The sequence below is a fragment of the Mesoplodon densirostris genome, chromosome 10 (genome assembly GCF_025265405.1).
Source record: "Mesoplodon densirostris isolate mMesDen1 chromosome 10, mMesDen1 primary haplotype, whole genome shotgun sequence".
Lineage (NCBI taxonomy): Eukaryota > Metazoa > Chordata > Mammalia > Artiodactyla > Ziphiidae > Mesoplodon > Mesoplodon densirostris.
In genome coordinates this window covers 87,713,273-88,736,839 of record NC_082670.1, presented here as the reverse complement: position 1 = coordinate 88,736,839, position 1,023,567 = coordinate 87,713,273, and the positions used below count along the sequence as shown (strand labels likewise).

Here is a 1,023,567-nt window from a genome sequence, read left to right as displayed (position 1 = left end):
TAGTTTGATAGGGATTGCATTGAATCTGTAGATTGCTTTGGGTAGTAGAGTTATTTTCACAATGTTGATTCTTCCAATCCAAGAACATGGTATATCTCTCCATCTATTTGTATCATCTTTAATTTTTTCATCAGTGTCTTATAATTTTCTGCATACAGGTCTTTTGTCTCCTTAGGTAGGTTTATTCCTAGATATTTTATTCTTTTTGTTGCAATGGTAAATGGGAGTGTTTTCTTGATTTCACTTTCAGATTTTTCATCATTAGTATATAGGAATGCCAGAGATTTCTGTGCATTAATTTTGTATACTGCTACTTTACCAAATTCATTGGTTAGCTCTAGTAGTTTTCTGGTAGCATCTTTAGGATTCTCTATGTATAGTGTCATGTCATCTGCAAACAGTGACAGCTTTACTTCTTTTCTGATTTGGATTCCTTTTATTTCCTTTTCTTTTCTGATTGCTGCGGCTAAAACTTCAAAAACTATGTTGAATAAGAGTGGTGAGAGTGGGCAACCTTGTCCTGTTCCTGATCTTAGTGGAAATGGTTTCAGTTTTTCACCATTGAGGATGATGTTGGCTGTGGGTTTGTCATATATGGCCTTTATTATATTGAGGAAAGTTCCCTCTATGCCTACTTTCTGCAGGGTTTTTATCATAAATGGGTGTTGAATTTTGTCGAAAGCTCTCTCTGCATCTATTGAGATGATCATATGGTTTTTCTCCTTCAACTTGTTAATATGGTGTATCACATTGATTCATTTGCGTATATTGAAGAATCCTTGCATTCCTGGAATAAACCCCACTTGATCATGGTGTATGATCCTTTTAATGTGCTGTTGGATTCTGTTTGCTAGTATTTTGTTGAGGATTTTTGCATCTATGTTCATCAGTGATATTGGCCTGTAGTTTTCTTTGTGACATCCTTGTCTGGTTTTGGTGTCAAGGTGATGGTGGCCTCGTAGAATGAGTTTGGGAGTGTTCCTCCCTCTGCTATATTTTGGAAGAGTTTGAGAAGGATAGGTGTTAGCTCTTCTCTAAATGTTTGATAGAATTCACCTGTGAAGCCATCTGGTCCTGGGCTTATGTTTGTTGGAAGATTTTTAATCACAGTTTCAATTTCAGTGCTTGTGATTGGTCTGTTCATATTTTCTATTTCTTCCTGATTCAGTCTTGGCAGGTTGTGCATTTCTAAGAATTTGTCCATTTCTTCCAGGTTGTCCATTTTATTGGCATAGAGTTGCTTGTAGTAATCTCTCATGATCTTTTGTATTTCTGCAGTGTCAGTTGTTACTTCTCTGTTTTCATTTCTAATTCTATTGATTTGAGTCTTCTCCCTTTTTTTCTTGATGAGTGGCTAATGGTTTATCAATTTTGTGTATCTTCTCAAAGAACCAGCTTTTAATTTTATTGATCTTTGCTATCGTTTCCTTCATTTCTTTTTCATTTATTTCTGATCTGATTTTTATGATTTCTTTCCTTCTGCTAACTTTGGGTGTTTTTGTTCTTCTTTCTCTAATTGCTTTAGGTTCAAGGTTAGGTTGTTTATCCGAGATGTTTCCTGTTTCTTATGGTGGGATTGTATTGCTATAAACTTCCCTCTTAGAACTGCTTTTGCTGCATCCCATAGGTTTTGGGTTGTCGTGTCTCCATTGTCATTTGTTTCTAGGTATTTTTTAATTTCCTCTTTGATTTCTTCAGTGATCACTTCGTTATTAAGTAGTGTATTGTTTAGCCTCCATGTGTTTGTATTTTTTACAGATCATTTCCTGTAATTGATATCTAGTCTCATAGCATTGTGGTCGGAAAAGATACTTGATACAATTTCAATTTTCTTAAATTTACCAAGGCTTGATATTTGACCCAAGATATGATCTACCCTGGAGAATGTTCCATGAGCACTTGAGAAAAATGTGTATTCTGTTGTTTTTGGATGGAATGTCCTATAAATATCAATTAAGTCCATCGTGTTTAATGTATCATTTAAAGCTTGTGTTTCCTTATTTATTTTCATTTTGGATGATCTGTCCATTGGTGAAAGTGGGGTGTTATAAAGTCCCCAGTATGAATGTGTTACTGTCGATTTCCCCTTTTATGGCTGTTAGTATTTGCCTTATGTATTGAGGTGCTCCTATGTTGGGTGCATAAATATTTACAATTGTTATATCTTCTTCTTGGATCAATCCCTTGATCATTATGTAGTGTCCTTCTTTGTCTCTTCTAGTAGTCTTTATTTTAAAGTCTATTTTGTCTGATATGAGAATTGCTACTCCAGCTTTCTTTTGGTTTCCATTTGCATGGAATATCTTTTTCCATCCCCTTACTTTCAGTCTGTATGTGTCTCTAGGTCTGAAGTGGGTCTCTTGTAGACAGCATATATATGGGTCTTGTTTTTGTGTCCACTCAGCCAATCTGTGTCTTTTGGTGGGAGCATTTAGTCCATTTACATTTAAGGTAATTATCGATATGTATGTTCCTTTTCCCATTTTCTTAATTGTTTTGGGTTCGTTATCGTAGGTACTTTCCTTCTGTTGTGTTTCTTGCCTAGAGAAGTTCCTTTAGCATTTGTTGTAAAGCTGGTTTGGTGGTGCTGAACTCTCTCAGCTTTTGCTTGTCTGTAAACGTTTTAATTTCTTCATCAAATCTGAATGAGATCCTTGCTGGGTAGAGTAATCTTGGTTGCAGGGTTTTCTCCATCATCACTTTAAATATGTCCTGCCAGTCCCTTCTGGCTTGCAGAGTTTCTGCTGAGAGATCAGCTGTTAACCTGATGGGGATTCCCTTGTGTGTTATTTGTTGTTTTTCCCTTGCTGCTTTTAATATGTTTTCTTTGTATTTAATTTTTGACAGTTTGATTAATATGTGTCTTGGCGTATTTCTCCTTGGATTTATCCTGTATGGGACTCTCTGCGCCTCCTGGACTTGTTTAACTATTTCCTTTCCCATATTAGAGAAGTTTTCAACTATAATCTCTTCAAATATTTTCTCAGTCCCTTTCTTTTTCTCTTCTTTTTCGGGAACCCCTATAATTCGAATGTTGGTGTGTTTAATGTTGTCCCAGAGGTCTCTGAGACTGTCCTCAGTTCTTTTCATTCTTTTTTCTTTTTTCCGCTCTGCAGTAGTTATTTCCACTATTTTATCTTCCACGTCACTTACCCGTTCTTTTGCCTCAGTTATTCTGCTACTGATCCCATCTAGAGTATTTTTAATTTCATTTATTGTGTTGTTCATCGTTGCTTGCTTCATCTTTAGTTCTTCTAGGTCCTTGTTAAATGTTTCTTGCATTTGTCTATTTTATTTCCAAGATTTTGGATCATCTTTACTATCATTATTCTGAATTCTTTTTCAGGTAGACTGCTTATTTCCTCTTCATTTGTTAGGTTTGGTGGGTTTTTATCTTGCTGCTTCTCCTGCTGTGTGTTTGTCTGTCTTCTCATTTTGCTTATCTTACTGTGTTTGGGGTCTCCTTTTTGCAGGCTGCAGGTTTGTAGTTCCCGTTGTTTTTGGTGTCTGTACCCAGTGGCTAAGGTTGGTTCAGTGGGTTGTGTAGGCTTTCTGGTGGAGGGGACTAGTGCCTGTGTTCTGGTGGATGAGGCTGGATCTTGTCTTTCTGGTGGGCAGGTCCACGTCTGGTGGTGTGTTTTGGGGTGTCTGTGGACTTTTTATGATTTTAGGCAGCTTCTCTGCTAATGGGTGACGTTGTGTTCCTCTCTTGCTCGTTGTTTGGCATAGGGTGTCCAGCACTGTAGCTTGCTGGTCGTTGAGTGAAGCTGGGTGCTGGTGTTGAGATGGAGATCTCTGGAAGATTTCCGCCGTTTGATATTATGTGGAGCTGCGAAGTCTCTTGTGGACCAGTATCCTGAAGTTGGCTCTTCCACCTCAGAGGCACAGCACTGACTCCTGGCTCGTCAATTTGGGATGATTCGTTGTCTATTCATGTATTCCACAGATGCAGGGTACATCAAGTTGATTGTGGAGCTTTAATCCGCTGCTTCTGAGGCTGCTGGGAGAGATTTCCCTTTCTCTTCTTTGTTCTCACAGCTCCCGGGTCTCAGCTTTGGATTTGGCCCTGCCTCTGCGTGTAGGTCACCTGAGGGCGTCTGTTCTTCACTCAGACAGGACAGGGTTAAAGGAGCAGCCGCTTCCGGGACTCTGGCTCACTGTGGGGGTGGGCAGGGAGGGGCACGGAGTGCATGGCGAGCCTGCGGCGGCAGAGGCCGGCGTGACGTTGCACCAGCCCGAGGCGCGCCGTGCGCTCTCCCGGGGAAGCCGTCCCTGGATCCTGGGACCCCGGCAGTGACGGGCTGCACAGGCTCCCCGGAAGGGGGGCGTGGACAGTGACCTGTGCTCGCACACAGGCGTCTTGGTGGTGGCAGCAGCAGCTCCAGCGTCCCACGCCCGTCTCTGGGGTCCGCGCTTTCAGCTGCGGCTCACGCCCGTCTCTGCAGCTCCTTTAAGCAGCGCTCTTAATCCCCTCTCCTCGCGCACCAGGAAACAGAGGGAAGAAAAAGTCTCTTGCCTCTTAGGCAGGTCCAGACCTTTTTCCGGACTCCCTCCCGGCCAGCTGTGACGCATTAGCCCCTTGTGTTCACGCCGACAGCCCCAGTCCTCTCCCTGCGCTCTGACCGAAGCCGGAGCCTCAGCTCCCAGCCCCGCCCGTCCCGGCGGCTGAGCAAACAAGCCTCTCGGGCTGGTGAGTGCCAGTCGGCACCGATCCTCTGTGCCGGAATCTCTCCGCTTTGCCTTACCCAGGTATGTGGGGAGTTTCTTGCCTTTTGGGAGGTCTGAGGTCTTCTGCCAGCGTTCAGTAGGTGTTCTGTAGGAGTTGTTCCACGTGTAGCTGTACTTCTGGTGTATCTGTGGGGAGGAAAGTGATCTCCGTGTCTTACTCTTCCGCTATCTTCCCCGGAAGTCAATACTTTTTTTTTTTTAAAGCAAACAAAACTTCACAATGCTTCAGTAATCCAGAATTGTGATACAGAGAATTTACTCTTATTGCTGTCCAGAATTTATTCCCCATATTGACCTACTGCCAAGTAAGGTAAATTTCATTTTCAGTCCTCAAAGAATACTAAGCAAGGGATCATGGGAGGTTTTTCTGTTTGCTTAACATTAAACTCTTCTTTGACAGGTAGTGATGGGCAGAGCATGGTGGATAGAGGTGTTCCTTTCAGTTTTAGACAATGCCATGCCCATTTGTCTCTTTTGAAATGACAATCTTAATTTTTACAAAACATTATTTTTAAAAAAATCTGTGGTCATAGGTGATAATAGGAAACAGTGCTTACTTTGCTATTGTTAAGGAATCCACTTATATGGGAACATAATCACTCATCCACTGTTCTGAAATCTAGAAAGCTCTGAAAACCAAATGTTTCTTTAATAAGGTTGTTGTCAAATCTGCTTTGGCAGTAAAGTCTGACCTTCACTGACTTGAGGCTATTATAGGCTTTATCTCACTTAGTGTGAGTATTCATGCATTTTGTCGCATTTTGTGTGAGAGTATGGGGTGCTGATCCAGGACACAATGAGGGTGTTAGGTGGTAAGATGGTGTGCATACCCTGTTCTGTTAAAAAAAAATCAGGAACACATACGGTACCAAGGATTTTGGAAAAGGGATTGTATGCTTGCACTTTATTTTCAAATAAGCTTTTTAAAGTGGATACCATTATCATCTCCATTTTTAAAATGAACAAAGGTTAAGTAATTGCTCAAGGTCGTATGGCAAATAAGTGGCAAAGTTGAGACTCTAATTTGTGCAGTTTGGCTCCAGAGTCCATGCTCTGAACCATTAACTATACAATGCTGTTTCTCTTACTGCTCTTCTGTAAAACCATAAGCATATAGATCAACTGTAGCATAAGATAAAATTTAGTCAAAATTTGCCTGCTTAAAGTTTTAATACCTTTGATTTATGGTTTAAGAAGTTGGATATATCAGAGAACCAATAAGCTATATTCTGCCGAGAGTTCAGCATTTTGCCAACACTGTGAGGTATCCAAAATGCCAATATGTGAGTGGCAAACTTACAACCCATTTAGCAAACTTGTAGTGCAATGTAAAAATTATGATTATTCAAAATTTCAAAGTTACATAAAAGAGACAGTAGATAATGAATGCCATATACTTACTAACGTTTACTCTTTAACAGCATTCAATTTATGGTCCATTTTGTTTCATTTATACTTCACGTGTGCTTCCTCTCAACCCATACTATTTTGAAGCAAATTTCAGACATAGGACTTGATTATTATATTTAAGTCTGAAATGTTTCTGTAAAAAGTAACTTTACCTCATCAACTATTTGGTTACTTGCATCATAATTCATATAGGAAAGACAGGATAAATCTGCTTCATTCTTTTCCTTTATTTACCAGTTCTCACAATTAAAGTTGGTTCCTTTCTATCATCCAAGATGAACAGCGAGGTTTTTTGGCTTGTGTATTTGATCGATTAGTTGGATCTTTTTGAATTTAATATTTAAATATGTTTGTGCTTCAATCTATTACAGTTACCCTATTGATGCTTTAAATTATTCTAGCTTTGGCCAGAGGGAACCTTCTCAAACTGGTTCCTGAGTCCTTTTGGTATGACCCTCATAGCCTTTGATTGCTTCCTTGCTTCCTCCTGTAACATCTTCCAGGTTCTTCTAGTACATTTCCTGTCCCATATCTAAGATCAGTTTTCTATGGATACCCCAAATTAATCAATTTTTCTATGGAGCCCATGTTCCTTAAATGGGAAAGGGTGTACCGAGATCACAGTCTGGGCACAAGGGGTGCTTCTTGCTACAAGGTTGGTTGTTTCTAGACCTTTTCAACGGATGATGAAGGGAAGATTTGGGGTTTTTTTTGTTTGTTTTTAATTTATTTTTGGCTGCGTTGGGTCTTTGTTGCTGCGCGTGGGCTTTCTCTAGTTGCGGCGAGTGGGGGCTTGCGGTGCGCGGGCTTCTCATTGCGGTGGCTTCTCGTTGTGGAGCACAGGCTCTAGGCTCGCGGGCTCAGTAGCTGTGGCTCGTGGGCTCTAGAGCGCAGGCTCAGTAGTTGTGGAGCACGGGCTTAGTTGCTCTGTGGCATGTGAGATCTTCCCGGACCAGGGCTCAAACTCGTGTCCTCTGCAATGGCAGGCAGATTCTTAACCACTGCACCACCAGGGAAGTCCCTAGTTTTGGTTTATAATGTAAAATCTACATGATTCTAAAGTCACAAGTATATAATGTATAGTCAGAGAACTTATCTTCTTTGTCCCCTATACCTATATTCCCTCCTTCCCCCATAGGTAATCATTTTAATGTTGTTATTCTATTTGTAAATAACAATTTATATACATAAATATATACAGATATATTCCCTTTCCTCAATAAATGATAGCATATTGCACATTCTTCTTCTACTGTGCTTTTTCCACTCAATAATATATCCTGCAATGTATAGTCATATTTCTCAAACCTCTTTTATGCCTGCATAGCTCTACATTGTGTGAATATACCACAGTTTATTCATCAGTCTCCTGTTAATAGACGTTTGAGTTTATTGTTTAAAACTAAATTTTAACATTAATATTTAGGGAGGGAAATTCTATGTTAAGAATGGCTGTTACAGTACGATAGAACACAACCTCATGTTCTTAAAGCCCCATCACATTTTGTCTCCCCTGAGCCAGAATGACCACAACTTAATATTTAGCCATTTAAAATAGCACCATGTGCACCTCCCAACAGTTGGATTGGTTTGTCTGCTCTTGGAATGAGACTAACATATTTTTAGAAGCCTTTCTCATATATTGTTCTCATGCGTTCTTTAAAAAAAATCTATGTATATATCTCTATATCTTTATCGCATATCCTTCAGGGGCAAACCAGCTTGTTTATTCATTTTGAATCAACTAAGAGGAAAGCTCTATTTCCTGTATGTGGCAAAATAGATTGGTGGCAAGTAAGCTGAGAAAGCACTTTTTAAAGTTGCTGTGCTTATTGGTAAGGGGTGGCAAAGCATGAAATAATAGAACAGTACTTCCTTTAGAGGCAGAGTCTTTTACATGAAGAGTAAACGAGTTAATACTGCACAGTGCTCTAGAATAATCCTTGGCACATGTCAAGTACCGTGTGTTTTTGCATTGCTATTATTTGAAAGAAAAAATCCAGATAATGTTACTCATTTAGCAAGTTACTAATGGAACTTGTTCTCATAACGGTATCTGAAAAATTATTTGAAGATTATGTAAGCCTTTGGAAACAAACTGTTGTATTTTCTTATGATCATAGCACTTAATACCGGTGATTTTATGTGTCTGAGCGTAAGTTTATTTTGATGATACCAACTTTGATCACTTGAAGTTGAATCAATAATGCTCACCTTAACTGTGCTCTTACTACGCAGCATACTATGAGAACCGAGGGCGCCAAGAGTAGAAGTATGGGAGATGGGCGTTCAAATAATTATGATAAAATAATTAAGCAATTGCAGTTTAAATAATTATAAAATAATAAAACGATAAAAATCCAACTCCACAAAGCGGCATTTGATCTTGGTGAGTTTTCGGATAGTTACGAAGAGAGGCAAGAATATTACTACATAATATTCAAGGACTCCAAAGAATCCTCCATCCTCCGGTTGGCCACCATAAAGTGCTGCCAACTATGGGCAGGCCCCACGTATGAAAGTGAGAGCGGCAACTTCGGCTCTAATTAAGAAAACAGTAAAACTCCGCCTCAATGCAACGCAATGAGAAGGAAGAAGGGAAGGAGAGTCAGGCTTTCTACCCAACCCGGCCCAGGGTCCTTTAAGCGCCTTATCCCTTCCTCCCAAGGAGGACAGTTCAGTCTGGCTCTCTGGCCCTGGCGGGAGAACGCAGGGAACCGCAGACGGTGCCCCTCGAGCCCGGTCCCCGCGGACCTGCCATGGGGCCCCGCGCTCCCAGCCCCCGCCCGGCCCGCGTGGCCCGGCTTCTGCCCCGGCGGCCCCCGGCGCGGCGGGGGTCCGCCTCCCCGCGCAGGCCAGCCTAGGTGTCCCGGCGGCTCCCGGGCGCCCCCTGGCCCGGCTCCGGCGCCCGAGGTTTCCGGTGAGCTGCAGTCGCCGGTTATGACGACTCCCTCCTCCGGAGCAGCCGCCGCCGCCGCCGCCTTCTCCGCAGCCCCGGTTCGCCCGGCTCCAGGTGGGACTCGCCCCGGGGTCCGCGGAGCCTTCACCCGCGCCCCTCTGTACCGCGGCGGGCTGAGCGGGTCTCGGGGCCGGGCGCGCGGTGGGCGCTTCTGCCCGCTCCCGGCGCGGCTTCCCGGAGGGCTGGCGCCTTTCCATAGGTCCGCCTGCGCCTTCCCATCGCCCGCGGGCCGAAGAGGCGGACGCGGGGAAGCTGATCCTGACTCTCCCGACCCCGAGCGCTCTGCCTCTTCATGGCGACTGCAGCGGCGCACGGGACCCCGGGGGCCCTCTGGGCGCGGGGAAGAACGCCGGCTCCCCGGCCGGCGCCCCCTTGACCGGGTTTCCCAGGCCAGGGCGGAGCCGCTCTCCAGGCCCCTCCCAGGCGCGCCAGGGACCGGGGGTGGGGAGTGCGGTGTTGGGTGTTGGGCGGCCCCCGGGGATCTTTGCGCCCCAAATCCCAGCGCAGCATCGAGGCCGCGGAAGGGCGCTCGCCGCTGACCCGGCCACCCTGCTTTCACTGACGTTCTAGCAGACAGCTGGTGGACCTCACCTGGGCATCTCAGACAGACAGGCCCTTTCTAACCTCCTGCCGTGGAAAACTTCTAGCACTTGTCGGGGCGAGCAGTTTTAGGAGTCCTTGTGGGTGTCAAATGCGTTTAACTTTTCACCTGTCCACTGCCTTCTTTAAACTTTCGCAAGCTCTGTCACAGAACATCATCCCCTCTCACCCGTAGTGTTCCCTATCAGCTTCGGGCTTTCATGTCTCATCATCTTTCAGGCTTTTCCCTTTCCCCTTCTTAGGCCGGTGGAAACAGCTGTTTTGTGCTGAAGGAAAAAGTAGCTCAGCTGCTAAAGCTTCTGTCTGCTGGGGAGGTGCGCCCTCCCATCCCTCAGAGGCTCTCGCAAGAGGACTCAACACCAGAAGGGCTCTGCCAGGCCCCGAGGTTGTGCTTTCAAGCAGTAGCAGCCACTCCTAGTTTATGCAAGCGGGTGCATGCTCTCTGCAAAAGCCAGGTTTCTGATCTGAGTCTTTAGATTTTTCCCTTGACCTAAGCGTTACTCCTTCATGGATCAGTGGATTTAGTTATGGCTAGAGCTCAGTCCAGGACAATGGATTTGGATAACCAAAGGTCAAGACTTGGTCATAGCAGTGACCTATTTCCTGAAGGGATGAGCAAAGGATTGGCCATTCTGCCTGTTGAGTGTGAAAGCTCAGGTTGTAGTAGAGCCTAGGGAGCAGTTTGATTCGGTGAGTCGGATTACTTTGGTGAGAACCAGGCAGATTGTTTTCTCCTAGGAATGTTTTATCTGCTGAGTGTCCTGTTGGCCTGTGCCAGTTGGTGCCTGTAGAAAGTGGGTCATCTCCTTCCTGCTCACTGTTAGAATCTGTTCTGTTAAGTTGCTGTCTTGAGGGTTATGACCTGCAACCTTGCTTTCAGCAGTATGTATTTGTTAAGGCAAGGAAAGGGCACCTGAGCCAGGCCTTCTGCTTAAGGCGTGTCTCACTAAATGCCAGTCCCTCTGCTTACAGGTATATCTTGTTAAATTATCTTCTCTCTTAATATTTCCTTTAATTCAAAATATCAGCTGGATGTGAAAGTCTATTTTAACATCCTTTTAAGGTAATATGTTTCATTTCTGACAGATTTTAGATATCTGAAACATCACAACAGCTTCTTGGTGGTTCTCAGGATTAAAGAGTTAAATATTTTCATTATAATTAGAGTCACTGTTGCTATTAATATGTATTTTTAAATTCTGTGAAATTGCTATCAACTCACAGTTGGATAAAAGTCCCAATTAAAAATATTAATTCAGGTGACCTTTATAACAAATAACAATATACTCCTTTTAGGGTTACCTAAAAGAGGCACTGTATTTCCCACTCCAGAGGGGAAAGGGATTTCTTCTTGGTGTCCCAACTGTTTAGTTATGATTACTTGGCCTTGGGACTTGAGGCCTGATTGAACATAGCAGTCTATTACTAAAGGCTCCATCTTCATCGCCCATAGTCAGTGAAGACTGATTTTGAACGCTGGGTTTTCCAGTGTTTTCCAGTGACAGCAGACCCTGCTGGGGAGCTGCTCACGTGTACCAGGGCTCTATCATCTGGTGGGAAGACCGCTTTAAAAAAAATAGAGCAAATAAACCACTAAAGTGAACCCAAAATGGCACAATTATTATCTGTGAAATATAAGTGAAATCTGGTCTAAGAGATTTAATCCTTCTAGGGTGAGTTAGAAATGCAGTAAGGTCCGTGACCATCATCTCTTTTCACACTACTAAGGTGGGGCAGGGCGGGTTTAAGGGCACAGCCCTGAGGCAGACTAGGAAAACTCACTCCTGGAGTTTTCTTAGTTTTAGTCTTAGTTGTTAATAACGTAGATGTTATTATTTTTTTAAATATTTATTTATTTATTTATTTGGCTGTGCTGGGTCTTAGTTGCGACATGTGAGATCTAGTTCCGTGATCAGGGATCAAACCTGGGCCCCCTGCATTGACAGCACAGAGTCTTAGCCACTGGACCACCAGGGAAGTCCCCATAGACGCTATTATACCCCCTAGAATGTAAGCTCCGCGAGGGCTTAGGAGTTTAGTTTTCAACTGTATGTTCCTTGCTGCATCCTGGTACTTAGAAAAGTAGCATATTCTCACATACTGCAGTGATTGTTAGTTTTTATTCAGCAGGTACACACTTGCTCAGAACCATTGTACTTCCTTTCTTCTCTCTTCCTGGCATGTTTTCACTGCTCCTCATCTGGCAGGTCTCAGCTCAAACGTTACTTAGCAACCCCACCCCATCCCATGTAGCTTTAAACATTTATTTAATAAACACTTAACGTAGCATTTAACGTGCCAGGCACATCTAGACACGTTACCAATATTTAACTCACAACAGCCCTATGGGGAAGGGTTATTCTGATTTCCATTTTACAGATGGAAAAGCTGAGACACAGAAAGATTAAATAACTTGCTCCAGGTCAAACAGCTTAGGCTGCAGCCACACTCCAACCTCAGTGGACTAGCTTCAAAGTCTATATGCTTAACCAGCCTACTGTGTTGTGTATCACGTTACCTTACTTACTCAGACAGGGTCCTATCAAGATCCTCCTCCCATCTTTGTAAATAAAGTTTTATTAGAACACAGCCCCCCCTTTCCTCTAGCATAGCTATGGCTGCTTTCCTGATAAAGGCCCTGTTGAGGAGTTGTCTCAAACACTGCCTGGCCTGCAAAGCCAAAAATATTTACTACCTGGCCCTTTCCAGAAAAAGTTTGCCAGCCCTCGGTTTATTTGATTCACAGCCTTTGTCATCATCTGAACTTATTTATTTGATTGTTTATGACTACTGCACTAGCTTGTAAGCTCCGTGAGAGCAGGGGTCCTTCCTGCTTTGTTCACCTCTGTATACCTAGCTCCCAACACAGTGCCTGGCAACAAGTGCACAATCAGTATTTGTAGAGTAAAGGAACATTAGTCAGTGAAATAGCGAAGTTCACTGTTATTGTGCTTAGCCCTTGACCCCTTCGGCTTTGAAAGGGTATGTCTTAATGAGGATGTTGTCAACTTGACCTTTAGGTTTGGAGGTTGCTATGTACATGCTGCTTGTCTTTGGAGCATTGCTTCATGAAGTTCCCCTGAGTGGCCAAGACGAGGTTCCTCCCCAGGCTGATGGCATTCTGGGCGCCCCTCTGTTCAACTATGCCAGCCTCCGCCTGCCAGAAGAGCATATTCCCTTCTTTTTGCACAATAATAGGCATATTGCCATGGTCTGTAAGAAAGACTCGCATTGTCCTTATAAGGTAAATACTATTCTCTCCTTGTATATTTTTAAAAGGAAGCAATTTAGGCTGGTTCACTAGTTCCTCATTGTAACTTGAACCTGAAAGTAGACTTTAGTCTCTTGGTTGCAACTGTGGGTCAATCAGTGTTTGTATTTCATCTAATGCTTCTTAGTGACTCAACTTTGCTAAGAATTATGTCCCACTCACAAAGGTGAGATTTTAAATCTAAATCACTAGTAAAATAAATAGGCAGCCTATACTATGTGTATACTCTGTAAATGAAGTGAATTAGATTTGATGCAGCAAAGAATATCTAGTTAAAAGTAACTGGAGGATTTCACACCTCTCCTTAATCTGCACTTCAGAGGCTCTCTCAGCACTTCATTTTGGTAATAACACCTCCACCTCTGTCTCCAAATAATTAAGACTATTACTGCGGCCTTCCTTCTGTTTTAGAGTTGTTGGAAAGGTTTCAGATTGGAGCCCATTCAGACATCTCACGAGGCCTCAGAGATCAAAGCAGGGCATTGTGAGCCATTTCCTTTCCCATGGTGCTGGCACAGGAAGCATTCGGAGAGGCAGGGCTGGGAGTCAGATCAGGACTGCTCCCGGGGCCTCGCAGAACAGCATGCTAAGATCCCTGGCCGGCAGCAGCTGCTGTATCCCCAGAGGGCTGCAGAGGTGTGACATCTTCCGGGATCTCTGCTGATCCCTTCGGTTTAGTTGTGATTCTTCTGGTGATAGAAATTCCAATTTTTGTGACTCTCTAGGGACTGATTTTAGGATCAGTTTCCTCACTGATTTTATTAAGCTACTTCAAGAAACTCCAGTTCAGGGGAGGAGGTTAGGGGTTGGATGAAGTGGGAGGTTGGGGTCAGCAGATGTAAGCTTTTATATATAGAGTGGATACATAAGGTCCTACTGTAGAGCACAGAGAACTATATTCAGTATCCTATGGCAAATCATCATGGAAAAGAATAAATAAAAAAAAGGATGTGGGTATACATATATATATATGTATAATTGAATCACTTTGCTGTATGGCAGTAATTAACACAACATTGTAAATCAACTATATTTCAATAAAAAATTAACTAATTAATTAAGTTATAAAAACGGCAATTCAAATGATCTGTGGTAGTCTAGCTAAAACCCAGATTTTTGGTGGGAGGACAGACCTGGTAGGGGAGGGGTTGGTGATTAAGGATAATTGTTGTTAAGAAACTTGAGACTGCTTTTTTTAGAATTTACTTATTTCTATTACATGAATAAGTATTATAAAACATGAAGGTTAAAGTTCTATAAAGATTTGTTTTCCTCATGGAAAAAAATCTGAGTCCTCTCTAAATGTCAGAAGAAGGTAGACAAGTCTAAACATATACCTCTTATGTTCCAGAAACACTTAGAAAATTTAAAGTACTGCTGGGGTTATGAGAAATCCTGCAGACCAGAGTTCAGGTTTAGTTACCCTGTTTGCACCTACGTGGATATGGGATGGTAAGTTTCTGGATGGAATACCTCTTCCCCTGTACTTTGTCTCCTTTCTCCGCAGTGTACGCTGAGGCTCCAATCCCCAGCTAGACTCTTTTGGTATTAGATAGTAATTCCTTTAGATATTAATTTGCTTACACAGTCATGAGTTCAACTGTCTCCCACTGGGACAGGAATATCTCTCATTTCCTCTGCCAGAGAGAGAAAACAGTATGGATCACAGAAAATATTTTCCCCCAGCATATGCTAAGAAGATAAATGGATGGTTTCCCTTGGTTCTGGAGAAGAGAGTTAAGTATAATCAGTATTTCCAACACACGCAGGGTTCACGGGGTAAAGAAAATACAGTAATTAACAGTTCATTGTCTTCAGTTCCAGATGATCTTAACTTCATACCTTTCCATTTTGTATTTTTATTATATGGGAGTAAGTCTATAAATAACTTATTTTGGTTACTTCATGTAGTGAGGGATAGATTTTTAAATTACGATAGTTTACTTAAAAAAAATGACTGACTTCTAGCAATTTAACACTTAGAAAATTTAAGGTCCGAAAAAGTAAAAAGATGAGTATCACAGAATTTTTTGTTTTCTAACAGGACGGACACTCTTGAATCAGCCCAGGAAATATTCTGGAAGCAAGCTGACTTTGGGTATCCTGGAGAGCGGCTGGAGGAACTCCATATGCTCTGCCAGCCAAAGGGAATGGTGGGTGTTTAACCCCTTCATAAACGAGTGTGTTTATTCAGAAACACCCGTAGTATTTATTTATTTATTCATTTATTTATTGAAGTATAGTTGATGTACAATATTATATAAGTTACAGATATACAATATAGAGATTCACATTCACACTTTTAAAAGTTATATTCCATTTTTAGTGATTATAAAATATTGGCTATATTCCCTGTGTTATACAAGATATCCTTATAGCTTATTTTATACGTAATAATTTGTATCTCTTAATCCCCTACACTCATAGTGGTTAGATCATAATATAAAAACAAGATAGATGGCACTGTGAAAGGAATCCCTCCCTCTCTGGTCCAGTGGCATCGGTAATACCTGCCCTGCCTATCTGCTATACTGTTTGTGAGAATCAAGCCAGCAAACATACAGAAAAGCGTTTTGCAAGCTGCTAAGTGCTAACAAACACAGAATGGTGAGGGTGTATCACGTGTCCCAAACTACTTGCAAGGGCATTTATAAAGATGTAATTTATCAACCTATCTTCTTTAGTATATGTTGGGGGGAATAATTCTAAACCCAGAAATATTTTAATTGCCTCAAACTATGACAATCTGATATATGTTTGAAAGGAGGACATGGCTTCCAACTGCTTTCAAAAACTGAATAGATGCTGTATAGCGCTTTTGGAGGGTGTCGCTTGAAAGAACTTCAAGTGATTCTAGCAAGGTGGCTGAACCGGAAGATGGAGGCAAGGCGTTAACCTGCACTGCTGAGGGGTGTCTTTCACAGACGACGTTTTACACTTTGTCTGGAGTTTAGCTGTTCATGTGGAAAGGGCAGGGAAGGGCCCCATCTCCACCTCGCACACCTCTTCCAAGGCAGTTTGCAGAATGCTTTCCTCACCAAGATCTGCCTTGTTAGGTTTTATGCTAACAGGGTATGACCCCTTACCAACTCCAGATTCCAAAACACCATTCAGGGGCTTCCCTGGTGGCACAGTGGTTAAGAATCCGCCTGCCAATGCAGGGGACACGGGTTCCAACCCGGGTCCGGGAAGATCCCACATGCCACGGAGCAACTAAGCCCGTGCTCCACAACTACTGAGCCTGCGCTCTAGAGCCCGCGAGCCACAACTACTGAAGTCCGTGCACCTAGAGCCCGTGCTCCGCAATGGAAGAGGCCACCGCAATGAGAAGCCTGCGCACCGCAATGAAGAGTAGCCCCCGCTCGCCACAACGAGAGAAAGCCCGCGCAGCAACGAAGACCCAATGCAGCCAAAAATAAAAATAAATAAATTTGTAAAAAAAACCCCAAAACAAACAAAAACTCCTTTACCTCAGTGAGTTAGAAAACATGGCTCTCACGCTGCTGTGGAGACAGAGACTCTCACAGGTTTTTTTTTTTTTAATTTATTTATTTATTATTTTTGGCTGTGTTGGGTCTTCGTTGCTGCACGTGAGCTTTCTTTAGTTGCAGCGAGCAGGGGCCACTCTTCGCTGCAGTGTGCAGGCTTCTCATTTCAGTGGCTTCTCTTGTTGCAGAGCACAGGCACCAGGCCCGGGGGCTTCAGCAGTTGTGGCACACGGGCCTAGTTGCTCTGCGGCATGTGGGATCCTCCCGGACCAGGGCTCGAACCCGTGTCGCCTGCATTGGCAGGCAGATTCTTAACCACTGAGCCACCAGGGAAGCCCTCCCACAGGTTTTAAGGTTTGCAGAAAGTACCTCCAATTCAAATTGGCAAACTGCCCTTCCCGCCTTGCATTTTAATGACTCTGACGTGTGCATTCTTCCTTGTTTCCTTTGGCTGGTCTTTGGAAAATGCTTTTTCACATAGCTGTGGGCTTAGTGAGGGTTCTGAGTGCATTATTTTTTTTCCAGGAGGGTGAAATGAACCACAAATACAGCTGCTGACTCTCTAACGTTTGAAGGTGATAGAACATTTAAGGGTGCGTCGTAGTAACCTAAAAGTGTACAAATTGGTAAAAATATGCTTGGCCAATGTCTGCCGGGGAGAAGAATCCTTCAACAGAAGTGGTCATCGGGAAGCACTTTTCATCACATCGTGTGGTTGGAACCTGAAGGCAACATGCTGTCAGCATGGTGTCAAGCAAGTCCGGTCTGTCCTGGAATTGTTAATAATTGCAGTTATTTTTTTCTTTTTTCTCAACCTTATTTCAGAGTGACTCAAGTCTAGTGTGTTCCCGTTACCTTCAGTACTGCAGAGCGACCAATCTCTACCTTGATTTAAGAAACATCAAGAGAAACCACGACAGGTACTTCAGTGGGAGATGTTAAAATCTAAGGGAAATCCTGAAATATCTGCAGTTTCAGGATTTGCAAGGCTTGGATTTGCTTCCTAATAATATGGTGATGAGGTTGGGGAATGGGGGAGGGGATGGATGACCCGCATTGGTCATAATGAGTTGATCATTATGAAACTGGGTGATGGGTACATTAGATTCCTTATACCATTTTGCTACTTTTGTGTATGTTTGAGATATTCTATTATAAAGAGTTAACTTCTGATGAAAAACTGATTTTGGAAATTGGCAAACCACTTTAGTTACAACCCACGTGTCTGAGTCATGAAAAAATTTTCCAAGCTTAACCTAATTTTTTGTTGTACACCAGATTTAAGGAAGATTTTTTCCAGAGTGGGGAAATTGGAGGACACTGTAAACTTGACATTCGTATGTTGATGTCTCAAGGCCAGCGCAAAAGCCCTCTGCAGTCTTGGTAAGATTTTTTTTTTGGAAAATATGTTTCTGAAATATTTGTCTTTATTATTGGTACTTGCAGATTTTGGTAGGGACTCTCAAATGGAAAATGTTACTCTATTTGTAGATAATTTGGCCTGAGCTTCTGGGGAGTGGTGGCTCGAGTGAATCATCAGTTGTATCTGAATTAAATATATATTGATAAAATATTCGGAAGTGTGATATAGTACTTACTATTTGCTAATGAAAGAAAAAAGTTCAAAACTGATTTTTTTTTTTTTGTGGTACACGGGCCTCTCACTGTTGTGGCCTCTCCTGTTGTGGAGCACAGGCTCTGGACGCGCAGGCTCAGCGGCCATGGCTCACGGGCCCAGCCGCTCCGCGGCATGTGGGATCTTCCCAGACTGGGGCACGAACCCGTGTCCCCTGCATTGGCAGGCGGACTCTCAACCACTGCGCCACCAGGGAAGCCCAAAACTGAACTTTTTAAACTCATAATTTCTGCATGTGTTTTGGGGAACATTTTTAAAAAAAATACATTTATTGAAGTACATACCAAGCATATAGAGAAATGTACAGTTTGGATTATGAAAAAGTGAACCCACTTGAGTAACTCTTACCTGGGTCAAAAATAGACCATCATCCACCCAGGCTCCCTTCCAGACACAACCTCCACCCCACTTTCCAAAGGTAAACACTACCCGGACTTTAAGCACCTTTGAGAAGCTTTCTGAACTTTATATAAAGATTGGAGAACACATTTTGATTTAAAACATTTTGAATACTAAACTAGTCTATCAAGAAATTTACCATCTTTAGACATTAAAGAATTAGGGTACTTTAAAAGCTTTTTATTTTAAGATAACTTGAGATTTGTAGACATTTAAAAATAGTTTAAAGATGGTACAAGAAGTTTAAAAAATAGTACAAGGAGTTTCCATTGTACCCTTACCCCAGCTTCCTCTAATGATAACATCTTACATAACCATAGCACAATGATCCAAACCAGGAAATTGACATTGGTACAATATTATTAACTAAACACATTTGGATTTCATCAGTGCTTACATGCATTCTTTATTTTTTAGGGGCATGTATAGCTCTATAAAATTTATATCATATGCTTAGGTACATGTAACCACTATTACCATCACGCTACAGAACTGCTCTGTCATCCTAGAAATTGTCATGCTCCCCTTTACAGTCAGGACACTTACAGGACACTCATATAATGTTCATTTTTTTCTTTTTATTGAGGTATTGTTGATGTACAATATTATATAAGTTTCAGGTATATAACATAGGGATTCACAGTTTTTAAAGGTTATACTCCATTCATAGGTACTATAAAATATTGGCTGTATTCCCTCTGTTGTACAATATATCCTTGTAGCTTATTTATTTTATACCTAATTGTTTGAACCTCTTAATCCCCTACCCCTGTCTTGCCCCTTCGCAATTCCCTCTCCCCATTGGTAACTGCTGCACCAATTTACATTCCTGGCAATGGTGTATGAGGGTTCACTTTTCTCCACATCCTTGCCAACATTTGTTATTTGTGTTTTTTTGATGATAGCTATTCTGACAGGTGTGGTTTTGATTTGCATTTCTGTAATGATTAGCGATGTTGAGCATCTTTTCATGTGCCTGTTGGCTCTCTGCATGTCTTCTTTGGAAAAATGTCTACTCAGTTCTTTTGCCCATCTTTTAATGGAGTTGTTTGTTTTTTTGATGTTGAATTGTATGAGCTCTTTATATATTTTGGATATTAACCTCTTATCTGTCATATCATTTGCAAATATAGTCTCCCATTCTGTAGGTTGTCTTTTCATTTCGTCAACCGTTTCCTTTGCTTACAACTGCTTTTAAGTTTACTTAGGTCCTGGGACTTCCCTGGCAGTCCAGTGGTTAAGACTCCGTGCTTCCACTGCAGGGGACACGGGTTTGATTCCTGGTCAGGGAACTAAGTTCCCACATGCCGCACCACTTGGAGTGGCCAAAAATAAAAATAAAAAAAGGTTACTTAGGTCCTATTTGTTTATTTTTGCTTTTATTTCCTTTGCTTTAGGAAACAGATCAAAAAATATTGCTATGATTTATGTCAAAGAGAGTTCATTTTTGAGGTCAAACATTCATGCTAAGTAAACCATTCAGGATAACAGTCTATCATTTTACTCTCTGCAAAGCAGGATCTTACTTAACAGACTTTTGCAGTAGGAGTTCCTGTTTTCTCGTGGGCATTTTGATTCCTAGCACACTTTGATATCTGAGATCCAAAATAAAAGTTTGATATTTGCTTCCCACTACCTTTTGACATCATGATAGTTCCCTAGGGTGTATTTGTATTAGTTATTGCTGTATATTAAATTACTCAGACATTTAGCAGCTTAAAACGATAAACATTTATTATCTCACGAAGTTTCTGACAGCCAGGATTTGGAGGCAGCTTAGCTGGGTGGCTCTGGCCAGGGTCTCTGAGGATGCTACAGTCAAGCTGTTGACCAGGGCTGTGGCCCTCTCTAGGCTCAGCTGGGCCTGCAGAATCTGCTTCCTAAGCTCGCATGTCATCTTTGGGTTTTCTTGTCTGGCTGTTGGCCAGAGGTGTCATTTCTTCACCATATGTGCCTCTCCGTAGGGCTACTGACAGCATGGCAGCCAGCTTCCCCAAGAGCATGTTGTCTGAGAAAGAGAGAGAGAGAGAGAGAGAGAGAGAGAGAGAGAGAGCGAGCACAAGCATGTCCCAAGATGGAGGCCTTGATCTTTGTATATCCTAATCTAGGAAGTGACCACCATCACTTCTGCCATATTCTGCTCATTAGAAATGAATCACCAGGGCTTCCCTGGTGGCGCAGTGGTTAAGAATCCGCCTGCCAATACAGGGGACATGGGTTCGAGCCCTGGTCTGGGAAGATGCCACATGCTGCGGAGCAACTAAGCCCGTGCGCCGCAACTACTGAGCCTGCGCTCTAGAGTTCGCGAGCCACAACTACTGAGCCCGCAAGCCACAACTACTGAAGCCCGTGCGCCTAGAGCCTGTGCTCTGCAACAAGAGAAGCCACCACAATGAGAAGCCTGTGCAGCGCAACAGAGAGTAGCCCCCACTCGCCACAACTAGAGAAAGCCTGTGAGCAGCAACAAAGACCCAATGCAGCCAAAAAATAAATAAATTAAAAAAAAAAAAAAGAAGAAGTGAATCACTAAGTCCAACTCACCCTCCATGGGAGGATATTCATCTCTACCTCCTGAAGGAAGAAGTATCACAGAATTTGTGGACCTATTTTTGAAGCCACTACAATAAATATTTCAGCATTATGTGTGTTTTAAAAGGCTCTATTTGATATTTGTCTTACCTCAGACATGGTCTCAAAGATGAAGAGTTACAGCGATCTTTAGGTTAACTTGTGATTGTCTTCTTTTGTATGGAAGAAAATTGTACCAAGTGGCTTCCAAAGTTGTTTTCCGAGAAACAGACGTTCCTTTCCTCTGGGAAGCATAGCTGTCTGCTGTTTTTTCTAGGCACTTGGTAATTCTAGGAGTGCCATGTTTCTCAGAATCCAAGAAGGTTCTCTGGGTCAGTGTTACTTCTGAGCCTCGTCAGACTGCAAGAAACCTTTTTAAATCTTCCCACTTTACTGGTAGAGTTTTTTGGTCAACTCTATGTGTAAATTTTTTCTTTGTCAGCAAAGTTCCCAGTTGGTCTTGCACATTAGGCTGAAATTTAAAATCGTTTTTGCTTTTTGTCTCAACATTAAAATCGATATCAAGTTGCATAAATGTTAGTAAGCTTGAGAAGTTCCACATGTCTTTATAAGAGTGTTTTCTAGAAATAAAATCTGCTTAATGAACAGATCCTAAGTTACAAGGTTTCAGTAGGAAGTCCAGGAGGATCCCTTTGAAAGTATCTCTTGATTCTTAATTCCAGGTTTGCTGAGCTACAAAGCTATACTCAGCTCAACTTCAGACCAGTAGAAGATGCTACGTGTGACATTGTTATTGAGAAACCAACCTACTTCATGAAATTAGATGCAGGTGAGAAGTTAATTTGTCTGTTACTTATTTATTGGTTAATGTGGTTTTGTTCCTTTTTTTGATATATGTCTTCCTATAATTTGGGGGCAAGCAGTGTGACATTAAACAATAGATTTGCTTTTTGCTTTCTTCTTGTGAAGAAGTGAACTAATTTGAACTTCCCACTGTTTTATATTTTTGGCATGCTAGAAGAAACTTTCACATTGATATCAAATGACTCAATCAAAATCAAAAGATGAGAGGAGAAAGACTGGGTACCCCTTTTGTAACTACATTTACCTCATGTGGTTTCCCTAATCGCTTGATTTAGCTGGTGCTTCAGTAGAACTCTTTAAAAATTAAAAGCCATGTATATAGTGCAGGTGGGAAAGAAAGGCCTATGACCTCTTCTGGCAAACTTTCTGGTATCATCTCCATGACTAAAGTTAACTTAAAATTCTTTTGGAAGTTAGCTCTGCCATATATTCTTGAAAAAAAAGTTAAAATTATTTTCCTACTTAAGGTTATAGCTTCTAATTCTCCACATGCAAGCACAGCTTTTGCTTTGTGAACTCATTGCCCTGGAGGGGAGCAACACAAATCGTACTCCGTTATCTCTCTCATTACAAGAAGTGGAGGTTTCTAGGCCACACCACATCCAAATTCATGAGAGGCTGGGCTCAAGGTGAAATACAGAGAGCCGCCTGTCACAAATATTTCAGAATTCCTCTAATTTATTGATTTTTTTTTTTTTTTTTTTTTTTTTTTTTTTTGTGGCACGCGGGCCTCTCACTGTTGTGGCCTCTCCCGTTGGGGAGCACAGGCTCCGGACGCGCAGGCTCAGCGGCCATGGCTCACGGACCCAGCCGCTCCGCGACATGTGGGATCCTCCCAGACCAGGGCACGAACCCGTGTCCCCTGCATCGGCAGGCGGACTCTCAACCACTGCGCCACCAGGGAAGCCCTATTGATCATATTTTTAATGTGCTCTGCCTTCTGAAGTCCTAAGTGTTATATTACAAAGTATGGGGTTCAGAAGTCAGACAAGTTTAGGTTTTGGAAATGAGAGCAGGTAAAACTGCTGTGTTCAAGGTCCTGACTCATTTCTAAAATATGCAGATTAAAATGGGGCAAAGAAAACACTGATCTGCCTGAAAAAGGGTTGAACATGTGTGAACAGTTAAATTTATGTAGCTACTTATGCAATAAAGGATGTAAAGTAGGAATAATAGGCCAGGGTAGACATGTGTCATTTCTTTCCTATATTCATAACTCTGCCTTTTTCTTCTACCTTACGCTGTCATCCAGCGTTCCTTTTCACATTAACTCTTACCTTGAGAGAATGAGTATTCCGCAGAACAAGACTCATTTGGGGCCCATTTCTTGAGGACAGAGCCTGTGTTTTCTCCCTCTTTTATAAATTCTCCTGGTACCAAGTGCTATTTTGTGCATTCAGCATCCCTCAATAAATGTTGTAAACTTGCTGAACAATTCATGAGAGAGCTAACGTGTGCTGTGTGCTAACCTGGGAAAAGGGGATGGGTTGCCCTAGAACTTTCTTTTTCTTATTTATTTGAAAATATGCTCTTTGGCAAGATTTTTCTGGGTGAAAGAGAAAAGTCCCTCTAAACATTCAGCTAAGATACCAGTCTGAAAAGAAGGGAGTATTATTTTCCTTTTTCTTGTCTTTGTTGAGTTATAATTGACATCCAGCACTTTATACGTTAAAGGTGTATAGCATAATGACTTGACTTTCATAAATGGAGTCCTTTTCACTCTTATTTTCTGGCACACAACGTTATTATTCGCTGTAGGAATGAAGTCAGAATATTTTATGATTTCTGCTTTTGAGAGTCACTGTTTTTCTTTTAATCAGCATTTTCCCTTCTTTAAAGTGCATATTTTAAATGTTCTTGGAATTTTATCCCATTTAGGTTTGTACATTTCCAGGTTGAATATTGGGTCCTCCATACCTAAGTGGAGAGAGAAAGAGACAGGGGAGAGAGAGAGGGCAGAAGACAGAGAGAGAGACTGAGAAAGAGAAAGAGAGAGAGAGAGAGAGAGAGATTGAGAAAATGTTCAGTTTCTTATGAATGCCGGACTTAGGAACTTAAAAATACCAGCACTGCCCTCCCCTTTCCTCTGACCCAGCAGGATCCAGCTGGTCTTCACTAAGTTTTCACTTAGTCCCAGGTGCTGGGCTGGGTACTTTAGGTACATTACCTAAAAGCTGGCACCTAAGTATATTGACTTCCTATTTCTGGTAGGAAAGCTAAAGCTTTGGAATTTACAAACTTGCCTGAGTACTTGCTCATAATTCGACTCAGTTCTTCTGACTCCAGAGTTTATGCTCTTTTAATTAGGACATGAGACATTCAGCTCTTTTCAATGATAGTTGGTTAATGTTTTCCCAAGAAGCAATATAAGTAGTGATTAAATAGGAGAAAAAGAGACAGGAATGAAAAATACCAAAATGTTAATAGTTGTCAATACTTTGTCAATACTTCCATGATGACCAGGTGTCCATTGATTTAAAAACAATAAATGATCATAAAAATAGCGATTAGTCTTCACAGCTCTATAGTTCTACCCCATATTGAGTTAAATAGGCTTCTGTTATTTTTTCTGGGAATGTAATGACCATTTGTTTCTTAGTGTATATGGGAAAATTTATTCCTAATTTCCAATTTGAAAGTGAATTTTTGAACACAGTCAGTCTGTCAACTGAGAACTACCTGTGTCCTGATCATTTTAGGTTTGGAAAAACTCTTAATCTTCCCCCCACTGGTTTCAGCTAAAAGTCTATCATACGCTAAGTAGACGGGGTAGAATAAAAATTGTGTGATCGTTTGTTCTTCGGGGTTAATTAACATGGATTTCTTTTTTCCAATCCTAGGTGTTAACATGTATCACCACTTCTGTGATTTCATCAATCTTTATATTACTCAGCACATTAATAATTCCTTCAGCACAGATGTGCACGTTGTGATGTGGGACACAGTAAGTAAAAACAGGCTCCCTGCTTCGGCGCTGTCTTTGCCTTGCTCAATACCTGTGTGACTCTGATCTTGTGCAGTGGAATTTTCTAAGACACACACATTTACATATACTCATGTACAGACATACATCCACACGTGTGCAGTTGTGTGTGAACGCCTCTGTGTGGCTGAATTTACGTGTAGGTGTAATATATGGGCAGATACAGGTGTATGCATATACCTTTATTCCTGGAATTTTAGAATGAGGTTGTAGAAGATTCCTTTCCCTCTTTGGGCAGGTGGAGCTCAAGTTTCCTCTGAGATGGGCATAAAAGACTGTCATTCACTTAACCTCCGTGACTCCCCACATGACCCATGAGAGGAGAGCTTGCCTCTGGTTACAGTTTGGCCTCTTGTCATTACCATCCGTTTTGCTCCATTGCAGCTTCCTTGTTATTTCCTGCTTTATGCCAGGTTGTGCCATGTGTATCTGCACATAAATACACATGTTGAATCCCACCTGCTGTGGGCTTCTTTGTTTTTAGTGCAGTCTTTTCTTCCTTCCTCTCTTTCTTTGCCTGCCTTTCCCCTGCTTTTCCCCATAGCTGGCCCCTCCACCGTCCCAGGTAACCCGGGGAGTTGCCCCAGTGCTCTCACCTGTGAAATGGGATGATTACAGTATCTCCCTCAGTGTCATTTTGAGGACGAAGCATATCGTGTGTGAACAGTCACAATGCCTGGTCCACAGCACATGGGCTCTGAATGTGAACCATGACAGTGACAGTGGGCAGGAGAACACATGGTGTATAGTGTACACGAAAAAGGCTGCCTAACCTGGGCAGTGAGAACACCCACGGAGAACTCATCTCAGGGTCAGCCAGACAGTCCAAGCGCCCAGGGCGCTTATAGGCCCCCTTTTTGTCCTGAGTCTCTTTGGAAGGCTCGTGCAGGGGAACCATGGCTTGCTGGCAGGGCAGCATCAGGCATTGCTTCCGGGAAGTCCTAGCAGCCCACATAGCACAGTTCAGATGCGAGGAGACGGGATCCACCTGGGGCAGGTATAGATCCCATGGGGGCCAATATCTTCTGGAACAACTGCGTTGGCCAAGCCCCCAGGATCCTGAGAGACACAACCGGTTACAGGAGTCCTTGTACTCTTTCCCAGTCCACATGCAGTGTACCCATCGGGTGTCTTTTAAAATTATAAACAGTGCTACCTAGAGCATAGGGGAGATGTACTGTCTTGTTTCCAGAGAGCAGAGCTAGAGCATTAACTGAACGTCAGGTTCTTGTGCAAAAGGGCAACTGATTTTGCTAATGCTTTTTTTACTAATGCTTTTTAATGCTAATGCTAATGATTTTGCTAATGCTTTTTAATGCTAATGCTAATGATTTTGCTAATGCTGATAGGAGGCTGGTAGCAGAGCTCTGTGGAGAGGTTTTCATGACCATGGCTTCCTAGGCCTGTAGTCGTTTGATTTCATGTCTCCGATCCATGGGACTGGGTTCTGATATCCCTGGCGTGCTAACGCTCCCTTTTAGTTTCCTTCTTTGTACGGACTTTCGTTTCCCTCTTGTGTTCCAGTTCTGCCGCCACCTCAGTTCCATTTCTTGACAATGTTTCAGGGAACAAAGGGATCAGAAGTTCCTTCCCTGTCCTCTTTTTGCGTAAGTTTGTGGCTTCCAGGCCGCGGTACCAGCTTTTGGCAGCTCTCATGTAATGCGCACACCCTTCGTGGACTAGGGTTTCTGTTCGTTTATCTTACAGATCAGGAAGCTGAGGCTTTGAGTGGCAGGCAGTGTCTCTAGGATGACACCGTCAGCCAGGGGTTGAGACAAGGGTGCCCGTGCAGGCAGTGTGCCCCCAGACCTGTGCTCTGCAACCACAGTGCTTTATCGCCTCCCTGTACTTCCCTGCAGAACTTGTTAAGTTGATGGAAAGTTTTCCAGAAGCTTCCTTGTATCTTGTTGCATGCTTTTCTGTGGCTTCCTTTAGTGGATTGAGTTAAACCGAGCCAGCTCCTACAAACTCCCCCTTCTTGGTGCCTGCTCGGGTGGAGTGAAGAGAATGCATGGCCACCACAGGGCTCCCTGGTTGCTCAGTTCACTGGGTGTGTGATGTTAGTGCAGCCTGACCTCGACTGCCCTGGACGTGCAGGATGCATTTAGCCGAGCAGGTTGGCCTGCCTGGTGTGACCTCCGTCCTCTCCTCCTCTCTGGGCGTCCATTTTAAACCTGTTTTCTTGGTCAGAGAGGCCTTTGCTAGTTGCTCAGTCAGGGTCTCAGGACAGGCGAGGGCCAGGTTGTTCCAGAACTGAGGCCCACGGAATCCTGTAGGTGGGATGCGGGGGGTGGTGAGGTGTTGTGTGGCCGCCGACCGGTTCTCTTTGGCTGGTGAGGCACTGAAGGAAGCAACCCTGCCTCCCCGAGGCTGACGGTGCTTCAAACCCCCCACGGTGTGCTGGAGTCCAGCTCCAGCTAGTCCAGGGATACCCAAGGGATGGATAGCGTCGGCGAAGGAAATAATTCTATTACACTTCTTAAAGTATCAGCATTGCATGTTTCTCTTTCTCATGTCTTTATTCTTCATTCTTCTTCTATTGTTTACAATCACAGGTTTATATATTGTAGTTGATTACATTACCAGGTACGTGGCCAAACAATCTTAGAACAATCAAACCTCAAAATGTTCTATAAAGATTTTTTAAAACAAATATCCCCTAGTTTCTAGATGTCCTATTAAAAATATTTCCCCAAGTTCCCATTAATCACAGGTTGTTTCTTAGTAACCAAGCCAAGCAGTTATATGATTATTTCATTTGTAAAAGTTGGAGCTACTTGTTCCTATTTCTCTTCTTGCATGGGCAACCTTTTACAATGGTTCCATGAAAATATTTACAATATACCCTGCATGCTCTTTCTCGTTGTTTCCTTCAACTGAGACAGTGTTTTCTCCCTACCCTAGCAACCAATTCTGCTCTAGTCATTTGCTTTTCTATAATTAATCTTCCTTTATAATAGAACCATAAATTTCCTATGTCGTCATCAGGAACTCCGGCCCATGGCCATAACTCCATACTAGAGGGTGTTTTTCATAAAAACATCCCCTTAGTTCCAGGCTCTTAATTATTTACCCATTTCCACGGGGCTTTAGTGGGTACTTCCCATTCTGTGGTAGTTTCAGGAGGGGGAGTCCTAGAGGAATTTTTCTTTCACGTGGAGCAACATCCCCCCAAAATTGCCCCTGTATGTAAATTTATTATCATAAAACATAACAACGGAGCTGTAGTCCACCTCCCTGGCATGGCGCTGCCTTGCAGTTTCGCCTTCCGTTGCTCATGACTTTGTCATGGTGCAATGGCTCCAGGATGGCTTCCGACAACAGTGGACGGTGTTGCCATAGAGCCAGTCCTGAAGGCCTCATACGAGCTATGCACCCAGGGGAAGAACAGGGAGGTGGCAGTGGCCGCAGGTCAGATCCTAGTGACATTTTACGAACTGTCCCACAAGGAAGCCTCTGAGGCCTCCCCCTCTCGTCCACACAAAGCTCAGCAGTCTGGCTGCCCTTTAGGCACGTGGCTTCCTCGGCAGGATTGGGTAGGGCCTCCAACCTCGAGCCATATGCAATGAGGGACGCTCCTGCAGATGCATTTCTGGGCACAGCAGGGTTGCACACAAGGAACTGTATAGCTTTATTATTGCCATTTTTAATTATGCAAGTAAGACCAGGTTATAATGAGTTCAAACAACACAGAAGTATGTAAAGTTGAAAAAAAATTCTCCTTTGTCTTCTCCAATTCCATTTCCGTTGAAGGTAACTGCGGTTAACATGTGTGAGAGTCCCTTGGGAGACTTTATTTTAATAAGTGTAAATATATCCTTTTACAACATTTAGGTAAGGATTTATATAAGGATATATATGTTATGTAAAATTTGTATAAGGATATGTTTATATCCTTATAGAAAATAAAATATGTTCTCTTATATTGCTAACTTAATATCATATGGTGGGCATCTTTCCAAGTCAGCACATTTAGGATTGTCCTTTCTTTCGTGGTTGCATGCTATTCCATTTGCTGGATGTCATGGATGTTTGGTGGAAGCCTTAATGTGTGTATTTACCTCTATCCCCACCCTGATCACATTTAATTTGTTTCCAGTTCTTTGCTCTTTACGGAAATGCTGTCCTGAACATCCTTTTCATATACATATGTCTTTACATAGTCATTCTAGCATTTCTGCAGGGCAGATTCCTATAACTGGAATTTCTAAGTCATAGGTTGTTCAAGTTTGAGATATACACAACAGGAAATTTTATGTCATCTTTAAGAATATCCAGCTATTCTTCCTCATAAGACTGGAAAACCCCTCCTTCCCCTGTGGCAGATAATTTGAATTTCAGGGGCTTCTAGAGAAGAAGCTTCTAGAGGTGGTTATTCCTGAATACTACATGATTTCTCTGAAAAGGGACCAGTCAGGATTACTTTATTTTATTATTAAATTTTCCTTTCAAAGGTATCTTATTTTATCCCAAGTATTTTTTTCTCAGGAAACTGTCTAGAATCACTTCTTTTAATCGTCCTTTATTTATTATTGAACCAAAACTGGGACATTCAATTTTTGATGGTGTTGAGAAGGGCCTTTATTAGAACAGCACTGGAGAAACATCGAGGGAAAGAATTTTTATTTTTTATCACCACATCTAACAGTTCTCAATAACTTTGAAATAACTCTAATAGGTGCAACATAAAATTTTCAAAATCTGAAAAAAAGAATGCTGTAAAGATAAAAAGACATGAACATAGGGGCTTCCCTGGTGGCGCAGTGGTTGAGAGTCCGCCTGCCGATGCAGGGGACATGGGTTCGTGCCCTGGTCCGGGAAGATGCCACATGCCGCGGAGCGGCTGGGCCTGTGAGCCATGGCCGCTGAGCCTGCTCGTCCGGAGCCTGTGCTCCACAACAGGGGAGGTCACAACAGTGAGAGGCCCGTGTACCGCAAAAAAAAAAAAAAAAAAAGACATGAACATAATGAAAGTCATGTATAACCAACTGTAGACCTTGAATGTAACCCTACAATACATATTTCTTACTTCTTTTGGCTGAATTTTTCCATCTAAGTTCTACCATTTTGAAATAAATTGACCTTCCTTCAGCTGATGGAGCACGCAATTAATTTCTACTTTTCAAAAATGAAATGCATTTGGTAAATGTGCCAGAAAAAACTGGTTCTCATCGAAAGGCAACTGCCATATAGAGGTTACAATCATGGAGTCTGGAACCAAAGAGACTGGATTTAATCCCAGCCCTGTAAATGCAGCAGTTCTACAGTTGAGGCAAATTACTTAAACTTTGTCTCAGTTTCTTCATCTGTAAAATGGGGATAATGGTATTCCCTGGCTCATTAAGTTAGTGGGGTGGTTTAATGTGTTAATAATGTCAAGTTCTTAGAACAGTGCCTGAGATGTAGGAAGTATGCAGGATACTATTAATATTATTATTATTGGGACTTCTCTGGTGGCACAGTGGTTAAGAATCCGCCTGCCAGTGCAAGGGACACGGGTTCGAGCCCTGGTCTGGGAAGATCCCACATGCCATGGAACTACAAAGCCCCTGCGCCACAACTACTGAGCCTACGCTCTAGAGCCCGTGAGCCACAACTACTGAGCCCGTGTGCCACAACTACTGAAGCCCGTGTGCCTAGAGCCCGTGATCCGCAACAAGAGAAGCCACCGCAATGAGAAGCCCGCGCACTGCAATGAAGAGTAGCCCCTGCTCGCCGCAATTAGAGAAAGCCCATGTGCAGCAACGAAAACCCAACGCAGCCAATAAATAAATAAATTTTTAAAGTATATTATTATTATTACTCATTAATGTCAATGGGGAATTATGTTACTCATTAATCAATAGGGACATCATTTCTTAGAGTTACATTCATTATGGGTTTTTTTAATAAACTTACAAAGGGTCTAATCAGTTTTTTTTGTTTTTTTCTATTAATTAATTAATTAATTAATTTCTGGCTGTGTTGGGTCTTCGTTTCTGTGCGAGGGCTTTCTCTAGTTGCAGCAAGCGGGGGCCACTCTTCATCGCCGTGCGCACACCTGTCACTATCGCGGCCTCTCCCGTTGCGGAGCACAGGCTCCAGACATGCAGGCTCAGTAGTTGTGGCTCACGGGCCTAGCTGCTCCGCAGCATGTGGGATCTTCCCAGACCAGGGCTCGAACCCGTGTCCCCTGCATTAGCAGGCAGATTCTCAACCACTGCGCCACCAGGGAAGCCCCCGTTATGTTTTTAATGTTAAAACTGTCAAGGCGTTTTCTTGCTCTCAGATTTCTTTCCAAAAGTGTATTCTGTCTGCTCTGATGGGTTTTGCTCCCTGAGCATATCACAGTGTGTACAAAAGGTGGTGTACATATGTGTTGTGTGTATCTGTGATTTGGATAGAAAATTCATGGGGGAAAACCCCCCACAATGACTGCAGTTTTAAGGACATGAGAATAAAAAGGGCTAGGATGGAAAACTAAGATTATAATTGTGGTGATTATTTCTGATGATATTACATCAGATTAGGGACTTGCTCAGGCCCAAGATGGAAATCCATTTTTTTTCTGTGGATTTTATGAGCTTATTTCAGATTGCTGGTTCTTAATACTAAGAAACTAATTCAGGTATTTTCTCACATTTTTGAAAAGCCAAGTTTAGCCAAATTCCCTAACTTATTTTGTTTCCATTTTCAGAGCTCCTATGGATATGGTGACCTGTTCTCCGATACATGGAAAGCATTTACTGATTATGATGTTATACATTTGAAAACTTACGATTCTAAAAGGGTACTGGAAACTTTACTGAAATGTCTGTAAATAACTGTCATTACAGATGACTCACTCATCAAATAAATATTTAATCTGAGTTTCTATGAGCTATTACCTTTGATTTCTAACTCAGTTTCTTTTGTAATAACTAGAATCATCATGGTTATTAACCATGTAGCTTTTAAAACCTTTTGTTCATAACTTTTTCAAGAATATGAATTTCACTTGAGTGAAATAATTGGCTATGCAAAATATTTTGATGCAAAATAAAGATTAATTAAATTATTTTCTGTAATTATTAGTGCTGTTTTGGTGTGAAGGGTGCAAACTATGTTCTCTTACCTTTTAAAATATCTTCATTCTTAGGTATGTTTTAAAGAAGCTATTTTTTCCTTACTCCCCCGGATGAGATACGGGCTGTTCTATAATACCCCTCTGGTAAGCATGTCATCTGTGGTTAACATTCCTATTCAGAGAATTTATTCTTGATGGATTTTAAGATAACACTTACATATAACTTGAGAACATCTTAAATAGTAATGCAGATATTATTAATTGTAATAGGAAATATTTTTTTATTTTAGATATCTGGCTGTCAAAATACTGGATTATTCCGGGCATTTTCTCAGCATGTACTGCACAGACTGAACATCACACAAGAGGGTCCCAAGGTAATGACTACATTATGGGTTCTGAGGTGGTCTTGACTTTCCACCCCGAATAAAAATCAATACCAGCTTTGTAGAAAAAGGAGATCATCAGCAGACAGTGTTTTCTGGGTTGTTTTCTGACCTGGAGTGATTTGAAATCAGATGTCAACAACCGAGGAAATTTCGATAAACTAAGAGATAGTGGAAGAATGTGTTTTTTTCTCTTTTTCTTTTCCTTTTCTTTTCCCTATATCTCTTCATCCTTCCCCAAACCCCTACCCAGCCCACATAAACTCTGCCCCCAAATCCACCCAACCAACCAGAAGGAAGTAGTGTAATGAACGGGTTTTGCCTTCTGTGGCTAAAGTGGATGCATTTTTATCCCCTGAGAGAACTGTGAAGAAATCAGGCCAAAAAAAAAAAAAAAAAAAGTTTCATAAAAGTGTCCTTATTGAGTTTCATCTCTCGGTGAAAATCACATTTTAAGTTCAGTTGTTCATTTATCTGTCCAGGCATACACAGCATTATTTTGCCTTTTCCACAGGATGGAAAAATTCGAGTCACCATTCTCGCACGGAGCACAGAATACCGGAAAATACTCAACCAAAATGAGGTTAGTTTTGGGGATGCATTTTTAATAGCGTCATATTGAATTTCACTTCCTATGACTGATGTGCTTTATTTTTTTCACATCATACTAAATGCTTTGATTTGAAATTATTAGCTTTTAGAAAAGTCTGATGGCTGTGCCCAGTTTATTTATTGGATTTCTACTGCAAGTCATGAAACCATCCATTGCTGAATGAGCTTTGCCTTACTGTAGACATTCATCTGCACCACCTCAATGTGGAAACAGAGACAAAACTGCCTGAGTCCTGCCTTTGCTGCTATGGATTGCCAAATTTTTTGTCTCTGGGCAAACTAGCAGCAAAACAATGGGAGAGTATCTGTGGGGAGATGGCTGATGGACTGTGGCAGGACTGTGGCATCCAGCAGCAGATTAAGTTGGAAAAGTCTCCATCCTTTTCATGGGTGTCATAGAAATTGTTCACCTCTTAGCCTCCCTGACTCATTTCAACAACATCAATTCATAAATTATACTTAATCTCAAGGAGAGCACCATGGAAGCCTCCCTACAACAGCATGACTGGACGATGTCCTTGCAATAGTAAGGTTTAGGGCCTCCCTGGTGGCGCAGTGGTTGAGAGTCCGCCTGCCGATGCAGGGGATGCGGGTTCGTGCCCCGGTCTGGGAGGATCCCATATGCCGCGGAGCGGCTGGGCCCGTGAGCCATGGCCGCTGGGCCTGCGCGTCCGGAGCCTGTGCTCCGCAACGGGAGAGGCCACAACGGTGAGAGGCCCGCATACCGCAAAAAGAAAAAAAAAAAATAGTAAGGTTTACTCGAATGTGGATGGCCTCTAGAAGCTGGAAAAGGCAAGGATTCTCCCCTAGAGACTCCAGAAGGGGTGCAGCTCTGCCTACACCTTGATTTCATCCCAGTGAGGCTTCTATCTCATTGTGTAGGACTTCTATCCTACAGAACCATAAGAGGATAAATTGTGTTGTTTTAAGATGATAAGTCTGTAGTAATTTGTCACAGCAGCAAATAGAAAATGAAGACAGAGAGAGAGAGATGAAACGGACTTATTTATTTGTAAATGACTCTGGCTGCAAGGGTAGGAGTGGGGAGATTGATTAAGAGCTGTTGTCCCGATAAGAGTTTAGATGAAGGGGGTGACACTAGGGATGACAAAATAAGTGGTTTCAGGATATATCTTGGAGATAAAGCCTATGATACTTATTGTGGGAATGTACAGTTATAGCCTCAGGTACAGCCAGGAGAGGTAGTGAGAATCAAGCGTGAACTCCTGGGCTTTTAGCTTAAGCAGTTCAGTGGACTTGAGATGGGAGGGCAACTGGGGGCAGGTTTTGATGGGTAAAATGTTTCACACAGATTAATTTGGATGCCTAACAGGCTGATCCAAATTATGTAATTAGCATCTCCTCTCAAGATGCATATGGATTATGGAGGACATGAACGTATGGTGTAATGAGGCATTGATTGTGAGCTGTGTGGATGGAAGAAATGAACAGTGTATGTATGTGTGTTTTAAACACCTGGAAATAAAAGTATCACGTAATGCAATGTTGGGGTAGACAGGTGAGAAGCCTCATTAGCAGGCAGATCAATAGTATGTATCGATAGAGGTAACAGGTATTGGCTGCAATTATGTACCAAGTATATTGCTATGTGCTCCCCATGCCTGTACTGCAACTTTCCCAGCAAACCGAAAATATAGGTATTTTATTATTATTCTCTATTCTGGACAAGGACACTGAGGCTTATAGGTTAAAAAACACGCCCAAGGTCACCCAGCTAATGAGCAGAGTAATGAGGGGTGAGCCAAGTTCGTCAGGGTCTGAGCCTGCTTCTTCAGCAGAGCGCTCCACTGCTCTAACACAATTTGACCTTGGAGGAGACTGACCCACCTTGCCTCCCGGTCCATCGGGAAGGGGCAGGCTGAGGAACAGCCTCGGCTGCTGGAAAGAAGTCCAGTGGAAGGGTAACATCAGTGGGTGCTACACTACAGCCATCTACGTTTTCAGATCCAGCTGCGCAGCTCACCCAGATGCTCTTGCCCAAAGGTGGGATTTGGTAATTCAGCTCCAATACCAAGCCAAAGAGCGCCCAACTGGCTGCTTTCCTCCCAGGATTGGCGTCTCTTGGAGAGGCAGCTCCCAGGCAGAAAGCACCTTTCTCTTTTGCTTGGCTCGTGAATAGATAGCAAAACCCAGATGCTCTCATTAAATGATGGTTCATGCAGTCCTGCCCTACTTCAAGATTAGAATTGTGAGGGACATAGAGAACCATGGCGATGCATTTGATGATCGATTAATTGTGCTTTGTTGTTTTCTCTTCACTAAAAGTATAGTTGTTTTCCTGCATAGAGATGTTGAAAATGTTTTTCTGCCCGGAATTTAGTATTTTTGGTGGATGAGGTCCCAAAGCACTAGGGGTTTGTCTGAAATGAGATAATGGGTAGGAAGAAAGTTCTGGAACAAAGTAGGTACCCAACGAATATATGTTGAAAGTTGAGGGACTAACTATTGGAATAACCATAGCTAACACTTCATGTGCGTCTATGTGAAGCCCTTTGCTCTTATGAATTGTCACCCCGCAGCCTCATAGCAACTCAGAGCAGAGTTTTAGGGAGGTAGCGTATCCTCCCTAAAATGCAGGCGTGGAGCCTGCACTTGAACTCAGTTAAGGGTTAAACACAATAGACCTGAAGGATATTTAATGCTTGGAAAATACTGGGTATGAAAAATAAAAATTTGGGGACTCCAAGGTAAGTGAAACAGAAGAGAAAGAAGGAAAAGAAATTCTAAAGGTTTCTCTTATTTTCCCAGCTTGTAAATGCACTGAAAACGGTATCTACCTTTGAGGTCCAGATTGTCGATTATAAGTATAAGTAAGTAATAACCCACTCTTGGGCAGACACTGTCGTCTTTGGCTTTGATGAGTTAATGGGGGAGAGGAAGGACTTTGCGAATGGGAGTTGTTGGCGCATGTAGACCTGGAAGGGCCAAGCAGACACCATCTGTAAATGAAATGGGCAGGTGAGGACCCCGGGTGTAGGGGGCGGACGCTCTTCAGCTGTGAGGGGCCTGATGTTGCCGCACCATCCCTTTTTTAAAGAGAAGTGATGCATCCTGATTTTCATTTGAAATTTCTGAATTTCTAAAAGTCGGCAACTAATTCCGAATTAGAAAAAAATGTTGTAGGCTTCATTTGCCTGCTAGCTGCTGGGTTTCAACTTCTGACCTACAAGATGGGAATAATTAAGGGAATAATTTGAGGTTCATCAAATAATATGAGGCTTCTAAAAATCTTTTTAAATATTACATTTCTTTTAAAATTCTGATACAAGTAAACAGCTTGGAAAGACAGAATCTGCCTATCATTTACTGTCTAGGTAACCCGTGTTGACATGAAAACAATAATACTGTAAAGATAATACATGTTCCTGGTAGAAAAGGTCAAGCAATATAGAAAAGTTCCAAAGGAAAGTGAAAGCTTTTCTCTCCCTCCTTTGCCCCCCCACAATCATAGTCTTCTTTTCCAAACAGTTTTGTTCTGTGTAAAAAAAAAAGTATACATATACAAGCATAGGGTGCCTGACACAGCTAGGTTTAAACTTATTGGTAAGTGTGGGAGTTTTGCACCTCATTCATTATACATTTGTTCATTTATACAACACATCTTTATCAGGTACCTGCCATGGGCCGGTCACCAGGCTTTGCAGTAGGAATGCAGTTATGCAGGAAGCATGGCTCTTGTCTTGAGGACCTCAGACACTGAGTATGAATAAATAGCAGTTGCAAGAACAGCTGTCATTTGTTGAGACTTACTCTTACGCTTCCCTAGCTGTGTCTCATCTTCCTCTTCTGAGAGTCTTGTGAGGTTGGCGAAGCTATTCCTATTGGACGGGTGACACTTCACCACGGTGACTCCCCTCATTGCCACCTGAGGAAAAATGTGGAGGTAGAAGAGGGCGCGGGGTCAGGATGAAAGAACTGGGGGGGGGGCACCTCTGAGGCTGTGTTGCTGACTGGCTTTGAAGAATACGTAGGGGTTTCCCAGATGAAGGAAGAGTGACAGTAAATTCAGACCTTGCCAATGGGAGGGACACAGTAGTAACCTAACAGCATCGAGGTTTGTGAGTCCTGATCTTCGGGCCTTTCCCAGAAATAATAACTCCACGGATATATTCCCCCGGACGAACGCCCCTCCTTGCCTCGGTATCGGTTGGCATTCCTGGAGAAACTGAGGCACGTGTACCTCGTGTGAGACACACTTGGTGTCTTTGTCTCCCTTCCCTTGTGCAGAGTGTGGGGTTTCTGTTCTGCTGGGAGAGGAAGCTCTTTAAAGAGGTGAAGCTGATTAAGAGGAAATTTGCTTTCCCTTCTTAGATGCCAGCGGATCTATTTATTTTTCTTCACTTTGAGTGGGTGGGACTGGGAGATCGGATTCCATTATGTTTATTCAGAGTGTTAGCCTCTGTCCATCGTTTCTTCCCAGCCTCACTGACTTTCGGTTCAGAGTTTGCACATCTTTTAGTGTCTTGAATTCAAAGACTACTTTTACAGTCCCAAGGTGCATAAAATGGTGGATTTATCCCTCATAAATCCACAAAGACAGGAATATACCCTCATGGCATCCAAGACAATCTTAGGAGTACCCAGATGGTAACTGAATGACTCAAATCACACAAGGAAGAATTTATTTTATTTTTTAAAAATTCCTATATGATTTTAAGGAAATAGTTTTCAATTTGGTGCAAATATATCATAACATCACTTTAATGCTTGCTGATTTCATTTTTCATAAAGAGGGAGCAAGCCTCAGGCTCAGAGCTCTGCCTTGCAATGTTATCTACCTAGATTGGAAGAATGCTTTTTAGTTTCATTATGTCTATTTTTACAGTTTTGTTCACGTCATGAGTTACTGGTTTTCCATTTAAGACAGGTATAAAAGTTTTCTTCTAAAATAAGAAAATGTAAGTTTAAAAAAAAGTGAGCTTAACTTAGAGAAAATGTTATTAAGGAATTAAGTTGTTAATTTCTGGAGTAGATTTGAAATTGGCAAAAAAATATCATGGCAGAATGTGCTTTAAATTGGGAAAGATACTTGTATGAATGCTGTTACCATGAATCATGAACTTACTGAACTTAATACCTTCCCTCTCCTCCCCTTTTTTCTTTTGTTGTTCTTTATGTTCACAGGGAACTTGGGTTTTTAGAGCAGCTAAGGATCACACATAACACGGACATATTTATTGGAATGCATGGAGCTGGTCTTACCCATTTACTTTTCCTTCCAGACTGGGCTGCTGTGTTTGAACTGTAAGTGTTTGGGGACAGTTTTACACTGAGGCAGCTGATAATGCTTTTTCTGCCAGCTGAGGCTTTCATTCAGAGCATCAAAAGGCTTACTATTTAATCATTACAAAGAAGCCACATCATGTAGGCATCTAAAAAGAAAAAAAGACCTAAAACTAAAAATGTGACATCTGCAGCCTGCCATTGCCCTTAGCAAGCAAATATCTCTTTCCTTCCCCATCTCAGCAGGATTCGGGAGATGTGAGTCTACGGTTTCCTTCCTCTGAGTGCATTTCTGTGTTCCTGTCAAACTGAAAGCATCTCCCTGCAATCAGTGTAATTATTGTGTTAAGAGAGAACCTGTGTGTTGCCCACCCACGTTCATAGCTGCGTTTTTCCATTAGCCAAGAGGTGGAGGCAACTCAGTTGTCCACTGACTGTTGAGTGGATAAACAAAATGTGATACACACACATCCAATAGAATATTATTCAGCTTTAAAAAATAAAGAAATCCTATCTCATGCTATATGACAGGGATGAACCTTGAGGACATTATGTTACGTGAAATAAGTTACTCTCAAAAGCACAAATACCGTATGATTTCACTTATATGAGGTACATAGAGTAGTCAGATTCATAGAGACAGTACAAGAGCGGTTGCCAGGAACTGAGGGGAGATGTGAACGGGGACTTAGTGTTTAATGGGGACAGAGTTTCACTTTTGCAAAATGAAAGCATTCTGGAGATTGGTCACATAACAATAAGGTATACTTACCCCTGAACTGTACACTTATAAGTGGTTAAGATGGTAAATTGTATGTCATGTGTTTTCTACCACAATTAAAAAAAGAGAGATAGAGAGTTTGAGTACCTGTATGCCTGGTGAAGAGCACAGCTCCAAAACATAAGCCCACCACTTTGCCTAGTGCTCACTGATTCCATACACAGGGAGACTGAGGCCTCAAGGGGAAAGTAATTTTCCCAGAGTGTTCCTTTAACTCGGTGGTTGGTTATGGAGACATGGACTTCTCTCCTTTAATAATTCTACTCTGGATACCAGTAGTGATTACTGTTAGCTGATTTCCCCTCCTTGCATCTAAATATTTTGATTTTATGGTCGCATTTTAAAAATGACTTGACTTGGCATTTAAATGAGAGACTAATTAGAAAAAAGTTGTCATGAACTTCCAACAGCCTGAAAAACATTTTAAAATATATATATATGTTAGAGAAATAGCCAGATAATTGTAGATTCTATTTCAATTCTTCATTTCTTCCAGAGAGGAAGGGAGGGAAGAAAGGAGGGAAAGAAATGTCGTTGAGAAATCTCAGGCCTTGGAGGTCAACAGACCTGGGATCAATTTCTGCTTTGGAGGATATGTTACCTACCCCAAGGCCACGTTCATATGTACAAAGATAGGGGTATTAGGAGTTAATATCAAGTTCACAGTCCTATTGATAAAGGTCCCCTCCATTCTTTAATCCGATTCTGCTTTTGGAAAGTTAAGATAATTTAGTTATGGGAACATTTTAAAAATAATCTCTCCCACTCTATTGTGTGTGTGTGTTTCTATAAACGGTTTTATTGGGACATAATTTACACAGCATACAATTCACTCATTTAAATCGTATAATTCAGTGGTTTTAATATATTGACAGAGTTGTGCAACCACCACCATAACTTTTTTTTTAACATCTTTATTGTAGTATAATTGCTTTACAATGGTTTGTTAGTTTCTGCTTTATAACAAAGTGAATCAGTTATACATATACATATGTTCCCATATCTCTTCCCTCTTGCGTCTCCCTCCCTCCCACCTCCCTATCCCACCCTTCTAGGTGGTCACCCAGCGCCGAGCTGATCTCCCTGTGCTATGCGGCTGCTTCCCACTAGCTATCTATTTTATGTTTGGAAGTGTATATATGTCCATGCCACTCTCTCACTTTGTCATAGCTTACCCTTCCCCCTCCCCATATCCTCAAGTCCATTCTCTAGTAGGTCTGTGTCTTTATTCCCGTCTTACCCCTAGGTTCTTCATGACCTTTTTTTTTTTTTCTTAGATTCCATATATATGTGTTAGCATACGGTATTTGTTTTTCTCTTTCTGACTTACTTCACTCTGTATGACAGACTCTAGGTCCCTCCACCTCACTACAAATAACTCAATTTCATTTCTTTTTATGGCTGAGTAATATTCCATTGTATATATGTGCCACATCTTCTTTATCCATTCATCCGGTGATGGACACTTAGGTTACTTCCATCTCCTGGCTATTGTAAATAGAGCTGCAATGAACATTTTGGTACATGACTCTTTTTGAATTATGGTTTCCTTGGGGTATATGCCCAGGAGTGGGATTGCTGGGTCGTATGGTAGTTCTATTTGTAGTTTTTTAAGGAACCTCCATACTGTTCTCCATAGTGGCTGTATCAATTTACATTCCCACCAGCAGTGCAAGAGTGTTCCCTTTTCTCCACACCCTCTCCAGCATTTATTGTTTCTAGACTTTTTGATGATGGCCATTCTGACTGGTGTGAGATGATATCTCATTGTAGTTTTTTTTTTTTAATTTTTCTCATTGTAGTTTTGATTTGCATTTCTCTAATGATTAATGATGTTGAGCATTCTTTCATGTGTTTGTTGGCAATCTGTATATCTTCTTTGGAGAAATGTCTATTTAGGTCTTCTCCCCATTTTTGGATTGGGTTGTTTGTTTTTTTGTTATTGAGCTGCATGAGCTGCTTATACATTTTGGAGATTAATCCTTTGTCAGTTGCTTCATTTGCAAATATTTGCTCCCATTCTGAGAGTTGTCTTTTCGTCTTGTTTATGGTTTCCTTTGCTGTGCAAAAGCTTTTAAGTTTCATTAGATCCCATTTGTTTATTTTTGGTTTTATTTCCATTTTTCTAGGAGGTGGGTCCAAAAGGATCTTGCTGTGATTTATGTCATAGAGTGTTCTGCCTATGTTTTCCTCTGAGAGTTTGATAGTTTCTGGCCTTACATTTAGGTCTTTAATCCATTTTGAGCTTATTTTTGTGTATGGTGTTTGGGAGTGTTCTAATCTCATACTTTTACGTGTACCTGTCCAGTTTTCCCACCACCACTTATTGAAGAGGCTGTCTTTTCTCCATTGTACATTCTTGCCTCCTTTATCAAAGATAAGGTGACCATATGTGCGTGGGTTTATCTCTGGGCTTTCTATCCTGTTCCATTGATCTATATTTCTGTTTTTGTGCCAGTACCATACTGTCTTGATTACCATAGCTTTGTATTATAGTCTGAAGTCAGGGAGCCTGATTCCTCCAGCTCCATTTTTTGTTCTCAAGATTGCTTTGGCTATTCGGGGTCTTTTGTGTTTCCATACAAATTGTGAAATTTTTTTTTCTAGTTCTGTGAAAAATGCCATTGGTGGTTTGATAGGGATTGCATTGAATCTGTAGATTGCTTTGGGTAGTAGAGTCATTTTCACAATGTTGATTCTTCCAATCCAAGAACATGGTATATCTCTCCATCTATTTGTATCATCTTTAATTTCTTTCATCAGTGTCTTATAATTTTCTGCATACAGGTCTTTTGTCTCCTTAGGTAGGTTTATTCCTAGGTATTTTATTCTTTTTGTTGCAGTGGTAAATGGGAGTGTTTTCTTAATTTCACTTTCAGATTTTTCATCATTAGTGTATAGGAATGCCAGAGATTTCTGTGCATTAATTTTATATCCTGCTACTTTACCAAATTCATTGGTTAGCTCTAGTAGTTTTCTGGTAGCATCTTTGGGATTCTCTATGTATAGTATCATGTCAACTGCAAACAGTGACAGCTTTACTTCTTCTTTTCCGATTTGGATTCCTTTTATTTCTTTTTCTTCTCTGATTGTTGCCACCACCATAATTTTATAAAATTTTCATTATCCCCCCAAAGAAACTCAGTACTCTTCAGCAGTTACTCTCATTCCATCCTCCTCCCAGCCCCTGGAAACCACGAATCTACTTTCTGTCTCTATAGATTTGTCTATTATGGACATTTCACATAAGTGGAATCATACCATATGTGGGCTTTTATGACTGGCTTCTTTCACTTAGCATCATGTTTTCAAGGTTCATCCATGTTGTAGCATGGATCAGTACTCATTCCTTTTTATTGTCAATAATTATTCCTTGTATGGATATACCACATTTTATTTATCCATTCATCAGTTGGTAGACATTCAGGTCATTTGTACCTTTCGGCTATTGTGAACGCTGCTGCTATGAACACGAATCTCTCTCACTCTTGTTTACCGTTTATAAAACCTTTTGTAAGAACATATTTGGGAGATGAACTTTCTCCCCAGAGAATTGCGTATTGGCCAGCAATCCCAGGCAAAAGCCCCATGTGTGGATGCCCTTGTGTTTTAGATACAACTGTGGAGATGAACGCTGTTACTTGGACCTGGCCAGGCTGAGAGGCGTCCACTACATCACTTGGCGAAGGCAGAGCAAAGTATTTCCTCAAGATAAGGTAAAGTTCAAGGACAAAACTCATCCTGTTTTCTTTTTAATTGGTTTAAAGTGTCTGGTTAACGTGACAAACTATCTTTGAACTTCAATCCAAAGATAAAATGGTTCTTCTCTGGAATCGTGAGTTGTTATGCTTTATATTTGCAAACTGGGGGAAAGGAGAAATTAATTACTGTCTCTCTTTATGTGGAAAAGAGAACTTCATGAAATTTGGGCCTAGAGAGATCTATTAAATTATTTAGAGACAGGATCAGGAAACTACAGACCAGTGGGCTAAATCTGGCCCTCCAGTTGTTTTTATAAATAAAGTTTTATTGGGACATGGTCCTGCTCCTCTGTTTATATGTTGTCTGTGGCTGCTTGAGCACTTCATTGGCAGGGCTGAATAATTGTGGTGGAGACTTTGTGGTCCATGGAGCTGAAAATATATGTTATCTGGCCTGTTACTGAAAAAATTTGCCAACCTCTGATGTAGAGCATAAACTAAAAATAGTTCCTTTGGCCAAAGTAAAATAACTTTCTTCTTGTTCAGAAAACCACATCCTCAACACCTTACAAATTTGTCTTTTGCTTCGTTTTTGCAGGGCCACCACCCAACTCTGGGGGAACATCCAAAGTTTACCAACTACTCTTTTGATGTAGAAGAATTTATGTACCTTGTCCTTCAGGCTGCAGACCACGTATTGCAACACCCGAAGTGGCCATTTAAGAAAAAACATGATGAGCTATAAATGTGTTGAGTCTTTTTGCCAAAAGGGAGTGTTTAAACGGTCCTCCACCCAGACTCACCTCACAGTTAAATAGGTAAAACAGCCTGTTTTCTCCTAGCTCCAAAGTACCTTTTTTTAATACCAAAACATGCCTTCACGGTATTACTTATATGTTTTATAGTCTTAACTGTTTCATGTGATTGTTATGTCATTGCTATTTATCAAGATACTCTTTTTGCACTGAAAACTTTACTTTTTATAGTTCAGAAATTGGGCCTGGGCTCACTGCCGTAATTGAGCTTTTTTCTTAGGGATACCAAAGTTTGCAACTTTCTTAGCTTTAGAATTTGTAAATGTTTTTATAGAATACCATGAGCTCGTCATTCAAGAGGATTCCAACTTGTTAATGATATATTTGAGCAAATTCACAACTCATTTATTTGCCATGATTTGTTCACAGCACTGTTTGTAGTAGGAAAGGAAAACATGCAAACACACACACACACACACACACACACACAGTTGTGGTTCTCAGTACCAAGCTATAGGCTCGTGTTATAGATTAAACAGTATTACAAACAGATCTGTTTAACTGTATCAGAGTCTAAACTAACTCCTGCTGAATTCTCTGTTGTATCTTTTTAGTCAATGCCAGGTTATATTCATCAAGAACCTGAATTAACCATGCTGTTGCATTAGTTCATATTCACATTTCATATGCAAATCATGTTTTCCTCACATGTAACAACCACATATGATAAAAACAAATGAGGACGTCCTTTAGGACTGTTTTGTGTACCTTCTAGCTGGTTTCCACTGGTTCCTTCTTAGCCGTGGAGAGCATTTATAAATCAAATAGTGGTTTTGTTGCACACGTGCTTGTAAGTGCATATACCTATGTGTATGCGTCTACCTCTTTTAGCATGGAAGTATTCCAGCCTTCGATTTTGCAAACTTTAAATTAGTCACAAGAGGAGATTTTTTTCCCTATGAAAAAAGTAAAGACACACACACAAAAAAGGTAAAGACATGCCTGAATTGTCCAATTCAAAATGAATAAGAAGCCATAAGAAAGTGCCATTGATTAAACAGGATATCTGAAATGCAGTCCCACTCTTTGAATGGGCTTCATTTCCTATTGTCTATGAACTTTCAATTTAGTGGTCAGAAACCATGGATTTATTTTACTGTAAAATGTGAAGTTTACATTTTATTAACACTTGAGCAGTCTAATTTAGAGACTAGCAACTTCTATTTTTTTAAGTAGGGGATTAATAGAGTACAGCAGAGCTAAGCATTTAAAAAAAATATTTTAGAGTTGTAAAAAAAAAAAAAGAATATGCAGCAGAGAAGTGACCTGAGAAATCTAAAATATTTATTATCTGGACCTTTACAGAACATGTTTGCTGACTCCTGCTTTAAAGGATTATGAACAGTTTTCTAGAGTTGAGGAATATTTATTAAAATATCTGTCAAGGAATTAGTGAATCACTGTAGCAATAGCTTTGATTTGAGATCTTAACATTGTTTTAAAAGACTTACAACATATGAATTTTGAAATGAGTGGTGGTGCTGCTGTCCTTTGTCCAGTATACTGAGTAACCACTGAGATTGCTCACATAAAAGGAGTTGTCAAGACCACGTTGCACTTCTAGTCAGAGAGGTGTAAACATCTGAAAAAATGGCCTCAAAAAAGGTTTCAACAGTTTATCTTCTTACCTCATTTTAAAAACTATATGGCAATGTGATTCTGTAGATGATCAAGAATTTCAGACATTGAGAACAATTTCATAATAAGATGTTACATTTGCATATTTCACATTTAAAGAGACAATATGTTTTATAGAAACAAGAAAATACATTAGATACTTTATGGAACTCAGTTTTATCAGACTTTTGATGGGAGCAAAAGAAGGTCTTCAAACTGTTATAAAATTTAAAATGTAAAGACTGCTCTTTTTATTAAGTCTTTGAAGAGGTGCATGTCATTGTTTGTACATGTGGGGTATGGCCTTGGAATAAATCGTTTTACAGTTTATTTGAATACCGGACTATTTTCAGGGTTTTCTGTGTCTGAATGTCAGATGCTTACTTTTTTTTTTGGCACTTACTTTTTTTTTCGGCAATCTGGCAGCTCTAGATTATACAAATTGAGTAGCTCACTGATGAAGAATTCAGTTTAAGGAAAAAATGTACCTTACAATTATTTAGCAGTTTATTATATGATGCTTTCACAAATGTTATATTGCATAATCTTTTAAAAATGACATAAGAGTTGTTCCCATTTTTATTTATTTATTTATTTGTTTATTTATTTAGTTATTTGGCTGCTCCAGGTCTTAGTTGCAGCACGCAGGATCTTCATTGCTGGATCTAGTTCCCCGAACAGGGATTGAACCTGCGCCCCCTGCATTGGGAGCATGGAGTCTTAACCACTGGACCACCAGGGAAGTCCCAGAATTGTTCCCATTTTTAACGTGAAAAGAGTCAGATGCTGTTTAAAGGACTTCTCTAAAGATGACAGGTCTTCTGAATCCATGTCCATAGTTCTCCATTTATTCACTCAATTATTTACTATTGATGGAACAACTACTGGGTACCATCTCTACTCTAGGTTCTGGGGATACAGCAGTGAGCAGAACAGAAAAAAGTCCTTGCCTTCATGGACCTTGCGTTCCGGTGGAGGAGACAAATATTAACATACATAAGGAAGATATACTGTGTGCTGGATGTTGATACATGGTGTGGACAAAACTAAAATGGGGACGAGGGATGTGGCGCTCTGGGGTGGGGTGGAGTTGGGCACACTTAGGTAGAGGGTAAGGAAATCCTCGCTGAGGTCACCTTTGAGTCAGGATTTAAAGCAGCTAAAGGAGGAGGAAAGCAGACAGCGGGGCAAAGAGCATCCCAGGAAGACCGGATGGTGCGTGCCAAGGTCTTGAGGCAGGAGGATGCCTGGTGTGTTTGAGGAACAGCAAGGAAGTCAGTGTAGCTGGAGTGATCGAGGGGCAGAGGAGTAGGAGATGAGGTCAAAGAGGCAATGGCCCTGGGGTGCAGATGGCCAGGCTCTTGTCCTTTGATGCCTATGAGCTGGGAGTTATTGAAGGGATCTCAAACAAGAGGAATGACCCGACTTACTTTGAAGAGGTTAATTCTAGCTGTTTTGCTGGGAATAGACTGTGGAGGGATGTCTTAGGTTGTGTTCCCTGGGAAATAGACTCTGGGATGGAGATTCATACACAGGTGGTTCATTGGGGAGGAGGCTCATGATTAACACCTGTGAGGAAGGCGACCAGTTTGGGTGGAGGGAGGAATGGCGCTGCAGTGCAGTAGCAGGTGAGGCCTCATGGGGGCGCTGTAGAGCTCATTATAGAGGCAAGAGATCCTCATAGCGACGAATGCCTGAATACTGGCTTTTCCCTGGAGGGGAGCAGCCTTAGGCAGGGCAGGTCTCCTCAGCTGAGGGCAGTCCGGCCGTAATCCTTTAGTAGCCAACATGCCCAGCAATCAGGACACTGTGATGGGGGGACTTCCGAGACCCACTGCAGCATCCACAACGGGGCCAGGGTGATGCCCTTCATCTTGTTCCACTCGTCCTTCTACTGCTTGCCAGCAGGCTTCTAAGGCTTTATTCGATTCAGATTTTTTTTTTTTTTGCAGTATGTGGGCCTCTCACTGTTGTGGCCTCTCCCGTTGCGGAGCACAGGCTCCGGACGCGCAGGCTCATTGGCCATGGCTCACGGGCCCAGCCGCTCCACGGCATGTGGGATCTTCCCGGACCGGGGCACGAACCCGTGTCCCCTGCATCGGCAGGCGGACTCTCAACCACTGCGCCACCAGGGAAGCCCTCGGATTTTATTTGTTTTAAAGACTCCTTATAGATGATCCCGTGTACTTTATGTGGTAGAAGGCGAGACTGGGCTTTGTGGGCCATATGAGTTCTTTGTCCCATATTAATATTCGTTGGTCCCCACCCCCAATCTTTTAAAAAATGTAAAAACCATTCTTTGGGATGTTTAACAGAGAGGTTAAGGAACTTGCTCAAAGCCACACAGCTAATAAGTAATAGATGGATTGGATATAGGGCTTTCTTTGTGGAGGAATTTAAACAGGGAGGTAATGTTGGAAGTAAAGGAAGGAAAGGAGGAAGAAAGGAAGGGAGGGAAGGAGGGAGGGAGAGAAGGGAAAAGAAGAGGGAAATTGGGTGGAAAAGAAAATAGAGAACGTAGTCCTGGAGTTAGGCTTTTTCTTGCAGTTACAATATAGTTTTCTTTGAAACATAGTCAGTGGAGAGAGAATTAGAAAAATACTCGCTTTTTTGAAACTAGGAGCATATAAGCAAATCAACTCAGGTATGGTTGCCTTGGAGAAACCAGTCATTCAAAATACCATATTCCCAGCCAAAGGCTATTGCCAGACACTTTAATGCTGTCCTCCTCTGTTAGCTTATTGGCGCATGGCAAAAGATGTCATAAGCCCTCGTGTCATGGAAGAAGTGGCTTGGAGCCAGGTACAGGTTATGTGGGCCCTCACTTTGAACGGTAATGCACATTTTGGCCACAAGGTGGCAGCCAAGCCCTTCCAAATGGCCTCTGCGCCCAGAAGCCTGAGTGTAATTATCTCGGTGTAAATTCCAGACACCTGAGCGCCAGGAGTAGGGCCTTGCTTCTGTGTATGTTGGATTTTTTTCATCCCTGATTTGAGGGAAAGTGGGAAAATTATCCTGGACAGTTTTCAGGTTTAAGTGTGTCATTTCTTAGCTGCAGCCAATTCCTGAATCCTCTGTAATATCTCCTGATCATCTTGTGCAAAGAGCATTTGGTCCTGGGAAGATGATTTCTAGTGAGAGAAGCTGTTTAGTGGAATGCATTCTCATTGATGCAAAGGAATTTTCTTGGAAGGAGAGCTCTACTGTAGGATCTCGAGATAGCCCGTTAGTTCCTCAATCCTTAGGAGCTAAATTCTTTCTTATATTGGCTTTATAGTTTATTGCATATGCAAGTGCTGTTATCATTTAGTTTGAGAAGAACCAGGCTGTAAGTGGAGGAGTTCATTTAAGTCTAGATGCCAAAAAATGGTGGCATGTTAATTGAGGAGGGCTTTTCAGCACAAAGGGTGTTAATATCGAGTTTTTACGTGGATCTGATCTAACGCAGTGCTCCAGGTATTTCCTCTCATTTATTTTTCACAACCATGAGTTGCAGAATTTTGGGATGTTTTTGCTGAAAAGGAACTTGGAGACCCTTCATGGCATTGTTCATTCCACAGTGGTTTGTTGACTGCCCACCATTAGCAGGCACTTTCAGACCAAGAGAGAAGATTCCTGCGAGAGGCATGTTGTGTAGACCCAAGAATTCAGTTACAGAAATCAGAAGGGCCTGATTCCTCATCCTTGTAGCACAGAAGCTGTGCGACCACGGGTTTGTTGCTTAGCCTCAGGAAACTTCAATTTTCTCTTAAACTGGCGGCAATATCTATTAGGTAGGGTAGATTTAAGGATAAAATTAAAAAATTAAGTCCCACTTGTTTAGGGCCTGGCACATAGCATCTGTTCAGTAAATGCTATTATTATACTATGACACATAGGACTATTATCATTTAAAGCTGTAGTACCTGGGGAGCATTTAAATTCTGATCTCCAGACCTCTCCCCAAACCAAGTTAATCAGAATCTCAGGGGTACCATCAGCTGACTCTGTTTGGTCAAATGTCCCCAGATGTTCTGATGCACAGGGGTTGGGAGCTGCCGCTCTAGGAGAGAGTGACAGCTGATGACACTAGACAGCTCATGAGGTCCAAGCCAGCGCTCGGCAAAGTGTTTTCCACTGGGTATCCTTAAGATGTTACATAAAAAACGGTTTACTAGGGAAATGCTGCCTCAAGCCGAGTAGAGGTGTTTCTTGCAGGGTTTCTCCCTACTTTTGATACACTAATGTACACCGTGAATTTCTAAATAGGAAGAGGTAATATGCACCGTTTCTAAATTCATTTGACCACTGGACCTCTTTCTCAGGGAGCATGAGGATTAGTGTTGCAAAAATCCCCCTCCAGGCAGGCTGCTGTAAACTGGCCACGGCTGTATCTGCCTTCTGGGGAATGGGTACCAGGCAGTGCTTTTAGTGTGAAGTCACTCTGGCCCGTTGCATCTTGTTTGTGAGTTAAATCAATGGTGCTACCAGATCACAGTTGATTGGACCAGGGATCGATAAGTGAGCTGCATTCTATCCATTCGGGCAGTTGTAAGGTAAAGGGTAAAGAAATGACCCACGCAGATCCCTTCAGCAGGGACATTTGGATGTGAGACGTGAGGAGGATGCCAAGGTTTCTGGTACCAAGACACCAGGTCTGAGCTACTGGCGCTTCTTTTGCATCAAGTACAATTACGAGCTACTCTCCAGGTATCCACGAGGCCACGTGTACATTCAGGTCATGCATTGGATGACCTCTTCCTTCCAGCCTGAAAGAACCCCACTAATGTAGCCATGCCAGACTCCAGGTGTGATTATCCCCACACTACACCATGGCAGTGGAAGGACGTGGACTCAGGCCTTCGTATTCCAAGTTTAATGCCATCCAGCTACCCTGACACATTCCTGACTCTCAAGTTGAGGGCATCAGCAGGACAAGTGGAGGTAAAATGTAATGGTAGTTTAAAAAAAAAATCTGGAAAGTAAATAGCAAGGACACAAATCTGTAGAAATACCTATGGTCTTAGAGGGAAATAGGAGCTGGGCACAGGGTTAAATAAAGGTGCCGGAGAAATCAGGCCAGTTTGCTGTGAGGTGATTGGATGAGGAATCAGCCAGCAGGTGATGAAGTTAAAGGTCAAGGTTCCAAGTCCCAGAAGAAAACCCACCCTTAAGGTGGAATAGACAGTAAATAAAGGTGAGGACAAGAGTGAAATGAGGGAAGTACCAGACACACTGAACAGGCCAAAGGAAAGGCAGGGACAGGCCAGCATGAACGTTGGAAAGCTTGAGGAAAAGGAGGCAGAGGAAGACGATGCAAACGCTGAGGAAACCGGCAGCAACTGCTTCCTTCAGCAACTTCTTACTGCAGCAAGTGCTCCAGCCCCTAGGGCCGGCAGAAAATGGAGAGCAAAGCAAGAAAGCACTGATTGACAGTGAGAGCAATTCTATACCCGATAGAAAAATGTAAATCCTCCAGAGAAATATCTTTATCTACATATCACTTTTCAAAAATGCAGGGAATATTCAGCAATGTTCAGCTAGAGAATTTACACAAGAAGTTTTTCGAAGTGTTTATGGTTCACTTGGTGGAAATGGGACTGGGAGTTTTTCCTCCTCCGGTTCACAAGGATGTCAATGCATCCTCTTGCCTGTGAAATTAAAAGAAAGATGTGACGGTGGAGCATCTGTACTGCCATCACCACACCGAGACACGGAGCCCAGATGGGATTTCGGTTCTGCCCGGCGGGTATCTCTATGCAAATAAACCGCCTCTCAAGAAATCGCTTGGTGATGCTATCGTATTGACTTTGTACTGGATTATATGTTCTCGGATAGTCTTGCTTTTGCAATTCAAATAGCAGTCTGTTGAAAAGAGTTTTATGGTGACTGCTACTTGGTGCAGGCAGTAAATCTGGGGGACAAGGAATAAAAGTAATATGCAGAAAAAGGCACCCATTCTTTTACGACTTTGCTTTGAGATTAGTGAGAAGCGCCAACAGCTGGGAAGGATCTTGTAGTCTGCTCTTGTCTTTTTGCTTCTTCTACCTTAGTTTTCCTTTTTCTTCTTCTTCCTATTCCTCCCCCTCTTCTTCTCCACCCTCCTCCTCCCAATATTAGCATTTACAAGTCAGCTTTCTTGGTGGAAGTAAATACGGCTGGTCAGGAACGCTGCAGAAAGGTCTGGACTAACAACATCGTGGTCTGGGTGGTCACGCACGTTGGTAAGACCTTGGAGCAGATTTTGCACTTACTCTGTTGGGCTGTCCCTTGGGAGGAGGACCCATGGTACACGCGGATAACGTCCACTTCCCCCACTCAGGCTTCCTGAGACCCTCCGAGGGTCTTCTGTAGGGTAATGATGCTGGGCAAGTGCAAACACGTGAAGGCTTAGGGGAAATGAGAGAGGCTTCGCAGAGCGGCGATGAGGAGGGGCTGGGTGGTGAGCGTTACAGGTTCTGGCCTGCCCCTTACCGCCCGAGTGACCTCAGGCAAGCCAGTGACACCCAGGGAGCCTCAGTTTTCTCATCTGTAAATGCAGGCTATTAAGGGAACCAACCTGAAGGTTGTCGTGAGGCTTTATTTGGTCCTCCTACCCACAAGGCACTCTGCCGAGCAAACAATTGTGAGGAACGGCGGAGGCTGATCTTAATCAGGTAATCACGCAGGTGAGGTATATAAGGATAAACTGCAGGGCTGCGGGGAAGGGAAGGAGCGTGTTGTAACCGAGGGAGATGTCGTGCGCGTCGGAGCTGGAGCTGGGGCGTAGAGGGGCCGCGGAAGGTCCCTCCCAAGCAAATATAAGATAACACACCTCGTGTCTGGCACACAGAGAGGCCTCCTAAGCAGGCAGAGGAGCTGGGAGGTGGAAAAAGGAAGAAGACGAGGTGGCTGACACGGAGGAAGAAGATGCAGACCCACAGGAAGCTGGAGTCCTAGGCGTGTGAGCACCAGAGAAGCCTCCGTGGCTGACAGCTTTAGCCTGAGATGCCCTGAGGACCGTGGCCACGGAGGTCTGCTCGATTCAGCCATGGGCTGACAGTCCAAGAGGTGGAAAACTTCACAGAGACCAAGATGGGCCCCAGACAAAAGTTGCGGAGGCTCTAGGGCTGTAGGAGTCGAACTCTGCTTCCCACTGAGTGCGTTTGTCAGTATCACCTGAGGATTTCAGCAACCATAAAGGCCTGAGCGCCCACCTGCCTTCTCCTCGCCTCAGCGTTCTCGGCTGCCACGTGAGGGGTACCCGCATCTCAGCTTTGCCTCCGCTCCTTACGTCTGTGATGAAACGGCACATGGTACGTGATCTGTGCAAATATATGCACACATGTAAACTCACGGGTCAGTTATGTAAGGTAGTTGCAAGGTGGCTGTGACGGGAAGGAGGTTCTTCTGGGCTTCACGCTTAAGTGTTTTTCCAAAATGTGCGTTCTTAATCCTGGGGGGAGGGGGGATTCATGTATTTGCTAAAGTGTTTAAGGATGGGCTGAAACGTCAAGAAATCCTGGTATAGCCCAGAGTTTTCCATTATATGTAGGAAAATGACTACCAGGAAGGGGGGGAAAGCAAAGCTGTGTTTATTTTACTTTTTTAAAGAAATAAAGTGAATTGCTATTTGGTGGAGGGAGCGGGGAACTCTTGAGGCAGGTATTATTAATGATGCTAATTGCTCGGGGGAACGTGGTTGAGAAGGGCTCTGCCTGGAAATTAGAGTTTGTCTCAATGAAGCTCCAAGCCTGACGCCACCGCTTTTATTAAAAAAATTGAGGTACAGTTGCTGTACAATATGTTTCAGGTACACAACATAGTGATTCACAGTTTTAAAGGTTATGTTTCATTCACAGTTATTAGAAAATGTTGGCTATATTCCCCATGTTGTACAATATATCCTTGCAGCTTGTTTATTTTATACATAGTAGTTTGTACCTCTTAACCCCCTACCCCTATCTTGCCCCCCCACTTCCCTCTCCCCATTGATAACCGCTGGTTTGTTCTCTAATATCTGTGAGTCTGTTTTTTTTTTTTTGTTCATTAGTTTGTTCTGTTCTTTAGATTCCACATGTAAGTGATATCATACAGTATTTATCTTTCTCTGTCTGACTTAATTTACTAAGCACAATACCCTCTGAGTCCATCCATGTCGCTGCAAATGGAAAAATTTCTTTCTTTTTTATGACCGAGTGGTATTCTGCTGTAAACCACACCTGCTTTATCCATTCATCTGTTATTGGACACTCAGGTTACTTCCATGTCTTGGCTCTTGTAAATAATACTGCTATGAACATTGGGGTACATATATCTTTTCGAATTAATATTTTCATTTTCTTCAGGAATATACCCAGGAGTGGAATTGCTTGGTCGTATGGTAGTTCGGGTTTTAGTTTTATGGAAGAATCTCCATACTGTTTTCCACTGTGGCTGCACCAGTTTATAGTCCCACCACTAGTGGATGAAGGTTCCCTTTTTTCCACCTCCTCGCCGACATTTGTTATTTGTGGACATTTTGATGACGGCCATTCTGACACGCGTGAGGTGATATCTCATTGTGGTTTTTTTTTAATTTAATTTTTTTTAATAAGCAGGTTCTTATTAGTTATCTATTTTATACATATTAGTGTATATATGTCAATCCCAATCTCCCAGTTAATCCCACCATGCCCCCACCCCGCTTTTCCTGCTTGATGTCCATACGTTTGTTCTCTACATCTGTGTCTCTATTTCTGCCCTGCAAACCGGTTCATCTGTACTATTTTTCTAGATTCCACATATATGTGTTAATATACAATATTTGTTTTTCTCTTTCTGACTTACTTCACTCTGTAGGGCAGTCTCTAGGTCCATCCACGTCTTTACAAATGACCCAATTTCGTTCCTTTTTATGGCTGAGTAATATTCCATTGTATATATGTACCACATCTTCTTTATCCATTCGTCTGTCAGTGAGCATTTAGGTTGCTTCCATGACCTGGCTATTGTAAATAGTGCTGCAGTGAACATTGGGGGTGCATGTGTCTTTTTGAATTATGGTTTTCTCTGAGTATATGCCCTCATGGTGGTTTTGATTTGCATTTCCCTGATGATTAGTGATATGGAGCATCTTTTCATGTGCTTGTTGGCCATCTGTATGTTGTCTTGGGAAAAATGACTCTTCAGGTCTCCTGCCCATCTTTTAATCAGGTTTTTTTTTTTTGATGTCAAGTTGTATGAACTAGTGATAAATTTGGATAGTCACCCATTATCAGTCCTATCATTTGCAAATATGATAGAGAAAGTAGAGATTTGTCTCAATGAATATCCAAGCCTGCCTTTGAAACACAGAAAAAAAAAGTTCTTTACATGAATGGGAAGTGCCTAATGCATTACTGCCTATGTGGACGGAGACCTTTGTCAGTATTCAGCATTTTGTCCGTCTGCCCCTTAACATCACCAAGGGCTCCTGATGTGTCTGCTCAGTAGGTCTTCAGGCTTTCAGAAGGTGTTCCCTTGGCTAGAAAGGTTTAGATTTGGCCTACTCTAGAGATACAGGGATGGATGATGATACCTCAGGAGCACAGTGTATCTTGGGAATATGTACAGGACCTGTGCTGAGGATAATGCTCGAATGGTTTTGGTCTGGGTGCCTTCTTTTGGCTTGCTCGACTCTGAGTCAGAGGAATTGAGTTTCTGAGTTGAATGCAGTAGCAGCAAATAGATTGCAAGTCAGAAAAAAAAAGGAGAAAAAAAAAACCCTTTCCGAGCAAGAAAGCAGAATACTACTTGGAACGTGCTATTTTGCTGCAATCCTGTAGAAATGTGGACTTGTGTATATTTTTAATTGAGAAGTGTAGAACATGTACCACCATCATGGCTGACATTATGTCCCTGGTCCTCTCCCCACGCTTCCCTCCATCCCTAAACCCCCATCCCCTCCTTCGGCAAGTCCCTGTACCTGACCTCACCTTCTCAGTTTGATCCACCACGGAAACAGTGGCAGTGTTATTCATCAACCTGAAAAATGCTACACCGAGTCCAAGGGTTGAATGCCATGGTCATGTCAGTGGGAACAATTCATTATTCCATCAAGCACTTGACATGTCAGTCAATGAAAAAATAGGTGCTTTAGGCCTGACAGCTCAAAATAGTCTTTTCAGCAACTGGCGTGCCAAGATCTTGTTAGTATAATGAATTATTCTTTAAACCTATCATTTTAGGCCATCAATTTGGCCATATAGACTTTTCTTTTGGGAGGGGGCAGGACTAAATTATAGAAGTTATCTAAAATAGCAAGCAAAATAACTTTGCAACCTGGGAAGCAAAGACTGGAGCTTTGACAAGTAGAATTAGAAAAATGTTCCTTGGGGAAGATAGTGAGGTAAACACAATTACAACTCACAAAAGTATAAGAAAAATTCCCTGATGTTCTACGAATCTTGGGCATGAAAAATAGTTCATTCTCATTGACCACTGGAATTTCATCCTCATTTTCCATAATAAGGCACTGGGAACCTATGAGATTGTTTATTATTCTGTTTGCATCGTGATGCAAGCTTGCTGAGCAATATAGTTCCTGATTATTTAGGATGTGTGGGTATTGATGGCAGTCTTGGATTGAATTTTGAGTTCACTTGGAAGGTCAGTTTTTCCCAGTTAATCTGTATATGTAGATTCCTTTTCCCACACTTGATGTATGGTTTTTCTTATACTCCTGTGGCTAATTAATTCCATTCATTTGCAAGTCTGAGCTCTTCAAAGATCTGCACCCATCTCCTCTCTGAGTATTTTGAAACCAGCGCTGAGAAATTGCACAGCCTGCTACTGGCTTTATGGGGAATGTTTAAGGCCTTGGCATGTATTTTGGGTGACTTCTGGACATGGCACAAAGCACGTCGAGGTTTCAGCTGGTCAAATTGCTTTCATCCTAAAATGTCAGCTTTTTTTCTAGGAGCAGCAGCTGCCACAGACATTTTTTTCCCCTCAGATATCTCCACTGAATTGCTTGATGTCAATGGTTATTTTTCTGTCCTGTTAAATAATGCCCTGATGCTCCAGCGATGGTCATTTTAATACTGTCACAAAATAACAGCAATGTCAATTTGTTTTCAGGATTGGGTCTTAATTGTCCACCATTGTTTGAAAATAGAGAACAGCCTCATTAATTCACTGCAGAATATTAAGCATTTCATTAAAATATTGCCTGGAAAGGAGAGTTACTTCAAATCCCCTTTACGTGTCCTTCACGGCCAGCAAAATGATCTATTCTGCATTCTTAACTCTCAACCTGGAGAAAAATTGGGGCATCCATGACCTTTTAATTTGTGCTTCAAAGAAAACATTTCTTAATGTTATGTAATAAATCAATCATCACTTGCTTAATAATCTTAATGCATATCTTTGAAGTCAGCAACCGACCAGAGAGGCTGGGATTTTTAAAAATTGACAACTCTCTGGTCATTTGATGTAAACCGTGTTTTATTGATCAGCTGTGGAACAGTACTTGATAATCAGCTGCAAGTAAAGGCATGTGATCATGGGGAACAATGAAAAATGAAGACTATTTTATTTATGTGTATATATTGATGCACATGCATTTTTATATATAGTCTCTGAAGTACATGGGAAATAAGACTTTTTAATATTTTAGTATTTGAAATTTGTCAGATAATACCAACTCCCCTTAAGTCTATCTTACCTTTGTACATGAACATCCTAACATACACAGTATTTGTATATTACATGGTTTCTATAATCTTGAAGTGACAGTTTTTACAACCATATTTTTTATGTGTTCTAGAGAGCCGTTGTTTAAAATGCAAATTTACCCATGTTCCTTCAATCCTCTTTTGTCTATTTGCCTTGATTTCTTTTTTTACCTGAAGAATTTTTCAGTTTAGACATTTTTCAACTTAGAAATCATATACTCGTTACTTATTATTAATGCTCTATTTATCATGCCAAAAAAACCAACCGTGAATTTTTGTTTCATTTTGTAGATGAGCTTCAGATAACACAGTTGCAGATCAGCTGCTACTTTAATGACTAACTGCTGAATTATAGGTTTCCTGATTTGAAGTGCATTTAGAAAGAGCAACAAAATGCAATTAATCTGATAGTAATAGGAACAGAAGTCAATATTGGCCAGAAGCTAGACTGCTCATTGTAAACATCTAGCCTGAATAATTGACAGTCACAAAGGCTCACTTCTGGTTCCTAAAACGGTCCTCTCATTACTGCCTGCACGACTCAGCTTGACCCCATTCCTCTTCAGAGAATTCTACCCAGACGTTATCAAGGTCCTATCTTGGTCACTAACACAACAGTGACCATGCCTCTCTCTGAGCTTTCCTAGTTCTCTCTTCTGTCTGTCCTAGAGAGCCCCTGAAGGGTAGTGTAAAGGGAATATGTGGGTTCATAACCTCAGCTCAAGGCTCCCAGCTCTATGACCTTGGACAAGGCCATCGGACCCCCGGGGCTACCCTTTAGGAATGCCTACCTTCAGGGCTTGCTGTAAGGATCAGCAAATCATGCCTGGCTTATTATGGGAGCTCCAAAGAGCTCTGACAACACCCACCCCCCCAGAAAAGGGAGGGAAGATGTGCTACAATATTTCACGTGTGTTTTTTTTTTTTGATGGGGGCAGCACGTCCCATTCCCAGCTCCCAGCCTTGAGTTGGGCTATTGTTGCCTTGAGTTGAGCTATTGTTACCGGTTGCAAGGTAAATCTTCGCTTTTCTCTCTGCTCCCTCCCACATTACCTTTTCCATCATTTCTATTCAATAATTAATACTGAAATGTTTTCTTTATTGAAGCAGTGCTCGCAAAAGGTTTTTTACATCTTCTCTGGGTTATTTCATTTTCCTTTTATCTGAACTCTTGAAAGACCTTGTCTGTTATTTTTGTTTCTTTTTTGTTTCTTATGTAGCTGCTAATGTTGATTGGAGAAATATGTGAAAATACAGATAGGGGAAATATCACTTAAAGGAAATCATAGTATTTATCAATGCAGACCTAGGCTGTACACACACCGCCAACACTCCCTCAAACACATACACACAAATTGTACACACACAGGAATATAGATATAACTTTATTCATGCTAAATTATAAATACATACATATTCATGCTATGTGTATTTCTGGATAACCTATTGTTTACTAACAGGATTTAAAGGACACCTCCCCATTACCATAAAAATATTTACATCAACATTTTTAATGTCTGCAGGTAATTTCATGAAGCCAATCTTCATATTGCTGAGCAATGAAACTCTTTCTAGCTGCTTAATATCATTAAGGAAAAAAATTGCCATGCCTTGAATATCCTTACACATACATCTTTATGCATCTGTCCAACTCTTAGGATAAATTCGTAGACACAGCACTGCTGAATGTCAGGACATACTCATTTTTAGCGATGTGATAACATACTGATAACTTTCCATCCAGAAGTGTGGCACTTTTCATCTAACCCTTCAGCAGATATCTGAATGTGCAACTACCCCGCATATTCCAACGCTGGATACGTTGGCAGAAGGGTTTTTAAGTAGAGTTGCAGAATAGCTTTTACACAAAAACACTGAGAGACGAGAACATATTGGATCAATCTGTGTTTCATATATTGAAACAATTCTGAGCACTCTGGTTAGGAAGACAGGTTACAATCCTGATGTTTGTAAAAGAAGGACCATGGCTGAATAGAAAGTGTCTCCAGTTTTGGAGAGCTGGACCACGCACCAGGAACTATTGTTTTGATTGAATAGACCAGATAAAGGAGCAGTGGCGAACACTATTTAGACAGCCTCGGTGGCTGTCACTTCTCAAAGTAGGTTAAGTAAAAGGAAGGCTACACAGGTTAATTAAAAGGTAACACCATGCAGTTGGACACAGCATTAGGTAATTGTTTCTTCCACTTGGACAAGTATGCAATGCATATTACAGGGGTCTAGGAAAAAAATAAACTTGTGTGACAAAGATGAGACACTTGTACCTAAAGCTGGAGTGCCCTTCCGATATCCCCATATTAAGGTATTTATAAGCCTGGATGCATAATGGAACATTTTGAAATTACCTACAAACACTGAATGGCTATCCTGGTAGGCTTGGGTTGTTTTTAATTGTATGAAAAAGATGACATTTACAAAGCCCTTTTTATTTGATAAGTTTCAAATATACACAGAAGTAGAGTAGAACAATGAATGCCCACGTACCCGTGACCCACTTACAATGATCATCAGCCACTCTTGTTTCATTTAAATTCTACCTACTTCAGCACCGAATTATATTGAAGCCAATCTTTGACATCATATCGTTTTACTCGTAAATATTTCAGTGTATAAAAAGGTGATTTGGGGTGATGGGTCCTAATCAATTAAAATGTCTGATTTAGCATTATCAGAATATCTTTGTAAAATACTCATCCTCAGCAAAATGACTTCTCTGAGCCGCAGATTCCTGTTCTGTAAAAGGGATACTAATAAGACTTGGACACAGTAGTGGTATTGGGAAGATTACAGAAGATAGTTCAAGATAACATAACATCAAAAACTGAAAAACTGTTAACTAATCATCATCGCCATTGTCATCACTGGAATTCCGGTTTTATAAGCAAATGACATGGGAGCTTTGGAAAGCTGAGCGATGAGATATAGAGGCTTAAGAGGCTGCTGGGAAAGGAGATGATGGAAAATGTGACAAGTATGTCAGAAAAAAAGAAAATCAGATCAATGAAGAGGGATCATCAGCAGGAACAACCAGTAGCCCAGGCATGTGGGACAGTGAGGGCGTGGGTCTTCTGATCACTGTGGCCACATGTCTGTGTTCCATTTTTTGGCACCAGGATAGAAACTGGGAGAAGTGAAACAGCAGTGAAAGGTGGACAAGGATGAGACAGAGAACTTGAGTTTTTAAAATGTTAAATTCTGTTAAAGGTCAAGTCAGACCATAGTAATAAATACTATTACAATGTAGAAGTTGAGCTATGTATGGAAATAATTTTTAAGTCTTGCCTGATGGGTCCCTAATTTCCAGAAATGATTGATACTGCAAGTTTATGTGTGAACAACATATGTAAGTCATCCCATGGAATTTAGTTTTGGGGGATTTGATTGACTTTCTAGCTATGCCAATCTTATTAAGTGAAAATGGTTGGATGATTCTCCACGTGATTTTGAAATTTTGGATCAAAGATGGCTATCTCCACTGTTCCATTCATCAAACACTTACTTTTTGACCAATACTGATCACTAATTTCTTCATCCAAAAAATAGCATACAGGATAATTTCACGATACAGCATCTCTCCAGATGCTTGATTTTTAAAAAATGTACATCAATAAGTTATTTTAATTGTTATGCATTAGAAATGACTCCAGGCAAACTTTGACAATGCTTGCTTTTTCCAGAACTTACCTATCCTGTGACCCATTCCCAAAGAATTGAATAGCCACAGAGATACTTTGATGAGTGAACCCCAGTAGAGGAGTTAATGGCTGATATGATGTTAATTGGGGCCCCTCCTCTTAGATACCATTTGCAATTAACAGACACTCCAGATGCCTTGACTGGAAGGAATGGATGTTTGGGACCTTTTACTGGCAATGCCAGAGAGAGAAATATTTGGGGGTAGGATGGCATTTGGTGTCCTCAGATTGAATCACACAAGAACAAAATTTGTAAATCACATTAAAGAGTTTGGATTTTATCCTTAACCGTATGTCTCCCAACTAAAGTGGGAAGTGACCTAATCGTATTTGTATTTTAGAAAGGTCAATCTGGATTGTATGGAAGCAAGATGGGGATGGGGGCAGGGGAAATAGGAGACAAGTATAGATAGGATACTATCTATAGTGACAGTGTGGATGGAGGGAAGTGGGCCCATATTAGGCATTAGAATCCATAGACCTTGATTGTCAATTTAATGAAGAAACTGAGGGTGAAGAGGTTAAGGATGATACTAAGGATGCCGATTTGGAAAACAGCCTGGATGATCGTGTCACTTGCTGCATCAGCGAAGCAGGGAGAGAGGCTGGTTGTAGAGGAAAGATGATGAGTTCCATTTTGGATGTGCTGAGTTTGAGGTGCCTGTGACGTAGAGGTATCCTGTGGGTATAGGAGTCTTGCAGCTTGGCAGAATAGATGCTCCCAGCATAGAAATGGTGGTTGAAGCCTTGGGAATAAATAGGATCCAAGACAGCCGTCGATCTGCAGAGAATAGAAACAAGCACATAGGTGCTGAGCCCCGCTTGCATCTGCCCTCTCAGGTTGGTGAGTGAAGCTGCTTTGGATCCTGCAACCCAGCAAACAGCTGAATATCAAGAGCGACACTTGTGAGCCCAGTGAGTACCACACAGAGCAGAATTGCTCAACAAGCTCCCCCCGGAGTCCTGTCCCACTAAATTGTGAGGTACAGTGCAGTGTTTACTGCTTTAAGTCACAGAGTCTGGGGTTGTTTATTCGGCAGTAGAACACTGGAAAAGTTGTCTGTGCCACACTGCCTCCTAATCCAGCTTTGAAACATGATGCTATCAGTTGAATATTCTCTTAAGCCAAAGGGCCTATACATTGGTCTAAAACCTATGTTTTCACCTGTAAATCTAGGATGATAATACCTGCAATCCCTTTTGCTCAGAATTATTTTAGGGCCCAAGTGAAATAATATACGTGAATGCACTTCATAAATTATAAAGCATTCTACAAATATGGATGAATTTAAATAGAACTGTAAAGCACTCTATCAATACAGTTTAAATAGATTTTTATTGTGGAAAGAAAGTTCTAAACTGATATTACAAAAATTAAAAATGGTATTAAATATTCAATGTTAATGAGTGTACTTATAATTTGAAGTTACATTAGGATCATCAGAATGACTAAGTTACATTAGGATCATCAGAATGACTTTGACTTTTCCATAAATTGATCTGGAAGCTTTGTAACAGTTCTCTTTGTCTATTTAGTATTTTGGTTCTTTGTAAAAGGATGGGAGTTGATTTTCAGCTCTCCTTTCATCTTGTGTTGGTCTAAAAGGACTTTATTTACTTAAGGAAATTGAGCAGGTTCATTTTGGTCGAGAACAAGTAGTAAGACTGGACCCAAATTGATACCCAGAAGGAAGAGGCTTCCTTGGATGGCTTGATACTCAGTGCAGCTGACTAGCTTTTAAATATTTGTCAATTACCTCTGTAGTAAATTGAATTACCAAATTAGCATCAGTTGCTCAGCAATCTGGTGATCTGGTACCAGTTTTCTTCAGGGTAATTGAATTAATTTGTGTAATTTAAATGAACACCAATCTTGCAATTTTTCCATCATGATGACTTTGAGAAAGTGGGTGGATGGAGAGTTCACATTGAATTGTGGTCCTTAATAGAAACACAGGGAGGGATGCTTTCCTGGGTTTATCTTTAGTTATTTGACATATGCCTGTAATAGCCAATTCAAAGTCAAAGCAAAATAAAATCAGATGTGTGGTGGGGGTCAGCCGGGGTGATTCCTGTAGACCAGAGTTTCTTAATATTGGCACTACTGACCATCTGGGGTCAGATAATTCTTTGTGTGTGTGACGGGGGGCAGGGTGGACTATGCTGTGCCTTTGCAGGATGTTTAACAGCGTCCCTGGCTGCTACCCATTAGATGCTATAGCCATTCCCACCCCTCACGGCAGTCACGGCAACCAAAAGAGTCTACAGATATTGCCAAAGGTCTCCTAGGGACCCAGTTGCCCCCTTTGAGAACCAGTGCCATAGACAATAGAGTGTGTTTCTCATAGTAGGAAGCAAAAATATTTTGCTCCGTACTCCTCCCTACCTCTCATCCCCAGCTCCCCAGCCCCAACCGACAGCTTTGTGCATCACATACATTTCTGTTTAATCGGCCCATCTCCAGGGGTGCTTTCCAGGGCAGCGATCTCATGTTTATCTCCTTGATGTTTGACAATGGACTGCTCTTCATCAGACCTGCCCGTAAACTGACATCCACATTTGAAGATGATTTTTTAAAGAAACCATCCTTTAAAAGGTCATAAAACACTTGGCATTAGGTTCTTAGAATATGTGATGAATATTTTAATAGTTAAAACGTAGCCAGGCAGCAAGGAAATGATTTAATGTTGTAAATAAATCTCTTTGTGGGATTTAATGTGCAAAAATGGACAGCAATGGCTTTAAAAAATCACTCCCCAAATGATGGGATCTATACAATGGCGCACTCTGTATGTTGGATACATATCTGGAGACAGTGTTCACTATATCTTTCTTAGATATGGGAGGAAGACACTAAGATCATTTTCTCTCTTAGGACCTCTATTTCTTTTTCTCAAAAGGAGAAGCCCATAAGGTCAACTTTCTGGGAAATAGTACTGACATCAGACCCCTGGAGAATGTACTCTCCATTGCACTAATCACATTCTAATAGATAATAATCACAAATCATAACACGGCAGTAGTGATAATGATGTGCTAGGCACTGATGTAAGAGCTGTATATGTGTTAATAGTCTAACAACCCTGTGAGCTAATTCAGGAGTTGGTCAACTATGGCCCCATTGGCCACATTTGGCTGCTGCCTATTTTTGTACAGCCTGTGAACTAAGAATATCATTTACATTTTTAAGTGGTTGAAACAAGAAAATCAAAGGAAGAAGAATATTTCTTCACCCCTTAAAATGATATGAGATTCAAATTTCAGTGTCCATAAATAAAGTTTTATTGGGACAGCCACACCCATTCATTTGCATACGGTCTGGGGCTGCTTTGACAGAGCGGAGCAATTGTGACAGAGACCATGGTACCCACAAAGCCTAAAGGACTTAGTATCCAGCCTTGGATGGAAAAAGTTCACTGAACCCTGAGGTGGGTGCCATTACTGCCCTCATTTTACAGAGGTGGAGACGGAAGTACAGAGAAGTAAATCATTTGTTCAAAGTTACGTATCATATATGTGAGAGTCAGAACTTGAACTTGGATATTCTGGTACCACAGTGCAGTGACAGTAAAACTTGCCAGGACAGAACTCCTCTCTTTTTTTTTTTTTAATTTTTATTTTATATTGGACTATAGCTGACTTACAATGTTTTGTTAGTTTCATATGTACAGCAAAGTGATTGTTATACATATACATGTATCTATTCTTTTTCAAATTCTTTTCCCATTTAGGTTATTACAGAATATTAAGCAGAGTTCCCTGTGCTATACAATAGGTCCTTGTTGGTTATCTATTTTAAATTTTTAAAAAATTTTATTTATTATTTATTTTTGGCTGCGTCAGTTCTTCGTGGCTGTGTGCGGGCTTTCTCTAGTTGCGGCGAGTGGGCGCTACTCTTTGTTGCGGTACGTGGGCTTCTCATTGCGGTGGCTTCTCTTGTTGTGGAGCACAGGCTTTAGGCATGCGGGCTCAGTAGTTGTGGCTCATGGGCTCTGGAGCGCAGGCTCAGTCGTTGTGGCTCCCGGGCTTAGTTGCTCTGCGGCACGTGGGATCTTCCTGGACCTGGCCTCGAACCTGTGTCCTCTGCACTGGCAGGCAGATTCTTAACCATTGTAGCACCAGGGAAGTCCCTCTATTATATAAATAGTAGTGTGTATATGTCAATCCCAGACTCCCAATTTATCCTTCCCCCCAGCCTTTCCCCTTTGGTAACCCAGAAGTCCTCGTTTTAAACAAACTAGCAGAAACAACTTCCCAGAATTCAGCTCTTTTTTATTATACTTTACAGTCTGTTCATACTTTATTTTTGTATGTAAGTCCCCAAGCAGCAATTCCTGAATGAACTGAAGAGCATTTTGTGCTCCTTAGGCTGTGCCTATACAATATTCCCTTCAAACATTCTAAGGATAGCTGTTTATACTTTTATGCAGCAGGATTCCTGTCATACAAGGAAGCGCCCCTGAGGGCAGGGTTCTGAGGTCTGGGGATCTAGGTGGGTAACTGATTTCCTGCTACACAGAAACTTGTGTGGAAGGAGGAAATGTCAAGGGCAGGAGGGCAGTTTCTAGGTCTGCAGTAATTGAAGTTTTAATGTCTATGCAGAACAGTTAGGAACTTAAAAAAAAAAAGAATCTCATCCAACAGTCTGGCCCAGAATTGGCCTTGCTTCATTCAATTTCTGCATTTCAGAAGGTGAAAGGCTGCATCGTCTGCCAGGATTTAGCGTCCAGTCCCAGGGAATCATTGTGTTTCTAATCTGATGTTTGGGCTGTGATGCCATCCCCTCTGCCTGCCAGTCAAGATCAGTTCCCGTTTTTTGTTATATTGTTCAAAGGCCCTGGACATGGACCAGTTTCAAACAGCTTTTGGCTCCATAGGGAACCAGCTCACAGGTCTTTGGTTTTATTTTATCCCTTTTGGATTTTAGAGTGGAGTTCATTCCTAGTAGCAGAGGGCTGTAATCATCCTCATTTTAAAAACACAGCCCCACACACAAAAATTAAGAGTGGGGCATGTTCTAGATCTTGATTGGAGTGATGGTTCCATGCGTGTGTACATTTATCAAAACGATCCAACTGTATACTGAAGATCTGAGCATTGTAACCTCAACCAAAAGGGCATTAGAGCGGAAAAAAAAAGTGTGGAAACCAGATTTTTTAAAAAGTGAGAATAGTTAATTATAGCACCTGTGTAAGGCTGGGTAAACCCAGAATTACTCTCTAGTAATCACTTCTAATTCTTCAGATTTCTTGAATCCCAGATCAAGGTATGTCCTTGTGGGAGGCTTAAATTCATTCCCTCTAATTTGTGTTCTGCATTCCTTTGAAGGCAGTCATTCTAAGGCCACATAAGGATAACTGATATTTGTCCCTATAAACAGTCAGTGTCAGAAAGGTAATCTTTATCTTTGAATTTCTTTATTACGCCACATTGGATTTACAATTAAATAAAGATAGAAAATCTACCTGGGATAGGGGGCAGTGAGTGTGTTTAGTGCTTATTTCCTCCAGCTTGTGAGGAAAGTGAAGTGTAAAGATAAATACGACTTTAAAATAAAAAGTCTTTGGGTGGAATCATTCATCATGCCTCCGATACAGATTTCCAGCCTTAGATATCAATATTTCAGGATCAAGATGCTTTCATCTTTCTCTGCCTTGCAAGAAGGGAAGATTGGAAACAATCTTCCTTAAAATAAGCAGCTTTAATCATTGTTTCTAAATCAACTGAACTGTGTTGGAAAAAAAAGAAGCTGTAAGAATCCTTTAATCCCTGGTTTAGTTGTAATGAAATTGTCCAGGCTGAGAAGGGAACAGATGGATTTTGATTAATTTCTACTAAGAACCAGCAAGTATCAACCTCAATATTCTTTATAAACTTGTCAGGGTAAATGTTATATAGGCCTAAGAGGATGAAGGAAAAGAAGATATAAAATATACATGAACTTATAACTGGGTTATGAATAGTTAAGGAGCATATGCTTAAAAACACCATCTTCAGCAACACATCAAAACTGAGATTCGTTGAATCAGGGCAGTTTTTTCAGAGACCTTTTCATATTTAATTCCTTAAAAATAAAAGAGTTTGGTTTTTTTATTTGTCTTTTTAATTTTTTCCAAGAGAGGATTCATGGCCCTAAGTATTCAGCAAAGTGAGCAATTGCATATCATGGGCTTAACAGTAAGAAGAATGCAAACAAGATTCAGAGAGCTGAGAAGTTGTACCTCAGATTCGACATTTATGATTCCAGGATGATAAGTGAAAACAAAAATGAACTTTACCAAGACATAATTTGGAATGAACTTAGACAATTCAGTTGCCATAGTTCATTAGTTTTATGGTTGATATTTAGGGTGCCGAGGGGCAAATTTTCAGCTTCCCCTGTCCTTTTCGGGACCTTCTCACTCCTCCAGCCTGTCAAAGAACTGACTGGCAAAGGGATGCAGAGAGATCCAGAGGCTTAGAGGCTTAAATGTGGCATTCACTTGAAATTAGAAATGAAGATTAAATAAAGAGGCGAAGTGAATCTGAGGTGGCACTGGTCCCACATTCGAGTAGGGTATGAAGTGTTTACCTCCAACAGAAAATCAATAACTTAGTCTTAGATTTTAAAATCCTTCTGCTGGGACTTCCCTGGTGGCACAGCAGTTGAGAGTCTGCCTGCCAATGCAGGGGACACGGGTTTGAGCCCTGGTCTGGAAAGATCCCTCATGCTGTGGAGCAACTAAGCCCCTGCGCCACATCTACTGAGCCCGTGTGCCTAGAACCCGTGCTCCGCAACAAGAGAAGCCACCGTGATGAGAAGCCCGCGCACCGCAATGAAGAGTAGCCCACACTCACTGCAATTAGAGAAAGCCCGCACGCAGCAATGGAGACCCAACGTAGCCAAAAATAAATTAAAAAAAAAAATCCTTCTGCTGTCTAGCTTTGTCTTCCCAGCATCATTTTACATGGTCCACTTCTCCCCCCTGGGCTGTGAGGTGGCCACAGACTGAGAGCCGGCTAAGCAGATAGAATCCTAACTATAACCTTCAGTATCGTCAATACTTAACCAATGACCAATGAAAGGCGATTTGCACCATCCGAAAACTCTCAGTTCTCAATTAAAGAGAAAACAAGCTGTAACGTTGCTCTTCAGCAAAACAATGGGATCTTTCTGAGAACATATAGAAAAAGTTCTCTCCTTTACAACTATCAAGTGATAGATTTACATATGGGAATGTGAGGTTTATTGATAAAGTCTCTGATTGTTGTGTCTTCAGGCACTGGAATGTGGTGAGTAATAAATGAATTAGGAATTAATTCAACACTAGATATTCCATTTCTTTCTGTTATTATCATGTCATCATAGCTGTGACTTGGAAATAGGATCTGCTTAGGGACGAGGGTGCTGGGTTTACTGTAACAGAAGCAGGCTGTTTGGGAAACTTGACCCAAGGATCATTATTTTAACATGATAGATAGTAGCCTATCTACTTGGGAGCTTCTGTCCATTTTCTGCCTGTTAGGTCTGTAGGTAGAAGAGACTGCAGAAAACAACAAGGGCCAACTTCTCCATTAAACACAGCAAGCTCAGTGTCTGGGGCCCATGATACTTTTAGAAGCCCATGAAAATGTTTTAATTTCTTTTACAACCAGAAGAAAAAAAGTGGCTATAATCCAGCCTGGATTATATTCATCTTTATATCAATGTAGTCATAAAACAAAAAATTTTAATGGTTTTTTATGGAGGAAGGAATTCACAAAGGTGGAAATGCCAAGGTCCATAAAAGTCATTGTGTAGACCTGGAAACTGATGGCAGACTCAAAGATTTTTCACTGAAGAGAATGAAGTGAAGGGGCTCTTTGCAAAGGTGTGGTTTGGGTTAAGAAAACCAACAAGGGGGAACAAAGCACACAAGGACTAGTTACATAAAAGTCCATAAAAGGTCCATAAAAGTCGTTGTGTAGACCTGGAAACTGATGGCAGACTCAAAGATTTTTCACTGAAGAGAATGAGGTGAAGGGGCTCTTTGCAAAGGTGTGATTTGGGTTAAGAAAACCAACAAGGGGGAACAAAGCACACAAGGACTAGTTACCATGGTAACCATCACCCCCTGTGGGCCTGAACTGACACAGGCAGGTGACCACTGGCCAAACCCAACGAGAAGCCAGAAGAAAAAGTAACCCAGAGGTCAGTCCACATAGGTCAGCCTTGTAGGGCACAGAGTAGGACAGGCGAAAGCAGAAAATAGATTGGGGATGGGAGATGGTGTTGTCAACAAAGAGTAACCAATACTAGGACTCATATTCCAGCCACGTTCTGTCTCGAGAATTTTTAAGCGGATGTAACTCCTGCTTTTGTGTAGCAGTGACAGGATCCATGCGTGAATTATAGAAAAAGGGACTTATTTTGTGCTTCAAAAATAAACAGATTTGAAAGGGTAGTATCCCATCAAGTGGCAAGTGACCCAAACTTTCTTGTGCATTTGCTTTAACTAGAAGCACCTGTCTTTAGGGTTCCCATCCCTTTGCAATCAGGGCTCAACCTCCTTTTCCAGCCCAATGAGGGGGCAGTTTGGAGAAGTGGTCAAGAAAAGACCTTTGAATCAGACAGCCTGGCCCAGTTTAGTGGCTGAGTAGCTATCTGACCTCCCCGTGCCTCAGTTTCTTTATATACAAAAGTAGGATACTAGTGGTACATGTTTCAGAGGGTGGTAGGAAGATTAAATGAAATGATAGTAACAGATATTTATATTATGAGCCAAACACTATTCTAAGTGCTTTATGTATGCTAATTCACTCAACCACACAGAGAAAAGCAGAGATTAAAATATAAAGAGAGACACATTTGTGATGGTATTATTTGGGTCTCAGAATACAGCTGTGCTTGAAATTCAGCCGTCACTGGACTTTTCATATATATGAATCAGCACACAGTCTCTAATGTTTGGAAGGGTTCTAAGCCGGTGAAATTGAATTTATGTCACTTGCAACAAAGACCGTTCCAACAAAGTAGATGCTGTATAGATATGTATGTGTATATATAGCTATGTATAGTCTGTGTGTTTATGTATACATAAATATATATTTGTTGGCTAAATAAATCAATGAAGAAAAATGGTAGAATTCATAGTCATTGTCTTTAAACTTTGGGAGCTGTTGCTATAGAGAAACTTCCATTAGGAGAACTGATGAAAATGACCTCAAATTTATTCAATACCTATGGTGCCAGGTGATTGTGTGTATCTTATTTGAAATAGTTTTCACAACCACCCTACAAGGGCATTATTAAAACTATGCCCATTTTATAGAGGAAAATGCAAAGCACCAGAGAGCTGGAATAACTTTCTCAAAGTCAATTAACTGATGGGTTGATTGAGCTAGAATTCAAACCCAAAGCCATGCTCTTTTCTCATCATAGGCTGCCTCCCTGCTTTGTAGTCAGAATGCAGGGAGGGATGGACCATGGGTTTGAGCCAGTGTGGTTTCTTCCATCTTCTTTTGTTCCAGCAGAGAAGGCTGGGATACCGCAAGCGCAAGGCAAAGGATGATGGGGTGAGAATGGTGGTGATGAATACAGTTCGTAATGATAAATGAACACCATGCATCCGCTTTGAAAAGGCAGCTATCTCTCCTACAGAATAACTGAACCGATGGAGGTTTTCCTCTACCTGTTGCCCACGCTGTGTGTGCACTACTAGCAAAGCTCTCTGTGTTTACTTCTGCGGCAAACCATCTTACTGTGTTACGTGCTTTGGCAACAATAGAAGAGTCTGAAGTGGTACCCACTGGCCCAAATCCAGAAGCTAATTCCTTCTTAATGATTTTCGTTTGTTAACAATCTTCCTGCCCTTATTGAAACAAAAAGCCAGTCCTAATGGTGGGTGGAGCTGAGTGGGTATCTGGGGGGAGTGAATGGTATTTCCCCAGGCCCAGAGCCTATAGCCCCTTGGTTCCCCCAGAGTGGGCCTGGGGTAGGGGTCAGGGGGCTGATGAGTCTTGTGGCCCACTGTAGCAGGCTCCAGACTCTGAAGGAGTCAGTCTTTCTCATGTCCTGCAAATCAGGAATGAAGAATGGAGAAACATCCTCAGACTTCTCCAAGCCCAAGATTCCCATCTCTTGGGACTAACACCAAGGATTGCCCGTCAAACTTTCTCTGATTTTCCTTAGCCCCAGCTCTTTTCTCCTTCCTCTGTATTTCCATAGCTTTAAGAGAGCACTTATATTTTTCTCTATTATTTTTCATTAAAAATTCTTTCCGGGGCTTCCCTGGTGGCGCAGTGGTTGAGAGTCCGCCTGCTGATTCAGGGGACACGGGTTCATGCCTCGGTCCGGGAAGATCCCACATGCCGCGGAGCGGCTGGGCCCGTGAGCCATGGCCACTGAGCCTGCGCATCCGGAGCCTGTGCTCCGCAACGAGAGAGGCCACAACAGTGAGAGGCCCGCGTACCGCAAAAAAAAAAAAAAATTCTTTCCCTCTCTATATAATATAAAAAGTCATTATATGCTAGACCACTAAAAAAAGAAAATTCTTATAATTCCATCGTCTGAAAAGAATCATTTTTAACATTTGTACTCTCTTCCTTTATTTAAAAAAATATATGTTATTTTCTAGTCAAAAGCTTGTGACTTCACGAGGGCAGAGCTCTCTTTATTTTTTAGGTGGCTAGCACATAGTAGGTGCTAGGCAGTGTTTGCTGAATCTAGCTGGTTGAGATGAACACAGATCCAGTATTGATTTTATCTTGTTTTTTTTTTTTTAAAAAATTCCAATTAGTTATGTCAAAGTTGCCTGGAAACCTTATCAGTCAACTTACACCAATGAGGAAAGAAGCTTCTCTTAGTGACCGAGGTTCCTGCACCTCTCAGCCCTCTAGGTCTTTTCTTCTGACTCCTTTCTGTCTGCCTGTTTTTTGTTTTGTTTTGTTTTTGGGGGGTTTTGTTTTTTTTAAAGCTTTATTGAGATAGAATTCATATACCATAAAATTCACCTGTTTAAACTATACAGTTCAGTGGTTTTAGTATATTGACAGAGTTATGCAATCATCACCACCACTTATTTGTAGAATATTTTCGCCACCTAAAAGGAAACCCTCTATCCATTTAGCAGTCACTTCCTGTTTCCTCTTCCCCCAGTCCTTGGGTACTAATCTACTTTCTCTTTTTATGGATTTACCTATTCTGAACACTTCAGATAAATAGAATCATACAGTATGTAGACTTTTGTAACTGGCTGGTTTCATTTAATAACAGAATCAAACAATGTTCTCAGTGTTCATCTGTGTTGTAGCATGTATCAGTACTTCATTCCTTTTTATTTTTGCTCTCCCTGCATTTTCCTGTCTGTTGATTCTTCACTTTTTTTGACAGCTCCCTCCCTAACGGTATATGCTATTTGATATTTGCCTTCTTTACCCAGGCAGTGTCACATCTAATGTATCGCTTTGTTCCAGACTCCAAGGATCAAGTAAAAACCATCTTAGAGTTTGCCAGACTGTAAGAAAATCTGTTTATTTCAGGTTTGTGTAATGTAAATACATTACATTATGTTAGACACAATTACATATCTAACTATTAGAAATCAAGTATGTTTGAAGGTAACAATCTTACACACACACACAGAGAGACAGGCACATACAGAGCAGTTCCTAGGACTAGATAGGTGACCAGGAAAAGTAAAATAAAATTTATAGATGAATCTGTTGAATACTTTGTTTAAAAAAAAAAGTACAAAGTTGCAAAAGAGTTTTAATTAGCTCGAGGGAGGATTGGCGTCAACCAGGTTTTAGAAAATAGAAAAGTTATATGACGTTCCAAATTGTGCTCATTTTCTAGGTATTATTAGAACGGAGGGAAATTGGTTCAAGTTTTATCTGGAGCTTTAAAGTCTAGCCCTCAAATCATTGAGTGTCAATTACCTCCCCATATGCTGCCAAAATCACTTATTATTAATGGTAGTGAAATGGATCACTGGGATGGTAGGATAATTCTTTGTTAGGAGTTCTGTCTCTGAGTACAGTTGAGTTGTTTTCTTAACATATTTCAGAGGTCAGATATTTCTGTATCTAGAATCATTGGTTTTTTTCCTCTGCATATTATTAAGGCATTCATTAGCCTTCAGTGGCACTGCAGAAGTTGGCTTTGGTTTAAAATTGTGCCCATGGTAGAAGGAATGTTTCTACAAACCACTTAAAACATTATTAAGCTGTACTTTTCCCCCTCAGAATCTCATTAAACCTAAAAAATGGCTAGGCAGCAGGTAGCATTTTCCTTTTTCTTTTTTGTGAATCAAAACATGGAAAAGAATGCAAGCATTAAGAGGTAATGAACACTGGATGCACTCTCTATTCTAACTGTTCATAGTAAAAGCAATATAAAATACTTTGATATCATTATCTCAAATACTTATGATGGGGTTGTTTATCCTCAATAAGAAATTAATTGGTAATAAATCTGTATTAGAGTATAACTGGAAGTAAAAACAGACTGTACCAACATAATTTGGCTTCAGGGATAAAAAGGAAGCAGATGTTGGAATTAGCATCTTTAAATATTATCCCTCTAAGTCAGCATTGGGAGATGAGATGGGTTGTGGAATTTTGCATGGGAAGTGGTAGATTCATGCATCCAAGATTTCATAGCCTTGACTATGTTTTGGGACCTCTGGAATCTGCACAAAATTGTACTTAGAGACAGAACTCATAACCAAGAATTATTCTAACATCCTAGTGCTCACAGAATTGCACATCATCTGTGAATGGGGGACATTCTGATCTTCTCTGGATTATTTCAATTTTGGCAGTATATGTTTTACCAATGTGAGCAGTAACGAAAACCCAGGGCTCAGGTGAGATGGTGTTGCTAAATAATTGTGTTGCTGTGGGCAATTCATTTAATTTCCATGAACACCAGTTTTCATATCAGCAAAAAGGGACAATTGGTAGCTGCCTTGCATACTTGGAAAAGTGGAAAGCACTGTGGAAAGGTAAAAGCACTAGAGGAATAAAAGGTATATTTTAAATCAGTAAATTATAGCTTAAACCAGTGAAATAGTAAATATTATAGATACAACCCCCAAATATCAGTTTTCTCTGTTAAGAACATTCCTTAGGAATTTATCTTAAGAAAACAAAGGAAGATATGAAGATGTTCATCAGAGCATTACCAATGATGGTTAAATACTAGGAGTAACCTAAATGTCTGGAAATAGGGGATTGGCTAATTAGATTATGTTATGAGTATGTTAAGGAATGCTATACGTCTAAGAAAGTTCATGATACCTTGTTAAGTAAAAAAAGTGCCGATTACAAAACATATGTTTATATGGACCCACTTTGGGTTATGTGGAGATACATATATGTATATGAAAAATTGTATGTAGACAAAACATGAACAATAATGATTTCTCAGTGGGTAGAGTATAGATAATTTTGGGGGGGGTGATTTTTTTGTGTGTTCTTACAGTTTTCCATATAAAGAATATACAACTTTCTTTTTTTATTAGAAAGATACATGTGTGTATGTATGTGGAACCTCTCTCTCTTTCTCTATCTCATTGGTTCTCACCCAGGAGCAATTTTTCTCCACTCCCCCAGTAGAGTTTTGGCAATGTCTGGAGTTATTTTTGGCAGTCAGAACTTGGAGGTAGTACCAGCATCTAGCAGGTAGAGGCCAAGGATCCTGCTAAACATCCTACAGTGCCCAAGGCAGCCCCCCCAGCAAAGAATCTTCCAGCCAAAATGCCAATAGCAGCATGGTTGAGGAGCCCTGTGCATTTCCATTCTAGGTCAGACTTCTGGTTGACCTCACACAACTCAGGGGCAGCTGTCCACAGTGGTCTCTCGGTAACGCTCACCCTCATCTGACTTCTTTTCGAACTATCTTCTCTTCTATCTGGAAGCTAGAGGGGAGGCTATTTTTTCTCCAATCTATTGTTCACGGTGTGTTGTGGCTTTCTGATATTCAAAAACCTGGCTTCTGAGGCTCAGAAACCCTTTCACAACTATTATCTCTGGCATGGGTTTCAGCGGCCTATTTTGAAACTCACAAGCCATGGCTTTGTCTCTGTTCTCCGAGTTTGGCTTTGGTATGTTTTCCCCTAGGGTGGTAAGCATATTGTCTAGCTGCTCAAATTTGTTTTGGGCGGGGATGGAGGTTCATAGAGTAAAAGGAAGCAAAGGGAATATTTTAAAAATCATCTCAGAACATTTATTTATTCCTTAAAATGTATGTCACTGTGTGTTAATAACCTTACAAAATAAAGTGCTGACATGATGAATCATACTTTATTTTGTGTCGCTTTAAAAAAATCTTATTAAAATGCTAGAATATCCTCAATTCACCAGGGGCAAAATCAACTCAATGTGGAACCTTGTTTATTAAGATTGGGTGGAAGTGTTGCCTTGGGGGGGTCTCCATATTCAACCTGACACCCACTTCTTGAAGTTCCACCTCATTCTCTGCCTTCTGGCCCTTTAGGCCTGTGGTAATTTGCAAGGCTTGCTTAGAAATTCATGTGTAAAAGGGAGATTCTTTTGAATTTTTCAGACTGGGCACATTGTGAGGATGAAACCACATAAGCATGGCAGAAAAATGACCAAGCCCTCAAAAACAAACTATTAGAAGTCCCTTTCATCTTATGGCACCTAGAAGCATGATCACTGTTATCACCCCCAATTCTGCCCCAAGCTCTCTTTTTCTGGTAGAGTGCAGAACATGTAGAACCTCAAGCAGTAAACTGAGTCAGCAACTCCCTGAACCTGTCATTCAGAAGTGATGTGGTCTCAGAGTCAATGTTTCTCTGTGCTCTGATCTCCAGTTCCTGTAGGCTGGCTTCTTCATAGCTTTGGCTGCACATTGCCTATAATTGTCTGTCATGTCATTTAGTTCAACTGCCCCATCTAAATGTTCAGTCTCTTGGGCTCCCATTTTCAAATTCCAGGGGAAAATCCTGATTAGCCCATGCCACTTTTCTAGCCAGGCCACACAAGTCAGAAGTATTGGATGGATGGACAGTTCTTGGTTTAGGAGCCCAAACTAATCTAATCAGCTGTTGTTGTATGGGTTGGTCCAACAGGGAAGCAGGTAGGGCAGATTCCTGCCTGGTCATTAGTTTTTATTGTCCAGCACTCTCTCTTTTGGAGGAATTTATAATATGATTATGGTGGGACTGCCATCTCCTCTGCTCAAACTGGGCATGTAGATGGGCTTATGAAACAAGCTGGTCCATATTTCTTTAACCTGAAGCCAAAGAAGAATTCTTGTTGCATTTTGGGTCATTTGGCTGGACAAATATGGCACAGAGCTGTTGAAGGACTTCTTCCCTGCCTTTGGGAAGAAGCCTCCTCTTGGTTGGGAAGAATGAGGTCCATCCATGCAAAAACAAAAACAAAAAACAAAAAAAACAAAGCCAAGAGATGGAGAAGATGTGCCCTCCCTTGCGTACCAGTATCCAGTAGCACTTCTGGAGCATCTCAGTTATGTAAACAGACAGTTACCCCTTTCAGCCTATGTCAGTTTGTGTTGAGTTTCTGTCACTTGCAATCAAGAGTTCTGGCTAGTATGCTTTCTCATAATGGGATGTTTGGCAGGCAGGCAAATGTCTAGTCCTTCACTGTCTTTAAATCCATGGGATTTGAGGTCTACTGATAGATTTGGCTTCCCTGATGGGTAAGTCTCTGATCAAGGATGTTCCAAATGTCAGATGTCCAAGTGAAGCCTTTTAAATCCTACTTTAACATTCATGACCTTTTACTAAATAATGTTCTTTTGAGGTAGAGGCAAAAAAATTCAAGTCCAAAAATAAAAGTCAACTGGTGTGTGGGTTTTTTTTTTTTTTTGCATGTATTAAAATAGGGCAGGTGAAAAGAAAGTTGGAATAAAACCCAATACTTATTTTTCTGCTTTGCCCAAAACTTTGCACTAGACGTCTAGGAGAGTAAATAAGACAGGTAAGGATGGAAATGTGATTATTGTTTCTACTGTTAGTTTGCTACAATATCAATTTGCATAATACAAACTCAGCATGCTGAGAACCCAAGCACCAAAGATATCTGACCATCTTCCATTCTTCACCACCATCCTCCTCTGGATTGTGTCTTTTCAGAAGAAGCTGAGCTGGTGAATGGGGAAGGAAGAGAGTCATAGTACATGTCATCACTCAGTGTGATGTGGGGTGGCTGCCTCTAAGAGCTGCAGAGTTAGAAAGGGAGGAGAACATGAACACTGGAGCCAGGCTAGGCCTGTGGTGGGATATAAAGGTGACTATAAAACCTGTATTTACCCAGAATATCATTCTCATCAGCCTATCATTGGTCAAGCATTTCTGCCAATAGAGTCACTCCTATTTTTACAAATGTCAGCTCTCTTCCTGATTTTGTTGGGTCTCACCTTCCTGATTTTGCCATATGCCTAAATTATTAGTGTTATCATAACACTTTTCTTCACTTGGAATCACCTTTTAATTTAGCCTCATTCTAAATAGCAGTTTTCAGGAAATCAGAGATTTGATATTATCATTTACCTTTTTTCCTAATATGCATTAAAATAAGTTACAACTGTTAAAAGAATTCTTCTGTGTTTTAGCTAAAACCATTTTGCAAACCATCTTTGGGATGCAAGCCACATCTTGGAAAAAACTGGATTAAAATATTGTTTCTAATGTTACCGCAGGTATATGTTACAAATATTGAAAGGATGACAGTTAGAAGCTTTATACTTGGGTATCACTAGTAGACTTCATAAGGTCGTTCGTGAAAGAGTCTAAGTGAGAATCTAATGTATCTGAGCAGGTAACAGAGAGCCTATCACATAGTAGAAACTCAATAAATATTCATTGGAGGGAGAAAGTATGAACTGAGTAAGGGATTCCATCAGGTCATCATGGTATTCTTTTGTTACATTTTTTGAGGTCAGGGGTTATGAATGTCTTTTACAACTGCATCTAGATTGCCTGGTACAATGTCTAGCACACACACACAAAGATTAAAAAAATTTTTTTTTTGTTTACATGAAAGTGTGTTTAAGTCTGGTAAGTTGTGATACAAATTGAATCACATCTCACATTTTAAGCTTGAAAAATTTTCCATTTTAGGTTGATTTAGAAGAATTTTGTTTCTTTTTTTTTTTTTTTTTTTTTTGCGGTACGCAGGCATCTCACTGTTGTGGCCTCTCCCGTTGCAGAGCACAGGCTCCGGGCGCGCAGGCTCAGCGGCCATGGCTCACGGGCCCAGCCGCTCCGCGGCACGTGGGATCCCCTCGGACCGGGGCACTAACCTGCGTCCCCTGCATCGGCAGGCGGACCCCCAACTACTGCGCCACCAGGGAAGCCCACTCATAACCATTTTTTAAGGGTATAGTTCAGTGACAAAGTACATTCACATTGGTTGCCACCATCATCACCATCCATCTCCTGAACACTTTTCATCTTGCAAAACTGAAGCTCTGTACCCATTAAACAGTAACTCTCCATTATCCCCACCACCTCTCCACTCCATTCTACTTTATGTTTCCATAAATTTGGCTGCTCTGGGTACCTCATACAAAAAGCATTATACAGTATTTGTGTTTTTGTGACTGGTTTATTTCACTTAGCATAATGCCCTCAAGGTTCGTCCTTGTAGCATGTGTAAGAATGTCCTTCCATTTAAAGGTTGGATGATATTACATTGTATGTCTATATTGCATTTTGTTTATGCATTTATGGACACTTGGATTGCTTCTACCTTTTGGCTATTGTGGGTAATGCTACTATGAACATGGATGTACACATATGTCTTTGACAAACAAAAATTTTATATTAATTAATAAACGAATCAATGAAAGAATGAATTAATGAATGACAGCAGCAGTCTCCTGCGTAGCTTGGGGGAATATGACCACATTGGGAGATGCTGGGTCGAAGGGATGGGAAGAAGAAAGGGTACCAAAAGGAGCATTATTTCTTGGATGATTCTACCTGAGGCTGGTCCTGCCTGGAACTAGCTCATAATGCTCCATGCACCAGCTCTTGTTCGATGTCTAAAAATGCCTTCCCACTGTGGTTTCATAAGTCCATCTTATGCTAATTTACCCTGAAGTGCTGTGCTTTTCCAAGGCATAAATTATTGAAGGAGTTGTGGCTAGCAAAGGGGAGGATAGTGAAACCCACCTGAGCCTTCCAAAGTGAACAGCCAGATACCTTGTCTGAGTTCCGGAAGTTTAGAGCAAGCCTGACCAAGCTATCCCAGGAAGAAAGTCATTGAACTGAGAAAATGGCTGCCTACTCTCTGAGCGAGGCAGGGGGATCCAGGATCCAACAAGAGATACCTCACATCTTTTCACCACTGCAAGTTCCCCAGGCTTTCTCGCTGGCCAGGACTGTGGGGAAGCCACGAGAATAGAAAACACTTCACAAAGGCCAGCTGAAGCCACTTTTAGATGTTCACTCTCAGCCAGGAGGATCTATTAGTATCTGTGTAAAGAGGGCCAGAGCTGGCATCATGCATTGTGCACAGCATTTGGTCTGGCAGGGGGCACAATTTTCTCTATGAGTTGAGCAAGAGGAGGGTGATCTTGGTGATGGGGAGCTGTCAGTGTATGAGATACGGATGTCTGTCAAAGTAGGCTGACCTCTAAGAAGCTTGACTCACGTTTCCCAGAGGATGCTGAAAAACAGGCTGAAAACAAAAAGTATATCTGTCATTTCATTTATCAAAGTTCTTGCAGTTTCCGGTTTGAAGCAAGAGAAAGCAAAGCAAATATCTGGCTAGAAAAGTGAACTTGAAAGCTAGAGGGCTGGTGTGTAAAAAAAAAAAAAAAAAGTTAGAAAACAGTGCTTTGAACATTTCAAAGACAAATGCAAAAGAATAGACAAATGCTTTTGCTTTCAGCTCATCCACCCTAGCGCAACCCTCACAATGAAAGAGACCAGCTCGAGGGCTAAGTCTGCAATTCCATAGTGGTTTTAACCCTGGGCCTATTACTTTACCTTTTTTGATCCCCAGTTTTCCCATCTGTGAAACGGATGTTATAAAAAGAATTTCCCTTGTAGGGTGATGGAGATGACAATCCATGGGAAGCACTTAGCAGAGTGAGCCACATTCAAGCCCCTGATTAATGTTGTTATTTCTATTAGTCTCTTAAGTAAAAATTATCTTCAGAGTACGTTAGCACTGCAAAAATTTAGAACTGAAGCTTCTTCACTTGATAATAAGAGCATTTTAAAAATAGGCCTGGGAGATTCAGAATGTTCTTTCAGAGGCACAGTCACTCATCAGCATATTGATTAATCACCAGGACATGCCTGGTCGTATGCTAGATGTTATACAAGTGAGGAAAATAAACACAATGTTCAAGTCACGTGATGTCACTACCTGTAAACACAGAGGCACATCACGGGATGTTTTGTAAGTGTGTGCAAAACCCTGTTGGTACGACCTTCACGGGTTCTTACATAAGAAGATAAATACCTTGACCCCATTTTTATCAAAAAGACATTGACTGATTTTGTACAACCTCAAAGGATGCAAAATGGGTAGCAAAGAAAGAAAGGAAGAGCATTACAGAATAAATGGCATGGACGTTTTCTTAGAAGAGGAATTGTTATTTCTGCCTGGGACAATTTTTGGCAGATCTTTGCTTGGATGGCCTTTGTCATGGAGGTCTTTGCTCAAAACTCACTCCCTTCATAGGAACCTTCCCTGGGCAGCCAATCAAAATTAAACCCATCCCCCTGTTCTTTTAATTCTCTAGCCTTATTTTATTTTCTTTTAAGCACTTATTCTGCTCTGGAATTAGTTTGTTTATGTTTGTTGATTTGTTTACCATCCAACTCTCACCATAATGATATACACAAGTCATATGAGAGCAGAGACAACATCCACCTTGTTTGTCACCATATCTCAGAGCCTGGCAGGTAGCAGGCATTGGATAGTCGATGAAGAAATAATGGAATAATTGGGGCTCCTTTGGCTTTTTAAAAAATATAATTTGCCTTTTCTTGTGGTGGTTTGGTTGGTAAATCTCAGCTCAGATCATTTTGGCTTCTTGTTATTACACAAAAGGCATAAGGTCATTGGAAATTGTAGATGAGTCACTTAAGAGTATCATCTTACCTTAGAAACATACTTTAGTTTGTTAAGCTGCTGTAACAAAGTGCCACAAACTGGGTGGCCTAAGCAACAGAATTTTATTATCTCACAGTTCTGGAAGTAGTCATTTTAGATCAAGAAGTTGGTAAGGTTGGTTCCCTCTGAGGGCTGAATTGGTCTGTCTCCAAATCTCCCCTTTTGATAAGGACACTAGTCACATTGGATTAGGGCCCACCCATATCACCTTGTTTTAACTTGATTACCTATGTAAAGACCCTATCTCCAAGTAAGGTCTCATTGCAAGGTACTGGGGGTTAGTATGTTAACACTGTCTCCAAATCTCCCCTTTTGATAAGGACACTAGTCACATTGGATCAGGGCCCACCCATATCACCTCGTTTTAACTTGATTACCTATGTAAAGACCCTATCTCCAAGTAAGGTCTCATTGCAAGGTACTGGGGGTTAGTATGTTAACATATGAATTTTGGGGACACAAACCCCTCACAATCCTAAGCATCCAGGATGGGAAAATATGATAGTAGGTTGAGCCACACAAAATCGCTTGCATATTTTCCCCCACCAGGACAAGAAAACTTCAGGGAAACTTAGATCTATGAAATACAGCAGGACTTAAGTAAACACACAGACCCATGCCAGAACCATGCTTGATACACAGTCCTCAATCAATCAATATTTGGTGACTGAATGGCTGTAGAGTTCTTCCAAATGAGCTGTGCTCTCAGCTCTTCCAAGTCTTTGTTCCCATGTTATCTTCTCAGTGAGAACTAGCCTGACCTCTGTATTTAAAATCACTTCCTTGAGCTCATTTCCCTTTCTGCACTTTATTTCTCTCTGTGACACACCTTTTACCATACTCTGTACTTCACTTATGTATGGTTTTTATTGTCTGTCTTCCCTCACTAGAAGGTAAGCTCCATGGGAGGAGGAATTTTTACTGTTTCATTTACTTCTGTTACTTCCGTATATACCAGCACCTGTTACAGTGCCTGACACAGAGTATGCCTTCAGTTTTATTAGGTGAATGAATGAATGCTGTCAGGAGAGACCTCTGGCATCTCCTGGCATGTAATTTCAGGCTTTCCTTGGATCTGCCCTGTCCTTCGTAGAATCTCAGTGTTGAGGGACTCCTCAAAGATCAAGCCCTGCCTCTGATGCTTGAATTCCCTCTTAGATTGGTGACATCTTGGTAATATGACTCTCTTTGGCTGCAGAGCCCCAACTTTGAGACTAAAAGAGCAAACGACTGAAAAGGTTAAATGATACATAAAATAATATGGCATGACATGTGTTATAGGACAAAGGCATGGGGAACAGAGGCAGGAAGCCTGCAGTAGTTCAAGCAGTAGGCTCAGAGAAGGGCAAATATATTTTGGAGTACCACTGGGGCAAGATGATGCATAATGATATGTCAATGCAGAGTAAGAGGACCAGAAGATAAGGCAAACCAATGACAGTGAACCCCACAGTGATAGAGAGCAATGCTTCTCAAACTTTATGCAGATAATCACCTAGGGATCTTGTTAAAATGAAGATTCTGATTCTGGGTGGGTTCTGAAAGTCTTCATTCTTAACAAGTTCTCAGGGGATGCCTCTTCTGGATTACACTTTGAATATCAAAGAACATGGATTCTGCAACCAGACTTCCAGAGTTCAAATTACAGTTACCACTGATTAACTGTGCGATCTTCAGTAAGTAATTTAATGTGTATGTGCCTCAGTTTGCTTGTCTATAAAATGGAGATCAGATGAGGTATTCTCTGTAAAATGAATACTATTTAAGTGTCGCGGATTATTGCTGTTACTTGGGGAAGGGAGAGGGAAGAGGATTTGGTATGGGGTGTGAGGCAAAGAAGTCTTAGCTGTACTTACCTTTTTTCTTTAAATTTTATTTATTTATTTTATTTTTGGCTGCGATGGGTCTTCGATGCTGCACGCAGGCTTTCTCTAGTTGCCGGGAGGGTGGGCTACTCTTCGTTGCGGTGCGCGGCCTTCTCGTTGCGGTGGCTTCTCTTGTTGTGGAGCACGGGCTCTAGGCGCACGGGCTTCAGTAGTCGTGGCGCACAGGCTTAGTTGCTCCACGGCATGTGGGATCTTCCCGTACCAGGGCTCGAACCCGTGTCCCCTGCATTGGCAGGTGGATTCTTTTTTTTTTTTTTTTTTTTTGCGGTATGCGGGCCTCTCACTGTTGTGGCCTCTCCCATTGCGGAGCACAGGCTCCGGACGCGCAGGCTCGGCGGCCATGGCTCACGGGCCCAGCCGCTCCGCGGCATGTGGGATCTTCCCGGACCGGGGCACGAACCCATGTCCCCTGCATCGGCAGGCGGACTCTCAACCACTGCGCCACCAGGGAAGCCCGGCAGGTGGATTCTTAACCACTGCGCCACCAGGGAAGCCCTTCGCTGTACTTACATAATTTTTAAAATAAGCAAGTATTTAGGTAATAACTGTGCAGATTTCTCTCCTTTTCCTTGCAAGTAAGTTACATAAGAAGCTGGATTAGTTATGCATGTGCTACGCACAGGGCTGCTAAGGATGCATGTTTGCAAACTGCTTTGTGTCCTCCGATGGGGGCACCGTGTGTGGGGATTGTTTTCGACTGGGAGCCGAACCCTAAATTCCTCTTGCTGAAGCAGGGCTCAGCGAGGCTCTCAGTTACTCAGAAAGAAGAGCTTTCCCCAGCACCCGGTGAGTGGTGGCCACAGCGAGGCGCTCGGGAGAGGCACCGGGACTCCAGCGGTGGCAGCACCCTGACAGGTCAGGGGTACGGAGCGGGGAGAGGGCCAGCCCACGTGGACCACCAGGCAGGGCGGGGGCGTGGGTAGCTAACCAGTCTGGCCAATCAGCACGGCCCGCGGCGGCCCGGCCCCTCCCCGCGGGTGTGCTCGCCAGGCTCTGCTCGGCACTGCTGGCTGCTCACCATCCTGGACGGGGCGCACGGGTTGGTGCGGTGCTGTCGCCAGACCGGAGGAGTGGAGTCGAAGCCGCTGCTTCAGCAGACGTTGGTTCTCCAGATGCAGTTTCGGACTTGTCTTCAGAGAGACTTGGGAGCTTCCTTTCACAGCGAGCCTGCGGAGATGATGGACCACTCCCGGGACATCTGCTAGGAGGCGGCATGGTGAGCGTCCTGCGGATCCGGTGCGGAGATTGGTGCCTCGCCCTGGGCGCGCAGTTCCGACTTGGCTGCCGGCTTTAGTCGAATAAGGAAGGTTGAAAGGGAAAGGAGCGGGTGGGAAGATGGAGTTGGGGTGGCTTTGGACCCCATGCTCAGGGTACGTCTCCTGGGCAGCAGCTGCCTCTCGGGCTGATACCTGCCTGACTCTGCTCGCCCGCTCATCCTGGCGCTCTGGAGTGCAGGAGTGACCTGTGCGGTAGTCGCCGTGCACTCCGAAGTTGGAATCAGCGCTGCGAAGTGGGGATTTGTGGCACGCTTCCAACTTCGGGGTTCGTGTCTGCTATTCAGAGATCCTGGGGGTGCTCCATGGATGGTGGGAAAGATCACTTGATGGATAGATAGGAGGGGGAGGGCAAGCTCTTGTTTTGGAGAAGCCAGCCTTGGGGTTTCATCCCTTAGGTCTGAGCCGGCATCCTTATAAGGGCCTGCAGGAGGGAGCAGGTTATCCTATACCTGAACCCCTGGTTGCTGGGCTCTTGCTGGAAGGACGCTCCGTGAGCCCGGGGCACGTCTTCTAGCTGCGAGCGCAGAGCTTCCGCGCAAGTGGTGAACTGGAGCGGGTCTGGAAGTTCCGTCTCTTCCCACCTTAGGTACCTCGGATTTGTCCACCAAGTCGGCGTGTTTAGATTTCTTTCCCTCTTTTTCAATTTCGTCCGCTCTTGCTTTATTTGCCCTGTCAATCCGTTCCTGGAAGGGAGGGAGGGCATCTTTAACCCTAAGCTGTGAGCTCATCCTCGGGGAGGATGAAGTGGGAAGTCTGATATCCCGCACCTACGGAGGCAGCCCCAGCCAGACACGGTGCCACTGGTGGTTTATCTCCTGAATCAGTATCACTTAACGCTTGGGGGCTCCACGGACCCCTGTGAGAGCCTTAGCCAAGCTATGAATCAACTTCTCAGCAAGATGTATATGCATAAGTTCATGGTTACTCGCTGAAACCTACCCATGTGCCCATCCCCCCACAGGATTTAAGGACCCCCTTGGCGAAGCGTCTGTATCCCTGTACTCGGTTCCCCTTTAACTTTTCAACGGCTGTCCCTCCAAGACGGGCAAGGTTGATATGATGTGACAGGCGATCCCGGTTTGTGGGAATGACATGTTCGAAGCCTCGGTCTGATGCTTTCTGTAATATCCGTGGTCTGGGGATTGTCCACAACAACCCGAAGCCCCTACCTGTAGACCCAGATGCCCAAACTTGTGCGCGTTGATGGCTTAGTTTTCTGATCATAGTGACCCCCTCCAGGCTACTTGCTGAGGGGCAGTGAGGTGAGGGCAATTTGTCTGTGTGTCTGAGCCCAGTTCAGGCAGGGCCTGGATTTAAAAACAAACAGAAGTCTAAAATAATTTAAGAATGTCCATTTCCCAATATAATCTGCATTTTCCCCTCAGTCATTTGAGGACAGATGTGTGACTTGAAGAATTCTTCCACAGTTCGTTGTGGGTTTTACACTGAGGAGCATTTCTGCTAAGTTTGCAGTCGTAAATCAGTGTGGAAGCCCAACACTTCCTTTGACTGGAAATACAGATCTTAATAAGGTGGTGTGAGAGCAGGTTTCAGAATCATTATGGCTAATGATGACTTATGTCCTCCCAAACTGACCGTGTGAATTGGCATTGCTCATTTGTGCAAAAAGCTTTCTTTATCTGTGTAGACATTTCTTGATCAATATTCTCATAGCCAAAAACTGGATTTCAAGGTTTTCTTCCTCAGTTCTTCTAATTTTTCAGCTTTGGATGACTTTGCTCTCTTTCCTTTATACCATCTTAACTACCCTTTGAAATTTATTGTAAGGTTTGAAGTCACGATTGGACATGGCCAGTTTTCCCTGTTAAAATATAAGAAAATTGCTCTTCCCAGAAAAGCAGTGGCTGCCAATTCATTTATTTTTGAATGACTAATTTTTTTACTTCTCCCCCAAACACACACACACACACAAACCCTACAAATTATCTCAACTTGATTATTGAATATTTTTCCTTGGCGACAACCTTTCCATATTTCTAGTACTAGAATGTTCTAGGTCACTTGAATTTCAATATTCTTTTTTGGCTCTTTTTAGAGAAGTGTTTTGTTTGATGACCTAGTTCCATTTAGTCACACACACATACACACACACACACAAAGATTCTTTGCTTTGTCTCCCTACCTACTTTTCAGTGGCACATAGCCTTTCTCTAATAGCTGCTTTTATCTGAACAGCTCATTTGTTGGTACACTTAATAAAATACTTTGTTATGTAAATGATGTGCTGGTGCACATGATATTAAAACTGCATTCACTGGAGATTAACCCATGGGTATGACATCATCACCAGCCAATCCTCTATGTGATTTGAACATGCATTGACAAAATCACATTATCATATTCAGCAAGGGTTTCTATATTGCCTGTGATGAATCAGAAAAAGAGGGAAGTCCTTGGGCTCTTCCTAACTCTCAATTAATTGCCCAGTTGGAGAGTTTTGGGGATTTCTATACTAAGGAGCTTAACTTAATAATAAAATTCTCAGATTCCAGTTTTATAGATCTCTGCAGTATTTGCATAAGTACATTTCCCCTTATGCTTTCTTCCTCTTTGGGAGTTTTTCATCCTGCATTTTGGCTCTGTTTCTTTATAGATATGGAGAGACATCATAATAAATGAACTAACCTTTTGATTTTTTTTTGTCCTCGAGATAGATGGAACATCTAGGTGATGGACTTATTTGTTTGTGTACATGTGTGCATTTCATCAGGCACTGGATATAAATCTGCTAAGGATTAACAACATAACTACAAGTCCTGAAGCCAATCATAAATGACTGGGAGATCGTAGTGTACTTTATCCTAATTTGTTGAGAAGATACAGGATTGAGGGCAGGGGGACAGGCAATAGGAAAAATATGTCCACAGGGGGGTTGGTGCAGTGATCTTGGCTACTGTAATGGCTTCATCATTATTTGTTTTGAAAACATTATTAGAGAAAGCTCATGTCCTTCCTAGGCAGCCCTTACTTACAGGCATAGGCTTGAATGGGTGTGTGGAGTTGGGCTTTGTAATAACAGCCCACTCACTTTGTGAACATCAGCAACTCACCTCTCACAAGGTAAAATTAACTTGGCTTTCTGTGTATTTAATATCTATTGGAAAAATAAAAGCAACTCTTCCTGTTTTACAGTGGTCATTCAAGTTAAACCCATTTTCCTCCATAAAGTCAGTTAAGAGGGCTCGTGTGTGTGTGTGTGTGTGTGTGTGTGTGTGTGTTTAACATTAAATTTAACTGTGCAATGTGGTTTAAGGAAAGATTCAAAGGCTCATAGAATTTTAAATCTGGAAAGTACCTCAGAGTCCAGTTTTCCAGAAGACCAAGGGTAGGAGGTGTTGTGACTTGCATCCACGTGGGCTTAGAATCCCAGGGTCCTTACTCCTAGCCCACTGCCTCTTCCAACGAAGACCTGCAGGGGATGGCTATTGTGATGTGCTAGGATCCCGCATTTCAGCTGTCTCTATGGAGGAGGACCACAACCACTACTTACATTATCAAGGCTCAGTTAGTTAGAACATTACGCTAGTTGAACCCAGCTCAGGCTTTGGTAACTGTATGCACAGGTTAGTTTCGGTCACTCCCTGGTAGCTGTCATAGTATCTGCACTTATAAAAGAGACATTTAGCTGGGAGGTGATGGTGGATGAGAATTGGATAGAGTGACTAAATTTGGACCTATTTGAGCACAGGAAAAGACACAGATGATAAAATGAGACATCCTTTAAGGTCTGAGAATTCAGAACATTCATTTATTGTGTGATAGATTCTTCTTTCATACTTTGTACTTTCTAGTTGTTGTAAAACTGAACCAGTGATTTGGTTCTTTTCTAGCATGGTTGTGAATATTGATAATGGTATCTTACCTTTGCTGAACACTTAGTGTGTGCCAGGTATAGGATTAATAACTGGCTTATATAGATAAACTACTGAATTTCAAAGATTCATCCATTTAAAACCAGGTTGAATCTTTTTTTGGCTTTCTTTTTAATCCAAAAGATGTCAGGATCTTACAGTAGCAAGTCATTAGCATGAGCATAAATAATTTTAATCCAGAGATATGGTAATGTCAGGTATTAGGAAGCTCTTGTTAATAAAATGCCAAATAAAAGGAAGATGCCATATTTAGAAAGATAGTGAAGATGTGGATAATGTGTCTCCTTTTATAGGATTGTTCTTAGTATTGTGAGTGCAGAAGAGTAAAATATCCCTTTCAGAAAGATAGGAAGATGTCTTTGTATTTTTATAAAGTAAAGAGAGAACAGCAGGATTTAAAAAAAAATACAGCATTCCAGGAAAAATAACCTATGTTGGCTTTGTTAGTGCTGTAAGTTCATTCCAAACTAGAAAGCAGTTGAATGTTTCTGCAGCATTTCACTTGTCTTAACTCTAAAGGTGGAACTGTCAAAAACTAGTTACTATTATTGTTAGTTTTGTAACAAACACTGTGTCTGCTTGAATTCTCTTAGTTTTACATCTGTGGCATGTGTCCTAAAGTTTTCTCTGAAAATTCATGTTTTTAATTTCTTTATTCATTTTCGTATCATCCTGTGCTTAATGAATCATTAAAATATTGATGTGTCCTTGTTATAACAAAGGTACTTCCTTGTGCCTCACTGAGCCTAAAACTTCAGACTTTAGACACAGCTCCTAAAATAATCAAGGAAGGTTTCCAGCAAGGAGGAAACCTAAAGATCATCTAGGGCAGTGGTTCTCAATTCAGGGCAGTTTTGCTCCTCTTGGGACATTTGTCCGTATCTAGAGTCATTTTTGGTGTTAAAAGTTGGGGTGGGGTTAGGTGGGTCTCTAGTAACTAGAGGCCAGGGATGCTGCTAAACATCCTATAATGCACAGGACAGCCCCTGCAGCAAAGAATACTCTAGCCCAAAATGTCAATAGTGTTGAGGTTGAGAAATGCTGCTGAAGTGCAACTTTTTGGGCCCAGAGTCATGAAATGGCTTATCCAGTGTCCCCAGCGCCTTATTTCTGGTAGGGAACCCAGGTCTCTAAATACGTAAACCAGGGTTCTTTTAATCACTCTAGGCTTCTGTTTTGTAGAGTTCTCTGTTTCTCTCTCTCTTTTTAATAAATTTATAAAGGTAATACATGTTTGGGGTAGCAAATTTAAACACTATAGAAGGGTATAAAATGGAAAGAAAAATGAACCCAACCCTGACATTGAGACAACTCCTTTTCATATTTCAGTAAATTTATTTCCAATTCCCTCCTTCTGCTTTTATCCACATACAGACATTTAGACCAAATCATTTAGATAAATGGGGTCATACATCACATAATCTGTGTCCTGTTTTGTTTACTTGGCAAAGGGCTACTGGCTACTGGAGGGCCCTTGGTGAACCCACAGCTGGGAAAGGAGGCTGACGTCCACGTGGTCAGGTGACATCCACACTGTCAGGCAAAATCCCCTTGACTGTGGAGACCTCCTGTGCAGTGGTGACCATTTTACATGCATTCGTATGAGACTCAGATATGCTCTGGGGCCATTCTAGGAAGGATGATGAATCAGTGAAAAGAGCTATATGCCATTCTTTCTCTTTTTTAAAAATATTTATTTGTTTGGTTGTGCAGGGTCTTAGTTATGGCACGTGGGCTCCTTAGTTGCAGCATGCACGTGGGATCTAGTTCCTTGGCCAGGGATCGAACCCGGGTCCCCTGCATTGTGAGCCTGGAGTCTTCATGACTATATGTTATGCTATTTAAAAATTCATCTTAATGCATTCCCCTTTGCCAAAGACAGCAAGTTTCATGATGTTAATGTTGGAACAAGTCCTTGAGTTCTACCTTTTTTTTTTTTTTTTTTGGTGTCCAGTTTAAGATTTAAAGTACCTTGAAGGACAAAAAAAAATTTATACAAAGAGGTGTTTAATTGAGACCATCCAAAGAAAATATTATTGGGGTGAATCCTCTGCATGTATCAGTGGGGCAACAAATCACAGGGGCCCCTCGATCTTGCCATCTTCCTTATTATTTAAATCATTTGGCAACTCTTCCAGAAGCAGCCAGATTATAATGTAAACATCTGTTACCTTTTCTCTGCTTTCAGAACTGATTATGCAAGCAGGCTTCACATCGGAGACACACAGCTTTCTTCATCTATATTTTTTGATTAATTCCTTCTCTCTCTCTCACACACACATCCACACACACACACACACACACACACACACACACACACATCCACAGGCACAAATCAAAAGAGCCATAAAATTGGTTACCACGAACCCAGTCCTCCCAGGATAAAACTCCCATCTTTTTTGTGCTCCGTCCTGCTCTTTGCAGACCGTCGGGTCAGCTCAGGAGCACGGAGCTCCATTAAGCAATCTGGGGGATGGCTGTGAGTCTGTCCCTTGGTACCAGTCTCGTTCTCTACGTGTGCTGAATTTCCACCACCTCAAAGCCTAGGGTCTGATGATCAGCTGAGGAGATTTGGGAAACTGGTTAACATTTAAACATCCTCAATAAGGGCATGTAAGGGTAGGGGTGAGTGGGGTGGGCAAGGAGACATTTAAATGGAGTTGGACATTGGTAGCAAATGTCTCTTTCACTAGAGTTTTCTGCTGGTATTTGCCATCTTTACATTAGGGAATGTTTGTTAAAGATTTGCTTTGTTGACCTTTCAAAAAAGTATGGTAGTAATAATGGCTATCATTTGTTGAATAAGGATGTTGCTGGCTACTGCACTAAACATTTACAAAAATTGTGGTAAAATACAAATAACATAAAATTTACGTACTTCAACATTTTAAAGTATATAGTTCAGTGGTATTAAGTCCATTCATATTGTTGGGCAACCATCACCACCATCTATCCAACGAAATCTTCTCACCTTGGAAAACTGAAACTCTGTACCCATTAAACAACAACTCCCCATTTCCCCTCCCTGCAGCCCCTGGCAGTTACAATTCTGTTTAGTATCTCCATGAATTGAGCTGCTCTGGCATCATACATTATTTATCCTTTTGTGACTGGCTCATTTCACTCAGCATGATGTCTTCAAGGTTCACCCATGTTGTAGTGTGTATCAGAATGTCTTTCCTTTTTAAGATTGGATCTATTCCACTGTGCATATACACCACATTTTGTTTATCCATTTATCCATCCATGGACACTTGGGTAGCTTCCACCTTTTGGCTATTGCAAATAATGGCGCTATGCACCTGGGCGAACAAATATCTGTTGGAGTCTCTGCTTTCATTTCTTTTGGGTAAATACTCAGAAGTGGAATGGCTAGGTTGTGTGGTAATTCTATTTTGAATTTTTTGAGGACCCACCATCCTGTTTTCCATAGAGGCTGTATTATTTTAGTGCGCTGTCTGATTTAATCCTCCTTTAAGCCCTACAAGGTAGCTACGGTCATCATCTCTATCCTGTGCATGAGAAAAGTGAGGCACGTTGGCATGAAGGCACACAGGTAGCTTGTGAAAGAGCCATGAGTTGAACCCAGGCAGTGCGGTAGAGCCAAAGCTCTCAGTAGAGGTTCCATTCTTCCAATTCAGGAAAGATTGACTGGTCTCCTCCTGTGTATGGCCCAGGAAGAATGGGGGATAAGAGCTAAGTAACAAACATGTTGATTCCAAAGAGAAGCTCTAAAAGTCCTCATCCTGCCACACTGAAGAGTTTGAGTGAGACATGGGTCAAATACTCATTGAGAAATTGATCTTTGATCAAAATAATAAGAAGCCAGTAAATACACAGTGTGGTTGTTTTGGCTGTTAGTATTAGTGAGTGCTGTCTGAAGTCCTCTGTCAATTACTAACCATGCAGCCTGTGTTTTTATAAAATGCCATGCCGATTCTGTTACTCGTTGGAGGTGGTGGGTAGTGGTGGGTTGAGACAGTACAAGGAAATAATCAAGATCAGGATAAGCCTTAGGTCAGATCTGAGTGATGCTTGAGTTTTTACTTTACAGAGACAGTGAGCAGAGGACACGGGCATTTTTTCCCCACCCAAAACACAGCTTAATGGAGTTACTGCAAAAGAAGGCACATATAGTCACTTTAGAGAATTAACAATTGATCAGTTTTGTGGTGCCCGGGTCCTTTATAAGCACCCCATGTTTCTTCATTATTGTGATAACACAGCGGAAGCAGCTCGGCTTGATGTGATGAGCCAAAGCAAGATGTGAAGACATTTAAGTGCACTTAAAATTAATGTCTGCACCAATAGGTATCTGACGGGATGTTCTAATTTGATTCTAAAAGCCTAGAAATAAGGCTGTGTTTAGGCGGTTGGGGGGGTCCTCCTGGAATCCTCAGTCAGATGTGTGTAGTTCATCTGCAGGGTTTCTGTGTTGTTGGAAAGGAAACTGGTAATGTTGGAACACATCAGCTCCACGTTTTTCATGGGGAAGTCAGGGGAGCAGAGAGTAGGGTAAGCTTTGCCATTGAACCTGGTCTACCCTACTGGGTTACCCTTTTATGACGGGGCAGCAGGCTGTAGTGTTCTTGATAGCAGAGGCGGGGGCAGCTAGTCCTGACATATACACGACCAAAGCTCACTAATCCTCCTACAGAAGTATTAATCAGGAAAGGAAAATACTCTTCAAGTCTGAAAGTTAAGGTCACCCTGAGGAAAAGGACTGGGAAGATTCCTGGAAGACTCATTTCTTCAAGACATTTTGATTCCGAATTGACTCTCTTCACATGTACAAAAGACTTGGCATCCCAGGTGTAAACTCAGCTTCTGGTTTGATGGGCAAATATTTCTGAACCATAACAGAAATAGACATGAACTTAAAAGCGGTTGACTACATCTGTATATGAGTTTCAGTGCCTTCATTTACGTAGAGGTAAATGATGAGGGGAGATGGATATCAGGTTCATGTTGATTGCGGGTTTGTTTTTGTCCTCTGCAAATTTTGGTTTTTTAAAAGTCTATTTCACATTATCAATCTTGCTTGGTATGCTTGTCCCCCAGTTCAGGTATTATTGCAATTCTTAATATTATCACTTAGAACAGTGCATAAGAATGACGTGGAGGGCTTTATTAAAATACAGATTCCCAGGCTCACCCCCCAGAGCTGCTGGTTCAGCAAGTTTGGGATGGAGCCTGAGAATCTGCATTTCTGACAAGCTTCCACAGAGCTCTGATGCTACCAAGCCTCAGACCACACTTAGCTGAACACCTCTTTTTACAGTTCATTTTCCAGAGTTAGCATTTTTAATACAAAGATTTTCAGAAAGCAAGGCTATGTTGATTAGGTGGTGGGTTTCACGTTTTGTAATGCATTGATAAGCTTGTCTAAATAGAATGATTCTGAAGGTTGATTTGAGTTCCTGAGCCCAATATACACATTGGATGTTGGTTGGAATGGTGTTATGGATGAGAAACTGAGGTTGATTATGTCATTAAATTTCTTTTAGAGCATAAGATGCATTTTCTGTAATTGAGGACTTTTAAACTAAGAATTGGATAGTTCTTTAAATGGATGTTGAGGAAGGTTTGCTGAACAGAGCACGTAACTAGCATATTGCCTTCTTCTGTCATCTGGCTGATGTCTATATTGACTAGGGAAAAAATCTGGCTTCTAATTCCATATACTTTTGAGTCTGACTTAAAGTGTAATCCTGTCGGCAGGTGACATACGGGAATTTTGTTTTTGTTCCCACATAGTTAAGATTCAGCAGATGTTAAAAGCTGATGTGGATTTAAGGTTTCATCCATTCTGGGAATAATTGAAGATTTAGTCAGGACCAGAAGATGGAGTTGTAGATAGAGTTATAGGACTTCAGGGGGTATGGAAAGTTTTTGCACAGATGCCTTGCTTCTTGTGTTCTCCTGCCACTTGGAGAAAGAAATTATCTTCTGTGTTTGCTTAAATGAAAAGCTTTTGGTGGATTTGACTTTGTCTTGCAGTATTTAAAAACATGTGAAGTTTGCAAACTGAAGTCTCTTCTGAGTAAAAGACAAATGAAAGGGGCTTGATTTAAAAAAAATTTTTAGTCATTTTAAAAAACTGGGGTTTTGTGAGATTTTTTAGAGATAGCCTGGCTTACAGAAATGTGTGGGTGTTGGTAGGAAGGGAATTGGCAACCACCAAGAAGAGTGGAGGGCTTCCCTGGTGGCGCAGTGGTTGAGAGTCCGCCTGCCGATGCAGGGGACGCGGGTTCGTGCCCCGGTCCGGGAAGATCCCACATGCCGCGGAGTGGCTAGACCCGTGAGCCATGGCCGCTGAGCCTGCACGTCCGAAGCCTGTGCTCCACAAAGGGAGAGGCCACAACAGTGAGAGGCCCGCGTACTGCAAAAAAAAAAAAAAAAAAAAAAAGAAGAGTGGATGGGCTGAGTCAAAGGCATTTAACCTCCTCTGTCTCCAGAGCTGTGTTTGGATTACATAGCTGGTTTGTGGGAGTGTGGTGCTTTCTCTAAGGCTGTGGCATGTTGCATATGACTAGATTTGTACTAACATTTTCTTGGGACCTTTCAGTTAGTATTGTCCCTTCGACAGGTTTTTACTTTGGTCATCTCTGCCCAACTGTCAAGGCGCTACGGCTCTCCTCCTTGGCTGCCTGCCACTTTGCCCTTTGTCCGCCTCAGCACTCAACTGCAGACAGTTAGAAGATGAGGCTTCCAAGCTGAGTGGCAGATGAGGGCACAGTGGAAGATAGCTTACATGGAAGAGTAAACAGCAGAAGCCTCCAAACAACAAAACTGCCCGATTTTTTTTTTTTTAAGAACAAATATCCACTTAGGAAAAACGCATGGCATTTGATTTACTGTAGAGCCTGATGCGTGTAGACTGTGTCCTCTGCTGGCTGGGAATGGCTGGTCAGTGTTATTACAGCTGCTAGCACTGAATCACATGGACAAGGATGCCACTAGTCATCATACAGGATCATAGTGACTTTGTGGAAGCCCCGCTGGTAACACACGAGTTCTAAAACAGTGAAAGTAAGATTAGAGTAAGATGAAAAGTACAGATCACCTTTAAGAATCTCTCTAACGCCTTTCTATTCTTCACTCCCCGAATTCTATTAAGAGTTTGGCTTCTATTTTTCTGCACATACTTAAAATAGTTAAAATGCATTATCCAAATGTGAAGAGAAAATGTACTGATGATGTCCTAGTAGACTCTCTCTAACCATTTGAAGTTGATTTGTCAATGCTCACTGATCAACAGAAGTAGGAAGCATATCGGGCATTTAACTTTATTTAAAATTTATAATGTGGAAACATCAAAATATATTAACCTGCTCTACTTATGTTATTTAAATTATGCATGTTTATGAAAGATATAATGCTGTGTGTGATTTTTTTTTGCTTAAATAGTAACATACGGTTCATCTGGTTCAATAATTTGCAATGTTCACTTATCATTGTCTTTGAGGTCTATCCATGTTGATACATACATAGTGCTTGTCCATTTCTCTAACTGCCATTAATGTTCCATTATGAATGTACTACATTTTAATTAGCTCTTCTCCTGCAGATGGGCATTCATATTTTTTCCCATTTTTTTCTATTACAGAGCGTATCATGAGAACATTCTTGAACAAATTCGTACTTGACATTAACTAAGACCCAGTGTTTACTGTTTAAAGCCCTCTCATAGTTACATATCTCTTTGTAGCCATGTGCACGTGTTTTTCTGGAGTAGTAGTGGAACTGCCAGGTCAGAGGGTATGTTTTAGAGCATCATGTTGCTTAAGGATGAATCTGGAAAATGTGGGGATGCAGAAAGCCTGTTTCATCATTATGTTCTCTTGGAATTAAGATGTACAAACTCCTATTTGTAGAGAGGTGGCTGGACCTAGAGTCTATCATTCAGAATGAAGTAAGTCAGAAAGAGGAAAACAAATACCATATGCTAACACATATATATGGAATCTGAAAAAAAAAAAAGTTCTGAAGAACCTAAGGGCAGGACAGGAATAAAGACGCAGACGTAGAGAATGGACTTGAGGACACGGGGAGGGGGGAGGTAAGCTGGGATGAAGTGAGAGAGTGGCATGGATATATATATTCACTACCAAGTGTAAAATAGATAGCTAGTGGGAAACAACTGCATAGCACAGGGAGATCAGCTTGGTGCTTTGTGACCACCTACAGGGGTGGGATAGGGAGGATGGGAGGGAGACGCAAGAAGGAGGAGACATGGGGATATATGTATATGTATAGCTGATTCACTTTGTTATACAGCAGAAACTAACACACCATTGTAAAGCAATTATACTCCAATAAAGATGTTAAAAAATAATAAAAGAGAAAAAAAATAGATGTACAAACTCCAGAACAGGTCAGGTCCTGGACTTTATAGATGAACAATTTTATAATTTCCAGTAGAACTTTCTGTGATGAGGAAAGTGTTCTAAAATCCATGCTGTCAGCTATCATAGCCACTGAGTGACTGCTGAGCCCTTGAAATGTGGCTATTGTGACCAAGAATCTGAATTTTAAATTTTATTTAATTTTAATTAATTTAACTTTAAGTTGAAATAGCCACGTGTGTTTAGTGGCTCTCATTTTGGACAGTACAAGTGGGAGGTAGTCACCATCCTAGAAGTACAGCTACTGTTTTATTTCTGTCCCAAAATGTTTTAGAAGGTGACTCATGCAGAGATGGAAGTGTAGTCTGTTTTGTTCAATAAGAGGCTTAAGACCTTTTAACTGAAAATAAAGAGATGAATAACCTAGTGAAAACAAGGTGCTGCCGTTAAGATTTATCAGGCATTTTCTTCCCTCGTTTAGAGACTGTTGTCTACTCTGCCTGGTTAGGCGGGCTGGTGGGAGCTGCACAGTTCTACTGGGGCAGTTCGTAAAGTGAATTGATGGCTATGTAAATACAGCCATTAACCTTAAGCACCTCGGACAGCTCCTTGGGCGCTGCAGTTCTCTTGCCCTTGAAAATGTCAGTTGATGGATGCCAAGATATTTTTTAAAATGCTTTTTCTTTTCCTCTAACTGGTTGAAGCAGTGGACCTTGCAAGTCACAGCCGAAGGAACCAGTGAAATTGAGGGCCTACTAGGTATAAATACTATAACAGGGGTTGGGAATTCTGTTCTTGCGGAGGGATATTTTGAAGGTTTACTATTGATATATAAGAAGTAGGACTGTGTATTTGTATGTACATCTTATTTTTAAAAATACACAAATTGAGGTTAAAGGAAGCTTATGGAAAACCTGCTATTAAGCAAATGGTGTCTTCTACTTCTGGAATTTTGTATGGATTTTAAAATTAGGCATGCTTTGCCATTAAAACAATATCTTCTCTTTCTTCTCTTGAAAGACAGTTTTTGCAGTAGATTGAGTGGGGATGATGGAGACAGACAGATTATAAATAAGATTCCCATGTTGAAAATGCATTTGGTTGTAGGAAAAGCTGAAGCTGTATTAGATGTAGTGTCAAAACATGATGTTTGCCAGTGTCTTGATTTTCAGTCTGATGTCATCTGAGACCTCTCTCCCTTGTTTACTTCCCTGTAATGACACTGGCCATCTATCTTTTCCCCTAGAATGCACTAAACTTATTCCTTCTTCAGTGGCTCTGTACTTACCTTGGCATGTGCATCCCCTATTTTTTTTTTTCCTTTTCTGGTCAGCTCCTTCTCATCTTTTAAGTCTCAAATGTTACTTCGAGTACTTAGGTCTTTTACCTACTTGGAGCAACAGCAATCTGCCCTCTATAAAGCATTGGTGGGTGTTTCCAGTTGCTATTATGTGGAAATCCTTGGAAAACTGCAGCTCAGTGTTTCAAGAGGCATCACCATTATTCCTGAAGTTCTGCCAGGAGCCATGTTCCTTCTGCCAAGTTGTAGTGATCTGCCATAAGGCTGTGCATTGGAGTGAAAACCCAGAGGTGTTGAATTCAGAGTCTGGGTTTCTGCCTTTTCATTCCATCTTATGTAAATGCCATTGTTTCTCTGAACTCTTAGTCTTTTCCACATTGACACACAGGGGTGTGTCAGGGTCAGAAGGCTTTAATTCTGTTCTTGGGTTCAGTAAGATAGAAACACCTATGGTTTTATCAATAAATATCACCAAAGACAAAACCTAAAAATTTAAACCACAGAACACCTTAGTCTCATGGTAAGTGCAGTCGTGGTACTATTTACATCTGAAATCTTTTATTATCTTAACATGATAAGGAAATATGTAATACTGAGCAATCTGAGAAGAAATGTCCAAACTGAGAAGGAATACCTATAGTGGTGAATACTGCCTTCCAGGGTGTTGGAATGCAGTCTTCCGGGAGGTTTCCCGAGGTGATGAAAGGCACCATGTTGGAGAATCTACATGTCTTTCATTTATTTAATTGTTGATGGTCATACATACAAAATGGACATGTACAATACAGGCTTGTGGAAGAGATGCTACTTGCCTACATCTTTCCCCCTTCCTTCATCATGGAACCCTGATTTCTAGCCAGGCACATGCTTCATGGAATCAGGACTGTGTTTTACAGCCTCTTTCACAATGTGAGATAAATGTAGAAGTATTGGATGGTATTTCTGGGGGTGTCTTCGTAAAATTGTGAGGGGAGACCTTCCTGGATCTCTTAAATCCTGGAATGTGATGTAGTAGTTGGTATTGCAGCAGCCATCTTGGACTATGAGGTGACCTTGAGAAAGAAAGGCACGTGGCTGAAGAGAAAAATGAAAGTAGCCTGAGGCCCTAATGTGTGGAGCTGAGGTACCTGCCTTGGCCTGCTTACCATTTGACTTAATTTTTGTAGAAGAGCAAGCCTTTATTTTTTATGTCATTGTTACATACAGTGAGACGAAATGATACAGGTGCAATGCAGTGACAAGTAAGGTTAGAACTACCCTTAATGAGTTCATAATGCAGGAGAGGGATTTATAGTCTGTCAATCCAGAACACCCTTCCAAGTTATGTATAGACATAGCGTTGGTTCTGGAAAATCTGATTGATGGGAAGTCTACCCTATGCAACAGATTTGGAAAAGGAGGAATGAATACTACACAGATAGATCGTGAGAGCCATTTCTGGGGAGAGTCACTCAGAGATACTCTGGTTTAAGGGCAAGAAGTGAAGAAAACAGCCAAGGCTATTAAAAGCCATCAGAGACTTCTCCAAATTGCCAATATTGAAATTAGTTACAACTCATTCTCAAATAAACTGAAGCCTTGTCCGTTTGATGTGTTTTGACAGGAAATATATATTTACTGCCTCAAACGATTCCAACTGCTGAGTTCTGCCACACAGTATTTCATAAATGATTAACATTAGACAGAGCCGGTAGGAACCTCACACATTTTTTTAAACAGCATTCCACAAGAAAGAATTTCTCAAGAAATTCACAATCACAAGGTATTTACCCTGTTTCCAAAAGTACACATTCACGCTGGTAGATTTTGAACTTGTCTGTCATAAATAGTTCTTGCTTTTGCAAATGGAGAAGTAGTCACTTGAAATCTAAGGAAATGAGCAGATAAATTCAGCATATCTTGATCAATTCAGTATTTATTGAATGAGGATCAGACTTTCTCTTATAAGTTTCTTCTTTTCTCCATGTATTTCTCAAATGCTTATTCTGCATAAGGTGGTGGGCTGGGTATGATTCTGGATTCTAATATGGATTTCATACTCAGCGAGCTTTCAGGGTAGTAGGGGAGATTTAGCTACAGTGGAGCTAGAAGGAAGGATATTCCATGTGGAGGAAATAAACCTATTGAAGTTTCAGAGATGGGAAAATTCATCTTCCCTCACCCTTAGACAGTTAAACTTTCTTATCAGCCAATTAGCACCTCAATTATTTTCTATTGGTACCTTTCCAACAACAGCCTTAAATGTTTACAGTATGAAGATACACTAATGACTTGAAAACAAAAAAAGGACTCTAAAGTTGGTTGGGTTTTAAGCAAGAACTAACCTGAGGGCAGAGTAAACATTCCAGGGAAAAAAATGGACAGTTTTACAATGAAACTAAAGAAACTAACTCTTAATATTTGCCCATGATAGTTTGAGACTGCATTGTCTTTTGTGGCTAAGACCTTCTCATAATGCTCTAGTTGTCATTGGGTCAGAAATCAGAGTTTAGACACATGCTGTGGCTTTATAAAGTCAGAATTTGTAGCCAAGGAGCTCATTATGGTGGGTATTTGAGGACAGCGTCTAAGTGAGGAAAGATTAGGAGAGTAGGTAACTTTATGGGCAGCATCAGTGGCGAAGATGGAAATTAGCTACTAGAGCCAGGATCAGCAAACTTTTTGTGTACATGGCCATGTAGTAAATATTTTAGCCTTTGTGGGCTGCATGGTCTCTGTTACAACTATTCAGCTCCGCTGTTGTAGCAGGAACAGAGCCAGAGACAATATGTAAATGAGTGAGCAAGGCTATGTTCCAATAGCATTCTATTTATGAACACTGAAATTTGAATTTCATTTAATTTTCATGTGTCAAGAAATATTATCCTTTTGATTTCCCTCAACCATTTAAAGATGTAAAAACCATTCTTAGTTTCCATGTTTTAAAAAACAGGCAGTAGGCTGGCTTTGGTCCTTGGGCGTAGTTTTTTTCAGTCTGGGGTAGAATAAAGGCCCCTTTGACTTCCCTCCATAGCTAAGGTGTGTGCTGTTCACAGTCTAGTGATTTCCAAATTTCAGTCTTTGCACACTGCCTTTGAGAGATTTTGTGTTTTTTTACCATATTTTTCCATATTTTTATTGAAATGGCCTTACATTCAGTCTCATCTTGAACAATTATATATTAATGAAATAAGGCTAAAGGAAACACTGCTTAAATATTAATTAAATATTAATTACTAAAATGGAACATAAAATCACATCACATACCATACTGACTCAGTACCTTTTGTTAATTTTTAAAAATTGAGGTGTAACTTCTAATCAAGTACTCAAATCTTAACCATTAGAGCTTAGTGAATTTGCACATATGTACTGTTGGGTGGCACCCCGCAGGCCTGCAAGCCTTGTAGTTGCCCAGCCTTGAGACTGAAGAAAGAGCCCCGAGACAGCAACAGAGACATCAATGGACATCCCATTATTGGACAAGGGATCTTTTTCTTTTTTTTTTTTTTTTGCGGTACGCGGGCCTCTCACTGTTGTGGCCTCTCCCGTTGTGGAGCACAGGCTCCGGACGCGCAGGCTCAGCGGCCATGGCTCACGGGCCCAGCCGCTCCGCGGCATGTGGGATCTTCCCAGACCAGGGCACGAACCCGTGTCCCCTGCATCGGCAGGCGGACTCTCAACCACTGCGCCACCAGGGAAGCCCTGGACAAGGGATCTTAAGCAAAATGTTCTGGAGCAATACACCACCATTGATAGCAGACAGTAGGCGGGACACGGCAGCAATCTTCTCTACTCAAGAGAGAAAGAGGCTACCATTTATAGAGGGAATTGATGTCAGATTGGCTCATCAGTTACCAGGGAAACCAGCATCTGGGGCAGGGGACCCACATGTGGCCGGTTACAGATTAAGCTGTATAATTCAGAGGACTGGATAGTCATGTGAATGAAGCAGGGCCTGGTTGAGCAGGGGAGATGCAGAGAGCAGCGAACCTGAATGGCATGACTGTACACATACACCCTCATGAAACCACTACCCCGACAGACTGCAAAATTTCAGCTCCCAGATGGGTCCCTTGTACCTCCTCCTAGCCATACCCAGCCCCACCTTAGGTGACCTCTAGTTCACCTCTGCCAGCAGAGTTTAATTTTCCCTCTTCCATAGCTTCATATAAATGGAAACATACAGCATGTATTCCTTCCTGTCTGAGTTTCTTGGTCTGCCTTATGTCTGCTGTTGCACATAGTGGTAGTCCTGCTGTTGCACATAGTGGTCGTTCTTCTTCACTGTGTAGTAGTCATTGTATTAACAAGCCACTCTGAGGGACTTCCCTGGTGGCGCAGTGGTTAAGAATCCGCCTACCAATGCAGGGGACACGGGCTCAATCCCGGTCTGGGAAGCTCCCACATTCCGCAGTACAACTAAGCCCGTGTGCCACAGCTACTGAGCCTGCGCTCTAGAGCCTGCGAGCCACACCTACTGAGCCCATGTGCCACAACTACTGAAGCGCGCATGGCCTAGAGCCTACAACAAGAGAAGCCACCGCAATGAGAAGCACGTGCACCACAACGAAGAGTAGCCCCGGCTCGCCACAATGAGAGAAAGCCCGTGTGCAGCAATGAAGACCCAAAGCAGCCAAAAAAACAAAAAAGCCATTCTACTCATCCATTCTAGTGTTGAACATTTGGGTTTTTTCTAGCTTATGCATTAGGCTGCTGTGAACATTCTCATCATGTTTTTGGTTGACATACACCTTCGTTTCTGTAGCATATCCTCATGTTTTTCAGACTGGGTGTTTGAGCCAAAGCTATTTATTTTGCCAGAATTGTTACAATAATAAAAATAAAACACAGTTAACACTTACGTAGCACTTATCCTGTGCAAAACACTATTTTGAATCCTTTGGATCTATCGGCCTTTCTTAATGGGGTGAGTAGGATTATTGTCTACATTTTACAGATGAGGAAACTGAGGAACAGAGTGAGGGAGCATTTGGCCCGGGTCACCGGCTAGTAACTTAAACAGCTGGAATTTCTTTCCATCTCTGTCTCTCACTGAGAATGACTTTCAAGCATCGATCAGATTAATTACGTTGATTTCTCCAAATGGTTATCATTGTGTAGCACCCCATGCCAGAGAGAGGGTGAGTGAGGAACAGCACTGTAGGTTGATCTTCAGCGGCTCCTGATTTGAGCTGGAATATGAACCCAGGAGGTATGGCTCCTAAGGCTCTACTCTTAATGATTCTGCATAAATAGAACAAGCTTCATCTTGGTCAGCTTTTCCTTGTCTCTTCCAACAAATCTTTCCCCCTCTTCCTGGGCTCTTTGTCACCCCAGCTGGCAGTGCTGTCCCTCACCCCGACGATGCCCTCTGTTCTCTTCCTGGTTGGCAAGCTTTGTTTGGCAATGCCACCCAGCCACCATGTGTAAAGAGGCAGAACTGGGTGGCCTTTAGAAAACTGGCCTCTGGCATCACTTGCCTGGACCTTGCCTGAACCTTGGCTTTAGTCCTAACTATCTGTGCAACCCTTTCAGGTGTCCTCATCCATAAAATGGAGAAAATATCATGTGAGCATTAGATGGGAAATGTGTATACAGCGCACAGCATGGTGTTCGACACACAGGAAGTTTTCATTAGATAGAATCAGCCGCTGTGTTTGTTACTGGGTTGGCCAAAAAGTTCATTCGGGCTTTTTTCCAGAAGATGTTGCGAAAAACCCAAAGGAAATTTTTGGCCCACCCAATATTTATTTTAATTGTTATTCAAAATGAGTGTCATCAGGGCCGTTTCAATGAATGACTGGACAGCAGAAAGTCTTCCCATATTAATTCCTCCAGGACAGACAATTCCTTGATAACCCCGAGAGCTGATCTTTAATAGTATAACCTGCCTGGGGAAATATCTGGGGGCTGGGTTCCCTCCCCTACTGCCTTCAGTCACGCCTTTCCCAGCAGCTAGCCTGCATTAAGAACTTGGGTAAATACCTAGAACTCACGAAGTGAGATCCACACGTGGTTTAACATCCACCCAGAGGAAAATACCTGAGAACCCAGAGTCTTTTCCATCGACTTTGTTCATCTCCAGTGGTTTCCTGAAGCCGAGAAGAGGGTATTCGTAGGGCTTTCCAATTTTCAGGCTCTGACAGAAGAACAAGTGAGTTTGAACTCTTGGGGCTTAAAAGAACAGCCATGAACCCGAGAGCACTTGAATGGGAGTCAGCAGCACCTTGGTCCCCTGGCTTTTAGCTCAACCCGTCATTAATTCTCTCAGAATGCAGGGGCACACGGATGAGTAAGGGTTGATTAATGGTGTCCTGCTTGCTCGCTCACCTGGTCCCAAACACTTTGAAAATACAGCGGGATGGGGATGGGGGAAACCAGGGGTGTTCGTTGTGCAGGAAAAAGGAAAACCGAATAAATACAGTGCTGCTCATCCCATTTCTCATTGTTGCTACTGTTTTGCATTGAATTAGTGGTCAGTGGTTAAGTCAGGCATGTTATGTTTTGGTCGTGTCCTTGAGCTGCTGCAGTCTTTTCATCATCCCCCCCTTTCTTTTGATCTACTATTCTGCAGGCAAATAAAGAGGCCCAGATTTGATTCGATGGGACTGGCAAAAGTGGAAGGGGGATTTGAGTTTGCAGGTCTTTTCTGATGTTTCATGATTAAAGGGGCCTTGTCAGGTGAAGGAAAGCAAATTGGCTTGTATACCCTTTAGGAGAGAGCTTCTCTTTAATGTCTTGGGAAGAGGGAAACAGACGGTGGGGAAAATAATAGAATGGCAATAATGGAATAAAGGTGCAGGAAATATTCTGCGAGCCTGGACCAAAAGGATGAAGGAGAAGGATCAGTGATTCGCTCAAATGTAGCGGATGAAACATTGATCCAAGGGAGCTTATGGGAGGAGAGTGATGCCTTGGAGGTGAGGTGTGGAGAATTGAAATGATTTCACAGCTCTTGGGCTGATGAGCTGAGTGCTAGAGCCCTTGGCATGGGTAACAAACAAATCACTACTAATAAGGGTTTTGAGCCAAGGCAGCCCCATCTGCTGACACATACATCCCAACATACAGACACCCTCCCCAGGAAGGTTTGTGGCATTCTATTTTTCTGTTTAACCTTGTCTGACATAGTGGTATAAATAAAGCCTTCTTCCTTCCCTATCCCCCATCTGCTACCCCAAGATTACAGGTGAACTTGTATTTCTGGGTCTCCCCTGTTGATTGGTTCTCTGGTTTATTTACAAGCCATGCAGCAGGTGGGGTTGTCCATCACATAGAAGGCTTTCAAATATTTGTTGAACAGATGACTTGTTTTGCGGATTCTCCTGTGCTGGAGACATGCTCTGTATTAGGGGATCCTCTTCTGAGGGTCTAGCTTCCAGCTGCAGTTTGGTGTGTGTGTGTGGCTCTGGACAAACCATGGGACCTCTCTCACAGCTTCTGTTTCTTCAGCTGTAAAGAGGAGTTGCTCATACCCTTCACCTAGGGTGGATGTGAGGTACAAATGACCTAGCACGGGGACCTCATCCAGCACAGTCTCTAACACATAATGCCTCTGTTATTGTCCCCTTTCTTTTTACTCTCTCAGTCCAAAATCCACAGAGAATGTTTAAAAAAAAAAAGCATTTGGTTCTAATCGGGCAGCACCTCTTAATTGCTGACGTTTTGTCTTTGTCTTATGAGAAGATGATGGAGGTGTGGGCGAAAGCAGCAAGAAATCTCCAAGCCAACTCTTTAAGCCAGAGAAATACTTAAGCATTCTCAACCCATCACCCATCTATAGAACTTTGATAGTTATAAGCAGAATTCATTCAACATTCATTTGTTCAATACATTTGAATGCCCAGACTTCCCCATGGAGACATTCGTTTTATTCCTTCCTATGGACTAGCTCAGTGATTCTCAAACTTTAGGGCTAAGGACTCTTCTACAGGGTTGTGCACAAAAATATTTTATGGGATTTTTCAGAGAGTAAATCTGACTATATGTGAGTTTTCTTTTACACACTTAAACACCAAATCCCGTGTACAATCAGATTCCATTGTCCCAACCTCATAGGTCTATCCTAATAAAACATCATTAAAAGGGTAACTTAATACTTGGTACCTAATCGTTTGGTGAACATCAACTCTTACCTCCCCTTAAATTACTAAGCATGTAAAAAAGATCTGATGACAGCTTTTGCCTGAAATATTTGCTCAGTTTAATTTCACATTCCCAAAAAGAGGGTTTCATTCTGGTCTAACTAACTCAGTATAAGTGAACTGTATCCCTTCCCTGGTTGTAAGTCATATACATTTGTTAATGAAACATAAGATCAAAGTAACAATTTTAGCAGCCATTTTTTATTCCTCATTTTAAATTGCAAGTCCATAAGATATTTATGAGCAATCTTTACCCGGGTGATACAAGAGAGCAGTGTTTCTTATTTCCTGTAGTTGTCTACTTCTATTTTTAGACCCAAGCTTCATACTAATATTTTGCATTTACCTCTAGAGAATTTAATTTTGTTAACATTTAACGGAGTGGGTACTGTATTGGAATTTTTTCAACTTTGCTTCCAACATTTCAGAATCATTGTTATCCTTCCAAGCTTCAGTTCATCCTCAGATTTGAGTGGAATGCCAGCAACACTACCATCCAAGTTATTGATAAGAAGATGAACAGGACAGTGCTCTAGATGGAGCCCAGTGGCATACCATTAGAGACTGCATTCTAAATTGACACAGATATAATTAAGCAGAAGAAAACTTTTAGTGAGTTATTCAGCCTATGTATTTTCATTATGTCTAGCCTATATTTCTTTATATTTTTGCACTGGAATTTTATGAAAAACCTAGTCAGAGTATCTTGCTGAATTCTGGATTTTATGACCATAACAGGCTCTTTTTTTTGTTATAAATTTAAAAAAATTTGAAGTATAGTTGATTTACGATGCCGTGTTAGTTTCAGGAATACAGCAAAGTGATTCAGTTATACATATATGTATATATTCTTTATCAGATTCTTTTCCATTGTAGGTTATTACAAGATAATGAATATAGTTCCCTGTACTGTATTGTAGGTACTTATTATCTTTATTTTTTGGCCACGTGGCATGCAGGATCTTAGTTCCCTGACCAGGGATCAAACCGGTGCCCCTGCAGTGGAAGCGCGGAGCCCTAACCTCTGGACTGCCAGGAAATTCCAATGTTTGTCTGTTTTTTTTTTTTTTTTTTTTTTTTTTTTTGCGGTACGCGGGCCTCTCACTGTTGTGGCCTCTCCTGTTGCGGAGCACAGGCTCCTGACGCGCAGGCCCAGCGGCCATGGCTCGCGGGCCCAGCTGCTCCGCGGCATGTGGGATCCTCCCGGACCAGGGCACGAACCCGCGTCCCCTGCATCGGCAGGCGGACTCTCAACCACTGCGCCACCAGGGAAGCCCCCAATGTTTGTCTGTTTTATGTACAGCAGTGTTAGTCCCAAACTCCTGATTTATCCCTCCCTTCCCTGCTTTCTCCTTTGGTCACCATAAGTTTCGTAGCAGTCTTTTGATTGTCAATGTCAGTGAGTATGGAGAAAGGGAATGAGCATTGCCTGGTATGAATTATTCTCAGTGAATCCATGCATATTGTGTGTAATCATTGGTGCTCCCTGTCCCCACCCCCCATGTTAATAATGGCATTTGAAGAATTTTGGGGGTGAGATTAGCAGTTGCTTCCTGATTTATAATTGGCAGAACCTCTATTTTCCTTCCTTTTCATTTGCTGGTGTATCGCCTGTTCTCCAGTATTCTTCGGAGCTTGCCAACAATGTTTTTGCTACCTCCCACCTCATGCATCAGTAGCATGGAGTTTAATTCAGCAGGGCCAGGAGCCTCAGACTCGTTCAGAGAGGGCAGGCACTCTGACAATCACAGCACCTATTTTGGACCTCAATTCCCTCTCATCAGTGTCCCCTGTTCTCTTTATGGGAAGCATCTCACCCCTCTTGACAGAACACGGACGCAGACCAGAGGCTGGGTAATTCCGCCTGCTGTCACCAGTGAGCGTCACACCACCCTCTCCAAGCAGGAGACCAATGTCTTGTTGTTGGTCTCCTTGCCCTGAGAATAACAAAAATAACCCTTTTGTAGTCCTGCGTGTTTTCTGCTGGGCTCAGCTCATTCCAGCCTTTTGCCTTCCTGACACTCATCTCAGAAGCTGGAAGATTTTTCATTTAAGGATCAAGACATTCTCCAAAGCAGATGACTTTAAAGGAGCCAGCAAGATAGAAAGCTATTATACTGAGAATGACAGCTGGTGCATATCTATGCCTCCACCTTCGGTTCAGACAATGAGCATTAATTTCTTGGACTACTTTGGGTATTAGCGGAGGATCAATTTCACTAAACCTTCTCTCCCTTGCCTTTTTGTTAAAAAAAAATCTCTCTTGGTTAAAATCACTTTACTGAGACCCTTTCATGATGGGTGCAATATACTGTGGGAAGTGGTTTTCAGATGAGACACAGGGTTTTCTCTATAGGCAGGCTTCCAGCACCTTCAAAATGCCATCACCACGGAAGGTCAGCTGTGCTGTTCCCACGGACTTAACAGAGCCCTAGAGCTTGTGGTTGGGAGAGGGACTCTGGAGTCATCCCCTGGCTGGTTCAAATCCCAGCTTCCCTGCTTATCAGCTTTATGACCTTGGTCCAGTGATTAACTTTGCTGAGTTTGAATTTCTTCTAAGGAGGTCCCAACCTCAGAAAGCTGTTGTTAAGACTCACATTAGGTAATGTATGGAATAAGTTTTCAGCATCGTTTTGGCACATAGTTAATGCTAAATAAAAGCTCTCTAATGGCAGCAGTTAGGATTTGCCTACCGAGTTTCTCAAGGCTAAAAGGCCCCGAATAATTGAAATCAAAGGGCAGTCCTGTGGCAGGATCTTCAATTCTAGGGACACGTGAAATCAGTACCTGATTTTCTGTTAACGCCAGTCAATGTGTCATCACTCAGGATGTGAGAAAGGAATGGAGATGCAGAGTTGGCTTGGCCACTTTGAGGAAGGACACTCGATCCTTTGAGATACCTCAAGCCCACATCCTGCTTCCTTATCTGGCCAGCTGTGTACCCAGAACGTTATTTTGGTCCACGGGTACCGATCCCCGTTTGCTCCTTATCTTCTCTTCCTCAGATGTGAACGTACTTTATGATTTACTTTTGTTCTCTTCTTTCCCAAATGCCCTGGGACTACAGGCAGTTGGAGATTTTCCCTTTAGTTCAAGCATGGCTAACACTGTGAAACTCCAAGTTCAGTGATCCGTGGGTGAAAATGTGGTGAGAAAAAAAGAAAAAGGAAAAAAGAAAAGAAACACTTCGGTTTGGTTGGAGGTCTGCCTAAAGAGAGGACCCTGTGTATTGTCTAGAGCTCGTTACCATCTGAAAACAGATTTCCACAGTGCTTGCTCTCTGACAGAGGACAACTCATGATGGGAATAAATGCTGCCCTCACCCACCCTGTGGGAAGTTGCACTGACTGGTGCTCTAACTGGCTTCTTTGCACCTCAGGGTCTTTGCTTGTGCTGTGCTTTTCCTTTGCATGTCCCAGGGCTGATTCCTTATCTTTCAGGCTCCAAATCAAAATGGCATTTCCTAGCTACCCCTGCTAAGTTATCCTCTCTGCCCTCTCTCCTTTCCTCATCCTGCTTTCCCTTATCATCTCTTTCTGTCAGTATCTGGAATACTCATTTTTCAGATGGCTGCTCTCGGAATACAAGGTGTATGAGGACGCAGACCTCGTCTCTCCTGTCCCTGCCATATCCTAGCACTTAGAGTCAGTGCCTAGCGCATAGTTGGGGCTCACAGATATTTGGTGAGTGAATGAATTTTAAAATTCCATGCAGACATTGGTGAGGGAGATTAAGAGGTACAAACTTTCAGTTACAAAGTAAATGGGTCACAGGTAGGAAATGTACAGCATGGGGAATACAGTCAATAACTGTGTAATATCTTTGTGTGGTGACATATTGTAACTAGAGTTATTGTGGTGATCATTTTGAAATGTATAGAAGTATTGAATTACTGTGTGGTATACAAGGAACTAATATAGTGTTATAGGACAATTATAGGTCAGAAATAAACAAAGTCATAGAAAAAGAGGTCGGATTTGTAGCTACGAGAGGCAGGTATTAGGGAGCAGGGGTAACTGGAGGAAGGCGGTCAAAAGGCACAAACTTCCAGTTATAAGTTAAATGAGTACTAGGGATGTAATGTACATATATGTACATAGATATGATAAATATAATTAACACTGCTGTACATTTTATATGAAAGTTAAGAGAGTCAGTTTTAACAGTTTCCATCACAAGAAAATGCATCCATTTTTTCTTTCTTTAATGTTGTATCTCTGTGAGATGATACATGTTCACTAAACTTATTGTGGGCATCATTTCATGATGCATGTAAGTCAAATCATTATGCTGTAAACTCTAAACGTATATGGTGTTATCTGTCAATTATATCTCAAGAAAACGCGAAGAAAAAAAAGTTAATGCAGGAGAGGCTACTCTAGGAAAAAAAAGCTTACATTCCACCTTTGCTGTGGGTAGCACGTAGCTCTGGTACCTCGTGTCCAAGCCCTCAGCTCCCCACAGCTGCAAAGGACCGTCCTGAACAGGTTCAGAGGTGGCTCTGTGGGGAGCTGAGGACACGAGGTACCAGATAGGATGAGCAGCTCATGTTCTGTCCCTAGTATTCGCCAGTCGTCTTTCCACCTTTGTCACGGGGCCTTCTCTGTTGCAATGGCGTATAAGCAGAGGCAGTGCAGAAGAATCGGGGAGTTAATGCCTCTGATGGAAACCTGATGTGTAAATGCCTCCACCTCGTGTCTTTAGGTGGATGATTCTCTACGCTTCTTGGGAGGGGCTAGGGGAATCCAGTTGCCATTACTCACATCAGCAGCCTCATTCACATGCTCTTATCTTACATCCTTGTCTCAGGCTCTGCTTTGGGGAGAACCCACCCTAAGACCCCATTCACATGGATAGTTTCACTTTGTCGTTGCCTGTCCTTTGTCACAGCCTGCATAGACGTTTACAGTATAAATTGGGAAACCTTTTATGAACGTTTGCCTGCTTATGTGTTTTATGTCTTTCAGGATGACAAGGGTCTCTTGGATTTCTGAGACCTGTTATCCTAAAGATCTAAAAACTTCGTCTCCTTTTTCTTACAGCTGTTCACTGAGCAATCCACCGGCCCCCAGTTCTCCTAGTTTCTTGAAGACACAGTCATGGGATCCAGCTTGCTGTTGCTTTCCCATGCATATTTATAGCACTGGCTTTTAGATGGTGGGCCAACTTACAGAGGTGCTTGCTTTGAAATAGACTTGCTGAAGGACCTCTGTGGAGATAATGAGGCCACTTCTACACTTGCAAGTTGGAATACATTACAGATAGTGGTTACAAGAAGTACTTGAAATGATGGTGCTTGCTATACAGGGCAAATCGGTTTTTTAAAAAACCTTCTCCAAATCATTCTGCAACTGTTATCTGGTACTTTTGTACCTGCACAGAAGTCATTACATCATCCGTCAGTTTTCTTTCAAACTTGTGTGTCAGTACCGGCAGAATTGATGGGTGAAAGTTTCAGCTTATGTAGGGTGGGTGTCGGGGAAGAAGGGAGAAGGCAGCTGTGATATTGCACATCCAAGATAGGGTTTTGCCATCTCCTAGGATGTAGATCCTTTAACCTCTTCTTTGCCATGGGTTCCCTGGGAGGCTCGGTGAAGCCAGTGGATCCTGTCTCAAAATAATGTTGTAAAACACATAAAACAAAGTTTGTAGGATTACAAAAGAAGCCAAGTCTACAGAAGCATGGTCATCAAAAGGTTAACATAGTTCGTGATATGGAACATGCATGCTTCTGCATGGACGCATTAAACAACACGACCTACAGGCAGATCCATTAACTCTATAATTATGAGGTTGTGATGGGCACGTGTTTCAAGGTCTCTGCAACAGACCATCACGTGACTTGAAAATACCTGTGGTTTCTGTTTGTGGTCAAGTCCTAGGAACTGCTAACTGCCCCTCTGGTTTGTTGCTGACGTTTATAGTTGAAGGGAATGATGTTTCAAATAGGAGTTAGTGAAAATGAAGATATTTTTTCCCCCTCATCCCAGTTCATGAACCCCCTGAATTCTATCCAAGGACTCCAAATTCAGAAGCCCTCTTCTCAGGATTGGCAGATGCTTTCAGGCCTGTGCCGAAGCTCTTGTTTGCTAGGTGGGTGGTGGCCTTTTGCTCCAGCATTGGCCTCACGAGAGATACTTGGCAAATGTTGGTTGAAGGAAAGCATCGCTGAACACTTTGTGTGCTGTTGTTACAGGTCAGGTGAATGTTAATAATGAGAGTGATGATGCTGGGTGGTTATCTCTCAGGATTTCTGTCTCTGCTTTTTTTTTTTTTTTTTTTTTTTGGTTCCTTTCATCTATAATAGAAATGGCCATTGATTGGGAGAACCAATGGTGTCTGAAATTACTTATTAGATTGAAAGTACTTTGGAAAGTGATTTTACTAACTTGGTTTGTCAGGTTTTCTCAGGCAGGATCTGTTTGCTGATTACTACTCTGCAGAATGTCGTAGAGTGAACGAGCCTGCTTTTGGTTTTGACATCAAGTGTTTTTGTGTCCTTAGTAAGCTTCTCATACCCATATACAAAATCTATATCTATATCTATGCATGAGGGAAAAATATTAGAAGAGAAAGCCCAAAAGACAAGATTATAACTGGAGTGCACATACACAAAGTGAAGTATATAGGTATCAGCTGGAAAAAATGGTGGTGGGGTAAAAGGGAGGGAGGGGTGAATGCCCATTTTTAGATATTGGAAAGGCAGTGTACCCAGTGGTTGAGAGGGCAGCCTCTGGAACCTGGGCTCAGATCCCAGCTCTGCCACTTGGTACTTGGTAGCTGACCTTGGGTAAATCCCATCACTTCCCTGCATCTAAATTTCCTCCTCTGTGAATGGGGACAATGATAACAAATACCTCCAAGCACGTAGAGAAGATGAAGAGAGTTAACGCCTAGAAAATTCTTAGAGCAGAGCCGGGCATTAATACGGGCTCTGGAAGTGGTCGTAAGCTGCTGCTTTGTTCATTAGAACAACTCATATTAGTACAGGTGCAGTCCACGGAGCCCTTCCCTGTACCATACCTCATTTGAATCCCACAGTAACCGTAGTAGCTATTTTAAAATCCATATTCGAGATGAAGAACTTGAAGTACAGAGAGGTTCCATGATTTGTCCACTGAAAGGCTGTGAAGCAGTGCAGACAAGAACCCAAGCTTTGGGATGGTGAGACATATATCCAGGTTCCAGTGGGTCCCACTGCATTTGGCAGAGTGGCTGAAGTGAGCCTTTGCAGTTCGTTTCAGATTTTGCAAATGAAGAGGTTTGTTCCTTCAGGGATCCAGCGCCACCTCATCAGACTTTCTGCAGTGGTGGAGATATTCTGTAGCTGTGCTGTTCACGGCAACAGTAGTGACTGCATGGAGCTGCTGAGCACTTGAACTGTGACTAGGGCCACTGATGAACTCAATTGTAAATTTGACCCTATTTAAGTTCATTTAAATTTCAATGACCACATGTAACTAGTAGCTACCAGTTGCACAGTGCAGACAGAGTGGCTCTTGTGTTAGAAGGCTTGGGTGGAAAGCCCAGCTCTACTACCGATTAGCTCTGCCACCTGGGGAAGATAATTCCTGAGGGCTCAGTTTCCCTATCTATGAAATGGGACAATTAAAAATTCACTCTAGCGAGACCAAACAAAAATGACAATTAAAAATCCACTCTAGGGCTTCCCTGGTGATGCAGTGGTTGAGAGTCCGCCTGCCGATGCACGGGACACGGGTTCGTGCCCGGTCCGGGAAGATCCTACATGCCACGGAGTGGCTGGGTTCGTGAGCCATGGCCACTGAGCCTGCGCGTCCGGAGCCTGTGGTCTGCAACGGGAGAGGCCACAAGAGTGAGACGCCCGCGTACCGCAAAAAAAAAAAAAAAATTCACTCTAACGAGGCCAAACAAAAATGTTGTTATTTTTTGAAAAGTTATAGCCATTCTGTGGAATCCAAGGGAAGGAATAAAAGCAGGCCAAGGAAAGGCTAAAAATAGAACGATCTTCAGGGTCATGATCATGCTCTTCTGGGTCATTTCTGCTCTTGGCACATCTATGCTGATCTCGTCTCTGTGAAGACAGGCTTTCTTTGTTCCCCCCGCATGTGACGAGAGAAGGATGGGCACCCCACAACGCCCAAATGTGTATCTCCCTCCTTCAGCAGCTTATTCCAGAATGATTTGCTGTCTCTCAGCCTCCATTCTAAATTCTGGAAGAGGAAACTGCACTTGGTTCATGTGAGAATTTTATTGTTTCTGCTCTCCTGGCCCCAGTTACCAAAAATACTTTGGCATTGACTATAATTGATGGGTTTTCAGGGGACTCTGTCTTTTTAATTAAAAGGTGAAGGTCCTATAGGTCACAAAGATAAATCTGCATTTTGTGCATTTTTGTGTTACACAGCAGATTATGATAATCTTTGTTTTCACATGCATTTCTCCCTTCTGGGGATGAAGAGTGCATTTGTTACCTGGAAGGTATAAACTGGTCCCTGGAAAGAGAGGTCATTCTTGCTGGCCTCCTGGGTTTTTCTGCTTTAAAAGTCTCCTTGGGCTTCCCTGGTGGAGCAGTGGTTAAGAATCTGCCTCCCAATGCAGGGGACACGGGTTCGAGCCCTGGTCCGGGAAGATCCCACATGCCATGGAACAACTAAGCCTGTGTGCCACAACTACTGAGACTGCGCCCTAGAGCCTGCAAGCCACAACTACTGAGCCCACGTGCCACAACTACTGAAGCCTGCACACCTAGAGCTGGTGCTCTGCCACAAGAGAAGCCACCACAACGAGAAGCCCGTGCACCGCAACGAAGAGTAGACCCGCTCGCTGCAACTAGAGAAAGCCCGCGCTCAGCAGCGAAGACCTAATGTAGGCAAAAATAAATAAATAAAAATTTTTAAAAATACTAAAAAAAAAATAAATGAAAGCCTCCTAAAGTGTGGTGCATCTCCTGTGTACTGGAATTATAGGATCATGACCTAATATTTCATTATATGGGCGTACTTGCTGCCAGAATGTTTCCCTGATGCCTGAATGAAGTGTGATTAGTGAATTCTTGTGTGGAAATGTGAACGAGACGTAGAAATTTCTTAGAACTCAGGTTCTGACTGTAATGCATTATAAATGTGAGCTGTGTCTTATTTAGAGCCTGAATAAGAGGAGCAGCCTCATAAGCCTTTATATGAGTCAGTGATGTCAAACCATGGGAAGAATTGAAGACAACTGCTATGAAAGCCAAGAGATTTTCCCAAATGAAGAAACAAATAATCCAGAGTGTACTGTTGTCTATAGATAACAACTTGTGGTGATACCCATAAGCCTGAGTTTTGTTTTTAACTTTCATAATGTATTGTTTTTAATCTGCTATGTCTATAATACTGTCATTTCAACAAGTAATTAATATTAAAACTTTAATGAGGGAGTTCTTTTTTGGTTCTAAGTCTTTATGATCCTATGTGTTTTTTTAATACTTAGGGCGCATCTTAACTCAGATGGTAAATTTTCATTGGAAATGTTTGATAGGCATTTCATTTATTTTGTAATGTTTACATCAGAAAAAGTGGATATGTGACTGAAATTATGTGATGTATTCCTTCCTCAAATATGGCCAGTTGTTTGGGGGATTCCATCTTTTTTAACAGCTCCATTTTTGAACTGGGAGACGTTCTGAGTTGGATTTTCTGTACTGTGCAAATTCCAATCTTGAAACAGACTTGGCCGACTACTTTACACCTCCAGCCCGCTCTCTGGTTTTCCCAGACTTTTTCCTATTTTACCCTCCCTTTTCCTCCCAGCGTGGGGAATATCCCAGCCTAGTTTAGAATCCTGGGTCCACTAACTACTTACTTGTTTTGTGCTCCTGGGTAAGTGGAATTACTTATATTCTCCCATGTTAGAGATTTAAAACAAAATAAAGTAACACTGTCCTGTGGGTTGTTCTGAGGGTTCCATGAAATGAGAAGTCATGGTGTCTGATCTAATGCTTGGCTCAGAGTATCCAGCTGCTAAATTATTATCATGATGTTAGATTCCTTGATTCTCTTCTCTTAACTAAGGTACTGAACAGTCAGATATGGCTTTCTAGTGTTTTCTATGTCCTGTGAACACTTTTCTGGATTCTTAGATTATATATAATGTGATCTTTTTTTTTTTTTTTTTTTTTTTTTTTTTTCGGTACGCGGGCCTCTCACTGTTGTGGCCTCTCCCGTTGTGGAGCACAGGCTCTGGACACACAGGCTCAGCGGCCATGGCTCACAGGCCCAGCCGCTCCGCGGCACATGGGATCTTCCCGGACCAGGGCACAAACCCGTGTCCCCTGCATCGGCAGGCGGACTCTCAACCACTGCGCCACCTGGCAAGCCCTATAATGTGATCTTAATATCAGAGGGAGTGATTGGTTATGAATCACCACTGGCCGGGACTGATCTTTTTAAAACGTGTGTCCTCGGGTCCCTTTCCATCCCATCCTGTTTTCCCCTTGTCTCCCTCTGGGTCCCCTGACTGCTCACTTCCCTGTACTGCAGGCATTAGAGCTCGTTCCTCACATTCTTACTCACCTTAAACCAAATGTTACCAAGTCCTTTGTCCCATTCATTCACATCCTGCAGTCTACCGAGAAATCCATCGATGAATCCCAAAGTGATTCATCGCTCGTTAGTTTCTAGGCTGTGTCGTCTAGATAATGTTTTTCATTTTATTATTTGGAAATAATGCTTTTCCCTGAGGTAACCATGTCAAGGGGGGAGTTTTGAGTTTTGGTCTGGCAAGTAGAATGGGTAGAAAAAAGGGAAGAGGATGAAGAGATAGGACAAGTTGGACCTTTTAAGGCATACAGTGTCTTGTTTACATATTCATGTATGTGTACCTGTCCCCATCAAAGAAGACTTGAGAAAACTTTTAAAACTATTTTATGAAATTGGAGATAAAGAGAAAATAAGGACAACTAAGCAGAAGGTTATTATATGATATGCTTGGTGAAAGGTCCTCTTCCCTTATGGAAGGTGGACTCTAAGTTGGGCTCTGAGCTTCCTAGCTGCCAAAGTGAAGAGTGAAAAACAATTGAGTATAAGATTTACAGTTCCATAAGATAAAAACTAGTATTCTTGGTACCAGTACCTGACACTTGAACCTTGCAAGTTAGTTCAGTAGTTTGACTCCAGGTGGAGGGTCTAGAATACCTAGTGGTGTATGTTAAAAGAACTTTTGCTAAAGAGGCCTGACTTCTTAGTGCTGTGCTCTTCAGACATCTGGCCAGATTCCTTCTCTTGTACTTCTAGGCTGAGACCTTAGTCTGACCCAAGCAAGCAGATGATAAAATGTTTTGCCAGTTTCTCTTTTCTTGAGGGCCTAGATAAGGCAGTAATTTTGTGGCACTTACATGTCAGACAGACTCCAGCCCTAGAGAGAATTAATGAGGGACAAATGGGAGATTGCAAAGTGGGAGTTTGTTCACTTGCTCATTTAAGCACTCACTCATTCATTCACAAATATTTATTAAAATCTGTTGTATGCTAGGCTCTGTTTTAGGCATAGGAACATCAATTTTTTTTTTTTCGCTGCCCCACGCCGCTTGCGGGATCTTAGTTCCCCAACCAGGGATCAAACCCGGGCCCTGGCAGTGAAAATGCTGAGTCCTAACCACTGGACAGCCAGGGAACTCCCCACATCAATTTTTCTTTGTTTCTTTTGTCGCCATCCCGCTTCAAGCCATCGCCATCCATTGCTTGGACGACTGCAGTAGTCTCTCATTTTCTACTCCTGCTCCCCAGAGGACCTTCTCCACCCAGCAGCTGGAGGGCTCTTGTGCAAACCTAAACCATCTCCTATTTCTCTCTTGCTTACAATTCTTACATCACATTGGGAACCAAATCCCAACTCCACACTGTGGTCTGCAAACTCCTGTGTGATCTGCTCTCAGAAACCCCCTGACATCACCCCACTGCCTCTCTTTGCCTCACTCACTTTCCTCGAGCCCCTCTGACTGCCTCTCTGCACCTGACCACATCCAGCTTGTTTTGGCATTAGGCTCCTACAGGGCCACGCTGTTTCTCTATCTGGGACCCTCTTCCCTCGGAAGTCACATCGTATTATCTGTCATCATGTCAAGAGTCACCTTCTCAAAGAGGTTCCTTCCTGGAACACCCCATCCGTGCAGCCTCTCTTCCTCCAAACCCAGACAGTTTCTGTCACACTATTTTTTTTTTTTTAATTGCGCACGGGCTTAGTTGCTCTGCAGAATGTCGGATCTTCCTGGGCCAGGGATCAAACCCGTGTCCCCTGCGTTGGCAGGCAGGTTCTTTTTTTTTTCTTTTTAAAAGCATCTTTATTAGAGTATAATTGCTTTACAATGGTGTGTTAGTTTCTGCTTTATAACAAAGTGAATCAGTTATACATATACATCTGTTCCCATATCCCTTCCCTCTTGCATCTCCCTCCCTCTCACCCTCCCTATCCCACCCCTCTAGGTGGTCACAAAGCACCGAGCTGATCTCTCTGTCTGTCACACTATTCACTTTTTTTCTCTGTCACACTTATCTCAACCCACAGTTATCTTATTCACGCCCATTTATTTGTTTGTCTGTCTTCCCATGCTGCAATGCAAGCTCCAGGGTACCCGGGACCTTACCACCACCTTTTGCGCCCAGCACCCACACAGGGCCTGGTGCAAAAGAGCTGATCAATGGGCCTCCCTGGTGGCGCAAGTGGTTGAGAGTCCGCCTGCCGATGCAGGGGATACGGGTTCGTGCCCCGGTCTGGGAGGATCCCATATGCCGCGGAGCGGCTGGGCCCGTGAGCCATGGCCGCTGAGCCTGCGCGTCCGGAGCCTGCGCGTCCGGAGCCTGCGCGTCCGGAGCCTGTGCTCCGCAATGGGGGAGGCCACAACAGTGAGAGGCCCGCATACCGCAAAAAAAAAAAAAAAAAGAGCTGATCAAAAAATACGTGTTGAAGGAATCATGCAGAGGTGACCCGTTGAGCGTGGGGTAGAATACGGAAGACTGCTCACCTGTTCTGTATGACTTCCACGTATGGTCAGCGTGCCTTATCTACCTCCCCTCCCTTCCCCCTTTCTCTGTGTGATTTCCTTTAGTGGCCCTTTCACCTTATCCACCAGGTTAAATCAGAACAAAACAAAACAAACTCACACACATAGGCAGATCTTTTCCCCTCAACAAGAACCAACCAACCAAACAAACAAACAAAAATTTTAAAATTCCTGAACACCTCTTTACTCTTCCCCCACCCTCTGTGTTGTTGCCTCCTCCAGGAAGTTTTCCTGGATTGCAGCAGTCCTCACCAATCTTACTCTTCTCAACATTGTTGAAGTCTTTATTTTCATTATTCCAAAAGGCAATGGCAAATATTAATGACCTACTCTCTTGGTTGCCCCACGTATGTCTTTTCCAATTAGTTTGTCATTTTTGGATAGACAGGAATTAGTCTTATTCTTGATTTCCCTCAGCATCTCTTGGTATAAAGCCAGAACTCAGTATGCTTTTGTATGTATAGGCTGTGTTTAGAGCATCTTTAAGTAGCTTGGGGAGCTATCATGGATTTGTGTTGTAGAAGTAACTGGGAGAACCAATAAATACTGAATCCCATTATGCTTGTGCTTATTTTGTGTAGTTTTCCATATAAATACCATTTCATTTAGAAGCTTTTGGACTTAACTTTTTTTGTGATGCCATTTAGTGTGAAATTGTTATTTAAACTATAAGTATCTTATGCTTATTTAAGGATAGTTTACATTCTGTTTATAAATATGACTTTACTAAAAAAATTAAAACGTACTTATAATAAAAACATGTAAATCAGATTATCATGTTAGCACCTGTCAGAAGAAGAAGAAGACTTCCTTTTTTGGCCACAGGAGGGCACTGTTGTCAAACAAAAGATGACTAAATTTGGCAATTTAATCACAGTTTAGATTAAGCTTTTAAGAAGCATTTATCCCACTAATGGATTAAAATGGCCAATATTCCCTGCGATGGGCATTGTCTTGCTGTGTAATCCTGTTGCAGTTGAATTTACTGCGTATATATGTCCATGAGCTGTAAATTATCAATAGCTGCATCTTACTGTATTTTTCCTAAAATACTCTGTGAGGCTTGTTACAGCTGGAAGGCACTTTGGTGATCATGTAGTTGAACCATATTAGTTTACAGGTGAGGAATTAGGGAAGCATAGAAGTGAAATGACCTTTCATTTGGGAGTAAAACTAGAGACTTACATTTATTCATTTATTCAACGAAATGTATTTAACACTCATGATGTTAGGCATCGTGTTAGGGATTAGGGTAGAAGAGAAGTAAGACACAATCCCTCCCCTCAAGAGCTTTACGTTCTGTTTGTAAATGAACATACAACCTCCACCACAGCAAGGTAACTATTCATGTCATAGAAATTCTGTTACTGATACTTACGTATAATTTACTGTATTTTTATAATACTATGTAGAAGTTAGTTAGATCATATCACAGAGAATTTTTTAAAATAAAAGTTAGAGTGCTTGGCTACTTGTGGGTAGCCTCCAAAATATTATGTTGGTTATTTGTTATGCTAAGTAAAATCCTTGGACACTGTTTTGAATCCTTGAAAGTTGAGAAAGGAGAGGAAAATTTCCAATTAAAAACTGGTCTAATTAAAAGAAAGAAACACTTAGCCATAAGGGTAATTGGGCCTTGAGAAATTTATGGCTAAATTGCCATTACCACTCACATTTGTTCAGCCCCAGACCTGGGCATTTTCACTTGGACAACAAGCTGTGGAATCATGCTGAGTGTCCCTGAATTTGGTGAGTGGATTTTATTTCATGTCACTCTCAGGTTTGTTTTCTCTGTTTTGTGACTGATAATGGCTCTCACTGAACCGTCATCACTTAGCGATGATTGCTTTTGTACATTTCACGGTCACTTGTAGGCTAGAGTTTTTATTCATTAACAAAATGCATTTTTTGCCCACACTTCCATTGGAAAGGAACATGTCACTGCATGGAAATAAAGATACTGTGGGTTTGTAAGGAATTTTTCAGTGCTTAAAGTGACAGAATGTGAACCTTAGGAGATCACAGCTTGTCTATTTAATGTATTTGAATCATCTCTGACCAGAAGGGCCCTTTTGAAGACCTCTACCACCTAATTTAAATGACATGGTATTGGCAACACTTGAAATTAAAGTGCCATTCATAAAATTTTATAAAATTCTTTAACATTTAACAGACAGTTATTGTCTTTAATGGCTCACTTAGAACATGCTTTGGCATATTGTAAAGTGAAGGAGTAAATTCTTCATTGATGTTTTTTAAGTTAGCATTAAAAAAGCAACTTGTGACATGTATATACCACATTTTGGCAGCAAAACATGTCCACTTGAACGTGTGACACTGAACATGCTCTAAATTACAAAGTAATCCCACGCATCATGTGATAGTTATAAGTGATAGCTCAGCTGAGGCATCAGCCATATATCAGTGCTTGAAATACATTCACAAAAGCATTGATAACCTAGCAAGTACATTTGCTTTTCATCAGCACCCTCTTAGATATCAGATGCTCATTAATACTTGTCTTGTTCCAGCATAAATTTGTCAAGAGAGAGGTTACACTTGTTTGCATACTTTTGTGGAAAAGCTGTTTGAAAATTTCCAGAAGACAATGCAATGTGGTTGTGTTATTTAAGCATCTAGAAATGGAAGCATCTTTCCTCCTCTCTGTCTGAAGAAATGATGAATTATTTCATGGAGGCAACTTCTGTTTCAAAATTTCCATTGGTTATCAGACAAGACCTCACTTGGGGGACCATCCTTTTAACCTATTTCCACTTATAAAACTCTGCTTTTACTCCCCAAGCCCAGGTTGCTAATTTATGAAACACTCCTCGCTTCTATCATCTTCCGTCTTGGCCGATTTGAAATTAGTGTGGAAAAATGATTTACAATGATGTCTAAACTCTTAACGGTATCACGTCTTACATCATTAGCTGGAAGAATTATTCCTTACTTGTGCCCTGATACCTGAGGGGCTGAGAACCACAGTTACCAGATCATCCCAGTAGATCCCACTCCGGGAGGTCAGCTGAACTGATGGTGAGTCTGGAAATAGATAGTTATTCAAACATTCCCCACTCTGCAGGTGATGCAAGACAGTGCTTGGAAACCTCCTAGGTGAGTGGGCAGGCAGGAAAGGGCAGTGCTGATTGGTAGCTGGAGGACTGTCTGTTTTGTTAGTAAGCCAGAATCTGCCTTGCTATACTGTTGCAAAAATGCTTCTGAATTGGAGTTTATCAGGAAATGAGTCTGAGTGGATGCACTGAGAAAAACCCATTTTGTTTTGTTTCCATGCTGAATTCCTTCATAGAAATCGACAGAAGTCATTTAGCGTTATGCTGTGGCTCTGCTATCTTTTCGCTGAAGCGTCTTCGAGGAGTTCTGATCTGAAGTGCAGTTGTTTTCCGTCTGTTTGAAAAATGGCAGCTTAAGTGCCCAAGGTCTTTAGGATTCTTGTATGTTTGGCCTTAATTTGGAAAATGACATAAGCCTTTAATAAATCTGCAGCAAAGCAGAACCCTGCAGCAAATCAGAATCACTGTTGTTCACCAGCTTCTCAGAGATGAAGCCGAAATTATTTAGGGGTTAATATAAAATAGCTTAGGCTCTAAGCCAGGGTCTGGTAGCTAATTCAGTCCATTTGTCTACACATGTGGGTTCACAGACAGAATTTTTATTTTTAGGTTGATGATCAGTGTCTTGAATTCCTGAAGAAAGATAGATTTTCAGTCTGTTTACTAAAACATGAAAAATGCTTTTTGAAAATATTTGTACAAGAATTGAAACTGTAGGTACCTTGGTGCCAGATGGCTTGAATTTGCATCCTGGCTTAGCCACTTGCTAGCTGAGTGACCTCGGCAAGCCCCTTGTCGTCTCTGTGCCTCATTCCCCTCATTTGTACAGCAGGATAGAAATAAATCCTACTTTTAAGTAAGTTATTATATTAAGTGCCTGGCCCATAGTAGGCACTATGTAAGTGCTTTCTATTTATTTTTATTTATTTATTTATTTTGGGTGAAGTAGAGAAGAATAACTTTATTGCTTTGCCAGGCAAAGGGGGCCACAGTGGGCTAATGCTCTCAAAACTGTGTGTCCCGACCTGGACGGGGTAGTGAGGACTTTCACAGTAATGGTTCAAAGAGGGCATGATCAGCTTGTGGACATTCTTCTGATTGGCTGGTGGGGAGGTAAGTGGGCGTCAGCATCATCAACCTTCTGGTTCCAGCTGGTCTGGGGTCTCCGTGCTTGTGGGCAGCATACGGTTAACTTCTCCCACCTGGTGGGGGTTCAGTGTTGTCATCCTAAAGCTGGTGGGGAGGTCAAGTCTAGCAGATCAGATGTTGAAAGCAGTCCATCGCTGTGTGCTGTTTATCACTGCAGCCACTGCTAGTGTTGAAGGGTCTCCTGTAGAGGCGGGGGGCGGCTGTGTCTCACCGTGAGGACAAGGACACTGGCAGCAGAAGTTCTGGGAAGTACTCCTTGGCGTGAGTCCTCCCAGAGTCTGCCATTAGCCCCACCCCAGAAGTGCCTTTTTTTTTTTTTGCGGTACGCGGGCCTCTCACTGTTGTGGCCTCTCCCGTTGCGGAGCACAGGCTCCGGACGCGCAGACTCAGCGGCCATGGCTCACGGGCCCAGCCGCTCTGCGGCACGTGGGATCTTCCTGGACCGGGGCACGAACCCGTGTCCCCTGCATTGGCAGGAGGACTCTCAACCACTGCGCCACCAGGGAAGCCCCCAGGGGTGCTTTTTTTTTTTTTTTTTTTTTTTTTAAAGTCAGTGTTGTTTATTGAACACCAGGCACTGTGCAGGAAGCTGCACGTGTGCTGTTATTTAATCCTTTCTGTCATTCCTATTGGCTTCATTACTGATATTTTCATTGCTCTTTTTTTAAATTAATTTATTAATTTATTTTTGGCTGTGTTGTGTCTTCGTTTCTGTGCGAGGGCTTCCTCTAGTTGTGGCAAGCGGGGGCCACTCTTCATCACGGTGCGCGGACCTCTCACTATCATGGCCTCTCGTTGCAGACAACAGGCTCCAGACGCGCAGGCTCAGTAGTTGTGGCTCACGGGCCTAGTTGCTCCGTGGCATGTGGGATCTTCCCAGACCAGGGCTCGAACCCGTGTCCCCTGCATTAGCAGGCAGATTCTCAACAACTGTGCCACCAGGGAAGCCCCCCAGGAGTGCTTTTTAAAGAAAAACAAACTTCCTCCAGGGCCTTGGGTGAGTGTCAAGAGAATTGAATTAGCCAGAAGATTTCAACGGTCAACTCTCCTTATTGTTTAAGATTGGTAATAAGTTCAAAATCATTTTAGTATATGTGATAAACTGAAGTCTTTTAGTGAATATTTATTGTCTTATTTTGATATAATTTCTGACTTAATGAAAAGTCAAAAGAAGAGTACAAAGAACTCCCATATAACCCTTTACCCTGATTCACCAGTTGCTTGCATTTTGTTTGTTTTGTGTTCATTCATTCATTCACTCTTCCCTTCCTTCCTTCCTTCCCTGTTCCCTTTTTCATGTCTATTTTTTTCCCTCAGAATCATTTGAAAATAAGTTGGAGACATTTGCCCCATTATTCTTAAATATTTCAGGGTGTATTTTTAATAACAAGGACATTCCCTCTCCTTTTTTTCTTTGTTTTTATTTTATTATTTTATTGAAATATAGTTGATTTACAATGTTGTGTTAATTTCTGTACAGCTAAGTGGTTCAGTTATACATATATACACATTCTTTTTTTAATATTCTTTTCCATTATGGTTTATCATAGGATACTGAATATAGTTCCCTGTGCTATACAGCAGGACCTTGTTGTTTACCCATTCTGTATATAATAGTTTGCATCTGCTATCTCTAACCCCCCAGCCCATCCTTTCCTTAACTTCCTCCTCTGAAGCAATCATAAGTCTGTTCTCTAAAGGACATTCTCTCTCTTAACTGTAATACAATGATCAAAATCAAGAAATTTAATATTGATACAACACTGTGATTTAATCTATAGGCTATATTTAGAACTTTTTAATTGTCCCAGTAATGTCCTTTATAGCTATATGTGTGTAAACATATGTGTATGTGTGTGTGTATGTGTGTGTATGTGTGTGTACGTGCAGTTCATTCCGAGAATGACTATGTGTGTATATTTTTCCTGATCTAAGATCCAACATAGGGTCACGATTTCATTTAGTTGCCCTGTATCACGTCTTTAATTTTAACCATTCCTCAAAATTTTTTTGTCATAACCTGGAAACTTTTTAAGAATACAGAGCAATTACGATCCAAAATGTTCCTCAAATCTGAGTTAGCCTGGTATTTCCTCACGATTAGGTCCAGGTTTAAGGTCGTTGTGTCTTACGGTTTTAAAAGGAACGGTGATATTTCACCATTGTAGATTTTTGGAATGAAAAGATGAGGAGAACGTCATACTGCATAGATTGACGTGCGTGGAGTGAGGTGGGTGTAGCGAAACTCGCATAAGAGGTATTCTGAGGATGCTTATTTGCAACAAGTAAATAACTATATTCTCCCAAAATAATCCTTTTAGGGAATTCACTCTACTGATAGTGAAGGCAGGTAGATCAAGAGTTAGAGCCTTGCTATTTCCTTGAAAAGAAATCAAGCGCAGGCAGAATTCTTTCTTGTGTACAACAGAAATAAACATCTGAAGTATGGTCTCCTCTGTCTGGGGAACTCAAAATTTCTTGGTACCAGGAAACATAAACAGGCATCCTGCTCTTTTGTTGTAAAAGAGTGACTGTCTCCACATAAGACCAACATGTAAGGTGAAAGATGAAAAATGTAACCTAGCATCTAAATGCTGAGTTCTTTTCATTCTGACAGTGACCAGACACATTAAAATTTATTTGTAGTCTAGATATGGGCAATGCCTTTTGTCATTATAAACACCCAGACTCTTTAAAAATGAATTACTTTATTTTTTAGTTTGAATATTTTATTTTTTATCGAAGTATAGTTGATTTACAATGTTGTGTTAATTTCTGCTCTACAGCAAAGGGATTCAGTTATACATATATATATATATATATACATGTTTATGTATATATATGTATATATACATTCTTTTTTATATTCTTTTCCATTATGGCTTATCACAGGATATTGAATATACTTCTCTATGCTATACAGTAGGACCTTGTTAGTTATCCATTCGATATATAATAGATAAATGAATGACTTTTAAAGCAAATGATAGAAAGGACTGTGCTATTGATGTGAAACAATGGAGAGGGCAATAGAGTGACCGGAAGTAAATGCTTTTGGTGTAATGCACAAAATTACTGATGGTCTTGAACGTACTGAAGTTTGGAAGTGACAAGAAAGTGTTAATCCTTTTAAGCAAGTGCCTAGGGTACACTCTGGGAAAATCTGACTGAATGAGTTACTGCTCAGCCTAAAATTAAACTCCTGGTTTTTGTCTGGCATACGAACTATTGGATCACATTTCTTTTCATGGATGGATACATTTTTTTTTAATGAATTGAAAAAAGAATCCCCAGTGGTTCCCTTTGTGTGAAGAAAAAAAGATAAATATTAGCTAGGAAAGGTCATTTTGGTTTCCAGTATGTGGGGAGTTCATTAGGATGGGTTCCGATAAATTATGCTGTGTGCTTCTTTCCGATAACAGAAGGTCACATGGTGCCCTTGGGTAGACATCAGGGCAAACATACTTAATGAAGTTGGAGGATCTGGGAGATGACTATTTTCCAGTGTTTTTTTTTTTTTTTTTCCAAATACCTTATATTTATACAGTTATTCAAAGCCACTTCCCTCTCGTTGCGCTAATGACTCAAGGCCTCCTCTGTCTCTCCTGTAGCCCTGAAAGGATGGATCTTAAGTCTATCACCTAAAGTGGTCTCTAGACAAACATCTGTAATTACATTCAGGGGCATCCAAAGAAGAGAAGAATCTCAGTTGTGCTTGGTGGTGGATTTGTAATGGGTTCCACAGGATTCAATAGTAATTAGATTGTGTTGCAAGGATAATTTTTGTGTCATATTTGCAACTTAAATATTTATTGTTGCCCATCATTATTTCTCTCTGATCTCCCCCCCTGGGAGAGACGTATTTAATTTAGCAACATTAAAAATGGGTAGTTTTGTGGGGGTTTTTTTTGTTTGTTTTTTGTTTTCTTTTTCTTGAGATGTCTTTTGGTTTGGGGTCATCTGAGTCTTTCCTGAAAAATGTTTTTTCACTGAGTAGAAAAGTCCTTTTAGGTCTGTGCATTAAAGGATGGTGTTGAGTGTCAATTACGGTATTAACAAGTTTTTCTGTATTTTGGTATGGTGTTTTACTTTGGAAAGATTTTTGCCTCCTGCCTCCCATCAACATTTTTCAAAAAGCATCCTTGCAAATTGTTTTTTTTTAATTTTTAATTGAAGTATAGTTGATTTACAATATCATGTGAGTTTCAGGTGTATAGCAAAGCGACTCAGTTATACATATATACATATCTATATATGTATATATATTTTTGTATATATATATATTCTTTTTTAGATTCTTTTCCCTTACAGGTTATTAAAGAATATTGAGTATAGTTCCCTGTGCTATACAGTACGTCCTTGTTGGTTATTTTATGCATGGTAGTGTGTCTTGCAAATTGTTTAGCATCATCAGGTTTATATCACACAAACATAGGAACTCAGATCTTCATGCTGGCTTTTCCACTGCTCTGTGAACTTGGGCAAGTTGTAGAACTCTTGGGATTGGATTACTTCCAATTTCATTTTCATCCCATGGTTAATGAGAGTGAAATTTTGCATCATGAATGGTTTAGACCCTCTGTCAACTTAGGGATGACTTTGCTCTGGAGGGAACTTCTACTTTAAAACTATATTATGTTAACTAATGTATGGCTAGTTAATAAGTGTAGAATTCTGTAGCTTCCTCCCCTCCCCTCCGTCTATTAGGACACTTGACAAATGTGGATGTGTTTGGCTGTCTACCGCTTGCCTGAAAATGCAGGCGGCATTGTAAAAACCCCATAATTTTGCTACTGGAAATCTGCATCATTTCAACATTAAAATGCTAATGGCTTCCTGTCTTTTTTGTTTTTTAAAATAGGTCTTCCAAGCTAAGATAATTTTTTGGAACTGCAGAATTAGTCCCAGATACCAATGGGAATTTGGAGTCACTCTGAAATACATCCTGGAATAATTGTGTTTGACTGGAACCAAATCTTATGAAGTCTCCAAGGTAAAATGATTTTAACACATACCTAGAGATGATATCTTTATGAAGCATAAAGAATTTAGCCAAAGTGAGTATCTTAGAGTTGATGATCCTTTATAAAGGCCTTCTTTTTAAGTTGAATTTTTGGGAATTTGGGGAGTTAAAAAAATTTTAGCTCTCATCTTTGAAATTATTTCAGTTTGTAAAGCAGTGTTTCAGCTATTCAGCAGGGTAAATGGTGGTATTTTTAAGGTAAACCAATTTTGTTTTACATTTGGGCAAAATTGTTCAATGTAGAAGAAATTAAGGTATCACAGTAGATGTAGTAGGTGAGAAATCCTTTTACTGGCGGAGGGGGTCCTAGATTATTGAATGAAATAAAGAATCATTGCTCAATAGCTGCCCACTTATCCGTAGGCATTTCTCTGGGGAATCATAGCTATTGTTAAGTAAATACTTAACTTATAAATACTTTAGGCACTGGGAACTTGTAACTATTCACCCCGCACCGATACGTAGAATTGTCCATGAAGAAGAAGTTAGATCAGGAATGATCACCCGAGATTTGGAACAGTGGCCCTTGAGACTTTGGATTTGGGGTTTGCTGTTGGGATCCAACCAGGAAAACAGAAACCATCCTAATAATGTGGAACAGAGGGAAGTGAATTCAGGGAACTGCTTACACATGTGATGGGAGAGTCAGAGACGTTAAGCAGAAGATACAGAGGCAGCGCAGAGATCGGCTACAGCAGGAAGCTTCTGCCATCCTGAGCCTGGTGGGACATAGGAAGGCAGCAGTACTGCTGGCCAGTGCTTAAGGGAAGGGACCTTCAGCGGAGCTGGATCCATAGTGGGCCCTTCTCTTGGAAATTGACACTGTGGAGGAGAAATGGCCACTCCATAGAACCTACCAAGACAGAGAAGGTGGGGAGAAATACCCTGCCCTTTCCCTTCCACCCCCCAGGCTCCAGCCAGGGTCTCCTATTGGTTAAGCCCAGCCAGGAGCCAGGTGATTCAGGAGGCTGGGAAATGCAGTGTATAGGTGTTACCCAGGGGAAGGGGAAAGAATGGTTCTGAGGGCAAAACAGGCCCAGGCTGGCCTAGAGTTTATATTTGAAACCTCTTCCCATGACATTTTAATGAGCATGGCACAGGCTTTTCTACCTCAGAGGATGAGTCTTCTCTTGAGGCTGATTCTCACAGCCCCACCAAGTAAATTATGCCTATGCCCTGGAATCTTCTGTCTGAAGATGGACAGTAGTGGACTGTGATGCACTGCCCAGAACCCCCTTCAGGAATGAAGGATTTATTCCCTCAACTGTTGGAAGTATTACAGAAGATGGCCTACAGCTTCTTTGAATTGTCCTCAGTTCAAAGAGCCTCCTTCTTGCTGGGGGACTCGCCCAACGATCCAGTGGTTAAGACTCCATGCTTCCAGTGCAGGGGGCGCAGGTTCGATCCCTGGTCAGGGAACTAAGATCCCACATGCCACGTGGTGTGGCCAAAAATAAACAAACAAACAAAACAAAACAAAGAGCCTCCTTGCTGAAGATTTAAGATCTTCCCTTATGTCCAAGTATAAAGGCCTGGCCCCTCACTCCAACTTGGTACCGCAGAGAAGGGGCGTCTCAGCTTTGGAACTGTCCCTAGGGTTATCTGAGGCTGTTTCCTCCTCCTGTCCTGCCTTCTTCTCGCCCCTTCCCTTCCACAGGTGATTCTCCCTAGAGCATCCTTTAAATAACCCCCTGCTCATCAATTTCCATCTCACAGTTGGCTTCCCAGGGTAACCAGCCTTTGAGACTCAGATCATCTCAGACATACTCTCCAGATTTGGTAAACTCCATTCAGACAAGTTTAGGTGATGCAGTGACTGATAAACACATGGAAACTGAATTTCACTTTTACTTTAGGTGGGAGGGCTTATAGCTCACCTGAAAGACCTAGTCTGAATTTAGAGACTCTAAATTCGGCGGGGCACTGTGCTTAGAGGGAGGGGAGCCAACCCACCAAGCAGGAAAAAGTGGTGGATAGAAAAGTTAAGAAGCCAGTAGGACACCTGTTGTTTTAAACTGTTAAACTTGGCAGGTTGGTTATACAGCAATAGAAAACTAGTACTCCATTCATCTGACTCTTCGAAATTTTGCTTTTTGGGCCACTAATTGCTACAAACTGGAAACCGGGGTACCTGATCCAGCTTGCAAATGTGTTTTGTTCAGTCTGCACTGTGGTTTTGTTTTTTTTTTTAATCTATTTATTTTTATTTTTGGCTGTGTTGGGTCTTCATTGCTGCATGTGGGCTTTCTCTAGTTGCGGCGAGCAGGGGCTGCTCTTCGTTGCGGTGCATGGGCTTCTCATTGTGGTGGCTTCTCTTGTGGCGGAGCGCAGGCTCTAGGCACGCGGGCTTCAGTAGTTGTGGCTCGTGGGCTCTAGAGCACAGGCTCAGTAGTTGTGGCGCACGGGCTTAGTTGCTCCACGGCATGTGGGATCTTCCCGGACCAGGGCTCGAAGCCGTGTCCCCTGCATTGGCAGGCAGATTCTTAACGACTGCTCCACCAGGGAAGCTGTGCACTGTGTTTTTAAAACAAAGAAAATGGGGCTTCCCTGGTGGCGCAGTGGTTGAGAGTCCGCCTGCCAATGCAGGGGACGCAGGTTGGTGCCCCGGTCTGGGAGGATCCCACATGCCGTGGAGCAGCTGGGCCCGTGAGCCATGGCTGCTGAGCCTGCGCGTCCGGAGCCTGTGCTCCACAACGGGAGAGGCCACAACAGGGAGAGGCCCACGTACCGCAAAAAAACAAGACAAAAAACCAAAAAAAAAACAAAGAAAATGGAATTACTTGCCGACATATAAAGTGTGTAGACTGCGTATCAGAAAACGGCTTTTCTTAAAAGTCGTTCCTGGCATTGCTTGGAGCAGCTGCTCCTAGACAGGTCTCTACACTCCCTGTTGTTCACCAGTGCTTTTGACCCAGGCAGCCTACATATTTATTTGGAGATATTTGAATTTTTGATCCTTGAGTAAGAGGGATAAGCCTTTGTAACAATTAGATCAATAACTGATATTGGGGTTAACAGCTGAAATTTTAAAACATTATTGGTGAGATAGAGCACCTCATTCAAAAATTCAGCAAATACGGAATTCTGGACCTATGTGCTTTCCCTGTTAGTAGTAAATTAATAATCAATTTCCTGAAGTGAAAATATAATTAAACAATAGCACCTCAAGCTCACATAGGCTTACGTGTATATTCTTTGCCACCTTTCAAACTGATCCTAGGGTTTCTACTTACCATGTGTGTGTGCCGTGGTGGGGGAGACAGAAGACATGCTTTGTAAAATTAAGGCATGTGCAGGCCCTTCAAAGCAAAGAGACCCTCTGTTTCCATGTCAGTTTAAAATGTTCAGGGTTTCCAAGGCAAGGGGTAAAAAGATGTCAAGCTTTGAGTCCCTTTTAACACCGTGCTCTTCAGAGATAATCTTAGAATCTTGTCTTACTGTGGTTGCTTCAAAGGCAGATTGAGCCTCAAATCAGGGAGCAATACGAGATCTTTCAACAAGATCTATTTGACTAACTTGTGAGAGGCCACAACCTACTTCCCACAGTGTGATGTGGGCACCAGGTCCCCAAGGCTGTGCCTTCCCTTGAGCATGGACTCATGGTTCTGGTTGAGGCACTGTGCGGCTCACAACCATGGGGTGGCTAGACCTTTTCTTCCAGGATTTCCTCAGAAGCTTTGCCTCTAGTGTTACCCAAACAGGGATCCATCCCCATGGGCCATGTCTTTATTGTCTGCCCATGAGTGTTTATACATCTTGTGTATATGAAAAGGGGGTTCCTTTGATCCTCTGTGGTGGATCTTTTATCCTAAATACCATGAGACATGTGCCAGGCAGAGCCTAGTATCACTAGAGTTTCAAACGCCAAGAGCTCCGACTCTTGCTTGAAAAAGTTAATAAAAAAAAAGAGCAAACATAAAAGTTAATCAAGTGCTATCTAATTTCCCTATAATATCAAAAAGGGCAGAACGTTAGGGAGAGGGGGTGGAATGCACACTGGCTATTTTCTTTTTACTTACTCTTTTTTGGGGGGAGGGGTTGTTTTAGAATAGACCACACAAGCATATCTGTGAACTGAATTGTCTTTGAGCAACTGTCTGGGTATTGTCCATTCATATGAAGTGAAGTTTATTTTCCCAGGTTTATTGAGATGTAATTGACACATAACACTGTGTATGTTTAAGGTGTACAATGTGTTGATTTAATGTTTGTCAATTGCAAAATGATTCTCAGCGTAGTATCAGCTACCACCTTCCTACTATCACATAGTTACCTTTGTTTTTATTTCTTTGGTGGTGAGAACATTTTTCTTAGCAACATTCAAGTATATGATATAGTATTATTAACTATAATCACCATGCTATACATTAGATCCCCAAACTTGTTAATCATGTAACTGAAATATTTGACCTTTGACTAATATCTACCCATTTCCCTCACCCTCAACCCTTGGTAACCATCATGCTACTTAACCTGTTTCTGTGAGTTTGTCTTTTTTAGATTCCACATGTAAGTGAGATCATACAGTATTTGTCTTTATCTGACTTATTTCACTTAGCAGTAATGCCCTCAAGGTCCATCTAAAATTTTGTATATGGCAGGATTGCCTTTTTTCTCATTGCTGAATAACATTTCATCATATCTATCTCACATCTTCTTTATCCATTTATCTGTTGATATCTATATGAAGTTGTTCCTATATTCACCTGTACTTGTTCATATTCCCATCAAACTTTGAGATTGGATTAATAAACTATTCAGCCAGTCTTCTAGGCAGAGGGCATTAATAAACAGTCAGAGAAACCAGGGGAAATCTCTCAAGCCTGGTGTGAAAACTTCTGTGGTTTCTTTCAGATGAGGAAACCACATATCTTCTATTTGAATCCAGCTCTAAGTATGTCGCTTTTTAAATTTCATGCTATAAAATAGTATATAACCCCCGTGTTCTATCAGGGCCACTCAGGCTACTCCCTAGGGATTCATAAATAGACTTCTCACCAAGGCATGTAGCTAACTTGGAAAACTTTTACACAGGGAGATCAGCTCAGTGCTTTGTGACCACCTAGAGGGGTGGGATAGGGAGGGTGAGAGGGAGATGCAAGAGGGAGGGGATACGGGGATATACGTATGCATATAGCTAATTCACTTTGTTATACAGCAGAAACTAACACAACAGTGTAAAGCAATTATACTCCAATAAAGATGTTTAAAAAAAGGTATTTATTGAAAATTGAGTGAATGCACAGTGCAAATAAGGTTTGATTGGCCTTCAGTTTCCTTGTGGGGGAGGAAGTCCATAGTTGAGCATCTTCCCCTGCTTTCCCCACCTTCTCAGGATGGTGTTTGCTGAAAAGGCTTGTGTCACTCAGCCCTCACTAACTGCGTCCTGCTTTCTTTCCAGGATGAGAGTCTGTGCTAGGTCAGTCTTGCTGTCTCACTGGCTCTTTCTGGCCTATGCGTTAATGGTGTGCTGTAAGCTGATGTCCGCCTCCAGCCAGCACCTCCAGGAACACGCAGGTAAGCCCTTTAAGCTCGTTACGTGCCACTGAGATCAATTAATAAAACCCTTTCAAACAGCAAAGCCCACATTTTATTTTATTATTTTTAAAATTTTTTAATTTAATTTAATTTATTTATTTTTGGCCGTGTTGGGTCTTCGTTGCTGCGTGCGGGCTTTCTCTAGTTGCGGTGAGCAGGGAACTACCCTTCATTGCAGTGTGCGGGCTTCTCATTGTGGTGGCTTCTCTTGTGGTGGAGCACGGGCTCTAGGTGCGTGGACTTCAGTAGTTGTGGCACGTGGGCTCAGTAGTTGTGGCTCACAGTCTCTAGAGCACAGGCTCATTAGTTGTGGCATACGGGCTTAGTTGCTCTGTGGCATGTGGGATCTTTCCCGACCAGGACTCGATTTCGTGTCCCCTGCATTGGCAGGTGGATTCTTAACCACTGTGCCACCAGGAAAGCCCCCTAAGCCCACATTTTAGACACAGGTAATTGACAAAAGCTTTTGATGGTGTGCAGCTAACCAGAGGAAGCATGAAATACAACAGGGTAAAGCAGTTTAATGGTTTGATGCTTAAAGAGTGTTGTTCCGGACATCTATCTAAAGTGTTCTCCAGGTTTTTCCTTTTTTACCTTCTCGTTTCCTGAGTACACTTCCATTTTTTCAGTGATTTTTCTCAAAGAATCCTGGAAAACCAGCAGCACTTTGTGATTATATACTCCAGCTTCCTTTGAAGGCAGAACATCTTCATTAATAAACTTAACACTTCCAGGGCTATAGTGAAGGGAGCTTTCAGATAATTTTAAGACCCCTTTAAGAAAAGATGGTGAATGATTGAAAAGAAGAAAGAAAGAAAAGAAAAAAAAAAAGCAGTGGTAACTTTTACTCAGGACCTAAAATAGAATGTGTCTGAAGTTTTAGAGCATCATTCTGTTAATTTCTAGTGAGACCCATGGCTGTAGTTACTTATTTCTAAAGAAAGATGAAAATAATCAGTAAAGTACCCGTGTGTGTATGTTCGTGTGTGCTCCGCGTCCCCTTTCCTTGTTACATCTGCATTTAAAGTGACACAGACTTGGAAACTCCTCCGAGAATTGTGTTTTCCTGAATAATTCATATTTGTCAGTGGACTTGTTGCCAAGCAATTAATTTGCTGTCTCTGCTTCAGTAATTGGAGGTGTGGCAGTGCCAGACATGCTTTGACTTTTTAGTGAAAGAGTGAAGCTTGAACCCTAAACTATGTATGCGTCAGAACTGTAAAGTCTCTCTCCAAGAAAGTATGCAGAGAAGTTTGTTAGTTATCCTTACCCTCAGATATACAGCAGGTGAAGCTCTCTACTTAGTTATTCTGATAATTTAAGGTTAAGATTTAATTTTAGGCTTAAGGTTTTTTTTTTTAATAAAGTTATTTGTTTATTTTTGACTGCATTGGTTGTTTGTTGCCGACGCAGGCTTTCTTTAGTTGCAGCGAGCGGGGCTACTCTTCATTGTGGTGCACGGGCTTCTCATTGCGGTGGCTTCTCTTGTGGCAGAGCACGGCCTCTAGGTGCACGGGCTTCAGTAATTGTGGCCCGTGGGCTCAGTAGTTGTGGCTCGCAGTCTCTAGAGCGCAGGCTCAGTAGTTGTGGCACACGGGCTCAGTTGCTCCATGGCATGTGGGATCTTCCTGGACTAGGGCTCGAACCTGTGTCCTCTGCATTGGCAGGTGGATTCTTAACCACTGTGCCACCAGGGAAGTCCTAGGCTTAAGTTTTTAAACTCTCTATGACTCAATTGTCCTTAAGCAATAGTTTCAAGAAGACAAGAAAATTAATGATTGAAATTTTAATGAATCAGCATAAAATCAATACCATTTGGCCGCTGTGAAAGTGCCCAGGCTAGTTGGTTATTGTGCTGTGTATATTTTGTTGAGCTTGCTGTCAAGGATAGAGCATTTGAAGTCACCCGGCTTATCTGTTTGATACACATCTCGTTTCTTGGGTGCAGGTAGAGAGTCAGGCTAGTAAAGAAGCAAAGCATTTCGGGGTGGGGGGTTATCACCAGCACATTTCCAGATGTCAGAGAGATTAAGATGAAAAATGATTAAACTTGGAGGAAACAGGGGACATGACTGAAACTTCAATTTTTCTTTCTTTTCAGTATTCATTTATTAAAGGCATTATACTTTGGGGTTTTTTCTTCCAGGTTAGATTACTTATTTTTATCACCCCTCCACACCCAAGATATACACACTGGTAGTCTTTTTTTTTTCTTCTTTTTAAAAAATTTTTATTGGAATATAGTTGATTTACAATGTTGTGTTAGTTTCAGGTGTACAGCAAATTGAATCTGTTATACATATACATATATCCATTCTTTTTTTAGATTCTTTTCCCATACTGGCTATTACAGAGTGTTGGGTAGAGTTCCCTGTGCTATACAGCAGGTTATTGTTAGTTACCTATTTTTTTATTAGTTATCTGTTTTATACATATTAGTGTATATATGTCAATCCCAATCTCCCAATTTATCCCACCAGCCCCCCACCCCCCGACACTGGTAGTCTTTATGCGAACCTTCACTTTTAAATCTTTGTGGCAATCCTGATTTCATACCATAACCCTTTAAATTTGGAAAACGTGGAGCTGTAGGGATAAATCTAAATTAAGATTAGAATTGTGTACACAAGAGATGCAGTGTCTTCCGTATAAGCAAAGACTCTCCTGCAACAGGGAGGGTGAGAAGTCTGAGCAAAGGCCTTGGCAAGTTTTGCTCAAGAAATGAAATTTTCATCCTAGAATTTCTAGATGATTTTATTTGGATTCTCAGCCCATTTTTGGTTTCTTTTTGTCTTTTGGGGGATTCTTCCTGCTTTCGTTTTTGGAACTTAAGTCCTTCTCACCCCTTATCTTAACAACCATCAGAGCAATCAGGATTGGTTCCTGCCCACAGGGGCTCTGTTCTCTCACTGGGGCTGCAGGCTGCATGAAGAACCATCTTCACAGAAGTGCAGACATGCCTCGTTTTATTGAAGTACAGGCATGCCTCATTTTATTGCACTTAGCTTCTTTCTTAAACTTTGCAGATCTTGCATTTTTTACAAATCCAGCATCTTTTGGTGCCATTTTCCCAACAGCATTTGCTCCCTTCATGTCTCTGTGTCACATTTTGGTGATCTTCGCAATATTTCAAACTTTTCCATTTTTGCTCTATTTGTTGTGGTGATCTGTGATCCGTGATCTTTGATGTGACCCTTGCAAAAAGATTATGGCTCGGGCCTCCCTGGTGGCGCAAGTGGTTGAGAGTCCGCCTGCCGATGCAGGGGATACGGGTTCGTGCCCCGGTCTGGGAGGATCCCATATGCCGCGGAGCGGCTGGGCCCGTGAGCCATGGCCGCTGAGCCTGCGCGTCCGGAGCCTGTGCTCCGCAACGGGGGAGGCCACAACAGTGAGAGGCCCGCATACCGCAAAAAAAAAAAAAAAAAAAAAAAAAAAAAAGATTATGGCTCATTGAAGTTTCAGATGATGGGTAGCATTTACAGCTATGAAGTATTTTAAAATTAAGGTATGTGTATTGTTTTTTCAGACATAATCCTATTGCATGCTTAATTGACTACAGTATAGTGTAAACATAACTTTTATATGCACTAGGAAACCAAAAAATTCACGTCTTGCTTTATTGCGATATTCACTTTATTGCATGGGTCTGGAATCAAATTGGCAAAATCCCTGAGGCCTGCCTGTACCCTTTGCATAACCACAGATGAGGGCTTCTGAATCCTACTGTGAAGTCTTATTCCCTCGTGGGTTTCTTAAGCTGTGTCCTTGATGCCTGGAATATAATGGGTGCTAAGTGAATATTTATTAATAGGCTGATTTTGCCCATTTGTCCCCCTGTGATCAATTACGTAGTTTTCTCCTGGTGGTAAAAATTCCAGAAAATAATAGGCAGGTGTGAAAAGATAGGCTTTTAACTTTTTGTTGACTATTAGGGTTCTCCAGAGAAACAGAACCAACACAACTAGTTTATTATTGATATAAGGTATTGGCTCACACAGCTATGGAGGTTGAGAAGTCTCATGACCTTCAGTCTGCAAGCTGGAGACCCAGGAAAACCAATGATGTGGTTCAAAGGCCTGGGAGCCAGAGAGGCAATGGTGTAGATTCCAGCCTGAGTCTGAAGGCCTGAGGTCCAGGAGCACAGAGGGCAGGAGGTGGTCAATGTCCCAGCTCAACAATCAGGCAAAGAACAAATTCAACCTTCTTCTGCTTTTTTGTTCTATTCAAGTCCCCAAGGGATTGGATGAGGCTCACCCACAATGGGGAGGGCCATTGGCTTCACTCAGCCCCCAGCTCCAATGCTAACCTCTTCCAGAAACACCTTCACAGACACATACAGAAATAATGTTTAAGCAGATATCTGGGTGTCCCCTGGCCCAGTCACATTGTTAATTTCATATAGCCTTCTAGGTATCGTTTTATGTAGTCATCTACATTTTATATATTTTCTATACTATTTTAGATTTTACGTATCCATACACCTATCCTTCTAGAAAAAGGCATGTATATACCAGTATGTGTGTATGCACAGATGTCTCTTTGTGCACCCTGGGTATTTTTTATTTTTATTTTTTTTGCGGTACGCGGGCCTCTCACTGTTGTGGTCCCTCCCGTTGCGGAGCACAGGCTCCGGACGCGCAGGCTTAGCGGCCATGGCTCACGGGCCCAGCCGCTCCGCGGCATGTGGGATCTCCCCGGACCAGGGCATGAACCTGTGTCCCTTGCATCGGCAGGCGGACTCTCAACTACTACGCCACCAGGGAAGCCCTGTGCACCCTGTTTTGTACCTTGATTTTTTTCCCCATTTAACAATAAAGTTTAGAGGTCTTTTTCATGTGAGTGCGTGCAGATCTATATCACTCTCTGTAACATTGCATAGTCATCTATTGTATGGATGTGCCATAAGTTATTTGATCACTCCCAATTTTGGTGGACATATAGCTTGTTACCATATTTGTACAAATAGATATGTTCTGACTTCAGATGAATTCCTAATAGTGAAATTGCTGAATTAAAGTGCATGTAAATGTATGGGAGTAGGCTAATTTCTGTGACACATAGACCAAGTAAATATACATAATGGCTTAAATAAAAGAAATTGTATTTCTTGCTCATAAGTGCTGGGTGGGTAATATGTCAGCTGGATGTTCTCTACTGTGGTCTTTTTGGAGCCACAGTGGATGGAAGTTCTACTGTTTTCAACCCGTGGCCTTAAAGGTTGTTCTAGAGTGGTCTTCATTCCAGCCAGCTGGAAGGGAAATGGGCATGGATGATACACCTGGGAGGTGTTGATGAACGGGGTTAGATGCTGACTGCATCCCTTGAATTGTCTTGCCATTGGCTGCAGTTGAGGCCCATGGCCACACCTTATTGCCTGGGCTGCTGGGAAACATACCCTAGCTGTGGGCCCAGTTCAAAGAGGAGACAATGATTTTTGGTGAGTATCCTGCAGCCTTTGACACAACGCATTAAGGTTTTAATAGTGCAAAGTGCCCTCCAAAACTTCTGGACTTAGTTATACTTACACCAGCAGTAATAGTATGATAACTCCCCTTTCCCCAGACCCTCATCAACTCTGGGTGCTATCACGTCTTACTGGTTTGCAAATATGGTAATGAAAACTGCTGTTGGATTGTCTTATCTTGCAACTCTTTTTTTTTTTTTTTTTGCGGTACGCGGGCCTCTCACTGCTGTGGCCTCTCCCGTTGCGGAGCACAGGCTCCGGATGCGCAGGCTCGGCGGCCATGGCTCACGGGCCCAGCCGCTCCGCAGCATGTGGGATCTTCCCGGACTGGGGCACGAACCCGTGTCCCCTGCATCGGCAGGCAGACTCTCAACCACTGCGCCACCAGGGAGGCCCTTGCAACTCTTTTTGGCTAAGTACTCAGTGTGCTGGGGGACTATTTGTATTTGTTCTTCTTTGCACTATCTTATCCTTTATCCGTTTTTGTCTTGGCTTTATTGATTGTTTACTTGTCGATTTGTGAAAGCTTTTTGAAAATTGAGGACACCCGAGTACTTTGACCATCATTTTCTTGTTTCTTTCTGCTTTTTCTTTGCCCACTACTCCCGTTCTAGCAAGGCTGTGTATTCCAGCAGGCTGTGTGAGTGTGTGTGTGTGTGTGTGTGTGTGTGTGTGTGAGAGAGAGAGAGAGAGAGAGAGGTGGAGGGGGAGAGAGATGGACAAAGAGGGAAATGGCGGTGGGAGGGAGGTGTACATTTCTCTGACGACCTTGCAGTGGCCACGTGGAGTTTCTTCCCAGAATTGCGCTCAGCTGGTGACAAAGTCAAGGGTCAGACCTGAGAAACTCTGGTCAGATTTTTGGGTATATCTGAAACAGCCTGAGAGTGGGAGCAAGTTGCAGAGAGTTAACTGAAGAAGCCTCTGTGCGGTGTCCAGAAGGACCCCTGACACCGTCCCAAGAGTTTGTGGTTCATGCTGGCCAATTAAGGAACTGTGTCCCTAGGAAACCCTGGTTAGAAGTTTTTTGGATGCCTTTAATGGCTCAGATTAGGAGAGTGGCTTGTTGTTGGCTGTGTATGATCAAGGAGATATTTCACAATCCCATCTCCACCCATACCTCTAAGACAGAGAGGGAGGGGAAGAATGTGGGACACCACCCCTAATTTGGGCAGATCGGATGGGATATTGTTAGATGTGGACCGAAGTTTCATTTTAGTTCAAGTGTAAGAAACGAAAACACTCCTAATTTTCACAGGATTGGTGGTAGGAATTTTTCTTTAAGGCACATGGCATTGATAATCTTTCACAAGAGTCCAGAGGTAGTATCTTTAAGGAATTAGGAAACACAAAAGGCCACTTTGTTGCTTTTAAAATTCTACCTGACATAATAATTGAGTAGGAGACATGGGCTTCTGTAACCCCGATCTGTAGGAAAGGTGTGAGAGCCATTTGGTAGTTAGTTTCTTTTAAAAGGAAGCCAGAGTTAACTCTATTAACTCTAGTATTTCTTCAACTAGCAATTTGTCCTTTTGTTCCGTCTCGCCCCTCCCCAGCCCCATATGTAACATCATTTCCCCACAAGAAGGCAGCACATGTAATGCAGTGGAAAGATGCTCATAGGTTCAGAAACTTGAGAGTCATTTGAAATTAATTGGCTGGTTACATGATGAGTTTAGAACACAAAACCCCCTACATCCTGGAGATTTATCCCTGGGAATATTTGGACACTTCAAAAATTTAAATTTTCCCCTTTGAAAACAGAAGCATAGCTACTTTTCCGTTATAGCTGAGAGACTTGGGAACTGGTGTGCTGCTGGTTTACAAGTTCATTTTAATAGTTCCATTTCTCCAGAGAGCTTTAAGTATGACTGGTTTGGGGTGTTTTCATTCCAGCAGATGCCATGGTGCCTAGATGCTATTTAATATACTCTGTTTTGGTGTAAAATCTCTTATTTAATATATTCTGTCCAAAGTATTAAGGGCCAAGAAACTGGAGCACAACTGAGAATGAGGCAGCAAAGCATAGGGGGTCTGGAGTTAAACATAACCCTGGTTACGCCACATCCCAGCTGTGTGACCTTATCCAGGTCACTTAACCTCTCTGAATTTGCTTCATTATCTGTAAAAATAGAATGATGTACATGCCTACCTTATGGGATTATTGGAATGATTAGCTAAGAAAGTAGGTGAAGGGATTAGTACATAGTAAACACTCAATAAATGGTAGCTATTTTCATATTTAGAGGCATCCAAAATGAAAAGGAGTCTGGAAATTTTCAAGGAATGATTGCTGGCTTTGTATGTGTAGGGAGATGTGATCAGTGGCTTAAGGTTTGAAGCTTTATCGTGTATGAGAGAAAAAGGCTTGTTTTTCATTGTCCTAGAAGCTTACTCTAATGAAGAGAATTTCTTTATGAAGACTGGGGTTTCAGCCCAACCTTAAGAAAAAAGAAATTTCTAACAAACAAGGCTTCAAAAGCTGAAAACAGAGTGACCCAAGGATGCGGAGAGCCCTTTTACCTTCTGGCCTTCAGCCAGATCTTCTGTAGAGGGGGCACCTCACTAATGGGTGGCTGGTGTCAAAAATTGTGACAGGTCTGAGATTTCTTGCAAGCTAACAGGATAGCATGTCCATTTCCTGCATGCTTGCAGAAGACATGAGATCCCTGGGTCAGAGAAGAAGGATTTATTCTCACTGCACACTAAGCAGCAGGCATCCAGGTTAGCTTACATTCTCCTTTCATACTTGGGCTGGTTACAAAACCTCTTTGGGGCTCAGTCTCTTCTTCTGTAAAGTGGGGATAATAAACAATAAAAGTCATCCTTAAAGAGTTGTAATGAGGAGTCAGTTAATACCGGGAAAGTGCTAAGAATTGTGTTTGCGCAGTAAGTGTTTAATAAATGTTAGTCATCTTTATTGAGAACTGCCTTCTCCTTTTGAGGGAATCCCATCTTATAGAGATTCTGTAATGTTTAAATTTATGGAAATTTAGGTTTTCTGTTTTCTCTGTTATAAATGATATATACAGAATATGAATGTTGGGCTTGTGTGCTTTTGTGCCTTGTGTTGTTTTTAACTTTGGTTAAATTGTATGAAGAGTGCACCTAAGTTTGGGCTCATATTTCTGTCCCCTATAAAGGCTGAATTTTTATAGGAACCCTGCTGATGATTTTGATGGGAATGACTATTTTAGCCCTCATCTTCCTAATAGAAGAAACTTCTATTTCTTTCCAAGCAATACAGATGGTTTTGAAAAATATTTTGTCTGCATTGCCAGAGTTCTGACACTAGGGGGCAGGCAAGGCTTAGAAGAGCTAAATAGCGAGAAGCAGGACTCTAGCCTGATGCAGCCATTGTCTAACAGAAATGGGGGAGCCACATATGTAATTTTAAATGTTTTATAACCACATTTAAAAAGTAAAAAGAAACACGTAGGTTAATTTTAATAATATATTTTATTTAATCGAATACACCCAAATATGATCATTTCAACCTGTGGCCCAAGCCACATTCTAAGCACTCAATAGCTACATGCAGCCAGAGGCCGGTATAATCTGTTTAGTACAGGGTAATGAATTGGGTCTTAACATTACTTTCTGAAAGATTCGAGTTATGACTTATTTGTATTTTCATGGGTCAATCCTAGGACACAGTGTTTTATCTCCCTTTATTTCACTTAATTTCTTTTCATGTTTTTGGTTTTAGTTCTTTTTATTTTTTTCCTAAATGACTGCATTTAAATTCAGGAAAAGTGCCAGGTAAGTGGGGTTTGTAGCCCTCATAAAGGGTGGGGAAAATGGTTCCATTTCCTAATGAACTGCCCATATGATCATTCTTTGCAAGAGCATATTTTTTAGGGAGAGAGAAGTAGCAGGATAGTTTGAAAGTGTATGTGTGTGTGAGTGATGGCTTCAGCCATCAAGACTTTTTAAAATAAATTTATTTATTTATTTATTTTTGGCTGCATTGGGTCTTTGCTGTGTGCGGGCTTTCTCTAGTTGCGGTACGCGGGCTTCTCATTGCAGTGGCTTCTCTTGTTGAGGAGCACGGGCTCTAGTCCTGTGCGCTTCAGTAGTTGTGGCATGCAGGCTCAGTAGTTGTGGCTCGTGGGCTCTAGAGTGCAGGCTCAGTAGTTGTGGTGCACGGGCTTAGTTGCTCCGTGACATGTGGGATCTTCCCGGACCAGGGCTTGAACCTGTGTCCCTTGCATTGACAGGCAGATTCTTAACCACTGCGCCACCAGCGACACCCAGCCACTAAGTCATAAAGTTACTCCCTGGAAGCTTACTTTGACCCATAATCGGCGTTTATCCACTGGAGTGAAATCCAGTGATACAGTTTTAATATGGTTTCTTCCATAACTGTTTCCATCTTCCTGCCCTGCCCCCAATGAATGGTTACTTCTTTAACTGTATGGGTATATTTTTATGTAGACAATTCTACAGGAATAACCTTTATTTTATAAACAAGAAACAGATTTTGGAGCGGGAGAAAAGCCTGTGTTTTGGTAGTGAAGCTAGGTGATGATGCTTACTTGATTCTCTATCTGGGGAGTTTTCCACTAAACAACATGGAGGCCCTACCATATCTATGTTATATTTGAATCTTGCGAGGTGGAGCCCAGTCAGCTATATTATTTAATAGTTGCCTGGTGAGTATCAGAACCACTGATTCAGAAGAACAAAAAATCAGATTTTTTTTTGTTGTTGTTTTTTGTTTTTGGTATGTGGGCCCCTCACTGCTGTGGCCTCTCCCGTCGCAGAGCACAGGCTCTGGACACGCAGGCCCAACAGCCATGGCTCATGGGCCCAGCTGCTCCGCGGCATGTGGGATCCTCCCGGACCGGGGCACGAACCCGCGTCCCCTGCATCGGCAGGCAGACTCTCAACCACCGTGCCACCAGGGAAGCCCAAAAAATCAGGTTTGACTCAAGCTCTTGTTAAGCTACAGTTTGATTCCGGTGGTGATGAGTCTCCATTTAATTCTCACTACATGTTGCCAGGCTGAGCAGAGGTGTGTTTTCTTCCTCTAACAGTGACCTCTGTATCCATCTCTTTGGAAGGACTGTGAAAATGCTTGGTCATTTTGCACTGGCAGGGCTGTTCCTGGATGCTAAAAGCTTGTAGTGTGAGGGATTCCATTGACCTCCCTTGGACCCTACATTATTTTTCTCTAGTTCCATCTTGATAGGGTCGTCTTATTCTCAATGTTTCATAAGAAGGGAAAGGAACAGATTATGTGAGGTGTTAAATATTTGACTTCTCATCTCCTTGCCTGCAAGTTCAAGTCCCAGTGCCACCGTCAAGGGCAGCTTTGCAAAATATCTGACAAATGAGTGTGCTTCCCATTCTTTTTCGTGGGGAGGAAGGGTTGTTTCACTGACAGGAGAGTAAAGAATTTCAGTTCCTTAAATTAGCTTGTGAGACACCCTATGTGGCAGAGAAGGCTTTCTCTCCTGCCCCTTTTTTGTGTCTTTGAGGCAGAAGGGGCAACCCATGGCCTTGGAAGAGTTCTCTGGGTAGTTAGGGAAAAGATTCTCCTTACCCTTGAGAAGAAAGTTCCTCTTTCTTCTTTCAAGCCATGCACTTGAACTTATCTAAACAAAGCCTACAATTTGGGGTTTAAAAAGCCAGGGGTCAGTATATCATCTGTCATCATTATCTGAGGATATAAGAATCTTTTATCCCATATAAGGAAAATAAAATCATTTGGTAAGAAGAATCAGCAGGGGTAAAGATGGCACGGGAAGGAAAAAGAGGTTTTGTGTCTTTCTAGGTGTAGCTTGGATGCTTGAAATATTTTGGCCCATATGGTGGTCTCAGAATAGCACAAGTAATATTATTAATATTAATAATACTAATATTAATTAATATTAATATTATTGAAGGGATATTCAAAAATCCATTAAAAGATTAATTCACTCTGAGAAGACTGTGGGTTCAACAGTTAAAAACTTTTCCACACCTTATGCCATGTGCCATCAATGCATATGTTTTAGGGAATGTCTGAAATCAGATAAGAACTATAACCAATTTGAACAGGCTAGGAGGGCCTGAAGGTGGGAGCATCTCGGACTGTGCTTTCTTTTCCTGTTTCTTATCTGTTGTGGAAAGTCAGAAAGGGAAACAGGAGAGAACTTTGTTTCAGGAAAAAAATAACATGGGCACAAAATGAAATAAATGAATAAATCCACCAGCAGGTCATTTTTCTGTAGTTTGTCACTGACTTTGCACAGCTACCTTCTAAAGGGCTGGAAATTAATACCAGCAATCCAGGGAGGGGGTTGGGGACTTGAACAGCTTGAACCTGGCACAGAGTTAAGGTGTGTGTCTTCTTCCCCCAAACCAAACACAGTTGTATGCTTTGCTATTGGGGAAGTATTTGCAAAGCATTGTGGAAGTCATTTTTTGCAAGAGGAGCCTTGAGAGGCTGATTGGATTTGAGCCATAGAAGTGAACTTGTTGCAGTTTTCTCTGCCTGTCCCCCTCCACAGATGTCCTGCAGTCATTAGGAGACTTCCAAACTGTCGACCAGTGGAGGCCAGCGACTTTTAATGGGGGATATTCTATGTGTTTGAGCTTCTGCTGGTCAATCTTATTTGATAGGAAATAATGACTGTATGTAAAGCAAGAAAGCAACCATCAACAATGTTTTTCTAGTTAGTGGACATCTAGAAACTTGAAACATTCACACTCAGCATTTTGGTTGCCTGACGTGTGTGTGCATGTGTGTGTGTGTGCTCCAGAAGAAAAATTACGGAGTTTGATCTCTCCAGGTGGGACCAAAAAGGTTATTAGCCTGTCTCTTCTACTGTATGTTGGGTTGATCTTGAGTTTGTTTTCCAATGTGCTGACTTGGTGACTCTTGGGTGTGTGACATGTCAGAACCTGGATTGTTTCTCTAAGTCACTGAAACCTTAAATTGAACCCTATTAATTTTAGAATTTGTGATGATCCTGAAATGATAGGGTTGACATTTAGCCATGTGCCGTCTACGAAAGGAGATTTGCTAAGCAAATAAATAGTGTAAATATGTTTGCCTGGGAGCTGTTGAAGTTATCTTAAAAAATGGTCAAGTGCTTTGGAAGCATTTATTTAACATGAAATAAAAATGCTTGTGCCTTGGCTCTGTGAAGTCCTAGCTATGTGAGTTATTGAATAACAGTTATTCAATCTCTCTGAGACTTTTGCTCAGTTTGCTTTTCCTGGAAATGGATATAACAGCACCTTCTATCTCAAAGTGTTTGCGTGAGGTTTAAATAAAATAGTTCAGAGGAAAAGTTGGGGATTACACTGGGAACTTAATGCATTATTTTGATTTTGTTTTTTTTTAAACAGCTTTATTGAGGTGTAATTGATATACAGTAAACTTTGCATATTTATATGTGTACAGTTTGCCCTGTAAACCAGCTCATCTGTACCATTTTCCTAGGTTCCACATATATGCGTTAATATGCGATATTTGTTTTTCTCTTTCTGACTTACTTCACTCTGTAGGACAGTCTCTAGATCCATCCACGTCTCAACAAATGAGCCAATTTCGTTCCTTTTTATGGCTGAGTAATATTCCATTGTATATATGTACCACATCTTCTTTATCCATTCGTCTGTCGATGGGCATTTAGGTTGCTTCCATGATCTGGATATTGTAAATAGTGCTGCAATGAACACTGGGGTGCATGTGTCTTTTTGAATTCTGATTTTCTCAGGGTATATGCCCAGTAGTGGGATTGCTGGATCATATGGTAATTCTATTTTTAGTTTTTAAGGAACCTCCATAGTGTTTTCCATAGTGGCTGTATCAATTTACTTTCCCACCAACAGTGCAAGACGGTTCTCTTTTCTTTATTTTAAAGTGTATTTTATCTGATATGAGTATTGCTACTCGAGCTTTCTTTTGATTTCCATTTGCATGGAATATCTTTGTCCATCCCCTCACTTTCAGTCTGTATGTGTACCTAGGTCTGAAGTGGGTCTCTTGTAGACAGTATATAGATGAGTCTTCTTTTTGTATCCATTCAGCAAGCCTGTGTCTTTTGGTTGGAGCATTTAATCCATTCACGTTTAAGGTAATTATCGATATGTATGTTCCTATGACAGTTTTCTTAATTGTTTTGTGTTTGTTTTTGTAGGTGCTTTTCTTCTCTTGTGTTTCCCACTTAGAGAAGTTCCTTTAGCATTCGTTGTAGAGCTGGTTTGGTGGTGCTGAATTCTCTTAGCTTTTGCTTGTCTGTAAAGCTTTTGATTTCTCCATCGAATCTGAATGAGATCCTTGCCAGGTAGAGTAATCTTGGTTGTAGGTTCTTCCTTTTCATCACTTTAAGTATATCATGCTACTCCCTTCTGGCTTGTAGAGTTTCTGCTGAGAAATCAGTTGTTAACCTTATGGGAGTTCCCTTGTATGTTATTTGTCGCTTTTCCCTTGCTGCTTTCAATAATTTTTCTTTGCCTTTAATTTTTGCCGATTTGATTACTATGTGTCTCAGCGTGTTTCTCCTTGGGTTTATCCTGTATGGGACTCTCTGCACTTCCTGGACTTGGGTGGCTATTTCCTTTCCCATGTTTGGGATGTTTTCGACCATAATGTCTCCAAATATTTTCTCAGGTCCTTTCTCTCTCTCTCCTTCTGGGACCCCTATACTGCAAATGTTGTTGTGTTTAATATTGTCCCATAGGTCTCTTAGGCTGTCTTCATTTCTTTTCATTCTTTTTTCTTTGTTCTGCAGCAGTGAATTCCACCATTCTGTCTTCCAGGTCACTTATCCGTTCTTCTGCCTCAGTTATTCTGCTATTGATTCCTTCTAGTGTAGTTTTCATTTCAGTTATTGTACTGTTCATCTCTGTTTGTTTGTTCTTTAATTCTTCTAGGTCTTTGTTAAACATTTCTTGCATCTTCTCGATCTTTGCCTCCATTCTTTTTCCAAGGTCCTGGATCATCTTCACTATCATTATTCTGAATTCTTTTTCTGGAAGGTTGCCTATCTCCACTTCATTTAGTTGTTTTTCTGGGGTTTTATATTGTTCCTTCAGCTGGTACATAGCCCTCTGCCTTTTCATCTTGTCTGTCTTTCTGTGAATGTCGTTTTTGTTCCACAAGCTGTAGGATTGTAGTTCTTCTTGCTTCTGCTGTCTGCCCTCTCTGTATGATGTACTTTAATGCAGTTTGTGTAGGTAAGAAAATACTGCTCATTATAAATTCTCCCCATTACCTAGGTGAAGTTTCTGAGAGTACTCAAAAATAATAAAATCATAGATTTATTTTTCAACAGCTTAGGCATTTTAATGAGCCAGACTGTTAGTCCCACACTAATTAGTGTGAATTAGTGAGTTAAAAGAAAGATGTGCAATAATTTATACAATACAGCACTTCAATTAAGAATATTTGAAACAGAGCGCGTTCCTGAAGCTCTGAACATTGAGAGGACCATCAACGTGGAAGCCAGGAGACCAGCTCTTCCTTCAGACTTGGGCAATAACCAGTTGTATAGCCCATGACAAGTTGTTTAATCTGTTGGTGTCAGTTTCTACAGCTGTCATACACAGAAGTTAAATGAGTTTTTATGTTCACAGTGTGCAACTCTGCCCACTAGGGGTGGGCAGTTTCTTATGGGTCTTTATATTCATCTTGGCACCAATAATTGACTAGATTGGTTAGATGTCCCTCAGCTGTGGGTAGCTCATTTTTCAAGCATGTGTTGATGGCATTTGATGAAGAAAATAGAAATTGACTTAAAAGGGCTTTGACTTCCTATTAATGCTGTGTCAGGTCTACATTTTCGTAATCAAGGAGTACAGCAGTGCAACCACTGTCTGATTGGAAATACAAACTTTATTCTTATTAGTAAACTGTAGTCTTACTCATTTTAGATGGGAAAACCTGTATCTCAATGATCTTCTACTAAGAGTCTTTCAAGGTTCGAGATGTAATGAGGCTGTGAGGTCCTAGTTGATCAGCATTTGTGGCTGGTGGGTTTTAGCATCACTGAGATGCCAGTTTGTTCTGATGGTTCCAGTCCCAGGTTAGTAAATGTCTCGCCTCTCCTCACTGGCCCCTGGCGGTGTTCCTCGCTCTGCTGCATCCACACTGCTGATGGCTCAGAAGGTGGCATGGGTGGTAAGTATGGTGATGTATATCACTATTAGAGTATATTCATAGCTTAAGCCGAAGGGTAGAGTTAGAACCTCTCTCTGTGAATATCCTATAACGTGCTAGCTTGGAAACCCTCAGGAACATGTTTAAAAAAACAGGTTAATTAGGGTGAAATGACACATCCTTTTAGGGACTGTCGTGTGATCTATATGTTTCTCTCTGCTTATTTTTACTAACAGTTACATGTCTTTACACACACACACAGACACATCATACGTGGTATTTACAAATTGCTTAGAATATTTTAACTGATTTCTTTTGCCATCCTATGAGTTTTATTTTATGCATTTACACTCTTTGTTCTGAGAGGAAGTTTGTAGACTCACCATGGCACAAAAAAGATGGAATTGCTGTGAACGTTTCCAGCTGCATCTTAGCCTACCTGCCCTTCACAAGTCCCCTAAGTCGGTAAGGGTTGCTGGTAGCAGAGGCATCTCACGGCTTCATCAGAGAACTCTTTCCCTACAGGGAAGTGATCTGGTGGTCACGTGGGAAGCTGCTCTGTCATGATGTCAGGTATCCACAAAGATGAGCTTCCCCTCAGGCCAGCGGGGAAAGGGAATAACAGGAGGCAGAAGTGGAATAAATTGCATCATATTATGATGTTGGGACATGGAGTTTATATGTGACTGATTCGGGGGCCATCAGTAAAGTTGTCATTGTAGGACTTCCACCCCATCAGGTGTCCAGTATTGAATCTCCATTCCTGACACTTGTTGTCTCAATCTGCGTTTCCAGCAGGTGGGAATCAGATGACAGGTCACAGATGGCTTGGTTTTCTGGTGAGTCCTTGTGCCCTTTTCTCTTCGTGGAGAGAGGAGCAAGTAAGTGCTTGAACATCTCCAGGGCTGTGGGATTTTCTCAGAGGCTGTGGAGCTGGGCTCCAGGGAGGTGGATGCGCTCTTCTCCATGGCAAGTTCCAGCAGCGTGTCCTACTCTCTGCAGGCATCCTGCGGGACAGCCAGCACCTTCAGCGCTTTCCCTGCATAGGCGTACACATCTTTTGTGGCCTTTATCATTGGGTGTGAGCATGATTTGTGTCAGTCTCCCTTTCAAGGCAAGAGTTCCTACAGGGTAGGCAGAGGTATCTTACTTTTGTTTCTGAAGGTACCTGGCACAATATGATTTTAAAAAATTAACAGAGTGAGTGAATATTGAATATCATAGGATATTTTCTCTCCTAAGGTAAAATTTCCCAGGGCCTATCATCTCAGCTTTTCAGGATACAAGTGGGAGAGATTTTTGCAAGTTAGTTCCTGAGAGTGAATGAAGAACAAACCAAGATTCCAGTTGCTGTGGAATATTCCATCGTGAATGTCCATCACAGATGAATTTCTTCATTCTCTTCGTAACGGATGGTTAGATTGCTCCCGCTCTCCACTATCCCCAAACAAGAACAAAACAAACAACAAGAAAAGTGCACTCGTGATAACCCATGTAAATGTCCCCGTATGGACCTGTTCAGGAATTTTGGGGATATACGGATAGGTGGGAGGGATTATTGGGTTGCCAGAGAAGGGAGTGCATACTTAACATTACAAAATAGTAACAGATGGCCGGCCACAGTGACCACTCTCCTTAACAGTCCTAGAAGCTGTGTGTGAGATGTCCTCTTTGAAAGGAAAGAATTTGAAGGCAAAGATTTTAGAAAATAATATCCATACTTCTCTTGATCAGTTTCATAGGGGTCATAGCCCACTGATGAGCATATGTGATTAGCATTCTGGGTTAGGGACCTAAGTACTACGTAAGTGCTTGTGGACTTAAACTATTCTTTACAACCATAGGATTCAAGCATTCTGCATACATAATAGGCATTCAATTTAAAATTCATAGTGTTGTAAGAAAATTTGGTGCTAAGAATACTTAAAAAGTGGGTATTGGCCACTTGAGAATGAAATATTAGATTCTCCTTTTGTCAGAGTTACAAGTGTTCACGCTGGTTGGTGAGCTCTTGGCAAAGCTGTGTGATGGGCCCTCTTGGTGCAGCTTTCTCTGTTCGGATGCAATGCAGTTCAAGGTTGATGCATGGTTTGGTTCTGCCTAAATTATTTCCATTATTTCCCAAGTCTCAGTCCATTAACCAACTTGGTCAAAAGGCCAAGAAGAGAAATGGCATTCTCGAAATATTATTGGCATTTTGTGGTGAATGCTAACTACCGTACATTTATAGCCAATTAAGTTTTGCTCTCTCTATTTTATTATGGATTATGACAGGGATTTTGAAACTGAGTTCTGTGAAATAATAAATAGAACCAGCAAGGTCATTTTCTGCCTGACCAAAGGTAAACTTTGCAGCAGGAAGACATGAATGAAGAAACAGGTAGAGTTAAACATCTTGGGGGGGAGGGAGGGATTCAAGATACTCAGAAATAAAGAGAATCAAACAGATACCAAATAGATACCTGCAATGAAATGTGAATGTTATCAATTATTTATTGCCAGTGATTTGATATATTTTTTCCCACCAAAAATTTGATTAAGTTATGGTCTGAAGCAGAGGTCTCAACATGGCGGCCCACAGGTAAATTAGGCCCACAGATGTGTTTTGTTTGGCTCAGATTATGTCTAAAACGTGTTTTAAAAATTGGTTGCATTGTTTGAAAATCACAGGATTTCACATATAAATCCAGATTTGGGACAACACTGGGTTTTTCTTTCGGCTTTGTAACAGTTTGCTGTAGCTGACTGCTGGCCGCTCCCAGCAGATGGGGCATTTTTCATCTTTGTCACCTGTTTCCCTCATTTATGTTGACCCCCTTGACCCTGAAATATAAGCAATTGAGTTTGAGAGCCTTGACTCACATGTTTCAAAATGAAGATAAAAATAACTAGATGATTTTATTTCAGGTTTCATGCATCTTTGTTATTTTATAGCACAGTGGTTACAGTTTGGGGCTCTGGAATCAAAATTGCATGGAAACAAGTGCTGGTTTCTTCCAGTTTAGCTGTGTGACCTTAAAAAGTCTACTTAACCTCTCTGAACACTAGTTTTCTCATTTAAATTGGACAGCAGTTGTATCTGCCTCCTAAGGTTGCTGTGAGGGTTCCATCGGCATCTGTGTGGGTGCGTATCCATTAAATACTAACATACACACATATACACACAGATACCACTTAGAATAGTACCTTGTTCATGCTAACTCATCAAATATTTAGAATCGATATTTTAAAAGACAGTTTGGCTGAAAAAGAAAATTTAATTGGTAAATAAAAGAATAATTCCTCTTCCATTTCTCATCAGCTGAAAAAGGCAAAAAGTAATATTTTTTGGCTTCCTGTGATGTTTCTTAAAATTTGCAGGTATGCTAAGTTGATACTGTTTTTAATTCCATTCTAACTTAACTACAAAAAGAAATCGTCAAAGCTGATGGACATTTTCCTGCTCTTGATGTCCTCCCAAGCAGTGAGACTTGAGGGACTGGTACGTGTAGCAAGGATGCCAAAGCGTTTTCACAAAGCATTTTGCTCATAAGCGCGAGCCTTGTTCCTTACACGTGAATCAGATGGCTTTAAGTGACAGCTTCCACGCTCCACCTGAGGAGGTGGAGCTAATGCCAGGCTGATGGGTAAAGTAGCAGGATCTGACATTCCACAGGGGAAGAAAAGCAGGATCACTCTCAGAGATAGCATCTCATGGTGGTGTTTGGTGTTTGATAAGCAGATGGAGAATCAGAAATCAGATTTAAATTACTGAATGATGGAATGAGCTGGAGATCAGTTGGCCTGCTTTAGTGTTATGTCCTCTCTTGACTACAATCAGAGCTTAATACATTGTATTTCTTCAGCTAATATGGCTTTTCCCCACCCCCTCCTTATTTTAAAAGATGATGTTGGCTTCCAAAGCTATTTAGCACTAAAACTAAGTGCATTTCTGAGTGGTCTTATTCCTCTGGAGCTCTAAAACTCAAGGAAAATTAATAACATTTAACTATAGTATGTGTATATGTGTGTATATAGATACACAACATATATGTATATGAATTTACATTTCTCTTCTACATAATGTATTTTTTAGGTAAGGATAAATTAGTGAAGCAATCATAGTATGTAAAAGCCATTTTTAATTTCAATGATTTAAAATTGTTTTCATGGCAGTTAAGAGCATTGTATAATGATGAATGGTATCGTGATGAAAGGTTTACATCCATGGGTTCTAATTAGCTAACATCTACCATTATTTCCTGTTTATCCTCTTTTCAAATAAGTTCCATACCTTAGGGTACAGGCATTGTGTTTCCGTCCTTCCAACATTCTGTGTATGCATAAGGTGCTTAGTGAATCAACAGGCTATGATGTTCCTTTATTAAGAGGATTTTGTCCTTCAGCTGTGCTGTGGTACTTAACAGTCGTGCCACCAATATATCTTTGAGTTTTCAGAAATGGCTATGTGGCTACATTTTGACAGTTTGCACCAATTGGGAGCATCATCCAACGCCATGGGGAAAAGGAATCTGACTGCCACACTTTGGACATATAACAGGTGCGTGGAAGCTGATAATAAGGATACTCAGTAATTTAAGTTTAATTCAGGAAGAATGTTATTTACATGCTGATGAGTTTAATTAATGCTAATACCTATTATGATCTTATTAACAGCCGCTGGGCCAAATCCTCTACCCTATATGCATCCCATTGGACTTGCTCGAGGTCCTGGAGGTGTGCGTTGTTATCCTCTCATATTTGCATTGAGGCTCAGACTTGTTCAGTGACTGGCCCGACCTCACACAGCCAGCAGTGGTGGGTCTGTGGCTGGAATGGCACCAGCTCCCCTCCAGAGCCCATATCCTCCCCCTCCACACCCCAGTGCTTCACCAGTGACACATTTTTATTTCTGTGTTGTGTTCTCACCTGCACCTCCCTGAGGATGGGTGAGTGGAGTTACCGTTTATTCCATCCATAGGAATGCCGACAACTCCACTTGGGTTGAGTGACTTTCCCAGTACCAATGTGTGCTAGAGGTGAGAGTGGAACCGGGTCTGTTTTCCAGCTTAAGCTTCCTGCCTGAGTACCACTCCTAGGAGTTAATTTGAAAATCACGTGAAGTTTACTGCTCCATAGCTTGTGAAGTTTGTTACCCCAAAAGGCTGCCTAATGGGTTGAAAACACAGGTCAAGAGAAGTTTCCATAAGACTCTGGAAGAATGTTCTAAGAGGGATTAATCAGACAAGTTAGGTGTGTTTGAGACCATCTCAGTCTTTGGAGAGCGATGCTGTGTAGGGCAACCGTAGTGGCTGTCTTGCTCATTTGGGCCATATTATTCATGGACTCTCAGAATGATCCTCTATTCTATTATTATTTATTTTTATTGAAGTATAATAGACTCTATAGTATTATATTAGTTTCAGGTGCACAACACAGTGCTTCGATATTTTTGTACATTGTGAAATGATCACCATGATAAGTATAGTCACCATCTGTCATCTATTTTTTTTTTTTGCGGTACGCGGGCCTCTCACTGTTGCGGCCTCTCCTGTTGCGGAGCACAGGCTCCGGACGCGCAGGCTCAGCGGCCATGGCTCACGGGCCCAGCCGCTCCGCGGCATGTGGGATCTTCCCGGACCGGGGCACGAACCCGTGTCCCCTGAATCAGCAGGTGGACTCTCAACCACTGCGCCACCGGGGAAGCCCCTGTCATCTATTTTTTAATTAAATATGACATAAATAATACAGTATTTTTTTTTTTTTTTTTGTGGTACGTGGGCCTCTCACTGTTGTGGCCTCTGCTGTTGCGGAGCAAGGCTCCGGACGCGCAGGCTCAGCAGCCATGGCTCACGGGCCCAGCCGCTCCGTGGCACGTGGGATCTTCCCTGAGCAGGGCACGAACCCGTGTTTTCTGCATCGGCAGGCGGACTCTCAACCACTGTGCCACCAGGGAAGCCCTACAGTATTGTATTTTAAAACATTTAAACAATAAAGTGGTCTCAGAGCTCCCTATCCCCTTCTCCCACTGTGCCCCTAACCCAGTTTTCTTCATTAGTTTGGTGTAGGAATCAGTTAGGATTGTTTTCCTCTGGATGTAATCAACTAAACTTAACAAATCAGTTTATTTTTGCCTCCTAACAAGGAATCTAAGGTTGTGTACTCCAGGGTGGTACAACTGTTCAGACATCGACTCCTCTCTTTCTGCCTCACCATCCTTAGTTGTGACTTTTGTCCTCCTGGTGGCAAGGTGCCTGCTCTAGTTCTGGATAGCCTTTGTGCATTTTGAGCAGGAAAAACAGGAAAGGGCAAACAGAAATAGGTGCATGGCAACTGATTCTGGTCCTTTTTATTAGGAAAACAGTAGCTTTTCTGGAGACCATGCCCAGTGAAATCTGTTTACATTCATTGGGCAGAATGTTGTCACATGACCACTTGGGAAGAAAAATCATGTTTTTCATAGTAAGGAATATCGGACAAAGGGATGTTGGGTTGGTTTTACCAGTGTCTCTTATCCATTTATTCTTTTTCAGTGAATTTATGTACCTGTATAAGTATGCATAAAATCTCTCTCTCTGTCTCACACACATAAATGATGTACATTCTAGATATTGTTCTGCAACTTATTTTCCCTACTTGTCAGCTTATGTTAGTAATTTATTGGGCTTCATTATAGAAATCAAATTTTCTTCCCATTACATCTAAAGTACAAGAGTAAATCAAGCTGTTCCTGTCATATACCAAAACTTTGCTGATTTGAACCATTTTGCGTAGAAATCCATCTAGGAGATATTTTACTGTTTCCTTTTTTTTTTCTTCTGTAAATGAAAAGATACAGAACATAATTGAATGCTTTGGTGTCAGCAACTTTAGAAACAACTAGTTTTGAGTTTTTTGGGAGCACCCAGCAGAGTTCTGTTGTAATTTAGATTTTCTTTCTTACTTAGCTTTCATCGAGTTATCTTTTACTTATCATTGTCAGTTTTCTGGCGCCTAAGAACTCCACTATCCCCTGTTAAGATTTTTATTCTGTTGGGGGTTTGGGACCGGAGGTGTTAGAATTGTGTGTTAACTAAGAGTGAATGGGAGTGTATCCAGATGATTACAAGTAAAATACAGAGATTGTGTGTTAGGAAGTTATGACTGATTCTTGGAGAGCTTAGTGGAATGTTTCTTGTTTTGTTTTTCAAGACTGTTCCAGAAGCTTGAGGTTGTTGGAAAATAGACTTTTGTGAAGGCGAAATTGTTGTTCACCCTTTTTTGAAAGTTGGTTAGGAACAGAGGCAAACATAGCAAACCACACAAAGAAACACAACAGAGACAAACCTATTAGAAAATACTTGATTTTTAAAAAAAACTGCATGAAACGAGAGGCGAAGATTATTTTCCAATCAGTAAGGTTTTTATCACGTGTCTATTCCTCGCTCCATGTGAACTGTATGAGAGTCCCAGAATTTTAAGACTTGGTACCTGCCTATCAGTAGCTCGGAGAGCTCACAAGAACAACTAGTGAACATACAGCATTTTGACAATGAGTGAAAAGGTACGTATGTGATTCTAGTATATTCTCCACATGGCAGATGATGTCACTCCCCTGCATGTAACCGTCTAGCAGCTTCCTATGATCCTTAGAATAAAGCTGTAGTCCTTCCTGTGACCTCCAAGGCCCTGTTTGGTCTGGGCCCTGGCTACATCCCTGGCATCATCTCCTGCCTTTCTCTTTCTTTCTTTTTTTTTTTTTCCGTTGCAGAGCACAGGCTCCAGAAGCGCAGGCCCAGCGGCCATGGCTCACGGGCCCAGCCGCTCTGCGGCACGTGGGATCTTCCCGGACCGGGGCACGAACCCGTGTCCCCTGTATCGGCAGGCGGACTCTCAACCACTGAGCCACCAGGAAAGCCTCCTCTTTCTTACTCACTTTTTCCGGCCACACTGGCCTCGTTGCCCTTCCTCACATAACATTCTCATCTTGGGCTTGTGTTCCCTCTGCCCTGAACTCTTCTTGCACGTTCACTGTCCCATTTTATTGAGGACTTTGCTTAAATGTCATCTCTTCTGGTGTCCCCTTTCCTTCTACATCTCTCTCTCCCCTTACTCTGCTTTATAATTCTTTATGGAACTCATCATTATCTGACATCCTAATGTATCTTCAATTATTTTTCTATCGGTTATTGTTTTTCTCTCTCACCGAGACAGAGAATTTTCACAGTCACATCCCCTGAGTAGTCTCTGGCACATAATAGGTGCTCAGTAAATCTTTGCTAAATTAGTAAATGAGTTCTAAAATATGAAAAGGCACCATGCTCTGTTTATATCTGTACTCCCTGAGCCCAGGAATATGATTAGCAGTAGTGATAACAGTAACAGCTAATGTTTACCGAAGCTTGCTACACTCCAAGCCCTGTTCCAAGTGCTTTGCAAGTATTAATTTGTGTAAAGAACCTTTGAGGTAGGTCAGACTATTAGCTCTCTTTGTACAAAGAAGGAAGCTGAGGCACAGAGGTTGACCAGCTAGCCCAAAGTCAAGCAGGTAGTACGTGGAGGATCCTTGTACTTGGGCATTCTGTGATCCCTTAACCACTTCACTGCAATGTCTTTGCCTACAGTAGGCATTCAATAAATATTTATTGCATTGGAATGAATAATAAAGGGCCATATTATGGAATATGGATGGTAAGAGACTAAAGAAGCATGTAGAGGGGTGATAATTGTGCTGTATAAATTAGAAGTAGGGTAGGAATTAGCCAAGGTATGATCCGGGAAAAGGAAGGGTCATGACTCAACACCTCCCTCACCCCAACCCCACCTCAAAGGGGAGAAGGGGCTTACCTGGATTTTAAGAGAGGGGGAAATGTGGGCCTTCCAGAGGAAATTAATAAAAACGATAAATCATGCATTTAAAACATTACTTAAAATAGACTTAAAGGTAATAGAAGGAAGATGGGCGTTACAGAGTCACGCTCTCCCGTCTTAAAAACACAACCAGGTCGTATCTATTAACACCTGAAGATTTATTTTTAGAACACTGGCAAGGGAGAAATTTTGTTTCCCCTTAACTCTGTAGTAGATAATGATAATAATTAAGGCTAATAGATATATAAACATTGTGACACTCCAACTTTGTATCTATTTGACATTGTAAATTAAAGTGTAATTTACTTATGCAGAAATCCCATGGCTTCATACGTTCTTACCATGTACTTGCAAAAGGCTCAAGGGAATCACACCTGAACCTTCGCATTTCTGTGGAATCTAAAAAGTACAACAAACTAGTGAATATAACAAAGAAGAAGCAGACTCACAGATACAGAGAATGAACTAGTGGTTACCAGTCCGGGGGGGCAATATAGGGGTGGGAGAGTGAGAGGTACAAACCGCTGGGTGTCAGGTAGGCTCAAGGATGTATTGTACAGCACCGGGAAGAAAGCCAATATTTTCTAATAACTGTAAATGGATTGTAAACTTTAAAACTGAATATAAAGTGAAAAATTAGATAAAAAGAAGCAAACAAATAAACTCATAGAAAAAGGGGAAAAAAGAATCGTCAGTTTTCCTTTGAAGGGAGAAGAGTTCATTAAGGAGGAATTATTTCAGAACACTGTTGGGAAACATGAAGAGTTTTTAGATTCAAAAGGATTATCTAGTCCGATCATGAATATGAGATGAAGGAGTTGTTCTTTTGTTTTTTGTTTTGTTTTCTCCACCTCCCCAGCCCTGCACCCCCGGCTCTTCAAGAACCAAAGAGCTCTATTCCCATCTTGCCCCTAGGTTCTTCATGACCTTTTTTTTTTCTTTGATTCCATATATATGTGTTAGCATATGGTATTTGTTTTTCTCTTTCTGACTTACTTCACTCTGTATGACAGACTCTAGGTCCATCCACAGACCTACTAGAGAATGGACTTGAGGATATGGGGAGGGGGAAGGGTAAGCTGGGATGAAGTGAGAGAGTGGCATGGACATATATACACTACCAAATGTAAAATAGATAGCTAGTGGGAAGTAGCCGCATAGCACAGGGAGATCAGCTCGGTGCTTTGTGACCACCTAGAGGAGTGGGATAGGGAGGGTTGGAGGGAGACGCAAGAGGGAGGGGATATGGGGATATATGTATATGTATAGCTGATTCACTTTGTTATACAGCAGAAACTAACACACCATTGTAAAGCAATTATACTCCAATTAAAAAAAGAAGAAGAAAAAAAAAGAACCAAGGAGCTCAGTCTTGCTAGTTTGCTTTCATTTTAGTCGATGACAAGGCTAAGTTGAAGGTGGACTAACAGTGTTTAGGGACTTGGTTAATGAATTTCAATGACTAAGGATCCAGGCTTAGTAAATCTGAATGGAAATCGATGACCAGTGTGTATTGACTTATATGCAGAAGCTGAAGCTTGGTCAGTTCAACTCAAAACTTTTAAAATTTTGGGAGGCCTGGGAACTTGCACCCCCTGAGTGGTTACTGGTTGAACCGGTTGAGAGAGCTGTGGAGTCAGGCAAGTGGAGATGATCAGGTCGCCTTGGGCACTGTTCAAGCTGGTTTGAGAATGTGCCTTCATGTCTATAGCCAGAGGAGCTTGCTAATGCTTCTGCCTGGAATTAGGACTTCTCTACCCTGTTGCTGGCAACATTGGACAACCATAAGGCCGTAACACAGTGAGTGAGCTGTTCAGTAGTGGATCCCTTTGGAGCAGGAGGCGAGTTAGGCAACATGAATGAAAGTTGGAGTTTTGTGGAAGGACTGGTGTTCCAGTTATTTAATGCAATATGAGATACGACTCCAAAACTTGTGACTTAAAACAATGTTTTGTCATATGTCGTGATGGCAGATCAGGAATTCTGGACACTTGGTTAGGGGTGGTCTCCACATGGACTGGGTTGCTTGGTGATATTCAGATGACATGTGGCTAGTTTGAAGGACTCACGTGCCTTCCCTCATGTTAATGCCACATTGGTGGACAGCTGGGAGGCGGCGGTCAGCTGGGTCCCTTTCCATGAGTCTCAGGGTCTCTCCACATGGTCTTCCTGGTGTGGGGGGGAGGTTATAGTACTTCTAAGTAGTGGCTCAAGAACAAACTTTCCAAAAGCCAAGGAGTGGGAGCTGCCAGTCTTTTAAGGCCTGGGCCCAGAAACCGGCACAGTGTCTTTTCTGCCATATTCTGTTATTCAGAGTGGTCACAGAGCACGTCATCTTCAGAGGACGGGACATAGATCCCCATTCTCCCTCAGAGGGGCGTCAAAGCATTGGCGGCAGTCTTTCATCTGCCACAATGACTTACCTCCACTTTTTTTTTTTTTTTTTTTTTTTTCGGTACACGGGCCTCTCACTGCTGTGGCCTCTCCCGTTGCGGAGCACAGGCTCCGGACGCGCAGGCTCAGAGGCCATGGGTTACGGGCCCAGCCGCTCCGCGGCATGTGGGATCTTCCCAGACCGGGGCACGAACCCGTGTCCCCTGCATCGGCAGGTGGACTCTCAACCACTGCGCCACCAGGGAAGCCCTCAACTTGATTTTTTTTTTTTCTTTTTTTTTGCGGTATGTGGGCCTCTCACTGTTGTGGCCTCTCCCGTTGCGGAGCACAGGCTCCGGACACGCAGGCCCAGCGGCCATGGCTCACGGGCCCAGCCGCTCCGCGGCATATGGGATCCCCCCAGACCGGGGCACGAACCCGTATCCCCTGCATCGGCAGGCGGACTCTCAACCACTGCGCCACCAGGGAGGCCCCCTCAACTTGATTTTTATATGGTGAACTAATGAGGTGGATAGGAGACAGTCTGCCACATTCCATGTACTATGAACTGTGTGTTCCCATTCTGAAACAGTCATGCCTGAGAAAGTGGCAGAGGAGCTAGGGACCTTGGTCTGGGGAAGAGAGTGGTGTAGTGTAGGCTTCATTTCCTCTGGAGGTGCCAATAGAAATGATTGTCTGAGCCACGGGCACTGGGTGTGGGAGATGTTCGAAGGGCATGGGGGAAGTGATGTAATTAAATATGCATGTCCATTTTTACCTTTCATCTAAGTTCATGGTACCATTGCCAGCGAGTCATTGACCACCCGTGGTCCGTGGAAAGGCTGAACAGTAGGATGAAAAGGCTGTTAAAAGTCTCTACCTTATTGATTTAGGCTACCTGCTTTGTAGGGGAAAGGCATATAGGTGATAGGAAACGCCAGTTAGATCATGTGCTTAAAAAACCCAGAAATATGAGTGGAGACCATTATTTTCATTTGCTGATACATGGCTGGGAGTAGAGAGAGGATACTGTCCTATTGCTTGTCTCTTGTCCCATGTCTAGAAATGGAGTCATATAGAGGGTAGAGCCTCAGAAAATGCTGGACAGTTTAATTTTGTGTGTATTCCACTTAAATACGGAGAAGACACATTTCCACAGATGTCACAAGGTGGTATAGTGGAGAAGTTAATGGCACAGATCCTGAAGCCAGACTTCTTGTGTTCAGGTCTTGATTCTACCATTTAATAGCTGTACCCACTAAGGTTAATTACTTAATCTTTCTTTGCCTTAGTTTCCTCACCTATAAAATGAGGCTAACAATAGCATTTTTTTTACATCTTTATTGGAGTATAATTGCTTTACAATGGTGTGTTAATTTTTGCTTTATAAAAAAGTGAATCAGTTATACATATACATATATCTCCATATCTCCTCTCTCTTGCGTCTCCCTCCCACCCTCCCAATCCCACCCCTCTAGGCGGTCACAAAGCACCGAGCTGATCTCCCTGTGCTATGCGGCTGCTTCCCACTAGCTAGCTATTTTACGTTTGGTAGTGTATATATGTCCATGCCTCTCTCTTGCTTAACAATAGCATTTACCTTTTGGTAGAGGTGTGAAGATTAACTACACGGTTGCATGTCAAGTGGACAGAATGCTGTAAAAGCGGTAGCTATTAGCAGTAGTGGTGTTTATCTTTTCTAGAGTAATTCCTAGCATTAATTCTTGGCACAAAGTAGGGACTTTAGAATGTTAGATGAGTGAATTCTGCATGTGTTTCACGTACACTTTGGAGGACAAGGCAAAGCAGGAAGTACAGGCAAAGGTAGTAAATGTTTCCAAAACATGCTGTACACCTGGGAAATTAATGTGAATTTTATGACCTAGTGATTTTATACCTTACTGTGCTCTAATCTACTAATTTGGAACTTGTGACCTTTGAGAAGCTCAGTTCCTCTCAAAGCCCTCTAGTCAATCAGTCAAAGGTGACATTGCATGAATTGTGTAGGGTGATAGTCATGCCTTGTGATTTAGCTCAGGGGCTGGTGACCTTGTGCTGTCAGGGAAGAAAGGCAAGAACAGTGCCAGACAGTTGTGGAACCACAGAGACTCAATGAAAATTAAAAGGTTTCTTTTTTTGTTTTGTTTTGTTTTTTGGCGTGTGCGTGCACCTGTGTGTGTGTGTGTATTTAAGATCACCTTCAATTTATTTTATTTTATTTTTTTAAACATCTTTATTGGAGTATAATTGCTTTACAATGGTGTGTTAGTTTCTGCTTTATAGCAAAGTGAATCAGCTGTACATATACATATATCCCCATATCCCCTCCCTCTTTTTTTCTTGAATTTTTGAATTTTATTTTATTTTATTTTTATACAGCAGGTTCTTATTAGTTATCTGTTTTATACATATTAGTGTATACATGTCAATCCCAATCTCCCAGTTCATCCCACCACCACCATCCCCACCACCACTTTCCCCCCTTGGAAGATCACCTTCAATTTAGACTTGTCAAGAAAGGATGGAAGCCTTTGAGTGTTGTTAGGTTTTTGCACTGATTACAATGTTATTGTCTTGACAGCTGAGGTAGGGAATGTGAGACGGCGCAAGTCCAGCATTAGAAAGAAACTACTTAGTTCAGTATTTCAGGAAGTAACAGTGACTGAAGCAAGAGTCATTCTAGCTATAGTAGGGGCAACGCGCCCAGCGTGGTATTTGGCAGGCATGGTGGCACCTACAGACAAACTGTGAAAGGCTCGTCACCCAGGCAGAGTGGCTGCTGCTAAAACATCTGTGGAACTATAATTTTGCCCCATGGGGAAAGGCTAGGCCTCTCTTTTCCCTTCTCCATCACCATATTGGGTACACATAAATGTCATCTGCCAGCTTCTCAGCTTTTGTCTTTGGGTATTTAAGGAAACAGAATTTTAGAGTTTGAATTTAATTTTTTTTTTTTTTTTTTTTTTTTTTTTTTTTTTTTTTTGCTGTATGCAGGCCTCTCACTGCTGTGGCCTCTCCCGTTGCGGAGCACAGGCTCCGGACACACAGGCTCCGCGGCCATGGCTCGCGGGCCCAGCCGCTCTGCGGCATGTGGGATCTTCCGGGATCGGGGCACGAACCCGTGTCCCCTGCATCGGCAGGCGGACTCTCAACCACTGCGCCACCAGGGAAGCCCTGAATTTAATTTTTAAAAGTCATGTGTGTTGTATCTCTCCAGCGTTTCTTGGGGAGACAGCTGACCTAGACGTACAAATGGTATTTCTTTTTTTTTTTTTTGGCAGTTTATTTTTTAAAAATTTTTATTTTATATTGGAGTTGATTAACAATGATGTGTTAGTCAGTTATACCCATACAAGTATCCATTCTTTTTCAAATTCTTTTCCCATTTAGGTTATTACAGAATATTGAGCCTAGTTCCCTGTGCCATAGAGTAGGTCCTTGCTGGTTATCTATTTTAAATATAGTAGTGTGTACATGTCAATTCCGAATTCCCAATCTATCTCCCCCCCACCCCTTTCCCCCTGGTAACCATAAGTTCATTCTCTAAGTCTGTGAGTGTTTCTGTTTTTTAAATAAGTTCATTTGTACCAACAGATGGTACTTCTAAAACCACTAAGTGGCAAGACCATGATTTCTAGCCAGGGAAGGTTTACTGATGCCGCCCACATTTTCCATGTGGTCCTCTGTCTCACAATCTCCATCTTTTCTTGAGACTTTAGCCTAAGGGAACAAAAGCTTCTTTGAGGAGGAAAGACAGTGTCATATCAGAGCTTCTACCTGGAAGCCAAGGGACGTGAAGAGAGTCTAGGAAAGCTTTCTAACTGTGTATTAAATCTGTGGCCAGTGCTACATTTTCATGGTGGACCCATCAAAAGTCTCTCCCATTTTCCTCCCATCCCAGCCCAGCGCCTCTGTGACTATAGCTGATGGTCCATCTGACCTATGAAACTTCCAGCTAGCTTAAGGAGTTGCTGTCTTTAGATTTTTCCTCTTAACTGTAACTTCCAAGACCCAGCAGCTCCTTTGCAACAAAATCCTGAGGTGAGGATCCACTGATCTCAAAGTTAACACTTCTAATGGAAGAGGCTGGAAAGCAGAGCAACAGGCCATTTGTCAGGGAAAGGAGGGATTAGAATGTTTTTTTTTAAGAGACAGGGGAACATTTCTCACATGAAAAGGCTGTGAATTGCATCTGGCTGTTAATGAAGCTTGGTTGGTGCCGACTTTTCCAGGCCCTGTTTGAAGTATTTCACTTCCACCTTGACTGTTCTTGTTTGTGGCCTGAAGCCCATTTCATGATGAATGACTTCTGTTTGTTTTGGACATTGTTTCCACTGTTCCCAAGTGGTGTTAACATTATTCCCCATGTTGATAATTTAACGTGAGCAGGTCTTGTCATATCTGGAAGCGGAGTACACATTTCCCCACTTCATTCAAATCTCTGCTTAAGTGTCACCTTCCTTTGCTACCTCCTTCTGCTCTTTAATTCCTTTAACATTTTTCTTCATAGAACTTAATTGCTACCGTCATTTTACTGTATTTGTTGGTTTATTATATATGTCCTTATGCTAGATTGTAATCTCCATGAGGGCAGGGACTTTTATTCACTCCTGTATTCCTATCACCTGGACTAGGGATCGATAAATGACAACCCACAGACCACATCTGGCCCTTTGTCTTTGTGTACTACCTAAGAACCAAGAATGATTTTTGCTTTTTTATAGGGTTATGAAAGAGGTAAAAAAAAACAAAAACAAAAACAAAAACACAACCAGGAGGAATAGCATGCAACAGAGACTCTATGTGGCCCACAAAGCCTAAAATATTGACCATCTACCCTTTAGAGAAAACATGTGCTGACCCCTGACCTAGAACAGTGCCTGGCTGTTGAGCCAACCCTCAATAAATATTTGTGCAATAAAGGAACGTCGCTTGGGTCCCTCAATTTTGGACTCTCCATCTACCTAGAATGTCGTCTCACAAACGTCTGGTGTTGAGTAAAGTGTCTTGAACAAGGCTGCGAAGACATAAAACTGCATTCCTGTCACTGAAAACAGTAACTGTGGTAAAATATTTATTGTGGCTCAGAGTATAGCGCTTAACCCCTTGGTAGGCACGGAGACCCCATGAGTCATTACTTTACAATAAACTGTAGCTGACAGATCTCCTGGTGGTATTTTAAGTATCCAAAAGAAAAACATTAATAGTGGTGGACACAAATGATGCTTCTTGATTTTGGCCCCAACTCTACAGGATATAAAAGTCTACTCTTTTCAAGCAGTGTTTCCAGAGTGATGTCCCAGGGTCACCTGTGTCTGCATCTCCTCAGGGGGTACTTGTTTAAAAATACTTTGAGTCTTTGACTCCACCTCAGACACACTGAATCAGAATCACTGGAGGGATGTCCCAGGACTGTATATTTCTAACAAGCTCCATATGTGATTCTGATGTTTACTAAGGTGGAAAATCATTGTTCCGAATTCAAATATTGGGAGGAAGGGGAAGGGTGAAATTTACCATATCATTGTAGGGCAAGGATGCTGTCACGATCATGGCAGACTCCATGCCAGTGTTTCCCAGGCTTCCATGTCATACAAATCACAGGTGGGGATCTTGTTATAATGTAATAGATTCTGATGCAGGTCTGGAGTGGGGCTTCAGATTCTGCATTTCAAATAAGCTGCCAGATGACGGTACCTGCATCTGTTTTTGAACCTCATTTAGCATAACAGGGGATTAGAGCAGGAGCTGTCAAATTTTTTCCCTAAAGGGTGAGAGAGTAAAAGTATTAGGCTTTGCAGGTCATAAAGCTTCTGTCTCAACTACTCAACTCTGCCATTGTAGCGCCAAGGCAGCCATAGATTATACATAAATTATAAGTGGGCTATGTCCCAATAAAACTTTATTTACAAAAACAGGTGGCCAGTCAGATTTGGCCCTGAGGGCCATGATTTGCCAACTCTGGGTTAGAAAATCATACCAGTTATTATTACTGTTCTTCAGAATTACTGAGCACCTTTCATGTGACAGGTCATTTGGAAGGTGGTTTCATTCATTTGTATTCTGGTAGCATATGCAAAATGACATTTTTTTGGTGTAATTTTAAAAATTTTATTTATGTGGGCCCATTTTTGGGTCCTCTATTTGTTTCATTGATCTATGTGTTTATTACTAAAGGAGTCTATTTTTGTGATGTAATTTAGGGATGAGTGCATGCACTTTAAATGAATTCACAATGCCTTATTTTTTTTTTTTTTTTTTTTTTTTTTTTTTTTTTTTTTGCGGTATGCGGGCCTCTCACTGTTGTGGCCTCCCCCGTTGCGGAGCACAGGCTCCGGACGCGCAGGCTCCGGACGCGCAGGCTCAGCGGCCATGGCTCACGGGCCCAGCCGCTCCGCGGCATATGGGATCCTCCCAGACCGGGGCACGAACCCGTATCCCCTGCATCGGCAGGCGGACTCTCAACCACTTGCGCCACCAGGGAGGCCCCCCACAATGCCTTATTTTTAAGATCAATAGTTTACGGTCATTCCAGGTTTTTCATGTCTTTAAAAACTAAACTGATGAATCCAAAAGCTGAGAAAATGAAAATAGCTAAAATTCACTGGGAGTGTATTAATTGCCTGGAGCTACTCTAAGTAATTTTTTTTCCCCACAAAACCACTTCTGAAACGTTAATTAAGGAACATTCTCAAGGATGCACAGCTACCAGCTGGCAGAGCTGGGATTTGAGCCCTGACCTCTGGACTACAATCTGAGTGTTTTTTCTATTATACACTGTGGGTTCCACATTAGCAATAAATCTTTGAAAATAACTTTTCTTTTGAAGGACTGGAGGGATGTACACTTCATAAGGTCAGGAATTTATATCTTTGGTACTCTCGGTATCCTCACTGCCTGGAAGAGGGCTTGGAACACAGTAGGTGCTCAATAAACATTTATTGAATGAATGGCTAGTTCATGATTTCCCACTTCTAATAATAGTGTTTTATGGGAAGGGATTTTTGAGGTAAAGCCATGCAACCGATAATACAGTTAGTGAACCTCATTGCAAGTCCTAGGAAGCAGATTTTTCTACGCTCAGCCTCCTTCATGCTCGGCGGTGCACTTAAGTTTGATAAATGTAATTGGCAAGGACCTAAGTCATTACCGTGTAGCTTCAGACAGATACTATCCCCTCTTAATTTTAAGGCTTCACTCCCTTCTCAGCATTGGGAATAAAATTGTTTTCTGGCAAACCTCCTGGTGAATGGAGGAATGAATCAAGGACTATTCCTGGGGCAAGAGATCCCAGACAAAACCCCTATCATCTTCTCATGGGGAGTTCCTCCAAAACAAAATCAATAGTCAATTGTCACGTCACCAATCAGAAGAAATAAGGGGCCGGACAAGGGTAATACACCCTTTTCTTCTTTGTTCTCTGGAGTTTCTCATTTTAGGACACCTAATAAGATTTTAAAAATGAAATCCACAGACCTTGCTGGAATGGGTTTCTTGGTAACCGTATTGCGTATTGCTAGAAAACACACTATAATTTGTACAAGGTTCTTCTGACACAAAGGGAAGGGCAATTTTGCAGGTGTGTTTAAAGCATCACATATAATTTTTGAAGAAGGGTATGTAAAGAAGACAAAATGGCTGCTTAAAGTGGAATTTACTGAAGTAGAGATGCTGCTGGAAGGCTGGGAGTTGGGCTTTTGTTCCTGAGGAGGCAAGAGGGAAGGCGCAGCTGCTAAAGCTACAAGGACACTAACTTGTATCAAATTCTTTAGCATTTCTAAGCCTTCTTGCCTCAGGTGACCTAATAATCTCACCTGCAAGCCAACTTTGTGTCCATGCAAGACTGCCACGGACGTCTGAGCTTTGTAGTGAAATTTCTTACGAGAGTGTTCTCTCTCTCTCTCTCTCTCTCTCTCTTTTTTTTTTTTTTTTGGCTGTGTTGGGTCTTTGTTGCTGCGCGTGGGCTTTCTCTAGTTGCGGCGAGTGGGGGCTACTCTTCGTTGTGGTGTGTGGGCTTCTCATTGGGTGGCTTCTCTTGTTGCGGAGCACAGGTCCTAGAGCGCGTGGGCTTCAGTAGTTGTGGCTCGCGGACTCTAGAGCGCAGGCTTCAGTAGTTGTGGCATGCAGGCTCAGTAGTTGTGGCACGTGGGCTCAGTAGTTGTGGCTTGCGGGCTCTAGAGCGCAGGCTTCAGTAGTTGTGGTGTGCACGGGCTTAGGTGCTCTGTGGCATGTGGGATCTTCCCGGACCAGGGCTCGAACCTGTATCCTCTGCACTGGCAGGTAGATTCTTTTTTTTTTTTTTTTTTTTTTTGTGGTACGCGGGCCTCTCACTGCTGTGGCCTCACCCATTGTGGAGCACAGGCTCTGCATGTGCAGGCTCAGTGGCCATGGCTCACGGGCCCAGCCGCTCTGCGGCATGTGGGATCCTCCCGGACTGGGGCACGAACCCGCGTCCCCTGCATCGGCAGGTGGACTCTCAACCACTGCGCCACCAGGGAAGCCCGGGCAGGCGGATTCTTAACCACTGCACCACCAGGAAAGTCCAAGAGTGTTCTCTGTACTGTACTTGAGCAGCTAACTTGACTAGGCTACCTTCGATAGAAAAATCGAGACATTACAATCTGGGGGGTTATTTATTCATGATATTTATTATTATCAGACCTTGCAGAAGCCAGCTAGCAAGGAAGAAATATTAACATTTGTTTCTATCATGTATGTTGACCTCATTCATTCATTCTTTGATTCATTCGTTCCACAAATATTTGCATGCTGACGGTGTATCACGTAGTGTTCTCATTCCGGGGAAACAAAGTCTTGGCCTTCAAGGAGTTTTTGATGCTAGTGAGTGGAGATAGGTAATCAACAAACAGAAAAAAGTGAACATCAGATGGTTACGAGTTCTAGGGAGAAAAATTACACAGGTGCAAAGGATTGGGGGGAGCAGGGTGGATGTGGGAGGTGGTAGCCATTTCACATAGGGCCCTCAGGGAAGGTTTTGCTGGAGTACCGTTTAGATGAAGTCCTGAGGATGAGTGGGAGTGAGTGTTCCGGGTGGGGTACACGACAAATTGAAGGCTGTGAGGGAGGAGGGAAAGGAACAGAGAGTTCAATGGAGTGAATACTGCTCTTCCTGCCCCTGCATGGGAACGTAGATAGTATTGGGCCTCATAGGCCATTGTGAAGACGTTGGCTTCTACCCTGAATGAGATGCAAGACTTTGGAGGGTTTTGAGCAGGGGGGGACTGTATCTGACTTACACTTTAAAAGCATCACTCGGGTGGTGTGTTCATAAGTATAAGGGTGGGAGCTGGAGCAGGGAGACCAGTTAGGAGGCTGTTGAAATAATTCCTAGCAAGAAACATGGGTGGCTTGGATGAGGGTAGTAGCACTAGAGATGGCAAGGACTGAGGAGTCTCTGAAAATGTTGTGAAATGGAGCCAACACGATTGCTGACAGATGGAATACAGAGGGTGAGAGAAAGAGAGGGATCAGGGATGAGGCAAATATTTTGGGCTTGAGCAACCAGAAGGGAGGTGATGCTATTTCTGAGATGAGGGAGTGTATGGGAGGAACAGGGGTTGGGGGTGGACGTGGACATCAGGAGTTTGATCTGGGGCATGTTGAGCTGAAATGCTGATGAGCTACTCAAATGAAGAGGTCAGGAAGGCACGTGGATGTGTGGTGGTGGAGGTCATATGGAGGATTCGGAAGATGATGGTAGTGAGACCTGTTAAGCTTGAGTGCCTATTACTTGAGTATATGAACACAATAAAGAACATTATGTTTCATGTGTCTGCATTCAGAACCAAGTGATACATTGAAACAAAAACTGTACAGTTAGAGAATTGAAATTTCAGCTTTATTGCTGATAACCACAGGATTAGAGAACGTGTCTGTGGCAAAGTGGACTTACCCATACTTTACTCTTGAGTCAGGTAGGCTTTTCTACCAGGCATGGTCGAGGTGGACAGTTTCAGGGGTGGGTCCCTTACTGCATGGAGGTACCGAGCAGATCAGAATGTTAGCGTTTGCTCAGGTAAGCAGATCTTGAATGAACTCTTATCACAGACAGACCTTGAAAGTCGCTTCCTTCTCCTTAAACTTGCCAAGCAGTCAATGCATAAGTCATTCTTCTTCCTCTAGAGAGGGGCTCCTGAGGTTTGGGGAGAGAAGCCAGGGTGAGCACTAACTCTAGCTAATGGAGCATCAGGAGTTGGGAATACTTATCTCCCCGGTACCCATCTGATTGAATGTTAGATTCTTTACACTAATTGTTTCAAGTAATCTCCACATTTTTATCACCATTTTATAGATGAGGCAACTCACACTTAAAGATGCTACTTTGCCTAAGATCGTATAGTTTGCAATGGGAAGACCTCTGTGTGATTTGACACTTGTCTTTAGTTCCTCTGCTATGTTTCATAAAGAAATGAACTAGCAAAGGGGTGATCATTTTATTATTATTTTTTCAACTATAGACATGAAAGCGTTGGTTTTTGTTATTGCTGATGGAGTGTTTAGGGTAGACATCAGTTAAGGGAAACTTTTATTCAAAGTCACAAAAGAATTTAGAAAAGTTGTTTTTCCAACCACGTTAAATATTTAGATGCAATTTAAATAAAAAAGACTGTGGACTATTCATTCTCATTGGACTTACTTTTAGCAAAACTTTTTACTCTCACTTTTTTTATTATTAGTTATCCATTCCATACATATTAGTGTATATATGTCAATCCCAATCTCCCAGTTCATCTGACCACCACCACTGCCCCTGCCACTTTCCCGCCGTGATGTCCATACGTTTGTTCTCTACATCTGTGTCTCTCTTTTTTTCCTGCAAACTGGTTTATCTGTACCATTTTTCTAGATTCCACATATATGCGTTAATATACAATATTTCTTTTTCTGACTTACTTCACTCTGTAGGACAGTCTCCAGGCCCATCCACGTCTCTACAAACGATCCAATTTCATTCCTTTTTATGGCTGAGTAATATTCCATTGTATATATGTACCACTTCTTCTTTATCCATTCGTCTGTCAGTGGGCATTTAGGTTGCTTCCGTGACCCGGCTATTGTAAATAGTGCTGCAGTGAATATTGGGGTGCATGTGTCTTTTTGAATTATGGTTTCTCTGGGTACATGCCCAGTAGTGGGGTTGCTGAGTCATATGATAATTCTATTTTTAGTTTGTTAAGGACCCTCCATAGTGTTTTCCATAGTGGCTGTATCAATTTACATCCCCACCAACAGTACAAGAGGGTTCCCTTTTCTCCACACCTTGTCCAGCATTTGTTGTTTGTAGATTTTCTGAGGATGCCCATTCTAACTGGTGTGAGGTGATACCTCATTGTAGTTTTGATTTGCATTTCTCTAATGATTAGTTATGTTGAGCATCCTTTCATGTGTTTGTTGGCAATCTGTATATCTTCTTTGGAGAAATGTCTATTTAGGTCTTCTGCCCATTTTTGGATTGGGTTGTTTGTTTTCTTGATATTGAGCTGCGTGAGCTGCTTGTATATTTTAGAGATTAATCCTTTGTCAGTTGCTTCATTTGCAAATATTTTCTCCCATTCTGAGGGTTGTCTTTTCATCTTGTTTATGGTTTCCTTTGCTGTGCAAAAGCTTTGAAGTTTCATTAAGTTTCATTCCCATTTGTTTATTTTGGTTTTTATTTCCATTTCTCTAGGAGGTGGGTCAAAAAGGATCTTGCTGTGATTTATGTCATAGTGTCCTGCCTATGTTTTCCTCTAAGAGTTTTATAGTGCCTTACATTTAGGTCTTTAATCCATTTTGAGTTTATTTTTTTGTGTGGAATTATGGAGTGTTCTAATTTCATTCTTTTACATGTAGCTGTCCAGTTTTCCCAGCACCACTTATTGAAGAGACTGTCTTTTTGCCATTGTGTATCCTTGCCTCCTTTGTCATAGATTTGTTGACCATAGGTGAGTGGGTTTATCTCTGGGCTTTCTATCCTGTTCCATTGATCTATGTTTCTGTTTTTGCACCAGTACCATATTGTCTTGATTACTGTAGCTTTTTAGTATAATCTGAAATCAGGGAGTCTGATTCCTCCAGCCCCATTTTTTTTCCCCTCAAGACTGCTTTGGATATTAGGGGTCTTTTTGTCTCCATACAGATTTTAAGATTTTTGTTCTAGTTCTGTAAAAAATGCCATTGATAATTTGATAGTTATCCCCTTGAGTCCGTACATTGCTTTGGGTAGTATAGTCATTTTCACAATATTGATTCTTCCAATCCAAGAACATAGTATATCTCTCCATCTGTTTGTGTCATCTTTGATTTCTTTCATCAGTGTCTTATAGTTTTCTGAATACAGGTCTTTGACCTTGTTAGGTAGGTTTATTCCTACCTATTTTATTATTTTTGTTTTTTATTATTTTGTATTTTATTATTTTTGTTGCAATGGTGAAAGGATTGTTTCCTTAATTTCTCTTTCTCATCTTTTGTTGTTAGTGTATAGGAATGCAAGAGATTTCTGTGCATTAATTTTGTATCCTGCAACTTTACCAAATTCATTGATTAGCTCTAGTAATTTTCTGGAGGCATCTTTAGGATTCTCTCTGTAGAGTATCATGTCATCTGCAAGCAGAGACAGTTTTACTTCTTGGTTTCCAATTTGAATTCCTTTTATTTCTTTTTCTTCTCTGATTGCTGTGGTTAGGACTTACAAAAATATGTTGAATAATAGTGATGAGAGTGGACATCCTTGTCTTGTTCCTGATCTTAGAGGAAATGCTTTCAGTTTTTCACCATTGAGAATGATGTTTGCTGTAGGTTTGTCGTATATGGCCTTTATTATGTTGAGGTAGGTTCCCTCTATGCCCACTTTCTGAAGAGTTTTTATCATAAATGTGTGTTGAATTTTGTGAAAAGCTTTTTCTGCATCTATTGAGATGATCATATGGTTTTTCTTCTTCAATTTGTTAATATGGTGGATCACATTGATTCATTTGTGTATATTGAAGAATCCTTGCATCCCTGGGATAAATCCCACTTGATCGTGGTATATGATCCTTTTAATGTGTTGCTGGATTCTGTTTGCTAGTATTTTGTTGAGGATTTTTGCATCTATATTCATCAGTGATATTGGTCTGTAATTTTCTTTTTTTGTAGTATATTTGTCTGGTTTTGGTATCAGGGTGATGGTGGCCTCTTAGAATGAGTTTGGGAGTGTTTCTTCCTCTGAAATTTTTTGGAAGAGTTTGAGAAGGATGGGTGTTAGCTCTTCTCTAAATGTTTGATAGAATTCACCTGTGAAGCCATCTGTCCTGGACTTTGGTTTGTTGGAAGATGTTTAATCACAGTTTCAATTTCAGTGCTTGTGATTGGTCTGTTCATACTTTGTATTTCTTCCTGGTTCAGTCTTGGAAGGTTATACCTTTCTAACAATTTGTCCATTTCTTCCAGGTTGTCCATTTTATTGGCATAGAGCTGCTTGTAGTAGTCTCTTAGGATGCTTTGTATTTCTGTGGTGTCCATTGTAACTTTTCCTTTTTCATTTCTAATTCTATTGATTCGAGTCCTCTCCCTCTTTTTCTTGAAGAGTCTAACTAAAAGTTTATCAATTTTGTTTATCTTCTCAAAGAACCAGCTTTTAGGTTTATTGATGTTTGCTATTGTTTTATTTGTTTCTATTTCATTTATTTATGTTCCTTTATGGTTTTTTTCCTTCAGCTAACTTTGGGTTTTGTTTGTTCTTCTTTCTCTGGTTCCTTTAGGTGAAAGGTTAGATTGTTTATTTGAGATTTTTCTTGTTTCTTGAGGTAGGATTGTATTGCTATAAACTTCCCTCTTAGAACTGCTTTTGCTGCATCCCATAGGTTTTGGATCGTTGTGTTTTCATTTTCATTTGTCTCTAGGTATTTTTTGATTTTCTCTTTGATTTCTTCAGTGATCTCGGTTATTTAGTAACATTGTTTAGCCTCCATGTGTTTGTGTTTTTTATGTTTTTTTCCCTTTAATTGACTCCTAATCTCATAGTGTTGTGGTCAGAAAAGATGCTTGATATGATTTCAGTTTTCTTAAATTTACTGATGCTTGATTTGTGACCCAAGATGTGATCTATCCTGGAGAATGACTGTGTGCACTTGAGAAGAAAGTATAATCTGCTGTTTTAGGATGGAATGTCCTATAAATATCAATTAAATCTATCTCGTCTGTTGTGTCATTTAAAGCTTGTGTTTCCTTATTAATTTTCTGTCTGGATGATCTGTCCATTGGTGTAAGTGAGGTGTTAAAGTCCCCCACTATTATTGTGTTACTGTCGATTTCCTCTTTTATAGCTGTTAGCAGTTGTCTTATGTATTGTTGTGCTCCTATGTTGGGTGCATATATATTTATAATCGTTATATCTTCTTCTTGGATTGATCCCTTGATTATTATGTAGTGTCCTTCCTTGTCTCTTGTAACATTCTGTACTTTAAAGTCTATTTTAACTGATGTGAGTATTGCTACTCCAATTTTCATGGAATATCTTTTTCTATTCCCTCACTTTCAGTCTGCATGTGTTTGAAGTGGGTCTCTTGTAGACAGCATATATATGGGTCTTGTTTTTGTATCCATTCAGCAGTCATGTGTCTTTTGGTTGGAGCATGTAATCCATTCACGTTTAAGGTAATTATCGATATGTACCTATTACCATTTTCTTAATTGTTATGGGTTTGTTTTTGTAGGTCCTTTTCTTCTCGTGTTTCCCACTTAGAGAAGTTCCTTTAGCATTTGTTGTAGAGCTGATTTGGTGGTGCTGAATTCTCTTAGCATTTGCTTGTCTGTGAATGTTTTGATTTCTCCGTTGAATCTGAATGAGATCCTTGCTGGATAGAGTAATCTTGGTTGTAGCTTCTACCATTTCATCACTTTAAATATGTCCTGCCACACCCTTCTAGCTTGCAGAGTTTCTGCTGAGAAATCAGCTGTTAACCTTGTGAGAATTCCCTTGTATGTTATTTGTCATTTTTCCCTTGTTGCTTTCAATAATTTTTCTTTGTCTTTAATTTTTGTCAGTTTGATTACTGTGTGTCTCAGTGTGTTTCTCCTTGGGTTTATCCTGTATGGGACTCTCTGCACTTACTGGACTTGGGTAGCTATTTCCTTGCCCATGTTAGGGAAGTTTTCAACTATAATCTTTTCAAATATTTTCTCGGGTCCATTCTCTCTCTCTTCTCCTTCTGGGACCCCTATAATGCAAATGTTATCCCAGAGGTCTCTTAGACTGTCTTCATTTGTTTTTATTCTTTTTTCTTTATTCTATTCCACAACGGTGAATTCCACCATTCTGTCTTCCAGGTCACTTATCCTTTCTTCTGCCTCAGTTATTCTGCTATTGATTCCTTCTAGTGTAGTTTTCATTTCAGTTATTGTATTGTTCATCTCTGTTTGTTTGTTCTTTACTCCTGCTAGGTGTTTGTTCTTTAATTCTTCTAGGTCTTTGTTAAACATTTCTTGCATCCTCTTGATCTTTGCCTCCATTCTTTTTCCAAGGTCCTGGATCATCTTCAGTATCATTATTCTGAATTCTTTTTCTGGAAGGTTGCCCATCTCCACTTCATTTAGTTGTTTTTCTGGGGTTTTATCTAGTTCCTTCAGCTGGTACATAGTCCTCTGCCTTTTCATTTTGTCTGTCTTTCTGTGAATGTGGTTTTTGTTCTACAGGCTGCAGGATTGTAGTTCTTCTGGCTTCTGCTGTCTGCCCTGTGGTGGATGAGGCTATTTAAGAGGCTTGTGCAGGCTTCCTGATGGGTGGGACTGGTGGTGGGTAGAGCTGGGTGTTGTTCTGGTGGACACAGCTCAGTAAAACTTTAATCCACTTCTCTGTTGATGGGTGGGGCTGGGTTCCCTCCCTGTTGGTTGTTTGGCCTGAGGCGACCCAGAGCTGGAGCCTAACCGGCTCTTTGGTGGGGCTAATGGCAGACTCTAGGAGGGCTAATGCCAAGTAGTACTTCCCAGAACTTCTGCTGCCAATGTCCTTGTCCCTGTGGTGAGCCACAGCCACCCCCTGCGTCTGCAGGAGACCCTCAAACACTAGCAGGTAGGTCTGGTTCAGTCTCCTATGGGGTCACTGCTCCTTCCCCTGGGTCCCGATGCGCACACTACTTTGTGTGTGCCCTGCAAGAGTGGAGTCTCTGTTTCCCCCAGTCCTGTCTAAGTTCTGCAATCCAATCCCGCTAGCCTTCAAAGTCTGATTCTCTAAGAATTCCTCCTCCCATTGCTGGACCCCCAGGTTGGGAAGCCAGATGTGGGGCTCAGAACCTTCACTCCAGTGGGTGGACTTCTGTGGTATAAGTGTTCTCCAGTTTGTGAGTCACCCACCTAGCATTTATGGGATTTGACTCTATTGTGATTGCACCCCTCCTACCATCTCATTGTGGCTTCTCCTTTGTCTTTGGATGTGGAGTATCTTTTTTGGTGAGTTCTAGTGTCTTCCTGTCAATGACTGTTCAGCAGTTAATTTTGATTCCAGTGTTCTTGCAAGAGGGAGTGAGCGCGTGTCCTTCTACTCTGCCCTGTTGAACCAATCTTTACTCTCACTTTTATTCCCACATACCTGAATGCTTCAGATATTCAAAATAATCATTACAGTGGCACTGTTATTGAGGCTTCTTAGACAAGACATGGTACTATAAATCTGGGTGCCACATTTCATACGAAGTTGGATTTCAGTCGTGGAAAATTCTAGACTCTGTCTCTGTGTACATCTGCTGAATCTGTGATTATTCTGTGGTCTTTTGAGAAGAGCTGACTTCCTGTAAAATAGAAATCTTCTGAAATCACACAAGACCTGTTATTTATTCTCACACCTCTTTGCACTAATATTACTGAGTAAGAAAGAGGTTGGAGGAGAAAAGTATTGAGTCTTCAGAAGGAAGGTGGGTTTTCCTTATTCTTGAGTCTCTGCAGACTGTACTGTGTCTCCTCTTCGCCTTCGTTTCCAGGTGATGCTCTTCTATAGGGATTCTACCCTCACAGTCAGATGAACATTTACACAGGCTCACTTATTTTACTTTACTTTACATTTTATTTATTTCATTTCATTTCATTTTAATCATACCACCCCTCTGAATTAGCCTTCTTATCCCTTTTTATGGATGAGAAAACTTGAGATAATCAAGTGTTCGTGGTTATACAGGTAGTGGCAGAGTTGACTCCTCAAACCTCGGCCTTCTGATTCCAGGTCCAGTGGCCTGTTCCTGTCTCACCTCCTCTCTTCAGCCCAAATAAAAATCTCCCCGAGCTATGCCATGATTTCAAGCCAACAGCCATCACTCACCTGCAAAACCCTCTTTGTTCTGTCGAGCTCCCTGCCTGTTCCAAAGGAAGGTCCTGCTGGTTTGATTTATTCTCTTATTAAAAGCCCCTTCGTGATGCTGACTTGTAGCCTGGGTCACTGACTGCGTCCCTCCCTGTCAAATAGTCGTGTTTGCACGAGTTGATTTCTGCTTATCCCTCTTATGTTATAAACAATTTATGAGCAGGGATGAACACTTTCTGTGTCCCCAATAGAATCCAATATAAAGTCTTGCACCAGAGAGCGGAGATGGTCATTGAATTGACCTGAGACTCCCTGTAGAAGGCCTTACAGATACTGAAAGTCATTCCCTTCAACGGTTGCATTTTATGAGTTATGAGGACCAAGTTCATCAAAGGATAAAGACGCTGCTAAGTGAGCCTCTCCTTTTTGCTTCCCCCCTATGCTGAAGTATGTGCAGTAAGATAATGGATGAGTAAAAGTAAAATTCAGGGACAGATGGGGGGACATGTCAGTGAAAGTACCAGTCCCTCAGGAGCCATGAAAGAAAGCATTAAACTTTGCACCCAAGTGTAAATGACAGTTGGTCTAGAGAGTATGGGACAGCAAGCCTGGAGGGTAAAGGATAAGGGAGCCTGGATATAAACATCTGATACATAGAAGGCACCCCACAATGTCGGGTGTCTAAGAGGACTGGTTCTTGTTTCTGCCCCTTGCTGGCCATATGACTTTGAACTCTGAACTTAAAATCTCAGACTTCTCATCTGTTACACTGAAGATGATACTTTCAACCTCATTGGATTGTTATGCCACGTAAAGCATGTCTGGAAGGAAATAGGGCCAAGGTGGTAGGTAGAATAATAGTTCCCCAAAGAGATCCACATCCTAATCCCTGAAACCTGTGTGAATGTTATTTTACATGGGAAAAGGGACTTTGCAGATGAGATTAAATTAAGGATTTTGGGGTGGGGAGATTGTCTTGGGTGATTTGGCTGGATCAGTGTAATTCCAAGAGTCCTTGTGAGTGAAATAGGGAGGTGGGAGTGTCAGAGTCAGGAGCTGGGAGGACAGAAGCAGAGGTTGGAGTGAAGTGACTGCTGGCCGTGAGGATGGAAGGGGCAGTGAGCCAAGCAATGTGGGCAGCTCACTGAATTTCTAAGCTTTAGGTTCTCATTGGTACTCACGTACTGTCACTGTACTGCACCTATTTTGGTTGTTTTTCTGAGCCATGGACCCCTTTGGCAGTGCATTATGTAAGGTCTATGGACTGTTCTCATAACTCTCTTTTTAATTCATAAAATCAGTACTATGACCCAGAAATTCCATTATATTGAATTACACTTAGCAAATACTAAAAAAACCCCAAATGTTGCATTCAAGTAATGTTTGAACCTTAGGAACACATTAAAAAAGATCTTGTGGCAGGCCTTAAATCCACTGTACTTTAGAAGTTGTAATGAGCATAAATGATATTTCAACACATCTCCAAAAACTGAAATGTGAGATGAAAATATTCATGATATCTTTTGGTGATAAAACCCCAGGTACTGCTGATACTATTGCATTTCATTGCCTCATGATTGGAGGAACTGGTAGATTTCAATCTGAGCTTATGGAATGAAAATGTAATTTTTCCCCATCCTGGTTCAGTTGCCGTGTCTTCCAACTCCATTTCTGACTGTGGACCCCCTTGGGGTATGAATCCCTGGGAAGGGCATTTTGGAAAGACCACAAGGCAGTATAGTGAAAGTTCGAGATCTTAATACTTATATCAAGAGTCAGTGTGTGTATTCTGTAAATCCTTGAGGATCGAAGGGACTGTAGGTCTATTAGGACAAGGATATGACTGCTCTGTTTCATTTGGAAAAGGGCAAAGGCATTCTTGTACCAATTGAATTTTATTTGGGTTTCATGGTTTGAAACATTATTTATAAATCTAACTTACCAAGAGAGAAGACCTATCAAATAAACAGTAAGATAGGGTAGTGAGAGTGAAATTAATTCCATGTTAGCAAAGCATTAAACACAATGAAAGGAATGAATAGTATTTTAAGAATTTCAGTGTAATTGCCTCTTAGAGGCAATTTTGGTTAAAAAACAGTGGTCAGGAACATTTTCTTGACCAAGAATGAGTAAGAAGGTCCATTAAATTGTGCCGACCATTGTCACTGCGCAGTATCCACAGGTGAGCTTCAACCAGAGTTCCTAAGAGGAACTCATTAGCTAGCATATCAGATAGCTTATTTGGTGAGAGTTTTAGGCTTAAATGTGGCACATGGCTTTGCACATAGTAGGCATGCTCGTGGTTGTCAAATTGGTTTGACTCAAGAACATTTTACACCATATTCACTACCTGGATGACGTTTTTCGAAAAGTCAATATTTGTTTTCACTGCATAATTTAGAAAGCTATGGCAGCCCCAAGTAAACACGTGGCTTTTCAAAGCTGTCCACACCTGCCATATAACAGGAGCGAGCATGATACATTTTTATTTTGTTAACATGAGGCTCAGTAGGATTGCAGAATTAATACCAGTAGAGCTTTTCTGCAGGCGGTTTCCATTGCAGATTTACTGGAGGAAGAACTCGCAAGTATCTTTGTAAGTGATGGATTTGACAGCCATGTCTTGAAATAGAAGACAGAGAGCTCTTAGTTACTTACCATGGTTTAAATAGTCAATATTTTCTCATTCATCTTTCAGATAAAAAGTTACATAGGAACAAAACACCCCAATGAAGCATAGTTACTGGGAATGTGGCCTCATGGATTCACTGTTTGTGGCAAGGTTTAAAACTGAGTGGCAGTGGGGTTTATTGTGAGGAGTGATGCCTGAAGAGCTCACATAATTCACTGCACAAGGCATCTGAGACTGATTTTCTTCTGGGGAAAAAAAAATCAAATGGGGTTGTCTTCATGGTCTGTAAATCTACAGCCATCATATCTTATTGTTGCTTTGATACTGTGTTTATTTCCTCAGTATTACCTCTAATAGCTCAGAATTTGTACTTAAATTAACAGCATGGTATATGTTGGCAGTGGTTCAAAAGCTATTGATTTTTGGCCACATTCTTCAGCATCGGTGAATGTATGGGTGACATTCTTATCGATTAAAAAAATTTAATTTGTAAGTATTAACTGTTAAAACAACAGCCATGAAAGTTGGTAAAATAATTTGCAGAATTGGTTTCCACAATGCTAACAAAGTCTGTGTATCCACATACCAGCTAAATTGGCACCTTCATATGGTGTAGCACAAACTGTTTATAGTTTCCATGGCTCAACAACCTTGAAATGAAATTCTTCACCTTTTGTTTAATTGTGAAGGGTTAACTTTGTATATATAGTGAAACTTTAATAATATTTCATATCTTACTGTATCAAATTTGTATATTTCAGAACTGCCAAAAAGAAGCAACCAAATTATGTTGGCCACAAGTTATATGTATAGATAAATAACTCTAAACTCCGTACTGTCATAATGAACTTTAAATCCATGTCCAACTTATTTTGTTGTAGTAGAATTTCATTGCATTGGTAAAGTGAGTTCACAAACTGGCAATCCAAAAGAGACACTGTTGGCTGTGATTCACACTGATCCACTGTGCTTTCAGGGTTTTGATTGTACTTTAAAATATTCAAATCCACTGCGATCATCATATTAGGACAGAATACAGGCATACCTCAGGGATAATGTAGGTTTGATTCCAGACCACCGCAATAAAGAAAATACTGCAATAAAGCGAGTCACACTAATTTTTTGGTTTCCCAGCACATATAAAAGTTATGTTTATACTGTAGTGTGTTAAGTGGCAGAACAGACAGTTATCCAGCAACCCACGTGCAGCATCGTGGTGGACCATGGTCTTGGTCAGCAGAGCAATTGTGAATAAATCAACCTTGCCCAGGACTGAATGATGGACCAGGGATTTTGGATTCTCATTATTTCACCAATCAAATCAGTTCCTCCTTTTCCCATTTGGAGGACTGAGTGTGAGAAGGCAGTAGTTTCAAACCAATTCTGTAGCAACCCTGGGAGAGGAGTATTGCTCTCTGTAAACTATTCATCTCTGTATTTCTCATTATCTAGCATAGCACATAATAGGCATTAACAAATGGATGGATCTCATGTGTATTTATTTATTGAAGCCTGATAACTACAAAATATTATGGCTGTAGCTGCCATAGATATAAAGTGAGCTGCCTTCATAATTCATCAGTGAAGGGAATTATCAATAAAGATCTCTTTGGGTGGCATTTCAGGTACTCAGTTAGGCAGACAGGAACAAGGGGGAAAAAATCACAGTGCCTAGAGAAGGGTGGAAAGTTACACTTAAGCTGAAGCAAACCATCCTGTTAGAGTCCTCCTTTGCAATGTACAGCTCTGCATCGTACTAGTGAGCTTCCATTTTGACAGCAAGTTTCCAAAGAAGAAAGCACTTGACGTTCTATTTCAAGTTCTGTGTTGCGAAAATGTGGTAATTTAATTGAAAGAAAGGCTAAGTTCGTCACCACGGAGCCTTTCAAAAATGGGGCTGCTCTATGCACTACTGCTGTGTGGGAAAGCTAGGTGGTGTCTCAGATGTTCTACTATGCTTAGAAATCATACTGTATGGGGGAAGGCTTCGCATTCTTCTCTAGGTGTCAGACGGTTTTCTATGTGCTCTGTGTAGTTCAGCACTGTTGTGTTTTGGCTGCTGTTCAATGCAGAACACTTCTAGGGCTTACATATTTATGATAACTTCAGGCCATGTGTTCCTCCACTACTATCAGAATGAAAAAGAATTTCTAACTTCAACAGAGCCATACTCATCATGCCAAAACACTTTCCACAGTATTCATCTTCCAGTGTACTAGATTTTGTTGTTCTAAACTCACACTGAGTTATGACTTGCTGCTTTTTTTGGGGAATTATCCCTCCTGCCACCAAAAAAAAAAAAAAAAAAATCAACATGCTGCCTTTTATTTCTGGGCCAGTGTACAGGGCTCTAAATACGACAAAGATTCATGTTGACCTTCTGATTTAGCATGTAAATTAGGATACTTGAAGCAGAAGGCTCCATATTTTCTTCCAGTTCCTGTGTAATGCCAACAGATTGGTGTGAACCAAAATGGAACGCTTAGAAGCAGATACCATTTATAAAATGTCAATTAGAGGAGGCTAAACTGCATATAAATGTTAGCTAACTGGTGATATCCATTAGAATAGCTTTCCGTGTTGCTTAATACCACTATTATCATTCTGCAATAGAGTAAAAATATAATGTAATCCCTACCCTGTTAGTTCGAAAAATCTTGTGAACCTCAGTGTGTATCAGTGTTCCTTAACAGTGTTTACCTGCAAAAAGGTCTGAAGCTCCCAGTGGCTGGTTTGCATCTTATACACACCATTGATTTCTGGGCTCCAGGAAAAAACATACTACATGGATTTTAGGTAAAGAATCTGAATGATTAAGGGAACGCTTCAAAATTCAAATTCCAGGCTTTCCCCCCCTCACCTATGAACAGGCTTTCTTAATTATCTAGATTAGAGGTTGGCAAAGTATGGCCCTTGCGCTAACTCTGGCCCACTACGTCTTTCTGTATGGTCTATGTGCTAAGAATATTCTTTACATTTTTAAATGGTCATATTTCAAATGATTACTTAGGCATTGATATAATAGCCTTGATTCTCCTTCTTGGCCCTCAAAGCCTAACATATTTACTGTTTGGTCTCTTAAGAAAAAGTTTGCCAACCTCTGATCTAGATTGTGGTGATAAAACTCTGCCTAATTGCCTTGGCATGACGGATACGTAGCAGGTAAAAAATGCCTTTCTGGGCCACATTCATGCTGCCGTCAAGAGATAACTGTAGTAAGCAAAGCACCACTGCAGTTGGTGTTGTGAGTAGAGAAACTTTATAAACTAAGAAGGTTTTTAATTCCAGCTTTTCACATAAGCCACTGAACGGCCATCAGTGGAAAAGAGATGAGAGTGGCCCTCAACCTAAACCTGCATATTCCCCCCAAAGGCTGCCACAAAATCCACAGGGATTAGGGCTCATTCAGAGCCACAGGGATGGTCCATTAGGTAAAGATAGAATGAAACAGGGACACATCAGCAAAATGGTAATTTTTGCTAATATTGTGGCCAGTGAGGATATGGGTGTGAATGTCACTTAGAAATCTACATGCCAGCGACAGTAACTGAAAACAGTATTTATTAAATCTCCTAACTCCGGAAAAGTAAAACTCATGACCTTGGAAGGTAGGGGAGTAACCTTTCCCGGAATGTAAATCCAGAGCAGATCTGGCTGTGAGGCTCTGGGGTCTTGAGGTCATGCAAGTTAATGGGGGGCTCTTTCGTACCAGGCAGCAGTGGCCATTTGACAATTGCAAGTGCTATTAGCTCTGCACCTGTCGAAGGGGTGGCACCTGCTCTCTTCCCCTCAATACTTGCCACATGCCCATGGTTTTGGTGACAAAGCTGACATCCCATCATTTCGATCTCATGACTTTGTCCTGTCCTTAGTCTTATTTTCAATTCCACATCTCGCTAATAATGATCCCAACTCATTTCTTCACGTGCTTCAGTTCTCATTAAATTTGTGGAAGATGCGCCTGGCAGAACTTGCTTTTCTTTCTCCCTTTAAGCTGTGACAAGTCTTTCAAACATGCCTTAATGAAATTCTTCACAAGCAGCCTTTGCGTTCTGGTGCCAGGCCCTGGACAACTCAAAGCACCTGTGGGACAAACCTGTTACAGAGATGAATGTGAACTGGGAGGCCGAGAACTCACACTTTCTGAGCTTGGCGGGCTGCTTAGGCGCTCCCCGACTCACTTTTTTTCATATAAGCCAAACTGGATTTTCACAAAATCCATGCCATGCTTCCATTTGTTTAAAAGTTTGATTCTGTAAGTGACACTAAGATAGAGTGTGTCTAAGAAAATGGGCTTTATACCACAAACTTAAGTGCCTAAAACAACACAAGTGTATCATTTTATAGTTCTAGAGGTGAGAAGTCCTAAAATCAAGGTTTCCGCAGGGCTGGTTCCTTCTGGATGCTCTGGGGGGAGAATTTATTTCTTTGCCCTTTCCAGCTCCTAGAGGCTATCCTCATTCCTTGGTGTGTGTCCTCCCATCATTTTGCCTTTTCTCTCTCTGCTTTCCTTGTCACATTGCCTTGTCTCTGACTCTGAGGCTCCTGCCTCCCTCTTACAAGGACCCTTGTGATTACCAGAAGAATCCAGAATCATCTCCCCCTTTCAAGATCATTAACTTAGTCACACTTGCAAAGTCCCTTTGCCAGGTTCTGAGAATTGGGACGTGGACATCGTGGGGGGTTGGGCGGGGCAGGGAGAGGGATGGTTTTGTTATGTCCACCACATACTCCTAACATGTCTCTGTTCAAAAACCCTTTGATCGATCCCTGTAGCCCAGAGAGTAAACTATTTTCAAGATGCATCTTTCTTTTAAAAATAAAACAAAGACGGCAAGGAAACTGGTTATCAGGAAACTCAGTGACATGTTTTAATTGTAATAACCATGTGGAAATTTAAATTTGCATATTTTATTATTTTCCTTAGTCCTATTTTATTTTGTGTAACTTAATTTTACTAGCTCTGCTTTTCTGGCAAGAGGTTGATGATTTTATTCTTGTAAATGAATACGTTTACAGTTTTCTATCTTTCTATCTAAGGAAAGACCCAGTTCTTCCCTATTATGTCTTTCACTCCTGTGTGTCTCCTTTACCTTCAAGAGAATGTTTCACTTCTGACACTTCTGGTCACCAAATGTGTGGAGGTTTTTTCCCCACATCGAGCAATTCTCTCTGACAGCAGCTGGGTGTCCTACAATTTAATGCAATTCTTTTCTTTAAGTTTTATTTTTATTGGAGTATAGTTGATTTGCAATGTTGTGTTAGTTTCAAGTGTACACCTGGGTACACATGAGTGATTTTTGCTGGGTCCGCTGGATGTCCTACAATTTAATGCAATTCTTTTCTTTAAATTTTATTTTGTATTGGGGTATAGTCGATTTACAATGTTGTGTTAGTTTCAGGCGTACACCTGGGTCCACATGAATGATTTTTTCTGGGTATACGCGAGGAGTGCGATTTACGGATCGTGTGGTAGTTCTATTTTCAGTTTTTTAAGGAGACTCCATACTGTTCTCCATCGTGGCTGTAACCAATTTACATTCCCCAAAACAGCGTAGGAGGGTTCCCTTTCTCCATGCCTTCTCCCACATTTATTGTTTGTAGTCTTTTTGATGATGGCCATTCTGACTGGTGAGAGGTGATACCTTGTTGTAGTTTTGATTTGGAGTTCTCTAATAGTTAGCGATAGGGAGCAGCTTTTCCTGTGCTTAAAAACAAAAACAAAAACAGTGTGCATTAAATTTACCTCTTGAAATTGGCTTCTTGAAGGCCCGCCCTGTTTTGAATTCTTTTTCGATTACCTACCCCAGGACATTTCTTGAAGGCAGGTGTCCTTCACAGCCCCGCAGGCCTTGCGAATATGAAGTGTCCATAAGCACCTGTTGTAAAGTTGTTGTTATGGGAAATGTCCACAAGGGGGCAGCATTTCCTCATGCCCCACTAGGGTTACCCCGGCAACCAGAGCCTTAGAGAAAGTCTTGTCCTTGGGTCGTAGATTTGAGTGGAATGTGTCAGAAGAAGCACCCCAGGGCTCGTGTCTCCTTACTTCTTCCCCCTTCCCCCTCACCCTGGCAGACAAATCCCAAGCCCTGCCAAAACCGCTATGCTGAGCTCGCCGTCGTACTTAGGTGGGGAGACTCCGAGGAAGGAGACTGCCCGTGGGAACCCCACCACCAGGAGACTTGGAGACTAGGGGACCTTTCAGAGCCCTTCCAGCCCAGAGGGTCCACCGTCCTTTCTGTGCCCTAGGCTTGCTTTAGCTGTAGGAGGGCCCGTCTGCATCTGGAGATTGTGGTCCCATCCGCAGGGGACCAGGCACTCCAGGTCCAAGGGGGGCTCATTTGTGGGCCCATCCTCCACAGCTCTCTCTGCCCCATGACATTCCAGCCTTGGAACCCAAGGCTGCTCCGGCTCCTGGGATGTGACACCAGCCCAGGTCACCGAGGCCTGAGGGGAATACTGTAGGCCTTCCTCCCTCCCTCCCTTTCTTTTAAATTTTTTCTTCTTATTTTATATTGGAATATAATTGATTTACAATGTCGTGTTTGTTTGGGGTGTACAGCAACCTGATTCAGTTATACGTATACATTTATCTCTATTCTTTTTCAGATTCTTTTCCCATATAGGTTATTACCGAGTGTTGAGTAGAGTTCCCTGTGCTATGCAGTAGGTGCTTGTTGATTATGTGTTTTGTATATAGTAGTGTGTATATGAAATTAATGCCAGTGGCAGAAACTCATCCAGTTTGCCTTGAGCAAAAGGAGCATATGGTGGCTCTTGTGAAGGCAGAGTCTGCTGTGTTTATAGCTTGATTGAGCTTCAAACAATAGCTCCAAGATGCAGTTTTTCTCTGCTTTTTGCCTCTGCTTTCTTCTGGATTTTATTTTTATTTTTAGGGTCCATGTGGTGGCAAGATAGTAGCTCAATCCTTACATCCATTCAAGTTTCATTGTCATGGGATGGAGCAATATACTTGTTAGTTGGGTATAAGACTGGGTTAGCTCTAACTGGGCCTGCTTGGGTAGACTTGAACTCATCACTAAACCAATTATTATTTTCAGTTTTTTGTTTTTTTAATGTTATTGAAGTATAGTTAATTTACAATGTTGTGTTAATTTCTGCTGTACAATGAAGTGATTCAATTATATATATATATATATATATATATATATATATATATTCTTTTCCATTATGGTTTGTCACAGGATATTGCATATAGTTCCCTGTGCTATACAGTAAGACCTTATTGTTTACTAAACCAATTATTGTGACACAGGGGGCAAATGCAAGGCACTGATATCTTAGGTTTGGGTCATAGGATCTGTAACTGGAGCTGGAAGGTAAGGCCCCGCCTGAATCATGAGATTGAAAATAGGGAAGGCCTTTTACTGAAGGAAAAACAGGCTCTTACTAGCACTGAAGGCCGTGGATGCTGAGTGGCCCCAAATTAACAGCTGTTGGAGTTGGCCCATCTAGAATGCTTTCTGCCTTCTCTGTTATTAGTATCTGCACCTGTTCTTTAATGTCTAGCTAAAACTTTACCTCTTCTCAGAGTCCTTCCTGCAGGACTCCCAGCACAAAATGATCTGAAATTTTTCTGATTATTTATGAGTCTATCCATTCATTTAACAAACATCTAAAGTATGTTCATCTCTCAGACCTTGTGTGCTGAGCAGAGAAATGCTGATTATTTCCTCTGAGGGACTTACTATGTAGTGGAGGTGACTGGCATTTCACAGGTAATTATAGGTGTGATGAGTGTTACAGCAGGAGAAGGGGTGGGAGAATTTAACAGGAACTTAGTCTGGGGGATCTGAGAGGGCTTCGGTGAGGAGGTGTTATTTAACGTGAATCCCAGAATTACCTAGATGCAGATGAGGATTGTTTAGGATAAGGGGAATGGACTATTGTAGATGGGAGGAAGTAGAAAGACCCAGAAACTGTCATACACCAAGGGTCTCAAACTCCTCTGTCTGGGAGGATGAATAATTGAAAGAAGCAGGCCAGGATTAGGACAATGCATGTTGGCAGGGTTGTGAGTCACAAGGCTATTTCAGGTAGCTTTGTCCTCTCAGCTCTAGTCCAGGTTGCCAGATCTTCTGTTTTTGAAGAGTTTTTATTTCACATTTTCCAATTCAAAAATTTTGGCAATGGATTAAAATTTTAAAAACACTGTATGGGCAAAATAAACTTCTGTGGGCTAAAGGGGTCCTTTGTCTAGGTTTGCTACGTCTGCTGCACATGAATCTGTTCAGGTCGTTAAAACTTGTAATCTCTGGACTCCACTCCCAAGAAGTTCTAACTTGAGATTGCTGGGATGAAGCTTTGTTTTCCCAGTTTTTAACCAGTGTTCCTTCCATGAGAGCCTTTTGCCAATGTTTTTAAGCCCATGCTTTGAGAAACACCATTAAAGGAAATGAAAGAAATTTAACAGGACTAGACTGTAGAACTTGGGAAGGAAAGAGAAGCAAAGTCTGGTCCTACAGACCTTATACGATATGGCGTGTGAGGTTTGGATTTTATCCGGAATTTAATGGGAAACCATTGAAAGTTTTAAGGAGAGAAGAGTGTTTTGCTAGAGTGGGCTTGATAGTGGCTCATGAAAGCTGATTGTTCCTTTTTCAAAATTTGTGCAAGCAACTGGTTAAACCATTGGTAGCTTGAAATCTGCCATGGTGGGACTGTTTACACCGTGAAAATTGGCAAATGCCACAAGTCACTCTTCCGACCCTTGAGAGGGTTATTAAATACTTACCATACACCATTGAGTGTGTTCATCAAATTTCTATGTTTGTATTTATATGTACGTATGTATATTATATATATATTTATCTTTAAAGATGGCACTTAAAAAATTTACTTATTTGGTTGCACCGGGTCTTAGTTGCAGCTCGCCAGCTCCTTAGTTGTGGCTTTCCAGCTCCTTAGCTGTGGTATGTGGGCTCCTTAGTTGTGGCAGGCAGTCTCCTTAGTTGTGGCTCTCGGGCTCCTTAGTTGTGGCATGCGAACTCCTATTTCAGGCATGCATGTGGGATCTAGTTTCCTGACTAGGGATTGAACCCAGGCCCCCTGCATTGGGAGCACAAACTCTTAACCACTACTCCCCCAGAGAAGTCCCTATATATATTTAATATATAAAAATATATTTAATATATAAAAATATATTTATATAGTACATACATTATATATATATATATATATATATATATACATATACATGTAGACTCATGTATATATAATTTCAAAGATCCATCTGGCTGCATTGTGGCGAGTGGATTGGCGAGGGCAAGATGGAAGATGTAATAGTCTAGGTGAGAAATTACGATGGCAGAGGAAAGAGATGAGTAACTCAATGTATAAGCTTTGCCTCAAAACTTACAGCTTAAAACATTAGCATTTATTCAGCTCACACTTCTTCTGGACAGTTCTCTTGGTTTGTGACAAGCCATTGGTTTGATTGGGTTTACTTGTTTGTCTGAGATCACTTGGAAGGTCAGCTAGGGGCTGACTGGTCAGGATGGCTCCACTTACTTGTCTGAGGTTGGGTGGCTGCTGGCTGGGTGAGGGGGTGAGTGGGCCACGTGTCTCTTGTCATCCAGAATTATCCAGGGCTTGTTCACAGGGCAGCGAGTTAAAAGATCAGCAAGAAGGCAAGTCTTAACATGCAAGTGCTTTTTCAGTGTTCGCTGATGTTGTATTGGCCAAAGCAAGTCACAAGTCTAACCCTGATTCAGGTGTAGAAAAAGACTCCACCTCTTGGTGGGAGAAGTTACCAAGTGACATTGCAAGGGCACAGATGAAAGGAGGGGAGGAATTTGTGGCCAAGTTGGCAATCCACCAGGATGGATTTATGAGGTAGGAGACAGTGTTGTCAGGACATTGGTGATTGAATGTGGGAGGTGAGGGAGAAGTAAGAGAGAGGCACGGTTAGTTAACTGGTGTGTTCATGTCATCTGCTGCCAACCAGAATATACATATAGGACAGAGAGCATTATAAAGTGTGAGAAGCGATTGCCCAACACCTTGAATGGTGATTTCTACCTCTTAGGCTCATATTTGCTGTCTAATTAAGTAAAATCATCCTCTTCTCAATTTTGTCACCTGCCTGAGTTTGATCAAGTCATAGCACCAGTTTTGCTACACATGGAGTCTTACTCCATGTTCCTCATTTCCTTACAAATAAACCTTGCTCAGAACTTCCCTGTTCCAGAAAGTCCCACCTGAAAAATAACATCTACACACCCCGGTTCTTCCTGCGTGATGTGTTTGATAATCATGTATGTTGAGATCTTGCTCTTTGGCCTCGGTCCTTTGTGTGTGTACGTGTATAGGTCAAGATGATTTGTAATTCTACTAACAATATACAGTGTTGTGATGTCCATTGTTATCTCATATTTATGCAGTGAATGGAGTAGAGAAGCTTGTGTGCTCCGTGGGGATGGGATCTCTTCCACTCAGAGCTACATCCCTGGTGCTCGCCCCGTGTTGGATACACAGTCGCCTTCAAATACCTATTTGTTGAAACAGGGAGCCCTTGGGATTTATTCTGTAGTTCATGGACTCATCTATCTGACTTTCTTCTCTAAACAAGACATGCGGAAGCACATCAGCAAACCAGCTTCCTTTCAAAGGCTACTTCCTTTGCTCCTCTAATTCCTCAAGAATTTCCAGATCTGGAGAGACACTTCTGCCAGAAAAGTGTGTTTTATGCTTATCCTTTCTGTAACCTTCAGTTCTTGTCCAAGTCACAATAAAAATCGAAGTATGTTTTTGAGTGCTAGTAAAGCAATTATAGCACTCTGAATTTAATTTTTCAAAATTAATTGTGATTTCCCTATTGAAGCATAAACCTGACTCAAAAGCACAGGCTTAGTTTAGGCTGTATAACTCTTGGTAGCCTATGTTTTTTCATCTGCATCAACACTTGGTTCTACAGTAGCTGTATTTTTTTTTTCTCTTTGTCTTTGATGGGGTCAATTCCTACTACTCTTTGCCTTAGTGGGGTTAAGTGGATGATCATTAAAAATAATAAAAAAAGAATCAGAATCGTTGGGCCACATTCAATAAAGGGGTTACAGCGTGCTTTCTGAGGGGTGGAGTGTATGTATGTATATATATATATATATATATATATATCCCCACCCGTTGATTCCAAATGATTAACAAAGACATCTTCTTGGCTCTAAGTTACCCGTATAACTTCAGGTAGGCCTAAGCCGTTCACTACGATCAAGACATAATGTGGAATTTTGAAAGAAATGTGAAGAAAGGAGGGAGCCATGGAAAGCAGGGAGAAGTGATATGGAAATGTAAGGAGATGGGAGAGCAGACCAGTGGTCAATCGGGGGAAGACGACAAAGTCATCTGAAGGCCAGAGATGTCCCTGTTATTTTTATTTAATTGCGAGTGAGGGTCTTTAAAGTTACCTCCTGTGTTACTTTATAATAATGCAGCATGTATTTAACATGAGTCAAAAAATACAGTGATCTTTATACACCCTATAGCTTTTCAAAGTACAAGGTAAGAAAGGAAAACAGCCAGGGTGAAGACAGGCCTCCCCGTGTTAGTGATTAGTTCTCCAGGAATGGGTAAGTCGAAGGGAAAAAAATGACACAAAGCAACTGGTGCCATCTTTCCTTAGCTTGTATTCATGGACAGTGACTCCTTATAACATGAAGTCTGTATTCTCATCATTGGCAAAATCAATTGTCATCTGCCTACCAATGTTTGGTAAAAGATCCTAGAATTTTCAAGAGCACCTTTTATTCCAAAGAGAGGAGTTTGAAAAAATAACGGGTTGCACAGGTCAGGATCCTAGCAGCATCTCAGGGAATAAGAGGTGTTTATGTCCCATTGATTAGGACAGCCCGCCCACTTTTATTTATTTTTTAAAGTTTTTTTTCTTTTTGGTCGTGCCACACGGCTTGCGGGATCTTAGTTCCCCAACCAGGGATCGAACCCAGGCCCCCTGCAGTGGAAGCACTGACTCCCAACCACCGGACCACCAGGGAATTCCCTGCCCACTTTTAATGACTCTTCGGGGACAGGGTGTAAGTGGAGCAGCTTCACCATTCCAGTGCCTTGACTTTTTTTTTGATTACGCCATTAAATACAGTGAGGCTACCTCTTGAGTTATTATGTAGATTGGCAGGTAAAGGTGGCATTTTCTGAATTTCACTTTATCTGATTTGGAATCCCACTTTTATGTGCTTACATTTGATTCATTGTTATAGAGTGAATTAAATTGCATACGAGATGGAGTTTTTAAAATCCATAACTCAGGCACAGCAATAAAAATGGCAGCTCCCTTTTTTTAAAAACTGGCTCAAAGTCTCACTCATTCCTTTTGCAAAAGATCGTAATTGTTACTCTCCGTGAAGTTCAGCTAACTGTTGCAGGAGAACATTGGTTCATGCTAAATGTTTTTAATGTTCTCTTGCTCAAAATTAAAATGCCATTTTTGCCATTTAGCTTTATGACTAATCATTGCCTAAGTGGCAGTTGGATTTCCAAATTGGGCTGCCTATCTCTGAACCACCAAATAGGATTGCTTATCTGAAAGAGTTTGCTGCAAACCCAAACCCTGAAACGAATTACAAGCAAGCAATTAAAACAGAGGGCGTTTTTCAGTAGAGCAATGATCATCTGAGTGCACTTATTGGGCCTGTATTCTCTTAATTATGCAGTCTGCTTAGTGGAATTTAAAAACAATAGTCCAGTCTCCTTTTCTGTTTAGCAAATGTTGGGGTCATGCCCACGGACTATCTTCTTTTTTCTGAATTTTTCAAATGATCTCATTTGAAGATCTGTCTCCCAGTGGGGGTTTTGGATAAGTCAGCTTCTACTTCTCTGACATCAGAGAGCGATTAACTGCCTGTATTTGCTTGCCAAAGTTGAGCTGCTTTGCGAGGTCCAGAATAATAAAAGCAGAAATATAGGAAAAATGTAATCCCACTATTAAGAGACAGTATAACCCACTGATCTCACAGAAGTAGTAGCACAGCTGTACAGGGATAATTAAGAGACTGAGGAGGCTTTTTACCTGTGTGTAGATGGCCATCAATTTAATAGAAATATGAAAGTATCAAACTCATTTCATTTTAGTGTTTGAGATTCTGCTCGAATTAAAGATGAAAGGGCTGAGTTTCATTAGGAATGGAAGCAAAGTTGTATCTTCAGAACACATTTTATTCATTATAAATGGCATTTCTTTTAATCCAGTTAATTTGAAAACATTTTAGATGAAAATTATTGCTGCGTGAAGAACAATGATTATAAAATGACATGGGCAACTTTAGAGCATTTTAGGAACCTAGAATATTTTCATTAACCAAAATCAGGGCAAGAGACAGCATAAATCAATCTGATTTTTTTCCCTGAAATTTTGAAAGCTTTGCAGGGATTATCTTTGGGGTATGAGGGCATCATATTTTGAATTTCAAATAAAGAATGTTATCTCAGTGTTAGAAAAAGCTCTTCATTCCATTGTCTGTTGTAGACGTTTGCAAAGTTTGCTGCATGCTAGGATCATCAGGGAAGTTTTTAAAAATCCTGATGCTCAGGTCATATCCCCGACCATGAAATGAGGATATGTGCCACCAAAATTGAAATTTCATTTCTGTCTCTTCCAAAAAATTTCTTTGACTTATTGAGGAAGAAAATGACTGTGAATGGGTGAGTCTACATATGTAGTTGTAGCTAATGTTCTCAACCAAAAATAGAAATAAGGTTACATTTGATATTTTCTTTCTACTAATTATGATGAGTTATGGGTTTTTTGTCTATGAACCTCTATCCTTGTTAAGTACTATTTAATAATGTGGTATCAGGCCAGCATTTCATTTTATGAATAAGTGAAATGAGCTTGCAAGGATGGACGTTGGAGGTATTTTTCTAAGAACAATTAAGATTGCTTAATACTTCAGAAACTCTAGACAACTAATGAAATCCATTGGTAGATTGTTGAGTTTTGAAAGTACTGTGATTTTTCTGCTGGTCTAAGGGTTTTGTTAGAATGTGAATCTCTGCGTTGGGGTGCAGGGGTGTGATTGACAGGAGGGATTGTAAGCTGGTGGCTTGTGAGACATATTTGGCCCCAATATGTGCTGTGTTCAGCCTGCACAATGTTTCAGTGTGGGAATATCATGTCAAAATCCTGATTTCTAGTTTCTATCAAAATATTAGCATATCTTCTTAGATTAGGTGGTTTTAACAGATATACATAGGACATGTCATCCAAAAACAACAGAATACATATTTTTCTCCAGTGCACATGGAACGTTCTCCAGGATAGCTCATATGTTAGGCCACCAAACAATCATAATAAATTTAAGATTGAAATCATATCAAGCATGTTTTCCAACCACAGTCATATAAAACTAGAAATCAATCTCAGGAAGAAAACTGGAAAATTCAAAAATATGTGGAGATTATATCACGTACTACTGAACAACCAATGGATCAAAGAAGAAATCAAGAGAGAAATAAAAAATACCTTAAGACAAATGAAAATGGAAATACAACATACCAAACTTAAAAGTTACAGCAAAAGCAGTTCTAATGGGAAAGTTCATAGCGATAAATGCCTACATCAAGAAACAAGAAAAATCTCAAATAAACAACCGAACTGTACACTTCAAGGAACTAGACAAAGAACAAATGAAGCCCAAAGTTAGTAAAAGAAAGGAAATAATAAAGATTAGAGTGGAAATAAATGAAATAAATATTACAAAGACAATGGGAAAGATCAATGAAAATAAGTGCTGGTTCTTGAAAAGATAAACAAAACTGACAAAACTTTAGCTAGACTCACCAAGAGAAAAAGAGAGGGGACTCAAAATCAGAAATGGAAGAGGAGACATTACGACTGATACAACAGAAATACAAAAGATCATAAGAGACTTCTATGAACAACTGTGCCTAGACAAGAGATGCTCCCATTTGTTTCTGTGCCCTATTAGGTTATATGGCTGTTCCTCTCATTTACTTTATAGTCTTTAAGATTGCTGCTTCATGTGAGGCAGGATATAGTTGTTGTTTTTTTTCCCTTGAGTGTCCAGTTCTTCTGATGGAAACAAAGCTTCTTCTTTACCCTCTTCAAATGATGGTGTGTTCCAACAAAGAGGAATATCATCCTTTGCTGTAGTAGTTTCCTAAGGCTGCCATAACAAAGTACCACAAACAGGGTAGCTTTAAACAACAGAAATTTATTCTATCATTTCTGGAGGCTAAAAGTCTGAAATTGAGGTGTTGATAGTGCCATGCTCCCCTTGAAGGCTCCAAGGGAGTGTCCTTCCTTGCCTCTTCCAAGGGTTGTCCTTGGGTGGATGCTGCAGCACTTCAGTCTCTGCCTCCATCATCACACACTGTGCATCTCTTTCTTCACATGGCATTTTCCTCTTCTTATTTATAAGGACACCAGTCATATTAGATTAGACCTCATATTAACTTGATTACATCTGCTAAAATGTTATTTCCAAACAAGGTCACATTTACAGGTGCTGAGGGTTAGGATTTCAGCATGTCTTTTTGGGGGACACAATTCAACACACATCACTTGCATTGAACAGAGAGCAGAACCAACATGACCAATGGCTCCTGGGCCATAGGTAGTGAGGTGGTTAGGGTGAAGCCCTTTTGTGGACCATGTCACCTGATACCAACCCACAGTAATAGATGACTCCAGCCCAGTGACCTTGTTTTAGTTCTTTACCATATTCTTTCCTGTTTCGATCACATGTCTCTATAAGAGTCTCTATCTATACGCAGCTGCCTTATCCTCCCATTAAGCCACTGCACGTATTGAGGGGTTGCCATAAATATTTCAAAAGGAAATCAGTATGCTGTTAGGGGGTGGGCATGGATGCCAGAGAGCCAAAAGTTACCAAAGTAGGATTCCTGATGCTTTCTTCCTTCCTTCATTAGTGCTGAGGTGATACAAAAGGTGGGAGAGATTCTTTTAAATTTTTTACTGATTCTAGTTCATCCTCTCCCATTTGACCCCAAGTTTCTGAATCCAATGGTTTCAGCCATTTTGCTTTATTACTGTGCCATTGTAATAGTTCCTGGTTGGTTGCTCCACTTATGTCTAATTTGAGGTCATTTGTACAATTAATTCAGGGGATTCCCATATCTGTGTAAATGTGGCTCTGACTTTCCACCTGAGAATTTACTGTGTAATGCAAGTCAGCTGAGTATAGTCAGCCTTGTTCTTCAACACAGAAAGGGTTCTTCTTTGGTTAAATTGTAAGTATTCTCATTTTAGCTAATCTGATCATCTCTGTCTTTTAATTAGTGTGTTTAGATCATTTACATTTAATGTAATTATTGATATATTTGGACTTAGGCCTACCATTTTATTTTTTGTTTTCTGTTTGTAACTTCTGATTTTCTTTGTTCCCCTCTCTTGCCTTCTTTGGGGTCATTTGAATAATTTTTAATACATTCTATTTTAATCTATCAGATTTTTGGCTATATCTCTTTGCATTTTTTTAAGGGATTGTTCTATGGCTTAAAAGGTACCTACTAATCTTTCACAGTCACTTTAGAGTTAATATTTTGACACAATGAGCAAAATGTAGAAGGCTTACAAGTATATAGGTCCATTTAGCCTCCTTTCTTTATATTACTTTATATTATATTTATATTATATTACTTTATATATTATATATGTAATATATTACATCTATGTACATTGAAAACCCTACCAGATAATGTTATATTTTTTGCTTTCAACAGTCATCCACATTTTTAAAAATTGAAGAGGAGAGAAATAGACTATTTACTCAGATATTTACCATTTACCTGTTGCTCTTCCTTCAGTGATGAAGTTCCGAATTTCCCTCTGATATGATTTCCCTTTAGCCTGAAGAATATCTTTTAGCTTTCCTTTTAGGGAAAGTCTGTCCTGACAAATTGTACTGTCCTTTTAGAGGTATGTGGTCACCATGGTTTCACTGATATGTGTGAGTATGTGTTGAATGTGTGCTTTTCTTTTGTTTCCTGATGAGAACCAAAGCTAATTTGTCCAATGGGAATTTCTTTTTTCCATGCCTCTTGTGTGCCCAGCACTGATATTCATCAGTCCGTGAACAAAACAGAAATATAACTTTGCCCTCTTGAGGCTTACATCATGTGTGGAGGGAGATAGGCAGCAAATAAGCAAATAAAGCATGGTCAGTCAAATGTCATGAGTTCTATGTGAAAAAATAGAGCAGGGGTCAGAGATGGACTTCTAAAAAGGTTGGTCAAAAAGATGACCTCTCTGAGAAGGGTATGTGAGAGTAAAGACTCAAATCAGGTGAAGGAACCAGCCCTGATAATATCTGGGGGAAGAATGTTCTGGGTGAGGGAAAAGCAAGTGCAGATGTCCTGAGACAGAGGTTGACTGGTACGTGTGAGGAGCAGCAAGGAGGCCAGTGTGGCCCTGGTAGTGAGGAAGAAGGGTGGTGAGGCATGCAGGAATAGGGCCAGATAGGTGAAGATGTGGCCATAGCGATGGTACTGTGAAAAAGATTTAAGAAAGACCAACCATTTGTTACAGCACAGCATGAGACTGATGTAGGGAAAGCTGTATTTTATTTTTAATACTTCACTCTTCTTGGGCTATAATAAAGGTCAAAAAACTCAAATACCTAAGACTAGTCTTGTCTTCTACTGAAATATGTAAGTGTAAGCCTAGCATTGCAATCTTCCAATTTTGCTGAACAAGCTGGAGATAGACCATTCAGTTACTTGTCTGGACTTGTAAGTACGGACAACTGAAAAATTACAAAGTTTTTGGAGCTCTGAGCCAAACATAACACCCATGGGCCAGAATTGGGCTGCCTTTGTTTAAGTGCTGGCCTGGAAGCTTTGTTGTACAATAAGCACCACCCTTTAAAGAAAACAGTAGTTTGTGCATAGATTATTTTAAATCTGATTTGCGCTCCTATGCCCTCTTCTGTTTAATGTTGTAGTCAAGGACTATATACCACAGTAACTTGGTGAAAAATGTTTTCTTTTCTGGTGTGGCTGTCTGTAGTGTACATTAGATGTTTACCCCCTGGCCGGGTGGGTCATGGGCCTCCGGTTTGTAAGTGGTTCAAGGATGAGTCCGGTGATGCCTCTGGGTGTCCACTCCGCCCTTCTTCCCTCCTTACATGGCAGATTTTGGACATTCGTCTGACTTTATTGCCGAGAGGTTTATTACACTTAGCACAGCTTTCTCTACAGCCTGGTGATATAAGTATGATTGTAATCTTCTCATCTTTCCTCACTCTCCCTTTTAGTAGATGAAAACCTCTGGTATAAATATGTGACAGGGAGGGCATGCATTTCTTCTTCTTCTTAGCCTAATGGATGAACAGCTGGGAGTTAATGAGCTTTTAATAGTGAGTGTAGGGGGTTAGTTTGTTGCAATTTCACTCTCCACTGAATACTCTGAGGTCTCCTTGTTTTTCTGTTTCTCTTTAACAGTAGCTTTATTGATATCTGCAAACACCTGTTTAAAATTCACTCTGCATGGAGGGAACATACTGCTCTTTCGATTACCTTGGTCTCAACTGACTCTTCTTTAATTATAAGGCTCCTGTGGAACTTCGCATAATGTTTTTATCTTCATTTTTAAGGGCCTTAAAAATGTTTTACAGGATTACGTTTTTATTTAGCAGAGAATTTTTTAAGTTCACATGAGCACTTGTATGTATATTTTTTGACCCTTTTTATTTTTTCTACTCTGACCTTAAAGGCAAACAAGACAAAAGCCTTTTTCCCCTCATATATTTTGTAGCAATGTTCTTAGCCTTTATTTCTCATTTATCCTTTTCCCTTAAATTAACTTTTCTTCATACCTATCGTTGTAAATCCTGGGTCATAAAATGATTTCCTATAGCTTAAAAAAAATCATTAGTGGTAACACCCAACTTGTATGCGGTTTACACATTACTATATAAACCTTACAGATCACTTTCAATGCATCTGCATTTTCTCATTTAGTGTTCACAAATATCTTCTGAGGTGAGCCTGACAAGTATTATTACCACTTTACAAAGTAGAAAACCAAGATTGATGGTCAAAGTTAAGTGGTTATAAAAGCTAATACATGTAAATAGTAGAATTTGAAACAGTACTAAGGATACACAAGAGTTTCCCTACCTAGAGGTAAACATAGTTAACCATTTTCATGCATTTCTTCCAGTAGTTTTCCATGCATGTTCAAACTTGTCTATAGTTTTTTTTTTCTTCCCTTAACAAAGAAGATAATGTTCTCCATAGTTCTGCAACTTGCTTTATTTACTTAATTGTGTGGTGGAAATTGAACATATATGATCACAGGTCCTGCAGCTTTCCCTCCCACACTGTGGGGACTTAGCATAGTTTATTTAACCATCCCCTATTGGTGGACATTTAGGTTGTTTACAGTTTTTTAGAACTACGAAGAGGACTGGTCTGAAGAGCCTTGTACATGATCTTTGCATATATATTGGAAATACGCCTGTTTCTAGACAGATAGGCAAATTCCTAGAGTAGAATTGCTGGGCTATCAGGTAGATGCATTTAAAAATTTGATGCATATTTCTAAAGGTGTCCTATTATTTCACTACAATATTTACAAAGTATAACAGCGTACACGAAAGATTAGACCTTCCTTTACAACTAGTCTAATACATTAAATCATAAAGCTTTTTAAAATTGACAGTCTGAGTTGTTTTAATTTGCATTTCTTTAACTAGTGAGGCTGATCATCTTTTCATATGGTTATAAGCAATTTGTATCAATATTTCATTTACAGTTCTCTGTTCTGTTTTTTTAATTCTCTTAATAACTTTAAGAACCGTGTGTATTGAAGAACACATCTGTCCTGTTGCAACTATTTTCCCCAATTTATCATTTGTGTTTTGACCTTTTTTCATTAAAAAAAAAAACACCCAATTTTTATTACAAGAGTAAACATGGTCATTATGATACTGACCAGGGTTCTTGGTCTTCCCCAATCAATAGAAATTGACTAGAGGCCAGACAAGAAATAGGGGCAAGGCTTTATTGGGGCCCCTGCTGCAGCAGGGGGGAACAAGAGCAAACAACAGGTGCCCTTACTTGTTCACTGAGGGGAGGCAAGCTTGTTCCTTACATGGAGTGAGGGTAGGGGTGTGTCCAGAGGTTGGGCCAGAAGGGTGGTTTAGGTGTTTTGCCCACCCCTTAGGTGCTGTTGTGTGCAGGGGGCATGCACAGTACCCTGCTTTTGCTCTGGACACCCCGATTTTGCTCCAGGCTCTTCAAAAGTGGCAGTTGGGTTTTTAGGTCTTTCTGTATCTTTTGGGTCCAGAATTTGCCCCAACTGCATGTGCACAGTTATTTTTAGTCCCATGTAGTTTCTCTGTATTTTGTTGCTGGAGGAGAGGTGTGTCCAGGTGCAAGCATTGCAGCACTGTGGCAAAGAGTCCCAGGTCCCAGCCTGTCTCAATTATAAGATTAAAGTTGGGAAAATCTGAAAAGCAAAAAGAAGAAAATGGAAGTCACCATAATTCTGTCATTTAGTGACCACTTTTGATTTTTTGTTGAAATTTCTAGTCTTTTTCTGGTATGTATGAGTGTGTGTGATAATTGTGTTTCAAAGTTTGTTTTATCTTGCAGTTTCTGGAGCCACCTGGAGTGTCCAAAAACTAGGTGGGAAGCTCTGAAGCAGATCCATTAACTTGTTTGTATCACCTCCCTTTTTCCATTTTCTTTAAGAAGGAAAACCCTCAGTGCTTATAAGAATCCTTTTCTTGTTTCTCTAGGGAGGGCGTAAATGGGCCTCTCCCTGTTAGATATTTGCTCACATCGCTGAAGCTCCCAAACTGGATGGAGCTCCTTTGTCTATATTTGTCTGATTCTGAGACTGTCTGACTTTGTTTTGGTTTGTTATTGGGGACGTAATTATTGGACTTCAGGATCACTCTCTGCCTCTCAGCTTGCATTGTCTTTTTTTTTTAAGTCAGGTTTATTAAGACATAATTTACACATACACAATTACCCTTTTCAATGTACAGTTTGATGAGTTTTGATAAATATATATATAGTTTGTTTAATCATCGTAATTGAGATACAGAAAATTTCCATCACCCTCAGAATTATCCTTGGGCACTTATGACATCTACCCTGTCCCCCAACACCCAGCTCTGATTTCTGTCCTTATAATTTTGCTATTTCTAGATTGACATATAGATAGAATCATACAGTATGTAGACTTCAGAGTCTGGCTTCTTTCACTCACATAATGCACTTAACATTCATCCATGTTGTTGTGTATCAGTAATTAATTCATTTTTATTGTTCAGTAATAGTATTCCATTGTATGGATATACCACAGTTTGCTTATCTATTCACCAGATGATGGACATTGGGGATGTTTATACTTTTTGACTATTATGAAAACAATTGCAATAATCATTCATATATTTCTTTGTATAGAAATATGTTTTCATTTCTCTTGGGTGAATACTGAGGAATTAGATTCCTGGGTTGTTTGGTCATCATATGGCTAACTTTGTAATAAACTGCAAACTTGCTTCCCATAGTGCCTATACCATTTTGCATTCCCACCAATAATGTATGAGAATTCTAGCTGGTCCTCATTCTCAACAGCAGTTGGTTTTGTCACTTTTATGATTTTAGCCATTCTAGTAGATACCTAGTGGTATCTTACCATGGCTGTAATTTGCATTCCTCTGATAACTGTTGGTGTTGTGAATACTTTCATATGTTAAATTGTCTATTCGTAAATTTTCTTTGTTGAAATGTCTCTTTAATGTTGTGTCTGTTTTCTGGTGAGAGGATGTGTTTATTTTTTTGCCTTATTATTGAGTTGGAAGAGTTCTTTATATATCCTAGATAAAAGCCATTTATTAGGTATGTTTTCCAAATTATTTTTCCCAATATGTGTCTTATAATTTAATTTTAAAATGTTTTTTGATTAGTTTTTAATCCTCAAGGAGTCCATTTTATCTATTTTTGGTTCCTAGCATATAATTTTGGTGTCATAAGAATACATTTCTAAATCCACCCTTGTGGAGACTTACTCCTATGTTTTCTTTTTTTTTTGCCCTCTTTATTTTTTTTTAACATCTTTATTGGAGTATAATTGCTTTACAATGGTGTGTTAGTTTCTGCTTTATGTCAAAGTGAATCAGCTATATGTATACATATATCCCCATATCTCCTCCCTCTTGTGTCTCTCTCCCGCCTCCCTATCCCACCCCTCTAGGTGGTCACAAAGCACTGAGCTGATCTCCCTGTGCTATGCAGCTGCTTCCCACTAGCTATCTATTTTACATTTGGTAGTGTATATATGTCCATGCCACTCTCTCACTTCGTCCAAGCTTACCCTTCCCCCTCCCCGTGTCCTCAAGTCCATTCTCTACGTCTGCGTCTTTATTCCTGTCCTGCCCCTAGGTTCTTCAGAACCATTTTTTTTTTTTTTTTTTTAGATTCCATATATATGTGCTAGCATACGGTATTTGTTTTTCTCTTTCTGGCTTACTTCACTCTGTATGACAGACTCTAGGTCCATCCACCTCACTACTCCTGTGTTTTCTTATAAAGGTTTTTAAAGTTTTAGCTCTTATTGATTTGCTAGATTTTAAATGCACATTTACATCTATGTTTATGAGAGATATTGGTCTGTGATTTTCTTTGATTATAATGTTTTTGTTTGGTTTTGGCAGCAGGGTAATGCTGGCCACATAAAATGAGGTAGTTAGTAAATGTTCCCATATCTTCTGTTTCCTGGCAGGGTTTATGTAGAATGAGTGTTAATTCTTCCTTAAATGTTTCTAGAAATTCAGCAGTAAAATCATCTAACATCTGGTTTTCTTGGCAGGAAGGTTTTAAAATAAAAATTCATTCTCTTAATTAGGTAAAAGGATACTCACGTTATCTATATCTTTTTGAATGAGCTTTGGTAAGTTTGTGTTTTTCAGGGCATTCTCCTGATAAGTTATCAAATTTACTGGCATAAAGTTCATAATATTCACTTAACCTTTTAATGTCAGTAAGACCTGTAGTGATATTTCCTCTTCTGTTATTGATATTGGTATTACGTATTTTTTTCTCTTTTGTTCTTGATCATTCTGCAGAAATTTAAGAAGTGAATTGGCCTTTTCAAAGAGCAAACTTTTGTTTTACTTATTATCCCCTATTATTTTTCTGTGATCTCTTTCATTACTGTATGCTCTTGTTATTTTCTTCCTTTTGCTTGCTTTGGGTTTAATCTGCTTTCCTTTTTATAGTTTCTTCATATGAAATCATAAACTTTCAACTTGAGGCTTTTCTTTTTTCTTAATACAAGCACCTAGTTATGTAAGTTTACTTGAGCTAGCTGTGTCCCACAAATTTTTGACGTGTTGTGTTTTCATTTTCATTCAATTCAATATGTTTTTGACTTAACTCTTGTGATTTACTTGACCAATTAAAAATGTGAGTTTAATTTCAATAGTTGGAATATTTCCTAAATATTTTTCTGTTACTTATTTCTAGTTTAATTCCTTTGTGGACAGAGAACATACTTTGCATGATTTCTGTCTTTTAAAGTTTTTAGAGATTTAAAAAAAATGGCCTAGAATATAATTTATCTTGGTGAATGTTCCATGTGCACCTAAAAATGTGTATTTTGATGTTCCCTGGAGTTCCATAAATGTCAGTTATACTAATTATTTTTTTTACTGATTTATTCATTACTAGTAGTAGAGGTTTGAAGCTTCTTCTTATAATTGTGAATTTTTCTATTCTCTTTGTTGCATGAGTTTTTGCTTTGTGTATTTTGAAACTTTGGTATTGGATACATACACATTTAGGATTATTATGTCTTCTTGATATATATTAACCTTTCTATGACCACAAAGTTCCGATTTTTACTTCTAGTAATATTACTTTTTCTGAAATTCATATGGTCTAATAATAAATAGCTACTCCATTCTTTCATTAGTGGTGTATTTTTGCATGGTATGTTTTTTCCATCCTTTTCCTTTTAAGCAGTCTATATCTTTATATTTAAAGTAGACAGCATATAGTTGGGTTTTGTTGTATATACATTCTAACAATCTCTTCCTTTTAATTGGTGTATTTAATGTATATTTAACATACACATGTTTGGTTTAAAATCTATTACATTATTTTTTTTCTTCTTTTATATGTTTTTAATTTCTTTTTTCCTCTTTTCTTGACTATTTTGAATTGAGTCTTTTTCATGATTGTATTTTTCCCTCCATTATTAGTAATTATCTATGCCTTTTTCTTTTTTTTTTTTTTGCGGTATATGGGCCTCTCACTGTTGTGGCCTCTCCCGTTGCAGAGCACAGGCTCCGGACGCACAGGCCCAACGGCCATGGCTCACGGGCCCAGCCGCTCCGCGGCATGTGGGATTTTCCCAGACCGGGGCACGAACCCGTGTCCCCTGCATCGGCAGGCGGACTCTCAACCACTGCGCCACCAGGGAAGCCCTATGCCTTTTTCTTACACAGTTTTTTAGTGGTTATTCTTCACCTGGCCTACACTATCCAAATTGGTAGGCACTATCCATGTACGGCCAGTTAAGTTTAATATTTTAATTAATTAAAGTTAAATATAATTAACATTTCATATCCTTAGGTGGACTAACCACATTTCCCGTGTGCAGTATTCACATGTGGCTAGTGGCTATTGTATTGGATAGGACAGATTTGAAACATTTCCATCATCAAAGAATGTTTTCTTATATAGTACTGCTCTGGCGTTTAACATAGATAACTTTAATTTCTCATAGTCTAGCTTTACATAATATACCAATCCATGTACAGTGTAAGAGCCTTACAGTAGTGTGCTTTCATTTCATCCATCTTTTGTGTTATGGTTTAAACCCTTTAATATATTACTATTTTTGCCTTAGATGGTCAGTTATAATTTAAAGAGATTAAAAGTAAGAAAAATGTCTCTCATATTTAACTACATTTCTACCATTTCCAACACACCTTATTTATCTGTGTGAATCCATATTTCCATCCAGTGTTAAATTCCTTCTCCCCAAAGAAACTCTTTGATTATTCTGTTTTGCTGATCTGCTGGCATTAATTTCTCTTGGCTTTTGTTTGTCTGAGAAAGTTTTTATTTTGCCTTCTCTTTTTCTTACTGTTCAGGTCAAAACATATTCTAATTTTTTTCATGATTTCTTCTTGAGTCAATGATTATTTAGTAGTATGTTGTTTAATATCCAAATGTTTTTCCTGGTTATCTTAGTATTTTTTGTTTCCAGTTTAATTAAACTGTGTTCAGTTATCATGCTTTTTATGATTTCAATAATTCTAAATTAATTGAGACAATTATGGCACACAATATGGTCTATTCTGGTATACATTATTTTGGACACATGTACGTTTTTTCTGTTGTTGAGTAGAGTGTTCTTTAAATAATAAGTCAAGTTGGTTGATAGCGCTGTTCTGATTTTCTGTGTCTTTGTTGATTTCATCTTGTTGTTCTAATAGTTATTGAGAGAAGAGGTGAAAATTTTCACTTGGAATGTTAGATTTATCTATTTTTCCTTTTATTCCATGACTTTGCTTTGTGTATTTTTAAGCTCTATTGTATACACTTCAATGTTTTCTATTTCCCTCTGTTAAATTTACCTTTGTTTTAAAATAATGAAATGTCCCTCTTTATTCCTGGCAATGCATATTGTTTAGAAATATAATCTATCTACTATTAATAAAATGATTTGAATCTTCTTATGCTTACTCTTTTCATGATATATCTTTTTTCAGTGCAGTTACTTCCTACCTTTCTGTTCCTTAAGGGGTGTCTCTGTAGATAGCACATATTTGGGCCTTGTTTTTATTCTGTCCTTTCTGAGAGTCTCTGCCTTTTAACTGAATTCCATAATCCACTACCCTTTACTCTAAGTATTGCTCTGTTTGGGTTTGAGTCTACCAGTTTATTGTTTGTTTTTTCTTGCTCCTTCTCTTTTTCTGTCCCTCCATGTCCTCCTTCCTGTCATTTTTGAATAATTTTTTGGAATTCTACTTTAATTTTCCTGTTGTGTTTTGCCTTCGATTTTGAACACAGAATTCTGGGTTGACGATTTTTCTCTCTGTACTTTAATGATGTTGCTCCCTTGTCTTCTGGGTCATGTTTTCTTGATTTCTTGTGTGAATCTCATAATTTTTTTCTTTTTTTTTTTTACTGAATATGAGACAATGTGTATAGAACAGGAGACTTAGATAGACGCTATTTATGACTAGAAATAGGCCCTTCCCTTCTTCTATCAGGCCGTAAGTCAAGTCAGTCTAGTCTGTCAGTTGAGGTGGATTTGTTTTTTCTTGTTGCTCTTATTACCCTCAGTGCCTCCGAGCCTTCCTATCCCTTCAGCAGTGGAGCGATGCCACCTTATGCTTAGTGGGGGGCCTGTTTTATCAGAGCATTTTTCCCCATTGCTTCTGCTTCACCCCCAGCAGGTCCCATATACCCATGACATGTGGCAGCGTCCCTCCCTGCTCTTGTCCCCTCCCCAGTGGTAGACTGATGGTGCTCATTATTCATGGTATGTCCTGTGGGGAGCAGGGCTTCTTGTCTCTTCGACTCCAGCTTCAGTCTTAGGCAGGTCCTGCATGCCTGAGCTTCAAGGGTGGGGCTTTCTCAAAGCCCTTGCTCCTGCCTCTCGCTCCATGGTGGCTGAACTTACTCTGGTATCTGTGGGGGAAGGTTATGTGGGCGGGAGTAGGTTGCCTGCCTTTCTCCTCTGCCCGCTCCGACCAGTGCTTTTGATCTTTATAGGATCCTGGCAATGAGTGGGTTTTCCTACTTTCCCCCCAGTGGCAAGTGGCTTTTGTCTGATGGCAGGGTGGGCAAGCACACTCAGGTTTTCACCCTCCTTGATGTGATCACAACCTTGGTCTGGGACTGCACATAATTTCTGCATAGTATGACAGAAGCTTCTAGAACAGTGAGTCTTGTGTGTTCCCCAGTGACTGCTGATCATCAGTCTTACATCTGTACTGCCTTGGGAATTTCTCTCTGTCCTAGCCTGTCCCTAGTCTTGCTCGTGAGCACCCAGTGGAGGACCTTGGAAAAGAGTGAGTGCAAATTTCCCTTGTGCCTGGGGCTCCCTGCTTACACTGGGCCTTTAAGAAATGGTTAACATTTCAGTTGTTTTCTCCTCGACTGCTTTTGTGGCAGCCACCTTTTCTTCCCCTCTTCTGACAAAAGTCACACAATTCACATCCTCAGAGGTACTTGCCATCCTTTGGAATTCAGTTCACCCAAGTTCTTTGTGACTCTCTGATAGGCTCAGGAAACTTGTGACTCTGTAGGTGATCTGGGTTTCTGTTTGTTATGGTGGGAGTGGCTTTCTTTTGTCATTTTCACAAGCAGAGCCCCCTCCTTTGTTCAACTGTTTATTTTTGGTTTTGCCACATAATTTCCTTTTTACGCAAACATATAAGTTTTCTCCCATAGGCCTCTGAGGTTTATGTTTTGACTAGAAAGGGTGTCCTTACTACAAAAGGAGAAAAAAACCTCTCATGTTTTCTAATAGTGCATCTACATTTCATTATTTTATGTTCAATTTTTTCATCCACCTGGAGTGTGCATTGGTGTGTAGCATTATATATTAATTCAGATTGATTTTTTCCGAGTGGCTGTCTAGTTGATCTAATACCGTTTGTTGATTTCATCTTTGATCTACTGCTTCTCACACATGTGCCATTAAGGCGTGGAAGACAGGATTCAGGTCATGCTTAAACTTTCCTGGTATTCCATTTAAGCACATTGTCTTTATTTACTTTCTGCTGTTGTTGCTTGAGAGTACACAGCATGGAGAGAGTTTTCCTCTCCACAAGCAGTGCCTCTGTGTTCATGGTTTTATCTTCCTTTCCTTCCAGTTCAAGAACAATTTCAAATGGGATAATACATATTAAATACTCAGTAAAGCAGTCTCCTACTGAAGTAAGCGGTAATTTCCACCTACCTAATCCTTGGGACAGGATGAAAGAATTCTGTAATACTAACAATATACTGTGTTAGGCATCATTTGTGAATTCCAGTGTTTTGTTGCTGATTGAACGTAACAGGTAATTCTAGGAGTGAATTCGTCCTTCCAGAGGCTTCCTTTCCAAGTATTGCCACCTCTTCTAGGACGGGAGCTTGGCAGGGGGATTCCTACTGTTGTCGCTAGCCTTCCCAACATCTACCCTAGGTCTAGAGTGATCAGTCTAGTTCATATCCTAGATGAAGAAGCAAGGTCTATTTGTGTTTGGTTTCTCCTTCCAGATGCTTTGTTTCTGTATAAACACTTTTTTTTTGGCAAAAATGCTGACAGCACTATTCTGATCTTAGTCCGTCGCTGACTCCTTGGTCCAGTTCTCTCACGGGCTCTGTGTTCCTTCATCACTGTTCTCAGTCTTCCTTGTTTCCTCTCCTCCTTACCTCTTCTTAAGCTCCCCTACTCTTAGTCTTCCCTCTACCCCAAATTTCATTGAAATTTAAATGAAATTGTCTCTATTACACAATATTAATTTACCTGTTGTAGTATAAGGAAAGATATATCTGGTCTTTGTCCCTGATTCCTGGCACAGAGCTTCAGAGACCCTTGGGATTTCCTGAGTGATAGGACTGTGTTTGTTATCCTAATGAGGTGACTCATTATGGGTCCCAAGATAACTTCGGGATGGAGACTGGTCACCAGAAAGATCAGGCATGTGATCAGAAGGTTGGAAGATTTAGCCTCCTGACCTCTGCTCTGGGTAGAGGAGGAGAACTGGAGATTGAGTTCACTTATATGGTCAGATTTAATCAATCATGATTGTGCAATGAAATCTCAATAAAAACTTCAGACACTGAAGTTTAGAGGAGCTTCCTGGTTGGTGAACACACTGATGTGCCATGAGGGAGATGTGCCCTGAATCCAAGGGGAGAGGGTGTGGAAGCTCCTTGTCCAGGACCCTTCCAGACTTGGCCCAATGTGCAGTTTTTGTAATAAAACTGTAATTATAAGCATAGTGCTTTGTGAGTTCTGCAAGTAGTTATGGAGAATTATTAAAGCTAAGGGGTTCATGGGAGCCCCCAAATTTGTAGCCAAGTTGTCCAGAGTGCCAGGTGACCTGGCATCTGAAGTAGGGGCAGTCTTGTAGAGGATTTTGCCCTTGACCTGTGGGACTGCGTCAGAATTGTATTACAGTATGGCCCAGTTGGGGTGGAAATTGAGTTCTTGGTCTTAAAGGGACTCCTCCTTGTTATAGGGGGCACCATGTACTCTTTTGGGAATGACTCTTCAACTTCCAGCTGAAGTTAAATCCTACTTTTTATTTTAGTAGATGCTTTCTTATCTAGGTGATTGAGACCAGTAGTTGTTTGGCTAAGTGAGAAAGTCACTTAGAGAAGGAATTGTTAAAAAAATGTAAAATATGCTTAAATATTTTATTTGAACTTAATACCTATAAGTATACATTTATTTACCAATCATTTGATGTTAGATTAAGATCTTTTCTTTGAGCAGGGATCTAATGTCTGAATTCCATATGGTCTTGTTGCCATAAAGCTTACCTACTGTGTGTCATCCCCAAATTCTGGGTTCTTTGTAAAAATGAAGTGTGGACATAAGATATGCGTGAAGCCTTACAAAATTAAAGAAAAAAATCTCTGTTACCTGCTCTTATATTTGCCTTGCCTACAATTTTTTTTGGGGGGGGCGCTGAGCTGTGTGGCATGTGGGATCTTAGTTCTCTGACCAAGGATCGAACCTGTGCCCCCTGCATTGGGAGCACGGAGTCTTAACCACTGGACCACCAGGGAAATCCCAATTGCCTACATCTTATTTGATTGAATTTTCACAGTTTGCCTTTGAGTCTTTCCAAGCATTTGTCTTCCTTTTTGGAGAGGAAATAACTCTTTCAGCTTACATAATATTCAATTAAGTCACATAATTCCAGTTACACTACAAATGGTATCAGTGTGTTTGGTAATACACTTTTAATTTTGATGAGTAGGCAGCTCAGCTGTTGCTCCCCCGTGTGAGAGCATTCAGTGTGCTGTGGCGATTCATCAGAAAAGTCTAGAAAGTCATTGGGTAGTGTAGTAATCACACTTAGAACAACTTGGGGCCTTTTTGCATACTTTAGGTTGACATCTAGAAATTCTTCCTCATTTGTAAAATTTTATTGGAATATCTCTTCATGAGATGAATATTGGAGAGGGGACTGTCAATAACACCACATTTCAAACTCTCCTTTTATTGGGTGTTAATTCAGAAATGTTTATTCCCAATCCCATAGTGAGATATGGGCTGCCCAAAAGTTATTCTTTCTTTGTAAAGTTAGAGAAGGTGAGGTGGGTCTGGAGAGCAGGCATGTGCCTTCATCATAGGCACATCCTACATTTTTCAGTTAAAAAGATGTTTGGAGTATAGTCTAGACATTGACTCCCTTAAAGCTGAATATGGGGGTACCCCTTGGAAAATCTGTGTATTTCTAAGGGTTCACATACCCTCATTTGAATTGAAAACTGCTATTTTAGAACATTGATTAAGAGAGCTTCAGCTTGATTTCCATTTTTATAATTCATTTTATTTTCTTTAATTATAAGAATGAATCCTGGCCTATTCTAAAACTTCTCTTCCTCAGTCTCATTCCTCAGAGATAATCATTGTTATCAGCAGTGGTTTACTGTGCTAGATTTTTTCTGACCATTTCAAAACATGTTATCATCAACTTGCCCTGAGTGGTCACAAACTTCTCTACCCTTACAGCATTTAAAATGTATAATCCCCACAAGTTAACCCTACTTTTATCTCTCTTTGAATTTCACTCGTAAAGCCATCATGTTTTCAGGTGGGAGCCATTTTTGACAAAGTGTTTTTACCTAGAATTTCAGTAAAAGCAAACGAACCAAAACAAAGATCCCAAATGAACTAACAAATTAAAATCCAGGATATAAAAGGTTTGGCATTTGAGGGCCTCCCTGGTGGCGCAAGTGGTTGAGAGTCCGCCTGCCGATGCAGGGGATACGGGTTCGTGCCCCGGTCCGGGAGGATCCCATATGCCGCGGAGCGGCTGGGCCCGTGAGCCATGGCCGCTGAGCCTGCGCGTCCGGAGCCTGTGCTCCGCAACGGGAGAGGCCACAACAGTGAGAGGCCCGCGTACCGCAAAAAAAAAAAAAAAAAAGGTTTGGCATTTGAATATAATTATATTTGGATTTTTAAAAATGAGTCTGAATCCATGATGAGCCTAGAGAACAGGAACACAGTCTCTTCCCTGGGTTTTCACAATATAAAGATACTACTGGTTCAGGTTTGTTGGCTGCTGATGAAGCTTTGTGTAGCAGTTATCTTCCAGTATTAGTTTAAGCCATATATGCAAAAGAAAATTGAAAGGATGAGCTCCTTAATTCAAGAAGAACTTACTGATTACAATAGGGATCCAATCATGAATAAGGGAGTTGTGTTCCCTGCCCTGATGAAACTGATAGTCTAAGAGATGGTGCCCAGAAAAAAAATTAATGTCAATTAAGTATTATTTTATACTCACTGGGATTTTCTCTTTTGTCTTGGAAGTTTTAACAAGATTTTTTAGTCAGTATTCACGTAAGGAATTGTGTATGCACACGGGTGTGTGACTGCTTAAGTAGATCTGAGAAATGCTCATAAAGATAAATTTTTTTTACCTGAAAATAACTTTAGTATTAGAGAAAAACTTTACTGAAAATAGAAAGCCTATTAGACCTAGTTATCAAGTGCTAAGGAGTCAATTAATGTATGTATATGTATGTATGCACACAAGTACGTGTATGTGTGTATGCATGGATGTATGTAAGGACTTAGCTATGAATGTAAGATACTGCGGCTTTGGAAATCATCTGGCTGGTTAAAATTTCAAAACACATGATTAAATTTATCAAAGTAATATTGGTGTCTATTTGAAAAAGCATCAGCCTCACCTCTCTGTCCCTGGTCCCATTCTCCAGCTGCAAATGCTGTTTTCCTTTTTTTTTAAGATTTTATTTTATTTAAAAATTTTTATTTTATATTGGAGTATACTTGATTTACAATGTTGTGTTACTTTCAGGTGTACAGCAAAGTGATTCAGTTATACATATACATATATCCATTCTTTTTCAGATTCCTTTCCCATATAGGTTATTACAGAATATTGAGCAGAGTTCCCTGTTCTATACAGTAGGTCCTTGTTGATTATGTATTTTATATATAGTAGTGTGTACACGTTAATCCCAAATTCCTAATTTATCCCTCCCGACCCCATCTTTCCCCTTTGGTAACCATAAGTTTGTTTTCTATGTCTGTGAGTCTGTTTTGTAAATAAGTTCATTTGTATCACTTTTTAGATTCCACATAGAAGTGATATTATATGATATTTGTCTTTCTCTGACTTACTTCACTTAGTATGATAATCTCTAGGTCCATCCACGTTGCTGCAAATGGCATTATTTCATCCTTTTTTATGGCTGAGTAATATTCCATTGTATATATGTACCACATCTTCTCTATCCATTTGTCTGTTGAGGGACATGTAGTTTGCTTCTGTGGCCTGGCTATTGTACATAGTGCTGCAGTGGACATTGGGGTGCATGTATCTTTTTGAATTATGGTTTTCTCCAGAAATATGGCTACAAAACAGCTGCAAATACAGTTTTCTTTTTTTACATCTTAGATTTTGTTAATATCACATTTCTAAGCAATATGCATTTATTGCATATTGATTTATTGATTCAACAATTTAAAATCTTACGTATTAAACTTCTAGATAAAGAATACATGTCCCTTCTTGGATAGTTTTATTGTTTATTTGCATGCATAAATGTTTTTAGCTTATGCATCATATCAGATTCCTTTTTGTTTCAGAGATCGTCTCCATTCTGGCTGCTTCTTCCATTGTATCTAGCTGAAAGACTGACCCTCTGGCTTTGTTTCTGTTTCATCTGTCTTTTGGATTGATTTCCTTCTTTTCCCTTGTCTCTCTCTTTTTGAGCTTTACTCTTTTGGTTTTTTTTTTTTTTTTTTTTTTTTTTGCTACAGTATATCCTTCAGTAAATTCCTAAACAATTGGGTTCATGAAAGTAAAACGTTTGAAACAATGTTTGAAAATTTATTGATAGTTTTGTTGGGTTTAGCAATCTTTTCCTTTAGAATATTGAAAGCATAACTCAATTGCTTTTTAGCATATAGTGTTGTTTTTGGGAAGTCTAATAAAATTGTTTTATTCTTTTTCCACATGTTAGTATTTTCCCCCATGTTAGTATTTTCCCCCTGGCTTTTCAAAGCTATTATCCTTTTGTTTTGTTTTTGTTGTTGTTATTCTGAGAAGTCTAAAATTTCATGCAGATGTATCTTGGCATAGGTCTGCTCTTCATTCTGTGTTTCTGGGCACTAACTGGATTCATGTCCTTCTGATTTGGACATGTATTGCTTTGATGATATCCTCATTACACTTTTTGTTGGTGTTTTCTATCTCTGGAGTAGGATATTGGGACATTTGGATTGTTTTTATAAGCATTTACTGTTTGCATTAATGATTTCCATCTCTTTATCTTCATTTTTGAATTTTATGAGAGATTTTCATTGGTTTCATCTATTAAAAAATTCACAAGAGTGCTTTTTCATTATCAGATTTTGTTATCATAGCATTTTGCAGTATCAGATTACCTGGATTTGAGATGTGGTTTGTTGTTGTTTTTTGAATACTTGATAGATGGCTTTGTAAAGTTTTGTTTTATTCCCTTCCCTTACCTATTGTCAGAGATTTAATGAGAATATATCTCTATCTCTATACATCTATCTATACACATATGTATATGTTCTATAACTATGAGATTTTATATATATTATAATATATATAAAACTAGTAGAGGTATATATTAAATATTAATAAACAGACTATTTGGCACATCCTAAATGTTAATCATTTCCTCCTCCTCCTCCTTTTCTTTTGGAGTCATACTGCTACTGTTCATACTCTTAGGTCTTTGTCTGTTCCTTGAATTAACTCTGTGTCCTCTAGTTTTATTTTTTCTATTTTGTTTATTTTAGTCTTTTTCATATTGGAGACTTTCTCTCAATGTCATTCCTCCTTAGAGAAGAGTGGAATCTCTGAATATGTATAGGACTTGGTGACCAGTGGAATTTGTTTTTATGTTGGTGGTCAGCCAAGCCTTCTGCTTTGAGCCCCATGCCTTGAAGGACCTATTGAGGTCCCTGGAAATGAATCAGTCTCCTTCCCCGACTCCTGCTGTCTCAATCAGTCACTCCTAATTCACCTTCTTTCCATCTCCCAAAACACTATTACATGTTTCTCACTTGTTGATATCTCCACTTTTATTCTTTGCTCTTGTGAGTTCAAATCTTTTGTCTTCCTTAACTGTAGTATTGGTTGGGTCTTAGGAAGGAGAGAACATCAACATAGGTGGGTGATTTACCATTTTGGGGGAATTAAAAAATTAAAACATCTATTGAAAACTGGTTCTGCTAAGTTGCTCTTAAGGAAAGGTTCATGGTGACGTGTCAGGGTAGCATATCAGAATGCTATTTTACTGATAATTCTGGGCTTAGATACTTAGTGACATGTATAACATGAGAACAAAAATAATGTTTATAAGAGTTTAAATAACAACTGAAATATTGTTTAGGTTATGATAAAAAAACATGCAGCATTTTGCTGGAGTCTGTTTTAGTTAGAAGTAAAATAGAACAAAATTTTCTTAGGGAAAATGTTAAAAAATACATATGTACTTTTTATGTTTAAAATGTACAACTGGAAGCTTATCACCAATTTCTACATGCACATAGATTTATTTATTTTTGTCCACGGAGATGGTTCTGCATATAAATTTAGTAGAAGAACGGTTAAGAAATCTATCCAACTGTGCATGAAGGGACTTGCAGGGACTAAAACAAGTTCTTTTGTTTATTTTTAACTCTCCATTTGGCTTTATTCTAACTTTAGCATATATATACACTAGTTGTGTAACAGGCTCTTTGAAACTGAACACAGCAGTTTCACTCCTCCTTCTCACTTCTTTTTCTTTCTTTCTTATACTTAGCTATACCCCTGATTTGTGGGAGTGCTAGGAAAGAGGCGGGGGGACCATGTCTGGGGCTGGGAGAGAAGGTGCCAGTAAATCGTAATGTCACTTCTCTACTTCATCAGCTACCACTATGGCAGAGGCTTTTTACAATCTCTCCTATCCTTCTGCAATTATGTTCTCCTTTCAAAAGAAAAAGGGGCTCAGTCTGATCAACTGAACATGGGGAGCCACTTTATTTGATTTCCTGTGCCCCAGTGATCCTGCTGAGTTTAAAACCTTTAAAAGTACTAGGCAATGATGAAACCGGGAGCCAGGGATATAGAAACTGGAGGGCCCAGTGTAGTCCAGTGCAGTGGAGATGGGAGTCATGATTCACATCGTTGGAGATGCCTTAAATTTGGCAGCAACAGGCTTTTAATGGGAGAGCTAAGGGTTTAAGGAGGCATTAACTGAAAACTTTTCGGGAAATAAGGAATTCATGCACCAGGTGGGGAAAAATTAAAACAAAGGTTGCTAACTGTTTCAAATCTTTAATTCAATAAATATCCGTTGGGTAAGGGGACCATTATAAGGTGGATGTTTTGCTCTTAGCGGCACTTACTTTTTCCTTATTCTGAGAAGTATAATTTTTAAAAAATGAATTGAATTCAGTTCTTTGCATTTCTTCCTAGATCTTCCCAGTTTAATAGTTATTTAAGTAGTCTATAATAATAATAGCAGTAATTTTACTGTCATACTTATTATTATTACCACAAATATTTTTTAAATTTTTATTGAAGTATAGTTGATTTACAAGGTTGTGTTAGTTTCTACTTATAGCAAAGTGATTCAGTTTTAAGAATATATATATATATATATATATATATATATATATATATATATATATATATATATATATATATAGTTTTTCATATTTTCCATTCTGGCTTATCACAGGATATTGAATATAGTTCCCTGTGCTATACAGTAGGAGCTTGTTGTTTATCCATCCTATATAAACTAGTTTGCATCTAGCACTATCAGTATTTATTGAGCACTTACTATACACCAGGCAGCATTCTTGACACTTTATCTATATTACTATTTATCCTCACATCAGACCTCTGAAGGCTTATTATTTTGCAGATATGGAAACCGAGGCAAAGAGAAGTGAAGTCACTAGTTGAAAGCCTCCCAGAAGTAGAGAGATGGCAGGATAGCTATTGAAACAGAGGCACCTGGTGTCTTTACTGACTGTAATGACTTCAAGTTATTTCTCGCAATGTTAGCTAACCCCAGCTTATTTGGAAACTTCTCAAATCTAAAGAAAGGTTGAGTGAAAAGTACATCTTTATATCCCTTATGAGATCCTATCTTATTAGAGCTGCCAATTACATACTCCTATGCCTATGCAGCTATTCTTTTCTTTTTTCTGAATTGTTTGAAAGTAAGTGGCAAACTGTATATATTTCCCAAGAACAAGACCATTCTCCAATACAGTTTGCTACTGTAAACTATGTGGCCATACACTAAGGCAGATAATGAATTGGGTTTTAAAATTCCATTTACCATACACACACACAGACAGAAACTTTTTCAGAAACATGAATGATCCCAAAAGATTTCTTTTGCCCAGTCATGTTTTCACTGTGATACCCCTTGATGTGAAGCATGTCACCTTTTTCAAGTCCATGAAGTTAGAATTAGTGAGTGACAACGTATGAGTCATCTCAGGCTGCCGTAACAAATTACCACAGACTGGGTGGTTTAAACAACAGAAATTTATTTTCTCACCGTTCTTGAGGTTAGAAGTCCAAGATCAAGGTGCCAGCACATTCATTTTCTGGTGTGGTCTCACTTCCTGGCTTGCACACAGCCCCCTTCTCACTGTGTCCTCACGTGGCCTGTCCTGTGTGCGTGTGTGGAAAGGGCAGGCTCTCTGGTATCTCCTCCTCTTCTTATAAGGACACTAGTCCTGTTGTGAGGGACCTGCCCTTTAGACCTCATTTAACCTGAATTACCTTCCTAAAGGCCCTAGCTCCATGTACTATCACATTGGGGGTTAGGGATTCAACAAATACATTTTGTGGAGAGGGGGTAAAATTCAGTCTATGACAGACGTTTTGAAGGAATACTTCTGAAATATGGGAAGATTAAGTCTACTAAAAAGTAGCATCTCAGTGTAACATGTGAAAGTATATGTTATCAATTACAGACAGCTTTTATATTATAATTAAACTGGGAACTATTTCTAGTTTATATATATAAATAATCAGAAAGGCTATATATATATATATAATATGATATATATTCATCTAATGATGAGATCCTCTCAGAGCATTTATTCCATGGTGCTTATCATCTTATCATCTTCTTATATGTATCTTCTAGTTGATGGTATTCTTGACAAAGAATGGCAAAGAGATAGTAGATTTGCTTAAGAAAAGTGTGGAGGGCAAGTCTTTAGAATACGTGTTTTTTAAAAAAAATTTATTTCTTTTACAATAGGTTCTTGTTGGTTCTCTATTTTAAATATAGCAGTGTGTACATGTCAACCCCAAACTCTCAATCTATCCCTCTCCCCAGCCTTCCCCCTTGTAACCATAAGTTCATTCTCTAAGTCTGTGAGTCTGTTTCTGTTTTGTAAATAAGTTCATTTGCATCACTTTTTTTTAGAGTCCACTTATAAGTGATATATGATATTTGTCTGTCTGACTTCACTTAGTATGATAATCTCTAGGTCCATCCATGTTGCTGCAAATGGCATTATTTCATTCATTTTAATGGCTGAGTAATATTCCATTGTATATATGTACCACATCTTCTTTATCCATTTATCTGTCAAGGGACATTTAGTTTGCTTCCATGTCTTGGCTATTGTGAACAGTGCTGCAATGAACATTGGGGTGCATGTGTCCTTTTGAACCATGTTTTTCTCTGGATATATGCCCAGGAGTGGGATTGTTGGATCATATGGTAGCTCTATTTTTTGTTTTCTAAGGAACCTCCATACTGTTCTCCATAGTGGCTGTACCAATTTTCATTCCCACCAACAGTGTAGGAGTGTTCCCCTATCTCCACACCCTCGCCAGCATTTATTGTTTGTAGACTTTTTGATGATACCCATTCTGACTGGTGTGAGGTGATATTTCACTGTAGTTTTGATTTGCATTTCTCTAATATTTAGTTATGTTGAGCATCTTTTCATGTGCTTTTGGCCATTTGTCTATCTTCTTTGGAGGACTGTCTATTTAGGTCTTCTGCCCTTTTTTTTTTTTTTTTTTTTTTTTTTTTGTGGTACGCGGGCCTCTCACTCTTGTGGCCTCTCCCGTTGCAGAGCACAGGCTCCGGACGCGCAGGCTCATGGGCCTAGCCGCTCCGTGGCATGTGGGATCTTCCCCGACCGGGGCACGAACCCATGTCCCCTGCATTGGCAGGCGGACTCTCAACCACTGTGCCACCTGGGAAGCCCTGCCCATTTTTTGATTGGGTTGTTTGTTGTTTTGATATTGAGTCGTGTGAGCTGTTTGTAAATTTTGGAGATTAATCCCTTGTCAGTCACATTATTTGTGAATGTTTTGTCCGTAGAATAGGTGTATCATTTTGAATAATGTCAGAAGAAAAATTTTCTTAAGATGAATTAGGAATGCTGAGTATGGGAGATTTTTAGATATTCTAAAAACTAAGGTAAGTGGCTGGGTTGTGTTGATGTTAGAACATATTATTGTTTTGACTTTTAATCAGTTATTGAAAAATTGTATTTGTAATATCTATAAGAATAGGATAAAAATAGTTTTCCCCACAAAGACAGTGTTCCAGGTAGATGGGAAATTTTTCTGGAGGAAAGTTGTATTTTTTGAGTGCAGGTGGAAGGTCTTAGGCAGGAAAGGAAAAGGTAGTTGTGATATAATTCTTAGACTGGATTAGATATGGCTTTTCAGGGAAAAATTGTAACATAGTGTAATGGATTATCTTTTATCATTGCCTTTTGCCGCATGATCATAACTGTCTACAAAAGCATTCAGAAGCTTCCCCAATTTCCCCATGAGCTGCTCTTTAGCCCTTTGCCACTTCAGCCATTCTCTTTTGTGAAGTCTTTTCAGGTGATTTTCTCCTCTTTAATTATTGGGCTAAATCTGCCATATTCTCAGCGAATGGCTTTGAGTGGTATTCAAGCAGCTCTACTATGTCACTTTCAATGACCTTATGAAATTCTTCATCCTTTGTAACATTTGCATCATAGGATGTTTTGGACCGTCGCTGAGAGGCTCGCTGACAGCCTTGACAGGACAGTCCCTTGTGTTGAGTGGGGACTAGTTTTTGTTGTTTTTTTTTTTGCGGTACGCAGGCCTCTCACTGTTGTGGCCTCTCCTGTTGTGGAGCACAGGCTCTGGACGTGCAGGCTCAGCGGCTATGACTCACAGGCCCAGCCGCTCTGCGGCATGTGGGATCTTCCCGGACCAGGGCACGAACCCGTGTCCCCTGCATCAGCAGGCGGACTCTCAACCACTGCACCACCAGGGAAGCCCCGAGTGGGGACTAGTTTTATGTGTGACTAGGCATATTTTTTTATTCTGATGATGTTAATGAATACTCACATAGCAATTAACACAGCTTCCACATAGACCATCCAGCACAAGGGTGGCACACAGAAAATTGTGAAGAGGAGGGTTAGAAATGAACTGTCTGTGCTCCTATCAAATGCCTGCCTCTTCATTTAGGTCCCACCCATTACCTCCTACCTACTCGGACATCTCTCTAGCAGCTTTCCCTCTCTATCAGATTTTTCCCAACAGCATACATGTCTGCTGTACATTCTCATATCTTAAAAAAAAATTGCTAACATCTGTATACCCTATACAGTCTCATTTCTCTTCTTCCTTTTACAACACAATTTCTAGCTATAATATTGTCTCCAATTTCTCACTGTATGCTTTCCCTGACACCCATTCCAGTCATGATTTGCCTCCACTGTTTTTCTGATACTTTTCTTGTGAAGGCCACCCCTGACCTGAATACTGCAGTGTCCACTGGTCCTCATCTTACTTGAACTCAGAACAGCAGTTAACACGATCACTCCCTTATCCTTGAAACCTTTGTCCCTTGGGCTTGCAGAGTACCCCACATTCCTCCTTGGTTCTTTTCTTAGGCCCCTGGCCACTGCTTCTCTTCTCCCAAACTCTTAGCATTGAAATGAACCTTTCAAAAAATTCTCCAGCTACAGTTATTTCCTTGGGGATTTTTACCCAGTCTGTTGGCTTTAAATACCACCCACATATTCTAATGATGAACAGATGTCTAGCTTGAAACCAGCCTTCTCTCTTAAACTCCAGACTCAGATGTCTAACTGCCTCTTTGACATTCTTCAGTTAGGAACCTAACACCTAACAAGCAAGCTCCTGGTTTGCCCTCTTTTATTTAAGAGTCAGCCCCACCCTTGTCGTTGTTGAAGGCAACAACCTCAGAGTCTGCATCGACTCCTGTCCTCCTCTCACATCGTACATTTAACCCATCAACACATCCTGTCACCTCTGCCTTCTAAATATATCCAGAATGCCACCTTGTCTTACATCTCTACTGCTACCACCTGGACCAAGCCATCATCACCTCTCCCTGGGTTATGGTGACAGGAGCTGTGTCCCTGCTTGCATCCTTGTTCTTCGTTAGTCTGTGCTCATTACAGTAGATCCTTTACAAATATTTGTCATATCCGGTCATCCTAAGTTCAGACTTCCCAGGGGCTTCCCATCCGGTTGTGAGTCTCACGGTGACCCATGAGGCTCTGGGTAACCTGCCCATTCACCCTGCGTTATCTTTCAGACATCATCTCCTACTAATCTTCCCTTCTCTCACGTAGCTCCGGGTAAAGGGCCTCTTTCCCTCAGATATCTGCGAGTAACAGTCTCTCACCTGCTTTAATTTCACACTGACGTGTTAGTTTCTTAGGGCCTCCCTGTTTTAAATTCCATATTTCATGCTTTGTGTTTCTTTCATCACAAAAATATGAAAGACTCTTGAGGAAGAGGATTTTTTTGTCCTGTTTTGTTCAGTGTTACCTTTCCATGTGTCTGGCACAAAGCAAGTGCTCAACAAATATTTATTGAAGAAATAGGTAAACAAAAAACCCAAAGTCATTTATTCAACATCTATGGTGTAAGTATTAATCACGATTAAACACTTTTCGGGCCTCCCTGGTGGCGCAGTGGTTGAGAGTCCGCCTGCCGATGCAGGGGATGCGGGTTCGTGCCCCGGTCTGGGAGGATCCCATGTGCCGCGGAGCGGCTGGGCCCGTGAGCCATGGCCGCTGGGCCTGCGCGTCCGGAGCCTGTGCTCCGCAACGGGAGAGGCCGCAGCAGTGAGAGGCCCGCATACCACAAAAAGAAAAAAAAAAAAAAAAAAAAAAAAAAAACACTTTTCATTCATTAAGCACTTTAATTGAAACTTCATAACCATCACGTGTGATAGATAATGTACTAGTTGTGTATCAGAAAAATGAGATTGAATTACTCAGTGGAATTCTCCAAGTGGGGAAGCTGGCATTCCAATTCTGACTCCAAGTCCAGGGCTCTCCCCTTGGTTATCAACAGGGAAGAATTCCATTTCCACCTTAGGAGAATCGTTAGATATTTCCATTTGGTATCTCTACTTGTTGAGGCCAGAAGCATCTCTCTTTTTTACTACTGTGTCCTCAACCCCAGCAGAGGGCCTGGCACATGGTAGGGGCTCAGAGGATATTTGTCTACACAGCTAAGTTACCATGTTTGTCCAGCTGATGGTCCCGTGGCTACCATAGTCTTAACTTATGTGACGTATCTCCTTTTGACAAAAAGCCAAGTTGGAGCTGGGATAGGGGAAGAAAGTTGAGAATTATAAGGGAAGCACAACTAGGAATACTGGGCATGTTTCCCAAAGGCAGGTGACTAGCCACGGCCTCATTCTCTGCTTTCATTTCATGAAATCTTGTTTTCAGCCTTTTGTTTCCTGTTCTGCTTCCATGGAGGGGGGAGGCTGAGAATGCCATAGAGAATACCCCGCTCAAACCAAATAAATGCCTTCTAAGATCACTGGAGTGTGATGCTTCTCTCTGAGGGTGTATTTTCTTGTGCTGGGCTGGAGGAGGAAGGGAAAAAAGGATTTAAACAAAAGGAAAAGGATTCAAGGGAAATAATAGGATAAAGAAAAAGTCACCCTAATCTGATGCCTTCTGTCTCTCCATCAGCTTTCAAGTAGTTTCAGCCGAAGAACTTTTACTGCAAATGTGGTTTTATATTTTACCTCCTTTACAGTGGGAAAGCCCTGACTGCACTGGGACAAATAGTTATTTACCCTGCTGTTTGCAACTTTTCTTAAAAGCATATTTATTTATTTATTAAAAACAAAATTTTTTAACATCTTTATTGGAGTATAATTGCTTTACACTGTTGTGTTAGTTTCTGCTGTATAACAAAGTGAATCAGCCATACGTATTCATATATCCCCATATCTCCTCCCTCTTGCGTCTCCCTCCCACCCTCCCAATCCCACCCCTCTAGGTGGTCACAAAGCACCGAGCTGGTCTCCCTGTGCTACATGGTTGCTTCCCACTAGCTAGCTATTTTACATTTGGTAGTATATATATGTCCATGCCACTCTCTCACTTCGTCCCAGCTTACCCTCCCTGTGTCCTGAAGTCCATTCTCTATGTCTGCGTCTTTATTCCTGTCCTGCCCCTAGGTTCTTCAGAACCTTTTTTGTTTTTCTTAGGCTCCATATATATGTGTTAGCATACGGTATTTGTTTTTCTCTTTCTGACTTACTTCACTCTGTATGACAGACTCTAGGGCCATCCACCTCACTACAAATAACTCAATGTCGTTTCTTTTTATGGCTGAGTAATATTCCATTGTATATATGTGCCACATCTTCTTTATCCATTCATCTGTCGATGGACACTTAGGTCGCTTCCATGTCCTGGCTATTGTAAATAAAGCTGCAATGAACATTTTGGTACATGACTCTTTTTGAATTATGGCTTTCTCAGGGTATATGCCCAGTAGTGGGATTGCTGGGTCATATGATAGTTCTATCTTTAGTTTTTTAAGGAACTTCCATACTGTTCTCCATAGTGGCTGTATCAATGTACATTCCCACCAACAGTGCAAGAGGGTTCCCTTTTCTCCACACCCTCTCCAGCATTTATTGTTCGTAGATTTTTGATGATGGCCATTCTGACCGGTGTGAGGTGACACCTCATTGTAGTTTTGATTTGCATTTCTCTAATGATTAGTGATGTTGAGCATCCTTTCATGTGTTTGTTGGCAATCTGTATACCTTGTTGGGAGAAATGTTGATTTAGGTCTTTTGCCCATTTTTGGATTGTGTTGTTTGTTTTTTTTGATATTGAGCTGCATGAGCTGCTTGTAAATTTTGGAGATTAATCCTTTGTCGGCTGCTTCATTTGCAAATGTTTTCTCCCATTCTGAGGGTTGTCTTTTGGTCTTGTTTATGGTTTCCTTTGCTGTGGAAAGCTTTTAAGTTTCATTAGGTCCTGTTTGTTTATTTTTGTTTTTATTTCCATTTCTCTAGGAGGTGGGTCGAAAAGGATCTTGCTGTGATTTACATCATAGAGTGTTCTGCCTATGTTTTCCTCTAAGAGTTTTATAGTGTCTGACCTTACATTTAGGTCTTTAATCCATTTTGAGTTTATTTTTGTATATGGTGTTAGGGAGTATTCTAATTTCATTCTTTTACATGTAGCTGTCCAGTTTTTTCAGCACCACTTATTGAAGAGGCTGTCTTTTCTCCATTGTATATTCCTGCCTCCTTTATCAAAGATAAGGTGACTGTATATGAGTGGGTTTATCTCTGGGCTTTGTATCCTGTTCCACTGATTTGTATTTCTGTTTTTGTGCCAGTACCATACTGTCTTGATGACTGTAGCTTTGTCATATAGTCTAAAGTCAGGGAGCCTGATTCCTCCAGCTCTGTTTTTCTTTCTCAAGATTGTTTTGGCTCTTCGGGGCCTTTTTTGTTTCCATACAAATTGTGAAATTTTTTGTTCTAGTTCTGTGAAAAATGCCAGTGGTAGTTTGATAGGGATTGCACTGCATCTGTAGATTGCTTTGGGTAGTAGAGTCATTTTCACAATGTTGATTCTTCCAATCCAAGAACATGGTATATCTCTCCAACTGTTTGTATCATCTTTAATTTCTTTCATCAGTGTCTTATAGTTTTCTGCATACAGGTCTTTTGTCTCCTTAGGTAGGTTTATCCCTAGGTATTTTATTCTTTTTGTTGCAATGGTAAATGGGAGTGTTTCCATAATTTCTCCTTCAGATTTTTCATCATTAGTGTATAGGAATGCAAGAGATTTCTGTGCATTAACTTTGTATCCTGCTACTTTACCAAATCCGTTGATTAGCTCTAGTCGTTTGCTGGTAGCATCTTTAGGATTATCTATGTGTAGTATCATTTGATTTGCAAGCAGTGACAGTTTTACTTCTTCTATTCTGATTTGGATTCCTTTTATTTTTTCTTCTTTTCTGATTGCTGTGCCTAAAACTTCCAAAACTATGTTGAATAATAGTGGTGAGAGTGGGCAACCTTGTCTTGTTCCTGATCTTAGTGGAAATGGTTTCAGTTTAAAAGCATATTTAATAAGAAAAAAAGATATGTATTTAAGCAGATAAAGTTAATCCATCCTCTGTAGCAATTCCAAAGCAATCAAATTTTTTTGTAAGGATTGTCATAACTCTTTTAATGTTATATACATCAGTTATTCAGGTGAGTGAGGAAGCAGGCATCTTAAATTTTACAATTCTGCCAATATTAATTTTAAGTCACCTTTTTTGAAAAGAACATATACAACCTGATTGCAAGTTCAGAAGTGTGGAAAGGAATCAAGGAAGTTTAAAGTTTCCCCACTTATAAAATATGTCTCCAAGAACACTGAGAATAGTGTCTGCCACATAGTATACTGTATGAAAGTGTTGGTTAAATAAATAGAAATAAATACGCTTCCATCTACCTGCCCAGAGAAAACTGGAAGGAAAATGGCCCAGAAACTGACAAGGGTTAACAGCAAAAAAAGGACAGTTTTCCTTTTCCCCCCTCTTTGGCCAGTTTCTGTCCAGTGAATCTGGCTCCACTTCTGGATAATTCATTCGTATATACTCCAATTCACACCTTGAAGCTCTAAAGTAAGAGAAATGAGAGATTTCAGCTACAACTTCTCACTTACTGCACAGGTCTTATGTATATGTATTTAGCTGTAGTTTTCAAGACAGATCTCCAACTGAAATGTTCCCTGCTGTTTAAGAGAGAAAATGCATCTTTGTTTTAAGTGAATTTACCTGAAGTGGCCACTTTCTGGTACTAAGCTTATTGAACAAGGCATCTCTTTTGTATGTCTTTAGAGAAGTAAGCCACTAGTTTCTTGTCTGTTTTCTACTTTCATTTTTTTTTTTCATCCAGCAACACTATACTACATAGCTGTATGATGTTTATGATGGTTACATTTACATGTCAACTTGACTGGCGGGGTCCCCAGTCACACATTATTCTGGGTGTTTCTGTGAGGGTGTTTTGGATAAGATTCACATTTGAATCTATAGATTGAGTGAAGCAGATTGCCCTCCCTAACGTGGGTGGGCCTCATCCAATCAGCTGAAGGCCTGAATAGAGCAAAAAGCGTAACCTTCTCCTTGAATAAGAGAGAATTCTTCCAGGCTTTGAACTGGGATGTATCTTTTCCTGTTTTTGCACTCAAACTGAAACATCAGCTCTTACTGCATCATGAAGCTGTCCACCCTTGGACACATCTTGTTGGTTCCCTTTCTCTGGAGAACTCTGACTAATACAATGTTAACACACGAGCTGCTCAAGCATGTATAATCAGTGATTTCTGTGCATCGCCCACACTGGATCCCTATTTTCTGCCATCATTCCTTCAGCAGTTTTAAGTACCTGTTTCTCAGAACCCATCTCCTGTGCCACGAACAAAGATTACAGAGAAACGAGGCACATCCTTATTCAAAGATTATTGTCACACGTCAACAGTATACACATTTCTAGAAAGACTGTCTAAATGGAGCCACACAAACATTGTTATCAAGTAGAAAAGATGTTTATGTGGGAAACTGAGCCATATCTTGTGACTTGCTGAGGTAGAGATACTATTTTGGCTGTACTTGGTGAAATATTAGCCACCATAGCTACTACACTTTCTGCTGTGAGAGCATAGACACTGCTTGGGTTTGAACCTCTTCTCTTTCTGTTTTCTAGTTGTGTTAACTTGTGCAAATAAATTTCTGGACATTTTATTAAATGTAAAATAGGAATAAAAATAGTGCCTGTATTGTAGCATTTTAAAAGATTACATAGAATATTTGTAGAAAGTTTAGAAGAGTACCTGCAACCTACCATATTTTATCAAATCTAAGATGCTGTCAATTGTGAAATATACTATTGTTTTGTGTATTTCAAAGAAAGAAAAGCAAGGCCAATTATAATGGTAAGATGCTATCAGTTGTGACACATCCTGACATGTTAAAATATGTATCTTAAAAATCAATGAAGTACCATAGTTGGTGCTATATAAATGAATAAAATTCGAGAGCAGGCAAGCTGATTATTCAGAGACAAGATTGAATAGAAAAAAAAAACGATTTGCATTTGTGGATGGTTATCTAAATAGCAACAAAATTCTAAGCAAACTGTAATATTAATGAATGTTCACATCACTTCTTGACTATTCTAGGAAGTTACTAAAGCGTATTTCTTTTATTTTCTTAATGAGCTTTAGAGCTGCTTTCATTATAGACTCTCTAGGACCATTAAAAATCTAATTAAGGCATGATGGCTGTTACAGACAGACTGAGTGTTTGTGCCCCCACCACCCACCAAATTCATATGTTGAAGCTCTAACCCCCAAATGTGACTGTATTTGGAAAGAGCGTCTGTGAGGAGGTGATAGAGGTTAAATGAGGTCATAAGGTGGGCCCTAATTTAATAGGGCTGGTGTCCTTAGGAAAAAAAGGAAGAGACACCAGAGTGCGTGCTCTCTCTCTGTCTCTCTGTCTCTCTCTGTCTCTCTCTCTCTCTCTCTGCCATGTGAGGACATGGTAAGGAGGAGGCTGTTTAAAGCCAGGAAAAGAGCTCTCACCAGGAATTGAATTGGCCAGCACCTTGATCTTGGATTTCTGGCTTCCAGAACTCTGAGAAATAAATGTCTGTTGTTGAAGCCACCCAGTCTGTGGTAGTTTGTCGTGGCAGCTGAGCAAACTGAGACAATGGCCAACAGGGAGGGTGGTCACTGAGAGAAGACTGAGGATGAATTCATCCCAGCCACCCCTTTTCCCCCTCATGGCTACTCATTACCTGTCCAGGACTGTTTGACCTGAAGTGCTTATTTGCAATTGGAAACTACAGAAAAGATCTCCCCATGAACTCTCCCCAGTCCTCACTTTTCTGCTTACTTGGTGCTAAAGTCCCATGCTACTTTACCGACATTGTAATTACTCTTTATTTTTTACTTATTTACTTTTTTACAGTTGTACACAACTACCTATGGGAAATCAACACTCTTCTTGCAAACATTTAATTAGGTTTATAGTTTTAATTATTCCTTTCATATTTATGTTTTCCTCTGTAGTGGATTGAAAACTTTCTCTCATGCTGGCGATTTGACTCTCTGGGTGCTCGTTCCACTTTTATGTATTTTACAAATGAAACTTTGCCTTAGTGTTTGTTCTCACCATTAATTGGATTTTGCTTCCACCATTTAAGATAGTATGACAGGGAAGGGCCAGAAAAAATTCACCATGATATAGAGGTTACTTTGTAGAAGGTCTATCTTTATGGATTAAAAATCTGAAATACAGAATTTTAAAAAGGAGCTTTGTTTTTCGAAGCACATACACCAAACAACAGAAACCAAGCAAAGCATTAACCTGTGGGAATCCTTGGGGAAACCTGTTTTAACGAGTAGATGATCTCTTGTAATTCACAGAACAATATATATGTTAATGGTATATCTGAAAATCATGAGGGTGCTCAAGGGTGCCTGAAAAGCTTGCCTTTCAGTAATAATTTCTAAACATTGCCTCTACAATCTTGTTTCCATTGTATTTTTTTTTATCAGAGCAAAGGTAAGTCTTTCCATCTTGGTATAACCAGAGTTGGTGTATTAGTTATCCATTGCTGTGTAACAAATTAGCCCCGACCTTAGATGCTTTAAACAATCAACAAACAGTTGGCCCTTGAACAACATAGGTTTGAACTGTGCAGGTCCACTATACTATGATTTTCTTCAATAAATATGTACTGTAGTAGCACACGACCTGTGATTGGCTGAATCCATGGATGCATAACTACAAGTAAGGAGGGTCAACCATAAGTTATACTCAGGTTTTCAACTGGGTGTGTGGGGTCAGCGCTTCTAACTCCTGCATCGTTCACAGGTCAACTATATATTATTTACAGTCTTTGAGCAGCAGGAATCTGGGAATGGCTTAGCTGGGTGGTCCAGACTCAGGGTTGTTAGATTGCAGTTGAGCTGTTGGCTGGGATTGTAGTCTTTGAAGCCTTGACTAGAGCTGTAGGATCCACCTCCAAACTCACTCATGGCAGCACACAGCATGATTTCCTCCAGAGTGACTGATGAGCAAGCAAGGGACTACACCGCTGTCTTTTATAACCTGACTGTGGAAGTGATAAACCATCACTCCTGATGTGTGCTATTGGCACTGGCACACAGACCAGTGCTGGTGCGGTGTAGGAGGGAATATACCTAGAAGCTCACTTACAGGGTTGTTGGCAAGAGACTTCAGTTCCTTGCCACAAGGGCCCCTTTATAGGGCCACTTATCCCATGGTTTCCTTTGAGTGAGTGATCCAAAAGGCACAGAAAGGGTGACCACCTAATTTTGGAAGTGACATATTATCAGTTCCTCTGCATGCTATTGGTCATAAAGACCAACCCTGGTACCATGTGGGAAAGGACTGCACAAACGTGTGGACAGTAGGAGGCAGGGAGCATTAGGGACCATCTTAGACGGTGGCTGCCACAGCTGACATGACCTTGAACAGAACGACAGACTCATGGAGTGGAATCATTTCCTCAGGTCCAGCCATGAGAATGGGTCCACTTAGTGTGAAGCTAAGTTCTCTCTTGGTTTTACAATCTCCTGATAATTTTCCAATAAATTCTCTTTGGCTTAAGTGAGCTTAGATCACTTTCCATTGTTAGAAGACTCCTAACGGATAAAATGGACTCCAATATAAATTAAATGTAAACCATTTTCTGTTTGTTACAGGACTATGGAAGTCAGTTTTATCCTTGTTGGCGATGGGAGGTAGAAATATAGAATTGTGGACAGAGCAGTGAGAACCTGTGGTGCTAGGATGGGAGATGCCAGTGTGGACTTAACGCTACACACACACACACACACACACACACACACACACACACACACACACACACACACACACACACACACACACACACACACACACACACACACACACACACACACACACACACACACACACACACACACACACACACACACACCCCCTAGGTCTATCTGCCCTCTCAGCCCCAAATCACTCCCTGGTAGCAATGAATAAACCTTTGTGCCAAAGTCCTGGTTTCTAAATCTGAAGCCCCACTAAAAACAATCAGGGCTCCTTGGAGAAAAATGATGAGGGCAGGGAAAATCTGTCACATCTTTTGAGCCAGAAAGTTAGTTAAGATCTCAAAGCATAATGGGGATATGTCAAAATGACACAGCTGCCAGTATGAAGGGGCTCCTCCTGTCTAGATCTGAGATAATATGAATATTAATATAGAATCAGTTTTGCAACCATCATATTAATAATTGGTTCTGGTGGAAGTCATCAATGGATGCTAAAAATAGTGGGTCAAAGTTTGAAGAGTGGGGTGTTACCATAGTTTGAATATATTTCCCCTTAAAATGCTTATTAATTACAAAGGGCAAAATAGTACCTTTAGAAATGGAGAAACCTGGCAGCCACCACCTTAAGCATGTGATTAAAAGTAACAGCACCAAAAGCTGGATAAATGACATTATGTGCCTCCTGATATGCACTGAGAAGGACATGGTGTCACTTCTGGGGCAATCTGCTAAAAGTGCATTGCCTGACTCTAATCAGGAGGAAACATCAGACAAATCCAAACTGAGGAACATTGTACAGAATAACTGACATGTATTCTTTAAAAATGTCAAGGTCAAGAAAGATAAAGGCTGAGGAATAGTTTCTAATTAAAGAAGGCTAAAGAAATGTGAACTAAATATAATGTAGGCTTCTGCATTGGATCCTGGGCAGGGGTGGGGGGAATGGCTCTAAAAGACATATTTGGGACAAGTGGAAAAATTTGACTGTAGATTGTCAGTTATATTAATAGCATTGTATTAATGTTAAATGTCCTGAATTCGTTAATTATGTCAGAGAAAGTCTTTCTTCTTGGGAAATACACAGTATTCAGGGGTGAAGGAGTGTCCTGTCTGCAACTTACTCTCAAATGGCTCAGAAAAATATATGAAAGAGAGTGAATGATAAAGCAAATGAGGTCACATGTTAATTAACAATTAGGGAATCTAGGTAAAAGGTCTTATATCAGTTTGCTATTGTTGCTGTGACAAATTATCATAAATTTAGCGGCTTGTTTCTGTAGGTGAGAAGTCTGGCACAGTTTGGCTGGTTTCTCTGGGTTAAAATCAAGATATCCGCAAGAGAGCCTTCCTTTATGGGGGACCCTGGGGAAGAATCTGCTTCCAAGCACATCCAGGTTTTTGGCAGAATTCAGTCCCTTGTGGTTGTAGGACTGAAGTCTCCATTTCCTTGACTCTTGGCCCCTCCATTTTCAAGCCAGCAATGGTGCTTTGAGTCCTCCTCATGGTTTAAATCTGAATTCACCTTCTGCTTCATCTCTCTGCTTTGAAGGGCTCATCACCTTAGCTCTACATGGATAATCCAGGATAATCTCCCTCTCTTAAACTTAACCAATTAATAACCTTAATTACATCCGCAAAATCTCTTTTGCCATGTAAGTAACATAGCATAGCCATTGGTGTGATACCAGGGGCTAAAGGTCCTGGAAGCCAAATTTCTGTATACCTCAGTTTTATAGGAGTTTTTTGCACTATTCTTGCCACCTTTATATAAGTGTAAATTTACATCAAAACAAACAAAAAGGATTCATAAACGTAGTATACATGGAATTGGGAAACGTAGTCATGGCATCATTCACATCTTTGGTACTTTCATTTCTTCCTAACAGCACTGGGTCTGTTTTGCTCCCCTGTTATCCACCAGGTCACCACCAAATCAAGCAAGGGACCTGTGAGGTGGTCGCAGTGCACAGGTGCTGTAACAAGAACCGCATAGAGGAGCGATCACAAACGGTCAAGTGTTCTTGCTTCCCAGGACAGGTTGCTGGCACAACTCGGGCTCAGCCTTCTTGTGTTGAAGGTAAGACCTTTCTGGTCAGTTTCCCTAATGTTGCAAAAGGACCGAACACTAAAGAACCCCCTACTTTGTTGTCTTTGCAACTCAAAGAAAACTAGGGCTGCACCTACGTCAACTATGTCAGTGTCATTTAAAAAATGAACATAAATATAACCCCACAAATTTCTTAATGACTAGGGTATTAATGATGTTTCCCAAGAGGTACCAATGAGGAGTTCTGTTAGTGGACAATCAGGAAGATATGCTTTGATTTCTGCTTGCCCAACTCTCTCTCCAAATATCACCCACTGGAGCAGTTTCTTCCCTAGACATGCTTTTCTGCCTCCTCTAAAACTCTATTCAGAAAGTCAGCAACCTGGTTTTCTCACCTCGTGTTTGATGTTATAGACTAATATTCTCTTTATTTCTAGTTTACTATTTATACAACATCTCTGGAGCAAGTTCCCTGAGAATAGTTTGGGCTATCATTCATTTGTTGTTTCCCTATCCCCTAGCAGAATACGGTGCCAGTGGTTTAGAAAAAAAATGAATCAATGTTGATGGTTGTAGGTGGAGGCCTGGGATTGATTCCTTTTGATGCCCCCTGGCTCCTTCCAGCAGACACCTTGTTAGAAACAAGTATCAGTCCCCAGGGGGACAGATGCATGAGGTTAAGTCTTGTAGCAGTTTCTCTACAGTGGTGTGAAACCTCCCTGAAAACGAACACTTCCTGTCTTATCTGATGCATTTCTAAAGGTCAGCAGTTAAAACACACACACATTCTTATCTCTAGAATCATACAGTCACAATAATTAATCACATCCCACCTACCCTACCAAACAGACACACATTTGTAGACTGTTTGGTGTACATGTATTGTATACATACCAGTGCTACGTATCAGCATGATCTCCGCCACCTTTCAAACTGGAAAGTGAACGTGGAAAATTTCCCATCTAGAATTCCTCACCAGAAACCCTGGGGGCCAAATGTGTTGCTGAATTCAGATTCTGTCAGATTTAGTTAAGGCAACATAGTGCATATGCCATCTATTACCTAACAGACCTAACCCCATAATTACAGATATTAATATTTATACAGTAAAATATATGAATATTCATGCAGGATGGGATAAGGCAAGATGAAGAACCTCATGTTAATTCAAGTCAGGTATTGCTGCCATTCTAAAGAAATTCTTGCCATTTTCAGGGCTTTTTGGATTTGGGGCTTAAAGGATTGTAGGCCTATATAAAAAAAAAGGTAAGGATCTTTAACATTAAAAAAAAAAACTTGCTAAGTTTGTCTCCCAAGCTGGGGCAGTTCAGTGTATATATTTGCTCCATTACTGAATCCAGATCACACTCATTTTGCCTCCTTGCTCTCTCTCCAATCAGTCCACTCTTCTCTACCCCACTGTCACCGCCACAGTCTAAGGGCCTAATTACATTTTGCTGAGCTTACGACTCTTCGTCTTTCAAGTTTCACGCCGTAGCCAGAATGATCCTTCTACAGAAACAACTCATTACGTCACTCCCATATTTAAAACCACACTTCAGTGACTTTCCACTATCTTTAAAATGAAATCCAAATTCCTTACCATGGCTTGGCTGATGAAGCCCTGCATAATCTCGTTCAGTCTTACTTTTTTCTTTGAACTACTGAACCCCAGGCAAACTAGAGTCTTTTCTGTTCCCTTTCATCTCTGCACTTCACCTGTCTATATCCATTGCCTGAATCGTTGCCTTCATCCCCCCAACACACATTTGTCCACTTAATGCCTAGTCTCTTTTCAAATCTTCTATGTATTTTTGTATCTCCCCATACTTGCAGTTCATGATGTGCATGTTGTTTTGTTGTAAAAACTTGTTGAATGTATGCTTCCCATTAGTCTGCAAGTTGCTTCAGGATGGGAACTGGGTCTCTTATTTACATCTCCCTGCAGTGGCTGGTGCATGATGAGTTTTAGCACAGGAGAGAATTATTTCATCTTCACTAATCACGGATTCATTTTGAAAGGTAACAACAATGGTTGCTTGCCTCTGTAGATTTTATTTAATTTTTAATTAACAGTTGTAAAGATGTTTAATGTTTTTATTGAAGTATCATTGACATACAATATTATGGGAGTTTTAGGTGTACAACATAGTGGTTTGACATTGATAAACATTACATACTGATCACCAGGATAAGTCAACCATCTATTGCCGTACAAAATTATTGACTCTATTCCCTGTGCTGTATATTACATCCCCATGGCTTATTTTATAACTGGAAGTTGGTACCTCTTAATTCTCTTCACCTATTTTGTCCAACCTCCCACACTTCTCCCCTCCGGAGACCACCACCAGTTTTTTTTCTGCATCTGTGAGTCTGTTTCTGTTTGGTTTTGTTTGTTGTTCTTTTTTTTTCTTTAAAAAATTTTTTTTAGATTCCACATATAAGTGAAATAATATGTTGTCTTTCTTTGTCTGACTTATTTCACTTAGCATAATACCCTCTAGATACATTCACATTGTTGCAAATGACAGAATTTTCTTCTTTTTGTGGCTGAGTAATATTCCATTGTATATATATACACCACATCTTCTTTATCCATTCATCTGTTGATGGGCAGTTAGATTGTTTCCATACATTGGCTATTGTAAGTAATGCTGCAGTGAATATAGAGGTGCATATTTCTTTTCCAGTTAGTGTTTTTGTATTCTTTGGGTAGAGAGCCAGAAGTGGGGTAGCTGCTGGATCATATGGTAGTTCTATTCCTAGTATTTTGAGGAATCTCCATACTGTCTTCCATAGAGGCTGCACCAATTTAAATTCCCAACAACAGTGTATAAGGGTTCGCTTATCCCACACGTGATTGTTTTCTTAATTTTTCTTAGTTTGTTATTAGTTTATGGAAATACAGTAGATTTATGTATATTGATTTTTGTATCCTGCAACTTTAGTGAATCCACTTATCAGTTTTAATAGTTTTTTGGTGGAGTCTTTAAGGTTTTTTTAATCTATACTTATGTCATCTGCAAACAGTGACAGTTTTACTTCTTTTTTTTCTAATTTGGATAACTTTTATTTCTTTTTCTTGTTTGATTGTTGTGGCTAGGACTTCCCACACTGTGTTGAGTAAAAGTCGTCATAGTAGGGATCCTTGTCTTGTTCCTCATCTTAGAGGAAAAGCTTTCAGCATTTCACCATTGACTGTGATGTTAACTGTGGGTTTATTGTATATAGCCTTTATTATGTTGAGGTACATTCCCTCTATACTCACTTTGTTGAGAGCTTTTAATCATAACTGGATGTTGAATTTTGCCAAGTGCTTTTTCTTTATCTATTGAGATGACTGTATGATTTTCTCCTTTATTTTGTAAATGTGGTGCACCACATTGATTGATTTGCAGATATTGAACCATCCTTGAATTCCTGGAATAAATCCCACTTGATCATGGCATACGGTCTTTTTAATGTACTGTTGAATTAGGTTTGCTAATATTTTGTTGAGGTTTTTTGCTTCTGTCTTCATCAGGGATGTTGGCCAGTAATTGTCTTTCTTTTTTCTTTTTTTGGTGTACAGTCTTTGTCTATAGTTTTAGTATAAGGATAATGAGTTTGGAAGCATTCCTTCTCCTCTTTAACTTTTTGGAATAATTTGTAAAGGATAAGTATTAACTCTTCTTTAAATGTTTTATAGAATTCATCTCTGAAGACATTTGGTCCTGGACTTTGTTGTGAGGGTTTTTTTTTGTTTTGTTTTTTGGAGTATACTTGCTTTACACTGCTGTGTCAGTTTCTGCTGTACAGCAAAGTGAATCAGCCATATGTATACACATATCCCCTCATTTGTGGATTTCCTTCCCATTTAGGTCACTGCAGAGCATGAGGTAGAGTTCCCTGTGCCATATAGTAGGTTCTCATTAGTTATCTATTTTATACTTGGTATTGATAGTGTATTTATGTCAATCCCAATCTCTCAATTCATCCCACCCCCCCTTCCCCCTTGGTATCCTGTTGTGAGTTTTTGGATTATTGATTCAATTTCAATACTAGTAATCAATTTGTTCAAGATTTTCTATTTCTTCCTGATTGTCTTAGAAGAATGTATGTTTCTAGGAGTTTATTTCTTTGAGGTTGTTCAGTTTGTTGGTATATAATTATTTCTACTGACCTCTTACGATTCTTTGTATTTCTGTGGTGTTGGTTGTAACTTCTCTTTCATTTCTGATTTTATTTACTTGGGCCCTTTCTTTTTTTTGCTTGATGAGTATGGCTAAACGTTAATCAATTTTGTTTATATTTTCAAAGAACAAGGTCTTAGTTTCATTGGTCTTGTCTATTTTCTTTTTAGTCTCTATTTCATTTATTCTGCTCTAATATTTATTATTTCCTTCTGCTGACTTTGGGCTTTCTTTGTTCCTCTTCTTCTAATTCATTTAGATGGTAAGTTTAGGTTGTTTGAGATTTTTCTGGTTTCTTGAGGTAGGCCTGTATCACTAAATTTCCCTCTTAGAACTACATTCACTGCGTCCTATAGATTCTGGAAAATTGTATTTTTATTTGTTTCAAGATATTTTCTGATTTCCTCTTTGATTTCTTCATTGACGAATTGGTTTTTGGGTAACATGTTGTTTAGTCTCCACGTGTTTGTGTTTTATCCAGGTTTCTTTTTGTAATTTGATTTCTTGTTTCATACCTCTGTGGGTGGTTGAAAGTGCTTGATTTCAGTTGTCTTAAATTTATTGAGACTTGTTTTATGGCATAATGTGATCTATCCTGGAGAATGTTCCACGTGATCTTGAAATGTATGTGTTTTTTCTGCTTTTATAGGAAACTGTTTATTTTATACTGGAGTACAGTTTATTAACAGTGTTGTGTTAGTTTCAGGTGTATAGCAAAGTGATTCAGTTATACATATACATGTTTCTACTCTTTTTCAAATTCTTTTCCCATTTAGCTTATTACAGAGTACGGAGCAGAGTTCCCTGCTGCTATACAGTAGGTCCTTGTTGGTTATCTATTTTAAATATAGAGGTGTGTACATGTCAAGCCTAAACTCCCAATCTATCCCTCCCACGACCCTTCCCCCCAGTATCTATAAGTTCGTTCTCTAAGTCTTTGATTCTGTTTCTGTTTCGTAAATAAGTTCATTTGTATCTGTTTTCTTAGATTCCATATATAAGCGATATTCTCTGATATTTGTCTTTCTCTTTCTGACTTACTTCACTTAATATGATAATCTCCAGGTCCATCCATGTTGCTGCAAATGGCATTATTTCATTCTGTTTAATGGCTGAGTAATATTCCATTGTCTATATGTACCAAATCTTCTTTATCCATTCATCTGTTGATGGACACTTAGGTTTGCTTCCATGCCTTGGCTACTGTAAACAGTGCTGCAATGAACATTGGGTGCCGTATCCTTTTGAACCATGGTTTTCTCTGGATATATGCCCAGGAGTGGGAGAGCCGGAACATATGGCAGCTCTATTTTTCTGTTTGTAAGGAACCTCAATATGGTTTTCCATAGTGGCTCTACCAATTTACATTCCCACCAATTGTAGGAGGGTTCCCTTTTCTCCACCCCCTCTACAGCATTTATTGTTTGCAGATATTTTGATGATGGCCATTCTGACTGGTGTGAGGTGATATCTCATAATTTTGATTTGCGTTTCTCTAGTAATTAGTGATGTTGAGCATCTTTTCATGTGCCTCTTGGCCTTCTGTATGTTTTCTTTGGAGAAATGTCTATTTAGGTCTTCTGCCCATCCTTTGATTGGGTTGGTTTTTTTTTTTGATACTGAGTCACATGAGCTGTTTGTAAATTTTGGAGACTAATCCCTTGTTGGTCGAATCATTTTCAAATATTTTCTCCCATTCTGTGGGTTCTCTTTTCATTTTGTTGACGGTTTCCTTTGATGTGCAAAAGCTTTTGAGTTTAATTACGTCCCATTTGTTTATTTCTGTTTTTATTTCCATTACTCTGGGAGACGGATCGAAAAAGATATTGCTGTGATCTGTGTCAAAGAATGTTCTATGTTTTCCTCTAAGGTTTTATAGTATCTGGTCTTACATTTAGGTCTTTAATCCATCTTGAGTTTACTTTTTTTGTGTGCTTTTTTTTTGGTGGACTGTATCTATTAAGGTCATCTGATCTAATGTGTCACTTAAGGCCAATGTTTCATTATTGATTTTTTGTCTGGATGATCTGTCCATTGATGTAAGTGGGGTGTTCATGTCCTCCTATTATACCTGTCAAGTTCTACCTTTATATCTGTTAATATTTACTTTATGTGTTTAGGTACTCCTCTGTTGGGTGCATAGATATTTATGAGCATTATACCTTGTTGGATTGATCCCTTTATTATTAGGTAATGTCCTTCTTTTTCTCTGTTTACAGTTTTTGTTTTAGAGTCTATTCTAAGTATTGCTACATCTGCTGTTGATTCCCTTTAGTGTATTTTTCATTTAAGTTACTGTATATATATATTTTTAATGAGTATAGTTGATTTACAATGTTGTGTTAGTTTCAGGTGTACAGCAAAGTGAATCAGTTATACATATACATACATCCACTCTTTTTTAGATTCTTTTCCCATACAGGTCATTACAGAGTATTGAGTAGAAGTTACCATATTCTTTAGTTCTGATTTTTTTTTGAAGTTCTATCCCTTTTTTGAAGTTCTCACTGAGTTCGTTCATTCTTCTCCTTTGTTCAGTAAGTGTCTTTATGACTATTACTTTAAACTCTTTAGCTGGTAAATCGGTTACCTCCATTTCATTTAGTTCTTTTTCTGCGTTTTTTCCTGTTTATTTCCATTTGGAAGGTGTTTCTTTGTCTCCTCATTTTGGCTAACTACATATATGAGGTATGTCAGCTATGTCTCCCAGTCTTGAAAGAGTGGCCTTATGTACAAGGTGCCCTGTGGGGCCCAGTGGCACAGTCACCCTTGGTCACCAGAGCCAGGCACCCTCCTTTTATGGTTGAGTCTTGACTGCTACAGACACACTGGTTGGTGGGCAGGGCTGACCCCCAGGCTGGCTGGTTGCATGGGTTGGCCAGGACTGTTATGGGGCACGTTGATGTGTAGAACTCGTCTCTGACACAACTGGCTGTGGGGCCTGATCATGACTCTTGTGAGACTGCTGGTGTGCGGAGCTCTCCGAATGGGAGCTGCTTTGGAGGGACACCAGTGCTGGCCAAGCTGCTGGGTGGAGTAGGGGGCAAGAACCATTTTGCAGGGGCACTGGTAATGGCTGAGGTGGCCCAGCAGGTAGGGCGCAGGAGCTACTTTGGAGGAACTGATCACAGCAGGGTAGGGTCTTAGGGGAACGCCGGGGTGGGGCACACAGTGTTAGCTAGGTAGATGGAGAGTTACGGAAATGGTGCACATCAGTGCTGGGCAAGCTAGGTAAAAGGAGAGTTTAAAAAAAAAAAAAAAAGAGTTCCTGCCAGCACTTCTGTCCCCGGAGGAAGTTCCACCGGATCCCTGCCCCTCTGGCATGTGTCCTAAATTTAGTCGATGAATTTCCTTCTTATGTCACACAGGCACTTTGCAAGCTGGTGCTTCTGTACTGGCACTTGGAGCAAGTGAGTTTGTGTGTGAATCCTTCAAGAGTGGAGTCTCAGTTTTCTCCATTCCTCCAGCTCTCCTAGACGTAAGCTCCACTAGTTTTCAAGGCCAGATGTTCTAAGCGCTCATCTTCCTGGTGCAGGACCCCCGGGCTGGGGCAGTTGATGTGGGGCTCGGACCCTTTGCTCCTCAGCAGGGAGCTTCATGGTTGTGATATCCCTCCTGCTGAGGGTCCCCGCACCAGGGATGTGGGTTCTGACTAGACCACATCTCTGCCCTGCGTACCTGTTTGGATGTGGCTTTTTCTTTATGGTTTTCGTTGTAGAAATATGTTGCCCTAGTCTCTAGGTCGTGCTCAGAAATAGTTGTTCTATAGGTATTTGTAGTTTTGGTGTGTCCACGGGAGGAGGTGAGCTCAGGGTCTTCCTATTCTGCCATTTTATCCAGAACCAACATCGCCTCTGTATATTTTAAACTTCTACAGGAGCTCACGAATCATAACAAACTGTATTTATACTGTCTAGTTTAGAATATTTGGATATAAAAATCTTAGATATCTAAGTAACGTTTTACAATACTCAAAGCACTTTTATTGATGCCTGGAAAGTACAGATAGGGTAATAGTTTCTATTAGCATCTGTCTCTTAGTAAAGGAAATACTAATACCTTATCATAAACTAGCTTGTTTTAAATTTTGTATATGGGAAAAATCCCTTTTGGCCTCTACCCTATGGGTACCCTGTGGGTTTGGTCAATACATTTTCCATGTACTTGTGTATTTAAGACAGGTCTGTAGAAAATGTGGTAGATTTCAGTATGAATGTGTTTTACACAAGTGGCTATCACTCTGGATATTTCTTAATCCAATGTGCATTATTCCTATTAGTATTAGGTTGTGGAGCTCTTTGTGTGCTAGTACCTATTGACCTGTTTTTTTAATTGCTCCACAGCATCCATTATATTGGACAGGTTATAATTTATTTAGCTGTTCTTCTACTGAAAGACATTTTGGTCATGTCTGTGGCAAAGGAAACACGCTCACAGGGTCCATGATTTCCCTAGTGTAGAGGATCAGTAAGTGATGGAGACCAATGATTTGGTGTCGGAGCAGAGTCTGTACAGTAGAATTTCTGTGATGACGCAAACGTTCTTTCTATATATCTCCCTATCTATATGGCATGATGTATATGTGTGTCCAGTATGATTGGTTGCCGCTAAGCACAAGTGGCCCTTGAGCATTTGAGATGTGACTAGTGTAAATTTACATGGGAACTTGTGACTAGAAGTGTCTATATTGGGCAGTAAAGGAGCTTTATGTAAATCTGTAACTTTAGTGCAACATTTGGTGGCCAGAGCATACCAAAACCCTGAAAGGTGGGATTGTAATTGTGTCTTCATATTTGTGTTCCCTGCACTAGCATTGCTTGGCAAATAGTCAGTGCTCAGTCCATGTTTATTGGCTCAAAGTCACAGAGGAGGTGTAGGAAGTTGTAGTTTAGGCTCTAGTTAGGATGTGTGCCTGTTTTCATATCTCCCTGATCATCTGTTCCTTATCTGAATATGTTTTGATTAGGGCTTTTTAGCTTTACCTGCTTAATCTTTATCCCGTAATAATTATGCAGTATCATGCTGCTTAATTGGCATGTGGGAAGACCTAGTCTCTGCTGATATGTTCCTTTTATCTTATTTGTCACTAAGAATAGAGAGGATCTAAAATATAAAATTTACTTGAATTTACATTTAAATTAAAACCAAGGCGAGAAGGCATGGGGGGCACTTATTAATGTTGGTATAAACACTGGACTATCTTTATGCATTTTTGTTAATCCACACCACAGGTACTTATCTGGTGTTTTTTGTTGCTTTTCCATAAAATCATAGCTTTTACTAGTTAAAAAGGGAGAAAAAAATAGCTTTTTTTCCCCTCCCATCAGGCTTTTTTGTTATAATTAACTTATGAAGTCCCCCTGAATTATTGAAATGTGTCTGTAATACACATTTGGGATTTGGGAGAAGGAATGGGGAATTATTTGATTAAAGCTGTGATTACTTGGATCCTAAAACAGAAACTATTTAGCTGTTAAGCATTCTTGCTTTTGATTCGTCTACTGGCATAGACAAGGCTGTTTTGTGGTAGGAACCGTATTCTACACATTTATCAAGAGATAATGCCGAATCGTTTTCAGATAAGATGAGATAAATGTGTAGTACAATGAAACTTAGTTTATTTTGTCAAAGTGAATGCTTTCTAAACATCGGTTTTAAAAAAACTTAATAAGACGAAAGCCTAGGAATGGAAGACAGTTACTTTTTAAAGCTATATATTTTTTCCTTTTGATGATGCCCAAATATCTTTTCTGAGATATCGGATTTTGCTTATTTAAGGACAAGAGTTACTGTGTGTATTGCAGACATCTTTCATGGCTATGGATTGTGTGGTGAGATGCAGGGTCTGTCTTTAAGTTGTGAGTTCACAAGGTTTTGTTACCAGTTATGTTCTCTGTGTCACCTGGCAGACAAAGCAGTTTGCTGAGTTCTTCTCAGTGTTGGTCAGGTAAATGACAATGGAGTATCCTTTACAGAAAGTACTTTGGAAGTTGGAAGGACATGCCCCTTGCATATGTTTCTTCATTTATCAAGTTTTAATTTAGCACATTTGTACCTGGCATGTCCTAGATGCTGGAGGGTAGCATAATAATTAGACTCAGGTCCTGCTTTCAAGGAGCCCAGAATTTACTCAGAAAGATGGGTAATTAAATTCTAGTAAATGAAGGGCTCATGGACAAAGCAGACGAGGGGTCAGCGATGGTGCCCGTGAGAAGCCATCGGTCTGACTTTACCAGGTAGGAAGGAGCTAGGCAGGGCAGGCGTGTAGGGCACCTGAGAACGAAGGGGACAACCTTGGGAAGCGGAATCAGCTCGTCTGGCCCAGAAATGGTAGAAGACAAAGCTGGAGATGTAAACAGAGCCTGTGATATTAAAGGCCTTAGAGCAAATCAAATTTCAGGGCTTACTGCCTGCCTTCTGGGAATTTGTATTCAAGGAGAATGGATGAAGCAGACTCTGCCGATAAGAAAGGGTATGAAGTGCTAGGAACAAAGTGCATATAAAATACCCTGAGGTTTCTGAGCAGGAAACATGTGAGCTCTGAATCTGACAGGTCACATAGACTGTCAGCAGAGTAAGCTCAAGATTAGCCAGGATCTGTGCGTGTGAAAGAGAGATACAAAGGTTAGACTTGTGGAATCGCCCACGGCGGAGGGAGGACGGAAGCCATGGAATAGAGGTGGCATGATGATATTTACCATGAATTAGTATTACTTTCACCAGCCAAAGCTTTGATGAGGTCTGATGATCTAGTATAGCCTCTCATGTTGGGCCGAGTACATCTGAATCATCACCATAGATAAATAGATAACCACAGATCAATGTTTCTCAGCCAGGGGTGATTTTCTCCCTGCGCCCCGGGGGACATTTGACCGTGTCTGGTGACACTTCTGGTTGTTATGCTGAGGGAGAGGGTGCTACTGGCATCTGGCAGGTAGAGGCCAGGGATGCTGCTGACTATCCATGGTGAATGCACAGGATGTTCACCCCCAATAAAGAATGATCTGGTCCCAAACGTAGGTCAAGAGACCCTGCCTTAGCGGTCTCCGCCAAATGTGCTTGTGCGAGAGGGCCTTTAGCTGGGAAGACAAACCTAGATCACAGAAGAGGAGTCTGTACATCCTCAGCCCCAGCCTCCCGCCGCACTCTGTGCGGATAACACTACTGTGTCATTTGTGAAATGTGGGAACAAGGAAAAGATTCCTTTAAAAAGTCAGAGTCCTCTCACTACTGCTTTTATGCAGGTTACCTGGGTCAGGTTGGAATGGCTTCTTTTCTCTGAATAACCAGAAATATAAATTGGCAGGGCTTTCCACCTACCTATCTTAAAAGTTAACAAATGGCTTAATTTTTAAAGAACACAGTGAGTGTCTTGAAATAACAGTGGTGAGAGCAAAATAGCTAAAGATACGATACGTTAAAACCTCAGAACCTATGCCTGTGACTGTTTCCATTTTCTAGATGATATATATTCCCCGAAGATGTGTTCTTAATCTCTCTGTCCGTAGTTTCAGGGTAAAAATACACTTTTCTTTAGAAAAGCCTTAACTCTGTGTAAATACAACCACACTAAATCCCCAAAGGAGATGCCAGCTGTTGAGAAGTGAGCCTGTTGATCTTATTCAAAGGTGGGCTTATCTAAATAGCTATATAAATACATATTGTGTTTTATTTAGTACAGTGGTATTTATTTGGGACAAGGGCTAGAAACAAAAACCCTCCATCTATTTCATACAACAGAGAGTAAAGAAAATGCACCAGGAGCACAATAGCTACTTAGTCACCTTACATTTTCACCTAAAAAACAACATTATAGAAAGTACTAGTTGCCTGTCTTTTTTTAAGTTTGTTTCTGCATAAAGCTAGAAATTCGTTAGAGCTCGGCAGCTTGGAGATAGGGATATTTTGTATTCTCCTAAGGCAGGGGGCTTTTTAAAGAATTTCATTTTAAAAATAGAAGTGACAAGACACTTTCTCATGTAAAGTATATTATGGTATTTGGCACCAGGAAAAAAAACCATGTATCCCTCCTACAAACTATCCCTCCTACAAACTTATTTGCCTGTGGAGGCAAAAGTCAGTTAAGTGGGTAGATGTTCTCACGAGTTATTTTAATAGAACCCTACTTCTGAGTCTTTGGTCTCAGCTCATAGCCCTACTCCGTATGCACTCAACGCTGAAACTTTCGGGCTGTTTAATCATCTTAGTCATTGTCGGGTCAAACCCTCTGTTGGTTTCAGTTTAGCTGGGAGTTCCTAGTCAATCCTTAACTCATAAAGGAATTTGAAACTTGTATTTTGGCTACCGGGATGGCTCTTATCATGTCTCCTTTTCTGAAAGAACATTTTGCGATTAAGTCTTTCTTTCACAAAGAAACTTTATCTGGATCAAATGTCTACTTATAGGGCTCCTCAATGTATTCTATCAAATATGAACATGATGTCTTTTTTACAAATAGAAATACTTGAAATTCCAGGGCAGCCTGCTATTTTAAGGAGTCTATTGTGAATCTGTCTTCATCGCTCCGTATTTCCCAACGAAGTGAAAGGACAGTGGTAAATAGTTTCCCAAGGGCTTGATTGCGTATGCTTCCTCCTTGTATTTATTTAAATACATTATTACACTTAAATCCTTAAACAAAATACTAGGCAATGCTGTAGTTGAGAATTGGCATATTTTTCTGTGATGAAAGCCTGAATCCATCATTTTCCCCACCTCAAGCTCCTTTTCTAGATTTGGCATCAGGATTATTTCAGGTTCCCGAGTCCAGTGAGAAGGTACTAGTGTTTCTCTGCTGTGACGCTGAGATAATATCGGATTCAATCTATTTCCTCTGTGGGGAGTTTATTCCCACATTTCTCCCCTCACTCATACCTCAGTTGGTCTTCCCTGTCAGGCATCTTTTTGTTCTAAATTCTTTCATCGTCCCTGCCAGACTCACCCTTCTAGGGACATAGGTTTTCCTGGCTTGTTGCACTACCTTGCTCAGGAACTTTACATGGCTTCCCACTGCTTAGAGAATCAAGTCCTGAATTGTCCTGACAGTCCCTAAAGTTTGCTTCCCAGACCACCTTTCTCAGCTGAACGTCCACTGTTTCCCTGCTGACCCCTCACTTGAGCCACGTGGGTCTCCTGGCTTCCAGGTGGCCGTTCACTGCCCCTCCTGCCTTCACCTGGACAGATCACTAGCCATCTGTCAAAGCTTCTTTGTGAATCATCCATGTAGCTCTGATACCTGTCAAGAGTACATAGGTTTCCACTGCTGAGTGGAAGAAAGTGTGTCTAAGGAACAGTTTTAAAGCCTTTTTAAAAAGTATCTCAGATTCACTTTTAACTCTGTGCAAATATAACTAAGCTCTGTCAACGTTTATATAACTTTTCCAGTCCTGCTGGCATTTTCAATTGAGGGCTGGGAACCACCTCTTGTTTATCTTTATATCTACTTGGGACCAAACTAAGGTACTCCGAAAATAATGAATGACTGGTCGGCCCTTTGAAGATGGTCAGTTTTGTGTAGCACTTATTAATCTAAACTATTACTGCAAATTGTGGTATAAGTAGAAAGACTTATAGTAGAAAGATATAAATAGAAAGGTATAAGTAGAAAGATGGATACAGAGTCTCGATTCAAGTATTACTCACTTTGTGGAAAGCTCTGGTCTTTGTATCTGGAACCCTCTGCCTCCCCTTCTTGCTTCTGAAGGTTCTTGGGACCATCATAAGGGAATAGTCCATAAAAGTGCTTTGAAGATGACACAGCTCCATACAATTTTAAGGTGAAACCGTTGTGATGTCGGGGCCTGAAAAGAATGTAACTTGGTCAGACGTGGCCCCAGTGTGTCCGTCCACTCAAGTGCAGTGTCAGTCTCTGACAAAATAAATAACCCATTTAGCTACGTGCCTTTCTCAGTGTTGGCACTTCCTGATTTAAATAGCACTTGGTTATTCTAGATCACACATCTGCCTGACTCATGTACTGTTGGTTTGGATGGGACTCATTGGATACATAACTTAGTATTTGGCCCGAATCTGGAATGGTGGCTGCATGTGGAGAAAATACAGTATCTGTTTACTTCAGCCAATAATGGAACAATCCTATGCCCTCCTCCTGCCACATCGCATTTGCCTGACAGGAGATGAGTTTTGAATGCACTGGCTTCCTCCGTTACCTACTTTTGTCATTGCCTCTAGTAGAGATCTCTGCTGTGAGGGAGTGGGTACGTATTAAGTTTTGGCAGCAGTGTTAGATTGCCTCTGTTCAAATGCTGCTGGGTACTTGGAAAAAGGGTGACTCTGGGCAACTATTTAATACCACCAGACCTCAGTTTTCTCCTTTCTGTAAAATGCAGAAAAGAAAATAACCACTTTGAACCTCAGAGTTGTAGTGAATTTGATATTAGCAAATGCAGGCAGGACATCTGGCGATGTGTCCTGCACTCAAGAAAAAGTAGCTCTTAGGATTTACAATCATACCTCATTTCACTGTACTTCAGATACTGCGTTTTTACAAACTGATGGTTTGAGGCAATGGTCTATCAGTGCCACTTTTCCAACCGCCTTTGCTTACTTTGTTTATTTGTGTCACGTTTTGGTAGTTCTTGCAGTATTTCAAACCCTCCACTGGCAAAAAGAATATGGCTCGCTAAATGCTCAGGTGATGGGTAGCAATTTTGAGCAATAAAATATTTATTAATTATAGTAGGTACACCGTTTTTTTTTTTTTTTTTTTTTTAGATATAAGGCTATTGCACCTTTAATAGACTACAGTGTAGTGTAAACCTAACTTTTCTAGGCACTGGGAAGTCGTAAAATTGGTGTCACTTACTTTAGGGTGGTGGTCTGGAGTTCTCCAAGGTGGGCCTGTGGATGCCTGCTTTTTCTTGAACTTTAGTTTCAGACTTCTGAGGCAGTGGAAAAATCCATTGGGGTATATATATATATATATATTTTAGTCAACGTGTTACTGTTTCAACCCAAAAAAAAGAAAAAAGAAAAAAAACAAGGCTAAACTACCTCCACCCCCAATCCACACATACTATCCCCAGCTTTGGAGCTTTGTCCTATACCAGCCTGCAGGGTGGGGGTTCACCTTTAAAAATCAATCTTTTTCATCCTTTGAAATCTATGGGAATAACCATCAAGGTGATGGTTTTTTCTTAACTTCTCTTCATCTGCCTGCAAACCCAGAGATCTGGGGTGCTAGTTTCTGATTCAGGGGCTTAAAACATCAATCATTTTATTGGCAGACTGCTGTGGGGATGGTGAGATGAAGAGGAAAGGGAATTCACAGGTAAGCTGTGAATAGTCGAGAATGTAGGCATGTGAGGGGGTGGCCCGCCCCTCCCATCTTAACTTGCGTCGAGTAGTTGACTCAAGTGGTTACTCACCTTGCTGGGAGAGATGAGGCACCCTGTGTGTTGAAAATGTTGACAGTTCTTAGTCTTTGCTGTTGAAAACACAGAGTATCAAACACAACTGCAGTATCCGCATCCACCATTATAACCTGCAACCAGAGACAGAGACCACGATAATAGTGAACATTTTCTGACAACATAGCGACTGGTCCAAAGTCAGCCAAGACTTTCACACGGATTGGCTTTACCTCTTGCCATCTTCTGGCAAGGCTCTGTTTTTATTCCCATCGTACAGATGAAGAAACTGCAGCTGAGGGTAAAAGAGCTAGTCCAAGGTCCCTCAAGAAAGGTAGCACAGCCAAATTCAAACCCGGGCGGGCGTACTGCACAGTGTGAGATCTCACTAACTACATCATCATCGGTTAGCCAACTGCATAAAAAGAAAGAATTTGTTTCTGTACAATATATGGCTGATTGGATTCTTTACTCACAAGATTTCACCATAAGCAATCTTGGAAGCCAGTGTACTCATCAGTGTTAGCTTTATGTTATCTGTATTTGGAGGAAGAAACAATGTCCCAAATATTATTTGGCTTTGTCTTCCAGCTTCCATTGTGATTCAGAAGTGGTGGTGTCACATGAATCCTTGTGTGGAAGGAGAGGATTGCAAAGTGCTGCCGGATCACTCAGGTTGGTCCTGTAGCAGTGGCAATAAAGTCAAAACTACAAAGGCAAGTATAGACACAACCCAACTGTAATTTACAACCTCAGTGTATCATCACCTGCAGGGTCTCCCCCCCTTCATTTCGTCCTGCCGTCAAGAGGACAGCGTTCTTTTTTGTTGATAAACCTGCTTGGGCAGGGCCCCTCTGTGACTTTGGCCCTTTGAAAAGCCCATTTCTCAGCATCACCCTTAGTTTCAGGTTTTATAGAGCAGTGATTTGGTGGGGAAACGCATTCTTTTAGGCAGGGCTACTGAATTCAGTTCAGCTCCTTCATGGGCCGATTTCAAGTAAAGGTTTCAGAGTTGACAGTCCCGTGTATCAGAACAGTATGGCAGGAATCCACCTCCGGATGGTTTACTGAAACAGAAAGACCTACTGCCTAAGAGGAGATTTAATGGTTGAAGACTCTAATTCAAGCCTTGTGAGTCAATAGTTTCCTCCCCAAATCATCCTCTTTCTGGCTCTGAAAGACTCCATTTTCCACCTGGTTCTTGAGCCAGAAATTTAACTTCTTCCTCATCTCTCCCTGTCCAGTCTATTATTTTGTCTTTGGGATTGTTACTCCCAAATCCCTCCACGCTGCTGCGTCCCATACTTACAATCCCCATGAGGTCCGCCGTTGTGTCTCATCTGGATGACTGAGGTTGCGGCCTCACATCCGCTCTTGATTCCCTCCCAGTCTGTTCTCCACGGGATGACCCTAGTCGTTTTTGCGAATTGCAGATCTACTAAGCTAGTCCACCTCCACATTTTTCAGTGGCTTCTCTGGGTTCCTTAGCTAGCCTGTGCTTGTCTGGCCCTAGATAAATAAGCTGGCAAACTACCTACCTCGCTTCATTCTTTCTGCTCCAACGGTCTCGGCCTTCTGTCAGTCCTTCTTCCTGTGGTGCCTTTACAGTTGCAAAGGAATGTGCCTTCCACCTTTCTTTTCTAGTTCACCATTATTTCTTCAGGGAATCCTTCACTGATAGGATTCACGCCCCCTGTATCTCTGAGCACGGTACTATAGTTACATGTTACAGGGAGTGCTATACTTATTTGCTTCATACCGACAGCCTTCTGTCTAGGAGGAGAGCTGTGAAGTCAGGGCCCCTCGCTGTTTTGCTTACCCATAATCATCCCAGAGCCAGCTGCATGTCTCCGCAACTATTGCTTGAATGGAAATATTAATACAACCGGTCATTCTAGGATTATAATGAGCTAGGCACACTGGAATGGGATGACTGTTTAGTTCCGGTTGCTGTGTCAGCTTTGGCCCCTGAAGAGGTATAACATCTCTTGAAGCGTTTCTCATCTTGCTTACAGTTTCCCCTTTATGAGTATTTGGAATTACTCGAGCTCTCAATCATTTTCAACCCCTGAGGTCAAGAGCAGGTGAGTTCTCCTCCTATGTGTGTACGTGGGGTATTATAATAAACAAGATTTTATAAAATCAATATTTAAATATGTCATTAATAAAAGATTACATCTACAACAGACTATTATAAAACAAGGTTTTATAATACATTTTAAATGTAGATTTTAGCTGATATTTGTCATACCCCAAATTACCAATAGTATACAGTAAGTGATTTGCTTAGTTCCTTATTATCTAGGTAAAATAATTTCAAAATCAAGACCATTTTAACATTAATTGCAATGATCAACTAACGTGTCCTTGTTAGTGATAGCGTAACTAGGTTAAATGACCTGATCTATGCTGTTATGTCCAGGGCAGTAGAAGCTCGTGGAGGTTGATGGAGGGGGAAGGAGGTTGGCACTGCCATCGTTTTGATCAGCTCTTCTTCTAACCAACTCCCCACACACTTCCAATCTGTGTAAACCCAAGTGTGCTTGTTAAGCAAATCCCACCGTAAGATGATTCCACCATCCTTTCCCAATGCGCCCCTTTCAGCCCTTCTTCCCTCACCCCCTCCTAACTCAAAATCTTGGAGTGGCCAAGGAGCCAGGCTCTTAAATCCATCAACGATTAAAAAACAAAATGTCCTTCAACGTGTTTCTTGTCAACTAGGAAATGACATTTTGCAAGATTATTTTTGTATTGACTCTTACATATAAATATAAAAGAACAACACGAGCACCAGCCAGCTGTGTTCCAGAAATGAACGTGTCTGAGGGGTCCCCTGCTGCAGCAGCTCCCTCTCTATTGATGTGCCGAGAGCGAGGGCAGTTGCAGGAAGCAAACCTTGAGGGCCATTTTGGCTCTGGTGTGCTGGGGGTTAGAAGTTTGCTCAAGCTGCATCCTCAACGGTAGTGACGTTTCATTTAGCACTTGGGAAAGTTGTAGAAGCATAATAGAGTTCCCCCAGCCTTCATGATACGTAGCTACTTTTTTTTTTTTTTTTTTAAGTGATACAGCACTGGAGAATAATCTCTAAGTCATAAAACTTTGTTTCCTTTATTAATCCAAGTCAGTGTGACTTGAACTATATAAAACATTTTACGTCTTTTATGGAGCTTCTGCCCGTAGAGTAACTTCATTTGTGGAGCTGTGACTGGCTTCAGTGAAGAGCTTGGTACTCACAGAAGCTGTACCTTAACATCGACACTGGACCTCACACCCCAGGTGAGACAGCCGTCCTCTAAATGTGGAACAATTACCTCCCTCGAGGTGGGTATTAACCATAACGAAGTGGTTTCCAGTGTCCCTAACAGTTGATGCACAGCAGCATCAAAACACAGAAAGGCTAAAACATAAGAGTATCTGCAGTAAGCCATCTAGGTCCGAATTTTATTTTCCACTTAGGTGCAAATGTGACAAAGTTAGCAGTCAACTTGAGCTATTAATAGCCTTAGATGAAGATAGGAATGCGAGGGGAGACAATTCCCTAACCAGGAAGGCTGGCATTGAGTTTATTCCGCTGGTATAGTTTTCAGTATCCCCAGAGAGGAAGCAGCTACTGCTCTGTGGGAAAATATAACTGACTCTCTGTCATCCTGCCTCAATTTTCCTTAATTCAATTCTGAGTTTTATTACCTCCACCCTGCTAAATCATTTTTCCCTATTTCAGTATGAAGGCTCCTAACACGTGTGCAATGTCCTCTTAGCACCAAAGGCAATGACTTGCCCGGGCTTTTTGTTGTTTGCAAATGTAAGCAATTCACATTGAATTTTGAGAAGTTTTAGATTTTAAAATGGTCCTGATTTTAAAACGTCTACTAAGAGTGAAGAGGTATGTGTTTAGAGCAGTAATTCTCCATGAGGGGCAAGTTTGCCCTCAAGGGGACACTTGGCAACGTCTCAGGACATTTTTAGTTGTCACACGTCGGGGAGGGGGCTTGCCATGGGCACCTTGTGTGGATGGAGGCCAGGGATGCTGCTCCACATCCTAAAATGCACAGCACGGTGCCCACAACAAAGGGTTATATAGCCCCACATGGCAGTGGTGCTGAGGTTGAAAAACTGTGCTTTCTAGAATAGGGTCGTTTTCTTTAGTAGCTGTTTGTAAGCATCCTACCTGATTCTTACTTCCTTTTGTTCTTCAAAGTTTCTGTTACGTGTCCAGTTGTTTTGTTTCCAATATTTCGTACTGGAAAACCTAGAGGTAGGAGGTAAGAAATTAAACAACAGGCTTTCTCTTCAAAACCTCCCTCACCCTCAACATCTAAGATGACCAACGTCCTTCTAGTATCTTCCTCACAGGACTCAAATCAATACCTGTTTCCTCTGTCTCTTGGACTACTGTGACAGGTCACCTTAGCCTCTCTAACACAATGTTAAATTACTTAATGGTATCAGTGGCTACAGAAACATCATCATGGGAACTGGTTAAAAACAAACTATTTTGAGCCTCACTATAGGATGTTTCTGGATGGGGCTTTAAAAAACCATACTTTGAAGAAATTGTCCTTAGGGTGATTCTGACAAGCAAGCAGTGTGCCGGGATCCCTAATTTTCTGAGCTCCCCCACTGCTCTCTGTTCTTGCCTTTAACTGGCCTATACTCTGCTTTCTGTGCCACCAGGGTGAAGCCCCGCCCAGGTTCCTCCCAGGTGAGAGACCATCGATGGATCCCCCTTGGTAACTGGTAGAAAATATAGAGTATAAGCATCTTGGGATGGGTTTTCACGGCCGCTCACCAAATAGGCCACGTACTTCCATACCCCATGGCCTTCCTCCTCATCTCCCACTTCTAAAGTTTTACTTGTCTTTCAAGGTCTAGCCGAGATGACTCCTTTATCCTGAGCTCTTATCTTCTCTGATCCCTAGAGCCAGAGCCTGAACTTCTTAGGTACCCTGTCACATGAGACTGGAGCTAATAGCGACACGATAGCAACTGTTTATCCACCAAAATAACAACGAACCTTCCATATACAATCAGCACAACAAGTATTTTAAAAGAAACTAAATCGGAAAGTGTCAACGCCTTATCATCCGACCGTCAGTGCGGAGATGCTCCAAAACAAGCTGGGCATGGAGAATGAGCTTCCTCTCAAATAAGATGCTTTTGAGAATTACATCCTAGATGTAGATTGATAGTTGGCTGGCTCTAAACATAGTTGGGTTTTAAACAGATGCGTGAAAGATCCAGAAAGAGCTAACCTGACAAGAGCCACCATTTCCTGAGCACTAACCTCACGTGCTTTTCATTTCCTTTTCGCTACAACTGAAGGCGGCTGATGCTACTCTTCTCCACGTAGCAGATGAAGAACCTTAGGCAGAGAGAGAGTCCCTCCCAGCTCAGAAAATGACCAGCTTCATCATCTGGTGGCTCAGGCCAAAGACCTTGGAGTTGTCCTTGCTTCCTCTCTTACACCCTTGATTTGTCACAAACCCTGCTGCCTTCCTCTTTTACCACTTCAGCCAAAGGGATCCCTTTAAGTGGATGGCTTGGCCCTGCCCCCCTTGTCTCACCTTTCTGCCTCAGTCGGAAAAAGGCCGAAGTCCTTGCATTGGCCCTTGCGTTTACCTCTCCCCGGAAAGTTCTTCCCCCGGAGAGTCAGGGCTCGCTCCTTCCCATCAAGTATCTCCATAAATACCTCCTTCCCTGACATCCCTCTATGACACACTAGCCTTCTCCCCTCCCTGCCCCGGTATTGGTCTCCAGAGTATGGCTTTACTTTCCTCCATAGCTCGTATAGCCTGTTGACATACTATTTACCTATTTGTCCAGCCCTTTTCCTCTAGTATAGGAATAGGCAAGCGATGTCTTGCAAACCAGATGCAGCCTTTAGCTCACAGGCCATTAACAACAACAACAACAAAAAACAGGGAAGAAGGAGCTTTACGTTTTAAATGGTTGGAAAAAGAAGCAAAAGGAATATATTTTATAACACATGAGAATTATATGAAATCCACATTTCGACATCCATAAGTAAAGTATTATTGGGATAAAGCAATGCCCATTAATGTATGTATTGTCTATGGCTGCTTTTGTGGTATAAAGGCAGAGCTGAGAAGTTGTGGTAGTGACTATATGGCCTGCAACATGGGAAATATTTTATTGTTTGGTCTTCTTTTAGAGAAAAAGTATACCAATCCCTATTCTAAGTTCTATGAGGACAGGGTTTTTAATTTTGCTTGCTATATAGTATTCCCCTGTGCAAACAAAAGAGCAATTATAGTGTAGAATACATAAATCAAGGCCATCTTTCAGTTAAAACATATCTGAGGTTTGAAAAAATACCTGATTGGGTCTAAAGCCCAGGAATGACGACTGTGTGATCAAATAATATAATTTACTTTAAAAGTATTTGGATGGTGTAGACATGTTAGAGTATTATGTTTTTATTTATGTATTCCCAGCTGATGTATTGATGATCTAACCTGTACAGCTTCTTACATGATGAAATCAAACTATAGAAACCGCAGGCCTGTTTCCTTAGATCCTAAGCCATGACGAGCCTGGGTGCTTAAAAATGGAAGAAACAGCACACTTTTTAATGGATGTATGTTTCCAGTCAATACAGTAGTTTAATAAAATAACCTATTTCTGAAAACTAAAGTTAATGTAAATTAACAACCTTGAAAAAAACGAACAAAGGTGACATTCTGATCTTAACATACACTGATTTAAATCAGCATTCATTTGGACATATTTTAGCCCCTTTAACAAAGCATGCTTAGCATGCATGAGTTAACTTGATGGGCAATGAATGTACCTAATCTGATGGGATTTTTTATAACTCAACAGGATACAGAGCTAGGGCGCTAATGCCATGTTGTGGAAGGCTTTGGGTGTGTTTTTCTTTGCAACCTAAAAGCAAGACATGTAAAGAAGAATTTGATTTGAACAGGTGATTTGGCAAAGCTGGTTCCTGATAAAGATGCCCACTATTAAATTCTATGCATGTGACACAGACAGGGATTTATGGGTCTGGTAACAGGAAGGGTTATCTTTGGTGGGTATAGGGTGTCGAATGCTAACTTTTAAAATTCATTTTAGGTAACACGGTAGCAAAGAGAGAGGTGTGTTTCAACCCCGGAGGAGCGACAGGATGCAGCGCTCTCTTGTTTGGACTGCTGTCCTGGACTCTTTGCAGGAAATTGTCTTGGATTTCACCCACATCACATTTGCATATCTGTGCTCTGAAGGGTGATATTTACTTAACTGTCCCAGCCTTCTCTGCTTCCTGATTTTATTACAGTGAATTATACCTATGGCTGCTGCACACACAACTGACATCCTATCTGGATTACTAAGGAACATACCTCCAAGAAGCTCCGGAGGAACAAACTAGAAGTTTCAGAATGGACCACCTCTGAAGGAATACCGGGTCTTCAGTTTCTTTCTACATTTACAAAGGAGCACGGACTTGTCTCTGAGGATCCTCATTCTCTTCCTCTCTTGAACTTTAACGCAAGGGCTGAAGGAAGTCTGAAAGGGGTCCAAATGACAAAACATTTTGGCATATAGAGATTAAGGAACTCTGATTAACTGGTGATGAAAATTTATTTTATAAACCTGGAAGAACAGAAGGACTTATACTGGGGTTGTTGTGTGTGCAGTTGTATTATTGCTTTTGACGATCTAAAATCTTTGCATTAGAGGTTCTGTTGGCAGGTTACCAGAAATAAAATTCTCCCATTTTAACTTCTGTGTGCCGTTTTACCGAGTACTAAGGAAGGGTATCAATTCCAGTATTTTATAACCAAAGCTCTATCATGACATATCCACAACAGAAAGAAAACCTGTTGGGATTTTTATGGCTGCAGTGTAGTCAGAGAGGTAAATCATTGAAAATATAAAACAGTTTCTGTTTAGATCAAGGGTGGTTTCTTCGATCCAGTTTATGGCAATTATATTACAATATTTTGTTAACTCCAAGACAAAAGCCTTTAAATGCAGAATTTTTAGACTGTGATTTATTCCTAACTAACTCCTTCCCTACTTATGTGTTACTCATCTTCTTTCTTTCTTTAAATATAAGTAAAACCTGAGTCATTTTTTTCTTGGTTTAATGATTTTGCAGCAGACGTGTCTCCACATACTCACAGATGCTGTCATGCAGAAACACATTACAGATGAAAAGTAAGTGACCCAGATTTTAAATGCATAATGTTATTAAAACACATACACTATAATAATATGGCATACATTTTACATACTAAGAAATGCCAAAAATATACTTTCTGCACTGTTGATTATCCCTGTCCTTTCACAGTTATGGGGGGAAATAATACTATCATATTGTTTGTAGCAGTAACTATTGTGTCTATTTGATTTTATTCTTGCAGAAGGAATGGGATGAGGTGATAGCTATTTGTTTGCTACATTTTGTTTGAATTTGACTGACTAGACGCCTACCAGAATTGTTACTCTCATGTTAGTAAGCAAAAAATTTGTTTTGCTGATGGTGTATGGCGTATATACATTTTTGTGATTATTTTATGCCTTAAGATGTGGTGTTAACATTCTTAGGCTTGCAAATTTTTATTATAAATGTGAAAAACAACTTGACACAAAATTTCATGTTGGGGATGTTTACTATATGGCAAACTTGGCATTTATATATAGATTACTACGAAGTTTCGTCTCCCAAACCTATCTAGCAGTAAGGAGAATTTAAAATGTAGGAAGATTTTATTAAGTTGAGGCACATTTCATGATGTTCTACGTGTATTCTGCTGCCTTCAGTGTATAAGACCTTCCACTGTAAGAAAGCGAGTTTAAAAAGAAGGGAAGATTTTATGGCACATGAAATAATGTCTTAGTTTTTCAGCCACACATCTGATCTTGTACCCCAAATAAGATGAAGTGAAAAATGACACTGATTCACCTTGAGGTTCGTTTCCAGGATATAAACTACTACCAGGGAATAAATAGTCCATTTGGGAAAATGGAAGGTATCAAAGCTGCCATTTCATCCATTATTGCTTCCAAGTGTTCTTTTCACCTAGTTCGCAAGTTAGCCCTGAAATGGGGCTTTCTTTGAGAAGCATTTTAATGTTATCATTCCTTTTATTTTCCTGTAGGGGAGTAGATAGGAGACTTTCCTGTATTTTTACAAAATTTAAAGCAAAGATACCAAAGGAGCGTATCAGTCATGTCAGGCTCAGGTCCTCTGATTGTGGCACATGTGATCTCAATACCCGAGAGACATACAATCCTTGTATCTTAGAACTTCCAGCCGCCCAGCTGGGCTGCAGACTCAGCCAGGGTCTCTCCAAAGGACCCGCAACCTCCTTGATTTTAGAGCACTCTCTCAGGTTCCGATCTGCTGCTCTAAAACATATATACCCTTTTAGCACACGCCCGTGGAAAAGTGGAACTCTGTTCACACTTTAAATTCGACAGCACTTAATAAACCTTCCCAAGACCCCTCGAGGTTGTTGGGGAAATTTTCCACCCTTATACACAAGTGTATCTATCTGACCCTTTGTGTACTATGCTATTGAATTTCTACTTGAGTTTAAAAGGATAACTGTATTCTTTTTTATTTATTAAAAAAGACTATTGGAAACCCACAGCTAATAACATCATTCCCAGCAGTGAAAAACTGAAAGCATTCCCTCTAAGATCAGGAAAAAGGCAAGGATGTCCACTGTCACCACTTTTGTTCAACATAGTTTTGGAAGTCCTTCTTTGTCAGAGAAGAAAAAAACACAAGGAATCCAAATCGGAAAAGAAGAAGTAAAACTGTCACTGTTTGCAGATGACATGATACGACATGATACAACGTAAGTGTCCATCAACAGCAGAATGGATAAAGAAGATATGGTACATATATACAATGGGATATTAGTCATAAAAAAGAATGAAATACTGCCATTTGCAGCAACATGAAAGGACCTAGAGATGATGGTACTAAGTGAAGTAAGTCAGACCGAGAAAGAAATATCATATGATATCACTTATGGGTGGAATTTAAAAATTGATACCAATGAACTAATTTGCAAAAGAGAATCAGACTCACAGGCTTAGAAAACAAACTTATGGTTACCGAAGGGGAAAGGTGGGAGGAGGGATAAATTAGGAGGTTGGGACTAACATATATGCACTAATATATACAGAATAGATAATCAAGAAGGACCTACTGTAGAGCACAGGGAGCTCTACTCAACACTCTGTAATAACCTATATGGGAAAAGATTCCGAAAAAGAACAGATATCTGTACATATGGAATGGGATCATGTTGCTGCATACCATAAACACACACAACGTTATAAATCATCTGTAGTACCCACCCCCAAATTAATTAAAAAAATAAAAAGACATGCCTACCCTATTCTCCTCAGGCCTCGAAAAACTGGGCGGCTGTCACATCCCTGGAGCCTGAGCAGGCTTGGGGTCTAAGGACTGTCCTGGTTCTAAGGGAACTGGGGAGGATGCTCCAGCAAATGAGCCCCCCTTGGACCTGGAGTGCCTGCTTCCCTCTGGATGCTACCACAATCTCAAGATCCAGATGGGCCCTCCTACAGCTAAAGCAAGCCTAGTGCACGCAAAGGATGGTGGAGCCTCTGGGTTGGATTAGCTTTGAAATGTCCCCAGGTCTCCATGACTCCTGGTTAGTGGGGTTCCCACCCTCCAGCCTCCTTCCTTGGAGCCTCACCTGCACAAGACAGCACCTTTGCCGCAGTGGTTATGCAGGGTTGGGATTTTGCCCGGGGCAGGGTGGGTGGTGAAAGGCAAGGGGAAAGAAGTAATGAGACACAAGCCCTTGGGTACGTGTGTGCTGGCACCTTCAACTCTATGTTATAACCCAGGAACGCGAAGGCGCTGGTTGCCTGAGTAACCAGAGTTGGGCATGAAGAAATGCTGCCGCCTTGTGGCCATTTTCCAAAACAACAATTTCACACTTCAGAGTCAGAAGGCCTGCAGGGCTGTAAAGGACACCTGCGCTCAAGAAATGCCCTGGTGTAGGTAATCCAAGAAGAATTCAAAACAGGGCTAACTTGCAAGAAGCCGATTTCAAGTGGTAAATTTTACTCAAACTATTTTTTTTAAAAAAGCACATGAAAAGATGCTCAACGTCTCTAATTATTAGAGAAATGCAAACCAAAACTGCAAATCAGAATGGCCATCGTCAAAAAGTCTACAAATAATAAATGCTAGAGAGGGTGTGGAGAAAAGGGAACCCTCCTACACTGTAGGGGAAAATGTAAATTGGTACAGCCACTATGGAGTTTCCTTAAAAAACTAAAAATAGAGCTACCATTTGATCCAGCAATCCCACTCCTGGGTATACATCCGGAAAAAAAACATAATTCAAAAAGATACATGCACCTCAATGTTCACTGCAGCACTATTTACAATAGCCGAGACATGGAAGCAACCTAAACATCCATCAACAGAGGAATGGATAAAGAAGATGTGGTGCATATATACAATGGAATACTACTCAGCCACAAAAAAGAAGGAAATAATGTCATTTGCAGTAATATGGATGGACCTAGAGATTATCATACAAAGGGAATTAAGTCAGACAGAGAAAGACAAATATTATATGCTATCACTCATATGTGGAATCTAATTTTTTACAAGTGATACAAATGAACTTACTTAAAAAAGAGAAACAGGGGCCTCCCTGGTGGCGCAAGTGGTTGAGAGTCCGCCTGCCGATGCAGGGGATACGGGTTCGTGCCCCGGTCTGGGAGGATCCCATATGCCGCGGAGCGGCTGGGCCCGTGGGCCATGGCCGCTGAGCCTGCGCGTCCGGAGCCTGCGCGTCCGGAGCCTGTGCTCCGCAACGGGGGAGGCCGCAACAGTGAGAGGCCCGCATACCGCAAAAAAAAAAAAAAAAAAAAAAAAAAAAGAGAAACAGACTTACAGATATCGGAAACAAACTTACAATTACCAAAGGGGAAACATGGGGCGGGGGGAGGGATAAATCAGGAGCTTGGGATGAACACATACACCCTACTATACATAAGATAGATAACCAACAGGGACCTACTGTATAGCACAGGGAACTTTACTCAGTATTCTGTGATAACCTGTATTGAGACAAGAATCTAAAAAAAGAATGAATATATATATATATGTATAACTGCATCACTTTGCTGTACACCTGAAACTAACATTGTAAGTCAACTATACTCCAATAAAATTTTAAATAAAAAAGAACAATTAAAAAAATACTGTTGGCCTGGGATAAAACGATTCAAAAATTGAACTTCTCATGACTATGACTTCGACTGTAAGCAACTGTAAGGTTCCATATACCACTGTGTACACTGGCAGAATACCAGCCCTTCTCCAAGTAATTTTTAGTTAGAGGCTGCATCAGGGCAGATGCATCCCAGGTATATGTTCCACGGATTTTGAAGGTTTCCTGAAGATTCAGTGACACTAAGCCCATATTCTTCCACGTCGATGCTATTGGGTGGAGGGGAGATGGCAGCCCCTTCGATGGGTATGCACAACCCACCCACCCGGTCCAATGCCATGACTACTTGGCCAGCCCCCCTGACTTGAATTTTTGCTCATACTATGGAATTTTGGAAAGAATTTGTGGGTGCACAAGGTTGGGAATTGACTCCTGTCAATACCTGTGGAAACCACCTCATCAAAATGCCTGTGTCAGAGAAAATTTCTCCAAGATTGGGAAATGTTTCTGCACAGAATTCCTAGTGATGGGCAATTAGGGACTCACTGATCAAGGATTAATCCACAGCTAGGCTGGTAACTACCTTCACCATTTTGGGTCTCTCTGAAATAGGCAAAGCATTATTAACAGTTGTACCTAAAGCCTGTGGGTTCTTCTATACTAGGCGTTGGCAAACTGCAGTCAAATCCAGCCTGCCCGGGTTTGTTCATAAAGGTGTGTTAGAACACAGTCATGCCGTTCATTTGTGTAGCAGCTGGGGTTTTGCACTACAACAGCAGAGAAGACTAGTTGTGATAGAGCTCACGTGACCCACAAATTCTAAAATATTTAGTCTTTGCTCGTTTATAGAGAAGTTGGCCAATTTATGTTCTATACAATGGAAGAGAAGAACATGATGTTACTGTATGAGGTCACTGGAACCTGGTAACAGAACGGCAAAGATTTGAGGCTCTGGAGGCAGACAAATCGAAGTATGAATATGGGCTCTGCTACTCATCTTTCAAAGCTTTCTACTCCATCAACTGCAGTTCCTTTATAAAATGGGGATATCAGGATAATGATATATACACCCCACAGAAGTTTTTTGATAAGAATTTTATATCAACAAACTCTTAGCATGGTGGCGAGCAAATAACAGGCTCTTGATAAAGTTGTGCCTCTGCTATGAGTAATTCATAATCCAAGTAGTCACCTGACACAAAAAAGGAGAAGCAAATAGCAGGCCCTGGGCTCCAAACGGGGGTGTAAGGTTTAAGTGAACACCACTGACAGAAAATTGGGGCCAGATAAGACTGGACCTTAAAGTGTTCTCTCGCTGTTTTCAAGTCAGCAAAAACTCTGAGAAAGCAGAGCGAGGACAAACTCGGCAAACAACTCAAGGAACACTGCTTCCCCTTAACCTTGGCTGCCTATTTGGCAGAGAACTGAAGATGCGTATGCTTTCTGCATGGACACGTCAATGTCTTGAGTCTGTAATACCTACCTGGTAGAAGTCAGAGCACCACTGCAAAGAAAGATGTACTACACAGGGATGCTGATTTGAATCTGCCACCCGAGGTAACAGATGTAGGACATACACATGAACACCGTTCTTTCAGGTTCATCGTGTAAAAAACTCAAGCCCCATCCAGCAGCTACATGAAAGGAAACGATCATTTCAAGTTACAAAGTAATCTTGTAAACAGAAACTTTGAACAAAAGAGCCCCTTAAATAATTGATGAATACTTACTGAAGCATATTGGACAGTCTTTGTAGTATTGATTTGGGGCTGTGAACAAAGCAGGGCACTGCAAGCTCATGCTTGAGATTTTTTCCTCTCCTCTTTGGTGCTATCAATATTCATAGCCTGCTTCCATGTGAGGAATGTGCAGTGGTATTTCTTTTGTATTGTTCACCTGGACCTTTGCGCTCTGTGGATAGGGTCTGTGACCTGTCCTTTAAAGATCAGCTTTGATTTTCTTAATGAGGAGTTATCACAATAGTTCAGGACACTGAATTATTAATTGAGTCACTGTAATGAACAACCAAGGAATGGAAGCAAGCAAATGAACTTGGGTCCTCTACTTCCAAATCTGAAATCCTACTCGCAGGAGTTCAGTCTGCATCTCTGAACCTGCCTGCCCTCTTTCTGAACTGCATCTTCGTCCTTGCTTTGTTACATCTATTAAGTTCAACACTGAGTGTTTTACAGCCCATTCACAGACGTCACAGAAAATTTAATCATGCCCTTACTATTTCAGCATTGCAATAACTGAAAAGAAAACATAAAAAATAATTCATCCTGTCTCTCTTCACACACAAATCCATAGAGTGGACTGCTTAGGTCAGCTCAGTGGGGGCATGGGTTGAAACAGGAATCAGGACAATACTTTCGAACATTTAAATATTTATGAGCTCCATATATCTGACAGAGGGCTGAAACGGATCCTTAGTGCCACAGTAAAGAAAGGGGAGTAAAACCACGAAGTCTCAGCTGGAGAAAAAGTTCGTGACAACTCTTGAAACTGTGAGAGTCAGAAAAATTGGTGTCTGATGCTGCCATATGCTATTTCAATCACTGTCTTTTCTGATTCGCTACTAGAGCACAGATGAAGAGTGGGAATAGACGAGAGGATCTTTAAAAGATGCTATGTCTGATATTCTCGAGGGAAAGGGACTTTGCCTGTGGCAAATCATACAGATGGCTCTGATTTGGTGATGCAGGCCCTTGGGCTGTGGTCAGAGAAAGTAAAGTAGAAAGGGGTTTGCATGTGCTTTTGGAGGGCTCTTATTTGACTTGCGATTAGATAGAAGACTGGTGTAGAAGGTCTTCCCATTTGTTACTCCATTCATCTTCCTGTGCTTTAAAGAGAGCTGTGTCAGTTTCTCTTCTCCCTCCTGCCATTTCAAATGCAAAAAGGGGTCAAAAGGGGGAAGGGAAATCTTTTCAGGCTCAGAGTAGGACCTGGAAGGCAGATCTACTCAACAGGAAAAGATTTGTAGAAATTGATAGATTTGACTCCATACAAAGCAAAACTCTGTGCATGACCAAACCACATAAACCCAACTAAAAGTCAAACTGGGAAAAGTATGTAGAGCTTATATTGGCAGACAAATATTAATATCCATGCAAAACTTTTACAAACTGGTAAGCAAAAGATGAGCACACCTCAATAGAAAAGCAAACAAAAGGTGTAATAATTCACAAAAGAAGAAATACAAAAAGGCCAAATGGTTTGCAATTTTTGATGAATAGTTGAGATTGAACAGTCTTTCAAGTCAGTTTGGCCGATATTTAAAAGAAAGAATATCTAACAGGGGTTGCAGGGGTGTGATGTTACCCTGTGCATATTGCATCAAGAGGCTTAGCAGTCAACCTTCCTGCCTCAAGGTTTCTACTTGCAGAACATAAGAAATTAAGAGGCCAAGTGGCATTAGCAAGAATATGAGTCCCAGAATTGTTCATAAAGGCAAGCAATCAGAAATCCTACATCACTGTCAAAAAGGGCTGTACTTCTGGTTCTGGGCACTCCTGCTCATCTCAACAGAAATCCCTGAACAAAACACATTAAAATCCTGGCAGGGTCAAAGACAGACGACAGGCAGACTAGCTAGGGACCTTGGGACTCAAGTGCCAACTAAAAATTGTCACTTGCCATCTGGTTATGGAAGAATGAAGTCACTGGCCACTGTAGCCACTAACCTTCAATACACCCTAAAGAAATTCAGGGTGGAGATCAGGAAGGAGGCACTCTGGGCTCTGGGAAAAACTGGCAGAACAGGACTTCAGATAGTAAGACATTTTTCAGGAGATTTTATGAGCCCAAATTCTTGCATCTTCTCATATCTAGAAAAGCACTAAAATCATTAATGAAGACATATGCTCCTTTGGACTAGCAGCAAACTTCTTGTGACCAGCAGTAACCTTCTGCCAAAGTGGGTGCTTGACTGCACGTACCCCCTTCACCAAAATCACCGTATACTGACCTCTCCCCTACCTCTCTAGAGCCGTTCCTCAGAGCTATCTGAGAGGCTATCTCCGAGGTTATAGTCCTCGTTTTGCCCCAGATAAAACATAACTCACAACTCGCACGTTATGCTTTTTTTTTTTTTCTTTTTCAGTTGACACAAGGAATAACCGAGGAGTGAGGTTCTGGAGTCACTGTTTTTTTCTTGTGTTCTGTGTAACCCAGCTGGGTGCTGGAGAAGCCTGCAACCCAGAAATGCCAAAGGGTGCACACAAAACATAGCCCCCCTCAAAAACCTGCTATCTTTCACGCCAAGGACTGAGAAAAGGGCAATCCAAAAGAGCAGAAACCATTAGCCGTATCTGCCTGTTCTTGAGTGAACACCATGAAAACCCTCTGTAGCCACTCCCTCCCTAAATGGGCACTGCAGCTGGGGATCTGCGGGTGGAACTCTGTCTTTCATCCCCATCTCCCAGTGTTGAGCCCCTGCAGGGCTGGGGGATGAACTCACACCTCCTCCACTTTCTTGTCATGGGAACAGCGGTGTACCCCCCTCCTTTGTAGCCCGTGGGCAGAGCCCTGTCTCCTGCATTCCCTATGGTAATCAGACAGCACTCCTTCCGCATAGAGCCTGCTGGCAAAAATCTGAGCCTGTTTTCACCATGGAGTAGAAAATAATAAGGCAACTTTCCTCTTCTGTGGGCAGAACTCTGACTTGTACCCTCACGCCACCACGGTGATAATGAGGGGAGGCTTTGGTCCCGTGGAGCCTGTGGGCAAAATTTTGACTCAATCTTCTCTTCAAGAACAAGGTGACCCCTCCTGCCCTAGGTCTGTTACTGCATAAGACTGTCCTCTTTCCCCATCCTGCAGGAATGATATGTCTCTCCCCTTCCCACCTGCAGCCACCACTGGGGACACTATAGGGTGGACTCCTATCATCTAAGTAACACGCAAGTGAGGGGAACAGGTTTATAAAACCACTGCACAGGTTTTATAAACTAAACTGATATTTGAACCATGAACCACAAGAGTGAACCGGGCTATGTCTTTAGAACCTAACAGGTTGATTAGAAGATTTAAATAGGAACCAGATTCTAATAATGTAATATTCCAAAGCCTAGGATGCAGTCCACAATTACTGATCATACCAAGAAAAAGGGAAATCTCAACTCCAAGGAGAAAATGTGATCAACGGATGCCAACATGGAGAAGACACAGATTTTGCAATTTTCTAATGTTTTTCAAGCAGCTGTCATAAAAATGCTACAACAGGCAATTATGAACACTCAAGAAGGAAACTGAAAAATAGCCTATCTCAGCAATAAAACAGATGACACAAAGAAGAACCAAATTAAAATTTTAGAATTGAAAAACACAATAGATAAAAAATTTTAAAAACTCACTGGATGGGTTTCATGGCAGAATTGAAATAAGGAAAGACTCAGTGAACTTGAAGATAGGGTAAAAGAAATCATCAAATCTGAACAACAGAGAGGAAATTGATTGAAATAAAATAAACTGAGCCCCAGGGACTCGTGATGCAGTAACAAGAGATCTAACATTCATGTCCTCGGAGACCCACAAGGAGAGTCGAAAGAATATGGAGCTCAAAAAATACTTTAAAAATGGCTGAAAACTTCCCAAATTTGGCAACAGACATAAACTTACAGATTCAACAGTACATGTGTGAATGTCAGTTTTTGTTTCTCTGGGATAAATACCCAGGGGTACACTTACTGGGTAGCATGGTACATGTATGTTTAACTTTATAAGTTGCCAAACTTTTACAGAGTTGTGGTACCATCCTACATTTCCACCAGCACTGTGTGAGAAATCTAGTTACTCTATATCCTCACCAGCTTCGTACAGGTTTCACAGTAGTCATGATCTGCAGCATTCCAAGGGCCGCTCAATGAATGGATGCTGAGCCACTGCTTCTACGGGAGACACAGGGCTATCTTCCTATGGGCCTCCAATCACAACATTTTCATCAACGGATCAGTACATTACCTTTTTCAATGTATCTTTCTGTTTAAGGACACCCTATGTAATAAGTGAATGTGGACTGATTAACACTGAACGCATGGCCAACAGCACTATAACTTGTGCTGGAACGAAGCTTATTTAACACACATATTTTCTCCATAAGGCACATCGCAACCTTCTTGTGTGTAGAAGCACTAGCCAGGAGGTCTTTTTTTTTTTTTTTTTTGCGATACGAGGGCCTCTCACTGCTGTGGCCCCTCCCGCCACCGAGCACAGGCTCCGGATGCGCAGGCCCAGCCGCTCTGCGGCACGCGGGATCCCAGGAGGCCATTTTTTTTTTTTTTTTTTGCGGTATGCGGGCCTCTCACTGTTGTGGCCTCCCCCGTTGCGGAGCACAGGCTCCGGACGCGCAGGCTCAGCGGCCATGGCTCACGGGCCCAGCCGCTCCGCGGCATATGGGATCCTCCCAGACCGGGGCACGAACCCGCATCCCCTGCATCGGCAGGCGGACTCTCAACCACTTGCGCTACCAGGGAGGCCCCCAGGAGGCCATTTTAACAGTGAGTTCACCAACCAAAAAGCACAAGAAGGCAAGAAGGCGTGGTGCTAAATAGACTGCATAAAGGATACTCATTTACAGTCTGAGAGCCGAGACAAGAAGGCAGAGTGTCCCCATGCTCAACTTCCACTGTGAACATTTGCTCTGTGCGACTAAACTTTTTCACCACTCTGTGCAGACACATGTCCAAATGACTATGAAAGCACTGAGAGTATTGATTTTGGGGTTACACATAAATATTGGCCAAAAGACAAATGCACAGATTTGAGAACCTCACTATTCAGAATCCATGAATAATAAGGACTGATTAAACTACCATCATTTTTCTGGTTTTGCCATGATACTATAGTTATGTAAGATATTATTATTAGAAGAATCCGGTTAAAAGGTACACATAAGCTCTACTGTCTTTGTAACTTTCTGTGACTCTTAAACTATTTCAGAATAAAAGGTTATTATAAAGAAGAGGTGGCTAAGTATGGTATCTCCAAGCAATAAGTATTATAGAGCCATTAAAACGTTACTGATTTATATTGAACTATCTAGTATAATCCCATTTTATTAAAATACAGGCATGGATCTCATATATAAAATGTTAAGTGGAAGGAGGATGGGTGGCTTTAAGTTCCCTCTTTACACAATCTTTCTTTGAGACAAGTTCACTAATATATTTAATCTCCAACTGATCTCCCTTCAGATATTCCCTTGGTTTACCTAGTCATTCTGACTTAAACTGAGTTATTATTCCATTGCAGGGAGGACAATCCAGGTAGCTAGAAATGACATTCTGTTTGACTGTTAAAACTCTCTAAGATGATCACTTTCAACTTGATCTCTCAAATATAACTCTCACCAACCTAGAGATGTCATGTGTCAGAATGCTTGGAAAGAGATGTGTATAGCCATCAGAGTTCATCTATTATCTTTCCATCTGATCCCTCACATTCTAGATTTTGACACAAGCAAGAAACATCTTTGGTTCCAGGGTACAGAAATCACTAGAGAGAAAAAGGGAACTGATATTTATTGAACAGCCCGTACGGGTAAGGTGCAACATTGTAGCTCACCAGTATTTTCCAGATGAAAAGACTGAGTCTTCGAAAGAATGAAAAGCCACCCTGAAGACACACAAAGTGTCAGAGCTAAGATTCACACCTTTTGTCATGTTCCTACCTAGTCTTTCTTAGAGGTTTGCAATTTGCGAGAAAATGTTAGTAAATAGTCAGGAACCTCAAGTCATTCTCAATGCCTTAAAGTTTGAGCAACCCGCCTCCCCCCAGAGAAGGCACTGTAAAAATAAAGTCGCATCAGGGTGGTGATAATAGAAGTCAAAAGGAGAGAGACTTGGAGCCTAATGCTATAATTAATTTTGTAGTTACACAAGATGGTCCAGAACGGGGAATGTGAGTTCTTAGAAAGTAAATAAATTTAAGTGAGAATTACTTAACTAAAAATTTGATTAAGATACTAATTGGTTTTAGTAAAAAGACATTATGTGAGGTATAGTCAGCAAGACTGCTGAAATGAGAAAGTACGTGTCTTTGAGTTTAATGGAACGTCATCCCAATTGCTGAGACCCTGGCTCAGCAGAAAATCGGAGCCAACAGGATGCAATTAGCTAAAAGGAGGCTGTTTTTCACAGGCTAAGAGGAGGATCAGGTAGGGCCTGGGGGAAAATCTCTTCTGGTTTTGCAGCTATGCAAGTGATGACCACCTGCTTTGTGATCTGAACATCAAACATAAGATTTCCTTGGTCAGTCAAACATTTCTTCCGGTTAGAGAAAGGTATCCCCTCAAGCTGGGCCACTGCTCCAAGCACTGGTCCAGAGAAGCAATAATGAAATAAAGGCATGGGAGAAAAAGAGGCATATTTTCATTTTATCTCCTATGAAGCCTTGAAGCCATATTTATTTTTCAATAAGTATCTTCATTCTACTTTCGCAAAATCTTTCCCTAACAAAGGAGAATTCCCTTTATCTTTTTATCTGAAAAGTTCCCCTCAAAAAGGTAGTAAGTATTGTGCTATCATGGCTGGAGAAGTTTTCATCTGCACTTGAGAAAAATGAGGAACCGTTCTCGGAGGAACTGTTCTATAGATGATGCCTCTTAGCTTACTCGGTTCATACTATTCCTCCAGTCTTCTGTTTCCTTGTTCATCTTTTGTGTGGTTGTTCTATCCATTATTGAAAGTAGAATATTGAAGTCTCTAACTATCATTATTGAACAATACGGTATATTTCTTCCTTCAGTTTTGTCAGTTTTTGCTTCACATATTTTGGGACTGTGCTGTTAGATGCACCTGTCTCCTCTTGACACATTTTCTATCATAATGGACCCTGTTGTGAGTTAAATGTAGATACAGCAATATTCTAAATGAATTTTGTATGTAATTGTCTTTACAAAAGTAAGTTAATAACTGATGTTCTAGATCAGGGGCCTGAAAACTTTTTCAGTAAAGGACGCAATAATATTTTAGGCTCTGCAAGCCATATGGCCTCTGTCACAACTACTCAACTCTACAGCTATAGTGACGAAACAGCTACAGATAATGTGAAAGCAAGTAAGTGTGATTATGTTCCAGCAAAACTTTATTTACAAAAACAGGCAGTGGGCTGGACCATATTTAGTACCCCCGGTCTAGATAGATGGTTTTTGGCAGTGTGATTTATTACTTGGGTTCTTTTATCAATATCATTCTTTGTGTTCTTTTGGGCTATTTCCTCTGCATAATTCCAGCAAGTATTTTGATTCTGTGAATTTTGCTGAATTACAGAGATTCTAATCTACCAATTTGTGATGAGTTTATTTACAAGAACAGTTCTTCCTTCTACAATGCCTCCAGTTCTAAAACATGGATGTGAAAATACATTTCCATTTTTGTTACCAGCCATGTCTACATTACTGGAAACTTGCATATTGACATCTGACATATAATGAATCTGAGAAAACATAATATTCTCATTTCAAACCAAAACATCCTTATATGTGGATCTGAATGAGTCGCATCTGTTTTCTGAATAAATCCCTGCAAATCAATTACAAAAGAGCATCCTAAGACACATCATATTTAGCTGAGAATGCATAAAACTATGTGTTAGAAAATATCTGGCAAGTACTGAGCCTTCAAGATTCCAAGAATACTCCTGAGGTTTCAGAGGTGCCAGGTGGGGAAATTGTGCCCATTCCAACATACATGTGTGACAACAGGAAAATTGAGTGCTAATTGATTACTTGCTGTTCAGTGGTATGAAGCAGTCTGTAGCAGAGTCCAAAGGAATAAATAATCAAATTCCAGTTATAAAGTAATGGAATGATAGATTGCTCAGGAAGCTTCTGTTACCAAGCCATGTTAGTCAGAGCTGCAAGAATACCTTTATGCTTTGGGAGGAAACAAGAGACATGGAAGCAAGGTATTTATCACTATATGATTATCCCATGACATATTTCTTCTACAAATGTTGATCTGCTGCCAGAAACTTCCTCAACCAAAGGAGGTGGAGGGAAAGGTTATCTTGGTTTGACAGATTTGGAAATGATGGCCCAGAGTGGCTTAGTGACACACTGGTAAGCTTGTTCATTTCAACTCTTGATCCCCTCTTGGGACAAAACCTGGCAGCTTCCCAAGCTGCCTGCCTTCCACTGTGTTACAGCAACATGTATTTATCTGGCTTTGGCTGTGCCTGGTGAGGAGGACAAGGAAGATAACAGCAGCTACCACTTTTTTAAAATCTGGTGCCAGGCCCTGTGTTAAGGGTTTGACATACGTTATCTCATATTTTCCCCCATAAATAATGCTGCATAGTGATTAAAACGATCCCCACTTTACAGATGAAGAAACTGAGGCTATGAACAGTTAAAGGACTTGACCATGTTGAACCTTCTTCTCTGATTCCAAAACTCTTTGAAAACTTTCTGCAGTTTCCTTAGCTAACACAATTGTTTTGGTCTTCCTGGTAGTATTATTTTGTGCCAGAAGATAATGATGTCGTTCCCTGAAATTAGAACAGTCTCCAACACCATACGCAAAAATAACCTCAAAATGGATTAAAGACCTAAATGTAAGACTGGATACTATAAAACTCTTAGAGGAAAACACAGGCAGAACGCTCTCTGACATAAATAGCAGCAAGATCCTTTTTGATCCACCTCCAAGAGTAATGAAAATGAAAACAAAAATAAACAAATGGGACTTAATTAAACTTAAAAGTTTTTGCACAGGGAAGAATACCATCAACAAAATGGAAAGAAAACCCACAGAATTGGAGAAGATATTTGCAAATGAAGTGGCTGACAAGGGATGAACTGCCAAAATATACAAACGGCTCATGCAGCTCAATGTCAATAAAACAAAAAATCCAATCAAAAAATGGGCAGAAGATCTAAATAGACATTTCTCTAAAGAAGATATACAGATGGCTAAAAAGCACATGAAAAGATGCTCAACATCACTAATTATTAGAGAAATGCAAATCAAAACTACATTGAGGTATCATCTCACACTCGTCAGAATGGCCATTATCAAAAAAATCTATAAGCAATAAGTGCTGGAGAGAGTGGGGAAAAGGGAACTCTCCTACACTGTTGGTGGGAATGTAAATTGGTACAGTCACTATGGAGAACAGTATGGAGATTCCTTAAAAAACTAAAAAATAGAGCTACCATATAATCCAGCAATCCCACTCCTGGGCATATACCTGGAGAAAACCATAATTCGAAAGGATACATGCACCCCAATGTTCACTGCAGCACTATTTACAATAGCCAGGTCATGGAAGTAAGCTAAATGTCCATCAACAGAGAAATGGATAAAGAAGATGTGATACATATATACAATGGAATATTACTCAGCCATAAAAAGAACAAAATAATGTCATTTGCAGTGACATGGATGGACCTAGAGATTGTCATACTGAGTGAAGTAAGTCAGACAGAGAAAGACAAATATCACATGATATCACTTATATATGGAATCTAAAGAAATGGTACAAATGAACCTATTTACAAAACAGAAGTTGAGTCACATTTGTAGAAAACAAACTTGTGGTTACCCGGGGGGAAAGGGGGGAGGGATAAATTGGGAGATTTGGATTGACATATACACACTACTATATATAGAACAGATAATAAGAACCTACTGAATAGCACAGGGAACTCTATTCAATATTCAACAGCTGCCTATTTTTTTGTTCTCTTTTCCCAGAGTGTTGAATAGAGCTCAGAGTATTGAATATTCTATATGGGAAGAGAATCTAAAAAGAGTGGATATATATGTATGTATAACTGACTCACTTTGCTGTACAGCAGAAACTAACACAACATTGTAAATCAACTATACTCCAAAAAAAATTAATTAAGGGACTTCCCTGGTGGCACAGTGGTTAAGAATCCACCTGCCAATGCAGGGGACATGGGTTTGAACCCTGGTCCGGGAAGATCCCACATGCCATGGAGCAACTAAGCCCGTGCACCACAACTACTGAGCCTGCATTCTAGAGCCTGTGAGCTGCAACTACTGAGCCCATGTGCTGCGACTACTGAAGCCTGTGCGCCTAGAGCCCATGCTCCGCAACAAGAGAAGCCACCGCAATGAGAAGCCCGTGCACTGCAATGAAGAGTAGCCTCCGCTCACCACAACTAGAGAAAGCCTGCACTCAGCAACGAAGACCCAAGGCAGCCAAAAAAAATTTTTTTTAATTAATTAAAAAGAAAGATAGTGATGTCATTCTTGCTTACTGGTCAGCCTCTTGTGAGCCTGGGTAGCCTACACTAGGCTCTCAGAGCTAAACATATGAGTAAATTAAGTTGATAAAAAATGGTAGACTATGGCTTCTTATGACCCACATGAGTGAAATAGTTCTTAGGGGTCAAGAGCTGCCTAATTTTTTTCTCTTTTCCCTCGAATACAGACAATAACTGCTGTGGGAGGTTCTCAGAGGCCAAATGCTGTGTAAGCTCCAAAGACCAAGTCACGGTAGGCAGAATTCTGAGATGGCACTCCAGGCCCCAGCTGAGAATCTTGCCCCTGGTACACACACCCTATATAATTTATTCCCTTTGCATATGAAAAAGATCTGTGAATATAATGGGATATCATTCCTGTGATTAGATTATGTGTCAAAACTGAAGACTTTTTACAGATGTAATTAAGGCCCCAAGTCAGTTGGTTTTGAGTTAATCAAAGGGAGATTATCCTGTGTGGGCCTGACTCAATCAGGTAAGAGACGTTGAAAGAGACACTGGCCTGTTCTGAAAAGACAGTTTCTCCTGCTGGCCTTGAAGAAGCAAGCTGCCATGTTGTGAGAAGTCCACACAACAAGGAACTGCAGGCACTGAGAATGAACCCCAGCATACATCTATTAAGAGAATAGGGACCTCAGTCCTACAACCACAAGGAACTGAATTCTGGCAACAACCAACTGAAGAATATCCTGAGCTCCAGAAAAGAATGTACCTCTGCCAACACCTGGATTGCAGCTTGGAGAGACCCTGAGCAGAGGACTCAGATAGGCCATGCTGGGACTCCTGACCCACTCAAACTGGGAAATCATAAATGAGAGTTGTTTACAATCACTATGTTTGCATGTTTTTTGTTATGCAGCAACAGATAACAAATACAAAAGCCTTTCTGGAGGAGGGGTGTATTAACCAAGGCTCCCCAGAGAAAGTCCTACAATCTGTGGGATGCAAGCTGGAGAACCAGGAAAGATGGTGGTACAATGTAGTCTGAATCTGAAGGCCCAAGAACCAGGAAGGCTGATATTCCAGGGCAGGAAGAGATAAATGTCTCAGCTCAGAGAGCAAGTTTGCCCTTCCTCCACCTTTTTGTTCTGTTCAGGTCCGTAATGGATTGGATGATGCCCACTCACATTAGTGACAATCATCTTTATCCAGTCTATTGATTCAAGTGCTAATCTGTCCTGGAAACACCTTCACAGAGGACACCTGGAAATAATATTTTACCAGCTATTTAGCATCCCTTAGCACAGTCATGTTGACAACAAAATTAACCACCACAAATGGCTTTCTCCCTTCTCTCTTGTGCCTCTTCAAACCCATTGTTCAAGCAGCAGCCAGAATGACCTTTCAAAATTGTACAGGAGATCATGTCTCTCTTAAAACTCTTTAATGGCCTCCTGTTAATGAGAGCCAACTCTCAAGTCCCACCATAGCTTACAACAGAGTGTATGACACAGACCTCACAGTGCCATTTCCTCCCGGGGCCTAGCTGCAAACTCCCAGGCCTTCCTTGACTTCCTAAAAGGCACCACCAGGTACTTTCCAAATCCAGAGCCTTCACACTGGCTCTTCCCTTCGTCTGAAACACTCTTTACCACACTCTGAACCATTTCATACGCATCAGTCATGTCATGTTTTCATACTTTCCTACTTCCCTGGCTAAATTACAGGCCTTTATTTATAAGTCAGTTATTTTGTCCCAAAGATATGTAACCATGTTATTTGTTGGTGCATTTTAATTTTTATTGAATTTTTAATTGTTTGGCACTCAGGGGAAAAAAACCCAGTTTATTACATAAATTTTATTTATGGACACAGAATCATATAGTCTGAATTAACAAAAATAATAACTTATTGTTGGAACTGTAATGAAATAGCTTATAAATGTCATGTAATTTCATTGAATGTCATTTTACTTAAGACAGAAGCAGGGTTGAACTCAAGTGTGTCTGCCTCTAGAGCGCAATCTCTTAATCACATTTAAACCTTGGTCAAAGGGGGGGGGTGTATTTCAAATGATCATCTCATCCTCCTTCCCCTATTAGACCCTATGTTCCATGAGACCCAGGCACATGTCTCTTTCATTGTGCACTTAACATCCAGAATACTGAATAGCAGTGGTGTGTAATTCATCAGTGTTCCTCACTGATACTATTGTTTCTCCTCCTCCAAGGACAAGACAGGACAGCTCTATCTCATCCCTGGAATCTATAGGTGGACATAGGGCTTTGGTGCAGTAAATGTCAGACAGTGTAGCAATTATGACTTCTGAGTAGAAGCTTTTAAGGACCAGTGTGTAAGTGTCCACGTTTCGCTCTTCCCTAGCAATGCACGACGATTTGGACCTACACTCTTTAAGACAGTAGCCACTGGTTAATTGTGGCCACTGAAATGAAAATAATTAAAATTAAATAAAAGTAAAAATTCAGATCCTCAGTCACATTAGCCACTTTTCAAGTACTCACTTGCCGCCTGTGACTAGTGGGCACCGTTTTAGGCAGTGCAGATATAGACCATTCCCTTCATCACAGAGAGATCTATTGGGACAGAGCTTCTATACATGCTCGAGACTGTTTCTGACTGAGGAAGCCATGGAGCAAGGCCACCAACTGACTCTAATACACATGTTATATGAGTATGAAATAATCTGTGTTGTTATCAACCGTTTATATTTTGGGCTTGTTTGTTACTGCAGCAAAACCCAGCTTATCCTAACTGATAAATGTAGTCCTTAAGTAAGTTCATGCTTAATAATTTGATGACTGCTTTTCTTCTGGGGGTTTTGGGTGAAGAAGAGGGAAGGGAAAACTTTTAAGGTAAGTCACCAACATAAGCAAAGGCTTGGATCTGGGAAATTAACAGGCTCTCTAGGAGCAGCAGGGTTTATGTCAGGAAGCTTCAGATAAGAGATAGGCCTGGAGAGAAGCAGAGAAGCTAAGGGTAAGAATCAGTGCATAGAAAACGAGGAGGGGGTAGACCCCAAACCCGCATCTGACTCCTAGATCTACTAAGCAGTTATAATTTACTGAGCCTACAACGTGAAGTCCTGTCTGACACTGCTTTGTCCATTTAACTGTTAGAGTATAGACACTATAGTATGTTATCTCTCCAAGCCATGACATCTTTCTAATTAAGGTACAAAACTACTTCAGAAAGTCAGTATTAATTTGCTGAGGAGAGCATATATAAAGTCTCCTTTGTACCCAGGAGACTGCCCTTGTCATCCCAGAATTGTGGCTAAAGCCCACAGCTGAAGAAGAATCTGGAAGTATACTATATACTGAAGTCAGAGTGAAGAGGGCAGCTGTTCCCCTGAAGCACTTGCTTAAGGGCACCACTGCAGAACTGGCCCCTTTTCTCTACCTCACCTCCACCCCCTTAATAAGACAAGTACAGCAGGAAGAGCTATTGGTGTGGGGGGGGAGGGATAAATTAGGGGTGTGGGATTAACATATACACACTACTCTGTAGAAAATAGATAACCAACATAGACCTCCTGTACAGCACAGAGAACTATACTCAATATTTTGTAATAACCTACAAGAGAAAAGAATCTGGAAAAAAAAGATATCTATGTATGGACAACTGAATCATTTTGCTGCACACCTGAAACTAACACAACATCATAAACCAACTATACTTCAATAAGGAAAAAAAAAAGAAAAAAAAAGCAAACCTTAAAACCAAACAACAACAACAAAAAAAACAAAACAAAACAAAAAAGAGCTATTGCCTCTACTTCTCACCAGGGGGTCTGTGTTGGGAGATACTCTCCCTCTTTGGAGTCAAGAGACAGTCCTCCAGGAAAGTCACTTTTAAAGCTTGTGAGTGACAGAACTACTTTCTTTGTGGGTCGGGGACAGGTTAGAGACAGAAGATTCTCTCCTAAGGTTGGTGAGATTCAGGTCTGGGGCACAGAGAGAAAAGCTGAGAATGAGATTTAAAAACAACCAGGACTGTGCCTCAACACAAATTGCAGAGACCACTGGAATAAGTAGAAAATAGCTCAAACTTGTGGAATTGGGCTTAGATACTAAAGGAGATGTTACTCAGCTGGGAAATACTAGAGGCAGTTTTACATATGTTCCTTGAAGGCTACTATTAGGAAAAAAGTTTTCCCTGAAAGTTAGCCCAATAACTCGTGAGTCCTCAATAAGCCCATTTACACTAGGATGATGCTTGAGACATGGCAAGCCCTGATGATCTTCCCAGGCATTGCAGCTGAAAAGCTGTTCTAAAAATTGTCTCTTGATGGCTCTTCACTCCCATCCTTTAAGCTCTGAGTGTATGAAACAAAGTTATCATCAAAAGAAAGTATGGGGGGGCCTCCCTGGTGGCGCAGTGGTTGGGAGTCCGCCTGCCGATGCAGGGGATACGGGTTCGTGCCCCGGTCTGGGAGGATCCCATATGCCGCGGAGCGGCTGGGCCCGTGAGCCATGGCCGCTGGGCCTGCGCGTCCGGAGCCTGTGCTCCGCAGCGGGAGAGGCCACAACAGTGAGAGGCCCGCATACCGCAAAAAGAAAAAAAAAAAAAAAAAAAAAGAAAGTATGGGGGATACAATTTGATATTCTTAGAGTATTTCTAGTTTCATAATTAATTCACGGATGAGAGAGCCATTATCTGATAGCATCCAGAAATGTGGAAACTATTCATTTTAGACAAGCACCCCAGGTCCTGTTATAGGTCTTGATTAAAATGAAAACTTACCAAGTTTTATTCCTCAGAATATGATAGCTTCATGGGCAATTGAAATCAGCTAGTTCCATTGTTGGGTTTCTAATTCCAGGGCTTATAATAATATTTTTTGGGAGTCAAGCATGACATAATGCTAGGACTCCTGGAGCTAGCAAAGATGATAAAGTGTTTTAGCCCCAGCAGGTGCTCTGGAAAATCCTTTATTAAAAAGAGCTGCCACACACAGGCTCAGACTGTGATGGATTGTGTGGAAATTCGGAGTGACATGCTATGAATTTACAACATTAAATTTTTCCCCCTAATTAAAGCAGTGGGAATGGCCTCCAAACAGAATCTGGCTAGACCTGGACAAGAGTGATTGTATTCCCTAAGGCTCCAGAGGAAATATTTTTTTTTATTTAGTGATTTTTTAATAAAATTTTTAAAAATCAGACATAATAACAGGATCTCTTTCTCTATATATGATACCTAATTTCTAAAGTGAAAAATACACGTGAAATTATTTTTATTTATATTTTCATTATAATTCAGAAATTCTGTTTGATCAGAAAACTTATTGCATATAGCATATTGTTAAAGCCATAACAAAATTATACTTTTCACTCAGAGGAAGGATTCTTGACCCAGTGTTTTCACAATGCGAGTGCTTGAATTAAACTATGAGCTGACAGCAAAAGATAACTGACATATTCAATTAAAAGCCTCTCTTTTATGTTAAACTTTGACTTCTATATCCAGCTTGATATGTGGACATTTTCCTTCTTTTTTATGTATATATTTAGACTTGGTAATGTAGCTGTCCCACTGACAGAGTAAACTCTTTTAACAGTAAGGGTGGCTGACTTCCAGACATCCAAAGGACTCACAGAGTAATTCAGACTGTGCTGGTGTGTGCATTAGCAGTGACTAAGAAAAGCTCAACAAGCAATATCTACCAACAGCTCCATGATTGCTGGGGACGGTGTTGAAAGACTTGATTTCATCTGCACGTTCTTGCATGGAGGCAAATGAAGGTGTGTGTATGTCTCTGGGAGAAGGCATTTAATGAGCCACTACTATGATGCAAGAATAGATGAATGTATTTTTCAAAGGTTTTGGAAGAAACATAATGGGTGGCCAGGTACCCGTGCCAAGTAGATCGTGTCTGGGACAAAGAATTACTCAGAAACAATAACTTTACCCAAATGAAGAATAGACTCTGAGGTTAAACAAGATCACCTCCCCCCAGATTGTTAGTTAATCTCCTGATTGTCACTCAGGTTTTTCCCAAACGGATCCATTTGAGGACACCTGAGTGTTTCCTTCATGCAGCAGATTTATAGCTTTTTCCCTTTCCTTCAGAACTCTGAGAAGAACATGAAGAGGAAAACATGCACTCTTACACATTTCCACCCACCCCAAACACACACAGTAGATTTTAATTTCTCACTGTTCCTTAAATACATCTGTATTTCTCATCATGATAAATCTTTTATTTTAATGACCTTTCTCTACTAGGATGAACACCATCATTATTAATAGCATGGATTTCAGAGCCAGGCATCTCCATGGTTTCCTAGGTAGATGATCTTGGGCAAGTTATGTAACTAAGTCTCTTTTGCAGAAGTGGGATGTTAATAGTAACCACCCTCAAAGAATTGTTCTGAAGATGAAGTGAATTTATGCATGTATATCTAGCACAGGGGATGTGCTTGCTAAATGTTAGCCCTGAGTATTTACCATCATTATAGTTGTTATCAATAAACTGAGACCTGAAATCACTCAAGCTAATAAAAAATTACATAAGCAGAATGCTGAAATTGGTAATTATAAAACTAGTTCAGGAAAACAAGGAGAGGCCTCTGACTTTATTCTTTTTTTTTTTTTTTTTTTTTTTTTGCGGTATGCGGGCCTCTCCCTGTGTGGCCTCTCCCGTTGTGGAGCACAGGCTCCGGACGCGCAGGCTCAGTGGCCATGGCTCACGGGCCTAGCCGCTCCGCGGCATGTGGGATCTTCCCGGACCGGGGCACGAACCCGTGTTCCCTGCATCGGCAGGCGGACTCTCAACCACTGCGCCACCAGGGAAGCCCCTGACTTTATTCTTATGCTCCTCTTTTCAGCACTCTTATCGTTAGGGATGGGTGATGTCAGAAAGAGAGGGCAAGAAAAATGGCAAGAAAGGAAAGGTGGAAAAGGTGAAAAAGTGAGAAGACATGGAGAAGAAATCTCAGAATGTAGGGAGGGAATAAGAAAAAAGAAGCGGAGGTCCATAATTCTCAGACTCCATTTTGATGTTTTCCCCAAACTTGTAGCTTCTCTGACTGTTCCACTTATTTTAATAAAGCCCCAGATTCCTGCTCAGACGCTTTTGAAATCTTCTCCAAATACTTTCCATACACTATGATTTTAAGGTGTTACTCTCAGAACTGAAATATCCTTCTTGGTACCAAAACTCCATCTACCCACCAGTCTATTCTCTCCAAACCACTGTGACATCTGTGTCCACACTCCATGGATGGCAAATAGAGTGTAACTCAGACAGCTTCTCCCATTGAGTGGTTATAGCCACTTGCATTGCTACATTGAAAAGATTTCTGAGTCCATGTCTGGGTACAGCAGGCAAGACTGCTATGACATGTTATGTCTGCCTCAAGCATGGGAGTGGGGAGTGGGGAGTGGAGGTGAGACTGTCATGTATTACTGTCCCTCTTGTGGCCTTTACCATCCATTATCATCACCTTCATTGGTTATAAATCCCATCCTGCCTTGAGATCACTCCTGTGTAAGATCATTTCACCTATCCCCCAAACTTTCAGAGGAATTCACAGAAGTTGTTTTTTTCTCCCCTGTATGAACAGTTCCACAGGAATGCTTTGCATGCTGTAAATACTTGGTAATTATATGCTGAGTGACTGACACCCAGGAGCAGAAATTAAGGAAGACATATATACCCCTGTACATGGAGAGAAAGATGCGTCTGTACGTGGAGAGAAAGATGCGTCTGCCACATTCTGCAGAATTACTTCCTGGAACACAGAATTACTGATTTTGAATAGCTCAGTATTTTTTTCTCTGTCCTGCAAGCCATTGGGAATGGCAGGCTGCACACAGTAGACCTCTTGAAAGGGAAGTCACAGCCACTCATCTCCAGAGGAACCACACTGAAAGGGTGTTCAAAAGCCAGGCTGACAAGAGCTGAGGCTTGGCAAGAATCACAGCTACCTTGGAAAGCAAGCGACTACTCACAGCGGTGCCACCTAACTCTCCTTATTCCCCACTGCTTCTCTCATTGGGCTCATTGCAAAACCACAGGGAACCAACATGGTAGGGGCATGCTGTCAGCAAGTCAGAATAACTGTGGCAATTTTCAGGCTGCCTGGATACAGATGAGAGAGATAGGCTCTGTGTTTGGGTTCAAAGAGTGATGAGAGAGAGAGAGAGAGAGCGAGAGAGAGAGAGTGAGAGAGAGCGAGAGAGAGAGTGAGAGAGAGCGCGAGTGCGTGTGCGCACGTGTGTGTGCGTGTGTGTACCAGTGAAGGTACAGATGGGACCAGCTCAGCCACCTCAATTTCTCAGGACTCTTGCCAATTTAGATCGACCCAGAGAGGTATGCACCATCAAGTATGTATCTGAGATGTTGCTTGGGTAGCTCTGACAAGGGCTAACAGCTAGAGAAATAGGCATGGCCACACTTAAAGGATATGAAGGGGATTTAAATTCCTCAGACCAGATAAGGGTTTCTCATCCTTGGTACTACTGGCAGTGTTGGACAATTCTTTGTTAGGGTGAGGGCTGGCTGGTGCATCGTAGGACACTGAACAGTATCCCTGGCCTCTCTACCCACTGGATGCCAGTAGTACCCATCCCTTAGTTGTGATCACCACAAGTATCTCCAGATGTTGCCAAATGTTCCCTGAGGGAGAAAAGTCACCCCTGTTGGGAAAAAGTGGATTAATTGTTTTCTTTTAGTTACCCAACAGTTAGAGAGACATCAAATCAACACAGGATCCCTTGGTGATAGTTTCATAAATTATATACACATACCTTGCATTTTATCACTCAGGACTGCCTTAAGAGAAATTTCTATCTGTCCCAAGCAGCTCTTGTGTTAAAAATGTCTTTAATGTATTAAATACTTGCACAGAACATAGCATCTTTATTTTGAAGCATTATCAGCCTACATTAGTCAGAGCATTTTCATGAAGATAGAAATATATAACCAAAACAAAGAAGTTATAACCATAAATCATGGCAAAGCTGGCACTATAACTAAACTGGAAATGAGTTTACAAAATAAAGGAAAACACAGAAACATATTATAGAATAAGTGTGTCCCTTACTGCATTCTTTTTGGGATTGTTATAAATTGGAAAGAAAAGAGAAATGCGTACAGTGGGAGTTAGATTACAACACATTCTGTCAAAATACACTAACACAAATAAATCTATGAGCAGGTGTAGCTAACTGCTGTTATCATTAATCTGGATTTATAAACATCTTGACTTTCTAATGAAAAGGTGAAGTAAAATAAATGAAACCCTCATCAGTTGTAATTGAATGACAAAGCAAAGTTAAGATCTCACTGTATCACTAGCTTTCAATCAAAATCTTTATACCTTTCATTATTATTAGACATTCCTTCTATTTGTTTAAGAGTTGGCTCCTATTAATTAACTTAGTAGATAAACATGATGTGAAAAGAGCACAAAGAGAGACATATGACTTTAAGGAAGCTTTCTAGTTCTGATATATTTTCTTCAGTACAAAAACAAGTATTTAGGGCTTCCCTGGTGGTGCAGTGGTTGAGAGTCCACCTGCCGATGCAGGGGACACGGGTTCGTGTCCTGGTCTGGGAGGATCCCACATGCCGTGGAGCGGCTGGGCCTGTGGGCCATGGCCGCTGAGCCTGCATGTCCGGAGCCTGTGCTCCACAACAGGAGAGGCCACAATAGTGAGAGGCCCGCGTACCGCAAAAACAAAACAAAACAAAAAAAACAAAAACAAAAAAACCCAAGTATTTAGTCAAATTGTTTTTGCCCAGTAAACTGACTGTTAATTTAGCAGATTCAAGGCTTGAATGAGGGTTGATTCAAGTATAGTTCTTATCAGTTAAAAAAAAAGAAAAAGAAAAACACATAAAGTCACCTGGACATTATACTGAGATTGGATAATTTAACTGGGTAAGTAGCAATTCTATCAATTTCAATCATTACATTGTTCTTGCCCGTTCTAAAATCAAGGACATTTTTTATCTAAGTTAAATTTTTTCTTAAACTCCCAACACTTCTCTTGTGCTCACACTTGAAGTCTTTAGTTCCTTTTCATTGTAAGGGAAAAGCTTCCCACTTTACCTGATGAGGTATTTGGTATTTTGCTTGATAACCAGGCATCAGCAATAGAAGAAAATAATCCCTGCAACACTGGTAATCTGTTTATGCTTTTATCATGAAAGAGCATCCCTTGTTTGCTGAAGTATCTCCCCTTCCTCCATTCCAAGTACCAGTGTGTGCAACTGGTACTGGTGACCTTTGCTCTGTTTACAAAAATGCAACTGGCTAGTTCAATTCAACTGCTAATGTGCTTGTGAAAATGCATTTTATTTTGCTGACTGATGTTAATGTCTTCCATGAGTCTTTGCACATGATCAAATGACTGGAGTTAAAAACCGAAGGCATCCCTCCAGACTCAGCTCAAAAATACTGTTTCTACAAACCACCAAAGGAATTGAGCTCATCCTTCCTCCCTCCTGTAGCATTTTGAATACAACTCCTGTTAGCATTTAGTCCACGGTACTAGGACTATTTATCTTCATGTCTTTCTCCCCTAACAGGCTGTCAACTACTTGAGAACAATGAATATATCTTATTCATTGGGGTATCTCTCAGAGATTTCCTAAGAGTGACCATGATAGTAGTAACTTGTCTAGTGCCCATCTTCCCTGCTAGACTGTTACAAGGTAGCAGACATTGATATTAATAACTTATAACCTACATGGTACTTAAAATTTGCTAGGTGGTGTGCAAAATGTGTTGTTACAATTAATTATATTCTATTTAATACAACAACATATGAGGTAAATAAAACTATAAGCTTCATGTTATTATTGAGAAACCTGGACCAGAGAAATTAAGTCACTTGCCTAAAGTAATCCAGCCACTAAGTGACAGGGCTAAGATTTGAACCCATGCAGTCTGGCTCCAGAGGCAATTATGCTACATCATCACATTATCCTGCCTACGAGGGCCCTCAACAATATTTGGTAAATGAATACAAGAAGGGAAAACAAAAGAAATACAATGAAGGAATGAAGAAAGAAGTATGTGAACAGGAATCATAGAGTCATTAATGTTTGTTGAGTAACAGGAGTAGAATTTCCACTGCAAGAAAAAATATGTCATAAGTAATATTTAATGGAACCATAAAAGGCCCAGAATTGCCAAAGCAATCCTGAGGAAAAAGAAAAAGCAGGAGGCATCATCCTCCCAGACTTCAGACAATACTACAAAGCTAGAGTAATCAAAACAACGTGTAAAACAACAACAACAAAAAGCCCAACGTGGTATTGGCACAAAAACAACAAAACAAAAACAAAAAAAGACATAAGGATCAATGGAATAGAATAGAGAGCCTAGAAATAAACCCACACACGTACAGTCAATTAATCTTTGACAAAGGAGGCAAGAATACACAATGGAAAAGGAGGCAAGAATACACAATGGAAAAAAGGTAGTTTCTTCAGCAAATGGTGTTGGGAAAGTTGGACAGCCACATATAAATCAGTGAAGTTAGAATACATACTCACACAATACACAAAAATAAACTCAAAATGGCTTCAATACTTAAATATAAGACATGACACCATACAACTCCTAGAAGTGAACATAGGCAAAACATTATCTGATATAAATCATACCGATGTTTTCTTAGGTCATTCTCCCAAGGCAATAGAAATAAAAGCAAAAGTAAACAAATGGAATCTAATCACACTTACAAGCTTTTGTACAGCAAAGGAAACTATAAACAAAATGGAAAGACAACTTATGGACTGGGAGAGAATATTTGCAAATGATGTGACTAACAAGGACTTAATTTCCCAAATATACAAACAGCTCATACAAGTCAACAAAACCCCCCCAACAACCCAATTAAAAAATGGGCAGAAGACCTAAATAGACATTTCTCCAAAGAAGACAGATGGCCAAATAGGCACATGAAAAGATGCTCGACATCTCTATTAGAGAAATGCAAATCAAAACTACAGCAAGGTATCACCTCACACCAATCAGAACGGCCATCATCAGAAAGTCCACAAATAATAAATGCTGGAGAGGCTGTGGAGGAAAAGGAGCCCTCCTACACTACTCACGGGAATATAAATAGGTACAGCTACTAGGGAAAACAGTATGGAGGCTCCTTAAAAAACTAAAAATAGAGTTGCCATATCATCCCACAATCCCACTCCTGGGCATATATCTCAACAAAACTATAATTCAAAAAGATACATGCACCCCTATGTTCACAGCAGCACTATTCACAATAGCCAAGACATGGAAACAACCTAAATGTCCATTAACAGATGAATAGATAAACAAGATGTGATACATGTATATGATGGAATACTACTCAGCCATAAAAAGAATGAAGTAATGCCATTTGCAGTGACATGGATGTAAACAGAGATTATACTAAGTGAAGTAAGTCAGAAAGAGAAAGACAAATCGCATATGATATCACTTCTATGTGGCATCTGAAATATGACACAAATGATCTTATTTATGAAACAGACTCACAGACATAGAAAACAGCCTTGTAGTTGCTGAGGGGGAGTGGGGGAGGGATGGATTGGGGGTTTGGGATTAGCAGATGCAAACTATTATACATAGAATGAATAAACAACAAGATCCTACTGTGTAGCACAGGGAAGTATATTAAATATCCTGTGATTAAACCAAAATGGAAAATATGAAAAAAATATATTTATATATTTATATATATATATATACAACATATATATACAACTGAATCACTTTGCTGTACAGCAGAAATTAACACAACACTGTAAATTAACCATACTTCAATAAAATAAAAATATTTTTTAAAGTTTCTTTATGCTATACTATAAATATAGTATCTCTAAATGATAAAATATTGAATTATGATTTAAAATAATAATTTTGAAGAATTTCGTATAGTATGCAAAACTTCCTGTTCTATAAAGCTGAGTGAAAAAGAATATAAAACAGTATATATCAATTCCATCCAAAAGAATTATAAGAGGCACAGATATGAGTCACGTAAATAATTGTCAATGCCTAGAAGCCATGCTTAATAAAAGAGTAGAGAAACAAAATGAGAGAACTTAATTTTCATAATCTATTTTATTTAACCCATATAGCCAAAATACTATTTCAACACATGATCAACATAAAAATTATAGATGAGATATTTTACACTCTTATTTTTCTTTATAATAAAACTTGCAAATCTGGAGTATATCTCCCACTTACAGCACATCTCAAAAAAGACTATCCACATTTCAGATGCCCAACAGCAACATGTGGCTTGTGGCTAACCTACTCGGTAGTGCCGGTACAATAGTATGATTCCTATTAAACACAGTCAGTCTCATACCAGTCAGAATGGCCATCGTCAAAAAATCTACAAACAATAAATGCTGGAGAGGGTGTGGAGAAAAGGGAACCCTCTTGCACTGTTGGTCGGAATGTAAATTAATACAACCACTATGGAGAACAGTATGGAGGTTACTTAAAAAACTACAAATAGAACTACCATATGACCCAGCAATCCCACTACTGGGTATATACCCTGAGAAACCATAATTCAAAAAGAGACATATACCACAATGTTCACTGCAGCACTATTTACAATAGCCAGGACATGGAAGCAACCTAAGTGTCCATCAACAGATGAATGGATAAAGAAGATGTGGCACATATATACAATGGAATATTACTCAGCCATAAAAGGAAATGAAATTGAGTTATTTGTAGTGAGGTGGATGGACCTAAAGTCTGTCATACAGAGTGAAGTAAGTCAGAAAGAGAAAAACAAATACCATATGCTAACGCATATATATGGAATCTAAAAAAAAAAAAAATTCTGATGAACCTAGGGGCAGGACAAGAATAAAGATGGAGACATAGAGAATGGACCCGAGGACACACGGAGCAGCTGCATAGCACAGGGAGAACAGCTCTGTGCTTTGTGACCCCCTAGAGGGGTGGGATAGGGAGGGTGGGAGGGAGGCACAAGAGGGAGAGGATACGTGTATACATATAGCTGATTCACTTTGTTATACAGCAGAAACTAACACACCATTGTAAAGCAATTATACTCCAATAAAGATGTTAAAAAAAAAAACCTACACATACACACACAGTCAGTGGCCAGAGCATCTGTCTATCTAAATACATTAAAAAACCTGTTGGCAGGAAATGCACTATTATATTCTTTGCAGTTTTCTTTAGGATGAAGAGATATAGACATTTTCTCTTCATTCTTTTAAAAAATGTTCAAGAGTTATTATGTTTAGAATCAAGAGAACAGTTTCATGTATGGTCTCTCGGGAAATAAAAATATTACTTTTTCCCAAAAATGTGAAATAAAAATGTGAGACACAGAAGACTGAATTCAACCTAATTGTCCCGAAACTAGCACAATCATCAAGGTTCTGATGGAATATGAGAAGATGGGAATGAAAGGGCCACAAATGCCTTTGAGACAATGGCCCTCCAAAGTGGAAAAACTACTAGGGATCCAACTGCTGGTAACAGAAGGCTAGCTTTTCTAGACAAATCCTACTATTAAAAACAACCAAAAATGCAGGATAAATTATAAAATAAATTTCTTAAAACAACAAAGAGAAGCAGAAGAGTAAGAAATTAGCTGGCAAAAGCTGAAAGGAAAACTGAGAAGGCAGAGAATTACGCAGATAACAGAAACAATGCCCTTCAACTCTGAAAAGCTCTCAGGAGAATGGAGAGCCCGAGGAACTGGTGATTCTAACAGGAGACTTTCTCCACAATAATCTGCAGCTCTAAAGGGCTGCACAGTCAGGGAAAAGGTAGAGTGGATATTAAATAATACCCAAATATGTAGAAGGAAGAGGGTAACTAAGAAGAAAAAGACAGCAATGATACAGGAAACTGGGAATTCCCTTGTGGTCCAGTGGTTAGGACTCCACACTTTCACTGCCAAGGGCCTGGGGTTCGATCCCTGGTCAGGGAACTAAGATCCCACAAGCTGCATGGATCGGCCAAAAAATAACCAAACAAATAAAGACTATGTTTAAGAAAAAAACTCCAAATCCCCCAAAACACAACAAAACAAAAAACCCAACCAAACAAAAACAAAAACAAATGATCAGGAAACCAAAAAATAATAGAGAAAACTAATATAATCAAAAGCCTATCTTTGGAGTGGAGCCACCATTAAAATCCAAAAGGAAGGGTTTCAGAGAGCTTCCAGGTTGGTGAAGCAGAATGCCTCCACGTGCCACCATGCTGGGCTCCAAACTCCAAGAGGACTGAAGTTCCTTTGTTCTCAACCTCACCCAATGAATCTCTTCATCTGGCTGTTGGTTCCTGTGCTTTAATATACTTGGTAATAAACCACTGAACTGCCATGTGGCTGGCAGGGTCTTGGAGCTCCAACCTGGTGTCAGGCCTGAGCCTCTGAGGTGGGAGAGCCGAGTTCAGGACTTTGGACTCCCAGCCCCATGGAATATCAATCAGTGAGAGCTCGCCCAGAGATCTCCATCTCAACACTAAGACCCAGTTCCACCCAAAGGCCAGCAAGCTCCAGTGCTTGACACCCCATGCCAAAGAACTAGCAAGACAGGAACACAACCCCACCCATTAGCAGAGAGGCTGCCTAAAATCATAAGCTGACAGACACCCGAAAACACACCACTGGATGCAGCCCTGCCTACCAGAAAGACAAGATCCAGCCTCATCCACCAGAACACAGGCACCAGTCCCTTCCACAAGCCACTGAACCAACAATACCCACTGGGGGCAGACACTGAAAACAAGAGGAACTATGAACCTGCAGCCTGCTAAAAGGAGACCCCAAACATAGTAAATTAAGCAAAATGGAAAGACAGAGAAATATGCAGCAGATGAAGGAGCAAGGTAAAAACCCACCAGACAAAACAAATGAAGAGGAAATAGGCAGTCTACCTGAAAAAGAATTCAGAATAATGATAGTAAAGACGATCCAAAATCTTGGAAATAGAATGGAGAAAATAAAAGAAACGTTTAACAAGGACCTAGAAGAACTAAAGAGCAAACAAACAATGATGAACAACACAATAAATGAAATTAAAAACTCTCTAGAAGGAATCAATAGCAGAATAACTGAGGCAGAAGAACGGATAAGTGACCTGGAAGATAAAATACTGAAAATAACTACCACAGAGCAGAATAAAGAAAAAAGAATGAAAAGAATTGGGGACAATCTCAGAGACCTCTGAGACAACATTAAACTCACCAACATATGAAATATAGGGTTCCCAAAAGGAGAAGAGAAAAAGGGTCTCAGAAAATATTTGAAGAGATTATAGTTGACAACTTCCCTAATATGGGAAAGGAAATAGTCAATGAAGTCCAAGAAGCACAGAGTCCATACAGGATAAATCCAAGGAGAAAAACACCCAGACACATGTTACTCAAACTATCAAAAATTAAATACAAAGAAAAAATATTAAAAGCAGCAAGGGAAAAGCAAAAAATAACATACAAGGGAATCCCTATAAGGTTAACAGCTGAACTTTTAGCTGAAACTCTGCAAGTCAGAAGGGAGTGGCATGACATATTTAAAGTGATGAAGGAGAAAAACCTACAACCAAGATTACTCTACCCAGCAAGAATCTCATTAAGCATCGACAGAGAAATTAAAACCTTTACAGACAAGGAAAAGTTAAGAGAATTCAGCACCACCAAACAAGTTTTACAACAAATGCTAGAGGAATGTTTCCAGGCAGGAAACACAAGAGAAGGAAAAGACCTACAAAAGCAAACCCAAACAAGAAAATGGTAAAAGAAACATAAATATGAATAATTATCTTAAATGTAATTGGATTAAAAGCTCTAACCAAAACACATGGACTGGCTGACTGGATACAAAAACAAGACCTGTATATATGCTGTCTACAAGAGACCCACTTCAGACCTAGGAACAGATACAGACTGAAAGGGAAGGGATGGAAAAAAGATATTCCATGCAAATGGAAATCAAAAGAAAGCTGGAGTAGCAATTCTCATATCAGACAAAAGACTTTAAAATAAAGACTATTACAAGAGACAAGAAGGACACTACATAACGATCAAGGGATGAATCCAAGAAGAAGATATAACGACTGTAAATATTTATACACCTAACATAGGGGCACCTCAATACATAAGGAAAATACTAACAGTCATAAAAGGGGAAATCGACAGTAACACAATCATAGTAGGGCACTTTAACACCCCCACTTTCACCAGTGGACAGGTCATCCAAAATGAAAATAAATAAGGAAACACAACCTTTAAATGACACATTAAACAAGATGGACTCCATTGATATTTATAGGACATTCCATCCAAAAACAACAGAATATGCTTTCTTCTCAAGTGCTCACGGAACATCCTCCAGGATAGATCATATCTTGGGTCACAAATCAAACCTTGGTAAATTTAAGAAAAACTGAAATTGTATCAAGTACCTTTTCTGACCACAATGCTATGAAACTAGATATCAATTACAGGAAAAACACTGTAAAATATACAAACACAAGGAGGTTAACCATACGCTACTAAATAACCAAGAGATAACTGAAGAAATCAAAGAGGAAATAAAAAAACATCTAGAAACAAATGACAATGAAAACAGGATGACCCAAAACCTATGGGATGCTGCAAAAGAAATTCTAAGAGGGAAGTTTATAGCAATACAATCCTACCTCAAGATACAAGAAACATCTCAAATAAACAACCTAACCTTACACCTAAAGCAAGTAGAGAAATAAGAACAAAAACCCCCAAAAGTTAGCAGAAGGAAAGAAATCATAAAGATCACATCAGAAATAAATGAAAAATAAATGAAGGAAACAATAGCAAAGATCAATAAAACTAAAAGCTGGTTCTTTGAGAAGATAAACAAAATTGATAAACCACTAGCTAGACTCACCAAGAAAAAAAGGGAGAAGACTCAGATCAACAGAATTAGAAATGAAAAAGGAGAAGTTATAACTGGCACTGCATCAACACAAAGGATCATGAGAGATTACTACAAGCAACTATATGCCAATAAAGTGGCCAACCTGGAAGAAATGGACAAATTCTTAGGAAGAAATGGACAAATTCTTAGAAAAGCACAACGTTCTGAGACTGAACCAGGAAGAAATAGAAAATATGAACTGACTAATCACAAGCACTGAATTTGAATCTGTGATTAAAAATCTTCCAACAAACAAAAGCCCAGGACCAGATGGCTTCACAGGCGAATTCTATCAAACATTTAGAGAAGAGCTAACACCTATCCTTCTCAAGCTCTTCCACAATAGAGCAGAGGGAGGAACAGTCCCAAACTCATTCTACGAGGTCACCATCACCCTGAATACCAAAACCAGAGAAAGATGTCACAAAGAAAGAAAAGTACAGTCGAGTATCACTTAGATGCAACTTAGATACAAAAATCCTCCACAATATACAAGAAAACAGAATCCAACAGCACATTAAAAGGATCATACACCATGATCAAGTGGGGTTTATCCCAGGAAGGCAAGAATTCTTCAATATACACAATTCAATCAATGTGATCCACCATATTAACAAACTGAAGGATAAAAACCATATGATCATCTCAATAGATGCAGAAGAAGCTTTCAACAAATTTCAACACGCATTTATGATAAAAACTCTCCAGAAAGTAGGCATAGAGGGAAGTTACCTCAACATAATAAAGGCCATATATGACAAACACACAGCTAACATCATTCTCAATGGTGAAAAACTGAAACCACTTCCTCTAAGATCAGGAACAAGACAAGGTTGCCCACTCTCACCGCTATTATTCAACATAGTTTTGGAAGTTTTAGTCACAGCAATCAGAGAAGAAAAAGAAATAAAAGGAATCCAAATTGGAAAAGAAGAAGTAAAGCTGTCACTGTTTGCAGATGACATGATATTATGCATAGAATATCCTAAAGATGCTACCAGAAAACTACTAGAGCTAATCAATGAATTTGGTAAAGTAGCAGGATACAAAATTAATGCACAGAAATCTCTTGCATTCCTGTACACTAATGATGAAATATCTGAAAGAGAAATTACGGAAACACTCCCATTTACCACTGCAACAAAAAGAATAAAATACCTAGGAATAAACCTACCTAAGGAGACAAAAGACCTGTATGCAGAAAATAATAAGACACTGATGAAAGAAATTAAACATGATACAAACAGATGGAGAGATATACCATGTCCTTGGATTGGAAGAATCAACACTGTGAAAATGACTATACTACCCAAAGCAATATACAGATTCAATGCAATCCCTATCAAACTACCAATGGCATTTTTCACAGAACTAGAACAAAAAATTTCACAATTTGTATGGAAACACAAAAGACCCCGAATAGCCAAAGCAATCTTGAGAACGAAAAACGGAGCTGGAGGAATCAGGCTCCCTGACTTCAGACTATACTACAAAGCTACAGTAATCAAGACAGTATGGTACTGGCACAAAAACAGAAATATAGATCAATGGAACAGGATAGAAAGCCCAGAGATAAACCCACGGACATATGGTCACCTTATCTTTGATAAAGGAGGCAGGAATGTACAGTGGAGAAAGGACAGTCTCTTCAATAAGTGGTGCTGGGAAAGCTGGACAGTTACATGTAAAAGAATGAAATTAGAATACTCCCTAACACCATACACAATAATAAACTCAAAATGGATTAAAGACCTAAATGTAAGGTGAGACACTATAAATCTCTTAGAGGAAAACATAGGAAGAACACTCTGACATAAATCACAGCAAGATCCCTTTTGACCCACCTCCTAGAGAAATGGAAATAAAAACAAAAATAAACAGATGTGACCTAATGAAAGGTAAGAGCTTTTTCACAGCAAAGGAAACCATAAGCAAGATGAGAAGACAACCCTCAGGATGGGAGAAAATATTTGAAAACGAAGCAACTGACAAAGGATTAATCTCCAAAATTTACAAGCAGCTCATGCTGCTCCATATCCAAAAAACAAACAACCCAACCCAAAAATGGGCAGAAGACCTAAATAGACATTTCTCCAAAGAAGATATACAGATTGCCAACAAACACATGAAAGGATGCTCAACATCACTAATCATTAGAGAAATGCAAATCAAAACTACAATGAGGTATCACCTCACACCAGTCAGAATGGCCATCATCAAAAAATCTACAAGCAATAAATGCTGGAGATTGTGTGGAGAAAAGGGAACCCTCTTGCACTGTTGGTGGGAATGTAAATTGATACAGCCACTATGGAGAACAGTATGGAGGTTACTTAAAAAACTAAAAATAGGACTACCATATGACCCAACAACCCCACTACTGGTCATATACCCTGAGAAAGCCATAATTCAAAAAGAGTCATGTACCACAATGTTCACTGTGCACTATTTACAATAGCCAGGACATGGACGCAACCTACATGTCCATTGACAGATGAATGGATAAAGAAGATGTGGCACATATATACAATGGCATATTACTCAGCCATAAAAAGAAATGAAATTGTGTTATGTATAGTGAGGTGGATGGACCTAGTGTCTGTCATACAGAGTGAAGTAAGTCAGAAAGAGAAAAACAAATACCATATGCTAATACATATATAATGAAACCTAAAAAATAAAAAAATGGTTCTGAAGAACCTAGGGGCAGGACAGGAATAAAGATGCAGATGTACAGAATGGACTTAAGGACATGGGAAGGGGGAAGGGTCAGCTGGGATGAAGTGAGAGATAGCATTGACATATACACACTACCAAATATAAATTAGGTAGCTAGCTTCCCAGCAGCTACATTGCATGGGGAGATCAGCTCGGTGCTTTGTGACCACCTAGAGGAGTGGGATAGAGAGGGTGGGAGGGAGATGCAAGAGGGAGGGATATGGGAATATATGTATACCTAAAGCTGCTTCACTTTGTTATACAGCAGAAACTAACACAACATTGTAAAGCAATTATACTCCAATAAATATGTTAAAAAATAAATAAAATATATGTAACATAAAAAAATTTAATAACCATTTTCAGTTCACAGGCAGTACAGAAAGAGACCAAATGCTGGATCTGGTCCAAGAGTTGTAGCTTGCTAAGCCCTATGTTACTCTATACCTGTTACAATTCTAAGGATCTATAAATATTAAATCATTCTAGCGATTCTATGAATTTGGTGCTATTATTACCATCATTTCCATTTTAAAGTTGGGGAAACTGAGGTATACAAGTTGCCCAAGGTCACAGAACCAACTAAATGATGGAAGTGGTATTCATAACTGGGCAGTGTGGCTCCATAAATTGTGTTCTGAACCACTGCTCTATGCTCTCTATTTTGAAGGACCTAAGAGTATAAAATGTAAAGGAATTGATGCCAATTCAGAAACTTGCTGGTCAACAAAGAAAGGAATTGTCATACTGACCATCCCCTCTACTTGCAGAGAATAAAAATGTCACCTACCAAGAATCAGACGGGAAGTCAACTTCCAGCAGTATTGGATGAGAGAAGACAACAGGACCTTCCTATTTCTGAAGAAAAGCAATGTTAAACAACTTAGAAACTATACATATATTATGTAATCAAGTATGGGGGTGAATTAAGTCATGTTCAAGCATGCAAGAATTCAGAAAGCTAAAGAAAAAAAGAAAGCCTATCTTTGAATAGAACAAGAAAATTGACAAACCTCTTGTCAGAATGACCCTCAAGAGAGAAAGCACAAATTACCCATAGCAAGAATGAAAGCAAAGACAGCACTACAAACCCTACATTATTAAAGGGATAATAAAGCAATATTGTAAATAACTTCATTTCAATAAATTTGATAACATAGAAAAACTGGAGAAGTTATTTGAAAGATGCAAACTACCAAAGCTCACTTAAGAAATAGATAACCTGAATAGGTCTCTTAAAGGAATTAAAGGAATTCTACACATTATATTCCAGGTCCAGATAATATCAGTGGTTAATGTTATCAAACAATTAACGAAGAAATAAAACCAACCCTACACAGACTTCCTCAGAAAATAAAGGAGTAGTGAACACCTCCCAACTTCTTCAGGTCAGGAATATTCTAATACCCAAACCAGACAAAGACATTAAAAAAGAAAACTACAGTCATACCACTTAAGAGAAAAAACACAAAAATCTTCAACATTATTAAATTAAATACAGCCATACATAAAAAAGAATCACATATTATGGGCAAGTGGGGTTTATCAGAGGAACTCAAGTTTGGTTTAACATTTGAAAATCATAAAGGCAATCCACTGTATTAGTAGAATAAAGGAGAAAAGACACACGATCATCTCAATATATGCATAAATTTTGGACAAAATTTAATGCCTATTCATAATAAAAAAGTCAACATCCATTCATTATAAAAACTCTAAGAAAACCAGCAATTGAAGCTAATCCTTTCAGTTTGATAAAGGGCAACATGAAAAAAGCCTAGCTCTTACAAAACCAATGGATCAAAGAAGAAATCACAAGAGAAATCAGAAAATACTTACAGACAAATGAAAATGAACACACAACATATTAAAACTAATGGAATGCAGCAAAGCAGTGCTAAGAGGGAAATTTATAGCTATAAAGTCAGACTTTAAAGAAGATCTCAAATCAATAACCTAACTGTACATCTTAAGGAACCAGAAAAAAAAGAGCAAACTAAATCTGACACAAGCAGAAAGATATACTGTGTTCTTGGATTGACAGAATAATATTGTTAAAATGACTGTACTACCCAAGGCAATCTACAGATTCAATGCAATCTCTATCAAAATACCAATGGCATTTTTCACAGAACTAGAATAATTTTAAAATTTGTATGTAAACACAAAGACCCCAAACAGCCAAAACAATCTTGAGAAAGAACACAGCTGGAGGAATCACACGCTCTGCCTTCTGAGTATAATACAAAGCTAGTTATCAAAACAGTACGACACTGTCACAAAAAACGTACATAGATCAATAGGACAAGATAGAGAGTCCAAAAATAAATCCACACACTTATGGTCAATTAATATATGACAAAGGAAGCAAGAACACACAATGGAGAGAAGACAGTCTCTTCGATAACTGCTGCTATGAAAACTGAACAGCTACATGTAAGAGACTGAAATTAGAACATACTCTAATACCATATACAAAGATAAACTCAAACTGGATTAAAGACTTTAATGTAACACTGGATACAGTAAAACTCTTAGGGGAAAACATAGGCAGAACACTCTTTGACATCGATTGTGGCAATATTCTTTTTGGATCCATTTCCTAGAGTAATGGAAACAAAAGCAAAAATAAACAAATGGGACCTAGTTAAACTTAAGAGCTTTTGTACAGCAAAGGAAACAATTGACAAAACAAAAAGACAACCTACTGAATGAGGCAAAATATTTGTAAATGATATGACTGATAAGAGGTTAATATCTAACATATATAAATAGACTCATACAGCTCAACATCAAAGAAACCAACAACTCAATTAAAAAATGGGCAGAAGAACTAAATAGAAATTTTTCCAAAGAGGAAATGCAGATGGCCAAATGGCACATGAAAAGATACTCAGCATCACTAGTCAACAGGGATCAACAGAAGAAAGGATAAAGAACATGTGGTATACAATGAAACACCACTCAGCCATGAAAAAGAAGGAAATTTTGCCATTTGCTGCAACATGGATAGACTTGGAGGACGTTATGCTAAGTGAAATAAGTCAGACAGATCAAGACAAATACTCTATGATGTCACTTATATGTGGAATCTAAAAAATACCACAAATTAGTGAATATAACAAAAAAAGAAGCAGACTCACAGATATAGAGAACAAACTAGTAGTTATCACTGGGGAAAGGGAATTGGGGAGAGGCTATTTAGGGGTAGGGGATTAAGAAGTATAGACTATTAGGTATAAAATAAGCTACAAGGATATACTGTGTGACACGGGGAGCATAGCCAATATTTTATAGTAACTCTAAATAACCTTTAAAAATTGTGACACTATATTGTACACCTGTAACTTATATAATATTGTACAGCAACTATACTTCAATAAAAAATCTGTAGAATTCCTAGATGTCTATCAATTAGGTAATGGATCATTAAGTTATAGAACATTCATCTAATTAGATTTATGTGAAGTTATTATCAATGTTGAACTAAATCTATATACATCATCAGGGAAATTGTTCCTAAGTTAAAAAAAACAGGTTAACGAGTAGTATGAACATACTTATGAAACATACATTACATATGTATATAAAATCTAAAAGGGGATATTTCTCAAATATAAGAAATATTTGGAGTTGGGAAAAATAAATATTAACAGCAGCAATTATTTTTATGGCACTGTATTGAGTGTTTCATTTTTCTTTTCTTGTATTTTCTGATATTTAATAAAATATGTAGCATTCATAAATATTTTATATAAAATGTATAAAACAGTAAAAAAGGCAGTGAAAGATGATAAAATATCCTAGCAAATCAATTATTGCAGAAAATAGCAACCTTGTAAAATACACTCAGAATTCAAGCAAAGTAGATAAAATTAATGGGAGAAAAGGTTAGAAACATGAAGAAATACATATGAGGAATCCCTGAAAGACAACAGAATTGATGGAGCAGAATGAATAACAAAGAAAATAACACCAGGCAATTTTTCTGTCTCTAAAAGAAAGCCCAAAGAAAAATTAATGAAAAGAGCAAAATCGTAGGCTTATCCTATGACATCTTTTGAATTTTACGGATTTAAAAAAGCATCTTATAAATAACCAGGAAAAATGTCACTTACAAAGGAAAAAAACTCCAGCTGTATGTGGACTCTATAATACTAAAGCTAGAAAATAAGTGAATCACCAACATTTGAGAAAAACACAATTCAAGAAATCTACTTCTGCCTAAATAATTTTTCATCTCTGAAGACAACAGCAAGATGGTCTTAGACATTTAATGGCTCAGAAAGTGTATCACACATATATCTTTCCTTAACACAATTATGCTATGTATATATAGATTATATATAGATACACATTTAAATTTAGATATATATGTAAAATTTACATATATATATGAAAACTTGAAATGAATTACTTGTGGCATAATAGGAACAATTAGCACTGAAACAAAGCAGAAATTCTATATAACTAATGTTAATGTGGTCACAAAACAAAACAAAATTAAACAAATCTTGAAAGAGAAAATTTTAAATATTTAAAAAATCAATCTAGTAGGCAGTAGGTAAAGAGAAGATACAGAAATATTCTTAAGGACTCATCTACATAGAGCCAGCTTTTTTTTTTCATTTTCAGTATTGAAAAATTCATAACAACAGGTTAATTCTTTTTTTTTTACATGTTTATTGGAGTATAATTGCACAGAGTGAAGTAAGTCAGAAAGAGAAAGACAAGTACTGTATGCTAACACATATATATGGAATTTAATTTTTTTTTTTAAATGTTAAAAGTAACCATTAGTCAGGAGGCAGGGCAGAAGAATGAAGAATTCACATTAGGTCTTTTTTCTTTTTTTAAAAGATTTATTATTTATTTATTTAGTTAGTTTTGGCTGTATCAGGTCTTAGTTGTGGCATGCAGGATCATCGTTGAGGCATGTGGGATCTTTCATTGTGGCGGGCGGGCTTCTCTCTGGTTGTGGTACACGGGTTTTCTCTTCTCTAGTTGTGGTGTGTGGGTTCCAGAGCGCATGGGCTCTGTAGTTTGTGGCACACAGCCTCTCTAGTTGAGGCGCGCGAGCTCAGTAGTTGTGGCGTGTGGGCTTAGTTGCCCTGTGGCACATGGGATCTTAGTTCCCTGACCAGGGATCGAACTTGTGTCCCCTGCACTGGAAGGCAGATTCTTTACCACCGGACCACCAGGGAAGCCCCCCACATTAGGACTTAAGATAAAATGTTCACTGGAGCATTATTTACAATAGCCAAGATATGGAAGCAACCTAAGTGTTCAATGATGGATGAATGGATAACGTGTATATATATATAATGGAATATTACTTAGCCATAAAAAAGAATGAACTCTTGCTGTTTGCAACAACATGGATGGGTTAAAGGGTATTATGCTAAGAGAAGTAAGTCAGAGAAAGACAAATATCATATGATCTCACTTATACGTGAAATCTAAAAAGCGAAACAAACCAACAAAACAAAATGAAAACAGACTGATGGATATAGAGAACAAATGGGTGGTTGCCAGAGGGGAGTGGGGTGAGGATGGGTGAAATAGGTGAAGGGAATTAAGAGGTATAAGCTTCCAGTTATAAAATAAATAAGTCATAGGGGTATAATATACAGGAAAAAGAATATGGCCAATAAAACTGTAATAACTTTGTATGGGGACAGATGGTTATTAGACTTATTGTGGTGATCATTTCATAATGTATTTAGATGCTGTACATGTGAAACTAACGTACTACTTGTATATCAATTATATTTTAGTCAATAACTCAGCCGTTTTCCAGAAGCTTTCTAAACACCTGTGACTACACTATAGATTTAATCTAACCAAATGGAATAATATTTATATTTCTCCTCCCATTAGTAATTAGAGTATACTGGACTATAGTTTTTCCAGCAGATTTATTAAGTGAGTTGAGAATACAGGGATTTTCACCAATCACAAATGATGGAAATGATCTTAAATACTCAATCATGGTTCCTTAACAGTGAAAGGTCCAATAGGAATAAAGAAGTACAAGATAAAGTGTTCTTTGGTTAGCTGATACTGGTTTCTCTTCTGAGGTCAACTCACATAAAGGGTGTGTCTAGTGTCTCATAACTACAAAAGAATGACATAGAGAATTGTAAATTTAAAATAGCAATAAATGAAGAGAACGTCTAGATGGGGCTTGCTGTATCAGACTCTTGAGACCAAAGAGCAGGTGCTTCTGAAATGGCTAGGTAAAGAATCCAAGGATGAATTTTCAGACAACCCTCCTCAAATTCTAGTGCTTTTCAATGCAACAGCTGTTTGAGGGGAAGTAGCTTCTATCTCTACACATGTGAACTTCTCAGAGAGATTTTTAAAAAATACAGAGAGCTGTTATGTTGAGTTCACATAGATGGGATCATCACTTAGGAAAGCATGGCTTATACTTTAAATAAAGATCATTCCTAACTATAGGAATGACAATTAAGTGCATAAGTAAGCTTATATAAATGAGAAAGGACATTGATTTTAAGGACCCAAAAAGTTTTGTATTATGGGGACTGCAAGCTCCGAGACCTAGCCAGGGAGATATGAAAGCCCCACGGGCAGGAATCAGAAAGTTGGTCTCAGTTTTGGTACTGTCACTGGGTGGCCCTGAGAAAGTGAAGTAGCCTTTTTTTCAGGGCCCTGGTTTCCTGAATCCTTGCCACTGTTTGCTTTCCAAAAACCCCCAAAAGGACCACTGAGCACCCATCAGTGCATGTTACTGGATAAGAGCCCAGGGGTTTGGTGTCCAATAACTTTAGTTCAAATTCCGATTTGACCAAAGGGTAGCTGTGAGACCAAGGGCAGCCGCATAATTGATCTCTTTGTTTTTCGTTATTCTCATTTACAGAGAGGGCCATAACCCCTATTTTATTGTTACATAGAGTTAGGTGTTCAATAATTTAGTCTCCCTCTCCTTTATCGGAAGGTAAACACTCTTGAAATAAGAGAACATTACTCATACACGCTTGCTTATTTGTATGCCAGGCACTTATTACCTGCAACAACCCTATTAGAAAGTTTGTATCATTCCCATTTTACTGATCACAAAACAGGCTGGAGGGGATAAGAAACTTGCTCAAACAGTAAACAGAAGCCCAGAACTGCTATTGTATTCCATGTCTAACTTATTCCAGACTTCAACTTTTAGTCACTACCATTTAATGCCTTAATAATTATGTATGTAAGATTTTTGCATACATTACACATTTTACCTAAAAATGACACCATTAAAATAAAGTCTCCATTTTCCTTTCCTGATTTTAAATTGAAGGCGCTAGTTCAGTGGCACACAAAGCTGGTTCCCTAGAGAGTTAGAACAATTATAAGCCTCTAAGGAATCAATAAATGAAATTTGCCAAAGAGTAAAATATTACAAAGGTAGTTGCTATTAATTTTTAAATAATTGCTGGATCCTAGTTCCATCAGCAAGAAGCTCCATATACATTCTGCCTAATTTGATGGGGCTGAACTTCAAAAACAGATTAAGTCTTTCTAGTTTTTCACCTCAAAGATAATTAGCTTGAAATACAGGAGATAATAAATTACAAACACTGTTACTTCAAGACATTTCCTTTCACTTGATCTTGGTTTGCCTGATGTCTCCATGCATAAAAAGTAACATTCCATCTGTATGCAAGTTTCTCACAGTTTGTTCAGAAATACCATTCTTATATTTTAGCCCTTAGATAGTAATTTCTAAGGTTTTATCTCCTCTCATTGGACAGCTATTCAGTGATTGCTTGGAATTTCATGAGTATAAACAGTAAATAAGGAAATGCGGTAAAACTGAGAAATATCACAAGGTCAAAGATGAAGTGAGGGGATTTTTCTTGATAAGCTTGAGAGAAATAGTGCAATTCTCCTTTCGGCATGGAAGGACTAAGTCCTTCTCCTGTGGCTCGGTTATGTCAGCCTGAACTCTCACTGGCCTAGAAGGAACCTCAAGAAGACATATTTGTCTGCCTGTGAGTTTCGAGCCAGATATTACCCAATATACCAGCACAGACATCTGGGCAGTGCTTGGAAAACTGAAATAAACATTTGTCAGCAAAACCCAAAGTGTGCCCAAAAGGACTACCTTTTTTTTTTTTTTTTTTTTTTTTGGTATTATCTCATTTCTAGCAAAATCTCTACTTTGAGGTCCTGTCTAGGGACCCTAGATGAGGTCCAAGTCAACTTCTCTCTTGTGGCTTTGCCTGATGGGTCATGCATCATGCTCTCTCCTAACTGTTCATCCTGAGTTAACATTTATTTCAGCCATCTAAAGAATTACTCCTAACATCACTCATGTATTTGATCCTAAGGATCACTGCCAATAACAAAATATTGAACAGAGTAATTTTCTCAATTTGACATTCCTGTTGGATTTACCAGCCACATACTGATAAAAGTGTTGGTATTTGGGTGCTACAGTGAACAAGAAGGGGAAAAAGTAGAATACATTTGCCTTGGAAAAATCATCCACCCTTTTCCCTATCACAGACTCTGGCTGCCTATCTTTTAATAAAACATTTCTAAACCTGACCAAACTGCTGGAAAGAAATTTGTAATAAAATCTTTCCTTTTGTATTTTTTCCCATTTTTTACCTCCTTATTATGAAAAAAAGTGTATTAGGGTCTGAACATCTCATCAGTTCTGGGAACTGTAGCTGTAGGCAGTTCACGAAATGCAAATTGGTAACTTGTCGGATTCCTTATTTGCAAGTGTAACACACCCACAATTTAAAAATTTGCATACAATTTGCATACTTTGTGCTCAAATCTTATACATGTGTACTGGGCTGGGGGGTGGGATTGGTTGGTAATGATGGAAGGATTGTTTTAATATGGTTTGAAGATTAATTTGGGGTTGCTTATGCAATAGGCAAAAAATTAAAACATAGCAAAATGCTGTATTATTCTGAAATAGTATCTTACATGTCCTTTTTTTAATCATTGGTATTTATATTCTACCTTCCAAAATTCATATTTGGGCTGTATTGAGTGGACTATCTCCCTGAATGGATCAGATAAGGGAATAATTGCTTAACTGCCTATTTGAAGTGTTAGTGTAGAAAAAAACTTGATCATGGTCAAATTGCTCTGTGCAAATCATGGTGGTAACTCTAAATAAGTCAATTTTTCCCTCCTGTGTCAGAGATCTAACCAGACAGGTAGGAGCCACGAGGACGTGCACAACTCTCTCTTAACACAAGGTATGTTTTTTTCTTGGTGAGGATTTTTCTATAGGATGGCAGACAATCATCTTGATATCTGCACTACCTCCTATGTGAGACAGGCCTTGAAGAATGCTAAAATAATAAACACACACATATCCAAACAAGCTTTGGCATTAGCTGTCCTAAAGACCCTAGATGGAGTGTTTACCCTGACTTATGTCCTAGTAAGTGGGCCTGTAGTTACTACAATATCTCTGATAAATTCCAAGTGATTATGGAGGATCTCAGGACATGGATGTGTTCTCCCATGGTCTCTGTTCCTTGTCCTCGAACGCATGACACCTCAGCAGTTTCTATTTTGATTGTCATGTCAGCAAAATTTGCAAGAAATTGGTGATTGGTTCTGCTAATTTTTCTTTGGCAACCTCTCAAAAGGAGAAGAATCTACGCTAGTAAAAGAACTTCAAAAATATTAGGACTGGGTTAATCACCTTGAGGGGATTGGGCCAGGTGAACTCATATTTTGGATGGAAACAAATTTCAGTGTTTAGGAAGTATTTTTTATTTTTCTTTCAGTTAGGTTCTATCTTGATTTCCCCTCCCTGGACCTTGACAGAGGAATACAACTTACTCCATTCAATAGCCACTCAGCCCACGATTACTGGCTGACTGAGCTTTCAGTAGATTAGTCTATTTACTCTGGGGAATACAAGATCATGATCCTCAGAGGGATTCCATCGAGATGGAAAAAGAAAAACGTCATACTCAGAAACAGTTAGAGACAATTATGCTTATATGAGTATTTTTGGAGATCAATGTATTGTGGGCAGCCAAAAAACCCTTCATAGAGCACAAGGAATTCAGCTTTGAAAGCTAAATAGAATTTAAATAGGCATTTTCTCTATTTTAACATTTGGCTGGTTACACAGTAATTTATCTGGTTACACCATAATTTACCAGGATACATGTTCCTCTCTCCTCCTGGAAAAGTGAGCCTCAAACTTTTGTGAGTATTAGAATCATCTGGGAAAGGTATCAGAAGTATAGTTTTGGGCACTCTCTCTGATATTTGTGCGCTTTCTTACATTCAGAACTAGCTCAGAGACTTTCCTTGAGTTATGCCCTCTAAGAAGATAGTCAGGAATTGTAAATAGTAGCAATATCTCCTCCTACAAAAAGTTAGAAATGGTCATTTATCTCCAACTGCAACAAATGGATTGGAAGTCTATTATTCAGATAAAGATTCTGACTCTGGGTTGTTCATCTTGGGTATCTGGTTCAAGGCTGGGCAGGGACCTCTGGATGGGTTGTTGCTGAGAGGGAGAGGAGATGTGAACATCTGGATCAGGGAGAGAAGGCAGAGGCCAAGGGAATCTGGTGGGATACATTTATATTGGGACGTGTGGATACTCAGTTCTCTGTGTGAGTCCTGACTCTGCCACTTCCTAGCCATGAGACCCTGTGCAAGCTCCTCAGCTTTTCTGGATGGCAGTTCCCTAGATAACTGGATTTCAGGGCTGCTTATCTGAGATTAGTATTCATATGAGCAACATTTCCTCAAAAGGGTTGTTGTGTGTGTTAAATAATTTAACATCTAGGGGCGGAAGATCTAAAGAGACATTTTTCCACAGAAGACATACTGATGGCCAAAAGGCACATGAAAAGATGCTCAACATCACTAATTATTAGAGAAATGCAAACTCAAACTACATTGAGGTATCACCTCACACTTTTAGAATGGCCATCATCAAAAAATCTACAAACAATAAATGCTGAAGAGGGTGTGGAGAAAAAGGAACCCTCCTACACTGTTGGTGGGAATGTAAATTGGTACAGTCACTATGGAGAACAGTATGGAGGTTCCTTAAAAAACTAAAAATAGAACTACCATATAATCCAGCAATCCCACTACTGGGCATATGCCTGGAGAAAACTATAATGTTCATTGCAGCACTATTTACAATAGCCAGGACATGGAAGCAACCTAAATGTACATTGGCAGAGAAATGGATAAAGAAGATGTGGTACATATATACAATGGAATATTACTCAGCCATAAAAAAGAATGAAATATTGCCATTTGCAGTGACATGGATGGACCTAGAGATTGTCATATAAATGAAGTAAGTCAGACAAAGACATATATCATATGATACTGCTTATATGTGGAATCTAAAAAAAATGGTACAAATGAACTTATTTACAAAACAGAAATTGAGTCAGATATAGAAAACAAACTTATGGTTACCAAGGGGGAAGCAGGAGAGGGATAAATTGGGAGATTGGGATTGACATACACACACTACTACATATAAAATAGATAACTAATAAGAACCTACTGTATAGCACAGGGAACTCTATTCAGTATTCTGTAATGACCTATGTGGGTATAGAATCTAAAAAAGAGTGGATATATGTGTATGTATAATTGACTCACTTTGCTGTACAGCAGAAACTAACTAACACAACACTGTAAATCAGCCATACTCTAATAAAAAAAATTAATTAAACATCTAGGAAGCTTAGTGGAATGCAAGTCAAATAGATTTGTTTATTTAGTTTCTTTCTAAATTTTCAAATATTCCATATATTTTTATATTTCATTGTATCATTAAAAATGTTTATATGACATGCCAAAGATGTATTACATTTTAATAGCTTAAAAAATATTTATTTTAGGGCTTCCCTGGTGGCGCAGTGGTTGAGAGTCCGCCTGCCGATGCAGGGGACACGGGTTCGTTCTCCGGTCTGGGAAGATCCCACATGCCGCGGAGCAGTTGGGTCCGTGCGCCATGGCCGCTGAGCCTGCGCATCCGGAGCCTGTGCTCCGCAATGGGAGAGGCCACAGCAGTGAGAAGCCCGCGTACCGAAAAAAAAAAAAAAAATTTATTTTAATGGGAAAAAGTGAGTGCAATTTCTTGTTGATAGAATGTTCAGGAGCATCCCCGACCTCTACCCACTAGATCCCGGAGCACTCACTCCAGTTGTGACAACCAAAAATATCACCATGTACCTCTTGGGGGCCAAATCATGCCCAGCTTAAAACCACTGTTCCAGACTGACACAGAGCATAAGGGAAAACCCCTAGCACAGTGTGCAGCATGTAATGAACATTAAACAAACGCTGGCGCCATTGCTTACAACCATTTTGGATGCTGAATCACTGCAGATGAATTCGAGGAAGCTCAGGCACGAACATTCCAAATGAAAATAGTTGTATGGTAGTTCTGCAAGCCTTCTTATCAGGTTAGTTAATTATTTTCTCCTTCAGAATGGTTATCTGAATATGGTCATAAGAAAAAAAATAATTTGATTTTGAGCATCCCTAGTGGATGTCTAGCCCTTAATTAAAAAAAAATGTTATGTGTTGTAATTTATCGGTGTGATACTTATTAAGTCAGTGGGGAGTCAATGAATAAATCCATACACGAGACTTGAAAATGTAACCTCAGATGTGATCCACTTGTTATATTCGTGAGAATTATAATTGATTGCCTGCTTGTGGACACTTTTTTCTCCTCCCTTCCTTTTAAAAATTTAAAGCCACATACACTTTGCCAAAGGAATTCACGGTGTCAAGAAAAGCAAACAGAAAAATGAAATAGAAAAAATTAGTGTCGTAAACATAATTTTCACTTCCTTCTTTAAACATATGGCCACTCCAGTAGCTTCAACCAAGCGCGAGTTTCCCTGGGGTTGGGGGAAACTGACAACCAAGGATGTGATTTGAACTACAAGTAGGTGTGATTTTGCTCTCCTCCATCATAGAAAAAAATGAGGATAACTATCCCCATAGAAGCACACACACAGATCTCAGAGAGAATTCTACCTTGTATGTAGGGTTCAAAATAATGAACCGGGAACTTTATTAAGACAGGTAAAATGAAAGAAATACTCAATAGGGAATCTAGCCTGAATTCTGCCCAAATTCTACCCCAACAGCAGCTACTTCTATATCAACAACAATATCAACAGCAACTGTGACGTCAACAACTACTACTGTCCCACTACTGCGGGAAAAAAAACTGTTGAGAAGTCACTATAGTCCATGGTCTTGAAATAATCCTATGAGTTAAGTATTGGAACTCCATTTTCCAAAACTGAGTCTTAGACTTTGACTAATGTGCTCACAGAATGCTATTAACCAGGGTTCCAGGGAATCCAAACAAGGTGTGAACCTGGATCTCCAGTTCAATGAGGTACTGCTACACACGGTGGCGGTATGACTTCGCCTTCCTGAAACCTGGTCATCTTGTTTACAGAACGCAGAGGATGGATGAGACGATGTGTAAGCAGTTTCCTCTATTTTTTCTCAGACTAAGTGTATCACTCTACCATGTGAGCCCAGAGAGCACGGCATTACACAGTGACACATGTTCAAATGTGTCCCCCGGGATTCCCATGGGGACAGCTGGCTAGAACTGTGACTTAGGTGATAACAAAATTTGTCCTCTCCTGGCCAAGAGGACGACATTGAGATTAGAATCCCCAGCGTCCACACCAAGGCTGGCCACAGAACAGGTCATTTGTATTTGAACTTTGGTATTAAAAATGATGACTATGGCTTCCCTGGTGGCGCAGTGGTTAAGAATCTGCCTGCCAAGGCAGGGGACACGGGTTCAAGCCCTGATCCAGGAAGATCCCACATGCCACAGAGCAATTAAGCCTGTATGCCACAACTACTGAGCCTGCGCTTTAGAGCCCGTGAGCCACAACTTCTGAGCCCATGTGCCACAACTACTGAGCCTGCGTGCCTAGAATCCGTGCTCCGCAACAAGAGAAGCCACCACAATGAGAAGCCCATGCACCGCAATGAAGAGTAGCCCCTGCTCGCCGCAACTAGAGAAAGCCCACGCACAGCAAAGACGCAGCACAGCCAAAAATAAAAAAATAAATAAAATAAATCTATTTAAAAAAAAAGATGACTATGGAAACCCTGTAAGTTAGACATCCTTCAAAAACATGTTACCTCAAAAAGAAAGCCTGAGGGAGGCTTAGTGAGTAGGAAGAACAGGTTAAGGCCTTTTTGTAAATAACAGAATTGGGAAGGACAGAAATGTTCCTAGTAATGTTTAGAGTAGCAACATTTTGGATACCACTTAAGCGCCCATCAGGAGCGGGCTGGTTAAATTACGAATCCTCCCTACAGCACAATACTGTGCTGCCATTAAAAATGATGTCTAGTTCTACATTTGACACAGAATGGCACTCATTTTACATAAATGACAAGATAAATTATCATAATAATCCCACTTACAAAAGAAAATTCCTCATTTTGAACTCTGTAGGAACAAGGAAAAATTAAGAAAGATATACACAAAACTATAAATCACAGGTACCTCTCAGCAGTGCGATTACACTTGATCTGTATGTTTTCTGTATAAAGTTTAAATAATAAGCAGAAGAAATGATATAAAGCTATTTCTATTTAGGGGGAAATCTAGATGTAGGAGGCTACAATTATATTCTAGAGCTGATTTCCCATCTCTAGTCAACTTTGAAAATTGTAGATTTAATTTACATTCTGTATTAGAAAATCAGGCCTCTTCTTTTTTTAAAAAATTTATTTATTTTATTTACTTATTTTTGGCTGTGTTGGGTCTTTGTTGCTGCACGCAGGCTTTCTCTAGTTGCAGCGAGTGGGGGCTACTCTTCCTTGTGGTGCGCGGGCTTCTCACTGCAGTGACTTCTCTTATTGCGGAGCACGGGCTCTAGGTGCAGGGGCTTCAGTAGTTGTGGCTTGCGGGCTTAGTTGCTCCGCAGCATATGGGATCTTCCCAGACCAAGGCTCGAACCCCTATCCCCAGCATTGGCAGGCAGATGCTTTTTTTTTTTTTTTTTTGCGGTACGCAGGCCTCTCACTGTTGTGGCCTCTCCCGTTGCGGAGCACAGGCTCTGGATGCACAGGCTCAGCGGCCATGGCTCATGGGCCCAGCCGCTCCGCAGCATGTGGGATCTTCCCGGACCGGGGCACGAACCCGTGTCTCCTGCATCGGCAGGCGGACTCTCAACCACTGCGCCACCAGGGAAGCCCCAGGCGGATTCTTAACCACTGCACCACCAGGGAAGCCCAGGCCTCTTGTTAAAGTTTCAGATCCCCTATCTGATGAGCCATGTTATTTGTTAGCTTTGATTCAGAACAGCTGGTAGCTTCTCCTTGAAATTAAATCCCCCTAGAAGGAGATGTACTGGGAAGCTGGCAGGTGCAAAAGGATGCCACGTACGTTATGACAGCATCTCATGTGAACATCACTAGGATAGATAAATGCTAAGCTTCAAAGGCAACTACTGTGAAGGAAACAAGCTTGTTTGGATACATACATTATAAGGTGTGAGGTAAGAAAAGCACTTTTTTTTTTAAAGGACATAAGGGAACACATAGAAAGATGCAGTCAGTTCCTTTTTAGCATCAGTTTTACATAATTTTCAAATAAGTCCTTCCGATCTCTAGTCTTGCCTCTCAGACCCAATTTGGTTGGCTGGTCTATTTACATCCATCAATTTTCTCTTTGACGATGGTGCATTGTGGGCTCAGCTTTTCCTAGAGGCATTTTAATAGGATGAGTCAACAGGTGAGCTTAATTGATCCTGTTGAGCCTTCCTTTATGCAAGGATGGTGAGGTGCTGATGGCTCAGTCCTCTTCTGAAAATGCGTAACTTTGGAAAAAAAGCATTTTCATCTCATTTTCTTTGCTGAAGGGATAGGCACCTATCTATTATTCAACACAGGGTGACCACGAGATTACAAACATCCTCACTTTAAAAGACATGTTTCCCCAACCCTACTGGTATTAATTCTGGAACGCTACTTGGTGATTTACAGCAGCTGTTCTCTGAAGAGGTTGAACGGCTTTCAAATACCTTCTCACAGTTTCTCCCCACCTCCAACCCTGAGAAAATCCTGGTGGTGTGAGGGCAAGAAGGCAAACACGTATATACCAAAGGATTAAGAACTAGTCCAAGGCCAATATCAAACTTAGACCGAACAGTACAGCAAGACATTGTTTTCACGTGCCTCCCAATTCCAATTCTGCCTGCCAGTGTTTGCCCTCTCCACCATAGCTTGCCAAGACTCAATGAATAACATGGTGTGTCCCGAACACATTCCTCAAACCCGTGCCCGGTGCTGAGGACGTTATCCTGTCCCCACCTTCCGTCCAACAACACAGAAGAAAATGACTCCATCACTTTCGTATTCCTTGACCCATCTTTGGGTGTAAAGCCATGCTCCTGGCATTAGAACCACATCGCATCCCTCTCCCACTCTCCTTCTGACACGTCCTCCCTTCTCAAAATGCTAACATCTCCTGCTCCTCATTCTTAGCTGACAACCTTGCCGTTTCTTTCTTTGAGAAGATTGAAGTGATAACAAGAGAACTTCCACAAAGTCCCACCGCAACGCTGACTCACCTTCTTTGTCTTCCTTCTCGTCGCTGTAGATAAACTGACCACGCTCCTCTGCAAAGGCAACACCTTCCCTCCCGCACAAGAGCCGGTCCTCGCTCTCCTGCTTGAAAACACCACCCGTGCAACTCGCGTCTCTCTCCCTTTTACGTCATCAGTGCGTCGCTTTCATCTAGATTGCTCCCAGCTGTGTAAAACTACCGGGCGTCTCTCCCACCTTAAAACAGTCTGCCTTGATCCCATTGCTTCTTTCCCCTGGAGCTTCACTTTTCTGCTCTCCTTGAAGCAAACCTCCTCTAAGCATTGTTTGTGTTAATACTCTTCACTTGCCCTCTGAACCAGTTCAATCAGTTTTTTCAGGCTTTCACACAGAACACTGCACGGAAAGCGCTCTCAGTGATGTCACCCACGAATTCCTTGTCACCGCTTCTCATGACCTCCTCTCTAGTCTTGCTTTTCCCATCTTTGCCTCCCATACAGTATTTTAAACTCAGCAACAAGACATAAGTCAAATCATGTCACACCTCTGCTCAAAACACGTTCATGTCTTCTGTCGACGAAAATAATCAATACACAATCAATAATAAGAATAGGAAAAAGAGTATTATTTGAGCCAAACTGAGGACTAGGCTGGAAGCCCGCTTTCCAGATTACTCTGAGAAACTGTTCTGGAGAAGCATGGTTTCCAGCACAGTTTTATATCTTGTCAGAACAAAGAACATTAAAAAGTCAGGGTTACATTTTTTCAAGGTTAAAAACAAAAACAAAAACAAAAATCCCCAGAAGAACAGACCAGCACGTACACAGAGAGTCAGTATGGCCTCGGCGCCTGGCAAGGGAGTCTTATCACTCAAAGGAGGACCATCATTGGCATCCCAGGAAGAGGGGCATTTAATCTTTTTTTTTTTTTTTTAACGTGGACATTCTTTACTTTTGGTCAATGTGTCCTTTTCTCTAATAATTAAAGCAGATGTATAATGTATGTTTGATAGGCCACAAACAGGCTCTTTGAGTTATCATAAAATTCAGGTTAACTCATGTGTAAGCCAGAATGACTTCCCCATATCACAATATGTGAAAATTTCTTTTATCACTTCTCACTGTATGAAGTCCATATGATTTTACACAAGATTCTATGTGATATTCTCCCTGCCCTCCATTAACTCTTTTTTAAAAAAAGATTTATTATTTATTTATTTAATTTATTTTTGGTTGCTTTGGGTCTTAGCTGCGGCATGAGGGATCTTTGTTGAGGCATGTGGGACCTGTTGTTGTGGCACGCAGGCTCTTTGTTGTGGTGTCAGGGCTTCTCTTCCTAGTTGTGGTGCGCAGGCTCCAGGGCACGCGAGCTCAGTAGTTGTGGCACGTGGGCTTAGTTGCCTCGTGGCATTTGGGATCTTAGTTCCCTGACCAGGGATTGAACCAGCGTCCCCTGCATTGTAAGGTGGATTCTTTACCCCTGGACCACCAGGGAAGTCCCCGCCTCCCCATTAACTCTTAGCCCTCATCCCCTCCTCCTCTTCCTCTTGCTCACTCTGCCTCAGCCATGTCATCTCCTTGGTACTCCTTCAGTAAGTCAGGCACACACACACCTCAGGGCCTTTGCACTGGCTGTCCTGGCTCCGATCTGCTCTTCCCTTAGAGGCATGCTGGAATACTTCCTCAAATCCTCCATGTGCCTGCTCACATGTTACTCCCTCACTGAGGTCACCATGTCTATTATCTCCACTCCTGGGATTCCCCCTCTACCGTCGCCACCCCCAGTTAAGGTTTGATGTTTTCCCATATGACTTATCACATTTCATTATACTATATAATTTACTTATTTATTATGTTTATTGCCTGTCTCCTCCACTAGAATGAAAGCTCACTGAAGGCACTGATATTTGTATTTCCAGCTTCTAGGACAATTGTTAGCCCAGTACATGCTCAGTAAATAGATCTTGAATGAAGGAACTAGTGGCAAAATGACCAATAGTCCTCTATGGAACTGGGTCTCAAAGTACTTCTAAAAACTGCAAATTCTATGACTCTACACGTGATTACTAAGCTATGGTCTCTGGAGGTGGGCCCTGAGAATCTGGTTGATTCTTATGCACAGTGGTTCCTTCTAAGTGATGCTTCCAAGAAGGTTAAGAAGCCAGAGTTCCAGGATTCTGAATGGCTATTTCGTAGTAAACCAAGGAGAGGTTGGCCACTCAAATGGCTTGACTAGGCCAATGATTTCGAACCAGGTGCACGTTTTGCCCCGTAGGAGACATTTGGCGATGTCTGGAGACATTTTTAGTTGTCCAAACTGAGGCAGTTGGGGGGTGGGGGGGGGTGGGAGAAGTGTGCTCCTGGCTTCTAGTGAGTAGAGGGTCTAAGGGCAGACCCATGAACTAGGGTTGACCAATGAACCTCTTGTTCTCCTGACCACAGTGACTGAAGCTAAGCCAATAGAAGTTCTGGAATTTTTGTTGGCTCTGTTGGAAACTTGATTCTTGCCTTGTGCTGGCTTGAGGCTGGGAGCATGTGACAGTGCAGCTGCCAGCTGTCTTCACAAAGCTGCCTGATAGGAAAGCAGAACTGAGAAACAGAGAGAGACTTAGTCCTGACGACTCGTAACCGATTAAGTCCTGCCTCAGATTTCCCTAAAGCCAAAATAACAAGGTAGGTTTACGTTGCAGTGTTCAATGGAGAGGATGCGCTAAATCGGATCGAAGAGCCAACATAACCAATCATGATCACAGGCAAGTTGAGCCTTTGCCACCAAAGAAACGGCGACTGGGAATCAAGTTTGAGGCATAAGGTGGGGATTAGGAGGCATCCCAGGACTCTTCTCTTTGGTGAAGGTTAAACTGGAAACAGGAGGGGCCCTTGTAGCATTTGCAGAAACTAAAGTTCAGGTGGGGGAAGCCGACTCTGGCCTATTGGAAGAAGAGAGAGAGGGAGAGAGGAGAAGAAATGTAACAGTAAATTAGTATTTAATGTGTGGCAGGCCAACTGGCTTTGCTGGTAAGGTATCAGGTACTAAAAACATGCTATGATGTAGCCAGTATGGAAACAGGGTTTATTGTCCCTAGGAGAAGACAGTCATAACTCAGAGCTATTAAGAAAAATAATAGGACTGGGGCCCCGAAGAGATTTTCTTAGAATGCCTGCACACATTCTACCTAACTTAATTTAAGGGATGTCATGAGTCAGAACAGATCCCCATCAAGTCTATCATGCTTGTCATAACATGGCATTTGAATAGAAGACATCCCGTCCCAGGAGATATTCCTGCTAAGGAACTGTGTTATTTAATGGGGTTTAAAGACACCTTTTAAACTTCAGGGCCTGTTTGTATGAAATCTGCATTGGAAGAAGCAACAGTTGGCTAAGCTCCACTTAAAGGGAAACAAGCTTTCTCCTGGCTAGGATTTGGAGGGCAGGCTCCACAGCTGTAATTAGCTCAAGATGGCAAGGGAGCAAAGCACAGAAAGGAATGGGGACTTTGATTTTGGAACGACAGAGATGGCTTTTGAAAACCTACCATCTGCGATTCGGAGTTACTTCCAAAATAACCCTGTGGTTATTAATGACAATGTTTGTATTACCCAGTGTCACCCCTCTGGATGAGGTGATTGGATCAGAGGTGAACACCTGGCCCGATTTTGGCCATCAGATTCTCCTGGGATTTGGCAATGAGATACAGAGGCATTCTAAACTATTTATGGTTGTTGTCTCTTGAACTTGGGACATGCACATTTCAAGAGATATAGGTTGATGGCAGCTCCAATCCCACATTTCCATTTAGCTGGGAGGAAGGAAGAGAGCTGTCTTTGAAACCTTTGGAGGAAGCCCTAGAAAAAGCAGAAAGGGATCTAGAGAGAGAGAGGGATCCAGGGCCCTTAGAAACTGTAGTCTCTGGTTTCCAGACACATGGCAGATTCCTTCCCAGGTTAGTGATTTCAAGACTAGTCAGTGTTAAGGAAAAAGAGCATGTCTAATTATCAAAGCCACTTTATATTTTCATTTCTCATTTCCAAAACCAAACTCTTCTCTTTGCATTCCTACTGGCATAAAATAGATAGAATAATAACATTGCTGGAGCTACCTATGCAGAGAATTACGGAGGCATCTTAATCTTACCCATCTTTAAATACTTTCCTTCTTCTAGTATAGACCTTTTCAAAGGATAGTCACTCACTCAGGATGTATTTTTTTGACTTGAAATGTAGAGAAACTAACAAAAGTTGTGCCTACGTAATAAATATGGTCAAAGCAGCACAGTTGGATTCATCTTACGTAATTCATAGAGAAGGATATCCACGCACAGAAAGGTAGACAGTGATTGCAGACACAAAAAGGCTAGCTTTGTATGTCAATCATGGACCCAAGTATTGCTGATTCCTAAATATCTGCACTCATCTTGATGTTATGGGCTGGGGCAGTATCTGAGGGAGTCATTATTCCTATGCACATGTTTCTCCAAGTTTATTTGGCAGTTAAGTGGCAAGAAAAAGTTACATTTTTTACATCAGGAAAAATTTATGAATAAAATGAAACCTCTCATTAGTGAATCTCCTTTCTAAATGCTATGTTGCCACAAATCATGACAGCACATCATTTGGACCCTACACTCATATTTCTGCTTCCCTTGCTTTCTTTTCTGACCTATTATTATCTGTCTCTTTTTCCTCCCTGATTAGACAAACCTGTCAAATACTTATTAAAGCAGGAAAAGTGCTGGCTGGGTCTTCTGGAAAAGACAATGGTTGGAGTAGAAGGGAGAAAAGCAGCCCCTACTATTTCATGCTTGGGGGACTTCAGGCAGCAAGTAACAGTTGGAATCTTTGTAGCTAAATAACATGAGGCTATCTCTGTATCCCTTATCCAGTGTCACATGGAAGGAAGGAGAATTCTCCTTGTTTACTAGAAAGGGGTGGCTTAGGCTTAATAGTTTCAAACTGGGGCCTTGTTTGGCTGACAGTGAAACTTCTTTACAACTAGCACTGAGACCATAGCTGTGGTCAGTCTCCCAGGCATATGGAGGTGGTGCTGGGAGCTTGGCCATCAGTATACATTCTCAACCAATTAGCCCTGAGGTGGTCCTAACAGCATTTGAAGAGCAGCTGCAGAGTCTCCTTTTGGCTGAGAAAATTAATTTCTGAACACAGGGAATTTCACCCCAAGGTGAAATCCTGAAATAATTGTGGGAGGATATATTTTTCAGGAGTCTTTATGTAGAGAGTGAGAGATACTGAATTCATTCTGGCTTAAACATAAATTGGCTCAAATCCCTGGAAGGTCAAGGGACCAACTAGCTTCAGGAACAGCTGGATCCAGGGGGACTTGTTGCCACCACTCTCTCTCCATTTCTCAGCTCTGCTTTCTTCTGTGACGACTTTTAAGTTTTATACTGGCCTTCTCATTATGGTGGCTCCTGACAACTCCAGGCTCAGACTACACTTATTACCAGCAATCCCAGCAGAAAGAAATCTTTCCCCTTTTAATGATTTCTAACAGTATTCTTGAGATTAATTTATTCTGATCTGGTTTGGGTAATGATTAATAAACTCACTGGCCAGATGCAAGGAAGTGTTTTTGTTTTTTTTTAAATTTTTATTGGCGTATAGTTGCTTTACAATGTTGTGTTAGTTTCTACTGTACAGCAAAGTGAACCAGCTATATGTATACATATATCCCCTCTTTTTTGGATTTCCTTCCCATTTAGGTCAACATAGAGCACTGAGTAGTGTTCCCTGTGCTATACAGTAGGTTCTCATTAGTTATCTATTTTATACATGGTATCGATAGTGTATATATGTCAATCCCAATCTCCCAATTCATCCCACCCCTCCCCTTTCCTCCTTGGTATCCATATGTTTGTTCTCTATGTCTGTATCTCTATTTCTGCTTTGCACTGCTGGTGAGAATATAAACTGAGACACCCACTATGGAGAACAGTATGGAGGTTCCTTAAAAAACTAAAAATAGAACTACCATGTGACCCAGCAACCCCACTACTGGGCATATACCCAGAGAAAACCATAATTCAAAAAGACACGTGCACCCCAATATTCATTGCAGCACTATTTACAATAGCCAGGACATGGAAACCACCTAAATGTCCATCAAAAGAGGAATGGATAAAGAAGATATAATACATATATATAATGGAATATTACTCAGCCAGAAAAAGGAACGAAAATGGGTCACTTGTAGAGACAGGGATGGACCTAGAGACTGTCATACAGAGTGAAGTAAGTCAGAAAGACAAAAACAAATTAATGCATATATGTGGAATCTGAAATAATTGGTTTAGATGATCGTATTTACAAACCAAGGAAGTGTTGTTTCCTGGAGTTAGATGTGTGTGTGTGTGTGTGTGTGTGTGTGTGTGTGTGTGTGTGTGTGTATGAGACAGAGTGTTCTCAGCTCCCACCGAAACTCATAGACTGAGAATGAGAAAAAGGAGACTTCTCAAAGGAGAATCAAGGTGAAATTACCAGAACAATGGGGACTAGAAGATGGGTTTACAAAAGCAGTGTTTTCAAATATTTACCACAAGGAGACTCTTAGAAGAACTACTCTTCATACTTGAGTATACTAGTGTTGGTAATTATCCAAATCAGGCATAAATGTTCACATATCCTCATTCACTCTCACACACTAACTGAACCTGCCTCATTTAGGTTTGACCTGTTTTCAATTGACCAAGATGAGGCTAGGTGGGAGGGGAGAAGACTTACCTTTACTGAGTGCCCATCACATACCTATCAATTTCACACCTATGATTTCATTCTCTCTTTTTTTTTTTTTTTTTTCACGGTACACGGGCCTCTCACTGTTGTGGCCTCTCCCGTTGCAGAGCACAGGCTCCGGACACGCAGGCTCAGCGGCCATGGCTCACGGGCCCAGCTGCTCCGCGGCATGTGGGATCTTCCCGGACCCGGGCACGAACCCGTGTCCCCTGCATCGGCAGGCGGACTCTCAACCACTGCGCCATCAGGGAAGCCCTCATTCTCTTTTTATGATGCTCTTTCAAGGCAGGTATTATTATGCCCATTTTAATAAAGAAACCAAAAAAGGGAAGCAAGAAAGAGACACACTCATAGAGCTAGTGAGAGTCTAGTCTTCAACCTAGCACATGATTTTCATGTTTACAAAATTCAAAGAACTAATTAAAAAGCCAGAGGTCTCATGTTTGGGGGTGATGGTAGGGGTCATTCCAAGAAACTCAAATACGTTGGTATCTTTCTAGCTCTTCATAAAATTTCTGTGGTTCAGTTGCTCATCTTAGCCTGCTCAAGCTGCTACAACAGAATACCAGAGACTGGGTGGCTTAAACAATAGACATTTGTTTCCCACAGTTCTGGAGGCCGGGAAGTCCGAGATCGGGGTGCCAGCATGGTTGGGTTCTTGGTGAGGGTTGTCATCCTGCCTTGCAGATGGTTACCTTTTTGCTGTGTCCTTGCATGTTGGAAAGAGAAAGAGCTCTGGTCTCTTCTTCTTATAAGCACAGTAACCCCATCCTGGGGGCCCCACTCTCTTGACCTCACCTAAACCTAATACCTCCCAAAGGCCCCATCTCCATATGCCATTACATTGGGGGTTAGGACTTCACCATGAGCATTTTTGAGGGGACGCAGGCATTTAGTCTATAACATCCTCCTACCCGTCCATCCTAGCTGATCGTAACTCAGTGTCATTTATTCTCTTGTCCTTTTCCCACTTCTGACTGCCTTATCTCTGCCAAACCTATCCGTGGCACAATGTGAATTTCTTTCGGTAAATGAACTGGAATCGGTTCTCCCTTACCCTCCTCCCCCACACCCCGCCTCCTGAATTCAGGCATCCTTTGGCAGGCATGTTGATTCAGAGAAGGGAGAACTGGCTTTCTAGAGGCTGCTTCTGTTTCCATGTCCAATAACAGCCACATCTTGGAACCAGACGAGGCACAGAGCGTACCCTCTCCTCTACTCAGACTTTACCACATTTCATCCCAATACATTTTGGGAATTTCGAACCAGTAACAGTTATGAATTGTATTCCCAATTAACTTCCACCAATAAAGAGGAGGGTCGCAAAGCCATTTCACTCAATTTGATAAAACACTTTATCTGGCATTTACTGAGAGTAACAGGCTTAAGGTGTTGGCTGGCTGGGCTGAGGAGATTAATAACTTGCCTTAGGTTATCAGCGGAGTTTCATCCACAAAGAAATCCTGTCTGATATTTTGGTACAAGCCATGAGATTATTCTACCAAGTAGAGAGGTGAGGATTTTTTTGCCTTATAATGGAGCAACAAAATGACTCTGACTAAAGCATATTTTGCGTGTCTTAGGGTTTGGCTAATTTATGAATTAGGGCCATGGGAGAAAGATGGCTTGCTCACTGTCACCAGAAATTTTAAAACTGAGGAGGATATGATCAAGCTAGATCAACGGTTCTCAGCCTGGAGGCACTTTTGCTGCTCTTCCTCTCCCCAGGGGACCTTTGGCAACGTCTGGAGACATTTCTGATCGTCACAACTGAGGGGAAGAGGTACTACTGTCATCCACTGGGCAGAAGCGAGGGATGCTGCTGAGCCTCCAACAATGCACAGGACGGCCCCACAACAAGGAACCATCCAGCCAGAATATTAATAGTGCTGAGGCTGAAGAGACTGAGAAACCCTAAGGTAAATCACAAGTACCCAAAGATAATACTGAGGCTTCCAATCAGGTAGACTATTTTCGGAAGCTCCCGTCAGGAAACACCCCTCTCTGGCCGAGGCTGCTGATGGGCAACTTTGTCTTAGTTTCCTATGGCTGCTGTAACAAATTACCACAACCCGGATGTATTATGTTACACTTCTGGAGGTCAGAAGTCTCACTATATTTCTTCTGGAGGCTCCAGGGGAGAAATTGTCCCTTGCCTTTCACAGCTTCTAGAGGCTGCCTGCACTCCTTGGCTCGTGGCTCTCTTCTCTCTTCCAGGTGAGCAGTCTTATTACTCTGACCTCTGCTCCATCAATTACATTTCCTTCTCTGGCTCTAACACCCTGCCTCCATTTTAGGGGGATCCCTATGATTGAGCCCATATGGATAATCCAAGAAAACGTTTCCATCTCAAGACCCTTAACGTAATCCTCATAACCCCTTAAACATCTGCAAAATGTCGTTTGCCATATAAACGTAACGTGTTCACTGGTTTTGGGGGATTAGGACATCGATATATTTGGGGAACTATTAATTTGCTCCTTTCCTCTACTATAAGAATCTATAAATTACCCTTGATTTCTGAGACACCTCTGCCCCAAATTCCCCTACATTACTAGAATCCTGTGACCACAGAAAAATGAAAAGCAGTTCTAGAAAAACAAATTAAAGTAACAACACCCCTAACCACACACAAAAGGACAATTCTCTTAGATAGATTTCTGGCCACTTGTTCAAGCAACTAAGTTAATTCTATATAAGGGTGAATACAACAATGATTATAATTTCAAGAGTCCAAGAAAATGGAAGAGTTAAACCGTTCTTTTGGGCTTCTGTCATTTCTTCCTTCTGTACACGGATTTGCAGTAAACAGTCTTATTTTTAAAATTTCAATCTCTAGTCTTTATTCTCTCAATCCTGCTTAATCAGAATTTCTGAGAATACAGCTACTATTTGGGTCTAGCTTGGTATCAATGTCTAGCTCAGTCCTTCATAGCCTCCCAAAGTACACTGAACTTGAAGCAAACCCTAACAGAATTTCCTATGGGGTCTGTATTAATTGCATTGATTTGAGCACCTACACGCTTACCATTGTGCCTTGGGGGGCAGATGTGGGTATCAAAGAAATGCTAGACATTCTCCCAGGGTTCAAGGAACTTAAAGTATATTTGGCTCCGCCTAAGGGGTTTGGGAACTAAAAGAACAAAATTCGAGCCAACTGAGTGAACGTTTCTGGAGCATGTACTTTACACCAGCTTGGCATAAAACACTAGGACATAAAGATAAATACACAAATGCTTCTCTTGAACTTAGTCCCAGAAGGGATTTGCCCTAATCTTTATCATTAGGCTCTCTTTTCTTAGGTATTTCCACAATAGCAAGGCTTCAATTTGTCTCCACCTCTAAAAAAATTACCTCTCTACCTAAATGTGACATTGTGCAAAGAAAATCAAAAGTCATTTCCCCTAAAACTGAGCCTTCAAATCCTGGAATTTCTCTTGTGGTCTCTTTTTAGAAAGGAAACATGATGTGGTGGGAAGCGAGTTGGCTCTCAAGTACACAGACACCAGTACGAACCCCAGTTTGGCCCCTTACCAGGCAGAAGGACCATGGGCAAGTCACTTACTATCTCAAAGTTCCAGTTTCCTCTTTCGTAAAATGGGGCTCAGAAGGGTTCCCAATGAAACACTTTAGGAAGGACCAGAACAGGGTGTTGGGAAGGACCTCACACAGAAGTAGGCACAGAGTGGGTAGCGGATGAGTGATGACTCTAATCATCACCCTTCCCTCTGTCTCTGGTCACCAGACACACCTGCTTACTTACATGCAGATTTATCAAGTTCAAGTCAGGTTACATGCTTATCCTTTATGACTTCACCTCTCCCATGGGCTTGGAAAGAACTTAATATGAGGACTAGTTACATTTGCTCACACCCCTCACTTCACATTTGAAATCACTTTTTTTCAATACCTTTAAATGTAACTCACTTGTCATGTAATTGGATGCTATAAAAGCCTCTACTTTTTTTTTATTACCCAACTGAGTATCTTCTGAAAGATGCTGACTCTATAGTTTTTAAAACCTATTACTAATGGAGTCATTTTTCACTTGGAAAACAATCCCTCGTTTTCATGGAGCACACAGGGCTTGCCCCACAGCCAACTGGGAACCTTTACAGTTCTCCATTCCATTTATGTGTCTCCCATTTGGAATTATTTGCCTAGAGAAAAAAATGGTATTGACATTTTTGATCTATCCCATGCACCTAGAAAATGTGAACACTGACATCTTCATTTTATAATGCAATATTTATGTGGTTTTGAGTTGGTGGGCAATTGAAAGCTTGGGATCTGTAATCAGGGAGAATGAAATTTGAATTCTAACTCTGCCACTTGGTAGTTGTGTGACTTTGGGAAAGATACTTATCCTTTCTGTGGCTCAGTTTACCCATGTGCAGAATGGAGATTATAATAGAACCTCACTAGTAAGGTTTTGTGAGGTTAGACATAGTACTATAGTTCTGTGTGCAAACATTATTATTATTATTTCTGCCATTATTATTAATACTGTCATCAATATTGTTTATTATTACTATCACACTACTACAGTGATTTATGTTTGGGATAAACTTATCTGTTAAATGTAAAGTGCTTAGCGTAAAGTCTGGCACAAAGTAAGTTCTTAGTAAAAGGTAAATATTATTATTTATTATTATTATTCATTTTTACTCATCGAAGTTTTTAACAAACGTTAACTTGTTTAATCATTATCCTATGGGTAGGTTCCATTATCCCCATTTCAAAGATGGATAAACCAGGGCACCAAATGGCTAAATATTTTCCTCACAGTCATACAGGTATTAAGTGGCAAAGCTGGGATTTGAACCCAGGCAGTTATTAAACAGATATCCATTTTATTCATGCAGCTACAAGATTCAGCTCCAAATAAGATCTATCAGGAAAATGTCCCTGATGTGTCACTTAAGTTGTAGCCATGCTGAAAGGCCAGATGAATTATCTAGAGCCAGGCAAGAGAAATGCAGTTATAAAAATATTACTGGGCTTAATGTGGTCCCTCCCCTTCCAGAGCAGCACAACCTCTGGATGGCCCAGAGAAGGCAGGACGTCATAATCCTTAATAAACCACCTCCCTCTGTGTGGATGAGACATGAATCAAGCATACATGGAAATGAGAGAGATACCCACTGATTCAAGCACACTGGTTCTTTTTTTTTTTTTTTTTAACATCTTTACTGGAGTATAATTGCTTTACAATGGTGTGTTAGTTTCTGCTGTATAACAAAGTGAATCAGCTGTATGTATTCATATATCCCCATATCCCCTCCCTCTTACGTCTCCCTCCCACCCTCCCTATCCCACCGCTCTAGGTGGTCACAAAGCACCGAGCTGGTCTCCCTGTGCTACGTGGCTGCTTCCCACTAGCTATCTATTTTACACTTGGTAGTGTATATAAGTCCATGCCACTCTCTCACTTCATCCCAGCTTACCCTTCCCCCTCCCCGTGTCCTCAAGTCCATTCTCTATGTCTTCATTCCTATCCTGAACCTAGGGGCAGGACAGGAATAAACACTGTTTCTTTAGTAAGAATGATTCACCTTTTATTGTTTTGATGGCAATGTAAACAACTCTTAATCACCAGCAGCCTCACTCCCTTCAGAAGAAAGATGGCCTTAAAGGGGATGAGGTTTAGAAACACAGTTTCTCATGGGAAGCTGAAGTGAGGGGTTATTACATTATGATGCTGATTGGAGCCCCTTGAGGCAGGTGACTGGCTGAGGGAATTCAGAGGGCTCCCTGAAATCAGCAGGCTGGATAACTCCATGCAGGACCGAGATGCTGCTTCTCCCAGATAACACTCCTTGGCTCGGTTCCATCTGCTGTGGGTGCAGCCCTGCATTTCATAGTGCAGTAGCAATGATGGATTTGACAATGTTATTCTGAATGGACACAATTTATTGACCATTTGCCCAGAGCTTGTCCCTTTCCATACTAATTCTCATAGATCCCTCACAACTAGGCATCTGAAGGAAGCAGAACCGTTTTCATCATTTCACAGATAAAGAAACTGAGACACAAAAGCTAGAGGCTCGCATGTAGCAGAATCAGGATATAAATGTGGGTTGGCTAGACTCCATCAGCTGTGGGTCTAATTACTCAGCTGCACAGGTAGCCAAGTATGGTGGAAAGAACCAGACCAGACTTTTAGCCAGCCAGGAGGTTTAAGGGAGGGCACTTTGGTTTTCACATCCCTACGATAAGAAGTTTGTACACTGAACATCCTTGCTGTCCTTCAGAGAGCTGTCCCAAGGAACAGGAATCATCACATAATTCAATATGTTGTGGAAATATAAGGAAGAATTCTGATTAAGACATTTCATCTGATTTTCCTACTATTAGAACAAAAAGATTAAAGCTAGGATGAGGAATATAAAAACCAAATTCAGACCAGCTTTAATAAGAAAGGCATAGATTGGCTTGTTGTACTGAGAACCCTGGAATAATTGTACTTGAGTTAGACTAGCTTACTTTCTATTGTATCGGTCAACAGCAGCGCTTCTCAAACTTTAGTGTGCATCCCCATCACCCCGAAGGCTTAATAAAACGTAGATTATGGGACTGCACGCACAGAGTTCTGATTCAGGAAGTCTGGAGTGGGGACTCAACAGTTTGCATTGTGAGGCAAGTTCTCAGCTAAGGCTGACTCTGCTGGTCCAGGGACCACACAATAGAAAGCACTGGTCTAGAGACTATAGTATATTTCAGGTGAGGCTTCATTCAAAGGCACAGACATGGATGGACTTAGAGGTTATCATACTAAGAGAAGTAGAGTCAGAAAGGGCAAGACAAATACCATATGATATCACTTATATGTGGAATCTAAAATATGACACAGATGAACCTATCTACAAAACAGAAACAAACTCACAGACATAGAGAACAGACTTGTGGTTGCCAAGGGGGAGGGTGTGTGGGGGGAGGGATGGAGTGGGAGTTTGGGATTAGCAGATGCAAACTATTATATATAGAACGGATAAACAACAAGGTCGTACTGTATAGCACAGGGAACTATATTCCATATCCTGTGATAAACCATAATGGAAAAGAATATATATAAAAAAGAATATATATATATATATATATATATATATATATATATATATATGTATAACTGAGTCACTTTGTCGTACAGAAGAAATTAACACAACATTGTAAATCAACTATCATTCAACTGGAAAAAAAAAAAGGCACAGACAATGTTGCCAGCACCCACGTGGCTCTCTTCTTTCCTGCCACCTGCAGAATTTCCTTCATCTTTGGGCTCTGCATTTGCCTTCAGTAATTCCTCATGCTCTCTAATGGCAGCAGTATTTCTGTAGCAGTGCTAGATTCCTTCTCCTCTCACCTCACTTTACAGGGGCTGAGAAAGCCAGGGTTGCTCATTCCGGGAAACACCCTCTCTCCCTCCAAAATGTTTCCTGTATCTTATTGGTTCTGATCTGGTCAGATGCTCATGCTTGAGCCAATTCCTTAGGGAGGGGTCTTGACTTAGGCCCATCAGAGCCTCTGATTGGAAATAAACGTGTGAGGTAAACCCCACCTGAAACACGTGGAGAAGGGCCAAGGGATGATGTCCCCAAAGAAAAACCAGGGACCTGATTTTTGGTGGGGCGGAGTAGGGACAGAGAGTGGAGAGACAAACAACATATTCCCACAATTTTGTAACATGATGAGACCCCATGAAAAAGCCAGTGCTAGCTCGTGCCATCCAGGTTATTTGGGAACAGGAATTCCCTTAGGGGACACACCTCTTAGAACACTAGCTGTGCACAGGTGGGGTCCAGCTCCATTCTTCTCACTTATTAAGTGAATATCACTTGCTCAAGGTACATTTTATCTCTTCCTACCTAAACGAAAGGGATGTATGGTCAAAAGGTACAAACTTCCAGGTATAAGATAAATAAATCCTGGGGATGTAATGTACCACATGGTGACTATAAGTAATAACACAGTATAGTATATTTGAAAGTTGCTAAGAGATTAGATCTTAAAAGCTCTCATCGCAAGAAAAACATTGTAACTATGTGTGGTGGCGGATGTTAACTATGCTCATTTTGGTGATCATTTTGTAATATATACATCTATCAAATCATTATATTGTACACCTAAAATGAATGCAATATTCTATCTCAATTAGAAAGATAGAAAGACTGTAAAAAACCAATAGTGTGATCAATCTTTAAGCCTGCAAAAAAATCTCAAAGTCTTAAAGCAGTAGCCATAGCGCTGACAATGACTGTGTGTAAAGAGAACCCATTTCTCAACTCCAAGTAATTATTTAGGCCCCAGGCATCCTATCATGCAGCTCAGAAGGGTCCACAGACCTCTAGTGCACTGTCAAAACAAAGAAGAAAAATGCTTCACTTTAGACAATGCTTTGGTCAGGGAAAAGACTGCAGCCTACTTTCTCTGTTCTGAATCTGAGGTCAGGCTCTGGGCACGGAGCCCTGCTGGGAACAGCTCAGGCTTGGCAAAGGCTTTTCTATATATAGTTTCTTAGACGTGGTCAGAGCATCTGTCCCCTAACTCACCCACTTTCTAGGTCTCTTAGGCTGACCCATGCTGGTACTGGGCACTCCTTTTTTTTTTTTTACACTTTAAATACGTAATCAATTTATTTTTCATTTTGTGTAGGCAAAACAATTAATTTTCATGGCCTAAAAATTTCTTCTTCTTTTTTTTTTCTCATCTGCTAACTCCAAACTCCCAATCCATCCCTCCCCTCCCCACCCTCCCCCTTGGTGACCACAAGTCTGTTTTGTAGATAGGTTCATTTGGTCATATTTTAGATTCTACATATATAACAACAAGGTCCTACTGTATAACACAGGGAACTATATTCACTATCCAGGGCACGAACCCGCGTCCCCTGCATCAGCAGGCAGACTCTCAAACAGTGCGCCACCAGGGAAGCCCTGAGTTTGTTTTTGTAGGTCTTTTCCTTCTCTTGTGTTTCCTGCCTAGAGACGTTGGTTTAGCATTTGTTGTAAAGCTGGTTTGGTGGTGCTGAATTCTCTTAACTTTTGCTTGTCTGTAAATGTTTTAATTTCTCCATTGAATCTGAATGAGATCCTTGCTGGGTAGAGTAATCTTGGTTGTAGGTTTTTCCCTTTCATCACTTTAAATATATCCTGCCACTCCCTTCTGGCTTATTTCTGCTAAAAGATCAGCTGTTAACCTTATGGGGATTCCCTTGTATGTTATTTTTTGCTTTTCCCTTGCTGCTTTTAATATTTTTTCTTTGTATTTAATTTTTGATAGCTTGAGTAATATGTGTCTCAGCATGTTTCTCCTTGGGTTTATCCTGTAAGGGACTCTCTGCACTTCCTGGACTTGATTGATTAATTCCTTTCCCATATTAGGGATGTTTTCAACTATAATCTCTTCAAATATATTCTCAGTCCCTTTCTTTTTCTCTTCTTCTTCTGGGACCCCTATAATTCGAATGTTGGTGCATTTAATGTAGTCCCTGAGGTCTCTGAGACTGTCCTTAATTCTTTTCATTCTTTTTTCTTTATTTTGCTCTGCGGTAGTTATTTCCACTATTTTATCTTCCAGGTCACTTATCTGTTCTTCTGCCTCAGTTATTCTGCTATTGATTCCTTCTAGAGAATTTTAAATTTCATTTATTGTGTTGTTCATCACTGTTTGTTTGCTCTTTATTTCTTCTAGGTCCTTGTTAAACGTTTCTTGTATTTTCTCCATTCTATTTCCAAGATTTTGGATCATCTTTACTATCATTACTCTGAATTCTTTTTCAGGTAGATTGCCTATTTCCTCTTCATTTGTTTGGTCTGGTGGGTTTTTACCTTGCTCCTTCATCTGCTGTGTGTTTCTCTGTCTTCTCACTTTGCTTAACTTACTGTGTTTGGGGTCTCCGTGTCGCAGGCTGCAGTTTCGTAGTTCCTGTTGTTTTTGGTTTCTGTCCCCAGTGGCTAAGGTGGTTCAGTGGGTTGTGTACGTGGGCAGGACCACGTCTGGTGGTGTGTTTTGGGGTGTCTGTGAACTTATTATGATTTTAGGCAGCCTCTCTGCCAATGGGTGTGGTTGTGTTTCTGTCTTGCTAGTTGTCTGGCATGTGGTGTCCAGCACTGGAGCTTGCTGGTCGTTGAGTGGAGCTGGGTCTTAGAGTTGAGATGGAGATCTCTGGAAGAGTTCTCGCCAATTGATATTACATGGGGCCAGGAGGTCTCTGGTGGTCCCATGTCCTGAACTCGGCACTCCCACTTCAGAAGCTCAGGCCTGACAACCGGCCGGAGCACCAAGACCCTAACATGTAAATGGGTTAAATTCTCCAGTCCACAGGCACAGGGTGGCCAGCCTTCTGTGCTCTGCTCAGTCCTCCAGCCGGGCATTGTCCTCTGGGCCTGGTTGATATGGAGAGATTGCTTTGGATCCAGGTCCAGCTGCATTCCCTAGCATGTAGAAGAAGCAGCTGATGCCCCCATCATCCCCTGTCCCCGCCACAAGTCTTCACAATTCTCGAGCACCCAGGTTACTTGCCTTTAGACACACAGCTAGTGAGTGGCGTATGCTGCTTTCAGTCTTAGATTGGTGGTTCTCAAACTTTTCCAAGCAATGAATTCCCCTGGAGTGTGAGTTAAAACACAGATGGCTGGACACCATCTCCAGAGTCTCTGATCATGTAGGTCTGAGATGGGGCCTAAGAATTTGTATTTCTAAGTTCACAGGTGGTGCTGATATTGTTTTCCAAAGATCACACTTTGAGAACAATGATCTTAGATAAACAGACATACTTCACAAATTCGGGGTGAAAAGAATATTCATTGAGAAATTGTGGCACAGTTTGCTTTGAATTTTACACTGTACACTCCTGGCATAGGAGCCCATTTTAGGCCCAGGTGCGGGTCACTTCCTCTCTCACCTACAAGACCATGATCATTCAAACTGTGCACTACCTGAGCACTTTCTGTACGTTTCCCACACCCGTAGGCTGCTGCTGACTTTTCTTCTCCCCTAGTAATTTGCTACAGTGGCCTCAAGAGCTCAATATCTGGTGGTAATCATTCAGTGACTAGCTAAATAAAAGTATATACGAGGCTCAAGAGGGAGGGAGTATGGGGACATGCATATGCATATGGCTGATTTCGCTTTGTTGTGCAACAGAAACTAACAGAGTATTGTGAAGCAGTTATACTCCAATAAAGATCTATTAAAAATACATATCTAAACAAAGGAATACTACAAAGCTGGGGAAGAATGATGGTCCTCCTAAAACCTATTTTCCAGTTTTCATTGGCTATATGGCTGGTCAGTTAGATAAATAACTTCCCAGCTTTCCTTGCCACTAGGGAGTGGCCATGTGATTGATTTTTAAATGCTCCTGAGATGAGATGGATGCAACTTTCATCTCAAACTTTTTATAAGAAAATTTTTTGCCTTAGATGTCCTTGTTTTCTCTTCTCTGTGAGCTAGAATATAGAGAGGATAGCAACTGGCTTTGATCTTACAGGTGATGACAGTACCCTAGGCGAGAGCAGAGCAATAAGATAGCAGGAACCTGGGTCTCTGAGAGACTGCGTGGAGCACAGCTTCCTACCAGCCTGGGCTTCACATCTCCAATCTATTTTATGGGAGGGAAATATTCTTCTTATTTAAGTCATCATATTTTAGGATTGTTGTTTCTTTGTTATTAACCTTTGCAATAAGTAACAAAAATGACATGCATTGGTATATATTAGTTATCTAAAATTACCCCCAAACTTACTGGCTTAAAGCAACAAATGTTTATTACCCTACAGTATCTTTTGTTCAGGAATTTGGGAGCAGCTCAGCTGGGTGGTTCTGACTCAGAGTCTTTAAAGAGGTTGAAGGTAGATATTGACCCACGGCTGCAGTTATCTGAAAGCCTTACAGTGACTGGAAGATTCATTTCCCAAATGACTCACTCACATGGTTATTGGTAGGAGGCCTCGGTTCCTTGCCTCTCCAAAGGGCTACTTGAGTATGGCAACTCCCAATATGGCAGTTGGCTTCCCCTAGGGTGAGTGATCTGAGAAGAAGCAAGGAGGAAATCACAATGCTTTTTTTCGATCTAGTCTTGGAAATCATACTTCATCCTTTCTGCAGTGTCCTATCGGCACACAGGTCAGCCCGCTTCAATGTGAGGGGCACTATAAAAGAGGAGGGCATCTCTGGAGGTCACCTTGGAAAATACCACATGGTATGAAGGTACCTACAACGTAAACTCTTAGCAAGTAGGGAATGAATGGTAGGCATAGTATGCTGTCATTTGCTTTGGTTTTATGGATATTCACATATGTCTGTACACATACACACATATGTGCCTAAAGACTCTTTCTGAAAGGACACCTAATGACCTGATAACAGAGCTTACCTCTGGAGTTGGATTTAGGGGACTAGGAGTGTGCAGTAGAAAAGTTATATCATTTTGTATAGTTTTATCTATCTATCTATCATCAGTGTTTAGTGAAAACATTTTTTTTAAAACCCAAACGAAACAAAAATAAAATGCCAACAAAGCAAACACAAATTTCTATCCAAACTTGAGTCCACCATACAGCCATCCCTAAAAGAACAAGCTGGTATTAGAATTTGATGTTGCTCCTTTTCTTTTTTCTCAGAGTAATAACTCACTGTGAGTCAGAGAGTATTTTTTTTTCTATGTAAAAAGCAGTTTTCCAAAGCAACAGTTTCCTTGCAGAGTTAATATCTTTGCTGTAATGCACAAACATTTGGAAGTTCAAGCTGGAAGTGCGGGAAAATACATGGTGTCATCAAGAGCAACTCTGTTCATCAGGCAGAAACAACAACGAAACATAACAAACTCTGTATTTCACTTTTAGAAGAACAACTTCTTTTATATCACCAAAGGCATTTAAAATGCTCCTAATTGATATGGTGTGTGTCTGGAAACAAAGCAGCCCATGTCCACAGAATCGCAAAGTTGTTTGCAAACAATGAACAGACTCTGCTCCCTGGAAGGTTTTACTGAAAGTTATTTTAGACTGTGTTCTTCAAAAGGAAAAGGGAGGTTTTGGAATGAGCTAGAATAATTGGTCAACAGAATTAATAACAATTCTTTGTTTAGGAATGGAGGGTTGGGTTATGTGAATACCTAGGGAAAAGCCAGAGATGGCAAACTTTTTTCCCATTTGTACCATTCACAGCCTGTTTTCCATGTCAGTGCATCTCAGATGATCATCAGAAAGCGAAACTTTTAAAACTTTCCAATCCACTGGATGACCAATGTCACAAATGACTCACCAGATGAGCTTGACAGCATCCAAACTAGACTATTCCCTTTAAAACAAAGTCCACTGAATACATGCTTGGATGTCAAGGCCGTGGCAATTTTTTGCTACGGCAGTTTCTAAAGGCTTACTCTTTCTATACTATACGATAAGTATAGACCTAGTCAAACAGTTCATAAAAGGCATCAGTCACAGGCGAGATGCTGAGACATACTGAGCTAGATCACAGTTAATGGGTGGGAGGTGATTTGGGCCAACTAAAGTATGGTTGGATGTATTTGTCTTATAGACATTGTTGTAGGTTGAATGGTGTCCCCTGAAAAGTTATGTTCAAGTCCTTACCCCTGGTACCTGTGAATATGACCTAATTCGGAAGTGGGGTCTTTAGTTGTAATCAAGTTAAGAAGAGGTCATACTGGATTAGAGTGGGCCCTAAGTCCAATGATGGGGGTCTGTTTAAAGACAGAGACGTGAAGACAAGAGGAGGCACAGGGAAGAAGGCCATGTGAAGGTGGAGGCAGAGATTTAAGTTATGCAGTTGCAAGTCAAGGAACACCAAGGACTTAACTAGAGGACAGGAAGAGGCAAGGAAGGATCCTCCTCCTTTAGAGCCTTCAGAGGGATGCCCCTGCTGACACCTAGATTTTGGGCTTCTAGCTTCTAGAACTTTGGAGGATATCTCTGTCATTTTGACACCCCATTTATGATACTTTGTTACCACAGCCTTAGCAAACAAATACATGCACAAACAGTGGATTCTGTGGAAAAACATTTTAATATGTATTAGGTAAAAAAAACGTTTTTTTTCTGGCCAAAAAGGTTTAATAAGAAAAAAGTAAAAGATTTAATCTCTATAATATATCTCAGGGCTTTTGACATAAAATTAGCAGTTCCTGTTGACTAAACTCTCTCTCCTCAGAAGGTGTGTCAGAAACCTGAGACATTAATTCATTTGATTGACTCTACGAAGTTGGGGAATACGACTCTCCCCATTTTAGAGACGATGAAACTGAGGCACAGAGTGGTTAGATGACTTATATACCTGGTGAGGAGGGACAGAGCCAGGACTCAAAGCCTGCAAGTCTGAGTCCAGAGCCTGGGCTATCCAAGCATATAAGGGGCATTGGGGATCTCTGAGGTCTCCCATGGTGCTGGCAGGATTTTTGTTGTGTGTGTGCCTTAAGATTCATAGGATGAATGTTCAATGGGAAATGACTGCGAACCTGTCATTGGATAAATGTTCTACTGCTGAGAGTATTTTAGGAATCAAACAGTGTAGGATCTCTGGGCAACTAAGCAACATGATTATCAATGACCTCCAGGGGTGCAGGCATATGTGAGGAGCCGAACAATTTATTTTTGTACCTAAATGTTCCTATTTGGAATCAACTCTTCTTTGTGTGTTCAGGATTTGGGAATTGAACAGGGAGGCACACATTGTTTAGTTACAAATGCATCCTGACAAAAGCATAAGAAAAAAACCTGCTCCAGCAAATGGAAGAAGGAGCTGGATCAATGGGTCATGAGAACTGAAAGGAAACTGACTCAGGTGTGAAGAAATGGCATGGCTGTGAGTCACACCACATTGCCAAGAGGGTGAACTCATTAGAAAAAAATGAACAACACAAAAGGAGAGAGAGGATACCCTGACACGGGACCAGGGGGATACAGCTATTGGAAAAAGGAAGGAAAGTGAGAAGTGGCCAGTCACAAGCTTTTGAAAATCCACACATTCACAGAGGAGTGAAGTGGGGGGATGACTACAAAGGAGTAAAAGACGATGCTCTTGGCACTGGAAAGTCAAGAGCTTTTTCCCACCCTCAGATGATGACCTTGAGAACGTAGGAGTACCCAGAAAACAAATCCCTCCTATTTCCACCACCACATCTGCCATCCACCCGAATCTGTACCCGTTTCTCTTATTTCCCTCCTGATACATGGAATAAAAACTGTCCCTTCTCATATCTGGTCCCTCTACCTGTGCATGCGATGTCATTCCTTCTCACCCACTCTAGGACTTTCCTCCCATAATCTTCCCCTTTTCCTTTTCTTCTTTCTTTTTTTTTTGAGGTACGCGAGCCTCTCACTGTCGTGGCCTCTCCCGTGGTGGACCACAGGCTCCGGACGCGCAGGCTCAGCGGCCATGGCTCACGGGCCCAGCCGCTCCGCGGCATGTGGGATCTTCCCGGACCGGGGCACGAACCGGCAGGCGGACTCTCAACCACTGCGCCACCAGGGAAGCCCTCCCCTTTTCCTTTTGTGTCATTATTTTCTCACTGTCCACAGGCTCATACCCATCAGTTTATAACCAAGTTGAAATTATTTCCCTCCTTAAAATGCTTTCCCTCGACCTTATTTCTCCCTCCAGCCACAACCCCATTTCTCCCTTCCCCTTGATAGCAAAAGAAAAGAACTCTTCATACTCCCCCTTTCCACTTCTTTACATCTAATCTATCCTGAAAATACTTAGACCAGGCTTTCTATCCAGACCATTCCACGGAATCATTCTCGTCAAGTTGGCAATGACTCTGTCTTGCCAAATCTAGGGATTACTTATATCCTTGTATGACTCACTCTCAGCACACTGAAATGGATGATCACTTCTTTGAAACTCTTTCCTAGGTTTCCAGAATGTCAAACACAACTGGTTTTTCTTCTATTTCCTTGGTTGCTTCTTTTTCAATCTCCTTTGTTGGATTCCCTTCCTCTGACCTCTAAATGGTAGGGCTCAATCCTTAGAACTCTTTTCTTCACTGCCTGTACTTACTTCCTAAGAGCTCTCATCTAGTCCCCTGGCTTTAAATACCATCTATTAAGTTGCTGTCTCCCAAATTTGTTTCTCCAGCCTTGACCTTTCCCCTGAGCACTAGGCTCATACATAGAATTGTTTCCATGGCCCCCCCTCCCCCCAGCTGCCTAACAGATACCTTGCACATATTCCATCTAGAACAGAACTTGTAATTTTCCTCCCTCTCTGCCCTCTAACCGGCTCGTACAGGTTGCATTCTCCGGAAGTAAATGTTGAGATGGAGTTTGGTGAGCAGGGTATTGATTAGGGATCAACATCTGTGGATGGGAAGGTAGAGAGGGAGTGAGACGCAGGATTGAGAAAACAGAGAAGTTTTGCTGTGAGGCAGGCCCAATAAAATCTCGGCTCACCCGGTGGAGAGCTCTGGAGTGCCCAGGACCCATTAGAGTCGTCCCAGGCTGGGCCAGGCCTTTATCTCGCCACTACATCCGTCACTGAATGTGGGCTACTCTCAGAGGGGTGTGCCCTTGGATGAGGCAGCTCTCTGCAGCTAAGCAAACTGTGAAGGCCCTGACAGCTGGAGGTATGTATCTCTGACTCAATGTTTCTGTCATCACTAGAAACACGTTGCGTCACCTAACAGTTTTCTAGAGCATATCACCTTTGTGGCTTATTTTAACATGCAGCCACATAGAGAATCCAGGTATTTTGCTAATTTTGGATATTTTCTCCCAAGCTGTGAACATTCTTTGCTTAACATTAGGACACTGTTTTCCCCACTTGTTCTACACTGGCTACACTTGTGATCTCCTCAATGCCACCACCTACTCTATTTTATTTTAAAGAGATTTTTAAAAGGCCTATTTATGACACTGAAACTTTGCAACTGGGAGGGTCATCCCTGCAGAAATTAATTCAATATGTGTTTAAAGACAAGCAGAAATTAAGTGTAAAAAATTAACCCTGTACAAGGACCTCTACAAGTATCTTAAACTAAGATGGACTGAATATCTTTCAGGCCAGGTTTTTCCCAATTTATACTTGGTTGTTCAAAATAAAGTAATTTAGAAACTTGGTATGAACTTGTATTAAAAGGTGACTCCCTATTTTCTGCATGGTGAATTTTGAGGAAAATACTTTGCCTTATATTCAGGCTTATATGGTATTTAAGACTACACAAAAATCAGACAGATCTGTCACAGTGGTCAAAAAGTAAACCTTACTCTAGATACTGAAGGCAATTCCTTGCAAGTCCAAGCAACAAAACCACTTTTCTTTAGAGCAACACATCTTGAGAAAAACCTGCATTTCTGTTTCACCTCTATTTCATTTGCCACATAAAGCCCCTCTTGAAGACACAAGCATTTCATGGAGCAAGTGACAGACCCTTAATTCAAGGCACAGATTTAATATTTCCACAACACATGGGCCCAAGAAACCCATTTCCTATTTTATAAACCTGTTTTTAGAAAACTCAGCCTGTCCCCTTCTCTTCCAGGGTTGGTTGCCTCATCTAGGACATTTAGGTTGTCTTCTGAAGTCAAGAAATAATAATGAGAATGCCTGGGGGGGACCTCCTGCCTTTAGCACAGGTCTCTGAAGCCCACACACAGACTGCATTTGTGTTCCGATGGAAGTTAGGGATATTTTTGCCACTTCCTTCTGCCATCTCACTATTTGTCAAGACCTCAGGAATGGATGAATATAGAATTGAGAAATGAACATGTTGAGTAGAAAAGTTCCCGATTAGTAAGTTTTATTTTTAAAAAGTTCAATGAAGGAAAAACTTTTAAGTCATTCTCTACTTTTTAAAGCTTTCTACCAAAAGGAATAATTTTTTAAAGTTTCATTCCCATGCTTTTCCCAACTTCACTCTGCCTGCTGTTACTAAAAACTTAAAAAGTATCGGTATCATGGTTTAACTTTATCACATGGTCTCCCAAGATGGCCTGAGGTCATGTGGACTGCCAGGTGGCCTGACTGGGGGTCACCCCTCACAGCCTCCTTTTCACATGACTTGTCTCCCACTTTATTTCTCTCCCATAACATCTTCTGGTTTTAAAAATTAAAACCAGTCATTATTACAGAGCAACCCAAGGAACATCAGCTGTTATTTATTGACTAGATATTATGTTTTAGGAGGCTTTATGTAAACTATCTCCTTGTGAAGTGAACACTATTATTAAGCCCATTTTTCAGATAAGAAAGCTGAGACTTAAAGAAGTTAAGAAACATCATAGACAAAGCTATTTAAGTGGAAGGCTTGGCCTATCTGCCACTCTCAACCCTGCATAATGCCCCATGCTCATAGCTAAAATGCATCCAGCAGATTCTCTATTCCAGCTACCTCATTTTCAGGACAACGAAAGGGAAACCCAGAGAGGCAGAGTGACTCATTTGAGGTTACACAATAACTGACTCACATCACAGCCTGGATCTGTCTTGTCTACGTCCAGTGGCCCAGGTATGACATGCTGCTGCCTCCAACACGATTAGGATTCTGAAATAAGGGACTCCTTGCTCACACTGGCTTTTGACTCAAAGAAAAATGGCTTGAAATCGTAGTAGAGTTATGTACAGGCAGACACTTAGGAGAGAAAGTAGTGACCATTTCCAGTTGCTCTTCAGCTTCTTTCCATTCATTCTCATCATGCTAAATTGGCAACCTTTGGTGATGTCTACATAAAGTGCTCCCATTGATTTTTTGTCTTAACTGTTTGGATGTTTGGGTACGACTAGGAAGAAATTGCTTTTGCTCATCTCATCTTCTAGTTTGCTCTAACTTTACCCATCATGCTTGTTTAGAAAATGAGACCAGTAGAGGGGTCTTTCTTTGAGATATTTTTCATGCTTCATATTAATGCTGATTTTCCAAGGATATACAGAACATTTTCTTCCTCTAAACTTCATCACTTGTCCATCCAATATCTATCTATCTATCTATCTATCTATCTATCTATCTATCTATCTATCTATCATCTGCTTACCTATCTATGTGTAATTATATTTTTATTTGATTTCTATAATGGCCAGATGAGAAAACAGATTCATACACCAAGCCAAGTATGATAAAAGAACTGGTTGGGCCTCCCTGGTGGCGCAAGTGGTTGAGAGTCCGCCTGCCGATGCAGGGGATACGGGTTCGTGCCCCGGTCTGGGAGGATCCCATATGCCGCGGAGCGGCTGGGTCCGTGAGCCATGGCCGCTGAGCCTGCGCGTCCGGAGCCTGCGCGTCCGGAGCCTGTGCTCCGCAACGGGGGAGGCCACAACAGTGAGAGGCCCGCATACCGCAAAAAAAAAAAAAAAAAAAAAAAAAAAAAAAAAAAAAAAAGAACTGGTTGTCTCACAGACTTGATAGTTGACTTTCTACACACTCTGATTCAACTATGTTTTTGCTAGGCTTTTGCTAGAACATTGCACTGAGCATGCTGCAGAATTTCAGAACCACTTCTGAGGTCAACTACCAAACCTACAAATTAATAAAATTAACAAGGACCGTGACTCCATGCAGTGGTGGTGCGAGAGAGGCAATCTCACAAAGTATGCCTCAGATTTTCATCTACAAAACTCTTCTGAAAGATTGCCTGGCTGGAATTTCAATTCTTATTTGCCATGGTATTAATGCATACTATTCTTCATGGATGAAAACAAATGATTGTGTTGAAGAATATTTTGTCACTTCTGTAAGTGGAGTTTGATAGAACTATTCAAAGCCATGTGATCAATGAATTATTTATAAACTACAGTACTAACGTTTGATAGCAATGCTATTGTTAAGGGTCTGTCAGACGTTCCAATAGAGCTTGGCTGTATTTTTTTTTCCTGTCTGAGTGTGGATCACTTGCCCATTTTAAACTGTAACAAGGGGAACCTTGGTGGAGAGAAGGACATTTTATAACAAAAATCACCACTGGCTCAGTAGATAGCAAAGAAAATTGCCCTCTCCCCAGTCACATTTAAATCCCCAGGTACACAATATTTGGAGGTAAAGGAGTTGGAATAAGCATATGTTTTTCTCAAAATAAAACCAAGTTGGTTTATTATCAAGGAGAATGATACAGTGTGTTTTTATATAAAGTTAACATACAAATAAAATTCTAGGCAAATAAATAATCTAGGCAAACTCATTCTCATACCACCCTTTCCACATTTATAGGGATCATCGTCCCCTGAAAGAGTCAGACCTACCCCCTCAATTCTCTCAAGGCAGCATTTCCTAACATCTGCTTTTCTGAACACCATGCTCATTAGGATGAGGAAAATGTGATGCTCACAGCCATGAGAGACAACACAAACCTACTGCAGCGCTATTAACTGCCCTCTTTGCTGCTCCACCTGGCTTGGCCAAAGTGTAATTAACCTGTTAGTTGTCTATGCACTGGTATTCACTGAGGATGCACTCCACTACTCCCATTTTGTAGGAAGGGCAAACAAAAATTTAAAAGTCACATAGCCAGGACTGGAAGCAATGTCTAAATCCTACTTTAAATCAGTTTAACAATTGTTCTAGACACGGTCGAGAGAGGCACCGTGGAGATAAGAGCCGAAGAACAAGACACTACCCCAGTGCTCATTAGCTCACTGGATCACCCACTACATTATCTCTATCTCTATCTCTATCACTCTATCGATCTATTATCTATCTATGTATCTATGCATCTATCTTTCTATCTCTCTTATCTTCTTAGAGTAAAGTATCTAGTTCCTGACCTTAAAAACACAGAAGCTCAATGAATAATAGGAATAAATAGGATTTGGACATACAGGCCAGGCCCTGGGAGTTGGTTAAAAAAAAATTAGCCATGTACATTAGAATGAACTGGGTTTCCCTCATTGCTCCCCAACCCACGCTCTGAATTAAAGTACACCAGATCTGCTGAAACTTAAACAAGAGATAATTGTTAATTCTTGTGTGCCACTGAGACTTTGTGGTAACTTGTTATGCAGCAGAAGCTGACTAATACACTAGATGTGAAAAACCCACTTATTTCCCTCCTGCCAACAGGGAATTTGTAAACATGTCATAGACACAGAAACAGTAAAAAGTGACTTTGTGTCATGGCAGTTATTAGAGAGGCTGGTTTTGGGCTCTGATAATATTTTCTGTCAGATAATTTACCCCCAAATTGGCCTGAGAACATTTATTCTGCCTGAGGTCTCACATACAATGATATAACTGCCAATTTCATGGAGGAGGGGGAGAGGAGGTGATTTTAGCACTCCTTACTTGCTTGCTTCTTCATAACGCTACCCATAGTTGCAAATAGTGATAAAACTCCTTTGGATAATCTGCATTTTTTTCTTTATAGAGAGAAACTGGCTTTTTGAAATCTGATTAAATGTGTCTTGTTTTTAGCTGAATATACACCAGCCCTGATTCAGCCATAAGAAAGGAGTTATTAGTCAGATTAGGGAAGGTAATGGATGGGAGTGTGAAACATGTGTTTTCCAGAATGCAAATAGAAGGCAATATATAGGAATGGTGGAGGCACTCAGCAGTGGACTAAAATTACAGCCTCACTTACTCACAACCCATGGTCTTTGCCCATGGGCTGAATTAAGTAAGACATTTACTCATTTTCACAGCAACTTGTATCAATAGCTGCTGTAAGGTCCATGAGTTGAAAAAAGAAAGCAGATGTTGTTCAACTTTATGTCCCTACGACATGACCTCAAGCCTGATATTAAGTATATGCTCACTAAGCATTTTGTAAATAGACGCATAGGAGCCAGAGTGAACCTCTAAAAATGCAAGACCTGTCCTGTCACTCCTCTGTTCAAAATCTTTTTGTGCCTTCCATATCACCCAGAGATGACCTCAAAGTCCCTGTGATGACCTTCAAAGCTCTACATGGTCTGACCTTGAACTCCTATCCTAACCTCATCAACTCATTCATTCTTCCCTAGCCACACAGTCCTCCCCGTTTTTCAAACTCACCAAACTTATTTCTGTCTCAGGACCTTGGCACTTCTCACATCCTCTACCCAAACTGCTCTTCCCTTGAATATGTGCCTGGCTCAGTTTCTCACTTCCCTGAGGTCTTTATTCAAATATTTCCCTCTCCATTTGACCTTCTATGGCCACCATATGTAAAATTACAATTCCCTGCCTCACTCTCCAACTTCCTGCTTCCATGGACTGCTTTGTTTGTTTAATTTTTCTTTATTCTTCCCCAATATAACAGTAGATATTGATATATTTGTCTCTTTCTCTAGTTAGGGTGTAAGCTTACTCAAATGAAGAAATTTTTCTATTTTTTGGTTTATTGTTAGATCCTAAAACAGTACTTGACACAGAACAGCCATACAATACATATTTGTTAAATGGGTGATAGATTGGCAGTTTGTGCCACACGTTGGGTGATTCTATGACGAAGAAACACACCTCAGCAATGAATTCTGTTGCCTCAGCTTAGGACCAGGACTGTCTCCGCAGAACTCACTTAAAAGGAATGCTAGATTTAAGACAGGTGGAAGGTGTATAGGAGATAATTCTTCAAGTTGTTTGTGATTATCTAATCCTGACAACTGGAATAATAACCCAACCTGGTGCTAATGTGCAGTGTAGAAGTAGCAAGTGTGATTTAGTTGCATACTGCAAATCAGTCTACAGCTTTGTACTGGTCAGCAGGAAACAGCCAGATGAGTGTTGTGATTTATTAGCTGTGTCTCCCTAATTAAGATAAAATATTTGATGCATTAGTATTTCCCCTGTCTGCTGCTTGAGTTTTAGGAATAAGAAATCCAGTGCCAGGTAGGGCCCCCACTCCACTCTATGCTACTGAATTATTTTAGGAGAGGGACTTTTAAAAAGCTGATTCAGGACTTCTCTGGTGGTCCAGTGGTTAAGAATCTGCCTTCCAATGGAGGGGACGTGGGTTTGATCCCTGGTCGGGGAACTAAGATCCCACGTTCCTCTGGGCAACTAAGCCCGCGCTCCGCAACTACTGAGCATGTGGGCCACAACTAGAGAGCCCACGTGCTCTGGAGCCTGGTGCCACAACTACAGAGAAGCATGTGTGCTGCAACAAGGGGCCCATGTGCCACAGTGGAGGATCCCGCATGCGGCAGTAAAGATCCCGTGTGCCTCAACTAAGACCTGCCGCAGTGAAAAATTAAATAAATAAATAAATATAAAAATATTTTTTTAAAAGCTGATTATTTTCTGATAGAAAGAAATAGGAAGAGACACCCTAGAAATTCTGAGCTCTGGAAGAGATTGTGGCTGTATCTTTGCCACAATCTCAAAGCCTCAGAGTAAGGCTCTAAGAACAAAAGTTACTTCGCTGGCTCTCCCTAAATGGAAAAGATGGGGGCTCAAGTAAATGGTTCAAAAGTGCCATTAATGTAGCATTCTCCAGATCAAACCAAACCCAAAGGGAAGGGACTACAAAGCCTTGTCTACCTTGAGTATCTTCTATTAGTTTCATCTTTACCTTTTTCTGTTACATTCACATCCACATATCCCTTGCATAGGCTTTCTTGAATACTGGGATAAAAAAATGCTTAAATCTGATAAACCGAATTGGTGGGCTAAAGAAAACTCAAATACAATGTAAACTAAAGCAGTTCTGAAATAATCCAAATGATAGGATATAAAATGATTAGGGGGCCTCCCTGGTGGCGCAGTGGTTGAGAGTCCGCCTGCCGGTGCAGGGGATACGGGTTCGTGCCCCGGTCTGGGAGGACCCCATATGCCGCGGAGCGGCTGGGCCCGTGAGCCACGGCCGCTGGGCCTGCGCATCCGGAGCCTGTGCTCCGCAACGGGAGAGGCCACAACAGTGAGAGGCCCGCATACCGCGAAAAAAAAAAAAAAATGATTAGGGATGTAGTATGCAAAAGGAAAATTCCAATCTATCAAATCCTGGCAGATAGATAGGAGATTGCACTAGAATCCAGGGAAGAGCAAACACTTACATTTATTGAATATTGGCAATGTATGGGCAAAGTGCATTAGGCACATTATCTAGCATAATTCTCTTTATAACCTCATTAAGCAAGTAGTGTCATCTCAATTTAATGATAGGCATTAGAAGGTTAATATAAATTGACTAAATTATTATAATATTATTTTTTACCAATTAGTAAACACTTGTAGTGAAGTTAGGTAGCTTGTCCAAAATCAAAGAGCTGGAAGTGGCAGAGCCATGATTTAAACCTGGGTCTTTCTCTTCCCAAGTCCTTGTCACTATACCCCACCACTTCACTGGTAGCATGATAGGATTGACTTGATAGCACCTCAAAGAAATACAGTATTACAGAGAAAACAGCCCATTGTACAACTCATTTACCAAAAATGACATTACAGGAAAGCTCAAAGGTTCAAAAATAGTTCTGGATAAATTCAACAATTACCCATATCTTTGACTATGTATCATATTTTATTTAACTCACAAGCTGAATAGTATTCCTTACAAGATTTCCCATCTCCATGCCTTTGTATGGACATTGTTCTTTCACACAGGATGCCTCAACCTTGAACTCAAATGCTACAAATTTTCTGAAACCTAGATAAAATGCCTGTTTTCTTTGGAGCCATCCCATATTTACTCAGGAACACAGATACTTGCTTCTTTTTACACCTCATTGGGACCCAGGTGTTTTTTTTTTCTGATTTATTGCTATGATGCACAGTAGACATGCAAAACATTGTTATAAAATGAATGAATGAAAATAGATACAACTCCATACTCCACAAGAAGTAAGAGCCAGAACAAAAAGAATAAAACATCTAGGAATAAACCTGCCTAAGGAGACATAAGACCTGTATGCAGAAAATTATGACACTGATGAAAGAAATTAAACATGATACAAATAGATGGAGAGATATACCATGTTCTTGGATTGGAAGAATCAACATTGTGAAAATGACTCTACTACCCAAAGCAATCTACAGATTCAATGCAATCCCTATCAAACTACCAATGGCATTTTTCACAGAACTAGAACAAAAAATTTCACAATTTGTATGGAAACACAAAGGACCCTGAATAGCCAAAGCAATCTTGAGAAAGAAAAACGGAGCTGGAGGAATCAGGCTCCTGGACTTCAGACTATACTACAAAGCTACAGTAATCAAGACAGTATGGTACTGTCACAAAAACAGAAATATAGCTCAATGGAAAAGGATAGAAAGCCCAGAGATAAGCCCACACACATATGGTCACCTTATATTTGATAAAGGAGGCAAGAATATACAGTGGAGAAAAGACAGCCTCTTCAATAAGTGGTGCTGGGAAAACTGGACAGCTACATGTAAAAGAATGAAATTACAACACTCCCTAACACCATACACAAAAAAACTCAAAATGGATTTAAGACCTAAATGTAAGGCCAGACACCATCAAACGCTTAGAGGAAAACATAGGCAGAACACTCTATGACGTAAATCACAGCAAGATCCTTTTTGACCCACCTCCTAGAGAAATGGAAATAAAAACAAAAATAAACAAATGGGACCTAATGAAACTTCAAAGCTTTTGTACAGCAAAGGAAACCATAAACAAGACCAAAAGACAACCCTCAGAATGGAGAAAATATTTGCAAATGAAGCCACTGACAAAGGATTAATCTCCAAACATACAAGCAGCTCATGCAGCTCAATATCAAAAAAACAAACAACCCAATCCAAAAATGGGCAGAAGACCTAAACAGACATTCCTCCAAAGATGATATATAGATTGCCAACAAACACATGAAAGAATGCTCAACATCATTAATCATTAGAGAAATGCAAATCAAAACTACAATGAGAAAAATTAAAAAAAAAAAACTACAATGAGATATCATCTCACACCAGTCAGAATGGCCATCATCAAAAAGTCTAGAAACAATAAATGCTGGAGAGGGTGTGGAGAAAAGGGAACACTCTTGCACTGTTGGTGGGAATGTAAATTGATATAGCCACTATGGAGAACAGTATGGAGGTTCCTTAAAAAACTAAAAATAGAACTACCATATGACCCAGCAATCTCACTACTGGGCATATACCCTGAGAAAACCATAATTCAAAAAGAGTCATGTACCAAAATGTTCATTGCAGCTCTATTTACAACAGCCAGGACATGGAAGCAACCTAAGTGTCCATCATCGGATGAATGGATAAAGAAGATGTGGCACATATATACAATGGAATATTACTCAGCCATAAAAAGGAACGAAACTGAGTAATTTGTAGTGAGGTGGGTGGACCTAGAGACTGTCACACAGAGTGAAGTAAGTCAGAAAAAGAAAAACAAATACCGTATGCTAACACATATATATGGAAATTTTAAAAAAAGACAAAAAAAAAGAAAATGGTCAGAAGAACCTAGGGGCAAGACGGAAATAAAGATGCAGACCTACTAGAGAATGGACTTGAGAATGGGGGAGGGGGAAGGGTAAGCTGGGACAAAGTGAGAGTGTGGCATGGACATATATACACTACCAAACGTAAAATAGATAACTAGTGGGAAGCAGCCGCATAGCACAGGGAGATCAGCTCGGTGCTTTGTGACCACCTAGAAGGGTGGGATACGGAAGGTGGGAGGGAGGGAGATGCAAGAGATATGGGGACATATGTATATGTATAACTGATTCACTTTGTTATAAAGCATAAACTGACACACCATTGTAAAGCAATTATACTCTAATAAAGATGCTAAAAATATAAAAATTAAAAAAATAAATAAAGAAGAAAAGAAGTAAAAGCCAGAGCTGCTTTCGTTTATGTCATCCCAGTTTTGCACCTTGGAGAGCAGCCAGGCCTACTAACTTGGCTTTGTGTTGGCCATTAGTCTCATCCCTTTTGGCATCTGTGCATACCCTTCTAAAACCTCTCTCACTTGTTATTAAGGAGGTACAGGTAAAATATTAAAGATAATTTACAAAGATGGGATTTTTTTACCCAGTGCAAACATCACATGCATTAAGCAATGTTTTGGCTGTCATGGTTTACATCAATACTTGATACAGAATTCAGAGAAATGTTCTTCTCCTAGAAGCACATGAGGCAACTTTGTAGAAGGGAAATAACACCAGCCTAGGGGTCAGTAACTGTAATCCCAGATATGCTATTTTGGGCAATCATTTAATCTCACTAAGCTCAATTTTCTCATTTATAAACAAAATTAATCATATTTTTTCTGCCCATTTCGGAGGGTGGTTCCAGGAATCATATGAAAACATACTATGTCATATATGTTCTGTATAAGCACAGCTAAAAATTTTTTTCACTAAGTAACAAACCCCATAACTTGTTAAGACAACCGTGATCCCATAAACTCCAACATGGATTGACCAACCAGCCCATTAGACAGCTGGCATTGTGTGGGTGGGAAGAGAATATTTAAATCTATCACAAATCAGATTTCTTTTAAATAAGGCACTATTTCTGAGGTTGCCTACTGCTAGCAATACTATGACATTAAAATTCAAAGAGTTTCTTTCTTCTTTTTATAGGGTTTAAATATCTCAAAGGTGAATTGAGAGGAAAAACAACTCCATGTTTAATGTGATTACTGCTCCTCAAGGTTTCAAGTCGGCATTTAAGACATTGCCTCAAAAACCTTAATGGAAGGTAAAATTATGCTAATTAGGATAATGGGAATTTATTTATCCAAGTATAAGGATCCTTTAGGGGAAGGAAGATGCTTCCTTGGGCACCTCCCCACTCAAGTGGGAGTGGAGAAAATACATTGGGAAAGTGATAAAGGTTTGCCACTGTATGAAACTACATTTAGAAGTCACTATTTTCCCCTCTGCTTGGGGAAGATTTAAAGCTGTGACCAAGACTCTGAAGGATTTCTCAGGGGTCTGAAACCAGTAGATATTCACCCACCCCTCAGTCTCTTGTGTAATTCTTCCTTTACACACACACACACACACACACACACACACACACACACACACACACACACACCCCTCTGCAATGCTCTTTGGATCTCATTTTCCCCATTAAGGCTGCCTGCATGAGGATAACCCTGCATGTCATACTGAGCTCATCATACTTCTTTTTTTTTTTTTTTTTTTTTGTGGTACGCGGGCCTCTCACCGTTGCGGCCTCTCCCGTTGCGGAGCACAGGCTCCGGACGCGCAGTCTCAGCGGTCATGGCTCACGGGCCCAGCTGCTCCGCGGCACGTGGGATCTTCCCAGACCGGGGCACGAACCCGTGTCCCCTGCATCGGCAGGCGGACTGTCAACCACTGCGCCACCAGGGAAGCCCCATCATCCTTCTTTATCACCCTTTTTGTTGTTCCTCCCAGGAAAATGGAATACTCATTTTATTGGTCAGATTCTAGATTACTTTAGGGAAAATTTGTTAGTGGATGGAGTCACTGCAAATTAAGAGGTTACACATATGGTATTGAGGAACAGTATCAAAACTCTTAAGAAAGTTCAATGTTAAAATAGACTTTGAATGAACTAATGCACATTCTAAATCTAGAATTCTTCCCCTAATATCTGTCTCATGTCTACAGAAGTGACCCGTTATAAAAGTCGATGGCATATTAAATGTTCTTGGTTTTCTTTCCCTTCCAGATAACTGAGTTTGATTTTCTCCTTTATTCATACTTTCAGTTCTGAGAATCAGTTACAGGTCACTGTAAGGAAGGGTATAGGTATGAAAGGTGAATAAAAGTAAGTTTTCCTGTCTAGGAATTTATGTTTTTGAAGTTTTATTATTGGGTTCCAAGGAGTTTATTCTTGTCTATTCGAAATATTAAGTGATAAGCTATCTCAGGCCTCCTCCTCTCCGAACTCTGTCTTAGAGATGTGGGCATTTACAGTCTCTGGCTGAAGGAATTAGTGGGAGCAAGTATGGTACATGCTATTGCTTTGGAGTTTATAAAATCCTTGTGGAAGCCCTTATTTCTGAGTCAGACTGGGACTGGGACTTTGCTTGACTCTAACGATACAGGACATGCCAACAGGAAGAGCAAATCACAAGTTCTGCCAACCTGATGGTCTCTTTTCTCAGAGACATTGACTAGAGGGGAGAGGGTGGCATGTGTGTTTCATTAGACGTGACACCTGGATGTACCTCTCTCTCTGCTTTTCTCTCTTCTATATCTTACTTCAGAGGTAAGTGTGAATACAATCGCTGGAGGCACCTTGCTAACAGATAGATACTCAGTAGTTTTGCGGGGAGGAGATTCTGCATTCTACCTGGCTCTCATGTGAAGCAGGTGCTGTTGGTCTGTGGACCACACACAATAACGGCCTGAAGCTTCAACTCAGCTTGCCAGACAGTGCAGCCCTCTGCTAGAGTAGCAGGCACAAATCCACCTACCAGGCAGCTGGTATTCTGCTTTCTACTGCTTCTACTGATCATATGAACAACTACCTCAAGCTCTTTTTGTGGAGGGATGATTGCAAACGTAGGTAGGGTCTCCTGGTGCTAATACTATACTAGTACCTCCAAGATGTTACCACTCTTTCTGTATTCCACTATTCTTTTTAGAATTCTAGATTTAAAACTGCAGTAGTGAAGTACTTACTATCTAGAGGATGATGGCCAATGGCCAGAAGGGTATCACTGTCACTTTTATTCTTTTTTTCCCTTGACTTATATTTAAGTTTCTTAAGACATCCAGTCTCCATGGAAGCCATCATCAGTGAAGTTGTTGATATTTTTGGAGACTCCTGGGCAAGGGCTAGTAAGAGCTTTTTCAAACTTAAGGACATCAGAATTAAAATAACTTTCACAAACACAGCTTTAAACACAAATGGAAACTCAGCAAAGCTACAGAGGCACATGAGCCAGCTTAACGAGTCAGACAGGGAGAGAGAAAATTATTCCCGTTGGACTGAGAATGTTAGCAGCCTCTGTCAAATATCTGTTCCGTGGTATCAGTAATAATACTGAGTTCTATTTCTCTATGTGATGGTTCTTCTATAAATGTTACTGAACATTTGCTTTGTGTCAGGGACCGTGTGAGGTACTGCAGGAGTAACAAAGATAAATAAGACAAGTGCCTGCTTTCCAGAGATCTAAATGCAGGCCAGAACTAACACATTAATAATACGAGTTTTTAAAGGATTTACTAGGCCATTAATGTATCCATCTAGTAGGTTATTTATTAAGCCACTGCCACGTGCCAGATCACATTAATTATCATGATAGCCCTTATTTTCCTCTATATTCTAAGATTATTTCCTCCAAGGAAATGTGAGTTGGAGAAAAGAATTCTAGAGCATGTTCTCCCGTAAAGAGTGTGGGATTTTAGATACGACTTAAAATATACAATAAATTTAAGGGATTTTAGATACGACTTAAAATATACAATACATTTAAAGTTATTCTTTGGGGTAAAAGCAATGCATTAGGTGATGGGGGGATTTGAGTTCCCATTCCCATTTAACTATTTGTCAATTGTAACCTTGGGCAGAATACTTATTTTTCTCATGTATAAAGTAAAAACACTGACTTATGTAATCTCCCAAGGCCCCACTCAGCTATAAGTTTCTTCTGTGCTAATCAACATGGGGTTTGAAATCAGAGAACCTGGTACTTCTGCTCGCTAGCTTGTTCCTGAAGCCAGGTTCCTCATCTGAAAATGAAGAGAGAAATGATGCTATCTAGAATTGCAGACCTGGCATTTTAACACAATGCCTGGCACTCAGTAGGAACTACAAAGCTCTTTTTCAATGGTTGAATACTTTTCTACTTTGTGAAAATTAAATGAAATCATGCATGTGAAAGAAGTTTGGAAATGTTACAGCACTGTTCCAATAATGGTTCATATACTTATTATGAACTCAGTTTACATTATTTAAAAAAAAACTTCACTGTGTCCTGGGCTGAACATGGCTCTTTATCCAACATTATTTGTTAAAATGCGGGTGCATCTCTAAATTCGACAGCACACATTAAAACAGTAAAAAGTAAGTCTGGGAAAAAATGACTGGGTATGCCATTTACTGAGCTATTAAACTTCCCATCAGGAAGCTAGAAACTCAGAAAAGCCAGCAATCCATTCTTAACACGCCTACAAGATAAACTAAACAGGAAAAAAAAAAAAAAACAGCTTGGGCTCAGAGACTTCCCTGTAAGGTAACTTTATTCCTCATTTCTAACATTTCCAATTTCCAGGCAACATTCTCTCAGTATGGACTTGCAGGTTTTATATGAGAATGACAAGAAGTTTAAAGTATGAAAATGTGTTGCTTCTGTTGCAGAGAATTTGTCTTAGGTTGGAATTTCTTTGAAATGATGGTTTGATTTCAGCCTGTCAATGTTATTTAAATGCCATGGTAGATTTTTTACCCTGGTCCCACCACAGCCCCAGTCTATCCCACCATTCTAGTTTTTCAGCTGGTGCTTTCCTATTCTTGAAAAGGGTTGTAGGGAGGACCAGCTGTAGTTTGCTCTGGCTTTGATGTTCTGTACACTTCTCATGTTTCCCATGAATGATTTCTCTCATTGAGAGTTAACTTTGAGCTGCAGGGAAAGTTGAATGTTCTCAAAAGACTAAAAAAAGTTCCCTTAGGTGTGTGATACAAAGAAAGAACATTGCTTCCTTATTTCTGCTCGAGTTCGTCTATCTAGAAAGGCAGGTCAGTGGAAAGGCTGGAACAAAGGCTAGGTTAAATTAACACTGGTTCCAATATTCACTATTTATATATTGCACCAGGAAACCATTTGGGGGCCTCATGGAGTGGGCTGGAAAGGAGAGAAGGCAAAGATGGCTATGAATAAATGGCACAATAGATAAGAGCTAATGTTTCCTCAGGGGTAGTATGGGCCAGATATTTTATTGGTAAGAAGAGCAGCAAAAACAGAAGCTATGCCAATAACTACAAAGAAACTACCATTTAACTGAGTGCCTACTATGTGTCATGTGCCATAAGAAGGTTGATCATATATGCTGATTTTCTTATTCATTACAAAAACCATGTGATATTTTCACAGATGAGGAAGTGGAGGTAAAAGGACGTTAAGTGATTTTCCCAAAATTATGTAACTAGAATAATACAGAATTAGGTTTCAAATCAAGGTCTATCTCAGTCTATAGCCCATGGTTGTTCCATTTCATCATGCTATGAAGTATCAAGAAGGGTCTCAAGAACATTTGCATGGTGGCATTATCTTTTGCACACCCCTGATTTCCATGGCTTATATGAGAAAAGAAGGAGTTGGCTTTGGGCTGACAGATTGACCCCTTTTTGCTGACAGAATAAGAGAGCACAGATTTTTTTTCTTGTTTAAAGCTAAAATTAATCTGAATTATCAGATGTTGGCAAAGGGAAAGAGAAGTGGTAGCAAAGGTAGAGAGCATCTACTATTAAAGCAAGCATTTTTTTTTGCCAACAAAAGGTGGCCCCCAGCACTCTGAGTCCACTCTCCCTGCACAGCAGCTGAGCTGCATCAGGGTCAGGTGAGCACCCTGAGACTTGCCATCCCTGGACAGCAACTGATTCACAACCAGCCTGTCTGAGTGCCCCAAGCCTCAGTCTCTTCGTGCAGCAGACAAGCCACAACTGGGATGGGCAAGCAACACAAACCCTGTCCTCTCCTTGTAGTGGCCAAGCCACAAGAAGACCAGGTGAGCACACTGAGCACCACCCTTCCTGTGCAGCAACCATAGCCCTATCAAGCTGGTGGGCACACACAGCCCACATGAGTGCCGGGCTCTGGGGGCCAGGGGAAATTGTGCTTCTAGGCCACATGGAACAGCTCCCACACAAGACTGCTCCTTTAGGACTGAGGGAGGTAACCATTTTACCTAATACAGAGGAGACAGAGGGATATGTTCCAAACCAAAGAAGAAGTCAAATCCCCAGAAAGAGACCTTAATGAAAAAGAGATAAGCATCCTACTTGATAAAGAGTTTAAAGTAGTGGTCATAAAGATTCTCACCAATCTCAGGAGAAGAATGGATGAGCACAGAGGCAACCTCAACAAAGAAATGTAGAAGAAAGTAGCACACTGAAGTTATAATTGAACTGAAAAATACTCTAGAAGGGTTCAATAGCAGAATGGAAGCAATAGAAGCATGAATCAGCAAGCTGGAAGACAAAGCAATGGAAATCACCCAGACAAAGCAGCAAAATGAAAAAGGAATTTAATAAAGAGAGGATATCTTTAGGGACCTCTGGGACAACATCGAATGGAATAATACTCTCATTATAGGGGTCCCAGACGAAGAAAAGAGAGAAGGGACCAGAAAAATTATTTGAAGAAATAATGGCTGAAAACATCCCTATTCTGGGAAAGGAAACAGATATCCAGGTCAAGGAAGCCCCAGGGGTTCCACACAAAACTAATTCAAAGAAACAAGAAAAAGGAAAATTACAGGTCAATATCCCTGATGAACATAGATGCAAAAATCCTCAACAGAATTTTAGCAAATCAAATTCAACAGTACATTAAAAGGATCATACACCATGATCAAGTGGGATTCATTTGGAGATGCAAAGATGATTTAACATCCGCAAATCAATCAACACCATACATCACATTAACAAAACAAAGCATAAAAATCATATGATCGGGCTTCCCTGGTGGCACATAGTTAAGAATCCACCTGCCAGTGCAGGGGACACAGGTTCGAGCCCTGGTCCGGGAAGATCCCACATGCAGCGGAGCAGCTAAGCCCGTGCACCACAACTACTGAGCCTGTGCTCTATAGCCCGCAAGCCACAACTACTGAGCCCGCGTGCTGAAACTACTGAAGCCCACCCACCTAGAGCCCGTACTCTGCAAGAAGAGAAGCCACCGCAATGAGAAGCCCACGCACTGCAATGAAGAGTAGTCCCCACTCGCTGCAACTAGAGAAAACCCGTGCACAGCAACGAAGACCCAACACAGCCAAAAATAAAATAAATAAATTTATGAAAAAAATCATATGATCATCTCAATAGATAAAGAAAAAGCACTTGACAAGATTCAATATCCATTTATCACAAAAACTCTCAACACAGTGGATATAGAGGGAATGCGCCTCACCATAATGAAGGCTATATATGACAAATCCACAGCTAACATCATACTCAACAATGAAAAACTGAAAGCTTTTCCTCTAAGATCAGGAAAAAGACAAGGATACCAACTCTCACCAGTTTTATTCAACATAGTATTGGAGTCCTTACCATAGCAATCAGATGAGAAAAAGAAATAAAAGAGAGTCAAATTGGAAAGGGAGAAGTAAAACTGTCACTATTTGCAGATGACATGGTACTATATATAGAAAGTCCTAAAGACTCCACCAATAAACTATTAGAACTGATAAATAAATTCAGTGAAATTGTAGGATACAAAATTAGTTTACAGAAATCTGTTGCATTTCTATATACTAATAATGAACTATCAGAAAGAGAAAGCAAAAAAAAATCCCATTTAAAATTGCATCAAAAAGAATAAAATACCTAGGAATAAATCTAACTAAGTACTCTGAAAACTATGATATTGATGAAAGAAATTGAAGATGATAAAAAAGGAAACATATTCCATGTTTATGAATTGAAAGAATTTATATTGGTAAAATGTACATACTACCCAAAGCAATCTACAGAGTCTACACAATTCCTATCAAAATATTCATGGCATTTTTAACAGAACTAAAACAAATAATCCTAAAATTTGTATGAAACTACAAAAGACTACAAGCAACCAAAGCAATCTTAAGAAAGAAGAACTAAACTGGAGGTATCATGCTACTGCAAAACTATAGTAATCAAAACAGGATGGTACTGGCAAAAAACCCCAGACATATAGATCAGTGTGAAGAAAAGAGAGCCCAGAAATAAACCCACACTTATTTGGTCAATTAATCTATAACAAAGGATATACAATGAGGAAAACAGTCTTTTCAATAAATGATATTCAGAAAACTGGACAGCTACAAGCAAAATAATGAAACTGGACTACTTTATTATACCATATACAAAAATAAACTTAAAATGGATTAAAGACTTAAATGTAAGACTGGAAACCATAAAATTCCTAGAAGTAAACATAGGCCATAAGCTCTCTGACATTGGACCTAGCAATATCTTTTTTGGATCTGTCTTCCCAGGCAAGGGAAACAAAAGCAAAAATAAACAAATGGGACTACATCGAACCAAAAAGTTTTGCACTGCAAAGGAAACTATCAACAAAACGAAAAGGCAGCATACTGAATGGGAGAAGATACTTGCAAATAATGTATCCCTTAAGGGTTTGATATCCAAACTGTATAAAGAACTCATACAAATCAATATGAAAAAGCAAATAATCTGATTAAAAAATGGGCAGAGAACCTAAATAGATACTTTTCCGAAGAAGACACACAGGTTGCTAATAGGCATGTGAAAAGATGCTCAACATCACTAATCATCAGGGAAAAGCAAATCAAAAGCATAATGAGATATCACCTCACACCTGTCAGAATGGCTATTACCAACAAGACAACAAATAACCAGTGTTGGTGAGAATGTGGAGAAAAGGGACCCCGCTTGTACTACTGGTGGGAATTTAAGCGAGAATGTGGAGAAAAGGGACCCCGCTGGTACTACTGGTGGGAATTTAAATTGGTGCAGCCCCTGTGGAAAACAGTATGGGGGTTCCTCAAAAATTAAAAATAGAATTACCATAGAACCCAGCAATTCCACTTCTGGGTATTCATCTGAAGAAAACAAAAACACTAATTCAAAAAGATAGATGCACTCCACTATTAATTACAGCATTATTTATAATAACTAAAACATGGAAGTAACCTAACTGTCCACTGATAGACGAATACATAAATAAAATCTGGTATATACATGCAATGTGGTAATATTTAGCCATAAAAGAGAATTAAATCTTGCCATTTGTTACAACATGGATGGACCCAGAGGGTATTATGCTAAATGAAATATCAGACAGAGAAAGACAAATACTGCATGATTGTACTTATATGTGGAATCTAAATAATGAAACAAAACAAAATAGAAACAGACTCATAGATACAGAGAACAAATTGGTGGTTGTCAGAGGGGAGGATGGTTGGGGGTTGGGCAAAATAGGTAAAGGAAATTAAGAGGTACAGACTTACAGTCATACAATAAGCATGTCATGGAGGTGTAATATACAACATAGGGAATATGGTCAATAATATTGCAATAACTTTGTATGGTGACAGATGGTAACTAGATTTATCGTGGTGATCATTTTGTAATGTACCATTATGTTGTACACCTGAAACTAATATAATATTGTATGTCAATTATAATTCAATTAAAGAAAACCTCTCAATGTATCTTTTTTATGTGAGTACATCCCTAGACTCTGGCACTGCTCCTGAAGTGGAACACTGAAAACAACACAGGGGCATAGGGAATGTGAAATAGAATTATATCATTTATTTTTACAAAGTTTTTCTGGCTTTAGCAGGTAAAATAGGAGCTTGGTAGAGATGGAGAATGCATGCATTTAATCTACAAGCTGAAGTCAGACCTTTTTCCCAGCTCCACCTCCTCCCCTTCACTGTACCCAGATTCTACACTATCATCTCCTCAAACAGGTATTTTTAGCGGGAAATTGGCTCAAACTCTGAACAAGTAGAGGCATTTTAGAGTTTATTCACATATCTCATCTACTGATAAGGATTTTCTAGTTATGTTAAATGCTGAAGGGTTTGACTGTCCAGTTATCTACATACAGACTTTTCTTTTGTTTCTTCCTTCAGGGGTTCTCAAAATTTAATAAGCATATAATTAGAGTTGTATAATGTAATGATCTTAAGTAAGATCCAGATGTGGCATCTGGAAGCACTATTCATAGGACCTCTCAACTTCATACTTGATTTTGCCATGCTCTGAGCATTAGAATTTTGGAATGTCTTCGTTAGTCTGAATTTGTAAGAAGTGTCATTCTAAGAAATCTTTTCAAAAGTCACAAACCTGTCTGGACACAATGAGCTAGGACATAGAGAGCTCTCAGGAAATATCAGAGCTTTCTTTGACTTTGCAAAATTTTAATCAAATGCTAGGCTGGTTTATGTCAAAGAGTGTTTCCTATGTTTTCCTCTAAAAGTTTTTTAGTGTCTGATCCACAGCAAGATCTTTTCTGACCCACCCCTAGACTAATGAAAATAAAAACAAAAATAAAGAAATGGGACCTAATTAAACTTAAAAGCTTTTGCACAGCAAAGGAAACCATAAACAAGATGAAAAGGCTCAGAATGGGAGAAAATATTTGCAAATGAAACAACGGACAAAGGATTAATCTCCAAAATATACAAACAGCTCAGCTCAATATCAAAAAAACAAAAAATCCAATTAAAAAATGGGTAGAAGACCTAAATAGACATTTCTCCAAAGAAGACATACAGATGGCCAAGAGGCACATGAAAAGATGCTCAACATCACTAATTATTAGAGAAATGCAAATCAAAACTACAATGAGGTATCACCTCACACTGGTCAGAATGGCCATTATCAAAAAATCTAGAAACAGTAAATGCTGGAAAGGGTGTGGAGAAAAGGGAACCTTCCTGCACTGTTGGTAGGAATGTAAACTGATAGAGTCACTATGGAGAACAGTATGGAGGTTCCTTAAAAAACTAAAAATAGAACTACCATATGATCCAGCAATCTCACTAGTGGGCATATACCCTGAGAAAACCATAATTCAAAAAGAGACATGTACCACAATGTTCACTGCAGCTCTATTTACAATAGCCAGGACATGGAAGCAACCTAAGTGTTCATCGACAGATGAATGGATAAAGAAGATGTGGCACATGTATACAATGGAATATTACTCAGCCATGAAAAGAAACGAGATTGAGTTATTTGTAGTGACATGGATGGACCTAGAGTCTGTCATACAGAGTGAAGTAAGTCAGAAAGAGAAAAACAAATACCATATGCTAACACATATATATATGGAATCTAAAAAAAAATGGTACTGATGAACCTAGTGGCAGGGCAGGAATAAAGATGTTGACATAGAGAATGGACTTGAGGACACAGAGCGGGAGGGGGAAGCTGGGGCAAAGTGAGAGTAGTATCGACCTATATACACTACCAAATGTAAAATAGATGGCTAGTGGGAAGCAGCAGCATAGCACAGGGAGATCAGCTCGCTGCTTTGCAACAACCTAGAAGGGTGGAATAGAGAGGATGGGAGGGAGGCTCCAGAAGGAGGGAATATGGGGACATATGTATGCATGTGGCTGATTCACTGCGTTGTGCAACAGAAACTAACACAGTATTGTAAAGCACTTATACTCCAATAAAGATCTATTTTTAAAAAGTGCTAGGCTTGGAGTTTTGTGCACCAATATCACAGTCTCTGTGGTGTGATCCCAGGAGTAAGTATTGCTGTTTGAAATAAAAATCAGGAGTCCAGTGACAGTCCTTATTTTAGCAGTTATCAAAGGGATGTCACAATATTACTAGTGTGCTGTGAATCATTCATGTGTTTGCCTTCAAATTTTGATCAGTATGTACGATTAATTTTTGCTACAACTGAGGGTTCATATTATCATAGTGATTTCTGTCAGATATGATGTTGTGCTGAGTGAGATTTAGGAAGCCCTATAAGTAGGGAACCTGCTGATAGAAGATGCTAATCATGATATCAAGTCAGCATGAAGAAAAGACTTGGGTTACTCAACAATTTTGCATTGTGGGTATATTAGGAAGCTTAGTCAGGGAAGTAAACAGTCTGCATTGGGTTGAGGGGCAATCATCAAAGAGGAAAAAACAATGGTTATTTTGGTATACATTGAGATATTATGCTATTTTAATAGAATTGTGCTGTAATTATAATGGACATATTAATTGTTGTCTTCAGTCTCTTAATTGCTTTAACTTGTGACCAAAATTTCTGGTATTTTAAAGGTTGAGGATCACTGGTTTAGCACCCCAAGACCTTATCCTTCAAATACCGTAAGGAGAGCAGCTCAGATTTTACCCAGTGAATGGGAATCTAGGATCCACGTGCTTATGTGTGGAATGCTCCAGATTCTCAGGAGGGTTTGGGATTTGAGGAAGCACAAAAGTAAGGAGGAATGGTAAGTTTGGAACTTCCTTGTATTAAAAAGCTGGGAGAGTGATGACAGGAAATCAAATGCTCAAAAAATAATAAAAAAAAATACACAGCTCATTAAAATTGCTACATGAAGGACTTTGAAGGGGAAGAATATCAGTGGTTGAATATGTATTTGATGAATCGATAAACAAATGAACGGTAGAACTGGAATTTGGACTCAGAACTACCTGATCACCAAAGCCCACTTTATCGCGCTATTCCATATTAGGCATAAGCCATAGATCTATTTACTACAGATCAGCCAAAATGTAATTAAAAAGATTAAACTTGATCACGTCCTTCTCCTACTAAAGCCCTATGATGATTTTCCATCATTCAGAGAATAAAACCCAAACTCCTGATCGGGGCTGGGAAGGTCACCTACTTCTGGGTCCTCATCCTTTTTGCATTGGACACTTTTTGTTTTTCTAACCAACAAACCAAGCTTGTTCCTGCCCCAGAAGCTTGCTTTTGCTGTCCCATCAGTCTGGAATATTCTTCCCCTGGATCTTTTCAGATCTCTGCACAAATGCCACCCCTCAGAAAGGCGTTCAGTAGTTACCCTAATTGTATGCTCTATTTCTTTACCTTTCTATCTTTTTCACTATCTGAAATAAGGTGCTTTTATTTACTTTTTATTGTCTTTCACTCTCAGTAGTGTGTGAGTTCCAAAGATTCCCTAAGTATAATCACTGCAACAGTAGGGTCAAAAATAATGCCTGGCACATAGTAGGTACTCAACTAATATTTATTAAATCAGTGAATGAATTCATCCTCTGAAGCAAAGACTGAATGCTGGTTGTAATCATGAAGACATTTCTTTTGTCTGGAAGATAGAGAATACCTTGGAGGGTTAGGGAGGTGAAAAATAAAGTCTAGGTAAAACATTGTCACTTTATGAAAGCACAAGATTGATCAAGGAACATAAGGGCCCAGACTGTAAGAACAAGGCAGCAAAAAGATGAAGTCGAAATGCAGAACCAAAAGGGTTTAAAGTGTGTGGTTATATTCGCACTGGTCAGGTTAAACTTCATGACCTCAAAATGATGCAAGTAAAAATGAATTTTGGCCAAAGTTAGGTGATGAAAAATTTGGCCACAGGGTCACAAGGCAGACATAATTTTAATGTAAACAACCTTCTGTAGCGAGGGCAGTGTCCTATTTGTGTGACTCCAATGTAATATTTTAAAGGGCTGCGGTAATTTTGGCCAGAAAGAACTATACAAGTCTCTAGTTAAGGTGAAATCACTTAACAGAATTCAGAATATGTTATCTGAGTGTCAATTTGTGAACTCTTAGCTCTTGCTAAGTTCTAAAAGATGACAAATCAATTCCCATTCAGCTACCCGTCCCAAGGTTAAGGTATCTCTGAGGCATGATCTCCAAGACTCAGATGGAGTTTGGAATTTAACAGTTATTGTTTCAGGTGAGAAGTATAATCTAATGAAGTGTGCAGTAACATCCTGTGGTGAGCACTTGAACATTAATATGCTTGGAATAAGGCACTGGGTCTCATCCAACCTTGTCATCTATATTGAATTTAACGCTCCCAGTGAACGCATTTTGAACAGCCCACCTCAAGTGGATGCGATCTGTTTCAATTTTTATTCTTCCTCCTAATAGTTTAATACAGCTGAGTAACTCCTGGGGCCTTCGTACAAATCAGCAGTGTTGCTCCCTGCTGCCAGTTATGGGCTGGTGCATGATTTAGCTGGAAACTGACCTTCATACAACACCTCTCTATTTCTTCCGCTGATCCTCATTCCAGGAGGTGATTGAGAAACCCAACAGCTAATTCTCCCCCGAGGGTGTCCCCCTACTGGCTCGCGGAGGGCCTTGGCAGATGTAGGATGTGTGACAGATAGGAACTGGCAACCTCTGTTTCCTTTTATAAATAGAGCTAAACTGCTTTGAGAAGTGGTTTATTGCTGGGGGTTAACATTATACAGTAGTTCCTGGATTCCATATTTGGTAGGGCATAGAGAATAAGGTATAATTCAACACCTATCAGTTCCGTTTTTCTAGTTGAGCTGGTTACCGCCAAAGGCTAAGACACAGCATTTATTTTTTCAGTATATTTGCCTGAATTCTACATAACAGTCCCTATCCAAAGTGTGGGAATAATAGCTTTTTTTTTTTCTACAAGCCATCCATGTAAATATTAGATAATTATTTAACTAACATTTTTGTACAGGCAACTGGAGAATCCAGGTCTCTGGAAAGGGACTGCTTATATAAGCTCTGTTGAGAATGAATGTCATAACAGAAAGTGGAAAGGATAACTTTGGGCAGAATACCCTCTTTGGATTTTAAGGGATCTGATAGTCTCTGTAAAAATCAGATTAAACTAGATTCATTAAAAAGCCTCCATTCCTTCCTGAGGTAGGTTATATAGTTTTGCTCTCTTGGGGAAAAAGCTACAATTTACTTACTCAAAAAGACAGCAAAAATGGGTCAAAATGTCACCTTAATCATTCGTGGAGAGTCTGCTCTGTGCTGAACCCTGTGCTAGATACTTACAGCTGAGAATGCTAAGGCTCAGAGAAGTTAAGTGACTTTGCCAAGGTCTCACAGCTAGTCAATGGCAGCACAAGCTTTGAAGTCAAGTTCTTTCTGACCCTAAGTCCAATGTTTTCCCACCATCTATCTGTAATCAAGTTTTACAGTTCTATCTACCAGCCATGGATGACTCCCTAAAAAAATAAGCTATTTCTGAGGTATGGGCTCTGCAACATCCTTCTAAGATACTACTCTTTGGTGCATTAGGCACTGAAATACTTCAGGGATAGTCTCTGTAAACTCAGTTTCCATTTGAATGGGAACTCATTATTTCTGGCGTCTGGCAAACAGGAAGTGCTTAATAAGTAATTGAGTACATGAGTGAATGAATGAATGAATAAACAAATGGTCCACACAAGCAGAGTCTAAAATACTTCCCTAAAGAACTCTGCTCTATGTTATGTGGCAGGCTGGATGGGAGGGGAGTCTGCGGGAGAATGGATACATGTATGTGTATGGCTGAGTCCCTTTGCTGTGCACCTGAAACTATCACCACATTGTTAATCAGCTATACTCCAATATAAAATAAAAGCTAAAAAAATAAAATACTTTCCTAAGTAGGAAGAAGTTAGATAATCAGATTTGAGTAGGGTTGCTAAAGTAAAAAATGAGAAGCAATCAAGAATATCCTTAATTCAGGCTGTCGGCTCTGCCTGGATAATTCTACAAATCTTTGCATATTTGTCTCATTCTCTGCCTTTAAAGCTCATCTCCAATGCCATCTCCTCAGAGGTGCTTTCCTCAACCTGTCTGGAGGTTACCTGAAATCTAGTCACTTTCTGCCCCCTGACCCTGACTTACTTTCTTTATAGAGTTCATCACCAAGGCTATCTTGATTATTCGTTCATTTGTATCTTTCCTTAGCTATTGTTTCCTACCAGGCTAGCTGGCAGCTGGCTTGTTTTACTACTGTATCTCTGGTGCCTAGGCATACGGTAGGCACTTCATAATTATTTCTTGAATGAATGAAGCCAAATCCTTGAAAGCGGGCTCAAATAGGGATTTCAGAGGTCAAGGTCCAAGAGAAGTGTGAAGGTCCAAGAAGTTGAAGATTAGTTAATGTAACAACACATAGTTGATCTCTCCAAAGCCCTATGCTACCTGTCTCTCTCAGAGCTGGGGAACCTATACTCCATCTCACACCCTCTCTTGGAGCTACCCTGCTCTCCAGCACCTATTCCCCACAAAGACTGCTTGGACTAAACTATTTCCATCACAGTCTTCCAAATTATTCCTCAGTAACTGAACATAGAGGAGTGAGAAAACAGATTCCACTCTATGACATCAACATCTTCTGAACTCAGTTCAAAGGGGAGAAGGTGTCCTGCTGGTCCCTGGCTGGAGAGAACTAAGACCCTCTTAGCAGACAGAGTGTGTTTCTGTGTGCCTGAACTTCAGGAGGTATCACTCTTCAGGATCAGTCCATCATCATCCAGCATCAGTCCAGCATCATCTCTCTGACCTTTGTTGCCATTTTGGTCCTTTGGGTTTTCTTTTATAAAAATCCCTTCATTGATTTCTCATCATCATCCCCACTTTATATGGGAAGAAGTGGAGGCTCAAAGAGGGAACAGAGTCTGGCTCACAGTCACCTGGCTGGAAGAGACTTTGGAAGAATTTGAAACCAAGTTAATCTGACTTTAAGGACCATACTTTTCTACACTGATAGGTAAATGAAAGGCTGCCCGATGCTGAGCTTTTCATTTTAGCCCCAGTTTTAACAAGGGGCTGGAGTGGTAGCCTTCATCCTGCTTCACTCTATATCCTTTTTGAAAATGTAAATTGTTTGGCTCTCTGCATTTTCCTTCAGCCCTAAACTCCCTAACAGTAGAAGTCATTACATCTAAATAGTTTTGAGTCCAGGATGCTGAAAAGTGAGCGGTGAGATGACTCAAACGTTCCAACATTGAATAGTCACAGGGTAGATGGGAAACATTTTCCAGGGATGGTTGACCTAACAGATCTAGCAGCAGAGGCTGCACTTCATGCAGTGGAGCCCACTCTTCTCATTTCCTCACCCTTGTTCCCCAGCCAGACAGATGGCTTCATCTTCCACTTGTGTTACTGTGCTGCCTTTCTCACCCCGGGATTCAAAAAAGAAACGTGATGCGGGAGAGCTAGGCTGAGTTGGTACTGGGGCAGGAAATGCCACTGTTGATCATCGTTTGGGCTTTTCTTGAGAAAGCCTGCAGGTTTGGGGGAGAGTTTATAATTTTCTAAAAGGCACATTCTGTTCTTCAAGGCAAGAAGGGAGATTTGTCTAAACCCAGGTCACCCTCAAGATAGTTTTTTCTGGAGCCTGATGAGCTAGGAACAAACAGGACTGTGTCAGTAGTGCATTAGGCATGCAATGTGAATTTATAATACTGATCGTGGTGAGTGGTACCACTGCTGACATTTATCAAATGCTGATTAAGTGCCAGCCTGCACTTTACATTACCTCACTTCATCCTCAAACTGATCTTCTGAGATAGGTATTATTATCGCCATTTTTCAGAGGCTCAAAGATGCTAAGGAATTTTCCCAAGGCCACACAGCTAGAAAATGGAAGATGTGAGACTGGAACTCAGATATGCTATAGCAATGGTTCTCAGCTTGGGGCTATTTTACTTCCCATGGGGACATTTGGCAATATCCAGAGATATTTTTTTAAATTAGCTTTTTAGTTTGGAATTGTTTTAGATTTACAGAAAAGTTTCAAAAATAGTAAGAAATTTCCCATATATCTCAAGCCCATTTCCTCCTATTAATAACATCTCTCATGTTAATAATTAGTATGGTACACTTGAAAAAATTAGTGTGCCAATATCAACATTATTATTAAATAAATTCTATACTTTATTCAGATTTTTGTTCCAGGATCCCATATTACGTTTAGGCATCTGTCTCCTTAGGCTCCTCTTGGCTGTGACAATTTCCCACACTTTCCTTGCTTGTGATGACCTTGACCGTTTTGAGGAGTACCGGTCAGATATTTTGCAGAATATCCCTCAAATTTGATTTGTTTTGATTTGTCTGTGCTTTTCTCATGATTAGAGTGGGGTTATGGGTTTTAGAAGGAAGAGCACAGAGGTAGAGTGTCATTCTCATCACATCATATCAAGGGTACACACGATCACCATGACTTATCACTGCTGATGTTGACCTTGACCACCTGGCTGAGTAGTGTCTGTCAGGTTTCTTCACTGTGAAGTTACTCATTGTATCCCTGCTTTCCATACAGTACTCTTTGGAAGGAAGTCACTAGGCACAGCCCAAAGTTAAGGAAGGGGAAGTTACACATACCTCCTTGATGACTACCTAACTCATTATATATATATATAATATATAATATATATATATACATTATATATATATACACACTCACACGTGTGCGCACGTGCACGTGCACACACACACTCACTCATTAAAATGAGTGTTAACATACATTACCTGAAGTACTTCTGCAGAGGACACTTGCCCATTATCCCCATTTACTTAATTTTTCAATCAATTATTAATATTAATATGGACTTATGAATATTTATTTTATACTTAGGGTTATAACCCAATACTACTTTATTTTGTTGCTTAACTGGTTCCAGCTTTAGCCTCTGAGGGCTCTTCTGTGTCCCTCTGACATACCCTTATCATTAAATTTGTGTGTGTGTGTGTTTGTGTTTTGATAACTATCTTTTTTTTTTCTCCAGCCATGGAATCATCCATTTATCCAGAAGTGTTTTTGCTCGTCATGCCTTGGGGAAGAGTGCTATTGGCATCTTGTGGGTAGAGGCCAGGGATGCTGCTAAACATCTTGTGATACACAGGACAGCCCCCACAGTGAAGAATTATATGGTTGAAAATGTCAACAGTGTCAAATTGAGAAGCCCCAGTCTATTCCCAAAAGTTAAAATGAGTCATATGGACAGTTTGGGCCTACTATTTATCCAGACCTTCTGAGTGAAAGTGTGGGAAAGGTGTGGACACAATCCATGGACACCATACAGTGTTCCAACCAAAATGAAAACATTAGGCTGATTCACAGATTCTTTTGCACTTGCACAAATTTTCCTTGCCTTTCTCCTTGTCTTGAAGAGTAAGATATATTTGACAAAAGGAGAAAGGATTTTTCAAGTAGAACACATAAGACACAAGGTGCTATGAATGGAAACATGAATTTAGGATCTGCTAAATTAAAAATAAAAGCTTGTGTCCCTGGGCAGCTCTATTACCTTTCCCTCTTTCCCTTCTAGCAAAATTCTCTTTAGTAAGAAGAAGTAAGACTCCTTTCCAATCCTCCTCTATAGGAGGATATTTTAGAATTTACCCTGGAGAAATTATATGGCTGAAAAATACAATGCAGTACATGGTAAGAGGAACAGACCCACGGCTTGTTTGTGCCTTCTCTTGAGTAAGTACAGTTAGTTAGAATGGGCAACGATTACTTCCTCATGTTTGGTTGTCACAAGTTCCTAACACTTCTTCATGTCAAATTTCTGTTTATAGTTGACTTTCACATTATAATACTTTCAGCTAGTAGAGCCTGAACACACTCTCCTCTGTGTGTTTTTTCTCTCTCTTTTTAGAATAGGATGAGTATTCTATCCCTCTCTCTTTCTCCCACCACTACTCCCACTTATAGTACATGCAAATTCTTGCAAACAAAAGGACAAAAAAACAAAACTATGAATGAAGACAAAGCCAGGTCATTCAGAGCAAGTTAGAGCTTATGAAGTTCAATCACAGGGACTCCAAAACATGCAGATTGAAACAGATTCAGCCAGAATGAATTACCATCAAATGCGGATCATCTTTACTTCTCATCCTTACCCCAACACATGCAATGATTCATGATTGAAAGGCAGCTATGTGCAGGAAAGTTACTGGCTTTAGAAAAATTTCTAATCCTGGCTCAGTCACTGCCTAGATAGTGACCTAGCTAGTGACCCAGTGCCAGTCATTTCACCTCTTCAGCCCTTTGGACACTTGTTTGTGAAACTGAGCTAATTTTACCTACTTCATAGAGTTGCGAGGATTAAAAGAAATTGTGAACATATAGCACTTTTCATAGTGCTACATGTGTAGATGTTCCATTTATTACACTGATGAGATATACATACGTCTGTACACACATTATACTGCTATGGTGATTAATAGATGAATACACTTCTGAGAAAAAGTGAAGCTCAGATAAGTTAGTTCACTGCTGTAATCTTTGTTTCTTCATTTATAAAAGGTAGAGTGGGACAAGATGATATTTAAACTTCCAGAGTTACTAAAATCCTATGATTCTAATAAATATGCATTGATATAATAAACATTAGCTACTTATGAATCATATACATATGATTTTATATATGAATCATATACATACATACATATATAATTATATAATTATTATTACTATTATTTATCATAGGGGTGTTTATAGATCTCACCCATCCTTATAGCTGCCCAAAAAGATTACATAATTTCCAGTCCAAATTCTCTCTTTATCTTCCCCTCTTTGTAATCCACTCCTTGTCTTTCCCCAGCCAGGAGACCTGGGGATATGGATCCAGCAAATGGCAGAGAAGGGAAGACCCAGAGAGGCATGGATGGAGAAGTAGGACTTGGTGAGAGGAAGAGAGAAGGCTGGGTTTGCAGAGGGTGGACAGTAGCAAATGAGAGTTCCAACAAGTTTCAGGTGTGTGGAGAAAAAAGGAAAGGGATATAGAAAATGTTGAAAATTTTGAATTGGATCTCTTGAATTGTCTTTTGAATTTAGGTGAGGGAAAAGCCTCTCCCTCTGAACTGCAAATTGTATATACGGTTGCCTGTTCTACTGTCTTAGTCTATTTGAGCTGCTATAACAAAACACCACAGACTGAGTAGCTTATAAACAGCAGAAATTTAGTCCTTACAGTTCTGGAGGCTGGAGTTCCAACATCAAGGTGCTGGCATGATTGCATTCTGGTCAGGGGCCTCTTCCTGGTTCATAGCCAGCACCTTCTGGCTATATCCTCAGTCGGTGGAAGGGGCAAAGGATTTCTGTGGCCTCTCTTTCATAAGGGCACTAATCCCATTCATGAGGGCTCCACCCTCATGACCTAAGTACTTCCCTAAAGCCTTACCTCCTAATACCGTCACATTAGGCATTAGAATTTCAATGTAGGAATTTGGGGGGTGGGCGCACAAACATCCTGACCATAGTATCTACTTTGACACTTGGGTATCTAAAAAGCATTTTAATACCACCTGTCCAAAACTGCATTCCTATGCTTTCCCCTAAATGAGCTTTTCTCACCATGTTTCCTGTCTCAGCTGGGGACAACTCAATCCTTTAAATTGCTCAGGAGAAAGTCTTAGAGTCCACCCTTCTCTAATCTTTCTTCCATACTCATATCATGTACTCAGAAAATGTAGTCAGTGCTACTGTCCAAAACCAATCTAATTGTTTCTCAGAATAATCAGAATCTGGTTATTTCTCACCACCTCCACTGTTACCACCTTTGTCCAAACCACCATTATCTCTTGCCTGGAATATTGAGAGAGCCTCAGAGCTGGTCTCCCTATGTCTGCCCTGGCACACCAACTAGAGTAATGTGGTTAACATTTCAATCAGATTATGTCATTTCATTGCTCAAAATCCTCCAATATCACTTTATCCCATGCAAAATGTGATGGTTAAGTCTATGTGTCAATTTGACTGGTCCACAGAGTGCCCAGATATTTGGTCAAACATAATTCTGGGTGTTTTGTTGAGGGTTTTTCTGGATGGGTTTAACATTTACATTGGTAGACTGAGTATAGATCAGATCATTGTCCCTAATGTGGTGGGCCTCATCCAATCAGTGGAGGGCCTCAATAGAATGAAAGGACTGACCCTCCCCTGAATGAGAGGGAATTCCTCCTGCTGATTGCCTTCAAACTAGGTGAGACATCAGGTTTTTTCCTGCTTTTAGACTAAAACTGAAACATTGAGTCTTCCTTCATCTCGAAGCTGCTGGTCTTCAGACCAGAACTACACCATCAGCTTTCCTGGGTCTCCAGCTTATCAGCTGTCACCTTCTATAAGCATGGGAGCAAATTCCTTATAATCTCTCTCTCTACACACACACTCACACTCACACACTTATCCTATTGGTTCTGTTCGTAAGTTTCTCTGGAGAACCCTGACTAATAAAGTAAAATCCAAAATTATGATATATAAGGCCCCACACATTCAGGCCTCATTACCACCTACCCATTCTTTTAGGCTTAAAGCCTGTTGTCTATGGCAGCTTTCATACCACAGTGGTAGTGTTGAGTCATTGTTATGGGGACTGTATGGCTCTCAAAGCTGGAAATCTTTTACTATCTCTTTATTGAAAAAGTTTGCTAACCCCTGCTCTAGTTGCATACTGGCCTCCTTGCAGTTCCAAGAAAGGGTCCTGCACTCTCCCACCTCAGGGCCTTTGTACTTGCTGTTCCCTCTGTCTGAAGTATTCTTCCCTCAGGTATCTGCATGATTCACCCCTCAGCTCATTCCGGGTTTTGGTCAAAAGGCATCATCTCAAAGAGGCCCTCCCCTCCCAGAACTCCCAAGTCATTTTTCTTGCTGTGTTTTTCTACATATCACTTATCATCACCTAACTTATTACACACTTTATTTATTTTGATTATCATCTGTCTTTCCCTGCTTAATGTAAACTCGATGAGTGTGCTTTTTGTTTAGTCCATTTACTGTTGAATCACTAGTGCCACGAGTAGTGGCTGGCATAGAAGATGTTCAAGAGAAATGTTGAATCAATGAATGGAATCCATCTTAATCTATTTCTAGACTGTTGACCGACCTGTGACTCCTGAATAAGCAGGTACCAAAGATTGAACCACGTGGGTCACAGATTATAAAGGGTTTCACTTGCTAACTTAGTCTAAGTAAGCATGGATCAGCACAGAATCACATTAAATGAAATAGCAGTCGGAAAAAAATATAACAGAAATATATTCCATTTCCTCTGAGAACACAAAAAAGGGGGAGTATATGCTCTAGTCATTACAAAATTTTTTCTGTTAATCTTTTACTTTTTTGACCCTTCTCCCACTCTCATAAGCATGTGTCATCCTTTGCTTACTCCCTTGACTCTCTGACTTTCCCTGAAATGAATACATTTGCTTTTCCTGGTCTTATTATCTTCTGATCCTCTTCTATTTGTCCAGACCATCTCAACTCTAATCCTTTAATTCCATTTAGCAAATAGGAGTAGAAAAAATGACAAAGAGAGATAAACCTCAAGCACAGAGATTGTAGGCAAAAATAAGTTCTCATGAAGAATAGACTTTTATCTCTTTTATTAAACAGTTCCTGAGAGTCTGCTGGGCAACTCTGCACAGTTGCTTCTTTCATGGAAGCAGATATTCATGTAAGGTTTTAGTCATGTGGATAAATGAAAGGATTGTGGTGATTTGGTGACCTTCCTGTGAGATCCTACATTATAGCCTTACTTAGCTCTTTGTATACGATTAAAAACCATCATATGTATGTAGCTCTTTCCTGAATGTAGCACCACACCCCTGTATATAGATATAGAAATAGACACAGAAATATATGATATATCTATATCTAATACAGATGATATATATGATCTATATCTGTATATCTATACCTATAATCTTAGGAATACTATACACCCCCAAATAATGATCAGATTGTGTAGTGAATCAATATTAGTAGAAAATAGATTACAACTTCCCATGTGCTTTATTTAGTCCTTCTTGATTCATATGTTAAGAAGTTTGACTCAAACTGGTTTAACCAATTAGGGAATTTGTCAGCTCCCGTAACTAAAATGTCCATGAAATGACTTCAGGCATAGTGTGATTCAAAGGCTCTAACTGAGTCACATAAGGCCCCAGTTTCTTCAGAACCCTAATAGGGAGACTAATGAAATTCTGTGGCAGCAAAAGATGTAGGTCCTCCACACAATTCTCTCTTGGTTCTTATTTCAGTGCAGTAAGACCTGACTTCCAAATCCTAACATCTGTACCTCTTTGCCTGAAGTCATCCTTTTGTGCCTGAAACATCTACTCTGTTAGTGCTGAGGTCAGGTCACAAGTAGCAGGGGTGAACCCCACAAGGAAGAGCCCTCAACCAATGACTGATGGGGGTTCATGTGTACCTCTGTGGCGGGCTGCCTCTGAGGCTCCTGTTCTACACAGGCTCCCAGAGTCCACTAGCAGGATGAAGCTCTAATTCCCCTCAGCTGTAACTTGCTTGATAACATCAACCAGTGTTTCCTGGGATTATTTCTCAAAAAAAAAAAAACCATTTACACTGAAATCTTTGTCTCTGGGTCTGCTTTTGGGGGATTCCTCCTGGTTGAACACATCATAAACCTCATCCTGATTGGACAAGTTGGGACCACTTCCTCATCTCTGCACCAGTCACTGTGGCTAAGGGGATAGGTGTGCTCATTGGTTAGATTTGGATCACATTCTCTACCCATGAGGCCAAGAGTCCAGCCTAAGCAAAAGCATGAGGGCTGAGGGTGGGGTAATGGTGGTTCCCAAAGGACATTAAGGGAAATAGATCCTAAGGAGGCCATGAAACAAAACCAACAATGCCCACTGTTTCCTATGTTTGCTATATCCATCCATCAGGCAAGTACATTTGTGTGCCCACATTGTTGTCTAATGGCCAGACCGACATACTTTGGTAAAGATAAGCTAGACTATAGGTCAGCAAACTGTGACTTATGAGCCAAATCCAATTGCTAGTTTTTTTTCTTTTTGGTAAATAAAGTTTTATTGGAACCCAGCCATACTCCTTTGTTTATATTTTCTATGCTTGATTCCATGAGGTTGAGTAGTTGCAACATAGATGTTACGACTCACAAGGTCTAAAAATATTCACTATCTGGCCTGCTATGGTTTGAATGTTTGTGTACCGTTTCACTCCCCACACCCCCATCCAAATTTATATGTTGAAATCCTAACCTCCTTATAAAAGAGTCTCCACAGAGCTCCCTAGCTCCTTTTGCTATGTGAGGATACAAGAAGATATCTGCTACCCAGAAGAGAGCCCTTACCTGACCATGCTGGCACCTGATCTTAGACTTCCAGCCTCCAGAACTGTGAGAAATAAATTTCTGTTGTTTACAAGCTATCCAGTCTGGGATACTGTGTTATAGCAGCCCAAACTGAGTAAGATATAACCTTCTGCAAAAAAGAAAAATGGCCAAACCTTGAGCTACACAGTAACCACTTTGATTTCTAGAAGTTGTCTCCTAGGTTCCAGGGCAGGACATGAACAATTGTTATTCTCAACCCTCCACTCTCCTCTGTTCCTTCATCTGAGGAGCAGCACCTGCACAAATGGTGATTCATTTAGCAGATTCCACTTGTCATACTTCTGCAGGCAAGAACTATGCATTAAATCACATAACACCCCCAGTGAGTCTTTTCAGTAACCCAGCATCCCTGGTACTGCCACTGGAATACACTTAATATAAAATGCAACCTGAGTTCTTCTAAACACAGTTGTCACAAGTATGTTTAATTCAGTGAAGTCTCCCTTATTTGGCCTGAGAGAATGAGTTACTGAAAGGCAAATGTTTGTGGGTTATCAACATATGGTGACCATCTCAGGTGTGCAAAAATGAACTTTATTTCTACAAAACTTTCTGATTTTATGATTCAAGAATTCTTGAGAGAGAAAAATTAACCTAACCCTTTTCAGGATTTTCTCATTCCAGTCCAGAGATTTTTATTTACGTTACTTCTGCCTTAAAACTCAGGATCATTCAGAAAATCCCATAAAACCATCTTGAGGTTCTCTCCTTCCCTTTAATTCAGTACTGATTTTAAATGTCCCACGGCTAAGATAATTGCTATAAGATGCTACTGGGGAGCCAAGTCCATATCTTAGACTTATTCTATCTTGGAATTTTGTTAGAGTTTTTTTTTTTTTTTTTTTCTTTTTGCGGTATGCGGGCCTCTCACTGTTGTGGCCTCTCCCGTTGCGGAGCACAGGCTCCGGATGCGCAGGCCCAGCGGCCATGGCTCACGGGCCCAGCCGCTCCGCGGCATATGGGATCCTCCCAGACCGGGGCACGAACCCGTATCCCCTGCATTGGCAGGCGGACTCTCAACCACTGCGCCATCAGGGAGGCCCTTGTTTTGAGTTTTTAATACTCAAAACTTGTCTTGCCTGAGTCTTGGGTGTGCTATCCAGTCTACAATGGCACTTCACCCTTCACAGTTTACGGTCATTGATGTCTAGCAATTCTGTCCCTTGAGATGGTCAAGGTTTGCCATAGCTCTGATTCCTATGCCTTCAGGTCATTCTCCATCATTCCTGTTTTTGACTCCAGGCTCATTCAGATTTTTCAGCCCAAGCTCAGCCCTTTGGAATCTCTCCTAAAGGTTTGGGAGATGGAGAATTACTGCAGGGTGCCAATCCTCTCTATTCACAGATCCCAAATCAAAATCAGTTATGAAGTGGTTTCCCCTCTCCATCACCAGGACTTACTCCAAGAAGGGGAGACAGAGTAAATGGCCCCGGAATGTCTTGTCTCTCTTCTCATCCAAATTCTTCTCCCTATCTGCAGCTTAGAGGGTCTTTTATAGAATCTGGGGGCAGGAAGAAAACATCTTTCCCGCTCATTCCTCCTTTTGGAGCTAAGGTTGTCACCGTTGCTCTCAGTAGTGGATCCTGTGTCTTCTACAACTGGTGTTCATCCATTTGGCTCCTAAAATGGATGGTTGGCAGCTATACTTGGAAGTAGTTAATAGTACTTTGGTAAACACTTTGAAAATGCATTCTGTTATACTGAGTTGTTTTTAACATCCAAAAAAAGCAAAGGATTATCCTAAATGATAATTACAGTTAGAATTTCTTTGATGCAAAGAATATGCTAAATCTTAAGCTAAGCTCTTCATAAATCTCATCTAATTTCCATAAATCCCTATGGGATCGGTGTGATCATAATTTCCATTTTTGGGGGGAGAACTTTTTTAAATTCAATTTCCTCTGGCATTTGTTGTGTTTAATAAAATACCTAAATGTCAACCAGATTTATAGAAGTATATTTAAAGCCTAATAAGTAGTAAACACAGATTATTCATGGACAGATACAATGCAGAACAAAACAATCTAAACTAATGTGATTTTTGTTTTCCTCCCCATTCAGAAGTAGTGTTTGCTTGCAAAGTTTTTAAAAAAATTATTTCTTTTCCAGCTTTATTAAGGTATACTTGACAAAGAAAAATTGTAACTATTTAAAGTGTACAAGCTGATATTTTGATACACATATACATTGTGAAATAATCACTGCAATCAACCTAATTAACATATTGATCACTTCACATGGTTACCATTTTCTTTCCTTTCTTTATATACTTTTTTCTTTCTTTCTTTCTTTTTTTTTTTGGTGGTGAGAGCACTTAAGATCTACCCTTTTAGCAAATGTCAAGTATAGAATACAGCATTGTTACCTAGAGTCACATTGCTGTATATTAGATCTCCAGAACTTATTCACTCTCTACAACTGAAATTTTGTACACCTGATCAACATGGCTTTATTCCCTCTGCTACCCCCAGGCCCTGGCAACCACCATTCTACTCTTTGCTTCTATGAGTTTGACTCGTTTTTCACATAAAAGTGAGATGGTGCAGTATTTCACTTTCTTTTTTTGGTTTATTTCACTTAGCATAATGTCTTCCAGGTCCATCCATGTTACAGATGTTAGGATTCCTTCTTTTTTTAAGGCTGAATAATATTCCTCTGTGTGTGTGTCTCTCTCTGTGTGTGTGTGTGTGTGTGTGTGTGAGATCTTTCTTAATCGATTCATCTGTTGACGAATATTTAGGTTGTTTCCATATCTTAGCTATTGTGAACAATGCTCACCTGAACATGGATGTGTAAATATCTCTTTGAGATACTGATTTCATTTCCTTTGGATAAGGGAGGAGTTTGAAAAGATTAACTTAGGTCATTTATTTATTTATTTTTCACATGCATTTAAAAAAATTAATTCTTATTGGAGTATAGCTGTTTTACAATGTTATGTTAGTTTCTGCTGTACAGCAAAGTGAATCAGCTATACATATACATATACATATATCCTCTCTTTTTTGGATTCCCTTCCCATTTAGGTCACCACAGAGCACTGAGTAGAGTTCCCTGTGCTATACAGTAGCTTCTCATTAATTATCTGTTTTATACATAGTAGTGCATATATGTCAATCCCAATCTCCCAATTCATCCCACCCCCATCGCCCCCTGTATCCATTCTCTACATCTGTGTCTCTATTTCTGCTTTGCAAATAAGTTCATCTGTATCATTTTTCTAGATTCCACATATAAGCAATGTTATATGATATTTGTTTTTCTCTTTCTGATATACTTCACTCTGTATGACAGTCTCTCTAGGTCCATCCAGATCTCTGAAAATTGCACAATTTCATTCCTTTTTATGGCTGAATAATATTCCACTGTATATATGTACCATATCTTCTTTATCCATTCTTCTGTTGATGGACATTTAGGTTGCTTCCATGTCCTTACTATTGTAAATAGTGCTGCAATGAACATTGGGGTGCATGTATGTTTTAGAATTATGGTTTTCTCCGGGTATATGCCCAGGAGTGGGATTGCTGGGTCATATGGTAGTTCTATTTTTAGTCTTTTAAGGAACCTCCATACTGTTCTCCATATTGTTCTCCATAGTGGCTGTATCAATTTACATTCCCACCGACAGTGTATTTATTTAAAAATATTTTTTAAAACATTTATTTATTTGTTTGTTTATTTAGGCTGAGCTGGGTCTTAGTTGCAGCACGTGGGATCTTCATTGCGGCATGCAGGATCTTTAGTTGCAGCATGCATGTGGGATCTAGTTCCCTGACCAGGGATCGAACCTGGGTCCCCTACATTGGGAGCGTGGAGTCTTACCCACTGGACCACCAGGGAAGTCCCCAACAGTGTATTTAAACATGACCACATAACCTCTATGAGATAGGGTTTAATCCTAAGACTCTGGCTTTCTAATGAGTGTCCTTAACCACTAAATGGCACTACCTCCTCAGAGACTCTAACAACCTACATTTCTCTTTTTTACTGAAGCAAGGCTTTGCAAAGATCCTTCATGGATTCCAGCAAGACCCGAAAAATGGCTCTTTCACATGAGTACAACACCTATTACTTCTGACCAATTGTTGAGTTCATACATGTCTGCCCTTAAAACAGTCAGCTCTTCAGTGGCAAGAGTGTAATTTATCTTTATGTCCCTGGGGCCTCACACTTAGTAGATAGATACATTCAAGTGTCACATGACTGAAGAAATCAAGCACCAGTAGGAAGAGGCTCTATGAACTGTAGTTATTCTCACCTCTTGCAGAACAGTGTTCATTCTTGGTGTATATAAACTTTGCAGACATCCTTTAGCCACATGAATGTATTTGTTTAAAATGGCTATGGATGCCAACATTTTTGAAAAGGGATATCAATAGTTTTCAAACATGTGCTCCCTCCCTCCATCCACCCCACTTTCAGTGAACGCCTACTATGTACATGGTTCTGGGCTGGATGCTGGGAACATAAATCTTGCCCTTGAGAAACTCTCATTTGATTTGTGGAGCCAGAAAGATAAAGAGATAATTTCAATGCAATATGATAAGCACAAAAGGAGAAGTTTGAATAGAGGGTTATGGGAACCCAAGAAAGGAGCAGCTCCTTGGCTATGGAAATGTTCATGAAAAAGTTAAAGAAGGCAACTTTCCTAAAGAAAGTTGACAAAATAATACAGAAGTTAAGTGCAGTACTGTGGTAGTTTTCACAACTATGTCCATCCCTAATCTCCAGAACATGTGAATATGTTTCCTTACATGCCAAAAGGGGTTTTACAGATGTGATAAATTAAGAGTTGAGATGGGGAGATTATCCTGGATTATCCAGGTGGGCCCCATGTAATAAAAAGTGTCCTTTTAAGAGGGAGGCAAGAAGGTAGAAGACACAAAAGGAGATGTGACTATGGAAGCAGAGTCAGAGAGAGAGAGAGAGAGAGAAATGCTGGCTTTGAAGGTGGAGGAAGAGGTCATGAACCAAAGAACACAGGCAGTCTCTAGAATCTAGAAATGCCAAGGAAACAGATTATCCCCTAGAGCTTCCATAAGGAATGCAGCCCTGCTGACACCTTGATTTTAACCTAGTAAAACTCATTTTGGACTTCTGACCTCCAGAGTTGTAAGATAATAAGTACATGTTGTTTTAAACTACTAAGTTTGTGGTAACTTGTTACAGCAGCGATAGGAAACTAATACAGCTACTTTGGAGTCAGAATGCCCTGATTTGAATTCTCACTCTTCCACTTCCTGGACAGGTACCCCTGGATCACTTTTATGAGTTCCCTGTTGCCAAGCCTCAGATTCCTTCTTATGCCAAATAATAGTACCACATCATAGAGGTGTTGATCATCATGGTGCTGGGCATGCAATATGCACATAACAAATATGAGCTAATAAGATGATCCTTGACTAAAGCCTTGAACCCTCCATAGGAACATTCCAGGCAAAGGGAAGAGAATATAGAAGGTATGACATCATAAGCAAGGTGGGTACTGTGAAAAGTTTGCTATGGCTGCAGTAAAATATTCAGGGTGAGAAGAATCCAGATATGAGGCTGAAGGGATGGGAGAAGGACAGATCGTGAATGCCTATATGGTATCTTCAAGAGTTTCAACTTTAGCAGGTTGACTAGGAAGCCAGGAGTGATCTTTAAGAGAGTGAGGGCCATGATGAACTTGGGTATGTATTTAGAGAGATAGCTCTTTTGCCCAAAATACTGTAGGAATGAAGAGATTTGTTTGAGGGAAATAAGAGTGCAAAATGCCCTTCAGTCATTCAAATAATGATGATAATGATAATGATGATCCAGTGATGGTTGTCATCACCATCATCATCAAAATGCAAGTATTTATTTTTTTTTAATGCAAGTATTTCTTGAGTGCTTCCTTTGTGCCAGGCACTGTGCTAATTGCTTTCCTAAGTTTATCTAATTTGATGATCCCAGCAATGCTATAATTTGGTACATCATTACCCTCAACATACAGAAGGAAATATGTCTATATAGAAAGATTAAGTGACTTGCCCAAGGTCATCCAAGTGGCAAGGAGTGGAGAGAAATTTCAAGCCCAAGCTTTTCTGATGCCAAGGGTTATGGTTTCACTTGCTGTGAAATTTCACTTCTATCTCTGTGGAACACTCTCATAAGTGAAGCCATTTTTGATGAAGTCCTTGGGTCTTTAAAAAGTAAATAAAGCTTCCATGAAGGATGCTCATTCTGTCTACTGAATCCCATTCTTCTGAGGTCCACACAAGAGCCAGTGTTCAGTACAATAGTTTCTCTATGAGCTCACTCTGCAATCTAGCAGTCATATATTCTAGAGACTACTTAACCACCAAACACTTTTACTGCTGTGGATTTATGTCCTCCTCTGCATTCAGCAGATGAAATAACAGCCATTGATGAACCAGCAAAGCACTGCTGATATTGGCACTCTAGAAATATAGCCAATTAAATTCATTGGGTAGAAATGAACCCTATCATAACTGTTGCTGGTGACAGACTGCTGTTTGTCTTAGTATAGGAAATAAACATAATCAACTTTTGCTTTCCAAAAGTGCATCAGAGGCGATATCTGCCCTTTTGGGTGCAGAAGATGCGGTGATAGAGATTTGGGATCTTATCTGGAATGGGTGAGACAGGAGATGGATGGAAGACCCTTGGCTTATGGGATCATATAAAATGTCCCTCATTAGGGATTATTAAGGAGAACTTGCCCAACTTTTGTCATATACCCTTAAACAGTAAATGTACCCAAACCCCAGATAATCAGGACAAGAAAGGACAGACTGGAGTGTGAGTTTGCAAACTTAAGGCCAAAAGAAATTGAAGAGTGATTTCAAAGGCAAGGGAGGACACTTGTGCTTCCTAAGGCCAAAACAGGTGGAAGAGGTTGAAAAAAGACAAATAGAACAAAAAGAAGGAGGGAAATATGGAATTATGTACTTCAAGAGCTAGGAAGTTTGAGCTAATCTAGTCGAGGGTTAGCAGATAGAGGACATTTATTCTGTTTTATCCAATGCAACCCTGCAGAGTGGGATCTGGGGATTAATACTCTAACCTCAGTTTTCTCTGTCCTTCCAATTTCCTTCTCATGCTGTTGGCTGAACCAAAATAACAGCCAGAAAATATGGAAACCTACAGGTCAGCCTTGAGGCAGAGATACAGTGAAGAGTGGATACAGAGGGGCAAAAGTGGGATATCTGCAACACTGCAGTGGGAAATTAATCTCTACTCTAATAATTAGAAAGGGCTCCCAAGCCCCTAGCATAGTAAAAGGGCTGAGTGAAGCCTTCTAATGATGAGCCGTATATCTCAGGAGTTTAAGCTGGTCACACCAGGACAGATACTTAGCTTCTTGGTAGCGTCTCCCTCCTCTTGTAGAGAAGCAAGTTGCAGTCTGGTGCTTCTCTCTTATTAAGCCAATCATTTTAATAAATACTTGGTGACCAAGTTTTTACTTGCATAACAGCATTATGAGCTAGACACAAAGTCAGACCCATGCTGAGTAAGTTACAGGGCCTGCTTGCCTTCAAGAACTGACAGTCCATAAGCTGCAGACATTTATCTCCCCTTGTCCCTGTCTTCTTGGAAATTTCCTCAACATATTTCTACCAAACTATTGTCTCCTTTAGGGTAAGCTGTACAGCTGTTTTTGAATATAGAAAGCACTTCTCAAACTTATAAGAAGAAATGAAATACTACCACATAATTCATAAGTATTCACAATGAGATATCAGCTAATACCCGTCAGAATGGCTATCATCAAAAAAGTCTACAAGTAACAAATGTTGGCAAGGATGTGAAGAAAAGGCAACCCTTGTATGCTGTTCGTGGGAATGTAAATTGGTACAGCCCCTATGGAAAACAGTACGGTGGTTCCTCAAAAAAACAAAAAATAGAACTACTACATGATCCAGCAATTTCTTTCCTGGGTATATATCTGAACAAAAATGAAAACACTAATTCAAAAAGATACATGCACCCCAAAGTTCACAGCAGCATTATTTACAATAGCCAAGATATGGAAGCAACCCAAGTGTTTATCAACTGATTAATGGATAAAGAGGATACACACACACATACACACACATACACACACATGAGAATATTACTCAGCCATAAGAAAGAATGAAAAATTTGCCATTTGTAGCACTGTGGATGGACCTAGAGGGTATTTTGCTTAGTGAAATAATTCAGACAGAGAAAGACAAATACTGTAGGTTATCACTTATATGTAGAATCTTAAAAAAACAAACAAATGGATATAACTGAACAGAAACAGATTCACAAATATAGAAAACAAAATAGTTGTTATCAGTGGAGAGAGTGGAGGAGGGAGGGGCGAGATAGGGGTATGAGATTAAGGGATACAAACTACTATGTATAAAACAGATAAACAACAAAGATATATTGAATAGCATAGTAAAATACAGCCATCATTTCTAATAACTTTAAATGGAATATAATCTATAAGAATACTGAATCACTATGCTGTACACCTGAAACTAATATAATATTGTAAATCAACTATACTTCAATAAAAAAAAGAAATAAGGTTACAGGGGACGCATGTTTTCGTCTTCTCAATTCCATTTTCTTCGGGGGACCATTCCTCCCACTTTGTATATGATTTTGTGTGTGGTTGTCTCTGCTTTCTGAGCCCAGGAATGACCATGTAATCTAGTTCTGGCCAAGATAACCCCTCCCTCTGCTTACAGTGACTGGTGTGGAGATGGACATTCAACTCAAGTAGGCCAATCACAGTTCTCCTTGGATATCTTTGCTGGAACTTTGGAGAAGATGCATTCTCTTACGCTTGGATCACACACTGTGAAAAACACTAATCTACATCTAGGACTGCTGGCTGTAGTTTATCAAATTATGTGACAGGAGAAAGAAATGAGACCAACGCATATTGGAAGTAGAACTAGAGACGGAGAAAGAAAGGCAAGAGAATATCACCTGAGTCCCCAGAATCTGCTATACCCAACATGTAAATTTCTTCTATGTCTGTGTCCACTCCTGGACTTCACAGCTAGATGAGCCAATATACACTCTTTTTGAGTTAGTTTGAGTTGTTTTTTTTTTCTGCCATTTGTAACCAAAAGAATCCAATCAATATACTGGTATTAGGAGTGTTACTATATTTAAAATTATTACTGTTTTCCCCCCCCCCAAAGTTTGAAATATATCTTAGGTTTCTCCTTTTCCTTGGAAACAGGAATGAAATAATAATTGTCTGGATATCTTCTAAACTCATCGTGCCTCACACTTAGGGGAGAATGATCTTACGTATGTTAGCGTACACTAAGTCCAGTTTCCATAGCCAAGCATCATTATTGTTTAAAGGTAGATAAAGCCGAACCAAAAGCACAGAACCTTCTGAATTTCAGATTCTCTGCAATGTTCTTGACTTATAACTTGTCCCTGAGACTATGCCTCTGACAAGCCATTCAGCTCAGTAGAACTCACCTCAACTTTCTGAGTTTGTAGGGAGACAAAGGTAACATCCTTTCAGGTGAAGAAACAGAAGAATGCTGGTATGTGGCCTCCACTGACAGCTTGAGGGAGTCAAGCCCCCAAGAAGAGAAAACTCCTGAGTGACCACCAGAGCTGTCCCAATCTGCTGACAATCGACCCTTGGGATTTGGCCAAGAGCCTTCATGACCACAGCTGGCTGTTTCCTTAGGCTCTGCCCTCATCTACTCGTGTCTGCTACCAAAAGCCCTACACTCTGGGAACTTCCTTGTTCTTTGGCCTACTCTCACTCTTTATTTTTCTGTTAAAAGAATTGCACACATATTATTGGATTCTTTCTTGGAGTAGTTGCAAAGGAAAAAAACTCCTCTTCTTTGTTTCACTATTTTCACAACAGGGCTTAAAAAAAAAACTTCTAAGATGACAGTTCATGAGAACATGGCCTTGATCTTAAAATAACTAATAAAGCCTCACCTTAGGGGTGTTTACCTATATAAGATGTGGTCTTAGACCTAAAGATTAATCTTCTAGGTTGACCTTGGCCTTTGAGATCTGAAGATTCTTCTTGTAATATATTTTCATCATCTTTGGAATGAGAGTGTTACCTATGGGTCCGTATGCTGGAGTCTCAAAACTGGTTTTCTCCTCCTCTGGCTTTTTATAGCCTCCATTTCTTACTACCCTGTCTTAATCAGTTCAGGCTGCTGTAGCAAATTACCATAGACTGGGTGGCTTCAGCAATAAACATTTATTTCTCACAGTTCTGGAGACTGGGCAGTCCAAGATCAAGATGCTGACAGATCTGGTGCTTGGTGAGGGCTCTCTTCTTGGTTTTCAGAGGGCTGCCTTCTGATTGTATCTCACATACTGGTGAGCAGAGAGAGAGAGATGTTATATCTCCTCCTCTTTTTTATAAGGATGATAATCCTATCATGAGGCCACCACCTTCATGCCCTAATCTAACCTTACTTACCTCCCAAAGGCCCTACCTCCAAATACCATCCCACTGGAGGTTAAGATGTCAACATATGAATTCAGGGATGGGGGTGGGCTGGAATACAAATATTTGCTCCATAACACACCCCTTTTTCTACCACCCCTATTCTGGGTCACCATCATATCTCACCTAGATTATGATCACAGCCTCCTAACTGGTCCAACTTCTTCTACCCTTATATTTCTGACTCTTTAATCTACTTTCAACAAAGCAACCAGAGTGATTTTGCTTTAAAGAAAATCAGACCACGTCACTCGTCTGATCAAAACCCTCCCACAGCTCCCCTCTCACTTAGAGTAAAAACCCAAGTCCTCATTATAAGCCACAGGTTAACCCACAGTGCAGGCACTCATTACCTTCTAACCTCATCTCCTCTACTCTTTTCCTCATTCACTTTGCTTCCGCCACGTTGCTCTTCTTGTCACCTTTGATCTTCCTTAGACTCAGCAAGTGTACACCCACCTCAGGGCCTTTCCACTTGCTGCTCCCTCTATTCCAGAATATTCTACTCCCTTCAGATATTCTCAGGGCCAGCACCCTCATCTCCCAAGGACCTTTCCTCAAGAGTCACTGTCTCATGGAGGGCATCTATGACCACCTGATCTAAATTTCAAGCCCCACCATTTGACATTTCCTTCCTTGCCTCATATTATATTTCACTAGTTGGTTCTGTTTATTACGCTAGAAGGTAAGTTTTATGAAGCAGGATATTTGGATTCACTATTGAATCCTCAGGGGCTAAAAGAGTACCTGATACATAATATGTGTCAAAAAATATTTGTAGAATGAATAAATGGATGGATGTTTAAAATAGGAGGCAGGGACACACACCTTGAGAGCCAAACTGAGAACGTGTGAGCGAGACTCTTCAGAAGAGGTGTTGCTCCACATTGAAGAGGGGGCAATGGCTCTATAGATGCAGGGAACAGAAAATATGTATGAAATACTACTAGGAGTTAAAAAAGAAGTTGAGATAAATATACTGACATAGAACAATTTTTAAGATACACAACTGAGTAAAAAAAAAAGCATGTTGCAGAGCAATGAACAAGTACAACCTCATTTCTCTAAATAAACAGAAAAATAAAACTCTAGATTTCTCTGTCTATCTGTGTCTTTATACACGCACACACACAGATACACACTTAGAGAAAGGTCTGGACGTCTATACCAGTAGGCAAACATTTTTTCTGTAAAGAGCAAGACTGTAACTATTTTAGGCTTTGCAGGCCATCTAACAGTTTCTGTTGTGTATTCTTCATGTTCTTTTTTTTTTTACTTTTAATTTTACTTTGTAGTATAGTTGATTAACAATGTGATAGTTTCAGGTGTACAGCAAAGTGATTCAGTTATACATATACATGTATCTATTCTTTTTCAAAGTTATGTTTTTAAACAACTCTTTCAAAATGTAAACATGAAAAACATTCTTAGCTCATGAAATACATAAAAATAAAATCCTCTGAGCTTATTGGTTGTTGATTCCTGATCTAGATTTGGTTACTTATGGTGAAGGCCATGGCACTGGGAAGAGTGAAGGGAGATTTTAGATTTTTTTCCTTTATATGCTCTCTACTGTTTGAATTACTTTTTTTCAGGGAATGTATTCCTGAAACGTATGGGCAAAAAAAAAAAAAAACAAAAAAAGTGAGATAAAATAAATAAATGGGAAAAAGCCTGGTGCATAGTAAATGTTCCAGAAACATTTGTTGAATAAGTGAATGAATTTGGAACGAGTGACTAACTAAATGTTCACACGAATAAATGAATGCAGGGATTCACGTGTTTCCAGTTCTTTTGCTATGCTTTGTGTGGAAGCAAGGAAGTGGTTTCTAAAATTCTAGGGCTAACAGAGCAAGCCCCAAGAAAGATCAGATAAGATTTGCAAATCCATACTACTAACTGTATTTTTCATCATTATCAGTTTTCCTAATATTAATACTGGAAACACCTGTTACAAAGTCAATTCTATGCAATAAAAATCCTTTTACCTAATGCATTGCATTAACCTTTGATTTGCATCAAGTTTTGGTACAATACACCAGAGGAAAGCTTAAAATAATATTTGGTTACTTCCACATTTTGTCCCAAGCTTCAGTGGGCATTGGGCCATGAATAGCTATTCATATTAAACCCACTTGTCTAGGTATGAGCTGCTTTGCAGACTCCATATATCAAACATAGTGTAGAATAAGCATTATAAACCTTCTTGGATTTTTGAAAAAACCTTTTGTTCAACAGCCTCTTTGCAAAGAAGCAAAACAAAATGTATGCACATCTGTGTCCTTGTGGAAAGAGGGGACTGTCTTTATTTTTGCTTTAAAATGCTGTTTATAAAATAATAATGTAAATTTCAAATTGTCTTTGAGATTAGTGTCTAAATCGCTGATAATTGTTTAAAACATCCCTTTACCATGCTTTAATACCTATCTCATATGGTTTCACAAAGTAGCATATTTATCATCATCAATAGAAATCTCATTAAAAACACACATTAGGCACCCATCTGTACTGTTCTGGTACTGTACCAAAAGATTTTGGGAAAAAGAAATCCAACAATATAAGCCTGGGAAGTCCTTTAAAAGTCACTATCAAGATTTATTTTAATTCCTGAAAGATTTAGTCTCTTAAATATCTAGATTCTCCCCTCCCCCACTGGTTTTTTGAGATATAATTGACATATTACATTGTGTAAGTTTAAGGTGTACAATGTTATGATCTGATAATTAAATATCTAGATTTTTTCCCCTGTATTTGTTGAAAGTTTTCACTTTCTACTCACTTGATTTCCTAATTTCATTTTCAAAAAAGTATTTGAGTGAAGTCCACATTCCGCTGTTTCAGGCTAGAGTTAGCACTGTCGCATGAGAGTTTCCTTTGGCTTTAACTGCAGCTATCAAATTTGCTGCACTGAATTCCCTCCAAGATAAACACTCAAACAGGGTATTAACTACCTATGAGCAAATATCCTACTACAATATGTGAACTACACAATATTTTCTTATCATACTAAAAAGTGTGAATGAAACCATAATATCATGAGAAATTAGAAGTTTTTAGTAATTCCAAATGTGGCAAATCTTCACCAGTGTGTAAAAATTTTCAGTGACTGTGAAAAACAGCAGAACGGTTTGAGCCTTGACGCTTTCTCCCAACAACCAAAAAGGACCCAAAACAAGGAAGCATAGCTAAGCATTTCATCCTGGAAGCAGTTTACTGAATTAATAAGACAAGTCAATTAATGTTATGCTCTGTTGGTTCAGGATAAAACATGAAAATGGAAAAACGTGGAGCTGTTTACCATATTGAGATCAAGCTACCAGGAAGACTGAACAAAACATCCTCTTTTCTCTAAGTTTTAAAGAAGAACTTGGCATGGCTTCTGCTATGGACACAAATGTGTTCTCCCAAAATTCATCCCTAAAGAATTAACCCCCCAGTGTGACTGCATTTGGAGTTAGGGCCTCTATGTAGTAATTAAATTTATATGAGGTCCTAAGAGTGGGGCCCTGAAGCCATAGGATTAGCATCCTTATAAGAAGAGATACCAGAAATCTCACTCTCTCTCTTCTCCATGTGAGGACACAGTGAGAAGGTGGCCATCTATAAGCTAGGAGGTGGGTTTTCACCAGGAATTGAATAGGCAGCATCATAATCTGGGCCTTCCAGCCTCCAGAACTGTGAGAAAATAAATTTCTGTTATTTAAGCCACTCAGTCTGTGGTGTTTTATTATGGCAGCCCAAGCTGACTAATATAGCTTCCCAGGGTCTTCTGTTTAGTGCTCTGGAGAAGAGGCTGTGGCGGAGACCAGCTGAGGGTTCACCACGTGGGTCTCTTTTCCTTCCTGGGCACACAGCTGGGCTGCATTTCCCAGCCTCCCTTGCAGTTAGGCGGGTTCTGCTGGAATCTCCCATAAACTGGAGTTCTGCTTCATGGAATGTGGGCTGTTGTACTTTCTGTCACTTCCAGGACTGTCTTGTGCTTGCTCTCTCTTCCCTGCCTGCTGGTGGAAAGCAGAGTCTCAAATGGAAGTTTCCATGGGCTCAGAAATTGTAGAGTCTCTGAGGAATTTTTAGCTTTCAGTCCATAGATGCCTGATCTATGGATAAAATTCAAGGATTTCATGGGCTTGGCTAGAAAAACATTACATCCCTATCTTCACGAAACTCTAACTTAAATTTAGCATTTCCTTCTATTATGAATGTAGGCAAATAACCACAATGATGTAAGCACTCCCTATGACTTTGTCACCTGGAGAAATCAGATTTTTCATTACAGTTGTTACAGATATTTCAAACATTTTTTACACTTACTACTGTTTTAAAATTATGATAGTTATTAAACCTGTTGCTAGACTTTGCTATTTAAAGAAGCACATATATTATTATGTCACATTTAAAAAATATTTTGATTACTGAATTTTAATATAATTTTCTTTAAATCCTATGTATTTTATTTTATGCCTTTAAAAACTATTATCCTGAAAAAGTGTTGACAGACTTCACCAGACTGCCCAAAGGGTCCAAAGCACAAAAAGGTTAAAAGTTTCAATGCCACATGGAAGGAGCCTGAGACATATGGGGGAGGTAAACATTTGTTGGGTTAATCCACTGAAACTTTCAAGTCGTTTGTTTATATTTGTTAGTCTTTTCACAAAAAAGAGTCTATGCCCTCCAAGACATGGGTTGGCAAAGATTTTCTGTAAAGGGTCAGATGGTAAATATTCTGGGCTTCGCAGTTCCTGTTGCAGTGATTCAGCTCTGCCCTTGCACAGGCTATATGTAAATGAAAGGGCATAGCTGGGTTTCAATAAAACTTTATAGACAGTGGAATTTGAATTTCTTATAATTTTGATAGATCACTAATATTATTCTTTAAGAATATTTTTCAACCATTTAAATATGTAAAAACCATTCTTAGCTCATAGGGCATATAAAAGCCCATAGTGGATTGTAGTTGACCAACCCCTGATCTAAGACATAGGTCACATGGTACTTTGGGAAGGATTGGGGAGTGTAATTGTGTTCACTGCCCAACTTGGTGGGTGACCCAATTCAACAATGTAGACCTTTACTAGAGACATCCTTGAGTGGCAGTCAGAAGTAATTCTGCATTGTCTGCTCTTCATAAATCTAAATATCCTCCTAACACCACATATGTCTTTAATGTTTAGTAATTCTCCTCCGTGGCTCTGCTTTAGAATAACATAGGGGGCATTAAAGAAATATCAAGGCCTGAGCCTCACTCTGGACCCATTCAGTCAGAATCTCTGGGCTCTGACTGCACACCGATACTCTTACAAAGCTCCCTGATGAATCATGTACAGTGAGGGAGAGAATACAACTACACATGCACTGAAGATAAAATTTGGTGTGTGTCCCACAATGGGGGACATAAACGAAAATGGAGACTTCTCCCTCCAGGGTCTTGGTCTTCACTCTATTTCATTTCTATTAGGTTGAAAATAGCACATCTTGTTTAGGTTAAATAAATATAAAACACCTCCTCTAACTCACGTCATGTCGTCAGACCAGGCAGGTGCCAAATATGAATGACTGAGACGTAGCCTCTTGCCTGGAGTTTGAAAACTGGTCGTTTAAGTAATGGTTTTGTCCATTTGCCTCTTTTTCAATTTTTCTGCCTTTCCCCCCCTTTTTTTTTGGTTTTCCTCTCAGCCTCCCTGCCTCCTTCCCTCTCTCCTTCTTGGTTCCCTCTCTTTGCCCTTCAAACATACATTTATTGAAGCACAGGGAACTCTACTCAATGCTCTGTGGTGACCTAAATGGGAAGGGAACCTTAAAAAAAAAGTGGATTTATGTGTATGTATAACCGATTCACTTTGCTATACAGCAGAAACTAACACAACATTGTAAAGCAGCTATACTCCAATAAAAGTTAATAAAAAACAAAACAAAACAAAAAACATATATTTATTGAGAATCTACTATGTGTCTACTCGATACTTTTCTGGATGCCCTACAGTTTGTTTTGGTTTGCCTTTGCATTGTCTTAAAAATGTTTAATTATTTTACAACATTTACAAATAGGGAGATTTCACTGAGCTATTAGAGGAGATGGAGATACTGGACATTTCCACATGGTGACAGTCAGGTACAGCTGAGTAACAGGGTCCCTTTCCACTGACAGAGAAGGGTCTTTTTACTTAGGTATGTTCTCACCACTTCCAAACCTCTTATACACACTTATATCTCTTCAAGTGGCTTAAAGTTTTCATCCTGTAGAAATTTGGGCTGTGACCTCCTACCTAAGCCACTTAAAAAAATTCGATAATCTGCACCATTCTTCTCATACCTGCAACTAAGTGCCAGATTCCTACGTGAAAGCAAGATTTCTGTCATCATCTATTTCAGAGGTCTGCCAACTATAGCTTGCACGCCAAATCTAGCCTGTTGCTTGCTTTTGTAAATTATTTTCTTAATAAATTATATTGGAATATACCCCAGTCCACTGGTTTATGCATTGTCTGTACTTCCTCTCATGCTCTGATGGCAGAATTCAGTAACTGCCTGCAAAGTCTAAAATAATTACTTTCTGGCCCTTTACAGAAAAAGTCTGCTGACCCATGATCTAACTACCTGGTATAAAAAATCTGCATATCTAGACATCTGTTAAAACATTCTTGATTTCATTTTTAGCTTTTCCTTCAGATATTTCACATTGTTGTGGCATCTACTTTTTTCCATGTAGCCCGAGGTCCCTGGTAGGAGATAGCTTCATTCTCCCATCTATTAAGAGACAGCTTCAGTCATAGGGAACGAATGTGGAGAGATGTTACTAGCATCTGTTATTATTCTTTTCCTGAAATACCTTGGCCTTCATATTAGTTTGTCACAGCGATTTTTTCCAGTCAATTGTTCCTTTAAAGAGTCATTAAGAGAAACATTTGATTTCATCTTATGTAAATGTTACTTTGCTAGGAGAACAAAATCATTGCTTGACTTTACAGCAAATTCCCACTTACTCCCAAACTCATCAAACCATACTGTGTAATAGGAATTGTGATGGAGGAAAATAGCTAATGGTTGAAGAGCATTAGACCATTTTAAACACTAGGATTGCAGCTCATCTACTTGAAACACGGTTAAGATATTATGCTTATTTTATGTCTCCAGGCGGCAGGAAAATGATCCAGTTTATTGGGTTAGAGCAAAATCCTTGACAGTGGTAAGATACCTATCACAGGGCTTAATCCTCTCCTGGGAAAAGCTAGTCTGAACTGAAAAAAAAAATGTTTTTTAAGTCTCTTCTTTTTTTTATCTCCATCTTCTCCCTACCTCTGCTCAACCTAAAAGGGCTTGTGAAAATAAGATTGGTTCCCTATAAAGCGCTTACTCAGCAACACATTCTCAATCTTCCTCCATCCTAGGGAATGGGATTTTGATGAACTTCATGGATGGTGATTCTAATCAAGAAAAAATATATCAGGCTATAATCCATTGTGTTGGTCCACACCAACTACCCAACCTCGATTAGTTTGAAGCAACTCATTATCTTCAATCAATTGTCATGGATGGAACATATCTGGATCTTGACTCAAGCAATTTACTGAAAAATGATAAGACAATCACAAGAGCACAAATAACACTGACTTTCTATTTGATGATATTAATAACATTGTTAATTGTTAGTTTTGATAATCATATTGTGATTTTAAAAATGCCTGATTATATACAGTCTGATATATTTACAGAAGAGATGAGATGATCTGCTTCAAAGTAATCTGGGGTTGGGGGCAGTTGGTGGGGATTTGGATGAAACAAGATGGGCTGCGTACTAGTATTTCTTAAAGCTAGCTGATGGGTAAACAAGGGTTCATTATATTATTTGATCTTCTTTTGCTTATGCTTGAAACTTTCTATAATAAAAAAGTTAAAAAAGAACAACAGCCCCAGCATGGAACAAAATGGAGCCAGAAATCCTCAAGCATGTTCAGGGGCTTTGGCCCTAGAGCAGTTCTAAGAGCACACAGGGTAGGGCAAGGGCTCTAAAGATTCACTTTTTAATCAAATGTTTAATTTAGGTTTACAGTTGCCAAATCCAAAACCTATAGCACTTCAAAGCCCCCTCTGTAAAATCCATATGTCTCACATATACACACACACATCTCAAAGGTCATTGAAATCTATTAAATATCTCAGAAGTTATAAAACCAACATAATGACCACCATTTTCTTGTAAATTGACTCTCCCCAACAGACTTTGAGCCTATCTTGAGTTTCTCTAGAAGTGGGTTTGATCTGACCCAAATCTTTATTCTTTTTAGAAATTATTTTGAACAAATGTAAAATGCTGAGTGATAAATTTGAAAGCTAGATTTCACCTTATTCAAAGAGATAATGAGTTGTATGTTCAGATTATAATATTTGACCAAAAGAGTTTTTATTTCCAGTTGTACAATTTGCAGTGCTTATGTTAGGAGGCCAAATGGAATTATCATTGAAAAATACCAGCCATGTCTCTAATCCTACTATGGACACGAACAATCCACTATGGTGTATAGGAAGAGAACGTCATTTTTTTTTTTTTTTTTTTTTTTTGCAGTACGCGGGCCTCTCACTGTTGTGGCCTCTCCCGTTGCGGAGCACAGGTTCCAGACGCGCAGGCTCAGCGGTCATGGCTCACGGGCCCAGCCGCTCTGCGGCATGTGGGATCTTCCCGGACCGGGGCATGAACCCGTGTCCCCTGCATCGGCAGGCAGACTCTCAACCACTGCGCCACCAGGGAAGCCTGAGAACGTCATTTTTGAATAAAGTGTTTTCTTTTCTCCTGTCTTTGGGACTATAGTCAATGTTTAAGCTAAATAACTATTTCATCAATATCCCTTCTCACAAGCGGCAATGGTTCACAGGAGCCCATAGAAAGCGTTCTCACAGTGATTTCGGTCAGTAGCCAGCAGGCTGACATACTACTTTTCAGAAAGTCTGGGTTGCATTGCCCACCTCTTCTAAGATACTCCAGGGCATATTTTATTTTGAAGAAGATTGCAAATAAAAATGAAGCATTTTGAGAATTTTAGACTCTCCTTGAAACCATTAGAGACATCCTTGTGTGTACCAAAACTTGGTTTGGGAATTGCTGACTTCGATCCTAATTTTAAGTCTTCAGCACTTGGTAGGGGCCAATTCATGAAATGAAAACCTGAAAAAATCCTTTGCTGGCTTTTTTTGTGTGTGTGTGACACCAGCAGCCTCTGGTGCTTCTTCAACGTTGCAAACAGCTACTCAGATTCACATCTGAAGCCCTTCCCAGGCCTTGAGGCTCTCTTAACTGCTGTTTTAAATGCAAAATCAATGAATAATAATAATTAAAAAAATCTTTGAGAAACAGAAAAACTTCCTAAATAGCTGGGAAGCCTTTTTTTTTTTTTAAACCCTCTACCTCAAAGCACCATTGAACTATAAAGTTGCTGAGTTCCTTCCTGAGAAACACATCATCATTGAACTGTAAGGGCTATTGTAAATTCTGAGAAATACCACACATCCTAATAGTGTTAATTTAGAAAAAACCCAAACAGAATCCTGCAAATTATTTTATGGTTCACTGGGAAGAGTATATTCTGCACTGTTATCTTAAAAGTCAGATGTAATGGAAGGGAGGGGCAGGTGAAAGGACCAACTGATACAGCTTGAATAGTCCTTGAAGCAGTCTCAAAGTGATGGTAAGTAGTGACTAATTGTCAGGTTGGAAATCCAGAAAGTCACAGGGCAAAGTATTTATATGCTTTGGTTATTTTTGCAGGCTATTATGACTGTAGTTCTCAACAAGGACAGTACCTAACCCTCAAGGACGATGTGGATATTTGTGCAGTGATTTCTTGGCTGTTACAGAGGTGGTGGGCTGCTACTACCATGTGGTGGGCAGAGAGAAATGCTATATGCTATATGCCCTGAAGTGCATGAGATACTTCTGCTCAAGGGAGAATAACTGTCCCAATGAAGTATTAATGCTACACTGAAGATTTATGTAAATAAAAAATCTGTTTATGATGTCCTGAGCCCAGAACTGAACTCAGATACAAAAACTAATATTTTTGTATATTTAAAAAAATTGAGGCATAATTAACATTTCATAAAATTCACCTTTAAAGCTGTTTACAAGTTAATGGTTTTTAGATTATGTACAGGACTGTGCAACCATCACTAGTATCTAATTCCAGACTATTTTCATCTACCTCAAACAACCAAATAGCAGTCATTTGCCCACTCCCCCTTCCATTCCCTGGAAACTAACCTAATTTGGAAGCAGCTCCTTTGCCCCTTTTCTGTTTGTTCATCCCTGTTTTCCTTAGACCTTAATCATAAAGCTGAGATCATTAGGCGACACTTAACTTAGTTCCTGATTTCTACTTTTCTAAATATTCACAACACCTTACCTAATCTGTTGATTCCTTTCCTGGATTAGAAGGAATAAGAATGAAGAATTAAGTAGTTAAAGAATGACTGACTCTCTACCCCTAGCTTCCCCTTAGTAAATTTGCAGATGGATCCCGTGGGCACAGGTGGACCACATGGGCAAGAGAACATTCAATTGCAGGTGGACCACATGAGCAAGACAGCATCCCAAGTAAGATTGGGATAAGTCAACAGGCCTGCACGCAGTGGAAAAATGACAAAGAATCTGACCTCCTGCCATAATGATTAACTGTTTCCCCTTTTTCCCTTTAAAAACTGTCGTTGGCTGAGCAGAATCTTTGGTGTTGGTCTCTGGACACAAGTCCACCTTCTCCCCAGATTGCTGGATTTTCTGAATAAAGTATCTTCTCTACCGAAGCTTGCCCCTCGATTTATTGGCTGTTGAGTGGCGAGCGGCTGAATCTGCATTCGGTTACACTTTCTGTTTTTATAGATTTGCCTATTCTGTATGTTTCATAAAATAGAATCATATGCTGTGTGACATTTTCTGTCTGGTTTCTTTCACTTGGCATGATTTCCAAGTTCATCCATGTTGTAGCACGTATCAGTACTTTATTTCTTTTTACAATTTAATCATATTCTATTGTATGATAAGCCACACTTTGTTTCATCCATTCATCAATTGACGGACATTCGTGCTGGCATGATTTTGATATATACTAAAATTACTCAGAAGTGCAACTACCATGTAAATAAGGGAAAGATTGTCTTGTTTTGTTCTGAGTTTTACTAAGAATTAGTCAACCATTTTAGAAAAATCACATTACCAATAGGAACATGGATTGTGGATTTGAGTCAGTAATAAAACTGTTCATTTCAGTTTGTATTTGTAGCTGTTGTATTCTTGGTTTTATGTATGCATACCTTTTCTTTAGCCTGTATTTTAAAATATATGCACACATCTGCTTTTACTTAGTCTGTATTTTAATATATAATGTGTCAACAGTAGCTGGATAAATGTTACTTCTCTTAAATTTAAACGTACTCTGCTCAAACCTTTAAGTATTTCATTATGTCTTTTGACATTATATGCTAGAGCATTTATAAAAGAAATATTTTATTATAAACTGATTTTCTTTCATTTCTCTTTGATATTATATTTGTACCTTATATTAATTTTTTGAAATTACGTGATTCGGGAGGTTATAGTACCCATGAATTTCATTTCAGAAGAGTAAGGTGATGTCTGAAGGGGCCACTGGATTTTTTTTAGGGGTGATAATTACTGTACCAGGTCAGGACTATAAAGAGATTATCTTGCAGAGCGATGCCCCTCTGACATAGGCCATGCATTTCTTTGGTGGCATTCGTACGGGTGCGGGCATTGTGTAGCTCCTTAGGATATTTGGGACAAGTGCTCTGAATGTTGCTGTCAGACTCTGGGTAAGTTTGCCACAGCGACAGGTTAATTAGTAATGAACACGGCAACTCTGAGCTAGCACTGACTGCTCCCATTTAAAGAAAAAACTTGCAATGGAATAGAGAAATATCTGATGGCCTTTTACTTAGGCATTCCTGGAAAGAGCATTGAGATCTTAGGAACGTTCAGATCTTCACACACATAAGTAGTGTGTTAAAACTGAAACGTGAAATACAGTTGTGAAATTTTTGTCTACATGAAGTTTCATTTACTCACTTTCTCACTACGCATACATCTTATTGCCTTCTAAAATCTTGGATAGAATTAGATGATATCTATAATCTGATAAGCCACTGAAAAGGTAGTGGAGACATACCTGGCTAAGATATTCAATGACTTGCTCAATTTTACATTTTTAAACCAATCCCTGCCTTCAACCATTTTGGTTTTGACCTATTTGGTTTGGGCCTCCTTCCCTGATCTCAAACTTCCAACTGGCTCATCCTTGCAGTTGTAAGTTATACCTGACTGAACATCCTGAAGTCTTTTGGCCAGTCTCTGTAACAGGGGCTGCTGATTTATTATAAAATTCGTATGACTCCAACTCATTTCCATCATCACCCCATTACTGCTCTCACTGACTCATCAGTGATGATGCTGGCTTGCTCCAGGTGTGGCTGGAGACTTTGAAGAAACAGATACCACAAAATTGGGATGGAGGACCTTTTTCTATGCTGGTGAGCAATGCTTCTGGGGCAGTTAAGGGACATCTATATGTCTAAGCCAAGCAATCTGGATGTAGGCAGTTTGAGCTGCTCTTCAGAACCTAAGAATTTATTATGTCATAAGTATCTGACATTACAGAGTATCTCTAATCCTATTTTCACTCTACTGATAAGAAATCAGGCTCAGATAATCACAAATTCTGAGAAATACAAGATTCCTTAGGCATGCATCCTTCTACAGCCTCCCAAGAGTTCTCCTGGTCTATGTTTGAATACCATTCATACCAAGAAATGCATTACCTAAAGTCAATCAGGTAAATTGTCTTTAAACTGATATATGTTTAGTTATAAATTCTACACACTCTTTAGAGACTAATCTAATCCCTCTTCTAAATGACAGACCTTCAAATATTTAAATGCACCTTCTCATTCTTGACCCCCTCTTCTTTTTCCATGAATCTACGCATCAACCTGCTTCAACTGTTTCTGATCATCATAAATGCTTTCCTCTGTCTACTTGCTTGAACTTGATTTAACCATGCTAAGTAGCTGATGACCAGTTTGACTGTGGATCACCTGCAAAACTAGTCCACATACCACGTCAATACTGTCTTTCACACGGTTGATAATAAAACCGTGCACAGGACACAGCCGGGACAGAACCCAGGATTCTGCTACTAGAAATCTTTCTCTAGGATATGATTATTCCATAAATTAGAAACATTTGAATATGACTATTCATTATGGTTATGAGCTCACACAATTTTTACTATCACCCAGCCTTCTCCAGAATACACAAGGGGATATCAAAATATAAAGAGCCAAATAGTAAATATTTTAGGCTTTCTGAGCATAAAATTTCTGTTGCAGCCATTCAACTACTGTTGCAAAAGAAGCTTTAGCCAATATGTAAACAAGTGGCGGTGTTACAATAAAACTTTATTTACAAAAACAGGTAGCATGCCAGACATAGTGTAAGGGCCATCGTTTGCCAATTCTTAGCCTAGACTCATATCTTGTTAATATCTAGACATGTCCATCAATTTTAAAAAATACGTTAGACTAGTTAAAGAAAACAGTAAGGTCAATGAGAAAGTTTTCTGGCATGATTGTTCTTCTCAGAGAATGCAAGCTGGCCCCTGGTGATCACTGAGTCCCTATTTACTCCCCCCAAATTCCTTAAATGATCTACTTTGGAATCTTGCCCTGGGCTGACCTCAGGGTCACTGATCTATAGATTTCAGAATCCACTTCCTTTTTTTTAAACAATTTTAACTATACTTAACCCATACTAGACTTCTGGTACCTCTCCCAGTTACACAGTTTCCTAGCATTAGCATGGTAATTTTTTGACAGTTTCTCTGTTTTGGTACTAGGAATGTGATTTCCCCTTATGCAGTGATATGCTGAAGCTGGCTCTCAGTGCTTTGCGAGGGCCAACAATGTACACCTCTTCCCAACCTGTCGTTGGTAGCTTGGAGTCAGTGGTGGGAGTATTTATACCATAGAAATAACAAAAATATGTACCAATTAGGGCTTCCCTTCTTCCCGCATCACGGTGCCCAGGGTGCTTGAATCATTGAAGAGAACTAGATGTCCTCTTACAAATCTCTTCTCCTATCTTGAGTTTTCTCTTAACAACATCCCTTCCAGACATTTTAGCCAGAAGATAACTTTTATTGACATAAAAAAACCAGAAACAACATAGTTGCTTGAGGAAAACCTGAATTCTCTGTCACCTCTACATTATCGGTTTCATGCAGTAGTTGTGTCCTACTTAATTTGAATACAGCTACAAAGTTTTCTACATTGACCTTAACATTTCTGGAAGTCAGTTTAAGTCATAAGTCAATTTATCCCTCCTGCTATATTTTTAGAGAGCTCAGTCGTTTGTATATAGAGTCTTCCTTGATTATTTGCCTTTGCAAAATCTTTTGCCTATGACCTTTAAAATTGCAAACTGGTACTTTAACTAGTTCACCATTTGCCCCCCATAGATACGATCTGAAGCTGCCTGCACAGAATGCCATTTCTGAGAACCACTGCAAGAAGTTTAAGTCATTCCCCAAGTTATGACTAGAGATCAGGGTTCTTTCAATCCAATGCATTTTCTAGAATGCCGTGTGTGTTTTACCATCTGGTTTTTAGAAAATACTAGGATTAGAGACAAACTTGGAATTTCCTTACTAATAATTCAATTTGAACTTTGTACATTGGCAGTGAGGCTAGGTATATGGGAACAAGCTGAATCAGAAGGGACTAAAGCTTTCTGTCTATGACTTACCTCTAAGAGATACAGCATAACTGTACTCTTCTTTCATCAAGATACCTTGGATGACTAGGTCTATGAAGTGGCAACTGACTGATGTGGCTGAGACTTGAATCTAAGCTATCAGCTCCTCCGTGAAAGGAAAAGCGTGATTCACTACTCTGTCCTCAGGCTCTGACAAGGCAAAGCTCCACGTATGTTTACTAAATACTGAAAAACTCTCCTTACTGATCCCCTCAGCTCCAGTTGTGTGCCCTTCCCATTTTTCTCCATTTTGGAAATAGAATGGTCATCTTAAAACGTTGCCTTAGGTGGGTCTCTCCATAGGAAGGCCGGGAGACAGAGATTTCAGTGCAAGGAGTGTATTTGAGAGGTGAATCCAGGCAGTACTGGTAAGGAAGTGAGGAAGTGAGAAAGGAAATGAAAAGAAGCCAGTAAAATGTACAATTATGACCAGATTATGGCTTTGGACAACTGGGATTCAGTCTCACTTGGTACCTCTCCAAGACAAAATAGAACTGTGCTGTCCAATAAGGTAGCCACCTAGCCACATGTGGCTGTCTATTAAGTTAATAAAATTAAATTTTAAAAAATCACTTCATGTGTCACAGTTGACACATTTCATGTGCCCAATAGCCACATATAGTTTGTGGCTACCTATTGCACAGCTCAGATATAGAACATTTTTACACTGCAGAAAGCTCTACTGGACAGCCATGACATAGAATACGCCACAGAGTTGTCTCGCTTGGGAGCAAGGAAGCTGGGGAATCTATACATCAAGTCCCATCAGCCAATGGCTGCTCTTCTGATTCCCAGGTACATCTGGTCTGCCCTGCATGTGTATGGGACCAAGGAGAGGCTATGGGTGACACTAACAGTGTCTCCTATTAAGTATAAATCAGATTGTGTCACTCCTTGATTAAAAACCTTGTTCATGGCTTCCTGCTACAGTTCAGATAGAACCCAAACAATTTTATCATGCTCTACCTGGCTCTGACTTCAAGGTTACTTCCCCAATCTCAGGCCACTTTGCTCTAATCACTCTGCTTCGACAGCAAACTAAAAGAGACTTTCTCTCTGTTTTGCAAACACACTGAAATCTTCCTTGGCTAAGGCCTTGGCACGTACTAACCTGTGGTCCTGCAACACCCCTACCTCCTCCCTCACCTCTCCCCCTCGGCTCTCTGCATGGCTGCTTCCTGCTCTCCTCTAGTTCTCAGACCTAATGCCACCTCCTCCAAGAGGTTTTCCCTGACTATCCTACATAATGTTCATGTTTCCTTCCCATTATTTACTTTCTTGGCTCCTTTTGCATTTATTTTATCACTATTTTTGATTATTTGTTCACTTTTGTTTTTGTCTGTCTCTCCTAGAATAATGTAAGGTCTGAAGTCAATCTAATACTGTGCCTGACACATGGCAAAGGCTCAACAGATATTTGGTTACTGCATGAATGAATAGATGAATGAATGAAAGCCATTTTTACCAGTGAGGAGGGTGTAAGGGCAGGCATGAAAGGTCAGACCTCTGCAGTAACAAGGGTTACATGTGAATTTGCGTGGACATTTTGCCTGAATGACAAGAGGGCTGGGGGTGGGGAAAGAGTGGCCTGGTGATGACAGTGTGTAGTTGCTCAAAATTATCCTACACATAAGATGGCTCTCGCCATTAACAACTCAACTTCTGGATGAACATTCTGGACACCAGCCGGGTGCCTTCTCCAACATGCAATTACTTTCTTGTGTCAATGGCAGTGCTCAAGTGTAGGTTATATCGGCATTTTCCAGTGATTTAAAAACATTAGCAATGGTACTGGCAAATGGGGAATTCTACAGGGTTGGGGAGGGATCTGTCTCGTCTTTGAGCTTTTTAGAAAGAGAGTGTAAGATAATATTCTGCCTGTTTTTTTCCTAAGTTTGTGTTTTGCTTGCCCTGAGTGGAGCCAGCACTGACCCAGGGAGCTTCTAGGTGATGCATTGTAGGGATAATCTGAGAATAACAACAACAACAAGAGCTTACCTACTGCTTTCCATTTATAACACATTTCCATTTTCTCTAGTTCCCTAGTCTTCCCATAACCTTTAAACGTTGTATAATGATCTCCATTTTACAGAAAGGGAAACTCAGAGGGAGAGGTTATAAGCTTTTCTAGGTTGTAAGTGGAGGGTGAGGACATCAATCTTTGGTGTGGGGGGGTGGCATTTGGCTTACAATTCTAGAACTCTTTTCAATACATACAGTGCTTTTTAGGCCTGGAATGTGAAAGGGAGAAGAGGAAATGTGACAGTGGTGAGCTGAATGGCAGGGGTGAGAGGTGTGAGAGGCCCTGAGAGCTTCTCAATCTGGCCATCTCAAGAAGGATTCAGATCAGGGGACAAAGAAATTGAGAATTCATGTGTGTGGGCATGGGAGGGTGTGTATAGAATGAGGAAGCAGAGGGAGGAGGCCATTTCCATTGGGCAGTTAGTACCTAGCATTTTTTTTTTAAACTAAATGTACAAGCTTCTCAAGTCTTTTAGCAGCAGCTCGGGGGATCTGTTGACCTGATACTGCTTCTTTCCCGTCCCTAAAATCGGCTCCCACACTGTGTTGGTGACCCCATAGGTGGAATTTATAGAAGTTTAATCCATTTACTCTATTCTAGTACAGGGGCTGACCTCTTTTTGTGACCTTGGCATGCCCCCAATCGAGCATAACTGATATCTATTGCTGTACGCACAGTGTTCTCAGTGGTAAAAGCAGGAGAGATTGCAGGTTACATGCAATGGACTGCAAACGAGCTCTCCCTCCGCCGTTTTTTCCTACCACCAGAGGAAGCACACGAGAACGCAAATCCTGAGAAAAAGGTCATGTTAGGCCAGATATGCAAACTGATGTCTCACAGACAGAATAGAATCTTCATTCTTGTCTTAAATAAAAGCTCAATAGGTTATAAATATGCACAATTTGGAGATTTCATATAAACCTATGAATTTCTGGATTTTCTTAAAAAACAACAAAAAACGGAAGAATTGGGCCATACTAGCTCCTTAATGCTGTATGGCAATAATAGGCTGGGACCATGTCCCTACCCTCATCACCATGTGCTTGGGCAGTAACATGTGACCTTGATTAGTTAACTAGCGTTACTTGGCTATAGCTCCTGTTGGCATATATGTCTTGCAGGCCCTGGTTGAGAACTACCTATGAAACAATCATAATTTTCTTATTTACAACACAGAAATAGTGTCACAGATGTAGAAAACAAACTTATGGTTACCAAGGGGGAAAGGGGAGGGAGGGATAAATTGGGAGATTGGGATTGTCACATACATACTACTATATATAAAATAGATAACTAACAAGAACGTACTGTAGAGCACAGGGAACTAACTGTACTCAATACTCTGTAATGACCAATATGGGAAAAGAATCTAAAAAAGAGTGGATATGTGTACATGTATAATTGATTCACTTTGTTGTACAGCAGAAACTAACAACATTGTAAATCAAGTATGCTCCAATAAAAATTAATATAAAAAATGTATTTGCTGACTGTATTAAGAAGCCACTTCCAACCCACTCCATGGAGAATGGCCACATATCCATGTGCCATGGCCCAGTGGTTCAGAACCACTGTCTTAAGGAAAGTATGGCCTCGTTTTCCTCATGGCACGTATGGACTCTACTCTTGGGTTACAGCAGGTGGGAATTAGGGCTGGATGGACATTCCCTGACCTATAAATACAGTCAGTTATGTTTGGGGTCCTGGCTTTCATGCTTGGTGATTGGTTATTATTTTTTTAAATAATGTAACTAGCTACCAAAATCAATAAATTAGAGCTTAATGTGTTTTTGAAAATGAAACAAACTACCTAAGTAAATAAAATAAATACATGAGAGCCACTGTGGACCAAAGATGTCAGCATAATGCAACTTCCACTGGGATGTGCCTGAGATCTTTTATAAGGAAAAAAAATCCTGGCCTATTCAACCTAAAATCTTAAAATCTTTATTAGCAGGGGATTTGTGTGTGTGTGTGTGTATGTGTGTGTGTGTGCAATTAGTGGCTTCCTCTTTAATTTACTTTGAAGGATGAACATGATTCTATTTTATCACTTTTGTATAATGCCCACGGGTATCAGGAAATCAGATTCTACCACTACTGCACGAGTCCAGAGTCTCCATACCCCTTAGAACGCTTTTTTACCTTGCTTTCTTATATCTATAAACTAGATGGAAGTGACTTGAGCCCTAGAATTTGCTAGACACTAAATCTTTTATTTAGAAGGTAGACAGCTCATGAAAAGAGACATGGCACACTTCTTTGTCAAGCAAACCCAAATTCCAAATGGATTTTGAAATGGGATTGTCAAGCTTAATTAAAAGAGAAACTCATGTTATGGCACAATATTTAACCTTCCAAGAAGGAGTGCATATCCCATGCTGGTGAGGAATGTGTGGATCTCCTCATATAAACAGTTTTTATACCCTCCATAACTTATTTTATCAGTGACAATGGCAAAGTGGCATAATATACTGTACTATAAAATCACTACATTGCTTGGTGAAAGTTACATTGGATTTGATCAGAAAAAGATGTGAATTGTGTATTGGTGAAAACATTCTTTATCATTCTATAATGGAAAAAAAGTAGTAAAACTTCTCCACGTGCTTGCCAACTCCATTAATGGATAAATTACACACAAAAAACACACAAAAAAGTCAACAAGTAAGCTTCACCTTACTCAAAAATCTTTGTCTTATGAAATAAGTCATATTTCCCTTTTTACCAAGAGAAGGGATTTGGACGAAACCATTTGCTCTAATTATGTTATAATATTCTTCATCAAATTTGATGCAAAAGCTCAAAATCAATATTAGTCATACCACACTGAGCTCTTTATTAACCAGAAATACGTGATATAAGTTTTTAAACCATATACATTCAGATTCAATAGGCAGATGGTAGCTACTGAAAATTCCCCAAACCGGCACAAGTTAAATTTAAACACAAGTTGATGGTTCACACATTTGGGTAAGGGACTTGGATAAACTGAAACTGAATTTGATGACATTTACAAATATTTGTACTGTTTTCTTGGATGGTTGCTTGATTCTGATGTGGTGGGATTTTTTCCCCTTCTCTCTTCTTCCAGGTCTTTCCCAGGGAAGCTACTGCATTAAGCAATCAGCAGGAGATGAACTAACAGACTTGAATCTCTAGACCAGCTCCTTCATTGATTTACAGGCTCAGGTTACAGAACAGAAAAAGCTGTGACCCCCACGTATTGTGAATCATGAGAATAGTCTGTATGTGTGAGGCCACAGAAAACAGAATATCCCTTTTGCTTCTCATTGGACTTTTATTCAGGACCAACACTTTTCAAAGGGTATTCCAGAAAACACTAATCTCATAGAAAAGGCCACATGGTCAGGACATTTTGGGCAATAATAATGCTTGCAGAATTTTTTTAATGGAAGTAATCTCATTTTGGTTCATCTTATTTAAGAATGTTAGAAGATTTTATGTAAAATCCAGACTTCTGGTTCTCTAGAAAAACTGAAGACATGACAATGCAGTGAACATATCCTCACACAGACATAATTTCTTGCAGCTTCCCATTAGTCAGGGAACGAGCTCTCCATTAGTCAAGGACCAACCAACATGCCTGGATTCTGGAAGCCTTTTACTTGGCTCCCCTTGTTTCAGTCTTTCTTGAAGACACACAGTGTCTTTTGGCATATTAAAGGCTCTGAGAATCCCTCAGTAAATATTTCTATTTATTTTGTTGAAAAAAATTTCCCCAATATATTGGATTATAGATGTTTCTTCCTCTACATCTTGAGATGTACTGTTCTAGATAATTCTTTGGGTTTATGATTTCAGTTTTCACTCCAAAACTTACAGATGAAAATCAATTTCTAATATATCACTTGGTACATGGTTATGGGCCATAAAATTCAAGGAATTCTGATTTGTTGGTATGAATTTTATGCTACCTTCTGGAAAAAGTTTGTGAAAGTATTTAGGAAGCTCAGATTTTGCAATGAGGATTCCATTTCCATTTTGGGATGCTTTTATAGGCATTCAAGATGCAGAACAAATCCTCCTGGTTAGAGTGTTTATATATTCAATCAGACTTCAAGGTATATTGCTAGAGATGAAGGAGCCTCTGGATTTTACCCAGAATTTAACTTAAATATTCCACACTAGGAGACCCGCTGTGTTGCTGATCTAGTAACAGCCCTTAATAACATGTATTCTGGAGAAAAGACTTTGGAGGAAAAAAATACACTTGCAATATGATAGCGTAAGTAACAGGAATTTATAGTACTATTACGCTCTACCAGGTAAACTAGAAGTAGATATTTCCTTCTTATAAGTATCAGCTGAGTAACTCTCAAAAAAAGAAGATGGGGGGCTTCCCTGGTGGCGCAGTGGTTGAGAGTCCGCCTGCCGATGCAGGGGACACGGGTTTGTACCCCGGTCCGGGAAGATCCCACATGCCGCGGAGCGGCTGGGTCCATGAGTCACGGCCACTGAGCCTGTGCGTCCGGAGCCTGTGCTCCGCAATGGGAGAGGAAACAACAGTGAGAGGCCTGCGTACCGCAAAAAAAAAAAAAAAAGAAAAAAAAAAAAGAAGATGGACACAAATTGATCTTTTGGGGGGTGAGCCCAATATGTATCATCCAAGTGATCACTATAGAAGCCCAATAATAGGGTTTGACAGTTCATCCTGCTGGCTGAGAACATTGAACTTATAGTAATGAATTTCTAGTTTTCAAACTATTAGAGTTGGAAATATTGGTTATGATGGCAGCAATGATGTCATGTAAAAAATTCTGGTGGACTATGTGTCACTAAGCGGGTGTTCTCTGGATTTGGCTAAAGCAGACTGAGGAAAAGTAAATGGCAAATGAAGAGGACAAGTAGATTTAGAAAGCAGTTATTTACCACTTTAATAGGGCTGTCCAACATTTGGTCACAAGGGTCATTCTGAAACCTAATTTCTTTAATGGTCTTCCCATCTCACCAGAATAGATCTGAATACTCTTGGAAAAAGCAAATCAAACATAGAAAGATGTGCTGTGATAAGACTTGTTGCTACAGCACTATGTAATTAATGATGTCAGACTTTGGATTTAATCAGAGGACATTTCTTCAGTCTAGGACAGCTATACAAAGCCTTAAGACATTGTATTTACAGAACTTAATACAGGGATCCATATTTGACCATCACTCTGCCAGAGTCTTAATAGCATGGTGGAGCGGCTCCCTCAAGAATCCTCATTTTTCTTATCTGTGGAAAAGCTAAAAATACTTTCCTGGAAGAGGTTAGAACGGTTATTATATACCAGTTGAATATAAAGTATGGTTATGTAAGCCAAGCTTGCATGCTAATATTGCACAGGGTAGAAAACAATAAAACAGGACGATGTGCTTCCTTGGGCCATCTAGTAGAAAGAGAAGGAAACTTTTCACTCAGTATCTTTCTGATCTCTCAGATTCCAGGAGTCCACCTGTAGCTGGAATTCCAGTGTGAGTGCCATGCCGACCTCTCAAAAGGGCACGTGATTTCCTTGTCGATAGAAAAAGAAATAACAACAAAAACAAAACATCCAAAACTCAAAGAGATGCACCAGCCGCCTCAAACTGTGGTACAGTTCATTTTTTGAAGAGAATATATAATATTTCAAAATATTATATATATACATATATTTCAAATGGTACAAAGTAACTATAGATCCAAATTAGAAGACAGTTGATCTTTCTTTGTGATCCCAAAAATGTGCATTGAGAAAACCCGTTTTTTCCTTAACCCACTTTCCATGGTGTTGCCCAAAACTCCGGGTCTTCTCACTCTAGGAGACTTCGTGACACACAGTAAAAGCACTGTGATTATCTGGTAATCAGTCAAAGTGCAAATAAGAAATCCATTTGGCTTCTAATGTATAAGATGTTTTAAATTCTTAAAATGTATTTTCCACAGAGTAGGTTTTCCTTTATTACTATAACAAATGCTTCCGTTAGGTTCTTGGGTGAATCTGAAACCAAAGAAAGAAAGAAAGAAATTTCAGGGAGAAAACAAAATGAAGGCACAAAGAAAGGTGATTAGGCAGAAAAAAAGGACACCTTGAATCTTTAGGATGTTGCTTCTTTCAAGTGAACTAAAGTAAAAAATGTTCAAGTCTAGAGCAGTAGTTCTTAAATGGTGATCAAAGCTTATGGACAGGCCACTGTATCTTTTTTTTATCAATTCATTATATTAATTTTGCCACAATTGAGGAGACAGACTCTTGGAGCAATGCCTATCCAGGACTGGGTTCGTGGGCATGCAATCTAGTTGCAGGGAGCCCTTTGTCGAAAAGGGCCCCTCACTTGGTTCAATGACCAGCAGTTGCCATCTTGAAATTATTAGTAATTTTTGAACAAGGGCCCCTGTGTTCTCATTTTGCACTGGGTTCTTCCTGAACATTACGTAGTCATTCCTATGTCTGTCTGATGAGAATTTCATGAGTAGGAAATTCCATGGCCTTCTCATGTTGGTCTCTTGTAAGATGCAAAGGGGTGGCATTGCCAAGGTCAGATCACGTTTGTTGAGGAACGTAAGAGACCTTTGCAAGGTGAGAAACTGTTCCACTCAAACAATGACATGGTGTTCAAGGGCAATCAAGGGCATACTCCTATAACTATTGATGCCATGTAATCCATTCAAATATGGTCCCAAAGACTCTTATATTCAGAAGGATGCATGCATGAAGAATCACTGGTTTAGAGCATGAATGAATGATGGTTCTAATAGAGTTGAAGGTTCTACTTTAGCGTTTTAGGACTTAAGGCATTTTTCTTCATCATCTCTTAATTTTTTATAGCTTAGAAATTGAGTATTCTGAGGCCAGGAGTGAAGTCCATTTAAAGCTTTCAGGATTAGGTAGGAACAGTCATACACCACACACATTTGCATTCAAAAGTTGGTTGGACCAGGGGCTGAATGTATGAGAAGTCTTCACACATTTTTTTATTCTTCCATATAAATAACAGATCCTTCCAAACCTTGGTTTCCTACAGTCCAGTGGTGTTTATCACATTTTGTTTCACTGTCTTCTTTTTTACCGAAAGGAGGGAGAAAGCGACATTTCCAAAACTGAACTGGAATTGCCTTTCTTTTATCTGTACTGACCCTCCTCCTCCCCCATCCCACCAAACCTTAGGCCCTAGACTCCACAGAAGACCAGGGGCTGTGTCATGTCCACCATCACATTCCCAAGACTTTAATTTTAGATAACAGAGGCTTAATATTATTTATTAAAGAAATGAATGAGCGCACTTGGATCCAGGGGCAATTGTGATAACATAGTTTATTCATAGTTTATTCTTTAAGAAGATGGTTTACTCTTCTTTCCTGCAATCTCTAAATACCCCTCTCTCCTCCCCCACCATCTCTCTCTCTCTTTTAAAGGCATTTCTCGCAAAACGAATGGACTAGAGATCAAGATTGTGAAGTCTCTCAGAACATTTCTGACCTGGTGGAATTTTGAGGGAAGAAGCTGGAATATGTCAAAACTGGTACCTTACCCTTCAGTGATATAAAAAAAAAAATCAGGGTGATTAGAATGGGTGGAGATATGTAAAGTTAGAGTTGGCATTAGGAGGATGATCCCAGGGGCTGCGGACAAATGATTGTGGTGAATTGTGTTGGGCTAGTCACAGAGAACAGCAAATCTGACAAGACGGCTCTTGTGGTTAGGTGTGTAATCTGAGGTCTGCAACTTACTCTTTTAGGAAATGAAACTTGACTCTACATTGTGCAGTAACTGTTGATTTCCTCGCTAGTGTGAAAGACATTGACATATTGGATTGAAGGAAATCCAAGGTTGCTTGATATTTCCCCAGGTATTAGATCAGATTATGTTCTGGTGTTTTAATCTGCTAATTTTCCTTCCCAAGTGACTTTGGTTTTCTCCTCATTTTATTCCCCTCCTCTTCCTGTCCCCAAACAACCAATGTTCACCTTTTACCTAAAAATTATTACACCATCATCAAACAACTTATTTCTTCTCAGGGGAAGTCTAGCTTTCTAAATGAAGTCATTGTTCCTGAATACACAGGGTATTAGATTTGTTCCTGAATGCATGGACTATAGCCTCCCCACCTTTCAAACTTATGTTTTTGATATATCAGTTTAAAGAAAAGAGATAAACTAATAGGCATCTAAAACCATCAGAAAAAATTCTCTAGTCAATATTTAGGTCGGTTAGTCTTGCTACAAACTCCCAACAAAGCAATTTAATAAAACAACCGAAGCAATGATCAAGCAGGAACAGGGTTAAAATTTAGCCAAGAAACTTCACCCAGATGTACTAAGCTTCTCCCCAGAAGATACCTGTTACCAGTTTTATTGTACCCCAGGCTGGGTTTTTGGAACATGTCTCAAGCATGACTACTTTCTCTCTGTAGGGTGGCATTCAGGAAGCTTCCTCTTTCCCTATGATTTATTCTTCCGAATCTCCTGAAATGGAAGCCTTTGCTTAATTCTACTTATCTTTTCTCCTTCCTTCTAAGATTTATTGTCACCCAGATCCAATTTCCCCAAGGTTTTCCTTAAGATTGTGGCCTGTTACCCTGGCTAGTCCACATTCTGGGGTGTCTGGTTGTTTAAATGAAACACTGAATTTCTACTCTCCACCCTCCTTAAAAAATGAACATCATAAAAATTTAAATGAGACCACATTTTGAACCATCTTTTGTTTATCTACATTTCAAAGAATGATGAGGATTTTCGCTCAGGATGATTAATTTGGAAGTAACCCATATAATAGGGAGGTTTTAGAAAAAAAACTATATAGGGAAAAAGAATGAAGTCCCAGGAATCTTTCTTGCAAATTTCTTTACACTGAAGCTACTTTTAAAAAATAACAGTGTGAAGGAAATTCCCAGTTGCCATTAGTAAGCTGGGTATGTTTCTTCAGTTTTTTGTTTTTGCCTTTTTCTGAGAGAAAGAACTCTTTGAATCAATCCTACACATAAGAACAAAAGAGGTGATTTTCTTTATTCTTCCTTTCACTTTAATAAGGATTTGAATTTTTTACCCTAAAGATTACCTCTTAAAGAACAATGAAAACATATGATTCATAATTAAAATACATCTGTGAATTAAACTGTTTTAAAAGTTAAATTGCTAGAGTCAACATTTGAAGTGTGTAGGCATATTTATACTCCAATGGGGAAAAATACACAGGGCATACTAGAAAAATTCATATAAAACCTATTTGTGGAGCATATGATCTAAGGACTGGTGTTGGCTATTTATACAGAATGGAGCTCCTGTATGTATCATCTGGACTTAATTGGTGTCTTTTGTATTGAAAAGTGCTTATTTCATTGTGAATTTCTTGTAAGGAAGGGAGGAGAAAATGTTAGTCAGTGTACTGTTTGGGTTTTCTTAACCCAAATTTCTTTTAAAAATTCAGCTTTTTCTAGTGTCTTCTTCTGCCTCTAAAGACAGTCTTGAGAATCCTTAGTTGACTTATGTGCCGCGCACATGGCTGTAGAGGACTCTCTTATTTCCTTTCCTGAAATGGATGCACACGTCAGAACAGGTACATCCTCTGCTTTTAACCTGTCTGTAAGGGTGACTTATTTCTCTTATACATTCAGCTGTGTGGACTGTGCTCAGCGCCCTCAGGGGCGTAGTGAACACAGTGTGTACCAGCCTCTGTTACCATAATTGGATTCCACACCATACTTTGGTGATGCCAGAGAATGTCCAGGATGTATTACAACAGGCCTGATGGTTTTAAAACAGACTCTACAAAGGCCAAATCAAAAAAAGTGACGTGGGTCACAAATAAGTAGCACTAACAATTTCTGTGTTTTGTTCCTTTATTTTCTATCTGCCAAAGAGTCTCCTTGTTGGTATTCTTGGAAGTTCACATATCTAAATCCTGAAATGTTTTGATTTGCATTATTGCTCTTTATGGACTTTCAAGTCTGAAGGTACTGTTAAAACAGGGCTCACCATCAATAAAGAGTGATTGGTTATCATTTGGAATAGGAAATGGAGATGGGGCAGAGGATATGTCAGCAATGTGTTTACAACAATGGTGACTGGATTCCAATCGTACTGGCCAAAATTCAGAGTAGCTTAAAACTAACTTGTGAGGGTATCTTCATATTATTTGGTAAAGTCATCTTCAGGTAAAATGTAACCAAAGGGAAACCTGAAATCCATACTCTACCAACTAATTAAGATGATTTTTGGGGTAAGCATCAGGAGCTGGGTTCATTTTCAAATACTCTCTTCAGTAGGTGTCTCATTGAAATGAAATACGATAATCCAGGCAGAGCTTCTGAGAGCATATGATTTCATGTTAGCAAGCTAGGATGGTTCAGGCATCCCTCCTGGGTGCAAGCCAGGGAGGTATAGCCATTTACTGGCTAATGTGGTTAATACAGGCAACTAAATTTGACACACAGTGTCTCCACTTATTTGATATATATAAAAAATTTTTCTTATGGTGTTATGTTTTCTGCATCACAAAGATGCAAGAACCAATTTTATTTTGTGAAAAGACAATTCTGAGAAGAAAGACCAAGGTAAGACTCATAATACAGGGGCTGGAATCAGAGATGCCCTTTTAAATTTGGGTCACCCTTTTGGAAGTCTGCAAGTTCAACAAATTGGAATTTGTAGATGGTGAAGCTTGTTATAAAAAATATCCAAAACTTAAAACACATACACACATAACAGGGCTGATATTCATGTGGTACATGTACATATCACCATACTGGCTCTTAAAATATTGATATACTTTTGTACTGATGAATAAATCATTACTGTCTTAAGTACCCTGACCAAACGCCCCATCAGAACTTCCAGACTTTCCTACGGACCAGTATCCACAGGGTCAACGGCTGGCCTAGCTGACCTCTTCAACCTACTCCAGCATCATGACACCAATGCTGATGGGCTGGGTAGCCTCATACAGGTCGTTACATATTTTGAAGCCAACTCCTGATTTATCCGCACAAAGTAAGAAACGATTATTCACATCAGAGAATTCTTTCACCTCCCTAAAAGAGCATCAAACAATTCCTTTAAAGAACCTTTAGAAGATGGCTGCACTTAAATGCAGAACTATTCAGGAAACCATCTGGATGAATTAGGCTAGACCCTTATTTTATTATCCATTCTGAGCACCATAGATATCAGATGCATAATCCAAATAACTGCCTCACTGCTCCTCTTTCCTTTGGCTGTGGCAACCTAGCTTTATTTATGACTCAGTAAGAGAAACACTAAACTGCTCAGTATGGAAAAGTCAAGTTCAATCTCTAACTTCTTTTTGATGGATGGACGTTGATCTGAATGGTTAAGAATAGTTTCTGTTGGGGAAAAGGCTTCTTCCTCTCCTTTTCAAAGCTTCTCTGGGTGCTGTTTGTAAATGCAACACAAAGGCAAGCAGTACAGTTCGTAACACGCATGAGACATTTGAAAAAAAATGAACTTACTCTTGTGGTCTTGATTTTATTGCCTGTAGCGCACATCCATCCGGAATTATCAGGGAGTGTCTTACACTCTTCTCCTTCTAGACAAGGTTCCATCTCACACCACCATTTCCCAATCACTATGGAGGCTGTGCAAAGACAGGAAAGCAAGTGTGTATGCAATTCATCCAAACAACCTGGGCACCAGGCTGAGTTCTTCTACAGATGTTAATGCTCTTTGAAACACATTAGGTCCTTTTTAACTTTTCATGATTGGCTAAGAATACTCTACTAAGAAGAATGAGATTTTAACTTAAACATCTTAAAATGCAAATATAATTATGCCATCTGGTTCCATCAAGCTACATTTTGTCCACAGTCTCCTTGTATGATGAAAACATACAGAATGGGGATGTTTACTTTTTGGAGGAAATTTTGTGTTAAGTTTGTAGATCAAAGACCTGGTACTTTCTTTTCAGTGAAAGGGACAAAAGGGCTAACTGTTCTTCAGAATGACTAATTGAGCTATTGTTTTCAGAAAGGCCAGTTTATTCACCCAGCATTAGCGTTTATCTCCCACCCTACAGCCTTTGAGATATCAAAGGCTTACCAAAAAAGAAAAAATGAATTGACCAAAAGTATAAAAGAAAACCTGCAAAATTAAAAACAAGTCATAATAAATGAAACTATTTGTTCACAGTCAAAAGTATATTTGATATGAGCTGTGGTTTCCTTTCAATAGGTTTAAGGGGATATGAGTGGAACTTTTAAAACTTGACCCTCTGATAAAATAGCCCTATTTTTCAGGGTGATATTGAGGCTAACCACATTAGGAAGCTGGCAATGAATTTAGTGGATGGATTTATAGCACACTTTTTTGGATAATGAGATTTTATAAAACTGGAGACTAGATTCACTCAGTACAAATCAAGCAGCTCCACATCTTAATAGCCTGAGTGAAAATTTTTTCTGCACGAGCATTGGTCATTTCTGAAGCTGCTCAAGGCATTAGTTTTTTTTTTTTTACAAATCCACCTGGGCATTTTCCTGCAAAATCCTTAAAATGTCTGTGAGTGTTTCTTCTGTGATACTTTCCAAATGGCTGTCTTTACGCTGGACTGAAACTCTAGGTCTTTATCTAAAAAAAAATTTGTCCTTTCCCAACCCCTCACATTTCCACCTTGTCTCCATCATGACGTTTAATTCTCACAACAACAAAGAACCCACATGACATTTCTTAATGTCAAAGAAGATTAATCTTAAACTGAAATGGAGTCCACGCCACAGGGAAGCAGGAGCACATTAAAATTCTCTATCCACCCAGCATTCACTAAAGGGATTAGATTGCTACCTTAGAAGCAGAACGGTTTAAATGTCTGGACATCTACCTGCATTTAGGTTTCCCCCTCTACACTTTTCTTATTTCAGACTTCCCCTCCTTTAGGATACAGTCTTCCTCAAACTTTCCTTTGAATAAAAATTATTCTGCAGGATTATATATGCAAAATCATGTCTACTCTATTATACAGTCAATTTAAGGATTTTTTTCAAGGGTAACTTTGCCTGTATGTGATGCACACCTTATATATGGACCAGACCAAATGGCCGAAGATGCAACTACACTGGATAGGGCAAGCAGAGGAAGTAAAATCTTGCACATAGTTCTATCCTTATGCAGGACAATGTGATAATTTTGGTAAAACACAGACTAATAACAGAAAACACGAATCCTTCACAGGGTCCAAAATGATTATGAACGTTTTGAATGATTTTCTTTTTAACAACAGGTCTCAGCATCAGGGTATGGACTAGAAGCAGCAGCTAGTCAGGAGTCAAGAGGCCTTATTTGTGTGAATTAATAGGTGACAATACTAAATAGAGAAGCATATATTTTGACAGCAAGAAAAACATATGTGGCCTTGAAGGGGGAAAAAAAACCAAACGGCAAAGCTTCCAGTAACGTCAGATACAAGTCAGTGTTTGGCAGTGTTTATTGAGAGCCTTCAATCTGAGGCTCCCTGCCTGCTAGAGCTCAGTCACAAACAGGCCAATCCCAATTGCCATGCTTGTCCCCTTAAAGCCCACCTAATATTTCAATATTGCTGCCCTGCATCTCGACCATCACAAATGGACACTCTCTGACCTTAGCTCTGAGGGGAAACTGCCTTTCCCAGTGGTCTGTGATTTAGAATTTGTCCCTCTTTTTTCACAGGGGCACACAAATAATGAACCACCACTGGTAAGGTCAGACATGCCTCTTTCTAAAGGACCCTGTTCCATCTTCTTTTCACTGCTCTGCCCTCTCACAGCTGACTTACTTTGTTGCAAGCTAACAAAGCACTTTCTCCTCTTTCTCTCAAGCATTAATCTCTCCTAAATGAAAATGTAGACAGTAGGAAAAAGAATACATCTCAAAACCCAAGTATGACTTTTGATTCAAGTTTATAGAGACCACTGGCTTGGAGGGGAAGAGAAAAAGCTTTCTAAGAATAAAAATATCCCAGACCTGCCTACGGTCTCTAGAAACTCCTGTTACACTTGCCTCTTCTAAATGGAGTTTGATGACTTGGCGCTACTCTCTGGCTTATTAGAATCTAGTTCATTTTTCCAGGGTTGCTTTTCTAAAGATGCTATTAGACCTATTTTGTTTCTGCTTTGTGCATTCCACAGTCACCTTAATATATATTATTTTATGGCCTAGGTCAAACTATAGTCTCGCATCCTAGTTTTTTCATGCACTCATATTTCCTGCAATATCTTTAAAAAAGTTCACAAAGAAAGGATCTAAAAATTGCCTCCTCTTCTCCCAATTCGGAAGCTACTGAAAACCTTCTGATTATTGGACAAGGAGTGATCAATTAGATTTAATAAAATGAGCTAATATTAATGATATTTAGTTGTTTTTAAATATTTCTTCTCTTACAGAGATAATTATAATGATAAAACCATAAATAAAAATAATTCTAAAATAGTCTGAATTATAGTGGACAGTTCAATAATAAAAATGATAACTGACATTTCTGAATGCTTCTTTTGTGTCTCTGTGTTAGGTACTTTTTTTTTTTTTTTTTTTTTTTTTTGGAGTACGCGGGCCTCTCACTGCTGTGGCCTCTCCCGTTGCGGAGCACAGGCTCCGGACGCGCAGGCTCAGCGGCCATGGCTCACGGGCCCAGCCGCTCCACGGCACGTGGGATCTTCCTGGACCGGGGCACGAACCTGCGTCCCCTGCATAGGCAGGCAGACTCCCAACCACTGCGCCACCAGGGAAGCCCCTGTTAGGTACTTTTAAATGTATTATCTCAGTCTTCAAAGCAACCCTATGAAGTAGATATTATTATGAACCCATTTTTTTTAGATAAAAAAACTACAGCCCATAACGGTTAAGTAACTTTCCCAAGCTTACACAGGTAGGAAGTTCAGAAATTAACGCAAGAATCCAGGCCTGCTTAACCACAAAATCCATGTTTTCCCTCACGATAGTGCTAACTCATTCTAGTTTTGTATTCAAAATTCATAGGTCTCCAAAAAAACATGCATTGCCTGCTGAGTGGATGAATGAATTCTCTCTGCTCTATTTTTAAAATTTTATCCTATTTTATTTATTTTATTATTTTTGGCTGCCTTGGCTCTTCGTTGCTGCGTGCAGGCTTTCTCTAGTTGTGCTGAGCCGGGGCTACTCTTCATTGTGGTGCACGTGCTTCTCATTGCGGTGGCTTCTCTTGCTGCGGAGCACAGGCTCTAGGCCAGCGGGCTTCAGTAGTTGTGGCACGTGGGCTCTAGAGCACAGGCTCAGTAGTTGTGGCGCACAGGCTTAGTTGCTCCATGGCATGTGGGATCCTCATGGACCAGGGTTCGAACCCATGTCCCCTGCGTTGGCAGGCGGACTCCCAACCACTGCGCCACAAGGGAATCCCTGCTCTATTATTATTGGAAATAAATTTCATATCAACACAAACACTTACATAAAACAAAAAAATTCAGTTTCTTGTAAAATTAACTTAAAAAATAATTTGGGCAAGGGACAGCTGATTACACTTGTTTCTTCTTAGTCTCAGCTACACATTGCTTGATCTCATTAGTTGTAGCATTTTAATAGAAATTCCCATTGGAACACTTTCTGAATACACGAGAAACTTATGAGGTAGATGCGTAACTGCTCTAAGAACTTTTATCACTTAGAAGAACTGAATTAATTAAATATCAGCTGCAAAACCTAACTCTGTCTTATCTGTGGTGATTATGAAAAAGAGTCTTAAAAGTCCCTTTTAACGCTGGGGTTCTGGGATTCTCTCTATGAATGTGCCATGTTCAGAAAAATATCTGATCTTCAACTTTTTCAAGAATGTTCATCTTTCCTTGAGATATTCTTAAAATCACTAAGGGCACTTTAATCATGAGTCTTTTTTATTTTATTTTTTTAACATCTTTATTGGAGTATAATTGCTTTACAATGGTATGTTAGTTTCTGCTTTATAACAAAGTGAATCAGTTATACATATACATCTGTTCCCATATCTCTTCCCTCTTCCGTCTCCCTCCCTCCCACCCTCCCTATCCCACCCCTCTAGGTGGTGACAAAGCACCTAGCTGATCTTCCTGTGCTATGCGGCTGCTTCCCACTAGCTATCTATTTTACGTTTGGTAGTGTATATATATCCATGCCACTCTCTCACTTTGTCACAGCTTACCCTTCCTCCTCCCCATATCCTCAAGTCCATTCTCTAGTAGGTCTCTGTCTTTATTCCCGTCTTGCCCCTAGGTTCTTCATCACTTTTTTTCCCCCTTAGATTCCATATATATGTGTTAGCATACGGTATTTGTTTTTCTCTTTCTGACTTACTTCATTCTGTATGACAGACTCTAGGTCCATCCATCTCACTACAAATAACTCAATTTTGTTTCTTTTATGGATGAGTAATATTCCATCGTATATATGTGCCACTTCTTCTTTATCCATTCACCTGTTGATGGACACTTAGGTTGCTTCCATGTCCTGGCTATTGTAAATAGAGCTGCAATGAACATTGTGGTACATGACTCTTTTTGAACTATGGTTTTCTCAGGGTATATGCCCAGTAGTGGGATTGCTGGGTCATATGGTAGTTCTATTTTTAGTTTTTTAAGGCACCTCTACACTGTTCTCCATAGTGGCTGATAAAAACCCTGCAGAAAGTGGGCATAGAGGGAACTTTACTCAACATAATAAAGGCCATATATGACAGACCCACAGCCAACATCGTCCTCAATGGTGAAAAACTGAAACCATTTCCACTAAGATCAGGAAGAAGACAAGGTTGCCCACTCTCACCACTATTATTCAACATAGTTTTGGAAGGTTTAGCCACAGCAATCAGAGAAGAAAAAGAAATAAAAGGAATCCGAATTGGAAAAGAAGAAGTAAAGCTGTCATTGTTTGCAGATGACATGATACTATACATAGAGAATCCTAAAGATGCTACCAGAAAACTACTAGAGCTAATCAATGAATTTGGTAAGGTAGCAGGATACAAAATTAATGCACAGAAATCTCTGACAGTCCTATACACTAATGATGAAAAATCTGAAAGTGAAATTAAGAAAACACTCCCATTTACCATTGCAACAAAAAGAATAAAATATCTAGGAATAAACCTACCTAAGGAAACAAAAGACCTGTATGCAGAAAAATATAAGACACTGATGAAAGAAATTAAAGATGATACAAATAGATGGAGAGATATACCATGTTCTTGGATTGGAAGAATCAACATTGTGAAAATGACTCTACCACCCAAAGCAATCTACAGATTCAATGCAATCCCTATCAAACTACCAATGGCATTTTTCACAGAACTAGAACAAAAAATTTCACAATTTGTATGGAAACACAAAAGACCCCAAATAGCCAAAGCAATCTTGAGAACGAAAAATGGAGCTGGAGGAATCAGGCTCCCTGACTTCAGACTATACTACAAAGCTACAGTAATCAAGACAGTATGGTACTGCCACAAAAACAGAAATATAGATCAATGGAACAGTATAGAAAGCCCAGAGATAAACCCACGCACATATGGTCACCTTATCTTTGATAAAGGAGGCAAGAATATACAGTGGAGAAAAGACTGCCTCTTCAATAAGTGGTGCTGGGAAAACTGGACAGGTACATGCAAAAGCATGAAATTAGAACACTCCCTAACACCATACACAAAAATAAACTCAAAATGGATTAAAGACCTAAATGTAAGGCCAGACACTATCAAATTCTTAGAGGAAAACATAGGCAGAACACTCTATGACATAAATCACAGCAAGATCCTTTTTGACCCACCTCCTAGAGAAATGGAAATAAAAACAAAAATAAACAAATGGGACCTAATGAAACCTCAAAGCTTTTGCACAGCAAAGGAAACCATAAACAAGACCAAAAGACAACCCTCAGAATGGAGAAAATATTTGCAAATGAAGCCACTGACAAAGGATTAATCTCCAAACATACAAGCAGCTCATGCAGCTCAATATCAAAGAAACAAACAATCCAATCCCAAAATGGGCAGAAGACCTAAATAGACATTTCTCCAAAGAAGATATACAGATTGGCAACAAACACATAAAAGAATGCTCAACGTCATTAATCATTAGAGAAATGCAAATCACAACTACAATGAGATATCATCTCACACTGGTCAGAATGGCCATCATCAAGAAATCTAGAAACAATAAATGCTGAAGAGGGTGTGGAGAAAAGGCAACACTCTTGCACAGTTGGTGGGAATGTAAATTAATCATGAGTCTTGATTTCACCCTTATACCAGGTCATATTGCTGTCAAGCAGAAGAGAGACTGTAGAAGGAGAGTCAATCCATCTTTCAGTGATAAATCATAAATGGAGCAGAAATCTTGTTTCTTTTTTTTTCTCCCCCCTTTGGTTGTTGCCGTTCACTTTGAGGAATTTTCCCATGGAAATAGAAAAAGATAAAATAAGCAATGGCTTAATAAACATAGAAATAAACATCATATTGTCTAAGAACTGCGGTCCCCTTTTTATCATTTCAGCAGATAACACCTGAGTTGCAGTTCAGCAAATGTTTATTGGGTACTTTGCACAGTCAAAGCACTACCTGATTTGCTGAGATTGATAAAATAATGAACATGACATAGTCCCTTCCCTCAGAGCCTACAACTTAGTTCAGGGTTTCTCAATATAGGCACTATTGGCATTTTGGCATGAATTATGGTAAAGAGATAAAATGAACAAAAAGTGCTCCTCCAATAGTAAATACATTAATATACTAGAAGAGCAAATTCACAATGGGGAGTAGGAAAAGAGGAACTCAATAAGATTGTAGAAGTTTCTGAAAGCAAGATGCTTGGGCTTAAAATTTTTTTTTCATTAATTCTTTTTTTTAAGGAAAGTTAAGTCATTGAAGATTCTAGATTCTGTGAGCAAAGGGAGGACATGTTATAGGGATAGTTGGGGAAGATGAATTTGGCAGTGGTGTGCAAGATGCAAGAAGGAAGAAGCAAGCACCTGAAATGCCCGATAAGCCCTACTGCATTGAAACAGAGAACTGATAGGTCTTGATTTTTGGATGCCTGCTCTAGAATTGTGAAGCAGGGCCGAGCTGAACGTGATGTTAGGAACAACTGAGGAAACACTGTTGCCAGTATCTCAACCATATTAACTGTAACCCTAACCACACTGGACTCTAATTATTAGCTTATTAGCTCATGTGCCTGCCTACTCACTAGGTAGTGAACTTCTTGAGGGCACAGATCATATTGCATTCATCTTTGAATGGCATAGAGTAGCTCTAGCCAGGTTTGCCAATTTTAAATGAATGAATGAAAAATGAAACAAAAAGAGAAAGAAAAAAACGTAGTGCCTATATCAAAGGATTGTGAGGGTCACATGAGAAGATCCATCCCAAGCACTTAGCAGAGTGTCTGGCATTCAGCAAATGTTTAATAAATATTAGCTATTACTATCATCATCAGCATCATCATTTTTATTACTCAAAAGAATGAAATCATTCCCAAAGAGAAAAGGCAATTCTTCACAAAGTTAGCGAGTACACCATTGTTTTTCAATATTATGCCAAACTCTCAGCTTGCTTCTATGACTTATGAGAGTTTGAGCATAAATTAAATGATTGAACATATGACTGCATTCATGTTCCCAGAAGTAGGTTATAAGTACATCAATCAAGACAAATTTCCAGGCTCATTTTTGTGCAACCTGTCATGCAGTTTAAAGCAATGGCTGGAACTCCATTAGAGGAATGGGACAGCTCTCCAGCTTCCCTTTTTGCACAGGCTGTTGGAACAGCTGTTCCGATGCTCTTCTTCATAAGACCTGCAGCAACTCCCTGTGTGTGATTGTCTTTATCAAAGCAAACAGAAAATTAAAGGCATTGAATAATATTGCCTATAGACATTTCAAACTCCCTCTTTCCTGTGAGCTCACATTTAAGGATTGGATCCAGTTTGGAGGGATTAGGGAATGGTTAAGTCTCTAAGCTCTTGGGTATGTAACAGAGGGACCCAGGTTTGAACCTTAACTCCATCACTTACTGGTAGAATGGCTTCAGACAGTTCTTTGGTTCAAGTCTCAGGTTCCTGAGTTATAAATGGAGTTAATAAAAATCACAACTGGTTATTGTGAATTTTAGGTGAAATAAGATACTTAGCATAATACCTAATAAACGTTACACTCAACACATGGAAATTACTACTGTTATTTATCCGTATGTCCTCTATCCATCTATGTATGCATTCATGCAATTACCTTTATAGAGAGTGAGTGCCTTCTTTTTTTTCTTAAATGGAAGTTTATCCTAGTTCTGGGAGGCATATATTTGCTTTTGACTGATTAGACTGTACTTCTTGGTAGGATCTATAATATATTTTGGAGACATACATAGAATTAATAGCTGATGATAGGATTCATTAGCACTGCTTCTCTTCTACAAATTCTATTCTAGTGCTTTTCAAACTGAGGCAATTTATCTTGATGAGGCTGGAAGTGAGGATGTGGATTGTGAAATGGGCAGTACTTAAAGACAGAAGATAAATGTGGTACAATTTCCTTGAGTGATAGTTTTCCTTGAAGGTATTTGAAAACAAAAGTTATATTTTATTCATTCAAAAGCTATTCATTAACTACTGTGCTGGACATAAAAGAGACACAGTTCCTACCCTAAAGTGGCATACAATCTCTTGTGGGAGAGAAACACTATATGTAATGATGGGATAATGAGGGGGTAATTTAACCACCAAGTAATCAACCAAAGTGTTTTCATATTAAAGCAAATAAGAATATTTACTATGAGGTAAAAGGCTAACTTCACATGAATTTTAAGATAAAACACAAAACAAAGAAATCTTTTACTTGTCATGGGCAGTCTTATCAGAATGCAGGGGTGCACTTCCTACTGCTTTGAAAAAAAAGCTGTCTGCTTGGTGAGAGAGAATGTTCAGATTTTTTGCCAGCTTAAGGGAACACTCCTAATCCCTGCCAACAATAATATTCCTCTTCGTGGTCTGGACACCAGGGCTGGAGTTTCTGGCTTATTTTGCACTTTCAGTACATGATAACTCTATTCATGCATCCACTTATACTTCAAACACTGGATGTTGGTCTTGCTTTCCCTAAATTGATGGTTTTATTTTAGAATTAAATTCAGCTATATTTTTTTGCGTTTGTGTAGGTACGTAATTTAAAATATGCAGTTAAGAAGGAACACAAAGAATCATGGTTATTAGACAAATTTCCTACTGTACATCCCTTGTATTCTCAAATTTAACATTCTGTGTTAAAGACGAACCCTGAAGTTTACAGTAGATAGTAAGTGTAATTTTGTTAGGACAAAAACATTTTGAGGGCTTCCCTGGTAGTGCAGTGGTTGAGAGTCCGCCTGCTGATGCAGGGGACACGGGTTCGTGCCCCGGTCCGGGAAGATCCCACATGCCGCGGAGCGGCTGGGCCCGTGAGTCATGGCCGCTGAGCCTGTGCGTCCGGAGCCTGTGCTCCGCAACGGGAGAGGCCACAACAGTGAGAGGCCCGCATATCGCAAACAAAACAAAACAAAAACAAAACAAACAAACAAAAAAACATTTTGATGTTCTTATTTTTGCCTACCATAGAAAACTTCACATTTTTCCTCCCGAATTTTAAAAGTAATATATATTCTTTTCTCAAATTCAAAGCATACGGATAATTAGAAAAAGGAAAATAAACACAATTGCATTAGGCAGAGGTAAATTGCTACATTTGGGTATGTTTTTCCTAGACTTTCTCTATGATTATTCCTTACATAGTATCCAGAGTGATCTTTTAAAACGCAAATGATTTCCTATCATTCATCTCTTAAAACTCTCCAACGGTTTCCATCACTTAGAATAAACTCTTTACAATTGGCCTACAGAGACCCACGTTACTTGGTCCTGCCTATTTCTTCAACCATGTCTTCCACCATCCCCACTTCCACCACCCTCCCCCAATTTTGTTCCAATCTCTCTGGCCCTCTAGCTCTTCTGCAAACCTGGAAATCTCTTTTATGATTTGGCTAACCCTCTGTCTGGGCTGTGTTCTCCCAGAATTGACATTAACCAGGACTCAGTTCAATTGTTTGTTCTCTGAGTGGCCTTATCTAAACTAATTCACACCCGCTTACCCTGCCACTTTCCCCTCATGTTCGGCTTTGATTTTCTTCACAGCACATGGTATTACCAAATTCACAGAACATATTTTGTTGGCCTGGATATTTGCCTTTTCCTCCCACTTGATGGTAAGCTCCATTAAAGTTTGGACTTTTTATTTCCAAATGGCTAGAACAGTGCTGCATATAATAGATGATCACTATATATATTTAAAATGGTTGAATAAATGTATATACATAAATAAATTTTTTTGAAAAATCACACCACATATACTGTTTTCTACCCTTCTTTAAAACCTAAACACTGAATCATAAACATTTTTCCATGTCTATTAATAAATGAAATGCCTCATTATTTTAATGCCTGCATAATATTCCATAGGAAGGCTGCATCTTAATTTAACTAATCCCCTACTGTTGGAAATTTAGGTTGTCTTTCTTTGGGGTTGGTTGGCTGATTGCTATTAGTAAGGATGCTTATATGAACAACCTTGCACACATATTTTTGCAAATGTATTTATTTCCCCAGAATGAATTCCAAGGAGTGGAATTTCTGAGTCAAAGGGTAAAAAAAGTTTGGTACTTCTGATATATATCATCAATATGTCCTCCAGAAAATTTGTACAAACTGGTATTTCCCACCCAATGTACCCATTTCTCTGTACAGCTTCACCAACATTGTTAGCATTCTTAACTATTTCAGTGAAATATGGATTTTGTTTGCTTTTTGGGGGGTGCAGAAACATGTGGCTTAACTGGTGAACCCAGCTAACTGCCAGCTTTCATGTTCCAACTTGACTTTCAAAAGAGTGACCTACTATAGTAATAAGGCCTCAATTTCCTTGTGAATAATTCCTCCTCAAAGAATCCAACTGAGAGGGTTGTCACACAATAAAGAGAGCATAGGGAGGTCAGCCATAGTGAAGGCTCTAAGCCAAAAGCAAAACCAAAACCACTACATTGGAGTCCTTAGGGTGCACTGGTATTTCTTGGAGGTCCCCAGTGGATGGAGTGTGCCTACTGCACATGGATCTCTCAGGTTCAACCAACTCAGTGTGGAGAATCTTGCTATTTCAGAATAGAATGTGCATTTACGTCTGTCCTTCTGGAATTCTGTGTCCCTGTGCATATACTTCTATTTGATCCAGTTACATTCACGGCGACAAAATGGGGAAGGGGTTAACCTAGATGTGGGTGTAGAGAAGAACTCCAAAATGGTTCTACATTTTAAATCAAAAGGAATATCAGATTTTAAAATGATATTTACAAGCAACTTTCCAGCCACTTGTACATCTACGTACCTTTTGGGTGCTAGCTCTCTGTGTTCTTATCATGTGATAAATGGCTCTTGGGAGGAATATATTTGTATACCAGCATTTTCTCAATTTGAAAAAGTACTTTATTAGGTTATTATTAGGTTCTATAATATAGTTTTTTTCTAGAATGGCTACAGATTTACCAGAATCAAATAATGTTGGTTAAGTACCCTTTTTTCTTTTCACAGGTAAGGTAATCACTTTTATAGTTATTGATACATTAAAATATCACTTTGGTTGATTCCATTTTGCAAGAAATCCCCAATATTAAATTATTCCCAGAAAATTCTTGGCATCAAGTTCCTTTGCAAAACCAGTGCTTGCAATCTTGGCAGTAATGGGAAAGTTGTACACTGATTGTAAGGTCTTTCATTTTAATTTCATTCCCACTAGAGAAGATTGATATAAATAAAATTTAAATAGAAAACACACTTCAGATGCCAGCAGTGAAAAAGACTTTGTCAGCTTAATGAAAAGGTATCAATTTTCTCGATTTTATTCAATAAGTTGTGAGTCATTTTCTAAATGGATTAGACTAAAGGAAAGTTCAAACTCCCAGTGAGATGCTCTTGGTGCTGATGGAGACTTCAGACAAGGGAGATAGAACAGGGCACACAAAACCTCTTAGGCCTCTTCAGATCTATACAAATTGATGGCAAGTTAGGAGAGAAGTATCTCTAACCCTGAACTCACCTATTGCCTTAGAAGCCAAATCCTGGGGAATTGAACGGGAAACATTGTTTCTCTTATTTTTTTAGGATGACATGCACGGCTGACTGAATTATAACTGAGAACACGGAAATTTTGGGAGGAGTGAGGCTTAGAGGAAGAGGCTGTGTCACTCAGTGCTTTATATGCCTGTCTCACAGATCCTTGATAAAATAACACAAAAACACGCTACAATGCTATTATGTTCACACAGTCTCTGAGGAACACTTTGATGCCTTCTGATTTATTACAGTTAATTTAACTTCAGAAAACATAACCTAACTTTCATGTGAGGATGAAAGGTGTAAACCTTGATCACGGAGCACTCTTGAATCTAGTTTTATTTGTGTGTACATGTTTGAAAGGGCAAGATAATTTGATAATTGGTTATTTTTGTAATTTGGCAAGAACCGCCCAATATCTTTTTGGCACATGCTTTCACTCACCAATCCCTTGAGAAATGGAAAACAACAATCGGTGCTTTATTTTCTCTTACACAATGCCATACAACTAGCATGGTTATTTTGGTGGAATTGTTGGGATGGTTTGGAGAAGCTCAGCTTTGTTTATCAGAAAATATCTAGAGACTATCTGCTCTATGCTTAGCATCCCTTAACATAGGCAGTCTGAGTGACATAAAAGCATGTCAAAGCTTTCACATGAGTTTTAAAGTACATGAGCAAATGAGAGATGATATAAGGTCCTTATCTGTTAAACACTTCATTTCTAAAATATCAAACAACTTTATTATTTTTTAATAAATTTATTTTTGGCCACATTGGGTCTTCATTACTGTGCGAGGGCTTTTCTCTAGTTGCAGTGAGGGGGGGCTACTCTTCGTTGTGGTGCACAGGCTTCTCATTGCGGTGGCTTCTCTTTTTGTGGAGCACAGGCTCTAGGCGCGTGGGCTTCAGTAGTTGTGGCACGTAGGCTCAGTAGTTGTGGCGCACGGGCTTAGTTGCTCCGCGGCATGTGGGATCTTCCCAGACCAGGGCTCGAACCCGTGTCCCCTGCATTGGCAGGCGGATTCTTAACCACTGCGCCACCAGGGAAGTCCCCAAAACAACTTTATTTAAACAACCAGAATGAGCTTTTAGAAACTGCCAACATACATGGGAAAATTCACAATACTGGCACTTTGCAACTTATCATGTTCATGTTGATGATGGTACTAGGAAAGCAAGAAAATCAAAGAAAGCCAGGAATATAAATGTGGCAATGTTTTTGATGAATCCAGCTGCAAAAAGTTCAGAATCATAGTTCTACTGCCTCCAGCCACATGTCCCCTACTCTTCTTGCTAAATTGAAGAACTCAAAGTTTAGCTAAATTGGAAGCAGGATGTAATGCATTCCTAAAGTTCAACAGCAAAACTTAGAAACTAGAACAGTAAGTCCCAGTCTGAGAGCTAAGGATCTCTGAAGGAGGCGGGGAGGACTGTGGTTTCCAGGGTGGTCTGAAAAGCTTTCTTGACTAGCAGTAGTGATTTAGTAATTCTGATTCATTTTTATGTTTTGTATTTACCTTCTCATTATGTCAGGTGATACTAACTTTTCATTTTCTGATTGTAGAAACGGCTGCACATTCTTCTTCTCCCTCTGTGTCCACCCCTTTGAAATGTGACTTTACCTCTCCTCCCATCAGGAAGTGGAGTCTATTTGCCCAGTCCTGCTATCTGGGTTTGGCCATGTGCTTCATTTGGCTAATTAGAAGTTAGCAAACATGACACAAGAAGAAGCTTGAAAGTACTTTTGCTTGGGGATTGCTGCACTTTGGAACCCTGAGCTGACCATGATGAAACGTCATGTAGAGCAGACAGTAGCTATCCAATCTGATGTCCTCCTGGACTAACTAGCCTGCCAACCATCAGACATGTAGCTGAGCCCATCCTATACTCCAGCTCTACAAAGTTCACTGCTAGCCTGTTCCTTAATGCTACCACTTCCTGTCTTGAATATTTATACAAGAGCTGCAACTTCCTTTCATGAAGGAAAGTTCAGGAAAACTGCTGTAATGCTGGCACTTATGTCATTAAATCGATGTCAACAACCCAAACCTCTGGACTTCTTGTTATCCAAGAAAAATCAATTCCTATTACTCAAGCTATTACAGTTGGGCATTCTATTACTTACCACGTAACACAACCCTAAGTAAAACTGAAGGTATTCAATAAATATTTGTGGACTAACTGAATGAATGAATCCAGATATTTGTACCAAGGCCATATCACTGCCATTTCTATCCACTTAGTACTAAATATTCACAATGGTCAAAGACTGATTTTTTGGGGGCATTCAAATTCAGAAATTCAATTGGCCTATAGACAATCCTGAGAGTAGCCTTCTGTCCTCATTATGTGTGTCTCCAATTTGCATGCACAATCAGACCTTCCTTCACAACTCAACAGATGCAGAAGATACAGAACTGGCATAGCTGTATGTAAATTAGGCATTTTCCCAGAGAATTTCAGTGTCAGTGGTAATGTTGAATTTTCTTAATTACAATCCAGATATGCTCACAATGGAGTAATACTAACTGTTATGGTCTAGAGAAGATAAATTCAATTTTACTAAACTATTAAGATTCATTTGGATGTACCATTTGGGCAAGAGGAGGAGCACATATAGAAATTGCTCTCATGGTGAAGTATTTTCTGAGGCTTGCTGGAGCAAAGAAAGAAATTGGGAGAAGACTGAAAATCGGCCATCAAAAGAGAAAGAGAAGGAGAGCAACTAAAGCAAAGGCTTCTAATATTTATTTATTGTTGATTTAAAATCATTTTCTGTTCTACCCACAGTAGGCTGAAACGTATCTCTACCTGAGTCCAAGCCACTGGGACAGAGTCGGAAAATCTTTTTGAATTGATGTGATCTGGGGAGAAGGCAGGTCTGAAGAAATTTTTTTTTCTTATGTTCTGAGTTTTTAAGTTGGCTCTAGCTCAAGTACCTAGCTCAAAAACCATTTTCATTCCAATTTCTGAGATGACAACTTTTCTCAAAGAAAAAACAATCACTGGCACAAATGGCTTAACATGAAATTTTGAGTAAAGGTGTACTGCCTTTGTGTTATAGCATTTCGTTGGGTCCTAAGAGCCCCTTTCTATAAGAAGGATTATATCAAAATTACCTCCTTTCAATTATGAATCTTCTTATGCAGCCTTTCTTGAATAATGTCCCCCCTCAATTCAGAAAGGTAAAGCACATACAGCATGTAAATCCACAAAACACATGCATCCTAAGATCATTTCTGAAATGCATCAGGCTATGTAGTGCAGTTGATACAAAACTATGAGGCAATCATCAGGAATCTCCTAATTGGCCCTGTTCTATTGTGTAGTTTAGACCAGGAAGCTCAACATCTTGAAACATATAGACACATGTATCAACTCATTATTTGGGAGTTGAGAAGAATCATTGACATTTTAGAGAGAAGGAAATTGAATCAAAGGGAGGTTACATAACTTGCCCGTGCTCACACAGCTAGTAAGGGGGCAGAACTGTGAATCGGCCGAAGCAACTTTCTCCAGAGCTGGTTAAAGGTTTGGGAAAGTGATGTCTACGATAAATGTGGAAGGATGAAGAGTAATTTGCAAAGTTATCCAAGTAGAGCTGGGTAATTTCAGTGGCGATAAAGCTGTGCACAACCCAGAAGTGTGAGCTAGAATGCTGTACTCTGGGAACTATTGGTGATTCAGCGTGTCTGGAGCAAAAATGCATGTGTGTTTGTGAGTGAGCAAGGGAGGGTGAGGCTGGGCGCGTTTTAGGTGCTGAGGAATTTGATCAAGGTCTTCTTAAGTAAGTCGGCTTTACAGAAATGCTAATACTGTGGCAAATCAAAGATGCCATGAGGATAATGGAAAGGATCACTTTTGATCCGGAGCAAGCTCTCTCTCATCTTAGGTGATACTGTTTCTCTGTCAGATGAATTTCTTCGCCTGGGCCATGATTCCTCACTGGGAAAGTGCAGTTTAGCAGATGGCACTGGGGGTGAATGAATTCATTTGGCAGAAGCAAGCAGTCTGTCCTCACCAAATATTTCCTTCAGTTCAGATCTCCATCAGGGGTAGCCTGGAGGATGTCTGCTCAGCACCAGTATCACTCCTCCGATTGGAGGTCACGTGACCGCAGGCTTCCACATCTTTCCCTGCACCGAGGCTGTAAAACCAACTAGGGACCCTCGGTTTATAGGCAAGGAACCAGGGTAAAAGAAACTGCAGGAGGCTAAGACCCACGTAAAGAGCTCTACTTGAGTTTTAAGCCATACGGTACCACTTTTAGGAATTCCCTCTTTTACTGAAATGAATTTATATAAAAAGGGAACTTTGTTTCCTTGCTCTAAGTGGTAAACTGGTATCATTTGTTCTAAGGGCAAAAATACAAGTATACCACCTCCCCACGCATACACCAGTTTATTGCATCTAGTTGGATACTGCTGTCTTCCTAAACTGATGTCTTCAGTCTATTTTTAGGAAATTGGCAATTAGTAAATTTTAGAGAGGTGTTAAAGACACAACAGTACCAAACTCTTCTCATTCAAGATATCACAGACAGATAAAAACTGAAAAAGAAGTACTAATTACTCTGTATTCATTGTTATTTAGTGCCATGTCTGTTATTACCTAAAATGATCTCATTATCACCAGTGTTATGATCCCTGCACACTGAACACAATGAAACAATCTCTCTCTGCCTGTCAGTCTCTCCATCTCTTTTATTGACTCTTCTAGTAGCAGGAGTGAGAAAGAGCTAATGCTGTCCTTAGATGCCTTACAATATCCTGACTGCTTTCAATCCAAGACCACTTTTATTTAGATCACATTCAAGAACTAGACACATTAATGAGAGAGATGAATAAACAAAACTGTAAACTGTGAAAGAACTGCAATATTAGTAGCTTAAGTTTTTCAGCTGGCATTCACATTAAAAAATATATCAACCGAGCCTAACATTTCTTGAAGGACAGCTCCATTTCAGTCCTGTCTCCATGATCAAAAGCGCCAGACTGGGAAGTCATTGGTCTGGTATTTTAAGGCATATTTAACGGTTGAATTTGGAAGACAGCTTCCAGTACCTGAATGTCCAGGAAAAAATATTAATCAATCAAGTTTTATTAGTGATGACCAGTAGCAGAAAAAAGCTAAATTCAGCCTTAAAATTTCATTATTACAGTGGGTTGAGTGACCTCCAATATTCCTTAAAAGATGGATGGTCTTGGATTCTGAGAGAAATGAATTTTGAAGATGAAATAGGAAATAGTATGTCATTGCAAAGATGCATAGAGGCACTCTCTCCCGTGAACAGAGACCAACCTGTATCTGCTTTTATTGATCAAACTGAACAATGTGAATTGGATTTTGGGAAGAAATGGCCAATGTAGCCTGTAAACAATGCTTGGTTTCTACACATTTGAAACTCCCTAGGTTACTGTATTCTCTGCCACTTTCAAAGGGGGTGTCAATTTCAAAAGAAGCTCACATCTACAGTTGAAGAGGTTCCATCGGGAAAGAAAGAGAGGGGGATAACATTTGTTGAGCAAATCTTAAATACCTTATACAGAGTATTTCTATTTCAGCTAATGCTTTCAGCAACCCTGGCAAGGCTATTATTACCCACATTTTACAGCTAAGGAAAGTAAGGTTCAGATTTTAAGTAATTAGCATAACCGAATGGATAGCACAAGTTAGGGTATAAACTCAGGCTTTTATGAGCCCTAACGTGTTATGTATTTTTTTATTCCAGAATGTCTGTTGGAAGCACAGGTTTGGTGATACCAACATCAATTTGTAACATAGCTGTTGTTTCTACATACCTAGTATTTATTTCCTTGTCTACTGGCAACAATACCCTCATTTTCCTTTGCGCCACCAGGGAAGCCCAGTAGCATTTTTATTACTACTGGAGCACAGCTTATTTGAGACTGAGGCCAATAGGGAAGAAACAGTAGAAGGATGGAGAGAGAGGGAGTGATGTCTGAAGACAGTCATAGCCTTGGCCTTTTATTTCATAGGGAAATAAACTTTTTATTTAAATCAACTGAATTTTGTTTCTTCCCACTGAAGAAGTTTCCACCAAGAAAAACTATATTAATGGGATAAGCTGAAATGATAAAGAAAGATTGCAAACAAGGAAATGAAGGACCTCTTTGTATATATATTTGTATACATGTTCATATTCAAAATTAAGATCAAGGCACAGTTTCAAAGGTGGAGGCATACTAAAACAAAAAAGGCAGGGCTTCCCTGGTGGCGCAGTGGTTGAGAGTCCGCCTGCCAATGCAGGGGATGCCGGTTCGTGCCCCGGTCCGGGAGGATCCCACATGCCGCGGAGTGGCTGGGCCTCTGAGCCATGGCCGCTGAGCCTGCACATCCAGAGCCTGTGCTCCACAACACGAGAGGCCACAACAGTGAGAGGCCCGTGTACCACAAAAAAAAAAAAAAAAAAGGCAAACTTAAGGACATATCTAAAAGTAATTTGCCAGGCCTATATAGGAGGGCTTTCACTTCAGAGGCCATTCTGATCTTTCCAATTGTACTTCTAGACAGAAAAGTACAGATACATAGTTTGGTCAAAAGTTATTTGGGGACACAAAAATAAACTCAAAATGGATTAGCCATCTAAGTGTAAGACCTAACACTATAAAACTCTTAGAGGAAAACATAAGAAAAACATTCTTTGACATAAATCACAGCAAGATCTTTTTTGACCCACCTCCTAGAGTAATGAAAATAAAAGCAAAAATAAACAAATGGGACCTAATTAAACTTAAAAGCTTTTGTGCAGCAAAGGAAACCATAAGCAAGACAAAATGACAACCCTCAGAATGGGAGAAAATGTTTGCAAACAAAGCAACTGACAAAGGATTAATCTCCAAAATATACAAACAGCTCAGACAGCTCCATATCAAAAAAACAAACAACCCAATCGAAAAATGGGCAGAAGACCTAAATAGACATTTCTCCAAAGAAGACGTACAGATGGCCAAGAGGCACATGAAAAGATGCTCAACATCACTAATTATTAGAGAAATACAAATCAAAACTACAATGAGGTGTCACCTCACACTTGTCAGAATGGCCATCATCAAAAAAATCTACAAACAACAAATGCTGGAGAGGGTGTGGAGAAAAGGGAACCCTTTTGCACTGTTGGTGGGAATGTAAATTGATAGTCACTATGGACAACAGTATGGACATTCATTAAAAAACTAAAAATAGAACTACCATATGAGCCAGAAATTCCACTCCTAGGCACATACCCATAGAAAACCCTAATTCTAAAGGATACATGCACCCCAATGTTCATTGCAGCACTATTTACAATAGCCAGGACATGGAAGCAACCTAAATGTCCATCGACAGATGAATGGATAAAGAAGATGTGGCACTTATATACAATGGAATATTACTCAGCCATAAAAGGGAATAAAATTGGATCATTTGTAGAGATGTGGATGGACCTGAAGTCTGTCATACAGAGTGAAGTAAGTCAGAAAGAGAAAAATATTGTATATTAAATGCATATATGTGGAATCCAGAAAAATGGTACAGATGAACCTATTTGCAGGGCAGGAATAGAGACACAGATGTACAGAATGGATGGGTGGACACAGGGTGGGAGGGGAGGGTGGGATGAATTGGGAGATTAGGATTGACATATATACACTACCATGTGTAAAACAGATACCTAGTGGGAACCTGCTCTATAGCACAGGGAGCTCAGCTTGGTGCCCTGCGATGACCTAGATGGATGGGATGGGTGGGGGGTGTAGGAGGGAGTTCCAAGAGGGAGGGGGTATATGTATATATACATAGCTGACTCACTTCATTGTACAGCAGAAACTAACACAACATTGTAAAGCAATTACACTCCAAAAAAAATTGTTATTGGGGAAAGAAATAAACAAGCACAATAGTATGATGGTTAATACCGTTAGCTTATGTCTCAGTGGGCAAGTTAGTTTGATGACCTGAGATATATTTTCCTGACCTGTAAAATGGGAATAATACCTGTCCTGCTTTCTTCAGAGAGTTTTTAATTAAATGAGTTAGTGCTTTTGGAGGCAACTGGAAACAGACAATTAAAGCTATGTTTAGAGCTCACAGTTTGGGGGAACTTATTTGGCTACACAATTCTTTATGAAACAGGAAGTGATGTGTGTCAGCAGGAAAGACTGGTCTGACTCTTGGAGTTGATGCTAGCAATACCCCGTGCCATTACTGTCAAATATGGTAGCCACTGGCCACATGTGACTATTTAGATGTAAATCAATTCAAATTTAATCTCTCAATTGCACTAGGCACATTTCAAGGGCTTAAGAGCCGTACATGGCTTTGGCTACCATGTCGGACAGTGCAGAATAGAATATTTCCATCAGTCCAGAAAGTTCTGTTGGACAGCAGCGGTCTAGTATACCTGACATTCCATCTGCCCAGCATCTATTAGCTATCACCTGCCATGATCCCATCTACTCCATCACTAGCAGCACCCCCTCTATGCCTAAAGGAGCTCTGATTTCTACACCTTTTTCATGTCTTATGCTCACCACTCTTGTGGAGCCAAGTAAAGTGGACTGAAATCCTAAGAAGACCTGGGTTCTGAGCCCACATCTAATACTGATGTAGGTGACAACTTCAGCCAATCAGGTTACATTATTAAGCCTCAGATTCCCATCTGTAAAGCGGGTATAACACTCACTTTACAAAGTTGTTGAAACTGCATGAGAGAATGCAGGTGCTTTGAAAAATGTACAAAGGTCAAGATTAACAAAGCTCTTAAGAAGTTAAATTTTTTTCTCACGAGGAATCTGTCAAGATCTAATTTTATAGTTAATGTAGCAACACAGTCAAGATCATTTGCTCAGACACCAGATAAAATAATTATTTACTTATTTTTAATTTGCTTTAAATCCCATTTTAGTCACTTACTAGTTGTATAATCTTGGACAAATTTTTAAGCACTTTTACCCCCATGTTCCTCATAAAACTAAAGGCAAGAACCCACCTGATACTGATGCTGTGCTGATTAAGTGAGATAACATGATTTTAGAATTGTAACTGGCACACAGAATGAACTAAAAACAATCAGCTAACCCTTCTGGCCCTGGATGCCCCATGGGCCATTGCATGGCTTTCAATCAATACAGAGGCAAAATGGCTATAGGAGTGTATCTGGACTTCTGATGGTGGGTAAAGAAAATCAGAGAGCTAATGATACTAGTGTCTAATTTTTTTAAAAGTACATTTTCTTAAGCTAGTTGCTCATTGTGCTTAATGCTGATAAAATAGTCTCCACTTCTAAAAGTTAATGAATGATTTTTAAAAAAATTTAGCTTACTGAAGTATAGTTGATTTACAATGTTGTGTTAAGTTCTGCTGTACGGCAAAGTGATTCAGTTATACATATCTATTCTTTTTCATATTCTTTTCCATTATGGTTTATCCCAGGATACTGAATATAGTTCCCAGTGCTATATAGTAGGACCTTGTTGTTTATCCGTTCTATATATAATAGTTTGCATCTGCTAACCCCAAACTCCCAGTCCTTCCCTCCCCACCTCCCCTCCCCCTTGGTAACCACAAGTCTGTTCTCTACGTCTGTGAGTCTGTTTCTGTTTCGTAGATAAGTTTATTTGTGTCACAGTTTAGATTCCACATATAAGTGCTTTCATATGGTATTTGTCTTCCTCTATCTGGCTTGCTTTATTTAGTATGATAATCTCTAGGACCATCCATGTTGCTACAAATGGCATTATTTCTATGAGTGATTTTTTTAAAGAGTAAGTTTTTTTGGAAGTCCCTCATCTCTATACTGTGGGAAATAAATCTCTGTCCACTATATGATGAAAAAAACAGAGTAAACTTTGTAAACAAATCGACAGGTCATATGCTTTGTGGCAGCACGTGAGTGGTTGAAAATTTAACTGTGGAGTCAGAGAGGCCCAGGTTTACATAACCTGGATTAAGTTATATGACTTCTGTAAATCTTGGTGTCCTCTTTCATCAAACAGGGATAATCATAGTGTTCCTACCTCATAGAGTTGAGTAATTATACGTTAAACAGTTAATATAGAAGGAATTTAGAAGGAGTCCTGTCATATGTAAGTGCAATGTATGTTATTAATGATGATGCTGATGGTCACCATCATCACTTATATTACCCAGAACCATTCCTGGTTTATAACAAGTGCTCAATTAAATATTGGATATCACTTACTATGATCTACCATAATTCTAAAATGATATATTTGGTTTTAATTTGAATAAGTAAACTATACTGAGAGTTATAATAAAGACAGACAAATGATTTTAGTAAATTAAGTTTATCTCTGGTAACTAATACCACCAGGAAAAAGTCAAAAGATTGTGAATCTGGGGAATATTAATCTGTACTTAAATAATAATATTCTTGTAAAATTTGAAACTATGTATTTGTTTTACCATATAATTCTTTTTTTTTTTTTTGCGGTACGCGGGCCTCTCATGGTTGTGGCCTCTCCCGGACCGGGGTACAAACCCGTGTCCCCTGCATCAGCAGGCAGAGTCTCAACCACTGCGCCACCAGGGAAGCCCATGTTTTACCATATAATTCTTAATATCTGTTTTCTTAGAGTAACTAAGAGAGTCCTTAGAATCATTATATAGGATGAAAACTCATGATATTTACCCAGATCACACCCCATTGCCTCTGTTCAATTAGTTTAGACTTTATTGTTTTGATATAAGAAAAATGTTTACATTTTCTAGTATATTTCTTAATCAAGTTCTAGAAGGAATAAGTAATTTCAACCTGTCTTAGAAACCTAGCGAAACTATGAAGATAACTACATTAATAACATTTATGGCAACTGCATTTGCTAATAGCATTATTTTCACATTTGTTTTCATACCTATTACTTCATGTTTAAATTCATCATAGCAAGAGGCTGAGTCTTATTTCCATATTTATTACTACACAGATATTTATCCTATATGTTTATTTAAAAACAGCAATGGGTGTAATCTTGAATGTGCAAAGCAAGTGAAATATGATTGCCAAAGATCTAATGAGTTTTTTCCCCTTTTAGGGGCAAGGAAATAGCTAGCAGACTAGAGAGATACATTTGCATTTGAGTCTTCTTAATATACGCTCTGGAAAATCAATATGATAGATACCTGACTTTCCTCCTGTTCTCCTGAATAAGCAAGAACACACTGAAATCAAAAGGTATAAAATCTTAAGGATTGCAAGGAGCTGATTTACATCAGTGAACAAATTTCTATTTACCTGGTAGCCAAAGAAGAATAATAACTTGCCTATTTCTTCCCTTTTCTCTTTTGTAGAGCTCAATAAATCTGTCACTTTCCTGGATTTTTATTTTTGTTTTATTCATGTTTTCTCTTTACTATGCAAAATGATACAGTGGAAAGAACATTGACCTGGGTGTCAAAATTCCCCACTGTCAGTCTACACTCTGTTGGTAATTAACTCTGTCACCTTTTTTGACCTACCCGATATTTTTGAATCTCCATTTCTTTATCCTAAGAAGTGAGTGAACTCTCAATTTTAGATGCAGTATAAAATTTGGTAATATCACACGGATAGTTAGGAGTAGAGATGCCCTGAGACACGTAAGTGGGACATGCAATGGTGCACGTAATCAACCATGGGTGGTTCTCTGGGTTTATGAGGAAGCAAGTTACTTTTCAGGAGGCAGGAAGGTTAAATCGTGCTTCCTGTAGCTCAAGGTGGTATGACTGGGCCAGAATTTTCTCTTCAGAATTCTCCACTTTCTGAGTGGAAGGAAAAATATCAAAAAGGGCTATGTACATGCGTGTCTGTGTTTCAGTGTGTGTGTGTGTGTGTTACCAGGCAAAGTGCTAAGCACTGGGGATTCAGGGATGGCCAAAGCACTGTCCCTTTTCTTCCCTTGAGTTCCTCCAAGTCTAGTGGGGGGACAATTAAGTTGAGGAGCAATCATGGTTTAGTGTAGTAAGTTCTACAGAAGAGGAGAACTGCTGCACAGGTGAAGGGCACCAGACTCAGCCTTGGAGAGTGATTAAGGAAGATTTCCATTAGGAGATAGCGATGCAGAGGAGGAAAGGAAGGGGCACTGGAGGCAGAGAGACCACCTTTGCCAATGTCTGAACATGAGAGGAAGCACGGAGCAAGGAGGTGGGGACACATCATTAAGGATCGCCTAAGGCACGATAATAGCAGTGGACCTTATCCTGACATGACGGGGACTCAAAGTTACATATAATGTGCATCTTTTCCACTTGAGTCCAGAAAGGATATAAACTAGTTGTAATAGCCCTCTGGAGCCAGGTGCCTCAGCAAAATGGGTCCAGTTTCTTTCAGCCTCATTTTATTCTCCCTTTCAAGACCCTATTTCCTTGTGATGTATCTTCCATCTTTTGCCTTCTGGGGAGTGTCCACATTCTGGGGACCTCCCTTTGATTTCCCTTGTAGAGTTCTCTGTCATTTTCTGAAAGGAACTGAACCAAGAAAATACTCTCACATGATAATGGCTGATAAGACTAGATAGGTTACCTTTTCAAAGGGCTTTGGGTTTTTAAAACAATTAAGATAATAAGCGATTAAAAAAAATGTCTCCCATTTTTCATGGTCTCTACTAGTCCTTGTCCATAGCATATCTAATTTTTACATGACTTAAATTGAAATTCAGATAATTCTATGAATCTTTTTCTGTTCGCATAAAACTAGGAATACTTGTCATTTTGTTTTGCTAATGGCTTAAACTTGTAGAAGAGTGGAATGTGGAATTTCAGGAGAGAGGCCTGTAAGGAAGACATACCTGCACAGGACCACAAGAGAAATCTGGCCAGTGTCCTTCAATTAAGTCCACAACTGCTTTTCCCACTACCTTTGTAAAGGGTAGAGTGGATATGACATGAACTCTAGCAAGGCCACCTATACTGATGACATCTCACTGATTAACTTGTGTTCTCTCTTTTCCTGTGGGACCATATAACACAGACGTCCCCCTGGGCTCCCCAGGTAATTTGTTTGTGACAAACACAAGAGTGGATATAAAGTGCCTAGCACTTATTGCCATAGGAATATGTATTTCTGATTCATTTGTACTATAGCTGATTTTGATTCAAATGAAATGAACAGATGTATTTCAGTCATTTCTAAAGGGCATTTTCAGGATCATTTCATCTGGCAAATTCACTGAAATGGTTATCATTAGGTATTAAGAGCAACCTACAAAATTAACTTCTAGGAGAAAAAATTTTAAATATACAACATATTCTGAATGCAAGAGGCGTTATTTTACCCTGAAATATTAGGCATAAACGAACCAATCAGACCACAACCAAATACAGACAAGTGGAGCTCAGTATTGCCCTGATTATGCCCACATAGGGTTTATACCAGCTATCAGGTGGTGGAAACTAGCGTGGAGAGTAAACTGATACAGAATCTTTGCTATACATGTGGTGCATGTGTGACACACCTTAAGGTGACCACTAATGATCCATTTCTTAGTATAATCCCTTCTGCTTGAGTGTGGCCATGACCTGTGACTTGGTTTTAAGAAATAGAATGTGGCCAAAGGGGTGGGTATGCCACTCCTATAACTATGCTTAATTATATAAGACTCCATCTTGGCTGACTGGAGAGAGACATTCTCCTCCTGGCATTAAAGAAGCAAGTCACCATGGTGTGTACTGCCTATGCATCTGCCATGTGGTAGGGAACTTCAAGGAACTCCTAGTACATGAGAGGCACTTCCATGTGGCATCCAGTGAGAAGCTAGGGTTCTCTGTCAGGCAGCTGCAAGGAAATAAATCCTGTCAATAGCCTGAATAAGCTTGGAAGTGGATTCTTCCTTAGTTGAGCCTCCTGATGAGAACACAGCCCAGCTGGCACTTTGATTGAGCCTGGTAAGACACTGAGCAGAAGATCCAGCTAAGCCATGCCTGAACTCCTGACATAAACAAACTCTGAGTTAATAAACGTGTGTTAAGTTGATAGATTTGTAATTTGTTACACAGAAATAGAAAAATAACAACATGATGGAGATGAATTTAAAATGCAGCTCTTGAACTTGGGGAATGTGATTATAAGGTTATTATAAAGTTGTTAGTGTGATTATAAGGTGATGGGTTAAGGTTATACCAAAATGTCAGGGAAGGTGAGAGAACTTGTTAAAAGACATAGCAGAAGATGGAAGAATACAGATTGCATCATGTATAACTATCTCCCTGACAGAGGTTCTTCACTTTTCATGTTTGCTAAACACTTTTAAATACTAGAAATTCTGGTTGAACACTTGAAAGGATTAAACTGAGTTTTTCTCTGCAGTTATCTCATTTTCCACTGGGGCATCGTGCAAAACCTTGTCACTGTTTGGGTAGAGACGTTTGTTGCCCTGACTCTGCTCTCTCACATCCAGAGGAGGTGGTTCTCCCATGTTTCAGGAAACATACTTTGACCTTCAGTGTCTGCTTAACAGAATGTCACACTTCTTACCTTCTATATGCAGCAAAATGCACTCTGTTCTTACCATTCCACACAACCCACTCATTATGCAATCCGACAGCCTTTTCTTGTAACCTTTGTTTTTAAGTTGATAGGCTCAGTTTTTGCAGGAGTAATATTTATTTCTTGATCATATTTTGATCCTTTAAGGGATTGTGGTACACCTGTGTACCACAGCACGAGGTTGAAAGCACTCTCTCTTGGCCTTGCTACCTTTGGAGACACTTTTACTTTTACTGGCCATTGATAATTTGGTTGATAAAGATGGGGGAGAATTTAAAGCTCATGAGCATAAATGTTAGGAGGTTAGATGGTAAATTTGTAGTAAAGGGATAGGAAAAGTTTTGGTAACCACCATTCAGATGTGGTAGAGGATTTACTTTTTCTTTTAAACAGACAGAGTCGGATGTGAGGACTCTGATATATGGTGACATGAGAGGGACAGCAGCAGGTCTGACTGCACTTGTGTGGACCAGGTGAAACTAATCAAGTCAGCTGAAAGTCTCAATGGCAGACACTGTAGGACAATGTGGCTGTCATGCTTGGATCCTGGTTACAATGCTAGTTAAGATGCTCCAGGAGCACAACCTGAGTCCAGGGAGGTCCTTCCCAGTACAGAAGCAGAAAAACATATACCATCTGCTCTGTGGACAGTTTGTGCTTAGAGCAACTCAGCTTAGGATGGGAGCAAAGGAGCCCTGCTAGTTTTCAGAACGAAGGCCTAGCAAGCAGTTTCACTCAGCTCAACCTAGTGAGCTGGGCAAGGGAAGCTTGGATGTATAGGAAAGATCCTAATGGGAAACTGCCTACGGCAGACAAAGAGGATATACAAACTCCATGGCTGGAAAGAGTTACCCTTTGCTTTTTACTTGGTTGTACATAAATGAGACTAAAACGTGGTTATTCATCTTTTCCTTGTCCCTTCACCACACATTTATGCTTTAAATATAGAACCCTCAAAAAAGAAAGCAGTCAATTAAGTATGCATTACCATTCAGTTTGCTGTGCACCGGATTAATTGTTTTCTGTGATTATCAAGTTTATCCAGATTATAGGATGATGGCATGATGATGATGATGATGATGATGATGCCCATGGCAGTCATGGTGGTCAACATCATCGTCAAATGCTTACTTAATCATTCTGTCTGCACTGAGCATTTAGTTCAAATCCAAAACCAAATCTATCAGTGCTGTTTCACTGGCTTCCTTTCCAAAATATGTATTATCAGAAAATGAGGCCTCTTTCTGGGGAAGTGCATACATATTAGGCCTTTCTGGCCTTTTTGCCAGAAAGGCCTCCTTAGCAGGAATGATTTTTTTAAAAAAAAATATTAAGGTACAATTCACATCACTAAAACATACCATTTTAGTCATTTTAAAGTATGCAATTCAGTGGATTTTAGGGCATTCAAAATGTAAAACTCTCACCACTATAAACAAGAACATTTTCATGATCCCAAAAGGAAACCTGGTACCCATTAAGCATCCCTCCCCATGGCCCTCTCATCACAGCCCCAGACAACCGCTAGGCTTCTTCTGTCACTCAGGATTTGCCTGTTCTGGATACTTCATATAAAAGGAATAATACAGTATGTGGCCTTATACATATGGCTCTTTCAAAAAAATTTCAAAGTTCATTCATGCTTTCAAAGTTCATCCATGTTGTAGCATATATAGTATCTTATTTCTTTTATGGCTGAATAATATTCTATTCTATGGCTATATCACATTCTGTTTATCTATTCATACACTGAGGGATGTTTGGGTTATTTCTACCTTCTGGCTATTATGAGTAATGCTACTAGGAGCACTTGTGTAAGGAATTTGATTTGAATATATAGCTTCAGTTTTGGGGGTCTTAGAATGATTTTAGGGTTTGGTTCTGAGTCTTTGGATGTGGTCAAGACCAGTTTTGGCAACACCATTTTTTGCAACACCGGTTTTTGCATGTTATATTTCTAAGAGCATCAAGAAGGAGCTGTCTGACTTGGCAGAATGAAGGTAGCAGAGGAAAGTGTGTATGAAGGAGTCAGGGAGGGAGAAACGTACAGAAAAAAAGAAGCCTGGGCCTCTCTGAAGAAATATAATTTCTCATAATCTGCTATGTTGGTAGTGTTTGATACTGTATCTGCTTGCCTACGACTATTAGTCTGACTGTCTATATTTATCTGTGTTTCCAGGAATATGTTCTGTTTCCATCCGATTACTCAGTGTTTAGTAATCCACCAACTATGGGAAATAATTAAGACCAATGATTACAAATCAGGATATTTGGGTGCTGTAGCCAAAATTCCATTAACAACTATTTTGTGTTTGATGACAGTCTTTGTTTCTGTGTGTTCTAAAGCACAAGGAAACCCACTATTTATTTTCTTACCAGACAATAAAAGGTATAATTATAAGACTTATCTGTAAAATGGAGTTAATAATAGGGTTAGTTTGAGGATTAACTAACTTTAGACATTAAAAAACATTGCTCTTGGGGCTTCCCTGGTGGCACAGTGGTTGAGAGTCCGCCTGCCGATGCAGGGGACACGGGTTCGTGCCCCGGTCTGGGAGGATCCCGCGTGCCGCGGAGTGGCTGGGCCCATGAGCCATGGACGCTGAGCCTGCGCGTCGGGAGCCTGTGCTCTGCAATGGGAGAGGCCGCGGCAGTGAGAGGCCCGCGTACCGCAAAAAAAAAACCCAACATTGCTCTTAAAGAGTCCACCGTTATTATCATTAGTATTACTCATTTGATACACAGCAGTAAAAGCAATATTTTAAAAAATAAATTAAACCATGTCATCCACTTGCTTAAAACCCTTCGAGGTCTTTCCAGTTTACCGGCTCAGTAAAGAATTCACATGTACTGAGGCCCTGCCTGAATGATTTGGCCTCTAACTTCCCAAATATTTTTGGAGAATTTTATTTCCTGCTTACTCTGCTCCGACCACACTGGCTTGATTTCCGAGAACAGATCAAGGTTTCCCTGCCGCGGGGACTTGGCACCTGCCTTTTTCTCTGTTGGGAATGTCTGTACTCTACGCTTCTCTTGGCTAACGCGAGCAACTGCTCCCCTAATCGTCGAACTTTGCCTCATTGCCACTTTCTCATAGATGCCTTTTGCTAAAGGAGATCCTTCATCATTAAGCTCTATTTTTCCTCCCTTTTGCTAGCGTTAAATGATAGCCTAATTATAACTTGCAGTGATTTTATTTAATTACCCACTGACTACTGTTTTGTTCATCCTTCCTTCCAAGTCTCTGGAAGAGTCAATATCTAGCGCAGTGTTTAGATATTCATGGTATACATTAATTAAATATTCTCTAAAAAAATAAAATCTCCAAATAGTTTTTATTTCCATTTCTGGAAATGAGATTTAAATAAGTATTTTCTAAGTATAATTATTTTATACATTATCATGGTAGGTCTCATCAATTCTTTTATTATAGTAACATTTTAAAATTATTTATTTATTCCTTTGCATATTTTATTCCTCTTCAATCCTCAAACGATTTGAGATGACAATTTTTTGAGTCTTGCTTATGGCCTGAATTCACTTAAGGCATGTTTTGACATTGCAGTGTTCATTTTTAAGTAGCATCAAGAAAAGGGTATATTAAGAATAAAAAGATCTAAATTCTGTACCAGATATTTGAAGGAACTTAGCTTCCTAGAATAATTTTCCCATTCTTTTGGTAGCCGGATCACAATTTCCTTTGGAGAGTCATCCCACTGCTACTCCCCATCCATGTGCTTAGGTGTGGACATGTGACTTTTTCTTGGATAATCATAAATTCATGGTCTTCTGGTCACAAGGACTGCTTCAAGTAGGAATTAGCAACGTTTTTCCTGTAAAGGACCAGATGGTAAATATTTTGCCCTTGCAGCCTAGACAGTCTCTGTCCAACTACTCAACTCTGTCATTGTATCATGAAAGCAGCCTAGACAACATGCAAACAAATGGGCATGGCTGTGTTCCAATAAAACTTTATTAACAACTGGCTGGGGACCAGGCTCAGTCTGTGGATTGCAGTTTGCCAACCCCCTGGCTTAGAGCACTGATCCTTAAAGTGTGATAGTTTGTTATGGGTCCATAAGATGAGTACCAAAATTGAAGGGAGACGCAAGAAGGAAGAGATATGGGGATATATGTATATGTATAGCTGATTCACTTTGTTATAAAGCAGAAACTAACACACCATTGTAAAGCAATTATACTCCAATAAAGATGTTAAAAAAAAGAAAATAACATGAAATATATAAATTAGCCAAGTTGTTCAATTGTACTATATAACAACATAATATATACTAATACAGCACTTTAATTCTTGTAAACTAAAAAAAAAAGAAAAAAAAAGATGAGTACCAAAATTGAGAATAAGTGTTTAGAAAATTTTATATCACTTTGACACACTAATTTTATGTTTGTGAATTTGGGCTTGTATCTTGTAAATCTATTTCTTTTCCTTTCATTTTTATGCTAATTCATTTTTAATTGTATTTTACAAAATTATTGGTCCATGACATATTGGATGTTTAAAAAAAAATGATAAAAAGGTCCTCATGATGGAAAGTTTGAGAAGCACTGGCTTAGAACACAACATGGTGTAAGCCAAACTCATCAGCCTGAACCAAGCTGATGCCCAGACTTATATGAAGAGACTCATTTTCCCCCTTGGCACTTAAACCCAGAAACTGTGAGCCTGGAGCTGTTGGGTCCACCTCAGAGAGCCAGGAAGGAAGGTAAGATTCTGGAAAGCACAACCAAGAGGCGGATAGAAATCGACCATGATGATATCATTTGAGACCTTGATAAAACCTGCAGTTTGTTACTGTTTGTGTTTTGTCTGTTTTCCCAACTAATAAATTTTACCACTGAACTTTACTTGTATATAAGCCAATAAATCCCCTCCTCCTTAAAAAAAAAAGCCAGTTTTCATGGAGTTTTTGGTCACTTGTAACCAAAAGAATCCTGACAAATATAAATTTGCTTACCTTTCACTTCCATTAACTAACTGTGAGATATTGGGAGAATCACCTCCCTTAGTCATATATATATTTCCCCAACTATAAAAATAATGGAGTTTTACCAAGTAGTACCTTAGTTCTACTAGAACTTTAAGATGTATTATTACACTTACATTTTTATGGTTAAAGTATTTATGTTCCAAATTTTAGATGTGAATTCAAGAATTTTAGTTTGCAGTGTGTATTCTAAGAAAGAAAGAAAGAAAGAACCCATGGACAGTAAACAAAAACAAAAAGTAAAAATACCCTTCCTCTGGAGAATTTAACGTTCAGTTAAGTCATGTCACTGCCAAAATATATTCAGAATGATTTGAATGCTTCTATAAACAATACCTTTTAAAAATTAACATATAAAGAGTTTCCATAGAAAATACTGCTCCAGATAATTGTTACTCCTCTCAGTTTGGCCCTGACAAATAAAATAAGTTCCTTAGTATAAATGAAAATTCTGCATGGATCTCAAAAGATATTTTAATAGCCAGGCTGCTTTATCAGAGTTGGGAGAAAATGTATCTCTTCAATGATTTCTACGGTTCCATCTTAATCACATGAAGTTGACTATTTGGCTTCTACCAGGATAAAGGGGAAAAGATTGTTGCAAAAGCAAAAGAGAGAAAATTTAACTTCTAGGCTCCAGCCAATACATGTCAAGAGTCCCATTTGCTTTCAAGCCTGGAGATAGGCTTTCAAGGCTCCAGTTCGTAGTAAGTGTTAAAAAATAGCTCCTGTACTCATGATAGTCCCCGGAGACCATTTCAAAGTCAATCACGCTGGCAGCCGACCCACTAGACACAGACTTCAAATGTTTCCTTCTGCATGGTGGCCACTAAATAGTCTTCTCTCAAAAAAAGAAAAAAAAAAAGCCAACCAAAAAACTTTTGGAGGCATTTTTATGATCAAAAATAGGTTTTAAAAAAAAATCCTCCACTTGAATTGGCTTTTGAAGGAAAACTATCTTTTCGTCTTCACGCCATCTTGCATTTCCAGTGACATCTTGGGCTCTGCAACTACCAAGTTTTCAGTCAGGGTTCCCCTTGGCCTTTTTTTCTTAAAATAATAAACTCTGCTTTAGAGAGATGCAGCCTCTTGGACCTACTCAGCCACAGTGTGTCTTTCTAATTTGGTATTTATATTTTGCACAGCTGCAGCACTGTACTTGGCTCTCAGCACCCATTTCTCCCTGTGATTTCTAACCCAATGCTTGTCGATTATAAGTATCTCTGAGAGTGGGGACATGAATTAATTCACCTTTGAATCCCAGTGCCTGCCTCAATAGATATGTGTGGAATGAATGATTACAAGATACTACTTATTATCACTGAAGATTCTCTCCATTCCAGGTATGATTACAAATACTTTCTATACTTCTAATCCTCATTGCAACCCCATGTGGTAGATACTTATGTCTTATGCCCATTTTACAGTTGAAGAAACAGAGGCACAGAGAAGTGACTTTTCCAAGGTCATACAACAACAAGTAATTGCTGAGCCAGTATTCAAATTCTGACTCAAAATCTCTCAACTGTTTCATAATTCCAGGAGCTGAACTTCAAGTCACTGTTAGTGAAGTGTCTACTTAGTACCAGGCAAGGGATTGGTAATCAGAATCACTGATAGGTGATGTTCTCTAGGGTAGCATCAGATCCAAGTGGATCCTTTGGAAAAATTCCATTAGTTGGCTACCAATTGGGGATAATTACCCAATGGTGAGTGACTCCTGAGTGTTTCTCTCCATCCATGCCACCACTTCCTACTCCAAGCTATTATCCTCTTCCTCCTGGGCTACAGTTATTTCCTCTAACATGTATACCCCTCAAGTCCTTTCTATATGCAGCAGTTACAGCCATCTAAACAAACAAACAAACACACCATTCTGACTATGTCACCTTCCTACTCCAAAACCCTCACTGTATTCTACATAGCCTTAGAAAAAAGTCAAAATCTTCATCTGAGTGTAGAAAGTCCTGCTTTCTTTTCCAGACTCCTCTCAAGCTTCTTTTCCTGTATCCAGTCACACTCTGTCTACTTTCATTTCCTGGAGGAAACATGCTCTTTCCTAGCTCAAGATGTTTATTCTGGATGCTTCTTCTGCCGGGCACACTAATACCCCAAGCTTCCACCCACCCACCTGTGTCACTGTGGCCTGCTGTCATATGTCTACTCCTCCTTCCTTTTGGTCTCAGCTTGGCCAGAAAGGATTTTCTTGATATGCTCCAATCCCAGATCATATTAGATTCCTCTAATATATAAAAGAATAGTGTTGTCTTGCTTCTCTCTTTTTTAAATTCTCATTATACTCTTACAATTACGTTTGAATATCTGCCTTCCTTCCTTGCCACATCTCCACTATCTCTCCAAAGCTCTGTCATACTGCTGATACTCCATAACTGTTGAATGAATTAATGAACATATGTTAAATAATTATACCGTGTCACCTCTAGGAACCATTGCCTTATAGACAATAAAAGGTTTAAATATGTCTTGAAAATCTGAAGAGCTTATAGAGCACTGTAATAGTTTACCCAGGAATGCTGACAATTAAAAAAGTGGTATTTAATAATTGCTAATATATACCAAGCATTTACTATGTAAAAGGCATTGTTCCAAGAACTGAACAAAGTGGCCATTTTTCTTTTTGATTTTCATTGGCTTTTTCCTGAAGACCAAATCAAAGATCTCTCTTTTTCATCCTAAAAACTGGTAAGAAACAACAACAGTATCAACATTAGTGGTAGTGTTCGTAATAGTAAAGATGATGATGATGATAATGATGATGGTATTGTTGTTGGTGCCTTATTATATGCTGTGTTCTTTATATGCAGCACAATCCTATGTGGTCCTAAGGACCACTTAATGAGATAGGTTATATTATTATCCACACCCCAGAGATGAAGAAACTAAGACAGAGGAGGGTTAAGTAACTGTCTATATTTACATAGGTAATACAGGCAGAGTCAGGATTCATATCAACCCAGTCTTGACATTCATTTAGTAGCTGAAAACAACAATATGATATTTCCATTTTGTGGGTTGACTGGGCTCAGCTGTGTGGCTCTTGCTTAGTGTCCCTGACGAGGCTGTAGTCAGTTGGGATCTTTAGTCATCTAAAGTTTTGACTGGTCTGACCATCCAACATGGCTTACTTGGAGGGCCGGCAGCTAATGCTGCTATTGGCTGGGAATTCTTCTTAAGACTATTGACCGGAGGACCTACCCATGACCTCTCCATGTGGCTTGGACTTCCCACAGCACTGAAGCTGGATTTTGATAGGGATCATCCCAATAGGGGTAATTCCATGATATCAGGGGAAACTGCAAGGTTTCTTATGAGCTGGACTTGTAAGTTCAGAACAGGACTATTCTTACATTCTATTGGTCAAACAAACACCAAGGAAGTCCCAGATTGAAGGCGGGGGGGAGGAATTAAACTCAGCCTCTGGACATGGGGAGCAGCATATGGGCACACAGAGGGAAGAAATTGATGAAGGCCATCTTGGCAACTATCTACCTCAAGATGCTATGTTTTTTTCCTAATTTATTTACACTGGTACTGATACTCTTTATGCTGATCATGTTCGATTAGAAGGTAAGCCTTGCTACCCTCCTTCCAGTCTCAAAGGAGAACAAGTCAAGCGTCCTTTAGACAAACCACAGACACAGTGGTATTTGATTTGAGAAGGTCTGCTGTTTGTCTTTTTTTTTTTTTTTTTGCTTGAGGGAAAGAAGTTTCACTATCATTCTATTTCAAGAGGCAAGTGGGAAAATCCTGCAGGACAGATAGGAACCCTTCAAAAGATGCCTCTTAAATCACTGTGCACGGAGATCACTTTTCCCTTTAAGTCTGTGAAGAAAGTTTGGCGTTGCCTAACTTGCTCTGACGTAAATTCCTTTCTCGGTTTCCCTTCTTTCTTGATCCACATGGGAGCCAAGGGAGCACGTGTCTTTCTGAACCCTCACAATCAACCCTGAGCTGCTTTAGACATCTGTCCTCGGGCAATGCCTGCAGCAGTGTGGACTCTGGATGGGACTGAAAATGTGCCCCCTAATCCAAGATGATTGAGAATGGCAGCGGGTGAGTCAAAAAATTCAGTGAAAGCAATAAATGACAAGTGGATACGTACACCTCAGAGACATTTCAGTGTAACTCAAAACAACTAATTGTACACTTACTTGCCAACTATAAAATGTACAGCCAAGGATTTTTCTCTAAGAGTCCAGATTTTGAGGTTCCAAGTAGTCATTCTTGCATAAACTACATTTATGATGCATCATCCTTAATGTCATTTTTGTTTTCTTTAAAGTAAAATGAGAACTTAAGGCAGAACACAGAATACTTCCAAGTTTTTAAATGATTCTTCCCATGTGCAAAAGGGTAATGGTTCTCTCTGATGTAGCTTTTCCAAATATTAAATTATGTATTTTATATAAAGTTAAATTATATATTTCAATAGCAAATATAACAGACATGAAAAGGTTTGGAAACACTGAATCCTGCTAAGTATACAACTCAACTGGTGAGAACAGCAGTACTCAGGTGAGCTAGAAAGTGACCTAATAGTCAGAAGTCTCACTGTGTTGCTGGTCTCCATCGGGATTTTTCTAGAGGCAAGGGAGAGTCTCTGTTCACCTGGTGTTTTGGTTAGAGGTCAGTTAAGAGAGCTTCTGCTGTGTTCCTTTGTTTTTCATTGTGGCTGTCACTAAGCCTCATGGAAAATCCATGGTCCAGAGGAGAATCGGCATGACACTTTGCCAAGTCCTGTGGAATCTAGGCCTAGTTTAAACAAACATTATCATTTTCAAAAGCACGCTCTATGTGCCAGGCCCTGTTATAAGTATTTCACATGCCTTATCTAATTTTATCCTTACAAAACCCTTATGAGGTAGTGCATCAGTTAGAAATTGCATTAAGCTCCTAGTGCAGGAATAACAGGAGCTTAAAAAGAAGTTTGGTTTTCTTCTAAGGAAAATAACTTAAAAGGTAAATAGCCCCGGGCTTGGAAGGAGGAATTCATTCATCATGTGTGACTTCCATTTTAAAAATTATTGCATGATCCAAGGTGACTACTGGGGACTTCACTTCTGTTTTGTGGCAGCAAATGGTAGAGGGGAGGAAAGTTCTCTAAAAGAACTATCTAAGATCTAGAACTTACACTGCAAAGGCCACAGCCTTGTGTGTGATGGAGATTGGGATTTTTTTAGCTGTGCAATTTGATACTCAGCATTAAAATCTGGGTTCTCCTACAAAGGAGGGAAAGAATGGATACCTGGCATCAACTAGCAGACAAGGACCCAGCTAGTTCTTGTTACTACTGCTGTTGTACAGAAAAGGGAACTGAGGCTTATCAAGGTTTAGATCTTGATCACCAAGGTAGTAAGTGAAAGCCTAAAATTCATACCAGTCGTGGTGTTATATTTAATTCTTACCACTAACCCTGTGAGGTTGATAATATCAGCTCTAATTTTCAGGAAACTCAGACGTAAAGAGGTTAAGCCCACAAATGATTACATGGAATCCTGCTCTTTCAGACTCCAAAGAGGGAGCTCTAAACTGCTCCACCACACTAACACCATGGCTGCTTTGGGGAAGAGTCAACACAAATTCCTGACACCATCTCATCCCTCTGTACATGAAGCCCCCAGGGAATGTTGCTCAGGGCAGGAAAATAACAGGTATTTACAATAGGCAATTAGCAATACGGTTCGTTATCCTTAAATCTGTTTTCACTTTCCAATCACTCAATATCTGAATTTGCCTGATCATAAAAATCACCTAAAATTTTTGTCAAAAAATAAATTCCCAGTTCTTTTCCCTGGAGAGTAGTCAGTAGATCTGAGGTAAAGCGAAGAAAGCTATACTTAACGCTTATACTCATCCTTATGATCAGGCTAATGTGGGAAATATACCTTTTACATAGTTTAATCAAATGCTTTCTCCTTTACTGCTAAGTTTGCAGGAGTTTAAAGGTGAAAATGTCTTCCCATGATAGTTTTTTTTTTAAGGCTTTCCTACCAACAACAAAAAAATAATAACAAAATTTTGTTTATTCTTTATCTTCTCCTGTTTTCTCTACAAAATAAATATGGAAACATCACAAGCAAACTACCATTCAAAGTCCGAAGTCATTTACTTTGAAACTTCAGGATTAAAAAGCCATCTATGAATAAAGTCAAGAATGAAAGATTGCAGTGAAACAACAGAGAACTTGAGAAAACACTCCTTTCTGATTCATTCATTGGTTTCTTCTTTCATTCATAGAGAGATCAGATGAACTCAGGGACAAATGAGGGAATGCAGACTATCAGAAAAGCAGCTTACTCAGAAATTCTCTTTGTAGTCTGGCTTCCCTTTGCTTTGCTGCCTTAACGTTCATAAAAGAGATTCTTAGTGACACAGAAGGCTTCTCTGAGTGTTTTGGAAAAGGCTTGATGCAAAGAAGGGCACTGGTTGAAATAGAATAGGGTCAGAAAGAGGCACTGCTTTTGAGTCTTTATCAAGACTCAATCACAGGAAAGGGATGGAGGAAAGGGAGTTTTTTACAAGTCCACTTTATGGAGCAATGCAGTTATAACTGGGCACCCACATGGACCAGTCCCTACACAGAGGTGCAATATGCAGAACAGAAAACATCTCATTTTCTAATTTCTATTTTTTGTGCATGTTTTCATTTCTATCTGGCATTCATAAAATGTTAGTGCAGAAGTGTTAGTCTATAGACTAAATAAACATATAAGTATACATAAATTGAGGGTATGTTCTCAAACTTTTTTTTACTAATGAGGTAGGTGACCAGCACAATTTGATGTAGAACAACATATCTTTTGTGAGCTTCAGAATCACCTGAAAGGCTTGTTAAAATGCAGATTTCTGGGACTCACACCCAAAGACTCTCATGTAGTAGATCTAGGGTAGGGTCCATGAAATTACATTTTCAACAGTTTCCCAGGTGGTGCTGACACTGCTCATCCATAAATAATTCTTTGAATAGCACTATTCTAGAGTGGTGATTATCATATGATTTGGTCTCATGATTTTTTAATCTCTCAAAAATGGTTGGGGATCCCAAATAACTTTATCTACTACTATTTACTGATACTTACTGAATTAGAACTTAAAACTGAGGAATGAAAAATATATTTATTTGTTAATTCATTGAAACATAATAATAATAAATCCCATGTTAACATTTATTTACTGTAATGAAAAAAATTATGTTTTTCTACATGAAATAATTAGCAAGAAGAGTGGCTTGTTTTACAGTGGGTAAGTCCTTTTAACCTCTGGCTTAATAGAAGAAAGTTGGAGTTTCACATCTGCTTCCATACTCAATCTGTTGTACAGTAGGAAAAGGAGGGATATGATATTAGATAATAATATTATAGTATCATAAGAGCCTTTAAAGATTATTGTGGATATTTTTTGATACTCAGAACTCAAAAAGTAGTCATTTCTTAAAGTTTAATTTCAGTGTAGCTCTGAAACCATACCAATGAACTTTTCATACTCATTAACATGCGAGTTCATTCATCTATGTTTCACTTTGAATGATCTTACCTTCACGCAAGATGCTGTAGTATCATAAATTGTTCACTGGAATATATTGGTTTACTGAGTAAAGCAGATTTTTCAAATGTTGACATATGTCATTATACTATATTTTAAAAACAGCATTTGTTAATATAACCACTGATCACACCAGAAAAGTCTTTAAGCATTGGGAATCTGTCAAGCTTAAGTTTCCCAAAATTTTAATTTTTCACTTGAAAGCTTTATCATTGGCAACAAATATCATCAGTTGTTCTCTGTGGAAGTGCCAGGCTTTTTTGTGTGTGAGAAAATGTACGCCTAATAACCAATCTGAATAACCACTGTTTTGAACTTTTTTGGTAAAAATGGTGTTCCATAAAAAAGGTGGCTAGTTCAATTTGCTATCTGATCAACTACATTAGTCCTTCTCCTAGAGAAAAGAATTTTATATAAACTTATCATTTTATCACATAGACTATTTAAAATATATGTATTCAAAGGCTTAGATTAAATAAATGAATAACTTTTACGTTTTATTAATGGTATTCTTAAATACAACTGGTACTTTAAAACATTTTATTGTGAGCATGTGTTGGTGAATAAAACAATGGTTACTGGTATGTTTTGGTGAAACTGCCTTAATTCATGCTAAGACAACAGCAATTTTACCCATGATTTCTTTTGTACCACTAGTGCAAATGTCAGTGCAATGGAAAAAATATTTTACTGTTATTGTGAAAGAAGTTTTGAACATGCAGCCACCCTGAAAGGATCTAGAGGACCATCGGGGGTCTACAGATCACACTTGGAGAATCACCATTCTAGAGAACAATAAAGAGTCAATATTGCAAGTTGAACTTTGCCCACAGGTATAACTATTTCCTTTGGCCCTCACAGCATTTAAAAATAATATGAATCAGCTATAAGCATTTAATAATGAGGAGATTTCATATCAAAACCTGAGTCCTGGACTTCTCTTGAAAGATCATAGCCCTGATAGCTTTGGATCCTCATTCCTTCCTGGTGACAATGAATTGGCTACCCCTTTCCATGAGGCAGGCTCCTCCCCAGGTGACATAATCCCCACTCAATCTATTTCATTCATTACACTTACCTTCCTAGGTACAAAGCAGTCTGAGTCTGTAAATCCTGGTATTATGATAAAATGATGAAAAGCAAAGGCTTTGAAGTTGTAAACGCAAGAGTTAAAAATCCCAATTTTTCTATGACTAGCTGTGTGACTTGTGAAGTGAGCTCAACCTTTCTTAGTCTCAGTTTTCTTATCTTCCAAATGGGGATAATACTATGAAAGTTGTGAGGATTAAATGAGATTATGAAAGTAAAGAATTTTGCTCAGAGACTATCAAATCCATAAGTGCATAAGAGAAGTTAGTTCTGTTGGTGATGCCAATGATGACAGAGGCATGTACTGTATCTTCACAGGGACCCTAGAAGTTACGTGATTTCATTTTAGAGATGAGGAAAATGAGGGACAGAAACACAATCAATAACCAGTAACCTCTCTAATGCCACCCAAAATAACAACGAGACAACAATAAATGTCAAGTACTGAGCACTTACCATATTGCAGGTATTATGCTAATTATCTTATATCCATCATCTGAGCTAATCTTTACCAAAACCTGTGAAAGAGGTATTTTATTGCCATTATACAAATGGAAAAAAAATGAGGCTCAGGGAATTTAAGGAATGTGCTCAAGATCTACAGTGGAGCCTGAATGTGAACTCAGACAGGGCTCAAAAGTTTTTGTCTTTAAGAATCTCAAATACTGCCATCCATATATGACACTGGTATGTACTGAATATATACCCATCTATCCAATTTATATTCATCTCTACTGGTCACTGATTATCAACGTTGGGGTCGCTTACAAGGAGGCAGTCTGCTAATTACTGAAGGCCTGCAGACCTCAAATCACACAGATGCCTCTTTCTTTAGAAATTCTCTAACATACACACCAATGAAAAGAACAAGCAGAAATATCTGAAAGACTCTACATGTTCCAATAAGACTGAATTACAATTTATCACATCACCTTTTTGGTAGAGAGAACAGTTTGACACTAACAGAAATTTCAACATTTATGGAGATAAACACACACTTCCACCCTCACAAATATGCCACAATTTGTGAATCATAGAATGAAGCATAATTAACTGGCTGTGAAAAATTAAAACTAAGAACATGGTTTTGTCAAATAAATAATGAAGGAAATTCATAGTATGTTTAAAAAAAAAAAAAGATCTCCCTGGTTTGTGACTTTAATTAGAACCACCTGAACTTTGCTGGAGAGTACTAACAAATTTCCAAAAACCTTTTCTGACATTAGAATATTTTGGATTTAGGTCACATTCCTGGACAATTGACATTCTCCCTTATTTGCAATTAAATTCTAAAGTTTTCAAACATTCTCTGACCCATCATAACATTTACAACTTTTTATAAGTTTAAGAATAACCTTGCTTCGGTTAATTGGATCCCAAAGGGTTGTAATTTTTGGTATTTTAATTCATTTTGTCCTTGGTTGATTGTCAAAACTTACTGGAAATAAAGTATCACAATAAACTCGTATTTAGTTTTAAATGGTTTCAGAAATAAGCATACCAATGACACATAGGGTGAAGCCAAACTGCCTCTGAGAAGTCTTGGAAAGTACTGGTTATGATGACAAAACGCCAAGGAGCCAGATGAGAAATAGGTAACTCAGTTGTTCAAATGCGCAGATGTCAAGACATCTGGGTAATTAACTAAATGCTTACCTTTTATAAGGATTATTGCTGTGTGACAGCCTTAAACATGAGTCCATTTCACAGATTTGAGAGGTCACCATTGCTAAATGGTGCTATGCTATGTGCCACGTACTGGGTAATACAATGTACTCTCCTATAACGACCTTACAAGTGCCCTCTAAAAAAGTGAGTTATGATCCTCACTTGGTAAGGCTTAGGAAGATTAAGGAAGTTTCTGCAGAAACCACTGAGGCTTAGAAAGATGAACAAAGTTGGCAGAAACCACTGAGCTAGTAAATGGCAAGGCTAAGATCTGAACCCGTGTCTGTTTGATTTCAAAGTCCAGGCTCTGCTTATGGTAGAGGCATGGTGTGACTCAGGGGTTGCAAATGGAAATGCACCCAGGGGCCAGGCAGATGGTCTGAACTTGTGAACAAGGTCCTGTTTCAGACAACAGGGAACGGCCAGAGCTCTAAGGAACTGGAGACTTCATGCCTTGCCTGTTAGCTTTCAAATCCAAAGTTCTAAAAAGCGCTATGTAGGCAAACCAAAACAGAATCACGTGTTCTTCCTAGTTTCGTAAAACAGTCTCATAAATATGGGCTGCTTTTTTCATTTAGCAATTTTCACTTAGCCTAAACGAGTTGTACAGAAAGCCGCTGAAGTCTGTTTCAATAAGAACTTAGCAATGAATAAAATTTTCCTTGCTACCGAATTTGAATGAAATATACGTGAAACTTTTTAGAGCAGTGCCTGGAGTGGCGTCAGTGATTCTGAGCTCTCCTAAATCCTTGCACTAGCATTTTACTGTAGCAAAATGCACAGTTCGGTATTTAAAGACTCCTGGAGATTAGAGTTCAAGGTGCTAATCAATGGTGAACTGCCCTCAGGCAAACGGCCAATGAGGGGGCCTGAATCAGCTAATGAATGAATAACTGGGTGTTCGAATTTAATTGACTTGATATTGAATTCTCTATCAGGTAGACACAAAGCCTTTTACAATAATTCTAATTTGCCTACATTTTTTGGAGTGTCAGACAGATAAGAATGGAAACATCACAGATGTTCCCTGATAAATATGGTAAGGACAGACTGGGTTTCAATATTGCTTCAAGACCGGTTCAGTAAATTTCCATCAGGTACATCAGTCTTCATATCCAAATCCTGACTCTGCCAGTAGGGAAAAAAAAAAGAACGGATGGACTTTTCCTAATTCTCTTAAGGAAGCCTGTGGCAAAGTAGGAAAAAAAAGTTCGGATTTATTGAGGCCACTATTACCTACGTAATGTGTTTGGGGAGAGCGTGGCTTCATTTAAACAAGTGGTTATTTTGAAAACAACTGGCTGGAATCACTTAAACATCTGGTTAAAGCAGCTGGTGAGTTGACAGCTTATATCCTTCTCCCCCAGCTGGCTTGTGTGTGATAAGGCAGTGGAGTTGACTATCAAGGGAGGCTTTGTAGCCTGTAGCTGTGGAAATCATTAAGAAAAAAGACAGTTATTTGTTCTGGGTGGATTAGAAGCTCTAGAGGCTGGGGACTGGAAGCAACAAACCCTTCCGTGGCTTCGCCAAGTGTGTAGATACAGCTGCATCCTCCTCCTTGAAATTTCAATAATCCCTCTACCTTTGCAGGGGCACGTGTTGCCATTGAAGGCGATCAAGGGATGGTTTAAAATAGCCCTGGTTATGATTCTTGCCTTGAAATTAAACCCCAGCAAACAAACTGTTTCCTTTTTCCCCGAGATTTTAAAACCAATGTATTTGAGGTTTCTATTTAAATTGAAAATACTGTAGCAGCTCATGCAAAGTGAAATCAATCTCTATAGAAACAAGAGGAAGAGAAGGGAGAAGGGGAGAATGAATGTGGGCCAAGTATATGTAGATTAAAACTTGCTTTTCTAAAGATTTTGAAATATGAGAAACTACCTCTGCCTATAAGATTAATGATGGATCCTTGGGAGAGAGCCAGGCTGTTTAACTGCTTTCCTGGCTGCCTAATAGGCATCTCAAACTTAATATATCTAAACCCAGATTCCTCATGCTGCTTCTGCCCAGCTTCTTTCTCTCCTAGGCTTCGCTCACTCAAAAAAATGGAACCAAAAACCTAGTTGTTTATACCAGCCCCAATTCACGAGACCTTATCTCCACAACACATCCCAAATTAATCTCTCTGCTCCTATTACCCTGGACCATCCCCTTTCATCTAGACCAGTGCAACAGCCTCCTAACTAGTCCACTCACTTCTACTTTTACTCTCAAAAATCCATTCCATACACAGCAGTCAGAGTAATCTCTCTGAAAGTCCCAACATGGTAGCCACTAAATATAAGTGGCTATCAAGCGCTGGAAATGTGGCTAGTTCCAACTGGGATGTGCTGTAAGTATAAAATACACCGGATTTCAGAGAATTTGTACACAAGAAAAAAAAAGAATGGAAAAATCTCATTCATAATTTTTATATTGATTACATGTTGAAATTATAATATTCTGGATGCGTGTGGATTAAAGAAGCCATATTAACGAAGTTCATTTCACGTTTCTTTTTACTTTTTGCTGTGTCGAGTAGAAAATTTAAAATTATGTATTTGTATTGGTTAGCACTATAATAAAACATATCAGATCATGTTCCTTAAAAATCCTCAAATGGCTTCCCATGGCCCAAAGTCCGAAGTTTTTGTCACAGTTTATAAAGCCCTAAGTGACCTGGCTGCAGACTTCCTTTTATGTCTCTCTATAAACTCTAGGCTTCAGTTACACTGGCCTTTTGCCTCTTTTTTAAATGTGTGAAAGACATTCTCCTCTTAAACGTTTTGCTCTTGCTGTTCTCTCTACTCTGAATGCTTCTCTCCCAGGCATTCACCTGTCTAAGCCCCAAAGAACCTTTTTTCAGAGAGTTAATTTTCCAAACAATTCCAGCTAAAGTAACCCCCTGAACTCTTCCAATCATATCACCCTCTTTGCCCTTCTTCATAACAATCAGCATTATCTCAAACTATCTTGTTGGTCATTTGTTTTCTCTCAAATGAAACCGGACCCACCCCATCTCCAACCCACTGCAACTGGGACAAAAAGCAGGACAGTGTGTGTGCTAAGTGTAGCTTCACATCTAGAGGCTAAACAGAGCCTGTTGTATAGCAGATGTTCAGCAATATATCTGTTGAATGGATTAATGGACCATTTGTAAATATGCTTTGTCCCCCATGAAGTATTACACAGCTCAGGTGTTGGCAAACTATGGCCCACAGGCCAACTCTCCACCCCTCCCAGCAACCCATGCCCCACCATGGCCCCTCCTCCAGGCATGCTCATCTGTTTACATATTCTTTAATGACTGCTTCCCTGCTGCAAAGGTGGAGTTGATTATTTGTGAAAGAGACCATAAGTGACCTCTTGGTCAAACCCAAAAATATTCCCTATCTGGTCATTTACAGAAAACATTTGTCGATCACTGATATATATTTTAAAAGTTATGCAAGATCCTTTATGAGCTGAGCCTTCTCTGTCTCACTGGTGTCTTCCCAAGTCACTTCCTCTCTTCCATCCTATGCTGCAGCCGAGCCAGGCCACACGCAGAGGCCTGCATGCACCATCTTCTCCCAGGGCTGTACCTTTCTACTCATTTCCTTGGCTGGAAATGTTTTTCTTCCCTATATCCCTACATCTGGTAAAGTCCTATGGTAGTTGCAAGAGACAACAGAAATGACTCTGGTATAAAAAAGAAGTTGAATTCAGTGGTTCCATTAACCAGTCTGGGAATAAGAGTAACTTTAGGCACTGCGTGGTCCAGAGGTTTAAACTATGTCATCAGGAGCTGATTTCTTTCTCTCCATTGCTGTGTTCTTCTTCCTCTGTGTTGGCTCTAATTTCAGGCAGGCTTTCCTCCTGTGGTTGCAAAAAGGCTTCTAAGAGCTCCCAAAGCTATAAGGTTCCAGAAGTCCCAGGCAGACTGTTCCAAATTGGTTCTAATTAAACCATATGCCCATGCCTGAACCCTTTGCCCACAAGTGGACAAAGAATTTGTTGTTTTAATTGGCTCAAAGCTAGGTTAATTGTCAGCCTGCTGAGTGAGGTCTACAGACCATTCTACCAGAAGAGGGAGAGTGGGGAAGGTGATCTTCCTGGAGAAAATCAGGAGAAGCAGGAAATGAAAGCTGTGTGGCAAAAATCATGGATGTTTGCTCCCTTGTCCTTGAAGTCTTAGTGGAAATGCCTCACCTTCTCTTGGGAGTCTTCAGAGATCCCTGCATCACTGTTCCTGCTGAGTCCTATACCCAATCTGGTCTCCTGTTGCCCTGGACTTTCTTCTACATCAGCACTGCTCACACCACATGGGAATAAATGGTTAATTTGCCTCTTTCCTGCAGGAGCTTCCAGCTTCTTGAAACAGAACTTTGCTCTTTGTATCCACAGTATCCAAACAAATTGCCAAGTATACAGGAGGAGCCCAAAACATGCTCATTAAATGTTTATAAATATGGACTTTAACCACCCTTTTCTTGAGTAAGGAATAACCATACAAAGATTGTATTTTAGGAGGATTACTCTGGTAGTGAATTGTAGAATAAATTTGGGAAGACTGTAGCTAGAAGGCCATTACTATATTACAGAGTGAGGTGAAGAGGGATAAGGACTGGGCGATGGCTCTAGGAGAAGAGATAAAGGAACCTGATGTCTAGAAATTCTCTCTTATGTCACTCATCTAGAAACAAATTTCTAAATTATTGATCAAAAGCTTAGACCAACGAAAAAAGCTACTGTTTATTGATACTTGCCTATGTGTTAGACACATGTATTTGCTTTATATAAATTAACAAATTAAAGTCTCTCACTACCACTTCAGGTAAGAAATATTCTAATTTTAGAAATAGGTAAAGAGGTTTAGCAATGTTAAGCAAACTGTCCGAAGTTATGCAGTGAATCAGGGTAAAATCTAGACCTGAATGAAGATCTGCCTCCAAAGATTACACTGTTTGTTTTTAATGCCAAAAGCAGTATGCAATTCTTCTAAAACTCTTTTAGGTCCCAACCGAGTGACTTTGGGGTTGAGAGTCCATATTAGTTTTAACAATTTGAGCAAGACATTACTTGTTTGTGATAATATTTTTTGGAAAATTGATTACAACACTCACTGTTTATAGACTCCCCAATGTCTGTTGGCATAGTAAGACCTCAGTAGACTTCCATGATGGAGCCTGATAAAGTTAGAATTCAAATAATGGTTATGAGTTGAATGAAAGCTCATGGCTTTGTCATCACAGGATCTGAGATTATGTATCAGATCTAGTAAAGAGATGTTGGAAGTCCATCATGCACGTTCAAAAACATAATTGCTTATAAGGTAGCCAAAGGATTCTTATAATACTTACTCCCTCATCATTTGCTACATGAAGCAAAAGATACTGATAATTAATTGGATATCTGGCCCACTTCTTGCTCTCAAAAAGTTTACAATCTAAAAGGAAGGAAAGAGAGACCAAGGGTCTTGAAGATTTGAGAAGTTCATAGACCATAAGAGCTGGAAGGGGTATTTCAGATTGTTTAGGCCAATGATTCTCAGACTTTGGCATGCTTCAGAATGACCTCCAGGACTTTGATGAAGCACAGGTTACTGGGCCCAACCTGCAGAGTTTCTGACTCAGTTGATCCTGAGCAGACACCCAGAATTTACATTTATAACAAGTTTCCAAGTGATGCTGACATTATTGGTATGTGGATCACCCTTTGAGAGCCATTGATTTAGGCCAAGTTTCTCATTTTGCAAATGAGATAATCCAAGCCCAGAGAAGTATAAGACCTGTCCAAAACTATGTTAGCTAAGACCACAGCTGAAAATGAGGCAAATAATAATTCATGAGCAACTTTCTAACATGGAGATGTGTGTGTATGAGTCTGTGTATTTGTGTGCAAACTTGTGAATGTCAATGTACACATATGTATGTATGCATATGCTTACTATTTTTTTTGCCTATGAAGCATCCATAACTCCTTCTTTTGGTCATAACAGTGCTTCCCCTCTTCTTTGTTCCTATTATTTGAGTGGAGTTGATGTCATGCCCACCTGCAGAGATAAGCAGGTGAAGAAAGCCTGGAAATATCTTCAGAATTTATGTAATCTGATTGAGCACACACATTTCCCAGAATCTATCCTGTAAATACAGTCTCATGTTATATAAAGATATCAAGTATGGAAGTTCATGCATTGGTTTTTTTTTTATTTTTTATTTTTTGCAGTACGTGGGCCTCTCACTGTTGTGGCCTCTCCCATTGTGGAGCACAGGCTCCAGACATGCAGGCTCAGCGGCCATGGCTCACGGGCCCAGCTGTTCCGCGGCATGTGGGATCTTTCCGGACCGGGGCAGGAACCCGTGTCCCCTGCATCGGCAGGCGGACTCTCAACCACTGCACCACCAGGGAAGCCCTCTAGCATTGTTTTAATAGGAAAAAAAAAAAAACAACCCAGCAACAAAGAACCAAAAGGTCCATCAAGAAAAGAGTGTTCAGCTGAATTATGACACATGTCTGCAATGGAATCTTACGCTGCCATTTCAAAAAATAAGAGAGACGTACTGACAATGATTCCTGAAACTCTTGCAGAGCTCTTATTTAGGACATTAAAAGAGCTATAACATCTAAAAAGTGAGAAGAAAACAAGCTATAACACAGTGCATAGAGCTACCATATACACAGGGTATAGAAATACATGTATTCATGTAAATATACACATAGCACATAAGTGTATATGTGTGTGTGGAGCTACCATTTGTAGGGTAGAGCAATATATATAGTCTTAGATATGTGTATATATATATATATATATATACACACATACCTACATAATAGTATATATGTGATTACTATGAATTAATGTATACTTAAATATTTCATAGAGTTAATTTTCTCTCTGGAATCTCTCTTATAATATAAAAGTACAGAGTTTGGTAATTGCATACATGACACTTGTATGCATTTTTAATTAAATTATCCACTCATGTAAATAGTATTTTTTAACTACTGTACACTTACATGTTATAGTTCAGGTTGTCCTTATGTTAATGAAAAAAAGTGCTGGTTGCTTCAAAATGGAACAGAAGTTGAGGACCACTTGTAACAATGTCTTAGAATTGATAGGCTCAATCTACACAAACATATTTATTCATCATTTCTCATAGCTTATAAACTACCATGGCACAGAGATGATTCCAGAATTTGAGGGAAGAATGATTATTTCAGCTTTTCGCATCTTACGGGACGTGAACAAATATTCATCGAGAAAGCATTCCATGTTTTGCAGATACTAACCCTTACTGAAAATAATTTTTACTTGTCTTTTCTCTTACTTCCCCTTCAGGTCCTAGAAGTTGCTGGATGTTTTTTCTCAAACAGATTGCCGGAAGTCTTGTAGATCTCCTTAGGAAGGGCCTGCTGACTTTCTTGCTGAGGAGCATGAGCAGACCAAATAAATATGCACAGGTGTCCTGAGCCCATGATAAGCATTGCTGAGAATTCTCCTCAACTCTACTGTCAACTTGCCACACTGTGTTCCGATTTGTCAAACAAAGAAAGCGGCAAAGTTGGGGGTACCTAATGAGACAGCAAATGCTCCTGCTGTCACCCGTGTGAATCCAAGAATCACAGGGAGTGTATCTATCACACTTCCAAGGACCAACTTCAGTCCTGATCTCTGAGACTCCTAGCTCTAAAATTCCATTTTCTGATTGAAAAATTTCCTCCCTTTTCTAGTGAATAAAGCACAAGATCCAAATCTCTCATGAATGGAAGAATGATCCCCAAGCCACTAGTAGAACTGCTTTTACATCACTGATGGTCTATGCACCTCATTCTAAACTCTAATTCTAAAACTCAAATTAAAATGACGATGAGATACTATTCTACATCATCAATATGATTAACCCTTCCCTCCACCAAACTTGTAAATACCAAGTATTGGCAATATGTACAGCAATTAAAACTTTATTCACTGCTGGTAGGGGTATAAGTTGGTAGACACCTTTGGAAAACTGTCTGGCTGTATCTTTTAACACTGTAAAAATTCATATTCTTTTACCCAGAAATTTCACTCTCGGGTTTGTATCCAACAAAAATACTAGCATATGTTTGCCAAAAGGTGTGTAGGTCTATAAATGTACTATTCTCAATAGTCCCAAACTGGAAGCTATTTGAATTCCCATCAAAAGTAGAATAAATTAATAAAAATGATATGTTCAGTCTATAGAATAATACTATACAGCAATGAGAATTAAGACATAACTATTACATGTAACAACATGGATGAATCTTACAAACAAATTAAATTAAAAAACAGAATGAAAGAGTATATAGTATATGATTTCATTCATACAAAATTTTAAAACTTAAAACTAATATATGGTGTTAGAAGTTCAGGAGAATAGATAGCCCAGGAGATGGAGAAGTTGAAAGGAGACACAAGAGGGCTGAAAAAGTTCTGTTTCTTCATCTGAGTACTGGATATAGGAGTGGGTTCACTTCATGTAAATTACAGCAGCATTTTAGTATGTTATTAATTGATAAAGATAACACAAAAAACAATAGCTACTGTGATAGAATTTACTCATTTCATCATATTACCAATATTGACTGTTCTAATAACTATAACTAACATTGGTGGAACATTTTTCAGGTTACAGATGTGTTTTATATCTCCTCTAAAAATTTTTTTGATCCTGGCAAAAACATTCCTATGAATTTTAAAGGACAGATATTTGGAAAGAATCCTCTCAGGGTCAATTTAGTTGAGGCCCAGGTCATATCATATATTGTAGCCTCAACTGTTGAATAAGAGGTAGGTATCTATTGAATCCATCCTAAGCCAAGTCAGAAAAATGATATTTATTGGGTTTCCTTAATCATGTGAAGATATTCATTCTTACTCCACACTCTTAGATATGTAGTGAATGGGGAATAGGCGTAAACTTTAAGATGGTTAAACTTGAATTCTTCCCACATTTGCATAATATCTCAAATTCTCTGGTGCCTGATCTCTATTTTTAAAGACTAGTTGCCATTTGCAACAACATGGATGGATCTTGAGGGCATTATGCTAAGGGAAATAAGCCAGACAGAGAGAGACAAATCCTGCATAGTATCACTTATATGTGAAATCTGAAAAAAAAAGTAAAACTCATAGAAACAGAGAGTAGAAGAGTGGTTGCCAGGGGCTGGAGGGCGGGTAGGAGAAATAGGGGGAAGTTGGTCAAAGGGTGTAAACTTTCAGTTATAAGGTGAATAAGCTCTGAGGATTCAATGTAAAGCATGGTGACTATAGTTGATAATGTATTATATGATTAAAATTAAAATTTGCTAAGAGAGTAGATGTTAAATATTCCCACCAAAATAGAGAGAAGATATATACATATATCAAATCACCATAGTATATACTTTAAATATCTTACAATTTTATTTGTCAATTATACTCAGTAAGTTGGAAAAAAATACTAGTTGAGTTCCATGCTTTCCTTTTATAACCTGTGTGCCAAACAGGACAGGTTCTAAGCACTTTCTTACTGTGTTGAATGGTTGTAGGCTTATGAAGACAGTGGCTATCTCAGACTTCACAGCTTAAGGTTAGGCCCTTCAAAATGAGAAGCCAACATTTAAAAAGTTGCTCTAGCAAGTAGCAGGTGGTACCAGAACTTTTTCACATCTGACCCTGAGCAAAAGGGATTTTCAATTTCAACATCAACAATAACTCAAAGGAACAGAGCCTCTTTGATAAAGAAAGTAAAACCTTAGGTATTCGGTTCAGCAAATCGCACCTTGGCTGTGAGAAACTCTCCACATTTCTAATATTCAACAGAAAAAACACAGTCATACTAAAAAAACCACAGCCACACTAATGTGATAAACAGGATCTTCATCCCAGGAGTCAAAGTTATCTTTGCCACTTACATTGTTTCTCTCTCTTGTGTTATTTTTCCCCTCTGCTAGAGACCGTGTCTTAGAGATGATTTATTTGGTTCCCTTTGTCTTAATCTCTTGGATGCCTCTCTATGGATGAGCCCTGTCTAAATTTGCTTTCCATGAGAGAGTAATAGAAATGGTTGGGAACATAGTTAGGAAAATAATCTTCAAGGATTTATGAAACCAAGATGCTGAACCTGCAATACATCCATGTAAACTTGGTTCTTTGGATAACCACTGCTCTCTGGAAGTTGCTTTTAATGATTTCCGAATACTAAAGGTCAAGTTTGAACAGTGAGTCCCTATCTTACTGAGCTTGACCCTCATGGTTTCTGCCAAACAACATCTAAAGCTGCTGGATGAGGATAAACTTCTGATGGCTGGATAGCCCTGGCTTGTTCCTGTGGATGGTACAGCCAGCTAACCAGTGTTTCAGTAGTAGGACACAGGTGTGGAAATCAACCTGTAGGCAAAGCCTCAGATTCTCAAATGGATGAGTGAATGAGTGCTTCATTCCTACTGCAACCCGTTTCTAGCCCCTTCAGAGAAGTGAGGCAGCCTGGAATAGCGGTGAAAATACAGGTTCTGGAAACATAAGGACTTACATCCTAAATAATTTTAGTAACCTAGGTTTACTCAATCTCCTTAGCCTTTGTTTTGTTATCTATGTATGGGATCAATAATACCTACATAGTAGCACTATGATGTTAGAAAACACTGGTATAAAGTACCTAAGAAATGGTTTGGCACTTCCATTGTAGTCAAGACTTATAGTCATAGCTTGGCATGTTATTTATTAAGGGTGGTGCATTTTCTTGCAAAGGTACCACTTCATTCTAGGCTGTAAGCTAATCCATTTTGTTCATGGTGACCTTCTCCATGAAGCCTTATTTATGCAACAAATATTTAACTGGTATCTTCTATGTCTCAGGTGCTCTAATCAATGGAGATTTAGATAAGAACAAGTTAGGAATGGTTATGTCCTTTGTGGGGATTATATACTATAATATATAAGGGAAGAGATGAAGAATAAACAAGCATATAGGTGAATAAAATGATTACAGATTGTGATAAGCTCAAGGAAGGAAATAAACAACAGTAACAATTTAAAAAAACCATTGTATTTGGTAGAGTAAGTGGGGTTGGGGAACTTAAGTAGGGAGTCTTTTCTGTGCATGTAGCAAATTGGAGGCTAAGTGATTAAGACTTGGAAAACCATTTCCTTTGCTTGAGGCTCTTTGCTTGCCTAGCTTACCATGGAAGATCAATTGTAGACCTGAGGGTCCTTATCTCAGATAATCATTCTACATTTGGCCAATTCCACTTGAGAAGGAAGCAAACCAAGCAGATAAGGCTGTTGCTATCTGGTAGCAAGTTTCATTATGGAAACAATGCCATCCACTAAAAAAACCACACAATCTTTAGTGTCTGGTGATAAACACTAAATATGAAAATATGGAAAAACCCAAACAGACTTCCTGGACAATCCAATAGATTGGGAAGTTAAGGAAAAAAATCCACTTAGCAATTTATGCCACCAGAGCATGATAGAAAATTCTTCATTTTCTATCTGTCCGATATTTTCTGTCATTGATTCACATCATAATCACTGTCACTATCATCATCATCATTGTCGTCTCTGCCTTTATTGTCATCATCATCAATCATCATCATTCCCTTCTACATTTCCTATTGGTCACTGGGAAGAAGCTTAGAACACTATTTCCTAGAATTCCATGCTCTGTGTTTTGTGGTTAGATACAGTCAACGAGAGGCATTTGAGGGAGTTTGTGTAGGTGGAAGATAAATAAAAGCCATTATTCTCTGGTGGAAGTTTCAGGCAGGCAGTTCAGATCACAGCTTTACTGGGCTACTGAGAATTCCCAGGTAGCTGAGATAATGGACACCGGTTTGCTTTAACATCGGTGGGTTCTTCTGAAAATCAATCACTTGGTCTTGAAAGCAGATGGGATCATCAAGATTTCTTGAAAATGGTCTCCTAACCATTTTCTCACTCCCTCCACTTAGCCCTCATATCACTTGGGCAAGCCTGTCATTCCTGTATTAAATGTCTAGCTAGTCAAAATATCTAGAGTAGCTTCTTTTTTTCTACTCAGAGGTTGACTGATATACCATTCCTCATTATTTATGCTGTTGTATCCCATATAAGAAGCAAGCTTATTAGTGAAAGTAATTCATTTGACAAGCAGGCACTTACTGTAAAAGTACCTATCATTTACTGAGGACTTATGATACCCTAGGCACTGAGCTACTTTATATGCTTTCTGTTACTTTTTAATTGAGATAACTGTATATTCACATGCAGTTGTAAAAAAAATAATAGAGAGCCCATGTATCCATTATCTAGTTTTCTCTAATAATATTTTGCCAAACTATAGTACAATATCACAACCAGATTTTACAGATTTTATCCAGATTTCCCCAGTTTTACTTGTGTGTGTGTGTGTGTGTGGTGTGTGTGTGTGTGTGTGTGGTGTGTGTGTGTGCATTTACTTCTAAACAAGTTTGGCACATGTTGTAGGCTCATGCAGCCAACAACATGGTCAAGATACCAAACAGTTATTTCCATCACTACAAGGGTTTTATGTGTACTTTTAAAGTTCAATCCTTACAGTGTACCTATAGGTGCTATTATTATCTCCATTTTTCAGGTAACAAAACTGAAGTTTAGACACTGTAAGTCAATGGTCCAAGGTTGTATAACTAGTAAGTATTACAACCAGAATATGAATCCAAGTTAGTTAATATCTGGCCCCGTAGGAGAGTGGACTTGCCTCTGTAAGACAGCCAGTGAAGCTTCCCATATCTCCCTGAATGTCTCTCTGACTTTTCAAAGGAGAAAATAGAATAACCAGCCTTGCAAGTGAGCAGCAAATGATGGATGAATAATGTTTCATGCTTTTCCATGGTTAACATGTCTCCTTTCTATTTGGGGAGCAAGTAAGTCTCCTGACTGTTCCTTAACAAATTCTTTCTTTCAACATCCTATAATACCAAAACTAAGAAAATATAAAAATACCCCAAATGCATTCTATTCTCTGACTTCTTATGCCTTTGTCAGCTTTGATCTTGACAACTGCTTGGAAAGGGTTTCAATTTGAGCCACTGTGGTATATTACTTATTTCTTCTTTTTTTTTTCTTCTGTGACTTTCCAATGAGCCAACCACTTTGACAAGGAATAACTTGACGCTTTTTGGAATTCATTTCTTGCTAAAAATGATGTAGTTATTGATGAGTTGGCAGTTTTCAAAGTCATGCAGGCAGCAAACACATGTGTTCCTTGGAAACCAGATTTGAGGGTAACAGAACAGTGCTGATAATGTGGCCCCAAGCTGGATGTAGCTAACCAGTGAGGAAGCATCATAAATCTCAACAATAATGCCAACTCCCAACTATCGATGGTAATAGGGGTCTAGGAGAGCACAAATACTGTAATTGAAATCCAGTGATAATCTAAAAACTTCATTTTATCCAATAGTTTCAGTGCCGTCTCGGGCCAAACTCTTGACAGGAACGGATAACAAGTACTCAGTGTGACTGACTGGAGTTTCTTCTCCTTCCTGTCTTGGCAAAACCTAGCAGCGGGGGTGCTCAGCCTGAGAAAATGCAAAGAGCAGGAAGCAGAATCTGTCGTGGAGGGACTAGGAGTGTAATTTGGCTCATGTCCCGCAAATACAGAGAACCTCAATATAGGCTTTTGACAATGTCTCCAAATAAAATTTTGTACACATAGTCACAATGTAGAATTGAAAGAAAAATGTTTTCCATACATATTTAAACTTCTCTGCCATTTTTAGATCACCACCTCCCTAGTCCAAGCACCAGGAATTAATACTTCTTATATTTCCCATTATTATGGGGTGAAGAACACAATTATATTGTGTTATGTTCATTTTGCATGAAGTTTAAATGTTCAATATAAGTTTTTAAACTATTCCCAAATTTTTGAAACACTGTTTTAGTATCTCTTGACTTTTTTATGTATCGGGACAATCAAAAGGTAGAAGTGGCTTGTGGCACTGGAAGAAAATTTAAGAGAATTTATGAGGGACTGGATGCTTATTTCTGGACATCACTGTAAGGTACATAGTTATCTTTGCTTTTCCAAAGATGGAGGTTACCCATTATATCTTACTACAGTTTATATATAAGATTTACAAACCTCTCTAGTTTTTGGAATATTCACCTATCCATAAGCACGGTCTTAGTATGATGGTTCAGTGGTCGTGTTCGATACGCTAGTGTAAAACAAAAATAGTAAAATCAAAAGATGTGAGGGTCCAGTAGGACTTAAAAAATAGATAGTTTGTTCAACAGTATTTATCATTAGGATGCATAAGTAGCACAACATTTAGATTGGAGTGTGGAGAACTGGAACAACTCAAGCTTTCATACCTAAACAGGACCCACTGTTTTAAGGTATGTGGTCTCTGATACGTCATCTACCTTCTGTGACCACATGAAGGTAGAGATGGTAATAGTGACGTTTCAGGGATGTTATATTTTAAGAGAAAAGAAATGTATCAGTCCAGATTCCTGGGTTACAACATGAGAATAAGCAATCCCCAAATCTAGATGGCTTAAAACAAAGGTTTATTTTTATCACATGTGTCTACTGCATGTTGGTTGAGGTGTCTGCTCCAACTCATTGTTGTTCATACTCTGGGCATTAGACCAACAGAGCAGCCACCATCCAGAACACTGCCAGCTACTGTGGCAGAGGAGAAACTCTCTGTATAGTCTTATATCAGTAAATAATACTTTCTTGAGAAGTGAAGCATGTCACTTCACTCACATCTTTCTCAACCTCAAGAGTGGCAGGAAGTGAATAGATCTACCATGTGCCCCGAAGTAGAGAGAGAGGTAAAATATTTGGCAGCCAGTTCAAGTACAGAGCCTGACACACTCATCAAATGGTAGCTATTACCATAGCAGTTCCACAATATAATCAGTTCTCAATATACGGTAATTGCTGGTCTTTTGATACAGCTGTCTGTGGCAGAGAGACTGCCTGCTATCACCCCATTCCCCCAATGTGTTATCTTCTTTATTTTTAAACTGATTCTCCAAGTCTTACTTTGAAACATAGCTTCCTAGCCAAAGGACAACATTTTCCAGCCTTCTTTGAAGCTAGGAGTATTCATGTGACAAGGGCAAATGTGGTGTAAATGGTAATGCTTTCCCTTAAAAGTAAGGGCCATGCCATTCTCTGTCTTTCCTCTTTTCTGTTGGTGGGAATATGGACCTGGTGTCTGCAGCTGGAGCAGATACTTTGTCCCACAAGGTAACTTTGGAATAGAGTTCAACAACGGTAGGAGAACAAGAGAGAAGACACATCATTATCATCCTGAAATATTTACCTCTAGATTTTAACTCAGAAATAAACGGCTATGTTGTTTAAATCAATACTATTTTGGACTTCACTGCTCCATTCACTGTCAGTTATGAAGAACTGCACAGGGCTTAGTGAATTTACACACAGATATACCAATTAGAATGCATTTGGGAGAGTTATGTCAGCATGATAGTAGTGTAAGTTGTTCCTTTTTCTCTCCTCATTGATTTACAACTGGACATCCATAACCCCCCCCCGCCCCCCAAAAAAGAAAAAAAGTTGCCTCTTCACAGCATACCAGGTCACTCAGGAGGTCCATACATCTGTGCACCCAAAAGTGGGTGGAATGAACCATGAAGGAGGCAGTGGAACAGTGGGAGTGGTGGTATAGCTAGAGGTGGCAGAGGTGGCAGTGGCAGGTCTAGCAGCCGGACAGCACAGCCTTTCCAGCAGAGGAGGTGGAAGGTGAAGGCAGTGAGTGGGGGGTCTGCGTGGTCACATGTTCTGCAGCTGGAGGGACCCAACGCTATCTCTGAGCAAAGACTGCAGCAACTGGGGGAAGGAAAGGGAAATTGACAAAGAGGTCTAAAGGAAAGTGTCTCCTGCTGTCTGCCTCAGTATTTGGGCCCATGGACTTCTGACATCTCCCCACTGGAGGATCCCCCGACTGGGCCATGGGCATACCCAAAGCCCAGATGCTAAGTAACACCATGCCCACTCTGCCACCACTCTTTACTTATTTTTAAAGTGCACTCCCACTCCCAACCTTAGGAGCAAGTCAGCTCTGGTAAGAGAAACCCAAAAGTGTGCCATAGCACCATCTCCTGGAACACAAAAGGAAGACTAATTACCAATCTGTACAATTGTTAGAATCAAAGTAAACAAAGCCTTGCCTAAATAAGAAAAGGTGTTTTCTACTTCAAATATGATGACACACCATGAAAAAAATCACAGAAAGATGGTATCACAAAAAATGATAATTTTCCAGCAACTGAACACTAAGAGATAGGATATTGTGATCTAACTAATAAAGAATTTTAAATAGCTGTTGTGAAGAAATTTGATGAGTTACAAGAAAACTTAGACAGGCAATGCAAAGACCTCAGGAATAAAATTAATGAACAGAAAGAGTACTTCACCAAAGAGACTGAAATTCTAAAAAAGAACCATACAGAAATTCTGGAGCTGAAGAACTCAATAATGAGAAGAAGAATGCATTAGAATGCGTTGGAAATAGAGCAGATCAGATGGAACAAAGAATTAGCAAGGTGGAAAATAGAAGTCTAGAAATGCTTCAGGCAGCAGAGGAGAGAGAACTAAGATTTAAGAATAGCAAAGAAACCCTACAAGAACTAACAGGCTCTATGAAAAAGTCAATATAATAATAATGGCTATTGCAGAAGCAGGGGAGAGAGAGAAAGGGGGGGTGGTCAGAGAGTTTATTTTAAGAAATAATAGCTGAGAAATTCCCAAACCTGGAGAAGGAACTGGTTACACAAGTCCATGAAGCTAATAGAAAAACATATTATCTCAAAGTAAAATGACCTAATCCAAGTCACATTATATTAAAACTGTCAAAAATCAATGATAAAAAAAGAATTGTAATGGCAGCTTAGGAAAGAAAAAAGACAGTAACCTACAAAGGAGCCCACATTAGACTATCAGCAGATTTCTCAGGAGAAACTCTATGGGAGAAAATGGAATGACATATTCAAAATATTGAAAAATAAAAAACTACCATCTAAGAATACTCTATCTATGAAATTATCTTTCAGTTATGAAGGAAAAATAAAGGCATTCCCAGACAAACAAATGCTGAGAGAATTTACCACTACTATACCTACCTTCCAAGAACTGTTGAGTTCTTCAAGCTGAGATAAAAAGATGAAAGTACACAAAACTCTGACTAAGGTGATAAACAGTCAGAATTAGAAAACTGTAACTCTTTTTTAGAATAGGATATTAAACACCTAATTATAGCATAAAGGTAAAAGGAAAAGAGCATAAAAAATAACTATAGCTACTACAATTTGTTAATAAATCACGGCTTAAAAAGAAATAATTTGGGAAATCAAAAATATAAAAGGGTGAAAGAATGGAAACGGTATACAAAAATAAAGATAAACTGCTGTCAATAGAAAATGGACTATTCTATCTATAAAATGTCCCCCTCCTCTTTTTGGTAAACCTCATGGTAACAACAAAGCACAAATTTAGAACACAGACACAAAACATTGAAAAAAGGTAGAGAGTGAGCAAATCACCATGGAAAACCTCCAATTTACAAAGGTAGACAGAAACAGAAGTAAATAAAAAGTGGAGAGATAAAATAACCAGAAGGCAAATGGTAAAATGGCAATAGTACACGCTTACAGATCAATAATAACCCTAAATGTAAATGGACTGAACTCACCAATTGAAAGGCATAGAGTGGCTGGATGGATTCTTTTTTAAAAATCAAGAGCCAACTATATGCTGCTTACGGGAAATTCATCTCAGGTCCCAAGACATATATAGGCTCAAAATGAAAGGATGATATTCCAAAAAAAAAAAAAAAATCAAAATAAGGCAGGTGTAGCTCTACTTATATTAGACAAAAAAGACTTCAGGCCAAAAAGGGCAACAAGAGGCAAAGACAGTCATTATAAAGTGATAAAGTGGTCATCAAGAAAATATAGCACTTGTAAATAATATGTTCTCCAAATCTGAACACCGAATATATTAAGCAAATAATCATAGACATTAAGGGAGGAATAGACAACAATACAGTAATAGGAGAGGACTTCAATACCCCACTATCAGCAATGGATATATCATCCAGACAGAAAACCTACAAGAAAACGTTGGAATTGAACCATACTTTAGAACAAAGGGACTTAATAGAAATATACATCCATCCAACAGCAGCAGGATACACATTCTTTTCAAGTGAACATGGAACATTCTCCAGGTGCAATCATATGATAGGCCCACAAAACAAATCTTAGCAAATTTAAGAAGACTGAAATCGTACCAACTATCTTCTCTGATCCCAGTGGTATGAACTAGAAATTAAAAACAGTAGGAAAGTGCGACGACCTACAAATATGTGGAAACAATAAAACACTTTTGTAAACAACCATTGGGTCAAAGAAGAAATCAAAAGGGAAAAAGATTTCTCAAAACAAATGAAAATGGAAATATAACATATCAAATACTATGGGATGCAGCAAAAGCAGTTCTGAGAGAAAAATTTATAGCAATAAATACAGATATTAAGAAATTAGAAAAATCTCAAATAAACAACTTAACTTTATACCTCAAAGAACTAGAAAAAGAAAAAATTAAGCCCAAAGTTAGCAGAAGGAAAGAAATCTTAAAAAATCAGAGAAAAAGAATAAATGAAATAGAGACCAGCAAACAATAGAAAGAATCATTAAGACTAAGGGCTGATTCTTCAAAAATACAAACAAAATTGCCAAACCTTTAGGTAGACTAAGAAAAAAAGAGAGAAGACTCAAATAAATCCAACTAGAAATGAAAGAGGAGACATTACAACTGACATTACAGAAATACATAAAATCATAAGAAACTACTATGCACAATTATGGCCAACAAATTTCATAACCTAGAAGAAATGAGTGCATTTCTAGAAACACACAACCTAGTAGGACCAAAGCAGGAAGAAATGGAGAATTTGAGCAGATTGATAATGAGTAGAGATTGAATTGGTAATCAAAGCATTCCCAACACAGAGAAGTCCAGGACCAGATGGCTTCACTGGAGAATACTACAAAATATTTTAACACCAGTGTTTGAAAAATAAACATCTTCCTCAAACTCTTCCAAAGTATTGAGAAGAAGGGAACACTTCTAAGCTCATTCTACAAATCCAGCATTACTTTGATAACAAAACCTGTTAAAGATACCAAAAGAAAAGAATAGACCAATATCCCTAATGAATATAGATGCAAAAAATTTCAGCAAAATATTAGCAAACTGAGTTCAAGAATACATTAAAAGGGTTATACAGCATGTTCAAGTGGGATTTATCTCTGGGATGCAAGGATGGTTCAACATACACAAATCAATAAATGTAATATATTGCATCAATAAAATGAAAAATAAAAATCACATGATTATCTCAATATATGCAGAAAAGTATTTGACAAAATAAAATATCCTTTCATGATAAAAACCCTTAACAGATTGGGCAGAGAAGAAACATACTTCAACATAAAAAAGGCCATATATGGTAAACCCACAGCTAACATTATACTCAGTGAGATAAATTGAAAGGATTTCCTCTAAGATCAGGAACGAGACAAAAATGCACACTCTCCCCACTCTTATTCAATTTAGCACTGTAAGTTCTTACTAGAGTTTACACAAGACAAAGAAATAAAGACATCCAAACCGGAAAGGAAGAAGTGATATTGTCATTATTTGCTGATGATATGATTTTATATATAGAATATTCCAAAGAGTCAGTCAAAAACTGTTGGAAATAATCAACAATTTTAGTAGGGTAGCAGTATACAAAATCAACATAAGGAATAAATTTAACCAAGGAAGTGAAATATCTATACAATGAAAACTACTGATATAAGACTTTTCTGAAAGAAACTGAAGAGGACACAGACTAATGGAAAAACATTCCGTGTTCATGGATTGGAAGAATTAATACTGTTGAACTGTACATACAACTACATATAGATTCAACTCAATCCCCATCAAAACACTAAAGGCATTCTTCAGAGACACAGAAGAAACAAATGTAAAATTTGTGTAGAAGCACAAAAGACCCTGAATAGCAAAAGCTATCCTGAGAAAAAAGAACAAAGCTGGAGGCATCATGCTTCTGGATTTCAAACTATACTATAAAGCCATACTAGTAAAAACAGTATGGTACTGTCACAAAAATAGACACCTCAATCAATGGAATAGAATAGAAACCCCAGAATTAAATCCCAGTATGTAGAATCAACTAATATTCAACGAGGGAGCCAAGAATGCCAAATGAGGAAAGGATGGTCTCTTCAAAAATGGTGCTGGAAAAACTGGAGAAGCAGAACAATAAAACTGGATCCCTATCACACATCATTCACAAAAATTAATTGAAATGGATCAAAGATCAGGTTTTTAAACATCAGACCTGAAAACATAAGAAAATAATATGGAGTTTCCTCAAAATATTAAAAATAGATCTGCTATATGATCCAGGAATTACACTCCTGGGTGTATACCCAAAGGAAATGAAAACAGGTCTTTGATGAGATATATGCACTCCCATATTTATCTTAGCTTATGCCCAACAGCAAAGAAATGGAAACAGTGCAAATACTCATTAACAGATGAATGGATAAAAAGATGTGGTACTTTTTTAGAGTATTATTCAGCCATGAGAAAGGAGGATATCATTCCATTTTCAATAACATGGGTGGACCTTGAGTACCTCACACCAAGTGAGGTAAGACAGAGAAAGACAAGTACCAGATGATATCATTTGTATGTAGAATCTAAAAAAGTTAAAGTTGTAGAAAAGAGAAAGAAAATGGTGGTTACCAGGGGTTTGGGAGACAAAAGGGATAAGAGTAATGATGTTCAAGGGTACAAACTTGTAACAAATAGTAAATAAGCCATAGAAATCTAATGCACCGTATAATGAATACAGATAATAATATTGTACTTTAAGTACATACCATGATAATTATTGCTATGTTGGCAATTATATTACAATATAAAAATGTATCAAAGCAACATGCTGTATACTTTAAACTTATACAATGTTACATATCAAATTTGTTCAATAAAATGAAGGAATGAATGCTTTTGGCTGCAAGTAACCGAACACCCAAATCAATAGTGGCTTAGACAAGAAAGACACTTAGAAGTGTCTAGATGTGGATGGTTCCAAAGTTTTGATGCTCCATAGACTCAAATTCTTTCTTTCTCATCTATGATCCTCATCATGTTAGATTTGGTCACTGTGTAGAGTGATGGCTGCTCCAATGCCAGGTATTTCTAATAGTGCTCAAGGCATGAAGAGGAAGGAGAGCTCCTGTTGTCTCTATTTTTTTTTTTTTAATCAGGAAGCAATGTCCTTTACAGAAGTATTACTGCTCTCTGGTCCTCTTGCCTCCCACCCACCTCCACTCCACAAGGAATCTTCTCCTTCCGTATTTAGAATGAGGCCACTTGCCCTCCCCTAAACCAGTCATTAGCCAAGGGGACTGGTATTACTCTGTATGGCTTAGGGCATTGTGACTCACCTCCCAGGGCTGGAGAATGGGTTGCCCTTCCCTGAGCAGACTACTGTCCAAATAAGCTCAGGATTCTACAGGTTAAGGAAGAAGGGGGAAACTGTCTGCCTCAGCAGATAAAGAATCTTTTATTTCTCCTCTACTTTTACACTTAGCAAGTCATATAGATGTAGGTTATTTCCCCTAAATATATAGAACTACAATATGAGAGGGTAGAGAGAAAGCATACTTCATGACTGTACTGTCTTTCACCCATCCTCCTACCTTGAACTTACCCTCAAACAGCAGGCATTGGCTACATTGTTTTAAAAACAAATCATATAATCTTACTGCCCTTGCTTAAAACCCACCTAAAACTTTCCATTTCCTGGATAAAAACATTCACACCTCTGTGTCCTACAGAGCCCTACCCGTGTGACCCTGGCTTCCCTCAGTCTTACGCCTCATGCCACTCTCTCCTCCCACTGTGGTCCAGCCAGAATGGACTTGTGAGTATTCTCCAAAGGTTACGAACTCACTCCAACCTGGCTTTGTTTTCTTCATGGTAATTTCACGATTGGAAATGATCTTATTTATGCATTTATAAATTGCTTTGCATTCTTATTTATTTATTTATTTATTTATTTATTTATTTTTTTACTGTATGCGGGCCTCTCACTGTTGTGGTCTCCCCTGTTGCAGAGCACAGGCTCCGGACGCTCAGGCTCAGCGGCCATGGCTCACGGGCCCAGCCGCTCCGCGGCATGTGGGATCTTCCAGGACCGGGGCATGAACCTGTGTCCCCTGCATCGGCAGGCGGACTCTCAATCACTGCGCCACCAGGGAAGCCCTGCATTCTTATTTATTGTTCTACCCTCACTAGACTGCAAGCTGAGTGAAAGCCAGGGTGTTGTCCATTTTCTCCACTTACACAGCTCTAGCAAGTAGACAGTACCTGGTATGTGGTAGGTGCTCAACACAATGAACAAATGAACAAAAATTTGGGTGATAGTGGTGGTATTCACGAGTCATCCCTACCTGGCTAAAGGCACTGGCATGCAATCAAGTTTCATTTGCGTACAAAAATGAAATGACACCCTACCTCATCAAGAGTGTGCTGACTCAAATCTATAAAGGGTCAGATGAAGCATAGTTATGTTTTGAAATACAGTGAAAAGCATAAGCCTATCCACTCACTTAAAGATTAATACTATTTTTAATCCATGTAGCTCACTGAATTTGTTTTAAACCCAATATTCCTTTATTTATTTATTTATTTCATAATAGTACGTCTCTTATTCATAATGGCCATTCAAGAGACCATGAAATTGCCTGTTAAGCGACAGTCCATAATTCAGCAGAAATGGCTCAAGGAAAGGAAACCTGAATGCCAATCCCACAAATAAAACAAAATATGTCATCAGATTTTAATTTCACCCAATACCATACCAAATACCAACTGGCAGAGCTTATTCTTGGGTATGTGGTCATGCTCAGTATTTTATATTGAGCGGTTCTTTTCTGTGTAAATCTGGAACACAGGACACAGATTCAACGTGGAGAGGGAAAGAGAATTGACACGTGACAAAGATAGAGAAGATACACAATACAATTCAGCAGGCAAGGGTGGCTGGGAGCAGATACAGGGAGAAAACTAAACTGATTATATAACTAGAATTTCCATTTGCTTGTCAAGAAAAAGGGCTAAAAAAAAAAAGACTAAAATAAAACCTTGTGATAAAAACCTTATAAGTGACTGAATTTGAAATACAAGTTGTTTGCATCAACTCCAAGATGAAACAATGTTTTTTTTTTTTTCCATTATGCTCCAGGAAATAGATGCTTGCTAAATAACTCCTTTAACTTTTCTCTGGCATCTATTGATTATATACATAGAAATTAAGATGAGAAGGCAATTAAGTTTAAAATTTAACCGTGTTCTGCTGCTGTTAATTTACTGCCTGACTCAATCAATGCATCACGCTGGATAGAAATCTATGCCCCCCTCCAGGAGCTAGAAAATTCTATGATGCCCTTTCAGCTAAAATGATAATAATCACAAGAAACCAAAGAACTAAGAGGCAGGAACCACACAAAGAGGTGAAAGAGTGAGTTGCTTACAATAGTTTAATCCATATTTTTAAAGAGGCCACTTAAGTTGAAAATAACAAACCTTTTGAGTGGTTTTGTTTATCTTAGTACTTGCTAATTTGGGAATTCATGAAATGGTACATAAGCCACACTCATAACAAATGGTAAATTTTCCCTTTTTTTGAGAGGTAAAATATATATGTACCACTGAATTTCAATTTGCTTGTCAAGAAATAAAAAGAAGTCCTGGGTATATGTCATGATTTAACCTGAAAATGCCTGGTTACTCTCAAAGGAGATTATACTATTTAAGAAAAGATATTAGCATATTAGATAAGCCCAAAGCTTAAACAATTCACTCTGTGACAATGAACTTTCCTCATGATACAGTTTGAGACAAAATGAATGGTAATGAGATATAATTATAAATAACTAGGGTACCTTGCTTTCCATAAAAATGAATCTGTTATCTATTAAGTTTACCTAACTTTTATTTTCTTAATTATATTTTATTAAAATTTAAGTTTATGTGTATATGTACATATATTCATGAATACTCAAAAATGCATAAAACATACAGAAAAAAAGCAAAAATCGTCTATTCTCCTGAGTTCCTTTTTTTACCTACTACTGTATTGACAATCTTCCCAAAGTCTTTAAAACTTTACCTTTTATGAGCCAAAATTTATTCTATCTCATCAATGCCTCACAATCACTAACTTTCCTACTGCTGTACAGTGTGATTTTCCCACTTTTCTTACCATGAACTTACTTGTTGCAACCTAGGAAATGGCTCTAGGAGCAACTGTTTCTTTTCTGTAAAAGTATTAACTCGTTATGCATTCACAGACAAAGATGCTCCCAAAACTGGCTGCCATGGGAACAGTAACCAGAAAACCAGCAGAGATGGACACATCTACTGATCTACCTTGAGTCACAGGACAGTGCCACTGGGATTACCCATGATTCCATTGGAAGAAGGCAAACAGGACCATAAGGGCAACTGCCCCCTGCCTGAGAACAGATGAACATAGTAACTGAGGCAGGTTTTCATTCTTAACAACGTTATGATGATACGTTGTGGTAGGTTTGTGCTCTATCACCAGAGTTTCCACAAAAACCATGGAAGCCACTGTTACAGAAAGGGTATAAAAATAAGGTGAGGGAGGTGTATGGATCAATGCTTCAATCCCTCTTCAAGCTCTCGGCCCTACCAAGACTCAGTGAGAACAAGTAGGGAAGCTGAGAGAAGATTCAATTCCGGTAGGAAAGAAGAAAAAAAAACAAAAATTGGGTCACATAGCCAGGTTCAACTAGCTAAAAACTTTACATGGGATGTGTACATGTATGCAGCAATATTAGTGTGGACGCCTTGAGGACATACTAGCCAGGTTAGTTGTACTCTTTTTTCTTCCCTATCTTGGACTCTGAGAGCAGATCTTTATTTGTTTCGTATTTGGGGTTTTGAAGAAAGATTTCACTTTAAGAAATCTTAAATATGATCTTTCTCTTTTTAAATATGTCTAAAAGTTTTTGAGAGTGTCTGGTACAGGGATTCTCAGTGTGTGGTCCAGATTATCGGTAGCATCAGCAACACCTGGGAAGTTGCTGGAAATGCAAATTCTCAGGCTGTGGTCCAGTTCTAGGGAATCAGAAACTCTGGCAGTGGGTCTCAGCAACTTGTGTGTTAATAAGCCCCTCAAAGTCCTATCTCCTCCTGTCCCTTGCATCTGTGTGGGTGAATGTTCATTCTCTGTGTTTCTGGGCTCCACTCCCGGGAAGGAGCAGGGGATGCTTTGAACCTGGAACATGGAGAGGAAGACATCCTCACAGAGATCTTGCTTCCGAATGCAGTATCTAAAAATATTGTTCAACTTCTTTTATTGGGATGGTTATGCTCCCGCTGGCGTCTATCTCGTACCTTATGCTAAAAGTCTGCCTCTCCCTGGACCTGAGTGACAGTATTAAAAAATAAAAATCCTTTACTCATGGAGGAACCAGACTCCAGGGGAAAAATCAAATCATCTTGCCAGCCTTACATCAATTTCTTCCATGAGGTAAGAGGGAGAACCCCGATGAATGAGATGGGCTCTAAAGTTTCCTCCCAAATCTGGAATTCCGCGATTTGAATATGTACATTTTGTTTCTTTCCCTTTTTAACTTCACTAATGCCACCTCTAACCAATTTCCACCTAAATTTTTGCTGTAGGGAGAGGAGGCATGAAAAAAAAATCCTCATTTCCCTTTCCTACTGAGAGCTAAAAATGTTATTTCTTAAACCCACTTCAAGATTGGAGAAAAGACCAAAAAAAAAAAAGATTGGAGAAAAGACCCTAAAGTCTTTCAGAGATAATGGAGCAGTTGTTCCTCTCTCAAACTCCAATAAAGGGCCTGAAGTGCATCTGTTTCCCTAAATAACAAAGCAGCGGTTAATTACTCTGTGAATCTGAACAAATGAGTATTGAAAACATAGCCCAAGTTTAAAGATGAGTCCAACATAGCTTCATCATGTTTTCCAGAGCTTCAGATATTTCTGATTACACATCAGAAGTTTACCTTTATTTATCATTTTCTTTTATTTCACCGGGATATTATTACTTCATGAGCATTTGGGGCATCTTCAAATGAAAATCTTATATGGGCAAATAGGGAACTAGGGAAAAAGCAGCAATGAGATTTCTTTGTATTGATCTTATCACTCATTTCAAAGATGAGATAATACTTTCTATCAACTGCAAACAATTTCATTTAGCTCCCATAAAACTAGTATTAGTTCCATTTATTTTGTTCTCAGAACCAGGATTTATATATATTCATTCAATTCTCAGAAACTGTATTTTGCAAAAATGAACATTCAAAGCTGAATCACTGCTTACTTTTCCAAGTGCATTAAAAGATAAAGAGAACCAAAAGAAAAACATGTCTTTGAAATTAGTTCCTGATTAAAAATTTTTATTTCTAAGATGTAAATTATCAACTTAAGATCAAAGTATAACAGTACACATATTTTTCAATAATTTCAAGTGCTCAATATTCTAAAACCTATCTAGTATTTTTCTTTTTAAATGTTGTTATTGCTTATTACATTAAAGGTTAGGAACTTATTACTTGTAGTGGCTGCTGTGGCTTGGATCCCCCCTAAGGACCAAGAGGTTCATTCTCTTGGCTCTTGAGGTAGCTGACAGCTCCCTGAGAACTGCCCTCAGCTGAAGAGAGCTTTCTTGTCCAAAGTCATACTCTCCCCCAAGGGGCACCCTACATTCACTGACTGACAAATGTGAGGATAAAAGGGCCTGATTCTTTGCCTAAGAAAGAACAACTCTGAAGGGCTGTCCCTGTGGACTGGCTGAGGCTTTGCTATGACTATATTGCCACTCAACTCTGCCTTCTGCCAGCCCTGCTTCTTTGCCACATATCTCCCACAGGTGTTGATCCTGAAGACCACTTAATATACTTCCTGCAAGCAAATATGTCTTAAGGTTTGTTTCCCAGGGAACCTACCTAAGTTATCACTAAATATAACAGGATTTATCCTTTCCTGTAGGAGTCGTGATACCGTTTTTAAATAGTGGAAAACACTGTTCAAACATGTCTCTATTCCAATCCTATAGGATCCTCACCTAAGCAGCTCTAAGTGACCTACATATGGAGTGCTTCTTTTATGGACCACATAAAACATCTGGAAATGTCACACTAGTAGTTGCCATTATGTTATTTATTTCCGATGGAGTATCTATAGAGCCTCTTAAGAAGACTGGGGTAAATGATGAACCTAGACTCAAAATTCCATGTCCTAGTATTGAACTGAGTCACTGTCTTTGGACAGACCACTGAACTTTCCTGAGCCTTCTTGGAAATGATAAAACAGTGAACAAGCAAGTGATCCCTGTTAAAAAGAAAGCTGTAATTCTAGCTTATCAAATATCCATCTACCGGGCTTCCCTGGTGGCGCAGTGGTTGAGAGTCTGCCTGCTGGGTTCCTGCCCTGGTCCAGGAAGATCCCACATGCCACGGAGCGGCTGGGCCCGTGAGCCATGGCCGCTGAGCCTGCGCGTCCGGAGCCTGTGCTCCGCAATGGGAGAGGTCACAACAGTGAGAGGCCCGCGTACCGCAAAAAAAAAAAAAAAAAAAAAAAAAAAAAAATCCACCTACTGATTCATACAATATGCTGCTGTAGGAGAATAAGACCAGGTGACTAAAATGCTTCATGGATTCATCTCCTTACCTAAGAGTGATAGTGTAAACTATTGCCAAGCAGAGTCTGCAGGAAAACTTCGTCAGAATCCCAGGATACTTACTTAAAATGCAGATTCTTGGACACCCCCACCTCCAGTCTACTGAATCAGAATCTCTGTGTGCTGGTGTTAGGGAAATAGCATTTTAAGCAAACATTTTTGGTAACTCTTATGCAACCTGAAAAGTTATGGAACAGGGGCGGCTGTCTGGGGCTCAAGGAGGGAACGAAGGTCTGAAACAGCAGCTATTGTGGATTAGCTAAAATAGCAAAGAATTGCCACTGGGAGCTCAGGTGAGAATGGATGACATTGTTTTACATAGTGTCCATGCAGTCCAAGACTTCATGTACTTCTTGGAAACTCAGGAATGGGTTTGAAGGTAATGGACTTTTCCATTAATCCAGAGCTGGGGGCTGTATGAGATCGGATACAGTGAGAGAATGCAGACATGGGTTGCCAGGTTCACAGTTCTGGTGCAAGGCTGTTTCAAACAGCTGTCACTGAGACCTAAGTCTGGGGAGGAAGGACCCCAAGACCAATTGGGAGCTGATAGACTGGGGAAATACAGAAGGACCCAAGGGTTCCCAGGAGTGGTAAAATCAAGTTCAGTGGGACCAACAGAGGAGATGAAAGGAACAGAAGTTTCAAGACAGAGAAGAACACCTAAGAGCCGAAATACATATGGCAACTCTATTTCTTGTAAAGATGATGCTAGAAGCCTGGAAAAGCTGCTACTATTCTTTTGCTATTCCTGGGTTGACTAAGTAGATCTCATATTTCAAGTTTGCGGAAAGCTCATTTAAAAAACTATCGCAGCCACGGCTGTAAATTTCCAAGTTGCTAGAGGTGCCCCATTGGTAACCAACATCTGTTAAGCTGCTTCGTCTTCCATGGGATGTGCAAAGAATTAATTTTTCACTGCAGTCCTTCTCCTTAAGCTTCATTTATTCAGATGCGCCCAAAATTTGAGTTCAGATTTCCAGCAGAGTGCCAACCTGAGAAGCTGTAGAAGTTACTGCATCTTTATCAATAAAAAATAAGCAAGCAGAGGATCATGGGGAATGTGTGCGCCTCAACTACAATGTAAACTGTGTGCCTAATTGTCATTTAAATCATGGGGTTGATGCATAACATCCCAGGAATAATGAGGATTCAGCTTGACAAATAGTTCTTTAGAAATTATCTAACACAATTTCGGCATATTGCTGTTTGTCAAATTATTCCTGTGCCAGATGCTTACACAAAATCTGTTGCCCGTTGCCAAATGGCCTAGCTGCACGTTTTCTCATTAGATAGCACTGATATTCTATGCAGAGAATGTATCAAAATATAATTGAGGACAAAGAGATTTGTGTTTGTATTCTATGCCCACAGTGCCTGTTGCCACTCCACACCACCACTCCCCTGTTAGTTCAAGCCCACTTACACCCCATCGTCTCATTTTGGGCATCCAGAATGTACCAGTCATTGTGTATAGGACTACAGTGTGCATACTGATCAGAATCAGAGGGAAGAGTGGCTTGAAGAAGAGCTGTGTTTATAATGTGCACAATTTCTGTCATTTTTGAAACATGCTGGATTTTCTGATTGGAGACATTTTCACATCCTAATATTGGACATGTCCCTCCCCAGCACAAATTACACTAGGGTGAGAGCCATCTGCAATGGCTCTCTTGTCAAGGCACAGGATTTGGGGAACTACCTCTGACCCATCATTCTTAGTAAGAATTCGAAAATCTTGAGTTGGGTAGCTCTCAATGTAAGCGAGCACTTATGTCTCTAGAGATTAATCCATTCTCTCAATCTTAGTGAAATAAAGCAATGCCATAGCAATGAGGAAAAAAATGAGTATCAACTACTTGTAGTGTTCCAAATGAATTTATATTATCATTCAAAGAGATGAGGAGATGAGAGCCCATGATTGACAGCTACAGTGTTGAACATTTACAATTCCCTCTTCAGGGATATACAGAATCGATTGAAAAAGAATTCAATGTTTAGGAACTACCCAGGGGTACTTTCAGTAAAATGTTTTAAATAATGATTGTCCAAAGCTTGCTAGACACTTTGTAAATGTCAGAAACACATTAAATATGTTAAATGGTCATGTTCAATATCTAGAAAACAACACAAGTGATTTACAATCAATTTCACACTTGCCTTGGGACATCTCCCTGGTGGAAGACAAAAATGTCCTCTTTGACTGGGCATGCTAATGCCAAGTCTTCATTTTGGTCCAGTATTTAAACTCACATGGCTACTCAACACACCACATGGGGAATTAGCTGGAGAGTAAGATATATGCTTTGGAGCTGAATAAAAGTTCCCTGTTCAGTGTGCGCTCCACGGCTGGGTAAGGATAGTAGTGGATACATTCCACTGACGTAGGGTGTAAGAGAAAGTAACTTGCCTCCTTGGAGTTAAATACCTATTCTCTGACCACAGCCCCTTATCCTTCAGGCTTTCTCAGGTTTTTCCTCTCACCATCCCTACTCTTTACCATCATCAAAGCACTCGGGTACTTGGTCCTTTTATTTTCTCCAAGCCCATCATCCCTTCCCCTGGCTTCTCTTTCTTTCTTGGGTGGTCATATGAGCCGCTCCCTTATAAGCCATCTGGATTCCTTCACGGTTCTAACCTACCATCACATGTGTCCAGAAAAACCTTGATGCAGAAACAGTATTACACTCATCTTTTCACCATAAAATATTTGGCCTTCAACCCCAGGCCATCAGAACTTCCCTTTATCCCTTTTACTTATTAGCCAACTCTCCATGTCATTTTGCAGTGGGTCATTGAGTATTCCAAATCTCCCCCTCTCTTCTCAAGCTCACACAATTCTCTTTTGGCACATGGCTCCCACCCCTGTCTCATGGAAAGAGTCTAATGCATCAGTATGGTCTTTGCCAGCTTTTCATCCTCTGTCTTTACATGTCTTTATACTTGTGTATACCTGTGTACCTCTGTTTTTCCTGTTTCAGCGATTGAGTTTTACCTCATTTTTTTTCACAGCCAACCCCTCCATGCTTAGAACATAGTAAGTACTCAAAAAATATGTTTTGAATTTACAGATAAATGTACAGATGGAGAAAGAAAATGACAGGGATATGAATTCAGGGATAAAGGTCTAATAGCCTTTATTTTCTTTGTGATGTAGGAGTGCCTTTATCACCATGCCTTTATCCCTTTGAGACATCACTGAATCAGTCACTTACTTTCGGGTGTATTCTCACAAGTTTCTCCTTTCCTGGCAACTTCCTTTAAATCTTATTAATACATTCAAATCTTTACCATTCTAGGTACCAATTTCTCTTCTTCTCTTGTAACCAACATTCCTCATGCATTGATTTAACAAATGTTTCTTGAGAGCTTATGAAATGTGATGCAGTGTGGTTCAAAGAACTGTCAAGGCTCACAATATTCATTTCCTGACTGCCCGTTCATTTCATGAGTGGAGTGACCAGATATAATTTAGCATCTCAATCTGAAGAGTGCTGCTTCTTGGATAGGATGTTGGGACAACAGGTATAAACTGAGTCATCCTATTTATTTTCCAAGATAGTCTAATAAGAGTGAAATCGAGAGCCTGGGCTCTGGAGTTAGACGGCCTGAGTTTGAAACTTTGGCTCCATCACTTACTTGCTGTTTCCTTGGAAAAATTATGTAACATCTCTGTCCCTCAGTTTCCTCACTCTAACAAGGGGATAACCATAGTACCTCATAAGGTTATGGTTTTAAATGAGTTAAAATGTAAAGTACTTAGGACTCTGCCAGCCATGTAGTAAATGCTGTGTAATTATTATTGGTATCTGGCATTGTCCTTATACTGCCACTGTAATTGCTTTCACTAAGATTAACAATGAACTCCAAATTTCCAAAACGAATGGACCAACTTTACTTCTTATTGCATTTGACACTTCTTAAAAATCTACTTCCTTGGCCTCCATAATACCCTCATATCTGGATTCTTTTCATTCTTTTTCTTTTTTTTTTTTTCTGGGTCCTTAAATGTGCTGCTTCCTGGGCATCTGCCCATGAGCCATTCTTGAACCTCAGGCTTCCCCTGACTGACGGAATTCATTCCTAAGGCTTCACCCACCAACCAACTGCTGCTGACTAGTTAAAGCCAAACTTTTAACCCAGATCTCTCCTCTTATTTCATGCTCATGCATCCAACATTCTACTCAACATTGATACTTCCAATTTACGTCCAACTCAACCTGTCCAAAATGGATCTCATCTTCTTCACCCTAAATCTGCCTTTTCTTTCTTATTCCGTTACTTGATTGAACCACCACCAGCCTCCATGCACAAAGTAGAAACCAGAGAAATCATCCTTTTCTTCTCTTACCCTCAGAGCCAATGAATCATGAACTCTGTGATTACATCACCTGTGGATTTTATGAATCCACCTCTCCTTTCCAACCTCAGCACCATAGTTTTAACTCTCACTCTTATCACTCCTTGTCTGCATCCTAGCAATCAGCCAACTGTTCTCCCTGCCTCCAGTTTTGCTTCATAAAATCCATCTTCCATGAGCCCATCAGTCCACGCTGTCTTTGGCAAGACGGGCTGCAAACTCAAATGTCAATCTGAAAGGCAGGTGTTGTGAATGAGTAAAGCATGCTACTATAAGAAAGGAAATACTGTCTCTCCCATTTTTCTTGAAGCACATGGTCCTCTTGATCTATTTTTCACTTTCCCACTTTTGACACAGACATGAGTATGGAGAAATATTTCTTTGCTATAAGGAAAAGATGCAATAAGCCTGATGATAAATGGCCTCACTTATTTGGGCTCAGTGTTGGCAAGGATACAGAGTGGTGGCATCAAGGCCACCTGGAGAGCCCATGTGCAGTCCAAATGTGACAGTCATTAGTTAGCTAAGGCCAATAGATGCCGTATGGAATAGGAACTCAGGGATGTTGGATCTTTCAATTTTTTGGAAGGAGTGTAGTCTCCTGATTTTCAAACATAGGAAGAATTTTAAAAATTCAATATATAGACCAAACACATATGTAAACTAGATTTTTCCAGATTTGCAACCAATTTGCAATCTCTTCCTAAAACAAATTTGATCAGGTAAATCACTTGTTCAGAAGACATGACGGTGTTCCATCCCCTACGGAATACAGTCTAAGATCCTTGGACTTACCATGGGGTAAGAATGCCCATGTTCTGACCTCAACCTCTCCCCTCTTAATCTCTCAAAAATCTCTCTCCTCTCTAGAAATTTACGCTCTGGCAATGGCAAAATGAGTCTCATTTCCCGCATTCATAAGCTCATATCTTACTTCTGTGCTACTTGCTATGCTGTCCCCTCTAACAGTAACGTCAATACCTCTTTTATTGCCTAACTTCTATTCAACCTAAGGCTTGGTGCATCACCTCCTACAGGAAGCCTTCCCTGCCTCTTCTCTGTGCATTTCCATCTCACTGCAATTCTTTCACTATTTTATGGTGATGTGACTGTATTTCCCACAGTAGACTCCAACCTCCTTGAAGGCAGTAACCTGTCTTATTCATTTGTACTTTAGCATGAAACCTATCCCAGTGTGGACACACAGTAGGCAGTCAATAAAACCTTTTTTTTAAACAGTGAGAATGAAAGCTGAGTAACAGGCAAATCACATCTTATACTACCTTATAGCTGCTCCTCAAGTAATAATCAAGATCCCTTAGAATTAATAAAGGGTTTTATACCTCATAGTCATTTCCAAGTATGTTATTTTTTTCTTTACATCAGTCCCATAAGAGAGGTTTATTCCCACTTTACAGTGAGAAAATGAAAACTCAGAGAGGTTAGGAGACGTATTCAGGTGACACAATTACAAAGAAGTTACTAAATTCTACTTCTGCCCTTCCTATTCAGTTTTGCTTTTATAACATCAGAGCTACTCTTAATGTAGTTCAGAGTTTCAGTGGGTAGAATTTAGAGGGCCTGTGACCTTAAGTGGGAAAAAAATGACATCTTCACTTTCATTAACCTTTAACTGAAATTTAGCACCTCCTTCAATTATCTAAGAAGGCAACAAACCACACTAGAATCAGCAGCCTGTGACTTTGTCACAAATGGAAGTCACAATGATTTTCATATCATAGCACAGTTGTTAGAGATTCTTTATGATATCGTTTATGCTCTTCATTATTCCAGACCGTTTTGGAATAATGGCTGCTTTTAGATTCACTGATGGGTCTTGTAACTTACCGCATTAATGAAGGAGCATGTATGTTACTCTCTCACAGATTTACTTCTAAAAATATTTTAACAACTGCATTTTAATATATATGATTTCCTCAGTTGCCCCATGTGTTTTGTTTTACGCATTTAAAACATTACTCTGAGAAGGGCTCCATGGTACAAAGCAGATTAGCAAGTTCTCCTTTATACACTGTCCCTTTAATAGGTGGGTACCCCAGGGATGCACACCCTACTGCTCCCTCTGGCAGAAATGATCACACACTCCACAGACTCTGCAGCACACTTCCTGGGCTCACGGCCCAGCTCTGCTACTTACTACTACTGAATCTGTAGATTGGGAAAATCATTTAACCTCGGTGATTTAGTTCTCTCACGTGTACCTATTTTATAGGATTGTTTCAAGATTAACCAAGTTAATGTGTTTAAAGTGTTTAGTCCCATACCTGGCAGGTTGTGTGTCATTTCTGATTCTTCTGATTGTTATTTAATACGCTCTTTCCTTCCAAGCCAGAACATAGTTTCAGAATCCTTCTCAATACAGCATCGCATCCACCTTGAACAACTGACCAGAGGTGACTCAAGAGGTGGAAATTATTTGTCAGCCTTGGAATTATTGTGTTGACAGGCCTGGCTGCACTTCTCCATGTTTTTGAGTTACACGACTCTATGAAAACATACACTTTTATAATTTTCAACTACCGTCCACACTCATCTACCTATTATCTACATCTCTGAAATGAACTTTTGCCTTGTTAATGATCAGACCAGAAACTAGAGAGGTTGGGGGAAATGGTCCCAGGTGCCTGGGGCCAGGCATTTCTATAGAGTAGACAAGAGGCTCACTAGTAGAACAAGTGGATCCAGAAAAAAGTGACACACTGTGGATGAATCTAGTGACCACATCCGGAAAATTCAGGGTTGGGAAATTTTCAGTGGGCAGAGCAGATCAGCCAGTAGTATGGTGGTTGTCAGACCACAGTTCAAGCCTGCTCTGGCATTCACTAGTGGGTGAACTTGAGGAAGTCCGTTTATCAATCTAAGGCTCGGTTTTCCTTTCTAAGGAATAGAATATGCAACAACAAATGTCACAAGGCTGCCGTGATGTGTGTTGGAGGTGATGGGCGTAAATACAGGAACAGTACATGGCATATATAGGGATATTCAACAAATGTTATCGATAGTTTCCTTTCCTACTCCTCACTATCAAAGTATGGGACGTCATTCCAGTACCATAAAGATCCTCTTAAGGTTTCTTATCCAAATGGTGACAGCAAATGACTTAACACCATCAAACAGAATCTGATTCCTCAATGTTTACTGCTGGACAAACCTCAAAAATGCAATCAGCAGATATTTGATGTCCCGAAGTATGGTGATCAAAAGCTAGGAAGTCGGGCCTCCCTGGTGGCGCAAGTGGTTGAGAGTCCGCCTGCCGATGCAGGGGATACGGGTTCGTGCCCCGGTCTGGGAGGATCCCATATGCCGCGGAGCGGCTGGGCCCGTGAGCCATGGCCGCTGAGCCTGCGCGTCCGGAGCCTGCGCGTCCGGAGCCTGTGCTCCGCAAAGGGGGAGGCCACAACAGTGAGAGGCCCGCATACCGCAAAAAAAAAAAAAATAAAAAAAAATAAAAAAGCTAGGAAGTCACCACAATGAAATATCTCTCCCTTTTGACTACTCCATGCCACCGAAGATGATCTCACCAAGTAGTAACTGTCAGGTTACCCGGTTGGGTCCAACGGACACCTTGCTGTACTTCTTGTGTTTCAGCTGCAGGTGAGAATGTGTCTAATTAACTGGGCATGGCAGTGAACCATTCGTGACATTGACGGAGCCCCTTCATTATCTCAGGAGGGAAAGCTAACCACTGCATCTCTTCCAGGAGTGAAAGGTTTGAGATAAAAGCCGACTTTGTGATTCTTTTGAGATGTCAGTCTTCTATCCATCTAGTAGAAATTGGGTACTGAAGTGTATAATTCAATTCCCTTTAATTTTCACTCCTTAATGACAGGCATATATAAATAATTTGTCCTTATAATTGACTGTGCTGCTGGAGAGCTCATAGTAAATTACTGACTCAAGGCAATAAAGGGAACTTAAATGAAAAGAAAGGGGCCAGGTCTCTTGCCATCTTCTACACTCACTTCCCTATTCTTTAGCCAGAGATCTGCAAACATTCTGCAAAAGAACAGATATTTGATGTTTTTGGCTTTGCAGGCCCTATGGTCTCTGTTGCGACTATTCATCTCTGCCATTATAGTGTAAAAACAGCCCCACGTGGACAATGCATAAACAAATGAGACTGGCTGTGTTCCAATAAAGTTTTATTTACAAAAACAAATATGGGTAAGACTGGGGTACAAGGAGTAGTCTGCTGACATTGGCTTCAGGCTAGTGATTCTCACAGAGGGATCTCAAGAGCAGCAGCAGCAACATCACTAGAAGATGTTTTAGAAATGCATATTTCTGAGCCTAGATGCACTGAATCAGAAACCTTGAAGATGAGGTCCAACACTCTGTTTTAAGAAGCCTTCTAGGTGATTCTGATGCATGAGAACCACTGCTTTAGCCTAGGGGACCATATGTCTGATCCAAATAGAATTCCCTCTTACCTAGTTGACAGCTAGAATTCATTTCAAAAAATGTTCATGCTGAATGCTAATTTTTATGTCTGTAACTACATCAGTATTTATATATTTGTTCAATATAAATTATCCATGGAGAATCCCTCAGAGAAAATTAGTTTGCCCATACTTCATTGCATAGGTCATTTGTTCATTTGTTGACTGATTAAAACAATAATCTTGTAAAGTGGATAATCCTTCAGTGCTAAATTTTACAAAGGTGCACATCTTACCACCACACAAATTTGGATCAAATTATACACTGTTTGGTCTACAGTCAGAAGATTTTCCTCCAACAGGGCTGTAATGGTTGATATCACTTTCACAAAATGCAAAATTAAAAATGGCAGAAATAGACCATGTATATAACCTGCTGAGCAAGTGTCTTAGTAAATCTGCTAGTTTTGCAGTAAAGGAAATAAAATGCTCAAAATGCAAAGTCTATAAAGTCTGAAATGCCTTAAATATGTAAATATGAGCCTGTCAGAGTCCTATTTAGTTATCATTGGGTTACTACAAAAACTAAACACAGATAGTGACTGTAATTATCAAGATAATGTCCGAGTCATTTAAAATTACTGGACACTTATTTATTAGATAAATAGATTTTTAAAATATATTATTCAATAAAACAACCTTGTAAAATATATGATATTCAGAACAGCTGGAGCAATGCTTAAGTTTTAGGGATTGCAAATGGTAAAGGTGGGACTTGAACCCAGATTCATCTTACTTAAAAGAAGAGCTAGCAACAGTAGCATTTTATATTACATGTACATAGCAGAATATTCATATTCCTGCAATTATTCTTAGAGACATATGGTTCAAAGATCAGCTCTTCATTGAAGATTTCTACTCTCTTCCATGGTGTAGCACTGTTACTGAAAAGCCCAGACGAGGACTACATTTCCCAGGCTCCCTTCATTTAGGAAGGGTCATGTGACTACTCTCAGCCAATGGCATGTGAGTGGAAATAGTGTGTGTCACAGGAGGGTGAGAGAGCAAAAAAATAAAGCAGATTTGAGAATTGTTTCTAGGAAATAACATTGGAAGTGGTCCCTGGTGGGTAGACATTATGGGGAAAAAGTAGATCAGGAGCCTTCTGAGTGTTTGAGGGAACTCTGTTCCCCTCAGCAACAATCAGATCAGATTTTTAAAAAGTGGTTATCCCTTTGAGCTTAAAAAAACTCTTGGGCTCCCAAATTAGTATGAATAAGATGTATGCTGTAAAAGCTACAGAGTCCCAAGGAGGGCACACTGCCTGCCACTCCCTTCAGATGATGCCATGGAGGATGATGGACAAGGACAACCTACCAGAGGGCTGAGGCAGGGCCATGGAGGGAGAGGGACCAGGAGACCCTCCCACATTCCCTGGGCAGGGGTCCTGACAATGCCTACTGGGCAGGATTTCAGATTATTAGGAAGTGGTGACTGCTGTTTTTTCCCCTTTCTTTCCTCCTCTGAAAGAGAGTTTTTAAACTAATTCTGCCCCTGCTCCAACACCTATATATTTGGTATGTGGGGTGCATTGAGGCATAGATCACTCATGTTATGGTTTCTGGGAAGCCAGACTATAAGAGGAGTCTCACTTAGACCTGATGAAGAAACTCCTCATGACCTAGAGACCCTGAACTTTGGGCTGTCTCTCTAGGTGAGAAGAAGGGTGTGCTGTGTATATGGGGAGATACTGGGTGCCTAGACATAAGTATTGTGGAAGACACAGCTAGCCACCTTCTAGAGCTCCTGTCCTTATTTCATAGAGGAGGGATGTGATTGGGAAGAGGCTGCCTTGCTAGGGACTCTGTTTTCCAGCTGTCTTGCAACACGGTGGGACCATTCACAAATGCAATGTGAGGAGAAGTGAGGTGGGCCATCTGGACCAAGGTGGTGAAGAAACAGTTGGGCCTTCTTCCCTGTCTGCCCCTTGATGTGGATGCCCCCAGTAGCCATACATCACAGAGCCATGATATGGAAGGATGGACGCTTCTGAATTACTACCTGGAGGGGAGCCATAGCCATTCAGGTATACATGAATAGGTTGTGATGTAGGTGAGAAGTAAACTGCCACCATGTTATGCCCATGAATCAAGAGTACCACATTGAATTACTGCCCCTCAACCCTTAGCAGATGCCCAGTGGAGAGAAAGTCTTCAGGAAAGATTGTCTGTGGGATACTTAATCTATTCCCTCCTCTGGGGACTAAAATCTATTTCTGGTTTCAGCCAGACTAGTTGAGTACTGATGCCTGCACTGGGCTATTTTGCACATATGATCTCTAGAATTACATTTATTGACTTGTGGGAGGCCCTCAGCCCACACTGAGGAATGTTGGCAAAGCACCCCATGAATTTTGTGATGTATGGTACAGGTGCCCTCCCCCTTTTCTTTTCTCTTCCATTTATTCAGTAAATATGTATTGGCAGCCACTACATGTCATATGCTCTACTAGGATGTTGGGATGTGATGACGTTATGACAATTTTATGCAGTTTCCTCGTTATTTAAACCTGGAGAGAGTTCTCTCTAGCATTGTTCCAGAAATAGCTATTTCTCTCTTAAGCAGTTGCCTGGATTAAGCTGGGGACCTTCTGAATCTTACAACCACTCTTGTTTCCTTCTTTGCATTGCCTGTTAGAAGGCTTCAAGCCAATTTGTGGCCCACTGCAGGCATATTTATAGGTCCCTATGGCCTACTCTCTGCATCTTCACATCCCTCTAGGCCTCCTCTTAAGTCTCCTACCCTCATATTCCCTGCAGCCTAACTTCTTTCATGTTTGTATTATATTTTCTCTCTCCCTGCTGTGTTGGGTATATCCATCTAAGTCACCTTTACTCTTTTTCAGAATATTTATACATGAAAAGGGGAAAGAGCAGAAACAATTTTCAGCACCATTTAGAGGTTCCTAATAAAGTGGGCTGAATCTGGACAACAGAAGTGGAGTTGGCTCTGTCTGTGAATGAGAGCCAAGATGTCAGGAAGATGAGCATCTGTCTCCCTGGGCACCAGGGATTACTGATAACCAGTGACTCGCTGTTCATTTTTGAAGCTCTATGTTGATTTAATCTCAGCTCTTCACAGAGACATCTGTTGGTTCCACATTTGCATTCAATTCAACTCAGAGCCCAAGTTTTGGAATGGACTCTGAGCATCCTTTAATATATTCTATTTTGTACAATGTACACCTGCTTGCCTCATATTTGGAGACTATGTTATTAGATGATCAATTAATGAACACTGGCTCACATTTCAACATTAGCCTGGAACTCAAGAAAGCAATTTGGCCCCAACTTGCCTTTCTAAATGTTTTTTTTCCTGTTACTCCCCAAGGCATCAGCCAGGCTAATTTGTGTCCTCTGGAATATGCCTTGTGATTTCCATCTCTCTGTCCTGTTTCTCCTATTAATTGTGACTGGGTTAAGAACGATAGCTTACATTTATTGAGCACTTATCTGCCAGGTATTTGTAAATCACTTTACTTGTTAACTCATTTAATTCTTGCATTGATCCTATCAGGGAGATGCTATTATTTTTCCCATTTTTACAGATGAGGAAACTAAGGACAGAGGGGTAAGAGTTAAATTCCTTTCATGTCTGTATCACATTTTATCTTTATCTTGCTGTGTTGGATATAACCATATAAGCCACCTTTAATGTTTTATGGAATGTTTACAAATGAAAAATTAAAAGAGCAAAATATCAATAATTTCATTTCCAGAAAGAGCTGGAATTCCAACTCACACTGCTTTCCTCACCAGCCCATGCTCTTGGCTGCTACACCTTTGGTTCTCAACTTGGTTTACAGTTTAGTATCCCTCATGGAGCTCTCAAAAAATACAAATACCCAGGCCCCACCCCAGCTCAATTAAATACAAATATCTAAGGACGTTGGTCAAGACACTGATGTTTTTCAGAACCTCTCTGGGTGATTCTAATGTGCTCCTGGGTGAATTCATTGTACTCTTCAATCCTCCTAGCCTGAAGTATCTCCTCTTCCCATGGTGAAGACATCTTAATCCCAGCACTTCTCACTTTTTCTCTCTTAGTGGAATCAACTCCCACCTTGCCACAGTGATCCTGATTCATTACCAAAAGTTTTCCTGAAGAACCTTGGAATCTTGTCCTAGACCTTTTGAATACGCACAAGTCAGGGCTTTCCAGTCTTCTGGCTAATTAGATGCTAGGGTTTCCTCTGCGATGCACATCCTCTTGCATCATCTTCACTCTGAGTTTTGTCAGCAAATTTGATATACCTTTGCTGACTGAGCATTGACTTAAATATCAGAATTGACCTGCATCTTTTCTGGCATTTCTTGGGTGTATTCTCTCTATTGTTAGAAATATAAGTCTAAGTACAATGAACAGCAGTTATAGTAGAAGAAATATCTTTAATTCCTTTGCTAGGTACTGATAAACTCTAAGAAAATCTAATCATGTCATTTACTGGCACAACATCCTTTAGTGCCAGACTCCATTACTCTTGGACAGAGTTCCAATGCCTCAACGTGGTTACCAGGGTGCTGCATGAGCTCACCCTAAGGACTGCTCTGGTCTCACCTCTTCCAGACCTATCCCATGCTCTTCTCTCCCCAGGCACACTGAATGTCTTTCAGTTCCTTGGCTTCATCAAGCCCCTTGTTGACTCCAGACTTTTACGTATACTGTTCCTTCTGCCTTGAACATTTTACTGTATCATCTTACCTGGATACCTAGGTCTCAGTTTGGATGTTAATTCTGCTGGGAAGCCATCCAGAGCCCTCCCCTACCATGGGTTAACACCCTCACCCCTGCTCTCAGATCATCCTGGGCTAATCCTCGTCACACAGTTTTGAAATCATCCATTTCCTGTCATCTCCCCTAGATCTCATAATCATTTAAGCAAGGACCATGTCCTATTGGTCACTCTGTCTCTGATGCTCAGCATCAAAAAGGATGAGTCAGTGTTTGTGGAATGAATCTTCTGATATGGGCATTTTCCTGGGCCATTTTCTTTATCATTTTTGGTTTACACATGAGGTAGTATTAGACATTGTTCTTTTGAATTCTATAGATCCTACAAGATGACATCCTCAAAAATGACAGGCTTTAGACAAATGGTATTAACTCAGAAAGACATACCAAAATTCTGTCTGTCAGTCAGCATTGGAATAATTGAGTATATTGAGTAATTCCACCTTTGATCAAAAGTTCTATATGAATTATCTCATTTAATATTCCCATAGACTCTTTGACATCACATTCTTTTCACTTCCTTTTTACAGATGAGGAAACTACAGTTCCAGGGGAATAACATGCTGAAGGACATGTGACTAATTAGTGGCAAAACCAGGTTTGAAATCCAGGTCTGTTTGTGCTCCAAGGTACAGTGATTCCACATTGCCTTAGAAATGTCCATTTGTCTATTGGGAACGAATCCCATCTTAACATCTTACATGGATGCTTCTAACAGACTTACTAGATTGAACACTGTCTCTCCAATTTGGTAGCTGTGTGACCTTCAGCAAGCCTCTTCTCATTTTGAGCCTCAATTTCCCTAACAGTAAAATGGGGATAATCATCACAGTACCCACCTCATGCACTGTCGTAAAGCTTAGATGTAAAAAAGCTGGTAACGTTCTCAGAGGGGTACCTGACACATAGCGCTCCACAACTTTCAGTTCCTGTAGCCATTATATTATCCTTTTTCTGTAAGTGCTCTTAGTATAGTAGAGAATTTTTATAGTGTGCCTGTGGCTTTATTATATTGCTTCTCAACCTCATGTGCTTGAGGATTTTGAAGGGAGCAGGACATGGTAACGTGAGCAACAACCATTTTTCCATTAGCTCCTTCTTTACAAAGTAGGCTCAAATAATGCTCGCATACTGATTTGAATTTTACACACTACCCTAGACTTCAGGAATGGCTGGTCAGGCATCCTGGGGTATATGTGTTATGGGAGTTTTTTTCTTTTCTTTTCTTTTTTTTTTTTGCTACATAGACCATGACATTGTCAATTCATAAGGAAATGAACTAGAGTCAAAGAACATACAGATTAATCAGGAAGAAAATAAACTGATGTGAGCCTGTAGTTCTCCACCATGTTTAAATATATCTCAAATTATAAGCCCTTTACCCTTTAGCCCTTTATTAGGGCATAATGAACCTAGTAGTTAAAATATTTTCTAAAGTCAGACAGTAGAATTGAGAAGCAGTGACTTAAAATTTCTACCAGAAAGTTTTGCTTGTTTGATTTGGGGGTGGTCATGAGCCTTCTTTGCAGCAGTGTGAGTGGCCGAGTGTAGAGAGATTGTGAGACATTCAGATGACAGCAACGAGGTGGATAACAGCATGTGTGGAAGGAGGTGATATCAAAAAGGCAATGTGATTTGCTTTGCATGGGCATTGTCTGCAGTGTCAGTATACAGGTTTTGAAATCTGTTGTCAGGCACTGCATAGGGAGATTTCTGTTTAAGTAGAGGGTTCTCAAGGCTGGCTCCTCATTCACCAAATTCCAGGTTGACTTACCCTCCAACTTCCCCCAGCAGATTCCTGCACTACTGCCTTCTTGAAGTATTTGATTAGCACATCTCAGTTTCAAGAACTATACTAGGAACTGGAGATATACAGCTCAATTACAATACTATTGTTTGGCCCCTGCCTGTATTTTCAGACTCTTCTGGCACATGATCTCATTGTTCTTTGAGAAAACCACAGTGGTTTTCTCAAGTTCTTGATCAAAACCCAAGGCTTTTGCCCATGCTGTTCTCTGCCTGGAAGGCTCTTCACCCAAGTAGCTTAAGTCACACCTCACATCTCAGACCTCTTGTCACTTCTTCCCAGAAGTTTCAGCTTCCCAGACTGCTTTAGATTCTTTATTATCACATCCTCTCTGAGAACTGAATTCCTTTGCTTCAGAACATGTAGTTTCTACTTGAACAAACTGACGTATGATTAGAGTAAGGTCTGTCTCCCCTGCTGAAATGGAGTTTCCGTGAGAGCAAGGGATTAACTGTTCATCGTTACGTGACCAAGTGTTTCGCATATTTCCTGGCACCTAGTCAATGCTCTGAAAAGAACTGCTGAATGAATATGTGAGTCTTTCTAGTAGAGAAGATCACAAGTCAACAGAAGATTATAATACATTATGGTAAATTATGGTAAATATTATATGGGATATGCCAGGGATGCAGAGGAAGGCATCTATTAGTTTTGGGTGCAGTGGTTTAAGGGAAGACCTCTGGAGTTGGTGATATAACTTGGTTAATGAAGTTGGAGTCAGATGGGGTAGGGAAGGAGTGCTGAGGGCACATTTTAATCAGAGGGATTAATTAGGGTCAAGAGAAGAGTCTACACTGTGGCATTATTAAAATTAGGAAATGGTAACAAAATGATGGATTTGAAATATATGGGATGTGAATGATGATGGTGTGTATGTTGGAAAGGACACTTAAGTAAGAGTCTAGCATGCCTGCATAATGGTATCATTCTCCAAGGAAGGGAATACAAGAAATGGGAGGTACTCTGAACTTTTTCTCTCTGTGTTTTTGATGCTATTTCCTATCTATCATTTCTAGCAGTTCTTCATTGGTGGTTTCAGATCTCCTGCTACCATGTCTTGGAAGAAATGATTTAACTTCTCTAAGGTACTAGGTTCTTCCTCTATAAAATGGGGATAATAACAGTACCTGTATTATAAGGCTGCTGTTGTGAGAATTACAGAAAGTAATACATGTAATACACAGGGTCTGGCACATAGTAAAGACTCAATAATTATAAACTAGTACAATTATCAGTTTTAAACTAGTACTATAACTACTGTCCCATATAGTTGACAAGACCATTGACAGCTGACATGGACGGACTTAGCCTCTCTAATTTGCAGATTAAAGAGAATGAAAATGATACCCAGAAAGAGCCCAAGATGAAAGGTGAACATCATCCGCAAACGCTATGATGAACACATACAGCCTGGCTCAGTTAGCTGCCCTGAGGACTCCTACTGTGTACTCTCTGCTCTTGGATATGGTGACCCCAGTATATTATCATGATAACTTCCCTTTTCACTTGAGCCACTATTGAGAGGGTTGATGAGAACAGGTACCCAGCATAAAGCAATATTAGTGTGTAGGCACCAAAGGAGATCATGAATGATCATTTCTGAGTTGCCACTAGCATGCCATTCTAAATCTGAAGAAATGTGATCTTCCTTTGAATGAGTGTCTGTTTAACCACCCAATCATACCAGCCTAAGTAATATTAGCTGACACTGAATTTGAATCCATTAAGTTTTACCATTAAGTCTTTTAAATGAAGCAATGATGAAAATACCAAATAGTATCAGGGATTATAAATAAAATAGATGCACTGGGGAAGGTGAGAATTTTCTACCAATGTCCTAGCTCAGCTGGTGATCTTGACTCCATCTGGTCTTGTGTAGTTGGTGTCTGAAATTTCCTTTTTATATCCACCCCGCCAATTAAGGACCCTAGGTTCCTTTTATCACTTCCTGGGGTTCACCTATGCAGGGTGGAAGGCTAAGGAGGCCTTAGGACACTGGTGGTTATGACTCCTGTTGGACTATCCGCGTGCAACATGCTAGCTGCTATTCGTGGATCATCTCCACTGGAAGGCAACCAAAAGTATATGAAGACTGTGTTGAGCTATTGTGTAAAGTGCTTTCTCGGCTGGCAGCTGGAGAGATGGGTCCATAGGTGGTAACATATCTCTCTGGCAGTAGTGACAGATAGCCTTTGCTCCAGTGGACCACATTTTTCCTACTCATGTGGTCCTTCTTTTCTCCCTCCCTGGGCTCATGGCATCCATATTAGTTTGGGGGCAAAAAAAAATCCTAATCCTTCAATTTTCTACCTGAGTTTCTGAATGACTTTTGAACTTAAACACTAAATATTATTTGGGCCTCTATTCTCTGGTCAGTGGGTAATTTATATCTTGTTGTTTGGGCTGGGAGTAGGCCCTCAAAAATTCAAGGAGCTTGAGAGGATGGAAGAATACATTATTAATTTTTCAAAATAGTACTCATCTGCATAAATTTCTACATGAGCCTCAGAAGGGGACATAAGTTACCACTTCCTTAGGTGAAGTTATCAGAATCTTCCACATAGAAATGGACCGATACCCTCAGCAGCTTCCAGTGCTATTGCAGAAGGACAGGGCTATAGATTTTCCTAGAAGTGTGAAATGACTCACGAGGCTTGCTCGTTATTCATATGGACAGCACATTAGTGACACAGGACCCTGAAATCGCCTTATCTAGGCTGGAGCCCACCTAGAGGGATGAGGAGCTGACTCAGATTTAGAACATTTTTTCCCCTTTTAGAAAATAAACAAGAATTGATCAAAGGTGCTCTCATACCAGACAAGAACAGGTCTTTGAAAACACCTGAGCTCTTTGTAGATAAATGAAAATCAATGACTTTGTAGCTGTGCTAGGGAAATTTTCTTGTTGATGAATGTGGAATTCTGTGTAACCAACTACATTCCACTAGATAACTGACAAAGATTTGGGATGTGCTACGTGATAATTACAACACACACAACATACACACCATGACAAATGTTTGTGCAGAGAGTTTTGTATTTCTCAAGTGGCTACAAAGATGGGCTTTACAATGGGACTTACTATATTTAGGTCCAAGTATTTGCACTAAATATACTTTCATATTAGGTTTTCCCCCTGGAAAGGACATCAAAATCCTTAGAAGATTTCTTAGATGATGTCTAGATTCATGACCCAATCCTGTTGAGGAAATCCTGTTGTGAATTATATGTCTAAGAACTATAGCTAAATAAAATCACTGTAAGTTGTAATGCATGCGATTTGTATTATGCTCCCCAAACATCCAGTCTCATTACAAAATTTCCTATTTATCTTCTTCCCTTTTGCTGAATGAAATAAAGAAAAGTGGCTAACTAATTGAGTTTGTACGCTATTTATCACTGAGTATGATATATATGTAATTTTCCTCTCCTCCCTCCTTAATACTGGGTATTACTAAACTTTTCATCTCTGCATATATTTGACTGATGAAACATTACATTTCAGGGTTTAATTTACATGTCTTCACTTGAGTGATGTTGAGCACTTTTTCCATGTTTACCAGCCATTCTTTTACTGAAAGAGTGAAGTATTCAAGATACTTTCTTATGCTAAAAAATATAGGTTATGACCTTTTTCTTATACTGTGACACCATTTGATTTATTGAGTTTTATATGTTGTGTATCCATAGGCCTGCATGTGCATAGATATTATCTGTAAGGATGCACAGAAGTCTGGTAACGACAGTTCCCTCTGGCGATTAAGATGCAAGAGGATTAGTAGGAAAGGGGAGGAGAGGGAGGATTACTCTTATTTTGATCCTTTCTTTGCTGTTTTTGGATACATGTATTTGCATTTACATGAGGTTATTACTTTTATATCAAAGAGCAAATTTTTTCCAACAAATTAATTGGCTTATTAACTTGAGAAGAGTAGGAAAATGACTCTGTGAGCCAGAAACCATACATTCCACTGTCTTCCGGGATCAAGGAATTGACATCAATGTGCCAGAGCCAGGTGTGTAATAGGGAGTGGTGAGGCCTGTGGGAAACTGGAGTGTCCCATCAAAGAGAAAGCAAAGTCAATTTTTCCATGACTCTGCTAACCTAAGGAATAGGTCTGATGGTAGTTTCTGCCAGTGGGCTGTCAGTTGGAACTTACTGCCTTAAACTGAAAAAAAAAAGGGACACCCACTCCTAGAGGTATGGGAATATCTGAAGACTGAATTCCCACTCTCTTTATCCTGACAAGGAACAAACAGAGAGACAGCCCTTTTATTAGACAGTCTAAAAAGCTTTGTCAGTTCTTATACACCCTTCTTCTCATTCCACTTACTAATGTACACTTGGATCCCTTACGTACCTAGGCAGGAAGAGGTGTCAAGTAGGGGAGCAAAAGAAAATTTACATAAAATTCAGAAATTGTGCCTGAAAATATCACCATTTTACTAATGATGTTATAAAAGGCCTTCCTGTAACAAGAACAGTAAAATCTCCTTTCAGCAATGCCTCATGATGAAGCCAGTTGAGCTCAGCCTCTGTCTATTAAACAAGCCAGAGTCTGCCTTGAAAGAACAAGGCAAGTTTTAAACAGACGGTAATGAAGGAACCATACATAGACAGCTACTGTGGCGTGTGGCCCTAATCCACTACAGCAATTCGTTATTTTGCTCTTTTATTACGTGTGGACGACAAGTAACAAACGGCAGAACCAAAATAGGTCATCTTCCCTGTCCCCTAAAATGTTAATATGTGTGAATAAAAATAAGGGCTTAAACTTTTCCATACTATATTTCTCTGGAAGGTCTCTAGATGATTTCTGAACTGCAGTTGAGCCTGACGTGTCCCTGAAATATTATAAATCTCATAACTACCAGGACCTGTTGTGCAGTGTTTGGTCAGCCAGTCTTAGGAAAAACACTGAGCTATGGGCAAAGGAATTATCAGTTGGTCTTGGAAGACCTAAAAAGCTTTCCTGGAAACAAAAACAAAAACACAGTCCATATAGTCTAATACCAGCATGGCCTGAAGTCCATTTCATGGAACATTGGGTCTGCAGGCTATGAATAACTGTTACATAGGAGAAGCCTCTGTGATCAAAAATGTTTGGGAAATACTGGACTAAAGTTCTGTAAGTTTCTTGTCTGCAGAACTTCTCAGAGCATTTAATATGCTATACTATTTTAGAAGGCTAAGAAGGGGCTATTATATGCAGTATTTCTCATACATACTTCATGCTATTCTACAGAAAACTGTTGCTGAATTTTGAATTTCCTTCACTTCTCAGACCTTTTTCTCTATCATGACTGTCTCTAGGGAATACAATGGTATGTGGTCAAGAAAATTTTATTATGTATTTCCCAAAGGAGCAATCTTCAGAAGCAATTTTTGTAAAGACTCTGGTACTGGAATCTCAAATAATGCAACTTGAAAAAAAAGTTTCAATCTATGAAATACACTTTATTTTGTTAAAATTAGTTATATGTTGTGAGACCGAATACAAACAAGTTGTTTGGAAAAATGAATGAAGTCATTTTATGGGTAGGTGTTTTAATATTCCTTCTAAGCGTCCACTGTCTTCTCTCTCTCTTTTAACCCTTTCTCTCTGGTTTCTCTTTCCCATGCTCCTTTTTTACATCCCTCTATCTCACTGACTGTGGGTCTCCTTCCCTGTTATTCTGTTTGTTTTCCTGGGTCTGAGTTTTGTGTATCTTTCCTTTTGTCTCTTTTGCTCTTGTCTTGGAAACTAAATCATGATAAGTCAGGAACAAAATATGCTGATATATTGTGGGGGGGTTTTCTTCACGGAAATAGCCAGGAGTATGATGCCTTTTTCATTATATTAACTGTACACTGATGGTTAAAAACAAAATAATCTTGGATTTCCATATCTATCAAACTTAGAAAGTTTTGTGATGTGAGCTGGTCTCTTCCTGCTGCTCTCTGGCTGGTAATCCAGCCTAAGTAGACAAGAAAACCAGGTAAAATTTGCTAGCAATCAGTCACAGAAATAGTCACAAGTTACACTGAATGAGAAGGGAAGGCCTATCAACTTATCATGGAGATTTTTCTTAATTAGATTGGTGCTAAAAATCCACAGTGAATTAAGACCTCCTCTACAAAGCAGTAGTTGTAGTGATTTTTTTTTCACATATTTGTCTAAGTTGGATATACACATAAAGTACATGAGAATAAAATCCTAGAGAAAAATGCATGAAAATCTCCCCATCAAACAGTCATTTTATCCCCCCATGTCTTAAACAATGACACTTCAATCTTTCTCCAAAACTGAAACCATTATTTACAAAAATGTTTCTAATTGCTCAATGACAATGACCTTAGGAAGGGAAATCAAGCAACCGTCTCTAAGACACAGAAAGGGAAGGGGCAGGTATTGCCCAAAGTACTGAATGCTTCTGCAAGTATCCACATGGCCACACTTTCTTTCTCTTCTCACCCAGATATTTTGGCATCTGGCAAGAAAGCCTTTAGAATATAACTTGTGTTTATGTTAGATCCTTGTTTGCCTATGTTTGAGAAATGGGCGCCTTGGAGTCAGACAGCCCAGGCGTATCTTTTGGCTCTGCCACTACTGGCTATCAGATTTCGAGCAATCTTACAGCCAATCTCTGTGCCTCAGTGTCCTGGTGAGTAAAATGGAAATAATAGAAGGCTACACCTTATGAGGTTGGGGTTAGAATTAAATGAATATACACACTTGAAGGACTTGGAAAAGTGGTACACGGTAAGCCTTCAAGAAAATGTTAGCCATTATTTTTATTATTGTTACCATTATTATTACTGTTTATATTCAATTATTTTTAAAGCTTTGAGATTGATACTCTTTTTATGCCACTATAGATCAATTAGAATAATAAAATATAATTTCACAAGCCCCCTAGAAATTCATTTTCATTTGTCTTACATCATCTGCTTGGAAAAATTCTTCCCTTAAATAAATAATTATGTTTGAGTCATCGCCTTCTTGTGTATGAGTATTTTATTTTAAATTTAGTCCCTGGAAAGTAATTGGAGATTACAAAAAGACTGTACATTATATTTTTAGTTGGTCTCAACCAAAGATATTGAGTAAGGTGTCTCCCATCTATTTTGGGTTATAGAAATTAATAAAACACAACATCATGTGAATTCTAGTGTAACAACCTATATTCCCTCAGAGTAGTGCTATGCGCACATCCAACAGTATAATGCTTTCTAAATTATTTGCAAATGACTATGCCAATATTTAAGTTGTTGAGTATGTTTTCTTGGTATTTTCAGTTATTAGGCGACAGAGTATCACTTTTAAACTAGAAGTCCACTCTTTAAAAACCTTTCCAAATATCATGTATTATACTTTTGAATAAGTTGCTAAGGTGATACTGCAAAATTTATGTTCCATTTAAAACAATCTGGTCTCAGATTGTGAATCTTAAAACAATCCAATATAAGTTTTTTAAAAAATCAAGCTGTGCCTCTGTTTTTGGAAACACTATAAAAAGGCAACTGACCTGCCATTTCAGAGAAAAGCAAATAACAGCAACTAGAACACTTACCATGGGAAATGCACTATGTAGAACAGAATATGTTTAGGACAAACGTGATATATGGATTGTCAACTGCTGTCACAGATAGAAACTGGTTTCTATCCATTCTTAAAATGAGAAAGGGAAATGCATGATGTATCATAAATGTGCCAAAGTGGAGGCAATAGTTCGATAAATGGTTGTGTATCCACCCCCTGAAATCCTATGTAGTTATTAACAATAATGTTCTTTAAGAGTATGTATTAAGCTGGAAAATGTTCATATTAAAGGGAACAAGTTATTGATCAGATAGCACTATAACATTTTAGTTCAATAAAATACGTACTTTGTGAGTTTTTCTTTAATGATGGGTTAAACCTCAAAGAACATATACTTATTTTCTTACAAAGTGACGATAATCTCTGAGCAGTAATATTATGGGTGACTTTAATGTATGAATGTACTTCTGTATTCTTCAAAATTCCTATAATGAACATACATTCCTGAAGAAGACTTACCATCATTAATGATATCCAGGGTAAATAGTTTGAAGCAGTTCCCACAAAAGATAGTGGCTAAAATGCCACTGTATTGAATTCATATGAAACAAAACTTCATAAAACAATGTCTGTTTCTAAGCATTATCCACAATTATTAGTAAGATAGGAATTGATACCATCATTTAGTGAGCACTTGAGGAGAACCAGACATTATGCAAAGCACATTATACACATGATTTCCTTAGGTCTCACTACAACTCCATGAAGCAGAAGCAATTATCATTCCCATTTTACAGATGAGGAAACAGGTTAGGAAGCAAATGTGACTTGCCCAAGGTCATTCTATTAGTAACTGGTACAGCTGGGATTCCACTCATGTCTGCCTAATTTCACAGTTCGTGGTCTTAATAACTACACTGGAATTGTTCATTTATATACCCACTTCGTATTTAATTTGCATGTAGAGATCTAGGTCATAAAAAGAGTTTTGATCCAAGTAACACATAGACTTTTCCCACACGTGCCAACGGATTCCAAGATTCTGGAGGAGTAGAATGCTACGGAAATTATAAACAATCAGCATAAGACTATAGAATACTCTATACTTCATTGACTTTTGCTCACAAGACAGACACTAATAGCCTCAACCTACCACACCAAAGGGCTCAGAGTTTCCAAAGTCAAACAAACTTGTTCTGAGACACAAAATGTAAGCACTAGGTGGCTTAACCTCTCACAGAAACTTACAGCCAAATACCATTTTCCCCTCTGCCGGCACAGACAATGCATTGCCTTTGTGTCTTCCACCCAAATCCTGAAGGCAATTCTATTTCTAGATCATAAGTGATAGAAATGAACTGGAAACAAAATGGAGATTTATAGTTAACAGGCTCAATGCTTTCTTTGGCAGAGACTAGGAGAAATCATCATGGTTTTATAATGTTTATTGGCTTCTAGGGCCAAGAGTTGCTTCCTGTAAGAGGATGCAATGGCCTTCCTAGACTAGCTGCCTGCCTTCCCTGCAGCGGAGGTGCCTTACTGTGCTGACTGTGATCTAGAATAAGTAAATTATCATGGTGCAAGTTTCTCAACCTCAGCTCCACTGACACTGGGGGTGGGGTAATACTCTGCTGTGGGAGATGTCCTGTGCATTGCAGGACGGTTAGCAGCTTCCCTGGCTTCTACACATCTGACACCAGGAGCGCCCCTCTAGTCGCAGACACTAATGTCTACACCAAATGGCCCCTGAGAATTGGCCTGATTGAGAACCACTGATCACAGTGTATTCTTAAACCTGGATTTTTCACATAATTTTAAAAACAGCTTGACCTTCCCATGGTACAGAGTGCCCTATGTGCTTGTCCCTCTGGGTGTGGCTGATTGGGCAAAGATCAACAGATGACCCAAGCTGGGTCAATCACATTCAGTCTTTTTGGGGAAGGCATTTAAGACACAGGAAGTGAGTCAAGTATACTTGGGCTATACCATGATGCTGAGTGAGATCAGAGTTGGGACCACAGAAATAAAAGCTTCACACAAATCCCTAAGTTGTGGGAGAGCAAAAGTTAAAATCCTTGAAGAGGGAACCCGTCTACAGAGAGGAGAATGGGGGAAAGAAAGAACAAAAACAAAGAAAACAAGAATGGCAGCTGCCTAAATAGTTTATGAATCCTATGAAGTTTGGCTGAATTGCCTGTAACTGGGTTTCCCAGGATTCCTCTATTTTCTTAAAAAAAAATAATTTCTCCTTTCTTGGTCTAGCTTGTGTGTGTTTCCTTTCTAACCACCTCATAATTCATAATGAAAATACATAACATGAGTCAATCTAGAAGGTGTCCTTCCCCCTCTATATCTAGAGGTAGGATCATGGACCCTAAGTCAAGAGATTTAGGTTCTAATTCCTGCTTTGTGACCTGAGCAAGTGAGTCACTTCTCTGAGCCCTGATTTTCTTATGAAGAATTTGAAGATCAGCTCACATCTGGCTCTAAAATTATGAAAGATAAAGATGGGGAAAGATATCTGTGATACCTTTGAACTTTGGACTCTCTGTTTGACAGGCATATAAAATTGTTTAAAGATGGTGGTGAAGACTTGGTATTAGAGTCAGTTACTTTTGGCTCAAGAATTAGTACAGCTACAGCTTATCAATCATGGGACCAATGGAATAGTGATAAACCCTTCTAAGCCTCAGTTTCCTTCATGTTTAAAATGGGAGGGAAAGTGTATCTGCCCCAGGGGTCCCCGTCTCCAGGTTTTCAAGCCCTTTTCATCCACTCCCATGCTGAACAGATAGGGTTGACTTATATAACCAATATAATACTGTGAAAACAGTGAAGGATAACTTCTGAGCCTCTATCATAAAAGAAAAGGTCACTGTGGCTTCTACATTATTCTCTTAGGACACTCACTCTGGAGGAAGCTGCTGCCATGTTGTGAGGACACCCAGCCCCTTTAGAGAGGTCCATGTGGCAGGAAACAGAGGCCAGCTGCCAACAGTTCTGTGAATGGGCTATCTTAAAACCACCCTCCAGCAACAGTCAAGCCTTCAGATCTTGACAGCAACCACGGAAGGGACCCTAAGCCAGAACCATCCAGCTAAGCTAAATTCCTGATCCATGGAAACAGTGAGATAATGTTTGCCATTTAAAGCTGCTAACTTTGGGGGGGAGGGCATAAATTGTTACATAGTAATAGATAACAAAGATGGGGGTGTTGGGATGAGTAAATAAAATAACGCATGAGAAATGTTTAGGACAGGGTTTGGTACATGGTGAACTCTCAGGGCACTTCTATCTGTTCATGAATGTATGTGAACCCCTAGAGCAGTGCCTGGCATATAGTAAATGCTCATTAAATATGTGTTGAATGAATGTTAGGTATTATTTTTTTCCTACCATTATCATCATTGTCATAATCATACATAATCTCGATCCAAAATCAATTCCCAGATGAGTTGGACCCTCAAAATTATAGACTTGAAAAGATTCCTTTACCTTATCTTCTCTACACAATGGTCAACCAACAGCTATTTGAAAATGCCAAAGCCAGAGAAACAAGAATTCAAACTCTATGCAGAGGGCTGGCATTTGTCTAACTTTGCAGCACTTTGGATGCACCTTCTTCATTATCCTGAACCATATTTAGATGAAAGAAAACATATATATTATGTACAGTAACGACGCAGATGAACTCCTAAGAGAGAGGGGTAAAGCCAGGTACTTACCATCGACACAGGAAGGTCGGTTTCTTGTCGTTCCAGCCACTTTCCCAGGTAGACAGGAACACTTGACTGTTTGTGATCGCTCCTCAATGCGGTTCTTATTACAACATCTGTGCGCAGCGATCACTTCACATGTCCCTCCTTCTGGCAAGAGAGAAAGAATCAGGACACTGATTAGAAATAATTCAGTGGGCATTCAGGCATGTGAGGGTATGTGCGAAGGGGTTGGGGAAAGTGAGAGAAATAAAAGGAAGAGTTTCTATGAGGTACAGTTACTGTGGGAGTCTCTCCCATAACATGTATATATACATGCATACAAGATTATGTACAAGGGATGTCTCATCTTGGAGAAGACAAGCATCACAGCAGTACTCTTTAAATGCAACAAAGAGCACCAATGAAGAGCCCTCAAGAGACAACACTTCCTGGCTGTATATACGGAGAGGCAGTGGAGTAGTGAATGCCTGGAGCTAACACAAAATAAAGATGCTACCAGATTTGAATGCATTATATTTGGGGAGCTCACCCCTGTGTTATCTTTGCATTTAGAATTCTCTGTACTCCTACTAATGATAAGCGACAGACACTACAGGGATACAGGACCTGCAGTGGCAAGAAAACTGCCCAGAAATGAGCTCTCCTTCCCAGCACCTGCTCCTCTCAAGCGGGATGAATAGAAAATCTAGTTGTGCAGTCATTTCCCCAGTCCAGATCTCACCCAAAAGTGATAGAAAGAATCTCTGGAGAACATCATCATGTGCTTTAGATGGAATCTCAAATTACAGACCAAGGCATATGGCTTCACTTAATCGTTACAGGTCAGCCATGCATTCGTCAGAATGTAGTGGCAACTTAGGGTATGCCACTGTCTGCTAGGTTCTTAACAGGTGCTCTACTGGGTGTGTCAAATGTCACTGAGATTCAGTTGGATCTTTCCAGCCTGCAGGACACCAGCTAAGCCAGTTCTCCAGGGACACAAAAGATACTCCAAGTTATCAGAAACCAGGAATTAACTTTCCTAACATCAAGTTTTCAACTCAGGAAGGATGTTTTTCATTTGACAAGAATGGACCCATAACATTTAGGATCCTTGGCATTTAGGATTCAGTTGGCAGTAATTCCTCAAGCATTTATGAAGCAACCACTGTCTACAAATTACTATAAGGGATGTGTATCCAGCCTGTACATGGTGAGCACTTAGGAAACACTGTAAAAAAGGAGCAGAGGGAGGGAAGACAGGAGGCAGGGAAGAATTTAAACACAACACCATCCTATCTTGGGGCACTGGTCTCCTTGCAGGCTATTGTCTGGACATGGCAGGCGTGATCCCTTTTGAGGGTTGCTCTGAAGAACAGTCTCCACCGAACTAGGTACCACCTAGGACAGTCTTCTAGTGGATCTCTGGCTCACTCTCACCTCTTCCATATCTTTTCCCAAATGTTATTTTATTGGAGGCACATTTGACCACCTTACTGAAGTCGTAATTCCCTTAGCCAGTGCGCATGATCTCACTGCACCATCCCCCGTCCCACAACACCCCACCACCAGGGTACCTGTAACTTTCAAATACAGCATATAATTTATTTATTTATTGTACTTATTGTGTGTTCCTCACTGGAATGTAATTTCCTCAAGGACAGGTGTTTGTATTGTCTTCCATTAAACATCGTATCATTATTAGAATTTCAAAAGTACTTTCAGTACATATTTCATTTAAATTGCAAAATTGTTCAAAGATAGAAACAGGATGATTGTTATCTGTACTTTTTAGTGAGGATGCAGACTTAAAGCAGCCTAACGACCTAGCCATAAAACTAATGGTGATAATAATAGTATTATAGGAGCTAACCAGTTATTGACTCTTTACTATGTAACTGACATCATGGTAGATACTGTATAAACATTCAATTTACTATATGCTCTCGAAAGCCCAATGAGCTTATGATTACCTTTTACAGAGGAGGCAACTGAGATCGAGAGCAGCTTAAACACTTGCTCACCTTTTACTTAGCAAGAACCTGGCAGCATCCGGACCAGAATTCAGATCCTCTGACGCCAGATATATGTTCTTTCCCCAGTCCCACCCTGGCACCCATACTGCCATTTCTCTGAAAAGGGACTAGGAATTGACAAGTGCTCCATTTTCATTAAAACCTTGTAAATAAAGTCAGTGACCCCAGACCACATCCTCCTCAGGCTCACGGATGATGGATTTGCACACTGGAAGCCAGAGGTGTTGCTCTAAATAACAAGCTCATCTGGTCTTGACAAGTTGAACTATGGCTCCAATTACACCTGCTGCTCAGGTACACCAATGCGGAGCCCAGAACCAGGTCTCAGAGGACCACAGGACCTTGCCATTTAGAAAGTCTGAATGGCCCTGTCATACCCAAATCTCCTGATTCCCAAGGTTTACACTTGTGACTGACCAACCCCTAGTCAATCAGAGAAATTTAACCTTTCAATCTATTCTAACTACGAAAGCCTAGTCCACTGACTTGTAATGACAAAAAGAAAATTAGATCTTTGATAGGAAAAGGCTCACATCTGCAGTCCTTTGATCAGAAGGCTTCAACTTATGCCTAGTGGGGCTTCATAGATTATCTGAGGGGGCTCAGTTATATCACTGGAGGAAAGGAGAAAGCAACTCTAGATACTTTATTTTTAATATTCAGTACAGTACTTCAATGTTTTATTTAAATGTTTATTTTAACATTCAGTATAATCCTTCAAAGGAGTTCCTCTGCTAAGGAAAAAGTGAAAACAACTGTACTTTGCTGATGATCAGCTCTAAAGCTAATATCAAATGACACGTATTTATTGGAAGGATGGATGACTGAACCAGATGAAAAATGAATTACAAATCTGTCATGGATTATTGCACGATCATTTAACATGGAACTTACAGTTTTTTGAGAAGCTTAGATGTCTTTGCTACGGTAGTGTATAGCAAGCTGGTAAGATATACTCCCCCTCTCCAATTTCTATGTGTTTTTTTAATTTCTTGGCTATATCAGAAGCCCACATTTACTTTGGTCCACCCAGGACATAGTGAGAGGCTGATCAAATTCTGTGAAAAGAAATACAATTCTGGACTTCTATAATAACCACAGGGATAAAACTTTTCAAGACCCTCTGGAAATGACTATAGTCTTATTTACCTATTGGCCTCATCAGCTGGCTGCTTCAAAAAGGAGACTGGAAATCAAAATTTCCCCAGCTTTGGCCCCCATGAAAGGAAAGAGTTAGGTTTGTCATAACCCTTTCTGGGAACTACAAAATTGTTCTTTTAAATCTGTTTTATCTGCATTTTAAGAATTACCCAGTGAACTGTCCTTTCAAAACTAATTGCCGGGCTTCCCTGGTGGCGCAGTGGTTGAGAGTCCACCTGCCGATGCAGGGAACACAGGTTCGTGCCCTGGTCCGGGGGGATCCCACATGCTGCGGAGCGGCTGGGCCCGTGAGCCATGGCCACTGAGCCCGCGCGTCCGGAGCCTGTGCTGCGCAACAGGGGAGGCCGCAGCAGTGAGAGGCCCACGTACCACACAAAAAAACAAAAACAAAAACAAAAAAATACTAACTGCCAAGGTTACTGCAGAATCATAATGATATTTGTCATGTAAGTGTCTTTCAGTCTTTGGTGCCAATGCCAGTCCATTCTAAATTTTGTCTCAATCCAAGTCAAAATGATTTCAAGATGATCTATGGCCTCTCAAAGCAAAGTCATTTAAGTGCTCAGAAAATTGAGCTTTCCTTTCTTGCTTATGGATTTCTGGAAACTCACTTGTTTTCTGGATTTCACTCAGCATCTGTAGATCCAGCAAAGAAGACAGGTGAAGTAACCTACTAGCTAATGGCAGAGAATGTGTCACAAACATAAGCCAGTGTGGAATTTGTCTGTACTATTCAGACTTTCCAGGTTGTTGCTTGTATCACCACTTTGTCTACAGAAAACACACCTAAGGTGAAATATAAGAAACTAGCCTTCTACCCTAAATCTAGCATTGTAAGGGGTCGCATTGTTCTTCCAGATTAGAAGGTAAATACAGTAATTATATGACTAATGCAGGACAATCTGAAAAACTTACATGTGTTAGATGGGCATCAATTTCCCAGTTCTCCCTCCATGCAAATTTTTAAAACAGTGGCATTGCTTCCTGCTCCCCTTGCCCGTGTTCCCCAGGTGGCAATGGGAGAGCTCCCCGCAGGGAAGCTCCCTGGGGCAGCTCTCCACTTCCCCTGTCTGCTCTTTCTTTTGGATTTGTCAGTGCTCTGAGTACATTATCAAAACCGATTTTTAACAGGAAGAGAAAGTTTCTACAAACCCCCCCACCAAAAAAAAAGACAGCATTTCAAGATTATTTCTGGCAGCAGCAACACTCTCTGAGCTGGAAAAGTTAAAAAAAATGCCAAGCCCAATATGCTCCCAGCAATGACCCCTCCTTCCCAATTCAATGCATCACTGTCTTGCCCTGTACAAGTGGGGAAACACAAGAAGATGAACTGCTAAGGATAATATTTCTTTTAAAAAAAGAGTTCCCAAAGATGACAATTACATGTCATGATGGAAAGGGAGGATGAGATTAGGAATGACTGGCAGGCAGATGGCTAAGAACTTGAAGGTTGGCATCCTAAAACAGTTTGCCCCCAAAATGGACATCTAATAGAAACGGCTTATACCAACCTATCTGATTGCTCTGACCTATAAACTGGGTCAACCATTTAAAAATGGGCACTTGTGGGAGATTGCTAAGGTCTAATCCTTTTCATCTGCCAGGGAATTTGACATCCAGTAGTATATTTTGGTATTGATGTTTTCATGTCCATGACCAAGCACAGCCAAGAAATTGGAAATTATCACAACACCAAGTTTTCTGGGAAAGAAGATGCTGGGTGAGATTGTAAAGTTGAAATGGAAGAGAATTATCTTTTTGTTTCTTTTTTTTTAACTTAAGCCTAAACTCTGTATTTTGGGGGGAGGTGGGGTCCTTGTATTCACTATTCAACTCTTCTTTAGGTGGTCTCCTTGAATCAGATGGTAAGTTAGATTTCTCTGCTATATGATCCTACAATCTCACATAATTATCCCATAATAATATTCACAATACATTATATTTTGGCATTTTTAAAGAATATTTCACTTTTCTTATCTGTACAAGAACAGCAAGTTTTCTGTTTTATTACTCTGTTACTGGGCCCATGTCTGGCCTATAGATATTTGTTGAATGAACCTCTTCCCCAAAGACTAGTTTTTGCCCCCGACTGTATGCTCACTTAAGTAAGCCAGACTTTTCTTTTATAGTGCGTCTCCTAATTGGAATGATTGGTTTACTACCTGTCCATCTTGTTGGGCTGGACACTCTTGTGATGGCAGGGACCACATCTTGTTTTACTTCTTTATCCCTAGCGCCTGGCGTAATAGTTGACATTCACACATTCGCTAAATTAGTGAGTCATTAAATGACTGAATGAGGGATAGAAGGAATAAAGGGAAGAAGCAGAGGAGGGAAGAAGGAAGGGAAGGAGTGAGATGGGAGAATGAAAGAGGAAGAAAGGAGAAACTCAGAGAAGAAAAAGAAGAGAAGAAAGACTGATTATAAATTAATCCTCTTTGGGAAACTTTTCCTGAGTATCCATTATGTGATCTTTTCGGAAAATAAACTTGAATGATAAATGTAGCTTTTGCAAGGAAGTGACCTTCTAAAACCCCTTCCAGAAAAATCAACTTGGAACTCTGGTTTGGGGGAGAGCCAAACTGTACAAAGGAAAAGCTTTTCATTCTAAGTGAAATGACTGAAAAATGAAATAGCAATTTAGAGTAACCATAAGGAAACTTCAGTCCTCATTAATAGTTAAGCCAGGATATATCTGCTTATCGTCGAAGCCAACTTTTAGAGGACATGAATAAAATGTGATTAAGGAATGTTAAGATTGACATGATAATACGGATCCTTGCCTTTTCACTTTATTGCAAATGGTTCCTTTCTTTAAAAGCTGTTAAGTGTAAGAAAAAGCACAGGTTTTTGGAGATTCACTTTTGTAGGACTTCTTGATCAAGGCCTTATAAATAGCTCTCTTGGAATCTATTGTAGTGGATGTCAGAAATGCATATTTAGGACTGTGTTAAAAATCCTTTATTGACCCACTGGACTGGAAGGAAACTCCAAGTGTCTTTGCAAATCATTGACAAGAGAGACACTGATGGACCTTTAAGCATGTCTTGGTCAAGGAGGGCAAAATGGCCGCTTGATTTTTTTATGTTTGAGATTAAACAAATTACCATCTCCTCTGTCCTAGGGTTCTGGGGTATATTCAGGATAGACAAATATAGGAAAAAGAAACAACTACTGGGGCAGACAACCATGTTCTAGGCAGTATAGCATAATGAATAAAATAAAATATTGTAGAATCAGGGCCCCAAAGTGCAAGTCTTAAATCAGCTTCCTGTTTTTCTCCATTCTGTCTCAAGGTTCTCCTCCGTAAAATGTGGATAATAATAGAATTAACTTATTAGAGTTGTTTTGAGGACTAAATGGGTATGAGAAATAAATAAGTACAAACTGATTATAATAATACTTGGCTCAAAGTAGGCACTAAACTATATTCTGCTGTTAATAATACTATTGGGATCGTTATCTTTGACTAGATCAGAATTACTTGTGGAAACATATTGGACTCTTTGAAATTTTTTCCCTCTTTTGACCAACATGGACCATTCCCCACACCCATCTCCTTACTCTTACCCCAGGCCAGTGGTGGGGGAACAACATTTAGACCTCACCAGTCCCTTGAGATAAGATTGCTAAAGGTACTGTATACTACAGTAAACTCAACAAGCATCCCCTAGATTTCCCCTTTATAGTTTTTAAAGAAGGAAATGGCTCAAACATTGGATATGTTTGAACTCCTACTGTAGAAATCATTTTTTATAACTGCTCTAACAACATGGAAATATATTTTACTCAAAGATATACCAATGAGGTTACAAGAAGAACATTCTTGAATCTCTACTGATCTTTATATACTACAGAACTTTTACTTGTTTCCAGGCAGGATGCCTTGGATGGCATTAGGGAGGGGAACCCAAGTAATGGTTTGGGTATCAGACTGGCACCGTGCTATTCTCAGATCTGCTGGAGAATTTGTGTTAAAATAAGGCTGAAAATGTAACATCTCCTCCTGTGTATTTTTTGCCCCCAAATTTGTCTGCCTGATCTGGATCTGCTGTCAATCCATTGCAAATTAATGCAATCATTGAAACAGCTTATTGCCCAGTAGGGAAAGCCACTGAAAGGCTGGGTGGGACATTCACCCTGGATGTTGATGTAAGTTTCTGGTAACTAAATCACAGTATCAGTGCCCTTCAGCTTCCCTGGGTTATGATCTCAAATAAATTAATCAAATTCTATTATGGTGATTAGGGAAAGAGTTGGAATAAGGCTTAGAAAGATAGCTGTGTCTACTCTTCCCCTCTGAGGTGCAACATTCTCAATCTAAATCCTGCTAGGATTTCTCCCAACTCTATCCTTACACCGACATCACTCATCCAGCTGGGTGAGAGTTTATCAGGTTTTCCTTTTCTATTGCTAGCCTTCAAGGCTGAGAGCAATATGCAAACAGTTTCTTGAAAAGAAACAGGCAACCCTGTTTTACAGAAGCCACACCTCTATGTATATTAATTTCTTTAAAATTACCTGAAATACTGACACGAAATGTTGATTATATTAATATATAAATGTTATTTGAAATAATCAACATCATTTGAGCTACTAGCTGGGTGACTTGGAGCAAGATGTAACCTCTAAGCCCTGGTCCCTTGTAAGTAAGATGCCAAACTTAAGGAATGTTGTGAGGATTAGAGATTGTGTATCAACAGTAATTAATACACTGGGCAGCACACAGTAGGTCTGCTATAAATAAGAGCTGACATTCTTCTTATTGTTAACCTAAAAAATGAAATCCAGTTTCAAAGACAATACTGGAGACAGTTACATCTGACATGAATTTTGATGGAAGGACAGAATTCTGAAAGGCTGGAAAATGGAGGCATTTACTTTTCAAGCTCCAAGACCCCCTTTCAAATGTCTGAACTGTTTGTGCAATGATGGGTGGTCGAACGTGCTTTCTCCTTTGCATCCCTGCCTCAGCTACTCTTATGTCTTTATTCATTTTTATTGTTTCTTCCTCATATTTATTTAATGGCATACAAGCAGTAATACGCTCTGAAAAGGAAGCCCAATAATAATTATAAACTTTAAAAAATTCTCTTAAAATGAGATTGTTCTATTATCCTGCATGGGTAAGTGTAATGGATGTTAAAAGGAACATGGGTGGTGATGATACACCATCTCCATTATTGAAACGTGAATGGACATCAGGCAATGTGATGACTCAAAATCCATCACCTCTAAACCATAACTGTTTTATGACATTTTTCCTCCAGCGAAACAAAAATACATGTTATGGAACAACATTCCTGAGTTGGCTTAGAAGCAAAGACAAGAAGATCAAGATACAATTTGAGATAATCTAGGGAGAAATGACTGTGAAATACTATTCCCAGAAAGAAACATTTTCACTTTAGGTTCTGATGATCCCTGGTGGGTCCTCTTGCTGAGTCTTAAAGTGATCTTAAATTCTAAGTCCTTACTTTGGTACCCACAGGAGGACCACATGAAAATCCATAGATATTAGCTTTTACTTCCGTCTATGGTCTAATTACTCTCAAACTCCTAAGTGAGTTATCAAGTGTTATGGAAATCTGTTATACAAACACTAAAATTAGCATTTTGCTTGTGTCTATTGAATTCTATAATTAAGGGTTTTGTAAGGCAGTGGTCTCTATGATATCAATGGCTGGGACTTTTCTAAGTCCTAGAGGATCCATGTGTGGTTAAGAGCATAGCATCTGAGACTGGATTTTGGAGCCATATTTAATTGACTGGATTTAAATGCTGCCTGCACCCTTTGTGAGCTGTATTATCTCAGGAAAAACATTTAAGCTTTCTATTCTTAGCTTCCTCATTTGTAAAGTGGGGAAAATAATACTTTCATGATTAGGTTGCTGTGAGGATCAATGAGTAAACACTTGCAGTGCACTTAGAACAGTGCCTGAAGTATAAGAACAAGGCAAGTGTTTGCTATCAAGAGTCTTGCTATTATTAATTTTAGCTGTTGTGGCCATTAGGGCTTCTCAATGACTATCTCTGGCTCTCTTCCTCTGGGCTTATGGTAGTTCCTAGTTCTCCTGTGGGAGGTGGGTCCATACGACTATTTCTGTGTTAAAGGAAGTGATGTGTGACTTACATACCAAGCTTTTACTTCCTTATGGAAGATTCTCCAGGGATCTCTTCCTTCTGGTGTGGTAACCAGAAGTATTTTAGATCAGGGATCAGCAAACTTTTTCTATAAAGGTCCAGGTAGAAAATATTTTTGGTTTTGTTGGTCATCTGATCTCTGTGGCAACTACCAAACTCTGCTGTTGGAATGTGAAAGCAACCACAAACAATACATAAACAAAAGTGTGAGTGTGTGCCAATAAAATACTATGTATGGAAACTGAAACTTGAATTTCATGTAATTTTTAGGTGTCACAAATATTCTCCTTTTGATTTTTCCCCAGCCTTTGAAAAACGTAAAGATCATTCTTAGCTCATGAGCTATAAAAAACAAATGGCGAGCCAGATTTGGCCTTTGGACCATAGTGTGTCCACCCCTATTTTGGTTATTGGCTGCTCCAGCAGTTCTAGTTCCTGGGTAACTCCTCCAAACACAACCCCTCTGATGAACCACAGTGGGCATGTTGCTTGATCAAGAAATAAACCTTCATTGTTTTAAGCCAATGAGAGTTGGGGCTGGTTTGTTATCGCAGCTTAATACAGCCTAATCTGACTAATATATTATTCTTTAAGATTATGAGAATAAAAGAGGTGTATTACCCCCTCAAGTGTGTTTAAATAGGTTCTGTAAATATGTTTAACAATAACTAGGGTGGAACCATTCCAAGGCTTTTACCCAGGAAGTATAGTCTTTCAAATCGATGCCTTCCATGAAGAACTGGAATGAGATACAGCTGCTCAGCTTCCTCCTCTGTGCAAATACATCATCCAAGCCAAGAATCTGGCCCTTGTCCTCTGGGTGTTTTACTGGTTTAGCTGAGAGGTAATCACGAAAGTATATATTTCTTTATATCATGAGATAGTGCCTCTCCTCCACAGCCACAGAGATCAGAAAACACACATTTAGGGGAAAGAAGGCAAACAGAAACTGTGATTTGTGTTACACATTGTAGAAGTCATTAACTATGACTCAGGTAGAAAAACTTATTACTTCTCTTTTTGACAGTGATGACAATTTAATAGTATTTGACTCTACCAAGTTACATAAAGCGTCTGGAGGCACTGAACAGGACTGTTTATCAAGATGATAAACAAAGTTTCATTTCCTTCCTGGCTGCATGGATGTGATCAGAAGTCTAAGGCCATCCAAAATCACTTAGCCTGGCCACCAGGCAGTTGTTAAGCTACTTGGGACCATCTGCACTTGAAATGGGCTTCACTTAATGGATCTGCTGGATCAGGTCAGCACTAAGGAAGGAATGTTTGTGTGAGTACCTAAGCACTGGGGCCCTCAGTGTGGACTTGGGGGCTGAGGGAAGGGCATTAGTCCTACTAAAACCCTGCTCTCTGGGAATCTCATACTCACTAATTTCAAAACATACAGCCAGTTTTGCCTTCTGATTTGGGTAAATCAGGCTGGATAAATTCTCAGCATGCTGGGAATAGAATGAGTTTGTATGGGTGAGTATAATAAAAAAACACTTACAAAATAAGTGTTTGTTCTTAGTATTGTTATCATTATTTTAAACTGTGGGAGTCATTAATGTCATTAGTCAATTCTACTCTGTAGTAGTTCTCTATTCTTTTTACCTGCCCAGCAAACACTCCCACTTCTACTGGTGACTGCTTCCTTGTTTTCCTTATGGAGCCAATGGCCTTGTTCCCCATTCTCAGCTCATGGGGTTTTGAAGTTGTTGGTTCTACCCCTGATCCAGAAGAGGACACAAGACTCAAGACTAGCTTAGTGGATTATGCACTCTCTAGGGACCAAGCGAGTGCTACAAGGGCTGGTACCTAGCTCAAGCTGTACACAGTGAGATCTAATAGTAAAACATTTATTCTTGGGAAAATATAGGGGTTTTTTCCTACAAGTGTTTCCGACGAAAAGATATAAATCTGGAGCTTGCTACTATCTTAGTACTATGACAGAAAAGTGTGCAAATGAATGGAATCAACAAAGAGGGAAGCCAAGTGGAAAAGCGGAGTGCTTCCTGCCATGATTGTTAGTGCTACTTGATATAGCTGTGCCTGAAGCTAGTGGCTGAACTTTAGCCAAAAAACACCTTATTTTAAAATTGAGTTTGAATTATTTTTTCTACTACTTGCAATAAAGAGTCATGAAGTACAGTTATACTAAAGGCATTAAGAAGATTTTCTGCAATTATCTTTTCTTCTTTTCTATAAATTTTATTATATGGAGGACCTTATGGTAGGTACCAAAATTAAACCAGCTATCACCCTATCTAAATGCCACCTCCTGAGGGAAACTTTCTGTAACTTCCCTTATTAGGTCACCCACATCTCCTCCCTTCCATTCCAGACTCTCAGAGCACTGTGACCTTTTCACTTCAGCACATCCACAACTGAAAGTTTACATGTGTTTGTTAAATACTTTTTATCATTGTCTACTTCCTCTAATAAGTAAAAAGCCCTGTGAGGCAGGGACCATATCTGTTGTCAATGATCATGTTATCCTGAGTACCCCGCACAAGAACTAACTGGGCAAAACAATGTTGCACACTCAGTACTTATTCTCTTCTTTTTCAAAGAGCTAGATCAACAATTTTGATCAGAGTGGCTATATACCCACACATTCAAAAATCTTTTTCTATTCCTCTTATAACTATGATGGACACATGGCAAAGTTCTTGTCAATGAAATGAAAATAAATATAAATGAAAATCTGCTGAGGCTATCTAGAAAGACTTTGCTTTCCTTATGTACCACTTGCCCCTTCCTATACCATTTTTTGCTTCTTCCTGTCCGAAATGCAGGCTTGAAGGCTGGAACTACAGCAGCCACTTTGTGCCAGTGAGAGAAAGGAAGGTCAAAGTTAAAATCACAGAGATTTTAACTTTGAGAGTGTTGGGTAACTGAGCCAAAGTCACCAAATGAACCTCCAGAATTTCTATTACATGAGAAAAAATAAATGCCTGCTAATTTGCTTAACCTAGTTGAGATGTCTATTACCTGCAACCAAATGTAGTCCTGATATATTGGTACATGTTACGATTTTGATAAATACTTTAAAAATGTATGAGTAAATGAAAGGAAGGAAGTATCCTTGGCTTCAAAGATCTAGTCAGAAAGTTAAGACAGAGAAAATAAAAATGAATAATTAAAAGTAGAAAGTAACAAATGTCATGAGAGTGTAGACTCTCTCCATTATTGGAGTTTATGAAGAATTAGAAGATACTACCTTTTTCCTAATGGATTCAGGAAGACTTGTTGGAGTAAAAGAATTTGATTCAGGACTTTGGTCCTTCAAGGACGATTTGTTCTTGTGGTGATAGGAGATGGACACTTTAGGTTCAGAGACTAGGGTGAGCAAATAGCTAAAGATGGGACCTGTGACAGACTCTAGAGCACCCCCTCTTCATGCTCTGTCTAATCCCTTCCCCTTAGTGAGGTGGTACTTTTAGAATATAGACTATGGAACAGAGTAGAGCAAAGGTGATAGGATGTCACTTATGTGGTTAGGTTATATGTGTGGCAAGGATGATGTGCTATCACGCCCATAATTATCTTTTTTTTTTTTTGCTTTATAACAAATTTAATCAGTTATACATATACATATGTTCCCATATCCCCTCCCTTTTGCGTCTCCCTCCCACCCTCCCTATCCCACCCCTCCAGGCGGTCACAAAGCACCGAGCTGATCTCCCTGTGCTATGCGGCTGCTTCCCACTAGCTATCTACCTTACGTTTGGTAGTGTATATATGTCCATGCCGCTCTTTCACTTTGTCACAGCTTACCCTTCTCCCTCCCCATATCCTCAAGTCCATTCTCTAATAGGTCTGTGTCTTTATTCCTGTCTTACCCCTATGTTCTTCATGACATTTTTTTCCCTTAAATTCCATATATATGTGTCAGCATACAGTATTTGTCTTTCTCTTTCTGACTTATTTCACTCTGTATGACAGACTCTAGGTCCATCCACCTCATTACAAATAGCTCAATTTCGTTTCTTTTTATGGCTGAGTAATATTCCATTGTATATATGTGCCACATCTTCTTTACCCATTCATCCGATGATGGACACCTAGGTTGTTTCCATCTCCGGGCTATTGTAATTATCTTTTATCTCTATCTCTATCTGTATCTCTGTCTGTATCTGTATCTCCATCTCTATCAAGTCTTGTTAGCACGCATTAGAGGGACTTTATTTTCAATGCTGGCTTTGGAGAAGTGAGCTGTGAGAGGGTCTATGGAAATGTCCACATGGCAAGAAATTGCAGGTGGCCTCTAAGAGCTGGGGGTGGCCTCTGGTTGGAAGTCATACAACAGCAAAGACATGAACTCTGCAAACAATCTAAAGGAATGTGGAAATGGGTATTTCCTCAGTGGATCCTCTGTGGGGAGTCTATGAGTCAGTCAGCTCATACCCACCTAGTACACTTTTCCTCAAATGTTTAGGGATTAGTTAGGTAATTTCAGGTAAAAATCTCTACTGCATTTGAGATCAGATCTCAGTTACCAAGCATCTAAAAATCAAGATCATTCATAAGATCTAAACAAGTATGAAAACACACACTTTGGTCTTCCCTGAACAATCAGATTGTTCAGGGAAGAAAAGAACGTAACAGTTTTACTTTATTGAGACATAATTCTTTGTTCTCTTTACTGTTGTGAGGATAAGATAATGGAATATCACGTTACAGGGGCTCAAGTGCTGTTGGTTCCTTAGAGGTGGAATAAAAAACAGAAGCAATGAAGTTCTCTTAAAAATCTCACTTATATAGACTTTGTTTCTGGAGATGCACTTTGGTTTTGTGATTACCCTGAGAGTCCTTGGCTGGAATATTGGCTTTATGTCTTACTAACTGGAAAATTTCGACATGTCACTTAAACTTCCTGACCCTTAATTTACTTGGCTGTAAAATGAAGGCAATTGTAACTATCACTTTCTGTAGTTAAAACCTGCTGTTTCTGCTTGCCTATGTTTCATTCTCTCTTCTGAAAACATCATGTCAGGTTTTCTTTGGGAGTAACAACCCCCAGCTTATTTTTAGTCCATGCAGGGCAGGTGAACAAAAGCTCCAGGGGTGGGATTGTGACCTAGACCTGGCCAAACGGCACAGTCTTTCCACAGCCACAGAGATTGGTCTGCAGATGGGCTTGTCATCCAATTTGACTCAATCAGACTGAACCTGAAGGCTAAGTGGAAAAACTGAAAAAAAGTTTTCTTTCTGTTGTACTAGAAGATGTAAGCTGAGCTTTTCAGAGATCCTGCATGAGACTGATTTGACATGGAGAACAGTGGAGACAAGTGATAGAGAGGGACGCGGCCCTCATGATATACTTGAGCTGCTAGATCTAGCGCTGCTGGCTCTACCTCTGAACTCTTTCTTTAAATGTGCCAGTACATTATCTTCCTTTTATTGTAGTGGCTTTAGCTATTTAGAATTCTGTGCCTTTTTTTCTTCATGCCACATCTCCAGGTCTCTGACAGCAACTGGTATCCAACGGTTCAATTCAATTCAATTCAGTTCAATTCAATTCTGACACTAGCTGGAGTTAGTGCAGATCCCACGGGTTGAAGGGCTCAGTGCTACAACACTGACCTCACTTCAGATAACAGTTGCAAATGGGGTGCCCAAACCTCTTGTCCTGCTGAACTTGGTGATAAATTCAGGAGTTCTCATGACCCCTCAGGTTCAATAACTTGCTAGAATGGTTCACAAAACTCAGGAAGGCAGTTTACTTATGCTTACTGTTTTATTATAAAGGATTTAACTCAGGAAGAGCCAAAGAGAAGAGATGCATAGGACAGGTATGGTCGGGGTGGGGTGAGGGGTGGGAAATGGAGCTTCTGTACCTGCTCTAGGTGCTGCCACCTCCCAGTGCCTCAGTGTGTTCAACAACCCAGAAGCTCTCAAAACCCTGTCATTTTAGGGAGGTTTTATTACCTGGCCATGATTGATTTAAATGACTAGCCATTGGTGATTAACTCAACCTCCAGCCCTGCTTCTCTCCAATTCTTTAACTATGCCTTGGTCTTTCTGGTCATCAGCTCTGGTCCCGAAACTATCTAGGGATCCCTGGTCATCTCATTATCGTACAAAAGACGTTCATAACTTCAGAGGGCCCAATGGTTTTAGCAGCTGTGTGCCAGGAATTGGGTACAAAGACAAAACACCTTTTATGGCTGTACATTGTACTTCATAGAATCTTTGTGAGGACTGAATTAAAAAAATAGACATAATGCATTTGGTTTAGTGCCTGAAATATAATAAGCACTCAAACTGTGTGGTCATTTTTGTTACTATTACTGTTACCATAAAAATAATTATCATATTCTTTACTGTGAAGCGACTGGAATTTTATTTCACTAATACACATATGGGTCTGCAAGAATTGTTGACTATCTCTAAATTTACTGAGAGTGACTGGGAGAGAGAATCAACTAGATACTGATTTTCTGAGACTTCTACTGCAGAAGTCCAAATAACTCACCATACTGATTCCTAGCAATTGAGAGTTAAACAATCATGTGAATTGACTCATGGCCAACTGGATAGTTGAGCCTCTGTTGTTAAGAAATTCCAAACAGTAGAGCCATGAAAGGACTGGCAAAATATTACAGTGAAAACTCCTGGACTCAGTAATCTACCAAACATGAGTTCCAATCCCAACTCTAGTGCTTGTAAGTCATGTAAAAGAGATGCATTTCGGGCCTCCCTGGTGGCGCAGTGGTTGAGAGTCCGCCTGCCGATGCAGGGGATACGGGTTCGTGTCCCGGTCTGGGAGGATCCCATATGCCGCGGAGCGGCTGGGCCCGTGAGCCATGGCCGCTGGGCCTGTGCGTCCGGAGCCTGTGCTCCGCAACGGGAGGGGCCACAACAGTGAGAGGCCCACATACCGCAAAAAGGAAAAAAAAAAAAAAAAAAAAAAAGAGAGATGCATTTCTTAAGCTCTCTGAGCTTTGTAAAATGGGGTTGTAAGAACACTTTCATTAGATAATTGTGAAGAATAAATAGAGTAATAAATATGAACAGCTCAGTACAGTTTGACTCAAATTGTAAAACTTCATAATCATCATTGCTTTTGATGTTTTAATTATACTGACTGACATGAACACACTAGTTCAACTCTAAAGTGATGTAAATTAGACCTTAACATTTTTATGACCAAACAATATTGATTAACTGTCATTTGAGCAATGTAGAGGCAACACGTAGAAACAGATTAATTTAGACTTTAAGTTATTTAGACTAAATGAGAGAGAAATTTTCCCACCTAATGTAAAAGAATGCCATCTTTCAGAGTCTCAGGTTATGCCTTTTGATAAGTCATACATAAAGAATGAGTGACCTTGCAGTGAGAAGTCTGTAAAAAAAAAAATGACCATTCTCCTTTGGTTAGATGTCAGTTTGTCAGCAAACATGTTATGAGTGATAATCTGAACAGCAGAATGTGGTTACTGAAGTTTGAGTTCCCTGAAGAAACAGCTATGTAAGTTAATGATCATAATGAAATGACATTAGAGAAATGCTGCCCGAAAAGTACATAAATTTCAACCTAAGGCTAAAGTTTTCTTCTTCACAGCAAATTATATTCAAGTTAATGGGGTCAACATGGGAATTGAAGCTATTGAGGAGGCCTAGTCATCACATATCAAATTTCCATTGCACTCAATAATGCATGAAAGTCATTTGGAGGGAGGCTATATCCAGACCCTGTTTGTGAGGCAGGTCTTCAGAGAAGAGTCTTACACAAGGAATGCCTTTCTTCCTTTTACCTTCATAGATTCGCTTAGACCTTTGTCTTAGCCTAGAATGTCTTCCTTCTTACTCAATCACTTCTCATCTTCTAATCTCTCACTCCTAAACTTACAACTTCACTTTTACTTTTGTTCAGCATGTCATCTTTGGAAGCTTAGAGAAGTGATATAAAACAGCAGTCAAGGGCTTCCCTGGTGGCGTAGTGGTTGAGAATCTGCCTGCTAATGCAGGGGACACGGGTTCGGGCCCTGGTCTGGGAGAATCCCACATGCCACAGAGCAACTTGGCCTGTGAGCCACAACTACTGAGACTGCGCGTCTGGAGTCTGTGCTCCGCAACAAGACAGGGCGTGATAGTGAGAGGCCCGTGCACCGCGATGAAGAGTGGCCCCCGCTTGCCACAACTAGAGAAAGCCCTCGCACAGAAACGAAGACCCAACACAGCAAAAATAAATAAATTAATTAATAAACTCCTACCCCCAACATCATCTTAAAAAAAAAAAAAAAAGAAAACAGCAGCCAAGAGAACAGATTCTGACCTTTCAGAGTGTGGTTTTACCCTCAATGCTGGGATTAATTTAACTGTGGAATCCTTGATAAATGACTCTAAACAGTCAGTTTCCTTATTTGTTAAACGGAGTTAATTTTAAAAAGCACGTAGAATATATAAGTCCATGCACTCTCTCACTTAATCCCAGCTTACCCTTCCCCCTTCCCATGTCCTCAAGTCCATTCTCTATGTCTGCATTTTTATTCCTGTCCTGCCCCTAGGTTCTTCAGAACCTTTTTAAAAAAATATTCCTTATATATGTGTTAGCATAAAGCAATTATACTCGAATAAAGATGTTAAAAAAATTTTTAAAGCACGTAGAGGAATAGCCAAAAAATACACTAGGTCAAAATTACCTTAGGAAATCATGAACTCCTTCTTTAGACTGGAGAGCTACTAACAGAAGAGGAGGCAATAAGAGTTAAGAAGAAGTGGAGGACAGTTGACTCCAGACTGCCATCCCGGGCCCACGCCAGGGCATTCCCGAGAAAAATCACAGGAGTTAGCATTATGTAAATTGCTATTAATTTGTATTGGCTCTAGCTCTATTCTACTTGACCATGTGTGGTTGAACTGAGTAAGTTCAGTGCATGCAGAGGGGCACTGCTGCTCTTTGTGTTGGCAGATTACAGACAGAATCACTTCGACTCTATTATTATTATATTTTAAATTTCAGCAATAAACATTTTGTGGAAATTTTTTTCTCTTTACCATGTTATTTAAGTACCTACATAATATTCTCAGTTTTGCCTTTTGGTTCACAACGCCTGACCTATTCCCATCTTGCCTCTGAAGGAGATGGAGAGTTTTCCCTTCTTTCCTTGTAGGTTCTCTGGCAAGTCTAATAGTTAAATTGACATAAGGCACATTAAGAGGAGAAAAGCAAATTTAATTTCGTACGGATGGGAGCGCATAGAAATGTGAGACTCAAAGGGCAGCCAGGTAACTGAGGCTTCAAAACATCCTGAGCTAAGGAAAGGGCTAATGGTCTGGAGGTACAAAGGGAAGGAAGGCTATTCAAAGGAAAATGAGAGGAGATGTTTGGAAAACACAAGTTGCCCTGCTTGGCAGGTAAGTTATTTAGGTAAAAAGGTATATCTGGTAATAGCTCTCTTTTTGATACAGGCCCCCTTTCCAATGTACATTTAGGCAGTTAATGGGGACGTAAAGAACTTTTCCTGAGTCAGCTGAGTTTTGATGGCCTTAGCTCAAAATAATCCTTAGGCCAAAAAGACATATTCTGGGGTAGCAAAATCTGCCCCCCTTTACCCTTTACAGGAAAAGTTTGCTGATTCCTATTCTAGGTGAATTCATACTCCAGCCTTTCCTTAGGCACTGGATAAGTGGATCACGGACAGAGGGAAATTAGCATCTTTACCTCTAGCTGCATAAAGCCTGATCTGCCCCACTCTTCCACTATCTCCGAGTGTGCCTGAAGCTGTGGCAGCACTAGTGACCATTAACACTGGTAGATCATAGTGGTTTAACTTTTCAGACTTCAGTTCTTTTAATCCTACAAGAACCCTCAGACTTAGTTACGGTTATTACCTACTTTGTAAATGGAAAAACTGAGACTCAGCAAGACTTACTCAAGGGCACAGTTAGTAAAGATTGGAACTGGAACTCCAACCCAGGTCTTCCATCTACAGCCATTCACAGTAGTGAAGTGGTGCAAAGTTATCTGTCCACTTTGGTCTAAAATATTTTTACACTCATTTTGTGTAGGGTATGTTATGTCTGGTTGTAGTGGGGAGAGGGTTGGGAGCTACAGAGCACAGTGAGGAAGCCATGCTGGAGTGGAAAGGAAGATAGAAGTGAATGTACAAAAAGAGGCATGCTGTTTGTAAACGTTTCCAGAAATTCAAGTAGAAGAATTCAGATTTTTATATGTCCTTATTTTAGCCAGCAGTTCTAGGCAGTGGGGCACGTATGGAACTTTCATCTGTTCCTTTACATGATCATTCACTCATTCAACAAATATTCTGAGGATCAGCTACTGCTGGCCGTCACCGTAAGGCAGGAGGATATAATGTAAATATGTCCAGCGTATTTGTAGTTTAGTGGGAAAGACAGACAAAGAAATCCAATACAGTAATGTAAATGCTAAGAATTTGGTTAGCTTCCAAAGGGAACATAAGTACAATTTGGTGGGGTCGGGGGGAAGGCATCTACATGTCTTAAGAAGCTGAAAGATGAGCAAGATCTTTTCAGGCAACAGGGCAAAAGAGAAATGAGAATTTCCAGGCATAGTATTAGAGTTTTTTGCCCTGAACAAATTGGTATGGCTGGAGATTAGAGTGCTGAGGTCAATACAGGGGAGGGTGCTGTTAGACATGACAATAAGGGAAAGGATAAAAAATGACTTGGTGTAACATGCTTAAAATCCACGTTAAAATGTGCTTAGTTTATTCTAAGGACATTGAATAAAATGACATGATCAAAGTGGTGTTTTAATAGAATTGATTAAACTCCTAGGGGAAATTGTTATCCCTCTTCTAGGTATTATAGGGGAGCAGAAGTGGTCACCCCTAAATATGCCTCTTTGGCATATGAATTATTTTAAGTTGGCTTTTTAAAAAAATGGAGACACACAAAAAAACTCTGAAAACCCACTAGAAGTTACTCTGTAAAAAACATTCACATTTATAAGGGAAATCTCCATTTGTAGGGGTGTCTCCCTTGCTCTACCAGGAAGAAGAGGATGACTCAATCTCTAAAAACGCCTACCAATGGAGAAGACAAGAACTTCAATCTGCATACCAACCTCACCCTTGTTTACTGTGCTTTTCCTGGTAATCTCCCATAACTAATTGCCCCCAACCCCAGTATCTTTCGTCTTTAGCTGAAGATGGTATGAAGGTAGTGGCTTTGGCCATTTTGGCAAGTTATTCAGTTTTCCTGGGTCTCTGTCAGGTATACAGGAGGCACACGTGTAATTAAACTTTGTTTTTCTCCTGTTAATCTGTTTTATGTCAATTTGGTTATTAGACCAGCCAAGGAACCTAAAAATATTTCCTCCCAAACAATGTATACCCAAGAATTATGAATGCATCCATCCAAGAACTGTTCAAGAATGTTCATAGCAGCTTTATTCATTATTGCTCCAAACTGGAAATAACTTAAATGTTCATCAACGGAAGAACTAAGTTGTGGTATGTTTATAGAGTAGAATGGTATACAGAAATGAGAAAGAGCCACCTACTCCTGTATGCCACAAAGTCCGTAAAGCAGCCAGGCACCAAAGAGGATATAGGATATCAATGAATTTAAATAAAAGCTTTTTTTTCTAAAGGCAGGACTATACGGTATTAAAAGTTAGGAAAGTAGTTACCTTGAAAGAGGGAGCAATAACTGGAAGAGGTCACTAGGGATGCTTCTGGATTGCTGATAATGTTCTATTTCTTTATGTGAATTGTGGTATCATGGATGAATTCTGCTAATGAACATTCACTGAGCTGTTCACTCGTGACTTGTATGCTTTTCTCAATGTATAGTATGTATCAATTAAAAAATTATTTTAAAAAGAAGTAAACACTGGAGACTTTTAGACTTCCTACTTAAAAGACCCTCCATCTCAACAGAGTTTTTATTCTGAAATAAAGAAATAAATGAAGAAAAACACACCCTCACTTATGACAAGGAACCATAAAGTAAAGCTAGAAATAATTTTTCCTAATAGGTTTGGTAAAAAGGATAAAGAAGGCTAATGTCCAGTGCTTATGAGCTTACATAAAAACACACTCTCAAACACAATTGGGGAATTATTAACAGACATTTTGGGGTCAGTAACTACCAATATTTAAATGGACATAGTTATATCTTTGACTCAGTTATATCAATTTTAAAACTCTCTTCTACTGATATCATTACAAAAGTTTGCAAAGATGTATGTACAAAGGTATTCAATGTAGCCTTACTCATAAGAGAATAATGAGATGGTTATTAAAGATGATATAAAAATGAAAAAGAAATTTAATTACAAAGAGGCCAGCCTGATGAAAGCTTTTTATGTATTTTTCCTCTGGTAAACAATATGAGCTTAAGAAGCCCTGTCAAGTACCTACTATGTTTAGCCACAGATGGAATAATTGAAAAATCAAGGCAAAGCACATTGCTTCTAATACAGCACTTAGAACTATACACAAGGTCTCCTTGATTCAAGGTAGAGAATGTCCAGGCATGTTTTCCAGGATAGATATCTACGAGTATAAACTTTAAAGATATAGAACTAGCCTTATCAATATGGACAATACACTAGTTGGCAGAATCCACAATTTTATTTTAATTAAAAATTAAAATTAAATTAAAATTAATTTAAAAATTAAAATTAAAAAGTTACTTGTACCTTTTGACTCATGGTCAAACATTTTCATTGTAGAAAAAGTTCACATATAGAGTACAATTAAAGTGACCTGTGTTGTGGTTCATTAACTTTCACAATAAAAATCCCTTTTCTAAACCACCAATGTGCAATAACTCTCTTGGGCCAGTTTCTCAGATAAATATCACTTTGCATTGTTAAATGCAAAAAATTACAACCTAATTTTCTACAAAACAGATTTTTCAAGTAAAGTGAAAGTATTGATGGCTAGTCACATGAAGATCTATATTCCATTATGATAAAATTGTTGGCTAATTATTAAGCTTTAGAAAGACCATTCAGAAATCCCCTTAGGTCACTTAAGTTTATATTCAAAAAACATCACATGGCCATAAACTCTTTAAAAAGGAGCATGTCTTTATTAAGAATGGTTTTGTCTAGTAGAATTGTTTGTCAGTTTCACACTTTTGGAATATAGGCCCAAAGAACTTGGTATGATGAAGATACAGTTGGCATGCAATCTAAACCTGAAATGATGGGGATCTATTAGGGAGAGCAAATAAATAGGATGCTGGTGGTAAGATTTATGACAAAAAAAAATTCATAGGCAGGATAACAAGCTGAATACAGCAAGAAGAAGTAATATTGATAAATGTTAGGTACAACATATTAGAAAAAAAGGGTATAAGTATACATGGAAAAGAGGCTTAGCAGCAGCAATGACTTTAAAAAAAGGAGAGAGGTTTAAAATGACAGTGAATTCAGAAAGAGGCCTCTGTATGATGTGCTACTAAAATTGCTAATGTGCATTTGGGCTTCATTATTGCAAGTTTAGTACCTAGTTTAATGATTCCAACCATTTGTTTCCCTTAAATTCATACTGCCTTTTTATAAAGGTAAGGTTTATATCTAGTGATTCTAAATGCACTCGTTCAGTGGCAAATCCCCAAATCCCTTCTAAGAAAGATTTTTTTGCATATCTCTTCCAGCCAAGATTTCTTTCACCCTCACTTTTTGTAATGTGAGTTAAGACATTAGGAATTTTACTTGATTTCTAAAAATAACATTACATTGAAATACGGAACATGTCTTTTAAAATTATATAGGATATGCTTAATTTGTGACTAAGGATTAATATTCATTCATAAAATAACACGAGTTTCTTTCGTGGAATGAGGAAATGTTACCTTAAATCTCAGGTATTAGTTTTAATGATATAGTCAGAAAGGGTTTAGCTACTTTAAGGAATACAATCACTGTTTTGTATGAAAACCTAGAGCTGAATGAAGTGCACATGATAAATAACTTGCCAAGGCTGTGTCAGAAAGCAACCTTGAGTTCCTTCACTAAAAAAAAAAAAGTTTTCCATTTCACTGTCAGAAGCTGTAGGTACTACTGATGACCCTGTCAGGGAATCCTTAACTATGGCAGAGAACTCTCAAATGATGTTGTTAGTGAGAGAAGAAAGAAGGCTCTTTGAAATGAATAGAAAATCTGGGAAAACCGATCAACCTAATACATCTTCATGTTTTTGTTTCCCCAGCACCCATCATCATGCCAGGCACAGCTATTCCTAAGTAAAGGTCTCTTGAAGATTGAATGCAAAGTAAAATCATACCAAGACTCTTCACCGAGACACAAAATTTCCATGGTACACTGTCACAAATTACTACACACAAAAGTTGCCTGGATGGTACTATTTAATACAAAAAAACATAAATAAATGCTAATTAGGCTTTATAAACATTTTATTGAATAAATGATCCTAAGGAGATGCTTTTATGTAACCGGAAAACTCCAAAAATCACTTGACAAACTAACAATGTCTTTCTTAGTGTTTTGAAATAGGTTCTTTTTGCAAACTGAGCTAATGACTGCCATTTTGAGTCTGCTCAGAGGATCGCAGACCTGTAGGAAACCTAATTATCACTGCAAGTACAGTGTCTGGATTTACAGTCACTAGAATTTTTAGTCCTGCTTTCAGTCAACAACAAAGACGGCTTTCTGAAGGTGTAGGTGTGAGATTCATTCCATCACGCTCTTCTTGCGCTTAAGGGCTTCATCCTTAAGAAAGGGTCTGTGTGCAGATGCCAAAAAAATGGAACATAAAGGCACTGAGAGTATGGATTTAATTTCTGACTTTACAAAGAAAATTCTGAGCACACTGGCAATCTAGATGTAGGGCAAATGTATGTATTTCCATGTCAAACCAACATAGACACTAGAGAATGCTCTTTCTAAACTACAGGGTCTTGCAAATTGATCTCTTGGGAAATTGTTCTGAGGACCTAATTCTTATGCATATATTTCAAAAGAGAATCAAAGGGAAATTTGTTTTCCTAAACAAAATAAGCTTCTGGCAGGCAAAGTTTCAGACACTCTGCATTTCAAGTGGCTCACACCTACCACCTACAGAGCAGACATCCAAGAAGCCAAGAGGAAAGAAAGCCAGAGTCTACAACCCTAATTCATTGGTGGTACAGCTGGCTTTCTGGAGGCAATGCTGTTGGTGAAGGCAAATATTTCCCTCCCGGGAAGGGGAGGCTGGATGTCAACAAAGATGGAGACAGGAAAACAGGCTAGATCAAGTGCATAGCATCCTGCATGAGTTCTCAACACAGGTGAAATGGAACTGATTGGCCTGAACGTGGACTTTACAAATATGTACTCTGTGCCATCTACATATGAAATTAGAGACAAAGTAAAACAGAAACTAGTAACCATCACAGTCACTATATATCATCAAAGAACTACATAACCTAATCTGAGACATGTGTGTTTGGAGTCATCAAAGAAGTGGTTCAAGTTCCAACTTTGTTAGTTACTAGTTGGATGACTGGTAAATGTATTATTTTACATAATAACTCCGAGTCTCTGCTTCTTCTTATGCAAAATAGGGATAACAATAGTAACCACCTAGTGTTATGTACTGAAATTATTTTTCATGTCATGGGGATTAAATTTAGCATGCTGCCTTCCTTAGAGCAGAGGTCAGCAAACTCTTTCTGTAAACAGCCAGAGCCAGATAATAAATATTTTAGGTTTCAGATGTCATGTGGTCTCTGTCTCAACTATTCAACCTGCCCTGGTAGCACAAAAGCAGCCAGAGACAACATATAAATGGTGTGACTATGTTTCAATAGAACTTTATTTACACAAACAGGAGGTGAGATGAATTTGGCTCAGACGTAATTTCTAATGGTTTAGAGATATGCTTAATAATAATATTACAAATAAACCTGATGATATGCAATATTTGAAATTGTTTACAATATGCCACATACTGTGCTAAGTGCTTCACCTGGATTAATTCATTCAGTTGTCATAAGGTAGAAACTATTAATATCTCCAATTTGACAAGACTGAACAGGCCTGGAGACATTAGGTGACCCACTTAAAGCTACACAGCTACTAAACTGAAAAGTGAGGATATGAACCCAGGTCTTCAGGTTTGGGAGTTTGTCTTCTTAGCCACTCATATGGCATTGGCTATTACCTACTAACTCTTCCATTAGAATGCAATTAAATGCCAGGGAAAAAGCCAGTCTGTAATTGAAGTTCAAACAAAACACTAATGTAGCTCCATTTTGAGAAAACACACCACCATGTTATGATGATCAGGAAGGTGGTAAACTTCAATTTCAGTTAGCTTTATCTTTGATTTCTACTATCATTACACAGTTTCTCTTGGAAGACGTTCTACCTGTAAGTCAGTGTATGTTCTCTCAATGCTGTGAGATTATTTGAATGAAAATGAACTCATAATGTATTGATAAAGATGGAGCGGGCTGACCTAAATTATTTGGACCAAAGAAAACTTTAAGAATGATTTACTGTGGAATATTTTCACTTGAGAAAACATCGTATGATAGTTTAGAATTCATTTCAAAACACAGAATAACTAACCAAGGACTTTATTCTTTGACAAGGATTTATCCTAGGGAAACACCACAGTTTTTACAGGCATTGGAAACATTTTCAAAATAATAAGCAAAAGATTTTCCCTTCTGTGGAAAACAATGTGGAGAGCAGTTCTTTCCCTGTTTTTCATAACAGCCTAGATGCATGCATTATCTCATTTAATCCTCAGGCACTATTATTACCTCCATGTCACAAATAAAGAACATGAGGTTCAGAGGGGTTAACTTGCCCAAGCTCACACACTTGGTAAATTACAGCGCTAGGTTATAGCCCCAAGGTATTGGGTTCCAAGGTTAAATGTCGAAGCACTTCAACTCTGCACTGAAGTGCCTCTTTGCCACTTAAGAATGTCATATAATTGATAGAGACTGAGAATTTGGAGCTCAAAGGCCCACATTCCACTGAAGACCAGAAGGCAAACCAAAGACAGTTTGAAACGGAGTGAAAAGTTAATGGAAAGCCCACTATCTCATTAAAATATTGGTTCCCGTACTCACTGGGCAATGTCTCTGGGAAGCTTTAAAATATATAGATGCCTGGGCTGCTTGTTCAGAGATTCTCATTCATTTTGGACTGGGGTGGAGCTCAAAGCAAAGGTTACACCCTTGACTGTATACTGGAATTATCTGGAGGATGTATGTATATATGTATAAAAATGGGCTACAGCAAGGGTGTCAAACGTGGCCACACATTTGAATTACTTGTGTATGTAAAGTACTTAGCACAGAGCCTGATACATATATACAAAGCACTCAAAAAATATTAGCTATTATTGTTAGTTAAGAATGTTAAAAATGAAAAAGCAGACTTCATATCTGTTTTAATGAATTGAGTTAAACTAGGAAACACCATTCATAGTAGTCCTTGGAAATCGTCTATAAGTTAATCTGATATTGACTTTTTCTAGACATGAGAGTTGACTGGACTTATTTATAGACAGAATGTACAGCCCATGACTGCCGTAAGGTCAGAGACAACATCTGATTCATCTCCATTCTTTTTGCTCAGTGACTTGTATGGCATAAGTACACAGTGTATACTCATTGAGCTGATTCTAAACATGCCTTATGTAAGTAAGCCAGAACCCATGATTTTAATTAACTATACCCATCAAAAAAGGTTTAGAAATGATTTACAAGGTACTAGAAAGTCCTATTAGACATTACCATATGAGAACACCATGTCTGGAGTAGGATACACAATGGAAAGCAGTCCTTTCTGGAACAAAAAGAAGCTCTTGCCTTAGATGACATCAGCTGATCAGAAAGCAGAGTGAAAAACAGGAAACAAGAAGGCCATTTATATTTGGGAGGATTAGAGATCCTGGTGGTAGCTCCGAAAAAAATCTGGTAGAGTCATGTCAAAAGAGGATCTTCTTCCACAAAGATTCGGTTTTGATAAGATCAACACCACATAAATTTATCCCCAAATACAATGATTCTGAAATGCGATTAGCCTAGGGAGGGTCAACTCTATCATCATCAAGAGAAAAGGGTGGTTGTAGATAAAGCTTTTTTTTTTTTTTTTTAAACTTTTCCACTGGAGGATGATTTTGCAGGCAGGAAGATAAGAGGTGTTGAAAGTAACGAGGTCCATACTGAACATATAAAGACAGAGCTCCTGGGATCATGGAGAAAATATGAAAAGGCTGAGCTGGAGTTTCTAGCAGGGATGGAGACATTTATCTCCCATGGAAGCATAGTAACTAACGTAACAACTAGGAGAGCTGCAAGTAGGTGACTCTCATCAATACAAGATCATAAGGTTCATGTTTACCTTGATGTTGACACATTGTGGTGATTTTGAGAAATAGATGCGGGTGAGTATATAATACAGAATAGTTGCAGGAATTTTTAATAGTCATTTTATGCATCAAGGCATACTGAATTCTACAGTGTTCAAAGAGCCAAAAAATATTAATCTCTGCAAACCTTTACAATCCAGTAAACTCTCCCTCCAAATTCCACTCTGTATTTAATTGTACTCCATAGGGCTATTTTTCTTTTTATCAGTACATATAGATTAGAGTACAGAGGGGAACAGAGAGTGATTAATCTGCTCAGAGCCCACTCTCCCTCACTGCCTTCCTTCTTACTACTCTGCTTTATCCATATGGCTTCAGTGCAAGCAACCCCATTCATAAAACATGACCCCGGCCTCCCCAGTTGATTGACCAGGAATGGGTAATTGTCTGAAATAGACCAAAGGGGAGATGGAATTTCTATGTCCATCTGGTTGGTTTCTTGAAAAACTGGATTTAATCACAGAAGTTAGGGGTTTTACTATGTTTTACCAAGTGCGTTGAGAAGCAGAGAAAGCTAGTTTACAGAGTAGAGAAATACAGAGAGGAGGTGACCCCCATTTTTGGTCTATTTCTGAGTCTTAGATACATTCCTGCCCTTAGGTTCAAGGAGACACTCTATATCCTTATGATAAATTTCCTTCTTGTGTTTTATTCTTGCTCAAGTGGGTTTCTGTTCCTGTCAAACAAGAGTCTGAATTAATACAGAAATGGGCTCTAGCTGTTTGCAGAATCCATTCACTTTTACTCATGAAAGAGGGTCCTGACAAAATGAATGTTTGCTGAGCAAAGTGACCCAAGTTTTCAGTTTGAATGCTGATAAGCATTTCCCTCGCACTGGAGTCAGATTTGAAAATCTGGTTTCAAATTAAGACTGGCATATCTGGTCTTCCAGATAGTGGCTCACGTCTTGATGTAAAATGAAATGAATTCTGTGTCTTCTGGTAGCTCTGACATCAACATTTATTTACATAGCTAGAGTGTGCTGGGGGCTGTTGTATAAAACATGCTAAAAAAGGTACTGTTTGCCGAGGCTGCAGTGAGGAAAACAAAGCAGCTATGGTGACTGTGGTATGAGGGCAGATGGGTTAGAGCAGGTTACCTGGATTTAAGTCTTCTGTTACTTTGACTAGCTTAAGCCACTCCCCCTAAGCTTATCTGAATGAACCTAGAATGGTATGAAGAAAGGAGTACACGTTTAGAGTTAACTAGCCATCAGTTCAAATCTCACTTCTGTCACTTACTAGTAGTCATGTGACTTGAATTCAGTTCCTCACACTTTCTTAGCCTCAGATGCCTCCTCTGTAACCTGAAAATCATAGTAAGAAACATCAGAGGAGCTGATCACCTAGTAGTTATGTAAGCAGGTTTTGGAAGGAAAAAGCTCTTTGCGGAAAAGGGCTCTCTGCAGGAGGCACCCCTTTGCCGCGACACTAAACTTAAACCAGGCATCCCCATAATCTACTCATCTCTGGTCTAGCACACCATTCCCATCTTTTGATCACACAATACTTTGCCTAACTTGTTGGTTCTTTTCATAGATCAAAGAAGTAGAAATGAAGAATAAGTAATTAACAGATGACCAGATCTCTTCCCTAGCTTCCCCTTCAGTGATCTCGTGAACAAACTGGGTGAACAGATAGCATTTAAAGAAAAATCACAAGAAGTAGACAAGCCTGCCCACAGTGGGGGATGATGATGACTCTGACCCCCTATCTCAATGATGAACTGAGATTACGTCCCCGTTTCCCTTTAAAAGCTTTCATGGCCGAGCAGAATCTTCAGAGGTAGATTTTGGGGGAGGCTGAGTCCACCATTCCATCAGATTGCCTGCATTCTGATTAAAAGCAACTTTCTTTTCTATCGATGTTTGTGAGCATTGATTTTATAAGCCATGAGCGGTGGGATCTGATTTGATAACAGTTACTCATCACACAGTAGTTACCTTTATTAGGCCAGTTTGAGCTACTGGATTTAATTCGTTCGTTAATTCATTTCCTTATTCATTCCACAATGAATGAATGTATATTTTCTGTACCTGCTACATATCAGGCACTGTGTGAGGGGCTAGAATGGCATCAGGGAACAAGACCGACACCCATGTCCTCATGGTGCTAACAATTCAGCAGGCATTAGAGACAGGAAAGAAACATAATGTTGGATCAAACTTCTTGGACTTTGGAGACCTCTACAAGGTTCTGTCTGAGCAGGCAGTGGTCTCCTTTTTTAATATCATTTTGAATGCAATGTGCATAAACATACATATTCTTTCCTCATGCTCATTTTTCAACCACCTGTATGAGAGTTTAATTATTTGGACAATTTACTCTTGGCCACAGTTACAAGGCAATGATCTGTATCTTCTTTGTAGGCAGTACCCTGGTACTCAATAAATGGTAGTGGAAACTTGCAATTTAAAGCAGGAAAGATAATATTAACTGTGAACTTTACATACTGAGGGACAAATTTCTCCCCACTGAGATGGAAGACAAACAAATCCATTTCCATCTCCAGTGGGAGATTTGTCCGCTGACAGACTGGGGGTCTTGCACATTTGCTTCCTTTATAAACCTCGACAGTTTTTCAAATAAGTTTTGTACCAACAGATTCCTGGGGTCAGCTTCTCGTTGAGGCTATTCCTTTGTGTCTTTCACTTCTTTGTTCTAATCACTGACTTCTTCAGTGCTGGGTTTATTTTTTTCCCCACCTGATTGGCTGTGCTATTTCATTTTATTAATTCAACCTTTGTTGTATGCAGGTCTTTGCAGTTTATTCCCCAAATTGTGTTTTTCTAGTTCAGTGTTCATTTGCTTCTCTCTGACAAGGCTATGTTGTATGATGCCCTGAAATTCCTTTGCCCTGCAATTTCACATCACCTGCTGGCTCCACATTAGGCTATTTGTCATGTGTTTAGCAATTAGTAAAAATGGCATTTTGAGCACATGCCCAGAGGAGCACCAGAAATCGGTAGTCCATCTCCAAACCCACCTGGCCCCCTTCATCAAAGTGCTCATTAACTCACAGTTTGGGGTTCCATGCTGTCAGATTCTGGGAATGACTATTTTGCATTAGAGTCTAGATCAGCATCCATAACAGTCTCACTCTTTACTTAAATGTACATTTTCAGCTGTCGCTGACCCATCATGCTGCCACCAGGATCCAGAGGATCCCCCAATATTGCAAAGTTATGTTCTCCCTCTGGGTTGGCCAGACCACAAATATATCAACACCGTCTTGCTGTATTTCCAAAACAAACAAATGACACCTAATTTCTGTGTTTCTTTGATCTCTTATGGGGCATCTTAAATAATTTAAGTATTTAACTCATAATCAAATAAAAGTGAAAGCAATAAGGAGCCACTTTAATTAAATACCTTATATGTGTTTGATCACAGATCTCAAACTGCCAGCGAAAAGTGGTTCATTAGATACTGGTCTGCCTTGAGGTTTTCACAAGTTTGAATTAGTCACAATCAATTTCACCTAAGAATCTAGATTTCTAGTTTCTCTGGAAAATATGAGAATGTTTGGCAACCTTGTGCCATCATGCCCCCAGGGGAATAATTAGCTGAAGCTGACCAGCAGCCTCCTCCCAATGAAAATTAGCATGTGATCCCTTGTTTACCATAGTCTCCACCATTCCCTTCTGTCTCCCATTTGGCTACTTTATTTTTAAATTTTCTGCATCCTGTATGCATTTGAGGTGGCAACATCTGCATTAGGGAATTTCAAGCATTTTAAGTTCAAAAAAATCCTGCAAAACAAAGACTCAGAGAGGTTTTGTTTGGAATAAGAGTGGACTCATGCTTATTTATATTGTTTGTATCAATGGGGAGAGGGGAAAAAAAATCACAATCTCCTCTTAACAGAAGAGTCAATAAAATAAGAAAAACAAAATGTTTCCGGCTTCCTTGGCTTGCTAATGTCTTTTCTTCACTGATTTCTATATTATTATATTAGTTTAGTATTACAGTTACAGGAAAAAATAACTAAACCAAAATAGCTAAAGAGGGGAGAAAGGAAAAGTGGTGTTCTGGAAGATCATACCCCCAAATATCTTCTTCAAATCAGAAGATACAATCACATGATGATAGTCAATTAAGTTGATAAATATTTTTTCTCCCTCCAGTGGACCAGGCTCCCCTATTTATTCCCTCACTGACTAGAAATTGGAACTGACTAGCGGATGTCTCAGCACACATTATAATGGGCATGGTGTAAGCATCAATTCTAAGTGCTCCCAGCCTCCTCCCTAGCTTTCCATAACTTATTCCATAATTCAGTGATTAGAGTTCAGACAATTAAAAAACAAAAAACAAGACACAAAAAAAGGGACTTCCGGGTGAGATGGCGGGGGGGTGGGGCGCGGGGATCGCCTTCCTCCCCACAGAGACGCCAGGGGTGCAGCTGCGCGTGGAGCAGCTCCTGCAGAGCGCCTGCTGGGCGCTGGCGGGGGACCCCGGACCTCCCGGGGGGCGGGGGGCTCCCCACGTGCCTGGGTGGGGCGGGGCGGAGAGATTCCCGCGCGGAGGGGCGGTGCCGAGCAGCGCTCGCCACCCCGGGGGGCTTGTTTGCTCCCCCGCCGGGGGGGGCGGCGCTGGAGCTGGGGCTTGGGCTTCGGTCGGAGCGCGGCGGGAGGACTGGGGCTGGCGGCGGGAGCTCGGCCTGAGGGGGGCTGGTGTGCCGCGGCTGGCCGGGGGGGAGTCCGGGGGAACTCTGGAGCTGCCGAGGAGGCGGGAGACTTTTTCTTCCCTCTTGGTTTCCTGGTGCGCGAGGAGAGGGGATTGAGAGCGCCGCGTGGAGGAGCTCCAGAGACGGGCGCGAGTCGCGGCTGGGAGCGCGGAGCCCAGAGACGGGCGTGGGACGCTGGGGCTGCTGCTGCCGCCGCCAAGAAGCCTGTGTGCGAGCGCAGGTCACTGTCCACACCGCCCTTCCGGGAGCCTGTGCAGCCTGCCGCTGCCGGGGTCCCGGGATCCAGGGGCGGCTTCCCTGGGGGAGCGCGCGGCGCGCCTCGGGCTGGTGCGGCGTCGCGCCGACCTCTGCCGCTGCAGGCTCGCCCCGCACTCCGTGCCCCTCCCTCCCGCCCGGCCTGAGTGAGCCGGAGTCCCCGAAGAGGCTGCTCCTTTAACCCTGTCCTGTCTGAGCGAAGAACAGACGCCCTCCGGCGACCTACACGCAGAGGCGGGGCCAAATCCAAAGCTGAGACCCAGGAGCTGTGAGAACAAAGAAGAGAAAGGGAAACCTCTCCCAGCAGCCTCAGAAGCAGCGGATTAAAGCTCCACAATCAACTTCACGTACCCTGCATCTGTGGAATACATGAATAGACAACAAATCATCCCAAATTGAGGAGCCAGGAGTCAGTGCTGTGCCTCTGAGGTGGGAGAGCCAAATTCAGGACACTGGTCCACAAGAGACCTCCCAGCTCCACATAATATCAAACGGCGAAAATCTTCCAGAGATCTCCATCTCAACACCAGCGCCCAGCTTCACTCAACGACCACCAAGCTACAGTGCTGGACACCCTATGCCAAACAACTAGCAAGACAGGAACACAACGCCACCCATTAGCAGAGAGGCTGCCTCAAATCATAAAAAGTCCGCAAACACCCCAAAACACACCACCAGACGTGGACCTGCCCACCAGAAAGACAAGATCCAGCCTCATCCACCAGAACACAGGCAGTAAGTAGTCCCCTCCACCAAGAAGCCTACACAACCCACTAAACCAACCTTAGCCACTGGGGACAGACACCAAAAACAACGGGAACTACGAACCTGCAGCCTGCAAAAAGGAGACCCCAAACACAGTAACATAAGCAAAATGAGAAGACAGAAAAACACACAGCAGGAGAAGGAGCAAGATAAAAACCCACCAGACCTAACAAATGAAGAGGTAATAGGCAGTCTATCTGAAAAAGAATTCAGAATAATGATGGTAAAGATGATTCAAAATCTTGGAAATAGAATAGACAAAATGCAAGAAACAGTTAACAAGGACCTAGAAGAACTAAAGACGAATCAAGCATCGATTAAAAACACAATACATGAAATAAAAAATACTCTAGATGGGATCAATAGCAGAATAACTGAGGCAGAAGAACGGATAAGTGAGGTGGAAGATAAAATAGTGGAAATAACTGCTGCACAGCAAAATAAAGAAAAAAGAATGAAAAGAACAGAGGACAGTCTCAGAGACCTCTGGGACAACATTAAACGCACCAACATTCGAATTATAGGGGTTCCAGAAGAAGAAGAGAAAAAGAAAGGGACTGAGAAAATATTTGAAGAGATTATAGTTGAAAACTTCCCTAATATGGGAAAGGAAATAGTTAATCAACTCCAGGAGGCACAGAGAGTCCCATACAGAATAAATCCAAGGAGAAATACACCAAGACACATATTAATCAAACTGTCAAAAATTAAACACAAAGAAATCATATTAAAAGCAGCAAGGCAAAAACAACAAATAACACACAAGGGAATCCCCATCAGGATAACAGCTGATCTCTCAGCAGAAACTCTACAAGCCAGAAGGGAGTGGCAGGACATACTTAAAGTGATGAAGGAGAAAAACCTGCAACCAAGATTACTCTACCCAGCAAGGATCTCATTCAGATTTGATGGAGAAATTAAAACGTTTACAGACAAGCAAAAGCTGAGAGAGTTCAGCACCACCAAACCAGCTTTACAACAAATGCTAAAGGAACTTCTCTAGGCAAGAAACACAACAGAAGGAAAAGAACTACAATAACGAACCCAAAACAATTAAGAAAATGGGAATAGGAACATACATATCAATAATTACCTTAAATGTAAATGGACTAAATGCTCCCACCAAAAGACACAGACTGGCTGAATGGATACAAAAACAAGACCCATATATATGCTGTCTACAAGAGACCCACTTCAGACCTAGAGACACATACAGACTGAAAGTAAGGGGATGGAAAAAGATATTCCATGCAAATGGAAACCAAAAGAAAGCTGGAGTAGCAATTCTCATATCAGACAAAATAGACTTTAAAATAAAGACTACTAGAAGAGACAAAGAAGGACACTACATAATGATCAAGGGATCAATCCAAGAAGAAGATATAACAATTGTAAATATTTATGCACCAAACATAGGAGCACCTCAATACATAAGGGAAATATTAACAGCCATAAAAGGAGAAATCGACAGTAACACAATCATAGTAGGGGACTTTAACACCCCACTTTCACCAATGGACAGGTCATCCAAAATGAAAATAAATAAGGAAACACAAGCTTTAAATGATACATTAAACAAGATGGACTTAATTGATATTTATAGGACATTCCATCCAAAAACAACAGAATACACATTTTTCTCAAGTGCTCATGGAACATTCTCCAGGATAGATCATATCTTGGGTCACAAATCAAGCCTTGGTAAATTTAAGAAAATTGAAATTGTATCAAGTATCTTTTCCGACCACAATGCTATGAGACTAGATATCAATTACAGGAAAAGAGCTGTAAAACATACAAACACATGGAGGCTAAACAATACACTACTTAATAACGAAGTGATCACTGAAGAAATCAAAGAGGAAATTAAAAAATACCTAGAAACAAATGACAATGGAGACACGACGACCCAAAACCTATGGGATGCAGCAAAAGCAGTTCTAAGAGGGAAGTTTATGGCAATACAATCCCACCTTAAGAAACAGGAAACATCTCGAATAAACAACCTAACCTTGCACCTAAAGCAATTAGAGAAAGAAGAACAAAAACATCCCAAAGTTAGCAGAAGGAAAGAAATCATAAAGATCAGATCAGAAATAAATGAAAAAGAAATGAAGGAAACGATAGCAAAGATCAATAAAACTAAAAGCTGGTTCTTTGAGAAGATAAACAAAATTGATAAACCATTAGCCAGACTCATCAAGAAAAAAAGGGAGAAGACTCAAATCAATAGAATTAGAAATGAAAAAGGAGAAGTAACAACTGACACTGCAGAAATACAAAAGATCATGAGAGATTACTATAAGCAACTCTATGCCAATAAAATGGACAACCTGGAAGAAATGGACAAATTCTTAGAAATGCACAACCTGCCGAGACTGAATCAAGAAGAAATAGAAAATATGAACAGACCAATCACAAGCACTGAAATTGAAACTGTGATTAAAAATCTTCCAACAAACAAAAGCCCAGGACCAGATGGCTTCACAGGCGAATTCTATCAAACATTTAGAGAAGAGCTAACACCTATCCTTCTCAAACTCTTCCAAAATATAGCAGAGGGAGGAACACTCCCAAACTCATTCTACGAGGCCACCATCACCTTGATACCAAAACCAGACAAGGATGTCACAAAGAAAGAAAACTACAGGCCAATATCACTGATGAACATAGATGCAAAAATCCTCAACAAAATACTAGCAAACAGAATCCAACAGCACATTAAAAGGATCATACACCATGATCAAGTGGGGTTTATTCCAGGAATGCAAGGATTCTTCAATATACGCAAATCAATCAATGTGATACACCATATTAACAAACTGAAGGAGAAAAACCATATGATCATCTCAATAGATGCAGAGAAAGCTTTTGACAAAATTCAACACCCATTTATGATAAAAACCCTGCAGAAAGTAGGCATAGAGGGAACTTTCCTCAACATAATAAAGGCCATATATGACAAACCCACAGCCAGCATCGTCCTCAATGGTGAAAAACTGAAACCATTTCCACTAAGATCAGGAACAAGACAAGGTTGCCCACTCTCACCACTCTTATTCAACATAGTTTTGGAAGTTTTAGCCACAGCAATCAGAGAAGAAAAGGAAATAAAAGGAATCCAAATGGGAAAAGAAGAAGTAAAGCTGTCACTGTTTGCAGATGACATGATACTATACATAGAGAATCCTAAAGATGCTACCAGAAAACTACTAGAGTTAATCAATGAATTTGGTAAAGTTGCAGGATACAAAATTAATGCACAGAAATCTCTGGCATTCCTATATACTAATGATGAAAAATCTGAAAGTGAAATCAAGGAAACACTCCCATTTACCATTGCAACAAAAAGAATAAAATATCTAGGAATAAACCTACCTAAGGAGACAAAAGACCTGTATGCAGAAAATTATAAGACACTGATGAAAGAAATTAAAGATGATACAAATAGATGGAGAGATGTACCATGTTCTTGGATTGGAAGAATCAACATTGTGAAAATAACTCTACTACCCAAAGCAATCTACAGATTCAATGCAATACCTATCAAATTACCAATGGCATTTTTCACAGAACTAGAACAAAAAATTTCACAATTTGTATGGAAACACAAAAGACCCCGAATAGCCAAAGCAATCTTGAGAACGAAAAACGGAGCTGGAGGAATCAGGCTCCCTGACTTCAGACTATACTACAAAGCTACAGTAATCAAGACAGTATGGTACTGGCACAAAAACAGAAAGATAGATCAATGGAACAGGATAGAAAGCCCAGAGATAAACCCACGGACATATGGTTACCTTATCTTTGATAAAGGAGGCAGGAATGTACAGTGGAGAAAGGACAGTCTCTTCAATAAGTGGTGCTGGGAAAACTGGACAGGGACATGTAAAAGTATGAGATTAGATCACTCCCTAACACCATACACAAAAATTAGCTCAAAATGGATTAAAGACCTAAATGTAAGGCCAGACACTATCAAACTCCTAGAGGAAAACATAGGCAGAACACTCTATGACATAAATCACAGCAAGATCCTTTTTGACCCACCTCCTAGGGAAATGGAAATAAAGACAAAAATAAACACATGGGACCTAATGAAACTTCAAAGCTTTTGCACAGCAAAGGAAACCATAAACAAGACCAAAAGACAACCCTCAGAATGGGAGAAAATATTTGCCAATGAAGCCACTGACAAAGGATTAATCTCCAAAATTTATAAGCAGCTCATGCAGCTCAATAGCAAAAAAACAAACAACCCAATCCAAAAATGGGCAGAAGACCTAAATAGACATTTCTCCACAGAAGATATACAGACAGCCAACAAACACATGAAAGGATGCTCAACATCTTTACTCATTAGAGAAATGCAAATCAAAACTACAATGAGATATCATCTCACACCAGTCAGAATGGCCATCATCAAAAAATCTAGAAACAATAAATGCTGGAGAGGGTGTGGAAAAAAGGGAACACTCTTGCACTGCTGGTGGGAATGTGAATTGGTACAGCCACTATGGAGAACAGTATGGAGGTTCCTTAAAAAACTACAAATAGAACTACCATATGACCCAGCAATCCCACTACTGGGCATATACCCTGAGAAAACCATAATTCAAAAAGAGACATGTACCAAAATGTTCATAGCAGCCCTATTTACAATAGCCCGGAGATGGAAACAACCTAAGTGTCCATCATCGGATGAATGGATAAAGAAGATGTGGCACATATATACAATGGAATATTACTCAGCCATAAAAAGAAATGAAATTGAGCTATTTGTAATGAGGTGGATGGACCTAGAGTCTGTCATACAGAGTGAAGTAAGTCAGAAAGAGAAAGACAAATACTGTATGCTGACACATATATATGGAATTTAAGAAAAAAAAATTGTCATGAAGAACATAGGGGTAAGACAGGAATAAAGACACAGACCTACTAGAGAATGGACTTGAGGATATGGGGAGGGGGAAGGGTAAGCTGTGACAAAGTGAAAGAGCGGCATGGACATATATACACTACCCAACGTAAGGTAGATAGCTAGTGGGAAGCAGCCGCATAGCACAGGGAGATCAGCTCGGTTCTTTGTGACCACCTGGAGGGGTGGGATAGGGAGGGTGGGAGGGAGACGCAAAAGGGAGGGGATATGGGAACATATGTATATGTATAACTGATTAAATTTGTAAAATAAAAAAAAAAAAAAAAAAAAAAAAAAAAAAGACACAAAAAAAGGAAAGAGGCTTAACAAAAAGAAGAGCCACTCTCCAATATTCTAAAAGAATTTCTGTGGCTCTTACATGTGGTTTCATGAAGACAGCTCCCAATTCTTGCAACATTTTTGATGTGGCTTCCCTTCTCTCTCACACTTGAAAAAATGACTCCACAATCCCATTTGTAACATCTATTTCCTTTCAGTAGTCAACAATTCATTTAGATTTTTTGCAAAGTTCAGCTATTTCTTTCACTTTGGTTAAATTCGCACTGCAAACCTTTTTTTTTTTTTTTAATGATCGCTCTGTAATTTGAAACAAATATATATTCAGCCACGAAATCTCTTGGGCATTTTAAAAAGCATATGGGTAGTCTTATTTTCTTTGCTATCATCTTAAGGAAGGATTTCTTTTGCCTTTTGAAGGTGGGGCACTTGCAAATATTTTGAGAAGGAACCTGGACTTGTTCCTAATAAGAATTCTAGGAAAAGAAGCCCTGTTTAACAAGAAGAATATTTGGAGAAACAATGCAGGAGGCAGAGCCAATTTATACTGAGATTGAAAACAATGTGAGAGAGAGGAATGGCAAATCCCTAAGAAATTGAGGATTTAAATGGAACAAGAGCTATAAAAATAGAATTGGCAAAGGGAGAAAGATCACTCAGAAACCAGATAGGACAATATTGTCTTTGAACTGTGACTACTGTTGGCTAATAACCAGTGGGATGAAGTTGTTGACAGTACTGATTTTTAAAACTGGGTCTCATAAATATTTTGCCAATTTAAGTAATTTATTTAAATACATATATTACCTTCATTGAAGGCATGGTTTCTCTGCAAAGAATAAATAATTCACTTTATTTTTGTACAATTTTGTTGAACTTCAGCATTAGTGTACTGACATATAATGTGAGCTAATGCATCACCTTTTTCTTCACAACCACTTCAGATCAGAAGAAATTCTGATCAAAAGATTTGTGAGACGCTCATCAAACTGTCAATGGTTGTTGATCTGACAACTTTTCATTACAAAACAATTTATATACTAGACTCTTTAGTTCTATTTTTGTTTGATGCGTGTGTGAGTGTTGTATGCACATGCTAGACTGATGTCTCAGAATGTCTTTTTCCTGACTATGCATGCAGTATTGGGATTACAAAACCTGCTCTAGAGAAGTGAAGTATTTGCCATAACAAAGCACACGCCTTAAAAGAAAAAAAAAAACCCACCATTGTAAAGCATTATACTCCAATAAAGATGTTAAAAAAAGTACACACTATATATTATATATAATATCAGAAGTTCATATCAAGTAATAAAGGAGCCATTTATGTATATTTTTGGTATCGCCTATGCAATACATTTAATTTTCATCAGATGCTTTTCTTAAGTGATTTTGTAACTCTCCACCACACACATGTTCTGGGTCTAATATGAAGTTATTCACAGAGGAAATAGCAGAGAAGAATAAGTGTAAACCATAAATTCAGAATACATTCATGTGTGATGATGTCTTGCTTCTAAATTGCAACTGACTCCACTGATGTGTTGCCCCCAACTTTCCTTATTTTGTAAAGGGGTTTGTTGGTGAAGATGCTGGTGGCACAGATGGAAAAGATTGTTATTCTTGTCTCCTTGCCATTTTTACCTGTACAAATAAATAAATCTAAAAATGATTCTGAGGAAATGAAGGAGGGAAGAGAGAAGAGAATCTAGAATCTCCAGTTTTCATTACAAAGAACACTAAAGATCTCGAGATGGTCTCAGGTTACTCGTCAGCTTGACATTCCAGCTGTCCTTATGAGGTACTTTTTTGGATGTTCTGTATAAAGGGGTTTTACTGCCTTGGACTATGTCATTCTTAGGGGACACAGAGATATAAGAGCTTTAAGGCCTCTCAGAAGTGATTTCAAGGTCTAGGAATGAGGTCATTGGTATTTGTGACTGCAAATACTATCTCTCATTGGGAACTGAGAAACATCTACTCTTTTTACTGGACCAAATTGTATAATGTTCAGGGCTTCCCTTGACAGAAGGATGAATGAACAGAGAAAAACCTATACTAATCCCAAGTTAATCTAGTAGGTTTGTTTTATTTAATAAATTTCATTTAAGAAATTATAGGAGACAATGGTGAGGTTGAGCACATTTTCAAAGGCTACCCAGGTTGTCTGTTACTCGGGGGGAAAAAACTCCTACCTGTTTCACTTGGGAGTGAGAACAAAATAAAAGTGCCAAGCAATTAACAGGCAGAATGTCATGTATATTTACACATAAGATGGCTTATTTTTCATTGTAATTTACTTTTAGTGCATCACTAGGGATTGCAATAAATGTATGGGAATGTGTACATACAAATAAACTGCATTTGAGTTAAGTTGCTTCACCACCAGATATAGACAGCAGCTAAGTGAGCCATTAATGCTGAACATTAGTTTTATAGACAATAGAACCGCTCCCTCCAATCAAGCAGTTGCCCTTTGTCTCTATCCTAGAGTCTGCCTTATTAGAACTTTTGTATCTCATTTCATAACTTTGACTTAGCATTGAAAGCCCCTGGGGAGCTTTACAACCAACCAACCAACCAACCAACCAACCAACCAACCAACCAACCAACCGATATGTAGGTCTTACCATGGAAAACCTTGTATGTTGTCTGGGGTAAGGTTAGGCTACACTATTGTGTGTCTGATGTGGTAGATGACAGAATCCCAATTTGAGATTTTAGAAGCATCATCTTGATGAAACACCTCTTCCATCCTTGTCTCCTCACCTACAGGTGACTTGTGTTGCCTTTAACTTGTTTACCCTTTCCTTCCTGATGGAGAAAAATCCCGGTTTATGACCTTTGATGGACCCTGCAAACTCTTACTAGTCTAGAAGGTGAGGAGCTCATTTGAACTAATTTTGTTTCCTTTTGCTTTATTTTAATCCCACCCTTGCAACATTATTGAAGCTGAAAGAGATCTTGCATACTTTCTAAAACAACTGCACCAAGTTAAGCAAGGGGCTGCTAAATGGATTATGATTACTCAGGAGTGTCACTGGTCATTTATAAGAACCCCCATTTCCAAAGGGGGAACTACAAGACATTAGACTCTGAGAGACTTCTGTGCCAGAAACATCCCATTTAAAGCTTCAGGTAGGACTTAAAAAAATAGACCACATGGCTATTCATGTGCTGGCATTGTCCAAAGTGCTTTATCTGTCATAATTCACTCAATACTTAAAACAACCCTGTGAGGTAGATTATCTCTGCCATTATCTCCGTTTAAGACATGAGGAAACCAAGGTTAATTTATAAGAAGTAGAAGACGTGGACAGTAAGTTGTAGATGTCTGACAGAGTCATGGTCACCGTTCAGGGTATCATAATTGACAGAGAGGTCAGAATATAAAAGCCTTTGAATATATCTGGCTTTAGAGAGGCAGGTATGATTCCTAGTTTTTCATTCTAAATCTTCCTTCTAATAATTACAATGAGTCTTATTCATTGAGCTCATACTATTCATCCGACACTGTATGAAGCGCTTTATATCCATTATTTAATCTTCCTCTACAAATCTTAGATAAATACTATTATTCTTCTTGATTTACAGAAGAAAAATTAGGCTTAGAGAAATTAAGGTACTTGTCCAAAGTGCTAAGTTTGGGTTTGAACTGTCTGGACTTGAAATTTGTATTCTGAAACTCTGCCACAGACTGCCTTGCTATAAGGGAAGGGATTAAATACATCTGTATCCTTTATATTTCACTACCTCCTGTGACTTTACATTTCCATCCAGTGAAGTCCCTATGTCCATTTTGAACACTTTGGCTTAAGAAGAATCAATACCACATTGTGTAATGGTTTGAAAACAGGGACATGATGTAAAGATGTTAAAAGAAGCCTGAATTTCTGAGTTTACACCAGTGTCCTAGGGCCTCTTGCCCTTTCTGGAAGTGAGGATTCAAGCCATCTCACTTCACGCTCAGTCCTGCAGTTTCTGTCAGGTTCAGCTATCACTGCCAGAGAGAGACTGGAAGGGACATTTAACCATCTTTATTTGAAATGTCCTGCATGGTAACTTACATCCTTCATATTCTGGGGCAGTGCCCCCTCCCTTCCACTGAACCCCTCCTGTGGTTAAAATTTTCCTACATTGCACTGTTTGAGCATCCAAACCACAAGCCTTGCCTTCTTCTGTAATTTGGAAGTTCCACAAATACATTCAGATATAGAGATGCACTCAGTAAACATGGTCCTTGCATCATATATAATTCTTGGGTCTCAAATCCTCTGAGTGCCAGTACTGATTCTGTAAGAAGCAGCAAATAGTTTCCAGAAAAGGAATTTTGCAATAAGACAGACCTATAGAAAACTCCCTGGTGGTCCAGTTGTTAAGACTCTGCGCTTCCAGTGCAGGGGGTGTGGGTTCAATCCCTGGTTGGGGAACTAAGATCCCACAAGCCGTGCAGCACGGCCAATAAATAAATAAATAAATAAATAAATAAATAAGTTAAAAAAAAAGACATATTCAGAATCTGGATCTATCATCACTACTTATGTCATCTTAGAAAAGTTACTGAGGATCTTAGAAAAGAATCTCAGTTTATCCATCTTCAAAATGGACCTACGCATACTTACTTCACTGGGCAATTCATAAGACAATGTATATAAAGTTGTATATAGTATAGTGCTTGCTTAGTATGTGTTAGCTACTACAAAAAAACAACTACAATTATTATTAGTCTCCCATCTCCACCCCCAATAAAGCAGTCTTTCAGCTTTATGATCAAGGTTAAGAGCATAAACTCCTTCTTAGACAAGCTGATTTTCATCCAAAATAAAAATATGTAGCAGACACTCCACAGCTAGATGTCTGTGTTCAAATCCCTGCCCTGGCTCTTTCTGTGTGACTTTTGATAAATAAATTCTCCATGCTTCAGTTTTATCACCCATTCAATAAGGATAAAAATATTTACATCATAGAGTTGTTGTGAAGATTCAAAAGTCAATATGAAAATTAACATACGTGAAGTTCTCAGAATATTGCCTGGCTCGTATGAAGCAGTATGTCAGTATGAGCTGTTTTTATTATTAGTTCACTTAATTTCACCCCATATTCATCCTGCAATAGGGAACTGAAGAATATATAGTCTATGATATTCTTAAGTACATATCTAAGTTTCCCTACAAACATGTATGCTTATAGGTTATAAACTTTTATGCCTCTACGTTTATAAGCTAAAAACATTTCCCTAGAAATACGTTTCCTCTGAAATGCATCCTTCTCTTTGTTATCCTTACCCTTTTTTTTTTTTTTTTTTTTGCGGTACGCGGGCCTCTCACTGTTGTGGCTTCTCCCGTTGCGGAGCACAGGCTCCAGAGCGCAGGCTCAGCGGCCATGGCTCACGGGCCCAGCCACTCCGCGGCATGTGGGATCTTCCTGAACCTAAAATTTCTATTTTAGCATCAAATGCAGTCCCCTGCATCGGCAGGTGGACTCTCAACCACTGCGCCACCAAGGAAGCCCATCCTTACCCTCTTTAATTAAGTCTTTGCTCCACATCCTTCTTTAAGTTGCTCATCTTGTCATTTTGTAACTTATTTTTTGAAATTTTGGAGATGTGTCCCTTGAGTCAAACACAGTATCTAGGCTATGAAATGTATATTAATTGCCATGAATCATTATTTATTAAAGTTTCCTGCTAGGAATCACCAAAAATGCTTGTAAATACTTAGATTACCTGGCCTTTCCCTGGGATATCTGAACTCAGCGAGTCTGTATTGGAGCCCAGGAATCAGTATTTTAAACAAACACACCAGGATACTCTTATTGCTGAAACCCTGTGTCCTAACCACTGATGTGGAGCTGAGGTGGGAGATATTTACAAGACCTCCAGTTACACTGATTCTCATTTCACTTTCTGTTGTTACTCTTCCCAGCCCCAATGGAGTCATTTCTTAGCTTTTTCCTGTGAGCAATTACTCTCAAACACACAGTTCAGTCTTCATTTCTGAGATTCCTCACATACCAGTACTCATGCTTTCGAGTCCCCCAAATCCATCAGCTGGAAACAGTTTTCATGGCATGTTGAACAAGATAGAAACAACATGATTCCCAAGACTGCAGAGAGGAGGGAAACTAGGTAAAAATCTTATGTTGGCATCATTGCGACCTTGATAAGTGCAGCAAGGCCGCCTGTATCTCAGTTTGGGTACCCATAAGGAAGAAAGCTATAACTTGCCTTTCTGCTCAGGTGCATTGGAGAACTTCATTGGTTGTTCTAGGCAAGAAAAAGAGCTAGAGTTTTAAAAAGAACCAGGATAAGAACCAGAATAGATCTTCAAAAGAAAGTCAGACAGAAGGCATTTGTAAAAAATGACAAAATGTTTTTTTGTTTATGTTTCCTTCAAATTCCCTTTTCTGATGACATCATTAGAAGAGGCAAGGATTTCTTCACCTTGCTCTGGATAGGACAATTTAACTTAGTGGTCAAGAGTATGCCATGTTTCCATGCACTAGCTATGAGACTATAAAAGTCACTTGGCTTCTCTGAGGGTTGGTTTTCTCATCTATCAAGTGGGGACAATATTATCTACCTTATAAGATTTTGTTCAAATTGATTTTGGATTTAGACAGCTCTGCAGCTCACTATTTCTGTGAACAATTCATGATCCTCTTTTTAAAAATAATTAATTAATTAATTAATTTTTTGGCTGCATTGGGTCTTCGTTGCTGCTCACGGGCTTTCTCTAGTTGCAGCGAGCGGGGGCTACTTTTCGTTGTGATACGCGGGCTTCTCATTTCAGTGGCTTCTCTTGTTGCGGAGCATGGGCTCTAGGCACGTGGGCTTCAGTAGTTGTGGCACATGGGCTCAGTAGTTGTGGCTCACGGGCTTAGTTGCTCCGTGGCATGAGGGAATCTGCCCGTGTCCCCTAAATTGGCAGGCAGATTCCCAACCACTGCACCACCAGGGAAGTCCCTCATGATCCTCTTAGAAACCAAGATTCTCGTGTAAAATGAGACTAAGAAGACATACCTTACAGATTTTTTTTTGCATCACAAATAAATGAAGTAATGTGCAAAATCATCCAACACAAAAGGTAACAAATCGTGCCTGCTCAGGAAATGTTGGTTCTTTTGCTCTTTTTCTCATGTCTTACCCAACTCTGATGTGCTACAATTTAAACCTGTTTATTCTTACTCAACACTTACTGGAGGCAACCAGTGCATACTGACTACTCTCCTACATTTTTTTAATACTTGAAGACTACTGTGAGATCATTCTTCATATGTTAGTACCAATTCAAGTTTTCAGCAAAACTGTATTTTGCCTTATTATTTTTTTAGCATAAAAGTGTACCACATTTTTATCCATCATCACATTAGAAAAGACTGGAAACTTCTTTCTTGTGAACATTAAACTTATTGAGTTAGAATCCTCTCATCAGCTCTTTCTAATATTCAATGAATAATAACTGATATGAATAAATTTTAGTTTTCATTAGAGTACTATAAAACTTTTTTCAGGGTTGCAATATGTTGTCAACATGCTAATGTATATATAGTAGAGTGATTTCTATTTTAGCATCAAATGTAAGCATTTCCATATGAGTCAGTGATTTTAGCATTGTTTTATCTTCATATGAGGCCAAGCTGTGAAGTTAAATAGTAGCATATGTCATACTTATGTGTACAGACAGTATTTCAAATGACTAACTATGAAAACATTAGTGATACCAATTTGAAATTTTCAACCTACTGAGGGAACACTTGTGATTTAAAAAATCCACACTAGGTGACATAGCCACTGAGGTGGCTTAATAAGATGAATTTTGCCCTTATCCTTCTACCCAAACCCATTTCTCTCTAAGTGTGTGTGGGGTTACAAGGGGAGTTGGCATCCTGCTCTGGGAGGAAGACTTGAATTAGTTACTACAACAAGAGTGCTGGGACACCATGATGTCTATCATGTCACATATTATGGCTGTAACTAGGCAAACAACCTTGCAGAAAGGATAAGCACCTATGCTCTACTAATCATTTAAGTTGTTAACCACACAAGCTTTGTATTTATTAAAGTGGTTGCTCAAAAGGGCTGCTCTTAGTGGTGCAGTCAGGATTCTTCAGATGTTGTAGGCTTCTATGAGGATCTTTTGAATAAAAATTCTCTGCCAAATCACCATGTCATTTAGCATTGAGAGGTATGTAATTGAAGAACCACTGAAATTGATTATTTACTCATTTTGCTCAAGGGAGAGGATTTGCATCAATATGCAGTCATAGCTGTGAATAATACAGTGGCATGGATTGAATTCTGATAAATATAAATTGGGGTCTAAAAAACACATGTGACTACAAGAATAGTAAAGTCAACAAGAATAGAAAACCCACAAGCCCTCTTGATGTAAGATTTCATAAGAGAGCAAAGACTTGAATTTTCTTGTTCAAGTTACTCATGCTTTGTTAGTACATCTCATACCAAGGTCTCAACTAATGGAATTTACAAAATGGCGCATTATAAAAATAGAAAGGTGTTTCCTTTGATGGAAAAAGCCCTCTACTTTGACATTGAAATAAAGTTTAGTTCCAGTCAAGGTCTGGTAATCTATGAAGGGGTATTTGGTGGCTGTATTGCTCTCCTGTTGCTGATATAACAAATTACCACAAACTCAGGTGTTTAAAACAACATGAATTCATTACCTTACAGTTCTGAAGTTCAAAGTTTAATATGGGTCTCACTGGGCTAAAATCAAGGGGTTGGCAGGGCTGCATTCCTTCCTGAAGCCTCTAGGGGAGAATCTGTTTCCTTACCTTTTTACTGCTTTTAGAAGCTGCCCATATTTCTTGGCTTATGGCCCCATTCCTCCACCATCAAAACCAGCAACCAAAAACTGAGTCCTCACATCATATTACTCCCATCTTCTCTTGTCCCTCCCTTTTCCATTTTTAAGGATCCTTGTGATTACATTGGTCCCACCCAGAAAATCCAAGATAGTCTCCCTATCTTAAAATCAGTTGACTAGCAACCTTAATTCTATTCACAACCTCAGTTTCCCTTTGTCATTTAAGGTAACATATGCACAGTTCCCAGAATTAGAAGGTGGGCATTTTTGGGGGGCCATTATTCTACCTACCATAGTGACCAACCCAAGAATTACCAGAATCTCTTTGGCAATTTCTGATAAACATGATTTTAAGAATATTTGCCTTTGCCACAGAACATATAGGGAGAATTTCACATATATGCACTATGTGTGAACAATACAAAAGGAGATATGTCCATGGAGAAGGGTCCCATAATAGATATATATTTGGTTCAAGAGCAGGCAATGATGCATTGAACACAAAATTTATGCTGTCAACTGGGTTCGTGCAAGAAAAAGACATTTTTTAAGTGATGAGAATCCAGTTCTATTTTAGTGGGGGATTAGACATCACCTTCACAGAAGAGGATACCCAATTAATTCCATATGTTAAAGTAACTTTTGCTTTAGGCAGGATTAAAGGTAGATTGATGTTTGGAAGCAGAAAATCAATGGATTTGATTCAGAACACTCAATGGATACCAATGGGCTTAAACTAACTGTTGTGGAAGAATTCTTGTCTTCTCCATAATACTACAGGAAGTTTTCTACACTTGTATCTAAGAATCATAGCAATATCACTAACATATGCCACAGGGGCTGTCATGTTGAAGGCTATGAGGTTTATTTTCAAAGAAGAACAGCATTCATTCATCAGCAGTAACTGCAGCTGAGGGTGGGGATGACTGCAGTGATTGAGGAACGGGGTTGACTAGAGATTTGGGGTGGGGTGGGAGATGAGGGTGATCAGGACAGGAATGGGGTCAGTCCAAGTCATGAGGGCAATAATAAGACATCCACGTGATGGGATAATATTCAGCCATGTAGAAAGTGAAGCCATGTCCTGTAGTGTTTGATAAAGTCTGTCAGTCCATTCATCCTTGAGCAAGTTACTCTATGCCCCTAAGCTTCAGTTTCCCTGCCTGTAAAACAGAGATAATGATAAAACTGGGATAGTGCCTCAGATTTAGTGAACTGTTAATGAGATAATTGATGTAAATATCTTAGTACAGAATGACATGTGGTATGTCTTCCATAACTACTGGCTATTCTTGGCATTATAATTATGAATATTATTATTAGCTCAATAAAAAGACATGAAAAGACATTTAGGATATGAAAGTAATGCAACTTAAGATACAGAACTAGAACAATTCCATTTTTCTGGTAAAAATAACTCAAAATTATGTATACAGAGATTTCGTAAGTATAGGAAAATGTTTGAAAATACACACACCTAATGGTTAATAATAATTCTTGGAATAGGACTGAATACAGATATATTTTTATTACCAAGGTAAGAATAAACAGCACTGAAACAACCTACTGATAAGACAACCTGTTTAACAAACACATAATACTTTTGTAAAAACAGCAACAAAGCACATAAATATGTAAAGTGTATCTAAGCATTTTTGTGTAATATTTGAAGGCTTTCATCAACTGATATCATTCTATCATCTTTCAAAGAAAAATCCTCTCTTCAGTTTTAAAGATTCAGAACTTAAAATAAAATGGAGCATCTTTCTCATAATTTTTTGGGAACCAGAACAAATATAATTCAAATCCACAAGTTCAAGGAGCATCTACAGCTCCAGCAGGGATATAAAAATGCCTGGTCATTCCACCCTTGGGCTTCCTTTTGCACAACAAACAAAAATCAGAATGCTTGAACAGAATGCAATTGCCAACAGCCATTTTCTTCCCCTGTGTTCAGTCTCAGTAATACTTCTTTAACTAACCAATGGTTTAGTTCATATGAGTTTTCTACATGGCTGGCTTAGCAGAGAAACTTACACTGACTAGCATTGGGGGTCAGGAGACCTATCTTCACAATAGAAGGGGTAGAAATTGCTTAAAAGTAAACAAACACCATCATAGCTTGTTAAGGAATTAAACAACAATGAAAAAGCCCCAAAAATGTACAGTCAGGTCCTATATCAGTCAAATGTTTTTCTCCTTACATATAGCCCTAGTTTTCTGAGAATGCATAGATCTTTCCACCTTGTTGACAGGCATCCATCAACAATTAAAATGGTTATATATATATGTATATGTATATATATATATACATAATGAGCACTGCTTCACTTCATGAAGATGGACAGGGTTCCACTGAAGTAAGTTGCTGAATAAGAAACATTTCTTGGTAAATCTGTCCTTTTTGAAGATTTACCTGCATTTAGTTAGGAAAAGAGTTTTTCAATTTTTGTGAGTTCTGTACAGTTCTGGGAGACCTAAATGAAACAAATGTTATAGATATAATTCTAGTCTACTAAGAACTTACAATATCATTGGGATGGGGAGAGTTACACTTGGCATCTTTATCCCTGTATGACAAAGTCCAGAGTGACATCACCCTTAAAGACTTTGCTCATTTGTCTTATAAACAAGGAAGTGAGGCTGGGAGCACAGTGGTCAAACACCTATGCTAAGGAGACTATGGTCCAAATACTAGTTGTGTCAGTTCTTACATACGAATTGTTAAACAAGATATTTACGGCTTCAGAAAAAATTTTACCTTTAAAGTAGCTAAGGAATTAAATGAGATGACACATTAATATTCTTAACACACAATCTGTCATATGTACTAATTTATAGATATTGACAGTTATACATTGCAACCATCCTGAGTCAAGAGAATCTGCATTTGGTGGGGGCGGGGAGGGATAAATCAAGAGTTTGGGATGAACACACATACACTATAATACATAAGGTAGATAACCAACAGGGACCTACTATATAGTACAGGGAACTCTACTCAATATTCTGTGATAACCTATATGAGAAAAGAATCTGAAAAAGAATGAATATATGTATATGTATAACTGAATCAATTTGCTGTACACCCAAAACTAACACAACATTGTAAATCAACTATATGCCAATAAAATTTAAAAAAGGAAAAAGAAGCCGCATTTGAATTCTGTATCCAGCCACTTATAGCCTTGGGCAGATCACGTAATCTCTCTATGCTTCCGTTTCCTCAGTACAAGGACAGTGTGAGAAGCCACCTCTCAGGGTGGTGGTAGGAATTAAATGAGATAATGTATGCAAGGAGTTTAGCTCGGAACCTGCTACATGGTTAAGTGCGCGCTGATGGTAGCCATGAATTTTGGAAATATCTTGCTCTTTGGGTAGCTGGCACAAAGTGGCTGCTTTGCTGTACTTGAGATCACTGCATCTACATGGTTCCTTCCCTTCAGCTACAGAAAGAAGGCGAGCATCTTTGTCTCCTGCTTGTGCCAGATGCTGAGCCTGACTTTTCTCCATTTACACATATAACCACGTTCTGGGGCAAGTTTTAATTACATGGCTGGAGAAACTGAGACTCAGAAACAGTGCTTTGCCTGGGGCCATGCATGACTTTGAAATCCAGGAGTCCGTGAGTAAGTAAGCTTCATATTACTCAGTATCTCAGGTCCTTCTTCATTCCTCTTCCATGCTTCCATACTCTCCCAGGTCATCGAGTTCAGAAATTTAGTGCAGGGCATCCCTCTACAATGTGCTGTTCAGTGGAACTTTCTGTGATGATGGAAAGTTTCTATGTCTGTGTTGTCCAATAAAGTAGCCAATTTACTAAGTTATTTAAATAATAACCAAGCAAATAATAAATAATAAGCTTTAGATTACCATTGCTACGGCCAAACTTATACATTTAAATAACCAACCCACCTGGGAAGTGGGTTGGTTATTTAAATGTATCATTATTTTCTCAAATTCATTTTTATCCTTTTTTTTTCTGGAAACATGTTGTCAGGCTGTCTTTTGATTTCTCACTTTTCACAGCGTTATGAGTGCTATTTTTATCAGCACTTGAATTGTAGCTAGTAAGATGGAGGAGCTGAATTTTTAATTTTATTTAATACAAAATTTAAATTTTATTTAATTTTAAATTACAAATTTAAATACTCACGTGTCACTCATGGCTACCAATTTGGACAGCAGATCTACAACATTCCTGACAGACAATCATCCAGTTTTTGCTTGAACATAAGTGACACATTGCTCATCACCTGACAAACAGCCCACTCAATGGCTTTCTATCTATGAACATGAGAAAGGCCTTCATTATGTCGAACAAACATCTGTTTCCCTCTAACTTTTACTTACTTGGTCCTAATTTTCCCCTGGAGCTACATAAATAAAGTATGCTCAATCAATTTCACAAAATAGTATCCCCTAACACATTTCACCATGTACAAAATCTTCATAATTACAAAGCATTCTGGGGTCAGGATTTTTTATGGGGCTCCTGTGGGGTTTCAGCATCCTGGGTTGCTGATGACATAATGATAATAATCATTACCATGTCCTAAGCACTTCGTACCTGCCCAGCATTGTTCTGATCCCTTTACAAAGTTTAGCTCATTGATCTATTACAACCACCTTTGGCTAAGTCCTATTTGTTAGCCCAACTTTAAGAAAAGGAAGTGAGGCAAAGGGAAGTTAAGTGAATTGACCAAAGTCATAGTCCTTGGAAATAGTGAAGCAAGAATTTGAAACTGGGTAATTTGAATTCAAAGCCCGTAGACTTAACCACACTGCAATCTGGCTTCTCAAGACCCAGGTTAAAGGAACTAAAAGAGCCCAAGAATCACACTGCAGTGACTGAGTTCTGGACTCCTATGCTCAGTTAGAGGACTAAAAAGAAAGCATTATAGACACAGTCTGCAGGAACCTTATATTTCCCCGAGAGCCTTGGCCTGACTGCAAACCCTACATCCTCAAATGGCCACAACGAAAGGAACTAGAAAAGCTGTTCGTGCTCAGGGATTTCAAACCAAAATGCCTACAGAGGCCAGGAAGCTTGTGTAAATGAGGGAAGTGGGTTGGTTATTTAAATGAATCTTTATTTTCTCAAATTCATTTTTATCCATTTTTTTCTGGAAACATGCTGTCAGGCTGTCTTTTGATTTCTCACTTTTCACAGAGTTGAGTGGTACACAGCCTCCTGACTGTACTGTAATTGGAGGTGCCAAGTGATGGTAATGGTTACTGTCACTTGGCCCCATTGTCTAGGAGGAAATAGAGAACAGAGTGTGGCTAACCAGAGGGCACATGCTCTGTCTAGAGGGGCAGTGGTGACTCATCTTTAGCTTATTATTGTTATGATCAAGCTTATCAAGCTATGAACACAGGGCTCTTGTCATCAGATCATCTGAGCTTTTTTTTTTTTTTTTTTTTTTTTTGCAGTACACGGGCCTCTCACTGTTGTGGCTTCTCCCGTTGCGGAGCACAGGCTCCGGACGCGCAGGCTCAGCGGCCATGGCTCACGGGTCCAGCGGCTCCACGGCACGTGGGATCTTCCCATGAACCCGTGTTCCCTGCATCGGCAGGCGGACTCTCAACCACTGTGCCACCAGGGAAGCCCATCATCTGAGCTTTTAAAGCAAGTGTGAAATCCAGATCTTTTATGTGAAATAGTTCATTTTTAAATACTGACAATTAATTTCACTTGCAAAAAAAATCACCCTGTACTAAATGCATTATGGTATCCTAGACTAGATCTTGGAATAGAGAAAGGGCACTGGTGGAAAAACGAATGAAATTTGAATTAACTCTGGAGTTTGGTTTTTAAGTAAGTTGAAAAAGAAAAAAAGACCCTGTGGCCAAAACTTGAGGGTCACTTAATACATATGCAGCCCTCAGGCAGTTAATATGCCATCTCTAATCCAGCCCCAGTGTCACATTTAATGATGAGGAAGCAGAGGCCCAGAGATCAAAAATACTTCGCTCAAAGTCACATGAATTAGCCGCAGTGTTTTGTCTAGAAACTCCATTTTGTACTGCTCGAGCCAGTCCTGATTAATTCTGGAATTGTAATAGAACTTCCTTTTTATTCCACACTTGGAGTAAAGTAAGCCTTATGCATCTCACTTGTGAAGTACTTCACATGCGGTAAAACATGTGACTGAAATGTTGCATGCTCTTGTTATAGTTGAAGATGCTCCCTTTTCTTCCTTCCCCACTGGCCTTCCTCCCCTGCTCTCTGCCTCAGACTTGATTTTTCTCCTTACTACCTTTTACTGAATTTTTAGAGTTTTCCTTATATTGTTCCCTCTTTCCCTGTAGCCACTGTTGCATGACAGACCAGATTACGCAGCAAACAGTGGCTATGAATACAAAACGATGTACTTACCAATAAACCTAATTCAGAAATGCCCTTTCCATTAAAGCATCAAGAAATTTTCAATCCACCAAATAAGAATTATTACTATAGGGCCTCCCTGGTGGCGCAGTGGTTGAGAGTCCGCCTGCCGATGCAGGGGATACGGGTTCGTGCCCCGGTCTGGGAGGATCCCATATGCCGCGGAGCGGCTGGTCCCGTGAGCCGTGGCCGCTGGGCCTGCGCATCCGGAGCCTGTGCTCCGCAACGGGAGAGGCCACAACAGTGAGAGGCCCGCATACCGCAAAAAAAGAAAAAAAAAAAAAAAAAAAAGAATTATTACTATAGCACTCATGCCACAATAGTCACATTATATGCTTGTGCCACTGAGCATAAAATTATAAGGCCGGGGCAGCTCTAAATGGTTAATAGGATATGTGTGTCTTCACTTAAGAAACAGAGACACTCTCATGCAAGTCCTTCTTGACAGTGTGACTCCTAGAGGATAGAGAACACTTCAGAATACAGACTTCACATGTGTCCAAAGATGGAGCAAAGGCTTAGGTGAATGGCCCATGGCAGGTAGGTGAAGACTCATATCCTGGCATAAATGGCTTGATTCCAACAGAAGAGAGCAACAAACCTGTGCAGTGAGCTTTTATTCTCCACTGGGCACAATTTAAGAACAGATAAGGCAGTAACTTCATTTGTGAAAAGCAATGAACTTAGGGTGACAAAGAAGCCTTTTTCCAAGTGTGTTTCCAAGTGGTTCCCCGAGAGTCCTGGCCTGATTGCAAACCCTACATCCTCAAATGGCCACAATGAAAGGAACTAGAAAAGCTGTTCATGCTCAGGGATTTCAAACCAAAATGCCTACAGAGGCCAGGAAGCCTCTGGGGCCAATTTGGCTAACCTGGAATTACATTTTCCAAGTTCTCCTTTGCATTTTGACTCCGAGTCAGAGTTGGTCAGAAAGGAAATGTGAGTGAGATTCTGAAGCCATCACCGTCAGAGGTGTTCAAGGAGAGATGTGGACACCTGGTTGTCTTCCCTCTCCCCTGCTGGTCATCAGCGAGCCCAGGTCCACCAAGAGCTTCTGGGACAGCAGCCTTCCTTCCATGGGCTACTCTGCCAGTGGCAGAGGCACCTGTTTTCCCATATTCCGATGCAGGACCCTCCTTGTCCACCTTCACCAGCTGAGGGCCGGCTAATGACTTTTCTTACATCTTCCAACTCTTTCCAGCTCTCACTTCTCCAGCTCCTCCCACAATTGTATAGCCGTACTCCTATTATACATCCTTTGTTCCCTAATACACCTGACAGTTCTCTCTCCCACACTGAACTCTGCTTGATATGCTAAGCAGTTCTCTGGGTGGTTTTCCCCCTCGCATTCACTTGACCATGACAATCACTTCCATTACTTATTTAAAACACAGATTCCCAGGACCCACCCCTCGTGCAATGGGTTAGAGTGTTCAGGACTGGGGTTTGCTCCTTAAAAGCATCCCAGGTGACTCTTGTAGTCAAATAAACTTTTGGCTATATAATTAGGACTTTTTTTTTTGTGTGGTATGCGGGCCTCTCACTGCTGTGGCCTCTCCTGTTGCGGAGCACAGGCTCCGGATGCACAGGCTCAGCAGCCATGGCTCATAGGCCCAGCCGCTCCGCGGCATGTGGGATCTTCCCGGACCGGAGCACGAACCCGCATCCCCTGCATTGGCAGGTTGACTCTCAACCACTGCACCACCAGGGAAGCCCTATAATTAGGGCTTCTGGCTGCACCTTAAAACCACCTGGGGAGATTTAACAAGAAATACTGCTGCCTGGGTCCCCTGTCCAGCTATTTGGATTCAGTTGACCTGGAGCACGGCCTGGACATCAGGATTTAAAAGCTCCTGTGTGATGTCATTGTGCAGCCAAGGGTGAGCAGCCCTGTTGTGCTGGAATAAAGGTGAGTCACCTATTAAGAAGGAATAATTTTCTTCCAACTCACTAGCAAAATAAGACAGGCACTGTAGGCTCCAGCACAGGATTTCTTTTATAGAATTTTAAAGTCAGTGTTCCAGCCACACTGAGTCTCAGTGGTTATTTAGCAAAGCTTTCATTTCTGCCCTCAGGTTAGACTAGTGAGGCCAGAGAGATTAAGGGGCTGGTCCAAGGCCACATAGTTGGTTATTAGGAGATCCAGCACAGAGATCTTCCTGCCACAGATAAGCAACCTCTTGATCAATGCTTAATTGTGTCTGGAATAAATGTTCTTATATGTAATTGACTCTATTCTGAAAAGCACCTTGCTGCTTTTCTGTTAAAAAGGAGTTTAAATTACATTCAATAAACAAACAGGAAATACAATACCTACGCTTGTTTTGTGGGAGCACTTTTGCAAATTCTGCCACACACACGAAACATTTTGGGACCTTTTAAAAATGCAGATCCTGGAAGGCTGATTTAGGAAATCTGTGGCGGGCCTTGGAATCTGCAGCTTCTATCCAATTATAAACAGGCAGCCTTTCCACCCTTCATAATTCTGATGTCATAGTCCAGGGGCCAGACTTTGAGAAGCTCTGTCCTGTCATTTGATTCCAAACACTGGCGTAAAATATTTAAATAAAAACAGCACCTAGCTCTCATTTTATATAACACAATACTCAACTTTCTGTTTTCCCAAATTTGTGCAAAACATTAAACTCTCAGCACTTCTAGATCAGAGATTATAGCCACAGCTTCTAAAGGAATGCTCTATCAAACAAAGCCAATTTAATCACGGACTGAGTACACATAAATTTCTTCCTAACTGCAGTCTTGCCATCATCCATATTTTGGCTCACCAGAGTTTTAAAACACTGTTTGCTATTTATACACCAATATTTTTGCATATGCATGATTCAGTTTATATCCCTTAAACTGGTCATAAGACTCCAAATTCTACAGAGGCCAGAACAGCATTGCTCATGAATCAAGCCAACTGGGTTGGGAGTTTCCTAGGAAGTAGTGGGGACCATGACAAATGTATAGCTCAGCTGTGTCTAAAAAGAACAATTGTTATTTGCCTCAGGGTTATTATGGTGATGTGGGAATATGGACTCAGAGGTGCTGATCTTCTAGTCTCTACCCCCAACAGTAGGTGATAATCTGGATCAAGAGTGTACAAACTCAGGCCTGAGAGCCAAATCCAACCCTCTATCTGCATTTTCAAATCAAGTTTTATTGAAAAACAGTCACACTCTTTTGTTTATATACTGCCTATAACTGCTTCCTCCCTACAATGGCAGAGTTAAGTATCTGTGGCTAAGAACAATAGCCCTTGAAACCGGAAATATTTACTATCTGGCCCTTTACAGTTAAAATTTGCTGATCTGATCTAGATTTTTTTGTGTGTGAAATTTTAACATGCCAGATCAAATTCTAAAAGCACTGCATGTCCAAATAAAATAGATATGCTGGAGAACTAAATACATTTGACCCTTAAACAACTCTGAGGTTGATTTGCATATAACTCACAGTCATCCCTTCAAATCAGCAGTTCCTCTGTGTCCGTGGATTCAACCAACTTTGGATGGTGTAGTACTGTAGTATCTGCTATTGAAAAATATCCACATATAAGTGGACCTGTGCAGTTCAAACTCATGTTGTTCAAGGGTCACATGTAATCATTATTCACTCTTCCTCTTGTACATGTGGGTTGGAATATAACTCTATAGGGCAAGAAGAGACAGTGTATTTATTTCTGTAACATCTTTTCGTAAGAGAGTATCATGTCCAGAAAAATGGGCACTTAAGTACTATGATATTTGGTGGAAATTTTTGGCAATTAGGAAGCATTTTGCTTGTGGGAAGAAAGAAAAAAGCAGGCACAAAGGACTTTGAGTTTGAAGATAGCAAAGACTGACTTAAGAGGAAAAAAAAACCCTCAAAGAAAAGGTACAGTCTAAATAACAGAGCCTGTGGGAGAATCTACCTCAAATCTTATGATGCCTTAGGAAAATTCGCAAAATTTCCTGAATACATAGAGAATGATTCAGGAGAAGTTTCCAGAAAGAAAAAAATACCAGTCCCCCATAAAGGAACAAAAAACAGGTTGGCATCAGCCTTCTAATAAGGTTTTTAATTTTTTTTTCCAGTTTTATTGAGAAATAATTGACATACATCACTGTATATGTTTAAGGCATACAACGTGATGGTTTGATTTACATATATTGTGAAATGATTACCACTAATAAAGTTTAACATCAGAAATCCAGTTTGTTTTAGAAGCAAAAGCCTTCTAGAACTTTTATCAAGCATGTTTTCAAATTATTAAAAGCCCTTCCTATTGCTTTCCCAAGCTTCTATTTTATATGAGTCCTTGATCTTTCCTACTGAAGTTTTTCTAAACATGCTACTTTTCATGAAGGAACGTGATCCCTGTGGCTGGTGGGGGATTGCAGTAATTCATTTCATGTTGAGTTTTAAAAATTGCTTGCAGAGGTTTTGAGGGTAGAGGAGAGAGGAAAGAAAACAAAGGTCATAAAGAAGCTTGGATTGAACTATTGAAGAATGGTAGGGAGAAGGAAGTCCTTGATAATTCACTGGACTTTCAGGACCCAATCTTAAATTTAACTAATAGGTCAGAAAAAAAAAAAAAAAAAAGGCCTGACTTGGGCCTAGCAGCCCAAACATCCCTCTCAAATATACCTAAGGTTTAAATTAGGAATAAAGATCTCAAGTAGCTTGAAATTGGTATTCCATCCCTTAACTTTCTAGCTCAAGAAAACATATGTGTAAGATGAAATAAGTTTTGTTATGTAAGAAGTCAAATACACTTGACAGTATAACACAAGCTAAGCAGCTGAAAGTACACCAGCTAGAAGAGAGTTAAACTAGAGGAAAACTGAGATATACATTGTGTCTAAATCTGTACTCTGGCTTAGAATTTATGAAGCATTCCAACCTCATAAACAGCGATAAATACTAATAACAAGTAAGTATAGACTTACTATGTATAAAGCTCTACAGTGAGCACTTTACATATGTTATCTCATTTAATTATTATAGGGTATTATCCAGAGTTATTGGCAATGACACCGAGGTCTAGAGAGGTGAAGTAACTTGCTCTAGATATAGCATACAAAAGGTAGAAGCTAGAACAAAAAAGTCCTCCCCTTTATACCTTTACTTTTCCAGTATCCCTGTGAAATATATCTGTTTTACAGATAAAGTATGTAAACACTCTGAGGAATCAACATCATGGAGTTTGTAAACAGGACCAGGACTAGACCCAGGTCTTCTGACATTGGTGCCCTTTACATAATGCCACCCCATTCCCCCACCTGAAAACCTTGTAGTCAGCCACTTGAAAAAGAGACACAGAGAAAGAACCTCAACAGGAGAGTAGCTATTCAGAGACATTACCAGTGAACACATTGTAGAGCAGGATAATAGTGGAGACCCCAAAATAGACCCTTTCAAAAGGCAGGTCATAATAGACTGTTGCTAGAATATACAATGTAATTAAAAAGTAAAGCTGTTACACACACATAAAATAGTGCCAGAGCCAGTGATTTTAGAGTGGAGACCAGCAAATTGTAGTCCCACGGGCCAAATGCATCTCCATGGGTCAAATGCAGCTGAATACTTGCTACTGTAAATAAAGTTTTATTGGAACATAGCCACAGCTATTCATTTACATATTGCCTATGGCTGCTTTTATGCTATAATGACAGAGTTGTACAGATGCAACAGAGACCGTATGGCCTGCACAGCCTAAAATATTTACTGTCTGATTCATTACAAAATAAGGCTACCAAGCCTTGTCCTAAAGAAATCCTCTGTCACATAGGAAGTCTTATGGTGCTGCACTACAGCAGAACTGTTTCCAGCTTGGACTTGAAGCCGGAAGTAAAGAACAGAATTAAAACCTCTTGCTCTCGTGCCAGAGCCAGGGAAAGCCCTCAGTCTCTGTAGAGCAAGAATGTGAGGCAGAGAGAGCATGTGTGCAGGAGCTGTGACAACTTCCAAGGCATTCCTGTTAAATGGTAAACAGACAACTAGTATTTGCTGAGTATGTTAAAAAAAAAAAAAAAAAGCGAAACCTTTCATAAAGGACCATAAAGTGAAGATTGTACTTTCTGCTAAAGTATAAGCACTAAGAATATTCCAGATGAATATGATTTAATAAAATAATGGCTGTAATTCCAGAACTGGACATCTCAGTGCTGGTGGCATGGGATGAAAGAAAGATCCCAGAACTCAGTGGAGAACAGACTGGACCACTGCAAAGACCCTTCCTTAGTAAAGGAATGATAGCATCAGTTCTCTCTTAGGAAGATGTGGAGATTTTTACCAGAATTTTGTTCCATGCTTTCTATAGTCTAATTGTTTCTGTAGGTGTGTATGTAAAATAAAATGTTACCAGCTCTTCCCCCTCCTCCCCACCCCAGCCTGAACAGAAAACCTGGAAAGTTACGTCACACATGACGTACATGTACATGATACATGTACATGATACAGTACAGTAAGTCCCCTACATACGAACAAGTTCTGTTTCGGGAACACGTTCGTAAGTCCAATTTGTTTTTAAGTCCAACAAAGTTAGCCGAGGTACCCAACTAACACAATCTGCTATATAGTACTGTACTGTAATACGTTTATAATACTTTTCATACAAATAATACATAAAAAACAAACATAAAAAATAAAGAAAACATTTTAAATCTTACCATACAGTATAATACCTTGAAAAGTACAGTAGTACAGTACAACAGCTGGCACACAGGGGCTGGCATCGAGTGAACAGGCAAGAAGAGTTACTGACTGAAGGAGGGAGAGGAAGTGGGAGATGGTAGAGCTGAAGGATCATCAGCAACAGGAGATGGAGGGTGAGCTGCAATTTCACTCATGCCTCATGTTGATGGAACGCACGTTCACATCTTTGAAAGTTGGCAACTTGAAGGTTCGTATGTAGGGGACTTACTGTACTGATTTCATCAGCCCTCCAGCTGCCTTTATCAGTTGAATGACTTTACCCCACTATGCTATATAATATATATATATATAAATTATATAACATATGTGTATATATATATTTATAAATGATAAATATATAGATTATATAATTTATACATAATAAAAGATATAATTATAGAAAATATATATTTATAAATATGCATAATAAACTATATAAATGTGTATAAATAGATAAATATGGGAGGGAAAGAAGTTGGGAAACTGATACAGCTCATTATTGAAGAGTATGGTACAACTTTAGTCAGAAATTTAAACTTGTGCAAGTTACATTTTGGCTTGGAGCCTCTGAAGGCTGCCTTGGCATTTACATGAGATAATGTATATCAAGCACTGTACAGTAATAGAAAAAAAGGGGTTCAAAAAAGTGTTAGCAATCATTGTCAGTCAGCTCTTCTGCTGTCTTAGGGAAAACTGTGACTTAAAGAATCTCTCCAAGTACTGTCACTTGGAGATAATTATGCTGGGAGAACCCCTTTGTGACAATGGTAGTAGAGATTCTGGGGCTCAGAGAAGGAAAATGCAAGGTAAAACAGCATCCCCTGCTGAAGAATGACATATAAAGCTTAATTCCATTTCAGTGGGCTACCCACTGCTCTAGTACTTTTAAATATTTTAGCCTCTCAATTAGCCAAAGCTGATCCATGTGTAAGTAGGTAAGTCTTAGAGAAACTGTGTAGAAAGAACAGCAAGTAAGCAGCCAGCCATTCCTTCTAGAACAATTCTAAGCAGATTTTTAGTTGGCTGGTAAAGCCAGATATGTAACTTAACAAGCTACTCTCTCTTGCCAATTTTTCCTGTCTTTGTCTCCAAGAAGAAAAATGCAGACTATTTCATTATCAAGAATCTTCAGTACATGTTCTATCTCACTTTTTCCTACTTCCATTCTCCACACACACACACACACACACACACACAGACACACACAAAGTACACATTTCCAGTGAGGTACCCCTGTTTTTCCAGAATCTTCATTAAAAAAAAATTCCAACACAATCAACTGGTAAACACATTTTTTTCTGAGGCCTGTTTTTCTTTTTTTTTTTCCTTTATTAAATTTCTATCTATAAGTGTATTTTCCAGGCCAGAGCAAAAATTTGAATGAGATGGTATCTTTCTGCCTTAACAAAATGCTTGAACATGATCTCCTGGGTCTCCTTATCAAGCTGAGGTGTCACTCTATGCTTCACGTCAATGTACTGCTGGTTTCTCACATTCGTCTCTGGCTTTTTATACTCTGAGTGCTTTAAGTCCCTTTTCTATTTTTCTTGAGTCAGAGGATTTTCCTGTGTAAAAGAGTGGCTGGCTCTCTTTCTACATTCGTCCGTCCCAGTATATAAGGAAAGGCTGCAGTGATGAGAATTACAGGCAAATAGGAAATACACAGCCACACCTGCCTGGTCCTGGATTCACACTTCTTCTTCTGAGCCTCTTTGCCTGGACTAGGTGGAGGGGACACCCGGCCCTGTTTGCCTACTTTGTTCCAATCCACTGCAGCCTCCCGCCTCAATGACATGCCTGTGGGGATGTGCCAGGACACAGTGTCTGGAGAGATCATCGGTTGGTGTGGTCCAAAATGATGGTCTCTTTCAGGCCCTGGATGTATGTAGACTGTTAGTGAAGGCTAACAGTTTATTAGACTCCATGTGCTATCAATCTCCTGAGATATAAATATGAATGAGGCACTCAATTTTACTTTTTCATTTCAAAAACCGTAAAGGAACCTAAATCAAAATCAATTTATGTATCACTCTAGTAGGGTTTAAGAGCACGAGTTCTGGTGTTGAGAAGCCTGTGTTAGTGTCACCTCCCTCTATCTGTTTGTACGTCTGTGAAACAGTAATAATAAAAGTATGTAATTCAGGGATATTTGAAGGTTAAATAGAAATAATGCTGCAAAGCATTTAGCAGAGTGCCTGTCAGGTATAGGTGCATAGATGTTTATTACTGTTCTTTTTTCTTATCTCTGTTATTAGCTAGAGTAGACTCAACTAAAACCAAGAAATGCAGAGAAGCTAAGTGACCTAGCCCACACAGCTAGATAAGAGCAAAGTCAGGGCTAGAATCAAGGTTACCTGATACTTGGTTCAATCTGACAGTTTGTAGTGGGGGGAGGATGGTTATGTTGATGACTCAGACCTAAAAGCATGGCACATCAGAGCTGCCTCAAACCCACACCGTGTACTCTGGAAACCCTTGGTGAGATTATGATCTAAGAAGCATTGGTGTATAGACAGAGCATGTAGAAATAGGTAGACTCGGTTTCATATTTTATTTCCACAAACTCATGCCTTAACCAGAGGTTTCCAAGATTTGTCAGGTCGTGTGGCACCAATAGTATCTCAGCAGTTTCTTCACAATGCATTCTAGGCCCACAGAGTACTTAACATTTCCATTTACCAGCAGTTAGATCAAACAACCTAACAGATATTTATATCCTAATGGCTTAACAACCATTTGAAAATATGATATGCATAATCTGAAAGATAATGTATATAAAGATAACATAAAGATAATGTATATAAAATATTCCAAAATAAGATTTCTGCACTTCTTAGACACCAGTACTCTTATTTCTTGCTCCATACTGATTTTCTCATGGTACGTGCTTTTGGTTGCAGCAGCTACTGAAAACCCAGTTGTACAAAGATATGACATTATCAAAAATATGTAGCAAAGTACAAAAAAGTACACAGTTTGAAACTGAACCACCTTGAGGTAGCAATATTCAAGAGATATTGACTGTGTATCACTGTATCTTCCTGGAAAATTTAAAATATCCTGTAGGATCTGTGAGATCAATGCAGTGCCCAGGGGTGACTTAGCACACAGTTTGAGAACCATGGACTTAAGCCCTTCTCAGTCTCATTGTCATTACCTACAAATATGGGGTAGGCTACTATATATATATATATATATATATATATATATATATATATATATATATATATAGCATTTGTGAGGATAAAATTAAATAGTGAAACTGCCAAGTACAGAAACCAGTGGGTCTCAACCTTTAGTGTGCCTAAGAATTGCGTGAGTTCTTTCTTCTTTTTTAATGTGAATTATTGGTTCTCGATTCCCCCCAAATTCTGACTTATTGGGGCTGGGAGTGCCCCCAGGAATCTGCATTCTTATTCTCACCAGGAGACTTATATGTAGGTGGTCAGAAGACTACACTTGGAGAAAAACTGCTTGAGATGTAACATTTATTTGTTTGGGATGCATGCAAATGTCAGCCATTTCGAGAAGAGAGTTTAGCTGATGATATTTTCTTCTTAATGGGTAATGAGAAAGCTCAAAATGACTCCAGGGGCTTGCTAAGTAAGTTCCTTTCATTAAATTCCCCAGGTAATCAATCTATAGATTCTCACCCATGCCTACAGAGTTCACCTGATAGCACTTTGTTAAGACAACTAACCTAAAGGAAATTTGATCCATGAATAAAAAGAGGCCTCGAAAAGAAAAAATGATACTTGGAGTGTGTTAAGAATCTACTATTAAATCTTAAAGGCTGCACTGCATAAAGTGAAATTATTGTTATTAAATTCTCCACAGATTACAAGGTAGCAGCAGCTCATACAGTCAAGGCCAGACTGGGCCTTTGTGATGCCTACCATTCTAAGCACGAGGGAAGGAGACTTGGCCTCCTGAAGGATATTTGCCTACAGCATAATACCAATAATGGAAATACTATCAGATCATATAGAGTTGAGGCTTTTATTCTCTGCAGAACTGAGAAATGATGAGAGAAGCACTATGGGAATTTTCTCTTTAGATTAAATATTTGAATCATGACTGTCTGAGACAATCACATTCAGTTTGAAAATTACTTTGCTATCTCAAGCATGCTGAGAATAAAAACACTTTCGATATCACAATTAAGACATGAAAATCATATTTTCTATGGGTTTTGAACAGTTAAGGAAAGAGAAAAAAAAATTTGAATGGTACTTATCGTTTTAGCTAAATTTAAGTAGCTCCAACTTGCTGCCTTGATACTGGAATAAACAAGTTTGCAGCCTTTTGGAGTTGATTAAAGATACCTGGCTGAAGCTCTTGGTTCTAAGGAGGATCAGACAAGAGAACCAAAACAAAAGCCAACAGGCCAACCATTCTGCTGTTCTGCATCAAGGTGGCAAAACTTAGATTTTCTAGCATCTACGTTCACTTCCATACTGGCCCGGGTCTCCAATACTGCTGACATTATTACCGAGGCCACGGAGGGCAGGGGCAGCCTTTACTCTGTGGGTTTATTCCCTTTATCCTATTCTTGCCAAGGTCAGTTGTCATTGCTTAGAAAGGCCAACCAGCTCGCAGAAGAATTGGTCAAAAAGGGTAGAAACCTTCCCTCCCTCCATCTAAAAGTGTGACTGGCCTTAGGAGAAAGTGGTAACCATTTGACAACGCAATTTCTTTAGCAAGATCCACTTCCCAAATGCACCATCACTCAACTATCAACTCTCAATGCTCTTCGTTCCCAAACCACCTTTGTACCTAAGGCCCTTTTAATAAGGCTGAACTTTAAATCCACGTCTCCTCTTTGCTCCTTTTAAGCTCCAGCCAAACCAAATAACCAGGATTTCTTGGTCTTTACAAGCTAGTCCCCCATCTCTGAAGATTTACTTCTGTGACTGCTTTTTTTGGGGGGAAGACAATTGTTGTGCAGTGGTTTGCACTTCAAATGGACTTCAAATCCACTTTTTATGACAAAAACCAAGGTGTTTTTATAAGTTGTTTTTTAATTTTATTGGACTTTAGTTGATTGAACATGTGTTAGTTTCAGGGGTACAGCAAAGTGATTCAGTTATACATATACATATATTCATTCCTTTTTAGATCCTTTTCTCATACAGGTTAACACAGAATATTGAGTAGAGTTCCCTGTGCTCTACAGTAGGTCCTTGTTGGTTATGTGTCTTATATATAGTAGTGTGTGTAAGTTGTTTTGGTATAAAAGTGAAGTTGTTGTGTCAGGATGCTGTCACCAAAATGTATGGTGCCGGTCAGCGCTCAGTAGCTCTACTGCTGAGGGGTCACACTGGGGGCTTATCAGTAAGAGCATATGAAGAAGTATGGTAGTGGGCCGTTTAGACTATAAATACCCAGAGTCAGTGAAAGCCATCCAAGAGTGTTTGGTCTGAGCAAGGCGATACTTGCTGATCTAAATAGCTCTCTCAAGACCTTGGGGCATTAGCTCCTGCCTGGGAAACGTGACTTTTTGCCAGGTAGTGGTGAAAACCATGCAGCAGCCCCACAACTGAGATCATCTTGCCTGCCAACACCAGCACCTTTGTTCCCTAGCAACATGCTCTAGCAACAGGGGAGTTTTGCTTTTGCACTGCCAGCTGGACACCACCTCTTGGTTGGCTAAGTTCTCTCTCCTGAGAACCAACTCATGGAAAGGTACACTTCAAACTAAATTTGGACTTTATTCCTTTCATCTCCCCTTGCCTGGAACAGTAGTATAATTAATCTAGCACTGGTTTAAATATGTTATTTCTTTACTGGCTTATTAAGAGACATTATTGTGTATGCTATTAGCTTGTGAAATTTTTATGATTCCCACAGTGAATGTGTGCTAAGTAAAATATCAGCAAAGACAATCTCAGTCTCTGAGCATAATTTGCCATGAAACAAAACAACTATCTCACTCTTGCCCAACTTCTCTATGTTAACAACTTACTCATTATTAATTCTACCTCTTCCAGGAAGGTTTCTTCTGACTCTAGGCATCCCCACTGATAAAGCCTCTGAGTTCTTTGATCTGAGCCCATAACACTGATCTCAATGAGCCCATTACTTTCCTCCTGATATTACAGAAATGTGGGTAAATGTCAGATTTATATTTCCCCCATTAGACTGCCACTTTTCAAAAGGTACCTGTGCTCTAGAGCCCATGAGCCACAACTACTGAGCCCATGTTCCACAACTACCGAAGCCTGCGTGCCTAGAGCCCGTGTTCTGCAACAAGAGAAGCCACCATGATGAGAAGCCCGTGCACCGCAACGAAAGTGTAGTCCCCACTCGCCACAGCTAGAGAAAGCCCGCGCACAGCAATGAAGACCCGGCGCAGCCAAAAAAGTAAATAAAAATAAATAAGTACATAAAATAATAAATACATAAAATAAAAATTTTAAAAATACTTAAAAAAATAGATAACCAAAAAGGACCTACTGTATAGCACAGGGAAGTCTGCTCAATATTATGTAATAATCTATATGGGAAAAGAATCTGAAAAAGAATGAATATATGTATATGTATAACTGAATCACTTTGCTGTACACCTGAAATTAATACAACATTGTAAATCAACTATACTCAATAAATTTTTTTTAAAGTTAAATAAATTAAAAAAATAAAAGGCAGAATTCACTTTTGCATTCTTCCTAATAGATAAAATAGGGCATGTAGGATGCTATAAATGAGTAGTGAATGAATTAGTGAATGAGAGAAAAGAATTGGTACACAGTTACCCCTAGAAATCCTTCAAAGACTCTAATGTATCTAAGTCATAAATGATTGAGCTTTCCTGTTTCTGTGCACGGAAAATATTCATGGAAAGAGAATAGGAGGAGAACACACAGAATATAAAGTCATCACTCAACTCAGCTCTGGGGGAGCGGCTGTGAAAGGAAAATGGCACAGGGAGACTGTTTAAAGGTAAACAAACTTTATCTAGTTTCGTTCTTCTGCTTATCACCTGGCAAAGGAGCGACTAGTTCTCCCCATGCTAATTCATATCCACTCAAATGAAAAAGACATAAATATATGTCATATTGACAACATCCCTCAATATAATCAGCAGAATTAGTTATCTGGATTTTACATGGCCCATATCAAATGGAATTGGCAGGTAGAAAAGGAGACGTCCTGTTTTGACTCACTGAAACCTTGGCTATTCAAGTTCGAAAAGAGCATTAGCTTCTTTCTTATATGGTGAGGAACATGTAACAAATGACATGCTAAAATATCTTATAATTCTATACTACCTTCGAATGTAGAATATTTAATTTCCATGTACATCAAAAACATGGTGACTTGTTTACAAGTCTTCAAGCACAGTCTTTTCATACCGGTTTTCAAAAATCACTTAAGCCTGATGCAATGTTTTGATGGTGGATGGGAACAAACTCAGGATACACAAAAGAATAATTAGAAAAAAATAAAAGGGATAAAAAACTCCTCAATGGAACAGATAGTGTTACTTATAATAGGAGAAGTTTGTGGGGACTGGCTCATAGCAGAGTTTTGTGAGCTCGTTTTTAGAGCCATTGGTAAACTGGAAGCAGCCATGGTGGGAATATTTACACCATAGAAACTGGCAAACATTACATCTCAAAGCCTATTTTTGTAATTTTTTTGGAGAGCTGGTTTACCAATACACTACTGAGTAGAGGCTAGTATAGTCATAGTTTGCAAAGAAGAAAAAAAAGGAGACAGATATTCTTTTTTTTTTTTTTGCGGTATGCGGGCCTCTCACTGTTGTGGCCTCCCCCGTTGCGGAGCACAGGCTCCGGACGCGCAGGCTCCGGACGCGCAGGCTCAGCGGCCATGGCTCACGGGCCCAGCCGCTCCGCGGCATATGGGATCCTCCCAGACCGGGGCACGAACCCGTATCCCCTGCATCGGCAGGCGGACTCTCAACCACTTGCGCCACCAGGGAGGCCCGAGACAGATATTCTTATTGATGTTTTGTATCCTCAAAAATCTACATTAAGAACAGTATCAGTGGCTGCATATTCAAAAACACTGATAGTGTTTAAGTAGGATTGTACACAATGCAGAAGTCTGATTCTATTTAGAACAAGAGTATTATAAGTCATAGCTCTACCAAAATAAAGCATCAGAAGAGCTTTTAATAAAGTGCTTCTATTAATATACACATTTCCTCTGTTTTTCTTGTAGTATATATAGTATCTTCAGAGACTGACTGAACTTTAAACTTACATTCTCTGTCAAGTTTTGTGGCCATTACCATACATATTGTCATAATCATCTTTAAAACAGTAATCGTGGTATATACTGAGTCCATGATTCTAATAATGCAACTCACTATCTTTATAACTAAGCCTTCTGTGATAAAAATGCTATAAAATGATGACAGAATAACTCTAATAGTAGTCACAAAGTAAAATCCTGTTATACCTTACAGAAATATAGTTCTTTTAATGCTGTGCTCATTAGAATCCAATTACATATCTGACAGGGAGAGAAAAAGGAAGAGTCGTTCTTGTATATTTAATCAGTGCTGTGATTCTTTCACACCCACACCTCCCCCAGTATTCACAATCATGTCCACACTTCCCATCACACTGTCCATATGGAATGTGGGTGGAGCCTACAGCATGTCTCTTCTTAGTCCAAGTCCTCAAGAGCCATTGTGTATTTACCTTCTGTTCCTGCCATTGACTATGAGAAGACTATGCCCTTGGAAGCTGCCATCCTTTATCCTGAGCCCCAGAATGAGAAACAGGGGGCACACTCGAATCCAACTGATAGCCTGGATCCAACCTTAGACAAGCTTAGCTGAGATCAAGCAAACTCCAGGCAACTCAATGACCCATGAGTGTACAATAAATACTTATTTAAATAAATGTTTATTTTAAGCGGTTTAGTTTTGATGTAATGGGTTATGCTAGCAGTGTTGTGGCAATGGCTGACTAATATACTTACCAGACATTAGACAGAAACAGAAATTATTTAAACTTTTTTTTATGACAGTTTATATAAATCAGCTTTGTACAGGTTTTGGAATGCAGGAGTAAAGTTTTGAATCCTGGCTCAAGTAGTTATAACCCCTCTATCCTTTGTTTTATCATCAATTAAAAGAGGACAATAATATTTATTTCACAAGTTTCTGGTGAGGATGAACTGAGAACCCCCGCCCCCCACCCACACACAAAATGATCCTTTATAAAGGGCTCAACATAGAATATGGGACATCAGAAAAGTTCAAAAATTGTTAGCTATAAGTATTATTTTTATTAAATAGCATTTATTGAACATTAACTATTTACAAAAGCATCAATACTAACCGAAATCTGGAAGAGAGGTAAAAAGCCTATTTTGGGATTTAAGTCTGAAATCACTAATAAAACAAAATCACCTGCAAGGTAGCATATTCAGTATTGACTCTACAACACGGCCAAAGGCAACTGCTTTGGAATTAAACACAGGTTTGGAGCAGGAATTTATCTTTTGAACACCAGTGAGCACTGACCATATCAAAAAGTCTCTGTAGAATTTGATGGATGAGTTCCATTATATAAGTAAAAATTAAGGCATGGCCTTATCCAAGTGCCTTATCCCACAACAGGCACTAAAGATCTGTAACAGGTAGCTGAGAGCTCACCAGGAAGCAGAGTTTTCAACCTAAGCTTGTACAGCAAAAACAAATACCCACATCAGTAAATGAACTCCAAGCCAAAGGACTTTAGGATTTGACTTGAACATAGGCTAATCTAATTTGACAGAAACCCACTAAGTGATTAGAAAACTCAACCATGTGGTTTTCAGTGAATTAATGAAATTGGTTAGGAACTCAGTCTCAGACACAACATAATGTTCTTGTCAAGATGGAGGAGAGAAGACAGGTAAGTAGTAAAGAAGGTAAAATTGTGGTGGATGTGTACCTCACTTAGTAATGATTCTCCTTAAAAGCTACAGTGTGCCCTGTCCCCTTGTCTCCCAGATACTGTTTCATGATTACTCTCAAAGGGCAGTACTTCAACTAGTCTAAGTTGTCAAACATTAGACGGCATAGAATCACGTGGAAAGCTTATTTAAAATGCATATCCTGCTCAGCACCCAGATATCCTGTTTCAGTGGTCTGGAGTTCAGTGGTCTGGAGTGATGATGGGAACTTCCCTTTCCCACTACATGTGCCAGGTCATTGTCAAACAGATAGTTTGAAGACTGTACTTTGAGGGGTACTGACTTAAACCTAATAGAGGGTTCACATCTTTGGTCCATGGACCAAACATGGGTTTTCTGTGCCTCAGAGATTTGTTTTCTTTGGTGGGTGCCAAAAAGTAGGAAATTTCAGAAAAACAGGTTTCTGGCTTTTCTTTAAAAAGTTAAAGAGATATGGTAATCCCTGAGCCAGGTTTCTGCATGACAAATACACTCTGGAGGTGAGTAGTTACAAGGAAGTCGACTGGGAGGATCCTGAAAACATGAAAACAAGAGACCAAAGCTATTGTCCTGGTAGGGCAGGATGTCAGGGTTAAGGCTTTCAGGTTGAAAGCCCAGATCACCTGGCTTTAAAATAATCATAGTTGCATTTAAAGAATGCATGCACTGAGCAGCGCCTTCAAGATGGTGGAGGACTAAGACATGGAGATCACCTTCCTCCCCACAAATATATCAGAAATACATCTACATGTGGAACACCTCCTACAGAACACCGACTGAACGCTGGCAGAAGACCTCAGACCTCCCAAAAGGTAAGAAACTCCCCACATACCTGGGTAGAGCAAAAGAAAAAAGAAAAAACAGAGAAAAAAGAATAGGGATGCAACCTGCACCTCTGGGAGGGAGCTGTGAAGGAGGAAAGGTTTCCACACACTAGGAAGCCCCTTCACGGGCGGAGACTGCTGGTGGTGGAGGGGGGAAGCTTCGGAGCCATGGAAGAGAGTGCAGCACAGGAGTGCAGAGGGCAAAGTGGAGAGATTCCCGCACAGAGGATCAGTAATGACCAGCACGCACCAGCCCGAGAGGCTTGTCTGCTCACCTGCCAGGGCAGGCGGGGGCTGGGAGCTGAGGCTCGGGCTTCGGAGGTCGGATCCCAGGGAGAGGACTGGGGTTGGCGGCATGAACACAGCCTGAAGGCGGCTAGTGCACCACAGCTAGCCAGGACTGAATCCTGGAAAAAGCCTGGAACTGCCTAAGAGGCAAGAGACCATTGTTTCGGGGTACGTGAGGAGAGGGGATTCAGAGCACCACCTAAACGAACTCCAGAGATGGGCGCAAGCCACGGCTATCAGCGTGGACACCAGAGACGGGCATGAAATGCTAAGGCTGCTGCTACAGCCACCAAGAAGCCTGTGTGCAAGCACATGTCACTATCCACACCTCCCCTCCCAGGAGCCTGTGCAGCCCGCCACTGCCAGGGTCCTGTGATCCAGGGACAGCTTCCCCAGGAGAACACATGGCACGCCTCAGGCTGCTGCAATGTCACGCCGGCCTCTGCCACTGCAGGCTCACCCTGCATTCTGTACCCCTCCGTCCCCCAGGCCTGAGTGAGCCAGAGCCCCCGAATCAGCTGCTCCTTTAACCCCATCCTGTCTGGGCAGGGACAGATGCCCTCAGGCGACCTACACGCAGAGGTGGGGCCAGATCCAAAGCTGAACCCCGGGAGCTGTGCGAACAAGAAGAGAAAGGGAAACCTCTCCCAGCAGCCTCAGGAGCAGCAGATTAAATCTCCACAATCAACTTGATGTACCCTGCATCTCTGGAATACCTGAATAGATAATGAATCACCCCAAAATTGAGGCAGTAGATTTTGGGAACAACTGTAAACTTGGGGTTTGCTTTCGGCATCTAATTTATTTCTGGTTTTATGTTTATCTTAGTTTAGTACTTAGAGCTTATTATCATTGGTAGATTTGTTTACTGATTTGGTTGCTCTCTTTTATTTTATATATATATATATATTTTTCTCTTTTTGTGACTTATATTTGTATGCTTCTTTGTGTGATTCTGTCTATATAGCTTTGCATTTGCCATTTATCCTAGGGTTCTGACTATACATTTTGGTTTTGGGTTTTTTTTTTTAGCATAGTTTTTAGCGCTTATTAACACTGGTGGATTTGTTTTTTTGGTTTGGTTACTCTCTTCTTTCTTTCACTATTTTTATTTATTTTTAATAATTTTTTTCTATTTTAATAACTTTATTTCATTTTATTTTTTCTTTCTTCCTTCCTTCTTTCTTTTCTTTCTTTTTCTCCCTTTTCTTCTGAGCCGTGTGGCTGACAGGGTCTTGGTGCTCTGGCTGGGTGTCAGGCCTGTGTCTCTGAGGTGGGAGAGCTGAGTTCAGGACATTGGTCCACCAGAGACCTCCTGGCCCCACATAATATCAAATGGCGAAAGCTCTCCCAGAGATCTCCATCTCAATGATAATACCCAGCTCCACTCAACGACCAGCAAGCTAAACTGTTGGACATCCTATGCCAAACAACTAGCAAGACAGGGACACAAACCCATCAATTAGCAGAGAGGCTGCCTAAAATCATAATAAGTTCACTGAAACCCCAAAACACACCACCAGACATGGTCCAGCCCACCAGAAAGACAAGGTCCAGACTCATCCACCAGAACACAGGCACCAGTCCCCTCCAACAGGAAGCCTACACAACCCCCTGAACCAACATTACCCACTGGAGGCAGACACCAAAAACAATGGGAACTACGAACATGCAACCTGTGAAAAGAAACCCCAAACACAGTAAGTTAAGCAAAATGAGAAGACAGAGAAATACACAGCAGTTGAAGGAGCAAGTTAAAAACCCACCAGACCAAACAAATGAAGAGGAAATAGGCAGTCTACCTGAAAAAGAATTCAGAGTAATGATAGTAAAGATGATCCAAAATCTTGGAAATAGAATGGAGAAAATATAAGAAACGTTAACAAGGACCTAGAAGAACAAAAGAGCAAACAAACAATGATGAACAACATAATAAATGAAATTAAAAATCCTCTAGAAGGAATGAATAGCAGAATAACTTAGCAGAAGAACAGATAAGTGACCTGGACGATAAAATAGTGGAAATAACTACCACAGAGCAGAACAAAGTAAAAAGAATGAAAAGAATTGAGCACAATCTCAGAGACCTCTGTGACAACATTACATGTACCAACATTCGAATTATAGGGGTCCCAGAAGAAGAAGAGAAAAAAAAGGGAATGAGAAAATATTTGAAGAGATTATAGTTGAAAACTTCCCTAATATGGGCAAGGAAATAGTCCATCAAGTCGAGGAAGTGCAGAGAGTCCCATACAGGATAAATCCAAGGAGAAACATGCCAAGACACATATTAATCAAACTATCAAAAATTAAGTACAAAGAAAAAATATTAAAAGAAGCAAGGGAAAAGCAACAATTAACATACAAGGGAATCCCCATAAGGTTAACAGCTGATCTTTCAGCAGAAACTCTGCAAGACAGAAGGGAGTGGCAGGACATATTTAAAGTGATGAAAGGGAAAAACCTACAACCAAGATTACTCTACCAGCAAGGATCTCATTCAGATTTGAGGGAGAAATTAAAACATTTACAGATGAGCAAAAGCTAAGAGAATTCAGCAACACCAAACCAACTCTACAACAAATGCTAAAGGAACTTCTCTAAGCAGGAAGCACAAGAGAAGGAAAACACTTACAATAACAAACCCAAAACAATTAAGAAAATGGTAATAGGAACATACATATTGATAATTACTTTAAATGCAAATGGATTAAAAGCCTGAACCAAAAGACACAGACTGGCTGAACAGATACAAAAACAAGACCCGTACATATGCTGTCTACAAGAGACCCAGTTCAGACCTAGGGACACATACAGACTGAAAGTGAGGGGATGGAAAGAGATATTCCATACAAATGGAAATCAAAAGAAATCTGGACCAGCAATTCTCATATCAGCAAAAATAGACTTTAAACTAAAGACTATTACAAGAGACAAAAATGGACAGTACATAATGATCAAGGAATCAATACAAGAAGAAGATATAACAATTGTAAATACTTATGCACACAACATAGGAGGACCTCAGTACATAAGGCAAATGCTAACAGCCATAAAAAGGGAAATTGACAGTAACACAATTATAGTACAGGACTTTAACATCCCACTTTCACCAATGGACAGATCATCCAAAATGAAAATAAATAAGGAAACACGAACTTTAAATGATATATTATACAAGATGGACTTAACTGATATTTATAGGACATTCCATCCAACACCAGCAGATTACACTTACTTCTGAAGTGCTCGTGAAACATTCTCCAGGATAGATCAAATTTTGGGTCACAAATCAAGCCTCGGTAAATTTAAGAAAATTGAAATTGTATCAAGTATCTTTTCTGATCACAACGCTATGAGACTGGATATCAGTTACAGGAAAAATTCTGTAAAAAATACAAACACATGGTGGCTAAACAATACACTACTAAATAAGAGATCATTGAAGAAATCAAAGAGGAAATCAAAAAATACCTAGAAACAAACGACAACGAAAACACTATGACCCAAAACCTATGGGACGCAGCAAAAGCAGTTTTAAGAGGGAAGTATAGAGCAATACGATCCTACCTCAGGAAACAAGAAACATCACAAAAAAACAACCTTACACCTAAAGCAATTACAGAAAGAAGAACAAATCATAAAGATCAGATCAGAAATAAATGAAAAAGAAATGAAGGAAACAATAGCAAAGATCAATGAAAATAAAAGCTGGTTCTTTGAGAAGATAAACAAAATTGATAAATCATTAGCCAGACTCATCAAGAAAAAAAGGGAGAAGACTCAAATCAATAGAATTAGAAATGAAAAAGGAGAAGTAACATCTGACACTGCAGAAATACCAAGGATCATGAGAGATTACTATAAGCAACTGTATGCCCATAAAATGGACAACCTGGAAGAAATGGACAAATTCTTAGAAAAGCACAACCTTCCGAGACTGAACCAGGAAGAAATAGAAACTATAAATAGACCAATCACATGCACTGAAATTGAAACTGTGATTAAAAATCTTCCAACAAACAAAAGCCCAGGACCAGATGGCTTCACAGGCCAATTCTATGAAACATTTAGAGAAGAGCTAACACCTATCCTTCTCAAACTCTTCCAAAATATAGCAGAGGGAGGAACACTCCCAAACTCATTCTACAAGGCATCATCACCTTGATACCAAAACTAGACGAAGATGCCACAAAAAAAGAAAACTACAGGCCAATATCACTGATGAACATAGATGCAAAAATCCTCAACAAGGGCTTCCCTGGTGGCGCAGTGGTTGAGAGTCCACCTGCCAATGCAGGGGACATGGGTTCGTGCCCCGGTCCGGGAAGATCCCACATGCCGTGGAGCGGCAAGGCCCGTGAGCCATGGCCGCTGAGCCTGTGCATCTGTAGCCTGTGCTCCGCAACGGGAGAGGCCACGACAGTGAAAGGCCTGTGTACTGCAAAAAAAAAAAAAAAATCCTCAACAAAATACTAGCAAACAGAATCCAACAGCACATTAAAAGGATCATACACCATGATCAAGTGGGGCTTATCCCAGGAATGCAAGGATTCTTCAGTATACACAAATCAATCAATGTGATAAACCATATTAACAAATTGAAGGAGAAAAACCATATGCTCATCTCAAGAGATGCAGAAAAAGCTTTTGACAAAATTCAACCCCCATTTATGATAAAAATCCTCCAGAAAGTAGGCATAGAGGGAACTTACCTCAAAATAATAAAGGCCATATATGAAAAAACCCCAGCCAGCATAATTCTCAATGGTGAAAAACTGAAATCATTTCCACTAAGATCCAGAAGAAGACAAGGTTGCTCACTCTCACCAATATTATTCAACACTGTTTTGGAAGTTTTAGCCACAGCAATCAGAGAAGAAAAAGAAATAACAGGAATACAAACTGGAAAAGAAGAAGTAAAGCTGTCACTGTTTGCAGATGACATGGTACTATACATAGAGACTCCTAAAGATGCTACCAGAAAACTACTAGAGCTAATTAATGAATTTGGTAAAGTAGCAGGATACAAAATTAATGCACAGAAATCTCTTGCATTCCTATACACTAATGATGAAAAATCTGAAAGAGAAATTAAGGAAAGACTCCCATTTACTATTGCAACAAAAAGAATAAAATATCTAGGAATAAACCTACCTAAGGAGAAGAAAGACCTGTATGCAGAAAACTATGAGACACTGATGAAAGAAATTAAAGATGATACAAATAGATGGAGAGATATACCATGTTCTTGGATTGGAAGAATCAACATTGTGAAAATAACTCTACTACCCAAAGCAATCTACAGATTCAATGCAATCCCCATCAAACTACCACTGGCATTTCTCACAGAACTAGAACAAAAAATTTCACAATTTGTATGGAAACACAAAAGACCCTGAATAGCCAAAGCAATTTTGAGAATGAAAAACGGAGCTGGAGGAATCAGGCTCCCTGACTTTAGACGATACTACAAAGCTACAGTAATCAGGACAGTATAGTACTGACACAAAAACAGAAATATAGATCAATGGAACAGGATAGAAAGCCCAGAGATAAACCCACACACGTATGGTCACCTTATCTTTGATAAAGGCAGCAAGAATATACAATGGTGAAAAGACAGCCTCTTCAATAAATGGTGCTCAGAAAACTGGACAGCTACATGTAAAAGAATGAAATTAGAACACTCCCTAACACCATACACAAAAAATAAACTCAAAATGGACTAAAGACCTAAATGTAAGGCCAGACACTATCAAACTCTTAGAGGAAAACATAGGCAGAACACTCTATGACATAAATCACAGCAAGATCCTTTTTGACCCACCTCCTAGAAAAATGGAAATAAAAACAAAATAAACAAATGGAACCTAATGAAACTTAAAAGCTTTTGCACAGCAAAGGAAACCATAAACCAGACGAAAAGACAACCCTCAGAATGGGAGAAAACATTTGCAAATGAAGCAACTGATAAAGGATTAATCCCCAAAATATACAAGCAACTCATGCAGCTCAATATCAAAAAAACAAACAACCCAATCCAAAATTGGGCAGAAGACCTAAAAAGACACTTCTCCAAAGAAGATATGCAGATTGCCAACAAACACATGAAAGGATGCTCAACATCACTAATCATTAGAGAAATGCAAATCAAAACTACAATGAGGTATCACCTCACACCGATGAGAATGACCATCATCAAAAAATCTAGAAACAATAAATGCTGGGGAGGGTGTGGAGAAAAGGGTACCCTGTTGCACTGTTGGTGGGAATGTAACTTGGTACAGCCACTATGGAAAACAGTATGGAGGTTCCTTAAAGAACTAAAAATAGAACTACCACACGACCAGTAATCCCTCTACTGGGCATTTACCCTGAGAAAACCATAATTCAAAAAGAGTCATGTACCACAACGTTCATTGCAGCTCTATTGACAATAGGCAGGACTTGGAAGCAACCTACGTTTCCATCGACAGATGAATGGATAAAGAAGATGTGGCACACAGATACAATGGAATATTACTCAGCCATAAAAAAAACGAAACTGAGTTATTTGTAGTGACATGGATGGATCTAGAGACTGTCATACAGAGTGAAGTAAGTCAGAAAGAGAAAAACAAATACCGTATGCTAACACATATATATGGAATCAAGAAAAAAAAAGGTTCTGAAGAACCTAGGGGAAGGACAGGAATAAAGATGCAGACCTAGGGAACGGACTTGAGGACACGGGATGCAGGAGGGTAAGATTGGACGAAGTGAGAGAGTGGCATGGACATATATACACTACCAAACGTAAAATAGATAGCTAGTGGGAAGCAGCCGCATAGCACAGGGAGATCAGCTCGGTGCTTTGTGACCACCTAGAGGGGTGGGATAGGGAGAGTGGGAGGGACACGCAAGAGGGAGGAGATATGGGGATGTATGTGTATGTATAGCTGATTCACTTTGTTATACAGCAGAAACTAACACACCATTGTAAAGCATTTATACTCCAATAAAGATGTTAAATAAATAAATAAATAAATAAATAAAAATAATTCATGTACTGAGCTGGACCTTCTGCTAGAGGCTTTAGGTATATTGTTTCTAATCCTCACAAACACTCTGCAAAGTAGACATTATGTTCTTTATTATACGCTTAGAAATTCAATCATCAGAGTGTTTTTCCTAAGGTCACACAGCTGGCAAAGGATGGTTCTGGCTGGTCTGCCTGGCTCTGAGGCTCCCCTTTGTAATGATCCATTGCTTCTCTAACTCAGTATATTAAGGAGGAAGAGAAGCACAGGACAAATGTTAAAAGCATTGGGCTGAGATTCAGGAATTGCAAAGAAGGTTTACAAATCAAAACTTGAAAAAGCAACTAAGAAATGTTTTCCATAACTGAAGTTTGTCATGTCATGTGACTTCCTTTCTAAGAGCATTTTTGTTTAAGCAAGTAAGTCAAAGACAACTTGGTGTTCATTCTGGCTATTGACACCATCCATTATGTACCTTGTAAATTTTAGAATTAATGGAAATTCTTACGATAAGTGGACTCAATGTCCTGCCAAGTTTGGAACATGATGATGTGCCAGCTGATGCCATTATGTGTGTTTGTATGTATGTGTAAAACCATATGTCTTGAATTTTGTAGGATATTTTCCAATTAAAAAAATGGTCTGATTATGCAGATAAATCATTGGAATGGCCTGGAAATTTGAGTTATTCAGCATCTAAAATCCATTCTAATTCAAATGTTTTAAAACTAAAATTGGCACAAAATTCTTTATAAGATCATGTGTACTAACCAGGGGCATGGAAAAGTTGGTCTCTGTTTGGGTAATCTATTCACTGTCTACCACTGGTCAGAGTTAGAAATGGGCAGTTGTGCCATGGAAAAATTCACAGAGTGGAAGCCAAAATAACTGAATTCTAGACTCAATAGTTCTATTCTTAAAAGAAAAGTGACTGCTTCTTTTTTATGCCTCTATAAGTAAGAGGAATGGAAATAACTTCTACAATTCTTTTCCATTCCAAAACTCTATCAGTCAATAATAATTATTAACTTATCTTATGAGGAGAAAGAAAAGCCACTCCAAACTCTTATAAATAGAAAGCATGTAACTGAAACCTTAAGGCAAATGTATTTCTTGCAAAACTTGTGAATAACGATTTGTGAACTGTTATGTTCACATGACAAAACCCCAAGCACAGTCCCTCAACATGAAAAGTTCCTAAGATTCACTAACATATCGTTCTGCCCTACTTCTGAATATACAGAAAATTACACGTTTCTCCTTCCTTGAAGTGAGGCATGCTCATGGGACTAGTTCCGGCTAATGAAATATGATTAAAAGTGACATGGGACACCTTGAGGTCAAAGTACTTAATTGCTGGGGCTCAATTTTCTAACCCTGTCATTTCCCATTCCTTGGAGGGTTCAAGTACGAGATGGTAAATCCTCCACAGATATGGATCCTTGAGTGACTCTGTAGAGCTGAGAATCTCACTGAAGCCTCATTGGGCACAGTAAGACATACAATGTAAGACATATAACATGAGTTAAGACATACAGCATGAGTGTCAAAACACTAGGATTTCAGAGTTCGTTTCTTCCCACAACAAAAATCAATGTGTGGTGTATGAAAGAGAAGCACTGCTATCACTTGCGAGACTCTTAAAAATGCAGAATCTCAGGCCCCACCCCACAACTACTGAGACAGGCTGCAAGATCACCAGAGGTGATTTGCATACATAGTTTGAGAAGCACTGAGAGTCTATCCTGATTTATATGCAATGCTTAACTTTGTCCAATGTAGAAACATTTGAAGTATCTATAGCTCTCCCTGATAATCATGGCCTTCTCTGCTTAAGGATCTTCTTCAACCAGTTTCAGAGCTGTCTCACAAACCTGACAAATGCAACAAAGGAATAACTGAAATGTATCATGTCAGTGCTGCATCAAAATATAACTAACAGTATGAATGTTCTCTGTTCCTATCTTGAAGAATCAAGAAAGGGAAACATATATAAATAGTCTTACTCGTACAAATTTGTTAATGGTCTCCTATAACATGAGTGATTTTTGGCTTCAGGTTACCACAAAGAACATGTTTCTCTCTGCAATAGAGGTGAATAGAGTTCTACTGACCAACATAGCCCGTAACTTTTTTTTTTTAAGTCTGTTATCTCACTAGTATCCATTCATCTGTTTACTCAACAAGTATTTTTTGAATACCTACTGTGTGCTTGGACTATTTTTGCATGTGTGCTAAAAGTCATGTAGCATAAAATTCACCAGTTTGGCCATTTTGACGTGTATGATTCAGTGACATTTAGCATATTCACAACATTGTACAACCATTGCCACAATCCAGTTAAAGAATATATTCATCACTCCAAAAGGAAACCCCGATGCCTTAAGCAGTAACTCTCCATTCCTCTTTCCCTGCAGCCCCTGGCAAACGCTATTCTACTTTCTGTCTGTATGGATTTGCCTCTTCTGAATATTTTATATAAATGTAATCATACAATATGTGGCCTTCATGATTAGCTTCTTTTAGTTAGCATAATGTTTTTCAGGGATGACCCTACAGCATGTATCAGTACTTCATTTATTTTTATGGTTGAATAATGTTTCGTTGGATGGATATACCACATTTTGTTTACACATTCATCAGCTGTTAAACATCTGGATTGTTTCCACCTTTTAGCTCTTGTGAATAGCGCTTCTATGACAAGTTCTATGTACAAGTTTTTGTTTGAACCCGTTTTCAATTCTTTTGAGTATGGAACCATTTTTAAACGGTGAGAAAAAGAGATGAAATTCTTTGTCTTAAAGGGATTTAAATCTAGTAAGAGAATAAGATATTTACCTATTGAAGTAGAAAATGTCACAGCTACTTAGACTAAGACCATTAGGTAGTATTTCAGTTAAACATCTCAGAGCTAAAAATCTCCAGTTAAATAAAACAAGCAAACAAATAAACAAACAAAACAAGATTAGGAGGTATAGTAGTTAGTTATATCTGATTCCAATCCCAATTCTGTCTACCATTTACTAGCTGTGTGACTCTAGAAAACTTAATTTCTCCAAGCCTTAATTTTCTCTCTTGAAGATTGGAAATAATAATAACATATCCTGCTTCATAGGACTGTTTTGGAGATTAAACGTGATAATATGTGTAAAGCATTATAAGGGCTCAATAAGTGGTCATTACTATTATATTCATTTGAAAGCAAAATGGGGCTTAATCAAGGTAAAGTAAAAACATGTGGAGGGGACCTGGTATATTTCTCTGTCCAGAGTCCCTTCCTTATTTGATTACTGAAATCCTTTACACAGTAAGTAATGCATTTTATGCAGTTTGGTGAGACTGGCTTCATACTCCAGTCAAAGCAATGAACCCCTGAACCAGCTTGGCCAATCCAAGGACAATCACTTCAGGGAATGGCAGGTGACCCTGAATGGCAGAATCAGAGTCTAAGATGAGATTTTTTTTTTAATAAGGACACTGGCAGAGAAAAACATCTCTAGCATCTACAACCATAAGGAGGATGTAACCTGTAGTTTCTTTTGGTCATCTGACCATACTGCATGGACAAAGCCAGTTGCGGAAAGAAAGAATTAGGGCAACACACACATAACAGGCAGTACTGAAAGATGGAGCTGGAGAATCCATTGACATCTTTTGAGTGTCTGGATCCAGCTATGCCTGAAATTAGACACTAATGGATACTTCATTTACTTGAGTTTATGTATGCATGTATCCACTTATTTATTTTGTTTAAGCAAGCTTGAATTTGTATTCTGTCACCTTTAACTTAAAAAGCCAAAACTAATGCAAATTTAATGCAGAAGCAGGTAAATTAACCTGTTTACATAATTCTCAATACGTGAGGCATGAGAAACCTGCTATTTCTCCATCTCTCTGCCCAGAGCATCACCATAAACATGACAGTTCAGAGATCACTATCACACTGCCATAGGCTGTCTATGGTTCTCCAGTTATCAGCTCTACAAATGTAACAGTCTTCCAAAGTATAGGGTTTATCAGTAGCTAATACTGAAGATGTGTGCCTGAGGCTTGTAGAAAGCCAATGGTCATCATGTGAGACCGAGGGCTCTAAAACCAAAATAAAACTAAACACACAGGAACTGTGCTTAAATAAAGCAAAAAGACCAATAGTCAAGAGTCACTGGGGGGCTTCCCTGGTGGCGCAGTGGTTGAGGGTCCACCTGCCGATGCAGGGGACACGGGTTCGGGCCCCGGTCTGGGAAGATCCCACATGCCGTGGAGCGGCTGGGCCCGTGAGCCATGGCCGCTGAGCCTGCGCGTCCGGAGCCTGTGCTCCGCAGGGGGAGAGGCCACAGCAGTGAGAGGCCCGCCTACCACAAAAAAAAAAAAAAAGAGTCACTGGGGCTCCTGAGCTTTTAAGCAAGTCTTCAAAGCGTCATTAATAAACACAGCCTTGGTTTGCATGACTATGCTGGTGCAGATTACCCATGAGGGGCAGACTTTGGAAGCTGAGGCACCAAAAATTATAGATTAGCACTTAAAAATGGCCACAACTAAGATGATGTCCTATTCCTCCAAGGACAGCATCACAGTTCACAGCAGCATCACAAGGTTCTACTTTTTCCATTTTGCACATAGCTTGGAACCAGCCGGCCATTTCTTTTTTTTGTTGTTTTGCCTTCCTATGTGGTTTTTATTTCATTACATTCTGTCACCCCTCTTGCTTTACCACAAGTTCTCTTTTTTCTTAGCTTCCATTTCATTGTTTCTTACCATTAAGCTCTAATTTCTAGTTCAATTCCACTTGTGTCTGCTCTTTGGAGCTGTAAGGCTATACACACATTCATTATATATAAAGAGCTTATTTTCTGAAATGAAGAAATAAAAAGTGTCCGGAAATCAATGTTATCTGCAAGTGGTTTCTCAGGCAGAGTGAATTCCAAAGTATACTGCACAAAAAAAATGGGTAATGTATCCGTGCCTCACATGAGCCTGCTGGTTTATGCAAGTCCCTAGAAAATGCCCTAAACAATTTCTGATAATCCACCAAAGTTGAAATGTGCACAGGGCAGTCACATCGCTTTGTTACCTCTCAGAAAACAGCTGAAATGCTTCAACTAGCTTCCTGACCCAGCAGACACTTGCCTCAGCAATTTCAGATCAAGGGGCTTCAAAGCTGTGTAATAACTACTTTCCCCAAACACAAATCTGAAACTAAATAGGATCATCAAGAAGAAGATACTGTCCTTCTGAAACTGGGTAGCAATTGCTGTGTTCAATAAAAATAGCATCTTACCCAACATCAAAAGTAATTTTATGAAATTGGTAATTTCAACGCTCCACACAGCCCAGGCCAGATACCGGGGAATGGATTTGTAAGAGTGGCACAAAATCCCAGTTGATCACCAACCAGCTGATTCATGAAAACAAGGCATGTAGAAAAACAAAAAAGTTGAGGCTAGCTGTCCAGTTAAGCCAGATGAGAAAAATGAGATCTTAGGCATCAAAGAGTCATATCTTTCTCTACCAATAAGTTCATAGGTCGATAACCTATGTTAACCAAGATAAGCAGTGAATATGCTCTTGAGGACACCATATTTAAAAAGTTGACACTCTATAATCAGTTATTTTAATATCCAGATGCCTCCATTTAAAACTCTCCTCATATTATAAAAAACTATTGTAATAGTTGTCAAGGATTTGGAGGATGTCTAGTTTGTAGATTATCCTGGTGCCCTTATTTCTCTTAATAGAGACTGATAGTGGAGTAAAGGCAACTGTATGAATTGCTTTAAATGATACGATCTACTTGAAAATATTTCTTCCATGAAAAGTCCTATCATTAATGAGAGGTTGGAGGTTTTCATGCATTTTAATTATTACAACCAAATGATATTGAACTTGACACAGAGCAATAGCAACACTTCAACTAATACCCTTCGTTGAGTACTTATTTGGTGCCCACACCATGCCAAGGGTATATATGAATTATTCCATCTAATCTTCTCAACAAGCCTATGAAGTTAGTATTGATAGCTCCATTTTACTGATAAGAGAATTAAGGCCTAGTGTTGTTAAGTATTTAGACCAGAATTTCATGCTGCTAATAGGTGGTGAAGCCAGTACTTGAATCTAGGATGGTCTGACATCAGGGCTGTTACTTAACTCATATTGCCTCTCCTTGGTTATACATCCATTTTAGTTTCAAGCTTTGGTAAAGTTTACTTCTTGCTAAAACCAAGTGATAGGCCCCAAATTCTTTAAATAGTCTCTCTGTTAATATCAAAATACTTTTGGCAAAGGTAGCAGTTTGGGCAGCATAGTCTATAGTCTGGAAGTTGAAACCCTAATATTTGAAGTAAGATGTCCAAACTCTGTTTTAATGTTTGGGGTTTGTCACAGGGGTTTGTCTCTCAGCCCTATGTCTGCATCTTTTCAAAGGAAATGATAATACCTGCTTCCCAAAGTTGTGAGGATTAAATGAGATAATAGTCATACATATCTCTGATAATGTGTATATCCAGTAATAAGCACACTTTAAATTTTAATTTTCTTTCTTTTTGCCAAGATCACTCTCTATTTATTTATTTATTTATTTATTTTTGGCTGCGTCAGGTCTTAGCTGTGGCACGCGGGATCTTCGTTGTGGCGCGTGGGCCTCTCTCTAGTTGTGCTGTGCGGGTTTTCTCTTCTCTAGTTGTGGCACGCAGGCTCTGTAGTTTGCGGCACGCAGGCTCTCTGGTTGAGGTGCGCGAGCTCAGTAGTTGTGGTGTGCAGGCTTAGTTGCCCTGCGGCATGTGGGATCTTAGTTCCCTGACCAGGTGTCAAACCCGTATCCCCTGCATTGTAAGGTGGATTCTTTACCACTGTACCACCAGGGAAGTCCCCGTGATCATTCTTTTACACTTCATGATGAAATACTTTATATATACTTCTAAACATCAGATTCTGATAAATTGCTAGCCATGTAGAGGGGGCAGTTAGCTAAAGGGTGGCATAGACTGAGCAGGGTTATGCAGGGCAGCAGAAAGCGTATGTTGAATACAAACTCTCAGGTACACTCACCCCAGGCTGATGTGAATATGCAGATAATTTGAGTGGGAAATAACTCTGTGGCACAGATAAGATTTGTGAACCCCCCAAATTTCCAATGGTTCTTAATCTGCCTATTCTGTTTTAATCACTCAGCCTTTGCAGTCTTAATTTCCAAATGTATATAACTGTCAAGGACACAAACCACGGCTATAGCAACCATGGCATATTTAAAACAATGGCAGAAACTTTAAAATTCAAACACGCGATACAAGGGACACTTCACAAGTTTGTTTCATTCAACACTGGCATCAGCAAACAGGAAACCCAATATGCTCTATCAGCCTGGAAATTGCAATTTGTTTGTCACATGCAAATAAAAAAATAAGTAGCTTTGGGAAAACAGCATTTGAGATTCAGAAGCACAGGAAATTCTGCTAAACCCTTTACTTACATTTTCTTTGGATTGCCATTTTCCTGTGTTCTTAGACATTTTAACTTGTCTAAATCTATTCCAAGTGACCTTCCTCAATGCTATGACCAGAAAAGTCACATCTATTGCCCTACAATTTAGCAGCACCATAGTCACAGAGGCGTGACTGAAAGTTTGGGATCTGGGTTCAAGTCTCCGTTATCACTAACAGAATATGTACTATTTGGAAGATTATTTAACCTTTCTCAAGCCTCAGCTTCCTCACTCAAAAAAGCAAGCTTAGAGGAGCCTGTGAAACCCTCATAGAGTTATGAGAATGGGATAAAGTGATGAACTCAATACATGCCAGATATTACATCTGATTAATATAACTATAGTTATTAAAACATCAACTGGCTCATTCTAAAGCTCACTGCCATTGCAGTTTCTAGAGGGGATTTGCTAGGATGCCCAGCCCAAGCAGTGGGAACACAGTAGATATGCAATTAATAATGATAGTGATCTTCAAAATCACCATCATACTAGTAGATTCAAATATATACCAAACACTTAGTGCTGGGCACTGCTTTTACATATATCGTCTTTACATATATCATCTATACATATAGCCTTTACATATATCGTCTAATTAAATCATCGAAACAGTCCTTAGAAATAGACACTAGCTCGGTGCTTTGTGACCACCTAGAGGGGTGGGATAGGGAGGGTGGGAGGGAGACACAAGAGGGAAGAGATATGGGGATATATGTGTACGTACAGTTGATTCACTTTGTTATACAGCAGAAACTAACACACCATTATAAAGCAATTATACTCCAATAAAGATGTTAAAAAAAAGAAATAGACACTAATATTTCCAACAGTTTAGAGATGAGGAAGAAGTTGACTAGTTCAAAGATGATACTGCATGTGGGGGTCAAGATTCAGAATAAACCAAGGGTCTTTTACTCACACTCTTAACCACAGGGCTTTACAGGGAATCATATATGTTTAACCCAACCTTCCTCCTACAACATATGACCCTGACATTTAGGGCCATTGAAGGACTCTCCTAGGGTTATACATCTAGCAAGGGACAGAGACTCACAAGTCATCTCTTCTCAGACCAGATGTCTATCCTCTATTGCAATGGTTCCCATACTCAGATTTCATGAAAATTTGTAATATTGAGAGATGAGAGACAGACAGGCACCCCTGGCTGGTGTACTCATGTCAGCTTGAGCAGATCAAGCTCTCTTAGTTAGACTACAGTGTTTTCCTGCTGAATGAAAACAATTCCACAGAATATCAACCAACATTCAACTAAACTACTCTGTGACCGCGAAAAACAAGAAAAGGAGAGCACTCTCTAATCATACCTGAGCACAGACAAGACAAGAACATGATCCAAACCTCGCTTTGCCTGACTCATATGACTGACGGCTATTTCTGTACTAATTATTGCTTCAGACCCACTTTGTTCCTTCCACCTACTTATGAAAATTGTCAAGGTACCCAATCACAGAATTGCTCCTAATTCGGAAAGTACCCAATCCTGGGCAAAGCCATGACACCTCCCCCCAAATACATAACAAGTCCAGTTTTATTACAAGCCTTTCCTCACAATCTTGCTGCAACTCCTTGCACTTTCCCAAGGTGAGTGGTCTCCCAGTAAGAAGACCAGCTTTTATTGACTTGTGAATGTTCCTGGTATTCTTGGGTGCTCTTCAGCTGTACTAACAGAGAATTTTGAAACACAGTCGACTCTTGTTATTTGTGGGTGTATTGGTTCTAGGACACCCCTAAGGATACCAAAATCCCCAGATGCTCAAGTCTCTTATATAAAATGGCATAGTATTTGCATACTACTTAGGTATATCCTCCCTTATGCTTTAAATCCTCTCTAGATTACTTATAATTCCTAATACAAAGTAAATGCTACAAAAAAATTGGTAAATAAAATATAAATGCTATGTAAATTGTTGCTAGCATATGACAAATTAAAGTTTTGCCTTTTGGAACTTTCTGGAATTTTTTTCCTAAATATTTTCCATCCATGGTTGTTTGAATCGATAGATGTGGAACCCCTGGATATGGAGGGCTGACTGTATATTTTTTCTTAGGTGAAGATAGTTTTAAAGGAATTACATTTACTACCTATGGCTATAATTCCTAAAAGAAAGTGCATTTATCAGAAAAACATAGTAAGCACATACTCTCCCCCTCCCCACCTAAAACCCCCTACAAAATCATTGTTAACATTATTAGTTTATCTTGATGACAAAGTTTCTACATTGTTCTTATTTTTCCTATTTCATTTTGGCAGAACAAAATCTTTACCATCAACCCTCACTGCCAGGAAGAGATGTGGGTTTAGGAAGCCTAAAGCTTATACAATTTGGGAGTGGAGGGAGCTGCTTATTAAGAAAAATACAAAATTAGGCAAGAAAGGTGACATTTACTGAGAATATCAGGAATACAAGAAAATAAATACAAGAATTCTTGGAGTCTTGGAGATGAAGGTACCCCTTTTCTGGTATTCCTTTAGGCACTTTATCAGAAATGCCTAGATAGAAATTACTCCTGATTGCAATCTGGCAACCCCTCCCCACCTGGAACACAATGCAGGGGTCTGTGCAAGTGGAGGGTTCCAAAGTGAAGTTTCATAGTAAATCCACCAAGTGCTGGCATTTGGTAAACATTGCCTTATGTCATGCTGCTTCTGAAAACTATTTTTCAAGAAATGAATTCCAACTGATCTCACAGGTTAAAGCAATAAACAAATGTTTGTACCATTTGGTTCACCTTCAGTCTCTGATACTTGGCTATTCTTCAGCTTAAGAAGCTATGGACATGTCAGCCTTGAAAAATGATAATTCTGACAGCCCAAATTACCTAGTTCCACATACAAGGACAGGCAATTCAATAAATTTTGGCCAGAGAACTGTCAATCACTGACCTCTGGTTAACTTGAATGTCCCTACTTCTTTTCTTTGTAAAATTCAACATTGTATTTCGTTTGGTTTGATTTCTAACTCCCCTCAGTTTCTCTTTGCATTTGTGTTGGCTCCTATTTTCTGTCTCTTCAACCTGTTTCCAAGTTCTGGCCCCTTGAATCTATTCATTTCAGTAAATTTTACACAGCTGGGTAGGTCTGCAGGTGGCAGCTAATGTATTATACAGGTGGCTGCATAAATCCTGATTCATTTCGTCTGGAGGAGATAGCGTCTCTCCTTGGGATATGTTTAGTTCATCTGGGTCTAGGGCAGACAGCCCCGGTCAGAGTGAAGCCAGTGTTTAAGGTGAGATGAAATTTGGCAAAATTACGTTAAGATTTTACATACAATTTATTTTTCAAAACACCTTTTACTATCAGCAGTGGTACCACTTCCCAGACATTATAATTATTGATTATAGATCCCAACTGGCCCCGGTTTTCTTGTCCAAACTTCGTCTCTAACTATATGAACTTGACTGGGCAAGCCACATCACTTCTCCAGATCTGCAGATGCTAATGAAGTGGAGACACTGGTACTGATATCTTAGGATTGTGAGAATTAACTAACATAATGACTTTCTAGATTTCTTGAGTGAAGAGTGTATCTTTCTAAAGGAATATGATGGTTCTGAGAGGAACAGGAAGACATGGTACAAACTCAGCAAATCTTACAGAAGCATTAATTTTACTAAAAGACTGAGCTTTAATTGAATTAGCAGGTAGGTTTAAATACTATTTTTGTATTAAAACAATTATTATAGAGTACAAAGCAAAATGTGAATGCTTTCCATAAAGATATCTAGTAGGTAATTTTGGCTTATGGACCCAGGCCCATGAAATTAGAAAAGTAGCCTTCTCTGCCATTAGGCATTGTTTGTAAAACTCATCTGTATTTGTAAGGTACTCTGTGAGGTTCTGGAATAACCTTAATGTATACATGGATATGGAAAAAAGATCTCTCTGCTTTTGATCAGGTGTATAGCTGAAATGCAAGTGAACTTATTTTAAGATGGAAATATATCTTTTATGCATGACATTAACCAGGGTGAGAAGAAAGTGATTATTGATATTTAGGGTCTTTCAGAAAACCCTGGAGTTTGCAGTTGGTTATTTCATTTGAAATGGCAAACAACGTCCTCTTGGGGTTTTCAGAGCCTTTAAGTCCAGGTAAAGACTAGAGAGGGCTGACAGAGGTAACAAATTTAGGAAGACAGGTAGGAGGAGGTGATGGGGATGGATAACAAATGGGGGAAATATTGTGGGGGGAGGGTAAGGGAAGGAAGGACCTAGACAGGAAAAAGAGTAGGATCAATAAATAAGAGCAACAAAATGGCTTCCTGTTAACCAAATACTTAGAAGGCACGCAGCATCCTAAAAATCCACAGGATTTTAAATTTTAGTCTTGTTTTATTATTATATGCCATTCTTATGTAACGATTCTCAGATAAACCAGGGCTGTTTTCTTGCACCTCCATTGTATAAGGAGTAAAAAGTCTTGAATATGATTCTTATATATTTAAATTTTTTTGATTTATTTATTAACATCCTTTTACTTCCCTTTTTTTAATCTCCACCATCAAGAGGAATATTGATTAAAGACAATCCCAAATGAGGTGGCAATAATAACAGCTAATTTACTGAGTACTTATTACATGCCAGGCACATGCATTATCCCATGAACTCTTTTTTTTTAATTGAAGTATAGTTATTTACAATATTTTGTTAGTTTCAGGTATATAGCACAGTGATTCAGTTATACATATATATGTTCATTCTTCTTCAGATTCTCTTCCCTTATAGGTTATTACTAAATATTGAATATTGTTCCCTCTGCTATACAGTAGATCCTTGTTGGTTACCTATGCATTATCCCATTAACTCTTACAACTAATGTATCAAGTAGGTGCTATTATCATCCCCATTTTATGTGTAAGACCAGGCGGGATAATAATAGCTAATTTTGTAGGGGGTTTCCCATGTGCCAAAGCTATCCTCTAATTGCTTTCGTGTATTAGATTACACAGACCTCATAATAATCCTGTAAAGTGGGCCATATTATCTTCTATTTTATAGAAAGAGACCTAAGTAAAGAGAGGCTAATTGACGTGCCTACACAACACCACCAGCGAGAGGCAGGTCAGAAGTTTAAACCCAGATAGACTGGTTTTGGAACTCATTCTTGTAACTATGGTCTATGTTGCCTCCAATGTAGAAGAAACATGGAAACTTCTAGCTCACTGTCCAGGAGGAGATCAATGGGGTAGAGCTTCTTCAGCTCCTCCTAGCACCTCCTCTCTTTGTCCCCTTGAGAAGAGGGGTTCTGAAGTGACAGGAGAATCCAGGGGAAGAAAAGGAGCAGGAACGCTTCATCCGGCTCCCACTGAGGGAGAGCCTGTCCTCAGGGTGCACACTGTCCCTTCTCAGGGTCCTGACTCTGTGCTGCAAACTCGAGTTCTGGGTGAATTTAGGTGTGAGAGAATATTTAGAAAATGGCTTTCATCAGAAAACTGGTCACAGAGGCAAGAGAAGAAGTGTGAAGCTAAAAGAGAGGTGGGACCAGCAGTAGCAGGGAGCCCTCTCTGGTCCTGGGTCAGGAGAGTGAAAGGAGGTGCTTCTATGGGGATCTCAGTTCCAGAATTTATCAGTGGAGGGGAGAATCATGGCAGGTGTCTCTAACAGGATAGAGGACCATGGAGGGGAGAGAGCTGCTGCCAAAGACACTGAAGAGGCAGAGAGGGAGAAACGCCATTGTTTTTCCTTTCTGCACACTTTCCAACCTCCCATCAGTTGGAGCCAGCCAGCACAGAAGCCAGGGAAATGCAGCCTCACTACACAGAGCAGAGCAAGGGAGGGCGAGGCGTGGATCTGAGGGCAGATAGAACCCAGACGCACACAGTGGGTACATTCAATGTAGAGGGAAAAACACAAAGAAGCTAGATTATGGCCACGTACCTAAGCCTTGTTCTCAACTTGCCTTTATCATCGATAAAGCTAAAGTAGTATTATGACCTTCGTTTATATAACTTGTATTATCTCGCAACTGACTTGAAATTTGCAAAAGAAGAGAAAGGGATTAATTATTACCCTCTGCCCCCAATCTTATGGTTAAATTGTAAGCATGGAAGGATTCGTTTTGCTCATATATATACATATATACACATACACACACAAATATATATATATATACACACACACATATATATTCAAATTGGACATAAAGTATTCAGGTGAAATCATCATTTTAGAAGAAACACTGTCTTAGTAGTATCCTCATTACTTGCTTTATCAAAGCTAACGACCATTCTAATGTTACTATGAAAATACCAATTATTTTTATGATAATGAAGACTTTAAATAGCTCAGTAGGATAAATTGGATCCAAACCATGGCTTAGCTAATTCCTTCCATCTTTGGAATACTAAACTAGAATGAAGGATTCTAATCCTTCTAATATAGAAATGTCTCTTTTCAACTTTGAAGAAAAAAAAAGAGATACTTATTCTGTTTTGAGGATGATGAATTAATTTTGAGATGCGGATGCAAAAAAAATGATTTTTACCTGAGGGACAAAGCCCAGAGTGAATTTAACTTGGTCAAAATCATTAGTGGTAACAATGACAGACACCACCAAAGCATGTCCAGGTGATATCGTTGCATAAAACCTGACCACTGTTTTATAAACTTGCCCATATTCCTTAATGTCTTGGATGGACCCTCTAAGTCAGGGTTTCTCAACCTCACAGTATTGACATTTTGGGTCACATAGTTACTCGTTGGTCTTGGGGGCTGCCCTTTGGAACACGGGATGCTTCACAGTATCCCTGGCCTCTACCCACTAGATTCCAGGAATACTACTCATTCAGTCACGACAACCATGTCTCCAGACATTGCCCAGTGTCCCCTGAGGTGGAGGGGAAGGAGATGGGGCAAAATAACCCCTAGCTGAGAATTTCTGCTCTAGATATTTACAGTTATATCACCTATACTATTGTTGGTTGTGACTGTTTGCACTTTGGTTGAATTAGTTTAACTTTTAGCTTTAAGAATCATACACGCTGAACTGGATTCTACTAGAGTAGAAGTAACACCCAAGGATCAAATCTCTTTATGGGATTAAATTCTTTTCATAGCTATTCTTTATATGTTCTTAAAATGAACCAAAAATGTAGTTTCAATATGCCTAATGGGACCCAAGATACCTCAAGTAAAAAGGATGTATTTGCTGAAGATGCTTAGGTAGGAAGGGAAGAGGAAGAGGAGAAAGAATAATATTCAAATAAAATACTGTTTTCTGAGATCTTTCCATTAGAGTAATTCCATGAAAAAGTGGACATGTATCCATGTTTTGAGTTTTGTCTTCTAACTATGAATTTAAATATTGGGATTCAATTCTTTTATTATTAGATGCATTACATGGTACATCTTTATTGAAGAAGACATGATTCAAAAGGCTTAAATTCAATTGATTCTCAGGTAAACAAGCCTACTTTCACCAGATCACCTTAGAATCTTTTAAGCAATCATAAGAAAAGATATATTGTTCACATGTGCAAAGAACTAGGTAAAACAAATTTCTCAAACAGCTTAAGAAAAGTATTTATTCTCTCCTATAACTTCTAATGGAAACTGGAAACAAAAGCAAATTAAACAGTCCAGGAGGAAGAAATACATAACAAGAAATCAAAACAGTATCACATTAGATAGACTGTCAGAACTGAATCGTTGTCAAGTCTATACCAAGCACTGTAGTATGACCACAGAAATGTCACTCTATTTCTATGGGTTTTGCTTCCTCAGTGGTAAGATAAGAGAGTCAAATTAAAAGATTGCAGGGAGGGCTTCCCCTGGTGGCGCAGTGGTTGAGAGTCTGCCTGCCAATGCAGGGGACATGGGTTCGAGCCCTGGTCTGGGAGGATCCCACATGCTGCGGAGCAACTAGCCCCGTGAGCCACGATTACTGAGCCTGTGTGTCTGGAGCCTGTGCTCCGCAACGAGAGGCCGCGATAGTGAAAGGCCCGTGCACTGCGATGAGGAGTGGCCCCCACTTGCCGCAACTAGAGAAAGCCCTCACGCAGAAACGAAGAGCCAACACAGCCATAAATAAATAAATAAAATTTTAAAAAAAGATTGCAGGGAATTCCCTGGCAGTCCAGTGGTTAGGACTCTGAGCTTTCACTGCCTAGGGCCCAGGTTCAATCCCTGGTCAGGGAACTAAGAAAATTCCACAAGCCGTGGTGTGCAGCCAAAAAAAAAAAAAAAAAAAGATTGCTGGGAGGGGACCCAGGCAGTTGGTGGGTTATTGGGTGGGGCCCCCAAGCGCATGTACAGGTCTGTCCTCGTCAGCAAGAATCCCTGTGCCTAAGTAATCTAGCCATTAAATAGCACATAAAAGCACCATGTCAAAGACCGAGAGAGAAGGGGGTGGGGAGAAAGGAAAATATATTTTCATAACTCGAATGGTATTTTACCCTTATGTTTTTGAATAAAAGACCTTGTGTTTTTATTTTGCACTGGGCCACATAAATAATGTAGACTGTAGCTGACCCTGTCATCAACAAATATTTACAGAGCATCTTTCATGTTCCAGGCATTGTGCTAGGTACAGGGGACCTAACTGTGAACAAAATAAAGCACACTCTAGCCTGTGGGGAGTTTGCAATGACTTCAACATTATTACCCTCCCTCCCCATCCCTGACACTCCTTGTCAACACTCCTGATAAAGACATTGCCTATATGCTGATGAGAAATTAGGAAAATCAATTATGACAGATTGAATTCCTAGCTTATTAAATATTCTATTTCCGTCCCTGGGTATCCCTCCCAGTAGCAGGACTATGCCTCCTCTCCCTGGTGAACTCAGGACTGGCCATGCAACTTGCTTTGACCAATGCAATGTGGGTGGACATGGTGTCTGTCACTTTGGGACATGGGCTTTAAGAGCCAGCATATAGTTCTCCAGGTCTCTGTTCTTTCTGCTGTAGGGACCAGCAATATTCTTCATAGATGTTGGTCCTTTATCCTGGGTCCTGGGAGGGAAATGACAGAGTAAAGCTACAGCTGACATGCAGCCTAATTGACAAATAAACCTTGGTTGTGGCAGATGTCTGAGACATAGGGGTTGTTTGTTAATGCAGCATAATCTAACCTACTCTCACTAATACACCAGTTTATGGCATTTCACTTGGGAAGAGGAAAGAATAGCTATTAAAGTCCCCAGAGATATGGCATGAGAGATGGGACCTCTCAACACATAACATCGCTACTATACACAGAGAATAACAATCTTTTAAAGAGAGCATCGGAATCCTTTTTTTTTTTTTTTTTTTTTTACAAATAACTCCCCATTAATCAACTTCATAGCCATCTTCTTCAACAAATTACCAACTCTTCAATGAATATATATTTAGTTTGATTAACTTTTTGTCTTACCTAGTACCATCTATTTCAAATGTTAACTTGGCTCTGGGTCAAACAGAAGCCACCACCACATTGTAACGGAAAAAATACAAAAGAAAATAATGGAAGTATAAGGCTATTTTTCCATTAATCAAAACACTTGTGAAATATTTATTAACTATGTTCACTCTACTTTTTCTCCATATCTTAAAACAGCAATTGACTTTTTAAAGTCAGTAATTAACTCAAGCCATCAAATTCAAATAATGATACACAGCTCTAGTTCACTGATTCATTCCATATATATTCATTGAGACCTACTATGTGCCAGGAACTGCTGTAGGCATTAATCCCCTAGTGCCTACTGCAGCATCAGGCATGTACAAAATGGTCAATAAATATTTGTTGAAAAAACTGGGAATTTAATGAGCTTAATATGCACTCAAACCGCCCCACAAAAACTATAAGGTTTTTTCAATATGTTTTCTAGACCCATTGCTTTTCCTTGTCTGAAGGGAAACGCCGAGAAAAGGAGAGAGAAAAGGCCAGAACACTGCAAGTTAGCAACCGAAAAGGCAGAAACCCAAACATTATACGCACATTATTCAGTGGAAGATTTAAATCTGAAGCAACATGAAATGGTATTGGTAAAGAATTAGTTTTGTTTCCTTTTCACCTGAGGGTAAATTCTGAGATATTTTGGGGTAGGGGAATTTTCCAAGCCCCTGTAATTTTATTTAATCATTCTGATCATTTCTAAGGAAGAGCCTTCTCTCCAGGGGGGTAATCCTCCTCCTCGCCCCCCAAGTATTGTTCAGTTTTGTCAGTTTTACAAGTCAAAAAGTAAAAAGCATATTGAAAATAAACCACTTCAATATGTGCATTAATATGGTGATGGAGCAAAGCAGTCTTTACTCAGCTTAGATTAGTGAATCCCTCATTTAATTACAACTGGAAAGGTTAGAAACTTTTTATCGTACACACATATTCTCTGGGAATTATCTGGCTCTGAAATTATAATTAATCATCCTCTGTCATGCTTTCATTATAGGCACTGCTCTCCAGAGCCCTCTCTTTCTTCTTTCTTCATTCATATTCCTCTGCCTGTCCTCCTCACTGTTACCATAGACCTCAGGTGAATTTCGTCTACTGCTCAGAAATGACTGGATATTGTTAAACCCATTTGTCAACCACATTATCAGCTCACAAACATGAGATTTCTGCATATATTTAGCCTTTCCCGTATATAGCAGTCCAAGTATTAACATGGATGGCATCTGTCAATGTTGACAAAAATTAAATTTCAAAACTACTATAAATAATAAAGCAGTCATATAAAGATTATTTCTCTGGAGCATAAGCTACCAGTAAACACGATTTGCATATTGTACTTACAGCTGTTTCTACATGAGCTGTTTGCTGTGGTTCATTAAAATGATTTGATTTGTCAGATTCTAGGATAGTTGAAAGTTTGATGTGGAACTATTTAAAGAAGTTTAGTGAAGTTTTTGATTTTTTGAGCTGTTCACATCTGGCATAAGGAGAATAAAGTGAATTCTTCAGGAGAAATCATTAGGGGTTTAAGGCTTGAGGATTAATCATTAACTCAATTCCACAGGGTTTCAGGGAAAACCAAGTTCCCTGTCCCAGCAAAGCTCATGCACTTTCCACGCACAACTCATGGAGTAGGATGGCTCATTGGTACCGCTCCCAACTCAATGTGAGAGGATAGGATGGCCTTCTAAACCAAGAACTGAACATGAAAGAATCAAGCATGTGTTCACCAACCTGGGAACCACATAAACTTGTCTCTGAGAGTTTTCTGTGAAATTGATTCAATTTGACAATTCTACAGCTCTCCTATTTCATCACTTTCCAATCAGAAATCATAAAATCTAATTGCTCAGTGGAACTGACAAAATACGTGCGGGTTGGCATCCTCCTCCAGGAAGAGCAGACTAACTTTTTGAGATAAATGGCTGAAAAGTCTGGTTCTTATGATTTCAGGGAAAAATATTCCATGGTTTCTTACTTACTGAAGTCCTCTTTAACACAGAAGAAAGATATTTTTTTCATGTCTAATTGATGACTTTCTTATATTTTATTATCTTATTCACTGTTGATATATATATATATATATATATATATATATATAATTATTGCTGTCACTGTCTAATTATCCTGAGACCTAAGAAAAACCAGAGTAAGTCTAGCTTTAGCCAACTCTTTTAAACTATGGACCTGAGTATGTGATCTTTTCTGTGCTAAATCTTCTCCTGTTTCACTAAGATGAAGGGGACAGGCTGAACCCTCTTATCATAGGTCATGTATTTTAAAAGAACTTTTAATGTTTCGAATATAAGAGCACTTACTAAATGAATTCACAAATGAAGTGACTAATAGCAGTGACAAAGTGACTCTCATTCATTGATTAGTGGTCATCCTAAATAGTGGTTGTGTGTGTGTTTGTGTGCACAGCCTCCCACTCACGTGTACTGTAATGCTTTCTCTTTCAAAAATCAATCCTATCAAAAGAAAAACTTGCCAAAATTTTCATATCCAATAATATGTGATTTTGATGTAGGAATAATTAGCTGTAGACATTAATTTGTGGAACATTAATAGCAGTAGAATCAGAATATAGGGGACTGAGGAAGTGAGAGAAATGGTTATGTGTGGACAGGATGAGTTTGCTGTAATTGTAAAAAGCAGATATTGATCTCCTTTAAGAATAAAGTATCCATATAAAACTCAGCTCTGAATATATGATCAACTCCTCTGTGAACAGGAACAGTTGTTCCTATTTGAATTTTATAAAGAAACGTGCATTTGCCTACTCACCCACATGTCAACTATTGCTATCTAATTGGACTAGATGTTTAACGTACCGGGTCATTTCTTCCTAATGATCTTTCATAGGCTATCATAGGAAAAACAATGATCAAACACCAAACTCAACAAAACCCTAAAGTCTAGGAAAATAAATAAGAACTGGAGTCATTTTAATCCTATGCAGGGGATACATAGACATAATGGAGTAGAAATTGTGGTTTTGCTTAATGTTGAAAAATGGATACCTTCTTACATTTCTACTGGTTTTTGTAATCAAACCTGCAAGGCACATTTGTTATTTCTGTAGGCTAATATTTACATTCCTTTCTTAAAGGGAAAACATCTCTCTACCCCTAGCCCATGGGCTTCTATTGAAACTGACTTTAACCTCAGGCTCTTAGAGTAGAGGCAAGGGTCATCAAAAGAGTCCATGCCACCGCCCTAGTGACTGATTTATGCAAGTGACCCAAGTCAAGCCATCTAGGGTCAAATAGATTGGCTTTTGGGGCTTTTTTTTTTTTTTTTTTGCCTTCTTTTCAGGGTAGTCGTATACATTTGTCCAGGTTGTACACTGAAGAAGGGCATTAGATCTGAGGGGGTACCATTTATATCGATACATCTTCATTACTTTGACATTTTTTTCTTATTTTATCATAACTTTGTTAACTCCAGCATAAGTCATTTATATATTTATTTCAACAATTTTGGGGGGGCAGATGGTGCTAAGATGTTCTAAGAAAATCAGCATATTAGGACCATTTTCAAACAGATGAAAGTAAGATGTGTTCTAAGAGTGTAGATGTAAATCATTATGCTTTGGATTATGAAGGATAAGCAAGTACGAAAATTAAAAGACTACCAACCTAGGGCCTCCCTGGTGGCGCAGTGGTTGAGAATCCGCCTGCCAATGCAGGGGATACGGGTTCGTGCCCCGGTCTGGGAGGATCCCATATGCCGCGGAGCGGCTGGGCCCGTGAGCCATGGCCGCTGAGCCTGCGCGTCCGGAGCCTGCGCGTCCGGAGCCTGTGCTCCGCAACGGGAGAGGCCACAACAGTGAGAGGCCCGCATACCGAAAAAAAAAAAAAAAAAAAAAAAAAGACTACCAACCTAGCATCAGCAAAAGTAATGTGTGATTCTAAGCAAGGAGCTTAAAAAGTAGATAGATTCTGAGATGCAAGACAATGTTATACTTCCAAAATTAATCACTTACGAATGTATTTGCGTAATATGAATTTGTATGATATTTTTTAAAAAGCTAATGTTATAAGCAACATGATGAGCAACCAAAATTCAGCATATATAAAGCAATTGGAACCACTAAAAGAAATATGAAATTCTTTGAAGAAAAATGAAGTAATGTTTTAAAAATATATACAACTGAAGGCACATAAAGGTCAAATATTTTATCATTAACATTGACTTTTCTAGCATAGAAAATATGAAACTCATTTCAAATATGAATACCATGATTATATCTTCTATAATTCAGAACTAAAATTTAAAACACTCTTCTCATTACACTATATTTTCCATTAACATACATCACCTTTAAAATACAAGTTTATAGTAGTTTATGATACTGTTTGATTAGATGTAACGTGAAAATTTGCCATGAACATGAAACTACTTCAGGAACATAAAATATAAATTTCAAATTGACTGAGGAACATAGAAAGGAATGTGATAATGAGAGGACATCAGAACATGAGAAGCTAAACTTACACATAGTTTTCTAACATTTAGAATGTATCTTGTTACAGTAGGGAAATATTCATGATAATAATTCTCCAGAAAAAAATTCCACATGCTTTTATTTTATTTTATTTATTTATTTATTTTTTTAAATTTGGTTTGTTTATTATTATTATTATTATTTTTGCGGTACGCGGGCCTCTCACTGTTGTGGCCTCTCCCGTTGCGGAGCACAGGCTCCGGACGCGCAGGCTCAGCGGCCATGGCTCACGGGCCCAGCCGCTCCGTGGCATGTGGGATCTTCCCGGACCGGGGCACGAACCCGTGTCCCCTGCATCGGCAGGCGGACTCTCAACCACTGCGCCACCAGGGAAGCCCCACATGCTTTTATTTTAAAACATTTAGGATATAGTTAACTTAGTCAATATTGGTCAATGGCCAAGAACATGACTTTGCAAAATGAAAACTACTTAATAGTCTCCACTATCACTAGAGAGATGGTGAAGTCTATGGTTTGTTGGTACAGATAAGCTCTGAAACGATCCTATTTTGTTTCTCTGAAAGGAAGATCTGTAACTGTGTATACCAATTACTATGTGGTAGTGTCTCTGGATTCTTAATTTTTGTGATTAAAAATTTACACATTCTGCTGTATTATTTTCAATAGCATGATTTGTGTTAATTTTGAGAGTGTTTTATGTATGTTCCAATAATTATTATTAAGTCATCCACAAACTATAGAAATTTCCTTGAGAAAGGGGTACCTTTTTCTAATTTGCACAAATGTACCATATGGGCTGGCAGCAGCCCCGACTACTGAGGAAGCAAACTTCCTCCTTCCCGCTGACATAAAAGAGAATACATAATGCCTGGAGCTGCTAGAACTACCCCCCTGCCTTGTTAACACCAAGGAAATGGACTGTAGAAATGGAGAGAGAAACTGGGTCCTGATGACACAATTTGAGCACTAGATCAAGCCTCCTTTAGAGCCATCCCTCCAATCTGTTCAATTGGATGCATTTGGGCTGATGTATTTATTTATCTTATTTTATATTTTTGCTCAAGCAGATTTAAGTGGAAAATTCTGCCACTGCTAACAAAAAAAATCCCTATGATACAAATTCCACAGAGAGTATTCTTGTACAAATAACCAGTTCTGGTGGCTAGAGGGAAAATTCTTAGATAGGTTAGTTTGTCTTTGTACATATGCTGGGTTTTTTTTTTTTTTTCACATTTAGTGACATGGTTTTGTTGTAAGACAGACATGAGTTCAAATCCCTCTAACCTATTTACTAGTGCTGTGGCACTGAGTTGATGTGAAAATCAAAAAGAATGAAATAATGCCATTTGCAGCAACATGGACAGACCTAGAGATTAGCATACTAGGTGAAATAAGTCAGAATGAGAAAGACAAATTTCATGTGATATCACTTATGTGTGGAATCTAAAAAAATGATACAAATGAACTTATTTACAAAACAGAAACAAACTCACAGACTTCAAAAACAAACTTATGGTTACCAAAGGGGAAATGGGGGGGAGGAGGGATAAATTAGGAGTTTGGGATGAACAGATACACACTACTCTATATAAGATAGAAAATCAACACAAGGACCTACTGTACAGCACAGGGAACTCTACTCAATATACTGTAATAACCTATATGGGAAAAGAATCTGAAAAAGAATGGATATATGTATAACTGAACCACTTTGCTGTACACCTGAAACTAACACAATATTGTAAATCAACCATACTCCAAGATAAATTTTAAAAAATGACTTAATTTAGTCATAATAGCTTGGTTTTAGTAGGTACTCAGTAAATGTTAATCATTATTGCTTCTTCCATTCCTCTTTAAGATACTAGTGTATTTGTACATAATATGATTGTTACTATTGAAGAATAAATTCATTACTGTATTTGACAAATATTCCTTGAGCATTAACTATATGCTTGGTACATTCTAGACTGAGGATACAGTGGTGAACAGAACAGACAAGGCATATTTTCCACTTTCACAGAGCTTATGTTAGAGTGGGTAAAAATGAATAAGAAAGAAAACTAACAAAACTTCAAAGAGTGATAAGCACTATAAAGACAATAAAACAATATTGTGGGGCTTCCCTGGTGGCGCAGTGGTTGAGAGTCCGCCTGCCGATGCAGGGGACACGGGTTAGTGCCCCGGTCCGGGAAGATCCCACATGCCGCGGAGCGGCTGGGCCCATGAGCCATGGCCACTGAGCCTGCACGTCTGGAGCCTGTGCTCCGCAATGGGAGAGGCCACAACAGTGAGAGGCCCGCGTACCGCAAAAAAAAGAAACAAAACAAAAACCCAAAAACAATATTGTGGGATTTAGAGTGTCTGGTGTAAGGAGTACCTTTAATTGTGAAGACTTTTGAGCTTAGATGTAAGTGATGTGGAAGAACTAACTATGTGAAGATTTATGATAAGAGTATTCCAGATCAAGGTCAAGGGCTTTGAAGCAGTCTTGGCGTTCTAGGAACAGGAACAAACTGGTGTGGCAGTTACCATACTGAGGAAGCAAGGTGACAAAGATTAGAGCTGTAGGCAGGAAGATCATTGAGGCATGTAGGCTAGGGTATTAAATTCAGATTTCATTTTAGTACAATCAATGTTTTTCAACCACCTTGTGGTTTCAGAGGGGTTTGTGTGTATGTGTGTGTGTGTGTGAGTTTGTGTGTATGTGTATGATGGTTCAGGCAACTTACTATAGTTTCTAACAGTACTTTTTCTCCTGCGTGGTAGTGACCAGCTCCCGTGTCAATGCGGGGGATGACGGAAAAAACCACATCACTGTTGAAGGTAGAGTATATCATGGGGTTTTATGAACCAACTGGCAAATGAGAAGCTTTTCTTTTCTATGTTGTTATAAAGGCGTCAACTGGGCCTCCCTGGTGGCGCAAGTGGTTGAGAGTCCGCCTGCCGATGCAGGGGATACGGGTTCGTGCCCCGGTCTGGGAGGATCCCATATGCCGCGGAGCGGCTGGGCCCGTGAGCCATGGCCGCTGAGCCTGCGCGTCCGGAGCCTGTGCTCCACAACGGGGGAGGCCACAACAGTGAGAGGCCCGCATACCGCAAAAAAAAAAAAAAAAAAGGCGTCAACTTACTACACTATCCATTTTAGAGGGTTTGCACAGCAGATGGCAAATTCACTAGGAAAGGTAGGAGGGAGTACAGGGAAAAAACAAAAGTAGAAAAAATATTTCTTTTTTTTATTACAAAATGAATGTAAGCACATCTTTTAAAAAAAAATAAAGGACCAGTAACTCAGAGTATGACCACTTGAGAGGTGGCAGCATTTTAATGAAGACAGAATGCAACAGAGAGGGTAGAATTTAGATATCAAGCAGTATACGCGAGATGATTACCTTACCTGCGAAGCCTTCATGGAGGCTCTGAATTCACATAATCTTATTGGTTTGTAAATCCTAGGTTTTGAGTATCTGAATGTTCCATTATTTTACAGCTCATTTTCAAATTAGGAAGTGAAATTTCCATTCATATCACCCAAATTATTACTATATTTGGTACTTTGGGGAATGACTATATACATGTTCATTCAACCCTTAGCAATATTAAAAATTAGCATTTTCTTTTTAAAGTAGATAATTATTTTGGAATATTTAAGGAGACTAAAATAGTCATGTTAGAAACCAGTGAAGTAACAAGGGCAATTATGAGTCTGTAGTGCAATGATTAGCCATTTCTTATGCATCTTTGCGTATTTCTAACTCTGATCTCAGGCTCACCATCTCACATGGAGTTCATACCCTTATTATGTCTTTCCAGTCCTGGTGAAGCCACTCTCTCATGAATGCTTAAACTCTCCAGATGAAACTAATATGCTAAATCAAGAAAGGAGTCTAGAGTATTCTTCAAATCTCCAGTCCTTTCAAATGTTTTGCCTTGATCAGTAAAACAAAGTAACAATCAGATAAAACACATAAAAAACAAAAATTGTTTCAAGGCAAAGTGGAGACACATTTCCAATGAAACCCACAAATAAGAAATGGATGAAGCCATACATCCAGTAAATTTCAGAAAATTAAAATAACATATTATTCACATGTACCATTTGATGTTACTGTTGAATGCAGTAGATGTCACTGATCTAAACGTCATACTGCTGGAACTGTAGAATTTGTAGCTATTCTCTATTTATTTACCTGGAGATTAACTTACATGCAAGATCACTCTAGATTGGCACTGGGATATTAGAAAAATTATTCCAACTGTCCATCTACTTTCTTATTTTACATTCCAAGATTTGCCAAACTTTCTTCCTTAAGCTAAACCAAATAATTCCCAACTTTTGAATAATGTGGCAAATATAAATATTTAAGAAATTTGTTTTACCATTGTATTAAAAAATGGACTTTGGTCTTGGAAAATGTGGGATGAGAAATTTTAGCTAAAGTTAGCAATATTGATTAGACACATTGCTATGTGCTGGGTGATCTATTAAACTTGTAACATACATTATTCCAATTATACTATTATTATTAGCATTTTACAAATAAAGACACAGAAGCCCTTATAAATTAAATGGCTTTCCAACATCATATGGCAGAGCTGGCATTTGACCAGTCCTTGCTGGCTCCCAAGATTTTGTTCTTAACCACTACATAATGCTGCCTTGAAATGTCACCAAATATTTACAGAAGATGTGCAAATATTTGGCACAAAGTGGTTGAAAATATGCAAATTAATCCATAATTGGTCTCATGGGGAGGCTTGAGGTGAGGCAGGTGCTGGAATGGGGAAACTCTAGAGAAAGGTCCCTTCTTGTACAGTGAAGATTCAGCACCAAGGATAGCAACCCAGGAGGTACAGTGGCTGTCTTGGGTAGCCAGGTCCACAGGAGCCTGCAATATGGCTCAAATACTAGAGACAAATAACTCTGTTGTTGGGACAGGTTTTCACATAATATGATTCCAGAGGCTAGCTGCATCTCCTGTGAGATCTGGATCTATCCACTGGGGAAAAGTAATTAATTTGTATGAGACCAAGTTTAAACTGTTCAGTCAAAAAATATTTCTGACAGCATGTAAATTTAAACACACACACACAACTATATATTTGAGTTAAAAAAGTGTGTTTCTTCAAGTCTGAAAATTAGACTCAGGCAAACTTGGGTGGTATGCAAGTCTTGGATGTGTCAAAGTTAATAGCAGCCTGATAATTACTGTCATTTAATTACATTTTTTTGCAAGGTCAAAATCAAAGAGTTACTTGTTATTTCCCTTTAGGCACTAAGCTCACTGGAAGAAAAAACCTATCCAGTGAAAATGAGGTACAATGCAATACAACTTTAAAAAACTGCAACACGTAGGTAACAAGTCATGAAGTCTCTGACTAGACAATTATCAGGTATCATTTAACTACTTCTTGTGATCTCCCAACAGTTGGATTTACTCCTGAAATCTGAAATTTTCTAGTTTCTACTTCATCTGCCAGAACAACTTCAGACATTTAGGAATTTCCCTTTTCCCTAAGCCTTTGTTATGGGTTGAACTGTGACAACTCTCCCACCTGCCACCACCCTCTCCTCCCAAAAAGAACAATATGTTGAAGTCTTCACCTCTGGCACCTGTGAATGTGACTTCACTTATAAATAGGGCCTTTCCAGATGTAATCAAGTTAAGATGAGGTCATTAGGGTGGGGTCTAATCCAATATGATTAGTGTCCTTATAAAAAGAGGAGAACACAAGAAGAAAGAGACACACAGGTAAAACACCAGTGTGACAGAAGCAGAGATTGGAGTTATGCAACTGCAAGCCAAGGGATGCCAACAGTTGACGGCCACAACTAAAAGCTAGAAAGACACAAGAAAGAGTTTTATCCAGAATCTCAGAGGGAGCATATCCTTGCTGATACAATGATTTCCAATTTCTAGCCTTCAGAAATGTGAGAGAATGAATTTCTGATGTGCTAAGCCACCCAGTTTATAGTACTTTGTCTTGGTAGTCCTAGGGAACTAATAGAGTGTTTCATATTCTATTTTTGCTTGTTTGCATGAGGAGAAGTAAAATGGAGACATCCTGATAGAGATTAGCTACTATGCTACATGGTCTACTCCAGTGGTTTTTTGCCTGGACAGCCAAAACACACAAAACAAATGAAAATACCCAAACAACCAAATAAACCTTCCTTAGCAAACTTTCCCCCCAGTAATATCACTTTTACTTCCTTTTATAGATTGACCAAGTGATTCATTAGCATCAAAAGGAATTTTATTTTCTTGGTTCTCCCTTTTAAAACTGTGACCTTGACAACTCTCTCTTCAACTTCTTTAGGTAATTAAGTATTTTTCTATTATATTTCAGTGGTTGTTTGAAAAGAATAAACTGTGACAGTGTTATACAAGATTTATCTGACTTCCTGGACACTGCAGGAATGGTTATCACTCTGTTATTACTACAAATCCAGGAAATAAGGCATTATCTTCAAACTTCATGGACATACAAACATGTAGAGGGACATGCTGCAGATCTAAATCCCACCCCTTATTCATATTATTTAGAAAAGCGTTACAGACTGAAAAAATTATAATAATACATACAATGATAACCAGGAAGATCCTTTAGCTCAGCTCAAATATAAACAAAACCTCAAAAAGGTTTTTCACTATTTTCACTGTGGTTAGATATTTGCTTGTATTGACTTGGGCTTTTACAAATAAAGCACTAACAGCATTTGGATTTTGGATAGTTTATTCTAAATGCAACCGTCTTCTTTACATATGCTCATGTTAGGCATATATCATTTAAATCACATAGCTATTGAATATGTTCTGCTTTAATATGAGTCAGGATGAAAATATGGTTAGAATGCTTCCACATGGTTTTAGACATCTTTATATTGCCATATTTAAATATCCAAATTCAGATTTCTGTCATTTTGAAATAGCTCTGCCTTACTCTTTATGTGTAAAACTATTATCGTACACTTCAATTTTCCACTAATGTAATGCCTACCTTTGTCAAGCAAGTGCTATACTGTGGGTACAGCCCTAATATTTGAAATTCTAGTGGGTGTATTTCCAATGGTAACAGAAGAAAATAAAAAGCTTTTATTTTTTTCTTAAAAATATTTTAATAAGGGGAAGGACTGCAGTTTTTTAACTGCTTTTTAATGAATGTCATCAAACCTGTGGCTTCCTATAAGAACTTTGCCTCTTTGGGACATATTTTGAATTCTTCTTACGAGTTTCCATAACGATAAGAGTTGGATCAAAAGGCATTTTTTTCTGTACCCTCTTTTGACAGTGTAAATGACTAACTTTCAATTATTACCTTAGGGTTGATCAAAAGCCACCTTTTCCAAAATCTCATACCATCAGCACACCAGTATTTAGAAGGATCTTCATTATATCTATGAGTTTGTTAAAAGCACTGTGGTTCTAGAAGCCTGGTGCTAGAAGACAAATGTGTGCCCTTGAGAGGGGTAGTATAATAATAAGCAAATACATACCTTTGTAGTGATGTATACAGTGAAAGTACTTCCACTACACTTCATTTGATTCTCATAATAATGCTGGTGATAGGAGTGGCTAACATTTATTGAGCATTTACTATGCACCAGGTACCTTGCTACGTATCGTAGGGGAATATGTAGTCTTCCCAAAAATCTTATGAGGCAGATTATTCATATTTTCTACTATTGAAAAAAATGAAACAACGAAGATGCAGAGTTTTAAGTAGCTTGCCCAAGCTCATACCTAACTAGTAGGTAGTAGAGCTATGAAAGAACTTGGGTATTCTGGCTCTAGAACCTGTATAGTTTGGCCCTGAATCATTAGTCTTATTTTATAAATGCAGAAACTGAGGCTTAGAGATTATTTTCCTTGCTGGTTTGTATAGTTAGCCAATGTCAAAGAGGGAACGGGAATTCAGGTCTCCCTTAATGGAGGTCTTTCCTGTAGGCTAGACTGCTGCCTCCATCCTATTAACTCAAAAGGGTTTACTGAGTATCTTTATGTGCCAGGCTTTGTACTACATGTGAGGGGTATAATAGTGAACAAGACTGGAATGGACTTAGCTGTCTTGGAACTTTCATTTTCATTTGCGGGAGGTAAATGATAGGCGAACGAATGAATAAGAGAACAGAGATTCAAAAAAAAAAAACAGAAACTAAGAAGAAAATTTTAAGAAGATGATATATAAGTGGCTGGGAAGCCTCAATTCCATTGTCACCTACCAGCATGTAAACTCCATTCATTTTTTCAGAGTAGTTAGCTGTTATTTGGAAATAACAGCTCTGCAGGAAGAGGTCATGTTACATTTTGGTGGGAGGGACCAGGGGATTCTTTGAATAACAAATTCTGTCTTGGACATGTGTATAGTGCCTGACAAATAAGAGATGCTCACAAAGATTCACTGACTTTAACTGCTTTTCTAGGGAACTCTCGGAATCTCTAAAGCAGTAAAAGATCACTGGGCTGGCCTGATAATGAACACCTCTCTTACTCTAGTCTTTTATTAATGAGTTGAGGTTTAACGTAATATTACCGTGGCCTTTTAAACTGCAAATAAGAATATTTATCTCTTCCGTTCAATTAGGGTAAAGGAAAACATCTGATCTTCGGTAGTGATCACTGAAGGTATTTTAAATGGATTTAGCTTTCTGTTAATTATATGCGTATACACTCAGCAGAAGTTATAGAATAAATCCTGAAGGGCTTTTGTTTATCACAAAGGCAAGATAATAAAATTAAAATGAATAATTAACAAAAAATGAACTAGGATAAGATGAACAGAGAATACAAAGCTGAATAAACGAACCAAAAGTCTATCTCTAAAATATGTACATTTAGTTCATCCTATCTTTCTGAAACACAATCTCTTTTTCAACTTGGGTTAGACAGTTAAGTAATATTCTTTCTTGCTTTCCCACGTAAGCACCAACTGTCAGTCATCTGACAGACTTCTGGCAATTTTCAAAGCGCTGGCTGAGTCTGCAATGCCAATTTTTAACTCAGTTATGACCCCATTATCTTAAATAGTTCAGGTGATGTTCTCTTTGATTAAAAAAAAAATCCGCTTTTCAGTGCAGAGGTGTGCTCCTGCCTTATTTCTGTGTTACTTTTTCTGCGCCCAGTCAGGTTACCACTTTGCTCCTCTCCATCTGACAGAGTTGCCCCAGTTTACTGGGCACATTTGGACAGCTTCTCTTGGGCTTTCCTGAGACTCTTGCTTTGTGAGATATATTGCATCTTGGTTTTCTGGTATAAAAGGCCACTCAAAGTCTGCTTAAGTAAATCAAGGTGCAGTGTATGTACAACACGATAATGTGCACCTGTAAAACAAATGAGGAACTCTTTGTGTGAAGATATGAAATGATCTCCAACACATATTAAGTTAAAACAGTGAGGAGAATAGTTTATATAAGTGAGCTTTTCTATAAGGAGGGTAAAAATAAAAATACACATTATTTTGCTTGTATTTTCGAATGAATGAGTGGAAGGAAAACAAAAGAGAATAGTAAAAGTGATCATTACAGCAGGGAACAAGATGAAAGAGGGGGCTTTAAATGTTTCACTGAATATCTTTTAATATTATCTTACTTTGGTTTTTTAACCATGTGGATCTATTACCTTTAAAAAAGATGTGAGAGATTTTGGTGATGGTTACATGAACCTGTGTCCTATTTTTGCAGTTATATGAGTCTAAAATTATTTTAAAATAAAGTTCAAAAACCAAAAGTTACAGTATTAGATTGGAACTGCAAGGAATTAGCAGTATTGAAAAAATAAATAAAACAGATGATTTCTAATGAGATAGATATGGAAAAAAGAGAAATAATAGATAACATTTGGAAGAAAAAGGGGGGTCTAACTACAATCCAATCCATCCAGCAGGAAAGAAAGCTGGATGGACTCATGATGGGATAAAACTCTTCAGAGTAAAATCAACTGCTCTTTATTCCCATCTTTCTGTAGGTCTCCCTCACTCTTTTCCACTTCTTTTTATGATTATTTCTCCCTCCCTGTATCTCTCTGCCACATTATTTCATCTATCTTCTTTTTTTCAATCTCCCCTTTTCTTCTCAGGTTTCCTCCCTTCCTGTGTTTCTGTCTCTTTCTCTATCCATTCCACTACCTCAGCTCCAAGATATCTATCACTGCTGCAATCACCTTCAATTTCTTCCTTTCTGTCCCTGTCATTTTCATTTCAATTTCCTTTTCATTTCATTCTATTCCCTTGACTTCCCCTCTCCAACAGCTTCTCAACATATATAAACACGGCCACCTGTCCATGGCTGTTGATAGCCCCTGCAGCCCCAAATCTGTATGGTCTCTCACTTCAAGTAGTCCAAATGAAGTAATTTGATATGTTGGATCCCTATTTGAAATTCTTTCAAGAAGGATCTAAGTGGCTCTTTTTAGAACTGGTGTCCACCTCTGGCTGCTGCCAAGATACTCATGTTACTGGCTCACTCTTTGCTTATCAAGAACTGTGGGCACAGTCTCTCTGGGAAGGTTACAACAAGTGCAGACACCTCAGTCTACCTAATAGGTGTAAAAGGATGAACAGATAAGGGCAGGGGAAAAAAATCTCCAGGTCCAGTGAATTAATTTAGTTTGAGAGGAAACATCTTTGTCTTATTTCTGAAGTGTTCAGAAAAAATAAGTAATATTGCTTGCAAGAAAGTATTTGAATTATAGCAAGTTCTTATTGAATGAGAAACAAGATAAAAATAGCACTATCTGAAAATGCTAGACTCACTGAGCTTGTTGTAATGATTAATTGTTTCAAAGTAAACAGAAACGCCAACTTATATAGAATCAAAATTTTGAAAGGAGGAAAGCAAAAGAAGGGATATAAGCATGAAGATGTATTCTTAATAGAAAAGACCCCAGGAACTTCAAAAAATAAAATATCACAAAGCCCAGTGATATCGGGAGAGGAAGATCTTGTGGTAAACAACTTCTTCATTTGTTAATTTCCCAAAGCAGCAGTTAATATTATCTATTCTACTGAAGTTGATATTATCTATAAATAAAATGGCAATACACAAAACTGAATTTCTAATGCAATAGTTTCCAGACTTTATTGCCCATCAGAATCACTAGTAGAAGGTTTAAATGATGAAGAAGTCTGTGTCCCACCCAAGATCTATGGAATCAGAAACTCGAGGAGTCGGGAGAGGAGGTCTTATCATCTAATTTGTTGTAAATTTCACCAGAATGAAGGTCCTGAATTGAGAGCGACTATTCTGAAGACCTAAGGAGAAGATTCTACATTAATTCATGGTTTGCTTAAAAAATTGAAGATAGACAAGTGATGTTTAAGTAGTTCCAACAACCTTAGTTAATGAAAAGGAATGCCTTATTAGAATGAAGATCAGATTGGATTTTGATAAAGACTTAAAAATCAACATTTGAGACAAAGCCCACTAAGTCCTGCAGAGTCTGGTCCCTGCCTACCCCTTCCGCGTCATCCTGTGTCATCCTCTTGCTTGCTGTCGAAGCTCAAGCTATAGGGGCCTTTCTTTGACTTCTTTGTGCCATTATGCCCCACTCTACCTCAGAGCTTCCATACATGCTGTTCCATGTACCTACGAGGCCCACCCTCCTTCTCTCTCCTATGACCTAGTTAGCATTTTCTCATACTTTGGGTCTCAATCACAGAAGCCTCCCTGACCTCTCCAGTTAAGCCTACCTGACCTCTCCAGTTTCCTCCCTAAATCCTCCAATATCACTGTTTGCCCTACCTTTTTATGCCACTTATTACAGTTGCATTTTTCCATTTGGTTATTTGATGAACAGGTCTCCCACCGATAATAAGCTCCCCAAGGGCAGCAGCCATGTCTGTCTGTTTGCCATGTATCCTGAGCACCTAGTACAGTGTCTGCACATGGTTAAGTGCTGTGGACTGAATGTGTCCCCTCAAAATTCATATGTTGAAGCCTATATCCCCACTGTGATGGTATTTAGAGGTGGGGGTCTTTGGGAGGTGATTAGGTCATGGGGGCAGATCCTTCACTAACAGGATTAGTGCCCTTATAAGGAGAGACATGAGAGGGATGACTGCTCTCGTGCTCTCCGCCATGTAAGGATACAATGAGAAGACAGCCTTCCCCACACCAGAAGGAAGGCCTTCACCAGGAACCTGATCCTGGTGGCACCCTGACCTCAGATTTCCAGCCTCCAAAACTGTGAGAAATAAATGTGTTGCTTAAGCCACCCAGTTTATGATATTTGGTTAGAGAAGCCTGAACCAAGGCAGTGAGCACACAATAAGTTTGAGTATATTAATATAAAAGCACACAGGTGGGCAATGTGGATGTTCAGGCAGAAAGTACTTCCATCTGGACGATTCAGTTCAGTAGCGACTTAAAAGTAAGCTGGCGGAGAGCCATTGCAGGAGATATTTTTGTGTAGATGTCTTTGTGAGTCCTCAAAAATCACTTTTTACCCTGTACTCTTTACAAAGATAATCTGAATACTTTAATAAAGTTGATTCTATCTTTCTGTAGCTGCTTAGCATCTAGGTGGATTTTCATCAAATTCCCAAGTAATGTTTGGGATTATGTGGTCTAAATAGAGATTTCAAGGTACATGTGACAGAAATCCATTCAGGGGTCTCTAGGGAGCAATTCAACTGAATAGGCAATAATTCTCCAGAGAGGTTAAAACTAAAATTCAAAAAGATACACACATGGGGAGACATGTCACATGCTTTAAAAGGCTGTAGATAGGAACAACAAACATGGATGTCATATGAACTCAAAGAAAAAGTTACAAGGGCAGGTGATCCAAATAGAAAAATTATGTATTTGCCTTACCTTTTACTTATCTTGGGTAATGTTACTCTGAATTACACTGTCCTATCAATTCCTTGACCCCTGGGAGAATTGTGTATAGCATATTAAAATTTGAATTTTTGTTGTTTACTGCATACTTAGACAATTACACATATTCTAATGTATTCCTTGAGATAAGGGAAGACCCAAGCAGGAATCAAGTGAGAAGCGATTTTCTTAACTGCTGAGAGGATATTTTGGTAATGTTCCTCTGAATGTATTCATGGCAAACGAACAAAAAATCCTAAATCTTAATCGATGGTGTTGCAGAGACATTCTCTGTGTTTTTTGACAAGGTTTGTTTTTCTCCCCTGACCTTTTTCATAAGAGGGCTGCAGGGAGCACCCAGTGATTGGCCTGGAAATGAAATGAAAAGGGCTTTTCTCACCACAGTTCTCGACCTGGAAATTACTCTTTAGATTCCCCCTAAAGGTCTCAAAAGATCAGCTTCTTTGCCCTGGATTCCATTCCCACAGAAAAGCCTGAGACACTAAATAAATACGAATGCTTTATGAAAAGAATAATAGCAAACAATAACTAAGCTCTTGTGCCAGGTAACCAGCTATGCCCTGTTATATGAACTATCTTATTTAATCCTTATGGAAACCCAACTATAGAGATGCTAATTTTAACCAGAAGACTAGGAGGGGATAGTGTGCCCACGACCACATACCTAGAAAGAGGCAAGGGGAAGGTTTTAGCCCTTGTCCATCTGACATTTTGACAACATATGGTTATCTTTCCCTAGGGAGAGGACCTATAACTTTCATTACATTATTACAGCACCTCATTGACTAGGAAGGGTTAAGCACCTTTGGTCTACAGAGAAGTGAATATTCCAGTGAACTTTTTTAGCTATCAGGTTCCAGGTGTTAGCACAAACCTAAGGCATTTAGGAAAAGAAAGTCATCCTTTTATACCAACGGTTTAAAGAAGGTACACAATTGAATATGTAGCTTTCTGGAATTCATGAAGGAGTGGAAGAGAAGTAATCAATGAATGACCTCTTAATGTAAGCAGTGGATAAGAATGGGGAAGTGATTACTTTTTCCTAGGACCTCTCACGAAATGGAAAAGAAGAGAGAAGCAGAAGATGATGAAAACACATGAAACTTAAACTACATGTATATGAGAACCTCAAAAGTTTTGAAACATTCCTGGGAAGAAGTATTGTAAATGAGCAAAAGACCAAGAAGAAGAGCCATGGAGAAGATGATATGGGAAATATAGACAGATGATGTCTGGTCCTTCTTTCAGTCTCTAGGTAGGCAAGACTGAAGAACTGTACATGGCTACTAACAATATATACAGAAGTCAACTAAATGTAGTCTAAGTATGCTTAGACTAAATGTAGTCTAAGTATGGATATTTAGAATATACAGCATTTGATGTAAACTTTTATTGAAAAAACTACTGATGCCTACTTTGATTTGGGCTGGGGGAGAAAATGGTAATGAGAGTTTATATGACATGACTGAATATTGAAACCATATTTTCAGAAATATAAAAATAAGGTTCTAAAAATTTTGAAGGGTAGATTTCTCTGAAATTTTGCTGAAATCATTGTTAGAATCCTTACAAAGTTATAAACCAAGGGTATCATGCAACTGAAAAAAAATCTTGAAGAGCTTGTTTTCCATCAAGTATAAACTCCCTGTCCTAGAAACTTCACTTTTTCTCTCACTCCCTAGTGAATTTACCTTCAGGCAGCCTCACTACCTTGAGCTTCCATGGAATAAATGATAAGTACATACCAGACACATCCTCCTGCGTACAACTGTGGCTAAACTGTCCAATCAACGCACCTATTCTAATCTCATCCAGATGAAGAGCAATGTCTTCTGAAACACCTTTTGCAAATACCCAAATTCTCCTTGTTCATGTCCCTCAAAAAGGGTTTCCTTACCTCATATCTTATGTGTAGTCATAGTCTTTTCTGTGTTGGTTTAAAATGACACATTCATGCAGCTACCTCCCATATGTTTATAGATATAATAATATATGCCTGGCTCTGTGTTTTCTCCCCACTAGACTATTAGTTTTTTACAGGCAGGACAATGCATTTTATTTCTGTTACTCCTTGTATGGCAGCTGACCCAGAATTCTCTAAATAAACATGTGTTTATTTGAAAGGAAATATTAAGTCCAGTGGAATTTGTGGTTTTAAGCTTATAAATATCATTCTGGTTTATAACAGTTTAAAAATTCTTTAACCATGACCCAAATTATTTCTGTGGGGAATGGACATGTTATTTCAATCTGCATTACTTTAATGTATACATCCTTCTCTGCTTCCACTCCTTTTATACAATGACTTGTTTTCACAAGTTTCTTTCACTAGTAGTATTTAGAGGGGTTAAGAATATGGGGTTCTGTGGGCTGACAGACTGAGGTCAAAATCTACCTCCACCACTTACTAGCTCTGTGGTCCTGGGCACATTACTTGGAGTCTCTAGCCCAAATTTTGTTTTTCTTGTTGCTGCTATTGTGAAATGGGATTGGTGATACTACCCACCTCATAGGGCTCTTGTGGTTTTAACTGAGATCATGCCTATTAAGGGCTTAGCACAGCACTAGGCAAGTAAAAAGTACTCTATACATGGAAGCCCTGACATTGTTCTCAAAAGTGTCTTCTAGATCCACTAATTTTTTCATAGTTACATTGTCAATTGTGTCTAAGGCTAGATAACATCTCCATGACTCTGTTTTAAATATCTCTTAGTTTACTAATGTAATAAGAGGAAACTTCAAGGTGAGTTTAATATTATTTCCATTGAACAAATATTTCTTGACTCATATTGTGGTCACATCCAAAAGTCTTTATAATTGAGAAAGACAAAACTAACATTCCTTGAATGTTTTATATGGGCCAGATTCTGTTCTAATACTTTTACATGCATCATTTTTATTTGATGTTCACGATGACCTTCAGATTATTATTTTTCCCATTCTACAGATGAGAAAAATACAGCTTATCAGGGTGAAAAATCTTGCAATACATAGCTGTTAAAGAGAAAGTGGGCTAGGTCTGGAAGAAAAGGGAGAGTTTGCTTAAAAAAAGGATTCAATCCATTTTGAGTTGCAGTTTTTAGACATATCTGTTATTGACATCATCGTGGTTGATAACAAGTAATTTCTTTTTATAATTATTTCTCACATGCAGATCAAAGGTTACAAATTAATGGTTAAACATACTAGGGGAACATAATTTCTTTTTAAAGCAGCAATATAGATATCAATTAAATAGCAAATTAGATATACCTTTTGACTTATGTGCAAAGAAGAGAACTGCTACAGTATTAAAGAGTTCTTAACTACTGGGTAGTCAGGTAATTAGGAAGCTGTCAAAGCTTGTTATGTTATCTTGTAGCAGTTGGTGTTCATAATATTTCTTGCTACTCCTGTCTAAATGGGATGTGGTTAATATGCAGCTTCAGTCAACAAAGGTTCAAAGGGGACAATTTAATTACAACTCCATAAAATCTTAAATTTCAATTATTATGACACGGGGGAACTGCCCTTGAGAAAGGGCAGTTAAAAGACATTTTACCACTTGTGCAAGATTGCAGAAACAGACAAACTGGAACAACAATGATGTTTATTGCTTATATATTTTTTGAGTGTTGCAGTAAGGCCATAGTCTTCAGCATGTGCGTGTGTGTATGCATGTATGTGTGTGTTAACATGTTAACGTGGTAGCAGATAAACGAAAAACTTTTCCTAAAGATTATTCCATAGAGCATTAATACTATTTGGGGACATCTTAAAGGTCTCCTCTAAAAATGCTTTTATGGAAAAATATATTTGGGAAATACTGGGTTAAATAAAGCCAAAGAAGTATTTCTTCTTCTTGCAGAATTTCTCAGAGACTTAAGTAATATATATATTAAATTGTCAAGGGAGTTAATAATAAAATACGTGACCAGAGGATTATTACTTTGTTTTTCTGCAATACTTTGAAACTAGATTCAATGGAATATGCTCTGGACTATGTTGGTATAATGGATAAGAGTTAAACACCTGTGAACTTGAGTTCTACCAATGACTTGCTAATTTATCATGGACGAGTCCAATGATTCACTCCTTCATTCATTCATTCCCACTTAGCGAGTCATCTCAAACTTCACCTGAATGAAACATAATTCTTCAGTTTGCCCTACAAATCTTTTTTTGGTTTTTTTTTTTTGGTCTGTTCAGCCATGATTAATAATACCATCACTCACTCAGTTGCTTAATTCAAGAACCAAGGAGGCATCCTTAATTTCGCTTCTTCTCTTCCCCCACCTGTAAAATTTGAAGGCTCAACCTCTGAAACATATCTCAAATCCAGCCACCACTCTCCATTTTCACTGCTACCACCCAATTCCCAGCCTCAATCATTTCTCACCTGAACTGTTGAGGCAGAATATTCAAAATGTTCTCCCTGCTTCAAATCCTGTCCACCTTCTGCATCGCAGCCAGAAAGGTCTTTATGAAACATAAACTAGCCGTGCCAAGTGCTTCCACGAATAATCTAGGGACATCCTGTAACTCTCACTAACACCAAAATAAATTTCTGGGTATATGTAGAGTTAACTGCAAAGGACAAGCACTAAATCTTCTAGGAAGTAATAGTGGAGACTATCTTCATGACATGGGGATAGGGAGAGGTTTGGAAAATAGAACAAAATATAATATCCCACTAACCCCCATGGAAGAGCTTGATAAAATTGGACTGAAATAAAATGAAGAACTTCAATTCATCAAAAGACACCATTACAAGAGTGAAAATGCAGCTTCCACGGTGGGCTTTTATTAACACACACAATAGACAGAGGACTCATATCTAGGGCTTATAAGAATGTATAGAAACACCACCTATAAACCATACAAAAAGCAGAAACAACCCAATAGAATATGGGCCAGAGACAGGAACAAGGCACCTTAAAAATATACTATTTGTTGACCATACAGTTGGTGATTGATAATTCATTGAGCTATATAACTTTATGGGATGTGGTTTTAACTTCCAAAAAATGTTACAAAAATTTATATACCCAGATACTTCAAGACATGATCTAACTCCTTGGAGACTGAAGTAACTTGGCCTAGTTTCAATACTTAGTTATCTCTACAATGGTCTTCACGAAGCAAGTCATTTTCTCTTTGAAAAGATAGACATATTTCATTTTTCCCCTACAGGGTAGTACCAGCAGAGCATTTTTGAATAAGAATTTCATGATTTTATAAAGCCCTAGCTCTCCATATCATGGAACAGTCATTAATAAGTCATTGAATCTGCCCATACAGTAGCATTTAATACAGATGGAGGGCTCACTGTTGCGTTTTGCATAAGATGAATAAACAAAGAATCAAAGAGCAAGGAGTGTTAATATTTTAAGTAAAATATTTAATTTGAAAATCAGGACAGGGAGGCATTAGCATTGAAAGCAGATAGGGAAAAGTGTCTGGATGAGAAATGGAGAAAAGACATCATTAAACATGTGGGCTAGGTAAGAATACAAATACAAAGAGCGCTAGCCTCCCTTGACAGACAGCCGCTCTGACTTGGTGCAAATGGCAACATCATCTTCCATGGACCAATTCTCCAGTAAACCAAGCCAAGGAAATGGAAGTTTCCCATAATCAATGTGCATTTTATTTGCCTCATTTCTGCTTTCACTGACTGCTTGAGATTCAACACAAACACTAGCTCAAGGGTAGCTCCATCTTAGCAAAGCTGCTTGAAACAATAAATGTGCTTTTTGTGCCTGCGGCAATGGCAGGGATCACACGGGGGCCTGGAACCACCTTCCGTTTTGCCCTGTGACATGTGAGCAGCTGCAAATGGGAGAGAACGATGACCTCAAGGAGTGTATGTTTCTATTTCTGTGAATTCTGGGTTAGAAACAGCCATGAACTCTCAGCCCTGCAAGGAGAGGAGAGATCACCCTTGACCAGAAAAAGAAAGTAATGAGAATCAAAAGCCAAGGAGCTTTCAGAACCCAAGGAAAGGGCTTCATAAAAGGGAGTCTGCATTGGCTCCTAAACAGTGTCCTGTGAAAATCGGTGTTAAAATAAATAAATACCTCCAATCATTTTGGGCTCTCAGAAAAATAATAAAAATAATCCCCCTCCCATAGGGGGAAAAATAACCCAACCATCAAACAAAAATCTTCCAAACAGGAGAATTGTGCCTGGTGAAAGATCTAAAAATGTTCTTTATTTTAAGGAAAGAAGCAGGTATAATTAGATTTCACAAATGGGCCTTGCTTCAGGGCACGGTGGAGGGAGGGATAAATGGTCGTAATTGGAAGTGTATGCTGTGTGTGACACAGGCCAGGAAACACCCACTATTAAAATCATTTCCTTGGATATATTTTTAACACACTGAAAATGCATATGAAAACACCAGGAGGGGTCTTAAAAGCCTTCAGCAGGAAGCATAATGCAAAGCTGAAGTCCTTTGTTCTCAGTGTGTGATAAGATGGTCTCATAGGCTGCCCATGAGCCAGGTGTTCTGTTTTGGACTTTAAGGGAGCAGTTCCTAATGCTTCCTGTCCCATCAACGCAAAGAAAAAACCTCATTGCCCCTGACTGTGATTTTCATGCACAATAACATCAACTCCAAATGGAACAAATCTGTCTGCTCCTGGAGCGGGGTTAGGGGGTGTGCAGGACAGGTCAGGGGGCAGAACAGCTGCCATTAAAACAAAGTGGCTTGATTAGGTTTTCACAGTTAGTAGATGAAGAATGAAGGGCAAAGACAAGCCTGTTCCTCGTGTAATAGGGCGATAATAGGAGCCTCATTTGGGCTGCTAGAGTCCACTTTGACCAGTGTCAGCTTTTCCGTTACACATGCAGCTTTTCAGGAAGGTGACAATAATTCAATCCAGGAGTAAGGAAAAATAAAATGAAGGTGAATTAACTGTGGGCCGAGACTTGGCAAATAGGGTCTCCACTTGGGCATGCAGAGCCCAAGAAGTCTGAAAGTAGGTCACTTTTAATTCTCTGCTGGAGAAATTACTGTTTTCTGGCTTTTTCTTTCTTGCAGTGTGGTTGACTGCAGGGCTCTATGACTGCTGAGTTTCCCTGTTTGAAATGCAATGAGCCTCTGTTCCAACTGTGCCCCGAGGATGGCCTTGTTACAAGTGCAGTGCCAAGGGGCCTGGCTCTCCCAGTAAGATGGTCTCCTCTTGTTGTATCAACTCTAGGAGTAGAGAGTGCTTTCACATTTCCGTCACCAGCTCACTCTGCTTTGTCTCCTACTCTTCCAGGAAGAGTTACTACTCAGTGGCTTGACTGCTCTCCATTACTGCCACCTCATGCTTGCCCCCAGGGAGCCCACTGGAATTGCTGAATGAAATTCGAAAGATATTTTTTGTAGTTCCTAACTTTCCTGGGCTTTCTGCTTTTTTCCCCTCCCAGTTCTCTGTCATTAATCTTTCTTAGCATCCTCGAGGGTCTCTACTATCGTTGTCTGCTCTTTAGTGTTGAGGGGCTTCAGGCTCTGCTAGTGCTTTTGTTCTCTTTATCTGATCTGTTTCAAACTCAGAGCTGCAGCTTGGCATATATCTGGAGAAAACCATCATTTGAAAAGATACATGCACCCCAGTGTTCATTGCAGCACTATTTACAATAGCCAAGACATGGAAGCAACCTCAATGTCCATTGACAGAGGAATGGATAAAGAAGACGTGATACACACACATGCATACACACACACACACACACACACACACCATGGAATACTACTCAGTCGTAAAAAAAGAATGAAATAATGCCATTTACAGCAACATGGATGGACCTAGAGATGATCATACTAAGTGAAGTAAGTCAGACAAAGACAAGTATCACTTATATGTGGAATCTAAAAAAATGAACAAATGAACTTATTTACAAAACACAAACAGACTCACAGACATAGAAAACAAACTTATGGTTACCAAAGTGGAAAAGTGGGGGAGAAGGATAAATTAGGAGTTTGGGATTAACATACACACACTACTATATATATAATAGATAACCAACAAGGACCTATTGCAAAAAAAAAAAAAAAAGGACTCATTAACTCATCCCTCATGCCACTTTGATACTGGTTTATTATTTGCTACATATTTTAGTCACCTAACTCATAAAACTGGGCTTTATTCCTGAAATTCAACACTTGGCCTTTCTTGTTTCATCTCTTTGCTCTCACTGTATTGGTTGAAATGCTTAACACAAATCCCAGACACACTATCATTTCACCTTGAGTCATCACCCCCAACAAAATTAATAATATACCCTTAATATCATTTAGCAACCAGCCCATGCTCAATTTTCCCCCATGACCCCCTAAAAACTTCAGTTTAAAACAAATTAGGACCAAAAGATAGTCCACATAAATTGCACTTGATTGCTGTTTATTAAATACTTTTAAATCTGTAATAGTAGTTCTTTATCCCCTTTCTTCATGCTATGTATTTGTTGAAGGAACTGGGCATTTAGAAGCCTTTTCATATAAAGTCACTAATTTCTGGTGATATATCTTATGTTATTAAATCTCTTCCAGTACAATATATAGGTTATTTGGAATTTGAGGTATAATGTGGACATAGTGAAATCTATAAAACTTTAAAGCACATCTTTATTAATTTTTACATATTGGCATCATCTAGATCCATATTTAGAACATTTTCATCCCCTAGAAAGATGTAAATGTGCCCCTTCCCAGTCATCAGCTACCCACCAGAAGCAAATATTATTCTGACTGTAAACAGTGTATATTGTTTTTGCCTATTTGCGTACTTACATTAATGGAATTATACCTTATGAACTCTTCTGTAACTTGCTTCTTTCAGTCAACATGTTTTTGAGCTTCATCCATGTGTTGAATATATATGTATTTATTCTTTTTTATTGCTCTGTAATTTTCTATCATATGAACACATCATGATTCATTTACCATTCTCCTATTGACAGACATTGGGTACTGTGAATAAAGCTGCTAAAAACATGCATGACCTTTTTGAAGACATATCCATTATCAATGTCCTAAGGACACATGCTAGGTAACAGGATTGCTAGGTCATAGGGGAGGCATATATTTTGTTAAAGATTGCTAGTTGTCTAAAGTAGTTTATCATTTGACATTCTTACTGGAAAAGTATGAAAGTTCCAGTTATTCTATATCCTCACCAACACTTAATATTATATTATCAATCTTTTAAAATTTGACCATTCTGAAGGATGTGCCCTGCTTGATGGATGTAGAGCATACTTTATTTTTAATTTCAAAAGTCCTAAAAAGTTAAGAATAACCCAACAACTTTCATAAGTGTTGAGACTTTAGTAGGAACACACTCTTTCAAGTGACGTCCTTTGACATCATTAAAAGTGCAATTAAGGTTGGTGGGGCTGAAAAACACAGAAAGAGGAAGACTCAAATCTCATATAATTCTTCCCTCTTTCAAAATTTTTTGGCTGAAGTGGGCATCTAAGCAGATTCAATATCAAAATGCTGTCAACCTGTAGATGAGATCACACAGAGCAGCAGGTGTCCTAGGGAAATCTCGGGTCTTGGCTTCTGGTTAAAGTTGATGTATCCATCCTTTTACTTATAGCATTTACCTAACTTGACAAGATGTGCAAAACTGCACAAGCATTTACCCAAGAGGACTCAACTCATCAATGAGTGTTTTGCAACTAATTCAGTTACACGATGTATGAAAGCAAATTAAGGGCAACTGAAAACAGTTGCATGGTTTTGAACCCAGGAATGATCACCCATTCCTGCTTTTTGGCATGGGATGGGCTGTAGGGAGAGTGAGATGGGAAGGGAAATAAGGTTTGCTAAGTACATACAATGTGCCAGCTGTTACACAAGAACTTTTATGTAGATACAGTCATGAATCGAATTAGGTCCTCACTAAAGTACATTAAGGTGGGTTTTATTATTACGTTTTACTGAGAAGGAAACTGAGGCTCAGAGGCATTTAGGAGCTTTCACTGTAAGCACTTGGACACCCAGGAATATAAATAGTAATGCCATGGAGTTTTATCTTACAGGAGGTGAATTATATTATACTTAGAGATATTAAGAAAATTATGCAAAAGTTATTCTTAAAAATCCTTTGTATTGCTTACAAAGTAGGGCAAAGTGGCTTGGTGTATATAACCCGAAACAGTAATACTTAAGCATGCTAAAGCTTGAGAATCCGTAAGTTAGACTAAAAGAAAGGACATAAGATGATATATGTAGATTCGGGGCTCTCTGCCTTTTTGCATTTGAAGGGACTTATGAAATCTCTAGTGGTGAACAGGTATGGCAGAACAGTCTCAAGCATTCCTCCTTGTATGCATAGTTTACTGGTTTGGTTTAAGTATTAATCCCCTATAATCATAAAACACATTACATCTGTTGCTCTGAGACTTTTACAATATAGTGGGATCACAGCTGCAAGGAAGAAGGTTATATTCCAAAATCAGCCAAAAGGTAAAATGTGCACACAGTATGATTCCTTTATATTCCTACTGTATTATGAGTATAACTGGGGTTTAGAGAGATTTAAGATATGTGCCCAAAACTCTAGTACATGCTGGACCAGAAAGTGATCCCAGTTCATCTGCTGTAAGCTCAAACTTGAAGACCCTTTCCAGGAATCAGGCCAATGGTTTAGCTGCCAGCAAACTTGGAATCAATTAACCTGAAATTTGACATACTTCAGAACGTCTCATTGAGAAAAAGGTGGAGGAACTTACCCATGAAATGACTGAGCACATTGGGCAAACACTTGACTCACTGCAGAATGGAGGCCAATAATTCTCTGCATAGATTAGATGCTTTGAGACAGCTCTTCCCAGCCTTAATTTTGCTATGAGCCTCATAATGGATGGTGATCTTCAGGGAGCAGCACATGCTCCCTGGGTTGTACTTAGGTTGTCGGCTCCACAAGTTCGCTCTAACTACAATTTCTCTCATGCTCATGAGAGCACATCAGACTGCAAGGTAGCTAAAACATTACCTAAGACACCTTGAAAATGCTCGGTTTTGTAGTAAGAAATGAGTCATCCACAAATGATGCTTTTAACTGCTATTAGTCATTTTTTGTGTTACATCTCTAACTTATGAGGACGACGAGAACCCCTAGTTTTATAAAACATGGCACGTATTCCTATGACAACGATACTCCTATATGGTCTTTAACTGGACAAACATATATCCTTTGAGGAAAAGCTAAAGAAGAGATAATAGGGTCAGACTTCTTCGGTTAAATTCCAGCTCTGTTTTGGACTACCTGTCAGACCTTGGACGACTCAGGACAACCTTCTAAGGCATGGTTTTCTGATCTGTAAAATGAGGATACACTCATGCCTACTTCATAAGGCTATGATGACAACTGAATAAGATAATATATATAACATGCTTAGAACACTTAGCACATAGTAAATGTTCAAAGTGACAAGTAAGTAAATAGAGCATGAGCAGAAACAATGAGGGAAGTAGTGGGAAAGATGGACCTGACATCTTACCTTAAAAAGAAATAGCTACCTTCAGCCTTAAAGAGAGACCACACATTGAAAAAGATCTTAAAATAGTTTTCATTTTCCTGATGGACAAAGTGGTGTAGAATGACTTTGATAAGAAGGAAACCAAGTAATGTCAGACGTATGACCATAGGGGCTCATGGGATACCAGGGCCAGAAGAGATTTCTTCTGTAAGCACCAGGAAAGGCCCACAGTTTTGTTTCATATTATATCAGGAGAGGCAGCATAACCTAGTCTCTAAGAGAATGGGTGCTTCAGCTTGAAAACTAGGGTATGAATCCCAATACTACCATTTACCTGCTGTGTAAACTTGGACAAGGCACTACCTACCCTTTAGTCTCAGTTTCCTCCTCTGTAAAATGGGGATGATAACTATAACTATCCCAGAAAGCAGTTGGGAGGATTTGGCACAAATACGTACATGGTATTCAGAACAGTGCCTGATCCACAGTAAGTTCTCAGTACCTGTTGTCCATGGTCATCACCATCAGGAATAGGAAAGAAATGAAAGCAAAGTGACTTCACTCCCTTCTATGGATCAGAAATAATACTGATAATTTATTCTAATGGAAATCAAAGAAGTAGAATAATGGTGCCACAAATCCACTCTTGTAAGTATCCTGAGCAATATAAAAACTTCCCATGGAAGAAAAAATACAAATTCATCTACTCCAACAGAGCTATCCCATCAAAGAAAAGGTCCCCATGCCTTTAATTGAATTTTAGAGCTAATGGCAGATTCTTGTGATCAATGGCCCAGATGACTGGAAAATCTGAATATGAATGCAAAGTGGGTTGCAATTCATCTATATCAGTATGGTGTTATATACAGAAGAGAATTAAATATCCTAATTTCATTCTCCTGGTCTTCCTTTCTCAACAATAGCTATATGCTTCATTAGAATGGTTAATGGGGAAATTAGTGTCCAGCAAAATCAAAACATTTTAAATAACTGATTCTAGGGCTTGATGTCACAGCATGTATTCAGCATTTCTGATTTGAAACACACTAAAAATAAAATCTTAATATGGTAAAAAGATACCCTCGAGGGAAAAATGGTGTAGTGGAAAAATCAGAGTCAGAAAATGAGGGTTTTAGCCTCATAACATCGTTTCTTTTTGTGCAACTTTAAGTTGTTCTATAATGTATAAAGCTGCCAGTTTACAGCCATTCTACTCTTTAACCTCCCTGAGCCTCAATTTACTCATCTGTAAAATCTCAATTAAAACATTTATCATGCCTATTAAATAGGGTTGTCAGAAAAATTGAAAGGGACCATGTGTATAAAGTTTAAAATGGTAACATCTTATAAAATATTTTATTAGAAACGTATGGATTTTTTATTCCATAAGAATATTCCAAAATATTAAGAAATAAATGCATACCAAGATCAAAATCCTTCTAACCATCCCACTGTACAGCAAAGAAAGGACAAGCAAATCAAGGACCTGCTCAAGGCTGGATCAACTCTTTAAAAGTGGAGGTAGAATTTTTTTAGTGATGATGGGAGTCTTCCAGTTTATACCCATGCCTCCCTTTAACCAGTACGATATCCTGTCTAAAAAGTCATTCTATACCACCTGAGGAATTTCCTAATACACTTACCAGGCTGCATTCATGAAGACAGAACGTTGAGACTGCCTAACAGTGAACCACGAAACAGGGCAGAAGGAATGCCACTAACTTTGTGACTTACAAAGAGTGATTACCAGCCAATGTTGTTAAAGGGATCAATGGTATTGAAAGAATGAGTTGTGGCGAGTGGAGTATCAACCATGAAAAGGGTGATGGACAGTTATAGTCCCAGTCCAAGAGCAGTGTTATAAAAGGTCAGTGCTGAAAGATGTCTCAGTCCCCCCTGTGAAAAGTCCTTTGATGCTTGATTACGGTTCTTTTTCCTCTCCATTGTTCTGTTTCCTCAGGTAGTTCGTTCAGAATCTCAATGACAGCAAATAGCACTATCCAGCATACAGTAACCATATCATTTACATGATTAGCATTTCGTGATTTTTTACACCCTGTATAGAAAGCTATGTAAAGTGAGAATTTGGGAAAATAAAAATGCTATGCTAGACTGCCACTGGCCCATTACTTAAAAGGGAAAAACTATAGTTGTACATTATTAGGACTACAAATTGAAATTCTCCCCAAGTCAAGGAATGAAGGAAGTTATGGTTCTTTAGGTGGTGTTCATTTCCCCTCTGTAGGATGTACTAGTAATGAACAACATGTGTTATACCTGCAAGCCTAGCTAATAGTCAGGAATACAACCCGTGTGCAAAGCCCATACTATGACTTAATGTTACATGAAAAACTATCACCTTGACATTTCTATGCTTTTGTTTTATTTCTTTTTGAAATGGAAAATTTCCTATTAAATGTACTGAATGAACTTTCAAAAAGGAGGAAAGAGAGAAGAAATTTTTTCTTCTCTCATTTCCTATATGTGTTGAGTATGTGTCTTTATCTCTTTATCTCTCACCAGATTACCAGGTCTAGAGAAGCAGGGGCATCTCTGATTCAACTCCTGACTCATTTCTGCATGGCCCACACATCCAGCATAATCATGTAAAAGGTCAATGCAAATACATGTGTCTTGATAAGATGGATGGTTTAGAGAAGGACCAGATGAATCCAAGAAAGAACACCTGTGCACCATCATCTACGGCATGTAACCTAGTGGCTCAAGACTTACTTGTGCCCCAGAATTGACTAAAAAATTGTCGGAAAAATAGACTCCCAGGCCCCACTTCAAACTCCATGAATCAGAATTTCTCATTGTAGGACCCTGGAATCTAAATTTCAATAAAAGTTTCAAAGTTGCATATTTTGTAGCCAGTTTGGTTCTCGTTTGTGGAGTGATATTTAGGAAACTTGGAGATCAAGGAAGCCCTTTGTCTAGGTCAGGCACAGCCAGCTGATTCACCTCCCAAACCATGTCTGGGAGTGGCTACTGAAGATCTAGATACTCAAAGTCAGTCTGTGGACCATCAGTACCACCTGGAAGCTTGTTAGAAAAGCTGAACCTCAGGCTCTACAGCAGACCTACTGAATAAAAAATCTGCATGTGAGCATGATGCACAATGATCATATGCACATTAAAATTTCGAAGCCCTGGCCTAGAATAATGTTAACGAAATGTGATGCATTGACAGGCTCTATCGACATCACTTGGCAGGTTGTCTGAAATGCAGAATCTTAGGTGCCACCTCAGACCTACTAAACAAGAATCTATGGGGGAAGGATCCAAGACTGTGTGTTTTAACAAGCTCTCCAAGTGATGCTTAGGTATGTTAAAGTTTGAGACCCATTGGTCTAAAGTGCTGTGCAAAAAAGAGTTGCAAAGATGGGCTGGGCTTCCTGCAAAGTGATGTATTCATCAGTTAATGATACCTAGCCAAGTGCAGAAAGGGGAAAGTGGTAACACTCAATGCTGCACATATATTATTTCTGCTCTAGACAGAAAACTTGACTCATGGATATGATGCTTTAAGACCAAATACATAGGACTTTGGAAGGAATCAGAATTGGTACTAGGATGAGAAGTAAAAGATGAACAACCAAAAAAAAAAGAATATGGCAGGAAAATTAGGAAAAGGATTAAACCTCACACAGATAAAACAAGTGTGACACTATATTAGTAATTGTTGAGTTGGATGATGGGTAATGGAAATTTATTATATGATACTATTCCTTCTACTCCTGAGTATATGTGAAATCCTTTATAATAAAAAGTTTAAAAATAAATCCATCCAGAGATACAGTATTGCTTAGGTAGTTAGAAAACATTAAAAGATTGATAATATCCATTGTTAATGAAGGTGTGAGAAAAACAAACTCATACATTGTTGGTGGGAGTACAAGTAGTTATGACCTTTTGGAAGACAATTTGACAGCAGTAAATGCTAGACTATTTAAAAATGTTTCACACATATTGGTCCAGTAACTCTATTTCTAGCAAGCTTATCTAAAGAAGAAGTCACCCATTTGCATATGGATACAGTACAAAGGTGCAGACTGTGGCTTTATTTGTAATAACAATTTGGAGTCTATATATCTACAAAGATGGGACACGCTCATAGTGAGGTCTGTTGTACAATTATTATTTCTAAATGACATACCTAAATGTATTGGTCTAGAAAGTTGCCAATGATATAACGCTGAGAAGATGAAAATGTCTATCACACTGTTTTAATGGGAAGAAAGAACCCTAATGCTTATGTGTGTGGCTCTCTTTGTATGTAGATAGGCAAGCATCTGGAAGTCTAATACTGAACAGTTGATGGTTACCTTGGGGGAGGAGTATGTCTATTTTTGGAAGGATGTCTATCGCTTTTAACTATGTATAATTTTGTACTGTTTTCACCTTTTGTATTTTCATCCATGTGACAGTGTTTCTGCCAATGAGATATAAATGGGTGACACAGGGAAAGCTCTTTTAAGTTCTAAGAAAGCTGGTTGATAGGGTCAAATTCAGGTGGCCCCTACATTTTGCTCTTTGCCCTTCCCCTCTTTTCCTGTTTGGAATCTAGATGAATACCTGAGAAGGAGAAGCTCGTTTGTAAGCACTGGGGTAATGGATCCATGCTTAGAAAAGGCACAATGGAAAACTAAAAGGAGCCTGGGTTCCCAAAGCAAGTGTGGAATGAATCAGCCCAAAAGAATGGTTCTTTTCAAACTTTGCATTACATAAATAAGATAAAGCCATTAATTTTGTTAATTTTTTTTTAGATTTCTGTCACTCACAGCCAAACTATTCTCTACCCAAGCATTATTTAACCATCCAGGTATCCAGGTACATCTGGTATAAGTAGGGATAGGATATACATACTAATATATATGCAGGTAGGTTTCATCTAAAGAGGCACCTTGTACACCTGGTCCACCATGAATTCTCAGCCTTAGCACAGCACAGGGTACATAATTTAATGAAAGAGTAAGGGAATCTATAAAAGAGTAATGTACACAGTTACCTCTAGACTGTGGGATTATGGATGATTTTAATTTCCTTTTGTATACTTGCCTGTATTTTCTGAATATTTAAAATCAGAAAAAAACCCAAAGCTATTTTAAAAAATTGTTAAAACTGTATAGGAAAGCTGTGTGGTACAGCTTAATGATAAAGTGGAACTGTGTTATTCCATAGATTTCAACATATTACAAATCAAACCTTTTTTCCCCCCTTCTCTCTCCCTCCACTTCAAAAATAGAATTGAATCATGATAAAACTCAATATACAAGAGAAGTATTGGTCTGATACCCCATCAGGATGATAGAGGAGCTTTACTTTACAATTATATTACATATTTATAAAGAAAAATTTTGAAAGTGGTTTCTTTTACATTGATGGATGTCTGAACACTCACCATAAAAAAACAATAAAAAATTAAGCATCTTTGTTTTCTGCTGCTACAAATGCATGTATGATATAGAGTATTTCAATTCAGGGGATACATTTATCATACCTCTCAGGAAAACTTTGCAGACAAATCAGCTGAAACCCCTCTGGGTGGTGCAACAACTTTTGCAGCAATTTATAAAGCATCATGGCATGAATATTTTTATACCAGTGGTCTCAACTGGGCCATAGAGCAATATCTGGAGACACCTGGGTTTGTCACCATGGAGGGGATGCCACTGACACCTCATGGGCAGGGGCAAGTGATGCTGCTAAACAATATACAGGACAGCCCCCAGGACAAAGAGTTATTCAGTCCAATATGTTACTAGAAACCCTACTTTGTATATTTCTTCCCTGTCTTTTTATTTAGGCTATATCTACCCATACGAGTAATTTGACTGCTTTAACTTCTGGATTTTGGTGGGGGGGGGGGGTTATTAGATTACTAATTGGTTTTCCACATTGAAACTGTTTTCTTTCCCAGTCTTAGAATCCTAACACCAGATATCTGACCACTTTATATTAAAGATCCCTTCATGCAACAAATTTTTACTCAGTGTGTAACAAGGACTAGCCAGTGCCCAGGCATTGAGTGTATAAATATGAATGAGCAGACATGGTCCCAACGCCCACATATTTACTGTGCAGTGAGACAGAAAACACACCTAAACCTTGGAGGGCACGAGGCCCAGATAGGTGATGGCATTTGAAGGCAGTGAAATGAACTCTGAACGTGGACTCAGGACCTAGGTCCAAATTCCAGTTAACCATTTCCTCATTTCTGTTTATTCAACACACAGCCCAGTCCTGCTTCCTGGTATTTGCCCTGTTTACTCTTTTGCTGGAATTCCCCTTTCTTCAAATCTCTTCTTTGTTGGATCTTTTGTGCCATTCAGGTCTCTGCTCAGATGTAACCCACTCCTGATCATCCTAACTATTGTCTCCTCTAAGCTTTCTCTGTCCCACTGCCCTGTTTCATACTCTTGATCTAAAACCATCTTGCTTACTTGTTTAGCGTTTGTCTCTCTAACAATGACTTTCAGAAAAAAATGTGCCCTGATCCTTCAGGGCCTTGGATGATATAACGTTTGAGGATGTGGGTGGTCTTACTTAGAGCCCTCCTGCCTCCTTTTTTCCTCCTTTCCAGCCACAGTGGTCTTGCTCTGCTTCTTCACCAGAACATGCAGTCTCTGAGCCTTTGGACATCTATCTCTCCACTCCTACTAACCCTCGCTCCTTACCTTCTGACTAGAAACGATTCATCCTTCAGCAGTTATCTTTAAACGTGATTTCTTCCACTATCCACAAAGATTGACCTCTACGTTTCTCCCAAACATTACTTATTACTTTTTAATTATTGGCCCCCTTTACCTGCCTTCTCTTTTGGCTGGAAACTCCATGAAGGCAGAGCCCTTGTCTTCTGGTTCACTGCTGCCACCCCAGTGCCTACCCTAATTCCTTCCTTGTGATATGTGCTCAACAAATATATATTGATTAGTTTACTCCATCCTGAGGACCTGAAACTGATTTTTAAAAATAAAAGCTAATAAAACATTAAATAACACTTTTCCCAAGAAATACAAACTTTATAGACCCGCCTCTATTGTGCTTCTGCAAATTGCATGTAGACTAAATATTAACTTTCCAACAACAAAAATGCAAACAAGGTCCACTGCTAACAGAATCTTTTCTAGAGAATATAATTAAACAAGAGAGAAAGAGAGCACACACACACACACAGTCATAATCTCATTAAACTGAAGGAGAAGCACCTAATCGAACTTCTGACTAAGGCTGGGGATACCCACACACAAACACCCTCCACAGACACACACACACACACACACAAACTTTTACATGAAAAAAAATGCAAACACCAAAACTCTTACTACTTTTGTGAGGTCCTAATGATTGATGGATGGTGTAACTACACGGTCCCCCAAAGTCCTCCCAGTGGAAAATATCGCTTCCCAGAGCAATCCAGGCAAACACCTGCAGTAGCCAAAGCAGGCCATGCCTTGTCCTTGAGGATATTACTTGCAGAACAATTTTTGCAAAACACACTGAGAAGTTCCCATTGATCTGCACACAAGTGCTTGAATCTGCAGGCAGAAATGAACTTTGGCTTTTTCTTGAAGCTATTGGCATCCCAGACTGTTTTGCTCTTCTATTAACTTACTATTTTTATCTGAACACCAAAAAGAAAAATGTTGGAGGAGTTTTGGAGAATCTTCTCTTTCGAATCCTTCATTTTTTGAATTTTTCATCATATCTCTTTTTCATCTTTTGTACTTCTTCGTGAAAACCATTACCCTAAACACCATGGAGTGAAATTTAACATTCATAATCTGGACATACGAAACAGATAGTCTGAATTTGGAATTGGAGACTCATTTGTGTACCTGAGTAGACCGTTTTGAGGTCACTCCAAGTGCCAAGTGTAACAGAGAAGATGACACGATTTCAAGGCCAGCTAACGGCCACAGTTCTCAAGAAGACGTACACTAATTTCTTACATTTTTCGCTGGTCAGCATTCCCACATCTCTGCCTTGGGGGAATGGCTGGGAAATGGTCAGAACAAATCACTGCGTCCTACCAAAGTCAAATGGATTTGATGGAAGGGTTAGTCTGGCTGGAATATTTATGAGCTGGAGCCAAATGTTGATCTAGAAGTGTCCTTAGAGACTGCATTCTACTTGCTTATGTTACAGTGAAACCGAGTCCCAGAGATAGAAAGAAATTTAGTCAAATCACAAAGACAGGGCTAAGGCTGAAACATTTCTTCCTGTGCATTGCGCTGTCACCATCTAAGGTAGCTCACCATCCTCTCTTCTCTGGATTTCTCTGACCGCTTTGTAACTGGTCTCCCTGTTTCCACATTTTACACCCTTCCACCTGTTTTTCTACAGTAGCAAGAGTGGTTTTAAATTATAACTCACATCATTCTAGTCTCTTGCAACAGTGTTTCAATGCACAAAGAAAACAATGCAAGTGTGTATGATCTGGCCCCTTCCTTTCTCCAATCACATATCCTATTACTTTCTCTCCCCAACTTACTATGCTTCAGCCATGCTTGTTGTTCAGTACTTCAAATATATGCAGCTCTTTCCTACCCCAGGCCCTTTGCACTTGTTTTTGCCTTTGCTTGGAGTGCTCTTTGTTCTCTCCTTTGCATGTTTGGATTCTTTTTACTTTATATCTTAGCTTAAGTGTCACCTCCTTTTAGAGGCCTTGCTAAATGAAAACGAATCTTCCCCCATTGGTAATGTTTGTGTTTCTCTTATTTTCTTTCTTTCCTCCATAACATGTGGCATAATTTATGAATGTTTTTCTGTTACATATTTTTACCTCCTTCCCCCAGTTAAAATATAAGCCCTGTGCTTATCGCTGGGTGAGGGACAGAGAGGCCCTCAGTTCACCCTTGTAGAATTAAGGAATGAGTGAGACTTGAATTCAAAGCTCTGACCTCCCAATCCAATGCCTATCCAACTGTATGAAGGTGAAGGTATTAAAAGAAATGCAATTATAATATTTCAGCAGTTTCAGCCACTATTAAATCATGGCTTAGCCTAATCATAAAGGTTAGCTCTATTTTGGAAACATTTAGCATGTTCTTATAATACACAAAAACTAAAGCCATCAAAATGTTTTACTGAGAATCTTAGAGTTCTAAAGTCTGAGAGGATCCTAAATATTGTATTTGAATCTCTCATTTCAGATGATGAAACCGCAGCCCAAACAGATGAATTACAAGTGACACAAAATCTGCTTACTCTCTTAATCTGACACTTTTTTTCTAATCCAGTCAGCTTCTCAAAAGAAGAGAATGAAAGTACTATTTTGCCTAACTTACATTGAAACATCATAGTCCATTTACTGCATTTCTATATACCTAATTAACGCATTCTAACCCATTACCAACTGTTTGTGCCTTTATAATATGCTAGGTCCCGTGTTACACGTTTATGGGTCTTATCATGTTTTGTCCTCATGACTCCCTAAGGCTTCAAGTAACTTGATCACAGTCATTAAAGAGATGAGAAAACCCATCCTTAGCAAGCTGAGCAGGTCATCCAGGTGAGAAAGGGCCAATTGGTACCGAAGGAGATGGCTTTAAGCTCCCTACTCCCTGCCCCCTTGAATGGCGCTCCAGTGGCCCACAGGAGCTGATGTGCTTTACCAGAGTATTGTGCTTTATTATAGAAGAGCAGTTTTTCACCTGGTGAGAATACGGCTCTTTTTATGTAAAGTGATTTTTATCTTTGGCAGAAAGCAACTGCAATACAAAGTCATATTTCACTCTGCTCAGAGCTCAGATCTCCTCATACATCTCCATAAGTCAATAGGATCAGGGAGAGAGCATTTTCCCCTGAGCACCTATTTATAGTTACATAGCACAAATCGCTATATACTTGAAAATCACTTACCCACATTTCAGTCATTTTCATAAAACCCTCTGGCTGGCATCACATCCCCAATTCTGAGGTGAATAAGTTTATTGTGTACATTAAATTATATAGGTGTATATGTACACATATACATACATATATATATATATATATACACACATAATACATACATGTAAGTGTGGGAGTAAAACCTGACATGGAAACTGACAGACAAAATACAGGTAGTTATTACTCAAATGATCCCCCCACTCCCACATTCTGAACTATTAACTCTTGGCAAACTGTAAAGTGTTTGCCAAAGACACCTTGTGTGTGACAGACATCAGAGAAAGCTGCTCATTCTCTTGGTTGAAAAGCCTTGCAATCTCCATCTCTTGTCCAAGTTCTTTACTGGAATATATCACCTTGATTCCCTTTTAGATCTTAGAAATCAATTGTGTTTCCTACCCACAATTCGTTCTTTCTTCTTCTGGGAACAATACCCCAATTTTACTAGGAAAATCATCTTTGTCCTATTCTTAGTGGTGTGGTATACGTGACCAAGGTCTGGCCAGTTAGAGGGAAATGATTCCATATCCTGGACTACATCACTGGTTCAGGGATGAGTGTGTGACAAAGCCAGGCCTACAAAACTTGATCTCAGGACTTCTATGGTTCCCATTGGGAAGCAGGAGTTCTGTGTTTCATTGGAATTTTATGACCGGATTGGAAACAGACCTGGAGTGGCTAATAGCCCTTCCTGTCACTGCATGGAGAGATCGTTCCTGAAATGGAAACTAATGGAAGAGATTGAGAAGTGGGGCAGGGCGGGACAGAGAGAGAGGTGTGTGTGTGTCGGCGCGGGTGGAACAGGACACTGTTTGAACCCTTACATCATGTCTTGTCCAAATCAGCTACCTCCTTGCAAACCTGTTATTTATTTAACCTCAACAGATTCTGCCTCCTTCATTTTGATTTTTTTGGCTTAAGCAGTTTTGTTTGTATGGGTTTCTATCATTTTCAACAAATACTCTTGATTAATATAGATTGAGAAGCAATGTTTTAAAGAATTCTTCAATAGAAACAATAAATTCAGTTATTTTTTTTTATCACTGTGAGCTCATTTTCTAAAAAGCTCATGTATGCTCAATGGCTCCCATGTGCTTCCTTAATAAATTTTAAATTATTAAAATTTCTCTCTGCTTAATCCATAATATGTCCTATAACTGCTGGTAAGTTAGCCTACCACAGCTCCCAGGAAATAAAGTTATTTTTGACCTTCCTTTTTATGCCTTTATCCAAAGGATCAGCTCTAATGATGGGACCTCCAGGCCCAGGGGAAGGATATTTTTGGTTGAGAGAGGCTTTTGATAGTCTCAGGTTCTACTTTGGTACTTGGTCCACAGAAAACCTGGTATTCTTGATAAATCCTTTATACTAAACAATTTGCTATGCCAAGCAAATTCCAAATAATTGTACTGACAGGCAGTCAATGCTGCATAAAAACAGGGAGACTTGTGAATACCTTGAGAATCATTGAACTTTTGGTCCACATGAGATTACACTAAGTATTTTCTAACTCCAAGTAGAGTCAACATGAATGATTTTGGAATGTTCTCTAATCATCTTACTAGACACAAAACATACCAAACTTGACAAAAATCACCTCAAAATATTAACAACTTGCATTTCTGTGTTCTGACACTTGCTAACCCTTCACTGAGGCCCTTCCACAATCTTATTAGGTAATTACTACTTTCATCCTGTAAACAGGGGCTTAGAGAGGTTACATAAGAAGGTAATGGAGCAGAGATTCAAATCCACTTCTGCCTGAATCTAGAGGTCTCAGCCACCTCAATTCTGCAGCACAACAGAAGGCAAGGACACATTTGGATAAGGGTCCCTGCAGCCTGCCCCCAGCAGTGGGAAAAGGAGGCAGAGATTTCCCACAGTTGGCATGAGAATTGTTTCACCAAAAGAAAATGTGAGCAATGGGTTCCAGCACAGTGTTTGGCTGGGTTAAAATTGGTTATCTCTAACAGAACTAGAAATGAGTGGACCATTGTCTTGAAACTTCTCAAAGTGTAGTCCCAGGATCATCATCGTAATCATTTCCTGGAACCCAGATACAAAGGCAGAATCTCAGGCCCCACTCTAGACCTACTGCATCAGAATCTGCATTGCAATAAGGCCCACAAGTGATTCACATGGTCATTCAAATCAAGCATAGACTGGTCTGGAACATGCTGTCCCAGTGTGGTCCTTGAACAGGTGGCATCAACATAAATGGGAGCCTGTTAGAAATGTGAAAGGAAGGAAGGAAGGGAGGATGGAAGAAAGGAAGGAAGGGAGGGAGGGAGGGAGGAAGGAAGGAAGGGAGGGAGGAAGGAAGGAAGGGAGGGAGGAAGGAAGGAAGAAAAGTAGGAATGAAGGAACGAAGGAAGGGAGGACAGAAGGAAGGAAGGAAGAGAGGGGGAAGGAAGGGAGGGAAGAAGAGAGGGAGGGAAGGAGGGAGGGAATTGTAGGGTGAGAAAGAGAAGGGAGGAAGAAATATCTATACTAGCTGGAAACTCTTACATTCCTGATGCAATGGGGTATTGGAATTAATGTTAGTTCAGTCAAGCAAGGCAGCTTAGTGTAATGAGTTAGTGTCAGCCACTCTGAAAGTTTACATCTTTTTTAATTATCATGATTACCCAACTGACTGGTTTCTTCTTAATAGCAGGAAAGTGCAGGGAACATGTGAGTTAAGCCCCTACAGCACATGCATAAGGAAAGCGGAGTGGAAATGTCCATCAGGCAAGAGGTGGATATTTTTAAGTTTCTAGAAGAAAACCAAAGGGCTTCCTTTGACCCTCCTCTCCCTGGGTCAGGGTGTCTGACCTCTACCTATTATTCATCCATTCTCTTCTTTTCTATTGCTTTCACCTTTCATTTCCTTCACTGTATTTTCTCCCAGTGGGGGAAAAAAGGATGATAATGCCCATGAAAGAGAGGTCAAGTAGCACAGGAAGCAAATATCTCAAGGACTCTAATAGTTAACTGACAATTGATGCCCACACCCCCCGTCCACTTCTCAGCACCCACAGTGCATGGAGTCATGGGGCCCAGGCAATTTTGGTCTCTGGTTTGGATCTGCTAACCCTCAAAATGTCAAAGTTTAGACAACACCTGAAAATATATCTTTTCCCATTGAAACGGAAATGGTGCTCTTTCTTTCTCTCTTATTTTCTTATATCTTGACCTAGCTTGTCCTTTTTTACAGTATTATTTTTGGAGCCAAAACTCTGGACATCTTTTCACAATAAGAAGGACTCATAATGGCAGTCAAATACCTAAGAACTTTATTTTTGGAGCTGGTCTTATAAAAGGGAGGGATAGAACGATTCTGGAAATATGCCTCACCTTTTTACACCTTTTCAAGAGTCTGAAAGTTCCAACACAAAGAACAAATAAAATGCATTGTCTGGACTGCCAGTGGCAAGGGACTACAGCTCTTTTAATGAGTTCATGACTATGAACAGCTCCAGAACTAAGTGATCTTTGCCAGTTCAAATTCATAGTAGCATCCAGCAACCTTAATAATATCGGGCTATTGTCTAGCAGAGATTTATCATGTGCTAGTAATGTTCTCATTGTAGACTACTTATGTGAAGAAATAAGAGGAGTCCCAGAAAAAGCACTCAGGAATATAAAGGGTAGAATCGAAAAGTTACATACACAGAGTAATGTAAGGCTTAGATCTCCCCACCCCGACCCTTGAAATATTAAAAATGAAATCTTTCAAACAACATGTGCAGGATGAAACAAAGTCTGCAGAAGCCAACAGAGAAATCTTGACAGAATCAATTAGCTTTTCATGTAGGAAAGTCTGCACAAATATACTCTACAAACTCACACAAGTCAAGGCAGAGATAGAAAGCGTTCCACCCATGGGGTGGGATCATTCGTGTGACCACTAGGTACACAGTCTGTAAGATCTCACTCCACTTCAAATTTTGGCTTCACACCCAATTTTCTGTGTAACTTGTGTGAGTTACTCGAGCTTTTGAGGCTCGGTTTCCTCGAATCATGGGTTCATAAGTCTTCACCTATGTGTTTTGATGGACCAGTTTACACCAATGGGTGGGAATAAATCTGGATTCTTGCGAGGGGAAACTCAGCTTTCTCTTGTTAAGGTATCCCCTGGGAAGGAGGACTATTTGATGCAGGAAGTCTATCAATGAGAAATCTATTTTTATTGGCACCCAAAGCCCCCTGCTCCTTTGGCAATATTCACAGGAGAAACTCAAGTATATTAATCCACAGAAGCCTCTTTTGCTTGACTGAGCCCAAGAGTGGATGTGCCTCATTAAATACTAGTCAGGAAGGACATGTAGCTTCAAATTCCCGTAACAAGCCAATTAAAACCACACACTTATTCCTGGGAGCCAGGCAGCATTCCCTAGAGAGGAGGGTTGCAGAAGGCAGATACACTGGAGGACAAGGGCAGCCAGATGCTTTGGCATTCCTTTTCCTACCCTGTGCATGGCTCCACGTGTCTGGGAACTGTGCTTTTTCCAGCTCTTGCCATGGACCCCTTACTGCGTCTCCTGGAATGTCCCAGGCTCCCAATCCACATCAAATAGTTTGCACTTTTATAAATGCAGAATTTTAAACCTGAAATAAATCTTGGTAAAGAGAGAATGACAATACCGTGTACACCAGAGAGGCAAAGATTAAACAAGTTTCTGTTTGCGAAAGCTCTCTGTAAACCATAAAAAACGAACCAGATGTCAGCATCATTAATGATGAGACAAAAGTGGGGCAGAGAGTTACTTATGGTTACTTGTAGGAAAAGACAGTAGTTCTATGTCTTATAAAACCCTCAACTTCACAACACACGTGATACAGAGTTCTTCAATTAAAGATTTTTTATATCTCAATCTCATTCTTTTAAGCCAAAGATCAAACTTCCCTCTCCACCAACTGCAGGGACAACTTTATTACAGGGTATAAAAGTTTAAATGATCATCCTGGCTGTAGATTAAATTGCAGTATGTGAAAAAGATGGCATTCCACTTCTGTCCCAATTCAGTCCCAACACTGACTACTTATTAAAAATGCTCTCCTTATCATAGATGCTTTCTTTTTATTTTTTGTTTCTCAGTTGCCTTTATTTTTTTAATTTTTATTTTTAATTTTATTTTTTATACAGCAGGTTGCTTTCTTTTTCTTAGGAAGGAAACATTTTATGGCCTTAAGGGCAGCAGCCAGGCATGTGCAAAAAGAATAAGAACTTGCTGACTGTGTCTGGGGAGCTTAATCTAAGTATGCTCTTCAATTTAGAAAGTCAAGATGTTAGCATTCCACTGACTGTCTAATTTTTTTCTTCTTGATATTCACAACTTCTACTTCCAGGTATAAACCCTTTAACATGTCACACTAGAGCTGTGAAGTGTCCTGGAGACACAGCGCAGTGCTACTCAGGCCTGGCACTTTAATTAGCCATGTCCCAGCCATGTAGCCCAGACCTTTCTAGAAGGCTAACTTAGCCTCCTTGGCACTCAGTAGCACTCACAGACCATGGGAATGAAGGGACTTGGGTGTTTGGGGCCAGTTCCTTAACAAGCCTCACAGAGACACTCTTTCAAACTGGCTGCAAAGTGATGCTTTTCCATTAGTATGATCTTCCTCAGGTCTGGAGATGAACTCAGTTAGTTCAAGCTTCACATCGCACCTTTGTCCTAGAAAAGTTCCCCTCCCTAGAGGGACAGATCAAAACATCTTTCAGAGACTTCAGAATTCATAGAAATTCCCACTGGGAACGTAAAGTGTGACGTGGCCAAAAAGTCAATTGGCTGGTCTTGATAGGACACTGGGCGGGTATGCATAATCATGTTTAATTAAGGGATGGCTTGCCCTTGATGCTGGGGAGTCATTTTCACATGAAAGGACCTCTCAAATTAGGTTGATGTTGAAAGCAGCAGGGCCAGGGCCCCTTTGGAATACACAGTGAAAACGCTGTGGTTAGATTTCCTAGCAAGAAATGATTAACACAAAGAAAATGAAATCAATACATGTTAATAATGGCTGGGGAAAATTAAACAGAGATCTAAGTGATCAGAGCCTCAGAAAGGGCTTTTGATGAGATTCTTTGAAAAAGAGGTTCCAAGTTCAACAGAACCATGATGAGATGAAAATCAAAATTGGGATGATAGAAATTATCTTAAATTGAACACGTCTCTTGCATTGCCAGCTAAACAGCATGTGAGTTCCTAACTTCAATATTCCATAAAAAATGCCCCAATTTTTGTGTACATTTTCATATAAATATGTTAATTTTATATGGAGAGACATACGCTATTATATCAGATTTTAATAATTATCAACAAACTCTTAATGTCTTTTTCTTCCAGCTTTATTGAGGTATAGTTGACAAATAAAATGGTGAGATATTTAAAATGTACAACATGATTTATATATAAATTTTGAAAGGATTCCCTCATCAAGTTAACACATCCATCACCATACATATTTATCTCTTTTCGTGTGCGTGAGAACATTTAAGTTCTACTCTCTTAGCAAATTTCAAGTATGCAATATAGTGTTATCAACTATAGTCCCCATCTTATACAGTAGATCCTCAGACCTTATTGGTAAACTGCAGATTCTGACTCAGCGACTGTGGGGTGGGGCTGGAGTTTCTTAACTTCCAGAAAGCTCCCAGGTGCTGCTAGTGGACTCTGGACTGCTTTTGGAATGGAAAGACGCTAGGATATCTTTGGTAATACCTTCAGCCAAACATGCCCTAAATGATGGTGGATGTGAAGGCTTCCAATGTCAGGCATAAATTTGTATAGTTTTATGTGACTTTGAAACCACACCATCAGCAGCTGGTTTTTCTTATGCCCTGGTATTAACTTTACCCGAAATTTTGATTTAACAATTTTCTTTGAAAACGTGGATTCACCATGACAACCACTCAAACAGAATGACTAAAGTCACATAACAGTTTATTATTCTGAAAAAAAAGTACTTTAAAGAAAATACTCTAGAGTAAATAGAAAGTTATTACACATTTTTTTCAAAGAGAGAAAGTAAAGCATACTTGTAATATTCAAAAGAGTTGATGACATGCCACATAGGATCCCTGATTAATCGAAAGCAACATGCAACATCAACTTAAATCATGGCAGCCATAAACAACTAGTGTATACTAACCAATGGTCACCCGACCCAATTCAGCTATTTAAAAATTTTTTTTTGAATAATTTTAGATTTACAGAAAATTTCAAAGTTACTACAGAGAGCTCTTGTAGTAGCTCTCTACTAAAGTAGCTCCTTTGCTCAGTTTGCCATAATATTAATGTCCTATATAACACAATACATTTATCAGAACTAAGAAATTAACATAGGTACTTTACTGTAACTCAACTACAGACTTTATCTGAATTGCACCAGTTTTCTCACTTTTGCTCTTTTCCTTTGCCAGGATCACACATAGTATTTATCACCTATGTCTTCTTGGTCTCCTCTGGTCTGTTTCCCTGTCTTTCCTTGTTTTTCATGATTTTGAGAGTGTGGAAGAGGTATCTGATAGAATGTCACTCAAACTGGTATTTTCTGATATTTCCTCATGATTAAGCTGGGGTTATGAGTTTGGGGGAAGTATACCAAGCAAGTGAAGTGCCTTTCTTATCACACCAACATCAGATGGTACATGATATCACCCCGTTATTAAACTTCATCACTTGGTTAAGGCAGTGTCTTCCCGGTTTACCCACTGTAAAGATACTGTTTTTACCATTTTTTTCCCTTCCATACTCCATTCTTTCGAAGCAAGTCACTAAGCTCAGCCCATAGTTCAGGGGTAAGGCAGCCACTTTTTAGAGGGATCTAACAGTCCTTTCTAGGTCCACTGTGTGAAGATATATTCTCATTTGTAAAATGGGGATTCTCATGGTAATGAACTCAAAAGGTTACTGTACAGATGAAATAAAATCATGAATATTGTGTGCTTAGCCTGGTGCTTGGCACACAGGAAGGGTTCATTTGTCCATGCATTCATTGACTCAACACCTACTCATTAAGTACGAACCATGTCTGAGGTATTATCCTGGGAGTCAAGATACAGGGTTTAAAAAAGATACAGTCCCTGCCCGTATGGAGTTAACTGTCTACTGGAACAAACACACACAAAAACAGAGCACTACATATTGGAATAAGTTATACAAAGGAAAAGGTCAGTATGCTATGTCAGAAAATTAGCATTATGATGGGGGAGGCTAGGCTTCAAAGAAGTGCTCGCTAGGAAAGTGATGTTTAGTTGAGGTCTGAAGGATGAGCAGGAGAGAAGTGGGATTGGAAGATGTCCACATAGAAGAACAGCATGTGCACATGCTGAAGTGGAAACACTTCAAGGACCAGGGAGAAGGACGGCAGAGTCAGAGCATTCTGAGTGAGGGGAGACGAGACGGGAGGTGAAGCTAGAGAGGGGGAAGCTTGATGCTTTCTACTTATCCAAAGTCCAGCCAATGCATGAGGCTAAGCATGGGAATGACATGAGGTGGCAGAAAATCATAAGAAATCACACTGGCTGCAGCGTGAGAAACAGAGTGGAGGAGGAAATGTGACTATCGTGGCTCAAAGACTCAGGGGAGATATGGTGGCAGCAGAGAGAGGGGGGAAGTGGATGCACCAGTCGATAAACATAAACATACACCAAATCTCCTCCAATCTTCTTTTCCCATATCACCTAGCTTGATTCATGTCATAATTAACCCTCTGGGCTTATAACCCTATGGTTGAATTTGCTGTCCTCCTGTCCCATAGTTTCCAAATAACATTCTTCACAAAGCCGAGGCCATCCCCATTAAACTAGATACAAGACTATGTACATTAAACAATTCAATAACAATTTTTCAAATAGGATGCTCTCCATGACATCCTTATCTCTTAGACACCTGAGACCTTTAACAAAGAGTGTGCTAATCATCTCAACAGAGAAATTATTCTCTCCAAAAGACAGTAACAGCACATAAATAATACCACAGGTCAAGCACTATTTTAATTTGACTCTATAGTGCGATGCAAGGAGATAGAAGGAGATAGTTACAATTATCATCCCCACTTTACAGATGTGCTGAGGTACACACATCATAAGAAACTTAATGTTTTGATCTCACAACCAGCCTATTTGCTCTGAACCAGTATGACATATCTCAATGCTAGCAGAGCTTTAGTTTGAGAGAACCCTGACATTTCTCTGTGGCTAAAGGAAGACATTTTGAGGTGAGAAAGTATATTTAGAAAATGTGGAAACTGTTTAGTAACCGGGCACTAGGACCTCCTGCCAGAAGTCATCCCCAGACCAAGTGAGAATAAAAATTATTTTATTCTACTCCACACCTGAAAGGATTGTTGTAATATCCCAACTTAAAGATAGTAGGAGTAGCCATCTGTCCTAATGTTAAAATGTAATATTTGGAAAATGTTTTAAAGCAATTTTCTGACTTTGATAAATAGTATGTATTGTAGTAGAGCTAGTGTTCTGAAAGAGAGCCATATTAGTAAATAGAGTCATCTGGTAATTAAAAATATGTTCAGTAAAACTGAAATCTCTGTACTTTACAGATTTAACTGCCTTTGTCAGCCCGAGAAAATGGACTAGTCTTTCAATTCCTATCAGCCTGCCTGCAGCCATTTCCTGTGCAGACACATTAGACAAATGCAAATCCCATGAAGCTCGGGGCCCCTTAAATAAGTCATTATCCCTCACAAAACAAACAGGCAGACAAACAAACTATAAAAATCACTAGCATGGGCTTTACCTTTCTGTAGTGATTTCCTGCACTGTGGCCACTGATCTAGTAACCTCTGAATGGACCTCTAGACAGTAGTAAGCTCACAATACCAGAAGTAAAATGGGACATATAGGTTCCTTCCCAACAGATATCACATTTAAGAAATAATAGTGGTGACTGCTGATTACACTACAAGGCCTTAAACAAAGTCCTCAATTCACAATTCTTCCTTGGTACACTGAAGAGTGGGACAATGTCCTTAATTATCTAGATTTCGTGATTACTTTCAATCAGAACCAAAGCAATAAATGTAAATGGATTACATTTCTCTAAATTGGACACAAACCAGATTTTAAAAATATAGGTTTTACTAGAGAATGGACTTGAGGACACGGAGAGGGGAAGGGTAAGCTGGGACAAAGTTAGAGAGTGGCATGGACATATATACACTACCAAATGTAAAATAGATAGCTAGTGGGAAACAGTCACATAGCACAGAGAGATCAGCTTGGTGCTTTGTGACCACCTAGAGGGGTAGGATAGGGAGGGTGGGAGGGAGGGAGACACAAGAGGGAAGAGATATGGGGATATATGTATATGTATAACTGACTCACTTTGTTATAAAGCAGAAACTAACACACCATTGTAAAGCAATTATACTCCAATAAAGATTTAAAATATATATATATATATATATATAGGTTTGTATGACAAATCTAATAAAAGAAAAAGACTAATATTTAATAGACAGTTATTTGAGAACTAAGGGGTTCTCTTTATTCCTTCTCTACCCAGTCAACTTCTCAGATTGGATCATTCTACTTTAATCTAATAGTTTAGGGTTGTAGATGACTGAAACATGAATGAATATTCTTCATCTGTTTCACTAGCACTTACTGATTTATTCCTTCCTTTTTTGGCAAAATGACCTCTCTTTGGAGGGGTTATTATTTCCTATTGTAAAATCAAGTATCTTTTGAGTGACAAGTAATTCATTACAAAATTCATTTTCTCCCCACCTTTTCAAAGGGGCCAAGTGACTGTCACTTCCAGAGCTAGTTTTAGTCAGAGTATCACATTACCTTTTCTATTTATTGTGCTATATACGTTGGAACTGTGGGTTTGGCTTGCTGCCAGCAAGATTAATTGGGCATTCTCTAATTAACCAAACAATCTCATTACTCCTTCTCCTTGCATGAGACCATGACCCTTGATAAAATAGAGTCAGACGTGAACATTCTAGAAGGCCACTTTCAGAAAACTGGGACTTAACTGTGGTAGACCCACTGCTAAAACCTAAGGTTATTTGTAATATTCTTATATAGTCCTCCACAGAGGTAATACTATCTATCACAGGATTTCTTTGGTTCCCATATGGATAGATTCCAGCAGTAGTATTTACAAAGTGGCCTCAGTAATTATAGCCTCATTCCCCACCTTGACGGCATATGGAAAAGTGTTCATTTCAGAGGTTTATGCAAATGATGGCATGTATCTTCCTTCTAGGTTTAAGTAATTCTTCTGAGCTCTGACTGAATTTTAGGCAAGCATTCACTGACATTAGTGAAAAAGCATACTTCAAACTTTCCATCCTCACTAACAAACTTCTTATTTGATTCAATCTTGATGTAACTGATTTTCACACTTTCTCAGTAACTAATTTCATCATCTCCATTGCATAACCTATTGCATGTTGAATTCTCATCTTTTGTCTTTTATCCATGTTGAAGACCAACGCCTGATATGAACCATACTGATCTCTCAATATACATATATACACACACACACACACACACACACACACACACACACACATATATATATATATATATATATATATATATACAGTTTCCAGTATAACTTTTAGAACTCGAAAGAAACTTATCTCCTGATCATTTTTACAGATTTGCCAGTTAGGTTTGTAGCTTTTATAAGGTAGAAAGAAACTAAATCTTAACACAGTTGCCATATGATAATGACCTTCAATTTGGAAGTAGTATCACACAGTAAAGACCTTCAATCCACATCAACCTACATTAGAAAGGGTGAAAAACTGTTTCAACCCTGTAACTGTGTTATTTATAACTGCCTATTACACTATTCCATTGATTAGACAGAAACCTGACCTTCTAACTTAGTTTTGTTGGCTAAGAAAAATGTCATGATAAAAATTCCCCTCATGAGAGTTCAGAAAATAAATTTTGTACTCTATAGAATTGGTGCCAACTATCTGTCAGCAAGCTGAAACATGACCCAATCATCACCTGTCATGCATCTCCACTAGGATGCTCCAATCTGGTTAGAGAGATAAAACATCAGCACAAGACAGTTAAATGCCAATGCAAAGGAGTAGATGAATATACAATGGGTAGCACACAAAATCAAAGGCGGAGGAACAGAGAACAGTGAGAAATGATGAACAACTAGAGTGGCTGGGGAAGGCTTCATAAAAGGGAGAGATTTGAAAAAGATTTTAAGAGATGGATAGAATTCAGTAATCATAGAAGACTGGATGGAGCATTAAGGTACACAAGGGTAGGGAGATGGGATTGCAAAAGGTATGTTCAATTGTTCAAGTACACCAATTTTACTGATAAACAGCAGGAATTATAAACAGGAACCTACTGAGTGCTTTCTATGTCCATCCATTGTTCTAAATGTTTGCGTATGTATTAATTCATTTAATCATCCCACCAGGGATATGAGGTAGGTATCATATTACGTACCTACATTTTACAGGGCAGCCACAGAGAGCTTAAGTCACCAGTCAACTTAGGAAGGTTATTAAGTATTAAACCTGGAATTTGAACCCAGGCAGTTCAGCTCCAGAAAGTACTTAGAGCCACTCTTCTTAACTAATGCCAAAATATGTGAGAATGCTTCCAAGGACCAGACAGGTAATAAGTGATGCCTCTGGATGCCTGACTATGGACACCACAGAGAACTGGAAAGTTTATGTCCCATACAAAACTGGTAGCCACTTCTCAGCTTCAGCCTTGTGGGAATATGGCCCCAGTGTTGTCAGATCTGAGTTTTGGGGTTTTTTTTTTTTAAAGAGAAGCTTTTTTTAAAAAAAGAGAAGTAATCTAATTTTTATGCAATTTTTTTAAAAAAAGGGTTTATGGTCAAAATATAGCCTGGAGTTGACAAATATGAGATGTTGGAGAATAAGGAGAGGTGAGATTGAGAAGGTAAACTGGTACCAAACTGTTGAGGGTTCAGAAATCTTGACAAGATGGACTACACACAGCTTGAAGCTCAAATCGTAGCCAGGCCAATGGAAAAGAAAAGATACATCCCATGAATTTTATAAGGAACAATTAATTGGATCTGTGACTGGAGGGGAAGATTTGCTGAAAGTTAAGTAATAAGATGAGAAATAAAGCCAGTTGAGATTTTGAGTGAGGGAGTATCAATAGAAGAAAGTAGTTAGTTGCAAGGGTTCAGCTTATTTTTAAAGGCATTAACAGAGCATATACACATGGAATTATGAGTAACTGAAAAGTGATACTGTGACTATAAGTGATTAAGGCTCTGAAATTGCATAACCCTGTCCTGGCTCTGGGTTTCCCAGATATTTGATATCAATGAGTTATTTAATATCTCTTTAGTTTCAGTTTCCTCACAGGTAAATCATGTCACTCCCCTGCCATCAACCATGTATGGATTCCCATTATCCTCAGAAAGAAATCCAGAGTATTTACCTGGCCTACGAGGCTCTGGGCCCTTCCTTCCAGCTCATGTCCTTCCTACCCCTCTCAGCACATTCCATTCACAGAGGCTTTGTCCTGTTCTTACAAACCCTGTCTCTGCCTCAGGACCTTTGCACATGATAGTTCTGCTGCCTGGAATACTTAACCCGAGTTCATGTGATTGCTCCATTTAGGTCTCTGATCAAATATCATCTCCCTGACCATTTCTCCTCCTCCTGCTCCTCCACTTTCTTCTTCACCTTCCATTTACTGTCTTTCTTCCCAACTAGAAGGCAAGTTTTAGTTCTCCTCATTGCTATATCCATAGCACCTAGGGTATGGCCTGGCATTCAATGAATATTCACTGATGTGTATGAATGAATGGAAGGAAAATGCTAAAGAAGGGAATAATAGAAGTCCTAACAGAGAAGTAGTATGTAGACTGAGTGAAACAATGTGTGTAAAGCACTCAGCAGGTAGCCAGAGAACACATTTTTTTTTAGTAGTTGAAAAGGATGGGAAATATCAAGATCGGGGCAGGGAACTGGAAGCAAGCCCTGGAGTTTGGAGTCTGAGACTGTGAACAGGTTTCTGGGCAGCTAAATCTTGATCTGCTGTCATCACCCAAACTCTCAAGGGTCTATCCTCTGAATTCTGGGAGAAACTTTTGAATATTGTCCAATGAGAAGTGTATTAGCCACAACGGTGTGTTATTAACTAATCATTCGTTTTGTTTTGCTTTCTTGCTTAAAGATAACCTACAAACTGCCACTTATGGCTGCTTTGCTGACACACTGGAGATTTAGGAATGATATGGTATTAAACTAAAAGCAATAAGAAGTCAAAAGGAAGCAAATGCCATTTCTATCATATGCATTGTAGTTCTTTCAAAAATTACTATTACATTACCATAATAAGAGAAATTGGGTTCCTTTTCTGATTTTTATGTAATTATGCCCTTTATGAATAGTAATTGACTTGAAATAGCTCCTTGTCCTACAGGGTCAGGCTCCAGAGAAGAAGGAAATTGCTAGAAAAATGACTAAAGGATCACTTAGGTTTGCCCAGTTTGACTAAAAATCTCCCTTTCTCCCCTAAATTCCCACTCAAGCAATTTTCATTTTGTCTTAGGGGCTGGTTGCCTGAAAAAGAAATAACAGGTGAGAATTCTAAAGTATACAGGAGAGTACATCAATGTTTTGCAAAGAGAGCTAGTCTCTTGAGACTAGGAAATATCATTGGTTATTCCTAAGAAGGCTGGACAGACAAGATGAGGGCAACCCTTGGGATAAAATAGGCACCAGGGACCAGATTGAGCTAGGAGCAGTGTAACTCCTGGTGAAGTTCCCAAGACCCTAATATTGAGCATCAGTGTATTTTATATCTTCTTGGAATCCTCTAAGCAAGTATGTCTGATTAGTTCTGAGACCATTTCCAAATGAAGCTGAAATGCCTCAACAATAATTACAGCCAACATATGATTACCCTCTGTCAGGCACCGTGATAACAAACCTCTGCAGGGGATATTATTATCCCCAATGGACAGATCAGCAAACTGAGAGCCAGCTTTCTCAAGGGTGACACAATTAGCAGGGGGAGAAGTTTACAATCATTACACCAGACAATGAGGCAGGAATATAACTAGAGGTGATTTTTCCATAGCATGAATTTCTTGTATGTTTTAATGTTAACAAAATCACCTCAATATACATACATCTAGGAGACAGAGAAAGCTAAAAGAACAAGAAATGTTTAGAGAGCCATTTTTCATGTTTGGTGTTATTCAGATATGTATCCTTCGAAGGATATATGACTGAAACACATGCATCATACGAAAGTGGTCCACAATGGGGTAGATGCTCCACAGTTGACTCTCGGGAGTATTTACAAAATACCCAACCAATCTCCTAGTCAGGGATTCACGTCAGGACACCAGTGTGCCTTCTATACTTTTGGCAACCTTAATTTAATTCTGCTCCTTTATGTCTGAATAGGTGAAATGGATCTCAGGGAGGGGTAAAAGCAGCTCTCTTGCCCCTTTCCTGTTTTCCCATTTCTGTCCCCCTCTAACCTTGAAAGAACCTAATTATAGAAATGAGATCACTAGGCAGTTTAAACTAACTTCTGACTTATGCTCTCCTGAATGCATACCATGCTTTGCCTAACCTGTTGATTCTTTTCCTAGATTAAAAAGAAGAATGAAGAATTAAGTAGTTAAAGAGTAACTAGTTCTCTACCCCCAACAACCCACTTAGCAATCCTGCAGAAAGACCACACGGGCAAGATAACATCTGAAGAGAGAGTCAGCCAGTCTGCACAATATGGAGAATGATGCAGAACCCAACCTCCTGCTTGCATGATTTACCAAGATTCTCCCACCCGCCCTTTTTCCCCTTTAAAAACTGTCATGGCTGAGCAGAATCTTTGGAGTTGGTCTTGGGACATGAGTCCACCTTCTCCCACAGATTGTTGGCTTTTCTAATTAAAGCACCTTTCCTTTCTATTGACACTTGCCTCTCAATTATTGGCTTTTGAGCAGCAAGCAGCTGAACCTGAGCTCGGTAATGGGGTGGGGGGGTAGGGGGGTGGGGGGGTGGTTTCTGATTCTCCCTTCTCAGTTTTCTTTTCCTTTCTGGGCTCCTTTTGCTCATAGTCTTACCTTCTCCTAACCCATACCTTTCCAATCCAGCCTTGGTAGATGGGTGCTGCAGGTCACCATGTTGTTTTGTATCCTGAACAGCCCCTTCTCCCTTTTCTGATAACAGAAACTTAATTTCCTCTGGGGAAACACCTCTCTCCTATTCTTATTTGATACACGGGACAAACAGCACTGATATCAAGCCCTTCCACCTGTGAATTTCCCAGGGATAGTCATTTGACCCAAACCGGTTAACTGACACAGCCTCAGAACTGTTATTGACACACCTGGGAAAGGAACTGTCTCCCAAATGGAATTGCTGAGCTAGTAGGGTTGAAGCCTGGAACTCCCCAAATATCTTGACTTGATAGGAAAGTTCTCCCTGGTAGTGAAACCCACATAAGGAAGACAGAGTTAGGGACTGGGAGATGGCAAGTCCTGATGACATCATCTAGTTCCTGGGTCTGGTTTTATTTCTGGATTGTTTTAGTCACTTGAGCTACTACATTTCTTTTGGTGCTTAAGCCAGTTTCAATTGGGTTTTGGAAGGCAGGTGACTTATGTGTGGGTTATTGTCTGATTAGGCATGCCAGTGTTAAAAAGATGTTTAATGTCTCCTTTGATGTTTCCTTTCAATCATTTTATGAACTTTTTTTCTTTCCAAGTGATTTATCTCATCCTTAATCTTTTCTCAATGATTTAATTTTATTTCTAGAAACATCAAGTCTAAGACAAATTGAAGTCTTTTCTCCACTAATGATCTACAGTTACATAGCTTTATCAAGTGTTTCCACTTAATGGTTCTTATTAGGGTTTTGAACAAACGGAACCAGGACTTTCTTAGTTTTATAAAATAGATAGCCTCACCCTCAGACTTTACAAATAAATCTTTATGTGGTATTTCCACTGCATAATCATTGTTAGAAATTAATATGATGAATATTTTTAGTGTTTTATAACCATTTTAACTTTTTTCTAACTATCATACATTAAAAGTCAGTTATGTTCTAAAGGCTCACATTCATTCTATGTTCAATGTCCAGATCTTAAGAGGATCTTAAAATGAGATTTTCCCCCCAATAGTTTTGCAACTAAGCACTCTGATGGGGTCATCCTTAATTCTGCCCTTCAGCTAATAGTGGTCTGATATTCAAATTAGCTTCAGTGTATAAGGACTACAAACCACAGGCTGAAAATTTAGGTCACCTTTCCAAAGTTACCTACATTATTAATAAGGACAGAATTTCAACTCATTTTCACACAAATGAAGAGAAAGAGTGATCAGACTAATTGATTTCGGTTTAGTGTAGAACACTGCAGAGCTTGGAGCCCAAGATACCCAGCAGAACTTGATTTAATCATCTGGTTGAGAGATCCCCCCGCCCGTTCCCATTCTGTGGCAGAGTCACAGCTTTGGTGCTGTTAAAAAAAAAAATCATACATACTATATTCCTCTCTCCCATAGGGCTGCGTTCAGATCCTGACTAAAAGGCACTTGCTAAAATGGAAAGAATTCAGAAAGTACACATAAAAATGGTGGGGGCGGGAGAGAGAGTAAAACATGCCCATCCTTACAGCTCTGCAGAACCTGCTCCCAGTGTGTATGTATCCTGACCAGCCCGTCACCTCCAGGTCCCTCAGAAAAAACCCAGAGAAAGAGGGACATCAGGTGGCTTCAGGCAAAGAACACTGTGAAACTGACAAAGTTCCAAATGTGGTCCCTCTGAGAAAGTCCTCCCCAGTTTATCAGAGCTGGAACTAGGACAGGTGTGAGCTCTGGAGACGCTTTGAGAAAAAGAATCCATGACGCTTTGAGAAAAAGAATCCGTTCATACGATTTTGCTCTGTTCTGTTTTCACGGGTTTCGTTTTTTTTTTTTAATTTTTTTTATTTTACAAATTTAATCAGTTATACATATACATATGTTCCCATATCCCCTCCCTTTTGCGTCTCCCTCCCACCCTCCCTATCCCACCCCTCCAGGCGGTCACAAAGAACCGAGCTGATCTCCCTGTGCTATGCGGCTGCTTCCCACTAGCTATCTACCTTACATTTGGTAGTGTATATATGTCCATGCCGCTCTTTCACTTTGTCACAGCTTACCCTTCCCCCTCCCCATATCCTCAAGTCCATGCTCTAGTAGGTCTGTGTCTTTATTCCTGTCTTACCCCTATGCTCTTGATGACATTGTTTTCTTAAATTCCATATATATGTGTCAGCATACAGTATTTGTCTTTCTCTTTCTGACTTACTTCACTCTGTATGACAGACTCTAGGTCCATCCACCTCATTACAAATAGCTCAATTTCATTTCTTTTTATGGCTGAGTAATATTCCATTGTATATATGTGCCACATCTTCTTTATCCATTCATCCGATGATGGACACTTAGGTTGTTTCCATCTCCGGGCTATTGTAAATAGGGCTGCTATGAACATTTTGGTACATGTCTCTTTTTGAATTATGGTTTTCTCAGGGTATATGCCCAGTAGTGGGATTGCTGGGTCATATGGTAGTTCTATTTTTAGTTTTTTAAGGAACCTCCATACTGTTCTCCATAGTGGCTATATCAATTTACATTCCCACCAACAGTGCAAGAGTGTTCCCTTTTCTCCACACCCTCTCCAGCATTTATTGTTTCTAGATTTTTTGATGATGGCCATTCTGACTGGTGTGAGATGATATCTCATTGTAGTTTTGATTTGCATTTCTCTAATGAGTAAAGATGTTGAGCATCCTTTCATGTGTTTGTTGGCTGTCTGTATATCTTCTGTGGAGAAATGTCTATTTAGGTCTTCTGCCCATTTTTGGATTGGGTTGTTTGTTTTTTTGCTATTGAGCTGCATGAGCTGCTTATAAATTTTGGAGGTTAATCCTTTGTCAGTTGCTTCATTTGCAAATATTTTCTCCCATTCTGAGGGTTGTCTTTTGGTCTTGTTTATGGTTTCCTTTGCTGTGCAAAAGCTTTGAAGTTTCATTAGGTCCCATGTGTTTATTTTTGTCTTTATTTCCATTTCTCTAGGAGGTGGGTCAAAAAGGATCTTGCTGTGATTTATGTCATAGAGTGTTCTGCCTATGTTTTCCTCTAGGAGTTTGATAGTGTCTGGCCTTACATTTAGGTCTTTAATCCATTTTGAGCTAATTTTTGTGTATGGTGTTAGGGAGTGATCTAATCTCATACTTTTACATGTCCCTGTCCAGTTTTCCCAGCACCACTTATTGAAGAGACTGTCCTTTCTCCACTGTACATTCCTGCCTCCTTTATCAAAGATAAGGTGACCATATGTCCGTGGGTTTATCTCTGGGCTTTCTATCCTGTTCCATTGATCTATCTTTCTGTTTTTGTGCCAGTACCATACTGTCTTGATTACTGTAGCTTTGTAGTATAGTCTGAAGTCAGGGAGCCTGATTCCTCCAGCTCCATTTTTCGTTCTCAAGATTGCTTTGGCTATTCGGGGTCTTTTGTGTTTCCATACAAATTGTGAAATTTTTTGTTCTAGTTCTGTGAAAAATGCCATTGGTAGTTTGATAGGTATTGCATTGAATCTGTAGATTGCTTTGGGTAGTAGAGTCATTTTCACAATGTTGATTCTTCCAATCCAAGAACATGGTACATCTCTCCATCTATTTGTATCATCTTTAATTTCTTTCATCAGTGTCTTATAATTTTCTGCATACAGGTCTTTTGTCTCCTTAGGTAGGTTTATTCCTAGATATTTTATTCTTTTTGTTGCAATGGTAAATGGGAGTGTTTCCTTGATTTCACTTTCAGATTTTTCATCATTAGTATATAGGAATGCCAGAGATTTCTGTGCATTAATTTTGTATCCTGCAACTTTACCAAATTCATTGATTAGCTCTAGTAGCTTTCTGGTAGCATCTTTAGGATTCTCTATGTATAGTATCATGTCATCTGCAAACAGTGACAGCTTTACTTCTTCTTTTCCCATTTGGATTCCTTTTATTTCCTTTTCTTCTCTGATTGCTGTGGCTAAAACTTCCAAAACTATGTTGAATAAGAGTGGTGAGAGTGGGCAACCTTGTCTTGTTCCTGATCTTAGTGGAAATGGTTTCAGTTTTTCACCATTGAGGACGATGCTGGCTGTGGGTTTGTCATATATGGCCTTTATTATGTTGAGGAAAGTTCCCTCTATGCCTACTTTCTGCAGGGTTTTTATCATAAATGGGTGTTGAATTTTGTCAAAAGCTTTCTCTGCATCTATTGAGATGATCATATGGTTTTTCTCCTTCAGTTTGTTAATATGGTGTATCACATTGATTGATTTGCGTATATTGAAGAATCCTTGCATTCCTGGAATAAACCCCACTTGATCATGGTGTATGATCCTTTTAATGTGCTGTTGGATTCTGTTTGCTAGTATTTTGTTGAGGATTTTTGCATCTATGTTCATCAGTGATATTGGCCTGTAGTTTTCTTTCTTTGTGACATCCTTGTCTGGTTTTGGTATCAAGGTGATGGTGGCCTCGTAGAATGAGTTTGGGAGTGTTCCTCCCTCTGCTATATTTTGGAAGAGTTTGAGAAGGATAGGTGTTAGCTCTTCTCTAAATGCTTGATAGAATTCGCCTGTGAAGCCATCTGGTCCTGGGCTTTTGTTTGTTGGAAGATTTTTAATCACAGTTTCAATTTCATTGCTTGTGATTGGTCTGTTCATATTTTCTATTTCTTCCTGATTCAGTCTTGGCAGGTTGTGCATTTCTAAGAATTTGTCCATTTCTTCCAGGTTGTCCATTTTGTTGGCATAGAGTTGCTTATAGTAATCTCTCATGATCTTTTGTATTTCTGCAGTGTCAGTTGTTACTTCTCCTTTTTCATTTCTAATTCTATTGATTTGAGTCTTCTCCCTTTTTTTCTTGATGAGTCTGGCTAATGGTTTATCAATTTTGTTTATCTTCTCAAAGAACCAGCTTTTAGTTTTATTCATCTTTGCTATCGTTTCCTTCATTTCTTTTTCATTTATTTCTGATCTGATTTTTATGATTTCTTTCCTTCTGCTAACTTTGGGATGTTTTTGTTCTTCTTTCTCTAATTGCTTTAGGTGCAAGGTTAGGTTGTTTATTCGAGATATTTCCTGTTTCTTAAGGTGGGATTGTATTGCCATAAACTTCCCTCTTAGAACTGCTTTTGCTGCATCCCATAGGTTTTGGGTCGTCGTGTCTCCATTGTCATTTGTTTCTAGGTATTTTTTAATTTCCTCTTTGATTTCTTCAGTGATCACTTCGTTATTAAGTAGTGTATTGTTTAGCCTCCATGTGTTTGTATGTTTTACAGCTCTTTTCTTGTAATTGATATCTAGTCTCATAGCATTGTGGTCGGAAAAGATACTTGATACAATTTCAATTTTCTTAAATTTACCAAGGCTTGATTTGTGACCCAAGATATGATCTATCCTGGAGAATGTTCCATGAGCACTTGAGAAAAATGTGTATTCTGTTGTTTTTGGATGGAATGTCCTATAAATATCAATTAAGTCCATCTTGTTTAATGTATCATTTAAAGCTTGTGTTTCCTTATTTATTTTCATTTTGGATGACCTGTCCATTGGTGAAAGTGGGGTGTTAAAGTCCCCTACTATGATTGTGTTACTGTCGATTTCTCCTTTTATGGCTGTTAATATTTCCCTTATGTATTGAGGTGCTCCTATGTTTGGTGCATAAATATTTACAATTGTTATATCTTCTTCTTGGATTGATCCCTTGATCATTATGTAGTGTCCTTCTTTGTCTCTTCTAGTAGTCTTTATTTTAAAGTCTATTTTGTCTGATATGAGAATTGCTACTCCAGCTTTCTTTTGGTTTCCATTTGCATGGAATATCTTTTTCCATCCCCTTACTTTCAGTCTGTATGTATCTCTAGGTCTGAAGTGGGTCTCTTGTAGACAGCATATATATGGGTCTTGTTTTTGTATCCATTCAGCCAGTCTGTGTCTTTTGGTGGGAGCATTTAGTCCATTTACATTTAAGGTAATTATTGATATGTATGTTCCTATTCCCATTTTCTTAATTGTTTTGGGTTCGTTATTGTAGTTCTTTTCCTTCTGTTGTGTTTCTTGCCTAGAGAAGTTCCTTTAGCATTTGTTGTAAAGCTGGTTTGGTGGTGCTGAACTCTCTCAGCTTTTGCTTGTCTGTAAAGGTTTTAATTTCTCCATCAAATCTGAATGAGATCCTTGCTGGGTAGAGTAATCTTGGTTGCAGGTTTTTCTCCTTCATCACTTTAAGTATGTCCTGCCACTCCCTTCTGGCTTGTAGAGTTTCTGCTGAGAGGTCAGCTGTTATCCTGATGGGGATTCCCTTGTGTGTTATTTGTTGTTTTTGCCTTGCTGCTTTTAATATGATTTCTTTGTGTTTAATTTTTGACAGTTTGATTAATATGTGTCTTGGTGTATTTCTCCTTGGATTTATTCTGTATGGGACTCTCTGTGCCTCCTGGACTTGATTAACTATTTCCTTTCCCATATTAGGGAAGTTTTCAACTATAATCTCTTCAAATATTTTCTCAGTCCCTTTCTTTTTCTCTTCTTCTTCTGGAACCCCTATAATTCGAATGTTGGTGCGTTTAATGTTGTCCCAGAGGTCTCTGAGACTGTCCTCTGTTCTTTTCATTCTTTTTTCTTTATTTTGCTGTGCAGCAGTTATTTCCACTATTTTATCTTCCACCTCACTTATCCGTTCTTCTGCCTTAGTTATTCTGCTATTGATCCCATCTAGAGTATTTTTTATTTCATTTATTGTGTTTTTAATCGATGCTTGATTCGTCTTTAGTTCTTCTAGGTCCTTGTTAACTGTTTCTTGCATTTTGTCTATTCTATTTCCAAGATTTTAGATCATCTTTACCATCATTATTCTGAATTCTTTTTCAGATAGACTGCCTATTACCTCTTCATTTGTTAGGTCTGGTGGGTTTTTATCTTGCTCCTTCTCCTGCTGTGTGTTTTTCTGTCTTCTCATTTTGCTTATGTTACTGTGTTTGGGGTCTCCTTTTTGCAGGCTGCAGGTTCGTAGTTCCCCTTGTTTTTGGTGTCTGTCCCCAGTGGCTAAGGTTGGTTTAGTGGGTTGTGTAGGCTTCTTGGTGGAGGGGACTACTGCCTGTGTTCTGGTGGATGAGGCTGGATCTTGTCTTTCTGGTGGGCAGTTCCACGTCTGGTGGTGTGTTTTGGGGTGTTTGCAGACTTTTTATGATTTGAGGCAGCCTCTCTGCTAATGGGTGGCGTTGTGTTCCTGTCTTGCTAGTTGTTTGGCATAGGGTGTCCAGCACTGTAGCTTGCTGGTCGTTGAGTGAAGCTGGGTGCTGGTGTTGAGATCGAGATCTCTGGAAGATTTTCGCCGTTTGATATTATGTGGAGCTGGGAGGTCTCTTGTGGACCAGTGTCCTGAAGTTTGCTCTCCCACCTCAGAGGCACAGCACTGACTCCTGGCTCCTCAATTTGGGATGATTTGTTGTCTATTCATGTATTCCACAGATGCAGGGTACATCAAGTTGATTGTGGAGCTTTAATCCGCTGCTTCTGAGGCTGCTGGGAGAGGTTTCCCTTTCTCTTCTTTGTTCTCACAGCTCCTGGGTCTCAGCTTTGGATTTGGCCCCGCCTCTGCGTGTAGGTCGCCGGAGGGCGTCTGTTCTTCGCTCAGACAGGACAGGGTTAAAGGAGCAGCCTCTTCGGGGACTCTGGCTCACTCAGGCCGGGCGGGAGGGAGGGGCACGGAGTGCGGGGCGAGCCTGCAGCGGCAGAGGTCGGCGTGACGTTGCACCAGCCCGAGGCGCGCCGTGCGTTCTCCCAGGGAAGCCGCCCCTGGATCCCGGGACCCCGGCAGTGGCAGGCTGCACAGGCTCCCGGAAGGGCGGTGTGGACAGTGACCTGCGCTCGCACACAGGCTTCTTGGCGGCGGCAGCAGCAGCCCCAGCGTCCCACGCCCGTCTCTGGGCTCCACGCTTTCAGCCGCGACTCGCGCCCGTCTCTGGAGCTCCTTTACGCGGCGCTCTTAATCCCCTCTCCTCGCGCACCAGGAAACCAAGAGGGAAGAAAAAGTCTCCTGCCTCTTCGGCAGCTCCAGAGTTTTCCCGGACTCCCTCCCGGCTAGCTGTGGCACATTAGCCCCCTTCAGGCTGAGTTCTCGCCGCCAGTCCCAGTCCTCTCCCTGCGCTCTGACCGAAGCCCGAGCCTCAGCTCCAGCGCCGCCCGCCCTGGCGGGGGAGCAGACAAGCCTCTCGGGCTGGTGAGTGCCGCTCGGCACCGCTCCTCTGTGCGGGAATCTCTCTGCTTTGCCCTACCCAGGTATGTGGGGAGTTTCTTGCCTTTTGGGAGGTCTGGGGTCTTCTGCCAGCGTTCAGTAGGTGTTCTGTAGGAGTTGTTGCACGTGTAGCTGTATTTCTGGTGTATCTGTGGGGAGGAAGGTGATCTCCGCGTCTTACTCTTCCGCCATCTTACCCGGAAGTCGCGGGTTTCGTTTTTAAAGCAGAAGAAATTAGAGAATTTCTAGCAATTAGAAAGGGAATCTCCTCCAAAGAAAGCATATGAAAGAGTTTTAGTTAGTATCTGACAGAACTTTCCAGGTGGACTTTCTTCAAGATAATACACAACAGAATTCTCTGTGTTTCAATTACACTTTCTTTCAAGATCCACAGTAGGAAAAAAAAGAAAATTACCCAATTACCAATTAAAATTACCAATATCACTGATGAATATAGATGCAAAAATCCTCAACAAAATACTAGCAATCAGAAACCAACAACACATTAAAAGGATCATACACCATGATCAAGTGGGATTTATCCCAGGGATGCAAGCATTCTTCAATACATGCAAATCAATCAATATGACATACCATATTATCAAATTGAAGAATAAAAACTCTAAGATCATCTCAATAGATGCAGAAAAGGCTTTTGAAAAATTCAACACCCATTTATGATAAATGGGCATAGAGGGAAGCTACCTCAACATAATAAAGGCCATATATGACAAACCCACAGCAAACATCATTCTTGATGGTGAAAAACAAAAGCATTTCCTCTAAGATCAGGAACAAGACAAGGATGTCCACTCTCACCACTCTTATTCAACATAGTTTTGGAAGTCCTAGCCATGGCAATCAGAGAAGAAAAAGAAATAAAAAGAATACAAACGGGAAAAGAAGAAGTAAAACTGTCACTGTTTGCAGATGACATGATACTATTCACAGAAAATCTTAAAGATGCCACCAGAAAAGTTACTAGGGCTAATCAATGAATTTGGTAAAGTTGCAGGATACAGAATTAATGCAGAGAAATCTCTGGCATTCCTATGCACTAACAACGAAAGATCAGAAAGAGAAATTAAGGAAACAACCCATTTACCACTGCAACAAAAAGAATAAAATACCTAGCAAGAAACCTACGTAAGGATGCAAAAGACCTGTACTCAGAAAATTCTAAGATACTGATGAAAGAAATCAAAGATGACACAAACAGATGGAGAGGTATACCATGTCCTTGGACTGGAAGAATCAATATTGTGAAAATGACTATACTACCCAAAGCAATCTACAGATTCCATGCAATCCCTATCAAATTACCAATGGCATTTTTTACAAAACTAGAACAAAAAATCTTAAAATTTGTATGGAGACACAAGAGACCCCAAATAGCCAAAGCAATCTTGAGGGAAAAAAATGCAGCTGGAGGAATCAGACTCCCTGACTTTAGACTATACTACAAAGCTACAGTAATCAAGACAATATCGTACTGGCACAAAAGCAGAAATATAGATCAATGGAGCAGGATAGAAAGCCCAGAGATAAACCCACACACCTATGGTAAACTAATCTATGACAAAGGAGGCAAGGATATACAATGGAGAAAAGACAGGCTCTTCAATAAGTGGTGCTGGGAAAACTTGACAGCTACATGTAAAAGAATGAAATTAGAACACTCCCTAACACCATACACAAAAATAAACTCAAAATGGATTAAAGATCTAAATGTAAGGCCAGACACTATAAATCTCTTAGAGGAAAACATTGGCAGAACACTCTATGACATAATCACAGCAAGATCCTTTTTGACCCACCTCCTAGGGTAATGGAAATATAAACAAAAATAAACAAATGGGACCTAATGAAACTAAAAAGCTTTTGCACAGCAAAGGAAAACTATAAATAAGACAAAAAGACAACCTTCAGAATGGGAGAAAATATTTGCCAACGAATCAAGAAAGGATTAATCTCCAAAATATATAAATAGCTCATGCAACTCAATATTAAAAAAACAAACAACCCAATCAAAAATTGGGCAGAAGACCTAAGAAGACATCTCTCCAAAGAAGACATACAGATGGCCAAGAGGAACATGAAAAGATGCTCCACATCACTAATCATTAGAGAAATGCAAATCAAAACTACAGTTAGGTATGACCTCGCACCGGTTAGAATGGGCATCATCAGAAAATCTATAAACAACAAATACTGGAGAGGGTGTGGAGAAAAGGGAACCCTCTTGCACTGTTGGTGGGTATGTAAATTGATATAGCCACTATGGAGGTCCCTAAAAAACTAAAAATAGAATTACCATATGACCCAGCAATTCCACTCCTGGGTATATACCAGAGAAAACCCTAATGCTAAAGGATACATGCACCTCAATGTTCATTGTAGTACTATCTACAACAGCCAGCTCATGGAAGCAACCTAAATGCCCATAGACAGATGAATAGATAATGAAGATGTGGTACATATATACAATGGAATGTTACTTAGCCATAAAAAGGAATGAAATAGGGTCATTTGTAGAGACGTTGATGGACCTAGAGACTGTCATACAGAGTGAAGTAAGTCGGAAAGAGAAAAACAAATACTGTATATTAACGCATATATGTGGAATCTAGAAAAATGGTATAGATGAACCGGTTTGCAAGGCAGAAATATAGACACAGATGTAGAGAACAAATGTATGGACACCAATGGGGGAAAGCAGAGGGTGGGGTGGTGGTGGTGGGATGAATTGGGAGATTGGGATTGACATATATACACTAACATGTATAAAACAGATAACTAATAAGAACCTGCTGTATAATAAATAAATTAATTAATTTAATTTAATAATAAAAAAAAAGATCCAGGGTAGGGAAAGGGAGGAAGGAGAGAGAAGCAGGTAGGGTAGTTGGAGGTTTTAATAATAGTAATATCGTAACTCGTATGTATTGAAGTTTATTATGTGCCAGGTAGTTTGCTAATCATATTATGTCATTTCATTTCATTCTCAGTTCAACCCATGAATAATCATTATCATATAGCACTTCACTGATGGAGAAACAGATGCAACAAGAAACTCAGTAAGCATCAGGGCCAACATCTGAACCCAAGCAGCCTGATTCTATGTTCTAATCTTTATCATCCTTCTACATCTTCAGATTTACCCAATCTTATCCCTATTTTACATATGGGAAAAATGAGGCTTTGCCCATTTTAAAAGTGTTTTAATAATGGCACTATAACCAAGATTTGAGCAGAAACAAGCTATGGAACTATTTCACTTTTATAACAGTGACAATCCTCTTTAGAATTGGGTATGGTGCTTTGCCATTTGGAAAAATCCATTCACTGCACAGTCTCATTTCATACTTTCAACAGACCAGTGCAGTCTGCTGTCATTTCCTCACTTATAGACAGAACACTGAAACCAGGGAAGGGAAAACTGATTGACTAGGATCCTCCAAGACTCCTTTTTCTTGGCTCCATTTTTTTCCCCAGGAAGGTCAGGACCACTTGGGAGGTTTCCTGGGGCATAATGCAAGCAATAGACACCTGGGGAATCGGAGCATTGCCTTAGGATGGAGTGTGGAGTTCCAAGACACACGTGGCTAGTTTCACTACCTTACAAGAGCCACGTGCAGATGTGGAAACAGGAACTGAAATAGCAGACTGAGGGGAGTGCCTGATACTGTTGTTGACTCTGGAGACAGAGCAGGGAGCCAAACACACAGATCTCCTGTCCTCAGAGAGCTTCCATTACTGGAGACAATTCTGTGCCACAGTTAACTATTACCCATGCCTGTGTCTTGCTTGCTGCCCTGGCTAAGCCCTCTCTTATGGCTTTTGTAAAAGACCCACTTACTTACTTACTCTTGCTTCTGAAAGACTAACTCATCCATATTGCAAAACAAGAAAACAATAAAAGCTAATGCTCAAGGGCAAAGCATTTATTCCTTAGTGATCTGCACTGGCAAGATGGGAAGGTTCAGAATAGGAGGCTACTCAAGGTCATTCCACAAGTAATCAGTAGAGGAAGGAAAGCAATTCATCTTCTGATTTTTGCTTTATCCATGAGATTTCCTATTTGCAAAAGGTGACCAAGTACCAAATGTTTATGAACGAAAGTAGAACTATGATTAAAAAGAAAAAAAAAAAAACCCTGCTAATCCCCTTCCAAGCAACATATGGCACTAGATGACCCTGTTGTTCACTTTGCTTTTAATATGCAGCATCTAGAAAGCCTCCATGAAGTGAAAAGTAGCACATCAGAAATGTATGTAAATTGAGGGTGTAACATGTCAATCACAAAGAAATCATTATGACAGGTTAATGTCCAGGAAAATCGCCTATCAAGATTTTTTAAAAGAATTAGAGACACAATAAACAGGGAAAGTCATCCTTAGCTACATCACCTTTGTTAAAATCAAATGGCTCTGGAAGAAGTTCTGTTAAATTACAAACTGAATAAAAAGGAGCCAAAATGTGTCAGATGCTCTGGCTGTTAGTATTGGTATAGCAAAGAGTATTGTTAAAAAATGATACTGGATGAAGGGACCATTTTATTTTCTAAAATGGTTACAGATAATATGGTAAATGCCTGGTCAAATTCCATGACCAGATTACACACTTCTGGCTGAATTCTCAAGCTAGAGAAACATGTTTAAGGGTCTGTCAAAGAGGTCATCAATTCTTACTATACAACATAATAAGGACTTGAAAGATGAAAAGCTTTGATTCTGAGCTTCCTTTGATGATAGAACATTTTAGTATTAAGCATGATATGTGCTTTCAACTCAGACAGATCTGAATTCTATCTTTACATCACACCACCTTTGTGATTCCAAGCATGTCATTTAATGTTTTGCAAACTTTAGTTTCCATATCTCTAAAGTGAAGATAATAATATTGCTCACATGTTTCTTTTTTCCTGCAAACTATAAACAGTTAATAATGCAGGTAAAGTGCCTGCACAGTTAATATGCCTGACACAGAGTAGGCATTCAAACATTTCGATTTATTATTATGTAGCACACAATTTATTTAAGAACTACATATCTTTAAAAAATCGTGCTGTAATTCAATGGAAGAGGGATAAACTTTCAACAAATGATGTTGGAATAATTAGACATCAGAGGCAAAAGAAATGACCCTAAGCATAAGCCTCATACTGTATATAAAAATAAACTAAAAATGGATTATGTACTTAAATCTAAAACACAAATCACTAAAATCTCTAGAAAAAAAAGTAGGAGAAAATATTCAGGACCTAGGCAAAGAATGCTGAGACTTGATATCAAAACGACAATCAGTTAAAGGAAAAATTACCAAAATTTAAAACTTTTACTTTGCAAAAAGACCCCATTAAGAGGATGAAAGGACAAATTAGAAACTGAAAGGAATTATTTGCACGTCACATGTGTAACAATGGACTTGTATAAAAAATAGATGAAGATCCTCAAAACTCAACATTAAAAACCAATTTAATTAGAAAATGGGTAAAAGACATGAAAGATATTTCACTGAAGAGGATATCCTCATCAGTAAAATGACAAATAAGTGCATGAAAAGTTGTTCAACAACATCATTAGCCATTACAAAAAAGCAGATTAAAACTACAATGAGATATCACTATACATCTATCAGCGTGGCTAAAATAAAAATTAGTGATCATACCTAATGCTGTTGAGGACTCAGAGAAGCTGGATCACTCAAAAGTTTCTGCTGGGAATGTAAAATGGCACAGCCATTTTTCATCTGGAAAATAGCTCAGCAATTCCATTGAAAGCTAAAAGTAGACTTACCATATGATCCAGAAATTGCACACTTGGGTATTTTCCCCAGAGAAATGAAAAAAAAATTTTTTTCCAGAATGTTCATAGCATCTTTACTCCTAATAACCAGTAACTGGAAGCTACCCAAATGTCCTTCAAACTGTGGTACATCCATACCATAGAATATTACTGAGCAATAAAAAAGAATGAACTATGGATACACACAACACCCTGGATAAACTTCAAAGAAATTATGCTGAATGGAAAAAGTCAACCTCAAAAAGTTACATATGGTATGATTCCACATATGTAGTACTTGTGGAATAACATAGTTAAAGAAATAGAGAACAGGTTAGCTGTTGTGAGGAGCTGGGGTGGGGAGAGGGGTGGGTGTGGCTATAAAGGGGTGGCATCAGGGAACCTTGTGGGGACAGCACAATTAAGTATCTTCATTGCGGATACAGATGGCCAGTAGGCAAATGAAAGGATGCTCAACATCACTAATTATTAGAGAAATGCAAATCAAAACTACAGTGAGGTACCACCTCACACCAGTAAGAATGGCCATCATTAAAACATCTACATGGATCTATATTTCTGTTTTGTGCCAGTACCATACTGTTTTGATTACTGTAGCTATGTAGTATAGTCTGAAGTCAGGGAGCCTGATTCCTCCAGCTCCACTTTTTCCCCTTAAGATTGCTTTGGCTATTCGGGGTCTCTTGTGTCTCCATACAAATTTTAAGATTTTTTGTTCTAGTTTTGTAAAAAATGCCATTGGTAATTTGATAGGGATTGCATGGAATCTGTAGATTGCTTTGGGTAGTATAGTCATTTTCACAATATTGATTCTTCCAGTCCAAGAACATGGTATATCTCTCCATCTGTTTGTGTCATCTTTGATTTCTTTCATCAGTATCTTAGAATTTTCTGAGTACAGGTCTTTTGCATCCTTACGTAGGTTTCTTGCTAGGTATTTTATTCTTTTTGTTGCAATGGTAAATGGGACTGTTTCCTTAATTTCTCTTTCTGATCTTTTGTTGTTAGTGTACAGGAATGCAAGAGATTTCTGTGTATTAATTTTGTATCCTGCTATATGTGGAATCTAAAAAAAAGGTACAAATGAACTTATTTACAGAACAGAAGTACAGTCACAGATGTAGAACACAAACTTATGGTTACCAGGGGATAAGAGGGTGGGGGAGGGATAAATTGGGAGACTGGGATTGACAATACACACTACCATATATAAAATAGATAACTAATAAGAACCTACTATAGAGCATAGGAAACTCTACTCAATATTTTGTAATGGCCTATATGGGAAAATAATCTAAAAAAAAGTAGTGGATTTATGTATATGTATAACTGGTTCACTTTGCTGTACACCTGAAACTAACACAACATTGTAAATCAACTATATTCCAATAAAAATGTTTTTTAAAATGTCTACGAATAACAAATGCTGAAGAGGGTATGGACAAAAGGGAACCCTCTTACACTCTTGGTGGCAATGTAAGTTGGTACAGCCACTATTGAAAACAATATGGAGGTTTCTCAGAACACTAAAAATAGAATTACCATATGATACAGCAATCCCACTCCTGGGAATATACTTGGACAAAACTATAATTCAAAGACATACATGCACTCCTATGTTCATAGCAGCACTATTCACAACAGCCAAAACATGGAAACAACCTAAATGTCCATTGACAGATGGAGATGAAGAAGATGTGCTACATATATACAATGGAACACTACTCAGCCATAAAAAAGAATGAAATAATACCACTTGCAGCAACATGGATGCAGCTAGAGATTATCATACTAAATGAAGTAAGTTAGAAAGAGAAAGACATATACCATATGATATTACTTATATGTGCAATCTAAAATATGGTTCAAATGAACATATCTATCTGCAAAACAGAAACAGACTCATATACATAGAGAACAGACTTGTGCTTGCCAAGGGGGAGATGGGGAGGGAAAGGGATGGACTGGGAGTTTGGGGTTGGTAGATGCAAACTATTACATTTAGAATGGATAAACAACAAGGTCCTACTGGATAGCACAGGGAAGTATATTCAATATCCTGTGATAAACCATAATGGAAAAAATATAAAAAAAGAACGTATACATATCTATAACTGAGTCACCTTGCTGCACAGCAGAGATTAGCACAACACTGTAAATCAACTATACTTCAACAAAAAAATTTGAAAAAAAAGTATCTTCATTGGGGAGGTGGTTGTTAGTGAAGTTACACATGTGATGGAACTGCATCGATTTACACACACACACACACACACACACACACACACACAAGTATACCTAGAACTAATGAAATCTGAATAAGCTCTATGGATTGTACCAGTGCCAATTTCTTGTATTGATAAACTATAATCACGCACAAGGTGAACACTGGGGGAGGCTGGATGAAGGGTACATGAGCCATCCCTGAACATTTACATATAAATTCCGGTGAATCTATTATTACTTCAAAATAAGAAGTTTAACAAATTATGCTGATGTCAAAGCCATCCACTTTATGTAAAGTTCCAGCATGAAACCTGAAGCTCAGTGGTGCCTGAGCTGCCCAGGAGACTAAATATAAACAGCTTCCTGGGCAATAAGAGATGGAAAATGGAGTTCATTTCATCACACTTCTTCCACTGCACATGCACACATGTCTGCACACCTCACATCCTTGCTTAAGAGTCACCATATGCTCAGTGTTATATACAACACATAGAGTGAGATTTTATGTAGTCTACATCAAAATTACAGTTTATATGATAATATATGCCTGCACTTAATTCTCACCAATAACACTGAAATAAAGGAAAAGAAGCCACATTTTCAGTTCTATAACTAAAGTTGTGATGATTGGCAAATCACTTCAATTCTCAAATAGTCTTTAATAAGGTGACTAAACTAGGGGATATGAAAGCTTCTAACCATAAGTAAACAACACCTAATTACCAGGAGTGAAAATTCATTAGGCACAAGTACTAAAGTTGTATTATACTTAATCTATAGTAAAACCTCATTAATTTAGACTCTACTAATTTAGAACTTGTGACAACTTATGGTGGGTGCTCTCCATATCATTAGTTTTTAATATTTAAGAAAAGAAAGATTTACTATCTAAACAAGTTGTGTAGAGAAGTATTTAAGAAGAATATTTAAATAGAGCAAACTTTTTAAAGAATCAATAAGCACTTTGGAAGTTCTTGTGTGTGTGAAAGAATGGAGAGGGTTATTAAAAACCCTTATTTATTCATTGGGTCATAGGGGGACTCAGGCTAGTACAAGAGCAGAGACCAAACCTTAAACAAGAGCTTCCCCTAAACTCATTCATGCCAAGGGAATCTCTTACTTAGAAAAGCTCCAGCTTGCCAGCCTACTAATATGGCCTTAGGCTCTATTACTGAAACTTTAGGCAGAACAAGAGGTCAGTCAGGCCAGAACTCAAGGCTGCTAGGATAAAAAACAAAATTAACATGACAAAATGGCAAAACAAAATCTCTGGATCCAAATTTGTATGTGGCTCTACTCAGAAAACTTGCAAAGTTTCAGGATTTTCCAATTACCAATTTTTTAATGTCTTTCTCACACCTATGCTTCCTGTTGGTCCTGCTTTTGGCTTTGGCTCTGAAATTAACTGGACTTTTAGAGGGTTTTGTTCTGCTGGGGAAGAAAAATAAAACCTTTGAATCAAGCATTAAATTGAGTGTGATGCTTCTGTGCCTGCCACACTCTTTCCTCTGTCCAGTCACATATCCACCTACGTATTAACCCCCAGAGAGGAGCAAAGTTGGGTCATTCTCCTAAAAAGAGTCATGTGAAAGTATAATGGTCAGTTCACATAAAATTAAGATGCAACGACCCAACAAGTCCCACCCAAGCCATGTTGGAAAAAGACTAATTATAGCCTTGGAAAAGCACATTTATTTAGAGGTTGGGGTCGTGCTCTGTGTTTTACTCACAAGTGTTATTATCCTGTGCACTAATTCATTTGTAAGCTGAAAACAAGTTGTTTAAAAGTCATGAAGAGATGGACTTCTCAGCATAGTTTCTTCCACTACAAACTGAGTCCAGAGAGACTTAAAAACAAAATACCATTGGAAATTACATTATTTGTCTAAAAATATCACCAGAAGACACTTGTGCAATCTCAGGGTATCTGGAAAAAGAAGATCACCAAGCAACTGCTGTGTTCTTTTTCTTCTATTTAAATCTGTAATAAATAGACATCATTCATTTTGTGCTCTTTCCAGTAGGATCAAGCAGCACATTTTTATATGAAATGAGTATTCTAAACAGCAATTTTAGGAAAAAATAAGCATTATTTTGCAACCTCAATTTTTTCCTTAGACCTTTGATAACTGACCTAACCATAGTGAAGATATAAGAATTTCATACTCTAGTTTTAAAAAGGCAAGCCAAAAATACTCTGTGATGGTTTCTATCTGTGGAGATCTTTTTTTCCCCTCACTCAATCAAAGAAATATATGAGAATATCCACACCAGAGATGATTTTATAGCCTCAAAGCTTTCTTTGGCAGAGATAAAAGAGGCCAAAACTCAGAATTATTTAATGCTTCTTACAATTGTGTGTCTATGGCTAAGTTGCTTTCTGTCTCTGTGCAAAAAAGCCTAGACTTAGAAATGGAGGCATATCTGCTTTTTTTTTTCTAGACCAGAGAAATTAATAAGCGACAGTCCATGAGTTCTTCGGAAAAAAGTCTTTGTAAAAATGCACAGCAGCTTCAGAAAGTATGTTGAACTCTAACGGAAGGATACAACCAAGACTTTTCCTCTCTTTATTCCCTGCCCGTCTTGCGCTCTACCAAGGGAGAGGTGATACACAGTCAATGGATCCAATTCCAGGACATATTATGTGTATGTTACAGATTCAGGACTCCTGAGCTCCAATAACTTATGGATAACCTTTCTAATATCAGCTTAAGTCAGCACTAAATTTATTCCTGGACATTACTTTCCTCTTTATTACGCTTATTAATAACAAATTCTTAAATTCAAAATGAGGTAAAAGGGAGAGACGGAAAACTAAGAAGACTTCTTACCTCCCATTTGATTAAGGTATCCATTAAAGTTAATTTTGGTCCAAATAAGTATAAATACACATCCTTGCCATGATTCAAGTTTGTGACTCACAAAATCACTCTCTTGCAAAAATTTAATATGCAAAAGGTAATATTTAGCTTAAGTATTTCCATCTGGGAAACACTTCTTGGACATTAGCCTAAATCAATCCATAAATAAGAAAAAAGTGGGATATGTCTTAAAGCTTTCACTCCAAAAGAACTCCACAGACCATTATTTCCATAATATTTCAAACTTAAATCTACCTAAGGCAAACTAACTTTAATCTATGGATTTAAATAGTCATTAAGAAGGTAATATTCCCTTCGGTGTAAATTTTCTCTTATAAAATTAGGTGTGTATTGATTGGAGCCATGGAGAGAGAAGAAACAAAAAAATGGGTTTAATATTACAGTTGTATGAAATGACCATGTTTCTGTTAAGAGATTACCAAATATTTAATCATCAGCCATCATTTTGGCAAAGGAAAGGATTAACAAAACAATTTCACTCCTCCCTTTGGTTTTTAGTCACTTTCTGCCAGCATCTCATTCTGCCACAGTCTCATTTAAACCCCTACCAAGTTGTCATCATAAGAAAAATGAAATTTTCAAAAAGTAGTTGCATTAGTGGATCAAGTAATGTATTATGTGATCAACATGAAGGCTTCATTTCTGGACAATTCATCTGCAGGAAATGCATTAATTGGTGGTAGACTCTTGCTGCCTGTCATGACATTCAGCATCAAGTTGCCAATCCCTCACAGAGAAAACCCTGAATTTCTACTCTATCCAGTGCATGTAACCAATAAGGAAAATTAGATGCTGAAATTAACAAGGGCCATGAAACCCAACAAGGTCTAGGTCTCAGCCTGGGGGAGGAAGGTTTTCTATAGTGCTCTATTTCAGCCCTAAGGGTAGTGATTGTTCTTTATAGCTGCGATTCTGATATTAACTAGGGTCCTCTTTAATTATTAGTAACAAATCCCTAGATACTCCAATCTCCTATTACAACTCACAAATTTTTATATTAAACTTCCTGTTCCAATTACTATGTGGTTTCTCTTTTCTAATTGAACCCCTACTAATTCAACATCTTTGGATATACTTTTACTTTTTTACAACAGTAAAGATATGTTTGTAATTGAACAAACACCAACAAAGAAAAATTTTAAAGCAAAAAGAATGGGAAGGTAAGAAAAATACAGATTTTAATATTATGTATGAGGTAATCTGCCTCTAATGTATCATTCACCAGGATATCACGAATTGCATTCAAAAACACAAGAATTCATACATACATGCCTGGTTATCCATATGCACCTGATGTGTGGGTAGCATTTAAAACCAACCAACTGGATTCTTTAGCTACTTGAAGATCAATAGTCTATGTTACATATCCTGCATTATAATGCTAACATATGCTAGTGACATTATTCAATGACTTACCGTTTAGTGAACACAATCTAATTTTGATTAGAGCATCTAATTCATCTCTGAGATTCCTGTTGAGGCCACATTAATTCCAGTACATGTTTTACGAGCTCCTATTGACACGCTGTCAATAATCCTCCACAATGTATTCCATGACCATGATCTCATGAGAAGGTGCTGCTTCTCCCAAGATTACTCAGCTCAGAGGTTCAAGGAAGCAGTTTAAGTGCTGACATCCTTCCATAAAACCACATTTATGCAACCAGACAGGGACAGTCTAATGGAGGAATAATTAAAATCTACTTTAAGATGTACATTTTCCTATGAATGATATTAACTCTCTCTGAATATGAAAAACCGCAATTAAAATATCTGGTGCAACAGAGAGGCTTTCAACAACTCCACTCTATCATTTTTCCCACCATGTACTTTCTTAGCTAATATCAGTCTCTTGAGTAGGTTGGATCCATTAATATCTCCTTTTAGCCCATCCTGTTGTTACTATAACTGTCACAGAGTACACTATCAAAAAATGAAAGAGAGTGACGTTACTCTCAACCCAGTATTTTGGTCTACATAAGAATGCCACTTCCGGGATTTTCTTGGCAGTCCAGTGGTTAAGACTCCATGCTCCCGGGCCTCCCTGGTGGCGCAAGTGGTTGGGAGTCCGCCTGCCGATGCAGGGGATGCGGGTTCGTGCCCCGGTCTGGGAGGATCCCATATGCCGCGGAGCGGCTGGGCCCGTGAGCCATGGCCGCTGGGCCTGCGCATCCGGAGCCTGTGCTCCGCAACGGGAGAGGCCACAACAGTGAGAGGCCCGCATACCGCAAAAAAAAAAAAAAAAAAAAAAAAAAAAAGACTCCATGCTCCCAATGTAGGGGGCACAGGTTTGATCCCCGGTCAGGGAACTAACATCCCACATGCCGCATGGCAGGGCCCCCCCACCAAAAAAAAAAAAAGGATGCTACTTCCTAATTTTAGTAATAATAATAATTATAATTTTATTCTGAACAGTCTAGTTTATGGAAATATATTTTTTTAAAGTATGAACTATTGAACGCACAACCAAAACAATCTTTCCAGTGTTTTGTTGGGGTTTTTTCTCAAAATGCTTAGAGTATTACCCAGTATGTCCTGAGGAATTAGAGGTGTGAATAATTAAGTGGCTCCAGAATTCCCACCTTTTTGAAATAAAGTGATCATTTTCCTTGGTTCTACTCTACTTAACTATGAGCTTTCAGATGATCAGACTTTATCAAGCGTCAATCTTGTAGGACGTGGTAAAGTGACAAAGCACTGGGATGCTGTGGTGGTTTCACTATTAAATGTACAGCAGTTCGTTAATCAAGACTCCCAGCTGCAGATGTCAGAACCCAACTCAAACCAGCTTAACCAAATAGGGGAAATTTATAGTGATCTTAATGGAAAAGTCCTGGAATGGTTCTAATTTCACAGATGACTGTTAGATACTCAACCCACGTGATAAGGAATCCCTCTTTCTCTTTGCCATGCCTCAGCTCTATTTTTCTGTGCTTTCTCTTCACTCTCAAGAAGTTTCAATGTGTGTGGTGGTTCTTGGAAGCTCCAGGTTTATGCCCTCCCAGCTTTAAGTCTAGCAGAAAGACAGTTTCCTTTTGCCAGCACATCTAAGAAGGTCCCAGGTCTGAGTCTCACTGGGCTACTATGGGTCCCAGGAAGATTTGATTGGCCAGGCACACTTTATCTACCAAGTGTGGGTAGGATCTGCACTAACCAGATCGTAAGGTCTACGCTTTGGGAAAAATGGAAATAGGTATTGTATAGACATAAAGTTCCCAATTTCCACCAGTTGTAATTTATTTTATTTTATTTTATTTTATTTATTTATTTTTTGCTGTATGCGGGCCTCTCACTGTTGTGGCCTCTCTCGTTGCAGAGCACAGGCTCCGGACGCGCAGGCTCAGTGGCCATGGCTCACGGGCCCAGCCGCTCTGCGGCACGTGGGATCCTCCCGGACCGGGGCACGAACCCGTGTCCCCTGCGTCGGCAGGCGGACTCTCAACAACTGCGCCACCAGGGACTCCCCTTTATTTTAGCTTAGTACCAACTTACAAGGTGACCTTTAATCCTCACAATACCACCTATTTCTTAGGATCATTATATGTGGTTTAAGGATGAGAGAGTTAGTGCTCCAAAAATATTTCAACAACATACCCAGAATTTCATAGCTAGTACATGTTAGGGCTGCTATCAACATAATAGAAAAAAGTGATTACTCCTGAAGAGCCCCAGGCCATAAGGGCCTGATCTCCAAAATGCTTTCCACAGCGAATATGGTGCAGTATGGGAGGAAAAGGGCTTTAACTCAAAATAACTCACTTATATTGATTTAAATAAACTAAGACTTCTACCTAACTGAACGCCAAGTTTCTCTACAAAGTTGCCATATTTGAGGCAGTGAAATACTTATGACCCTTACAGAAGCAGCAAATAACTCTTTACCTTGAACTGAGATGCAAATGCATATTGGCCTTTAAGAGTTCGACCTTCTAAACTCTAGGCTGTGTGTGTGTGTGTGTGTGTGTGTGTGTGTGTGTGTGTGTGCGCGTGCGTGCGCGCATATGGGGCAAGGAGCCAGGAATGATTCAAGTGTTTATTCAAGACAATAGAGTGTTCCTCTGTGCCCCTCATTCACTCCTTCAAGGGTGTTGACTGAGCATGGACAGTGTGCCAGAAATTCAAAGCAAGTTGTACCAAATAGACACTAAAGCTACATAGCTTGAATTAAAAGTGACCTGTCTGCCACTTGGGTTTTCACCCTGCAGTTTTCAGAGACTGAGTAGTCAGAGGAGATCTAAGTACATTTACCACCAACACCATAAACACTGGTTTTTGTTTTGTTCTGTGGGTTTTTTTTTTTTTTAGCTTCCCAAGGTTGAAAATAAAATATGGGAGAAATTACCCTGTTAGTGAAAAATGTGGGCAGAGATGACTCCATCTTGGAAGGATGAGCAGAGCTTTGATGGGCCAGGTGACAGTCGTGAGAGGGAACCCAGGACAGGATCACTTGTCAGTGAGTCAAGAGCCCATCTTTTTGTAAATAGAAAAATGGGAACTGTGGCTGCACAGTAGGTTGGAAGGACTGGTGCTTTTTAAAAATATTTTAATCGCACCCAGAGTTGATAAATCCTAAATACTCTCCTTTGGGTTAGCACTGACAATTTTATCTCTGAAAGACAAGATACTCAACACGTGAAGTTGGCATTCCTCCATCTTCCTCCCGCCCCCATATATATCTTCAGAGGATTTTAATGTAAAAGAACCTAAATCTGTTTTTCTGGACTCCTGCCAGAGAAGCAGCTCTCTTCTGAGGACACCACCGACATCCCTCATCACCACCAAGTCGGCATCCAGCTCCTTTCTGTAGGAAGCCAATTCCAAACACAGTTTCCAAACACCTGCCACTATTCTTCTTTGATTTCACTCTCCAACGCCATCCTGGGGAATCTGTTCAGGCAATCACCACACGGGCCGATAACCCACAGAAATATCAGCTGCTGGGAAATCCGTATATATCCCCCCATCCAGTGACATTCTAAAGAGGTACAGGGATACTCAGCAAAGCCAGCTTTGGAGCAGTGAGCAAAATGGTAAACAGTAGCCCCCTGGCTTAATTCCATCACTACCATAGCTTTCTGGCCACTTTCAGTCTTTCCGACCTCTCTTTCTTGCCTTATTTTTTCTCATCAGTAAAATGGGAGTGATTTAGTGCTCTGGACATAAGGAATGAGAGTCAGCATAAATTGCAGGGAGATTTTTTTCCACATATGACCTCTGCTGGTGAAAACAATTAGGTCCCTCTGGTTTGCGACAGTTTCTTTGAGATCTTTGTAATCCCTCGAGTCATAATACAGGAGCACCCCATGAATCCTCGTTGTGTTGGTTAAAACTTATGGCCTTTCAAATCTATAGAGACGGAAAGTAAATTAGCAGTTGCCCAGGGCTATGGCTGAAAAGAGGGAGTGGCCACAAATGGGTGTGAGGAATCTCATTGGGAAGATGGGAATGTTCTAAAGTTGGAGAGTGGTGATGGCTGTGCACTCTGTAAATGTGTTAAAAATAAATTGTGCATTGAAAACAAGTTGATTTTATGGTGGATAAACTGTATCTCAATAAAGCTGTTAGCAAAAATAAGATGGATTGAGGGATGGACAGATTGACTGAAATGTGGTAAAGCAAATATAATAAAATGTTAATTGTGCAAGCTACATGTTGGTAATGGGTGTTTATTTTATACTTTTTGTACTTTTATGAGTATTTGAAATGTTCAGGGAAAAGATATTACAAAAATTGGTGTCCCTACACTTGGTGGAAAGGATTGGACCTTCCACTTTTTTTTTTTTGTGCGGTACACGGGCCTCTCACTGTTGTGGCCTCTCCCGTTGAGGAGCACAGGCTCCGGACACGCAGGCTCAGTGGCCATGGTTCACGGGCCCAGCCGCTCCGCGGCATGTGGGATCTTCCCGGACCAGGGCACGAACCCGTGTCCCATGCATCGGCAGGCGGACTCTCAACCACTGCACCACCAGGGAAGCCCAACCTTCCACTTTTTATATCTCTATATTGTGTATAAATACACAAACACAAACATATATTTAAATAAACAAAGATGTGAACAAACAAACCCTTACTGTCTTTGAGAAAAATACAGTAAGTATGTTAAGATTCTTGTGGTTAGAGATGACACTCAGTAAAGAGAGACTGAATGATACTTAACTACTTATTAAGGCACTACATTTCTTTTGCTGTTCTAAGGATTTTACATACATTATCACATTTAGTTTAAGGTGGACACTATAAATATCTCCATTATACAGATGAAGAAGCTGAGGATTAAGGGGTTTAAAATGCACATGTAAGTGGAGGAGTTACAATCTGAAATAGATGTGACTTAAAAGAATTAACAATACTCTGGTCTAACTGATGCACATTGGGAAATGCTAAAATCATGATAATGATCTCAATTTTATAAGTTTCTTTTTTCCACCACCCACACAAAAGTAAGATTGATAATGTGAAAAAAAACAAAACAAAACCTTGTCACTGTGTTAGATGAGTTTGGCCATGCTGTATTCCAGCCTATATTTCTACATTTGCAAAGTATTTTGCAGCGTTGGCTACTACTTTGGTTACTGCAGGATATTTTCCCCTATTTCAACCAGAGAGAATGGTGAAGAGATGATATTTTAGACTGTAGGACAGCAGGTATTTTTTCTGTTTTAGAGTAAGACCCCCTACCGAGAATTTACATTTTTTTCCAGCTAGCATATAAGGATATCTTATACATGTTTATTTTCACAGAGGGAAAACTTGTTTCTGAACACTGAAAGAAAATAAGGAAGAGCAATAGGAAATCCTAGTTATGTGCCTGACTGACAATAAAAAAAAACCAGTGAAGAAACATTCAACATGACTTCCAAATCTAGTGCAACACAAAATGTTCCTAAGAATCTTGTGCCTACTTGGTTCAAAAATCTAAAGTTAGCAGCCAAGCTTTCTTGACTTTGATGAATATCAAGCCACCTGGTTTTGCAAAGTTGAGTCAGATGCCACAGTTGGAGGGGGGCAGAGAGTAGGTGGGGTTAGAGGAGGAAAGGTGAGTGGGAAACTGTCTTAGACAAAATGCTTTCTTCTGGGCAAGCCTTTTGCACACAATTCCCCACAGTAGCCCTTTTTTCCTACTTTTTTCTCCCAATTCTTCTCCTTCCTTCAACTTTCACTTAACCATAGATCTTTGAATGAGACCCAGTGTAGGTGGAAGAAGGGTGCCATCCCGGTCTGTTTCCCTTGCAAGTTTGACATCAGATCAGATGGTTTTATTCCAGTCTTGGTATATTTCCCAAAGCAGGTTTCACTAAGAAACAAAGAACTGCTGCTTTCAAGTCAATTGACTTGTGTATACTGAGAACAAGTAAATGCTAAGCCCTGTGCTAGACAACAAGAATAAACCTAGTTCTGAAACATTCATAGAATAATAGGGGAGGATGGGCAGGTAAACAAATTACTAACCAGTTGAGCCAGAGCAAAGGAAACAAGTTGAAGTATAGAGCCATATGGTACTGCTTTATAGAACAGGAAATGTATAGTAATAATGTATTTTTTTCTATAGAAATAATTTTGACTGTAGCTATCAGGCAACATTGATATACTATTAGTTAATATTTATCAATGGCTTACACCGTATCAGGTGATGTGATGATGATTTACACGCATGATCTCGTTTTATTTCCACAGTACCTACGCAGGTCACTACTTTTATTTTCTCCATTTTTACAGATGAGCAGACCTGAAATACACCTGCTGAATTAGGCTGTGGTCTCTCTTACCATCCTGGAGGCCCAACTGCAAGCTGGATGCTAACGCACTTGTCAACCTGTCTCCAAGTTCAACCCTTTGCTGTTCTCCCAACAAAGCAGCCTCCAAAATAAAGTATGTGCTCAACTGTAAGTTACAGCTCGTGATAAAAGTGTTCCTTCTTGGGAATCACTTTTCACTTATAACGTACAGACCTTGCACCATGGAGCATCTGTGGTGGGAAAAAAAGAATCACTTTAATAAAATGAAAAACTCCTGATGCTCCCAATATTGAGTGATAAATTCACACCCTGTTTGGGAATTCACCAAGGATTTAAGCCAGATCTGCAGAGAGAAAGTTAGTATCTCTGACCAAAGTTGGGGAAAAAAAGATACAGAAGTGATCAGTGTTATTTTTTTCCATTTTCCACTCAGCCTTTCACTTATTTTTTCCCCTCACATTTGGTGGTCTTTTATGATTCAGTATTTCCCCCAGTTTGCTGTATGGAATCTTGCTATGTGGGAGGTGGCATTCTGAGTTTGAAGTACTCATCCTCCCAGCTCACCTGGAGGTTGGCTGTCTCCTTGGCAAGGCATAAAAGGACCTGACTGAGTTCTAGCCCCCATAATTATGTTCTAATCTGTCTTTATTCCCTCTCCTCATTTTTCATGTAATGTTCTTAACACAGCTCAGACCACAATTTCATTGCTTTTGAGCAGGAAGGGAAATTAATGGAGGTACTGTGAGATTATCTAATGACATATGATTTATTTTTAGTTCTACTCCTGTTATATGAAACCTAAACAGATTGCTAGGATACAAGCTAATCTATCTTTAAAAAGTAAACATTTTCCTGTATGAAATATGTGAATTTTGCAAATAACTAAGATATTATATCATACTATATGCAATTATATATTACACGACATGCAATATTTGCGTATGTCAGACCTACTAGAAATATTTGCCTCTTGCTAAAAAAAAAATCTTGAAATATTTAAAGAATAACTGGCACCAATGACAATGACCACTTGACTCCAGACTTACAGCAGCTCACTGTTCTATTCGTGTGCATCTTGGCTCCTTCATCGTAACAATAATTCTCTAAACGACGGAGGCCAAATCAGCTTCTCTTATGTGCCCCACAATACGTAGGACAGGCTGGGTACTCTTTGCTCCTCTGAACTTCTAGTCAGCTTCCTGGAAGCATTCACTGGTGGCCTTTGCCTTTTCTAAGAATTGTTTTCCCAAGTGTATGCATGATGGGTGTGGCAGAATGAAGAAGCACTGGCATCAGGAGGGGCGGAGCTGGGAAGTGACCAGTCTCTAAGAATTACTGGGTCTGTGACATGGGCCAAAAACCAAGTCTTTCAGATTTCAAAACAAAGAAAACAATTTGTGCTCATTCTACATCTCAGAGCAGTTGAGAGTCTTAAGTAATATAATATACATCGAAGTATCTTGTCAAATGTGCTCTACAGTGGAAGTTACTATGAAGGAGAGGAGGCCAAGGGAGAAGGAAAGGAATGATTAAGACCTCCTCTCCCATTTAAATTATAATGTCCTTGAGATCAAGGATAATGTATCACAAGTTTTAGCTTAAGAATTCAGGGAGGAATACATGTGAGAAAAAGAAACAGAACTGTGTCACTGAGAAATCAGCACACAACTGCATTCCTTCATTTTCTGTACCTCACATTTAATACAATGTTAAAAATCGGTTTGGATGATCTGTCCATTGGTGTAAGTGGGCTGTTAAAATCCCCTACTCTTACTGTGTTACTATCGATTTCCCCTTTCATGGTTGTTAGCATTTGCCTTATGTGTTGAGGTGCTCCTACGTTGGGTGCATAAACATTTATAATTGTTATATCCTCTTCTTGGATAGATCCCTTGATCATTATGTAGTGTCCTTCCTTATCTCTTGTATCAGTCTTTAAAGTCTATTTTATCTGATATGAGTACTGCTACTCCAGCTTTCTTTTGATTGCCATTTGCATGGAATATCTTTTTCCGTCCTTCACTTTCAGTCTGTATGAGTCCCTAGGTCTGAAGTGGGTCTCTTGTAGACAGCATAAGTATGTGTCTTGTTTTTGTATCCATTCAGCCAGTCTGTGTCTTTTGGATGGGGCATTTAATCCATTTACATTCAAGGTTATTATCAATATGTCTGCTCCTATTACCATTTTCTTAATTGTTTTGGGTTTGTTTTTGTGGGTCTTTTTCTTCCCTTGTGTTTCCCACCTAGAGAAGTTTCTTTAGCATTTGTTGTAAAGCTGGTTTGGTGGTCCTGAATTCTCTTAGCTTTGCTTGAAGCCACCATCGCCCTGATACCAAAACCAGAAAAGATATCACAAAAAAAGAAAATTATAGACCAATATCACTGATGAACATAGATGCAAAAATCCTGAACAAAATACTAGCAAACAGAATCCAGCAACATATTAAAAGGATCATACCCAATGATCAACTGGGATTTATCCCAGGGATGCAAGGATTCTTCAATCTATGCAAACCAATCAATGTGATACACCATATCAACAAATTAAGGAATAAAAACCATATGATCATCTCAATAGATGCAGAAAAAGCTCTTGACAAAATTCAACACCCATTTATGATAAAAACTCTCCAGAAAGTGGGCATAGAGGGAAACTACCTCAACAAAATAAAGGCCATATATGACAAACCCATGGCAAACATCATAATCAACAGTGAAAAACTGAAAGAACTTCCACTAAGATCAGGAACAAGACAAGGGTGTCCACTCTCACCACTCTTATTCAACATAGTTTTAGAAGGCCCAGCCATGACAATCAGAGAAGAAAAAGAAATAACAGGGATACAAACTGGAAAAGAAGAAGTAAAACTGTCACTGTTTGCAGATGACATGATACTACACATAGAAAATCCTAAAGATGCCACCAGAAAACTACTACATCTAATCAATGAATTTGGTAAGGTTGCAGGATACAAAATTAATGCACAGAAATCTCTGGTATTCCTATACACTAACAAAGAAAAAACAGAAAGAGAAATTAAGGAAACACTCTCATTTACCACTGCAACAAAAAGAATAAAATACCTAGGAATAAACCTACCTAAGGAGGCGAAAGACTTTTACTCAGAAAACTATAAAACACTGATGAAAGAAATCAAAGATGACATAAACAGATGGAAGAATATACCATGTTCTTGGGCTAGAAGAATCAATATTGTGAAAATGACTATACTACCCAAAGCAACCTACAGGTTCAATGCAATCCCTATCAAACTACCAATGGCATTCTTCACAGAACAAAAAATTTTACAATTCATATGGAAACACAAAAGACCCTGAATAGCCAAAGCAATCTCGAGAAAGAAAAACACAGCTGGAGGAATCAGGCTCCCCAACTTCAAATTACACTACAAAGCTACAGTAATCAAGACAGCATTGTACTGGCACAAAAACGGAAATATACATCAATAGTACAGCACAGAAAGCCCAGAGATAAACCCATACACATATGGTCACCTAATTTACAACAAAGGAGGCAAGAACATACAATGGAGAAAAGACAGCCTCTTCAATAAGTGGCTGGGAAAACTGGAGAGCTACATGTAAAAGAGTGAAATTAGAACACTCCTTAACACCATACACAAAAATAAACTCAAAATGGATTAGAGACCTAAATGTAAGGCCAGACATTATCAAACTCTTAGAGGAAAACATAGGAAAAACACTCTTTGACATAAACGACAGCAAGATCTTCTTTGACCCACATCCTAGAGTAATGGAAATAAAAACAAAAATAAACAAATGGGACCTAATTAAACATCAAAGCTTTTGCACAGTAAAGGAAACCATAAACAAGATGAAAAGACAACCCTCAGAATGGGAGAAAATATTTGCAAATGAAACAATGGACAAAGGATTAATCTCCAAAATATACAAATAGCTCATGGAGCTCAATATCAAAAAAACAAGCAATTAAATTAAAAAATGGGTGGAAGACCTAAATAGACATTTCACCAAAGAAGACATATAGATGGCCAAGAGGCACATGAAAAGGTGCTCAACATCACTGATTATTAGAGAAATGCAAATCAAAACTACAATGAGGTATCACTTCACACTGGTCAGAATGGCCATTATCAAAAAATCTAAAAACAGTAAATGCTGTAAAGGGTGTGGTGAAAAAGGAACCCCTTTGCACTGTTGGTTGGAATGTAAATTGATACAACCACTATGGAGAACACTATGGAGGTTCCTCAAAAACTAAAAATAGAACTATCATATGACCCAGCAATCCCACTACTGGGCATATATCCTGAGAAAACCATAATTCAGAAAGAGTCATGTACCACAATGTTCATTGCAGCACTATTTACAATAGCTAAGACATGGAAGCAACCTAAGTGTCCATGGACAGATGAATGGATAAAGAAGATGTGGCACATAGATACAATGGAATATTACTCAGCCATATAAAGAAATGAAATTGAGTTATCTGTAATGATGTGGATGGACCTAGAGTCTGTCATACAGAGTGAAGTAAGTCAGAAAGAGAAAAACAAATACCATATGCTAACACATATATATGGAATCTAAGGGGAAAAAAATGGTACCGATGAACCTCGTGGCAGGGCAGGAATAAAGGTGTAGACATAGAGAATGGACTTGAGGACATGGAGGGGTAGGGGGAAGCTGGGGAGAAGTGAGAGTAGCATCGACATAAATGCTACCGAATGTAAAATAGTTAGCTAGTGGGAAGCAGCAGCATAACACAGGGAGATCAGCTCAGTGTTTTGCGATGACCTAGAGACATGGGATATGGAGGGTGGGAGGGAGGCTCAAGAGGGAGGAGATATGGGGATATATCCCCATATGCATATGACTGATGTATGTATATGACTGATTCACTTTGTTGTACAACAGAAACTAACACAGTATTGTGAAGCAATTATACTCTAATAAAGACCTATTTTAAAAATTTTTAATAAAAAATAAATTTTAAAAAAAATCAGAAATATGGCAGGTGATACTTATGAGGATACTAGACAACTAGTCCAAATCCTTTTTGCCTAGCATATTTGCCATTAATTAATCTGGTAATCTTGGACTAGGCCAGCACTGAAATCCTCATTTTTTTTTTTTTTTTTTGCGGTACGTGGGCCTCTCACCGCTGTGGCCTCTCCCGTTGCGGAGCATAGGCTCCGGACGCGCAGGCCTAGCGGCCATGGCTCATGGGCCCAGCTGCTCCACAGCACGTGGGATCCTCCCGGACCGGGGCACGAACCCGTGTCCCCTGCATCGGCAGGTGGACTCCCAACCACTGCGCCACCAGGGAAGCCCAAATCCTCATATTTTTTATGTATAAATTAAGAAGTTTTGTGTGTGTAAATAAAAAATTTTATGTATAAAACTTATATATATATATATATATATAGCAAGTTTTATCTTTTTTAATGCCTTGTGTCACCTATACTGGAACCTCAGAGAAACACATGATAGAGACAGGAGTAAATGATGGGGGGAGGAGGGCGAGGCAATATTTTGGAATGATAATTCATATGCCCATGTCAAACTATGTTCCTCAGAAGCATGAGAGCCCTTCATCTGATCACGCAACACAGGGACAGGAATCCTGTGATTGTGATGATACGGTTGGTCCTCTCTCTCTGTTAATGCACATGAAAATGTGTCAAACACTTCTGAGCTCATCAGCCTGCCTATAAGCGGAAAGCATTTGTACATGGCACTAGATCACTTCATTCTGAGCTATAATCTGACCCCTTGTTTTTAATTGTCTGATCAAGAAATGCTAACAGACAGTGGGGAAAAGTGGGCTACTTGAGACTGAGAAAATCACATGTTTCCATCCATCAGTCTGTCTTTCTTCAAATGTAAGTAAACTGAACTCTGAAAATGAAACCTGAATTTTCATTCTCTTAATGACCACATGCCAAGGGAGTTTTTTGATATAACTACTCCTTTCTGTGAAACAACTTTTTCAGTCAGGTCACCACTCTATGCTGTCAATTGATATATGTCTCTCCATATTGCTGGATGGTTTTCATAGAATTTTCATGTGAATTCTGTTTATTTGATTTGGCTCACGGCCACCCTGAGATGCAGGTATTATTACTGTTTCCCTTTCACAGATGGGTTACCTGAGGGTCAGAGACATTAGAAAATTCGCTCAAGATTCCACAAGTTGCCCACTAATAACATAGACAAAGAAGAATTTAAGACGTGGAAAGTCAAGCTTAGAAAAGTGAAATAGCCTGCCTGAGGTCTCACAGTCAGGAAGTAGTACAGGCAAGACTTAAACCCAGAAAGACTGAGTCCATGCCCTACTCTCTTACCACTCTTCTATCTACTCTGCATGTTGGATGCCTGATATGGTGCCTAGCACACAGTAAGCAGTCAGGAAATATGCATTTCCTATCACTACTGGCATCCATTCGCTGTGGCAGAGATGGCAGACATATTTAGAGGAGACGTGACCTCTTCAAGGTCACCAGCTGGCCCTCCTTCCATGGTACCATATTGCCACCACAAGCGGGAACTATAAGGTGATCTATTTTGATTGTTGCCCTCAATGGATTTGTTTGGTGGAGGTCAATTTATTTTCAATAGATAACCCTGTATTAGTTGCTATGAATATATGGGCACAAGACCCTGATTAGACACAACATATTGTTGAAGACTCCCAAACGTGTCTCCTCTCACACATAAGACTACGTAAGTCAAACCCAGCAATGTAAACTGTCATCCAAAAAACAAATAAAGCGTCAGAGCCCAAAGGTTACTGAAATGAGAAAGCCCAAGGCATATAATCACAGGCCCACTCAGCCTGTCTTCCACCACCTGTCCCACTATAAGTCTAAAATCCCCTCTTTTGCTACTGACTATGAATACAAGTTAAAGGCCTTTCAGAAATCACTTGGGCTAAATGGCTCATTTCAAAGATGGGGAAACTGAGGCCCAGACTGATGAAGGGGATTGTCGAAAATGAGAGCTGGTGAACCTCAGCCACGAGGGTGACTGGTGGCCAGTTTTGCCTGAGGCTCCTGTTACCAGGCTGTGTGTTCTACCTTGCAATGAAAGCCACAGGCCACAAAGTTGTCAAGAAAGAAGTACACACCTCAAACTTAATATCCCTGTAAATTCCTAGATTTCTAAAATGCCCAAGGGTTAGCCACAGACACTAAAACTAAATTAGCATTCCTCTAGCTTAGATGACACAATTTTTAAAAACAGGAGTATTGAAATTTATTTAAATGACGTGATTTCCTCTGTTAGAGCCAGGACCTTAAAGAGTGGGTAGATCAGTGTAAACTCTTATGTTTGAACTTGAGCTAAATAAGCTGGGGGTCAGAGTACTGGGAAGGAAGAAACCCACTTGAAGAAGAATCGGTGCGAGTGTTAAACTTAATTCTTTTGTATAAGCTAGTCTTAAATTTGCCTACATCTACCTTTATTTACTGAAGGTGATTTGGACATGCATTTAAACCTTTCTAAAGTATTCTAGTGAGCAGTCAACCAGAAAATATTGGTCAGGGAGGGAGATATAAAACACCCTAAAACACTAGCCGTTTGTCAAGGCTCACGTGGTTAATGGACATAAAATTGGTGCTCAATAAATTTTATTCTCATTAACTACATTCTGGAAAAAAAAACAATGGATTAAGGTTTAGTCAAATTAATTTATTTGATGTTGAGTCATTCATAGGAACATGGCCATATAGCCTTGCACTTAATTTTAAATACAGAAGTTAAAATAAATCAGGGTGAAACCCAGAAAGCTTTGATCAATCACAAATTTCAGCCCAAGGTTGCTAATAACTTGGTTTGTGTCATAAATTATGTTTTCCCTGACCAGCATCCATCATGGCCCCAGATCAATAACCATTATTGAAAAGACTGTCATCTGTTTAAACTTCCTCATCCCATCAATGGGCATAGGGAAAAAAACTCTTGGATGGCTAAATGTTTGGGACATCACTTAGGAAGCTTGGGGGACAGCTTGCATGCTATCCATCTCTTTGTAGATGAAATTCTGCAAAGACTTAGATTTTTATTACAAGGGCATGGCTATGATAAGAAATGTGCATGAGAGTCTTATGTGTATATATCTAAGTACACACACACTCCTTGAAAAAAATTGTAAGGGTTTTCAATTTGCTTCATTTCTATGGCTCAGGTACCTTGGTTGTAAATACTAGATGACTCTATTGAATAACACAATGTGTACAAAATGTTCAGCATAGTGTCTGGGACATTAGTAAGTACTCATTTATTGAAAGAACACTGTGAGTGGGAACTCCAGTTTGTTTATTGGCAGAGATTTCCTTCCAACTGTATGTGAAAACTTTGAAAGGCTTGGTTATCTCAAGCCTTAAGTACTTTGGAAGTGCATTAAAAAGTTATTTCATAGGCCCTCAAGGAAATCACACTGATTATTTTAGTTGGAAAGAGGACCACCCATCCTGATCACCTACGGTAGGCACCAAACTTGGGTCTGAAAGACTTGCTTTCTCCCCAAAGGGAAATCAAGCCTTAAGGATAAAAAAAAGAATGCCATCATCAAGAATGCTCAATAGAACATGAGTCATATTTTAAAAAACAATACTCTTCACTGATCAAAAAAATAATAATTCTTAAGGTATGAATTAGAGTAATCATCTGTCAGGGAATTAAGAGTGAGAGAAAAAAGATGCTATACAAATATACTCTGGAAAGTGAATTCAATGACATTAATGGGTCACATAGATATTGAATACCCTCTAGGTGGGGGAAAAAAAAAAACTAGGCTAGAAACAGTAGGGTTGAGAAGGCATGGAAATACAGAGAAAAGTAGCCCCACTCATCATAGGACTCAGAGGCAGTCAGAGGAGACAATCTGACCAACTCTAATTGCCTTAACTTTTAACTCTGCAAATAAAGATCTATCAGAAGAGGAGACGGGAAGGACAATATAGTGCTTTCTTCTCTGGCGTGAAATTTATCTTGTGAAAAGAACAATTATCTAAAGTCAGACTCCTTTCCCAATGACATCAGATAAAGTTTGCTCTAAAGGGCAAGTTGAACCATATCAGTCTTTATTCCTTAAGCTTGCTGCGGTTCTTCTAAAAACACATAGCGTTGCATGTGTTAACTTTTCACTTGTAAATCAGAAGCACAAGCTTGAATAAGTCAGCCTATCTCTTGCATTCTTCTCACCCTCAATAAAATCATCAAAGTAAAATGAAAAAGTTAGAGGGTTTCTGGCTTGCTCAGGACCAACCATTATTCATCTTGAGGGAATAAGCTCTCCGCAATTGGCCCCAAAGCAACCTACAGGTGTCATCCCCTATTATATTTCCATGTTCAACAAACACACGGTGAATTCTAATCCTACTGCACAAATCAGTAACAATTTTTATGTTCAACTTATATGGCAAATTATTATGATTTTCAGTGGCACATCTTAAGGGATTGGAAGAATCAAAAAACACAGTCACATCATATTTATTGGGTATTATATTCATTGAAAATCTCCCCATCGTGTATTTGCTCATTCTATTCTCCCTACCTAAATACTCAGCTTGTTGAAATACTATTTAACCTTCTCTGAAATGATTTTCAAAAACATTAATGTATTTTCCTCTCTCAGTTTGACTCTTTTTTGACTTCTACTTTAGTTGTTCCAGTGTATCCATTTGTTTTGAGGTGGAAGAGGCGAGGTGTTAGGAGTATAGGGACAGAAGCAAGACAGGGAGAAAGGTAGCTTTTTCTTCTATTATTAAAAAGGAAATCGATGCTGTTGCAAAACACTTGCCTTTCAAGCCAGGCTATTTTCTTAAGAAAATACAGTTGAAATTATTTTATTTCTCTTTTAAGATATCAAGAGGCAATTTAGTCTCTTTGTGTTAGGGTTTTATATAAAGAAGATCCAGAGAGAAGAGGAATAGTGACAAAGCTACCCTTTTTTTTTTTAGGCCCTAGGAAATAAAGGGAAAGAGAACAGAGAAGGAGAGCAAAATTGGGCCCCAATTGTCTTCACTCTAGCCAAAGCCCAATGAGTGGAGATAACCAGATGAACAAATGAAAAATGGCATTTGGTACTGGAACAAGACAGTCTTTTTCTTTTTTTTTTTTTTTTTTTTTTCAGTACGCGGGCCTCTCACTGCTGTGGCCTCTCCCGTTGTGGAGCACAGGCTCCGGACGCACAGGCTCAGCAGCCATGGCTCACGGGCCCAGCCGCTCCGCGGCATGTGGGATCCTCCCGGACCGGGGCACAAACCCATGTCCCCTGCATTGGCAGGTGGACTCTCAACCACTGCGCCACCAGGGAAGCCCAACAAGACAGTCTCTGGGGCCACTTCCCACACCAGTTTGAGGACATCATGTGACACAAGAGCAGGTAGAGGGAAGTCCTCAGGCTTAGCATCCCTGAGCCACACTTCATTCTTGTGTGGTAAGAACAGGGATAGAGGCTGCTGAGGATGTGACTGGTGGGGGGGGCTTCTGACAGGTGTGGGGTAGCAGGAGCAAGAGATCTGTGGCTCAGGCCCTAATGCAAACCACTGAAGCTGGATCTCGATGGAAGTCACAGCTGGTCTGCAGAGGCATCCATGGTGCCAGTGGAAACGATGTAAGGCTAAGGCACCCAGGGGCACCATGAGCTCCAGTGAAGCCAAAAGAGACTAGTCAAGACTATCACCAACTACTCCCAAAGCCAGCAGCACAAGCAAGACAGAGATGAAGAGGGATATTTCTCAGTGGACAGAGGAGCCCAAGGACACCATGACCCAAGGGCCTCAACCCATCTTCTCCACGAAGAGTCTGAGACAGCCACACCCTTCCACCCATACACCATCCCGGAGAATATCTTAGAGGTGGTGGTGGAAACCTGAGAAGCTGCATGTTTTCTTCCCCCTGGTCATTTCTTTACAAGGTCCTGAAATCTCCCTAAAGAGACTATGGGAACTAACAGATCAGACAGATCTGTAAAACTGATTGGATGTTCCCCTGGAGTTATTTTTTTCCACTTCACTAATGAGTGGGTACAGGATTTAGGAAAAAGACCATATTAATTATAAATGAATTAAAGAAATTCTATCTTCTCAGCACACTCAAGTTGCAGTGAGTATTATTCATATAATTTGTTACCATTCTGCTGCCAGCCTCAGCCCAAATGCTCCCACATCAGTGGGAATGAACTCAGTGTGGATTACTTCCTCATCTGAGATCCACAAGATCTCACTTTACTTTTTAAAATTTTTATTGGAGTTGATTTACAATGTTGTGTTAGTTTCAGGTGTACAGCAAAGTGAGTCAGTTATACGTATACATATATCCACTCTTTCTTAGATTCTTTTCCCATATAGGTCATTACAGAGTATTGAGTAGAGTTCCCTGTGCTCGACAGTAGGTTCTTATTAGTTATCTGTTTTATATATAGTAGTGTGTATATGTCAATCCCAATCTCCCAGTTTAGTCCTCCCCGCCTTACCCCTGGTAACCATGTTTGTTTTCTACATCTGTAACTCTGTCTCTATTTTGCAGATAAGTTCATTTGTACCCTTTTTTTTTTTTTTTTTAGATTCCACATGTGAGCAATATCATATATTTGTCTCTTTGTCTGTCTGACTTACTTCACTCAGTATGACGATCTCTAGGTCCATTCACTGACTTCATTCAGCCCTGTATTGAAGATACTATTTATAAGTTTACATCACAAAATGATAAGCTCTTTGAGGGCACCTCTCCCAGTGAACATACAATATTTTGTCTAATCAAGTTAATAAATTAACTGAATTTAAAAGGCAAATGGCATTCTTTCTAATTAAGAATGTTTGGTTTCAAAGGTCTAATTCATGCTCTACTATGGTTTGTATTGTGACTTGTGACATTAAGCCACAGGTAAATAATATAATTAATAAATAATTAAGGGGCCATGTGAGACTTATAAACTCTCATATTAAATCCACAAATGACTGGAGAGGACAAAACCTCCTTATGCTTTGATAGCTATTGTAACTCTTGTTTTCAGTTTGCCCAGTAGATACAAGGTCTCCTATTTGTTCTGGTCATAACCGATGCTGAGCCAAACCTGGTACCCATCTGAGACAGGCAGAATTGAGGGTGGCCCCCAAGGTTCCTGCACCCTGGTGTATACACCCTATAGAATCTCTTCCCTTGAATATAGGCAGGATCAGTGAATATGACGGGATAGCATTCCCTTATTAGATTACCATCAGTTGACTTTGAGTTAATCAAAAGGGAAATTATCCTGGATGAAACTGACCAGATCAGGTGACCCATTTAAAAAGTGAAGTATCAGAGACATGTTCTCTGGCAGGCCCAGAAGAAAGCAAAGAGTCATGTGTGAGAAGAGGCGCCTCCTAAGGGCAGAGAGTGACTCCTATATGACAGTCAGCAAGAAAGCTGGTTGAAGGGACCTGGATGCAGAAGCAGGACTACAGTGAGAGATTATAAAGACACCTGTGTTTATGTACAACTGCTGTTGACAGACCTGAACAAGAAGAGTCAAAGAGTGCTACAATATCACTACTTCCTAAGTTCTGTGCTTTCTAAACAGTATTTTGATATTCAATAATGTCTGTATTAGTAAACTACATTTGCAGGTGGATTTACTCCTCTGAGTTTTCTTTTACTGTAGTTCTTGTCAAATTAAAATACTTCTTAAAAATGTCTTTGGGTTATAAGGAAACCTATTCTGGTGTGGAATATAAATTCATTTCTCACTGTCAAGGTATGCCTGTGATTTATTTTTTTTAAGATATAATAGCTGCAGCCATATTTCCCTAGTGATAAAAAGAAATCCCCTTAGTAATCCCTACAAAATCCTAAAGTGCTAAAACGCAATGAAGAGGATTTCTAATGGTAAGTTATAAATCCTTTTAGAGAACACCTTGGTTTAAAATAATTTCAAAAAAAAAAAAGAATGCTTAGGAATTGAGTACTACTATTTAGACATCCTTCAGCAGTATCAAGGACACTCAAAAGGATTTCACATTCAGAGTTGAGAAGATAAAATGAAGTTATATTTGTGATAGTCATGGACAGTAAGAAACTAAAGTTATCAGAGAAACACAACTGTACACTCTCAAAGCTTGAAAAAAATTCAGGGGACATTCATTCAGTCCATCCCCAATTCAGATGCTCCTTTATACCAGCTATTGCAGGCAGAGATCTACACCTCATAAGTCAACATATTCCTCAGGTTAATTAGGCAGAAACTTAACTCAGTGTAAGTGTTAACCTTTATATAAATTTTGCTCCATGGCACTCCAGAGAATAAAGTTCTCTCTCTCTTTTATTAGCTATTACTAACTTTCATAAGTCGGACACCTATAGGGTCAGGCATGAAATTAAACAAAGACATAAAGATATAAAGATACAAGACAATGGGAGTGATGAGCACTATGGCAAACTCTAAGACGAACAACCCCCTGAAAAGGAGCAGCTGCTACTACGCGTGGTAATTTGGGAATTAATCACAACAAACCAGACATCTGGGTTATCAAGAATAAATTTTTCCCTTTTAAAAACTGTAATAATTAACCTCTATATTAAGAAGTCACATTTGATTCTCCAAAACACATCATTCCATCAAAACATGCTGTAAGCTGAGACTTTAGAACACCATTTATATCTTAAAGGTACTTGTAGTTCAATGTTGAGAAGATAACCTGAAATCTACATCTATTTAAATACATGGAAATGGAAATTTTAGGACCCTTCATTAGGTTTCTACATTTATGGCCTGAAAAGCTGGAATTTTTTACATTGAAATAATGCTGTATAATTGAACCATCATAACCTGTGGGATGCTGATTAAATCTCCAGGGAACATACTGTTTCAAGACCTGAAGACATGGTGAATGCTTTGGACACTCTCCCCAGAAAATCATATAGGTACATAGCATTTAGCCTATTTTTGGCGGTTTACCTTGAAGGGTATTCATTTTCTTCAAATCTAAATACCATTCAAAATAAAAATACAGGCTAAAACATGTTGGGCCATGTACAGTGTTATCATGAAGATTATATGAGATATTAAGTGCACATATCAAGAATGAAATAAATCCATACATGTAAAATGTTTGGAATGTACATTAATTATACCAACTCTCCATTTTTAAAAAAATTAACCTTATTTTTTTGAACAGAAAAATTATGAAGATAGTAGAGTTCCTAAATCCTCCATGCCCAGTTTCCCTATTGTGTCTTTCATTAGTGTGGTGCACTTGTTATAATTAGTGATTCAGTACTGACACATTGTTATTAACTAAAGCCTATGCTTTAATCAAACTTCCTTAGTTTTATTCCCAATGTCTATCTTCTGTTCTAGGACACCATCCAGGATACCTAACATTTAAGCATCCTGTCTTCTTAGGTTCCCCTTGGCTGTCAGTTTCTCTTACTTTCCTTGTTTTTTGATAGTCTTGACAGGTTTGAAGAGTATCAGTCATTTAATTTGTAGAACATCCCTCAGTTTAAATTTACCTGATGTTTTTCTAATAATTAGACTGAGATTACAGGTTTTAAAGAGGCAAACCACAGAGACCAGGTTTCATTTTCATCTCTTACATCAAAAGTATGTGCTCTCAGGCTTCCGTGGTGGCGCAGTGGTTGAGAATCTGCCTGCTAATGCAGGGGACACGGGTTCGAGCCCTGGTCTGGGAAGATCCCACATGCCGCGAAGCAAATGGGCCCGTGAGCCACAACTACTAAGCCTGCGCGTCTGGAGCCTGTGCTCCACAAGAAGAGAGGCTGCGATAGTGAGAGGCCCGCACACCGCGATGAAGAGTGGCCCTCGCTTGCCACAACTAGAGAAAGCCCTCGCACAGAAATGAAGACCCAACACAGCCATAAATAAATAAATAAATAGAATTTTAAAATTCACGACATATGTCAATATTTTAAAAAAAGAGTATGTGCTATCAACATGACATCACTGTTTATGTTAACCTCGGTCAGCTGGCTGAGGTAATGTTACTCATATTTCTCCATTGTGAAGTTATTCTTCCCTGCCCCCTTTTCCACACTGTTCACTTTGGAAGGAAATCACTATGCACAGCCCACACTTAAAACGTGGGGAGTTATGCCTCCACCTCCTTGAAGGTGGAGTATCTGCATAAATTATTTGGAATTCTTCTACATGGTAGATTTGTTTATGGTCTTCCATTTGTCTATGTAGTCCGTCATTTGTTTATATCAGTGTGGACTCATGGATATTTATTTTAAACTTTGAGTTATAATTCACTACAACTTTATTTCCTTGCTCAAGCTTTTTTCCAGCTTTGGTCATTGGGAGCTCCTTCAGTTGGTGCCTGTGTTCCTTTTTGGCTCCGTTAGTGTAGGGTGTTTGCTTTTTCTGTGCACTTCCTCACTTTCTAGCACTATGAGATGGTCTAGGTTCATCTTTTTTAATTTTCTGTCTCAGTCCTTGATTTAGCCATTTCTTCAAAGATCCCTGGATCCTTTTATCACATAGTGCTATTAGGAACCAAGATCTTGGAATTAGATGTGCTCACCACTACTGCAAGAAAATATATGTGTGTTTACCATGTATACCCATGTATATACACATTTAACCCAGACTCTTGTGGATACATCTTTATCAACTAGAGTATAGTATTTATATACAGTTTCTTTTACCTTGTGTTTTACAAACTTTACTTATTCCCAAAATTACTTGTCAGTGTTGTTTCCCCCGTGCCTTTCAATGAGGCTGTTTTATTGATATATATTTTAATATAATTAGTTTTTTAAATCGCTTCTGCATTCATCCAGGATTACCCTGACCTCTCAAATGACTTTCGTATATCTGCACACATTAAGGTTTACTTTTTGTTTTGTAAATTCCAGTGGGTTTTGACAAATGCATAATGTCATGTATCCACAATTACTGTATCATACAGAATAGTTTCACTGCTCTTAAAAAATCTCCTGTGCTTTACCTATTCAACCCTGGTCCCTCCTCAGTCCCTGGCAACCACTGATCTGTTTACTGTCCCTAAAGTGTTACTTTTTCTGAATGTCATATAGTTGGAATCATGCCTATAACCTTTTCAGACTAGCTTCTTTCACGTAGCAATACGCATTTAAGTTTTCTCCCTATCTTTTCATGAATCGATAGCTCATTTCTTTTTATGGCTATGGCTTTTGTGCTACAGACATACCACAGTTTGTTTATACATTCACCTGTTGAAGGACATCTTGGTTGCTTCCAGTTTGGAGTGGTTATGAATAAAGCTGCTATAAACATTTATGTGCAGGTTTTACTGTGGACATAACTTTCAAATCAGTTGTGTATATACCTAGGGGCATGATTGCTGGGTCATACAGTAAGACAACACTTAGCTTTGTAAGAAACTGCCAAACTGTCTCCCAAAGTGGCTGGACCATTTTTCAATTCCACCAGCAGTAAAAAGAGAATTCCCATTGCTCCACATACTTGCCAACAGTTGCTGTCGTCGTTTTTTAGAATTTCAGCTGTTTTAATGGCTTGCTGTCCTTAATTGGATATTTGTTTTGCACATATTTTCACTCAGTCTGTGGCTTCTGTTTCCATTCTCAAAGTCTTTCACAGAGCAGAGCTTTAATTTTAATAAAGCCTAGTTTATCAATATATTTTCTCGTGGATCATGCTTTTGGTGTTTCATCTAAAAACTTTTCATTAAACCCAGTGTCACCTCCATTTTTCAAGAATTATATCCCTTTTTCCAGATGGCAAATATGGAATGTGAAGAATAACTGGGCTGACACTACATAGCCTGAATTTCAACTCAGATCGTAGGAATTGAGGATCAGACCTTCTTAGCCTATTTTTATGTCTTTTGAGAACCATGTTGCTTAGTGTGAATATTAAATGAGATAATGCATGGAAATTACTCTGGGGCTATTGAGTACAATCTATTTATTGTTGTTTTGTTTTGTTTTTGTTATTATTATTCCTCTTAGGCATACACATTACCTTAGGTTTTGATTTCAGTTATAATGACACTAATTCATAATGAAACCTCCTTGGCACACTGGAAGAATGATGCATCACTGAATTTAAAGTAGTTTTATGAAGCTTTACATTGCTATGATTAAATAATGCAGAAATGTGAGTGCCCTTCATTTCACAGATCAGCAACAGTATATACAGCCTCTAAGCAAAACTTATACTTTCTTCCTTATTATGACATGAGTTTAAGATTGTACCAAAGTCCCCACTTGCTCCCTGGGGTCTCTCTTTCCTTACTACCATCAAAAGAAAACATCTGGTATTTATTATTTAAAAGGCTGGGGCAATAGATTCTCATGACTACTAACCAAAGACTCTTAGTATAAGAGGAGACTGGGAACATCTTGTGAAGCAACTCGTAAGGGCAAACTGAACCAGCTGCTTATAACTTAAAACACTTTCTGATCTCTTACTGAAAACGCTTTCTGATCTCTTACTGTGTGGTAGACACAGTAACAAAAACTTAACTTACATAATATTACTTAACCTCAGTTATCATTATTATACTTCCTTGAAAGCAAGGAAAAAGAGGTCCAGAGAAATGAAGTAACTTGACAAAGAAGTGGCTTAAGGATTTGAATTCTGGTCTCTCTGAAACCCGAGCCTGTACTCTGAAGCACTCTGTTCTACCCAGTGGAGATCATGTAGTTAGAAGGCTAGAACTTTAATGATGCCAAGGTTTTTTTGCAAAGGGAAAGATCTCACAGCACCTAAGGAACTGAACAGGAGAATTTTGGAAGACTACCCAAAATGTGTTACCTATCCCACAAAGCACCACAACTACTATACATAGAGTTTAATTCCTGATTGGATTTATAAGTAAGCTATATTGTTCCAAGAATGCTTGGCAGGTTAAGGAAATGATTGTATTCTACAAATAACTAGAAGGAATGAGAAAGCAGACAAAAGCACCAGCACCATGTTGAATGCTGAGTTGTCAATGTATGTCAAAGACAAGACCAATAGCCTAGCTGATCTATTCTTTCTAACAAGTTAATCCAAGAAATCAATCCTAATGTGTCTGACTGGGATAGTCGGAATCAATTTAGAAATATCTTCAATACAACTCAATGGTATAGCACAGTAGATACATATATAGCTGATACTAGGAACAATATTTTCTACTTTGAAGTTAACTCTTTCTTAGACAGTCATGCTTTTTATATAGAAATACCCATCTGAGGTTAAGATGGGCAAAAGTCAAATAGTATTTTATTAAAGTCAAAGCTGAATTGACTCAATATTGGAAGAATGTGCTAAAGGCTCTTCAGGATTTAAGTAGAACTTTTTGAGTGGCTCCAATGCTAAGAAGATTTAAGCTGGGAACACCCTCTGGCCTCAAGCATTTACTGTGGGTATAATTCCTAAATTGGAGGTTTATTACACAGAAAGACGTGGCATGTGACTTTTTATAGTTTACTGATCAAATTACCTTGAGTACGTAAGTTGGGTGTCTTCTTGGCTGGACTGATAGAATCCACAGCCTTAATGACATTTTCCCTAAGATTTAATATCTTTCACACATCCAATACCCTACCTCCTGAACCTTAGGGGTTTGGGAGTAGAAGAAGGGAAAGTAAAGAAAAGTATCACTCCTGGTAACAGCACCCTGATTTCCTTCTGAAATATTACATCTCCAAACTACATACTGCCAAGCTAAATAAGCTCTCTCTTAAGAATTTTAATATGAAGAATAATGATGCAAAAAGGGAAAACAACAACAACAACAACAAAATGGTGGAGTCCATTCATTCCAGAACTGGCAATTTGAAGAGACTAAACTAGATGCTACATCTTAGTTTATGAACAGATGATGATTTCTGGTTTATGTTTTTGGGGGTTTTTTTTCCCTCAAAGTTCTATTTCCAACATTCTCTTCAATTTCCCAGGTCTCCTGGTCGTCATCCAGTAAATTCATTTTCTACATGTATTAACTGGAGTTGGTTTCTTTTTTACTGGCAGCCAAGTGCTAAAACTGATTATATCACCCAACAGAATCAACTACAGTACCAATTTCTGTTGAAGTGTAGAGTAACTGGTAATATCACTAGGTTCATATTATACTTTTTCTCAGCCTAAAATATTTTTATAAATGTCACCATTTGCAACTTGAGGATGGTGCACCCTGAGGAATGTTACTAAGGGAGAGTGTGGACTATCCTGAGAGCTTCTAAAGATGACAGCTCCCCCTTTGGCTGGGAGGGTGTGCTGTAATCCCATCTAGCAGCTCAGTGTCTGATCAACCACAGGGTGGAGTGTACACATGAAGAACCAAGCGAAGATGCTTACCTGGGTAAGGGGTGAATATCTCCAAAGCAACTGTCTCTTCTCCAACCTCCCCACCATTGCCTCAACTTCTCACTTTGGCTAGCCTCATTTAGTGATTGAGATTTCAAAAGTGTTTATGGTTTTAACAATATTCTACTAGTAGGAGGAAAAAAGAGCCATTGCACATTGCAAGGTGAACATGCCTTGTTCTAAAGCTAAAGACACATGGACCTATAAGAAGACAAAAAGAGGAAGAAGCAAGCAGCTGCAACTGACCATCTGTTTGCTACATAGTGGCAAGGCTGATCAATGCAAAATATAAAGAACATCCCATTGCTTCTCTACTAAAACTTCTCAAGGGCTCTCCTTGCATTTAGCAGTGACCCACAGCACCCTATGTGATCTGGTCTTTTTCTCCAGTCTTACCTCTTATTCCCCTCCCCTCCATTTAGTGTGCTTCAGCCACACTGGTATTTTTCAGCTCTTGAACAGGCCAAGCTTTTTCCCTAAAGGTGCATGCCCGAGCCCTTTCATCTGACTTGACCCTGCTCCCCAACCCAGAATTGCCCATTTTCCTATCACAGTTTTCATAATCATGCTTTTGGTCTAAGGTTAAATGTTATCCATTCATCTGTAGCTACCCTATCTTAGGTAACCTCCACTTTTTTTTTGTAACCTCGACTTCTCAGTTATTTTCTGTTTCAGCACTCATTCCTCTTCGTTATGATGCTCGTTATAACATCTATTTACTTGTTTAGAGTCTCTCTCTCCCCTAGATTATAAGTTCCATGAGGGCTTAGTGTCCTGCCTACCTCAATCATCAGAGTATCTCTGGTGCCTAGAATGGTGACAGACAGTCAAATTTCAGTAATTATTTTCAAATATCCAGATTCAGAAAGATTCAGGTATTAGGATCGTGAAAGTGAAGGCATTGATTAGTATGTTCAGAATCTGCTCTCTTAAGTACATCCTTCATGCCAGAAAAATTATCTAATAGTTGAGAAAAGCATGTACAAAATATACTTTGTAAGCAAAAAAATTGTATGATATACCTACATCTGGTAGTCCTCTTTCAAGATGGTCCCAGTGACACAACAATACAAAACAATTATACTCCAATAAAGATGTTAAAAAATAAATAAATAAATAAGTAAATAAAGCTGTTAGATGAGACAAAGAAGGGCATTATATAATTATCAAGGGATCAATCAAAGAGGAAGATATAACAATTGAAAATATTATATGCACCCAACATACGAGCACCTAAATACATAAAGCAAACATTAACAGACATTAAGGGAGAAATTGACAATAACACAATAATAGTAGAGAACTTTAACAACCCACTTACATCAATGGACAGATCATTCAGAGAGAAAATCAGTAAGGGAACACTGGCCTTAAATGACATATTAGATCAGATGAACTTGAGATATATATAACATGGAATAACCTCCATGATAGATCACATGCTATATCACAAAACAAGCCTTGGTAAATTTAAGGAAATTGAAATTATATCAAGCATATTTTCTGACCACAGTACTGTGAGATTAGAAATCAACTACAAGAAAAAAAAAAACACAAACAAACAAAAAAAGATGGCCCCAGTGATTCTTGTCACCTGGTATTCTTGCCCTTGTGTAGTTCTCTCCTGCACTCAGTAGAGCTAACCTACATAACCAGTAAGATATTATAGAAAGGGTGGTGCATGATTTCCAAGGGTAGGTTACAAAATATAGAGCTATGACTGCCTTGCTTTCCTTTGGATCACATGCTTTGAGGGAAGCTAACTCTCACACTGCGAAGAGACTTTAGCAGCTCCATGGAGAGATCTGAGCAGTAGGGAACTAAAGCCTTTTTGTAGTAACCAACATCAACTTGCCCGTCAGGTGTGTGGGTTAACTTAGAGTTGGCTTCTCCAGTGCACATCAAGCCTTCAGAAGACTACAGCCCCAAAGCCACCTCATCAGACACCCTGAGCTGGAAGCATCCGCTAAGCCAGTCCCAGATTGTTGACTCAGTAACTGTGTGAGATAATAAATGTTTGTTGTTGCTTTAGCTGTAAGTTTCAGGGTGAATTATTACACAGCAATAGCTGACCAACACACTACCAAAACAGTGTCTGGAACATAGTAAACATTACAAAAATGGTAACTAGCAGCAGCTGCTGCATTAAACAGCAGTGACAGCAGGGTGACTACCCAAATGGGACTGGGGAAGAACGGGTACAAGGGTAGGGAAGAAAACTTTAAAGTATTTATAGTCCTGGTCAGACCTGGGAAGCTGAGACAGTGTGAGGTGGACATCAAAATTGGCTCCCTGCATTATGCCAAGTCAAAGGGTAGATGGAGGTGGCACATGGGAACTTCAAGATGGTTCAGCCTCTGAACCATCCCATAGGATGGTTATCCCATAGGATATGATCACCTGGGGAGCAAATCCCAAGACAACACCCATTAGATTTCACTAATGGATGAGCACCTAGCAAAGCCCCTGATCACAGAAGTGCCTAATTAATCTGTATTAACATTGATGATCATGGTGGTAATACCTGGACTTTCAGGATGGTCCCCTGAGTTGACATCTTTTTAGGCAGACTTTCATTTTAGAGAAAAGACCCGAAGAAATAGGCCTTGTGACAAGCTCGGTTTTCCTGACTTGAGTTGAGATGTTTGTGATGAAACCTTCTAAGTTAGAATCACTTTCTTCAGGTTCTGATAACTGAATCACACTTCTCAGGCAAAACAAACGGAAAGTGTTAAATAATAGAAAAACCTTCAGAAATCAGACTTGGTGGTAATAGGAAAAATAGTTCCAATTATTTTCTCCCTTTCCTTTTCTCTCAAACACAAGCTCATTACAAATACAGGGCAGCAAAAACAAAAAAAAATAGATTTGTCATGGAGTATGGTGCTTTCACATCATGTTTAACTATGCTTAAGAAAAAAATTAAAAACTGAGGTTAATGAGCTTAAAAGTTAGGCCCACAATTTCAACTTGTATAAATTTCATGTCTTTTGATTTGGACTATGTAATTTTGAATTTCAGTCTGAGACATTAAATTATATATGAATTGTGTTGGCTTTTATACTTTTTATTATGGCTGTATCTGTACCATAAAACAAAAAATAAGTTCTCTAACACAACAGACATGAACAATATCAAGGAAAAAAGTCTTTGGGATGCTGCAGTATTTGTTAATAGGATGCTAGTGTTTCAACAATTCAAAAAAATCAAACACGTTACTGCAATTTTGAATCACTGTCTGAACACATTGGAAGCCAGAAAATCGCAAACCTAACGAAGCTGCAGAGAACAGACATATAATATAATAGTGTAATGGGAAATGGTGAGTAAACTGGTTAAGAAGCAAGAGGGGACAGTGGATACTGTGATATGCCACCCTCTTAATTGTCTATGAGAATCACATTTCTGTGTTGCATTCCATTTGCTACAAAACCACATTATCTCATTTTTGTGTAAGAATCTTGGAAATTACTGCTACATATTATGTATTCCAGACAGAGGGTTAAGCATATTCCAGGCTGTATTAGTTTTCTATCACTGCGTAACAAATTACCTCAAATTTAGCAGTTTAAAACAACACACATTTATCACCTCACAGCTTCTGTGTGTTGGGAGTCTGGCACGTTTCTGTTGGCTCCCTTACTTGGGTTCTCACAGAGAGAAATCAAGGTATTTGCTGGCTGTGTCCTCATTTGGAAGCTTGACCAAGCAAAGTTGTGCTTCTAAGCTCCCTCAAGTTACTGGAACAGTTAACTTCCTTGCAGTTGTAATGACTAAAGTTCCTTTTTTTTTTTTTTTTTTTGGTGAGCTTTTGGTTGGGGACCTCAGCATCCAGAGGTCACATTCAGGTCCTTCCCATGTGGCCCTATTCATTAAATGGTAGTTTTAAAAATAGGATACATATCTCTGCAGCTTTGAATTTCTCAGATTTTTCTGTCTCTGACCATTATACCCTCTTCTAAAGGGCTTACCTGATTAGTAAAGCCCACCACACTCAAGAGGAGGGGATTCTACCTTCAGGGCATGCACACCAGGAGTGAGGGTCTTAGGTGGGGGGCATCTTAAAATTATGCCTACCACAAAGGCATACAGTTTGCAGGGGCTTTTGCACAGGAGGGCAGCACAGGCTATCGGCATGTGCATGCAACCAGGAGATCTGGCTTGGTCCTTTTTTCTTTAGGGAGATGAGCTTCCTGGGACACTGAAAAGATGGAGGTGACGATATTTTTTAGGGACAAGTGATACTGCTTTCTTCTTAAAAAGAAAATGAAGTTTTTCTGGGGCTTATATCAGCTCAAGAGCATGTCATTTCCTGAATAAAAGAATCCAAGTTGTTTGAGTAGATTCTCCCAAAAGAGAAAAGGTGACAAAAGGGCAGTGGTGCAGAGAGGATTCGGGTCTTTCCTCAAATCTGGCAAGACCCTAACCTGCATAGAAAGGGTTCTCTGGAAATATGCTCCCTGAAGAGGACTGAGGGCCAAAAGAAAAGGTGTGCCCGGATCTACAGCACCGATTCTGCTTGCTGTAACCACCTTGCTGAAAGGAACGGGAACTTGGATAACCCTTTGATCCAATCAACATAGTGAGCCCTAACGTTATAAAAGCATGCTGCATGTTGCTGAAAGAAAATGACTAAGTTTGTACTGGTGCTCAGGTCACACACAGATGGAAAGGAGAGCTCCCAACCTCTGCTTCCCTCACACAGCAGTGATTGGCATACTGCATCTTACCATGGAAAATATAAAGTGTTTAAAAATAGCTCTAGCTTCTCTTTTCCCATGCAACTAAAAATAAAAATGGACAAGGTTTACATTCAAGTGAATATAAAGCAGAACAGTAAAGGACATTTCTATCTCTAAAAAGTCTGAGTCTATTGTTACTCCATTGCTCTATTGCTTCCTGAGGAGAGTACCTTTCTAAGTGACAAATTATAAATGGGATGGATGACAAAAGGAAATGTTATTTACTAGCTATGTGACCTTAATAAACACTTCATTCCTTCCCCTCAATTTCCTCTTCTGTAAAATGGGAATAATGAGAGCACCTAACTTCTATAGGTGAGAGGTGCACAATATCTGACATATAGTAAGAGATTAGTAATTAATTACTATAACTGCTACTGCTGCTGCTAATACTATCAGAATAAAGATTTTAATGGAATCTTTATTGCTATAAAATTTTTGAGAACAAATTGCTTGACAATGATCGGTTGGTAGTTCTTAAACTTTAGTGTGCAGCAGAATCAGTTGGAGGGCTTGATTAAACACAGACTATGGGACCCACTTACAGAATTTTTGACTCAGTAAGTCTGGTGCGTGGCCCTGAGAACTTACGTGACATGTTTATGATCACTCTCTATTCTGTGAAGTTTGTCACTTCACCAAGGGAACAGGAAAAACAGTCAATCCCAGCAGTCATATGCTATTCTACTGCACAGGTAAACCTTTAATATGTGATATTTTTCACTTTTATGAATTTTTCTGATGGTCTATGGAAACAGTATCAGTTTTAATTAACTGTGACATTTTAATATAATTTATTTTGGAAAACACAGAGAAAGTATAATGTATTAGATCTTAAAGCCCTGCTCAAGAATAGGAAAATTTCAGACAATAGTAAATGTAGGGATCTTGGTTACCAAGAGTTCACTCCTTATCATTCAATAGAGGGCAGTCTCCTCATTTTTGTTAATTTGGGGCTGAGCAATGCCTATTTTCTAAAAACCATCCATCATACAGTTTGGTAACACTCAGTGTAGTACTTACCAGGCAACTTGGTATTAACCTTGACCTCAAACCTTCTAGTTTACTACATATTACATACATACAATATCTGGATTTTATTGATGTTAAACTAGCCTACCTTCTTGGAAAAAGCATCCCTATCATTTTGAGGGGGAAAGTCATCTCCACTCTTTGCCACTATGGCTTGTGTGTGACTGACCCCAGCTTCTGTGGAAGTCATGTGACTTAGGTCTGGCCAATCAGCATAATTCATTCTTCAAACTACAGTAATTGGTTCAGGTATAGACACACGGCTCAGCTTGGTTCAATGAGATACAACACCATCACTTGGGTTGGAATGAATTGAAAAATAGAAGTTCTCTTGGACTCAGGGTAATTAGGATGATAGAATGTAAATCAGGAGCCAAGGATAGCTCTCTTGTGTTCACACAGAAATACCTCACCAGACAGCGAGACTGACTGAAAGGACAGCAGATCTCAGAGACAGAGTATGATTCATGGTGACATTGAAAAACTGGATCCAACTATGCCTAAAGCCCTGGTACCATTTTTTTTTTTATATATGAGTCAATATATCCTTTTTCTGCTTAAGCCAGTTTAAGCCAATTTTTTTTAATCTGCAACTGAAGGAGTTCTGAATGATATAATTTATAAATTGTTATATTTTTTATAAAATGAATAATTTAATATCATATGCATAATTGATAATATTTTACAGCATTTTATGACAAATCAGAGACATATTAAAGAGAAAAAACATAGCATTTATTTCATTTTAAGGCTGTCAACTAGCTATTACCTGTTTGTCACTGGTTGTTGTATTACATATTCTTCCTTTTCTGACACAGTGTCATCTTCTCTACAATGATAGAGAAGTAAATTCAAATCACCCATTATCCTCCTCCCTTAATAAACACATAGTGTATCTCTCTCTTATGTAATAATGATAGATCTATTTTAAAATCTACCCCCAATTTTTTTTTTTACTACTCACCAAAGACTGCTGGTTGTTTATGTGTAAATCTGTGGTTTAAAAATAAAACATAATACAAAGAATGACAACACTTAAAATCATTCCAATCGCCCTGTGACATGTGGAATGATAAAGAAATTTTGGACCGTGTCCTTAATCACATGGTTGCTGTGTCAGTGTGACTATAGTCTCACTTCTACTGCAAAGGATTCCAATGCTTTGTAACCACAGAATGTTTCTGCATGTTCACCGAAAGCTCAATTCAACTGAAGAGAAAATCTGTACATTACTTAATTTTTACCCTTTCTCCATGTTAGTATTTTGCTACCTAATATATTTTCTTATTAGTGCGAAGAGGACCAATTTTATGACTAATGACTCTTTTCCCTTCATCCATCCTTAGGTAAACAGTAATTTTGGTTTTCTGGTACACAGCTTGTAATCATTTATATGTCACTTATAATTGATTTCTGCGGAAACTGACATTAATTACAAACATACACAGTGCTTTGAAGAAAAGATAATCTAGGGATACTTTCCCATCTCTAAATTCACCTTCACCTGATGATAGTAACTTAGCTATCAAATACTGATGCCCAGCATGTATGCTTTAAATATCCACATTTTATAGATGGAGAAAGAGACTCAGAGGTGATGTGCCTTGCTCAGAGTCACAGAGCCCCAGTGGACTCCCAGCCCTATTTTCTTTTCCATTCCCCAAACTCCCTCACAGTCATTTACCTCTTCATAAAGCTTTGAGGATAAAGTCTAGAATATTGCCATGGATACTGGCTGGACAACACAGACTGTTAAGAGGGGCTGTGAAATGAACACAGCCAGAGCCTCATTTCTTACAATGATTTCCATTGGATTTATCGACTAAGAGTTTCAGCTCATAAAGCACAAACGCCTGTTATTGAACTGATTTAAGTCATCTCACGAAGAGTGTGATGTCTAAAAACCACCCATATCTTATAGAATAAGTTAAAAGAAATCCTCACACACATAATCCTTGCACTGCAGTGCTATTAAGTCATGGTTCATTTTTTTGGGCGCACCCAGGTTATGGAATTCCAACTCATTACATACAAGGTCAGTTTTGTACTGTATGTGGAACTGCAATTGGCCAATCTACTTTATAATTCTGTAATAAGATATGATCTACTAAATGGGAATAGTTATGCTTGAAGAGAAGGGAAAAAGGGGAAGTGGGTTGATAGGGCACCTGGGAGGCCAAATGATACAGTGGGAATAGGCTCTAGACTAGGAAACTGTAGCTCTCCGTTATCTCATAGATTGGTCATTAACTTACCAGATGACCTTGAGCAAATCACTTCAGCCTTGACAATTTCAGTTTGTTCATAAGGGAGGTGCAGAAGTTCACCATCAAAATCAATGAAAACTCTACACAGGAATCTTGTTAGAAGGAATACAGTGGACATCTGGACATCTGTGGTTGTTACTTTTACTTCGTCTTTACTTTTGGGATCTGCCTCTTTTCTATTCCATATGAGTCCCATGGACTGCTAGTCCCAGTTATACCTTTCCTGCCCCAGTGATTCAGGCTGATCTACCAAAATATCCCTCCCTCTCTTCCTCCAGACCACAGTTATTGGTTCAGAGGTGAGCAATGTCACAAAAGAGGGCCAATCAGAGTCATATGGATCTACGGGATGAGGGACTAGACTAATTTTTCTGGGATCACTAACTATAAAGTCAATCTAGGTATGGACCTTCCTATCACCATCTTTGCTACTAGGCCAAGAGATCCTGTCCAATAATTAAACACAACCCAGAGGAAAACAGAGATAAAAAATGGAAAGAGAGTCAGAATCTAGGTCATATAATTAGGACCTCTGGATCTAGCTATACCTGAGGTCATTTCTCCTCCTCTGGACTTCCCAAAACATAACCCAAAAAATCCTTTTCTTCACTTAAGATAATTTGAATTGGGGCTTGGTCACTTGGTTCTGATCGAGTTATGATTAGTACATCCAGAAATTACGTTATTTAATCTCTAGAACTGAGTATAATGCTACAGTGAAGTAGTTACTCATTAAATATGTGTTGATACATTGAATGAATACATGCTATGAATAATTCTATGGTTCTAGGAAATATATGATGTCCAATATTTAAATCTACATTATTAAGCAACATACCAAGATTTTCATTTTAAAAGATCAACCACAATTCATTCTTCCATTCACTGAGTACTGAACCACTTTTACAGGCTATGTCCTGAGGAAGCAGTACTGAACAAAACAGACAACAATCTCTGTACCTACTGAGCTAACATTCTAGTAGGACCAGAGTTACATTATATTTAATTACAGATAATGTGCATCTCAGAAACAGCCAATTCATCTATATCAGGAACAGTTAAACCCAGAACACAAAATCACATTCCAGGACTTACAGATCTCTGCTTTGGAAATGATTTTCTTTCCCCAGTGAATTTGGAACCCAGTTTACCATCAGAGCCTAAAGGTACAATATTTGTTATGTTATCAAACAAAGAGCCCCTGCTTGCTCTTTTGACAAAGATATATTCATGCCTTGTCTGATCGCACATTTCTGTAGGATAATCTTGAGTAGTCCCTGTCAACAAAGTTAGATTTAATCCAACAACCCTGCCAACAAGAACAACAAAAGTGACCTTTCCTTCTTTATAATTAGATGTTGCCACTGACCTGGAGACACCACAGTCCTGAATTTCGATTGTCGCCTGCTGGAATACACGAGTATTCCATTTCCTGAACCCCAGAGGAGCTTGTCCTGATTGAGTTGTCATCAAACCTACCAGTTAAAAAACCAAGTAATTCCAAGAGATACCTCTGAGATCTGATAAAGGCATATACTCCATACCCTATACACTCAGTTCTCTGACATTTCACCATTTTATTGTTAAGAAAAGCAATACAGCATGACGGGGAAGACATATTTTAACAGAGTATAAATGTTCTATTTATGGGCTAGAAAATTTTTCATGCACGATGCTGGCAAATCATCCTAAGTAAACCAGCATGTTGGCAACCCCTAACATAGTAAATTATGACACATTTTCTTCAGTTGGTGGCTATATATATATTCACCAATTACTGTTGGGTTATAAAGTATGATTTTAGGCCTTGCAGGAAACAGGGGAGTGACACATGTTGAAGCTGTGATGAGCTATCTCACATACTGGGCATCCACTATGCTCTCTTGTCCAGCAGCGTTTTTCTGCCCTTTCTCCTAGCGATGATATACCCCTTCCTCCTCTGAAATTTGTCCTATGCCATTGGCTGGGGCTATCTCTCCTTCCTGCAGCCAGAGAGATGGTCCTGTGGTTGGCTCTGATCAAATGATCCCATCCTTGTGGCCAACGTGACCGACTCAGTTGCTGCTGAATGACCCACACTGGATCATTCTAAAGTTCTAAAGTTATGGGGCATTGTTACTCAGCAGGGACTGAGGGTGACCATCTTATCCACTAGGGTTAAGAGAGCCAGTATGTGAGATGGGCAGAGCAATGAAGGACTGCCAACAGCAGTCTGAGCCCCTGGTTCCAATTATAAATGAAATGTAAAATAGAAAAACAAAAAGAAGATGAGAAATGAGAGACAGAACTGTAACAATATCATTTTTGCTCCCCATATGCCATTACATGTTGGGTCTTTGAAAACATCCCAAACAATAATCCTCCCTTTATTTTTTCCTTAAACTGACTGAAACTTTATTTCCTCAGCCAAAAGAATGCTGAATGTACACTGGGAAACAGGTGAGCCAGAACAAATGTAGACCCCACATAAGTATCGTCCAAATTAATTGATTGATTTATACATTGACTGACTGCTAGAGTCATTCATCCATTCAAACATGCACTGATCACCCACCACGTTCCAGGTGCTGGGGAAAATCTTTATTTTATAAAGATAGGTAAGACACAAGCCCATTAGGAGTTCAGTGTAGAGAGGGAAAGCCAGATATACCAAAAAGGTGTTTGAATATAATGTGATGACAGCTTTATCGCAGTGTGCAGAGTACTTTGAGGATTTCGGGTCTGATGAGAGTGTTTCTGGAGGCCAAGAATGCTTCTTGGAGAACAGAGCAATCAATTAAACACAAGCTATCCATTGATATGAGAATATTACTACCACTGAACTCCTTTTGAGGGCTTAGGGGAAAATAACAAGTTATGTAGGACAGAGGAATGTCTGGGCCCAGTGGGAGCTGCTTACACACAGATGGGAAGGGGAGAACAAATTCCCTGATTCCTGAGCAGTTTCCACCTGACCCTTGTTCAGGATCATTTTTTTCCCCCAAACCTCAGATCTGTGATGTATAACCCACCTTCTAAGAACCCTTCTGCCTCTGAAATTCTATGCATTTCTGATGTTATTTGAAGCATAACAACAGAGAAATATTTTTCTATCTGTGAGTGGCCAAGTGAATGGGCACAGGTCATTTTCATAGCAGTAGATTGCATCCATAAACAGTTACTGAAACCTACTGTTTTCTAGGACCAGTGCTAGGAGATAAAGGGAATACACAAACACATAAGATATGGATTTGCATGAAGAGGCAGAGGAAAAAAAAATCAAATATATGGTAATGACCCTAGTGAAAAGTAGAAATCTCTATGGCTGACACGACCAAACACAACTGTATCATTCTGGGCATAGCTCAGAGTAGAGTTTCTCAACCTCTACACTGTTGACATCTTGGGCCAGATCATTTTTGCTGTGTGGGACTATCTCACGCACTGTAGGATCTTGTACAGCATCCATGGCCTCTATGCACTAGATACCAGTAGCATCCTCAGCTATGACAACCAAAAATGCCTCCAGACATTGTCATATGTCCCCTGGGGAGTCTAAGCACTCCTCACTGAGAACCATTGGCCTAGAGGTACTGAAGTTTAGAAATGGAAAGCCTGTAATCTGGAATTCCCGCAGAGACGTGGTCATAAACACTTATATAGAAATTCTCAAACTCTAATTATCAAACTAGGATGTTGATAAGCCCAGAAGTTTGCAGCAGTTTACTGGGGGTGTAGGGGGAATAGATAGGAATGAGAAGCCTTATGTTATAACTTCCCAGGGCCTGAACTCTCCCTTTGAGGATTTAAAAGGAAATTAAGCAATCTAGATAGTAATTCAGAGCTCCCGTATATATATATTTAAGCAAATGCACATATATTACAGCATAAGCTCAAATTTAGTTGAAGAACATTTCTAAATGCTGTGGGCTATTTCTGACTATCTTCCCAACCCCTTTAAACACACACTTACCCTCCTCTGCCATCAAGAGAAGCATGTGAGGACCCAGACGTAGATAGCACAGAGGGGACACATCCACTTTTAACAGATTTATAAAACATTAAATGGCTGTACTTAAAGATTGACTATCAGAGGGGCTTCCCTGATGGCGCAGTGGTTGGGAGTCCGCCTGCCGATGCAGGGGACATGGGTTCGTGTCCCGGTCCGGGAAGATCCCACATGCCGCGGAGCGGCTGGGCCCGTGAGCCATGGCCGCTGAGCCTGTGTGTCTGGAGCCTGTGCTCCGCAACGGGAGAGGCCACAACAGTGAGAGGCCCACATGCCACATAAAAAAAAAAAAAAAAGATTGACTATCAGAGAAAAATCTGGGAGAAGACAACTACCACTGACTGATGAGGAGGAGGAGGAAGAAGAGGACAGGGACAACAAAGCTTTACCTGTAATGAATATCACCTCTATGCCAGTCTCTATACTATGCACTTTACAAACAAAACCTTACACCAACCCAATGCGACAGCTACGGGTGTTACTGCCATTTTAAGGAGAGGAAACTAAGGTTTCATACATTGAAGTACGGGCCCTATTGTTGTCATTACAAATCAACCCAAACTGGGTAGCTTATAACAACAGAAATTTATTCTCTCACAGTTCTGGAGGCTAGAAGTCTGAAATCAAGTTGTTGGTAGGGCCATGCCCCCTCTGAAACATCTAGGGCAAGATTCTTTCGTGCTGCTTCCTAGCTTCTGGTGGTTGCCAGCCAACCTTGGCATTTCTTGGCTTGTAGCTGCCACACTCCAACTTCTTCCTCTTCACAGGGCCTTCTTCCAAGTGTGTGTGTCTAACTCCAAACCATCCTCTCCTTATAAGGACACCAGTCCCCTTGGAGTCACTGGATATAGGGCATATCACTAATCCAGTATGACCTCATCTTAACTTAATTACACCTGCAAAGACTATTTCCAAATAAGATCTCATTCACAGGTACCATAAGTTAGGACTTCAAGGTATCTTTTGTGGGGAGTCGGGGGGACACAGTTCAATCCACTACAGCAAGTAAAGGGCACAACAGGGACCCCTGCTCAGGACCCATCAGGACTCTTTACCTGTAAGCCTTATTATTTAACAAGCATTTATTTATTAAGAAACACTGTGTGCCAGACATTTTTCTAAGTGTGTTGTAAGTATTCATTAATTTTATTCATCCTCTTAACAGCCCTGAGATCCAGGTGCTATCATTATCCTCACTTTACATAGGAGGTACCTGACACCCAGAGAGTTGCAAAACTTAGCTAAGTCCTAGTCTGGCTTGTACCCACTCTGCTATCCTGACTGCTCAATTTGCAAACTAAATTATAAATTACAATTGAAACCCCTGGGACATAAATGAGGAACACTGCAGGTTATATATATTATATATATATATATATATATATATATATTTGCAAAGTACAATAAAAGAGTGTCTAGGGAAATGGGATGCATGAGCTACACCCAACAAAACTTAATTCCTTTTGTTTTTTCAGTTCAGGTAACCCATAAGGTGACTCTTAGTCCTGACTACCCTAGTACTATTTTTAAAAGCAGTATCAGTCTCTTTAAGAGAATTTGGAGAGTAAATTCACTGAGTACTACTAGCATCAGCCCATGTTTGCCCATTCAAAAATAACACTCTTGACTTATTACTCTGTAGAAACCCCAACTCAACCTCAATCAAGGTAAAAAGACCTATATTAGCAAAAAATGACAAGCTTGTGACTTGAACAAGGCTCCTGATGTTATATCATTTCTGAAAATGATTCATTTGTGATTTTACAATTCTAACTGATTTACAGCATACAAATAGTCTTTATCCCTGAAATAACATTCTTTCTTAAGTGGATATTATGTGGTCAAAAAATCATATTGTTTGATCATATGATTTAGGTAAAATTTGTGAGTGGAATGTATCTTTGATAATGATTAGCACAGCTTTTGCTGTTTAATCATTTGTCATTAGGTTTTCCATTAGCAAATCTGTAAAGGTAATTCTCCAATTAGTCAAATCTTTTAAAATTTTTTCATGATTGTTAAAGAGTTGCAATTTGTGCACTGGGATAATCTAGGTGGAGAAGGCAATAAAGACTTCTTTTTAATGATACTTTAGCCACCAAGGTAGATTGGATTATCGTTACCAATGCCTCACTTTCTCCCTGTGGTAGAATTGTACATGCCCTTTGTCATATGACTTGGTAAAGAGTCCCCTTATTGGAAATGGAGTATGCATCTCTGTCCTAATGACTTTGAGCTTGGCTATTTCATTTGCTTTAACCAGTGGGCAGAAGTGGCAGGGGTTTAAGCCATGGTCTTACGATGCATTGCAAGATTCCACCAGCCCTTTTGAGTTTCAGCCCTTTGCCAAAGGAAGAGCATACACCAGACAGACATTAATCTTTCCTGAGTCTCAGAACGAAGACACATAAAGCCAATCTGAACCTGACACAAAGACTGAAATAGAGCCTAGCCAAGCTATTTTTATCATTCTAGCTGAATCACAACTAACTGCAAACACATGAGCCTGTAAATAAATATTTACAGTTGTCAGAAACTGGGAGTCAGAGGATTCCTTGTTACACAGCATTAGAGCAACAGAAACCTGACTAACGCAGCCACCATATAAGATAGATACCAAGGAGATGTGTTCATTTTTTTTTGCAAATTAGCTTTAAAGCCTAGGTAACCTGACAGACTTGGGAAAAACAGAATTTCTGTAAAGAAAATCATATTTCCCTACTGACTCACAATCATTTCAGAGATGTTTTTGCCTGGGGAAAAATGTTGTCTTCGAAATAACAATGAAAGGTATATTCTCAAGAATGCAGCAGACTCAAGAACTCTGCCTAAGTCCTTGCCCTTAACAGCACAGAAAAAACTGTGAGTGTCAAAACATGCCAAAGGGAGAAGGCTCATTGGAAGAATACCTAGTCTAGCTTTTTAGTTTTCTTATTTAGGTTTCAAAGGAAACTTCTGGGGGCAAGTTTTCTCTCTGTAAATTCTATTTAACTTCTTGGTCCCTTTCTTGACATTTTTGGTCACAATGCTTTACTATCTCTTCAACTTGACTTTAAAAAAATTCTTGATACGAAGGTAACACATATTTGAATGATAGACAAGTACCTAAAATAAAAATAAGGTCTCTCTCTCCTACCAGATCCCATCCCCCAACTGCCAGTTAATAGCATGATACATAGAATTAAGACTTTTCCAAATCTTCTTTTATCCTGACATACACTGAAGTTTATTTTATATTTAGGAGGAAGAGGTAGGTTCTGTGACAAAGTCCTTATGCTTAAAACACTTCAGTGGCTTCTCTGCTCCCATAAGATAAAGCTCAGCATCTTTCATAAGGTTTAAGAAGCCCTGAATGCTCTCCCCTCCCCACCACCTAGACTCATCCCAGTATACTCTCTATTATACTTTGTACTATTTGCTTTTCAGCCACCCTGGATTTAACTGTGCACAATTCCATGCTCTGTTCCCTCTGCTGGACTATTACCATAGGTCCCTCCATGCCCAAGTTAACTCCTAGTCAAGTTTCAGGTCTCAGATGATCCATCATTCTTTCCAGAACCACATCTTTCACTTCCTTCGTCTAGATAAAGCCCCTTGTTATAACCTTTCAGAGCCTCCTTTACTTCCTTAGTAAAACATCCATTATAATTTTAATCACAGTTTACTTTTTCCCAGCTTTATTGAGGTATAATTGACAAATAAACCTGTAATATATTTGCGTGTACAATATGATTTGATATATGTATACAATGTGAAATGATTCCCACAAATTAACATATCCATCGTGTCACAATGTTACCTTTTTTTATAAGTCTAAGATCTACTTTTAGCAAATTTCAAGCATATAAAACAGTTATTAGCTATAGCCACCATGTTGTACACTAGATCCTCAGAATTTACTCATAACTGAAGGATATTAGTTTACTTTAAATTGAAGTGATCTCCGTGAGAACAGAAGCTATGCTGCTTATTCCCTTAGAGCTCCTGAGTCTGGCACATAGTAGTCACTCAATAAGTAGTTGTTGGCCCAGAGTGAACAGAACCCTCATAGCTCAGAAGACAAATACTTAGGAAGTAAAGCTAATGATACAATTTAGGCAGGGCTTTGGGAAGGAAAGGGGAACCAATGCAAAAGCAGAGAAACAAAGAATGTAGAACGAGGCAATATAGGGACAATGAGAATGCACCTAAGAATGGTTGAGGCAGAGGAAGTGAGAAGCTCCTTCAACAGCTATCACGACACTGTGGAGATGATTAAACACCATCAAATCATGTCCTGGATAATGACTACATCAGTCAGGCCTCCTAAATTGCCCATAGTGAAAACCATGTGCCCATTACCATGTACCTTATGGACCCATGAGTATTCACCCCAAACCTACATGACATGAAGTTTATCTGTCATGTTGGGACCTTAAGCCAAGTAATGGCCCTGTGTAATGAGTCCTCTCTCCCCTTCCTTGATTTCTACTGTCTTTGCTGTAATAAAATATTCTGTGATGACTGTAGAATTAAGCAGAGCTGATGAGTAAAGTCCAACTTACTAGTATGGAACTCGACCTGTCCACAAGCACTTCCTCAGACATTTCACACCATCAGTTCTACAAGTGACTACACGAAACCAGTCGAGATACAAAAAAGACAAAAATATAGGATAAAACTTCAACATAGCATCTTTAGTGTACCACAAGATTCAGCTTCAATTTACCTGTGAAAATGATTCACTTTGACTGTAGTCATGGGTTTGTACTGCTTGAACAGGGTTAATAAATGCTTCCATGATAATATGCTTATATGTCTTGTGGGAAATGCTTTTAAACTCCAAATCAATGATACATGCTACCATGAGTACACACTCAGCTCTTTGCCTTGTTGTTCGGGATTCCATAGGAGAGATATTAGAAGAGAAAGTACACCTTATGGATAAAAAGTATTATGATGTATTTGCCACTAAATTTAAAATGAAAAAAACCCAAAACAGAACAAAACAAAACAAACCCAAGATAGACACACCATAGACTCATCATAAAGTAGCATTCACTACTCCCTTTTCTAAGTGTCATTTGAGGATGACTCACTGGGATTTTCTTTAGGGCATGTTTGGAGTCCCCTCATTGGACTAGCTGAATCTGAGTCTTTGAATTCAGCCAGCTATGTAGGTGAGTTTTTAAGGTCTCTAAGATACAAATTCCACAATATACACAGTAACTGAAACTAGTAGGATGTCAGTGTGAGGTGGAGGTATTTGTTAAAATTGTGTCTTTGGGTAATTTATTTATACCATCCATACTTAGGTCTCACTGGAAGTTCATATTACTTTCAGGAGGTGCCAGATACATATTAAATTAGAAATAAATGAAGAATTTATACTTTTCTGTAGAGTTACAGCTGTAGAAAATAAACTTATGGTTACCAGGGGGTAAGGGGGGAGGGATAAATCAGAAGATTGGAATTGACACATACACACTATTATATGTAAAAGAGATAACTAATAAGGACCTACTGTATAGCACAGGGAACTCTACTCAGTACTCTGTAATGGCTTATATGGGAAAAGAGTCTAAAAAAGAGTGGATATAGGACTTCCCTGGTGGCGCAGTGGCTGAGAGTCCGCCTGCCAGTGCAGGGGACACAGGTTCGATCCTTGGTCCAGGAAGATCCCACATGCCACGGAGCAACTAAGCCCATGGGCCGCAACTACTGAGCCTGCGCTCTAGAGCCCGTGAGCCACAACTACTGAGCCTGTGTGCCACAACTACTGAAGCCCACGCACCTAGAGCCCATGCTCCACAACAAGAGAAGCCACCAGAATGAGGAGCCCGTGCACCGCAACAAAGAGTAGCCCCTGCTCGCCACAACTAGAGAAAGACTGCGCAGCAATGAAGAACCAAAGGCAGCCAAAAAAAAAGAAAAAAAAAGAGTGGATATATGTATGTGTATAACAGATTCACTTTGCTGTACACCTGAAACTAACACAACATTGTAAATCAGCTATGCTCTAATAAAAATTAAAGAATTTATACTTTTCTGGTTCATAAAGATATATTAAGAAAAATATTAATAGTTCATGTGGTGAACTGCCTATTCTGCTCTCACAAAATCCTCTCAACACACATAACTTTATTTACCATCATCAGGTGTTAAGGCTGTGGTTCTCAAATTTAATGTGCAGCAGAATCACATAGGTGTCTGCTAAAAATGCAGGTGCTCCCATTGCAGAGAACAAAAACAGGAAGACTGGAGCATAGCCTAGGATTTGCTTGTTTTACTCATATCCCAAATGACCCTGAGGCAGGTGATCTGTGTTTGAGAAACACAGACTCTCTAAGAGGGTACTGTTCCTACCTCAATACTTTCTCTTCAGAAAACAAAACTCATGGAAATCAAGTTCAAATGGATAAGTGGAAGCACCTTCAGGAAGTATTTGGAAATGTTTTCCCAATGGCATGCTAGTAGCACCTACAGCTTATCCAAAAGTGTAGCCCACCTCCCCGTATCAGAGAGACTGCCAGGCTGTGATATAGTGAATACCAGATAAGCTGTGATCTAATTAATCATTTCTTTCACTGCAGGGTAATGTAGCCACAAAAGAAGTTTTTGGTGACTAACAATGAATACTGAAGGAAAAAAAAAAGAATGACAAAATGTTACCATTCAGAAAGCAGAGAGCAGGCTGATTCCACATGACTAACAGTGGTTCTTTTGACAGAATCTCCTTCAAGTGAAGAAGGACAATTCATTTAGCCACTGTAGCTTGGTATAAGTATCTGAAGCTTACCAGCTTCCTTTTTTCTAATCCATCCTCCCCAAGCAAACTTCTTCTCTGTAACTGGGTCTTCAAAGCTCACTCACATGCCAGGAGAAATTCCCTGGTGCAGATGACTAATAGCACCAGTGATGCCAATAAGAATTACAAAAGTGACAAGAGCAATATTAATGGCAGCTGCCTTCCTGCCAGGACCATATCCTGCATTATCTCATTTCATGTTCAAAGCTTCTGTGTAAGGGAGGTAATTACTATCCTGATTTCAGAAGTGAAGAACCTGAGGCTCAGAGAGATTAAATAATTTGAAGGAAGGTCACATTGTTATTAGGTGGAGCCAGTGATTCCGGCTATTTTTACCTGAAGGTAGGATATACCTTGTATAATTCTTAACTTGCTCCCCCTTCTTTAATAGAGTGCCAGTCGTTGACTCAATCTGTGAACTTCTAATGGGCCAGTTCTGGAAGTGGGAAGCTTTCACTGAGGCCATAAAATCAGGGTGCTGGCTAGAGCTTTGAGTGGGCAGCTATATTTGACATATGAACTGAAATGGGTTGCCAACCCCAGAGCTGATATTTAAACTGGGAATACAGAGCCAGGAATTTATGAAACAGAGATAATAAAAACAAGGGCAGGGTTGAATGTCATTAAAGATCAATATGAAGCAATATTTAAAATAAAAGTTGCTCTCTGGGGCTACATTCCTAGTATCAGAAAACTGGCATGTGGGTATGCTGAATTTAAAGAATCAAGGATGGGACAGGCAGTGCTAGAACATCATTCATTCTTTCTTTCATTGAGTTAACATTTACTGGGCACCTACCATGTGACTAGCCATTGTAGAGATAATGACGAACACGCTATAGACCACAACTTCTCAAAACTTCCATTCTATGATTTTGCATTCCAAGATTTTAGATCAATCTACAAAGGATTTTATTTGGTATAAATCAGCCCCTGAATACACAACACTAGTGGTAATCCAACATGAGAGTTTGTCTAAAACTGATGACTATGACTGGCACCTAGAAAGAATTGAGCATGGTCATTAACCCCCACCCCTCAATCTCATTGCATACACCTGGTCTCCACCATTAATGAAATAGAAAAGACAGGCCATAAAGAATGTACATCACTCACTGCAGAAATACAAAGGATCATGAGAGACTATTACAAGCAACTATATGCCCATAAAATGGACAAGCTGGAAGAAATGGACAAATTCTTAGAAAAACACAACCTTCTGAGACTGAACCAGGAAGAAATAGAAAGTATAAACAGACCAATCACAAGCAGTGAAATTGAAACTGTGATTAAAAATCTTCCAACAAAAGCCCAGGACCAGATGGCTTCACAGGCGAATTCTAACAAACATTTAGAGAAGAGTTAACACTTACCCTTCTCAAACTCTTCCAAAATATAGCAGAGGGAGGAACACTCCCAAACTCATTCTACGAGGCCATCATCACCCTGATACCAAAACCAAACAAAGATGTCACAAAAAAAGAAAACCACAGGCCAATATCACTGATGAACATAGATGCAAAAATCCTCAACAAAATACTAGCAAACAGAAACCAACAGCACATTAAAAGGAACATACACCATGATCAAATGGGGTTTATGGCAAGGATTCTTCAATATATGCAAATCAATCAATGTGATACACCATATTAACAAATTGAGGGATAAAAACCATATGATCATCTCAATAGATGCAGGAAAAGCTTTTGACAAAATTCAACACCCATTTACGATAAAAAACTCTCCAGAAAGTAGGCATAGAGGGACCCCACCTCAACATTATAAAGGCCATATATGACAAACCCACAGCCAACATCATTCTCAATGGTGAAAACCTGAAACCATTTCCACTAAGATCAGGAATAAGACAAGGTTGCCCACTCTCACCACTATTATTCAACATTGTTTTGGAAGTTTTAGCCACAGCAATCAGAGAAGAAAAGAAATAAAAGGAATCCAAATTGGAAAAGAAGAAGTAAAACTGTCACTGTTTGCGGATGACATGATACTATACATAGAGACTCTTAAGATGCTACCAGAAAACTATTAGAGCTAATCAATGAAACTGGTAAAGTAGCAGGATACAAAATTAATGCACAGAAGTCTTTCAATCCTATACCCTAATGATGAAACATCTGAAAGAGAAATTAAGGAAACACTTCCATTTATCATTGCAACAAAAAGAATAAAATACCTAGTAATAAACCTACCTAAGGAGACAAAAGAACTGTATGCAGAAAACTATAAGACACTGATGGAAGAAATGAAAGATGATACAAACAGAAGGAGAGATATACCATGTTCTTGGATTGGAAGAATCAACATTGTGTAAATGACTATACTACCCAAAGCAATCTACAGATTCAGGGCACTCCCTATCAAACTACCACTGGCAATTTTCACAGAACTAGAACAAAAAATTGCACAATTTGTATGGAAACACAAAAGACCCTGAATAGCCAAAGCAATCTTGAGAAAGATAAAAGGAGCTGGAGGAGTCAGGCTCCCTGACTTCAGACCATACTACAAAGTCACAGTAATCAAGACAGTATGGTACTGGTACAAAAACAGAAACATAATCCATGGAACAGGATAGAGAGCCCAGAGATAAACTCATGCACATATGGTTGCCTTATCTTTGATAAAGGAGGCAAGAATATACAATGGAGAAAAGACAGCCTCTTCAATAAGTGGTGCTGGGAAAACTGGACAGCTACATGTAAAAGAATGAAATTAGAACACTCCCTAACACCATACACAAAAATAAACTGAAAATGGGTTAAAGACCTAAATGTAAGGCCAGACACTATAAAACTCTTAGAGGAAAATATAGGCAGAACACTCTATGACATAAATCATAGCAAGATCCTTTTTGACCCACCTCCTAGAGAAATGGAAATAAAAACAAAAATAAACAAATGGGACCTAATGTAACTTAAACCTTTTGCACAGCAAAGGAAAACATAAACAAGATGAAAAGACAACTCTCGGAATGGGAGAAAATATCTGTAAACGAAGCAACTGACAAAGGATTAATCTCCAAAATGTACAAGCAGCTCATGCAGCTCAATATCAAAAAACCAAATAACCCAATCCCCAAATGGGCAGAAGACCTAAATAGACATTTCTCCAAAGAAGATATACAGATTGCCAACAAACACATGAAAGGATGCTCAACATCACTAATCATTAGAGAAACGCAAGTCAAAACTACAAGGAGGTATCACCTCACCCCGGTCAGAATGGCCATCATTAAAAAAATCTACAAACAATAAATGCTGGAGAGGATGTGGAGAAAAGGGAACCGTCTTGTACTGTTGGTAGGAATGTAAACTAATACAGCCACTATGGAGAACAGTATGGAGATTCCTTAAAAAACTAAAAATAGAACTACTATCTGACCCAGCAATCCCACTACTGGGCATATACCCTGAGAAAAGTATAATTCAAAAAGGGTCATGTACCACAATGTTCACTGCAGTACTATTTACAATAGCCAGGACATGGAAGCAACCTAAGTGTCCATCGACAGATGAATGGATAGAGAAGATGTGGCACATAGATACAATGGAATATTACTCATCCATCAAAGAAATGAAATTGAGTTATCTGTAGTGAGTTGGATGGCCCTAGAGTCTGTCATACAGAGTGAAGTAAGTCAGAAAGAGAAAAACAAATACATATATATGGAATCTAAAAAAAAAAAGGTTCTGACGAACCTAGGGGCAGGCACGAATAAAGACACAGACATAGAGAATGGACTTGAGGACACGGGAAGGGGGAAGGGTAAGCTGAGATGAAGTGAGAGAGTGGCATGGACATATATACACTAACAAATGTAAAATAGTTAGCTAGTGGGAAGCAGCTGCATAGCACAGGGAGATCAGCTCAGTACTCTGTGACCACCTAGAGGGGTGGGATATGGAGGGTGGGAGGGTGACGCAAGAGGGAGGGTATACAGGGATATATATATACATATAGCTGATTCATTTCATTATACCGCAGAAACTAACACACCATTGTAAGCAACTATAATAAAGATGTTAAAAAAATAATGTACGTCACTACAATTACTTTGAACAATAAAAATTAACCAGAAGAAGCAGCACATGAGATAATGTCAAATAGCAAAACTCATCTTTCCCTACTCCATCTATGGTTTTGTCCTCAATGCAAAAGAGCATGGAAGCCAGTTCAGAGTTAAGAAAACCTACCTTCTTTTCTCTCTATGCCACATAATGCTTAATGGAAACACAAAAACTGCTTTGCAAGACCCAGAGTTTCCTTTACAAACACTAACCAATATAAGAGATACTAGTTTCAAATGGCTATGTGGAAAAATATTTATAAAGATTGCTTAAAATTTTTTTTAAACATGCAGAATAGGAGTAAAGGGAAAATAGTGTATTTCAACATTCGTTTTTTAAGCCAAATGACTATTTAAAATAATTAACCTAGTAAGTGATATGAGGAACTAACATTGTCAACTTGCTCTCACCAATGTCCAAGAAAGTTAGGAAAAACTAAATTGCATTCTGCCTAAGTCAGGATTTCCTATACAGGATGTGAAAAGTACTGAGAAATTTGACTGCATTAAAGTTTAAAAATTCCATTTACTTAAAAAGCAAGCAAGCAAATACCCTTAAGACAATGAAAAGGCAATTCGCAGAACAGAATATGCAACACAGATAAGAAGGGTCTTATACCCAGAATATCAAACAATTTCTACAAATCAATACGACAAAGCTAGACAACCCAGTAGAAAATGGGCAAGAAATTTAAACAATCTCACAGCATATTCCAATGGCCAATAACTCCATCAATGAGTGCTCAGCTTCATTAGTAATTAATAAAATGCAGATTAAAGCTAAAATACCACTGCAATACTCACTAAAATAGAAAAAGTTAAAAAGACTGACAGAACCAAGTGCTGGCAAGGATGTAAAGCCAAAAGAATGATCATATACTGCTTCTAGCATCAATGTAAACTTGCAGAGCATGTTGGAAAAATGCTTACCATTTCCTACTAGAGATAAACAAATGCTTATTGTATATAATGACCTCAAATCCCACTCCTAAGTATGTACCCAATAAAAATACATGATTCCAGCACACGTGCAATGAAGCTCAGGGCACTGTTATTTATAATAGCCCCAGACTGAAATTCAATATTACAGAGGATATCTAGAAACTGTCATGTAATCATACCACCCAATGGTAAACTATATCACTCAACATAATCAATTTCACAAACATTTTGCTGAACAAATAGAGCCACAATGTGTTAGCCCATCATATAAAGTTCAAAAATAGACAAAACCAATCTGTAGGGTTAAAAGTTATGATAATACCTTTGGCTGGGGGTGATTAAGAGGGGCACGAGCAAGGCTTCTGAGTCACTGATAATGTTTTATTTCTAGATCTATGTGTTTTCTTTGTGATAGTTCGTTAAGCTATACATTTATGATTGATACCCTTCTCTGTGTGTTATACTTGCATAAATGAAAGATTTAAAGATACCTTGAAAGGCTGCTTATACGGAGAAAATGATATCAAGTTATGTGGCGAGAAGACAAAATGGTAATGCTCATGTTTTATGCTGTATCCACACCAAATAATGATAGGCAAAATCAAATGAGCGCAGGGCTGAGGGTTTTATTATTGCAAACATACTCCAAATTTCCATGAAAGTTTGGCCTGAAACAGAGAATGAAGACTTAAAAATGGGGTGAAGAGTTTAGGAAACTGGCCTGAATCACCGCCTTCACAAGTTTTACGTATTTTCAGAGATCTGCTCATTACCCACAGAGGGAAGGAGGAGAGCTGATTTTCAGGAGCACACTTTGCGGGCTAGGCCTACTGGCATGTTTTGAAGGGGCCAACTCCTAGCAAGGGGGGAAATTAACACGTCATTTCCAAAAGCTTGAGCTTCCTTGGAAACCCAAAGGAATTCAATACATCCTGAGCACTTAGTAAAGAGTCTGGCACACACTAATATTTGATGAATGAATGAATGAATTAGAGACAAGAAGAAAGGTAGAGAGGGAAGCAGGAGAAAAGGAAAGGAAAAAGAGAGGGGGAGGGGGGAAAAAGAGAGGGGGAGGGGGGAAAAGAGAGGGGGAGGGAGGAAAAAAAGAAGACAGGAAATAGCCCAGGCAGGTTAGGTACCTGGATGAAGGAGGAACGTGAAGAGGAGGTAAAGACACCAGAGTAGAATCAACAATGATTTCCAGCTCCAGGTGGCGACGAAACAAGAATTCTTTTCAGCAGTGGACACCTGACCCGCAGTCTAATGTGTAAAACACAGAAGCTGAGTTGCTTTGGTTATAATAAAGCCCCACTTCCTTAGTAACTGACGCCACCAAAGACTGCTTTTTAAATATGGAAATATCAATGTACTGACAATTCAAAAGCATATTTTTCTTCAGCATGAGAAACCTTAAAATGCATGTGTTAGAGGCCACTAAAAGCCACAATGAATGTGTTCACTTACTAACACCTGTTTATTGAACACTACTCTGTGCCTGTCTCTGTGCAAGTGATGAGGGGAACAACAGTGAAAGAAAACGCCTAATCCCCACTCTCACAACTAAGTAAAACGGGCTTTTACTCAAGGACCTATTATTATTATAATGAGAAGGGGGCTGCATTATGCTTTAGAGCACAAAAATCACACTTGAATGAGTTCTCACACTCTCTTTTCAACAAAGACATTTCAACTTGCTTTTCTGGCTTCAGGCAGTTCTGGGCACTTCCCTGGAAGAGTTAGGAAAGCATACCATGAATTGCTTAAAAATCCTCCAATGGTTTCTAATTGCCTTTAGGATAAAATTCAAAATCTATAGGATTTATAATACCTTTCTCACGATTGGGTAATAATTATTATGGAAGACCTTCAAGCTAATAGTAGATAGTCCTCCAAGGGGGTGGTACATGACAAAGGCACTAAATATTTATGAACTGCATGATGAGAAAGTTGTTTGGTTTTTAGCTTTCTTTCCAAGGGGGAAGTCTCATGTTGCTGCTGGGATAACTTTACCTCCTGCCTAACGCTTGCTCCCTTTTTGACGAAGAGCAGGCTCTATGCTCAGCATCTTCCAATGGCAACAATGCTCAGCTGCAATTTAACAACTTCATTTTGTTTCAATTTAGTTCATTTTAAAAGTGACCTTGTTTATGGAAGATGATGCTGGTGTCATATATACATAGTGATGTGACGCTTTCTTTTAAAATAAATTTGTTTAAGAAAAGAAGTAGGGGCTTCCCTGGTGGCGCAGTGGTTGAGAGTCCGCCTGCTGATGCAGGGGACACGGGTTCGTGCCCCAGTCCGGGAAGATCCCACATGCTGCGGAGCGGCTGGGCCCGTGAGCCATGGCCGCTGAGCCTGCGCGTCCGGAGCCTGTGCTCCGCAACGGGAGAGGCCACAACAGTGAGAGGCTCGCGTACCGCAAAAAAAAAAACTCAAAAAACAAAAAAAGAAGTAAACAGATGTACAGCAATGTATTAAGGAAATAAAAGTCAAGTGGTACTCAGGTGGACAAAACCATGAAAATGGTATTAAAGTACCCAACACTGGCGCACAGAGGTTTATAACATCCTGTAGTTTTCACCGCTTCCCAGCCCCTCTCAAGCCACAAACTTCTCTTACTCCCTTTTCTAACCATTAAGGCTTTCCCTCTTTCAAATCTACCCTGTTTTATTGACTCTGGCCCACAAGTATGATTTTCTCTATTTGGAAAACTCCCTTCGTTTTCTCTTCCCCTCCTTTCCTTCCCTTGACTGACTCGTACTCATTCTTCAAGGGCCCTTTGAATGTCACATCTTTGGGGCTGCTTTTCCTGCTGTCCTGACAAAGATTAGTCATGTGCGTGTTTACTGCACATTCAGATGTTGGTCTTCCCTAAGAGCATGGGAGTTTCATGAGAACAGGGACTTTGAGATGACTCTCTGGGGAGAGTTCCAGTCACATAACAGAGTTCAACATCTATCAATTTGAATTGAACTGGGAGAAACAGCATCCCAAGCAGGAAAAAGAATTTATACCAATGGTTGTTCAAATAAGATACACAACTATTTCCTGGGTGTCTGTGTAGAATACCCTTTTCCAGGCTTCTGCCCCCATGAATCTGCTTCATTACACTGGGTTCAGGAACCAACGTATTTTAGAAGTGAAATGGTGGTCCACAGGCCACTGTGAGAAATGTTAAGTCTATACATGTCACAGTCAACATGCTTTGGGCTTGATGTCTTTCCTTTCCTGGAGCAATTCCACATGAATGAGTAGTTAATCTTTGCTCATTTAATCAAACAATATTTATTCAGCGTCCACTTTGTTAGCACATGGGAGCGTCTATGTTCCCAGTATACACTGGAGCTAATCAATAGACCTGATTTAAGGATAGAAGAAAACATATCCCTCAAAATACCTCTGTAGCATTTTGGATTATTTTCTTAAAGGGTAATTTTTATACTTACAAAGAATAAAATCTACTCTCATTCTGTTTTTCTTATACAGACACATATATGCACACACACAGAGCTTAGCATCTTTAATGTGGAAAAAATATGTTGTTATACCTTCTAGCCATGGTGTTTCCAAAATATGAACTATAAGAATTTTCTAAGCCTCCAGTCCTGCAAGGTGCATCCAATCTGGTAATTGCTTTCGTGTAGGATTTAGGATGAGATGGCTGTGATGTATCTTGTGGAGATGATCTATTTCACCACCATAGCCATCCTCTGTCAATCATCTGAGTTATCAGTGTTAGTGTCAACTCAGTCATTTGATTCCTTACTCACAGAAATGCATAGAAAAGTTCAGGGAGGCTAGCACATAATGCACTTTTTGCCACCCTTTTCCTCTCTGAGACATATGAATGCACAATGTCATACTGACATCCTAGAGAAAAGCAGCTTAATGTTAGTGTTTATATAGGATGTTTGCATTTATGTTCAGGTTACGGATTAGGAACAATTACACTAAACTGTGATGAAGGTCAGTGTCTTTTTGAGTATATTAGCTTTGCATGACAGAAGGCCACGGTCAGCTCATTATCCCTCATTGTGGTCATCTGTGAAGTACATGGCACTACCCCGCACATTTCTGCATCCATTTTCCCTAACATGTTAACTGCAGTTACACCTGCTCTCTATGCAGATTCCCAGTCTCAGAGTGAAAGGAAACCACAGAACTGACTCTGATCTAAATAGAATGTGCTTAGCAGCAAATATGCTATCTTAATCCCTTATATTACCAAAGTGCGTTTGAAATAACCACACAGGAAATGAAGAAATGGACAGTTGCAAAATTCAAAAGTGATGCATGACCAAAAAGCTATGTTTCAAGTGGACTGCACAGGCTCTGGAATGAGCAAGGAACCTTGTCTCTCAAGGTTGAGGGCAGCAAATACATAGTAATGAAAAGATAAACAGGATCTAATAGTGTCTTCCAAATCCTAACAGTTCAAATCAGAAAGTCTTCATTATACCAAAAATATAGTTCATTCTCCAAATGGGGACTCGACTGAGCTATTAATATACATCTCACTTTACACCTCACTTGAGACAATACATCTGAAACATAATAAGTTGCTGGAGTGTTCTAATGCATGGTAATGCATGACTTCTAGTTCATTATTTCCTGATGTTATGACATTGCTGTCCAATCCTGGGGTATAATGAGGAGCTCGAGATCTTATATTATCACTTAATGAAGTCCAATTAAGACTCGTTAACCTTTGATCTACCCCGCATACTTAACAGACAATCAGTGAGTGGTCATGGGAAAACTTTAAAAGGTGAACTTGAGCACGATTAGTCAACGGATTTTTTGAAGAGTGAAAGCCCTCTCAAACCAACATTTTCACCTGAAGCAAGGGCCGGGGGATGCTATTGATTGATGATAAAACTACATACACACCCCTCAGGTGAAAGGTGTTGAATATTGCAAGGATATTATGGTGGAATAATTATTTGGGAGGGTTTGTAGAACCAACTGATAATACAGAAGCATGATTTTGATGATTTATGACATTTTATCTATGAACTGCCTGAACTTACATACAAATCATATTCTTTTTATTTTTAATTAAATCCAACCCATATTTATCACCACAACATACATGCATAAAATATAAACAACATTCATAAAGCATGACATTATTACTAAACAAGATACTAAACTGGTCAAAATTACTAATAAATGTACATAATGCATAAAGCAATATGCTTTTCCTAAGGTTTACAGGAATGCAAGGTTTATACAAAGAAACAGTTTGAAGGCTATAAGACATTACATTAAGGCGCACATTAAAATCTGTGTGTATGAATATCATTGCACTTTAAAAGGATGTGCAGGTTAATCTGAAAAATTCAATATTCTATAAGAGCAGAGAAATTAAGTAATAGCAGAGATATAAGCTGAAGCAACAATCTAGCACTAATAATTTCTCCCGATTTTGATATTCAAACAGGTTTAGCTGTCAAAGTAGTTTTGAATAAAATATTACTGCATTGTATGTAGCCTTAACTCAAATATCACGACCTCAGAAGCTGAAGACATCATGCATAGCACTCTACATCTGATTCATTTTTATCTCCAAACTGAGCACAATAACTGGTACAATACAGGGGCTTTTACAAAGCTTGCTAAATACAAAAATGAACAGTACCCTATTTCCCAACTGAGAAAGTGATACTGAGTAATCCACTCAGGGTTACACAGCTTATCAGTAAAGAATCACATCCAGATCTTTGCAGACTGTGTTCTAGCCCTGTTCTGCTTCTTTTTTAACTTAGATTTCACCCTGTTTTACAGATTGAAGGAGGAGAAAACTTTACTCTTCTCCCAGTGCCTACTAAGAGGAGCCCATCCCAAAGGTCTGCATCCTTTCAAATAGTCTCCTATAGAAGTCTGGTATTCTGGAAACTTGTCATGGTCAATAGTTTCCATCCTTTTTGTGTCTGAGACATAGTTTTGATCATCAGGATATCTGGAAGCACATCTAAAAGGACCTGACAAACAAACTCAAACAATACTGAAAAAGTAATACTATAAGCAACATTTTAGCATAACAGTCTCTTGCAACAGTTAACTCCTCATTGGTTATTACCCTTTATTCATTTCATAGTTACTGAGTATCTCCAACATCAGCCATTACACTGAAACTACAGTCGTGGGAAAAGAGAAGTTTACTGCCTTGATTTATATAATCCCAAGGCAAGGTTTTTGTATGCACTAGTCAATGTACTGTCTTCCTCTGAAGAAATACAGTACATTATTTATCTACTGCTGCATAAAAAATTACTCTGAAATGGAGCAGCTTAAAACAACAGAAAGTTTCTGTTGCTCAGCAATCTGGGTCCTCTGCTTTAGTGTCACTTTCACAAGGCCACACTCAAGGTGTCAGCCAGGGCTGTGGTTTCATCTCAAGGCTCAAGCAGGGAAGGATCTGCTTTTCCACTCATTCATGCGCTTGTTGGGAGGATTCCATTCCTTGTGGGTTGTTGGACTGAGGGCCTGAGTTCCTGACTGGCTCTCTTGGCCAGAGGTCACCCTGGGTTCCTACTTAGTGTGTTTCATCAACATGGCAGTTTACTTCATGACAGCAAGCAAGCTGAGGAGGCAGGACTGAGAGAGCCAGCAAGATGTAAGTCACAGCCTTTCATAAACTAATCTCAGAAGACAGATCCCATCACTTTTGCTGATTCTGTCTTTTTTTAAGAAGGTGATCACTAGGTCCAGCCCACACACAAGGGGAAGGGATTATACAAGGGCATGACAACCAGGAGTAGGGGATTGTTGGGGGACAGGGGTCATTCAGAAGCTGCCTACCACATAGGTGATGTTACTGTTCTGGTGATCAGACACTTAAAAGGCTACGGGGGGGCTTCCCTGGTGGCGCAGTGGTTGAGAGTCCGCCTGCCGATGCAGGGGACACGGGTTCGTGCCCCGGTCCGGGAAGATACCACATGCCGCAGAGCGGCTGGGCCTGTGAGCCATGGCTGCTGAGCCTGCGTGTCCAGAGCCTGCGCTCTGCAACGGGAGAGGCCACAGCAGTGAGAGGCCCGCGTACTGCAAAAAAAAAAAAAAAAAAAAAAAGGCTACAGGGCCAGGCAAGTATCATAAATCAATAAAGCACGTCAGATGCTAAGAGAAATAAGGAGTGACAGGGACTATGGCAAACTAGAGGGTTCGTGCCTCCTGTAAAAGGGGCCAACACTACAAAGCTCCTGCTGATGCTGGCCAGGCAGGAATGAGGGCTCATTTTTGCCAACTGACTGATTTTTTCTATGGAGACTGTAAATCATAGTTCCTGTCTCCAATCATCTGAATTTCAAATGGGACAATATGGGCTGGCCAAACAAAACTTACCTACATGCTCTCGTTCAGCATCCTTTATCTTTTATTTGCTACAAGCTCCTCTGCCATTTCTGCTTACCATTTGCCCAGCTCAATATGAGACTCACAGTACGATTAAAATATTATCTTTCCTCAACTATAGGTAGGAACAAGTCTTAGGCAAGTGTCAAAATTTGGCGTACACTAGTTGACTTGTTTATAGTGCTTAATAATGGTTGATGATATATTTGCTTCAAATAAACACACAAATGAATGGGTGAGGTAGATGAAGAACACACAGGAGGCTGTTCTCCCAAATTTCAAGAGCATATATCCAAGCAAAGTTGCCTTCTTTGACTTCAAACCCAATTCAAGAGAAGCTATTTTCTATTCCATGGAAGTGTATCATCCACCTCATTTATCTGATAACTAGCAAATGGAAAATTCTAGCATTGCAGGGGTACATCAAGAAGAGACAGACTAGCCGATGTTCCTTTGGAAACTATGAGAAGAAAACATTTTCAGTGTTCTCCAGCAGTAGAGTTGCAAATAAGAAGTCCTTGAATAAAGCATTAGATAAGTGCTTGTTATTATATTATTGCTTAATAATTCAGCAACACACACAGAATACAAAAAAAGAAAACCTTCAGTTTGGTTTTCACAACTTGTTTGTCTAAAAATACAAGCCAAAGTAAAATGAGCAAAAGGGAAAGATGAGCAAAATAAACGACCATAAAAACCCCACGGTGCAAACCAAAAAATCCTAATAAGACTCCCACTCTCATTCTGTGATACGTATGCACTCCAATTAACTTCTGAAGGTCATTTAGTAGAACAGTATTGTAACATGCCTAAAAATATTTTCAACCTAGAGAGAAAAAAATCAGAGAAATATGCTGATCTGGTACATAACCTTGAATTTTAAATTTTAAAAATACCCAAAGTGGTGTTTTTGTGCAGGGAAGGTGGACAGATGTAAATAGTTTTCCCGGAAGTAAGTTATGACCTAATGAAATTATGAATGATGAGGTGAGTCTCAAAACAACAGTTAAGTGCAATCCTGAGTGGTTCTGCTATAAAAAGCTACTCTTACTCAGCAAATAAGTGTCTTCTGAGCACCACGACCTCCACTCCGTGCTATGTGCATAACGAAAACATCTAACATCTCAGAGTTCATCAGCTACAAAATAGCCCCAAACATGGAAGTCTGAGGATTTCTCCTTTGATTAGTAAGGAGGAAACTCAGGGATACACGTTTGATTTTCTTCAAGCCATTCTCCATAGGGCAGCAGCTTGAAGCATCTTCTTACACTGTCAACCTTATCACATCACCTCTTCTAGGACTTCTTACTACATTCTCTCTCTCTTGTAGCTTATTTCATATGTAATAGTTTATACCTCTTAATTCCCTACCCCTATATTGCCCTTCCCCCCTTCCCTCTCCCCACTGGTAACCACTAGTTTGCTCTCTATATCTGTGTGTCTCTATATCTGTGTGTCTATTTCTTTTTTGTTATATTCACTAGTTTGTTGCAATTTTTAGATTCCACATATAAGTGATATCAGACAGTATTTGTCTTTCTCTGTCTGACTTATTTCACTTAGCATAATACCCTCTAAGTCCATCCATGTTACTGCAAATGGCAAAATATCATTCTTTTTTATGGATGAGTAGTATTTCATTGTGTATATGTGTATATATATATATATATATATATATATATATATATATATATATAATACATACACACACACATAAATATCACATCTTCTTTATCCACTCATCTGTTGATGGACATTTAGGTCGTTTCCATGTCTTGGCAATTGTAAATAATGCTGCTCTGAATATTGGGTTACGTGTATTTTTTTGAATTAGTATTTGTAAACTTCTTACATGGATAACAAAGCCCTGGGCTATCTTGCCCTAATTGCCCTCTCCAGGCTAATCTCATCATTCTGGCTCACCTTCCCTGTTGTAGGCTAACTGGTCTTCTTTCAGATCCTTGGGCATATCAAGCTCTTTCCACCTCAAGGCACACACACGTGCTGATCTTTCACCAGGAATGCTTTTCCCTGAGCTGTTCTTCCAAACACTCTTTGTCTCTCAGTTATTAGCTTTATAGGTTCTGCCTCCTGGAAGCCTTCTCTGAATCCTGAATTAATTATCACGCCCCTCTCCCCTTGGTAATTTCCATCTTAACCCCTTGCTTGCTTGCCTCCTAATACCTATCATAATTCATGATTATTTGTCTGATTACTTCTTTCCACCAGATTATTGGCTAAATGAGAAAGGGACTCACTCTGCCTACCCTATTCACCATTGTACCAGCATCTAATCAGAGTGTCTGGCACAATGGAAACAATTGATAAGTATGCAGTGTATAATCGAGTGGATGAACAGATGACATACTGAAAAATCATTTTAATAGATAGCTAATGGGAACCTGCTGTAGAGCACAGGGAGCTCAACTCCATGCTCTGTGATGACCTAGATTGGGGCGGGGGGGGACGGGGGTGGTGTGGGAGGGAGGTCCAAGAGGGAGGGGAGATACGTATACATATAGCTGGTTCACTTTCTTGTACAGCAGAAACTAACACAACATTGTGAAGCAGTTATACTCCAATAAAAAAAAGTCATTTTGTTTGGGCTGCTGCAAAGCAACATAATAATAGCTATCATGTACTAGGCACTCTGCTTAGCAGTGTTATCTTTTTAACTTTTATAACAATCCTCTGAAGTAGCTACTATTATCACCATCACATTATAGAAACAGAAACAGAAACAGAAGTTTAAAGGCTTTAAATTATTTGTCCAAAACCCAGACAGATAATACAGGGATCAGGAACAGCATTCGAACCCAGTTCTGTCTTAAGAGTTCCAGTTTGTAACTAGTACACACACAGTTAATGTTAAATCTCTTGTTGAAAATCAGGAGGTCCTAATTATTCAGATTGGGACTGTATTCTAGATAACTGTCTAAAACCACGTTTAAACTTGTACCCAAGATGATGATGTATCTAATCACAAATTGACTATAATAGGAGTTCACTCCTATTATATTCTTGATAACTACAGCTAGAAGCCTCAGGATGGCAAGTTTCCCTCTTCAAAAGAGCAAAGTGATAGTAAAGGAGCATAGAACCCCAGGACTTTTTTATTTAGTGAGGTTTTCCCTTTAGCCACTAGCTCTGTAGCTACATCTACAGGAAGTCAAATGTGCATAGCAGTTTTCTAAAATGTGCATAGGAAAGTTGAGATCCACTAAAACTGCTAAGCATTAATGTTGACGTACCAATTAAATATCCCAGAACAGTCCATAGGAGCATGCCTTGGTGTCTCCTTGGCAGAAAAATAGAGGCAACTAAGGAATTCGCTGAGTTCCACTGCAGTGAAACATGTTACCATTTGTGCCTAATTAGAATTACTCCTTTTCCCTTTTAATTGCATTCCTATGGATACTCATCCCTGTTTATGTACTATAAACAGTGATACCCTCTGAGTTACTGTAATATTTACAATTTGAATAAGGTCTATGAAGATACCTGTGAAAATACCAGGTCACGATGATCACCAGTCCATAAAACATCTTAATTCAAATGTCACCAAGAATCTGATGAGAAGTACAGCAAATCATAAACAACCAAATCAATTCTCTGCCACATTCCTCCTAGATCTGGCAAACAATCTACTCCCAGGTGGAGCTTTTATGCTCAGTTTCATTCCAGAGTACAACTTTACAGCAGAGTTATAAACCCCTAAATTGCTGATACAACCTTAATTATTGCTATGCTGGTGACATTGTTCTAATGAACTCTGCTATTTTATGTGGTCTGGGTATCCCAGAAGAAGCATTGTCTAAATGTATAAACACACTGGTCAGGGTTTAGTGGGATATTTTTGGAATAGAGTATTGGTAGGTGTGGGTGTGCAGCTTTTAGTGAAAATATGAATTATGTAAATTTTAATGAGTGACAACAAATGGTGATAGTGTTTGCCATTATAGAAAACACCTGCAATAATATAAATCCTTCCAATTAAAAAAATTTACCAAGATGAAAATGGAGATTAAATGATCTGTAAATTGTATTTATATTTACATTATTTTCTATATTGCCTTCGATAGCAATAATTTGGCTTTCAAACTATAATATGAGCCACCTTTTTTCAGTTCCATGCAAACCAGTGCTTCTCAAAATGTAGTGTGCTTACCTAGCACAATCTGGTTAAAATTCACATTTTAATTCTGCATGTCTGTAATGGGGCCTAGAACTGTGCATTTCTCCCAAGCTGCTGATCTTTATTACTGTTTACTTGGAATGAAATTTTTACAAGATATTTTAGTTCCTGTGTTACGATTTTTATAACATTCAAAAATCACTTTGGACGACCTTCAAGATGTTGGAAGAGTAAGACATGGAGACCACCTTCTTCCCCACAAATACATCAAAAATACATCTACATGTGGAACAACTCCTACAGAACACCTACTGAACGCTGGCAGTAGACCTCAGACCTCCCAAAAGACAAGAAACTCCCAAGTTCCTGGGTAGGGAAAAAGAAAAAAACAGACGAAAAAATAGGGACGGGACCTGCACCAGTGGATGGGAGCTGTGAAGGAGGAAAGGTTTCCACACACTAGAAGCCCCTTCGCGGGCGGAGACTGCAGGTGGCGGAGGGGGAAGCTTCGGAGCCGCGGAGGAGAGCACAGCAACAGGGGTGCGGAGGGCAAAGCGGAGAGATTCTCGCACGGAGGATCGGTTCCAACCAGCACTCAGCAGCCCGAGAGGCTTGTCTGCTCACACGTCAGGGCGGGCGGGGGCTGGGAGCTGAGGCTCGGGCTTCGGAGGTCAGATCCCAGGGAGAGGACTGGGGTTGGCTGCGTGAACACAGCCTGAAGGGGGCTAGTGCGCCACAGGTAGCTGGGAGGGAGTCTGGGAAAAAGTCTGGAGCTGCCGAAGAGGCAAGACACCATTGTTTTGGGGTACGTGAGGAGAGGGGATTCAGAGCACCACCTAAACAAGCTCCAGAGACGGGTGCGAGCCGTGGCTACCAGGGCAGACCCCAGAGACGAGCATGAGACCCTAAGTGTGCTGCTGCCGCCACCAAGAAGCCTGTGTGCAAGCACAGCTCACTATCCACACCTGCCCTCCCTGGAGACTGTGCAGCCCGCCACTGCCAGGGTCCCGTGATCCAGGGACAACTTCCCCAGGAGAATGCATGGTGCGCCCCAGGCTGGTGCAACGTCACGCTGGCCTCTGCCGCCGCAGGCTCGCCCCGCATTCCAACCCTCCCTCCCCCCGGCCTGAGTGAGCCAGAGCCCCCGAATCAGCTGCTCTTTAACCCCCTACTGTCTGGGCAAAGAACTGACGACAGAGGACAACCTACACGCAGAGGCAGGGCCAAATCCAAAGCAGACCCCCAGGAGCTGTGCGAACAAAGAAGAGAAAGGGAAATCTCTCCCAGCAGCCTCAGGAGCAGCAGATTAAATCTCCACAATCAAGTGGGTTGTTATCACTGGTGGATTTGTTTATTGGTGAGGTTGCTCTCTTTGTTTTTTATTACTTTTATTTTTGTAATAATATTTTTTATTTTAATAACTTTATTTTGTTTTTATTTTTACTTCTTTTTATTCTCCCTTTTCTTCTGAGCTGTGTGGCTGACAGGGTCTTGGTGCTCTGGCTGGGTGTCAGGCCTGTGCCTCTGAGGTGGGAGAGCTGAGCTCAGGACACTGGTCCACCAGAGACCTCCTGGCCCTACGTAATATCAATCAGCGAGAGCCCTCCCAGGGATCTCCGTCTCAATGCTAAGACCCAGCTCCACTCAATGACCAGCAAACTCCAGTGCTGGACACCCCATGCAAACAACTAACAAGAAAGGAACACAACCCACCCATTAGCAGAGAAGCTGCCTAAGATCATAATAAGTTTACAGACACATCACTGGACACAGTCCTGCCCACCAGAAAGACAAGATACAGCCTCATCCACCAGAACAGAGGCACCAGTCCCCTCCACCAGGAAGCCTACACAAACCAATGAACCAACCTTACCCACTGGGGGCAGACACCAAAAAAAACGGGAACTACGAACATGCAGCCTGCAAAAGGGAGACCCCAAACACAGTATGTTAAGCAAAATGAGAACACAGGGAAATATGCAGCAGATGAAGGAGCAAGGTAAAAACCCACCAGACCAAACAAATGAAGAGGATATAGGCAGTCTACCTGAAAAAGAATTCAGAGTAATGACAGTAGAGATGATCCAAAATCTTGGAAATAGAATGGGGAAAATACAAGAAACATTTAACAAGGAGCTAGAAGAACTAAAGAGCAAACAAACAATCATGAACAACACAATAAATGAAATTAAAAGTTCTCTAGAAGGAATCAATAGCAGAATAACTGAGGCAGAAGAATGGATAAGTGACCTGGAAGATAAAATCGTGGAAATAACTACTGCAGAGCAGAATAAAGAAAAAAGAATGAAAAGAGTTGAGGACAGTCTCAGAGACCTCTGCGACAACATTAAACTCACCAACATAAAAATTATAGGGGTCCCAAAAGAAGAAGAGAAAAAGAAGGGGACTGATAAAATGCTTGAAGAGACTATAGTTAAAAACTTTCCTAATATACGAAAGGAAATAGTCCATCAAGTCCAGGAAGCACAGAGAGTCCCATACAGGATAAATCCAAGGAGAAACATGCCAAGACACATATTAATCAAACTATCAAAAATTAAATACAAAGAAAAAATGAAAAAATATTAAAAGCAGCAAGGGAAAAGCAACAAATAACATACAAGGGAATCCCTATAAGGTTAATAGCTGATCTTTCAGGAGAAACTGCAAGCCAGAAGGGAGTGGCAGGACATATTTAAAGTGATGAAAGGGAAAAAGCTACAACCAAGATTACTCTACCCAGCAATATTCTCATTCACATTCGAAGGAGAAATTAAAATCTTTACAGACAAGCAAAATCTAAGAGAATTCAGCACCACCAAACCAGCTTTACAACAAATGCTAAAGGAACTTCTCTAGGCAGGAGACACAAGAAAAGGAAAAGACCTACAATAAGAAACCCAAAACAATTAAGAAAATGGCAATAGGAACATAAATATCAATAATTACCTTAAATGTAAATGGATTAAATGCTCCAACCAAAAGACATAGACTGGCTGAATGGATACAAAAACAAGACCTGTATATATGCTGTCTACAAGAGACGCACTTCAGACCTAGGGACACATACAGACTGAAAGTGAGGGGATGGAAAAATATATTCCATGCAAATGGAAATCAAAAGAAAGCTGGAGTAGCAATTCTCATATCAGACAAAATAGACTTTAATCATAAAGCAATTATACTCCAATAAATAAATAAAATAAAATAAAATAAAGAATATTATGAGAGACACAGAAGGACACTACATAATGATCAAGGGATCAATCCAAGAAGAAGATATAACAATTGTAGATGTTTATGCACCCAACAGAGAAGCACCTCAATACATAAGGCAAATGCTAACAGCCATAAAAAGGGAAATCAACAGCAACACAAGTATAGCAGGAGACTAACAACCCACTTTCACCAATTGACAGATCAACCAAAATGAAAATAGATAAGGAAACACAAGCTTTAAATGATGCATTAAACAAGATGGACTTCATTGATATTTATAGGACATTCCATCCAAAAACAACAGGATACACTTTCTTCTCAAGTGCTCATGGAACATTCTCCAGGATAGATCATCTTGGGTCACAAATCAAGCCTTGGTAAATTCAAGAAAATTGAAATCGTATCAAGTATCTTTTCTGACCACAACGCTATGAGACTAGATATCAATTACAGGAAAAAAATCTGTAAAAAGTACAAACATATGGAGGCCAAACAATACACAACTAAATAACCAACAGATCGTTGAAGAAATCAAAGAGGAAATCAAAAAAATACCTGGAAACAAATGACAATGAAAACACGATGACCCAAAACCTATGGGATGCAGCAAAAGCAGTTCTAAGAGGGAAGTTTACAGCAGCAGAATCCTACTTCAAGAAAGAAGAAAAATCTCCAATAAACAACCTAAGCTTACACCTAAAGCAATTAGAGAAAGAACAACAACAACAACAAAAAAAAAAAAACCCAAAGTTAGCAGATGGAAAGAAATCATAAAGATCAGATCAGAAATAAATGAAAAAGAAATGAAGGAAACAGTAGCAAAAATCAAGAAAACTAAAAGCTGGTTCTTTAAGAAGATAAACAAAACTGATAAACCATTAGCCAGACTCATCAAGAAAAAAAGGGAGAACACTCATATCAACAGAATTAGAAATGAAAAAGGAGAAGTAACAACTGACACTGCAGAAATACCAAGGATCATGAGAGATTACTACAAGCAACTATATGCCCATAAAATGGACAAGCTGGAAGAAATGGACAAATTCTTAGAAAAGCAAAACCTTCCAAGACTGAACCAGGAAGATATAGAAAATATAAACAGACAAATCACAAGCAGTGAAATTGAAACTGTGATTAAAAATCTTCCAACAAAAGCCCAGGACCACATGTCTTCACAGGCGACTTCTAACAACTGTGTAGAGAAGAGCTAACACCTACCCTTCTCAAACTCTTCCAAAATATAACAGGGGGAGGAACACTCCCAAACTCATTCTACGAGGCCAACATCACCCTGATACCAAAACCAGACAAAGATGTCACAAAAAAAGAAAACCGCAGGCCAATATCACTGATGAACATAGATGCAAAAATCCTCAACAAAATACTAGCAAACAGAATCCAGCAGCACATTAAAAGGATCATACACCATGATCAAGTGGGGTTTATCCCAGGAATGCAAGGATTCTTCAATATACGTGAATCAATGTGATACACCATAATAACAAATTGAGGGATACAAACCATATGATTATCTCAGTAGATGCAGAAATAGCTTTTGACAAAATTCAGCACCCATTTATGATAAAAACTCTCCAGAAAGTAGGCATAAAGGGAACTTACCTCAACATAATAAAGGTCATATATGACAAACCCACAGCCAACATTGTTCTCAATGGTGAAAACCTGAAACCATTTCAACTAAGATCAGGACAAGACAAGGTTGCCCACTCTCACCACTATTATTCAACATACTTTGGGAAGTTTTAGCCACAGCAATCAGAGATGAAAAATAAATAAAAGGAATCCAAATCAGAAAAGAAGAAGTAAAACTGTCATTCTTTGCAGATGACATAATACTATACATAGGGAATCCTAAAGATGCTACCAGAAAACTACTAGAGATAATCAATGAAATGGTAAAGTAGCAGGATACAAAATTAATGCACAGAAATCTCCTGCATTCCTATACACTAATGACGAAAAATCTGAAAGGGAAATCTGAAAGAAACACTGTTATTTACCACTGCAACAAAAAGAATAAAATACCTAGTAATAAACCTACCTAAGGAGACAAAAGACCTGTATGCAGAAAACTATAAGACACTGATGAGGGCCTCCCTGGTGGCGCAGTGGTTGAGAGTCCGCCTGCCGATGCAGGGGATACGGGTTCGTGCCCCGGTCTGGGAGGATCCCATATGCCGCGGAGCGGCTGGGCCCGTGAGCCATGGCCGCTGGGCCTGCGCATCCGGAGCCTGTGCTCCGCAATGGGGGAGGCCACAACAGTGAGAGGCCCGCATACCACAAAAAAAAAAAAAAAAAAAAAGACACTGATGAAAGAAATGAAAGATGATACAAATAGATGGAGAGATATACCATGTTCTTGGATTGGAAGAATCAACATTGTCAAAATGACTACACTACCCAAAGCAATCTACAGATTCAGGGCAATCCCTATCAAATTACCACTGGCATTTTTCCAAGAACCAGAACAAAAAATTGCACAACTTGTATGGAAACACAAAAGACCCCGAACAGCCAAAACAATCTTGAGAAAGAAAAACAGAGTTGGAGGAATCAGGCTCCCTGACTTCAGACTACACTACACAGCTACAGTAATCAAGACAGTATGGTACTGGTACAAAAACAGAAATATAGATCAATGGAACAGGATAGAAAGCCCAGACATAAACCCACGCACATATGGTCACCTTATGTTTCATAAAGGAGGCAAGAATATACAATGGAGAAAAGAAAGCCGCTTCAATAAGTGGTGCTGGGAAAACTGGACAGCTACAGGTAAAAGAATGAAAGTAGAACACTCCCTAACACCATACACAAAAACAAACTCTAACTGGGTTAAAGATCTAAACGTAAGGCCAGACACTATCAAACTCTTAGAGGAAAACCTAGGCAGAACACTCTATGACATAAATCATAGCAAGATCCTTTTTGACCCACCTCCTAGAGAAATGGAAACAAAAACAGAAATAAACAAATGGGACCTAATGAATCTTAAAAGCTTTTGCATAGCAAAGGAAACCATAAACCAGACAAAAAGACAACCCTCAGAATGGGAGAAAATATTTGTAAACAAAGCAACTGATAAAGGATTAATCTCCAAAATATGCAAGCAGCTCATGCAGCTCAATAACAAAAAAACAAACAACCCAATCCAAAAATGGGCAGAAGACCTAAATAGATATTTCTCCAAAGAAGATATATGGATTGCCAAGAAACACATGAAAGGACGCTCAATGTCACTAATCATTAGAGAAATGCAAATCAAAACTACAGTGAGGTATCACCTCACACCAGTCAGAACGTCTATCATCAAAGAATCTACAAACAATAAATGCTGGAGAGGGTGTGGAGAAAAGGGAACCATCTTGTACTGTTGGTAGGAATGTAAATTGATACAGCCACTATGGAGAACAGTATGGAGGTTCCTTAAAAAACTAAAAGTAGAGCTACCATCTGACCCAGCAATCCCACTACTGGGCATATATATCCTGAGAAAACCATAATTCAAAAAGAGTCATGTACTACAATGTTCATTGCAGCACTATTTACAATAGCCAGGACATGGAAGCAATCTAAGTGTCCACTGACAGATGAATGGATAAAGAAGATGTGGCACATATATACAATGGAATATTACTCAGCCATGAAAAGAAACAAAATTGAGTTATCTATAGTGAGGTGGATGGACTTAGAGTCTGTCATACAGAGTGAAGTAAGTCAGAAAAACAAATAGATATATATGGAATATAAAAAAATGGTTCTGAAGAACCTAGGGGCAGAACAGGAATAAAGATGCAGATGTAGTAAATGGACTTGAGGACACGGGGAGAGGGAAGGGTAAGCCGAGACAAAGTGAGATAGTGGCAGGAATATATATACGCTACCAAATGTAAAAGAGATAGTTAGTGGGAAGCTGCCACACAGCACAGGGAGATCAGCTTGGTGCTCTGTGATCACCTAGAGGGGTGGGATAGGGATGGAGGTAGGGAGACAAAAGAGGGAGGGGATATGGGGGTATATGTATACGTTTAGCTGATTCACTTTCTTATACAGCAGCAACTGATGCAACAATGGGAAGCAATTATACTCCAATAAAGATGATAAAAAAATAAAATTAAAAAGGTAAAAAGAAACTGTTTAAAAAAAGCACTTTGGAATTAAGTTCGGTGACAGACTCACACCAAGAAATATGTTATGTTGAAAACTAGAGATACGATTTTTAAAAAGTTTAAAATCCTATAACTTGTTACCTAAACTTTCTTTCAATAATGGTTGTCATGCTGTTTAAATTTTTTAAAAAAGCTTCCATAAATCAATGACTCTGGAAATGAAGAGAGTCACTTCAAAATTCCATGAGGAAAGGCAAACAACCAGTATGACAAACCACAGTGCTAATCTAGGAAAAGAGTCCTAAGAAAGAAATCAATGCTGACAAGACAAAAAGCAGGGTGAAAGCAATTATTTGAAGATTCACATCCCCCATCCTTTACATGTACTCTCATAGGAAAATGAATCTTGAATCCTGCAAGTTTATTAAGTGTTTGAGGTTTTCAAAATACACTCTCTGGATAAATATATGAACCCCACATATATTTAAAATCTAGAAAAAGATAAAACAAGGAACCTCACAATATACTATTTCTCAGGTTCTCTTTGTTTCAAGTTTGACATCTCAAAATGATTAAAGGCTCTTTTACAACATGAGGATATTCCACTGCCTTTAAGAAAATCTTAGGAGGTGGGTTGGCTTAAAAGCTGTAGTCCCTAAGCTCAGTATGAAAAAACATCACGTGGATATTAGGCCATATTCTGTGACTACAGATTCTAATTTCTACTCTGAAAAAAATAAAAATAAATCCAAAGTAATGAACACAGAACACTGCTGTTAAGCTTGGAGGATTTCCTCAAAATATGTACCCTTATCAAGAGTACTGGGAGATTCAAAAATCAACCTACACAGGAAAGTGAAGAGGCTATTAAGTGTACTATAGAAATGAATAGATGTTCTGTTGTATTTATTAGAAGAATTACATCTCCCACTTGTCAGAAAACGCATATATTTCTAGGTGTAAACTGCCACTCAAGTATTTGCAAAATGGCTTTGGAATGATGTGTGTGATTCACGACTTTGACATTGCATCAAATGAAATGTTAGTAACAGAGAAAAAGACATACTAATTAATATTATATGCACTCAAAGTTTGTGGTACTTCAGATGGTTTAAAGTTTACCTTTTAGGGACCATGCGATTTTGTTGAGGAGGAATACAGGGATCTCAAAGAAAATATTTAAGACACAGAGATATGTATTTAAATATAAAGACCTTATATACAGACCTTAGAGTGATACAGCTGAAAAATCCGTCAGAAGTTATCTAGTCTGGGAAGGTTTAACTTTTCTTTTTAGCCAATCAAAACATTGTACAATATATAAAACACATAAAACAGATAAATCAGATCTGCTCTGGATGGGGTCCCTCTGCCCTCTTGTCCTCTCACACTTTTCCCACAGTGTGCCGCCTTCTTCAGCTTCTGAAGATGATAACCTGGAGTAGATTGTTCTACCACTTGTCTAATATGACCCCCACATTTTACTCCAGAATTATGAAATGACTTGTCAGATAGCACACCTGTACTTGGTGTCAGAACTTGAACTAGGATTCTAGTTGGGTTCTCCTTATTCTTGGTCCACAATGGTGGTCCACCCTGATACTGTGTTGCCCCAGTTGATAGGACAGTTATAAATCTCTCCCAAGAATGTTCAGTAAAACATTAAGTTTTGCTCAATGTACACATCAGGGCAATGATTTTGTAGCTTCCTGAATTCAAACTGCTACACTTAACCCAAATTACTAGAGTATAATGACATATTAGTTAAGAGTTTGAACGGTTTTTCTTTTTTTTTTATAACAGCTTTATTGAGATTCAATTCAAAAACCCTAAAATTCACCCTAAAGTATAAAATTCAGTAGTTTTTAGTATATTCACAGTCTTGCAATCATCACTGCTATCTAGAGATAGAACATTTCATCACCTCAAAAAGACCCCATATCAATTAGTGTACCAGCCAGTCACTCCCTATTCCTCCCCACCTCCAGCACTGAAAAGCACTAATCTACTTTCTATCTTTATGGATATGCCTATTCTAGACATTTCATATAAAGAGGATCATAAATTATATAGCAGTTTTGACTGGCTGTGTTCACTTAATGTTTTCAAGGTTTATGCATGTTATAGCATGTAGCTGCACTTTATACCTTCCTATGGTCAAATAATATACTCTTCTAGGATAAACAACATTTCCTTTATCCATTCAGTAGTTGATGGACATTTGGGTTGTCTCCAATTTTGGACTATTATGAACAATGCTGCTATAAACATTTGTGTATAGGATTTTTGGGTGGACGTATGTTTTCAGTCCTTTGGGGTATACACCTAGGAGTGGAATGGCTGAGTCATATGATAACTCTATGTTTAACATTTCAAGGAATTCACCACCTACTTTCTAGAGCATGTGCACCATTTTACAATCTAATCAGTAACATATGGGTGTATGAGGGTTCCAGTTTCTCTATATCCTTTCCAACCCTTGTTATTGTCTTTCTTTTTACATTAGCCATCTTGGTGGGTGTGAAGTGGTAAATTTTATTTCTATTTCCTGAATGACCAATGATTTTGAGCATCTTTTCAAGAGCTTATTGGCCATTTGTATTGATAAATCTTGTTTGGAGAAATGTCTATTCAAATATTTTGCCCATTTTTAATTGAATTGTCTTTTTATTGTTTTCATTATTGAATTATGAATTTTTTATATATTCTAGACACTAGATACTTATCAGGTATGTGATGTGAAATTATTTTCAAATAAATTTTAAATTATTATTTTCAACTCCATTCTGGAGTTGTATTTTCACTTCTTGATGCTGTCCATTAAACACAAAAGTTTAATGATAATAATAATAAAGTTCAATTTATCTTTTTTCTTTTGTTGCTTCTGTTTTTCATGTCATACCTAAGAAACTATTGCCTAATACAAAGTCACTAAGATTTACTCTCATTTTCTTCTAAAGTTTTGTAGTTTTAGCTCTTACATTTAGTTCTATAATCTATTATGAGTAATTTTTTAGATGGTATGAGGTAGAGATCCAACTTCACTTTTTTTTGCATGAAACTGTCTAGTTGTTCAATAGACAATCTTTTCCCCACTGAACTGAGTTGGCTCCCTTGTTAAAATCAACTGACCAAAATGTAAGTTATCTTACATCATAAGGGTATATATAATATATATGGCATAAGGATGGAAATTATATAATAATTCCAGAAACACACTGTTTTGTTTTTGCTATTCTGGGTCACTTGTATTTCCATATGAATTTTAAGATCAACGTGTCAAAATGCAAAAAATGTAGCTTGGAATTTTGACAGAAATTACATTAAATCTGTAAATAAACTTGGACAGTTTTTTCATCTTAACAAGATTAACTCTTTCAATCATGGACATATAATGCTTTTAAATTAACCTAGGTATATAATTTCTTTCAATGATGTTTTGTAATTTTCAGTGTACAAGTCTTGCACTTCTTTTGTTAAATTTATTCCTAAGTATTTTATTTTTTCCTTGCTAGTGTAAATGGAATTTCTTTCTTAACCTCACCTTGGGACTCTTCATTACTACTATATAGAAATACAATTTTGTTTTTGTATTGATCTTGTATCCTGGAACTTTGCCAAACTCAGTTCTAATAAGTTTTTAGTGGATTCCCTAAGATTTTCTATACCAAAATCATACCATCTGCAAATGGAAATAATTTTGCTTCTTCCTTTCCAATCTGTATGCCTGTTATTTCATTTTCATGCCTAATTTCCATGGCTAGAGCCTCCAAAACAGTATAGAAGTGGTGAGAACAGACATCCTTCTCTTGTTCCTGATCTTAGAGGAGAAAGCATTCAGTCTTTGACCATTAAGTGTGCTGTTAGCTGTAGGGGGTTTGTAGACATACTTTATTAGGTTTAGGAAGCTGCTTTCTATCCCTAGTTGTCACAAAGCTTGCTTTTCTTACTGATATTCAGCTGCATTTCTAGAGTAAGCACTTCATTTGTGGGGAGGAAGATTTTTGGAGGTCCTTACTCCATTATTCTGCAAGGGATTCCTAAAATGTCTTTCTTGACCTTCAAAATTTAGCTTTTTTTCAACTAACATACTGTATCATTACCAGGAAAGCAAACCTTCTGACCAACCACTGAAGGCAACGAGCCTTCAATCTTTTGAGAATCTACCACAAATCTAAGTTGTTTTTTTCTGCCTCACTACCATAATCTATTCTTGTAAAACCTAGTTAAAAACTAACTTCTCTCTTCACAAAACTAACAGAATGAGATACAGATTCATGATCATCACAGAGTTTGGCATGCATTCAGTAATTTGAAACTTTCACGTCATGCTCTTGTCTTTGGCCATGAAATTCTGTATTTATCTATTGTTGAGACAGAAATTAGCCCAAAATGTATTGGCTTAGAGCAATTATCATCATGTATTAGCCATAAAATCCTATCTATTAAACAGATGATGTTCAGGGCTATGTGATTCAGCAGCTATTGCTGCCTGGTTTCTGTGGAAAAGGAAATTAAAGCTGGTTTGTTGAATGATTCCAGCTTGGGCTCTACTTTGTTGTAGTCAGATGTTGACTGGGTCTGGAAGATTTGCTTCCAAGGTAATTCAGTTTTAAGGCTGGCAGCTTACTATTGGCTTTTATTGAGGGGTCCTAGTTCATCAAAGGGTTGTTTGAGTGTCATCATGACATGGCAGCTGGTGTTCTCCAGTGTGAATGATCCAAGAGAACAAGGAAGAAGCTCCAGTACCTTTTACGGCCTAGCTTTGGAAGTCACGCATCACCGCATTTGGCATATTTTATTGGTCATGCAATGCCAGCTCTGATTCAATGTGGGAAAGGCACAAATACATGGAGACATGAATCATTTGAGGACATGATACAGGCTTACTGCTACAATACCTATTTTACTAGAGATCCTGTGAAGGGGCATGTGTTCCAGTAACAATACTATTACAGATAAATGATGTGCTGTAAATGAAGCAGAGATTATATACTCTGAGAATTCAGAGACGGTAGAGATGGCATCCAACTTCTTTAACAGGGGGTTTGGACTGAGAGGGACCCTTGGCTATGACTGAGAAATCAGAAAACAGTTGTCTGTTTATTAGTCCCAATAAATTCCTTTTCAGATAGAAAGGAAATGTGCTTATTTGAATTTCTTAGGTCAAAACCAGATTTAGACTTCTTGAAATAAGGTTTTATCAAAAGACTTTTAACCTCATGGTGGGCCAAGCAACTTCAAACTACCACAGATAATTTTAGCTAAACCATTGAGACCAGAAGTTATTGACCACAATTATAATCTTTCACCAGTATCTAAAGAAAAACCAGGGTCTTCTGAATTTCAGCTTTCCTAGACTGGAGTAGAGATTAACCAGATACTGCTTACCAGCAATCAACATTTAAATTATGACTCTCTCTAGACACACAAAGCTGTACAGTTTTTAACTGCTTGCTTGGAACCCTGGAAAATATATAAACATAAAATGGAGAATGAAGATGTGCTTACTACATCATCTGCTTGAACATTCTGAGACTTCAGTAAGTGAATTGCTCCAACAATGCCAAGTTTGTTCACAGGCACACACTTATTGATCAAATTTTGAATTAAAAGGCCTATGGTTACAGCAAACTCTACCCAGCTAAGAACAGAATTCAAAACAAGCTGTAGGGATTATTACCATTTGCTGTTGAACACAACAAATCAAGCCTATCTTCTTTTGTATCTGAGAAGTTTATTGCGACCAACAGACAAAATTTTCTACATTTGTAATAGTGATCAATTGCCCTCCAAATCAGAAAATTTGCAGGCAAACCTGAATAACAGAGGACTCTATCCTCTAAACAATGACCCTGAAATTGATCTTTAGCTCTATTCCAAGTGTGACTTTGCAGTTTTATACAGATTCTCCTTTGCTTCTAAGATTTATCCTGGGAATTATTTAGACTTTTAGAACTTTCACTAGTTCATATCTCAGCCTGTGTTAGGTGTTTCTTGGTGCAGTGGTTCTCAAAATTTTCTGTGGTAAGAACTTTCTCAAGTGTTGTTGTTAAAGATGAAGATTCCTGGGACCCTATTTCCAGAGAGGTTGATGGGGGGAGGGCCTCCAATTTGCATTTTACTTCCTACCAGGTGACTTTGAAGCAATCGTCTAAGACTACACTTTGAGAATTAGAGTGTATGGGAGTTACACTCTCAGAGCAGAGAAGGAACAGCCTACATTTTGATTCAGCAGACCTGAGTTCATGTCCCAGCCACAGCACTCACTAGCCACGTGACCTTCAGTGGTTCCTTTAAGAAGGAACCTAAGTTCCTTCCTAAGACTTCCCATCATGGTGCAAATTTCTGTCTTGTGCTGGTTAGTGCTGAAGACAAAAGAGGCAACATTAATGAAAGCCTGTGTAAATCGTAAAGGCTCCATAAATGATATTTAAAATATTCTTACTGCTGAGGCACCTGACAGAGGTGGTCAGTTTATATCCTCAATCTTATTTATCATTTAGAAGATATTTATTGCACGTTTATTCTGCATAAGGCTTCATGGCAGATGTACTTCCCCTGACCTATATACAATCTTGTAAGGAGATTTCAGGCCTCACACATGGGCAATTAAACCTCCAGCCTCTTCTTGAGAGCTCTACCCTCCATCTGATACACAGAACTTCCCTTTGATGATTCAACTGGCACCTCTGTATGGAAATGTTCCCTTCCCACCCTCCAGGGAGGGGTGCTTTGTCCCATTATGAGCTCCACAAAGGAGAAGCATGGCAGGCTTTGCTGTATACTGCACACTGTTAATTTTTAATGTGGGAAGCCAGACTCTGCTGGCTTTCTTTATGTTACTGATTGTGCAGCAGGCCTTTCACCTACTATGCAATGCACCCCTTTAGCTGCTCCAGAAAGGTGTTTTTTCCTTGCTAGAGATCTCAAGATGGCAAGTTGTTTAGTTATTGTCCAACAAAGGGACGCGTGATGAAACTCTTTCTTATTGTAAGGGGATGGTCTGAAAAAGCCTCAAAAGAAGGATAGGTTGTGTGATTGGCTGACAGATGAGGGACAAAATGCACGAAGAGAAGGGAAAAACACCACCAACTATGATGTGGAAAGTGGCTCAGGAAAGAAGGAACCCTGAAATGCAGATGGGTTCAAGACCCACCTTGCTTAAAAATCTTTAGGTGTCCCCAATCTCCTTTCAACAGCAAAACCTTGTCCGTGGGAAATAAGACTTTCACAATCAAGTTCCAACCCCCCTGTCTGGTCTCTGAGCTCTGGTCACAATGAATTTCAGTGTCTAGAACGAGGTATGGTCTTTCACACCTGCCTCTGCTTGGACTTTTTCCTCTTCCATCTGCCATTGCTGCTTCCCATCTCTCTTTTCCTTCTCCAGCCCCTGCAGACAGAATGAACTATCCCCTCTTCAGTCTTCCCTGATCACCTTCACCAGGTAAATAGTTCTCCATTTGAAGCACCTATAACCTTTGTTTTACTCATAATTATGTTTATTCAAGTTTCCCAATATTTATTGAGTATATACTATGTGCCAGGCACTGTCCTAGATGCTGGGAATATAACAGTGAGCAAAACAAAGCCACTTGCCTCCTAAGCTTAATGCCTTGTGTGTTGTCTGTTTTTCCCGGGAGACAGGAGAGCAGGGTCTTGTCTATTTAGTGCATCACCATATTCCCACAGCCTAGAACACTGCCCGGCACATAGAAAACACCTAATAAATGTTTGCAGAAAACACCTAATGAATGTTTGCAGAATAAAGAAGGCTTTACTTTAATACTAAATTGTACTGAAGGATGCTGGTCAGGTATCTGTTTTGTGTAACAGACCACAGGCAATTTGAGGGTAGAGGCCACATCTTCTTGACCGCTTGCATCTGCAGAGCAGAGCCACGTACCTGGCACGGAGCAGATGCTCTTGAATAAATTAAAACTATGTAAGCTTATTGCTCTAGCTACATTCCATGCACTTTATATTCAGAAGCTAGTTGGCCAACTTTGATAATGATTCATCCTGAGACAGCTTAAGATCAAAGTGTTACCCTAAGAAGCCTTTTTCTAACTTCAGGCCTTCAGACAGATGTGGGAATAGGCAGAATCTGTGCATGGGGGTCTCATTGCTGCCGATTAGGCAGTTTGGCTGGTGGCAGAAAGGGCTTTGAGGTACCCACTGTTTGCCATAGAGACTGCTGCAAACTCACCAATATTTTTCAGTATTAGGAGGGTTGGTTGATTTGGGGAGTCACTCATCATGTAGAAGATTCTAAAATTCCAACAGTTGATGGTTCTCCATGCACAAAACTGCATAGATTTCTCGGCTGTGTACCTATTTTCAAGCTCTTCTGGGCTGCTGCACCATGGCCTGAACTTGATCCTCCTTGCTGTCCATTATGAACACTTGGGCCAAGAGTTCAAGTATGAACAGCCACCGTTTGTTTATTCCTTATATGCAAAGAAGGGGTTCCAGATACTACAAGGTGATGGCATGTTCACAGAAGCATTTAAACAACTGATTGTCAACATATTTTAAGGAGTTTGGAAGACAAAATACATTCCACAAATGACACATCTCAGAGGATCTACAAAGGACTTTTCAGTCACTAAATATGTTCAAGTGAGGGAAAGAGGCAATTTGGTTATAATCCAGATAAATGGGGAAAAGTAAAATTGTAGGAAAAAATATCACACACAATTCATCAAGGGGGTAATCACCTGTGAAATTTTGAGAGATGACCATAAGCACTAGATACTGATTTAATTCTCCACATAAGCACTTCTTACACACACACACGTACAAGTTTTGCGAAGAGAATGAACATGGTAGATGAGACCATGAGGAAAAAGCTGAATAAGAGCAAAAGCAAATGGAAAAGGCAGAGAGAATAAAATGAAAAAGAAGAGATTCTGCAAAAATGAGACTTTGTTGACTTTACAAAAACTCGGAATAGTCTACATAATATACCCTGGGCAATTACCCAAGAGGGGAGAAAAGTATCTATTCAAAACTTGCCTGATGATACCTCCATGATGAAGTGTCAACGTTTCGGGTAACAGCATAAGTTACAACATCCTAAAGGCCCTTTTCAGAATTCCACTGGAATGTTTGTGCACCCCACAATAGTTCACATACGTTCAACAACATACTTCGAGATTCTGTTTAAAAAATGCCCATTCAGAAGCAAGGCCGCCTACCGTAAGTTTCTACCCTGAGTGAATTTTTATGGCCAAATTAGAAAGCCTGGAAAAGAGAGATTGTAATAAAGGTGCTGACTCAGCAGTGAATTGCAGAATGGCAATGGGATAGTATTTTAATGAAGCCAGAGCTGTAATGCATCATCTCTGAGATGAGTATATCTGATAAAAAATAAAAAATAAGAACATTCAGCTACCCAAGCTAAAGCGTTTTGCCAGTGGTCAGCAGAAAGGGGACTTTCGCATAAATAGCAAGATTGGGAGATAAGGTCAGAAAATTTTAAAGGGATTACACAGTTTATAGGCCTAAGCATTTGAGCTGTGGAACTCCAAATTGGCTTCAGTCTCTTTTTGCCTAACATGTTCCAGAGGGTGTTCTTTAGCACGGCCCCTGGCAGATTTTGATGCTGTTTACATGGTTATTCCCATCCTTACGGTAGATCTTCCCAGTTCATTAGCAAAAATTGTCTCTTTAATTAGCTCATCAATCTGAAATTTCTTTAGCATCTATCGTATACCAGGTACTTGGGATACCCTGATAATCAAGATCAGCCCCTACCCTCAAGAATGTCATAGTTTACAGTGGAATGCAGCTAACACACAACTAATTTCAGCCCAGAGTGAACTGTGTAACAACAGAGATGAGTAAGTAGAGAGGACTATGGGAATGCAAAGATGGGATATTTGACCTGGGTTGAAGGAGGTCAATGAAATGAAAGGTTTAAGCTTTGACTCAAGGATCTTAGCGTTGACTTCGCCTTTAGCACACTTTTCTAGAGAGATTAACAAGTTCAAAGTGCATCAACTTCAGACATTAAAATCAGTTTAAATCCTATATATGGGTAGAACCAGCTGGTGATGGGGAAGAGAGTAAGCATTGGCCTTAGAATCAGACCAGGACTGTAGGCTGGCTATTTACTAGTTGAATGACCCTGAGCAACCTTCTTAGCCTTGAGTTCCTATGAAATAGGAATAATAATGGCAACTCATATGAACACTTGGAGATTCGAAGAAAATAATGTGATGCACCTGATGGAGAATGGAGAGCACCAAGAACACGCTCAATAAAATGGTACCTGCAGTATCACATCTGCTGTTGCAGTCGCTATGCTTACCAATATTATTAGATATAAGTAATTATGGTTCTTCTATTTGAAGTCACCAGGTACAGGAGAGTTTTCATAAGTCCGCCTCTATTCCTACATTTCTTATGTATTTTGATAGAAGGAGGTGGTTCATCAAAATAGTATAAAGTGGAATAAACTTTCTGCTATGATGAAATTATTTATATAGTAAATAAGCCACACGCAGTTATTGAATGCTTAAGATGTGGCCACTGTGAATGAAGATTTGAATTTTTAATTTCATTTCATCTTAATTTAAAAATTAAATTAGATAACCATGCTATGGTCTGAATGCTTGTGTCCCTCCCAAATTCATGTTGAAATCCTAATCCCCAAAGATGATGATAATAGGGGGTGGGGCCTCCAAGAGATGGTGAACTCATGAGGGTGGAGCCCTCGTGAGTGGGTTATGCCTGATGGAAGAGGCTCCAGAGAGATGCTTAGCCCCACCTCTTCTGCTATTTGATCATCCAGTGAGAAGTCTGAGACCCAGAATGGAGCCCTTAGTGCATCATGTTAGCACCCTGATCTCACACTTCCAGCCTCCAGCACTGAGAGAAACAAATGTCTATTGTTTATCAGCCACCCTGTCTGTAGGTATCTTGGTGTAGAAGCCGGAATGGACTAAGACAAATCACGAGTAGCTACTGGCTACCAAATTGCAGAGTGCAGTTCTAGGGTGATTGTTAAACATAAAGATACCCAGTTCTCACCATAGACCCAGTCAAAATCAGGAAGAACAATGAGAATTTGCATTTTTATCAAGCACTAGAAGGTCCTTAAGCATGCAGATACTGAGAACCACTGCTCTCTTCCTCTTTGTGGTTTTTATTTCATAGCCATCTGTTTGTAGAAGGGCCTTGAGGTTATTAATGAAAAGATATGTTTCCTTGGAGGGTATCGTTATGCTAGGCACTGTAGGCAGAACAGAACCTAGGTATAAGATGTATTTCCCATTTTAAAGGAATTTTTGGTATTTTGTAGCCTAGTTAAGGCTTATGCAGGTGAATGGTCTCTCTCCTGTGGAGTAATCAGGAAAGCCATCCTAAGGAGGCAAGCATGAGAACAGAAAGTAAAAGGGCAAGAGTGAGTGTGGTCAGAATACAAATTTAGAGACAACTGCAATAATACTAACAGACTTTATTGTCTCATCTAAATGGGATAATAATAATTATATTAATTATTTTCCCAATGACCCTAAGAGTAGATACTACTATCACCTTCCATTTTACATCTAAGGAACTGAGTTAAGTAATTTTCTCAAGATCATAGAGCTGGACCATTAAGTAGTGTCAAAGTCAGCCAGGGAAAGCAGTAGATCCAGGGTTAAAGGAAGCCATTAAATCTTAACTGACCTGATTGAAATACTAGTCAAATATTTGTTGCAGAGGAGATATTTAGAAGACACAAAAGATGGAAAGGACAACATCAACAGAATAATAGCTATCATTTGTTGAGCACTTACTACTGCCAGGCACTCTGATAGGATTTTACGTTCATCATTCAGATTTCTCCCAACAATCCTCCAAGATAGGCATTGAACAATGAGGGATCAAGAAATTAGCAAGCACGCACCAAAATAGCCATGGGTGGGAACCATTTCAGATGAAGAGAATTTTCTCTCTTTAGTTCGCCAGTGTGCTCCTTAATTTAGGTCTCCAGTACAGAAAATCATGCACCAGTAAAGAGAAATATGCAGTACTCATGTAATAGTGCCGACATTACAGTTCAGTTCAAGTGTATGTACTGAAATGACACATTCTGTTGATTTCTTAAACACGTAGGCTGTGTCTTTCACCTCTGGGTCCTATTAATTAGTGAATTCAGGAACTTCTAGGGGCACCTTCTGATATGTCAACATCTGTTGGTAGTTTTCCATTCCTCTGCACACACACACACACCCCAACCCAATACAGAAAACCGGAAAAAGAAGAGAAATATCTATAAAACAGATTTCAGGTAGAAAATACTTTTTCAGTAAGTACAGAAGTATTTCTCAAAATATGGTCTATATAAATATGAAAAATAATTTTACCAAGACACTAATATACCAGGGGGTTAAATTCTTTATCCCCATAATCTTTTGAACATTAGACAAGGTTTTCGATTTAATATATTAAGCAATGTGTTTCAAACAGAGTATACAGTACTTAATCAGAGCTGCATGTGGGGATCATGCTTCAACAGTGACCAACAGTAAATGTATTTTAACAAATGTAATTGCTTTAACTCCCATATCTCCCAGAAGTTTTTTAAGAACAAGGCAAAGTGAAAACTTTAATTGTAATTTTCTTTTCCCCAAAATAACCAAAGGGTGATTATTCATTTTTCTGAGTTCTATCCATATCTTAACATATGCAGTCTTTAAAACGTGGGTTTATTAGCAGAAGGTGAAACTACAAAATATACATGAGAAAAAAACATTACTATGATCCTACACACCATCAAAGAAGCCAGAGACCATCTACTTGTTTATTGGCAAATGGTATCAATTTACATAGGAGCTCCTATTCCTTGATATTAGCTGCTCAGAACATCACTGGAGAAAAATTTTGAGATTAGCTCTACAGAGAAAGAAGGTATGTATGTATAGCATCGACCTGTCATGTCTGATGTGGTGAAAGCAATGGAAATGGTGGTCCCATTACTTTAAGTTACTTGAAACTAATTTTGTTCACACTTTACCTTAGTGATTAATAATGTGACTGCCACACTGATATGTAGTCTAATCAAGGTTCTATGGCAAGACCATAGCAGAAATAGTATGAAGATGCTTGTTGGCTAACATCCAAATCAAAAAGACTTGCCCACTGCATCAAGCTGCAATCATCCTATGTTTTTCTTTTTCTTGTTTTTTCAAAATCAACAGTACTTTGTTTAAATTCAACTAAACACACTGGAAAAGACTGATCAATACATAGACAAGAACAGTCCTTCAGAAGATTACCCGGGAAGAAAAATTGCTATGCCCTTGAAAGGAAAGCTACTTTTATTTACGTTAATAAAGCTTTATTTGTTCTCTAGCCATTAAGTTTATAGAAATTAAAAGTCTTGACTATTTGTCTTTTGCCAACATGAATTTAAAAGTGGCTTTAAAAAATCTCATTAACGTTGTGCTTCTTTTTTCTGTCCCAAGCTGATTCAACACAAAACAGATTACCTCCTGTCTGTGCCACTAAAGTGCACATAAATATTTCACAAACCAGTTTATCTAAAAATTTTGTCATTCGTCATTCTGAGTTTGGACACAGAGCTCACTATAAAACACTTTAGGTTTTTCAGATAACATAATCATGGAGGCAAAAGTATATTTCCTGTTTTGATGCTTGTCTGGGCTCAAAACCTTCCTCTTGGAGTGTTTTCAGAATTTCACTCTGTCAGATTGGTACACACATAGTTAACAACACTTGCAGAGAATGACTCAAAAATACTTAATTGAGGTAATCTGAAGGTCAGAATGCTGACAAAGGGCACACTATTGAGCCAGAGGGGAAGAAGAAAATAAACTTAGCTTTTACTGATTCAGGTGGAAAAAATGATAGTCCTGACATGAACAGTCATCCAGCACACTGAGAAACATGCAGAAGAGAGTGGAGGAGGCTTACTGAAGTTACGATTAGGACACTGAAGTTAAGGGCTCTCTCTTCTGCTAGTTTATCCATCAAAAGTGACGTGAGACATCTGCTGCCTCCAGACCAGTGATTGGCAAACATTTTCTGGAAAAATTCAAATAATAAAGAATTCCTGTTCTGCGGGCCGTATAACCTCTGATTCAACTATTCAGTTCTGCTGTTGCAGTGTCAAATCAGCTGCTCAGGGCTTCCCTGGTGGCGCAGTGGTTGAGAGTCCGCCTGCCGATGCGGGGGACACAGGTTCGTGCCCCAGTCCGGGAAAATCCCACATGCCGCGGAGCGGCTGGGCCCGTGAGCCATAGCCACTGAGCCTGCGCGTCCGGAGCCTGTGCTCCACAACGGGAGAGGCCACAACAGTGAGAGGCCCGCGTACCGCAAAAAAAAAAAAAAAAAAATCAGCTGCTCATAGATGATACTGACACAAATGAGCGTGACTTTGCTCCAATAAATCTTTATTTATGAAAACAACTGGTGGGCCAGCTGTCATTGGCTGACTCCTGCTGCAGAGGACTAAAAACCATGGATCTCAAGGGGCTCCCCTACCACCCCCAGGCTGCATACTTTTACCCGTTACCCAGGGCTCCTGCAGATTTTTCTAGTCACATGGCTTCCTTGCTGTCTACCAAGCCTTTCCTCCTTCAAACTAGGCTATGAGCTTCTTTTTTTTTTTTTTGCGGTACGCAGGCCTCTCACTGTTGTGGCCTCTCCCGTTGCAGAGCAGAGGCTCTGGACGCGCAGGCTCAGCAGCCATGGCTCACGGGCCCAGCCGCTCGGCGGCACGTGGGATCTTCCCAGACCGGGGCATGAACCCGTGTGCCCTGCATCGGCAGGTGGACTCTCAACCACTGCGCCACCAGGGAAGCCCAACTGTGAGCTTTTTGAGACCTAAGTTTGCATCCTTCTCATCTCTGTCCCCAGCAAATTAACAAAGCTTACAGTATGGCAGGTGCTCAGTAATTGCTTGTTGAGTGAGTAGGTGACTGAACAAAAGTCAGGCCCTTTCCCAGCGTCTGGGATTCCTTCCTTCAGTCAGCATTGGCTTGGCTAACTTCAAAGATGCAGGTATTTCCCATTGAAACTACAGGATTCTCCCTTTACCTCTATGCATGCAAAATGCTCTCTGCTGACACAAAATACATATATGAAGCTATAGCACACATTTACTTAAATAACATGAAATCAAAGGTGCTTACTTTGTAAAAGAGAAAAAGGAATGTGCAAATGGTAGAAAAAAGGAGATGAGAAAAATAATTTGGTTGCAAATTCCAGAACTCCTCTCAAATTTAGGCCATCTCATCTCAATGATTCCAGGGTTTAAGAGTGTAGTTTTCATTCCACATGACCCTCCATGCAAGCCAATGACTGTCATCTTATATTTAATGGAAGAAAGAGTAAACTTGACTAACCCTGATAATTTGTCTTGGTAGGACTTTTCGTTTGATGAGCCCTCATACCCATCTCCAATCTGGCATAAATATGGCCGTATGTGTATAGTATCATGTCATCAAGATTCAATAAAGAGAAACTGACATCACCTTTATGAGCAATTTATCCATTTTACACATTGCAAGTTGAATTTGAAGTCAACACCTGGAATAGAAGCCATTCCACAACATTGTATGCATCACATGTTCAACGTTGGCAGACTCATGGAGAAGTAGGGACTCTCATGGAACGCTGGGAAGCTAGCTGTTTGGACCACACAATACAGTGGGCAGGCAATTGTGAACCGGCAATGCCACAAAGCAAACTTCAGCAGGATGAATGCCAGTGAAAAAGATGTGCTGAAGTCTGAAGCCTATTTCCTATCAATCTCGGCTGTCAGGAGAATAATGGACTGGCAAAACCATTTGACTGGGGCCTGGGTATTTGGGCTGCTCTTAAGGCCAGGTTTTGTAACGGGGTTGTGTGAGGCCTCAACACAGATTTTAATTACAGCCGATTCTTACTGAAGGTATTGATGTCTGGAACTTGTTAAATTTAAGGCTGAGTGGATATATCTGAGAGTGAAAAGACTCAAAATGTGAAAGCTGCCCAGGTCTCAAGGGGCTCCCTGTGGGCCAAAAAACAAGATACAATTTTTCATGATTATAACCCCAGGCTTTTAAACCAAAGAGCCTTATTCCTGTTAATAAGAAAGTCAAAGGTGGTGTCTGGCTATCCAAGCAGCAGGTAAATATGATAAGGACAGTTCTAAAATGAAATTTGCAGCCAAAGCTATTTGGAGATAAACTAAAGATGCCAGTCCTATTTGGAAATGACTGAAGAGACCACATATGAGTTTTTATTATCTTGGTTAAATAAATGGGAAACATAAAACCTGAGAGATGAGACCATAGGACTTTTTAGTCATTTCTAACGATTGGAAGACAGCTCCAAAAGGACGCCAAACTATTTAAAAAACAAACTGTAATTTTTCCTGTTTGTGTGCCTTCCAAGCAAGGTTTTTTGCTTTCCTCTCTACAGCAGTTGGGAGAATTCCATTTCCAGTGAAGAAAATGTTAATTTATCAGATGTTCTTGATAGAACAGTGATCACCTCTTTTGCAGTTATTTTTAATATCTTGTGGCAGTGACTTTCTGATTTAAGATCACAGACCTATCAAAGTTTCCTGCCCGCCACTGAACATTGACTTCAGCATGGATTTCGACGGGATGATAAAGAGCATGTTTTAAAGCACAAAGACAGCAAACAAAAATAGAGAAAAGCTACCAAAAAATAAATGTAATAAATAAATAAATAATTTTCCCGGATCCTTTCTGAATATGCTCTGAATGCGCATTTTCAAAACCTACTGATTGCTTCTGAAGTTATACTGAATTTTAACACACACGTTGAACTAGCATTACCTGGCACCCCAACATAAAAGTTTGTTCAGATTACAGAAAAGAACCTGAGAATGCTGCTTTTATGAAGTCAGAAAAGCACAACTAATTAATGGTGGTAGAACCAAAAAAATTTGAGTTCTAACACACCTCCCTCATTTAGTACTTAAGAATAGGTATAAACCTGAGAGAAATAACAACCTCTGTGCCTCGGTTTTTCTCTATAAAACGGGCATGTTAATATCTACCTTAAGTTTAAAGATAACATGAATTAAAGGTACCATAAGACTTAATTTTTTCCCTGGCACATAATTTATACTGAATAAATTATGTGACTCATTATTATAAAAAGGAAGATGATGATAATATTTAGCATTTCAAAGTTTAAATTTATCGCCAGTCATCCTAGCTCAAAATGTAGGTTTCCTCTTTTGGAGACAATACAGTTAAAACAGATTAACATTAATGGAGCAATTTACTATACAGCAGACGCCGTGCTAAGAAACATTTAACCATTTTCTCATTTAGTGGGGACAACAGCCATATGTTCCATTTCCATTTTGCAGATAAGAAAAACTGAGGCCTGAAAAAGTCATAAATTTTTCCTAAAGTCTCACATTTAATATGAGGCAAATCCAGGAGAAAAAAAAAGCCCCGAACTGAGTAAGCAAACAAACAAGCAAAATACGACAATAAATGGAAAAAAGCATCCATTTCAAATCACCGTTTATGAGCATTAAGTAACACTGCCTATAAATTCAGATTGCACGCCTACCTTTGGGTCTTCTTCCTTGCTTCCGAGACTCTGGCGTGAAGAGGTAAGCTTGAAGGTCAAAAGCTCAGAGATACAATGACTGCTGACAGTCTCTCCCTTCCTCCGGACCTTATCTCAGGATCATCCCCAATTCAGCCTCAGGAAAGCTGGTTAGGTACTTGTGCTTTATTTACCCTATTCTCATCTACTAGCATGTTCTGTCATAGCTCTTAGTTTCTTCAAAAAACACCAGAATCAGAAATGGCGCCCTCGGGCCAAACGCAATCTGCCTGACCCAGGGGTTTAGACCGCCTGGTATTTGAAGGGGGGGCGGGGAGTAACAACCTAATTATTGCAACCACCTGCCTGCCATCACGGTTGTGTTCCTGACTGCTGCCAGGTGCTAAGCTGGCAGGCTTGGATCAGTTAGTAATTGTAACCGAAGCTGAATGCAATTAATTATATAACTTTAAGCTGTGCACGTTTAATAACTTCAAAATTACTTCATGAAACTGAGAAGTGGTAGAGGACTGCAGCAAATAAAGGAAAATAGCTGCGAATAAAGTTTCTGTAAGTATTTTTTTCAGGTTTGGATCTAACTTAATCCTCATATATCTTGTGTATGCTCAATTCATACTATTTACCTGTGGTTAATGATATGATTTGTTAATTTCCAACTTGTGGCCCAAGACTGAAAAAGATTATGGTTTTTCCTCTCACAGACCACAAGGGAGGTTGACTTCTCCCTTGGGCCATGCTGTAATCTTCAATGAGGTACAGGGGAGTGCAGTGGATTATGGACAAGGGGGTCATACACTTTAGGGTGTGAGTCCTGGCTTCAACCGTAAATAACTGGGCAAGTGATAACTTCACTCAGCCTCCATTTCCTCCTCTGTAAAGTAGGGATAATATTAACTCTGGAGAAAGTAAGCAAGATAGAGTCTATAAATTGACCCAATGTCTGGCACAAAGTCGATACTTGATCAATGTTAAAGTGCCACCACTGTCTGCTAACATCTGCATAGCTCAGGGGATTGGCAGTCCTTCTACTGAGGCTCTGTCATAGCTATAGCTTCCCCACCGATCAGGTACTATAGCGTGATATAGTTGTTAGCGACTCAACAGTCTATTGTACATGAGTTCCTGCCACCTAATGAGGTGTACGTCCAGGGACCAGTAGTGTAACTTCTTCAAGTCTCAGTTTCCACAACTGAAAATGAAGAGAAATGTTACCTAGTTTGTAGGGTTCGTTTGATGATTAAATGCAATAAGGCACTATGTGTCCCAAGTGCACTGGACAGATAATACTAGGGGTGTGTGTGTGTGTGTGTGTGTGTGTGTGTGTGTGTGTGTGTGTGTGTGTGTGTGTGTGTTGAAGGTTAGGGGAGAAGTTATTTGAGAATGACCAAAGTTCAAGAAAAGGGAGAGGAGAACTACTCCCAGGACAGTAAAGAGAAAAGACGTCTGTGGGCCTCCAAAGCAGGAAAATCCACTTGTTTTCCTTGGCAAAGCCTAGAGCCGTAGCAAAAAGACTGGATAGATGCCTATATGGCTCCCCTAAGAAGGATGGTTTCCACTCTCAGCATGAATCGCCACGTGGGGATGAGAGAAGAGAAATGGAAGCCTCAAGGAAATGGCAAGGGTTTAAGTGAGAGGATAAGACCGTTGCCAGCTGCAATCATAATAGGCATTTAAATTCCCTAGATCTTACTACAATCTAGAAGCAAAAGAAAGCCCCAGTAATGATGGTAGCAGGAAGTGGCTGAATACTCATTAAAGCCATTTCTTTTTCTTGGGTGGACAAAGAAATTAACTTTACCAGATCTGGCCAATGGAATATGGGCAGAAGTGATGCACACACCTTCCAGGTCTCTGAAACTCTTCCAGTGAGGTACTATGCTCTTGCTCTTTGCTCATTAGCTGATTGAATGCATAGGATACAGCTGAAGAATCTGAGGATGTCTTAGAAAATGGATAGAAGGATCCAGTGACCCTGAACCACTACATGAAAAGTCACTTGCCAAATATGCAATGAAACTATGATAAGACCAAGACATATAAGTGTATATGATATTAAGCCACGAAGAATTGGATGCTGTTTATTACAATGGCTAGCATTAATTACTCTAATAAAACACCTGACATAGAATTTTTCATCCGCCCTAAAATGTGGAGGATAGAAACAAAATTAATTTAAGGAATATGTCAAATATGATATGACACACACCTAAGTTTGTACATAGCTTTATTATTACAAAAATTGGATTTTCTTCGCAACAGTCTAAGTAACATATGGGCAATAGGCATTATAAAAGGAAAGTATTTTAACACCATGGGTTGTTCTAATAACTAATTCATTAGAGTCATATGATAGGGTTCTCTCACTCAAGAAAAATGTCAAGGTTAGAGTGGCAGTCTCAACCACTGTACCAGGAGAACACCACAGATTGATCAGACCAGCATCTGAATCCTAACCACCCCATGAAGTGCTCTCTGAAAATATGTATGATGCTAATACCCGGAGATTTAAAATAAATAAAATATGAACAAACAAAATAAACTTGTCTTTGAGAGCTCAATTCCAAAGCCCTTCAAAGCTACAGGAGAGCTTTTCAAATTATATCTCAGAAACACTGTCATTTCTATCCATATCTTTCAGCTTTCCCAACAAAGTTCCCATTCTCTCCAGCCCCTCACCTTGCTTCTTTCTCAGCTTCTAGTTATGACCATCCTGTTCTCCTCAACCTGCAGCAGTTTATAACTGCTCCTTGAATGTGTCCTATGGCATGTCATAAACCACTTTATCCATTTCACTGATTTGAAGCATCTGGGAAATAAATTCTATTAGAACCCTCCTTGGGTCTGCTGTGAATAGTTCATTATTGATCTATAGGAAGACACACCTGACAGAGCACTGGATCACATTAGATTTGATAACATTGAAAAAGATTTGCTAAGAAAATTATGCTACATCTGAACACCAAGGAGAAAGTGACAGCAGAGCTATGAGCAGAGTGTGGCTTGTTTTACCCATTCATAGGTAAAAAGGATAACTACTGATTAGCTGCCCATCATTCCCTGTACTTGCAGTACTCAGACCCAACTTTCCTTTGGGGAACAAAGCTTCCCTCACTCTCAGTTCTTAGGATTCCACCTTTCAGTCCCTCCTCCTCCCAGTTTCAGGACTGTGGACAGGATCCAAGTGTGGCCAGACTTAGGGAGTATGCCATCCCCTGTCTTCTCTTTGGTTCAGGGAGCTTATGGTAGTAATCTGGGTTTGAAGGAATTACATTGAAAGATGTACTCTTCCCATTGGAAATTCTAACCTGGCAGTACATAAACCTGGAGGTGGTGGAGGCCGCCTCATTACTACTTGGAAGTGGCTACCTAACAATGTAGCCCAAACAGAGGAGAGGTGAGCCAACACACAATTCATGGTGATTGTGTTTGAGCACCTGGATCGAGCTGTATTGTACATAAGCAAATAAATTACCTTTTATGCTTCATCCAGTTGGAATTAGGTTTCTCTAAAAGCAGCAAGTGTGATATCATGGGACTGAATTAAACTGATAGCATTAGGGTCAGATTTTCATGGCGGTGGTGTATTCGGTCACCATTTATTTTTAGCTGTCCAAAATTGTCTCACTCACTGATTTGTACCAGTGTCACCACAGTGGTGATTACTTCTTGAGGGACTTTCTAAAAAGTCATGAGCTTTTTACCTTAGTAAAAATTATATGGATTCCAGAGAGAGTTGGCAAAATTGTAAAAATTGCAGATTCCTAAGCCCTACGTGGATAGATTCTGATTTAGGATGTCTTTTGAGCACTCCACAAATCACCAGTTTCAACAAGCAGCCTAGATGATTCTGATACAGGTAGCCAGACTGTATGAAGTAGAACTGTGACAAGTGGAGAACTCAGGGACTAAAATGATATACAAATGAACTTCACATCCTGCTTCTACTGCCTACAGGCTATACCTTGGACAAATGGCTTAATCTTCCTATGCTTCAGCTTCCTAATTTACAAATGAAGATAATAAAGCTATTATAGAGGGCTTTGCAAGATAATGTATTTAGCACAGAGCCTATCATACCGTAAGGCTCCAACAATGGTATCTACTGGTAATTCGTTTACATGGATTAGCTTCTCAGATAAACCAATTATTACTAATTAGAATCTAGAAACATATAAGACCTTGTAGCAATGAGACACGGGATATATAAATTTTCGTGTGGAAAAGATGCAGGCTCAGCCTGATAAAACTTCTGGTGTACAAAGGACAAGAAAATACCAAGAAAAAAAATGCCTACCTTACCTATTATCTTGCCTAAAGCCACTTTGGACATTAAGCTTACCAATATAATTTTAGTCCTTACTGAAAAGTTTTGTACATTAAAAAACAATGGCCTAAGGGGCTTCCCTGGTGGCGCAGTGGTTGAGAGTCCGCCTGCCGATACAGGGGACACGGGTTCATGCCCCAGTCCAGGAAGATCCCACATGCCATGGAGCGGCTGGGCCCGTGAGCCATGGCCGCTGAGCCTGTGCGTCCGGAGCCTGTGCTCTGCAACGGGAGAGGCCCACGTACTGCAAAAACAACAACAACAACAACAACAACAACAACAACAATGGCCTAAACAGGGAAGTGAGTAAGGCAATGGAACTGGTTTAGCAGCTTGTATAACAGGCATAGATATACAAGGGAGGATGTTAATGGTGAAAGTTGTGGAGGAAATAAGAATACCTGTACAAGGTACAGGTCTATATGGCATCCTGATATGGCTTTGAAGGAGCACCAGTTGTCCTGGGTTTAAATTACTGAGGCCCCATTTAGTAGCCATGCCATCACACTGATAAGTCACTTAGCTCCTGGTTTCCAGTGTATAAACTGAGGAAAATGAAGCCAATCTTGTCAGGTTGTGTTGAGGACTCAATGAAATACATGATGTAAAATGTTTAATAGAATGCTTGACGTATGATGAATGTGCTACTATTGTTATTACTGTGGTTTTACTGTGGAGATATTATTTTTTTAAAATAATTGTCAAGATGAGGGTAAGCTTTTGCAGAAAAAAACATACAAAGTATTTCATATTTCTACAGACATGAGAGTGAGGAGAAGAAACAATCAGAAAGAACCAAAGCCATTAATTTCAATAAGTGGGAAAAGAAATGAAGACAAGAAAGGCTTTAAAAAAGTACTTCCTGACAGTCCAGTGTTGCACGACCTCATTTCCTAGGTTGGCTTTTGCCCAGGCACATGGCAGAGCAGCAAGAATCCACCAGCACCAACAATGGCTTTGATGTTAATGGATCTCCAATGGCTATCTCCCAAATCCGTTTTTTAATGATTAGCCTTTGCTGCCATAACAGTTGTAAAAAAAAAAAAAATCAATTCCACAGTTCTCTCCTTTTCCAAAATGGCTGGGCTTCAGCTGGTAAAGCAATGATTTAAGTTAATGGCTGAGATGGGACTTTGAGTATGTTCTTAAAGGATAATCACTAGGCTTCTTCTCGGGCTGCATCTGTTTTTAACCAATTTCTCAACTTCTGAGTGTGGTAATTAAACAGAGAGGTGTACTAAACATAAATAGTGGAACCTGAGAAGCACCTTCATTAGTCTCTGTATCTTCGGTAATTGCAGGTGTATGTTAATGAATTACATGAGTGGTAAAATAAAACTAAAGGCAGCTGCATGTGTTTACAAAACTGCAGCTGCAAATTACAGGTATCCGTAGCATCCGTAATTCATCCACAATTGACAATTTTCATATTACTGGAATAAAGAATCAAGTCATGTGGATGATTAGAGTATTTGCCTCTCAGCACTAGAGATTTTGCTTCATTTCCTTTGCAGCATCGCCAATGAAATAAATCACAGTTTTTCAGGTGGAGTTGAACCTCAGGGTAAAGGACCAAAGTGTATGGCAGACAACCTAGGCCCCAGTTCTGTCTCCATGCCTCCAAGTGCTACTTCCCTGTTAAGAGAGAAGTGAGCTTATTACACACAAGTTTTAGAAACACATACGCTGGGTCCAATTTTAGCGTTGCTACCTAGAAAACCGAGGTAAGTTTTCTACGTCTATGCCTCAATGTCTTCATCCATTAAATGGGATAATAATAGTGCTACCTCACATGGTTGAGAAGTTTGAATTAATTAAGATTGAGTTCATGCATGTAAAGGGCTTCAAGTAATGGCTGGCACTGAGGAAGCACTGAGTGTCCATCTTTGGACATGTTCCATTGGTCAGAAACCAGTAATCATTAAGAGAAGCAAATGATAAGCAAGTCTATCTGTGGCTATTCATTAGAAACACCAGGTAACAAAATCTCTCTTGCCTCTTCCATGTAGACCCAATTTGTACCCAGCTACTGGGCAGAAGTCAAATACAAGACTGGCAGAAGCACAGAGTCCTACTTTTACTCAAAAAGATTTCTGCAGCAAATAATCAAAGATATCAAACAATGTACTTAATTCTCAGAAAGGTATATGAAATTTTTCTTTCACAACGACAAGAATATTTCACAATATTTTACATGTGTTTGGTACAATAGTTTACCTAGTGTTTTCTCTGCATATGAGGTCTCATTTACTTTGCACAATAGGTCTGAGAAGCAGACAGGGCAGGTACAAACCCCACATTATACCCAAGGAATATGACAATGAGAGGAACTAAATGTCTTTGCTAAATGTCTATTATTAAATGGATAAAGGAGCCAAGCGTGGAACTCATGTCCAGTATAGCTATGAAAAATATTTCCCTTTCCAATATTTTAAGGATGGTAAGGAAATTCTCAGGTCAGAGCCTATAGTAGACACAGAGACATGCATCTATTAGTATAGAGGGTTTGAGGGTGTTTCAAAGTCCTTGTGCTCTTTCCCCACCCAACCTGTCAGTTCCAGCATCCCCATATTCCCAGCCTGATTTAAGACATTTAAATCTGTTTAAAAAGACACCTATTGTATAAATGTAGGCCTAACACTTCAGGAGTTATCAGCTTTAGCATTTGATCAACAATGTGTTATCAGTTGAAGTATTTCAGCTACTGGGTTGTCCCCATGTGAGCTCTGCTAATAGAATGTCCTCCTCTGTCCCCAGTGTCCTCGCTACATTTTGGAATCACCTGGGGAGAGTTCAAAAACAAATGATATCTGTATTCCACCCCTAAGACTCTGATATAATCGATCCAGTAAAGATACTTGCAGAACTTGTAAGGGAAATTCTACATTGAACCATGTACAATGTTTTTGTTTGTTTGCTAGTTTCTTTGTAGTAGGATTTCTTAGAGCTTTTAAAAAATTCATGCATCATGTGGGTTTCCAAGATGGGAAGTTTGTAGTGTTTGGCAAATTTATTTCACTCTGGAGTCCTTTGGGTGTTGAACATCTCCTGGGACTCTTGTTCCCTGTTGACTAAATGAATTGTGGGAGAGGAGAAGGGATATTTTGATGGAGTCTGAATTCAGTAAGAGCCGTAAGGCATCTCCCAAAAAGAAGGACACCATCTAAAGAAAAACGATCTGATGAAGACAACCTTTCTAGTCTAGAACCTCATGACACAGTGTGGTCCTGGCACCAGCCTCACTGTCAGCCCAGGGAAATTGTTAGACGTAGAATCTCAGGTCCCATTCCAGACCCATGAAACCAGACTCTGTATTTTGACAAGATCCTCAAGGGAGTCATAGACGCATTAAAATTTAAGAAGCCCTGCTCTAATGTACCATTTTTTAAACCCCTTCCTGGGTTTCATCATTCCAGCTTTGCGGAAACCTTTGTGCATCAACAGTTATGTTCTTCTGCGGTGTATCTTCAACATTCCACCAAAAGACAGGAAAAGCCAGGGCTGTGGCTATACAGCTCCAGGGGGTGCCAGGCACATAGAACATAATATACACAGTGTCCCTAGAGTTATATAAACCCAAGAAGTATTTTCAAAATTGACACTATACTATGTGGAAGATAGAGCCTTGGGATATCATTTTTGTCCAAGAGCTTTTATTAATTTGAGTTTATCAATAATAGTTAACACTTTTTGAGCACTTAATAGGGTTCAGGCATCATAATGCCATTTTACAGTCATTATTTTACATTATCAATATAATACTGTAAGACATAATCTGTTATCATCCCCATTTGCTGATAAGGACGTGGCAGCTCCTAAGGTTTAGAAAGGATGTCATGCTCAAGATCAAATAGCAGAGTTGGGATTTGGCTCTAACTCCAGAGAGTATGTTCTTACTACAGAAAAACTGGATTAAAAAAATCTATAGGATAGAATACTGAGGTGGGAAATTACTAGGGATTATATTTGACAAGAGAGATTAATTCTAAAAAGTGTGGCTAGAATATGTTTTTAGGGGACATGGTCTTGGTTTTCCCCAATCTGAAATTAAAAGCCTTGAATAAGTGGACAATGGTGAAACAAACATTTGCTACATGATTACAATGTCTAATCACGTTGACAAATAATTTGCAGTCATTTTGAAATCTACAAAGAGCTACTCTCTGTTTTATCCTCACAGTGGTCTAATGGAAAGCTTTACCATCTCCATTTTTAGGGACAGATTAAGGCAGAAAAGTTTAAGAATATTTCCTAAAATCTCAAAGTCCAGAAGTGATTGTGATAAGGTTCAAAACCAGGTCTTAAACCCCTGAAATCCTGACCTTCTTCCACTGTGGCAACACCCTCTTCCCAAATATCAGATAAACGTTAGGACCTTAAGAATAAAAGATGAGAAGTACACTTCTCAGTTGGCCAGCCCAGCCTGGACATTTGACAGACAGCAAACGGGAGGGCTCATGGAAATGAACCAATAAAACAACAATGACAAAATTGAGAAAATGTCTTCCAAGAATTTTTCACACTTTAGCAGACATTTGGTTCAAACACATGGTCGATTTTGGTACCTAAGAGCACAGAAAGTTATTTTTCCACAGCCCTTAGATTTAATTTTTCTTCTCTCTCTGTTGAAAAAAAAAATGTTTCTGCCAAGTTTTCTCAAAAAGAAAAAACAAAACAAAAAAACAAACTTAAAAAAAAGAAAGTCTCCTCCAGGCTTCCTGCTGACATAAAGGTCATGCTGGATGGTGGGCTGCTGACAAGCACTCCCATTAGTACAGGCCCACAGGGATAGAGAGAGAGGAATTAGGCCAGGTCATGGGAAACAGTGTCGAAGAACTCTAGGGTCAGCAGGGATCTTGGGAGGTCAGTTAGTCCACTCCTCTGTCTCCAGGAAGGACTCACCTTTCCCCATTAATTTTGACCACCATAGAACAAATTCACTCTCTTTTAAAGAATATTGGGAAGCAGATTTTCCCGTGGATTGGCACCTGAAAACTTCTCCACTCTTACGGACCTACTCTTGGTCTTAGTTATCAACTGGGAGTGACTGTGTCCTTCCTCCTCCTCAGCCAGCCACCCAGAGGACATTTGGCAATGTCTGGATACTTTTTTTATTGTTGCAACTGGAGAGGAGATTGCTACTGGCATCTAGTAGGTAGAGGTCAGAGATGCCGCTAAACACCGTACAACACCCAGGATAGCGCTACAAGAAAGAATTATCTGGCCCCAAAGTGAACACGTGGAGTTGGGAAACTTACAGAAGAGAGACGGGGAGGGTGTCATTCCTTGCATATTGCTGTACAATACAAGGACCTACTTATAGTAGGACTAAAGTTCCACGGTTCAGAAACACGTTTCTTCATAAGATAATGTGGAACCCTTTTTTTTTGGTAGTCAGAATGACCTAATTCTCTACTGACTAGCCAGTCTTAGCTATTGGATAGTAAGTTACACGAAGGCAGGAACCATACACAGTTAATTTCTATTTCCCCAGTGCCTTCACATGGAATGACATATAGTAGATTGTTTTGTTTTGGTTTTTTTTTTTGCAAATCCGTATGTAAAAGTTCAAATCATCTAGTTCTGTGAAAACAGCTAGACAGATTTTCACAAAATTAGGTGCATGTGCTAGAGACGGTCTATCTTAAAATTACAGGCTATTTCGTATACATGATATTTTGGGGTCCCTGGGCGAGTCCTCTCAAAAAAGATGGATAGTCTTCCAGAGCACCAAGGAGTCTTTGTGACTGTAAATGGGGCACAACATGCCATATGCATGAAGATTTTGTAGATTAAAAAAAAATAACTGTGGTTTCCAAAGTGAGTCCCAAAGTGAAAATCATAGGGCCAGATTCTGCTAATTGTGGATGTCGCTTTGCTTTCCACAGGGCAACCCTATTTAGTTATGCACTGGTCCACTCCTCAGAAATGAGCCACCTCTGAGAGGAATGTCTTAAAGAGAATCAGAGCTGAGCAATTCATGGCATGGGGTGTATTTAAAGTGCTCTTGGAGAGCTACCAACTACCAATATCACAGACACAACCCATTTTCTGTTTTAACAGGAACTGCTTTAGCCCATCCTGTTAGAGTAGGAGGTTTTGCCAACTTCCTTTAGACTTTAATTGATAACACACAAATCTGTTGCCACAGATGGTTGGGTGGGCAGCATCTGAAGCTGAGGTCTGGAGAAAGGATTCCCACCCCCAACAAATGCAAGAACGTTCAAGGAATGTAGATGCAGGATGCACCATGGAAACAGAAGTGAGGGAAGAGCTCTGGGTTCCACACCAAAGCATCAGGTCTGGATTAAAGGTACCCCGGCATGAAGAAGGTCACAGTTTTCCAGCTTGCCTTTCTGTCACATGCAAATAAGATTATATGGTTTCAAATCCCAGGTACACCAGCTATTAACTATGTCATTTGGGCAGCTTATTTAATTTGTCCAAGTTCTTCTTTTTCCCCATATGCAATAGAAATTGATAATAATACCTCTCTTTTGAGACTTTGTGTAGCTTGAATGAGATATAAAGAAATTTTCTATTAGTTACTAGTATTTCCTCATGTATGAAACAGATCTATTCTGGAGATGATCTCTAATCTCCTTGACATGAAGACTTTTCACTTTTTCCCAATATAACTTGCATGATCTTGGGAATTCTGAGCAAAATGCAAGAGTCAAGAAACTCAGTGACCTCAGACTCTTCAAAGACAACCGATGGAGTCTCACAAAATTCCAAGCACTCACAAGAAGATAAAAGTGACCTGGGGGGGCATATATCTTGGAATGAGGGTAAAATTTGCTGAACTGCTCTCTTCCAGTGGCAGGTGATTGAAAGTCAACTAAAACTGCATGAAGGAATAAATAGGAAGACATCTATCAACTCTTATCATAGACAAGAAGCCCCGTGGAAAGCTTCAGGCTAGGCAGTAATCATTTGCTCAAAAGAGATCACTGGGAATCTGCCTTTCCATCTCTTGGCTTTGCTTTCTTTTGTGTTGGCTTCGCTCTCAGCAAAGCCCTCTGCAGTTGTGACTCCCAGGAACTCCAAACATACATTCTTTCACTGTCAAGGCGAGCTGCCCTAAATGTATCTTTCCCAATCACTCTGGTGAAAGTCTCAAGATTTAGTCTGATTTGCTCAGGCCTGGGTCGTGTGCCTACTCCAGCAGTTGGCACCACACCTGAGCCAAGTAGACTGAGAGGGCAGAGGAGTAACCAGGAAAAGGTAGAACAGACACCAGTCAGGCAAAAACAAAAGCACCCACTGCACTTGCTGACCCAACTTCTCTTCCTTGATAAAGGACTTGTCTTCTTTCTTTCCTCCTTTTATATTGTGTGGTGGTTATGGAATTGTGTTGAGCAGGGGTTGAAATAAGAATAGATTATGCACAACTGGACTGGAAGAAGTTTCTTGTGAGCTATTCAAGTCTCATCTTAAATTGTCCTCCTTGGCAATAGGTGCTGTGTACCATGTCGCCTGTCTCTCGTGGAGCAGTTTTGTGGCTGCATGAGAAAAGTAGACCCTCGTGAGTTCCTGCTGGCCACTGACCTTTGCCTCCCCTTTGGTTATTCTCAGATTCCAAAGAGCTCAGGCTGTTAAAGCAAGAAGAGGAGACTTAGCTTAGGTACAATATTCCAAGCATAACTCCATGGTCTGATAATCTTATAGGTGAGCAGAATTTGAACCTATTCTAGGACATTTCTGCTATGTCTTTTTCCAAAACAGGTTTTGTACATTTCTTCTTAAGCTCGCTGGGGTCACTTCAACTGACAGTAAGGGGCTTTTAAGGATGGCAGTCCCTGGACTCATAATTAGTACAGTGGATGCTATGAAGCAGGGTAGTAACAGAGCTAAATGCTGAGACGTTAAAAGGTAGGCAGAGTGGGCTCTAAATCCCTAAGCAAATTGTCTAACTCTCCTGAGACCATTTCCTCTTCTTTAAATAGAGATCATGGTAACAGTGGCTACTGCCCACTGAGCATTTTCAGTTTGCCCTATATCTACTTTAAAAATATGCTTTCATGCATTGAATCCTCATACCAAATTCCGTGAGGTAGGTACTATTATTATCTCCATTTTACAGATGGTGACACAGTGGGGTCAGGAACTTGACCAAGGTTGCCCCTCTAGTAAGTGGCAGGAAAGTATTCAGCATAGGGCCTCATGCATAGTAGGCTATCAAAGAAGGTTCACAGATGGGAAGAGTGGGTGATAGATGTGCTTCCATTAAGAAATGTACAATCCCAAAGTAGTAGATATCATTTCAGATGAGTCTTGATTGGGAAATGCAATAGTTGAATCTGGAAGGGCTTTCTGGAAGAGAAGATTTGTTTCGTGATTCTACTAAGACTGCATCATACTCAGCTACCTCTGAAAAAAAGGCCTGGTCCTCATCCTTCAGAGCTTTAGGAGCAGATCACCTTCATATGCAATGGGTGAAGAGGGGCCCTGGCCCCCAGACCAGCTGCATCTTCTGAATCAACTTTGATGATCTATGTCAAGTGCTTCTGTCACCAAATAACCCTGCCAACTAAGCTGTGAACAGAAGGATGGTATAACAGGTTGGAACATGAGACTGCTTTCACTCATGTCTATTATGTGTTATTCACTGCAATTTGAGATGCAAGAGTGAAAGTCAGTCCAGTGTGCCATAGTGTCCTACAGTATACCATAGGAAGTACTAGTGACACCTAGTGTTTATGGAGGATTTATTTAGAATTTCACATGCATTCTTTCATTTAGTCCTGACAACTGCCCCCAGGGGTTAAGTACTAGTATTATCTCCATTTTACAGATAAGAAAAACGAGGCTCGCTGAGGGATCTGGTCCCAAGTCACAGAGAGCTAGGAAGCAGAGAAGCCAGCCAATGATGGAGAGCTTATATTCTTAACCACTAAAGGTTCAGTTTCCCATGTTGACATGGACTGAAACAGAGCAGAGGAGGGCCAATAAGTAAGATGAGTCTTCCTATTGATGGGAAAAGATTCCTATACCACCCTTCAGGCATAATCAAAATGCAAAAGCCAGATCTGGCATAATGGCATGAGCTCAACTTTTTCATGACCTTAAGATATCTATATCATAAAAAAATTGTTGAGGCCCAAGGAATTTTCTAGTTTATCCCATAAAAGGAAGTAACATAAATATTCCAATTACAATAAGCAATTCCATATATTTAGTTTCAAAATAAGAATAAAATGAGAAAAGAAATGACCACAGACTCTGTCTTTATCATAACTGGACTCACTGTGCCCACAGTGAATTGATATTTTCCCATAATGTTACTTGTCTCCCACTGAATTCCTGGCAAATTCTGCAGAGGAAAGCAATGCTTACAGTACATTATTACTTTGGTGTTTCAAGGGGGATTATTAATTCCCACATATTATTGAAACAGTGCTCACTTTACAGAACCTATTCCCAACTCTAATTTCCAGTGGTGCATATTTCTCCACTTACTGCTATTTAAATACACAATTTCTAAGGTTAATTGATCTGGTATTTGTTATGTCAATGTTTGCATGGGTTAACATAAATAAATATTATATCTAATGATGGATGTAACAACGAAGTAGAAATTCACTTCCCAGTGGAACTCCTTAACAACTGAAATATGTGGATGGTTCCCAGAATTCTGAAGGTATGTCAGTGCAAATCTAAAATATAAGACGAAAACAATCTGATTCTACATGGTCACACTCAAGGGCAGTAATTCAGAGAGCAGAGGAATTGTCACAGGCTGGTTCATTCGGAATTTCTCCCTTTGACAGTGGCATTTAGAGTCCCAATTCCACCAGTTCTAGCAACTTCCAGCAATGTCAAACCTATCCTAATTCTACCCTAAAAAGATTTGCAATGATTTAGTTCCCTACTAAATGCAGCTTCACTATCACAGAAACCAACTATTGATAAGAACAACAAGGACAACTAACCAATATTACCGAAGACACGTCATGTGGTCAGCACTAAATGTTAAGTGCTTTACACTAGTTTTTCATATAAACTGCTCATGTGTAAGGAGTTTCTATATTACACATGAAGAAACTGAGGCCCCGAGATAGTAAATCACTTGCCCATCGTCTATCAACTCGTAAGTGGTAGAGTTAGGATTCTGATCTGGCTCTGTTTAACTCCAAAGTCTGCAACCTTAACGACTGCTCTATAACCTCCTTTATACTAAACAAGTGGCTGAAGAAATTCAAACTGGGTAATAAACATTTCAAGTTTATTAGTCAGGGCAGAAGAAGCTGTGCTGTGGTAATGGACTAACCCTAGTGTCTCTGACTTAAGCCACAGAATGTGATGCAAGATAGGCACCTTTCCTGGACTTCTGTATTCCATACTTTTATGTATATATTTTCAGTATGTGTTCTATCCTTCTACCTTGTGGCTTCACCATGTAGCATGCATGATTCCCATGGCAAGGGAAGTAAAACCTGGGGGATCTTGCACTGGCTCTTAAATGCTTCAGCCCACAGAGAACCCACCAGTCCTGCTCTTAACCCATTGACCAAAACAAGTCACATGGTGCTGCCCAACTGCAAGGAGATTGGAAAATGTTGGGGTGAGACTCATGGGTATTTGGTGAATATCAAATGTCTCTATCGTGTAACTCTTTTCCTGATTCCTAGGTAGGAGGAGACTTATACCTTGAACACTTGCAAACCTACTGCATTATGCATTTTCAAGTTCTTTGCCCTAATATTTGGGAGGTAATTATCTGTTCGTTGAATCCACATTTTTTTTTCACTCTAAATGGTGAAGATTAGTCATATGTGTTAGCAGTAAGGATATTTGGCAACAAGAAAATCCCTTTAATAAAGGTATCTGTGGGGTGACAAGAAATGGGTTTGGACATCTTTATTACCCTCTTACCAACACAATAATATTGCCATTTCTTGCCAAATATCGCAGGTCCAATTTTTGCTCAACAGTGTTTATGGGAAAATATCAAGCTTAAGTGTCAGCCAGACGTGAAGATGCCTCATTCAGGTCTTTTCTTACATCCCTCCCATGATTTACTGTGCATGTCCTCACTTTCTAACCACACACAGCTGACCAACACAACTACAGGCCCAAAGGGCATTTACATCAGGGGAGATACCTTGTATGAAAGGCATCCTGTTCATTGATCCTTCTCTACTTCACTCTAGAGCCAAGATTTTAGAGCAGGAAAAGCTCTCCATCCACCAATTTACTGATCTGAGTTTCTTTTGCTTTTTGTATACTCCAGGACTTCCTATTTTCTAGAACTTTCTTTCATGCAATATTGCATCCCTTACTGCTGTTGTTACTTACAGGCATGCTGCAATGTGGAATATAATTTCTTGATTGAAACTCCAACTCTCTTTGGCTGAATATCATCTGATGGGATAAATTATTTAAGAAAGCCACAGCATTGAAGGAAGGTCAATAGTCAATGCTTGCTCCACCATTTAATCATAAAATTGAAAGAATAATGAAAAATAGAAGATTTGGGGAAAAAAATCGGGGCATTTGTATGAAGTAGTTTAAAGTGACTGAATTCTTGAGGGTTTTTGCTTTGTTTTTCTGTTTAGAGGAGCCTCTTAAATTATACCATGTGGGCCTCCCTGGTGGCGCAAGTGGTTGAGAGTCCGCCTGCCGATGCAGGGGATACGGGTTCGTGCCCCGGTCTGGGAGGATCCCATATGCCGCGGAGCGGCTTGGCCCGTGAGCCATGGCCGCTGAGCCTGCGCGTCTGGAGCCTGGGCGTCCGGAGCCTGTGCTCCGCAACGGGGGAGGCCACAACAGTGAGAGGCCCGCATACCGAAAAAAAAAAAAAAAAAAAAAAAATTATACCATGTAAAGAGAGAGATTTTCCTACAAAGTACTCCTATTTCTAGACCTTGGGAAAAGAGTTTAAAAAACAGTATTCCCCAACATAATAGGAAAATCATTCATTCTAGTGCTTTCACTTTTGTCTTTTGAAAATTTATATCCTTAAAAACACTATTTTTAGATTTTCCCCTCAACCAGATGCTCTGGGCCTGGGTAGCTGAGGACAGTCCTCAATGAACAGGTGAAAAGGAGACTGAAATTTCAGCAAACCACTGGGCCCAAACTTAGTATTAACTGCAATCCAAATGAATTGATCCAAACCATATCTCATCAGGATATTCACTGATGGAATAGAGAATCCAACACACCACGTGATTTTTAATCATTTCTTTTTGACCCATATCCATCCAAGAAGGAGGCAAATTGAGATAAGAAAAAAAAAAAAAATCCTCTGCTATTTACCCAGTATCTTTTGTCCCTCCCCTTCTCCTTTATGAACTCAAAACATATACATTCTACTTCCTTTCCAATGTGTTCATTTACAAAGAAAGAAGTCATGAAGGCACCCTGTGAATGGGGCTGCTGTGGAGAACCTGTTCCAGGTAAAGAATAGTCACTACAGAAAAGTGGTGTGAGCGCTTCCCTGGTGGCGCAGTGGTTGAGAATCTGCCTGCCAATGCAGGGGACACGGGTTCGAGCCCTGGTCTTGGGAAGATCCCACATGCCTCGGAGCAACTGGGCCCGTGAGCCATAGCTACTGAGCCTGCGCGTCTGGAGCCTGTGCTCCGCAACAAGAGAGGCCGCGATAGTGAGAGGCCCACGCACCGCGATGAAGAGTGGCCCCTGCTGTCCGCAACTAGAGAAAGCCCTCACACAGAAATGAAGACCCAACATAGCCAAAATAAATAAATTAAAAAAAAAAAAAAAGTGGTGTGCACCTTGTCAGCAGAAATGCTGCAGCAGCCTCAGAGAGGTTATAATTTCTGCCACCACTAACTTAAATACAACACAATTCTGTAGGTCTCCAGAAAAGGCTCTGTCTTTTTGTGAGTGTGCCTTGCTTTACAGAAGAGCTGTGCCCTATTTGGATTTAAATCAAAGCATATTTCAAAAGCATGTACACAGTGTCATATCTAATAGAACCCTAATGACAATCCTTTGTTTAAAGACTTTTCCCCTCCTAAATAGGGTTTCAAGGTATTGGGTTTTCTTTTTTTTTTTAACACCTTTATTGGAGTATAATTGCTTTACAATGGTGTGTTAGTTTCTGCTTTATAACAAAGTGAATCAGCTCTACGTATACATATATCCCCATATCTCCTCCCTCTCGCGTCTCCCTCCCACCCTCCCTATCCCACCCCTCTAGGTGGTCACAAAGCACCGAGCTGATCTCCCTGCGCTATGCAGCTGCTTCCCACTAGCTATCTATTTTACGTTTGGTAGTGTATATATGTCCATGCCACTCTCTCACTTCGTCCCAGCTTACCCTTCCCCCCTCCCCCCTCATCCTCAAGTCTATTCTCTACGTCTGCGTCTTTATTTCTCTCCCACTCCTAGGTTCTCCAGAACCAGTTTTTTTTTTTTTAGATTCCATATATATGTGTTAGCATACGGTATTTGTTTTTCTCTTTCTGGGTTTTCTTACAGTGGGATAAACCTGTTGAATTCTGCCTCCTGACCTTTCCCAGTGTGAGTAAAACATAGGTCCATCATGCGCTGCCTTAGTTATACTTTCTGTCATTCTTTTTTTTATTGAAGGACAGTTGATATACATTATATAAATTACCAGTGTACAGTATAGTGATTCACAATTTTTAAAGGTTATGTTCCATTTATAGTTACTATAAAATATTGGCTATATTCCCCATGTTGTACAATATATACTTATTTTATACCTAATAGTTTGTACCTCAATTCCCTACCCTTATGTTGCCCCTCCCCCCTTCCCTCTCCCCTCTGGTAACCACTAGTTTGTCTCTCATTCTCGAAAAGAGGCATCAGCCAAAATCAGAGCAATATATACAAGTTCATCTTTCTGAAATGTAATCTTTTCTGTGCTGGTTGAGACTTATTTAAAGAATAAGTAAGCAAATTTAGGTTCCTTTATTACACTTCAGCATAACTGCCTGAGTTTCAATGAAAGGAAATATATTTATGTGCACATGAGATACACACCTCCCAAATATGTGTGAAACATCCATCTGTAATAATGTCTATGGTTGTTTAAATAAAAAAGAAAAAGAAAAATCTTGATAGATTGAAAGGAAAGAGGAAACTGTGATTGTGTTTCGATAAGAACTGTGTAAATAAACTGCTATTCAGCAAGCTCAAATGGTCTAAGTCCTAAAGAATCAGCTTCCAACTCTGAGCATTCAACAGATATCACTGAAATTTCTTAAGCATCTATTATATTCCAAGCACAAGGCTAGATCCTTTAGAGTCATAACTGCATTTGCTCCTCAAAGTAACTCTATGAGATGGTGGATTATAAATAAGAAAATAGAGACTTAGAGTGGTTAAGCAATTTGCCCAAGTTTTTTCTTTCATACTGTAGTCACAGTGAGGGTTTAAACCTGGGTCTTGTATACTCTGGAGTCTGTGCTTCTTCCTCCATGCTGCCTGGAAATCAGGAAATGCCAAAATTCAAATGCAGGAGCTCAGTCATGCAAAGTACGTGACCCATCACTGAGTACTGGGACAATGTCAGAGAAGAAATTATAGGTTTTGTTTGGCCAGAGCTAGGTACCCAGGACATATGTTATGGCTGATATTGGTAGATGACTCCCTGAAATCCATCTCCCCTCCCCTTTACTAAGAGGTGGCAATGTGCCCAGCTAAACAACTGCGTTTGCCAGGCTCTGTTACAGATATGTGTGCCTAGTGAGACGTAATCAGAAGCTTTGGGTAAACTTTTCAGCAAACCTTTTTAAAAGATTTGGCTGACATGTGCCCTTTTAGCTTTTCTACCTGCCTTGTTCTTACTGTCTAGAACACACATCCAATGGTTGAAAGGTGAGTGACAAATCACAATCATAAAGCAACTCAGAAGGTAGAAACCACACGCTAAGAAACTTCCCAGACCTGAAGACAATGATTCTTAAAGTCCAAGCTTCAAGTTACATAAAAGAAAGTTACCTGTATCTTATTTAAGCCACTATTATTTGGGGTTTCTGTTATACAAAGTCAAAACCAGCCCCAACTAAAACATATGTTGCTAGAATAGGAGAGAGAAAAAAACTCAGGATCCATGTCCTTGTCTTCCCAGTAAGATGATAGTCTCCTGGAGTTTAGAGACCCTACCTCTTATATCTACTTTTATATCTCCCCCAGCACCTAGAATTTTCCATATAAATAACACGAGGTCTATGGCTACTTGTTTACTTAAACCAAGTAGATATTTTAGAAGTACCAAGGAAGGTCCAACTTTCTGAATGTCATTGTAAAGCGAAACCCAGTTTAAATTAACTATAAGAAAACATGTATTCTGGACAGACTCCAGCAGTCCACTAACACTGACTGACAGGAAGGACCAACTGTTCCTTAACCTGAAGGAAACACAACCCAGAATGAAACTTGTCCCTCTAAATGACAGTGGCTCACAAAGGAGCTCTGTGGATCTTTAAATTACACTTGGCAAAGAAACATCTTTTTATACAGACACATACACACATCAGAGGTATTTTCAGAAACTCGTCCCACTAAGAATTTGAATGCAACTTGAGCACTGATCTGATTTAACCCCCTCCTTCCTTTACAGAACTGTGTCCTTGCTCCTCTTCAGACCAGCAGATCTATTTGCTGTTGAAATCTCCAAATTCCCCTCCACCCCAGGGCCTAGTTTGCATTCTCTCTCTTTCCTTTTGCACATGCCATTCTAGAAGGCTTTCCTCTACAGCCATAGAATCTTCTCTAAGGCCACAGTCTCCCCAGTGGTCATGGGAACACCAAAAACACAACCTCATGCAGTTGATGGGAATATGAGAGGTCACAGATGAATTTGCTTGGCATTGTATCTGCTACATGAGATGTATTCAATCAGTAAACATTGGTGGCCTTGATTATATGAATCAATCAAAGGTCAGTTTTGCAAGGTCAACAATTTTAGCTCTCCCTTTATGCCAAGCAATCAATCATTTTATCAAACAATTAATCAATCATAGATTTCCTTGCTAGTTATCATTCTGCACTGGCCATTTCAACTAATTTCTACCTCTGTTCTGAGGCCCAGCCCAAACCCCACACTCTCCAAGAGGCCAGTCCTGACCCCTATAACCTCAGAAATGTCTCCAGCTTTTGTCATTCCTTCTTTCCTTAATCCTCTGTCTAATCAATTGTATCTTTACTGACAGCTGTCATTTTCCATAAGAAAATCATGTCCCCTCAGCTGGTTTCTAAGGTCTTTGAGGGCAAGGACTGTGTCCTCTACCTCTCTGACCCCCACTTGCTGGTATGGTGGCTAATACCCCAAATAAGTTTTTGTTAACTGAGGGCAATTTGATTGTTTGCTTTGGGATCTTACTTTCTTTGAGACTGGGAACAAGGCAGCTTCTATGACTAGGAAGTAGAAACACATATGACCCAAAGAAATGTCAGTGTTAACTGCTTCCTAAGTCATATTTTGAGTGCTTAGTACATGCCAGACACTGTCTTAAATGTTTTCTTTCGTAAGTTGCCTCTCAGCAGATGGGGAGGTTCTATAATTATTCCTATTTCACAGGTGAAGAAACCGAGGCACAGAAACTAAATAACATACCCCAGTCCGCATCTGGTAAATGGCAGAGCCACGACTCCCAACCAGGCCCTTGGGCTCTAAAAATTGAACTCTACCCACGATGTACAGTAATTCTAATGTAGGGCTTGGATGCTGAAGGTTCTGTGCAGCCCAGCCCCATGTAGCGGGACTCACGAACCATCCAACTCAGCCTGCTCAGCAGCTATGCCTGACTTACTCTTTGTGGATTTAACAGCTCACAGCAACAGCTAAAATGTCTGCTTAATCTACCTCAGAGCAGCACTAATAAGTAAGCAGCAAATTGACCACAGGCAGCAGCATGATGGTGGGAAGTCTAAAAATAAAAATAAAGATGTAGGAAGGGTGAGACTTGAAGGTAATTAACTTACACTCTTCCTCCAGGGAGAAGTCAACTAATTGGCCAGCTTAAACAGTTTTGATACCCATCTTAAAGTCAGACTCTTCTTTTTGGGGTGAGTGTGTGCTTCCAGGAATGACTGTGGACAGACGACACTACACATTATCCAGAGTGTGAGAGAATGCGGGATCCCCTAAGGGGAGCTATAACAGAGCCACTGATGAGTAAGCAAAATAACTACCACTTAATGATGGTTTCAAAGATCACATGTGTGACCAGTCATATATAGCGCAAGCAATTATCTTGGGAGAGCGTAATTCAGCAATTCATTCATTCCGCACGGATCTTTTCCCTTAAAATATTTATTAAGAGCCACTATGTGCTATGCATTACGCAATCACTAAGGATGAAATGGTGAACAGTCAAAAATGTGTCTACACCATTGTAAAGCAATTATACTCTAATAAAGATGTTAAAAAAATGTGTCTACCTTCATGGAGCTTGCCTTTTATTTGGAAGAGGTAGATAACCAACAAGCCAACCAATGGATGAAGAAAATGATGGTGTTATGAAGGAAACGGACAGTGCAATGGGCTAGAAAGGGCCTGGGGAGGTGACAGAGAGGGTTTTATGGGGAAGGTAACATTTGAGCTGATATCTCCAGGATGGGATGGAACCACCTCTGCAAAGATCTGGTGTGGAGAGAACCTTTCAAGCAGGGGAATCTAAATGTGGAAAGGCCCTGAGGCAGAAGAGAGTTCTGATGTGCTTGAGGAAGAAAAATGTGACTGGAATATAGTAAGACAGGGAAACTGACATGAGGGGAGTTGGACACGGACAGGAGCCAGATACGAAGAACTTTGTAGGCCCGGGAACAAACTTGGCATTTTATTCTAAGAAAAGCGAAGGTTTAGAGGGTCGTATGAGAGAACACCATGCTGTGCTGAGATTGCTGCTCAGCTTCTGGGTGGAAAAGGAGTACTCGGTGGAACAAGAAAAGAAACAGGGAGACTTGTTAGGAGGCTTCGGTGGAGGCCCAGGTGGCTTGGGTGAGTGTGGCAGCAGCAGAAATGGAAATAAATGAAAAGGTTTGAGGTGTATCTTGGAGAAAGAATAACTTGTGCCTTTTGCCCAAAGGCTTCACTATTCCAAACGTCAGCAGCAAATTGCTCTAACGGCTGAAATTTGGGGAATTAAATAATTAAAAAGATAAAGAGTTATGTTCAAATATAATTCAAGATGAAGACCTTAAGTAGTTTCACTGCCAGCTTCAGTTTCCTATATGAATGCCTGCTTTGTTGTAAGTTGACTCTTTAACCTCACTGAAGCTTATTGGGCTCTACATCTATAACCCCAGCTACCTGGCAGGTTGTCGTGAAAATCTAATTAATGAATAATAAATAAAGTAAAAGCCTTTAAGCCTCCATGCCAGTATTTCCCCAAATGAAACACATATGTTCAGAAAATATAAAAATAAGCATTTCATAGTCAAATACATGTATAGGCTTCTATACTGCAGGACTTATCAGGACCTTTAATGCATTAATACATATGGCTCTTTAGTGAATTAATGAATCACCAATAGAGTGCCGTATTTCTCACTTATCTCAATAAGGAAATTTTTCTTTCAAACCACCTGGTTACAACTTCTGTGGAACACAGTTTGTCAAACATAGTATTATAGAGGTGTAAAAGACTGTTACTGAGACACCAGAAGACCTTCTAAAATACAAAATCTTGCAGGAGAGAAAATATGTTGCACAGGTTAGGGAGTTACCAGGTTAGGGAGTCAACATCTTGCCTGGGCACCAAAAACATAATGCACTGGTCACAGAAGGGAATGAAAACAGGGGTTTAGGTAAGACATCTTGGGAATCCAGTCTTCCTGAACCCAACAAGCAGGAAGCCTCTGAAGGAGCCATTATGATCCCCATTTAACAGATGAGAAAACTGGGCCTGGAAGAGGTTGAGTTACCTGCATAAATTCATCCAGCTGATGGCTAACCAACATGTGTACTTTTAAGCATTATACCAGATGGCTTTTTTTTTAAATTCTGGGATGAGATATAGCAGTGGTTAGGCTAGTGTGACTTCTGTTCTAACCAGCAAAGAGCAGAGCAAGGCAGTCAAGGGGTTTAAATCCCATCTTTAGCACTTACCAACTGTGTCCTGTTAGGTGAGTCACTTAACTTCTCTGATGCCTGGCTAACTTATCTGCACCTGACAGATGACAGCAATGACCCCATCCACCCTTAGGCTTGTCATGAGGATGAAGTGGAACAATACCAGTCAGGTACTTAGCCCAGCTCCTGGGAAAATGGGAGTGGCCTCTTAAATGTGTGGTCTTATTATTTTGTACAATATCGTTTGTGTAATTTGGTATTTTTGAGGGGAAGATGCTCCTAAGGGGATATTGCCTCCCAAAAGATGAGGAAAAGTTGTACCCCTTTCAGACGTTTGAATTAGCATGATTTATTCTGATGTCAAAGTCCAGGCTTAAATGACAAAGGACAAAAGCTGCACATAATCACTTAATCTGGGGAAACTCTTTTTCTAGAAATCAGCTTTGAGTAAAAGCCGTTCTTTTTTTCTTTTTTTTTTCAAATCTGGGAGCACTGGGTTTGGGGTTAACTCACTGAGCCTGAGTTATATGAGGAAAACTGGAATCCTACGAAGAGTTAAGGACATAGCCGCCGACGGCTGAATGATTCCCAAAGTACTGCTCTAAGTACCACAGATTTCCTCTCCATGGAGCAGATCTACATTAGATCAGGTGGAGCTAAGAACAGGGAGGACAGATGACGAGACTTGCTAGACAATCAGGAACCACACCTGTGCATGTGTGGGGCAGGGTCTGCTCTGACTATGAAGAAAGCTGTGGATTTCAAATCACACTTTATTCTTGCCTTCGTTAGATCTACAGGAAACCAGTTTTGACCTTTAAAACACAGTATCATCTTGTTCACAGTCCTTCTGCAAGTTGCTTGTCTACTTAATGAAATGGTTGCCTGGTTAATAAAGTTGTGGTTGAAGCCCTGCCTCTTAGCCATTAACTTCAGGACTTGAGCGCAGTTTTCTATTCATTACACTCTTAAGTCCCTTAGCAGCGGTATGTAGCGTATTGTTTAGAATTGAATTTGGAAGGTCTCTGATCTTGGTGAGCTTAAATTGGAGCACAAGATGTACATTTGTATAAAGACTATGTGGAATTCAGTGTCTGGCCTTTGGAGACAACCTGCCTGGGTTTGAGCCTTGGCTCCACTATTAACTGTGTGACCTCTGTCAGCCTGTTTGTTCAGCTTAAAGACTTGAAAAATAATTAAAATAATGATGACACCTACCCTCCTTCAGTGAGTGGTTATAAGAATTAAAAGAGAAACATAGTCCCTGGATTATAAATACTAGCTGTCACTGTTATCACCACCATCCTCATCACCATCACCATTATCTCCACCATCAGCACCACCATAATTCCCTCATCACCATTACACCACAATCAGCAGCACCCTCGTCATCACCACCATCACCATCATCTTCATCATCTTCTTCTTCATCACCACCAACAGCATTATAATAGCAGCAGCAGCAACAACAAAAACGTCATGGTCCCCCCAAACCCATTAGTCCAATTCTTTAAGACCCACTTAATGTCTCTGTCTCTTCTTGAATTCAAATATCTTTCTTTTCTCCCATATCCATTTCACCTATGCTCACGTATTCTTTGTCACAACTAAAAGCAGCTTTAAAGCTAACAAGACATTAAGCAAAAGCCACTGTGGCAGCTAGCAGAGGTCTTTAACGTCTCTCATTTTCGTCTTTTTTAGAGAGCTTAATTCAAATGTCCTGCCCTTAGTCCATTTTTCTGTCCCTCAGACATTGTCAATGGCCTTAATATTTCATTATGAATCACTGAATAAGACACATTCTCTTTTTAAAGTTTATCTATAAAGACTTCCCCCTCCTCTTTAGTGACCCAGTGAGTCATAGATCTGCTCAGGAACTCCAGACTTCTGATTAGTGAATATTGCTTGTGGTCTGATCAAGTCAAAAGTCAATTAATAAAGCTCATTCATGAGTTTCCAGCTTGTACTAATTGCTCTTGCAGTGAAGCCCTGTTGTACACATTTTGTATTTTTAGGCTAGGTAGTAATATCATTGTTTGAAATCAATATCCCAAAACACTGAGTTCATCAGATTCTGCAGATTAAATGTTCTAAAACTCAAATCTTCTCCCTTTAGAAAGGCTGAAATTATGGATCTGTTGCATTGAGGAGTTCATGCAAATGAACTTGTGTAATGAAGCAGGAAAATGACACACACTGAAGAGTATTCCACATTCTCAAGTCAGACTGGGAGGGCTGTTGTGTTAGTATTGTTAGCAAGTGAGGTGTGTGGTCAAACAAGCCTGCATATAACATGATGTGCCTTACATTATAACCTCCTAGCGCCCAAACATTGCCCCATGGTAGTACTGACTATGCATCTGGTCTATAAGCTCCCTCTTGCAAGGTTTGCATCAAACAGATCATCCTTGTCTGTTATCCCAGCCTGGAGCAGGGTCTATAACAGAAGACCAATGAAAATTTGCTGACGTGTAAAACATTTTTATCTTTGGAAATATATATTTTTTGTAAAGCTAGAGAACCATCAAATTGATCATTTTTTCCCCTTCAGGATTGCAGGGGAAAACTGAATGTTTTCTAGGACAAAAGATGGAAGTAACCAGTTAAGACATAAACCCTCCAAGGAAGATTTTGACGACCTGTCACCATGCATTTAGTAAATTTAGTAAATAAAATTTACTGGTACAGCGTTTAGTAAATAAAATTTACTGGTACAGCAGTTAGTAAATAAAATTGAGTGGTACCCAACCTATATGCTCACTATCAAGTTCTAAGAAGCATGATTATTCATTTGTTCATTGATTCAGTCATTCAACTAGCATTTACTGAGTGCCTATGGTGTATCAGATGCCAGGCTAGGCACTGGGAACTCAGCAGCAAATAGAAGAAATGGAGTTTACAGGAGACTTGCACAATGACACTGGCTTTGGCATTAGGGTTTTAGAACAGCACGTGTCTTAGTTTGGGTACCAGAAATCAGAGGCTGAGACAAGCACTTATATGCAGGTAATTTATTTGGAAGGTAATTCTGTGAGACAGAAGGGAGAGAGCAGGGAGAATGATACAATGAAAGAGAAAACCTAATATTAGGGAGAGTTTTGAATGTGTCTGGTGTAGGCAGTAGGTGCCTCTGAGAAGCAGGCAGAGCACCTTCTATAATTGTCCCCTGGAAGATGAGAGGTATGTCCATTGGTTAAGGGTTTCTCTGGGGCTACCGTTACACACAGGCTCCCTCAGTGTTGGAAAAGACCTTGCATCAGACAATTTGAGTGCACCTGAGGCAGATGCTGTCAGCACGAAGTGAATCTGAGCCCCCAAGGCAATGCGTATCACAGCTGTGGCTAGAATGAGGGGTAAGCTGAGGGAATGTGACATGGGACACCAAAGACAGAGTGACAGTCATTCTTTTACCACGCTTTTAATGAATGCCTGCTTTACTGACTGGCCCTATGCCAGGATCCTGTATGGGAGCTTAAAAAGACAAAGGGCTTCCGCATCTCAGATTCCACATGTCCACCGGCAGGGACCATGTTTCTCTCGCCCATTTAGAACATCCTTCAGCTCACAGCCACAGACCAAATAAACAGGTTTGTTGATAAGATTCACTTTCACTTCTTAAAGTGTATTAAATGCTAACTTTTCAAGATAACAACAACAAAATGGTAGTAATAATAATAGCAAAAATAACAATAGCATCACAAATCACTCTCTCTATGTACCAGGCTCTGATCTAAGTGCTTTACAAAGACCATATATTTTAATCCTCACAATAATTCAGTGACATAGACACCATTATTATCATCCCCATTTTACAGATGAGGCAACTAAGGCACAGCAAAATTATAAGATATGCCCAGGGCAAAACAGCTAGTGAGATGCAGGGCAAAGATTCAAACCTACCCAGTCAGATTCCAGATTCTGTACTCACCACATCATTCTATCTGTCTAAGGCTAACGGAAAACCCAGGCATCATTCCCGTTCCAATCATTTGCATCCTTTTCCTATCTATTTCTAGTATGCAATCAAGAGTTTTCAGATATCACAAGAGGCTCAGTCAATGCTTGGTGGAGGCAGACTTAGTTTGCTTTAGTTCCAGAACTGAGAGGAAATACAGAGCTCATCAGAGGAGACCCCAACCCCAACATTTCACCCCTTATTCTTACCCTCATATCCATATTAACAGATGCCACCACATAACAAAAGTTCTGCTCTCTTGGGTGGTGACACATCATAGCTGGGTAGTGACAGAGCAGGTTCCAGAACGCCTGTTCAATAAAAGGGCTAGGAGCTCAGGTTCTGGATTCACACTTTCTGGGTTCAAATCCTGATTTCACGTAAGTTCTCCAAAGCATTGGTTTCCTTACCTGCAATGTGGGCATTATAAAAGTGCCTAATGTATGAGATAATATTTGTAAATTCTACATCACAGTGTCTTTAAACATGGAAAGCACTGGCCATTACCATTATTTTCTCCACCGCCACACGTTCTTTGTGAAAGGAGCTCATGCTCATAACTTAGAGGATCATGTTTCCATTTAAGAAATCATGACGCTATGGACAGCCTTCCCTCACAAATGAGCATATACACATAATTTCATACAGTCTCAGAGACGTCACAACTCACTAAGCATCCCTATGGTCTACAAAGGGATATCTCTAGGTAGAACCTGTGAAGACATTTCCTCTATTAGCCAGTTCACAGGAAATCTTACCCAAGGAAGTGTTTCAGAAAATATAGGGTGGGGACTTCCCTGGTGGTGCAATGATTAAGAATCCACCTGCCAATGCAGGGGACACGGGTTCGATCCCTTGTCCGGGAAGATCCCACATGCCGCAGAGCAACTAAGCCCGTGCGCCACAACTACTGAGCCTGCGCTCTAGAGTCCGCGAGCCACAACTACTGAGCCCCCATGCCACAACTACTGAAGCCTGCGTGCCTAGAGCCCGTGCTCCGCAACAAGAGAGGCCACCGCAATGAGAAGCCCATGCACCACAACAAAGAGTAGGCCCTGCTCGCTGCAACTAGAGAAAGCCTGCGTGCAGCAACGAAGACCCAATGCAGCCAAAAATTAATTAGTTAATTAATTTAAAAAAAGAAAAAGAAAATATAGGGTGACCGGAGGCTGCAACTGCTGAGAGCAGTGGGAATAGAAAGGAAAAAAAGAAAAAAAAAGAAGCTTTTCTCATTTTTAAGCCCCTACTAATTATAAAACCCTTATTACCAGTGAGTGGTGAAGCTTACAGCCAGCACAATTAAAATTTTAATTAATTAAGCCAAAGGCAACATTAACTTATTTTAAAAAAGCCCTTTATACATAGTGATTAACATAGGTCAGCAAATATTACAAGGGTTCAACACTAAAAGGACTCTGGATCCTCATACTTGAGTTGTCCAATAGTTTGACTTAAGGAAATTATGACAAAACCCAAGAGAGCTCAAGGACAGATTCCTAAAGTTTCTAGTGAATCAAACACATTTTTCATTTAAAAAATGTTGTCCTTAATCAGAATACAAAAGCAGTGTAAATATTCTTATAGCACAGCTGGTTAAGAAAGCAAAGGTGGCCTGGAGCAGCAGTACAATCACTCTTTTTTTTTTTTTTTTTTTTGCTGTACACGGGCCTCTCACTGTTGCGGCCTCTCCCGTTGCAGAGCACAGGCTCCGGATGCGCAGGCTCAGCGGCCATGGCTCACGGGCCCAGCTGCTCCACGGCCTGTGGGATCCTCCCGGACCGGGGCACAAACCCGTGTCCCCTGCATCGGCAGGCGGACTCTCAACCACTGCACCACCAGGGAAGTCCACAATCACTCTTTATTATCAAGTCTATAACCAAATTTCAGGTGAACAACCATATGGATTTAGAAATATTTCCAGTGGACACAGCATTAGACTAGTTGGTTATTAAACCAACTCCAGACCAAGCCATTGTATTAATTGGGAAGAAATGAACTCCTGCTGAATGAAATCAATTCAACCAACGGTCTGTTCTTGATGACAGATGATAGGTCTATCATCAAGAACAGACCATCTGCCATTTCAGACAAGTACAGACGTCTTACCAGACCTGGAGGTCACTGCAAACATGACTATCCACCATACTGTCTTAGGCATACAATACAGAAAGTTTTGAATCATCTCAGGCAGGACCCCTCTAGGCCTGGGCAAGGTGTGCAAGAGGAAATGACTCTTTTTCAGTCTCCCCATTGTTCTCTTCAGTGTCTTTCATCCATCTCTTCCTATTAGGCAACATCTCTCTCAGGTTCTCTGGGAAATATTCAAACTACATGGAGCCTCTGGCAAACCTTTAAACAGTATCCTAAAGGCAGCAGTCCACTCTTTCTATGCTGCTTGTCAACCCTGATCCTCAGTGAATACCTCTAACCATCTTAACTTTTCTGCACTCAAAACACATCTTAGCATCTACACAGGTGAACCTGAAAATGAGTTTGAAGGAGTGTTGACAAGGGAGAAAAATAACACACTTTCCTATAGCAAGAGGAAACTCTTGTGCAACAGCTATCTGGGGTAGGGAGGGGAGGAAGGACGGGGCTAAGAAAGGAATAAATCTACAGAAATATTTTTGAAAGAAAAGGTTCTAAACCTTGTTATTTTCTTTACTGCTATTTCCAGTGGGTCAGTCCCCACTATCCAATGAGTCATGAAATTTCAGTGAGACACACACACATGCACACACACATTAATGCTATGAAGTAAATTATGGTGAATAAAAGCTACTGAGGTCTTAATATAAGAATAAATAATTTTCTCATTTATTTCATGTTCTGCTTATGGAATTTTAAGCAACTTGCTTTTTTTCCAGGCTTTGCATTTTACAATAAACACATAAACTACGCCAATGGCAAACTACTAGGTTAATCTTGACATTGGTTTTCATTAAAACATGGTCCTAAATTCACACTTAACTCATTTTCTCTCCTCACACAGCAGTAAGTGTTCCTGCCATGTGGATTGCTTATGTTTAGCTCCGTATAATCTTCTCATTCTATTATCTTCATCTCATTTACAATTCTTTTCCAATCTGTGCTTCTCCTGGGACATATGTGATTATTTAATCCTTTCTAATTTACACTGCATAGAAGACAAAACTCCCTCTGGGTCAGTGCATCGATAAATAGGATGAAATCTATACATGACATGGATAACTCCTCCCAGTATTGGTGTCATTGCCATGGAGGAGATGAAAAACTGGCTGTATACTTAAATGGGAAATCCTCAAAGTCATTAGGAGAGTTAAATTATACAGAGAGCCTCAGAAATAAATAATATAAAGAATCAAAGTCCCAGACATAGTAGGAGCATCATTAAAATTCAACTCTGGAGTTAGATGAAATGACTTGAACTCCAGACCCATGACTTATTAGCAGACCTCAGCTTTCTTCTTTATAAAACAGAGATAAAAAGAACACCTACTTCATGAGATAGATGTGAATATAAATGGACTATACACCTAAGGGCATAGCAGAATGCTTGGCACATGAGTACTCTAGAAACATTAGCTGGTATTATAGATACAAAGGACCAACATATAAACCTCCTACAATTAACCTTCTCTCTATGCTTCCAAATGATGATTCCCTGCAAAATTCGGGCTCATATCAAGAATCATACTTAAGCTTCTCAAGTGAAGGACACTCCCATTTTAAACACTGTCATTTGTTGTTAGAAATCACAGTATATGCTCTATTTTAATTGATCTAGATGACAGAGGTACGACATTGAACAAAATAGTAAATTATGTCCATTTGTGATAATATTTTTATATTCAACTATGAACACTGCCTCATTTTGAGAGAAATGGAAAACATACAATTATTGAATTAGGGGCACCGTGGAGAACTCTGTATCCCAGCTGGTTCATTCGCACTCCAAACACATACTGTTCTTATTCAATTACAGCTCGTACATTCAGTTCAGGAGTGTTCTTCAAAAACCTTGTTAGAGAACTTCAGATTTCTTGGAACACCAAACACAAGCTTGCATACGTGAAAGATCCACTGACATAGAATAATGAGTTCTGCTACAGTTTTTTAAAAACAGAGGGAAACATTCATATTTCTTCTCCATCATTTAATAATTGTAGAGCCAGAATTTCCTGAGTTCACTCATATGAGGCCCCAGTTTTAGTGAGGGCTATCCAACTATCTATCTATCTATCTATCTATACATTCATGTACATTTGAAAATTCTAAATCAAATCATATCCTATGAATAATTAGGATGAAATGTATTATAAAAAGCATTTGTAGCCTACACTGAAACATTATTAGCACGGGAACTAAAATATACTTCTCTTTATTAAGAATTGGAGAAATTTACACCCTGGTTTGTTATTCCAATACTGCTGACTCAGTAATGGAGATTAGCTGAGACAAAACAAAAAGTTACTGGAAGAAAGAAGAGACTATTCACTCCATGCACGATTTGAATTGCAATTTAGCTCTCAATACAAGCTACATATAAAGTTCTTAAATGGTCTTTAAGTAGCTTTTCAGGCATTTGTCAGTAAAAAAATGGAGCTAGATCCTCACATTTCCAAAGGTGACAGGTCCTTGGGAAAAGTGTATTAACCATTTTAGTACTTCATACAGTCCTTTTCATTTTCTTGGGAGAATTAAGTCCCCTGTAAATATCTATTACCATAGATTCTAGAATAACGATCCCCAAAGACTCATGGAAAAACAAGCTTCCTCCATGAATTCTCATAAAAGAGCAGATCCGTATCTGTGGCATAGAAACATGAAGATGGACAGTGGTGTCTTCAAATGGCCCTTTACCCCAAGGTTACCAACAAAGCCATATCATCTCTGTAACCCTCACTAGTGTAAACAGATCTATATGCAAATGCTAAGGCTTGGAGACTTACTATGAAAACTGACTGGCAAAATATTGAAGGCAACAAGGGCTACATGAGTATTCTTCACCCACTCCCTAGTATTTAGGATTTCACAGTTCTCTTAAAGGAATAATGGATTGAAAACTACTACCAGACATTTGTATATGGACCTCATTTTCCCCCACTTTTAACCTAAATCAGTAGTCCTATAAACCTAAATTTTCCTTATAGGCTTGCAAGAAACTATGCCCAAATAGCCAAAATAATATGAAAGAGAAAAACAAAGGTGGAGGTCTCACACTTCCTGATTTCAAAACTTATTACAAAGCTACAGTAATCAAAACAGTGTGAAACTGGCATAAAAACAGACATACAGACCAATAGAACAGAACAGAAAACCCAGAGATAAACTCTTGCATGTATGGTCAAATAATTTTTGACTAGGGTGCCAAGATTATTCAATGCAAAAAGGACAGTCTTTTCTACAAATAATGTTGGAAAAACTGGATATTGGCATCCCAAAGAATAAAGTTTGATCCTTACCTTACACCATATACAAAAATTAACTCACAATGGATCAGACCTAAAAATATGAACTAAAAAAAAATAAAGCTCTTAGAAGAAAACATAGGGGAAATTCTTCTTGACATTGGATTTGGCAATGATTTTCTGGATATGACACCAAAAGCACAAGAAATAAAAATAAAAATAGATAAATAGGACTGCATGAAAAGTATAAATTGTACATCAAAGACACACTTCACAGAGTGAAAAGGCAACCAGTGGAATGGGAGAAAATATTTACAAGTCATAAATCACAAAAATATTTACAACCCCCCAATAAGGGGTTAATATGCAGAATATATAAAGAGCCCCTACCTTTATAACACCACTGTAGAGCAATTATACTCTAATAAAGATGTTAAAAGAAAAAAAGAACCCCTATCACTCAAAAACAACAACAAAACAACTCAATTTAAAAATGGGCAAAGGTCTTGATTAGATATTTTCTAAAAAGTTGTACAAATGGTCAACATGCACTTGAAAAGATGCTCAACATTACTAATTATTAGGGAAATGCAAACCAAAACCACAAAGAGATACCACTTCACATCCATTAAGATAGCTACTTTTTTTTTTTTTTTGCAGTATGTGGGTCTCTCACCGTTGCAGCCTCTCCCGCTGCGGACCACAGGCTCCGGACGCGCAGGCTCAGCGGCCATGGCTCACGGGCCCAACCACTCCCCGGCATGTGGGATCCTCCCAGACCGGGGAACAAACCCGTGCCCCCTGCATCAGCAGGCGGACCCCCAACCACTGCGCCACCAGGGAAACCCAAGATAGCTACTATTTTTTTTAAAAGACAGAAAATAGCCAGTATTAGTGATAGAATCTGGAACACTTGTGTACTGTTGGTGGGAAGGCAAAATGGTGTATCCATTATCGAAAATGGTATGGAAGTTCTTCAAAAAATTAAAAATAGAATACCATATGATCTGGCAATTACATGTCTGAGTATATGCCCAAAAGAACTGAAAGCAGAGTCTCAAAGATATTTGTACACCCATGTGCATAGCTTTATTCGCATTATCAAAAAGGTGGAAGCAACACAAGTGTCCCTTGAAGGATGAATGGAAAAACAAAGAGTGGTTCATACACGATGAAATATTATTCAGCTTAGAAAGGAAGGAAATTTTGACACATGCTAAAACATGAATGAACCTTGAGGACATGGTGCTAAGAGAAATAAGTCAGTAACAAAAGGACAAAGATAGCATGATTCCTCTTATACGAGGAATCAAATTCATAAAGAAAGTAGAATGGTGATTGCAAGAGGCTAGGTAGAGAGGGAAATGCAGCATTGTCACTAATGGCATGGAGTTTCAGTTTTGAAAGATGAAAAAGTTCTGGAGATTGGTTGCACAACAATGTGAATATACTTAACACTGGTGAATTGCACACTTAAAAAAGGTTTGATGGTAAATTTTATGTGATGTGTATTTTACCACAATTTAAAAAAAAATTACATGGGTCACTTAAGGAAAAATCAAAGGTAATTTTCACTATACAAAATTTTCTATTATGCAGTAATGAAAACCTCTAAAACCTAACTCTTACATTAAATTGTGATTCTACTATATTTTCTGGCTATTATCAAGTTTCCTATTTATAAATCAATAAAATTATAAGGAACTATAAATATCAACTAACCTAGATTTTTTTTTTTTTTTAGTTACTAAGGAGGAAACCAAGGAACATTCAATTGGGGAAATGATCTACTGCCCAAGTTTATAAACAGCTAATGTAATTACAAACCTAGAAATCAGTCCACATGGTACTTTCTGTTAACTACCTGTTAAAAGATAATATGCTTCATCCCTGGATGCTGATGAACTATCATTAAATCCTACTGGGGATTGTAACAAGTGATTCTTGCCACTGTAACACACCACATTCCATTCTTACTTACTTGGTTTTCCATTTAACTCATAATCTGATACACTACTGCCACTCTTCTGAGAATGAAAGAGAGCTGGAATAAACCTCATAGTGTGTGATTAATGTACTCCTGAGAAGTTGTGCTTAAACTGATTCACATACTTCCATACTTCACTGTACTTTAGCATAACCAAAACTCCACGTTGGCTCCAACGGAAAACAAAGGGCACTTAAAAACGCGATGAGGGGAGTAAGTTTCCAAAGAGAGACCACAGTATAATAAAACAATTTACTAAGGGTAACATGCAAAAATAAACTTATTTGGGCAGTAGAGAGTTGCTTAGCGACACTAATAAATGATTATTTCATTTATTCAATATTCAACAACTATGGAGATCTAGATCAGGGATCAACACGCTGTTTCTGTAAAGGAGCAGATAGTAAATATTTCAGGGTTTGCAGACCAGGTGATCTCTGTCTCCTAACTACTCAACTCTCCCACTGTAACATGAAAGCAGCTATAGATAATACTTAAATCAATGGGCAATGCTGTGTTCCAATACAAATTTATTTATAAGAATAGGCAGGTGGGCGGAATTTGGCCCATAGGCCATAGGTGCCAATTTCTGTTCTATATATTAAAAAATAGTGGTAAACTAAGCCTAGAGGACTTGTATTCATGAAGCTTATATTCCAACAGAGAGGCAAGGGGAAAGCTGAAAGAGAGCGAGCGAGCGAGCGAGAGAGAGAGAGAGAGAGAGAGAGAGAGAGAGAAAGCAGGAATGCAGAAAAGGAGAGAAAAAAAGAAAAAGAAAGGAAGGAAGGAAAGGAGAAAGAAAGAGAGAGAAAGAAAGAAACAAAGAAAGAAACAAAGAAAGAAAGAAGGAAGGAAAGGAAAGAAAGGGAGAGAGAGAGGGAAGAGGGAGGGAGGGAGAGAGGGAGGAAGGAAAGGAGGGAAGGAAGGAAGAAAGAGGGAAGGAGGGAGGGAAGAGACAGAGAGAGAAATAAAGAAACAAAGATGTTTCAAATAATATTAAGTGATATGGAGTTATCTCCTTTCAAAAAGAGATTGCTTCAAAATCTTCCAAACTAATGGTTTTCGACCTGGCAATTCAACAAACAGACTGTCAAAAATCCACATTACAGAACTTCCGCTGAGAAAAATTTTCACTCGATGGGTGGAGGGTAGAGCCTGGGGAGCATTACTTTTTAAAAAGTTCTGCAGGTGAGAAAGCTGGTCAAACAACCTTTGTTTCTATAGGTATGGAAGAACCTAATTAAATTATTAATGTTAATTTCACTGATGGAGAAAGGAGAAATCGAAAAATTGAATCAATGAACTACTAATGAATTAGCTTCCTCAACACACAAAGGACAACACATGTGCACTATAAATAGCATGGCTGATAGGAATCTTTACACATCACTCACATAAGAAAACTAACTACATTTGCATTACATGTATGATATAAATTCCATGTTAGTATTTAAGAATTTCTCAAACTGAGATATTTTTATTAGAGGATAATTTTACACATGAGTACTATAGAGTAATTCCTTCCCAAATTTTATTTTTACCAGGAATGTTTTATGGTAACAATAGACATGTGTTACACAAGTATTACAAACAATTCTAAATCATCTTAGATATACTGAGCAGGCTTTGAACTATGCAATAAATGATGTTCTTGTCACAAAAATATAAGATAGAGAAGCAGTACATGGGGAATGAACTGATAAGATATAGGCACCTTCATATTCGCATCCCGCCATGATTTCTGCTGACAAGTCTGAGGCTGAGAGGCAGGGATGAACACACCTGTAGCATGACTCAAGCCGCCCAGGAAGCATGGAGCAAAGCACTCTAAGGGCACCTTGGCTAATGTAGGTTGTTGCTCAGATCACATTAAAACCTCAACCTGGTTCATCAGATGTCATTTCTCACTAATTCTGGGGCTTATTATTTGAATTGTGTGTCAAAATATGACCCCCTACATACACCAAAATCCATGGATGCTGAAGTTCCTTACATAAAAGCACGCAAAACTGTCCACCTTCTGTATTCGCAGGTTCCACATCCACAGGTAAATTAAATCCTTGAATGTGGATGTACTAGCATTCACTTTAGCACCTAATGTCCCAAAATGTTAAAGGAGGACTTAAATCCATCTGGTCAACCAAATTTTTGCTTCATAGACAAAGTAGTCGTGGTAACAGCAGGGGGAGCAGTAACAGGGTGGTTGGGTTTCAGCAACAGATTCACACCTGACACTCTTGAACTCCCATGATGCTTCTCTGTCTCTAACATTTCAATTGTGAAATAGAACCTGTTCACAGAAAGTGCCTAAAACATTACCGTATTGATTAATAAATTACCACATAGTATGGCTTCATGTAACTGTCACTCAAGTTAAAAAATAAAACTTTGCCAGCATCCTAGAAGGCTCCTGGGTGCCCCTTCCCAATTACAGGTCCCTCCCTCCTTAAAAAATGTAACCACTGTTCTGACTTTTATACTTACCATTTCTTTGCTTCTCTTTATACTTTGGTTGCATATGAACTGTAAATTACACTAGTTTAGTTTTGCCTATTTTTGATCTTTATATAATTAAAAGAATATAATATATATTCTTCCAATTATATAATATAGAGTATATATCTGACTTGTTACCTAATTCATCAAGTTGCTGTTTTAACTGTAGTTTCATTTTCCTAACTGTAGTTTTTCATAATTGTATAGTATTCCACTGTAAGAATGTATCAGTACATTTTTACAAATTGATGGATATTTGGGTTGTTATCAATTTAAGACTAATATACATTATGCTGAATTGAACATTCTTGTATATGTCTTAGTATACAAATGCACATTTTTCTTTTAAATGTGTATCTAGAAATGAAATTGCTGATCAACAAGATATTTGTATTTTCAATTGTGTTTGTTAATACCAATGTGTTTGTCAAAGTGTATTGTGTCACTTTACATTCCAACCAGTGCCATGTGAAAACTGAAGTTGCTCCATATCTTTATCAGCACTGGCATTGTTAATCTTTAATTTTAGCCATTCTGATAGGACTCTCATTGTGGTCTTGTATTTCCCTAATGAGTTATGAGATTGAGCATCTTCTTACACTCAATTAGTCATATGCTTATTGGTCATTCGTATATGCTCTGGTGTGCAGGACCCGTTTAACTCTATTGACTTATTTTCGGTTAACTGTTGCTGACTGACCAAATATTCCACAACTTAGTGACGTAAAACAAACTCAAAGGATAAATTTTCAGCACTTAACCACTAAGTATAACATCTACTTGTGTTTTCTGTGAATAGAATGCATTAAAGAAATTCTCTTTTACTTCCTAAGAATTTTTAAAACTATAACATTTAATTTTGTTTAGTTTCCTTGATGCCTGGATTTTTCCATCAAGTAATTCAACCAACCATTTAGGAAAGAAGTAATAATAATCTTAAATTCTTCCACAAGATGTAAAAGGTTGCAACAATACCCAGTTCCCAAAGGAGGCCTGTTAAACCAGCCAAAGCCCCCAGAAAGGGAATTATAGAAAAGGTAAATTATAAGGCAGTCTTATTCATAATATAGATGCAGAAATCCTAAACAAACATTAGCAAACTGATTCCAGCCATATATCATGCCCTGTAGGGTTTATTCAGAAATTCAAAGTTGCTTAAGTTGATTGATTTTAAGTGCAATATACCAAATTAACAGAATAAAGGAGGGAAGTCATTTCAATTAATTCAGAAAAAGTGACAAAATTAAATGTTATTTCATAGTTTCAAAAATTCTTAGGAGGGTTTCCCTGGTGGCGCAGTGGTTGAGAGTCCGCCTGCTGATGCAGGGGACACGGGTTCATGCCCCGGTCTGGGAAGATCCCACATGCCGCGGAGCAGCTAGGCCTGTGAGCCATGGCCACTGAGCCTGCGTGTCCAGAGCCTGTGCTCCACAACGGGAGAGGCCACAACAGTGAGAGGCCTGCGTACCACAAAAAAAAAAAAAAAAAAAAAAAATTCTTAGGAAACAACAAAAAGTGAATTTCTTTAATCTCATATATTATATTCACCTAAAACACAAGTAGATCATTTACTTACTTAATGCTTAAATGCTTAAAATTTCCCTTATAAGTTTGCCACCTTTTTGTCCTCAATTTCTATGTTAATTAAACTCTAGTCAGAGGACATATACCCTCTATGTTATTTTTTTGAAATTTGTTTTAACTTACATATTCTAAAATAATGAAAATGTTATAACTGCACTATATGTGCTTGGGGGAAAAAAAGGTGTTTCCTGCAGTTATCGGGCATAGTGTTAAATATATACACTGAGTTTTTCAAATCTTCTTTACCCTTACTGATATGTGGTCTGCTTATTATATTAGTTCTGAACAAGAGGTGTTAAAATTTTCCACTGTTCACCAGAACCCACTGATTAATCATATGCCTCATGAAGAGTTGCAATAAAAAGTATATAGCACCATCCAGGAAGAAATCTACTCTAAAATAAATTGAACTTGAGTCAAATCAAGTCTCCAGAACTACCTGCCTATTTACTGGAAAATGAAAGGTAGAAAAACAAGGGTAAACAACATATGAAGAAGCAATTAGTCAGATACAGAATATGGGCATTCCACAGGATGAAGGATGCTGTTTGCTCACCAGAAAAAGAGCGTGGAAAACAAACAAAAAGGACAAGGATTGTTAAAGAATAGAATATACTTGAGACAAGTTTTTTAATCACTCACTATGATTGTGTGATTATTTCTGCTCATAACTGTAATCACTTTTCTTTATGTATTTTCAGCCATGCTCCTAAGTGCACACAAATTTAGAATTGTTATATCTTCCTGGTGAATTGAGTATTTTATTATAATACCGTTCCCCTTTTTGCCTCTGGTAATGTTGTTTTATAGTTCGTTTTATATTTATGATATTACTATAGCTATACCAGCTCTACTTAGTTAGTGTTTTATGGAGTATATTTTCCTATTGTTTCAGTAAAATAGCCATCTGAAAAATGACTGGCTTTTAATTGGAGCACTCGATGCAATTACTGATATATTTGTGCTTAAATAATCTACTGTCTTGTTAGTGCTTTAAATTTGTCCTGCCCTATGTTTCTTCTTTCTCTTTCCTTCTCTCTCCCTCTCCCTTTTTATGTTTATTTTACTATTCTTTTTAAACATTATACTTTTTGTAATTATTTTAAGGGTTACCCCAGAGATTAAAACATGTATTTTAGCATATTTTAATCTAATGTTAATTGGTATTTTAATTTACACCATCTTCCCAAGGAATTCAAGAAGTTTAGAATACATTAGCCCAATTGACCCTCACATGACCTATATGCTATAATTACTATATATTTTAACTCTATATATACAGTTTATATTCATAATCTATTTACCACTTCACTCATTCTTTATTCCTTCTTAATTCTCCAACATTCTCTCTGGGAACAGTTTTCTTCCATCTGTAGAATTTCCTTTAGTTTATAGTTTGGGTATTATTGAAAAATCACTCACTCTTATCTATTAATATCTTTATTTTAGCTTTCCTTTTGAAGGATATTTTTATTGACCATAGAATTCATGATTGGCAGCTTTTTTTTTTTTCTTTTGGTACATTGAGGATATTATTTCATTGTTCTCTGGCTTCCATTAATTCTGTTAAGAAGTCTGCTAGCAGATCTTTCCTGCCCAAAATGTGGCCCAGGAAACCCAGCATATTATATCTTCTTATGTGCCTGGTTATCTTTGATTGTGTTAGGGAAATTTTATTTAAAATGTCATTTGTAGAAATAACTTGAGCTTTAGAAATATCTTATATTTCTCCAGGAAAAGATTCTTCTTTTTTTCAGCCTGGCATCTGGACCCTAGCAATTTAGGATTGCATTAATTCTAGTGTTAGGGACTGAGATTTTGGGGGTGACTCAAACAACTCATACTATGATACGGTCTATGTGACATCTGGTTTACTTGTGGCTCATCTTCATTCCCAGGATGCCACCCTTCAGCATCCCAGTCCAAAGAATAAAGTGTTTCTAATCGAATCCAACTCTGGTGGGTTCCAGACTCCAACTTTTTCCATCTCCCCAGCTAAAGACTGTTTGAAGTACCTCTCCATCAGAGAACCTCCTCTTCTAGATGGAAGATGGTGACAATTTATCTCTTTCCATCACATTCACAATGAGTTCATCAGTAGGTCTCATGTTCTGCCTCCACAATGTATCCTTCACCTTTGTCTGCTCTCGATCTGCAATGCCCCCATCACCTCTTCCCTGTGTGACCTCAGTATCATCCTACCTTGTTTCCTTGTTTCCACTCTTGCCTTCCATGGTCCATTCACCAAACATTTACAATCAGCCACACAATCACATAAACCAGATTATAAGGGTCCCAGTTTAAACATCTCTAACTTAACATATTCTAAAATAATGAAAATGTTAAAACTGCACTATATGTGCTTGGGGGAAAAAAAGGTGTTTCCTGCAGTTATCGGGCATAGTGTTAAACATATACAGGCTCCCAGTTTAAACGTCTCTAAGAGCCTCCCACTGAACTTGGAGTGCCCTGTTTTTCTAACATGTAAACTTTTTACCCTGACCTTCAAGCCATTCCGTGGTCTAGACCTTACCTTTCTCTCTAGACATACTAGAATATTATTTTTTTATGAATAATCCAAGTTAGTTCCTGTCTTAGTTGCTGTGTACTCACAGTTTCCTTTATCTGAAAAAACAGCTTCCTCAGTACATCTCATGGCTGGCTCCTTTTGGTCACTCAATTTCTCCTTGAATGTTACCTCTTACAGGAGTCCCTCACTCACCATCCCATATAAAGTCCTCCTCTCTCAGCAGCTCTTGTGCATTGCTTCATTTAATTTTGTTCATAGAATTTACCGCTCTGTGAAATTACTCTTTTTATTGCATGAAACAAACCTCAGTCAAAGATAATGTGAAAAGACCTTTTTGGTCTATAGAGGAGACACTGTTGAAAATGTCATAATTGTTTATAAAACTAAGTCAACAAAAAGAAAAGGAAGAACATATAAAAGCATGTGACAGAATGCTGGCACATAGAAGATATTCTAAATATATTTGCTGAAACTCAGAATACAGAGCTCTGTATATGACACATAAATCATTAATCCAGTCATGGCCTTATGACTTCATCCTTCCCTTTTATCCTTCATTCCAAATCTCTCATTTGATACCACCCAATTTCTTTCCCAAGAAAACAGCATTTTTCAACCAAAAAAAAAATCTGCTACTAGTAATACATCCAAAGAAACAGTCATATTAGTAAGCAAATAATTGGTACAAAATGTACACTGTGATAGGGAAAAAAATGGAAAAAACTAAATATTCTCTGAGAGGTTCAGCTAAGTATATTACAATGTATCTTGGAGCTTAATTATATGGTGCCTTGAGGAAGACCTGTAGGTATTTTCATAGAAGAAGTTAATAAGTTTTTCACTGAAAAAAAATTGTAGAAGTAGATGTATAAAATGATAAAGCCTTTATTTTTAAAATAGATCTCTTTATATATGTATATATCTGTAACTTGTGTTACTGAGTGAAACCGGCATTGGGCAAAAATTATTATTTTCTATTTCTATATCTCTGTTTTAATATTTTATTCTATACATTATGTTTTTATAATAACAAAAGACCAAAAAAGCTACTCAGAAATTTTAAATATCATATCCTTTTTTTTTTTTTTTTTTTTTTTGCGGTACGTGGGCCTCTCATTGTTGTGATCTCTCCCGTTGCGGAGCACAGGCTCCGGACACGCAGGCTCAGCGGCCATGGTTCATGGGCCCAGCCACTCCGCAGCATGTGGGATCTTCCCGGACCGGGGCACGAACCCGTGTCCCCTGCATTGGCAGGCGGACTCTCAACCACTGCACCACCAGGGAAGCCCCCTATTTAATTTTGAACATCTCATTTAGTTGTATTTTTACATCTTCATCTAATCAGGAATGACACTACTCTCAAGGTGTTAAAAATTACTAATGCACTTGTAAGGCTTTATGCTGTCTAGATTAATTTGTTCTTCCCACTTCATGTCTAGTCTGGCAAGCTCTTTCAGGAAACTCGCCACTCACCAACCAAAGCTGTGATATCCCAAGCACAAATAGGTAGGCATGAATGGCAGCCAGAGGCTAGAGTGTATCATAATGCTTAACTCTGTTGCAGAAAAAATTTTCAAAACAGATGTCTTTCCCACTACCTTATCTTGGCTTTGTTAAACTGGACATTCCAGAAAGAAAAGTTACCTAGTTTGAGCATACTTTGGTTTATTTTGGGGTGTCCTGGATCTAACGATGCATTAGAAAAACATATTATTGGGTTGACCAAAAAGTTCATTTGGGTTTTTCCATAACATCGAAAAACCCGAATGAAGTTTTTGGCCAACCCAATACTTATTACTAGTCAGTTCAACTGGTAGACCTCATTAAAAAAAAACAGCTGCCACAGCCCTTTTCTGAGTAAGTTTCTGCATTTTATGGTATAAAATAAACACTTTAGAGAAGAAAAATAATAAGCTATCATATACTGTCACATACATCCCATACATCTATCAAATAATTATTTACTAAAGGTGATTTTACTTTTACTAACCCAAATTCTTGAAAAACTTGTCCAGAAATATTGAAAAAAGTCAAATCAGCCTGTTAATCTCTGTATTGCCTGACCCATACATTTTAGCATTGAATCACCAGGGGTTAGGCATGAATAGATAATTTGGTTCATAATAAGTGTTTGATAGAATTAGTACCAAGGGCCCCTGTAAAATCAATAAAAACATGAGTAGAACAGACACTAAACTATGTGCTAAAAGACTTTAGCTCTTTGAATTTGGATTTGAAACTAGACTTTGTTATTTGATGCTCTTGTCTGAGTATCAGAAATCGTATGAAATCAAATCCCCCCTAGGAACTTGTTAAAGAGGGAGAATTCTGATCTCTTTAGTTTGGTGTAAGATGTGGCATGTCTCTAAAAACACATTTGATGGGTTAATAGCAACTATAGCCTGCCTGGTAATTCAGGAATACCTGTCACGCTCAAAGAATTGGGGCAATGTGGAACCTACTGGAAGAAAATATTGTAGATTCAGGTCCCAAGGGAAATATTTAGCTTAATTCATGTTTGTAGTTTTCTTTTTAAATGAGAGACACAGAGATAGAGAGAGATTCCCTCATCAAACTCTCAACTTCTCTTACATGTTGTGATTGCTCTCATATAAGTTTTCAGAACAGTTTCTCTGCCTGAGAACTGAAAAGTACAACAGATATTTTTCCACAGGAAATCTGTTCTTTTCCTCAAAGTGAGGCTTAGTGAGATATAATTTAAATACAATAAAAAAATGCACCAGTTTGAAGTGTATAGTTCTATACATTTTGAAAGAGGTTTATGTAATATATTCTCATCACCCCCAAATTTCTTCAGGTTCCTCTGTAGTTAATCCTCTTTCCCCCACTCTCAGCTCCTCCAACTACTACTTTTATTTATGTCTCTGTAATTTTGCCTGTTCCAGAATGTTATATAAGTGGAATCATATAAAATATCATCTTTTGTGGCTTCTCTCAGCCTAATGCTTTTGAGATGCATTCATGTTACTGCATTTATCAGCAGTTCATTCTTTTCTGCTGCTGAGTAGTATTTCATTTACGGATGTACCAGAGTTTGTTTATCCATTCACCAACTGATAAATATTTTGCTTGTTTCCAGTTTGGGGTAAGTATGAATAAAGCTACCAAAAACTTTAATGTATAAGTATTTGGATGGACATATGTTTTAATTTCTCTAGGACTACAATTTCTAGGCTATATGCAGTGCTATAATGGTAGATATTTAATAGCTGTTTCCCCTCAAAAAAAACTTTTATTTGTAGCACTTGCCAATCTCTGTAGTGTAAATACACCCACCTAGCCTATTTCAAGCTTCCAGTGTGGCATCACTAAACGTGGAATTGAATGAGCAGTAAGGACGGACTCCAACAGAGCTCTGGTCATAAGTGTATATTTTACTTTATAAGAAACTGCCCAACTATTTTCCAAAGGGGCTTTGACATGTCACAATCACATCAGCAGTGTATGAGAGTTCCAGTTGCTCTACATTCTAGCTGGCATTTATTATTGTTCAGGTTTTTAAACAATTTATTTTAGCCATTCTATCAGGCATGTAATATTATAACACTGTGGGTTTTTTTTTTTTTTTTTTTTTTTTTTTGCGGTATGCGGGCCTCTCACTGTTGCGGCCTCTCCCGTTGCAGAGCACAGGCTCCGGACGTGCAGGTTCAGCGGCCATGGCTCACGGGCCCAGCCGCTCCGCGGCATGTGGCATCTTCCCGGACCGGGGCACAAACCCGTGTCCCCCTGCATCGGCAGGCGGACTCTCAACCACTGCGCCACCAGGGAAGCCCAACATTGTGGTTTTAATGTGACTTGCTCTAATGACTAATTATGTTGAACACCTTTTCTTGTGCTTATTTGCTTTTGTACCTCTTTTTTTTTTGAAGTGTCTGTTCAAATCATTTGCCCATTTTGTTTTCTTATTATTGCATTTAGAGAATTTTTAATATATTCTCAGTATAAGTCCTTTATCAGGTATTTGTAAATATTTTCTCTGTCAGTGAATTATCATTTCATTTTCTTATAAGTGTCTTTTAAAAATTACAAGTTTTTAGTATTGATAAAGTCCAATTTATCATTTTTTATTTATTGTTTCTGCTTTTTTATCCTAAGAAATCTTTGCCAAATTCCAGTTACAAATATTTGTTCCCGTAATTTCTTCTAAAATTCAGATGTCTAGTACAATAGCCACCAGCCACATGTCGATATTTTAATTTAGGTTCAAATTCATTAAAATTAAATAAAGTTAAGACTTCAGTTCCTAAGTTGCACTAACCATATTTCAAGTGCTCAGTAACCTTATTGGCTAGTGGCTACCATATAAGACAGAACAGCTATTGAACATTTCCATTATGGTTCACTGTTCCTTTTGGATATCACTTTCCTAGAAATTCCAGAGTTTTAGGTTTTACATTTAGCCTCTGATATATTTCAAGTCAATTTTTGTATATGGTGTGAGGTATAGGTAGAGTTTTTGTTTGTTTTTGCTTATGGATTTCAAATTGTTCCAGCAACATTTTTGAAATCTACTTTCCTTTTTATTACCATAACAATCTTTTTGTGTAAAAGTTAGACACAAGGCTTTCCCTTTGGCATTTTTAAGACTTCTTTCAAAAAAAGGCATACCTGGGGATAAAATATTAGAGGCCAAAAGCCATGGTTGAGTTAGGGCCACCATATTTACTAGGTGAAAGTTGCATTCTCTACTGCCTTTTGTCTACTGAATCAATATCTGTTTCTGACATTCCGTCTGCTAGGCTTTAAGGGATTAATCTGTGAGTACCAGGTAGATTAGGCCTGGTTTACACAGGGAGGCAGCTCAAATGCAAGGGAAATTCTGCCTCTTGCAAAGAAACTAATTGAATAATCTAATCAAAGTAGGAAAATATCACTTTGCCCTTTTTTGTATAGAAATGCACCTCTGCAAACAGATCTTTATTAGTGGGAAACAGATGCTAGTGGGTTTTCTTTTTACTTTAAATAAGTTTATTTAGTAGAAAAAAATATACTTCTCACGTGAACTTTTCCCATTTTAATCTGCTTTAGAGAAAAAAGTAAACACTTGATTCTTGGTTTTATGACAAAACCTCCCATGGTTTCTGTAGCCTTCCATTTCCCATTAGTAAGTAAATTTGATAAACATATTTTTGCTTAAAGAGCAACTGTAGGATTGAGGGAACCTCACCTTGATTTTGCAAGCTTTTTCAAATCAATGTGGCAATAGAAGAAAACGTGCTTTTTTTAACTGGCTGAACATTTTAGAGTCCAAAAAATTTTTTGACACAACTGAGTTTTAGTCAATATTGAATGTCTCCAGTTAGACGGCGCTCTTAAATTATTATTGAAATATATATCAACCAACATTTCAGTTTGGAAAATTGTTTAGAGTTGGAGTCTTTAAACTTTTTCTATAAAGGACTAAATATTAACTATCTTAGTCTTTGCATGCCAGACAATCTCTATCACAAGTACTGAACTCTGCTGCTGTAGCCCAAAAATAGCCATAGACAATATGTAAACAAATGAGCTTAGTTGTTTTTCTATAAAACTTTATTTATAAAAACAGGTTGTGGGGCTGATCTGGCCCCTGGTTTAGAGTTAGCTCTTCCCTCCCACTTCATCAAAAGACATAAAGCTCATTCCAATGTAATTTATGTAAAAATAAATGAAATATAAAGGTAATTCATTTCCTTTAAAGGTGACTATATATTCTAGGATTGTGATATTTTTAATCACAATATAAAAGTAATGCACTTTTCTGTTAATGTATTTCACAAAATTTACATGTCTTTTTCTCATTTAAAAACTCTATATTTCCCCATACATTTTGAAAAACAATAAAGACTTAGTTGAATGATGTAATATTTCTCAGGGAATTGTCCTTGTAATTGTTCGATGCCAGTTTATCACTTTGGTGGTTAGCTAAATAAACACAGCAGACCCATATTAGTATGAATTTTTGGCAATCTCCCAAGCCTCTTAATGACCAGAATAGGAGGCTGGTATAACAGTGGCTACTGAGTTTAGAGTGGAACAGTGATAATAATAAAGGCAATAAAGATTAATTATGAAACGTAAGATGGCCTAATGTTAGACTTAAAATTCATGTAGTGTGCTGTAGACACATGAATGAAAAATCAGTAAGTTAGGTTGACAAGAGACACATGTAAATAAAGTGGGAGTCCTAAGCCAATGGGAAGGAGTAATCAGAGACTTGGGTTCAAAGTCTGACCCTGCTACTTATTAACTCTGGGATTTGGGGCTCATTTATACTCTCTGAGCCTCAATTTTTCTCATCTTTACAATAGGGGTAAGAAAAAACCTATTTCCTATGTTCTATGAGGATTGAATGATATGATCTATGTAAGGTGCTTAGAATAGAACCTGGTACATAGCAAATCTTCTGTGAAAATTGCCTACTAATGCTACTTATTATTATAGTGCTGAAGCCTGTAACTTAGAAATTCAGGGAATTCTAATACTCTTCCAAACACTTACTAATTCACCACCAATGAAACTTACTAAATCCATGTGTTTCCTGTGAGCCTTGGTAGGTGACTGGCTAATGGAAGAAATGCATTAAAAAATGTTAATTTCTGCTGGTGAAAAATATAGATGTATTTGCACCCCTGAAGAATTATCCATATTTCAGCAAATATTCAATGTCAAAACGAGAGGAATGAACTGCTAAGGCTGACATCACTGTGACATGTAGTTAATAAGCACCTTTGAGAATAAGAAAACCTTTAAACACACTTACCCCACAATACTTCCTCCTCCAAAGTGTTAGGCTACGCTTCCTGTGGCTAATTCTCCCACATCTCCTCCTAAAGAGTGGGTACTCAGAGGTCTAAGCAAGCCGGCCCATTCACAGGGCCTGAAGCAAGAGTAGAAATGGAGATCTCCTCCCCAGCCCACCTTCCTCCCCTCCCCCCTAACACCAGCCTCCACTGTAAAGAGTTGAGCACATGATTTCAGACACCAAAGCCCTTCGTCTCCATCCCAGAAATATCAACCCTTTGGTCACACCATGTTTGCACACCCTTAACATCACTTCCTTACCTTGAGAGAATAAACTCAGGAAAAAGCCTGAAAACAGGTTCAGGGCTACGTGTACTGAGAACCCTAGAGTCTCAAATATCCAGACTCTGGGGTGGGAGGGAGGGCATGGGTTCTGGATGGACACAGCCCTCTGCCTGAAGATTCCCATGGGGAGGGGCACAACCAGCAGAGGGCAGAGCTGGACCCCAAAGACCGAACCCTAGAGCAGGGCTAGTTTGCCTGGGTGGGAGGATGGTATTGACTATAAATAAGTGATGAAAAGTCTAAGAACCAGAGAGTTATGTGACCTTCTTCCTGGCAAGTGGTTGAAGTAGATTCTTAACTAAAATACCTTGCGAGTCCAGGCGTCTTTTTCTCATCTTCCCAGAAATTGATCAGTAAAGTTCTGATAATCATAATATAGAACAGCCAATTGCAGATTTTTTTACGTAAGCATGGGTTTGAGACTCAGTCCTAGGTAAAGTTTTATGTGGATAGCAATTTAGTGTGTGTGTGTAGGCGAAACAGTGAGAACCAGCTTCCTATGCATGTTATGAGTTAACTGACATTAATGTCTCTACCCAGTTCCCCTATTAATTAGGGCAGTGTAAACCCTGCTATACACATAAGTGAATGCTTGGGCAGCACTATAGGATGTTGCAAAATTGTCATATCACAGTTACCTGAGAGGTAGATAATTGAATGGTAGTAAAGCAACAGGCTTTTAAATCCTAAGCACAAGATATTTAAAGAATTGGAAAGTGGTTTTAGAACATTTGTTGTGGGAGAATTTAAAGCCTTCTAAACTTTAAGAGATCCCAACAGCCTCACATCTCAAGACGATCTTGATGTTTCTACCTGAAATGAATTAGCACCAAGAGAAAGAAAGGAAGCATTCTCGCTGAATCTAAAGCTATAACTTCCAGGATAGAAATGACAAAAAGTTACTAGTTACTATAACACCTTTCCCTTTATTCTTGTAAAAAGTGAAACACAGTCTGGGATGCATTTTTGTCTTCGACAAGGCATTTGATTTTTAAATTAGTCTGGCCCTACCCCACTCTGCAGAAAAATCTAGGCTCATTTAGCACTTCTCATGAGAGATCCTCCACCTCAGCGTTGACCACTTTGAGATCTGGCTGAACTTGGGCCCCAGAAAGGTGTTTCAAGAGGAACTGGCCCCATAGGCCTCAGGAGCTGCCCGAAGCTGAGCGACTGTCTGCTTGGATGTTGGGGAAGTTGCCGAAGTCTGAAATGGCTCCTCTCTGAACTGCCTGAAACCCCTTAAGAGAAACCACCCCAAGTAGAACCTAGCAACGACCCCACTTCTCAGGTGTACTTCACCCTCAGCCTTCTCACAAGAGCCGGTCAGTGCTGCTTTCCAGTTCCGCTCCTGTTCCCCTTTCCGCTCTGCTTTAAAATGTGGGAGGCTCTTCCTACTGAATAACCTTTCTATTTTGGCATCTGAGACCCTTGAGATCTCCCTTCTCTTTAGAGACTTGCCTGGTGTCTTTCCCACAGCCAGGACAGGGTCTACATCTCCAGGGTCACGAAGCATATGGTGAAAACACCAGCTTCAGTTGTTTCCCCGCCTTCTGTTTCTGCTCCTGGTCTTACCGTATTCTGACTCAGGCTACAGCAATCTGCATTTTTCCCACATGATTTCTTAAAGTGGGAGCTTTTTTTTGTTTTTGTTTTTATAAATTTATTTATTTTTTTTTTGGCTGCGTTGGGTCTTTGTTGCTGTGCGCGGGCTTTCTCTAGTTGCGGCAAGCGGGGGCTGCTCTTTGTCGCGGTGCGCGGGCTTCTCACTGCAGTGGCTTCTCTCGTTGCAGAGCACGGGCTCTAGGCGCGCGGGCTTCAGTAGTTGTGACTTGCAGGCTCTAGAGCACAGGCTCAGTATTTGTGGTGCAGGGGGCTTAGCTGCTCCGCGGCATGTGGGATCTTCCTGGACCAGGGCTCGAACCCGTGTCCCCTGCATTGGCAGGCGGATTCTTAACCACTGCACCACCAGGGAAGCCCAAACTGGGAGCTTTTTAAGGAGAAGGGTGGAATTTCACTTATCCCTGATTTCAGAGTACCAGAAATACAATACATGCTCAGGAAATATACTTTTATTGATTCATTGAAAGGAATATCAGGAAATATCCCTTTACCGATTAATAGATTGCTGTTGGATATATAGCTGGAATAATGAATGATCACTGGGGAAAGAATGCTTAGATTTGAATTGAGCTGAATGCAGTCTAAACGTTCACAGCAGACCTCCTGACAAGCAGTATCAAACACTGAATTTGGGGTTGGGCTTAGGAAAGCACAGGATCCATCTGGTGGACCTGGCAGTCCCAGGTTGAGCCAAGAGCCTCTTTATACATGACTGTCAGTCTTAGCATCTCTCTCTGCCATAACTATCCTCCCTTACAATAATGTGTATACATGTCTGTTTCCCTCCACCTCCCTACCACATGCTTCTTCAAGGCATATATCCCAACTTATGGCTGGCATGATGCATTGCACATAAATAGTGACCAATAAGTATTTGATGACTCTATGAAGCAATGAAGCAGACCCTAGGCAGACATAGGTTCCTAAAAACTCTCTGAGGTAGAAAAGTAAACGCTTTTACACATTTATTTGTATTCTCTGCATTTCATTGCTTTGAGAGCTGAAGCTTAGGAAGTTCCAATGGCTACCCACCAATCACAAGGGGGTGGGGGAAGCAGCACAGAGTAGTAGAAAATTCTGCTCTTCCTAAGAAACACTAGTCGTTTGGATGCATTTAACAGAAACCTTTAAAAACTAATCACATTTTTAAATCCAGCTACCCATACTCACTCCCTCCAGCCTTCCTTTCTCCATCACCCATGAGTACACAAAAGCTTTTTATCTACACCTAATGACATCCTGGATTTTAGGAAGGACAGGGAAAACTTTTGAGAGGAAATAAACATATATGAAAGTGACTTTCAAATATTAATTTGTGAATATTTATATAAAAGAGACTGAGCTAATCTGAAAGAGGTTGTTTAAAATTAGCAGTGAATGAAACACCTAAAATTAAGCTATTCCCAGCCAACCTTGTTCAGCTAGAGACGATAAAACTGAGTTGTAGTGTATAAATCTTGATCTCTAGATAAAAGGGCTACTGACTCAGCTATTATGATTTATCCTGCCTTATTCTTTATGCACGTGGATCCAACTGATTTTATTCTGGCACATTTGGGGAGTGCAATTGCTATGCTGGTAGGTGTCCAGATATTAAACATTTCTGTTTATGATTTCTGAGAGATGTATTTTGGAAGGATGAAGTGTTCTTTTGCCTGTTCAAGTGCTTACAAACTCTTTGAGAAAAATTGCTTAATAAGCCCCATGAAAGATTTACTTGAGGTAGAAGGAAGAATTTACGGGCAGAACATGGCTCAATTTCCTTCTTTTCTTGCCCATTTCTCACAAGAGATCTCTCACTGGTCTAAAACTCTTTTTGAATAAGTTGAAGTCTTTTCTCATGCTGGTATCTATTCTTTATAGTGTCTACCTAGACACATGCAGACCTCTTCCCAAATCATATGCTGACCTCCATCTGTTCAGAGCCTTCCCCTCTGAGAATCACTTAAGCCTTCAGATCTTTCTGATTTTCTCCCCTGTAACAAGTTACAGTTGATTAAGCTATTTTCTTCTTCATGTGTATTTCCCTTTTTAGTAAGTTTTATTCTAAATCTGACTCAACAGTTCAATCAGTGAAGAACTCTTTGGGCATCCAAAAAAATTCTGCCTTTCATTCATTTGTCAATGCCTTCAAGCTAAAGAGCAGCAGGAACACATTTTTAATTGAACAATGATGGGTTTATTGTCTTATGGCAAGGAGAAAGAGCTCCTCCATGGGGAACACCATGGCTAAGCGGGGTGGGAAAGGTGTTGGAAAGGGCTCATTATAGGATTTGGAATTAGGTCATTTGGGAGATAATTCAAGGAAATGGGACTTTGCTCTGCATGGGCAACTGCCAGGACGCTGGGATAATTCTATGATTGGGTATCTTAATAATTCTTACCTAGAATGTGAGAACCTAGGGCAAGGCTAAAACTGATTTGTGAAAAAAAAAAGCAGCAGTCACTCGTATTAACTATCATAGAGAAATGTTTGGTCATTTTTGTGGTTTAGACAATGTTTATGTTTTTGTCTGATACAGGGCCAGACAAAATGATTACAGGGTCATTGTCTTGATCAGTTACAGTCACAGAAAGGCCTTGCCTGATGTTGATGTTTTGTGAAATTCTTTATGTTCAACACGAGCACACCAAGGCCCACCTGTGTGTGTGGGAGGCCAGCTTCTGCCTCTCAGGGCTGTTTTTCTCTGTAAATGTTCATTCTTCCACTCACTTGTAGAGGTTTATCAAAATTGACAATTATTTAATTCATTGGTCTGTTTACTTGATATTTTGTCTGTTATTTATAGTAGAAAATGAGCACTATAAAGATAGATACCATGTCTAACTGGCTCTTCATTTTATCCCAAGTAACTGCTCAGCACCAAGGAACAAAGCACCCAGCAGACTGAGAAATCTTGGAAGGTCTCAAATCAGACACTGATAATCATGTTAAATCTTATGGCTCAGAGCATGGAAGAAATGAGAATGGTTGGAAAGTCAGCCAGTTATTCCAGACTCCAAAAAGCAAAACTTCACAGTGAAAACTTTTTAAGATATGTTCTCAGAAGCTAGCCAGTAAAGTATATTTCTTTATTACGCTATTTGTTTCAGATAACCTGCCAAGCTATTTAAAATGCCAAATTATCAGTGTTCCAGCATCCCTAACGAGAAGGCTGTGGGTGCCCTGGGTGATCACAAGGAAGGTTGGAGAACCATTAACTTATATTGTCATTTAAGAGGGGAAAGCATTCAGCTATGATGGTCTAGTAGATTAGAACATTGGAGAACCAAAAAAAAAAAAATCCTTCATTAAGAAAACTATTCTGGAATAGATTGTTTTTCACACCTGATTTCAAGACATTTCAGTAGTTGGCTGATTGATATTTAACTCAGATTAGATTGTTTCAAAGAATAATAACTTTTTCACATGTGTTAGAACACGTAAGTATTTCGGTTGTTTTGGTGGATGGAAATCTTTCTGAGGATGAGATTTGGAATCAAAGAAGCAAAGGTCTTACTGACATTGAGTTTTGAAGTAGCATCACCACTAACATCCTAGTTTTCTATGACTTGTCACAGGGTTGACTGACTGATTCTCTCATCCAAATAAAACTCATCCAGACTCTCTTAGCATCAGATATTTGCCAGATGCCATAGAAACAGGGGTGAATAGTAGATGTAATTTTTGCCCTCTGATGTCACAGTCACAAAAGAAAGCAGATGCTGAACAAGGAATTACCTGTGAGCTGTGTTACAAAAGGAGAGGTACACAGGACCACTAGAGCAACATAAAGAAGGCCTATCCAGACTCATAGGGTTACAGATGGAGGGGAGCAGCATAGGGTACAAAATAGGGGAAAAAAGCATTAGCTGAGATGTCTTTGCATGTCTTTAGAGTTGTAGATTTAAATCTTACATTTGTAATTCCAATGATTCAAATCTTGATGTAGTCTTAAGATTCCATTTCTTAACGTAAAAATGAATCGTTAATATCCTGGCTGTGAGTTTGCAAGATGATACCATTGGGGGGAAATGGGTAAAGGGTACACAGGATCTTTTTGTATGCAAATCTACAAGTATCTCAAAATAAATGTTTAATTTTTAAAAAATGCCACACATATATTGCAGGAATTTGTTTCATGTGTTGGAGAGAAGACTTCTGAGTTTTCAGACAACTCAGCCACCACCACTTCAAAAACTGTAATTCTCAGCTACTAGGATGTCTGGCTCATATTAATTGGTCTTCACAGCTTTGGTGATTGAATGAATGAGCACAAATTCTTAGTGAGTAGGCAGGCTCAGGCTGCTAACCTCAACTGCAAAGACTTGGTCATTATAGTGAAATGTTCACTTAGTGTTTAAGAGGGACTTTTAGGAGGTCAGCCAGCTAATTCCATTTTCAGAGGTCATACAAATAATAGCCTCTGTGAGTCGTGAACACGTTTTTTAACTAGAAATTGTAATTCATGTCAGGATTGTTTATATTTCTCTCTTTAATATTTTATCCTTTATTCCTAAAGAGGCCTAGCCCAGACATTGAGGGACCGTGTAAATACAGTTGGCTGAATTATTAAAAGGATTTCCTCCGAGCACCTCAAGGACTACACAAGGCTTTTCTAGTTAACATTTCCATCTAGGCAAGGAAGGTCAGGACCGCACTTCAACCACAAAGATTAGAGTTGGCATAGTCAACTGTGATAATATGAACCCTGGGATTCATGGCTTGGTTTCCCTGGAAAGTGTAATTAATAATCCATATTTGCTAAACCTCTAATCTAAATACATTTTAGGATCTGCTTTTTCTCCTATACCCTCCATACCCTACACTGAAACCATCTTCTCAAAAGTGGGACGAGCCTCTGAATTGCGTTTTAAAAGTGTTCATGTTAATTAATTTATCAACAGTGCATCCAGCCACCTATCCATCCATCCATCATCATAATGAGGAGGAGGAGCTAATGTTTATTATCGACTTACCATATAACAGGCAGTGTGCTTAAAATTTTATAGAATTTTTATTATTTCATTTAACTTTTATAAAAAAGCATTATACCCATCTCATAGATGATTAAATTGAGGCACAGAAAGATTAACTGCCTTGATTAAGATCACTTAGCCAATGCTGATAATTCCCAAATTTAACTTTCCCACCCTGACCTCTCTTTTTTTTAAAAAGTATTTTTTATTAATTTTTATTGGAGTCTAGTTGCTTTACTCTCTCTCTTGACTTTGACTCATACATCCAATTTCACACTTGAACATCTCCAGCTATAAGTCTAATAAGCACCTCACAGCCAAAATGTTAACTACCCTCCCCTCTACCTCCACGACACCTTTGCTCCCTCCTATCCCCCAATTCAGTGATGACAACCAGTGACTGACAACCTAGTCTCTCAGGCCAAAAACTATAGAGTCCACCTGAACATCTCTTTCCCTCTCACCCAACATCCTGCCCGTCAGCATATACAGTTACCTCCACCTTCCAAATAGATCCAGAATGTGACCATTTCTCACCATCTCCAGTGATAACACAGTCACCTCTCACCTTGTCAACTGTAACTGCTTTCTAAGGGGTCTTTCCACTTCCATGTTTGACTTTCTACACCCCATTCAAACACACAGAGTGATAGTAACCTTTCAAAATTTCAAATATCAAGTCACTCCTTGGTCCGAAGTTCTTGCTGTATTTATTTTGTCATCCCTACCTCTTAGCATAGCTCTGATAGATGGAATCAATATTCATAATAGGGTCCCAGACCATTTCAGTGGTAACTTCCAGTAGAAACAATGAAAAGCCTACAAGTTTAGAATTGAAAAATTGGTAGAAACTGAGAAATTATCTAGTAATATGTTCTCATTTACAGAGCAGGAAACTGAAGCTTAGGAATATTTGATGACTGCTAAGGGTCAAGTAGCTAAGAAGTAGTTGAACTCAATTTCATACTAAGGATCCCCAGCTCCTGGCCAGTGCTTTATACATGATGTCACACTGTCTCCACCTACCTGGTGACTAGGAATGGAAACCTTTAGATGTGTCAGAACCATAGACGATCAAGAAAACCAAAATCAATGGAAAGATAAATTCCGTGTATTTGCCTGATATTACCAGTTCACCCTGGCTGTGGATACAGTCAAGTAATAGAATTGTTATATTATTTTTCAGTTAGATTAATAGAGGCTATGGATGCTCTGTGAGTATACATTATTTCCAAGTCTGTATTATAACGTCATTTATATAAAGCCTTTTAATGGCCTTGGAAAATAATAACCAGAAGTATTAACCTTCTAATGGATGATAAAGACTGTCTCAGTAAAAACAAATGTTACTCTAAACTAAATTTAAATGATCTTGTTTTATTTATTTATCATGGGCTTATCGAAAGACAGAAACATGAGCTGTTTCTGACATTGCTGTAACCCCAGTATGTGGCACATAGTGTCAGCTCAATAAATATTTATTGAATTAATGAGTTTTGTTTATCACAGAAATATTTGTAATAGGCAAAAATTAGAAACAATATAAATGCCCAGTAGTAAGACATTGGATATATAAATTATGGAACATTTATACAATAAAATAAAATCCCTGTGAAGTAGGAGTATATTTACTGTCTTGGAGGACACTCAAAGTATGCTGCTTCATTACAAAAGCAAATTGTAAAAAGTTTATGTTTAATATAACCCCACGTTTTAAATACAAGGATGGATGAATGGATGGACAGGAAAGTGGGATGGAAGAAGATCAGGAGGAAGGAAGGAAGGAAGGAAAGGAGATAAGTAAAGGAAGAAAAACAACAACAACAAAAAGAAATCTGGAAAGATATTTTCTAAAATATTTTCTCTAGGTGATAGTTATAAATAATCTATGGCTTATTTTTATGATTTTGCATTAATAAATTTGATTACTTGTATGGACATTAATCATTGTTTTAAAAAATGTCTGGAATAGAGTCAAATTTTATGGGCAACCTCATGTCTTACAAACTAAATGCGAAATACTGAGAGTAATTATTTTCTTTCATTGCCACAAATAACAAAAAAATCCTCCAAACCAAATGAGCATCTATTAACCAGTATTTTCAACTACCGTCTCAGAAAGATTTCTATTGAAGTATCTGGGTATGAGAGCTTTATGGATTTTGCAAATCAGATTCAGTTCCTTTCTAAATGCAATTCCTGTACAACAGTAGGTATCCAATGGTAACTAAGCAGGGTTATTTGAACAATGCATAAATATTTCATAGTGTGCGAAGAGCCACAAATGCCGAACTCTAAAATGTCTGCAAACACGCAAGATTTCCAGTTGCAAGAGTGTAATTATTGTCTTGGGATCTGTCAGGTGCCTAGTTGAAGACTCTTTTTATTTTGATAAAATGATGATCTTGCAAGAAGAATAATACCCTAACATCTCAATGATCCTGATCAAGGAGAAAGATTCTGTAAATCATTTAAGAGAACACTACTTAAAGCCTTCTGTTATCCAATAACGTCAAAGAATTCCTCTCCAATGGGCCACTGTCTGGGAAAATGCATCTATATCACAATAGGCTATGTAGCCACAAGTCTGAAACTTCAAAATCACGTATTATTGGCAACAAGCTGCCATCACTCTTTAGGTTAAATTAAAAGTAAATAAAGTTATCTCATCTTCCCTTTCCCACTTTCATATTACAGAATAAAGAGTTAAAAAATAATGAAGAATTCAGATATAAATTTTGAAATCAGAAGGGGAAATTATAGTCAGAATGTTTTTTTATGCAGTTGGTCAATCTTATGACTTAAGAATAAATGAATATGAGAAGCAAGAATGCTGTTTTAACATGCAACAGTCAGAGACACTTACAGCAATCAGACAGTAGAGACATACAATTCACAGCTCACACTGCTGAAATGAAAGGCAGAGAGAAAGGTGAGAAGTCTGCAAGTTGTATGGACCACCCAGAAAATAACCAGCATCTCCAAGAAGCTCCAGACATATACAGGACCCTAGACAGTTACTGACATCTGACACTGGTAAGGATCCTTTCCTGGTTGAAGGCGATGATCAGTGCCCCCAATAACCTGGACCATATTCTGGAAATGTCTGTGACCATGGAACACTTTGGGAAAGAAGAGGAAGTGACCTTACAAGGTCTTCATTCTGGACTACTAGTCAAATCAGAACATCAGGTCATCCTCCACTACCAGATGTCTTGATTAATGACTGGCCATTTTCATATTTACAAATGGACTGTGTGTCTTGTGAACAGAGAAATCCCTTCAGGGCAGGAGAGAGAATTGTGAATTTCATGCATCAGATGTTGGTTTTCTCAAATACCAGAATTATTGCTCAGCTTTGCAATAAAGATCAAGACCTGTGGCTAGAATTATCCACGTTGGGCATATCTGCTCCAGCAGGGATGTCTGTGGTGCTGTAGTTGCCCGTCAACTGGCACATCAATGTGGAAAAAGATTTGGGGGAAAGCACAGCCCCCATAAGAACACTTTCAAAGAATGATTATCAAAGTCCCCACATTGGGGGCATGTACTGATAACCTGCTCAAACTACAGAATATCTAAAGTTGTAATAAACTTTTTCTCTAGTCTCTGAATGACTAGGTAGTTCTAGTGAATTGTAAATATGTGACAGAAACTTGCATTTACAGGCAAAGGTAGATACACTCTTTGAAATGGATAAAAGGTAAAAACAACAAAATTCACTTCTGAGCTCTGCAGAAAGCAGTATCTTCATCTTCAGTCTCTTGTAAGGGTCAGGAGTGGTAATAACCTGCAAGATTCATATTTGAATCTGTTTTGGTGAGTGAGCTGAACTGATGAAAAAGCAGAGACCATGAGGAAACAGAAGCCGAGAGAGAAAAATACGAGACAAAGACTGAATAAAGGCTAGTTGATAATGAACCAGAAGCAAGAAAAAACGCCAAAAGAAGCCAAGACCAACGTAGTGTTTGAAGCCTGTAGCTTCCAGAGGGAAGAAGGAATGATTACAGAGGTCTGCAGTGATGCTTTGAATTCATCTCCATTTCTCGAGAACCTCAACAGTGTAACAATGCGTGTTCAGATTCTCAGGAGCACTGCACTGGCCTCATGGCCGTAATCACTCACTCAGTTGCTCCAGCCTGAATAAATCTGTTCCATGCCACTAAAAGAGCCTAAGTTAAAGCACGTTTACAATAAGAAAGAACAAAGAAATCACTTGAAATCTCACTACTCACACATAATGGTCATTTGGGGGTATTCATCTATAGTCTTTTTGATGTATAATTTTCTTTTAAATGATGTTCACATAAAATCTATAGAAAACAGGCAATTAAAATCCAGATAATTTAAGTAACAACAAAAGTGATGATCACCTAAAATATTTAACTACTTAGAAATGAATAGGTGAGGGTTTGGGGCTTGGTGCAGTTAAGTGCCTCAATTAACTTTCTTACTGCTTGCAATGCTTTTTATGCCTCAATAGATCTCTCCTCTGATTTGAGAGGCACTCTCTCATTTGGTATGTGTGTGATGTAAGGCATGGCCTTCACACTCTTTCATTCGGGCTCCTTTATGCTGGTAAGCACTTTGCGACTACAAAAAAAAAAAAAAAAAAACTGAAAGGAGTGAAATGGAAGGCTATGAACTTCATTAATATTAAATATTAATACCTCACAAATTAAGGTACAATTCCATTAAACGTTAAATGCACTCTTATAGCAGGTCTGAAGGACAGGCAGAATACCTCCTCCTTATATATGGAGAAATGGATAAAGGGAGGCAGTGACTTCTTCAGTGTCAAACAGCAGCATAATCAGTAATGACAAGCTAGGCCTTAATTGCTCTTAAACTCTAATTTATTCAATTCAGTCCTATATTTATTAGACACTTCCAAGATAGCCCACCACTGTGTCATCTCTGGGGATACAGCAGAAATACAATTCGTTCCTACTTTAAGGCTTTCACTGTTTAGTGGGACAGGCAGACAGAAACAAATTATTATAACACACTGTACAAAGGAAATCATCATCATCATCCTCTTTGTCATTGTCAGCAGCATCATCAACACTTGGGTATGCTTTAGCACTGTCCTATTTTCTCACTTGAATTCTACCTTTCAGTCCTCAAACAACAAAGAGAGTTCAGGCACTATCAATGGCCCCAGTTTACAGATGTGGAAACAAGACTTTGAGAGATTAATAATTATTTGATGTCACAAGCTAGACCATGTCATGCTTAGAGCCTGAACCCAGGTTTATCTGCCAGCAAAGTTCAGGCTTATAACCGCTGTACTGATGTGTCTCCTATATTTAAGGCTTATATAAATTGCTCCAGGAATCAAAATGAGGAATACTTTTAATTAGGAAATAGGAATAATGCAAAGACTCCTGATGGCTTATTGGTTTTTGTGAGGGCATTTTGGTATGTTGCTCTCTTTTATCAAACTCTGATACCCAAAGACAGCTCAACTAAGAGTCAAAAGACCTGGTCTCGGGTCCCAGCTCTTCCATTCAACCTTCACTAAGAATGCTCAAAGGGCAATAAAAGAACAACAAAAACATCTCACAACATTTCTATGATGCTCGTTTAATTCTGCTGATGGAGATTTTTCTTAAATGATTGGGAGGGATTTTTTTTTTTTTTTTTTTTTTTTTTTGCAGTATGCGGGCCTCTCACTGCTGTGGCCTCTCCCGTTGTGGAGCACAGGCTCCGGACGCGCAGGCTCAGCGGCCATGGCTCACAGGCCTAGCCGCTCCGCGGCATGTAGTAATCTTCCCGGACTGGGGCATGAACCCATGTCCCCTGCATCGGCAGGCGGACTCTCAACCACTGCGCCACCAGGGAAGCCCGGGAGGGATTTTTTTTTCTATGAAAAATAATGGTTCTTGGTCCATCAGCTGTAATGTTGACATCGACTACTTTTCTATCCACTTGAGAGAATCAGAAGATGTTTAAGGGTTAAAAGGCTAACTTACTTAGGCAACATCTTAATTGCTGCTCCTTCACAATGTGTAATAAAACAGCATTTACTTTTAACAACCCCCTTGTTAAAGTCCTTGGGACTTAAAACGGTGTAAAATGAAAGCAATTCATTATAATTCTACTAAAGTGATCTTTTCTTTGTGGAGTTGAATGTAACATCCTAGTTAGGTTTTCAATATTCTTATCACAAACTACAAGTTGGTTTCTGAATCAGCTTATAGAAAAGGAACAGAGAGGAAGAAAACTCATTGAAGGTGACTAATAGTCTATTAACCTAGGAGTAAGATTCAGAGTCACAGGGGTCCCAGACTTCAACGGAAAGCCAAAAAACAGCTAATTTTACCCCCAGTGCCAATTAGTAGGGAAAGCAGTAAGTACACAGTCCTTATAAAGCAGATTCCAATGCTGGCCAGTCTCAATGCAATATTGTATACAAAAGAAGCAGTCAGATTTATAGTTATAAAAAATGTTCTAATGACAGTATTTATTGACCCTGGATCTATCTTCTGTGACTCTACTTTGTCTAGTCTTCAGTCTTGCATGTTAAATGTGTCTCTTTTGTCAACTGTCAGTTTCCTGGGAAAGGCCAATCACCCATGACCGAAAGAAATAATGTTTACAACAGAGGCATCTTGCTGCAACAATTCCAGAGGAATCAAAAACGGAACATTCTAAATGTTAAAAAAGTGTCCTGGGATAACAAATGCAAAGATGCTTAAGTAAGAGGTTTTCCAAGATTTAAGAAGCAATATTCAAAAGTCAAGATTGAAGTAATTTATCCAAAGAACACAAGCACTGTGGTTTTGAACAAGCTCAGGAGTGATATAGACCTGGATTTGAATTCCAGACCTACCATAAAACAGACTTGGGTATTATTTCACCTCCCTGAGCCTCAGTGTTCTCATATGTACAGTGGGGAAAATAATACTCTCTCACAGAGTTGGGTTGTAAGCTTTGCCAGATGCTTTATATACTTTTTTTTTCCATTTTAATCCCACTATATCCCTTTCATATAGGCACTTTTGTTTTCTCTATTTTTACTGGTGTAAAAATTGAGACTTCAAGAATTTACGTATTTCCTCGAAGTCATATAGCTAAGGAAATGTTTGCACTGGGATACAATCCCAGGAATTTGAACCTGAGCATTAAAGTTTTCAATTATACTCTGTACAGCCTCTTATGTATAGAGTATCCGGCCTATAGAAAGCACTTGATAAATATGTATCACCATCATCATCATTATCATTTTTACTTCTGCTACTACCATTCTTCTATAGTGACTACTATGACTCCTGCTAATACTCACTACTATTTCTACTACCACTGCTATAACTAATACATACTCGGGGGAAAAAAGGATTGTGCAGGAGATTGTGACATTTATCTTTTAAAAATATGGAAACATTTTAATCCAACAGAATTTTATACTGAAACTTTATTGGACAGTTTGAAACGAGTATGCCATGTTTCACTGAAGAGAACTTTCCAAGCCAACATGTCCACCCTGGTATTGCTATTGTTATTCATATTTTTATGTTCTTCTTAGATATAAGGTAAATAATAGAAAGGGGAGAAAAGAATCAAGGGGTGCAAAGATGTAGGTAGATAGACAGATAGATAGGGATAGAGATAGAGATATTTCAATATTGAAAAATGAGGGTCAGCATGGAACCCTGGAGACACTCACTGCCCCAATCCAGTGGACTTCACTCTTAGAGCCTGGTCCTGTCATATATTTGCTATGAAATCTAAAGTAAATCAGGCAGCCTCAGGGGGTCTCTTTTTTTTTTATCACAGATAATACACTATCAGGTTGTTTCTAACTCTAATATTCTGTAAATCCATAAAAATGCCTTTTTCTTATAATAAAGCCATAGGTTGAAGTAATCCTCCCAGAAGCACACAACAAATGGAAAAATCTACCCAAAGGAGGTCTCTTCTCCTGGTTTATCTTATTTTCTAATTAACCAAGAGGATGGTCTGTCTGTCAATTTCCTTTGGAAGTCTAGAATTTAGACGCATGTCACTGCACACAGTGTTTTCCCTTCAGAAATCCTTCTAATGAGCTGGGGGAAGAGTATATTGTTCCTTTTTAGAAAAATTTCACTGGAGTTCTTTGTATTCTAACATAAACTAATTATTGCTGAAAACTGCAGGAATGGGATAACACTGCTCTGAATGCTTTAAATTTGTAGTGTTCTTTTCAGTTTACCCGAGCTTTCATATATTATTAGGTCATGTGTTCCAAACTTCAGACCAAACCAGTGTCAGACTTTAGACCCATAATGTCCAAATGGCTGTGGACATCCCCCCGGTGCCACAAACTGCACAGTCCAAAACTGAACTCAGCGAACCTGTAAGCACTCCGTTATGCTTTATCTCAGTTAGTGGCATTGCTGTTCACCCAGTTCTCAAGACAGAAACCTGACTTTTGTCTCTATTTTTCTAAACTTGTCCTCAGACAATCAAGACCTACCTATTGAATCTCCTAAGCATTTCTTTTTTCAATTTATTTTTATTGAGGTATAGTTAATTTACACTGTTGTGTTAGTTTCAAATGTAAAGAAAAGTGATTCACTTATACATACATATATGTATGTATATATTCTTTTTCAGATTCTTTTCCATTATAGGTTATTACAAGATATTGAGTAGAGTTCCCTGTGCTATACATACGTCCTTGTTATTTACCCATTTCATATTTAGTAGTGTATATATGTTAATCCCAAACTCCTAAGCATTTCTTAAATATCCTGTCTTCATTCTTTCACTAGTGTTTGTGTTCCATCTCTTCACCATCTGTCGCCTGGATCCCCACAGGTCCTCCTAACTAGTCACCTGCCCTGTCATATTTCCTACAAACCCATGCTCCATAGATTCATCAGAATAATAATAAAAATATCACCCCCTGATATCCGTGTGAAGGAATCCACAGTATAAAACCCAAGGACCTTCATTACCTGACCCTCACCTACTTCTCTAGTCTCACAACCCCCACTTTCTGGTCTAGCAACCTGCGCCTGTTCCCATCTCTATGATTTTGCACATGATGTCTGCTCTGCTAGGACTGCCACCTGCTATTAGCCCAGCTGGTAAATGACCTGGCAGATTCCTCCTCATCCTTTAAGCCTCAGCTCAAGGATTATACCCTGGAATAACAGAAAAATATATAGTAAGAGAAGATAATTATAGTACATACAATGTGCTAGGCTAAGCAAATTATAAGTATCAACACATTCAATTCTTCCAATGACCATATTTGTCAAGGGCCATTTTTATCCTCATTTTACAGGTGAGGAAACTGAGGCATAAAAAGGGTAAGGGACTCACTCAAGGTCACAATTAGCAAATGGCAGAGCTGGAATGGGAATTCAAGCTGCCTAGCTCCAGAATTCTGTTCTTAACCACTATACCTCACCTCCTCCAGTGAGCCTTCCATGATTTACTAATATCACTCCACCCATCTTACTGGTAAGACCTAGTTACTGGCAGTCTCAGGCCCTTGTTTTCCATCCTAGTGACTGATGGTGCATCTAAACCATTGTTTCCCAAAGTGCAATCCTAGCAGCACCCTCATCAAAATGATCCAGCATGTTATGTTCAAAGCTGCAGAGTTGAAGTTTCTCTTTTTTCTAAAAATCATCCAAAAAATGCAGACTCCTGCACCTCACTCCAGACCTACTGATCTGCAATCTCAAAGGAAAGAGCTGGATACCTGCATTACAATCTACATAGTAGATTCTTATGTGCAGCGATGTTGGGGAGCAAATCAAATAAGGCAGGTAATGCACTCCAACCATGGCTTTTCACATAGTCAATGCCCAAAACGTTAGTTCCTATTGTTATTATGGTGGTCTTTACTACTGTTCGACCCAAGGGGAAGAAGCAAGAACAATGTTTCTATTCACTAAGAAAAAAGGTGGGAAACGGGGACAGCAAGCCATGCCACTAAAACCATAACATGTGGGGTCTTCCTTGATCAGACAAAGAAGAATTTGGAAGGAAGGAAGAAGTTTGCGGCTTCCAGTTCCATGTTCTCTGAGGCTTATTGTAGGGAAACCACAGGGGAAGATAAGACACAGTTACAATTTTATTTTAGCAGCTCTGTTCCTGAGAATAGTGGCGCCTACTTAAGTAACATGACCCCCAGTACAGGAATTGGAGTGATTAAAGATTTAAAAGCTTAGAACCATCAGCATTGTCATACTATGATATCTAAAGCCTCAGAACAGCAGAAATAGCCAGCTAACATAAACAAGAGGAATCTGTCTGAGCTAGAAATAGATGTCTGATTCTGAAAGAGAAAATCTACAAGAAAGTTAACCCCATGAGGGCATTAAAGTCCTTCATGGACAGAATGACATCTTCAGCACAGTCATCCACATGTTCAAAATCTTGCTCCATGTTGCATTTCTTATTTTATGTGCATCAGTTATTTATCCCTTACCTGCTAGTCAGTTTGAAACGTTTTTTTGAGGTCAGAAGTGTTTGTCTAGTGTGGATTAGTTCTTAGTCTCTAGTCTCCAATGTCCAGAGCCAGTGGCCAATAATTTAATCAATCATGCCTACAAAATGACACCTCCACAAAAACCTTTTAATGGGGTCTGAAGAACTTCCACGTTGGAGAACACACGTATGTGCCGGAAGGGTGGTACACTCCAGTGCTGCAGGGATTGAGCTTCTGTGCTGAGGACCTGCTGGACCTCTCCCTGTGTACTTATTCATCTGGTTGTACATTTTATCCTTTATAATATCCTTTATAATAAACTGATAATGGTAAGTAAAGTGTTTCCCTGACTTCTAAGAGCCATTTTAGTAAATTGTTGAGCCTAAGGAGGGGGTTATAGGAACCCCCAATTTATAGCCAGTTGGTCAGAAGTATGGGAGGCTTGGGACTTGTGACTGGCATTTGCCAGGGTGGAGGGTCAGTCTTATGGGACCGAGCCCTTAAGCTCTATCCAAGTAGTCAGTGTCAAAATTGAATTGAATTGTAGGACATCCAGTAGGTGACCAGAGAGTTAGAGAACCAGTTGTGGTGGAGAAAAATATCTCATACAGTTGGTTTCAAAAGTGCAGGTGAAAACACTTTCAAAAGAAGTAAGTTTGAAAGACCATGAGTCAGATTCAAGCATTAGGCAGGAAAGTTTGTTTAATGACCCCAATGGTATCTTTAAACACAAATGGCAAAACACTAGGGACCCTCCCAATCACTCATTAGGTGCCCTTGTAACGGGCTTCCAGAACATCCAACACATTGCCCACCATAGTCAATTGCTCTCATTCTTGTTTAGAAAATCTTCTCCCAAAGATCGTATGTTCAGATTTATGTAATCAGGTAAGAAGCCAATTGGCAATCATCCTTGGTAAGTCCCAAGTAAAACAAACTAAAACAAACAAAAACCCGTATGATATACCAGGAAGGTAAACCAAAACTGAAAAACTGCAAGCCAACAACAATGAAAGTAATGGACATTGAGAGATACTTCCTGTCCCTGCTAGAGACGGAAGCTTTCTGGTCTCCCTAACTCACTCGATGCCTGTTGTGACTTGGTTAAAGGATACAAACTAATTGAATACATGACCAATAGAAAATCATTTCCTAAGTACAGAATCCATAGCTTTACATATATATTTGCTCTACTCAACAGATCTGGATTCACTCGTGACCCTTTAGGGCTGGGAGACAATAATGTGGGTATATAACCATGGCAAATGATAATTAGCTAAGATGTACATTCCAAGACAATTTTTTTTCTTCTCAAAAATGCAGACATTTCCCACAAGAGTGAGGAAAAAAGAATCTAAATGAAGAAAGAAAAAGCACTCCTAGGGCTTGCACCTTTGTCTCTCTTATTAAATTTACAACATGAAACAATTTTACCATCAAAATTATGTAATGGCATAAGCCACAATAGGATACTTCTCAGGCAGAAAATGGAAACACACACACACACACACACACACACACTATTTTCCAAGGAGTTAAGAAGCTTTCTTGGACAAGTTATGTTACAATAAAATATGAATGTGTGCTCATTTGTCATGTGTTAATTAGCAGAATAAGCTGTAGGAAGTCCGGATTACCATGCAAATGTTAATTAGGTCATAATTTATGTTAAGCATTTCTAAGTTTAGGAGCACCACGTCTCATTTAGCAGCAGTTGAACTTTAGAAATAATTTGCATGTGCAACTGCTCGTTTTCAATTTTAATATGACAGTCACTTCATTTTAATAAATACAAGAAACTGCATTTAAATAATAGCAAATTCAGAGCTAATTTTGTCACCGTCGGTACATTTCCCCGGGAGATGGAAACTCTGTCCTTTAATCACCACTCAGGTAAAAAAAAAAAAAGCTTCAGAAGATACTTTTTCTAAATAGCTAAGAGAGGTCTCCCTGTCTCCCAGCCACTGTCCAGAATATAATGCCTTACTTCTCTTTTGGAGAAATTGTGCACTTAGATGGCTTTTACATGAGCTAGCTTGACCACCTTTAAGTCCCACTTGATCCCATTTTTATCTCCTCATTTTGGTTTGCTACAGATACAAGCACACAGCAACATTTGGTCAGTTCTCCCTTATTCTGTTTTTATATACTTGAATTTGAGTTTTTTCAAAATTTTTAATTTCTTAATTCTTTTTTGTTCTGTTTCACAGCAATGAATGATCCCAACTGCTCCTGAATTTTTATAAGCAATAGGAAACTCCAGTTGGAAAGGTTGTTCTTACCCCAGATATGAAAGCTTGCAGAAGAAAAAAAAAAAGCAACCCTAGCACCTCCAGGATGGGAAACCTTTTTATCTACTGGTTCAGAGCCGGGTTTCTTAACTTTTCTCATGTCATAGACCCCTTTGGTGATCTGGTAAACCCAATGGACCCTTGCTCAATGTAATATTTTTAACACTTAAAATATGGGATTAAAATGGAACTAATTATGATAAAATATTATTTTTTAAATATGTGACATTGTAGTATTTTTTCTTCTTTATTAATGCATTGAGGAACATGATCCGGGTCTGCTAACTGCTGTGATTTTAAGTATCTGTAGTAATAAGCCTAACCGTTATTTCCAGCCATCTGCATTTCAACTGTATGAAAATACCTGGGATTTCTATAGGTGACAAAGTCACAGGGGTACCGCTTAGGTTTCTGTGGTTTGTTAACTATTTCATAATTGAAGGAAATGTTACACTTTGGTTAAAGCAGGGGTCCCCACCCCACGGGCAGGTCGTCAGTCGGAACCAGGCCACACAGCAGGAGGTGAAGTGTGGGCGAGCGAGCGAAGCTTCATCTGCTGCTCCCCATGGCTCCCCATCGCTCCCATTACTGCCTGAACCATTTCCCGCCCTCCCTGTGCCCCATGGAAAAACTGTCTTTCAAGAAACCGAAAAAAGGTTGGGGACTGCTGGGTTACAGGATAATGGAAATAAACACGTAATTATGTTTTCATTCAAGTTCACAAACCTGAATTCTCTCTGATTTAAACTACTGAGTTGGAGGAAAATTTTTTCTAAACTTCTAAAGATTTTAATTAATGTGTTTCTAATTTAAAATTTTACACTATAATTATGAAACATAACTTTTAGAAGAATCATGTTTTTACACTCAAAAACTATCTTCATTTAATACTTCTTGTCCATATGCATGCATGTTTTACATATTTGTAATTACAATGCATACCAAATTTATTATATCTTCAATCTTTTCCCATCAGCAGTAGCAGTAATATATAGTGGGGTTTTTTTGTTTTTTGTTTTTGGCTGCAAGGCTTTCAGGATCTTAGTTCCCTGACTGGGGATTGACCCCAGGCCCTGGCAGTGAAAGCACCAAGTTCTAACCACTGGACCACCAGGGAATTCTCAGTAGCAGTAAAATTTAAAATCCACTTTGAGAGACCCCCTATCGGCTCAAGGAGGGAGAGAATGCAGGCTCATGACTGGGACACGGGTAACCTTCCCCTCATCCCCCAGCCGCTCTAAGTTTATTTTACATGTGGGCTTCCAAATAAGCTTTGATTCACACTTCTCTTTTTTAATGTGAATGTGCTGCCAACATTTAAAAACCGTAACTTTCAAATAAAAACTCGGATTTCCAACTTCTCGTTGGCAATGCTGGCGCTGCATTTCTACATGGCAACAGTCCACTGGAACTGAACCTGCTTTTCATCGAGATACAGTGCCCTCTTTTGCAAATTAAGTTTTCTTTTTGGTTCCTTCCTGGTCCCTGTGGACATTTTGAGTTGGCAACCCCCTACTAGAGGATCAAGCTCTTATTCCTTAGCCTGTCATTTAAGACTCTCAACAACTAGTGCTTTCAATTAACTATTTTCATGAGCTTTTTGCTCAAATCAAAATGGTGTTACCACTGTCCCAGCAAAGGAGTTGGTAACTTTTTCTACAATGGACTTTGCTTTCCTTCATTCATCTATTAGGACTGTTTCTTCATTATCTATTTGCTCTTAACCAGGCCATATCTATATTTCAAATCATCATTCAAATATTACACCCCATACATCCTCCTCTCCTATGCCAAACTGAAATATTTGCTTCCACTCTCAATATGCAGCTAGTAGAAAATACATATTTGGGCTTTTGGTTTAGATTTTCCAGTGGACAAAACCTAGGGTCCTGTGCATATATAGAAAGTCATTTTAGTTATTTATGTTATTTGAATCGGTTTGGTCAAGGAACACTTTTGTTTTGTTGATGCTTTGTTGTTGCTGTTTATTTGTATGGTATTAATTTCCTCCTTAACAGCTTATTCTCCAGAAGTCAAAAACTAGTATTTCATGGCCTGTACGTTATTTCAAAAGACAGAACTAACTTCATTTCTTTGATCATATTTCCTGCATCTCTTAAAAATATTTGTACAGAATCACAACATTGGGCCTGCAGTCCCATGTGGCAATTATTGGCTAAAACTGACTAGTAGCAGCCTCCCTTAACAAAGGAATATGATCTCCAGTTTGTTACAGTCCTCACCATTCCCTATTGTAGTGCACTTGACCCACTTCAATAGTCTATATTACTTGCCTGCCCACCCCCCTCTGAAGCATCTTGGTTTGAGACCACCTAGTCTAAACAAAGATAAAATTATTAAAGAAAAAAACATAAGTGATAATCACCAAGAGGTTTTGACTATTATACAGTCGCAGAAGATAAGTTGACGGCTTCCAAAATAAAATACCACTGTCTTATGCCTAGTATATGTATGCTGAAAGCATTAGAACCCCCACTATGAATTTGAGAACAGAGACCAAATTGTCTGAGGTGTAATTTCTACATTTGCCAGTAAAGAGGCAAATCCCGTTTTGATCAGGGATAAATGTCATATATCCAGGAAACATAAGAAGAGAGAAACCCTGCTTGACAAGTGGTTCCACTTCCCTCTCCTTCCCTGAAGGGTGTTTGGTGGAGAAAAATGACCTCATCCTCAAAAATAGAGGTATTTCCTAAATGTTTTTAATGTACCTTTAATCATAAACTACTGTTTTATTCTTCACTTTTTTATCTGCTCTTCTTTGGAATCTACTTCTCTTTCAAGCCACTGTACATGATCAATAGTGCTTATGACCTGCGCAAAATGCATCCGTTATTCTGAGTCTTAAATCACTACTTTCAAGCTTTGAACAAAACCCTCAGTTTTTTGTTTGTTTGTTTTGTTTTTTGTTTTGTTTTGTTTAACATCTTTATTGGAGTATAATTGCTGTACAATGGTGTGTTAGTTTCTGCTTTATAACAAAGTGAATCAGTTATACATATACATATGTTCCCATATCTCTTCCCTCTTGTGTCTCCCTCCCTCCCACGCTCCCTAACCCACCCCTCTCGGTGGTCACAAACCACCGTGCTGATCTCCCTGTGCTATACAGCTGCTTCCCACTAGCTATCTATTTTATGTTTCGTAGTGTATATATGTCCATGCCACTCTCTCACTTTGTCACAGCTTACCCTTCCCCCTCCCCATATCCTCAAGTCTATTCTCTAGTAGGTCTGTGTCTTTATTCCCATCTTACACTTAGGTTCTTCATGACTTTTTTTTTTCTCCTTAGATTCCATATATATGTGTTAGCATACGGTATTTGTTTTTCTCTTTCTGACTTACTTCACTCTGTATGACAGACTCTAGGTCCATCCACCTCATTACAAATATCTCAATTTCGTTTCTTTTTATGGCTGAGTAATATTCCATTGTATCTATGTACCACATCTTCTTTATCCATTCATCTGATGATGGACACTTAGGTTGCTTCCATGGCCTGGCTATTGTAAACAGAGCTGCAATGAACATTTTGGTACATGACTCTTTCTGAATTATGGTTTTCTCACCTGTATGCAGAAAATTATAAGACATTGATGAAAGAAATTACAGATGATACAAATAGATGGAGAGATATACCATGTTATTGGATTGGAAGAATCAACATTGTGAAAATGACTCTACTACCCAAAGCAATCTACAGATGCAATGCAATCCCTATCAAACTACCACTGGCATTTTTCACAGAACTAGAAAAAAAATTTTCACAATTTGCATGGAAACACAAAAGACCCTGAATAGCCAAAGCAATCTTGAGAACGAAAAATGGAGCTGGAGGAATCAGGCTCCCTGACTTCAGACTATACTACAAAGCTACAGTAATCAAGACAGTATGGTACTGGCACAAAAACAGAAATATAGATCAATGGAACAGGATAGAAGGCCCAGAGATAAACCCACGCACATATGGTCACCTTATCTTTGATAAAGGAGGCAAGAATATACACTGGAGAAAAGACAGCCTCTTCAATAAGTGGTGCTGGGAAAACTGGACAGCTACATGTAAAAGTATGAAATTAGAACACTCCCTAACAGCATACACAAAAATAAACTCAAAATGGATTAAAGACCTAAATGTAAGGCCAGACACTATCAAACTCTTAGAGGAAAACATAGGCAGAACACTCTATGACATAAATCACAGCAAGATCCTTTCTGACGCACCTCCTAGAGAAATGGAAATAAAAACAAAAATAAACAAATGGGACCTAATGAAACTTCAAAGCTTTTGCACAGCAAAGGAAACCATAAACAAGACAAAAAGACAACCCTCAGAATGGGAGAAAATATTTGCAAATGAAGCAACTGACAAAGGATTAATCTCCCAGATTTATAAGCAGCTCATGCAGCTCAATAACAAAAAACAAACAACCCAATCCAAAAATGGGCAGAAGACCTAAATAGACATTTCTCCAAAGAAGATATACAGATTGTCAACAAACACATGAAAGAATGCTCAACATCATTAATCATTAGAGAAATGCAAATCAAAACTACAATGGGATATCATCTCACACTGGTCAGAATGGGCATCATCACAAAATCTACAAACAATAAACGCTGGAGAGGGTGTGGAGAAAAGGGAACCCTCTTGCACTGCTGGTGGGAATGTAAATTGATACGGCCACTATGGAGAACAGTATGGAGGTTCCTTAAAAAACTACAAATAGAACTACCATACGAGCCAGCAATCCCATTATTGGGCATATACCCTGAGAAAACCATAATTCAAAAAGAGTCATATGACAAAATGTTCACTGCAGCTCTATTTACAAAATCCCTCAGTTTTTAGGGATGTGATAAACAAAGGCACATTCGCCATGCCTGACCCCTTTCTAATTTTGTGGCTGTACGTACCATTCCTCCTCAAATCTACTATCCCTATGCTGACTTCCACTGTGCTTTTTAGCCTGTTCTTATAGAGAAATGATCTCATCACACTGAACTTATTCAGTCTCTTTTCTCATAACTTCTCCTGCTTTCCCCATTCTCCTTGGGGCATACAGACTGAATGTAGAATTGTTGGTATGGAAAGTCCATTTGAACAGAGAAATTTATCAAACACCACATTTAAAAAAATTGTATTTATGTCATTTTCATAATCAAGATGTGAAAACTCTTGACCTGAGACTTAATAAATGTCCTCAAATTCTGCCACCAGATACATGCCACCTGTACCCAGCATTGATGAGAACGACAGACTCACACAGGCCAGGTCACAGACCTTTCCACTGGGAAGAGTTCATGGTCTCTGCACTGGCAATTGTCCACTCAGTTTAAGCAGATATTTACTCTCTACAGCTGTTAGCTCTATCTCCAAACAAAGCTGAGAAAAACATCCAGAGAGAGGAAAAGAGAGAGAACACTCATGCACATGCTGCTAAAGAGGAATTTGAACCTATGTCAAATTTGAACTGATGTCAAAGCACACGATGGGTTCATGATGAATCATCCATCTTGACAAGATGGTTTGTGACAGTGGGACTTGAAGAATCCACATTTTCATTATATAGAACCTACCCGCTTAGAAGAGCAATCAAAAGCCAGCTAACTGAATTATCCATGAGTCCATTTAAAGAAGAAATATCGCTCAGTAAAATTATACAGCCACTCTCAAGCCCGCCCCTCCAACTCTTTTACCTTGCCTCTAAGGCATATGTGCTTGACATCCATAACAAATACCCACGGCTCAACAGAGAACAGGCCCAGGACGTGGTCACAGTTGAAGCCAGTTTCTCTACATTCACAGGGGCCAGGGAAATGTGATTCATAAGCAAAAAGGAAATTCCCTATAAAAATACAATGCACAGACTTCCCAAGAAGGGCTCAGAATCTCACTTACTTGTCCAGAATATTCCCTCCGCTCACCTGCTTCTCTACTGAAGTTCCCCCATTCTAGCTTCTGTCCTATAAGGTAAGGTATCATGGCGTCCAACAATGTCTTTTGAAATAAAAATACCCATCCTGGTGGTAACAACTTGAAGTTGCGTTAGTCATTGTATACCCGACATCTGCACACGTGAATGCCAAACAGCTGGTATAAGAGCAGTGATAAAGAGGAACAAGGGAACGTGGGATGCTGTATGTATGCAAGCACACATACATATGGTTGCAGTGGGGGACTTTTGAGGCAATGGAACATGTAGGTTACAGGATAATATGGAGGCATCAAAGATAAACTTCTCTTCCTTCCCAGTTTTGCTTGGGCAAGGCTTGATTATCAAAGGCACAAGCCCTCTTAAGCATTCAGAGCAAATTCTCTCCCTTTAGTCTCCCGAATGGGATGTGACTACTGCTGGTTCATCTAGCTCCCACATGAGGAAGCCAGGAACGAATCTTTGGAGCCCACCACTGCCTCGCAGAAATAGATTTATCTGCACCCAGCAATTTAGGCTCAGGTGCTCTTCTAAGGAAAAACAATTACACTCCTTCTGTCATGGCACTTGGGTTAATTATTCCCAACTGAGTCAGTAAATCATACGAGCACCTTTTTACTGAGACCATATTTCCTCTGAATCTTTAATTAGTTAGGGCCATCCCTTGGCTAACTTGTGGAATAGACAAGGATTCTCCATGGGGCCTCCTCTCTCAATTTTCTTCCCTACCTCTAGGTCCATTCTGTCACTGCACAAACATACAGAGTGGCCCTTGCTTACCAGAGTTCGGGGACCCTGTGATGGTACCTTATCTGAGCCTGTACTCTCTGCCCAGCATACCCTCTTTTGGCTCTTTAAAGCTCACCTTGCTCTCTCAGAAATTTGTTCTCTACCTTTCAAGGTAACTTATTAGTGGGTAGGAATGTAGGCTCTGGGGCCAGGTCACTTGAGTTCAAATCCCACTTCTGCCACTTATTAACTCTGTGACTTCTAAGTTATTTAGCCTCTCTGCCTCAGTTTCTTCACCTGTAAAGTCAAACAACTAATAGTTCCCACTTTACAGGATTGTTGTGAGGAATAAATGTATTTACATATTTAAAACACGATTAGACCAGTCCCTGGCACTTTCCAAAGACTCCATAAGCATTAGTTCTTGCTACTGTTATTATAAATGGTATGAAATACAGCTCCTGTAGGAAATAGGCATCAAGAAAGCAGGCATTTTGATACCATTCATACCCTGAAAGTGACAGGAACAATTACTTATTACTCAGCATGTGGTGATTTTATATAAAGTAGCAGACTTCTCCACAACTTGGTCCCATCTTCAGCAATCACTGGTGGCTTCTGATCCTGAAACTTCTCAATTTATGACATTTTTTTTTCTGCCACCAGAGCTCATATCTCTAGGTAGTCAGTGACTGAACTCAAAGATAGAACAGTTATTTGAAATATTATATGAGCCCTTTATATGGTCTATTCATTTAAAAGTAACCAAACTGTAAAGTTTCAAAAGTCAGAAAACTTAGATATTGGTATACAGCTCTACCCAATAAACAGAAGCCAACTTCATTCTGAGACTTTAGTAAATGTAGGCTTTGCATGTACCATTTTTTTTTTTTTTTTTTTTTTTTTTTTTTGCGGTATGCGGGCCTCTCACTGTTGTGGCCTCCCCCGTTGCGGAGCACAGGCTCCGGACGCGCAGGCTCCGGACGCGCAGGCTCAGCGGCCATGGCTCACGGGCCCAGCCGCTCCGCGGCATATGGGATCCTCCCAGACCGGGGCACGAACCCGTATCCCCTGCATCGGCAGGCGGACTCTCAACCACTTGCGCCACCAGGGAGGCCCTGCATGTACCATTTTTGAAGCACATTTGTGTTTTCTTTACCTCTGAAATGTAGCACTTATTTCATCATGTTTTCAACATCAACTCAGGAGTGAAAAAGAGCACTGGGTTAGGAGCCAGTGTCAGCCATGCCTGCTAATGTCTCAAAGACCTTGTGAATATCCATTATCCCCTCCATGATTCTATGTGTCCCTCTGGAAGATGGTGAGGGAGAGAAAGGGGGAAACAATCTCACAGGATTAATTTAAGTTTAAGGTCATATATAGGAGAACACTGTAAACTATGAGATCCTCACAACCATAAAGATCATTATTTTTCGATTACAAGAATAATAGTCAATGTTTTTGAGCTCTTATTATGCTCCGGGAATTCTTTTAAATGCACTGTATAGATCATTTTGTTTTTGCTCATAACACTAAGAGACATATATCGGTAGGATTGCCATTTTACAGATGAGGAACCAAGACTCAAAATTGTTACGTAACTTTCTGAAGGTCACATTGCAAATAAGCCATAGAGGCATGGAACTTGAATTCAATCTCTAGATTTTCAGCATATATACTATACTTCTACCAGAAGTAGAAACATCCCTGTCTCCACTTTAGCTCCAAAGATGACTGTAATCTGTTATACCCTGTGTATCTGTTTTCTCTTGCTGCTGTAACAAACTACCACAAACCTAGTGGTCTAAACAATGTAAATAAATTATCTTACAGTTTTGGAGGTCAGAAATCTGAAATGGGTCTTATGGGGTTAAAATCATGGTGTTAGAAGGGCTGCATTTTTTCTGAAGGTTCCAGGGAAAATTCATTGTTTGCCTTCTCCAGCTTCTAGAGGCTGCCCCCACTGCCTGACTCATGACTCTTTCCTCCATCTTCAAAGTCATTAGTCACATCACTCTAACCGCTCTTCCATCATCACATCTTCTCTGACTCTGACTACAGCCCCACTCTTAGGACACTTGTGATTACATTGGGTCTACCCAGATAATCCAGGATCATCTCCCCATATCAAGATCCTTAATTCAATCACATCTGCCAAGTCCCTTTTGCCATGTAAGGTAACATATTCACAGCTTCTGTGGATTAGGATGTGAACATCTTTGGGGGAGCTATTTTTTTTGCCTACCATACCCTTCCATTACCATGTTATAAAATTTTAACTGAAGAATTGTTCCTAATATATAAAAATGGAAAGGAAGAAAATCGCTTCTATCCTACCATCTTTTCTGTGACAAAGATTCAGGTTTAAATGAGGCAGTGAAATTGATGTGCTCTCACCAAGACAGTAGAATTATTTATGTGGTCAGCAGCAGAGGAGTGAGGAAAATACATAGCATCACCTCTTCCAACACTAATGAGAGGAGGCTGGCTTGGGTGGGGCTCTATTTCAAGTGATGGCATTTGGCCTCATGGTACAGCTAACTATAATGTCTCTAGCTACAAATCATTAGACACTATTTGAGTTATAACAGTGGCAAATCTGTAAATGATATATTTCTATCCTTGGCTCCCAATTCAGGGTTGTGGACTGTTCATCGATTCTGATACAGGAAAGAATGCTCTACCCTCACTGGAGGAACAACTGGGACCAACAGAATTGCTGGCCAAGAGTGAAAAAAATCTAAAATAGGTGGGAGAGGACAGAGATGATGGACTTCAATTGTGGCTCAAGTCTAACAGCCAAGAATGTAGCTTTTTCCTATTAAACCTCTTGTTGTAACTTGTGTCCAGCCAATCCCTTACTATAACGAAGTCAACCTATTATGGGTCATAAATGGATCTGAGTACTGCCAGGGGTGAGAGGTTTAATAAGTGTTGTATTGCCTCACTCATATCTTCCAGATCTTTTAGTGTCTCCAGTCAAATTCCAGCTGCCAATCTCTGCATCCCTGGGCCTGAAAGGCTTTTTTTTTTCTTTCTGGAACTACAAGAGGTGGCTTAGTAATGCACCTTCTATTGACTGTCTTCCCTTCCCTTTCTTACTTCCCCACTCCTGAGGGTGTTTTCTTTAACAAATAAAATATTTGCACCCAAATCCTTGCCTGAGAGTCTGCTTCTGGGAGATCCCAAACCATAGCATGGAGGCAAAGATCTCATTACTAAAACTTTAGAGCAGATTCTTTAAATCTCTCATCCCAAAAATTACAAGAAAAAAGAGAAACATATTTAGTACCAGATTAAGAACCTGAAGCCCGCAAAATTTTTTCTCCCTCTATGCTGTAACCCCAGATCTTAGAATAGAGTCTGGCACATAGTAGCTACTTACCAAATATTTGTTCAATAAATGAAGAAACAAATGAATAAATGAAAAGATTAACTCCCACCAATTAAGCAGCCCAAGAGTTGGCAAAACTTTACCTATAAAGGGCTGGATCACAAATATTTTAGGCTTTGCAGGTCACACAGTCTCCACCAAAACCAGTCATCTCTGCTGTTGTAATGTGAACGCAGTCATAGATAAGATGTAAACAAACGAGTGTAAGTTGTGTTCCAATAAAATTTAATTTAGAAAAAAAGAGCAGGCCAATTTGGCTCATGGGCCATAGTTTGCCAAACCTTGGTGCAAATCAAAATTAAAACCATACCAAAACTCCAAATAAGTGAAAAGAAGTCCAGAAGAAATTCTGATGGCTATTTTGATACTTTTTAAAATATAAATTAAAAAAAAAAAGATTTTCTCATTTTTGGTTGCCCTGCTTTGCTGAAAGCTTAAGTTGCCATTTGGGTATTTCTATACCACACAAACTACTGTAAAATAAACTTTACAAAATAAAGAGCAGAGACATATTCCATTACATAAAAATAAACTAAATACACCTGAAACTTACATAATATTCTAAATCAACTATACCTCAATTAAAAATTAATAAATAAATCTAAAAAATAAAATAAAACCTAAAAAATGAAAATAAAACTTCTCAAGCAACTGTTAACTAAACCTGTTCCTTTTTTTTTTTTTTTTTTTTTGGGGGGGGCCACACCACGGACTTGTGGGATGTTAATTCCCCGACCAGGGATTGATCCCGGGTTCTCAGCAGTGAGAGTGCAGAGTCCTAACCACTGGACCGCCAGGGAATTCCCCTAAACCTGCTCCTTTTTTACTTGTTTAATCCCTCTATTTCCAATAGAGATAAGATAATTAAAATAGCATTAATAAAACAAACAAAATAAATAAAATTTAATAGTTTTCTAATTTCACTACTAAAAAATAATAAGCAGATATTTTAATTTTATGCATAACAATGGAAAATTATCCTATGGAAAACATGCTCAACCTTATAAGCAATCATTAATAAAATTTAAGACAATTTTAAGGTATTGCTACATATTTACCAATGTACCAAAAATAAATAAAACAAAATTGTGTTAACAGCTATAAAAAAAAAATATGCACACCAAGTTTTAGTGACCTGTCCGTAAACCTGATTTTGTTTTTATTTCTGTTGAAAATAGTGCCAATAGACTCCACTAGCAGCCTACAATTATGCCTTAAATGTCAACATTATCCACTTGTAGAGTAAGTTTTTTATCAGAGCTGTTAAAATTTAAATAGGCAATGCTGGGAGTATTACTTTAAACCGTTCTCAGTTAGATTCTCTTGGCTCTGCCATCTAAAAATTGTGCCACCTTCACCAAACCATCCTCTTGCACAGCTCACTGCTTTGTTTGTCACTACACTCATGATTATCTGAAATGACTGTGTATTTGAAAATTGTTCCTGCTAGTGTTAAGAGAAGTTGTGAAGACTTCGAAATGGACAAAAAAATGACTGCTGTAGAGTGCTGGAGGATGTCGAATGGATCCCTCAGAAATAATCTGATTACATGGAGTTTACACCTTTGATTGTTTTTCACCAAACTGTTTTGTAATTGTGAGAAGAAAAAGTTAAATTTTAGATGATGCTGGTGAAATAAATCTTTTCTTTAGAGAACAAGGCAAATTATTCCTGCCTGTGACAAGGCAAATGAATATTGTCTGGTAGAGATTATAAATCTCTGTAAATCCAATTCTCATTTGAACCAATTGTTAAATGTTATTGGTTTCCTCGTTAATTAATGAGTTAAATAAAATCTTTGACATGTGTTCATTTTGTATTTGTGTGGGCATCACATCATGTTTTTATCTTTTTATAAATTATCCTTTATCACTAGACACAAGATTCAGAAGTCAACCAGATAGGGCATTCTGTCTTGTTCAATGTTGTGCCAGGCACATAGCAGGAACTCAATAAATATTTGTTAGTGAAATAAATAAATGAACAAATAAAATAAATGGTGATGTCCCAACAGGATGGAAGGCCAGGGTACAAGCCTAGCTACAATATAACTTTCAGGAGTGCCCTGTAAGAGTGTACAAGTTGCGCACTGTTCAAGAACTCCCAATCAAGGCTCTGTATACCGGTTCATGGGGATGTATTTTCTCAGAGTAAAGGATACCTTTCTTTAAGTGGCCCAAATGTTCTACATGGACTAGGCAGGGATGCAAGAACACTGTGAGGCCACTGGAAGACCCAGAGCAGTCATGGAAATCTGCAGAGATTTAGATGAAATTTGAACACCACAACAAGAGACTGTCACTGAGAAGGGATGTTTTGATGGAGATGGCCTATTTAGAGCTGTTTTTTTTTTTTAATAAAAATTCTCTAGCAAATTCATCTGTCAAGTTGAAAGAAGATCTCAACACTTAAAAAATAGAGAAAGAAGAGGTCATGGTGATTTCTCGACAGTGAAGAGCTATTAACAATCACTCCAATGTGGTGAAATTCATAACAGAAAGCATTCTGAATTGAGATAGTCTGTTTCAAAAACCATGCTGTCATAATATTGAGAGTTAAACAGGTATAAATAATAGCCTTGCACACTTCTCATTGCCAGATACCTTAGTAATTTATGGAGAAAAGCCTTCTTTAAATCACAAGGAAGATGACGGATTTGAGAGGCTGTCCTCTAAGATCTCAAACTGTCCTAGATTGACAGAAAGATATGGAATGTAAAGAACATCATTTGTATTGTTAAAAAGATTCTTCAACAGTTAAAATTGTTTTAGAAGAAAATAAAGTATGTGGTTTTGTCAACTGGGCAACCTAGTGTATTTTTTTAAATGATAATGTCTTTCAAAAGTATAGCACTCCACACCTAAATCTATTTATCTTGACAAAATATTTCCATGCATCTTTTTGAAGCCTGTGAACCAGACAAATCATGATGATAATGTAAAACTTATGTGAAAAATTGTGATATATATATTGCCAAATGTTAGAGGGTAAAAGTTTAGAAGTGACATATCCTATCTAAATCAGGGTTTCTTTCTTTTTTTTTTTTTTGCGGTATATGGGCCTCTCACCGCTGTGGCCTCTCCCCTTGCGGAGCACAGGCTCCGGATGCGCAGGCTCAGCGGCCATGGCTCACGGGCCCAGCTGCTTCGCGGCACGTGGGATCCTCCCGAACCAGGGCACAAACCCGTGTCCCCTGTATCGGCAGGCGGACTCTCAACCACTGCGACACCAGGGAAGCCCCTAAATCAGGGTTTCTTGACCTCAGCACTAGTGACATTTTGGGCCAGATAAGCCTTTGTTGTACAGAACTATCCTGTACATTGTGGGATGTTTAGCAGCACACTTGTCTCTACTCACGAGATGCCAGTAGTTTCCTCTCCCCTAATTAGGACAACTCAAAAATTCTCCAGACATTGCCATATCACCCCTGGGGGGCAAAATCACCCCTAGTTAAGAACCACTGACCTAAGCCCATGCAGTTCTAATAGGTTATTCAAATGTAACTAGTAAATATTTGTCCAAGATCTGAATCTCAGCAAGGATCTCAAGAACTATCTTATCTTTTCCCCAAACAGAATTCCAGTGGATTCTTCCAGTGAAAACACAGAGCAGTAATAGAAATCAAAATGAATGTATGGGAAACATTGAGTTCTCATTATGTGTCAAACACTATGCTAAGCCTAGAACATGGATTAACTCATTTAATCCTCACAACAACCCTATGGGTCAGGTACTCTTATCAGGCCCATTTTATAGATGAAAATGCTGAGGGTTACAGAGAATCAATGCTTTGCATAAAATCATCAAAGTAGAAAGTACAACAGCTGAGATACAGAACCAGGCAGGCTGATACAGATTCTAATTTTACAGCCCATGCTCCACTGTCTCCTGTGAAGTAAACACTGTTTTTCTTTCACATTAGACAGCTAAGCAAAAAGGTTAATTGGCTCATGGGCCAAACAATGGTCCATGGGTCACATCTAGCACATCACCTCTTTTAGTAAGCAAACTTTTATTGGGACACAGCCACGCCCATTCATTTATGTTTTGTCTTGAGACTGCTTTTACTCTGGAAAGGCAGGTTGAGCAGTCGAGACAGAGACTGTTGGGCTCACAAAGATGAAAAGAATTACCATCTGACCTTTTACACAAAAAGTCCCTGGTTAGAGGCTGAGGAGCTGGTCTCTCCAATGGTAAGTGGTAGAGCCAGAACTTGAACCCAGCCCAAAGCCACGCCCAGGCTCTAACCCACAGAGCTCTGTTAATAAGTACAACAGCAGTGGTGGCAGCACAGAGCTGGAGCTTACTTTCTGCCAGGTACTCCTATAAGCATCCATATGTGTAAACTCATTTAATCCTCTGAATAACCTAAGGAGGCATTATGACGTGCCATAGCAGATGCTGCTGGTGCCCAGCCCACATCCCCTCAGCATTCACGTCTACACAATGAGGGCTTTTCTTCCCTTGCCTTGGGAGCATATTTGGCCCAAGCACGGGGCAAGTGGGAAGCACCAGAGGATAAGTGACACAGAAGCAACCTTCAACAGCTTAGCAATAAATTCTTCAGGGTCTTTACCCCTGTTATGGAATATATTTGAGGTCTCTTCTACACTCACTCCCCAAGCTCCCTGTTTCCCACAGTGGTAACAGGTTTGATAACACATCTTCTGTTGGCTTTTTCTCTTCCCTCTCTCACTTCCCTATTCCCCAAGCTATGTTTCCTAGAAACATTTCCCAAATAAACTACCTGTACTTGAATTCTTATCTCAGATTCTATGTCTGAGGGAATTAAAATTTCTGCCATTTTTATAGGTAGAAAACTAAGGTCCAGGGAGGTTACGTATGTAGCCCAAAGTCACACAGCTGGTAATCGGTGGTATCAGGATTTGAACCTGGCCATCCGCCTCCAGCGTTCACACTCTTAGCCAAACCACTCCCAAGTAATAGCCACTTATGGGGGCATTCTGGATATTCCTGTTCTCCTTTTTCTACTATCCATCAACACTATCTCAGAGCTTGTTTTGGGAGGGATGAAAGTCATTTCAGGGAGAAACACACACACACACATACACACACACACACACAGAGGATGCCTTCTTTCTGCTTCTTCCCCTCCCTTTCTATGAGGGGCAGTCAATTTCCGTGCCATCACCCATGAGAGAGGGACATAGGCAAATCTTCCTCTCTCTCTCTAGTCTTAGAAAGTAACGTCTATAGACTCGCTTTGCTTGTGCTCCATTACCAGCCATGACCCAGAATACTCCCTTAAGCTCCAAGTAAACAACCGGGGTTACCATTTCCCCAGGCCTTATAATAGCTATGAAACTCTGAGCAGATTCCATTACTGAGATGCAGAATCCATGTGTGCCTACCAACACAAATCACATTTCTATTCTCTTCAGTGTGGGAAAACAGACTATCGTTCCCTTTTTTCTTAGGGATTAAAAACTCACACATTTGATTGATATTACCAGTACCATAATTCCTCATGCACAGCCCACAATCCTCATATAACTAGAATCATTGAAATCATGCTGTCTGTCATGCATACATCCTGCCTGGTGGCTAAGAGCTGCTCCCCAAGGGGAAAATTCCTTCTTTAATAGACACCTCTGACTTGCCCCTATCCCAGGCACTATAGGCAAAGGTTTGGGGTTTATTTTCTTTTAATAGCCTATGTGTTATAAAAAGCAGATTTCTGAGAACATGAGTGGTCTCATCAGAAAGAGAAAATAAGGAACTCAGCCAGGGCCAATACACAGAGTTGTACATTGTAGACTGTGAGACTGGTGCTCCTTACAATTGTGCAGTGAAAATCTGGCCGACTATACATGGCACCCCTGCCTTAAACCTATTTCCAAGGTCAATGAACCCTATATATATTTGTCTTGCCCAATACATTCATGTAATCATAACTATTGTATTCTTTAGTATTAATGATTTTCAGAAAGAGTATCAGAATGCTTCCACTTGGCAGTAACAGAGTATTCAACTAATGGCAGTTATATTTCATAAAGCAGGAAGAAAGGAAACAGGGCATTCTAGAGTTTGTTACCTTAATGATTGCAGGATATCAGGGCTCTGGGTTGATTCCTCTGCAATTACCTTAGCTTCTGCCTCGTGGTCACAAAATGGCTACCACAGCTCTCAGCATCATCTATCAAAAACACCTGGCCGGGTTTCCCTGGTGGCGCAGTGGTTGAGAGTCCGCCTGCCGATGCAGGGGACGTGGGTTCGTGCCCCGGTCTGGGAAGATCCCACATGCCGCGGAGTGGCTGGGCCCGTGAGCCATGGCCGCTGAGCCTGCACGTCCGGAGCCTGTGCTCCGCAACGGGAGAGGCCACAGCAGTGAGAGGCCCGCGTATCGCAAAAAAAAAAAAACCAAACAAAAAAAAAAACACCTGGCCAACTTTATCCATTCACTTAAACTGAGAGGCTCTTACAGTGATTGAGTGCCCCTCACTTGTAGTGGAGTGAGAAGTTTAGGTTTCTGAAGTTTGTAGGGCTATCACATACCTAAAATCACCCAAGAGGTGGTATCTTCCTGAAGCCTCGTTGTTTTTTTCCTTGGTTCTGCATATGTAAATTTTTCTAGTATATCCACATCATCTATTACTTAATGTAACTAAAGCGAGCTTCTGTTCCTTGTAACCAAATTACTATAAAAACTCAGTTGGCTGCTATCAGAAAGGAATGTCTCTCCCACTGCCATTTGAATCCAATGAAATTACATGGCATTTCAAAAGAAAGAACAGAATCCATGAATTCTGGTGCATTCCAGAGGTGAGGGCTTTCGGTTCTCATTAAAAGTACCTGCTACTCATATAAAATAAACTTTCCCTTGTGGGGAAAGTTTAATCCTTTGTGATGAACTCTGTCTTGAATGTATTTATTTTTCTCATATTGCCTGTGTGTTTTATTTCAATTGGAAGATTTTTTCAGAATTGTTTCATACCTGAGTTCAGGCATGTGAATTTATGTTGCCATCTGAAAAGGGTCAATTTGAATCTGTACAGGAGCTTCCTATGTTGAAATATGTGACAGTACCCCATATCATACCTTAGAGTTATCGGAAGGAGAGGAAACGTGTCCTAAGTGTAAATACTTTATGAAGCTAATGTGTGCAACCCACAGCTTGCTTACCTTCATGAAGATGGAGATATTAAGGAGGTAAAACTCTTTAATATACTAAAACAGCTTTTCATAGATATTACACTAGAATGACTAATGAGGCAAAAGCTATTCCCTAATTTTTATTAATTACAGCACTTACATTATATGTCTAAAAATTATGATACAACTGGTGCACATTTACCTGTACTTTTATTTTAAAAATCAATATGCTGTAAGTGATATTACTTACAAAGGATAAATTCATATCAACAGATTTTACCTTATTATGGTCATGCAACCACAGCTCAGGATCTGGAATCAGTCTACCTACATTTAGTTCCCAGCTCTGCTACTTGCTGGCTGTCTAGCCAGCTAAGTTACATAATTTCCCTGGACCTTGGTTTACATATAAATTTACCTGGCATACCTACCATATAGGGTGTTGTCTGAATTAAATGAGATAAGTCACAGACCACATTTATCATGATGCTTGAACATAGTAAGCACTTAGTCAATATTTACTATCATCAAAGAATCAACCTACTCAATGTTGATCTTAACAATAAGACAATTAGACCCTAACTTGGTCAATTTTGTTGATTTATTTCTAGAATGCTTATTTATAACCAATCAATTACTTAAAAAGTTGAAAGTATATGATTGCAAAATCAGTAACAGCTATGGGAGATTGTTCTAATAATGAAAAAATGTTTTAAATAAAGTTGAAATTAAGTAAATTCTCAGATTAAGGAAGCTACAACTTCCAAAGGTCTACTTAGCCATGTCTTCAAGGATGAATTATTTTATTCTCTGCAATTAGTCACTTAAACATAACCTTATCGTTATAGACAACAATACAAAAAAATTATCTAGACCTGCGTTTCAATTTTTCATGTAGTAGAGAAATTAAATTAAAATATGGACTTGTTTCAAATACTGAAAACCACTGCCAAAATAACTGTATCCCATCCAACGTCTGCAGTTGCAAAAGCAAATATCCTCGATGGGAATATGGCTTACACAAATAATGGAGATAAGGGAAAAATGAAGGAATTACTGTAAGTCTAAGAGGAACTGTAAACCTATTAGGGAGAATGTGTTGCTAATGGGGTAAGTTAATTAAAACATGTCACTAAGCTAATTCCCCAAACTTTAGTAATTAATTTATGACAATATCACTAGAATACTACTTCAGATTATTTACAGTTCAAAGTCATTTATGAATGAAATTTTCTCTGGAATACAAGGTGTTCTCACCATAAGCATGTTCCCCTTTGCTAATTTTAGCACATTTTCAAAATGGAATAAAACTTGGGAAATAAGAAAATGAATGATTAGAGAGCTTAAAAGGATTTAAGAGATCATCCAGTAGCCAAGTGACAAATAAATCACAATAAATAATAAATACAAATCACCTGTACTGCCACTCCCCTGTCTAGTGCCCCTGTGAAACATAATTTGTCTGAGCAGACTGGTTTCATTCACAACTCTGAGCCAAACCTCCCAGCCAAGATCAGCTGACTCCCGGTTGCATCAGTGGGCTAGCTGAGATCAATTGTAAGGTGCCCCCAGTTAATCCACAGAAGTTTGAAGGAAAACAATGCTAATATTTCATGCCCTGAGGTTATGTGGATATTTGCTACACAGCAGCAGCGGATTAATATAATTATGATGCCTATGATGACGTGATGATTACTATCTCAGATAACTTCTATATGCCAGGCATTTTGCCATTTTATGCCTAATCCTCACAACATTTCTGCAACAACAGTACTACTATTCCCATTTTAGAGATTGGAGAATGAGACACAATGAGTTTTAAAGATGGGCCCAAGTTCCAACAACTAGTAAGTGGCTGGTCTATGGTTTGAATTCTGGTCCAATTCCCAAAACCCATGTTCCTTCTTAAACGCCAGACTTATTCTCTCTCTCTCTATTTTTCTTTTTTTTTATCTAGCTATCAATATCAATATATCAATGTGAAACAATAAAATTTCCCTGAAGGAAATACATATGTTTCTTTAACCATAAGAAAACACAGCTCAAAGCTGAAGTGTGCAAACGGGAGAATAGGTAGTAAGACTAGAAGTCATGGAGATGACCAGGGCTGGGTTATCCTGGGCCTCTCAGGCCATATAGTAAGTTCAGAGCAAAATGGAGGGCCAAGAAATGGGGAAAAAAGAATGTGCTCATCCATGTATTCACTCAGCAGATATTTAATATGCACCTTGATAGACATTAGGATTCCAATGGTGAGCAATAAAAGTACAAAAGTCCTTACCATCATCAGGTTTACAGTGCAGGGAATGAGAGCAAGATACTAATTGAAGAACCAAAACTTAAGGCAAAAATAGAACTGTCATGGTGCTAGAAGGAAGAAGTACATAATTCTTTGAGATCCTGGAGTAGACAGTGGTTGAATGAATGAATAAATGAACAAATGAATGAACAAACTGATAGAAACGATTCCCATCCAAATCAAAGCACATGACATGTTTGTCATCCTTGGTACCAAATGTGAATCTTCAAAGAGTAGAATCATAATACTGAGGGCTATGAATTTTCTTACCTTTTTACTTGAGTGGAAAGGGTGGCTGGGATGATGGGAAAGGGATCCAGGTCAGAAAACAGGAATGAGTTTTCCTTGAAAAATGCCCATACTGTATGCATCCCTTAGAAATAGCTTACTTCAAAATGAATGCCATCGGCAACAACATAGGCAGTTTTTGATTCTGGCAAGCAGCATCCTATATAGAATGGCCCAGGAAGAAAGAAATCTAGGAGAGGGAAAATGTTTGAATCCTACAAGTAGCACCACCCAGTTTTAGGATCCAGAGGGAAAAAACGCAAAACTCCACCCTTATTTTTACATGTCAGAGAAAAAGAACTCATAGAAAATTCTATGAATAATGAACTCATATTTTTACTTTTCATGTTGTGAATTTGGCTTTTTCTTCAGAAGCAAAAGCAAAATCAATCCACTTTGAAGAATTCTGATACGTATTAAGGGAAATGAGTTTAGTTTCTAAAACAGACTAAATGCTTATGTGTTTTGGCTTGGCTAGTCTTTTAACCATTTTTCTTAAAAGCATTAAAATAAGTATTTCACCAAATACATATTTCACCAAAAATAAAAACTTGTGAGTAATTTCTTAGAAAATGAATAATATTGCCTATTCTATCTCGATAGCTCTTTACCTTGGAAGAAATTCTTTTAGCAAGTTAATCTTCCAATCAATTCTTAAAAATAGTTCTTCTCTCACCCCAAATAGAACTTAAAGAGACTCAGGGGAACTGGGAAGATTTAAAATGAACAGAAATGAGAAATTATTGAGAAGACAATTTTAACAGTTTCTTTTCCCTCCAATATCACCACCTTCCCCTTCAAGCAAATAGTAACAGAGCCATACAGCAAACAGTGAGGCAAAAATGAAACCTGCTAGTTTTTCACATGAAATACTCCACTTTCTTTCTGTTAACATATAAACTCAGAAAAGCACAATATAAATGGTGATTGAATGGAAATTAATGTATGCGTGAAGTTTTGGGGACTAAAACCAAAGTCATAAGCTTTTGTACCTTTCATCTTTAGAACAAGAGAAAAATAGATATTATAAGAGATGTGTAGTTAGGATTAAATGAGTATACTCACATATATAGGTAATGCAAACTACAGCTGATGCTCTATTTAAATATAAAAAAAGTAAAATTCTATGGTTCCATTTATCAAAATTGAAAACAATATCTGCTATGCATAGCTCACAGGAATGTAATCACTAGATAAATGTAAAGGTTTATTATGATCTCAAGCAATTGTGAATATTAGGTATTGTTTTGGTTCCCAGATAGGAAATTAAACAGAATATGCCACAGGCTCAAGGCAGGTGGTAAAAATTAGGGTAAGAGAAGAGTAGTCATTAAACCAGGAGTGGTGGAGTCCATGGTGAATTACAGTCAAATGTGGGGAAACGAAAGTTCATTGTGGCCAGATCTGCCAATTTTTCCAGAAAAGCTAGAACCCTGGATCTTTCTGAATTTTAAAAATATCGGCAAATAATTTGAAAAATTTTAATACGATGACAATGCTGATAGTATCCAACAAAAGCTCTCTGTGAGATATGTTTGCCACCTTCAGGCTAGGTCAATAGTTTTCAAACCATACTCCATGGAAAATCAAGAGCTAGGCTGGGAGATTAGGAATCATGGCTTGTGTTCAACAAACCATACCTTCTTGGGTCCCTTATATTCCCTTTCTCCAAAGTAACTCAAATTTTATCTTATAGATAAGATACATTTTGAATCAATGGGTTCAACATTTGTAAGAAGTTGGAAGAACATTGGTGTGTAGGGGGAAAAGCACAAGGGAGCATGGCTCTTTCCCATCTTGGACTGGAAGCTTACTCTGTGTCTGTCCTCTTTCACCACGTAGCCCCGGTACCCAACACAATGCCTAATACAGTAGACACTCAATAAATATTTTTCAACTGAATGATGTAATGAACAAAGTGTTAGGTTCCAAACCTTTTCAACGCAGGTTCATTTTCTAAGCCTCTCCACAGTTGAGTTATTCCTATCTATTCATATTAGGAAAATGAGAGACAAAAAATGTATCTTTCATGAGGATAGAGCAAAGATTCATGAAATCATCTGGATGAGTGTCTTCATGTTCTCAACAAGAGTGTTTCCAGACAAACTCAAAGTCATATACACGTCTTCTCTTACTTTAATCCATGTATAAACTCTTGGAAAGCATGTAAATTGAATTTTGGTAAACCAAATCAGTTACTTTCATTATTTTTAAACCAGATCATTTGACAAGCAAGAAGTATATGTTTTATGTAAAAGAACCTCAACAAAGAGACTATTTGGAATGTGAATGATCAGATACAATGGTGGGGAAAGGTGCTGAAATAAGTGTTTTGGTTTTGGGCTACAGATTTTTTTTTATAGTGAGACACATGTCTTTATAATTACTAGCCATGATACTTGCAAATATAATCATGCCATTTTATTAAAATAATTTAAAAGATATAATCATGAGATAATTTTTATGGTTGCAATAATCCTTGATGTGCTGGGAAAAACAGAGGCATTGTCTTAATATGATTTTCAAAATAACACTGTTTTCACAGTTGCATAGTCCATAAATGTGCAGAGATTAAAGGCACTGGATGAAATCTTCATTAGTGATATGTTATGAAAAAAAAAAAGTTGTGGGACTTCCCTGGTGGTCCAGTCATTGAGAATCTGCTTCCAGTGCAGGGATTCAATCCCTGGTCAGGGAACTAACATCCCACATGCTGCGAGGCAAGTAAGCCCGCCCGCCACAACTACTGAGCCCGCACTCTGGAGGCCCCATGCCACAACTAGAGAGAAGCCCACATGCCACAACAAAAGATCCTGTGTGCCCAACTAAGATCTGATGCAGCCAAAGATCAATAAATAAATATTTTTTAAAAAGAAGTTGTTAGAATGGGAAGGAATTTGCTATTTTCCTCAAAAAAAGAAATTTTACTTTATAAAACTTAATTGGCCATAAATACTTGTACAAATGTAAATTGTAAACAGCTACAACTGTGGTTTTAAAACTTTAGTGCTCATCAAAATCTCCTGGAGAGGTTGTTAAAGCAGATTTCTGAGTCCCACCCCAGGAGATTCTGACTTGGTAGGTGTGAAGGAGGGAGAGCCCAAGAATGTGCACCTCAAGTAAATTCCCGGGTGATACTGACGCTGCTGGTATGAGAATCACACTTCATGAGCCGCCAGACTAGAGGAAACCTAACACCCTTTTCAAAATGAAGCTGTAGTGGCTATGAATAAATCACTAATCCACCATTGGAACACCAGCAAAAATTACGTTCTGCTTAGTCAGTACTAAAAAAGACACTTTCTTGGATACACAGTTTGCATTCAGTTTCAGAGTCATTAAAGCAGTGACTGCATTTTTTTACTCTATTCACTTGAAACCCACCTATAGGAGCAGTAAACCTCCCCTGGGAGAAAGTTACAGAGTTGGATTGTTTATCTGGTCCAAAGAGTGTTTCAAGACAATTAAAATGAATGACTGACTCAGCAGGGGAGGAAGCTCAAAAGGAATAGAAACAGTTTTGCATAGAGCTGAACAATGCAGCACGTGAGTAAGATTGCCTCTTGCTAAAGAGTGTTTTCCACAAGAAAACACACCGAGCCAAGATGTAGGGTCCAGTTATAAGTACTAAGAGAATAATTTCAAAAATTTTCCCTGAAGTATGTATTGAGACAAGGACACAAACTCACAAGAAGGCATGCACAGAGATGTTGTAGAAGATGTTCTCCATGCCCTGCCCATATTCTTTCAGTAACCACTATGCCATCATGCTGACAGCTTCCTCCTGTGAGCACCTGATGGGGAACTTTCTACAGACATGAATGCAGGGACATGCTCAGCTCATTCACAGGACAGGTCAGAAGTACTGTGGAGTTAATACCCCTGGCAGCAGCCCACAGCCAATAACAAGCTGGAGTTGATGGATTCATACCTGTTTGTCCACCCTTAACTAGGACTTCTAGGAGACATGTTCTACACCATCCCCCAGAAGGTCATAGTGGAATTGAGTCCCAGTTGTCTTGAGCAATGATCTGCTATGCAAGCAACACACTCTGGCTTCCTCCCATTTCTTGTCTCCTTTCCCCACTCCCTTTCTGGTGTTTCCCGAGATAACCAATCACCTCCAAGAAAACTATCTGCACTTCAACCCTTGTTTCAAGGTCTGCATATGGGGGAACCCAGTTGTTCACTGAAACATTGTTTTAAGTGATGAGAAAGAAAAATGAATTGTCCATCACCATATAATTACAAAATGAAATCCAACATAATCATTGAGTGGGTAGAAATTTGTCCGATAAGAGTGATGACATTGTATTAGTTATATAAAACACATATACACAAAATTATAGTATATAATTTTATGAGTGTATATTAAGTAAAAGCCAAGAATGTGATCTATAAAAATTCAAATTAGAGAGAGGTCCAAGATGGCAGCCTAGGTAGACCCTGAACTCAACTCCTCCTGTGGACGCATTGAATCTACACCTACATATGGAGCAGCTCCTCCTGAGGAAGAGATGAGGGCTGATTGAACAGCTTCTGCACAAAAAACAACAGAGGGACCACCGAGAGATGGGTAGGAGAAACAGAGACACAGTATGATGGGAACCCCTTCCCCGACTCAATGACTTGCAGCAGGGAGGGATACCACTAGGGGTCCACATGCAGACTTGCCTGCCTGGGGTATAGTGGGAAAAAACAGTGGTTCAAAGGGCAGCTAGCTTATACATGAAGTAAATTTATTTACTAACCCTATATCACCTGCCAAATGGGCAAGGAACTGCTGGAACTCTCTTTGAGATCAGAGGCACTGGAGGTAGCACAAGGTGTCATTTCTGCCTTCTTCCTTCACCTTGATAGAGTGGACAGGAACACAACCCAGGCCCCGTTGTTAGGTTGCCAAAGCTGTCCCAGTGCACCCAGGTACATGGCCCACACAAACTAGAGCCAGCCCCTCCAAGGCAGCCCTGGCATGTCCACCTCAGCTTCATCCATCCTATCAAGGCAGCCTGGGCACCGTGCACTTCAGGACCCCCTGCCCAACTGGCTCACACCTGTTCCAACTCTAGCCATCCCCCCAAGGCAGTCCTGATACAGTGTGCCCCAGGATCCCCTCTCTGCCCCACATGGACTGCACCTGCTCTGGCTCCAGTGTGTCTGCCAAAGCTGCTTAACACACACACAGTCTACACAGAGGATCACCTCACACACGGACATGTCTTCAAGACTGATACAGGTAGCTCTTTGACTTAATTCACAGAAACAAACACAGAAAGCCAAAAATATAAGTAGACAGAGGAATATGCTCCAAATGAAAGAACAGCGTAAATGCTCTCTCTGCCCAAGAAAACTTAATGAAAAGGAGATAAGTAACTTACCTGATAAAGCATCTAAATAAAAGACATAACACTGAACTCGGGTGAAGAAAGGAGGAACACGTGAGAATTCCAAGATAAAGTTAGAAAATATAAGAAAGAGCCAATCAGAGCTGAAGAATACAATAAATGAAGTGAAAAATACACTACAGGGGATCAACAGCAGAATAGGTGATACAGAAGAAGAAGTCAGTGATCTAGAAGACAGAATAATGAAAATCACCCAATAAGAACAGTAAAAAGAAAAAAGAATTTTAAGAAATGAAGATAGTTTAAGGGACCTCAGAGACACCATCAATCATGCTAACATTCACATTATAGGGTTTCCAGAAGGAGGACAGAGAGAAACGGGCAGAAAAATTATTTGAAGAAATAATGGCTGAAAACTTCCCTAACCTGGGTAAAGAAACAGATATCCACGTTCAGGAATCACAGAGAGTCCCAAACAAGACCAACCCAAAGAGATCCAACTGAGACATATCATAATCAAAATTTTAAAAGTTAAAGAGAAAAATTTAAACATAGCAGGAGAAAAACAACTAGTCACATACAAGGGAACCCTCATAAGACTATCAGCTGATTTTTCAGCAGAAATTTTGCAAGCCAGAAGGGAGGGGCAAGATATATTTAAAGTTCTGAAAGAAAAAAAAAACCCTTACAATCAGGAATACTCTGTCATACAAGATTATAAATCATGTGAAATAGAGATAAGGAGCTGCCCAGATAAGCAAAAACTAAAGAAGTTCATCAGCACTTATAAGATATGTTAATGGATCTTCTTTAAGCCAAAAAGTAAAGGCCATAAACAGAAATAAGAAAATACATGAAATAAAAAATCTCACTGGGAAAGGTAAGTACAAAGCAAAGGCAGTGGATCAGCCACTTAAAAATCCTAGGTCAAAGGCTAAAACATGAAAGAAGTAAAGTCAACTATAACTACAATAAGTAGTTAAGGGATATAAAAAATCAAAAGATAAAAAATATGATGTAAAAATATAAAACATGAGATGGGAAGTAAAAATCCCATGCTTTTAGATTGCATTCAAACTTAAGCAGCTATCAGCTTAAAATATACTCCTATATATATATAGGTTGATATTAATGAACCTCATGTCACCACAAACCAAAACCCACAATAAATACACAAAAAATAATGACAAGGGAACCCAAACATAACTCTAAAGAAAAAAAAATAAAACCGAGAAGAACTACAAAAATAGCAAGAAAACAATTAATAAATGACAATAAGTACACACCTATCAATAATCACTTTAAATGTAAATGGACTAAATGCACCAATCAAAAGATATAGAGTGGCTGAATGTATTTTTAAAAAAACCCATCTACATGCTGCCTACAAGAAACTCACTTCAGATCTAAAGACACATAGAGACTGAAAGTAAAGGTATGGAAAAAGATATTTCATGCAAATGGAAAAAAAAAAGAAAGCTGGAGTAGCAATACTCATATCAGACAAAATAAACTTCCAAACAAAGACTATAACAAAAGAAAAAGAAGGGCATTGCATAATGATAAAGGGGTCAATCCAAGAATAGGATATGACATTCATAAATATGTATGAACCCAACATAGGAACACCTAAATATGTAAAGCAAATATTAACAGACATAAAGGAAAAAATTAACAGTAATACAATAATAGTAGGGACTTTAATACTTAACTTACTTCAATGGATAGATCATCCAGACAGAAAATGAATAAGGGAACCTTGATCTTAAATGACACATTAGACAGATGGACTTAATATATACACAACATTTTATGCGAAAATTGCAGAATACACATTCTTTTCAAGTGCACATGGAACATTCTCTAGGACAGATGACATGTTAAGCCTCAAAACAATTCTCAATAAATTTGAGAACACTGATATCATCTTTTCTGACCACAACAGTATGAAATTAGAAATCAATTACAGAAAGGAAACTGGAGAAAATACAAAAACATGGAGATTAAAAACATGCTACTAAACAACCCATGGGTCAATTAAAAAAAACAAAGAGAAAATCAAAAATTACCTTGAGAACATGAAAATGGAAACCCAAATGTCTAAAATCTGTGGGACGCAGTAAAAGCAGTTCTAAAAGAGAACTTCATAGTGATACAGGCCTACCTCAAAAACAAGAAAAATCCCAAATAAATAATCTAAGCTTACACCTAAAGGAACTAGACAAAGAACAAAACCCAAAGTTAATAGAAGGAAGGAAATAACAAAGATCAGAGCAGAAATAAATGAAATAGGGACTAAAAAGCAAGAGAAAATATCAATAAAACTAGGAGCTGATTCTTTAAAAGATAAACAAAATAAATAAACCTTTAGCCAGACTTCTCAAGAAAAAAAAGAGAAGGCATAAATAAATAAAATCAGAAATGAAAGAGAAGTTACAACCAACACCACAGATATACAATCATAAGAGACTACTACAAACAATTATATGCCAACAAATTGAACAACTTAGAAGAAATGGATAAATTCCTAGAAACATACAATGTTCCAAGACTAAATCAGGAAGAAATAGAAAATCTAAACAAACTAATTACTAGTGATGAAATCTGAATCAAAAATCAAAAAATTCCCAACAAGCAAAATCCTTGTCCAGAGGCTTCACAGGTGAATTTTGCCAAACATTCAAAGAAAAGTCAATAGTTGTCCTTCTCAAATTATTCCAAAAAACAGAAGAGTAAAGAACAATTCCAGACTGATTTTACAAGACCAGCATTACCTAATACCAAAACCAGGCAAAGACATTACAAAAAAAAAAAAATTACAGGCCAATATCCCTAATGAACATAGATGTAAAAAGCCTCAACAAAATATTAGCAAACTGAATTCAACAATATATTAAAAGGGTCATACATCATGATCAAGTGGGATTTATTCCAGAGATGCAAAAATAGTTCAATATCTGCAAAAAAAAATCAATGTGATACACCATGTTAAGAAATAAAGGATAAAAATCATATGATCATCGTAATATATGCAGAAAAAACATTTAACAAAATACAACATTCGTGTATGATAAAAACTCTAAAGAAAGGGGTATAGAGGGAACATACCTCAACATAATATATGTTATAAATGACAAGCTCAGAGCTAACATCATATTCAATGGTGAAAACCTAAAAGTTTTCCTCTAATATCAGGAACAAGACAAGAATGTGCACTCTTGCCACTTTTATTCAACATAGTATTGGAAGTTCCCACCACAGCAATCGGATGAGGAAAGGAAATAAAAGACATCCAAATTGGAAAGGAAGAAGTAAAATTGACACTATTTTCAGATGATATGATACTGTATATAGAAAACACTAAAGACTTCACCAAAAAACTATTAGAACTAATAAATGAATTCAGTAAAGTTGCAGGATACAAAATTAGTATGCAGAAATCTGTTGCATTTCTATACACTAGTAACTAGCAGAAAGAGAAATTAAGGAAATAATACCATTTACAAGTGCATCGAAAATAATAAAATACCTGTGAATAAATTTAACCAAGGAAGTGAAAAATCTGTACTTTGAAAACTATAAGACACTGATGAGAGAAACTGAAGATGACACAAATAAATGGAAAGATATACACACTCATGGATTGGAAGAGTTAATATTATTAAAATGTCCACAGTACCCAAAGCAATCTACAGATTTAATGCAATCCCTATTAAAATACCCATGTCATTTTTCACAGAACTAGAACAAATAATACTAAAATTTGTAGGGTCCACAAAAGATCCAAATAGCCAAAGCAATCTTAAGAAAGGAGACATTATCTGAGGAAGCTATAGGTATCACCCTTCATGATTTCAAAGCTATAGTATATAAAACTATATGATGCTGGCACAAAAGCAGACATATAGATCAACAGAACAGATTAAAGAGTTTAGAAATAAGCCCACACTTATATGATCAATTAATCTATGACAAAGGAGGCAAGAATACTCAAAGACAAGACAGTTTCTTCAAAAAATGGTGCTGGGAGACTGGACAGCTACATGCAAAAGAATGAAAATAGACCACTTTCTTAAACCATATGCAAAAATAAACTCAAACTGGATTAAAGACTTCAATGTAAGACCTAAAATGATAAAACTACTAGAAGAAACATAGTAAGTATGCTCTGTGACATAGGTCTTAGCAACATTTTTCTGGATCTGTCACCTCAGACAAGGGCAACAAAAGCAAAAATAAACAAATGGGACTATATCAAACCAAAAAGCTTTTACACAGTGAAGGAAGTCATCAACAAAATGAAAAGGCAACCCACTGAATGAGAAAAGATATTTGTAAATGATATGTCTGATAATGGGTTAATATCCGATATATATAAATAACTCATACCAACTCAGTACCAGAAAAACAATCCAATTAAACACAGGCAGAGGACTTGAATAGACATTTTTCCAAAGAAGACATAAAGATGGCTAATGGGGACATGAAAAGATGTTCAACATCACTAATCACCAGGGAAATGCAAGTCACAACTTTAACAAGATATCACCTTACAACTCTCAGAGTAGCTATTGTCAAAAAGACAAGAAATAACAAATGTTGGTGAGGATGAGGAGAAAAGGAAACCTTCATGCACTGTTGGTGGGAATATAAATTAGCGCAGACACTATGGTAAACAGTATGTAGATTCCCCAAAAAGTTAAAAATAGAACTACCATATGACCCAGCAATTCCACTCCTGGGTTTATCCAAAAAAACCCAAAAATACTAATTAGAAAAGATATATGCACCACTATGCTCACTGCAGCCTTATTTACAATAGCTAAGATATAGAAGCAATGTAAGTGTCTGTTGATAAATGAATGGATAAAAAGTGGTGTGTGTGTATGTATATAAATATACATACACACAATGAAACATTACTCAGCTATAAAAAAAGAATGCAGTCTTGCCATTTGCAACAACATGGATGGACCTAGAGGGTATTATGCTACGTGAAGTCAGACAAAGACAAATACTGTATGATTTCACTTATATGTGTAATCTAAAAAACAAAACAAAAATCAAACATAACAAAGTGGAAACAGACTCATATATACAGAGAACGCTGGTGGTTGCCAGAGGTGAGGGAGGTGGGGGGTGGGGAGGGATGAGTGAAATAGAGTAAGAGGATTAAAAGGTACAAACTTCCTGCTGTAAAACAAAGATATAAAGTCACAGAGATGTAAGGTACAGCATAAGGAACACAGTCAATAATGTTTTAATAGCTTTGTATGATGACAGATGGTAACTAGACTTACTGTGGTGATATCTCATACTGTATAAAAATATTTAATCACTATGTGGTACACCTGAAAAGAATATAGTATTGTAAGTCCATTATACCTCAATAAAAAAAGGATTCAAATCAAAGAGATAGCCATGACCCTCCCTTCAAGGAGACGTGGTTGGTTAAAAATAATTAGGCATTATTTATAATATACTCATTTTTATATGGTGAATGTATTCATGCATTAGTCTATAATTAATAATTACTAGAATAATTTAAAGTATGTGTAGTTCCTAATATTGATATGAATAAAATCACTCATAGATGCTCCTGTGAAAAACATATATTAAAAGTCTAAGATTCTAACAGTAGAAGATTAAACATATGAATGATGGTATTTTCAGAAACTAAGAAACCATGCAATCAATACAAAGAAACAGTAGTCATCAATCAACCAATGCTGATGGCGGGCCTGGATACAGAGCTGAGGACAGGGGAGGCACAGTTCCTGCCTACCTAGAGTTTACAGTCTATTGAGGAAGAAAGACACTGAGGTAGAATCACACACAGTGCAAGTTATGAATGAATTAAATGCAGATATTTTTGATAGATCAGTAGAAAAATAGGCTACTAAACAGTTTGTACAATAGCACCCCATTCTCAGAAAAACAAATGTGAAAACAAATATGTTGATGCATTGTAAAGAAGATGGGAGGTTATATAATGATATGATAACAGTAATGATCCTGGGTAGTGAGATTCATTCAACACCAGCTTGGTTAAGCATCTATAAGGAAGTAGAATTGTTTATTTTTCTACTGTTAATGTAAATTTTTTCCTACAAGCCTTGACCCTTGTTTAGTTCTTAAGTGTTTTTTTTAAAGACAGCTTCTACTTTAAACTACTTGTAGTTCATAATTTGACCAACTGCCATCTTACTCCACATCATATTTTAACTTTTCCTTTTCTTATCTCATCATTGTTTTGAACCATTCAGTGGTTAGATCAATTCTGCAGCCATCCAAGCATCATTTATTCATACAATTGACATTTCCTGAGTTTCTGCTAGAGTCCATGCTATTGCCACATGTTGTGCATTTAGCTCTAAGCAGAGAGAGATGTGGATCCTAGCTTCACAGAGCTTACAGTCCAGGAAAGAAGACCGATTGTGCAAAGCACTGGATAAATTATTATACTGACCTCAATAGAGAATTCTACATTGGTTATACTGAAACTAAACCTTTCCAACATTGACTAAAGGTTCCTGTGACACAAAACCTTGATTTTCAAAAGCTTTTAATTACTTGTCTCAATTTTTTTTCAAATTCTTTCTTTCCTATCACCTTCCCAAAGTGACTCATTAAAAAAGCCCAAGGGGGTTTCCCTGGTGGCGCAGTGGTTGAGAGTCCGCCTGCCGATGCAGGGGACACGGGTTCGTGCTCCGGTCCGGGAAGATCCCACAAGCCGCGGAGTGGCTGGGCCTGTGAGCCATAGCCGCTGAGCCTGCGCATCCGGAGCCTGTGCTCCGCAACGGGAGAGGCCCGCGTACCGCAAAAAAAAAAAAAAAAAAAAAAAAAAATGCCCAAGGAAGACTTTTCAGACTCAGTGATCTATTGTTCTTAAATGCGAAAATGATGGTCTTTAAAATTATGATAAAATATGGTAAAGTATTCTACAAGGCAAAACAAGAGTACATTAAGCTAAATATACTGTAGGCAAAATTCAGCATTGCTCTGGAATTTCCTAATGCTTCTTCTGTGGTCTGTTAATGGCACAATCAGTTGAGAATCATGTGTAATATAATAATTCAAATGACATCAGGCTTTTATGCAATTATACGGAAAGGTTCTTTGTGGTTTTCTTTGTTTTTTCCTTGCTTCTGTGTTTCAGAGAGAAGGAACGAGAGAGACCACTCAATGTTGTTCAGATCGCATTCCCACCAGCATAGCATGGAATAAAGTGAGAATGTGTTTTCTTCCTGTGTCATCGTGTCTGCCCATAAGATGCTGAAAAAGGATTTACTTAAATTAAGCCTCCAGAGCAGTAAAATACATCTTGCCAGAGACCTTCCCTCTCCACACTGCCTCTGGAATGATCTTTCTAAAACGCACATATCACTGTGTCTCTTCCCTACCGAAAACCATTTAAAAGGACCCCCTTCCACCTACCACAGGAAAAGATTAAAACATTTACGGGCTGAATTTTTTTTCCACTACAACTGAAAATAATTTTACCAAAGCTCATACATGCACTGTATATTCTTCCCAAAAATGGATTACCTACTTTATTGAACAGGAGAATGTCATTGGGAAAGATGGAAGCTGCAGTTTATCCATAAAAATTTAATACCTATAGGCATTTTTGGAGGGTAGCTTTCTGATCTTTCATCCTGAAACTGGATTGTGGGCTCAGGTAGAGTCATATGGGACTTGTGGCTTATGGGTTACTCATCACAGACTTGCAAGATAAAAGTACAAATTCCTTGGCATGATATACTAGGCACTGAAAATCTGGCCCTCACCTCTTTAGCGTCATCTCCAGACACAAGCCCCTGTGTATGTCACCTTCTGGCAATTCCATACTATCACATTTCCAGAAACACACTGCGCTTTTCATGCCCTGGTGCTTCTCTACTGGTTCTTCCCTCTGTCTGAAGTGCCCTCCTCTCACCTTTCTTTGCCTGGAAAAAATGTACTCATGCTTCAAGACTCACTGCAGCTGCCATCATTTTGGTTAACGCTGCCCTAACCTCTCCCAGGGGAAAAAAAAAAACAACTAATCACGGCCTCCTCCTACTTCTTTGCAAGCCTGCAGTTTTCATGCTGCATCTATAACCATTGCATGCCTGCCCCACCTGACTAGGGACTTCAGAGGGCAGGACTTAGTTCCACTTCATAAGTTCCTGCCCCAGGACTTGGCACCCAGTGGTGCTTGATAAGTGTTCAATAAATGAATAATTGTACAAATGAAAAAATAAAGGAATTCCAATGTGGCAGGAATGTATTCAAAATCCTGTTGATTTCAGAATGACCACAGACTAGGTTCTTCTTTCGTTTCCTAAAAAGTATAGTAGTTTGTATTTGTTAATCACATACTCCTCATTTGCCCTTCCCCCCACCCCCCCGTCCTCCTTTCCCCTTTGGTAACCATAAGTTTGTTTTCTCAGTCTGTGAGCTTGTTTCAGTTTTGTATATACAGTCATTTGTATTATTTTTAAAAATCCACATATGAGTGATCTATAGTATCTGTCTTTCTCTCTCTGACTCAGCATAATATTCTCAGACTAGGTTCTTCTTATTTTTTTATTATAAAAATTTCCGGATTCCTGGGAACCATACTGGCAAAGAAATGGGAAGGATTATCCTAGAAGCCAATAATTTTGGGGAGATCCACAAAGTAAACTCCGTGCTCTAACATTTACTATGGAGAAAAGGGAAAGACCTGGGGGGCAGAGCAGATAGGTGAGTAGGAGGCTAAAGGTAGGTGGTCCACCTTCACCAGTACTTGGGCAATCAGCTTGGCCTCACAGGAACACACCAAGCCCTCCCGATCTGAAGGTCACCTACATCGAAACAATGACACATGCAGGAATTGGTGGACTCATAGCGTTTTATCCAAATCAAAAGACACAAGGTTAAAATAAAGAGAGGTGACAGGCTCCACGACTTTAGGCAAAATATACAATCAACTTATAAATAATGGCAAGGCATCTTTTTGTTTTATATTTTATTCACTATTTCAAATCTGCTCATGGTAAAATGTATCCTTTTTGGTGAACTATTCTATGAGTTTTGACAAATTAATAGTCATGCAACCTCCACCACTATCACAACACAGAGCATTTCCATTACCTCTCGGAAAATTTCCTCATGCTGCCCCTTTGTAGTTAAGCCCTACCCAACCCTGGCCCTGGACAGCTCTGATCAGTTTTTCGTCCCTATAGTTTTGCCTTTTCCGGGATGTCCTATAAGTGGTATCACACAGGATTTCGTCTTTTGTATCTGGCTTCTTTTACTTACCACAATGTAGTTAAGACGCTGCCATGTTATTGTACATTTCAGTAGTCTGCCCCATTTTATTGCTGTTCCACTGTGCAGTTGTACCACAATGTTATGTCCCCTAGCCCATTAAAGGACATTTGGAGTATTTTCCTTTGTTAGTGGCTGTGAAGAAAACTTCTATAAATATTCATGTATGGTTTTTGTGCGAACATAAGTTTCATTCTCTTGGGCAAATACCTAGAAGTGGGATTGCTGAGTCATGAAGAAAGTGTATGTTTCATTTTATAAGGAACTGCTAAACTGTTTTCTGAAGAAAGTGTGCATTTTTCATTCCTGTACAGTTGTTCCACATCCTTACCAGCACTTGGGTATTGCCAGGTTTGGGGGTTTGTTTGTTTGTTTGTTTGGGATTTGGCCATTCTAGTCACAGGATCTTTGAGATGGGATACTTGGAAACAGTAGGTGATATTTTAAACAGAAATTATCTAAAGTATGATCAAATAAGTTACTGGAGCAATGATACAGTAACAATGGAGAGTGTTCTTTTTACCAAATACATTAAATATTTAATGATATAAGGAAAATTTGAGGAAATATATACATAGAGAGCCTGGGGTTTAAGAAGACAGAGAATATGATTATAGGTGAAGCTTTGTGCTAAGTGAGAAATGTCTCAACAATGCATGGAAGAAATAGTAGTCATGGTGTTAAGACCACAGGCTGGACTGGACTACAAATGTCTGGAAAGAAAGGTCTGATTTCAAATGATAAATCAGATAGATGCTTGGTTTCTTAAAATCTTTCTGAAATAAGGGAAGGTCTGGGAAAGGAATTACAATTAAAGGCTTTTTTAAAAAGCCAAGCTAGGGCTTCCCTGGTGGCGCAGTGGTTGAGAGTTCGCCTGCCGATGCAGGGGACACGGGTTCGTGCCCCGATCCCGGAAGATCCCACATGCCGCGGAGCGGCTGGGCCCGCGAGCCATGGCCGCGGAGCCTGTGTGTCCGGAGCCTGTGCTCCGCAACGGGAGAGGCCACAGCAGTGAGAGGCCCGCGTACAGCAAAAAAAAAAAAAAAAAAAAAAAAAAAAAAGCCAAGCTAGGGTCCTGGTGGAATAGAGAACATATCAGAGTCCATGATATCAGCAGCCTTATCTGTAAATGTTGGATGGGTGACTCAGAGGCATAATCTTCATGTAGAAATAAAGAGGATTTGCGATCAGCCAAGTTGCCTCCAACCTGGACACCAGTATAAGGGTGGATGTGTGAGCAGTAATGAACAGATAAGACATCTTTGGCGTGTGGATTTGTTTATTTCCCCTTTCTAAGACAGTGTCATATAGTTGCCAGCCCACACTTTCAGGCAAACATTCCTCCCTGAATTCCTGCCCTCCCCGATAGATAATATTCCCAGTCTCTCTCTCCTCCAAACTATCACATGGACAGAGACAGAGGGGACTCCGGGGTTACATCGTGGAACAGAAAGTGTTCTCACTCACCAAGCAAGGACATGAAAGGATAATAGTGACTTTCTCATTCTCCATCCCAAAAAAGACAAGAACTAGAAGCTGAAAGCACCACTTCATAAAGAAACTGTTCTAGGTTTCCTGCAATAGGCCAGGTTGGAGTAACCCATTTAAGGTCACCTTTAAGAGCCTGGGGTCTGGAATCAGACTGTTTGGGCTCAAATCCCTCTCCCCCCACATACTGGGCATGTGATGTTGCCGGGCAAAACAATAAAGAATTGTGTTGCAGGTTCCTGTTAAGTAAAATGGGGTTAATAATATTAGTACTTTATAGGTTTGTGGTGAGGATTCAATGAATTTATACAAGTAAGGAGATTAGAGTAGTGCCTGGAACATGATGTGTTGCATGTTAGCTCTTATAGTTTTAAGTTGATTGTTATTATTATCATAATTAATATCATCATTTATCAAGTGAAGGAAATATTCTAGGGCCTAAGTCCCCTTTTATGATAAAATCACATGCCTTTATTTTTTCTGTAAGTCCAAGGTCCTATTTATTTGGCTCAATCTATAAGTTAGGTAACACCTGCACTAAAGGTAGGTATAGGTTTGCAAGAAGGCAGTGCCATACCTACAAAAGACACTGCTGTATCTAGTTAGTAGATCAAACGTGAGAGGTCACTTAGCGTCTTTGCTTCTGACTATGTTGCTTTGCTCTTCTTTAGTCTGCTCACGTTCCCATTTGTTTTACAGTGATACTGTCACACGCCCACTCTGCTATTAAAATAACTGATTTGAAAAGTACATCAAACTCCAAACTGAAAGTTTCCATCAGAAATCCAAACATAGTGCCTATTTGTTCACCTACTCCAACCCAAGGGAGAATGTAAAGTATATTTCCAGCTTTTATACACTGATAAATGTGTCCTCTACTAAAGATTTTTTGACAGGGAAACATATTTCAGTTACACTGAAGAATAAATATTGGCCAGTTTCAAAAAATTCTTTCTATTCTATCTATTGCCTTAGTAAGGAAGTGCCCAGCATACATTTAATTTAGCAAGTCATAAACTGATATTTGTCATATCATGTTGGTTTATATGTATACAAAAGTATATGCTATCAGGGCTTCCCTGGTGGCGCAGTGGTTGAGAGTCTGCTTGCCGATGCAGGGGACACGGGTTCATGCCCCGGTCCGGGAGGATCCCACATGCCGCAGAGCGGCTAGGCCCGTGAGCCATGGCCGCTGAGCCTGCGCGTCCAGAGCTTGTGCTCCGCAATGGGAGAGGCCACAGCAGTGAGAGGCCCGCGTACCAAAAAAAAAAAAAAAAAAAAAAAGTATATGCTATCAGACGGGCATTAAAATTGAATGGAGAATATTCTTGTCTAAAAGAGAAATGTCTAACATATAATGCAATGTTAATATCAACGTCAGAAGCTAAATACTTGCATATGAATGCCTTCAAAAACATACATGCCAAAAAAACCCCACACATCTAAAAAACAGACCCCTAGTAATCCAGGGCTCCTAAAAGAAAGATATAAAGGCGAATGACTTTGAGATAGATTGTTCCAGATATTTCAGGTGTTGAAAGCAAAAGTACAGTCCCCAACTGTGAGGACAGAGAGAAGGTGAAGATTGGACCAGCTGAGCAAGTTGGCAGACAAGGAAGTGAGTATGAAATCTCAGACTCAGAAAAATGTATGAGTCCCTACATTCATACAGTCAAACAGCAACTGGGTCAATGGAAAAATGTGGAAAATTACAACAGATGCTATCTATTCCTGTTGAAAATTGAAGGCAACTTAGCCACTTTTTCATGATTGTAAAAGTGTTTCACAACTAGACATTGCCTTCCTAAATGACCGTTAAGTATACATATTTTTCATTGACTCTATATATCAATGTTCTTTCCTTGGACTTAATTTTGGAAGAAATAAAAGGATATTACACACAGGAAAGCAAAGGAATGGAATGAAGAATTGGGAGGCGGGGAGAGAAGGCATAAGGGTGAGGAGGTGAAGAAGGAAAAGCAACAGAGCAAATGATGAATTTACAAGTGTTAGACATATGTGTCCTAAGAAAGATCCTTTTGTTTTACTGGGCAGGATGGTATGAGGGTTAGTCTGCAGAGGAAGAGATTTCTGTACTTGAGAAATGGCTTGGGGTTCCCCTGATGGAAACAGAGGAGCCTGGAGGGGAGAAGCAGAGGCAAGAGAGGGGAGGGAGGGTAGAGAGGGAAGCAGAGCCAGGTGATGGGGAACAGGAGTGGTTTGAGGTTTGGAAAAACATGGACAAGGACACAGGCAGCTGCTGGGAGGACTGGGCTGAAAAGAAGGATTGGAATAGTCTCACTCCATGTTAAAAGGTGTTAATTCTCTTTGTATTACCTCTGCAAGATGCTGTCTGTCAGCAAAGGTATGCATTATCTTCTAAAACGTTTGCTATCTGATTGGCGTTTCTTTTAGATACGATAGTGGGATGAGATGGGCTTTTGGGTGGGAGCAAGATGTCCACAACTTATATGGGGTGAGGGGCAGAAGGAGGGAGGTGATAGGAATAAGAAATCAAAACAGCAGCAGACTGAACTCGCCCTTGTTTCATAATTTTAGCACGAGTATCTTCTTGCATATTTCCTCTCTCTCTCTCTTTTTTTCTTTTTTTTGTGCACTTGCTCATCCCGCGAGATTTGTCTAGAACTAGATTTGTCTAGAACTCTGTAAAAATATGAAAGTATTCTGAGAGCTTCAACTGGTGAATCTCAAGATAAGCCCTTGGTTCGTTCTGCCAAGAGGAGGCCGTCCAAACCCAAAAACTGTCTGAAAAGATGCGACGGTACCTGCCTGAGGCTTAAGATTAAAAAGACAATGAAATCTCAGAGAAAACAAAAATACCAAGACTCAATTTTTCGTGTGTCCAATAAGTAAATAAAACCTGCAGCTTAGAGAAGGAAAATCTATAAGGAGATTCAAATAGGTGTAATTTAGAGATTAAGTAGGAAAACCGTGTCTCCTCAATTCTGGCTCGGTTTATCACAATGGAATATGACTCAAGCATCTAAATACAGATTAGAACTGAAAATAGAGGCCACAGGAAATATAACAGAAGACACAAGTCACTGAAATGAACCCTCTGACAAAATAGTATAGCTCTGCATTGTTTGGAATGGATGTTTACACAAAGAAGCCTGAAGTGTTTTTAAATAAAACTTTTTAAATTGCTATTTTCATGTATTCACGACTCTCTTTAATTATCGGCCACTCTGTGATGCTAGGTTTTGAGATTTATGACAAGCCCCCCAAACAGGGACAACTAGACAAATGGAAATGATTATCTCATCTATCTGCCCAGTCCTCTCATCTGCCATCTACTCCATGAATGAGGTCTTCCCTCTAACCTCAGTCTACCTCTAGGTTAGAATCATTATTCTTTTCTCCTCCTCACACCTCTATTCAGCCTTTCCTCCTCCTTGCCTTATATAACTGTCCACTCCTTAGGCATCCTTCACTACATTTTAAGAGCTTTGGTGATAAGGTCTAATTTTATTCATCTTCTCTTTCAGTACCTAGCAGTGTTAGTACAGCACCACGTAAATGTTGGAAAGAGGAAACTGGAATCCAGGTAGGACATAAAATAAGTCACCAGACATCCCACTAGAAAATTATTTTAACATCAGTCTCTCCATATGGATAATTCCAGACCCAGATACCTACTGAATATTTATCCTTTTCCAATAATGATTGTATTAAACTATTTCCAACTGACTGCAGGTTTCTGCTCCTAAATAAGCTTTTTCCCCCCCTAAAATTTGCTGGGAATTGATTCTAAATAGGAAATTGTGAGTTAAGAAACAATTCCGAAGTTTGGAATTGATGCATGCCAGCCAAATAGTAGCAACATGTTCTAGTAGCCTGACCATCTCAAAAGCCACAATAGTTTTTCTTGGTGCAATTCTTTCTGGTATTGAATCTAAGTTCTTGTAATATGGTATATAAGCTGACTTGTGGTCTTTTCAAAACCACTAAAAAGAGGACATCCTTTCTCTTCCTAAGACGGATATATTTCAGCCTAGGATTGCTATTACAAACAATCAGCATCTTATCTGGGAAAACTCTCAGGCAAAATGTACTATATAAAAGATAGATAACTTAAAACTCCATTAAGATGTGTGCTGGTCAAAGAAAGGCATAAATTTGTTTTATCTTTGTAAGTTGTTTTACTGATGGGACATTACTTTTTGCCATTATTAATAATGCTATCCATTTTACTTCCAGTTACATTCATTCTCTTGACATTTTAAGTATATTCTCTTATTTCTTCATCTTACAAAACATCAAGTTAATGTCCTGAAAAGAAGTTAATTAGAGGAACTTAGAGGGCATTCAGATCACGCCTGATGGAAAGCGCAAAACAAAGTTCTGCCAAGGTTCTGAGCATAGTAACTCTTTAGACTCAATTGGCCTCTTAAGCAAACATTTTCAGATGTATTTTCCATTGGTTTCCTTCCCTATCATCCCAAACCAACTCATCTCAACTGGCACACAGGCAAGGTAAGAAAACCAATGTGAATTCAAACAGAAAACCCCATGAGGCAGAGATTTTGTCCATCTTGTTTAATGCCGTACTTCCAAGTCCTGACACACTGAAGGCACTCAAATATACTTGTACGGTAAATGACAAAACATAATGCTTCTTAAAGTTGTCAGCACTATAGAACAGAGTACACCAGCTATTACAATTCCAAAGACAAGTGTCCTTTTAAGAGTGAGGCCAAGAGATATTTGACAGACAGGAGAGGAGGAGGCAAGGCAGAGACTGGAGAGAGGTGGCCACAAGTCAGGGAACACCCACAGCCATGAGAAGCCCGGAGATGCAAAGAGGGGATTCTTCTCTAGAGCCTTCAGAGGGAGTGTGACCCTGCCAACACCTTGACTTTGAATGTCTGGCCTCCAAAACTGTAGAAGAATAAATTTCTATTGTTCTAAGCAACCCAGTCTCTGGTAACTTGTTACACAGCCATATTTTGGATATGTAGCATTAAAAACATTATTAAAATTAATTTTCTGGGTTTTTTTTAAGTTTTAATAATGTGGCTACTAGAACATTTAGAATTACCTATGTGGCTCTCATTGTATTTCCATTGTACTATACTACTAGAGAATAAGGTCTCAGAGATTAGCTATCTTTCCAAATAATATTTTTCGTGGAATTTCCATCTCTTAGGTCACATATGTAAGAAGAAACTTAAAAATCTTAAATTCACAAAATGATGAAATGTTAGCATGCTACCACCACTCCTAGAACGTAGGAGTGTTCAATTCATGTTTAGGAATTAATTTTTTATTTTTATTTTTTATTTTTTAAATTTTTATTTATTTTATTATTTTTTATTTTTTTTGCGGTATGCGGGCCTCTCACTGTTGTGGCCTCTCCCACTGCGGAGCACAGGCTCCGGACGCACAGGCTCAGCGGCCATGGCTCACGGGCCCAGCCGCTCCGCGGCATGTGGGATCTTCCCGGACCAGGGCACGAACCCGTGTCTCCTGCATCGGCAGGCAGACTCTCAACCACTGCGCCACCAGGGAAGCCCAGGAATTAATTTTTTTAATATTTAATTTGTAGATTTTTCTATTCATTCAAAATCATTAAGCTGGAGACAGTCTAATTAATGTATGAGATAGGAGAATTGGAATTTTGAGAGTTTCCAATAAGATGAAATGAAGGTTGAAATCTAACAAGATAGAAAGTAACAGGGACAAATTTAAAGTCCACACTTGGGTCCAAATAGCCAGCTGTGAAAACAGAGACTTGAGGAGATATGACTTCACTGTGGCGTGTGAAAGAGACTTGGGGGTTTTCACGGATGATAAACTCAATCTGAGTTGGCAGGTTGGTAGAACTGTCAAAACAGCTACTGTGACCTTGGGCTGTTTAAATAAAAAATTGGGGTTCCACAATCAATAGTCCTGGCTTAGCTCACAGCCGCACTAATTCACATGACAATCAATTAGCCTGGAAAAGGATGACCTAGCAGAGATATACGGTCTTTACATCTAAATGGTTCTTTTACAGAAGACATACTGAGATTGTTCTGAAGCCTGCCACAAAACTAAAAGCCATCCAGATGTTCTTCCCTAGGATTCTGCTAAGCATCATGGTGGGGTAGAAATCTAATCATTTCAGCTATCCAGTGTTGAAAAAGACTACCATAAAAGGTAAAACATCCCAGGTCTTAGAGGAGACTCAAAAAAGTCTGAGAATATTGTTCATTTTCCATAAGAGCGACATCCCAAGATAACTGTGTACCCCTTTCCAGAAACAAGGTCACACAAGCAAGAGTTAGGGCAGTAGTCAGGAGTATAAACTGTTATCTGGGTTTGAATCCTAGCTCTGTCATTTGCTAGCTGTGTGACGTTGGGCAAATTCCTAACCTCTCTGAGCTTCTATTTCTTCATCTAGAAAATTGGCATAATAAATGTTCCTACTTCCTCAAATTATTGTTGCAGGGTTTGGCCATGGACTGTGGGTTCAGGCCAACCCCTGTGCTCACTCCTGTGGCCAACAGAGTCATCAGTTCAGGGGACCAGGACCACTAAAGCTAGCACAGAATTTCCTTTTCAGCACAGAGCTGAGGGCTGTAGTGGGGAGTATGTGGATACATATTATGTAACATTTGATGGGGAGTAGAAGGAATGATCTCCATCTCACGAGGTCCTAAAATTTCTTTTATTTATTTATTCATTTAGTTAACAAATGTGTCTTAAGGGCCTTCTTTGTGCTTTTGGTCAGGGACTAAAATTGATTTAAAAAAAAATCTTTGCCCTTGTGGAACTTAGCTTCTAATGGGGAGAGACAAATAATAATGTTAACAAATAAGGGAATGACGTATTATGTTAACAGACAACAAATGCTACCTCAAAAGAAGAGCAGGGTACAGGATCTGAAGTGCTGGAAGGAGGGTGAAATTAAAAATTAATATAAAGTGGTTATGCGAGACCTTACAGGGGAGGCAATACTCGAGTAGAGACTTGAAGGGGGCGAGAATGTATTCCATGTAGATATCTGGGGAAGAGCTTTCCAGGCAGAGCAATAGCCAACAAACATAGAAGTGTATCTGTCTTTGAAGGAACAACAAAGAGGCCAGTGAGGATGTAGGAGATGAGCAAGGAAGAGAGTAGGAACAGCTGTCCCAGAGGTAATCGGGGGAAAGGTGAGAAGTGGCTGGAGTTTGGATATATTCTGAAGCTGGGGAAGTAATAGTCTTTTTTTTATTATTTTATTGGAGAATAGTTGAATTACAATGTTACTTTCAGGTGTACAGCATAGTGATTCAGTTATACATAGGCATACATTCATTCAGGGAAGTAATAGTCTTGCTGATGGACTGAACATGAAATCTGAGAAAAAGAAGGGAGTGGAGGGCAATTCCTAGGTTTTTGATGAGAAGGATGGGAAGGATGGAATTGCTATTAACTGAGATGAAGAAAACTATGGATGGAAGAGGCTTGGGGATGGGGGCAGATCAGTTTTATGATTAAAAGAATTTTACCTAGGTCAAAAAAGGAGTCCCAATTTCAGCATGCCCCAAAACAATACTTCGAAGGACCCAACCAGTGAATCCACAACCGCTTGGCAGGTGACGTATTTGAGGCAAATGAAGTGTCTCATGAAACCTTGGTCTAGACAACTGCTAAAGTAATTTCTAACTCTTAAGTTACCTAAGTATGATTCTTAAGTAATTTCACAATGTATAATGGAGTGTGTGTGTGTGTCTGTGCCCGCATGCACGCACGTACCAAGGAGACAGTCTTGAAAGTTCTTTAAAACCCTGACAAAATAATTCCCTCAGGCTTACTCCACCTCTAAGAGGTGGGAGGTTAGATGCCAAAGCCAAGTTTAACAGAACTAAACCTGATATGTGCGTCGTCTTCCTGAACCATCCATGGGAAACAACAGTTGCTAATGACATTTGTGACAAAAGTGTTGATGGACCCAGCTAGTCTTCCTATTTTTTTCTTCTCTTCCTTTAGACACACAGTGGTGAATTACAGCTTTTTCTGCCCATCAACACACACTTTTTTAGCTAATAAGAAAAAAAACCCTGTTTGTTAAATAACGGCTCCCAGGAAGCCTAACTCTCCCTAAAACAACTTTTCTTCAGCTGGGGTCACTATGGATTATGAGAGTGCTTCATTAAAGGAAGGAGGAGAGGAATAATATTACCATACTCCTAGGGTTTGAAAATAAGTCATTTAGCACCTACAATTGCAATGTTCTCTGCTATCACTGTTTTCCTAGCTTCATTAATTTTTTTCTTCCAAAGTCAGCATCCATCCTTACAAACCCTTCTCTCCTGCTGTCATCAGAGCATTTTAAGCATTAATCCATGACAAATGGGTGCATTTGATCCATAACTGATTTCTCTGCCTGCCAACTAGAAACAGATACAGTTCTGAAAATGAAAATAAGAAGAATAAAAAATAGCTAGGATAACATAAAAATAACATCTACTTACTAAATATGCCATATAAATATTTCATCTACAGCCAAGAGCAGCATCCCAGATGGTAGAGTATTGAATGCTTTGACCTTTCTGTCACAGGCAGCAATTCTTCTTAAAACAGGGATCAGTTCACAGATTAGACTCACGAAAATGAGAGGATGGAGGGAGGGAAGGGGAGAGAACGAGAACGCAAGAGTCTTAGGTGTTTGTTATAGGAAAGGACTCAGTGGAGGAAAGTGCAGGATCTCCCATGGCCCCGAAGGTTTGCTTCACATTCACTTACATGAGGAACTGGGTCTTGTGACACCTATTCATTCAAAAGTCAGCTGTGTGAAAACAGAACAAAACAAAACTGGATGCTTGGTGTCACACTGCATTTGGTTTGGTTTTGCTTTTTGGATTCACTAACTGGATTACTTTCTTCTTTATAGACTGAATAACTGCAATTTCTGGAGTCTTATCCAAATACTAAAATAAACTAAGATATCTAAGCTTGGATATCTAAGAATGAAAGAGTACTGCAACAAAAAAAATATTATTTCCTAACCACTAAGGCATTTTGTGGTTACCATGAATGCTGCTCACCAAATATCTCCTGCTATCTGCCTTCTGGGAACATGGTAGGCTTGCACTCTGCAGCCTCTTGCCATTGGGTTGAACCACAAGACCAGGTCTGGCCAAGGAATTGTGACATGTGTCACTTCCAAGCTGAAGCATTTATTTGCTAATGTTACCTTCAGACTCTCTGTTTTTTCTTTCATGATGAATAGTAGATGTTCCTCCTAATTCTGGATTGAAACGAGCATGGAGCACAGACTCCAGCCAACCCCAGGGGACAGTACCACAAGCAAGAAATAACTTCTATTGCCTTAAGCCATTGAAATTTGGAGCTGATTGGTTATCATAGCATCACCTGGCCTACTCTGAAACACATTCATTTCCTTCTTAATTCTGTCCATCACAACTAAAACTGGGAGAGGCAAAGAATTCTAGTATTATAGCCATTAAGAGCATGGGATCTGGAACCAGATCACCCTAGTTCAAATCCTAGCTTCACTACCTATTAGCTGTGCACTTTGAGCAAGTTATTCAAACTCTCTGAACCTTACTTCCCTCACTGGTAGAAAGAAGAGAACAAAGTAGCTGCCTCACAGTGGTTAAGTGTAAGGATTAATGAAATAATATAGAATTCTTAGCACAGTGACAGGCACACAGTACATAGTAAAAATCTATATTTACTGTGTATATACCGATAAATCTTAGACACAATCAAGGACCAGGAGTGCTAAATTAACTTTTTAAAGTCAGCTTACACTCTTTGTCTCCTATCTTCAAAGCACATGCACTAATCCATGACAAAGGAGTGCCTTTTACCTGATCTTCTGACCTTCACATTTTTCTAATGCATCTTCCTTTCTGACTCCAGACCTTCATAATGCTGTTATCTTTACCTGGAATTCCTTGCTGTCCAAATTCCATCCCTAACTCTTGGTCTGACCCTTTCAACTTTTCCCGGTCTCATTTAAAGCATTTTTTTTCACAGAAGACTTGACTCAGATCTTAGACCTTTCCTCCACCAAATAACCCCTCCAAGGAAGGAAGGGGATGAATAGATGGTCTTGGAGCTCCTCAGGGTGCTTTAGTAGGACAACAAGGTAATGTCTGTCTTGGCAGGAACCCCACTATATTTATCTAACACTGGCTATAAGATGACAAACACTACGTGAAGCCTCCACTTCCAAATGTTCTATTATAATGACAACTTTCTCAAATTAGCACTTTTATATTGCTCTCTGTTGATGAATACTACCATACCCACTAGAAAGAACTTTACACCAGATCTTATTCACACAAATAAGTACATCAATAGAGCTTTCTGCTTACAATAATAATAAACTACCCTTACATGTTTTCAACAATTAAATACAATTAACTCTAGCTTGTTTTGGCAACCTATTAATGTCACAATTGAATATAAATAGGCTCATGAAAAGATTATAATTAATAAATCCTTTACACTACTGTAAAATTAGTCTGATGCTCTGCTTGCCAGAAATATTGAACAGCATTTTTGAAGTATGTTAATGAGAACAGTAAAAAAGAGATAATAAAGTTTTATCAAATGATTCGTCAAGACTTCTGTAAGGCTTTGACCTCTTCAGTAGAGAGCTCTTGCAAGTTAGATATGGTTCTTAAGGGACTCTGAAACACTAATTGCAAATTTATCATCATCTTATGATATCTTTAATCCATGCTTCTAACTGTATAGGCTATTCTCTCATGCTAATTCAAATTCCCTGGAATCTTAAAACATAAGAAACTGACCATTGTCATTTCATTTTTTGTTGTTGCTTTTGCTAAGGCTCAAAACATGACACCATGCTACTTAAGCAGTCACTGATACACAAAGACATCATTTTGTATTCAGAGTAAAAATATAGGGTACACAGAAGAGTACACAAAAATGGTACCCTGGGATGAAACCCATGGACATTTAGGTACTAATGTGCTTATCAGTATATACCTGGGTTTCTTCCTTTAGCTGTTGGGTCCTATGATAGAGGTGAAGGGTTATTGTAAGGACAACACTATTAATGGAAAAAGAAACACCTGAGGAAGTATGGATAAATGGTATAAGATTTCAGTTGACTAGTGGCTATTTTAATAGAGTTTTAATAGAATTATAACCCATTCTGAGAATCATAAAGCATCAATGCTGACTTTTGGACCACTTCTTGTTAATGAATTATTGGCCAGATATTTAAATTAATTAACCAAACTTCCCTATTATGTGGCAGTATACAGACTCTGCCAAACTTATTAATTATAGCACCTTCATCAGTAATTACCTACACAAGCTGCTGTTGAAAGGAAGGATACTGTGAGTATTGACCTGGTCACATTGACTTAGAACTCATGGCTAACCCTTACGTATTCCAGAGTAGAGATTAGCCATAAAATCCCTATCTTTTGTCTGTTCTGAGTAGATGGATTTTATTGTCAGAAGTCTCAGATGTGATTATAAAGTGACTAAATAAGTCTAAGTTGTAAAATTTCTATATGCACCATTTTTTTTTTTTTTTTTTTCCCTTTTTGCGTTATGTGGGCCTCTCACTGTTGTGGCCTCTCCCGCTGCGGAGCACAGGCTCCGGACGCGCAGGCCCAGCGGCCATGGCCCATGGGCCCAGCCACTCCGCGGCACATGGGATCCTCCCAGACCGGGGCACGAACCCGTATCCCCTGCATCGGCAGGCGGACTCTCAACCACTGCGCCACCAGGGAGGCCCTATATGCACCATTTTTATAGAATAAAATATTATGGGTATATGTGTTAGTATAAAGCAGTCCTTCTATATCATCTTTGCTTTGACATTCATATATGTACATAACAATATAACGAGATGCCTTGTGCTGGACACCTACTCTATGGCAGATATAGAACAGGCACCATCTCTATACCTTACTCAAGCCTGAAAAGTAGGAATTATATAAACAGGAATCCCCATTTCATGAGTGTGGCAGGGAGAGTTACCATGACTTGCTCACATTTGGAGCTAAGAGTGGTAGACCTCGGACGGGAGCCCGTGGTTTGCCTGGTACACCAGACTGCTCTAATTCCTACAACCTCTTTGGCCAAGAATCACTGGTGACAATGAGGGCGAGGTCAGGCAAAAAACCTGCAATTCAGTTACGTACGGTTACGAACAGCCTAGATCAAGAGTGGACAACGTGTCTCATCTCAGAATTGAACAGGTAAGTCCAGGGAAGGCACTCTGCACAGTATTTGACATTGTAGGTGTTGAACGATGATGGTTCTGGCGGTGGTTTTTGTGGTTGTTTTTGAAATACCACCTTGTTTAACAACTCAGGGATTGAAGCACTGTGCTTAGAAGGGTTCACAGGTTGAATCTGGGTAAAAGTACAAAGAGTGCCATAAGTGATGAGCAGTCACGTCCACAACGCATGATAATAGGAAGAGTGGGCTATGCATCAGGAATTTGCCATCACTGGCCATGGGCATATTTTAGAACAAACAAGAGGATTTGTTCTGATGATGAGAGGAATGTGAAAGGGAGACTTCAGGTCTGATTATGTAAGCAATTTCTACCAAGCATGTTATTGAGTTACGGGTCTAGCAAGTTTTATTTGAAAGACAGCAAATTCCATATTTTAGCAAAAAGATACTGCTGCAAATGATCAAACCACTTACCCGAAAGGTCAGCCCACTTTACAACATTCTAGGTAATTTATAAAGTCTCAACATGATAAATGCCAAAAAATCTTATCAGAAAGTTAAATTGCCATTAGAGAGAATTCTTTTCCAGTGTGAATGATTTGTAACTTCATTTTAAGTAAAACAGAAAGACTACACTGAGTCTAATAAATGCAAATGTATCCTATGCTGCTGCTTCCTCGCCTAGAGCACAAAAAGGGCCTCCAAAGTCTAAAAAACTTATCAGGAGACAATAGTTCTGTAAAAAATACTTGAAAACGAGGTGCTGTTAATCCAATAAGCAACGAAAGTATGCTCTCAGCCAGACCTGTTTGCAAAGCAACATTAAGACTAAAGCATTATTCAGCCACATTAAATTAAAAATATTGCATGATATAGCCAAGCCCAAGACACAGTTAGTTGCCTGTTGATGTAGAACAACGCCCCATAACATAGAAATTTGTCTTGTAATTAAATTAAACCAAGACTAACTTGCTGATATTACTAAAAGTAGTACTTAGTTGCGATGGAAAGAGCACCTGACTGAAAGTCAAGGCATAACCTAAGTTTTCCTCTCAGCTTTTAATTACTATCCACACTTTGCAGTGTTTTATATAATGAGGATAACAGAACTGACCATGTAGGGTTGTGATACAAATCACGTGTCATATGGGAAGGAACCGTCCATAGCAGAGGCTACACACAGTAGAGACTCAGGAACCTGAGCCATTACTCAGAACCCAACAAAATTCTCAACCTTACCCTCCCAAGCTAGGCGACCTTGAACAAATCAATTATCTTATTCTTTAAGATATTCCTTATGAGTAAAATGGAAAGATGTTCTAACTCATAAGGTAACTGTAAAGATTCAATGAAACATCAAATGCTTAGGATCATTCATTCATTCAAGTATTTATTTGACTCTCACCATGAGCCAGACACTGAGTCAGGCATCCCCAGATTGCTGGGTTCCCTACCCTCACAGAACTGACGATCTGATCAGGAAAGGCAGTGTTAAACCAGTGATTATAATAAAGAGGCATTGCTATTACTATTGGGAAGCACAGTTTTCTGCACCTAGTAAGTGGACCATAAACATTTGTTGAATAACATATTAAATTGGTTGTATATTAAAAATAAAAATTATTATCCTTAGGATTTGACTTAGAGATATGCAGTTTCCTCTAATATAATAACCAGATTTTAAAAATCAACAGTAGTAACATTTTGTCTTGTATTACACAAAGGTAACAATAATTCAAAGGTGTGAAGGGCCTCATGGGACCCAGAGAGTCTGGCCAGAACACAGTTGCTGCATTTGTTGTTAATTAACTGACTTGCTTTCCACAGAGACTCAAATTGTGGAAACAGGGCTTCTTTCTTCCATTTTAACTAGCTGTTCATCTGTGGTCATCAGTGTACATTGATAAGGCAGCCTTTAAATTACAAAACAGTAACAACAACAATAAAATCTTGCTTTCCCTTTAATTGCAATAATATAAAGTTTCTCCAGCTAGTTTAGGGCCTATAGACATTTAGGTCACTGCCCTACCTTGCCCCCCTTACTTGCCAATAAGACTTGTCCTGTTCCCTCCAGTTCGGTATGCTACCCCTTGATCCTCTCCCACAAACTCAATTCCTACCCAACATTCAAAGCCCAACACAAAATCCAGTCCTTTATGAGGGCTTCCCAAATCCTCTCTGGTCAGAGTGAATTGCTTCATGTTTTACGATCAAGAGCACCTGCTTGGTTAGAGCTCTTATAGCAAGCAGCTTTGCATCACTGGCATAGAGTAAGAGGAGAATAGGGAAGGAATAAAAAATTTCTGGATGTAACAAAAAGAAAGTTCCGCAACTCTTAGAAGTTGAGAGAATTGCTAAAGATCCACTATTTTAAACCATAGTTACTAGACATTTGTGGCTATTTATGTTTGATTTAATCACACTTCTGGATCTTTTTCTTATTTTTTAAATGAAATGTTTCATGGCATGCATTTTTGGATAGGAGAGGGATCCTAGAGATGGTCAGTCAATGAACCAACAGGGACAGTCAGAGACTCTCAACTTGCATGCCTGTGTCAATCAATTGATAGGTGATGCCCGGAGAAGGACTGAAAAAGTTTCTGAAATCACATCTAGGCTCTGTGGGAACAAACACTGATTGATTCCCTAGGCCTATGATAGATAGAGGGCTGGAGATTGGCAGCATGTATGCCATAAATCTGCTTTTACTTCTAAACGATCCTGGGAGTAGCTGTCAAAAATGTTGCCCTACAAATGTTCACCCAGTGACCTAGTTTCTCAAGCACATGTCCAGTATATGGCATCTTGCTTTTTCATCAGATAAAGAGATTTAAGAAGGTACAAAAACAATTCAACTTAATAAGGTCTCATCTGAGAAGCTTCCAAACAGTATCTTCTCCTGTCTTACATCTTATTTTATTTCAGAAAAAAATGGGTTTTTAAAAATTTTTTGCCATCTCACATATTTTTTAATTCAGAGTTTCAGTAGGGCTGGTCTCTAGATACAGTTTCTTCACAGAACAGTGATGTTCAAATTTTCCTGATTACAGCACCCCAAGGAGGTGAAATATCCAATTCCTACCTGTTTCCACTTTCAGTGGGAAAATATTTAGATAATAAATACTTAGGTAATAAATACTTGGAAAGATGCATTTATGAATCACTCATGAATCACTCATTGTTTTTATAAAATAAGTTAAGCTTATTAATATGCTAATATATTATAAAACAATGTCTTACAGACATAAAAATAATCCAAAAATGTTCCTTACCTTGAGAATTTATGTTGCATAGGTTCACGGGCAGTATATAAACAATGTCACTAGACAAGTATCACCATACAAATAAGTTTGAGAGTGATTACATATACATGTTTTACAATAAGAATATAGATGAATCATTTCTGAACCACAACTCAAAAATATCTTAAAGTCTAATCCTTAGGAAATTTAAAAGCCTAAATATGCAAATATGCATCATTACAGACTATAGGGTTAATGAAACAGCCCACAGCAAACTTAATTGATAATGATGAAACCAAAGCAACACTAATTTATAATTAAAAAGCAAGGGCCACAGCAATGGAAAATCACTAACAACTCAAACAACACTCAAGATGCACTGATAACAAATTATCCTTCCCCAAATTGCATGAATTCTAATTATTTGCATGCAGGCACTTTGCAATGTTTCCAAGAGCTAGCAGCCAGTTTTCTTAGCAGAATACTGAATTAAGGAAGCTCAGTAAACCTTAGTTACCTGTCATTCTAGTGGAATGATAACTCAGTCAGTATACTAATAAGTAGCCTATGTTCATATACAAAATGAATGTACATAAAATCTTAAATCATTTGCCCAAAAGAATAACAACAGCAAAGACAAAACCCCTTGGGTTTCACGATAAATTTATAACCCTCTAGTGGACTACAGACTAAATTTTGAGAAGTTTAATAAAGTATTAAATAAAGGGTTTTATATAGGCATCACTATGCTGCCTGATGCTTCCCTCAGTTTATTACATTTACAGATTACTCTTTCTCTCTAGCCTTAATCTAAAGGAAAGTTAATTGATTTTTAGTCAAGATTCAAATGAGACCTCTCTTTAGGCCATTGGCCTCCTAACAGTAATTCTCTCTGTTTATCAGACCCCCCAGTAATACCAGTTAGCTGCATATAAAAGGCTCAGAGACACAGAGCATTTTAGCATGCTGGTTATAACTCAGAGTAGGACTCACCCATGGGCATAATTTTAAAGCAGGCCAAAACAGATCTGCATAGAAATTCCCCTTTTAGCCCCACCGCTTTCACCTCTGTCCACTGTGCTTGCATAAATTCATTAGGGATCATAAAATGTTGGAGCTGGAGATAATCTTATCTAAGGTCACACACTGACAGCCTGCAGGTGGGACATATCTCTGAATCAAGTTTTGTTTGGTCCACCTGACATTTAAAAGATAAAGAAATTACACATAAAATTCTAGGTTTCTGACTTGCCTTGAAATATCAGATGATCTGGTCAACCTTGAGCCCATCTCAGGTGTAGCTAAGGATGCGCTGTGCCCTCTAGATGTGCATATGCTCTTAAGTGGCCACAGTTTTCAGCATTTTATAATGTCTGGCCTCTAGGCTGATCCAATTATTTTTGTTAACGACCTGGTCTATGAAGCTATTTGCCTTCGCCATCTATGAAATCATCCAGAAAGTTTTCAAATAGCTTTAGCAGAGGGCTTTTTAAATATACAAAGGTGATTTTTTACAGCTTCTTGCTCTATCAAATGGATGAAGTCAATGAATCAATTCCTTGGGCAACTTAAACATCTTTATTTGGCAGAATATACTTCACTATTTGTGGAATGCAAATCCTTGGAGATCACCTCCTTGGAGCTGCTAGGAATAATATGAAAACCGTTGATTCCCTCCAACTCTCTCATCTGGAGCCTTGCAATTGACAACTTATGTGAGACACTGAAAGCACCAGCGTCCTACTCCTACCCTGGTGCTCTTTCTTCATCACCATTAGGTATAAAAAAAGGCTTAATGTGGTGCTTTCCCACCAATATTTGCATTTTTTAAAGACATAAAGTTTTTGCCTAGTTGATCACCAAATATTGATTGAATACCTACACAATATTTATTCAGTGGGAAGGATGACCTGCTGGCCTGCTGATTCTCATACAGGATCTGTTGTCAATTTCAGGAGCATTGAAATCCTTTCCCCGCCCCCAAACCCCCACCCCCCACCCCCACCCCTGACCCCGTGTGGCAATTCATCTAACTCCAGAAGCTGGCATTTATTCACTTCAAAGCATATAACTCAATAGGTCCATTCTTCATCCACATGAATGGGAAATCAGAAAAACCCTTTGGATGTACAAAGACTCAGCTTGTATTTATTCTTGGGTATAAAGGAAGCATGCCTAGAAGTGAAGGTCTAGTAAGGGCATAGTAAAGGTAAACACAGGTAATTCTATTGACAGAACAATGGCCTTTGCTGAGGGGAGGTCTTCCTCCCTTATAGACTGGGGGGGAAGTTTGGTTGGTCTCCTTCCTTGCATGGAGGATGGATTCACTTAATGAGTAAACAGCTCACTCTGCATATCTATGCATCTTCTGAGAGAAAATTGCTGTGATAATATTCTTTCTCTTTTCTTTCTCTGGAATTTTATTATATAAAGTTTGGGAAAGAGAAAGAAACAGTGGACCAAGAGGGTTCCCTAAATGCTTCTAGGACATTATATTTGGAGAATCCAATTAATTTATACAAACTGTTAACAAAATAATTCATCTTCTCTTTATCCTAAAGAAAGGAAAAATTGCTTGTCTGGTGTTATTTTCTCCCTTCTGCAAAGACGAAGTGAATTTTTTTCTTGTTATCAAAAGATTTGAAAGCAAAAGGCCTTTCCCTATTTGCTAAGTGAAGTTTCCTTTTCAGATCCTCAAGGCCACACCTATAATATTTTCTAATCTATAGAAATAAAAAACAAAACCTCATGCTGTGACTGAAAACCTTAGGGATTTAATTTTTTTACTGCATTTGTAAGTTTGTTCTTTGGACCATTTTGACTAATGTAATGGCTGTCAAATATCAAATACAGTTAAATATCTACCCAAAGATACTGCACAGATACACACATACATACGTGCATATGTTACAGTGACAATTTAGTGTTTATACCACTCTCTATTTGAGGTATGTCCTTTTTATAAACACACATACAGATACACATGCATCCAACCATATACACACAAATACTCACACACAAGTAGGCAAAAATAAGGGAGAGTGCAAGATTCCACCAGAACAGTCATTCCTTCTTTCCTTAATAACTTAACACATATTTTCTGAGCACCTACTATATGCCAAGTTCCTTACTAGAAGCAAGAGATAAAAAGATGAATTTTATAGGATTCCAGGATTATCTTGGCTCACACTTCTCAAAGCATGTGATATGAATAGGCACTGTAGCTGTTGTCCAAATAAAAGAAGTTTGGAAAATTTTAGTTAAACACTATCAGGATTCTTATCTGAAAATCTTTCCAGAACATTCATACACACACATGCACTGCAAATCTCTAAGAGAAGAACATATCATGCAGTGAGCGCTTCCCCAACAGTTAATAGCTTTTTTCCAATGAGCATTTTGAGGGGACAGTGTTTTGTGAACTGCAAAATGCTGGCCTAAACATTTTATAGGATTAAGGCTCTTAGAAGGAAAAGGGGCTCATAATACTTTGCTACCTATATTTCCTTCTTTTTCCTTAAACTGGGAACATTGATACATTTCTAATTTAATCATAAAACTCTCTATAGCAAATATTTTAAGCTTTTCATTAAAAATCAATATACACCCATCCTAGAAAAGAACCTGAAAAAATTTCAAAATTGTAGGAAATAAAATGTCTAAGTCAATCCAGTCCTCCCACCAGGTTTAACTAACACTGTATAAAGAATGTTTATATCTCTTCTTATATTTTTCATACATGTGCAAATATTTATTTTCTCCAAACTATTTTGAAGCTGAGTATTCTGTTCCTTGTCTTCTTCACTCAGCAGTAAATCATGGGCACTTTTCCACAAGAGTACATATGAACATATGTCATCCACTGCAATGGCTACATTGAATGCCATTGAGCAGATTCACCATGATTATTTTACCAGTCCCCTTTTGATGGAGATGAAACTCCTCTCTAATTTTTTGCCATTAAAATTATTGTTGCAGTGACTAACCCTTAAACATACATCTTTTTAAACCTGTCCAATCATTTTCTTAGGATAAGCATCTAGAAATGGAATTGTATCAGGACTGGCACACTTTACATTTTGGAAAACACTGCAAAACTGTTTTCAAAAAAACGATGTACCAATTTATACACTCAAGCTTTGAAATTTTTACACAGAGTTCAAAATTGGAAGACTAAAAAGGAGTTGAGTTTTCATCTTAAATGGATTTTAAGAAATGAACAACTGCAGACTAATGTTCATTAGTGCCAGTTCTAAAAATTTGTTTGCAGTGTCGTATAAAATGGAGGCCATGGGCTTGAGCTCACATAAGTAACAGTACTTTGATAGCATTATAATAATTCTCTTATAAGTTCATGGGATGGTCAGAAAATCTTTATTTGCATCTCTACCTGATTTTGATATTTTGGGGTCTTATCAAATGCCCATGGCTGCACTCTGACTCTAGGGTGAGGTCAATATCATCAATCAGATGATCAATGGATTATCACCAGCACCAGTTACACCAAATAACAACCTGCCTGTTCCAATCCTTAGACCAGTTCACTACACTTAGCAATCTAGTATTGGTACATATTCTGAGAAAGCCAATATGCAACCACTGGTATTCTCACTATTTCTTTTATACTACAATTATAAAACAATCCTTTATTGTAAGGAACCTTGGTATTCTAATGTGTATTCCTTAGGCAGCTTTCAATAAGTGATATTGAACAGTAAGCAAAAATAATTATAAGGCATATAAGAACTTTTAAAAATATTTACCCCAAAAAAATCACGCTTTAAAATGGATGATGATGTTCAGTATGTAATAAGTCACAAATGAATACCTCTAAATACACAGTTGGCTTCATAAAGCTTTAAATCAGACCGAGGATAAGTTACACAGACAATTCTATTCAGAGTCATCTTTTTATACTTCTATACACCCTTGTCAATAAAATAGCATCGACTCAAGAATAAATGATTCATAAGGCATTTACAACTTATCTCATGTAATTTATCTTTATAATTTTAAATTACTAAAGAACCCCAAAGATCTGTTCTCACTAAAGTATTGTGAAGTCATCCATATTTTATTAAGTCTCAAGGACAACCCCCCACACCACACCCACACTCAAAATTAAGTAACCATTAAAATCGCTGTGAAAATTCGTATACCCGTAAGGGGAAAAAACTAATCCTATATTAGAAAGTTGCGTTTAGCAAACCATTCATCTTTTTTTACCTGTTACACAACAACTAGTGATTATAAAGAGTTGAAGCTGTCTATTTTAATATCCTGAAACAATGGAACACCACTCTGAGTTTGCATTGTTCAGTCTATCTTTTTTAAATTAAGTGGCCTTCTTCTAGCTTCACCGTACATATTTTTCTTAAAGTCATGAGTATTCTTCAAGTTATTAAGGTAATTTCCTACATCGTTCCCAAAATAAAAAACTTGATTTAGCCAAATATTAAATTATTGATATTACAAATCTGTTAATCTATAGCACATTTTACTTATTTGTGTAATTTTAAAATTCACTTTCACTTGATTGACTGTTTTAATCTTCCTAAACTAGTGAGTCACTGAAAATAAATGGTGCAATCGTAATACGATAAATATGAAAAATAGGAGGTACTTAGGGACTGCAGGGGAATACATTAAAATCAGTCCGTTTTCTAGTTAACATATTCTCATTCTGTTTGTGTGCAAACCCACTGCATTGAGAAGACAGATCACAAATTCACAGCCTCACAGAAACATTGTCCTGATACTATGTTCTGACAGCAGAAATTGCCCCAAAGCTCTAACCATTTCCCCTAAAGGACCCTGACTGGCTGGTACCATCCAGGTGCAGCACAGTCTGAACAAGGGGAACATCGCGTCAAATTCCACTCATCTGTCAGTGTAGTGGATTATTTCTTGAGATACTGAGATCGGCTGCTTGGGATCAGAGCACCATCCATCTTACCACGTAGGGGACGTGAAGCTGCCTGTAAGAGCCTGGAGAGAGGGGGACCAGCCGTTCCTAAGCAGGTGAGGAGGCAGCTGTAAAGCCTTCACTCCATCCAGGGCTTTGAGTGAAAGATGTGTCATTTTTCACATTTCCCAGATATTTGATATGCACACGGTGTCTGCCTGCTCCTGCTTCATGAAAGAGGTGATTTTTCAAGCTTAGGCAAATGTGGCAAAGCTCAGGGTCTGCTGGTGTCTCATTGTTTCTCATCATGTCACTTGTTTTTAACCGATTTGAGAAAACGAGATTATGTTTTTCCCCTTTGCTCATTTATCCAGCTATTTATTTATTTATTTGCTCATTGAAGGGGGGATTATCACAGATAACTAGCCTTGATTTCTCTCTTGTTTTCATACACATTTCATTAGTGTCCCTGAAGATTTAAGACCTACGAAGTGAAACATCACAAGTCTCATCACAAAAAGCATATATTTACTCTTAAAATCAAAACCGAAGATTGCGTTAAAGAAGATTGTATTTCTGACTGAAATAATCTAGAATATTGCTATGTCCAAGATCTATTGCTTTAATCTTTGCAGCGATTGTTGAAAAACCCAAGAAAGTTGAATAAACCTAATACCTAGAACCATTGGACTTTAGTTAATATCATTTTCATCTTTCTGCATCTAAAAGAGAGTATTTATAGTTGTTATCATTTCATTGATGAATCTGAAATGGGTCTCAAATGTATAAACGCTTGGGGTTGAAACTGGCTTCAGTGCTGCAGTTTTTTGGAGTATTTGGGGCACACATGAACCATGCACTGACGATAATAAGCAATTACTAAGGGAAGACAATGGAAAAAAATACTGAGTTTAATTGCAGACAGAACCCAATGATGTATTTCCCAGTTTAAAATTACTGTATTTTGATAATAAGCCCCATAAAGACATAAGTTTAATTGTTATAAGTAGCATAGCCATAACCCTCCACCAAAAAAATCTAATATATTTACTGATTAAGAGAGACAGTCTATGTGAAAGCTCATTGCAAACTGTACCATATTTCTTGACTGTATGCACAGGGCACAAAATAAGACAGGTAGCATTTGGTCTTATATTCTAGTCAGGTACCACATAGTTAAAAATGACAGCAAGATTAAAAACAAGATTGTTGTCACTATGTGGATAATGAGCTGTGTGAACAGCAAAATGTCACTCATTCAACATCTGTGATATGCACATTTGTAGTCTACTAAGTGGGGATGCCAGTAATTCCTGATCTTTCTGAAGAGCTTTACATTTTACAAAGCACTTTCGTGAAGATTATTTTATTCACACTCTCCACAATATCCCTAAATGGGAAATTGGGCCCAGAGAAGAAAAATGACTTGCCCAAGGTCATGTCACTAATGTTAAGTGACAGAGACGATGGCCCAGCCTAAGTTCTGCCATCCTCAAGTGCCACCCCTCACCACTTCCGCCATGGCCACCTTTCAAAATGGGTCTGCAGTTCAAATGAGTCCGTGTATTGACATAACTTGAAAATTTTCACGAATTACGTGAAGGTGCTCACATCTCTTCAAAAAGGCTACTTGGCAAGATTGTGCTCTGTACTGGGAGCCATTAGTTCCTCCTTGGGAAACAGGCTCTGGAGATGAAATCAGACCAAAGTCCCCAATGGCAGGTATTAGCTGTGTGAGCTCAGGCAAGTCGCTCAGACCCTCAGAACTTCAGTCTCCTGAGCAACAGGGTGGGAAAGTACACCTACTTGAATAAGAATTAAGCCAAGCAAGGTGAATTAACCTTAACAGTGTGCCTAAAACACTCACATTAGTTGTTTTTGTTTTGTGTGCTTATCGTTAAGTATTACAGTAAATGCAGATTTCTCGCGTTATTTGTATGACTTTGTAACAAGTCAAAGACGTTTTTTGCCAGAACAGATTGGAGATCTACTGACCGGAGGTAACTTGGGGATTCCACGTTTTTTGTATTTTTTTTTCCCCTCCAACTCGGCACTGGAGTCTCGGACTCCGGCAGTGGCTGATCCAGGCTCAGGACACGCGAGGCAGAAATACCAGCGCGCAGCATAGGCAGAGCCGTTTCCAGGCCCTCCTGCAGGGGCACCAACCTCCCCTCGCCTTCCCTCCCGGATCCAGGGCTTTGAAAAAGAGGGCGGCTGAGGCCCAGAGGCAGCCCTGGGCCTGTGCCCCAAGCTCAGCCCCCGCCAAACCCCTCCTCCCCCCGGAGCGACCCAAGGTCTAGCATCCAGCAAGCTGGCGCGCTCCCCTGCAGCCCGCGTGGGAGGACCCGGGCTGTACACGTACTCTTTCGATCCGGCCCCCAGCCGGGAAGCAGAACCCGGGAAAGAAGCAAGCAGCGAGCGCCCTGGGAGGTGTTGCTGGAGGAGAATGCGGAAGAGCCCCGGATCGGTGCCCAGGCTGGCTTCAGAGCCAGAAAAAGGCAAAGGCTAGACAACGCAGCTAGAGGAAGCCTGGCGGATGGGAGGAGGCCAGGAAGGGATTTGGAAGGAAGGAGGGGTGGGGATGGAGAGCTGGGAGCACGAGAGAACTAAGGATCCGGAGCTTGGGCGCGCAACTGGTCCCCAGAGCCCGCTCTTGGCGATCGGGTGGGAGGGGGAGGGGAAGGGGTGCGGTGCAGGTGACGGGTGGAGTAAATGGATGCAAAGGCTGAAGCTAAGCAGAAAATGGAAGGCAACCTTTCCGAGAACCAGGGCGGGTGAGGACAATCGAGCTGGGGGAACAGTAATGAGAAAGCTGGAGAGGCACAGAAGGAGAGAAAAATCCTGATTGAAGAGTGAGGCCATGGAAGGGTAAGAAATATACTTTGAACAGAAAAACGAAGACAGCAAAATGTGTCTGGAACTCAAATATCGATATAGGAAAAAAAAAATCACGCTAAAGAGAACTTGTCCCGGAAAATGTCGAGAGATAGGGAAAAAAAAAAAAAAAAAAAAAGGCATCGAGCATACCGCAAGAACAGAAAGTGAAAGAAGGGAGAAAGGAGACAAACCAGACAAGAAATAGTAAGTTACTTTTTAATTTCTTTTTCACTCACCAACTACTTACAAAGTTAATTTTGGCACTGACATCCACATAAAATCTCTAGCCACATACACACCAAGATTATGGTATCTATGCTAGATAAAAATGAATCCCAGGAACATGGACACATTATTTTCTTGGTTGCAAAGATCGTATTTTGCCTCCTTAAAAATTCCTCAAGCCTTGAAAGTTATCCCACCTTTTGCAGAATATTTCACTCTTGGCCAAAGTATCCCAAAACAAACGACTTCTCCTTTTTAAGGTGTGTGCTAAGGGGTGGCGGGACTCTTAGAGAAAACCACCTTTTCTGAGAAGTTATTAGAAATACCTCCAAGACATTTTAGTGTCTCCCTCTTTCCCCAAAGCATCCAGCCAACAAGTCTTGAAATTCAGAGGCAAGCTGCCCACCCTGTAGCACTTTCTGTCACTTGCCTTCAACCATCTGTTAAAAGACAGCGGTGAGACGGGAGGCTGCTGTGGAGCCAGCTTCCAACTTACCTGGTCTGCGCAGGTGATGGTGCTGGAAAGTGTGCTGAAGGGATCCATGGCAGAGCAGCATCGCACAAGCACTTATCCACAAATACAGGACCCAGGGCATCGCAGAGACCATTGCCATTCTCTAAAGAGAACATTAGACAGGAAGGATTACCCCCGGGTTTGAGCCCCCCACTCCGTCAGTCCCAGTGGTGAGAGAAGGGGGGTCTCAGACGTCATGTGCCTTTGCTACTTTGCTGGTTAGAATTAATGACCCAGCAGAGGTCATGCCACAAAGTGGGACTGAGGGAGGTCACTCTCCATGAGATCATGAATCCATTTTTGAAATTATTCAAAACCAAACTCTTAGGATGGCCAAAATACAGAAATAAAGTTTTTGACTATCTGTTAGGCAGTTTGAAACACTGTATCCTGACTAAACATGCAGTTTTACACAATGATCTTTAAGCTACAGTTATTGCAGGCATTGAAAGGCTGCACGCTCCTGTTCATTCTAACTTCATTGCAAGTCTGACATAAGCCTGGAAGGAAATAGTGGATTCTTTTTTTTTTTTTTTTTAATTCTACAGTCATGAATTTTTAATTCCAATGCTGTCGCCTAAACTAAGTAATCATTTCTCAGAGGCATGTTGTAATCTCCTAAAAGAGCTGGTCTTTTTGGCTGGACTTAAAACCAGAAGGAATTATCTTCAGCCAAAATGAGTTTCGGATACGAGATCTAAGTGTCTCTCCTAGAGCAAACCATAATTTACAATATTGCTTTGCCTCCTAAGATCCTATCGTGGCATTTGTTGTATTGTTGATGAATATGCATATACAGGTGGTATATGTATTTATGGATGAACATCCACCTTTTCTTAAGCGCTGAAACTTTGACAGTCTTCTCAGTACCTATGAGAATCTTAGGAGCTACAAAGGCTCAACTGCGCTGCATATTGTCCAGTTTCTCAAACAACACCTTATGCTGCATTTCATATTTGTCAAATTAATCAAACTTGAAGCATCATCCTTAGCCAGTGACGTGGAAGCATTTTCTATACAGGAATCCAGTTAAGTATATGCTTTTCTCCTAGATAGAGCTTTGGAACCTAGATTGTTTCTTTCTTTTTTTCATCTTTCCACTGTCAAATCATACACTTAAGTATTTCAACGCTACATTTAAAACCTCCTAGTGACCTCCCAGTGTGGCTTCTTTATTCGTGGAAATTGGTACTCTTTCCAAAGCTGTGATGTTCGGCAAGCAAAACATATACATTATATGTGTGTGTGTACAGAGACATAATACAAGATAATTTATGGGTTTTAGGAGAGAGAGAGATGTAGTCTTTAAGAAGGGTTTTAGAACTATAATAGACAAATGGTGACAACCATAATTAACTGCAAAGTAGGAAAACATTATTTTCAACAGCATGGTGCCTTTCATGCCCCGGTCTGTGTTTCACATAGACCATTCACTTTATAATTAGTTTCACAGCCCACTGTTTACTTTTGTGTACCACGGATTTAACCTCATTGTCTTCAGAACTATCAGTGTACCACAGATGCATTCTCTTCAGTAAAGATAAAGAGCAACACCCCTCCTATGAATTCTGAAATGAATGCATTTGGGTGCCTTTTCAAAATACCCTGCGAATTATAGAGAGACAAAATAGAGGTGACTGTGGCATGCAATGATTGCTTGTGAATTTCAGTTAAAATGCACTAGGAATTCATCTAAACTTGAAGAAAGCCTACCACAATCAAAACAACAGTTTTCAATGACGGCTTTCCACACAGATCTTAGCACTCAAAAAGATTGCTGTGACTTGACGTTTGCAGTATTTTCCTTCTTTTTCTTTTTTTCATTTAACTTTCTTTAATTCTCAGCATTACTTCCAAGGTTCCTGCATATAGCTCTCTTTGCTCACTCTCTTACCAAGAGGTTGTCTCTATGGTAATAGGTGTTTTCCCCCCCTCAAAATAATGCATTCAGCCCTACATAGTTCTCTAGACCTGACTGAATAGGTTTGAAATCTGCTTTCTGAATCTTAAATCCTTAAAGAGGCTTCTTACCTGAAAAATCCAGCCAAGAGCAGAGTACTCTATTAGTGTTCATTGGAAAGCTCTAACACTTTCTAAAATCCATCTGTGCCACAATTGGAGATTTTTTTTAAAAGAGCTTCCCAATAATCTTCTTTATCAGGATTTAAAAAATATGTTTTTCTCTTCCGATGCTACTCCCACAGTAAAGAAGACATTGGGTTCATTCAGACTGTATTGTCAGAAGATGAACCAAGGTTTGAGGGCTGGAAACCTTGTCATTTTCACCTTTAAATCATCTCCTGGCGTCACCTCTGCCTGACGAGACCTTTGAAGTGATGGTGAGATATTGTGCAGTTTCCTGATGAGAATCAGTTTATAGTTAATGAGGGACCATCCCCACTCCAGTGCATTCAGGGCAGAGTAAGGCAGCAAAATGTAGAAGCAGGGCTGCTATATGGCGCTGTAAGTAGCAATAGTCTCTTTCAATACATCCCTCCTCTGTAAAGTATCACATGTCTTAAAGTGACATTACCCTTTATCATAGCTACAGTGAATTGTAATACCTGCCCACTAACTCTTGAACAACTCAAGCAGCACTTTAACACTGTATTGCCGGGTACGTCGTTCTCTTAGAGATTTTACGGATACTATTCATTTGCCGAAAGAGTAAAGAGGGAAGGAGAAACAAAAGAAAAAAGCATTCTGCAAAATACTGATAGTGTTAATGGGTGTTAGACTCCTAACAGCAAATGGGAAAGTGAAATGTAAGCCATTTCTTACCTCTTAATGTTCTTTTAACCAGCAAGTTAACCCAAAATATTGTTGAGTTTACACAAACTTAAGTCTGTCGATTGTTTTTGGCAGCTAAATCTGGGAATATGGTCTATCTAGACTACAATATAGATGTTTATAGGCATAAGCGCAAAGCAAACCTTCTGAGTTTTTTAACATGTTTAATAAATAGAAATATGTCATTTTCAGCATCGAAGACTGGATTTTGATAAAGAAATATGCTCAAGACATTTTTTTAAAAATTTCCCTCAAATAACATGCTGGGGTGGGGAGAGGAAACACTCAGAAGTTCAACATTTTGTTTCTAGTATTATGGTTTAGACACTTTCTTCTTTGGAAATATGATGTCATTGTACCTACACATTATCGATGCATATAAGGTGACCTAGTTTTCATTTACAGATTGCACTAGCAATGATTCACTCCAATAGCTCAATCAGTTATTTCATGAATCACTTATAAAGCACCTACTATGTGTTAGATGCTTGGGGACAAGGCAGAAAACAAGATTGATGTGATTGCTACTGTCATAGATCATACTGTCTAGTCTTTCATTTTTTTTTTTAAATCAAGGTAGTTCTCAGAATATTCCAGCCTCAAAAACCTCTTCAAGTGCCTCAGAATACTCTCTTGCCTTTCACAGGCATTATAAGGAAGGTTTGATGCTGCAGTGCGTCTTTAGAAGCCATTCTCTCCTCTCCTGTTACACAGAGTGAGAGAATGAGAGACCCTTCAGACGCATCAGTCTTCCCCACTGGTCCTGCACAGTTGCACAATACACACAGAATAGCTCTTTGGACCCTAACAACCATTTATTAAAGCTCATCATTAAACAAAGTTCAAGATAACAGTAAATACAAATCTTAGAGTCAGAATAAGTCGTGCCAAAGTTCTAGATGGTGTAGCGTGTTTCATTTCTGTCGTTCATTATTGTTGAGCTGGTGAGTATATATAGAAAGCTCACACCGACTGTTCAATATCAAGACAAAAATGATAATAACTACAGTAGCAGCAGGTAAGGTTTATTGAACCTTCACCATGTGCTGGCACTACTCTATAGTATGTTGCTTATAAGGTGTAATTTAATCCTTTTTACCACCCCATAAGATAGGTGAAATGATTATTGTCTTCATTTCATGGATGGGGAACCAGAGGGTGAATAGGGAGATTAGGAAACTTGCTCAAGGTATTATAGCTACTAAGTGATAGAGCAGATTTCAAACCCCAGTGATCTGGGTCAAGAGCCCACCTCCTAAACACTAGGATTAAACACTTCATGGAAAAAACAACCCTTCAAAATTAACCATTATATTTTCTCATTTCTTTACCATTAAGACAGACTCAAAAAATTATTATACATTCATTCAAGACTTATATACTGAGTACATTCCAGGCATTTGAAATATAGAAATGTGGAAGGTAGTACTTATCCCATGTCTTTGTTTGTTTGTTTGGTTGGTTGGTTGGTTTCTATTATGCTAATGCATTAAAGATAAAAGGAACTTCACATTTGCTAAAAAAGGCTACCATTTGAAAATGGTACATTATATTTTTCATTTCTAGGGATTAAACTAAGGCTCAACATAGTTTCTTATCTACAATTCAATTTAATAAACTTGAAACACATACTCATGGATTATGTTCAAGGCACTCGGGCACTGTTAGATTTTTTTTTTAAACGACTGGAATAAAGATTTTCCCTTACTTTTTTTTTTTTTTTTTTTTTTTTGCGGTATGTGGGCCTCTCACTGTTGTGGCCTCTCCCGTTGAGGAGCACAGTCTCCGGACGCACAGGCTCAGCGGCCATGGCTCACGGGCCCAGCCACTCCGCGGCATGTGGGATCTTCCTGGACTGGGGCACAAACCCGTGTCCCCTGAATTGGCAGGCGGACTCTCAACCACTGCGCCACCAGGGAAGCCCTCCCTTACATTTTAAAGTGGCTTCTATACATGTATGTGATGGAACAAGAATATCAACCTAGTTTCATTTTCTCTTCCAAATACCTTGCCCATTGTATTGCAGCCAATGATCATTTTCCCTAATAATATAAGCATCAACGGATATTGACATTTAAAGCAATTTAGTCCATTCTTCCATCTCAAAGCAAAATTACTCTCACACCTTTCAAAGAAGTTAGGCCTTTGCACCTTTGACCATGGTAGGACTCCATCACTTGATCACTTTACTGTTTAGTGGGCCATAATGTTCTGGCCAATGAGGTGTCAACAAAACTGATGGTATCTCTTTGAGGCTGGAGCATTTAATTGTTGAAGCAACACCCTCTAGATCTCTCTTTGCCTCTGGAACAGGGGCTAGTTACACTATCTGCCTGGATTCTTGAGAGACTGCAAAGAGCAGAGGCATCCCCTTCCCCTACCCACCCACAATAGATGTAGATAATAAATAAGAAATATTCTGTTCTTTCGGCAGTTGAGATTTGGGGGCTATCTGTATTTGCACTGTAACCTAGTCTGTCCTGACTGATGAAGACTTTAACCTGTATTGATCATGTATTAATTGGATTTTTATGTTCCATACACTGCCCTACGCTCTGAGGAGACAGCAGTGTACACATCAGACCCAGTTCCTGCCTCCACAGAGCCCCCTGCTACAGCAATCCAGTGGAGAGTTTTGATCAGAGCAGTGATAAATCCAGAGCACTGATGATTGCGGCTAGAATCCCTTCAGGTTCTTATAAGCCAGGAGTTATAAACTGATCAGTTACGCGCCCACAGCCATGCCCTGCTCAATCCTTTGGTTATACAAGCACAATACAAAAGGCAATGGACTACAGCACAATTGTTTTAGTCCTTCCAGTTACATGAATTCAAGATACCTACTCAGTTGGGCCAAACTCCTAAATATATACACTTCAAATACAGTATCTATGTATATGTACATTTGTTTATGTAAAAAAGAGAGAGGGCCTCCCTGGTGGCGCAGTGGTTAAGAGTCCGCCTGCCGATGCAGGGGATACGGGTTCGTGCCCCGGTCTGGGAGGATCCCATATGCCGCGGAGCGGCTGGGCCCGTGAGCCATGGCCGCTGGGCCTGCGCATCCGGAGCCTGTGCTCCGCAACGGGAGAGGCCACAACAGTGAGAGGCCCACATACCGCAAAAAAAAAAAAAAAAAAAAAAGAGAGAAAATCCTATTTACCAGAACTTCTCCCCATGGAGAAACCCACATTTACTCAGAAGAAAGGCCCAATGAAAATAATTGGGAGTGAAAGATAAAACACTCAGAATGCTTAAATAGCCAAGAATGTTCAGCATATTGTCCTACATAATAAAAGGCGGGGGAGGGAGGAATGGCAGATAGAGGATGCAATAGGGCAGAAACCTGGAGGGAGGAAAAAATGGTGAGGGGCAGAGAAGCACAGAGAGAGATAAAGAGAGAGAGAGAGAGAGAGAGAGAGAGAGAGAGAGAGAGAGAGAGATGCAGAGGCTCTCTAGAGGCTCAGAAGAAGAGAACTGAGAACAGAAATGTCCAAAGGGGATTTCCTGGTGGAAAACTATATCCTGTGGAATAGGACTCCACCCTGCGTCTCTTCAAATGATTACAAAAGCTTCAAAATACGAAAAACTCATGTATACTACATGTTATTAAGTTAACTGGGGAACCCACTGAAGGGGTAAAATCCTAGATCCAGGCCCAAAGTACCACCAGAAAATCCCTCATTCCCCTGATGACCACACTTTTCATTGCTCGGCATTAGAAATAAAAGCCATCCTTACTTTAGTTTAAGAACAATCCACTTAATAATTTGGCTAATTTGAATTCACAAATGTGCAGGGAAAACAAATTTGAGACATGCAAGATTTTATGTCTATGCATATTTCTAAATTGAAAAACAACTAAAGGAATTTAAATAAATTACATCTGGGCTGAGAAAGATGCCAAGTTTTGGTCCAATGCAAATGAAAGTGGTTTAGATGTATGCCATTTAAAACAGTTCTAAGTATTTCTTGAAATAACGCATTTTGGCTGTGATATCACAATGCTGATGTTTTTTCTTTTTCCATTTTAATGGCTAATGGAAATGAAGGCATGGATGAGAGGATCATTGCCATTATCTCTAATCTATATGCCTTCTGTAACTTTGAAGCCCAATTTCTCTTTTCTGTAGTCACTGGGGCTACCTGTCAGTTGGCTGACAATGTCTATTTTCAGTCCCTGATCATGAGAAGACAATATTCCTTTTCCCTTGGCTAAGTAATAATGTTACCCTATCTTTCTCCCATAATCCAATTGCATAAATCATTTGTGTTACATCACTCTTTTTCTGAAACTCACTTAAAATTTTCCTGTCTACCCTGGTGTCCTAGTATGTGCCCCATACCAGATACACAGCAACACCCCTAGCTTGTCAGTCTTACTTTGGGGCCTAAATAAAGTTTATATACTTCTCTTATTTACTACTCTATTCTGTACCTTGCATTTTTTCAAAATACATTTAAACTAAGATGAGGAAAAGGACAATGAAGAGAAAGCAGGTGAAGTACAACAACAGAATGGGAGTTTAAATAATATATAATATTGATGGTGATTGATGATCTTATAATAATGATGATGATGATGATAGTATTGTCTTAGTACCCTTTTTTTTTTTCGGCAGGGGAGACTCTTTCTATGTGCCAAGCCCTGGTTAAGCGTTCACATGCTGTGTCTCATTTAATTCTCACAAAAATGCTAATAGGTCTGTATTACAATGATCTTTATTTTATGGGTAAAAATACAAATTTCAGAGAAGTCAAGTGATTGAACTAATGCCACACTTCTAGTAAGGTTGAAAAACTTTGATGCAAACTCACATTTGATTTTCAGAGCCTAAGCTTTAAGCAACCAAATTCTAGGCAAGCAATATTGGCAAGAAATAAAAAATTTTACATGATAAAGATAAAAGACCAAGTAAGCAAAGTAAGATGAGCCTGATGTGAAGTTTGAACGTGAAATGCAAAGCATCAGTGCTACAAAGGAAGCACTATTTTCACTCTAAGCTTCCTAGCAGTAGAAGTGAAGAAGAGAAAAATTATTTCTTAAAAATATACAGCATCCAGGGCCTCCCTGGTGGCGCAGTGGTTGAGAGTCCGCCTGCCGATGCAGGGGATACGGGTTCGTGCCCCGGTCTGGGAGGATCCCATGTGCCGCGGAGCGGCTGGGCCCGTGAGCCATGGCCGCTGAGCCTGCGCGTCCGGAGCCTGCGCGTCCGGAGCCTGTGCTCCGCAACGGGAGAGGCCACAACAGTGAGAGGCCCGCATACCGAAAAAAAAAAAAAAAAAAAAAAAAAAAAAAAAATATACAGCATCCATAAGGTAAAAAACCAAACAAAAGCACACAAACCGAAAAAAGCCAAACAACCGCTCCAGAAGGAATAAAAATTAATGGTAACAGAGAATGAGCAGAGGCTGAATCATTTTCTATAAAACTGGTGATTCTCAGTTCTGTAATTTGGATCTGGATACATAATGCAGAATTTTCCGTAACTGTAAGAAAAGGGAAATGGAAGGCAAGATTTCTCTTAGGCTGGAAGAAAAGATAACCTTCGTGTCGGAGTTTCATTTTCCACCTCCAGCAGCCTATCTCTACAATCACTTTATCAATTATAATTCCTCATTGCTTATCTTGTCTGTCTTCCAGGCAGCAGAGAAAGAAAGAATAAGGTCATTTCTTTTGTTCTTTCACATCTCATCTCCTTATTCTGCTTTTAGAACGGAAAGAAAGTTGAAACCACAAACAGCTTCACCTCCATTGCACTAATCAAAGTAATAAATGAACTGTCCTTTTAGAGACCAAGCGGTCTCTTCATTACGAGAATATGAACATATTTTATAAGCACATAAAGGTCATGAAAATGACTGCTTTGATGATAATAATAAAAACAATAACATGATTTCTATGGTTCATAGAACTCTCAGATTCATAGCCGGATTCATAATCGCTATCCCCCATAACTACTCTGATCTAAGAAATGGCCCTTCACCCTCTCAATGGTTCAGCCAGAAATGAAGACGGCCATCTCCCTCTCCATAAACTCCCACTTTCAACGTCACTTCCTATCAATTTGACTTCCAGTCTATGTCTTAAACCTCTCTATTCTCTCCCTCTCCACTCAAACATCTTCACCCAAGTTACCACCATCTTTCACCTGAACTATGGTAATACTTTCCTAACTAGTCCACTTGCCCTCAAATGCGTACCTCCCACCCATCTCTTCCCCACTCTGCAGCCACAGGGAATGTGTTTGAGGTGCGTGTTGATCATGCCACTCTTGTTATTTGAAAATCTTTCAGTGGTTTTTCACTGAGCTTAAAATAAAGCCCAAGTTCATGACCATGGTTGACAGGGCTCTGCATGAGTTGGCCCCTCTCTACTTCTCTAGGCTCATCTTTTACAAACACTCTCACTCTCGGCTCCTACTATACTCTTCTCTTGGGTCCTTGAGTAGGATAGGGAAACTTTCCCCCAGTTGTCTTCTGAAATGCTCCAAACCAGATCAACTCATTGTGGTTATGCTCTCATAGCCCTCAGGATATCATCTCTATAGGTTAACTACCATTGTAAATAACTATTTCTGGAATTATTTATGATATCTGGTTTACCTCTTTATCAGAATCACCATGAGAGAAGGAAAACTGGCACCTTGCTCAGTACCATATCTTCAGAATCGAGCGTAGATATACTACCTGACATATAGTAGGCACTCAAATGTTGGCATCATAAATAAATAATAATCAATCAATCAAAAGTAAAATATAAGGCCACTATCAAGATGGCATGCACAGCAAACTGTTTTTCTAGAAATAAGTAGATTTTGTACCCTCCCCAATAGCCTTTATTCATTCTTTTTGGTAGCACACACGTATGAAGTGGCCATACATATTAAGGATGACTCCCTTGCTCTGTGTGAGTCTATTGTTATGGCACTAAGTAAAGGAAATTGGCCCATATATTGTTTAAACCCTTAGCTACCTGCCACTAAATCTGTGTTGAATTCTTTTTTTTTTTTTTTTTTTTTTTTGCTAGAAGAATAAAAATGAAACTGTCCTGAATTTTCAGCCCTGGTTCTTAGTATTTGATATCCAAATATGATCTGATGGTAGAACTCACAGCTGATCCCTGGAGCATAAAGAAAAGTCTACAAATGTTAAAAAGAAAGCACTTAGAATTTCATTATACTGAACCTAGAAGAAATCCCCCCCAAAAGCCTCCTAGTCTAGCCTCTCTGTTCTAGAGGAAATAAAAAGACCTAATAACGGGAAGAAGCTTACCTGAGGGAATACACTGAGTTCACTTGTGTGGGTCATGTTAGAATGCAAGTCTCCTCATCTGATGTTCTCTCTCTTTCTCTCTCCCTCACAGCACTATCCAGTAGAACTTTCTGCAATACTAGAAATGTTCTGTATCTGTGCTGGCCAAAATGGTAGCCACTATCCACATGTGGCTATCAAGCACTTGAAATGTGGCTAGTGCAACCAAGGAAATGAATTTCTTAATTTTTAATTTTATTTCATTTTAACTAATTTAAACTTAAATAGCCTCATATGGCTAGTGGATACTTTACTGAACAGCACAGCTCTAAAATATACCAGCTAGGTTATGGAAAATAAAACCTGTGACATCAAATAATTTTCAGTAAGCTAGAAGAAAAGTTTGAATCACCTGACAGTAACCTTCCAAAACTAGGATATCATAGAAGAAGGTAGAATGGGCTTGGTTACAAGTAATAGAAAAAAAAAATAAACAAATGAAAACAATGCAAACTGCAGTAAATAATAAAGAGGATGTATGGCTTCTTGCAGGTGGACAGTTCACAGGTGGGGCTCACCTCCAGGTGGGTTTGACCCAGTAAATCCACTAAACTATCAAGGATCTAGCTCATTTTCAACTCTCTCTCTGCCCTTCAAGGTATCATTCTAAGGCAGGCTCCCCACCATGGATGAAACATAGCTGCCAACAGCTGTCTGGGCTATGAGCTTCTTCATCCATATAATGGCAACAGAAAGGATTGTTTCGAGAAGCTCTCTCAGATGAACAAGGAAGAGTCTTTCTTAGCTTCCTCCAGCAAACCACTTCTCACGGCTCCTTAGCTTGACTTGGGTCACTTGCCCTTCCTTGAGCCAGTTACCTTGGCCAGGGGGAAAAGGTCACATTGTTGGACTTTGAGCTGCACCATAAGCCCCAGACCCAAATCAAGAGAGAAATCAGCTTCCTCCAAAAGAGATGAATGGAGTGAGGGAGGTTTGATACTTAAATGAAAATTAAGACAATAATGAGGAAGAAAGGATGAATATTAAAGACAATCACAGTGTGGACAAAAGTTAATAATGTTTTCATATGTCCTTTTAGAACTAAAGTACTTTGCCATTTTTATAACTTTTTTCTACTTATAAAGTAATATATTAGTATTTTTGAAAGGTAGTAAACTTAAGATCTAAATAGAAAAATTTTAAACTCATCTAGAGTCTGTCACATGAAAGTCACCAGTATTCGTATTTAAGTGCACATTCTCCTTTCACTTTCTAAAAATGCCTGGTTGGTTTGGTTGCTTCTCTCTCTCTCTCTCTCTCACTCTGTGTGTGTGTGTGTACATATACACACACACACACACACACACACGTTTTATAATCTGCTTTTTCTTCTCTGAAAATATCACATTTTCCAATGTCAATAACTATTCCTCTAATGGTGACCTTAATCTACATAACCAACCTAAAGTACTTTTCCTTTTCTAAACATTCCTCATCCCTCTGTTGCTTGTAAATTGTGGTTAATCTTACTTTTGTGGCAGGAAACTTCCTTCTATGCAAGACAGAGAATTAACAACAAGAATATTTTTCTTTTCTCTATAGGATCCTATAGACACCAATGGTTAACTACAACAGAAAAACATAAATCCCCTTTGCCTGCTGTGGGCTTAAATCCTATGAACTCTTCTTGACACTCTAGGTTTGTACCTGATCTGCCTTCAAGTAAATTTCTCTTCTGGTCTTTGTCTTATTATTAATGTGGCTCATTATCTATTCTCGTTTATCTGGTTTGAATTTTAATTGTGGGAAAGAGATAATTTCCAGAAAAAGAAAAAAAACCCTGAAAAATAGAAATACGTACCTTTTAATCCATATCTCCTTGGGCCTCCCTCCTTTGATTTCTTTATGTTTTCACTTGGTCAGTGAGGCAGTATAATAGAAGGGCTAAGAGAATGGGCTCTGCAGTCAGACAGCTTGGGTCCTTCTTTCAGCAACACCACTTACGAACTGCCCAGTCCTATTTAAGTAATTTTCCCTGAGTTGCCTCACTGATTCAAAGGATTATCATTAAGATGCATATCAGAATGTCTGGCATATTACAAATATCTATAAACTTTTAAAATTAAATTTGATATCTAGGCTCTAACTAAGATTTAGCTCTAAGTTTTAAGATGTTTTCTTATGCCTTTGCAACCTCAACTTTTTAAATTTGAAACATTCTTGCTCCCCTTACCTTTCCTATTCCCCTTCCTTCTCCCAAATTGACCTACTTTTCTAGATTTGGTTCTGGTGCACTGTTCTCCATGGAGTTTTTCTTGGCCTCCCAAGTCTAGGGTGGACACCCCTCCCCTCCACCTCTATAACATTCGGTGCCAACCACATTTGCTACAGCATCTACTGCTCGGTACCATATTTGTCTGTTTTCTTTTCTTTTCTCTTCATATCCCTCTGGCCTAGGAGAGACTTTCCCTGACCTTATCATTCCCTTTTTGAAAACATGCTATGGTTTTCCAATGCACAGAATATAATGTGGTTTAAAAACCACAGACCAGGGCTTCCCTGGTGGAGCAGTGGTTAAGAATCCGCCTGCCGATGCAGGGGACACGGGTTCGAGCCCTGGTCCGGGCAGATCCCACGTGCCATGGAGCAACTAAGCCTGTGTGCCACAACTACAGAGCCTGCGCTCTAGAGCCTGCGAGCCACAACAATTGAAGCCTGTGCACCTAGAGCCCGTGCTCCTCAACAAGAGAAGCCACCTCAATGAGAAGCCCATGCACCGCAATGAAGAGTAGCCCCCGCTTGTCACAACTAGAGAAAGCCCACGTGCAGCAATGAAGATCCAATGCAGCTAAAAATAAATTATTAAAAAAAATTTTTTAAGTAAATAAAAACCACAGACCACAAGACCCAACACAACCAATGTCTGCCCATATTTTCAATCTAAATATCATTCCATTCCTCCCTACCCACTCCCACATTCACCATGCTCCAGTCACTCTGATCTTCTCTCAGTAATGCATTCAGGTATTCATTCATTCAGCAAGCATTCATGCAACAAACCAACTACAGAGAACACAACTCAAGAACTGGTTCACAAGATAATCATTGCCCCATCTCACATACTCCAAATACTATCTAGATTCAGGGCCTTTGTACAGGCTCTAAACTCCTGTTTTATTCATCACTGTCCACTCTCCATCTGACAATGTACCTGGCACATAGTAGGTGCTCAATCAGTATTTATAGACTAGATGAATAAATGAATGTGTCAGTGAATGAATAAACACAGCCATTTCTCACTTATTCATGTTTTAGGTGTTTTATGAATTTGCAGCAATATTCTAAGCAAGCGGTTGGCAGTGGGCTGAGCAGGGAGGAGGCTGGGAAGAATTTCAGATGATGTGTCTGTACACGTATGGGTGTTTGTGTGGGAATCTGAGTCTGAGAACGCCTAAATGTGCATCTCCAACCACATCCCAGTGCCAGAGAGAAAGGCTTTTTGCATTGCTTCTTGTTTTTTCTCATCCACCCTTTTGTCCCTTTCTCCTATTACACCATATTGAAAGTAGGCTTTTCCCACTCTTAGTTTCCACCCTCACGTTCATAGTGTAATGATGAGCATGTGGTATCTCTGAGCTTAGAGAGGAGAATACAGCAGTTGCCAGTTTAGAGTAGAGGAGAAGAGAATTATAAAAAGGAGTTCAAGGGTAAACGTTGGACATGACTGAAGCAGGTAGGACAAAGTACTTGAGCACACCCATACTTGGATTCCCTAAACCAGAGGCCCTCAGTCTTGACTAGATTACAATAACTTGGGGAGATTTTAAAACTCTAAATGCCCCAGACCCTACCTCAGATCACTCAAAACAGGATCTCTGGAGGTGGAACTCAGGCAACAGTGTTTCTCAAAGCTCCCTGCACGGTTCCAACGTGCAGCCAAGTTTGAAAACCACTGACTAAAACAAAAACTTACTGCAGTTAAGTCTCTGGTCACTGTGGCAACCCCACAAATACCTGCGATCTCGTTAATTAGTTGCCAACTAAGAGGCACATTCTCCGTGTTTAACAGATTGAAGGTTAGCCCAGTGTATGCATCTTTATTGAAAGCTTACTATGTGCTTGGTATGATAATATTTACCATATAAGAACTCTATTTCATTAATTTGAGGTTTTTTCCTACCTCATATTTAACTGCATAAATGATGTGAACCTTAGGTGTTCCAAGCAATGGTTAGTAAACATCATGATTGCTCCCTTTACATACATCCCCTCTCCCTGATTTTCTATCATTTAGCCACAACCCCCCGTACTGAGCCAACTGCTGGTTCTAGGAGGCTTTCCTGTGGCTCAGGGTAGTCCCATCCCCTGGCCATAATCAGGGATGAGCACAAAACTCAGTTTGTGCCAGTAATATGCAAGGACAGGTTTCCAGAGATCTCTTGGAAAGACACTTTTTAATTCATCCAAGACAGCTTTAGGAAGTGATTTTTTTTTTCTTTTCTTCCAGACCTGAACAAGGAAGCAGGTCATTGACTAAGAGTCATTAACAAGCATTTGGAGATTCTGAAGAGGCACCAACTCTAACACGAGACTGATACCATGAAAAGTAGAGTGAACAAGTGTGGAAAAATGTCCTTTGATGAATCAAACAAGCTCTAAAGTCCACTCAGTGTTAGACTTGCCCTGTAATATTTTAAGGCAGTTTGAGTGTGGCTTTCCATTACTTGCAACCAAAAGCATCCGAATTAATGGAGCATTAAGAGACAGCCTACAACAATGAAAATATAAAACTAAAAATATCCCAAAGATTATTTAACCAAAACTTTCATTTTAAAAATGAGAAGATTAAGACCCAAACAGCTGAAATGACTCATGCAAGGTAGCACAATCTACCTGGCCTTAATGTTACATAGACTTGGGCCTGGATTTCAGGTGTCCTCATTTCCAGACCATTCTTCGTTCTACTGAAGAATAAAGTCTTCATTGAAAACATTCACTTTAATTTTCAAATGTTGCTAAATTAGCTGTGATGACCCTAATTTTTAAAATGTCATTAAATCTCCTTGGAAGGAACTCTCTAGAAATACATATTCCCAGCCCTCTCTCAAAAGACATACTCAAAGCCTATACAGACCATTTGCTTTTCAAATGCAGACGTCATGAAAGAATATGCAAAACTGTTGAAAATATATATCACACAAGCCACCCCAACCAAAAAAAAATTGTTAAGTTCTATCCAGCTAGGCTGCTTCAGTAAATGATGTTGCTGAATATATAAAATACTTGAATCTAAATTTAAAAATGCTTCCCCCACCCCTTGATTAACCAGATTGTCCCCTCCCCTATATATAGGAATGCTATGTGCCTGAGCCCACTTACCATCTGTCACCACATTTTCCAAACTTCTCTTCCACCCCCTCCTCTTACACAATCTTATCACATAAAAATATTAGATTTCAGGGATTTGTATAATTTCATTAAATTTTCTGAGCCAAGTAAAAATAGAGTACTGGTATCTCAAACTGACTCAGATTTTGAGTGTCCAACACATATCCATGGTAGCCAGTAATGCCCTTTAGGTAGAACTCATGTGCCCAGGAATAACAAGAATAAGTCTTTTCCCTTATTATGGCATTTCATATTAGGAATTTTCAGGTGTTCCCATATGGCCGAGAGGGATTTAGATAGCTTCCAGAGAGTCCTGAGTCATATACCATCATATTGCTTTATTACCTTTCATAAAGATTTCTGAGTTTTCTCAGATCATTAGAAAAATACTTAGAAGCCAGTTGGGGATTATGCATGTTGCTGTTTCCCCTTCGCAGTTTGGGAAATTATTATTATTATTTTTTTGAGGTACACGGGCCTCTCACTGTTGTGGCCTCTCCCGTTGCAAAGCACAGGCTCTTGACGCGCAGGCTCAGCGGCCATGGCTCACGGGCCCAGCCGCTCCGCGGCATGTGGGATCTTCCCGGACCGGGGCACGAACCTGTGTCCCCTGCATCCGCAGATGGACTCTCAACCACTGCGCCACCAGGGAAGCCCGGGAAATGATTTTTAATCATCTGAATACAGGGCACCTCTACTCACCCAAGTGCTTAAGGTAGAAGCTTAAGAGTCTTCTTTTGGGGCTTCCCTGGTGGCGCAGTGGTTGAGAGTCCGCCTGCCGATGCAGGGGACACGGGTTCGTGCCCCGATCCGGGAGGATCCCACATGCCGCGGAGCGTCTGGGCCCGTGAGCCGTGGCCGCTAGGCCTGTGTGTCTGGAGCCTGTGCTCCGCAACGGGAGAGGCCACAACAGTGAGGGGCCCGCGTAAAGCAAAAAAAAAAAAGAGTCTTCTTTTGTTGCTCGCTTTCCTGCTTCTCACATACGATCTATCCAAAATCTCAGCCAATGCTTTTGTTTCCAGACCCTACAGGAGGTCTTTGAGGAATGACCAGTGAGATTGGCTATAAAATAATAAGTCCACTACACAATGAAGAATTGTTAGGGATGGCCCTCTGAACAAGGTTCTTTCCTGCTTCTCTGCATAGGTAGGAGAAATGAGGCTTATAATGAGCATCCTATTATTCCTACCAAACATCCCTCTTTCTCCCATCCCTAACCCAGGTGGTCCCAAAGGGTACATCAATCACAGTGCCTCAACTATTCTGTGATCACAGAGGTAGTCACATGACTCAGGCCTGACTAATCAGGAATTCCCATGTCCTGCCAGCAGAAATTGGTCCAAGTGTGGTATATTATCCAAGAAGAAAACTGGGAGAAAGGTATTTGCTCCCTTTATAACGTAGACTTGGGGCTACTGGTGACTGTTTTTATCTGCCATTAGAAAAATTCTGCCTCTGGCAGCAGCAAGCACAGTCACACCTAGAAAAGAAAGACACAAACTAAAACTGAAAGACAGAAAAGGAGAAAGAGGGGATAAGAGAGTCTAAATCAGGGGTCAGCAAACTATGGTCTGCCTCCTGTTTTTGTAAATTAAGTTTACTGGAACACAAATACACCCATTTGTTAATGTACTGTCTATAAATGCTTGTATGCTACTATGGTAGCGTTTAGTTGGAATAGATACCAAACCTAACTGAGAATGCCTGAATGAGGACATATGAAATATCTTGTCCTTTTCAAAGATCTTATAATTTATTGAAGGGCCAGAAATATAAATACATATTTATAGCACATAAGATAATGGGAAAAAACAAAATATGGAATAAAAAGAACACATAGCATCTAACAAAGAAACAATGGTAACAAAGATGATAATTAGACTACTGATGAAGGCATCTACCATTTACTGATTGCATATTATGTTGATGCTTTACATATTAGATATTAGATATTTTCACTCATCCTCCAAACAATCTTGCAAAGTAAATGTGTCAGTTAGGATAGGACAAGACTTGCTGCAATAACAAATGACCCCAGTATCTCTTGCTACATATCCATGGTGGATCAGTAGAAGGCTCTGCTTACTGTTAACAGCCAAGACCTCAGGATAATGGAGGTTCCTTCTCAACACATGCATCCGTATTTGCTTCACTGAGGGAAGGGACCATAGCAAATCACACGCTGACTCTAAAAAACTTCTATGCACAACTGAAACACAGAAGTTCCACTCAGATTGCATTAGCAAAAACAAGTCATATAACCATGCCTAAATTGAAAAGTACTATCATGTGCTCAGAAGAAGAGCTGGAAATATTTAGAGAATACCAGGAACGTTTACCCAAATAAATACTGGGTAAAGGGTTTCCCTGGTGGCACAGTGGTTGAGAGTCCGCCTGCCAATGCAGGGGACACAGGTTCGTGCCCCAGTCTGGGAAGATCCCACATGCCGCAGAGCGGCTGGGCCCGTGAGCCATGGCCGCTGAGCCTACACGTCCGGAGCCTGTGTTCCGCAACAGGAGAGGCCACAACAGTGAGAGGCCTGCGTACGGAAAAAAAAAAAAAAAAATACTGGGTAATAACCTTTCCAATGAGGAAATATAAGAGAAGTTAGGAGACTTCGTCAAAGACAGAGTTAATAAGTAGTAGTGTTTGAATTGAACCCGAGTCAGTATGATGCTAAATTCCAAGCTCTTTTATGTTGTACCACGTCAATGTCCTTTCTCATCACCTTTGTGTTGGAAAATAGTAGAGTTTACTGATGAAAGGAATAGTAGGTTTACATGATTAAGGACCAAGAAAGAGATGTAAAATGTTTAGACTTGATGAGCTTGCAAAAAGCAAATCCTTTAAACTTTCTTATAAAGACATTTACATTATGTAAGCAGTATTTAAGAAAGATATAGATGGCAGTTCAACCAGAGAATTTGACCTGGGGTGGGATGATTACAGGGAGGAGAGGGCAGTATGGAAACAGGAATGAGATAATACAATAAAAAAGAAGGGAGTGAAAGAGAAAGAGAGAAGGAGAGGTTGAGGGAAAGAGAATTAATAGTTGCAAGGGAGATTTTAGGCTGAGACCATCCCTGTTCTTGGGTACTTTAAGTAAAATTCTTCCCTAAAACGTTCAGGTTCAAATATATATGAGACAGAGTTACTATTTCTTTTAGAGGCTTGTCAAGTGGGAAAGAGGAGGAAAAATCTGTTTGTGAAGGGAGTTTACAGTATACTTAAAGTTTATTTTAAAAATAAATAGGACTTGATAGATAGGGCAATAAACAACAGGCCCCACCAGGAACCTGCCAGGAGCACTAACAGGAAGCATCTGTAGGCTGCCAAGAGCCAGAAATAAGAATGAACAGTTCTTATCGTCAGAGAGTCACAGGAACATTCACAAACAAAAAGGATATTTGGGGTGCAGCATCTCTAAGCCAAGTTACGCTCTGTCATGAACGCACTCACAGTTTATATAGAATACACCCACAGAGGTAAAGCCACATCTGAATCAGAAGTTGCTTGTTCCCTTTGCTGTGAGTTCCAGGTTTTGTTATAGCCTAAAATTGTGACACAGTATACAAAAATATGTAGAGACCTTTAGAGAAATTTAATACCACAGCAACATAAAACTTTGCGTGACCTCAATAATTAAGAAGTATGTATGACCAGAAAAGAGTCTATGCACTCCTCCCAAAAGGTGTATTATTGATATTTTAATATTTATATTTATTAAATTCACAAAGGTCTGATTAATTATGGATATGTGCTTACCATGTGCTGAGCATGATCACAGAGCTGAGGATACAGACGTGAAGAGAAACAACCTTTACTTTCCTGGAATCTCCTATTTTAGCGAAGGAGGAAAATGAGAAAAATAAATAAGGTGATTAAAGATTGGACTAAGTGATATAAAGCTATGAAAATAATAATGTAATAGAAAACCAAGGGACAAGGAGTGGGACCCACCTGAGGCAGTGTCCAGGTGGCCCTTTGGAGTGGGGAGCTTTGCGCTAGGACTTGAAAGGTAATAAGCAAACCATGTGATGACAAAGCATAGTATACGTTTGGTCCTGTTTCAATTAACAAAGACTTTTTTCTGGAGACAAAAATATAATCGAGCTGGGTTATAAAGCTCATTGGATGAGGAATCAAGATAACTGAGTCTCTTTTCTGCCACTTAATAGCTGTATGCCCGTAAGCTAGTCACATAAACTTTATGAGTCTGGATTTCTTCATCTGTGAAATGTGTGGGTTGAGCCCAAGGATCTGTAAGGTCTCCTCTGGCATGAGAAGTTTATACTAACCCTCTCCTATCCCTACTGCATGTGTGTGCGTAGAGCACATGCGCGCACATGAGCGCACACACACACACACACAGAGGACACAGGTAAGTCTCCTATTTTCTAACTGTTGTCTGGAATAAACTCTGGGCAAAATATGAAATGCTCATGCAATATAATTTCAACATAAGTGAAAACCACCATATCTATCCTTAGCATCTTCCCAAAACTCAACCTTTCTATAAAGGTCCCTGGGGACAAATGCGACTACCTTATCTTAGACGATACACCCACAGCCCTCTCTCAAACTACCGGTCTCTGGCCATAGCCTCTGATACTCCAAGTGTGCGTGACTCTTCTTCCATACTCTCCCCCCAACACAGCCCAATCCAATTTCATCTGATTGGACCAGAAGTGAACACCCAATTCAAGGAAGAATCAACCATAGGCTGACCACTGACCAGGGAAATAAAGGGAAAAGGTGAGTTCAGGCCAACCAATCCACTTCCAAGGAAGTTGGATTTGGGACTGTGAAACATTGATGGGTTGGTAGCAGGGCAAAAAATTAAGGACACATGAAAGACTGCCAAAGCATAATGATAACAAAGCATTTGAATGAAGTCTGTGGCCTTTGTGATTGTTGAGGCTCCCAGAGCTGTTTAGATCCAGATTCACTCCCCAGTTTCATTTCCCATCAGACCCTGGCTTTACAGTATTTCCTGTCCCCTATTTCTATGAACTTTCTGTGTCCTATGAACAATCCCCATTTCTACCAAACTAGCTTAGCTGGATTTCTTTTCGCCAAATTGCATTCACTAAAACAAAGGGTGGCTCATTCAATCAATAAGCTAAGCTCCATGGAAATGTTAATGGTGACCTGATTTAGAAACAGGAGTAATAAATGAAAATGGGGGAAAGGCTCTGCTTTCATGAAATAGAGGTCAGATGACCATGAGCGGCTGGCACAAGGAGAGGTGAATGGCACCTGAAGCAGAAAATGGATTCCAGAAAATATGCAGTTTGGGGGATGCTCCAAAATTGGTCTGGAAGGACCTCAAAGAGATGAGTAGGATGGGAAAATCTGACCTACAATTTTGCTAATGAGCAGTGCTTAACTCTGTAGGAAATAGCCCCCAAAGCTCTCAGATACGTTGGTCTTTCTCTCCACTCACCTTCCTCCCAGCACAATGCATAATGTACAGTAAAAAGAAAAAATTAATACTTATTAGTGGAGGCATAAAATTCTTCTTTCAGGAAACACACAGGAAGATATTTTCTCCTAGTCTCTCTTCAAAGAACTTTGTATTTTCCCACCCCTGCATAACTCTTCAGAAGTTTTTCTTACGTCTATGGCTTATGTGCCTCAAATTAGGGATCACAGGGAGACAAATCAAACCCGTCGTTTTTAAGAAGAAGATGGTATGGAGTGATCGTCCAATAGTCACTTCCAACTGCCATCTGTGACAAGTCTGTAAAACATTTCGTTTGCATAATATATGGGAACTCTATTAAAATACAGCACATTGTTAAAGGAAGTGGGAATATTCTAAGTCAAACTATGTCTCCTCATAAAACCATCCCCCTAGCACTGGCAACAAAGCACAGTTCTCCTGTAGTGCTTTAAATAAGAAAACCTACTGCTCAAGGAATTACTGAATAGGTGCTAAACCTAGTTTAATCCAACGCTGCCGACGTGTTGTGAAGTTATAACGAGAAGAGGGCTGAGCAAAGGTCATTTAGCAGAAAGATGCCTGTTTGGATTGAACATCTCCTTGCTCTAGAGCAAGCAAGGACAGAACAGCAATCAGTTTCTAAAAGCAGGCACTGGGTGCCATCCATAATGTAGACCTATATAGCTGACCTAAAAAGGCCAAAGCTCGCGTTTCCAGAATAGAAAAATGTATATCAAATGCCTTACCTGGAAGAAAAGATCTTTATGTTTAGTCAGAAGTGGGCCAGCAAACTAATATCTTGACAGCATGCTGGAGATTCTAGCAAAGGAGGACGGCGGCTTCTTGGGTTTTTCTTTTTCCCTGCCTCTGTCTCGAAAACACCGATGACATCCTTGCTCTAAAAAAGGACATTTTGTTTGCCCAGCTGCAGAATTTTTAAAAACATGCTATTATTCTCACAGCTTCAAGCCTGCTTTTCGCTACAGATGTAGTTTTTCAAAAGCATCGGGTTCGCAAAGACCATGGTTGTTAATTAATGACCATTTACATCAGCTCAACAGCCTAGCCATATTTCAATGATCAGTTGGGGAAAATCTGAAGGAGAAACAGGACAGGAGAGCATGGAAGAGAGTTTCTTACCTTCAGTGTTTTAATCAGAGAAGTCTAATAAAGTTATTTGTATTATCAATGACTTCAACTTCACTGTCAAAGTATTTCTATTGAAATGCAAGCCCAGGAAATAACCTTAGGAGGCATTTGTAATAGTTTGGTTCCAACTCTGTACAGGGTGCCCAACCAGAGGCTGGAAAAACTTATAAATGGTTTTCCTTCCCAAATAGCCTGAATGACAGCCAGGCCCAGGTCATGCTTCTCTCAAGACAGATGGTGAAAGTGCACTTTACTGTTCAGTTTTAATTCACTGCTGTCTTTTGTAAGACAGCCTCTAAAGAGAGAGGCTAAAGTCATTCTGCCTAATTTTAGCAACACCAGGATGAAACCTTGCGTTTTCATACTATGGGTCACTTCCCTGCCGTGTTTTATGAAACCTGCCTTAAATTTGTCACCCTAAATTCATACCTGGTCAAATTTAGATACTCTTCTAAAACACAAGTACAAGAGAAGGTTGTAATTTTCTGGGCCATTTCTGCCACAATTGTCCACCTCTTGATTTGGGCAGGTGTTTCACATTTGCAGATCTCTGGCTCATCTTGTTTTCATGGCTCCATCTCTTTTATCCCATGATGTCACTGAAGAGAAACAAAGATCCGACAGATTCTTAAATCTGCTACATCTGGATTTGTGTTTTCCTTGAATAAGATTAGTGAGTGCTGACTTGGACCAGCCACTGAGCTACATGCTTATATACTTTAGCTGTGTCCATCTCACAACATGGAAAGATTAATGCCATTTTATAGATAAGAAAATGGAGCCTCAGATAGGTTAGGTACCTTTTCCCAAAGTTATATGGCTCATACCTGGCTGAGCAGAAATGCAAACTTGGATGTAAGCTTATAGCCCCACATGCTAACCCACCGCACTAATCAGCTCCTTCTTTAATTCCATTACCCAGGGGCTTGCTTAAGCACTGAGTCTAGAAGCAAGGCCTGACCAACAGCAGCCTTACCTTTGACAGTCCAATCCAGGCTTCTGTTTTGGCGAATTCCCACCTGGCCACTAAATGCCTGTATTATTTTGTGCCTGGACTGGAAGAAAGGAAATTGATTTTCTTTGGTGTGGATACAAAGACACTTCAAGCAGGTCTTGTCCCATGAAAAAGCTGGCTGTGGTGCACCCATGCACTCACTTATATTTAATCCCCTCATATAGTGCAAGTTCCATAAGTTCAGAGACCTAGTCTTATATCCCAAGTTTGGAGCCCAGAATGTGGCACTTAGATATCCAAGAATTTGTTCAATGAATGAATGAATTAATGAATGAGTAAGTGAATGAACAGAGACTTCAAGATCCAGGCACAAGAGACCCCACTGTAGGAGCCTTTCACTCTGTGTCCTGCTTTCACCAACTGTGCTGCTGATATCAGCCCATTCCCGGGTTCCTGGTTTCTGCATTATTAACCCAATAAGATCCCCAGCTCCAGCGCTTCCCTTGGGTCTCTCTCCCTGATAGAAAGCCCAGTCCACCTACAAGCTTACCATTAGTTGTAGAACGAACTTAAAGTTTCTCAGGGGGGGTACTTTCATACTACCCTCTGCATTACCCTAGCCTCCAGGGAATGAAAAAAAAAGAGAGATTGTTTTTATGGTAATCAGACTTCTTAACAATGAAATGGTCTTGCTAATGGTCTATCATTTTCATTCATTCAGAATAGGTTTATTGAGCTCCTACTGTGTGCCAGGTAGTTATAAGAGCTGAGGGTATTGTGAGGATGAAAACAAAAAGGATGAGCATCTTTGCCATTATGGAACTTAAATTCCAGAGAAGGGAATCAGTCAGTAAACTAAGAGTAAAACATAGGATGTTTTAGGAGGTGATAAACAGAAAAAAGAAAAACAAAGAATAGAAGTGGGATAGGAACTGCTGACAGTGGAATGCAACGTTAAGTAGGGTGGGCGTTAAATATTCAATTGTATTCCTCCTCCGAAGAGCTACATTCAAGTCCTAACCACCAGTACCTCAGAATGTGACCTTATTTATAAACAGAATATATGCAGACGTAATTCGTTGAAAAGAAGTCATAGTGGAGTTGGGTGGGCTCTTAGTCCAATATGACTATTGTCCTTTGATTAGAAAATAGTGTAAAGACACACAGGGAGAGCACCATGTGACTACAGAGGCAGAGACTGGAGTGATGCAATCATAAGCCAAGGAACACGAGGACTTCGGACTATCACCAGAAGCTAGGAAAAGGCAAAGAGGGATTCTATCCAGGGTCTCAGAGGGCATGTGGCCCTGCTGACACCTTAACTTAGCCTTATAGCCTCCAGAACCCTGGGAGAGAAAATAAATATCTGTTGTTTTAAGTCATCTAGTTTAGTACTTTGTAATGAGGGCTCTAGGAGACTAATACAGTGGGCAGGAGGGAGGCCCCAACTGTGAGTATGGCATCTGATGAAACACCTGAAGTTGGTGCAGGAGCCACCCACATGGCTATCTGGGGGGAGAGGGAACAGCAAGTACAAAGCCTCTGAAGTAGGAGTGGACCTAGCATGTTTGTGTGGTTGCAAGGAGGCCAGAGTGGTTGCGGTCGGCTTAGGAGAGGGAGAGTACTCAAGTCCAAATGTAACAAGATCTAAAGACCATGGAGTCTAGTGCTCAAACATTAGCTGAGCGTCATAATTACGTGGCTGACTTGTTAAAACACAGACTGCTGGGCCCACCCCTGGATCCCTAGAGTTTCAGTAGATCTGGGGTAGGGTCTGAGAATGTGCATGTCTAACAAGTTCCTGATGCTGATATTGTTGGTCCAGGGGCCACTTTTTGAGAACCCTTATTGTAGGACATCATAACAACTTAGATCCTTATTCTGTGTGAGCTAAAAGCTATTCGAGGGTTAGAACAGAGGAGTGACACGGGAGGACTTCTGTTTTAGCAGGATGTTGTGCCTGTTGGGTGGGGAATAGACTCTAAGGGGGGAACCAGTGGAAGCAGAAAGGCCAGTTGTAAGATAACTGGAATAAAAAGTACATAATGTGAAGCACCTGTTTAAAAGGAGTTATGAACCAGTATGTGTTATGTGTGACCCAGGGTGTTTTTTGGATGGGGGAGGAGCATTTGGGTTAGTTCAGAGAAAACTAATATATAAATAAGAGATTTGAGTTACCCTGGCCTTGAAAGCCTGGCATTCTTGGAGAACAGCACTTATTTAATAGGAGCTATATGACATCTGCATGTCACCAGCTTCCTCTCCACTCATGTCCATGCACAGCCAGTTTAGCAACCAAACACGTGTCACATCTGGAAATTCTTAGGCCCTGTAGGTCATGGCTGGAGGGTTTTGTTTTGTTTTGTTTTGTTTTGCTTTTGAAAGAGTAAAGGGTCCCTTTACTCCATCCTAACACCAACTCAGAATTCTTTGAATTTTAAGAATTTTTGTTTGAGTAGCTAATGGGGACTTCCGTGTTCACGTCTGTTAAAGCTCTCAGATCATTCCCAGAGTGACCTTTACGTAGGTCCTAAAATAGATTAGAATACCTATTATCTTTTTATATAAAGCTGAAATCTTACAGTGGAAGAAATTTCCAATGTGAAGAATGAAACAAAATACTAGGGTTAATGATGACCAAAAAAAGTAATATTTAGAAGAGGATCATACATCCAGCCTCTTTAAAGCATTTGATTTCTATTAACACTTTCTCTTTCCACTTTCTGTGTGCTCTCACCTTCCTGTGGATCTATCATCTTAATGATACACTCATAACAGCTACACAGACAGCTTCAAAACATAATGGCTTTATTTCTTGGCTGTTTGAAAGTTCTGAATTTTGTAATTTGTATTTTATAAATAACTTGACTTTTAAAAAAAAAGGTAAATTTTTGAAATACCCCAAATCCTGGAGAAAGACATAGCCTATGACCTTTCTACACCAAGGGAAAAAGTGAAGCATCTTCAAAGTGTTATTTAGACCACTTTAGTTCTGATACACTATATCAATGAGCTGTGTGACCCTAATGCAGAAATTAACTTCTCTGTTCCTAGTTTCCATATCAGTAAATTAAGGGAGTTTGAATGAAATTTCAAAGGCCCCAGCAAGCTCTAGAATTAGCTGATTTAAACTGTACCATTGTATCCTAGATTTATTTTGGCTTTAAAAAAGGGAAGTTACGTTATTTTGTGTCCTTCCTGATTTTGAAACTGAGATCTAAATTCAAATCTTCTGGGGGCTAGACTGGTAGTATAAGTGAGTGAATCAGATGAGGAGCAAGAAAATAGAGTCAAGGATCAAGAACTGGCCACCTGTGAGGAGACCATGGTGACCTATGAGAGGACCATGGGGATCTCTGACTGAAGGACACTGATACTCTGCTCTAGCTTATGTGTGCGTTGTAGAAATGGAGACCTGGGTTTATTAAAGCTTCCAGTATTTCAGAAGCTCAAAATATTCATTTTTGTTGGCACCACCTTGATCTTTAAAATGACAAGATATTCAAATTAAAAACATCATCATCACCGTGCAGACCAAACCAACATGTCTTAGAGCTCAATCCAATCTAAAAGTTACTAGTTTGCATGATGAAAGCCATATTGGATAAGATTTATCCCTTCAGGGGTTATTGTTGCATGCTAAGTTTCCATAAGGGAAGGATCAGGTAGCCTGAGCCCTTATCTTAATTAATTTTCTCTCTAAAAAAATAACTACTAATCTCACGCATGCCCCTACAAGGAAAAGGTTAAATAAAGCATTTATAATAACCAGAGATAGACTGACAGTCAGAAAGATAGACACAGGATACTGTAAAAATGCCTACAGGGCAACACAAACTGGTTTTGCAGAGGTGGCTTAACCAACTGAGATTTGAGCTGTACAGGCTTAAGTCAAGATATTCTGTTTCTTGGTCAGTTCCATTGGCCAACGGGTGAAAAGCAGAAGTCATGGTTGGGCTGACTGGTCAATCAACATGGCCACAGGATGAAAATTTATTTTCTTTTTCTTCCCTCCAATGTATATCTCCCCATAGACTCCATTCATTTCCAGCTTTGTAGTGAAATTACTCATTGGTCATAAATCCCAAGCACTGCCCCCAAACTCACACCTAGAAAATTAAAAAGTGAGGACATAATTACCACTATAAATAGGATTGTTTCTTTTATGGAAAGATTAATAGAACAAAGAAGTTAGCATCTTTAGTATATCTAAGTATTTATCTACTGATAATTCATTTAATACATGGAGGGCTATAAAAATTTTAAGAAAAGGTACATAGATTTATGGATTTTCTATATAAATAAAATTAGCTTTCTTTCAGTTTGTCTCCTTGCTATTACATCACACAAAAAAATATCTGCAAGAATTTTCATTAATTTTGGAGAATACAGTTGTGATGGTCCAAAGTGAAAATATAGGCTACGTTCTGCATCTAAAGTTGGATTCCTCCACAAAAGAGCCTGAGACAAAGCCTTGGGAATTTATCTGAGAGATGATCCCAGAAGCAGGAAGCATGAAAGAAGAAAAAGCCAATTAAGCTCTATTATTGAACTGGTGATGGTTGTAAGCAGCTAGGTTCATTCCTACTGGGGGACCATCTGAGAACAAGGTAGAATGTGTCTCAGAATGCTCCCACCAAAAACCAAAGTGTCTGAGACATTTATACATGGACTCTTAGCCTCCAAGAGTTGAGATTTGCTGTGGGTATTACCTTGTATATAATAACTGTTCATGGCTTTAGGAAAAGTCTTTAGGCAGAACAGAGAGATCCTGGGAGCATTTGAGGTAGGATGCCATCATAATCATAGGATCAAATTTGCAGGTGTAATTACAGGTAGACTACAAATATATATAGATGCTAAATTATGTAAACAAAATTGGGACCCACCAAAAACATAGGATACCATCCTTCAGAGCAGCTAGAAATGAATTGGGGTATAAAGAGAAATCTATGAATTTGCTAATCAAAAGAGAAAAGCTGTTATCCTCATATCATGACTGCCAGTTCCACTGCATGCTGCCTATGTGCCTATGTGTGTTCCATGTGTCTTACATGTATCAATTCATTTAATCCTGACCATAACTTTATGCCACAGGCACAATTTTTATTCCATTTTTTAATGATAAGCAAACTAATGATCAGGGAGATAGTCACAGTATTTTAATATACCAATATTAATATACCAGCACACTAGCAAGTCACAAATAAAAAGTTTTCTCAACATCTAGTCAAATTCTCTGGGAAAACAGGACTCAAGTTAGGAATGTCTCAGGGGTATTGAATTGTCAAGAAACACACCTACTGTATATCAGAAGATCCACTCATATAAAACAAGTGCTTATGCAAGTGTACCTGAAGAGAAATTCACACTAAAAGGAATTATGTTCTTAAAAAAAAAAAAGTATTTTTCTCTCCTGCTGGGTATTACCATTGTGGGTCTTTAAAACAGAAGCAGGCTTTTACAATTCCTTAACTCAGTAGCACCACTTGAGTGACAAAGACTTGCGGGCCCCATGCAGAGAGAGACCTTACTTCTCTTTTGTGGTAACTAGTAACTCCCCCACCCTCTGCTTTCTTGGCTTCCAATACAGGTTTTGAATACCACAGGGAATAAAATGGAAAAACAAGAAAGAATGGAAAAGGCACCGCTGAAAAATAATAGGTAAAGTTATATCATGTTCCAATGAGCATTTTTATTCTGATTCATTTAATTTTTTTAAGCAGGTCACGTGGGTAAATGTGGGCATGACTGAATGAGTCCCAGTAGGTGATACTATAATTTGAAATCCTCGTAATGATGCCAAACCAAACTGTTAAAATGTGATGCTTGGCAATTAAGACATTTATCCTCCTAGATTGGTATTATTTTCTTTGCTGTTCATGATAGATCTTTTTGTGATTTGAGTTTCAATTCTGGCTCAACTAGAGGGATTTGGTTAAACTGTATTCAACTCTATTCTATTAGTTACCTAGTTAATTCAGTTTCCTGGGATATGAAATGACACTGACAAGCAGATATACACACTGCCACAGAAATTCTTCCCATGTTGCTTAAAAATGTAAAAGTGAATAAAAAGAAAGTAAAAGGAGACACCTAAACAATGTAGAGATAAATGGCGATGGACTTGGATGCAATATGAAAGTTTTCTTGTCCAACCTGTTAACATACGGTCAGAGCTGCCAGTATCTTTCTTGGTTCCTTAATTTTTCTCAGAAGGTCTTAATTTTCAAAACATATGATTCTATTAATAACTGGCCAAAGAATATTTGCATGTGAATTTTTTTTTTAAATCAGAGCCTACAGCAGTGAGTATGTTTCTCTCTTTCTCATGATATTATAATAAGGGGGAAATGGACACCTTGGGATTTTTGCTTGTGCTTCCGAACCTCCTTGACACTCTGATACCGTGTGCCCAGTTATGGGTAGACATAATCTGGGGAAAGGATCCATAGCTTTCATTAAATTCTCAGAGGGGTCTGAGACATTTCTGCACAGCACACACACAGGCACACACACACATACACACACACACACAAACACACAAAAAACAAACAAATAAAAAACAAGGCCAGGAGAAAATGAACAACCAATGCTGAGATAATTTGACCTTTCATTACTATTGTTGAACAGGTCTTAAGTGATGAACCACTGGCCTTCATCAAGGGTATCAGAGTCATCTACTCTACTACATATTCTCTGATCCACAACAGAAAAACTTTCTGGGTCTCTATTTCAGCAAACTGTTCTTCTCCTGAACCCCTTGGCAGTACTCATGTTTTGAAGATAGACAGTCTTAAGGATTGCTTGAATATTCCTCTGTGCCAAGTTCCTGGCTCACATGCAGCACCTATACCAGGCTGTAAGATCTCTATTTCTGTGATCTAACTTAACCCCAGAATGTAATTGTTTCCCTAACCTTATGCCTAACTCCCTTGAATATTTATATAATTATTCTGTGCCTTGCGTATTTCTATAAGCTGCTTTAAATTCTCCTGCAAATAAAAATCATAAGGTAAAGTTCCTTGTGAGGAAAGTTAAACCTGGGCAATTAGGTCACACTCCTATCATTTTGCCCCTGACCTTGCTTTATTTTCCCTCATAGAGCTTACAGCTAACCACCTGACATTACACTACATATCAATTTGTTTATGAGTTTTGTCTATCACCACAATAAAAAGTAAATGCAGTCGGTTTCAGGCAGGACATCGGCTAACATGTCCAGCCTTATACCCCAGGTGCCTAGAACAAAGTGTAGCCACAACAGGACTTCAGTGGAGATTTGCTGAATGAACTCAGTTATCTGAGCTCACAGAAAAGTTAAGAGACCAGTTGTTCCCCAGAGCCCAGTAGGCTAACTCGCTCCTCTGTGCTGTTTTGATTCCTCCTTCTGAACTGTCCAAAGTGTTCAAATAGAATCATGTTTAAGTTCTGCAATCTCTTAAGTTTAGACAGAAATCGGTTCTTTATACATGAATGTTTCCTATTTAAATAACAATATAATTCTTACCACTTGTTTTAAGTGATTCTAAAGGGAGGAAATCATTGGCTTTACAAGCATTGTATAATTGGAAATCTCGGTATATTTTAGCAAAGGCTAATGGGTACATATTTATTTTTCTGTGGAGCTACTTTTGTGCAGTGCCTTGAAAAGAACTCTTACTAAACTTTTAATGATATTCAAAACAAGCTCTCTTTTATGCTTCTAAAGAAAATTAACATGCTGTTTGTAGCCTTATACCAACTTCAGTTTCATGACCCTTAAATCATCGTTTATACACTCTCAGTGTTCAGCAAAGAAGAAGATATGTCCCATAGAATTTGTGGTTTGTTTTAAGGATGCATGAGAGTACAATTGAGAACCATGCAATTCATAACAAATTCAATCTAGACAAGACAGCATACCATTCAATGCAGCCCCACCTATTTCTTCTTTCCCACAGGAGACTGAAGAATTGAAGTTATTCTATCAAATATGAAATTATGAAACACTTTAATTCTATGACAGCCATACACCAAGGACCAGAAAAATCGTTTCATCTCATAATGTTTTAGAGACCCCAGGCAAATGTAAACAGTAGACACTGTTAGACATTAAGGTTTCATTACAAGCACTAAACAGCTTAACTGAAAATCTACTGATTTATTTGGAATTTCATGGGATTCTGTTGGGAAATTTATTAAATTATTTAGTAAACTTCAACAGAAAAAATTACCATTTACTGAATCTGAATACTGCACTTATAGGCTTACTTATTTCACACCGTGGTTTATATTAAGGAATATAGTAAAATAACGTCTAGTGTCTAACATTAATTCACCAGTAGTGATCCATTTTAATACTAGATTGTGGGTCTTCCATAAGCTGGCTCCCTAGTGATTAAATATTCCTAGGATCTTGTGATGAAATTTACCTCTTGTCAGTGAGACTTGTCTGGGTCCCAGAAACCAAGGTTTGGTTTTTACACAGTGAGAATGTTCCTCTGTCAACCAGTGTCTTCTGAGAAAACTATCTCCATAATTTCATCATAACTGGTTCCATATAATTCATCTTCCAAATTTTCCAAATATCTAGCACAAGCACTGGATGTTATTCTTCTCTTAAGTGAGGGTGTTCTTGCCAAATATTTATGTCCATCAATTACATATAATTATAGGTGTGTGTCTGTATACATATTCAGATATTATGCACATCTATCCACACACCTGGGTATTGTGAGCATCTGTATACACATGGCTATATACACATATTGTGTGTGTCCATACACACAGAGACATTGTGAGCAAGTTTACAGATGGTACAATGGAAACAGAGAACTAGGATTAAGCCAGGAAATTCTTTGAATGGTAGGAATTATATGGAGAGGATGGAATGAACAGCACCAGTGGTGACACACAGTAATCATGCAGGAAAAGAATCCAACAGTATTGATGCAAGTTTATGCATTAGTCAAAAGTCCCAAGAAGACAGATGACCAAATGAATTTGATCTCAGATAAATCTGGTGGATAAAACCTCTAGGATGATAATGGAGTAGGATAAAATGATAAGTTATCTAAATGAAAACAACAGTAATTTAAAGCAGGATCTGTGGCTACTAAGACTTGATGACTGAACAAATGGGAAGAGAGGGATGGGTAGAGCTGATCACAAGGAAGACAGGCACAGCACAAGGGAATTGTGTCTCTGTGATGAAGTCTGGTTGCATCAGTGACCTGATGAGTGGAAAAGGGAGACAAGAAAGAGAGAGTATGTGTGGAAGTCAGAGGGAGAGATCTGCACATGCTATTCTGCTGGCCTTCAAGATGGAGGAATGGGGCCACAAGCCAAGAAGTGCAGGCAGGACCTAGAAGCTGGCAAAGACAAGGTAACAGATTCTCCTCTAAAGTCACCAGCAGCATCCCAGCCCTGCAGACCCATTGATTTTTACCCCAGTGAGATTTCTGATCTACAGAACAAATAAGTCTCTATTGTTTTAAGCCACCAGGTTTGTGGTAATCTGTCATAGCAGTAATAGCAAACTATTACACCCATTCTTACCACCAGTAGCCACTTTCCGTGTGAATTTTCTAGAATGATCTTATTTTGCACTCATTAGATCCAGTACACTAGAAACAATATTTTTGGTTTGAATAAAATGTATTCATCTTCCATTCTTCCTTCCATCTCCTTAAATTAGGAATGAACAATTTATTTATTTGTGGAGGATTTTTTTCAAGCTAGAAGGATCCAAAGCATTCATGTCGTCTCCAAGTCAAATTTGGCTGTTCAAATCATTCAGCCCAGTAGATCTCATATTAGTTTAGATACATTACTTAAGATACATTTTTAAACCAGTTTAATAATAAAGGGAGAAGTTGATTTTTTTTCCTACATTAGCAAGCAATTAAATTAATTCAATTAATTTTCTTTTACCTAATTCTAAAGTTATTTAATCCATTTATACTAGGTCTGTTAGATTAAAGATCCTGAAATTTGTTTGATCACTTAATGCTTTTGTTGGGAGATAAAAGCTAAGCTCTGGTGTCTCTAAACTGAGAAGAAGGAAAAAGTCATTTTTACAGTCCACTTGACATTCTTTTGGTTTGCTCCTTCAGTCACTTTACACGTCCCTCAAGGAAGTGTCTGTATATTTTGTCCATCATAACCCAGTTAATTCCTCATCCTGTATGTTTATTCCCATTGAGATGAACAGATCAAGGGCCTCTCTGAGGTGTTTGCCCAGGGCTCCAAAACCATAAATCTGGGACTGCCTCCTTTCCATGTTGGCATTTGCTGCCCATTAGAGTTTAGATTCAACAAATGCCTCCAATTCCCCTTGATCCAAGACTAACCAAAAGTAGAGAGTTTATAATCCCTTATGTTGTTATTTTGCTTTAAAAACAACAACAACAAAACCAACATGGAAAGCAACAAAATACAAGATCAAGCCCACAAGTTTTGAAATCAAAGTAGAGTTTATACAATGGTTCTCAGTCTACCTGCCATGTGACCTTGGACAACTAAGTCAATCTCTTCTAGCTCCCATTTTCTCACATATGTCAGGGAGAAGTTACAGTATTTTAGTTGCTTCTTTAGTTGCTTAAATGAGATACAGTCTTCAAAGCTTTTACACAGCCCTAGCCTGTGGCAATTGCTCAATAAAATGCCACTATTACTCTTGCTTCTCTTAAATAACTATCTGAGTGCAAAACATAACTTTCAACTTTTTTGGGTGGCATCTTCATCTGTTAAGTAAGGGAGTGTGACTAAATAATAACCTTTAGTAGTTATTTTCCCTTTAGTAGTGGAATTCTAAGAACAATATAAACATAAAGAACATAGTTGCAAAAATGAAGGGATATTTAGGTAAAAGGATATGGAAAGACAACAATGTTATTTAGATATGTTTCTACAACTGTCTTTTATTAACAATCACTCCCATATTACCTATGAAGTTCTACCATGCCATAGATCATTTGAGAATATAATGAATTATCTGTGAGGGTTCTTCGATAAAAATTTATAATAAAATAAAAGCAAATATGTATTGTTTATGGCTGGCACTGTTCTGTGTTGTATGTGTGCTAACTCATTTGATCCTTGAAACACACATACACACACACACACACATATATGTATGAATATACACACGCACACATTGGGAAAGTTGTATGTTTGTGTATGTGTGTGGGAAAGTTGTATGCGTGTGTGTGTATATATATAAAGATATATATATGTATATATATAAAATCTCCCTAAAATAATACCCTAATGTATTACACACATTATTATATATAATATATACTTATATATTATATAGTTATAAATAATTGATATAAAACCCTAATATTTATATGTGTGTATATATATGTGGAAAGTATATATGTAATATATATATATATTATATACAGTTGATGAGGAAACTCAGGCAGAACTTTCTTAATGTATTTATTCAGCAAAATTTTACTTTATCATTAAATTTTTATCATTATCATTTATCATTAAGTTCTAACCTTGCAGGATAAAATTGCTTTGTGATCTAACCCTCTCTCTACCTTTATACTTTTTTTTTTAAGAACACACTGGACTTTGAGGACATACCTGAATTTCTAATTTGAAAACTATTTCAAATATCTAGGAAGGCTCTAATAAATTTTTATATAGCCTAGTAGGGTCTAAATAAAAGTGTAGAGTGCCAAATATGGGAAATAAACAGATGACTATGTTAATATGAGGCTTAAGTACTGGCATAAAAGTTTCAAACACTTTAAAAGGGAAATCACGTTAAATAAAGAGTGAAATCAGGAAGCCATGCCCAAGGAGAACGACAACTCTTTGTCAGTATTGTCCAATAAAAATATACTGTGAGGCATACATGTGAACCATGTGTATTATTTTACACTTCCTAGTAACATTTTTAAAAACAGCTGAAATTAATTTAACAATATGTCAAACACTTTACATGCAAAATATATTTTCACGTCAACATGTAATATTAAAAATTATTCATGAGATATATTACTTTCTTTTTGTCGTTTTAACTCTTTGAAATCCAGTGTGGTTTTGATACTTACAGCACAGCTAAATTCAGACTATGTACATTTCAAGTGCTCAACAATTACATACAACTGGTGACTACCAAGTTGGACAATGCAGGTTTAGGTCTGTCCAAACTGTGGCTGATGTCTAAGGTATTACAATAGGTTAATCTACTAAAATCATGTATTCAATTTTGAGATTCAAGAATTGTTTTAGGAAGGTATCTATAGTTTGTATAGAAATCACTGCTAGTTACAGGTGATAGGTTTCAGCTTTGCAAGTACTGGGATCGTAGGAGGGAAGAAAAAGAACACTAGGCAGAAACAGAGGGTCTAGAATCAAGTCTCGGCTTGATTAAGTCACTTAAAATGCATAGAGCGCATTTTTCTCACCTCTAAATTGGGGAATATTACATATTCTATGTACTTCTCTGCATCGTTCTGAGGATTAAATGAACTAATTTAAGTTAATTTGCAGAGAATATGATATAAAGAATGGTAACGACGATTGCCGTTAAGATAATGGTGATGATTAATGGTCGGTGAGGAGGAAGATGATGTCAGAATCGTTGTTCTTTTTAAACTAAAATCTATATTAAATAATTCTTCCATAGGAAAGTAATTCTAAAAGTAGATCTTTACTTAAATCATTAAATTATAAAATTATTAAAAGTAGAACTGTCAGCCAGTTACATAATTACTGAATTTGCTTAACGGTTGTTCTTATTTTATTTATTCACCAAAATTGGATCTTTAGTTCTAAAAATGTCAAGAGATAAAGGAGGTAAGCATGAAGAACATAATGGGAATGGTGATGTCTATTTCCATGAGCTATATGAATTGGAAGTATATTATAGGCAAGGGAAAAGTCATTTTGACTACATTATCATAATAAATGACTATGTTAACATTCTGTGCCAATGAAACAGATAAACTGGAGGGATATTATCTTTTACCAGGAAGCAAGAAATTTTAATAAATAGTTTAATTAATTACTGTCATTAGCTGGATTGTTAGCAATTCATTTATTCTAGACTGGTTTGTCACAAACATCAAATCCTCTTCTAAGAAGAGTACATGATTGTGTGCTAGAAAGCAGTTAAAGAATTTTAGGAAAAGCATGCAGTGAAAGATATAAATTGTCATTAGCCTTCACTTTTGGTGAGAGAAATGTCAGGCATAGCATATGAGTGAAAAGTCTGAATTAACTCACAGGTTTGCAGAAGTTTTTTCAAAAGCTTTGTGCATATTAGTTAAAGTGAAGCAGAGACTACATACTCCTGATTTGAGAAAACAACAACAGCATATCTTAAGGTTCTATATCAAAGAATAATAAACAGGTAAAGAATTATATATCTAAGGACAAAATTCATGCTTCCTCCTTTGGTTTGGTTTAGTTAGAGGAATCGGGTTCTCAAATGAAATATTCTATGGAAACCCAGTATGTAAAACAATCTAAAGTGATATCTTTTTAATGTAAATTAATTTTATGTTCAAATTTATATTTTCATATTAGTGTCCATCAATAAGAAGGCAATTTTGATCAAGTAAAATATTTAGGGGCTTTTGTGCTTCCTGTTGGCGCAGTGGTTGAGAGTCCACCTGCCAATGCAGGGGACATGGGTTCGTGCCCCGGTCCGGGAAGATCCCACATGCTGCGGAGCGGCTGGGCCCGTGAGCCATGGCCGCTGAGCCTGCGCGTCCGGAGCCTGTGCTCCGCAACGGGAGAGGCCACAACAGTGAGAGGCCCACGTACCGAAAAAAAAAAAAAAAATATATATATATATATATACATAGAATTAGTTTAAGATTATTATCAAGCTTGGGTTCTCACTTTCTGTGTTTGTACCTTTATATATGAATTGCTATAAATATTAGAATACATGATATGAAATTCCTGATATTGACCGATGATAACCAGCAAATATGACAACATCATGTAGTTCAAGGTAACAGCAGTAATTGTATCTGTTTTTGTTTCCTAAGTATTTCCACCTGTGATCTTTCTGGTCTTCTTAATTTAGAGCACCCAGAAACTTGAAATACAGTGAAACTTGTTTTAAAGTTTGATCACTAACAATATCAAGAATTTGCTCACCCACACTATCATAAGAGTAAGAGTCATACAGCTACAACTTAGTAGGTTTTACTGAGGGTTCTGACTCACTAAAAAAATACTCTAAAAATGTATATCAAGCAGAAGGAAAATTATGTCACATGGAAAGGCTAAGTTGAAGGAAGAAATGTAAGAAAAGACACTGGCACATATGTGGGTAAGTTAAAAAATCACTAACACTATAAAATGTAATATTATTGTCTACTTTGGGAGGAATTAAAACTGAAACACTGGATAATGGTAATTTTTTTTTTTTTTTTTTTTTTTTTTTGCGGTATGCGGGCCTCTCACTGTTGTGGCCTCCCCCGTTGCGGAGCACAGGCTCCGGACGCGCAGGCTCCGGACGCGCAGGCTCAGCGGCCATGGCTCACGGGCCCAGCCGCTCCGCGGCATATGGGATCCTCCCAGACCGGGGCACGAACCCGTATCCCCTGCATCGGCAGGCGGACTCTCAACCACTTGCGCCACCAGGGAGGCCCGATAATGGTAATTTTTAAGCAGGGAGGAGATGATCAGAGTAAATTGCTGTAAGGTCTTGTATCATTCTGTAGTATGATAAAATATTAACTCCAGATGTCATTAAGATAGGCAGACATGTTACAATAGCTTGGGTAATTACTAAAATGATAGACATACAACACAGACCTTCTAAACTAATAAAGTGATAAAGTAGAATGAGAGAAAACTCCATCATCAATCTAAAATAAGAGAAGAAAGAAAAAACAAAGAAAAAAAAGACCTGCAGCACATAAATAAGATGACAACAATAAATGTAAATATATTAGAAATCATATGAATGTAAACGGGCTAAAATCTCTAGTCTAGTTATACAAAATTGTCATACTGGTTTTAAAAAATCCAGCAGCTATCTACCATTTCCAGGAGATAGATCTAAATTTAAAGACTTAGAGGAATTGAAAGACAAAGGATATATCAGGTAAATATTAACTAAAAGAAAATGAGTATAGAAATAATAATATTGGACAAAATAGACTTTAAGAGAAAGATAATTCATACAAATAGTAATAGTTTAGTACTAAGCATAATAGCAATTTAATTCACTAAGAAGATACACAATTCTAAACTTGTATAAACCTAAAAACACAACTTCAAAGTACATAAAGTAAAAAATATCGACTACAAACCTAAATGGGAAGGAAATCCAAAAAAGAGGGGATATATGTACATGTATAGTTGATTCACTTTGCTGTACAGTAGAAACCAACACAACATTGTAAAGCAACTGTACTCCAATCAAAATTAATTTTAAAAAAAGCAAAAAAATATGTCGACTACAAGATGAAAAATAGGCAAGTTCACCATCAGACTGGAAGGAAGGTGTATGTTTTGTACAAGCAGGAAAAGACTTACTAGGGATATAGAGAATTTAAACAACACAATTAGCAAGCTTGATCAGAAATTCCTAATGTCTACATGGTCTTGATTCCCTGACCTCCTTTCCAGAAGAAGGGGGAAAGTCCACAGGTCCCTGTTATCTTGAATGCATCTGGTCTCCTGGGTACCTAGACTACAGAAGTGTGGGAATGATGGAGGCACAGTTTTCAACAAGCATCACATGGATACGCTGGTTCCCTTCTGAACAAAGAGGTACGTTGTCCCCTGATTCCATGACAACAAGTAAAGTCCACATTCTATCATGCTTAAAGTAATTGCTGAAACTATCCAGAACAGGACAGTGCCAATACATACCACACACTTTCTTGTCACCACACTGTGTGCTGCTCTGCCCTTAGGAGAACTATGTCAGAGATATCACTGACATTGCATTGACCTTGTTCTCACCTGCCTGGTTTCAAATGAGCAGATGAGTGCACTTCTGAACTTTAATCCAATGATACCGTGCAGAGTTAAACAATCCCTAATCGTTAGCATGTTCTCAAGATTTTCAAACACTGCCTATGCATAGAAATAGGGTGTGTGTGTCAGAGGGTAGGGGTGGTATTTCAAATTCGTCACAAAAAAAGATGGTGAACCTGGAATTTCAATGTGTTCAAAACTGGTTCACAGGTATTATGAGCATGTATGTTGGGTTTTATTAATTTTTATGTAGTTAAAAATACAGTTAAAAATAAAATCATAATTAAATGTATAAAGAACCACTGAAGCACTCTCAGCAGAGCACATTTAAGAAAACCACCAGCCTATGATCCTGAAGATTGCTACATAAATGCTTAGACACATAGGAATAGCCCAATATGCTCACATTGGGTATTTCCTGCTAATGAGTGCATTTCAGCCATCATATGTTTATTCATTATGCTAGTCACTGTGGGGTCATATCCCTGCCAGCAAGTACATAATCCAAGAACATACACAAATAACCAACACACACAAACACACACTATGCATGACTCAATGTGGTTAAGTACTATGCATAGTAAAACTTTCTGCCGAAAGTTATTCACTGATTGGTTTAGTAATTCAATTAAAACTTTTAAAGCTTCTACCAAGTATCAGGTACTGTAGTAGACACTGGAGATGCAACACTGACCAAGATAAGATTCCTGCTCTCTTGGAGCTTGCATCCTAGTTTAGGAGACAGGCCAAATCAAGAAAAGAATGAATGAATGAGTTAGTCTCAAAGAGTGCCAAATTCCTAGAAGGAAATAAAAAGACGATATGTTGACTGCAGTTTTGCAACTTCAGCCCTACTGACATATTGTGTCTGATAAGCCTTGACTGCGGGGGTGATACTGTGTATTGTACGATGTGTAGTAGCATCCCTGGCTTCTACCCACTAGGTACCAAGAGCACCTTCTCAGTTATGACAACTAGCAAGATCTCCAAACATTGCCAAATATCCCCTGGGGGGCAAATTCCTCCCCAGATGAGAACCACTGTGCAAGATTGATGGGAATGAGAATGAGTTTTTTTGTTTTTGTGGTTTTTTTTTTTTTTTTTTTTTATTGGATGGTCAGGAAAGACCTCTTTGAGGCAAAAAAAAAAAAAAAAAAAAAAGAAAGAAAAGAAAAAAAAGGCAACCAGGAAATATTTTGGAAGAAAGCTTTCCAGGCAGGGTTGAACAGTAAGCACTAAAGCAGTAGGTGATAATGAACTTGAAGTCCTAAAGGAAAAGACAGAGGCTTGTTTGACTAAAGCACAGAAGCAGGAGATGGCATCAGAGAGGCAGACAAGACAAGAACAGATAGAGCTTTACAGGCTGTGGTAGGAAGTTTAGATTTTTTTTTTTAATGCGATGAGAAGTTTAGATGAAGGAGAGAATTTCAGATTAACTGTGAAGGAAGAAATGTTTCTAGCTAGACATTTAAAGGAGGATAGGCCTGGATTGTTACAGGCTGGAGTGAAAGACAGAAGCACTCCAGGGACTGATAACAGATCAGAGAGGACAGAACCTGTCTGAGGTGGAACAAAGGAGGTACACAAATGGAATTGCAGAATTGTCAGAAATGTGGAATCTAATGCAGGAAGAAGGGACTTTTGAGGGGAAACCTCTATTCCAACCACCACTGGGATGACAATTCAGAGGAACACTCTCAAGGAGAGAGTGTTCTAGGCAACATACCGACAGCAGCTGTAAGCTGTGGGACCCACTGCATGTGTAAGGACTCTGGTTCAGCCCCAAATGTACCCCCTTTAGGGAGGGAGGGCCCAAAGCCAAGTGCAGGCTGAGCTACCTGACAGGAGCCAGAGACCAGTAATCCAGGGACAGGCAGCTAACAGCAGAAACATGTCAATGGCTTGATCCTAATACGTTCTTGTTAGAGGTTTACAGAGGAAACACATTCAGACCAGTAAAGACAAAGATCATGAACTTTAGCTCTTTATTCCAACTCCCTCATTGTTGGACCATTACTACCATTTAAAAAATATTGGCATGTGTGAGGCATTGTTCTAAATGATTTTCTCATTTAATCTTCTGAACAAGCCTATAAGGTAGATTCTCTTATTTTCAGCATTAAAAAAAAAAAAAGCACTGGAGTCTCAAGACATTCTGTTACTTGCCCATAGAATCTGAAACCTAAGTAGTTCTGACTCAAGTCCAATCTCTGAACCACCTCATAATACTCAGATAAATCAACCAATACTATACACTGCTCAGATGAATCAAACTGACACAGGTGATTCCCAGCTAATGTCTGGTTGAGGAATAATTTGTAATAAATTGCTAGCATTTGAATACCCACCAGTGCCAGTTATTTTTTCTAAGCACTGTAAATGAATTATCTTGTTTCATCTTCACAAAACCCACAAGAAAGGTCCTATCAGTTGTCTCATTTTATAGATGAGAAACCTGAGGGCGAGAGATCTTAACTAACTTGTCCAAAGTCACACAAACAGCAAGTGGTAGAACTGAGATTGTAATTTAGATAGTCAAATGCCCAGGTCTTCCTCACTAACTCTAAATCACAGAACCCAGTTCTCTTCCAACAACAAGAAACTTTTAGAAACTCTTATATAATCTTATTTCGTAAAAATAAGACATATGATTGAAAAGATTGCAACATTATTTAAAAGACGTTCACAAAGATGTCTGATAACGTTCTAAGCAGAGGCAACCCCTTGGAAAGCCTCCATTACTGTGTTTCTGTTTGTGCAGTAGTTCCAAAGAAAATATGATAAATTCACTTATTAATTCATTTCACATGATACCTTAACTTCTAAATAAGCGTAGGAAAAGAGGGCTTTGTGCATTGATTCTGCAGTCTCTTGTTAATGCATAGGCCAGTTAACGAGTTCAGATATGTCCAAGTTACTTCAGGTAAAGATCTGTTGCTACCCCATCTATACTCCCTCACCAGTTCTTCTAACCAAACACAATCTGAGGAATCAAGAAAGACCTAGCGTTGCAGAAGTTACTGTTTTGGGATCTGTGTATTTGACACCAGAATGACAGACTGTTACTACCTAGGTGTTAGCACACTTCCGGTGGCACCGGTGTGACCTAAGAGATTGACCCAATCTGTTGGTGATGCACTCTGTTGAAACGTGTGTATTCTCAAACAAAAAAATTGGAGGTATTAAAAGGCATCCATGAAGCAGTAAGAGAAAAGCCAGTACTTGGCATCAGAAATTGCAGATTTGGGTTCAACTGTACCATTGACAAGCTTTGTGGCCTTGGGCAAGTCACTACAACAGCTCTGAGATTAGGGCTCTTCATTACGCAGGAGGCAACATCATCCTGACCCTGGCTACCAGGCAGGTGGCAGTGCAGATCAATAAAACAATGAATGCATGGGTGGTTTATGGACTGTATGATGATGCTCTAACAACAAAGGACAACATTCACACTAGAGATGTCAAACAGCTGTTACACAGCTGACTCTTTACTGAACTGGGGAGAGTACATCTCATCTTTGTCCTCAGGTCTTTTTGACAATGGAAGTGTGCTGCAGTCGAGCTGACTCTCAAGCCTATGTGTTCTGGAGCTAGAGGAGAGACGAGGTCAATGGGAATAAGATATTTATGCTTCTGGCAGCTGCTTGAGATAGAAACAGAAAATTCTTGTTCTTTTAAGGCTTTAAGTCCAACCTGTCTAGGTACAACTAATGTGAATGAGACAACCTTTGCAGGCCCAGTAGCAACTATCTTTGAAATCTTTAATAGTAATAATACCAACAACAATAATTGTAGCTCATGTATCAGTTAACTGCTTTTACAAACAAAATGCTCTAAGATTCATAGGCTTAAGAACAGTTATTTATTCTTAGTTCTCTAACTGCGTATTGGCTGAGCTCAGACAGGCAGCCCTGACTCAGACTGAGGCCCGCAGTCTGGGGCTTGGCTTCTCATCCCGGGTTAGGCTCATGTCTGTTCATTCTGCAGCCGAGGCAAAGGGGGCAGTAGCTACCGGGGCCAAGGACTTTGCAAAGCAATGTCAGAGGTGCAAGGGAGCCTGTGTGTCAGCACATTTCAGGCCTCTGATTGAATCTGTCTAGGTCATAGTCACTAGGCATTTATTATGTGTTCAAGCAACTGTATACTAAGAGCTTTACCCCCATTCTTTCATATAATTTTCATAACAATCCTGTAAAGCCAGGCCTATTTTTATCCTCGTTTTAAAGACAAAGAAATGGAAGTAAAGAGAAATTAAGAAACTTTCCCCATAACCTGCAGCTAGTCAGTGGCAGGGTCAGGATTCTCATATAGGCAGTGGGACTCCAGGGATTTGCCAGTATATTCTATTGTCTGCTTAAATCCTTAATCCATCAACACTGCAATTAAAATGGGACTAGTTTCAAAGCATAAAATAAATCTGGGTTCCCATACCATGACATTTAAAAAATATATGAATTTTGTTTTATTTATGTTACGAGATATTTGCTCTGCACAAAGCATATATAACATGCATCTATCCTACGATGTCTAATAAAATCGACACATAAATCTACCACCCAGAATCTAGAATATTGCCATATCTTCGTATGTTCTCTCTGTATCACCTTTCTGCCTCTTCACTGAAGATAACCGCTCTCTTGAATTTTCTGTTTATCATTCACATGCTTTTTTAAACAGATTGATCATATATATATATATCTGTGTCAAATAATTTTGCTTGGTTGAAACATCAACTGTGCTGTCATATGTATCTATAGTTAATCCATTTCTTACTGTTATATAATAGTACATTTAGGGACTTCCCTGGTGGTCCAGCGGTTAAGATTCTACGCTTCCAATGCAGGGGGCACAGGTTCGATCCCTGGTTGGGGAACTAAGATCCCACATGCCATGCAGCGTGGCCAAAAAAATAGTGCATTTAGTGAATATATCACAATATATCACTTATCCTACCAATGAATATTGGGTTTCTTCTAGTGTAATGCTATTAAAAATAAAGCTTCTGTGGACAACCTCACTAGTAATGTATAAGAGTTCCTGTGTGGCACACCCTTACCAACACTTGGTATTGTCAAACTCATAATTTAGGAAAGTAAAATAATATTGTATTGTGATGTTAATTTGTATTTCCTTGCTCACTAAGAAGTTTTGGCACATTTTTCTTAGGTAATCTACCATATATGTTTTCTTTTCTGTCACCTGCTTATTCATGACCCTGGCCAATTTTCCTACTGGGTTATTTATCTTATTGATTCATATCAGTAATATATGTATTATATTTATATAAAATTGTCCATTACATGTATTAGTAATGTTTTCTCTTAGTTGTGTTTTGTCTTTTCATTCTATTTATGGCAAATAGTGAAAAGATTTACCAATCTTTTCCTTCATGGTTGGTCTGACTTGAATAGTGTCCCCTTAAAATTCATGTCCACTCAGAACCTGTGAATGTGACTTTATCTGGAAATAAAGTCTTTGCAAATATATAATCAAATTAAGATGAGGTCACAATGGATTAGGGTAGGCCCTAAATCCAATCATTGGTCTCTTACAGGAGGGAAATTTGGACAGAGAGAGAGAAGAGCCACAGGGAAGAGGACCACATGACAACAGAGGCAGACACTGGAATGGGGCCACTGCAAGCCAAGGAAAACCAAAGCTTGTCAGCAAGGACCTGAAGCTGGGAAGAGGCAAGGAGTGATTCTTCCCTAGAGCATTCAGAAGGCACAGGGGCCTTCCAGCCTTCAAAACTGTGAGGGAATAAATTTCTGTGTTGTAAACCACCCAGTTTGTGGTAATTTATTACAGCAAGCACAAGAAACGAATACAATGGTTAACAATTTTTGTGTTATAAAGTTTTTTAATCCTAAAGCTATCAAAATACTCACTATATTTTCTTCTAAAATTTAAAATACTTTGCCTTCACATTTAAATTTTTAATTCATCAAGTACTGATTTTGTTTATGGGCATGAAATAGGGAACCCATTATATTGTTTTGTTTGTTTGTTTTCCTATTTGGGTAATAAATTGTCCTAGTACCATTTATTGACAGGTTCAATTTTTTCTCCACAACTTTGCAAAGGTTCCACTGTATATGAAAGTGCCACTTAAGTCTGGGTTTCCTTTTGGGCTTTCGAGTATGTTCCATTGGTCAAATTGCCTATCACACTATTCTGTGCTGATTATTATAAATGTATTGTAGTCTTCCTATCTGGTAGAGCTAATACTTTCATGTTTTTCCTCTCTTTTTTCTTCAGGAGTCTCTTGGTTGTTCTCAGGCATTTGATCTTCCATTTAAATTTAAAATCAGCTTGTAAAGCTCTTTTTTAAAAGTCTGTTGGGACTTTGATTAGAATTTTATATAATCTATAGGTCAACTTGGAAGAATTAACATTTTTATAATATTAGCCTTTCTATTCATAAAAGTGATTACCTATTATTATTTATATTTTAAAATGAAGTAATAAAGTGTTATAATTTTCTCCACATCAGTCTTACACACTTACTATTGAATTTATTCCTAAGTACCATATATTCTTTTTTTTTTTTTTTTTTTTGGCCGTGCCATATGGCATGTGGGATCTTAATTCCCTGATCAGGGATTGAACCCACACCCCCTGCAGTGGAAGCATGGAATCTTAACCACTGGACCACCAGGGAAGTCCTGTAAGTACCATATATTCTTTGTTACTCATGTAACATCTTTTCAAAATTGTGTTTTAAAACTTTTTGCTTATATATAATTGCAATTTTGATTGCCAGTGTTATATCCACCTTGCTAAATTCTATTGTGTTAACTTATTTATACATAACTCACAGTTTTCTACGAGAATAATCACATGCCAAAAAAAGATGGGAGCTTGGTTTCTTCCTTTCTAATTCTTACACTCTCTGCATCTCTCTCTTTCCTTGCTGTACTGGCTGGGTCTCCAGTATAATGCTGTATAGTAGCAGTAAAAGTGGGCATCTTTGTCTTGTTCCTAGTTTTACATGTAATGCTTCTACTGTTTTACTGTTAAGAATTATGTTTGCTGTAGGTTTTCATACTCTTTAACAGATTAAAGAAATTCTTTTCTATTCATAGTTTGCTAAAAGTTTTATCACAAATGAGCTTCGAATTTATTAAGGGCTTATTTGACATCTATTGAAATTATGTGGTTTTTATCCTTCAATGCATTAATGTAGAAAATATATGAATAAACTTATTTAAAAGCCACTTTATAAGAGGTATGATTGACACACAAAAAGCTATACACATGTGTACATCTTAATGAGTTTGGCATTAAGTATACATCCATGAAACCATCATGACAATCTATGCCATAAACAAATCCATCACTTCCAAGTTTCCCCACCCTCTTTATTTATAATTAGTTTTGAGTGTTATAAAAACACTGTACATAATATCATATTCTGAGCAAATTTTAAATTATATAATACAATATTGTTAGCTATAGGTACTATGCTGATCTCCAGGGTTTACCCATCTAGCATAACTGAAACTTTGTATCCCTTGACTAATACCTTCCTGTTTTCTCCTTCTCGAGGCCTCTGGCAACCACCATTCTAGTCTCTTCTATGGGTTCGACTATTTTAAACTTCTCATGTAAGTGGTATTCTGCAGTATTTGGTCTTCTGTGTCTGTCTTATTTCACTTAACATAACGTCCTCCAGGTTTATCCATTGTCACAAATGGAAGGATTTCCTCATTTTATAAGGTTGAATAATATTCCACTGTGGGTATATACCACATTTTCTTTATCCTTTCACCTGTTATGGGCATTGAGGTTGTTTCCATGTTTTGGCTATTACAAATAATGTTATAATGAATATGAGGTCACAGATCTCTTCTACAGTGATTTCACTTTGTTTCGATATACACCCAGGAGTGTTATTGCTAGATCATAAGGTAGTTTTATTTTTAGTGTTTTGAGAAACCTCCATACTCTTTTCCAAAATGGCCGTACCAATTTACATTCCCACCAACAGTGTACGTGGGTTACCTTTTCTCCACACCCTTGCCAACCCTTGTTATCTTTTGTCTTTTAAATAATAGCCATCCTAAGATGTGTGACATGATATCTCACTGTGGTTTTGATTTGCATTGTTCCTGATGATTAGCCGTGTTGAGCATCTTTTTGTATACCTATTGCCTATCTGTTTGCCTTCTTTGCAGAAATGTCTGTTCGGTTCTTTTGCCCATTTTCAAATCGGGTTATGTGTTTTTTGCTATTGAGTTGTAAGAGTCCCTTACATTTTTTGGTTATTAACCCTTTATCAAATACATTGCTTGCAAATATTTTCTCCCATTCCACAGGCTGCCTTTTTATTTTGTTGATTGTTTCCTTTGCTATGCAGAAACTTTTTAGTTTGATATAGTCCCACTTGTCTATTTTTGCTTTGGTTTCCTGGGCTTTGGTGTCACACCCAAGAAATCACTGAAGAAACATTTAATGTTAACTTACCTTTGAATCCCTGGAATAAATTCAATTTAGTTTTGATGTACTGCCTTTTGTACAGATTGCCAAATTTTATTTTGCTATTATTTTGATTAATATCTTTGCATTTATACTTATGAATGACATCACTTCTTGTTTCCACTTTGGCTCATAGAATGGAATTGTGGAGTAGTCTCTCCTTTTGTATTCTGTGAAAGAATCTGCATGAAATTGGAATGATTTGTTCTTTGAGAGTGTTGTAGAACTTTCCTAGAAAGCCATCTGGGTCTGGTGCTTTCTTTGTGCAAATGAATTTATAAATTTATAAAAGATTTGAGGGATACAATTAATAAGGCTGACTCTATAGAAAATACACACTAAACCTTGTGCCTAACAACTAAATGGGACACAGTCTTCTTAAGTGAACATGGAACTTTTATAATATATTACCATGTTTTACGCCAAAAAGTAAGACTCAGTCATTTTCAAAGAGCTAACGATATTGAACAGATTAATAAAATAAATAATATCTAATAAGATGGACACATGCCAGCTGTTTCATAAATGAGAATGCTATAGAAATATCCTAATGTGATGTCAGAGTGTTTCTCTCTGTGAGTCTAACAATTTTTGCTTTACATTTTGTGAGGCTATTTTGTGAAGTGGTTACATGTTTAGAATTATTGTGTCTTCCTAGTGAGTTGAGACTTTCACTTTTATTTAATATCTTTTTTTATTTAATGACTTTTTATGCCTAATAATCTTTGAATTAATTTTTTCTGTATACATTTACATGCATGAACCACACATGTTTATTTTCTAGCACAGTTCTAATGTCAAAGAGCTGGCCACACTGGATACAAAAATAGACTTTCATTTGTCAAATATCTGATTATTTTTGACAACTTTTAAAAGTTGGTTGCTCATTTTTATTCCACCTTTTATTTTTTTAAATAGTTCATATAGTGATTTATATTCTGTATCTGATATTCCTACATCAAGTAATTAGGTGCTTAAATTTGATTGCTAGCTTGCTTTTGCTGACTCTCCCTCGTGGTGATTATGAGCTCCTATTGGTTGACCTTGATGAATTGGGAACCTGGGGGTGGGAGTGGTGCACTACAGTGAGGATACCTTGCAGTATGCAGACTTTGCTTTTGCTTCTGCTGAAAGTCAGGGGATACTACTAGCCTGGGAGGATTGTAGATCCCTCGGGGGCCACCGGCTTAATCTAAGAATCTCAGGCTTGGCTTGTCTAATTACCCTTGACAGTCATGTTCCAATAAATCTAGAGATAAACAGTACACAAGTATATACAGACATAGTATATCTGATAGTGTATAAGGTAACTATTCTACAGCACTTTATATCCTCCTCGTCCCATCATTCACTCCAGCTACTGATGTCATCATGGATTTCTTCCAAGTTTTTGATCACGTTTCTTCCAAGTTTGCTGTCACAACCTCACGGTGATTCACTCGTTTTGAAGGTTGGGTCAGTTTCCAATATTTTACTCTTTGCACTTTCAGTGTCATGAAATAGCTCCAATACTTCTTTCATTGTGAAGTTTTTGCCAGTCTTCACGTATCTCTTGCTTCTTTCCCCAAAAGTTATCTAAGAAGTCATGGCGTGTGGTACCTACAAGAAGCTGCTTAATTCCTGGGCCTGTGAGGTAGTTGATGTCCAAGGGGCTACTTCTGACCTTGGGGGCTGGGAGCAGATGGATAAATGTGCCCTCGTCCTTAAGGTGGATAGCTTAGGTGGGGCCCTAGTCTATCAAGATTATTAAGATTAATGGCCTTATAAGAAGAGAAAGCAAAAGATCTCTATCTCTCTCCTTGTGTGCAAGCACACACACAAGCATGGGAGCGTGAGGGAGATTACTGCCACCTACGAAGCAAGAAGAGATGCATCAGAATGAAATCTACCTAGCTGGCAACTTGTTCTTGGACTTCTCAGCCTCCAGAACTGTGAAGAATAAATTTCCATTTTTTTTAAATCACCCAGTCTGTGGTATTTTGTTATGGCATTCCAAGCTACGACAAGGTGTTTTATTTCTTTGTTAAAAAAAATCCTGTCAAGAGTAGTTTAAACTCCGCTTGCCTTCTTTGCATCATATAACTTAATGATACTGAGCCAGCATCTCTTCTATAGAAAATTGTCATACCCTTTTCTAAGTATGAATCAGCTTCCAACATTTTATCCTTGAGTTTCAATGTCATGAAATATCTCCAAGAGCTCCTTTAATGTGAATTTTTTTGCTGATGTCACTTCCTCTAGGACACCTTCCTATTTTCATCACAATTCCTTTCCTCATTTATGCTGATAAGTTTGCCTTCACTAAGTCCCTCTAACTGTACATCTATGTAGGTTAAAAGATGACATGTCTATCGTTTAATCATTTGAATCCTACATCTGAAAACTATTAGCTGTGTGATTTGACAAATTACTTATTCTAATTTTTTTGAGTCTTAACATCTTCATTTGTAAAATGAAGCTAATAACAGCACTTAGCATTGTTTTTGTTTTGTTTTTTCTTATTATTCATTAGGCACTTTTACACCAGGTAGGATGCTAAAAATATTAATATGGTAATGCCTAGGAAATATTACATTTAATATTTCTTTTCTGTATAGATGTTAGTGTTTTCCACATTATTTGGTAAATGTGTATTTTTTAAATTGATGTATATTTTACTTACAATATTGTGTTAATTTCAGGTGTACAGCAAAGTGATTCAGTTATATATATATTTTTTCAGATTATTTTCCATTATAGGTTATTATAAGATATTGAACGTATTGATAGTTCCCTGTGCTATACAGTAAATCCTTACTGCTTATCTGTTTTAAATATAGTGGCTTGTATCTGTTAATCCCAACTTCCTAATTTATTCCTCGTTTTCTATGACTGTGAGCCTGTTTCTGTTTTGTACAGAGATTTTTTAGTTTCCACATATAAGTGATATTATGTAATTGTCATTCTCTGTCTGACTTACTTCACTAAATATAATATTCTCTAGGTCCATCCATGTTGCTGCAAATGGCAATATCTCATTCATTTTTATGGCTGAGTAGTATATTCTTTGGATTTTTTTTGGTCTTCCCCCAAAGATGGCTTACATGTTTAAAACACTCTGCTCATCTCAGTTGCTGTTTACCCATAAGATTAGAATACCATTCAGAAAAGTCATGACCTGCAAATGAGTATGAATGGTCTCTTTTCATATGGCTTATTTTTAAAGAATAATTAAAATAATTAGTGGTTAAGTATACTTGGCTCAATGCTTCTTGTGACCTTTCCACTAAGGTTACTAGAAATGAACCAATGCATACAAGCAAGTCAAAATAATATCACCTAGGGCCTCCCTGGTGGCGCAAGTGGTTGAGAGTCCGCCTGCCGATGCAGGGGATACGGGTTCGTGCCCCGGTCTGGGAGGATCCCATATGCCGCGGAGCGGCTGGGCCCGTGAGCCATGGCCGCTGAGCCTGCGCGTCCGGAGCCTGCGCGTCCGGAGCCTGTGCTCCGCAACGGGGGAGGCCACAACAGTGAGAGGCCCGCATACCGCAAAAAAAAAAAAAAAAAAAAAAAAAAAATAATAATAATAATAATATCACCTAAAAATGACTATATCCATGATTTATAAAGCCTCTTGCAACACAATACTTAAACTAAGAAACACCAACTTTTAAAGTCCTGCCGCCAGTTTCTGTAGAGTAATGCTGTCTTACTATAATTTCTATTATTTTAACTTTTTCTTATCTATTTATAACTTATTGAGCAATACACAAAAATGCTATTTTTTTTAAATTTATTTTTAACATTTTTATTGGAGTATAATAGCTTTACAATGGTGTGTTAGTTTCTGCTTTATAACAAAGTGAACCAACTATATGTATACATATATACCCATATCCCCTCCCTCTTGAGCTTCCCTCCCACCCTCCCTATCCCACCGCTCTAGGTGGTCACAAAGCACTGAGCTGATCTCCCTGTGCTATGCGACTGCTTCCCACTAGCTATCTGTTTTACATTTGGTAGTGTGTATATGTCCGTGCCACTCTCTCACTTCATCCCAGCTTACCCTTCCCACTCCCTGTGGCCTCAAGTCCATTCTCTACGTCTGCATCTTTATTCCTGTCCTACCCCTAGGTTCTTCAGAACCATTTTTTTCTTTTTAGATTTCATATTTATGCGTTAGCATACGGTATTTGTCTTTCTCTTTCTGACTTACTTCACAGACTCTAGGTCCATCCACCTCACTACAAATAACACAATTTCGTTTCCTTTTATGGCTGAGTAATATTCCATTGTATATATGTGCCACATCTTCTTTATACATTCATCTGTCGATGGACACTTAGGTTGCTTCCATGCCCTGGCTATTGTAAATAGAGCTGCAATAAACATTGTGGTACATGACTCTTTTTGAATTATGGTTTCTGCAGGGTATATGCCCAGTAGTGGGATTGCTGGGTCGTATGGTAGTTCTGTTTTTAGTTTTTTAAGGAACCTCCATACTGTTCTCCATAGCGGCTGTATCAATTTACATTCCCACCAACAGTGCAAGAGGGTTCCCTTTTCTCCACACCCTCTCTAGCATTTATTGTTTGTAGATTTTTTGATGATGGCCATTCTGACCAGTGTGAGGTGATATCTCGTTGTAGTTTTGATTTGAATTTCTCTAATGATTAATGATGTTGAGCATCCTTTCATGTGTTTGTTGGCAATCTGTATATCTTCTTTGGAGAAATACCTGTTGAGGCCTTCTGCCCATTTTTGGATTGGGTTGTTTGTTTTTTTTGATATGGAGCTGCATGAGCTGCTTGTAAATTTTGGAGATTAATCTTTTGTCAGTTGCTTCGTTTGAAAATATTTTCTCCCATTCTGAGGGTTGTCTTTTGGTCTTGTTTATGGTTTCCTTTGCTGTGCAAAAGCTTTGAAGTTTCATTAGGTCCCATGTGTTTATTTTTGTTTTTATTTCCATTTCTCTAGGAAGTGGGTCAAAAAGAATCTTGCTGTGATTTATGTCATAGCGTGTTTTGCCTATATTTTCCTCTAAGAGTTTTATAGTGTCTGGCCTTACATTTAGGTCTCTAATCCAGTTAGAGTTTATTTTCTGTGTATGGTGTTAGGGAGTGTTCTAATTTCATTCTTTTACCTGTAGCTGTCCAGTTTTCCCAGCATCACTTATTGAAGCGGCTTTCTTTTCTCCATTGTATATTCTTGCCTCCTTTATCAAAAATAACATGACCATATGTATGTGGGTTTATCTCTGGGCTTTCTATCCTGTTCCTTTGATCTATATTTCTGTTTTTATTATTGACTTTATAATATATAATTCCCTAATCAAATACTAATGAAAACTTTAATTCTCCAAAAATCACATGTTCTCTAGAGATTTATTATTTTGATAAACAGTTTATTGTTTGAGCTGCAAAAGGGGAACTGGCATGTATACATGGGCTTCTTCTTTAACTTAAGCATCTGCTAAGAAAAGGAAGCCACATAGGTGTTTCTTCTACATAGAATTGGTTTTAGGATTGTAATGCAAAAGACCACTTTGAAAAGATTGTTTTCTAACTTTAATCAGACCTTGATCATATTTAGGAAATATGAAAAAAAAGACTGTTGCATTAAAAAGTTTGTTTTTTAAATGAATATAAAGCATGGGTTAGTCATTCCTGACAGTTTGATGAGATAAGGGAGGTAAAAAAACACACACACACAAACTAGCTACTATCACTCTTGACTTAAATCTATAATTTTTCTGTGTTCTGTTTCCATGAAGGTGAGTTTCAGGTGAAGAATAATAACTCTGAATAGAGTTATAACTCTGTGAAGAATAATATCTTCCATCTAATCAGAGGTTTCTTTGAATAATTACCTTCTTGGCTAACCTGGAACACTGAGATTATATATTTATAAAATATATTACATATATTATATACATATATAATAGATTATATTAATAGATTATATATATATATATATATATATAATCTCAGTGTTCCAGGTTAGCAATTATAAAAATATATTTTAATATAAATATATTATATATATGTATATAGCGATATATATAAAATATAGGAAACTTCAATCATTACAATATTTTAGGTAAGGTAGCCATACTGGCTAAAATAAAAGCAATGGAAAATAACATGAGTTAGGAGCCCTCATATATTTCTGATGTGAGTGTTAACTGGCAACCACTTTTGGAAACTGACATTTTCTACCAAAGATGAAAATATGTATGGTCCATGACCCAAAATTTCCACTCCTAGGTACATTCACAACAGAAATGTGTACATGTTCATAAAAGATATGTATTTGAATGTTCATAGCAGCATTATTTTTAGTAGCCCTGAACTGGAAACTAGCCAAATGCTCATGCCACTGGAATGGATTCATAGCAGTATATTCACTCATCAGCAATAAGGATGAACCATCTGAATGTCATGCAGTCTCATGGATCAGCTTACAAACTCAATGCTGAATAAAAGTCAGACACACAAAAAGTACATACCATATGATTCCATTATATAAAGTACAATGTAGGCAAAATTAGTCTATCTTGTGAAAAGTCAGAATAGTTGTTATTCTGTGGGTTAGGGGAGTCATATCTGAACAAAAGCATGAGGGGGCTTCTAATGTGCTTGTTTGTGAGTGCTGTTCACACAGGTGTATACAGTTTGTGAAGCTATATTTAACTGTACACTTCCATGTGTACATTTCTCTCTGTAAATTACAGCTAAATAAAAATGTAGGCCTATAAAATAAAAATAAAATGCTTGTGACAAGATAATTTCATTTGCTCACTTCAATTTATACAGTCTTTATGTTAATTTGAGAATAAACAGCTGTGTACTTAATAACAAGACTATCTTCTTCCTTCCAGAATATTCTTTACAAATTAACTAGTGATACATTCACAAAACACGATGCAAAATCTAGTTCTTCTACAAAATGATGGAGTAGTGTTTTCATAGCACTGCAGTAGCATTGTTGTAGTTCTGCCACTTATTTTCCTGATAGGCCTTAACTAGGTTAAAACACCTGAAGATTGCAAAATAAATATTTTGTACCCCACTTCAGAAAGGCATTTTATTACACAAAATCTGTTCCTCTAGAAAATATAGCATAGTTAACTAGATTTGCATACTATTGAGGCTTAGGGTCAGAACTTTGCTCTTAAAATAAAAAGTATGGAGAGTCGAAATTACCCCTGAAAATTCTCCGATAATGTGACAGACCAAAGATTGAATTACAACTCACAACCCTACAAGATAGATGATTTTTCCTCTAACACTACTTTGACTTTTTTTTTTTTTTTTTTTTTTTTTTTCGGTATGCGGGCCTCTCACTGTTGTGGCCTCCCCCGTTGCGGAGCACAGGCTCCGGACACGCAGGCTCCGGACGCGCAGGCTCAGCGGCCATGGCTCACGGGCCCAGCCGCTCCACGGCATATGGGATCCTCCCAGACCGGGGCACGAACCCGTATCCCCTGCATCGGCAGGCGGACTCTCAACCACTTGCGCCACCAGGGAGGCCCTACTTTGACCATTTTTTACTCTGATTTACTATGAGATAAAGGAGCCGGCTTGAATTTAGAGCCATATTACTAAAAAGAAACAAAAATATCAAAATCACATCCATCTCAGAGGCACCTGGAGCTGTAATTACCTGAGCTAACAGTAGATTTATAGTCCCCAGATCAGAGTTCCTGTAGGACACATATTCGTTGTGTAAAATGGCTGGCTAGTTATCCATAATACTTAAATTATTTTCTCTTTCATTCTCTCCCAATCCCCAGATCTGGCCCCTCTGTGGTGCACTCATAGTTGAATTCACAAAAATTAATCCCAGATATGGAACTCCACTGTACTAAGAAAAGGCCTGAACTTTATAGCCACACATATCTGGATTAATGGCCTGGTCTCTCACTCACTGTCAACTGATGAAACTTAGTTTACTGATCCGAAAAATGGGAATGATATCTTACATTGTAGTGGTAAACCTGAGAGATAAATGTATATAAACACCTCATCAGTTGTATAGTATCTCACACATTTGGAGTTCTCAGTAAATTACAACTTTTATTATTGTGGTAGAAGGATATGAAAACAAATAAAAGATATGGAATTAGTATGACATATTCCCAAAACAGAGTTAAAATTAATTACTCTTTTTTAAAACTTTTTGGAAAACAATTAAAAAATTTTTAAATACATACATTTTACCCAACTCAGGGTCCTTGACATAAAGCTCAAGACCATGTGACAAAAGGGGTTTCCTTTCAAGGGCCCATTCTTTTGGAAGACTGACTTTGAAGGCCTTCCAGCATGAGCTGGAGCCTACTTCCCAGCCCCTTGGAGCTGGATTGGCTTGTGGTGTGCCTGGCAAGAGAAGGCAGTAAAAGGGGCAGAATGCCCCTTCCAAATTTGGGCCTCAGGAGATCACTTGAGCCACCACTTTGTTTCTGGGTACTCTGCCTTGGTCATGGAACAACCTCTGGCTAGCATGCAGGAGTTGGGAAGACAATGTGAGTCACAGGCCAGTCAGCCTAATTGTGATCCCAGACATGCATGAGAGCCCAAACTAATAAGCAGAGCCAACCTGCAGCTCTATCCTGGTCACTCCCAAATGGCCGCACACACGTGAGGGAGACCAGCCCACACTAGGACAGCCCAGCAGAGTCATGAACCAAATAAATGCTTGTTATTTTAAGTCATCACATTTTGGGTGGTTCTTTACTCAACTGTACTTAACTGACACAGACCATACCCTTTTTTTCATCAGTTCTTCAAAATTTTCTTTTAACCCTAAATCATTAGTTGCATTGAGGCTCAGCTACAACTTAGTTATCACTATATATTATGTATTGTTACATAACATAATATATTATGTATTGTAATGATACATAATATATAGGAATACTGTATATTATATTATAATAGTATGTTCAGAGAGCCCACAAGATTCCATTGAGACATTCGTACACACAAACCTGGAGTTGGTTTTATAAAAATGCCCCAACTTGCATCAGAACTTTCTACATTTATTTCTCAATGGAACTCCTGTAGACCTACAGTGATAAAGCCAATGCTTAGACAGTAATTAACAGTTTGATCTGGTCATTTTCCATCTGTCACATTATAAAAAAAATTATTTAATCAACATATGCACAAGAGATTTTTGTCAAGGTACTGGGGTAGGCACCTTATTATTGATATATAATTAGGAGACACCTAATTGAGGAGATCAGCTTTAAAATCAGCTTAGTGCTGTGAATAATTACGTAGGAGAAGTTACTTTTAATCTTATTTTCAAATTTAAATAGGCACATAGAGTGAAACTTAAATTTGTCTTCTTCCCTCTGCTCATTCTAAAGGCAATCTCATTGCCAACTCCTATGCATCCTTTCAGAGATACATAATGTATACATAATGTATATGTATACACAAAAGTATATGTATGTATATTTATGTGTATAGATATATACTTGCTCCCCTTCTTGCTCCTTTGCATTTTACAGTTTATCTTGGGAATCACATCATATCAGTATAGACAGATTTTAAGGTGGAACCTTCACAAGACAAGCCAAGTCAAGGGATACGAAGGTCAATGCTATTGGGTGACTGTGATGACAAGTCTTCCAGTGTCTGGAAGGGTGTTAAAAACTTCAGATTTTCGATTCAACTTTCAATTCTTTTTTATTCCTTTCATTGAAGAAAGAGACAAGGTATGATTTCCAGAAAGTTGGGGGTCATTAGAGATCACTTCTCCCCTTCCGTATAAACCAACATTTAATGAACTTATACTATGTTTTGAGCCCTGCAGGAGTCACTGATTTTAATAAAATTAGTCCCAGAATATGAGAGAGCAGAAAGGATTGAGCTTCAACTTGAATCAAGTTCCTTTAAGTATATAATTCTTTTAAAAAAACATTTTATTGCCTTAATGATATTAGCAAGTCTTATGTTTTCTAAGAACGCATATGTGAGGAATCAATCTACATCCTTAGATTCTAAGGAAGGCAGCTGTGCTATTGAATGTCAAAATGTCTGACTTATAGACCAAAGCCCAGAAGTAATTAGATCATTCAGGAAGTGATGGTGCAGATGCAAACCCTCAGTTCAAAAATCAAAGGCCATGACTACTCAGAAGCAGAGTTATACAACTCAGGACTCTACATCTTTCAGAGTTTTGTTTGTGGCTTGATGATTGCTCTTCTTGAAATTAGCCTTAAAAATAGTTTAATGCACCACACCCACACATCTAAATTCCTTTATACACCCAGGACAGAAAAGAATCAGAGATACAGTTCCTAAATTTTTGAAACAGTTTTCAGTCTATATTACATATTGAAGAAATACAAGTTGTTTGGGTTTTTTATTTGTTGGTTTGTTTTCATTTTACCACCCACTTCAGATGATGCTAGCTAAGTCCTAAAGACATAAAGTCAATAAGATAGTAGCAAGTTATTACAAGAAATTGAGTCTGCAGGTCTTTTCTAAATAATTAGATTAAATTCCAGGTGCATTTTCTATCATAAAAATTTCAAAGCACTTAAAATCTGGGACAGATTTTTTCAGCAATGTTACAGGAGCTAATGTGGGAGGAAGAAAGGGAGGGGAAGGTAGAAAACAGGGAGGGGAAAGAGGAAGAGGGGAGAGGAAAGAAAGGAGAAGGGTGGGGAGGAAGAAGGGGGCAGGATGAAGGCAGGAGGGGAGGGGAGGGGAGAGAGGAAGGAAGGAAGAGAAAGAACCAACGAAACTTACTCCCAAAACTTCCTTCCATGAAGAAGCAATTCTGTTAGAGAGAGACTCTTAGATTGCTCTGAGGGCTAGAAAATACTTATCTGGACTTTAAATTGGAAGATTACTGTGTATGCTGGTTTTATCACAGATGAAGCAGCAAATTTTCTTAGAACACCAGCAAATGGGCTTCAGAGAATTGTACACTGAAGACACAGTGACGGCTACAAAAATAACGCTTTGGGTTTATTTCTGATTAGATGAGAACCTATAAAACACTGACGGTTTCAAAAGAGAAATCTGAATCAAAAATTCTGTCTGAGGAAACACTGACATGAACATTTGGGAAGGTAGGGGTGGGAAGCAGTTCACACTATTTTTTTCCCTCTATTATATTTTCTCTTCCTGATAATTTTGGGAATAACATCATGTCCTATATTCATTCCTCCACTTACTGTTAATGCTCTGAACTTTCTGTTTCTGCCTGGCAGGGATCCATCAATCCACAATCTTTCCACTATTAAATCTATTTCTCAGTATAGGTCACTTGAGTCAAAATTACTCAGTTATGGATAAAATATAACCCTCCACTAGAGGGACATATTTTTATCTCAACATTCAAAGAGTTGCCTTCTTAACAATCCCCAGTGTTACTGGAGGTCACACTCGTAACTCTTCTGGAAGAGATAATAATTCAGAAATACACTCTCCCCTTGATAATGAGGCATAACTCGTATTAATGTAAAATGAGAATTATGTGACTTAGAGGAGGCAAGATCAGACCCCTTAGTGTAGCCTAAGGGTGAAAGTTGTGACTCCTCCATATTGTGACAGTCTCCTCTGAAAGCACACCAGCATCTATGAAAACGCCACCATTACCTCCATAGCTGTTGCCTAGAGCCCGAACAGGGAGAACAAAGTTAAAAGAAGCTCTATATCAAGTCTGTATGTTGTCAGGGTCACTGAACATCCCTCATCCTTTATTTTAAATAATGGCATATTGTATTTCCTAGTAAGGGAGACTTACTTTGCTATTATACAGTCAACCACAAGTGACAGATTCATTTTCTTAATCATAATCTCTTATTGTTATTTACAGAAGGGCCATGTGAAGCTTTTACCCCAAATCCTAATGTAAGTTTAAATCACTATAACTATGAACTATTTTACACATTTAACAAGATAAAAATGCAAATTTGGGCATCAATCAGATGCTTAATGAAGACCGTAACACTTAGACAATTCCAATTAAAAACTAAGTTTTTATAACATTGAAAAATCCACTGCATGTCCAAGTGGTATATTGTAGATATTATTTAGGAATTTTTACCTTTAAATCCTCAGGTTTTCCTGTTCATGTGTTACATAATCAAACACAAGGTATATTATCCATATCACCTGTTTTAAAAACTAACTTAAATACAAGCCCCACCAACTGAGCTCATGGGTTTACCAGACACCTTACAAGAACAGTTCATTCAGAGAGAGATTTTAAGTAAACTCACATATGGAATTCACCTGCGGGTGGACGATTGGGCTAAATAAGACACCGAACAGAACCCAGAGGCACTACCATGTATAAAATAAATCAGCTAGTGTATTTTACTCCTAGGAAAGTGTACTCACTAATGACTTATTTACTCTTATTTTAGACATACTTTGAACAACTTTAGCTATTTCATTTCCCTGTACAAAGGCTATTGTAAAAGACAAATGATAAAGGGAAGGGGAGCTGGTAAGACACACTTTGAGCAAGAAGTGGTGTCTAACACTGAGGAAAAGGAGAGAATAATATAGCATCTGACACAGGTATTCAAAAGTATAGCTCTGTGGGACCCAGAAGTGCATCTCATGACACCACTGTTGTCCACAGAGTTCAGTAACAGCAAAAAGATAATCCTAAGGTATCTTACACAAAACACAAAATTCTGTTCAAAATACTGTTTAAGTTAGCAGAGAAAGCTAATTCATTGTATTAATAGAAAGGCTTTCATTTTATGGCTAAGTTTTTGTTGCCACTGTTAAGGTTTTACTCATAGAAGAGATAACTATAATTAGCAAGCAAGTTGCCTATGAGGACTCAGACTTTCCAATATCATAGGGTCAACAAGGTTATTGCGTGTGCTTGGATCATGAACTACCAGGAATCTATTTTATTCAACCCATAGTGAGCTCCTATCCCAGGCAAGACACCTGCTAAGGAAGATGCATTGGGAAAGAATGACCGTATTAAAAATACTAGTTAAACTTTCTCATCCATTCAACTTAATTAATTCATTAATCCAGTCACTAGTTACAATGGCTGTTAGAAATGTTTTAAACCTATGCCTACATCCTCTTCCTCATCCTATCAAAACACAGCTTTAACAAGGAAAATGGATTACAATGATGACAGCAAACACTTTACTAGCACTAGGTAAGTTTCAGGCACTGTTTTAAGCCCTCTATATATTGCTGCATTTAGTCCTTACACCTTCCTGAGAAATAGGGAAAATTACCACTCTTATTTCAGAGATGAGGAAACAAACAGAGAGATTAGGAAATTTTCTCAGGATCTCACAGCTAATAAGTAGCAGAACCAGGTTTCAAATGTCAAAGTTGCTCACAGAGGAGATAATCAGCATAACCATGAATAAGGATTTTTTTTTTTTTTTTCTTTTTGCGGTATGTGGGCCTCTCACTGTTGTGGCCTCCCCCGTTGCGGAGCACAGGCTCCGGATGCGCAGGCCCAGCGGCCATGGCTCACGGGCCCAGCCGCTCCGCGGCATATGGGATCCTCCCAGACCGGGGCACGAACCCGTATCCCCTGCATCGGCAGGTGGACTCTTAACCACTGCGCCACCAGGGAGGCCCATGAATAAGGATTTTTAAAGAAATCCTTATATTAATGATATATTTTATATAATATAAGGATATAAATGATATATTTTATATAATGTAAGGATATAAATCCTTATATTAATGATATATTTTAAGTATCATGAGTGCCAATTATCCTAGATCTGGAACTATCAATGTGGTATACCTAAGTTTAAATAAATGTATAAAACTCTCCAAAATTTGTCATAGTTTGTTCCAAGGTATTGGCTTTGCCTAGAACCAGTTCAAATGCAAACTGCCTCAGTGGGCCTGAATGTCAGAAATATCAGATAGCCTTATATGCAATGGCCTAATAATATTTTCTGTTAAATCTAGTTTATTATGCAATATTCAACTTTTACCATCAATAATGGACCATGAGAATTAAAATTTCAAATAAATAAAAAAATAAAAACCATACAAATGAAAACCAATAAGCAATGCTGGAGAGGGTGTGGAGAAAAAGGAACTCTCCTACAATGTTGTTGGGAATGTAAACTGGTATAGCCACTATGGAGAACAGTATGGAGGTTCCTTAAAAAACAAAAAATAGGGCAACCACATATGATCCTGCAATCCCACTTCTAGGCATATATCCAGATACAACCATAATTTGAAAAGATATATGCACACCAATGTTCATAGCGACACTATTGACAATAGCCAAGACATGGAAGCAACCTAAATATCCATCGACAGATGAATGGGTAAAGAGGATATGGTATATATATACAATGGGGTATTACTCAGCCATAAAAAAGAATGAAATAATGCCATTTGCAGCCACATGGATGGATCTAGAGATTATCATACTAAGTGAGGTAAGGCAGACAAAGACAAATATCATACAATATCGCTTATATGTGTAATCAAAAAAGGATGATACAAATGAACTTATTTACAAAACAGAAACAGACTCACAGACGTAGAAAACAAACTTATGGTTGCCAAAGGGGAAAGGTGTTGGGGAGGGACAAATTAGGAGGTTGGGATTAACATACACACACTACTGTATAAAAAATAGATAACAAACAAGGACCTACTATATAGCGATGGGAATTATATTCAATATTTTATAATAACCCATAAGGGAAAAGAACCTGAAAAAGACTATGTACATACACACACCTATACATATAATTGAATCGCTGTGCTGTACACCTGAAACTAACACAATACTGTAAATCAACTATACTTCAATAAAAAAGTAAAGAAATGAAAACAACTGTATGCATGAGAAAAGGGTCTTTCTCAAAATAATGTTAGAAACACTGGATTCTTTTGGTTGCACAAGGCAGAAACCTGTATCAAACTGGTTTTAGGCAAAAGGAGGTGTGCAGGACATGTTTCATTCACTCATGACACTGCAAAGTCACAGGTTCAGCTGACTGCAGCAGCACGAACATTGTCCCTAGGGCTCTGTTGTACTTAGCTTTTAATTCTTCTACCTTGATCAGGGCTGCATTCTCAGGCTTTTCCAACAAGGTGCAAAAAGCTGCAAGTCACTCCAACACTAACTTACATCATTGAGTTGCTAAATCTCAGGTAAGTTTCTAATTGGCCTGGCTTGGATCAAGAGCCTCTCTTGATCTAATCACTGCAGCATAGGGATCAAACATTCCAATGGGCCTGCCTGAGTACCTTCAGGGTATTCACTGCCTTACTAGGACCCCCGTTGACTGGGAAAAGGGCAGTTGCTCAAAGGAAAAATAGGATGTTTTGATACCTGAAGAAAGGGGAAGATATTCTGGACAGGCAGAAACAACATTTGACTGCTACTGTCTGGATGCACACCTCTCCACGGAAAAAGCTCACATTGCATGAAGTAACAACTGCTTTGTACAGAGGATGAATCAGGTGTCATGCACTGTGCTAAGCATTTCACATGACTCACTTCATTTAATCCTTATAATAATCTTGAGGGAGACACTACTGTCATTATTTCCAGGAATGATAAACAATGATGCACCATTTTATCTACACCAGATATTCATACCAGGACTCTTTAATTGCCCTATGCCCCTTTCAATTAATTGGTTCCCATGCACACCAGTTGATCTATTTTGAATGACCAATCTTGGTTATTTCCAATACTTCTATAAGGCAACTGAGGCTCACAGAGTCTCATAATTCAAGAAGTACAAACCCACTAGTAGGAACTCAGTAAATATTATTATTAGTGTTAATTACATCAGAGCATAAACATGACAAACACAAGGTCATTATATTTTAATTGTTTAAGAGCTTCACTGAGATATGCTTTACATTTCATAAAATGCACCCATTTTAACTTGTCACAGTCTGACACGTTTTGCCCAAATACACAGCCTTGTAACTACCATCTACCTAAGACAGAGAACATTTCTCCCATTTAAGTAAGCTTCCTCTTACCCCTTTGAAATCACTTCTCTCCCCTCACGCCTGGTAACTGCCAATGTGCACTGTCACTGTAATTTTGCCTTTTCTAGAATAGCATATGAATGGAATCATAAAGTATATAATCTTTTGTACCTAAGTTGTATTATTCAACATAATGATTTTGAGAATCAACTATATCATTGCATGCATCAATAGTCTGCTCCTTTTTACTGTGGAATAGTATTCCATTGTTTGGATACATCACATTTTGTTTATCCATTCACCAGGTGATGGAAATTTTGTTTTACTCTAGTTTTTTGATATTATACATAATGCTGCTATGAAATCCTAGGATAGACCTATGTTTCATTTTTCATGGGTAAATACCTAGGAAAAGAGTTGATGGATCATTAAAACAAGTGAATATTTAACTTTATAGGAAACTGCCAACCTATTTTCAGAATGGCTGTGACATGTTTGTATTTCCATAAGCAATGAATTAGAGTTCCATTGGCTTCAGTCTTGCCAAGATTTAGTCATCATTAGTCTTCTAAATCTTAGCCATTCTAGTGGGTATCAAGTGATTGTTCTTTGAGAATTTAATTTTCATTTCCCTGATGACCAGTGATATGGAGCATGTACAATGTCTTTATTGGTCATATCATGTATCTTCCTCAGTGAAGTGTCTGTTCAAATTTTTGCCCATTTATTATTGGGTTGCATGTTTTCTAACTTCTTTATATATTCTGAACACAAGTCCTTAGTCAGATATATGGTTTTGCAAATATTTTCTACTAATCAATTACCTTTCTAGTTTTTAACAGAAGCTTTCAAAGAGAAATTGTTTCAAACTTTGATGAAGTCCAATTGATCAATTTTTTCTTCTGTGGTTCATGCTTATAGTGTCATACTTAAGAAATCTTGGGTTAAGCCAAGAATGCAAAGATTTTTTTCCTGTTTTTGTCCCAAATTTTTATGGTTTTAGGTCTTACATTTAGACTTATGATTCATTTCCATTCAATTTGAGAATGGTATAAAATAAGAGTTGAGATTTTCCCCCATACAGATATCCAACTATATTACTTTTCTATGGTTATAGGGAATTGACACAAGATTACTGGTTTAAAACAACACCAATTTATTACCTTACAGTTCTTTATGTTAGAAGTACAATGTAGATCTCACTAAGTCAAAATCAAGTTGTCAGCAGGGCTGTGTTCCTTTCTGGGTGCTCTAGGGGAGAATTCACATCCTTGTCCTTTCTAGCTTACAAAGGTTGCACACATTCTTTGGCTCATGGCCATCTTCCTTCATGGCTTCTTTAGAACCAGCAGCATTGGACCAAGTGTTTCTCACCTTGCCATCTCTCTGGTTCTCTTTTGCCTCTTTCTTCCTCTTTTAAGGACCCTTGTGATTATACTGGGCTCAGCTTGATAATTCAGTATAATCTTCCTATGTTATGGTTAACAAAGTTAATTCCATTGCAACCTTAATTTCTCTTTGCCATGTAGCCAAACATATTCACAGGTTTGGGGGATTAGGATGCAGGCATTCTGGGGGGCACCATTTGCCCACCACATCAACTATACCAGGACTATTTGCTGAAAAGACTCTCCTTTCCCCCACTGAATGAACTTGGCAACTTTGTTGAAAATCAGTTGACCATGGATGTGCTGATCTATTCCTTTTCTCTACTCTGTTCCTCTGATCGATTTGTCTATCTTTTAAACATGACCATGATATGTCTTGTTCATGGTAGATTTCTACTAAGATTGATACTAAGTTTTGAAATCAACTCCTTCAACATTACCCTTTTTCAAAGTTACTTTTGCAATTTCAGGCCCTTTGTATTTCCATATAAATTTAGAAACAGCTTGTCACTTTCTACAAAAATCCTGACAGAATTTTGGTGGGAATTGCAATGAATCTATATATCAACTGGAGAACGGACATCTTAATAATATTTCGTCTTCAATCTGTGAACATATTATCTTTCTCCATTTATTTAGGTCTTCTTTAATTTATCTCAGTACTGTTTTGTATTTAGTATACAGGTCCCACATATCAATCTTTGTTCAACTTATTCCTAAGTACTCTGCTTATTTCAGGTGTCATTGTAAATTCAATTGTACTTTTAATTTCAATTTCTAACAATTCATTACTGCTGTTAGAAATACAGTTCACTTTGTATATTGACCTCATGCGCCATGAAGTTACTAAACTTACTTGTTCTAACAGCTTTTAAAATATATTTCTTAGAATTTTACATACATGATAATGTCATCTGCAAATAAAGATAGTTTTCTTTTTTCCTTTCCATGGATGCCTTCTGTTTCTTTTTCTTATCTTGTTGCACTGACTTGGACCTCCAGTATAATACTGAGTAGAAGTGGTGAAAGCAGACATTCTTGACTCATAGCAGACTTTAGGCAAAGCATGCTTAATATCTTTCTAAGTATGATGTACTGTGAACTTATTGTAACTGCTCTTTACCAAGTTAAGAAAGTATTTATTTTTCTAATGCTGGTTTTATGAGAATTTCTATCATGAATGGGTGTTAAATTTTTTTCAAATATTTTTTCTATAATTATTGAGATGATCAAACAGTTTTTCTACTTTATTCCATTAATATAAGTTACATTGATTGATACTGAATGTTAAGCAAATCTTGGAATCCTGGGATTAAACTTTCTTGTTTGGAATGAACTATTCTTTTTATATAGCGCTGAACTTGATTTGCTAATATAACATTAAGGATTTTTGTATCTATATTCATGATAGATGGTCTGTAGTTTTCTTGAGATATCTTAATCTGGTATTGGTGTCAATGCAATACTGGCTCCATAAAATGTATTGGGAAGTGGACTCTTCTATTTTCTGAAAGAATTTATGAAAGATTGGTATACTTTATCAAATGTTTGATAAATTTCACTAGTGAAGCCAGATGGTCCTACTTTTTTCTTTCCTGGAGCTTTCTAAAATTATGAATTTAATGTCTTTAATGTACATAGGGCTATTTCTTCTTGAGGCTGATTTAGCAAATTGTGCTTTTCAAGGTATTTGTCCATTTCATCTAAAGTGTCAAAATTAATGGCATAAAATTGTTCATAATATTCTCTTTCTTGATTTCTCCTTTTATTTTTATTATTTCATCATTGGGACTTGTTTTATAGCCCTGTATTAATGTTTCTTTCTGAGTGTTCCAAGTGTTCATAAAAAGAATGTATATTCTGCTGTTTAGGTATGACTATTTTATAAATGTCAGTTTGGTCAAGTTGATTCCTTACTGTTGTATATCCTTACTGTTGTTCTCTTTATTCTATCAATTACTGAGGGGAATATTGAAACTTTTAACTATACTTGCTACTAACTGTTAAATTGTCTATTTCTTCAGTTCTGTCATTTCTTGCTTCATTAGGTATACAGAATCTATAATTGTTTTATCTTCCTGTTGTATTGATCTTTTTAGGATCAAATATCTCTCCTTGTCTCTATTACTCCTGGTCTTAAAGTCTAATTTATATGATATTAGTATATCCATCCCCTTCTTCTTATGCTTACTCTTTGAATACTATATCATTTACCATCATTTTACTTCCAATTTATTTATGTACCATACACATCTCTTGTAGACAGAATATGGCTGGATCTTTTTTCTTTAATCTAATCCAACAAGCTATGCCTTTTAATTAGAATAGGTAATCTATTTATATCAATGTGATTGTTGTATAGCAGTATTTTAATCTGCCATTGTACTATGTACTTCCTATTTGTCTCATCTCCTTTTTGTTCCTCCCTTCTTTCTTTCCTATCTTCTTTGGTTGTCTGAAAATATTTTTGTAAGTCATTTTAATCCCCATTAACTTTTGACTATATTTCTTTGCATTATTTTTTATTAGTTGCTTAGGAATAACAACATGCATTGTTAACTCATGATAATCTACTTATATTTAATATTGAATTATGACTTTTTAAGAATATCAGAATCTTAAAACAGTATAATTCCAGTTACCCACCCTCCTCTGTGCCACTGTTGTCATATATCTTAATACATCTTATACATCCTACACTGCAGTTTTTAAGAAATTAAGAGAAGAAAAAAATTACTTGTATAACCTCTTATATTTCACCACATATGTATATTTTCCAGTGCATCTCATTTCTTTCTGAATATCCATGTTACCATCTGGTGTCAGTTCCTTTGAACCTAAAGATATTCCTTTAGTATTTACTGAAGTGCTAGTCTGCTAGCAATACGTTTTCTAAATTTTTGTCAAAAACTTCTATCTTATTTTCATGTTTATAGAACATTTGCACTAACTATAGATTTCTTGACAGCCATGGGGTTTTTTTTTTTTTTTTTTTTGGTTGGTTGGTTTTGTTTGTTATAATTATTCTACACTTTGAATATGTAAGTCCAATGTCTTTTGGCCTGCATCATTTCTGGTGATACGTCAGCTGTTGATCATATCGTTGGTTCTCTGCATGTGATGTGTTTTTATTCTCCCACTGCTTTCAACATTTTCTATCTTTGGTTTTCAGGTGTTCTACTATGGTGTACTGATAGTGAGATTGAACTGTTGGTTGTGTGTGTGTGTGTGTGTGTGTGTGTGTGTGTGTGTGTGTGTGTGTGTGTGTGTATTTGAGCTTCATTGAGCTTCTTGGATTTCTAAGTTAATGGGTTTTCTTTTGAAAATTTAAGAAGATTTGACCAATCTTTTTTCAGTTTTTTTTTCCTTTTCTCTCACTGCCTTGTGTGACTCCATTTGCACATATATTAGACTGTTAAATATTGCTCCACAGTTCTCTGGGGTTTTGTTTATTTTTGCTAAATATTTTTCTCCATGCTGTTCAGATTGGGTAATTTCTACTGATACTTTAATTTCACTGATTTTTTTTCTTTTGCTATTTCAAATTTTCTGATGATTTTGTATAGTGAGGTGTTTATATCCAGTATCATACTTTATAGGTCTAAAATTTTCATTTGCTTTTTTTCTTCCAGTTTGTATCTCTCTACTGAAATTTCCTATCTGTTTACTCATTAATTATATTTTCCTTTAATTATCTGAATGTGTTTTAAATTGCCTTTTTGAAATCTTTGCTCAATACATTGTCAGGGCCCACTTAGTTTCAGTTTCTATAGACTGTCACTCACAGTTAGGCAAAGATGCACTTTCTTGCTTCTTTGCATATCTAGTAATTTTTGCTTTGAGACTGTATGTTGTAGATTATACTTTGTAGTGACTCTGGGATATTCTGAGGATGATTGGTTTGTTTGTTTTATTTTTTTGTTCTAGCAGGCAATTCACTTGCCCAGAATCAAACTGTGAAATAGTCCTCCCTACAATGTGCAGCAGCTGGTGTTTGATCAATTTTCTTTGGCTTCCAGCTGCTGCTTGTTTGGCATGCCCTGGGAGTCTCCCTGTGCCTGCAGAGTTTAGCTGCCAGCCAAAAATTTGGGTATACTTTACATTTAGATTTTAGGGCTCACTCTGCAGTTATTTGCTTTCTGGGGGCTTTCCTCTAAATTTCCAGATATTTTTCCAGCCTCAACTTCATACGTCTGACACTTAAGATAAGGAAGCGTCCTGCTTTCTGCCACTTGAGTTTTTTGTGTTTTGGAGAACACACTCAGCCAAAAATGCAGCAAAGTCACAAACCTCACCAGCAGCGGTTCTGAATTTTAGTGGCAGCTGATTCTCTAGTTTCTATTTCACTTTTTTCTAGGCTGTCTTAATTCCAAGCATATGTAGTTTTGTGGTGAGTTAGGAATTTGAGGAGAGTTTATACTAAAATTTTGGACATTAGCACCTTTGGAGCTCTTCCACTTTCAAAAGTTCCTCTTTGAAGTTCAGATGTTTCTGTGCTCTGAACTCTATCACCTGCTCCTTCATACTGGTAAGGAAGGTTAGGGTAGTTTTTATTGAGATAATTGTAAATTACATGAAGTTGTAAGAAATAATAAAGAGAGATTCCATGTATACTTTACTCAATTTCCCTCAATAAGAACATTTTGGAAAGCTACAATACAATATCCCAAACAGGGTATTGACACTGATACAATACACTTACCTTCTCCACATTGGCCAATTTCACTTATGTGTGTGTGTGTGTGTGTGTGTGTGTGTGTGTGTGTATTTCCTTCTATTAAATTTTATCACTTGTGTTGGAGATTTGTGTATCCACCACCACAGTCAAGATACTCAACAGTTTTATCACCACAAGGATCCCTTGTGCTGCCTTTTATGACCATATCCACCTCCCTCCCATCCCAACCCTTCTTAACCCCTGGAAACAACTAATCTGTATTCCATTTCTAGAATATTGTCATTTCAAAATATTATATGAATGGAATCATATATTATGTAATGCTCTGGGATTGACTTTTTTTACTTAGCATAATTCCCCAGAGACTCATCCAAGTTGTGGGCTATATCAATAGCTATTTTCTTCTTATTGCTGAGTAATATGCCATGGAATAAATACATACACATTTTGTTTACTCTTTACCTGTTGAAGGACATCTGGCATATTTCCAGTTTTTAGCTATTATGAATCAAGCTGCTTTAAACATTTGTGTATAGTTTGTTATTTTTGTGTATATGAACACAGGTTTTCATTTCTCTGGGACAAATGCCCAAGAGAATAATTGCTGTATCATATAGCAATTGAATGTTTAGTTTTTAAAAAAAACTGTAAGCTGTTTTCCAGAGTGACTGTACCATCTCTCATTCCCATTAGCCTGAGTGATCAAATTTCTCCATCTCCTCATCAACACTTGGTGTTGTTACTCTTATTTTAGCCATTCTAATAAGTATATAGTGATATCTCATTGTGGTTTTAATGTGTATTTTCCGGGTACACTCATACCTAGTGTATATAGATAACCTTAACAAATAATCAATAAGAAAAGAAGCAAAAGACATGAAAATACAAGTCACAGAAGAGGATATATAGATGGCAAATTCTAGAGATGAATCTTTTAAAACTATTTTCTGCAAGAGAAATTACCTGACACTTTCATGTCACCATTACTGCATTGAAATTACATAGAAAAACATGTATAGCATAGATATAATGTAGAATTTCACTATATATTTGAACATAGCACTATTTGAAACAAAAACAGGCTCTGTATAGATAAAAGACTAAAAATAAATATACCAAAAGATACAACGTTTATCTTTGATGATACTAACATGAGTACCTTTTGTCTACATTCCATTTCTTTGTACTAGTGGGTGGATAGAAAGGTATCCTCTATAATGACTAAATTATTTCAGTATTTTTATTAGCTTACAACTTAATTATTGCTCAAAATATGTTTCTCAAAAAGGTTAATGAAAATTCCAACTTGAATATTATGTATGGTCACAGAAATTTCTACCTATTCCTGAATTCAACTTTGAAAAGGTAATACATTTCTCTAAATCTCTTGAAATTATAAGTAACTTCAGATAGGAGAACATATAGATTTTCTATTATTAAGCATGTGTTTGGGTAATGCTTCCTGATACATTTAGTGGTATCATCCATACAAATAACATGCACATAGCATATTATTAACTATAGTAGCACCTCATGAGTAATTTGTGCAAGTTTTTATCATCTTTTAAAATAAGGACTTTAAGGCTAGCTTTCTAAAATATTGTAATTAGTATGCAATCAATTAAAGTGAAATACATCTAAGGAATATTATCCAAATATAAGATATTTTTTGAGTTGAACATTTTTTAAAGTAGCTTCATAAATGATAAATAAAAAGTAAGTAATGAACTAAAATTTTATGAACATTTGGGCAAAGTCTCTTAGAATAAGCTGGGCCCTGGACAAGTCTTTCTAATTTGCTAAAGATGATACATTCAAGTTACGGTGAGTCAATTAGAATTTCCTATAAATGCAGCGAACACTCTGGATTTGCTTAAACAAATCTGCATAATCCATTTAAAGTTTATTTTGGTTCATTTTCCCCCCCAGGACTAACAAAAAAAACTTGCTCTCCCCCCAAATCAATAAATCCAGCATCTTAAATTCAGTCTTGTAGGTTCAATTATTATACATAACATACCGGAAAGTTTTGCTTTTAAATTTATAAAAGTCCATAAACACCTATAATTAAAAGAGAAGTAAAAGTGACTTATTAGATAATCAAGCCATTCCCATGCCAAGATTGCAAAATTCTGAAATCCCTAGGTGGAACGCATAAACCTTCCATCTTCACCATAAGGCCATTAACATTTAAAAATTGGCAAGGTTGGCATTTCATGTAGTAAATAACTTCTTATAATACTACCATCCACACATCAATGCCAGTGGCTCATGTTCCAACCTGACCTGCCTGTTTATTGAAGTCATTGAATATTACTTTTAAGAATGCTCTTTTTGTCTGGAATAGGAGTTGGAGGGAAAATCCTTAGAGTACAATATAAATAGTGTGCTGATGATTAGTGTAGCTTTAAGGGCTCATAAATTAGAAGTTCAAGTTATGAATACGGCAAACACTTCTCTAACACACAAGCTACTAAAAACACAGTGGGCCATAATGAGAGAGTTGAGAAGGGGTAGTTTTTAAAATGTATATATTATTCATTTCCCATTGGTTTTTACAACACAAAACTATTGAAAGGAAATAAGCTGTCAAAGAAAAGTTACAGTAAAGTAATCTTGGAGCTGGGACTAAATCAGGAACAAGAAAAATATTTATTAGTACTGAAAAGTTTGACCCCAACAGATAGATCAGTGGCCAGAATGTGAGAGCTCTGGTTTGCTTCCTTGGTCCCCAGGGGATGAGAGTTAGGCATTTAACTTGCTGCTTCTGAAAGACATTTTAAGTTATTCGTTGACAAGAGTGAAAATTGGCAATATGTTTATACTGATATTAGATACCTCAGACAGTCCTTCAAAGATTTCTCAGCAGCCAATAGCCTCAATTTACTTTACTTAGTGAAATGTTAGTTTCTGGTTTAGGGGCCTTATTTTAATTTGAAAACATCCCCTTCAGTATTAAGTGTGTATTATGATTTTATGCCTGAGAACTTTTCCCTCTTGGTGCCATTTCCATTTAGGAAAATATGGTTGAACAGGTACACGTCATACCTTGGTAGAAATACCAGCTGCCTGCTTGAAAGGTAGTAGGTCAGTAGGATGAATTGGTCTTTTCATGTTTTTCAGTGACACATTTTGCAGGGACAGAGTAGAAGGATTGGGAATTTGTGCAAGCTCACTTCCAGTGTACTGAGCTCTCCGACTATAAACATTTATGTTTATCCCCAACAGGGATACCCACTGACCTAATGCTAGCACCCTAAAACACACTTCTCTAAGACACTCCAAACACAGATGGATGGTCTTTAATTCCAGCCTTGTACTTTCACCCCACAGGCACAGTGACCTTGTAGGCAAATTGCTGCCACTGACTGACTGCCCGGTTAGTTACAGTGTCATCACTAGTTTGAGGTGAAATCTGTCATTTTTGCAATAATGTTCAGGGAGATGGTCTCTAAACTCATTTACGTTTTTGAAATTAATTAAAATTCAAAATTAAGAATTATCTGTAACTATCTAATCTTGGTTAGTAGGACATACGTTTTAAAAATGCGTTCCCACTTTACGGAGGGGTGTTTAATCCTAGGGAAGCAAGACTGAGAGAAAGGGTGAAGTGAGGCAGAAAGGAAGGGAAACCAAGACGAGGTGGTGGATCACCAAGCTGGCCTCAGCTTCTCAAAAGAACACAGTGCAGTCAGCCAGTCCCTCAGATACCATATGGGACGGCTATGAATAAGAACAGTCCATCAAGGGCAACAGTACCAACACTTTATCTGCTGGCTCATTCCCCTCTCCTGTCACTTACTGGCCAAAGTTCTCTGGATGGACTATTACCTTCCTGCTCCTTTGGGTTATGGTACAAAGCCCTTCCAGGCAGCTACTGGGAAAGCCAGAGCTCTGTGGGTCTAGACCCAGGGCTGGAACTGCTGTGGCTTTGCCCACAGCAATCGCAATGCAGTTCACAGTAAGTAGTCTGGCTTTTGTCCCAAGAGGACGGAAGTCCACAAAAACTCTAGAACCATAAGAACAGATAGAAGACTTTGGTCAAAAGTACTTTTCAAGGTGTCTTTGAGCAACAAAATGTCATTGTGATTATATGGCAGCCAGAGCTAACTGCCTTATTTTTTAGCCAATTTAAACCCTAGATATGGAGAACCACAGTAAGATACCAATAGTCTTCTTGACTTTCAGGATTTTTGACCTTCAGAACTCCTTTTACACGTCTAGTGAATCCAAGTCAAGCCTGCCTATTTGTAATGGCTGAGGGGCATGGCTGATTGGAAGCAGGGGATGGATGCAAATTACTTCTGATACAATCCTATTTTTAAGAAATGTTGCAGACATTGAACTCTAAAGCAACAGGTAACATTCCACATAAAATATGTTCCACCAACTGATACTACAGGTCCATCAATTTCTCTTACAACTTTTTTGCTTCAAAGCCTCTCCAAGGTCTCACTGGGTAAACAACGCATTGTGCTGTGTGCCCCTGATCACCTTTCCAGTTCTCCTCCCAATTAGGTACTGACCCCTGCCTTCATCCGCAAAAATGCCCTTGTCCTTAACCTCCAATTGATGTCAACAGCTCACTGTTGTGTCTGATTGGCATGTCTTCCCGAGATCTCTGGCTTCCTGCCTAAATCAGTCCTTTGTGCAATCAGGAACTTGATACCTAATTTTAAATAATGGCAAAAAAAACCAGCTTCAGTGGCAGTGACAGCAATGAAAATGGCATTGAAATTGTTTCTTCATGTGTCTCAGCTTGAACAGCTCCTCAGTGGCGGGAACGATTTCTTGCTTAGCTGTGTATCCTCACTCAGTGCCTACGCCAGAACCTGCCATATTGGAACTATTCAATAAGTATCTGTTGAATAAATGAATGGCACAGACAAGATGGCAAAGATTGGCCGTAAAAATCACAGACTTAGAATACTGAGAAGAAAATTTACATTTTCATTGTAATGTTATGTGGAATATTACATAAAATACAGTTATGTGGGGCTTCCCTGGTGGCGCAGTGGTTGAGAGTCCGCCTGCCTTTGCAGGGGACACGGGTTCGTGCCCCGGTCCCGGAAGATCCCACATGCCGCGGGGCAGCTGGGCCCGCGAGCCATGGCCGCGGAGCCTGTGTGTCCGGAGCCTGTGCTCCGCAACGGGAGAGGCCACAGCAGTGAGAGGCCTGCGTACAGCAAAAAAAAAAAAAAAAAAAAAAAAAAAATACAGTTATGTGAATAAGCACCATGAAAACCATACACTAACATGGAAATTTGGTTTAAGAGCATATGATCACAAATATAATATATGCATGCACACATATAGAGGTATGTAAGGGATGACATTGTTTTGAAAATGCACCCAAACATAAACAATAGATATCTGTGGCCAGATGGATTATAGGTAATTTTTATTGTATTCTTTATATTTTTCAGATTCTCTAAAATGAACATGTATTATTATAATTTATAATTTGAAAAGTGATACTATAAAAAGTCTACCCAAAATTCAATAGAGAATGGAGGAGAGAGAAACAGAATAAGAAATAGCTATTTTATTTATTATTATTATTACTTTTTTGCGGTACGCGGGCCTCTCACTGTTGTGGCCTCTCCCGTTGCGGGGCACAGGCTCCGGACGCGCAGGCTCAGCGGCCATGGCTCACGGGCCCAGCCGCTCCGCGGCACGTGGGATCTTCCCGGACCGGGGCACGAACCCGTGTCCCCTGCATCGGCAGGCGGACTCTCAACCACTGCGCCACCCGGGAAGCCCAAGAAATAGCTATTTTATAATTTATCAGAATATAAGAACTGTAACCCTTAGGGTACTACAAATAATAATCAGAAGAAACAAAATAATGCGCTCGACATCAGGGTGAGGCAGAGTCAACTCTCTGCCTAGAACATGCCTCTGCCGTATGGTTTTCTAAAATCCCAAGACCTGCACCAGGAGATTGGTGAGGATGGAAGAGACTCCTCAAAGACTCCTAGAATGAGGATTAGGGAGAATAGTATAGTATGCTCAGCCACTGCTCATGTCACACACCCAGGTAGAAAGTAATTCAGCCTCCCTACACAGAGCCCTGCTGTTCCAGTGATAGAAAGCCATGCTGTGATCCTTGTTCCAAAATTCTTTCTCTGTAAATATTTGAAAACTTCTTCCTTTTTTCAAATCTTAACACAGCACAAAACCAAACAAGAGGATCACTAGGACTGTAGAACAGGCTGTATGACTTTAGATGAGTAGTGCTCCACAGGAGTTGGGAGTTGATTTTAACTGTCAGGGGACATGTGGCAATATCTGGAAACCTTTTTGGTTGTAAAAGCTGGGGAGAGGGACAGGTGCAATGAGCATCTCAATGATAGAGGCTCAACATCCTACAATGTACAGTACAGCTCCCGGGACAGAATTACTTGACTCAAAATGTAACACTACTTTAGAATATGAAAGAACAGGTCCAAAGTGAGAGTTACTGCCTCTACCAGTGTCATGAAAATGGGGTGCTGAAAAGCCACCTTGGAATGGTCAACTCCAGTCAGGGACAGACACAGATATCAGAAAACCACTGCCATCACAACTACCGGTTTCAGAGCCACGTCCTACTTCCTAGATCCATAATGTCAAGAAGACAAATGGGATGTCCTTCACCCTCACATGAAACCACAAGCTCCTGATCACTCACTGCAGCATCTTGACTGAAAACTCAAGACTTCCCTGTGGGGGCCTGAAGGCAGAGAGAACAGAATTCAGGAACATTACCACAACCTAAACCAACGGATGCTGCAGAAGGAAGGCTCTACTTTCACAGCTTTGCACCATGAAAGGAGGGTAGAATGGAGACTGACTGAGTTACTCTCATGTATCTACAAGATTTTATATTTATATTTAAATGCAATCAGTGTTCCCTATAGGACCTTTTATCATTCCTGGCTTTGTCATTTCTGAATTCTGATTGGTCTCCCAATTGGCTGGCTTTAGTTTTCAAGATATTTTTCTTCCATCAAGGGCTCCTAGAATTACATTCCCTGATTCCCTTTAAGTTTGATAATGTCTCTCTGTAACCATTAGAAATTAAAGCAACTTTGCCAAGTAATATTTCCCTGGGTGGTACCCTCTCTGTGTCAAAACACTGTAGACATTGCTTTCTATCTTCTGGCATTGGATGTTACTGTGTTACCATGGAAAGGTCTGAGGCCAGCCAGATTTCTTACCCTAGTACATGATTTTCTTTTTATGCATAGAAACCTAAAGGATTAAATGTGTCCCTGGATCAGTGTGTCAATGTGTGCTCATTGATCTGATCTGCAGATGTGTTTCTTCATTTTAGGCTTTTTTTTTTTTCTTTTAGAGGAATATCCATGTCCGCTTTTTTTTTTTTTTTTTTTCCTTTCTTTTAGAGGAGTGCCACCTCAGAGAGAGATCAGCTCTTCTTATGCTGGTTGTTTTAGTCTTATTTATCTGCTAGCATTCTTATTGTTTTACTCTCATCAGAATTCATTATGATCATGTGTAGTCTTCCCTCTCTGTCAATAATTTAATTTTCAGTGTTGACTCTCTTCCTTAGTATTTCTTTTTTTTTTTTTTTTTTTTTTGCGGTACGTGGGCCTCTCACTGCTGTGGCCTCTCCCGTTGCGTAGCGCAGGCTCCAGAGGCGCAGGCTCAGCGGCCATGGCTCACAGGCCCAGCCACTCCACAGAATGTGGGATCCTCCCGGACCGGGGCACGAACCCGTGTCCCCTGCATCGGCAGGCGGACTCTCAACCACTGCGCCACCAGGGAAGCCCCCTTAGTATTTCTAATTACTGTGTCTGTTCTGTAATGACATTGTTTTAGATTTGTTTCCTTGGGTCTACAAATTACTTTGTTGTTTGTGTAAACAACAACATATGAAAAATGCTGAACTTAATCAAATACAATCATGAAAAAAGTTGGTCTAGTTCCCCGCACTGTCTCTCCCAACCTGGACTGTGTGCTGATCCTTTCTGGTTCTTACCTGAAAAGTTGGACAAGTCCCATAGCTTCTCCCAGCCCTTTCAAGTTACAAGAGCTGTGTCATTTCAGTAACTAAAAGTCCAGTATAAAGTACATTATAACCACCATAGTATGTTTTAAATTGCTCTCCTTCCCTAGTCCAGATCCACTTTGAGCAGAGAGTCGATAGGGAACACAGAGGGTATGGTTGGCTTCTGTTTTCCCCCTGCCCATCCTCTGCAGCTTCCTCCCCAGACTGATCTCTGAGGCCTGGAGAATCTAACCCAGGAAGATGCTGTAGTTTAGGAGCTAAGCCTAGGGCATTCTCCTGTTGGGAGCTTCTGACTACAGTTCCCATGACACTAGCTGTGCCTATTGTCCAGTTGGCCACTTTCAACTTTCCTCCTAGCCCAGGACTTCCTACCATTCATCCCTGTCCTGGGTCATCTGGCCCTTGCTGGAAGTTCTCCTGGATGGAGTCTCTTTCACGATGCCTCTGTAAAACCATACACTGTGCTTTACTCTTCCCTCTACGACCACAGGGCTCATCAAAAAGGGATGGATACCCACCCCCCTTGGCGTTCCCTTTGCCTCATATCTCATTTGAGTTTACATGTAAGGACACACAGCCTTCCCGTCCCTGGTGGAGAGACAGGTGTGAAAACGAAAGGGTCCGTCACTCCCACAGTTTTCTTCATTCTTCCCTCCAACGTTAACTGCCTAGATAATCCAGAGGTGGTAATTCTTAAAATTCTTAAAATTAGGTTTGCCGTTATTCTAAAGTTGTACCCAGGATTTAATTTAGAGTGGTCTGACTGAGTGACAACACGGAGAGGCCAATGCCAGGGAAGGAAGAATTTAGCACTCACATTTCCCATGAGAGGGGGACATACCCCACCACAAAAGGCCAAAAGAGGAGCATCAGGGTAGTCAGGAGGCAGAAGACAGACAGGAATGAGGAGAAAGTCTCGGCCAGAGCCTGTATTGGGGTTTCCATGGGAAAGACAAGGCAGGACAGAGTCAACAGCTTAGGACTGGCTAGTTTGAATCGCTCCAGTGGGCTGTGGGGCATAGGGATGGCTCCGAGGTGTCTGGTACTTGGCCCTGGGATGATTTAGGGCAGGAGAAATCTTGGCATGGTTGTGAGAGCTAGATAAAGGAGGTGGCTGGGGCTGTAGACTTGGGATTGGTGGGTTTGCACATGAGAGATGTCTTCCTGGTTGAGCCCTTCACTGTCTTTAAGAAGTGGTCAGCCCTGGGAGAGGCATCTCTCTCTGGGTCTCTAAGGCTCCCAGGTACCAGGGCATCAAGAAGACAGTAAATAAGAAAATATAGTTAATTCAATAGGCCCTGTAACGAATGGATTCCAAATAGACAAACACATAATCTAAGAAAACACAGAACAACCAAGTCTCAGCAAGTCTGGCTTTAGTGATCTAGCTTCAGGTTATGGGCTAAAATCAAGATTTTAGTTAACAGGACTACAAACATTTCTGGAGGCTGGTGGGGATCTCCAATATGAGGAACATCTTCTCATTGCGAACCCTGTTAATCAAGGTGCCTTGCCCTCCTCTGGCCCGTGAAGGACAATCAGACAGTTTTCCCGAAGTATATGAATTTTAAGTGAAGTAATTCAAGATTGGAATCCAATGCACCTATTTCATCACATCTGAGGGGACCTGAAATGATTGGTCATTTGTCCATGCCTCCTAAATCCCTGGCATTGATTTTTGTCCTTTTCTGAGGCCTGGATATGACCTGTTCTCTTGAGTCTTTGAGCTATACCTTATTTTTCCAAAAAAAGTTTTTTTCTTTTAACCCAAGTTAGTCAGAGTCCATTTCTGTTGATTTCTATCAAATAAATGTGATATCAAGTGTTAATATTAAACAGAAGCAAAGGGGAAAAAAAGCTCTGAATGGTAATTCAGCTGTATCAATTTCACAGTCAAGTTGTGTTTCTGTGTTTCTGTGACGTATTGGATGCTAAGAATCACAGGTCGATAATATTTTAGTAAAGTACAATCCTTCATTTTGCAGCACTCAGGGAAGAATTCATTTTGTTTGGGAGAAGTCAATGAAAGAAGGTAACTAATAAAAATTCAGTGTTTCCTTATAGTGATTTAGGTTTTTGCTGAATTCGAAATTTTTATGCCAATACTCCTTGGGTCACTGATTTAGACAAATTAAAGGCATAAATCATATGAAAGCTGTAATTACCAGGGTGGTTTGGTTTTCACTTTATATTTATAAAATCTATTTGTTTTGCTCTATTTTATTGTCTCTGCTTTACTTGATGTTGTTGTTATGCTAAAACAGTTTCTTCCTTGGGATATCTATTTATCCAGGCGCTGTTTAGACACTGTGTTAAATCATAGTTGGGGCGTACTGGGCTTTTCCTGTTTGCCAAATAGCACTAACATCTTTAAAAGGAAGTCAGTTTTTCTGCGGTAACATTCATGATATTATCAATCCACAGAGAAGTCCTTTGGGAGATATCTGGGTTAATAAGTACCTAGCCAGCATATTACAATGTAGAATTTTCCTTTTAAGAGATTTGTTTCTTAATTAAGTAATTATAAATAATAGTTACTTTATTAATTTGGGAGCATTTATTATATGCTAGGTAATGATAAAAATTAAATTTATTTTTCATAGTAATCGTATGATTTAGGAATTCATCATGCTCAGTTTATAGATAAGGAACGTGAAACTTAGGGACTGTAAGCAATGCTTCAGTGTCACACAGAGATAGAGCTAGGATTTGAAACCAGGTCTGGATGACTCAAAACTCATTGCTTCCAACAACTCTAGCATTTTGGCTCTTCCTCAACTTTCCGTTTACCTCCTAAATGATTCAAAATGTGTGCATATGCATATTTTACACTTTCAACAAAATGAAAGCACACGTCTTTCTATGATTTATCACAGAGAACCCAAAAATCTCAGCTGGGGGTTGACTCTCTTAGTACTCTAGGCCATCTAGCCCATTTCAGAGTGGTTGTTTGAATATTTACTGGGGACATCCTAGAGTCCTTGCTAAATCAGTAAATGAAGGGGGAGTGTTGAATAATCCCGTTGAGAACAACTCTCACGAAGGTACACTTTCCAAGAATCTGTGAATTTGAAACATTGGTCCACCTGGACTCTCCTGTAGGGCAACAGGTGGGAGATTCCAATAAATAAGACTGATCCTTTTCCTGGCTGAATCATACTCACCTTATAGAAGAAAAGAAAAGAAGGTTAAATGATAGAACTTGAGATCCGAGAAGACTCTCAACACAGTCCATCCTTTCATTTTCCATATGACGAAACTAAATCATATTTAATCAATGATACTCATTGTTCTTAGCATTTTGTAGGTGTTTTGTTTCTACTTATGTCTACATATCTGTGCATTTATAAATGTGACACAATGGAGTATACTGATTAAACACAGACTCTGAACTCAGAACACCTGGACAGAAATTCTTGGGCTGAATGTCACTTAGGAGTTGTATGTCCTCAGAGCATGTAATCTAACTGCTCTGCACCTTAGTTTCCTCATCTGTGAAAAGGATATCATAGTTTCTACTTGGTTTCACAAGGCTTTTGAGGATTAAAAGGGTTAATGCTTGCAAAGCATTTATAAAACTTATTAAATTACTATACATAATTGATAAATATTAGCTATTATTTTTATTTTGTATATACATTCATGTATGTGTCTCAAACTGTTAACAGAGCATTTGATACTAGAAAAAGTACCCTCATAAAATGACTTCCAAAAAGATTCACTATACACACACAATAACTTATTGGCACTGACATTCGACTTAGGTATCAGTTAGCATAAGCTAATTTTTACTATCGTGCAAAACAATGCCAAAATCTCATTGGCTTGCAACAGCAAAGTTTAATTTCTGGATTGCATTTCACATTGATGTCAATAGAAGTAAGGCTGGGCTGCACAGCATCACATGTATGCTTCATTTTTGAAGGAGTAGCCCATGTCTGGGACTTGAGCTCCAACTTCATGGAGGAAAAAAAGGGAGCATTGAGGGATCAGTGACTTTTAAAGTTTCAACTTGAAAACAATACGTATCACTTCCACTTGCATTTCACTTGCCAAAGTAAGTCACAAGGCCTAACCTAACCTCAAAGGGTCAGGGTTGTATAATCATCCCACAGAAAAGGGGAGAAAACATTTTGAAGAATAATACTGTTGCTACCATACCTAATAATAAGTAGTATTTATTGAGCAACTACTACAATATATATGCCAAGCATTGCTCTATATGCTATCAGATACATCATATCTCATCTCCACAAAATCCCAATAAGATCACTGTTTTTCTTCTTTCTCTATAGATGAGGAAACACACATGGTAAAGTCTGATTTATTCAACCACAATTCTTGCATTAACCTTGGTGATGAGCTTTGCATTACACCTCACCGTGGAGGTACAATGATGACCAGGAGAGTCACGACCTTTAGCCGCAGGGAACCTAACATTAGCAGCAGAGATGAGTTAACAAATAATTATTTGATTGCAGTTGTGACAAGTGCTCAAAAAAGAGATACAGGAGGATATAAGAATAAATGCAGAAAAGAGTCAAGGAAAGTTTCTCTGAGAAAATGATGTTTAAGCTGATGAATACAAGGCACCAGGATGAATGTATGGGTGGACTTCATGTGCACAAGGCCTGAGGAGGGAAATGACACAGATGTGATGTCCTAGCAGCTCACTCACATGATTGATTGACTGATGGGAATATGTCAGAAGTCACAGGCAGAAGGTACAAGTGCTTTCAAGAGAAGGAAACGAGAAGTCATGTACTCTGGAGGTCAGGAGTACAGGCTCTGAACTCACATTGCTTGGATCCGAATCCTGGTTTCCCCACTTATTATCTGTACAGGATTTAGGCAATTTAACCATTTGTTGTCTAGGTTATCTCAATTACAAAATGGGAACAAAAATGATACCTACTTCTGCAGTTTGTTAAATGAGTTCATTTTTGTAAAGCACTTAAAACAGTGCCAAGCACACAATTAGTATTCAGTAAATCTTAGCTTTCCTTCTTGTTGCTATTAAAGCACTTAGAACAGGAAACACAGTGGCATATCTGTTGAGCAATCAGGTGTCGAGGTGGTCAGACAGGACAGTGAGCCAAAACGACAGCAACCATCAAGGCTTCACTCACTCACTGTGACAATGCAACTAAGATGCAAAAGAGAGGTGCCGGGTCCCCATAGTTCTATTGTCCCCCTATGAAACTGAACTGAGCAAGGGTCAGGTGGAGGCAATGCACATGGGGGTTGTGGGGGGTGGGAAATCATCTCATCCTGGAGTCCCGAACAAAAGCCTCCTGAATATGGACCCATGGGCCAAGGGAGGGGAAGAGAAGGAGAGAGTGTTAGGAGTGGAAAGGAACCAAGCCCCAGGGGAGAAGTGTCTCCACCATGGCCCTTGATTAGGAGGTGTCAGCGGAGGTGTCTGGGATAGGAGTGCAGACATGCATGGGAGCATGGCTGACCCGGGGGGCCTGACCCTTGACTGCAGCTCCCTCCAGAAGACTGCAGTGCACACCTGTGTGCCAAGTCTGATGTGCGGAGAGCAACAACCTGCTGGAAGAAGCCTTATAATTTCCTATGATTCGGTCTGAGAGATCATACAGGGAATTTGGCTTGGAATCGGACTCCTTAATATTCAGTCAGAGCTATAAATTTTTTTGGCTTACATTTTCCCCATGAATTTTCCCAGCTGCTGATCATACTGCAATTGGATTAAGAATTGCAGCAGGTCAGCTGGAAGGGTCTCTGTTTGCCAGTCTCATTTTTTTGTTAGTTTCAATAAGCGTCTGCCTCATCTCAGTGGTTTTGGAGACTGACTTTCAAGCAGGAGTAGGTGGAAGTCGTTGCTAAGAGCCCTGCACCTAGCTCAGTGTCATGCAGGATGAATTCCCCAGGTATATCAGTCCCCTAGGAGTCTGTGGCTTCAGGTCCCCTAGAGACAAATCCTGCAACTTGTTTCAGTAAAGCAAAAAGGCCAGTGTGACTGAAATGAAATTAAATGGCAGCTCGAGATGAGGCTGGAGGATAGAAAGGGACCAGATCAAAGTGTTAGGCCAATGTCGTAAGGCTAAATCAAGAGGGAGTCAAAACTCAAAGCCACATGTGTCTGGTTCCAAAGCCTTGTTCAGTGTACTGAGTCGGATCAGAAAAAAAAAAAAAAATCATTTGAAGATGATGATGGGTGAGCAAACTGCCTTGGTATTTCTGTAAAGTTGCACCTGGAGCAAAGGGAGAACACGGTGCTATTAAACATAGTTCACTGCCAAGAGCAGAAAAAAATTTTGCTTAAGATCCTAGAATCAACATTTGATCTTTTGGTCCTAACAATGAAGAATTGAAGCTCAGGGCTGGCGAGCTGGTAGGAACTGACAGATCAGATGAGCAACCTGAATCCAATAGTCTATCACTGCAGATGTGGCTAGTACCCTCTGCAGCACTTAGCTTGTCCACACAACTCAATGAGGGAAAAAGTGAATCTGAGTCAATGATACAACTGCTCACAAACTTCCATTTGTTAAATATGAAGCAAAATACTAACAGCCATAAAACAGGGTGAACAGTTGTGTGTTTGGATTAAAATATCATTCAGATAAGCAATAACCAGCTACCCGAGCAAAAGAACATCTGCGATATTATTGTGCTATTTCTGGCTGAGTCATCTCACACTAGGAGAAAACACAGGGAAAGGGAGATATCACTGTGGTGTTCTTTTTTTGTTTGTTTTTTGGGTTTTTTTTTTTGCAGTACGCGGGCCTTTCACTGCTGTGGCCTCTCCCGTTGCAGAGCACAGGCTCCGGACACGCAGGCTCAGCAGCCATGGCTCACGGGCCCAGCCGCTCCGTGGCATGTGGGATCTTCCCAGACCAGGGCACGAACCTGCGTCCCCTGCATCGGTAGGCGGACTCTCAACCACTGCACCACCAGGGAAGCCCCCACTGTGGTGTTCTTAACTGAGTTAAGAAAGGGCTCTTTTTTTAATCTTCCCAGGGTAGGCCCTAGAGATGCAACAAGTACCATTTAAAAATAAATTTTTAGCTGATTGCTTTAGTTCCCTGCAAGACAGGCATTGCGACCTACTTAAAAAAAAAAAATCTGCCCTGATGATTCCTAGAATAAAATGTGAGCACTTAAAATCTTATAACTAATGAATCTGCCTCTAAGTTTTTCGTCTTTGGAAGGACTTCTTTGTCTGACCTCTGGAGAGGAGAATCGTACATTATACATATTTGATAATGCTGTTTCTCGGGTTCTTAGCTTATTAACTAACGGGTGAAACCCCCTCCATAACAAGTCCTAATAAGGTGCTTAGTAATTTATTCACTAACCCCCTTGAATACGGATGGGACCAAGAAAGATACTCATTACACTGAATTATATTCCTTAGAAAAGTAATAAAATAATGGAATCAAGATTTTGTACTGTTGCAAGAAGCCTTAGAAGTAACTTACTGTGGACCTTTCATTATAAAGGTGGTAAAACTGTATCTACAGAAATGAAATCACCTGCCAGGTCTACACAAATGGCAGATAGGAAGTTATTGAAAGTTACAGAAAAACTGAGTTCTAACATGCCTAGATTTACCCACTGGATTTGTGGCCTTGAACAAATTATGTAATCATTCCGATCTTCAGTTTATTCATCTATAAAAGGGGGAAAACATTACAGTCTTCTCTTGTAGGATTCTTGCATAGAATAAATCAGATACTATATTTAAACTGCTAAGGCACAGCACTCTTCTTAGAGTCAACACTCAATAAATAGTTCTTCCTATCACCTTGGGTAGAGCTGGAAAAAAAGTAGAACCCACAAAGCCAGGAACAAGTTATTTCTGCATATAAAGAGAGACAGACAGACAAAGTCACAGAAATCTAGATCTTGAAACACTTTGTCAGTTTTTCCAGATATATTTACCAAGCCCATGAGAAGCACGTTCTTCTAAGGGTTACAATACATCTAAGACAGTGTACAGTTGAAATCACAAGTTATTTAGCGAGACTTTTTTCAACCCAAGTAATGAAAAGAACAAAGCAAACTTAACCTGAGGACTCACTGAGTGCAAAGAACTAACTATATAGATTAATCAGGAAGAGGAACACATATTTTTATCTTTATTCCTGACAAGGTAAATCTTACCCGCTGGTTTTGCTATAGCCATGCCTTATATTCACGAGGTCTGATTCACAGAAGTCCTCAGCCTCCCTCAATCTCTACTGAAAGCAAAGAGCCCAGAGCCCAAGAGTCCTTCATTTAGGCAAATTCAGACATGCAGGTAGAATGTGGACCAAAGTTTAAAGACAATGATCTCTGTGTTCCTCCATTAGATATGTGAATCCCTTTGAAAATTACCTTCAAACAGGGAAATACAAAATAAACAGCTGGTGACTTGAAACAGAAATTTGCTTTTAGGTAGTACAAGCTCAAGTCATCTACTTAAATTTGTGTTCTTTAATAATATAAGCTGTAACTTTGTTCAGTACCTTTTATCTATACTTAATTGATCAGACAGCACATTAGAAGTATAAAACATGGGCCTCCCTGGTGGCGCAAGTGGTTGAGAGTCCGCCTGCCGATGCAGGGGATACGGGTTCGTGCCCCGGTCTGGGAGGATCCCATATGCCGCGGAGCGGCTGGGCCCGTGAGCCATGGCCGCTGAGCCTGCGCGTCCGGAGCCTGCGCGTCCGGAGCCTGTGCTCCGCAACGGGGGAGGCCACAACAGTGAGAGGCCCGCATACCGCAAAAAAAAAAAAAGAAGTATAAAACATTCAATAACTCATTAGAAATACTGAAGGCTTAGAAGCGTTGCTATACTTCTAGTACATCACTCATATTTAAATATAAACTACTTGACATAAAGATGTAATAAATTTATTCCTTTCTTCCAAATGGTCAGCCCCTTTACCAATAAGTTGATTATCATCATATCTCTATAAAGTCTGAATGCACTGGTGTTCTACCTTCATTTTCTGTATTGTATACCATGGGAATAAATACCTCCCAGTGTGAATGATGTTCTTTGGAGCACAATGGAACTGGCATCCCCTAGAGGTGTGCAATATGGCAGCCCTGTTGGTTTGCCAAATGGTGCCTTCCTTTTAGACATGTTATCCAAAATTATTCCAAGCTTTTATTGCCTGTGTTTTTTCCTATAAGCCCTTGCTTTGAAATGGACAGCATCTTTGTTCTTGCTTTGTGTGAGTTCTTATAAGTGTTGATCTCAGCTAACACATGAAAGATGTCCAGCCCTTCAAGTTCTAAGAGCCCCATATACATCAGAGATCTCCCTCTCTTCCCACAAAAAAATATCAGAATTATGCAACCCTATCAATACAGCAACTGAATATCAAGAGTTGGCTAAAAATGAGTCATCCCTACATGAAAACCTAAACTACCTTTAAAATGTCACAGGACTCATACTTCTAGCATCTGCAGCCCCATAAGGCATTTATAGTCAGTTGCTGGTATCCATAAAAATTTGTACAGAAATTGGCAGTAATGTCGCCAGCATGCATCCTCTAGACATTGATGGTTTGATTTTTAAGTATTACTTTGCATTTTTATAAATACATTATTTAACATCATCACACAAGAACCTATTTTTCATCCTTAATTACAGTTTACATTAATGTTTATATTGATCGGTTTTTGATTGACTCTGAACTCTCTGTCCAGGGACAAAAAAGTAATTTCCATGAGAAATTGCCATTAGTTACTTTCTGTGCTGTTTAAAATATGTTTTTTAAAAATGCATGCTGGGGCAACAATCATTTTTAACTATATCTAACCTCTAGTTATTAGGTTATGGAAGTAAAATAATATAAATTTTGCATGCAGTTTCTAAAATAATTTAGAACCTATACTTGTCAATTGGTGTTAATGTTTAAAAAGTCTGATTTTCCCAATAATGGAAATTTAGTTTACATTACCTCAGAATGTTTGAATTTATATCTACACCCAGTGAAAAAGAAACATGAACTAACACACCATTTCTCCACATATGACTTGGAATTTCATGGAGGTGTTTGTTATAAATCATGGACCCCTTTTCAGGTCTAAGGAACCAGACCCTGTAAAGGTTACTGTGATGGATTAGCATTTGGTTTTAAAGATAAATATGATGATGATGATGATGATGAAGATCATGCCACCAATTTTAAAAGTAAGGAAACAGGGTTTGGGAGGTTAAGAAACATATCCTAACTCACTTAGGTACTTGGTAGCAAAACCAGGACTTAAACCTATGTGTGTCCAACACCAAAGCCTGTACCTTTCACCACAGATCTTCAAGATATACCAAATTTGTATGAAATTCATAAATGTATACAAATTTATCTGGAAGATTCATAGAGAACATAGGTAAGACAAACAAAGAAGACAATAACTACATTAAAAGCCTCGGAAAACAGAACAGGAAGTTTTTTCAGAACACTATAAAGAATTCCTATGGACCCCAACTGCAGGTTCCTGTTGGGTTTTAAGTATTAACTCAGGGAGTAAGCTCCATATTGGGAAACACCTTGAATGTCAGGTTAAGGAAAAGATCAATAAGCAATATAGTGGTTTCTGACTTAGGATGCTAGTCTATCTAGCTCTGTGGACACCCTCACTTCAGACCACCATCACTTCTCAACTGGACCACAGCAGCATTCTAAGCAGCCTCACTGCCCTCAGTCTTGCTTTCCCAATGTACTTGTCATGCTGTATTCACAGTGTAATCTTTCGAAAATGAAAACTTCATGTCCTTACTCTGCTTAAAACTCATCTTGAACTCCCAAGACCCTCAGAATAATGGAACCCAGGGTGTTTACCACGCGTTCCCCAGCCTTTTAAAATCAGGCCCATCCACACCACTTCGGCTCTCCAGTCTTCACCTCTAATGATGCCTTTGCTCTGACTCTGTCTTCACCCAGGCTCCCACTCACCCATCACACTCTGACACGAGACATGCAGACCTTCTTTCATTTCTTCTCAAAGGCATGATCTTTTCTCCCACTTGGTCTTTACATATTCTCGTCCCTCTGCATGGAACATTTTTATATCATTCCTACGCATTTCACTGCCATCTCTTATTTAGCCTTCAGATCTCTGTTTATATACCATCCTCCCCCACCCCAAACCTACCTGTCCAGGAATATTTACATATTATCCCCCTTACTTATTCTAATATTTATCTCACTGTGTCGTAATAAGCTTTGTGATTTTCCAAAAACCCCATTAGAGGTGGTATTCCCTTAGGGTGGGTTCAAGCTCTTTCTTATTTACTAGGGAATCCCTAGCACTGACTACACTGACTGCCAGTAATTGCTCAACAAATATTATTTGTCAAATAAACGAAGAGATGGATGGATAAATGAATTATATGGAGGAATATGACAGGAGAGATGAGAAAGGTGAGATGTGACAAACATAACAAAGCAATTTAGTCACCTTGGATACTGGAATCAAAGAATAAGATATTTAAAACCACAATGTATGAAAGCACACTCTTAAGGAGAATAAAACGATCTGTATCTTCATGTTTCTCTAATGGTGTGTCCATAAAGTCTGGAAACCCAGATAATATTTTATTTCCTTTAATTTGAAGATTTCTTTAATGATATTATATAATAATAGTGATATATTTGCCAGTGTTTCTAGATATATTTGGACATCCATACACATAAGTATTTTGCAAATGACTTTAACAATCCCTACTGCCCCAGTTTCTGCCTGATGTGGGGACACTTTTAGTCAGAGAAAGGCGAGAATTAGTTGATAGGCAGAGGTTGATCCGCACACTACCTGTGGGATGGCCTTTTCTATCCATGAGTTTGTCCCACCTCTGTCTCTAGGGAGTTCCTGTGAGAGGCTGGGGGAGCACACTGTTCAAGAGGATGTCTTTGGTGCCATACAGGTCTAGGTTCAAAAGCCCAGCAGGGTTAGCATGGCTTGAGAACATTCCAGTTGTCAGTTTCTCACACACAACCCTCCACACCCAAATATTTTTGCAGCACCCATGCTCTGGGAAGTGGACCCATTCCCTGATGTAGCCACTATAAAAAGGACCATCAACAAGAGACAATTTTCCCAAAAGTCTCCTCCTGCTTTTCCAAAATCATACTTAAACTCTAAGTTACTCTAGGGTAAAGGGATAATATGGAAGAAAACAAATTGAATAAAAGGCTTGCCTGCTTAGAAATCAGAGCAGTTGCTGACCACAGAACTAGAGGCAAAAAGGGAATAAATATCTAGAAATTTTCAATAGTGAAAGAGAAAATTTTACGCATGAAGTAAAGCATGCCTATATAAATGCTACAAACTCAATATAACCACCTAAAAGTATATACAAATCACTGTTAACTACAGTTATCATAGTGAGGGGAACAATTTTCACATTAGCTTCATGTACCATTTACATTTGTCACTTTGACAATGTATTACCATTATTTAAAACAAATGGAAAAGTGCTATGGTGAATTGTTCTGCAAAAGTAGGGACCTCACTCTATTCTATTCTTAGCTTTTTGCTCCAGGCCCGGAAATCTTTCCAGAGTTTTTTAACTTCTGTATTTTTGTGGCAGGATAATCACTTTGAGACATTATGCTGTGTATTAGTTTTTTTTTAATAACATTTATCTATCAAATAATAAATTCTCCAGCTTTTTGTTAATTTTTAAAATATCTCAGGATTGTGGGTTATACTACCCCTTTACAAAGGAAAATCACTCTTTGCACATTTTGCAGTTAGAGCAAGAAACACGCTCCTCTTCAAAGTGCTTTTTGTACTTTTTATTGTTGTGTTACAGAACAACCTTCTGCGTATAGCATACAAATGATAGGTGGTGAAGATACTGTGGGTTTGCATGCATAATAAATATGGTTTCATTTCAGTAGTTGCTGAACGTTTCATAAAACAAGAGTAGAAAAGGGAACAATTTGAATATTTGGGGAGGCTTCAATATATATTCACTGTGCATGCATATACATATTTACATACAATTTCCAGCACTCTTATTTATAAGCAAATAGCCAAAGAGGCAATTATTTGTATGCGGGCAAATAAGACACAGTCAATGGTTTGGAAAATATAGGCTAGTTAACCGACTCATTACTCTAAGTAGAAACTGCAAGTAAGGTACATCAGCTATTTGAAACATAAGCCACTGAAGACAGAGTAGTTTCCTTAGAATCAAATTTAGGAGCTATGTTTAGATATAAGTCCTCTCATTTTTGTAATATTTAAGAGAACAGGGAATTACAAAATATTTTGAAAAAGACATTTTAGAGTAAAATGTGGCCCAGTACCTTTCTATAAAAGAAGCCAGCAAATCAAAACCAACATATTCCTTGTGATTTTATACTTTAATTCCTAGGAATACGATGTTAGTTGGGCTATGGCTTCTAATGCAGTTAGTCACTTGAATCACATATGGTCATACCTGTAGAGAGTGGTAAAATCAACCTAATGAGCCCTTATATGAGTGTCAAGAGCGTCTGGTGAAGTCAAGTATTTGAAATCACTCAGGAGATGTATCAAGAGGAGACATACTACAGGACGGGTTGTTTTGGTGAGTTAAGGTGTCATATGTGCACGATGGATGCAGCCAGTGCTCCATCAGTGCCTATCCTGCTAAAACAGTGAATGAAAATGACTGATCTACAATTTTCATCCTCTTTTCAGTCCATCAACAGAACATTATTAAAAGCAGTCAGCCAAAACCCATTAGAACAGCACTCACGTATGAAACAATGCCCAGGTCCTCTTGTTCTCCATTTTTATGCACTGCTACAGGACTATAAATATTCATCGTAATGTAACTGAAAATTATTGAAGTGAGAAAAAAGAGAAACAGGGAAGCCATTTGCTTCAATTCATAAACAGCATCTGTTGGGAAGTTATTCATAGATTGCTTCAGGGCCTGCCGAGCAGCAAGCCCACGAAAAAGGATGCCATTGCAAGCAAATTGGCAGAAACTGCTTAGAGATGCTATTAGACATGATTCACTGACAGCCAGGGAGACTGATCAGGCACTGGGTTGTTTTATGTGTTCTTTTATCACTGGGACATAGGACTCCCCTCCAGCCAAAGTCACACACAGTTCAAATTAGAAGAGCAACCTTCTAAGTATATTAAGGCCTAACTAGTGGCTAGAGAAAGTTAGAAGCAGCAGCTAAACTCCAGGTGATAGAACTTGTTCATCTGCCCACACCTTAGGCATCCTTCAAATTCTGCCTGTACAAGCTGGCAGATTTGAATGTCCCTGGCAATGCTTTGTCCATTAAAAATTAAACATTAAAGAAAAAAACTTTCTCTAATGTTGAAGCTGAATTTGGCGTGTTACTCTGAACAGAATGAAACTGAATGCTTACTACTTACCAAACCAGTGTTAAGAAGAAAAATTAGCAAGGAATGTTTTCCAATCTGGCATTAGTAGCTAAGTCGTATTTCATCAAAAAATGGATTTATGGCTTCCAAGTCAAAGCCCCAAATTCAGTTCAAAGAAAATAAACACAGCAAGACCTATCAAATGTGAAGTGATCATGAATAAAATAGATGGGTTGATTTAGTAACTGTTTATACTCATATATTGATTTATATGTTTGTGGTAAAAAGGCATCTTCAAGACTCAGAAAGAAAATATTTATCTCAGATTTTGGGTGTTTTTTTCGCAACGCTGAATGTCATCCATTTCAGGCTGAACTCACTGATCAATCTTAATATCAGTAAAAGACAGAGAACCAGACATATTATGTCCCCTCATAAAAGACCCATGTGTATGCACATACACACACACCTGCACACACATAGAACCTACATCAGATGAAGGATTTGGATCTAATTACCTCTCTACAGAAAAAAACTGGGGACAGGAGAACACATTAGTAACACCATGGAAGCACAATCAGCAAAATCCAAACTGTGGAAAAGTACAAGACAAGTTGACCTGGTTTCCCCAGCAAATGAATTGCAAAGAAAATACAGGGGGTGGGGAAAGAAAGAGGGAACTTATAGATTAAGAGAGCCTTAAGAGATATATCCAATAAATGCAATGCATAGCTCTTGTTGGATCCTGATTTGAATAAACCACCTGTACACCCCTCCTCCCCGCAAAATGTATATAGGCAGTCAGGTAAATTGGAACACAAACTGGATAGTTGATGATGTTAAGGAATTGCTGTTAGTGTTTTTTGTATTGTGGTTATATTTTTAAAGAGCCCTTACCTGTTACAGACATACTGTAGTACAGGCTTCAAAATAATCCATTTGGGGATGGAAGGAGCAGGTGGGGTACAGATGAAAAAAGAATTTGCCTGGTTTGATCATTACTGAAACTAGGTAATGGGAACATGAAGAGTCTGTTAGCCAATTCTCGCTACTCTTTGAAACCTTCCATAATAAGTTTTCATGACTCCGTAGTTAATTTATATAGTGTTTTGCCAGAGATGGCTCACATTGTCTCCTAAGAGCTGCTTATTAAATTTTCAGAAATTTTACAAGCCTATTGTTAAACCAGTGGTGGCTTGAAATCAGCCACAGTGGATGTATTTACACCATGGAAATCAGCTAAAGCTACAATCAAGCCTTTTTGTCTCTGAAGAACTGATTGTTCAATATTAACCAGCACATCACTGCTTATGACCCCAGTGCCTAAAGCACAAAACTCTTCATGTACGTTGGAAACTTTCTCAACAGTAGTACAAAGAAGCTGGCTTTTCAGCTTAGGTTTATCTCTGCTCTTCTTCCTTATTGCCACCAGGTTTTCGTTGCCTCATATCCCAAGGTGTGGCAATCCATGGGCCCACTCTGGAACATTCCACCTGGGCTCCAATCACTTCTTCCTTCCATAAGCCCTTACCTTTTCTCCTTCTATCAAACTTACCCAATCTATGGCCCTTCCTCTTCAGGACTTACTTACTCTGACATAGCATGGTGCTCAAATGATGAGATTAACTGATCCTGGCTAAGTAGGAAAAAGCCTGAGTCCTTCTGAAATAATTTTCTTTGGAAATTTCTAATCTTTTAACTTCATATTTTGAGTAGTTCTATATCTCTAGAGCCCTTTCATAAACATCAGTTCATTTACTTATTTATTTATTCTTGATATTTTTTAACTGACTGCTTATTATACACAAGATAAACCCTCATTAGCACATTGTCTTATTAAATCCTCAGAATAAACATATGAGCTAACAAAAGGGCTGGAATTTTCCTCCTCAGACAAGTAAGGACATAAAAGCATAAAAGAAGTCAAAAGTCTTATCTAAGGCCACCTCGCTAGTTGGAGACAAACTCAAGACCAAACCTAAGAATATTTTCTATTGTGATCTAAGAATTTTTCTACAAACCACCAGCTCATTGATTGGGTGAACAGAGCAGATTTTTCTCTCCTCTCCAAAGGCAGACTTGTGCAAATGTGTGGACCACAAAGAAATTTTTTCTCCAAAGCATTTTTTTCTTCCCATACACATGAGTGTGAAGGCTACTAGCTACTTAAATCCAGTCCATAAGCATTAAATGCCTGTACAATAAAGTACCTGCCACATGATAAAAAGTGAAAATATCCTAGATTTTAAGAGAAAGGGATGCTGGTTCCTTTTATTTGTAGTTAGCCTGGATTGCCAAAAGGGTGTGTTTTATTTCAAATACTATGATTTGCAAAATTACATGTTTGTCATTACTGGTTTCTTCATGCATTTCAACAGAAGCCATGCCAAGCCTGCCCAGAACTATTTAGGAGGCTAGGGCTCCTAAATAGGGCTAGGGCTCGCATTAATATCTACATTTACTGGATTTATGTCCTTCTCAAACTAGATGAGTAGGACAAACAATCCAATCAACTCTTGTGGTTTCCTTCTGCTTTTCTTCGACAATTCTAACTCGAATCTTGCAACTGAGAAAATGGCTGAGTGTGGGGGGCAAAATGTGATCTCCGTGCCAACAGTTAATAAAGAAGACATTCTGTCCCCGTGTGTTCTTGGCAGAAATTTGAGTAGAAATTGTGTTCCTAATTGCTCATTAATTCCGTGATCCTTTTTATTGGTGCATTTGTCTATTTTATTATTGACCACCTGTATATGCCAAGGACCGTGATAAAAACTTGGGATATGACAGTGAAAGGCCTCAGTACCAAGGAGCTCACAGAAATGCCAAAGGGAGATTTACAAGTAAATATACAAGCATATTAGAGCATTTAAAGTGCTGGGCCTCCCTGGTGGCGCAAGTGGTTGAGAGTCCGCCTGCCGATGCAGGGGATACGGGTTCGTGCCCCGGTCTGGGAGGATCCCATATGCCGCGGAGTGGCTAGGCCCGTGAGCCATGGCCGCTGAGCCTGCGCGTCCGGAGCCTGCGCGTCCAGAGCCTGTGCTCCGCAACGGGGGAGGCCACAACAGTGAGAGGCCCGCATACCGCAAAAAAAAAAAAAAAAAAAAAAAAAAAAAAGTGCTGAATACCAAAGAGCTCAATGGGAACACAATGCAGGAGCTTCTCACCTTTAGCCTGGGGTGAAAAGAGACATTCTTAGACATCTAAGCTAACACCCAAAACACAAAAAGAATTTTTCTAGTGAACTCATTGAACTGCGGGAGAAGACATTGTAGGCACTGCGATAATATATGCTGAGTTTGGGAAGATCCCACCCTAAGATACTCTGATTCAATAAGTCTGAAGTGAAGCCCACGAAAATGAATTTTTAACATGGACCCCAAGAGATTTTAATGCAATAGATTAAAAACTTTGAAAGGGTCAGAGGCAACATGGTAGTCTGAACCAGTTCAGAATGTGGTCACCTAGGCAAATTTGGACAATGTGTCTCAGGTATCCACACAGCTCCTTCTTTGGCACCGTTTATATCACCAACTCAAGCCACACGGATTATGTATCTGCTGTATGTAAGTGTGGGAGGCTAAGAGTGTAGCTGTAGAGGTGGCCCAGGTACCCACCAAAGTAAACGGAAGAGACAGAAGAGTGGTACAGAGGACGAATATACCACAAGATGTGAAACAGGAAAGGAAAGTTTCCTGGGCAGCAAGATGCTGAACTAGGACTTGTAGAAAGGGTGGAACAGCTAAGGGGAGGGTACAAGCATTTTTAGGCAATAGAAATTTGTAGTTTCAAAGTCTGGATTGAATCTAGGTTTGGCTACTTCCAAGCTGTGATGTTCAGCAAGTTGCATGACTTTGTTCCAGTTTCTTCATGTGTAAAATGGAAATGATAATCATTTCAACTCGCACCACTACTGTGAAAAGTAAATGAAGTGATCTGTCAAGCAAAATATGTATGGGTTCTGGTACATAGTAAGCACTCACTACTTATTGAATAAAAAAAAACGAAAACTAGTTATTATTACTTTTCTCTCTAGGAATCCCAATTTTGCTAAAACCTCAATAAATATCTTTACAAGCAATGACTTGATATTTAGCAATGATCTCTAAAAAGCTTGAATGTTATCATAGACCCCCTTGGCTCTCAGCTTCAAGGGACTTCAAGAGATCATTTGGTTCCAGCAGGTCTATATTTTGTAGTAGGCAGAGAAAGGTGAAAAGGCCAGAGACTGTGGAATTAGCTTATCTAAATTTGAATCCTGGCTCACTATTTACTAGTTGTGTAAACCTAGACATGTTTCTTGAACTCTCCTAGGCTTGATTTATTCAATAATACAATAAATGTATAACTCTCAGGATTGTTAACAAGTCTTATTGATTAATTCAATCAAAAAAAAAAGGAATTGAGTATTTGCTATATGTGAGAAACTGTTCCAGAATCTGAGGATTAGCAGTGAGAAAAATGAGAAACACCTGCCCTCATCTAGTTCACCTAGAAAAGAAAAGGTAGGTGTATTATTTCCCTAGGGCTCTATAATAAATTACTACAAACTGGGTGGCTTAAAACAAAGAACTGTATCCTCTTATTGTCTGGAGGCTAGAAGACTGAAATCCAGGTGTCCATAGGGCCATGCTCCCGCCAAAGGCTGTAGGAAAAGGGTCCTTCCTTGACTCTCCTAGCTTCTGGTGGTTAACAGCAATCCTCAGTGTTACTCAGTTTATAGACCCATCACTCAAATCTCTACCTCCATTGTCACATGACATTCTCACAATGTGTTTCTGTGTCCAAATTTCTCTCATCTTATGAGAACACCAGTCATTGGATTTAGGGCTCACCCCAATCCAGTATGACCTTATCTTGACTTGATTATATCTGAAGAGAGCCTATTTCCAAATAAGGTCACATTAACAAGTATTAGGGGTTAGGACAACAACATATCTCTCGGGCGAAACAATTCAATCCACGACAGTAGGTAATGGACAAACTGACCATGTAATTTCTGGTAGGCCATCCCAAGATCATGGCTTCCAGGAGGTCCTCAGTAAATGATGGTTAATATTGGGGTAAAATATTTTGCTCACATTTTTCAGATAAGGTCACTGAATTTGCCTTGCTCCCCAAGGATGACAAAACTAATAAAACAGAAACTAGAAATCTGGTCAAGTAACTCCTCATAAAAGGAAGGCTCTCTCCAAACAGCAGTGTCTCCTAAAATAGATTTTTCGTATGCCTTATGGCTCCTAAAATTTTTTTACATGTTAAGTGTACAAACTTTATTTTTAATAATTATGTATTTATTTTAATGTGTGTTAGAAGAAATATTACCAGCACTTAAAGCCCATGATTTCACAGATAACACTTCTTATGATGTGCTTAACATAGAGTTGTCATTTAAAACAATTAGGCATTTAACATGAATCAATTCTTAGAAAAAAATGAGAAGCCAGTAGGTAAGTGGCTATAGTAAAAAATATTGCAGTGGTACTTTGTGACTCAAGTTTCAGAAATGCCACACTCCCAAGTGGTGTTTCTTTGTTCAATCTGTCATACAAACTAGCATTCTGGCTGTATGTCTTGACACGGACTCAAGTGGCAAAATGCAGTTTTGGAAATACCCCAGCTGGGGCACTGAACATAAAGATTATAATGTGTCTTTGTTTCAGCTGCCTGTTAAACTGATGATCACTTCTCTCAAGTCCACATCTTAAATGCCTCTGAAGTTCAATTTCAAAACTTAATAGTAAGCTACAGTAATCAAGACTATGTGGTAGTGGCATAAAGACATACATATAGATCAAGGGGAAAGAATGAGGAGTCCAGAAATAAACCCATAAATGTCTGATCAATTGATTTTCAACAAGGTTGCCAAGATAATTCAATTGGGAAAGAAGAGCCTGTTCGACGAATGGTACTGGGGCAACTGGATATCCACATGCAAAATAATGAAGTTGGAGACTACCTCATACCATATACAATAATTACATTACATCATATATCAAAAAAGCGTATATTATCCATTGTGTGTGTGTGTGCATGCACATATTTTCTTCAATTATGGGGGTTATCTTTTTACTTTCTTTTTTTTTTAGAAATTAATCTCTTTTTTAAAATTAATTTATTTATGGCTGCGTTGGTTCTTCGTTGCTGCACGCGGGCTTTCTCTAGTTGCGGCGAGTGGGTGCTACTCTTCATTGGGGTGCATGGGCTTCTCATTGTGGTGGCTTCTCTTGTTGTGGAGCATGGGCTCTAGGCATGTGGGCTTCAGTAGTTGTGGCACACGGGCTCAGTAGTTGTGGCTTGCGGGCTCTAGAGCGCAGGCTCAGTAGTTGTGGTGCACAGGCTTAGTTGCTCCATGGCATGTGGGATCTTCCCAGACCAGGGATCAAACCCATGTCCCCTGCATTGGCAGGCAGATTCTTAACCACTGCGCCACCAGGGAGGTCCCTCTTTTTACTTTCTTGATGGTTTCCTCTTTTTTTTTTTTTTTTGGTTCCTTGCACTTTAGGTGTCATTGCTAAGAAACCATGCCTAACACAAGGTCATAAAGCTTTAGACCTGTGTTTCCTTCTGTTTTATAGTTTTTGCCCTTACATTTATGTCTTTGATACACTTAATTTTTGTACACAGCATTCTTTCAATTTTTGTTTATGTCAGAGTGACTTAATTTCTCCTTTATTTTTGAAGGATAGCTTTAATGAATTTATTGGTTGACAGTCTTATTCTCTGAACACAGTGAATATATCACCCCACTGCCTCTGGCATCCATGGTTTCTGATGAGAAATCAGTGGTTAATCTTGTACGTGATGAGAGTCACTTCTCTCTTGCTGCTTTCAAGACTCTCTTTGTTTTTGCCTTTCAACAGTTCGATTATGTTTTGTCTAGGTGTGATTCTCTTTGAGGTTATCCTACCTGGAGCTCACTGAGCTTCTCAGATGTGTGGATAAAGGTTTTTCATCAAATTTGGGACGTTTCAGCCATTATTTCTTCAGATATTCTTTCTATTCCTTTTGCTCCTTTCTCTCCTGGGATTGTGTGTGTGTTCATACACTTGAATATACCACCAGTCTCTAAGGCTTTGTTCATTATTCTTCCTTCCTTTTTCTTTCTGCTCCTCAAATCGTTCTCAGTTAACCTATCTTTAAGTTCAATGATTCTTTCTTCCACCTTATCAAATCTGCTGTTGAGCCCTTCTAGTAAGTTTTTTAATTTCAGTTATTGTACTTTTGTGTGTGTGTGTGTGTGGTACGTGGGCCTCTCACTGCTGTGGCCTCTCCCATTGCAGAGCACAGGCTCCGGACGCACAGGCTCAGCGGCCGTGGCTCACGGGCCCAGCCACTCCTTGGCACATGGGATCTTCCTGGACCAGGGCACGAACCCGTGTCCCCTGCATCGAGGCGGACTCTCAACCCTTTGCGCCACCAGGGAAGCCCATCAGTTATTGTACTTTTTGACTCCAGAATTTCTATTTGGTTCTTTTAATATAACTTTTATATATTTATTGGTAGTCTCTATTTGGTGAAAGATTGTTCTCATATTTTCTTTGATTTCGTAAACATGATTTTCTTTAGTTGTTTTGAATATATTTAAAATAGCTGATTTAAAATCTTTTCTACTTAGTCCACCATCTGGGCTTCCTCAGGGACAGTTTCTATCAATTGCTTATTTCCTGTATTTCAGCTATTCATTCTTGTTTCTTTTCATGTCTCATAATTTTTGCTGAAAATGGGACCTATGTGGAAACTCTGAAAATTATACTTTCCCTCCTCCCTAGGCTTTGTTATTGTTGCTAACTGTTGTTTGTTGAGTGACTTTTCTGCACTAATTCTGTAAAATATGTATTCTGTTTTCTATTTGGTAAATGAAATGCCTGCTCAGTTAGCTTAGTAGTTGCTAATTATTAAACAGAAATTTCTTTAAACTTTTGAAACCAATAGGCATCTCAGTCTTTGTTAAGAAGCTCAGCGTGCATGTTGGGACATACCTTAACACTCAACCAGCCAGCTGACAACTTTACCTTAGTCTTTACTTCATGCTTATATAGAAACTCAAGGTGAACCAGAGGTGAGAGCTTAGGACATATATCTCAGGTCTTTCCTATACATTCACACAGCCCTAGGCATGTGCACAGCCCTACACATGTTCATGATTTTCTAAATTCCAAGAGATACGCTGGAATTTTTCAGAGCCTTTATAGACTTCTCATTCCCCAGCTTTTCCTTCTAAGCTTTTTGGTTAGCCTATTGTTTGCCCCATTGTTGACCATTGCCTCAGACAGCCAGCCATAAAGTTAAACATTTGGCTCTACATATTTTTGACAAAAGTCCCCAGGGAAAAGGCTTTCTTCACTTAGTGAGCTGTAAGTCAGGTCAAATAAAGACAGCTTTGCAAGTGGGGTTTCCTCCAGAACCGTCAAACAGGTGAAATAACAACAGTTCTCTGGGAATGTGGCTTCGAAGAAGCTCCAACCGCATTGTCTTCCCATGCTTTCACCATGATTGTGATCTGTTGCTTTTCAATGCTATTGTGGAGCTCCCAGGAGGCAGGTGGGAACAGAGCAAGTTAAAATGCAACAAAGGTCACTCTTCTGTTGAAGATTCACCTGTTTTTCTTGAATGAACACTCCTCAGATTGCTACAAGTCTTTATTAACTTCCAAAGTTCTGAAAAAGTTGATTCCGACAATGTATCAAGTTTTCTCATTGCTTTTATGAAGGAGGGAACTTTTGTAAGGCCTTACTCCATCATTTTCAATGATGTCACATCTGCGCTTCTTTCTTCATCAATAAATGCAGGGTTGACTTTTAACCTGCACTATGCTGGTTTTCCCCTCTTTTTTTCCTTTTTAAAGGGAAATACAAACTGTGTGTGTTGGGAAAGATGCCAGTGCAGATTTGGTAGTTGTTTAGAAGATGAGGATCATTGAAGACTAAGTCATTTTTTTATTCATTTTGTCCCATCCCAAATAGTGATTATATTTCTAACTATGTTGCTATTTACACTAAAATAAAACTGCCTACTAAAGCACACACATTAAATGACATTTATGTCGTGACACTGATAAAGAAATATATAATGAGACCACTGCAAATGCTTAAGCTGATAAATACAGGTTGACTACTTCTTTTTCAATCACATCAAGAAACACATGCTTCCTCTGCATGGCTTCACCCCACCAATAACTGACTTTTCAACTTTCCTCAAATTCACCTTCAGTTGGTAGCCATTTTCCCAAAGAAATTAAGTTGCTATTATTATCAATTTTAATCAATTGATAAATGTTACTAAATATAAGAAACATCAAAGATATCAAAGTCTCACTGAGATTTTGATGCTGGGCAGTTAGTTAGGTTCACTTACTAGCTAAGTGACACATTCTTTCACCTTATCTAAGAAAGTTGAAAATTATTACCTATAACGAACACTGAGGTCAGTAGGGCTTATCTTAATATCTGAATTTTTAAATAACAATGACCAGTACTTCTGTGCAAACTCCAGAGATTTTTATAAAAATAAAAATGCTTTCTAGAGTATGAAATAGCCAATGATTCATAAGAGCAAAAGTAGCATTCACCAGCTGTTGCAAATGCCCTTTCCCATCAAACTTGACCTTTTCCTCAATGCTTCCCCAAATTCCAAATTCTTTTCTGCCTGAGGAAAGGAAAAGCATTTCCTCCTGCCAGATAGAGCCAAGATACTGCAGAAGCAACAGCTGGCCAGAAGCAATTCTCCCTTCCTGTGGAGCAAGCCAAGTCATAGAAGTGGATCATTATGCTTCTAGGTGAAAATCCCAGACTGGTAGTTCTTTGGTCATTTTTTAACTTCTTTTGTTTGATGAACATTTAGCACTCCATCTCTCTATACTCAAAGGTCTAGCATTTATGTAACGTAACCAGAAATACATCTGACTAAATAGGATAATGAAAATTATGTCAACTGAGGCTAGAGTGTCAACATTAAGACAAAACCTATACAATAATACCTAACTAAAATTAACCCACAAAAATATACACAAATTAAGGATGGTTATAGTACTGAGGTCTCACTAGCAGTTGGGAAATGGGAACTTGTGTTTTAGTATAAGAATTATGCACCAAGTGGAAACTTCATGTTCCAAATTTGACCATCATTTCTGGTTGCATTAGGGAATTCATTCTCACTTATTGCCTAAATATTTATGATTTAGAAACTTTGAGTATTTGTCTTTTTATCTTGGGACTAAAGTATGAACAAAATTTATTTGTTCACTTTTTAAACCATTGTGTTAAAAGAGAGTCCTGATCCCCCATCTGAATCAGAGAACAGCCTAGGCATTTCCTAACTGCTCAGTGAGGTTATTTTGATGTGCCAAAGACAAGGTCACCAGTACAAGTGGTGACTATTCCACTGGACACATTTGTCTGCCTCCAAGTGTAGCCTGAAACATCTGGCTGGGACAGAAACTCACAGCCACCTTGCTCATGGTTGCAGACAGGTTCTCAACGATATGGGTCTGGGGAAGAAATAGACACCAATGTCCAGGCCACTTATTTTAATTCGAAAGGGAGAGAAGGAAGTAATAATCTTTCTCCTAATGTGAATTCCAAGGAAGGAGCTAAATAAATTTTGCCTCTGCTCTATCCAGACCACCATTAATCTGTACAAATACTGGTCAGTTAGATTGCACTTATAAAGTGCTTGGCACCAGGACCTGACACATAATAAGATTTCCAGTAAATCTTAGTGGCAATTAATAATAAATCATATTCTGAAATACTTAATGATATTTTGCATGCATTTAAAATTTTAACAGAGAAAATGACCTCAGTGCAAAGACACCTGCACAAAGGACTCTTTGTATACACATCAGGCATCATGTAGTATTTCACATGTCTGGGGAGTTGGATGTTCTGCTTTTGCACATGTATGAACATTATGTGAGTGTCTGTTTGGGGACGATAACAAGAACACCAGCAACTAAGAAGGTAAGGCGTTGAAGGCATATGATCACTTAATGAAAGTGAAATGGGAAATGCCTACTACTTACCTCCTTTGTGGATACAGTGTAGCCAATGAACCAACCAATAACATGTCGATCTTTGAACAACTATGGATTAAACAATGACATACTACTTTGTCTCAGTATCCTTTGTGTAAGAACCCTAAGTTAGTTTCTGCTTTGAGATTCATTTCCAGAAAATCACTGCCTTTATAGATGAATATATCTGCTTTCTATTTTCAGAAATCACACTTGAGTCACTTGTTATCTTTCTTTTGTTACTTTAGCAGTTTTAGAGTTATACCTAACTTTATCACCCAGGTGGGTAAAATCTGCTCACCCAATATATGGAGTGCTAAAAACATCAACTCCTTCTGCCTTCTCCAGATGGTTTTGAGGTCTCTTACTCTACCCAATGCTTGAAATTGCATTAGTATATAAAGGTATAAAAATAGCATTAAAAAAGCATTTACAGGATTGCATTCATAAGAGAGCAGTGTGGCATAATGGTAGGGTAAGTGTTATTCATGTTCAGAAAACTGGGGTTCAAATCCTACTTCTGTCAGTTACTTGCCTCTTTAGTTTTTCAACATCCATGATCCTTTCTTTGTCTTTGCTCCTATAGCTTTCCTGGTCAGAATGTCTTCTTTTTTCTCTCTTTTTACCTAAACCAAGTGGCTAGTCAAAACCTTCAAGTTCCACATGCTTGGCAGGTCATTGTTTGTAGACAGTTCATATCAGTTACTAGATTTCTGTCCTTCCAACAACAGTGAATTGCTCAGAACATGTGACCATAGATGGATTCATCAAAGCAAACTGTTTTGGCACCTGGTACTTCGGCTGGAATAACTGAGGAAGAGAAACTCTCTTCTCTTGAAGCATGAGGCTTCCTGGTCACCATCTTGATACCCCAAAGTAAGAAGTTGTCTGAAATTAATACAAGTACTAAGGAAAAAAGGTTCAAGATGGAGACACATATACTTTTGAGTACTTGGGCCCAATCATGCCTGAAGCCATATACCAAAAGACTTTTCAGTTATACTGAGCAACAAATTACTTTTTATGGGCAAGGCTACCTGAGTTACTTTTCCCTCACTTTCTGCCAAAGGTCTCCTGACTAACACACCTATAGTATTCTCAGTGCTGGGAATTAAATAGTAACCCTGCTTCACTGAATCAACATTCTTGTGAGAGATATCAATGAGTCAATGAGTCATAACAACTGCTAACAGTGGATAAATATGGGGAGCTCTGGGGGCAATCCGCAAGAGCATTGACCCAATTTAGGGGAAGAGGACAGGGAAAGACTTCTCAGAGGAGACAACATCATATGGATTCCCTGTCACCTGTCCTTCAGGGGTTAAAGATGTTACATTTGCATCCTCAGACGGAGTGCACAGTGAGTAATAATGTTGACACCTAGCCATAGGTACTATCATTATAACTCTAAAATGACTACTTTGCCTTAAAATTCCCACCCAGTAAGATGTTATCCCCTCATTCTATTTTAATAGCTAAAGTTGCATTATTCATGATTATTGCCTCAAAAAACATAGATTATCACAGCTGTTCAGCCATCATATATATAGTTTCCAACCTCGCCACCCACTCCCCATCAGAATTTTGGCCATGGCCCCAGTTGGTACTGAGAGAGAACACATAAACGTTAAATACTATAACAATCTGTGGTAGAGGGGGAAAAATCAGCAACTGACAGTGCTGTAAAACTGTAACCAGGAAAACAAAAATACCTCATCCAAGTGCCCATTTTTAAAAAGTGATACATTCTGACACAGCAATTCTTTGATAGCTTTAGTAAGCTCATCAAAAAGCTGATGGAGGGCTTCCCTGGTGGCGCAGTGGTTGAGAGTCCGCCTGCCGATGCAGGGGACACGGGTTTGTGCCCCGGTCTGGGAAGATCCCACATGCCGCAGAGCGGCTGGGCCCATGAGCCATAGCCACTGAGCCTGCGTGTCCGGAGCCTGTGCTCCGCAACGGGAGAGGCCACAACAGTGAGAGGCCCGCGTACCGCAAAAAAAAAAAAAAAAAAAGCTGATGGAATGGACTCAATATAATCTTCCTTTTATGACTCTCTTACTAAAAAACTAGTAGAGTTGGCCAGGATTTGAGCAGTATATTAAATATCAGTAATCAGTGTTGGACAACGTGAATTTCCATGCCTTTTATATATATTTCTAATTACATACTAGTAAGTATAAGAACTGAAAATGTTTAACCCTTAGTTAAAATTTTCAAACAAGTCAAAGTTTCAACCAATAATATTAGGTTGTTCAATATCTGGTCTTACGAGTTTTTCCCAATCCATTTGCCCCTAGTAGTCAAGTATAAAAGATTTTGTGAGGAATTACAATCCAAGAGATCTAGGATGGAATGTTGTCAAGCTGTCCTTCAAAACACCTTGTAAAGAATAAATGAAAAAATAAAAGTAAAAACCTCTAAAATATAGAATTATTATGACTTAGTCCTTGACTAAGATATTTCAAACTTGGAGGAATATTTGAGACATGAATCCACAAACGTAGGGCTGATGACATATTATAGCCAGACTCTGAGACAGTCCTCAGTGTTTCTTGCCTCCTTATATTTATGCCCTGTGTAGTCTCTTACCACAATGAATAGGACTGGCCTGTGAAACCAATAAAATATTGCAAAATGAAGTGTGACTTCCAACTTCAATAAAGACATTGTGGCTTCTGCCTTGCTTTGTCTTGGAACATTCACTCTGGGGAAACCCAACTGCCATACTATGAGGCCACTCAAGCAGCCCTCTGGAGAATCTCAGGTGGGAAGAAACTCAGGCTTCTCACCAATAGCTAGCACCAACTTACCAGCCATGTGAGTAAACCACAGAAGCAGATCCTCCAGACTCAGTTAAGCCTTGATGGCTACAGCCCTGGCAGACATCTCGACTATGATATCATGAGACCCTGTGAGCCAGAACTGCCTAGCTAAGCCACTCCCAGATTCCAGATCCACAGAAGCCATGAGATCATAAATGATTATTGTTGTTTCCAGCCACAAAGGTCTGGGATAATTTCTTATGCTATGACATATAACTAACTTACTAGAAAAATATCCTACTAATTTCTTTATTCTCTAGACTGTAAAGCTATTGTTTAATAGTAGAGTGAAATTTTTTCTAAATATTTGTCATTGCTGACTACTGTTAAATATTAAGCACATAATATTCTTTCAGTGGTCTATGCACCTTAAGGCTGGGATTTGACAAATGCCTAAGACTGAAGAGGTCTATCTATACTTCCATTTGGTACATATCCAATTCCAGGGCACTTTGGCACAGTGGACAAATAGCCCACCTACTCCATCTGCAAGGAACTGTGTGTGAAAACATGCTCACCCTATCCATGCACCCAGAATGTCTCTCTGCACCTTGACCTTCAAGGAATCACAAAGTAGCAAAATTGGTTAAAGATCATAAATATCCTCAAATTAAACCCCTCTTCAACGTGCCAGCTATACGTTTTTCAAGACAAACCTGAATACTTTTGGTGATGGGAACACGTTACTCATCAGAATTCATTCAAAATCTCAAGAAAACTTATTCAAGCAAAATCTCTTCTTCTGAATTCCAACACTGGCCTCAGACACTGAGTCCTATTCCACTCTGGTCAGTCCTTCAGATATCTGAAGAAAATTTTATCTTCCATTTGAGTTCTCTTTACGTAGGATAAAGTATCCAGCTCCAACTACTCCTCCTAAGACATAATTGGACCCCTGATACTCATGCTTTTCTCTGAACTTGCCCCAGTTTCTTTTTATTTTTATTTATTTATTTATTTATTTATTTATTTTTTATTTTTTTATTAGTTTCTGCTTTATAACAAAGTGAATCAGTCATACATATACATCTGTTCCCACATCACTTCCCTTGTGCATCTCCCTCCCTCCCACCCTCCCCATCCCACCCCTCCAGGCGGTCACAAAGCACCGAGCTGATCTCCCTGTGCTCTGCGGCTGCTTCCCACTATCTATCTACCTTACGTTTGGTAGTGTATATATTTCCATGCCTCTCTTTCGCTTTGTCACAGCTTACCCTTCCCCCCCCCCCATATCCTCAAGTCCATTCTCAAGTAGGTCTGTGTCTTTATTCCCGTTTTACCCCTAGGTTCTTCATGACATTTTTTTTTTAATTCCGTATATATGTGTTAGCATACGGTATTTGTCTTTCTCTTTCTGACTTACTTCACTCTGTATGACAGACTCTAGGTCTATCCACCTCATTACAAATAGCTCAGTTTCGTTTCTTTTTATGGCTGAGTAATATTCCATTGTATATATGTGCCACATCTTCTTTATCCATTCATCCGATGGTGGACGCTTAGGTTGTTTCCAGCTCCGGGCTATTGTGAATAGAGCTGCAATGAACATTTTGGTACATGTCTCTTTTTGAATTATGGTTTTCTCAGGGTATATGCCTAGTAGTGGGATTGCTGGGTCATATGGTAGTTCTATTTTTAGTTTTTTAAGGAACCTCCATACTGTTCTCCATAGTGGCTGTACCAATTCACATTCCCACCAGCAGTGCAAGAGTGTTCCCTTTTCTCCACACCCTCTCCAGCATTTATTGTTTCTAGATTTCTTGATGATGGCCATTCTGACTGGTGTGAGATGATATCTCATTGTAGTTTTGATTTGCATTTCTCTAACGATTAATGATGTTGAGCATTCTTTCATGTGTTTGTTGGCAGTCTGTATATCTTCTTTGGAGAAATGCCTATTTAAGTCTTCTGCCCATTTTTGGATTGGATTGTTTGTTTTTTTGCTATTTAGCTGCATGAGCTGTTTATAAATTTTGGAGATTAATCCTTTGTCAGTTGCTTCATTTGCAAATATTTTCTCCCATTCTGAGAGTTGTCTTTTGGTCTTGTTTATGGTTTCCTTTGCTGTGCAAAAGCTTTGAAGTTTCATTAGGTTCCATTTGTTTATCTGTGTTTTTATTTCCATTTCTCTAGGAGGTGGGTCCAAAAGGATCTTGCTGTGTTTTATGTCATAGAGTGTTCTACCTATGTTTTCCTCTAAGAGTATGATAGTTTCTGGCCTTACATTTAAGTCTTTAATCCATTTTGAGCTTATTTTTGTGTATGGTGTTAGGGAATGGTCTAATCTCAAACTTTTACATGTCCCTGTCCAGTTTTCCCAGCACCACTTATTGAAGAGGCTGTCCTTTCACACTGTACATTCCTGCCTCCTTTATCAAAGATAAGTTGGCCATATGTGCGTGGGTTTATCTCTGGGCTTTCCATCCTGATCCACTGATCTATCTTTCTGTTTTTATGCCAGTACCACACTGTCTTAATTACTGTAGCTTTGTAGTATAGTCTGAAGTCAGGGAGCCTGATTCCTCCAGCTCCGTTTTTCGTTCTCAAGATTGCTTTGGCTATTCGGGGTCTTTTGTTTTTCCAAACAAATTTTGAAATTTTTTGTTCTAGTTCTGTGAAAAATGCCAGTGGTAGTTTGATAGGGATTGCATTGAATCTGTAGATTGCTTTGGGAAGTAGAGTCATTTTCACAATATTGATTCTTCCAATCCAGGAGCATGGTATATCTCTCCATCTATTTGTATCATCTTTAATTTCTTTCATCAGTGTCTTATAATTTTCTGCATACAGGTCTTTTGTCTCCTTAGGTAGGTTTATTCCTAGATATTTTATTCTTTTTGTTGCAATGGTAAATGGGAGTGTTTTCTTGATTTCATTTTCATATTTTTCATCATTAGTGTACAGGAATGCCAGAGATTTCTGTACATTAATTTTGTATCCTGCTACTTTACCAAATTCATTGATTAGCTCTGGTAGTTTTTCGATAGCATCTTTAGGATTCTCTATGTATAGTATCATGTCATCTGCAAACAGTGACAGCTTTACTTCTTCTTTTCCAATTTGGATTCCTTTTATTTCCTTTTCTTCTCTGATTGCTGTGGCTAAAACTTCCAAAACTAAGTTGAATAAGAGTGGTGAGAGTGGGCAGCCTTGTCTTGTTCCTGATCTTAGTGGAAATGGTTTCAGTTTTTCACCATTGAGGACAATGTTGGCTGTGGGTTTGTCATATATGGCCTTTATTATGTTGAGGAAAGTTCCCTGTATGCCTACTTTCTGGAGGGTTTTTATCATAAATGGGTGTTGAATTTTGTCGAAAGCTTTCTCTGCATCTATTGAGATGATCATATGGTTTTTCTCCTTCAACTTGTTAATATGGTGTATCACATTGATTGATTTGCGTATATTGAAGAATCCTTGCATTCCTGGAATAAACCCCACTTGATCATGGTGTATGATCCTTTTAATGTGCTGTTGGATTCTGTTTGCTAGTATTTTGTTGAGGATTTTTGCATCTATGTTCATCAGTGATATTGGCCTGTAGTTTTCTTTCTTTGTGACATCTTTGCCTGGTTTTGGTATCAAGGTGATGGTGGCCTCGTAGAATGAGTTTGGGAGTGTTCCTTCCTCTGATATTGTTTGGAAGAGTTTGAGAAGGATGGGTGTTAGCTCTTCTCTAAATGTTTGATAGAATTCGCCTGTGAAGCCATCTGGTCCTGGGTTTTTGTTTGATGGAAGATTTTTAATCACAGTTTCAATTTCAGTGCTTGTGATTGGTCTATTCATGTTTTCTATTTCTTCCTGAGTCAGTCTTGGCAGGTTGTGCATTTCTAAGAATTTGTCCATTTCTTCCAGGTTTTCCATTTTATTGGCATAGAGTTGCTTAGAGTAATCTCTCATGATCTTTTGTATTTCTGCAGTGTCAGTTGTTACTTCTCCTTTTTCATTTCTAATTCTATTGATTTGAGTCTTCTCCCTTCGTTTCTTGATGAGTCTGGCTAATGGTTTGTCAATTTTGTTTATCTTCTCAAAGAACCAGCTTTTAGTTTGGTTGATCTTTGCTATCGTTTCCTTCATTTCTTTTTCATTTATTTCTGATCTGATCTTTATGATTTCTTTCCTTCTGCTAACTTTGGGGGTTTTTTGTTCTTCTTTCTCTAATTGCTTTAGGTGCAGGGTCAGGTTGTTTACTCGAGATGTTTCCTGTTTCTTAAGGTGGGATTGTATTGCTATAATCTTCCCCCTTAGAACTGCTTTTGCTGCGTCCCATAGGTTTTGGGTCGTCGTGTCTCCATTGTCATTTGTTTCTAGGTATTTTTTAATTTCCTCTTTGATTTCTTCAGTGATCACTTCGTTATTGAGTAGTGTATTGTTTAGCCTCCATGTGTTTGTATTTTTTACAGATCTTTTCCTGTAATTGATGTCTAGTCTCATAGCATTGTGGTCAGAAAAGATACTTGATACAATTTCAATTTTCTTAAATTTACCAAGGCTTGATTTGTGACCCAAGATATGATCTATCCTGGAGAATGTTCCATGAGCACTTGAGAAAAATGTGTATTCTGTTGTTTTTGGATGGAATGTCCTATAACTATCAACTAAGTCCATCTTGTTTAATGTATCATTTAAAGCTTGTGTTTCCTTATTTATTTTCATTTTGGATGATCTGTCCATTGGTGAAAGTGGGGTGTTAAAGTCCCCTACTATGATTGTGTTACTGTCAATTTCCCTTTTTATGGCTGTTAGTATTTGCCTTATGTATTGAGGTGCTCCTATGTTGGGTGCATAAATATTTACAATTGTTATATCTTCTTCTTGGATCGATCCCTTGATCGTTATGTAGTGACCATCTTTGTCTCTTCTAATAGTCTTTATTTTAAAGTCTATTTTGTCTGATATAAGCATTGCTACTCCAGCTTTCTTTTGATTTCCATTTGAATGGAATATCTTTTTCCATCCCCTTACTTTCAATCTGTATGTGTCTCTAGGTCTGAAGTGGGTCTCTTGTAGACAGCATATATATGGGTCTTGTTTTTGTATCCATTCAGCCAGTCTGTGTCTTTTGGTGGGAGCATTTAGTCCATTTACATTTAAGGTAATTATCGATATGTATGTTCCTATTCCCATTTCCTTAATTGCTTTGGGTTCGTTATTGTAGGTATATTACTTCTGTTGTGTTTCTTGCCTAGAGAAGTTCCTTTAGCATTTGTTGTAAAGCTGGTTTGGTGGTGCTGAACTCTCTCAGCTTTTGCTTGTCTGTAAACGTTTTAATTTCTCCATCAAATCTGAATGAGATCCTTGCTGGGTAGAGTAATCTTGGTTGCAGGTTTCTCTCCTTCATCACTTTAATTATGTCCTGCCACTCCCTTCTGGCTTGTAGAGTTTCTGCTGAGAGATCAGCTGTTATCCTGATGGGGATTCCCTTGTGTGTTATTTGTTGTTTTTCCCTTGCTGCTTTTAATATGATTTCTTTGTGTTTAATTTTTGACAGTTTGATTAATATGTGTCTTGGTGTATTTCTCCTTGGATTTATTCTGTATGGGACTCTGTGCCTCCTGGACTTGATTAACTATTTCCTTTCCCATATTAGGGAAGTTTTCAACTATAATCTCTTCAAATATTTTCTCAGTCCCTTTCTTTTTCTCTTCTTCTTCTGGAACCCCTATAATTCGAATGTTGGTGCGTTTAATGTTGTCCCAGAGGTCTCTGAGACTGTCCTCTGTTCTTTTCATTCTTTTTTCTTTATTTTGCTCTGCATCAGTTATTTCCACTATTTTATCTTCCATCTCACTTATTCGTTCTTCTGCCTCAGTTATTCTGCTATTGATCCCATCTAGAGTATTTTTCATTTCATTTATTGTGTTTTTAATCGATGCTTGATTCATCTTTAGTTCTTCTAGGTCCTTGTTAACTGTTTCTTGCATTTTGTCTATTCTATTTCCAAGATTATGGATCTTGGAAATAGAATCTTGGATCAGCTTTACTATCATTATTCTGAATTCTTTTTCAGGTAGACTGCCTATTACCTCTTCATTTGTTAGGTCTGGTAGGTTTTTATCTTGCTCCTTCACCTGCTGTGTGTTTTTCTGTCTTCTCATTTTGCTTATGTTACTGTGTTTGGGGTCTCCTTTTTGCACGCTGGAGGTTCGTAGTTCCCGTTGTTTTTGGTGTCTGTCCCCAGTGGCTAAGGTTGTTTCAGTAGGTTGTGTAGGCTTCCTGGTTGGGGGGACTAATGCCTGTGTTCTGGTGGTTGAGGCTCGATCTTGTCTTTCTGGTGGACAGGTCCACGTCTGGTGGTGTGTTTTGGGGTGCCTATGGCCTTATTATGTTTTTAGGTAGCCTCTCTGCTAATGGGTGGTGTTGTGTTCCTGCCTTGCTAGTTGCTTGGCATAGGGTGACCAGCACTGTAGCTTGCTGGTCGTTGACTGAAGCTGGGTGCTGGTGTTGAGATGGAGATCTCTGGGAGATTTTTGCTGCTTGATATTGTGTGGAGCTGGGAGGTCTCTTGTGGACCCGTGTCCTGAAGTTGGCTCTCCCACTTCAGAGGCACAGCACTGACTCCTGGCTGCAGCACCAAGAGCCTTTCATCCACCCGGCTCAGAATAACAGGGAGAAAAAGTAGAAAGAAAGAATTAGTAGAAGAAAGAAAGAGAGAGGGAAAGAAAGGAAGAAGGGAAGAAAGGAAGGAAGGACGGAAGAAAGAAAGAAAGGAGGGAGGGAGGAAGGATGGAAAGAAAGAAAGAAAGAAAGAGGAGGGAGGGAGGGAGGGAGGAATGAAAGCAAAAGGAAGAGTGAATGGAAGAAGGGAGGGAGGGAGGGAGGAAGGAAAGAAAGAAAGAAAGACAGGAGGAAGGGAGGGAGGAAGGAAAGAAAAAGAAAGTGGAAAGAAGAAGGGTGGGAGGGAGGCAGGGAGGAAAGAAAAAGAAAGAAGGAAAGGAGGAGCGGAGGGAGGGAGGGAGGAAGGGAAGGTAGGAAAAAAAGAAAGAGCAGGTAAAGTAAAATAGAATAAAGTATGAAATATAGTAGCATTATTAAAATTAAAAAGTAATTATTGAAAAAAAAAACGGACCGATAGAACCCTGGGACATATGGTGGAAGCAAAGCTATACAGAGAGAATCTTACACAGAAGATTACACATACACATTCACAAAAAGAGAGCAGGGGGAAAAATCAAAAATCTTGCTCTCCAAGTCCACCTCCTCAATTTGGGATAATTCATTGTAAAAAGAGGAAAAGGGCGAGAAGTCTGAAATCTTGCTCTCTAAGTCCACCTCCTTAATTTGGGATAATTCGTTGTAAAAAGAGGAAAAGGGGGGAAAGTCTTAAATCTTGTCCTCAAAGTCCACTTCCTCAATTTGGGATGATTCGCTGTCCATTCATGCACTCCACAGACGCAGCACATCAAATGGACCGTGGAGCTTTAATCCGCTGCCTCCGAGGCTGCACAGAGAGATTTCCCTGCCTCTGCTCTCACAGCTCCCGGGTCTCAGCCTTGGACCTGGCCCCGCCTCTGCGCGTAGGTCGCCGGAGGGCGTCCGTTCTTCGCTCAGACAGGACGGGTTTAAAGGAGCCGCTGACTCGGGGGCTCTGGCTCACTCAGGCAGAGGGGAGGGAGGGGCGCGCAGTGTGGGGCGGGCCTGCGGCGGCAGAGGCCGGCGTGACGTTGCAGCGGCCCGTGGCGCTCCGTGCGCTTTCCCGGGAAAGCCGTCCCCGGGTCCTGGGACCCCGGCAGTGGCGGGGTGCACAGGCCCCCCGGAAGGCGGGGCGGACAGTGACCCGTGCTCGCACACAGGCCCCGCGGCGGCGGCGGCAGCGGCAGCAGCAGCAGCCCCAGCGTCCCACGCCCGTCTCCGAGGTCCGCGCCTTACCCGCGGCTCGCGCCTGTCTCTGGCGCTTCCCCAAGCAACCCTCTTAATGCCCTCTCCTCGCGCACCAGGAAACAAAAGGGAAAGTCTCTTGCCTCTTCGGCAGCTCCAGACCCTTTCCCCGGACTCTGTCCGGGCTAGCCGTGGTGCACTAACCCCTTCAGGCTCTCTTCCTGCCGCCAGCCCCAGTCCTCTCCCTGCGCTCCGACTGAAAGCCGATACCCGAGCCTCAGCTCCCAGCCCCGCCCGCCCCGGCGGCCGAGCAGACAAGCCTCTCGGGCTGGTGTGTGCCTGAGGGCACTGGTCCTCTGTGCCAGAATCTCTCCGCTTTGCCCTCCGCACCCCTGTTGCTGTGCTCTCCTCCGCTACTCCGAAGCTTTCCCCCTCCGCCACCTGCAGTCTCCGCCCGCGAAGGGGCTTGTAGTGTGTAGAAACCTTCCCTCCTTCACGGCTCCCTCCCACTGGTGCAGGTCCCGTCCCTATCCTATTGTCTCTGTTTATTCTTTTTTTCTTTTGCCCTACCCAGGTATGTGGGGAGTTTCTTGCCTTTTGGGGGGTCTGAGGTCTTCTGTCAGCGTTCAGTAGGTGTTCTGTAGGAGTTGTTCCATGTGTAGAAGAATTTCTGATGTATCTGTGGGGAGGAAGGTGATCTCCGCGTCTTACTCTTCCGCCATCTTCCTCCGGGCCCCCCCCCCCCCAGTTTCTTTTTAATCAGAGCCCAACAACTAACAGCCTATAGGTCTGTGGTTGCTTTCTTGTTTTGTTTTGTTTTCAGAGGTTGGAATTTGGATACCTTTAGATGTAGCATATCCTCTACAGTTCCCACAAACCCCACTACCCCTTCCTGTCTTACAGAGCACTTCCTGTCGCCCGTTTCTTTCCTATCTGGTCATGGCTCTCATAACACAACAAATGTTCTTAATGTCGAAAGGGTTACAACTGCTGCTACTCACCTGTGGCATAGCCACAGGTGGGGTTAATTCAGAAAGCTTCTCATGGTTATTATTGGGGGGGGAACCAGGGCTTCATCATCTTCTTGCCTGATTCTTAAGCATATCAAGTTAACAAATGTCTATTAAGCATCTCCTGAATGCCTCAAACCAGGAGTTGTGTTGAATAATACGGGAGAAAACTGGTCTGTCTATTCCTCAAGAGTAGGAGGAGCTCCCCTGCATTAACCTAGCACATAACGATTACCCAACACGTGATAACAGAGAAGAAAGCAGGAGATATGCTGCTTTAACTGGGAGATCAGGCCAACAACCAGCAAATCTCAAAGGGCAAAATACAGGCAATAAATACTTGAAAATTTTAAGCAGGGGAAAGATGTCTACCCCTTGGTATAGACAAAGGAGGGGACATAGAAGAATAAATTCCTCACAGGGCAATTGTGAGTCTGCTCAGTCCACCCCCATGAGCCTCTTAGGAAAGCTATCACTTTGGATGTGTTTAATCAGTGTCCAGCAAAGGCTAACTCTGCCTTTGCTCCCCTGTGTTGGCAACGTTAAGGACTAGAAGATTCTGGGGGTTGTTTGGCACCCCTCAAGAGGTCTGTCTTTATTGTTTGTTTCACGGTACACACATCCTTGCAAGCCTCAAGGAGAATAATTACTTCTCTAAATATCAGCCGAAGGGGGGACAAAACCCAGCACACAATAGCACTCAACTGTTAATTCCAGAGACAACTGAAACACCATTTAACTGTACTTCAAGTCTTTGAAGTGCTAAAAAGTTCATTCAGAAAATAGTGTACGGCCATGTATTCAACTTAATAGCTAATGCAGTTCCCTCTCTGTCTAGCTGAGAACATTCAAAGTACAAAGGAGGGGTTCGGGAACATTTAAAGACCCAAAGGAAAGTAAGCTTTTCAGAACGAGTTAAAAGAGAATGTGGACATCATAACCTAGTCCCAGTTCATCATCATTATCCAATCTTATTAGACACTCTAATATGATTAGAGGCAAGAGAGATTACTGGTTAACAGTATAAGCTCTCTCCAAGTTCAGAGAGACCTTAGTTTGCCTCCTCCTCTGAAGCCTACAAACTGTGTTGTCTTGGCTCAACCATCTAACTTCAGTGACACTCAGTTTTCTCATCTAAAAATGCAGGTTAACAGTAGTACTTCCTTCAGAAGGTTCTCAGAAGGATTAAATGAAGTGATCTATAGTAATCATTATAATTCCAAGCCACTATTCATTGAGAGCTTGCCATGTGCCAGGCTCACAGCTAAGTGACACTTATCTCTTTTCATCTTAGTGGTATTCCCTTTACCACTTGATAGAGAATACTGAAGAAAAAGCAAATATGAGGAAAATTACCAGTTCCATTTACGATATGTAAGATTTGAACTATTAACAGGCTAGAGAGAGAAAACATGGTTTACCTTGGTCTTCGTGTCTCTGAGCAACATTCCCTGGTCTTCCTTAGATAAAGCCAGCCTAGAATTTTAGAACTGTCTCACCTTCCTAACTGCCTTAAGATAGAAGCCTACATTCTAGATATAACCTGACAATACTGTATGCAGTGGCTCAAGACTTAACCTAAGATTGCATCATCTGTTAAGCAGCTGCGTTATATAAGCAGTGCTTGTTGTCAGCTAAGACCTCTACTTTTCCCCTCATAAATAGATTTTAATCCAGGTCGTCCTGATGTCATTCTTGGATTTTTGATGTCTCTGAAACTTCATTGTAATCAGAATTAATCTCAAGGGAATTATTCACCTTTAGCTTGTCACATTAGATTTTTATTTTCATTTTGGCTTTTTTCACATTAGCTCTCCCTCCCAACTTTGATACAACCACTGTAGTGCAAGGAATCCTTCATGATGGACTTTAAGTTCCCCCCATGGCTCTCCCTCCTCCGCCCCAGAGAAACTTCTTAGTTCTTTAGTAAAGAAATGGAGAAGCATTTCTAACCTTACCTGGGATTGTCACAGCAACTGACATACCATGTCCACATGATTTCTACATGATCCAGTGTAGAGCAACTGACAGACTCTACATGTTCATCAGCTAGCAGGATGAAACCTATGTATCTGACAAAACTTATGCCTTACAGATTTTTTCCTAAAAACCATTATTTGTGACATTTTTCTAGGATCATTTTCCTAAGCATAGATCATGGGCCACATCCTGCCCATTTCCTCTAAGCTCAATGGGTAACAGCAGGGTTTTGTGTTCAGTCCTATTGAGCTATGACCCACAACTCTACATTTTCACAACTCTGTGATCAGACTCGTTACTTAAATTCTCTGAGCCCCAGTTTCCTAATCTGTAAAATGAGGGTTGAAATGGTTTTATATTCTACACAATGTTTAATAAAGTTAGCTCTTTTTCTTTTTTTCTTTATGAAATTGAAAGATCAATTCTAAGAATTTCCTGATATAGTTTCAAGCTTACGTTCATGATTTTGAAGAAAAAGCAACTTTGGAGGGATTGCTAATAACTTGCATTGTGGGTTTGATACCTTCCTGTCAACTGTTAAAAGAACAAGAAACAAATGTTTACCAAAAAAAAAAGTAAGAAGAAGAAGGAGGAAAGGGAAGAGGCAGCAGAGGGATCAAAGGAAAGTAGAAGAATTAGATAAAATTTTCAAAAAGCTCTGGAAGGTTAGATTCTGATCCTAGGGACAACTTCCATAAAAGATCAAAGACCATCTACTCAGGAAGATCCAGATAGGCAAACTCACAGAAGGATCACTTGGAGTGGCACAGCTCATACAGACCAGAGGGTCATGTGAGAGATGAGTTAGCACTCTCATTGCTAATGGTCCACCTATTGCTGAAGGAAGGACTTACCAACTGATCTTCCCTGAAAGCCAAAAGAACAGAACATTACCTCTAAACACCCAGAAAGAATGATGCTTATTTATAGAAAAAGACTTGGTAGATTTCACCTGATTGGTCCAGTGACACCCCATGAATACACCTCTCAACTCCTTAGCGAAACTGTAAGCCCCTCAAATGGTAATGAGACTCTGGACATTAATTAGGGTGATGATGGAGAAATTATTCCTATCTGCACTTGGTGGGTAGGTGAGGTAAAGTTAAACTGAATAACCCCAAGAGTCTCATGGTGGATCAGTGATTATATATTTCATATTAATTCCTATGTCATCAAGTTCTTCAGAAGAATAAGTGAAATGACGTATGTGAAGCTCTTGGTATTGTGAGGATTCAAAAGGATAGCTATTGGGCCTCCCTGGTGGCGCAGTGGTTGAGAGTCCGCCTGCCGATGCAGGGGATACGGGTTCGTGCCCCGGTCTGGGAGGATCCCATATGCCGCGGAGCGGCTGGGCCCGTGAGCCATGGCCACTGGGCCTGCGCATCCAGAGCCTGTGCTCCGCAACGGGAGAGGCCACAACAGTGAGAGGCCCGCATACTGCAAAAAGAAAAAAAAAAAAAAAAAAGGATAGCTATTTTAATCACCATTATTGCAGCTGCTGTGCCTTCTTGTGTTATGGGGCACTAGGAAACATAAGCAGAAATAAGAAAGGGGGATGAATGGCAGGGTATACTCTGGAAAATGGTAAGAGTTAGTCTTGGTCATCAGGAGCTGTCAGCAAATATAAGAGAGATCATAAGGTCATTGCAAGAAAAGCTGTCTCAGACTTTTACACTTTGACCTAGAAATAAGCTTGAGATCATCTAATTCGACCACCTCTAGCTATAGAGGTACAAACACTGATGAGAGGTTAAGTTTCTAAAGATATGTTTTCAATAACTAATTACCTAGAATATGGTGTATGACATATACACATATACTTTTTTTTTTTTGCTGCACCGTGAGTCATATGGGATCTTAGTCCTCCATCAGGCATGGAACCCGCACCCCCTGCAGTGGAAGCGTGGAGTCTTAACCACTGAGCCGTCAGGGAAGTCCCAATATACTCCTGACTTTCACCAATCTAGGTCTGAGGGCTTTGCTCTCAAGAGTCAATTCCACTGAAAAGTTTTTTTTAATCAAAATGTATTAACCAAGACCCTTTTGAATTGCAAGGGAGCTCGTACTCAAATTAAATGAAGTAGAGAGTGCACTGGCTGACCTAAGTGAAATGGCTAGGCTAGAGAAGCTTCAAGGAAGAATGGATTCAGACGCTCAAACATTATCTTCAGACCTCAGTTTCTATTAGCTTCATTTCCTTTGGGTTGGTTTCTCTTGGGTAGGTTCTCTTCTTTGGGTCAATGCAGAAGCCCTAGTTAAAGAATGACTTCTCTCTCCCAACAGTTAGACTCAAAGTTCCAAGAGTGAGTGTCTTTGCCTGTCTTGGTCTTTGTGCTCCATCTCTGAGTCAAGCAAGACCAGAAAAATTGTCTATGTTGATTGCCCTGGGTCACATGGCCATTCCAGGAGATGCAAGAGTAGTCCATCCTAACACAAATCAAATGAATGAGGCTGGGAAGTTACTCCCCAAAACAAATTGGGATGCTATTGGGAGAAAAAAATGGAAATAGATGTAGGGTAAGCAAAACCAGCAGATGCCCACTAAAAACTACTTTTATGAGAATACAAAGAATGTTATGATGGACAAAACCCAAGTATAAATTCAAAGTTCTTCAGGATACATTATTATGTTTTCAGAGCACAGGCAACTGTCCAGCTCTTAAAGCACTTCCAAAGAATGCAAAAGGTCAGAGATCTGCACTCTTGTATCTCATCTTTCTTCATAGACTTAAAAATACTAAAGCAAGAATTCACAGGTAAATTGTGGTTCCCTTACTATCTTAATGACCAGTTTTACGCAGTCAGATTCAATCGATCCCACTCAGTTAGTAAGACAAGCTCAAACATCAAATTGACATTTTCAGTCTAGGATTTTTTTAAGTCCTAGACAATGTCTTCTTTACTCTCATTTATAGTTTTCTTACCTATTTTTTTCTTCTGCTTTTTTCTTTTTCAATCTTCTCATATACACCCTCATTCATATATGTTTTCATATCAAACCCCTGAATTCAACTTTATGTTCTCCTTTATTTTCTCTGAGTCAAATAAAGATCTTGATTAAATTTTACTGTATTCCATTTATTCAATAAATATCTGAGTTCCAGACACTATTTTAGGCACCTGGGTCACAGCCATAAACAAGGCAGACAAGATTCCTGTTTTCATAGAATTCACTTTCTAGTGTGGGAAAAATGTATCACCTACTTGTGCTTCCTCGTCTACTGTTACCCATCAAGACCTATGGTCATCATAAACTCTGGGTAGCTTTTCAAAGCACATCTGATTTAATCTTCCCAACTCACTGTGGGAGCTACAGCAAGTTCCAGTGACCCCATTTTACAGATATCATTGAACAGAGATGTAAATAAAGCAAGATCATTAATTTAATCATTCAGTAAGTACCTATAATATGCCAGATACTATTTCAGACTTTTGGAACAGTATTATTGACCTGCATTATCCTCATGAGTCTAGTAAGGGACATCAAAAACTAAAATGGAAACTTAAAAACATATGAAGTCAAAACAGCAAATTAGTGGTGGACCTAAAATAGTTTTCAGCATTTCTGACTATCCTGATGTATCATATCACCACTCCGAGCAAATGATCACTTGACCAAAGCCCCTACGAGGATGAGGCATCAGAAACAAAAGCCATCCTCAATGCCTCTTCATAGGGAAAACTAAAAAAGAATTTCTTAATTCCCAATCAAGACAATGCTGCCACTTCACAAGATCTCCACTGACCCACCTCCTTCAACCACCTCTACTGTTCAACACTGTACTGAAGGTCTTCATAAATGCAATGTGATAAGATAAGGTGGACAGGACAGGATAGGATGGCAAAGTGGCAACCCAGCTTCCATCTCAGGCAGTCTGGCTCCAGAGACAAAGATTCTAACCATTCTGCTATGCTGCACCAAAGAAACCATTAATAAAGAAAAAGTACAATTCACCAAAAAAAAAAAAAAATTTCACCCAAATGAAAAGCATCAATTCAGGGATAACATTAAGGTAATATAAACAAGTGACAGAATACAAATAGTTATTTGTAATGCATACACAGGTAGGAAACAGTATTCAGAACAGATAAAAATGTCCACAAATGGGAATTTCCTGGTAGTCCAGTGGTTAGGACTCAGCACTTTCACTGCCGTGGCCCAGGTTCAATCCCTTGTCGGGGACTTAGATCCTGAAAGCCATGCAGCACGGCCAAAAATAGCTGGTCACAAATGAGTTAGAAAATATGAGCCAAACATATAAACAAAAAAGTAGAAACCCAATAGGAAAAAAAAGAGTTCAACTTCAAGTAGCAACCCAAAGCATCACCTACTAAAGTAACTACAGAATACAATTGCATACTCCTCGAATCAGTGGATAAAAAGGTCTGACCTCACACAGTGATGATAACAGTGTACACTTCTGGAAGCAACTGAGTTGCTGCAACCACTTTTAAGAACAACTTGGCAACAGATAAGTAATTTTTAAAAGGGACATAATTTACTACTCAACAACACCATTTCTAAGTATATAACCGATAGGAACTATTGTACTTGTGTCCCAGAAGGCTGTTTTGAGAATGCTTACACCAGCATTCATGAAATTGTATTATAAACAACCCAAACATCCATCAGTAGTGGAACAGATAATTAAGATGGAATGCAGTAGAATTTTAAATGAAAAAGCCATACGTATGTGGTGCAACATGGACAGAGATCCAAAACATAATGCTGAGTGAAAAACATACATTGTAGATTGTTACACATAGCATAGTATAATTTCTGAATATTTTAAATACTCAATACTATACGTATGTATATAAAAATTTTCTAGACAATAGAAAAGTATTTTCCAGAAATAGAAAAACGTGACCTGAAGTTCACCTCCCTAACTCAGGAGGGTGGGAGAGCAAATGGGAACAGGGAGGGGTAAAGGGAATGAACATTATCTGTTATGTTTTGTTTCTTTTACATCAAAAAACATGAAACAAGACTGACAAAAAACAAAAACAAAACCCTTTATCAACATGAAAATCCCAGAATTTGTTACACAATTTTTAATATTTTTATATCTTCTGCATTCCTCAAAAACTTAAAAAGAAAACCCCATGTGCTTGCTACTTCGCATCTCTCCCTCTTCATCATCCTCTGCTTCGTGGTTCCAGGTTGGCAGAAGAGCAGAAGAGTAGGGGTTCTGGTTCCCACCAGGGTTGAAAGCACTTATTCTCTTGCCTGGACCATCTTCCATTGTTACCCCACTGTAGTCCTACTTTACAAAGTGGCAAGAAGGAGATTTAAAAAGAGCAACTCTGATGTTATCACACAGCAACCCTGAAGAGTTACCCATTGCCTTTCAGATGCAGGTGAAAATCCTGCCTATGAACATTGGACTTTTGTTATCTTAGCTGCCCAGTCTTGTACTGTACAGTTTTCCCTCTCATTCTCTCTCTCTGGCCCCAGGAGCCTTTCAGTCCTTTCGACACACCAGGACCCATCTGGCCCAGACATGTATTACACAGTCAACTCTGCTAGGACTGCCCACCCCTGGCCTCGACTCCCCCAGTCCAACTCATCCCTCAGAGCCCCCTCCATGCATGTTGTCTTCAGGGAAGCTTCCATGGCAGATGCCTGGCCCACCTTAGACCAGATGATTTAGCTCAGTGCTCTAAGAGTGCAATCTCGATTCTTTCAGAACATCACTTTAGTGATGGGCTTAAATTCTACTGCCCAGTCTGCTGATTCACAGTCATGAGGAACTGTTTCCTTTATGTGCTACCGGTGAGAACTGTCCCCGCTTGCTCCACAAAGCAACCAGAACTTTAACACACTCGCCCCTCTCTTGTTTTCTGTTTGTTTGTTTTCTGGCCTCTGAGAATTCCATTGACTTTTGGAGGGGTTCAGCCCCACCTGTGAAATGTTTCTCATCATATTTCATCCAAGGCTTGGGATATTTTGAAACTGGAGGATTGTTATCCTAGTAAACACTATTACAAAAAATGTAATTTCTCCACCTCAGAATGTAAATGTGCACTTATGTTACCAAACATGGGGTCAGGCTGCTCGCCGCTTGAAAGCCAATAAAGAGGCAAGGTTGGTGGGAAAGAAAGTTTGCTTTACATCCGAGGCGGGCAGCCTGGGGTGGGGGGCAGGGCAGCGGACTCGTGTCCAAAGGCCGTCTCCCCGCACTGACAATCAGTGGGCAGGAGCTTTTAAACGGGAGTTTCAAGGGTGTATAGATGGAGGGAGGGGGCTGCATGTAGAAACGGCACAGTCACCTCTGACAGTCTTCCTGAAAATGGTCTGATCAGCGTCATCTTGATTTTTTTAAGTACAGTTAGTCTTCAGTTCCAGGGTGTTTGTTCCCTTTTCTTTGAGGCCTGTTCTCAGAATTGTGGCAGCTTCTGTCATGGCTACAGTCTAGTCATCATGTAGTTAACTTCTTCCACCTGGTGCGGGTTTCTGTATCTACAAACCAGCTCAAAGGATATGGCTTAGAATATTATCTGTAGCCACTGAGGAGGAGCTAAAGGTCCTTGACTTTGCTTAATGACTAAACTATTATTATTTGGTCTTGTTTGACTCTTTTCCTTTGTTTTTTCTTCTCACTTCTCTGATTAAACTTATTCTTTCACTAAAGTTTTTCTACAGACAAAAGGCTGGCTGAGGGCATGGGGGGCAGGGGAAGGAAGGACCACAGGGCTCTGCTCTGTTTTACTTACCCTATTATTTAAGAAAACTCATCCATTGCACTATGTTACAATCTCCTTGAGAGAAGGCAATATATGTGTTTTGACTCATCACCATTTTCAGATTTCTTTCAACAGTGCTGGCACAGAGTAGGTACTCAAAACACATTTTGCTGAATGAATGAACAGATCAGAGCTGGAGGGTAGGGGTTTTCCTTGGAGCACCTTGCTGAAGAGCAGGCTGATAAAACTTAACTACCAGCGGTGCGACAAATTCCAAGATGTTCAACATTCTCCCAGGCACTGGCAGATGAAAGCCTCAGAATCTCTGATCACCAGAAAATGTGGCTCTCCCACTAGTCTAATGTCATTAATCTTTAATGCATGTTTCACTCCATCCATCCCACACTTAAGTTTCCATATTCTTCATTAATTCTGACATCAGCAGGCTGAATTCCTCTGAGGCCCAAGGCACTAAGGCACTCCCTTCAAATACCAATGGCACATTTTTTAAAAGCCCAGCATAATTTTTGCCCACAAGATTTTGTGTAACAAAATTACCAATTAGCCTCTTGTACCATCCAAATAAATTGCCTACTAGTCATCACTTTAAGGGAGTAATTGACCATGCAAATACTGAGAGGCATAAAATTCTGCTGCCAAACAGAGACTTAGTTAAGGCCTCTTTATTTCTCCTTGGGAGCAAACTCTTTTATATTTTAATCATATTGTATCATTTGAATGAAACTTACAAAGTCCACTTAAGTTTTCTGTCCCTAGGATGATGCTCAATTTATTTGTTCTTCACCATCTGGGATTAGCCTTTCTTCAGAGAGTTCACACAAAGCAGGCAGGATGTTAGAAGGTAAATATTAGAACTCCAGCTGGTTTTCCATATCTCTCCTTGAACCTGGGGGAGACCAACCATGGCAGAGAATTCCCCAACTTATCTGAGCTGTGGATAAAGTCAGAGTGTTGGTAACGGGAAGTTCCTTAAATATCCTCCAAGTCCAAAGAAAGGTTAAGCAAGTGGATAAGGCAGCATCCATTAGGTAGGGTCCCAGCAGGAAATAAATGGCACAGATAGGATAATGAGGAGAGTTAATAAAGGGACTGTTTACAAAGGGTATAAGAAAACCATTAAAGGCTATAATAGTACCCTGATGTTAGTGCCAACACAGCTATTCCCTTCCATTAGCTGGAAGAGGCCAGGAAGGGGAACAGTTATGAGAACTTGGAAAGAAAGAGACATGGAGAGGACCACCTCCCAGAGAGCTGTGATCTTTGGTCAAAGGGACAGCCAGTCCAAAGTGATCCCTTAAGGAGGGAGCCAAGGGAATACAATGTCCCAGCCTCCCTCTTCTTCTTCCCTCTTCCCATATCCTGCTAGGACTCTCCATTTGCTGTTCCCAACAGGACACCAGAAAATAAGGGAGTTCACCAAGGCTATCCACAGACCTTGGCCTCCTGATAATAGAGCATGGTAAAAAAAGGAAAAAGTTGAGTGTACATCTGGAGGGTAAAACAGAAGATATCCAATACAGCAGGGATCAGAGGCCTCTAAGGAAGACTCACAAAAACACAGATTCCAGAAACACACTCCTCTCTTACTGAATCGAATCATAGCAAAATTCACAGGCACATGAATTTTGGAAAAACTGCATAGGCAATGATGATGTACACTTATGATTAAGATTATGTGGCATTTTTAGTCTAAAACCCTGATAGTAACCTTTATTTTACAGTTTGTTTGGGGTTTTTTTGCTTGTTTTTTTTTTTATACTTTATTGGAGTAAAATTGCTTTACAATGTTTGGTTAGTTTCTGCTGTACAACAAAGTGAACCAGCTATATGTATACATGTATCCCCATATCCTCTCCCTCTTGCGTCTCCCTCCCACCCTCCCTATCCCACCCCTCTAGATCGTCACAGAGCACCGAGCTGATCTCCCTGTGCTATGCGGCTGCTTCCCACTAGCCATCCATTTCACATTTGGTAGTGTACAGTTCTTACTATCCCAGAAAAATTTTAAATCTTGGTGCTGCAAATTTGACTTTGTAACACTAACAACAATGTTTAACTATTATCCAAAGCGGTGGGGATATTAAGGAACCTAGGCTTTTAACCTGGGTTCCTATCCACCCTATTCACACTGGTATTGCTGTGCCAGTGGTTAAGACTAAAAACTTCTTGGTTGCTAAAGAGCCACTAGCCTAAGCTCCCAAGTATCCAACCTCTAGCCCAGCTGCCCAGAACTTCTTCAGCCCAGCAACCACAGCATTAACAGTTAGACAGATGCATACCCCAGCAACCAGCCTGACTAGATATTGTGAATACCACATCTCAGTTTTCAGCAGAAGATATGCTCTGCTCTTGAACCATACTTCACCTTTTAACTAGGAATTCTAAATTGTCAACTTGGTAAATCTCTAGCAGAATTTTTTTTGAGAATTTTAAAAATTTTAATACAGTTCAAATCAGAGTGCATGGTTCATTTTTTTTAATTCAAGTGTAGTTCATTTACAATGTTGTGTTAGTTTCTGGTGTAGCGCAAAGTGATTCAGTTACACATATATATTCTTTTTAATATTCTTTTCCATTATGGTTTATTACAGAATATTGAATATAGTTCCCTGTGATATACAATAGGACCTTGTTGTTAATCTATTCTACACATAATAATTTGCATCTGTCTAGCAGAATTATTAATGAACCCAATAGCCAAAGACTCTTATCAAAGAGACAAAGGGCTCTACTAATCAATCAGCTGGATGGTTTGCCCCCAAGTTAACAGCAGTGAATTATACATCTCTTCCCTGTATCATTTTTCAACACCAAAATCCAATAACTGTTAACCTTGAGTCCAAGAATAATCTGAGGAGCATAAACCCAAGAAAATGGCATTTGCGGTCAGAATCCTGTGTTCAAATTCTGCTCTGTCACAACCAGCTTGTTGACCTTGATCAAGTTATTTAAACTCTAGGTCTCAGTTTCCTTATCACTTAAAGATCAAAAAAAGCAAAACAAACAAAAAGCCTACTCACAATGTTTCTGGTCAAAGTACCCTTATTCAAACAAGACCTCGTTTTGATTGTTCAGTGAGGAAAGACAAAGAAAAGAAGAAAACAAGAAGAAAACAAAAAAAGTTAAAATGAGGAGAAAAAAATAGTGACGACACATTCCAATGTATAATCATATAAATAATAAGACACCTGCCATGTATGAAGCTATTATGTATCACCAAGCACACAGTGGTGGTTTTGCATACATATAATTCTCACCAAAGTCCTGGTAGGTAGTACTCATAAACCCACTGCACCAAAGGGGAGATTAAGCTCTGAAAACAACATGTTTAAGAGCACCCAACAGCAGAAACCATTTCCCATCTCTGGTTTCTTGGACTCCCAAGAGATGCTCTGAACTGCTACTTATGACAGTCAAACCATCAGTGTACGGTCCCATGATTATAAACAAGACATTTAAAATTGCTTGCCAACTAATCACTTACATCTTACTTCAGAAAAAAAGAGAAAATGACTGAGTATTGTTTTTTTATGAGAGACCCTTTTGAAACTGTAATGTAGAGAAAGGTACATTTTCTGAAGACCTCTGTATTTACCTGGATTGGCTAAATTCTAGATTTTTAATATGCCAGAAAGGATCAGTCTTGTAAGTACTTCAGAGAACTATTTAAAAAAAAAATTCCTGACTCTTTCTGCAAGATTTTGTTTACATGTTTATTAATAGGATCGACATCAAAGTAACTCATGTCTCAGGAATTCTAGTTGTAACAAGAAAGCAGTTTCTCGGGAGACTGAAGGTTTAATCACATGATTTTAGGTCGTTCCAACTCTTTTCCATCCCAACAGTAGGTAAATTTGATCTTCAATCCCCCATCACATCTGGGAAAATGGCCTTATGGTATCTAATAATGTACTACTTAGCAAAGACCTCTGTGGTGACAATAATAAAATACAGTTCATTGACTCTCAAGAATAGAATAAAAGGAAAGTTTTAAAAAATCAATGTTTTTCTGTTTATGAAAATACACTGGCTTTGTTTCCTATGTTTTAGAATTTGTAGAAAATGTATCACAAAAACCCACTTTCATCTAATATAGGGCTCTCGAGGCCCCAAGAACTTCCTCCTAATGTCAGAAAATCCACAGAACAGCCACAGAAGGGGCATGTTACTACCATCCCGCTCTTCAGGGAGGTTTAGGGATTTGTCTAAGGTGGTAATTCTAATGACGGCTGCTTGTTAGAAAAGCAGGATCTGGAGATTCACTTCAACCTCCTGAATTAGAAACTTGGGGTTTTAAAAATGCTCTTCGTGTGATTCTGATTCAGGCTCAAGTTTAAGCGTCGTTGTTCTACACCAGATGTCTTAAATTTGCCTGATAAGCTGGAGAAACTGATCAGGCCCTGAAAACCCCCCCAAAACAAATTCTGTCCCAGTGGGTCTCAGATCGTGTGGCCAACTGAATTGTTCCCCCCCCCGCCAATATTCATACGTTGAATCCCTAACCTCCAAGCCCTGCAGAATGTGACTTTAAGATAAGGACTTTAAAGAAGTAATTAAGTAAAAATGAGGCTGTTAGGGTGTGTCCTAGTTCAATTTGATTGGTGAATAGAATGCACAGAGAGACACCAGGGATATATGAGCACAGAGAAAAGACCATGTATAAAGGCAACATGAAGGCAGCCATCTGCAAGACAGAGACCTCAGAAGAAACTAAACCCTGCCAGTACCTTGATCTTGGACCTCAGGCCTCCAAAACAGTGAGAAATAAATTTCTGTTGTTTAAACCACCCTGTCTGTGGTGTTTTGTTACAGCAAAGTATCTATATTTTCAATCAGTACTGCAGATAATTCTTCTAATCCAGCAAATTTGAGGAACTCTACCCTTCATCCTTTCCACTTAGATGTGATCCTCAAAACAGCAGCCTCAGCATCATCACAACCACTGAATCAGAATCTGCATTTTAACAAAACTTCCAGGAGATTTACATCCCTAGTAAAGTTTGAGAAGCACTGCCCTGTACCACAGCCTAGGGTTACCATACTTAGCAAATAAATACTTGCAATATTTGGGCCATACACACACACATTTTATATATATATTTACACTAAAAAAATTCATTGTTCACCTGAAATTCATATTTACCTGGGCATCTTGTATTTTATCTTGTAATCCCACCATAGCAGCCTCTCCCAGGGTGCAGAAGGAAAAAGGATAGGTTCACCAGAATGTCAGGACAAGGAAGCCGTAGACTCAACTTTGGTTTCTAAAAGCATCCTTTAGAATTGTGTGTTTCTTATCCCAAAATTGAATAATGTAACAACATTCAAAAGGACTGACATTTCTACTAGTTGAAAAAAGAACAAATCTCAATGATCTTGTCTAATCTTCAGGTACTGAAATTTCTCACTGGAAACTTCTATATCAGTCTTCACTCTTAAAGCCGACAGCTTGTTTTCTGGAAGGCAGCCCTGAGTTCAGAGCTCCTCATGACCCAAGCAGCCTCCAAAACATCACATGGTTATTTCTTGCGGGGGTACCATATCTCTCAAGGTTAAAATGGCAGGTCATTTATTTTGAATGTTAGCACTGGAAATATTCTTGTAAATTTCTGAGCTGAACCTCATGGTATAGTGATAGTAGTCCTAACAATTATGATTTATAGAGCAGTTACAAAACGTTAGAGTAATTTACAAACATTCTTTCGAACTCCAAAAGAGGAGGTATGATGACATTTTCATAGAAATAACACGGCTAATGTTAGTGATTAGTTACTATACGCTGGGCACTGTGCTAAAGTGCTTTACTATGTCACACATTCCTCAAACTAATCCTCTAAAGTAGATATTATTTGCCTCATTGTGCAGATAAGACAAGTTATTTTCTCAACGTTAGGAGACCTGATAGACAATTGAGCTGAGGTTCAAACACAGGCAAAATATCTCCAAAGCTCTCACTGCTAAATAGTGATATCATATCACCTGATAGAGCAAGTGTCTCACATTCAAAGAACACTTCCCTGATGTCAGAACTAAAAATTGAACCAAAGTCTGTGCTTTTAAACATCATTTTTATGTGAGCAAATTGGAAGCCTTAAGTGGCTAGGGGAGCAGACTGTGGGATGTTCTAATGACCAGTGACTCAGTCAGTGCTAGCAGTCTGCCCTGAAAAGCTTCAGTTCAAAGATTTCCCTACCATATCAACATGGCAGATGGAAAGGAGATAGCAAACGCAGCAAGGTCACTTGGCAATCCACAGTTGACGTAATTGATCAACTGGCTCTCCAGTTGGTGGTGTTGTGTGGAAAAAGCAGAACTGGACAAAGAGGAAAAATCAAGAAAGGACACATAGAAGTATGTCATCAGTGCCTGGGGTCAAGGACTAACCTTTGCAGAGTATTGGAATATATGTATTAGAATATATTTTTTGTTGTTGTTTTTTTTTTGTTTGTTTTTGCGGTACGCGGGCCTCTCACTGTTGTGGCCTCTCCCGTTGCGGAGCGCAGGCTCAGCGGCCATGGCTCACGGACCCAGCCGCTCCGCGGCACGTGGGATCTTCCCAGACCGGGGCACGAACCCGCATCCCCTGCATCGGCAGGCGGACTCTCAACCACTGCGCCACCAGGGAAGCCCTAGAATATATTTAATCATTCATTCAATAAGCACATACTGAGTGCTCTCTATATGCCAAGCATTCATCTACCTTCTGTTAGTCGACCTCAGTTTCAATAAAAAGGGACTTCACACATATCTTTTTGACCATAATGGGAAATATTCCTTGCAAATCACTAAATAGTAGTAACAATCTCTTTCGCTCTAAGAACTTCTGAATTTACAATTCAGTAAGAGGTACTTTTTAATTTAAGTTTTACACCACCATGTATTATACCTTGGGTCTACTACCTACGAGCAGTGTGAATCTTCGGAATTAACTTCTCTGAGCTCAACTTCCTCATCTATAAAACATGGGTACAAATATCTAGCTCATAGGTGGCTGGCAGGAATGAGTTGGTCAATGTGTATAAAGTAGTAGGAAGGGTGTCTGGCACATAGTAATGGCTATAAAGTGTTACCTATTTCAGACAAGCAAACTGAGGTTCCCAGATAAGATTTTTTCAAGCATGGTCCTGGACAACCTGAGTCAAAATCTCTTAGGGTTCCTGTTAAGGAAAGTAGATTCCTGGGCTTATCTACTTAATCAAAATTTCAGCTGGTTATCATGAGCCCTCTCTGCCCTCCAGGTGATTCTTATGTATGTAAATGTTTGAGAAGCTCTATCTTGGAGGATAAGGAGGCCATATCTTTGTCACCCAGAAGTGTGTAAGGCAGACAGGTCCAACAGAAAGGGCTCAGTCCCTTGCACATATCAGAGTACAAAATAGAATGGAATTTTAAGTGGTTTTTCCAAGGTAACAAGTTACCCTAGTAACAAGCAGAACCAGGATTCTGATGCACATTTGTGACTGTTTAGGTCTGCTTCTAGCCACCCCACCAGCAGGGACAGAAATGTACCCAGGAGAGACTCACCTGCCTCTGAAGTTGGAATCAAATGAAATCTCTCAACATCTTGTTTTCTTGTGTCAGACTTCAGGCCACCTTGTCCATTAAACCAGAGTGTTACTTCTGGCACTAATTTACAGTGGTCCCTTTTATTCTGAGGAAACTTTAGTGAACAGCAAACCCCTGAATCCCTGCTGGAAGGGCAAGACCTCCCCGGCAGCCTGCCAAAGTCAACCTTTACAATACAGGCACCTGTCTACCAAATAGAGCCTCACTTTGGAGCAGCCTGTATTCACACCAGGAGGGCTGCCTACAACCAGGATGGCCTTTTGGCCCAACAATTTCACTTCTGAGAACTTTCTTTAAAATGGGTTTTGTTTTTTTTTTTAATGGTCAGAAGGCAAAAAGGTCAACCAGCTCTGGCTCTTCAACAAATCAGTTGTTAAAGGTGGGAAACAAAGGTGGTAGGGGCTGTTTTGGATTTAAAAACACCTAAGGGGGGCCTCCCTGGTGGCGCAAGTGGTTGAGAGTCCGCCTGCCGATGCAGGGGATACGGGTTCGTGCCCCGGTCTGGGAGGATCCCATATGCCGTGGAGCGGCTGGGCCCGTGAGCCATGGCCGCTGAGCCTGCGCGTCCGGAGCCTGTGCTCCGCAACGGGAGAGGCCACAGCAGTGAGAGGCCCGCGTACCGCAAAAAAAAAAAAAAAAAAAAAAACACCTAAGGGCTTCCCTGGTGGCGCAGTGGTTGAGAGTCCGCCTGCCGATGCAAGGGACACGGGTTCGTGCCCCGGTCCGGGAAGATCCCACATGCCGCGAAGTGGCTGGGCCCGTGAGCCATGGCCGCTGAGCCTGTGCGTCCAGAGCCTGTGCTCCGCAACGGGAGAGGCCACAGCAGTGAGAGGCCCGCGTACCACCAAAAAAAAAAAAAAAAAAACAAAAACAAAAAAACACCTAAGAGACAATAACAACCAAAGGTAATTGGGGTTCTTGATTGGGTTTTAATTTGAAAAAAATACTGTAAAAGATGTAAAAGGCAATTTGGACAATTCAGAAATTTTAAAATAAATGTGTTAGATGATATTAGGGTATTACACTTAATTTTATTATATACGATAATGGTACAACAGTCTTGCAGGAAAATGTCCTCATTTTTATGAGACACACTATAGTATTAGAGTAAAATGTCATGATGGATGTGTTTTATTTTTAAATACTCAAGAAAAACAGATCAACCAAACAAGGTAAATGTTAACAGGCTAAATACAGATGCTAGCCATATATCTGTGTTCATTATACAATCTTTCCTAATTTTCTTTGGTTTGAAATTTTTCATTGTATAAAGTAAATTAAAAAATAAACTTGAATGGCACAGTTTGGGGCCAGAAAATCTACTTCTAGAAATTTGTAACTATTCATCTGCTTATTGAACAAATGTGCCAGACAGTAAGAAAATAATTAGGCAAGTATTCAGGTTGATTATTGTAGTGTTACATATAATAGGCAAAAATTAATTTTTAAAAAAGCTAAGTATCCAACAATTAGAATCTCTTAAACAAGCTCTAGTTCATGTATATAATGGGGAGGTGTGTGTCTCATAAAGACAGTGATACAGGTGTCTCTTTCCAGAGTCATATGGAAATATGTTCAAGATAAAATTGTGTGAAAAAAGCAGATAAAAACAGCATGAGTGCTGTTTTTGTAAATGAGACCATTTTTATAAAAAGAATGATGTATTTATTTAATAATGATTTTACAAGCTAATGTGCATTGAGAACCTACTATTTTCCAGCCCCTGGGACACATTATAGAATTATTTCATAATTGTCAGCATTTTCCAGATTGGGATGTTGAAGTACAGAAAAGTTAAGTAACTTGCCCAAGATCATCCAGCTAAAAGAAAATTCAAACCCTGGTGTGTGGGATCTCCAAGCCCAAAGTTTTTATGCTCTGCACTGGGGCTCACCCAGACAGACAACAGGACTCAACACCAGCATATTTATTTACATGGACTCTGGACCTATGGTGGGATGATGGGTAATGGTTTTCCTGTTACATTTCCCTATAGCTTTTTTTTTCCTTTTTTTAATAACATTATTACCTGGGCTCCTTTTATAAGTTCAGAAACAAATCATAAAAATGATAGGAAAAAATGCAACAATGTTCTGGGCCTAGACATCCATCATCATCGGGCTATAGGATGCTGTCTGCTTGCTCTGCTGCAACCCTGGGAAGCTGTTTCTAGTTGCTTGCTCTAAATTTCTCCCCCTGTTTACTTGTGCCTAGCTTAAACCCAGAACCCAATCTGTCTAATTTTATCAAGCCTTCTTGCCTTGATGAACTTCCCTTGTAATAATATCTTCCACTTGGCTGTGGATCATATTTTCCAAAGATGGCTATAATAACATTTCTCATCCCACGTGTTTTTTTTAACATGTGACGTGTATGTGACTTTGCTACTCCCCCAGCAAGAGGTGGTGTCTATATCCCTTCTCTTGAACCTGGTAGAATTCTGTGACTGCCTTGATCAAAAGTATGATAGAAGTGATTCTATGTGACTTCCCAGACTCAAACAATGAAAGACAATACAGATTCTACCTGATTCTTTCTCTTAAGGATGCTTGCATTTGGAACACAGCCACCATGCTATGAGGAAACCCAGGTCACATGAGGAGGTCATGTGCTGATGTTCTAGCTGACAATTCCAGCTGAAGTCTTAACCAAGAGCCAGCATCACCCACCAGGCATATGAGTGAGGAAGTCTTTGAGGGGACTCCGGCCACAGCACTATGTCACTGCAACTATGTGAGAGATCCAAGCATCCTTCAGAGGAAGTATCCTTGACTCCTTACATTCAACCATCAGCATATTCTAGTAGTGCCAGCCTCAGAACACATGCAGCAGCACCCCATCGCTTCTCTCAGTCTCCTCTGGTCCGAGTTCCAGTCATCCCTCTCTGGCATTGGGGCAATAGTCCCAATGGCCTCCCTGCTCTGCCCTCACATCCACATGAGTCTGTACACTGCAGAAGAGATCCGGCAATCATGCAACCACATCATGTCACGCCTTTTCTCAAAATGCCCAATGGCTCCTCATTCCACTCGGAGCCAGTGCCAAAGTCCTTACAGTGGACAGCCGGGTGTGTGTGCATGACCTGGCCTCTGTTACCTCTGCCACCTCATCTACTTCAAGTCTCCCCTCTTGTTCACTCCTCTTCTGCCTGGCTGGCCCATTTACTCATCTTCTATCCTCCAGCCTTGGAGCCTTTATACTTGCTGTTCCCTCTACCTGCAAGACTTTTTCTCCAGTCATCTACCAGGCTCATGCCTGCCCCTCCTTAAAGCCTTTGCTCAAATAGTAGCCTTAACTGAGGCTTTTCTGGACCATCCTATTTAAAATTGCTCCATTCTTGCACCCCAGCATTTCCTATCCACCTCCCATAATCCACTCTCTCTATGGTGCTCATCCCCATCGGACATACTATATACTTCAATCTATTCTTTGTTTGTCTATCTCCACCCGCCCCTGCTAGAGAGTAGCCTTCATGAGGACAGAGATTTCTGCCAGCTTTGTTTATTCCTAAAGTCACAGAATCGAGAATAGTACCTGGCATATAGTGAATGCTCACTAAATATTTATTGATCAGGAATGAACACCTGACAAATGGTAAAAACTTAAAGTGTGGCTATTATCATACTATTAATTGGGGTTAAAAACCCAAGTTTTCTGACTATGTCTACTGTAGTAGGTTGAATAGTGGCTCCAAAAACAAATATGGGGGACTTCCCTGGCGGTCTAGTGGTTAAGACTCTGCACTTCCGCTGCAGGGGTCACGGGTTTGATCCCTGGTTGGGGAGTTAAGATCGCATGTGCTGCAAGACATGGGCAAATAAATAAATAAACAAACAAACAAAAACAAATATGACCAAGTCCTAAACCCCAGACATGAAAAGGTGACCTTATTTGGTAAAAGGATGTTTGTAGATGTATAATAGTTAAGAATCCCAGGATGAGATCAGCCTGAGTTTAGGGTAGACCCTAAACAATGACAGATGTCCTTGTCAGAAGAGGAGAAGATAATGAGAAGAGGGTGGCAGAGACTGGAGCAATGCATCCACAAGCCAAGGAACCCGAAGGATTGCCATGCGGCCACCAGAAGCTAGGAGAGAGGAACGGAATGGATTGTTTCTCAGAGCCTCCAGTAGGAACCAACCCTTTTAACACCTTGATCTTAGACTTCTAGCCTCCAGAACTGTGAAAGATTAAATATCTATTGTAAGCCAACAAATTTGTGGGGATCTGTTACGGCTGTGCTAGGAAACTAATACATCCACTATAACCTGTCTCTCTGGACTCGAAACTGGTATGCAGTCTGGCTCAGCAATCTGGACTTGACCTTATTTGGCCAGCAGGCCCCCCTCATAACTACACACCCTTTCCATATGGACAAGTACACTGACACAGCCTCTGCTCTAACCTGGGCACTGTTTTGGCTCCTTCCCTCACCAGCCCAGCCTAGCCTCTGGTCTTGACCCTTGCTAGCCTGTCCTCACCATGACTCTGATAAGGCCATCAGCCAACTCACCTGCCTGTATTTCCAATTCCTGTCTCCATACCTAAACAGACTGGGTACGATACAACATCCGAAGCCAGAATAATTGCCCTCCCAAGCCCCAGTCTGTCTTTGGGGCTGGCTAGGAATCTCCCAGGGCTCCATACCTGCTGGTGATCTCACTGCCCCTCAGAACCCATTGGCCAGACTGCATTAATCAAGTGCTGGAAGTACCTTAGGTTCCTGTAACTTTTTCCAGCCTGATGTCTGCTGTGATGTTTAATTTATGTCATAAGAAATAAAAGAAGTGCACTCCTTCCTGCTTAAAATGTTTACATCAGCTGAGATCTGGCACTGTTGTTCCTGTGCCATGGAGACAGAGCATCAGGAGGAAGATTTTCTGTCTGAAACCAGAGAGGTTTAAACACATCCTCCTCCCAACAGACTGGAATAGCATCATTTCAAATTTCTCAAAACCTCTGGATAGATGAATACTCCCCTACACAGACAGGTAGCTAAATTTCAAAATCCCTTTCTTCTAAACCTGCAAACAGGGATTGGCAGCTACACAGATGGATTTCAAAGTGTCTTTTGCTCCCCGTTAATCAAGCTGCTGTTCCCTCCCTCCCAACCCACCCTAATTTATCAAGTTTTCTCTCAATCCAGGCAAGATGAAGTAGGGACACCGACCTCCTTCCCACAATTCTTTACACATCACTGATAGGTAAGCCGTTCCTTCATAAAAATAAATAAATAAGCAAAACACTCATCAAAGGGAAATCTTTATCGCCTTGAAGGCTAAGAAAAATATTTTCCTGTTTGTGTTGAAGATTTTTCAGTCCAAAAAAGGAATTCCATTCAGGGGAACTAAGACTGGAGTATTGAGTACTCCTACACCCCCAGAAGAGTTCAGGAAAGGCCAGCTCCCCCTTGCATGTAAGCCCCTGAAGGACAAGGATTTTTAT

General features: G+C 39.5%; 3 protein-coding genes across 4 annotated transcripts; 2 read left to right on the top strand and 1 right to left on the bottom strand.

The window, feature by feature from the left end:
* Positions 1–8,988: 8,988 nt before the first annotated feature.
* Positions 8,989–43,755, top strand: EOGT (EGF domain specific O-linked N-acetylglucosamine transferase). 2 transcript variants are annotated; one of them, XM_060110619.1, is made up of 16 exons: positions 8,989–9,151; positions 12,718–12,941; positions 14,320–14,420; positions 15,013–15,121; positions 17,282–17,376; positions 17,735–17,839; positions 21,743–21,849; positions 24,725–24,828; positions 31,544–31,636; positions 31,985–32,056; positions 32,203–32,289; positions 32,813–32,881; positions 35,680–35,741; positions 38,056–38,175; positions 42,549–42,651; positions 43,235–43,755. In XM_060110619.1, the coding sequence occupies exons 1-16, from the start codon at positions 9,079–9,081 to the stop codon at positions 43,379–43,381; spliced, it is 1,671 nt and encodes a 556-aa protein (XP_059966602.1). In that variant the 5' UTR covers positions 8,989–9,078; the 3' UTR covers positions 43,382–43,755. The 2 variants fall into 2 exon arrangements, with proteins under 2 accessions (XP_059966602.1, XP_059966603.1); XM_060110620.1 differs by lacking the exons at positions 12,718–12,941; positions 14,320–14,420 and having other exon boundaries at positions 9,074–9,151.
* An 83,821-nt stretch (positions 43,756–127,576) lies between these two features.
* Positions 127,577–250,171, top strand: TAFA4 (TAFA chemokine like family member 4). The gene is made up of 5 exons (XM_060111497.1): positions 127,577–127,590; positions 133,022–133,137; positions 231,133–231,288; positions 247,394–247,518; positions 249,983–250,171. Exons 1-5 carry the CDS (start codon positions 127,577–127,579, stop codon positions 250,169–250,171), a joined length of 600 nt encoding a protein of 199 aa, XP_059967480.1.
* Positions 250,172–400,061: 149,890 nt separating this feature from the next.
* TAFA1 (TAFA chemokine like family member 1) lies at positions 400,062–887,600 on the bottom strand. The gene is made up of 4 exons (XM_060110896.1): positions 887,483–887,600; positions 502,407–502,547; positions 405,547–405,671; positions 400,062–400,079 (listed from the first exon to the last, which is right to left on the bottom strand). Exons 1-4 carry the CDS (start codon positions 887,598–887,600, stop codon positions 400,062–400,064), a joined length of 402 nt encoding a protein of 133 aa, XP_059966879.1.
* Positions 887,601–1,023,567: the final 135,967 nt, after the last annotated feature.

Bases quoted from the DNA above. Each gene is read 5' to 3' on its own strand.
- EOGT (XM_060110619.1), top strand. From the start codon at position 9,079: ATGACGACTCCCTCCTCCGGAGCAGCCGCCGCCGCCGCCGCCTTCTCC. The intron at 21,850-24,724 runs GTGAGAAGTTAA...TTCCAATCCTAG, and splicing joins CTTCATGAAATTAGATGCAG to GTGTTAACATGTATCACCAC. The intron at 32,290-32,812 runs GTAATGACTACA...CCTTTTCCACAG, and splicing joins TCACACAAGAGGGTCCCAAG to GATGGAAAAATTCGAGTCAC.
- TAFA4 (XM_060111497.1), top strand. The intron at 133,138-231,132 runs GTAAGCCCTTTA...GTTATCCACCAG, and splicing joins GCACCTCCAGGAACACGCAG to GTCACCACCAAATCAAGCAA. The intron at 247,519-249,982 runs GCAAGTATAGAC...TTCTGCCCGTAG, and splicing joins ATAAAGTCAAAACTACAAAG to AGTAACTTCATTTGTGGAGC.
- TAFA1 (XM_060110896.1), bottom strand. From the start codon at position 887,600: ATGGCAATGGTCTCTGCGATGCCCTGGGTCCTGTATTTGTGGATAAGT. The intron at 502,548-887,482 runs GTAAGTTGGAAG...CTCTCTTGCCAG, and splicing joins CCATCACCTGCGCAGACCAG to AAGGAGGGACATGTGAAGTG. The intron at 405,672-502,406 runs GTAAGTACCTGG...GTCTTTGCACAG, and splicing joins CCGACCTTCCTGTGTCGATG to CCTCCATAGTGATTGGGAAA.